This window comes from Anabrus simplex, chromosome 7 (genome assembly GCF_040414725.1).
Source record: "Anabrus simplex isolate iqAnaSimp1 chromosome 7, ASM4041472v1, whole genome shotgun sequence".
NCBI classification, from domain to species: Eukaryota; Metazoa; Arthropoda; class Insecta; order Orthoptera; family Tettigoniidae; genus Anabrus; species Anabrus simplex.
The window spans coordinates 340,561,570-341,715,002 of NC_090271.1; the positions used below are offsets into that span (position 1 = coordinate 340,561,570).

General features: G+C 41.2%; 6 protein-coding genes across 11 annotated transcripts; 4 read left to right on the forward strand and 2 right to left on the reverse strand.

Annotated features, from left to right (window-relative positions):
* Positions 1-52,506: 52,506 nt before the first annotated feature.
* On the reverse strand, positions 52,507-77,037 carry LOC137501559 (uncharacterized). The gene is made up of 2 exons (XM_068228759.1): positions 77,001-77,037; positions 52,507-53,348 (listed from the first exon to the last, which is right to left on the reverse strand). The coding sequence occupies exons 1-2, from the start codon at positions 77,035-77,037 to the stop codon at positions 52,507-52,509; spliced, it is 879 nt and encodes a 292-aa protein (XP_068084860.1).
* Positions 77,038-96,167: 19,130 nt separating this feature from the next.
* LOC136877165 (uncharacterized) lies at positions 96,168-849,581 on the reverse strand. The gene is made up of 23 exons (XM_067150977.2): positions 849,319-849,581; positions 538,070-538,118; positions 320,748-320,851; positions 262,205-262,427; positions 242,323-242,436; positions 242,091-242,243; positions 240,389-240,498; positions 238,134-238,441; positions 199,119-199,344; positions 189,692-189,856; positions 181,851-182,004; positions 175,470-175,650; positions 170,342-170,587; positions 169,306-169,553; positions 157,945-158,127; positions 151,124-151,333; positions 148,698-148,890; positions 140,371-140,542; positions 129,433-129,586; positions 121,817-121,929; positions 117,831-118,038; positions 114,689-115,101; positions 96,168-96,242 (listed from the first exon to the last, which is right to left on the reverse strand). The coding sequence occupies exons 3-23, from the start codon at positions 320,833-320,835 to the stop codon at positions 96,205-96,207; spliced, it is 3,900 nt and encodes a 1,299-aa protein (XP_067007078.2). The 5' UTR covers positions 320,836-320,851; positions 538,070-538,118; positions 849,319-849,581; the 3' UTR covers positions 96,168-96,204.
* Positions 183,125-184,393, forward strand: LOC137501517 (uncharacterized). Its single transcript, XM_068228578.1, has one exon. The coding sequence runs from the start codon at positions 183,125-183,127 to the stop codon at positions 184,292-184,294; it is 1,170 nt and encodes a 389-aa protein (XP_068084679.1). The 3' UTR covers positions 184,295-184,393.
* Positions 849,582-963,605: 114,024 nt separating the features above from the next.
* Positions 963,606-1,012,992, forward strand: LOC136877166 (divergent protein kinase domain 2A). Of its 5 annotated transcripts, none has more exons than XM_067150982.2 (6): positions 963,606-963,783; positions 973,659-973,976; positions 984,133-984,687; positions 992,279-992,579; positions 997,864-997,991; positions 1,012,350-1,012,992. In XM_067150982.2, exons 3-6 carry the CDS (start codon positions 984,154-984,156, stop codon positions 1,012,539-1,012,541), a joined length of 1,155 nt encoding a protein of 384 aa, XP_067007083.2. In that variant the 5' UTR covers positions 963,606-963,783; positions 973,659-973,976; positions 984,133-984,153; the 3' UTR covers positions 1,012,542-1,012,992. The 5 variants fall into 5 exon arrangements, with proteins under 5 accessions (XP_067007083.2, XP_067007082.2, XP_067007081.2 ...); XM_067150981.2 differs by lacking the exon at positions 973,659-973,976 and adding an exon at positions 981,163-981,367; XM_067150980.2 differs by lacking the exon at positions 973,659-973,976 and adding an exon at positions 981,205-981,367.
* Positions 1,012,993-1,044,788: 31,796 nt separating this feature from the next.
* LOC136877632 (transcription termination factor Rho) lies at positions 1,044,789-1,066,963 on the forward strand. Of its 2 annotated transcripts, XM_067151819.2 has the most exons (3): positions 1,044,789-1,053,284; positions 1,057,734-1,057,829; positions 1,066,332-1,066,963. In XM_067151819.2, exons 1-3 carry the CDS (start codon positions 1,052,046-1,052,048, stop codon positions 1,066,356-1,066,358), a joined length of 1,362 nt encoding a protein of 453 aa, XP_067007920.2. In that variant the 5' UTR covers positions 1,044,789-1,052,045; the 3' UTR covers positions 1,066,359-1,066,963. The 2 variants fall into 2 exon arrangements, with proteins under 2 accessions (XP_067007920.2, XP_067007921.2); XM_067151820.2 differs by lacking the exon at positions 1,057,734-1,057,829.
* A 2,059-nt stretch (positions 1,066,964-1,069,022) lies between these two features.
* On the forward strand, positions 1,069,023-1,130,582 carry Arr1 (arrestin 1). Its single transcript, XM_067151821.2, has 8 exons — positions 1,069,023-1,069,132; positions 1,076,377-1,076,567; positions 1,091,231-1,091,409; positions 1,093,665-1,093,800; positions 1,093,880-1,094,037; positions 1,110,907-1,111,050; positions 1,115,427-1,115,556; positions 1,130,342-1,130,582. Exons 1-8 carry the CDS (start codon positions 1,069,024-1,069,026, stop codon positions 1,130,450-1,130,452), a joined length of 1,158 nt encoding a protein of 385 aa, XP_067007922.2. The 5' UTR covers position 1,069,023; the 3' UTR covers positions 1,130,453-1,130,582.
* The last annotated feature ends 22,851 nt before the right edge of the window (positions 1,130,583-1,153,433 follow it).

The following is a 1,153,433-nucleotide window of genomic DNA, read 5'->3' on the forward strand; positions in this document are numbered from 1 at the left end:
AGTCAAACGGAGTTGCGGCATACTGGTCACCGTACTTGTCTGCCAACCTTGTAGACATGAGTTGGTCCCGTTGCAGCAATAAATTGTACAAAATAAATGAATATTTGAGGGAACATTATTTAAAAATAGGAGCAAAATATGCAAATTGCAGTACACTTTTTTTTCTGCCTAAAATTAATATAGGCCTAAACATTCTCAGTTACTGCTGGATCTCTTTCTTTGTGCATATATATTAATTCGCATTTTTACCTTCACATTCCCTGAAATAATTCAGTTTTAAAAAAAAAGTATGGTTATGGCAGGACTCGGAACTTTTGTCACAAATCGTAGACAAGTACCAGTTGTCTGGGTTGCAACTCTCCAGGTACTGTATAAATGCGTTGCATTAGAATCGGGGGATTTATAATTTTTTGGAAATTCTTAGGTTGTGGACCTGACAAGTTTAAGTAAAATGTGTTCACATTTTAGTGTTCTATCACCTCCACGTGGTCCGAAGCTGATCATGCCTCATGACGTTTGTCCTCTTTTTTTAAAAAAAAACGAAGGCATTTTGACCTAAATCCTAATACACGAGTTACTGTTGAGTGTTCCCCAACAGATACATTTAGCTCGTTGAAAACGATTGGACGCAGGGTCTGACCCGTCCTTTAAAATCTATAAGCAACTGCTGCACTGGAGAGACTGATAAGTTTCAATCTGTTGGAAACTCTTAACGTATTTTCAGTATCGTCTAGTACCTTCTTCATTATGGCTTTGGTATTTAGAAATCTCTCTTCTGGCAGCTCTAAAAAGTCGTTCCTTAGTATTAGTCGTCCTTTGCCTTCTTCAGTTTGTAAATAGTCTTCATACAGCAGTAAAGTTTCAAACTTAACGTTTTCTACATGCCTCCATTTTGAAATTTTAGCAGCTGTTAAGAAGTTTAACATGGGTGCTGCCAGGTTAATTTAACACAAGTATTAACAATTTGTTACAGTTAACAATTCATGATGAGATGACCATTTTGTTACATTTTCTAAGTCTCCTTAACAGCAGAGTTAACAATTAACATTCGTTCAAGAAACTGGGCCTCAGTATTGCAGCCAATGTAAATATGAAACCGGACGATGCAACAGCGGCACTTCTGCCATTTGTTGATGGAATGTTGAGCTATGAGGTATGCGCTATTGCTGCTGGAAGGAATACTAATCTGCAATGCTGGAGAGTGGATATTAACTGAAATTTGTATTTTTTGAGCTGTGACACTTGGAACCTAGGAGCTTTTTCCCACATATTTTCCTTCCGGAGTTAACCTAAAAGGCAAATATTTCCAAACAGTGTGGTATTGGGCAGTAATTGAAGGGGTTTTGGTGTGCCCTTATATGAATTTCGAATAAATTTAGTGTACAGTCATCTATTTTGTATACTGGTATGTGAAGTCGTACACTAGACGTAACTTTTCTCAAAGTGTGAGGTATAGTGGGTGTGGGGAAGAAACTGCTGCTATGGTATACTGGTTAGGACGTTCTTGTGGGGAAAAGTCATAAAGAGGGAACATCCGTAAAAAAGCAATTACTGTATGCTGTTAAATTTAAGGTTAGGTTTGAACATAAAAATAAGTATGTTGAGAACAAAGAAAAAGATGTTTTCAGTTATAATTTATGAAATAATACATTTCAAGAGCACCAACTTAGTAAACTGTCTAGCTTTCTTCTCCATAACAATCTCCTGCAAACCACTATTAGTAGCCCTAATTTACTAACATTACACAATTCACTTACGAACGTAAAATTAAGCACCAACACAGCTCACGAGATACTGTTGCGGAATCCAAACGCACCCACAACAAAGACCAGCTTGCCTGCAGCTGTAGGCCGACATGGTAGGGCCGTAAAATTAAGTACCCTACCAAATCCTTACCCGCGCCAGTCTTTGCTGGCACATTGTAGCCTAAAGTAAATCACACTAATGCAAGAAACTATGAGCATTTAAGAAATGGATATATCTGGAACGTATTATTGGTGAAGACAAAAAAATTAAATTTGTATCGGCACCGTGAGCTTTCTCACAATCACCTCTTCACGTCGGTCCATTGGCGCGTTGAGTGCAAAAGGGTTAATTTATGGTGGGAGTTACAAACGTACTAAAGAGTGACGTAAATGTGCTTTCCAGGTTTCTTTGGCCTCTCTTTAATAGGACTTGGAATGAGACTTTGGAAATACGACATAACCAGGGAAGCTCACTAGAGAGGGACGTCTTAACCAGTTTCGACTGTATTTGTTCTCGGAGCAGGATTGTTTCTCTAATAATCTGCTGTTTGTGTATAGTTTGGACAAGAGAACATTTTCTCTCCTGGCAGAAAATCCTAAAGATATCTTGCATGAAAGAATGTTCATTTTGTTGGAAGAATGGGACAAAATTTTCAGTAAAATGTTCTCAGTGTCTGTGGGAAAGGGGTTCTTAAGTGAAGCTGAAAATTGACCTAGTAATGCCTGGCAGCTAAATACGAAAAAAATTCCATACACAAATATCTCGCCAACTCATGGTGGGAAGAATGCTTTTTTATTGTGTGAATATTGTAGTTTAGAGTGCTCTTTGGTATTTTTCACGCCATTCAAAAGTCTGCGGTGTTAAATGGTTAAGGAAGGAAACTTGTCATTATTGTATGACGGGCTGGTCGATTCCACGTTATGAATAGTATGTGTTCACTCATTTTTTTTTTACCTGTAGTTCGAATTGGTCACTTGAAGACCTCGTAGGGTATGTTATGTGATTAAGGGCATTCAAACTGGACAAAAATCTAGACCCTAGCCAGAGGAAGAAAAATGGGGATTGGATTCTTTGAAGATTGCAGATATCTGTTAAAGAAAGGGAAGTGCACCCTGGCTCGTAAACGTAATACTGTCGGAGGTGGAAGTGAATGAGCGTTGGCGGAGAAGATCGAAATAGTGAAGATGAAAGTGAGGGGCCAAGTACATGAGGAAGCAATGTTATATAGTGTTAGGACCTTAAGGCGAGACCGTACCTCATGGTGGGAAGAATGCTTTTTTATTGTGTGAATATTGTAGTTTAGAGTGCTCTTTCTGAATACTGTATGTAATTATTCTCCCTCTAGTGCTACAGGAAAGGCATAAAAATGTAAGTTCATAGCACCATTGGCCATGCTGATTACGTCCCCTTTCGGAAGTTGGAGCTTTGCATGTGTATTCTTAGGAGGTGAAGTATTTCCTTATGATTGCAACCTAGTTGTGCATGTAACTTCACTTGTTTATTATTTAAATTAATCATTCCAGCTTTTTTTTTTTTTTAATGATAGAGGATGTTCAAGAAACAATTAAAGTGCATGCTTGAAAATATTATTTCTGGGTTAGTAATGCCCCGCCAATTGGAAATAGCGTAATGGATAATAATGAAGACATTTCTAGGTTATGTTCCTCTGTGACACTGCTTCTCTTGACACCACATTAACATGCCACTGTAACTAGTATTTCTCCAAGTGAGTCACGTATTAATAAAGTAACTTTACATGAGGTTGAGGATAATTGCCAAGTTGAAAGGTGAACAATATGTCCATAAGCACTCTTCGCCTTATGAAGACAGAAACTCAAACCTACATTCAGGAGTTAAGAGTGAAACTGATTTCTTGAAGAAATGAATCCAACTAAGTTACCTGGAACGGAGTCCAAAAAAGCGTTTAGGTTAGGTGAATGTTTCAGTACTGGCATTTAGTGGAGGAAATTCAGTGAAAATGGAAGATTTTAACCCTTTCTATCCTGAATTATTTTTCTTTACAAAAAAATATTTCACTGTTCTTACTGTGTTATTTGGCTTTCAAATAAGATAATATGACCATTCTTAAAGAAATTCCCATTGTAATTATTGAAGTATATAATTATTATAGCCATATGGCAACTTTGGGGCATGGTGTCAAAGTAATGGGCACTCACAAAATGTCATATTCTTATTGCACAATTGGTATACATCACAATAAACACATCAATTGATATAGTAAAAAAGTGAAAATTAAAATTACAGTTGATTACAACACAATAAACACATCACTTAATATAGTAAAACAGTGAAAAAATTGCAAGTTGAATACTAAATATGATGTGGGCCTAGTTCTTCTAAATTTTAACTAATGATTGTGAAATGGCAAGAAGCAGTCATCATTCCTATCCAAGCATAAGGCAACCTTGCACTTCTTACCCATTACCCTGGTGAAACCCACTTTACAGTTCCTACACTTCTTTTTTTTTTTAATATAAACTGGCCAGTGGCACAAACCATCAAACCTCGCATCAGAAAATGGCATGGCTACTTTTCGCCTTCTTTTCACAGTAGGGTGCAGCTCTGAGCTCGGTTCACCTCTTTTCCGAATTTCTGACTTTTCTGCAGTTGTGAGTGAATTCGCAATCGTAGTCTGAAATTTCAACAATGAAAGTGCAAGGAGAATCAAAATCGACTTTTCTCCACTTTGGATAAACTTTAATTTTGTCAGTTGATGTTAATGCTGTGTCTCTGGATGTTTGGTGCAGTTGTATTGGTGAACCGTTGGTACCAGAAAGGTCTATTACAGCAGAATTATCTACTGCAGGAAGATTGGGCCTATGAGTCAGTGCAGTCATATCTACTGTATTTGGTGGTTCATCAGTTGTAACGCCCCTGCGAACAATATTCTGTTCTACTGTTTTAGGATCATCGTCATCAATATCAACGTCTGATAAATCCCCATCAGGAATGACTGCCTTGTTCAGGATAAAGTCCAAATCTTCATATGACAGTAGGAGATGGGGTTCCTACCAAGAAAACATCTCTTGTTAGGTTATGTGACAACGTTAGAAAATAACTCGTAACTTTAGTTTGAATATGAATGACCTATCTGTACTAATAAGAAATAATAATACAGTACAGTACATAGTACATTCATCAAGAAACTTGAATCATATGAGATAAGGGTATGAAAATCCAGGAGTAAACAAATGTGTACTACCGAACCTCCAATGACCGTGGTTGCCATATGGCAATAATTATTTTAGGAACCAATTACAGTAAAATACATTAGGGATATGACTTCATTCATAGTAAAAATATAATTTAGAGCCATTTACTGACATGTATCTAATATTATTTAATGACTCATGCTTCAAATCAACTTTCTACTCCCAGTTGAAAACGAAGCCCGCCATTCACATTCCATGTTTGAAGCAGCTGTTAAGACTTAAACAGAAGACATGGAGCTCTAACAGTGGTACCAACTTCAGAAACACAATTATTTCGAAGAAAATATATCCAAGTGGCTAATATGGGCTAAAATAGTACGGTGTTCAGTATAATATTTTTTCTGTAAAGGGTAAAAGTAATTGTTGCCATATGGTAGGTATGGGTAACAAAGGGTTAAGAAGAATGGGCATCACACCAGGGTAAAACAACAAAAGGTATCGTATCGAAATGGATGACAGAATTTCTTGAAGGTGTCTTAGGAAGAACTTTTTTTTACAATTTGCTTTGCGTCGCACCGACGCAGATATGTCTTATGGCGACGATGGGATAGGAAAGGCCTAGGAATTGGAAGGAATCGGCCGTGGCCTTAATTAAGGTACAGCCTGGTGTGAAAATAGGAAACCACGGAAAACCATCTGCAGGGCTGCCGACAGTGGGGCTCGAACCGACTATCTCCCGGTTACTGGATAGGAAGAAATCTATATATCTGAAGAGGGCCAGTTAAGACAGAGGAAGAAGGTGACAGTTTTATATGCAGGGATGAACTAAATGTCAGAAACATCTTTTTCTCTGAAACTATAAACCACTAACTTGAAGTTTAAAACACAACCTACTAGGCCTACATTTTTAATAGCCGTACTTTCAAATTAAGACCGTTTTGTGAGGAATTCCATTGCTCAGAATTGATGTAAAGACTCATTTTGGAAAATAAAAAGTTTTAATTCCAATATTATTTCCAAAATGTAATATCAAGGACATCAGTCTATATCTACATCAGAAATTAAAATTATCTAGTCATCATCAATGTTCCACAAGAGTCGCCCGAGTGTGGTTAACAAGCCGCCTCCACTCGTTTCTGTCCTTCACTTTTCCTGCTCCATTACTTCCGCTACATCCAATCCAGTTTCTCTAATGTCTGTCCAAATCTGATCCATCCACCTTCTCAGTCTTCCAACTGGTCACTTTCCTATTCCCTTCTTGCTACCCGTTCCTTTCCCATTCTTTTTATGATCTGTACTGTTATTTTTTTAATACTAGCTGACCCGACAGACGTCGTTCTGTCAAAAATAAATGACAATGGAACGAACTCAAATTCTGTCCGTACTGCACGCCAAAATCAGAATAATGCAAATGACTACATTATCAGCATCAAATGAGTTAATTTTCTACTGCTAGTCACAAACTACTGGAAAAACGAGTTTTCATTACCTGCAATATTAATATCTTGATTGTGAATAAGGTCACAGCATATTACTACTGAGAAATAGTCCTGATAGACTGTAATTGTTCAGCAGATCTTCAAATCCTTTACAGAGCCATAATTATCCCCCGTTGCAGTTGATGGCGTGAAGATAATATGGCAAAACTTACTCCTCTTTCTTCGTAGGAAATAACTATCAGAGAAAACACTGATTCCAATCAACACTATGAAGATATACTATATATTTTGTTTGCTTACTTGGCGCGTAAACAAACAAATTGATGGTTTTCCAACACGGGAACAGGCAACATACAATTAAAACAAATAAGTTTCATAATGATAGATCCGTATTGAACTGTGATTACAATAGAGTAAAATAATATATTATTATTGGTCCACCTTTTCAATACAAAATGAAAATTACATAGGGACTAGTTTCGACCTAGTAATAGGTCATCATCAGCCTGAAGTAAATTAAAGCGTAAATATCGAAGAAAAACATAAACAATGTAAACACAAGTACAGTCTTTTTAAAGGTACATACCATGTGGGAATTTGAGTATAGATATATTAAAAATAACTCTTCCAATTGACGAAGCACTGAGCGGAAGTTATGTAAAGTTCGGTGCGCCGTATATTATAAAACACCACTGTGCACTAAATGATGTAATAAAGAAGAAGAGTAGGTTGAATGCTGGCTTCTTCTTAGCTCAGTGGCGGCGCGTGACTTTCATCACTGGGGGTTCAAAAGAAGAAAAAATTGCCTCCCCCCCCCAACCTCTCCTCTCCCCATCTCCGCCAGCTTCTCTTCCGTCGTGGGCCGTAACCTCCTAAACTAAGATGACATACGTTCTAGAAATATGATCAAATACGAGAGGAGCAGAAAATACGGTAGGCCTACATGCCGAGTTTTACCACATGCAAAATAAGAAATAACTGCTTCATTGAAGTCCGCAGAGTCTCGAACAAAGTTCCTTTCAATTGACAACATAGCAAGAGCAATAAGTCTATCCTCGGTCATTGTGCTGCGCTAGAAAGTCTTTATTCTCTTCAGGGTAGAGAAACGCCTTTCTGCTTCCGATGTCATGGGAATAGTAACAACTATATTTAAAAGTTTTCATTGGTATTGCCTTGCCGCTATTCTTTGCCTCAATGATTTTTGAGTTAAGTTTCTCTCCAAAAGGTAATTATTCCAAAGAAGGCAAATTAATAGGTGTTTAGTAAGTAATGATATATTTGGGACAAGATATTAATTGGAATTTGACAGTTTAATGTGACTTTTGGTAGTAACGATGCTTTTCAACACTAGCGCTAGTTACGTGCACTATTCTCTGTTGCCTAGTCAAATTCCCGTAAGGCCAACAGATGGCAGGCACATACCCCAACCCGAACAACACGGCTAGCTAGTCTTGAGACAGAGGCCTATTGCGCATGCGTAAAGAACAGAGATCCGTTTCTGGGATATCCTGGTCTTGCCTTAGTGCTGGGTTTCGTCCCCCCGCACCTCGCCACTCCCTTCGCCAATGTACGGACGGAGAGATCGCCTTTGTAAGGGGGTTCATTCCAGACAAGTATCCAGCCACAGACCTTGCGCAGCTCACATGAATTGAAAGCCAGTACGAGTATATTACGGATAGGGGGATTTAGCAAGAGCTTCGAGATTGACAAGGGAGTTGTGAAAATTACGTAGTTGAGTACAATTTGATATAAACTGGAGGTTCATTGCTCCATTGCGCTATACCAGAAACCGCCACTGTCTTAGCTGTTGTATATTCGAAGAAGATTACGTCGTATTTTGTAAGGTATTGAAAGACGTCAAAATACATGGATGTTGGAAAGGCTCTTCATTTTTTGGAACAAGGCAATTGTTGCGCGAGGAGGCTTAGGAAACCAGAGAAGCGCTATATTATGTTAAAAAATAGAGATCCTTAAAAAAGTTCCATGCGTCGTATAAATTGTGGAAATGGAAATCGAAAAAACTTGGTTCTTAAGCGATAATGTTGTTCATTCAGAGATCAATTGAAAATAAAGAATCGTAACATTGTCTTCTCAAGATGTTTATAAAGTAGAATTAATAGACGATGCGAAGTATGATACTAGGAGAAAGCTCTTCTGCTTCTGGAATCTTGAAGGACGATGGATGTTTCACGAGGTGGAATAACATATATGGAGTTAAATAAAGGTGGATATAAATTCGCAGTTCAATGCGGACCATAAATTTGATTCTGAATAAAAGACAGTAAGATTTTTTTTTTAGCTGAAGAGAGAAACGGAGGTAGGTAAGGATCAAAGGAAAATTTTTGAGGAGGTGAAGGAAGGAAAATAAAGGTATGAGATTTTTTTTTAGCTGAAGAGAGAAACGGAGGTAGGTAAGGATCAAAGCAAAATTTTAGAGGAGGTGAAGGAAGGAAAATAAAGGTATGAGGTTTTTTTTAATAGCTGAAGAGAGACACGGGGGTAGGTAAGGATCAAAGGAAAATTTTTGAGGAGGTGAAGGAAGGAAAATAAAGGTAGAGATTTTTTTTAGCTGAAGAGAGAAACGGAGGTATGTAAGGATCAAAGGAAAATTTTAGAGGAGGTGAAATAAAAAAATAAAAAAAATCTTACTGTCTTTTATTCAGAATCAAATTTATGGTCCGCATTGAACTGCGAATTTATATCCACCTTTATTTAACTCCATATATGTTATTCCACCTCGTGAAACATCCATCGTCCTTCAAGATTCCAGAAGCAGAAGAGCTTTCTCCTATTATCATACTTCGCATCGTCTATTAATTCTACTTTATAAACATCTTGAGAAGACAATGTTACGATTCTTTATTTTCAATTGATCTCTGAATGAACAACATTATCGCTTAAGAACCAAGTTTTTTCGATTTCCATTTCCACAATTTATACGACGCATGGAACTTTTTTAAGGATCTCTATTTTTTAACATAATATAGCGCTTCTCTGGTTTCCTAAGCCTCCTCGCGCAACAATTGCCTTGTTCCAAAAAATGAAGAGCCTTTCCAACATCCATGTATTTTGACGTCTTTCAATACCTTACAAAATACGACGTAATCTTCTTCGAATATACAACAGCTAAGAAGAAGCCAGCATTCAACCTACTCTTCTTCTTTATTACATCATTTAGTGCACAGTGGTGTTTTATAATATACGGCGCACCGAACTTTACATAACTTCCGCTCAGTGCTTCGTCAATTGGAAGAGTTATTATTTTTAATATATCTATACTCAAATTCCCACATGGTATGCACCTTTAAAAAGACTGTACTTGTGTTTACATTGTTTATGTTTTTCTTCGATATTTACGCTTTAATTTACTTCAGGCTGATGATGACCTATTACTAGGTCGAAACTAGTCCCTATGTAATTTTCATTTTGTATTGAAAAGGTGGACCAATAATAATATATTATTTTACTCTATTGTAATCACAGTTCAATACGGATCTATCATTATGAAACTTATTTCTTTTAATTACTTAGCCAACCAGGCAAAACGTAAAGCCTATTTATACTTAGGTTTAAAAGTCAAAATAGCCAAATTAGGCAAGGATATCGAGTTTCTTAAACAATGTATTACGTATAATTTGACACCTAATTTTCTCAAAGGCAACTTAAAAAGATTTCGACCTTCACCTCACATTGCTAAGACCCAAATTAAAACGAACAAAATTTGGCTAAAAGAAGAAATTAAATTCCTATACAAGAAAAATCTTTCTTAAATCATAGATTATATGAAACTCACCTCGTAGCTGCAAATTCACTTTCAAGTGTTCAATGGAATTTATTTCAATCTCTAATTGATAATAGACTTTTCAACATATTAGCTAAGAAACAGAAAACCTTGGATAAGAAACTTAGTATACTAAAAGGTTCTAAACCTAATAACACCCTTGCTACTAATAATAGAAATTCCTCTAGCACAACGATTCAATTTCATCCACCAGTTATTAATTTATCCAATGTTCCTCTGAATGATGATGATAATTCAATTTTAGCCAAAGGTCCTAATCACAATTGGCCTAATCTTAATAAACTTGACAGCTCTACTACTATGATCTTAGAATCTGAACTAGCCATCAGTAAATTACCTCTCGAAAAACAGGATGAAGTTAGGTTCGAAGTTAAACGTAAAATTAACGAGATTCTTAACTCAGGTATGAACCCCAACATCCCTATCGACATTAAAGAATCATTCATTGATCAAAAGCGATTACGCGCTCTCAAAAAGAAGATTTCTGATAATAATCTTATTGTCACTAAGGCCGATAAAGGCAATACCACTGTTATAATGGAAAGAAACAATTATATTAATAAGACTAAATAATTCTTTTCTGATAGTTCGTTCACTGTTGTTAAAAAAGACCCTACTCAAAAAATCCAACGCCTTCTTAAACAAACTCTTAAAAACACTTCATTCCTTTTAACTGAACAAGAAAAAACTAAATTTATTAGCATGAATCCAAGTCTTCCAACCGCTAAAGCCCTTCCTAAGATTCACAAACCCGGCATCCCTATCCGCCCGATCATCAATTACAGACCAAGTCCTCTTTATAATGCTTCTCAATTCATTCAAAAGTTTCTAAGAAGATATTATCTTTTTTTGTCTAAAAAATCTATTAAAAATACTACAGAGTTGATCGAGAATCTTAATAACTTTCATATCCAACCTAACCATTCCTTTCACTCTTTTGACGTTGTTAATATGTATTCTAGTATTCAAACCTCTAAATTATACCCTATAATTGAAAACAATTTAGGCAAATACAGTCACCTAAGTGCTTTAGAAATACAAGACTTTATGTCTATCCTGAAATTGGTTTTAAACAATAACTATTTCACTTTCGACGGTATTATCTACCAGCAGGAAGGTTTGGCCATGGGATCGCCGGCTTCGGGCATCTTAGCTGAAATCTACTTAGATTTTTTAGAACATACTAAAATTGATAATAATAATAACTTCATTAATATTCTTTTTTGGGCTAGATATGTTGATGATACTTTGGTAATTCTAGATGAAAGCACAACAGACGCAGCTTCTACTCTTATCAACCTTAATAATATCGACCCACACATAAAATTTACTCTCGAATCTGAATCTGAACAAAGAATAAATTTTTTAGACTTAACCATCATTAGGCAACTATATTCCTTAAAATTCAACATCTTCAGAAAGCCTACCCAAACTTCTTCCACTATTCATCAAGTTTCTTCTCATCCACAAATCCATAAAAGAGCGGCTTATAATAGTATGGTTCATCGAGCCTATACAGTCCCAATGTCTGAATGTGATCTTAAAAAAGAATTAAACAATATCCGTATGATCGCTAAACTCAATGGTTACAATAATTCTTTCATTGAAAGTATTATCAATAAATACAAACATCGTCCTATAACCACTCTAAAAAAGAAAAACTAAAAATTTCTTCATTTTCTACCTTCACGTTCAATAAAGATATTTACAAGGTCACTAACGTTTTCAAAAAACATGATGTTAAAATCTCCTTCAGAACCAACAATAATAACGCTAATGTCTTACACAACTCATCATCTATTAATAGAACTGATCCTTTTTCAAAATCTGGTGTATATAGGTTCAAATGCAACAGCTGCAATTCTTCTTATATCGGACAAACAGGAAGAAGCTTTAAAATACGATACCTTGAACATGTCAATGCCCAAAGACACAATAAATTTTCTGCAGTTGGTCAACACATGAATGATTATAATCATAAATTTACTGACATTAAACAAGATATGACAATTCTCAAAATTATGAATAAAGGACCCCTCCTTAACATAACAGAGAATTACTTTATAAATTTAGACCAATATTTCAATCTCAATGACATTTCTGATAAATCAAACATTCTTTTTGACCTGCTAATTCAACTTTTCAGACAATCAAAACCTAATATTAAAGGTCCGATTGTTCATTCTATTTTTACTACTTTTCTTAATCATTCTTCTATATTCCCACATCCCTCAGCCCCACCTTAAAAAAAATTTCCTTTGATCCTTACATACCTCCGTTTCTCTCTTCAGCTAAAAAAATCTCTACCTTTATTTTCCTTCCTTCACCTCCTCAAAAATTTTCCTTTGATCTTTACCTACCCCCGTTTCTCTCTTCAGCTATAAAAAAAACTCATACCTTTATTTTCCTTCCTTCACCTCCTCTAAAATTTTCCTTTGATCCTTACCTACCTCCGTTTCTCTCTTCAGCTAAAAAAAAAATCTCATACCTTTATTTTCCTTCCTTCACCTCCTCAAAAATTTTCCTTTGATCCTTACCTACCTCCGTTTCTCTCTTCAGCTAAAAAAAATAAAAATAAAATCTTACCGTCTTTTATTCAGAATCAAATTTATGGTCCGCATTGAACTGCGAATTTATATCCACCTTTATTTAACTCCATATATGTTATTCCACCTCGTGAAACATCCATCGTCTCTTCAAGATTCCAGAAGCAGAAGAGCTTTCTCCTAGTATCATACTTCGCATCGTCTATTAATTCTACCTTATAAACATCTTGAGAAGACAATGTTACGATTCTTTATTTTCAATTGATCTTTGAATGAACAACATTATCGCTTAAGAACCAAGTTTTTTCGATTTCCATTTCCACAATTTATACGACGCATGGAACTTTTTAAGGATCTCTATTTTTTAACATAATATAGCGCTTCTCTGGTTTCCTAAGCCTCCTCGCGCAACAATTGCCTTGTTCCAAAAAATGAAGAGCCTTTCCAACATCCATGTATTTTGACGTCTTTCAATACCTTACAAAATACGACGTAATCTTCTTCGAATATACAACAGCTAAGAAGAAGCCAGCATTCAACCTACTCTTCTTCTTTATTACATCATTTAGTGCACAGTGGTGTTTTATAATATACGGCGCACCGAACTTTACATAACTTCCGCTCAGTGCTTCGTCAATTGGAAGAGTTATTATTTTTAATATATCTATACTCAAATTCCCACATGGTATGTACCTTTAAAAAGACTGTACTTGTGTTTACATTGTTTATGTTTTTCTTCGATATTTACGCTTTAATTTACTTCAGGCTGATGATGACCTATTACTAGGTCGAAACTAGTCCCTATGTAATTTTCATTTTGTATTGAAAAGGTGGACCAATAATAATATATTATTTTACTCTATTGTAATCACAGTTCAATACGGATCTATCATTATGAAACTTATTTCTTTTAATTACTTAGCCAACCAGGCAAAACGTAAAGCCTATTTATACTTAGGTTTAAAAGTCAAAATAGCCAAATTAGGCAAGGATATCGAGTTTCTTAAACAATGTATTACGTATAATTTGACACCTAATTTTCTCAAAGGCAACTTAAAAAGATTTCGACCTTCACCTCACATTGCTAAGACCCAAATTAAAACGAACAAAATTTGGCTAAAAGAAGAAATTAAATTCCTATACAAGAAAAATCTTTCTTAAATCATAGATTATATGAAACTCACCTCGTAGCTGCAAATTCACTTTCAAGTGTTCAATGGAATTTATTTCAATCTCTAATTGATAATAGACTTTTCAACATATTAGCTAAGAAACAGAAAACCTTGGATAAGAAACTTAGTATACTAAAAGGTTCTAAACCTAATAACACCCTTGCTACTAATAATAGAAATTCCTCTAGCACAACGATTCAATTTCATCCACCAGTTATTAATTTATCCAATGTTCCTCTGAATGATGATGATAATTCAATTTTAGCCAAAGGTCCTAATCACAATTGGCCTAATCTTAATAAACTTGACAGCTCTACTACTATGATCTTAGAATCTGAACTAGCCATCAGTAAATTACCTCTCGAAAAACAGGATGAAGTTAGGTTCGAAGTTAAACGTAAAATTAACGAGATTCTTAACTCAGGTATGAACCCCAACATCCCTATCGACATTAAAGAATCATTCATTGATCAAAAGCGATTACGCGCTCTCAAAAAGAAGATTTCTGATAATAATCTTATTGTCACTAAGGCCGATAAAGGCAATACCACTGTTATAATGGAAAGAAACAATTATATTAATAAGACTAAATAATTCTTTTCTGATAGTTCGTTCACTGTTGTTAAAAAAGACCCTACTCAAAAAATCCAACGCCTTCTTAAACAAACTCTTAAAAACACTTCATTCCTTTTAACTGAACAAGAAAAAACTAAATTTATTAGCATGAATCCAAGTCTTCCAACCGCTAAAGCCCTTCCTAAGATTCACAAACCCGGCATCCCTATCCGCCCGATCATCAATTACAGACCAAGTCCTCTTTATAATGCTTCTCAATTCATTCAAAAGTTTCTAAGAAGATATTATCTTTTTTTGTCTAAAAAATCTATTAAAAATACTACAGAGTTGATCGAGAATCTTAATAACTTTCATATCCAACCTAACCATTCCTTTCACTCTTTTGACGTTGTTAATATGTATTCTAGTATTCAAACCTCTAAATTATACCCTATAATTGAAAACAATTTAGGCAAATACAGTCACCTAAGTGCTTTAGAAATACAAGACTTTATGTCTATCCTGAAATTGGTTTTAAACAATAACTATTTCACTTTCGACGGTATTATCTACCAGCAGGAAGGTTTGGCCATGGGATCGCCGGCTTCGGGCATCTTAGCTGAAATCTACTTAGATTTTTTAGAACATACTAAAATTGATAATAATAATAACTTCATTAATATTCTTTTTTGGGCTAGATATGTTGATGATACTTTGGTAATTCTAGATGAAAGCACAACAGACGCAGCTTCTACTCTTATCAACCTTAATAATATCGACCCACACATAAAATTTACTCTCGAATCTGAATCTGAACAAAGAATAAATTTTTTAGACTTAACCATCATTAGGCAACTATATTCCTTAAAATTCAACATCTTCAGAAAGCCTACCCAAACTTCTTCCACTATTCATCAAGTTTCTTCTCATCCACAAATCCATAAAAGAGCGGCTTATAATAGTATGGTTCATCGAGCCTATACAGTCCCAATGTCTGAATGTGATCTTAAAAAAGAATTAAACAATATCCGTATGATCGCTAAACTCAATGGTTACAATAATTCTTTCATTGAAAGTATTATCAATAAATACAAACATCGTCCTATAACCACTCTAAAAAAGAAAAACTAAAAATTTCTTCATTTTCTACCTTCACGTTCAATAAAGATATTTACAAGGTCACTAACGTTTTCAAAAAACATGATGTTAAAATCTCCTTCAGAACCAACAATAATAACGCTAATGTCTTACACAACTCATCATCTATTAATAGAACTGATCCTTTTTCAAAATCTGGTGTATATAGGTTCAAATGCAACAGCTGCAATTCTTCTTATATCGGACAAACAGGAAGAAGCTTTAAAATACGATACCTTGAACATGTCAATGCCCAAAGACACAATAAATTTTCTGCAGTTGGTCAACACATGAATGATTATAATCATAAATTTACTGACATTAAACAAGATATGACAATTCTCAAAATTATGAATAAAGGACCCCTCCTTAACATAACAGAGAATTACTTTATAAATTTAGACCAATATTTCAATCTCAATGACATTTCTGATAAATCAAACATTCTTTTTGACCTGCTAATTCAACTTTTCAGACAATCAAAACCTAATATTAAAGGTCCGATTGTTCATTCTATTTTTACTACTTTTCTTAATCATTCTTCTATATTCCCACATCCCTCAGCCCCACCTTAAAAAAAATTTCCTTTGATCCTTACATACCTCCGTTTCTCTCTTCAGCTAAAAAAATCTCTACCTTTATTTTCCTTCCTTCACCTCCTCAAAAATTTTCCTTTGATCTTTACCTACCCCCGTTTCTCTCTTCAGCTATAAAAAAACTCATACCTTTATTTTCCTTCCTTCACCTCCTCTAAAATTTTCCTTTGATCCTTACCTACCTCCGTTTCTCTCTTCAGCTAAAAAAAAATCTCATACCTTTATTTTCCTTCCTTCACCTCCTCAAAAATTTTCCTTTGATCCTTACCTACCTCCGTTTCTCTCTTCAGCTAAAAAAAATAAAAAAAAATCTTACTGTCTTTTATTCAGAATCAAATTTATGGTCCGCATTGAACTGCGAATTTATATCCACCTTTATTTAACTCCATATATGTTATTCCACCTCGTGAAACATCCATCGTCTCTTCAAGATTCCAGAAGCAGAAGAGCTTTCTCCTAGTATCATACTTCGCATCGTCTATTAATTCTACCTTATAAACATCTTGAGAAGACAATGTTACGATTCTTTATTTTCAATTGATCTTTGAATGAACAACATTATCGCTTAAGAACCAAGTTTTTTCGATTTCCATTTCCACAATTTATACGACGCATGGAACTTTTTAAGGATCTCTATTTTTTAACATAATATAGCGCTTCTCTGGTTTCCTAAGCCTCCTCGCGCAACAATTGCCTTGTTCCAAAAAATGAAGAGCCTTTCCAACATCCATGTATTTTGACGTCTTTCAATACCTTACAAAATACGACGTAATCTTCTTCGAATATACAACAGCTAAGAAGAAGCCAGCATTCAACCTACTCTTCTTCTTTATTACATCATTTAGTGCACAGTGGTGTTTTATAATATACGGCGCACCGAACTTTACATAACTTCCGCTCAGTGCTTCGTCAATTGGAAGAGTTATTATTTTTAATATATCTATACTCAAATTCCCACATGGTATGTACCTTTAAAAAGACTGTACTTGTGTTTACATTGTTTATGTTTTTCTTCGATATTTACGCTTTAATTTACTTCAGGCTGATGATGACCTATTACTAGGTCGAAACTAGTCCCTATGTAATTTTCATTTTGTATTGAAAAGGTGGACCAATAATAATATATTATTTTACTCTATTGTAACATACAATTGGCCATGCGAGAAACACGTGTTTTCAAGATTAATGCCGCAAACACTCAATGACTGCCCCTGGGATTTATTTATGGTCATAGCAAAAGCGAGCTGCACTGGAAACTGCAGTCGTTTAAATTCAAATTGTATGTCAGTCGGGATAATAGGGATGCATGGTATCAAAACTTCTACTTTATGCTTCCCCGTTAGAATGGTTGCTTCGATCACGTTGTTCAGTAATGTTTTCACCGCTAGCCGTGTGTTATTACAAAGACGCGGTTGATATTTCGCAACATTATGACCACTGATCAGACTTTTCTTCTTGCTGATGGGGGGGTTTGAATGTTACCCAATCGCAGAATTATGGGGATTATCAGCCCGTTTGTTGTTTAAAAAGATTGAGGGCATTGAAAAAGCAGGTGGTTACTATCGCCGTCAGGATTTCCTCATATACAGTATGGGAGGTTAGAAATGTTAAAGCGGTATTTATATAAAGGGGTTAATGTGTGATTAAAGTACAATCTTATAATGTTAATAAAATGTCGTCGGGGATATGAGCCTTTTAGATACCAAGGTTTCAGTGGAATATATGGTTGTAATTGATAATAGAATTTCCCTTTACTACTCGTAGTATGTTGCCATATGTCTTGCCAAGTTTGAAGAGCATCACGTTTGGAATTGGAAATTAATCTGTAAAGAGTGGTCTTTATCTGAAGCGGACCAGAAGGGGAGTTACTAGCTGTTTTCGCGGCAAGATCAGCTTTGTCATTACCTGGGTGTGCAGAGTGTCCTTTTATCCATATTAAATTGACATATACTCCTGAATTCTCAAGCTGATATAATATGTGTTTAACATCATATAAATAGCCATTATGAGGCTGTGTGGTGGTACTTAGGGCTTGTAGCACACTTTGGGAGTCAGTAAAAGTGTTTACTTTAGGGAAGGAATGTTGTTGAACATATAATAATGCCTGCCTAATTGCAAAGAGTTCGGCTGTAAAGATAGAAATATGATATGGTAAATGATACTGAAAGTTTGTAAGTGTATTGGAATCAAAAAAGGCTGCTCCTACGCCGTGTTTGGACTTCGATCCATCTGTGTATATATTTACGTCACATGTGATTGACGAGATTTTAAGTTTCTTAGTCACTGAAGTAAATAATGAGATACGTTGTAGGGAATGTGGGGTAATGGATGAGGATTGAACAATAATATATGGTATAAAGTTTAGAGTATCGTATGGTAAAGAATGCATGGGTAACTGAGGAGCTCATAGTAACGAGGAGCGAAAAACTTGCATCTCAACATAAGCCTGATATATCGCAGGAGTTCTTCCGTTTTTTGGAGGGCGTTGGGAATACTAATCATAAAAAAGTTGCAGCTTCGGTATGAGGATGGAACGTGTTAGGGTGAGATATTTTTTTGCAAGCATTAAGCGTCTAATGACAAGGGGACATTCACTTGTTTCAACCAGCAGTGCATTTGTGGGGGTAGTTTTGAGAGCACTGATCCAAAGTCTTAATGCTTGGTGTTGAATTACATTGAGTTGAGATAAGGTGGTTTCTGACGCTGTATCAATAATGTGAGCACTGTAATGCATATATGAGCGTATAATTGCCCGGTAGAGCTTTAGCGCAATTGATGGTTCTGGTCCCCACTTGCGCCTAGTAAGTGTTTTTAGAATTTTGAAGTAACCATCTGCTTTTCTTCGTAAGGTCTGAATATGTTGTTTCCAGGTGAGATTACGATCAAGAAGTATACCTAAATATGTATGGTGATTGGTGAAAGTAATACTGAAAATATTAAAGGAAATAGGATTATTATCAAATGAGGGTTTATGTGTGAATATCATTGCTGCACACTTTGAAATGGAAAGTTGTAGACCATGAGCGCTAAACCAAAGAATACTTTGCTCATAGCAATAGATATCGCTTATGTTTGTATGTGTAACATAAATAACAAAATCGTCCGCAAAGGCTAACACTCTAGCAAATGGTGTTATGATTTTTTCTAAGTCACTCATGAATAAGGCAAATAGTATTCCACTTAATATTGCACCTTGAGGCAAACCATGAGAAGTCTGTCGACTCGGAATTTCGTAGTGTGCTGATTTAATCGTTAATGTACGGTACGAAAATATTTGATATAAGATAAATAGAAATTTGAAAGAGAATCCCTTCATGGCTAGTTTTTCCTATAGGAGATGTAACGGTACCGAATCATAGGCACATTTTATATCGAGAAAAATGGCGATAGTATTATCCGCACACTTTATCTTGGTGCATTTACACCTTAGTGCTGAACCGGTCAACCTCGGCGATCTTCGAGATTCGTAGTGGCAACCTTTGAAACACAAACTATGAATCGCTTAAGCATCGTTGTGCGACATCTGGCGTACACTTTACGTACTAGTACTGTTGTTGTTTACACAACAAAGCCAAAGTATAGAATTCATGGTAGGAACAAGATTCGCATCGAGAAATGTTTTATAATGTTATATAGTGTGTATGCGACTTAGTTGTTGGCTTAAGATGATAACGGTTGAGAAATTTCATATCGATCGATCATATTCTCGATTCAATTCAGATTTCATTTTCATTCAGTTGGCAGCACCAGGCAGCACTATTGATACCAGGACAGCTCCCTCCTTACTCTTCAGCCCCGTACACAAATGCACCAAGATAAAGTGTGCGGATAATAGGTACTCTGTTGTCTCCAACGGGCTAACAGAATATCAAGAATTAGAACATTAATTACCGGGCAAGTTGGCCGCGCGCTTAGAGGCACGCGGCTGTGAGCTTGCATCCGGGAGATAGTAGGTTCGAATCCCACTGTCGATAGCCCTGAAGATGGTTTTCCGTGGTTTCCCATTTTCACACCAGGCAAATGCTGGGGCTGTACCTTAACTAAGGCCACGGCCGAATCCTTCCAACTCCTAGGCCTTTCCTATTCCATCGTCGCCATAAGACCTAATCTGTGTCGGTGCGACGTAAAGCCCCTAGCAAAAAAAAGAACATTAATTGCATCTTGGGTACTACGTCCTTTTATGATGGCATATTGGAATTTGGGAAAAAGGTTATAGTAATCTAGCGACCAAATTAGTCACCGTAGTACGATTTTACAATAGGTTTTGCGTATGCAAGAGCTCAGTACTGTTCCGCGGAAATGATCTGGAGTATCGGGAAGTTTATGTGGCTTTAAAATAGGTTTTAAATGAAAATCGTTCCATTGAGTGGGGATACGCGCTGCGTGTAGGATATCATTATAATAGTTGAAGGGTAAAAGTTGTGGCTGAGATGGGAGTAGTCGGAGCATTGTGTAAGTTATAGAATCAGGGCCAGGGGAAGAACTATTTGCAGCTAACATAACAGCTCGTAGTTCATTTAATTGTATTGGTTGTGCTAAAGTAGAAAAATAAGGGTGTGTTTTATAGGAGGGTGAAATGAATTGAGGTACCGTATAATCAGGTGTGAAGGAATGCAGAAAGGAACAGAGAACGTTTCGCGGGAAATGATGCTGCGGTTTATGCTGAAAGGCTCTTGTAATCATTCGTATAACATTCCACAAATGGGTTGCTGGGATTTGAGAAGTTAATGAATGTGTTCCAGGCATTTCTCTTTTTAGTATTAAAAATTTTAGTTTTAGCGATATGTCGCTTTTTTAAATAATTTGCTTGCGTCATTGTATGGCGATAGAGTTTAAATGAAATCTTGCGGTGTTTAATGAGGTCGTGACATTCCTTATCCCACCAATGTATAGTCTGAAAGGGCTGGGGAGAAGATAAGATTATTTTTTTGAAAGGGTGATAAGTGTTTAAATAATTATTCAGGATTGTAAGAAGAGTTGTAAATGTATGATTACCACCGTGCACACGTGTAAATGAAGGTACTCAATGTATGTATCATTATTAACATTTTTAAAGGAGCGTATGTTACTGGCTTGTTCAATGAATCGCATCGAGATTTGAGGTTTACTAATACCATAAGTAATGATAAGTGTGAGTATCTGATAAAGTGTGCCAAGTAATATTGGGGACCTAAGCTGTACGACATAAAGTTAAGTCTACTGCACTAGGAGGAGAGATTCGCGTAGGAGAACCATCATTAAGTATCGTAAAATTATGCTGGTGAGAAGCACAAAGAAGATGTGAACCCTTTGGTGTATCAGATATACTTCCCCATTCTGTATGGGGGCAATTTAAGTCATCAAACACAATGACATTAGAGAAAGAATCGAATTGTGAAAAAAATGGGACCATTGCAATGTCAAGATATAAATATCTGAGGGGCAATATATATTAACTAAATGAATATTATTACAGATGATGCCTACAACATAAGTTTGGGGAATCTGATTATGGATTGGAAAAGGCATATAGGTAAAGGATTTGTGTATACATATTGCCACGCCAGCGGATCCAGGGCCATCCTGTCTTACAATATTATATCCCGGAAGTGTGATGTGAACCAAGTTTCTTGAAGCATAATAATATGGACCAGTGTTTCCTGGATAAGTAGTTTTAATTCATATTTTTTTGGAATTACCCTCCTAACATTCCATTGTAAGGTGTTGATCATACGCATCTAGAATGTTTGTTATGTGATCACGTAATTTATAAACTACTTGAGTCAGTTGGGGCTCATTGTCCAGATATTATACTAATAAGACTAATGTTCGTTGAATTTCTTTTTGAAGATAGTCCTTCATACTGCGGAGTGGTTGGGCCTGTGGGACCGACATATCTCTATTATACATATTTTGTGTGGATGATGTAGAAGTTTGAACTGTTGAGTTAGATGTTGTAGTTGGTTGAGAAGCGAGCCGTTCTACAGGAAAATTTTCAATGCGGATTATGGACATATAGCCCCTTTTATCATATCCCGGGACAGGAGGAGGAGTAGGATAATGCATAATAACCTGCGTGAATTTCCTTTTTCCTGGGGTTTTCAGGAGGATCAGGGGTATGATCTCGGGATAATGGAGGGAAATGCTTAAGGTTTTGATCCGGGTAATATGTAGGTAGTGCTACTTTGGCTTTCGCTTCTGCAAATGAAATATGTTCTGTGCTCATGAATTTTTCAATTTTACTTGGTATTTATGTTCCGGACAATCGGGAGATCCTGTCAAATGCTTCCGTTTACAATATACCCATTTTTTGAACTGTTCAGTACATTGATTAGTGGCGTGCTGTTGGGAACATCTGCCACATCTATGAGTTTGTGCTTTACACTGTTTTTCAGTATGCCCATACCTCTGATATTTAGGCATCTGATAGGAGTAAAAATAAATTGCTCGACATCCAAATAAACTTTATATAATGCTACTTGTTGAGGTAGAGCCTGTGCACGAAAAAATAATGGATCCTGTGGGTAAATATTCGGTTCTGTCGTTTTGAACGACTTTTCGATTGAGTCGCTGTATAGCTTTAATAGTCACTGATGATTCAAGTTGACGGAGTATTTCGTCATCTGATAGGTTTTTATCAACACCTCGTATAAGCCTTACACGTACGACATTTCGAAGAGGGGATATAGGCTGTGACTTTAAGAGTCTCAAGCATCGGGTTTCGTAAGAAGGCATTTGCCTGTGCTGCCGTGTGAAAGTTTACTTGAATACGGTTTCGTCCCTTGCGTTGCAGGGATTTTACATTTAAATCGTTTTCATAGAAACGTCGTCCTAAAGCCATAGGGTCTAATTGACCTACAGTATATATTTATCATTGGATGATTCCTCAACCAAAATATAGGGACCGTAATGGAACTTATTATAGTAATCCGGCACATTTGTAGACTGGGCTACAACACTGAGTTGAGTATTTTGTTGATCGGATGAAATTTCCTTGTTCGGTAGAATTTGCCCTTGTTGATTACTCGTAGATAATTGAGTGCGTTTGATTAGAAGATTCGAAAGAAGAACTATCTGTAGATGCATCGTCCATATGCACTTTAATTTCTTTATCGACAATTAACTGATCACCGATGCCCCCCACTGGAGGCGGCCATCGCTCACATTGCACTCACTGTACACACTACAGCACACCACCTTCGTGCCTTACGGCGAGCAAGCAACTGAGATTTCAAACTTAACCAATTTCACCACGTAAATGTAAATGACGATCAGACTTTTAATTGAAGAATGTGAGGCGCCAATTCTGGCAAATCCAGCGAGTTCAAAAATTCGGATGGGTAGTTCTGATTACAATTTTGTGATTAGGCCTATCAGATGGCATGAGATCCAGGGCAGTTCTGAACAATGTAATCAACTGATTGTGTTGATGATAAAAGTTTGTAATTGTTCTACAAGTGACCTATTTACTGAACTGTTATGAGCACAACGCAAATCAATTTCTTGTATTGAATTGCCCATGAAATTAATTTGTAGTCGCCATCTAACACCGAAAACAGTGAACCTGCTGTGTGATATATTTGGCCTTATATCTGTAAATTGAGAAGGACAGGTTTATTATTTTTGTCACAAAAACTATAAAATAAAATAAACAAAGCAATAAGTCTGCTTGTTATATGTTACCTTGAAAGTTGGCATGAAATTGTCCCGAAGTACATTTGTTGCCCCAGATGAAGTAATTTGAAAGCAGTTGTTATATTTTTGGATGTTTGTAAGGAAATGTATGGAATCTGTTCCTGTTCCTGAAACCAATGAGTATAATGGTGGAATCAGTGGCACTAATTTCACTTTTCCATTTGCGCAACACAATCCAGCGGCTTCATTTTTGTATTTCAATGCCTAACAATATTGGCAAACTGAGTTCATAGATCCATATATATAGATCCATATATATATATATATATATTCTATTCTATTCTGATTTTAATATTTCGGATTCTATCTCTTGTCTTTTTAACTGATGTATTTCATTTCTACTGCTTGGATCTTACTATCTTGTCTTTTATTAGTTGCCAGCGTTTCTTGTCCGTAATTGGTATGAAATACTGTTTATATAATGTTAATTTTGTTCTCTTGGGTACTTTTGTCATTCCATAAAATCTCTATGATTTGATAAAATGTTGTACCTTTACTTAGGCCCGGTTTCATCAACACATGTTAGTACTTAACAAGGTGTTAAATCATTTTAACATACGATTTAAGAAAATTTGCGTTTCATCAACAACTGTTAACATTAACAAATGTTATACTGCGTATTAAAGTTAACATCAGCCATTTCCAATGTTAAATGGCTAACATTAGCATTTAGCAACCTGTTCCAAAATGGCTGCTGTGAATCTCGCTTTCGATGCGGAATTGCTCTATTTAGATCTTTTACAAAACAATCATGATCGAAGAAGAGTTCAGCGACGTAATGACTTTTGGAAATTTGACGGATGCGGAATTTCTTCATAGATACAGGTTATCGAAAATAGTCGTTGCTAAGGTTGTTGATGAAATTCGAGTGAGGTTAGAATATCCTACGAAGAGAAACTTAACCTCTTTCTCCAATGTTGCAGGTACGGTACTGATAACATTACGATTTTTTGCTACTGGTTATTTTCACATAATGGTCGGAGACAATGCTGGAATTTCTAAAGCCACTGTTGGTAGAGTTGTTTGTCGAGTGTCTGCAGCAATAGCATCCATGAGAAGGGGGTATATAACATTCCCTTCAGTAGAAGAGCGTCAGCAAATTATCCGCGACTTCTATGAAATAAGCCGTTTTCCTGGTGTTTGTTCTGCGTGCAATAGATTGCACACATGTAAGAATCCAATCACCTGGAGGCAATTGGGCCAAAATATATCGTAATCGAAAGGAATATTTCTCTGTTAATATTAATGTTCAGGTGATTAGTGAGCCTAACCTCCAAATCAGGGATATACTTGCTAGGTGGTCTGGTTCTGCACACGACAATACAGTATTTAATAACTCCCATATCGGAGCACAGTTTGAAGTTGGACAATTAACGAAGTGATTTTGTTAGGTGACAGTGGATACCCGCTAAAAGAAACTGTTAACCCCATTGAAACCATCGCGGACTTTCTCCCACGCCTCGTCCTTTTGTTTTATCGTCAAGCCATCCGAGCGCTTGCACTCCATAACTTATATACATTTACTAACTAATTCAATTAACAACTCTTTTTCGAAGGAGGAAAAATTAGAACTACGATTCCATTTCACTTCTCGCGCCATATTTTACAGCTGTACGCAAACAAAAGCGCATCGGGGAGTGCTGTAAAACAGCATGTTCGTACCACTGCCTCCTTGATTCGCACCAGTTCGCAATATTGGGAGAGTTAACAGTCGATTAGTTAACATTTCGCAAGAAAAGTTTGATGAAGAAGCCTACCAAGATGTGAAAATTTTAACTCCGTATTAACTAACTACTTGTTAGTATATATTTAACATGTGTTGATGAAACCGGGCCTATGTCTGTTATTAATTTCAGGGTTGATTTCATTACTTCCATTAATAATGCTACTCAGATATCTAAACTGTTCTACATTCTATGTTCACTTGGCTTCTCTTTTCCACAGTGCATGACTACAGTTTTCTTTTTACTAATTTCCATTACAAACTCATTCAGATTTTCATTCCAAATATCCGGTCTCCTTTGTTCTTCCTTTTCCCAAAATCACCACATCATCTACAAATACCAAAGCATTCACTTCATCACTACTGATACTCTGTGTTACACGTTTTATGATTTCATCCATTAATATAATAATAATAGTGACAGTGCACTTCCTTGCTTGAGACCTTTCTTTTGTATACAATGTTTCTGAATCACGACTACCCGTTTGTATACTGCTTTTACTCTCATGATACAACATTTTTATTTTGTTAATTATAGATTTTGGTACATTCTTTTTCCGTACGCGTTCCCATACATGTTTTCTCTTAACTGTATAATAAGCTGTTCCAAATCCAAAAATACGAATATGATTTCGTTGTCCCTTTCCAGATGTTTTTCCATTATTGTTCGCACGGTAAATATCTAGTCTATTGTTGATCTGTTCGGTCGAAAACCATGTTGTTCTTCCTCTAACTGTATTTCTATTATATTCCTCAGTCTTTTGTCTTTGACTTTCTCCGTTATTTTTAGCCCATGTGATAATAGGGTTATACCTATTGTGCCATTTCACTGTTATAAAAAGTTACGACCGTAAGTAGAACAAAGATGGAACCCAAGTACCTTGGAATAATTAACGCTGGAAGGTCTGATCATACCCCATGTGAAGGCGAAAGTACTCACATCAAGTGGGAGAGAAGAAGAATTAAGATCCAGAAGGCAGTGAAAAGGATCGAACGGGAATATTGTTACTAACAATTATGAAAAAATTTAGAAAAACGAGATTGGATTGCTACCTAGAATATACGAGTCGAAGACGGAAGTAACTGCACCAGAATTTTAAGGACGGTACAAGAAATCAGCTCAGCGGGATAAAGAACGAATTTTTAGAAGCTACATTGCGAATTGAGTGGGAGACTAATAATTTCATTCGGCAATTTCCAAGAGACGTGAAGAGTGGAAAATAACGGCAACAAGCTTACGTCACTGCAGTCTCTGCTGACGTACTTCACGATATTACCGAAGTGAAGAGTTACAGAAAGGGAATCCTACGATAACTCGAAATTGACTGAAGAAAGAGAATTTAATCATTTCAAATTATAAAATTACATCACCCCAAGGAGAATATTCGACAAATAGATCAACTCTTTCAAAGGGAGCAATCTTCGCATTAGACAGTTTCTCACAGTTATTCACTATGGAAATGCTAATTAATCTTATATGCTATTCTATTCCAACTAGACCAGAGATGAACAAGGTACTCTAAGGAGATGATAAGCCAGACTGCCCAAATGGGTGCCGACCGTGATGACAGCCCAGAGGAGGAATATGCGAATATTTCCCATCCACCCAGGGAAATAAGAAGCGACGTTTCAATATGTCCTGTCAGCTGGACATATGACGGCGTCTGCAGCTGCTGAATTCAGATAAGTCTTACTTTTAAATCAGTGTAATAATGTTTATATTCAACCGTAAGTGTAGTATGATTTATTAATTTGTTTCGTGCGAAGTGATTAAGCGACAAGAGTGGTGTGATAAGTTAGAATAAAGGTGTATAGGTAGTCTTCAGATATGCATGACAAATCCTTAGTTAGGTGGTCACTCAGTGATGAAAGCCTACGTTCGAAATGTGATCCATGTAGTGTGAAATTCTGAGTTAGTCAAGGTGACAGTAAGTTGTATGATATGTAGAAGAGCGATATAGATACGTGTGTACATTGGTTATAGTCAATGAATGTCAAGTTAGGAACCAGCAGTAGGATATGCTTGCTAGATAGACAAATGTATTTATGATAAATGGAGGTTATGACTGAATGAAGGTCATAGTATCTGGAAATGTGTCCATGAACCGTAATTGAAATAATAAGGGCCACGATTGTAAGAAGTGAACCCGTGTTTAGTAAGGAGACAGATTATGGTTTTGAAGGTATAATAATAATATTTTAAGAGAAGTTGATACGTGATTGATGATTTAGAATAATGATAGTTATTGATTCTTCGCGAGGATGAGCACGGTGACGTGGCTATGCACTTAATGGTTTTCATGTAGAGTTTTGCTAATTAGGAAATGAACGTGTAGCAATTTCATGTACCGGTACTGTTTATCTTACGAACAAGCATAAAGAAATACAAATAAGATCGTAGTGACATCTGTTGGTTAGAACGCACACTTGGTAGTGTCAACAAAATCTCAGTTAAGAGGACGAACTAAACATACGTACTGTCACAAATGTTTTCTAATACCAATCTATTCTCAGACGACAGGAACGTAGTAACTTCTTAGGCGACATCCTATCACTGATGACTGAATGGAAATGTAGGAATGAAATTCGACGGTCAAGTTTTCACACCATGCACCATTCTAGATAGCATATTTCAAACGAGACTAGTAGAGTAGTCGCTAACAAGTATTATATCGCACCTATGTTTAGCCTAAAATAACGAGAGGATTTGGATCTCTAAATGGTATATGTATCTTATTGGTTCTGATTGAACTTTTTATGAGAACTATATTGATTTGAAAGGGAGACTTATCGGACTTCACGCAGAATAAAACGACGTAAATAAAGAAGCATGAATATTCAACACTCAACATCCAATATTCAATATTCAATGCTCATTATTCCATATCCAACATTGTGACTTAATTATGTATGGAAGCATTAGGGAACTATCCTCCCAGGTTAATACCCATAGGTATTTATTAGTATGTTGAGAAGGATAGGATGATTCTATGGCAGTAAATGAATATGAGCTCCGAGGGAGAGCTCACAGTTAATTCAAACCTGATATGTAGTAGGGAAAAATTCCAATTCATGAGATATGGTTATAAGTCTCAAAATGCGTCCTGGATACCATGAAGAAGACACCCTCAGTCTATACTTTTGCTTATTGGAACTCATGTTGTAAATATTTTTCTTTTCCTTTGCTAGGGTGCACCCAAACAAATAATTTTTTTTAGTTACCCAGATAAGTTACTAGCTATACAGATAAGTTTTTCTTTAGTTGACCAAGTAAGTTTTCAATTACTTGTACGAATTTTTAATTACCTATGTTAGGAAATATTTCACTAATTTAAGTATTCAAATATATTTGACTTCGTTTCAATCCATTAATTGAACGCTTTATTCCAATTTGATTATTTCTTTAAGGGCCTAAGAGGGAGAATTTGACATTTTCTTTTGGACTTATGATTTTTAATTTGATAATATTGTGAGTTGGATCATAATGGTATTCAACTTAATAATGGCTTATGCGGAACTTGATAATTTTGATTTTATGGGCAAGCAAGACCTGAGCACTTAATGTAGTGGATTCCAGTAGATCTATTACAGATGATGACGAAATCAAACAACTTCTACTTTAGAATGTATAGTGGGCGCTGGATGTGCCAAATACCGGTATATTCTCCGTAAATATTGCTTACATATATTTTTGCACGATACCGCCATTTCTTCGGTTCTTCTTTCTACCCAGAAATGTGGAAGTGCTGAATGAAGGAGTGATATGGAGCAATTAGAAGAGAAAAGGAAATGATTAATTATATATTGAATGGAGAAATAGGTAGAATCTTGAGGTTAAGTCCATGTTCCATAGAAATAGGCCAAGTGAACAGTCGATCATACAATTTCCTTTACCAGATTTTCTTGTGGGAGGATAGCTCAATATTCGAATTCTGGATTGAAACATTTGTATAATAAACAGATATGTAAAATGTTAAGCAGCTCTTTCAATGTGTTCATAGTATAGAGACCTAGATTTAAGTAAATGAGAGCGGTAACATCTTGATAGCATAAGAATAAGAATAAGCAACATATGAGAGTCGTTTCTATAGGTGATTTAAGTCTTATTTGGCTCCGTATGGTATATCTTTCTCTTATTCGGAACTCAACACCCAAACTATAGAACTATTTTGTTACAAAGGTCATAATTAAGCTAGCCTGGATATTATGCGTCCTCTTAGGGAGTCGGGAACGGCGCACTATACATACCTGCCAACCCTTCCGATTTACCCGGAAACTTTCCGTTTCTTAACTCGTCTTCCGATTTCTTTTTAATTGTTCCTATTTTTGACCAATATAACCTCCAGTACAACCAATACTCTTCCCCTAGGATAAAAGATAAACTCTTATGTGCTTGTGTAATTTACCCAACTCATTTTCAAGCGTATTTATTTGGTGCATTATTTCCCGAGTGTATCGTCCGTCGCCTTCGTGTATCGTGTTTCCTGCTCCCTACAGCAGCGTGTGTGCTTTACGGCTGGGGATTCGGGACGGCAATCGTCGTACAAGCGAGAGAGGCTAGCGCGCGCTAGTGACTCAGTTAATCGGGACGAAATAATGAGTTTCTTATTGTGTGGTTCGCACACTATTAACATCGTTCCTGTGCGAAATTTCGTTGGTGTTGTAGGCCACGTGTTTCTTCTAGCTGTGCTTTTCCCCGTGTCAATGTCGTAGGTTAATGTTAGAGACATATCGATTTGTTTTGTATGTGGTAGTTTCTCGTATTTCAGTGCCTTTTTGTTCATTCTTCATAATTTTGATGTGTTGAAAGTATTTCAGGGAGTTGTGTCGGTGAAAGTTTCTGGTATTTTCACTTCACGTTATGGTAAAAAAATATAACAAACGTTATCTCCAAGTGTTCAGAGGTACCAAAAAATTAAATTTCCGTTCTTTTTACAGTCTTATAAAGGAAATTATTATGAGATTTGTTGCGTGTGTCGGTGTGGCATAAATACAGTGGAACCTCTTTATCTTGAATCACCTCGGGAGATAAATGTTATTTCGAGATATAGAGAATGAGCATATACAAAGAAACTCTATTTTACGGCATCACTTTAATTATAACACTTATTATAGTAACATTTTAGAAGACAGGATACAGTACATACAGTAGTGAAACAAGAAGCATAGCTCCGTTAACACCATTTTCTGTTTGTTGCGGTTAACGGTGAAACTTCTCGTCAATTCCATGCAGCCATGGAGCTTGTCATCCGCGGCTAATGGGCTTGCTTTCGTACGTGACCGGTAATTGACACCCGAGAACAGCGAGGCTTTGCCGACTTTCCGATCACTAGAAGTTCGAGTTTATCGGTTCCTGTCATATTAGTTCCCAGCTTCACTGTTACCTTTCTTTACTTCATAACTGTTACCCACAAACCACAATGCCGTATTTTGCACAGTTAATGTTGCAAAAAATTCGAGTTACAGAGTATTTTCTGCTTCAAGGGAGGAAATGTTTGTTTCGAGAAATAAATACACATAAAAAATAGGACAAACGGCCGGAAAATTTAACTTACATCGAGATACCGTAAAATGGTGTGAATAGGAACATGGGGGTGAAAGGGAACACATAGTAGGGAATTTATTTTATGGAAGGTTTGCATCGTATGTAAAGCAGGTCAGTGGAACTATTTTTCACCCATATGTTTCCTGTCCTTATTTCCCGCCATTTCAATGTGCTATGAAAGGATAACAATAACTTTCAGCAACAATTAGTGCGCAATAAGAAACCCTTGTATTTTTTATAGCTATTAAAGACGATAAAATCTTCTTCTGGATTAGAAAATCACATAGAGGTTAGAGCTTTTTATGTCTAGAATAAGTAACTATACATAGGGAAACTTCACAGGGATACTACAGAAGAAAAAATTAACGAACATCTTCGAAAACGAGGTAACTTGTGAAGAATTACAAACTAAAGGATATTTCAAAGCTTTTAATATTTCCATCAGGATTGCGGAAAAAGAACGACCCATGGAACCAGATTTCTGTCCAGCCGGAGTTCTAGTAAGACGGTTTCGTTTTCGATACAGAAGGCAAGAAGGCGTGGTCAGTGAACACATTAATGGAAAAAGATAACTCTGATTCAGGAAATCTCACACTTGACCTGAATTTATGGAGTGTAGAAGGATTAAGAGGCTTGCTTTCAACAACTCCAGATAATCCTTGGGCAGGACATGACATAATTATAATCACAGAAACAATGCTGACAGAGAGGATGGATACGCCAGGCTACTACAGCAAACACGCATTATCAATTCAGAAGGATCGAGGAGTGACCTGCATGTACAACAACAAAATGGGAAGACTTAGAATACAATAATAGATGGAAACTTAGTAATCCTGAAAGCAGAATAAATTACTATAGTAAGAACATATATTAGCCCGTTGAAAAAAGTGGAAGACACTGTCGAGCATATAGCCAAACTTCTAGCCTTTACTTACAAGGATGAACATGTAATACTACCTGGAGATTTTAACTGTCGTCTGGATAAACAGAATAGCAAAACAGATATCGTAATAGAAATGCTGCTCACGGAAGGGTACCGTCTAATCAATAAAAGTGAGGTGGTCACCTACTTGGCTCCAAACGGTTCCAGTACCATCGATTTAATCTTCTACCGAGGAAGAAATATTAAATTGATAGGGCATCAGATTATGAGAAATCAAGGTATCGCCGCACAAAGGAAACATCTACCAGTATCGGCAAATTTCTTAATTAGACAAAAGGTCCCACATGAAACAGAGAATAAGATTAAGAAGTATAGACGAAAACAAACTCAGGGAAAACAGCCAAAGGATAGAAGAGACTCATCAGCTCATTGAGGAAGGTAATCTCGAAACAGCATTAGGTATCATCAATGGAATAATAAAGGAATCATTGTTCCGCAAGAAACCTCGGAAGTCCAAAGAATGGTTTGATGCAGAATGCTACATAGAAAGAAGAAAAACGCTGTACTTACTACAGATAGCCAGAAGACTTAAAATTGTAACCATCTTACAAGCTTACGCGATACAACGAAGATGTTATAAACTTTTATTGTAAACGAAATGGAACAATTGTACGAAAATGCAGGCACAACGGAAAGCCCAAGAAGCTTTAAGAGATCCTTTTGTGGCTTTAAAGAGGAAAAGGGTGAATCCAACGAATCAAATAAATTTTGAATAAATAGGAAAACCACTTTAATAATGTATTATACACAGGAGGACGAACATTAGCACTAGATGTCTTAAAATGTAGTTCGACAAAAAATCTAGAAATAACAATAGATGAAGTGACGAGAACAATTCAAGACACTAAAAAACACAAAGCAGCCGGTCCTGATGGAATTTACAACGAGAATCTAAAAGTTACTTTACAGTTGCTAGCACCTTTTTGGACCAAACTATTCAATAAATGTTTAGAAACGGGTAGAATCCCGGAGAGCTGGAGGACATTCCACATAAAACCTTTTATAAGGGAAAAGGAGAGCCTGATGATGAAAACTCGTATAGAGGGATAGCGTTAGAGAACAACATTATGAAAGTATACATAACAATCATTCATCAAAAACTTAACGAATTAATAGATGATCATCTCCCTGAGGAACAATTCGGGTTCAGGAAAGGCAGAGGAACTCTACAAGCTGTCGCTAATTTACTAGGTGAGGTGCAAGAAGCACTTAGACATCAAAAAGGAAAATGTTATGCTGTATTCATTGACTTCAGTAAGGTCTTTGACTTCCTCAGATCAAAGTTAATGGGAAAATTAGACGGTATGATTGTAGCAGACAATGAACTTAAGATTGTAATAAATAATCTTCTAGCCTACAATAGGATGAGAATAGATGATGGAGTATCTTCCCCCATCACTCAAACAAACGGTGTGTTACAAGGAGACCCCATTAGCCCTACGCTTTTTAACGTAGCTACAACAGACATCACAAGAATAACAGATAATCTATCGACAGTGCTTTATGCCTATGTAAATGATATGATAATAGGATCGAGAAACAGGGAAGACCTTCAGATCGCGGTAGATAGATTACAGGAATGGGCCGAACAAACGACTTCCAGGTTAACAAGAACAAGACGGTCTGCGCGGTTTTCAGAAAAGGAGGAAGAATAGCAGCGACAGATTGAATTTCATATGTAGGGGTAGAGTTGACTACAGTAAATAAGGTTCATTACCTCAGCATCACTCTACAAACGTCAGGATCTTCGTTCAAAATACGTGTGAGGGAGAGAGCAGCAGCAGCAATAAGAGGAATTTACGATATACAAGACCAACTAAAATATCAATAGGCTCGGCAATGAAACTTTTTCATGCAAAGATACTACCCATTCTGACATATGGCATAGATTTAATCTGGGACAAATTATCAACATCAGACCTAACTACCCTTGAAAAAGTGGAAGCTACCTTTCTGAAAAGAATATTAGGTATTTCTAAGGCATCTCCATCTAGACTAACTTATGAGTTAACTCAGGAGTCTTTCCTTATCGAGGATTTTAGATATCTTTATGTACCATCGACACCTCAAGCCATTGCTCACCTAAATCTGAGGTTAAGCAAAAGAGAAGAAATCGGGCCGCAGTTTTAAGTGACGGATGCTATGACAAGCAGAGACTGGATGGGTCCAAATAAGAACATGCGCAGTGCTATCAACATGCTGGCTGTACACGGATTTCATCATAAGCTATGTGTAAAAGAGATATATCATGAACCAAGCGAAAATTATGTGGGAAAATATGTGAACGATACCACTTCAATAAGTGTAGAAAAAGAGAAAAGACCTTACATGAATATACGTAGGTGGTTCAAAAGGTTAGTTGCACTAACGCGCCGCAGTAGCGCGCTGTGTGTCGCAAACGTGGGCACAGCAGAGAAAGGTACAAACACTGCCCACACGTCTGTTTGGGAGGTCGCTATGGTGTCTCGTCTAGTATTGTGTGAATAGCGGCCAAATGCAATGGCGCGTCTACTGGACGTTCATTCCAAATATGAGGTGCGTGTGACAATCCGATTCCTATGGGCCAAAAGGAAGAATTGCACAGACATTCATCGTGAAATTATGCTGTGTATGGGGAGCGGGCCATTTCCCGGCAAGGTATCGTAAAATGGTGTCAGCAATTCGAAGCCGGAGGCACGGATATCCGGACAACCATCGCGAAGGCAGGTCCGCTACGTCTAGGACCCGTGCAAAGGTGAACAGTGTGAATGCGATCATTAGACAGAACCGGCGCATTAAACTGAGAGAAATCGCGACGCAGCTGAACACGTCGTATGGCAGTGTGTTCGCCATTGTTCACGAGGACCTTGGATATCGTAAGCTGTGTCAAAGATGGGTCCCACGTCTTCTCACCGATGAGCACAAGGGAAAACGTTCCCAATCCTCCCTGGCATTTTTGCAACGCTATGCCGCAGACGGCAACGGGTTTCTGCGGCGAATCTTCACAGGCGACGAAACTTGGGTCCACCACTTCAACCCCGAAACGAAGCGAACATCAATGGAATGGGTGCACCCGTCATCACCACAACGAAAGAAGGCCAAGGTTCAACCTTCACCTGGTAAGGTTATGGCGACAGTGTTCTTTGACATGGAGGGTTTGCGGCACGTGGAATTCATGCCGAAAGGAACGACGGTCAACGCGGCTTCGTATTGTCAAACGTTGCACCGGTTGCGTAAAGCGATTAAAGAGAAGCGCGGGGGAAATTGAGCGCCGGTGTGATTTTGTTGCACGATAATGCAACACCTTACAAGGCCCGCCAAACGAGAAAACCGCTGCAGCGTTTCAAGTGGGAGGTCTGGAAAAACCCACCCTACAATCCCGACCTAACGCCATGTGCCTTTCATCTCTTCGGTAAGCTCAAAACGGAGCTCGGTGCTCGACATTTCCAGACCGATGAGGAGGTGAAGGCCGCTCTCTCCGAGTGGTTGCAGAACGCTGGAGGAAATTTCTATGCATCCGGCATCGACAAGTTAGTTGTGCGTTCGCAGAAATGTTTGAAGTCTCTTGGAAACTATGTGGAAAAGTGACATTACAGTTTATGTAGTTATAGTTGTGTTGCTGTTGTATGGGTGGTGTCATAAATTGCCATAACTGGGAAGTGCAACTTATTTTCTGATCTGCCGCGTTGTAAAGGGTAGAACAATTTATATATGACTATTGGCTGCAATACACTTTTTATTAATAAGTAACTATGCCATTTTGTGGTACAGTTAAATATAATTTTACCATGAGATAAAACCACGCTTTTCTAAGTAAACGCTATGCAGAATTAGTGAACAAAATCATTGAAAAATGGGGTGAATGGGAACACATAGATTATATGTAAAATGAAGGTTAAATATGAATACAGTCTTCATATAAATGCTGTTCGGTAATTCTATCCCTTATTTTATCTGCATTCCAGTTGAACAAGAAAGATGCCAAGGCAATACACGCGAGATCAGAGGGGCAAATTCCACAGGAAAATCCTGCCAGGAGCAATTTTTGCTGCATTAAATGATATTAAAAGAGGATTATCATACAGAAAATGTTCAGAGAAATATGGCATTCCTACAACAGTGTTATACAGATATATGAAATGTAATAAAAGTGAAGAAATAATAGAAATGAAGCCAAAAGGTGGACATTGGTGTTGATACTGAAAAGCATTTGGTTGATCAGCTGGTGACTTGTTCTTCCTCTGGTTATCCATTTGATGCATACGACTTCCGATGTATTGTTAAGGCTTACCTTGATAGAAGGGGAGTTACTCTGGAAACGTTCAAAAACAATATGCCAGGTTATGACTTAGCCGTCAGTTTCCTTAACCGTCACCGAAATGTTTTATCTCAGCGAATGTGTCAAAACAGAACAGAAACTGTATTCTAAGTCGCTTGCCCCGTTCATCAGCAGAAGAAACAGTGGACGATGTTGAAGGAAGCAATGGTATCACTGATGACTGCATTGTTTCTGTACTCAATGATATGAGGTTCAGTCCTGGGACAGTAAGACTTAGAAAGAGAAAGCAAAACATTCCTCCTGGTCAGAGCGTGTAAGCTGACGACTTGGAAAATGATAGCCGAGAAGGACATCTGGCAGATGCTTAGCAGCAGCAGGAGAAGTTCCTACTGATAAACATGCCAGTCAAAGAAAGTTGCCCATCCCAACCAATAAACGCCAGAATCAGAACATTAAATCGCACCTAAGGCATGACTGCATCTGTGAACCATATCCGGATGAAGGACTAACGAGAGGTGTGTATGTGAAGAAAGCACGAATTGGAGAAGGTGACTGGATTAAGGTGCATTTTTCTTCTCCATCCACATCGTAATCAAATCACTCGTGTTTAACTGAAACAGTCATCAGTGTTGACAATGAATGCTTCACAGTAAAGTTTCTCAAGTATGTGACAACTAAAGTCGATAGCGGACAATTTTTTGTGGCCTGAACATGAAGATGTCTGTGAAACTGATAAGTCAAGTGTTGTTGTTGTGGTAAACGCTTTTGAGAAGGGGCTCATGAAACTCGATGTAAATTTTCATGAATGGTAACATTTTATAACATGTTTTAGGATGACAATTACCTTATTGTATTATTTTTTAATGTTTATACATTTTTCAGATTTTAAGTGACATTATTTAAATGTTTTCAGTGTTCCCAGTATGGGGTGACACTTAAGAATCTGTTCCCATATTTGGGGTGAAAGGGAATAGTCAATATCACATAACTAGCCACCTGACCTTGTCAACTCTGCCACATGTATTAAATTATATAAATGAAGAAAACAGCGACATAAAATACTATAAAACCGTTCCATCTTACGGTACTGAAAATTCGAGTAATGGATGGTGGAGGTATCGAGTGATTAGGAACTTTTTCTTATAAACGTTTCAGATTTTAAATGTAATAGTCAATTCACATTGTAACTGCAGATATGTATGACTTTTATCCTGTCCTTTTTTTCACATAGACTATGGCACAATGTATGTGACAAAATCCAAAAATTAAAATACCTTCCTATTTTTTATTTCAAAAGTTGGCTGCTATGTCTATACTTTTCACATTTCTTCCTATTTCCTTTTTTTGAATAGTGCTACAATGCTTCCTTGTTGCCAATATTCAGGTATCCTTTCATCCCTCCATATGGCATTGAGGGCTCGGTAAATCAACTGCAGTCCAATGCTTTCTGCTGCTTTAATCATATCAGCATTTCACTTGCTTTACCTTTGGTCATTGCTCTTATTTATCTAGTAGTTTGAGAAAATGGGGAACTAACTTATGTAAATTTAACATGGACAGTATAGGAGGTACGATCTCCCCTTGAAATGCAGTTTTGTACTGTTCTTTTTGGAGCGCTTTCGCAAAATGTCCGTAAATTCGAATGTTATTGGTTAGAATTGGAACTGTTAGGAAATGCAGTACGTCTTTTCAGTCATGTTCAGACATTTTTATGTGCAAAGACAAAAAAGCGTCGCTGGCCAATGTCTTTGCTGTTGACTTTCCTTGGGGATCAAAGTGAGGCAAATGGAAAGTTATTTCCCCCAGTTCTCAATTTATGATTGAAAAAACGTCCCCCTCTTTTTGGTTTTACGAGAGAATTATTGAAAGTTGTAGTATTGAGTGAAACCAGTTTGGTGATGGAAATGTTGTGGAGTATGGATCAGGCTACCATCTTTTGAAAGAGAAGGGCGCAAGGTGAGACTCGTATGCATTGTTTTGGGTGCTGTGAACACAAAACTGGTATATGCCCTCCAGCCAGGGAAAAACTAATAATTTCCATATACTTACATGTAACACATGTTAAACTGACTGGCCTGTCATTTTCGGCTTTATGTTTAACACCGTTTCCTTTATTCACAGTGGCAACCTTTGCAACTCCCCATTCATTTGGTATAGCTCTTTTATGCAAACAGTAATCAAATAAGTACTTCAGATATTGTACTATACACCAACCCATTGTCTTTAGCATATCCCCAGAAATTTTATCAATTCCAGCTGTTTTTTAGTTCTCAAAATTGTATCTTATTAAATGTCTTTGTTATCGTAGGTAGATTTCGATACTTCGTTAGTATTATCCACCTCTCCTGTCTGGACATTATCCTTGTAAGCTACAACAGCTGACCGAATACTTCTGCCTTTTGAAGATCCTCGCTTCTACACTCCCCTTGTTCATTAATGATTCATGGAATGTTCTTCATAGAACCTGTTTCTGCTTTAAAGTACCTATGCATACCCTTCCATTTACACTAAAATTTGTATGGATGCCAGTTCATGATGGTTATCCTTCGTTGATTTTTTCACTCGATTCAATTTCCTAGTAAGTTCCTTCAATTTCTCCTCACTTCCACAACAATTTCGGACTTTATTCCTTTCCAACCTGCACCTCCTTCTTTGTTATAATATACTGGGAATTTACCAATCCTTACCACCTTCAGAGGTCCATACCTGTTTTCGCATTTCTCAAGAACTACTTTAGACCCATCTCACAGTCTGTTTACACCTGTATTTACCGTTTTCCCCGACCATAATTACTTTTCAAAAACTCCCTCATGCCTGTCTTATTAGCCATATGGCACTGCATAATAGTCTTACTTTTACTACCTTCCTTTCCATCACATTTTCACATTTATTTTGAACTACGATAAATAGCTCCATGGGCGCTTAAGGTAACAATTATAAAAGAAAGAAAATTTAAAACGTAAAATAAAATGAAGAATCTTTAAAACCATATAATAAGATGAAAACTAAACATGAACAGCAGGACGTGGATAGCGGAAAGAGCCGAAACTTCGACCAAAGTATAATTTACTTTATAGCAAAGCAAAATCACCTCCCTACAGGCCATGAAGGCCCTTGGAGGAGTTGTTAACCTCGGCACGTGATGGGGTAGAGTGGCTGCCTTTGCCCCCAGGAATTATCTTGGTACTCATTTTTGGTATAGGCTGAGTGAACCTCAAGGCCATGTGCACCTCCAGAAGTGGAAATCTCGTTTCTTAAATTTTACGACTTCCTGACGGGGATTCGAACCCACATCCTTCCGGGCGAACCGAGCACGCCTTTACCGCCTCGGCCAGGCAGCCCCTATAATTTACTTAAAATCTACTTAATTTTAATACCTATTTATTACAAAAACATAAAAAAGAATAATGGACAATATCAGTAGCAAAGAAATTACAAGTTGAAGATGTGAAGCGACCAATGTCTCCAAAGAAATACAATACAGGTCATAGGAAAACGATTTATAATGGATGAGACTTACTGTAGTCAAGCTTAGTAATGAAAGGCTTGCCTAGTGACAACGGGAAGATGGATATCAAATCCCTTTACACCATCGTAAATGACAATTGATTTCTGATAGAAAGATCGACAGATAGACTCTTGTGACAAATATAAAATTGGAAAGTAAAAAACATTTAGGAAATTTAAAGTTTGCTTGCCCAAAGAGAAGCCAGAGCTCTTCCGGAGCACAGAGCTCCCAGACCACACGTCCACTCTACATGATTCCGAAGACAGAGAATGAAGCCTCTACGATGCGCTTTCCGAAGGTATCCTGCGTTGGGTGGTGGAACAGGAAATGGCACAGCAATGACCGCACAGGTGTAACATTTCGATTTATACCAAATTTCAATCTTTAATTTGACCCTTGTTGTCTTGTCCTTGGAAAATTCTCGAAGCTTGTATCTTATCCAATCCCACAAAATATCCACATGTGCAGTACAGGGTTTCCCACAAATTTCGACGATAAAATTTAATACAATTTTTTAATCATTCAAAATTTTCTTGAGGTAGGTAAATATATAAACTCTCGCAGCACACGTCAGAACCACAAATACCATCTATTACTTGAGTTTCTCTGCAGATCTCATCTGGTTTTACCAGCACCACGTCCAGAATATTCTCCCCCTAGTTGGTTCCATCACTTTCTGATTCAGGTATCCTCCCAGATCAACCTATTTACCATTTCTTGGTCATGCTTCCTGTCATTGCCATTTCCTTTCCAATTGACATTCGGTAAATTGAAATCACCTGCTACAATCACATTCCTTTCCTTATCGTTTTACGCATAGCTAATTATTTTATCAAATAACTCCGAATTAGCGTCTGTGTCACCCTTCTAGGAACTATACAGTCCACCAAAACTTCAAGTTGCCTATTATTTATAGAGATGAGCCTAACACGCAGAATTTCATGTTTGCCATATTTTTACTTTGACGTAACATACAAATTCTTCTTTCACCAGAGTGAATACTACCTCTCCTACTTTCTTTAAGATAAGATAATACCTGTCTCCCACAATCTAGGAACTATAGATTAGGGAGAGGGTATTGTTTCCTGTAATCTTTTCTTAATTTGTGATTCATGCAGTACCGTATACAAAAGTTAATATCATTCAGGGTAGTTGTAAAACACAAATAAATCAAAATAAAACTGTATGCGGAAAACATAAATGATTTATAAATTGAACGGAGAAAGAATAGCCTAGTATTAATGTCGGAATTATGTTAATAAACGGATCTTAGAAGAAAAACAGAAATATCAATTTATATTAATATAATAAATGAAATTTTAAAAAGCAAAACAAAAACATCAATGAATATGAATATTGTCTTATAAGAGTATTTTTAAAAATACATACATATAAATACATATAAATACATATATACTACGACAAATCAGTTACATGCTGTAACCAAATCTACTTACCTAATGGATCTAGACTTCAACGGAGTTATATTGTCAACGTTATCTTAGGTACAGTTGTGTTCGTGACTGATATGTATCCCTTCTTTTCCTTCCACCAGCTTCCTACTCCACATTCCCCCAACAATGTTGAATAATTTTGCAATTCTGCCTGTGTGCACCTATTCTCTGTTCAATGACTTTGTATACAGCTTATTTTTGTTATCAATTTTTCTTACATCCTCTTCATCTATACATTTCTCTCATGTTTGCCTTGTCCCTAAACAATATTTTTAAGGTGTGCCCATCCCATTTATTCAGAACATGGTAAACATTTATTTTCATTCCTATTTTGTCTATATGCTTTATTTTTGGGTATCCCCATTAACCATTCTTCCCATAACAGAAACAGAAATGATAAATCACATAGCTGCACTAGAAGATAACTCAGCCAATGGCTATGACAACATCTCAAGTAAAACAATTAAAACAATTAGTTCACATATTCTACAGCCTCTGCAATATATTTTTAATCTTTCACTAATGAAAGGACAATTTCCAGACCCATTCAAAATTGCTATCATAGTCCCTATCCATAAGTCAGGCGATAAGAGAGAGTTAAACAATTATCGCCCAATTTCTCTCACAACCCACCTTTCAAAATTACTAGAGAAATGCATTAAAACCAGATTACTTAATTACCTGAATAAGTATAACATATTGTTTCCAAATCAGTTTGGTTTTAGACCAAAAATTAGCGCTCAAGATGCAATATTATCCTTAACTGATTATTTGTATAAAACCATTGATAGCTCCAAAAGGACTATTTCTATAATTTTGGCTTTAACAAAGGCATTTGATACCGTAGACCACAATATACTCCTTATAAAACTTTAAAAAGTAGGCATTCGTGGAATTCCTCAAAATATAATTAAGAGCTTTCTTTCTGACAGAATACAAAAGGTAAGAATCAAGGATACTCTAAGTAAAAGTGCTCAAGTAGAAATCGGAGTACCCCAAGGAACAGTGTTAGGACCACTTCTTTTTCTGTTATAGATCAATGATCTGTGTGAGCTAAACTGTAATGCAATAATTAAATCATACTCTGATGACACGATAATCACAGTCGCCGGTGAAACTTGGGAGGACACCTTCAACAGAGCTCAAGAAACACTATTCATAGTTCAGAAATGGCTAAAACCACCTACTCACTTTAAATGAAAATAAAACGAAATTCCTCTGCTTCTCGCATAATAAAACAATGCAACCCTCAGACAACCTAACACTAACACCCCGCACACCAACTTGCAAAAATACTGAAAACTGCAACTGTTATACTTTACAGAAATCAATAAATGTTTCATACCTAGGGATAATTATAGATAGTTATCTGAAATGGAATTTTCATGCATCAAATTTGATCATTAAACTTCAGAAACTAATTTATATGTTTTACAGGATGAGAAATTTTATTTCAACAAAAAACCCTTGAAGTCTGTATACTTTGCCTTAGTTCAATCACAACTGCAATATGGAATTAAGAGTTGGGGTGGAATACTTGATTCACACTTGTCTCAGGTAAATACATGCCAGAACTACATACTGAAAGTCATGTACAAAAAGCCACTGATGTTTCCAACAGATGAACTGTTCCAGCTAAGCAAGGTACGTAACATACGGCAGCTATTTGTGCAGTCAGTGACCCTACACATGCATAAAAATTTAAAGCTCTTCTGCAAAGAACACAAGTCAAAAATTTGCACTAGGCTGCAAGACAGAACCGGAATTATTATACCACGCCGGAACACTTTACTTGGACAAAGAAATCTAAGTTGTCTAGGGCCACGGATCACGGACGTGATCAATGGCAATCAGAATACCCTCAAGAAAAGGCTATTCACATGGCTCATTAACAATTATTACAAAGTAGATCAACTTATAAATTTCCATTATAATATTAAATCAACTAGCACACTATTCCTCTCTACTAAGAAACCAACCTGCTCCTTAACCCATGTCCCTTCTTTCCAGCTTCCTGTTTATTACACCAAATGCAGAAAAACTGTTCATAAAATTACTGTGGTCAAATATCACCAAAATGATAATGGAGTAAATGATATTCACTATTCTCCGGACCACCTTTTGAACAGACTAAAGTGCAAGTAACGTCATTGCCTCATCACACTCGCCGTTGTTGCCAAATGAACCGGCGCGTGATTCAAAGTTGTACTCCAACACTATAATACAGCACAGCTCAAGGATTGTACGTCGAGTGCATTTAAAAGAATTAATACTTGAACGTATGCGTGTTCGAATCCCATACATTCTTTTAATGGCGTACATCTTCAAACAATTGATTTACTGACATACATTTTTAATATACTGTGCCATTTCACGGTCACGTAAATTTCCGTCCGTAGTAAGAACAAAGATGGAGTCTAAACTTCCGAATACTAAATATCAAAACGTCTGGCGATACCGCAAGCTAAGGTGACAACATTTACATCAGGCGCTTGTGAAAGGATTAAGATACAGGAGGCAGTGCAAAAAGAACGAAAGGAGAAGATTGTTACGGACAATTATTGAGAAAAAAGAAAACAAATTGGAAGAGAGCTACTTTTCAACTGAATCATTATACGGAAAGCAACATCGTTTACTAAATAAAGAGGGTATCAACAAGAGATTCATCCAGCGGAAACAAGGAGTGGATTTTACTGATAGCTGCGCTGCAGATCATTAATAGAAGATTTTTATTTCGCTCCACGAAATTTAAATACGTGGAAATCCAAGTACAAGGCTACGACAGGCTTACGTCACCGCAACCTTTGCTGACGTATTACTTGATATCGTCAAACCTAAAGAATTAAAGTGGGATTTCAATAGTAAACTCTAGAAAGAATATCTGAACATAATCTGTTTGTTTCGAACGTCATATTCAATCATTACTCCAGAGTTCTAGTTGTCGATAAAATCAACTCTTTCAAGGAGACAATCTTTCGCTATAAGCAGAAAATAACAGCTTTTCCTACGATGATAAAGTTAATTAAAATTATATGTTATTCTGTTTCAACTAGTCCAGAAATGAGCAAGATGTTCTAAGAAGATGAAGCGCTAGACTGCCCAAGTGAGCGCCGTCAGATGATATTGCCTGCCGCAAGATGACCAAGCCCGGAGGAGACGTATTCGAGCCTTCCCAGTTTACATAAGGAAATGAAAGGAGGCATGTCCATATGTCCTGTCACCTGGACATAACCGGCTACAGGAATTGCGGAAATTCAGATACGTCTTCCTTTTAAACTAATGTATTAATGATTGATGTTCTTTTCTTTGTTCATTACAAGTTTACCGAGTTATTCAGTGTATAAATAATGAGACGACGTAAATAGTGGATTATGAACTAGGTTAAAGGTAGTCAGGTAATCTTCACATTCTAAATGTCAAATCCCTAGATAGGTGGTCAGTCAGTGATAAAAGCCTACGCTCGAAAAATGATCCATTTAATGTGAGAAAAGTTGATTTCGCTAACATGTTGGTAAATGGTGTACCATATCAAGAGTAAACTCAGGTATGTGTGTGCGATGATTATAATCAAAGAATGTCAAATTAGACAATCGGTAGGAAATACTTGCCAGATGAATATGTGTGTTTACAATAATTTAGGGTTATGACAGAATCGAGGTCATAATGTTGTGAATAAGTCCACAAGCCATGGTAGAAATAATAGATACTTCGTGAGAGTGAGGAATAAAATATATTAGGTAAATGAAATGTGTTATATGTTTAAGAGTAGTATAATAGTTATTTAAAGAGATGTTGATATGAGATTGGTGCTAAAGAATGGTGATAGTTATTGATTCGCCGTGAATACGATCATGGTTATGTAGTGGTGGACTTAATTGTTTCCAAGTTGAGTTTTATGGAATGGTAATGAGTTCGTTGTGTTTCCTTTGATTATTTCGTTAGTGAGCAAGCATAAATAGGTTGATATATAATCGGAGTGACACCTGTTGGTTAACCAGTATACATGAAAGTACCAATAATTTCACGGTTAGGAGGATGAAGTCGAGCATGTTCATACCACCACAGATATTTTTCAATTCTGAATTTATTCTCAAGTAAAAGAAATGTAGTATACTTCTTAGACAAAATCCCATATCACTGATGGCTGACTGTAGGTGCATGAGTTTACACCATGTGACAGAATTTTCACACAAAGTAGACCACACTAGCCAATGCGTTTCAGATGGAACTAAGATAGTATCCACTAGAGAATATGATGAAATTGCACTAGTACTCATTTAGAGTAACCAGTATACTCAGGTTAAGAGTAGTATTTAAGCTTACAGGTACTATGTTGAATCATTTATTGAACGAATGCATTAATTTAAAAAAAAAGGACTTATCAGTATTCACGCAGCAAAATAAAGAAACATGAACATTCGTACCTCTTCATACTTGTTATAATACTAGGAACGGATTCTGTGTATCTGTATCACTATGAACTGAGAGAGAAAAGAATTACCATACTTAAGTAGGCCAATATAGGCTCGAACTAAGAAAGAACAATTAATTCGAAGGCTTCAAAATGTAAGATTTGGTTCTAAACATGAAAGTGCGTCCTTCATATTTGAAAACCACCCTCAATCTACAGCTTTATATACAGTGTATTATAATGTAAATATTATTTCTCGTTAGATGCATCCGACCTTATTTTAACTTAGTATTTCCAATCTAATATTTTCAATTTAATATTTTTAATCTAGTATTTCCTTTTTAATCTTAAAATTTTGAACCCAACATTTCTAACCTTATACTCCTAATTTAGCATTTCTGAGCTAAAGGCTTAGTAATATTTAATTTCAAATCAAATCAAAATCTCTTTATTTGCAAATGATGTGTCTACCTCGGTGGCAAATGGTACACTAAAATACATTATTGTCAAGCACTAAATTTTAAATTAACAGGAGACGAAGGAAATTTTCCTAGAATACAATATTATACAATTTACGCTAATAATTTTTTCTATTAAACACACACATCATCCTTAATAAATTTATATTGTTTACAAAATTCTACTTATAATATCTTACAAACATAGTCAACTCATATACAGTACGGTATGTGAAATTACTTCTAATAATACTATACAACTGGTATAAGATTAAAATTAACATTCAATTTATTTACATATTTATATTTTACCCATTTTGGAACCTAAGTAGCATAACGACCTGCTGCGTCTTAACCAGAGCCCCTTTTGCCACCACTTTTCAGAGTTCCTGAAGGGCCTTCACAGCTACCGTAGCGGTCCCAGGGCCCTCGAAGTCCCCACTGTACTTCACCCCTACAGGCAGTCCCCTACTTGGGCTGTCCAAACTCCTTAGACCAGGGGATGGAATTAATTTAATCACACACATTTATTATTTACAATATCCTGCACTGGTCGAATGCCCTCTAACATTTAATTTATTATCTCTGTTGTTGTTTATTCTCTTCTTGAATATCTGTACAGATTTTGGAAAAGGATCAAACACTACCCCTGGTAAACTGTTCCACTCCTTCACGCCCTTCCCAATGAAAGAAAATTTACCCCAATCGCTTCTGCTAAAATTCCTTCTAATTTTGTACTTGTGGTCAGTTCTACCAATATAATTATTTTCCAACCGAAGCCTCTCACGGATATCTCCCCATGCTTCTTCTCCTGTATAGGCTCTATATAATCCTATAAGTCTACTTTTCTCCCTTCTCTTACTTAAGGTTTCCCACCCAAGTTCCTTTAACATTTCTGATACACTACTCTTTCTCCTGAAATCCCCTGTTACAAATCTTGCTGCTTTCCTCTGCACACCATCTAGTTCTTTTATTAGGTATTCTTGGTGAGGATCCCAAACACTGTTTGCATATTCCAATAATGGACGAACCATACTTAAGTAACATTTTTCTTTTAATTCTTTGTTGCATCCTTTAAGTAGCCTCATTATGACATGTAACGATCTGTATGCTTTCCCAACAACGTCATCAACATGACCCTTCCAGTGCAAATTACTTTCAAATCTCACACCTAAGTATTTGCACTTGCCATCTTTTGGGATAACTACCTCATCCAAAGTATATTCAAATTCAGTTTTAAAGCTCCTGTTTGTAAAAGTTGTAACAGTTGATTTGGCTCCATTAATCTTCATATTATTTTCTTCAACCCATTCCTGGATACTGTCAAGGTCCCTTTGTAATTCTGAACAATCCTCAATATTATTTATTTCCCTATAAACAATTATGTCATCTGCGTACAATCTTATTTTCGATGTTATATTGTTCCCTAAGTCATTTGCGTATATTAAGAAAAGTAACGGACCGATTATACTACCCTGTGCAATTCCCTTCCAGACTTTCTCTTCCTGTGATATATTATTTCCTACTTTGACTTTCTGAACCCTTGAATTTAGAAATGTTCTTATCCAACGTATAACCCTTACGTCCAATCCTATTCCCTCCAATTTCTTTAATAATATTCCATGTTCTACTCTATCAAAGGCTTTGGAAAGATCTATGGCTATGCAATCTAACTGGCCTCCTGAATCTAACTGATCTGATATGTCCTGCTGAAATCCCACCAGTTGTGCCTCGCAAGAAAATTTCTTTCTAAATCCATACTGGCTCCTCATGAACCAATTTTTATCATCACATATCCCTCTGATGTACTTTGCTATTAAACTCTCCAGTATTTTACAAACTATACTGGTCAGGCTGATTGGTCTGTAGTTCTCTGGTTTCCTTTTATCACCCTTTCCTTTATAAATTGGTATTATTATAGATCCCTTCCATTCCTTTGGTATCACACTATTATTTATGACATAGTCAAAGAGAAATTTTAAATAAGGCACTATATACCACCCCATTGTCTTTAATACCTCCCCAGTAATTTGATCACTTCCTGCTGCTTTTCCTTGCTGAAGCAGTTGGATTTCTCTGAAAATATCTTCATTTGTGAATGAGAAGCTTCTTGTTTCCCTCTGTGTCTCTCCCTCTCTATCTTCTGTTACGGTTTCCAAGTCCTGACAATCTTCTACTGAATCTCGGAATTCCCTACTAAAGAGGTTTGCTTTCTCAGTATCTGTTAAATAGTGTTCACCCCCTTCTCCCACCATTGTAGGAATTTGGATTCCTTTTCCTTTTTGATTCCTGATATATGAATACAGCTTTTTCCATATCCCTTTGTGGTCATTACCCTCTTGAAGTATGCCATTCATATAATTCTCTTTTGCTTCCTTTTTCACTCTATTCAGTTCCCTCATTAGTTGTTTTCTAGTTTCTCTATTCTCCCTACCTTCTTTGATTTTCCTGTTTACTATTCTACATTTTCTTTTTAATTTTCTTATTTCCCTTGTGTAATAAACAGGGTCTGAGGTCATTTTACCCTTCTTAACAGGTACAAATCTCTTCTCTCCTTCCCAAATTATTCCTTTAAATTTAGCCCAAAGTGTATCCACATTACTCCCTTCACTTATCCAACAACTGAATTGTGATTTAAGGTAAGTCCCAAATTCATCAACTTTAGTTTTTCTGTATAATTTCTTGTCTTTTGTGACCCTCTTATTAAGCATTTTTTGGTACGAATCCTACATCCATTATTACAGCCTTATGGTCACCTATTCCTTCAATTACCTCAGTTTTATCAACAATTTCCCATGGTTTAACCAAGAATACATCTAGCAAGTTATTGAGACGAGTTGGTTCTTGTACTACTAGTGTAAATCCTCCCTCCCAAATTAACTTATTTGCCAGTTTCTGTTCATGGGCTTCGCTTGCAGCTCCATTCCATTCAACTTCAGGCAAGTTTAGATCTCCCCCAATTATTACCGTATCATTATTGTTTTTATGAGTATAATCTATTATTTTCTCAAATATTTCCATATCTCTTTCCTCTCTTCCAGGCCTATATGTTCCTATAATTCCCACCTCCTTCATATTATCACAAACTAATTTTATCCCTAATATTTCATCCCTTTCATTAGTAAACCATTCATGCGAACAATAAGTTTCCTTCACCAGAATAAATACCCCTCCTCCTTTTTTATCTCCTCGGTCTCTACGATAGACTGTATACCCTTCTGGAAATACTTCTGTATTACCCACCCCTTCTCTCAACCACGATTCCACTCCTATCACCACATCCGTCTCATAAGATTCCATCAATGTACCAAATTTTAAATGTTTATTTACTACACTCTGACAGTTTACCAAGAGCAATCTCAGACCTCCTTCCTCCCTAAAACTTGACTGTTGCAATTGGGTAACGTTTGACTCATGAGTTGAGAACTTCCCTGGAACCCAGATCCTTGTACATAGATCTTGATTTAAGGGTCTGGGTTTTCTGGCAAGTTTCCCTGTATGTGCCAGTTTAGTGGTATGGGTTTTCTTAAGTACCGATTAGTTTGCAAATCTCTGTTGATAATTGTAGCAATTTGTCTACAGAGAGTTGCTTTTCCATTACCATTTAGATGTAACCCATGTCTAGTGAACATTTGCCTGCCAAGACCTAAAGTATCTACTACATAGACATTTCTAAAACTCTTACATAATCTCTTGATTTTTATATTTACATCATGTACAGCTTTGTTCACACATGAGTCCTCTAAAAGGTCATACCTGGGTGGCACATTTACTACAATTACTTTTGAGTCAGGTAGTTTGGAAATCTTACCTCTGAGAGTCGTAATTAGTTCCTCACCTTCATTTGCAGCAATGTCATTTGTACCACTCACAATCACCACATAATTGTCCTTCTCTGGTAATTTACCTTACGTACCTTAATGATCTTTCGTTGAATTTCATTCCTGACTTCAGTCAATTTTTCGACCAATCAAAGCTCTAGCACTTGATATATTACAGATACAATATTCTTGTTGAGGAGTATTTTAACTCAAATGATCATTCTATTACTAGGCACGACTGAGGTCGGACATATTGAGCACTAGCGTACTCATGGTTAACGTTACCAACTTCTCAGTCCGATACTGACATGTTTATTATTCCTTTCATACCAAAAAAGAAAACAAAGGTATTCTAAGCCAAATAGTGGTAATGGAGGATTTTAATGGAATATTTAGGAAATTACATCAAACATCCTGATAGGAGATATATTATATTTTAGGAATTCAAGGCTAATCCCGTCGAGTATGAATATAATATTTAGATGAAGCCTGCAAAGTCCTTAATTAGAGTCTAAGGAAGAATAATTCAATGTCCAATACTTGGAATGAAAGGAATGCATAATAAATATGGTTATGTGAAACATGAATTCTTCTTTCAATGCGTATCGTAGTATAGCGACCTAGTTTTTAAGTGTGTATGTTGTAACAACTTGATAGTTATAAGGAATTCTAGCCAGTAACGTGTAGGAGACGTCCTTCGACGTGATTTAGGGATTCCTTAGGTTCAATATGACGTGTTTTTCTCAACATTCGAAACTCATAGCCCAGGTAGATGATAATGTTAACCGTTACGATCGCCAGTTAAGCTAGCTTGGATTTTATGTGTCCTCTCCTGGACGCAGGGACGGCGCAATACTAACTAAAATGTCACGCCTAAAGCATTACAAACGAATTCTTATGACATACACAATAAGCATTACTGTATATTCATTAAATTATTATTATTATTATTATTATTGTTACGGAGTATCGTGGTTTTGCAGAGGTGAAAGAAGGTGCGGGGGTGAACAGGTCTCAAAATACGAAATTAAAGTTAAGATAAAATTTAACAAGGTTATATTTTCTTAGCAAAATCAAGAAATAACAAGAATGGCAGGTACAGAGTAGCAAGGCAACAAATGTACAATTACAGTATTCATAGGATTTGGGCTTCGAGCCCCGGACTCACAATTCTTGAGCAATTAGCCCAACTTTACCCAAAAACAAGATTCGACAAAGGGGCAGAAGACCCCAATCATGTTCAGGAGCACTTGCTCCCAATTACAAAATAAAGCCTCCTCGAGGCACCCAAAATCAATTTCAAAAGAGCAATCCGCTCTCAAAGTTTAAGCCTATCAAAGGCCACACCAGACTCGACTTTCCAGCTGTCCTCCAAGGACATAGACACAGGGGTAAAAACATACCCAACCTACTGAGGCCTATTAAGTGAAGAAACAGAAATATTACATGCCCTCGACAATACCAATTTGAAAGGAGGCGAAGCTGCACTCCTAATACATTTTGTTTAAAACCTACTTGGCACTAGGCCGTTAATGCAAGGGCTAATCCCATACTAAAGAGGTAACTTATATGAGAAGACAATTTACATTACGCTAGAAGAAACGGTTGAGAAAATAAGTTCACCTCGAAGCAATATGAGTGGGAGCTCGAGAGGGTTAAGCACCCTCTATCCCAATTTGTAGTTAAAACAGAAAGAATAGATACCGAGTGTCTTTACATTTTAAAGGAAAGTTACATGGAAAAGGCTTCGGACCTGCCCCGAGAGTTAAACTGCTGGGCTAGCAAGAAAAGAAGTTATTAAAAGGCCATTACCTCGTGGTTGAACTGCTGCCCGAAGAAAGAGGCGCTTCCCGCCCCCTGCTACGTACTTTACACACTGATAGCTGTTACTGAAGTGGCACGAGACCCGAAAATCAGCAGTTTATATACCCTTGCGGAAAGTTCGAGGCGTTTCAAGAATGAGAACACCCTCCTACAAGAATTTTATTGGCTAAGCAAGAAAACCCCTACACAAGATGAAGAAGAAACACATTATTGGTGGAAAATTAATTCGAGAAATTCGGGATTGGTAAATTCAATACAAGGGGAAAGAAAGGGTTAATATTGCCAACTTAAACAATGACTGAAAGAAATTTAACAAAGAACAAACTTATGAATTCAAAATTTCTCCAAAAACATAGTTCTTTCACTTCGCACTAGGGTGCACAATTGTAGTTCTTCAGTAGTGTCCTCTAGAAGAGAATGTTCACACTTCTTACCACAGGCAAAACAAAAATACATCGAAAACGACACAGTTCAGAAACTTCAAAATTTACAAGTAGGGACATCTTCTGAGAAACTTGAGAATTAACACAGTAGATAAAGTTCAGGTTTCCTCAAGTAGAGGAGTTTCAACTGGCGCAAAGTTTGAATTAGCGGCGTGGAGGTGTACCACCCGGTACAATTATTATTATTATTATTATTATTATTATTATTATTATTATTATTATTATTATTATTATTATTATTATGTGCGTATGGACCCAATGGATCATGCAAAGCTCTAACGATTCTGTTTCCTGAGTTGCCAAACAGCTCTCATCCTTTCTCCGTGGATCCCTTTTCCTTCCTCTGTCCACTTTGCTCCAGTCTTCTTTTTAACTTCGTTCTCTGGTTGCACTTTCCATCCATTAATTTTTTTCCTGTAGAGGTTTCTGTCCGCGGTGTCAGTTGAGTCTATATGGGCTTTTTCCAGATCCTTCTTCACTTCCAGTACCCATGGAATATTTTTTAGATGTTCTATGTAGGTGAGAATCTTGTGTGTCAGTCTACTTGCCGGCAGTCTGCGAACGTGCCCATAAAATTTCAGACGTATTTTGCGGATGTCTGCTGCAATATTGGAAAGCTCTTCTGTCACTTTGCGTGACCTCAGTCTATATCCATCTTCTGTTTTTCGGGGGCCGAAAATTTTCCTCAGGATTCTTCTTTCTTCTTTTAAAATGTTTTCTAGGTCACCTTTCCCATTTAGTGTAAGGGTCTCACTGGCATATAAGACTTCGGGCTTGATTACTGTATTATAGTGTCTGATCTTTGCATGGCGTGACAAGCAGTTTTTATTGTATATGTTGTGAACCCTACCGTAGGCTTTCCGAAATTTTTGTAGGCGAGTTTTCTGGGCAGCCTTCTCGCCTCCCGGTGGTTCAAGTATTTCTCCCAAGTACTTGAAGTGTGGTACTCGGCTGATTTGCCCATATGTCGTGTTCAAATTTTGAATGTCAAGTTTTGAGCAGAAGAACTTGATCTTTTCGAAGTTGATTTGTAGACCAACCTTTCCAGCGCATTCACTAAGGGTTTCAATTTGTTTAACGGCTGTGACTACATCATCTGTCGGTATGGCAAGGTCATCTGCAAAAGCGAGGCATGATATCTCAATACCGTCTTTGGGTCGTCCTAGTCGTATGGGGCGCCAGTATCCCATGTCTTTCAATGCCTTCTCCCACTCGCGGATGACTTTGTCTAGGACGAGGTAGAAAAGAAGCGGAGATAAGCCGTCACCTTGTCGGACGCCAGTTTTAATCGGGAATTGTTCAGAGATCTCCCCCATGAATTTAATTTTGGAGATAGTGTCAGTGAATGTTGCCTTGATGAGGTTGAGGGTCTTGGAATCAAGCCCCAGTTCCTCAAGAATAACGAAGAGAGACTGTCGATCAACCGAGACGTACGCTTTCCTGAAGTCAACAAAAATGCAGATGACCGGTTTGTTCCTCAATGCTTTGTATTTAAGAGTTGCCTTCAAGTTGAATATTTGTTCTGCACTCGAGCGACCAGGGCGGAAGCCTGCTTGATATTCGCCAATACTTTTTTCAAGTTGTTCCTGCGTTCTCTTCAAAAGGCAAGCTGAAAGAATTTTGTATGTCACTTCGAGAAGAGAAATGCCCCTGTAATTGTTCACCTCAGTCTTATCTCATGGGTGGATGAGGGCACACTTCCAATCTTGAGGGAATTTCTCCGATTGCCAGATATCTGTAACGATTTGAGTGAGTTCCTTGAGGGAGTTAGGTCCAAGATTTTTCAGAAGTTCCGCAATTATGCCATCTTCTCCGGAGGTCCTATTGTTTTTAAGTTTCAGGATGTGGCCGCGAATTTCTTCCTCTGTCGGTGGTGGAGATTCTGGGAAAGTGTGCCTTGGGGGTTCTTGATGGAATCTTGTAAGTGGCTCTGGACAGTTGAGGACATCAGCGAGTAAAGTGCTAGTTCCTGACAATTTTCCTGATTACTGAGTGCAAGTTTTCCGTCTGATCTTTTGAAGGCCAGGTTTTGAGGAGCATACCCACGGACTCGTCCTCCGAATTACCTGTAGAAATCTCGTACGTTGTAGTTACGAAAGTTATCTTCAATCGAGTCCAGTTGTTGCTTCAAGTGTTTTCTCTTGACCTGCCTGATGATTTTGGCTACTCGTTCTCTGGTTTCATTTTAATATGTTTGGTTTTCTGGTGACGTCTTTTTGTTGTATTTCTGGAATGCTTCTTTTCGTTCCTTCAAGTCACGTTCACATTCAGAATTCCACCAAGGGTGTTTAGTATTCTTTTTCAGGGGAATTTGTTCTCGAGCTTTCTGGATGATTTTGTTGCGGAATTTCTCCCGGGTGCCTGCATGTTCCCCTTCCCACACTTCTTGCAGATTAGTGTTTCCAATCTGTGTCGTGTCAAACTTCGGTATGTGTGACCTCTTAACAATTAATAATAATTACTGAACAAGGGGAGTGTCTATGTGAGGATCTTCAAAAGGCAGAAGTATTCATTCAGCAGTATGTAAAGATTGATGGTTACAAGGATAATGTCCAACTAGGGGAGGTGAGTAATACTAAAGAAGTATTAAAATTTACATATGATAACAATGACTTTTACAATAAGATACAAAAGTTGAAAACTAGAAAAGCAGCTGGAATTTATAAGATTTCTGGGGATATACTAAAGACAATGGGTTGGGATATAGTACCATATCTGAACTACATATTTGATTATTGTTTGGTCGGAGGAGCTATACCAGATGAATGGAGAGTTGTAATAGTAGCTCCTGTGTATAAAGGAAAGGGTGATAGACATAAAGCTGAAAATTATAGGCCAGTCGGTTTGACATGCATTGTATGTAAGCTTTGGGAAGGCATTCTTTCTGATTATATTAGACATGTTTGTGAAATTAATAACTGGTTCGATAGAAGGCAGTTCGCTTTTAGGGAAGGTTATTCCACTGAAGCTCAACTTGTGGGATTCCAGCAAGATATAGCAGATATCTTGGATTCTGGAGGTCAAATGGACTGCATCGCGATTGACCTGTCTAAAGCATTTGATAGGGTGGATCACGGAAGACTACTGGCAAAAATGAGTGCAATTGGACTAGACAAAAGAGTGATTGAATGGGTTGCTATATTTTTAGAAAATTGATCCTAGAGAGTTGGAGTAGGTGAAGCTTTACCTGACCCTGTAATAATTAAGAGGGGAATTCCTCAAGGAAGAATTATCGGACCTTTATATTTTCTTATATATATCAATGATATGAGTAAAGAAGTGGAATCAGAGGCAAGGCTTTTGCGGATGATGTTATTCTGTATAGAGTAATTAATAAGTTACAAGATTGTAAGATTGTGAGCAACTGCAACGTGACCTCGATAATGTTGTGAGATGGACAGTAGGCAATAGTATGTTGATAAACGGGGTTAAAAGTCATGTTGTGAGTTTCACAAATAGGAAAAGTCCTCTCAGTTTTCATTACTGCGTTGATGGGGGTGAAAGTTCCTTTTGGGGATCATTGTAAGTATCTAGGTGTTAATATAAGGAACGATCTTCATTGGGGTAAACACATAAATATGAACGTAAATAAAGGGTACAGATCTCTGCACATGGTTATGAGGGTGTTTAGGGGTTGTAGTAAGGATGTAAAGGAGAGGGCATATAAGTCTCTGGTAAGACCCCAACTAGAGTATGGTTCCAGTGTATGGGACCCTCACCAGGATTACCTGATTCAAGAACTGGAAAAATTCCAAAGAAAAGCAGCTCGATTTGTTCTGGGTGATTTCCGACAAAAGAGTAGCGTTACACTAATGTTGCAAAGTTTGGGTTGGGAAGAATTGAGAGAAGAAAAGAAGAGCTGCTCGACTAAGTGGTATGTCACGAGCTGTCAGCGGAGAGATGGCGTGGAATGACATTAGTAGACGAATAAGTTTGAGTGGCGTTTATAAAAGTAGGGAGGATCACCATATGAAGATAAAGTTGGAATTCAAGAGGACAAACTGGGGCAAATATTCATTTATAGGAAGGGGAGTTAGGGATTGGAATAGCTTACCAAGGGAGATGTTCAATTAATTTCCAATTTCTTTGAAATCATTTAGGAAAAGGCTAGAAAAACAACAGATAGGGAATCTGCCACCTGGGCGACTGCCCTAAATGCAGATCAGGATTGATTGATTGATTGATTGATTGATTGATTGATTGATTGATTGATTGATTGATTGATTGATTGATTGATTGATTGATTGATTGATTGATTGATTGATTGATTGATTGATTGATTGATTGATATTATGCTTGAGACACTTTTCAGGTAGGCCTAATTGTAGGCGACTATGTTCACGAGTGCAAGAAAAAGTGTGTAGCATCCTGCAAAGAATTCCTGCTGCCACTGCAGCATTAACATCTTGGCAGTGAGCGTCTTTTGTTTCTTTACATAAAGCGCTCCTAGTGGTGTGTTGAAATAGTATTTTGTCACACAGACACGTGGTTGATATTTTTATAGGTTATGGTTAGCGGAGACCGATAAGACGTAAACATGTCAAGTAAGAGGCAACAAAAGCGTTATGATAAATGCGAGTTTTTAACATTATCTTCCCCGCAAAAAAAGAACGCCAGAAAGTCATTCAAAACACGGCAATTGTCACAATTTCCCGATGGTAAGAATATAAGAATAGGTTATATCGAATGTTGTGATATAACAGATCGTTCTTTCATTTTTGGAGCACATTCGCATAATTTTAAATTAAAAATAAAAGAAATAAAAACTCGCATTCATCATAACGCTTTTGTTTCCTCTTACTTGACATGTTTACGTCTTATCGGTCTCCGCTAACCATAACCTATAAAAATGTCAACCATGTGTCTGTGTGACAAAATACTACTTCAACACACCACTAGGAGCGCTTTATGTAAAGAAACAAAAGACGCTCACTGCCAAATGCGTTCAGAAACCTCACTGAAATGTGTTAATTTGCCTTTAACAATTGTATCGTAAGAAATGTTGGCAATGTGTTCGTGAAACAGAGCACTTTTAAACGAAGTGTTAAATTAATAACAATTGTTGGCATAGCCAACTGCAGTAGATGGCTCTGATTGTTAGTTAACATTTGTTGAGTGAAATTTAACATAAAGTTGAAGAAACCGGAACACAGTTGTGTGTTCGCCGTGTGGCAGTACAGTTCGTGTGCGGCGTTTGGTTGTTAGTGTTCTCGAGTGCGTGTAGTGAGAGGATAGTACGCCATGGCTGCCTCATATGCCACTTACAGCTCATCAATTAATCGTTGAGAAAGAAGTTGAGGCACCAATGGATGAGGAATCCATAAATAGTGAGTCTTCCAATTCAGTGCAGTTACCACAACCCAACTCAACCACAAGTGGTTAACAAGGCCAAACTCCTTGAAACAAGAATCGTTCTTCTGAGCAACAGCAGGAGCAATGAAACGAGACACAACCATCAAATTCTATACCTGAGTATTATAACAAATTTCATTATGGTCCTGTTATTGTATTCGTAGAATCGACCGCGGACAAGAACATAGGTCAGTAACATCCTGTGCCATGAATTTGATTTTCCCTCTCAATTTATCCTATTTATTATGTCTATTTTAACGTTTACTGATTATTTTATGCATAACTATGGTATTTTGTCCCCTTGTGTAATGCCCTCGGGCAAAATGAAATTATGTTCCTAAACTATGGCCCTATGGTAAAGGAGCTTTCCGCCCTAGGAGCGATCTGCCCTATGCTTTCTCCCCTTTCTTCCCTTCCTTGCCCCTGCGGATGCGCCGTGCTCTCTTCACGCCGCCTGCGCGAGTCGCCTTGCGCAATTGCCTCGCTTGGCGAGGTCGGGCGGACTCGCTGTGAGCAGCGGTTCACTTCGTGCCTGGCTCTCTTTCTATCTCGAGCACCGCACGGCTCCGTCGAACCCAGGACCGCTTGGGGTATGGGAGGTAAGCGTCTGACTCTTCATTGAACTTGTGGATGATGGTAGGACATTTCTTTTCTTCTAAGCCCCTTGATGGGCGCTAAAGATTGGTTTAAAGCTTTTTAAGGGCCAAGTTGTTTAAAACCTAACAAGTGTATATTAGCAAGTTTTCGGTGAACCATGCGTTCTGATTCCTGCAGTTTAGAGCATGTTTTCGAAAGTTTGTACCTCCTTGGTAGGTGTAAGAAATGATGTGGGGCAGAGCATTTGCTCTTTTAAGAAACATTTGAAACCATTGAATGGTCGCTAGGGGTACCTTGTGCTCCCCCTTCTTGAGTCACTTGAAGTGGCGTATTATTGATGATATATGTAAACAGAATTATTTATTGTTTTCGAGTCTACTGTATGTTAAATGGTGAACAGGGCTGGACCCCTGTGAATTGTACGAGACACGTGTCAATGTAAACCTCAGGGATGTTCGTTTTTGAAACATTTAACATTTTTCGTATTCTCTTCGATATTTGTTTTCCTTGCTTAATAAACTTTGTTATACTGTTTTCCTGCCGGAATCACTGTTTTGCTCTCTGGGTTGTTTCCATCCTTACATAGTCCAGATCCTATGAGGGCCGCACCTTCTTATGGTTAACCACAGATAATTTACGGAACACATCCTATGGCGCTTGGGCGACGGTTTTATGAACAAGATTTAAATGTTAAATCGATTCAAAGAAAAGGCAGAAATACGATTCGAGTTACTTTCCATTCAGTTACTCAAGCTAATGCGTTAGTAGTATAATTGGATGGTTCGGCGGCCTCCTCCTCCTCCGGCTCTCGGAAGAGGCCTCCTCCTCAGCCAGTGGCCTCCTCCTCCTCCTCAGCCAGTGGCCTCCCAGTGGCCACCTCCTCCTCCTCCTCAGCCAGTGGCCTCCCAGTGGCCTCCTCCACCTCAGCCAGAGGCCTCTTCCAGTGCTGCCAACTTAACCTAACTAGCGCGAGATAAACAAAGCCACGTGCTTTTTGACAGACAACAACGCACCGCTAACCTCAGTACTGCCATCTTGACGGGCCTAAACCTCAGTAGTGCCAACTTAACCTCACAAGCGCGAGGTAAACAAAGCCACGTGCTTTTTGACAGCCACGTGCTTTTTGACAGCTGTCATCGACAACAACGCATCGCAAACATCAGTACTACCATCTTGACGGGCCTAAACCCCAGTAGTGCTAACTTAACCTAACTAGCATGAGGTAAACAAAGCCACGTGTTTTTTGACAGCCACGTGCTTTTTGACCGATTTGTAAACAAAGCCACGTGCTTTTTGACAGACAACAACGCATCGCAAACCTCAGTACTGCCATCTTGACGGGAATAAACCTTAGTGGTACCAACTTAACCTAACTAGCGAGAGGTAAACAAAGCCACGTGCTTTTTGAGAGCTGTCATCCGCCATCTTTAAACCACAAACACTGTGCTGCCCTCTTTATCGCAGTAGCTGCAAAATTCGTCACCTGTCATCCGCAGTGCTGCCATCTTGACGGGTCTAAACCTTAGTGCTACCAACTTAACCTAACTAGCGTGAGGTAAACAAAGCCACGTGTATTTTGACAGCTGTCATCCGCCATCTTTAATCTATAGAGCACAGTGCTGCCCTCTTTAGCTACTTACCTTTGAAATGTGGTGGCGGATAATTTGAAAAATGCTTTTTGACAGCAGCCATATTTGTACACCGTGCTGCCCTCTTTAGCTAGATACCTGTGGTGGCAGACAATTTCACGTGACAGCAGCCATCTTTAATCAAGGGAGCACCGTGCTGCCCTCTATGTGGTGGCGGCAATTTGAAAAATTCTACATTCTCTTGTTTGGAAACAAACCCATGCGCTTTTTTTTGACAGCTGTCATCCGCCATCTTTAATCCAGAGAGCACCGTGCTGCCCTCTTTAGATACTTACCTTTGAAATGTGGTGGCGGCAAATTCTACGTGCTCTTGTTTGGAAACAAAGCCATGTGCTTTCTTGACAGCTGACATCCGCCATCTTTAATCTATAGAGCACAGTGCTGCCCTCTTTATCGTAGTAGATGTAAATTCGTCACAGCTGTCATCCGCAGTGCTGCCATCTTAACGGGCCTAAACCTTAGTGCTACCAACTTAACCTCACTAGCGTGAGATAAACAAATCTACGTGCTTTTTTGACAGCTGTCATCCACCATCTTTAATCTATAGAGCACAGTGCTGCCCTCTTTAGCTACTTACCTTTGAAATGTGGTGACGGATAATTTGGAAAATGCTTTTTGATAGCAGCCATCTTTGAGCACCGTGCTGCCCTCTTTAGCTAGATACCTGTGGTGGCAGGCAATTCCACGTGACAGCAGCCATCTTTAATCATGAGAGTACCGTGCTGCCCTCTACGTAGTGGCGGCAATTTGAAAAATTCTACATGCTCTTGTTTGGAAACAAACTCACGTGCTTTTTTCTGACAGCTGTCATCCGCCATCTTGCATCACAAACCTCTGTGCTGCGCTCTTTAGCTAGATACCTTTGAAATGTGGTGGCGGCAATTTGAAAAAATCTATGTGCTCTTGTTTAGTAAACAAAGCCACGTGCTTTTTTTTGACAGCTGTCATCCACCATCTTTAATCAATAGAGCACTGTGCTGCTATCATGCGGGTAATTTCATCACCTGTCATCCACCATCTTTAATCTACAGAGCACCGTGCTGCTCTCTGTAGTAGCGGGCAATTTGAAAAGTTCTGTTAGCTGTCATCCGCCATCTTTGAGCACCGTGCTGCCATCTATGTGGTGGCGGTAAATTCCACGTGCTCTTGTTTAGTAAACAAACTCACGCGCTTTTTTGTCAGCTGTCATCCGCCATCTTACATCGCAAACCTCAGTGCTACACTCTTTAGTTGAAATATGGTGGCGGATAATTTAAAAAGAAAAATTCTACAGCAGCCATTTCTCGGCGCTAATTGCACAAGATGGTGGCTATACATGACTCCTTAAAGGTGCTTATGCAAGATGGCCGCTATACATAGACTCCCTTGGGATGCTTGCGCAAGATGGCGGTTATACATGGCTCCTTTTGAAATATGGTGGCGGATAATTTAAAAAGAAAAATTCTACATCAGCTATCTCTCGACGCTAATTGCACAAGATGGTGGCTATACATGACTCCTTAAAGGTGCTTATGCAAGATAACCGCTATACATAGACTCCCTTGGGATGCTTGCGCAAGATGGCGGTTATACATGGCTCCTTATGAGACGCCCTAGAGATGCTTGCGCAAGATGGCGGTTGCTCTTATGAGGTGGCTTAAGGGTCCTTGCACAAGATGACTAGAGACGCCCTAAGGATGCTTGCGCAAGATGGCGGACGCAAGATGGCGGCTATACACAACTCCTTATGAGACACTTTAAGGGTGCTTGCCCAAGATGGCTGCTGCTCTTAGCTTAGAGGCTAACGTGTCGTGCTAGTTCGATTCATTAAATTTGGAGGCTTAAATGCAAAATGTTAAAATTCTCGAAAACGATGCATCGTAGAGCAAAACGGACAAAATTTTTCTGACCAATGATTTAACAGCTGCTGTTATGCATGCGGTGGAGGGCAATTTGAAATTCTATGTGCTTAATCAACAGAGCGCCCTGCTGCCCTCTTTAGCTGAAATGTGGTGGTGGATAATTTGAAAAATTCTTTTGACAGCTATCATCCTTAAACAATGGCGACTATACATAGGCTGTTAAGGCCTTATCATGCTCCTCCTCCTCCTCCTCCCCCTCCTCCTCCTCCTTCTCTACCTCCTCCTCCGCCTCTTATGTCAAGGCATAGCTTTATATCGAACAAGTTTAAACCTGCATCGCGAAGGCAAGCGCGTGCAGCGATAACATTATTGTGCATGTTTAGACTTTCGAAACATAAGAAGAGTAGAATCAAACGCTGTACTCGATACGACATGTGATCAGAACATTGATTGATGCGTTCAGAAAACAAAATAAGTGATCAAGACTAGAATCGAACACTGTACTCAATACATCATGTGTTTAGAATATGTCAGGGGATACGCTTGTTCTAAGAAGATCAGATTGAAACATAACAAGACTAGAACAGAACACTGTAATCGATGTTGTTAACTTCAACATGTGATCAGAACATTGATTGATGTGTTCAGAACACAAAATAAGTGATCATGACTAGAATCGAACACTGTACTCAATACAACATGTATTTAGAACATGTTAGGGGGTACCCTTGTTCTAAGAAGATCAGAATGAAACATAACAAGACTAGAATCGAACACTGTAATCGATGTTGTTAACCTCAAGATATGATCAGAACATTGTTTGATGTGTTCAGAGCAAAAGTACAATTTTGATGATTTGCGCAGCTAACTCGCTCGGTAAACGATGTGGCCAAAGTATAACTTCAAATTATTTACCTTCCATCATTCGTCTTGTGTGTAAAAATCAGTCGAACAAGTTATCGCATAAACATAGCTGAAAAAAAATCGTGATAGGGTATGGAACCCAGGGGTTACATCTTGTCAGAAGAGCAAAAAGGATGAAAGGACTCTTCCTCCTCCTTACCGCACATTCCTTGGCTAAAGGGCTAATGGGCTAAAGGGCTAATGGGCTAAAGGGCTAATGGGCTAAAGGGCTAAAGGTGCAACAACCTCGTCGATCGCTATCAGCAAGAACGCTTGTACTTTGTAGAAAATTAATCTTTATTTGTAAATGGTTTTATGTTCAGAACAAGGAATGGAACCTAGGGGTTACGTCTTACGTAATAAAATCCCCGAGGTGCGATGAGTTACGTTTTTCGAACTAGTGTTTGGAACACTGAACTTTTCAAGATGATAGCAGAGAGTTTAGCAATGTTCTGTTGTTGGATTTTAAATTCCGCGCTACAACATGCATAAGGTGGCAGCCTTGAGGTTTACCGCCGTAAAGATGGCAAGAGTGAGGTTAACAATGTTCTGTTGTTGAATTTTAAATTCCGCGCTATAACATGCATAAGGTGGCAGCCTTGAGGTTTACCGCCGTAAAGATGGCAGCAGTGAGGTTAGCGACGCTCTATTGTCCTTCAAAGTGAGGTTAGGGTTCGTCAAGAAGACAGCTGTCAAAAAAGCACGTGGCTATGTTTACCAAACAAGAGCACGTGGCTGTGACGTCACGGTCACGTAGTATGCCGCCTCAGCATGCAAAGTTTAATGTCTACAACTACGTAGTAAACATTCTGCTATGTTCACAAGATTTTTTACACATAACTATTCTTTATGCTTTAAGTTCATTCACATAGGCTATGCTAAGATAGCAGCACAAACACATGCGGACTTTGTACATTCTAATGGAATAAGTTTAGTACTATGTGCATCATGGATACATGATGTGTGCACGCATTTAAACTTGACTATACGTAATGCTGCTGCTTTGTTTACAAGATTTTTATACATTGCTATTCTTTATGCTTTAAGTTCGTGCACACACAAGCGATAGTCGTACGCTCTGGCAGGAGAAGTTTAGTACGACAGTCGATGCATACATTATCGATAGGTGATGTGTACACGCTTTAGAACATAGCTCATCTTTATGCTTTAAGTTCGTGCACATGGGTTTGGGATACACAAAAGCGATTGCTACATGCTCTAGCGGAAGAAGTCTAGTACGATAGTCGATGCATGTAAAATCGATAGGTTATGCTAAGATAGCAGCACACTTACATGATTTTAGCACAATCTAGTGGAAAAAGTTTAGTATGATAGTCGTTTCGTGCAAAATCATTAGGTAATGTGTAAACGCTTTGAAACAAGGCTATTCTTTGTACTTTAAGTTCATGCGTACAGGTTATGCTAAGATAGCAGCACAATCTAGCGCAAGAAGTTTAGTACGAGACATGCAAAATCGATAGGTGACGTGTACACGCTTTGAAGCATGGCTATTCTTCGTACTTTAAGTTCATGGGTATAAGTTATGGTAAGATACCAGCACAATCTAGCGGAAGAAGTTTAGTACGAGATTCGATGCATGCAAAATCGATAGGTGATGTGTACACACTTTGAAACATAGCTATTCTTTGTACTTTAAGTTCATGTGTATGAGTTATGCTAAGATAGCAGCACAACCTAGCGGAAGAAGTTTTGTACGAGAGTCGATACATGTAAAGTCGATAGGTAATGTGTACACGCTTTGAAACATGGCTATTCTTTGTACCTTAAAGTCATGCGTATAGGTTATGCTAAGATAGCAGCACAATCTAGCGGAAGAAGTTTAGTATGATATTCGATACATACATTATCGATAGGTAATGTGTACACGCTTTGAAACAAGGCTATTCTTTGTACTTTAAGTTCATGCGTCTTAGTTATGCTCGCGATAGTCGATGCATGTAAAATCGATAGGTTATGCTAAGATAGCAGCACACTTACACGATTTTAGCACAATCTCGTGGAAGAAGTTTAGTACGAGAGTCGATGCTTGCAAAATCATTAGGTAATGTGTACACGCTTTGAAACAAGGCTATTCTTTGTACTTTAAGTTCATGCGTCTTAGTTATGCTAAGATGGCAGCACAATCTATCTGAAGAAGTTTTGCACGAGAGTCGATACATGCAAAATCGATAGTTGATGATTACACGCTTTGAAACATGACTATTCATTGTACTTTAAGTTCATGGGTATAGGTTATGCTAAGATAGCAGCACAATCTAGCGGAAGAAATTTAGTACAAGATTCGATGAATGCAAAATCAATAAGTAATGTGTACACGCTTTGAAACATGGCTATTCTTTATACTTTAAGTTCATGTGTATAAGTTATGCTAAGATAGCGGCACAACCTAGCGGAAGAAGTTTAGTACGATATTTGTTGCATGCAAAGTCGATAGGTAATGTGTACACGCTTTGAAACATGGCTATTCTTTGTACCTTAAGGTCATGCGTATAGGTTACGCTAAGATAGCAGCACAATCTAGCGGAAGAAGTTTAGTACGAGAGTCGATGCTTGCAAAATCGATAGGTAATGTGTACGCGTTTTGAGACATAGCTATTCTTTGTTCTTTAAGTTCATGCGTCTTAGTTATGCTGAGATAGCAGCACAATCTACCTGCAGAAGTTTAGTACGAGAGTCGATACATGCAAATTCGATAGTTGATGTGTACACGCTTTGAAACATGACTATTCATTGTACTTTAAGTTCATGGGTATAGGTTATGCTAAGATAGCAGCACAATCTAGCGGAAGAAATTTAGTACGATATTTGATGCATGCAAAATCAATAAGTAATGTGTACCCGCTTTGAAACATGGCTATTCTTTGTACTTTAAGTTCATGTGTATAAGTTACGCTAAGATAGCAGCACAACCTAGCGGAAGAAGTTTAGTACGATATTTGTTGCATGCAAAGTCCATAGGTAATGTGTACACGCTTTGAAACATGGCTATTCTTTGTACCTTAAGGTCACGCGTATAGGTTATGCTAAGATAGCAGCACAATCTAGCGGAAGAAGTTTAGTACAAGAGTCGATGTGTGCAAAATCGATAGGTGATGTGTACACGCTTTGAAACATGGCTATTCATTGTACTTTAATTTTATGGGTATAGGTTATGCTAAGATAGCAGCACGATCTAGCGGGTGAAGTTTAGTTCGATGGTCGATGCATGTAAAATCGATAGGTCATGTGTACACGCTTTGAAACATAGCAATTCATACTGCTGCTCTGTTCCCAAGACTTTTAAGCATAGCTAACCCTAATACTGCTCTTAACGACGTCGAGCTAAGGATTGATTACGTGACCGTGACGTCACGACCACGTGCTCTTGTTTGGTAAACATAGCCACGTGCTTTTTTGACAGCTGTCTTCTTGACGAACCCTAACCTCACTTTGAAGGACAATAGAGCGTCGCTAACCTCACTGCTGCCATCTTTACGGCGGTAAACCTCAAGGCTGCCACCTTATGCATGTTATAGCGCGGAATTTAAAATTCAACAACAGAACATTGTTAACCTCACTCTTGCCATCTTTACGGCGGTAAACCTCAAGGCTGCCACCTTATGCATGTTGTAGCGCGGAATTTAAAATCCAACAACAGAACATTGCTAAACTCTCTGCTATCATCTTGAAAAGTTCAGTGTTCCAAACACTAGTTCGAAAAACGTAACTCATCGCACCTCGGGGATTTTATTACGTAAGACGTAACCCCTAGGTTCCATTCCTTGTTCTGAACATAAAACCATTTACAAATAAAGATTAATTTTCTACAAAGTACAAGCGTTCTTGCTGATAGCGATCGACGAGGTTGTTGCACCTTTAGCCCTTTAGCCCATTAGCCCTTTAGCCCATTAGCCCTTTAGCCCATTAGCCCTTTAGCCAAGGAATGTGCGGTAAGGAGGAGGAAGAGTCCTTTCATCCTTTTTACTCTTCTGACAAGATGTAACCCCTGGGTTCCATACCCTATCACGATTTTTTTTCAGCTATGTTTATGCGATAACTTGTTCGACTGATTTTTACACACAAGATGAATGATGGAAGGTAAATAATTTGAAGTTATACTTTGGCCACATCGTTTACCGAGCGAGTTAGCTGCGCAAATCATCAAAATTGTACTTTTGCTCTGAACACATCAAACAATGTTCTGATCATATCTTGAGGTTAACAACATCGATTACAGTGTTCGATTCTAGTCTTGTTATGTTTCATTCTGATCTTCTTAGAACAAGGGTACCCCCTAACATGTTCTAAATACATGTTGTATTGAGTACAGTGTTCGATTCTAGTCTTGATCACTTATTTCGTGTTCTGAACACATCGATCAATGTTCTGATCACATGTTGTATCGAGTACAGTGTTCGATTCTAGTCATGATCACTTATTTTGTGTTCTGAACACATCAATCAATGTTCTGATCACATGTTGAAGTTAACAACATCGATTACAGTGTTCTGTTCTAGTCTTGTTATGTTTCAATCTGATCTTCTTAGAACAAGCGTATCCCCTGACATATTCTAAACACATGATGTATTGAGTACAGTGTTCGATTCTAGTCTTGATCACTTATTTTGTTTTCTGAACGCATCAATCAATGTTCTGATCACATGTCGTATCGAGTACAGCGTTTGATTCTACTCTTCTTATGTTTCGAAAGTCTAAACATGCACAATAATGTTATCGCTGCACGCGCTTGCCTTCGCGATGCAGGTTTAAACTTGTTCGATATAAAGCTATGCCTTGACATAAGAGGCGGAGGAGGAGGTAGAGAAGGAGGAGGAGGAGGGGGAGGAGGAGGAGGAGGAGCATGATAAGGCCTTAACAGCCTATGTATAGTCGCCATTGTTTAAGGATGATAGCTGTCAAAAGAATTTTTCAAATTATCCACCACCACATTTCAGCTAAAGAGGGCAGCAGGGCGCTCTGTTGATTAAGCACATAGAATTTCAAATTGCCCTCCACCGCATGCATAACAGCAGCTGTTAAATCATTGGTCAGAAAAATTTTGTCCGTTTTGCTCTACGATGCATCGTTTTCGAGAATTTTAACATTTTGCATTTAAGCCTCCAAATTTAATGAATCGAACTAGCACGACACGTTAGCCTCTAAGCTAAGAGCAGCAGCCATCTTGGGCAAGCACCCTTAAAGTGTCTCATAAGGAGTTGTGTATAGCCGCCATCTTGCGTCCGCCATCTTGCGCAAGCATCCTTAGGGCGTCTCTAGTCATCTTGTGCAAGGACCCTTAAGCCACCTCATAAGAGCAACCGCCATCTTGCGCAAGCATCTCTAGGGCGTCTCATAAGGAGCCATGTATAACCGCCATCTTGCGCAAGCATCCCAAGGGAGTCTATGTATAGCGGTTATCTTGCATAAGCACCTTTAAGGAGTCATGTATAGCCACCATCTTGTGCAATTAGCGTCGAGAGATAGCTGATGTAGAATTTTTCTTTTTAAATTATCCGCCACCATATTTCAAAAGGAGCCATGTATAACCGCCATCTTGCGCAAGCATCCCAAGGGAGTCTATGTATAGCGGCCATCTTGCATAAGCACCTTTAAGGAGTCATGTATAGCCACCATCTTGTGCAATTAGCGCCGAGAAATGGCTGCTGTAGAATTTTTCTTTTTAAATTATCCGCCACCATATTTCAACTAAAGAGTGTAGCACTGAGGTTTGCGATGTAAGATGGCGGATGACAGCTGACAAAAAAGCGCGTGAGTTTGTTTACTAAACAAGAGCACGTGGAATTTACCGCCACCACATAGATGGCAGCACGGTGCTCAAAGATGGCGGATGACAGCTAACAGAACTTTTCAAATTGCCCGCTACTACAGAGAGCAGCACGGTGCTCTGTAGATTAAAGATGGTGGATGACAGGTGATGAAATTACCCGCATGATAGCAGCACAGTGCTCTATTGATTAAAGATGGTGGATGACAGCTGTCAAAAAAAAACACGTGGCTTTGTTTACTAAACAAGAGCACATAGATTTTTTCAAATTGCCGCCACCACATTTCAAAGGTATCTAGCTAAAGAGCGCAGCACAGAGGTTTGTGATGCAAGATGGCGGATGACAGCTGTCAGAAAAAAGCACGTGAGTTTGTTTCCAAACAAGAGCATGTAGAATTTTTCAAATTGCCGCCACTACGTAGAGGGCAGCACGGTGCTCTCATGATTAAAGATGGCTGCTGTCACGTGGAATTGCCTGCCACCACAGGTATCTAGCTAAAGAGGGCAGCACGGTGCTCAAAGATGGCTGCTATCAAAAAGCATTTTCCAAATTATCCGTCACCACATTTCAAAGGTAAGTAGCTAAAGAGGGCAGCACTGTGCTCTATAGATTAAAGATGGTGGATGACAGCTGTCAAAAAAGCACGTAGATTTGTTTATCTCACGCTAGTGAGGTTAAGTTGGTAGCACTAAGGTTTAGGCCCGTTAAGATGGCAGCACTGCGGATGACAGCTGTGACGAATTTACATCTACTACGATAAAGAGGGCAGCACTGTGCTCTATAGATTAAAGATGGCGGATGTCAGCTGTCAAGAAAGCACATGGCTTTGTTTCCAAACAAGAGCACGTAGAATTTGCCGCCACCACATTTCAAAGGTAAGTATCTAAAGAGGGCAGCACGGTGCTCTCTGGATTAAAGATGGCGGATGACAGCTGTCAAAAAAAAAGCGCATGGGTTTGTTTCCAAACAAGAGAATGTAGAATTTTTCAAATTGCCGCCACCACATAGAGGGCAGCACGGTGCTCTCTTGATTAAAGATGGCTGCTGTCACGTGAAATTGTCTGCCACCACAGGTATCTAGCTAAAGAGGGCAGCACGGTGTACAAATATGGCTGCTGTCAAAAAGCATTTTTCAAATTATCCGCCACCACATTTCAAAGGTAAGTAGCTAAAGAGGGCAGCACTGTGCTCTATAGATTAAAGATGGCGGATGACAGCTGTCAAAATACACGTGGCTTTGTTTACCTCACGCTAGTTAGGTTAAGTTGGTAGCACTAAGGTTTAGACCCGTCAAGATGGCAGCACTGCGGATGACAGGTGACGAATTTTGCAGCTACTGCGATAAAGAGGGCAGCACAGTGCTTTGTGGTTTATAGATGGCGGATGACAGCTCTCAAAAAGCACGTGGCTTTGTTTACCTCTCGCTAGTTAGGTTAAGTTGGTACCACTAAGGTTTATTCCCGTCAAGATGGCAGTACTGAGGTTTGCGATGCGTTTTTGTCTGTCAAAAAGCACGTGGCTTTGTTTACAAATCGGTCAAAAAGCACGTGGCTGTCAAAAAACACGTGGCTTTGTTTACCTCATGCTAGTTAGGTTAAGTTAGCACTACTGGGGTTTAGGCCCGTCAAGATGGTAGTACTGATGTTTGCGATGCGTTGTTGTCGATGACAGCTGTCAAAAAGCACGTGGCTTTGTTTACAAATCTGTCAAAAAGCACGTGGCTGTCAAAAAGCACGTGGCTTTGTTTACCTCGCGCTTGTGAGGTTAAGTTGGCACTACTGAGGTTTAGGCCCGTCAAGATGGCAGTACTGAGGTTAGCGGTGCGTTGTTGTCTGTCAAAAAGCACGTGGCTTTGTTTATCTCGCGCTAGTTAGGTTAAGTTGGCAGCACTGGAAGAGGCCTCTGGCTGAGGTGGAGGAGGCCACTGGGAGGCCACTGGCTGAGGAGGAGGAGGAGGTGGCCACTGGGAGGCCACTGGCTGAGGAGGAGGAGGAGGCCACTGGCTGAGGAGGAGGCCTCTTCCGAGAGCCGGAGGAGGAGGAGGCCGCCGAACCATCCAATTATACTACTTGCGTTCTTACGCAATCCAATATTGGAATCATTAAAAATCAAGGCATACATCCCTTCGTCAAATGTTCTCCGTGTAGGTATAATACGAGGTGTAGATAAGAACCTTTCAAATGATGACATTCTCCACAATTTGGGAACTCCATTACCTATTAAGGCAGTCCAAAGTCTTAATCGAAAGGTCGTTCAGAATGACAAAACAGAGTTTCTACCCACAGGATCTGTGCACAATCTCTCCCACAACAAGTGGCGTTATATAAAGTGCTTTTGGATGTCGAACCATTTATCTTTCCCCTATTCGATGTATAAAATGTCAGAGGTATGGGCACACAGAGAAACAATGTCAGGCGAAAAATCACAGATGTGGTAAATGCTCTCAGTTGCATGCCACCAACCAGTGTACGGAACAATTTACCCAGTGTGCTTATTGTAAAAGGGGGTATTTAACAGGATCTGACGAACGATACCAAGTTACAATGAACACATCTCCTTTACTGAGGCAAAGCCAAATTAGCTCTTCCCGTTTATTATCCAGATCAATACCCTACACAGTTTCCTTCATTATCGCAGGAAAATAGGTCTCCTCCTTCAGAAAATCTGCGTAAACGGAAGTTCACGCAGGTAGTAATGCAGTCTCAGCCTCCTACACCTGAGCCAGGATATGATAGAAAGGGTTATTTATCTATCATTTGTAATGAACATATCCCTTCAGAAAGGATTTCTTCTAATCCAAGTACATCAGCAGCAAATGGGACAGTGCTACCTCCTACCCCCCTCCTCCCAACATCGAGTTCAGAGATATATGTCGGCCCCACAGGCCGAAGGAACATCTTCAAAAAGAAATTCAGCGCATCATCTTAATGTTAATCCAAATCTTGGGGAATGAGCCACAACTCAGTCTTGTTATTTAAAAATTAAGGGATCATATAGCTGATATTTTAACTGTTTATGATCAACATTCTTCAATGGAATGTTAGTAGTGCAATTCCTAACGGCACGAATTACAATTGCTAATTAAAGAATCCCAGGCTAATTTCATAATGTTACAAGAAACTTGGTTTACATCGAATTCTCGTTTTCAGCTACCGGGTTATCAAATACTAAGACAAGATGGTGATGGTTACGATGGCGTAGCTATATATATATATATATATTCAGAATTCACTAAGTTATACTCCTCTAGCAATTAATAATTTAATACCTCAAACTTATGTTATAGGACTCATTTATAATCTTTATTTTATGAATTTATATTGTCCCCCACACATATATATTACAAAAGGACAATGGTCGCATTTTTCCTCGCAATTTGACCAAGTCCAATATGTTTTCGTTTTTGGCGACTTCAATTGTCACCATACTGACTGGGGAGGCTCAGCGGATACGTCAAAAGATCTAACTTGCTATTAATGTCCAATCAACATAATTTTACAATTATTAATGACGGGTCTCCCACTCGTCTCTCTCCCCCAGGTTCCCCTCCTAGTGCTGTTGATTTAACGCTTTGTGGTGCACACATGGTTCCCATCCACCACATGGCATACCTTAGCTGATACCCATACTAGTGATCATTTTCCCATTCTTATCACTTATGTTCTTAGTAAATCTGTTAACTCAACGCAAAAAACGGATCAAGTTAGTAATATACGCTCCTACAAAAATTTTAATACTCAGACATATCGCGAATACGTACCACATATATTACAGCGTGAACGCGGTATCACGATAACATTTCCTACCCTCCTCACTTTTTGACTCAATACCTAAATACTTATCACCCCTGTAAACCGATCAAGACAACTAGTCCTCTGCCATCTCAATCAATAAAATGGTGGGATAAGGAATGTCATGAACTAATTTATCGGCGTAAGATATTATTCTAACTTTATCGTCAATCTATGACTCTATTTGCAATTAATAAAATACATTGCTAAAACCAAACTCATTTTTAACACTAAAAAGCGCAATGCTTGGAAAACGTTTCTATCATCATTAACGTCACATATCCCTCTCTCTCAATTATGGAATGCAATACGTGTGATAACACGAACTTTTCAACATCAGTCCCTATATTCGTTTTCCCGGACCGTGGTAGATGATTTTCTTCAATCCATCACCCCTGGTTATACGCTACCCCCTTTTATGTCACCGGTAGCACCAACACATCGTCATATCTCCATATTAATGCAACCTATAACCTTCCACGAACTTCAAACGGTAATATCAACGACAAATAGTTCCTCGCCTAGACAGGATGCTGTAACATATGATATGATCAGACTACTTCCTTCACAGGCTCAACTTCTCCTCCTCCGGTATTTTAATGATATTCTATGTTCAGTTAACATACCCGTGCAAAGGAATAACTTTTTTGTAAAACCTATATTGAAACCTCAAAAACTCCCTGATGTTCCAGAACATTTCCGTGGGATTGTTTTAAGTTCGTGTGTTCGTAAAACATGTAAAATTATACTTAGACGATTAATATGGGTATTAGATTCTTATAATCTTTTCCTTAAGTACCAATTTGCCTTTATAACGGAGCGCAGTACGCAGGATTCAATTACCATATTCATCCTTGATATTTTGTTAGCCCGGTGGAGAAAGCAATCTACCATAGCTATATTCCTAGATAAAAAAGGTGCTTATGACTCTGTTTTACTACATATATTATGGGAAAAATTATCTATGACCGGCTTTCCCTTTAACTTCATCTCCATTTTGCATCAATTATTTACTAATCGTACAATAACTCTAAAATCTGCACAGCACCAATTTCCTAGTCGCCAGACGTCTCATGGATTACCCCAGGGTTCAATATTAAGTGGAATACTATTTGAGTTATATATATGCGAGAATTAGAATCCATAATAACCACTTTAGCGCTAGTTTTGACCTTTCCAGATTATTTTATGATTTATTTTTCTCATGCCAACATAGATAAATGCCTGAAAACGATCTCACAGGTTATGAGCAAAGTTTTTCAGTGGTTAACTACTCACGGTTTGCAACTTTCGATTCCAAAGTGTGCAGCTGTGATTTTTACTTCTAAACGTGTTTTCGATGAAAGTCCAATAAGTTTTGACCGATATAGCATTCCATTTACTAATCAGCATACCTATTTATGTATCTGTCTTGATTGCAATCTTAATTGGTATTATCATATCCAGGCTTTACACCGAAAAGCGGAGGTTTACCTTAAAATTCTTCACACCGTCACTAGGCGTAACTGGGGAGCTGACCCATCATATGCATTACTACTGTATCGAGCTACCATACGTGCTTATTTGGATTATAGTGCGTATATAATTTATCTAGCACCCAAAACTACTCTATCGAAATTGGATATTATACAACATACTGCATTAAGATCTAGTATTGGCGCCCTTAAAACCACTCCTACCAATGCGCTTTTAGTTGAGCCTCCTCTCAATATTCGTCGTTTAATGTTAGCCAAAAAATATATTATGAAACACTTTGCCCGAACTGATTCATTTATCATACACAAAACGCAACTTTTGTACGAATATTATCAACAACGTCCCCCCAAAAATGGCAGATATCCAGCGATATATATGGCGTACTCTGAATTGCAGCATATTCAAGACTGTCCTCAGAACACCTCATTTAGTTATGCACTCATACTCCTACGAAACCCTTAATTTGAAGCCTCGGATTATTATTCACTCTTCTTCCCTATCACCCCACTTTTCACAGAGTACAGAAGTAATCCTGTCAACAGTAAAGAAACTTAAAGTATTACCGAATCCACACGACGTAAATATTTTTACAGATGGAGCAAAATCCCAGCATGGCGTAGGGGCAGCATTCTTTGACTCCAATACGCGCGAAACTTTTCAATGTCATTTACCTAACACTATAACTATTTTCTCGGCTGAACTTTATGCAATTCACAAAGCTCTATCATACGTACAACGTTACGAATTTTCGAAAGTCAATATTTTTACAGACTCTCAAAGTGTTTTTCACGCTTTGCATACACCCCCGCAGTCTCATAATGGTTATTGATATGAAATCGAACAAATGCTGTATTAACTCGAGCAGTCAGGAGCATGTATTACCTTAATCTGGATAAAAGGGCATACGGATAATCCAGGTAATGATCAAGCTGACCTAGCTGCTAAAGAGGCAAGTCATTCTAATTCTGATTCCCTACAAATCAAAGTTCCGATTGCAGATTATTTTTCCCTTTTCAAACTTGAAGCTCGTCAAACTTGGCAAACCATGAGGCACCACTCGTCAAGTATTAAAGGAAAATACTACTATCAAGTGCAGCCCTATATTCCTACAAAGCCATGCTATTTAAATGGATCTTACACTCGACGTCATATAATTAATATCATACTCTTGCGTTTTAACCACGCATTAACTCCCGATTATAAATATAGAGTTCACATATCTAACCTCCCAAACTGTATTTGTGGACAGCCAAACGGAGATAGCAATCATATATTTTTTCAATGTCCGCAATATGGGTATAGTCATCGTCTATTAATTACGCAATTAATAAAATTTAACAACAAACATTCAATCCTTATTATTTGAATCTTCACCACGTATTATTTCACTAGTAAACCAATTTCTTGACCATATCAAATTAAGGTTGTAAACAAACGATATTCCATTGTTTTTTCGCAACTTGCATGGGAATTGCACTTTTCATTCCTTTTGGTGTTAAATACAATGGCGAGATAACTTGACGTTACCAATAATATTACAAATCTACGTGTGATTAAAAACCCTGAGTGAGTGATGCGTGTGTATATCAAGTCTCATGTTGGGACAGTGACTTTCTTATGTGTTTATTTGTGCAATTGTTCCTATTGTATTTGTTGTCGTATAGCATTATTGAAGTGATTTTTGTGTGTCCCGCTCGGCTGGTCTGTTGACGCTCTTAACAGTGGGCGAGAGAGACTGTTGGACTTGTCTCGGCAACAATGGTCGAGTGTAGATTCCACTCGAGCTATTATGTTTCACTTGTGGCAGTTAGCAATGATCGCGGCGCGCTATTGCATGTCTGAAGTGTTTGATGCAAATATGGTTAATAAATTATTATTAATTGTCTTCCGTTTTTCAAAATGAGCTACCAGAGAGATGTTGTTTCATCAGCAAACAAACATTTGGTGGTCCTCCGGGCCAGATATTGTGAATAGTCTTCCACCGTATGTTACGAATACTAACTTATTGTGTACTTTCGTGCACGGGTCTTTCAGTTTGTATCAAATGTTACGCTACTTTACGTATGGTAACCAGTGCTGTGATGCGTGCTCTTCGCCGATCGTTTTAAGCATAAACTGTATGTTGTCTTGTGGATCTCCGAATGGACTCTCGTTTCATCGCAGCCGTGCTTATCTGCTGACGAAACGCTAAGTGACACACTATCGTGCGGGTTCTCGTTCAAATACAACCCGGCTTGCTGTTGAAGAATTCCACTGGACCTGGCTGCGCGCCCGAGTTCGACTCCAGGCCGAAGCATATCTACAGGCAGACGTAAGTACCTAGACTGGCAACAACCAAGCCTTTTTTACCTAATATTGTTAGTCATGTTATCCTCGTCCGTTTATTGACCCCAGTGTTCCTAATTATTGTTCTTGTGCATTCCTCTTCTACGGTCCTTATCTGTCAGCATGGATGAGACTAGCAGGAAGAAATTAGTCACTACTCGTGCAGTAGCGAAAGCCAGCCTCACGCGTCTCGCGAAATTCGTACAAGGATTTCAAACGGATTCAAATAATCAGGCCATCGTAGTTCGTTTGAAGGAACTGCCTATTATTCGTGACAAATTTGAAACTGCTCAATCTCAGCTAGAAATATTTGAGGATTTCCAACAGCATGCAGAAGACAGAGATCACTTTGAAAACATGTATTTCGACACAAAAGCAAAAATGACTAGCTTAATAGCATTGAGTACCGAAGCTGCTGGCCCCAGTAGTTCTTGTTCTAGTGACAGTCAGTTTTGTTTAAGTGAAACTAAGAAGGCAATTAAGCTCCCTACCACAAAACTGCCAACCTTCAGTGGTGATGTAACTGGATTTAGACATTTTTATGACACGTTCATGAGTCTTATAGTTAACAATGAATCGCTGGACAACTTTCAAAGATTTCATTTCTTACTGAGTTCTCTAACTGGCGAAGCGCACGTACTAATAGCAAACCTCCCAGTCACTAGCTCCAACATTAACGTGGCTTTCGATACGATTTGCAATCGCTATAATAATCCGAGGTTAACTACATCCGCACATCTTAAGAATCTATTGAACTTACCTACGATGAATAAGCCATCCGTGCTCTACTCAATCATGCTTTGAGTAATTTGAACGCTCTCAGGGCCTTAGAGCTAAGTGTACCTTTAGATGATTTGATTGTTTCACAGCTAATTCTTGAAAAAACGGAATCGTCAATTCGTAGAGAGTACGAAACTACTTCGAGTCCCAAGACATTTCCTACTCTTAGAGATACCTGCGAATTCTTGGAAAGGAAATGCAAGTCCATTGAGATTGTGAGTTCTACTTTGCCTGTAATACCAACCCTTTTGAACACCGGAACGAATTACCCATCCAGTTGTAAGCAGCTTCAAAAGCGGAAGTCATATGCGATGACCACTCCGCAGTGCACGTACTGCGACGAAGCTCACACACTAAGTAAGTGTCGTAACTTTGCACGCATTTCTGTCAATGAGCGCAGAGACTTTGTAAAAGGCAACAATCTGTGCTTCAACTGTTTACGGGGAGATCACACGGTACAGGCTTGTAAATCTGTGGTAAATGGCATCATACTCTAGTACATGCAGACACTACATCTCAGCACTTTACTCAACAACATGGTCTGTCACGCAACACCGAGAAAGCGAGTACTTCAGCACAATCAGAGTCACGTATCAGTAGCTATTATTCACTAAAGGTGGAACCAAGTAAACACATCCTTTTATCCACTGCACGAATCAGAATTAAGGATAGGAATGCAAAGTGGCAGACGTGTAGAGCTCTACTATATTCAGGCTCCCAATCATGTTTTATGTCCGAGTCCTGTGCCCAGCGATTAAGGTTGCATAGAGAGCCTAACAGAACACCTGTCCAGGGAATAGATGATACCATTTCCGAAAGCAAGTACAGTGTCTCAATAGATCTTGGCTAATGCACTAGTGACTTTACAATTTCAGCAAACTGTTCTGTGCTTCCTAAGATAACAGATGACTTATCGGGTCACAGGATTGATTCTGCTACATGGAACATTCCCCAGAACATTGTTTTAGCTGATCCCGAGTTTTATAAGCCCTCTAAGATCGACATCCTTCTAGGAGCTGAGGTCTTTCCGTACATTCAGCAGCCAGGCAGGCTCACCAAAGATCACCCCATTCTTCAAGAAACCAAACTGGGATGGGTTTTAACCGGAGGATACACAATTAGTGAAGGTTCTTCAGGTGTCTCACGGCGGCCGGTACTGTCATGTTTTGCTAAGACAGATGTTGAAGTCCAACAGCAGCTTCGAAGGTTTTGAGAGATCGAAGAGTTGTATCAAATTTCACGTACGAAGGAAGAAGAGTAATGTGAAGCACACTTCGTGCAACATACCAAGAAGGATTCCACAGGAAGATTTGTTGTCCGTCTATCATTCAGAGAAGACCCGAAAAAATTGGGTGACTCATTTCAAAAGGCAGCCAGGCGATTCTATCATCTAGAAAGAAGATTACGCAAACAACCCAATATGAAGCGAGAATACGTGAAATTCATGAGGAATATGAAGAGTTAGGGCAAATGGAACTGACACACCCTTCTGCGATTCCTGCATATTATGTACCTCATCACGCGGTTATCAAGGAATCCAGTTCTACCACAATGCTACGTGTTGTATTTGACTGTTCGGCTAGTTCCAGCAGTGGAATTTCCTTGAACGATTTACTTTATGTTGGGCCAACAGTACAGCAAGATTTGTGTTCTATAATCACCAGGTTCCGGACCCACGAGATCGCGTTTGCTGCTGACATAGAGAAAATGTACAGATAGGTACAGGTAGATGAAGGAGATTGCACTTACCAGCGTATTCTCTGGAGAAATGACGAATCGCAGCCCTTGCAGGAATATCAGCTCAAGACCATTACATATGGTATGGCAAGTGCCGTTCCTTGCGACACGATGTCTATATCAGATTGCAATGGAATCCGCTCATGAACGTCCTAGAGCATCTGAAACACTATTAGACGACTTTTATGTTGATGACTGTATGTCTGGATCACAAACTGTAAATGAAGCTCTCCTCGTGCAGCACGACTTGATACATTTGTTAAGAAAGAGTGGGTTTTCACTGCGAAAATGGTGCAGTAATCATCCAGCTATTCGTGAGAATGTACCTCCAGAGTATCGAGAGACTCGTTCAGCCTAAGCCACTGACGAGTGCAGACGTACGGAGTGGAAGGTCCCAGGAGTGGGAGAAGGGAGTGCAGGTGCTGAGTGCAGGAAGGTAGTGAGGAGTTTGCTGGCAATGATTGGTGTGGAGCAATACAGAGCGACCATAGGAGGATGGCAGGGAAGAAAAAAGAAAGAAGAAGTGAAACAAGGAGGGTGTAATAACGAAATAGAAACGAAAGGAAAATGAATGCTAGCAGCGGCGGTTATAATAATATTGCTATGGATTGGGGGGTCGAGCTGAACCCAGGTCCGGCTTCCAGCGGAAATATGAGCCGGGAAGACATGGAAGCAATTAGAAGAATTGTAAAAGGCGTGGTATATGAGGTGGAGCTGAAGTTGTAATTGGTGTGTTTGTATAGCGAACTTGATGGTGATGGTGGTATGTGTTGGTATAATAGGTATAAGGTAATAATGGAGTAAGTTGTAAGTGTTATATAGCAAGATAATTTAGAGTTGATTGGGAATGTTAAGTGTAAGTGAATTATTGCGGAGTTGGATGGAGTTTCCGGTTGGTAATGAAGTGTGTTTATTTATTGCTGAAAGGTAGAGATGGAGAAGTGGTGTATATGTAATGGCAGTATGTAAGTGTCGAGAGAGATCAGAATGGAGAAGTGGTGTTTGTTTGTAAATTTTGGTTTGGTGGACGTGATGGCAAATTTAATGTGGAATATGGCTTGGTATATAAACTGATTAAGCAGGGTTGAATATGATGTGCAAGAACAGATAAGTAGTACAAGGATGAAGTTGCAACGTGAGCAGAATACATAGTTGTAGAATGTAAGTGTAGCGAGAACATTATGATGAGGTACACATACACGGCTGGTGATGTAACGTAAGTCTGGACTCAGCAACCCCGAGTGGGTCAAGTAAAAAGGTAAGAGGAAAGGAATGTGCAAGGGTTTGCGTGTCTAATCAAGAGGGGCATGAAGGTCTTTGGCATCCTTAATGCCGCTTATTTTATTCCAACTTTATTTGTCTTTAATTAGATTTTATTCAAACTGCACATTTTGGAAAGACAATAGAAATATTCAGGGGAGACGCTGGACGTGTCACGAAAGGGCCGAGAATGACTGCCGTGGTAACCCTCACTTTGGGGGTTACGTTTCCGGAGTATCCCAGGAGTTTCATGGCATGTCCAAGGGGTACATTTGATTATTATTCTTATTATTATTTTTAGTATTATTATTATTATTATTATTATTATTATTATTATTATTCTTTCCATTTTCTGTACAGTATGTGGAGTTTGAAAGAGTGAATATTGGCATAGGCTGGACATTGTTATTTTTCTCATTTAACGGATCAAATGGGTGATTGTCACTGTAGATCTAGAGAAAAATAATAAAGTATCAGTATCGAGAGACTCAACTTCCCCTACAGCTTGACAATGATGAGAATGTAAAGAAGTTAGGTTTGTTACGGCATCCAGCTTCTGACAAGTTTCAGATAGTTAATAATGTTCAACCAAGTCTCCACGCTCCACCATTTTCTAAACGCAGTGTTCTCGCAACAGTATCATCCACATTTGATCCTTTGGGACTCATTAGTCCAGTGGGAATTTTGGGGGAAATATTTCTACAACAGTTGTGGCTAAAACAGACATTGTGGGATGAACCTTTGGATCCAAAAAGTAACTATGATCGGTGGAAAACGGTAAATAAAAATGTAAACAGACTCTGGGATGGTTTTAAAGGAAATTGTTGAGGAATGAGAAAACAGGTTTGTACCTTTAAGGGTGGTAAGGAATGATAAAGACCCACCTTATTATAATAGAGAAATAAAGAGACTAAGAAGGAGGTGCAGACTGGAAAGAAATAGAGTTAGAAATAGTTGTGGGGGTAAGGAGAAATTGAAGGAACTTACTAGAAAATTGAATCTAGCAAAGAAGGCAGCTAAGGATAACATGATGGCAAGCATAATTGGCAGTCATACAAATTTTAGTGAAAAATGGAAGGGTATGTATAGGTATTTTAAGGCAGAAACAGGTTCCAAGAAGGACATTCCAGGAATAATTAATGAACAAGGGGAGTGTGTATGTGAGGATCTTCAAAAGACAGAAGTATTCAGTCAGCAGTATGAAAAGATTGTTGGTTATAAGGATGATGTCGAGATAGAGGAGGAAACTAAGACCAAAGAAGTAATAAAATTTACATATGACACAATGACATTTACAATAAGATACAAAAGTTGAAAACTAGAAAAGCGGCTGGAATTGATCAGATTTCTGGGGATATACTAAAGACAATGGGTTGGGATATAGTACCATATCTGAAGTACTTATTTGATTATTGTTTGGTCGGAGGAGCTATACCAGATGAATGGAGAGTTGCTATTGTAGCCCCTGTGTATAAAGGAAAGGGTGATAGACATAAAAGCTCAAAATTACAGACCAGTCAGTTTGACATGCATTGTATGTAAGCTTTGGGAAAGCATTCTTTCTGATTATATTAGACATGTTTGTGAAATTAATAACTGGTTCGGTAAAAGGCAGTTCGGTTTTAGGAAAGGTTATTCCACTGAAGCTCAACTTGTAGAATTCCAGCAAGATATAGCAGATATCATGGATTCTGGAGGTCAAATGGACTGTATCGCGATTGACCTGTCTAAAGCATTTGATAGGGTGGATCATGGGAGACTACTGGCAAAAATGAGTGCAATTGGACTAGACAAAAGAGTGACCAAATGGGTTGCTATATTTCTAGAAAATAGATCTCAGAGAATTAGAGTAGGTGAAGCTTTATCTGACCCTGTAATAATTAAGAGGGGAATTCCTCAAGGCAGTATTATCGGACCTTTATGTTTTCTTATATATATAAATGATATGTGTAAAGGAGTAGAATCGGAGGTAAGGCTTTTTGCGGATGATGTTATTCTCTATAGAGTGATAAATAAGTTACAAGATTGTGAGCAACTGCAGCGTGACCTCGAAAATGTTGTGAGATGGACAGCAGGCAATGGTATGCTGATAATCGGGGTTAAAAGTCAGGTTGTGAGTTTCACAAATAGGAAAAGTCCTCTCAGTTTTAATTACTGCGTTGATGGGGTGAAAGTTCCTTTTATGGATCATTGTAAGTGTCTAGGTGTTAATATAAGGAAAGATCTTCATTGGGGTAATCACAAAAATGGAATTGTAAATAAAGGTTACAGATCTCTGCGCATGGTTATGAGGGTGTTTAGGGGTTGTAGTAAGGATGTAAAGGAGAGGGCATATAAGTCTCTGTTAAGACCCCAACTAGAGTATGGTTTCTGTGTATGGGGCCCTCACCAGGATTACCTGATTCAAGAACTGGAAAAATCCAAAGAAAAGCAGCTCGATTTGTTCTGGGTGATTTCCGACAAAAGAGTAGCGTTACAAAAATGTTGCAATATTTGGGTTGGGAAGAATTGAGAGAAAGAAGAAGAGCTGCTCGACTAAGTGGTATGTTCCGAGCTGTCAGCGGAGAGATGGCGTGGAATGACATTAGTAGACGAATAAGTTTGAATGGCGCTTATAAAAGTAGGAAAGATCACAATATGAAGATAAAGTTGGAATTCAAGAGGACAAACTGGGGCAAATATTCATTTATAGGAAGGGGAGTTAGGGATTGGAATAACTTACCAAGGTAGATGTTCAATAAATTTCCAATTTCTTTGAAATCATTTCGGAAAAGGCTAGGAAAGCAACAGATAAGGAATCTGCCACCTGGGCGACTGCCCTAAATGCAGATCAGTATTGATTGATTGTCACGTGCTTGGGAAACACTATGCTATCAGTTACCTTCCGTTGAAAAGATTCGAATCGATCGTCGTGCCTTGGTTAATGGCTCCATCAAGGATATTCAGCTCCATGGATTTTGTGACGCCTCTGAGAAGGCTTACGGTAGCTGTATCTACATACGATCAACTAACATCCAAGGTAATACCTCAGCCAGACTACTGTGCTCTAAATCACGCGTCGCTCCTTTGGAAAGGCTGTCACTTCCTCGGCTGGAGCTCTGTGGAGCCCTTCTTCTTGCACGGTCGGTTAATAAGATTATCCTTACACTAAAACTATCGGTCTCTAAAGTCATCCTGTGGACAGACTCAACCATCGTCTTGGCATGGATAGCTGCTCCATCTACAAAATGGAAAACGTTTGTAGCAAACAGAGAGTCAGGACAGCACTGAGAACAGTGAATGGAGACATGTGGCGTCTCAAGACAACCCAGCAGACATTGTATCAAGAGGATGTTGTCCTGTTGAGCTTGGTAGAACTCATTTATGGTGGCAAGGACCAAGCTGGCTACAGCAACATCATGACATGTGGCCTACCTCTGCAAGTACTAGACTACCACTAGTGCTGCCTGAAGAGAGGTGCAAGGTGACATGTAATATCGCAACGACTTCTGACAATAATATTATCAACCGCTTTTCCAAGCTTACCGAACTGCAACATGTTGTAGCATACTGTCTAAGATTTGCAAGAAATTGCAGGGCAACTCGTGGATGCAGAGCAACAAGTGCACTATCCCTTCTAGAGCTCCACAGCGCAATTCTCCACTGCATACGAATAGCTCAGTTGACATCGTACATCGTACTCTAAGGAAATACATCAGCTGCAGTCCAAGAAACCTATTCAGAGCAAGAGCAAATTTAAAACTCTAAATCCGCTGTTAGACAGTACCAATATCCTAAGAGTGGGAGTAAGACTTGAACAAGCCAACATACCGTATGAACAAATGCATCAAGCGCTACTGCCTGCCAATCATCACCTTACGAAGTTGATTGTTGAACAAGAGCACAGATGTATGCTGCATGCCGGCGGACAGCTTCTACTGTCATCGATTAGACAGCGGTATTGGATTGTTAATGGCAAAAATGTCATCCGACGAATTTTGCACCGTTGTTTGATTTGTCAGAAATTGAAGTCAAACACTGCTCAACAGCTGATGGGTCAGCTGCCACGCCCTCGTTTAGAAGCAGTTAGACCATTTTACAATTGTGGGATAGACTATACTGGGCCGTTCTACGTAAAGACTGGTTCCAAGCGATCACAGTCAAGGCAGAAATGTTATATTGCCTTATTTGTATGCCTGGCCACTAAGGCAACTCACCTCGAGGTTGTCTACTCAAGCCTTCCTAGCGGCACGTCGTGGCCGATGTCAGTCCATCCACAGCGACAACGGGACAAACTTCGTTGGAGCGGACCGAGAACTTCGTGCAGTGATTAGGTCCTGTCAACAGCAAACGGAAGTCAGAAACTTCGCAGAACAAGAAGGAATAACATGGATCTTCATCCCTCCTGGAGCACTACACTTTGGCGGATTATGGGAGGCTGGCGTGAAGTTCTTCAAGTACCACCTTCGCCGCTTCATGGGAACTATGTGTCTCACTTATGAAGAGCTGACCACTCTCACTTGCCAAATAGAAGTCTGCCTGAACTCCAGGCCCCTTATTCCCTTGTTTTGCAACCCTGATAACCCTGAAGCCCTAAATCCAGGCCACTACCTGATTGGCACAGCTCTCGCTACCATTCCCCAGCCAGATCTAGGTGATACTAAGCTTAACCTACTGACTAGATGGTTAATACTACAGCAGCAAATGCGAAGGTTGTGGCACCGCTGGTCAAACGACTACTTGCATTACCTTCAGCAGCGATCAAAATGGATACACTCCAGTCCAAACGTGCAACCTGGAGCACTGGTGGTGTTAAAGGAGGATAATCTTCCGCCATTAATGTGGAAACTGGCAGTGATCACGGACGTTCACCCAGGATCAGATGGACTAGTGCGTGTGGCTACTCTCCGCACCTCTTGTGGGATATTGAAGAGGCCTATCAATAAACTGTGCCCTCTTTCAAACGACGAAGAGTGATTTATGTCTGTTGTAGATATCGAGTGTTCTATTGTGAACTTGTCTAGTATGATTTTATCTGAATTTGTGATTACAAATTTATTATGTGTACCTTTGCAGTTGTATATTTTAAGAAATTGACATTTCTTGGCGGCCGGAATGTTGGGACAGTGACTTTCTTATGTGTTTATTTGTGCAATTGTTCCTATTGTATTTGTTGTCGTATAGCATTATTGAAGTGATTTTTTTGTTTGTCCCGCTCGGCTGGTCTTTTGACTCCCTTAACAATGGGCGGGAGAGACTGTTGGACTTGTCTCGGCAACAATGGTCGAGTGTAGATTCCACTTGAGCTATTATGTTTCAGTTGTGGCAGTTAGCAATAATCGCGGCGCGCTATTGTATGTCTGAAGTGTTTGATGTAACTATGGTTAATAAATTATTATTAATTGTCTTCCGTACCGGTGTATGTTTTTTAAAATGATCTACCAGAGAGATGTTGTTTCACCAGTGAACAAACATCTCATTTACCATTTAAGGGAAGATAAAAAGTGCGTATAGTGACTGGGTAACAGTACGACTCAAACCCAAACAAACCTATCAAGAAGAAGATTAAGAAGAAGAAACCGGGCCTAACTGAATTAGGTGATATGTTCAGTAACAGTTGGTTCGTGAAATATTCCTCGTATCGCTCACCGTCCATTTCCACATGATAGTCGCCTGTCTTCTCGCCCACGAATATAAGTTCTGCTCCCTCAACGAACCCACATTCAGTCCCTGCATGAATAATCAGTACACGCCCCCCCCCCCACTTGCCCGAGGGTGCCTTGCTACCTGGGTGAGGCCCTCCCTCCATGCCTGTGTGGCTGTCTTAATAATTGTATCAACCAAATACAGTAGATATAATACGCGACACTTACGGATTTCGCCTTGCTAAAATGGGAGACAATTCGACGGTGGCGCTCCTAGTGATTTGACCTGAATAAACCGTGCTAAATTCAAATATCAATGGAAATGTATATACGGAAATGGATAAATAAATTACGTCTAGAAAGAAAGTGTTATTGAGATATTAACTTCGAAGTTGCTAAAGCAATTCTGGATAAATGAGTGAAGAATTATTTAAAAGATTATTATTCAAAGACTGAAATTAGACATATAAACAAGAAGTGAAATGAACTGCTGTGAAATGGCTTTATCTTCCATTTATGCATTACTTTTTTAGCTTTAGCATTCCTGCCCGAACTCTTACGGTTGGATTTTCTTTTTTCTCATTTAAAAACGTTGTATCATCACATTAAGACACTTGTCAATAAAAATATCGGCACATTCCTTACACATATGATGCAATGAATTAACATTTAATAGCTGGACAATTTTCCTCTTAACATGAAGCCTACTAACAGAAAGATATTCCTTACACATATGATGCAATGAATTAACATTTAATAATAACAGTGGTTTTTGTTTTACGTCCCACTAACTACTCTTTTACGGTTTTCGGAGACGCCGAGGTGCCGGAATTTAGTCCCGCAGGAATTCTTTTACGTGCCAATAAATCTACCGACACGAGGCTGACGTATTTGAGCACCTTCAAATACCACCGGACTGAGCCAGGATCAAACCTGCCAAGTTGGGGTCAGAAGGTCAGCGCCTTAACCGTCTGAGCCACTCAGCCCGGCGAATTAACATTTAATAGCTGGACAATTTTCCTCTTAACGTGAAGCCTACTAACAGAAAGAAAATCTATAAAATCCCAGCTTTAATCTGAGAAGAGGGATAAAAGAAAGAAAAGGGTGAAAATGTTGTCGGTAGTGATGCTTTGAGGAATACTTAGGTACAATTAGAGTAAAAATGTAACATATCCTTGGCTGTATTGTTGAGGATTCTAATGTCGCTGGCCTGGAAATGATCTGAACAGATCTTATAATTATTATATAAGCGTAACGCCCCTTCTTTCTTGTACACTTTATCCAAATCACTTCTGTGACATTTCAAAACCCACAGATCACACCTACAACAACACATCGGTATTGAAGGTAAACTGCTGCACTATACAATAAAATATGCGTATTACATTTTATGCCAGTTAAAATATGGGTCGAGCAGGTCAGAAGATTATGAAGTACTATAAAAATCTCTGTCACTGGAAAATATATATGCAAACACAATATTACTTACATGTTCTTGTCACGAGGGAACCTGAAGAACGACCGCGCATTTTTCTCTACTTCGTAATTACTGCAGCCAAACACAGCACATACCTTTCCCCTCATGTTGAAAGGAGATATCAAGGAATGACACACACTACTATTTAATTATGTCAACTCACTGAAAACGCATAAATAACACCAAAAACGTCACACAAAATACACGTGCTCTTATGAGAGAATCAGTACTGTTCAGGTCTATCCGCTAGAGTGAGCTCCAGTAGCTGTCCCTCGATATCTCGCTGAGTGTCGCGTATTATCTCTACTGTATTTGTATCAACCCAAACCGTGGACTTAGTGTGGCTGGCGTTTGTCCATGTCCCATCTGTGTACACTACCCCACATCTAAAAGTAGTGGTTGTTTTAGAGAACTTTTGAAATTCCTTGTCCTCATTAACAATGTCGGTAGATCGTTCTCCCTGTTCAAGATGTGGATTTTTCTCCTTATTGCCGCTCGAGTAAAGTAATCATATTTCTGAAGACTAGTTACTTTCCTTTCTGTTCCTCTATGCTTTCGAGGTGTCTCCAACCCTTTTCCGGTTTTATAATCTTCTTTTCAAAAATCAAATCAAAATCAAACTCTCTTTATTTGCAAATGAGGTGTCTACCGCGGTGGCAAATGGTACACTCAAATGCATTATTGTCAATTTACGCTAACAATTTTTTCTATTAAACACACAGGTCATCCTTATACTGTTTATACTGTTTAGAAAATTCCACTTATAATATCTCCTGTACTACTTACAAATATAGTGGACTGATATATAGTATGTGGAATTACTTCAAATGATACTGTACAACTGGTATAAGATTAATATTTACATTGCATTTATTTACTTTTTTTTAAACCCATTCTGGAACCTAAGTAGCATAACGACCTGCTGCGTCTTAACCAGAGCCCCTTTTGCCACCACTTTTCAGAGTTCCTGACGGGCCTTCACAGCTACCGTAGTGGTCCCAGGGCCCTCGAAGTCCCCACTGTACTTCACCCCTACAGGCAGTCCCCTACTTTGGCTGTCCAAACTCCTTAGACCAGGGGATGGAATTAATTTATTCACACACATTTTTTATTTACAATAACCTGCACTGGTCGAATGCCCTCTAACACATCATTTATTTTCTCTGTTGCTTTTTATTCTCTTCTTGAATATCTGTACAGATTTTGGAAAAGAATCAAACACTACCTCTGGTAAACTGTTCCACTCCTTCACACCCTTCCCAATGAATGAATATTTACCCCAATCGCTTCTGCTAAAATTCCTTCTAATTTTATATTTGTGGTCAGTCCTGCCAATATAATTATTTTCCAACTGAACCCTCTCACGGATATCTCCCCATGCTTCTTCTCTTGTATAGACTCTATATAATCCTATAAGTCTAGTTTTCTCCCTTCTCTTACTTAAAGTTTCCCACCCAAGTTCCTTTAACATTAAATTTCTGATACACTACTCTTTCTCCTGAAATCCCCTGTTACAAATCTTGCTGCTTTCCTCTGCACACTATCTATTTCTTTTATTAGGTATTCTTGGTGAGGATCCCAAACACTGTTTGCATATTCCAATAATGGACGAACCATACTCAAGTAACTTTTTTCTTTTAATTCTTTGTTGCATCCTTTAAATAGCCTCATTATGGCATGTAACGATCTGTATGCTTTCCCAACGTCATCAATATGTCCCTTCCAGTGCAAATTACTTTCAAATTTCACACCTAAGTATTTGCACTTGCCATCTTTTGGGATAACTACCTCATCCAAAGTATATTCAAATTCAGTTTTAAAGCTCCTGTTTGTAAAAGTTGTAACAGTTGATTTGCCTCCATTAACCTTCATATCATTTTCTTCAACCCATTGTTGGATACTTTCAAGGTCCCTTTGTAATTCTGAACAATCCTCAATGTTATTTATTTCCCTATAAACAATTATGTCATCTGCATACAATCTTATTTTTGATGTTATATTGTTCCCTAAATCATTTGCGTATATTAAGAAAAGTAACGGACCAATTATATTACCCTGTGCAATTCCCTTCCAAACTTTCTCTTCCTGCGATACATTATTTCCTACTTTGACTTTCTGAACCCTTGAATTTAGAAATGTTTTTATCCAACATGTAACCCTTACGTCCAATCCTATTCCCTCCAATTTCTTTAATAACATTCCATGTTCCACTCTATCAAAGGCTTTGGAAAGATCTATGGCTATGCAATCTAACTGACCTCCTGAATCCAATTGATCTGATATGTCCTGCTGAAATCCCACCAGTTGTGCCTCACAAGAAAATTTCTTTCTAAATCCATACTGGCTCCTCATGAACCAATTTTTATCATCACATATCCCTCTGATGTACTTTGATATTAAACTCGCCAGTATTTTACAAACTATACTGGTCAGGCTGATTGGTCTGTAGTTCTCTGGTTTCCTTTTATCACCCTTTTCTTTATAAATTGGTATTATTATAGATCCCTTCCATTCCTTTGGTATTACACTATTATTTATGACATAGTCAAAGAGAAATTTTAAATAAGGCACTATGTACCTCCCCATTGTCTTTAATACCTCCCCAGTAATTTGATCACTTTCTGCTGCTTTTCCTTGCTGAAGCAGTTGGATTTCTCTGAAAATATCTTCATTTGTGAATGAGAAGCTTCTTGTTTCCCTCTGTGTCTCTCCCTCTCTATCTTCTGTTTCGGTTTCCAACTCTTGACAATCATCTACTGAATCTCTGAATTCCCTACTAAATAGGTTTGCTTTCTCAGTATCTGTTAAATAGTGTTCACCCCCTTCTCCCACCATTGTAGGAATTTGGATTCCTTTTCCTTTTTGATTCCTGATATATGAATACAGCTTTTTCCATATCCCTTTGTGGTCATTACCCTCTTGAAGTATGCCATTCATATAATTCTCTTTTGCTTCCTTTTTCACTCTATTCAGTTTCCTCATTAGCTGTTTTCTAGTTTCTCTACTCTCCCTACCCTGTTTGATTTTCCTGTTTACTATTCTACATTTTATTTTTTATTTTCTTATTTCCCTTGTATAATAAACACGGTCTGAGGTCATTTTACCCTTCTTAGCAGGTACAAATCTCTTCTCTCCTTCCCAAATGATTCCTTTAAATTTAGCCCAAAGTGTATCCACGTTACTCCCTTCACTTATCCAACAACTGAATTGTGATTTAAGGTAAGTCCCAAATTCATCAACTTTAGTTTTTCTGTACAATTTCTTGCCTTGTGTAACCCTCTTATTAAGCCTTTTTGGTATGAGTCCTACATCCATTATTACAGCCTTATGGTCTCCTATTCCTTCAATTACCTCAGTTTTATCAACAATTTCCCATGGTTTAACCAAGAATACATCTAGTAAGTTATTGAGACGAGTTGGTTCTTGTACTACTTGTGTAAGTCCTCCCTCCCAAATTAACTTATTTGCCAGTTTCTGTTCATGGGCTTCCCTTGCAGCTCCATTCCATTCAACTTCAGGCAAATTTAGATCTCCCCCAATTATTACCATATCATTATTGTTGTTTTTATGAGTATAATCTATTATTTTCTCAAATATTTCCATGTCTCTTTCCTCTCTTCCAGGCCTGTATGTTCCTATAATTCCCACCTCCTTCATATTATCACAAACTAATTTTATCTCTAATATTTCATCCCTTTCATCGGTAAACCATTCATGTGAACAGTAAGTTTCCTTCACCAGAATAAACACCCCCCTCCCTTTTTATCTCCTCAGTCTCTACGATAGACTGTGGACCCTTCTGGAAATACTTCTCTATTACCCACCCCTTCTCTCAACCATGATTCCACTCCTATCACCACATCAGTCTCATAAGATTCCATCAATGTACCAAATTTTAAATGTTTATTTACTACACTTTGACAGTTTACCAAGAGCAATCTCAGACCCCCTTCCTCCCTAAAACTTAACTGTTGCAATTGGGTAACTTGAAATTCCTTGCATATTCAATTTTCATGACCGCGTTGTAATCGAAACCGACTTTCAACCTATTAGGTCGTGTTACGTACAATTAGTACGTGTTGAAGAGATGTTAAGTACAAAACAAAAATGGCCAACCAGACACCAGTAGGATCCGAACCCACAACCTCCCGATTTCGCAACCAACGCGAGGTTTCGGTTTCGATTGAAATTCCTTACTTTCCTGAGTTTCATTTTCTAGTTGACCTCGAGTTACCTTGAGCACAGTTGTATATGAAGCTGCTGTCTGTCTCGCTGCTTCATGAACAGTAGTAATTCCGCCGTCAATAGTTTTCGTTCGGAAATGCTTATAAACAGAATCGTGTTTCTCTCCCAGGACGTAAAAATCTTGCGTTTCTTCTTCAACTGATAACAGTCTGGTGAATTTTTGTTCGGATCCATTGCACAATAATATCCAATAATGAATAAGTGAAACCTACAAACATACAAGAGACTACAAGAATTATGAATTAGCACACAATACGCACGTTTTTTTTTTTTTGTAAAAGCGAAGCACACTGATAAAATTCTCTCACTGCTGTTTTAAACAGACTATGATTGGAACTGCACCCACGTGTTCAAGACATCCACTGACTAAGTAAGTAAAATGAGTATGGCAGCTCCGCACTGACGGCACCACTGCCAAAACTCGAGCTGAGTAGCGCGCCCCCTGACCCCCTCACCTTCCCTGTGACAACACTGTGTCGCCCGCACCATCCCCTGGTCCATACACTCACTTCCGCTTTAGTCTGCTCAAAAGATGGTCCGGAGAATAGATGTCATGATGTACATAATCTAACTATTGCATTTTTGAAGCCCACACAAGTTTACCTTATGTGTATCTTTACTACCTCTGTAGGTATATGCAAGATATTGATTGTGAATAAAAATGTTTAAAATAATTTTTAAAAACCCACCATATTATACTCCTCATTCCCTTTTATTATAATCTCTACATTTATTCTCATTCTCCCACTTACATTACAAAATTCCTCTAGTGACCTCTTATTTTTACATTGTGAAGCAATAATTTGCTTTTCAATATCCTTAACTCTTAGAACTTTTTTTTTTTTTTTACTTTCTCTGTACAGTCCCTTTTCCAGTAATATCCCATTCCTACCGTTTCCAAAACGTTCCATACCCCATCCACCCACTATCCTTGGTTCTGATGTTTCATTTGGTGTTGGTAGGCTATCTGTAACACTTCACCACCTGATGCCACTTCACACTTCAACACACTTCAATCACTACTGATCTGCATGTAGGGCAGTCGCCCAGGTGGCAGATTCCCTATCTGTTGTTTTCCTAGCCTTTTCTTAAATGATTGCAAAGAAATTGGAAATTTATTAAACATCTCCCTTGGTTATTCCAATCCCTAACTCCCCTTCCTATAAACGAATATTTGCCCCAATTTGTTCTCTTGAATTCCAACTTTATCTTCATATTGTGATCTTTCCTACTTTTAAAGACACCATCCAAACTTATTCGTTTACTGATGTCCTCCCACGCCATCTCTCCACTGACAGCTCGGAACATACCACTCAGTCGGGCAGCTCGTCTCCTTTCTCCCAAGTCTTCCCAACCCAAACTTTGCAACATTTTTGTAACACTACTCTTTTGTGGGAAATCGCCCAGAACAAATTGAGCTGCTTTTCTTTGGATTTTTTCCAGTTCCTGAATCAAGTAATCCTGGTAAGGGTCCCATACACTGGAACCATACTCTAGTTGGGGTCTTACCAGAGACTTATATGCCCTCTCTTTTACATCCTTACTACAACCCCTAAATATTCTCATAATCATGTGCAGAGATCTGTAACCTTTATTTACAATCATATTTATGTGATTACCCAAATGAAGATCTTTCCTTATATTTATACCTAGGTATTTACAATTATCCCCAAAGGGAACTTTCACCCCATCAACGCAGTAATTAAAACTGAGAGAACTTTTCCTATTTGCGAAACTCACAACCTGACTTGTATCCCCGTTTATCATCATACCATTGCCTGCTGTCCATCTCACAACATTATCGAAGTCACGTTGCAGTTGCTCACAATCTTGTAACTTATTTATTACTCTGTACAGAATAACATCATCTGCAGAAAACCTTATCTCTGATTCCACTTCTTTTACAGTTTCGGTCTCAACCTGCAGACTTACATCGTTGCACATCATTCTCAGTCCACAGTTAGCTGTACAACTGGCTAGTCCCATAATTACTTTACCAAATCTACTCGTAGTTGCATCAAGTGTATTAACTCTCCCTTCAACTCCCCAGATTTCCGCTCCGTACAACACACTAGATTTAACTAACACATTAAAAACATTTTTATACACTCTGTAATCTGTGTTGGGCACTTTTTATCCAATATGTTAATGTTTGACAGTGTACTCACACCCTTTAGTTTTAGCTCTTTTTATGTGCTCTGGCCATTTCCCATTTAATATCATACCCAAATATTATAGTTTCTTGACAACTTCTAATCTCGTCTCGCCCATCCACCATTTTTCATTCTTTGACAATTTATATCCTTTTTTACACACCAATACCTTGGTTTACTGTGGATTAATTTTTAAATTCCACTCTTTACAGTAATTTACTGCTGAATTTATACTACCCTGCATGCTAGTGGGAGTCAATGTGAGCAGTAGGATGTAATCTGCAAAAATGAGACCTGGAATATCCTGTTTCTCAAGACTTGGCTAAACCGCTGCCTCGAAGTCTTTTGATTGAAAGAAACAGTAAGAACAGTACAGGTGACAACTTACAGCCCTGTTTCAGCCCTACTTTGGAGAATATTTCCCCAATTACTATTCCCTCCTTAATTTCAACTGAGCACTTCACTTCTGAATATACATTCTCAACCGCTCTTATCTTACAAGGCATCCCTATTCTTCTCATCTTTGCTACGACAGCCCCTCTGCTCTTCCAAGTCAATATCAGTAATGTACAATTTTCCACCTTTCTATTTTTACATACTTATCCGTTATTGTTTTCACATCAAAAATATTATCAGTTGTCCTCATCCTTTCTCTAAAGCCAGACTGAAGTCTCTCCAGAATCGATCCTCCCTCCGGCCACTTCATAATCCCTTTTGCCAACACACCTGTGTATATTTTATTTAAGTGTATCTAACAACGTTATATCCCTATAATTATTCTCCTTTCTTCGTACTTTTTTTGGCTACATTCTTCATTGTATTATCCTCTTCCCCTCCTTTAAGCGCATCTTCTCCCCTGCCATCTTTACAGTGTTTTCTATTAGTTTCACTGCTGCACCCGTTAGGTTATTCTCGATCATTGAGTCTATTGCAACTTTCACTACCTGACCTGTTTCTCCCTCATAATAATTCATAAACTCTTTCTTTAGCTCCTCTCTCCACTCGTATTTAGTAACTGATCATTCTTTGTTGCTTGTTAATGCCCTGCCCTCTTATCATTTACTTTGACAATAATTGGCAAGTGATGTGACTCTCCCCATTCCTCAACCTTCATGCTCTTAATCGTAGGCAACGCATTTCTAGAACATAGTGCCAAATCTATGATACTACCCTGTCTTCGTTATGTATGTCAGGTTCCCAAGTTCGTTGCCATACCACCATCCATTCAAAATATAGTTCTACCATACCACACAGCCCTAACAACTTTTTTCCATTTTTATTACAGCCCTTATCCTGACTTACTCTCTTTTCTACATAAACTTCTTCTGCCTCTTTATCGTATAACGGTTTCTGATCTGCAACCCTTGTGTTGAAGTCCCCCGTTAGTAGAATGCCTATGTCCACAAAAATATTTTGAATCCTATTAATTTCTAATGCCAACCCATCAAAGAAATCCTTTTTCGCAAACGGAGAGGCTTCACGAGGGTTGTAGACAAAACTGATACACAAATCTCGCTCACTCTCCTCATAAAATTTTATTTTTAACCAAATTATAGCCTCCATTTCTGATTCAATATGGTCTATTCTATCTTGCAAATCCTCCCTAACCATAACCATTATTCCACCCGGGTATCAACCCCTGCTGACTTCTTTTTCTTTTGCCTTATAATAAACTATAAACTCATCTACTTCTAACTTCCCGGTGGAATCCAGGTTTCCATGCATGCGAGGATATGCAAGCTTCACAACTCTCATTCTGTAGCTTCAATATTCATGCACCCTACTGTCACTCTAGTTATTTCTTCCTCCCCTGCAGCCTGTCATGGACCTCGTAATCCCAGTTCTTCAGAGTTATCATCTAGTATGCTAACACATTCCCTATCAAAGCCATCCTCATTTAAATTACCTTTTCTCTGCCAGAAGTCCTTCAGACTCACACGCCTGCGTTTGGGTGTTGTCTCTCTCGCAGAGTCAGCACTTGGCTGCCACTGCAGGTCGCTACTTCGCTACTGGTTGTCTCTGCGTCAGCTTCTTCCTCTCTCTGTCCTCTTCCTGGTCGCCGCGCATTGCTCTACGTTCTGCTGATCTCAGCTGCCTCGTGCGTTCACCTTCCTCATTGGCCAACGTATTCACTGCCATCACTGATGCACACTGGGCACAGTATTCCATATTACGCCTGCCTCTACCTATCGTCGCCCAGCAATGTTTTATCAAAATCCTCATGTCAGCACTCATTCACTTAACACACTGCTCAACCTGTGCCCGGCCATTTTCTGTGTAACTTAATGCTACAGCACCTGCACATAAACAAATTAGTCTAACTTCACTAACCTTGTACTGATTATGGTGAAATTTACTGGAGACCTTTCGTCCTAATAATGTTTCCTGGTGTGATAGGTCGTGTAGCAATGACCTCCGCAAAGGGGCACGCAGCAAATTTTGAGGGGATCAGTTGACCAGTAGTCTTTCTAACATGACTTTTTTACTAGTCCCGTCAATATAAACAAAGCAACAAACGTTCGCAATTCACAACTAGTTACATCAGGCCACTTCAAGCCCTGAGGATATTTTGCATGATGAAGTGGTTCGCTGGTGATGAAAGTTCGTCTGCTCGGCAACCAGTTCAAAGAAAGTAAGTCCTACTATTTCTTCAATGGTTTGCGGTTTATCAAGTCTTACCGTTATGCCAAGAACTGCTGGGAAATCCTTTAAAGATGGTGAACTATTATTTTCTACCCATTCATCATCAGAAGAAATAGACATATCACTTCCATTTATACTCACATCACTTTCAGCCTCCTTCTCGACCACCACTACTTCACGTTGTTTTGGAGGGTGCACATCATTATTATCTATCAAGGCACTTTTTCAGAATAGCTATCAACATTGACCTCACGATCGTCAACATCACTGGGGCAATCTCAATACTTATCCGCATATAATTCATTAAAAATCTCGTCTGCATCTACGCTCGTGTTCAGTCTGGGAAGCGCCATCTCACCCACCACATGGCTCCTGGAATGAAGTAAACACGAGGTCGGAAAACTTAGCAAATGAATCATTAAACAGAAGAACATAAAGCAAACCTAGCATGGAATAAACAAAAGCTTCACCACCGAGATTCTACTAATCTTGACCGACAGATAGTTTCAGAGGTTTTGACAGATGTCACCAAACATACAAGTCGCGTGAAGACCAGTTAACTCGTCTCCCGTCCACAACGGTCGGCCAGACAAACACGAGTAAACTTGTCTCCCATCCGCAATGTGTTAACAACCTTCCTCTTTGCTTGCACGATTACAACTGTCCCCCTCCTACTACTCCTGCCCTATCTGTACGATAAACACTCCAGTTCCGCAAGAAAATTTCTCCATTATAATAACTGGTAAGTATACACCTCATATCTATTAAATTACTAACGGTACTTCAATTCCTTTATTTACAATACTTCTACAGTTAAACACCAAGATTTGTATGTCATCCTTGTACCCTCCCACTCCCAAGACAACCCCGTTTCACTGAATGTACCTGAATCAATCGATCAATATTTATCTGCATTTAGGATAGTCGCCCAGGTGGCAAATTCCTTACCTGTTATTTTCCTAGCCTTTTCTTAAATGATTGCAAAGAAATTGGAATTTTTTTTAACATCTCCCTTGGTAAGTTATTCAAATCCCCAACTCCCCTTCCTATAAATGAATATTTGCCCCAATTTGTTGCTTTGAATTCCAACTTTATCTTCATATAGTGATCATTCCTACTTTTAAAGACACCACTCAAACTTATTCATCTATTAATGTCATTCCACGCCATCTCTCCGCTGACAGCTCGAAACATATCACTTACAATACCAATATAGTTGGTCCATTATTAGACATTACAAATTTTCCAGCTAACTCATTCCTGGTTGCCAGCGTTTTGCCCCCATGTGCTAAGTTGGGCTCATCAGTTGGTAAATAGCACACCTACAAAGACGCATGGCTAGTGCATACCGTGGAGGCCACTGCATAGGCTACAGGTTCCCTTAGGGAATCAACATCTTTATCACATATCACTTAGTTGAGCGACTCGTCTCCTTTCTCCCAAGTCTTCCCAGCCCGAACTTTGCAATGCTACTCTTTTGTCAGAAATTATCCAAGACAAATCGAGCTGCTTTTTTGATCTTTTCTGGTTGTTGAATCAAGTAAACCCGGCTCGAGGTTCCATACTTTAGTTGGGGTCTTACCAGAGACTTATATGCCCTCTCCTTTACTTACTTACTGGTTGGCGCTACAGTCCATGTAGGTCCTTCGCCTCCTTAATCACTTGCTACCATTTGTCTTGATCTTCGGCTTTCCTTCTCCAGCATTTAACTCCCATCTTTCTAAGGTAATCCTCAACATCATCTATCTATCTCTTCCTGGGCCTTCCACTCTTCCTTCCAGTTTTTCTACAAAGACTTTTTTGACAGCACTGGTTTCTGCCATTCTCTGAACATGACCAGCCCACCTAATTCTTCCCTGCTTAATTTTAACAACAATATCTGGCTGGCCAAACCCTCCCTACAGCTCTGCATTTGTCCTCATTCTCCATCCATCCTGATCTCTAAATGCTCCAAATATTTTTCTCAATATCTTCCTTTTCCACTGTTCTTATCTAGTAGTCATCACCTAGCATTCGGAGTCATACATCACTAAAAATCTTAGTACGGTTGTGCATATTTTTATTTTCGTATTCCTACCAACATTCCTGGATTGAAACATATTTTGCAAGGCGTAAAATCATCGGTTCCCACTTGTTATCCTTTCCTGTATTTCCACAGAGGTTTTATTTTGTGCAGTTATTATTGAGCCTAGATATTTGTATTCTCACTGTGGTCCTTCCTCTTGCTCCCTCTGTATCTCCCATCTTCATAAGCTTTGTTTTATTTATATTCACTTCTAGCCCTACATCTCATGCTTTCTCTTCTAACAAAGCATAATTCTCTTTAACACTAGAACGGCCAGAGCGGTCATTTTGACCGTTAGCGCATTTCAAGGTATTTCCACGCTCGTACTTTCTAATGTACGAAGTTGTGCTTTTGTGACTTTTAATCTTTTAGGGTTATGTACATTTTCGCCAAAAATTACATCCGTAGTTGATAAGGGAACACCGATATTGTCCCTTATATAACTTGCATAAATTGCTTGTCAAGTGCCTAAATAGGCTTGTAAACAAATTGAGACTCTTATTTTTATCATTTTTCATAAAGGAATTCAATAGCAAGTCCGTCAAAATATTTCATTGTTACCTATTAAAAGTGCGAGGATATGAAAAATTATTAATACTTAACAATGGATTGATCTGTATACAATACATCCCAATTGTTAACTATGTTGCTTTAAAATTTATAATTGAATATTCGCATGTTTCCCAGATCCTGGATGCTAGATGTATGTCAGTAAGTGGCAGCGGTCAGGATGACCGCCTGTGGCCTTTATAGGTATGAGGAAAGTTCGGCCGTTCTAGTGTTAAGAACTCTTTTGTTTCGTGCAATAATAGCCACACCACCAGCATATGCTATCACTTGTACTAATCTGTTCAGGATGGTTCCCATTGGGTTGATGGGTAGTTGGCATATTACTTTTTCCAGTGGTAAATTGAATAGGAGTGTGGAGAGAACATACCCCTGTCTCAGCACCTTTTCAACTAAACATGCCTCTGATAGATCCTGTTCCACTCTCACCTTGTATACTGTTATTTTAATTCTTAATATGTCTATGTTAATATTAACAAGGTGAAACAAAGGAATTAAATGATGACGTATGCCATTTGCACAAGTAGTCAAGTGTGGAGACATCGTCGTGGTGTTCCTGGTAAATGCTGAAGATGACGCATAGGGCAGGGATAAGAATGAGGATGATATTACTGCTGGAACATGGAATGTTGGATGATGGAAAGAAGATCCTAAACATTCATTCTCCCAACAATTGTACAGGAAATACTGGGAGGCGGAAGTAAATATTGAAGTGACCACAGAAACAAAACATTAACCTGCATTTTATTTAACAAAGAAAAATAAAATTAAGTATATAACTTAGAAACTCCTGCTGTACACTAAACATACTCATAGTCACCTTTCAGGTACATTGAAAACTATATACACTTATGTTACATTGAAGTGAGTGTTTTTACCCTGAAGGCTGTTCCATTCATTAATACAATGCTAAATCAATGGCTCTATTTCATTTTAATTCGTTCAAACACAAAATGGCTGTTCCATGTAATCTGGTAACAGAAAATACAGGTGCTACTCATGATACCTGCATCATACACAGTTTAACCAAATCTGCCCAATAGAATTAGATTTTGCATCAGTACGAGGCAGGTGGCAGTATGTTGGGCAGTGTCACAGAGAGAGAGTGTTTTCTTTTTTTTCTGTATGAAGCAGAAAAGGTTTGGTTTAAAAGCAAACACGGCTAAATGTGTTAAGTCTTAATTTACTAGCGGAGAAAACAGTTCATCTGGTGAGCTGAGGGTCATTTTCCGAGAACATCTTTACGTAGCGGTACTAGGTATCATTCTTTCAAGCGCTGTCACCTGTCATCATATGTGATGCAAACTCTAATTATTCAAATATAAATGGATGATATCGAAAACCACAAACATCTACAAATTTATAACCTGTATAATAAATATTATTGAGACAATAAGATCATGGCTAATACATTACACATTAAAAGGGATTCTTGTGAACAAATAATATTTTTCGTAAGACTATAAGTGAAGTTATTAATAAAAGACAGGGCATTGAAAGACAGGAGAAATGATGAGAAATTTACACACACATAATGGTACATATTTATATAAGCCTACCCTCTTCAAAGAACATTCGGTAAGCAAAAGGGTAAAATATCTTTCTCAATCTTTTACCCTGTATCTTAGTATACTTTAACCCTTAGTTGCCTCAATATGATTGACATCTTAATGATGAAAAGTAAAGTAAGGTTCAATAAGTAGTTAATATCAGTCATTTATTTTTTTGAACTAGAAACTAGTTCTGTTGGATACGGAACATGCAATTGAAACACATGCTTCTTTTCATAAATCATTATTTAAATAAAGAAGATCTCTAGTGACCAGCAACATTTTTGTGCAGTCTCCTGTAAAACATTCTACCTTAACTATAAGTATTTATAATCCGTGATCAAGTTCCTCTCCAAAAGAGCACGTAATAAAGCAGTAACACTGTAACTTTCAAATGTAATCTGTAGTTTAAGAAAAAAAGAGTAAAATATTTTAAAAATAAGCATGCAAAAGGGATAAAACATCAGAAAGTAAAATCAGTGGATGTAGCATAGTGGTTGGAGTCTTCACTTGTTTGTGGTCAGCATTTACTTCATTCTCATTTTTAATCATAAAATCGCTTTGAGTAGCGCACATACACGATATGAAATAAATTACCAATCAAGTTAAAACAAAATGAAGTAAAAATCCCTTGATGGAGACACTAATCCGCGCACCTTTCATTACAGAGCTGTGCAACCAACAATTCCTTGAATGCTATTTATATAATGGCTTATAATGGGTGCCTGGAAATCAAAATGCTAAAAAAATCTCAAAACTTTAAATAAATATGGATTATATACCCACAGAAATTAATCTCACGATAGCTTGACAAAATCCGTGTCCGCCACATTATACCCTCCTCTTGTGATATATAGAGGGGCAAGATCCACTTAAATTCTGGGAAACAGAGGCATCAATATATTGTGGGAAAAACTGAGAGAACTGATAGTCAATGAACGGCCCCGTTGCCACATCTCACCTTAAATTTAAAATATATATTTGATCAGATACAAATTAACCAATACTATATAAACATAACAACTGTCTTCATACATTCTAACAAACTAATATGGAACATCACTTCTGAAAGCAGAACCATTGATTTTCATAACCTATAATAAGTAGGTGACTATGAAACACTCATTCACTTATAAAAATAAAGCTCAAATTCTTTAAAATGCTCTAAAGACTCTATATCGTATTCTGGCAAGAAAATATATTCATCTGTCTTCATTCCAGCGACAGAATCTTGAGACTAGTATGCCGACATTTGCTGAAATAATCGCCCAACCGTTACTGTAATGTGCAAATGGTGGTACTAGCTGACTCACTGGTAATCTGAACTTACATCAATGTGGGTTAGGGAGGGTAGCAAAGAACTTCACAGTAGATGTACTAAGTTACATACAGCATATTCACGTATTGTATTGTTGACAAAACTTCAAAAAATCTCTGGTGACGTCTGTTGAGTCTTCAGCCTAGAATCTGGCTGGATCCTCACAAACACTAAAGGTTATAGGGGGAACCTAACAGTGGTGCTACAATAAGGTGTAGCTGGGCCAGTAGGTGAGCAACTGCAGGGACCTTACTTGGCACCACCTGTACTTGAGCATACTTCATTGGAAGAGACATGGAGCTGTGGTCTGTGCCAAGACGCATGCAAATATACTGCATCCATCAAGAAATAGAGGCTTCTGTTTTCACAAAGCGCAAAATTTTACAAATGTGGCTCAAAAACACAAAACTATTTACATTTAAGGTAAATCGCGAAATCATTTACGGAAATTATTTGGAACTGCATCATCTGAAGTTAATGACGGAGATTCGATGCGAGTTGTGCCAATAAAATCCAATAACTGATGTCACAATCGACTTTATACTCTTTTGATATATATTGAAAGCTATATAAATTATCGCTAAATTAGCTTCCTGTGAAGTGAGAAATTTATCATATTCATAATTACGTGACGGTGTCCTCCTGCCTGTTGAAAATCGCTGCTGATCGGTGTGTTTAATTTCCTATTTTCTGCTCAGTTTATTAAAATGGTTATAACGGTTTTTGATCGAAGAAAAGAATTTGCATCGAAAGGATTTTATGTGTTAGAAAGATACTGATGTGCAAATACTGTAACGTGCGCATTGAGTGGCAGAGAAAGGACGTGTGCCTGAAACACATTAATAACAGAGTTTCACATAAGAAGAACAATGAGAAGGCGCTAATGACGACAGGCATCAGAAGACAAGCTAGTCTCACAGACACTAGTTCAGCAGCAAAACAAGCAAAATACAATAAAGACGCATTCATTTTATCTATAACTCGAGCTTTTATGGAGGCAAATATTCCACCAGAAAAAGTTGATCATCCGAAGTTGAAGAGTGGATGGAAAAATATATACCAGGTTTGTGCAATACTATACAATTTTGCTGAGGAAGAAATTTGAGGTTATGTTTTTCTAATAACTTTGGCAATTAGGCTAGTTTTCTCGTTTAATGACATTTAGGCCTAGATAATGCATGCTGGATTCCTCATTTACTTACAATTATAAATCGTTTAATTCATTCAAATTATATTAAATAGCCCCCTAATATTAGACCTATTGATTTTTTTTAAGGTGCTGCAGACTTGCCCACAACTGGAAGACTGCAGAAAGGTTCTGTACCTCGAATCATCAAAGAGGAGGAGGAAGGATTAAAAGAAGCTGTGAAAGATTAGAGAGTTTCAATTCTCTGTGATGAAACAACTGATAAAAAAAGGGCAATGTGTGTTTACGGTTCTGATAAAAGTGCTTAGTTGTGGCAATAGTACAGTTCAGAAGTTGTTTGTAGGGGGAGTGAAAGTTATTGCAAATCCTAATGCTACAGAATGTTCACATGCAATTATGAGTGTAATTCACAAACTTGAAATTCAGTACCAGAATGTAGTTTCTATAACGTTACATGGGCAAGTGTATAAACGCAGTTAGGGTTTTAGTTTCAGAAGGGTTGGTACACATGCAGTGCTGGGCTGTGGAACCAATCTGTTGTACAGGCAAAACACATCTTCCTTCATACATGGAAGAGAAAGCATACATACATTCAATTCTTGAAACAGAAATATAAAGACGACGCTCTTCGTTATTCCTGTGATCACCAGGAGGAGCTCATGGTTTAAAAGTGTTGAGTACCTTGGAGAATATGAGAGAAGATGAGAGTGTCGCCGTGAAGTATTTTAAAGCCTTGACCCCAAATGAATTACCGGTAACAAAAATTCATTACGTAGCTATTTTCCTTGTTCAGCTTTGCTCAAAATGTTGTAACTTGTTGCTCACATTCGAGAACTCCAACATGCCGTTAATTCATGTACTTAAATCGAAGCTTAGCAATCTTTTAAAGGGCTTTAAATTACTAGAGGATGCTTTTTTTTTTTTTTTTTTTTTTTTTGAGACATCAGATATACTTTCCAGACTACCAAAACAAATGCAGACACAGTTAACATCTTTGTTTCAATCTGTAGGTAGAGAAAGCCTGAAAATGCTGAACCACTTAATAGAGTTTGACACAGGAAAGTTTATCATTTCTTCTCTCGGTAAACATTTTTGATCCAAGAAGCATGATGGAAGGCATTTAGAAGATGAACTCTCTCGTCTAATAAAGCAAATTCCCATCCTACGAGAACTTTCAATGTCACAATACCTTGAACCAAGGGATCTAGTTACTAGTTCATGTAGAGCATGATGTGATAGCCATTATTCTTTCCCTGAAATGAGAATATGAGCTGCAGTGAAGGCCTTATGGATCCCAGTCAGTAATATTGATCCTGAGAGAGCATTCTCAACGTATTGTGCGACAGGAGAACAGCTCTGACCCGAGTAATATGGAACTCATAGTATCTGTGTCTTTTTCACACTGATATGTAAATTATATACTTAGAACAGGCCCTACTTGTTAAAGTGAAAGCTGATACAATTTTTTCAAATTTACATGCTTTGATATAGTGTGTAATACTGTATGTGTTCTAAGCAGAAGCATAACTCATACTTATGCAAAATACAACATTGAAATGGAAATCGCGTACAACTTTTAGTGAAAGAAATTATATTACTAGCATTTCTCACATCTCTGCTACTTTCATATTGTCAGAGTCAAAGATGAGACTGAGAACTATCAGAAGAAGACAGAATGTACTTACTGTAGATGATATGAGTGCCAGGTGCAGGTCTTTCGATTTGACTCCCGTAGGCGACCTGCACGCCGTGATGAGGATGAAATGATGAAGACGACACATACACCCAGCCCCCGTGCCAGAGAAATTAACCAAGGATGGTTAAAATTCCTGACCCTGCCGGGAATCAAACCCGGGACCCCTGCGACCAGAGGCCAGTGCGCTAACCATTTAGTCATGGAGCCAGACAATACAACGTTGTTATACTGCAAATACGCTATCAACTAAGTTACTGGTTTACCTTTTATTTCTAAAAAGTGAAAATAAAATTTTGCAAAATTATTGATGAAATAAAATAAAAAAAGCTAAAAACATACCAAAATAAGTGTTAAAAAATGATGAAATTAGGCAAAAATGTTCAACACAAACAGGTGCCTCTAGCGTAGTAAGAGACCAGAAATCAGCAATCTGATGGTACATTGTATTCTTTATTCTCCACATTAAGGAGTAATTATTACACCCTAATCCCACTGAAATGTACACCCCTTGAGCGACACCATCATGTGAAAGAAATTATATTATTAGCATTTCTCACATCTCTGCTACTTTCATATTGTCAGAGTCAAAGATGAGACTGAGAACTATCAGAAGAAGACAGAATGTACTTACTGTAGATGATATGAGATGGAGTGATGATTAAAGAAATCATTATACAATGGCAGCTGAGTGAGGTTATGAGTAAATAAGTAAGAGAAATAAGCAAAAGAAGAAAATTAAGAATGTACACTACACCATTTAGACCCCAAACCAGAGGAACATAACAATGTGTAGACACACTGGTATCTGCAGGTTATCTGGCTGTTTGCTTTTTATGATAACAATCAAATGTAATTTCCAGCTTGAAATCAGAGTTGTACTAGGTACACCACACTAGTGCGTCCACTGGTAAAGTGTATTATATGTTATCTGCAACTATCTAATTAACAAGAAGAGAAAGCTGTATTTGAGATGGAATATGTCGTTTAGTCATAACCTCTAGTTTTTGTTCTACACGAGTCAAAGAGTGGCAAATCCCAGCCCGTCTGAGCATGGAGTCTATAACTGGTGGTGTGGCAAACACTGTTGATGTCTAGCAAACTGAAGTTGCTACAGGAAAAGCACAGAGTGGGTGAAGAAAGGGGAAGCAAGTGTTAAAGAAGAGTGGAGTGAAATGTTTGTATGCCAACACAGCAGCCATACAACTGAACACAAGACATGCTATGTGTGCAAACAGACTTTTCACAAAGGTGGTGGTTACTGCTTTATGAGGAAGTACAACTGAGTAACCATCCTCTATCAACAATGGACCTACAAGACTGTGTTACAGGTAACAACTGGCAAGTTCCTGTTGTCCATATTCTTTTCGACAGCACGGAGACAGCGAACAGTACAAGGTAGGCCTATATGTATGTAATAGTTATTGTAAATTTAATAACTTTCACCATACACATCTCACAAGTACACTGAGTTGTGGTCTGTTGTTTTTCCACTGAGGCATTCAATTATTTTGGTAAGTGAACATTCTTCTTGCAGTCAATCTGACAGTAAAGTATATACATTAGTGAAGAAATTAGAATCTTGCAGCTGTTATTTGTTATTTAGGGGAAGGGCAGCTCAGGCATCTCTCCAAATATTAACTTCAATGTACCAAAAACAATCCACTAAATTATTAAAGGAAAAAACCTAGCCTCTTTGCCAACCAGACACATCTGGTTCAAGATGTTAAAAATGTTAAAAGGTCCTAATTACATAGTCTCATAATTTTACTTAAATCTATAGATTTCTATAGATTTCTATAGATTGTTCTGTATATTTTATTACATTCTTCTTGACAAATGCCTGCCCTTCTAAGTGCTTTCTTGTGAATTTCTCTGTTATATTTCCTCCTGTGAGAATCAAGAGTTACACTTAAATATTTTTAGTTCAGGATACCAGATTTCCAGCACATTTTCATTACATGGTATACACTTTTAGCTTACACTCTTACATTACATATATATATATAATATATATCAGAATACATACAGCATTATGCTACATTAGGTGAAGTAGAAAACTCTCAAATTCATTTTTGGAATTTATATACTGGTACCAGAAAAAGAAGATGACAAGAAGAGATTCACTTAAGGTTGCTCTTTCTTTTCTATAAAGATGAATCACATAAATTTACACAGTACTAGTACAGTATGTTTAGCTTCATTTTCAATGTCCAAGGAAATTTTGTCTTCGTGCAGAGGATTCCATACACAGTGTGTCGCGACTTATCGACTGCTCATCCAGAGCACTCTAGTCGATAGAGAGTTGTTATCGAACAGAATTAACTGTGGTCCAGTGAGACATACACCTCTTCACTCAACTTAGAAGATATATTATTCAAAGTCTGTATGTGCTATCTTCAGAAAGTTCCCCACAAAGATCTGATTAGGCATAGAATCTCAAGGAAAATATATAATAAAACCACCTATTCAATACTTTCCACTTTTAATGTGGTTTGAATCTACATGAATTTATGTAGACTTATCAGGTCAGGTACATGTTTCACCCATTATTTGGGCATCTTCAGCCTGTAGACAACCTTTAGGTCAAAGTTTGGGACCTTTTTAACCATATATAGTATAGTATACAAAAGTTAATAATCTCTTAAGACTAACATGCAAGGATAATAATTTTTAAAATGTGAGCAAAACATAACTGTGGGTAACAAATTAATGGTGTTTTAACACAATTTAAACTTGTCAGTCCTATTCTATCTAACTTAACATATGTCTAAAACTAATATGGATCTTCTTCCTCTATCAAAAGTTTTGGGTAAAGAGGATATTACAAACTGGGGTTCATTTGACCCTCCTATATCATTTCACGTACTTGATGTACCGTAACTAAAGTTAGAATGTGTTGTCAACCACAAGTGGAGATTTAGAACTGATTGTTAGTTGTAGGTTGATCAAGATTATTGTGAATGAAAATATAAATTTTTTTTTTACACAGTTAAACTTAACTTAGAAAAATGTTCAAAACTAAAATGGATCTTCTTCTTCTAACATAAGTCTTGAGAAAAGAGGATTTTGATACCGGGATTATTTGACCCACATATTTCATTTCCAGGATCTGATTAGCGGTTTGATATTCCTCATGTACATTTCTATTGAGCGAGGCGTGCGTGGTTTGGGTCACGTAGCCGTCAGCTTACATTCCGGTGATAGTGGGTTCGACTTCCACTGTCGTCACCCCTGAAGATGGTTTTCTATGGTTCCCCATTTTCACACCAGGCAAATGCTGTACCTTAATTAAGGCCATGGTAGATTCCTTCCTACTCCTAGACTTTCCCTGTCTCATCGTTGCCATAAGACCTATCTGTGTCTGTGTGACATAAAAAACAACATGTATTTCTGAACAAATAAATAAACTGAACATAGTCAGTGAAATCGTTTTCTTTGACGATAGATGCTTGGAAAGTGAAGGTGAAAGAATAGTTATTTACGTTACAAGAGCTGAAAGTGAGGTTTTATGTATGAGCTGAAGTGCCATGCTATGAGAACTTTCTTCTGAACACTGTCTTATATGATGGCTTATAACCAGTGTTTGAAATCTTCTTCTTCGTTTTGCCTCACGACTGAGGTGTTGTGACTATCATAATATTCAGCCCTCTAGCCGATGAACCATACTCCGCCATTCTTCCCTATCTAAAGCTTTCAATGTGGCTGCTCTGAGAGATCTCTGTAGGGGGGCGTTCACCATGTCAATCCATCGCGTTTGGTACTCGTCCTCTTGTATGGTTCCCTGGATTTTACCCTCAACAATCAGCTTTTGAAGACTACCATCTTGGCGCATTATATGTCCAAAGTAGCGTACAATCCGCTGAGAGACCTTGCACGATAGACAAACTTTTATCTGAAGTTGGTTCAGGATTGATGTGTTCGTGTGATGAGCTGTCCAAGGAATCCTTAACATTTTCCTCCAGCACCACATTTCAAAGCTTTCTATCCGTTCACGATCACGTTTGAGGATGGTCCACATCTCTGCGTCATACAAGAAGACCGAGAAGACTAGAGATTCTTTTTTTTTTTTTTTTTTGCCATTTGCTTAACGTCGCACCGACACAGATGTCTTATGGCGACGGCGGGATAGGAAAGGCCTAGGAAGTGGAAGGAAGCGGCCGTGGCCTTAATTAAGGTACAGCCCCGGCATTTGCCTGGTGTGAAAATGGGAAACCACGGAAAACCATCTTCAGGGCTGCCGACAGTGGGGCTCGAACCCACTATCTCCCGATTACTGGATACTGGCCGCACTTAAGCGACTGCAGCTATCGAGCTCGGTGACTAGAGATTCAACAATCTTTTTTTTTGTATTGATGGTGATGTTATTATCTTTCCAGATCTTCGCCAGACGGATCATTGCTACCTTTGCTATTTCAATTCTTTGCTTTATTTCATCTTTGGACCACCAGAATTGGATAGTAAGGAGCCTAGGTATACATACTGATGTACAACTTCACACCCTCCAATTTGTTTGATATGTGGACAGTTGTTGTTCTTACGATCAACAATCATGACTTTGGTTTTCTGTCGATTTAGGCGTAATTCAATTTCTAGGCTTGCTTCCTCTACTCTCTTGATCAGCTCTGTCAACTCCTCTTCAGATGATGCTATCAAGGTGGTGTCATCAGCAAATCTCAAGTTATTGATCTTGCATCCCCCAATGGAAAACCCTTTGTCCCAACCATCTAATGCAGTTCTCATTGCATATTCACCATAAAGATTGAAAAGTAACGGTGACAGGATACATCCCTGGCGAACTCCAGCCCTTGTACGAAACTGCTGAGACTGTTTGTTTTGAATCTTCACAGTGGCTGTATTTTCCTTATACAAGGACTTGAGGAGATCAATCAAATGGAGTGGCAAACCCATGTCATCAAAAATTTTGCAAAGATGGTTCCATTTCACAGTATCAAAGGCCTTTTGGTAGTCAATAAAGCACAGGTATACTGGAACATTGAATTCCCTAGCCTTTTCTATGATTTGTTTGAAAACAAACTCTAAAATATCAATAAATCCATAGCCAATTTGAGAGAACTTCTCAATAGGTATCGATTTTGTGCCCATGTATAATAACGTTGAAAAGCTTGACAAAATCTGTCTCCGCCCCACCAAGGACTCCCCTTCTTAGCCTCATGATGCTTCTGCAGACTACAACATTCAGTACTGGCTTCCCCGAAAGTACATAAACACGTGCTACTGCCATCTACTATTCATTCACAAAGACCAAATCACTTCAACTGGGAGATTCAAGACTACACCTGCTGAGGAACACGACAGAGCTTAAAAACTCACAAGGGAAACTTCAAACCGGTTCATACACCATTCAAAAGAGCAAAAACCCTCGAATATTATATCATATTGTGCATGTATATACGAGTTACAGGGCAGTAGAGATGTGCGTCAGTCAGTGTCCAATCAGTGAAGTTATTTTGAACTGCTGGTGCGATGTAACAAGAAGCAGCCGAGATAGAGAGAGAGAAGGAGGGGGGAGACAGCACTGACAGTACAATGAACCATGCGAACGTTGTACGCCTGTTAAACTACGTATTCATTTCTTTTAAATCGTAATGCAGTAATCACAAAACTTGGAATTAATTTATGCATCTTTTAAAGAGACAATGAAATACAGTACTAACCTGTGGTTACATACATACTCACCAATAATGTGGTAGTTGTATTTAATCCCCTTCAACATATTCAATCTCCTGTGAATGATAATGGAAATTAAGAAAAAAAAATTCCAAACACAATAGCTTCTTGCACCAGCTACATTTGAGTAAAGACACCTGATCACAATTATTATTGTCCTCCATAAGGAATTCGTTAGTACCAGTTCCTTTTCTAATACAACAGTCTGTGCTATTTTCAAAAGTTCCATTCATGCTAATTAGGCCCGCTAATTTCCACTCATGCCTATGTGACAAACGGAAGCGCACTGAACATTCTTGATTGTGGATCAATGACATGCATTTGATAATACTGTTGAAGTTCACATCAATATTATTTCACACAACTAAAGCACAAATATGTTGGTCCATTGTTTTGAACATTCATAAAAAATGCCTGTCTACTGGTTGTAGTTCAGAAGTTGTTTTTGCTGGAATGATTTGCACTTTTAACTTTTCAGGTTCATAGTTATTTAATGAAAATACTTCATGTATTAAATTATTATCTTTGGGAGGCACCCAGGAATCCACCAGTAAACAGTTCGATGGACCAGTGCGAGTTAAAAATGTCAACTCCAGAAATATACAGAAAAGGTCTTTTGTAATTTTTCCAGATTTTGACCTCTGCACAATTAAATTAGGAGCTTTAAACATACCCTGCTGGACAACTTGACCTGGTGGTTTTGATTCCTCCAGTATGATAAACAGACAGGGAAGGAGACGTCCCATGAAGGATACAATAGGCATAATTGCGAATGAATGTGTCTGTGCGCTTTGTGATTGTGTAACACCACACACTATCTTCATACCACAGCGATCAAGTGTTCTCCCGGAATGTGATTCTTTATTGATGCCAGACTGATCTGCATTATTAAAATTATAAAATTTTATTTACAACCACCTATTCAATACATTACAATATACTCAATGGAAGTATGAAGTGTCCCATTATTTAAGATACTTAAAATTTTAATATATCAACTTCAATACGGTTCCATTATGAGATTAATCTGCATTATACACGCTGTCAGCACCATAAGGAGCATTGTCTCTTCTCTCCAGGAATGCAGTATGTTGTTCATCTTCTTCTTTTTTTTCGTGTGTCAAAATACATAATTTTTTGTGATCCTACATGAAAATGCTGCTTGAAATTCCATACCCATATTGCACTTGCTGACAAAGGTAAATGAAGGGATTTGGCTTCTTCACGGGCCTATTTTTGTAAGTGACTTGCTAATAGAATCCACTTTTGCAATATCTTCCTTAAAACAGTACAACTGCATCTCGTGCTTCAATCGAGGATATCTGTTTTTCATAGAGATACATGATAGGCGAGGAAATGCTTGCTTTGGCTTCCGCTTCTTTGCACTCAACCATATGTTTATAATCTTTCTTTTTTCTTTCAATAACCATTCTACTGTATGTTTTTCCAGGCTCTGGGGACCTTCTCATGTTGATTCCTGTTTTGATGAAAGTGAAGTAGATTCTTCTGATGGAGATTCGTATTCGTCGGGCACTAATACTGGTTCGTGTTCACTACTATTTAAAGTCTGCATGTATATTATTTGTGCATCAGACTCTTAATATATCTACTAAATACTGAAACAGTGTCTCATCTTCCTTGGTTAAAACGGAGAGCTGGAAATTCTTTTCTTCAAAGTGATTATATAATGCATTCATTACATTAAGAGGGTAGAAGCTTACTTCGGAAAGACCTGTACAAGATGCCTCACAGTGCTGTCTCCCTCTCTCTCGCCTGCTTCTCCTTACACTGTGCCAGCACTCCAAATGGACAATGACGACCCCCACCCACACATGTTTACTGCCCTGTAGCTCGTGTATACATGCATGATAGGATATAATATTCGAGGGTTTTACATATTTCAGTGTGCTCTTTTGGATGGTGTATAAATCAGTTTCAGGTTTTCTTAACATTGATTGATGGTCCCTTGTAACTGGTGATGGAAGCTTACATCAATACAATTTCATATTGATACTTTTCTTGTCATGCTCATTGCAGGCCACCTCAGTCAACTAGTACCAAAGATATGCAGACAACAAATTAAGTTAAATCAAATCAAATAACCATGTACTCAAGGTAAAATATTGTGCTTTCTTAAATTTAATCATTACTTTTTTGACGAATTTACATCAAACCTATACGAAAACTACCTCAAATATTTTCCTGCAATAAATTTATATCAATATTAGAGCACCCGTCCTGCTCCGCAGTATTCGTTATAAATAGGTCACGTAACTCATCGATACGCCTGCCGTAATACCAATATAAATGGTCCGTTATTGGACATTATAAATTTTCCAGCTAGCTCATTCTTGGTTGCCAGCATTTCGCCCTCGTGTGCTAGGGCGGGCTCATCAGTTGGTACCTAGCACACCTACCAATACGCTGGCCCTTTTCAATGAACATTTAATAAGAAGCGTGTTATGGTATAGTAGTCATAATTTATCCATTCTGACGCCATCATTTGTCTGTTTGATAAAATCTATCCATATATTCACTTTAATCCTGCAGTTCTTGATGTAAAGCTTGGTATTGTGTCGCAGAAGGCAATGGCAGTTCTTCTATATACACAGGTTGCCGTGTGAGGTCATAGGTTAGTCTCAAAGGAGCGTTTTTTGCCAGGCAGAGAACATGACCTTCACTCTTTCTAGTGTAGCCAGGTTATACTTTGATAGGTGCTCCCAGGTAATGTCTAAGGCGTATGTCATGATGGGGTCTTAGACCTTTTTCTCTCAGCAGCATGTAAGTTGTTAGGAATGCTCTGCCATCTGTTGAATGTATGTGGAAGCTAGGAAAGGTTAGAGAATCAATGAGTATCTAGCAGGGAATAGTATTCTTCCAGGATCACACAAAGTGTCTACTCTCTGGCTTGACAGGCAGTAATCAAACATGGCTGCATGCAATGGCATTACTAAGGATGAAAATCACACATATCAGAATATTAATGAAAGTGTTAGTCACTTAGCTAAGTACAGAATATACTGCAGGTTAAGGTAAGCCTTCGCCTGCAGTTGTTGGAGTGATCATTTAATGATTTGATTTTATGATCACTCAAAGTTGGCTGAACTTAGCGACGTTTCACTGACAGTTACATACTATCCACTTCATATCCGTATCGACTATAAGATCCAATTAATTGAAGGAACAAGAATCCACCTGATCGATACTTTCACTTTTATTTAGCCTTAGGCTATTTCAATAGACATTAGATTAAAAATTCAGAACATGTTTCGAATGCGTTGCATTCATCATCAGCTGCTTGCATTTGGCAAAAGTAAAAATTAGCTAAAAACAGTCTCACAATTTTCTTAAAACCTTAAAAACAAGTGTTAGTAGTGCGTGTGTGAATGGATGGGGGGGCGGGGGGGGGATGCATTGAAGGCGTTTGTTAGTTAAACTAAGACTTATTATTAAAAATCTTAATGTTAAAACACTGATGGACTAAAATACAGTTCACTATGAGTCTTGTGAATTTTCCATGAGTTCGTTGATTACTGAAGAACTTGTATGCACTATGTGAAGTATTTCTGTTGAGCTATTAGTAAATAGTAAATAGTAAATAGTAAATAGTAAATAGTAAATACTAATAGCTCAACAGAAATACTTCACATAGTGCATACAAGTTCTTCAGTAATCAACGAACTCATGGAAAATTCACAAGACTCATAGTGAACTGTATTTTAGTCCATCAGTGTTTTAACATTAAGATTTTTAATAATAAGTCTTAGTTTAACTAACAAACGCCTTCAATGCATCCCCCCCCCCCCCATCCATTCACACACGCACTACTAACACTTGTTTTTAAGGTTTTAAGAAAATTGTGAGACTGTTTTTAGCTAATTTTTACTTTTGCCAAATGCAAGCAGCTGATGATGAATGCAACGCATTCGAAACATGTTCTGAATTTTTAATCTAATGTCTATTGAAATAGCCTAAGGCTAAATAAAAGTGAAAGTATCGATCAGGTGGATTCTTGTTCCTTCAATTAATTGGGTTTCACTGACAGGTAATTCTGGAGAGAATAAACAAACATGAAGCAAATCGGTCCAGTAGAATGGATGGACGGATCTGCCAGACTCTTCTAATATATAGATACCTGTGCATTTGTTACACATTATGTGATTCACCTTAGAAGAGGCAACCAATCTAAACAGAAATGGAATACTGAGTCCACAAAGATTCAGAAATTTAAGATTTAGCAAAATACAAAGCTGTGGTAGCATAAAATGCAGGAAACTAGCTGCAATTCGATGAATGAGTATCTTGGGTAAACACATGAGTATGAAGAATCTAGCACATATCACTAACCTTCCACAATTCATGAAAAATATACATATTCATACACATCTTCTCCAAAGAATTAAATAAATCATGCCCAGTTGATACAACTTGACACAGTCATTCCTATACATATCTATATGTGGGCATTATATCTGGATACAGTTTATTTTTCATTTCTTTCCACAATTCACACGTTATTGTCAATCACAGCACAAATATCTTCTGCGAGTCAGATCTGCAGTTAATGTAAGTAATAAGCAACTATCTGCCCATTCAGGAGAGCAAAAACTGCGGTGACTGTTGACGGCAACAACGACAAAGACTTGTACGCGCTGGATCTCCTGCCGATCACAACATGGAGACAACATTATGGAGAGTATCGTGACCGCAATACTCGCTACAGTGACTATCCGTTCCGCTCCCCCCGCGGCTATGTTGCAAAGTTACGTATTTGGAAAGTCCCATACCTGAAGACGAAGATGACGATCGCGGCGTTCCCAAGAGAGGTTCTCGAGCGCAACTCACTCCACTACCGTTCTCTAACAGTGATGTTCCCGTACCACTATCCTGTAGAGCAGCGTTCAGGTCCCTCGCCTGTAACAGAGTTTCCGCATTCTCCGACATCGATCTGCTCCTCGGACACAAGTTTGCTTTACTCTCGAGGCCTCCGCCCTTAAAGCTCAGAGACACAGAACATTTGCGAAATTTCTCTGGAAGCTGCATCTCTAGTTGTCCCGTGTCCTCCATTTGTACCGAAGCCAACGGCATGTCCAAACACGGAGCTATCAATCGAGGGTTGTTGGCGAGGAACTCCACTATTTCTGATGCACGTGGTCTCTTCTTCGAATCCAAATTCCAACACGACTGAATGAGGCATTCCCTACAATAGAAAAAGAAGAATGTCATATTTACGTGTATTGATTACACTAATTTAAAAACGGACATAAAATACAATAATTTTTCATTTTTTACAATATTAAAATGTTATGAACCTTCCCACTTATACCAGTCAGAAAATTTTAAATATCTATAAAACTGACAAGAATTACTAATTAAAGTGTACTTGGTGGACATTTAAACCACCTCCAGTCTGCCACACCTACATTTATCAAAACTGCTTTTTAAACCACTTGCATCACAAGCTCTACAGTTTTAAAGATAACTGCATAAAATTGGACTACTGTCCCTAGCACTCAACCTTTAACCCATCTTTAAGAGAAAGTTTGTTATTAATTATCTTCTGATTAAAATGACAATTTCAAAGTTCTAATAAAAAGATGTCTCTTTTTCCTCTTACAGTATAAATATCTTAACCATTGTGGTTCAGGCTGTTTATCTATTGGCTTCAGAAGAAAAGAAAAATCCTGGGAGGTAATTTTCAGAATGGTGGTTCAGTGCAAATTTTACATCGACAATTTTAAAAATCTAGCGACCAAAAACTGTTAAAAAGAAGATAATACATCTTTTTGTAGACTAAAGAGCAAACTTCAAAGATAAATAGTCTAGTTTTCAATGGATGCTAAAAGCTATCAATCAAATCATCACACATTCGTTTTCATACATATTTCATCCTCATTAAAGGTTTTGCCAGTGCAAAATTTATTCTTTAGAACAGTCTAAAGACTAACTCGTACATAGCTCAAGGTCAACATAAAATAATGGTTAGAAGTAAAGCGAAAATTTTGAAAATAATTTATACACAAAAGTCAATCAATCAATCAATCAATCAATCAATCAATCAATCAATCAATCAATCAATCAATCAATCAATCAATCAATCAATCAATCAATCAATCACTACTGATTTGCATTCAGGGCTACCGTATCAGTTGTTTATCTAGTCTTTTCTTAAACAGTTATAGTATTTTTTTTTTTTCGTTAAATTTATTAGGAAGAGAACATGATACATAAATGGACATCTACAACAATATATATATATCTGTAAAATGTAACCTTCAATAGAATTTTTATTCTCTAGTTTAGTTTTTAAAAACCAACCTTAAAATTAGAAACAATGTTTTGAATGAATAAAAATAGTGCAGTACATAAAGGGTTTAGGATTTATCATTATGCTAGCAGTATTATTTTTTGCTGGCTTTTTAACATCGCACTGACTCAAATATGGCTTTTGGCAGCAATAGGATAGGAAAGTGCTGGGGCTGATTAATTAGTGACAATGGGAAACCAAGCTAAACCATCTTGAGGGTTGTTAACCGTGAGGTTGAATTGACCCCAAAATCCTCTAATGCAGCCATCCCCAAACGGTGGATCCCTGGGGGCCGCGACTATAATGTAAGTATTTGAGAGTGAAACACACACAATCCATAGACCATTACACTAAATTGAGGAACTATGTCTTCACTCTTAACTTCGCCTAGGCTACATTTTAGCTGTGGATAAAGAAGAAATACTACAAGGCAGTATGTAATTGTCAGACCCTTGAAACTGCTAGTATTTACATTTGGACCATATTTTCTGCCCCTGGGTGAGAAAAGCTTGTGATAAAAAAATCCCTTCTTTGAAATTGAACACAAACTGCCCTCCCTTGAGGAAGATCGACTAGCTTCACAGAGAGAGAGAGAGAGAGAGTGAAAAATAAATTGAAGTATGTCGTGGGTGGAAAATCAGATGGAGTGGCATGTTTATCATCAGGAAGTTCAATGAACTTCACGTCTCTGATCGACTTTTCCCTCTATACCCTACAATTTCTAGAAAGGAAATACTAAGTTTAATTCCTTTCATAACAACATACCTTTTCTGCTCTCAAACAAATGAAAACAAAGTACAGAAACAGAGCTGATGTAGAGGCTGATCTTCAGTATGCTTGGTCTTTGGAAAACAGCATGGTCCGTCCCAGTGATCCAACAACCGCAACAAGTGATTATTAGCCAAGTGTCAAATTTTTAAAATTATTTCTCTGTATTTATAAAGCATCTTTATGTAAATGAAGTTAAATTAAATTTCCAAAGAAAATAAATATTATATGTAACATGCTGCCATTTCAAAATTCTCTTTACTGAATGCAGTGTTATGTTCTGTGGCTAAGGGGTCCGTGGATATGCACGGGATATGCTCATGGAACCTCGAGACACAAAAGGTTTGGGAAACCCTGCTCCAACAGCTACACCATATGAACTGTCTACCCAACACAGCCCAGGAATTATTTCAAATTTGCATGACGAGAAAGAAGAGTTAACAGGCAGATGACTGGAACGGCTTTGGATAAAAGCTTCATGTCATCTACATGGAAATCGTTAAAAGGCCTATAACCATAAATTCAAACTTGCTCGAATGCGAAGCTGTGGCACATCGCTTGTCTAGCAAACAGCACTTAAAAATAAACAAGCACCACTCAATTTGATGCAATCACAACAAACACTATGCCACTGGGCATTGGAAAACACCAAACATAGATGTAGAAAATAAGCACTAGTAAATTACCGTCTCAATAGAGGTCACATCCTATTTATATATTCAGTGACAGTCACTTCATCATATGTAATCAGTAGAACTTGACAAGAGATAAAGATCACAAGGTCATAAGCCCAAAATTACATAATACTTACCAAAATTCAAAATTTTTATTGGAATGCTGGGCATTGTACTTACAGCTGAGGCTTTACTCCTGCGGGGATGGAAAGCGTGTTCCCGGCTTTGACGTGCTCCAACACTTGATTGTTACTAAGCCCTTGGAATGGAAAACTTCCGAATGTGATGATTTCGTAGAGAAGAACTCCGTACGACCAGACATCAGAACTCGGAGTAAATATGCCCAGTTCCAGGCTCTCGGGAGACATCCATCTTACTGGCAACATACCTGAGAGACCAAGATATGAGATAAGAAGAGAAATTATTTCTCGATCCATTACCTCAAAATGTTTCCAAAAGCTTTAGTCAAAGAAGGGTAAAACACGGAGAAAGAGAGAGGATGAACATACACAACATTAAGCATAAAATATTCTGTCGTTAAATCTGCTTCCCACTGACTAGTGACACATATGTGTCATTTTCTTCTATAATCAGTGTGTTGTACCTCTATTGATAATATTCTATATTAAAGTCCAACTTGTTTCTTGCAGATAAAGCAAATGAATCGTTTGTTGCAGAAACAGCACTTCTCCACTTTTTGACACTATAGGAGTTATTAATACTGCCATGATTAATGCACGAAGGGCTACCGTTCTGTGCAGAAAAAACACTTCTACCATATATCTCTGCCTGTCAGTCGCAAATGAAAGTTTCCGTTTTGTGCAGAAAGAACACTTATGCTGGAGAGGTGTTGTTTTTCCTTCACTTGAGCCGCTAGGAAGAGGTGTGAAAAGAGATGAAAATGTCGCGTTTCATATAAATCGATTTATGGAGTTTCAGTATGAGGTAAATCATGTCTTAGGAAAATTCTGTATTGATGGACTGTGCGTTCATACTTTCAAGTTGCTTATTTCTGCAACCCGTCTCCCTGTGTTACCAACTAGACTTGTTTATCCACAAGGCTGTGTTCCATTAAATGAAAAGAAATTAGCAGACATAAAGAAGTTGGAATCTTACATACCAGAAGAACACCATGAGTTTTATAATGAACTGTTTGCATGGACATCATCAGTGCAATAGAAGTGAGAAGCATTGTTCAAATGTAAGAGACTTACATGTTACTTGTATTATATTGTGTTGTTACGTTTTATTTATATTTTGAACTTTGGAAAGGGATATAAAAGGAGTATTCTTCCATTTATTTTCCTATACAATGTGGTCTAATCATAATATGTGCAAATAAGTAAGTCTTACAAATAACTATTAAATAATGGGTTTAAACACTGTATTTCCTCAGTACAAAATTTGTACTTTATTTAATAAAGTTCCTTTTGAAATTGAAATGATGTTAAATCAATGCTTCACTTCCTTATATTCTCATTAATGGTGTTTGTTACAGAAACAGCACGTCTCCACCACTTTCAACAAAGTCTGTAAAGGAACGTATTGGACTAATTTATATAAACAACCTATCTGTCATAGTCATTTCAACAGTAGAATAAGCATAATAAATATCGGAAGGATAGAAATGACATTACACACTATAGACAGTTTTTCCTGTTTTCTGAACAATTTGGTACGTTGGAGAAGTGTCGTTTCTGAAACAAATGATTCAAATGTTAAACAATACACTTATCATTAAAGCTAGGATCTGTATTACATAAAAATAGTTCCTAAATTCTAAAAACTACTTTAAAAAATTCTTTTTTTTTTTTTCAATTTGTAAGTACAGCAAACTCCCAATTATCCCTGTGCAGATTATGCATGCATAGTTCAATGATTAAAAAAAAGCCTGATTTACTGTATTCTGTATTTGAATAAATGTTTTCGTTTAGAATGTGAGTCATGTTTACTGCGGGGCATCATTTCCGCTCTGAAATATTTTCCGTTGTTTCCCATTTTATCTTCAGGTGAATGCCTCGACTCTAACCTCGTAACACGTCCTTGGCCAATTTCCTGTCTATTTCTTTGCCAAACCATTTCGCTAGGAGCTAAATGTAGTTCATTTCCAAAGCCCTTAAAGCCGATAATAAAAGAAAAAGATTCAAGTTTTGTTCTGGGATGGTTCACTTCAGAATTCTTGCCCTGTGCTGATACAAAGTGAAAGCACCACCAGGAGGAATGCACTGTTGATCGTACTTTTCTAGCTGTCAACGTGTCTCAATAATAGTCTCTAACAACAAATGTTAACCTGTATCGCATTTCTTGTTGCTGTGAAGTTACGGGCTGTTTATATGTTCTAAGAAGATAAGAGATAAACATGTAAGTAGTTAGAAGCTATAGGTAAGTTAGAAAAGGGCAAATCTGTAGTAAAACTTTCCCAGGATTACGAGACAGGTATACAAACAGTAAGAGACTTGAAAGAACAATAAATAATAATTAAAAGCTGTTAAAGTTTGCAACCAAAGTTGACAGCCAAGCCCGACTATCCCAGTCTAAGTTCCTGGAAGCTTCACCAGACTCGTGGTTCCACGTGAAGAGAAGAGAAGGAGCGTCTGATGTTAATAGAGAAGGCTGGAGAGTTCCATCACTCGATCTAAACATTGCCGCGGGATTCAAGAAATTCTTGTTCAGGGCGAGAAACTTAGTGCTAGCAAAGACCCTGCTGATGCGTTTTGTGATGAATTTCAAGATTACATAAAATATTATGATTTTCTCCCACAACAGATTTACAATTACAAGTTATAAATTTCATTTTGGTCAGTGGTGGATATATAGTATGTACAATTGCAGCTTAGTAAATAAATAATCCACATTTCCAGCACAATAATAATCTTCTACATTAAGTTATACATTAATACGGGACATGTTTCGTCCTGTTTTAGGGCATCCTCAGCTGTGTTTTCTTGCTATAGATTAAAATTGACACAGAGAACAATGATCCATAAAACACTACATGATCAACAATACTTACATTCAAATGTCTTGTCCATGAGTACTAAAGACTTCAATAAGTCTTGTAAATCTTATCTTCTAATTATGTATGGCGTATATTGCTTGTTAGAACCCGTTATTTATACAATATCACACTTGTCTTGTTTCAAAAATGTTCAACTGACTAGTATATTAAAAATCTTCTTTTGACCAGCATAGACAGAGAGCAGCTGTTAGCACAGTAGGTGGCCGTGAGTGAGTCGGCTGTGGGGAGTTGTGGGATTTGGGCATAACTGATTTTATGGACTTATTTCATCTTCATCAAGTAAAAAAGAATCCGTTTTTGTCCAACAATAAGCAATTCCCTTTCCACCTCATAACAAGTAGGCTACAGATGTTTTCATAGTGCTCATTTACACTTTTACAATACACAAATAGAGAAGAGAAAAGGATTCTGAAGAACAAACATACAAGACTTAAACTGTCATATCTGATGCAGAAAGGGCAGCCAAGGTTTGAGAGAGAAGGCAGATGATGAAAGCTAATTCTTTGAAGATTAAGATTTGATTAAGTGCTCCAATGTGGGCATTAAATATGTAAGTAAACAAAGGATATCAGATTAATGATTATGTATTATATGACTAATCAGCATGCTTAACATAATATGTGCAAAAACAATTAGATGGTGAGGAAGTTGACAGTTCAAATATTAAAGCCAGCTCATTGACAGTGGTGTGCGTGCGTGCGTGCGTGCGTGCGTGCGTGCGTGCGTGCGTGTGTGTGTGTGTGTGTGTGTCAACCGTATGTGAGTTGTTCAAGAGTTCGAATGGCAAACACACTGTACAACTTAGTTCCAAATGAAAGGGCGATTAATATAGTTTATCTGGTAGCTCTGTTTTAATATTATTTGTACCATCCACCAACCCGGTATGCCTTAAGCACTGGAGTTACAATATTTAAAAAAACAAAATACTGTAATTAATGCAATTTATGTAAAAACGATGTGTGTTAATAAATATTTCAAATAAATGGTTTTTAAAACACGTAGCTGTTGATGCCGCTGTTACATGCTAGTGTAAATTGTTGTCAGGGTCCTTTCCAACGTAGAGGCTAAACCATCACAACTCTCAATATACCGTACATAAAAACCATTAATTGCTTTCATCACTATAAAGAACATATTTTCAACATACCTTTCCTATTAAACTTGTAATAGTCGTTCTCGAACATCGGCCTCGTCATGCCAAAATCTCCAAGCTTCACAACCCTTTGGGCGTTGACTAGACAGTTGCGGGATGCAACGTCCCTAAGGACACACAATACACAGTCTTTAACTAAACAATACACGACTTTGTTTTAAAGTAAAACATTTCAAAATCAAACATAACCTCATTACAGTACACTATGAGTGTGACAGAACTAGAGAGCGTACAGCAGAAAAAAAAAAATCTTTATTAACAATTGCTGAAGTGCAGATTATTCTTAATTATCAGCCTCCTTTTCAATGCAAGGGCAAAGTTAATATTTACTGTCTGAATCAGTATAATGCTTGGTGTGGGTGTGCCACCGTTTCTAGCAGAGCACTAGCATCTGGAAAACATACCTTCTATGAACTGGATGTACCAAACTTCAAACTGAACTTCTTCCTCTTAGCACTTTCTTTAGAGCTTACAAGACCAGATATTGCAAATCGCTCCCTTCAAATGTACTTGCAAAATGTTAACTAATATGTTGTTTGTTTCTCAGGTCATCCTATACATCCTCAACACATTCATGGCCTATCCTTGAACCAGTCATTTTCATACATTTTACAAGGTTCCACTGAAACCTTTAAAAACAAATTTAAAAGAAGAACACAGAGAGGAGATAAAAGTGGATGATACATTCTGGAATATTCTTAAAGATAGGTGCACCCAAAATATCCGAGGCAGACCAGTAGATTTCTACAGCATGGTTGCTTATAATACCTGGTGCCGGTATACCTAAAACTTCCATCTTCTCCACCATCAGTCAGTATGACATTTTCATTTTTAATGTCATCTGCAGCTACTTTGTCCTAAGCATTCTCAACTTCTTCAGAACTGTTAAGCCTTTCAAGCTATCAATAATACATAGAGATAAACAAGATCTACAAGTTCCAGTTTGTTCAATTTTAAAATATACTGAAAACAATATATTTATTTCAAAATTAATCACAGAAACTGATAAATCAAAGCTTCATCAATCAACATAGCAAGTTCCTTTCATTTGGATGCTATCACTGGGAAATTTAAGCAGCAATTTGAACCAGTATTCTAGACATGCCAGCCACAGCGATAGCACACTGTGTGTGTGTGTGTGTGTGTGTGTGTGCGCGCGAGTGCGTGTGCGTGTGCGTGTGCGTGTGTGTGTGTGTGTGCGCTGCTGCTGCTGCTGCTGCAGTGAACTTTCAAACACAGCTCCACGAAAGTTACTCGTGCTACTTAGTGTGTTGACAGTTTCTTTCTCTACAAGCCAGCAGCGGCGATGGGCAATTAGGAGTGGAGGGGGATGTGCATACAACAAAAAGTGGGGACGTAGAGGAGGCGTATATAAATCAAAACTCCAAAATGGTAATTTTTTTAATGCTCTCTAGGCGAATTTTGTCGGAGAGGTAAAGGTTGACTTCAGTACGGTATTAATACTTTTTGAGATTACAATTCAACCCTATAAAACTGTCACCAAAGGAACAATATTACACAAGTAATGTAATGTAATTAAAAATCATTTGGTATTTGACTACACACTAAGAAACTAACAGACACTAAAGAGACTGACAAATGCGCTTGGCAGGCAGACAAACTCCTCACAGCAAGTCTCCACTATTTGCCATGGCACTATACAAATCGGTTAGTCATGACTAAGGCTCAGAAGTTTAGGAAAAGTCATATTTTTTCTTTGTCTCCATTTTATTACCTGATTTGATTTTGGTGCAAATCATGTGATTATTGTCACAATTAAGTTATTTTTATTTGTCATATAAATGCATATTTTGGGTACTTTTTGTCATAAGGTCATATTTTGAGTTGTTTTCGTAGGAACGTCATATTTCGGCGGTTTGACGACAGCTGTAGCTGTGCAAAATCATCGTTAACTTTCCAAATGAGAACTAATATTCACAAAACTGCTTTTCCGTATCACATCTCTAGTTAATAGTGATAGTGGAATACTCTGCCACTTCTATCAAGATTGCACAGGAATTGTTTTCCTACAGTTTGTCAGAAAGTCTGGCATATATTAAGACGAACTTTGGAATGATATCGAGTGCAATTACTCTTTTAGAAACTGCTAGGTTAGAAATCCTTGCAAGTATTGAAAATAATGTGAGAAGTGTTAAACTTTCAGCATAACAATCACACGGAATAGTTGGCATCAGTGTAAATTGGAAACTTTAATATGTTCTTAATCGAAGTGTGTGCAAGATAAATGATGTTCTTAGAGGAGAAGGTACAAGTACATTTCAAGATGGGTGCATACTCGACAGAGTGACGTGGTGCTCAATTTAAACTTTAACGCATTTGAGTAATATTAATCTAATCTGGGCTTAAACATTCCAAAATATTTTTAAAAAATAGATTGATTTCTAGTTTTCTCGTGTTTTAAACCAACAATGAAGGGTGCAAACATGTTTTGACTTTTCACATGTTGTGTGATCTGATAATCTTAGTACTTTATAGGTATGTATTCACAAATGTTCGATGAATATCTGGTAAACATGTATATTCAGAAAATTAATATGAAAGAATAAATAATTTAGTCAACAAATATGTATCAAAGGAATTGCCGTTTCGATTTATAACTTATTTTAAAATAGCCATATTTAGATCAAATACTTTTTGGTCATATTTTGCAATTTTTTCGTCATATTTCGTCGCTTTCGAGTTCTTATTTGCTTGCTTATTTGGGATATTTTTAGGTCTTAAACATCCGAGCCCTAGTCATGACGAACGACATTTTGTGCATATTTACGCCAATTTTGTTGATAATTAAACTAAATAAAGGAAAGAGCTGATAAGACAACAGGGCTTGCACAAAGTGTGTGTGCTACCGCTATCAGCAGATCTTAACTCTGTTTTAACGGTAACTATAGTAAGGCTCAGTATGATGTGTAATTCTGTTGCTCAGCGAGTGGAAGAGTGTTAGAAATGTAAGTGTGCAGACGAGGAAATAAAAATGTACCAAATACACAACTCTGAGTATCTTTCCATTGCTCTTGATTGAGTATGACAGAATGTGTACATAATATTTTATACTCAGTTTTGTGGAATCAGACAAAACAGTTTTTCTTTTACAATTTGTACGTGGAGGAACTCACAATATTTTATTGTGTTAAGTGTAAGGCAGCACAGCTGTAAACAGTCTCTGGCAACACCACAACATGCTCGTCAGAAAAGAACTGCACCGAATAATTTAAAAATAATTGCAGCAGTGAAAACTATCACATTACAGTTAGAAAATGATACTGTCTTGATATGTACTGCACCAGAGATTGATCTATTGTCACACTTTTATTCAACAGCAGTTGAAGTTGGTGTAGTAAGAATCAGTTGACCAAGTTTGAACGAGCTCTCTTTGCGTGAAGTTAATTATCAGTTGGGGGTCCAATGTTGCTCACGTCCGCAGGTATTACCTACCATTGCCCTGCACCAGCAACAACGATCAAGATGAGACCGAACTGTCATGATAACCTATATTCGTCCATCAGTCCTTCTAAGGACTATGAATTTCAAACACGGAAGATTGGTCCACAGATCAACATCTGCCAGTTTAACATCAAAGGCATTAGCAGAGCCAAGAGTGAGTATTTATCAAGCATTTTACAAAAGCACTCAGTTGATGTTGTACTACAGGAAACATTGAACAGTTATTGGCAAGGGGTAAGATACCAGGATTTAAAATGATAGCAGCTCACAATCATGCTAAATATGAAATTGCTACTTACATTTGCAACTACAGTTCCTTACCAGCAAGCGATCATCCAACCTATTTCTCCACCTCAGTACAAATAGAAGACATCATGGTAATGAATATTTACAAGCCACCAAATGAAACATGGCCTGTTCCCATTCCCATAATACCTTCTCAAAATAACATCACCCTTTAACAGCCACCACACATCTTGGGGCTATAAGCAAGACGACGAAAATGGAACTAAGGTCTCAGAATGGGCTGAAGTAAACAATCTTGCACTGATATATGATAAGGGAACGTTTCACTCCGGCCGTTGGAAATGTGACTACACACCAGACCTTTGCATTGTCTCGCACAGTTCCTTGCCGTGTTAGCAGACAAGTGCTCAGTAACTTCCCGCACAGCCAGCATAGACCCAGAATCTACCAAATAGGAATTCAGATCCCAGTCACACAATCTACACCCAGACCTCGCTGGAACTTTCAGAAAGTGGACTTAGTTGCCTATGCCAAGTCTACTGATGCCAGCATCAGATGGATTAAACCTGTCTCAGAGAACTACAGGAGGTTTGTCGGCTTAATAAAATCACCAGCAAAAAGAGGATTCCGTAAAGACTATATACCGGGATGGAGTGAAGAGTCCAGCAGACTGAGTAAGGAATTCGAAGAAAATAGCAGCCACGAGAAAGCAACAGAATTACTACAATCACTTGATCTTGCTAGAAAAAAGAAGTGGGCAAAAACTGTAAAAGACATGAATTTCACCCATTCTAGCAGAAAAGCTTGGTCACTTATTCGGAAATTAGATTCCACATCCATAGCAAACAATTATGAATAAACTAACCACAAAAGGGGTTAAAACTGAGCTTAAACCCAACCACAGTTCACAACCTTTTACATCACAAGAGGTCGATCACTCCGAAGGCTGCCCAGTGTGGTCCAGCTACAAGAAGATGGCTCGCTGCATTCTTCAACTCCATACTTCAGTCAGGAAGACTTCCCCCAATCTTCAAGAAGTCAAAAATAATTGCCCTTCTGAAACCAGGAAAGGATCCAACTCTCCCACAAAGCTACCGACCTATAGCTCTACTCTGCGTCACCTACAAGTTATTAGAAAGACTGATACTAAACCGAATAGCACCTGCCATCGAAGCATTCCTTCCAGTTGAGCAAGCAGGATTTCGACCCAGCCGTGACTGCAGTGACCAAGTACCGTCCTTGACCACACATCTGGAGGTTGGTTTTGAGAAGAAATTGAAAAGCGTCTCTGTCTTCTTAGATCTTACAGCTGCATATGACACAGTCTGGAGGGAAGGTCTTATGCTTAAACTGATTAAAGCTGTTCCTTGCATAAAAATTACTACACTAATTGACAGAATGTTAAGCAACCGACTATTTCAAGTTCACTCAGAACACAACAGAAGCAAATTCCACAAAGTCAACAATGGTCTGCCTTAAGGGTCGGTTCTATCTCCTACACTCCTCAACTTATACATCCACGACCTACCTGAAACAGTGTCCCGAAAGTTCATTTATGCAGACGATATTTGCCTTAGAATTCAACGACCCAACTTCGCAGAAGCTGAAACAGTTCTTAATCGAAACCTTGAACTGTTGGATGACTACTTTCAAAGATGGTATCTTCATCCCAACCCACAGAAAACAGTGGCATCTACATTCTATCTGAACAACACAGAAACAAACTACCATCCAAGGGTATTCTTCAAGGGTCATGAACTACAATAATGTGCCAATCCCAGTTACGTAGGAGTAACATTGGATAGGTCTCTTACATACAAAAATCATCTGCAGAAAACCGCCAACAAACTAAAAAGTCGTAATAACATTCTCCAACGACTGGCTGGAACATCTTAGGGAGCGGATGGAAACACATTACGAACAACATCTTTGGCTTTGGTCTATTCTGCAGCAGAATACTGCTCTGGTGTCTGGCTTAACAGCGCTCACACACAGCTAGTAGACTTACAACTTCGCCAAACCATGCGGATCATAACTGGTACACTTCGTGCTACACCGATCCAATGGTTACTCGTACTCAGCAATATAGTACCTCCACATATCAGGAGATAGAAGGCCCTTTATAAACTATGGACCAGAATGCTGAAGAATGAACATCTACCTGTTCATGAGGATATCAGACAGAAATGCACACGCCTTAAGTCTTGCCAGCCTGCTTGGAAGACTGCAGTGAAGATAACATCCAGCGGCTTCAACTCCACCTCTAAATGGTCAACAGAGTGGTCTTTATCCCCACATCGGGCAATAGCCACAAAGCTGGCAGGCTTTGATCTGCCGCGCTGCACCTGGAGTAGGTAGAACAGCATTTACTTTACACACCTGGGGCTGGTGATTGTGAGGAGGTTCGACAAACAATGAAACATGTAGTGCAGGAATGTCCACTACGTGCTTTCACTGGCACCATGGAAGACCTCAACTCAGCAACACCCGAAGCAGTGAAGTGGGTGGCGGGTTTAGACATTCGATGTACATCACTCGCACTCAGTGTGTACATATGAACTGCCAGAGTTGAAATGTTGTATGGCTTTTAGTGCCGGGATATCCCAGGACGGGTTCGACTCGCCAGTTGCAGGTCTTTCTATTTGACTCCTGTAGGCGACCTGCGCGTCGTGATGAGGCTGAAATGATGATGAAGACAACACATACACCCAGCCCCGGGCCATTGGAATCAAGCAATTAAGGTTAAAATCCTCAACCCGGCCGGGAATCGAACCCGGAACCCTCTGAACCAAAGGCCAGTACGCTGACCATTCAGCCAACGAGTCGGACACTGTCAGAGTTGATAGGTGGATAGTGATGTAAATATGTTGTTTTTTCTTCTTGTTCTTTCAAACTTTATAAATTGCTTTGACTATATAGATATAATTTGTATTTACTTTGTACTCATCTTTCACTGGTTGTGTAAATAGTTTATAGGTTGTCATTATTCATCATACGCCAAATAAAAGAAATAAAATTATCAGTTGTGTGGTTTCATATTTTTCATACTTCATTTGAAAAGTTTTTGATTTCATGTTGTATGTATATTTTTCTGTGTTGTAATTGAATACATTGTTATAACCAAGATTTCGGTATCGGTTACAGAGTGTAGTCTGTAGTCACTGAAAAATGAAACCAATTTTAAGTAGGAACAACTAAGTGGAGTGCAGCCAAATAAAATCTATTATCTTACAATAATGAATACTTTGTTTGTTCATACAACTCGACAAAATACTGCATTAATTCTTCCTGTTATAATTAAATTTATATTAAGTTATTCACACGTTTTACATTTTATTTGAGAGGGCCTGTGTTTTTGTTTCGCCGGCCCCATGGTGTAGAGTTAGCATGCTTGCCTCTTACCCGGAGGCTCCGGGTTCGATTCCCGGCCAGGTCAGGGATTTTTACCTGGACCTGAGGGCCGCTTCGAGGTCCACTCAGCCTACGTGATTAGAATTGAGGAGCTATCCGACGGTGAGATGGCGGCCCCGATCTAGAAAACCAAGAAAACCGGCCGAGAGGATTTGTCGTGCCGACCACACGACGCCTCGTAATCTGCAGGCCTACGGGCTGAGCAGCGGTTGCTTGGTAGGTCAAGGCCCTTCAAGGGCTGTAGTGCCATGGGGTTTGGTTTCGTTTGGTTTGTGTTTTTGTTTTGGCAGGCAGCCCTTTGTGCCCCAGCTTACAAGTTCTGATGCAAAATTGTTGAATATTAACATAGTTCAAGGTACTTCACCATAGCAGTACTCAGGAGCCAAGGTACGAGAATTACAACATAATCTCTCTGAGCTTCAGAAGTACACCCCCCACCGTGCTCACTATTGACACCCTTTTCCTGGATACATCAAACAATGATTACAAACCTGTGAACATACTTCAGCTCCGCTAAATAACCAAGAGCCCTTGCTACATCCAGTGCCATTGAAGTGAGCTTTTTACTCGAGATTTCATCCGATTCCTCAAATATTTTGTCATTCACTAAGTGGCGACGGGCCAGAAGGAAGGTTTTCAAGTCCCCTGCAAATAGAAATGTACATCAAATTTCAGTCAATCACCATCATAGCACACAACCAGCCTTTTGTGGTGGTTATTCAAAGATACAAATTTGTAAAGTACTTCTTAATGGTACCAATGAAGAGCAATGATGAACAGAAGCATTTGAAATGTCGATCTTCAGAAGAGCACCTCGCCTTTCATGGGTAGATCATAGTGTAGTGGCCAGGACTGAGGATCGAGCCTCATCTTCTTACTTTCAGAAACTAGCTCACTAAAACAAAGCAATAAACTCCACAACCCAAGACTGCCAACTAAAATCAAATGCATAGAAATCCGTTGTAGCAACTACGGGATATAACGAGAACCCCGTTGTAACGACAAGCTTTTTTATGTTCCTGCAAGATTCCTACATTAAACTGTTCAATAGCCTTCAGTTACAAGAACCTTTTCACTGAGTCATCCGTTATAAGAAGGATTTTAACGCGTTTTATTTTCCCGTATTGCTATTTATACACTTCAGCATAAAAAGCTAGCAAAACACTATGAATTATTTTTGTCTGCGTAACTCTTGATACTCCACAAACTAAACTACGGTAAATATTTGTACATTAGTGTGACCGTTTTATGCAATTAGATTATAAAACCTTCCATGAAAGGATCGACAAAAATTGCAGCACAGGATCTCTTGCAAACGATTTTATTGCCACCATTATACTGTCGTTCCTATCAAGAATTCACGTGAAGCGGTAGTTCTTTTGGATGTCATAAACTTGGTGGGTTGTTCAACCTGTTATGGCTACGCATTGTCGCAATGAAGAGTTCTTTATCGAGCTGTTATTATTGCTGTCAAAAATCGTCGTTCCTTGCGGTGTGACTGAATCTGATGCTTTTATTAATTGCTGTTGTACGCGGAATGAAATTACTTCTTGTGTTGCTGAAGTCGTGATTTCCTTAGTGTGCATGTCTAAAATCGCTTTCTGTGCAAGATGTGAACAGACTGTGGTATTGTTTTCATTAATGCTTTCGCGGCCCGTACTTAAAGACATGATACTGTACAGGCTTTTGGGCTTATGCCTTGTCAAGAAAATAAGGTGAAATTCTTAACGTTATGCAGGGAACTGTGCTCTGCTTCCTCAGAAGAAATCTCGACTGTCCACGAGAAAGGCTTCTTAAACAATGACACTTTAAATTTGAACGTTATAATAGAAGTGGGAAAAAAAGGGTAGGTTCATTCGCTACCAGATGGCCCCCAGGCGTGGCAACGCTAGCGTTCGAAGCGAAAGCCGACCGAACCGACACAATCAGTATAAGCGGTTCACATAAGGTGTTTGTGTAACACGTGACATTGGCAGGTGTATGGCATATGAAAGATCTGGCGACGAGGAACGTACGAATTTGGAAAACACCGAGATGAAATAAGCATAGTGAAGGGCTGGCAATCAGGTATTACAGCCGGTGTCCCTACAACTGTATTCAAATTTAGAGTTGTGAATGGAAACTTTAAATGCAAATGGAATATTAACTTACATTTTGCATGGTGAAACATTTTTAATCACTGGTAACTGATCTCTTGTTTGAATTATGCTGGTGTAAACTACCCACACAACAACAGAAAGAAATTAGATATGAGGCCAAAAAAAAAAGATTAACCAAAGTAATTAACCACCAGAAAAATAAACCAAACAATAACTCTACACAACACAAACAAATCAATACCTAAAAGAGAAAATAAAAAATAACAATCTCATAGTTACACAAGCGGACAAAGGAAATGTTACCGTTATCTTGGACAAGGAAGACTGTGTCAGAAAAAACCACCAGTATTTTTCAAGAAGGAAATTACAGAACAATCATAAAAAAACCACCCACAGAATACAGAAAAATCATAAACTTTTACTTAAGAACACTTCATTTATACTCAGTGAACAAGATTCCAGCAAATTAATAAGTATGAATCCCAAGCTTCCAACAGTCATGGCACTCCCTAAAATCTATACAGAAAACACTCCATTAATTTTAGATCCAACCGTACCTATAAATTAGCACAATTCATCCAAAAATTTCTCAAAAGCACTATGTCCTTCAAGCAAAATCTGTTAAAAACACATTAGATTTTTGTAACAACTCCAAAAACCTCACAATTCAACCAACCATTCATTAGCATCCTTGGACATCAAGAATATGTAGTCGAGTATTCCTTTAGATGAGACTATTTCTATTAAACAGAGTAACTTGTAACAGCATAGTAAACTAAGTAGACTCAAAATAGAGAAATGTATTAGTTTGGTTAAATTTATGTTCAATAATATTTTTTTTTAACGGGATAACGTATCATCAAAACGGCCTTCCAATAGGATCTCTGGCGTCGGGCATTATGGCAGACATTCATTTAGACTATCTGGAGCACACACATCAGCAAACTGGAGCACATTTTCTTCTGGACAAGATTTGTCAATGACACCTTCACATACCGCCAAACCATACTAGATGAGTTAAACAAGTTGAATCCCCAAATACAGTTCACACTGGAAGCAGAATCTAACCGTTCTCTAAATTTTCTAGACTTTAGAGTTATAAGAAGTCAACACTACCTTTATTATGATATATATACAGGAAGCCTACACAAACCAACAATACTATCAAACAATTTTCAGTCCATACTCATCATCATCATCATTATCATCATCATCAGCCAATTCTGTCATTACATGATGTGGCCTCTTTAAGTTGTGAACTCAGGTAGGTCTTAAGCAGAACTTTCCAGGTGGAACGGTCTCGAGCAGTTCTCTGCCAGGTAGCACCAGCTATTCTCTTGATGTCTTTGCCCAGCTGTCTGGCGGTCTTCCTCTAGGCCTTTGATGATCTCTTGGACTCCATTCTAACACTAGCTTTGTCCAGCTGTCATCTTCCCTTCGAGCAATATGTCCAGCCCATTGCCATTTTAAGGTGGCTATTCTCTCAAGAATGTCATTTACTTTAGTGATTGATCTGATATCATCTTCTCTCTTCTTATCTTTCCTTGTAAAACCCAGCATTGACCTTTCCATGCCTCTCTGCGCTGACCTATACTCTGCACGGCCTTACTTCTAAATTGAAGTTTTGCAAAACAAATGAGCATCGCCTTCCTTCTGTTGCCAGCGAGAACAGCTGATGCAATACGACAGCGGTAAACAGCCCTTTTAAATTGTAATACAATACTCAGAAAAACTAATGAAAATGGACTGAAAACAAATTCACAAGAACTACACTTTCTAACAATATCTGGCACTAAAAGAAAATGAGGAAATAACACATCACTAACGGCTAATGGCTGGCACAGTAAGGTGGGTATGGCCTACAAAGGGAACACTCGACTGATCTCAGAGTCACTGGAACCCTCCAACAATATGAAAAACGCACTAAATATTGAAGGAAAATGCAAAAGATCGCGAACCGTACTGAATACCATACACGCTGAGCGAGATAGGTTAACCACATGGCAAATGTAAATATAAGAGTTGGCAACTAGGTTTCAAAATCGAGCTCTGGCGATATAAATCGATATGAATGGCAGCTTCGGATTGGTTGGATGTCTATGCTTCAGCGCATAACCACCAGACAGAGCCAAAATCTGCTAAAACGTCAATTTAGAAGTAGAGCCGTACGGAGTATAAGTTTCCCTTTCGTAAATTTGTTCAGTGTCCAAGTCTCAGAGCCGTAAGTCAGCACAGGTAGAATGCACTGATCATAAACTATTTTCTTCAGATTTACTGGAATATTTGATCTGAAGACAGTCGAGTTTCTTCCATACGCCTGCCATCCTAGCTTAATGCGTAGAAAAATTTCGGGTCTTATATCACCTTTCATATTCATCAACTGGCCAGGATAGACATATTCATTGACCTTCTCTAATGGCATGTTGTTGATGTTCAGATTTCTTGCTGTGATCCACTTGTTGGATATGACTTTTGTTTTGGAAAGCTTCGTCTTCAAGCTGCCTGGCTCACATTCCATGGCAAGATCAGTAACTAATGTCTGGAGTTCGTCATTGTCATTTGCCAATAATGCAATGTCATCAGCAAATCTCAAGTTGTTAAGCCTTCTGCCAATGATCCTTATACCCTTTCTTTCCCAATTTAACTTCGACATTGCCATCTCCAAAACAGCTGAGAATAGCTTTGGAGAGATTGGATTAGCTTGTTTAACACCTCTTCCGATAGGGAATTCTGGAGTTGCTTCACCGACATAAAGGCTGAAGAGGTTTTGTAGATGTTGTTGAGAACACTGCTATAACCCACCTCAACTCCCTGCTCATCTAAGGCTTGTAAGATAGCTGAATGGCTGATTGAATCAAGTGCCTTTTCAAAATGGGCAAAGGCTATGCACAGAGGCATCTGGTATTCATTTGCTCTGTTAATCACTTCACACAGAGCCAGAATGTGGTCCATTGCGCCAAAGCTGCTGCGTAATCCTGCTTGTTCAACTCGCTGGGCTGAGTCAAGGGCAGAGCTGATTCTGTGTAACAAGATCTTCATAAAAAATTTGTACAAAACAGAGAGCAAGCTTATAGGGCAATAGTTTTGGATATTATGAATACTTCCTTTTTATGCAATAATACTATCTTTGCTTTATTCCATGATGCTGGGATTGAAGCATTGTGTAAACAAGAAGGGAAGATTTTAGCTAACTGATTTACTGTTTCATCACGTGTAAGCTTCAGAATATCAACAGAAAGATCATCATCACCGGCAACAGTTCCTTTTTCATGTTGTCTCTAGCATATCTGACTTCCAAAGGAAGTATATCTGGAACTAAAGTTACACTTTTTACGTCAGGTGCTATAGAAATTTCCTTTGTTTTACTATACAGACCGCTATAAAAGTCTCTGATAAAATTCAAAATCTCCTCCTTTTCAGTAATTTAACCATTGTCTCCAATTGCTATGATCTGTTTTTTACCAATTGTGAGCTTACGTTTAGCTGCCTTTAAACTTGTCTTGTTCTCTACACTTGTTCTTAAGGTTTCTTCATTGAACTTCTGTATCCCAGCTTTCATTTCTCTTCTTAAGGTCTTGCATAGCTCAGAATATTCTATTGTGTCCTCTATCAGTTTGTATTTTCATTTCTCTTCTCCTCTGTAGCAAGTTTTTGGTTTTGTCACTGAATTTATTTGGTTGGTCGTTATTCTTACATAAGCCACCTACACCTTTCAAACAGACGCATTAATAGGCACAATTTGGTGAATATAGACAACTTGCAGGTGGCCAATACCATGTTTCTCTTAGACAAGTGTTTGAAATTGAGAAAAAAAATCAGGATCTTGAATTCAATTGAACTGCCCATTTCTAATGGTAGGAAAATTGTTGTAAATGATATTGTTTGGGAAATTTTTACTTTTTCTTGTAAATATGTGTGTTGGTACATATATCAAACAGTTGAATGTTAATAAATATGGTGTCTGAAGATACATTCCCAATACTGAACAACAAAGGTGACGTTCTTATCAGATTTTTATGCACAAAATCGAGAGTCGCACCTTTAACCCGGGAGGACTTTTCGACCGCACATTCATTTATTCACTTGTAATCTGCAATGAACTTACATCTCGTCTTGCTCCTGCTTCTCTTATCCTCCCCTGGCGAGTTGACAACGCTAGTGCAGTAACAGTTAATCTAAATTTGTTGTCCATTATTACCGGGAGGACGAAACTCTGACCTCGACGGAAGTTGCGGTCTTTTCCACCGCGCGCGAGACCTTGCGTTTGGCGTTGTTTTTTGTTTGTGTTAAGTAAAGATACGTTTGCGTAGGATTTTGAGTACTGAAAGAGAGGACCAACGTCACCAAACTGTAAATCAGACAGACAATGGTCGCTGTGCTTATTGTGACAGAAAGAAGAATCGGAAAACCAAAACTAAATGCGTTTCATGTTCACGTTTCATATGTAAAGAGCACACATGGCCATCATGTGTCCAGTGCGCACAGAAAAGTGTTGAAATCGTACAGGAGGAGGGGGATGATGACTAAATTCTTCAGCATTTGTGAGATCTGGCAAGTTCTGAACGGTTTTCCTGTATTGCACTCAGTGTTTAGTTCTGAGATTTGTTTTGAAGCAGCCATAGGTGATGAAAATTACTAATGACTGGTGCATTGGGACTTGAGTGGGTTTTCATTCTTTAATGTTTATTATTGTTTGCATTTTACATTTCCAGAGTTCAATTTTTAAACATCGGTAACCATAAGTTCTGACGGACAGATGTTCAAAGTAGTCAATTGAAATGAATATGTCTTTATTTTGTGTCTTGTAGAATATTTTCTCAGCTGATTAGACATACATTTGTGTAATAAAGCTATGATATGACGTTTCGGTGTATTGTGTTCGAAAAAATAATTTGTGCATTAAATAATGGCACATGGATTCTGTGCGGTCGAAAAGACCGCGCGCGAGTTCTCCTGGGTTAAAGAAAGTCTCAATTCCCCGACTAGAATTGTGTGGCTCCTTACTGTTCTCCCATCTCCTGAAGAAAACACTTGCCATTCACTAAGATACAGCTTTGGACTGACTCAACCATTATACTAGCATGGTTAAATGCGTGCCCTACTAAATGGAAGACGTTCGTAGCAAATAGGGTTGCAGAAATTCAAGAAATTGCTCCCTCAAATCACTGATCCCATATTAAATCACATGATAACCCAGTATATCTCGTCTCGCGAGGCACTGAACCAACAGACATGAAGAACAACATGCTGTGGTGGCACGGTCCAGCCTGGCTGTGCTTAGACCCCTCAGCTTGGCCGAAACAAGAAACTATCTCCGACCCTAACAAGATACCAGATCAAAGAATATTAACTTCACTTGTTATTGTGCAATATAACGACTCATTTCTAAACACATTCTCTTCGTTAAACCGACTACTCAGGACGATTAGCTTTTGCCTGAGATTTGCTTCAAACTGCAGGAGAAAACCCGATGATCGCGACATGTCCCCGTTAAGGCCTCAGGAAATAAGTAATGCCCTCGCTCAATGTATGTATCAAGATTATTCAAGCAGTATTTTATCATGAAGAAATTCGATGCCTCGAGCAAGGAAAGAACATTCACTCAGCTAGCAAAATTAGGAATTTAAGCCCGACTCTGGACCAACATGGCTATCTTCGTGTTGGTGGAAGACTGTACAATGCATCATCTATCTCTTACGAGGCTAAACATCAACTTACATTACCTCCCAAGCATCACCTCACGAAACTTATTATTTTAAGTGAACATCAAAGATTACTCTACGCTGGACCCCAACTCCTGATATCATCATTACGTGGGAGATATTGGATTCCAAGAATTCGACAAGTCGTTAAAGGGTGCATTCATTCATGCTTGCCATGCTACAAATTAAAATTAACAACAAATCAACAGATGGGAAATCTTCCCAAAGAAAGAATCACCCCTGCAAGACCATTCCTGAATGTGGGGGTAGACTATGCTGGTCCATTTTTGATAAGAATTGGAACACTGCGAAGGAAACGAACGGGCAAGGCCTACGTCGCCATCTTCACTTGCCTTGCCACAAGAGCTGTACATTTGGAAGTTGTCTCAGACCTTACAACGGATGCGTTCATGGCCACATGCGATGCTTCACGTCACGCAGAGGATGTCCATCAAATATCTATAGCGACAATGGCACTAACTTCGTCGGTGCTGCAAAGGAGCTGAAAGAACTGCAAGAATTTCTCCAAGATTCTGATCAAAACAGAAATATTGTCGAAGCAGCAACCACAAAGGGGATCGCCTGGCATTTCATCCCTCCATCAGCACCACATTTCGGCAGAGTTTGGGAGTCCATGATAAAATCCTTCAAGTACCGTCTGAGAAGAACTATGGGTAGCACAGCGCTTACCTTTGAAGAATTAACTACCGTTTCTTGCCAAATAGAGACCTGCCTGAATTCTTGTTCTCCAACAAGACTCAGCGATGATCCTACAGACTTATCTTGTTTAACCCCATCTCACTTCCTAATTGGGGAACAAATTACTGCACTTCCTGATCATGACCTTGTTCACTGTTCCATAAACAGACTTTCCAGATGGAAATATCTTCAAAAGATGACCCAGGACTTCTGGAAAGAATGGCACAGGGAATATATTAACACTCTGCAGCATCGTCACAAGTGGACTGAGAAACATCCTAATCTTCGAATTGGAGACCATGTGTTCATCAAAGATGAACCTCTGCAATGGCGAATGGGCATAATAGAGTCTGTTCATCCTGGTGAAGACAACCTCGTGCGGGTCGCCAATGTGAGAACAAACTCCGGTATCATAAAACGACCCATCAAGAAGTTGTGTGTTTTGCCTGAGAATGAGAAAGAATACTGAAGGTGTTGAGTTACACAGTGATGTGATTTACACCTTTATGAACGCCCTGACTATCTGCGTTATGTGTTTATTCCTGATGTGAATTATCTTTCTTCTTCCCTTCTTAAAAGGCCAGTGCCTTTTGGTGGCCGGTATGTTCGGGAAATTTTTACTTTTTCTTGTAAATATGTGTGTTGGTAGATATATCACACAGTTGAATGTTAATAAATATGGTGTTTGAAGCTACTGCGGCGATCCTGCCCGGAGGACCAGTACTGGGAATGTACCAACACACATATTTACAAGAAAGAATAAAAATTTCCCGAACAGATATTGTTGACGAAGATATACTTATAGATCATGATAATTGTTCAGTTTCCTCATTTCAGACATTTACAGGGGAGCTCAGATCTTGACAGCACATCAAGTGTTGCAGGTTATTGTCATCATTCTCTTCTTAAGAAACTAAATTGTAATTACTGTGCAGATTTCTTAGTTTTGTTAGAAATAGTCATCATAATGTTATTGACAGCCTCAATATCCTGCAGAAACAGCTGTACACTTAGCAACATAAAGAAGATGTGAGAGAACATTACTTAGCTTAAATAACGATAAGTAGTGTGTAACTGACAGAATGAATGTAGGGATCACACTTCAGAATATTTGTATTACAATATTATTTGGAAGTGTACAACTATTCTAATAAATAACTACTGCAGGAACAGGACTAATGAATCCACGAAACATTGTACAAATTCAAGAAAGTCTGTAATTTTCTCAAAATAGGTATTACTGTACCGTACCCATGTAATAGGCAAAAATATTTAGGCCTAAGTCTGTTTGCATCACTAGCATGCTTGATATATAATGATGTATATCTTATTAACTTTAATGCTTTTTTTTTTTTTTTCTCGTGTGGCTATTTCTAGCCGAGTGCAGCCCTTTTAAGGCAGACCCTCCGACGAAGGTGGGCGGCATCTGCCACGTGTAGATAACTGCGTGTTATTGTGGTGGAGGATAGTGTTGTGTGTGGTGTGTGAGTTGCAGGGATGTTGGGGACAGCACAAACACCCAGTCCCCGGGCCATTGGAATTAACCAATGAAGATTAAAATCCCCGACCCGGCTGGGAATCGAACCCGGGACCCTCTGAACCGAAGGCCAGTATGCTGACCGTTCAGCCAACGAGTCGGACACTTTAATGCTAATGTGTTATAATTTGGACATGGGCCTACCTACAGACCAGTGAATGTTATGCTCCTCTTCCTTTATTATCATTAATATTACTAATTCAATGTCTCTCTAAATTTACTAACATTATAACCTTATTTTACTTCAAAATAAAAATAGTCATTGCATGCACAAAAGATGATGAAAGTTAAGAAAATTTGTTATTTTCACAAAATGAAAGTCTGTGTTAAGTTATTGAATCATATTTTTGTGGTCTGCCTGCTGTCATTTCTTGATGGATACAGTACATTTGCATCCATCTCTTGGCACAGGCCAGAGTAAAGTGTAGCTTCCACCGAAGTCCCAGTCAACATCCATGGCTGTGACAATATGGAAGCTGCTGGGGTATGGGTAGTGCTGAGTAAGGACATTCGGAGCACGACTAGTGCATCTGGGTGTTATGAAAGGTGCTGCTCATAGAGTCAGTCGTGCTGCAATAGTACTTTCTGACCTAGTGAGGAAAGCAATGGCAAAGTACCTCGCTCTTCATCTTGCCTAGTACACCTCATTTTGGTGCTACCATTGGTTTTTGGGGTTTCCTTATAACCGCATAAACTTTGGCGGTGCTATTTGAGGATCCAACCAGCCTCTGAGCTGATGAACCTAACAGACAGATTTTTGTAGTACAGTCTACCTGTTAGGCCTAAAGTAATATTATGCGTTCTCTTTTAATTTTAAAATCATTTAATGCCTATTCAGTGCCTATTTACATTGAAATATGTTTGTGAATTTCTAATCTGTGTGTTAGCAATTTAGCTTGCAGTAAGTTAACATTGTAAAATGCTGCCATGATTTAAAACAGTGTGTTGTTTATCTTTAATGGCAGAGTCTCTAAAGATACAGTAATAATGGCAATATAATTCAATATCCTTTAAAATTCAAATTTTATTTCTTGGTAAATAAGTTATTCTGTAAGCTAAAAGGATTAAAATCATGTTTGTGTGTGACCATGCTTCGCGATCGCCTCCTTAGTGTGACGTCACAGTGCTGGTGTAAGGCGGTGTTGTCTACCGCATCATGCAATAATGTCTTCACGCTTCTTGTCTGCCTTCGTAGCATAGAGGTTAGTGTCATTAGCTGCCGTCCTCGGTGGCCCGGGTTCGATTCCTGGTACTGCCAGAAATTTAAGAATGGCAGCAGGGCTGGTACATGCAGCTCACCTCCAAGGGGGGTGCACCACCTCAGGATGAGGAGATAAATTTACTTACTTTCATGCTTCCGGACAATAACAGCACATTACAAGTATTACGTACCGTACAACATGAACTCCATGACGGTATATACGGGTTCATTTTTGGTACATACTCCGAGCAGTTTAACTATATTCTTGTGATCGAAGCGCTTCATCACTTCTGCTTCGCTCAAGAAGTCCAACTTCTCTTCTGTCGTGGAACCAACCTTCAAGGTTTTGACAGCCACAGCAACCTGTAAAACCATCAGTTGTATCTAATGCATGTAACACAAATAAACATTCAAAAAACAAAATTCATGGTCACCAGCGCTGTTTTCACCTTAGAAATATCACTGAAAGGGCATCACATGAATGAGATCCGGTTGTGGAAATCAACATCTGAATTGGTACTGCTTTACAGTGACACAGGATGTATTGCAGAATGTTCAGACAATGTCTCCAATGAGCCGGGAATACATATCCGTATTGATGCTGCTGAATTACACAATTATGAGTCTTTATTCATTCCTCCTATTCAATACACAATTCAAACATCTGTGAGGGGATCAAATGTTAAAAAATCCTACATGTTTCGTTGTGGGCCATCTTTAGTGAATTTTTAGCTTACAAGTACAAGTGTTTCACTTAAAACTGCACTTAACTAAAAGTTTTCATCACAGTATAAAAGTTCTTAGCTAATGATATATCACATATTTAACTTCAAGCTGGTGTAATTGAAAACGCTTATATAAGGATAAGTAGTAAAGAATTAAATAAAGTCTTAATTTAAAAACAAACTGTGAAGAAGTGAGTTTACAGTGCAGTTAAAAGATTTTAATGTTAAAAAATGTATACAGTACATTTTCTAATAAAGAATTACCCATGTGGGACAGTTGTAGCTCTAAAATTTTGAGAATGTATTCTCTTGTCTTGCGTATAAAATTAATTATGCTAGCGGCTTGTTCTTCTTTGTGTATGAAAATTGTCCTTAGTACTTCTTAAATGGTAGTTAAAAGCATCATTAGCTAAGAACTTTTTATACTGTGACCAAAACTTTCAGTTCAGTACAATGCAAACTGAAACACTTGTACTCTTAAGCTAAAATTCATTGAAGATGGCCCCACAAATAAGGATTGAAACATGTATGATTTTTGAACATCTGACCCCCCTGACAGAGATTTGAATTGTGTATTGAATAGAAGGATTGAATAAAGACTCATAATTGTATAATTCCAGGAAATCGTGTGAAATCTTCACCCTCTCTAAAGACAGGAAAGCAGCCTACTTCGGTTGCATCTTTCAAAAGGATAAAAACGGTCTGATACAAACAATCACAGCAATCAAGATACAAGGGAAACGTGCACGTGGGCGGCGAACCTTCGACAGTGGTTTAATGCTAAGAAACAATGTTAGGTTTTGGTCCACCCAATCAATACACATCATTTTACAAGTGAACTATTTAATTAGAAAAACATATTAAATTATTTAGGGACATGTTTGAGACTTCATCAGCCTTAAAATCATGTGGTAGATTACAAAACTCAAAATCAGAAATTGAATAAAATGGAAGGACCCAAATGCCTTTATAAGGACTATTTGAGAAACGCAAAAGATATAAATATACATATTATTTACATAAAATGACCTCACTTCTTGCAAAAATATATTTTGTTGTCTTCAATGTTAAGAAATGAAATATAACTTGAAATATGACACGCCTGCCAATGTCCATTGTTGCTGTCCGTATATAAAACGAAAATTCCTTTTGAACTGGTGAGAAAACACTGGAGAACAAATATGCACATATTTAATGAGGCAGTTTAACACTTCTTGCAAACAAATCTTTCTGCAAAGTTAAATATGAACGACCTTACTTGAAAAATGTTGCAAGCATTGTTGGAAACTGGTAGTTTCAGTGTGTTGACTGGGGAGTCGAAATTCTGGCCTCAGAAAAGGATTGGCACTAAATCCATATCAGAACATTTAAAAACATTAACTTGTATAATTTTCTTTCGAATTGAGCTCTTCTGGTAGAAGAAATCTGAAGCCTTACGAGACTGCCAGTCGTATGGCAAAGACCAGCGCTGCATGACCATCATATTGTGGCTTAAATCTTAAGAATATTTTTTTTTTGAAGAAGACGAGGTCTGGAAGAAAAAGATATAAAAATTAATGGGTTTAAAACCCTCGGATATCTAAGAAAAGAGATTCCATCATGAATGTATGACGTAAAAGCTTACCATGAATGAAACTCTGTATAGCTGGTTTAGAATGAGACTCGCTTCTCACCACGCTACTGCACGTGTTGTAGTTGTGTTTTCTTTTGCCCCGCGGATCTTGGCTAGTGGGGGGAACAGTGCTATTAGTGGGGGAAGGGGAAATAGCTCGGCCTGTAGTAGGAACGGGAGGGCGGGAAGTTTGAATTAGAGGGGGCGAATTCAAATGATTAATTTTTCGTGATGATAGAAGTGATAGTATTTGTTCATATAACAGATTTTTGTTCTCTTCTACATCAAAATTTTTGTTAGCGTTAATACTCTGGTCCAAACCTATATAAATATTTTCATAATTGCTCATCAGGTTCCCTTTGCTTACTTTTTTAAATGGTCAAGTCTTTATTTATGTCAGTAAATTGGTGACTATATCCCCGATATGGACACTCATTGCAGAATACTTCTTGTGTCTGTTGGCATTGACGCATTCGAGATATCTGGTTTGAAAACTCCTACCTGTTTGTCCCACGTACATGACGAAGCATTGATCACACTTAAGTTTATAGATTCATGAATCTAAGAAATCCTCTTTATAGTGATTAACACTATTATGGTTATAAAATATATGACCATTATTGTTTTTAGTCGAAAATGAGACTTGACAGTCATGTTTCTTAAATAATTTTGTGATTTGAAAAATCCCTGGGTTAGTAAAAGTGAAATTTGCGTATTTTGAACTCTTGCGATTCACTGGTGTAGTCTTATGTTGTTCTTTCTTTTTATTTTACTTATAATTTTATTAATGGTATTCATTTTATTATTGGGTCCTTCCATTTTTTTCAATTTCTGATTTTGACTTTTGTAATCTACCACATGATTTTAAGGCTGATGAAGTCTCAAACATGTCCCTAAATAATTTAATATGTTTTTCCAATTTAATAGTTCACTTGTAAAGTGATCTGTATTGATTGGGTGGAGCAAAACCTAACATTGTTTCTTAGTTTTAACTGTATCAATACGGATCTATACGATGAAGTTCGTAAATTGTACTAGTGGTTTAATATCTGTGACATGGCAAAAATGCAAAACAGGAAAAACTACTCCATGATGGTCATCAACCTTCTGTTTGGAGAAGGCACCAGAAGCAGCACACATAAAATAACAACATATGTCCGAAAATCTTGGTACGTTCTATGGCAATGAAACACGATGAGACACGCAATGAAATAGGGCAGTGGGCTATCTCGGAATAATTTCAGAATCTCAGGAGTGAACACGTGAGATGTAAAAGCGAAGAGGATTTTGATGATAAAAGTCATTTTAATGGTTTGACCATTGTCTACGAGATATACAAGGCCAGGACATAGCTACTCATTTATTGCTGAAAAGATGGCCCAATCATGTTCATGGCTTGGCCGCTAGATGTCAGGTTTCTGTTCTGTTCTAGGCAGACTTTAACATTGTGATTGAGATGTTGTGTTGATCTTGGGCAATTTATTCGTTCTGTCGATGAGTGTCTGTGACGGTCTGTGAAGGCGAGAATAATATCATGGTTTTTTTTTTTTTTTTTTTTTTGCTAGTTGCTTTACGTCGCACCGACACAGATATGTCTTATGGCAACGATGGGACAAGGAAGGGCTAGGAATAATAATGTTATTTGCTCTACTTCCCACTAACTACTTATACGGTTTTTGGAGATACTGAGGTGCCAGAATTTAGTCCCACAGGAGTTCTTTAACATGCCAGAATATCTACCGACACATTTGAGAACCTTCAAATACCACCGGACTGAACCTACCAAGCTGGGGTCAGAAAGCCACCGCCTCAACCTTCTGAGCCACTCAGCCTGACAAAAGTGAGAAGATGGTGCACTGTTGTGTACCTCTATGTACTTCCAATCCGGCTAAAAGGCAAGAAAATGTGACGTTGCATAGTTTCCCTTCGGAGTGAGATTTAAGAGAGAAATGCAGGCAAGCTATTTTGATGTAGGGTGATAAGGTAGGATCTCTCTGGGTACCGAACAATTATTCCCGAGTGTGTAGTTTGCATTTTAATACATCGGGTGTTAGTGTAAGCACATCAATCAAACAAGTTCTAACCCAATAAATTCCTTTTTGGTTTTAATGCGTATCCTGTTCACAAACAGAAAAGTGTCTAAACACAGAAATGATCCATATCCCAGAAATGACGTATTGCCATTAATATTTAGTAAAATTTCCGATTCAGATAACAGTGAATATGTCATATCTTCAGCAAATAACTGTTCTACATCAGCCACGAAGGAAAAAGGAGTATAAGTCTTGTTTCTGGGTCAAAGAAAGGCTAGTTGCTCAAAAAATTAAAAATGAATACATAAACACCTTAAGTGCTAATGTTTTCATTTCATACACCAACTCTGCAACAAGGATAACCCCAAAATCTAGAACATGTTAAATCCCATAGAAATAACAATTTTGAGTCATATGTTCTACATACCAGTACCACAGATCACAGTCCTATTTTTCTCAAACAAAAACAATCCCAGAAATATCATATACCACAAATGGAAGGAAAAATACTGAACAATGCCAGAATAAAATATGAAGCTTTAAATAAAGCCTTAAAAGAAAAGTTGGAAATCTGTCCTGAGTTAACACGATGTCCACAAAGCAACCGGTAGTTTTATGCGGTTATTAACTCAACATATTCCTGAACACTCCACTAACACAAGACATGTACGATGAAAATTCAGAAAGATAACACCATGGATCACAACTGGAATCCTAACTTCCATTAGAATAAGGGACAAATTACACCGGACAATTGTAAAACAAAAGATGAGGTCCTCAAATAATGTCGAGGTCACGAACGGTATTAAGAAATATAAAACATACCAAAACTGGATAAACAGGCTCATTAAAGTAGCAGAAGAGATATACTATTCTAATAAAATTATGTCAAGCTCAAACAATTCTAAAATCCTATGGAAAAGCATAAATGATATAACATGTAGAAAGGAAAAAAAGAAATTCAGATATAGTAGCATAAATCTTACAGACTCACAAGAAACAACCCAACCAACTATCATTGAAGACAAATTTCAGTGGTATAGGTTTAGAACTTGCTGACAAAATAATGAATACCAGCAAAGAACCTAATGACACATGTACATATGACATTTATGCAATACCTCAACCATAATCGATCTTTTTTCTTCCCATAACAGAAACAGAAATAATGAATCACATAGCTGCACTAGAAGATAACTCAGCCAATGGCTATGACAACATCTCAAGTAAAACACTTTAAACAGTTAGTTCACATATTCTACAGCCACTGCAATATATTTTTAATCTATCACTAATGAAAGGACAATTTCCAGACCCATTCAAAATTAGAATCATAGTCCCAATCCATAAATCAGGTGACAAGAGAGAGTTAAACAATTATCGCCCAATTTCTCTCACAACCCACCTTTCAAAATTACTAGAGAAATGCATTAAAAGCAGATTACTTAATTACCTGAATAAGTATAACATATTGTCTCCAAATCACTTTGGTTTTAGACAGAAAATTAGCGCTCAAGATGAAATATTCTCCTTAACTGATTACAGTACTTGTATAAAATCATTGATAGTTCCAAAAGGACTACTTCTATATTTTTGAATTTAACAAAGGCATTTGATACCATAGACCATAATATACTGCCTAAAAAACTTGAAAAGTAGGCATTCATGGAATTCCTCAAAATCTAATTAAAAGCTTTCTTTCTAACAGAATACAAAAGGTAAGAATCAAGGATACTCTATGTAAAAGTGCTCAAGTAAAAAATCGGAGTACCCAAGGAACAGTGTTAGGACCAATTCTTTTTCTGTTATATATCAATGATCTGTGTGAGCTAAACTGTAATGCAAAATTAACTCATATGCTGATGACACGATAGTCACAGTCACCGGCGAAACTTGGAAAGACACCTTCAACAGAGCTCAAGAAACCCTAGTCATAGTTCAGAAATGGTTAAACAACCACCTACTTACTTGAAATGAAAATAAAATGAAATTCCTCTGCTTCTCGCATAATAAAACAATGCAACCCTCAGACAACCTAACACTAACACTCCGCACACCAACTTGCAAAAATACTGAAAACTGCAACTGTTATACTTTACAGAAATCAATAAATGTTTCATACCCAGGGATAATTACAGATAGTTAACTGAAATGGAATTTTCATGCATCAAATTTGATCATTAAACTTCAGAAACTAATTTATATGTTTTACAGAATTAGAAATGTTATTTCAACAAAAGCCTTGAAGTCTGTATACTTTGCCTTAGTTCAATCACAACTGCAATATGGAATTAAGAGTTGGGGTGGAATACTTGATTCACACTTGTCTCAGGTAAATACATGCCAGAACTACATACTGAAAGTCATGTACAAAAAGCCACTGATATTTCCAACATATGAACTGTTCCAGCTAAGCATGGTACGTAACATACGGCAGCTATTTGTGCAGTCAGTGACCCTACACATGCATAAAAATTTAAAGCTCTTCTACAAAGAACACAAGTCAAAAATTTGCACTAGGCTGCAAGACAGAACCGGAATAATTATACCACGCCGGAACACATTACTTGGACAAAGAAATCTAAGTTGTGTAGGGCCACGGATCACGGACGTGATCAATGGCAATCAGAATACCCTCAAGAAAAGGCTATTCACATGGCTCATTAACAATTATTACAAAGTAGATCAACTTATAAATTTCCATTATAATATTTAAATCAACTAGCACACTATTCCTCTCTATAAGAACCTTCTCCTTAACCCATGTCTCTCCTTTCCAGCTTCCTGTTTATTACACCAAATGCAGAAAAACAGTTCATAAAATTAGAACCATATCACCAAAATTCTAATGGAGTACAGTAAATGATATTCACTAGATGCCATGCCATGATGTACATAAACTAGCTACTGTATTTTTGAAGCCCACACACAAGTTTACCTTATGTGGGATTCACACTGTATCTTTTACTACCTCTGTACTGATACTGATCATGAATAAAACTGTTTAAAATGTAAAAATGTAAATGTGATGTTAAATCTAAATATCTATTGATGAGAAAATCAAATTAAGAGAAACAATCTTTAAATTGAGAAGCAGGATATGGGTAATGTTATCAGAATTCTTTTTTGGTAACTGAACTTCCCCAAAAAGTAAAATAAATTGGAAAGAATGGTAAAAATGGTTATTGAGGAGCTTGTATCTCTGGCAATGACAGCTAAGAGTGCCTGAGGAGCATACATATTGTGCCTACAAAGACTATCATTACCCGCCAGTGATGGCCCTCTAATGCACCTAATTTGAATACAGTATCCATCAAGGGCGTTTGTATATTTCCTAAGAAACATTTTAAAATTCACGTGCCCCACTTTACGTTACTTCGGAAAAACAAATCTTACGAAGAAGCTAATTGTCTAACGTCTTGCCCAAATCCCGCAAATCTTTCACTGTGTTGGTTGTTGTGAGCAGGAAACACTAGGTAAAATAATACTAACAAAGTTTCTGAAACTGATTCTGGAGAATCACGCCAAGGAAATTTCCAATCAGGCTTCAAGACTTGAGAACGAAACCCCTGAACCGCAAAGTGCTTCCTACAATTCAGGTAATCTAATCTTATGTACACAATACCAGTACTAGGAGATGAAATGAAAGGAAGTGGTCCTTATGAACATTAATGCCACTAAGTTTTTGTGAATTACTTATTTCGTTTCAACATAGTGTGAGAAATACATTGTAGAAAGTGATACAATTGCTCTTGATCTATTTTTGATCTCATATCTGTTAGTGTCTTCTGAACTTACTAGTTTTAATGAATTGTTATAGTTGTTCATATTCGATCGTGGTAATGAGCGGGCGAGGCAGCTCGGTAAAGAGAACTGTAGTGAGGCTGCGTCCAGTGTGCTGTATTTCCAGGCCTTTAATATTTCGTAGGCAATGGTTTGAGGTTCATCATGAAAGGTAGCAATAGGAAGGTGAACAACCACATACCAGATGACTTACCTCTTCTATTCTTTTCTGCGTAATTCTCTGTTTTTCCCCTATGTGGTTAGTCAATTATTCATTACACTATACATATATGTATTCAGTACTTAGCAAGGAAAATATGGTATTAGAACAAAAGATATATAAAATGTCGGCGGCAGAAACTCACCCATCCTTTCTCGCTGAAGTGAGCCTCTCCTCCATAAACAGTTCCAAAAGCTCCCTCGCCAAGTTTGCGATTAATTACCACGTGATCACGAGGAATTTCCCATTTATCGAGGTTGGATACATTAGAAGCAGCTAGAAGATCAATACCTAGTGATTTCATGTACTTCTGTGTCATTTTCACCTTCATTTCGTACCTAAATCAAAGAGAAGAAAAGAGTTAATGGAATGCTTGAAAATACATCTCATCAAGTAAATACCGAATGTATGCGAATAATCCATGCATACGTTTTTGAAAGTTGGCACTGAAAAATGAAATTGCCTGCATTATTTGAGATAAAAGATGTTACTGCCCCTGTAATAGCTTCAGCATTGCGCTTGTGTTGTCTGGTTAGAAGAAAGGCGTGGATCGCACGTTATCACTCGTTCATGGCTAAAGAAGTCAGGCTCCTTGGCTCAACAGTCAGCGTAGGACCCCAAACATTCATCTGGCTAAGACACGCTGATTCCTCTGACTAATTGTTTGAATCTTCTTTAGGCCTGGTATATTCTGGTTTACACAATATGTCTTGAGGAATGATTGTAGAACTGGATTGTTTAATTTATTCCACAGAATATTGCTGCATAATAAAGCCTTATAAAGATCGGCTGAAAATGTATCAACGCCATCAGTTAAATAATCACTATTAGCTGACACCCACTGATTTCATATTTACTTTCTGTTGCTTCTTTTCTTTAGGCAGTTTCAGTAAAGGATATGCAGACTAAGAATGAAGAAACACATGAACTGAAGAAATTCCTCACAAAACTAACCCCAGGCTGCCCAGATGTGAAAGGAATGTCCCATCACATCCCTTTCTTGAAACAGCCCGGCAGCGTGCTTGCGTAAAATACTGTAATCTCATTATCTGTTGCTCAGAAAGTTGCTTTCAAGGGATGCCGAACACGCAGGCGAAACAAATTTTGTTTTAAATTATACTTCATTTCAAAAGTATGTGCTGAAATATGCTTTATGTTTAGAATATGCAGTAAATCCAATGAACCCACAATTTTTTTTATTACATATCATTGAAAATTCAACACCTGCCCTTCATAAGTATGTGAAAGGTTTTGAGTGAAGTTAGTTGTTGTTTATAAATCTTGCTGACTAGCTGTGACTAGCTTTGAAGTTCATGATGCCTGGTTCAGTGGCTGTAGCTGGTATCCTGCATTGCCTCTTTTCATTTACATAATCGTGCAGTCTATGTTTGATGTCCGTATGGTTCACTTTTTAGTCGTGAAACATCCAGTGATTGTTCTTTGTTGAAATTAACTTTTATTTTTTGCCAATCATGAATACAACTTTTGCTTTTGTCCCTCTGAACAATATAACAGTATTGTTTGCATCTTCAGTAACACAAAGTTTTTCTTTACCAAACCAAGAACATATGCAACAGACCGATTCTAACCTCTATTTGTATCAGCTGACTAATGAACTAATATTATTAGTGAAGATATTGTATTAGTCATGTGTAAATCTTTATGAAACAGAATTTAGTTAACTAATAATTATTTTTATGAGTTCTAATATTATTAGGTAATATTATTAGTTAGTTTTATGAAACAGGGCCCAGGTCGGGGTTTTTAATCTTAAATTATTAATTCCCTTGATGTGGAGAGTAGGTATTTGCCCGTCTGCAACACGCATGCAACTCATGTGATACTCACAAAACTAACACGTAGTTTCCCATACCTGGCAGATGCCACTCATCCTAGGCTGCACTACGCTAGAAATAGCCACACAAAATTATCATCATCATCATTATTGCCTTTTGCACACTATAATTCTCCTTGTTCCTTTTACTTTTTCATTTCATGTGCTCTTAAAAATCTCTGTTAAAATGGACTAGCAAAATCTTTGTTTACTGCCCTCTGTTGGTTGGGGCGATAGAATAACAGCCACGGTATCCCCTGCCTGTCGTAAGAGATGACTAAAAGGGGTCCCAGGGATCTCAACTTTGGAGTGTGTTTTGGTGAACATGGGGCACTGAGATGAGTCCTGTCATTGCTTCACTTAGTTGTGCCAGGCTCATTTTCATCTACCCTTCCACCCTCCCTTGTTCTTTTCCGACCCTGACAGTATGCTGAATGCTTTTAAAAATGATTTGATGAAGAGACAAACCTGCATGTATTAAATTATGGAGCCAGCGCCTTTATCACTATGCCTGAGAACACTTCCCTGGCTTATAACTGGTGTCTGAAAACTGAAATGCTAAAATGTCAAAAATTGAAGCCCTTTTCAGAAAACATTCAAATAGGCATTGATTTTGAATGAAAGTAGATTAACCTTGCAAAAGCTTGAGAAAATTAGTGTCTTGCATATTACAGACTCCCTCCCCTGTTAGTACAGTTCAAATATAATGAGAGTATGTTTTAACAAGTGGTGATCACCTTCTCTTGATCATGATGAAACCAATGATGAGTAGAATGCCAAGCAATCCAAACCCCATGATGTTAGCCACTACAATGGCTACCTCGCAGCTGACGTCGAGTAGCTCCGCTAAACTAGCGAGGACGCAGCGCATGGGGGGCTCTGTCCCGTCATCAGGCTTCTGACCGTTGGGAGACAGCCACACTAGAGCCGACATATTGAGATCCAGGCTGTAAAATACAAGACCAATTGAATGGGTGCTTAACCAGCATTTTGTCAGAACAGAGAGAAATCAAACTTTTGCATATGTCAAGGAAAATAAAAACTATACTATCAAAATAATATTTTTTCATTATTTTATCTCAATGTAGTACAGTGGAACCTTGATTCTCCGTTTTTGGAAGGACCACGGAAAAAAATGCACAACACGGGAAAACGGTACATCCGAGAATGAATGAACCATCAACAATTTGGCTAAACATCACAAAAATGAAATATGTATACTTATAATCTTACAAACACCCCCAAAACCAAACCAAACTACAACCCCAATGGGCCTTCTTTTCTACCAAGTGACCGCTGCTCCGTCCGAAAGCCTGCAGATTACGAGGTGACACATGGTCAGCGTGACGAATACTTTCGGCCGTTATTGCTGGCTCTCTAGACCGGGGTCACCATCTCACCATTAAATAGCTCCTCAATTAAAGGTAATCGTGGAATGAGTGAACCTGGAACCAGCCTCATATCCAGGTAAAAATGCCTGACCTGGCCAGGAATCGAACCCGGGCCCTCCGGGTGAGAGGCAGGCAAGTTAGACTGCGGGGCCGGCTTCAAACATTAATCACCAGTTCGCGACTTAAAAATCTCGAAACTTTACATTCAGTTTTACCGGGGAAACTTCATCAGTATCCTCTGAAAACTTCTTTCAGTTCAGCAACTTTGATAAGCCAAACAACAATTGACTGCAAGTAGTTTTTAATTCTCTAATTCAATAAAATAAAACACATTAGATACCAAAGCGCCCAACGTGATGGCGAAATCCCTTTTTTTTTTAAATCTTCCATTGTTCGTAGTCAGCTTATTGAAATCTTGTACCTCGAAAATTAGGCCTACATCGACTTTCAAAGGTTATGTTGAACTCGAGAATACTGTTTCGAATGCAAGTATCGATCCTCAAGTTCTTGAATGCATTATATTCAATTCTGCCCATCCGGCCCATCACTAATCACAATCAAATTGGAAAGAGAAAAAAATATCATTAACACTTCCGAAATTACGATTATTCGCAACCTTGACCCAGCTGGAAAGCGCGCTCACTGCACAAGTCGGTACGACTGCAAAATGATACAAAGTTTTTAAATGTAAAGTGAGCAAAAAGACGACTGCAGTTTTTATAACATTTTTACACAAAAACATGAAATTCCCAGTCCTATACTAGGACCAAAACAGTAATAGGCTATCCCAAAACCTCCCATGACTATGTACAGTATGTAAGGTTCTGGTCTTGATAACATAATCGTACACGATAATATTAAAATACTAAATTTGTGTTACTTAAGAAGGAGGAGTTTCGATTCCTGCCTGAAAGCCCAGTGACTGTACAGTGCCGAAAACCTGTTCGGCGATACACTCGAAAAAAGTAAAACAAGAAACATGTAACCCTGGACATAGTGTACAGTAGACGTTTTGCAAGTACGAACATTTGACGAAACTCGTTCCGTTTTCAAGTAGAGCTGCCAAAATGCGCTCCGTCCCCTTCCAGTTGTTGTTGACACTCTCTGCTTTATGACTTCCGAGGATTCTCTAAACAATACCACCCGAATGCGATGCTAAGATGGTCCCTTATGCAAGTTCAGCACCGATCGCTTTTCCAGTACAGTACTTCCTCAAATTACCGCAATGACGGGACGTTAACACCAAGATCCGTCCTTTCGTGAGATACAGTTTCTTGAAAACGCGTGATCGAGGATTAAGCGTTGATGGGACTGACATTTCTGGATGGTTGATCTGGGAAATCGCTTCTTTGGGGAACGGATTATGCAGGATTTTTATAACGTGATTTAATTAGGATGCTCGCGGGACCACACAATTTGAACGAATAATACGGGAAAATGTAGTTTCTTGGAACGTATAATCGAGGTTCTACCGTACCTTTAAATTATCAATACCATTATAATAGGACTGTATTAAAAATGAAAGGTGCATTGAAAAATAGGAATTAAAATAATTGAAGAAATTTGACTTGCGTTGACCTAGCTATAGATAATAGTTTACCGTACCTTTATTTTATGATCATACAATACAATAAACTAGATATAAAGATGGGATATTGACATAACTTCTCTTATGGGAAAATCAGTTCTGTGTAATACCGGTGATGTCTTGCAGGGACATATTAAGCTGTATTGGCCTTGAACCATTGTATGTTTGTGGCAGCTCAATACCAGCAAGTGATGGCTGTCAACACAATCATGTTCCTCAAAAATACCATATGAATATTTTTAAAAAATACTTAAATGGTTCACCTTTTTTCAATAGTATGCTTGATACTTTACTCTTTGCATATTTACAGATACCATTCTCTTGGTTACATTTTCTAGCAAAAGTTGAGTGCTTACAAACTTATCACTTGTTATTTTTACTACTTTTTAACTACTTCGCACTTCTTTTACATTTTTTTATAATTACCTTCATAAACATACATACATACATACATACATACATACATACATACATACATACATACATACATACATACATACATACATACATTATCATTATAGACTGTTATGCCTTTCAGCGTTCAGTCTGCAAGCCCCTGTGAATATACTAAACGTTGCCACAATCCTCGATTTGCAACTAGTGTTGTGGCCTCATTTAGTTCTATACCTCTTATCTTTAAATCGTTAGAAACAGAGTCTAACCATCGTCATCTTGGTCTCCCTCTACTTCTCATACCCTCCATAACAGAGTCCATTATTCTCCTAGGTAACCTATCCTCCTCCATTCGCCTCACATGACCCCCACCACCGAAGCCGGTTTATGCGTACAGCTTCATCCATCGAGTTCATTCCTAGCTTAGCCTTTATCTTCTCATTCTGAGTACCCTCCTGTCACTGTTCCCACTTGTTTGTACCAACAATCATTCTCGCTACTTTCATGTCTGTTACTTCTAACTTATGAATCCCAAGTCCACCCAGCTTTCGCTCCCGTAAAGCAAAGCTGTCCGAAAACAGATCGATGTAAAGATAGTTTTGTCAGGGAGCTGACTTCCTTCTTACAGAATACTGCTGATCGCAACTGCGAGCTCACTGCTCACCGACATAACCCGTTCAGACCGTGTACGCACAATTGTGCAGGTTCGTATTTTATTTATATCTGAGCTTATTTGACGTTTTCTTGGTGGTAGACCGGACTGCAGTGCTTGCACGGAACACGTAGCATGTACTTCAGTTGTTTTTATTTAACGCTTGGCCACCAGAGGGCAGGAAGAAGAAGAGTTTTAAAATGCAGTTCATTGGTAAGATGGCGGGAAGCAGTAAAGCCTGAAGTAAGTATTTATTGCATTCACATTAATGTAGAAGCTTCACTGAAAATCAGAATGTAATCTACGATGTGTGTAAATTGTTTAGCAAACGTAAAATTGTGAACTTATAACATCGTACGTAATATCATGAGGTTTTGAATGTTGATATGCACAATTGTGCGGGCAAGGTTTTCCTGCAGGCAATGCATGCGGGAGTGCTGGGTGCTGTCGCAAAAAGCACTGTAAAAGCGGAATTTGTATTCTATGTGAGAAATGTAATGTATAAGATTTAAATTGTTTTACATCGTTCCACACTGTAAAATAGAACATCTGATCATGTACATGTGTATATTCACATGCACTGAGGTAATTTTTCTTTTTTGTAAGTAGTGAATTAAGTCCTGACATGCACAATTGTGTGGGTGCTTTTTCTCAGATGTTAATTTTCATTTTGTAGAATAAACTAAAAATATATGTATTTAAGAGCATTTCAGTCAGTTTTTGACGTACAAACAAAAATTCACACCGCCAGTTTTCTTTCAGGTCTGAAAGGGATAAAAATCAACATTATTTCCATCTCATCGGCAATACTACCATCTGATGAAGCCATTTTCGTTTTGACAGTAAACGATCAGGACAGCCAACACAATCCAGAAAGCAAGTTCCGAGTATATCTTATTATGGAATGTTTAGTCACACATTTTAGTGTCCAATGAAATGATAGTTTTTATTAAAATACTGAAGTGAATGAGTAGTTTTATTATATAAAACAAAATTCTCACCTACAGCCACTAGCATACATAAAAATAAGGTTTGCTAACCTACATATACAGTACAGTGGGGACTTCGAGTGCCCTGGGACCACTACGGTAGCTGTGAAGGCCCTTCAGGAACTCTGAAAGTTGGTGGCAAAAGGGGCTCTGGTTAAGACGCAGCAGGTCGTTATGCTACTTAGGTTCCAGAATGTAAAGTTTAATCTTATACCAGTTGTATAGTATCATTAGAAGTAATTCCACATACTGTATATCAGTTGACTATATTTGTAAGTAGTACAGGAGATATTATAAGTAGAATTTTGTAAACAATCCAAGCTCAAAGCTGTGCGCCCGTAACTACACGGCCAACTCGCTCAGTCCATTTCTTTTATCAGTACCTTCATTAATGGAAAGTTTGGATCTCTTCTTTTTTTCTCTTCCGATTAGAGTTATGAGGGGATGTAGTTTACAACTATCAAGTACGGCGACCACCACACTGCCACCTGGCTGAGCAGAGTAGGTATCCGAATGATCCACAGATTTACTTTACTTACTTTCTTTATATGCAGGTGGTAATGTTTATAATCTTAAGAAGAAATATAACTGGGCAACCATCCTGTATTAACAGCAATCAGAGGAAAAAAGTCAAAGGGCTCTGACTCTAAGAAAAATGAAGGTATCAGCCAAAGAAAGACAAAGGCCTCCAAGGTCCTGAAAATTAAAGAATCCCTAGGCCTCGACATCTAATATCATCGGGTGAGATGTGAGCAAAATGACCTCGAAAATGTTGTGAGATGGACAGCAGGCAATGGTATGTTGATAAACGGGGTTAAAAGTCAGGTTGTGAGTTTCACAAATAGGAAAAGTCCTCTCAGTTTTAATTACTGCGTTGATGGGGTGAAAGTTCCCTTTGGGAATCATTGTAAGTATCTAGGTGTTAATATAAGGAAAGATCTTCATTGGGGTAATCACAGAAATGGGATTGTAAATAAAGGGTACAGATCTGTACACATGGTTATGAGGGTGTTTAGGGGTTGTAGTAAGGATGTAAAGGAGAGTGCATATAAGTCTCTGGTAAGACCCCAACTAGAGTATAGTTCCAGTGTATGGGACCCTCACCAGGATTACCTGATTCAAGAACTGGAAAAATCCAAAGAAAAGCAGCTCGATTTGTTCTGGGTGATTTCCGACAAAAGAGTAGCGTTACAAAAATGTTGCAAAGTTTGGGCTGGGAAGACTTGGGAGAAAGGAGACGAGCTGCTTGTCTAAGTGGTATGTTTTATAGATGTTGATTCCCATAGGAAATATGAAATATTTGTCCCGAATGAGTAAATTTAGATTACCAATATAAACTTTCCAGCTAACTCATTCCTAGTTGCCAGTGTTTCGCCCCACCTAGCTAGGTACCAACTGATGAGCCCAGCCTAGCACACGGGGGCAAAACGCTGGCAACTAGGAACGAGTTAGCTGGAAAATTTATAATATCCAATAAGGGACCATTTATATTGGTATTATAAGTGGTATGTTTCAAGCTGTCAGCGGAGAGTTGGCGTGGGAGGACATTACTAGACGAATAAGTTTGAGTGACGTTTATAAAAGTAAGAAAGATTACAATGTGAAGATAAAGTTGGAATTCAAGAGGACAAATTGGGGCAAATATTCATTTATAGGAAGGGGAGTTAGGGATTGGAATAACTTACCAAGGGAGACGTTCAATAACTTTCCAATTTCTTTGCAGACGTTTAAGAAAAGGCTAGGAAAACAACAGATGGGGAATCTGCCACCTGGGCGACTGCTCTAAATGCAGATCAGTAGTGACTGATTGTGAGAAAAGAACAAAAGTTGACCACGGGAAGTCAGATAGGATAGACGGAAGTGAGGACTCTGGCACAATTAAGTGGAAGTAATGCCACGACTCAGCTAAGGACCCCATGGTTGCCAACTCATTCTCCCAAGTTAAGAGCCCCTGGGGCTCCTTTTAGTTGCCTCTTACGAAAAGCAGGGGATACAATGAGTGTTATTCTACCGCTCTCACCCACAGGAGTGTCTTTTATATAACTGTCCAATACATCATCATCAAGAACCAGCTCCACTTACCCAGGAACAGTGAATTAACTTTCTTAACTTCTGCCTATCCAGACAGATTTCATTTTCAATTTGTTGCTACCTCAACCTTCATCCCTTCATTCTTTCTTCCTCAGCATACCCATTTGTCTCTTGCCCTCAATTTCCATCCACAACCACACAGTATTAAGTAACAAAATCCTTTCCATTACTACCATTGTATATGAAAAAGGAAACCTTAGTGCTTACAACTATTTAAGATAGTCACGCATACGAGAGATAAGAAGCGTGCTATGATTCCGAACTTTCTCTTTCCTAAGTCCCTTTTTAAACTGGAACAAAGTACAATCTTTCCTCTTCCTGCAATTTCTGTTGGTTGTATCCAACATGCTATAGAAACACTGGTTTCACCAACAACTGTTCCACTAAATATCACACTGCCATAAAATTCCAGTTGTGTTCAAGCACTCCTCTGTGGTAATGTAACAACACTTACTATCCTCCTATAACCTCCGAAGTTTCCTCAGAAACGTTGGTGTGGTACGTCCCAACGACATGAATCTTGTTATTCAGCCACTGCACGATGTTCACGGTTGATACACGAGATGGTCCACCAACAAATCTGATTCTGCCAGATACTCCATGGAAATCAGTAGCCTGGAGTATCTCAACATAACGCCTACAAACAAACAAAAATCCTCATTTGTAAACACACAAAATAAAGTCATCATACAAATCAACAGATTATTCCAAAGCCATACTTCACATCAAGCATCTTAATAAAGCAATCTGAAAACTCTACAGAGTGAAACCTCCCTAATACGGACACTGATAGGATGCAAAAATATATCTGTATCTGGAAGTTGTCCATTAATGGGAGGAGATGCTTACATAAGCAAAATTCACCCTTCCTAATGTACACTGAGCGGCCAAAAGTCATGGGAAGACACCCAAAATGCAGCAATACGGTGAGGCATCGACTCTACAAGGTGTTGAAATTGTTCTGGAGGGATCTGGATTCGCGTATCTTGCACTGCTACCCACAACTGGTCTTGTGTAGTTGGTCCGGGGTTCATAGAGTGTATACCAGCATCAACAAAATCCTATAAATGCTTGATTGGATTAATATCGGGGAATATGGAGGGCCAATCCATGGTCATAACTTCACTGGAGTGCTCCTCCAACCACCTGCCAACCACCACAGAGCGATAACATGGCACACTGTCCTGTTGAAACATGGCATCTCGATCAGGGTATTCTAGGGCCAGAAAGGGATGCAGATTAGGGTTGGGCAGACCGGAACATTCAGTTGTTCCGCAACATTAGGAGCTTGAGCCGGAGTGTTTCGCTACAGAGTGCCGGGACACAGGACTGTAACGGCGTCGTAGAGAGAACTTCGAGAGGCGATATGACATACTCCGCGTCACCTGGAATGTGCCTGAACCGAACGTGCTGTGCCAAGGCCGCACTAGATAGATTAGTTGGCCTTGGCTGTGTGTGCCTGTCGATAACGGCTGTGTGCTGCCCTGTGCTGGAGTGTAAACATTTTTTCATCCAGTTATATCTTTAATTCCAAAGCGATGACCTATATTTTTCTTGGGTTTAAAAGTTTTCTTACAGTCCAAATTAATTTTTAACGTTAATCCCCGAGAAAGTGTTGAGGGAAATTTTCGAGATATTAAACAAAGTAAATGGAAGCGGAGAGGGAAGGAATTCGAAGTGCAAAAAGCATAACAGCACGAAAGTAATTAAACCGTATGAAAGACGGTAAACTTCGCATAATGTTGCATCCGAGTCCTGTTGAGGACTTTCTTACTAGAAGAAGACCGGACAGAGTGAAATGCAATTTATGTTCTATTTTGTCTGCAAAAGGACCTTCAACTGGCACAATGACGAGACATTTCAAACTTAAACATCCCACAGTTTTTATTTTCGTGTTCTGCTTGTATATTGTGTACATGAATAGAGCACTGACGAATGTTTCTTCAACTGTGCGAGTATACTTTTAATTAGTGAAAATAACATTGTGACATTTGTAAACACCTGTACTGCCAGTGTAATCGTGACAAGTGTATTTCAGAATGAATGAAAACATTCTTATCCTAAAAAGAAAATTTAGACATGAGTTTAAAATACAAGTAGTCGTGAGTTTATACACTAGAGGAAACAAACAGATTGAATGTCACATCAAGTGGGGTTTATTATTTTAAACTTCATTAAGGCCTCATTTCAAGAATTTCTTAACTACATTCAAGAAAGTGTATAGTTTTACGAATATTTGTATTTTAGACTTTATTAAGGCCTGATATTAAGAATTTCATAACTACTGTCAACCATTTCGGACTTTTCCAACTTTTCCTTCACATTCATATGTAAGTTAATTACAATCAGGTATCTGATTAATCAACTTTCAGTTTGAGATTAAGGCTGAAGATGCCCATAATTAAAGGGTGAAACATGTCCCTATAATTTTATTTTATTCATTATCTTTTTTATGTATTGAACAGGTGGAATAAATAAACTTTAATATTTATTTGACTTCATTGTACACTTCAATACGGACCTAAATATGAGAAGTATAACATGTAATGCTTTCTCATGTGCCGTGAAGCCCTAATTACTCACAATACATTCAACTGGTGAAAATATTCTTGAATTACTTACTTTTAAACACCTGCACTGCCATTGTAACAGGGTTATGTGTACTTCATATTGACCGGAAAAATCTTAACCTAAAAGCAGCCTTTAAACGTGATTATTGGGCGCGAATTTCAGTGTTCCGACTGTTCGTTCACGTTCCGTGCAGATTTATGCTGGACATGGCCGATACTACACACAGGCACACACCACACACAACGTTCCGTACAGGCACATTCCCGCTGGCGTGCAGCATGTAATGTTGCCTCTCGAAGTTCTCTCTACACTGCGCAGTTGCAGTCCCGCGTCCCGTGCGCCCGCTGCACAGTTCAGCTAGTAGGCGAAGGGCAGTGCATAGTGGCCCTTCTGACGAGACAGCGAATCAGTGTCTCTGTCTCGCTTGAGAATGTTTCGGAACAATTGACACTCGGTGTTCTGGAACAGCGGAACATAACTGTGTACCGGCACAGTGTGCGGAAACAGGGACATAGTGCCCAACCCTAATGCAGATAGTATGAAAGAATGTCCAAATAACGTGCACCTGTCGGAAAATGGGGCCTAACTGCGACCATGAGAACGCCGCCCAGACCAGAACTGAGCCACCTCCTGCATGGACATAACATGCAGGATCCACAGCTTCATGGGGCATACACCATCAGCAACCGGGTCTTCCCGTGCAGTTTGCAGGCATTTTGTTCCATTCCTCAGTGGAACACTCGTATAGGAAAGATCCTTCCCGATTCTTAATTATATCTGTTGATACTGAAGATCCACCCTCGACACTGTTGACCTCACGTAATCTGCACAATGCGCCGTGCGCTGATGATCATCCCACGTTCAAAGTTGGTTGACTCACGACTGGTGTCTGTGACAGACTGCTCAGCTACGCCGCAGTCATACACGGGACATTTTCTAATTGGACACCCCTTCCCATGACTTTCGGCCATTCAGTGTATATACTATACTTTACTGCATGGTATGTTAACAGCTAGAAAGACTTTAAGTGGAGTAAACTCAAATTGCTACCAACTACTTCCAGCTCTCACTGTTTTATGAGGTATTTCCCTTAAAAACACTAAGCCTTTTTTTTTTTTAGAACATTACACATTGAGTATCTTCTTTTCCAGAAAGGAGTGCAGTTTTTGTATTGGTTGAAGGCTTTTGGCATCTCTCAGATGAAGATTGAATGCCTTCAATTTGCTGGCTTTGGGTGAAAGTGATGTAACTAGAGTCAGAATGTATGTATGGCCACGGGAGTACCTCAACATCATGCAGACGGTTCACAGAGATACGTGCCATCTATGGACGAGCATTGTCCTGTTGAAAAATGGCACCAAGATACTGTTGCATGAGAGGTAACACATGAGGATGCAGGATGCCTGTAGTTCCCTCAATCACTACCAGCTGTGACCTGAAATCATACCCGATGGCTCCCTACACCATGACGCCAGGAGTAACACCGCTGTGCCTCTCCAAAACATTGGAAGAATGGGACCTCTCCCGAGGTCGCCGCCATACTTTCGTGGAAGATGGTCATCCGGGGTAGTGCAGAACCGCTGAACACACTGCCACACCACTCATCAACAGTCCTTGCTTCCCGGTCACGGCACCACTCTAAATGCAGCCGTTTTTGTTGTGGTGTTAGCATAACCCTACGCAATTCCCTAGTTCAGTTGCTCCTAGTCCCCGCTCAATGGTGCATGTTACAGGGAGTCCATTACTTGTTCTCGGATGACAGAGACATACCCCTTGAGGTGGTCAGATGTGGTCAGCTAAAATCCTCACATTCCCAAGCAGTCCAACATTGGGCAACCGTCACATCTGAATGCCGCAGTAATCGGGATATTGTACACTCTGACCAGCTGGACAATGGGAGACCCACAATGAAACCCCTTTCAAACTACATCAGGTGTTGATTACGCTGTCTCCTGCAGCATCTCACAGCGAACACTCAACATCACGCCCCCTATATACTCTACCAGGCCTGGTACAACACTAATGCACTCCGGTGGCCATTGTATCTGTCACCAACGATCCGACCATTTCTTCTGGGTGTTTCAAGTTTTCTGATGGGCAGTGTATGTTTTAGACAATTTTTAAGATAATTTCAAATGTAATTTTAAGAATATAGTTCTGAAAAACTGTTTTGATAAATTAAAATCCTGTGTGCTGATGGAGGCTGTGTTTTATAAACTGTATGTGTATTTCCAAGCAAGACAATCCGTCCCACTGCATCCAGTGAGATCAGAGGCAGAAAATGCGGCGTCAAGTTCTGCTATGAGCTGTCTGTACTGTACGCAAATGTTGCCTTGATCAAGAGGTTGACAGACAGAAGTAGTGTTTGGGGAAAAGAACACTATCCAGACATTTTTGAAGTTTAATTCAGGATGGAAGGTTGAATTGTCGAGAAGAAGTAAAACCTTGATGTTTGCATTAATTTCCTTATCGAAAGAAACGAAGCCAGTCAGTCATAGTTGACTGCATCGTCACAGATTCAAGTGGTAACTTGATTACATCCAGTCCTTTCACCCGCCATATCGAAATGTTTCCTCCACAACATTCTTCTCCCAGGAAACTTGCACAGTTTTGTACCTAACTCAATTTTCTTCCTGCAGACCATTTGAAACTTTAAAATCTCCATAGCCAAGTTCTCTTGCCTTTCCTTGAATAACAAGACAAGAGATGGGAGTTGCAGTACTGGTCGAGTTGCCCATACGGTTAGGGGCAAGCGGCCGTCAGCTTGCATCCAGCAGATAGTGGGTTCGAACCCCACTGTCGGCAGCCTTGAAGATGGTTTTTCATCGGTTCCCATTTCCACACCAGGCAAATGCTGGTGCTGTACCTTAATTAAGGCCACAGCCACTTCCTATCCCATCGTCACCATAAGGCATATCTGTGTCGGTAAGCCAATTGTAAAAAATAATTTCTCACAGTTGAAAAACACTCAAACAGAATTTTATCAATAGCAATACCTTGAGTTACGATGCCGCTCCACACCATGACGCCACCACCACCATAATGGTCCCGTTCCACGATGTTCCTGTGGTTGTATCGGCTACCCGGTTCTCTCCAGATTAATGTGTGACGGGAATCGTTCAGCAAACTGAAGCAGGATTCATCTGCGAAGAGCACATGCCTCCATTCATTCATGGTCCAGTTTCGATGTTGATGGCTCCACAGTAAACGGGCCCGTCTCTGTGCTGGAGTGAGCGAGACGCACACCGCTGGATGCCAGGCAAACAGCCCTGCTGTTCTGAGCCTCCGGTACACAGTTTGCTCGGAAACTGCAACCCCTGACATGGCTGCAAGCTCCGTCGACAATTGTCTTGCAGGTGCATCCGATTTCGTCAGGCGGTTAAGGCCAAATATCGGTCCTGCTGTGGGGTGGTTACCCTTGGTCGACCTGGTACTGGCCTACGACTAACATAGCCTGTGTCTCGAAATCGTCTCCAAAGCCTGGAAATGACACTTTGTGGCTCATTCAAGGATACGGCGACTTCCGTCCTTGCCTGGCCTGCTTCCAGACAACCAAGTATTCTACCCTACAAAACAGGGTCCAAATGGCATTGTGGTGCCATTATGTTGTCACGTTCACCACGAGGCTACACTCCGCACACTATAATAGGGAAAACACGACTGAGAGAATATGGGAAGCATGCACTGGCTGTGTTTACCTTGCGATTACACCACTAGTCGAAGCAGGGAACACTCCCTTCCTATACAGAGCAAACACGTAAGGTAGATAGGTGCATATGTCGTGCGATTTGCGGTCTATTTCCTGTTGCCCTGCTTACTTGTAACTTAGGCTTAACTTTTGGACACTAGTGTATTTCAGGTTCCCTATGGGAATCAACATCTATATCATCTGATGGCCAGTCAGACATCAATTTTTGATGAGACAAAGTCTCTCATAGTGCATTGGCACTGCCAGTGGCTCCAAGTAGCCTACAGAGTGGCCTCCACGGTATGCACTAGCCATGCGTCTTGGTGGGTGTGCTATTTACTCTTTTGTCTAGTAAAACTGCACTCAATTTTGCCAGTAGTCTCGCAACCAGGAATGAGTTAGCTGGAGAATTTATAATGTAAATAATGGACCATTTATATTGGTATTACATACTACTTAGTCGAGCAGCTCGTCTCCTTTCTCCTGTCTCCCAAGTCTTCACAGCCCAAACTTTGCAACATTTTTGTAACACTACTCTTTTGTCGGAACAAATCAAGCTGCTTTTCTTGTAACTTATTTATTACTCTGTACAGAATAACATCATCTGCAAACAGCCTTATCTCTGATTCCACTTCTTTACACATATCACTGATATATATATAAAACATAAAGGTCCAATAATACTGCCTTGAGGAACTCTCCTCTTAATTATTACAGGGACAGATAACTCTTCGCCTACTCTAATTCTCTAAGTTCTATTCTCTAGAAACATAGCCACCCATTCAGTCACTCTTTTGTCTAGTCCAACTGCACTCAACTTTGCCAGTAGTCTCGCATGATCTACCCTATCAAATGCCTTAGATAGGTCAATCGCGATAGTCGTTTCCCACATAGCTGATTATCTTATCAAATAATTCTGACTCTGCGTCGGCACTACCCTTTCCCAGTCTGTACACTCCAAAGACATATAGTATTAAAATTCCGATCATTTCAGTTTTTTCCCATACCAGCTGTGATCACAGAGATATTTATGAATTTGGATTTTTGTCACTAAGTCGATATCAATGCCGAGTCACAAGAAAATGGGTAAACAGAATTTGAAAATCGGTATGTAAAGCTGGAGAATAAGGAATCAATCACTCCTGATCTACACTTAGGACAGTTACCCAATTGGCAGATTCCCTATCTGTTGTTTTCCTAGCCCTTTCTTAAATTATTGCAAAGAAATTGGAAATTTATTGAACATCTCCTTGGTAAGTTATTCCAATCCCTAACTCCCCTTCCTATAAACAAATATTTTCCCCAATTTGTCCTCTTGAATTCTAGCTTTATCTTCATATTGTGATCTTTCCTACTTTTAAAGATGCCACTCAAACTTATTCGTCTACTAATGTCATTCCACGCCATCTCTCCACTAACAGCTCGGAACATACCACTTAATAAAAATCATTGTTATTCGTATTGAAGATACTGAATGTAGGATGCTAAAAGGTTTGTTTTATCACCTATTCAATACATATAAATTTTATAAATTAGGAATTTATTATTGATTCCACTTGAGACATGTTTCGCCCTTCATTGAGGGCATCATCAGTCAAATTATCACCTCAAGGCAAAAAAACAGGTACCTGGTTAGTAGTTGACATGCACAAATTAATACATATTATTAATACACATACAAAAATTAAGTATGGGAAATAGTTGTACAAAAGTGATGGTTGAACATATAGGTTTATAGATGAGAAGTCAGCACCAATGCGTAAAATTAAAATAGTAGAGTTCGGCAGTGGTGCTCTGGAGAACAGTTGACGCAATCATAGGAAAATATAAAGTTTAAAAATATTTACATTATAACAATTAAGGGAGAAAAGGTGTAGTGTTCGGCGTCAATGTTTGTAACCAAAAATTAATGTCAAAGGTTGGTAACTATACAGTATTTACATTGTTCAATTGTAAACATTTACGCTGAATGTTATAATGTAAATATTTTTAAAACTTTATCTCAACTGTTCAATTTATTTACAATCCCATTTATGTGATTACCCCAATGAAGATCTTTCCTTATATTAACACGTAGGTATTTACAATGATCGCCAAAAGGAACTTTCACCCCATCAACACAGTAATTAAAACTGAGAGGACTTTTCCTATTTGTGAAACTCACAACCTGACTTTTAACCCCGTTTATCAATATACAATTGCCTGCTCTCCATTTCACAACATTATCGAGGTCACGTTGCAGTTGCTCACAATCATGTAACTTATTTATTACTCTGTACAGAATAACATCATCTGCAAACAGCCTTATCTCTGTTTCCACTTCTTTAGACATATCATTGAATATATAAGAAAACATAAAGGTCCAATAATACTGCCTTGAGGAATTCCCCTCTTAATTATTACAGGGACAGATATGTTTAGTTATCAGCCCAAAGGCCGGTTGGATCCTGAACAGCTCCGCCATCAGATGTCATAGATGGCCTAGGCATCAGTGAAGAGGCATACCACAGAAATGGGGAGTGAGGTAGTTTCCCGTTGCTTTCCTCACTGAGCCAGAAGTTACTATTACATATCAGTCTGCCAAGCCCACTGAAATGCATGCACCTATCAACCCTATGAGCAACAGTTTCACACCATTCATAGCAGGGACTGGCTGCATAAGAAATGGCATTACTAGCATCACTCATACCTCAGTACAGGAACAGATAAAGCTTCACCAACTCTAATTCTCTGAGATCTATTTTCTAGAAATATAGCTACCCATTCAGTCACTCTTTCTTCTAGTCCAATTGCACTCATTTTGCCAGTAGTCTCCCATGATCCACCCTATCAAATGCTTTAGACAGGTCAATCGCGATACAGTTCATTTGACCTCCGGAATCCAGGATATCTGCTATATCTTGCTGGAATCCTACAAGTTGAGCTTCAGTGGAATAACCTTTCCTAAAACCGAACTGCCTTCTATCAAACCAGTTATTCATTTTGCAAACATGTCTAAGAATGCTTTCCCAAAGCTTACATACAATGCATGTCAAACTGACTGACTGGCCTGTAATTTTCAGCTTTATGTCTATCACCCTTTCCTTTATACACAGGGGCTACTATAGCAACTCTCCATTCATCCGGTACAGCTCCTCCGACCAAAGAAGAATCAAATAAGTACTTCAGATATGTTACTATATCCCAACCCATTGCCTTTAGCATATTCCCAGAAATCTTATCAATTTCAGCTGCTTTTCTAGTTTTCAACTTTTGTATCTTACTGTAAATGTCATTGCTGTCATAGGTAAATTTTAATACTTCTTTAGCTTTAATCACCTCCTCTATCTGGACACTATCCTTGTAACCAACAATCTTTACATACTGCTGACTGAATACTTCTGCCTTTTGAAGATCCTCACATACACACTCCCCTTGTTCATTAATGATTCCTGGAATATCCTTCTTAGAACATGTTTCTGCCTTAAAGTACCTTTTTTTTTTTTTTTTTTTTGGCTATTTTTTTACGTCGCACCGACAAAGATATGTCTTATGGCTGGAATGAAGCAGCCGTGGCCTTAGTTAAGGTACAGCCCCGGCATCTGCCTGGTGTGAAAATGGGGAACCACGGAAAACCATCTTCAGGGCTGCTGACAGTGGGGCTCGCACCCACTATCTCCCGATTACTGGATACTGGCCGCACTTAAGCGAGCTATCGAGCTCGGTCATGTTACCCTTAGCTGACTTCTTTGCTAGATTCGATTTCCTAGTAAGTTCCTTCAATTTCTCCTTACTTCCATAACCATTTCTAACTGTATTTCTTTCCAACCTGCACCTCCTTCTTAGTCTCTCTACTTCTCTATTATAATATAATTTTTGTTTTTGTTTTTGCAACTTGCTTTACGTCGCACCGACACAGACAGGTCTTATGGCGACGATGGGATAGGAAGGAGCTAGGAGTGGAAAGGAAATGGCCGTGGCCTTAATTAGGTACAGCCCCAGCATTTGCCTGGTGTGAAAATGGGAAACCATGGAAAACAATCTTCAGGGCTGCCGACAGTGGGGCTCGAACCCACGATCTCCCGAATACTGGATACTGGCCGCAATTAAGCGACTGCAGCTATCGAGCTCAGTATTATTATAATATAATAGATCTATACCATTCCCTACCACCTTTAAAGATACAAACCTATTTTCACATTCCTCAACAATTGCTTTAATCCATCCCAGTGTCTGTATACATTTGTATTCACAGTCTATGCTATAAATAATTTTTTAAGATGCTGTAATAACATAGAGTCAAAAGAAAATGAAATGTAAAGGCCTACAATACAGAAAGCTCATAAAATTGATTAAGTTAAAGACCCGGCCAAAAAATAAAGTTGTACCGCAAACAAAGATAAGGTACAGAACAAGGATTAAAATGAAAATAAAAGTAACCGAATGGTCATCTTTTCACTTCGCCCAATCACCAACTCACACTATGTCGGTGTCGGGAAGTAATGATGCGAGCGGCCGCTCGAGTTGAAAGGCAAACACAAATTCAAATAAAATGACTCATCTTGTCACACAGTTAGGTCTCACATACATCAAGTAGTAGCGTGCACACTGCTCAAACATTACACGTCGGGAAATCAGAGAGAATCACGTACCAAAAACCCATCAGGTCCGCGCTTCGAACGACCCAAATGGAAACTTCTAGCCCACTCGAAGAACGTACAATCTTTGATGGCGAGGTGTAATAACCGCAGTGCAAGAAATATGTAATCAGTAGGAGACCCAGGTTACCAAGATATCATGACCATAAAGCAATCATACGCACCCACACAGATCGTTTCACGGAGCGAAGCGGAAAGGGACACATTCATCAGTTCTCAATGACCGAGTACAAAGTGCTCAAAAAATTCTTAAAATCAAGGTTTAAAACAAAGACAAACTAAGACCAACATACCTGTAGTATTTATACTCATCTTACCAAAAGAAAGTAGTAAGAACAGGTTTTAAATATCTCAAATAAGCATTTTAAACACAGTCCGTATGGGCTTCATTGTTAATAAGTCTCATGTCAACAAAACAAAGATAAGACTCTAAGATGATGAAACACCGTTGTCTCGTAACACGAACGATCTTTGGTACACATTATGAACAGTGCTGGAAGTAGATAAGTACAGAACTCATATGCATATCAAAACATTGCATTAGCAACACGAATTAACTGAATTAAAGAAACATGCTAAGGGAGAATGGTTTAATACTGTTCGTTAAAAGTGAGAAAACGTGCGGTTTTTCATTTGATCGAGTATTTTATATAATAGCATTGCTTGTAATTGTTACATTCCTACTGGTGTTTCTCTGATGACCTATGTTGACTTCAGTTAGGAAAACCACAATCCCGTGGCGATGCACGGGTACATCAGCTAGTAAGAAATAAAAACAAAGATTGCGGCAAAATTCTGTGGTGTACAGACAAACTCTAATATAGATATTGTAGTAAAACTTGCACATTTAAAAGATATTCCTTTGATTTCATAAGTAAATACAAACTATTCTGAAATTAAAATGCTTCTCACTACGTACTTGGTGGTGATATCGGAATGCAGATCCGTAAGGTATGTTTCATTCTCTCTGGACAGTTGGTCTAACGCAAAGGCATAAGTCCACACAGCATCATAAGCGTATCCTGCATAGTTTGACTCTGTCGTATTCGTTGAATGACACACATTTCTGTATTTTTCTTTCCATTCCTTCACTCTGATATTTTCTTGCATTACGTGATCATCAGGGGCAAAGAACGCATGCGTCATTGCCAGGTGCCCGTTGATAGCCTGTACGAGGAGAAAAAAACAGAAATTTCTTTGCCAGTAATATCACAAAAGCATGAAATATATTGGCATCTAGAAAAGAGCAAGCAATAAGTAGCGTAACAATGATATTGCACAAAATGTTTATAAAAGCTTGTTCTTTTGTATTCATCTTTTATGACTTGTAAATTGCTCTTTAATTTGTTCTGAATAAGAGAAAAAATACAAAATTTATATTCAAATGCAAAACTTTTATTGTTGTTTAAGAATAGTATTCTGGAAAATGCTACTGGCTGTTTAGCTCAGATATCCACAGAAAGCCCAAGCAGCTCTGCCATGTAATTGGGGTCCTACGAAGGTTGTAGACGCTGAATAATATTTCAGTAAATATCACTTAATTATAGATGACAGAAAAACAATAATGACAGAACAAAACATTCAAGTACGTTTTATTCAATGGTATCACTGATTCATGGACATAACGTAGTTAATTTTGTATATTTTCTTGTTATTATTCTGATTTTTCATTGATTTAAATTTGTTCTTTTATTTTTCTATGTTATGTTTTGCCATAAAACAGTTTTAAATAAATGTACAATTGCATGACTGTCAGTTCTGTGCAAATGCTATTACAATTTCACATTAGTACTATCGAAAGACGTAACCAGTTTATCAGAATTAACTCAAATTCTATGTTTTTCGAAACACTAGACAATGTATAAACACTACAAAATGCTAACAATCAGAACATCTAGTCATGAGACTTGATGATCGTGCAAGTCCAGATTTCAGTTCATTAAATGTATGCATACCTCTATCATTTCAGCTGTGGTACAGTTGATATCCTCGTTTTTGTGGCCAGCAGTGCCATTTCCAGGCATCACGTAACGTGTAGTGTTGTACCAGTCAGGAGACAACCACAGGGGGAGGAACCATACATACCCCTGCTTAGCGGTCATCTCCAATTTATACGCTTGGCACATGACATCCCGTGCGGCTTGATCGTAAACATCACCGATGATAATTCGAGCGTTGATTTTCTTCATGTCTTCCAAATACTGTACAGGAAAACACCGCTGAGAATTATTTAATTGCTACTATTGTATCTAGGGATTTAAAACAATACAGGATTATGGCTGATGAAAAAAAAAAAGGTAGCAAAGGATTTGTTAAAGGCAGCTGGGGTGCAGTAGCAATAGACAGCACCCAGAATAGTTTTGTAAAAAAAAACGAGGAGATCCCAGGGAAGTGAAAGGAAGGAATAAAAGTCTGCAGGCAGAAAAAAGATACAGAAGAAATGCGAGATCATTGATTTCAATGAAGTTTGATGAAGAAACTCAGATTAAACATTTTTTAAAACCAAATATGTACACAAGTACCTGGAAATCTAAAACAGAAAATGCTCTCGAAGTGTTTCTTGATATACTGCAGGTAGTACAGGGTCCTAACCACTCAAACTCTGTCTACCAGGTGTTGGAATGTCTGCAGAAAATTCTTCATGATGTGGACTGTTCGGGACCGGAGCAAAGCCACGGTTTTCTGGGCTGGCCGGTCTATTCCTGAGCTGCATCGTCCACAAACCACTCAAAAATGGACCCCACTTTATGGCACATAGCATTATCATGATGGAACACACACTTTCTTCTACAAGCAGCTGGTCAAAATAAAGTGCTATGTAGTATTATGAGAGGACCAAATCTCTTGCGTGAAAAACATCCCCACCTCTGCCATATTTAACTGTGGGCACTGTAATGGCTACCATGCATCATCATTCACTTCACTTCACCATCCAACTGCCATGGTATAGCAAGATTCATTATCTAAATCATGTGTCTCCACTCGTCGACAGACCAGTGCCAGCACCCTTTACATTGTGAAAGACGTTCCCTGGTGAAATATGCCGTTTGTGGGCAGACGCCTGAGCCTCCAATCCCAGTCCTCGTAACTCTTGATGCACAATTAACGACACTGTGGAATTAATATGTCATGCAAGTCTTCGGTACCAAATTCTTTAATGTTTGACGTTGGCAGGCCGTAGTTTTGTTGTGGTTGCGCCCTTCCTGTTTCCACTTCAGAACCATGTCCCCAACAGTTCCTATGGGAAAACTGAGAACTGTTTACTAATAAGGGAATCAATAAACATTCTGCATACAAAGTCACTAAGCTCCTTTTCCACCCACTTTACAGGCATCTCATAGCACTGAATAACATGAAGTCCTCAAATGCTTCTTATAGCAGGAGCGATGGTCCTGATATCATGCCTCGAGTTTACTTGTACTGAGGTGTGTCCTCTGAACACTTTTGATCGCATAGTGTATACATCATTATCGTGGAATGGAAATGAAAATCTTGGTTTATCACCACTGTGTTTTGGATGTCGGTATTTAAGAAAAATTATTTCTTGATGCATTTAATGTAGATTAGATTACACAAAATTAATTAAAAAACAAATCATGCTAACTCACTGCACTACAGTTATTGTGCTCAAGACCGAGCAATTAATTCTGTGGCTTTTCAAAATATGCTCATCTGTCTCTTCTTTCTGCTGAAATGGACTGAAAATTACAGTTTCTCACTTTTTATGAAAATACAATAGAATATAACTCAACTAAGCTTTTGGTTGAAGGAAGGATCCCACCTTTCAATACTTACTTGCTTTTTACAACTGCTTTATGCATCTACAAACATATTTCAACTAAAGTCTAGTTACATGACTAAAAAAGCACACGTTTCATTCCTCTGATTTGGAGCATCTTCAGCTAAAAAACGTGTATAAAGATACAAAAATGGGCACATATGAAATAGAAGCACTTAAGATGATGACGAGATAAAATATTCCTAATATTGAGTTAAAACACTCAACAAGTCAATGTTCAAACTTGTAATAAAATCTGTGTGCGTAAGAGATCTTCTTTCTTTAGAATGCTCGAAAAGTTGGTACAATTTTTAGTGTGTACTCTAGACAACTTGTGGACAACGATAGACTTAAATTTAAAATAGGATGACTGGGGGAAATTCCTTGAAGTTCAGGTTAAATCTTGATAGAAAGTATTCTTTATCATGGTGACTGTTGTACCCGTATTCAACGCCAAGATAATCAGTCTCTCCACGCAGATAAAATCAACTATGAACTTGATCACTGCCTTACACAGTCTCTCCTCCTCCTGGTTCCCGAAAGCCTCGGCGGGATCTTTGAAACACATGGAATATACCTCGCTCGATACTCAGGTGCGAATTTCTAGTGCCGTTATGTAACTTAGGGGTTCATCCTATGCCTTCATGGTCTGACCCACATACACTGGTAATTTATGTATGATAGGCATTCAAGAATTACTGATTTTGTAGCCTTCCTTTAAATTCTTGTTATTCAGGCGTTTCTTAATTTTTATACCCTCTTGCACTTTTCTTTTAGCATTTCACAGCACAGCCACTAAGATCTTCCTTTTATCAAATAAAATGTTGTGATTTGTTTTGCAGGAATACTTAGCTACAGCTAGCATTTTCAGGTCTTAGTTCGCAGTGTGACAGGTACCTGTGTTCTTCGAGTCTGGTAGAAATTATTACAACAAACAAATTTCTTTCTTCTTAACTAAGTAAGTAACATTTATTTTTCTCCAGATTTTACAGTTTTCTAACCTAATCGATCTCAACAGAGAAAAATAGAAACAATTTAACCCTTAGCGGACAAATTTTTTTCTTGTGTAGTCCTGCACTAGTCGTATTTTTTTCTTTAAAAAGCTGCATATTTACAATGAAGGTATAATGAAAATACAAAGTCTGACTCACAACATTATGAATTAATTTATCACTCTAGATACTCACTATAAGCAATAAACATGTAGTTGAAAGACAGTTTGCCCCTTTTCTACTTATATTTCTTCTCTATGTGATACTTCTTGAAGCATTCATTTGTGTTTTTTCTCCTGCACAGCAATTAGTCTCATCAACAATTTGTTGTACAAATTCTTCCGTAACAAATAGTGTAAACAATTCAATGAGAGTAAACGGTTTCTTACCTATGGGAGGTGAGAAACCACTAATAAAAATGTGTGGTTTCTGTACAAAGTTCTGGTTCACTACTATTTGTATCGCTTTCATTATTGCTTTCAACTACTTCCATTTCTCTAGAATTGTCATCATCGCTCTCAGAAACATCCAACTCACTGACCATAACTCATAATTCGTCATCACTGCTGTCAATTTCACGTAAGAAACGAGCTATATCAGACGAAGTAGCACTACCGTCTGCGCGCCGCTGACTAATGTAAACAACAGCTCGTTCTTTATTCACTTGTAAAACTCGTAAAACAAAGTTTTTACGCATCTAGAAGGCTGTGACATTCCTAAAGTTTCTATACAATAACTATAGATAGCAGCAGCACGTATAATTGCTCCACAGACGTACATCTTTATCGCGGAAACAGCCAGCGGATATATCCCGACATACGTCCAGAACAAAAAACTGGGATGTCGGGAAATGATTTCCCGACAGTCGTCCGCTAAGGGTTAAAAACCAAGCAAAACTGGGAAAAATTCCAAGCAACAAGAAAAGAAGAAAAACAATGGCAACACAGCAAAAACAAAACAATACTGAACACAAAACAGAATAATGGTAACACAGCAACACAAAACAAAGAATAAAAAGGTACCTCTCCAATCCTGGTTGAATCAGCAAGTTTTAATCTGCTTTCATTCCATACTCACTGGCCACGCAACCCTTGTCCTAGTATCATGTTTCATTGTTTCTCGACAAGGCTGCCTGCTCCTATCAACCTCACCGTACTGTACTAAGTCTTGCTGATTCGCCCTTTTAATTTCTTTAATCTGCTGAGTCTCATGTCTTCATTCAGCTTTACTTTTAACTTACTACCTAGGTACCCAAAATATTACACGCACTGTCCTGCTTGTTTAATTGCATGTCCAATTGTCTCATTAGCCCACTTCTTTTACTTTTTAACACATACAGCACTTAAATACCAATTCAGATTCCCTATCCTAATTCATTCTTTAATCACCCACCCAATAACTTTATGCTGCCTTACACTCAAAAGTTTCAATCTGACTTTTTCTGTTTCTTTACATAGTCCTAACAAGTGCGGGTCTTCATTCACTTCTCCACACGATATCACCACAGTAAACTTTCTCTCACAGTGCTGTCCACATTAGCAATACTTGGCTCACCTTATTAAATATACTTAGAGATGCTCATTCCTCCATCTGTCATTGCCGTTGTATATCCTTGACCCTAATTAAAATCATTCTGCGACTTCTGCTACCCCTTTTATTCCAAACCCCATGTCATATGTATCCCTTACCTAAACTTCGCCAACCAGCTCCCAACACACCTGCCTGTTGCTGGTAAGCCGATAGTAACACTGTACCCCGTTCCCCTCTCTTTAATCACATCCAATAGTTAAGTACCCCCATCACACATTCAACTTCTATACACTCCCGACACATTACTATCGCTCCAGCATTTGCTGTATACTGCGGGAGTTGGATTACACTCTTATTAAATTTACAAATAATATGATTTAGCATGTCTCTTCCTTCCTGTAGACCCCAACACCATCCTACACTTTATACCCGAGTACTTAACAACTGAGAGCGCTTCTTAATTTGATCCTCCCATCCCCCTCTTTTGCTTATAAGCACTCCTAGATTTTCTACCTCTTCAATCATTTCCTCCTGAAATTTCATTTTTTGTTCCGTATTGACTTACATTTGTACAAAATGATAGCAACATTTTGCCTACACAGGAGATACGATAGCAGTAGTGGGGAGAGTAGGAGTACGTCAGTCTCCTGAAATACATTTGAAACATCAGCATACTGCACATACCTGGTCCATCCGGAAAAAGAACTTAACACTATGACGAGAAACATATTTGTAAAATAACAGAGCTATAAGGAGAATACTCAACAGCCTTTTTATACTTACCTTCCGCATTGCATCTCTCTCCCTATCCCTTGGAAACTTCCTGTTATGAACAAAAGCGATGCCTTCAGCATGCAGAGAATCTTGTAAGTGCGAGATGTACTCGGTGTACTTCTGTCCATCTTCTGTCAGTGCTGCTACGCGTTTCCAACCCATTTTTTTCAGCAAAGCTACATACACAGGTCTGTGGACAGGGAAATATACATTAGGAGAATTGGTAATTGTGGTACAACTGGTCATACTATCTGTTGACAGGGAGCCTTACTTAACTCTGATAGAAAGAGACATTGCATTTATATGCTGTATGCAACTATGTTGCAAAAAGTGGTGAAATATGAATTTATTTTCATACTGTTACAGTCTTGTACGAAATGCAAACTTAACATTCCTTTACTAAACTCATGTATGATCATGAATATACACCTGAATGAAAAACAAGAAATCACACTACTTAGAGCTGCGGGTGTTCCACCAGTACAAACAATCCGCGAGACGTGCCAGTGTTCACTGTTAAAACAATATGCACACGTCTCCTAGATAAGTCACGGTGTGTTAATTATTACACATAATAAAAAATCATTAATAAGGTTTCTGGTATGGGATCCTCACCAGGATTACCTGATTCAAGAACTGGAAAAAATCCAAAGAAAAGCAGCTCGATTTGTTCTGGGTGATTTCCGACAAAAGAGTAGCGTTACAAAAATGTTGCAATGTTTGGGTTGGGAAGAATTGAGAGAAAGAAGAAGAGCTGCTCGACTAAGTGGTATGTTCCAGGCTGTCAGCGGAGAGATGGCGTGGAATGACATTAGTAGATGAATAAGTTTGAATAGCGTTTATAAAAGTAGGAAAGATCACAATACGAAGATAAAGTTGGAATTCAAGAGGACAAATTGGGGCAAATATTCATTTGTAGGAAGGGGAGTTAGGGATTGGAATAACTTACCAAGGGAGATGTTCAATAAATTTCCAATTTCTTTGAAATCATTTAGGAAAAGGCTAGGAAAGCAACAGATAGGGAATCTGCCACCTGGGCGACTGCCCTAAATGCAGATCAGTTTTGATTGATTGATTGATTGATTGACTGATTGATTGATTGATTGATTGATTGATTGATTGATTGATTGAAGAAAAACGTGTTTTTAAAAAAAACATGAACGTGAAGAAATACATATTCTTCTCCCGTTTACACTGAACACACTACTTTTCCTGTCCATAATTTGCTCTGCAGTACACTGCAAGAGTCTGGTTTAAATCTGTGGTGTTTGTCTGTTAAAACTAGCTTCAATGCGGAGAACGATCTCTCTACATCTACGGGTGTGACAGGACAGGTGTTAAACATTCTGGTAGATCCTCAGTCGAGCAGCTCATCTCCTTTCTCCTCAGTCTTCCCACCCTAAACTTTGCAACATTTTTGTAATGCTACTCTTTTGTCAGAAATCACCTAGAACAAATTAAGCTGCTTTTCTTTGGATTTTTTTCCTGTTCTTGTATCAAGTAATCCTGATGACGGTCCCATACTCTATCTGGGGTCTTACCACAGACTTATATGCCCTCTCCTTTACATGGTTACTATAACCCTTAAACACCCTCATAACCATCTGCAGAGATCTGTACCCTTTATTTACAATCCCATAATGTCCATAATGTCCAGCGAATCACCAATGCGGAATCCACGTGTTTCTAGCTTCTTGATTGATTCAGGTATGATTTGGAAATGTGTCCTGATAAGTGCCATTTCCCTTTGAACTGTATCATTGCCTAAAGAGTTCACAGCATTAATTACTTCATATTTCATTGAAGACTGCTTGTGAAACATGTTAAAATATGCACAATAAAAGTTGGAAAGATGCACAATAAATCCATATATACGCACTAATCACAAATATATGCAAATATGCATATCTGTATATGAAATATATATCATCATCATCATCATCATTTCCCATTATGCAGTTGTAGCTGGGTAGGGGAAATATGGTTCCTCTCCACTCAGTATGTGAAATAGCTCTACAAAACATCAGCAGCGACAGGAATATGTAAGGAGATTGCACCCGACTCGACATGCCCGCAAGAAGCCCTATTGGACGAGAGGAGTAACATGGGATGCAGTGGAGGCATGTCACACCCGGCTCGCTGGAAGGAAATCCTCATCATCATGATGTACCCGTGCTTCGCAATGGGATTTTCCGAAAGACTGACTTTGTGGTTTTCCTAACTGAAGTCAACATAGGTCATTACAAAATCGTCAGTAGGAAAGTAGCGATTAAAAGCAATGTTATCATATAAACTACTCGATCAAATGAAAAACCGCACATTTTCTCACTTTTAACGAACAGTACTGCGGTGCCAATCTATGATATGTGCACACTGCTCATTCCAATCAGTGCCTCAGAGTAGGGATTGAATAGCGTGAATGCTTTGATGAACCAGTGTGTTATGTACCAGTAGTATCAGAAAATTTATGAACCAGAGGAATGGCACGCTAAAGAAGAAAGTTATCTAACTCCCACCTACTTCCCGCCAACAATCAGTACGACGGGCCGATTTGGCCGTGTGGTTAGGAGCTCGCAGCTTGAGCTTGCGTCCGGGAGATAGTGGATTCGAATCTCACTGTCGGCAGCCCTGGTGATGGTATTCCGTGGTTTCCCATTTTCACACCAGGGAGAGTTTCTTGTCAACTGAATTTATTGAAATTTCAGCAAAAGAAAATGTTTACGGCAAAAATATTCATTTCACCTTGTTTACAGTTTATATATGATGTCTTCAAGGCCAGATAGTTGGGTTTTAAGGCGCCGTCATCTACCATGGAACCATAATCCTACGTAGACTGCATTCCCCATAGAACCACAGCCACAAACCCTCGTCGGTCAGGTGTTTTGGACGTTCCAGCAGCAGGGTCACTTCGCACGAGTGTATGCTTGGTATCTGTCAGCACTGTGTTATAGTTCAGTTGAGGGGCTAATTTACATGAAATGACAGTAATTGTTGGTGTATGCTTATCCCCTTTAAGTAAAGAATAAAGTCTGGAAAGTTCTGGAAATGGATGTTTGCAACAGAAAATAACTACAGAACACAAAACTTTATCTTTCCACACAAGCACTGCTTAGTTGTCCGGCTCCATGATTAAATGGTTAGTGTGCTGGCCTTTGGTCCCAGGGTTCCCGGGTTCGATTCCCGGCAGGGTCAGGAATTTTAACCTTAATTGGTCAATTTCGCTGGCACGAGGGCTGGGTGTATGCGTCGTCTTCGTCATGTCATCCTCGTCACGTTGCGCAGGTCGCCTACGGGAGTCAAATCAAAAGACCTGCATCTGGCAAGGCAAACTTGTCCTCAGACACTCCTGGCACTAAAAAAAAGCCATACGCTATTTCACTTCATTTCACTGCTTAGTTGAGTTATATGAGTTTATTCGCATTGTTTGATCACAGTTCTAACTCTACAGAAATTCTTTAAGTCACTCAAAAAATATTAAAGTCACTCGAGTAATATTCATAAGTTAAGCAAGGCTGTTGTGCCTTCAAAGTTCGTGAACCCATAATAAATGTTTCTAAGACACTTGTCTATTCTGTCACTGTTCTCGAGCAATATTTGCAAAGTTATGCGATCACTAAATGATGTGAGATACTCTGAAGTTTCATTGAAAAACGTCTATTACATTTGTAATTCTCGAAAGAGCAAAAGTTAAAGTTAATTATTCACTAGGAGTATGAGAAATATTTAATGTTTCGTTTGAGAAATGTCTATTACAATTCGGACACTCGAAGTAAAAATCCACAAAGTTAATTATGCACTAAAGCAAATGAAATGTTCAAAGTTTGAGTCGAAAAATTTCCCATTACATTTGAAACATTCGATGGTTTATATCCAGTCTGTAATAATTCAAACATGTGGAATATTTCCAAGTTCGCTTTCACACTTACGATTTGTAGTTCCATCGCACTCATATTTCCGTAGTCACTCGTGCAGAGTTTAAGTACTTTGAACAGAATATCGCCATATCTCATGACAGGTCGAGCTGATATGGACCACCCGTTGCTAATACTAATTATCTGGCCGAAGCAAGGCCTTTTATACCTGTCCAAGCCACACGTCATCTTCATGACCCGATTACTTTAAAGTTCAATAACTTCTGTTTCCTTGGAGGGATTTTCTTAAAATCGGGCCAGGAAACGTTTGAGATGGTGTGTAGTTTTTATTTTGCTATGATAATTATAACAGAAGTTTTCAATTTTTTCTGCTATGGACAGTTCTAGAGTGTATGACGCAATTTAGACTTGACCATGATCCGGCTTGTAATGGCTGTTGCTGTGGCGGGTAGACTAACCAACAAGCCCTGAGGCGAACCAAAGTGAGTTGTTCACTCCCCTCGCATCTAACTTATAATTACTGTGAGAAATACTTGATGTATGTGTATTCCCGGTACAATGCTTCTTCTTCTCCTTCTTCTTCTTCTTCTTCTTCTTCTTCTTCCTCTTCTTCTTCTTCATTCTTTGACACTATTTTATCATTTACTATTTTAGTCATTAGACTGATGAACTAAACATCTTCACTTGGTCTACAAGTAACAGAAATGAACAAACAGGTGACAAATCAAGTAAACATGAAAAGAAACACATAGGAGGATGAACACGACAACATGTCGGAGCAGAAAGAGGAGACAAGTTGTTCCAGTGTGCACGACAGCAATTACACTGGAGGCCAGAATTTTAACCCTAGACCTGGCAATGTGGTGGCAGCTTTTACTTGTCTAAATAAAATACAAAATATCCGCAAGATACAAAATAAACAAAGTTTTATAGAAATAATAATAATAATAATAATAATAATAATAATAATAATAATAATAATAATAATAATAATAATAAACTCTTTATTAGTCATCATAATTAATAGAGATACAGAACACAAATTGTGTATGGTATAAACAAAGTTTGTCATATGTACTGTCACCTCTCACCATTACAGAAGTTAACAATGGATAATGGATTACGTGATATCGACTGCAATGCTCACTGCACAGCTTGCAAACACAGGTTTCGTCAGGGTCATGGAAGTACTCAGCGTTGCACAGCTTATGGTCATACCCATGGACCCCATCAAGTTAACGAAATGTTGCATGTCATGATTAGTCCTTGTCCATGTTCTATTCGTCATCGCCTCCGTTGAGTAAAAATCGAGCCAGATTTCTTCCCTCTTCTTCGCTCTGTCCTGCAGTAATTTTTTCCAAGCGTCTGTGGATGGAAGCCCTCACTTCATTCGGAGGTCCTCGATGAAGAAGGTTTCCTTTGCAAGGTCATATGCAAGCCTTGATTTTGTGTATTTTGATATTCCCAGTGCACCTTTCAAAAGCGCAACTTAACTGCTTCAATCGTCTTCAGCTCTGCCAGACCCAGTTTATGCCATAGAATATCCAGTCCATGTGTGGCAATTGGCGCAATTTTCGCATCAAATAGTTTCATAGCAGTATCATATATTGCTTTGGTGGCCGCCGTTGCTCTAGACTTTATGTGAATTCTATAGGTTGTTGCTGTTGTTTGCATGGTTTTATATATCTATGTAGTTAATACACTAAGAATTGTCATGGTGACACGAAATTGCATAAATGCTTTCACTAGAAAAATGTACAGTCTGTTAAAAAGTGTAATTCCTAATAACAAAATAATAATAATAATAATAATAATAATAATAAAACTTTTGACCATATGTAGGCTACACAAAACTCAAATGTCACAAACAAACTGAGATATATATAGCTTGCCAATAATTTATCCATAATGCACTAGCAAAGGTCTCCTCAATCTGAGAGGTATATTCTTGAAAATATTAGGGAAAATGTGTCAGCATGCAACACTTGGAGGCGTGACCTTAGGTTGCGGTACGGCAGGCTCGTCATCACTTTCACTTTCTGATATTTGATGCGAAGAATCCGACTCTGAATCTGCTGGTTCATTCTCGTGATCCATCAATTTCTTCTTCCAACAAATTTTGCCATACTTCAACACTAATGAAGTCACACACTGTACTAAATATGTATATAACCAATCAAATAACAAGATATGTACGGAAGGAAACGAAATCTACGAAATAAAATGAAATAGAATAGCAAAGCAGAGCCCATGAAGGTTCGTTTACAGCATATGGCGCTCGGTCGAAAACTGCGCCCAAGGAGGTTGAAATCACGGCTGCTCTGGACGTCGGGAATGATAAAAGTAAACTATAATGGCATCTGTTGAAGAAGTGTTGAAATACGAACATGTTGAATATTCGACAGTGCCACAACAGCAGGGTCCAAACAGCTGCCAGTTCTAGGGTTAAAAGGCTCTCTGCAACGTGAAGTGACTGATTAACTGTATAAGTGCATCTGAATACACTAGAAAAACTTACGTGTACTGCCTGTTTTCTCCGATAGTCCGGAAAAAATAGGGGTATTTGCTTCGGTCTGAAAAACTTGAACCTTCAGCGCTGTAGCTTATGACCACCGTCTTGAAATGCCTCGTAATTCCTGCTAGAGGCTCCACTGTGTTTGAACAAGCTGGACCTGAAAGATGGATACACAATTCTCATGAGGTCATGTCGTAACTGAACAATCTGCTACCAATGTTTGTTTGTCCAACCCTTGTCCTGTTTCCCTACGGGGTCGGGTATTAGGCGAGACGAATCTGTCGTGGCGGGTTTTTATGACCGGAACAATCTGCTACCAATCATTATCATATTAATTAGTTTATGATATTATGGAATATCGATACTACTAAAAAAATGTATAAAAGCTCATACTTATGCATTTTCAATTTTTAATGACTCTGAACTACTTTTTAATGAGTTTCAAAAGATTGTTGAACACAAAATCTACTCAAAGTACAAAATTTATTTGAAATGGAATATAAATATGAAACTAATTCCTTTATAATAAACCTATTTATGTTCTGGAAACTTCAACCAAAGAGTCTGTGCACTCTTGGACTGCCTGCAGCACTACAATATATATGACAGGTATCAGTGTCACTCATTCATCAACATGGCTTCCGTTAATTTTGTATATTTTCTTTTTATGGTTCCGATTTAATAAAGATTTATTCTCTTCTTCCATATTATGCTTTAAAAAGCCTATATCAATTTAAAATAAATGAATAATTTTATTATACTTCATGCAATTTTGGGGCTGAAGATGATCCTCGTTCTGGGCGACCGTCTGAATCAGTGACTGAGGAAAACATTGAAGCTGTGAGGAAATTGTTGCAGCAAGAGAGGCGGTTGACATATCGGCAGGTAGAAGACACTCCACATCCCTGCACCAGCTATTTGTTCAATTCCACACGACCATCTCCATCTTAGGTTTGTTCCCTTTGGGTGCCCCATTCACTTTCAGAAGAACAAAGGTCACATCAAGTGAAATGGTGCCAAAAAATGCTAAAACAGTTTGAAAACGGGACTTCGCATAACGTCAATTGCATCGTTACAGGTGACGAAACTTGGCTTTATTATTACGATGTCCCAACAAAATCCCAGAACAAGGTGTGGCTGTTTGAAGATGAGGGTACTCTTGTGACTGTGCGAAAGTCAAGGTCGATGAAGAAAAGGTTGATTGGAGTATTCTTCACTAAGTGGTACTTAGCGAGACTAGTCAGCTGAGTTTAGGCACCGGTATTGTGAACACGGTTATGTCTACTCCCGAGAAAGTAAGTGTAAAACTTGATGATAAGTGCGGTAAATGCCGTAAAACAGTTAAAAACGGCATCCTGTGTAAATTGTGCGATCGTTGGTGGCATTTTAAGTGCGGGAAGAGGTCCAGGGAGGAAAAATTTAATGCAATTGAAGACTGGTTTTGTGATCAGTGCGTTACGAATATTGTTATCGGTGATGGCGGCTCGAAATCTAAAGATCGAGAGTATGAAAATGCGTTGGAAATTATCAATATTTTGCGAAATGACATTGAGGAACTTAAAGCTGAAAATGACGCACTTAAGGATAAGATTAATGTGATGGAGTGTAAATATTTGAACTGTGGATTAGAGTTCGAGTTGGATTTGAATTATGAACCTGTGCGAACTGAAACAGTTAGGCCTAAAAACTGTAGACGATGGGAATCGGTGCCGGTAAAATACGCGGGCTTCAAAAAGCAGATAAAGGACGATTGTCACTTTCCTGTTTTAAAGAATAGGTTTGAACCCCTTGCAAGTGGCACACATGAATCTGTAGATAACAGCTCTGAAGTAAATTTGTTGGATGTTCGAAGTGAAAGTAACAAGAATATTGTAAAACCAAGTTGCAAAACCTCGCGAAAATCTGTGAAGATAAGACTTTTTGCCGATAGTCAGGGGAGGAATATTGCTTCAGAATTAATTAGAAACAGCAAGCATGATGTTTCTGCTGTGATTAAGCCTGGTGCAAATTTTAATGACATAACCTCAGAAAGTAAAAAATACTGTGAACATTTAGGAGCTACGGGGGTTGCTGTTTATCTAGCAGGGACTAACGACGTGGGAAGAAATAACACAAGGGGAATGATATCTTCCCTCAGATCAAGACTCCAAGAGTTGCATCACACCAATGTTGTGGTATTTTCGGTTCCTCATAGACACGATCTTCCGGCATGGTCTTGTGTTAACAAGGAGGTAAACAAGGTCAATGAAGAACTTTTGAAAATATGTAGGCACTTCAAGAATGTAAAATATGTAGATATAAGTAATTTAGGAAGAAGATTTCATACCTGGCATGGTCTGCACCTAAATAGGTTGGGAAAAAGGTATGTTGTAAATAGTATATTAGAGTTTGCTAATGCAATTAAAGATGTCGAGTGTAAAACTTCTCCTATTCCTCTAAAAAACTAGAGAAAGTGACCGATGTAGGTCGGTCTGTTGTGTTAGAGTCAAGGAATGATATTAATGCTTATGGTAGTCTAGACAGGTTAGGTACTTTTAAAACTGTATTGGAGAATAGTATTAATGTGCAAGGTAGACAGTCTAGGTTAGGTTCTCATCAGTTCACTAAAATCAGTGAACCAGTAGCAATCATGAGCAACATAGTTATTTTTCACATTAACTTACAGTCAATTAGAAATAAACTGGATGAATTAGATGTAATACTCAATAAAATGCCTACTGATGTTTTGTGTGTAAATGAGCACTGGCTGACTAGAGACGAGACCAATCTATATATACCTCATGATTTTGAATTAGGAAGTATTTTTACTAGAGACTTCCCACCAACACATGGTGGAGCTGCAATATATGTTAAGAAATCACTTAAATTTGAAGTAGTAGATGTTTCCTCCTTTTGCATTAATAACCTATGTGAATCAGTAGCTATTAGATTGTGTGAATATGATTTTGTTGTAGTATCTGTGTATCGTGCCCCTAACACCAACATAAAATTATTTATATCACAGTTAGAGAAGTTGATTTCTTATTTAACTTGTAAATATGATCAAAAGATTGCTATAGCTGGTGACTTTAATGTAAATATCTTAGAGGTATCACAAAATACTCAAAACTTCCTTAATATGTTAAGATCGCATGACTTATATTGTACACATGGTGAACCCACAAGAAATAATGCATGCCTAGATAATGTTGTAACCAATGTACATAAATCATTTTACAAATGTTCATTTCTAGGACAAGATGTATTGTCAGACCATGGTGGTATTTGGGTTGAATTTAAAGTTAACTGTAAGAGAAGAGTTATCGAGTCATCAAAAGAATTAAAATGCATCAGACGTGTCATATCAATTAAAGGGGTTAATGAATTACAAGACAAATTAATAAGAACAGACTGGACTAGCCTTTATGCCATGAATGATGTCAACCTTGCATTTTCTTATTTCATTAACACGATAATTATATATTTTAATTCAGCCTTCCCTGAAAAAGTTGTAACTATAAAGGCCAACAGCTCTAAACCAAGAAATAGAGTTAAAAACTGGTTTACGCCTAATTTGGGTAAAATGCGTAGCATTATGTTAGCTTATTATAATAAGTATAAATTAAATAATAATTTAGAGGATAAAGAAATATTCAAAAACTACAGGAAATTATATAAAAAACATATACATGAGGCTAAACTTGCAGCAAATGACAGGTATATCCAAAGTGCGAACAATAAGTGCAAAGCTGCATGGTCTATCATAAGAAGTGCTAGTCATCCTTTAAATAACAAAGATGTGATTCCTCTAGAACCTGATCAGTGTAATAGGTATTTTATCAATGCACATGAAAGCACATGTGATCAGGATAATAGCTTTTCATCAGATGGCGATGCAAGTAAACATAATTTCTCAGACTGGTTGCATAACTTTGATCTTCCCTCAAATGTATTGAATAATGATTTTAGGTGGGTGGAAGTAAATCTGCAAACAGTCAGAAGTATTGTCACAAATTTGAATTCATCTAGTACCCAAGACATTTATGGTCTCTCTAACAATACAATCAAAGCAGTTATTGACATGATATTAATGCCATTGACATTTTTAATAAATTTAATGCTTAGACAATGTGTTTTTCCTGAGTGTTTAAAGATGTCTAAAGTGATACCTATCTTTAAAAAGGGGGATAGAATGTGCCCATCAAATTACCGCCCTATAACAATAGTACCCATTCTGAGCAAAATTATTGAATCCTGTATATTTATACAACTCGACGAGTACTTTTTCAGAAATAATTTGCTTTACAACAAACAGTTTGGATTTAGGAAGGGTCATTCAACGATAAAAGCAGTTGAATGTGTCATCAAAGACATATTAAATAATTTTGAGAATAAAACAGTCACAGGTGCTACATTAATTGACCTGACGAAAGCTTTTGATTGTGTCTCGCATGAAATCCTAATTCACAAGCTTGGTTATTATGGAGTAAGGGGTCATGAACTGAAATTAATGGCATCCTATCTCCATCAAAGGAGACAGATGGTGGTAATAAGTGATAAAAAATCTGGTATGGAAACGGTTAAAGCAGGTGTCCCACAAGGGTCTGCTTTGGGACCTTTCCTGTTTTTGGTCTATATCAATGACCTAGCATGTAATGTTCCCTGCACATCAGTTCTATATGCTGATGATACAACTTTCGTAAACAGTAATGTTGATATCACAACACTACAAAACCAAGTCAGCACATCTGTTAAAATTGCTGAAAACTGGTTTCATCACAATAAATTAACTATTAACGTCACTAAAACAGAAAATATCATATTTACCTTGGATCACACTGTAAATAATGGCTGCCGTAATTCTGTTAAATTATTAGGCCTACATATAGATACAAGACTTACTTGGGAAATACATACGTCAGAACTCTGTAAGAGATTATCCAGGGTGTGGTATCTGTTGCGGAAACTGAAAACCTGCATCAGTCGGGATATGCTACTTGCATCCTATCATGCTTTCTTTCACCCTCATATACTGTATGGGATCAGGTTATGGGGAAATTGTCCCACATCAAATAATGTATTTATATGGCAGAAAAAGGCAGTCCGTCTAATTGCTGGATTAGAATTTAGAGACTCCTGTAAAACTTCCTTTGTGAGCCTAAAAATTATGACAGTTCCCTGTTTATATATTCTTACAAATATTATGCATGTGAAAGAGAATCTTTCCAAATTTAAAGAAAGATCTACAGTTCACATGCACGACACAAGATACAAGAATGATCTGGATACTCCTTACTCTAGGCTTAGTAAAAGCACAAACAGCCACTGTTATCAACAGCTCAAGATGTACAATAAGCTTCCACTACCTATTCGAACATTAGACAATAGTGCATTTAACAAGGTACTGTCACAATTCTTAAGGAAAAAGGCATTTTATAGTGTAGAAGAGTATCTAGAATGTGGTATTTCAAAAACTGACCTAATATAGGTAGCTAAAATAATTTTTCTAATGACTCAGGCATAATTACTAAGATATTGTATATAGATTATTTTTATTTATACTGACAATACCTAGTGTACATTTTCTGTACTTGATGGTGGAAAAATAAAATATCTCTAAAAAAAATATCTCTAAAATATCTCAGGTCATCCAAGCTCTCAAGCTGCTCCGTCCAAGGTCACGGCTCAACACTTGGCTCTTGCATCATGACAATGCTCCAGCACATCGTGCTAATGTAACAATGGATTTTCTTGCCAGATCAGGGTTGACTGTGCTTGATCACCCTCCATGTCACTTCACACTCTTCCTAGAAGTGAAGATGAAGCTGAAAGGGTGGCGTTTTGTATCGGACAAGGAGCTTCTGGCAGCATGGGATCAACCGTGTCAAAACGTAACCGAAGAAAAGTGGCAGAGTTGGTTCAGTGACTGGTTTCGACATATGTAGAAGTGTATTGAGTGTGGTGGAAATTATTTTGAAAAAGTTTAAAGCGTTCACTCACATTGCAAAACTTTCCCCTAGTGAACTTTGTAGATCCCAGAAAATCACTGGGCCGGAGGAGGAAATATTCTGAAAAGCTTCGATGTGGTGTCGTAACCAACCAAGCTCATGGGGAGGAGGAAAATAATGTCAGTGAAATTACGCTTGAGGAAGTGGAAAGGATTGTAAATAAACTCCATTGTCATAAGGCAGCAGGAATAGATGAAATTAGACCTGAAATGGTGAAGTATAGTGGGAAGGTAGGGATGAAATGGCTTCAGAGAGTAGTAAAATTAGCGTGGAGTGTTGGTAAGGTACCTTCAGATTGGACAAAAGCAGTAATTGCACCTATCTATAAGCAAGGGAACAGGAAGAATTGCAACAACTATTGAGGTATCTCACTGATTAGTATACCAGGCAAAGTATTCACTGGCATCTTGGAAGGGAGGGTGCGATCAGTCGTTGAGAGGAAGTTGGATGAAAACCAGTGTGGTTTCAGACCACAGAGAGGCTGTCAGGATCAGATTTTTCAGTATGCGCCAGGTAATTGAAAAATGCTACGAGAGGAATAGGCAGTTGTGTTTATGTTTCGTAGATCTAGAGAAAGGATATGACAGGGTAACGAGGGAATATAATTATGTTCACCATACCTTATTAAAATCAATCAAAGAAATTTATGCTGACAATTGGGCTTCAGTGATAATTGATGGTAGAATGAGTTCTTGGTTCAGGATACTTACAGTGGTGAGACAAGGCTGTATTCTTTCACCTTTGCTGTTCGTAGTTTACATGGATCATCTGCTGAAAGGTATAAAGTGGCAGGGAGGGATTCAGTTAGGTGGAAATGTAGTAAGCAGTTTGGCCTATGCTGACGACTCGGTCTTAATGGCAGATTGTGGCAAAAGCCTGCAGTCTAATATCTTGGAACTTGAAATTAGGTGCAATGAGTATGGTGTGAAAATTAGCCTCTCAAAGACTAAACTGATGTCAGTAGGTAAGAAATTCAACAGAATTGAATGTCAGATTGGTGATACAAAGCTAGAACAGGTCGATAATTTCAAGTATTTAAGTTGTGTGTTCTCCCAGGATGGTAATATAGTAAGTGAGATTGAATCAAGGTGTAGTAAAGCTAATGCAGTGAGCTCGCAGTTGTGATCAACAGTATTCTGTAAGAAGGAAGTCAGCTCCCAGACGAAACTATCTTTACATCGGTCTGTTTTCAGACCAACTTTGCTTTACGGGAGCGAAAACTGGGTGGACTCAGGATATCTTATTCATAACTTAGAAGTAACAGACATGAAAGTAGCGAGAATGACTGCTGGTACAAACAGGTAGGAACAATGGCAGGAGGGTACTCGGAATGAGGAGATAAAGGCTAATTTAGGAATGAACTCGATGGATGAAGCTGTATGCATAAACCGGCTTCGATGGTGGGGTCATGTGAGGCGAATGGAGGAGGATAGGTTACCTAGGAGAATAATGGATTCTGCTATGGAGGGTAAAAGAAGTAGAGGGAGACCAAGACGACGATGGTTATACTCGGTTTCTAACGATTTAAAGATAAGACCTATAGAACTAAATGTGGCCACAACACTAGTTGCAAATAGAGGGTTGTGGCGACGTTTAGTAAATTCACAGAGGCTTGCAGACTGAACGCTCAAACGTGTAACGATTTATAATGATAATGTATTTATGTATGCAAGCAGATTGTAATTTTACATTAGTAGTGTCATAAGACATTTACTATTTATCAGAGTAAACTCAAGCTCTATTAAATACTAAATTACAAATGCACAAATGTTACAAAATACAAAACAAACTTGTTAACAATCAACACCCCCACTGATAATGAACCAAGACTGATGGAAGTTCAAAAACTGCACCCACCTAATATTCCCACTAATTTCTGGTACAGGTTGTATGTGATGTAGTCTATGAATGTCTTCATGACAACATCTGCTTCACACTGGCCATTGTCAACTTTAAGCTCCAGTCTGTAGTCTCGAAGAACGGAGTCGTTGGTATTGACGGCTTCCAGAGCCATCTGAGCGGCTGCAAGAAAGAGAAAATGAATAATGCATTAAAACTTCAAGGTTGTTCGTGACTGGCCGAGTCATTAAACAAAACAATAATGTGTGATGAAATTCATGAGTGTTTGATTCTTTCTCTTTAAGTTCAAAATACAGTAGAAGTCCGTTATAGCGAGAATTCATAATGGCAAAAAATTTACTCGCTATAGCGGACTGTCATTATATCCAATTTTTTTGTAAAAGTCGAGAAAAACCCCATACACATTAAATTCAGTATGAATCAGTTTGTTCGAAATTGAAGTATTCACGGATAATATCCACACTGCGGCTTACTTGTTTGTTGTTTTTCGAAATCCGATACTACGTGAAAGTGTGTGTTTAATTTCATTCTGAAAAATAAATATTACCATATTTCTCCAAATCAAAGACAACTCCCACTTTTTCCTTCAAAAATATGTAATCAGGCTTAAAAAGTGCTTTGTAAAATCATGTCATTTTTATACAGTACGCATTTTTAGACTGTAGACGCCAAACATTGGCTTTAGTTATGCCGTATTTTTTGAGGCTGTAAAATTATGCTTTATTTCAGCGAGTTTAATAACCATTAACTTAAAATTGGCATCATAATATCGAAGGGAACTCGTTGAAAATTTGCCGGCAATACACATTCCACGCGTCTCTACAATACGACGATCCATCAGGAAAATATTCTTGCTTACTATAAAACTGCTACCATACTTTCACTCAGCGTCAGATATAACTGACTGCCACTACACGGACGTCTTGCTTGCCAGATTCAGCCAACTTCAGTGGATAGCGATGTATAGGTCTTAATCGCGGACGTTGAAAGCCAACAAACCAGTTTATTACGCCGCGGTATGGCAGTTCCACCCATGCATTTTTGTGCACATACCTCACAATTTCACATTCAACTTCTTTAAAGCATCCTTGTTGCGGATGGGTTTTAATTAGACCTATGCCGTATTTTCTTGCGGCTGCACAATTATTATACATTTCCGAGTGTTTAATAGCCATTAACTTAAAATTGGCATCATAACATCGACGAGAACCCGTTGAAAATTTTCCGGCAATAACTGTTCCATGTATCTTTACAATATGACAATCCATCACGAAAAATATTCCTGCTGTCTATAAAACTTAATTTTACTAAGCGTCAGGTACAGCAGACGCGTTATAACTCTGCTACTCATAGCCGTGGCTTGCGTGTTTTGATGCCATTCTGCAGATTTGATAAACGTTTTTGTAGAGGATAATAGAATATCATTCTCTCTTCACTATTTTCCGAGATCGAGTGACGTTACACATAGGCACTGTACAACCGGTCGCCGTAGCTAGCGATGTAGGCCTATGATAAAGAGGCGATCGTTTATCATCAACAAGTTTTGTGTGCGCGCGCGGGTTACTGGGGTAGTTGCCAGTGGTGTTCATTACTATCAGGCCACGAACGCAAAACGACCCTTGATTTTTCACACGAGATTCTGAGAAAAAACGTCGTCTTGGATTTGAAGAAATACAGTATCACTCCAGAGGCTTCCGTGGCAAACATTAAAGTTTTCCTTTCCAAACAGCATCACTTAACCTAACCGTATACGTACCATGGAAACCTATCTGAAACGCATGTAGAGAAATGATAACCTCCTCGCTAAGAATTGACATGGGAATAGCTTTCCGAAATTTAACTAGATGCGAGAAAATATAAACTATCCTCTGAAATCAATGATAATACCCTGCCATATCCTGAGGTGTATCACTTTCTTGCTTAATTTCAGTATATGGTATACCATTAAAATTAAGAGATCGTTTACTACAGCCTTTATTTTTAACTAGTTAACTGTTATCGGCCACGTTATTTAAGCATTTATTACGAAAACGTCTTATCCTCTTTCATTTTGAATTTTCTTTTGAGAACAGCAGTCGACGGGTATTATTAATCGACCCCAATATCGCCTTCGAATATTGATGAGAGCTCGCAAATACACATAGCGTGAAAACTATACTGTGAACCAAAGATGATCGATTGCATTTTGTGGCAAACGTTTCAGTTTTGTTATTCAAATAGCGTCACATATCCTAACTTATCTGTACTATAACATACTTCAAGCGGAAGTAGAGAAATTATAACCTTCTCGCTATAAATTTAACGGACGCGAGAAAATATAAGCGAGCCTCGTTATCAATGATGCACTCTGAGGTGTAGGCCTATCTCATTCTTACTTAAATGTGGAATTTAGCATTTAAATTAAGCGATCGTTTATCCAGCGTTTGTCTTTAACGAGTTAACAACGGCTGTCGGACACGCTATTTACGCATTTATTATGAAAACATGCTCTTCTCTTTAATTTTACTCGCGGAAGAGCAGTCGACAGGTATTACTAATCGACTCCGACATTGCCTTCGAATGTCGACGAGAGAGCTCGCTGGTGGGTATAGCGAGAAAACGATACGGTACTGAAGATGATCGACCGCATGCAGTATAATGACTGGGTGCATAAATATCGGCAACGGAAAAAATTGAGCGCGTATAATCGCTCGTAATAACAGATGCGTCAGTGATAGGGTTCTCGCTGTAACCGAAGGACAATACACAGTTTAATATAGGAATTTAGAAGGGACGGACGAAAGTTATCGTTACAACGGGGTTCTCGTTATATGCCGTACTCGTTATAGCAGACTTCTACTGTACAAGATTTAGTAGGAATGTTAGTCTCAGGATATTTACAGGCAAATCTCCCAACACATCTTCTATAGGTGTCCTTTCTTTATGTAACATCTGACTAAATACATTTTCTGTTCAACATATACTTCAATTAACAATCATGTTATTTTATTTTTTTATACCGCAGTTGTTTTACGTCACACCGACACAGACAGAGATAGGGAAGGGCTAGGGATGGGAAGGAAGCGGCCGTGGCCATAATTAAGGTACAGCCCCAGCATCTGCCTGGTGTGTAAATGGGAAACCATGGAAAACCATCTTCAGGGCTGCCGATAGTGGGGTTCGAACCCACTATCTCCCGGATGCAAGCTCACAGCTGCGCGCTCCTAACCGCATGACCAACTCTCCTGGTAGTCATTTATTTAATACATAAGCAATATACACAACAATAGCCAAGCAACAGTCACACACACCTTCTGGTACAATTCTAAGGTGCAACTAACTGCTGGTATGTTTTGTACCCCAGCTTCCTATACTGCAGGAAAGTCAGGCATAGGGTTGCACAGTTTTCCCGTAAAATGGGAGGACTATTAGCCCTTTTAAATGAGAACCAACAAATGCTGCAAGTCTGGCATTTCAGGTATATTCTGATGATTTGGATCTGGCACTAAGAGGGTAAAAATTGTCCCAGTATTTGTGTGAGGCAATCAAACTAAGGAGAGCTGGTGAACGTTCAGCTTGAATATTATCCACTCAACTATAGTTTCTGAAATCAGTATTCACTGGCAAACAGGAAACTGGGTGATTTCCGAAAAAAGAGTTACTTAAAAAGTTGAAAAGTTTGGGCTGTGAAGATTTGGGACAAACGAGACGAGCTGCTCGACTAAGGGTATGTAATACCAATATAAGGGGAGTGGAGTTGCTCACGTCCATAGGTTTCAACCTAAAAGTACCCTACACGTGCTCCCTGGGTGGTGCTAAGCGAGCAACAGCGATCAGGCTGCCAGACTATCCTAGTGATCTCCTGGCTATTTTACATGAAAATGAAATATCATTCAAACGATTCTTTTCAGAACCAACAGGCAAAGACTTTCGGGCCTACACTTAAAGTCCTTCATCTAAATATAGAAGGCATAAGCAAATCCAAATGCCAATACTTGACAAGAATCCTACGAGATGGAAAAATCGATGTGGTTGCCATTCATGAAACACAGGCTACGTATGAACACCAATTATAAATAACAGGGCTGATATCGGGATATGATATCGTAGGTACAACATATCACCATGCATAAGGTACAGCTACGTATGTGCGTAGTACTATTGAAAATGCCTCATTGCTCGCAGCTAGCTCAAAATGCGACATACATACAGTTGTCATCAAAGTCACCATCATAAACATCTCCACCTTCACCATGACCCTCCCAGATGATTCAGGTACAAGACCATCCAGCCATCTATGTGGGTGACTTCAACGGACACCATGAAGAATGGAAATGTAGTGCCACTGATACTAATGGAGGAACTCTCATGAACTGGGCTGAGGAACATAATATTCATCTTGTATTTGATGCAAAAGATAGACAAACATTTAGATCTGCTGTATGGAAACAGGAATACAACCCAGACCTATGTTTTGTTTCCAGTGATCAGAATAATCAACCTCTGCTCACAACACGGAAAGTACTTCAAGATTTCCCACATAGTCAACATCGACCTATATGTCTTGAAGTTGGAATGCAAATACCCCTGGTAACTTCTTATCCTCGTCCACGATGGAACTTCAGGAAAGCGTTCTCGTGTGACCTTGATAAATATGTTAGATGGATACCACCAACAAGTAACAATTATGAGAGATTTGTGGGTGCTGTAATTGCCACAGCAAAAAAATTCATCCCTAGAGGCTATAGGAAGGAATATATTCCTGGCTGGACTGATGCAACTGAGAAGTTATACCAACAATTCCTTGCTAGCGGTGAACAAGAAATCGGGGAAGAACTGCTTCATATTCTAGATAATGCTCGAAGAGAAATATGGGCTGAAACTGTAACATCTATGAATTTCAGAGAATCGAGCAGAAAGGCATGGTCACTGTTACGGAAGCTTGGTGGGGCCACTCCCATCTTTCGTAAAAGTTCTGCAGTCACTCCAAACAAAATTGCAGCTCATATAGTTGATATGTCTAGATCACCGAGAGACAGAAATCATACAAGGAACATCAAAAAACTATTATCCAGTCTTAAGTTCACAAGCCCCCTGATTCGAAATATACTAGACCATTTAGTGCGAAAGATATTGAGGCAGCTTTAAAAGACTTAAAAACTGGTAAAGCAACGGCATTTGATGGTATTCATCCCGAGTTTCTAATTAATTGTAGAGCAAATACGAAATTATGGTTATCTAGGTTTCTAACCTACATTCTAAGAACAGGTAATCTACCTCGCTTATTTAACATGAGTGAGATAATTGCAATCCTAAAGCCAGGAAAGCCTAATGATGCACCAGAGAGCTATAGACCAATACCATTGCTTAGTGTATGCTAAAAATTACTTGAAAGGCTAATCTTGATTAGAATTGCTACAAAAGTGTTGGAAACGATCCCTATTGAACAAGTAGGATTCAAGCCACAAAGAAGCTGTACTGACCAAGTCTTGTCACTAACAACCTTCATTGGAGCAGGATTCCAGCAAAGACTAAAGACTTCAGTAGCATTTATTGACTTAAAGGCAGCTTATGACACAGTATGGAGAGAAGGTGTAATCAGCAAACTCCTTAAAGTGATTCCATGTAGGAGTCTGGCTCATCTTATAAATAACATGCTGAGTGACAGAACATTTCGTGTAGTCTTGGGGGATGAAATCAGCAAACCCAGCAAACTAAATAATGGACTCCCGCAAGGTTCTGTGCTAGCCCCACTCTTGTTCAGTTTATATATCTCAGATATACCAACCACAAGATCCAGGAAATTTGGGTATGCAGATGACTGGGCTCTTGCCACTAAAGACCTATGCTTCGAGCAGACAGAGGAAACATTGACAAAAGATCTCTCTGTTTTAGGAAAATACCTTCGAAAATGGAGACTTCAACCAAGTATGAGTAAAACAGAAGTTTCTGAACAACCGAATGGCTTCAAGGGACCTCAAAGTATACTTCGATAACACTCTCCTCTGCCACAATGTGTTACACTCGACAGAACACTGTCATTCCAAGAACATCTGCGAAAGAGCGCTGCCAAGATTCAGACACGTAACAACATAATTCGAAAACTGTGTGGTTCTTCTTGGGGTGCAAGTGCAATTACTCTACGCTGCTCAGCTCTACTGCGGAGTATTGTGCCCCCGTGTCCTCATGTGAAGAGAATAGACGCTAAGTTAAATGACACAATGAGAATGATCACTGGCACAATCAGATCAACTCCAATTCAATGGTTGCCCGTACTAAGCCATATTCCTTCACCCCACCTCCGTAGATGCATTGCTTTGATGAATGAATACAATAAGATATCTGACTGAGAGATCGTCTAATGAATGGAGACAATTTGCTTCAGCAGAATCCTTAAATATGCCATGCATTACACAGAAGGTACCTGGCTTTGAACAACCGCGGAAAGTATGGTCCAAGTTAAACCGGATCCGGACTAACCATGGTGTGTGTGCAGATTTTCTGTATAAATGGAAGAAAAAGTCATCATCCTGCTGCGACTGCGGTGCTGAGAGGCAAACTGTGAAGCACATCACGCAAGAATGCCCACTGAGACGTTTCAATGGAGAAACAAGTGAATTTTTCCTGGCGACGCCACAGGCGATTACCTATGTAAATAATGTAGATATAAACCTGTAATTTATTGTACTGTTCATGTATATGCCATACGATAAATAAATAAATAAATAAATAAATAAATAAATAAATAATACCAATATAAATGGTTCGTTATTGGACATCATAAATTTTCCAGCAAACTCATTCCTGGTTGCCAGCGTTTCACCCCCGTGTGCTAAGTTGGGCTCATCAGTTGGTAAATCGCACGCCCGCCAAGACGCATGGCTAGTGCATACCGTGGAGGCCACTGCGTAGGCTACTTGGAGCCACCGGCAGTGCAAATGCACTATGAGAGACTTGGTCTCATTTCCAAAAATTGATGCCTGCCTGGCCCTATATGGAAAATTTATAATGTCTAATAACGGACCATTTATATTGGTATTATAAATTTACTCATTTGGGACAAATATTTCAGGTTCCCTATATCATAAGTGGTATGTTCCAAGCTGTCAGGGGAGTAAAAAAATGGAAACGATGTATCGTTTTAGAGCTGGGAGTGTCCGAGGACAAGCTCGGCTCTCCAGGTGCACGTTTTTTGATTTGACGCCCGTCGTGATGGGGATGAAATAATGATGAAGACGACACTTATACCCAGCCCCTGTGCCAACGAAATTTACCAATGATGGTTATAATTCCCGACCCCGCTGGGAATCGAACCCGGGGTCCCTGTGACCAAAGGGCATAATGCTATCCATTTAGCCATGGAGTCGGACGTCAGTGGAGTGATGGCGTGGAATGACATTAGTAGATAAATGAGTTTGAGTGGTGTCTTTAAAGGTAGGAAAGATCACAATATGAAGATACAGTTGGAATTCAAGAGAACAAATAGGGGCAACTATTTGTTTATAGGAAGGGGAGTTAAGAATTGGAATAACTTACGAAAGGAGATGTTCAATAAATTTCCAATTTATTTGCAATCATTTAAGAAAAGGCTATGAAAACAACAGATAGCACATCTGCCACCAGAGTGACTGCCCTAAATGCAGATCAGTATTGGCTAATTGATTGATTGAATTTTCTTTCTTGGATTTGTAAGTCACGTGGACATAACCAAGATCTTACAGGATTGGACAGTGCTAGGATTAGGAATAAAGCAACCGTGGCAACATACAATCTGGAGTTAAAATGGGAAACCATGGAAAAACATCATCACGGCTGCCAACAGCAGGATTCGAATTCACAATTTCCTGAATGCAAGCTCACATCTACGTGACCCAAACCACGTCACTAACTCATTTGCTCCAGAAACGAACTAGTTGCCTCATAAAACTTGAAGGACAATAATTTGAATGTGTTCAAGTTACCAGCCAGTGTGGTATCTAGAAAGGATGGTGAAGAAAAAGAGGTCTTAATCAGAGTGGCCAATGGATGCAAGCTGTAGAGATTAATACAGTGATTACTGCCCACGAGTACAGCCCTGCACGAAGTTAGTGTGTTCGCAAATGGCCGTGCGGAGTTCATTGATTTTCACTCAGGTATACTCTTACTTTGGTTAGGTGACCCTTGACATCAGTATGGGAGAATGATGATATATAAAGAGCCTCGAGACCTGGCTCCTGCTCACAATTAGTGGAAGGGAGGAACAAAGGTTTTGAAAGGGAACGGTTCAATAAGTTGATAGTTGTCGCAAGAGGAAATTCCCGAAACAGTAAACCTGTCACTGTAGGGGGTCAGGCCTGCTGTATTATGTTTCAATATCTCCGGTGTAATATAGTTAAACAGTTGTCATATCTGCGGATATGGAATGTGGATGCAGGGCTCTGTCTGTATCAGAACCAAAATTATTATCATGTACAGCCTGGAAACATGATAAACCTTAGTAAACTACACCCTTGTGAAATTCAATTCCTCAAAGAGCAATGTCAAGTGAAATTATCATTACGGAACTAGCAGTCGTGAAATCTCAACGAGGGATTGAGATCAATGGCTCAGGTATACGAAAAGAATGCATAGCACAACAATACCACATGCATACATGGAGAGGACCCAGCAGGAAGGAGACCACTGGGAAGACTCAGGAGAAACAGATTGCCCTACCAAGATATGACATGAACCAAAGAGGATGTAATTATATCGTAGTGGAGAATACCTAGACAGACAACTCTGGAGAGGGCTAGTTCTATACCACCCTACCTGGCAAAATGGACAACGATGATGATGATGAAAAATAAGGATCACTGGTATAAATTTGGAAATTTCTGAAATAATGTGGTGTATCCTATATTAAATAATGTTTGTGAAGCGAAATCAGTTGGCTATGCTCAATGGAACAATGTCTGGCTCCATGGGGTCACACGGATCCCGGGTTCAATTTCCGGTAGAGTCGGGAATTTTAACCATTATTGGTTAATTCCGCTGGCACGGGGGCTGGGTGTATGTGTCGTTTTCATCATCATTTCATCCTCATCACGACATGCAGTTTGCCTTCGAGCTTCAAATCAGACCTGCACCTGGCAAGCCGAACCTGTCCTCGGACACTCCTGGCACTAAAAGCCATACGCCATGTCAATGGAACAATTATACAATGACTCAAGGAAGACGACACATCGTGTCATAGAAGTTTCAGGAATGTGATTTTAAACCAAGTTAACAAAACCTGTTGATCAGAGTTACAAACTTCTGAAGTATACAATGATCATTAGTTCTGAAACATGGACAAGTGGGTTACGGTATTCACCTACTACTCCTTTCTGATATGATATTTCTATCACTGCCCCAGTATTCTTAAAGTACAATTCTAAATATATTATTTTTTTACAAATTTATGAAGCAATTCTCCAGCACATACCTCTGACAATTCCTTTCGATGTGTATGCTGATCCAGTAAGGGGGAAGATACCTCCAACAAAGAGAATGTTTTTTTCATCAATGGTGGGTACCCACCGATTCCACTTCTTCGCATTTTGTCTCATCCACTGACACGCAGCTCGAGTAGGGTTTTCTTCACCAACAGCTTCGTACAAATCCATCAATTTGCGGTAATCGCTAGGTTCAAAGTGGAACTTGTGGACAGCCTGAAAATAATTTTTAAATATTTGCACCAGAATTCTTCAACAAAAAAATACACAAGAAAAACAATGGACTACAAGAATCAGTTGTTGTGAACACATCAAAAAGTTCGACAACCACCCTAAAATACTGCAACACTCACTGAATGTGGAGCACATCACTGCTATTGGTAAGAGAGAAAAATAACCTGGTGACGAGAAACGGCTATAGCCTCATTCCGTATTGACAATGCTCAATTATAACAATATAAGTTTTTATTCATCCTCCTATTAAATACATATTCACACCTTCTTGAGGTGGTTAAAAGGTCATGTCAAAAAAATTCATACCAGTTTCAACCCTATTTATGGGTCATCTTCAGTTAAAAAAAAAACTGTCAGCTTTAAATCTTTACAAAGGTACAAGTGTTACAATTTTATTTTATGTTTAGTTAAAATCTTTAAAAACATAGTGCAATGATCATTGAGCTTCAAATGGTGTGACTGAAAAACAAGTTAAAGCCCATTGAATTGTCTTTTGAAACTAGTAACTATGATTGTTGTGAGTTTGTAGCTCAAACTGTGGTACAGGAAAACGTAGCGCATTACGATCTTAAACAATGACATCAAGTATGTTCTCTTGTGTTGTGCACGAAATTCCAAAAAAAATAGTAGTTTATTCTTCTTAGTGTGAAGTAAACTGAATCTTGCAATATTTCTTGATGATAAAAGCATCAGAGGTTTCATAACTCCGGTAGAATTGTGCTTGATTCAACTGCAAGCAACGGAATGTGCATAAGCGAGGTGCGAATACGAGGACTATTTTGTTGTTGTTAAATGCCTGACAGTTGTTAGCAAGGATAGTGCGCCTATAATATATATGTGAAGTCGTATGTAAAACAATACAAAGACCAGTGGCCCGTCACAGCAACAGCTACGCTAGTGTCCAAAAGTTAAGCATAAGTTACGAGTAAGCAGGATAACAGGAAATGGACAGCAAATCGCACGACATATGCACCTACCAACCTTACGTGTTCGCTCTGTGTAGGAAAGGAGTGTTCCCTGCTTTGACTAGCGGCGTAACCGCAAAGTAAACACAGCCAGTGCATGCGCCCCGTATTCCCTCGGTTGTGTTTGACCTGTTATAGTGTGCGGAGTGTAGCCTCGTAGTGAACGTGACAACATAAAGGCACGACGACGCCATTTGGAACCGTTTTGCAGGGTAGAATACACGGCCACCTGGAAGCAGGCCAGACACAGACTGAAGTCGCCGTATACTTGAATGTGTCACAAAGTGTCATTTCCAGGCTTTGGAGACGATTTTGTGACACAGGAGATGTTAGTCGTAGGCCAGTACCAGGTCGACCAAGGGTAACCATCCCACAAGAGGACCGATATCTGGCCTTAACTGCCCGACAAAATCGGAGTGCACTTGCAAGACAATTGTCGGAGGAGCTTGCAGGCGTCTCAACGGATGGCGTTTTCCAGCAAACTATGTACCGGAGACTCAGAATAGCAGGGCAGTTTGCCCGACGTCCAGTGGTGTGCGTCCCGCTCACTTGAGCACAGAGACGGGCATGTTTACTGTGGAGCTGTCAACATCGAAACTGGACCATGAATGAATGGAGGCATGTGCTCTTCACAGAAGAATCCTGCTTCAGTTTGCAGAATGACTCCCGTCGCACATTAATCTGAAGAGAACTGGGTAGCCGATACAACCATAGGAACATCGTGGAACGGGACCAGTATGGTGGTGGTGGCGTTGTGGTGTGGAGCGGCATCATGTTGAATGGCCGAATGGACCTGCACATCTTCATGGGCGGTCAAAGGAACACTGTTAACGCTCAAAGATACAGGGATGAGGTACCGAGACCACATGTTCGACTCTTCAGAGGTGCGGTTGGTGCAGACTTCCTCTGAATGGACGATAATGACCGACCACACCGCGCTGCTCTGGTGGATGAATTTCTGGCTGGGGAAGACATTCATCGCATGGACTGGCCAGCGAGGTCCGCAAATCTAAATCCTATAGAACATGCCTGGGATGCATTGGGGAGGCGAATTGCATCCCGTCAGCCTCCACCAAGGACCCTGCAAGACCTTCGCATTGCCCTTTCAGAGGAATGGGATCGACTGCCACAAGAGCTCTTGGACGATCTGATAGACAGCATGCCACGTCGCTGTGTGGCCGTTAGGGGTAACCGTACACCCTATTAACAGCATATTTTGTTGTGGAAGACATTGCCAAGTTTTGTTAGTTGATGTTAGCTATCAGAACCTTTCTGACACTGTTTTCTTGGACAAGTTGTGTGACATACGGTGTGTGTTTGTTCAGCAATCTGTCTGGCGCTGTGGCCTTGTTTAGTGAAACAAAGAATAAAAATGAAACTGATGATGCAGGTAACATTCTGGTGGAACTATACATATGGAATTTTTGAACGTTGGCAATTTATAGAATTTTCACAACAAATTCTGTTCGCAAGACTTGAATCTATGACATAAAGCTGGTAGTAAATTATCCGCTGAATGTAATCCTGGAATGCGAGCAGAGAAGACAGCAATGGACGTACTGCCTCATGTAGCAGGTCATTTTCTTCACCATCATCATCATCTCCTCTTGTCTTCCCACCACTTCTCTCTCGTCACTCTTGCCCAGTCTTCTCCTCTTCTCTTCCACCTGTCTCTTGGTGGTGCATCCTCCTCGGTATCCTTTCCTCTGCCCTTCATGTGTCCATACCATCTGCCTCTTCTTTACTACATCTCCAACCTTCTCATTTCTCATCTTATCCCATCTTGTCACTCCTATCCTGCTTCTCAGAAATTCCATTTCACTTGCCTGTGTTCTATTCACAGCTCTGTGCCTCATCAGCCAAGTCTCAGCTGCATACGTCAGTACATCCTGTATATCACCCTTTTGCTTCTCTGAGGGACAGCCTTGCTCCAAACCAGGCTTCGGACACTTTTCAGGAATGCTCCTGCTTGTCTTCCACACTCGATTATTTCCTTATCATTTCTTCCACTTTCCTCTATGATACTTCCCAAGTACTTGAAACTCTACGTTCCTCAGCTGTTTCCCAACAAGCAATATCCCTCTCGTAGGTCTCTCCTTCTTTCAAGTTCTGATCACTATCTCGCTCTTTTGGGCATTAAATTTCATTCCATATTGTCCCACCCCCTCTACCCAAGCATCTAACTGTTCCTGGATATCCTCTTCCTTCCCAAACTAACAGGTCATCTGCAAACATCATCACTTTCATTTTTCCTTCTCCAATTTTCCTTGCCACTTTTGTCATTATCTCGTCCATTGTCACCAAGGAGAGCAAAGGTGATAGAGCACTTCCTTGTTTTAATCCACCTTTCTGCTCAAACCAGCCTGTTCCCCCTCCTCCTATTTTCAAACCAAGCCATTGTTGGCAACACGAATTAAAACATTCATTTACCACTTCCACAGCGAAACATCGCACTTGGCGTACACTTAAACCTTACACCGAATAATTCAATGTTTCATAGTAACCAAATTTTTGAAATACAGAATACGCTAAGATGGATCTCTTTGTTTCTCACTTATTAGAACCAACATGGAGCAACAATTAAGATTCTAGTGAAAATTTGATTCGACGGAGCCATCTACCGGTGAATACAGTGAACTGCAATCATCTAATCATTGTATTATTTGACTATTTTACACCAATAAAGGATTTAATGAAATAAATTATATTTTTCTAGTAATCCCAAGATGGAGACCTTTCTTTTGATGTATAATACTTAGGTGTTCAGTTTACTCGCAATACTGTGTTACACATTCACATCACACACAGTCGAAATCAGTTATAATGACCCCGAGGGGACGGCAGTGAACGGTTGTTATAACCGATAGTTGCACAAATCAGGTTAAACCTTCCAAAAACGTATGGTAAGCGAAATAAGGTCGGGCCATTACTTGTTCACCCTGTAAAGATATCTTTGTACTCGGACGGTTTGATTCTTAAAGAATTTTTTTCGAAATGACACTGTACTTCCTCTCTGTCCTACCAAACTGCAGAAATCGTTTGGTGCGATACATTCAATTCCTTTGCAATGCTGACGTTTCTTTCCCCATTACATAATGTTCAACATTTCTTCAACGACATCTTCACAGTGATGCTTGCCTCGACTATTTAACATACAGACTGATTTGAAATCAACAATAATAAATGTTACACCGTTGTCAGCAACCCCCAAATATGTAAGCAATTAAAATCAACACAGGAAGTTATAGCCAATACATTTCTCCAAAAATGTGATGAAAATACGTTGTTTTATCCATATGTTGTACTAATACCAATATAAATGGTCCATTATTGGACATTCCTCCACTGTGAACCATGTGACCTTGCCGCGGTGGGGAGGCTTGCGTGTTCCAATGAAACAGATAGCCGAGCCGCAGGTGCAACCACATCGTATGGGTGTCTGTTGAGAGACCAGACTAACGAATGGTTCATCGAAAGGGGGGTAGCAGCCTTTCGGTAGTTGCAAGGGCGGCAGTCTGGATGATTGACTGATACGGCCTTGTAATAATACTCAACATGGCTTAGCTGAGTTGATACTCCTACACGGCCGAAAGCAATGGAAAACTACAGCTGTAACTAACTCCTGAGGACATGCAGCTCTCTCTGTATGACTGATGTACTGATGATGGCTTCCTCCCGGGTAAAATATTCCGGAGGTAAACTAGTCCCCCAATCGGATCTCCAGGTGGGGACTACACGAGAGGGGGCGATCATCAGGAAGATGGATACTGACATTCTGCGAGTCGGAGCGTGGAATGTTAGAAGTTTGAATCGTTGTGGTAGGTTAGAGAATCTGAAAAGGGAGATGGATAGGCTAAAGTTAGATGTAGTTGGTTAAGTGAAGTATGTTGGCAGGAAGAACAGGATTTCTGGTCAGGCGACTATCGAATTATCAACACAAAATCAAACAGAGGAAATGCAGGAGTTGGTTTAATAATGAATAAGAAAACAGGGCAGCGGGTAAGCTACTATGACCAGCATAGTGAAAGAATTATTGTCGTCAAGATAGACACCAAACCTATGCCCACCACAATAGTGCAGGTCTATATGCCTATTAGTTCAGCGGATGACGAGGAAATCGAAAGAATATATGAAGAGATAGAAGATTTAATACAATATGTAAAAGGTGACGAGAATCTAATTATAACGGGAGACTGGAATGCAGTGGTAGGCCAAGGAAGAGAAGGTAATACAGTACGAGATTTCAGATTGGGACAAAGGAACGAAAGAAAAACTTGGCTGGTTGAATTCTGCACTGATCATAATTTAGTCCTTGCCAATACTTGGTTCAAACACCACAAACGATGGCTGTATACGTGGACGAGACCTGGAGACACTGGAAGGTATCAAATAGACTTCATTATGATTAGGCAGAGATTCAGGAACCAGGTGTTGGATTGCAAAACTTTCCCAGGAGCAGACGTGGACTCTGACCACAACTTGTTGGTCATAAAATGCGATCTGAAGTTAAAGAAATTGAAGAAAGGAAAGAATGCAAAAAGATGGGATCTAGACAAGCTGAAAGAAAAACATGTGAGGGATTGTTTCAAGGAACATGTTGCACAAGGACTAAATGAAAAGGCTGAAGGAAACACTATAGAGGAAGAGTGGATAGTCATGAAAAATGAAGTCAGTAGGGCTGCTGAAGAGATGTTAGGAAGGAAGAAAAGATCAACTAAGAATCAGTGGATAACTCAGGAGATACTAAACCTGATTGATGACAAAAATGCAACAATGCTATAAATGAGGAGGACAGAAAAGAATACAGGCGGTTAAAGAATCAACTGGATAGAAAGTGCAAGGTAGCTAAGGAAGAATGGCAGAAGGAGAAGTGCAAGGTAAAGATGTAGATAATTTGGTTCTGGAACATGAAGAGGCTGTTGATGCTGATGAAATGGGAGACCCGATTTTGAGGTCAGAGTTTGACAGAGCTGTGAGAGACCTAAATAGGAACAAGGCACCTGGAATTAATGACATTCCCTCTGAATTACTGACTGCCTTAGGAGAAACCAGCATGGCAAGATTATTCCATTTAGTGTGTAAGATGTATGAGACAGGAGAAGTCCCATCCGATTTTCGGCAGAATGTTGTTATACCTATTCCCAAGAAAGCCGGTGCCGACAGGTGTGAAAACTACTGCACCATTAGTTTAGTATCTCATGCCTGCAAAATTTTAACACGTCCTATTTACAGAAGGATGGAAGAACAAGTTGAAGCTGAGTTGGGAGAAGATCAATTAGGCTTCAGAAGACATGTAGGAACACGTGAAGCAATCCTGACTTTACGTCTGACCTTAGAGGATCGAATCAAGAAAGACAAGCCCACGTACATGGCATTCGTAGATCTAGAAAAGGCATTCGATAATGCTGATTGGACTAAGCTATTTAAGCGTTTTATATTTTTCTTACTAATAAACGTAGTAAGAGGAGACTGGGATTCCTTGGACATATCATGAGGATGCAGGATTCAAGACTTCTGAAACAACTAGTACAACACAATCTCGTCTAAAAATACCACAACAGGATGTAAATGGATCAGAGAAGTAAGAGAGGATCTGAAGGAAATAGTCCTTACAACAGAAGACACCACAAATAAGATAAAATTGAATACAAAACTCAAGAAGACAAACCTCCGCTTTACCCTTACACAAAACAAATCAACAACACGCACATTTTCAACTGAGGAAAGGGCACGAAGATCGGAACGTCTGAAGAAGTACTGGGAGGACCGCAAAGCCCGAACAATCCCTTCAAAGAGACCTGAACGACGGACTGATTAAAGTGATCCTATGTGGTCATAAAAGAAGAAGAAGAAGAAAAAACATAGTACACGCATTGTATTACTATACAGCACGTACACACTCCTTCCAAGGCGTAGCAATCTCTTCCTGTAGTTCACTGGCGTTTTTTGCACGTTCACTGCCTTTATGATCGCTTCTGCTGGTTATATATGAGCAAAACTTTCCGGAAATCGTGCAGTAGCACGGCATATCGAAAAGGCAGTGGCAACACAAAGTGAGACAGCTGGAAATTGGCTTATACTGATATCAACATTTCTTCAGCTTGCTTGTGTAATGAACGCCAGAAAATAAATGGAAAGGCTTAAGAAAAGATCAATAGCTCCTAACTGGGATAGTACGGAAAACGCAAGCAATTGTAATTGAATCGGCGAGTTGAAAAGGGTACACATTCCAAAATCCTTACCTTTCAGGAGAAAGGCATTTATAGATCATATTTCTGCGTATTCAACTACAAAGTATGGAAATCATATTACGTACGTTCTCAAGTTATACCATTTTTTATGTCGAGGAATATTAGAACGTCCATTATTTTAATACTCAAATTTGAGAAAGATTTTTGTAGAGGCAGATAATGTATAATACAGTAAACTCGCAATTCAAAAGTCTATTAAGCAGTAACACATTATTAGCCCTACGCAAAAATACGCCCAACCATCATTTCTTTTATCGTTATTCACTGTCATTCCATGAGACAGCTGGAAATGGGCTTATATTAATATCAACATTTCTTCAGCTCGCTTGTGTAATGAATGCCAAAAAAGAAATGGAAAAGCTTTCGAAAAGATCAAAAGCTCCTAACTGGGGTAGTACAGAAAACGTAAGCAGTTGTAATTGAATCCTTACTTTTCAGGAGAAAGGAAAAACTGTTTTGTAGCTTAAAAGAAAGGTTTGATCAAAAATGTTTCTATTAGGCATTTATACATCATATTTCTGCGTTTTCAACTACAAAGTATGGAGATCATATTACATATGGTTTTCAAGTTATACCATTTTATATGTCGAGGAATATGCCCCTTTTCAGGGTACTCAAATTTGATAAAGATCTTTGTAGGGGCAGATAATGTATAATAAACTCGCAATTTCAAAAGTCTATTAAGCAGTAACACATTATTACACAAAAATATCATTCACTGTCATTCCGTCTCTTTAAAGTGTTTTACTTTACAAAGATGTCTAGCCTCCATAACCTCTGAATGGTGTATGTCTTCTATGTTTAAAATACCGTGAAGATCATCAACGTTATTGTCCATTCTTTCAATGTGTGTTCAATGTTAAATGGATAAGTCGAATATTTCACCATGATTATATTACTGTAGACAATAAATACCACGAAAATAAACTGCTCACTCGTTTCTTTTTCCGCTACTCGCTGCTATGCATCGCTTATACAAGGGTCCTGGTCTGTATAAGCAATTCAATGAATAACTATAACAGATGTATACACAGGAGGCTTATACATGGTTTATTAGTAATGAATTTCACATAAATGGTGTATAAACCTTGTATAAAAGTTATACACTGTTTATTAGTAAGACGGAATCTGTATAAAAATCAGTCTGCAGTGATAAGAATCAAGGGCTTTGAAAAAGAAGCAGCAATCCAGAAAGGAGTGAGGCAAGGCTGCAGTTTGTCCCCCTCCTTTTCAATGTTTACATAGAACAGACAGTAAAGGAAATCAAAGAGGAATTTGTAAAGGAAATCAAAACCTTGAGATTTGCCGATGATATTGTTATTTTATCTGAGACTGCGGAAGATCTCGAGAAGTTGCTGAATGGTATGGACGAAGTCTTGAGTAAGGAGTACACAGTCCAAAACGAAAGTAATGTAGTGCAGTCGAACGAAAGCAGGTGATGCAGGAAATATTAAATTAGGAAATGTAGTCTTAAAGGAAGTAGATGAATATTGTGACTTGGGTAGTAAAATAACTAACGATGGCAGAAGTAAGGAGGACATAAAATGCAGACTAGCAGAAGCAAGGAAGAGCTTTCTTAAGAAAAGAATTTTGCTCACTTCAATCATTGATATCGGAATTAGAAAGATGTTTGTGAAGACCTTCATGTGGAGCGTGGCATTGTATGGAAGTGAAACATGGACGGTAACTAGCTCAGAAAGAAAGAGAATAGAAGCTTTTGAAATGTGGTGTTACAGAAGAATGCTGAAGGTGAGATGGATAGATCGAATTACGAATAAAGAGATACTGAATCGAATTGGTGAGAGGAGATCGATTTGGCTAAATTTACATAAAATCAGCTTCATGGTCCGTATTGCACTTCATTAGATTCACAATTACAGTAAGTATTTATTTATTTTCCACCTAGTCGATACAATGATTGCTTAAGGCAATTTAATGGTTAAAAGTGGTACATGTTTCGTATATTATCAACATCTTCAGCCACATAACACTGTTTTTTTATATCCTCAGAGCGACTGTCTTAGTAGTTTTCCCAACTGAAATGAACATGATGTCAGTAGGAATGGCGTGTTTAAAAACAGTGCTTTCACATGAAATACTCGATCAAATCAAACACCACACATTTTCTCACTTTTAACAAACAGTACTACGCTGCCGATCTAACAGTCCAAAGTTCCAGAGCTGGAATGACCAAGCCGCAGACAGCCGTATTTCGTGAACACTCTTCATCTTTTTTTGGCGGGGAGAGGGTCGAATATTGGAGACTCCCAGGGCAAAAGCTATGCCCTTTTACTAATCTGTTTCCTATGAATAACTGATGAGTCGGAAAATATCAATTCTCTAGACTGGCGGCGGAAAAATCTACCTGACTTGGAGGCAAATTTCTCCTCCGAGGCAGAGGTGAAACCCCCTCTTCACTGATATTTTGGAAAAAATGAATGTAGAATTTAATAAAAGTGAAGAGGAAGAAGCTTTTCTTAAGAAACGGCTCTTTTCAGGGTTGAATTTGGAGTTTTTAGTGAATTGTGGTGCTATAATTTGGAAAAGGCCTAAATTGTTATTCTAGACCAGGCCATACTACTACTACTACTACTACAGCTTCTGTCTTAAGTATACACACTGCTCATTCGAAACAGCGTGTCAGAATAGGGATCGAATAACTGGAATACTATGAAGAATCAGTGTGTTACGTACCAGCTGTATCAGAAAATGTATGAACCACAGGAATGGCATGCTAAAGAAGGAAGGTTTCCAACTCCCCGCTATTTACCGCCAATATTCAGTCAGGCTGTTATGCTCGGTACGCAGCAGTAATCCCATCTATCGGAGTTGAGAGGCAGCATAAGAGATAAAGAAAATCACAATAAACAATGGTCAATGTAATGTTATTGTTGATCAATGTTACGCGCTTTCGATATTGGAGGCCTTCACATTTTGTTTTCTTCCGACTCTGAAATACCACTCATCATAGTCGGTACGGTAAAACTGAATAAAACATAAATGAATGGAAATTATATTCTCTGTAACTTTTGTTATGTAGTACTTTACGATAGGACCAAAAACATAGGTATTTAAAAATTAATTTTTAGGCGCCTTCCCCTAAACTACAATTTCATCCAGGTTGAATAAAATTGTCTATAGCTTAGACTGTAGTTTCTTATTCCCCGACTCTATATACCAATTTTCATTAAATTCTGTAAACCCATTTTCTCTTGGCTCGGCGTCGATAAGGACTTGGTAACAAAAATACAAAATCATGAATATCTGTGTTATCATAGCCGGAATGGTAAAAATGTATAAGACATAAATGGTCAGAAATTTAATTCTATATAACTTTGGTTATGTAGTATTTATCGATACGACCACGAATAATATAAATATTTGAGCATTAAATTTTAGGCCTTCCCCTAAACTACCATTTCATTCAGCGTGAATAAAATGATTTCTAGCCTAGTTGTAGAGGCTTATTCTCAGACTTTGTATACCAGTTTTCAATGAGATAGGACCACTAATAATGTAAATATTTAAGGAATTAAATTTCAGGCCTTCCCCTAAGCTACCATTTCACTCAGCGTGAATAAAGTTATTTATAGCCTAGATTGTAGCGACTTGTTCTTCGAATTTGTATATCAATTTTTATTAAGATAGGATCACTAATAACAAAAATATTTGAAAATTAAATTTTAGGCCTTCCCCTAAACTACCATTTTTATCAGCGTGAATAAAAATATTTACGGCTTAAGATTGTAGCGACTTATTCCCCGACTTTGCATACCGATTTTTATTAAATTCTCTTCAGCCGTTTTCTAGTGATGCATGTACATACATACATACAGACAGACAGACAGACAGACAGACAGACAGACAGACAGACAGACAGACAGACAGACAGACAGACAGACAGACAGACAGACATTACGGAAAAGTAAAAAGTGCATTTTCTTGTTACTGTGGACATGACCGATACAGAAATACCATTTTTTTTTTCTCTCCAAATTCTGAGCAATGTACAGACAAAACTCTTATTTTATATATATAGATTGTCAAAATGAAGAAATCCAGGTATCACAGTGTGGCTCTTTTCATTAATGCAGATGAAAATATAACTAATTCCTAGTTGTCAATTCTTATTAAGCCTGCTTTCCTTTGGAACAGTAACTCCTGTCATTCTTTCACAGTTTTGTGTCTGGTGTAATATTGATGATGCGTTCTTTCTTGCTCTTGCACTTGAGGAGTTGGAGGAGCGGGGGATATAGGTGTGTCAAGAACCTCCTTACTGTCACCTATACCTTCAACTGAGGAGGAATAAGTTGTAGGGCTATCTGTAGGTGGAGAAATACCAATTCTTTTTTCGTGATCTTTCTCAAGCATTTTCAAATATACTAGAATTGGATAAAATAATGGATTCTTATATTCTACAGCCTCATTAAGGTTAGCATTTTTCTTTACAAGCTCAACTTCCACCTCCTCAGGTGCAAGAGCAAGGAAGAACGCATCATCAATATTACACCAGACACAAGACTGTGAAAGAATGACAGGAGTTATTGACAACTAGGAATTAGTTATATTTTCATCTGCATTAATAATAAGAGCCACACTGTGACAAGGGCGCCCATACCCGGGGGCAAGGTGGGGCCGCGGGCCCCCTCTAGCTCTCAGGGAAAGGCAAAAATCTAGTGCAGTCACGTGTTTTCCTTTCAAGAAAATTATTTAAAAGTCAGTATTACGTAAAAGCGGTAGTACCATCCACCACTAAGAGGCAGGGGACATCGTGGGTTATTCTACCGCAGAATACAAATCGCTATTTATCTTCTAAAATATTAAAATTACTACATTCTCCCATGTCTGGGCCCCCCTCTACAAACTGTCATATGGGTGCCCATGCACTGTGATATCTGGATTTCTTCATTTCGACAATTACTTATAAATTGTATAAGTTTTAATTTATGAATTTACCTTTTTTCATGAATTATTAAGAAAAGAATATTCATTAGGACATATTCTCTATGGAATATTGTACAAGTGTTTCCTTGACGACTGCTTTCAATTGTAGAAATAATTTCTATATTTTCTCTTGAGTTATTTGTTTGCTTTAATGTTGTCAATCTTATGTTAATTTTAAGGACACTTCCTCTAAAGCATTACTTTGTCAATTTATATATTTTTCATCTAAACAGTGTTATGTGGCTGAAGATGTTGATAATATACGAAACATGTACCACTTTTAAGCATTAAATTGCCTTAAGCCATCATTGTATTGACTAGGTGGAAAATAAATACTTAACTGTGAATGAATTGGCTAAATTTGACGAGAAGAGATAGAATGATAGGACACATCTTAAGACACTCAGGACTTGTTCAGTTGGTTTATGAAGGACGTGTAGGTAGTAAGAACGTTAGGGTAGACCAAGAGTAGTATAACACAGGGATTCGGGCGCCACTGCCACCGCAGGCTCCCAGAGGCCTCCTCCACCACCACCACAGCCAGAGGCCTCCCAAAGGTCCCCTCCACCACCCGCGGGAAAATTGAATTTGTAAACAAAGCCACGTGCTTTTTGACAGACAACAACGCATCGCTAACCTCAGTACTGCCATCTTGACGGGCCTAAACCTCAGTGGTACCAACTTAACCTAACTAGCGCGAGATAAACAAATCCACGTGTTTTTTGACAGCCACGTGCTTTTTGACAGACAACAACGCATCGCTAACCTCAGTACTGCCATCTTGACGGGCCTAAACCTCAGTAGTACCAACTTAACCTAACTAGCGCGAGATAAACAAATCCACGTGTTTTTTGACAGCCACGTGCTTTTTTGACAGCTGTCATCCACCATCTTTAAACCACAGAGCACTGTGCTGCCCTCTTTATCGCAGTAGCTGCAAATTCGTCACCTGTCATCCGCAGTGCTGCCATCTTGGCCGGCCTAAACCTTAGTGCTACCAACTTAACCTCACTAGCGCGAGATAAACGAATCCACGTGCAGCTGACATCCGCCATCTTTAATCTATAGAGCACAGTGCTGCCCTCTTTAGCTACTTACCTTTGAAATGTGGCGGCGGATAATTTGAAAAATGCTTTTCTACAGCAGCCATCTTTAATCCAGAGAGCACCGTGCTGCCCTCTTTAGCTAGATACCTTTGAATTCCACGTGACAGCAGCCATCTTTGAGCACAGTGCTGCCCTCTTTGTGGTGGCGGCAAATTCCACGTACTCTACAAACTCACGTGCTTTTTTCTGACAGCTGTCATCCGCCATCTTGCATCACAAACCTCAGTGCTGCACTCTTTAGCTAGATACCTTTGAAATGTGGTGGCGGCAATTTCAAAAATTCTACATTCTCTTGTTTGGAAACAAACCTATGTGCTGTCATCCACCATCTTTAAACCACAGAACACCGTGCTGCCCTCTTGCGTCAGCTGTCATCCGCTATCTTTAAACTACAGAGCACCGTGCCGCACTCTTGTGTCAGCTGTCATCCGCCATCATTAAACTACAGAGCACCGTACCGCACTCTTGCGGGCAATTCCGTCAGCTGTCATCTGCCATCTTTAATCAAGAGAGCGCAGTGCCGCACTCTATGTGGTGGTGACAAATTCCACATTCGCCATCTTTAATCTACAGAGCGCTGCGCTGCACTCTGTGGTGGCGGACAATTTGAAAAGCTGCCAAGAGAGCATCATGCTGGTATCTTTATTCTTTGACATGTGGGCAGTAGCTGCAAATTCGTCACCTGTCATCCGCAGTGCTGCCATCTTAACGGGCCTAAACCTTAGTGCTACCAACTTAACCTCACTAGCGTGAGATAAACAAAGCCACGTGAATTTTTTTGACAGCTGTCACCAGCCATCTTTAATCTATAGAGCGCAGTGCTGTCCTCTTTAGTGGCGGTAAATTCCACGTGCTTTACAAACCTATATGCTTTTCTGACAGCCGTCATCCGCCATCTTTAATCTAGAGAGAACAGTGCTGCAATGTTTAGTTTGAAATGTGGTGGCGGCAAATTCCACGTGCTCTTGTTTGGAAACAAATCAGCATGCTTTTTTGACAGCTGTCATCCGCCATCTTTAATCACCGTGCTGCCCTCTTTAGCTACTTACCTTTGAAATGTGGTGGTGGTAAATTCCACGTGCTTTACAAACCTATATGCTTTTCTGACAGCTGTCATCCGCCATCTTTAATCTAGAGAGAACAGTGCTGCAATCTTTATTTTCAAATGTGGTGGCGGCAAATTCTACGTGCTCTTGTTTGGAAACAAATCAACATGCTTTTTTGACACAGATTCTTGCGATTTAAACTCTTGCGTCAGGAGGGGGGCACTCGGCTGTAAAACATATTTTTAATCCCAAGAGAATCGAACCCGAGACTGCCGGGTGAGAGGCAAGCACACTAAACCAAACCGTAGGAGCCAGCAATTCTCTTTCTATATAATAATTTCGTGTGGCTATTTCTAGTTAAGTGCAGTCTAAAAATAAATCCTAGAGTTGTTGTATCAGGAAGGGTAACTGGCTAAATCCTGGTCTTTCAGCGTCAGGAAGGGCAATCGGCCGTAAAACAGATTCTTGCGATTTAAACTCTTGCGTCAGGAGGGGGTACTCGGCTGTAAAACATATTTTTAATCCCAAGAGAATCGAACCCGAGACTGCCAGGTGAGAGGCAAGCACACTAAACCAAACTGTAGGAGCCGGTAATTCTCCTTCTATATAATAATTTCGTGTGGCTATTTCTAGCTAAGTGTAGTCTGAAAAAAATAAATCCTAGTCTTGTTACATCAGGAAGGGTAACTGGCTAAATCCTGGTCTTTCAGTGTCAGGAAGGGCAACCGGCTGTAAAACAGATTCTTGCATCAGGAAGGGCATCTGGCTGTAAAATAGGTTCTTACAATTTAAAATCTCATGTAAAAACAGGAGGAGAACAGCGGCTAGCTGCTTCCTAGTGCATTTCAGGTGTTATGCCTTACGAGTAGCTATGTACTAGCACCGGATTTAGAATAAGCAGATTCTAGAACGAGAAAAAATATCTGGGATGTGTTTTTGAAGCATGCCTACACACACGCGCGCACGCAAGCTGCATCCGGCTACCCAGCTCCTACCTGGAATGCGTTTGCCTCAGCAGAGTACAAAGTCCGCTACACGCGTACAGTTCGCATTAAAACTATTAGCAGCTTCTCGAGCTGAGCTCAAACCTTCCCGTTTAATCATAGTACAAATACGCCTGCTTGTAGAACTTGTATACTTCGGTACCTCAGCGTTTCGTGGTGTTGCTAACAGGTAGGGGGGGGGGGGTACTGTGGATGTAGACTTAGCTTAACTCATGACAATGTCCGACCTCAGTAGGTTGAAACTGGGTTTCTTCCGAACATCGTAACATTTAGCTAATTTCCATTGATGACGAGGTCCTTAGTTTTGTCCTGGCATTGCTTCTACTTACTTGTGCCAGGTTAATTTTATAATTTCAAACACACATAGCTATGTCTGACCTCAACAGGCTGAAACTTGGTTTCTTCTAAAACATCGTAACTTTAGTCTATTGATAAATAGTCGTTCTCTTCAATCCTCATCCTATAGACGAGGTTAATTTTATAATTTCAAACAAATAGCTATGTCTGACCTCAACAGGCTGAAACATGGTTTCTTCTAAAACATCGTAACTTTAGTCTATTGATAAATAGTCGTTCTCTTCAATCCTCATGCTATAGACGAGGTTAATTTTATAATTTCAAACACACATAGCTATGTCTGACCTCAACAGGCTAAAACTTGGTATCTTCTAAAACATCGTAACTTTAGTCAATTGATAAATAGTCGTTCTCTTCAATCCTCATGCTATAGACGAGGTTAATTTTATAATTTCAAACACACACATAGCTATGTCTGACCTCAACAGGCTGAAACTTGGTTTCTTCTAAAACATCGTAACTTTAGTCTATTGATCAATAGTTATTTTCTTTAATCTGCATGCTATAGAAGAGGTTAATCCTATAATTTCAAACTCAGAGTCATGTCCGACCTCTATAGGTTGAACATCGCAACTTTAGGCTAATCTATATTGGTTGTTCTCTTTTCAGATGTTTCCCTGCTCGCAGTGCGATGTAACTTTTACAAGACGAGATGCCCTTACGAGTCATGTAAAATCGAAACATCGTGAGGCGTCTGATACGTTCTCCTGCGAGCAGTGTGAGGCGACATTTACGAGGGCAGATACCCTTACGCGTCATGTTAAATCAAAACACCCTAGCATAACATCCGCTTTATGTGATGTTTGCGGGCTGTACTTCGCTAATGTAGAGCAATATCAGGCTCACTTAGCAGAGGTACATCAAATATCTACTTGCCCTCAGGTAGTAGGAAAAAAGCGTGCAGCTGCTGATGTAGCTGTAGAAAGTACTAGTAGTAAAAAACCTAGGAAAAATGAACTTCAAACTATTCACTGCGAGCACTGTAACACTGATGTACCATCTTCACATTTTCAGGGACACTTACGGAGTAATGCACATAAAAATAATGCGTGTAGAAGTGGCTGTAATGCAAACACCGAGGAAATTAATACTGCATTTAAAAGTAGGATTTCTAGTTACAGAATTCGCACCAGTCAAAAGTTTCAGAGCACTTCAGACTTTTTAAATTGTGTTCAACCGGATGTACAACAGCTTCTTGCTAAATCTTTGTCCAATCATAATTTATTTAAAGTTAATTTTGAACTTTTCGCCTTGTACATTAAAAGCATGGATGAATCCGAAATAACGGACATTAAATCATTTAATACGAAGAATTTTGTCATAAGTCAGTCAACTAATTTTGGTGATGTACTTAGGGATGTCTCTAACATTATTTCAACTAAGAGCGAGGAATTTCAGGAAAAGGAATCAGGGTGGGCTTTAGTTGAAATAATGTATCTAGAAGTTAACATCAATAAGTACAATCCCATGCGAGGTTCATCGTACATCGAGCTGCCGACATGGATTCAGCGAAAAGAAGCTGTTGTAAACATCCAAAACAATGACGAGGCATGTTTTGCATGGGCGGTGATGTCGGCTTTAAATCCTGTGAAACGGAATGTAGCGAATAGAACATCATCGTATCCACACTATTCAACGCAGCTAAATTTCGATAGTATAGAATTTCCTGTGCAGATAAAGGATATTAAGCGCTTTGAGGAACTAAATAACATTAGCATTAATGTGTATGGTGTAGAGAAAAAGTCTGTAGTAGGTCCTCTGTATTATACATGTCATAAGAAGAGTACTCATGTTAACTTACTCTATATTGAAAACAGTGAAAATAGCCACTTTTGCTGGGTTAAAAATCTGAGTAGACTTGTTGGTAGTCAGTTGTCCAAAGAAAGGTGTAAAAAGTGGCTATGTGATGGATGTTTGCAGTATTTTAAAACTGAAGATCAGTTAACGAAGCATTCCAAGAATGACTGCAATCATGTACGTACAGAGATACCTACTACGGGCAATAATGTTTTAAAATTTACAAATTTTCACAAGCAGATGTGGGTACCTTTCGTGATTTATGCAGACTTTGAAGCCATCCTCATGCCATGCAACACATGCTTACCTAATCCTGACAACTCTTTCACTAATACTACGCACATGCATGTCCCGTATAGCTTCGCGTATTACATCAAGTGTAGTTATGATAGTATGCTTAACAAGTTAGAGCTGTATCGAGGACATGATGCTGCTAAAGTATTTTTAGAAAGACTTGAAAGTGATGCAGTGCGTCTCGGTCGTATTCTGAATAGTAATATTCCTATGAAGCCACTCACCGAAATTCAGTTAAATGATCATGAACGTGCTACAAAGTGTAGCATTTGTGATGGGGAATTTTCCGAAAATGACCCTAAAGTTTTTGATCATGATCATTTAACTGGTTTCTACAGATGTGCCGCTCATTATAGCTGTAATCTTAAGTACAGAGTTCCTAAATTTATCCCTGTAATTTTTCATAACTTATCTGGTTACGACTCACATTTCATCATTTCACAATTTGGAGCTTCAGATGAAAAAGTAGATATAATCCCTCAGAATAAAGAGCGGTACATTGCGTTTGCAAAGTCTGTAAAAGTAGATGCAGAGCATTCTATAAAACTGAGATTCCTTGACTCGTTTCGCTTTATGGCGAGTAGCCTCGATAAACTTTCTATTCATTTACAGCCAGAACAATTTACGGAAATTCGACGCATTTTTCCTGAAGAAGCGCAGTTTAATTTACTTCGGCGTAAGGGTGTTTTTTGTTATGAATATCTTGACTGCTTAGAACGACTCGAAGAACGTGCCTTACCATCGAAACAATCCTTTTACAGCTCGCTGAATTCAGCAGATATTAGTGATGATGACTATTTACATGCACAACATATCTGGGAGCAGTTCCACATTCAAACGCTGGGTGAATACTCCGATTTATATTTAAAGACGGATGTACTTTTATTAGCTGATGTTTTTGAAAATTTTCGCTGTGTTTGTAAGAAAACCTACAGCCTTGACCCATGTCAGTATTTTACTGCGCCTGGGTTAAGTTGGGATGCGATGTTAAAATACACGCAGGTGAATTTGGAACTGCTAACTGATATTGATATGGTGCACTTTATAAAATCATCTATTCGAGGCGGTCTAAGTCAGTGCAGCAGGCGGTATTCCAAGGCAAATAATAAGTACATGCCGAGTTTCGATTCTAGTCAGGAATCTCAGTATATCGTTTATCTCGATGCTAATAATCAGTATGGGTGGGCGATGAGTCAGCATCTACCGGTGAGTGGTTTCCGCTGGCTAACGCAGTGCGAAATTGATGCTTTACAGCTGCACGCCCTAGGCGATGAAGCTGATAAAGGCTATTTCCTCGAAGTTGACTTACAGTATCCTAAAGAGTTACACACTTCTCATAATGACTTACCGTTCTGCCCTGAAAATATGAAGTCCCCGTACATCGCATCAATGACGAAAATGCTAATTGCTAATTTGTGTGATAAATCTAAGTATATCATTCATTACCGAAATTTAAAACAGTGTTTGCAGCATGGTTTGAAGTTATCCAAAATTCATCGCGTACTAGAATTTAATCAGTCACCGTGGCTAAAGCCATATATCGATCTGAACAATAATTTAAGAACGAATGCGGTTAACGAGTTTTAAAAAGATTTCTACAAGCTCATGAATAACGGCGTGTTTGGTAAGACTATGGAAAATGTTGACAAACGCGTTGATGTAAAATTGATTACAAACTGGGAAAATATTAAGAAAAGGTATGGTGCTAACTATTTAATAAGTAAACCAAATTTCCACAGCTGCACCATCATACATGAGAATTTAGTTATTATACAGATGAATCGTGTTAAGGTTAAGTATGACAAACCTACCTACGTCGGCTTTGCAGTACTTGAATTGGCTAAAACACTCATGTATGAATTCCATTACAATTATATGATGAAGAAGTACGCACATAATGCGCAATTGCTCTACACAGATACCGATTCGTTTATTTATCAAATCAAAACTGATGACTATTACAATGATATAAAGCCAGACTTGGGTAGGTTTGATACAAGTAACTATCCTGCAAATAATCAATATCATCTACCGCTAGTGAACAAAAAGGTTCTAGGTAAAATGAAAGATGAATGTGCTGGGAATATTATCGATTCATTTGTAGGTACTAAATCCAAGTCATATTGCATAAAACTCTTAAATGAACTACAAATAAAGAGATTGAAGGGGATTAAAAAGAATGTAGTTCAGAATCAGCTAAGTTTTGAAAACTATAACAATTGCATTAAAAGTAATCCACCTGTTTTGCATAAGCAAATGTCTGTCATTAGAAGCAAGAAGCACCAGTTGTACACTCATTTAATTAGTAAGGTAGCCCTTAATAATGTTGATTGCAAACGGTTTGTCATTCCAAATTCTACCAACACTCTAGCCTGGGGGCATAGTAGTACTGATCGGTACTACTTTACATAAAGCAGGGGTGTGTGTGTGTGTTTGTGCGTGTGTGTGTGTGTGTAAACGTAAACATTATGCCAGAGGTGTGTACTTTGTAAAATAAATACGTTAAGCTGTCTTACATCACAATTCACTGTACATATTGTATAAAGATAATAAGAAGTTTGCTGAGAGTATAGAACAGCAAATAATTCAAGTTTAAACTTGTACATACAAGAATTGTGTTGAGAAGGGAGAAGTACGCAAAAATCACTACGGTAAAACGATTCGAGATAAAACTTGTACATACAAGATGTAAATAAATAATGTAGAATTAGCATATTCTTTTATTTTAGATTAGGTATTACCTTCCTCCCGCTCCTTATTTGCAAGATAGAGTTTTTGTTTATTACTTGTAGAAGAAAAGCAAGAAAGAAGGTGTTGAGCAGATTCGTAAGTATAGTATCGTCTAGTTCGGTAAGTATGTCGGGAACAGAATTTTTTTTCCTCAAAAGTGTTTGATTCTAGTCTTGCAATGCAGTGTTCTACAACATCGAACTATGAACAGCAGTATGTGTTCAAGTATAAACATGCAGGTACGCGATATGTGCACTGCCTTATGCATAAGATTGCGTTGTATGTTCGATAAAGCTATGCCTTAGCAAAGTAAAGGAAGTTATAAGAGTTGCTATCTTACGCAAGCTGTTCAAAATTTTAGTCTTACTTTTTCTCTTAGAACAAAGGTATACACCAGATATGTTGTAAACACATCAACCGATGTTCTAATCATATGTTGTACCGAGTACCGTGTTCGATTATATTCTTAATCACTTCTCTTGTAATATCTTCTTAGAACAAAGGTATTCCTTGACATGTTCTTTTAAATTGTCTACCGCTACCACAAAGAGTGCACAGCACGGTGCTCTGTTGATTGAATATGGCTGCTGTCAAAAAGCATTTTTCAAATTATCCGCCACCACATGTCAAAGAATAAAGATACCAGCATGATGCTCTCTTGGCAGCTTTTCAAATTGTCCGCCACCACAGAGTGCAGCGCGGCGCTCTGTAAATTAAAGATGGCGAATGTGGAATTTGTCACCACCACATAGAGTGCGGCACTGCGCTCTCTTGATTAAAGATGGCGGATGACAGCTGACGGAATTGCCCGCAAGAGTGCGGTACGGTGCTCTGTAGTTTAATGATGGCGGATGACAGCTGACGCAAGAGTGCGACACGGTGCTCTGTAGTTTAAAGATGGCGGATGACAGCTGACGCAAGAGGGCAGCACGGTGTTCTGTGGTTTAAAGATGGTGGATAACAGCGCATAGGTTTGTTTCCAAACAAGAGAATGTAGAATTTTTCAAATTGCCGCCACCACATTTCAAAGGTATCTAGCTAAAGAGTGCAGCACTGAGGTTTGTGATGTAAGATGGCGGATGACAGCTGTCAGAAAAAAGCACGTGAGTTTGTAGAGTACGTGGAATTTGCCGCCACCACAAAGAGGGCAGCACTGTGCTCAAAGATGGCTGCTGTCACGTGGAATTGTCTGCCACCACATTTCAAAGGTATCTAGCTAAAGAGGCCAGCACTGAGGTTTGCGATGCAAGATGGCTGCTGTCAAAAAGCATTTTTCAAATTATCCACCACCACATTTCAAAGGTAAGTAGCTAAAGAGGGCAGCACTGTGCTCTATAGATTAAAGATGGTGGATGTCAGCTGCACGTGGATTTGTTTATCTCGCGCTAGTGAGGTTAAGTTGGTAGCACTAAGGTTTAGGCCCGCCAAGATGGCAGCACTGCGGATGACAGGTGACGAATTTGCAGCTACTGCGATAAAGAGGGCAGCACAGTGCTCTGTGGTTTAAAGATGGCGGATGACAGCTGTCAAAAAAGCACGTGGCTGTCAAAAAACATGTGGATTTGTTTATCTCGCGCTAGTTAGGTTAAGTTGGTACTACTGAGGTTTAGGCCCGTCAAGATGGCAGTACTGAGGTTAGCGATGCGTTGTTGTCTGTCAAAAAGCACGTGGCTGTCAAAAAACACGTGGATTTGTTTATCTCGCGCTAGTTAGGTTAAGTTGGTACCACTGAGGTTTAGGCCCGTCAAGATGGCAGTACTGAGGTTAGCAATGCGTTGTTGTCGATGATAGCTGTCAAAAAGCACGTGGCTTTGTTTACAAATTCAAATTTCCCGCGGGTGGTGGAGGAGACCTCTGGGAGGCCTCTGGCTGTGGTGGTGGTGGAGGAGGCCTCTGGGAGGCCTCTGGCTGTGGTGGTGGTGGAGGTGGCCTCTGGGAGCCTGTGATGGCGGTGGCGCCCGAATCCCTGTATTATACTACTACCAAGGTATGAATATGACAAGCAGATTAGAGCAGATGTAGGATGCAATAGTTACATAGAAATGAAAAGGTTAGCACAGGATAGGGTGGCACGGAGGGCTGCATCAAACCAGTCTATGCACTGATGACTCAAACAACACATTGGACATTATAAATTTTCTAGCTAACTCATTCCTGGTTGCGAGCATTTCGCCCCCATATGCCAAGTTGGGCTCATCAGTGGGTAAATGGCACACCTACCAAGACGCATTGCTAGTGCATACCGTGGAGGCCACTGCGTAGGCTACTTGGAGCCACCGGCAGTGCCAATGCACTATGAGAGACTTTGTCTCATTACCAAAATTGATGCCTGCTTGGCCATCAGATAATATAGATGTTGATTCCCATAGGTACAGACAAAAATCAACAAGCAGAGAATAGGAAGAGTGATTCCAGAAGCAGAAAGAAAATTATGTTCAGAAAGGATGAAACAGAATTGGGCTGACAAAAAGAAGAAAAACCTCCAAAAACCTGACTAAGTAGTCCTAGTTGGCTAAAAAATTTAAATAAATATACTGTGAACATGAAGAAGTAGGCACTCAGTTGAGATCCTGGTCTCTCTCCTGCGTTTCCAGTCTTTTACCACCTGTTTTAATGTTAATACATGTCTCAAACCTTTTCTTATGCTTATTTCACTTCCTTCTTATCCCCTACTTCGCACATCAAGAATGAAGAGTTGTCAAGTTGACCCCACTGTGTGTTGAATCCAACTTGTCTGATGAAGCCGTGAGCTCCTCGTAAATTGAGAAGTAATGAATTTAGAAGAATTGGGGTGGATGAGGAGAGAGCAGATGTATAGTAGAGTTTCTCTTGTGTATTCCTTTCTATATAAAGACTTGATTTGCACTTTCCATTACTTACAATAAATTTGTGATTCCCTTTAAAGATGCAACAGAATGTTGCACGTGAGATTCACCACGTTTACTGAGTAAATAGATCAGCAACGGGACACACTGGTATTCAGTGATCAATCGTACCCGTCTTAGGTCAGAGACGCAGCAAGGCTATTTGCGTTTGTCCTGTGTTCCTGGTCTTTTACCACCAATATTTGTTTATCTTTACCTATGCTTGTTTCCTACACACACTACTAGGGATGAGACACCCTCAAGACGACCAATCGGCCGAGGAGCAACAAAATGACCCGAATGTTCTTCAATCCCAGCGTCGCCCACACGACTGGAGGGCCCCGGTTCCGCTAACCTACAGCAAAGCCCTACCAGTCCCTGATCAACCGGCTATCCTTCGCCTTGCCGAATTCCTGAAGGCGCTCGTGCCACCTAACCCGTCTGGACGAGACCGGCACGAAGGCCAAGTTGTGCTTGGGGCCCTGTCGGCCTGGCCACACCTTGACCACGCACAACGAGCCTTCTTCTAGAGCCGTTGCGTCGCTCCTGTATATAGCACTGACTAAGGGATGGCAGTACGCCATACAACTCGATTCAGCCGCCGGAGATGAGGTACTCACCCTGCCACCAGGGTTTCAGTTTCCCACGCCCACCCGGGTGCCTGCGATCAGCCGCACTACAACTAGACGCAGCACTTGCGCAGCCCGGGGGGCACATTAGTCCCTGCCGTGATGGACGACGCCCGCCCTCTTCTTCGATATTGTTGTGTCTTTGTTTGTATTCTGTTCTTTCTTGTTCTCTTTTCGGCATTAGTCTTTCTTGTTTCTCATATATGTAGATATGTATCGGCATCAACTCAACTAAGGTTAAGGTTGAAGGAAGAATCCCACCTTCCAATACTTATTAACTTTTTATGGTTAGTCTATGCAACTACAAACATACTTCAACTTAAAATCTAGTTATATGACTAAAAAAGTACATGTTTCATTCCTCTGATTTGGAGCATCTTCAGCTTAATTTATATGTGTTAAGATAAAAAAATTGGCAGTTATGAAATAAAAACACTTGATGATGATGACGAGATAAAATATTCCTACATATTGAGTTAAAACATTCAACAAGTCAATGTTCAAATTTGTAATAAAATCTCTGTGCATAAGGGATCCTAGAAATTATCCTAGATGTTTATTTGGCTTCCTTCTTAACCTCTACTTCATACATTAAGAATGAAGATTTGTACCCAAGCCTACAGTATATCAAAGTGGTCTCTGAACATCAATGAATCGTCAATCAAATCACCACTGATCAACATTTAGCACTGTCGCCCAAATGGCATATTCTCTATCATCAGTTTACTTAGCTTTTTTCTTAAATGATCTCAAAGAAGTTCGAAATTTATATCAAATCAAATCAAAATCTCTTTATTTGCAAATGAGGTGTCTACCTCGCTGGCAAATGGTACACTAGAATACATTATTGTCAAGCACTAAATATTAAATTAACAAGAGAAGAAAATTTTCCTATAATACAATATTATACAATTTATGCTCACAATTTTTTCTATTAAACACACAGCTCATCCTTAATAAATTTATATTGTTTACAAAATTCTACTTATAATATCTCCTGTACTACTTACAAATATAGTCAACTGATATACAGTATGTGGAATTACTTCAAATGATTCAAAATTAAAATATACATAATATTTACTTTTTTTTTTTACCCATTCTGGGACCTAAGTAGCATAACGACCTGCTGCGTCTTAACCAGAGCCCTTTCTGCCACCACTTTTCAGAGTTCCTGAAGGGCCTTCACAGCTACCGTAGCGGTCCCAGGGCCCTCGAAGTCCCCACTGTACTTCACCCCTACAGGCAGTCCCCTACTTTGGCTGTCCAAACTCCTTAGACCAGGGGATGGAATTAATTTATTCACACACATTTTTTATTTATATTAACCTGCACCGGTCGAATGCCCTCTAATATTTCATTCATTTTCTCTGTTGCTGTTTATTCTCTTCTTGAATATCTGTACAGATTTTGGAAAAGGATCAAACACTACCCCTGGTAAACTGTTCCACTCCTTCACACCCTTCCCAATGAATGAAAATTTACCCCAATCGCTTCTGCTAAAATTCCTTCTAATTTTATATTTGTGGTCAGTCCTGCCGATATAATTATTTTCCAACTGAAGCCTCTCACGGATATCTCCCCATGCTTCTTCACCTGTATAGGCTCTATATAATCCTATAAGTCTAGTTTTCTCCCTTCTCTTACTTAAAGTTTCCCACCCAAGTTCCTTTAACATTTCTGATACACTACTCTTTCTCCTGAAATCCCCTGTTACAAATCTTGCTGCTTTCCTCTGCACACTATTTATTTCTTTTATTAGGTATTCTTGCTGAGGATCCCAAACACCGTTTGCATACTCCAATAATGGACGAACCATACTCAAGTAACTTTTTTCTTTTAATTCTTTATTGCATCCTTTAAGTAGCCTCTATGACATGTAACGATCTGTATGCTTTCCCAACAATGTCGTCAACATGACCCTTCCAGTGCAAATTACTTTCAAATCTCACACCTAAGTATTTGCACTTGCCATCTTTTGGGATAACTACCTCATCCAAAGTATATTCAAATTCAGTTTTAAAGCTCCTGTTTGTAAAAGTTGTAACAGTTGATTTGCCTCCATTAACCTTCATATTATTCTCTTCAACCCATTGTTGGATACTCTCAAGGTCCCTTTGTAATTCTGAACAATCCTCAATGTTGTTTATTTCCCTATAAACAATTATGTCATCTGCATACAATCTTATTTTTAATGTTATATTCTTCCCTAAATCATTTGCGTATATTAAGAAAAGTTTTTTTTTTTTTTTGCTAGGGGCTTTACGTCGCACCGACACAGATAGGTCTTATGGCGACGATGGGATAGGAATGGCCTAGGATTTGGAAGGAAGCGGCCGTGGCCTTAATTAAGGTACAGCCCCAGCATTTGCCTGGTGTGAAAATGGGGAAACCACGTTAAGAAAAGTAACGGACCGATTATATTACCCTGTACAATTCCCTTCCAAACTTTCTCTCCTGCGATACGTTATTTACTACTTTGACTTTCTGAACCCTTGAATTTAGAAATGTTTTTATCCAACGTGTAACCCTACGTCCAATCCTATTCCCTCCAATTTCTTTAATAATATTCCATGTTCCACTCTATCAAAGGCTTTGGAAAGATCTATGGCTATGCAATCTAGCTGACCTCCTGAATCCAACTGATCTGATATGTCCTGCTGAAATCCCACCAGTTGTGCCTCACAAGAAAATTTCTTTCTAAATCCATACTGGCTCCTCATAAACCAATTTTTATCATCACATATCCCTCTGATGTACTTTGCTATTAAACTCTCCAGTATTTTACAAACTATACTGGTCAGGCTGACTGGTCTGTAGTTCTCTGGTTTCCTTTATAAATTGGTATTATTATAGATTCCTTCCATTCCTTTGGTATTACACTATTATTTATGACATAGTCAAAGAGAAATTTTAAATAAGGGACTATGTACCACCTCATTGTCTTTAATAGCTCCCCAGTAATTCGATCACTTCCTGCTCCTTCTCCTAGCTGAAGCAGTTGGATTTCCCCGAAAATATCTTCATTTGTGAATGAGAAGCTTCTTGTTTCCCTCTGTGTCTCTCCCTCTCTATCTTCTGTTTCGGTTTCCAACTCCTGACAATCATTTACTGAATCTCTGAATTCCCTACTAAATAGGTTTGCTTTCTCAGTATCTGTTAAATAGTGTTCACCCCCTTCTCCCACCATTGTAGGAATTTGGATTCCTTTTCCTTTTTGATTTCTGATATATGAATACAGCTTTTTCCATTTCCCTTTGTGGTCATTACCCTCTTGAAGTATGCCACTCATATAATTCTCTTTTGCTTCCTTTTTCACTCTATTCAGTTCCCTCATTAGCTGTTTTCTAGTTTCTCTACTCTCCCTACCTTCTTTGATTTTCCTGTTTACTATTCTACATTTTCTTTTTAATTTTCTTATTTCCTTTGTATAATAAACAGGGTCTGAGGTCATTTTACCCTTCTTAACAGGTACAAATCTCTTCTCTCCTTCCCAAATGATTCCTTTGAATTTAGCCCAAAGTGTATCCACATTACTCCCTTCACTTATCCAACAACTGAATTGTGATTTAAGGTAAGTCCCAAATTCATCAACTTTAGTTTTTCTGTACAATTTCTTGTCTTGTGTGACCCTCTTATTAAGCCTTTTTGGTACGAGTCCTACATCCATTATTACAGCCTTATGGTCTCCTATTCCTTCAATTACCTCAGTTTTATCAACAATTTCCCGTGGTTTAACCAAGAATACATCTAGTAAGTTATTGAGACGAGTCGGTTCTTGTACTACTTGTGTAAATCCTCCCTCCCAAACTAACTTATTTGCCAGTTTCTGTTCATGGGTTTCACTTGCGGCTCCATTCCATTCAACTTCCGGCAACTTTAGATCTCCCCCAATTATTACCACATCATTATTGTTGTTTTTATGAGTATAATCTATTATTTTCTCAAATATTTCCATATCTCTTTCCTCTCTTCCAGGCCTGTATGTTCCTATAATTCCCACCTCCTTCATATTATCACAAATTAATTTTATCCCTAATATTTCATCCCTTTCATCGGTAAACCATTATGTGAACAATAAGTTTCCTTCACCAGAATAAACACCCTCCTCCCTTTTTATCTTCTCGGTCTCTACGATAGACTGCGTACTCTTCTGGAAATACTTCTCTATTACCCACCCCTTCTCTCAACCACGATTCCACTTCTATCACCACATCAGTCTCATAAGATCAATCAATCAATATCAATCAATACTGATTTGCATTTAGGGCAGTCGCCCAGGTGGCAGATTCCCTATCTGTTGCTTTCCTAGCCTTTTCCGAAATGATTTCAAAGAAATTGGAAATTTATTGAACATCTCCCTTGGTAAGTTACTCCAATCCCTAACTCCCCTTCCTATAAATGAATATTTGCCCCAGTTCTTCCTCTTGAATTCCAACTTTATCTTCATATTGTGATCATTCCTACTTTTATAAACGCCACTCAAAATTATTCGTCTACCGATGTCATTACACGCCATCTCTCCGCTGACAGCTCGGAACATACCACTTAATGATATAGATGTTGATTCCCATAGGGAATCTGAAATATTTGTTCCGAATGAGTAAATTTATAATACCAATATAAATGGTCCGTTATTGGACATTATAAATTTTCCAGCTAACTCATTCCTGGTTGCCAGCGTTTCGCCCTCGTGTGCTAGGCTGGGCTCATCAGTTGGTACCTAGCACACCTACCAAGACGCTGGCTAGTGCATACCGTGGAGGCCACTGCATAGGCTAATTGTAGCCACCGGCAGTGCCAATGCACTATGAGACACTTTGTCCCATTATCAAAAATTGATGCCTGCCTGGCCATCAGATGATATAGATGTTGATTCCCATAGGGAATCTGAAATATTTGTTCCGAATGAGTAAATTTATAATACCAATATAAATGGTCCGTTATTGGACATTATAAATTTTCCAGCTAACTCATTCCTGGTTGCCAGCGTTTCGCCCTCGTGTGCTAGGCTGGGCTCATCAGTTGGTACCTAGCACACCTACCAAGACGCTGGCTAGTGCATACCGTGGAGGCCACTGCATAGGCTAATTGTAGCCACCGGCAGTGCCAATGCACTATGAGACACTTTGTCCCATTATCAAAAATTGATGCCTGCCTGGCCATCAGATGATATAGATGTTGATTCCCATAGGGAATCTGAAATATTTGTTCCGAATGAGTAAATTTATAATACCAATATAAATGGTCCGTTATTGGACATTATAAATTTTCCAGCTAACTCATTCCTGGTTGCCAGCGTTTCGCCCTCGTGTGCTAGGCTGGGCTCATCAGTTGGTACCTAGCACACCTACCAAGACGCTGGCTAGTGCATACCGTGGAGGCCACTGCATAGGCTAATTGTAGCCACCGGCAGTGCCAATGCACTATGAGACACTTTGTCCCATTATCAAAAATTGATGCCTGCCTGGCCATCAGATGATATAGATGGTATGCACTAGCCAGCGTCTTGGTAGGTGTGCTAGGTACCAACTGATGAGCCCAGCCTAGCACACGAGGGCGAAACGCTGGCAACCAGGAATGAGTTAGCTGGAAAATTTATAATGTCCAATAACGGACCATTTATATTGGTATTATAAATTTACTCATTCGGAACAAATATTTCAGATTCCCTATGGGAATCAACATCTATATCATCTGATGGCCAGGCAGGCATCAATTTTTGATAATGGGACAAAGTGTCTCATAGTGCATTGGCACTGCCGGTGGCTACAATTAGCCTATGCAGTGGCCTCCACGGTATGCACTAGCCAGCGTCTTGGTAGGTGTGCTAGGTACCAACTGATGAGCCCAGCCTAGCACACGAGGGCGAAACGCTGGCAACCAGGAATGAGTTAGCTGGAAAATTTATAATGTCCAATAACGGACCATTTATATTGGTATTATAAATTTACTCATTCGGAACAAATATTTCAGATTCCCTATGGGAATCAACATCTATATCATCTGATGGCCAGGCAGGCATCAATTTTTGATAATGGGACAAAGTGTCTCATAGTGCATTGGCACTGCCGGTGGCTACAATTAGCCTATGCAGTGGCCTCCACGGTATGCACTAGCCAGCGTCTTGGTAGGTGTGCTAGGTACCAACTGATGAGCCCAGCCTAGCACACGAGGGCGAAACGCTGGCAACCAGGAATGAGTTAGCTGGAAAATTTATAATGTCCAATAACGGACCATTTATATTGGTATTATAAATTTACTCATTCGGAACAAATATTTCAGATTCCCTATGGGAATCAACATCTATATCATCTGATGGCCAGGCAGGCATCAATTTTTGATAATGGGACAAAGTGTCTCATAGTGCATTGGCACTGCCGGTGGCTACAATTAGCCTATGCAGTGGCCTCCACGGTATGCACTAGCCAGCGTCTTGGTAGGTGTGCTAGGTACCAACTGATGAGCCCAGCCTAGCACACGAGGGCGAAACGCTGGCAACCAGGAATGAGTTAGCTGGAAAATTTATAATGTCCAATAACGGACCATTTATATTGGTATTACATACCACTTAGTCGAGCAGTTCTTCTTCTTTCTCTCAATTCTTCCAAGCCCAAACTTTGCAACATTTTTGTAACGCCACTCTTTTGTCGGAAATCACCCAGAACAAATCGAGCTGCTTTTCTGTGAATTTTTTCTAGTTCTTGAATGAGGTAATTCTGGTGAGGGTCCCATACACTGGAACCATACTCTAGTTGGCGTCTTACCAGAGACTTATATGCACTCTCCTTTACATCCTTACTACAAACCCTAAATACCCTCATAACCATGTGCAGAGATCTGTACCCTTTATTTACAATCCCATGTATGTGATTTCCCCAATGAAGATCTTTCCTTATATTAACACCTAGATACTTACAATGATCCCCAAGAGGAACTTTCACCCTATCAACGCAGTAATTAAAACTGAGAGGACTTTTCCTACTTGTAAAACTCACAACCTGACTTTTAACCCAGTTTATCAACATACCACTGCCTGCTGTCCATCTCACAACATTATCGAGGTCACGTCGCAGTTGCTCACAATCTTGTAACTTATTTATCACTCTATAGAGAATAACATCATCCGCAAAAAGCCTTACCTCCGGTTCCACTCCTTTACTCATATCATTTATATATATAAGAAAACATAAAGTTCCGATAATACTGTCTTGGGGAATTTCCCTCTTAATTATTACAGGGTCAGATAAAGGTTCGCCTACTCTTATTCTCTGAGATCTATTTTCTAGAAATATAGCAACCCATTCAGTCACTCTTTTCTCTAGTCCAATTGCACTCATTTTTGCCAGTAGTCTCCCATGATCCACCCTATCAAATGCTTTAGACAGGTCAATCGCGATACAGTCCATTTGACCTCCAGAATCCAAGATATCTGCTATATCTTGCTGGAATCCTACAAGTTGAGCCTCAGTGGAATAACCTTTCCTAAAACCGAATTGCCTTCTATCGAACCAGTTATTAATATCACAAACATGTCTAATATAATCAGAAAGAATACCTTCCCAAAGCTTACATACAATGCATATCAAACTTACTGGCCTGTAATTTTCAGCTTTATGTCTATCACCCTTTCCTTTATACACAGGGGCTACTACAGCAACTCTCCATTCATCTGGTATAGCTCCTTCGGCCAAACAATAATCAAATAAGTACTTCAGATATGGTACTATATCCCAACCCATTGTCTTTAGTATATCCCCAGAAATCTGATCAATTCCAGCTGCTTTTCTAGTTTTCAACTTTTGTATCTTATTGTAAATGTCATTGTAATCATATGTAAATTTTATTACTTCTTTGGCCTTAGTCTCTTCCTCTATCTCGACATTATCCTTGTAACCAACAATCTTTACATACTGCTGACTGAATACTTCTGCCTTTTGAAGATCCTCACATACACACTCCCCTTGTTCATTAATTATTCCTGGAATGTCCTTCTTGGAACCTGTTTCTGCCTTAAAATACCTATACATACCCTTCCATTTTTCACTAAAATTTGTATGACTGCCAATTATGCTTGCCATCATGTTATCCTTAGCTGCCTTCTTTGCTAGATTCAATTTTCTAGTAAGTTCCTTCAATTTCTCCTTACTTCCACAGCCATTTCTAACTCTATTTCTTTCCAGTCTGCACCTCCTTCTTAGTCTCTTTATTTCTCTATTATAATAAGGTGGGTCTTTACCATTCCTTACCACCCTTAAAGGTACAAACCTGTTTTCGCATTCCTCAACAATTTCTTTAAACCCATCCCAGAGTCTGTTTACATTTGTATTTACCGCTTTCCACCGATCATAGTTACTTTTTAGAAACTGCCTCATGCCTGCTTTATCAGCCATGTGGTACTGCCTAACAGTCCTACTTTTAAGACCTTCCTTTCTATCACATTTATTTTTAACTACCACAAAAACAGCTTCATGATCACTAATACCATCTATTACTTCAGTTTCCCTATAGAGCTCATCTGGTTTTATCAGCACGACATCCAGGATATTTTTCCCTCTGGTTGGTTCCATCACTTTCAGAAGCAGCTGTTCTTCCCATATTAACTTATTTGCCATTTGTTGGTCATGCTTCCTGTAGTTCGCATTTCCTTCCCAACTGACATCTGGCAAATTCAAATTTCCCTCTACAATCACATTTCTTTCCATGATATAGATGTTGATTCCCATAGGGAATCTGATATATTTGTTCCGAATGAGTAAATTTATAATACCAATATAAATGGTCCGTTATTGGACATTATAAATTTTCCAGCCAACTCATTCCTGCTTGCCAGTGTTTCGCCCCCGTGTGCTAGGCCGGGCTCATCAGTTGGCACCTAGCACACCCACTAAGACGCTGGCCAGTGCATACCGTGGAGGCCACTGCGTAGGCTAATTGTAGCCACCGGCAGTGCCAATGCACTATGAGAGACTTTGTCTCCTTCGGAACAAATATATCAGATTCCCTATGGGAATCAACATCTATATCATCTGATGGCCAAGCAGGCATCAATTTATGATAAGGAGACAAAGTCTCTCACAGTGCATTGGCACTGCCGGTGGCTACAATTAGCCTACGCAGTGGCCTCCACGGTATGCACTGGCCAGCGTCTTGGTGGGTGTGCTAGGTGCCAACTGATATGCCCGGCCTAGCACACGGGGGCGAAACGCTGGCAAGCAGGAATGAGTTGGCCGGAAAATTTATAATGTCCAATAACGGACCATTTATATTGGTATTATAAATTTACTCATTCGGAACAAATATATCAGATTCCCTATGGGAATCAACATCTATATCATCTGATGGCCAAGCAGGCATCAATTTATGATAAGGAGACAAAGTCTCTCATTGTGCATTGGCACTGCCGGTGGCTACAATTAGCCTACGCAGTGGCCTCCACGGTATGCACTGGCCAGCGTCTTGGTGGGTGTGCTAGGTGCCAACTGATGAGCCCGGCCTAGCACACGGGGGCGAAACGCTGGCAAGCAGGAATGAGTTGGCTGGAAAATTTATAATGTCCAATAACGGACCATTTATATTTATATTATAAATTTACTCATTCGGAACAAATATATCAGATTCCCTATGGGAATCAACATCTATATCATCTGATGGCCAAGCAGGCATCAATTTATGATAAGGAGACAAAGTCTCTCATAGTGCATTGGCACTGCCGGTGGCTACAATTAGCCTACGCAGTGGCCTCCACGGTATGCACTGGCCAGCGTCTTGGTGGGTGTGCTAGGTGCCAACTGATAAGCCCGGCCTAGCACACGGGGGCGAAACGCTGGCAAGCAGGAATGAGTTGGCTGGAAAATTTATAATGTCCAATAACGGACCATTTATATTGGTATTATAAATTTACTCATTCGGAACAAATATATCAGATTCCCTATGGGAATCAACATCTATATCATCTGATGGCCAAGCAGGCATCAATTTATGATAAGGAGACAAAGTCTCTCATAGTGCATTGGCACTGCCGATGGCTATAATTAGCCTACGCAGTGGCCTCCACGGTATGCACTGGCCAGCGTCTTGGTGGGTGTGCTAGGTGCCAACTGATGAGCCCGGCCTAGCACACGGGGGCGAAACGCTGGCAAGCAGGAATGAGTTGGCTGGAAAATTTATAATGTCCAATAACGGACCATTTATATTGGTATTATAAATTTACTCATTCGGAACAAATATATCAGATTCCCTATGGGAATCAACATCTATATCATCTGATGGCCACGCAGGCATCAATTTATGATAAGGAGACAAAGTCTCTCATAGTGCATTGGCACTGCCGGTGGCTACAATTAGCCTACGCAGTGGCCTCCACGGTATGCACTGGCCAGCGTCTTGGTGGGTGTGCTAGGTGCCAACTGATGAGACCGGCGTAGCACACGTTGGCGAAACGCTGGCAAGCAGGAATGAGTTGGCTGGAAAATTTATAATGTCCAATAACGGACCATTTATATTGGTATTTCTTTCCATGTCGTTTCCCACATAGCTGACTGTCCTATCAAATAATTCCGAATCCGCATCAGTGCTACCCTTTCCCGATCTGTACACTCCAAATATATCAAGTTGCCTATTATCTTTAGAAATGAGCCTTACACCTAGAATTTCATGTGTCTCATCTTTAACTTTTTCGTAGCTTACAAATTCTTCTTTCACCAGAATGAAAACTCCCCCTCCCACCTTTCCTATCCTATCTCTACGATACACACTCCAGTGCCGTGAGAAAATTTCTGCATCCATTATATCATTCCATCTATGTACCGAATTTTAATTGTTTATTTACTACACTCTGACAGTTTACTAAGAGCAAACTCAGACCCCTTTCCTCCCTAAAACTTGACTGTTGCAATTGGGTAACTTGAAATTCCTTACTTTCCTGAGTTTCATTTTCTATTTGGCTGAGCCAGCTTGAAGTACAGCTGGCTCTTTCTACTACTTTTCCTGGTCAGTAGTATTATAACTCAAGGGAGTTGCCTTTTTTACAGTACATATCTTAAGATTAATAAAATCTAGAACAATATTTGCTATCTTTCGTTTACCTGAATTGTTTAGATGAAGGCCATGCTTTGTGTAACAGTGTCTCTCGAAACTGCTGCTATCAATTACCTGTGTGTTACGAAAATGTTTACAAATTTTAACCATATCTGTATTAACTTTGTCCACTTCCAATGTTCACACATGAGTCTCTAATCAAATCATGCCTGTGGGGCACGTTCACTACAAAGACGTTAGTGTGAGTCAGCTTACCTAGTGTACATTTAAGTTCAGAAATGACATTCTTAGCGTCGTAGTGAGCTACGTCGTTCGTCCCGCCGATGATCACTACTGCATCACGACTTCCGAGATTTCTTGCCGCCTGCTCCGTATTTTCCAATACCTTCTTCATTGGGGCCCCAGCCGATGCTGCAATATCTTTGTTGTTCATTTTCTCCGCAATTCCCCTCGCCTGGCTATTACCAAATATAAGAATGTTTGACACTTTCGCCGGTGCACTGTGTGGGCTTTTAGGCCTAACTTTGCCGCTTCTCGTAACGGATTATGCGCTATATGTTTGACTGCTTCCCGTACGGATACCTTGTGTATCACTAACTTCCCTCAGGGCTGAAAATCTATTTTTGGTGTCAATTACAAAATTGTCCTTATTTAAGCGTACACTTTTCCTCCTAGAATCTGAAGCAACTTGACACCACGCGCTAGAATTCACAGAGCCACCTGTGTTCTGAGTGTTTACTGGTACCGGTACTTTCGATTCCAGTAAACGTACCTTCTCCTTTAAAATCTCATTCTCCGCTTTTAATGCTTGTAAATCCTGTTGCAATAAAGAGAGAATTACAAGTACATTATCATTACCTCCATCCTCTAAGGAATGAGACGCCAGCGATTCGCTGTCCGTTGTAGGCCTAGGTTTGTTACCGCTATTCAAATTGCTCTCGCCACAGCTAACACAGGTCCAAGTATCTTCATTTTTAGCAAAACCAGCACTACATATACACTCAAAATGGTACCAAATTAAACACTTTTCACACTGGATAACTACTGCTGTCTACAGCTGTGTCGTTCGGGACGTCGACCCTCTTCTTCCAGCAACAGAAATTCAACGTCACCTTCGTCATCACGACATTCCAGTCCGGAAGGCATCCCGCATCTTCAACGCCTAGGGCCCCACGTACTTAGTGCGTCTTCAACTATATACTGCAGCAGCCGTCGACCAACTCATAGCCAACGGTGCAACCCTCTACGGCCGTCTTCATGAAGTCGAACCTTCTCGTTCTCCTCCCCGCTCTAGATATCCCATAGCTACACTACATCGTTACCCCCGGCCAGATCATCCTTCCTTTCAACCTACACACTCCGTCCGTCCATCTTCTCACCATCTGAATATCTCCTTCCCCCCACCGCCGACTCTTGAACATCTTCGATACTTCACAACCGTCCTTTACCACATCGTCTCAACACTTCACCACCTTATCCTTCCCAGCGACTTTCAAACCACCACTCTTGTGTAAATCTTCACTTTTCCCATCTTCCTTCAAACTTCATGCCTAATGCCCATCCTTTTCATTACCAGCAGCGTAGCCCTTCCTCCTTCAATATGTCAAATCGCTTACCCACCTTTTTCATTTATCCCATCTCAAGTTATCTTCACCTCTCTTGGCCCGAGCGATCGTGTTACGATCTAAGGGGCCCGCCCCGCCCTTTGGGTGGGGAATGAAAACACGAAAACAACAACAACACTGGATACCATTCTTCACTCGCTTCTTGTTTACACCACACTTATTCCCGATTATTTCGCAAGAGAACCAGGAGCTATCTTCACTTACATCCTTCGCTGACGCCATCTTGTACCTAAATTTAAACAGAGCTAACTGAAATACGGTGTAGTAATAAAATGAATAACTATTAGCATACATATTTATACAGGAAGTTCATCTAGCTCTCAAAATAGTTTCAACTGAATAGGGAAAATATCACAGACATTCACTCATACAATAGCAAAATGTCTGGAATTATTTTGTTCAACAACTCAAACTCAGAAGCAACATTCCTGGTCTTTCGTGAGACAAGGAAGAGACCTGCTGTCTCCTGACAGCTTACAAAAATCACAAGCTTCAGAACAACAAATGCCTAAGATAAGAGATTACTTATTGTGTTGCACGTGCATGTTGTTTTAATGGTTAATTGCACATGTCTCTACTTGTAACAGAAACCTTGTTCGTTTCTTCTGCAACTATGTTGGTACCCATGTTAGGGAGTGTGAAACCTTTCTCAATCGAAAAACAAGCCTGTCCTTGCACAAGCCAAAATCCTCTACGAACTGCCTTCGCCTGTTCCACAAAACCAGACATGAAGTACAGAAGAGCGTGATACAGAATCGGGAATTGTGGATATTAACTAGGGGATTGTACAAACCAGCAATTCCCTTGAGGAGCTGCCCCTGATGAAAATACACTTTGTAACGAGCTGCTTTTTGTATTGGAATAAATCTTCAGTCAACATCCAAAAGAAGTGGACTAGATCAGATACTGTCTACGTTTCAGCAGCCAACTTCCTTGCCCTTGAGACTTCCCTGCCATGTATAAAGATGATCGGAGTTGGAACTAACCTCAAGATTTTGATTGAGAGAAAACAAACAAATAGAGCAGTGGGTCCAAACACAAACTAAACAGAATAGTGGGTGTCATTAGCCTCTCACCATGGAGCAAGCACTGGTCATGTCGCCAATGAACACAGGAGAGAGTTTGAATCGTAGTGTGTCATCCTTGGTAGTTTTCCACATATTACCCATTTTAACGCCAGGAAAATGCTCTGATGATATTTTTTGTAGTCAAGGTTCTTTCCCTGTAAATCCTTCTCCTAATTAATAAGAAAATATCCACCCACACGACGACAGCATTCAGAGAAAGGTTACTGGACAGATGCACACATGGTGAATACTATGGCTGTGAATGACTTGAAACCAGCACCATGCATTCACAGACGAATACTTTGCATAGCACTCCACAATGAAAACACATTGTTTTAATGTAAACAAGCAACACTGTATTAGAAACCACACTGAGCTCTAAGTTAGTGTCTTTGACAGCTGCACCAGGTGTCACACAGCGACCTTGAAGGATACCCTATTTAGCGTGCTTAAGGATGGATGCAAACACTTTAATAACTTCGGGATATCCTTCAAGTATTCCATCTCTGATGATTGATCATCTTGGATACTTAGTTGCTTTATGAATTACATACATCAGATTCAAACTAAGGATCATCAATAGACAGTATGTTACTCTTACAGGACTTGGTGTGTTCCAGATGAAATGATTTCTTTGCGGCCCAATTTAAACAATTTGTTTTGAGCATCTCAACAACCACCTGGTTATGTTGCCTGTAATTTGTTCATAATCATTTGAATATTTTAAATCATTTGTTAAATTGTATGACACAACTTGTACACAATTGGAACATTCCTATCACGTTTTTTAAATTAGTCTCTTCTCATTATTTCAGAAGACTAGTGTCAAGTGAAACTTCAAGAATTTTAATTTGGACTACAGTGTTTCACAATGTATTTATACTTTTAGCTCAGAGTTTACAAACCCCATTTTATGTAATGACTGTGTCGTTATTTTAGTTTAACTTGTGTAAATGAACAGCTGAAGACGACAAAGTAGTCCTGTTCGTATTGATTACGTGGAATAAAACATCAAGTTACAAACTAAGACTGTAAAACGTGAGTGAACTTACTTCATATGCAGGTTTAGCACCATCCTCGAGACCAGCCCAGGAGAGTTTAACAAGTTTGTGTATCTCGTAGCGACAGTGTCCCGTTAAAAGTTTGCAATACGGAAAGGTGACGAGAGTGAATGATGTCTCTCCAGACACCATAAGTGGACTCGGTAACCAGCTCAGTACTACGAGAGAACGATTGGCATTGGTCGTTAGGATCCGCTCTGTTAATGTCTTGGTCACGTTCAACAAATGCGGTCCCACCCACACGACCTTCACGAACAGGTGTAGATCATCAATATCCTGCTTGACAAATCCTGTGTCAGCTGAAACACACAACAGGAAGGATTAATGGCTAAATGCTCCAAAAGTAACAGTCCTTAAAACAAATGTGAAAAATTTACACAAGTATGAAGGATGAGTTGTCCACCTAATCAATACTGTACTTTATTTTACAAAGAGTCTAGAATATTAACATTAAATGACAGTACCGGTTTCGACCCGTAAATAGGTCATCATCAGCTGTTGGTGAACCTGCTTAATAGCGATTGTGCAGAACAGGACATTCCTAAAATTAAACAAGAATGCCACTATTCTAATAAAATATATAATGTTATGATATTTACATATGGTACAATAAAGGGCTTTGATTTGCTGGAGTCCTATGAATGTCACATTTTCAAAAACAGTATTGCTAAAACGTTAAAAATACGGCAGCGTTCTTAGAGTGCAGAATAAAACACTACTAAATTAAAAAGAATGCCACTATTCTAATAAAATACACAATTTTATGACATTTACATATGGTACAATAAAGGGCTTTGACTTGCTAGAGTCCTATGAATGCCACACAAAACTGATTCATTATTACTATGCATTTATTTGTATTTCACGCCGTACAAATAAATAAAAGTTATCTTCCATGTATCATCATGTATTTTATTAGCTTTGTCAATGTTATTTTGGTTACTGTTATGTAAAATTGTATCACCGACCCGACATACCTGTCGTGACGCCATTCTGGAAGTGTTGTAAAATGCCTTGACAACCCATCGAGCGATTACACAGCATCACTGATATGGCTCAAAATATCCCTTCCCGTCGTAAACCATATAACCTCTACTAGACCGTGTCAAGTCAATGCAGGAGATGCAGTTGTAATCACCTAGCAACCAGCTGTTGCTGGTCCAATCGAACTGGTGGGAAGTTTGACAATTACCTAGGGTGTCCACCCAGTCAGACCCCCATCATGGTTATGTGATTTTACCTTCTTCCATGATAAATATCAGCTGATTACTTAAAAGAAATTACAACTTTGGGAATCACAAATGGAAGCAAATGTTCAAAAGTAAATAGGAATTTTGTCAGAATTATGTAATGAATTCAACAGTACATTTCAGGAGGATCTTGTGTATGGCTCCATGGTTGGAGTGCTGGCACTTGGTCACAGGGGTCCTGAGTTCGGTTCCTGGCAGAGTCGGGAATTTTAACCATAACCGGTCAATTCCCCTGGCACGGGGACTGGGTGTATGTGCCGTCTTCCTCATTACGATGCGCGGGTCGTCAACGGGCGTGCACCAGGCCTCTCCGGAGGCAACCCGCCAAATGTTTTCTTGTCCGCTCTCAATTAGCAGAGAAGAGATCCACGAGAATTTGCAAATGGAACTGAAGGAAGGAAATCACTTCTGGGATGCCCAAGAGAGGGATCTGAACTCATTTCACTTCTCATTCATACTATATAGAACTGAGTGTACATCTTCCTTTTCCTACAAAACGGAGTTACATTTGTGACTGAGCCTACAACTGTGAGGGAAGCTATTATCACACCACAAGATTCTTAAATTTCACTTCAATACTGCCACGAGAGAGAATACCAAAGAGAACATTCATGGATACAGAGACTGGAAAGAGGCGTAGGGGACGTCCTAGAGGAGCTCTGTTGTGGACTGTATTGCAAACAGAGGAGTCGATAGCAATAAAGTACTAGAAGAGGAATAGTGGAGGGCTTTGGTACACTACCCTACCCACAGAGAATCTGGAAGAAGAAGAAGAAGAAGAAGAAGAAGAAGAAGAAGAAGAAAGACATGTTAATATCACTTCTTTTACATTCTCATTCTCCACAAATGAGTATGAACATTAATGATTACATTCCGACTGGATTTTTCATAAAATTCTTTCACCAACTTATTTAAAACACTTCTTAACCAAACTGATGACACTGCATTCTAAAAAATGCTATGGAAATTCAAAAGTATTTAATTTATATAAATTACCAGGATAAGCTGCAAAGAGGAATGCACATGGCTGTGTCTTGTGCCGCAGAGGTTTACATCTCTCAGGAATGTACATTCCCTTGGTACAGTAGTCTTCTTCACAAAAATGACTGCAACATAATACACATGCAAAATATTACCAACAGTCTTCACAGCAGCAGCAAATTCGCTATTCCCATAACATGAATTAACTTATTCACTAGAAAGATACAAATAATCACATTATCTAAAAAAAATATTTAGCTCATGGCACACAAAAAGCCATGCACATACTGTGGGGAAAAATACCTGATGAAAACCCAATAGATAACTTCCATACATACATCTTCATTATAGATTTATGCCTTTCAGCATTCAGTCTGCAAGCCTCTGTGAACTTACTAAATTACGTCACAATCCTCTATTTGTACCTAGTTCTGTGGCATCATTTAGTTCCGTACCTCTTATCTTTAAATCGTTAGAAACCGAGTCTAACCATCATCGTAACAGAGTTCATTATTCTGCTGGGCAACCTATCCTCCTCCATTCACCTCACATGACCCCACCACCGAAGCCAGTTTAAGCGTACATCTTCATTTATAGAGGTAATTCATAACTTAACCCTTATCTCCTCATTCCGAGTACCCTCCTGCCATTGTTCCCACCTGTTTGTACCAGCAATTATTCTCGCTACTTTCATGTCTGTTACTTCTACTTACATATAAGATATCCTGAGTCCACCCAGCTTTCGCTCCCGTAAAGCAAAGTTGGTCTGAAAACAGACCGATGTAAAGATAGTTTCATCCGGAAGCCAACTTCCTTCTTACAGAATACTGTTGATCACAACTGCGAGCTCACTGCATTAGCTTTACTACACCTTGATTCAATCCCACTTACTATATTACCATCCTGGGAGAACACACAACCTAAATACTGTTCCAGCTTTACATTCTAACCTAATCTGACATCACTTTAGTCTTGTCAATAAATCTCATCTCACACTCAGTGCACCTATTTCTAAGTTCAAGATATTAGACCGCAGGCTTTCAGCAAAATCTGCCATAAGACCACGTCATTGGCATAGGCTAAAGGCTAAACTTTTTACTACATTTACACCTAACTGAATCCCTCCTTGTCACTTTATACCTTTCAGTAGATGCTCCATGTAAACTACGAACAACAAAGGTGAAAGATTACGCCTTGTCTAAGCCCCAGCAAGCACCTTAAATCCTCCCTGGACCATAAATTCCTCTGATTGCTTTTAACAATCTATCCTTAATCCCATAGTCCTCCAGTACAGCAAACATCTTTTGCCTCGCTACTCTGTCATGTGCCCTCTCTAGATCTTCAAAACATAACTGCCTATTCCTCTCATAGCATTTTTCAATTACCTGGCGCATACTGAAAATCTGATGTTGACAGCACCTTTGTGGTCTGAAACCACACTGGTTTTCATCCAACTTAGTCTAAACCACTGATCACATTCTCCCTTCCAAAATGCCAGTGAAAACCTTGCCTGGTATACTGATCAATGAAATATCTTGATAGTTGTTACAATCCTTCCTCTTCCCTTGCTAATAAATAGGAGCAATTACTGCCTTTGTCAAATCAGAAGGTACCCTAGTAACATTCTCTGCAGAAAAGACATAAGAAAAACAACAAGAATAATGTGTTCTTATAAATGGAGTATTTACAATAGCTGTAGAATATGAATAAAGCTTACCTCTCTGGAGACGATTGAACAAACTGTTGAACATAATTCAAGTCATTTTCTGAGAGATCAAAAAGCTTTGCTTTCATGGGATCAGCAAATATACGCCAATGGTCCATGCCAGGATTACGATGTGAAAAATTAGAAGGAATGAACCAGCCAAATCTACAAGAAAAAAACTGATCATAAGTATAACATTCCTTCTGTGGTATAAAGCAGTACGTTATATCTTACATCAACTCACCTTCCAGGAGGGGACACGTTACCGCAGTCCTTCACGTGGAAGAGGTTTGCAAAAACAGCTATGTCCATCTGTGGTGGTAACCACACCTCCAGGTTGACGGTAGAGGATGGAATACTGAAATAAAACAAACATTATGAACACAACCTTGATTATTTTTGTTTACCTTTTTTATTATGTTCCCCTGACAGTGGTGGGTTTTGTTTGACAAAGATGGGATAGGAAAGCACTAGGATTAGGAAAGAAGCGACAGTGGCCTTAATTCAGCTACAGCTCCAGCATTTGCCTCGTGTAAAAATGAGAAACAATGGATAACCAACTTCAAGGCTGCCCACAGTAGGGTTCGAACGCACTATCTCCCAAATGCAAGCTCACAGCTGTGCGCCCCTAACCACACGGCGAACTCCCTCGGTACAAAAGAAAAAACTAATATAATCTTCACTTTAATAGCGTGTATATGTTACTATTGTTCCTAAATACCGTGAGTGGATTACGTTAACCTTTCTTTAAATGTAATAATTTTATGTAGTTTGTGTCTCCTGTAAACTTAAAGGAGCCACCCGATTCTTGCACTCTGCTCTTCAAAATGTTACAAATTCACACATGTACTGACAGACACAGACATAATTGTGGCACGAGAATAACATCGTTGCATCTCGAAACACCGCTACGTGGAGGGGAGAAATACCGATCCGCATGTTCATATGCATGAAGTGTTTTTATATATTGTATTTATCTTGTACATATATATATAAGTTAGTTTAGGTAAAGACGTGTTTTATACACTAGTTTTAAGACCTTCAGCATTTTAGACATACAGTTGCAATATTGTAAAGAATGACATATACGCCAGTTCACGCTAAGACGTGCCCCATTTGTATGTGACTAAATGTACATCATCATCATATGGCATTCCTTTAACACCACAATCTTAATCAAAGCTTCATTATATAAATATGTATGTATGGTTCAGCTGAAGATGACGTTGAATATGAGGTCGAAACCGGTCCTGTAGTTTAATATATACAATAAATAAGTATTGATTGGTGGAAATCCTCTCCTATTTTTAATTGTGCAATTGTCAATACGGAAATGAAGATTATAGATTACGATATACAGAATCTTAGCTAAGAGAACCTTACTCGTCAGAGTTCTTAGCAACAATGACCGGTGTGCGTGTAAACAGGAAGAAATACAATCTCCACATCTTCAATACAGCGCTCGGAAGTTGGTCCGAAGACGAGGCCCAACTCTGGGTCACTGTAGGCCAGAAAATTTTGAATTTTATTGGTCTTTTTACGTGTTAATGGCTTTTTTCGCAACTTCACCTTCTTTCCACCCATCCATCACCTCTTCACATACCGGGCAAAGTAGCGAAAGTGAGCAAGTATTTGCTACCCTTTCATTCTGTATGGCCAACATATAACATGTCCTGACCAACCAATTCATCATCGCCAAGCCAAAGGAAATTTTGGGGATACACTTATATTAGAGTGTAGGTGCTCAATAAGGGAGAAGTTTTGGATATTCCATCGCTAAGGGAGTGAAAAGGGGTGAGGGGTTAATTGTTTAAATAGGTATATCCATATCTCAAAAAAATTAAATGTTTACAGAGTAAAAATTGGCATTTGGTATCTCCTTTAAAAATAAAGAACATGTATTTTTTTGTTTTTGGAAAATCCAATTAATGGGTGGGGGTGGGGGTGAATTCTTAAAGTGACCATATCCACAGTATATCTCAGAAACATAACATATTACAGACATAAAAATTGGCATTTGGCATCTCCTTTAAAAACATGTTACACGCATGAAAACTGGTGTTTCACATCTCCTGTAAAAGTAAAGAAGCACAGATAATTTGTTTTCGGAAAATCAACTTAAGGGAATGTGACCAAGTGGGTGATTTTTTAAAATGAGTATGTTACATGTTACAGATGTGAAAATTGGTATTTTTAATCTCTTTTAAAAATAAAGAAATGTGTCTGTTTTGTTTTCGGAAAAACCACTTAAGGAGGGGGGGGGGGGGGGGAAGTAAAAAGAACTAAAAACGGGGGTTGAATACTTTCTATTAGGATACTGAATCTCAAAGAAGAAGATGTTACAAACATGAAAATTAGTATTAAGAATCTCCTTTACAGATAAAGAAATACGTATTTATTGTTTTCGGGAAATCCACTTAAGGGTGGTGGGGGTGAAAGAATTGAAAAATGAGTTGAATTCTTTGTATGAGGATACTTATATCACAAAAAAAGTAAAGATGTTACAGACGTGAAAGTTGGTATTTGGATCTCTTTAAAAATACAGAAACACGTATTCTTTTGTGTTTGAAAATTCTACTTAAGTGGAGTTGAAGGCCAGGGAAGAACTGATACAGGGGTTGAATTCTTTTTATGGGGATACTCATTGTTATGGAGATATGGTGGTGGACAGAGATGAAAGAAAGTGCAGGCACGAATGGGTCGATAGAAGGTAATCAAAAGATTAATTAAAACTTTAAAATTAAGGTTATATTTCCTTCTCCTCCCTCTTTTTTTTTCTTTCAAAGTCAGACTTTACAATTTCAAGTACCAAAATTTTGCTTACAAGTTAGGTGACAACGTTTAGAAAATCAGAACAATCCACAAATGACAAATTAGCGGTCTTGAGCTTGCAGCTCCCTAATGAGCACCACTGCTCCCATTAACAAACAGTGAAGGAGACGGGTCTCCCAAGTTCTTTTACATCAACGTCAGAGAATCTTTGCTCTACAAGTTAATCTAGGAGACTACTCCTTCCAAAGGCACCATTCAACAGAGGTACCTTTCAAGCGAAGGTTTAATTTTCAGAAGGCCAATTGGGAGAGATTCACAAACGAGCTTGATATAGAAGTTGCCAAGATCCCACCGAAACCTGAGATGTACGAGGCATTTGTCAAATGCATCCAGACAGCCTCTAGAAGGACCATTCCAAGAGGTTGTAGAACAAATTACATACCAGGAATGACTGATGACAGCAAACAGCTGATGAACCATTATAAAGATCTTTTTGAGGCTGACCCATTTGCTGATGAAACTATCCAGGTTGGTGAGGAATTGCTGCAAACTATCTCAGCAAATCGCAAAGTTAAGTGGACCTCACTGGTAGAGAATCTGGACATGAAGTTGAATAGTAGGCGAGCCTGGAATCTCCTGAAAAACCTCAGCGGTGACCCAACAAAACCTAGAAACTTCACCACAATTACAGCAGACCAGAACGTTACTCATGAACGGGAAGATTAAAGGTCGGAGTACATGGGAGCAACTGGAATGAACCCCAGGAAGTGAGAACCATAATCTCCAAGAACCCTTCACCTTGAATGAACTAGAGTCTGTCATCTCCACCTTGAAATTAAATAAGGCTGCTGGCATCGATGATATCAGAGTAGAACAGATCAAGAAATTCGGCAGGACTACTCTGCAATGGCTGCTTACAATGATTAATGAGTGTGTATATAAGCTTTATATTCTTTATATTCCCAAGCTTTATATTCCCAAGCTCTGGAGGAAAGCTCGAGTGGTTGCACTACTTAAGCCTGGTAAGGAGCCAAACGATCCTAAAAACTTTCGCCCAGTATCATTGTTATGTCATTGTTTCAAGATCTTCGAGCGCCTTATCCTTAACCGAATTAGTGGCATCCTCGAAGGAAAGTTCACTCCTCAACAAGCTGGTTTTCGACCTGGAAAGTCATGCTGCAGTCAAATCCTGAACCTTACTCAACACATCGAGGATGGTTTCGAACAGCATAAGGTAACTGGAGTTGCCTTTGTTGACTTAACAGCTGCCTATGACACCATCAACCACAGGAAGTTAATGAGGAAAATTTACCAGCTCACTAATGATTATCAACTAACATCTCTTATTGGTATTCTCCTGCAGAATAGAAGATTCCAAGTCTCTCTCCATGGTAAGAAGAGCAGATGGCGCGTACAAAAGAACGGTTTACCTCAAGGCAGTGTGCTAGCCCCTGTGCTCTTTAACATTTACACTAATGATCAGCCCATAATGGAACATACCAGGCTTTTCATCTATGCCGACGATACTGCAGTGGTTGCCCAAGGAAAGACATTTGAAGAGGTGGAGGAAAAGTTGACTTCTGCACTAGATACTCTTGGCTCTTACTATGAAGGCAATCATCTAAAGCCAAATCCCAACAAGACTCAGGTGTGCGCATTTCACTTAAGGAATAGAGAAGCTCGGCGGGAACTGGACATTGTATGGCAAGGCAAACGACTAGAACATTGTCCAACACCTGTGTATCTAGGTGTTACTCTTGACCGAACACTGTCCTTCAAGAAACATTGCCACAACACCAGGCTGAAAGTTAGTTCACGGAACAATCTTTTGAGAAAGCTCACAGCCACCACCTGGGGAGCAAGCCCTCACGTCCTGAGAACCTCTGCTCTTGCTTTGTGTGTGTCCGCTGCAGAGTACGCTTCACCTGTGTGGAGTGCATCCACTCACACCAATAAGGTTGACATTGCAATCAACGAGACCGTACGTATCTTGTCGAGATGTCTGAAGCCAACCCCAGTTAACAAACTCTACCCGATTGTTGGAATAGCTCCCCCCCGCCATCAGAAGGGCTGTTGCTGCTGATGCAGAGAGGACAAAGCAGACTAATGATTCTCGCCACCCACTGCATGATCACCAGGCTGTAGTCTGTCGACTGAAGTCGAGAAAGAGCTTCATCACCAGGACTCAACCACTGGTAGGAACACCTGAGTCTAACCGCATCACCAGGTGGAAGAGCGTGCTGCCACCTGACACTCCTGCAAAGGAAGAGCTAGCTCCAGGAAATGACTTGCCCTACCCTATTTGGAGATCCTTCATCGTCTTAGGCTGGGCGTACCTCTTTGCAAGACCAACATGCAAAAATGGGCCATACTTCCAGCTGATGGAAACGCAACCTGCGAGTGTGGTGTAACACAAGATCCGAACCACCTGCTCATCTGTCCCCTACTAGAACATCCCTGCACTACACAGGACCTGATCGAGGCGAACAACAAGGCCATCGGAGTTGCTACATTTTGGAAATGCTGACCGGACACGGAATGATGATGATTCAACAGTTACGTCTTTGCTCTATGAAACATAGGAATTTATTTTCAGAAATTTCCAGACCTATGAAAGGCACAATTCAAGCAGTATACACTGTGCTCAACGGTCTACACAGGGGTATCGAGTGCCCATTCTACCAGGCCTTTGTGAAAAACAACAGGTTAAGTTACTGACACAAAAATCAAAACGGAGAGGAGGCGGACATATGCGCTCCTTGAAAATCGAAATGAAAGTTAAACCCTACTTGGGCTTACGGCCCGAAGTTACAGGGGCTAATCCTATGCTACTGAGGTGACTAGATGGAGAGAATATTCAAGTTACCAGGTTACAAACAGAAGTGGTTATAAAGTCATAGTCACCTAAAAATTATAATTGATAGGGAACCCGAGAAGGTAGCACACTCTCCGTTCTCTAATTACGCATAAGTTACTTTGGCTGGTTTTGAAATTTACATAAGAAGTTTTAAATTTTTATATTTTTGAAAACTGAAGTAACATTATTAAACATTGGGAACCGTCCCCTTGAGCTAGCTGCCAAGACCTATCACTTATGTAGTTAAACCAAGACTGCAATTGCAGATCAGTATTGATTGATTGATTGATTCTGTTAAGCTTAGCGCAAGAAAGAAGGCCGTCAATATGTGCAACTATATTTGCAGTGGACCGTCTTGGGGATGAGTGTGTCACGGACGATCCAACCAACCTGATGTAGGACGGGAGACCAGCTGATCTATGGATTCCAGCCGGACGAGTGCAGCAGCTGTAACTTGGATGGCTACATATTCGTCATAAACCCGAGAATGACAAGCTAAGTTTTCTAAATTATAGTTCTCAATTAAATTGATGTAGGATAATATTATGAGAACATAGCCTAAAGTGTGTATCTATGATATTAATGAGATCAGTGTAAGTGTAATGACAAAATCTAGCTCTCATGGTTAAGATATGTTAGGATCGATATACCTCGATTGGGAAAAGTGACAGTGTGTATTGAATGTAATGTTTTACCTATGGAGAATGTATTATTGATAGCAGGAATGAGCAGAGTTTACTACAGCATAATCACAGCAAACGTTGAGAAATGGATATCGTAAATGGGTCAAGTAACCTAATGAGTCATGATAATATGGTCTAGAAGAGATATGCAGCAAATATGAGTTATTCTTTGTCAATGCAGAAACAGAATGGAGAATTATAATGTACTAGGAGGTTAGATGTCATTGTGGGAAATGAGATGTGATCCAGTGGAGTGAAGATGTTTTCAATGGAATAGAATACAATGTGGGAAATGTGTTTACGAGTAAAGGTTATGAAATATGAGAGGAATGGCTACATTATGATGGTGTTATGAATGAATTAAATGATATGCAGGTTATAATGAAAGAAATAAGAAATCGTCGAGAAGAATTTATATGAAAAAAGGCACAGAAGTGAAAGAATGAATGTGAAGGATACGTATATTTAAGTCTGGATCGTACACAAGAAGCATTGGCATGAAAAGACATCTCATCGTCGGAGTAGAGAAATATAATGAAGGCATAGCTAACCGAGACAGGTAAATGTTAAGTCAAATAATTCTCACTATATCCAAATGTTGAAAATAAAGATATAATGTTAGGAAATACCCCTGATAATTATTCCATGTTGGTCCTGCACAATGTAATATATGGTGTATAATGCTGTAATGATCAATTCTGACATCCATAGTTATAATTGCCACCCCTGTGAACCATATGACCTTGCCGCGATGGAGAGGCTTGCGTGTCCCAATGAAGTAGATAGCCGAGCTGCAGCTGCAATCATATCGGATGGGTATCTGTTGAGAGACCAGACTAAAGAATGGTTCATCGAAACAGGGGTAGCAGCTTTTCGGAAGCTGCAAGGGCGGCATTCTAGATGATTGACTGATACGGCCTTGTGATAATACTCAACATGGCTTAGCTGTGTTGATACTGCTACACGTCTGAAAGCAACGGGAAACTACAGCTGTAACAAACTCCTGAGGACATGCAGCTGTCTCTGCATGACTGATGTACTGATGATGGCTTCCTCCCGGGTAAAATATTCCGGAGGTAAACTAGTCCCCCATTCGGATCTCCGGGTGGGGACTACACGAGAGGGGGCAATCATCAGGAAGATGGATACTGACATTCTGCGAGTCAGAGCTTGATATTTTAGAAGTCTGAATCGTTGTGGTAGGTTAGAGAATCTGAAAAGGGGGTGAATAGAATAAAGTTAGATGTAGTTGGTATAAGTGAAGTACGTTGGGGGGAAGAACAGGATTTTTGGTCAGGCGACTACCGAATTATCAACACAAAATCAAACAGGGGAAATGTAGCAGTTGGTTTAATAATGAATAAGAAAATAGGGCAGCAGGTGAGCTACTATGACCAGCATAGTGAAAGAATTATTGTCGTCAAGATAGACACCAAACCAATGCCCACCACAATGTGCAGATCTATATGCCTACTAGTTCAGCTGATGATGAGGAAATCGAACAAATATATGAAGAGATAGAAAATTTAATACAATATGTAAAAGGTGACGAGAAACTAATTATAACGGGAGACTGGAATGCAGTGGAAAGCCAAGGAAGAGAAGGTAATACAGTACGAGATTTCAGATTGGGACAAAGGAAAGAAAGAAAAACTCGACTGGTTGAATTCTGCACTGATCATAATTTAGTCCTTGCCAATACTTGGTTCAAACACCACAAACAAAGGCTGTATACGTGGATGAGACATGGAGACACAGAAAGGTATCAAATAGACTTCATTATGATTACGCAGAGATTTAGAAACCAGGTGTTGGATTGCAAAACTTTCCGAGGAGCAGAAGTGGACTCTGACCACAACTTGCTGGTCATGAAATGCCATCTGAAGTTGAAGAAAAGAGTGTGAGGGATTGTTTCAAGGAGCATGTTGCACAAGGACTATATGAAAAGGCTGAAGGAAACATAATAGAGGAAGAGTGGAGAGTCATGAAAAATGTCAGCAGGGCTGCTGAAGAAATGTTAGGAAGGAAGAAAAGATCAACTAGGAATCAGTGGATAACTCAGGAGATACTAGACCTGATTGATGAACGACAAAAATGCAACAATGCTAGAAATGAAGAGGGCAGAAAATAATACAGGCGGTTAAAGAATCAACTGGATAGAAAGTGCAAGGTAGCTAAGGAAGACTGGCTGAAGGAGAAGTGCAAGGAAGTCGAAGCTTGTATGGTTGTAGGAAAGGTACATGCTGCATACAGGAAAATCAAGGAAACCTTTGGAGAAAGGAAATCTAGGTGTATGAATATTAAGAGCTCAGATGGAAAGCCACTTCTGGGGAAAGAAGACAAAGCAAAAAGATGGCAGGAGCACATCCAACAGTTGTATCGAAGTAAAGATGTAGATAATTTGGTTCGGGAACATGATGAGGCTGTTGATGCTGATGAAATGGGAGACCCAATTTTGAGGTCAGAGTTTGACAGAGCTGTGAGAGACCTAAATAGGAACAAGGCACCTGGAATTAATGACATTCTCTCTGAATTACTGACTGCCTTAGGAGAAACCAGCATGGCAAGGTTATTCCATTTAGTGTGTAAGATATATGAGACAGAAGAAGTCCCATCCGATTTTCGGCAGAATGTTGTTATACCTATTCCCAAGAAAGCCGGTGCTAACAGGTGTGAAAACTACTGCACCATTAGTTTAGTATCTCGTGCCTGCAAAATTTTAACACGTATTATTTACAGAAGAATGGAAAAACAAGTTGAAGCTGAGTTGGGAGAAGATCAATTTGGCTTCAGAAGAAATGTAGGAACACGCAAAGCAATCCTGACTTTACGTCTAATCTTAGGGGATCGAATCAAGAAGGACAAGCCCACGTACATGGCATTCGTAGATCTAGAAAAGGCATTCGATAATGTTCTTTGGACCAAGCTATTTAAGATTCTGAAGGTGATTGGGATCAGAAACCAAGAACGAAGAATTATCTACAATCTGTATAAAAATCAGTCTGCAGTGATAAGAATCGAGGGCTTTGAAAAAGAAGCAGCAATCCAGAAAGGAGTGAGGCAAGGCTGCAGTTTGTCCCCCCTCCTCTTCAATGTTTACATAGAACAGACAGTAAAGGAAATCAAAGAGGAATTTGGAAAGGGAATCACAATCCAAGGAGAGGAAATCAAAACCTTGAGATTTGCTGCTGATATTGTTATTTTATCTGAGACTGCAGAAGATCTTGAGAAGCTGCTGAATGGTATGGACGAAGTCTTGGGTAAGGAGTACAAGATGAAAATAAATAAGTCCAAAACAAACGTAATGGAGTGCAGTCGATCGAAGGCAGGCGATGCAGGAAATATTAGATTAGGAAATGAAGTCTTAAAGGAAGTAGATGAATATTGTTACTTGGGTAGTAAAATAACTAACTATGGCAGAAGTAAGGAGGACATAAAATGCAGACTAGCACAAGCAAGGAAGAACTTTCTTAAGAAAAGAAATTTGCTCACTTCAAGCATTGATATAGGAATTAGAAAGATGTTTTTGAAGACTTTCGTGTGGAGCGTGGCATTGTATGGAAGTGAAACATGGACGATAACTAGCTCAGAAAGAAAGAGAATAGAAGCTTTTGAAATGTGGTGTTACAGAAGAATGCTGAAGGTATGATGGATAGATCGAATCACGAATGAAGAGATACTGAATCGAATTGGTGAGAGGAGATCCATTTGGCTAAATTTGACGAGAAGTAGAGACAGAATGATAGGACACATCTTAAGACACCCAGGACTTGTTCAGTTGGTTTTTGAAGGAAGTGTAGGTGGTAAGAACAGTAGGGGTAGACCAAGATATGAATATGACAAGCAGATTAGAGCAGATGTAGGATGCAATAGTTACATAGAAATTAAAAGGTTAGCACAGGATAGGGTGGCATGGACAGCTGCATCAAACCAGTCTATTGACTGATGACTCAAATAACAACAGTTATAATTGAGCTATCCTATCAATTGAAAGGAGTGAAACAATTTAAGAGGCAAATGTCAATTTATTGAAGGTAGAACTTTGAATATTAATCAAGAGTGGTGATTAATTAAGAACTAAAATAATTAGAATTCACTCTCAGATAATGATTTCATGAGGTTATATGATGCTATTTAAATGATTAAATGCAGTATGGTTAGGTCAGTAGGTGCCAGAATTATGCATGGCAGTAGAAAATAGCAAGCATAGCGAGTCATTCAACGGTAATCAAAATAACTGACAGCGGCAGAAAAACAATTTATTTGCTCAGAAACAATGTTAAAAGCTTAAAGATAGAAAATATGTGTTTCTTTGGAAATTATTTTAATAATTTTCAATATATACAACTGTGGACATGTTGTGATGAAAGAAAAGAATTCAATTATCAGTTTGGTGAAAGAAAATGCTGAGTTAGCTCATGTCAAGACTGGAGTGATCGTTATTAGAGACACTCTTATAATATTTATTGGAATTTCCAAGTTAGAAACAAAACATTAATATAATTTTCTCTTTTTAAGCTTATTATTATGTTAATAAACTAGTTGGTTAAGATTAAATATGTATAATATATTTATTTATATGTTGAAATGGTAGAACAGTTTATTGATAAGTATGTGTTGTGATTCTTGTGTTTCTAAAGCATTAAATTAGGAGCAAAGGGGTGGAGACGTCCATCGGAAATGTTAAATCACGAATTACAAGCAATTGCACCACTCTTCCAGATTCACGTTAAGCGAATTTTACAGTAAATATACCCTGAGATCATCTGTGTAGTCGCAGAATTTTAATTATGCCGTGTAGTAAACCTAAAATAAGAAAATTACTTAATAATTTTAGTAGACAATCTTCACACCAGAGGGCATAACATAAATTTAAAATAGAGACATCTGTCGGGAAAAGTCCAAACTACTTGTATTAGTTGTTGCAAACTTCCTATATCACATGGCATTCTCCAAGGCGCTTCACCTGAATGAACCTCCCGATACACTTATATCTCAAAAACTGAAGATGTTACAGACGTATTTGGAATCTCGATTTAAAATAAAATAAAAACATTTTTGTTTGTTTTCGACTTGAGAGAAAACGTTTTCTCACATGTACAATTCTACGTCGCATTGTCATCTTAGCACCAAAAAGGCAATGCCACAAATGTGGTTTACAAAGAGTTTTTTTGGGTAAAGGAACTCAATTTCTCTGTGAGTTTTTATACTTTAGGGATTTTCAGATAATGTCTTAGTACAGTACCGAGGAACGATTACTTTTATCAAATTACGAAATCCACGCGAGCGAAACCGCGGGTAATTGCTAGTTAAATATCAAAATTTATATGACATACGAGTAATCACAACTTGTTTCAGTTCTCCTAATTTTTGACAATTTGCACATTCGTTAGTTTGCTAGAGGGGGGACGATATCTGAAAAGAGAGGAAATGGAATGAAAAAAAATTAAATTTGTGCCTGAAAATAGCTGTGGGTGCAAGATAAGTGAAATACTGGAAGCAGAAAATCTTGATGTACGTGTTTTTGAAGAAGATCTCACTTGCTTCAAGCAGAGGAGAGAGATCTCTCAACGTGCTGTCTGAAAATTGAGGATCCTTTACACCTAAGAACCTGGAGATGACTACTGTGATACACTGTAACCCCAGATATACACTGACTGACAGAGCAAATGCAACACCAAGAAGGAGTGGTCAGAACTTTATGCCAATTGCAGGGTAGACTGACGTCACTGAGGTATGCTCATGATGTGAAATGCGCCGCTGTGCTGCGCACGTAGCGAACGATAAATGGGACACGGCGTTGGCGAATGGCCCACTTCGTACCGTGATTTCTCAGCCGACAGTCATTGTAGAACGTGTTGTCGTCTGCCACAGGACACGTGTATAGCTAAGAATGCCAGGCCGCCGTCAACGGAGGCATTTCCAGCAGACAGACGACTTTACGAGGGGTATGGTGATCGGGCTGAGAAGGGCAGGTTGGTCGCTTCGTCAAATCGCAGCCGATACCCATAGGGATGTGTCCACGGTGCAGCGCCTGTGGCGAAGATGGTTGGCGCAGGGACAAGTGGCACGTGCGAGGGGTCCAGGCGCAGCCCGAGTTACGTCAGCACGCGAGGATCGGCGCATCCGCCGCCAAGCGGTGGCAGCCCCGCACGCCACGTCAACCGCCATTCTTCAGCATGTGCAAGACACCCTGGCTGTTCCAATATCGACCAGAACAATTTCCCGTCGATTGGTTGAAGGAGGCCTGCACTCCCAGCGTCCGCTCAAAGACTACCATTGACTCCACAGCATAGACGTGCACGCCTGGCATGGTGCCGGGCTAGAGCGACTTGGATGAGGGAATGGCGGAACGTCGTGTTCTCCGATGAGTCACGCTTCTGTTCTGTCAGTGATAGTCACCGCAGACGAGTGTGGCGTCGGCGTGGAGAAAGGTCAAATCCGGCATTAACTGTGGAGCGCCCTACCGCTAGACAACGCGGCATCATGGTTTGGGGCGCTATTGCGTATGATTCCACGTCACCTCTAGTGCGTATTCAAGGCACGTTAAATGCCCACCGCTACGTGCAGCATGTGCTGCGGCCGGTGGCACTACCGTACCTTCAGGGGCTGCCCAATGCTCTGTTTCAGCAGGATAATGCCCGCCCACACACTGCTCGCATCTCCCAACAGACTCTACGAGGGGTACAGATGCTTCCGTGGCCAGCGTACTCTCCGGATCTCTCACCAATCGAACACGTGTGGGATCTCATTGGACGCCGTTTGCAAACTCTGCCCCAGCCTCGTACGGACGACCAACTGTGGCAAATGGTTGACAGAGAATGGAGAACCATCCCTCAGGACACCATCCGCACTCTTATTGACTCTGTACCTCGACGTGTTTCTGCGTGCATCGCCGCTAGCGGTGGTCCTACATCCTACTGAGTCGATGCCGTGCGCATTGTGTAACCTGCATATCGGTTTGAAATAAACATCAATTATTCGTCTGTGCCGTCTCTGATTTTTCCCCAACTTTCATCCCTTTCGAACCACTCCTTCTTGGTGTTGCATTTGCTCTGTCAGTCAGTGTACTAATTTCAATTTGTTTCTCCAGGATGTCGATTGCTGAATTAATTCTAAGTGGAAAAAATATTTTATTCTAAATTCTGCAAGCACTTTTTTTGAAATTATGAAGAAACCTACAACCTGTTTTCCAGTCATTGACCGGGTGAGGGATGGAGAGGATAGGAACTGTGTCGGCTGCCGAAGCCTGTCGCACTTTTTTTGAAATTATGTTAATCTTAAAATATATAAAGTATTTCGCTGTGTGGGAATTTACCAGTTACCTCCATCGGGCACGTCCCACTGGAATTGGGGAAGCTCACTGGCTCTGCCGCCAGCAGAGTCAGAGGGTAGTAGAGAAATGAAATACCACTGTGAAAAAAAACTGTTCCCTTGCCAGGGTTACGGCGAAGACTGGTAAATGACCAGAAGCCAGAAAACATCTTGAGGCAACCTCTAGGGCTAACAACCCTATTTGTAAAAGGATGGGTACCCGTCCAAAGCAAAGTCAAGTCAAAAAGCATGATGGCACAACTTTTCAAGAAACATACCCCAGGGGGTAAATCTTCGGATAAATCCCTCATCGTGAACGCCACGGCACACGAGTCTCGTTCGGATTCTGGGGGAGACTCGACATCATGCAAGAGACGAGTCGGAGCGTCTCGGTGTACCCGGAAGAGTCAAAAACTCAGGCCAAAATCCAACACCTTTCTAGCAACTTTCAACATAAATTCACTTACACAAACTGGCAAGCTCAAAACCCTCACCAAAGCTCTTCCCGAAAATCAGATATCCATAATGGCCCTACAGGAAACAAGGTACCCAGATGAAGAGATTTTTTAATCCGAAGGCTACCGATTTTTCAAGAGCAAAGCGCAAAGATGAATCTTCAATGGAGCTGTGATGCTTGGAACCGCATTTGCTGTTAGAACCAAGATCCTTAAATCGGTTGCAAATTTTGAACCTGTGAATGACAGGTTGTCTATACTAACAATTAAATGTGCAAACAAAACCTATGCCCTAGTTAACACACATGCTCCCACAAATGATAAGAACAAGTCTGATCCAGACGAAGTTGATAATTTCTGGGACCTACTGGATAAAAAATTAAACAAAAATCCCCAAACACCATGTCAAGCTTCTTTTGGTTAACTTCAATGCCCAACTAGGTCGTGAACAGAAGTACAAGAAAGTTATAGGAAATTACCCTGCTCACAAAAGAACCAATCTCAAAGGTAAAAGACTGGTGTCCATTTGCGAAAATCACAACCTGCAGGTTATGTCGACCCACTTTCGCCACCTACCCAGAAAGCAAATGACTTGGCGTTCTCCCGTCCAAACTCTCAGAGATTTCCAAATAGATCATGTTGCAATCTCCAGGAGAAACAGCCCTGAGATTATGATTGTCAAGGTAAAGAAAGGCATCAATGTGCCTCAGATCACTATATGTCTCTGATCAAATTCAAACCAATTCCTGCAAACAAAAGGAAGACAACCAAACAGATCACACACTTCGACAATGATAAACTTCGGTAAAGGGTCGAGGAGTTCCAGGAGAAGGCTAGACCAAATGACTGTGCCTTCAACCACACCAAAAGTCTCCTTGTTGAAACCGCCAAAGACGTTGCAGAAATCAAGAGAAGCAAAAAGCATGCCTGGTGGAATGGTACCTGTGAATCAGTCCTCAAAGAAAGACTCAATGCGTGGAAACAGTACTACTCTACGAAATCAGAAAATGATTGGCAAACCTACAAAACCCAATGTGCCCAAGCAGCTAGGCTGTTCAGAACTGAGAAACGTAAATACGAAAAATCTCTCATTGAAAAGATAGAACAAAACTTTAAGAAGAATGAAAGCAGAGAGTACTACAGAGCCTTCAAATGCAAACTCACTGGCTATAAACCACCATCTCTATGCTTTGAGCGAAAGGACGGCACACTGGCAACATCAAATGAAGAAAATTGCAGCATTCTGGCAGGCTACTTCAGGAATTTACTTAATTGCTCTAAACCGCAAAGCCCCATTGAAACCAAGGAACCCTTACTCAGGTACCCAGATTCCAGACCAGCCGACAGAGATGAAATCAAGCGCCACATTGCCCGTCTCAAAAATAACAAAGCGCCGGGGGAAGACTCAGTAGTAGCAGAACTATGGAAATATGCCACAGAGGAATCACTTGATATCTTGCAAAAGTAAACAGAAGAAATTTGGAACAAGGAGACCCTACCTGAAGATTGGAAAATAGTTTTGATTCATCCATTACACAAAAAAGGCAGCATGAAGAACATCAGCAACTACATAGGAATATCTTTGCTACCCATGACTTACAAAATTCTATCACTTGCCATCCTGGAGCGTCTGGAAACACAAGTCGAACATCAAATAGGTGAATACCAAGGAGGGTTCAGAAAAGGTCGTTCTACAGCCGAAAAGATCCAAAATCGCAAAACGATCATCAGATATTGTACACTAAGGTCCAAGCAGTATGTGTCTGTTTTTGTGGACTTCAAGAAAACGTACGACTCCATTGACTGAGAAGTCCTGCTAAACATCTTAAATGAATATGGAGTTGATTTGAAACTGCTGGCTTTAATTAGAGCCACCCTGACCGATACAAAATCCAAGGTGAAGTTCCACGGATGTCTCTCGCATTCCTTTGACATCAAAACAGGAGTCCGACAAGGTGATGCTATCAACTGCATTATTGAAAAGATCATCAGAACCTGGTGGGTGAGATAACAGGAAACCAACTACAGTCCATTAAGAATAGGAACCACATCCAAGGGATCACAACAGACTACTTAGCATTTGCCGATGATATTGCTGTTCTCTCAAACGACATAGAAACCGCTAGAGCTCAAGTTGAAATGTTAAAGGAAATTGCCGAACAAACTGGTCTGCAGATATCGTTTGAGAAAACAGAAGTAATGACTAACATCAATGAGGCCCCACCAAAACTCCATACAAAATACGGGGACATCACCCAAATAAACAAATTCAAATACATGGGTGAGATCATCATGAAAAATGGACTGGACAAAGAAGCACTTCAGGAGCGAGTACGCAAACTGGAAATGGCCTGCCAAACATCCTGCACAATCTACAACAAAAAATGCCTTTCCCAAAACACCAAAATACGTCACTATGAAACAGTTCTGAAGCCAGTAGTTCTATATACACTGAAACCCTGTCTCTAAATGCCAACAAAGGACTCCTTGAAGAACTGGAGAGAAAAGAGTGCAAAACTGTGAAAGGAATCTTGGGAACAAAGTACAGAAATGGAATCCATCAAAAGAGATCCAACAAGGAAGTCTACAGCAAAATAGAGAAAATTACCGACACAATCAGAAAAAGACGGGCACGATTTTACGGTCATCTGAAAGGAATGGACGGAAGAGTTAACTAAAGAAATCTTTCACTTTTTTTATTCAAACCCCAAAAGCACAATTCCCTGGTTTAGAAATACCAGAAATACCAAAGAAGACCTGCAAATGCTACATATCTCTGTTGAAGACGCCCTTAACAGAGATCGCTTCCGCAAGAAAATATTGACGAATGGGCTAAACCGAGACGAGCAACCGAAGAGAAGACACGGTGCCCCTTGGACAGAGGAGCGTAAACAGGCCCACTCACAACGAATGAGGGAAATTTGGGGTCTAAAAAAGGCCAAGTTCAGTGTGAAATGCAACAAGACTTAATGTGGTCCTTGATAGCCCCAGCGAATCATATGTATATATAAAGTATTTCACTCCTATCTTTTTGCACTGTATGTTGCATAGCACCAAAATTTTACATGTAATTAAAACTAAAATTACGAATCAATTTGGATCACATTTAGGTCTTTTTATATGTTTTTAGGCAACTTCTGAGCCCTACTGATCAATATCGGTTCTTCTAGATTCATTTCTTTTAATGACCCCTTGGGTTCTTTGCTAGTCGCACTGAAACATCAAAGGTTTTCAGCGATGGAAGGTAGGGGCTATGTCCTCACTAATTAAGGAACAGGCTGATATGAAAATGAGAAACCATGGAAAACTATCTACAGTGCTGCTGACTATGGGATCCAAACCCACTATCTCCTGAATTGAAGCTCACAGCTATGTCGCCTTAACCTCAGAGCCTCCTTGTGTGTTTGCCCTATCTTCATGGTGTTTTAACACCCATATCCATTTTTCTCTTTTTATCTCTTCCATCTTCCACATCAAGACTGAAGACGAGTGTTGATGAAGCACGAACTGGATGTAGAAGAACACGGAATGACAATCTACTGTTTTATGTCCCAGGGCAGGGCTGCAAATGGGGAGGAAGCAACTGTGGGCTTTAGTGCACTCATAAACCATGGAGAACCATCTTCAGGGCTGTCCCCGAATGCACGCTAACGGCTACACGCCTCGAACTGCGTAGCTAACGAGCAGAGTATGAAAACAAAGAGAATGTCCGTTCAGATTTACCAAAGGAACAATATTACACATGTATGACGTGATTATACAATTAAAAATCATCTAGACTAAGGCCCACGAGAGTTTGAGTCTGACGTTTAGCGTCACAGGCGAGAAAAAGTTGACTAACACTAGTCTGTTGCTATGGCAACGATAACAGCGATGCCACACTTAAGGAAGCTATCGCCCCATGGGTTGGCTCGCTCTCAGTCGCTATTCGGAGTGGTACTGTGTTAGCCGTTGCTGTTTTATCAAATACAGTAGAGACAATACGCGACACTCAGCGAGATATCGTGGGACAGAAATTGGAGCTCTCTCTAACGGATTGACCTGAGGACTACTGATTCTGTCATAAGAGTAAGTGTATTTGTGTGTGAAGTTTTTGGTGTTATTTATGCATTTTCAGTGAGTTGACATAATTAAATAGTAGCGTGTGTCATTCCTTGATATCTCCTCTCAACATTAGGGGAAAGGTATGTGCTGTGTTTGGCTGCAGTAACTATGAGTAGAGAAGAATGCGCGGTCTTTCTTCCGTTTGCCTCGTGACAAGAAATTGTAAGTAATATTGTGTTTGCATATATATTCTTCCAGTGACAAAGATATTTTTATAGTACTTCATAATCTTCTGACCTGCTCGACCCATATTTTAACTGGCTTAAAATATAGAACGCACATTTTATTGTATAGTGCAGCTAGTTGCTTTACGTCGCACCGACACAGATAGGTCTTACGGCGACGATGGAACAGGAAAGGGCTAGGAGTGGGAAGGAAGCGGCCGTGGCCTTAATTAAGGTACAGCCCCAGCATTTGCCTGGTGTGAAAATGGAAAACCAATATAGTGCAGCAGTTAACCTTCAATACTGATGTGGTGTTGTAGGTGTGATCTGTGGGTTTGATTTAATTCAGAAAAATACATATGAGTGTGGCTGGTTGTGTTCCAAGTTACCCCATTTGGAATGCCGTAATGTGCTGTCAAGCACTGAAGAAAATATGGGTGATTTACGAAATGTATATATTTTGTTGAAACAATATGATGATGCAAATTTCCTTTACCCTAATGTAATGGCATTATAGCAAGTATTACTTATAGGGAAAGTTTGAATGTTTTTGAGGCTAAAATTATATATTTTCTTTCTGTTAGTAGGCTTCAAGTTAAAAGGAAAATTGTCCAGGTCTTAAATGTAAATTCATTGAATCATGTGTGTAAGGAATGTGCCAATATTTTTGTTGACAAGGGTTTTAATATGATACAATGCTTTTAAATGTGAAAAAAGAAAAATCTAGCTATGAACGTTCAGGCAGGAATTCTAAAGCTAGAAACGAATGCATAAATGAAAGATCAAGCCCTTTCACAGCAGTCCATTTCACATCTTGATTATATATCTAATTTCAGTCTTTAAATAATAACCTGTTACATAATTCTTGATTCATTTATCCAGAATTGCTTTAGCAACTTTGAAGTTAATATCTCAGTAACACTTTCTTTCTAGACGTAATTTATTTATCCATTTCTGTATATACATTTCCACTGATATTTGAATTTAGCATTAATTTTCAGGTCAAGCCACTAGGAGTGCCACTTGCGACTTGTCTCCCATTTTAACAATTCTAAATCCGGAAGTGTTGCATATTGTCTCTACCATATTTGGTTTTATGTATTTACGTGTTTGTTTTATATTATTTTTCGTAGTTAGTTTTTCTTTGTAAGTAAATCAGTGGCTATTGTACAGAATAGAACTGTATTTAACACGCACATTTTTTTGAAGTTACTGTCAAAAACGGATGACTTTGTTAGTGATTATGAAATCTCATATTTATCGGCAATGATGTGTTCTGTCTTAAATGCTGGAATTATTAGCAGAGCTTAGGAACGGGTCAAAGCTTATTGAATTGCATTAGGCTTACATGTTTTATTAAATACTCAGCCTTCATGAAAGGGTGATATGTCACACACTGAGACAACGCAGCGTACTGCTTTCGCCGCTCAACTCCAACTGTAGTGTTTGACTACACACTAACAAACTAACGAGATTGCCAGACTAACGAATGCGCGCGGCAAGAGGGTGAATCATACCTCAATGTCCATGACCCCTGCTACCCTTCCTCACAGCACATGCACTACTTGCTGTGGTGTTATACAAATCGTTTAGCCGCGATGAGCGAAATTTTTTGCGTATTTCCGCCAATAATTTCGTTAATAATAATTAAAGAAAATAATTAGCTGATAAGACAACAGGGCTTATTTCAATAATTCCTAGTTTCAGTCTGCTAAAATGGAATAAAAATGTAATGTTTTCTCTTCGGAACACACGACAAATCCAGCCTACTACTCACGAGCTCTGATCTTCTCCAAGTCCTCCTCGGAGACGTTCCACCGCCTGCGACTCATTGAAGTTGTCCTTGTGCTGCACTATCGTGATATTGGGGTACCCCAGGACCTCCTCCAAAAAGATCCGGAACACATGAGTCGATAGACGGTGCGTGAGCCGACCTGATGTTTCTAGGCGAATGGTCAGGATCTGACCACGGTAATGCAGGAAACGCTTCGGGTTTACCTCTGCAACAATACAATTGAAATCATCCTCCTGAGAAGACACTTCAACCACACCAAACAACAGTTCCAAATTGATAGGTAAACATATTCCTAAATATAAGTTTCATTAATTAATTAATGTATTTACTGGCATAGCACACACAGATAAATATAAAATTAAACTATAAGAAGCCAATGAATGGTAAATTATCAGCAAGCTGTTATATGACTATAAACTTATAAATAATAATAGGTTTATTGCAGCTAATAGCCATTAATCAAAATCAGTTGTAGTGAAAATAAATCGTTATTCACTACATAAGCCCTTAAGAGACCCCTGTCCCCTATTACACCACTCAGTGAGATATCGTTCACATTTTTGTCCACATAGTTCACAGATACACTCTAAGACTGACTAGTGGAAAGCTTTGGTTTTACACACTCGAAAGTGGAATCCGTGTACGGTACTGAGAAACGAGTTATCATAGTCGGGCGCTTTCCAGTCTGAAGATGTCATGGCTTCAGTTGCGTGGAACTCAGACCATATATCTTTCTTCTTCACTTGTAGCTCTGTTGGCAGGTGCATCTGTAGTCTTATATCCACTATATAAAAGGATTTCCTGTGTAATTCATAAGTTAGTCTGGACGAGGCATATCGTGACAAACACATCTTCTTCAGAAAATTTGCCTTTGTTTTCTCGATTACTTTTAAGATGTTTTTTGTGAGACAGGGCCATATGATTTGTATCCCATAGGTTGCGATGGGGCTTATTTTACTAAAGAATATCTTCATAGCCGCGTCAATAGATAGACTTCGTAGAAATTTGATATCGCTCATCGCTGTCGCCCTCTTTATTACATGTTTCGTGAAGGAGGTTCTGAAAGGCTGTAAGGTTACCCCAAGACAGTCCCTTGACCATCGCTTCCAGAAGTACTGTCTGCAACGCTGAAGTAGTTGCCACCTGGACAGACGAGAACCTGAGACTGTAAGTAAATCTGGCTCTGGGATGGTTGTGAGAGGTTCTCCAATCAGGAAGTGATCGGGAGTCAGGAATGAATAGTCATCAGGATTATCAGACAATTTGGTTATTGGTCTCGAATTCAGGCATGCCTCAATCTGAACTAACAACGTGGACATTTCTTCAAAAGTCAGTACAAGATTTCCTGCAACCTTCTTCAAATGGGACTTAGTAGACTTTATGCCAGCCTCCCACAGCCCACCAAAATGATGTTAAGTCTTGAGCTATTCGAGAGGAGTGGCATATGTGCCGGCGCCGGGTTACATTCTCTTCATTCTTGCTATCATATATCATGTCATTCATTTCTTTCAACAAGCAACTTTTACAAGAATTACCCGATGTTCTACACAGTTACAAGTCTATCGACTACACGGCAGAGCTTCGAAAGACTTGGAGTCACCTGGAGTACCCTCGAACCTCTTAGAGCGGACGATTGTGGCACCAATTATCCTTCTTAAGAATAAGAATCCTGCCCTCTGCAATGAACATGACTCTGAAACTGATGACTAATATTATTGAAGCCATTCTCATGATTGGGCATGTCGCGAGCGAAGTAATATTCATTCCTCGGATTCGAATAATTTGTTCGGATATACAGTTTAAGTTTAGATCTCTGCAGTGTTCAAAATAAAACTTCTCTATGTAATAATAAAGCAAGCATAATCTTCTTCTTCTTACTATATATAAAAATGGATGTATGCATGTAAATGACACATCTCCTACTAAACCACTGGAGCAATTTCATCCAAACTTGGTACACTTATGACTTACTATCTGGAGACGAGCACTGTGGGGGTAAGGCATCCGTAGCAAGGTATAAAATAATCGAAAAAAGTGCCAAATCCACAGTTTTCGGGGTCGCTGAGATGAATAGTGACACTCCCCATTTTTCAAATGCCAAAGTTCAACTCCCTTTCACATGGGGGGCGAGGGGGGAGTGATATATAAAATTAAACGAAAATAATGTTGAATTAAAAGAAATAAGTTTCATAATGATAGATCCGTATTGAACTGTGATTACAGTAGAGTAAAATAATATATTATTATTGGTCCACCTTTTCAATACAAAATGAAAATTACATAGGGACTAGTTTCGACCTAGTAATAGGTCATCATCAGCCTGAAGTAAGTCAAAGATCGAAGAAAACATAAACAATGTAAACACAAGTACAGTCTCTTTAAAGGTACATACCAAGTGGGAAGTTGAGTAGAGATATATTAAAAATAATAACTCATCCAAATTGACGAAGCACTGAGCGGAATTTATGTAAAGTTCGGTGCGCCGTATATTATAAAAGACCACTGTGCACTAAATGATGCAATAAAGAAGAATAGTAGGTTGAATGCTGGCTTCTTCTTAGCTGTTGTATAATCGAAGAAGATTACGTCGTGTTTTATAAGGTATTGATAGACGTCAAAATACATGGATGTTGGAAGGCTCTTCAGTTTTTTTTGAACATGGCAATAGTTGCGTGTGGAGGCTTAGGAAACCAGAGAAGCGTTATATTATGTTAAAAAATAGAATCCTTAAAAAAGTCCCGTGCGTTGTATAAATTGTGGAAATGGAAATCGAAAAAACTTGGTTCTTAAGCGATAATGTTGTTCATTCAGAGATCGATTGAAAATAAAGAATCGTAACATAGTCTTCTCAAGATGTTCATAAACCAGAATTAATAGACGATGCGAAGTATGATGCTAGGAGAAAGCTCTTCTGCTTCTGGAATCTTGAAGGACGATGGATGTTTCACGAGGTGGAGCAACATATATGGAGTTAAATAAAGGTGGAAATAAATTCGCAGTTCAATGCGGACCATAAATTTGATTCTGAATAAAAGACAGTAAGATTTTTTTTTTTTTAAATATGTCAAAAGGAAAACTCAAGCGTGATGTGATGAGCTGAAGAGAGAAACGGAGGTAGGAAAGGATCAAAGGAAATTTTGAGGAGGTGAGGGAAGAAAAATGAAGGCAGGAGAAGAATATATAATTTTTTTTTTTTTTATTAAGCTGAAGAGAGAAACGGAGGTAGGTAAGGAACAAAGGAATTTTTTTTTTTTTTTGAGAAGGTGAAGGAAGGAAAATAAAGGTCTGAGTTTTTTTTTTAGCTGAAGAGTGAAACGGAGGTAGGTAAGGATCAACGGAATTTTTTTTTTTTTTAGCTGAAGAGTGAAACGGAGGTAGGTAAGGATCAACGGAATTTTTTTTATATTTTTTTTTTATCTGAAGAGAGAAACGAAGGTAGGTAAGGATCAAAGGATTTTTTTTTGAGGTGAAGGAAGGAAAATAAAGGTCTGAGAGTTTTTTTTTTTAAGGTGGGGCTGAGGGATGTGGGAATATGGAAGAATGATTAAGAAAAGTGCTAAAAATAGAATGAACAATCGGACCTTTAATATTAGATTTTGATTGTCTGAAAAGTTGAATTAGCAGGTCAAAAAGAATGTTTGATTTTTCGGAAATGTCATTGAGATTGAAATTGGGATTGAAATATTGGTCTAAATTTATAAAGCAATTCTCTGTTATGTTAATGAGGGGTCCTTTATTCATAATTTTGAGAATTGTCATATCTTGTTTAATGTCAGTAAATTTATGATTACAATCATTCATGTGCTGACCAACTGCAGAAAATTTATTGTGTTTTTGGGCATTGACATGTTCAAGGTATCGTATTTTAAAGTTTCTTCCTGTTTGTCCGATATAAGAAGAATTGCAGCTGTTGCATTTGAACCTATATACACCAGATTTTGAAAAAGGGTCAGTTCTATTAATAGATGATGAGTTGTGTAAGACATTAGCGTTATTATTGTTGGTTTTGAAGGAGATTTTAACATCATGTTTTTTAAAAACGTTAGTGACCTTGTAAATATCTTTATTGAACGTGAAGGTAGAAAATGAAGAAATTTTTGGTTTTTCTTTTTTCAGAGTGGTTAAAGGACGATGTTTGTATTTATTGATAATACTTTCAATGAAAGAACTATTGTAACCATTGAGTTTTGCGATCATACGGATATTGTTCAATTCTTTTTTAAGATCACATTCAGACATTGGGACTGTATAGGCTCGATGAACCATACTATTATAAGCAGCTCTTTTATGGATTTGTGGATGAGAAGAAACTTGATGAATAGTGGAAGATGTTTGGGTAGGCTTTCTGAAGATGTTGAATTTTAAGGAATATAGTTGCCTAATGATGGTTAAGTCTAAAAAATTTATTCTTTGTTCAGATTCAGATTCGAGCGTAAATTTTATGTGTGGGTCGATATTATTAAGGCTGATAAGAGTAGAAGCTGCGTCTGTTGTGCTTTCATCTAGAATTACCAAAGTATCATCAACATATCTAGCCCAAAAAAGAATATTAATGAAGTTATTATTATTATCAATTTTAGTATGTTCTAAAAAATCTAAGTAGATTTCAGCTAGGATGCCCGAAGCCGGCGATCCCATGGCCAAACCTTCCTGCTGGTAGATAATACCGTCGAAAGTGAAATAGTTATTGTTTAAAACCAATTTCAGGATAGACATAAAGTCTTGTATTTCTAAAGCACTTAGGTGACTGTATTTGCCTAAATTGTTTTCAATTATAGGGTATAATTTAGAGGTTTGAATACTAGGATACATATTAACAACGTCAAAAGAGTGAAGGGAATGGTTAGGTTGGATATGAAAGTTATTAAGATTCTCGATCAACTCTGTAGTATTTTTAATAGATTTTTTGGACAAAAAATGATAATATCTTCTTAGAAACTTTTGAATGAATTGAGAAGCATTATAAAGAGGACTTGGTCTGTAATTGATGATCGGGCGGATAGGGATGCCGGGTTTGTGTATCTTAGGAAGGGCTTTAGCGGTTGGAAGACTTGGATTCATGCTAATAAATTTAGTTTTTTCTTGTTCAGTTAAAAGGAATGAAGTATTTTTAAGAGTTTGTTTAAGAAGGCGTTGGATTTTTTGAGTAGGGTCTTTTTTAACAACAGTGAACGAACTATCAGAAAAGAATTCTTTAGTCTTATTAATATAATTGTTTCTTTCCATTATAACAGTGGTATTGCCTTTATCGGCCTTAGTGACAATAAGATTATTATCAGAAATCTTCTTTTTGAGAGCGCGTAATCGCTTTTGATCAATGAATGATTCTTTAATGTCGCTAGGGATGTTGGAGTTCGTACTTGAGTTAAGAATGTCGTTAATTTTACGTTTAACTTCGAACCTAACTTCATCCTCTTTTTCGAGAGGTAATTTACTGATGGCTAGTTCAGATTCTAAGATCATAGTAGTAGAGCTGTCAAGTTTATTAAGAATAGGCCAATTATGATTAGGACCTTTGGCTAAAATTGAATTATCGTCATCATTCAGAGGAACATTGGATAAATTAATAATTGGTGGATGAAATTGAATCGTTGTGCTAGAGGAATTTCTATTATTAGTAGCAAGGGTGTTATTAGATTTAGAACCTTTTAGTATACTAAGTTTCTTATCTAAGGTTTTCTGTTTCTTAGCTAATATGTTGAAAAGTCTATTATCAATTAGAGATTGAAATAAATTCCATTGAACATTCGAAAGTGAATTTGCAGCTACGAGGTGAGTTTCATATAATCTATGATTTATGGTCAGCACATGAATGATTGTAATCATAAATTTACTGACATTAAACAAGATATGACAATTCTCAAAATTATGAATAAAGGACCCCTCCTTAACATAACAGAGAATTGCTTTATAAATTTAGACCAATATTTCAATCCCAATTTCAATCTCAATGACATTTCCGAAAAATCAAACATTCTTTTTGACCTGCTAATTCAACTTTTCAGACAATCAAAATCTAATATTAAAGGTCCGATTGTTCATTCTATTTTTAGCACTTTTCTTAATCATTCTTCCATATTCCCACATCCCTCAGCCCCACCTAAAAAAAAAAAAAATTCTCAGACCTTTATTTTCCTTCCTTCACCTCAAAAAAAAATCCTTTGATCCTTACCTACCTTCGTTTCTCTCTTCAGATAAAAAAAAATATTAAAAAAAATTCCGTTGATCCTTACCTACCTCCGTTTCACTCTTCAGCTAAAAAAAAAAAAAAAATTCCGTTGATCCTTACCTACCTCCGTTTCACTCTTCAGCTAAAAAAAAAAACTCAGACCTTTATTTTCCTTCCTTCACCTTCTCAAAAAAAAAAAAATCCTTTGTTCCTTACCTACCTCCGTTTCTCTCTTCAGCTTAATAAAAAAAAAAAATTATATATTCTTCTCCTGCCTTCATTTTTCTTCCCTCACCTCCTCAAAATTTCCTTTGATCCTTTCCTACCTCCGTTTCTCTCTTCAGCTCATCACATCACGCTTGAGTTTTCCTTTTGACATATTAAAAAAAAAAAATCTTACTGTCTTTTATTCAGAATCAAATTTATGGTCCGCATTGAACTGCGAATTTATTTCCACCTTTATTTAACTCCATATATGTTGCTCCACCTCGTGAAACATCCATCGTCCTTCAAGATTCCAGAAGCAGAAGAGCTTTCTCCTAGCATCATACTTCGCATCGTCTATTAATTCTGGTTTATGAACATCTTGAGAAGACTATGTTACGATTCTTTATTTTCAATCGATCTCTGAATGAACAACATTATCGCTTAAGAACCAAGTTTTTTAAATTTCCATTTCCACAATTTATACAACGCACGGGACTTTTTTAAGGATCTCTATTTTTTAACATAATATAACGCTTCTCTGGTTTCCTAAGCCTCCACACGCAACTATTGCCATGTTCAAAAAAACTGAAGAGCCTTCCAACATCCATGTATTTTGACGTCTATCAATACCTTATAAAACACGACGTAATCTTCTTCGATTATACAACAGCTAAGAAGAAGCCAGCATTCAACCTACTATTCTTCTTTATTGCATCATTTAGTGCACAGTGGTCTTTTATAATATACGGCGCACCGAACTTTACATAAATTCCGCTCAGTGCTTCGTCAATTTGGATGAGTTATTATTTTTAATATATCTCTACTCAACTTCCCACTTGGTATGTACCTTTAAAGAGACTGTACTTGTGTTTACATTGTTTATGTTTTCTTCGATCTTTGACTTACTTCAGGCTGATGATGACCTATTACTAGGTCGAAACTAGTCCCTATGTAATTTTCATTTTGTATTGAAAAGGTGGACCAATAATAATATATTATTTTACTCTACTGTAATAATGTTGAATACCGGCACATAGTTTTCGGGGGCCGCCGAAGTGAATTGTATACGCTGGAGTTTTAGTATCAGGAGACAAACAACGTGGGGGTAAGAAAGCCCAGGAGCCCTTAGGGGCGGGGGGGGCGAGGGGGGTCAGGTAAACAAATTAACGAGAATACTGTCGAATCCATACTTTTTGGGGTCGCTGAGATGAATAGTGACACTCCGGATTTTTTTAAAAGTTCAAGTTCAACCCCCTTTGGGGTTGGGGCAAGGGGGAGTGATATATAAAATTAAACGAAAATAGTGTCGAATACATAGTTTTCGGGGTCGCCGAAGTGAATTGTACACTCCGGATTTTTAGTATCAGGAGACAAACCGCGTGGAGGTAAGACAGCCCAGGAACCCTTAGGGTCGGGGGGGGTGGCGAGGGGGCTGAGATATAAAAATCATCGAAAATAGTGTCGAATCCATACTTTTTGGGGTCGCTGAGATGAACAGTGACACTCCGGAATTTTTTTGAAGTCCAAGTTCAGCCCCCTTCATGGTGGGGGTGCGATGGGAGAATGATATATAGAAATAATAATGATATATAGAAATAATCGTGTCGAATACATAATCGCTGAGGTGCATTGTACACTCCGGATTTTTAATATCAGGAGACAAACCACGTGGAGGTAAGACAGCCCAGGAACCCTTAGGGTCAGGGGGGGCGAGGGGGTTGAGATATAAAAATCATCGAAAATAGTGTCGAATCCATACTTTTCGGGGTCGCTGAGATGAACAGTGACACTCCGGAATTTTTTAAAGTCCAAGCTCAGCCCCCTTCATGGTGGGGGTGCGATGGGAGAATGATATATAGAAATAATCGTGTCGAATACATAATCGCTGAGGTCAATAGTGACACTCCGAATTTTTAGTATCAGGAGACAAACCACATGGGGGTAAAACACCCCAGGAACCCTTAGGGGCGTGGGGGGGGGCAAGGGGACTGAGATATACAAATCATCGAAAGTAGTGTCGAATCCATACTTTTCGGGGTCGCTGAGATGAACAGTAACATTCCGATTTTTTAAAACTCAAAGTTTAGCCCCCTTTAGGGTGGGGGATATAACAGTAATCGAATATACTGCCGAATCCATAGTTTTCCGGATCGCTGAGATGAATAGTAACATTCCGGATGTTTAAAGTCTAACTTCAGCCCCCTTTGGCATAGGTGGTGAGAAAGGGTGAAAAAATAAATTGTCAGAAATGACCGAGATAATGGACGTGTGTATGTTCCAGTATGACTTTCAAGTACGACTTATTACCTGGAAAACGTATTGTGGGAGTAAGACGCCCCTAGAACCAGTTCCTCAGTTCATCAGGGCAGTGTTATCGGACCTTTATGTTTTCTTATATATATAAATGATATGAGTAAAGCAGTGGAATCGGAGGTAAGGCTTTTTGCGGATGATGCTATTCTCTATAGAGTGGTAAATAAGTTACAAGATTGTGAGCAACTGCAACGTGACCTCGAAAATGTTGTGAGATGGACAGCAGGCAATGGTATGTTGATAAACGGGGTTAAAAGTCAGGTTGTGAGTTTCACAAATAGAAAAATTCCTCTCATTTTTAATTACTGCGTTGATAGGGTGAAAGTTCCTTTTGGGGATCATTGTAAGTATCTAGGTGTTAATATAAGGAAAGATCTTCACTGGGGTAATCACATAAATGGGATTGTAAATAAAGGGTACCGATCTCTGCACATGGTTATGAGGGTGTTTAGGGGTTGTAGTAAGGATGTAAAGGAGAGTGCATATAAGTCTCTGGTAAGACCCCAACTAGAGTATGGTTCCAGTGTATGGGACCCTCACCAGGATTACCTGATTCAAGAACTGGAAAAAATCCAAAGAAAAGCAGCTCGATTTGTTCTGAGTGATTTCCGACAAAAGAGTAGCGTTACAAAAATGTTGCAATGTTTGGGTTGGGAAGAATTGAAAGAAAGAAGAAGAGCTGCTCGACTAAGTGGTATGTTCCGAGCTGTCAGCGGAGAGATGGCGTGGAATGACATTAGTAGACGAATAAGTTTGAATGGCGTTTATAAAAGTAGGAAAGATCACAATATGAAGATAAAGTTGGAATTCAAGAGGACAAACTGGGGCAAATATTCATTTATAGGAAGGGGAGTTAGGGATTGGAATAACTTACCAAGGGAGATGTTCAATAAATTTCCAATTTCTTTGAAATCATTTCGGAAAAGGCTAGGAAAGCAACAGATAGGGAATCTGCTACCTGGGCGACTGCCCTAAATGCAGATCAGTATTGATTGATTGATAGATTGATTGATAGATAGGGAAGCGCGTAAAATATTATCCACACTAATAAATGGAAGTCTGTTTGGAGCGATCTATATATACTGTACTATATATATATATATATATAAATTAAGGCATAAAAATGAAAACACCAAGCTCGATAGCTGCAGTCGCTTAAGTGCGGTATTCGGGAGATAGTAGGTTCGAACCCAACTGTCGGCAGCCCTGAAGATGGTTTTCCGTGGTTTCCCATTTTCACACCAGGCAAATGCTGGGGCTGTACCTTAATTAAGGCCACGGCCGCTTCCTTCCCAGTCCTAGGCATTTCCTGTCCCATCGTCGTCGGTGCGATTATTTTATTACCCCCGAAAAATATCGAAATATGGAGGCAATTTTAGTGGCGGTGCAGTCCTTCCTTTCGATATTGTTCGGTCTCGTTTTAGAGTTGCTTACTCGTGTTGAACGAGGCCTAGCTCTTCCCACAGTCCACGAAATGTACTTCATTAAGTGCAAAGGGAAGGCCAACATAATGTACATTACATACTTCATTTATTTACAAAACTATTTACACTGTACAAAATATACATTAGGACGCCGTGGTCCATGTTGTAGCGCACAAACACAATACTGTTACCCACGCTCGTCCAAGTCTCGGAACTCAATGACGCCGGTGAGGCGCGTGACTCTGTCCCCCTTCCACTGGGGCTGTAGCAGTCTGATTGTGCTGACCTCTGACGAAAGAAAACACATGGCGTTCAACATACCGCCCACCTAATTTATATATAAATTACAAACATAAATATTATTAAGAACAATAAAAATTAGCACTCACACTGAAAAAGTCAAATGAAAAAAACAAAGTTTTAACACATAAAAGATTACACCTTTTCACTAATTACACTTTTTCACTATATACAGTTTCAACCTCTTCCGGGAAGACACAAAGTTTTGCAACTGGCCGTTTGAAGGTCCCCTTGGGCGTGCGAATAGTGGCAACTCGCACCAAGCCGTCAGCACCTGCGTGCGTATCTACCACGATCCCTGTCTGCCACACGAGAGGTGGCAAGTTGTCTTCCTTGAGAGGAACCACAGTTCCGGGTTGAAGGTTGGCCCTTCCTGCTGACCACTTAGTCCGCTGCTGGAGTTGACATAGATAGTCCCTTGACCATCGCTTCCAGAAGTACTGTCTGCAACGCTGAAGTAGTTGCCACCTGGACAGACGAGAACCTGAGACTGTAAGTAAATCTGGCTCTGGGATGGTTGTGAGAGGTTCTCCAATCAGGAAGTGACCGGGAGTCAGGAATGAATAGTCATCAGGATTATCAGACAATTTGGTTATTGGTCTCGAATTCAGGCATGCCTCAATCTGAACTAACAACGTGGACATTTCTTCAAAAGTCAGTACAAGATTTCCTGCAACCTTCTTCAAATGGGACTTAGTAGACTTTATGCCAGCCTCCCACAGCCCACCAAAATGAGGGGCATGCGGTGGAATAAAATGCCACTGGATTCCACATTGAGATGCGAAGTCATACACCTTCCTCTGATGTACTTGAGATCTGAAAAGGGTGTGAAGCTCCCGTAGCTCGTTTCTTGCTCCCACGGAGGTACTTCCATTGTCGCTGTAGATATTCTGGCAGATACCCCGACGCGATGTAAATCTACGCAGAGCAGCTAGGAACGCATCAGTAGACAGGTCAGAGACAAGTTCAAGATGGATCGCCTTGGTAGCCATGCAGATGAATAGAGCAATATAACATTTTAGCTTTGTTTTGCTCTTACGAGTCCCTTGCTTAATGTAAAGTGGACCCCCATAGTCAACTCCGCAGTTCAAAAATGGTCTGTTGGGTTCTACCCTGTGGTGTGGGAGCTGGCCCATGAGTTGAGTTGATGTACTTGCCTTCAACTTGTAGCAAGGGAGACACTTGTGTGTTATGTGCCTAATGACAGACTTACCATTAGGTATCCAATATCGTTGTCTAATGGTTGCAAGCAAAAGTTGGGGTCCAGCATGCAGAAGTCGCATGTGCTCACACATTACTAACAACCTGGTCACATGATGATTAGGTGGTAGGATGATGGGATGTTTCTGGCTGTACGGAGCTTGCGATTGTTCCAATCTGCCGCCCACCCTAAGCATCTGGTTTGCATCTACAAAGGGATGAAGAGACTTCAACTTGCTGTCCTTTGCGATCGGTCTGCCAAGTCGCAGATCTTGAAGCTCCTTACCATATTCTCGTTCTTGGGCAGTACGAATGATCCTGTGCGATGCCTCTTGAAGTTCTACTACAGTCAGACTTCCCACCTGTCTCCTTGAAGCAGCAAGCCTGAGGTTGTTTATGTATCTCAGTATGAAGGCCATGACTCCCACCAGCCGTGACCAAGAAGAAAAGCGTTGGACTAAGTCTTCAAGGAAATGACTGACAACAAGTAAGCAAACAGCTGGTTTCCGTTGCTCTGGTACATCAGTGAGTTCGGAAGTTTTCTTCATGTCGCTGACAGGCCAGGTTGACGGTGGCTGGTAGAGCCAGGATGGTCCCGTCCACCATAACAGATTGTCTTGAAGAAGATGTGGTTCAATCCCTCTCGAAATGATGTCAGCTGGATTGTCCTGTGACGTCACATGGTTCCACTGTTCTACAGATGAAAGTTGTTGTATCTCAGACACTCGGTTACCAACAAACGTTTTCCAAGATGCAGGCTCTCCTGCAAGCCAAGCTAGTACTATGGTAGAATCAGTCCAATAGTAGTTTTGTTCAATTTTGAGGTTAAGTGCAGTTTTAACCTTATCCATTAAATTTACAAGAAGTAATGCACCACATAGTTCAAGTCTAGGGAGGGAAATCTGTTTCAGTGGTGCTACTCTGGATTTGGAGCTTAACAGCACTACTGTTACATTATCCTTGACATCTATACTCCGTAGGTAAACAGATGCTCCAAAGGCCTTTTCTGAAGCATCAGAGAATCCGTGTAACTCATATTGTTTAATCTCTCCGTCTCCCGTCACTCTTCGAGGGATGCGAATGTCGCTGAGTGATGGCAAATATGCATGAAACTGTTCCCAAGTAGTTAATAGCTCAGGAGGCAAACTCTGATCCCAGTCCACTTTCGCCCGCCATAAATGTTGCAAGAAAATGTTACATTTTATAATTACTGGACCTAAGAGGCCCAAAGGATCAAAAATTGATGAAATGCAGTTGAAATCATTTACCATTTTAGGGAGACTTGTTCACAGAATAGTTCATCTGTGGCAGCAACTCTGCCACCCCTTCTGAATATCATGTGAACCGTTTTGTCCATGTTTAACTGGAATTTGTTTCTTTTTGCCCAGGATACCAGTAAGTAACATCTGCAGTGAAGGCATACTTATGTGTTCTAAATCTCAAGATGATAGAATACAAGTCTTCTTGCACCGTAGGTCCAACCATCAAGATATCGTTCAGTGAGTAGTTACTAGTAGTTTTAGCAGAGGCGTTGAAGGCGACTCTGACCTTAGTGGTAGTGCTGGACTGCTTAATTACAGCATGATGCGGCAGGTAATATGTTGGCTTATTGGTTTGCGTTGTCACAACTTCCATGTGATGAAGATCAGCATATTCTGTCATGAACTCAACATAGTCCTTCTTCAAGTCTGGTTGGCGATGTAACAGCTGTTCAATTTGACTGAGGCAACGAGTGGCGTATTTAAATGAATCCCGAAGTTCCTCATGGTGTGGTTTAATTGGCAGTCTTACAACATATCTTCCGGTGCTGTCCCTAGTAGTGTTGTTCACAAAGTGTTCTTCACACTGACTTTCTTCCTTAGAACGCGGGGGAGACATCTTTACTTCCTCTTGTTGCCAAAATCGTTCGACCTGTACGTGCAGTTCATTGCCGCGCACAAGACAAGACATTACTTTCTTGCTGGTAGACTTGAGAGAGTGTGGTGGTATCTTGCCTGATAAGATCCAACCAAATTCAGTGTCCTGTGGTACAGGATGATTTTCTCTCGTGAGTTGACCACGACGCAGTATGTCAAAAAACACAGAAGCCCCCAGTAGTAAATCAACTTCACCTGGTGTACTAAATTGAGGATCCGCCAAGGAAATGTCCTGTGGTAGCTGCCAGTCAGACGTGTCAAGCTGTACTGTAGGGAGCTGACCAGTTATGCGAGGAAGTACAGCACAAACAATAGGGGTAGTGTAGTCTGTGACCCTAGATGTAACTTGGATTTGACAAATATGTGATGATTCAGTTGCCTTAGTATCACTAATTCCCCTTATAGGCATTAAGTGCCGACTCAATTCAATCCCTAAGCGATCTGCCAAACGCCTGGACATGAAATGCATTTGAGACGCACTATCAAGTAGAGCTCGGCACTGATGTGCATTCCCACGTTTGTCTGTGACCACTACGAGAGCTGTTGACAATAGAACTTCTACATGAGTATAGTTGCTCTTCACAGCACAGTAGGTTTGCTGCTGAGTCTGGTTGGTTTCTGATGTAGTAGAAGCATTGTAGGATGTACTCTGCTCCTTGTGCAACAGAGTATGATGTCTATTATTGCAGATTCGACAATTTCCTGAACTACACTCCTTTAAAGTATGATTAGCACCCAGACAGTTAAAGCAAAGTTTACACTTCTTGGTGAAATCTATTCTATTTCTAACGCTGGCTTCACGAAACTTAGGGCATTTTGTTAGGGTGTGAGAAGCCTTACAAAACTCACAATGAGTTGCTGTTGTGACAAAGGACTTCTTACTGCTCTTATCACCACCATGTTTGGATACGACCTGTTGCTGGTCGCTTTGGTGTTTTTTGGGGTTGATTAGATCCAAAGTTTGACAACTATTCTCCAAGAAAGCTACTAAATCCTTCAAGCGAGGGAACTTCTTATCCGAAGATTTAACTTCCCACTGTTTTCTTAGACCGAGGCTGATTCGATCTAGCACTAAGCGAGATAACAAAATTTCATGCAGAGGCACATCTATTTCCATTACTTCAATAGCGCTCAGGTTGCTCAGCAGTTGATTTAGCAACACTCTTAAGTCCTTAGCTGACTCTGTTTTAACTGACGGAAGATCTAGCAGTTGCTTAACGTGTAGGTCTACAATCAATTTGGGGTTATTATATCTCTGGAAGATTAATTCCCAAGCTACCTTGAAATTGCTTTCAGTGACAGGCAAGCTTTCAATTAATTTATGAGGTTCTCCCGATAAGCATGATAGTAGGTAATAGTACCTCTGTATGTCTGTTAAGGCATGATTATTAATTACTAGGCTCTGGAAGGTATCTCGAAAATGAATAAATTCAGAAATAATTCCTGAAATTGTAGGGAGTCTTATTTTATGTATGCTACTGGTATTTGAAGAACTAGATGTTGCGGGGGAAGTTGCATTCGAATTTGCATTCAACAGAGTTTCCATCTTAGATTCTATTTCTAGGATGAGTTCTTCAGTGGATTCCCTATCTGCATCATGAACTTCTTCGGTATCGCTAATTTCTAACTGGGTTTGAACATCGTTGTATTCCTCCTTACTTGAACATAGCAGCCTTTGCCTAACTCGAATATCATTCAGATTTGAGCCTTCATTAAATGTACTGACAAAACTAGCTATACGCTTCATACGAGACTTAATAACTGCTCCCTTTTTTATGAGACCTTTTCGCTGGACAGGATCCATGGTGAAGGATAACAAGAAATAATGGATATATTATAAAGGACTGGGAATGCCAGATTACTTACAGATCAGGAGAATGTATCCTTCCACAGCAGGGCTGAAAACCAAAGAGCACTGCGCGGCTGGGCTGCACTCTGGTGGTCACTTCTGGAACTACTAGGTTAAGTAGGCTAGCTAGGTGCACCTTGTTTCGAATTTAGGTTTAGGTAATACTTTAGGTAGCGCACAAACACAATACTGTTACCCACGCTCGTCCAAGTCTCGGAACACAATGACGCCGGTGAGGCGCGTGACTCTGTCCCCCTTCCACTGGGGCTGTAGCAGTCTGATTGTGCTGACCTCTGACGAAAGAAAACACATGGCGTTCAACAGATATATTTCGTGGCTAAACAGTAAGTCGTATCACAAAACGGATGGCACAATCTCCATTCAATTTGGAGTGATCTACAACTTCGGTCCTTTGACCTTTTGTCGTATCTCTATCCCTTATACATTAAAGTTTTCTCTATTTCTGGATTTACCTAAATTTTGCACTTTGTACACGTACAATTGATGGTTTGATTCACTTATAGGAAAGATGGGATCATCAAATTCTACACGAATATTGGCCCACCCAGTAGCCATATGTGAGCCAAATTCTATGTTTGAAGCTGTCGCATAAGTATCTGAAAAGTAATGCACTGTGTGAAAATCTTACACAAATTTCACCCTATTCAACGTTTCTAAAACATAATGAATTGTGGTAGACAAGTGCACCTGTCGTTATCATCACAACTCCACAACTCGCACTTTACATTGGAAACATCGTCTGCGGACCTCCCTATGCTTTTTCTCGGATAACGCCAATTTACATGCAATTTAAAAATTATTATTAACTTCATGTACAGGAATTTACTTCGATATCCGTATACAATCTGGAATACCGTAGCGAAGCACGGGTACAATTGCTAGTTGTTTGACTAGGTGCCACGTGGGTGCAGTGGTGGGCGGGCTCCATATTTAATGGCTTGTTTTGGACGACGACACTGCTAGTCCACGGTCACTCTCAAGTGTTTAGCAGCTTCTTGTATTCATGATAACTTACGTTTCCTCCGACTTAACGATCATTGCCGCAACGAAAAGTTCGCAAACCAAATACAAAACAAACATAGAGGTTTTAAAAAATGTCGGTCAGGATGATTTAAACTTGTAGAGAGACAATAGCACAGTGAAAATGTATTAAAGTCATGTAAATGAATCTCTCATTATAAGAGATAGGGGCAGCTGACAAGCGCGCTTGTTGTTACGCAATGCAGCTTTTTTCAGACACCCCCAGCTGCATGTGCCTATTTAAGCGCATACCCGCTCAATCTTAAATTTCTGCCAGTACCGGGAATCAAAGCGGTCCCCCCGAGAAAGGCAGCTAATTGCGTTACACGATATTAGTAAGATTATAACAATATCTGCCAGGCACTTGACGTACGTTCCTTGTAACTATTGTTAGTTTATCATAACTGAAATTGTCGCTGTTAAAGTTCGCGAGTCAGACTGGAAACCTCTGGTTCATAACACTATATACATATAGGGAGTAGAAGCATAACGTCTTTGTCTTACAGTTTGTTTCTGTTCGAACGAAGTTCTGACAATGAAGTCTGGTACCGTACAGTAAAACACTGATACTGCATACAAAGTCGACATGCGAGAAAATGGCTTGATTAGTCACCACGGGGGAGCCAGACGGCGGGAATTAAGAAGAATCGGATGTCTTTTCCTATCCACGGGGCTCGCGCTAAAGCTGATCTATTTGTAGCTCTCCCTCTGTCTCTAAAGTCAGGAGGTCGAATGATGCAATAGTTCCTAACTTGTAATTTCATTACCAACACATGTTTATCACATGATTACATTAATACGGTATTTATTTAATTCATATTCTCAAAACGAAGGGGTTCGCCATTATCACGAATAACTGAACATTTTCCTAGTAAGTAGTAAGGGTTATTCTGCCCGAAGGTAGGTCCGAACCTCCGCAGAGGCGTTCCTGAGCCGGAGTTTACGTGCGGTAGGGTGGCCAGTTCCTTTCCGCTCCTCCATTCCCTTACCCCCCACCAACAGCGCGTGGCAACCCATCCAACTTCTGACCACGCCCAATGTTGCTCAACTTCGGAGATCTCACGGGATCCGGTGTTTCAACACGGCTACGACCGTTGGCAACATTTTCCTAAGCCATCGGAATTAACCAATGAAGGTCAATCCCCGACCCGGACGGGAATCGAGCCCGGAACCCGTTGGCCAGCACGCTAATCATTTAACCATGGGGCCGGACAAGCATAATAAATTGCCCTCAGCAAGATACAGTGGAAGAAAGTAAATACCACAATCATTACTACCTACAGGGCGTGATCAAAAAGTTTTCGTTTGAGGGCGTTGCTGCAGCGGACATGCACGATATAAGTACGGACATGTAGGCAGTCGTGTCGTGCCGAGGTGCGTCCAAACAGGACCAACGTACTGTTATTCTGTTCTTGGCTGCCGAAGGACAAACACCGGTGGACATTCACCCACCCCCTAACAAACACATCCCCTATACACCGACACTCCCACGGATCTTTACCTCTCTTCTCGGCCGTGGACGGGCTGGAACAGGCTAAAACAGCCTGGAACTGGACTTGTGCGTAGACAGAGCGATGGGAAACAGGAATAAGAACCCGGCCCTCTCCCATAAATGAAAGAACGGGGTCAAAATGATGTTTATTGACAAACATAAAGCAAATAAAATTAGTAGCTTCGAATATTACTTACAGAGAGATGTGTCGAACACATAACACGTAGCCTTAACGAAAGTAGAGGCCTAGGACCGCTTCGCGGCTTCTAACCGTCCAGAGCAATCGTCTTGTCCAGATCCTATCGTAACCGTATGCACGGCAAGAATCTTGTCCAGATCCTATCGTAACCGTATGCACGGCAAGAATCTTGTCCAGATCCTATCGTAACCGTATGCACGGCAAGAATCTTGTCCAGATCCTATCGTAACCGTCTGCACGGCAAGAATCTTGTCCAGATCCTATCGTAACCGTCTGCACGGCAAGAATCTTGTCCAGATCCTATCCTAACCGTCTGCACGGCAAGAATCTTGTCCAGATCCTATCCTAACCGTCTGCACGGCAAGAATCTTGTCCAGATCCTATCCTAACTCTGTGTAACATTAATCACCACCACCAGGTATCGAAGCATAGTTCCTAAGTACAGAGGTTGGCAGTACTGAGCACTGCTGGAGAACATCCTTTCCGAGAAGGCCGCGAGCGAATAAACAAACGACATTCGTTACGAGTGTGTGAAAGTCTTGGCCCACGGGGTACAGTAATGATCTCACAACCTATAGTTGACTTGCCTCGAGTAATTTAAAGTACTCTACGTGACGTGGGACATATCAATCGTAGTAGTAAAATGTTGGACATACTTCGGGCAAAATTCACACGCAATCATGCAGTATGCATGTACATCACAATCGTAAGTTAATATGCTCCGAGTTTCAAACGAGCATCACAAGAGACGCGGCTCTAGAGCAATCCACCATCTTGAAGACAGCATCCCAAAGAAAGAAAAAAAAAAAAAGGATAAGATACTGATGGTTGCCATAGTTACGAGGCGGGGCAAACAAAGCCAACAATGAAACAGATAAATTCAAAAGAACACCACAACCGTAACTGAATAAATAGGCCCCCAATTAGCCCAAAAAGCGAAAATAAAGAGAAAATACAAGCAAAAATGAAAATAACACCTGAGATGCGGAGAATACTATCAATCAGGCAGACAGATAGTACAAATGCACACACATACATACCATAGAGAGAATAGGCCGGTGTGTCAAGGCACATCCGCATAGCATGACGTGTCATTTCATGGACTCACGAGCTTATATCAAATCAAATGCACAAGGATTATTAAAGGAGGCAAGGCATATCCAAACACAAATCGTAGCAATCGAAATCACAATCAGCACGCCCCAAGCCGTATCCATATCGCCTCGCCATGGGCGAACATGAATACCCAGCTCAGCCACCGACGAGAAACTAGAATGGTAGGTCACAGGCACACAAACAGTCCTCACGTGTTTATATAAGGACAAAATAGAACACACAAAGAAAAGGCAAACACATAAAATCAGCAGAATGAAAATTTAATAATAATGGCCACGCAACTCAGCAAACCAAATCTATATATATATAAAATAACTTGTCCTGACTGACTGACTGATTCATCATCGCCGAGCCAAAACTACTGGACATAAAGAAACGAAATTTTGGGGATACATTCATATTAAGATGTAGGTGCTCGCTAAGAGAGGATTTTTGGATATTCCGTCGCTAAGGGGGTGAAAAGGGGGGTGAAATTTTAAAATGAGTGTATCTATATCTCAAAACTTTAAAAGTTTACAGATGTAAAAATTGGTATTTAGAATCTTCTTTAAAAATAAGGAGACACGTATTTTTTTGTTTTCAGAAAATCCCAATAGGAGGTGTGAAAAAGGGTGAAAAACGGGTTGAATGCCTTTAATGAGGATACTTATATCTCAGAAACTGACAGACCTGAAAATTGGTACTTTTGATCCCTTTTAAAAATAAAGAAACACGTATTTTTTGTTTTTGGAATATCCAATTAATGGGAGGGTGAAGAGGGGGGTGAATTTTTAAAATGCATGTATCTATACCCGAAAACTTTGAAAGTTTACAGATGTAATATTTGGTATTTAGAATCTTCATTAAAAATAAAGAACACGTATTTTTTTGTTTTTCGGAAAATCCCAATAGGAGGGGTGAAATGGGGTAAAAAAAGTGATTGAATGCCTTTAATGAGGATACTTATATCTCAGAAACTGAAGATATTACAGACCTGAAATTTGGTGTTTGCGAACTCCTTTAAAAATAAAGAAACACGTATTGTTTTCGTTTTTAAAAAATCCAATTAATGGGGGGGTGAAAAAGGGACGAATTTTCAAAATGAGTGTATCTATATCTCAAAAATTTTAAAGTTTATAGATGTAAAAATTGGTATTTAGAATCTCCTTTAAATATAAAGAAACACGTATATTTTTGTTTTCGGAAAATCCCAATAGGAGGGGTGAAAAAGGGGTTGAATGCCTTTAATGAGGATACTTATATTTCAGAAACTGAAGAAATTACAGACCTGAAAATTGGTGTTTGGGATCTTCATTAAAAATAAAGAAACATGTATTTTTCTGTTTTTGGAAAATCCAAATAATGGGGGATGAAAAGGGGGTGAATTTTTAAAATGCGTTTATCTATATCTCAAAACTTTAAAAGTGTACAGATGTTAAAATTGGTATTTAGAATCGCCCTTAAAAATAAAGGAACACGCATTTTTTTTTTCGGAAAATCCCAATAGTAGGGGTGAATAATTGGTTAAATACCTTTAATGAGGATACTTATACCTTAGAAACTGAAGATATTACAGCCGTGAAAATTGGTATTTGGAATCTCCTTTAAAATATAGAAACATATAATTTTTGTTTTTGGAAAATCCAATTAATGGGGTTAAACAGGAGTGACAAATTGAGGTGAATTTTTAGAAGGACTATATCTACAGTATATCTCAGAAATGTAAAATATTACAGACGTAAAAATTGGTATTTGGATTCTTCTGTAAAAGTAAAGAAACATAGGTGGTTGGTTTTTGGAAAATCCACTTAAGGGGAACTAAAAAGGGGGTGGAATTTTAAAATGAGAATTTCTACAGTATATCTTAAAAACTTAACATGTTACAGAAGTGAAAATGCTATTTTTTATCTCTATAAAAATAAAGAAACGTTTATTTTTTGGTTTCGGTAAAACCACTTGGGTGGGTGGGAGGGTAAAAGTGTTGAAAATGGGATTGAATTATTTTAATTAGGATAGTGATATCTCAAAATCTGAAGATGTTACAGACGTGAAATTTGGAATCTGCTTTAAAAGTAAAGAAACACGTATTCTCGGAAAATCCAATTAAGGGGGGGGGGGGTGAAAGAATTGAAAAATTAGTTCAATTAATTGTATGAGGATACTTACATCTAATAAAAACTAAAGCTGTTACAGACGTGACAATTGGTATTTGGATGTCCTTAAAAAAAGCCACGTTGGGGAGGGGGGCGGGGGAGTCATCTTGGGGGCGGGACTGAAAAGGAGTTGAATTCCTTTTATGAGGACACATATCTCAAAAACTGAAGATGCTAGAGTTGTGATAATTGGTATTTAGAAGATCCTTTACTATTGAGGAAACAAGTACTTTTAGCCGGAAAATTCACTTAGGGATGGGGGAGGTTGTGAAAAGAAGTGAGAAAAGTGAATATTTTTATGGGTATACTTACATCTCAAAACTGAAGGTAACAAACGTGAACATTGGTATTTGGAATCTCCTTTAAACGTAAAGAAACACGCCTTTTTGGGGGGGGGGGGGGATAAATCAACTTAACTGCGGTGGGATCAAAATGGAGTTGAGTCCAATTGATTTTACTGTTCATAATGTACTTATTAGGGGCCTCCGTGACTCAGGCCGGCCTCTCACCGCTGGGTTCCGTGATTCAAATCCCGGTCTCTCGATGTGAGATTTATGCTGGACAAAGCGGATGTGGGACAGGTTTTTCTCCGGGTATTCCAGTTTTCCCTGTCATCTTTCATTCCAGCAACACTCTCCAATATAATTTCATTTCATTTGACACTCATTAATCATTGCCCCAGAGGAGTGCGACAGGCTTCGGCAGCCGGCAGAATTCCTATCCTCGCCGCTAGATGAACCCTTCATTCATTCCATTCCTGACCCGGTCGAATGACTGGAAACAGGCTGTGGATTTTCAGTGTACTTATTCTGATCATAAACCGATCATTTTTAATCTTTCCTGGGTTCGTTTTCAAGAGCCATGTTTTCCTTTGGAGAACGTTCTTAGATTACAGTAGATTCTCCTGGCATATAAATAAAATATAAACATATTTGAAAGAAACGATAGGAATGATATTGCCTGTGCAATTGTTCACCTCTATAATAAGGTCGTTAATGCACGGAAGTATATCATTCGTATCGCCAGAAATCCCGCGCACTTGCCTACGCGCGACAATGGTGCTGGTGACATAGTCAGCAATGACATTGGCAGCAGATGTAATTTACCGCCAAGTAGTAGCGGTCTGGCATCTTGCTGTGGAGTCCTGAATAATAATAATAATAATAATAATAATAATAATAATAATAATAATAATAATAATAATAATAATGTTCTGGACCGTCGTCAAAATGTGCGGACCGCGCTGAAAACGGGCCCTGGCCGGGTAATGACTACGATTGCAGTCCGGCCGAGGGCTCAGTACCGCCAAGGCACCCAAGACGACACCACGCCGGATGTCCTTAAGGATTTGATCAATATCAAAAATGCTTAGGCCTATAGGAAAAGATAGCAAAGATTTAGGAACCCAACTGACCGGGTGGAATACCTGGACCTAACCCGGGAAGTACGAAATCGATTGCTGGAAAGAAAGATTGAAAAATGAGAGGAACTTTGCCGTAATCTCTGAAAACGAGTCAGATCGCGAATTTTGGCGGATTCTCTCAGAAAACGAGTCAGATCGCGAATTTCGGCGGATTATATATAAAACGTTAAGCATTCCGTTATAAATGTCAGTATAATACCGTAGCGAAGCACGGGTATCTTGCTAGTTATATAATATAACAAATACCTGCATGATAGCTGGAATAGAGCTCAGAGGCTCTGCGTAATCACGAAACATCGACTCAAAGGAAGAGTCGGGCATTAGAACAGATAAATCCAAGGCAGGAACAGCAACATACCTTGAATCTCGGTATGCCCATCTTTTGAAAAATCGCCATGCTGGCTCTCTCCAAGGAAGGCAAGCACAAGAATGGCCGGAAGTGCCATATGAGTTTTACGTCACGTCCATATCGACAAAGACGTCGAGGGCAGTCAAAGAGTGGAAGTGCACAGGCAGATGCCTTGGAGCTCTGAGAGTGACAGTGGTCTACATAGGGGGCGTGGTCGTAAATAGGCGCGAGAACGCATGCTCTTTTTTGATAGTCAACTCCATCATAGCTCATTGAAGTGAATACGGTGTACGCAAATTGTAATTGCTGGAATTTTCAGATGCAAACACTGTACGACACACTAAAATGTAAAAGAGATACTAATGTTTAGTTGATGTTGTAGCTCTTACAATGTCGTGTTGTGCATACGGTTGCAACAATCGGAAATCCAAAAATATTCCTGGAATAATATTTCACAGGTAAGATTATAAAGTATGTAGTACAGTACTATACTACCTCCACTGTATTTCGGAGTCTCCGAAGCACCGTCCACTTTTCGTAAGAATTTTTAGGTTAGACTTGTTGTTTATCGTCAATTTTTCCTGAGGTTTCCTGTTCATGAAGAAAGGAGAGCAGAGTGGGTTAAGGCCATTAGAAGGGAAAATTGGATATCTTCTCCTTACACCAGAATATGTTCAGCACATTTCAAACCGGAATTATTTGATCGGTCCATGAAGAAAGTTGTTTTGAAGGTGAATGCAGTACCTACTATTTTTGAAGCGTTCCCTTCTTACCTACAGAATTAGAACACTCGAAGCCTAGGGAGTTTTTCATTTTTACGCCCTTCGTGGCCCATGTCTTCCTTTGGCCGATACCTTCATTTTTCGAAGTGTCGGATCCCTTCCATTTTTCCTCCTAATTAGTGTTAATAGAGGATGATTGCCCAGTTGTACTTCCTGTACGGTAGAATAAGGCCCAGGGAATCCTCTGCCTGTCGTAAAAGTCCCTGGGGAGGTGAGGGTAGTAGGACAACACCCACGGTATCCCCTGCTTTTCGTAAGAGGTGACTGGAAGGGGCCCCTGGAGCTCTCAGTTTGGGAGCATGGGTTGGCAACCACGGGGCCCTTAGCTGAGGCCTGGCATTCCTTCCACTTACTTTTGCCAGGCTAATTTTAATCTAACATGTCCGGCCTCCGATGGTCAACTCTTGCTCTTTTTCGACCCCGACGCTATAAGAGGATTCGAGGGCAAGGGAGTCATTTTCTCGGCCTTCATGGCCCTTGTCTTTCTTTGGGCGATATCCTCATTTCTCTCTGATTAGTGTTAATAGAGGACGGTTGCCTAGTTGTATTCCCTCTTAAAACAATAATCACCACCACGTGTCGTAAAAGGCGATTAAGGGCCTAAGGGTCTCTTAACTTCGGAGTGTGGGTTGGAGTCCAAAGGGCCCTTAGCTGAGTCCTGCATTGTTTTCACTTGTGCCAGAGGATGGTTTACTTGATGGTTTTACTTCCTATTAAAACAATAATCACCACCACCACCACTCTAAAATATGTAGTAAGCAATGTTGCTAAGCCCAGTTTGGCGATTTATTGCGCATTCCCCTAAAGCATTCAGATTCGGTATGCCATTATTAAAAGCCTATTCCTTATCTTTACTGATATCTGGTGAAGATTTGCATCTACTGCTTTTAATATAGGTACTGGGTTTATAGTACCGATAGTCAACTAGCGAGAGGGTGAGGGTCATGAGAAGCGCTTTCTTAGAGCTTAGTAAAAAAGTCTGTTTGCCAGAAAATTTTGTTTAATCGCCGTGTTATTTTGAAATGATTCTACTTAATTGAGCGATTCGAAGTTTCCCGACTCCCGAGAAAATGTCTTAGTTTCGATATACCCACAACGTAAGAACTGCCATGTTTTGGTAACCATGGGGGGCGTGGCCGTTGGCTTCAAGCGATAGCCATAGAGAGCAGTGTAGCGGGCACAACATCCATCAGAGAATGAAGACCTGAAGGGTGACGGCTAATAGCGATCATAGTCCATTTTTCGACGAAAATGAGTTAGCAGTGGCATCGTGTAGTTTAATACAGACAGAATACAAGAAAGATCACAGTCGCGCAGTAATTAACGTCAAAAGATATGGGGTAACGGCTAATAGCGATCAGGGCCCGTATGCAGGCCCGGAACTAGGGCGGGGCAGGGGGCGCCAAAATTTGAAAAGTATATTAAAAAGAATAGTAAGTTATTTCATTTTTAAAATAATAATACCACAATTAATGCTGTTTAATTTTATTTAATTTTGTTTCCCAATCCATCAACTTGATTACACTGAGACTGTATACCAAGTTATTTTCTTCATTATAAGACACGACACAATTCAGGGTCTGAAGTGAGTCTTGTACTGATATGACTGAGCGCTCGGCAGTGGGGTCAGTCTGACATTGAGCTTCACCCCCTTTCTGCGTACACTGATACGAACCGACAGTTGTTAGTAAGTTATTAGTGTTCGGAGTGTTGGGTAGGGGGCAGCGTTTGGAAAACGGAATTGTTCAGTACAATTTGAGCTGCGTTTTTATCAGGTTCCAAATTATGGATGGCAGTAAACGACTCAGTGGAGCCGAGTATAGAAAACTTGCCAAAGAAAAAAAGGAAGAAAGAAAGCGATGTGCTGTCACAAACACCAAAATTAGAAGCATTTTTTTAAAAACCTAATGTTAATGAAGATGATGGCTCAAAAGAAAAATCAGGTAAATATTAATTGTTATTTCAATAATTAAATTATAGCACATTAGATGAATTAATTGTGCCTTATCGAACTTTACGACAATTTTTTAATACTTCATTTTGTAATATATCATATTACTGATTGAATTTTAATCCCGGCTTTTAATATTTTAGATGACGTTGAAGCTGGAGAGGAAGGCACGCAACATGTCGAACTTTGCAAGAAACTCAGTCCTACTGGTGAAGCGAATGAAGATGAATTATTATCTCGTCCAGACCCTACAACTGGTCTTCAAGAAACGTCCGAGTTTTCCTTTGATTTTAGGATCCTGGTTCATGGCCGCAGAGTTTTTCACATTCTGAAAGCTGTTACATAACAAAAATGAGCTTTGAAAATATGATCGAGCCAAATTTAAGTAATAGCAGCAGAGAAGGACGTTACTTTACCAAAGATGGGTTTTATAAAGTTCTAAAAAATGGAGGAAAAGTAAAGAGATCATGCTTAGGCTATAGTGAAATTAAGAAAGCTCTAAATTGTGTTAAAATCAAGTGCTTTCATTAGCTAAAGAAAAAGGACTTACTAATTGGAGAAAACTCAGTGAAAAATTGCCCGAACATGAAAATTCATCCAACCACAAACTTTGCTTTTGTTCGTGGAAAGCTTTAGAATCTTGTTTAGGAAAGGGAGGTATTGATGCAGAACTCCAAAACCAGATCCATCAAGAAGAGTCTCACTGGAAGGCGGTATTGCGCTGTATTATCGATGCTATTCTATTCCTAGCAAAGCAAGGGAGTCCATTCCGAGGAACTAAAGAAGACTGTGGTTTCAGCGACCCATCCAGTGGAAAGTTTTTGAACATAGTAGAACTTATATCGCATTACAATGTCCCTCTTCTACAACAGGTTGAGCGGCATAAGAAAGAGCAAATCTCGTATTTCCCACATAAAATACAAGATAAGTTCCTAGAAATTATTGCCAATAACATAAGGCAAAAGATAATACAAGACATTTTGGATGTGAAATATTATTCCTTAATATTTGACTGCACTCCGGATATCAGCCACAGTGAGCAAATGACTGAAGTAGTTCGTTACGCCAAAACAAATACATCCGAGGTAGAAGAAAGTTTTATTGATTTTTTTCCCAGTTAGTGACAAAAAAGGTGAAGGTCTCAGCCAAGAAATCCTAAAAATATTAGACAAAGATGGACTAAAGTTAGAGAACTGTAGAGGCCAATTCTACGACAATGGGACAAATATGGCCGGGAAGTGTAAAGGAGTTCAGTCCAGACTACTTCAGGAGAACGAGCTAGCATATTTTGTCGCATGTGCTGTTCACTCCCTCAATTTAGTTGCTGCTGATGAGGCCAGCGATAATATTGAGGCTCAGAATTTTTTCGGAACTTTGAACAGTATGTATTCTTTCTTTGCGGCTTCAACTTCACGCTGGGAAGTTCTCCGAAAATATGTGCCACTGACATTGAAACCTGAAAGCAATACAAGATGGTCTGCAAGATTAGATGCGGTCGAACCTGTGTATAAACAGTACGGTAAAGTTGTGCAGGCTCTAGGGGATCTTATAAACCATGATCTCTCAACACCTCAAACTAAGAGTGAGATCATTCCCCTTTTAAAAATATGCGGAAACTCGAATTCATCGTTTTCACATGTTTTTGGCATGCTTTGTCCAAAAAGATCAATAATGTCAATGAGTTTTTGCAAAGGAAAGATGTAACAGTAGATTTGGCTGCCCAGAAACTTCAGGGTCTTTTAACGCTCTTGAAGTCTTGCAGAGAGTTTGCTCCATCTGAGGCCAGTACTGAGGGTAAATTCTTAGCAAACACGAGTGATGCACCATGTGAGTTCTCGGAAAAATAAAAATGCCTGATGAAATGAAATGTCGTATGGCTTTTAGTGCCGGGATATCCCAGGACGGGTTCGGCTCGCCAAGTGCAGGTCTTTCTATTTGACTTCCGTAGGCGACCTGCGCGTCGTGATGAGGATGAAATGGTGATGAAGACAACACATACACCCAGCCCCCGTGCCATTGGAATTAACCAATTAAGGTTAAAATCCCCGACCCGGCCGGGAATCGAACCCGGGACCCTCTGAACCGAAGGCCAGTACGCTGACCGTTCAGCCAACGAGTCGGACAAAATGCCTGATGAGCTGTGACAATGAAGCTCCGAAAAGTACTGAGAATGTGTACCAATAGGTATGTTAGAGGTTATTGACCTGATGATCACGGAACTCAGTGACAGGTTTAAGGCTTTTTGGACAACATAAACAGCAAGTTTGGATTTTTTAATGGAGTTCGAATTAAAGAAATGCAAGTAAAAGATCTTAAAATGAAAGCAGAAGAATTGGCAAATATCTAAATATTTAAATTTGAAATAGAAAGTTCCAAGCACCACGCTTTATCAGTTGACGAAAATTTAAAGGAACCACATCAAGAGAAATGTTAAGTCTTATTTATAAAAATAAACTAGAGGAAGGCTACCCTAGCACTGAGAATGTTTCTCAGGTTGCCAGTTACAGTGCCAACTGGAGAACTCACAATAATCAAAAACTACATGAGAAGTACAATGGGACAGGAGAGACTGTCTATTCTAAGTATAATATCACCTGAACACAAACGAGCATCCCTTATCAACTTTGAAGACATCATCATTACATTTGCAGCTAAGAAAGCTCGAAAAATTCAATTTTGAGGCACAGTACATAAGAAATTTTTGCGCAGTTTCAATTCAGTTACAATACAAACAAATTATTTGTATTAGTCATGTATAAGTGTATTAATGTCAAGTGTTTTTCAAAAATAAAACGTCTTAATAGTATATGGTGTGTAATTTCGACGGCCACATTTAAGAAATAGCTTAGGAAGGCAGGGTAGGGGAAGGGGGAGGAAGGGGATCTTTGCCCCCCCCCCCCGGCCGGCCCGTATGGCTCTCGCCCACTCCACCATTAGCTGGTCAGTTCACAAAATAGCGCCGGAATAGTAGTGTCAAGCTCAGTGTTTTCTTTGTTTATTGTACTTTGCTGTCGTACGTAATAATTATATTAGTGACACAGACAATGAACAGGCAAATAGTGAGTAATGTAATGCAAAGAAAAGAAAAAAAAAACAGGCAAGATTAGTTTCAATCAATCAATACTGATCTGCATTTAGGGCAGTCGCCCAGGTGACAGATTCCCTATCTGTTGTTTTCCTAGCCTTTTCTTAAATGATTTCAAAGAAATTGGAAATTTATTGAACATCTCCCTTGATAACTTATTCCAATCCCTAACTCCCCTTCCTATAAACGAATATTTGCCCCAATTTGTCCTCTTGAATTCCAACTTTATCTTCACATTGTGATCTTTCGTACTTTTAAAGACGCCACTCAAACTTATTCGTCTACTAATGTCATTCCACGCCATCTCTCCCCTAGCAGCTCGGAACATACCACTTAGCCAAGGAGCTCGTCTTCTTTCTCCCAATTCTTCCCAGGTCAAACTTTCCAACATTTTTGTAACGCTACTCTTTTGTCGGAAATCGCCCGGAACAAATCGAGCTGTTTTTCTTTGGATTTTTTCCAGTTCTTGAATCAGGTAATCCTGGTGAGGGTCCCATACACTGGAAGCATACTCTAGTTGGGGTCTTACCAGAGACTTATATGCCCTCTCCTTTACATCCTTAATACAACCCCTAAACACCCTCCTAACCATGCGCAGAGATCTGTACCCTTTATTTACAATCATATTTATGTGATCACCCCAATGAAGATCTTTCCTTATATTAACACCCAGACACTTACAATGATCCCCAAAAGGAACTTTCACCCCATCAACGCAGTAATTAAAACTGAGAGGACTTTTCCTATTTGTGAAACTCACAACCTGACTTTTAACCCCGTTTATCAACATACCATTGCCTGCTGTCCATCTCACAACATATCGAGGTCACATTGCAGTTGCTCACAATCTTGTAACTTATTTATTGATGTATAGAGAATAACATCATCCGCAAAAAGCCTTACCTCTGATTCCACTGCTTTACTCATATCATTTATATATATAAGAAAACATAAAGGTCCGATAACACTGCCCTGACGAACTCCCCTCTCAATTATTACAGGGTCAGACAAAGCTTCACCTACCCTAATTCTCTGAGATCTATTTTCTAGAAATATAGCAACCCATTCAGTCACTCTTTTGTCTCATTTTTGGCAGTAGTCTCCAATGATCCACCCTATCAAATGGTTTAGACAGGTCAATCGCGATACAGTCCATTTGACCTCCTCAATCCAAAGATATCTGCTATATCTTGGTGGAATCCTACAAGCTGAGGTTCAGTGAGTGATGTTATGAAGAAATTACGTGCTACAACACATGAGACTGGAGAAGACTGTAAGTAGTGTTCCCGGTTTAAGTGCTTTGAAATAATTTCTCCCGAAGAAAGGAAACGTATCATCTCCCAATTCAATGAACTGGGGGACTATAATGCGCATAACTCGTGTTAGGGCACGTGTAGATGTTAGTGTTTATCTCTGCATGGTATTTCTGATCGCCGCGCTCAAACTATTAAGAAACATGTGACACAATATGGTGAAGCTAAAACAGATGGCCGAGGAAAACATAGCAACAGACCTAATAAATTATCCAATGAAACGCAATATAAAGTTACAGGTTTCATCGAGGTAGAAAATCCCACTATTCCTTACAAGATACTTCTCGATTGTACCTACCTGAGGAGCTAGATGTAGCCAAACTTCTAGGATGTATAATGAGTCCAACACGGACAACCAAGTAGGTTATACAACGTTCCACGAAATGTTTGTGGGTAATTTGAACATAACTTTCGGTTAGCCAAGAGAAGGCTCGTGCAGTAATTGTGATGTGAATAAAGCGATGATTTCAGTGTTGGCAGCAAATGTAGGATGAAGGAACTAAATAGTGATGGATCGCGTGATGCAGTACGTGCCTCATGATGCTGTATATCATGAGCCCTTTGTCTCGAGGCAGTGCTGGGATACGTATCGAGAGCTCTCGATGCATTTCGAGCAAGTGATGCAGTCCATGACTCGTACCGGTAATCCTATCTCGAAGTTTGAATCGGGACATAATGCGCATGTTATCCCTCGACTATACTACGCCTGCTGATCAACTAATGACGATACGCCCACCTCTTTTTAATCTACTCGCAGTCAACTTACCTACCTGTACTTCCTGCATTTTACTTATGCACTGTCCGCTTCCACGGCGAAATGGTTAGCGTGCTGGCGTTTGGTCCAAGGGCTTCCGGGTTCAATTCTCGGCTAGGTAAGAAATTTTATTCTTCATTGATTAGTTCCTATGGTTCGGGGACTGGGTATGTGAAATAAATAGTAATGAAGAATGTGACATATTTTTAACATTTTATTGAAACCATTTCTTTTACGACGTATCGAGTTGTGTAATAATTTGAACAGAAAGGAAAATATACCGGTAGACTGTCGATACTTTTATATAAGTATGGTAACAAATTGATCGTTTCCATGAAAAGGATCATTCAAGACCAGCCACAATATTATCAGACCTGAAGGCACATACACAGGATGAAGCCGAACTCCGTCGACAAACTTTCGGAAATTGTTGAGGGAAACCTTCTGTGTATATTAGTAGAAGGTACCCGTGGTCTCCGGTGCCTCGTTATAGAGTAGAACCGGTAATTAAATTGTGATTTATTCGGTTTTATTGCCGCGAACAACCTTATTTCTGTGGAAATATCTTCACAACAGAGAAAAGGCCTGCAATATTCAATAACCAAAACGTACAATACAAAACCCAGAGTAGCAAAGCCTGTAATATGTAATAACCAAAACGTACAACACAAAACACAGTAATGCGATAACCCTCTGTAGAAACACGTACACTTTTATCACAGTGTGTTCAATATTTTCTGTCAGTGTACTGTTTTAAAGGTAACAATTCCATGCCGTTGGCTTCCAGCACGTTAAAGAACTCCTGCGGGACATAATTCCCACACCCCGGCGTCTGTCAAGAACTAGCATTTAGGACGGACGTAAAACAAATGACATTATTATGAGTACTATCTTCAGCGTAATACAGATACAAAGATAACTGATCTGTTGACATGGCCACGAGGTAATCAAGTTTGTTTGCATTATGATTTGTGTACATTGCATGTGTTCAAGTGGAAGAGGTGTCCGACTCGTTGGCTGAACGGTCAGCGTACTGGCCTTCGGTTCAGAGGGTCACGGGTTCGATTCCCGGCCGGGTCGGGGATTTTAACCTTCATTGGTTAATTCCAATGGCCCGGGGGCTGGGTGTATGTGGTGTTTTCATCCTCATCACGACGCGCAGGTCGCCTACGGGAGTCAAATAGAAAGACCTGCACCTGGCGAGCCGAACCCGTCCTGGGATATCCCAGCACTAAAAGCCATACGACATTTCATTTTCAGTGGAAGAGATTTTATTATATACTGGTTATTTTGTATGTTCAGTAACGTTACAATTACTTCTATTAGCGATTTGGTTGTTTCTGCAAGACCAGGCGTGTGTTTGGTAGCCGAAACTCCGATTGCAAAACAAAAACAAACAAAAATATTTGAAGAGAAGATTCGACCCAACTGAGCCATACTAACAGCTCGAGCTCAATGTTTGCTAATCATTTCTGTTTCTACCATATTCGTCCTGGCTGAGGTACAATTCGAGCGTGCCTCGAGATAGTGACGTCAGTCTCGAGTATCTCGAATGAGAGTTTTGCCCACCACTAGAACTAAACAATCATTGTGTAACGAACTGAAAAATAAAAAGAAAGAACAGGAAAATCACTGGGTGCAAAGTGAAAAGTTTACAAGCGTCTCGGTATAACACTGCGATAATACGACCTGGCCAATCAACGCATTCTCGCCTCGCTGTGTCTATGGCCGCTTTTATTCCCATAATTCCCTATCCCTTGCTTTGGTGATGGCGACTGGCGACTGGTTTGTTTACGTTGATCAGTTATCGAATCCAGCCTATTTATGCCACTATATACGTTTGTCTGATAATCTAAAACAGAAGAATTAAATTTATGCAAGTAATCATTAAAACACGAATACGAAAGGATACGATTCTTTTTGCGGTTTACTGTGAATGATTTCACGTTGTTGCTCAGTAAACCGAGGCAGTATTTTTACAGTCCACGTTAATAATTATGGAATGATTTCAGGTTGTTACACAGAAATCCGAGTCAGTACTCTTATTTGTCCATGTTCAGAATTACGTAACCGATAGTTTTGCATAAGGGGTTCGACATTTCAAGCTGTTAGCAGAAAAAACGATAATTAGGGCGTTCTTTATACATTATAATATAACTGATGAATTATGAAGGATTCTATGTAATCCTCATTGAACTACATTTAAGACTGTCTATACTTCGACGAATTTATGTCGGTGCTTTCATTATTCACATTTACAAATGCATAACCTTTTTTGTTTTGTACAAGTTATTAGACTTTTCAAGCTTGGTTAGCAGAAATAATGAGGATTCGGGGTGTTTTTTTCACGTGTTTTAATATAATTGAATGATGAAGGATTCTATCAAGGCCGTGCATTTAGAGCTGTAGCCCAGTTGGCAGATTCCTTATCGTTTTAACTAGTCTTTTCTTCAATGATTTCAAACAATTTGGAAATTTGTCAGACATTTCCCACGATAAACTGATCCAATCACTAACTCCTCTTCTTATAAATAAATATTTGCTCTAATTTGTCCTACTGAATTCCAACTTTATCCTCATATTGTGGTCTATCCTACCTTTAAAAGCTCCACTCCAATCTTATTCGTCTACTACACACCAGTTGTGGATCAACTTATGGGGAGGGGGCTAACAGTTACAAAATTATGATAGAACATTGTGAATGTTTTTGTGTGTGTGGCGCATGCATACTTGAGTGTCATCATAAAGACATTGATACATATAATAATTGTGTGTGTCAGGCAGACCCTCCGAGGAGGGTGGGTGGCATCTGCCATGTAACTGCATGTTATTGTGGTGGAGGATAGTGTTGTGTGTAGTGTGGTGTGTGAGTTGCAAGGTTGTTGGAGACAACACAAACACCCAGCCCTCAGGCCAATGGATTTAACCAATGAAGGTTGACATCCCCAGCCCGGCCGGGAATCGAACCTAGGACCCTCTGAACCGAAGGCCAGTACGCTCGCCGTCAGCCAACAAGTCGGACATTAATATTCAGATTGCAGTGCACTACAGAATCTCACAGAAATAGGTACAATATGATCAAACTCAGCAAATTCAGTATACAATCTAAAATCCAACTTTCAAGTCTTCTTAGAAGACTGATTCGAGAGATCTCTCAGTTTTACAATTTTGTCTCTGTGAATGTTCAAAAAAGCCAACCCACTGAGTCGACTTTCACTTGTTTATTGTCACTTTCTGTTTATTTTATAAAATTTCCATGCGCGGGGGGGGGGGGGGGGTGTTCCCACCAGAAGAAATTATGTTGCTTTTCTTTCGATCTTCTCCAGTTCTTGTATCAAGTAATCTTGGTGGGAGTCTCACACACTGAAGCCATCCTCTGATTGGGGTATTTCCCTCTGGTTTACCTCCTTGCTACAACTCCTAAATACCCTCAAAACCATATGGAGATATGTGGAACTTTTATGTACTACCCTACCTCATTAATGAATGAAGACCTTTCCTTATATTAACACCTAGACTGAGATCCCCATAATGTACCACCACCTGATCAACAGAGTAATTAAATATGAGAGGTCTTTTCCTCTTTGTGAAAATTCCAACCAGACTTTTCATCCCATTTACCATCACACCCTTGTCTCCTGTCTATCTCACAACATTGTTGATCTCTTTTTGTAGTCGCTTACAAACCTGTAACCTATTTAATACATACACTATAACATCGTCAGCAAAAAAGCTTTATCTATCATTCCAGGATCAGGTAACGCTTCAACTACTCTAATTCTATGAGTTCTTTCTAGAAATTTAGCCACTCTTTAGTCCATTAGGCGTCAAGTCGCTAATGATCTAGCCTGTCAAAATCCGTGAATCGATACCTCCTGTGGGAATACACCCGGTATCCCCTGCCTGCCATAAGAGGCAACTGAAAGGAGTCCAGGAACTCTCAACTTGCAAGCATGGGTTGGCGACCGTGAGGACTTTGGCTGAGTCTTGGCATTGCTTCCCTTTACTCGCACACCAGGTTCTTCACTTTATTTATCCCTCTTTTTGAGGTCTAGAGAGACTTTCACTTTACCAGTCTTCATGGCCCTCACCTTCCTTTGGCCGCTACCTTCTTTTTTTTCGAAGTGTCCGATCTCTTCACTCTGATTAGTGTTTATAGAGGATTGTTGCCTAGTTCCTCCTAAAACAATAATCACCACCACATCCACCTTGCATCGATACAGTCCATTTGACTCGAATCTAAATCATCTGCTATATCAAGTTGAGCCTCACTCCTAAACGTGCACAGCCTTCAATCAAACCAGAGCTTATAAGCTGACTGGCCTGTAATGATCTGCTTTATGTTTATCACCCTTAGTGCGGCTACAACTCCTTCCTACAAACAGTAAACAGATAAATATTTCAGATATGGTAGCATATTCCAACTGATTGCCCTGAATTCTTAAAAAAGCCAGCTGCTTTTTTAGCTTTTACCTTTTGTATCTTTTTTGTAAATGTCTTTATTATCATAGGTAAATTCCACTATTTTGCCTGTATTAGTCACCCTCTCAACCTGGAAATTAATCTTCCATCCAACTATCTTTGCATATTGCTAACTGAATTCTTATGCTTTCTGGAAGTCCTCACATATACACTCTCCTAGTTTATTAATGTTACCTGGAACGTGTGTCTACCTTAAAGTACCTATACATACCTGCCCATTACTCCCTAAAATTAATATGGCTGCCAATTATGCTTGCCATCATGTTATCCTCAGCTTCCTTTTTTGCTAAATTAAATTTCCTAGTAAGTTCTTTCAGTCTCTCCTTACTTCCTCATATATTCCTATTTTTTTGTAATCTGGACCTCTGTTATAATACAGTGGATCTTTACCATTCCTTACAACTTAAAAAAAACACCATACCTGTTTTCAAACTCCCCAACAATTTCATTAAAACCCATCCCATAGTCTGCTTATATTTTCATTCACCATTTTAAACTAATCGTAATTAATTTTTAAAAACTCCCCTACATCTCTCCTATCAACCTTATGATATTGCCTAATAGTCTTACAGCATTCTTTTCTCCCACATTTATTTTAAACTACAACAGAAAAGATCTTCATGATCACTTCAAGTGCTCATCTGGTTTTATTAGCACTATGTCTAGAATATTTTTCCCTCTTTAGTGTTTGTTCCATCACTTTCTGACTCAGCTCTCCTTTCCAGATTAACTTATTCACAATATGTCGGTCATGTTTTCTGTCATTCGCATCAGTCACCACTGATCTGCATTCAGGGCAGTTGCCCAGGTGGCAGATACCCTATCTGTTGTTTACTCATCTTCTCTTCAAGAATTGCAAAGAATTTTAAAATTTATTAAACATCTCCCATGGTAAATTATTCCAATCACTAACTCCCCTACTTATAAAAGAATATTTGTCCCAGTTTGTTCTCTTGAATTCCAACTTTATCTTCATATTGTGATGTCAAACTTATAATACCAATTTCCTAAGGGAATCAACTTCTATATCATGTCAAACTTATTCAATTACCAATGTCATTCCACACCATCTCCCCAGTGACAGCTCAGAACGTACCATTTAGTCTCCTAACACCCAAGGTTTCCCAGCCCAAATTCTGCAACATTTTTGGTAATGCTCCTGCTCTGTCAGAAATCACCCAGAAGACTCTGGGTCTGCTTTTCTGTTGTTCTGCCCGAAGGCAGGTCCGAACCTCCGCAGAGGTGTTCCTGAGCCGGAGTTTACGTGCGGTAGGGTGGCCAGTTCCTTTCCGCTCCTCCATTCCCTTACCCCCACCAACAGCGCTTGGCAACCCATCCAACTCCTGACCACGCCCAATGTTGCTTAACTTTGGAGATCTCTCGAGATCCGGTGTTTCAACACGGCTACGGCCGTTGGCTAGCTTTAATGTAAAACAGTGCCAATGAGTTCTTAATAGCTGCAAGATGAGGAGTGTATCATTTTGACATGTTTTCTCATGTGCCATTGTATTAATATTTTAATGAATGAATGTACATAAAAATGAGTTGACATTTATTAAACATAATTCCTACATATTACTGTAAAATGAAGTTGGTGTTTCAATGCTGATAATGATCCTGCAATCATTAAGAGGGAAATTCCTCATGGCAATATTATTGGACCTTAAATAATATGAGTAAACAACTAGAATCAGGAAAGGAGAGGGTGAAACCCAGTGCTGGCACGTAGCCTACTCCTGTCTGCTCAACACTTAACGTCTCCATCTGACGGACGAATCACCATCAACAGCGTCATATGAGCACTGCGGAGAGGTTTGGAATTCAATCCAGGCTTTTGGCACGCAATCTAGTGGTTATAAATTGTATACCAGCACCTCCCCTACACTGCCGGCCAACATTCTGATAATGATTTTTTTTACGACCAACGGGACTCGAACTGGCTAACCTCGGTATCAGACCGTTTAGACTTCAACGCCTTAACGATCATGGCCACCAGGCAGGCTGATCTAATTTTTATTATTGTGTTTTAAAAATGACTATCTCAACATAAAAATGTGATTTCCGTGCATACTTCTATGAATAAAGTTTGAACTTGAGAATTTTAAGCGAGCTTCAGATAATTTTGGTAAATACCTCTGACTATGGTCTGTATGTTAAGTTGGATACTCAGAAAGCACCATTAAATTCAAGTACCACTGGAGTGGGTTAGGATCGAACATACCAACTTGAGCTCAGAAAGCCAGTCCTCTACTGCCCAGCCTGAACAGCTGATCAGTAAAATATTACTGGAAATCACTCCCGAGTATGAATATCCACAGCCTGCTTCCAGTCATTCAACCGGGTCAGGAATGGAACACATGAGTGGTGAGGATAGGACCTGTGCTGGCTGCCGAAGCATGTCACACTCCTCTGGGGCAATGATTAATAACTGACAGATGAAATGATACTGGAGAGTGTTGCTGGAATAAAAGATGACAGGGAAAACCGGAGTACCTGGAGAAAAACGTCTCCTGCCTCCTTTTTGTCCAGCAAAATTCTCCCATGGAGTGACTGGGACTTGAAACACGGAGGCTGGAAATCACTCTTTAAGTGCTTGATTCATTAATATATATGCAGAGGCTACCACTACTTTACAATCACTCACCAAGACTTGTGTAACTTGATCCAACAACAGGTTTATTTCTTTGGAAACAAGCTATTTGGAAGAAAGTAGTGGTTATAAATTATTTTCTGGAAAACTATTCTTCAAAATGCAATTCTTTACATCTGGAATAAACCATTCATTATTTAATTTCCTTTTGCAGAGTTTCAAGTAGGCTTACTGAATGACAGATTAAAAGAATATTGGTATTTAATGAACATGTGAGGAAAATGTCATAACATTTTGTGAAGAGCTTGTAGCAGGTTGTGATATTTCAAGGAATACCCTTAATAAACTTTAATGAATATTTAAAGAACATTTATGCATTCAACTATTTCCACATGGATTGCCTAACAAGGTACACTGAACAAAAATATCAATATGAAGATCTGTCGCATAACTATCATGATACAATTGTTGAAGATTATGACCATGTACAAATTAGAGAATTTTACTTTTGTATGTTGACAGTTGATATAGATAATGACGAAACAGTTGACAGTAGATTATTGTATTGTATGGACACGAGACGTAATAAAAAATCACGATCAGCTAGTCTTGTAATAAACACGCTTTCAATTAACACCCGTAAAACATATCATGGTGCCGAAACCCCGGGAATACGGAATACAGGAGAAAATAACATACAACAATCTTTAATCTTGTGTAATACGTAATAAGGTGTTGATTGAAAAACTTGTGAAACTGTACCTATCGGCCCCTTCGTCAACCTACGTTTCACTGCGACAAGGGAACAGATAAGTACTTACACGGTTTTAATACTATTTTGAATGTTGTTAGAGCACTAAAAACTTGCTTTTATACACGGTTGAGTGCTCCTTGATTTTCAATCATCTCAAAATACTATATTTGATTGCAATATATTTTAGCCGCCATGTTGTTATCATATAACCTGCAAAGAGGTCATAATCTCTAGGAGAATCTAACAACGACAGGGTGACAACTAGCGCTATCTCCTGAGCATTTCTGTAACTACAAAAGAAAACACATTGTCACACACGTCACGAGAAAATTCACGGAACATTATTACACTAACCGACTAACAAGAAAGAATGTCTCAGTCCTCGCTTGACAAGCTAAAAAGGAAACGCACTACTCAGCGTTCCAACGTTACACGTTTTACTAAACAGATAAATGATTTCAGCGATACTGCGGCGCTGGACGATGTAGAACACTGCTTGGAACGCCTTAAAGACACTTTTGAGAGCTTAATCGTTCTAGATGATGCTATACACGATCTGATTGAGAACGACGACTATGACGAGGATATACAAGTCTGTGAAAATTACATAGACAGTGCTAAACGTGCAATGCGGAAGGCTAATAAACTTATAAAGGCAAAGAATTCACAAGACGCACATGCTTGCTCAGCTACTACTACGTCACCCATAGCTACTTCCGAAGTTAAGCTTCCTACTATTAGAATAGAGACCTTTTCAGGAGACATAGAATCATGGCCACGGTTCTGGGAGCAATTTCAGGCTTCGGTGGACAAGAACTCAGCGGTATCGGTGATAAACAAACATGTATTCCTTCGAGGATATCTCGACGGTGAACCCAAACATCTGGTGGATGGAATATCAGTAACGGCCGATACTTACGAACAGGTGAAGAAGATTCTGGAGTCCCGTTATGGGGATAAAAACAGAATTATTCAATCCCACCTGGATTTTTTGGAGCATCTGCAACCTGCACATTCCGACAGTCCTGAGATTCTCAATGCCACGTATATTGAGTGCCACCGACGGATTCAAGCGCTGACAGCACTAGGTGAAGATGTAGACGTCTATGGAAAACTGCTAGCCCCTAAAATTCTTCGCGCATTTCCTGACGATCTTTGTCGCCGATGGCTACTTAACGCCAAGAGGTTGGAAATACCAGAAAGCAGTATCTCGCGTCTAATGCAGTTTTTGAACGAAGAGGTGGAGTGTGCCTTGACTACGCAGAAGATACGTTGCGACCGGCCATTTTCGACTACTTATACTCCGACGGCAGCGGCTCTCCATGTTAACACCAGACCTAACAAGCCGAAGAGAAAGAATATCAAACAAGTCACAGAACCGTATTGCGTTTTTTGTGAGAATCGAGGTCATTGGGGTCAAGATTGTCAAACAATAACGAACAACCAGGAGAGAACTGAAAAACTGAAGAAAGCGAACAGATGCTTCCTTTGTCTTAGACGAGGCCATCACTCTAAAGACTGTGCGAAGAAGAATAAGGTATCATGTTCCATATGCAAGAAGACACACCACGTGTCAATTTGTGGAGGAGATGAGAGAGAAGCTGTAGCGGTGGGCAAGATAGATGTAAACACGCCCTCCAACTTCACGTATCTTCAAACTGCTCGGGTTTGGATAACTGGCCCGACTGGACTGACCAAACTTACACGGTGTATTTTAGATGCTGGAAGTCAGTCCAGTTTTATCGAAAAAAGCCTCGTGGATCAGCTCAAGCTTACTGTTGTCGAAAAAAGGAAACTGTCTGTTACGGCATTTGAGTGTGATCGACACACGGTTACAACACGTAGAGTTGTCCAGTTTAACATCAGTGGCGTGTGGTCGAAAACTAATATAATGATAACAGCTTTCGAGAGCGAAAACAAGTATTCCCCGCATCCTGCTGTTCCACACGATGTCTATTCTTTATCATGCGCCGGAACGTTGCAATTAGCAGACCCCAAGGACAATAAAAGCGACCTCCCTATTGAACTTCTCATAGGTGGTGATCACTACTGGAAGGTGATCCGAGATGGCCAACCAATACGCCTTTCTGAGTCCATAGTACTTCTCCCATCTAACTTGGGTTGGATTCTTAGCGGAAACAAGTCAGGAATCTCAGTCCATCATGTCGCTATAAATCATGTTCACACAAGTCAAGAATTTGAACCTAAAGACGACAGCATGCGACAATTCTGGGATTTAGAGACCATGGGAATAAGAGAGCAGCAAGGTAGAACACTTTCTAGGAAGGACGCTACCATTCTTCAACAGTTTCACGATTCATTTCGTATGAAAGAGGGGCGGAGAGTAGTGTCTCTACCCAGAAAACAGGAAGTTATCTTACCATCAAACCGCGTCAACGCCAAGAATCGCTTTAGATCACTTGAAAGGAAACTTCACGACAATGCTGAGTTTCGAGAAATGTACTGTTCACAAATGACTGACTATATTGAGAACGGTCATGTTGAAATGACTGCTGCAGAAGATAATATAAGCGATGTTTTCTACCTACCACACCACGCTGTCAAGAAAGAGAGGAATGGAGCTATCAAATGGAGGATTGTTTTCGACGCTTCGTCACACGAGAGAGACTCGCCATCTCTTAACGACGCTCTGGAAGCAGGACCAAACCTCCTTCCTGAAATTCTGTCAACGCTAATCCGCTTTCGTACATATCGAAAAGCAATAGTCGGAGATGGAACTCAAGCCTTTTTGCAACTGTACCTAGATGAAAAAGACAGAGACTTAACCAGATTTTTCTGGTATCACGTCCAGAAGGGGGAAGATGGTAACTGGCAAACAGCAGATGAAATTGTCACGTACAGGTTCACGCGGCTACCGTTTGGTCTTACGTGCAGTCCTTTCCTTCTATCTGCGACTCTACGTGAACTGGCTTCAAGGTACAGTAACACATACCCCACAGCAGCAGAACTCTTAGATCAGAGCACATTTATGGACGACTTCGTTGCTGGTGCTGACGACGACAATGGGGTCATAAGCTTATATTACGAAGTAAGCTCCATGCTCAGGCACATACGACTACCAATGGATAAATGGGCAACGAACTCAGAAACACTTAAGAGCGTATGGCAGTCTGAGAGACGAGATATCAAACAAGAAACTGGAGTATTAGGTATCAGGTGGAACACAGAATTGGACTGTATCCTTTTCGATCATCGAGAAATTACTGAAAAGCTAGCTCACATTCCTACCACGAAACGTCAGCTCTTACAAGGAACAGCAAGATTTTACGATCCGCTGGGGTTATTCTCACCCGTCTCAATTGTTGGAAAGTTAATCTTCCAAGATACTTGGTGTCGAGGCATAGAGTGGGATGAGATTCTTCCACAGGATATAGCCTTAAAATGGCAACTTTGGATCTCGAGCATCAAACAGCTGTCACTTATAAACGTCCCGAGGTGGACTGGAATGTGTAAACAGATGCCAAACGCTACGCATATCCATGTGTTTTGTGACGCTTCTGAGAGAGCATATGGAGCCGCATTGTACACTAGAACGGTAACAGACGATAATATATCAATACACTTGGCCTGCAGTAAAAGCAGATTGTCTCCAGTTAAAAGGATTACACTCCCACGACTAGAACTTCTGGCTATTTTGATAGGTTCCCGCCTCTTGAAATATTTTTGCCAGTCAACAGGATTTGACAGCACGCGAGCTACACTATGGTCGGACTCTATGGTGGCCCTCGGTTGGATACGGAGTGACCCAAATCGCTGGAAGACATTCGTATGCAACCGCGTGACAGAAATTCAAGACTATCTGTCGCCGGTTCAGTGTCAATATTGTCCCAGTGAAGACAACCCCGCAGACCTTCTGACGCGTGGAATGTTAGCGACAGATCTAAATTCCTCTTCATTATGGTGGAATGGACCACAATGGCTTGCTGAGGCTCCCACTTCTTGGCCACAGGAAATCTCACGTCAGAAGGTATCACTACCCGAATCCAAGGAGGCAAACCCTCAAGTCCTTGTAATCAGTGCCAATGAATCACTGATAGATATTTTACGATATAGTTCGTATTGGAAGGTAATACATATCACCTGTTGGATTTTACGTTTCGTGGAGGTGACACGGAGAAGAGTGGAGTATCCACGCCATTTGACAACCACAGAATTAGAAGCTGCAAGGCTCTACTGGATACGCCGAGTTCAGGAGGAATGTTTCTGTACAGAGTTTACTGCCCTGACACGAAAGGAACCGGTACCGGCTACATCCAAGATTGCACGATTCCATCCACTTCTAGAAGACAACCTGATTCGACTTGGTGGTAGGCTCCAGTTTGCAGATCTTTCCGAGAATGAGCGAAACCCCCTACTTCTTGATGGCTCTCATCATTTCACTAAATTATTGATACAAGAAACGCACGTAAGACTTCATCACATGGGAGTTCGTTTTGTGTTATCAGAATTGCGTCGTGAATTCTGGATTTTGAAAGCTAGGCAAGTAATCAAGAAGGTCATTTACTCATGCCTTCCCTGCAAAATAACACACGCCAAGAGATGTGAACAGATAGAAGCTCCTTTGCCAATGGACCGTGTTAAGTTTCAACGGCCATTCACCGTTTGTGGTGTAGATTTTGCAGGCCCGTTGTTCGTGAAGGCTGGAGCTGCAGAGAAGAGATGCTACATCGTGTTGTTTACCTGCGCAACGACAAGAGCCATTCATCTCGAGCTTACAACTGACTTGTCAACTGATAAATTCCTACTTGCCTTTCAGCGCTTCGTAGGAAGACGTGGACTTCCGAACACCATGTATTCAGACAATGCTCGAACGTTTCACGCCGCCAACAAAGAAATATCCGAACTCCAGGAATTATTAGAAGATTCAAGAGTACAAACTCACATGTCACACCACCATGTTACATGGAAATTTATAGTACCAAGAGCCGCATGGTGGGGAGGCTTCTGGGAAAGGATGGTAGGGTCCACTAAGATGTGCCTCAAGAAGATACTCGGACGAGCTCAAGTAGACGAGGAAGGGCTAAATACTATTTTGGTGGGGATCGAGGCCACTCTAAACTCGCGCCCTATTACCGTAGATGACAGTAACTCTGATATCCTGACACCTTCACACTTCCTCATAGGAGAAAGGCTGATATCTCTTCCAAGTACAGCAGATACTTCCATCTATCAAGATTTGACTAAGGTGTACAGACAGAGACAAAAGCTAATCTTACACTTTGAGCAAAGATGGAAAAGGGAATACCTCCTTCAATTAAGGAGTTACCACGAAGTGAAGCAGATCAAAAAAGAAACCGAACTACGGATAGGTGATGTAGTACTTTTACAAGAGGATCTGAAGCCTAGACTGGCGTGGAAACGAGGCCGAATTTGTGAACTGCACCGAGGACGAGATGACAGAATCCGAACAGTCATTCTTCAGCTCCCGGATCGCTCAATGGTCACAAGACCAGTGCAGCTGGTCGTTCCCTTAGAAATCGACCGACCAGGGTGGGGAGGATGTTGAAGATTATGACCATGTACAAATTAGAGAATTTTACTTTTGTATGTTGACAGTTGATATAGATAATGACGAAACAGTTGACAGTAGATTATTGTATTGTATGGACACGAGACGTAATAAAAAATCACGATCAGCTAGTCTTGTAATAAACACGCTTTCAATTAACACCCGTAAAACATATCAACAATGGTTGAACATTCTTCCCACCTTTCATGTTACCGAAAGACATTTCTGTGATAGAACATCCTTCAAGAAACTGTGGTCACGCAACACATGCTGACTCAACTCTTGGCGATCCACAGTGATATACGGACAATTCACCACTGAAATGAAAAGGACAGGCGTTTGAGTAAGAACATATCAGCCCATTGCCTCTAACCGATTGAACTCGTAATATGGAAATCATCAGCACTTACCAAGACAGTCCATGTGAATTTTGCATATTCTGACTGAATGTATGACGCAACTCTCGTTCGCTGAATGTGTCCCAGCTACAAAGTTCCATTGGGCCGCCCACGCTTTAGTGATTCAGATGACAACTTGTGTACTTGTAATTTATGTCTCTTTAATTTTGCATTATGTAGATAGCAGAAATTATCCAAATGAACGTATTGACCACACCATGTGTACACGCAATTGAAACAAATATTAAAAATTATTCACACGAACGTACTGACCACATGAAAACACAATTCAAACTACAATTTTTCCTTCCACTTACGCAAAAACAATTGCTAATCAAATGCGAATCATACCAGGTGGCAGCACTATCGTAAAAGGCTGAGGCCATCAGCGGCCATACTTTTCAAGAATGCTTCTGATTGGCCAGGCCGTATTATCGCAGTGTTATACCGAGACGCTTGTAAAAGTTTTACTTTGTGAAAAGGAAGTACAGGAAGCGTGTAGAACTGGAGGACTTTCAGAGGAACCTACTGTACCTACACCGAATATTACAAGTGATGTTTATTATCTCCGCCAACTTAACTTCATTCAATGATGAGAGTATTGCTGGAAAGGAGGCCGATGATGTATGCTCAGTGTTGGATCACTTTAACAATTTTTTTGATTCTTGCTCCGGCCAAAACAAGAATTACACAGTTTTGCGTTTCCTGCATTACACTGTCCACAAGAAAAACCGTTTCGGCAGGGTGAAAGTTGTGTTCCCGATACGCGGTCATTCCTTTATGGAGAGTGACAAGGATATGAGCCTTGTTAATCAAAAATTCTACACTGAAACACCAGATGACTGGAGGGATGTGCTTAAAAACCTTCACCATTCAAAGTAATCGACTGCGCTACTGTGCATACCAGACCAATGAGAGTAATGAAAACTTCCAATGTTCATTTTTCACATGTTACAATCAAGCTGTTGTGGCTCCGAAGAGAAACACAAAGAAAAAGAGAGAAGTACGGATCCCGGTGAACTGAAGAATTTGTACAGTGGACCTGTCGTGAACCTAGGCTGAGGACTCGGGTTCGGAATTCTGGGAGCGTATAGTCAGATCGGCAACGTTTGAATATATTCTGACACCATTTACAACTCAATATCTTCTGAACTTCAGATCTTTCTGAAAGTCTTTATGTTACACTCAAAAATAAGTATATTCACTGGTTGAATACTTAACTACAGAGTAGAATTGAAGTTGTCTCTTCTTTCTTCTGCGTAGATATATCTAGAACCCGTAGCCTTCGCGGCGAGGCGTTATTCTGCCAAATATAAGTATTTACTGGTTTATAATGATGACTTTATTCCAACACCTAACTGACTACTGGTGTGATCGTTCACTGACGAATCACATTTGAGCCTAGTGTCCCTTTAACTCGCAGCTCTTATAACAGTTCTCTCGGCGATAGAGTCTACAGTTTAAAAAGCCTCCTTCGAGGGATGAAAGTCAAAAAGCCTTCTTCGAGAGTTCACAGTCAAAAAGGCCTGTTGTTTACGTGTTACTAGGTTATATAGCCTTTCTTGTTCCCTCTCGAATAATTCTCAGAGTAATACCATCCCCACTGGCCGCTCATACACGTCACAGCGTCACTGTTCTCTGATTGGTTCCTTAGTATGAAACTATCTATTACAATTGGAAGCTTTTTCTTTGTCTCTTACACGTGACTTCGTACATTTCCAACCCAGAAGCATCGAATGTTCTAAATCCTTCTTTGGATTATTCTGTCACTTCTATTATTATTATTATTATTATTATTATTATTATTATTATTATTATTATTATCACTTTCATTTATGAACTATGTAAATCTACCATCTTTGTCTGAGGTTATGATAACACCAGAGTATCGCAATCAGTTTAGAACTTTTATTCAAGATACCAATGGATCTCTCTTTGCGCGTTATTTAGAAAAACTTTTTACAGGACAAACTGACCCTACCTACGGCATTCGCTACGAAGATGACTGTTTCTGGATAGGAAATTCAAATGTTAAGATTAATAACACCAAACTCATTGTAAAAGGTGTTACCTATAAACCTACGAAAGGACTCTTAGAACTTCTTTTCTCACGAATACCTGACAAGGATATAATTTTACAAGCTGATCTTAAAAAATATAAAGCAATACTGACGCAACACGACGTAATTACAAGAGAACAGAAGCTGTAAATGCGAATAAGAGTTACAAGTATCGAGAGTTTATTTCTAAGCTGTTTCCGACTGCACGTAGTCTTGATGTTATCTACAAGCCTTTGTTGCCGTATGTGGATGTAAGATACTGGAATGACCCAAACTTACTCGTTGAACGATTACAACTTTTAAGAGCATCGCAAGAGGCTGGTCACACAGGTCACGGATCAGAAATTCTAGAAATAGAAAGAGAACTTCGTTATGCCGGTATTATTTTGTAATGGCTCGACAAGAGAAGATCTCACCTGTAAAGGTAAACATCGCACATGAGTTACATAAACCAGCACGTCGCACCTACTGTAGCAGACGCGTTATTACACGAGGAAAAGATGATCTCCGGCAAGCAGACTTAGTAGAAATGATTCCATATGCCTCTAGTAATAAGGGGTATAAGTATCTACTTACTGTTATCGATGTGTACTCGAAGTTTGCTTTTACACAACCCGTGCGTGCTAAAACAGCATCTCAAGTTAAAGAAGCATTTAAACATATGGTTGAAGAATCGAAACGCTGCTCAAGGCTTCTTCAAAGTGATCAAGGTAAAGAGTTTAAAAAAAAAAGGATTTTTCTTCTTACCTCAAGTTACTTGGCATTCAACACTACTCTACGTTCAGCAATCTCAAGGCAAGTGTTGTAGAACGCTTTAATCGTACACTCAAAACAATAACGTGGCGAGAATTTACAGCGCAAGGTTCATATCGTTGGATTGATCTGCTACCTAGACTTTTATCTACCTACAACGATACACCTCATCGCACTATCGGAACAAAGCCACGTCTTGTTACAAAGAATACACCTCGTCTAGATGCTATTCATCTTGTAATTAAAACAGCTGATCCACGTCGCTATCGCTTTAAAGAAGGTGATTTTGTTCGCATCAGCAAACACAAATCTATTTTTGCAAAAGGATACACATCTAACTGGAGCACTGACATTTTTCAAATCAGAAGTGTTAAGCTTACTAATCCAGTTACGTATTTACTTCGCGATCTCAGAGGACAGCCTATTGAAGGAGGATTCTACATCGAAGAACTGCAGAAAACAAAATATCCTGATCACTATTTAGTTGAACGTGTTATTCGACGTCGTGGGAATAAACTATACGTTAAATGGCTCGGTTTTAATAACAGCTTTAATTCATGGATGAATAAAGAGGATGTACTTTAAATCTTATGTGTGTTTTCTTTTAATCCTCTACGTTTCCTTTCTTCTAAGTCACTAGGACGTGCTGTAGGATTAAACAACACCTGTAATTTATTTTGACAATTCATATTTATTTTAGAATATATATACATTTTTATCCTTTGTTTATTTTAAGTCTTTGTCACTCAGTTTTCGTTTTATTGCACCAACAACGACAAGTGCTGCTATCTTCTTCTGAGCAGCTGAAGCACTAGGTAATAACACACACACAGCATAATTGTACGAAGCAGATTTTAACAGCTACACGACATACTCTGTGCAGGCAGCGTGTAACTACGTGTCAGGCGAACGTGTTCTACGGTCGCAGGGGAGATGAAGCTCGAAGAAAAGGAGATCAATCACTTTATTGTTGAGTCCACGCCCAACATGCTTCCTCATCTTTTTCCCAGCACGTTTCTTCACCTTTTCCTTGTTTACTCTCTCCGCAGCCATGATAAGTGTTTATAAGCGAAGACAACTCGTTAGTTTTAGGTCCGTGATACAGTTTAATTAGTTGACATGTACGGCACTGTCTTACAGAAGGTCTTCTACCTAAACTCACGTGTTCATGATGTAAACTACAAGTTTGAAGCTCTGACAAAACAGGATCTTGAGTCCACTCACGAGGCACCTTATCCCAAATCTTCTTTACAGCATTCGCAGCTACATTAACCAAAAATGCCTTTGGTAATGCATTTAACTCTTCTTCAGTAAAATTGTTTGGTTTCTTTTTGCATGCATAAAACTTTACGATCGCCTTTTCAACTGCGTTACACTTAGTATCTGTTAGAAATGACATGATGTCTTTCCTCTACAAATGTTTCTTTTACACTAAGGTTATTTCGACACTGAAGTTTACATATTTTGTTCACTTCCCGGCATGCACTGCAACACAACCAATCAAAGAGCATGCATACATGTTGTAAAGACTGTTTACTTGTTTCTCTACTATGCTCTTTCGGAAGAGTTTTAAATGATGGACACCCCAATTCATGCATGTCGATAATTTCACACGATGATGGTAGATAAACACGCAACCATTCTTTCTTTTCAAAACCCTTTAAAAGAACAAGTTCTGCTCTGACAAATGTGCATTCATCATTAAAGGTAGAAAACGATAAGGTATTCCTTTTTCTTCCCACTTCAAACCTAAATTGTTTTCAATCCACTGAGTCTGCTTTTTATCTTCATCTGTTTGCAAACAGTAAGGGAACGGTGGGCTAAATACTAAACTAACAAGTTTTGGTGCCCACAACACACTGCAATCTAACACAGCCACCTCTTTAAACACAAATTTGTTGCCGTTTGATTTAAAGCCTTGCACATCAAATACTAATGTTTTCGTCATGTTTGCACTCCACTCTCTATCACTGTTTCTTGAAGACTAAAGCTTTTATTCAACGAACAGGTTTAAACATGCACACCTACAATAACGTCATCGCTGCAGCACGTGCTTACTCTAGCTTTCCCGATGCATGTTTAAACTTGTTCGATAAAGCTATGCCTTAACAGAGGAAGAGGCTATAGGCTATAACAGCCACCGCCATCTTGTGTCGTAGGCACCTAAGTGCTAATTAGCGATGTAGTAGCCGTAAAGACAACAGCACGGTACTCTGTTGAATAAAGATGGCTGCTGTCGAATATAATTCGCCACCACATTTCAACCAAAGAGTGAAGGTAAGCGATGTAAGATAGCGGTAGTTGTGTTGATTAAAGATGGCACCTCGTCAAATAGAATTTTTCAAACTATCCGCCACTACATTTCAACTAAAGAGGGCAGCACTGACGTTTGCGATGCAAGAAGGAGGATGACAGTTGTTAAAAAAAGTCACGTGGATTTTAAATTACCAGCAGTGTCGTAAAGAGGGCAGCACTAAGGTTAGCGATGCAAGATGGCGGATGACAGCTGTCACGTGGAATTGCCCGCCACCACATTTCACAGGTATGTAGCTAAAGAGTGCAGCTCGATGCTCTATTGATTAAAGATGGCTGCTGTCAAATTGTCCGCCACCACATTTCAACTAAAGAGTGCAGCATTGAGGTTTGCGATGCAAGATGGCGGATAACAGCTTGTCAAATAGAATTTTTCAAATAGTCCGCCTCAAAGGTAAGTAGCTAAAGAGGGTAGCACTAAGGTTTGCGATGCAAGATGGCGGATGACAGCGGTGACGTAGAAATTGTCCACTACTACGATAAAGAGTGCAGCACGGTGCTCTATCGATTAAAGATGGCTGCTGTAGAATTTTTCAAATTGTGCGCCTCAAAGGTAAGTAGCTAAAGAGTGCAGCACTGTGCTCCCTTGTTTAAAGATGGCGGATGGCAGGTGTTGAAGAAGCACGTGAGTTTGTAAAGCACTTCAAATTTGCCGCCACCACATTTCAACTTAAGAGTGCAGCACTGTGCTCTCTTGATTAAAGATGGCGGATGACAGCTGTCAGCATGTGAGTTTGAAAAGCACTTCGAATTTGCCGCCACCACATGTTAAAGGTATGTAGCTAAAGAGGGCAGCACGGTCTTCTCTTGATTAAAGATGGCGGATGTTAGCTGTCAAAAAAGCACGTGAGTTTGTAAAGCACTTCGAGTTTACCGCCACCACATTTCAACTAAAGAGTGCAGCACGGCGCTCTCTTGAATAAAGATGCTGGATGACAAAAAGCACGTGAGTTTGTTTCCAAACAAGAGAATGTGGAATTTGCCACCACCACATTTCAACTAAACAGTGCAGCACGGTGCTCTCTTGATTAAAGATGACGGATGACAGCTGTCAAAAAAGCATGTGGATTTGTTTTCAAACAAGAGCACGTGGAATTTGCCGCCACCACATTTCAACTAAAGAGTGCAGCACTGTGCTCTCTTGATTAAAGATGGTTGATGACAGCTAACGGAACTTTTCAAACTGCCCGCTACTACGTGCTTAAAGTAGTAGCCATAAAGAGGGCAGCACGGTGCCCTGTAGATTAAAGATGGCGGATGACAGCTGACGAAATTACCTAAAAGAGGGCAGCACGGTGCTCTCTTGATTAAAGATGGCGGATGACAGCTGTCATAAAAGCACGTGGATTTGTTTACCGATTCAAATCTCGCACTAGTTAGGTTAAGTTGATAGCACTAAGGTTTAGGCCCGTCAAGATGACAGCCCTGAGGTTTGCGATACGTTGTTGTTTGTCAAAAAGCACGCGGCTGTCAAAAAGCAAGTGGATTTGTTTACCGATTCAAATCTCGCGCTAGTTAGGTTAAGTTGGTACCACTAAGGTTTAGGCCCGTCAAGATGGCAGCACTGAGGTTTGCGATACGTTGTTGTCTGTCAAAAAGCACGTGGCTGTCAAAAAGCAAGTGAATTTGTTTACCGATTCAAATCTCGCGCTAGTTACGTTAAGTTGGTAGTACTGAGGTTTAGGCCCGTCAAGATGGCAGTACTGAGGTTAGGGATGCGTTGTTGTCTGTCAAAAAGCACGTGGCTGTCAAAAAAGCACGTGGCTTTGTTTACGAATTCAAATTTCGCGCTAATAAGGTTAAGTTGATAGCACTGGAACAGGCCCCTGGCTGCGGTGGAGGAGGCCCCTGGGAAGGGCCCTCGGGAGGAGGAGGAGCCGGCCCCTGGGAGCCGGAGGAGGAGGCGGCGGCCGAACTGTCCAATTATACTACTATAAAGTATTCCAGATAAAAACGACTTTTGTCCAACTAGACATGATTCTTGGCCCACTGTGCACTGGTGTCTGTGACAGACCGCTCAGGGGTCATACACGGCACATTTTCTAGTGGGACTTTTGACTTTTGGCCAAATGTCAATAACCAAACTGTAGCACCACTTATGTCAGCCAAATCAAACGTAATTTTCACATCAGGTACAAAGAACATAAAAACGCAATCAGACACAACAAACATCCATTCTTCTGTTAACACAAATATGACAACGCCCAACCTTCCACGGATCTCAGCACAAATCTTAAAATAGAAAATAGAAAATCACTGAAAATCAATATAAAGGAGACAACATAAATCCACATCGCGAAAAAGCCAACCAGAATTCATCGCTGCAGCCTGCAGTGAGACTGGTTTCTAGGCATTGACCTAAACAAATCTTCTCTATTCACTCCACTAAATGAAGTCACGTGTCAGTAAAGCACAACAATTCAAACGCAATTTATTTATTAATTCACGAATGCTCAATAGACATCCCTTAAATCCCTTCTAAAGCGATTTAAGTTACAAACAAACAGACTCCCGTGCATATTTTCGCGAAAGCCAATTATGTCACCGGAATACGACGTAACGGAACGAGGTGCTACGGTCGCAGCGAGCGGGCTGGGGTAAGTTCAAACAATCCCACAATTATTAAGAAGGTGAACACAGAATTGTCACGTAAATATTTTTACAGTTGCTGATTATATTCATCAAACGCTATTATAATGGAAATTAAAAGCGTAATTTGATATAATGAAACATATCATTGTGTTTTTAATTAAATGTTATCTTTGTCAAGTATATTCGAGCAATGGCAGACGACTGTTCCCGTTTTACTCATGCAACTGACTTGTTTCTATCTTGTAAGTTGCAAATATTTTCATCACAACGAGGTTACCATATGTTTATTTACGAAGCAAAACAAATCGACTGGACGTGCGACTTCACTAGGAGAGTTGGCTCCTCCACATCGTCCGATTGTCCTCAGAAGAGCGCATTAAGCATTTAAATCTTAGCAAAGCCGGAAATAGAACCTGGGACCGCTGTGCCCGCTAAGCCAAGATACACAAAATAATAATTCTTGTCAGCAGGTAATAAAAAATCCACTATTTACGTCGACGCTCGCGAAGTAATTAGCTGCGGTTATGTGTTTATAACAAAAAGAGATTCGAAGCTCTACTCTGAAGGTCCCAACATCCCTGTGAGGGGGTTTCGTACATTCCGACGCATATACTTGCATACACTTTCTTCCTATGGTAACAGAATCGCTCCAGTCCACAGGGGGTCCACTCATTATTCTAAACAAAAGGACGTCTGTGTGAACTGCCATGTCGAACAGCGTCAGTCCTGGACTCTACCCTATTTAAAACAATGTTGTAAGCTTGGACTGACGTCAATTAATTGTGCGATAGCCAGTACCTGACGAACTCTTCCATCGCTAGGAATTTATAGGTCTCATTTTATGGTTCCCTCTGTGGGTGGGGGCGGTAGAATAATATCGACGGTATCCTCTGCCTGTCGTAAGAGACGACTAAAAGGGGTCCAACGGAGTCTTAACTAGGAAGCGTAGATTGGCGACCACGGGGCCCGTAGCTGAGTCCTGTGATTGCTTCCCCTTACTTGTGCCAGGCATCTCACTTTCATTTATCCTATCCGACCTTCCTTGGTCAACTCTTGTTTTTTTCCGACGCCAACGGTATTACGTATGCAGGCGTAGGGACTCTTTCATGTTCATGCCCTTGGTGGCCTTGTCTTTCTCTGGTCGATATCTTCATTTTTCGAAGTGTCAGACTTCTTCCGCTTTTTTTTTTTTTTTCTATGGAATGTCTGTTATATAGAGGATGGTTGCTCAGTTGTACTTCGTCTTAAAACACCACCATCACTTCTCAGTAGACCTTGCATGCAATTATACTTGGTTATCAGTTAATTCAAATCATATTCCTAGTATTTCAATTATTTACGCCGTCTTTAAGTCTCAGAGTCGTCACTTAAGGGCGGCCAAACCAAGTTTCAGCCACAGCATATGCTTTGATATTTCAGAAGGCAGTGAACTTTCCTGTTGCACTTTCATTACACTGAAATGGACCTTGGGGAGATGAAATCCATGCTGGGGACCTTTAATGTAGTTGCAAACCTTGGCTGGCTTTCTCCTTCTGGGTCGACAGTGCTCACCGAAGACCAGGAAGGCGGGAACTGTTGTCCAGTTAAAGCGAGTATCTTCACCCCAGTACAAGCACAAGTGCCTTTACGTCGCACCCACACAGACAGGTCTTAAGACCACGATGGGATACGAAAGGGCTAGAAGTGGGAAGGAAGCGACCGTGGCCTTAATTAAGGTACAGCCCCAGCATTTGCCTGGTGTGAAAATGGGAAACCATCGTCAGGACTACAAGCTCCACTCGCTCGGTAATGAAGGCAGGGTGGCCAACCACGGCTGGGGGTCGGGATTATTAGCATTAGCGCATTCTCTTCCTCGTTCAGAGGTCGACAACTGACATGGCCCTGGTCTTTTGCATATCAACAAGGGTCGAACTGTTGACACGCAGGAGTCAGAGAAATTGGCACATGCAATACCGTGCAAGCTGGAGTTTGGAGATGGATAGAATGCACGGTTTAATTTTCCTTCATGGTGGATTGAATAATATTGTTTATTATTTGATTACCGTAGAACTCCGATTATCCGGACTAATTGCGATCCAGGGTGTTCCGGATAATCGAGCATTCACAGAAAACGCAGAAAAATACGCACAGCATGGTGCGATTTCTATTGAAGCCATATTTATAGTATTAAAGAAATCACTACCCGGCCCCGGGCCTTCTGCCCTATGGTATAAGGGCAGATGTGCCACCCTTATCGCCCTCCGCCCGCGAGAAGAATTTCGAGTTAAGTCCAAAGCATGCTCCCTCCTTGTCGATGACACCCCCTTTGCCCTTCCCTCTAGCAATCTATTCGAAAGTATATCGTATTACACACAACCTGTCAGTTCTGTGATAGCTCGTTCCTCACGCAGCAGCTGCTTTTCAGTGTAGTTTTTCTTGAAGAATCCTTCCCACTGTGATGGCGATTCCAGTGTTGATGTGCCTCACTTCTTTCCAGGTACACTTTACAACATTACTGACGGGCAGCGCCTGAGCTCCTTCATTTACAATGAATTTTACACCGCGTATGGGTAGCAAAGGAAGTCACGATCGAATAAGTATCGTTGCCAACTCACAAGCATTGAAACGAGGAAGATTTAGGAGAAAGGCTCGAAAGGACTGAATATTTTTCCTTCTTTTATTTTTTACTGTTCAAAATTATTTTTTCGCGATAATGTCTGCTTTTCCATAATAATTTCCCCTTTGACCGTAATTCCGTAATCGTGAGGTGAAATCCGTAATTATTACGGACAATCCGCAATAGTTGGCACCTCTGTAAGGGGTTCAGGTTTACGAAATTAGTCTACGATAAAAGACGCGACAAAGAATGCACAATAATTTACAAATCTGTTCTTTTGCATGTTTAAGTGTACATGAAGTTTATTACCGTATGCGTAAGTTCTACGAAATGTTTTAATGTTAATTTTAGGAAGTTTAACCTTTCAAACAAAATTAAATTAACGACTAACATCTTTACAATAAATATAAATAAGAATTCTGTCTAAGAAATTCCTTAACTTACATATTTTCAAGTAGAAAAAAACTGAATTTCAAATGTTGTCTTATGTGTCCATCCGCCAAGAAATGGCAGTAGGTAGCAAAGTCGATCTACAGTAGGTTTTCCCCGTTTCAGACAAGGCGCTGCGAAGATAACGCGCGAACATTTTAATATTTTAATGTTGTTCTTTTACCATGTGCCATGTGGGTGAGCTCACACTTCTTCCCGTTTGAGCGAACAGCTCTCCCCCTCCGTGTGCATCCACAACTCAAGTTTCACAAGAGGAAAGGCCAAAATTTAAGAATTTGAAAAATTCGGTCTTGTGAATGAAAAAAAAAAAAAATCTTCGACAAGTGCACGACCGTCTAACCGCCATACAATGTCGCATCGTATATCCCTTAGCGTAGAGCAAGTATTGTGTCCGTATCATCGAGGCTCAAACCCAGGTAACACAGCAGCACCATAACCGTGACAACGACACGACTGACTGCGATTGTGATTTGTTTGGAGAAAACCTGCGTTGAATTCAGAATACAGAAAATTGCAAATGATTTAGTTGTGCGGTTTTCGAAGAACTGCTTTTCTGAAGTAAGTTATTTGTATGTCCTTTATTGACTTCGCCCGAATAAAATAATGTCAATGTATTTTTTCCTCAAAAATGGATTCCTTGACATCTCAAACGTAGATTAATAATCATAAACACTATCTACAGTCGATCAAACGATTCGTTTTTAAAGTGGGATGTACTCAGGAGAAATGGGTGTGTTATGAACCCACGGTGAACTCGTCTGTCGTACTCGTGCTGTTTTGTCTGCCCTTTTCAACAGTTTTAACAAGAAGCGCTATGCAGCCGTTCGTAGTCAGAATTCATCCATTCAGACGTAATCATGCCACCTGTTTAGTAAAAAACACTATCCATATATTCGCTTGTTTTTCTTGATGTAAAGCTTGGAATTGTGCCATAGAAGGGAATGGTATTTTTAATCGCAGTTCTATATAAAACGTTTATCTTATGACCTAATAGGTTATCTCAAAGGAGCGTTTTTTGCCAGGCAGAGAACATGGCCTTCACTCTTCCCAGTGTATCTCTATTATCCTTCGATAGGTGTTCCCACATAATGTCCAAGGCTTATGTCGTGATGAGTTAGACTTTTTTCTCTCAGCAGCATGTAAGTTGTTAGGAATGCTCTGCCATTTGTTCCATATATTTGGAAGCTAGGAAAGGTAGGAGAATCAAAGAGTATCTAGCAGGGACTAGTATTCTTCCATGATCACAGGAAGTGTGTACCCTCTGGCTTCACAGGTAGTAATCAATCATGGCTGCAAGCAATGACATTACTACGGATGAAAATCACACATATCAGAATACTAATGAAAGTGTTAGTCGCTTAGCAACCTGTATTGCGGGTTACGGTAAGCCTTCGCCTGCAATTGAATTTAAGAGATCTTAATCGATGTCTCATAATTCACCCAAGATCGGCTCCAATCCTCAGACCGTTGTCTAATATTTAAAATAACATGGCGGCCGAAGTAACCAGATTGCTGGAATTGGCTAACACGAAAATATCATGTACAATGGCAGTAATTTAACATCATAGGGAAAACCACTGTTGCACGGATGAAAACGCATCGCCAATAACTACCCATCACCTAGAATCACATACCGTATATTTTACTAGAAAAGAGAAACAAGTTGATTATTTAGACATTTCAATTAGTCAAACAATGTTTTCTCTCAGATTTCACTTCGCTGGATAGATGAAACTACATGACAAAACCGTTAAAACAATATTTTATAACATTTTGAATGATTCAAAATTAATTAAGATGCGAAATTCCTCAATTTATTCGCTGTCATGAGAACGACAAAACATAATATGTTGCCTTAGTATTGAAGTGGTGGAAATTTTCCTATATTTAGAACCAAATGAAATGGAAGTACACCCGAAAGAATAATCTTATTGGCTTTACGTCCCACTTTTTTACGGTTTTCGAAGACGTCGAATTGCCGGAATTTAGTCCCTCAGGAGTTATTTTACATGGCAGTAAATCTACCGACACGAAGCTGACGTATTTGAGCACGTTCAAAAACCACCGGACTGAGCCAGGATCGAACCTGCCAGCTTGGGGTCAGAACGCCAGCGCCTTAACCGTCTGAGCCACTCAGCCAAAGTACATAATTACGTTAACCCATTGAATGGCCCTGGTAACGCTAACATAACGTTGACATATGGCATAGCAGCACTTCGCAAAATGACGGTAACCTTAGTAATGAAACGTTCAGACACTAAATATGTAACAGATGCATCTAAATTACTCGACACTTTGAAGCATATAGAAACTGACGGGACATCACCATGTCAATTATATTATATCTAAATTAATATTTTTCGAGGAACACGAATTGGTCCACCGTTTGGAATTATAGAAAGGTCTTCCCTAACCTCAGACTTATTCTCAAAAAGATAGATGCACACTATAGTTTTGTCATCGGCTTCAAAATAATCACGATATATGTTTCTAATCAATTTCTCTCTTAATGTTTTGTTCCGTAGAAAACTTAATAATAGTTGTATGAGAGGCATTGCCATAGTTAGACTTAAACCTGGTTCACAACACGATCAAAATAAACACATTCTCACATTACAGATCCCAAGTGTCCACTACCTCGTACAAATACACTCGAACACTTATATTCTACAATGAAACTAATATTTATCGTCAACATTAATGAAATTACACCGAGTACATACGATAACATCAAACCAAAACAAACCCACATTTCCAACATGTCCGGCTAGTCGATCGTGAGTAGCATTAAGGTCTGAAGATTAGAATCAGTCTTGATTCACTGGCAGGTAATTCCGGAGAAAATTAAACAAAAATGGAGCAAATCGGTTCAGTAGAACGGACGGACGAATCTGCCAAAGCTGCTTTTAGTAAACTTTTTAATATATAGAACCATTTTCTTTTACACAGAAAGCTACAATATTATGAAGTGCGAGATAAATTCAGTTCATACCCTCCACGTCCGTGAGGCAGCGCGAGGCGGCTGCGGTTGTCGAAAGAGCCGCCAGTAGCGCCACCATCAGGAGGCGGCCCACGATCATTCTGACGGGCAGCTACCTGGAAACAAAAAACATGCTCCTGTTACAAACATATCCATATCACTTTTAAAATTTAATAGTAATTTAATTACAATAACTATATACGATTAGAGTCCGAACGGTACAAATAAACGTGAGAACCATGACTCGAAAATATAATGTTCAAGGAGATGTGGTGGTAGTGGTTATTTTACGAAATGTTCATATTTTCGTAGTTCATTTAGCGTATAATGAATACAATATGTATAACTAGCACAACCATATCAGTGTTGGAGAGCCGGAGAAGGAGGCATAGCGATCCTCTGTATCCAAGCAAAGGACTTTCAGATGCAATGTGATCGATTGTCTGTTCCTCTTCTCCGCAATCACATGGGTGAAGTGAACAGGATAGCTGAACATCTACACTGGTGTCCAAAAGTTAAGCATAATCACTAAACGAGGCCATACCGCCTGCTACGAGTGTCAGACGGATTGCTGAACAAACGGAAGCTGACTCACATATGTCCAAGAAAACAGTGTCAGAAAGGTTTTGATAGATAAGGTACAACTTTGACAACAACTAACAAAACTTGGCAATGTCTTCCACAACAAAATATGCTGTTAATAGGGTATATTCTGATGACGGATGCGATGTTCACCTGTTCGATTTCCATTTAGAGAACCACGGCTTCGACGGTGGATGAGGCTGTATGACCACGCTGTTGTTTGGATACGTTCCACATGCCAAATGTTCACCCTTTAGCCCTAGAAATGAGTTTCAGTGGATGCAAAGCTACATCTCAGAGGTGCTTGTTTGGCGAGCTTGTCCACGTATTCGCTGTGGGCCGGCATCCATAGCTGTATCTGAAGCTGGTCGCATGGTCATTCCTTGAACTAAAGTCATATTTAAAAAAAGTGAAATTACCTACGCAACGATTTGGCGTGTTGTGTGTAATGGTTGGAAACGTAAATGCAATGGTGTGGTCAAGTCTGACTAGAGTTATGGAAATATAAAGTGGATGCGGATGTCATTTAATATTCTTAAATCAGTCTAGAACTGATATAAAAGATACAAGTGAACTGAATGACGTTGACGAGCCCTAACCCTATCTATGCAGCAAGATCATGATGACTTAATCCCTCAAGGCACGTCATGGCCTCAAATCCAAATACCAAAACCTTTATTAGGGCTCAAGGCCCTCTTTTACACCTTGACCGGCATGTGCAGCATTAAATACAAGAACATGCGGAAACTGAGATCTTACATCACAGACGAGTTGTCAGTGGGAAAAGTTTCGTTTCGGATTGGCACATGTGTGCCGCCGGCACTCGTGACCTCTCAAGGCATGGTGGGTATGTTATACTGCGTCTATTGTTTCCAACTGACATTATTGGTAAAATAGGTTAGCGAGTCACAGTCATTATATTCTTGTGGGTATTCATTTACTTCTGATGCAATGGATTTACAGGAACAAAATATGAACCTGTTCGAGTTAGTTTCTGCCAGAGATAAGTCGAGCATGCAATTTCACAGCCAAAGTTACTACAACAACAACAACAACAACAACAACAACAACAACAACAACAATAATAATAATAATAATAATAATAATAATAATAATAATAATAATAATAATAATAATAATAATAATACGTCTTTCTAACTACCTTTTTCATGGATTTTGGAGCGGCTTAGGTTCGAAATTTTGTCCAACAGGACGTGCCAGTACAGCCAAAGTTCGATCTTCTAGTGGGGGTGGTAGTGAAGGTGGAAGACAACAATATTTTGCGCGTAAGAAATTGAATTGTTCGTGCATCACAAGTTCACGGCTAGACGTAGTCAGGGGACATTTTAACTCTATTCCACAAATGAACTTTGCAACTTTTGAACTTTGCACTTTTCACTTTTCAATTCTTGTAAAAGTGCAAAGTCTTTCTGTTCCACCATGATCTAGGTGGTACTTTTCAATTTCTTCGCAAAGTGAAAAGTCTTTGCGAATGAGTGATCCGATCGAGTTTATTACATGAGCAAACTGCATAGGCCTAATACTCTATGATTTTAATGCTTTACTTTTCGCGGCGAACTTGACAGTATAATTGTGGTATTGTTAAAGTTTTTATCATGGGAAAGAAAGGTTTGTATTACAAGAAGATAGCTGTGCTCGAAGTTGTCAAGGAGAAACGTGACATCCTTTCTGACAACTTTAAAGATAACCTCTCAAATGTGTAACCTTTTGATGACTACTGATAAATAAAATCATGAATAAAAATATATAAATAAAATTACTGAAAAACTTAATAAAATTAATAAGCATAATTAACCGAAATGTCCGTAGTATGGGCGCCAGAGTTCACCAGAATGGATCCCTCGAATTTAGATAAGAGCATGATAAACTGTATATCCCAGGGCGTGTACATAATGCTGCGTACTGGTACATCTGCTGCAGGCCTTACCTAACCTCCTGAAAACGACCAATCAGGTATGAACTGCACCTAGGTTCATCAATAACACTGATTCTAAAATAGCTAACTATATTCTTAACAAATTCCGTGCATGAGCACCTCATCAACATACAACATTATACATATAATACACACATAAAATATTGCTGGAAGACTCCATATTTACAACAACAATAATGAAAATCGTGGGAAAACGAAAGCGAGAACTAAGCTACCATTTGTAGATAGTCCGATGAACAATGTACATGTATGAAGATAAATACCCTTCACTGTCTCTATATCAATTCGACTTGCCGATTCTCATAATCGGCAGTTATCACATCACACAGATACTGTACCTTGTACTACTGTGTTCACATATTTTAACACTTGTTGTAAAGATATATACACACGTTTGTCGATCCTCAACATTAATTATGGAAAGTCTGAGATAGCTTTCACCAACATATAATGCTAGGCCGCCACAAGTGCTACACCACTTAATGCGCAAGCACTCTCCACAATCAGCCACTTTCCACGAACATTACAAGACTACGCTCCACGAACGCTTGAAGTCCAGTCCATTGCTGCCGTGTCACTCCAGTACCGTGTATCAGCACCACTTCCTTCTCGTACAGTGCCTCAGTTGTAGTTCTCTTATACAGTGTCACTGGTTGTAGTTATCTTCCTTCTCGTTCCTTTACAATCACCCCTGTTGCCGCCGTATGATCAACCTTTATAGCCATCAACATCCCCCTCCTCTCAGATGATACGTCTGGATTGGTGCTTGCCAGCCAATCATGAGTGAACCCTAGTCTTTCTCCCAAGTTATAAACAAACACTCGGGAGTTTTACATGAATCATCGAATTTCCCTGGTACAACAACAAGCTCACCTCATCAGGCTGGGATATATACATGACTCATGGAATATCCCGATACAAGTACAACACAACAAACACTGGGCTAGCCACATGACTCAACCAAATTACCAGAGTTATTAAAGCAATACAATGGGCTAGCCACATGACTCAACCAAATTACCAGAGTTATTAAAGCAATGTTTTCCCACTCGTGCAAAACAAATTACTCATACCTACATATGTGGATATCTTCCAGCTTACCAATATAAATGGCAAAATACACAAATGAAATACTGATAATAATAATAATAAATCGAATTCTGACAATAATATCTCTAACTTCTACATATAATTCGGGGGTGTGATATACGTACTATCACAAATGATGACACACATCAATGTTAACGAGAGTACCGCCAAAATACACACACAGAAGGAAATTCACCCTTCATTAGAAATCCCGTCGCTATATTGTGTGGATTATCAGGCCAATATACTATGTTATTTACTATAACATCTACGACTTTGGTAACAGTTCTGCAAATAATTTTGATGTCCCATGCATTGCTGCTTCACCGTGCAGCTGGGCACCATTTACTAATCAATGTAAGCATATAAGAATTTGTTCTTTTTCGGAAAGGTAATGACTTCTTTTGTTGCATGTTTGAACAAATGATCGATCATTTCAAGAATATAGTCGGCCTATGTTGGGGTAATATGAAATCACTCGCGAAATTCCGGCGAAATGAGGTTATGAACATTAATCCTGTCTTTACACGTTCTCTTGTTGGATTTTTCATCATGTCCTCAGTTGATGCTCGTTAGAATGTGTTTATAACACTAAACCAAATTCTACGCAGAGAAACTCTAGTACATTCTTGTTAATTAACAGATGAAAAGGGAATCATCCCTTTGCAAGATTTATGAAAACTTTTCACTTCATTTATTTGCACTTTGCATTTCTGTACCAATGGAGGGACATAACACGCTTGAAAAGTGAAAAGATTCCTAACTTTTCGCCTTTCACTTTGCAAGGTAAATCTGAAAAGTGATGGTGGAACAAAATCTGAACTGAAAAGTGCAAAGTGAAAAGTTGTAAAGTTCGTTCGTGGAACAGACCCCTGACCCGCAACACGAGTGAGAAGGTCGCACAATATTGAACCTTAGTCCAGGTCCGGTGTATCTTTACGGCCGGATGCCCTTCATGACGCCAACCTCAGTTCAGGAACTAATGATGATGAAATGAATAATAATAATAATAATAATAATAATAATAATAATAATAATGATAATAATAATTTTATTCGCTTTACGTCCCACTAATTACTTCAACTGTCTCGGAGGTGCCGGAATTTAGTCCCGCACGACACAAGGCTGATGTATTTGAGCCAGGATCGAACGTGGGAGTCGCCTCAGCCTGGCGAATGATGGTGTGAAACTGAGAGGCTTTGATGTGGTGATTTGGGCAAAGGGAGAAAATGAAGTACAAAGAATACTGTACGTTTGGAATGAAAATCTGAGGAGTTTCGAATGGTAATTAGTACAGTAAAAAGAAAACTGTAGTCATGCACTCCCGAAAACAGTAAAAGAGAAGCCAAATGAACATAGACGAAGAACGGTTAGAGAATGTAGAACAGTTTACATATCTGGGTAGCATTATTAGTGGAAGTAATGAAATCAACCCTGAAATTAATAACAAATTAAGTAAAGAACATTTCATCATCAAGTCAGAGAGCTTTTATGGGATGACAAAGTACCCAAGAGAACGAAATTAACATTATACAACCAGTACTTCATACCAATAGTAACGCTGGTAACTAATAAGAGACAAGACTGTAAGATCCAAGCCGTAGAAATGAAATTTTTAAGAACATAGCTTAAAAAGTCATTACATTTAAAAATTGGATAGTGCTGTCCGAAATAACAATACACTCATTATGTAAAATCTTATGATATGTTGTTATCTTTTGATAAATGCTAATAGCTAGACCAACTTTCTCTCGAAAACTGTGGGATACAAGCAGTTCGTGATCAAATTTAGAGCAAGCTTTAATAGTATTTCATCAAAGACATACATGATGAGATAGAACCATGTTGCTAATTCTTTGCATCAATTCGTAGAGTCCTGGATACATGTGAGAAATTGTAGGGGTCCGTTATAGCTCTGGTGGATACTGTGCCCTAAGATGAAACTAATAACTGCAATATCATTCCAAAAAAGTAAATTTTATTTTCCAACATCTTACTATATCCATATCACTGTCAGGAATGAAGGCATCCTCAAAAGTATTCGCTAGAATATAAATCCTATTGGAGGTGGAAAGATGTTCGTCATTGTTAAATTGACTCATCAAACTGTACAGCTTATCCCAGCTGTTATACAGAAGGTCTCGGTTGGCACACACGCCTACTTTCCTTATAAAACGGTTTCATATTCAAGGTACTCGACACTTGGAAACAGGCATTCCTTGATGAGATATCTACCACCATCGTGTACCTTACCTATCATCCACGTTAAGAGTTTGTTCAGAGGTCATCAAATTAGATCAAATCTTAGCAAAATTCAACGTCTCGCTAAAGTACTACCACTTTCTGTTGGAAAGAAACGCTTCCTAACCACAAATCTTGGTTCAATACGTGGAATGGTTTGGCCTTTACTTCATTTTCTCGGTGAATATTCCTTAAATATTTCTCCCTTTGAGCTGTATAGTCAGTACTCGCTTTCAGTACCCCGGGTACTCTACATTACAAGTGGACATTTCGAAATAGACTGTGGCGAAAATGTCGCATCGACAAACCGACTGTTCCAACGGACGGCCCTTTTACTGGCCTGCATCTCTGGCGCTAATATATTTTCTCGTATACTTGCTATTTATTTTATGGAAAGGAATAAATGTTTCAATCTGGAGCAAATTTCACAAAGTTTAAAAATTATTTTATTCACTTAATAGTCAGATACAGTCTTGAAACTATCATAGGACCAAATTTACAGATGGCTTCATTCCAGGGACAGAAGGTGCTATCCAGTTTTGATTGGAATTACTGTGTAGGATGAAACTACTTCGAAACGAAGGTCTGCAACGGCATGAAATTTGCCTGAATATTTCGACATTTTTCGGAGGTAAAAAGTTAAAACTTACAGGGTAACAAATATAATTTTATCAGATTTCAATTTTCTGGCGCACCCGAAAATTGCGTCCGCCATTTTGTTTGGCGGGGAGGTTTAAAAATTAAAAATTTAAACTTATTGGAATTTTTCACTGGGTTACAGCCTAATAGTTATCAGATTGCCGATAGGGCACTCTAAATAGTGCAGACTTTCATTTGTAAATTTATTGCTGCCAAACGGTACATCATATCGAGAAACGGATTGCGGCATGAGACGACTCATTTAGTCGCCTACATTACTGTCTTATACATGTTGTTGTAGCTCTGCCATTTATACCATAGTAAGAACTGAACGTTTCCATCCATGTCAAATTTCGTCCGCTTTTCACAAGTTGAAAAATTATTTTCCCAACTTAGCAGACAGTTACTTGGCAGGCAGGTCGACGATGAAAGTACCTGCAAATTTTCGTTGTTTGAGGTCATGCCGTATCACCATGGGCTTCACCATAAATTGCTTAAGGGGCATAAATTAGGCTGAAATTTGAAAGTGTTTCCACATATTCCTTCCGTTTTCCCTCACATTCAAGATGAAACTCGGTCTTCATATGACCAATAATCGTGCCAAGGATCGTGTTGAGCTGCTGTGTGAATCAGTAAAACATTTTATGGAAATTTAACAAAATTGACCAAAACCGGGAAAATGAAGCTCAATCTGACGTAGGAGGAGTCGAGATGCAAAAAAGTCATAGGACCAAAGTTGTAGATCTCTTCATTTTTGGATAGTAAATGCAATCCGTGTCCAACTTGTTGGCTGAATGGTCAGCGTAGTGGCCTTCGGTTCAGAGGGTCCCGGGTTCGATTCCCGGCCGGGCCGGGGATTTTAACCTTCATTGGTTAATTCCAATGGCCCGGCGGCTGGGTGTTCGTGCTGTCCCCAACATTCCTGCAACACATACACCACACATAACACTATCCTCCACCACAATAACACGCAGTTACCTACACATGGCAGATGCCGCCCACCCTCATCGGAGCGTCTGCCTTACAAGGGCTGCACTCGGCTAGAAATAGCCACACGAAATTATTATTATTAATAATTAATTGATAGCCACAAGGTAGCACGAAACGAAAGTCTGCACCGTCATTAAATGTGGCTTCATATTTCGACGTTTTAGTGGGTAAAAAAATTAAATATTTGAACTCGTTGCAATTTCTACGTCGGGTACAGGCTAGGAGCTATAACTTTGCCAAATTTCAATTTTGTACGGCACTGCAACATGCCGCCCGCGATTTTGTTGGGGGAGGGGGTAAAAATTAACAATTTGAATTTTTCGGAATTTTTCCTTGGGTTACAGCCTAGTATCTATCAGATTTCCCAATTTCAAGTTCCCAGCTTATCTGGAAGGGTCTAAGCCGAAATTTGAGACCGATATATTGATTGGGTGGGGCAAGGGGGCTAAATATGAAAAATTTGAACTTTTGGAATGTTTCCCTGGGTTTCAGCCTAATAGGTATCAGACTGCCGAATTTCAAGTTTCTAGCTCATCTGGAAGGGTCTAACCCGAAATTTGAGTCAGATATCTTGATTGGGTTGGGTGGGGGGGGGGCTAAATAAGAAAAATTTGAACTTTTGGAATGTTTCCTTGGGTTTCAGCCTGATATCAGACTGCCGAATTTCAAGTTTCTAGATCATCTGGAAGGGTCTAACCCGAAGTTGAGTCCGAGATTTTGATTGGGTTGGGGGGGACTAAATAAGAAAAATTTGAATTTTTGGAATTTTTCCTTGGGTTTCAGCCTAATAGGTATCAGATGGTCTAACCCGAAATTTGAGTCCGATATTTCGATTCGGTGGGGGGACGGAATATGAAAAATTTGAGCTTTTTGGAATTTTTCCTGGGGTTACAGCCTAATAGTTATCAGATTGCCGAATTTGAAGTTCCTAGATTATGTGGAAGAGGGCAAACATTAATGTCAGTGAGTGAGTCAGTGAGTCAGCCTTTTGGCTTTATATATATACTCGCTTTCGCTCGTTGGGGGCTCCGCCCCCACGCCCCAACTCCCCTACATTACAAGTGGTCATGTCTTCTCTAGGCCAGGTTACTACTATTGCAGTAAGCATTGTCTTGAAAATATAATTTTGCAAGAGGCTATTCCCCTTCTCATTTACAAGTATGTAAAATATTAGGCCTGAACCAATTTGGTCAAGATAAATTATTCAGATGGGCATGACAAAAAGGTAAAATAAATTTAATTTATTTTTAACCACACCTTTTTGATATAATTCATTATCAAGTTAGTTGTATGCAGGCCTAGGAATTAGGAATGTTTCTTGTAAGTTATAGATTGTATGACTGCTTGTAGTTTTTGCTGATGCAGGTGGCGTAGCAGGTGGTCCTGAGAGTAGGGATAGACATCTCGGACATATTCTGAGTCATGTCCTCGTTGTGCTCACGTTGGTCCCATTACCCATTAGAGTGGGACAATGTGTAATACTTCACAGAATTTTACCTAGGATAATTCAGGATATGAAAAGAGGATAGGTATCATACAGGTAGGCTATACTATGCAATAGGAGAAAGAGCAAGGGGATGGCTTGGTACAGCTATATGTAAAAACTGATGTGTTCAATGGCAGGAGGGCATTCAGAACAAGGAAATAAAGACTAAGTTATGAATGAACTCTATGTATGACCTGGCTTCGGTTATGAGGTGATGCAAGATTAATGGATGAAAATGTTTCCTAGGAAAATGATAGACTCTGTCATGAAGGGTAAGAGAATTAGGGTGAAGACTGAGTTTTCAGCAATTTAAAGGTAAGAGCTGTAGAACTAAACCGACAAACTCACTCACTCACTGGCATACCCACTTCCAGATGAGTGAGAAACTTGAAATTTAGTAGTGATAGCAATTAGCCTGTAACTTAATGAAAAATTCCAAAAATATACATTTTACCCACTCCACCAAAAACAAAATGACTTAGGCATACTGCCATGAGCGCTAGAAGATTGAAGGTTGATAAGGTTATGTTTGTATTTCTCCCACAGAATACGCAAAGCTCCTCATTCAAAACCGTAGGCATGGTGTCAAAGAACGCAACGTTGTGGTCGTGTTGCCAGTGGCAAAGTTTATTTTCCAGATTATAGGTTTCGAAACGGAACCGAGTGAGCTGGCCGTGCGGTTAGGGTCGCATAGCTGTGCGCTTGCATTCGGGAGATTGTGGGTTTGAATCCAACTGTACCGGGCAAGTTGGCCGTGCGGTTAGAGGCGCGCGGCCGTGAGCTTGCCTCCGGAAGATAGTGGATTCGAATCCCACTGTCGACAGATCTGAAGATGGTTTTCCGTGGTTTCCCATTTTCACACAAGGCAATTGCTGGGGCTGTACCTTAATAAAGGCCACGGACGCACTGGCGAATTACAAGTTCCTAGCTCATCTGGAAGGGTCTAAACCGAAAATTGAGTCCGAAATTTTGATGGGGGGGGGGGGTTGGCTAAGTATGAAAAAATTGAACTTTTGGAATTTTTCCTTGGGTTACAGCATTATAGCTATCAGAGTGCCGAATAACAAGTTCCTAGCTCATCTGGAAGGGTCTAACCTCAAATTTGAGTCCGTTTTAGATTCGGTGGGGGGTGGGGGTGGGGGGAGCTAAGTATGAAAAATTTGAACTTTTGGAATTTTTCCTTGGCTTACAGCGTAATAGGTATGATATTGCCGAATTTAATTTTTGGATTTTTCCGTTGGTTGCAGGCTAATAACTATAATATTGCCAAATTTCAAGTTCCTAGCTCATCTGGAAGCTTCTAACCCAAAATTTGAGTCCGATATTTTATTTCAGTGGTGGGGCTAAATATGAAAATTTCAACTTTTTCGAATTTTTCTTTGGGTTACAGCCGAACAGCTATCAGGTTGCCGAATTTCAAGTTGCAAGCTCATCTGGAAGCTTCTAACCCGAAATTTGAGTTCGATAATTTGATGCGATTTATTGAATTTTTCGCGGGGTTACAGCCTAAAAGGTATGAGAGTGTCGAATTTCAAGTTCCTTGGGTTACAGCATAATAGCTATCAGAGTACCGAATAACAAGTTCCTAGCTCATCTGGAAGGGTCTAACCTCAAATTTGAGTCCGTTCTAGATTCGGTGGGGTGGGGGTGGGGGTGGGGGTGGGGGGAGCTAAGTATGAAAAATTTGAACTTTTGGAATTTTTCCTTCGCTTAAGCGTAATAGGTATCATATTGCCGAATTTTGTTTGGATTTTTCCGTTTGTTGCAGGTTAATAGCTATAATATTGCCAAATTTCAAGTTCCTAGCTCATTTGAAAGCTTCTAACCCGAAATTTGAGTCCGAGGGTGGGGGTTAAATATTTTTTAAAAAATGCGATTTTAGAATTTTTCGTGGGGTATTAGCCTAAAAGCTATCAGAGTGCCGAATTTCAAGTTCCTAGCCCATCTACAAGGGTCTAACACGAAATTTTAGTCCGATAACTTGATTGGGTGAGGGGTGGGGGGCTAAATGTGGGAATTTTTCCTAGGGTTACAGCTATCAGATTGTCGAATTTGAAGTTCCTACCTCATCTGGAAGCTTTTAACCCGAAATTTGGGCCGCCATTTTGTTTCTTGGCACTAAATATGAAAAAATTGAACTTTTTGGAATTTTTCCTTGCGTTTCAGCCTAATAGCTATCAGATAGCCGAATTTCAATTCCTACCTCATTTGGAAGGGTCCAACCCGAAATTTGAGTCCGATACCTTGATTCGGTGTGAAGGGGTCTAAATCTTTTAAAAATTTGACTTTTGGAATATTTCATGTGTTTACAGCCCAATAGCTATCATATTGTCGAATTTCAAGTTCCTAGCTCACCTGCAAGGGTCTAACCCAAAATTTTAGTCCGATAATTTTACTGGGTGGAGGGGCGGGGCTAAAAATGAAAAGTTTCCGCTTTCTGTATTTTTCCCTAGGATTTCAGCCAAATAGCTATTAGATTACCGAATTTCAAGTTCCTAGCTCATCTGGAAGCTTCTAACACAAAATTTCAGTGCGCCATTGTGAATGGGGGGGGCTAAATAAGAAAAATTTGAGCGCTTTGGAATTTGTCCTGGGGTTACAGCCTAATAGCTATAATATTGCCAAATTTTAACTTCGTAGCTCATCTGGAATATTCTAACCCTAAATTAAAGTCCGATATTTTGATTGGATGGTGGGGGGTAAATATGAAAAATTGGAAGGTTTTGGAATTTATCCATGGCTTACAACCCAATATCTATCAGACTGCCGAATTTCAACTTTCTAATTCACATGGAAGGGTGTAACACGAAATTTGTGGCCGATATTTTGATTGGGAATTTGGGGGGCTAAATATAAAAAATTTGAACATTTGGAATTTTTCCTTCCGTTGTAGCTCCACAGCTATCAGACTACTGAACTTCATGTTCCTAGTTCTTCTGGAAGGGTCTAACACGAAATTTAAGTCCGATATTTTGATTGGGCGGAGGAGGGAGGGCAAAAAAGAAAAAATCAACTTTTGTAATCAAAAAAATTGAACTTTTTGGAATTTTTCCTTGCGTTTCAGCCTAATAGCTATCAGATTGCCGAATTTCAAGTTCCTAGCTCATTTGGAAGGGTCCAACCCGAAATTTGAGTCCGATACCTTGATTCGGTGTGAAGGGGTCTAAATATTTTAAAAATTCGACTTTTGGAATTTTTCATGGATTTACAGCCTAATAGCTATCATATTCTCGAATTTCAAATTCCTAGCACACCTGCAAGGGTCTAACCCGAAATTTTAGTCCGATAATTTTACTGGGTGGAGGATGGGGGGGCTAAATATAAAAAGTTTCAGCTTTCTAGATTTCTTCCTAAGATTGCAGCCTAATAGCTATCAGATTACCGAATTTCAAGTTCCTAGCTCATCTGGAAGCTTCTAACACGAAATTTCAGTGCGCCATTGAGAATGGGGGCTAAATAAGAAAAATTTGAGCGCTTTGGAATTTGTCCTGGGGTTACAGCCTAATAGCTATAATATTGCCAAATTTTAACTTCGTAGCTATACCCCGAAATTAAAGTCCGATATTTTGATTGGATGGTGGGTGGTAAATATGAAAAATTGGAAGGTTTTGGAATTTCTCCATGGCTTACACCCCAATATCTATCAGACTGCCGAATTTCAATTCAAGGGCCTAACACGAAATTTGGGTCCGATATTTTGATTGGGCGGAAGGGGGGCAAAAAATAAAAAAATCAACCTTTTGGAATTTTTCCGTGGGTTGCAGCCTAATATCCATCAGACTGCCGAATTTCAAGATCCTAGCTGACTTGGAAGTGGGCAAACATTAATGTCAGTCAGTCAGTCAGTCAGTCAGTCAGTCAGTCAGTGAGTCAGTCAGTTAGCCTTGTGGCTTTATACATATAAGATAGAGCCAGGCAATGTGCATGCTAAATAGTGCAGGCTTTCGTTTGGAAATTTATTGCGGGCAAACGGTGCGTTGTATCAAGGTACGGATTGCGGCGGCGGACGACGCTTTTAGTCTTCTATGTTACTGTCTTAGGCGCCTTCTCGTATCCTGCATATTTATACCATAGAAAAAGGTGAACGTTTCGATCCATGTCAAATTTCGTCCACTTTTCACAAGTTGAAAAATAATTTTGCCAACTTAGCAGACAGCTACAGTCTTGAAACTTTGCAGGCAGGTTGACGATGAAAGGACCAATAATTTTGATTATTGGAGGTTTTGCCGTCTCAACGGGCTTCGCCATAAATTGCTTAAGTATCATAAATTAGGCTGAAATTTCAATAGTGTTTCCACATAAACCCTCCGTTCGCCCGTATTTGCAAGCCAGCTAGAATAACGAAAGTCGGTCTACGTATGGTCAATGGCGTTGCCAAGGAGCGTGCTGAATTACGTTCATCTATCTATCTTACGAGTGTGTGAATCAGTAAAATAATGTATGGAAATTTTACGGAAATGACCAAAACCGGGAAAATGAAGCTCAATCTAAGGTAGAAGGAGTTGAGATACGACAAAAAGTCATAGGACCAAAGTTGTAGATCTCTTCATTTTAGGACACGGGAGTGCAATCCGTTCATTGATAGCAATTACCGTTCAGCCACAAAATAGCTCGAATCCAAAGTCTGCACCGTCATTAAGTTTGGTTTTATATTTCGAATTTTTCAATGGGTTAAATATGAAATGTTTGAACTTGTTGGAAATTCTATGTCAGTTACAGGATAGGAACTACATCTTGCCAACTTTTAATATTGTGGGACCCTGGATCATGGGGTCCGCCATTTTGTTTGGGGAAGGGGGCAGCGTATTTTGATTGGGTGGTGCAGGGGTAAATATGAGAAATTGGAATGTTTTGGAGCTTTTTCTTGGCCTACAGCCAATTTCTATCAGATTGCCTAATTTGAACTTCCTAGTTCATCTGGAAGGGCCTGACACTAAATTCGAGTCCGATATTTTGATTTGGCGGGTAGGGATATAAATATGAAAAACTTGAACGTTTTGTAATTTTTCCTTGGGTTGCAGCCTATGAGCTATCACACTGCCGAATCTCAAGTTTCCAACTCATCAGGAAGGCTCTAACCCGAAATTTGAGTCCGACATTTCGATTCGACAAGGGGGCTAAATACGAAAAATTTAACTTTTTGGAATTTTGCCTTGGGTTACAGCCTAATAGCTATCAGATTTCCGAATTTCAAGATCCCAGCTCACCTGGAAAGGTCTAACGCGAAATTTTACTCTGATATTTTGATGGGGCGGAAGGGGAGCTAAATATGAAAAATGTCAACGTCTTTTTAATTTTTCCTTGGGTTGCAGCCTAATAGCTATCAGACTGCCGAATACCAAGTTTCCACCTCATCTGGAACGGAAGGGTGTAACCCGAAATTTGAGTCCGATATTTTGATTCGATGGGGGGCTAAATACGAAAAATTTGAACATTTTGGAATTTTGCCTTGGGTTACAGCCAAATAGCTATCAGAATGCCGAATTTCAAGTTCCTAACTGATCTGGAAGGGTCTAACACGAAATTTTAGTCCGATATTTTGATGGGGCGGAAGAGGGCCTAATTTGAAAAATTTCAACTTTTTGGAATTTTTCCTTGGGTTGCAGCCTAATAGTTATCAGATTGCTGAATTTCAAGTTCCTAGCTCACCTGGAAGTAGGCAAACATTAATGTCAGTCAGTCAGTCAGTTAGCCTTGCGGCTTTATATATATAAATAAATAAGATCTGCAACAGTAAATGTATAACCTCGTATGGAGCACGAACGATCCATTGTGGCAAATGCTACAGCCGTTATAGCACAATAGACTCTGCTATGCACAATTATTTACACCTCTAACATTAGTCCTTGTTAATGACTACGTACCTATACTTTTTACTTAATAACGCGGATAAAATAGTACTTCTTATCCTCTAAAACACTATGTAAACAAATCTAACCATGTGCGAATCACACTTCCCTTACAACCACGATGAATTCCACTATTTTCCCGCCGGTCGATAGTAGCATAAGTTCTGAGATATTGCAGTCGGTCTTGCTTGGTTCTATATAGAAGCTTTACATCAAGAGTTGCAGGATAAAAAAGCGAATATATAGACAGATATTTAACAAAGTGCAGCGCATCTTCTTAGATGTTCATAGAAATGGGCAGACAAACAACATCTGGCCTATTTACTACGAATGTTGGAGCAGTTACATGTTATTGTGAAGCAACTGTAACAAGATGAAGGTAACAGCAGAAGAGAAACAAATACATCGACCAAATGAAACACCCTTTCTGAAACTTAAAATGATGTGAAATGCAAGAAAGCGGCTCATTTCAGACGATACCGTCTAACAGTAGCCTACTAGTCCGGGACAACAATAAGGCGAGGCAATTCAATTGATGGGCAATGGGCGAAACGCATAAATATTCCCGTTTGGTTTCGTAGGCACAGGACTGCCGACATTTCAAGAGTCAACACAATTAACTATTTTTAAAAAGCACAACGTTAAAATACGAAAAGGATCGTTTATGGTTCAAAGAACCCCTGCTTCTTTCACAACAAGGCCACTCCCAATACTTCCAACGTGAATCGTTTTGAAGTATGCAATGCAGAATAAACAGCACTTTCATATTCAACACGCGTTTCGGTGACGTACCGGTTATGAACGCCACAGGAAATACATATTTCAACAAGCCTGCTTCTGAACAGGGAGAATTCTTCCCATCATTAAATGAACTAGAGACTGTAAAACTTGACATCGCTGCATCGGCAAGAGCCAGTTTCCAATACGATAGCTTGGAAATGCCGGTCATTACAATGATACGTCTCACTAACTACTTTCAAAGTTTTCGGAGACGCTGAGAACCCAGAATTTTGTCCCACATAAGTTCCTTTACGCTCCGGCAAATATACAAACATATACAAACACCTTCGAATGCCACCGCCCTGAGAGGGGGTCGAACCCCCTCACTTAAGCTCAGAACACAACGCAACACCTGATCCAAGTTGGGTAATACAGTACAGTACTTCAGAAACTCCAAATGAATATCCAAATTATATCAAATGACTAGCTCTGATCCTAGAATCTCACCAACTCGATAAGTTTGCAAAAGCCAGCCGTAATACCCGTTGCTATTTCTTCAAACAACATTCGGCGTTGTCAGTAACTGGAGGGTTGACCGCTCAGCTCGTCCACAAACCGCGGATACGATTCAAGCTGTGTTGCTCACAAATACCTCACGTCAAATGTTCTCAAAAGGGCGTTGATAACCTTAAACTTGTTTATTGTTACTTTTTTTTCTTCTAGGAACTGCTTGTTAACAACCAATCTCATTGTCTTGTCCGTATCCACTCTTCTCCGTCTTCTGCCTGCACCATAGCTTCCTTCTGAAACTATACTTGTCACTGATGTTATCCTCCGTATTGCCCATCTCTCTCACACTCTTCGACCATCTCAATTTAGATGCTTTTGGTTTTAGAAAATTCTACATTTTCTTTGCGAGCCGAGCATTATTCATATGGAAGATGTGCTCATAAAACAGTAATATTCTCTTTCTGGTTGTTGTTGCCGGTTCCATTTTGCTGTATACTTCTTTGTTGGATTTCAATGGAACCTGCCCGTCAACTCAACCGCTACCCAATTATTATCATTATTATTATTATTATTATTATTATTATTATTATTATTATTATTACTGACCAGGAGTTCCCGTGGATAAGAAGCGCTGGAGTAAATGGGTGGACAAGGAATTAACTACAGCAGAACGTAACACCAAACAATTTCAAATTGTGTATCTTTCCTTTTTTCCGAGTTTAAAACTAGAGAAATAGAAAGTCTCAATGAATAAAACCATATAATGAGCTTGTCAGCTCTAACAATATAGTCCGAATGTATGTGTATGTTTAGTCATCAGCCCGAAGGCTGGTTGGATCCTCAACAGTTCCGCCATGAGCTGTCATAGATGGCCTAGGCATCACTGAAGAGGCGTACTAGGGAAATGAGGAGTGAGGTAGTTTCCCGTTGCTTTCCTCACCGAGCCAGATGTTGCTATTACATATCAGTCTGCCAAGCCCACTGAAATGCATGCACCAACCGACCCTATGAGCAATATTTTCACACCATTCATAGCAGGGACTGGCTGTGTAAGGAATGGCATTACTAGCATCGCTCATACCTCAGTCACTTTCATTTTGTCAAAGCGAAGGATAAGACAGAGACAGATCAATGAAAGTAACAAAATTGCTCTAGCCTATACCAGAAGACATAGTGCACTGTAAACACTAGGTCCCGCCAGCAAAGGCATATAGTCCGAATATCAGGTACAAAACTTGAGAGAATTAAAATGTTAATTTACATCAATCAATCAATCAATCAATCAATCAATCAATCAATCAATCAATCAATCAATCAATCAATCAATCAATCAATCAATCAATCACTACTGATCTGCATTTAGGGCAGTCGCCCAGGTGGCAGATCCCCTATATGTTGCTTTCCTAGCCTTTTTCCTAAATGATTTCAAAGAAATAGGAAATTTATTGAACGTCCCCCTTGGTAAGTTATTCCAATCCCTAACTCCCCTTCCTATAAATGAATATTTGCCCCAGTTTTGTCCTCTTGAATTCCAACTTTATCTTCACATTGTGATCATTCCTACTTTTATAAACTCCACTCAAACTTATTCGTCTACTAATGTCATTCCACGCCTTCTCTCCACTAACAGCTCGAAACATACCACTTAGTCGAGCAGCTCGTCTCCTTTCTCCCAAGTCTTCCCAGCCCAAACATTGCAACATTTTTGTAACGCTACTCTTTTTTCGGAAATCGCCCAGAACAAATCTTTGGATTTTTTTTCCAGTTCTTGAATCAGGTAATCCTGGTGAGGGTCCCATACACTGGAACCATACTCTAGTTGGGGTCTTACCAGAGACTTATATGCACTCTCCTTTACATCCTTACTACAATCCCTAAACACCCTCATAACCATGTGCAGAGATCTGTACCCTTTATTTACAATCACATTTATGTGATTACCCCAATGAAGATCTTTCCTTATATTAACACCCAGATACCTACAATGATCCCCAAAAGGAACTTTCACCCCCATCAACGCAGTAATTAAAACTGAGAGGACTTTTTCTATTTGTGAAACTCACAACCTGACTTTTAACCCCGTATATTAACATACCATTGCCTGCTGTCCATCTCACAACATTATCGAGGTCACGTTGCAGTTGCTCACAATCTTATAATTTATTTATGACGTTATGGAGAATAACATCATCCGCAAAAAGCCTTACTTCTGATTCCACTTCTTATAAAAGTAGGAAAGATCACAAAATGAAGAAAAAGTTGGAATTCAGGAGGACAAATTGGGGCAAATATTCATTTATAGGAAGGGGAGTTAGGGATTGGAATAACTTACCAAGGGAGACGTTCAATAAATTTCCTATTTCTTTGAAATCATTTAGGAAAAGGCTAGGAAAGCAACAAATAGGGAATCTGCCACCTGGGCGACTGGCCTAAATGCAGATCAGTATTCATTCATTCATTCACTCCTTGTTCCCTTACATTACATATTTTCCAGTAGGGAACAGAACAGAGTCCCCAGACTTGCCGAAAATTCTACATTTAAACCACCAAAATTAGAAATTTACATTAAATAAAAGCGGTTGAAGCCTTCCTCTCAAACTAACCGCAGGAGCTATCACATAGCGCTGGGCCTGCCTCCTGGTTCACGTCAGTTCACCCTCTTCACACTGGAGCAATTCAGGCAATACGACCGCCCAGCTTTTACAGTATTTCTAAGGGGAAGCTTCCAGAACTCTTTACCGATGGGTTGGATTCCTGTACACACCCCCAATTTTAATTGGCCAGAGAAAATATTTATAAGTTTAAGACAGGTTCATTACTATTGAAGTAGGAACCAGCTGAAGTGTTGACAACTTCGATACATTAAAAAAATCCTCAAAACCTAAGGTTTGCCGCCTGCAAAAATAAACATTCCTTTATAAAATAATTAGAGTTCGTCCCGTTAGAGGGAACAATTAAAGCGATGGTAGAGATATCTAACAGTTGAATAGCAAACTATCTCGTAGTACACCAGTTCAAGTTTGTTTGCATAGAAGGCGCGCAAGTTTAACTGGCCGGGAAAGGTATTATTATTATTATTATTATTATTATTATTATTATTATTATTATTATTCTTGGATTATCTGTGGAACGCAGAGGTGAAAGAAGGTGCCGGGATGAATGGGTCTAACTACAAGGTCAAAGTTAATTTAAAAATGTTAACAAAGGTTATATTTTCAGAAGAAACAACAAAATTATAACAACGTTTCACTGAGTGAAATAACAATTTGGAAACAAGACTTAGAAGGATTCAAGATTTCAGAATTTTAACACTCTTGGGCTACAAACCCCTAGTTTTACACTTCTGAGCTCCTAGCTCGACGTTACAACACACTAATTTGTTCAAAGGGCAGAAATCGCCTAAAACATGGAACACTTGCTCCTAATTACAATATCAAGCCTCCCAGAGGCACTTTTATAACACTAGAAAAGTGCTGACCCGCTCTCATTTTTTCAAGCTTATTCAAGGCAATATCAGAACCTTACAATTACTTGCCATCAAGGCATAACTTACAGAAATGAAACAGGGGTATCTTGTACCCAACCTGCTGGGCCTTAGCAGAAAAAGAACAGGTTAAGTAAATGGCCCGAAACACCAAATTGAATGGAGGCGAGTACTTGCACTCCTAGATATGCATTCTAAAACCTAAAAGGCACTAGGCCGATGAAACAGGGGATACTCCCAGACCATGGAGGTGACTCGTATCGGAATAATTTAAGACATAACGGAAAGGAAGAAAACCAGTTACAAAACGTAGTCACCTGAAACCAATATGACGGGGACCTCGAGAGGGTAAATCACTCTCTATCCCCGAGTTACAATTGCAGATTTTACGAGCTTTCCACATTAGCCGGCAGAAATTTACATTTTAGAGATGTAGGTTACATATTAAAGTTTCGGACCTATCCCTCGGGTTAAACTGCGGAGCGCGCACGAAAAGAGATGTTAAAAGGCCATTACCTTGCTGAAGGACTGCTGCCTGATGAAAGAGGCACCTCCCGCCTCCTGCTTCACATACAGACACTTAGTTAGATGTTGATCAAGTGGCCAAGAGCCGTGACAATCCGCAGTTTATAAACCCTCGGGGAAAATTCGAGATCTTTCATGAATAATCAAGCCACACCCCCTTACTTTTATTGGCTAGCGTAAAGTTACACACCAAATCGAAGAAGAAGCCAGATACAATCAATCAATCAATCACTACTGATCTGCATTTAGGGCAGTCGCCCAGGTGGCAGATTCCCTATCTGTTGTTTTCCTAGCCCTCTCTTAAATGATTGCAAAGAAATTGGAAATTTATTGAACATCTCTCTTGGTAAGTTATTCCAATCCCTAACTCCCCTTCCTACAAACGAATATTTGCCTCAGTTTGTCCTCTTGACTTCCAACTTTATCTTCATGTTGTGATCTATCCTAATTTTAAAGACACCATCCAAACTTATTCGTCTAGTGATGCACTCTCACACCATCTCTCCACTGACAGCCCGGAACATACCACTTAGTCGATCAACTCGTCTCGTTTCTCCCAAGTCTTCCCAGCCCAAACTTTGCAACATTTTTGTAACACAACTCTTTTGTCGGAAATCGCCCGAAAAATCGAGCTGCTTTTCTTTGGATTTTTTCCAGTTCCTGAATCAAGTAATCCTGGTAAGGGTCCCATACACGGAACTATATTCTAGTTGGGGTCTCACCAGAGACAAATATGCTCTCTCCTTTACATCCTTACTACAAACCCTAAATACTCTCATAACCATGTGCAGAGATCTGTACCCTTTATTTACAATCATATTTATGTGATTACCCCAATGAAGATCTTTCCTTATATTAAAACCTAGGTATTTACAATGATCCCCAAAGGGAACTTTCACCCCCATCAACGCAGTAATTAAAACTGAGAGGACTTTTCCTATTTGTGAAACTCTCAACCTGACTTTTATCCCCGTTTATCATCACGACATTGCCTACTGTCCATCTCACAACATTATCGAGGTCATTTTGCAGCCGCTCACAATCTTGTAACTTATTTATTACTCTGTACAGAATAACATCATCTGCGAAAAGCCTTGTCTCTGATTCCACTTCTTTACACATATCATTGATACATATATAAGAAAACATAAAGGTCCAATAATACTGCCTTGAGGAATTCCCCTCTTAATTTTTACAGGGACAGATAAAGCTTAACCAACTCTAATACTCTGAGTTCTATTTTCTGGGAACAGAGCCACCCATTCAGTCACTCTTTTGTCTAGTCCAATAGCACTCATTTTTGCCAGTAGTCTCCCATGATCCACCCTATCAAATGCCTTAGATAAGTCAATCGCAATACAGTCCATTTGACCTCCTGAATCCAGGGTATCTGTTATATCTTGGTGGAATCCTACAAGTTGAGCTTCAGTGGAATAACCTTTCCTAAATCCAAACTGCCTCCTATCAAACCAGTTATTAATTTTGCAAACATGTCTAATATAATCAGAAAGAATGCCTTCCCAAAGCTTACATACAATGCATGTCAAACTTACTGGCCTGTAATTTTCAGCTTTATGTCTATCACCCTTTCCTTTATACACAGGGGCTACTATGGCAACTCTCCATTCATCTGGTATAGCTCCTCCGACCAAACAATAATCAAATAAGTACCTCAGATATGGTACTATATCCCAACCCATTGTCTTTAGTATATCCCCAGAAATCATATCAATTCCAGCTGCTTTTCTAGTTTTCAACTTTTGTATCTTACCGTAAATGTCATTGCTGTCATAGGTAAATTTTAATACTTCTTTAGTATTAGTCACCATTACCCTTATAACCAACAATCTTTACATACTGCTGACTGAATACTTCTGCCTTTTGAAGATCCTCACATACACACTCCCCTTGTTCATTAATGATTCCTGGAATGTCTTTCTCGGAACCTGTTTCTGCCTTAAAATACCTATACATACTCTTCCATTTTTCACTAAAATTAGTGTGGCCACCAATTATGCTTGCCATCATGTTATCCTTTTTTTTTTTTTTGCTAGGGGCTTTACGTCGCACCGACACAGATAGGTCTTATGGCGACGATGGGATAGGAAAGGCCTAGGAGTTGGAAGGAAACGGCCGTGGCCTTAATTAAGGTACAGCCCCAGCCATGTTATCCTTAGCTGCCTTCTTTGCTAGATTCAATTTCCTAGTAAGTTCCTTCAATTTCTCCTTACACCCACAGCCATTTTTAACTCTATTTCCTTCCAACCTGCACCTCCTTTTTAGACTCTTTACTACACTGTTATAATATAGTGGATCTTTACCATTCCTTACCACCTTTAAAGGTACAAACCTATTTTCATATTCCTCAACAACTGCTTTAAACCCATCCCAGAGTCTGTTTACATTTTTATTTACCGTTTTTCACCGATCATAGTTACTTATTAAAAACTTCCTCATGCCTGTTTTATCAGCCATATGGTACTGCCTAACATTCCTACTTTTAAGACCTTCCTTTCTTTCACATTTATTTTTAAAGCCTGTGATAGGCCGAAAATTAATTACGGAAATTAGGAATTGGCTGAATTCAAAACTGGAGGAAAGAAAAGATCAATAATGCCAACCCAAAAATGAATGAACATAATTTTTTAAAGAACAAACTTATGAATACAAAATTTCTTCAAATAAAGTTCCTTCAATTCGCACCAGGGTGCATGATCATAGTTTTTGTAGTGATATCCGTTGCAGAAAGCCCAAACTTCCTGATGAATGGTAAAGAAAACACTTAGAATTTCAAAAGTACTGGAAACTTCACAATCCCAAAATTAATGTGGTGACATCTTCTGAGTAAAAGTTTAAGTAGGTCTAGTTTCAGGAGGTTTTATTGGCGCAAGATTTAAATGTGCGGCGTAGAGGTGTACCTCCCGGTACAATTATTATTATTATTATTATTATTATTATTATTATTATTATTATTATTATTATTATTATTAAATACAAAAGAAATGTTGACAGATCGCAGCAAATCCATGAAATATGAGATCAGATTGAATATTAACAGTTCCGGAATCAAACCGTGATCTCATCATGAAAACGAATTTATACCGAGCACTTGGGCTGTAAAAAGTGGTGACGGAATTCCCCTATATAAAAAAGAACAAGTCCCTCGAAAACGGAAGGAATATTGCATCCAGCTGACAGTCAAGATAATATTATCAAACCAGATGAGCTCTAATATTGATGTGAGCCTCCAATCCTGGAAAGTGAAGTAAAAGAGGCATTTGAACATCTGAAGAATGACAGTGATGATATATCTGGCATGATTAAAAGTATGGGTGAAGAGGGCATTGCCTTCTCTATACAATAGGGGATTATGGCCTGGAGAAAGGGTTACTTCCATATTCATACCTTACTGAACTATCACTTTGGTCTCAAGTTCTATTACATATTATACACCAGCGCCTTGGAGAGAAATTCCTCCAGAACAAGCTGCTTCTGTTGAAGGTCGAGGCACAAGGGAGCATTCGATAACACACCAAAATACCATGCTTTCTAGATTACTGTGTTCGTTGGTGCAAGCTTTGGCAATCATTGCATAAAATGGGCGTTCCTCCTCATCCCACTGCTCTGATAAAAAGCTTCTATGAAAACAACACTGCGGCTTATCAGAGGCCTTGCCACCCCCCAGTACTGACAGCTGGCATGGCCGAGTGTCTGTTGGAGCACCAGGACTGGAGGTGAATGGCAGGGTGAAGGTGTTAGTAGGCCTAGATATTGTTTATCTTGGCTCTTGGCAGCAGAAGAAGAACTGTTCTTTGTAAAAGTTGCTACGGATAAGACGATATGGCGTAACCCAACAATCAGTAAAAATACAATCAAGCGTCTGCTTTGTGTCTCTGTATTTTCAGTTCTCTTCTACGGCTGTGAATTATGGACAGTCAAGGCGAAGGGCAAAACGTGCATCGACGTACTTGTTAGTAAAAGGAAAGATCACATGAACGGTACAGATATCGTTATGAGAGTATTTAAGGGTTGTAGTACGGATGTAAAGGAGAGGGTAAGACCCCAACTACAGTATGGTTCCAGTGTATGGGAGCCTCGCCAGGATTACTTGATTCAAGAACTATACAGAATCCACAAAAAAGAAAGCAACTGATTTTGTTCTGAGCGGTTTCCGACAAAAGAGCAGCGCTACGAAAATGTTGCAAAGTTTGGGCTGGGAAGACTTGGCAGAAAGGATACGAGCTGCTCGACTAAGTGGTATGTTCCGAGCTGTCAACGGAGAGATGGCGTGGAATGACATTAGTAGACGAATAAGTTTGAATAGCGTCTTTAAAAGTAGGAAAGATCACGATATGAAGATAAACTTAGAAGTCAAGAGGACAAACTGGGAGAAATATTCGTTTATAGGAAGGGGTGTTAGGGATTGAAATAATTTATCTAGCGATGTGTTTAATAAATTTCCAAATTATTTGTAATTATTCAAGAAAAGACTAGGAAAACAAGAGATAGGGAAACTGCCACCTGGGCGACTGCCCTAAATGCAGATCAGTAGTGATTGATTGACTGGCGGAGGATGTTACCTTGGACGGAGAAAATATAACTTCTCCATAATCGAAGAGCTTTGTATCGCCAATCGACTTTCAACTCTTTGTTTGAGAGAGTACCCTGCAGTTTGGTGTATCCACAAAGACGCACAGAAAATGCTATCAGCTGTATACCTTAATTTTATGACACGTTCGTCACACACACACACACACACATCAATAAAGCACCATCATGAACGATTGCCTAACACGAAGAATATGAAGGCTGAAATCACTGCATGTCAACTACTAACTCTACAAAACCAATTCACATAACCTCACAAATAATACGATCGTATCGACCGTACGTGTGTAAATAATAATAATGCTAGTTGGATGTAAACACTTCAAAGCCATACCTCACAGTCAATAATAATAATAATAATAATAATAATAATAATAATAATAATAATAATAATAATAATAATAATAATAATAATAATAATAATAATGCCGAAAGATAGTAGGCCATTATCCAGCCCATAAGAGAACAAACAGAAATGGAGAACGTCTCACTGAACTCTGTGACCAGTACAACTTAGTCCTGAAATCAACAGCCTTCAAATGTCTACCTAGAAGGGCCAAAACCTGGAAGAGTCCAAATCCTATGCTTGCTGAATTCCAGTTAGACCCCACTGTCGGCAGCCCTGAAAATGGTTTTCCCTGGTTTCCCATTTTCACACCAGGCAAATGCTGGGGCTGTACCTTAATTAAGGCCACGGCCGCTTCCTTCCCACTTCAAGCCCTTTCCTGTCCCATCGTCGCCATAAGACCTATCTGTGTCGGTGCGACGTAAAGCAGCTAGCAAAAAAAAAGACCATGTTGCTACAGCACGGCAACATCATACGGACATACAGAACGTCAAGGTATTACGAGGAGCCAACATAGATTCTGATCACTACCTTTCACTTGACAAGATTAATATGCAACCCTTTAGAAAAACACCAACTCTCCAAAGTAGTCATAAGATACCCAGGTTCAACACTCTACGACTGCGCGATGAGGATTGTGATTTTCAGGATACCCTCAGGAAGAAAACAGAGAAAGAAGGATGGCCTTCCTTACAAAATGCCTTGCTGGATGCCGCTCAAGAAACTATCCCTGCCTCATCAACCAAAGGCAAACACCCATGGTGGAGTTCAAAGAGTGATGAGGTTATAGAAGAAAGGCGTAAAGCCTGGACTAGGTGGAACCAACATAAAATTGAAGCCAATTATGAAGCCTTCCTCATGCAAAGAAAAGCTACAGCTAACACCATCTGCAGTGACAAGAGAAATTACCTCAGGAGCCTAATGCAACAGACTGAAAATAATTTTTTGGGAAACAACTCAAGAGACCTGTACAAAGGACTTAAGAAGCAAACGACCCAGTACACAGCTCCTACCCTCATCCTCCACGGGCCAAATGGAAAACTCCAACTGAACAACAGACTGCACCAAAACTCTTGCAGATTATTTCCAGAAGCTACTAAACGCAGAGGAACCTAAAGAAAAGCTTATTTTCCATGAGCCTTCACACAGGAACCCTGATTCTCAACCACCTACGAGAGAAGAAATAAAGGACATCATCGGTGGTCTCAAGAACAACAAGGCTTCAGGTGAAGACGGCATAGTTGCCGAGATGTAGAAACATGCAGATGACCAGTCTTTGCAGAGCATCCATCAAATCATAAAGGACATATGGACAACAGAGTCCCTACCCGAAGGATGGACGTCTGCCGTGATTCATCCCCTCCACAAGAAGGGAAGTAAGACAGGCCTCAACAATTATAGAGGTATTTCCTTGTTACAAATTACCTACAAGATCCTCCCTGTAGCCCTGCTCAATAGAGTCACCACACAACTAGACTCACAGTTAGGTGAATACCAAGCTGGTTTCCATAAAACTAGATTCTGTCCAGAACAGATGCACAATCTTAAGACAGTTCTCAATTACAAAAGCCGAGGTGGACATCTCTGGGTGGTGGTCCTAGTAGATTTTCAGAAAGCTGATGACTCTGTAGACAGAGACACACTTTTCTCCAAACTATGGGAACTTGGTCTGGATGCGAAAACCGTACGATTAGTTCAAGCCACTCTGAGGAACATGACGTCCAAGGTCAGGTTCAGAGGTGAACTATCTGAAAGCTTTCCAATCAGAACAGGAGTTAGACAGGGTGATGGTCTCTCCTGCATTCTCTTCAACTGTGTCCTGGAAAAGATCATTAGAGAATGGAGAATGATGCTACCACCGGGAGCTGGACTGAAGCTTGGGTACAAGAGAGACAACCTCATTGTCCCGTGCCTAGCCTTTGCCGATGACCTCATTCTATTGGCAAACAATATAGAGGAGGCTACCTACAACTTACAGAGTCTTTATAGTGTAGCGGTTAAGACTGGTCTGAAGATCAGCATCCAGAAGACTGAATTTATGACCAATATCAAGGAGGCCCCTTCTACAATTCCTCTCACAGACGCTGCCATACGAAAAGTACCTGCAGTTAAGTACTTGGGAGAATGGATCTCTGCGAATCAGAGCGAGAACCTAGCCATAGATGCCAGATATACCAAGTTTGAAATGGCTTATCACTCGTGTCGTATTATCTACTCATCTAAGTGCCTCTCCAAGAACCTCAAACTCAGACACTACAACTCGGTCGTCAAACCATCTGTTCTGTATGCTTCCGAGTGCCTTGTAATGGCTAGGAAGGGCCCACCCAGAAAGCTGGAGTTAAGAGAGAGGAAGATCCTGAGGAGGATATTAGGACCAATCAGAGAGGAAGGAGGCACTTACAGAATCCGCCATAATGATGAACTGTATGAACACAAGGAGGACATCGCCACATCTATACGGAAAAGTCGCCTGACCCTTTATGGACACTGGGCCCGTCTGGGTTCCAAAAGACTCACCAACAGGAAGAGGCAAGGCTTCTAAGAACAAATGGATCACGTCAGTTAAGTCAGATATGTAACACCTAGATATCCCACTGGGATACTGTTCCGTCAAGCCATGCGACACGGAGTAAGAAGACTACAGGAACTAAGTGGACAGAGGAGAGAAAGCTGGCTCATAGTCAGCAAATGAAGGAGTATTGGAAGAAGAAGAAAGCAACAACTTTACCGAAGAGTAGATACGTGCCCCGTGGTCCTCAGTAGGCTTAAACGACAAATAATAATAACAATAATAATAATAATAATAATAATATATAATAATAATTCGAATTCGATACTTGCAGTATTTACCCATGGGTAAATCAGTTACATCAGTCTATTACACTTGCGTCAAGTTCTTCCGACATGTTTAGGGAGAGAAAATAGGCTTGAAAAACTAGTTGTACAAGGAAAAGTAAATGGAATGAGGCCGTAGTGAAGTTAGTGGACATGGATCAGACTGACTGTGGTAGGGGTACATGGGTTCGTAGCTCCTCTTTACAACTTGCTTTACGTCGCACAGACGCAGATAGGTGTTATGGCGACGGTGGAATAAGAAAGGGCTAACAGTGGGAAGGAAGCTGCCGTGCCCTAAATCAAGATACAGCCCCATCATTTGCCAGGTCTGAAAATTGGAAACCAGGGAACACCATCTTCAGGGTTGAAGAAAACTGTTGTCCGTGAGCAGTTGAGAAAAGAGTTGAACCTGCTCTTGTTTTGATTTAGAGTTCTTGTCTACCACTAGCTATGTCGAAATCCAGTCCTTCACTTCAATTGTTTTCAGTAGCGCTGTGGGTTAGAGGGTTGGTCTGAAGTTAGCCAACCAGATCGCGGGACCTGGTCGGGATTGAGAGCGCCCCCTGTAGAATAACACCCACGGTATGCTCCAGCTGTCGTAAGAGGCGACTGCAGGGGCTCTGAACTTTCGAGCGTGGGTTGGCGACCACGGGGCCCTTAGCTGAGTCCTTGCATTACTTCCACTTACTTGGCCAGGCTCCTCACTTACATCTATCCTATGCGACCTCTCTTGTTCTTTTCCGACCCCGACGCTATTAGGTTTGCGAGGGCTATGCAGCCCTTCATTTTCACGCCCTTCGTGGCCTTTGTCTTCCTTTGGCCGATGTCTTGATTTTTCGAAGTGTCGGATCCCTTCCATTTTATCCCCTCTGATTAGTGTTATATAGAGGATGATTGCCTAGTGTTAGTGGCCCGCCCCCTAACTGATAAAATGACCAGGGTGTGAGATATCTGGCTGACCGCTGCTGTCCGAGGTTTCCCTTTCCCAATACCATTATACAGCGACATGGCTTGCCTGTCATCCTGGCGACTGTGGTTTGATTCCTGCTGGTGCTGCGGTAGCATTTTCAGCTTAAAATCCCGTGGTGTCAGAGCGTGTGGGGCCAATGACCAAGCGAGTGATGATTATAGGTAATATTTGTATTTGGCAGCGAGCGACAGCGGATTATACTTGTGCTGCTTCGGGGGAAAGAAGTTTGAATGCCGAACGTTCATTTCAACACTTCCCACCTTGACCACATTTAATGCCCTCTTATTGAGGGAAAACACATCAGTTTAGGTGTCGAGCCAGCTATGCAATACGGGCCTCAAAACGTAAAACCCACGAATAACTCAACCAGCAAGTAGAACTGTCAAGTTAAATGAACAAAGGAATTATTCCTTATTGTAAGATTATTAAATATAACGTTTAACTGGTTTTATTTGACTGCTTCCATCGTTTAACGGATAAGCTCCTCAACTGCCACTCAGATGTTCGTTTCATTTTTCAGTAACTCTGCAACCGACACACAACACTGCTGAAACATATCAAACCGCACAACTCTACCACTGCGACTGTTGCATTGCTGTGCTGTGTTAAGCGGCCCTCATTCAGATGTCAATAATATTCACCGTGTAACATGAAAACAATTGATTCGACAGTCAACATTGACGGAGTACTGAAGGAATACTGGAAAGTGGAGGCGTTCAATCCTCAGCGCAAGCTAAACGAGCGTAAAACATGTACACTTTTGCGCCGAACATCTGTGGTTCTCAACGCTCTACGTGCGGTACGGGTTATATACGGTTCTGCAAATGAACTTTAGTTTATTATTCGAAATGTTCAGATTTTGTATGGATAATTATTTTTTTCTCCTGTTTGAACATACTTCATTTCCTGAGCTAGTTTCAGATAACCAATGATCTGAATTGTCTAACACGTGGGATTTTTCTGTCTCACTCTGCGACTCTATTTCAAATGTTATGAACTGTTATGACCTCGTAGTCACAACAAGCATCACCTGCGTCCTGATCCAACATGTGAAGAAAGGGCAAAGTTTACTTCTAGTAACTTTTCAGTCAAATACACTACATATACGTAAGACGATCTTAAAGGTTCCAATTCTATTTCGATTAAATATTCTCAATTTGATATTATTGCACGCGTTCTGCTGTGAATATTAGTACTGTGCGTTTTTACCATAAAGAATAGGGTTTAATTTGAATTTCTGTACCATTTTTCAATTTTCGGAGGTTGGCAAATGACAAAACCGAAAAACCAAGAAGAAACCAAATAAAATGCCACATTCATCGTGCTCATTAAGCAGAAAGACAGGTAGTGAGCTTGTACGTACAGAACCAGCTATTTGGAGCGATTCTACACAGAGTGACAGTCTTGTGTCATTCCCCTCGAGCTGTTAGCGAATATACAGTGTAACTAACGCTTGTGGCATTCTTATTGGAAAGACATTCTGCCGACTGTGTGGAGCGGAGAGAGTCTTTGTTTGGAATTTCGCCAACTCGAGACAAGTCTTGCCATACACAGAGGAGCCAACCTAGCAACAAAATGGTACAACTTGTGAAGGTCAGCATGTCGCTAGTGTCGGTCACAGATAACAGCGCTCAGAACCATTCTACCAGGAGCAATATTGAGTTTCACCTATTTTCATAGTCCAACTGATAGAAGAAACCGAAACAATGGGCCGAGACCAAGAACTGCACTACGTCATTAACTATGACCAGCGCTGGGAATTTGATCTCCTCACCAATGGTAAAAATTACCTAAAGTCCTCAAGAAATGAATTAAATGCGCGAGAAAATAATCCATAAACGAAGGAAAGTAAAAACTGTATTTGCATTTTGCACGTTACCTTTAACTCGTAATGGAGAGATTATTATTATTATTATTATTATTATTATTATTATTATTATTATTATTATTATTAAATACAGGTCCACAACTGTGGTGTAGCTGTCACCACCAGAGGCCCGGATTTGATTCCCTGCTCAGCCACCAAATTTGAAGTGGTACGAGGGCTGGACCGGAATCCACTCAGCCTCCGGAGGTCAACTGAGTAAAGCTGGTTCTATTCCCACCTCAGTCACCCTCGAAGTGGTTTTACAGTCCTCCTCCAGGCAAATGCCGGAATGGTACCTAACTTAAGGCCAATCTTCCTTCCCTCTTCCTTTTATAATCCTTCCAATCTTCACGCAAGGCCCCTGCTGAGCATAGAAGGCGAGGCACTGGTCCTCCTTCCTGTTGTATTCCCCCAACTGAAAGTCTCGCGGTCCAGGACACTGCCCTTGAGGCGGTAGAGGGGAGATCCGGGGAGAGAAGTCAACCCTGCAGGGTAAACGGATTAAGAAAGAAAGAAATAGCAGATACAGAAATACCTGGGAGAAATGTTAAATTCAGTTCTTCAAAGCAAACTCGCTTCCTTGGCTGAATGGTCAGCCAGGACGGGGCTCGGGGACTGGGTGTTTGTGTTCGTCCTCTTCGTACTACACGACCAACCAGCGCAGAAACACGCAAAAGTAATTACATCCTTCCGTAGGACTGGCGTCCGGGTGCAAAACAGGAGCCACCCCACAACAGTGAGAACACAGTGCTCGAGGACAACATTGGAGGCATGTGAGCTACCAGTATGACATAATATGCATAGTTAAAACACTGTGTTACAATTGGATAAAAGAGTGAATTTAAAAATAAACACTATTATACCCAGGACAATTAAATTATTTGACAAATGACCCAAAAAACCTAAAGACAAACTGAAATTAATAATGTGGTCAAAACAAAACATAAAGGAGGATAGTTTCGTGTGAAGGGGACAGCACCGTGTATCAATGAGAGAAGAACGAACCAATGGGAATTCAACTCTTTCTTTGCCTGCTACATGTCCACAGTGAGGTTGGTACAGATTCCATAGCCATGTTTATAATGGCTAAGACTGGCATTTCTGAGGGCTCATTTTCCACCGAAGTTCGGATGTTAATTCTTTCAAATAAAAAATATTATCTATTCAGGCCAAGTGAATACTTAAAAAAAGGAAATAATATTGCTTGTTGCTTGTTGCAGGTCATCGGCCCAGGAAATAATATTAAAGGATGAATTAGTTCAGACTTGGGTCTAGAAGGGATATAAAAAGTAATAGACTTTTGAACGAACTATGAAATATTTTTTTGTAAATTTCCTTCACATTTCTTGAAAAAAAAATGTTTTGAAGACCTGGCGGGCCGCCATTTGGAAACCCCTGGTCCACAGCACGTGTTGTGTACGAGAGTAAACACGTTGACATGTTCACCTACATTTTCGTTTAACGTTTTTAACCACTCTCTCTCTAACTGCACAGGAGGTGTGATTAATGCAGTGATGTCGCCCTGGCGGTCAACGTTGGAATTACGTGGCGTCAGGAAGGGCATCCGGCCGTAAACCGGAGTGACGCCAGCTGGCTCCAAGAAATACCTGCTTTTGCCCGCTTGTTAGTAATTTTGTTGGTGTACCAAAATTCGCCAATTTCCAATCACGGAGTTGAATCAAATGGCATCCCACTCCACACCGCTCGGTAACAGACTTTGGACTGACAAAAACACGGTATTTTTTTTTTTTTTTGCTAGTGGCATTACGTCGCACCAACACAGATACGTCTTATGGCGACGATGGGATAGGAAAGGCCTAGGAGTTGGAAGGAAGTGGCCGTGGCCTTAATTGAGGTACATCCCCAGTATTTGCGTGGTGTGAAAATGGGAAACCACGGAAAACCATCTTCAGGGCTACCGACAGTGGGGTTCGCACCCTCCAGCTCCCGGATGCAAGCTCACAGCCGCGGGCATCTAACGACACGGCCAACTCCCCCGGTAAAATACATTACTATACCTTAACTGGACGGCCATTTTGTGATGAAGTCAGGCGAATTACACCAGTTACTGAGGTCCTTTTACTTTAACAAACCACTTAAGTACACATAACACTTTTCCGGGCTATAATAAGTTTTTGCATACTTTCGCCGGAGACCTGCGAGATGTAAAGAGACCATACACGCTGAGTCGCTCGGCTTCTGTGTTTACGCTCAGCCTCGCATTTTCGCCTTGTTTGGTTGCTTCTCAGCGTGCCTGCTTTTTACCCGGAGGCCCCGGGTTCGATTCTCGGCCAGGTCAGGAATTTGTACCTGGACCAGAGGGCTGGTTCGAGATCCACTCAGCCTACGTGATTAGAATTGAGAAGCTATCTGACAGTGAGACAGCAGCCCCGGTCTAGAAAGCCAAGAATAACGGCCGAGAGGATTGGTCGTGCTGACCACACGACACCTCGGGCTGAGCAGCGGTCGCTTAGTAGCCCAAGGCCCTTCAAGGGCTGTAGTGCCATGGGGTTTGGTTTAATTGCTTCTCACTCATTCCTTCTTCCTGCTTCCGTTTACAGTAGGCCTCCACCTTATTTCAATTAAGATACCGAGACATTTCGGATTTTTTTTTTTTTTTTTTTTTTTTGCTAGTGGCTTTACGTCGTGCCGAGACAGATAGGTCTTATGGCGGCGATGGGATAGGAAAGGCCTAGGAGTTGGAAGGAAGCGGTCGTGGACTTAATTAAGGTACAGCCCCAGCATTTGCCTGGTGTGAAAATGGAATCCACGGAAAACCATCTTCAGGGCTGCCGACAGTGAGATTCGAACCCACGATCTCCCGGATGGAAGCTCACAGCCGCACGCCTCTACGCGCACGGCCAACTCGCCCGGTCTTGGCAACTATTATCACGATCTAAACAATATTATTAAATATATCGACAGATGTTAGGTAGACGGAAATGACTCGCGGTAGTGCTGAGTTTACTGCACGTTCCGAACTCCGATGCGGATGTGCGCCATCTGACCTCTTCTCTTTACAAGTTAGTTATATTATATCTGGTATTTTTGCATCCGTTTCTTGTAAGTTCCACGCAAGTCTGAGAGTCATTTCTGGCTGTGACAGTGTCTCTCTGCTGTAGGCCGTGTCTTGCCAGAAATGGTGGCGGACAATACAATGACGCTATCATTCTAATCTGAAATGAAAAATGTAAGAGTTTCAATCCTCCGAAGAATGATGGTATCAGGAAAAGAACGGGAGGAGCCACGAAAAGCGTGAAAATTCAACACTTTCTAGGAACCAGACGGGATCGAAAGAGAAGAAGAGTTGAGCAAAAGCGAGGAGGCCCGTGGTTACGAGCGTGGGGGAAGGACCAACAATGTTCATCAACATTTTTGACTGTTAATAAACAAAATAGCGTGTTTGTTATCTTTTCGAGAATGTTGATAAACAAAATATCTTTAACTTTTGTGAATGAAACTTTTCATTAATTTTTCGTGTTTTCGTTAACATTTCGGTTCGCACATGCGCAAGAACGCAATTACAGTACACAAATTCGTAGTGCGGAATACGATACTTTCTTATTTCTTCTAAAAATTGACTATCAAATTGCAAGCGAAAGTTCTAATATACAGTATTTTTAATTATGGATGATACTTTTTGCTGTGTTCTAATGTAGTTTCATTTCCAGCTTTGTATATCATCAGAATAATACTAGATTATTTCGTACCTTGTTGCTTGTTGTGACACTCTAGACAAATGTGCGAGTCACCAATTGCTAGGAATCTTACAGTTACATCTTGCCTGTCAATAGTGGAGCCGGCTTTCCCATAATCTGTATCATTTCTTGCAATTTTAGGTCGAATTACTGTCAGGAAGAATTGAAAGTGAAGTGATGGCTTTCTCAAGAAAATGTTGAAAACCCGCTACATCATGAACTAAAAGTTCTAACATAAGTGTTCTCTCCAAACGCCTTTCCAATATTTTCCTTTGCCACATGTACCATCGTAACCTCACCAACAGCTTTCCTGATGTTCAAGAAGTTTGTTAACAAAAGCTTTCTTTTCAACTATGTTGAGAAATGTTTTCATTAATATTGTTTATTAACTTTGGTAAGGTTTACCGTGTTTCTTTACATAATTTATATAGTTTTGACGTGCAGTGAGGGGCGCGCGGCTGTTAGCTTGCATCCGGGAGATAGTGGGTTCGCATCCCACCAGGCAAATGCGGGGGCTGTACCTTAATTAAGACCACGGCCGCTTCCTTCCAACTCCTAGGCCTTTCCTACCGCATCGTCGCCATAAGACCTCCCTGTGTCGGTGCGACGTAAAGCCACTAGCAAATAAAAAAATGTATATTGCACTGCCCCACTCCCAGGCGGTACAGGACCAAGTGCGCCACTTCACCGCCTTGGAAGCTCTCCTCACTGAACTACTGTTTGCAGCTACTGCGGTGACCTTTCTGGTTCTCTATCTATATAACTGAACAAAGAGGAGCCGTCGCCTCCACGTATCTTATCCGCCATGGAAGTGTCCATTAGTTTCCTAGGTAACTTATCATTCGCGTGACATCACCGTCACAGGGAACAATGTGGACTGATCAAATAATACCGTACATTGGTAGAGTTAAAGTACTGAATTGTGTATTCCTATCATTACGACTTGCGGTTGCTTTACATAATTTATATGGTTTTGACAGTGTTAAATAATCAAATTACAGGCACAGTCAGAATACTTCAAATATTTCAAAAATATTATTATGTACTGCAAATCGCGAAGTTGGTGCCCTGACAACGATCAAATAAATGTTTTTAAATAAAGTGAATATAGAATCTCTCTTCACAGTGCGCAGTGTTTTCCATTGTCATGTTTTGGCGCGTATCCGATAAAATTCTCTTGCAGGCTGAGAAGGGCCGTCTATGTTCAATGAGCTGGGCTCTTCTTGTACGCCAGTACAGATAAAGAGCTTTGTCCGACCTACTCTTTATTTTACACACGAAGCCGCAATTTTAAAGCCAACTTCAGGAAATGAAATATACTCTATACGACATGCAGTTCCCAAATTACTTTACTATAGTGTCAAAATTAAACTACCAAGCTCGATAAAAGCAGTCGATTAAGTGCGGCCAGTATTCAGTATTCGGGAGGTTCGCCAGCTCTGCAGACGGATTTCCGTGGTTTCCCATTTTCACAGCAGACAAATGCTGGAGATGTACCTTAATTAAGTCCACAGCCGCTTCCTTCTCACTCGAAACCACTGCCACCATAACACACCTATCTTCTGTGTCGGTGCGACGTAAAGCACCATGTAAGAAAAATGAGCTGATAAACTGAATAAAGAACAAAAATATTACATTCTTCATACAATATGTAATATTATAGGAATATGTGAAAATATAAGTGTAAATACGTAAAAATGAAAAAGTATCTCAAATGAAGCATGTTTTATTTTCACTTGCCTGCATGGAATACTGACACTTCTATTTTAAAGTTCCATAAACACTTTGTAACTTGTGCAAGTTTATACAAAACACTTCTGTATCGTTTATAACGGAAGCTGAAATGCCGTATACAGCGGACGGGATTACTTCAGTACCTTAATTAAGGCTACGGCTACTTCCCACTCCTAGGCCTTGCCTAGCCTATAGTAGCGATGAGACCTATCCGTGTCGGTGGGAGGTAAAGCAACTTTTAAAAAATGCATTTGATAAAAAATGAGCGACGAAGACCTACGATCTTTAAATTAGACTTTAACTAATATATTTTATTTCGTTCTCGCCACAACCTACGCCTCTTACTGTATGCTCTATACGCCCTTACATGAAGCGTCTCAGACGGGTTCAATACATACATACAGTAGTAAAGTGAACGTTGAAGACTAAACAAAGAAAATGAATACAAGTATTAGTCCAGCTCTTGCATGCACTCTGAACTATCAGATACTGTATCTCCTTTCTTTTGTACTTACATTACTTTGCATTCGCTCGGGCGTCTGGGAGGAGTGGACTTGCCTATCAGCAAGTTACATCATATAGCACATACAAAAACAAACCGGTGGGATTTTCCAATGGCTGCCTTCATAACAACAACAACAATCGTACAGCTTCAGCTACCGTATGTTGACACCATGCTGGCTATCAATGTGTCCATTTTACGCTACCAGATGGCAGAAAGGCGATCTTATTTAATTTTGCCGGCTAAACAGCAAAAATGTGTCAGCAGACATGCCGACATCGTCTACCGCTGATCCTACATAAGAGGACAATCACTGGCCCCCGCGGTCTCAATCCCACTGAGAGCTTGGGACTCCGGGGGTTCGCTTTACTTCCACTCCTCAGCTCTAGTTCTCTTGTTTGATTTGCGACGCCTTCCTTCTCTGATGCCAACGGCCGTAGTCATGTTGGATGAGTTGCCGGGCGCTGTTGGTGGGGGGGTAAGGGAATGGAGGAGCGGAAAGGAACTGGCCACCCTACCGCACGTAAACTCCGGCTCAGGAACATCTCTGCGGAGGTTCAGACCTGCCTTCGGGCAGAACAACCCTTACCCTTACCCTTACCCTTCTCTGATACCTTCATTCTTCTAAGGGTCGGACCTTTTCCTATTTCCTCTCTGATTACGGAACTTGTACTTCCTCTTTAAAACAATAAGCATAAGCATCACCATCCGTGGTTTCCCCATAATCACACCAGGCAAATGCTGGGGCTAAGGCCACGGCCGCTTCTTTCCGCCCTGCCCCATCGTTACCGCAAACTATCTGAGTTAGTGCAATGTTAAAACCAATAGCAAAGAACAACAACAACAACAACAACAACAACAACAAGGAGTTTTTAAGAATGAACGATCCTACCCCAAAGGTTGAGATTGCACCTACAACTAGGAGTCGCATGACTACGATCATATCATATCAACAAGCAAGCAGAACTACAAGCTCACTTCTTATTTTGAGGACAGTGTTGCTGTAGTCGTACGGCTAGTGCTTTTCAGAGCAGCTTCTCAACCAATCATCATCATCATCATCATCGTTATTATGATTATTATTATTATTATTATTGACATTTCCATTAACTTATTAAGAGGCATTTTTTCGTTATTGTATTTATGAAGCAGAACGTCCATTTATAGTCTGTACTCTCCAGTATATTACGTACAGTAAGACAGCACAGTAGTGTAGTCATGTATTCACTGGTTAAGTGTGAGGTAGAGACGAGTACCCCTAACTTTGCTGGTTAAAATAAATAAATAAATAAATAAATAAATAAATAAATAAATAAATAAATAAATAAATAAATAAATAAGAGAAAGAAAGAAATAGCATGTCTATAATCATGGTTACGAGGCGCAGTGAAACCATTTCTTAATGCCCATGTAAGTTGGTCCTAACCTTTAAGATATTCACGTATAAGCTGATTTATGCTTTCTCGGCCTGAAGGGTTGCTCGGTTCAACAACCACCAGCACAACCACCTGAAGATGGTTTTCCGTGGCTTCCCACTTTCACAGCAAGCAAATGCTAGATGAATTCCTATCGCATCGTCACTCACAAACAGTGAGCGAACTCTTTTATACCTCGCCCCGCGTGATGATTTCGGTAATAAAATGTTTTCCTCGTACAGGTGCATGGTCTCTCATATGCGTGTTCAATTGTTTGTTGATAACCAGCAGTTTGCTGCCTTTTTTTAAGTCGGTGTTTTAGTATAAACATGCCAACATTAGAGGTATCTAAATGATCGAATGGCAGATGCAAAATGTTAAACACACTTTAAGGGACAAAATACATTTATTCAAATTGTTTGCAAAAGAGTACAGGTGCATATATTATTTGGAACAGGCTGCCTTTCTGTCCCTAGCTACCTGTCGTAAGAGGTAACTGAACTTCCAGTTACTTGTATCAGTCAACCCTTGTTCTTTTCCCATCCCGACACTATGACGCCCGCGAGACCCACGCCCTTCGTGGCTCTTTCTTATATCATTCTTTGAAGTATCAGGCCTCTTCCATTTCCCCTCTTATCAGTGCTACGAGACGATGGTCGCACAGCTGAACAACCACTGCCTGAGTTCTCGGAGGGTTAACACTTCTCATGATTTCCCTTCTCGTTGACAGATGGATAGGTTTATTTTAACTGGCAAAGTTAACATTTAACCAGCGAATACACGAATAACATTTTAAAAATTACTATGCTACTCTGCTTTCTTCTTTCTTAATCCGTTCAGGGTTGGTTTTTCGCTGGGACTCAGCGAGGGATCCCACGATCCCAACCCTACCACCACAAGGGCAGTGCCCTGGAGCGCGAGACTTTCGGTCGGTAATACAACTCGGAGAAGTACCAGTACCTCGCCCAGGCGGCCTCACCTGCTATGCTGAACAGGGTCCTTGTTGTGGGATTGGAAGATCGGAAGGGATAGACAAGGAAGAGGAAAGGAAGCAACCGTGGCCTTCGGTTAGGTACCATCCCGCATTTGCCTGGACGAGAAATGGGAAAACACGGAAAACTAGTTCGAAGATGACTAAGGTAGGAATCTATCCTCCTACACTCTGCTGACCTCTCGAGACTACTGCACCCCGTTCCAGCCCTTGCACCACATTTCAAATTTCCTGGCACAGCCGAGAATCGAACCCGGGTCTCTAGGGGTGGCGGCTAATCACACCAACCACTGCAACATAGAGACGGACTATTATTATTATTATTATTATTATTATTATTATTATTATTATTATTATTATTATTATTATTATTATTATTAGCTGGTGTACCCGTGGTTCGCTACGGAATTCTGCATTGTATACAGAATTCTAGACGGAGTCGAGTACACGTTGTGAATAAGAGTTTAATAAATTGCTTAATAATAATAATAATAATAATAATAATAATAATAATAATAATAATAATAATAATAATAATAATAATAATTTCGTGTGGCTATTTCTAGCCGAATGCAGCCCTTGTAAGGCAGACCCTCCCATGGGGAGGGGACGACATCTGCCCATGTGTAGGTAACTACGTGTTATTGTGGTGGGGGATAGTGTTATGTGTGGTGTGTGAGTTGCAGGGATGTTGGGGACAGCACAAATACCCAGTCCCCAAGACACCGGAACTAACCAATGAAGGTTAAAATCCACGACCCGGTCAGGAATCGATCCCGGGGCCCTCTGAACCGAAGGCCAGTACGCTGACATTCAGCCAACGAGTCGGACAATTGTTTAATGACATAGGTATTTAAAAATTAAATTTTAGGCGCCCTCCCCTAAACTACGATTTCACTCAGCGTGAATAAAATTATTTATAATCTAGATTGTAGTGACTCATTCCCCGACTTTACATACCGATTTTAATTGAATTGTTTTCACCAATTTTCTCGTGATGCGCCTACATACGTACATAAGGCGATGATGGAGAATTAAAAAGTGCATTTCCTTGTTAGTGTGAACAAGACCGATGCAGAAATACCGTTCTATTTTAAATTTCTGACCAATATACAGACAAAACTCTTATATATATTATTATTATTATTATTATTATTATTATTGAGTAACGACACACTTGTATGTCGGACTGCCATGAACTCTGCTTAGATAACGAACGCTATATTGGAGTTAGTGGTGTTGTGGTAGGCCTTGAAAAGGCGCTACCCTGAGGCGACAAGAAGAACGTATCACAAGTACTTACTTGATTCAACAGCATTCACGACATCCTTAGGCACCTTGGACGAATCAAAGACGAGTGCAGGACACAAGTTAACACCGCACACGATCCATCATGAGAGCAGCCACACTCATACACTGAAGTTTGTGCGCGCACGGAACTCTGCGGGTCCCGTGGCCTTCAGTCTCGCGCAGGCCGGTTCTACAAACAACCTCAGGGCGTGCGTATTGCCAAGTTCAATCACAACTGACGAAGGGATTAATCAAGGTCGCGGTGGCCTATTCACATCAACAACACAACTGTACAAATACAGAGACGTATAACTTTTCTCTCTCTGTCTCTGACAGGACGTGACAGCCGAGTGGCGACGTCAAAGTCTTCCCACCACGATGGTCGCGGTTCGAGTCCTGGCCAAAGTGTGTGAGAATGTTTGAAACGAGAAGCCAGGTCCCTGCAGTTCATACTCAGCGTAAAACTGTATGGCCTGTGTATTTCGGCTTCGTGGTCAGGTAAAATTAAGAAAGTGATCACAGACAGTAGCGAAGAAGGGTCGCTCGACAAGTGTTACGGTGCACAGCAGAGCTAAACAGTTTGCGAGTGAAGGTTTATACGCTTCGGAAAGCAATATTTTAATGTGTAGATTTTGTAATGTTCGTATTGAGTGGGAGAAAAGAGATAGTGTCTCAAAACATTGTTTTAAAAATAAGGAACATCAGAACATAAATTTAGCATTCCAACAGTGAAACTCTCATTAGATATGCAAAAGAAAGTTAACAGTGAAAAAATAGAATATATTCACGAAACAACAGCGATGCTACTCAAAGCCAACATCCCGCTGGAGAAGTTAGACGACCCTGCAGTCCGGAAATGGCTTCAAAAGTATGTACCAGGTATGTACAGTCTATCAATTAAACCTCCTCTATCAACGATCAGTTTTCTAAGACCTCTTTCTGATAAAGATTTTTCTTTTTTCTATTGGTTAGGATTTGGAGACCTTCCCACAGCCAACTAACTAAGGAAACAATGATTGATTTTAGAATTTCATTAAAGCTAAATTAAAGCGATACGGCAATGTCTATTTCGCGAAATAACGGGAAAATGAGTATACTTCTCGCGAAATCGTTCAAAAATGAATGCGAAAAAATCATGCCTCTACCTATGATTAAGGGGATGTCTGCTCGAGGCGGTAAATGCGTGTTCCGTTCACCCGCAAGGATGTGGGTTCGATTCCCCGTCAGGAAGTCGAAAATTTAAGAAACGGGATTTCCACTTCCGAAGGTGGACGTGGCCACCAGGTTCACTCAGCCTACATCAAAACTGAGTACCGGGTTAATTCCATCAAGTGCCGAGGTTACGGATAGTGGACACCTTTACCTTCCATCCCTACAAGGGCCTTCATGGCCTACCCCTGTGGGTGGGGGCGGTAGAATAACACCCACGGTATCCCCTGCCTATCGTAAGAGGCGCCTAAAAGGGGCCTCAGGGGCTCTGAACTTTGGAGCGTGGGGTGGCGACCACGGGGCCCTTAGCCGAGCCCTGGCATTGCTTCCACTTACTTGTGCCAGGCTCCTCACTTCCATCTATCCTTATCGACCTCCCCTGGTCAACTTTTGTTCTTTTCCGACACCGACGGTATTACGTCTTTCATTTTCACGCCCTTCATGGCCCCTGTCTTCCTTTGGCCGATACCTTCATTTTTCGAAGTGTCGGACCCCTTCCATTTTTTCCTTCTGATTAGTGTTATATAGAGGATGGTTGCCCAGTTGTACTTCCTCTTAAAACAATAATCACCACCACCACCACCTTCATGGCCTGTACAGGTATCAACAGCTTTCTGACCCCAAGATGCCGTCCGTCCGTCCGTCCGTCCAGCTTTGTGAGTTTGCCCGGAGCCCCGCTCTGGATCTGAGGGGCGGTTCCGTTCCACACAAGCGGTATGAGAGCGGTGAAATGACGCCTGGGTTTACAGAGCCAACCCCCCTGTGGGTGGGGGCGGTAGAATAACACCCACGGTATCCGCTGCCTGTCGTAAGAGGCGACTAAAAGGGGCCCCAGGGGCTCTGAACTTTGGAGCGTCGGTTGGCGACCACGGGGTCCTTAGCTGAGTCCTGGCATTGCTTACACTTACTTGTGCCAGGCTCCTCACTCTCATCTATCCTATCCGACCTCTCTTCGTCAACTCTTGTTCTTTTCCGACCCCGACGCTATTAGGTTTGCGAGGGCTAGGGAATCTTTCATTTTCACGCCCTTCGTGGCCCTTGTCTTCCTTTGGCCGATACCTTCATTTTTCGAAGTGTCGGATCCCTTCCATTTTTCTCTCTGATTAGTGTTATATAGAGGATAGTTGCCCAGTTGTACTTCCTCTTAAAACAATAATCACTACCACTTACAGAGCCAACAATAACTGCCAAGAATGTTCATTTCGCCGACCAGACGCCACCTCGTAATCTGCAGGCCTTCGGACTAAGCAACGGTCGCATGTTTCTCTTGAGGGTGCGTGGCGGCACCTAAAAGAGCTGCGGGATAATAGTTCGGCCCCTCGCCATTTCCGAAAACTGTATAAACAGTTAACAGGGGGTAAAACCAAAAACATTTTCTCGCACTTTCCTGTACGACCTTTCACCGGCATTTAGCTTCTACATGATGACCTCAAGTACATAATATGCAAGCAAATGTGCCCTACAAAGTAGGTAAATACGACCGAAAAAAGGTAAAATGACAATGGAATTTAGTCATAGGTAGCAACAAACGAGCTAACTGGTGCAGCTCCCAGTGGAGGTGAGCTGCATGTACCATTTCAACCATATACCAGACCGGGAATCGAACCTAGGCCTCTGAGGATGACAAAACAGTGATAATACAGCAGAGTGCGTGAATATGCGTTCACATTAAATCACTTTGCCTTAACTTCAGCTGCTTTATCAAAGAGAATTGTTCCGTCAGTGCACTTCACTGTAGTACTATCTGTTGAAATTCGTTGGTGGTGAAAGGGGACTGCACCTGTGAAGAGAAAGCTAATTGCTTCTCAGCTAAATAACAGAAGTGACATCCTCCTCGATGAGACGTCCGCACAGGAGATATTTCTAAACCTTCTACCTGCCTACTACAGTTTTTGGAAATCCTGTTTTCGAAACTCGATGTAGATAACTTGTACCATGTTAAAAAAGGACGCCTCAATTTGAGCAAAAAAGCTCAAAATAAAACCAAATATGACCTTATATGATGAACATGAGCGAAAACGGCCGAACATAGGGATAGCTGCCCTAGAACAAGGGCTACCGTACGGTAACACCATCAAATTATTATCTATTTTCGCACCATTTATCTTAGGATAAAATGAGCTTATATAATATTTTTAATTTTGAATTTTCCCTGTTGTAGCCCTACAGCTATCCCCGATCAGGAAAACTTTATTTTTCTTTACACATACCGTACAAATGATGATTTACCATCGTCACTTAATCTTAAAACATCTAAACAAATATCTATTAGATACGAAACGGGAATACCAAAATGAAGGAAGAAATGCATTGAGAATTTTGTGACAGATCCTCGCGCACCTAAGAGTTCCCAGCAACTGGCGGGTACGTGATACTTAAAACCGGGTTCGTAGAGCCTCTTCTTTGGCCTGTGAACTCAAACAACGCCGATGTTTCTCTGTCTGCACGTTCACTAGAGATACAGTGCACTTCTTCAAAGACTTCATGAGAAGTTCTGCAGTACTGCTCCTGGCCCTATAGTTCCCCTTTCGAGCAGCAACCAAGGCTTTCTATCTCGTTGCAGTGACGGCAACGGTTTTCTTGGCTTCTACCGGGAACGCTTCGGACTGCTATCACACTGCAGTTCATTTTAATGGCATTAGTCCATTGAGTTGAAAGTCCTCTCTTCTGTGTAATCCAGCTGTTTGATTGTGTCCATTCTGAAAAATGCGAGACACCTTTTCTACGGTGTGGTAGTTTTTTCCATGTTTCAAACTGTTGATCTCTCAGTTTCTTCCGAAGAGTCTGTACCTTAGGTTGTTCATCGGGAGCGAAGCCAAGGCTTCTCAGACTACCCTTTATTTCTTGTTGAAAATTTCTTGTTTGTACCAAAAGTGGGTCAACAACAGAGTCCAGTCTGTTACACATGTTAATGTGTTGAACGAAAGCTTCCCATGATGCTCTCATAATGCCCAATCCACGAACTTTTTTTGAGCTGTACAGCATACAATCTGGACAATCCGTCCGTAAACCAATTATTTCCTTTACTGTACTTCTGATTAATTTATCGACATCGTCTAAAAACCGGCGTCTGAGTTTCGACAAGGGTGCACACTGTAAAGGATAAATCAAACTTGGCCAAATGTATGATTTATAATGTTAATTTTCTGTTCTGTTTTAAGAAAAATTGAATTCACAAGTCTCGATAAATTATCGCTTAGTTTAGTTATAATGTTCCTTTCGTCTAATATTATTTCGTTGTTGTATGTAACACCCAAATATTTAAGGTTTTCCTGCTTATCAATAGATGACACCTGAAGTCCACTGATAGTCCTAAGAGCAAAGTTTATAACTTGCCCATTCTCAATAACTATAGGTTTTGATTTATAAGTATTCAGTGTGAGCCCTACTTTGAAAAGGCTTGCTGTGTCGGTCATAAGCGCTGCTGTTTTTTTATATCTTTAGATATTAACGCAGTATCATCAGCAAAACCTAGCGCTAGCACGTTGTCGATATCTTGCACAAGATTGTAGGCGAGTTGAGAAGCATGTTGTAAGTCGTTTAACTCCCTTAATATGAAATCAATCGCCAAATTAAACAGAAGAGGCGATAGGGGCGATCCTTGAGCTACTCCCCTATGAACTTGAATTTCCTTAGTTCGAGTGATCGCGTCTATTTCCACATGAATCGAATTATTCCTAAAAATAGATATTATTAAAGACTTTAGCTTCTTGGGAACATTTATGTCGAATTTAGTGCATATTCCACATGATTATGACCAATATTGTCGAATGCTTTGGATACATGTAGAAAAGTGATGCAACAATTATTTTTTTTAAGTTCGCGTCTTGAAGACAACTGTTGACCAAAGATGAATTTACTAATCTACCTCGTGTAGACACAAAACCTCTTTGTGGGTTGATAAGTCAATGAAAGGCCTAATTTTTCTTTCCCGACTTCTTTCGATGATCCTCCTTAAAATAGAACAAACTGTTATTGGACGCCAGTTACTAATTACGTTTGGATCTCCTGATTTAAATAACAGGATAGTATGACCTCTTCTAAAACTTCGCGGAACATAATCCCAGGTTATCATTATATTTTCTATAATACTGATGATTTTCGAACATTCGATTTTCTTTATGACCTTAGGAAACACTCGATCAGGGCCAGGAGAAGTATCAATATTTATTCCCTTCATAGCTTGTTGAATCTCCTCGGCATGGAACAGTCGTATTCGTTATCCTCATCATCAGAAGAAGTGCAGTTACTTAGAACAGCAGGACTTTCCGAAGCAGGAAGTGTGCATTGTTCACCTTCAGTCCTTCTTTCTTCTACAGTAGTAATAATGTTGAGGCGCTGAGGATTGCTACAAGGAGAAGGTTCACGTTTAGCATTTCGAGCTCTGAAATATTTTACTGCTGGATGTTCAGGACCTTTGCATTTAGATGTTGCTCTACGCAAAAACTGAGTGAACTTCTCTATTACACTATCAAAATTTTCTTCATCTTTAACTCCATTTTTAATTTCTAAGAAGTGTTATTCCCAAAACATCAAATTATCATCATCGGAATTCGCGTCCGAATTATAAGTTTTGACAGCCTCAGATCATCCTGCACCTCAAAGCGCTGACTAATGTTTCGCCTGTGTATATCGGGATGAGCACGAACTATATGAATATTGACACAACGAAATGTTTTACCACAATACGGACAAGGATTACTGTGTTCCCGTGTTCCTCGCCGTTGCTGATAGTTTCAAATATATTATTGACAGAACCATCAGATTCTAAATCAGATTCTCTATAATTAGGGCGATGATATCTACCCGGGTTAGAATTGACTCCTGTGTCCAAAGATGATGTTGATGATGAGTCTAACGTCAATGATGGTAGTAATGAATCAGTGTGGCTAGCATGATAAACTATACTTTCAGAGGTTCATTTGTCTCGATGAGACTTTGATAAGTGTATACGCAGCACAGTAATATTCTTACAATTCCTTTTACACATTGTACAATTAGCTTGCGACAGTTCAGTATCTCTTCTGTCCATCCTTGGTGTAAGGTTATGTACCAAACATTCATGTAGATAGCATTCAAAATTCAAAGAGAGTCAATAAAAACTACGAACTTTCAAAAAGAAACGGAATTAAAATCTCGAAACGAAGTAATCCAAAAGAAAAAACCAATAAGGGGAACCAAGTAACTTATAAAATAGTAACCTCAACGTCGTCGTTTCGAAGCAACGATGTAAACAAAATAAAATCATATAATAACATTTTTAAAGCAACGATCAGAAACATGAAATACATCTCTCTAAAGTCACAAGAAACTCAGTAACGATGTAAAAATATCATAAGAAACCACACTAATAGAGCCAGCACTCAGTTAGGGGCCTGTCACTCACAGTCATTTCTGGTCAAATAAGCTCAGGTAGGAAACATGACTTTTCCTTAACATCCGAATCTTAATGATGAAGATGATGATGATAATAATAATGGTATGAAATGAGAGTAAATGAAATGATAGACTAAAATTTAAAATGTACCCACTGACAAATATGTTTTTAAAACGTAATGATCATGAATTTTAACTAAACAGTCGATCTACTTCGCAATGCCTTATTTTCCTATAAAATGACTTTTAAAAAGATTACAATGTATTAAAATTGAATACCTTAGAAGTGAAACCATATGTTTTATTCAATTTAAAAGTTATTAAAACATAAAAAGAGAGATCAAAATATAGCCGAAAGAATAAAAAAGGACCACGGAATAAAATGACAGATAAAAACACATAAAAATACAACTTCACTTTTAAAAACGATAAAACAGTCCAATGGACGGATGATGACGTCTGCTGAATGCTCGTCATCTCACACCTTCGTGTTGACAGGATAGCGGTGCTGAAAGCTACTTAAAGGAGATTTTGAACCGCATGAGGCCATTGGAAGAATGCGATTTTGATACTGTACTATTAAAAAGTCTACTTATAGAATCCTGTTAACTTGTATGAATAGATATTTGCATTTTTAAATTGAAATACAGTCGTAAAATAGCCTGTGTTACGAAGGAAATGCACGCGGACACTTTTACAGGAAGTTCCGCTCATTATGTCGGTAAAACGTGCGACCAAAATAAAAATGAAAGCATTTCTTCCTTGAAAACTGTTAAGCGTTAGAAAGAAAACTACATGTGAACCTTTCATACTCATTGCACCTATTTTCAAGTTCCAACATATTAGACTGCACGCTTTCAGCACAATCTGCCATTAAGACCAGATCGTCTGCATAGGCCAGACTGCTTACTAAATGTCAACAATAAACCCGCAAAGCCATAGCGACTACATACTTTATTTGAGCAATGTCGGCCATGACCCAAACACAGCCCTGTCTGAATATTAACAAAGATATGTTTCTGGGCTGATGGTATAACTACAAATTAGCGCGGACAGAAATTTCCGAGACTGAACAGTCAGCGTTGAGGCCTTTAGTTCGCAGGATCCCGGGTCGGGATTTTAATCGCGTCTGATAAATTACTTTGGCTCGGGGACTGGGTGTTTGTTCCAACATTTTGCTCTTCATATTCAGACAACACAGTACTTTACGAACGACTACAGAAGCACGAAATAGTGATTGCATCCCTCCATACAGGCCTGGCGTCAGGAAGGGCACCCGGCCGTAAACAGGGCCAAATCCACATGTGCGACACAGTTCGCACCCGTGACCCCGCAGCTGTGAGAAAAGCGCTAGAAGAGGAACCCCGGTAACGATAGCAACAGGTGTGCGCCATCTTTATATATAAAAATTCATGCTGCGTCTGTTTGTGATCGCAAAACTGTAAAAATATTCGGTCGATTGACTTGAAATTTGGACACAACGTTGCAATTGAATACTGCGTGTTTAGGAAGAGATTTGAATGAAATCGGACAGGTAGCTTTTATAATGAGTCACTTTATGGAATTAATTTAATTACAAAGCCGCACCAAGATTGAATCGACCTTGACGGACAGATTGTCGCTAGGCGACAACGACCAACAGCCCTGTGGCCAACCAATCGCACCAACGAGCAGAGGAGACGCATTCTACACAAAAAACATCTGACCCCATTGTGAACTTGGAATCGTGGATGTTACAACACAACCTTCACTTCACACAGTGTCAACCCCTACCAGACCATCAGTCCCCTCCAATGGAGATCACAGGTAGAACGCAACAAATTCAGGTAACGATTTAATATCTGATTTCAATAGTGCTTCTGAATTTCAAGCGAAACGTTTCCGTCGAGATGACTGTGATAATGTTGGAAACATGATGATGGACCAATCGTTAGGACTTGGCAATGAACCATTCTAACACAGTAGACTCTTAGAGAACGTCAAAACAGCCACCCCCACGCAGTAATGATAACCGACATAATAGATCAGACAATGGACCTTTTTATGTACGTATATCTAGAAGGAGTGCGCTTCACAATTGGTAATTTACACCCTATGATACCCTGGAGAGTAATATTTAATGAGGCTATAGTACGCAAACCAGACATTGTAAATATAAACTCTGTAGGGAAAAACAGCCTACGCATCGAAACAGAATCAGGCGCAGTAGCGAATCGTTTAGTAGAGTAATCTAGAAGCTTTCATACCAGGCAATGTTGACTTCTCTCTCGGCGAAGAGGAACTCACACGTGAGATTTACAGTGAATTCCCGGTAACACGCGTAAAGTGATTTACAAAAGAAACCCCATCTAAGGAAACTACGCCAATTCCAGTCTGCCTAGTTACATTTCGCTCGCAGCGCCTGCCTGAAGCTGTGTACATGTGTTGTTCTCCCGTATGTGCAAACTGTTTACGTTATAACCATGCAGCAAAGTTGAGCGCTGCAGCCGACATGAGTCAACCTGTGCTGTATTTACTGTCAAGGTGCACAAGCTGCTCTCAACGTGTGTAATAATAAGCCGTATGCAACAATTGCTTCCAGCCCTTCTTGCGACTGGCAAAGTCTCTTCTCCCATCTGCAACCCAGCAAATACGAAATGAAAGGGCAGTCACCCCAAAAAATGTTACAGATCTTAGAATTCCAGTTCAAGTACCGGTCAATGTTTCTAGCTTACCCCTTTAATATACCTCAAAATACGCTTCCAACTATAACCTACCCTCCCACTCATCCTATCTATTTCTGAATGTTCTCATATCCCTCAACATTTACCTGTAACTACCATACAATATAATCCGACCCATAGAGCGATCACCTCAACAACAAATCGAACAAATCCTCAACATTATTATCGTCATCAACACCCAGTCACAGACCTTACATCCGGACTCAATACGTCCAACTCCAATGCACTGTAAGGACGAACTCTACGCGCCGTCCTCCGCCCCGGATCAAATTTGTATTTCAGAGGCTACAATACAATACGTTCCGATCGTGACGATGGGTGACTTCACTACCTCAAGATAATATTAACACTAATCATTCTAATATAGACAGTTTTCAAGCCACCGCATGTCACGTCTCTCTTCAAAATTTACAGTTCACAGTAATACCCATCTACTGTACTCCAAGAATGACGATGAATAGGAATGATTGAAATTTACTTCTCCAACAACTGGAACCCCCTTACTTGTTCTGTGGAGATCTTAATGCTCACCATACTTCGTGGGGTTGTGTTTTCAACGACGCTTGTGGGAACGAAGACGATAATTATTTCCTTTTAAACGATGGCTCGCCAACCTTATTACACACCCCAGAACATAGACCTTTCCCTATAGACCTTACTTTTTGTTCAGCGTCCATCTCTACTGATTTTCAATGAAAAGTTCTACCATATACGTTGGGATCTAATCATTATGCAATAGAAATTACGATTAGTACTGGGGGAGGAGGCAGTCCTCCGAGTGACTGAATCGGTTCTAGCAACTGAAGCGCTCCATCGGTATTCTCCGGTACTATTGCGGAGAATTGCGGAGGAAACGGAGCGAACGTGCTCTGCTCATTCAGACAAGACACTCCGTCTTGTCAGTTGCTCGTGTGACGGGTGAACGTTCTGGCACCGGTAACTTCACTGTGAAGTTAATGCCACGAAAACCATCAGTTGTTTGTAACTTTTCGATGCAAAAGGCGACCAGAAGAAATCTTCCAAATGCAAATTATGTGCTCCTAGTTTTTCAAGGGGAGGCGCACATCTGATTTATTTGATCAATTAAAGAGGAGTCTTAAGCAACAAGTGAGCAAAGTTGCGAGGTGTACGCCCCATTAGCGCTTGGCTATGTTTGTTTCTATAGATATGCAAGCGCTTTAATGACTGACTGTTGGACATCCGTACATAACTGTGACTGCCCATTTTATAACAAAGACTGATGTCCGCATGTCTGGCAACGGAAATTCTTGAAGGAAGTTATACCGCGGAGCATATCGCTAGCCGCTTGTCAGACATCATCAGTACCTGCAGCTGTTTGGTAAAGTGCCAGCAATTACTACAGATAACGCTGCAAATGTAGTAGCTGCGGTACGAGAGTTAGATATCCGCCATGTTCCCTTTTCGTACGCTTTTGGATACTTGCTCTAATATTGTCACGCATTTCAAGTAAGCATGTCACAACAGAAGTAAAAGTATGATTACGGTTGTAAGTTTTGACATGTTAAACACAAGGTGGTGCCGAACTATGGCTTATAAACATACATTTTCTTCAGGCCTTCTCCCAACGCTGCTAGTGTTTGTGTGCTAATTTTTCTTCTAGGCAAAGTAGTGTTGAAAGCCATGAATTAAAAAGTTAACAGTTAAGAGTCCGGTAAGAAGCCACTCCGGCTCATTTAGTACTGTTCGACCCACGATGCGCCGTCTCCTCCAGGTGATAGTGGCTCAGTCGGAACTTGTGAATACACTAACACGTGAGAATTACGAATACAGTGTAATGTATTGAAAACCCAGTATTTTTGTAACATTTAAATATAATGTATGACCTCAACTATTTCCAGCTGACGAATGGTTGATCTTAAAGGAGTGCGTAGCAATTCTAGACCCATTCGAAATGATGACTACCATGTTATCCGGAGAACTATACACCAGGTGTTCTCACGCAATCCCTTTGGTGCAAAGATTCTATATCACTCTTTCTACGGAAGTAGAAAAACAGCTACCACAGTGGGACAGATGGTCCTCGAAGCAAGTCTGGAAGCCGTAACAACGCGACTTTTTGCATATGAAACTCGTTCTGTGAGAATGGCGGCAAATTTTCTTGATCCTAGGTACAAGAAGGATGGATTTCGAATACCAGATCAATGCAGAAGAAGCACGTAAACAATAGCACGATGTGTTCGCTGTCTATATAGCCTATCCCTTTCACAAAACCAAACATGCGACTATTTTGCAGGTTGAAGTCGAGCCAAGGACTACGATCCATAGGCTACCAGCAGTAGCAGAAAACTCTACATGTTTGGAAGAAAAGCGTGCTGCAGGAAGAAACGAAGGCAGATGTTATCTCTTAGCGTTTTTGAATGCAAAGCTGGCCCAAAAGCGACGTCGAATACCACGATACTCCTAAGGCAATATGCGACACATATGAAGTACTGGGCTCAAATAGCGAACCAATCTAATCCGCTTTGTATTCGAGCTATCCCTGTCCCAGCGGACGGAATGTTTTCTGCTGCCGGACAAATAATCACAGCAAGAAGAAATGCTCTATCGCCAGAACGAGCAAACACTTTGCTTTTCTTACATGGAATATTTCTTCAAGTGACGTGTGTAGCCTTGAACTTCGATTCTTCTTGACTGAAACGTTTATTTATTTACTTGTTTATTGGTGTATGTCTGTGACTCCGTAGTAATTGAGTGTATTTACTATGAGGCTGCCTTTTCATAAACATACTTATCTTCATTATTTCTACATTAAATGGTGTATCGGTATTATATAATATACGGAGGTTTCTTCATTCAAAGCAACACTACCACATCTGTTGCTTAAAAACAGTACCATACGTAACAGTCCAACGGCTTGGCTGCGTTGACACTCTACTTAAACTATGTGATACTAAAACAAACTACTCCGCTCCTACCGCTCTTTTCCTTGCATAACGGTTTTAGCGGAGGAGGCGGAGACAACGGAGGTAATCGGAGATAATGATTCATGAATATTGAATTTTGAATTTTCAAGACCGCGTTGTAATCGAAACAGACTTTCAACTTATTAGGTCGTGTTACGTACATGTAGTACGTGTTGAAGAGATGTTAAGTACAGAACAAAAATGGCCACCCGGACACCAGTGGGATCCGAACCCACAACCTCCCGATTTCGCGTCGGTTGCTCTACCAATTGAGCTATGGTGGCCTAGGCCATCCTTGTTCTGTTTGAAAGGATCTGAGCTACAGGTCTGGCACCGCTGCTAGCACACTGTAGAGTGCGTTTAAGTCGCCCGTTGTGGGGAATGTCAATGAATATTGAATTTTCAGACCTAATAAGTTGAAAGTCTGTTTCCATACTGATTCATGTTCCGCGAACAAATTCTCCGCTCCTTTCTCAGTCTTCCCATGACCGACTGGATCTGTCGCTGCCAGGAGCGTGCTCTCACTACATATGACTCGCATCGCGTGTGATGAGTTAATGAAGTTCGCCGCCTTATTAGACAGACTAAGAAGAAGGTGCAGACTGGAAAGAAATAGAGTTAGAAATGGCTGTGGAAGTAAGCAGAAATTGAAGGAACTTACTAGGAAATTGAATCTAGCAAAGAAGGCAGCGAACGATAACATCATGACAAGCATAATTAGCAGTCATACAAATTTTAGTGAAAAATGGAAGGGTATGTATAGGTATTTTAAGGCAGAAACAGGTTCCAAAAAGGACATTCCAGGAATAATTAATGAACAAGGGGAGTCTGTATGTGAGGATCTTCAAAAGGCAGAAGTATTCAGTCAGCAGTGTGTAACGATTGTTGGTTACAAGGATAATGTCCAGATAGAGGAGGTGACTAATACTAAAGAAGTATTAAAATTTACATATGATAACAATGACATTTACAATAAGATACAAAAGTTAAAAACTAGAAAAGCGGCTGGAATTGATCAGATTTCTGGGGATATACTAAAGACAAGGGGTTGGGATATAGTACCATATCTGAAGTACTTATTTGATTATTGTTTGGTCGGAGGAGCTATACTAGATGAATGGAGAGTTGCTATAGTAGCCCCTGTGTATAAAGGAAAGGGTGATAGACATAAAGCTGAAAATTACAGGCCAGTAAATTTGACATGCATTGTATGTAAGCTTTGGAAAGGCATTCTTTCTCATGATATTAGACATGTTTGTGAAATTAATAACTGGTTCGATACAAGGCAGTTCGGTTTTAGGAAAGGTCATTCCATTGAACCTCAACTTGTAAGATTTCAGCAAGATATAGCAGATAGCCTGGATTCAGGAGGCGAAATGGACTGTATCACGATTGACCTGTCTAAGGCATTTGATAGGGTAGATCATAGGAGACAACTGGCAAAAATGCGTGGAATTGGACTAGACAAAAGAGCGACTGAATAGGTTGCTATATTTCTAGAAAATAGATCTCAGAGAATTAGAGTAGGCGAAACTTTATCTGACCCTGTAATAATTAAGGAGGGAATTCCTCAAGGCAGTATTATTGGACCTTTATATCTCCTTATATACACTGACTGACAGAGCAAATGCAACACCAAGAAGGAGTGGTCAGAACTTTATGCCAATTGCAGGGTACACTGACGTCACTGAGGTATGCTCATGATGTGAAATGCGCCGCTGTGCTGCGCACGTAGCGAACGATAAATGGGACACGGCGTTGGCGAATGGCCCACTTCGTACCGTGATTTCTCAGCCGACAGTCATTGTAGAACGTGTTGTCGTGTGCCACAGGACACGTGTATAGCTAAGAATGCCAGGCCGCCATCAACGGAGGCATTTCCAGCAGACAGACGACTTTACGAGGGGTATGGTGATCGGGCTGAGAAGGGCAGGTTGGTCGCTTCGTCAAATCGCAGCCGATACCCATAGGGATGTGTCCACGGTGCAGCGCCTGTGGCGAACATGGTTGGCGCAGGGACATGTGGCACGTGCGAGGGGTCCAGGCGCAGCCCGAGTTACGTCAGCACGCGAGGATCGGCGCATCCGCCGCCAAGCGGTGGCAGCCCCGCACGCCACGTCAACCGCCATTCTTCAGCACGTGCAAGACACCCTGGCTGTTCCAATATCGACCAGAACAATTTCCCGTCGATTGGTTGAAGGTGGCCTGCACTCCCGGCGTCCGCTCAGAAGACTACCATTGACTCCACAGCATAGACGTGCACGCCTGGCATGGTGCCGGGCTAGAGCGACTTGGATGAGGGACTGGCGGAACGTCGTGTTCTCCGATGAGTCACGCTTCTGTTCTGTCAGTGATAGTCACCGCAGACGAGTGTGGCGTCGGCGTGGAGAAAGGTCAAATCCGGCAGTAACTGTGAAGCGCCCTACCGCTAGACAACGCGGCATCACGTTTGGAGCGCTATTGCGTATGATTCCACGTCACCTCTAGTGCGTATTCAAGGCACGTTAAATGCCCACCGCTACGTGCAGCATGTGCTGCGGCCGGTGGCACTCCCGTACCTTCAGGGGCTGCCCAATGCTTTGTTTCAGCAGGATAATGCCCGCCTACACACTGCTCGCATCTCCCAACAGGCTCTACGAGGTGTACAGATGCTTCCGTCGCCAGCGTACTCTCCGGATCTCTCACCAATCGAACACGTGTGGGATCTCATTGGACGCCGTTTGCAAACTCTGCCCCAGCCTCGTACGGACGACCAACTGTGGCAAATGGTTGACAGAGAATGGAGAACCATCCCTCAGGACACCATCCGCACTCTTATTGACTCTGTATCTCGACGTGTTTCTGCGTGCATCGCCGCTCGCTGTGGTCCTACATCCTACTGAGTCGATGCCGTGCGCATTGTGTAACCTACATATCGGTTTGAAATAAACATCAATTATTCGTCCGTGCCGTCTTTGTTTTTTCCCCAACTTTCATCCCTTTCGAACTACTCCTTCTTGGTGTTGCATTTGCTCTGTCAGTCAGTGTATATAAATGATATGAGTAAAGGAGTGGAATCGGAGGTAAGGCTTTTTGCGGATGATGTTATTCTCTATAGAGTAATAAATAAGTTACAAGATTGTGAGCAACTGCAACGTGATCTCGATAATGTTGTGAGATGGACAGCAAGCAATGGTATGTTGATAAACGGGGTGAAAAGTCAGGTTGTGAGTTTCACAAATAAGCAATGTCCTCTCAGTTTTAATTACTGCGTCGATGGGGTGAAAGTTCCTTTTCTCTGCACATGGTTATGAGGGTGTTTAGGGGTTGTAGTAAGGATGTAAAGGAGAGGGCATATAAGTATCTGGTAAGACCCCAACTAGAGTATGGTTCCAGTGTATGGGACCCTTACCAGGATTACTTGATTCCAGAACTGGAAAAAATCCAAAGAAAAGCAGCTGGATTTGTTCTGGGTGATTTCCGACAAAAGAGTAACGTTACAAAAATGTTGCAAAGTTTGGGCTGGGAAGACTTGGGAGAAAGGAAACGAGTTGGTCGACTAAGTGGTATGTTCCGAGCTGTCAGCGGAGAAATGGCGTAGGAGGGCATCAGTAGACGAATAAGTTTGAGTGGTGTCTTTAAAAGTAGGAAAGATCACAATATGAAGATAAACTTGGAATTCAAGAGGACAAATTGGGACAAATATTAATTTTTAGGAAGGGGAGTTAGGGATAGGAATAACTTACCAAGGGCGATGTTCAATAAATTTCCAATTTCTTTGAAATCATTAAAGAAAATGCTAGTAAAACAACAGATAGGGAATCTGCCACCTGGGCGACTGCCCTAAATGCAGATCAGTAATAGCAATCATTTTCATGGGTTTCTCGTCACAAAGCTAGGAAGTGTTTCGAGCATGGAAGCTGCGTTCATTTAAAACCTGCCCGCCGGGCCGAAGCCGCGACGGGTCCCCTCGTGTTATCCCCGCTCCACTGAGCGAGGGAGGTAGGTACCCAATGCCGAACGTCTGCATCGTAGGAGCCGCGGCCACGCGGACCGCGACACTCCCGCTGTCGGCCGCTTACAGAGTACGTACGGGACTCAGGAGTCTCGCTCCTCGAGGGAGACGCGGCCACGCGGACCGCGACACTCCCGCTTTCGGCCGCTTACAGAGTACGTACGGGACTCAGGAGTCTCGCTCCTCGAGGGAGACGCGGCCACGCGGACCGCGACACTCCCGCTGTCGGCCGCGTACAGAGTTCGTACGGGACTCAGGAGTCTCGCTCCACGAGGGAGACGCGGCCACGCGGACCGCGACACTCCCGCTGTCGGCCGCTTACAGAGTACGTACGGGACTCAGGAGTCTCGCTCCTCGAGGGAGACGCGGCCACGCGGACCGCGACACTCCCGCTTTCGGCCGCTTACAGAGTACGTACGGGACTCAGGAGTCTCGCTTCTCGAGGGAGACGCGGCCACGCAGACCGCGACACTCCCGCTGTCGGCCGCTTACAGAGTACGTACGGGACTCAGGAGTCTCGCTCCACGAGGGAGACGCGGCCACGCGGACCGCGACACTCCCGCTTTCGGCCGCTTACAGAGTACGTACGGGACTCAGGAGTCTCGCTCCTCGAGGGAGACGCGGCCACGCGGACCGCGACACTCCCGCTTTCGGCCGCTTACAGAGTACGTACGGGACTCAGGAGTCTCGCTCCTCGAGGGAGACGCGGCCACGCGGACCGCGACACTCCCGCTTTCGGCCGCTTACAGAGTACGTACGGGACTCAGGAGTCTCGCTCCTCGAGGGAGACGCGGCCACGCGGACCGCGACACTCCCGCTTTCGGCCGCTTACAGAGTACGTACGGGACTCAGGAGTCTCGCTCCTCGAGGGAGACGCGGCCACGCGGACCGCGACACTCCCGCTGTCGGCCGCTTACACAGTACGTACGGGACTCGGGAGTCTCGCTCCACGAGGGAGACGCGGCCACGCGGACCGCGACACTCCCGCTGTCGGCCGCTTACAGAGTACGTACGGGACTCAGGGGTCTCGCTCCTCGAGGGAGCCGCGGCCACGCGGACCGCGACACTCCCGCTTTCGGCCGCTTACAGAGTACGTACGGGACTCAGGAGTCTCGCTCCTCGAGGGAGCCGCGGCCACGCGGACCGCGACACTCCCGCTTTCGGCCGCTTACAGAGTTCGTACGGGACTCGGGAGTCTCGCTCCACGAGGGAGACGCGGCCACGCGGACCGCGACACTCCCGCTGTCGGCCGCTTACAGAGTACGTACGGGACTCAGGGGTCTCGCTCCTCGAGGGAGCCGCGGCCACGCGGACCGCGACACTCCCGCTGGCGGCCACTTACAGAGTACGTACGGGACTCAGGGGTCTCGCTCCTCGAGGGAGACGCGGCCACGCGGACCGCGACACTCCCGCTGTCGGCCGCTTACAGAGTACGTACGGGACTCAGGAGTCTCGCTCCTCGAGGGAGACGCGGCCACGCGGACCGCGACACTCCCGCTTTCGGCCGCTTACAGAGTACGTACGGGACTCAGGAGTCTCGCTCCACGAGGGAGACGCGGCCACGCGGACCGCGACACTCCCGCTGTCGGCCGCTTACAGAGTACGTACGGGACTCAGGAGTCTCGCTCCTCGAGGGAGACGCGGCCACGCGGACTGCGACACTCCCGCTGTCGGCCGCGTACAGAGTTCGTACGGGACTCAGGAGTCTCGCTCCACGAGGGAGACGCGGCCACGCGGACCGCGACACTCCCGCTTTCGGCCGCTTACAGAGTACGTACGGGACTCAGGAGTCTCGCTCCTCGAGGGAGACGCGGCCACGCGGACCGCGACACTCCCGCTTTCGGCCGCTTACAGAGTACGTACGGGACTCAGGAGTCTCGCTCCTCGAGGGAGACGCGGCCACGCGGACTGCGACACTCCCGCTGTCAGCCGCTTACAGAGTACGTACGGGACTCAGGAGTCTCGCTCCACGAGGGAGACGCGGCCACGCGGACCGCGACACTCCCGCTGTCGGCCGCTTACAGAGTACGTACGGGACTCAGGAGTCTCGCTCCTCGAGGGAGACGCGGCCACGCGGACCGCGACACTCCCGCTGTCAGCCGCTTACAGAGTACGTACGGGACTCAGGAGTCTCGCTCCTCGAGGGAGACGCGGCCACGCGGACCGCGACACTCCCGCTTTCGGCCTCTTACAGAGTACGTACGGGACTCAGGAGTCTCGCTTCTCGAGGGAGACGCGGCCACGCGGACCGCGACACTCCCGCTGTCAGCCGCTTACAGAGTACGTACGGGACTCAGGAGTCTCGCTCCTCGAGGGAGACGCGGCCACGCGGACCGCGACACTCCCGCTGTCAGCCGCTTACAGAGTACGTACGGGACTCAGGAGTCTCGCTCCTCGAGGGAGACGCGGCCACGCGGACCGCGACACTCCCGCTTTCGGCCTCTTACAGAGTACGTACGGGACTCAGGAGTCTCGCTTCTCGAGGGAGACGCGGCCACGCGGACCGCGACACTCCCGCTGTCAGCCGCTTACAGAGTACGTACGGGACTCAGGAGTCTCGCTCCTCGAGGGAGACGCGGCCACGCGGACCGCGACACTCCCGCTGTCAGCCGCTTACAGAGTACGTACGGGACTCAGGAGTCTCGCTCCTCGAGGGAGACGCGGCCACGCGGACCGCGACACTCCCGCTTTCGGCCGCTTACAGAGTACGTACGGGACTCAGGAGTCTCGCTTCTCGAGGGAGACGCGGCCACGCGGACCGCGACACTCCCGCTTTCGGCCGCTTACAGAGTACGTACGGGACTCAGGAGTCTCGCTCCTCGAGGGAGACGCGGCCACGCGGACCGCGACACTCCCGCTGTCGGCCGCTTACAGAGTACGTACGGGACTCAGGAGTCTCGCTCCTCGAGGGAGACGCGGCCACGCGGACCGCGACACTCCCGCTTTCGGCCGCTTACAGAGTACGTACGGGACTCAGGAGTCTCGCTCCTCGAGGGAGACGCGGCCACGCGGACCGCGACACTCCCGCTGTCGGCCGCGTACAGAGTTCGTACGGGACTCAGGAGTCTCGCTCCTCGAGGGAGACGCGGCCACGCGGACCGCGACACTCCCGCTTTCGGCCGCTTACAGAGTACGTACGGGACTCAGGAGTCTCGCTCCTCGAGGGAGACGCGGCCACGCGGACCGCGACACTCCCGCTGTCGGCCGCTTACAGAGTACGTACGGGACTCAGGAGTCTCGCTCCTCGAGGGAGACGCGGCCACGCGGACCGCGACACTCCCGCTTTCGGCCGCTTACAGAGTACGTACGGGACTCAGGAGTCTCGCTCCTCGAGGGAGACGCGGCCACGCGGACCGCGACACTCCCGCTGTCGGCCGCTTACAGAGTACGTACGGGACTCAGGAGTCTCGCTCCTCGAGGGAGACGCGGCCACGCGGACCGCGACACTCCCGCTGGCGGCCGCTTACAGAGTACGTACGGGACTCAGGAGTCTCGCTCCTCGAGGGAGACGCGGCCACGCGGACCGCGACACTCCCGCTGTCGGCCGCGTACAGAGTTCGTACGGGACTCAGGAGTCTCGCTCCTCGAGGGAGACGCGGCCACGCGGACCGCGACACTCCCGCTGGCGGCCGCTTACAGAGTTCGTACGGGACTCAGGAGTCTCGCTCCTCGAGGGAGATTCACCCCGCGGGGCCGTCCGACTCCTTCTCGAAATGTTTTTGATAAAAGAATTTCGGTAATGATCTTTCAGCAGGTTCACCTACGGAAACCTTGTTACGACTTTTACTTCCTCTAAATAATCAAGTTTGGCCATCTTTCCAGACACATCGGAAAATGCGCGAAGCAGATCCCGCGCACCGGTCCGAAGACCTCACTATACCATTCAATCGGAAGCGACGGGCGGTGTGTACAAAGGGCAGGGACGTAATCAACGCGAGCTTATGACTCGCGCTTACTGGGAATTCCTCGTTCATGGGGAACAATTGCAAGCCCCAATCCCTAGCACGAAGGAGATTCAACAGGTTTCCCGGTCCTTTCGGACTAGGAGGACACGCTAGCGCACGTGCGGCATCACAGACCTGTTATTGCTCAATCTCGTGCGGCCTGTAAGATGTGTTGTCGCCGGTAGCACGAACGGATACCGGATGCGACTATTTAGCAGGCTAGAGTCTCGTTCGTTATCGGAATTAACCAGACAAATCGCTCCACCAACTAAGAACGGCCACAACCACCACCCACCGAATCAAGAAAGAGCTCTCAATCTGTCAATCCTTCCGGTGTCCGGGCCTGGTGAGGTTTCCCGAGTTGAGTGAAATTAAGCCGCAGGCTCCACTCCTGGTGGTGCCCTTCCGTCAATTCCTTTAAGTTTCAGCTTTGCAACCATACTTCCCCCGGAACCCAAAAGCTTTGGTTTCCCGGGAGCTGCCCGCCGAGTCAACGGAGGAACTTCGGCGGATCGCTAGCTGGCATCGTTTATGGTTAGAACAAGGGCCGTATCTGATCGCCTTCAAACCTCTAACTTTCGTTCTTGATTAATGAAAACATACCCGGCAAATGCTTTCGCTTCGGTCCGTCCTGCGACGATCCAAGAATTTTACCTCCGTCGCAATCAGAATACCCCGCCTGTCCCTATTAATCATTACCTCACCGGGCGAGTTGGCCGTGAGCGTACAGGCGCGCGGCTGTGAGCTTGCATCCGGAAGATAGGGGGTTCGAATCCCACTGCCGGCAGCCCTGAAGATGGTTTTCCGTGGTTTCCCATTTTCACACCAGGCAAATGCTGGGGCTGTACCTTAATTAAGGCCACGGCCGCTTCCTTCCAACGCCTAGGCCATTCCTATGATATCGTCGGCATAAGACCTATCTGTGTCGGTGCGACGTAAAGCCCCTAGCAAAAAAAATCATTACCTCGGGTTCAGAAAACCAACAAAATAGAACCGAGGTCCTATTCCATTATTCCATGCACACAGTATTCAGGCGCAGCCGGCCTGTTTTAAGCACTGTAATTTGCTCAAAGTAAACGTGCCGGCCCACCTCGACACTCAATGAAGAGCACCGCGGTAGGATTTCATCGGGGTCCGCCTACGGCGCGCAGGAACCGCACGCGGATAACCACGGCGGCCGCGCGCTTTCGACTCGCCACCACCGGCAGGACGTCCCACGAACCATGCCAGTTAGACACCGACGAGCGATGAACCGACAGCGTGAGATACAAATCCAACTACGAGCTTTTTAACCGCAACAACTTTAATATACGCTATTGGAGCTGGAATTACCGCGGCTGCTGGCACCAGACTTGCCCTCCAATGGATACTCGTTTAAGGATTTAAAGTGTACTCATTCCGATTACGGGGCCTCGGATGAGTCCCGTATCGTTATTTTTCGTCACTACCTCCCCGTGCCGGGAGTGGGTACTTTGCGCGCCTGCTGCCTTCCTTGGATGTGGTAGCCGTTTCTCAGGCTCCCTCTCCGGAATCGAACCCTGATTCCCCGTTACCCGTTACAACCATGATAGGCGCAGAACCTACCATCGACAGTTGATAAGCCAGACATTTGAAAGATGCGTCGCCGGTACGAGGACCGTGCGATCAGCCCAAAGTTAATCAGAGTAACCAAGGCAAACGGACCGGACGAGCCGACCGATTGATTTTGATCTAATAAAAGCGTCCCTTCCACTTCTGGTCGGGACTCTGTTTGCACGTATTAGCTCTAGAATTACCACAGTTATCCAAGTAAAGTGGTACGATCTAAGGAGCCATTCGCGGTTTCACCTTAATTTGGCTTGACAAGCATATGACTACTGGCAGGATCAACCAGGGAGCTGGCTGGCTCGAGAGCCGAAACCGAGCGTCGTAGCCCGCCGCCGACGAGTGCGGCCTGCGGGACACAGACTTGCTTTGCTGCGTTTGCCGACCGAGTGGCCGCCAACTAAAAAAAAAAAAATAGGCTGCCGAGCACGGGCTCTCACCCGGCCGGGTGTGTCTTCACTAGGGATCGGGTCCCTTCACCATCCATCGTCACATCTCCACTTCGACCGCTGCCGAGGCCGGCAGGACCGTACGAGAGGCGTACGACTCTACATTCTCACGCTCGAGTAAGGGCGAGCGGTTACCAACATTACTGAGCGCCGCATATGAGTATGAACACTGGGTGTGCATTGCAGTCGTGGGCAGGCAGCCTGCCGCTCTCAAATGTAATACATTGTCAAATTGTATTAACAGGGGTTATTTATTATTGTCATGTTATTTTAAATAATGTTTAGTAGGTTTTCTTTGACTACCTCCGCCGTTTAACACCTAAACTGCAGAATTGCAGACTATATACCACATAGTTGTTCGTACCTCAAATGGTTTCATTTCTACTAACTGCACAACTACACTCTGTAACCGATGCCGAAGTCCCAGGTATATAAATTTATTAGATTACAACATATAAAACTATACGAACAAAATTAAATGAAAAACTGTCCAAATAAAGCTTGAAAAATATAAAACCACACAAGTAATACGCCTTCGCCCAAGGAACTGACTGACTTGCTATTACACAAACGTTGTACAATAATGTGCACTACACACCACATTAGTATTTTTAACTAATGTATATACTATTTCCATTGCTGTGATATTATTTTAAAATAATTTGGCACAGGTCTTGTTGCGGTGTTGCGACAGATAAACTGCTACTATTCCTCTACGTGCGAATTGTAAAACAAACTTTTCGACTCATTCTACAAAACCGCCCTGCAGAGTGACATCAGGCTAGATATATATACACTGCCGGAGAAAAAAAAGGAAGCACCCACAAAGAGTTGTTGAAAGTGAATGAATGTGCCTTTACTGACATGATTACAATATGGGATGGAAGAGACCAGGCCGCGGGCAGTTACAGGTGAAATGTTGGAGGGTGTCGTGTCGCATTCCCCTTGGCCGCAATGGCGTCAAACAGTCATTGGACGCAAGTTGCAGCTGTCCCTCCAAATCCCGCAGGTTGGCACTGAGATGTCATCCCACACGTGTTCAATGATGGAGAGATCGGGATCTTGCTGGCCACAAGGACCTCAGTCCATAGACACGCGTGTTGTGTGTGGACGTGCTTTATCCCAGGGTGCTGTGACATCGCTGTGTCGTCTAAGACAGGAACTGCCCTGTGCCCTCAACGCCGCCAAACCCGCATACTATGGTCATCGGAGGTTATGGAGAAGCAGGACTCATCACTGAACACCATGCGACGTCAGTCGTCCTCTGGCTATGCCCCCCGGACAAGACACCACTCCAAACGCAGGCGTTGGTGTTCTGGTGTGAATAGCAACCGACGCATTGGGCGGCAAGACTCCAATCCGGCGGATGCGAGTCGTCGGGACACTGTGTGAGAACTCTCAGGATGTTGTAGTCTGCAGTATTTCTTCAGCCCTAGTTCCCACTCAGCACTATGGAGCGCATGGCGGGTGCCGAAGTTATGAGATCCCACAATGCTTGGCGCACCGTACGAACCTGCACGACGTGATGTATCCATTGAGTCACAGCAGGTGGCTGGTAACACTGGCGGACGTTCTGCCCAATACAGATCCGTGTAAATCTAATCATTTACTCACACATCAATGGATACCGAGATGTGTCCTTGTCAGGCAGTGTACTTTCATTTATTTGCGAGGAGTCTGTCGGACCCCTTAAAGGCCCGGGCCCTGCCTCGAGTGCACTTTGTTGCTGCTCTAAAACAACATTTTAAAAAATTAAATTACATGCGATTCGATTTTCCTTGGAGCCTGTTCCTGGCTCCATGGCTAAATGGTTAATGTGGTGGCCTTTGGTCACAGGGTCCCGGGTTCGATTCCCGGCAGGATCGGGGATTTTAACCATCATAGGTTAATTCCGCCGGCACGAGAACTGGGTGTATGTGTCATCTTCATTACCATTTCATCATCAGGACGCGCAGGTCGCCTACTGGAGTCAAATCAAAAGACCTGCACCTGGCGAGCCAAACATGTCCTCGGACACTCCTGGCACTAAAAGCCATACGCCATTTCATTTCATTCCATGTTATTAGATGTGAAAGGCGCGGCGTTCGGCACAAACTTCCCGGAGATCCTCATTGGAGTATTCTTTCATTCCTTATGATATGTCCAAAGTTGCTTGATTGTACTAACAACCACTTTCTGCTAACTCACGTTTTTGTTAGTCACATGATAAAACGAGGGCACATTATGGGATCATGCCGAGCAATGTACTTGCCATTTTATTTGTTTTATTCTTTGTCAGTTTTTGGCTGAAGAATCCCTACTTTTGAAGTTGATTTAGAAATCCGTCACTACGTCCCGGCTTATCCAACTCGCCAGGTACTTCTCGTTTACTCGGGACCATCTATCGGAGATGAGTGGCAACACACATCACAACATTGTGTATCAGCTTTACGAGCTCTCCATATTGCAGGTCTTCACATTTAGTTTTCCTCCGACTCTGTGATATCAGGCATCCTTCCTTCTTTCATGACTCCAGTCTTCAAGCGATCGTTCCTTCACGATTTCTTCTCACTTTTTGTAATCAACATAACAATTTTCCTTGTCGATATGGACCGATGGCCATGCCTGTCCCCAGTTGAACTATACGGCGTTAACCTGGACTAAGCAACAAATCTCTAAAGTCATAGTCGGTATGGTCGGAACTTTTGCTTTTCGATACGACCAATAACATGAGTATTTTTTAAAAATTAGACATCTTCGTCTACACTACCATTTCATCCGGCTGAATAAAATTATTTATAGCCTAGACTGTAGTATCTTATTCCCGGACTTTACATACCGATTTTCATTAAAATCTCTTCAGCCATTTTCTCGTGACACGCGTGCTCATCACTCCCCACTCAGCAACAAGGGCAGCACTTCGCATGGCACCAGATAACAATTGAAAGTAAGTAATTAAGAATTACCTTATGAGAGCAGATGTTGGCGGAGCTACAGACAGAGGTGAGTGAGAATTAAATAGTGCATTTCCTTGTTACTGTGAACACGACCAAACTCTTATTTTAGAGGTTCTTTGGAACATATCCGCATGGTTGAGAACATCGCCAAACCGTAATGGACTACAATGTTAATTGTCTAGAACTTAATCAACAGTGACACTGTAGCGACTGATTACTGTGCGCCCTGTCTCTTCTGCTTGCACTCATCTCCAGTGGATGGCAGTTCGCTTTCAGCTGCATGCTAGTAGCGGATCAATCCAAGCCGCCGTCTTGGAGGCGCCAGAGCCATAATGCGCGCGCTGCGTGACGTTCGGTCAACTCCTCCACAAACGGCGAGACCACCACCTTCCTTGTCATTCCACGCCGCCGTGGTCTCGTCCACTGTTACTCAACCTTTCCTTTCAATAGGCTACTTGTGAAATACCTCCAGAGTATATCAGGTACATCTCAGTTCTATCATTACTGATACATCCATTAACATATTGTTTGTTATTTTCAGCTTAGCACATCAAAAGTGAAACTGACAAAGCTACTGCATTCATTCAAAAATGACGGGCTGAGTGGCTCAGACGGTCTGACCCCAACTCGGCTCAGTCCGTTGGTGTTTGAAGCTGCTCAAACACGCCAGCCTCATGTCGGTAGATTTACTGGCACATGAAAGAACTCCTCCGGCACTAAATTCCGGCAACTCGGCGTCTCCGAAAACAGTAAAAGTAGTTAGTGGGATGTAAACCCCAAAAAATTTATTATTCATTCAAAAGTACGGAAAAGTCATATTTTTGTAAAATTAGAAAGAAGTAGGTTCAGAGCCTTACTTCTTAAAAACTAAGCAATTTAAGAAAATGTAAAGGAAATGAAAAGTTAATTTAAATGAGAATCTGTGCCGATTTTCGTGATATCTATTCATTTACGGATGGCCTTCATTTAAACCGCAGTGGTACGTATAAGTTAGGAAATTTGTTTGGAAGGGTAATAGGGAGGTACATTCAGGGAAACGGGATGGCCTAGGGAGCGGTGATAAGGGAACAGGGAACTGGAAATCAAGTAGGGATGACATAAAATTGTTAGTGTTGAACTGTAGAAGTATTGTAAAGAAAGGAATAGAATTAAGTAATTTAATAGATATATATTTACCAGATATTGTAATAGGAGTTGAATCATGGCTGAGAAATGATATAATGGATGCAGAAATTTTCTCACGGCACTGGAGTGTGTATCGTAGAGATAGGATAGGAAAGGTGGGAGGGGGAGTTTTCATTCTGGTGAAAGAAGAATTTGTAAGCTACGAAAAAGTTAAAGATGAGACACATGAAATTCTAGGTGTAAGGCTCATTTCTAAAGATAATAGGCAACTTGATATATTTGGAGTGTACAGATCGGGAAAGGGTAGCACTGATGCGGATTCGGAATTATTTGATAGGATAGTCAGCTATGTGGGAAACGACATAGAAAGAAATGTGATTGTAGCGGGAGATCTGAATTTGCCAGATGTAAATTGGGAAGGAAATGCGAACGACAGGAAGCATGACCAACAAATGGCAAATAAGTTAATATGGGAAGGACAGCTGATTCAGAAAGTGATGGAACCAACCAGAGGGAAAAATATCCTGGATGTGGTGCTGATAAAACCAGATGAGCTCTATAGGGAAACTGAAGTAATAGATGGTATTAGTGATCATGAAGCTGTTTTTGTGGTAGTTAAAAATAAATGCGATAAAAAGGAAGGTCTTAAAAGTAGGACTGTTAGGCAGTACCATATGGCTGATCAAGCAGGTATGAGGCAGTTTCTAAAAAGTAACTATGATCGGTGGAAAACGGTAAATAAAAATGTAAACAGACTCTGGAATGGGTTTAAAGAAATTGTTGAGGAATGCGAAAACAGGTTTGTACCTTTAAGGGTGGTAAGGAATGGTAAAGACCCACCTTATTATAATAGAGAAATAAAGAGACTAAGAAGGAGGTGCAGACTGGAAAGAAATAGAGTTAGAAATGGCTGTGGAAGTAAGGAGAAATTGAAGGAACTTACAAGAAAATTGAATCTAGCAAAGAAGGCAGCTAAGGATAACATGATGGCAAGCATAATTGGCAGTCATACAAATTTTAGTGAAAAATGGAAGGGTATGTATAGGTATTTTAAGGCTGAAACAGGTTCCAAGAAGGACATTCCAGGAATAATTAATGAACAAGGGGAGTGTGTATGTGAGGATCTTCAAAAGGCAGAAGTATTCAATCAGCAGTATGTAAAGATTGTTGGTTACAAGGATAATGTCGAGATAGAGGAAGAGACTAAGGCCAAAGAAGAAATAAAATTTACATATGATAGCAATGACATTTACAATAAGATACAAAAGTTGAAAACTAGAAAAGCGGCTGGAATTGATCAGATTTCTGGGGATATACTAAAGACAATGGGTTGGAATATAGTACCATATCTGAAGTACTTATTTGATTATTGTTTGTTCGAAGGAGCTATACCAGATGAATGGAGAGTTGCTATAGTAGCCCCTGTGTATAAAGGAAAGGGTGATAGACATAAAGCTGAAAATTACAGGCCAGTAAGTTTGACATGCATTGTATGTAAGCTTTGGGAAGGCATTCTTTCTGATTATATTAGACATGTTTGTGAATTTAATAACTGGTTCGATAGAAGGCAATTCGGTTTTAGGAAAGGTTATTCCACTGAAGCTCAACTTGTAGGATTCCAGCAAGATATAGCAGATATCTTGGATTCTGGAGGTCAAATGGACTGTATCGCGATTGACATGTCTAAAGCATTTGATAGGGTGGATCATGGGAGACTACTGGCAAAAATGAGTGCAATTGGACTAGACAAAAGAGTGACTGAATGGGTTGCTATATTTCTAGAAAATAGGTCTCAGAGAGTTAGAGTAGGTGAAGCTTTGTCTGACCCTGTAATAGTTGAGAGGGGAGTTCCTCAGGGCAGTGTTATCGGACCTTTATGTTTTCTTATATATATAAATGATATGAGTAAAGGAGTGGAATCGGAGGTAAGGCTTTTTGCGGATGATGTTATTCTCTATAGAGTGATAAATAAGTTACAAGATTGTGAGCAACTGCAACGTGACCTCGAAAATGTTGTGAGATGGACAGCAGGCAATGGTATGTTGATAAACGGGGTTAAAAGTCAGGTTGTGAGTTTCACAAATAGGAAAAGTCCTCTCAGTTTTAATTACTGCGTTGATGGGGTGAAAGTTCCTTTTGGGGATCATTGTAAGTATCTAGGTGTTAATATAAGGAAAGATCTTCACTGGGGTAATCACATAAATGGGATTGTAAATAAAGGGTACCGATCTCTGCACATGGTTATGAGAGTGTTTAGGGGTTGTAGTAAGGATGTAAAGGAGAGTGCATATAAGTCTCTGGTAAGACCCCAACTAGAGTATGGTTCCAGTGTATGGGACCCTCACCAGGATTATCTGATTCAAGAGCTGGAGAAAATCCAAAGAAAAGCAGCTCGATTTGTTCTGGGTGATTTCCGACAAAAGAGTAGTGTTACAAAAATGTTGCAATGTTTGGGTTGGGAAGAATTGAGAGAAAGAAGAAGAGCTGCTCGACTAAGTGGTATGTTCCGAGCTGTCAGAGGAGAGATGGCGTGGAATGACATTAGTAGACGAATAGGTTTGAATGGCGTTTATAAAAGTAGGAAAGATCACAATATGAAGATAAAGTTGGAATTCAAGAGGACAAACTGGGGCAAATATTCATTTATAGGAAGGGGAGTTAGGGATTGGAATAACTTACCAAGGGAGATGTTCAATAAATTTCCAATTTCTTTGAAATCATTTCGGAAAAGGCTAGGAAAGCAACAGATAGGGAATCTGCCACCTGGGCGACTGCCCTAAATGCAGATCAGTATTGATTGATGGTGGTAGTTTGCAAATACTAGTCTAGTATGTAATTATATAATGGCAATAAAAAGTAATGAGTCCTATCGTACATGTTTATAAAGAGTACCGGTACAGTAAATTCAACCTCTACGGACAAACTTCCTACAGGAACAGCAGCACAAAAGCACATAATCAGAGGTAAGCCTTTCTGGGGATAACTCCAAAGAAACCTCGACAATGTTGTGAGACTGACATAGACGCGGTGAAGTCAGGTTGTGAGTTTCACGTAGAAGAACATTCCTCTCAGTTCTAATTACTGGACTGATGGAGTGAAAGTTCCTTAGGGAAGATTTCCATTGGGATGATCACATAAACAAAGGTTAAAGATCTCTGGGTATGTACGGGACGGTGTGTAGTAAGATAACTATTTGTCTTACGTCGCACTGACACATACAGGTCTTATGGCGACGATGGGATAGGAAAGGGATAGCAGTGGGAAGGAAGAGGCCGTCGCCTTATATTAAGGTACCAGGCGTACACCTTCTCCGTCCTAGTGTTGGCTACTGAGTGCATGATTCGAAGCACTGTATCGATTCATTCAAGTGTCCGAGCGAATCGATTCACACGAACGGCGAGCTATTCGGTTACGTGCCAGATGCGACCGAGTGGATAAGCATCGCGCCGCATTCGACCCATCAATCACTTACAACTGATCTGCATTAAGGGCTGTCACCAAGTAGCTAACTTGGTCTTTTCTAAAATAAAGGTCTGACACCGTGGTTAGCAGGTTCGAGTGCCGTTGGTCAAAAGAAAAATATACTAATGTTGCTGGCTTTACGTCCCAGTAACTACTTTCATGGTTTAAGGAGACACCGAGATACCGGAATTTAGTCCCGCAGGACTTATTTTACGTGCCAGTAAATCCACCGACAAAAAGCTGACGTATTTGAGCACGTTCAAATACCACCGGATTGATCCAGGATCGAACCTGCCAAGTTGGAGTCGGAAGACCAGCATCTCAACCGTCTGAGCCGTCTGAGCCACTTAGCCTGGGTGAAAAAAAATTCACCATCAGAATGTTGGCCGATAGGGTAGGAAAGTTGGTTAATACAATTTGTAATCACTAGATTGCGTACCAAAAGCCTGGATTCAAATCCAAAACTTTTCGCAGTGTTCAAATGGAGTGAGGGGATATGATGCTGCTGATGGCGATTCGGCCGTCGGATGGCGACGTAAAGCATTGAGCAGACCCCTTGGTATTATTCGAGAGGAGTAGGCTACGTGCCAAAACCGTGTTTCATCCCTCCCTACTTCATTATCATAATCCCACATCCAGACGCGCAGGCCGCCCACGGGAGTCAGGTAGAAAGACCTGCACCAGGCAAGCCGAACAGTCCTCGGACACTCCCGGCACTAATAGGACACGATAAGTAAGTAGGCCTAAGTCGTAAATAATTTCAGGGAATTAGGATTTTTTTTTTTTTTTGCTAGTAGCATTACGTCGCACCGACACAGAAAGGTTTTAAGGCGACGATGGAATAGGAAAGGGCTAGGAATGGGAAGGAAACGGCCCTGGTCGTAAGTAAAGTACAGCCCCAGCATTAGCCTGGTGTGAAAATGGGAAACCACGGAAAACCATCTTCAGGGCTGCCGACAATGGGATTCGAACCCACTATCTCCCGTATTCAAGCTCAGGGCCGCGCGACTCTAACCGCATGGCCAAATCGCCCGGTGGGAAAAGACGTAAACGCATCACCTTATTTCGTGTTATAAAACGAGTTTCCCCCAGAAGTAGGGGTAGTAGCTGCTTATAAGACTTATTGAAATGGCATTGCACTTCGTTTAGCTTACCTTATCTGAGCGAGTTGCCGTGCGGTTAGTATCGCGCAGCTATACGTTTGTATTCGGGGGATGGTGGGCTCGAATCCCACCGACGGCAGCCGTTAAGACCGTTTTCCGTAGTTTCCAAATGTTCACACCAGGAAATGCTGCATGCGCGTTTCGTGTTTGGTTCATAGTACGATCCTTGCACTGGGCGCTAGTCAGTGAGTCACAAGACCCACACAAGGCTCCTTATCGGCACACTGGACACTGGCGGGGAGCCGAGCTTCAGCTGCAGCGTGACATACAGTAAGCCATCGCACACTGAAAGAATCGTGCGCAATCACGGCTCAGTGAGACACAAGGCACACACACGATTCCTTACCGGCACAATGGACACTGGCGGGGAGCCGAGCTTCAGCTGCAGCGTGACATACAGTGACCCATCGCACACTGAAAGAATCGTGCGCAATCACGGCTCAGTGAGTCATAAGACACACACAAGGCCCCTTATCGGCACAATGGACACTGGCGGGGAGCCGAGCTTCAGCTGCAGCGTGACATACAGTGAGCCATCGCACACTGAAAGAATCGTGCGCAATCACGGCTCAGTGAGACACAAGACACACACACACACACACACACACGATTCCTTATCGGCACAATGGGCACTGGCGGGGAGCCGATCTTCCGCTGCAGCGTGACATACAGTGAGCCATCGCACACTGAAAGAATCGTGCGCAATCACGGCTCAGTGAGACACAAGACACACACACGATTCCTTATCGGTACACTGGACACTGGCGGGGAGCCGAGCGTCAGCTGCAGCGTGACATACAGTGAGCCATCGCACACAGAAAGAATCGTGCGCAATCACGGCTCAGTGAGTCACAAGACACACACAAGGCTCCTTATCGGCACACTGGACACTGGCGGGGAGCCGAGCTTCAGCTGCAGCGTGACATACAGTGAGCCATCGCACACTGAAAGAATCGTGCGCAATCACGGCTCAGTGAGACAGAAGACACATACAAGGCTCCTTATCGGCACACTGGACACTGGCGGAGAGCCGAGCTTCAGCTGCAGCGTGACATACAGTGAGCCATCGCACACTGAAAGAATCGTGCGCAATCACGGCTCAGTGAGACACAAGGCACACACACGATTCCTTACCGGCACAATGGACACTGGCGGGGAGCCGAGCTTCAGCTGCAGCGTGACATACAGTGAGCCATCGCACACTGAAACAATCGTGCGGAATCACGGCTCAGTGAGACAGAAGACACATACAAAGCTCCTTATCGGTACACTGGACACTGGCGGGGAGCCGAGCTTCAGCTGCAGCGTGACATACAGTGAGCCATAGCACACTGAAAGAATCGTGCGCAATCACGGCTCAGTGAGTCACAAAACACACACAAGGCCCCTTATCGGCACAATGGACACTGGCGGGGAGCCGAGCTTCAGCTGCAGCGTGACATACAGTGACCCATCGCACACTGAAAGAATCGTGCGCAATCACGGCTCAGTGAGACACAAGACACACACACACACACGATTCCTTATCGGCACACTGGACACTGGCGGGGAGCCGAGCTTCCGCTGCAGCGTGACATACAGTGAGCCATCGCACACTGAAAGAATCGTGCGCAATCACGGCTCAGTGAGACACAAGACACACACACGATTACTTATCGGTACACTGGACACTGGCGGGGAGCCGAGCTTCAGCTGCAGCGTGACATACAGTGAGCCATCGCACACAGAAAGAATCGTGCGCAATCACGGCTCAGTGAGACACAAGGCACACATACGATTCCTTATCGGCACAATGGACACTGGCGGGGAGCCGAGCTTCAGCTGCAGCGTGACATACAGTGACCCATCGCACACTGAAAGAATCGTGCGCAATCACGGCTCAGTGAGACACAAGACACACACACACACGATTCCTTATCGGCACACTGGACACTGGCGGGGAGCCGATCTTCCGCTGCAGCGTGACATACAGTGAGCAATCGCACACTGAAAGAATCGTGCGCAATCACGGCTCAGTGAGACACAAGACACACACACGATTCCTTATCGGTACACTGGACACTGGCGGGGAGCCGAGCTTCAGGTGCAGCGTGACATACAGTGAGCCATCGCACACAGAAAGAATCGTGCGCAATCACGGCTCAGTGAGTCACAAGACACACACAAGGCTCCTTATCGGCACACTGGACACTGGCGGGGAGCCGAGCTTCAGCTGCAGCGTGACATACAGTGAGCCATCGCACACTGAAAGAATCGTGCGCAATCACGGCTCAGTGAGACAGAAGACACATACAAGGCTCCTTATCGGCACACTGGACACTGGCGGAGAGCCGAGCTTCAGCTGCAGCGTGACATACAGTGAGCCATCGCACACTGAAAGAATCGTGCGCAATCACGGCTCAGTGAGACACAAGGCACACACACGATTCCTTACCGGCACAATGGACACTGGCGGGGAGCCGAGCTTCAGCTGCAGCGTGACATACAGTGAGCCATCGCACACTGAAAGAATCGTGCGCAATCACGGCTCAGTGAGACAGAAGACACATACAAGGCTCCTTATCGGCACACTGGACACTGGCGGAGAGCCGAGCTTCAGCTGCAGCGTGACATACAGTGAGCCATCGCACACTGAAAGAATCGTGCGCAATCACGGCTCAGTGAGACACAAGGCACACACACGATTCCTTACCGGCACAATGGACACTGGCGGGGAGCCGAGCTTCAGCTGCAGCGTGACATACAGTGAGCCATCGCACACTGAAACAATCGTCCGGAATCACGGCTCAGTGAGACAGAAGACACATACAAAGCTCCTTATCGGTACACTGGACACTGGCGGGGAGCCGAGCTTCAGCTGCAGCGTGACATACAGTGAGCCATCGCACACTGAAAGAATCGTGCGCAATCACGGCTCAGTGAGTCACAAGACACACACACGATTCCTTACCGGCACAATGGACACTGGCGGGGAGCCGAGCTTCAGCTGCAGCGTGACATACAGTGACCCATCGCACACTGAAAGAATCGTGCGCAATCACGGCTCAGTGTGACAGAAGACACCTACAAGGCTCCTTATCGGTACACTGAAACTGGCGGGGAGCCGAGCTTCATCTGCAGCGTGACATACAGTGAGCCATCGCACACTGAAAGAATCGTGCGCAATCACGGCTCAGTGAGACACAAGACACACACACGATTCCTTATCGGTACACTGGACACTGGCGGGGAGCCGAGCTTCAGCTGCAGCGTGACATACAGTGAGCCATCGCAAACTGAAAGAATCGTGCGCAATCACGGCTCAGTGAGTCACAAGACACACACAAGGCTCCTTATCGCCACAATGGACACTGGCGGGGAGCCGAGCTTCAGCTGCAGCGTGACATACAGTGACCCATCGCACACTGAAAGAATCGTGCGCAATCACGGCTCAGTGAGTCACAAGACACACACAAGGCTCCTTATCGGCACAATGGACACTGGCGGGGAGCCGAGCTTCAGCTGCAGCGTGACATACAGTGAGCCATCGCACACTGAAAGAATCGTGCGCAATCACGGCTCAGTGAGACACAAGGCACACACACGACTCCTTATCGGCACAATGGACACTGGCGGTGAGCCGAGCATCAGCTGCAGCGTGACATACAGTGACCCATCGCACACTGAAAGAATCGTGCGCAATCACGGCTCAGTGAGACACAAGACACACACACGATTCCTTATCGGTACAATGGACACTGGCGGGGAGCCGAGCTTCAGCTGCAGCGTGACATACAGTGAGCCATCGCACACAGAAAGAATCGTGCGCAATCACGGCTCAGTGAGACACAAGGCACACATACGATTCCTTATCGGCACACTGGACACTGGCGGGGAGCCGAGCTTCAGCTGCAGCGTGACATACAGTGAGCCATCGCACACTGAAAGAATCGTGCGCAATCACGGCTCAGTGAGACACAACACACACACACACGATTCCTTATCGGTACACCGGACACTGGCGGGGAGCCGAGCTTCAGCTGCAGCGTGACATACAGTGCGCCATCGCACACAGAAAGAATCGTGCGCAATCACGGCTCAGTGAGTCACAAGACACACACAAGGCCCCTTATCGGCACAATGGACACTGGCGGGGAGCCGAGCTTCAGCTGCAGCGTGACATACAGTGACCCATCGCACACTGAAAGAATCGTGCGCAATCACGGCTCAGTGAGACACAAGACACACACACACACGCACGATTCCTTATCGGCACACTGGACACTGGCGGGGAGCCGATCTTCCGCTGCAGCGTGACATACAGTGAGCCATCGCACACTGAAAGAATCGTGCGCAATCACGGCTCAGTGAGACACAAGACACACACGATTCCTTATCGGTACACTGGACACTGGCGGGGAGCCGAGCTTCAGCTGCAGCGTGACATACAGTGAGCCATCGCACACTGAAAGAATCGTGCGCAATCACGGCTCAGTGAGACACAAGACACACACACGATTCCTTATCGGTACACTGGACACTGGCGGGGAGCTGAGCTTCAGCTGCAGCGTGACATACAGTGAGCCATCGCACACAGAAAGAATCGTGCGCAATCACGGCTCAGTGAGTCACAAGACACACACAAGGCTCCTTATCGGCACACTGGACACTGGCGGGGAGCCGAGCTTCAACTGCAGCGTGACATACAGTGAGCCATCGCACACTGAAAGAATCGTGCGCAATCACGGCTCAGTGAGACAGAAGACACATACAAGGCTCCTTATCGGCACACTGGACACTGGCGGAGAGCCGAGCTTCAGCTGCAGCGTGACATACAGTGAGCCATCGCACACTGAAAGAATCGTGCGCAATCACGGCTCAGTGAGACACAAGGCACACACACGATTCCTTACCGGCACAATGGACACTGGCGGGGAGCCGAGCTTCAGCTGCAGCGTGACATACAGTGAGCCATCGCACACTGAAACAATCGTGCAGAATCACGGCTCAGTGAGACAGAAGACACATACAAAGCTCCTTATCGGTACACTGGACACTGGCGGGGAGCCGAGCTTCAGCTGCAGCGTGACATACAGTGAGCCATATCACACTGAAAGAATCGTGCGCAATCACGGCTCAGTGAGTCACAAAACACACACAAGGCCCCTTATCGGCACAATGGACACTGGCGGGGAGCCGAGCTTCAGCTGCAGCGTGACATACAGTGACCCATCGCACACTGAAAGAATCGTGCGCAATCACGGCTCAGTGAGACACAAGACACACACACACACACGACTCCTTATCGGCACACTGGACACTGGCGGGGAGCCGATCTTCCGCTGCAGCGTGACATACAGTGAGCCATCGCACACTGAAAGAATCGTGCGCAATCACGGCTCAGTGAGACACAAGACACACACACGATTCCTTATCGGTACACTGGACACTGGCGGGGAGCCGAGCTTCAGCTGCAGCGTGACATACAGTGAGCCATCGCACACAGAAAGAATCGTGCGCAATCACGGCTCAGTGAGACACAAGGCACACATACGATTCCTTATCGGCACAATGGACACTGGCGGGGAGCCGAGCTTCAGCTGCAGCGTGACATACAGTGACCCATCGCACACTGAAAGAATCGTGCGCAATCACGGCTCAGTGAGACACAAGACACACACACACACGATTCCTTATCGGCACACTGGACACTGGCGGGGAGCCGATCTTCCGCTGCAGCGTGACATACAGTGAGCAATCGCACACTGAAAGAATCGTGCGCAATCACGGCTCAGTGAGACACAAGACACACACACGATTCCTTATCGGTACACTGGACACTGGCGGGGAGCCGAGCTTCAGGTGCAGCGTGACATACAGTGAGCCATCGCACACAGAAAGAATCGTGCGCAATCACGGCTCAGTGAGTCACAAGACACACACAAGGCTCCTTATCGGCACACTGGACACTGGCAGGGAGCCGAGCTTCAGCTGCAGCGTGACATACAGTGAGCCATCGCACACTGAAAGAATCGTGCGCAATCACGGCTCAGTGAGACAGAAGACACATACAAGGCTCCTTATCGGCACACTGGACACTGGCGGAGAGCCGAGCTTCAGCTGCAGCGTGACATACAGTGAGCCATCGCACACTGAAAGAATCGTGCGCAATCACGGCTCAGTGAGACACAAGGCACACACACGATTCCTTACCGGCACAATGGACACTGGCGGGGAGCCGAGCTTCAGCTGCAGCGTGACATACAGTGAGCCATCGCACACTGAAACAATCGTCCGGAATCACGGCTCAGTGAGACAGAAGACACATACAAAGCTCCTTATCGGTACACTGGACACTGGCGGGGAGCCGAGCTTCAGCTGCAGCGTGACATACAGTGAGCCATGGCACACTGAAAGAATCGTGCGCAATCACGGCTCAGTGAGTCACAAGACACACACACGATTCCTTACCGGCACAATGGACACTGGCGGGGAGCCGGGCTTCAGCTGCAGCGTGACATACAGTGAGCCATCGCACACTGAAAGAATCGTGCGCAATCACGGCTCAGTGAGACACAAGGCACACATACGATTCCTTATCGGCACAATGGACACTGGCGGGGAGCCGAGCTTCAGCTGCAGCGTGACATACAGTGACCCATCGCACACTGAAAGAATCGTGCGCAATCACGGCTCAGTGAGACACAAGACACACACACGATTCCTTATCGGTACACTGGACACTGGCGGGGAGCCGAGCTTCAGCTGCAGCGTGACATACAGTGAGCCATCGCAAACTGAAAGAATCGTGCGCAATCACGGCTCAGTGAGTCACAAGACACACACAAGGCTCCTTATCGCCACAATGGACACTGGCGGGGAGCCGAGCTTCAGCTGCAGCGTGACATACAGTGAGCCATCGCACACTGAAAGAATCGTGCGCAATCACGGCTCAGTGAGTCACAAGACACACACAAGGCTCCTTATCGGCACAATGGACACTGGCGGGGAGCCGAGCTTCAGCTGCAGCGTGACATACAGTGAGCCATCGCACACTGAAAGAATCGTGCGCAATCACGGCTCAGTGAGACACAAGGCACACACACGACTCCTTATCGGCACAATGGACACTGGCGGTGAGCCGAGCATCAGCTGCAGCGTGACATACAGTGAGCCATCGCACACTGAAAGAATCGTGCGCAATCACGGCTCAGTGAGACACAAGACACACACACGATTCCTTATCGGTACAATGGACACTGGCGGGGAGCCGAGCTTCAGCTGTAGCGTGACATACAGTGAGCCATCGCACACAGAAAGAATCGTGCGCAATCACGGCTCAGTGAGACACAAGACACACACACACACACGATTCCTTATCGGCACACTGGACACTGGCGGGGAGCCGATCTTCCGCTGCAGCGTGACATACAGTGAGCCATCGCACACTGAAAGAATCGTGCGCAATCACGGCTCAGTGAGACACAACACACACACACACGATTCCTTATCGGTACACCGGACACTGGCGGGGAGCCGAGCTTCAGCTGCAGCGTGACATACAGTGCGCCATCGCACACAGAAAGAATCGTGCGCAATCACGGCTCAGTGAGTCACAAGACACACACAAGGCCCCTTATCGGCACAATGGACACTGGCGGGGAGCCGAGCTTCAGCTGCAGCGTGACATACAGTGACCCATCGCACACTGAAAGAATCGTGCGCAATCACGGCTCAGTGAGACACAAGACACACACACACACACACGATTCCTTATCGGCACACTGGACACTGGCGGGGAGCCGATCTTCCGCTGCAGCGTGACATACAGTGAGCCATCGCACACTGAAAGAATCGTGCGCAATCACGGCTCAGTGAGACACAAGACACACACGATTCCTTATCGGTACACTGGACACTGGCGGGGAGCCGAGCTTCAGCTGCAGCGTGACATACAGTGAGCCATCGCACACTGAAAGAATCGTGCGCAATCACGGCTCAGTGAGACACAAGACACACACACGATTCCTTATCGGTACACTGGACACTAGCGGGGAGCCGAGCTTCAGCTGCAGCGTGACATACAGTGAGCCATCGCACACTGAAAGAATCGTGCGCAATCACGGCTCAGTGAGACACAAGGCACACATACGATTCCTTATCGGCACAATGGACACTGGCGGGGAGCCGAGCTTCAGCTGCAGCGTGACATACAGTGACCCATCGCACACTGAAAGAATCGTGCGCAATCACGGCTCAGTGAGACACAAGACACACACACACACACGATTCCTTATCGGCACAATGGACACTGGCGGGGAGCCGATCTTCCGCTGCAGCGTGACATACAGTGAGCCATCGCACACTGAAAGAATCGTGCGCAATCACGGCTCAGTGAGACACAAGGCACACACACGATTCCTTACCGGCACAATGGACACTGGCGGGGAGCCGAGCTTCAGCTGCAGCGTGACATACAGTGAGCCATCGCACACTGAAACAATCGTGCGGAATCACGGCTCAGTGAGACAGAAGACACATACAAAGCTCCTTATCGGTACACTGGACACTGGCGGGGAGCCGAGCTTCAGCTGCAGCGTGACATACAGTGAGCCATGGCACACTGAAAGAATCGTGCGCAATCACGGCTCAGTGAGTCACAAGACACACACACGATTCCTTACCGGCACAATGGACACTGGCGGGGAGCTGAGCTTCAGCTGCAGCGTGACATACAGTGAGCCATCGCAAACTGAAAGAATCGTGCGCAATCACGGCTCAGTGAGACACAAGACACACACACGATTCCTTATCGGTACAATGGACACTGGCGGGGAGCCGAGCTTCAGCTGCAGCGTGACATACAGTGAGCCATCGCACACAGAAAGAATCGTGCGCAATCACGGCTCAGTGAGACACAAGACACACACACGATTCCTTATCGGTACACTGGACACTGGCGGGGAGCCGAGCTTCAGCTGCAGCGTGACATACAGTGAGCCATCGCAAACTGAAAGAATCGTGCGCAATCACGGCTCAGTGAGTCACAAGACACACACAAGGCTCCTTATCGGCACAATGGACACTGGCGGGGAGTCGAGCTTCAGCTGCAGCGTGACATACAGTGACCCATCGCACACTGAAAGAATCGTGCGCAATCACGGCTCAGTGAGTCACAAGACACACACAAGGCTCCTTATCGGCACAATGGACACTGGCGGGGAGCCGAGCTTCAGCTGCAGCGTGACATACAGTGAGCCATAGCACACTGAAAGAATCGTGCGCAATCACGGCTCAGTGAGACACAAGGCACACACACGACTCCTTATCGGCACAATGGACACTGGCGGTGAGCCGAGCTTCAGCTGCAGCGTGACATACAGTGAGCCATCGCACACTGAAAGAATCGTGCGCAATCACGGCTCAGTGAGACACAAGACACACACACACACACACACGATTCCTTATCGGCACAATGGGCACTGGCGGGGAGCCGATCTTCCGCTGCAGCGTGACATACATTGAGCCATCGCACACTGAAAGAATCGTGCGCAATCACGGCTCAGTGAGACACAAGACACACACACGATTCCTTATCGGTACACTGGACACTGGCGGGGAGCCGAGCTTCAGCTGCAGCGTGACATACAGTGAGCCATCGCACACAGAAAGAATCGTGCGCAATCACGGCTCAGTGAGTCACAAGACACACACAAGGCTCCTTATCGGCACACTGGACACTGGCGGGGAGCCGAGCTTCAGGTGCAGCGTGACATACAGTGAGCCATCGCACACTGAAAGAATCGTGCGCAATCACGGCTCAGTGAGACAGAAGACACATACAAGGCTCCTTATCGGCACACTGGACACTGGCGGAGAGCCGAGCTTCAGCTGCAGCGTGACATACAGTGAGCCATCGCACACTGAAAGAATCGTGCGCAATCACGGCTCAGTGAGACACAAGGCACACACACGATTCCTTACCGGCACAATGGACACTGGCGGGGAGCCGAGCTTCAGCTGCAGCGTGACATACAGTGAGCCATCGCACACTGAAACAATCGTGCGGAATCACGGCTCAGTGAGACAGAAGACACATACAAAGCTCCTTATCGGTACACTGGACACTGGCGGGGAGCCGAGCTTCAGCTGCAGCGTGACATACAGTGAGCCATAGCACACTGAAAGAATCGTGCGCAATCACGGCTCAGTGAGTCACAAAACACACACAAGGCCCCTTATCGGCACAATGGACACTGGCGGGGAGCCGAGCTTCAGCTGCAGCGTGACATACAGTGAGCCATCGCACACTGAAAGAATCGTGCGCAATCACGGCTCAGTGAGACACAAGACACACACACGATTCCTTATCGGTACACTGGACACTGGCGGGGAGCCGAGCTTCAGCTGCAGCGTGACATACAGTGAGCCATCGCACACAGAAAGAATCGTGCGCAATCACGGCTCAGTGAGTCACAAGACACACACAAGGCTCCTTATCGGCACACTGGACACTGGCGGGGAGCCGAGCTTCAGGTGCAGCGTGACATACAGTGAGCCATCGCACACTGAAAGAATCGTGCGCAATCACGGCTCAGTGAGACAGAAGACACATACAAGGCTCCTTATCGGCACACTGGACACTGGCGGAGAGCCGAGCTTCAGCTGCAGCGTGACATACAGTGAGCCATCGCACACTGAAAGAATCGTGCGCAATCACGGCTCAGTGAGACACAAGGCACACACACGATTCCTTACCGGCACAATGGACACTGGCGGGGAGCCGAGCTTCAGCTGCAGCGTGACATACAGTGAGCCATCGCACACTGAAACAATCGTGCGGAATCACGGCTCAGTGAGACAGAAGACACATACAAAGCTCCTTATCGGTACACTGGACACTGGCGGGGAGCCGAGCTTCAGCTGCAGCGTGACATACAGTGAGCCATAGCACACTGAAAGAATCGTGCGCAATCACGGCTCAGTGAGTCACAAAACACACACAAGGCCCCTTATCGGCACAATGGACACTGGCGGGGAGCCGAGCTTCAGCTGCAGCGTGACATACAGTGACCCATCGCACACTGAAAGAATCGTGCGCAATCACGGCTCAGTGAGACACAAGACACATACAAGGCTCCTTATCGGCACACTGGACACTGGCGGAGAGCCGAGCTTCAGCTGCAGCGTGACATACAGTGAGCCATCGCACACTGAAAGAATCGTGCGCAATCACGGCTCAGTGAGACACAAGGCACACACACGATTCCTTACCGGCACAATGGACACTGGCGGGGAGCCGAGCTTCAGCTGCAGCGTGACATACAGTGAGCCATCGCACACTGAAAGAATCGTGCGCAATCACGGCTCAGTGAGACAGAAGACACATACAAGGCTCCTTATCGGCACACTGGACACTGGCGGAGAGCCGAGCTTCAGCTGCAGCGTGACATACAGTGAGCCATCGCACACTGAAAGAATCGTGCGCAATCACGGCTCAGTGAGACACAAGGCACACACACGATTCCTTACCGGCACAATGGACACTGGCGGGGAGCCGAGCTTCAGCTGCAGCGTGACATACAGTGAGCCATCGCACACTGAAACAATCGTCCGGAATCACGGCTCAGTGAGACAGAAGACACATACAAAGCTCCTTATCGGTACACTGGACACTGGCGGGGAGCCGAGCTTCAGCTGCAGCGTGACATACAGTGAGCCATCGCACACTGAAAGAATCGTGCGCAATCACGGCTCAGTGAGTCACAAGACGCACACACGATTCCTTACCGGCACAATGGACACTGGCGGGGAGCCGAGCTTCAGCTGCAGCGTGACATACAGTGACCCATCGCACACTGAAAGAATCGTGCGCAATCACGGCTCAGTGTGACAGAAGACACCTACAAGGCTCCTTATCGGTACACTGAAACTGGCGGGGAGCCGAGCTTCATCTGCAGCGTGACATACAGTGAGCCATCGCACACTGAAAGAATCGTGCGCAATCACGGCTCAGTGAGACACAAGACACACACACGATTCCTTATCGGTACACTGGACACTGGCGGGGAGCCGAGCTTCAGCTGCAGCGTGACATACAGTGAGCCATCGCAAACTGAAAGAATCGTGCGCAATCACGGCTCAGTGAGTCACAAGACACACACAAGGCTCCTTATCGCCACAATGGACACTGGCGGGGAGCCGAGCTTCAGCTGCAGCGTGACATACAGTGACCCATCGCACACTGAAAGAATCGTGCGCAATCACGGCTCAGTGAGTCACAAGACACACACAAGGCTCCTTATCGGCACAATGGACACTGGCGGGGAGCCGAGCTTCAGCTGCAGCGTGACATACAGTGAGCCATCGCACACTGAAAGAATCGTGCGCAATCACGGCTCAGTGAGACACAAGGCACACACACGACTCCTTATCGGCACAATGGACACTGGCGGTGAGCCGAGCATCAGCTGCAGCGTGACATACAGTGACCCATCGCACACTGAAAGAATCGTGCGCAATCACGGCTCAGTGAGACACAAGACACACACACGATTCCTTATCGGTACAATGGACACTGGCGGGGAGCCGAGCTTCAGCTGCAGCGTGACATACAGTGAGCCATCGCACACAGAAAGAATCGTGCGCAATCACGGCTCAGTGAGACACAAGGCACACATACGATTCCTTATCGGCACACTGGACACTGGCGGGGAGCCGAGCTTCAGCTGCAGCGTGACATACAGTGAGCCATCGCACACTGAAAGAATCGTGCGCAATCACGGCTCAGTGAGACACAACACACACACACACGATTCCTTATCGGTACACCGGACACTGGCGGGGAGCCGAGCTTCAGCTGCAGCGTGACATACAGTGCGCCATCGCACACAGAAAGAATCGTGCGCAATCACGGCTCAGTGAGTCACAAGACACACACAAGGCCCCTTATCGGCACAATGGACACTGGCGGGGAGCCGAGCTTCAGCTGCAGCGTGACATACAGTGACCCATCGCACACTGAAAGAATCGTGCGCAATCACGGCTCAGTGAGACACAAGACACACACACACACGCACGATTCCTTATCGGCACACTGGACACTGGCGGGGAGCCGATCTTCCGCTGCAGCGTGACATACAGTGAGCCATCGCACACTGAAAGAATCGTGCGCAATCACGGCTCAGTGAGACACAAGACACACACGATTCCTTATCGGTACACTGGACACTGGCGGGGAGCCGAGCTTCAGCTGCAGCGTGACATACAGTGAGCCATCGCACACTGAAAGAATCGTGCGCAATCACGGCTCAGTGAGACACAAGACACACACACGATTCCTTATCGGTACACTGGACACTGGCGGGGAGCTGAGCTTCAGCTGCAGCGTGACATACAGTGAGCCATCGCACACAGAAAGAATCGTGCGCAATCACGGCTCAGTGAGTCACAAGACACACACAAGGCTCCTTATCGGCACACTGGACACTGGCGGGGAGCCGAGCTTCAACTGCAGCGTGACATACAGTGAGCCATCGCACACTGAAAGAATCGTGCGCAATCACGGCTCAGTGAGACAGAAGACACATACAAGGCTCCTTATCGGCACACTGGACACTGGCGGAGAGCCGAGCTTCAGCTGCAGCGTGACATACAGTGAGCCATCGCACACTGAAAGAATCGTGCGCAATCACGGCTCAGTGAGACACAAGGCACACACACGATTCCTTACCGGCACAATGGACACTGGCGGGGAGCCGAGCTTCAGCTGCAGCGTGACATACAGTGAGCCATCGCACACTGAAACAATCGTGCAGAATCACGGCTCAGTGAGACAGAAGACACATACAAAGCTCCTTATCGGTACACTGGACACTGGCGGGGAGCCGAGCTTCAGCTGCAGCGTGACATACAGTGAGCCATATCACACTGAAAGAATCGTGCGCAATCACGGCTCAGTGAGTCACAAAACACACACAAGGCCCCTTATCGGCACAATGGACACTGGCGGGGAGCCGAGCTTCAGCTGCAGCGTGACATACAGTGACCCATCGCACACTGAAAGAATCGTGCGCAATCACGGCTCAGTGAGACACAAGACACACACACACACACGACTCCTTATCGGCACACTGGACACTGGCGGGGAGCCGATCTTCCGCTGCAGCGTGACATACAGTGAGCCATCGCACACTGAAAGAATCGTGCGCAATCACGGCTCAGTGAGACACAAGACACACACACGATTCCTTATCGGTACACTGGACACTGGCGGGGAGCCGAGCTTCAGCTGCAGCGTGACATACAGTGAGCCATCGCACACAGAAAGAATCGTGCGCAATCACGGCTCAGTGAGACACAAGGCACACATACGATTCCTTATCGGCACAATGGACACTGGCGGGGAGCCGAGCTTCAGCTGCAGCGTGACATACAGTGACCCATCGCACACTGAAAGAATCGTGCGCAATCACGGCTCAGTGAGACACAAGACACACACACACACGATTCCTTATCGGCACACTGGACACTGGCGGGGAGCCGATCTTCCGCTGCAGCGTGACATACAGTGAGCAATCGCACACTGAAAGAATCGTGCGCAATCACGGCTCAGTGAGACACAAGACACACACACGATTCCTTATCGGTACACTGGACACTGGCGGGGAGCCGAGCTTCAGGTGCAGCGTGACATACAGTGAGCCATCGCACACAGAAAGAATCGTGCGCAATCACGGCTCAGTGAGTCACAAGACACACACAAGGCTCCTTATCGGCACACTGGACACTGGCAGGGAGCCGAGCTTCAGCTGCAGCGTGACATACAGTGAGCCATCGCACACTGAAAGAATCGTGCGCAATCACGGCTCAGTGAGACAGAAGACACATACAAGGCTCCTTATCGGCACACTGGACACTGGCGGAGAGCCGAGCTTCAGCTGCAGCGTGACATACAGTGAGCCATCGCACACTGAAAGAATCGTGCGCAATCACGGCTCAGTGAGACACAAGGCACACACACGATTCCTTACCGGCACAATGGACACTGGCGGGGAGCCGAGCTTCAGCTGCAGCGTGACATACAGTGAGCCATCGCACACTGAAACAATCGTCCGGAATCACGGCTCAGTGAGACAGAAGACACATACAAAGCTCCTTATCGGTACACTGGACACTGGCGGGGAGCCGAGCTTCAGCTGCAGCGTGACATACAGTGAGCCATGGCACACTGAAAGAATCGTGCGCAATCACGGCTCAGTGAGTCACAAGACACACACACGATTCCTTACCGGCACAATGGACACTGGCGGGGAGCCGGGCTTCAGCTGCAGCGTGACATACAGTGAGCCATCGCACACTGAAAGAATCGTGCGCAATCACGGCTCAGTGAGACACAAGGCACACATACGATTCCTTATCGGCACAATGGACACTGGCGGGGAGCCGAGCTTCAGCTGCAGCGTGACATACAGTGACCCATCGCACACTGAAAGAATCGTGCGCAATCACGGCTCAGTGAGACACAAGACACACACACGATTCCTTATCGGTACACTGGACACTGGCGGGGAGCCGAGCTTCAGCTGCAGCGTGACATACAGTGAGCCATCGCAAACTGAAAGAATCGTGCGCAATCACGGCTCAGTGAGTCACAAGACACACACAAGGCTCCTTATCGCCACAATGGACACTGGCGGGGAGCCGAGCTTCAGCTGCAGCGTGACATACAGTGAGCCATCGCACACTGAAAGAATCGTGCGCAATCACGGCTCAGTGAGTCACAAGACACACACAAGGCTCCTTATCGGCACAATGGACACTGGCGGGGAGCCGAGCTTCAGCTGCAGCGTGACATACAGTGAGCCATCGCACACTGAAAGAATCGTGCGCAATCACGGCTCAGTGAGACACAAGGCACACACACGACTCCTTATCGGCACAATGGACACTGGCGGTGAGCCGAGCATCAGCTGCAGCGTGACATACAGTGAGCCATCGCACACTGAAAGAATCGTGCGCAATCACGGCTCAGTGAGACACAAGACACACACACGATTCCTTATCGGTACAATGGACACTGGCGGGGAGCCGAGCTTCAGCTGCAGCGTGACATACAGTGAGCCATCGCACACAGAAAGAATCGTGCGCAATCACGGCTCAGTGAGCCACAAGACACACACACACACACGATTCCTTATCGGCACACTGGACACTGGCGGGGAGCCGATCTTCCGCTGCAGCGTGACATACAGTGAGCCATCGCACACTGAAAGAATCGTGCGCAATCACGGCTCAGTGAGACACAACACACACACACACGATTCCTTATCGGTACACCGGACACTGGCGGGGAGCCGAGCTTCAGCTGCAGCGTGACATACAGTGCGCCATCGCACACAGAAAGAATCGTGCGCAATCACGGCTCAGTGAGTCACAAGACACACACAAGGCCCCTTATCGGCACAATGGACACTGGCGGGGAGCCGAGCTTCAGCTGCAGCGTGACATACAGTGACCCATCGCACACTGAAAGAATCGTGCGCAATCACGGCTCAGTGAGACACAAGACACACACACACACACACGATTCCTTATCGGCACACTGGACACTGGCGGGGAGCCGATCTTCCGCTGCAGCGTGACATACAGTGAGCCATCGCACACTGAAAGAATCGTGCGCAATCACGGCTCAGTGAGACACAAGACACACACGATTCCTTATCGGTACACTGGACACTGGCGGGGAGCCGAGCTTCAGCTGCAGCGTGACATACAGTGAGCCATCGCACACTGAAAGAATCGTGCGCAATCACGGCTCAGTGAGACACAAGACACACACACGATTCCTTATCGGTACACTGGACACTAGCGGGGAGCCGAGCTTCAGCTGCAGCGTGACATACAGTGAGCCATCGCACACTGAAAGAATCGTGCGCAATCACGGCTCAGTGAGACACAAGGCACACATACGATTCCTTATCGGCACAATGGACACTGGCGGGGAGCCGAGCTTCAGCTGCAGCGTGACATACAGTGACCCATCGCACACTGAAAGAATCGTGCGCAATCACGGCTCAGTGAGACACAAGACACACACACACACACACGATTCCTTATCGGCACAATGGACACTGGCGGGGAGCCGATCTTCCGCTGCAGCGTGACATACAGTGAGCCATCGCACACTGAAAGAATCGTGCGCAATCACGGCTCAGTGAGACACAAGGCACACACACGATTCCTTACCGGCACAATGGACACTGGCGGGGAGCCGAGCTTCAGCTGCAGCGTGACATACAGTGAGCCATCGCACACTGAAACAATCGTGCGGAATCACGGCTCAGTGAGACAGAAGACACATACAAAGCTCCTTATCGGTACACTGGACACTGGCGGGGAGCCGAGCTTCAGCTGCAGCGTGACATACAGTGAGCCATGGCACACTGAAAGAATCGTGCGCAATCACGGCTCAGTGAGTCACAAGACACACACACGATTCCTTACCGGCACAATGGACACTGGCGGGGAGCTGAGCTTCAGCTGCAGCGTGACATACAGTGAGCCATCGCAAACTGAAAGAATCGTGCGCAATCACGGCTCAGTGAGACACAAGACACACACACGATTCCTTATCGGTACAATGGACACTGGCGGGGAGCCGAGCTTCAGCTGCAGCGTGACATACAGTGAGCCATCGCACACAGAAAGAATCGTGCGCAATCACGGCTCAGTGAGACACAAGACACACACACGATTCCTTATCGGTACACTGGACACTGGCGGGGAGCCGAGCTTCAGCTGCAGCGTGACATACAGTGAGCCATCGCAAACTGAAAGAATCGTGCGCAATCACGGCTCAGTGAGTCACAAGACACACACAAGGCTCCTTATCGGCACAATGGACACTGGCGGGGAGTCGAGCTTCAGCTGCAGCGTGACATACAGTGACCCATCGCACACTGAAAGAATCGTGCGCAATCACGGCTCAGTGAGTCACAAGACACACACAAGGCTCCTTATCGGCACAATGGACACTGGCGGGGAGCCGAGCTTCAGCTGCAGCGTGACATACAGTGAGCCATAGCACACTGAAAGAATCGTGCGCAATCACGGCTCAGTGAGACACAAGGCACACACACGACTCCTTATCGGCACAATGGACACTGGCGGTGAGCCGAGCTTCAGCTGCAGCGTGACATACAGTGAGCCATCGCACACTGAAAGAATCGTGCGCAATCACGGCTCAGTGAGACACAAGACACACACACACACACACGATTCCTTATCGGCACAATGGGCACTGGCGGGGAGCCGATCTTCCGCTGCAGCGTGACATACATTGAGCCATCGCACACTGAAAGAATCGTGCGCAATCACGGCTCAGTGAGACACAAGACACACACACGATTCCTTATCGGTACACTGGACACTGGCGGGGAGCCGAGCTTCAGCTGCAGCGTGACATACAGTGAGCCATCGCACACAGAAAGAATCGTGCGCAATCACGGCTCAGTGAGTCACAAGACACACACAAGGCTCCTTATCGGCACACTGGACACTGGCGGGGAGCCGAGCTTCAGGTGCAGCGTGACATACAGTGAGCCATCGCACACTGAAAGAATCGTGCGCAATCACGGCTCAGTGAGACAGAAGACACATACAAGGCTCCTTATCGGCACACTGGACACTGGCGGAGAGCCGAGCTTCAGCTGCAGCGTGACATACAGTGAGCCATCGCACACTGAAAGAATCGTGCGCAATCACGGCTCAGTGAGACACAAGGCACACACACGATTCCTTACCGGCACAATGGACACTGGCGGGGAGCCGAGCTTCAGCTGCAGCGTGACATACAGTGAGCCATCGCACACTGAAACAATCGTGCGGAATCACGGCTCAGTGAGACAGAAGACACATACAAAGCTCCTTATCGGTACACTGGACACTGGCGGGGAGCCGAGCTTCAGCTGCAGCGTGACATACAGTGAGCCATAGCACACTGAAAGAATCGTGCGCAATCACGGCTCAGTGAGTCACAAAACACACACAAGGCCCCTTATCGGCACAATGGACACTGGCGGGGAGCCGAGCTTCAGCTGCAGCGTGACATACAGTGAGCCATCGCACACTGAAAGAATCGTGCGCAATCACGGCTCAGTGAGACACAAGACACACACACGATTCCTTATCGGTACACTGGACACTGGCGGGGAGCCGAGCTTCAGCTGCAGCGTGACATACAGTGAGCCATCGCACACAGAAAGAATCGTGCGCAATCACGGCTCAGTGAGTCACAAGACACACACAAGGCTCCTTATCGGCACACTGGACACTGGCGGGGAGCCGAGCTTCAGGTGCAGCGTGACATACAGTGAGCCATCGCACACTGAAAGAATCGTGCGCAATCACGGCTCAGTGAGACAGAAGACACATACAAGGCTCCTTATCGGCACACTGGACACTGGCGGAGAGCCGAGCTTCAGCTGCAGCGTGACATACAGTGAGCCATCGCACACTGAAAGAATCGTGCGCAATCACGGCTCAGTGAGACACAAGGCACACACACGATTCCTTACCGGCACAATGGACACTGGCGGGGAGCCGAGCTTCAGCTGCAGCGTGACATATAGTGAGCCATCGCACACTGAAACAATCGTGCGGAATCACGGCTCAGTGAGACAGAAGACACATACAAAGCTCCTTATCGGTACACTGGACACTGGCGGGGAGCCGAGCTTCAGCTGCAGCGTGACATACAGTGAGCCATAGCACACTGAAAGAATCGTGCGCAATCACGGCTCAGTGAGTCACAAAACACACACAAGGCCCCTTATCGGCACAATGGACACTGGCGGGGAGCCGAGCTTCAGCTGCAGCGTGACATACAGTGAGCCATCGCACACTGAAAGAATCGTGCGCAATCACGGCTCAGTGAGACACAAGACACACACACGATTCCTTATCGGTACACTGGACACTGGCGGGGAGCCGAGCTTCAGCTGCAGCGTGACATACAGACAGCCATAGCACACTGAAAGAATCGTGCGCAATCACGGCTCAGTGAGACTGAAGACACATACAAGGCTCCTTATCGGTACACTGACACTGGCGGGGAGCCGAGCTTCATCTGCAGCGTGACATACAGTGAGGCATAGCACACTGAAACAATCGTGCGCAATCACGGCTCAGTGAGTCACAAGACACACACACACACGATTCCATATCGGCACAATGGACACTGGCGGGGAGCCGAGCTTCAGCTGCAGCGTGACATACAGTGAGCCATCGCACACTGAAAGAATCGTGCGCAATCACGGCTGAGTGAGACAGAAGACACATACAAGGCTCCTTACGGGCACACTGGACACTGCACCTCCTTCTTTACCATTCCTTACCACCCTTAAAGGTACAAACCTATTTTCGCATTCCTCAACAATTTCTTTAAACCCATCCCAGAGTCTGTTTACATTTTTATTTACCGTTTTCCACCGATCATAGTTACTTTTTAGAAACTGCCTCATGCCTGCTTTATCAGCTATATGGTACTGCCTAACAGTCCTACTTCTAAGACCTTCCTTTCTATCACATTTATTTTTAACTACCACAAAAACAGCTTCATGATCACTAATACCATCTATTACTTCAGTTTCCCTATAGAGCTCATCTGGTTTTATCAGCACCACATCCAGGATATTTTTTCCTCTGGTTTGTTCCATCACTTTCTGAATCAGCTGCCCTTCTCATATTAACTTATTTGCCATTTGTTGGTCATGCTTCCTGTCGTTCGCATTTGCCATTTTCACACCAAGCACATGCTGGTGCTGTACCTTAATTAAACCACGGCCGCTTCCTTCCCACTTCTAGCCCTTTCCTATCTCCTAGTTGCCATGTGTGTCGGTGTGAAGTGAAGCAACTTTTTCGATTTATATTTAATATGTGCTACTTTCTGTGGACAGAGGTATTTTACGTCTAATTCTATATATATATATACATAATTATATAAAAGTTGTGACTTTCAGAGAACTATGGAAAACCATTAGGTATTGTATAAAATTTTAGTTATGTCAGTAATAATAATAATAATTATTATTATTATTAACTACGTAAGTTTTGTGTGTTTTTTAGTTTTCATTCCCCACCCGAAGGGCGGGGCGGGTCCCGTAGATCGTAACGCGATCGCTCGGGCCAAGAGAGGTGAAGAGAACTGAGAGATGGGATAAATGAAGAGGGTGTGTATGGGATGGGACATATTGAAGGAGGAAGGGCTACGCTGCTGGTTATGAAAGAGGATGGCCATTAGGCGTGAAGTTTTAAGGGAGATGGGAAAAGTGAAGGTTTACACAAGAGTGGCGGTATGGGAAGGTTGAGGGGGTGAAGTGTTGAGACGATGTGGTGAAGGGATGGGGTATCTAGAGCGGGGTGGAGAACGAGGGTTGCACCGTTGGCTATGACTTGGTCGACGGCTGCTGCAGTTGATAGTTGAAGACGCACTAAGTGCGTGGGGTCATAGGTATTGAAAATGCGGGAAGCCTTGCGGACTGGAATGGCGTGAAGACGAAGGTGACGTTGAACTTGTGTTGCTGGAAGGAGAGGGTCGACGCCGCGAACGACACAGCTGTAGTGGATGAGGCTGACGGCGGTGATGACAGTTGGCTAGCGGTTGGAGTTGGTGGTAACGGAGTCGACGGTGGTGCTGATGTTGCATCAGTTGGTGGTCTGCGTAGATTGTTGGGGGGAGAAGGTGGAGCACTGATTCAACGAAGAGGTAAGAGTCGTGATGGGATAATAGGAAAAGGCGAATGCAGAGGTCGGAGTAGTCATGGTGGAGAAAGGTAGTGGGAAGGCTAACATCCAACAAGGAGTCGGCCAATATGCTTTGTTGATTGCAGTAAAGATGGATAGCCACCCGGCCGATCAAAAGTAACAAGAGTTTCTTCACAGGAGATCAGCGAGGTCCGCTTCAGAGATGCTTGTTGAGAGAGGGTATAGTATAGTATTGAATCTGAAAGCTAGATGACGCACTGAAAGTTGTTGCTGCCACACAGATGCAATAGAATCTGATTACTCGAATGAGCCGAGAATGGGCTCGCTGTATCGATTCAGTAACGTGAACGGAATCAAATGGATGGATTCATTAAAGTGAATCGAATATCCCATCATTACTCTGTCCCGTTGAACTGCGCGCCTTGCAGAAGGCCATCTGTGCTCTGAATCCTAAACTGTGTAAGTCGTTCGCATCCGGTAAAAAAGGATACTTCGACTTCAACAAAATACAAAAAAATTAATAATAATAGTAATTGGGCAAGCATTTCGTATAACCACCGTGTCCAAAATACCGATAAAAAAAAGTGTCAGAAGCAAAAACAAAAGCCCCACGTTGGCTGCGCCACTTATATGTCCCCGTTTTTACCATAAAGGTAATTTGCCCCAGACTACTCAGCCGATCCGAGGCGTGCTCAGTCCAAAATATGATAAAAATAATGCCCTAAAACACGTACACCCTGGATCCTGATGGGGAGCATATAACTAATTACGGACACGGTGAGGACAATTAAAACTACAAATAAAGGAAGGCAAAGCATGACAACAGTTTTGGAGAAAAATCTGTTAAAAAGCTAACAAATAAATATATTTTAAAAATAAAAAAGTATAAAATAATCCAGATTTACATGACTCAGATTGTTTTTTTCCTTTCCAGATGCATAAAGTCCATCTTGAGAATAAGAATATATTACAGATTTATAATGTAGGCCGACACACATACTTAACGTATCAAATAACATTTTTAAGTTCTTTAAAATTTTTATTAATTTTAACACATGGGCTTGCGTGCTCGCACCACGCTCCTGGCTTTTTTTGTTAACGCTTTTAACTGTAGATGAGTATGTTCCCCATTTCTGCACACTTGACATTGCAGTGGGGTCCCTAACCTTAAGAAAAGACGTGATCTAATGCGGAAAAGGGGAGTGGGGGAACTAACCTAACTGTACAATATATAACACGCTGAGTGGTAAAACATCCTGTGCATAAAATATACATCTCGAGTCATGAGCAATCTCGTGCGAACAGCCAAGATTGTGGATTGGAACCACACAAATTCAAAATCATATAAATGGCAATATATACATTCAAAGAAACAAAACATGATGTCATATTTTCCAGGGTTCACCAAGGAAAGCATGCGGCATTCACGCAACTCGCATCCATTCAAAGCCTCAACGAAAATGAAATGAAACCTAATTACACTTAACCAACACTTCCTATTCAACGCAGGTTCCTGAAAATGATACAGGGCACAAAATCAATAAACAGGTGGACTTTACAGTGTCACGCTCACAATCAACGTGGATTCCTGAAATGAAATTTCGAGACACAAATACATTTAAAAATGATATAAATCAACGTTGTATCCTGGAAGAGATTACATGACACAAAATATTCCTCAGCGCGGTTATATCATAAAAGAAGATCCGAACAAACGTCGCGATATAAAACTCTCGTCAGCTGCAACAGCCGTAGAGACATGGACAGAAACAATAAAATCACGAAGTATAGGCCGCTCTAATAAAACTCTCCTCGGTAGACAAACATATCACCCTCGCCAACACACGGCGGAATGACTCAAAGTGGAGATCGACGTCTCCCAAAATAAAGCAGCAATACCAAACCACAGGGTCCAACCCTTTACACACGCTGCTCAACAGTCTACCCAAGGCAAGTCACACAATCAAGAAAATGAAGGCCTTTCAGATGAGGAACGCGTCCTCTTACTCAAAATCACACAAAATAACACCTCATGTCCTAAAGTAGCGTAAAACTGAAGAAATGTGAAAGACGTCGTCTAACCATCGCTCGCACGAAAGAAACACGACCGCGCTGGTCAAAAATCAAAGCACTCGCGCACAAAGTAAACATGAATAATACAGTGGCCAACTCTGTAACAAATATGGTAAACTGACCCTAAGAAATTGCCACATTGACAATCGATCATGTCTGAACATCGAAAAGTTACTGAAGTATCTCAATCCAACATCGCCAGAAACTCATATCGATGATAATAATAATAATAATAATGATAATAATAATAATAATAATAATAATAATAATAATAATAATAATAATAATAATACATTTTACAGAAATATTATTCTAATATTTGGAACTCGTGAATCAATTACTAATTTACAACCTAGATATACAAAATAGTCGTGAACATGCTTTGTGGATCCACACTCCACCGTTTTATACACCCTCATTCACACATCGTACAATAAATCCCAGAAAACGTGACGGTATGTTTCCGTACACTTTGAGCTCCCATTAATAATACTTTAATTTAGTCCTTCCTGACTTTAATTTAAATCCTTATTTACAATTACAATTAAGCCCCGAGACGTACACTGCGTCTCAAACATCATACCAAACAAATCAAAACAATATATACGAGGCTAAAGTAAGAAACTGGCTCGTAAAGAAATGACGCTAACCACTCAGCTAAATAAATCAGAATAAAATGTAAGACAGCAAGCTGCGACCTTATGCAAGCGGTCCACATTTATGTTACAAACTATATTTACATTAAGGAGCTTCCTATCACTTACTTTAAATGGGACGTAGTCCTTCCAAACAAAGCTACATCTACAGAAATTAAATATCAAACTAACCTATCCCCTTTTGCAACATTAAACACGTTCACACTCACATAATTACATTAAAACACTGGACTCATCTGTTATGTTGACTGATGGCCGCTCGTCCTCAAGAGACAGCCGACCCCATCTTGCTTTTTAGCCCGCTATATCGATGATAATGCTGCCTTCAGAAAATACTTGGATCAGTCCTTATGTCTCCATCGAGGGGTAGAAAGGTGATGCCGTATTTTCCGTTGCTGCTTTTGCTTCTGGATGTCGTCTAAAACATCCCCTCGTTCACGATGTAGAAACTGGGTCAAGATCAACCGGCCGGTTACGAGAATACTACAGCCGGGTTAAATTCCACCGACCGTGAAACCAGTTCCCATTCAGTCGAGGAACCGCTTCTCTTAGCTACTCCCGTAACTAGGTCAAATATTTCCCATATTATAATCGGCTGAACTGAAAATGGTGAAGTTTATGTCGTCGGAAAACGACTTACACAGGCAGGCTACTATGCACTTTGAAATAATTAAATGGAACTGTTCTCTCCCTTTGCTAATCGTAAGTTAAATGTCATTCTCCCAGTATTAGAAAACTTGAGTATATCAAAGGTAGACTGAGCGTCTTCCAACAAAATGTTAGAGTCCCCACACAATCACACGCGTAAATAAAAACTTCTTCTTACGATGTTACCTGCACAGAATCTCGCCGAATATTAGAGTAACTAACTGACGCGGTCATCGTTTTTATTAACTCGTCCTCGAAGACGCCGTCGTATCCTCGATTGGGGCCACATCTCCCCTAGACCAATGCCTCGCCATATCGAAGGTGGCTCTATCGTTTCATTGGCTCGACGCATCGCGTACATGACGCTTACTTCAAACATTTCTTGTGAGCGACCCTAGCCTCTCGCCCGGGTCTCCGAAATGTTGTCGGTTGGAATTCTATTGTCCCCTTGTTCGGGTTTGTGTGCGTCATGTCGAAATTCCACCTTCCAAACTTAGCTGGTGAGCAAACAAATCCGAGCTCCAAGCTCCCTGCAGAAATTGCGACATGTGCTGCTGAATGTAGATGTTTCCTGCCAGTTACTAGCACTTAATAAAAATGGAATATTCTCTGTGCATTTGAATAAATAGCTGATTAATTAAATGAACACTTTTACAAGGGCCCACTTATCAGTACACACTACACAGATGCAATAGAATCGATTACTCTAATGAGCCGAGAATCGGCTCACTGTATCGATTCAGTAACGTGAACGGAATCAAGTGGATCGATTCATTAAAATGAATCGAATATCCCATCATTACTCCGTCCCGTTGAACTGCGCACCATGTAGAAGGTCATCTGTGCTGTGAATCCTAAACTGTGTAACTGAAGAAGATATCTCTACTATCGGCTTATGTGCCACCTCTGGCGGGATTACGGACAATTACCTTTTAAGGGAATTTTCAATGTTCAATACTGATAAACCTTAAGTATTGTGGATTGTTTTCTTTTATCTGCTGAGGTTGTCAGCATTTCTACGGCTTCCTTCTTCCTTAGTTTTTAACCAATCCGGAAACTAGTGTATATTTCTCTAGCCCAGGGTCAGCCAACTGCGTGTACGTGTGATGTCAGGTAACACGTCACACACTCTTTCGGGCAGCGAAACGAAGTACTTAGTACTGTAACTGAGAAGTGAAGTCTAGAGGGGGGAGGGGAAACACAACGTCATTCGTAGGGGACGGCTCAAGAGCTGCAGGTACAATGCGGCATGTGTAGAACATATTTCTCTCTACATATTTTATTGTAACGTAACTTTGTTATGAAGTAGCATAAGAGTTATAAAGCAACTTTATTTCTGCATATACAAACTGAACATTTAGATTAGCATTCCTATCTATTCAACAAATAAATATAGATCTCCCCATAAAGATAAAAAGATCGGAGGGGTAGGTAGCTTGTCGCACCGTGATATGCCCGGTTCATCCATACGTACTGTACCACTACCACAGTAGCGTAGCCAGGATCGCCCAATGGGGGGGTTACAGTTACAAAATTAAGATATAACATAATGAAACTGCTTGTGCGTGTCTGGTACGCGCATGTATGACTGTCATAAGGATACGCCCCAAGGGCTCTGAACTTTGGAGCGTGGGTTGGCGACCACGGGGCCCTTAGCTGAGTCCTGGCATTGCTTCCACTTACTTGTGCCAGGCTTCTCACTTTCATTTATCCTATCCGACCTCTCTTGGTCAACTCTTGTTCTTTTCCGACCCCAACGCTATTAGGTTTGCGAGGGTTAGGGAGTCTTTCATTTTCACGCCCTTCGTGGCCCTTGTGTTCCTTTGGCCGATACCTTCATTACCTTTGGCGCTTTGCTATACGAGGAATGGTAATTTGTGTGTCCAATTGAGAAGCTTTCTTGCTTGCTTGCATAAATATGTTTATGAACTCCTCTTCTGCGTTTCCTCTGATCTTGATTATTCTGTCCTCCACAACATTAGCATATGAAAATGCTTTTGCAATGTCCAACTCTTCACTTTGAAAAAATCTGCTAAGAAGAGCACTTACATTAAATACTTGATTTAGTATATGTAGAGCATTAGTGCAGGCTTATTTATTATTCCATTGTACTATATTTTCAAGAACTGCAACGACGGCATCAAACAGTTCTAGAAATACTGCAATTGAGTCATGGCGCTCCACCCATCTTGTTAGACACAATGCTTTAAGCCTCGTTTTGTCACTTTCAGGAACAGTGGCATCTATCGATTCTTTAAGGAAAACTAAGAAATGAACAAATATTCCCCACAGTACCCAAACAGTTTCTGATTCCTTGGATTGAGCATGCATGGGTTATAGCAAGATTGAGAACATGTGAACTGCAGTGCACGTACAAAGCCAACGGGTAGGTCTCCCTTATTATCGCTTGGACGCCATTAAACTGCCTACTACCGGGCGAGTTGGCCGTGCGCGTAGAGGCGCGCGGCTGTGAGCTTGCATCCGGGAGATAGTAGGTTCGAATCCCACTATCGGCGGCCCTGAAAATGGTTTTCCGTGGTTTCCCATTTTCACACCAGGCAAATGCTGGGGCTGTACCTTAATTAAGGCCACGGCCGCTTCCTTCCAACTCCTAGGCCTTTCCTATCCCATCGTCGCCATAAGACCTATCTGTGTCGGTGCGACGTAAAGCCTCTAGCAAAAAAAAACTGCCTACTCATAGCGTTAGTTCCATCATATCCTTGTCGTCTTAAATAATTTAAGTTGACTCCTATCTTCTTAAGCACATCAATTATTTTGGCAGCCAAACCTCTTCCAGAGGCGTCAGTGATCGGTACAAACTGGAGGAAGTCCTCCCTGAGTGTCTGACATACCGAACACAACGTGACATTTGTTCCATTCCAGAAATGTCACTTGTCTCATCGGCCATTATAGTGAAACTGTGATCTGTTCACTCGCGCACGATGTTTTCAACAATAAAGTAATTGCATATGTGAATGATCTCGTTTTGAGTTTGTGGGCTAATGTACATAGCATTGCGGCTGCTTGTAAGCAAATGAGTTTTTAAATCCTCACCCCCATTTCTTGCACGAAAATGAAGGAAAGTACTAAAATTTCCATCATTTTCAGTAGGCTCTTCATCATTCAATATAATGGGTCCATCGTCTCTATGTCCTCTAAGGGGTAAACCTTGGCGGCCACACAAAATGATAGTTTCGATAATAGGAATAATCTTCTTTCTGTTGTCTTCAATTTCCTTTTTCATGTTCTTCTTACAATTTACTTTTCGTCGCACCGACGTAGATAGGTAGATACGTAGATGGGACAGGGAAGCAACCATGGCCTTAATTAAGGTACAGCCTCAGTATTTGCCTGGTGTGAAAATGGGAAACCACGGAAAACCATTTTCAGAGCTGCCGACAGTGGGGTTCAAACCCACTATCTCCCGAATGCAAGATCACAGCTAACTGTACGGCCAACTCGCTCGGTTTTACGTACATGTAACCATGTAGTTACGAAAGCATGGCAAGATAGTTAACAACTAAGTGAACTAATTTGAATGATTATAAAATGAGTAATTCATCTAAGAAGAGTCGAATATCGGTATTATTTTTAATTTATTTTCAAAATCCACTTGGTGGCTGCGTACAGACAAAGAATACACTATAACAACTTCGTTAAATATAAGGATTTCTTTTGTAAATGATAAATCCATGATCTTTGTCTGGCGAATATAGGTGGTGTCTGAATGAGTGTCAGAAGAGAATCCCTGAGCGCTTTGAGGTCCTTGGTACTGATGTTGAAACTCGTCTTCTTAGGGATTGTCCCTCTTGCACCGATCATGAGACCCCTCACTTCTACGTCGTCAAGCTCGTATTTTTTGTTGTTATATGGCTCTGTAGGCAGGTAGATATACTTCTTTTCTCTGTCTACTTCATCTGGTTGGTCGTACAGTAACAGATTTGGCCTAATCCAGCTTTAAAATCTAGTTCAATTTGAAGTTTAAAAACATAATTTTCGAAACGTTTGCACTTGACAAATTGGAGCATAGTATTACCCTGCTTTGAGAACAATAATGTCCTTTTTCTATGTACAACAAATACCTTACAATGCGGAGTACATTGTTCTTTTAGTAACTTGACTTGCGGTGCGGAATATGAAGCGTCTATTAACGAGTGTCAGTTCAACTTCAGGACAATGTCAATCGGAGTGTTTCTATTGAGGCGAGAAGATAAACCACCGTCACCGTTTCAAAAATCTTTTCTGTTTCAAAGCATCGATGTAGCTGACATGTACGGAAGGACTGAACTTCTGTTCACGCGACACACGGTACACGAAACGTTGTGGTGTCGAGGCATCGAAACAGCTGACTGAGCCGGCGGTGTTTCAAAACATACACACACTACGACCAAAGAGCCGGCGCGGCAGTCGTGCAGACACCTCCATACTGACTTTGCATATTCCAACAGTTAATAGACATTATCTATTATCTATCTATTTTAAGCAATGTTTATTTAGTTTATTGTTAACTGTCAGTTTATATTTATTTTCTTTTTGTGAAAGTTCCATGGGGGGGGGTTCTAACCCCCAGTAACCCCCCCCCCTGGCTACGCCCCTGCACTACCACCACCACTACGTATAGCACTGCACGTGTTTACTACAAGGCGAGGCTGTCTCTTCGTCTCACTCTACGACAGCGTCTCCCCACCTTCTGTGCTCATACGTCACATGTGCTCTCCGACGTCACATGGGCCCTCTTATACCACACGCCAGCCAGTTGGCTGACCCTGCTCTAGCCAATTAAAACTGGAAGCGTGTAAAGGCATTCTGCCTGGAACTTTCCCTCTGAGTTGCTATACAAGCTGGGCGCTCTAAGGCGTCTTCATCGCCCCGGTCTAGTGAGTGGAGACAGGGGCTGCCTGCCCACCAACTCAATCTCTTAACATGTGATAGAGGGGAATGTTTCTAACTTCTAAAATAACTGTTTAAGTGTAAGGACTCTGTTCCTATCCCTGCGGGGGAACATGTAATTTAAGGGAACAAAGAGTGTTCACCCTCTGTCAACTTGGTATGAAGGTGACTAAGATTTTCAAAACCTCTCAATTCTTCACACTGCTTTGGTATGTAGCCACACCTCTGTGTTGTATACAAGGCACAACATAAAAGTTTATTGCTTCAAGACAATCTGTACATGAAATAGAACACGTTGTATGCGTTTACTGTTAATATAAGGTAGTAGGCTGAGGGCCTGAGTATTATTTACATAGGTAGAAATGGCGATTCCTATATATATTCAATCTTGTCTTGATGAGACAGTCTGTTCAAATGAGACAATGTTCTTGATAGTCGAAAACTATCGGTCATGTATAATAACAAGTGAAACTTGCAGAGAGAGTTGGTATTAGCAAAATGCTAACAGGAGGCGTATAACTTGCAAGGAACTTGCGTCTAGTGTTTATATATAGCAGAATGCTATGATTGGAGTCGGAGCACTGTAGAGAACTTGAGTGAGTAGCAGAATGCTTGGATGGGTGCTCGACGTAGCTACGGGATGCAGGATGAATGAGGCAATGTCCAGAGGTGAAACCATACGGCCAGGAATCAGTCCACCTATTCAGAACACATTTTTAAGAGGGTGCCTCCGTGTCTGACTTGCGGTGTAGTCTGGTCATTGGACATTGTAGGAGTCCTGGAGAGGCGAGAAACGTTGCTCCTTTTATAGCGCTCGCTGACGTCACAGACGATCACGTCAGCGCACAGCAGTCTGCCTCGTGGTCTCTGGAAACATCCATGTGTCGGGCGGGCTGCGGAGATTGTAGGCGCGGAGGACACACACAACACCCCGCAGTACAGGCTTAGCCTCTGCAACGTCAATCAATCAATCAATCAATCAATCAATCAATCAATCAATCAATCAATCAATCACCACTGATCTGCATTTAGGGCAGTTGTCCAGGTGGCACATTCCCTATCTGTTGTTTTCCTAGCCTTTTCTTAAATGATCGTAAAGAAATAGGAAAATTATTGAACATTTCCTTTGGTAAGTTATTCCAATCCCTAACTCCCCTTCCTGTAAACGAATATTTGCCCCAATTTGTCCTCTTGAATTCTAACTTTATCTTCATATTGTGATCTTTCCTACTTTTAAAGACACCACTCAAACGTATTCGTCTACTGATGTCCACCCACGCCATCTCTCCACTGACAGCTCGGAACATACCTCTTAGTCGAGCAGCTCGTCTCCTTTCTCCCAAATCTTAGCAGCCCAAAATTTGCAACGTTTTTGTAACGCTACTCTTGTGTCGGAAATCACCCAGAACAAATCGAGCTGCTTTTCTTTGGATTTTTTCCAGTTCTTGAATCAGGTAATCCTGGTGAGGGTCCCATACACTGGAACCATACTCTAGTTGGTGTTACCAGAGACTTATATGCCCTCTCCTTTACACCCTTACTACAACCCCTAAACACCCTCATAACCATGTGCAGAGATCGGTACCCTTTATTTACAATCCCATTTATGTGATTACCCCAGTGAAGATCTTTCCTTATATTAACACCTAGATACTTACAATGATCCCCAAAAGGAACTTTCACCCCATCAACGCAGTAATTAAAACTGAGAGGACTTTTCCTATTTGTGAAACTCACAACCTGACTTTTAACCCCGTTTATCAACATACCATTGCCTACTGTCCATCTCACAACATTATCGAGGTCACGTTTCAGTTGCTCACAATCTTGTAACTTATTTATCACTCTATAGAGAATAACATCATCTGCAAAAAGCCTTACCTTCGATTCCACTCCTTTACTCATATCATTTATATTTATAAGAAAACATAAAGGTCCGATAATACTGCCTTGAGGAAATTCCCTCTTAATTATTACAGGGTCAGATAAAGCTTGGCCTACTCTAACTCCCTGAAACCTATTTTCTAGAAATATAGCAACCCATTCAGTCACTCTTTTGTCTAGTCCAATTGCACTCATTTTTGCCAGTAGTCGCCCATGATCCACCCTATCAAATGCTTTAGACAGGTCAGTCGCGATACCTCCAGAATCCAGGATATCTCCTATATCTTAACGTGGGCCGTAAAACCATTTAGAATTTTAAGTGCTTTTCAAAATGAGTGCAACTGTTTCGCCACCTAGGATTTTGTTGGTGGCCGATCGTCTTAAACGATTTGGCCCCTGTGTGTAACAACTGTCGACCATAAATGACAGTAAATACAGTTTCTGAAGTCTATAAGGAAGCTTTGTCTTGAGAGGCTGGACTGTAGGAGCTCTTGTAAAGTGACCTGTTTCGAGCTAGATTGCTCAACACTTACAAGTTACTGTTGTCAGGAATTTTCTCTGTTGTACATGGATAGTGACTTTCATTCATTGTTACTGTGGGAGGTAACGAGCTCATTGTTGTTGCTTACTCGTCAAACTTCAAAATTTAGTGCTTTAACTTGTCCGCCCACTCACCCCATCACCTTCTTACAGCACTGCGAACCACGGAAAACCATCGCGAGGGCTGCTGAGAGTGTGCTATCTCCCGCATTCAAGCTCGCACCTGAGCGTCCCAGGCTATATTTCTAGACTACAGGCGCAAGGTTTCAAGTAACGGCCCAGCTACATTTTCATCAGTTACAAAACTACCGTTAATTTCACGATACCATTTACTAGTACGAAATTCGGAACATATTAATTAAATATTTACGTTTTTAGTTCTACAGAAATCTATCCGGTTGAGCTCTAACAATTCTGTCGTTGCAGCAGTAGGACTCAAAGAACTTTGCAGGTGGTAATGGAGAGCACCGCCCTGTGTTCGCTCCAGTGACCGACCATTAGTTGATTGGTCGCGCTCAGGTAGCGTCTGGTAAACACGATACTTTCCAGATAATTAATTGTTGAACATCAACTTCAAAGATGGGAAATTAATAATCTCCACTTGATACGCACCGCCAAGGTTGTCGCAGATAAGACTCGTGTGAACGTGTGGCCGTCGGTTCGACTCCATTAACTGCGGTCCAGCGTACCCGTGTTCACTTAACGCTCGATTTGCATTAACCCCCGAAGTTAAGGCAATTTTCCCTGATGTCATAAGGAGTGGTCCGCCTCTGTGGTGTAGTGTGATTAGCTGCCACCCCCGCAGGCCCGGGTTCGATTTACCGTCTCTGGTTTGACGGGCGCCGGGTATGTTGATGCACTTGTGGCCTGGACAAGAGGTCCTGTGAAACTCCATCTATTTCTAGAGCACCTAAATCAGGAACATCCTTCAATAAAATTCACTATGGAGATGGAGTTGCACGGATGCCTGCCTTTCTTGGATGTTCTGGTAAGAAAGAAACCGGACGGCTCCTTAGGACACACCGTCTATCGTAAGCCTACCCACAGAAATCGCTATCTTCATGCAGATTCTCACCACCATCCAGCACAAAAACAAGGCATTCTCTCGACACTCGCGAAGAGGGCGAGACGAATTTGTGAGCCATCAAATATCCAGGTGGAGATGGACACATTCAGTCACGTTCGAGGGTAATCGTTACAGCGATTTGCAGATTCATAGAGCCCTGCATCCCAGAGAAATGATAGACCAAAGCTCACAGAAGGAAGAAGTGAAGAGAACTGCCTACTTGCCTTACATTCACAATACCACAGATCGAATTGCCAAGGTCCTCCGCAAACACAATATAAAACAGTGTTCGGCACCGCCACTAAAATTGCTCACAGTCTCAGTAAATCCAAGGACAAATTGTCCCCACTTTTACATCCTGGGGTATGCGAAATTCCCTGTACTTGCGGTAAGGTATACATGGGCCAAACATGCCTGTCCATTGGTACCCGTATCAAGGAACACGAACGTAATATTCGTCTCAACCAACCAGACAAATCGGCAATAGCTGGGCACGCTGTAATGTCGGGTCATGATGTCATGTTCCAAGATGCTCGAGCTCTACAGGTCCAGCATTACGGGAAGCTGTCGAAATACGTAGAAATCCTAACAATTTCAACAGGGACACCGGCTATCAATTGAGTAATACCTCCTTGCCAGCCATTAAGAATTTACGTACGTGGTTCCCTTCCTTTTCCCTTCACTATTGATATTTCGTCTCGGTGTTTTCCAAATCCGTTCGTTCCTCATTGCCAGATGTTTAACGAATACTACTACTAAACGTTCTCATTCCTCCCCTGAAGGGGGAGGCGGGCCTCCTAGACGGTGACGCCGTCTCTCAGGCCGGGAGATTTCTTACGGTGAAGGAGATGTGTGGAGAAGGTGAGAGGGTAGGCGGCCGTGGCCTATACTACGAACTGTCCCGGCATTCGCCCTAGTGCAGGAGAATGGAAAACCACGGAAAACCATTCTCAGGACAGCCGACAGGTGGGGCCAGGCGTGAAGTCCGGCACTGTGCCCCAGACCTGTCTCCCGAATGCAGAGGCGTAGAGCCACGGTAGAGCCGTGGCCAACTTTCCTCTGCTCGGTTGGCCGGTCAGAGTACAGAGCATATGGGACAACAACCCACTCTGCATCTACCGACCCCAAATGTTTCATTCCTGGCATGTGTCAATGTCATATGTTATGTACACATGTTATGTGAACCTTTAGACTGATTCTGACGGTTCAGTCAGCTTCCGCTTCGAAAGCTAGCGCTGTACCACGTCCTGGAAGACATCTGGTGGCGAATAAATGTACCATTTCCACTTCTATTATAAAGTCTGAATTTAAAGAGTCAATTTTTAGAAGCCTTTCTCGTGGATAGTCGAGATTTCTTCTGATGACGCAGAGCACAGTTCTCTGCGAAACGTTAAGAATTTCACCTTATTTTCTTGACACGGCATAAGCCGGTACAGTATCATGTCTGTAAGTACGGGTCGTGAAAGCATTAATGGCAACATATAAATTGTTAATTAGGATAAAATTTCCATTTTTCTTGAGTAGTAAACGTGCTACAGCGATAGCGAGTTTCTGATAATTCCATGGTTCAAAGAAGTTTAGACGAGGTCCACCCTCTACAATTTTGATTTTCCTCAGATCAGATGAAGGCTAATTTTGGTTTTTATTTATATTTCAGTGTAATTCAGGCTTCGATATGGAAGAACCAGAATGTCAGAATTTTGTAAATCAAATGAGAAGAAATGGAAACAGACATCAAGAATGTTTGTAAAATGTTGTTTAATTTGTGTTTTTAAATGTGCGATTAGCAATAGTTTGTTCTTCCATTGTCGTCAGTCGTTGTTCGATTGGCTGCCTCTGACGCCAGTTCACGAACGGCGCACCAGCTGAGCCTGCAACCAGAGTGTAGTAAATGATGTAATTAACAACCGTCAAAGGTGGCCGATAAGTTCAACATGCAGTACGATTCGTGTGTCATTCGCCGTGAATATTTAAAAAAGCCATTAATTAGAAAAGAAAAGCTTTAAAAAGTGAGATATCCAAATTACCTCACGTAACAAACCTGCGAACTAAAAATGTAGCTAATAGATAAGCTAAGCAGATGAGTTTTTGCAGTAGCTAGAACTAGCCTGTATGTTGTCCAGGGAAAGTGATTTTCATGTTCTCACTGGGATGCACTCAGCAGGCCACGTGCGGCAGCTTCAAGAGGGGCGAAGATAGGTTGTGAAGGTGACCTAAAGGTCACTGGACCCGCGCTACGACGTACAACACCCCACAGTGCAGTGCGTAGTAGGCCTCGTGGAGACTCTTCCGTCCATTCATCCGGAAACACATTCCGAGAGTCCTTGTCACGAATGAGGACGGAGACAGCTGCAGTCGCTTAAGTGTGGCTGCTATGCACACTGTCGGCAGTCCTCAACATGGTTTTCCATGGTTTCCCATTTTCACACCAGGAAATTAAGGCCATGGCTGATTCCTTCGCACTCCCAGCACTTTCCTGTCCCATCGTCGCCACAAGACGTAAAGCAACTTGTTTAAAAAGACACAAGTGAAACCTGCTACCGGAAATCATAGTTCTGGGCTACTTGCGCACTGTCTGAGTTACTTGTGCGCCCGGGAAATCAGCTGCTCCTATGTGGGCTTCCTGTTTTCATATCTATCTGCGCAATACTCAATACGAAGCATCCGTGGCTCAGGTGCCAGTGCGTCGGCCTCTCACCGCTGGGTTCCGTGGTTCGAATCCCACTCACTCCATGTGAGATTTGTGCTGGACAAAGCGGAGGCGGAACAGGTTTTTCTCCGGGTACTCCGCTTTTCCCTGTCATCTTTCATTCCAGCAACACTCTCCAATAGCATTTCATTTCATGTCATTCATTAATCATTGCTCCAGAAGAGTGCGATGGGCACAGTTCCTATCCTCGCCGCTAGATTGGGGGCTTCATTCATTCCATTCCTGACCTGGTGACCATGATCGTTAAGGGATCTGGCGGTTCGAGTCCCGTTCGTCGACAAAACGGATGTTGACCTCGTTCAAGGTTTCGGAACGTATTGGTAGTCTTGTGTCGGGAGAAGAGACTGGGCTGCGTTCTGCCTATTTTCGTTATAAATGAGCGTCACTGGAATACGTGCCGTGACGTGACCGGGATGGGGCACGATCTGTCAGACAAAAATAAGAACTTTTTTTTTTTTTTTTTTTTTTTTTGCTATTTGCTTTACGTCGCACATATATATGTCTTATGGCGACGATGGGATAGGAAAGGCCTGGGAAGTGGAAGGAAGCGGTCGTGGCCTTAATTAAGGTACAGCCCCGGCATATGCCTGGTGTGAAAATAGGAAACCAGGAAAGCCATCTTCAGGGCTGCCGACAGTGGGGCTCGAACCCACTATCTCCCGAGTGGAGACTGAAGCTATCGAGCTCGGTAAAAATAAGAAGAAAAGCATGCAGAAGTCTGCAATAGCGATAGCCAGACAGCTCGTGTCTTTTCCGACTCAGCCAGAAATACAACAGACAAGGCGTGTCAGTGCTCACTGTGCACGTGGCATACAACTCAACGTGCTCTTCATACGAATACGTCGTGCTGTCATGTGACCTTTATTAGTTGTGTGCGTTGGACTCGGGAGGTTGTGGATTCGAATCCCATGCTGGCCGTCCCAAAATGGTTTCCCTCGGTTTCCCATTTTCACCACCAGGCAAGTCCCGGGACGGTACCTTAGCAAAAGACCAAGGCCGATTTCCTTCTCAATCCTTGCCCCACCCGCCAAATAGAAGCGCACCCCTTACAACTATTGATTGTTATTGTATCCGCACCTCTGTCGTTCAAAAACATTGCCTTGTGCTGGATTCGAACCACTACGCTGCCGCTACATCCAGCCCTTTACCGATTCAACATACGTATCAACGTCTTCAGTGATGATTTACTTCACTTCTTTATATTACAAAACACGCGGTATCACGGGTACCTGTGTTATTTCAAGTCGCAAGTCCTCGGTATTTGGCGCGGAATTGTGCCTAGTCGCTAGCGGAGAGCCTTATGGACAATACGGAGAAATTTAAAGTTATTTGGTGTTCAAAGAACAAAAATATAAGCATCTGTAGGTTACAGGCGTTATTTGGGTTATTGGGGCTGGTGAACCGCCGGGTATATTCTTCCAGTGACAAAGAGATTTTTATAATACTTTCTAAACTTCTGAGCTGCGAATGGCTTAAAATAAGAGGCACGCCTTCGAAGAGAAAGAGACAGGACTGTGCCGATCTGTTTATTGACAAGTTTGTTAATGTGATGAAATGATACAATGTTTTTTTTTTAAGGAGGGAATATACAAATCTAACCATAACCTTCAGGCAGGAATGCTAAAAAAAAAAGGTAATGCACGAATGAAAGATTAAGCCCTTCCACAGCAATGCATTTAATATCTTGAATATATGCCTGTCTGCCCCTGTGGTGTAGTGTGATCAGCTGCCACCCGCGGAGGCCCGGGTTCGATTCTCGGCTCTGCCACGAAATTTGAAAAGTGGTACGAGGGCTGGAACGGGGTCCACTCGGCCTCGGGAGGTCAACTGAGTAGAGGTGGGTTCGATTCCCACCTCAGCCATCCTGGAAGTGGTTTTCCGTGGTTTCCCACTTTTCCTCCAGGCAAATGTCGGGACGGTACCTAACTTAAGGCCACGGCCGCTTCCTTCCCTCTTCCTTGTCTACCCCTTCCAATCTTCCCATCCCCCGCAAGTCCCCTGTTCAGCATAGCAGGTGAGGCCGTCTGGGCGAGGTACTGGTCATCCTACTCAGTTGTATCCCCGACCCAGAGTCTGAAGCCCCAGAACACTGCCCTTGAGGCGGTAGAGGTGGAATCCCTCGTCGAATCCGAAGGAAAACCAACCCTGGAGGGTAAACAGATTAAGAAAGAATGAAAGTATGCGTATTTTCAGTCTTTAAATAATAACCTGCTAAGTAATTCTTCTTTTATTTATCCAGAATTGCTTCGGCAACTTTGAAGTTAATATGTTAGTAGCACTTTCTAGACGTGATCTATTTATCAATTTCCGCATGTGACTTTCCACTGATACTTGAATTCGGCGCGAGTTTCCAGGTCACGCCACTACGAGCGCCACCTGCGAATTGTCTCCCTTTTTAAGAACGTTATATCCGGAAGTGTCGTGTCTCTATGGTATTTGATCTCCTTTCACACTCTTTCTTTTTTTTCTTAATGTGCTTACCCTCCAGGGTCGGCTTTTCCCTCGGACTCAGCCAGGGATCCCACCTCTACTGCCTAAAGGGCAGTGTCCTGGAACGTCAGACATTGGGTCGGGGGATACAACTGCGGAGAATAACCAGTACCTCGCCCAGACGGCCTCACCTGCTATGCTGAACAGGGGCCTTGGTGGGGATGGGAAGATGGGATAGACAAGGAAGAGGGAAGGATGCGGCCGTGGCCGTAAGTTAGGTACCATCCCGGCATTTGCCTGGAGGAGAACTGGGGAAACTACGGAAAACCACTTCCAGGATGGCTGAGGGGGAAATTGAATCCACCTCTACTCTGACCTCCCGAGGCTGAGTGGACCCCGTAGCAGTTTTCAAATTTCGTGGCAGAACCGGCAATCAAACCCGGGCCTCCGCGGGTGGCAACTAATCACACTAAGCACTACACCACAGAGGCAGACTGGAAGGAATAGCTGCTGCCTAGTGCACACACTTTCTTGCCTGAATTTCAAGTGATCTCTGAAGTTTCCTTTTCATTGAGCCGAAATCTTCTTGTCAGGGTGCGTATTTCTTCTTCCCACAAGACACGCAGACCAGCTCGAAGAATGTGTTATTTTGAGAATGGAAAAGACAAAGTTTACATCTCGCACAATTGAGCACTTCGTACCTCTCACTCCAATTTCAAAACTAAAGGGATGAGATACTTGAGACAGGAACACCATTATCTATCATGGATGCTGAACATTTAAGGAAACAAAAAGTTAAGGTTTTCCTTGTGACAAACACAGAGGGACAGTTTCAAATACAAAGTGAGATTGTGGTAGGCTACCGTGCGATATTAGATATGTAAACCCATGTCTCTATGGTTTGGATTCCAAGTAAGACCACAAGTTTCGTTTTGATAGAGAAGGGTGAAAGATATGCTACTGATAGAAACTTTTGAAAGCAAAATGTTTTGACCGGATGAGGAGTACATTAGGAGTTAAGTGGTTTGCCATTGCTTTCCTTACTTGACCAAAGGTACTCAGCTGGGTAGCTTACGTAGCAAGCATGAGTCACACTTCATATGAAGTGAGTAGAGATGTTCGATTGTGACTACGAACCTCTCCTCCGCTACTTAGGGAAATGTCGACTACGGTAATTTTTTTTTATAAGGACGCTTTAATCGCAACAAAAAACCGACTTTTTGAATTCCGGTTTGATTTGTACTGTGCCCTACATGAACAGTCAGTCAAAGAAAAATAACACGCTATAATTTACAAAGAGCAGGGTGTAAGCGTAAAAGGTACGATTTACAATTCATTGGATGGCAATGGCATGTATTTCCATTTTTAAAAATGTAAAATTCCTGTTATCCGTTCAGGAAAATGTAATATATGTAACAAGGTTAGTGCTCGATTTTGCACAGTGTTGTAGTATTGTGTGACTTTCCCTGTTCACTGAATTTCTAAAAATAGTATTTAAAACGTATCAGTCGTTGGATCATAATAGAACGACGAGTGGGGACATACAACAGTGTAAATACTGTAATCCAGCTCAAGTTATTCCCAGTATTGTTGGTGAGTGTATCAGCCACTTTCTAAAGCCCCTCTTAAAACAGAATAGTGGAACACTGTACTACCCGGTCAAAATACATAAACTGCAATCAACACAAATCACGAAAATCGAAAATGAAGTTCAATTCTACCCCGTTTCTTTCATTACTTCCTGCGCACATTTCAAGCTCGGCCTGTGACGTCACTAGGGCTGAAGGCCACACGCTCATGCTGCGCTCCCGCGGCCTGTCACGTCACTAGGGCTGAAGGCCACAAGCTCATGCTGCGCTCCCGCGGCCCGTCACGTCACTAGGGCTGAAGAGTACAGCTCATGCTGCGCTCCCGCGGCCTGTCACGTCACTAGGGCAGAAGAGTACAGCTCATGCTGCGCTCCCGCGGCCTGTGACGTCACTAGGGCTGAAGGCCACACGCTCATGCTGCGCTCCCGCGGCCTGTCACGTCACTAGGGCTGAAGAGTACAGCTCATACTCCGCTCCCGCGGCCTGTGACGTCACTAGGGCTGAAGGCCACACGCTCATACTCCGCTCCCGCGGCCTGTGACGTCACTAGGGCTGAAGGCCACACGCTCATACTCCGCTCCCGCGGCCTGTCACGTCACTAGGGCTGAAGGCCACACGCTCATGCTGCGCTCCCGCGGCCTGTCACGTCACTAGGGCTGAAGGGCACAAGCTCATACTCCGCTCCCGCGGCCTGTCACGTCACTAGGGCTGAAGGGCACAAGCTCATACTCCGCTCCCGCGGCCTGTGACGTCACTAGGGCTGAAGGCCACACGCTCATACTCCGCTCCCGCGGCCTGTCACGTCACTAGGGCTGAAGGCCACACGCTCATGCTGCGCTCCCGCGGCCTGTGACGTCACTAGGGCTGAAGGCCACACGCTCATACTCCGCTCCCGCGGCCTGTCACGTCACTAGGGCTGAAGGCCACACGCTCATGCTGCGCTCCCGCGGCCTGTGACGTCACTAGGGCTGAAGAGTACAGCTCATACTCCGCTCCCGCGGCCTGTGGCGTCACTAGGGCTGAAGGGCACAAGCTCATACTCCGCTCCCGCGGCCTGTGACGTCACTAGGGCTGAAGGCCACACGCTCATACTCCGCTCCCGCGGCCTGTCACGTCACTAGGGCTGAAGGCCACACGCTCATGCTGCGCTCCCGCGGCCTGTGACGTCACTAGGGCTGAAGGCCACACGCTCATACTCCGCTCCCGCGGCCTGTCACGTCACTAGGGCTGAAGGCCACACGCTCATGCTGCGCTCCCGCGGCCTGCGACGTCACTAGGGCTGAAGAGTACAGCTCATACTCCGCTCCCGCGGCCTGTGGCGTCACTAGGGCTGAAGGCCACACGCTCATACTCCGCTCCCACAGCCTGTCACGTCACTAGGGCTGAAGGCCACACGCTCATGCTGCGCTCCCGCGGCCTGTGACGTCACTAGGGCTGAAGAGTACAGCTCATGCTGCGCTCCCGCGGCCTGTGACGTCACTAGGGCTGAAGGGCACAAGCTCATACTCCGCTCCCGCGGCCTGTCACGTCACTAGGGCTGAAGGCCACACGCTCATGCTGCGCTCCCGCGGCCTGTCACGTCACTAGGGCTGAAGAGTACAGCTCATACTCCGCTCCCGCGGCCTGTCACGTCACTAGGGCTGAAGGCCACACGCCCATGCTGCGCTCCCGCGGCCTGTCACGTCACTAGGGCTGAAGGCCACACGCTCATGCTGCGCTCCCGCGGCCTGTCGCGTCACTAGGGCTGAAGAGTACAGCTCATACTCCGCTCCCGCGGCCTGTGACGTCACTAGGGCTGAAGGCCACACGCTCATACTCCGCTCCCGCGGCCTGCGACGTCACTAGGGCTGAAGGCCACAAGCTCATGCTGCGCTCCCGCGGCCTGTGACGTCACTAGGGCTGAAGAGTACAGCTCATACTCCGCTCCCGCGGCCTGTGACGTCACTAGGGCTGAAGGCCACACGCTCATGCTGCGCTCCCGCGGCCTGTCACGTCACTAAGGCTGAAGAGTACAGCTCATACTCCGCTCCCGCGGCCTGTGACGTCACTAGGGCTGAAGGCCACACGCTCATGCTGCGCTCCCGCGGCCTGTCACGTCACTAGGGCTGAAGAGTACAGCTCATACTCCGCTCCCGCGGCCTGTGGCGTCACTAGGGCTGAAGGGCACACGCTCATACTCCGCTCCCGCCGCCTGTGACGTCACTAGGACTGAAGGCCACACGTTCATGCTGCGCTCCCGCGGCCTGTGACGTCACTAGGGCTGAAGAGTACAGCTCATGCTGCGCTCCCGCGGCCTGTGACGTCACTAGGGCTGAAGGCCACACGCTCACGCTGCGCTCCCGCGGCCTGTCACGTCACTAGGGCTGAAGGCCACACGCTCATGCTGCGCTCCCGCGGCCTGTGACGTCACTAGGGCTGAAGGCCACACGCTCATGCTGCGCTCCCGCGGCCTGTCACGTCACTAGGGCTGAACGCCACACGCTCATACTCCGCTCCCGCGGCCTGTCACGTCACTAGGGCTGAAGGCCACACGCTCATGCTGCGCTCCCGCGGCCTGTCACGTCACTAGGGCTGAACGCCACACACTCATACTCCGCTCCCGCGGCCTGTCACGTCACTAGGGCTGAACGCCACACACTCATACTCCGCTCCCGCGGCCTGTGACGTCACTAGGGCTGAACGCCACACACTCATACTCCGCTCCCGCGGCCTGTCACGTCACTAGGGCTGAAGGCCACACGCTCATGCTGCGCTCCCGCGGCCTGTGACGTCACTAGGGCTGAAGAGTACAGCTCATGCTGCGCTCCCGCGGCCTGTGACGTCACTAGGGCTGAAGGGCACAAGCTCATACTCCGCTCCCGCGGCCTGTCACGTCACTAGGGCTGAAGGCCACACGCTCATGCTGCGCTCCCGCGGCCTGTCACGTCACTAGGGCTGAAGAGTACAGCTCATACTCCGCTCCCGCGGCCTGTCACGTCACTAGGGCTGAAGGCCACACGCCCATGCTGCGCTCCCGCGGCCTGTCACGTCACTAGGGCTGAAGGCCACACGCTCATGCTGCGCTCCCGCGGCCTGTCGCGTCACTAGGGCTGAAGAGTACAGCTCATACTCCGCTCCCGCGGCCTGTGACGTCACTAGGGCTGAAGGCCACACGCTCATACTCCGCTCCCGCGGCCTGCGACGTCACTAGGGCTGAAGGCCACAAGCTCATGCTGCGCTCCCGCGGCCTGTGACGTCACTAGGGCTGAAGAGTACAGCTCATACTCCGCTCCCGCGGCCTGTGACGTCACTAGGGCTGAAGGCCACACGCTCATGCTGCGCTCCCGCGGCCTGTCACGTCACTAAGGCTGAAGAGTACAGCTCATACTCCGCTCCCGCGGCCTGTGACGTCACTAGGGCTGAAGGCCACACGCTCATGCTGCGCTCCCGCGGCCTGTCACGTCACTAGGGCTGAAGAGTACAGCTCATACTCCGCTCCCGCGGCCTGTGGCGTCACTAGGGCTGAAGGGCACACGCTCATACTCCGCTCCCGCCGCCTGTGACGTCACTAGGACTGAAGGCCACACGTTCATGCTGCGCTCCCGCGGCCTGTGACGTCACTAGGGCTGAAGAGTACAGCTCATGCTGCGCTCCCGCGGCCTGTGACGTCACTAGGGCTGAAGGCCACACGCTCACGCTGCGCTCCCGCGGCCTGTCACGTCACTAGGGCTGAAGGCCACACGCTCATGCTGCGCTCCCGCGGCCTGTGACGTCACTAGGGCTGAAGGCCACACGCTCATGCTGCGCTCCCGCGGCCTGTCACGTCACTAGGGCTGAACGCCACACGCTCATACTCCGCTCCCGCGGCCTGTCACGTCACTAGGGCTGAAGGCCACACGCTCATGCTGCGCTCCCGCGGCCTGTCACGTCACTAGGGCTGAACGCCACACACTCATACTCCGCTCCCGCGGCCTGTCACGTCACTAGGGCTGAACGCCACACACTCATACTCCGCTCCCGCGGCCTGTGACGTCACTAGGGCTGAACGCCACACACTCATACTCCGCTCCCGCGGCCTGTCACGTCACTAGGGCTGAAGGCCACACGCTCATGCTGCGCTCCCGCGGCCTGTCACGTCACTAGGGCTGAACGCCACACACTCATACTCCGCTCCCGCGGCCTGTGACGTCACTAGGGCTGTAGGGCACAAGCTCATACTGCGCTCCCACAGCACGAAATGCACAAGGTGAGCACCGCACGTACTTTCACAGCCAATAGCACTTGTAAGAGGCGTTATTCCGAAATTCTTCGAATCGTTTCGGAAGAAATTCGGACTTTCAGAAGGTTTACGAGAAGAAACTCTCACAGCAGCGCGGAAAAGTTGTCGCCAAATTGTAATACATCACATAAATAATTTTTTTTACCCGTGGAGTAGAAAGAGGTGAAAGAAGGTGCGGGCTTGATTGGGTCTAACTACGATATCAAGGATTGATTTAAAACTTTAACAAAGGTTACATTTCTTTTAGAACTACAAACTTAACAATTTTTCATAATGAAATATCAGGCACAATGACAATCTTGAAACAAGTCTAGGAAAATGCAAGATTAGTAAACTTTACAGATCCTGGGCTTCAAGCCCCTCGCTTTACAATTTCTGAGCTCCCAGCTCAGATTTACAAAAAGCACAAATTTATTCAAGGGCAGAAATCCCCTAATTCATGGAGCACTTGCTCTCAAAATACAACTTCTAGCCTTCTGGAGGCACTCATAATCTTACAAAAACTTTGAAAAAGAGCTAACAGGCTCTCAGTTTCCCAAGCCTAATCAAGGCAATCACTGGCCTCTCAAGGCACAACTTACAATTTGAAAAGTGATTTATACAGGAGTATCTAATACCCAACCTACGGGGCCTTCATGGACAAGAACAGGTTAAATAACTGGCCCAAACACAAAAGGAATGGAGGCATACACTGCGCTCCAAGACAATGAAGACCTAAAAACCTAAAGGGCTCTAGACCGATGAAACGGGGGCTATTCCAAAACTACTGAGGTGACTCGTATAGAAATTACTTTACCACATTACAGAATGGAAAACAGTTATAAAACGTAGTCACCTCAAACCAAGATGTAGGGGAGGTCGAGAGGGTAATTCACTCTCTATCCCCGATTTACAATTACAGGGTTTACGAAGTTCTTACATTACCCGAAAGATGCTTTACATTTTAGAAAAGTAGGTTACATAGTTAAAGATTCGGACCTTTCCCTCGGATTAAACTGCGGAGGTAGCAAGAAAGAATAAAGTTATGTGGCCATTACCTTGTGGATATTCTGGTTGCCGACGAAAGAGGCTTCCTGCTTAACACGCACACACACAGAAAGATGACGATCAATTGGCCAAGAAACGTGAAAAGCCCCAGTTTATAAACCTTCAGGGAAGGTTCGAGATCGTTGAAGACTAAACTAGCCATACCCCCTCACGGTTATTGGTTGAGTTCAAAGGTAACACTCAAAATCGAACAAGAAGCCTGTGATAGGTTGAAAATTAATTACAGAAATTTTTCATTGGCCAGATTCAAAACTGGCGGAAAGCAAAAGGAAATACTGCCAACCCAAAAATAAATGAACATCAATCAGTTATAAAAACCTAGAAATACAAAACTTCTTTAAATTATAAATTCTTTCACTTTGCACCAGGGTGCATGATCATAGTTTTTGGTAGTGTCATCTGGGGAGAAATGTCCAAACTTCTTGATGTATAGCAAACAAAACTAAGAGAAATTCAGTCAGTTTAGGAAACTTCACAATAACAAAATTACTCAATATTTTAGTGGTGACATCTTCTGATTAATGTTCCAACTTGGTGTAGTTTCAGCTTCACTGTTTGACCAATAGAGGAATTCATTTAGGCGCTGATTTTGAATGCGCGGCGTTGGGTAAATGATGATGATGATGATGATGCTTGTTGTTTAAAGGCGGCTAACATCGAGGTTATCGGCCCCTAATGGTAGGAGATGAAACGATATGTAATGACAATTCCAATGACGACACTTCAAAAGATGATAATGAAGAATGAATGAATGAATAAAAACGAATATAAAATAATCAGCGGATCCAAGTCACAATACTGAAAGTTAAAATAATTCCAAAATCCATCCACTGACTAGAATTCAAAAAGAGGATGGTGAAGAATGATTTAAAGCAGTCAGTGGATCCGACCCGCTATGGCGCTCCTCCCGTACAACAACTTAAAACAATTGAACAAGGAACTGCTTCCAAAGCAAAATCCGAAATCGTTGATGCTATTGTCTAAAGGGGTCCAAAATCCAGATCACCCGCCCCTCATAGTGGTACTAGGTCGCTCCTATCAGTCATCCCTTATGACAGGCAGAGGATATCTCATTATTATTATTATTATTATTATTATTATCTGCCCTAAAATTGTCCGTTGTAATGAGAAATATACTTTTATAATTCAATGAACGAATCGTAAAAACCTAGTATCGTATCATGTTTGAGTATAGCCTTGTGGACGATCGGACAGAGGATGACGGTTGTCCACCTCTTTCTTTGAGCTTTTCAGTTTCAGCTGCTACTTGCCGGCGGATTGATGGTGTGATGTTTGTTGGTTTGAGGTCAGCCAGAAACTCCATGACACATGTCGTTCAAAGCAATATCCACTTTCCTGGACTCAGAAAGTACCAGGGCCGTAGTTCGTACAGTTGCTGGATGTGGACCCCATCTCTGGCTCTGACCTTCATACCGACAGAGTGACAATGTGCTCTAAAAGTAAGAGATGGGTCAAGATATTTGACAACCTCTGGGGTCGCCTCTGCACTGAGAAATGTCCACGGGGTCCACTGGAGGAGCAGACTCCGACAGCTGTTATTCTTGATCTGGTTCGGAAGAGACTTTATCTCAGGCCAAGGAAATGAACCATGCAGCACGTATCTGAATGAGAGACATAACATTCGCTTAGAAAACTGCTCCGTGATGTGTCTGCTAGTGTACATGGGAAATCTAATGCACCTCAATGATAGTGGACATTTGACACTTTTAAACCATCACTTGTAGCACTCCCATATCATCTACTGTTTTCTTTCTGTACAATAATTGTAATATTCTCGGTTATCGTCGTCTAAATGGTAAAAGTTCAGGATTTGAGAAGTGAAGCGATTAAAATCGGGAATCGCATGCGGGGCCCTCTCAACCGAAGCGCACTACGCTGAGCATTTAGCTAAGGAGTTGGACTTGTATCGAAGATTCCATTTGGGGCTAAGTTGTGTGCTACCCACAGACTCGCAACCTTACCCATTATCGTGTGCGAATAGCGTGAGGCTGCCGTGTTATTTGCATCGTGTGTGGAGGGCGCTCACTTTCTCTGCAACTTTGTTTCAGAACAATCCGCCGATACCGTGTCGTTTCACAACTATCAACATTCACCAACTCCAAGAGACGATTAGTAAGAGTAGGTTTCTTTACTTGAGCTGGTTTTCCTTTGAATGGATGAATGCCCAGCCTACAGACTGTAAATATTTAACAATGCAATCGGAATTGTGCGGAAAGGTCCATTGCGTGCCCTCTTGTAAGAGAGTCGTGTAGCCTCGCACTGGTAGGCTGTTGTCACTTGACCGGCACATGCAATGACGTACTGTTTCACCGGACTTGTTTTCCCTCTGCTTATAAAACCCATAACCGTTGTACATTAAATTTACTTTACCTTGTTGCGAAGTAATGAACTGAAGGGCAGCGTGGGTCATCACTCCTGCGGTCATTGCAAGGACCTGCTGCCCGGAGTCATGAATTTTGGGACTAATTAGACTGTTAATTTAGCTACTAGTTTGTGGTCGTGAGTTTTGATACTATTTTAAACGAATTTTAGCCCAAGAGTTCTGAGGCGTAAACTACGGTACGTGTAGCTGACAAGTGAATATCAGCAGAGCGGAAAGTGTGCGCTATGCTAACAGTCACTTGGTTGCCGATTATCAGCCGAATGTCGGGACAGATCAGCCGCAAGACATCTTCTGCCCCGAGAGAGGGCCCGCCCTAACCCATCAGGGTAGTACTTGCCGTATACTGTGTGTATATATAATATTTATTTGTTATTTTATTCTTTATCAAGTTGTCAATATTTAAATAATGCTTTTGTTTATGGTAACTTAGTCTTAATATGCCTTATTATTAGTGTCTGTATTTGTACGCACAATCGTAACGAAAGCATTCATATATGGAAGAAAAATGTAAAAAAAAAAAAAAAAAAAAAAAAAAAATTTAAAATGCACAGGCAAGCAACTCAACGTTGAAAACATCCAAAGGATATGAGCTACGAATTTTAGGTAAATATAATAAATTATCATTCCTAAGAATCAGCGTTAAGCGGTCGATTACATTACATTGGCAGTTTGCCTTTTTCTACCACCTGGAGCGCTAATGCACAACGCCGGAGGAACACATTACAGTGAGGATCTGAATGAACAATAAAACAAGTAAAGAAACGACCGATTTTAGGCGGTTTTTCCGGAACTGCATTTAGGCCGAAAGTGATTTTTGAAATTGTTTTTGTTTGATAAAACTATTCAAGACCCCCAATTTGAAACCGTTTCGGGCCCTTTAGCCCTTCAATTTTAAGCACAACTGAGGAGACTGTTCTGGTAGCCGCTACCTTGTCTGTTGTTTTCAACATTTAAAAGGAAAGCGGCATAATGTGCAAGCGGTTTGCTAATTGGCTCATTTGTTTCTCTAATACCGGGCTAAGCTTATCGAATGCAATCCTAACAATACTTCGAGTTTCTGAAGACAACCACCATGGGTATTCCCTTGTTACCCAGACACGCTGAACTTTTGCTTCGGTATATTCTTAGTTGATTGTAAAGATTTTGTTTATTTATTTATTAGCCGATGTTAGAAAGGAAACAAGTAATAATTTGATCCAGTAGGTTATGAGGTCTCGTATACGCATTACAAATTTAAAATATTTATTTTTCCCCAGCTGCGGGGTTTTTCAGATGAAACTGGAAATGAACGGACAATTTCTTATTTTTCTTTTCTCCAAGTCATAATACCGAGGACAATAGGCTTTGGATGATGGAAGTTGTCAGTTTCCAAAGAAGGCAGATGTTATTTACACAATCAATCTGCCATATCCTCCTCTCTCGCGCCGCTACTAACTTTAGATCGGACGGAGAATGCCGCCCCCTGTAGGTGGCGGTGGTAGAATAACGCCCACGGTAACCCCTGCCTGTCGTGAAAGGCGACTAAAGGGGCCCCAGGGGCTCTGAACTTTGGAGCGTGGGTTGGCGACCACGGGGCCCTCAGCTGAGTCCTGGCATTTCTTCCACTTACTTGTGCCAGACTCCTCGCTTTCATCTATCCTATCCGACCTCACTTGGTCAACTCTTGTTCTTTTCCGACCCCGACGCTATTAGGTTTGCGAGGGTTAGGGAATCTTTCATTTTCTCGTCCTTCGTGGCCCTTGTCTTCCTTTGGCCGATACCTTCATTTTTCGAAGTGTCGGACCCCTTCAATTTTTTCTCTCTGATTAGTGTTATATAGAGGATGGTTGCCTAGTTGTACTTCCTCTTAAAACAATAATCACCACCACCACCATCTCAGAATGCCGAGCGTTGAATTGTTACGACGAGCGAGAGCCTGTGTGCTATGGTTTGGGTCAGCTTGTGGGTTCGAACCCCACAGTCGGCAGCTTCTTTCCCACTCCTCGTCGCCGTAACATCTATCTGTGTCAGTGCGACATAGAAGAAACAGCGAAATGCAAATGTTGGCGGTTACTTATTTACATTCGCCTGTGTATTTACGAACAACACGAGACCAGTCAGACGCTGCGGAACTCACAAGGAAACACTTCCAACTCACTGATGACTTCATATCAAAATTAGATGCCCAGTCGTATATATATATTGCTAGTTGTTTTACGTCGCACCGACACAGATAGGTCTTACGGCGACGATGGGACAGAAAAGGGCTAGGAGTGGAAAGGAAACGGCCGTGGCCTTAATTAAGGTACAGCCGCAGCATTTGCCTGGTGTGAAAATGCGAAACCACGGAAAACCATTTTCAGGGCTGCCGACAGTGGGGTTGGAACCTACTATCTCCCGAATACCGGATACTGGCCGCACTTAAGCGACTGCAGCTATCGAGCTCGGTAGTCGTATATTTAGCACCTGTTATGGGGTGTCAAAGTTTACTCATTTAAGACGGGAGTGAGCGGTGGACTTCCTCTGCCGGGTTTGAACCCGCAGTCTTAAGATACTGATACACAGGGTCCTCTCGTCATTACGGCAGTGCTCTAGCACCCCGGCACAGAGGGTACGCTCGAAGCACAGGGAGTGGGTCCAAGAAACTACGCAGTAGAAATAAAACCTCCAGTAGGTTGCAACCCCGGAAAGGAACTACGCAGCAGAAATAAAATCTGCAATAGGTTGCAACCCCGGCAGATCCACCCCCTGCAGAGAGAGCATTCCCCTGACGACGAGACTCGCGTACGTGAGAACAGAACCCCCATATGTCGAGGGCGAGACCGTCTCCGAATTGCAATGCATCACGGGCATTCCAATGTATCGAGCACTCGGGTGCGGCTTTCTGTCACATATCGCGTCTGTTTGTAGTGAGCCTTCTCTTACGCTTACCGACTGTACGACATATACAGTAAAACTTGTTCAAAGCGGAACAGCAAGCGACCAAATGTATTTTTCCGAATTAGACAAAACATCAGATTTTTCTCCTTAAAATAGTAAATCATTTTAAATATTATTTAGTGTTTACATGTATCTGCCTACGTATGACGCTCAGCTAAATGTAGGTAGCACTGCTGTACACTGATTTCTTTATTATTACTGCGCTTCCACATAATATATTGTTGGCACTACTACATTGTACTATTTGAGAACACAACACTAAGATTTCTTGCACAGATCAAACAAATACACTTGTTTCCTCTTCTTTCTGAAAGCAGTCCACAGCTGACTAGAGTAGAATGGCAATTCGCTTTACGTCACAAAAGCATTGTCAGCCTGTTCGTGGGTTCGAATCTTGTTTTGATCTCCATCTTCTTGCACGTCTCCTCGTTCTCACTGCAAGAAAGACTAGCTGATTTGAAAATGTGGCGTGTCATCACTTCGAATGAAGTTCTCTCCCTTGCTTGACACAAGTTGGATACTTCCTAACACATGCGTTAGTTTCTCCGACATTGATCATACCACCACAAATATCCCACGTAGGACATCAGTTCCTAATATTTTCCACACTGTACATTTTAAAGAATTCTTTCATTTTTCGTTTCTGTTTCCGTGGTCGGGAGACTCCGCATTAGACACACGTAACGCCGTAAGATTTGCGCTTTGAGCACGTTTTACTGTAATAGCACATGCAAGTAACACAAACAACACGCCAGCTAATGAACCACTACAGTAAATCCATCCGTCCATCTCATTCAACAAATCACTCGACAACTTGCGATATGAGGACCTGCACGCAGTTTACGGGTATCGTGCGAGTGTATTGCGGACATGATAGGGCGACAGGTAAGAAATCTACTGTTGATATGATTGAAAGATCATCGAACCTGCGCCGCCCTGGAGAAAGTTTCCGTCCTCGGGTATTTTCCAGAGCCTGGGCTTGTCTTTGCCGCCAAGGTCGGGGCACTTATTCCTTAATTCCTTCCCTACCTCACACCGTGAAAGTGGTTCTGAAGGTCACAATTATCCCGCGTTTCGATAAAACAAGCCAAAAGCAATACTCCAAGGAAGAACATTCGCAACATGTTTTGTAATATTCGGATTGATTACAAGCCAAGTGACATGTGTGCCAGTGTACAGGAATATTCATATTTACTTATTACTCCAGTTTCAAAATAATTACATTTTCCACAATTTCCATAAATTTCCGGTAAGAGTATTAAAAACTATAACAATTTCCACTGGCATCAATATTAAAAAACACAACCGACCTGCCCCTGGTAATACGGCACAAACCACTTCCAAGTTTTTCAGAGAAAACGTATTTTTTGGTAAGCCGATTTTATACTGCTATTTCTTTAATGTCACATTAATACATCGAAGATTTTCAGCCACGGAAACATGGGGAAGTGGTAAGATTTAAGAAGGAAGCGCCTCGGCATTAATTAACGTACCGCCCCAGAATTTTCCCGGTGTGAAAATGGGGAAACTATGGAATTTTCATACCTGTCGACGGCGGGATACGAACCCATTTTCTTCCTAATGCAAGGTATCAGCTACAAGGTCACCGCACACTGAACTCACTTTCTTAGACACATTAGTAAGTCTTTATTGAAGGTTAGCACAAAAAGAATTACGACTTGTGTTTGTTCTAGCAAAAAATTGAATTGTTGATATTATGCACTAGTTGACGTTGAAAGCCTTGGAGCATGTGGGTTGGTAGATATGAACCTAGCACATATGATATGTATGTTCAGTCTTCAGCTCTGCCATCAGCTGTCATAGATGGCATCACTGAAGAGGCGTACTAGGGAAATGATGAGTGAGCTAGTTTTGCGTTGCTTTCCTTACCGAGCCAGAAGTTGCTATTACACATGAGTCTGCCAAGCCCGCGCGACATTTTCACACTATTCATAGCAGGGACGGGCATTACTAGCATCAGTCACCATCATATTGTCAGAGGCAGGTCCCGCCAGCAAAGGCACACATTTGATACAGAAAGCGTATTACCTCGAAGTGCCCGGCTACATGGCTAAATGGTTAGCGTGCTAGCCTTTGGTCTGAGGGATCCCGGGTTCGATTCCTGGCAGGGTCGGGAATCTTAACCATAATTCGTTAATTCCCCTAGCACTGGGGCTGGGTGTATTTGTCGTCTTCATCACTTCATCCTCATCATGACGCGCAGGTCGCCAACGGGTGTCAAATCAAAAGACCTGCACCTGGCGAGCCGAAGTCCTCGGACACTCCCGGCACTAAAAGCCATACGGCACTTAATTTCACTTTCACCGCGAAGTCACTCAGTGTTAGGCGATTAGAATTTAAACATTGCCGTAAATATGCACTCACTAGTGACAAAATGGTGAACAGTTTTACAAATAGAACATTTTCCTTTATAAGTATAGAAATTGTTTCAAGTTCATTTGTGACAACCCAATAAGTCACTGCTCACTCTAGCATTACCTGATTCAAGAACTGGAAAAAATCCAAAGAAAAGCAGCTCGATTTGTTCTGGGTGATTTCCGACAAAAGAGTAGCGTTACAAAGTTTGGGCTGGGAAGAACTGAGAGAAAGAAGACGAGCTGCTCGACTAAGTGGTATGTTCCGAGCTGTCAGCGGAGAGATGGCGTGGAATGACATTAGTAGGCGGATAAGTTGTGAGTGGCGTCTTTAAAAGTAGGAAAGATCACAATATGAAGATAAAGTTGGAATTCAAGAGGAAAAATTGGGACAAATATTCATTTATAGGAAGGGGAGTTAGGGATTGGAATAACTTACCAAGGGAGATGTTCAATAAATTTCCAATTTCTTTGAAATCATTTAAGAAAAGGTTAGGAAAACAACAGATAGGGAATCTGTCACCTGGGCGACTGCCCTAAATGCAGGCAAGTAGTGATTGATTGATTGATTGATTGATTGATTTGACTTCATTTTCACATAGTAGCAATAGGGCTGCTAACGGGTGCAATCCTGAGTTTCGTTATTGGTCGAGCTTTTGCACAATCACTATAGGGTGAGAACTCAGCCCGAAGGCTGTTTGGATCCTGTACAGCTCCGCCATCAACCATCATGTGTCAGTGAAGAGGTGTACTAAGGAAATGAGGACTCAAGTAGTTTCCCGTTGCCTTCTTCTTCCTCGCGGAATCAACACTTGTCTTCTTTACGCAACAGTTCTTCATTTTCAATGATTGTTGTAATTTCTAAGCGCGTCTCGTCTTCCTCAAATCTCCTTGTGTGAACAATTTTCCTGACACATTTCTATCCTGCAGATTTGGTGATCCTAATACATTGAGGTCTTTCTCTACTTGCTTGTACCATTCTCATCTCATACGTTTGATTTGCAAAAATGTGTGTATTCTGTTCTTATTGATTCTGTACAAATGGCTTAAAAATTGAATTCGTCGCAGTCTCCTTGTATCAGTAAGTTTAGAGTTTGGTTTTGTGTCATGTATTCCATTCTTAATTCTTGGCCCAAGATTTTCTCATTCTTTTCCTTTCCTTCATTTCTAATGCCAACGGCCGTAGCCGTGTTGAAACACCGGATCCCGTGAGATCTCCGAAGTTAAGCAACATTGGGCGTGGTCAGGAGTTGGATGCGTTGCCACGCGCTGTTGGTGGGGGGTAAGGGAATGGAGGAGCGGAAAGGAACTGGCCACCCTACTGCACGTAAACTCCGGCTCAGGAACACCTCTGCGGAGGTTCGGACCTGCCTAGGGGTTTTCTAATTGTTCTTTAAAGTTTTCATGATGTAAATGAAGCATAAAGAGCTTCAGCTTTGATGACTGTTGAGTAAAGACGAATTTTACTCTTCCAGGACAAGAATGTTTTGTTATAAACATTCTCTGTGTGTTGAAAAGCAACTTCCACTTTCTCAATTCTTGATCTGAAGCTGCTCATTTATTTTCATTGCAATTTTCACTGATCCATTCAAATAAGTACTTAAATGCATTTTTATTCATTTCATTGATAAGTTCAGCAGTTTCAATATTTGTCATCAATTTAGTTTCTTCATATGAGATTTTAAGTCCTATTTTTGCTGCTTGCTCTTCCAGTATAGCAATCTGTTTCTATACATCAGAGATGCCTTTGACAATTAGTGCCGTATGATCAGCAAACGCTAGACAGTCGGTGGCATGGTGGACCTGCTTTTCTCTACTCTGACAACTTTTTTCCAGTTTTTAAAATTTATTATTATTATTATTATTATTATTATTATTATTATTATTATTATTATTATTATTATTATTATTATTATTATTATTATTATGCATATATCAGTCTGCCAAGCCCTTTGAAATGCACCCTCCATCCGACCCTACGAGGGAGACCATTCATTAGAGAACTGGCTGTACACGGAATAGTATTAGTTCATACGTCAGTAACTTTCATACTGTCAAAACCAAGGATGAGAGAGAAGCGTCAATGAAAGTAACAAGTTTGTTCTAGCTCATCCCTAAAGATATAGTGCACGGTAAACACTACGTTTCGCCAGCAAGCAGCCAGGTAAATATCAACAGGTCCAAATCGAATAAAAATACACACATCCTCGCACAGCTCAGTAACTAAAGTTTCCGGGGAAAGTTGGTAGGAAGGTGACACGGAACTGTTATCCTCTCAGCGACGGACTACCTTCAAACTCACCTGAAATACAGTGAGGCCACTCCATAGTCTGTGCGGATAAACAACAACATGGGCAAAAGGCCTTGAGACTTCTGGTAGATATAAATATACTTGGCAAGCTTTATCTCGGCCCTGGCATACCACCTGCTTCATGAGTACGCCTACTATCTACTCCTACAACAAAGGTGCGATGAAAGAGCAGATTTTTTTGAAAACAGATCTCCTAGAAATCGCAATCCATCGGGAATTCAAACAAAATCGACCGTTTCTGTGACAAACTCATAACTCGTCCGAGTTAAACCACTCAACTCGTATTTTTGTACTTAATGTATCTTTTAAGTTCAAAATTCTTGGACATTCTTGGTTCTACAATTGCTAACGTAGTGCTGCCCGTTAGGATAGGACTTAGATGAATTAGAGCAATACAGTTTGGAAAAATGGCACACGATGTACCAGCACAATAATAATAATAATAATAATAATAATAATAATAATAATAATAATAATAATAATAATAATATGGTTTCGGCTATTGATGCTCGTCAATTTCAACGTTCCGTTTTACTCTCGGGTTCAGTATTTAATGCATTTAATCGGGTGAACATCACATACAGTATGTCCCATGCCGACATCGTACGACATGGAGTGCCAAATGAACTTCTGTCCATCCTTCAAACATCTGACTACCTCTGCCGGGTTTGAACTGCGATCTTGACGTGAATAAATTGCAATGTTTTAAATGTATAAGGGAATTAAGTGTAATTTATTAATATTTCACAAAGACCTGGCTGCCATCCTCAGGGGTCCGGGGTCGATTCCCAGTACTACTAAGAGTGGAAGGATGGTTGGTGACATAGAATACGTCTGTCTTTTCTCAATCGTGCTCGCGCTGGTGAGTCCCGTCCGTCGTTCCACTCGACCAATTTGCTTCCTTTTTTTAATTCTCTCCGAAATTAGCGGTTAATCATCGGGCATTGAGAGATTCTAAAATCAAATTACTAAATGAGCACTTGAATATTGCAGGAAGACTTACCCCAGCCTGTATTTAGCAGTTCGCTAATATTGTGATGATGTGATTTTCATCCTTAGAAATGTCATTGCATGCAGCCATGTTTGATTAGGCCTACTACCTGTCAAGCCAGAGAGTAGACACTTCCTCTGATACGGAAGGTACTTTTTGATTCTCTGACCTTCCCCAGCTTCTGAGCATATTCAACAGATGACAGAACGTTCCGAATGTTAGGAGGAAAGAGTCCACGTACGCAGAGACGGGAGGGTATCGAGTCGACTAGCCTTCTGCATGACCATTACTAAAGCGCAGGGACAATGTTCATAAAACTATTGAAACAATATGACTGCGACCTATGCTGCGGATCAACAGTTACTGCTACTGGGCTCTTCATGCTTTTACGTGCATTGCGACCGGCGAGTTACGCGACCTATGCTGCGGATCAACACAGGTCCTCTACTTATTTAAATTCTGCGGAATGTTAGATCAACAGTTATTGATACTGGGCTCTTCATGCTTTTACGTGCATTTTCCTAAACTTGAACGAGGCATTTGCATGTGACATGAGGAACGACGAACTTGGCACAAACCTGCGCCGAGACATGAACTTGAAAAGGGAAGGAAAGAAGCAAGCGGAGGAGCTGAACAGCTCACTTGAGATGTTAAACCCCAACACAGTTACAATTAAAGCCTGACTCAGTTAGGCTTGAAATACTTCACTTCGAAGCAAACGGCCTTTGATTATTAATTATTTAAATCGCTCCTTTCATGCCTACCTGTCTGCCATCTACAGAACCTTCGCACAACTATCTACACGTTGTGAATGACCTCCAGAGCCATCTAAAACTAAAGACTGGAACCAAACGCCCCATCACAAGAGCAAGAACTGTGCGCGGACTACGCAGCTGAGGTACGCGTGATGATCTGGACGTCAGAACGAATTTAAACGATGCTGCTACTAACACGTCAGAGTGCGTCTTTCTGAGAACAGAAAACTATCACAGTCCATTTCTTTCCGATGTCTGTTGTGTACACAGGCAGCAACGACAAACAAGATGATAATATCGCTCTACTTAAGACGAGGTCAACCCATCAGCCGTGAAGTGCTGCGGTTACATCAGGAAGTAGAGTGTCACGTGCGCCAGCAGTACACAACTAGTAATGCTGAGGGAGGAACTGAACATACCAAGACACAAAACTGGTTTGTTTGTCAATTTTAAAAAACGAGGACGCGCCGCCCTGTGACAATAACATTGACTTGATCTAGAAAGAAAATACAATCAAGCTCTCTTAAATAGTTTACAAAAGATATACAAAAACAAAACCAAAAAGAATCGTCTGAAAGAAAGAAACGAAAACTAGACTTGAACTATTACACAGAAAATTACTGTATTACCTAATGTGCCCACTAAGAATGGAGAGCGCATGTAACAATACAGACATCCGGTTATATTACAATTTGTTTCATAGAAGGTCATCTTATGTCAGCTGCAATCTAACTCGCAGAGCTCGATACCTGCAGTGCGGCCAACATCCAGTATTCGGGAGATAGTAGGTTCGACCCCCACGGTCGGCAGCTTTCAAGATGGTATTCCGTGGTTTCCCTTTTTTTTTTTTTTTTTGCTAGGGGCTTTACGTCGCACCGACACAGATAGGTCTTATGGCGACGATGGGATAGGAAAGGCCTAGGAGTTGGAAGGAAGCGGCCGTGGCCTTAATTAAGGTACAGCCCCAGCATTTGCCTGGTGTGAAAATGGGAAACCACGGAAAACCATCTTCAGGGCTGCCGATAGTGGTTTCCCTTTTTCACACCAGGCAAATGTTCGGGCTGTACCTTAATCAAGGCCACGGTCGCTTCTTTCCTACGCTAGGCGTTTCCTGTCCCATCGTCGCCATAAATCTATCTGTGTCGGTGGGACTTATATAACTCTTCGCAAATGATAAATGCTTATCGGAAAGGAAAATATACATTTTCAAGTTGTTATAAGAATGTCTGCGTACCTCGCGATCACGAACGTTACCAGTGAATGAATATTTTCGTGGTTAAAACTGCTGAAGAATGTTCAATGATCGAACTCACTTGGCACCGCCAGATACACCAGTGATATCCTGAAAGATTCCGCACACTTACACTGAGGAAAAAGAATTTCTGGAGTTTTGCTGGTTTATGACAATTCAAAGTATTAATATCTGTTTAACAATATTATCTGATATTATTTAATATGGCTAATATTCAATAAATGTTGTTTAATAACATGTTCCCTTGATTTATAACAGTAATACTTGTTCTTATTTGCTGGTTTGTTGAAACTGTTAAGTTTAATACGACACCGAAAATAAGGTCTTTAACTGCAGTAAGATGTAATGCGAGGAATGAGTGCTCTATCGTAAGATACTCTATATCAGGCTCGCTTAGCCACATAATACTATATTGTTCTTCTTCTTAATCTGTTGCCCTCCAGGATCGGTTTTCCCCCGGACTCAGCGAGGGATCCTATCTCTACCGCCTCAAGGGCAGTGTCCTGGAGCTTCAGACTCTGAGTCGGGATACAACTGGGGGGATGACCAGTACTTCGGCCAGGCGGCCTCACCTGCGATGCTGAACAGGGGCTTGCGGGGGGGGGGGGGAAGACTGGAAGGGATAAACAAGGAAGAGGGAAGGAAGCGGCCGTGGCCCGGCATTTGCCTGGAAGAGACGTGGGAAACCACGGAAAACCACTATCAGGATGGCTGAGGTGGGAATGGAAACCACCTCTACTAAGTTGACGTCCCAAGGCTGAATGAACCCCGTTCCAGCCCTCGTACCACTTTTCATATTTCGTGGCAGAGCCGGGAATCGAACCCGGGCCTCTGGGGGTGGCAGCTAATCACAATAAGCCTTTATAAATGTGAAGAAATGACAAAACAGTGTGACACTTGGCTAATAATGACAACAGTCTGGATCTGGAAACTTAGGCCTACTTCAAGAAATTCACTTGTTGTGGTTATTGGATCAATGGGACGAATGCTGCAGTTTTCCAAAGACTACAAGCGCACTCACTCGAACCGAAGGTCAACGTTTACATTTGTGTGAGACACTCATACAGCTATGTTGTCATCAAAGGAATTAAGCTCAACATCTCCTTCCTACAAACGATAGGATATAGGACGATGTAATGGACCCTCTCCGCCTGTATCACTTTCTCTCTGGCAACATACTTCCGCTAGTTGATCTTCCTCAAGGGAGGGCACTTCATATTCAGTTTCAAAGAAGGCAATTCTTGTTCACGAGGGGCGGTGTGGATACTAGCAATTCCAAGTGTCTCACTGTAGTATTTCTTCTCTTTCCGCGGCTACCATCTATCGGCCAAATTAACCGTCTACTGCACGTAAGTTATAAACACTGAAGACATAGTTACTAAATTTAGTGTGAAGGTCTACGAATTGCCTGTGTACAATAACATTTCACATGGGATCCCAGCGGTCCGCGGAGCACCGGTTTGGGAACGGCTGCTCTATACCGACCCATGAAAACCTTATTGGCCGGTTACGTACAAAGCAGCCTCCGCTTCAATTGGCAATGGGTCTTACAGCCGACAATTTCAAACTGAACAACCAATAGTTCGATGCCTATCAGAGCTTTGTGATACACAGAGAGTCCCTGATTTGATCTGCTTCGAAGAGTTTGATCAACTCTCAACCGCATATGGACAACTTGTACACTTTGTACGGATCTTCCCTACAAGAGGAGTGAAATTTCTTCTCCACACTGGGAATGTGGGACAGGGACAGAAACAGCACAGCACGTCGCTCAAGGACATCCAAAATATTTCTTTTCATTAACACCAGACACATTTAAAGTTGTAATGTTTAATTATACTGCAGTTTGAACAGCATTCAAGTTAAACAATACTATGCGGTTCACCTGTAGAATAACCCGATCTGCTCCAACATTCCGATCACCATTTTTTTCTCATGATATTCCACCAGACATGCGTCTTTCAAATGCGTTACTTCCAGAGTGCAAGAAAATGTCATCTACTATTAACGAAGATACAAAGGGTTCAAATTCCGTCACCTCCAAATGAGAACAGTCAAACAGTTGACACATTCAGCACTGTAGAAATGTAAATAGAGTTAAATGTTATGTTAAGAAGCACATACGGTGAGAAAATGCATGTGAACATGTGGAAGAATGAATGAGGGAGTAAAAGGTTGTATAAATGAGAAATATGTATATATTAGGCTATGCTTTGTTACTTTACCTGTAAATAGTGTATATGACTGTTTTACTTTAGGATTTAGGTAATTATTTCAAAGGTCAGGGGGCACTACGTGTAGGGGGCTTGTCCTTTTCCCCTGACCTTCCATACATGCTGTAAAGGTTTATGGTAAATAAATAATGAATGAATGAATGAATGAATGAATGAATGAATGAAACATGTTCCAGGTGGCTTTGACTTCCCGCGTACGCGGCCTTGTCACAATCGACAGATCGCGTCGTGACACTTGTCCGGAATGACGTGGGGCAGAAGTGTAACCGGCACATATTTGAATGCTCAGTTTAAATTAGGGTAGCCATGTAATAGTTCTAATCATTACAAATGTCAGATTGTTGTCAATCTATCGTGCGCACTCAACCAGGAATTCCTATGTAGAATCTTTACAGTTTGCTTTGATTAGGTTAGCTTAGGTAATAGTGTACAAACAGCATTAAGTGAACTTTTTACGCTCCCTTCCCCTTCTATCTGGCAGTTTGCTAGTCGAAACGACCTTGACATTGTCTCGGAACCAAATAAGAGCAACTCCACTTTCACTCTTGTCCCACATTTCACACGACAATGACCGTTCAATTTCCGTACAAATGTCACTAACCATACTTCCCGCGGAGGACAGGTTTCGCACAGTGTATTCAGTATTTTCTCCACAAGAGGGCTCTCCGGAGGTCACCTCCCTGAAGGTCCGCTGTACCCATACCAAGGATCACAACAACATACTGTGAAGGTTCCGTCCCTCCTTGGCTGAATGGAATCCGTGTGCAGGTCTGCTTCTGGTAAGGATATTGGCTGTACGGGACTTGGTATCTCCAGAGTTCAATGGAAAGCCTTGATTCAGCAATGCAATACACGTTAAATTTTAGGAAAGTCTCCAAATAATGTGGCAGGATTTAAGACAGCAGTGGGGAAACGATGGGATCTTCATTTATTGTTTTAAAAATTATTTATGTTTTATAAGATATTGGACCTGAAAGAAATATGTTTTGGATTTTTTTTTTTTGTGTGTGTGTTGTATCAAGATGTACAATTTTAGTAGAATATACTTTTGTGGATTATCAAGAATGAAGAGACTTCTGACTGGTAAAAATAAAATAGAATATAATTGGTGAATGTGAAAGTCGAGAGTAAATTCCATCTCCTGGATGATTACTTTGGTGGTTGCAGCATTTCCTGTTTCTCGATCTCATCCGCTCCTTCCGTGGGTGCGTCTCGTGCTGCTGCATCGGTCCAGTCTTGGGATAAGCACTACACTTCTTATTTTATTTCGGACATTCACATCATTTACATGTGATTATTTCTTTTCTTGCGCAGGAGTTTATCCTCGAGATTTACATTCACCATTAAAATGATCGACATGACTTAGCGTTTCAGCTAAGCACATTCGGGTTTGCCTCTTGTAGTTCTGCTTCACTCAACACAATGCTCTGTTCCTCTGTGTTAATATTTTATTTATTCCTTTTTCCTAATTTCTGTGCATCATTGTCCTCTGTACGGCGCAATTTACTGTGACAAATATTTGAGTTTTTGTTTGTCCTTTTATTATTTTGTTTTCTTTACTGTAATTAAAAAGATAATATTGAAGGGAAATTACCGCCTGTTATTTGTTCATCCACAACGTACAGGGTCCATGCCGTTTGTAGTTGTCATGTTTTCAACCTATTCTTTGGTACTCCGCCTCTATGAACTTTGAGTATGTTTTACTGTTTTTACTGTTTTCATAAATTCGTAAAATGTATTATTATTATTATTATTATTATTATTATTATTATTATTATTATTATTATTATTATTATTATTATTATTATTGAGTAACTCAGCCGTTGAGCGATTACGAATAAGTACACCGCTGCAACCAGAGACTATGACCAGATAAATTCAAATGTTTAGAACTAGGCATTCATAACAGAGATTTGTTGGTGATCAAAAACTCTGGTGACATATGGGGATATCTGAGAAAACAAGAATTTAAGACCTGGTGTCAATTTCGTATCCACAGCAAAGGTGGACTGCCCATCCGCAAAGAGATGGTAAAAAGGAAGTAGTAGGAATGTTGGACGAAACCCGCCGCAGCACACTAGCGCCTTCACTTGCTGTGAAAATGGGAAACCATCTTCAGAACTGGCGACAGTGGGATTCGAACCGACTCCCACTCATTCGGTGGGCATCTAAGGTTACACTTGCCAGTCCTAGTACGTCACCGCTGCCAGCTGTCGGGGAAGGCCGTTACAGGTGTGCAGCTCAGACAATATGAAGTACTCTACAAAAGGGTCCCAAGTTTTCAATAATGAAAAATATGTTTTAAATGTAAGATAATGTGCAGAAGGGAGTTTAAGAAAGTGTTATTGGGCGTGGCAGAAGTGGATCAAGTGGTGCTGGTGGCACGTGACCAAGACCACGCACGCGTGCCACTGACAGCTGCCCGCTATAACAGTTCTCCGCCTGTACTGTGTACTCAGCCTCATCCTTGGCTTTCACTGACGAATAGTCCGACTCCTTGGCTGAACGGTCAGCATACTGGCCTTCGGTTCAGAGGGTCCCGGATCCGATTCCCGGCCGGGTCGGGGATTTTAACCTTAATTGGTCGATTCCAATGGCCCGAGGCTGGGTGTATGTGTTGTCTTCATCATCATTTCATCCTCATCACGACGCGCAGGTCGCCTACGGGAGTCAAATAGAATGACCTGCACCTGGCGAGCCGAACCCATCCTGGGATATCCCGGCACTAAAAGCCATACGACATTTCATTTACTGAGGAATGAGCGACGCTAGCTCATAGGGTGTGTTGTTGCCATCTATGTGAGGCTCAAAGTAGCGTTCGGTCTGCGCGCTGGTCCCGGCCGGCCTGTTTCCGCCGACTAGCGGTGAGGATAGGAACTGATTAAAGTCACACAGATGAAATGAAATGCTAAAATAAAAGATGACACGGAAAACCCGGAGAAAAATATATCCTAGCTCCATTTTGTCCGGCACAAATGTCACATGGAATGACCGGGATTTGAACCATGGAACCCAGCGGCGCCTGAGCCACGGAGGCATTAGAAATCATCTTAGGTAGGGCTCCGCTCTCCGGACGCCATATTACAATGACTATAAACGGTAAGGGCAGGAATAATATTTCACGAGAAGTCATGCAAACTGCACAAAAATGATTCAGGTAAGTTCTGGTCTAAATTAAGTGAGGGGGAGTCGGGATTTAGGGGCCCTGTCATCGGGGCTGTATATATATTCATAATACGCACAGAATTTCCTATTTTCAATGATTATTTTATTATTACAGCATAATAATAAGCTGTTCGGCTTTTGCCATGTCAAGAATACAAGGTGAGATTGTTTACGTTTAGCCGCGGGTCATGTTCTCCACCAGATGCCTCACTGTACTGCATCATACACCGTCCGCACGTCCTATGATTAAACATTAGGATGAAACAAATTGTGCGGACTCATGTCGAGAAACACCGAGCTGGTTTATCTAGGGTGTTCACGAGCCCACTGGCTAGCAGTTGATATCAACGAGGCACAAGGTCGCTAATGGCGAGCGTTCAAATAATTAACATTCGACTGATCGCGTGTTCCGTTTGGACCCGTCTTAGATTAAATAAGACTATATAAAAGTTTTGAAGTTCGTGACGCTGATGACGTTGTAGCAGTTAATGTTTCTAAAGTGCTGCTAGGACGCTGTGCAAATATTAGTAAATAGTCAGTCATCTATTTTTATGCGTTCCCACCGGGCGAGTTGGCCGTACGCGTAGAGGCACGCGGCTGTGAGCTTGCATCCGGGAGATAGTAGGTTCGAATCCCACTATCGGCAGCCCTGAAAATGGTTTTCCGTGGTTTCCCATTTTCACACCAGGCAAATGCTGGGGCTGTACCTTAATTAAGGCCACGGCCGCTTCCTTCCAACTCCTTGGCCTTTCCAATCCCATCGTCGCCATAAGACCTATCTGCGTCGGCGCGACGTAAAGCCCCTAGCAAAAAAAAGAAAAAAAAAAAAATATGCGTTCCCTTAGTATTGTCATTGTTGTTACCATCGTCATCACATGATGACATGTTGGTTCACAACAGACATTGCTAACTTGTACAAAAACATGATCATATTTGTAAACATGCTCATTTATTAAGTCATTTTTTACCATTTTGTGTTTTTAAGTCATTTTTCTGAAATAATACGTGATTATTTGGTCATTTTATGGAATTTATTAGGTTATGTTGTACTTTCTGTGTGAGTTTCTTACATGTTTGAGGATGTTGAAGATATGAACGCAACTTTAAGTCAGGATGAATACGGAAACTTGAGAATCTTCACAACGCTCTGTCACTAAAGAAACTTACTTCTTGGAAACGTCCACAACTCCACACTCCAGTCTTCCCCGTCAACACTCGAGATTTAAGACTGGAGGAAAGTACTCTGTGAAACGTAAAGACTTTCACCAAGCACTTAATGTTATCAAAATCATGGCTATTATTATTATTATTATTATTATTATTATTATTATTATTATTATTATTATTATTATTATTAGAATGTTCTTGCAAGATGTTACTTTTAGCATAGCGTATCGAAGAGGAAGTGCGACATCTTCCCCGTTCGCCCGTAAGAGAGCTCAAGAGGTTGGTGGGACACCTGGGGCCTGTTCCACAAAAGTATGGTCTTGTACATTACAAGTAAATTCTCTAGTAACTTGTACAAATACCAGAGTTTCTGTTCCACAAAAGAATTTTCTACAGTTGTACTTTACTACTCCATACTTACAAATTACTAGTGAATTTTTATAGGCGTGTTCCACAAAAGTACTAGTACTTGTAACTTACTAGCGAATTGAGAAGAATTCTCTACCAGTGAAAGGACAATAATATATAAATGTACTAGTGCTATTTAAATACGCTTATTTTGGATACATTTTGATAAATATGTGGTCTAGCAGTAGTGATAGTGATGGTGATGAAAATGAAAAACTATCGTCTGTACAGGGAATGAATAAACTTTCAGTTTAACACTGTATTTGAATACAATGGACGTTTTAGGTTAAGCACAATACAAGTGGAAGAACTTTTGATAGATATTGACCATAGGTTAAAATATCCTACGAACAGAAATAAATCTCTCTCTGCTAAACAACATTACATTGGCTAGGAAATGGTGGTCAGTACCATGGTACTGCAGATATGCTTGGGATGGCAAAATCTTCGGTCTGTGGTAGCTGCAATAAATGATATAAAATTTCCTCAAATTGTTTGTTGGCCTGAAAATACTGAAAAAAAAAACATATTCCAAGAACGACATTCCTGGAATCATTAATGAGCAGAATAGCTCTTACATACGTCCAACTTTTCCCCTCAAAAGCTCCATGAGCTTTTCCCAAGTCAAATATTTCCATCCAACCATTTATTTTGTCTTGTTTTTTCAGACTCTCGCTGAATAGACCGAAACGAATATCTTTCCTACCTTCTATTTCCTTCAAAATGATTAACTTTGTTTCTCTTGACATCATTTTAACAATTCATGCAGAGTTTGCAATTTCGTAACAATTAAGTTTGGCGGCCGAATATCGTTATTAGCGGCATCTGATTCCTAATGACAGACCAAGGTGGGTATGTTAGACTCTCGTAGAACATACGCGAGGATCGCGGAAGAACAGAATGGGTGATAATAACGGAGTAATTTCCTATCATCAAAGAAATAAACTGAAAAATAACATCGTAGCATTAAAAAATTCACGGGAATATTAGTTCTTTCAATCTTTGCTGCATAAGTTACAGTAAAATACGATATTACGATAAATGAGGCAAGCATAACCTAATTCAACGAATGGAATACGAAGATAAACAGCTGATTCATGCTATGACGTAGTATGTTTATTGATATGTCGTCACTTGTAAAACTTGTAACAATTCACTGGTAATATACAAGAGACTATCAATCTTTTGTGGAACAGAAATGTACAACTCCATACATTACAAGAACCCACGCTAGTAACTTGTAATGTACAAGACTATACTTTTGTGGAATAGGCCCCTGCTTGGTGGCAGCACAGGCGATTGCGATGTCAACAGAGACCCTTGGCCATTAGACCGCGTTATATTCGCCTTCAGATGTAGTAATTTTTATTGCTCATTATTGTCTCTGTCAGAGGTGTTTCGACAGTTTGCATTATTAGTGTATTCACGAATGAGTGGTGTGAGAAGTGTTACCTCGGTCTTTGTCGCTATTGTGCTATAAGGCAACGTATATCAGTGCGGGAGGAAACTATCACATCATGCAATCGCGTTTTGTACCCGGCTGCAGATCTGGATATGACCGATCGTCTTCAGGTACCGGTAGGCATTTCTTTAGGCCCCGGTGTTTTACTGAAATGGGAGAAGGCTATCCATAGAAAAGACCGAAAATTAACTCATAACTGTTTCGTGTGTGACATTCATTTTTGCGATGATTTTCTAGTAAAAGTACACTCGTTTACGGTGAATGGTGAAAGAGTAGAGATACCAAGACAGCGCTGGAAATTAAAACCAGAAGCATTTCCTCACATATTTCCTAATCTACCCAAGTATATTTCTATGGCAGTTAATAAACGCAACTCCCCCACGAATAGGCAATCCACACAAAAAGATTTCTCTAATAAAAGCCCTGAACAGATCGTAAATATCAATGATAGTGATCAACCTGTATGCTCAGCAGTTGAAGATAGCTCTAATGTCGCAGATGCTAGGAAAACAATTGCGCTATTAAAGAGGAGATTGGAGAATCAGAAACGTAATTTCATTAGAAAGCAAAATCAACTCAATGTCGCTAAAGTTAAGACACATTTGCTTAAAAAGACATTTCTGATATAACATCAGAGGGAAATTTCACTCAGTCAAAACAACTCGGTTCTCTCAGCAAAAAACAGAAAATTATGTTGTGTTTGAGTCATCAGTCCATAGACTGGTTTGATGCAGCTCTCCATGCCACCCTATTCTGTGCTAACCTTTTCATTTCTACGTAACTATTGCATCCTACATCTGCTCTAATCTGTTTGTCATATCCACACCTTGGTCTACCCCTACCGTTCTTGCCACCTACACTTCCTTCAAAAACCAACTGAACAAGTCCTGGGTGTCTTAAGATGTGTCCTATCATTCTATCTCTTCTTCTCGTCAAATTTAGCCAAATCGATCTCCTCTCACCAATTCGATTCAGTATCTCTTCATTCGTGATTCGATCTATCCATCTCACCTTCAGCATTCTTCTGTAACACCACATTTCAAAAGCTTCTATTCTCTTTCTTTCTGAGCTAGTTATCGTCCATGTTTCACTTCGATACAATGCCACGCTCCACACAAAAGTCTTCGAAAACACCTTTCTAATTCCGATATCAATGTTTGAAGTGAGCAAATTTCTTTTCTTAAGAAAGCTCTTCCTTGCTTGTGCTAGTCTGCATTTTATGTCCTCCTTACTTCTGCCATCGTTAGTTATTTTACTACCCAAGTAACAATATTCATCTACTTCCTTTAAGACTTCGTTTCCTAATCTAATATTTCCTACATTACCTGCCTTCGTTCGGCTGCACTCCATTACTTTTGTTTTGGACTTATTTACTTTCATCTTGTACTCCTTACCTAAGACTTCATCCATACCATTCAGCAACTTCTCGAGATCTTCTGCAGTCTCAGATAGAATGACAATATCATCGGCAAATCTCAAGGTTTTGATTTCCTCTCCTTGGACTGTGATTCCCTTTCCAAATTTCTCTTTGATTTCCTTTACTGCCTGTTCTATGTAAACATTGAAAAGGAGAGGGGACAAACTGCAGCCTTGCCTCACTCCTTTCTGGATTGCTGCTTCTTTTTCAAAGCCCTCGATTCTTATCACTGCAGACTGATTTTTATACAGGTTGTAGATAAATCTTCGTTCTCGGTATCTGATCCCTATCATCTTCAGAATCATAAATAGCCTGGTCCAATCAACATTATCGAATGCCTTTTCTAGATCTACGAATGCCATGTCCGTGGGCTTGTCTTTCTTGATTCGATCCTCTAAGATCAGACGTAAAGTCAGGATTGCTTCACGTGTTCCTACATTTCTTCTGAAGCCAAATTGATCTTCCCCCAACTCAGCTTCAACTTGTTTTTCCATTCTTCTGTAAATAATACGTGTTAAAATTTTGCAGGCATGAGATACTAAACTAATGGTGCGGTAATTTTCACACCTGTCAGCACCGGCTTTCTTGGGAATAGGTATAACAACATTCTGCCGAAAATCGGATGGGACTTCTCCTATCTCATACATCTTGCACACTAAATGAAATAACCTTACCATGCTGGTTTCTCCTAAGGCAGTCAGTAATTCAGAGGGAATATCATCAATTCCAGGTGCCTTGTTCCTATTTAGGTCACTCACAGCTCTGTCAAACTCTGACCACAAAATTGGGCCTCCCATTTCTTCAGCATCAACAGCCTCTTCATGTTCCAGAACCAAATTATCTACATCGTTACCTTGATACAACTGTTGGATATGCTCCTGCCATCTTTCTGTTTTGTCTTCTTTCCCTAGAAGTGGCTTTCCATCTGAGCTCTTAATATTCATCCACCTAGATTTCCTTTCTCCAAAGGTTCCCTTGATTTTCCTGTACGCAGCATCTACCTTTCCCAGGACCATACAGCCTTCGACATCCTTGCACTTCTCCTTCAGCCATTCTTCCTTAGCTACCTTGCACTTTCTATCCACTTCATTCTTTAATCGCCTGTATTCTTTTCTGCCCTCTTCATTTCTAGCATTCTTGTATTTTCGTCGTTCATCAATCAGGTCTAGTATCTCCTGAGTTATCCACTGATTCTTAGTTGATCTTTTCTTCCTTCCTAACATTTCTTCAGCAGCCCTACTGACTTCATTTTTCATGACTCTCCACTCTTCCTCTACTGTGTTTCCTTCGGCCTTTTCATTTAGTCCTTGTGCAACATGTTCCTTGAAACAATCCCTCATATTCTTTTCTTTCAACTTGTCTAGATCCCATCTTTTTGCATTCTTTCCTTTCTTCAATTTCTTCAACTTCAGATGGCATTTCATGACAAACAAGTTGTGGTCAGAGTCCACGTCTGCTCCTGGGAAAGTTTTGCAATCCAACACCTGGTTCCTGAATCTCTGCCTAATCATAATGAAGTCTATTTGATACCTTCCAGTGTCTCCAGGTCTCGACCACGTATACAGTCGTCGTTTGTGGTGTTTGAACCAAGTATTGGCGAGGACTAAATTATGATCAGAGCAGAATTCAACCAGCCGACTTCCTCTTTCGTTCCTTTGTCCCAATCCAAATTCTCCTACTGTGCTACCTTCTCTTCCTTGGCCTACCACTGCATTCCAGTCTTCCATCACAATTAGATTCTCGTCACCTTTGACATATTGTATTAAATCTTCTATCTCCTCATATATTCTTTCAATTTCTTCATCATCCGCTGAACTAGTAGGCATATAGACCTGCACTATTGTGGTGGGCATTGGTTTGGTGTCTATCTTGGTGACAATAATTCTTTCACTATGCTGGTCGTAGTAGCTTATCCGCTGCCCTATTTTCTTATTCATTATTAAACCAACTCCTGCATTTCCCCTGTTTGATTTTGTGTTGATAATTCGGTAGTCGCCTGACCAAAAGTCCTGTTCTTCCTGCCAACGTACTTCACTTATACCAACTACATCTAACTTTAGCCTATCCATCTCCCTTTTCAGATTCTCTAACCTACCACAACGATTCAAACTTGTAACATTCCACGCTCCGACTCGCAGAATGTCAGTATCCATCTTCCTGATGATCGCCCCCTCTCGTGTAGTCCCCACCCGGAGATCCGAATGGGGGACTAGTTTACCTCCGGAATATTTTACCAGGGAGGAAGCCATCATCAGTACATCCTTCATACAGAGAGAGCTGCATGTCCTCGGGAGGTATTTACGGCTATAGTTTCCCGCTGCTTTCAGCCGTGTAGCAGTATCAACACAGCTAAGCCATGTTGAGTATTATTACAAGGCCGTATCAGTCAATCATCTAGACTGCCGCCCTTGCAACTACCGAAAGGCTGCTACCCCCCTTTCGATGAACCATTCGTTAGTCTTGTCTCTCATAAGATACCCATGCGGTATGGTTGTACCTGCGGCTCGGCTATCTGCATCATTGGGACACGCAAGCCTCCCCACCGCGGCAAAGTCACATGGTTCGCAGAGGAGGCAGAAAATCATAGTCGATACAATGTTAAAGAAATGTCAAGCGAAAAGTAAAAAAAGAATGAGATATAGTGATGAATTTCTTCTTTGTGCACTTCATTTAAAAATAAAGTCTCCCAAGGGTTATCGGCACTGTTTAAATCATGACTTACTGCCTTTGCCTTCTGAATTCCACTTGAGAAATTTGGTGAAGGGCCTAAAATGTTCGTACGGCATAAATGAGCATGCTACCGCTGCCATTGCAGGAGGAACATGAACGCTTAGGGGTGTTGATATTTGACGAGGTGAAGTTACGAGAAGAAATTCGCTTTAACTCTGAATCGTTGCAAGTGAATGGTTTTGTTGATTTGGGGAAATTTACTGAAGATAAAAGCAAGAATCAGTTGGCAAATCATGCTCTAGTTTTTATGTTTATTCCTTTTTTATATCACTGGATACAACCCATAGCGATATATGCTAGCCGTAACGCCACCCCTGGTGATATAATTGCAAACATTCTCATTCAAGTCGTCATACAATTAGAGCAAGTAGGTGTCCGAATCATTGGTTTCACATCGGATGGTTGTGGAAATGCTTAGGAATATCTGGTAACATAAAGAATCTGAAGTGTTATATTTCCAATCCAGCTGACTCAAACAGAAAATTATGGGCATTTTCAGACGCGCCACATATATTTAAATGTGTAAGAAATCATTTTCATGACAAAGGACAGATTAATTATAATGGCAATATTGTTGATTATTCATTCTACAGAAAAGTTTACGAATGTGACTCGTCTCCTGAATTTTCCGGATTGAAAGCTTGCTACAAACTGACCTCTGCCACTTGGATCCTAATTTGTTTCAGCGAATGAATGTAAGACTGGCATTTCAACTATTCAGTAGATCAGTCGCTAATGGTATAGCATTCTATCGGGTATTAAAACACAGAGTTTAGAAGACAGTAAACAAACGGAAATTTTCACAAGCGATTTAAACTGTCTGATTGACGCATTAAATTCTTCTATTCCCACTCAAGCACTGTATATAGGATCACAGGCACATGAAACATTAATTTAATGGCAGAATGTTCTCAGAGATACTCAAAATTCATTCGCTTCACAAAGGACACTGCAGTCTTCTAAGAGTTACCGTGGAAAGTACCTTAGAAGTGTCTGAATATTTGTGGGAACACAATTTGACAGAAAAATTTAATCAAGATCCCCTAGAACGTCATTTCGGTATCCTGCGATCACTAAGTTGTGATGATCATCCGTCCACTATTGACTTTCTACATTTACACACGTTGCAGTCTATTTACGTACCGTCTAAACTTGCCTTATCGTCTGGCGGAAACCGTGAGTACAGAGCTGAATCCCCATTGACGTCTCTTGTTAATCAAATGCGTATTCTTGCAAGAGAAATTGAAAGTAAAAATCGTGCAGTGAAGACACAAGCTGTAGATGAAATCAGGGAAAAAATTGTGAACATCGAAAATGACATTCAAATACCAGACTGGGAAAACAGTTTACCTGAGTTAAGTGGGCGGAATTGTAGCAAAGAGTACTTAGTGTATCATTTAGCGGGATACATAGTGAGGAATATTTCAAAAGTGATTCAGTGTGATTTATGTCGTCCTTCCCTTTTCGGCAAACCGACTGATAGTGTGCCTGCTTCCCTAACACTAATTAAAGATTACGGCTCAATGCAAAGCGCCACATATCTCACGTATGCGTCGGAAAGTGTTTATAATGTGTTGTTGCGAGTGGAAAATGTTGTTGCGGAAAAGCTATCGTGTATGGATATTTTATGGGGTGATACTTTCTTCGAGTGCTTGGATAAATTAGATGTTATTACAGTGAAGTCATCGCAGTTGGGGTGCTGTGAAGATCATGTGCTGTGTTTGCTACCAAAACTCGTATTTCACTAATTGAAATGTCGATTCTTGTTCCGCACGAAGGAGATAAAAAGGGAGCTGGTTACTTCGAAGGCAGCGAAATCATCCAGGAAATATTCCAAAGTGTCCAGCAGATGAAATAATTTTCAAACGTAAGTTGCATGCTTGAGTTTCTTACGAGGGAACGGTACGAAGTCGGACGGCGAATTTCGATTTGATTTTTACATATTCATGAAGTTCTTTTTAAGCTGAAACAGGTAGTGAAAGTCTAATTTTTCGCTGGTCCTTTTTAAGGGGCCATTTGGGAGCTGAAAGTTGGCGGTGCGCGCAATGAATTGTACAGTACATGCCGGCACACGTCAGCGCTTACAGCCAGCGGCTGTCTTGCCCCGTCTTCCCTCTCCGCTCCTTCGGTTCTCCTCTGTCCCTCACCACACACGGCTGACAACAGTTGTGTACAGGGGATTGTGGGTGAAGACCGACGTTAGTTGGGACATTTTATTTACAAAGATGAATTCATTATGGAATAAATAAACAATAAAAATTGTTTACAAATCACTACTTAACATACAAATAATACGCAATCAAATATCATCTGCATCATCATGACATTCAAAGTGTTCAAGAAATGACTTTATTCTAACACAGTCTGGCATTGGTTCATTGTTCATGGCATGATAGTGAAAATCTAACACAAAATGTGAATAACAAAACACAAGATAGCAATGTGCGCACCTTATAAATGAAAAATTGGTACAATAATTTCCAGCACATCTTTTATGAGTTAAATCATAAAAATTCGTTTGTGAGACAGTATGAAATTGTGGTATATTGTCAGTAATGAAATAACTACCCGCTTTCCAAGCATATTGCAGCATTGGTACAAAACAATAAGCTTGTAATTGGTTATGCGCTAGTATTTGACTAGTTATAATGAAAAGTCTGTTTTGGGGTTTTAATTTTGACCTGCCGTGTAAATTCCTTACTCGGCAAATGTTTTCCATTTGACGGACTAAACATTTTAGTTGTCGGAAGAGTCCAAGATCACACGGCTGGCAAAGATACGTAGTTCCTTTCGGTATGTATTCAATTTGTACATGTTTGTTCGTCAGGGATTCAAGTTGTGCATTTTTGCCCTGGCCACTGAATGAATATATGAGAAGAAGATTTCTTCCATCTTCCTGTAATTGCGGATGGAAAACGTTTTGAAACCAGTCACGTACATGCCCTTTCCCCATTTTACCGGAAGATGAACAATCAATTACGACATATTTAAAGGCATCCATGTAGGTTTTGATACTTTCTTGTACTCTAGGTCCAAACTTTCCATTAATTTCTTGGAAAACGATCAAGAACAAATGTCCCATTTCTCCAGCTTTAGAAATGTGATATTGCACTGTGTGGGAGTGCGTACAACTATTTTGGCAAACAAGCGTAGCAAGAACGTCGTTCACACCACGAAGGTCATAACTCCTCTTTGTTGCCATTTCGTACTCAAATCGGGACTGGTCCGAATTCCAGATATTGGCATCCGGGATCTCTTTCTTTTCTTGCAATTCATTAATGAATGTTAGAAACGTTTTAGCCACTTCGTGTCGTACTTCTTCGTCTGTTTTAAATGTTTTACTGACTAGTTTGGTTACTTTTCGGAACCGAATTTTCAAACGCCTTTTAAGGTTTGTCAAGTATGAGTCGCTTTGGAGAGAATGTTTGGGGCAATACAACTCTCTACCCTCACCAATCCAACGCTCAATGTCCGATTTTGTGACATATAAATAACGCATCCTTGTCTTGGTGCACTTTCTTTCACATAAGCTCGAACCATCGCACATTTCCTAATTTCTCCATTGTGTTCAACGTGGCTGACGATTCCATAAATTTGTGTCCGAGTCTTCTTATACATCCGTACAGCGTACATAGGTCCTCCTTCCTTTATTTTTTGATACATGTCCAACAATGATTCGGAATCATAATCTTCCACTGACTTACAGGGTCTTCCTCGGCCATCACAAGACTTGTTATCTTCATTAAACTCACCTCCGTGTTTGCGTTTTTTCAGTGTTGTTGTCCCCTCCTCAACGCCATCTTCCTCTTCTGAATCAACCTAAACGGCTTCTTCCTCCTGAATAAATTCCCATTTTCCCTCCAAAATTGCATCAAACGTTGTCTTTATTTGTATATACATGATTTGCTCTTCATCACAAAGCTCTGCAGCTTCCTGCATATTAACACCGTAGGCATTAATAAGAGCTGCTATAATGTTGCAAGCGGCCATAACAAAGTAAAGAATCCAATGCGATATCCTGGAGAACTTGACCGAATAGAATAGGACTCGCCGTCTCATATACGGAACTGTTGTCAGCCGTGTGTGGTGAGGGACAGAGGAGAACCGAAGGAGTGGAGAGGGAAGGCGAGGCAGAGCAGCCGCTGGCCGTGAGCGCTGACGTGTGCTAGCATGTACTGTACAATTCACTGCGCGCACCGCCAACTTTGAGCCCCCAAATGGCCCCTTAAAAAAGACCAGCGAAAAATTAGACTTTCACTACCTGTTTCAGCTTAAAAAGACCTTCACGAATATGTAAAAATCAAATCGAAATTCGCCGTCCGACTTCGTACCGTTCCCTCGTTAGTAGATTTTGAAGTAGTAGTCCCAATAATGCCTCTGTTATCCTCGCGCTCAGTCATCACTAGACCCGGGATTTTAGGCTCTAAAAAACTTAGTTTTAGGCGCCTAAAATAGGCTTTTAAAACAAGTAAATAGGCTTTTAAAAGAGAAAATAGGCACTTAAAATATGTTTTTAAAATGTGTGGATAGGCAGGAAATAGACTTTAAAATATTACAATATACACTTAAACTGTAACGTGATACGTTTTTACTTTAACAAACGTGGCATCCCTATTCTTAACCAAAATAACTACAACAATTAAGACAGAATAAAAAAGACATTTATCAAAAACAATATAAAAAAGTATTGTGTCAAAAAAGTTATGGATTATATATCATTATCAGTACTGATCTAAAACCTTAATAGTAAAACCACTGTACATAATTACAGCAATGTAGGCATCCAATAACGGTATAAACATGAATGGAGTATGTGTTTATTATTTGTGAGGAACATTCCTACAGTACTTTCATTCGTAGTTTGCTTTACAGTACATAACAATAATCTTCTCCAAATTTTCCAGTCAGGCTGTGTCTTTTGTCTGTTAAAATAATTTTGAAATCAGAAAAAGAGCGCTCCACACTCACAGACGTTAGAGGGGCACAGGAAAATTTACCTACATTTTTCAATTCAATTTCACTTGGTAAGTCTACCTTTTCCCCATCCATTACCTGATGTACCCTTTTCAGCACTGAATAACCTGGGTTGTTCTGCTGTACACTAGACCACTTGTCTCTTATTGTATCCCCTACCTTGCCCCTAGCACTTTGTCTGTTATTCTCAGCTTCCTCAATTACAGAAAACTGCTGTTTGAGACTGTTTCCTTTTTCCTCAATTTTTGTAATGCTGACTGGAAGAAATGAAAAATTTGTCTGAATATACGCAATGTCTCTCTGAACACCGGAACAATCATTTAACAGCTCTTTGGCAGACGACACACATGCAGAGTTGTCCATTAAAGGCAAATTGTCTATCACAGTCATGATTTCCTCAAGATGTTCTGCATAATGCAGGGCAGCTTCCATCCAGGAACCCCAACAGGTGATGATTGGCTGTGGTGGAAGGGGAATAGAGGGGAGTTTCTCTTGAAACATGGCTATTCTTGACGGAGCCTTACAGAACACTTTCTTCATTGTTGAAATAAGAGTATTTACTGCAGGAAACTCGGCCCTAACTGTTTCTGCGAGTCTATGTAAGGCATGGGCCATGCAAGTAACATGAATCATGTAGGAAGCAGCATCGAAGACAAAGAGGACTTTAGAATCATCAAAACTCCCAGGATACAACAATTGCAACCCCTTGTTGAAGAAGTATGCAATGCTTTGACTATTGACTTTCTCAAGCTGTTTAGAGCAAAGAAGGTGACCGGTAGATGCCAGATTGGGTTCCAGTTTTCCTACTATAAGGTTAGCAATGTACCTGCCCACAGAGTCGGTGGTTTCATCCACACAGAACCATATGCAAGACTCCCCAATATCCTCCCTGACTGACAAAATGACCTCATTGTAACACATATCTAAGTAGTTTTTCTTTAATGTAGATGCTGTTGGGATGTGCTGCTTGGTGTATTTCTGTATTAAAAAAAAAAAAAAACTGTGAAAACCGGATTATGCACAGCATTCCAGGGGATATTTCCTGCAACTAGGGCTTTACACATATCAGCATAGAAACCATTATGGGTTGTAGGAGACATAGTTATTGTGAGCAGAGTGTGTCTAATGTTACTTTTCATGGCTGCTTTCGCTTTGTGACTGGCAGTATCTGCATGCTGCTGAAGGTGGCATTTTTTCTCATGTGAAATCTAAAACACAGTAAAGTGATGTCAATTAGAGACTAAGATGAGGAATGGAAAAGGTGAGCTATTGAATAAAATTTGTAATTTTGAACTATTTAAATGAAGACATTATTATTCTAAAGTTAATTAAGAACAAGAACACTACAGTCCCCGAAGGGCCTTGGCTTTCAATAACGGTTGCTGCCCAGCTCATGGCTTGCAGATATTGGGTGGCGTGTGGTCAGCACGATACATCCCTCAGCCGTATTGCCTTGCCTCCGTGACCCCTGTAGTTTCTCAATTGTCCTCACGATGCTGGGTCAACACCGTTCCAGACCTCATAGATTTCTAAATTACTGCTGGTACTGGAAATCGAACCCAGGTCGCCCGGACTAGGTCCCTACAATTAATTAGAGGAGCCAATATCAAAACCTTAGTTTTAGATTAATATGAAATTTAAGATATATCCACATACCTGTTTATTGCAGTACTGGCAGAAAATAATCTTGCCATCAAAAGTCATCCCTGGAAATTGTACAAGCCATTGTTGTATAAGCGCACTCTTAGATGATTTTGTTTTAGTTATGATGAACTATATTCACATAAACAAATGTTCTTTCACTAGCAACTTGACACAGTATGTCCCCTTCTTACTACCTGCTCCTTGTTCTTCCTAGATAATCCTCCCCCTCACCCCGTCCCTCGACTCAGTACGTCCTTTACTACCTGCTTGTTATTCTTCTGAGCTAATCATCCACCACCACCACCCTTCACTCAGCATTCTTTTGGTGACAGTTGTCTAGGAAGAGCACATTTCTGTGAAAAACCCACCCTCTGCTGTTCTGCTCGTGCCAGGGATGTCCATTGTGTGATTGTAAAAATTACAGAAGTTGAATTTTATTTTAAATGTAGAAAATAGGCATGTTTAGGCACTAAAATAGTAAAATAGGCTCTAAAGGTCCAGATAGGCATTTTAGGGCGCTATAAAACTCTATTAATGTAAGGGATATATCATGAAACGTCAACATATTTTTAAAAAATCGTGTTATTTCATAAGGAACTAGTCATCACTGTGGATGGCAGTGCCATCTCTGTGGCGGTCCACCGTAACTCGTGAAGATGTCGCACTTCCTCTTCGATACGCTAATCTAAAAGATCGTCTCGAGTGGCGAATGACGTGAATTTACTACATATGCCACGTTCTAGAGGGTGCCTCATTAAGCGGCAAGTGTTGAGCAGCGTCAGTGCCGACTGGGTTCGAGTCAATGAAATGACTGACAGATACAAGAAGGAAATATTACCATGAATTTGGAAAGAGAACAGGAAATCAGATGGACTTTAGCTGACGAGTGTCCTAGGGCCAGCACAAAGCAAGGAATTTCACCCCCAGTATCCACTTATGAGGCTCTGGTGGTAGCGCGACGCCCTCTCATAACTGGGTTCCGTGGTTCAAATCCCGGTCACTCCCTGTCAGATTTGTGTTGGACAAAGCGGAGGCGGAACATGTTTTTCTCCGGGCACTCCGGTTTTCCCTATCATCTTCCATGCCAGCAAGACTCTCCAATAGCACTTCATTTCATCTATCAGTCATTAATCACTGCCCCAGAGGAGTGCGACAGGCATAATTCCTGTCCTCGCCACTAGATGCGGGCTTCATTCATTCCATTTCTAACCCGGTCAAACAGGCTATGGATTTTCATTCATGTATCCATTTATGAATCACAACAGTATTTTCGCAGAAAAATGCAATTCGACTGATATTACTGGCAGAAATTATTTTACTGTGCAAAACATTGAACTAATTTAGCAAGAACACTTGTTATTTGAGTCTGTTCACACGCCTTTTGTGTGCAAGAACCTATTGTGCTGTTTCACAAGCATTGTTCTCTTGCATGGTGTCTGCGACCTCCCTGCCACAGTAGGACCTACAGCGTGAGAAGGCTTATTTACTCCACAAGAGAGCAGCACGGTTGGCAAAGAGCAAACAGTTCAGGAGAAGTAATCAAACTCTGAGATTTGCTGATGATCTGGAGAAATAGTTCACAGACTTGGAGAAATACAAGATGAAAATCCAAAATAGAAGTAACGAATAAAGTGAGATGATGCAGGAAATATTAGACGAAGAAATTAACTCTCAAAGGAGCTAGATTAATATAGCTACTTTGGTAGTAGAATAGGACAAAAGTCAGACTAGCGTAAGCAGGATACTCGCATCAAACATGAACGTGCATATCATAAACATGTTTTTGAAGAATTCTGTCGTGGCTGGGCTGGGGAGCTCAAGTTGGCGGGTGCCCTACTACACTTCTCCTCATCCCCACACCACACCAGCCTGCCAACACGCAGGAGTCAATACATCCCTTCACATAACGCTGGCGTCAGGAAGGGCATCCCAGCGAAAAACTGGGCCAAATGTACACCAGTAAAGTGGGAAAAAGGTCACGAAGAAGAACAATGAATGACAAAACAAGTGTTGCATTCTACGCAGTAGTTCTCGTTATGGCAATGCTGCCAACGTAATTAATGAAGCTTTCTCTCAACAAAAACTCTAGGTTGCATTTCACGACAAATGATATACCAACGATCCGGAAAATTTGAAGTATTCTTTCAAACGTAAGTTGCATGCTTGAGTTTCTTAGTAGATTTTGAAGTAGTAGTCCCAATAATGCCTCTGTTATCCTCGCGCTCAGTCATCACTAGACCTGCCAATTTGTTCCCTGCCACTTCCATATGACCAAGGCTTACCGAAAACATTCTGAGGTCGAGAAATAAATATAAATAAAGTAGGAGGCTGCGCTACAGCCATTAAGAATTTCTCCTCTAACGTTTTAAGGACTGCCTAGGGCCACGACTGTCCAGGTCTATTCTGTTGAAGGAAGGAATGAAGGACAAAAACGGGGGGACATTCCACAATTTAACTGTAACTTAATTCTAAAATGACCAAAGATGTAACATTCTCAAAAGCATTGCATAGCCAGTTAATACTCTTACTGGAGATTTCACTCATCTTTATTGTACAACTAGCTGATGTACCCCTGCTTCGCTACGGAACTCTAAATTTTATACAGAATTCTAGGTTAGGTAGTGTAAACGTTGTGAGCAAGATTGTATTAAGTTGCATAGCTCTTAACGTTGCCCTAGAAGCACGACGGGCAAGTCACCAATGTCTTTTCTCATATGAAGACTGGGTTGGGTAATTTTAATTGTAATGGTAGGCCAGCTTGCCTACCGTCAGTCACAATCAGGTTGGGGAGTTTTCATTATAATGGCAGGCGCTCACTCTCCGCCTGCCTTTATAGATTCTCAGAAAGACCCTCGTACTGGTTTTCCCAACTGAAATGAACATGGGTCATTACAATGACGTCAGTAGGAATGGTGCGATTAAAAGCAATGCCTTCATATGAAATACTCGATCAAATGAAAAACCACACATTTTCTCACTTTTAACGAACAGTACTATGCTGCCGAACTAACAGTCCAATGCTACAGAACTGAATAACCAAGACGCAGACATCCGTGATCCGTGAACAATCTTCTTCCTTTTTTCGGTGGGGGGGAGGTCAAATAGTGGATAGTCCCAGGGCAAAAACTATGCCCGTTTACTTATCTGTTTTCTGGGAGTACTCGATGAGTCGGAAAATCTCAATTCACTACACTGGCGGAGGAAAGAACTATCTGACGTGGAGGCAATTTTTCCTCCAAGCCAGAGAAGAAACCACATCTTCGCTGCTAATTTGGAATAAAATTAATGTAGATTTAATGAAAGTGAAGAGGAAGAAGCTTTTCCTAAGAAACGGCTCTTTTCTGGGTTGAATTTTGAGTTATTTAGTGAATTGTGGTACTATAATGTGGAATAGGGCTAAATTGTAATTCCAGACCAGTTCATACTACTCCTCCTACTACTGCTAACTTAGCCTCTAACTTAAGTGCGCACACTGCTCATTCAAAACAGCGCGTCAGAGTAGGTATCGAATAACTGGAATACTATGAACCAGTGTGTTACGTACCAGCACTATCAGAAAATGTATGAACCAGAGGATTGGCATGCTAAAGAAGAAAGTTATCTAACTCCTCGGCTATTTCCCGCCAAAGTTCAGTCAGGCTGTTATACTCGGTACGCAGCAGTAATCCCATCTATCGGCGTTGAATGTCAGCATAAGAGACAAAGAACATTACAACAAACAAAGGCCAGTGTAATGTTATTGTTGATCTATGTTACGCGCTTTCGATATTGTAGGCCTTCACATTATTAATTGTCTTCCGGTTCTGAAATACGACTCTTATCATAGTTGGTACGGTAAAACTGAATAAAACATAAATGATCGGAAATTACATTCTCTATAACTTTTGTTATATAGTACTTTTCCATAGGACCAAGATTATAGGTATTTAAAAATTAAATTTTAGGTGCCTTCTCCTAAACAACCATTTCACCCATGATGGATAACATTGTTTATAGCTTAAACTGTAATTTCTCATTCCTGGCTCTACATACCGATTTTCATTAAATTCTGTTTACCCATTTTGTCGGGGCTCGGCGTTGAGATGGACTTAGCAACAAAAATCCAAATTCATGAATATCTGTGTTATCATAGCCGGTACGGTAAAAATGCATAAGACGTAAATGATCAGAAATTTAATTCTATATAACTTTAGTTATGTAGTATTTATCGATATGACCACTAATAATATAAATATTTGAGAATTGAATTTTAGGCCTTCCCCTAAACTACCATTTCACTCAGCGTGAATAAAATAATTTATAGCCTAGATCAGGGCCTCTCAAATGCCCGAACTCTCACGCGTGCAGATGGAGGCGCAAGAGCTCCGTGCACTGTGCATCGATGCCGCTGGGCATGACTCGGATCAACGCTTCGTCTCTGGGCTACTCGGCTATACTCGGCTCAACTCAGCCCGGATTTGGAGCGCTACGGCGCAAGTGGGGCAGAGGGAGACAGGCGTGAGGAAAGAGAGAGTAAGCGCTATTGCTCCAAATCGAGGAGTGGAGGGTCTGCACTCTGTTCAACCAAGCCAAGTCGTCTTTTGCACCGTGCACAGTGCATGCACCACGCGCATGCACCCTGAGAGGCCCTGGCCTAGATTGTAGCGGCCCACCCCCCAACTCTACATACCGAATTTTATTAAATTCTCGTCAGCCGTTTTCTAGTGATGCGTGTACATACATACATACATACATACATACATACATACATACATACATACATACATACATACATACAGACAGAAATCGCGGAAAAGTAAAAACTGCATTTTCTTGTTACAGTGGACATGATCGATACAGAAATACCATTCTTTTCAAATTCTGAGCAATGTACAGACAAAACTCGTATTATATATATATAGATTTATTTTCCAGTGTGTGGGTTGAAGACTCTTCGTCCATGAGAAACACTTTGTTTTTTTTTTTGCTAGTGGCTTTACGTCGCACCGACACAGATAGGTCTTATGGCGACGATGGGATAGCAAAGGCCTAGGAGTTGCAAGGAAGCGGCCGTGGCGATAATTAATTGCCTGGTGTGAAAATGGGAAACCACGGAAAACCATCTTCAGGGCTGTCGACAGTGGGTTTCGAACTCACTATCTCCCGGATGCAAGCTCAGAGCCGGGCGCCCCTAACCGCACGGCCAACTCGCCCGGTATGAGAAACACTAACGTCTCCTTGCAACCGCCTTGTGCACTTCCCTTCTCGGGTTTAAGTGGTGGCTTTCTCTTTTGTGAAGTGCAGTCATCACTACCGACGCCCAGTCCGGTTACGTAGCTGCTACAAGATGCTGTAACATACTGTTGTCAACGCTAGATGGCAGGACAGTTGCTTGACGTCCCGTGCGAGAGCGAGGGTCCGATGTCCCCACCGGCCATGGAGGATAAGGCCACAGTGACTAAGGTGAGGTCTGAGATTATTTTTATTTTACAATTTGTTTTACGTCGCACCGACACAGATAGGTCTTACGGCGACCATGGAATGGGAGTGGGAAGAATAGGTCGTGGCATTGTGCCAGTATATCCACCGACACGGGGCTGACGTATTACGGCACGTTCAAATACCACCGCAATGAGCCAGGATCTGGGATCTGAACGCCACCGCCTCAACCGTCTGAGCCACCCAGCCCGCCCCTTAATTAAGGTACAGACTGGCGTGAAAATGGGACACCATGGAAAAAGGTCCGAGACACACAGGATTGTGGAGGTGTTTAGTTAATTCGCAGAGTTTACAAACTGAACGCAGAAAGGCATAAAGTCTACAATGAAGATAATTTGCACTACCCTCTGTGGGTGGCGGACGTAGACGAACAATCGCCTGTCGTAAGAGGCGACTAAAAGGGGCCATCAAGAGATGATGGAATTACTTGTGCTTTATACCATTAAGTTAGGAAAACCGTGGACCGACGTTGTCTGTGTTTAGTACCATCGAGTGCATTCCACCTAGGCGGCCGTGCGTTACCTGCGCCACGGGACTGTGTGTGGTCAACCATGGTTCTGCTTTACCATTGATAATACTGTTGTGAGGGGCAGGCGACCTGGATTTTGGAATACAAGCATCATTTCAGAATATAAGGCATTGTGAATTCAATTCGCTGATTGTTTTGCATTCATGACCATTTTTTTTTTTTCATGAACATTCGGTTTAGATTTTAGTTAGTCGATACATTTTGAAGTTTTAATTATCGTGTCATTCCGTTGCGCCTCGTGCCATTAGGGGCCGATGGCCTAGCTGTTAGTCTCCTTTAAACAGGAATCATCATCATCATCATCATCATCACAAAAAAATGCCAGGGTGTGAATTTTTTAAGGAAGAAACCTAGCTAACAGTTTAAATTACAAGTAAACAATGGTTAACAGCACGTATTTTATTCGGCTACAGGGAGAGGAGCGAGACAGGTATGAGTCTCAAGCGCCGACCAGCTGCCAGCGAGGGGTGGGGAGCCACAACACCAAATTCAACAAGTAAAGCAGGCCGTTGGTTTTAACGACTTCCTCCTTCCCTCTAGCTTTTTGTTAAGGCATATGCTACCACCATCCGGCCCGCCAGACACAATAGAGCCGCTTTTCTTTTTGTGAGGGCAAGATCTTTTCTACTCCCGAAGAACATTCGGCAACACTGCACTGGTAAGCCTGAATTTGCTCGGAAGTAGGAGCGCTGTTTTACTGTCCTAGTTACCGGCCTTACATGCCAGATAGCAGCATTTTGAGCACAGTTCTAGGTCGCGTTATACTCCGCGGCAACTGCCGATTATCCGTATTTATCGATATTCTTAGAGTGCTCGCTGCAGTTCGGTGTCTTGTTTACGTCGTGACTAGCGAGCATTTCTCTCTGGTTTTGCTGATGCTAAAAGCAGTATCACAGGCATTTACTTGCTAATTCATTATTTAAATAGTTTTTTAGGTTAATCATGGGCATATTGTTAGTGAAGTGGTAGATACAGTTGGATATAGTTATTTATCGCGTGTGACATGGCGAAGAGATTTCACTTACCTGACGATGATATCACGGGATATCAAGGGATGATGATTCTTTGTCCGAATCAGATAGTGTAGATGACGCACCTCCAGGAAGCATGGCTGATATTTTTCAGTGGTACAATTTAATCTATCCTTGGGTCTAATGCAAGTAGAATATTTACCATTCTACTAACATCAATCACAAACTTGTGAACACAAAAAAACTTTCAAACACTGAAACTTGTAACATTGTTTCCACATTCGTTATTTTTTTTACTTGAACCCTTCTTGGTTAGGGATATGGCTCATTTGCAGTGACAATAAGTGATATATACTCTATAAGTCGATATCTTTATTGGTGTGCCTTCCACGTTTATGAAGTGTGGTTAGCGTGCTGGCCTTTGGTCACAGGGGTCCCGGGTTCGATTCACGGCAGGGTCGGGAATCTTAACCACCATTGGTTAATTTGCTTGGCACGGGGGCTGGGTGTATGTGCTGTCTCGATGATCATTTCATTCTCATCACGACGGACGTCAAATCAAAAAACCTGAACCTGGCGAGTCGAACATGTCCTGGGATCTCCCGGCACTAAAAGCCATACGCCATTTCATCTCAGCTTGGTCTTGTGACGACGTATTTCTCTTCTTCTTGCACGTCTGCGGGTCTGTGACAATGGTGAATCGGAATAAACCACTGAAGGTTAAAATCCCCCGCCGGCGGGAATAGAACTGGACCCACAGGACCAAAGGCCGGACTGAACATAGAGGAAGTACAACCCTTGACACTAGCCAGAAGGGGAAAAGGAAAATGAAAGTGTCGGCGTCAAAGCTCACTCCGGGGTTCCCCTTTCAGTCACCTCATACGATAGCGCCGTGGTTCAGGGGCCTGTTAGCTACGGAGTTCCAAGAATTTCAACTGGAAACCACTCGAAGCCCGTCCTGCGGCTACGACCAGAAACCACAGCGTGGCATTCGCTTCCCTACATATTGTAACCTGGTAGCGTCCTATTTCTATGAACTTAGCACTACAATTACACTCACACACAGACGATAGCCGAGCTTACAACTTACACACTTACACGGTTCGTGCTCTCTCTCTTAGTTTCTCCTGTTCCATCTACAATGAGCCACATACACACAGTACACTCTCTCAGCCACTCTCGCAGTTCGGGATAGTATCCGCTGTTCACTCAAACCGTCGAACTCCGTTCGCTGTCGGCACCAAGTGTTCCCTTCGCGCTACTCCAGAACACCCAAGGTTTTTCTCCAGCAGCCGGCCTCAAGGGACTCACACACACACATCAGGGAAACAGGAACGAGTCCTCGGCTCCAACAGACTGACATCTCAGCCCAGGCTACCACTGACTCCAGGAAAGTCACTCCTCTCTTATATAGCTGCGCCGACTCTTCCGGAACAGTCCGGATCCTAGATGTATCCAGGAACCTCGCGAGACGGAAGACTCTAGATTGATAGTCGAGTGATTTCCGTCGTCCTCTGCTGTGGGACCGCGGACGAAGGCGAGAGGGCCGGCCTAGCACCAAGTGTTGCTCGTGATTGGCGCGCTCGAGCGTAAGGGGGGTGGGGCCGATACGATGACGCCCCCGGCGCGTAGCGAGTTGGCATGGCCGACGCCAGGCAATCGATCGCTCCCTTCGCACCATCCCGAGATTTCGCAGGCCGCGTTATGCCAAGACTTCCGCGTCGCAAGGCTGATGGCAACGTCGAAGACTTCTATGTATATAGGGAATAAATACTTGCCACTACTTTTAAAAAATCGGCCTACTGTATGTATACAGTTTTTAGGACCGCACTGCACAATACTTGAAATACATTTTCACCTTATTCAGTACATATAGTAGACCTGTACACAACGAGATAAGTGTCGCTCAATATTTCCAAGTCTACACTCGTTGGAAGCTTCCTGCTCTACCACTCTGATCAATGAGAGTTTGAAATGAACCAAACTCGAAAAGATGCTCAACTTGACAGCACAAATGAGTCGTCCATACTGACTGATCACAATGCAGCTCGGAGTGCTCTCCGCACATCACCGTCACGGCACAACACCCACTGAGTGAACGGGCACAGCTCACTCTTCATACACTGGCGAAAAAGACCAACAAGGATAAAGGAAATTTGGAAGGCGTGTTTGCAGATCTGAAATTTGCGCACTAATGGACGAAGAGTGGTGCTAGTAGCTTGTACGAGCGAGCGTTAGTCATCGTCTGGTGTTCACGTTGCGTGGCTACGAGAAGGTGGATATTCTTTCCGCGATATTGCACAAAGATTTGGGACGGATGTTTCCACAATGCATCGATGTTGACAACAATAGGCATTAGAAGGCACTGTCTTAAGAAGAGCGGTGTGACGCCATTACGGAGAGAGAAGACCACCGTGGTGGAGCGTAGTGCGCCTGCAACAACCATTAGAGCCTTAGTTGGCATCAGAGTGACACGGCGAACTCTAGCAGAACAGCCAGTCGGCCTGTAGCGTTCATGCCACTAACTCCGAATCACTGTCATCTGCGATTTCAGCCGTGTCAAGCTACAGCTCATTGGAGGGTGGAGTGGAGGTATGATGTGTTCTCAGATGAGAACCGTTTCTGTCTTTGTGCCAGTGATGGTCGTAGGTTTGTAAGGAGAAGGCCAGGTGAGCGCTTGCAACCAAGCTGTCAGCGGCGGCGTCACACTGAACCTGCACCAGTAGTTATGGTCTGGGGAGGGATTTCCTTTGACAGCAGGAGCATTCTCGTCCTTATATCCAGAATCTGGACAGCGGATTTTGTTGTGTGTCCTTCGCGCTCCTAGCTCTGCGCCAGCCAGCACCGCACACGCCGCAGCTTGGATTATGCGAGACTCTACGAGACGACTCCAGTGCGCTTGCTTGTGACGTCAGTCTGCACCATAAAAGGAGCACCTTGCAGCCACTTAGAGGACTCCCCAGTGTCCAGCACCAGATTACACTGAACGTCGAACACGGAGGTTATCCCTCTTAAACATGTGTCTCGGCCAGGTGGACTGAATTCTGGTTGTATGAGGTTCCACCGCGGGCCACTGCCTCAGTTCCAGTTCCTGCAGCCACGTCAAGCCCCGATGCCTGTATTCTACACATCCTCAGTCCTCACTCAGGCTCCGACACCTACGTTAGATTCTCTAATTGTGAACATTCACGTCATTTCATGACAAGCCAATGGAAATAACTGCATTATGTTAGTAGGAACTTTCAGGGCAAGTTACGCTTATAAAACCGATAGTTTTCGACTATCATGAACTCTACCCTTTTTACAAACTATCTCATCAAGATAGCTTCGAGTGTACATAAAGTTAATGTGTATAAAGTGTACATTTCTACAGACGCTCAGTCTACTATCAAGATTAGTTACTTGCGAATTTACTCAGCTTCAAGAAAAGTTTAAGTTAAATTCATGTATATATAGTATAAAGTCACATTGAAGCAATAAATTATGTTGTGTTCCAGTATACCTTATCTTGTATACAACAGATTTGGTGACTGAACCTGTTGTGCTGCTATTCATTCAAGGGTGTGTTATCCAGCAGGATAATGCTCGTCCTCATACCCCTGCTGTATAGAGTGTCGACCAGTTGCCTTGGCCTGCGAGATCACCAGACCTTTCACCCATTGAGCACGTATGGGACGACAAATTCAGTGTCATCTAATACCAGCATTAACTGTTGCTGACTGGAGTCACCATGTTCAACAGGCGCGGAACTCCGTCCGATAAAATTACATACGGCACTTGTACGATACAATACATGCACGTCAGCATTCTTGCATTCGAAATCGTGGTGACTACAATAGTTATTACAAATGTCCTCTCGCGCATACCTGAACCGGTGATCAGGAAACTTTAATCAAATAAATATATTACCTAGAAAAATGCTTAGCCTAAATTGCAGACTGAGCAGCAATGAGTCTGGTTCGAGTGTGTGCAGACTCACTGATTTATCTCTCAGTGTTCCTTCTAGCAGCAACCTTGTTGAATATCAAACTAGTTGAATAGTATAAGCGGGCTGAACTCAGACTCGCTCACTGCACGACTCAACATATAATTCTGACTTATCAGACAAAACAGCACGATTTGCTGCCATTGAAGGCCAACAGACACTCGACGGCAACTGACGGCATGATGTCACTATTCATCCAGATATTCCGAACATTCTTTGGTACCATAAACGTCCTACTCGAGCCTATTCATCAGAGCAATCACCAGAATGAAGTTTCATCATGGTTGTTTCGGTCAGCACGTGCACAAAATCCAAGTACTGCGATCTCCCTTCTGTTCCTGTACAGCTGATACAGTTACAAATCTTGATCACATATGCTCTCGATGTCCACACCACTTTATTCGCACTGCTTGTCTACTACAAAAATTATTGTCAATAGGATACCAATTAGCACTTATTCTTTCATCAATTCTCCATGAAGTGGCCAATCAGCTTATGGATTTCTTTCTGATATTGGACTACAAATCTAAAACCTTCAGCTATCGTGGATCTTAACCTATCAGACCTTTACTAGTCCTAACTCGCGTCTACCACTTGAAGTCATAAAGGGCCTTATGATCCAATCTGTCCTGTATCCGAGCAAAAATAAAATAAATAAATTCCTATAAATCTCTTCCTTCCATAATTTACTGGCTGACTGAGCTTCGCCCCAAATTAAAAAAAAAACAATACATGCCGAAGAGATGTTAAGAACAGAACAAAAATGACGAGCTAGACACCAACGGGAATCCAACCACAACCTCCACTCGACAGTTGTGTTGGCAGAAGTGCGAGACCATTTCTTCACAACAAGTACGTACAGCTCAATCGGTAGAACATCCCATTTCTTCAACGAACGAGCTTGTGACCCAGGATCGAATCTCTCTTGCAGATACACCTCCGCACTAACGTTGGCCTTGCCACGAGCTGCTGTAAGTAAAGAAAGTGCAGGTATGCCAATGGGAACAAGCTGAAGAATCTGCTATTTAGGCGAAAGTTGGGTTAATGCAGAACATACAGTGTGGCATGATAGCACAGTACTACGGTCGTCTGAAGAGAAGTCGCGCGCATGCGCCAATCTCAAGTCTCAAGGCCTGGCTATAAACAACAGTTCCTTCCGCTGTGATTCTTGTGAACTAAGGGTACGAACATGCCGAGTGGATTACTCCTCACTCAGTGCTCTTCACTCATCACTCATCATTCAAAGGCGCACATACCGGGTAGGAGACCCTCGCTCTTTCTTCATTAATGAGGAAAAGTTTTCCATCCAGTTATGATTGTGCAGCATTCACGGGAAGATAGCGTTGTGTTCTTTAAATGTAATTTTGTTTCGTGAAAATGTTCATACTCCTCTGTATACATAATAGTACTGGGCGAGTTGACCGTGCGGTTAGGAGCGCGCAGCTGTGAGCTTGCATCCGGGAGATAGTGGGTTCGAATCCCACTGTCGGCAGCCCTGAAGATGGTTTCACGCGGTTTCCCATTTTCACACCAGGAAAATGCTAGGGATGTACCTTAATTAATGCCACGGACGCTTCCTTCCCATTCCTAGGCCTCTCCTGTCCCATCATCGCCATAAGACCTATCTGTGTCGGTGCGACGTAAAGCAAAATAGCGTACATAATAGTTAAGTATAGTAGCAGAAGTGATGATGAACATATGATAGCAAGCAATCTGTACTTGATTTCAAGTTCTGACAGAAGATACAGCGCACATACATCCAATTAATAAGAGAAGGCAGAGATTGGGTGAATTCCATCATTTATACCAAGAAGTGAAGAAAGACCCACAGATATGCCACGACTATTGAAGAATGTCAGTGCAGACATTTCAGTATAAGACTCCTTGGCTGAATGGCCAACGTTGATCCCTTCGGTTCAGTGAATCCCGGGTTCTATTCCCGGCCAGGTCGGAGAATTTATTGGCGACGTTAATTCTTCTGGCTCGGGGACTGGTTATTTGCGTTTGTTCCAACACTCTCCTCTTCATAGTCAGACAACACACCATACTACAAACAACCACCGAAACACGCAATAGTAATTACATCCCTCCACATAGGGTTGACGTCAGCATCTATGTCAGTCATATTTGCATTGAAGAAGAACTGGTCATTACAATAACGTAAGCAGTAGTAATATTCTCCACTTCAATAAAGCAATCTGTACTTCATCGAAAGATTAAATTTGCCGAGTATAAAGATAATATTCAACATGGATGTTTTACCTTCAGTGAACGCAGGCCTATAATATTATGAGTAGGCGGCCGTGGCCTTGAGCCAACCAATCACAGAGCAGCGCTCAAGAAGCACATCGCTCCAAAATCAAACCGATTTGATTCTTGAGGGAGGAGCGGAGAGAAGAGGGATGAGTGGAGTGCCGGCATGAACGCTACTATTGAAATGTATGTGTTTGTTTTGCATCTCTCAGCTTCCTGTGTGAAGACACAGGAGTGATGAGCGCTGAGCGAGGAGTAATCCACTCGGCATGTTCGTACCCTGTTCTGTGATTGGTTGGCTCAAGACCACGGCCGCCTACTCATAATATTATAGGCCTGCGTTCACTGAAGGTAAAACATCCATGTTGAATATTATCTTTATAGTCGGCAAATTTAATCTTTCGATGAAGTACAGATTGCTTTATTGAAGTGGAGAATATTACTACTGCTTACGTTATTGTAATGACCAGTTCTTCTTCAATGCAAATATGACTGACATAGATGCTGACGTCAACCCTATGTGGAGGGATGTAATTACTATTGCGTGTTTCGGTGGTAGTTTGTAGTATGGTGTGTTGTCTGACTATGAAGAGGAGAGTGTTGGAACAAACGCAAGTAACCAGTCCCCGAGCCAGAAGAATTAATGTCGCCATTAAAATCTCCGACCCGGCCGGGAATAGAACCCGGGATTCACTGAACCGAAGGGATCAACGTTGGCCATTCAGCCAAGGAGTCTTATAATGAAATGTCTGCACTGACATTCTTCAATAGTCGTGGCATATCTGTGGGTCTTTCTTCACTTCTTGGTATAAATGATGGAATTCAGCCAATCTCTGCTTTCTCTTATTAATTGGATGTATGTGCGCTGTATCTTCTGTCAGAACTTGAAATCAAGTACAGATTGCTTGCTATCATATGTTCATCATCACTTCTGCTACTATACTTAACTATTATGTTTGCTATTTTGCTTTACGTCGCACCGACACAGATAGGTCTTATGGCGACGATGGGATAGGAAAGACCTAGGAGTTGGAAGGAAGCGGCCGTCGCCTTAATGAAGGTACAGCCCCAGCATTTGCGTGGTGTGAAAATGGGAAACCGCGGAAAACCATCTTCAGGGCTGCCGACAGTGGGATTCGAACCCACTATCTCCCGGATGCAAGCTCACAGCTGCGCGCTCCTAACCGCACGGTCAACTCGCCCAGTACTATTATGTATACCGAGGAGTATGAACATTTTCACGAAACAAAATTACATTTAAAGAACACAACGCTATCTTCCCGTGAATGCTGCACAATCATAACTGGATGGAGAGAGAGCGAGGGTCTCCTACCCGGTATGTGCGCCTTTGAGACTCACGCAGCCGGGACTTCTTCACGTCACTACAAGAAGGTGATAACATTTGACTGACAAGAGGACTTCAGTTCATATCTCATCGTGGGCGTGCTTGTCGCAAACAAACATGTTTACTGCCTTGTCCGACGATGTCATAAGAGTTTCAACCGCCTGTTGCCATTTCTTGATGGATGCAGTATTTTTGTATCCGTCTCTTGGCACAGGCCACAGCAAAGTCCCAGTCTCATCCATGGCTGTGACAATATGGGGTGGTGCTGAGTAATGTCTGAGTATTATGAAAGGTGTTGCTCACAGGGTCAGTCGTGCTGCAATAATACTTTCTGACCCTGTGAGGAAAGCAATGGCAAACTACCTCACTCATCATCTTGCCTAGTACGCCTCATTTGGGCTCTGCCATTGGTTTTGCAGTTTGCCTATAACTGCATAACCTTTGATGGTGCTATCTGAGGATCCAACCAGCCTCTGGGCTGATGACCTAACAGACAGACAAGAGTTTCAACATGGCACAGGGAGTGTGTGTCTGTAGAGCTCACGAACAGGGACTAGTGATGTAACGTCGCAGTAGGGCCAGTCCCAGCATGTGCCTGGTGCAAAGAAGAGAAAACGTAAGTAAACGCCAGTGGAGTTCGAAGCTAGAACCTCCTGAATGCAAACCCGCAGCTATGTGACTCGAAGCGCGCAGCCAACTTGATCGGTAGAACGTTCATTTAGGTAGAGAGTTAAGTGGATCATGAGTTAACCACTTTCAGTTAAACAATAAGCATTTCACCTGCATGGACACAGACAGTCGCGCTGAGTGGCACTGGCCTTCTCACCGCAACTTGGCTGGCTCAGTCCGGTGCTCACCGGGCGATAGTGGGTTCGAGCTCCACTGTCGGCAGCCCTGAAGAGGGTTTTCTGTGCTTTCCCATTTTCACACTACGCAAATGCTGGGGCTGTACATTAATTAAGGCCACAACCGCCTCCTTCCCATTCCTAGGTCTTTCGTGTCCCATCGTCGCCGTAAGACCTCGATGTAAAGCCAATTCTTCTTCTTCTTCTTCTTCTGAAAGTGCTGAAATACGTCAGCCTCGTGTGCGTAATTAACTACCACGTAAAAGAACTCCCGAAGGACTAAATTCCGGCACCTGGGCGTCTCCGGAAACCGTAAAAGTAGTTAGTGGGACAATAACATTATTATTCACAACAGGCAGAGTGGTGTACATGTAGGATGCACGTTACATATTGTCTTCTCTTTTGTTGATAAATGATGGCGACAGTATTTTTATACCGTACGAAACGCAAACACTTTAACAGAAATGTTAGAAATATTTAACATTCAGTTCAAATTGAAATAATCACACGCGTTTATCCTTTATTATGAATATCATAACACTGTACCTAGCAGCACTCACTAGTGGTTTAACCTCCCACTAACGGATCGAGGGTTTTGGCGACCCAACACTACGAAGAGCTAGGAATGGACAAGTAGCAACCACGGCCTTAATTAAGTTACAACGCCAGCATTTGCGTGAAGGCTGTCGACAACGAGATTCGAACCCACCACCTCCCGACTGCCAGCTCACAGTTACACGACCGACAACAGTGTTAACCAGCACTACGACGTCAGTGTCCAACAACTCCGTGTTCGCGGCGACGTTGCTCTTATACCTTTCGGAATGAAGTACTAAAATCTTCATGGCGCGTCCGGAGTGGAACATTCTGCTTTCGCCTTCCAGAAAATCGAACGAGACAATAGACGAAAAGTTCCATACGAAGAAAATGCCGTGACATGCCGTCAGACCAGCTGGGACACAGCTGACAGTGGAAGTGGCACCATCAGGACATCTCAAGCTGTCATCGTCCCAATTAATGAGGAAATGAGCGAGAAATGACCAATACCATCGCTAATGGTGCTTACCACCTAGAACACGCCTGCACCAGGCAAACTCGGGGCCACTTCCTTCTCACCAGTGTTGCCAACTCAGCGGATTTTCAAACTTCTGTTAGCTATTTTCAGTGGTAACAATATCACCTTTCATCACCAGAAGAACAAAAAATATAGAACTTGGTACGGCTTACGAGTTTACTTATTCCTGTTGTATTGAACTTATGCTGGCCCACAGCCTCAAGTCGTTACTGCACTCCTGATGAGCCGGCTAGTGTCGTATTTGATGACGTGCTTCTTTTTCTGGTACGTCAATATGTCGAAATAAAAGGTTAAAACTAGTCAGATCCTCGTGATCCCGTGCGTCTATTGGCAGTGAAATTGTTTGACATTATTTCTTTCCGCACAATGAGAGTGGAAATAACTTTCTAAATAGATTTGAAAATGTCGGTATTGGCTTTGCTGCTGTGAACTTTGAAAAAGAGTAGTAGCACGTGGCTTCCTATGAAACAACAAGACCTCAACTCAGCACATCTGCTCATAGTGCGGGGAGGACAAAACTGGTGAGTGTTGAGTTAATATATTTTACTACAACAGCTGGTATATGCTTTTTTGCTTCAGTTCGAAATTTAGCGGATCTTCAACTAAAATTTAGCGGAGAAAAGATGTATGGGTTGGCAACATTGCTTCTGACTGTGCTACGTCCTTCCCATTCCTCACAGCAATATTGACAACTCTGCAAACCAGAGAAACATACATACCGTACGAAAATCTTGTAGACTGTCCTCCTTCAATGTAGCGGTTTGCCAAATATCCGTCAATATGCAGCCCCATCTGATGCCGTGAACGAAAGTAATTAATTAAAATATAATGGAAGTCTTCAGTGCAGGAAACTTATCATGCCATAACTAGCAAAGCAAACCAAAGTGACCTCCGTACAGGCCATGAAGGTCCCTGGAGGAGTGGAAGGTAAAGGCTTCCACCATTGTTAACCTGGGCACGTGATGGGGTAGAGTGGTTGGCTCTACGCCCCGCCGCTTTTGCTCTCAGGAATTAACCTGGTACTCATTTTGGTGTAGGCTGAGTCAACCTCAGGGCCATATGCACATCCGGAAGTGGAAATCTCGTTTCTTAAATTTACGACTTCCTGACGTGGATTCTAACCCACGTCCTTCTGGGCGAACCGAGCACGCCTTTACCGCCTCGGCCAGGCAGTCCCTATCATGCCATAACTACTATTTTATATTCATTATGCTTGTAATTTTTTCACTGCTGGTAAAGAAACATTTCAGCTGAACGTAAATGTTTGATTTTACATCTGAATGACAAGAAAATGTGCCTTTCAGTCATGCTCAGAAATTTTTATGTGGAAGCACGCAAAATTCAGTCACTATTGGTTTGCTATTTATTTTACCGGGGGAAAAGGTGGGGGTGGGGTCAAAGTGAGGCAAATGCTCTTCAGATACGGAACTTATTCTTAAAACAAACCCCCAAGTACTTATCTCTCTTAGTTTTTAATGTGTGTCACTGAGAACGTCTCCTTAGTTATGGCTTCACGCGTGACTCGGCTCGCTGTACTGCCGGTACGCATGCAGTGCTGTGTTCAGGTGTACACTTCTTAAACTCAGGCGGAGAGAACGCAGAGACCTGGATTACCTTATGTGAGTAGTGAAACTGCTAGAGCTACAGGTTGTTCCGCCGGGCCCTTCGCGAACTCACGACAACAAAAACCAAGAAAGAGAAGTACGGTAGAAAAATGCAAGGAAAAGATTAATGCTCAAGATCCCAGGAGGTAGTGTTAAACCTCGAAAAACAAAGGAGAGCAGTGTATTTCGATCGCATTGCACGGAGAGCCTGATACAACTGATCAAAGAAGGGAAATGTGGACGTGGGCGCTAACCTGTCAGGAGACGGCACCAGAAGATCATCAACGGAATGTGAGAATCAATTAATGGTTCTCTACAAAAAATAAAGGATGGTAAGACTTTAATTGCAATCGTTTCAGCTTTTTGCGTACGACGGCCAGCCTTGTTAATTTTGATGATAAAAATGGTAGGATTTGACCGCGGTTCGCCCCCACTATACGCCAACACAGCACTCTTAGGCGAGGAGCTGATGAGAGAGCAGCGGCGGATCGCGGTACTACGGGGTCAAAAGGGACACAGTGGCGAGTTATCACTATCGTTTCGTTTTATAGCGAACTTCACATTTAATTCTTTTCATGGCTGTTCAATACCTCTTGTACAGGTACAGTACAATCGAGAAAAGTTCCCGTACTCCGATGTTTTCCAGTGCACGGGCTATTGCCACCAGGTTCGACGACTCTTCTTCGTCAATTGCTTCATACCGTAGTTTGTGGTTGTGAAGGTCACAACTTCCTCAGAACAGGTTATGTGAGTAACAGAAACAAAGCGAGTGGCACCTGTTTAAAGGGGCCTAACAGCTAGGTCATCCGCTTAAATGGCCAACCAGACAAAAGTGGGATCCGATTTGGCGTCAGATGCTCTTACCAGCTGAGCCATGGTCGCCCAAAAAACGTCTAATGTTAATTATGGATTTGTGGGAGTGGAAAGTAATATTCACTTTAGTTCGAAAATGATTACATTCTCCACACAGCTCCGACAAACAATCTCTGCTGATATCAGTATTCGTCGGCGGATCTCCCTGGCCCGAGACACGTCACGTATACATCATCATCTTCTACTCAGCTAACCAAGGGAGATGTTCAATAAACTTTCAATTTCTTTGAAATCATTCAAGAAAAGGCTAGGAAAACAACAGGTAGGGAATCTGCCACCCGGGCGACTACCCTAAATGGAGATCAGTAGTGACTGGATGGTGATTGAACCAGATATACCAAAAACGAATGGTATACAGAGCAGCGATAGACCAAGGAACACACTACCCTAATCATACGGAGTAAAATTGGCGTCACAACAACATCCAAATGTTTTTTTTAAATTTGCTTTATGTCGCATCGTCACAGCCTCGTCTTTATGGCGACCATACTTTATTATTATTATTATTATTATTATTATTATTACTGCAGGAAAAGGCCTACGAGTGGGAAGGAAGCGACCGTGGCCTTAATTAAGGTACGGTTCCAGCATTTTCCTGGTGTGAAGATTGGAAACCACGGAAAACCATCTTCAGGCCTGCCTATCGCGGGTTCGAACCCATCGTATGAATACAAGCTCACAGCTGCGTGTCCCTAACCGAGCGGCCAACTCGTTCGGTCTTGCAAGCAAAACAAATACTAGGGAAGAGAAGAGAAGAGAAGAGAAGAGAAGAGAAGAGAAGAGAAGAGAAGAGAAGAGAAGAGAAGAGAAGAGAAGAGAATTACCGTGAATAATTCGGTGTACTCATTATAATTAAATAAAGTGTATACTTTTACAGCAAATTTTCATTAATATGCGATGAGCAAAAATTAATGGTTATTTCTAATTATCTGTAAAATTGTGCAGTTCTGTTTTAATTCCTCTGTAGAATGATGATGACAAAATTCGTTCCGTACAAAGGTCATGACAATAACGAAAGCAAGTGACTAACGACCTTGTAAGACGCGAGACCACAGTACGCAAAATGAAGTTCTGAATGAAAAGGACATCCTTGAACACAAACACGAATATTCTAGAGGAATGTCGGGGCCGCTCACTACGGAAGTAACCAATAGCTGTCTCAACGACGCGACATAGTTTAATGTACTTACCTCGTGACGCGGCTCAAGTTGCATAAATTACTCTAGTACAAAATTTCTCAACATTATCAGGGGGACAGTTATTCCGAAGATGAATTTTAAAACTGAAATAAATTAAAAGCAAACAAAATTAATTACATGAAACAGTTTCTAAGTTTCGGTGAACACTGAAGGACTGTTTTGAGGCCGGGTGCCAAGACTGTGTGGGGGAGGTGATATGATAAAGCTGTGTATTAGGAAACCCCGTCCTAGAGCTAGCAGTATTCATGAGATACGCATATATTTTTCCACTTGGCCGGGAATCGGACTTAGGATCCTACGAACAGAAGGGTTCTACGTTGATCCTTGAGCAAGTCAATCAATCAAAACCACCGTGCAACAGGCCACTGAGGGCACAGACGGGCTGTAGATCTTGCAGAGTGACAACATGCTCGACTTACGCGATTACAAATCGAACAAGAACTATTCAATAGCCTCTTAAAGCAAAAGTACAAACTGGAAACACAACAATATCATGTTACTTCACGAGCTCAGATTGTTTACTACTACTACTACTAATAATAATAATAATGTTATTTTGCTTTACGTCCCACCAACTAGTTTTTCGGTTTCAGGAGACGCCGAGATGCCGGAATTTTGTTCCGGAGTTCTTTTTACCTGCCAGTAAATCTACGGGCATGATGCTGAGCACCAGAGCACCAGACAGCTAGGATCGAACCTGCCTCATGAGCCTGTGAATCCGGTAGTACATTTGTCCGGCCCCTTGAGGCCTTCGGTTCAGACGATCCCCGATTCGATTCAAGGCCGGGTCTGGAATTTTAACCGCGTCAGGTTAACTCTTCTCACATACCTGTTCATAATGCGATAATACATCACACTGCCAACATGCATTGTTAAATGGTTCCGAGAAATCTTAATCGACCTCAAATTGGCTGAAATGATACAGGGAGAAAAGATTCCCAATATACACAAAAGACACCCAAACCAAGACAACTGGAAGGAAATTACCGGTACCGGAGCAACTTGGACCAAAGGAAGAGAAAAGCGAAACTAAATAATGCAAGACATATGGGCGCAAAGCGGGTACTTTCTATACTCCAAAGTAAGTTTATTAGCAAACATATAATAATAATAATAATAATAATAATAATAATAATAATAATAATAATAATAATAATAATAATAATAATAATAATAATTGTACCGGGCGGTACACCTCCACGCCGCTAATTCAAAAGGTGCGCCAGTTGAAACTCCTCTGCTGGAGGAAGTCTGAACTTTATTGACGGTATTAATTTTCTACCTTCTCAGAAGATGTCACTACCTGTAAATTTTGGAGTTTTAGAACTGTGTCATTTTTGATGTGTTTTTGTTTTGCTTGAAGTAAGAAGTGTGAACTTTCTCTTCTAGAGGACACTACTGAAGAACTACAATAGTGCACCCTAGTGCGAAGAAAAAGAACTGTTCCTTGGAGAAAATTTTATTTCAAAAGTTTGTTCTTTGTTAAATTTCTTTCAGTCATTGGTTAAGTTGGCAATATTCCCCCGTTCTTTCCCCTTGTTTTAAATCTAGCCAATCCCGAATTTCTGAAATTAATTTTCCACCAATAATGTGTTTCTTCTTCATCTTGTGTAGGGGTTTCTCTTTATTCTCCAATAAAGTGATTGTGGGCGGGTGTTTTCATTCCCCTAACGCCTAGAACCTTCCGCGAGAGTATATAAACTGCTGATTTTAGGGTCTCTGCGCCACTTCTGTTCCATCTTTCTGTGTGTAAAGTACATAGCAGGGGGCGGGAAGCGCCTCTTTCTTCGGCAGCGGTCAACAACAAGGTAATGGCCAATTAATAACTTCTTTCTTTGCTAGCTCAGCAGTTTAACTCTCGGGGCGGGTCCGAAGCTTTTTCCATTATGTAACCTTCCTTAAAATGTAAAGAAACTTGTATCTATTTCATCTTTTAAACTGCATATCGGGATAGAGAGTGCTTAACCCTCTCGAGCTCCCAATCATATTGTTTTGAGGTGAACTTATTTTTCTCAACCTATTCTTCGTTAATATAATGTAAATTGTTCTTTTCTGAAGTCACCTCTGTAGTATGGGATTAGCCTTTGCATTAACGGCCTAGTGCCAAGTAGGTTTTAAATAAAGTGTATTAGGAGTGCGGAGAGCCTCCTTTCAAGTTGGTATTTTAGATGCCATATATTTAACCTTTTCTCACTTAATAGGCCTCAGTAGATTGGGTATTTTACCCCTGTGTTTATGTCCGTTGAGGACAGCTTGAAGGTGGAGTTTGGTGTGGCCTGGGAGAGGCTTAAATTTGAGAGCGAGTGGCTCTTTGCCGGAAACTGAGTTTTGTATGCCTCGAGGAGGCTTTACGGTGTAATTTGGAGCAAGTGCTCCAGGGTTTGATTGGGGTCTTCTGCCCCGTTGTATATCGTAAAGTTGGGCTAGTTGCTCAAGAATTGTGTTTTCAGGGCTCGAAGCCCAAATCCTGTAAATACTGTAACTGTACTTTGTTGTCTTGCTACTCCGTACCTGCCATTCTTGTTATTTCTGAATTTTGGAAAGAAAATATAACCTTGTTAAATTTTACATTTAACTTTAATTCAGTAGTTGGAGACCTATTCACACCCGCACCTTCTTTCACCTCTACCTACCACGGAAATCTCCGTAACAATAATAATAACAGAATAGCAGGTGCTAATAATCTCGGAGAAGGCCCGCAGGAGAGCAACACGAGACAATATTAGGTCACGTCTCCTTTTGTTCAATGGCTCGCCGAGGGGAACTATAAACAGCACAGCCTAACATTACGTCACGAGCGCCGGAAGGAACGTACATTCTTGAGATTCCTTCCCGCGCTTTTTTCACGCTACTCCTTGTGGGCTCAGCCCGCCATTCATGGCTACTTGATGCGCCAAGCACTGCGCAAGGAAACTGCACCCACCTACATCTCGTCATTGGGTAACCCTGCTCATAACTTAATCCACTTTAACAACACTGCTGTTGTCTTCAATAATGAGCAACACACATTATAAACTATAAACGATGTCACTCTCTATAAATGATGCAGAATACAAAGACAGCAACAGAGGATGTCAATTTTCCTACCATATTGGTAAGAGAGATGTGAGATGCCCGACTTGTTATTGTCGTGCGTGAATTTAAGGAGACGTATTGCTCTTCACTTCCTTTCCAACAAGAGCACAGATCCGTTTTGAACTATGTATATCATCGTCACTAAAATAAACCTTTTTCTGCACTCATTTCTAGTTCATCTTCACCATGACTATTTTCACTACGCCAAGTTTTCCTAGTCCACAGCTGTAGGGGCTTCTTGCTTTTCTAATGTTCAATGAATACGAGAACAGTTCTCTGCTCTGCCGGAAGGACTGGTGGCAACAAATCCAGGACTGTAAATAGGACTTTATCCCTTCTGTTGGTGGATAGAGTGAAATGTGGAAACTACAGCTATATAACATTGTGACCTCGCGCCACCTCTCACGTGTTAAACAACCAGGCACTACAGCATTTGGGCATTGGAGTCATGCAAGGAAAATACATGTTCGGTAAATGTCCGAGTTCTTTGAAAATATTTAAGAAAAGGCTGGAGAATCTCATACGTGGGTGACAGCCCTAAATGCAGACCATTGATTTGTTTAAAGTGATGCGTACTTTACATGTTCACGATTATTGAAAATGCTGTGTCAAGTAGAACTACTCTGCGTGCATCAGTGCTAAGGTACGGAAATCACATTTTAGGGACCCAGGTTCGAAACCCCTTGCCGAGGCACGTTTTTGTCTTTAATTATTATAATCTTTGCTCTTTGTTATGTTTCACAATTCTTTTAATTTTCAACATTTTAACAAAGGCATGTGACCACATAACACATTACTGTCTTTGCTTGTTTGTTTTTCTCCTTTCCTTCCTGATCCGTTTACCCTCCAAGGTTGGTTTTTCCCTCGGACTCCGCGAGGGACCACACCTCAAAGGGCAGTGTCCAGGAGCGTGAGAGTTTGGGTCGGGTTTGAGGACCAGTACCTCTACCAGGCGGCCTCACCTGCTATGCTGAACAGGGACCTTGTGGAGGGATAGGAAGATTGGAAGCGATAGAAAAGAAACAGGGAAGGAAGCGACCGTGGCCTTGAGTTAGGTACTATCCCGGCGTTTGCTCGAGGACATTTGCGGTCACTGCAGCAGGGGGTGAGCCTCACTAACCTGCCTGAGCACCTGCTCACTCCTTGCAGATCAATATTTTTCTCTCGCGGGCATTATTTAGACCTTCAGCCACAAACACCATTCTATACCGAAACTTCCTGGTGGGAGTACTGTGTGCTGTAATGGAGTTGACAGTTACTAATCAGGCGGTGCACTTTACAAACGTTATACGTACAGAAAGTATAGCGACAGTCAACCTGCGTGTGTCTGAAGGAGAACAAGTGAAAAGGACGGCTTGATACCGTCGTTCATCAGCGTGGGCCACCTGAAGAAGCGGCCTTCACAGTGAAAAAGCAGGTTCAAGAGGGAAGGAAGGGAACAAGAGAAGAAGTGGCTCCACTATCACACATTTACGTCCGGGAGTTGGGTGATCTGCCTAAGAGGGGCTGGGCTATGACTTTGTCACTGACATGCCAGCTCAAGAAACTTTAAAAAGAACAACGCGTTGGCAACGAAATCATGCACGCGGTCTTCAAGTAGAGCTCATATGATTCTTAATGAAGAGGCGTTAAGGATGAATAATGACAGCCCGTTTCGTTTAGCTGACGACGGCATAGGAGAAAGAATTATAATTTTTTAGTACCGAAAAGTTAGAGAAAGTCTTAGGCATTAAGTGAATTTTTTTTTTTAAGGATGGCACGTTCGAGAGTTGCAAGCAACAGTTCGCCCAGATATACACCATTCACGCAGACCTTGGAGGCCGGAGTGATGAAAGCAACGTTTATCCAGTCGTCTTTGCGTTCCTGCCTAACAAAAAGAAAGTAACTTATATTCGTTTCTTTCACCTTATCTTGGAAGCGGTTGCCCAATGGAATCCTAAGAAAATCATCAATGACAGCTACGATATCTGCCCCATGAAAAGTATTTCCGTCAGCAGAGTTAAGTGGCTGCTTTTTTTTTTTTTTTTTTTTCACGTGAAGCAATTGTCTGTGGAGATAAGTACAGGAACTTGGCCTGAGGAGCGACTACAAGGAGAACGAAGATATACGTCTCCACATCTTGCTCTGGCAGATGACGTCAGTGGGGGATGGTTGGTGATACATCCTCATGCTCCTTCTACAGAAACACTTCTTCGACCATTTTGTACACGTATGGCTTGAAAACAGCGAGAAACCAATCACTATGTGGAGCTGTTACAAACAGCGACATCCAACAACAAATGCTGTAGCGGGATGGCATCACAAGATCAAGTCTTTAGTTGGAAATCGACATCCTCGATTGGACGATTTGGTGGTTTGTTTAAAGAAGGAAGCAGAACCTGAAACTGGACCTCAGTCTTGAAGCTAGGAGGAGGAAGACGAAATATGTGAAGAAAGATGAAAGGATTGAGACAACTCTTAAGAAAATGAAGAAACTAGCGACATCAGGTCCTGCTTAAAGGCAATTTCTTACATTGAAAATGTTGCGTAATCTTCCTGCTGCTTCAGGTATTCCTAATGTAAAAAGGTATGTACACAGGAACAAAATTATTACGACGCTTACCTAAAGCCGACAAAAATAATTGACGAAGCTTAGTTATAGCTGACTTTAAACACGCCAAAATGATTTTAATACACTCATTATACCTGTCCAAAGTCTGGATAAAGTGTGATGCTAATCAGCATTTTTAAACATTTAATTTACTGTGGATCAAATTATTGTATGTACTCGAGTTTGGAGGTTTTTTACCCCCCTGTGGGTGGGGGACACAGAAGAAGAATACATCCACGGTATCCCCTGCCTGTCGTAAGAAGTGACTAAATGGGTCTCCGGGGGCTCACAAGTTGGAAGCGTGGGTTGGTAGGATCGAACCTGCCAAGCTGGGGCCAGAAGGCCAGCGCCTCAACCGTGTGAGCCACTGAGTCCGGCATTTCTAATTCTTTCCCATCCCATTTTCTCCGAAATATAAGTTAAAGTGACGTTAGACTATCATAAATAAATAAATAAATAAATAAATAAATAAATAAATAAATAAATAAATAAATAAATAAATAAATAAATGTTAATTAATTAACGACGGATTAACTTAGATGTTTGTAAAAATGAAGGACTGGTGCAGAATAAAACAGTGTCCTTTACTCTGGCCTACCTTTAATTATTCCAGGATAAATAAACAGGAAACTTATTTTTTGAATTAGCCTCTGATGTTTGTACACTTTGTGTTGTATTACAGAGCTCGTAGAATGTTTATATCACAGGACCTTTTCATTCCTGTTTTTGTGGGAAAGTAGAACGGTGTCACCATCCTACCTTGAAACTAACCAGAAAAAAAAGTCGAATAGATCGGACTCTTTTTTAGGAAAAAGGAAGGGAAAAGTCACGAAGGACGAGAAAATGTAAGACTGTCTGGGGGTCGGAAGAGAACAAGAGTTGACCAAGAGAGGCCGGATAGGAAATAGAATAGGATATATTCATTTATCATCTACAGAATTGTATGTTACCAAAAACACGACATGGCTTGTTCTTCTCCTTCAGACACACGCAGGTGACAATTTCATGTTGACTTTCTGTTCATACAACCATTTGCCTTATTAGTAACTGTCAAACCCATTACAGCACACAACAGGAAGTTTAGATATAGAGTTGTGAAGGTATCAGTCTCTAAATAATGCCCGCGAGAGAAGGAGCGAGCAGGAGATCAGGCAGGTTAGCGAGGCCCACCCCCTGCTGCAGGGACCAATGTCCTGTGACAACTGGGGAATTTCTCTGAGTGGGCACAAGTTTATCTCATTGGCCGCAAATGTCCGGACACCGAGGAGAACTGGCTAACTACGAAAAACCACTTCGAGGATGCCTGAGGTGGAGATCGAATCCCCCTGTACCCAGTTGATCTCCCGAGACTGAATGGACCCCGTTCCAACCCTTTTCAAATTTCGTGGCAAAGCCGTGAATCAAACCCGGACTGCCGGCGGTCGCAGCTAAGCACACTAACCACTACACCACAGAGGCGGACGTAATAATACATTACTACATTTTAAATACTTGTGTTATATTTTGCGTTTATTAAATAACTAATATTACTGTATTAAACTTCATACACGGGCCATTGTACGCCTATAATGGAAACTTCTTCTTCTTCTTCTTCTTCTTCGTTTAGGCCCACGATGGACCACGTGGTTCTTAACTCTGGTGACGGATTTTCTTCCTCTTAGCCCAGTATTCCTTCATTCTAGCGCTGTGGATGTCTTTTCTTTCTTGAGTCCATTTGACTCCTACTCCTGGACGCAGTGATTTAGTTGATAGTGACTGGAGAGAGTCAGATGTCTTGACTAACTTTCTGAATTTATCTCGGTTGTAAATGTCAATGTGATCAATGTTTAGGTATTGCAGGTCTTTCCGCACTAAATTCGTCCATTTGGCATTTGTTGCTTTCACTCTAGATACAGTGTTGAAGATTCTTGAAGTGAGTCTCTGGCTGTCCATCCTGACTACGTGACCATAGAAGATTAGTCTTCTCTTCGTCATAGCTGTTGTAATGCTCTCTATTTTACTGTATAGTTCCTTGTTGTGCCTGATTCTGTAGCCATCTCCTTCTTTAATGGGACCCATAATCCTTCTGAGGATCTTTCGCTCTTTCAGTTCTAGTTTTCTGAGTTGTCCTTTCCGGGTCATGTTTAGGCTTTCTGAGGCGTACAGTACAGATGGTCTTACTACGGTGTTGTTGTAGTGTCTAAGTTTAAGATTCAAGGAGAGGGATTTAGACTTGTATATGTTCTTACAAAGATGATAAGGTCTTTGTAATTTAGTGCATCAATGGAAACTTCTTCTTCTTCTATCGATTTTGGCCAGCTGTGGACCACGTAAATAACTCCTCATGATTTAAACTTTCTTTGGCGCCAGTATTCCTTCATCCTCCTGCTTGCTGCTTCTTTTCTTTCAGCCGTCCATTGTTGTTTCTTCTTGGTCGCTGTTTCTGGCTCTAGGAAACCCTTAAATGTGTGTAGCTTGTTTCTGAAGGTGGTTCTATTGTGGATGTCTTGATGTGTGATGTTCATTTCTTGCAAATCCTTCTTCGTGTTAACAAACCATTTTTCATAAGAGCTGCCTTTCCTATTGGGCTTATTGAAGTGGTTAAAGATTTTCTTGGCAAGTCTGTTATCAGGCATTCTTGAAATATGTCCAAAAAATTTAACTCTTCGCTTTCGAATGACATCTGAAATCCTACTGCATGTTTTATATATTTCTTTGTTACTGCGTAATCGATATGTGTCCGTACATTTCTTTGGACCGAGGATTTTTCTTAGAATCTTTCTTTCCTTCTTCTCGATTTCTTCAATGTCTTTCCTGGTTGTTAATCCCAGGCATTCTGAAGCATACAAGCACTCTGGTTGAATTACTGCCTGATAGTGGCGTAGTTTTGTCCTAATAGAGATTGCTTTCTTGTTATATGTGTTTTTTGTAAGGTGGAATGCAAGCTCCATTTTTCTGGCTCTCTCACGGTTTGCTTCTTTATCAAGCCCATTAGGTTGTATAATCTCACCAAGGTATTTGAATTTAACAACTTTATCTATCTTATCATTGTTTGTTGTTACTATGTATCTTGGGGCTTCTTTAATGTTGGTCATGAAATGTGTCTTTTCAAATGATATCTGCAGGCCAGTTTTCATTGCTACCTCTTTTAAAGTGTTAACTTGTATTATCGCCGATTCAATATTTTCTGATAACAGTACAAGATCGTCAGCAAATGCTAAGCAGTTGATAGTGATGTTCTCTTTCTTGTATCCTATCCTTATTTGGTCTTTAATGCCTTTTTCTGCGAGTTCTTTTTCCCATTCTTTGATGACTTTATCCAGGACACAATTGAACAGCAGTGGGGATAGGCAATCTCCTTGCCTTACACCTGTCTTGATTTCAAAGGGTTCAGATATCTCTCCCATAAACTTAACCTTTGAGTATGTGTTTGTTAAGGTCTCCTTTATTAGTTGTAATGTCTTGTTATCTGTACCCATTTCTCTAAGGATGTTAAACAATGTGCTCCTATCAACTGAATCATATGCTTTTCGAAAGTCAACAAAAACTGCTACATACTTCTTGCCCCTGGCAACTCTGTCCTTCAGTATTGTCTTAAGGTTCCAAATTTGTTCCACACATGATCGTCCCTTCCGAAAGCCTCCCTGGTATTCGCTGATTTTGTGTTCAACTTGTTGTTCTAATCTTGATAGCAATGCCATAGATAGTATCTTGTATGTCTCTTGAAGGAGTGAGATGCCTCTGTAATTGCTGACATCTGTTCTGTCCCCTTTCTTGTGTAGTGGGTGTATTAAGGCTAATTTCCAATCATCAGGAATCTTACAAGTGTTCCAGATTTCTTGCATTAGCTGGCATAGGTTCTTGATCATTTGGGGGCTCACATGCTTCCATAGTTCACTCGTTATTGAGTCTTCACCAGCTGCTTTGTTGTTCTTAAGCTTCTTGATTAGATTTGTGATTTCTGTTTCATCTGGCGGTGTGGAGTCTGGGTTCTGTTGAGTATGTTCTGTGGCGAGCTTCTCCTCTGGAACTGGGCAGTTAAGTAGCTGTTTAAAGTATTCTGCTAACAGTTGGCAATTTTCTTCATTGTTTGATGTGATGGTGCCATGCTCTTTCTTGAAACACAAGCTCGGTGGTTGGTATTTAGAAAGGCTCCTCTTAAATGTCTTGTAAAAGTCCCTCGTGTTATTCTTTTGGAAGTTTTGTTCTATTGCAGCCAGTTGTTCTTTCTCGAATTTTCTTTTTTCTCCTCTTATGATTTTTGCTGTTGATTTTCTTTGTTCTTTGAAGCTGTTGTAATCTTCCTCTTTCTTTGATGAGTACCACTTCTTCCATCTTTGTAGTCTGAGTGATATTGCCTGTTCACATCGTTCATTCCACCATGGATGTTTTCGTGTTTTCTTGAGTAATGCTGTTTCTTTGCCTGCTCCTATCATGGTCTGCTGCATTTGCTTCCATTCAGTTGTTTCAATGTTCGTCAGTTCTTGGTACTTGTTGCTGTTCTGTTTCAGCTTTTGAGTGTCGAATCTTAGTACTCTGTTGTTTGTGCGTTTCTTCTTGCTGCTGGGAATAAACTTTATCTTGATGATTGTTAAATAGTGATCTGTTTCTATGTTGGCTCCTTTCTTAACTTTAACATTCATGATTTCTTTTCGACTTCTATGGGAGATTGCAACGTGATCAATTTGATATTCTCCTAATAGTTTGTTTGGTGATGCCCACGTCGTTTGTTTCCTAGGAAGCTTCTTGAAATGAGTGGACATCAGTTTCAAATTAAAGTTCCTACAGAACTCTATAAGTCTTTGCCCATTTCTGTTGGTTCTTCTATGAGCTGGGAAATCCCCCACTATTCTCTTGTAGACTTTTTCTCGTCCTACCTGTGCGTTGAAATCCCCAAGTAGTATTTTCACATGATTATCAGGAATTTCTGATGTCACCAATTCTAATTCTTCCCAAAAATCATCTACCTTTTGTGGGTTAGTTCGATTGTCGTCATTAATTGGCGCATGAGCATTAATGAGGGTGTATATTTTCTTTGCACACTTAATGGTTAGTAGTGAGAGCCTTCCATTTGGAGACTGGAAGTCTATAACCGAATTTAGAATCTTTTTATTGATTACAAATGCTGTTCCTAAGTGTGGCATATTCTTCATGACCCTTATGCCAACCTTGCCTTTCAGGATTCTATAGTTGCTTGATTCCATCGCGATGTCATCCATGAATCTTGTTTCTTGAAGTGCCATGATCAGAATATTTTGCTGGTCCATTACGTCTGTAAGTTGTTTAAGTTTTCCTGTTTTTAGGAGTGAGTTTATGTTCAGCGTGCCAAAAAAGTGTTTCCGTTTAGGTTTTAATTTTGTTGTATTCAGTCTGGATGTGTCTGATGGCAATGGGTTTCCTAGATGCTCCGACTCATCTATGCATGGTGGTTTGGGCTCTCCAGAATCCGATGGCCCAAATGCACTGCTTGTAGCAGTGGTGGATTTCCTCTTGAGGCTGCCACCTGGAGTAGTTTCCGTAAGAAATGTTTCCATCATGCGAGTTAATGGGAGTTGTTGGGGGAGCCGACCGGGGTCAGCTCATGATACCACTAAAGTTGTAAGCCTTAGGGTTGCTCCTTTCCAGCAGATGTATCTGGATTGTAGCTCAACTGTCGGGGATAGATTATTCTTCACCTTCAACACCATTGAGGTTATTGAGGGTATTCTATTTCTGTGAAAGCTGTTGATCGCCTTCTTCGTCTGTAACCCAGACAGGGGCCCTTACAGGGTGCTATCATCCGGAGCCAGATGAACCCTGGTTTTTTTACGAGGTGTTACTCCTCCCCCTCCTCCTTCCTCATCACTTGCGAGATGAAGCCCCGGGCTTGGGACCGGCACTGGCGGAGTTCAATGGAAACTTCATTAATAATAATTAACGATAAAAAACGTCCGTCTAACCCGGGTCCGTAAAATGTGATTCCCGCTTCTTAGGACTGAACTGCTGTACTACAGCTAAAACGAGGAATTATTAGCGCCCCATGCTCATTAGTGACGGGGAAATGTTCCGGTCATAGTGACATCTTCTCTGGGCCAGTGTGGCTGCGTGTTTTCGATCATGCAGCTGGAAGAAGGTGAGTTCGAAACCCACTGTCGACAGCGCTCACTACTTTTGCTGAAAACCTCCAAGTGTGCAAGACTTAAACCAATAGCTTGGTAGAGCCGCTAGACTCTCATGTTGAAATGTTTACATCGGTTTATTTACATATTCACAAGTTTTAGCAATTATCAAAATTCTATGCAATGGTGAATGACGTCAGAAATAAGAAAGTTTGATTTGTGATTTTCCAGCACTGCAGTCTTATTTGTACTTTCGGTTTGCACTGCATCCCGTATCTTCAATGTCTTTAACCTTCACCGTTTCGCAAATGACAGGAACTGCACCCAACTAAAGCAGTCCTTAACATCTATCTTCCTGGAGGAGTACGCAAGGGGCTGAGATCAGGTATTCTTGTGTCCAATAATAAGAAATATGTATATTTCTAAGAAAATTGTTGTCGCCATAAGACCTATCTGTGTCGGTGCGACGTAAAGCCCATAGCAAAAAAAAGAAAAAAAAAGAAAATTGTTTCTGTTTTTTATATTCCTGAGATTCTTGTAGCCTAAAATATTAAAAAATCGAATGATATGCTTTATTACTTCTTATATGATTTATGTTTTAACTTTATCGGAATTGGTATCTGTATTTAAATTTTAAGTTTAATGTTTAATTTGATATTTTAATATTATAAAATGTAGTTAGTATATTCATAAATCTGCATTGTGTTATAAGTAGACGCTAGCCTCAGTTGCATGTATATCATCATTATCAATAAATTCAATTCAATTCAATTCTTTATTCTTTGAGGATTACAATTTGCTGTACGCCGCATGGACAAGGGACAATGGGATAGGAAAGTCTGAAGCAAGCACAGCACCAGCATGTGCTGGGAAACCCATCTTCAGGCCTGACGACAGTGGGGTTTATCGCGCATTCCCCTGTCAATTGTTTACTTAAACTTTCCTTAAATGTTTCCAAAGAACCTGCAAAATTTTCCGTACCTTTAAAAACTCTGCTGAAGCTTATTTACCTACTAATATTATTTCACCACTGAGAACTGAGAACACACCGTTTAGTCGCGCAGTTCCAAGTCTTCCCAGCCCAAAACTTGCAAAGTTTTCGTAACGCTACTCTTATGTTGGAAATCACGCAGAACAAATCGAGCCGCTTCCCATACGATGTTTTCCAGTTCCTGAATCAAGTAATCCTGGTGAGAGTCCCCTTTACATGCTTGCTACAAGCCCTAAATACCCTCATAATCATGTGACAGCCCCAGTGAAGATCATACCTGGGTACTTACAGTGTTCCCCACCATCCCGCACTCGCTCCAGTTCTCCACTCACATTTATATATCACAGGTCCCCAAAAAAACACCGCCAAAGCTTAGTATGTTGTGTGTGAAGGCAACTCATCTGTTTACAAGAAGGAACCCTTATCCAGAAACGCACGGCTTGGACACTGTAGCGCATCGAAGTGTGAGATGGGTGTGCGTTCCACATGCCGTAGCACATCCGGCTCATTACAAACGAGGGTTCGAACTGTGTACCTCGTACGGCAGTGCTGAGCCTCACCCACATGGCCCAATATGTGCGCTCCTCCGTTCAGCTTACAGCATACTCTTCATACTACCTACGTGGAAGTCTCCGCCTTCTCTCAGTCGTCTCTCGATGGCCGCGAACGTGGAATAGGTCTGATTGGAAAACGTCTTGCACCAACTCTACCATTGCAATGCGCTTTACCGTATGCACGCACCATGCCGGTCATTTCCCCAGCTCTGTATTCGTACATTAACAACGTTACTGCACTGGCAGGCTACAGTACACAAGCAACGCAGTGGAATGCGGACCAAGGACTGTTATTAGGCTGAAGTCCTCCATCCGCAGTACACAGATGGCTAAATGGTTGCATACCTTTCGTATTAAGACACCAAATCGGAAGAAATAAATAATTTTCACAACCGTTCTCAGACTTCGACGTTCTCCAGCGCCCAAACGGTGCATTTCCGGACAGGGGCTCCTTCTTGAAAACCGATCAGTCCGCCATTCCGCACGCCCGCACAACATACTAAGCCTTGTCCGTGTTCTTATTTGGGACACCCAGGATCAGATAACACTTCACCTACACTAACACTCTCAGTAGCAACCCGCCGTTCCACAGTAATCTTATAGCTCAGACGGGCAACGCGTACCCATCGGCAAACGTTTCATCTCTCCTCCGTTTGCTTGCCCAGTAGGGGGTGATTTATGACAGTTAGTGGGCTTTAACACGGAAGTTGTCATCCCCCAACAGAAATCCGCACAGCTCTGTTGCCAATGCACCTTCTCTTACAATAGACGCCAGTCTCTTTTTCCAGCTCAGACAATTCGCACGTGCTATGTTCGCTGTTTGAAAGTAAAGTCAAGTGTGTGTATAATAATAATAATAATAATAATAATAATAATAATAATAATAATAATAATAATAATAATAATAATTGTACCGGGCGGTACACCTCTACACCGTTTATTTAAAAGTTGCGCCAGTTGAAACTCCTCTTCTGGAGGAAGGTTGAACTTTATCTACTCTATTAATTCTCTACTTTCTCAGAAGATGTCACCACGTGGAAAATTTTGAGTTTTTGAACTGTGTCACTTTTGATGTGTTTTTGTTTCGCTTGAAGTAAGAAGTGTGAACTTTCTCTTCTAGAGGACACTACTGAAGATCAACAATAGCGCACCCTAGTGCGGAGTCAAAGAACTATTTTGTTGGAGAAAATTTTATTTCAAAAGTTTGTTTCTTGTTAAATTTCTTTCTGTTATTGTTTAAGTTGGCTGTATACCCCTCTTTTTCCCCTTGTTTTAGATTTATCCAATCCCGAATTTCTTTTAGTAATTTCTGACCAATCTGGTGTATCTTCCCCCAACTTGTATCTGTTGCGGGGTCCTATCCAATAAAAACATTGTGGGCGGGTGTTTTCATTCCCCTAACGCCTAGAAACTTCCGCGAGAGTATATAAACTGCTGATTTTAGGGGCTCCGGGCCACTTCTGTTCCATCTTTCAGTGTATTTAGTACATAGCAGGAGGCGGGAAGCGCCTCTTTCCTCGGCGGCGGTCAACAATAAGGTAATGGCCGATTAATAAATTCTTTCTTTTCTTGCTCAGCAGTTTAACTTTCGGGGCGGGTTCTAAGCGTTCAACCATGTAACCTTTTCCTAAAATGTAAAAACAACTGGTATCTATTCTATTTTAAAACGACATATCGGGATAGAGAGTGCTTAACCCTCTCGAGCTCCCACTCACATCGTCTTGAGGTGAACTTATTCTCTCAACCAATTCTTCCGTAATGTAATGTAAATTGCTATTAAGTCACCTCTGTAGTATGGGATTAGCCCTTGTAATAACGGCCTAGTGCCAAAGTAGGTTTTAAAATCAAAGTGTATTAGGAGTGCAAGTTCGCCTCCTCTCAAATTGTTTTAGAGGTCATTCAATTAACCTGCTTTTCATTTAATAGACCTCAGTAGATTGGGTATTTTACCCCTGTGTTTATGTCCGTTGAGGACAACTTGAAGGTGGAGTTTGGTGTGGCCTAGGAGAGGCTTAAATTAAAGAGTGTGTGGCTCTTTTGGAAACGGAGTGTTGTATGCCTCGAGGAGGCTTTTCTGTGTAATTTGGAGCAAGTGCTCCAGGGTTTGATTGGGGTCTTCTGCCCCTTTGTTAAAATTTGTATATCGGAAAGTTGGGCTAGTTGCTCAAAAATTGTGAACTCAGGGCTCGAAGCCCAAACTCTGTAATCCCTGTAATTGTACATTTCAAATTGTGTTTCGGCTACTAAGTACCTGTTCTTTGTTATTACTTAATATTGAAAAGGAAATATAACCTTGTTAACTTTTACATTAACTTTGATTCCGTAGTTTGAGACCCGTTCACGCCCGCACCTTCTTACACCTCTACCTACCACCAAAACTCGGTAACAAGTGGTAGCAGAGCGTGGTTGAATGGGTCTCAATTTAGCCCCTTTTGACGGCTAAACATTGTTTGTTCCGAACTCTAACCATTTTCTCAGTTGCTGGAATTTTTTGATTTTTTTCAAGTTGTTCTGTCATCATGCCCGGCCCTCGCGATGTTCTCCTTCTTAACTATTTGCGCAAGGAGGAGTTGATCTATGAATTGACTATTAGAAATGTACAATCTGGAGGCACGGTTGCAGTAGACACTAACAAGCTTAGAGAGTCCCTTGATTTGCCCATTTCCATCCCCAATTTGGGAGAGAAAGAAATTGACGACTCTCTTTCCACGATCACGGAGAATATTACTGGGCTAGCTTCTGTAGTTAGTTTTTTTGATGAAAATGATCCGTCTCCAAATCAAATTAAGCGTGTGCAAGGCAGGCTATATCATTTTTCGAATAGGGTTAACGATCTGTTGTCTCTAAAACTGAATGACGTTCAGAGGAAGGAAGCTAGTACGCTCCTGGAAAATATTTCCGAGTTATCTAGTAAGGTCACTCAATTGTTAACTGGGGAAGTTCCTCCCAAATCTGATCAACCCACCATAGTGAATCCAGGTAGTGAGGAAGCGCCTCCCAAGGGAGAAGTTAATAGGATAACCGTTGCTGCTCAAACTATCCCTGCCCCATTGGACAACGAATCTGAACGTCGTGCATCATTGAGTAACATCCGTTCTGAATTGTCTTCCTTGCCATTGAAACCTTTACCTACTATGTCACCCGGATTTAGTAGCTTGCCTCATCCATTGGCAATGTTGCTCAGAGGTATATCCAAGTTTTCTGTTAATACCACCAGTGACGTAATTTCATTTTTAAGATTTCTAGTGGAATTTCAGGATCATGCCCTGGTTTTTTCTCTGTCTCCATGTCAAATCTTGCAAATTATCTATCCGTATGCTATTGGTATTCTCTCCGACAAAATAGTAAGAGCCATAGCTGAACAGTCATCTATTGAAGATTTTCATGCACACTTGCTTGCAAACTTTATTCCCGCCCGCGCGAGGTCATCTCTGATTCATAAGTACTATTACCGAGTACAGAGGTTGGATGAAAACTTGGCTGATTTCATACAAGACATTAAGTTTTATACCAGGGTGTTTGCTCTTCACTTCCCTGAGGATCAAATTGTACAAGCTATTGTGGAAGGCATTTCACCATCTTATAGGTCATACTTGTGTTTTGCGGCGTGCCCGCAAACTTTCTCTGAACTTGAAGCGTTGGCCGTCTCAGCGGAAGGAGTTAGATACGCCGATTCTTTGCGTGTAGCGAAAGAACCCCCGCCTTCCTTTAGTAACACTCGGCCTCCACCTCGCCGACCAGTCACGCCCCATAAATGTTATGCTTGCGGGTCGCCTGACCATCTTCGCAATAAATGTCCATTAGTCAAAAGTAGTAGGGCAAATAATGGAGCTGGTTCAGCACAAGGCTGTTTTAAATGTGGGGCCTTCTCACATATCGCCAAGAATTGCCCAAACTCAAATAGCACCCCCTCCTGCTCAACTTCTGGTGCAAATTCCACCTATGCCAATAATAAAAAGTGACTAGTGGCTTCGGCTGAGTCGACTAATCAATCTTCCCGAGACTCAGCCCCTAGTAAACAGATTGTAAATGCAGAGAACGATCAGCCTTCAAGTTCATCTTTTGAATGCCCTAAAGAATGTCTTAGGATTGCGGCGGATACCCCCGCACCTGTTCCTTTTCTTAAGATTGAGGTAAATAACGAGCCTATAACAGCTCTCTTAGATTCAGGTAGTGTTTGTTCGATTATTGCGGCTGAATGGTATTCTAAATTGAAAACGGTTTGTAAACTTCCTGACTATGTCTCTTCTCCTGTTCAATACGTTTCGGCTAATTCATCTCCATTAGAAATTCTAGGTTCCTTACTGGTCAAAATTCGTGTTTTTAAGTTTACATGGAAAGTTAAATTGTTCGTGGCCAAGCAATTGTCTTGCCCCATTATATTGGGAGCTGACTTTATTTCTCACACTGGTCTTGTGCTCGATCTGCAGTCTAGGTCGTGCACATTCAAATTTGCTTCTAGTTGTAAAATTCCACTATTAAAGTGTAATTCTGTGTCATGTGCTTCTATTTCGCCTACCCAGGATGAGATGTTGTTAGACCTTAGACATCTACCTGAGGAGCAGGCTGATAGTATTCGCAAACTGTGTCAGTCGTTTCCCGAGGTGTTCTCTGATACTCTTGGTGTCACTGACCTTATTGAATACAAAATTGAGGTTACGGATTCGATTCCTGTCCGTTTTCCACCGTATAGGCTATCTCCACCTAAAATGAAGGCTCTGAAGGAAATCATCGATCAGATGTTGAAGGACGGTATTATTAGGCCCTCTAAGTCAGCGTATTCTTCGCCTATTTTTCTAGTACCGAAACCTCAAGGAGGTTTCAGGCCTGTCATTGATTACAGGGCTCTCAATCGGAAGGTGGTGTTACAATCTGTGCCCCTTCCCGACCTTCATTTTTGTTTTTCATGGTTTCGTAAGGCCAAGTTCTTCACCATCTTGGACTTAAATCAGGCCTATAATCAAATTCCCCTTGCCGAAGAGTCTAAACACCTTACAGCGTTTGCCACGGACTGGAATTTATACGAATACAACCGCGTGCCTTTCGGGCTCCCCACGGGGGCAGCTGTGCTCACTAGGCTACTAGATAGGGTCTTCTCCGACATCAAATTCGAGTACTTATATCACTACTTAGATGATGTCGTAGTATTTTCAGAGACTTTTGAAGAACATCTAGATCATCTGCGAGAAGTTCTCGATCGCCTTCGTAAGGCTGGGTTAACTGTTAAGTTGTCCAAGGTTGCCTTTGCTAAGCCCTCTATGTCATTCCTAGGGCATATTGTGTCACCCGATGGTGTAGCAGTCGATCATTCTAGAACACAGGCCATCCGTGATTTTAAACCTCCCAAGGACATTAAAGGTATCGCCAGGTTCATTGGTATGGTGAATTTCTTCAGAAAGTTCATTCCTAACTTTGCTAATAGAGCGGCGCCCTTAAACCTTCTTCGTAGGAAAGGCATCAAATTCGAGTGGGGACCTTCTCAACAAGCCGCTTTTGAAGACCTTAAATTAGCTCTTTGAAATGCCCCTGTACTTGCTATGCCTGATTTCTCGAAGAAATTCATCGTCCAAACCGACGCGTCGTCGTCAGCAGTAGCTGCAGTCCTTCTTCAAGAGACTGAACTAGGGAGGCGACCCATCGCCTATGCGTCTAGGACATTGTCGGCTCAAGAAGCCAAGTATTCCATCTATGAGCTCGAAGGTTTGGCAGTCTTATTTGCCTTAGAAAAGTTCCGTCTCTATCTGGAACACGTTAAATTCGACCTGGAGACAGATAATCAAGCCTTAAGCTGGGTCTTAGGTAGGCCGCGTCGTACTGGTCGTATAGCCCGCTGGGCTATTCGTATTTCCGCCTTCCAGTTTGATGTTAGACATATCAGAGGTACCGAAAATGTTGTTGCTGATGGACTCAGCCGTATGTTTCATAACGACGTAGAGACCCACGAACCGGTCGACAGTTCATCACCTTCCGAGTCCATACTATCTGGTGTTAATGCCATCTTAACAGATGCTCCCATGCTTTTTAGGGATATTGAGAAATACCAACGTGAAGATCCGACGCTGGCTCCGATAATGGAAACCCTTTCTTCTGGGGAACATGCTGTCCCTTATGTTCTGAGGAATGGTGTTCTATGTTGCCCTTCGAGGCATGATAAGTTGATGAAAGTTGTTGTTCCAGCGGTTCTTGTACCTATGATCTTCAAATACTATCATGAGACCCCATTGGGGGGGCATCTTGGAATCTTTAAGACTCGTGAAAAGATTCGTGAAATGTTCATATGGAAAGGTATGGACGGTGAAATTCGGGAACTTGTAAAAGCTTGTAAATCTTGTTTGATCAGTAAACCCACCATGTCCACTAAAGTAGGCCTTTTGTCTTCTCATCAAGCGTCGCGCCCCATGGAACGCCTGTATATTGATTATGTAGGACCCTTCCCCCAGTCGAAGGGAAATGCCAACAAATTCATCTTTGTATGTGTAGATGGTTTTACCAGATTTTCTTGGTTATTTCCGACTAAGCTGGCTACCGCTCAGTCCACCATTACCTGTCTAAATTCTATTTTTGCTTCTTTTGGTCCGTGCCAATATATTGTATCTGATAATGCTAAGGCGTTCACATCAAATCTTTTTCGTAAATTCTGTTTTGACTTGTCCATCTCTCATGTAACCACTTCTGCTTATTACCCTCAACCATCTCTGGCTGAACGGGTTAACCGTAATCTCAGGTCCGCACTCATTGCCTATCATCATGAAGATCCTTCCAGGTGGGACACGTCCCTGCATTGGATAGCTTTTGCTTTGAATTCGGCGGTTCATGAATCTCACAAGTTCACTCCAGCTTCTTTAATGTTCAAGTTTGTTCCCAACTCGCCGCTCTCTAACCTCTGGTCTCTGAATGACATTCTACCCGAGATAATAGATCCGGACAACATTAAAGATCTTTGGAAGAAGGCTAAAGCCAATCTTAAAGTGTCTCATGAAAAGGTTAGGGAAAGGTATGATCGTGGACGGAGACCAACCCCTTTGAAGGTAGGTGACCAGGTTATGGTCAAAAATTTTGTTCCCGCGGGCAAGCTTGCCCCCAGATTTCATGGGCCTTGTATCATTCTCGATTTTCTTACGCCGGTTACCTTATTGCTAAGTAATCCAGCCACCGAGAGGATATTTAGAGTTCACCTGTCCCAGGTGAAACCGGTGTAATTTCTGTGTTAACTTGCTTCATATCATTTTGAAAGGATATGAAGGTTATATTTTTTTTTTTGAGTTTCACTTTTAAGGCATTCTGCCCCTTCTGTAATATTTTGGTTTTAGATGTAAGCCTTGTGTAAAATCTGCCCCGACCCGTTAAACTGCCATCCTGTTCTTGCCACGGCCATTACCACGCTCCCGTCTCCTGCTCCACCTTACACTGTGGCTTCATAATAGTAAATGCCATGGATATCTACACGCCGCTGGCCCCTCAACCTCTCCACAAGCCTGTACCCTCAAAGAAGATGATAGTCCAACACAATTCTGCCGCCTAGCTTTAATGTTTCAGCGCCCCCGCAGCCGCGCAGCGCCGTGCAGCGACTGGGGAGGGGGATGGGCCCCCTCCTCTCCAGCGAGGACGACATGTGCACGGCGAGCCGGAACTCTCCTCCCGGCCAAGGCTGATGTGCGGCGCACGACCTGCTACTGGCCCGCAGCCTGTATATGTTCACCGCGGGCGCGGCGTGCTTCAACACCTCTGCTCCCCTCATAGTGCGGGCGAGCGGTATCTCAGGGTACTTGAGGGGTCCGAGCGGCCTCCTTTTGGACGCAAGCTGCAACGGCCGGTCCGGCCATCCAACTTCATCAACATCAACTACATGGACAGTTACTATAAGAGATAACTACATTTGGGAATTCAACAGCAATATTTGGTGGACCGTGCAAAAAATTTTTCTTCACTTCTAAGTATTAAAAGTTTATCTTCAGAAATTCAAATTCTACAACTTAAAGACTTTCATTCACCTGCAACAACAACATTTTGAAACTGAATTAAGAAATCTTGTAAATGCTTCTGCTATCTATCTTCGTATCAACATCATTACTTGGACTTTGTTTCAAACTGATTTCATGTGTCACCCCTGGAGGAACTTTTGGGGGGGGGAGGTCTGTACCGGGCGGTACACCTCTACACCGTTTATTTAAAAGTTGCGCCAGTTGAAACTCCTCTTCTGGAGGAAGGTTGAACTTTATCTACTCTATTAATTCTCTACTTTCTCAGAAGATGTCACCACGTGGAAAATTTTGAGTTTTTGAACTGTGTCACTTTTGATGTGTTTTTGTTTCGCTTGAAGTAAGAAGTGTGAACTTTCTCTTCTAGAGGACACTACTGAAGATCAACAATAGCGCACCCTAGTGCGGAGTCAAAGAACTATTTTGTTGGAGAAAATTTTATTTCAAAAGTTTGTTTCTTGTTAAATTTCTTTCTGTTATTGTTTAAGTTGGCTGTATACCCCTCTTTTTCCCCTTGTTTTAGATTTATCCAATCCCGAATTTCTTTTAGTAATTTCTGACCAATCTGGTGTATCTTCCCCCAACTTGTATCTGTTGCGGGGTCCTATCCAATAAAAACATTGTGGGCGGGTGTTTTCATTCCCCTAACGCCTAGAAACTTCCGCGAGAGTATATAAACTGCTGATTTTAGGGGCTCCGGGCCACTTCTGTTCCATCTTTCAGTGTATTTAGTACATAGCAGGAGGCGGGAAGCGCCTCTTTCCTCGGCGGCGGTCAACAATAAGGTAATGGCCGATTAATAAATTCTTTCTTTTCTTGCTCAGCAGTTTAACTTTCGGGGCGGGTTCTAAGCGTTCAACCATGTAACCTTTTCCTAAAATGTAAAAACAACTGGTATCTATTCTATTTTAAAACGACATATCGGGATAGAGAGTGCTTAACCCTCTCGAGCTCCCACTCACATCGTCTTGAGGTGAACTTATTCTCTCAACCAATTCTTCCGTAATGTAATGTAAATTGCTATTAAGTCACCTCTGTAGTATGGGATTAGCCCTTGTAATAACGGCCTAGTGCCAAAGTAGGTTTTAAAATCAAAGTGTATTAGGAGTGCAAGTTCGCCTCCTCTCAAATTGTTTTAGAGGTCATTCAATTAACCTGCTTTTCATTTAATAGACCTCAGTAGATTGGGTATTTTACCCCTGTGTTTATGTCCGTTGAGGACAACTTGAAGGTGGAGTTTGGTGTGGCCTAGGAGAGGCTTAAATTAAAGAGTGTGTGGCTCTTTTGGAAACGGAGTGTTGTATGCCTCGAGGAGGCTTTTCTGTGTAATTTGGAGCAAGTGCTCCAGGGTTTGATTGGGGTCTTCTGCCCCTTTGTTAAAATTTGTATATCGGAAAGTTGGGCTAGTTGCTCAAAAATTGTGAACTCAGGGCTCGAAGCCCAAACTCTGTAATCCCTGTAATTGTACATTTCAAATTGTGTTTCGGCTACTAAGTACCTGTTCTTTGTTATTACTTAATATTGAAAAGGAAATATAACCTTGTTAACTTTTACATTAACTTTGATTCCGTAGTTTGAGACCCATTCACGCCCGCACCTTCTTACACCTCTACCTACCACCAAAACTCGGTAACAATAATAATAATAATTGTACCGGGCGGTACACCTTTACGCCGCACATTCGAATTTCCACCTTAAAGTTCTCCTCTACAGGAGAAACAGTGAACTTAAGACTGGACTACTTAAATTTTTCCTCTGAAGATGTCACTGTGTGAATTTCGACTTGTTTTTGTTTACTATTTATCAAGAAGTGTGGACATTTTCTCATAGATGTCTCTACTAAAAAACTATGATCATGCACCCTGGCGCGAAGCTAAGGAACTTTATTTGAAGAAATTTTGTACTCTTAAGTTTTTGTCCTTACTAAATTTCGTTCTTTCATTTGTGGGTTGGCAATATTAATCTTTCCTTCCGCCAGTTTTGAACTTAGCCAATCCAGAATTTCTCTAATTAATTTTTGACCAATCGTATCTTCCTTCTTCGATTTTGATGTGCAACTGTAAGCTACCCAATAAACGCCTGTGGGTGTGTCTTAATTATTCATGAAAGGTCTCGAACCTTTCCCGAGGGTATAAAAACTGCTCATTTTCTTGTCTCTCGGCCACTTCATCAATATCTAGCATAGTGTATGGACGTGTAGCAGGAGACGGGAAGCGCCTCTTCCATCTGCCAGCAGTTCTTCTGTAAGGTAATGGCCGCTTAACATCTTTATTTCTTGCTAACTCAGCAGTTTAACCCGCGGGAGAGGTCCGAAACTTTTACAATGTAACCTACCTTTCTACAAATGTAAACTTGTGCCGGCTTATGTAAAAACTGCATATATCTGTAACTGCAAATCCTCTCGAGCTCCCCTTCATTTTGATTTCAGGTGACTACGTTTTGGTAACTGATTTTCTACTCTTCCTTAATGAGTTAAATTTATTCATTATACGAGTCACCTCCATAGTTTGGGAATAGCTCCTGTTTTATCGGCCTAGTGCCTCTTAGGTTTTAAGAAGTTTCATGTAGGAGTGCAAATTCCCGCCTCCATTGTTTTGCATTTTGGGCCATTTACTTAACCTATTCTTTTTCTACTAAGGCCCAGTAGGTTGGGTATAAGATACCCCCGTTTCATTTTGTGTAAGTTGTGCCATGATGGCAATTTAGTGTAAAGCCTGGTATTGCCTTAAATAGGCTTGGAAAACTGAGAATGGGTCAGGTCTTTTAAGTATTGGATATGTGCCTGTACGAGGCTTGACACTGCTAGGTGGGAGCAAGTGTTCCATGTTATTAGGGGATTTCTGCCCTTTGGTAAACATGTGTTTGTGAGCTGAGAGCTCAGAAATTGTAAAACTTGGGGCTTGAAGCCCATATTGTTAAATTGTCTCTGAATTTTGGATTTTCTTGTTTTGGTTAAAGCCTTGTCATTTTACGTAACGCTTCATTGTTATAAAATTTGTTAAAGTTGAATTTAAAAAAAAGGTAATATAACCTTCAGTTTAAGTTTTAATTTATTTTCTCTTCTTGGCATTTGTAGTTAGACCCATTCACCTCAGCCGTTGACTTTGCTTCATTCATATTTGTGAAGTGTGTTGCTTTCCATTTAGCTTCATGTAATAAATGTGGAGGCTGTGGGAATCAAACCTGGAAATTGACGCACCATAAGAACCTCAACCGAGCATCAGCAGCACTGATACTGGTTCCGTGATACCCATCCGAGTAGTAAATAAAGGAGACAAACTTTAAGCAAGCAAAGTCAACGGCTAATATGTAAAGCACACGAATACGTTAACGAAGAACATTATTATTATTATTATTATTATTATTATTATTATTATTATTATTATTATTATTATTATTATTATTATTATGCCTTTGCTGGCAGGACGTACTGTTTACAGTGCACTAGGTCTTCTGGTATGGGCTAGAGCAATATTGTTGCTTTCATTGATCTGTCTCAGCTTTATCCTTGGCTTTGACAATATGAAAGTGACTGAGGTATGAGTGATGCTAGTAATGCCATTCCTTATGCAGCCAGTCCCTGCTATGAATGGTGTGAAAACGTTGCTGATAGGGTCAGTTGGTGCATGCATTTCAGTGGGCTTGGCAGGCTGATATGTAATAGCAACTTCTGGCTCGGCGAGGAAAGCAACGGGAAACTACCTCACTCCTCATTTCCCTAGTACGCCTCTTCAGTGATGCCTAGGCCATTTATGACAGCTGATGGTGGAGCTGTTGAGGATCCAACCAGCCTTCGGGCTAAGGATTAAACATACATTATTATTATTATTATTATTATTATTATTATTATTATTATTATTATTATTATTATTATTATCTATGTAGTCCAGTTCGTACGCTCAAAGTTGCGGATTCGAATCCGGACACAGAGAGATTTTTAAATATTTTATTTACGGCCTTCGTCCTTGGCACATTTGGCCATCTAAGGCAGGTAGTGCAAGTAATCTATGTGAGACCGGCCGAGTTGGCTGTCAGCTCGCATCCAGGAGACAGTAGGTTCGAACCCCACTGTTTCCCACGTTCACACCAGGCCGCGGAGACTTCCTTCCCACTCCTAGCTCTTTCTTATCCTATCGTCGCTATAAAACCTCTCTGTGTCGGTGCGACACAAAGCAAATTGTAAAAAAAAAAAAAAAAAAAGAGTGATTTATTGGCACATTAACAAATGCTTGGTTGAGTGGCTCAAACGATAGAACGTCAGCTTTGTCTCAACTTTGCAAGATTTACCGGTACTGGTGCAGGACAAACTTGTGATCGTTGGCGTGACTAGTGACCACTTCGTCCGGAGTAACCGTCTAACCCGCCACTTCAGCTCAAGTTCAGATTCCTCTATGTCAATGATTTCCTGGCACATTCATGAATTCCTTTCCAGGACAAGATACTCAGCCCGCCATTCGTCTATCCGATAGTGTAATAGGCGACTAAAGTTCCTTTCATACAATTTATTTGGTATGTTCATACGGGGTGCCGTAGTCCAACTGCAACGGAACTGTTCAAATAAAGTTGTCATTTCAATCTACTGAAGAAAGAGTAATCTGTCAATGACTGGTACATAGCTTCTTGCGTCAAGGGCGCGCACTGAGGAATTACGACTTGAAATAGTTTCTCGCGTTGCTAGAAGCGGTAATGTAGGGTAACCATTAAGCGATCTTCCAACTTCTCGTGTGAGTATTTTGTTTAGCGATAAATGATGGCATTTTTGATGCAAATGTATTCATCCATATTAAATAAATTGTGTAAGTGTTCATGTCTCCCGCACTGCAATTCTTTCAATAACCTTACGTTCTTGTCACATCTTCCAATCGAAGGTCTCATGAACGCATGTTTACTCTTTACGTCGCACCGACACACACAGGTCTGAGCTAGGAGTGAGAAAAAAGCGGCCGTGGCTTTATGCAAAGTGCACAGCCTCAACATGTGCCTACTCTGAAAGTGCGAAACTACGGAAAACCATCTTCAGGGCTGCCGACACTGGGGTTCGAACACACGATCTCCCAAATGCAGGCTTACAGTTGCGCGGCAAACTCGCTGGATATATCGTTGTTAGGTCTACACATGTTGTTTCTACTGACGTTCTTGTTCGTCCAACCCTTCTCTACGGGGTGGGGTATGAGGCCAGATAAATGCCCTTCCTGACGTCAACCTTATCACAGGAGTTAATGAATGACGTGATACTGCTGTCGAATAGCATCAAGGCTTAACGTCTCCATCCGACGGACGAATCACCATCAACGGCGTCATCTGAGCACTGCGGGGAGGTTTTATTACCACCTCCCCCACCCTCCCGGTCAACACTCTGATGGTGAACGGGACTCGAACCGGATGTGAGGCCGTTTAGACTTCAAGGCCTTAACGATGATGGCCACGAGGCGGCCAAGCACAGAACTGTCCTTCATTCAGTTTTGTACATTGGTGGTGCAATAATGGCAAATTATAATTCTAAAAGAAGTAAAAGTTTAGAAAAACATTACAACAGAACTTTGACAAATTTCGTTGATAGTGTAACATGAGCCGAGGGGCGCAAGGCCGGATCGTCTCAAGCGGCTGTCACCTCTGAAATGCCGAAAGACAATGAAATGGCCAACAGTTACACTTCATACGACTGCGAGATCATTAGACTTGTTTGCTCATATATAAAATTTAGTCTACATTCTTTGAACAAAAGTTCACAAACATATTTGTGCCCTAACAATGAAGTCGTTAGCCACACAGTACACGGGACAGAGTTGGGCTTTCCACGATGATTACAAGATGGTTTAGATGACGGCAGGCAATCCTTTCTGTTGTAGAAGTTGAGGAAGTAGAGGGGCGAAGACAAACACGGACTGCACGTAACTGGTCCCCTATGCCAGTGTAAGTGTTTCTGTCCTGATATGCAACGGTACAACGATGAGTACACTTCGCTTGAAGGCTAACAGGGTAATATAATAAGCTGTTACGTTGAAACATTTCCATATCCCAGAAGACGACATGGTTTTAAAAGGCTACATTTCTTTATCTGCTGCATCCAATTTCCATATTTTCGCGCAGTTTTACCTACTCCATCCTGTTCTGGGCGAGACGTCATGATGTTTATTCTCTCTCTACCACGCATGGCTCAAGTCTTTTCTTTTTTTTTTTTTTTTGCTTGCCATTTGCTTTACGTCGCACCGACACAGATAGGTTTAATGGCGACAATGGGATCAGAAAGGCCTAGGAATGTGAAGGAAGCGGCCGTCGCTTCAATTAAGGTCCGAATGCGAGCTCACACCCAATTAATTCTGTTAGTGGCGTTCTACATTGTACATTTTCGATATAACAGACTGCATGTCTCCTGCTGGCACAACATATACTGTCGTTCGCACTGGCTGCCTGCAGTCAGATTCCACATGTCCCTCTTTTTTCATTGGTTTCTGCCTCCATTCCGAACTCGGGTATCACCGCAGTGATCGACACTGACTCGCTGACCTTCCCCCTGCATTGGCCTTCACGGCCTGTGACGTAACCACAACGTCACGATGACTGAAGCACACACACACACACACACCCTCCGACACAAAAAGCCCAGCGAGTGGTCAAAAGCGATCGTCAGAGTGTATCGTAACTGAAACTAACATTATTTGCGACTTGATAACTGCATGTCTACTTGTACTTCGCAGTTTCGAATCTAGTACAGAACGCTTGGCTACACAGCTAGACTCTCAAAACAGATTCTGTCCATATCTGTTCGGGTAGGCAAATAGATTCAAAAATAAATGCTCAAAAGTACACTTTCGGGTCAGAAGGGGGTAATAAAGTCTGACATGTCTCCCGAATATCAACTGTGACGTAATTATTATTTTAAATTTGAGGCGCACCTTCCTGGCCCAAGGTGAGTTCACCTCAAATCTCTTTTTAGTTTCGATAATGTTACCAAGTACTTTTTGCTATCTGCCCATATGAACTATTGACTTCTGGTTTATACATGGATGATGAAGGTGCTTGTTGTTTAAAGGGGTCTAACATAAGTAGCACTGGATACATGGACAATGCAAATCAAAATCCGACAAGAACTTCTTGAGGAAACACAATGTGTTCAAGCTTTGCCAGCTATGGGCGGCCAAAGGACGCGCACCGAACTGATTCACTGAATGAACTGAATGAGACTATTTGGAAGGAGTGGACGCGCATCCCCGGGAAATGATCCAGGATCTTGTGGGTAGCATGCCACGGTGCATAGAGTTTGCTATCGTTACCAGTGGAAGTAAAAACATTTCCAGAGTGAGGAAGATAGCCACTGACTGCAAGAGAAGACTCAGTTGCAAGATACAGAATTAAGATAAGCCACTGTGTCTTTAATTCTATTCAGATAAATTAACACAAAATGCAAAAAATCATAAATTTTTGAAAAATATGATAAAATGTTGTACTTACCACTAACCTTTGACAATGATATTAATGTGCACAAAGCACAGTCGCTGCATTAGGTTGCCTAATCAACCAAAAACTTGGCTTCAGGTAAAAAAAATATAACATTTAAAAATTGAAAGAAACTAGAGTTTCATTTTAATGAACAACGAAGCTCTATTAAAATTGCAATCTCGCCTCGCAAAAGTGCGTTTGTCTATCTCACACTACTTCCGAATGTACAGGCGTCAGTTATCGCGTATCCTGTCGAGTTGAAAGGAAGCAGTGAACTATCGATCTGCGAGGAAGTGAGCGGTAACTTAATGGTTTGCTTGTTTCCATAAAAACAGCAGTGCAAAAAGAATTCCTGAATTGATAACTGTTTTTTTTTCCCAGAGGTTGATACATTTTAGAAATAGTTCTTATGAAATCAGTAGAGGAAACGTAAGGGTGAAGAACTGTTTTGAAGACATGTGTGACGTGCAGTACGCAACTGGCTGATTACTGTTGTATACAGGACGGCTGCCTAGTTGTACTTCCTCTTGACACAATACTCACCACCATCACCACCACCGGAAGTGTATTTTGATTGAGATTCTAATTTCAAAACGAGTGACGTAAAGTTATCACTTAAGTGGCTGTCGAGTGCAATAGACTGTACCACTATGGGCTAGAGCAGGGTTTCGCTCAGGATACTGCATTCAGTAAACAAAAAACAGAATTTTGTAAACATACCATTTCTGATTTATTCGTATAATTTAGGACTAATAGTTACTTTCTTTCAAAGTTTAATTTAACTATATTTCCAGTACATTTCCATACATCATAAAACAGTGTGACACTTCGCCATGCATCTCGACATGTACTTGCAGTTGTTGCATCAATGGTACGGACGGTGCTGTCGACAGTCAGTCGAAGCCGAAGATCACCTCTGTTTCATGCTCACACAGTGCTGCAGCACATTGTCTATTTGAAAAATAAATTACTTTAATAATAGTATCTACCATCAAATACAGTGCATTGAAAAAGACGTGAGCCAAAGAATAGGAAATCATTCACAACCAGGTAACTGCGTGTGCTGTGCAGATCACAGCTCAGTCAGAATTTCTAAGCTTTTTGCCAGAAAGCAGGAACTCCGCCTTTTGCGCATGCGTGCCCAACCTTTGCGATGTGCTGTGGAAAACACAGCAAAGACCGTCACATCACTTCACAGACCACAGAGTCAGCACCGGTCACACTTGCATTTCGACCAAAATGAGAACGCGGCAGGAAGCACCCTCTGGACTCAGCGGTAGTATTAAGAGGGGATCACTCAAAGCAAACGGGAAAATAAAATACTGTAGAGGAAGCCATCAGGTCTTTTAATACTCCCAACTTGCCTATTAAATAGCCACATTTGTAAATCGTTGAACTATAAAAATTATACGTTTTAGTTGTCGAAATAAGGACATGATATTGTGATTTCCTTTAATTACAAAATGTCCAGTTTATAAATTTCACTATAACATCATAACATGTAATTTTGGATTACGACGTTGTTGGTTTTATTTCAATGATTTTGATAACATGGAGCAGTTCTGTTTTCGCGCGCTCGCAGCAAGTGTTTCTGAGTTCGTGAATGCGCTGCCATTGCATGTGATAGTGTGTGTTCGGGTTGTTTGTGTCTTTGTTCAGTATGGAAAACTCAGTGGAGAGCCTCTTGAAAACCACATATGTTTATATTTTTCGAGGGGGATCAGTTACAGCACACAACTGATTTTCTGCACCAACCGCCACTGCAGGTACGTTGTCATGAAAGGCATTAAACGCAATATTTCCTTCCCAGAAATTCTAGAGTAATCAGAGACGTGAACCTCCACTTTCTCTGTGGCAGGATACTTCCGCTAGTTGATCTTCCTCATTGGACGGCAGTTCGCGTTCAATTTTAAAGAACGGATTTCTGACGCACGAGATTTTCTCAACCAGAGGCGAAAATATGGCCTAAGTGTGGATCTAGCAATTCCCATGAGATCACTTACCGCTGCTGACTTGCAAGTTACACACCACTCAAGACATGAAGAGTGTGTGTACAAAAAAATTATCTCGATTCTTAATGCGCACCCCTTGGATTATCGTTGCGGCCCCCCACGCTCTGGGAATGGCTGGACTAGAGCAATTTTGTAACTTTCATTCATCTCTTTCAGTGTTATCCTTGGCTTTCACAACATTGAGGTGACTGAGGTATGAGCGATGCTAGTAATACCATTCCTTACGCAGCCAGTCCCTGTTACGAATAGTGTGAAAATGTTGCTCCGAAGGTCAGTTGGTGGATGCAGACTGATAGACATGTATGCCATGCTCCATCTCACATCCAACAACTAAACCTTTATCCCTTACCGTTGAAGTATACATCGGTGGATTCGCGTTTATTTTCAGAACACAAACGGGAATGTCCAAATAGAGGCGAAAACAAAGTGATAACAGTCCTCCAGGGTGGGGTTTTATCACAGTTGAAGAGCTTCAGTATGGTGTATGTCCTCCACGAGCATTTATCACAGCTTGGCACCTGTAAGTCGACAGAGGTCATGTTGTGGTATCAGGTCCCTGTGCGCCTGTTCGAGGTCTTAGACAGCCTGGGGTGCAACAGGACGCCCACGAACACTTCCGTCAAGCCTCTCGACGGGACTCACTGCTGGCCATTCCATGTCTTGAATGTCGCGCGCTACATGAGCCCTGCTATTATCGTGCACGAGTACGAATTCAGGGGCAACACCGTATGCAGCGTCCGGCTCCATGCCTAAATGATTAGCGTGCTGGCCTTTGGTCACAGGGGTCCCGGGTTCGATTCACGGCAGGGTCGCGAATTTTAACCATCGTTTGGTTAATTTCGCTGGCACGGGGACTAGGTGTATGTGCTGTCTTCATCATCATTTCATCCTCATCTCAACGTGCAGGTCGCCTACGGGTGTCAAATCAAAAGACCTGCACCTGGCGAGCCGGACACTCCCGGCACTAAAAGCCATACGCCATTTCATTTCATTTTTCCCGTATGCACCAACCAGCACATGCTGTAGCAGTATCTGCTCGATGTGCCCCGCAGCGGTAGGCTACTCCTCACCATCATAGAACCTTGTCCAAATCGGTCGCCTTCCTGGACAACATTTGGCATGTACTGCTCATCACGGCGTCTCCATACACGTTGACGTCCATGACGCTGTGTCAGAGGAAATCTGGACTCGTCTGTGAACAACACAGGTCTCCACTGGAACTCGAACAGGATGTCTGGGTCGTAATAGCACTTCTCTTAACGTGTTCCTTACTGTCTAGTCAGACACGGTGACTCCAGTGACCGTCCTGAGGCCTTGTTGCAGTTCTCTGGCAGTTGCTGAACGACGCCCCCACGCACAGATGGTCAGATATCGGTCATCCTGTTGGGTTATCACGCGTCCACGACCTTGTCCAACCCTCCTTGTGAACTGGCCTTTCACATAGTAGCGATTCCACAAGCGTTGAATAACTGACGGAGAGACACAACACGACGAGAAGTCCATCCTTCCTGGATCAAAGTGACGGCCCTTGAGATGTGCTGGACGGAAATGACCGCAGTAGTCTGTGTACCTCACAACCGCTATTCACTTTATTTTGAGGGGTCATCGGACAGTTTAATGCATAGCTAGGCCTACAGAAGGAGTATAACTTCGATTTGACATACCCTGAGTAGCTAAGGTCTCAAGGTATGCTGTACGACCATTCGAACCCCATCTAGCAAATTAACGTTCACATACCAGACGTTACAAAACGGGCAGCAACTTGCGGCTCAGTGAGAAAACCAAGGAAAACCATCGTTAGGGCTGCCGGCAGTGGGATTCGAACGCACTATCTCCCGTGCAACCCTAACCGCACGTTCAATTTGCTCGGTAGCTAGAAGCCACAAAGGTATAATATAACTTAAGTGACAAGAGGAAAGTTACGTGATGCAAGAACAATACTGACACTCCTTGGCAATGTTACACGGTCCTTACGTAAGACAGAGCATCGGGAGTTTGTAACGCACGTTTCGAGCTCTCCTATTTGATTTATGAGGACATTCAACTACAAATAAAGGTTAATCATATATTATTTTCCTCCGTTGTAAGGGTTTATGAATACATCGTTTTGTGGGTGAAATTACAAAACACTTAAAACAAGCCTCCACTGACCCTGACACGAGTTCTGAAGCAAATCCACATGTCATGTGTAATGAAGAGTGGATCCCATAGTGTCGCTTTGTTCTAACAGATTTCAGCCATTTCTCGTCGTTTGATAGCACAAATATCAACACATTATACTTATCATATCGTATTATACTGTCATTATGGTTATTTGTGCATTAATTTAGTCATACGGCACAGTAGATGGATGGTAGAGTCCTCCCCTGTGAACCGTGTGACCTTGCTGCGGTGGGGAGGCTTGCGTGTCCCAATGAAGCAGATAGCCGAGCCCCGGGTGCAACCATACCGCATGGGTACCTGTCGAGAGGCCAGACTAACGAATGGGTCATCGAAAAGGGGGCAGCACATTTTCGGAACTTGCAATGGCGGCAGTCTAGATGATTGACTGATATCGTCTTGTAATATTACTTTACATGGCTTAGCTATGTTGATGCTGCTACACGGCCGAAAGCAATGGGAAACTACAGCCGTAAACTCCCTAGGGCATGCAGCTCTCCCTGCATGAGTGATCTACTGATGATGGCTTCCTCCCAGGTAAAATATTCCGGAGGTAAACTAGTCCCCCAATCGGATCTCCGGGTGGGGACTACACGAGAGGGGGTGATCATCAGGAAGATGGATACTGACATTCTGCGAGTCGGAGCGTGGAATGTTACAAGTTTGAATCGTTGTGGTAGGTTAGAGAATCTGAAAAGGGAGATGGATAGGCTAAAGTTAGATGTAGTTGGTATAAGTGAAGTACGTTGCCAGGAAGATCAGGATTTTTCGTCAGACGGCTACCGAATTATCAACACAAAATCAAACAGGAGAAATGCAGGAGTTGGTTTAATAATCCATAAGAAAATAGGGCAGCGGGTAAGCTACTACGACTAGCATAGTGAAAGAATTATTGTCATCAAGATAGACACCAAACCAATGCCCACCACAATAGTGCAGGTCTATATGCCTACTAGTTCAGCGGATGATGAGAAAATTGAAAGAAAATATGAAGAGATAGAAGATTTAATACAATATGTCAAAGGTGACGAGAATCTAATTGTGATGGGAGACTGGAATGCAGTGGTAGCCCAAGAAAGAGAAGGTAATACAGTAGGAGAATTCGGATTGGGACAAAGGAACGAAAGAGGAAGTCGGCTGGTTGAATTCTGCACTGATCATAATTTAGTCCTTGCTAGCACTTCGTTCAAACACCACAAACGACGGCTGTATACATGGACCAGACCTGGAGACACTGCAAGGTATCAATAGACTTTATTATGATTAGGCAGAGATTCAGAAAGCAGGTGTGGGATTGTAAAACTTTCCCAGGAGCAGACGTGGACTCCGACCACAACTTGTTGGTCATGAAATGCCATCTGAAGCTGAAGAAATTCAATAAAAGAAGGAATGCAAAAAGATGGGATCTAGACAAGTCGAAAGAAAAGAGTGTTAGGGATTGTTTCAAGGAACATGTTGCACAAGGACTAAATGAAAAGGCTGAAGGAAACAATGCAGAGGAAGAATGGACAGTCGTAAAGAATGAGATCAGTAAGGCTGCTGTGAAGAAAAGTTAGGAAGAAAGGAAAAGTCAACTAAGAAACAATGGATAACTCAAGAGATACTAGACATGATTGACGAACGACGAAAGTGCAAAAAAAAAAAAAAAAAGAGGGCAGGAAAGAATACAGGCGAATAAAGAATGGAGTAGATAGAAAGTGCAAAAAACGATAAATAAAAATGTAAACATACTGTGGGAAGCAATTGTTGAGGAATGTGAAAATAGATGGTGAAGAATGGTAAAGACTCACCTTATCATAATAGAGAAATAAAAAGACTAAGAAGGAAGGAAGTAAGTAAGGAGAAACTGAAGGAACATACTAGGAAATGGAATCCAGCACGGAAGGCAGTTAAGGATAACATGATGGAAAGCAAAATTGGTGGCCATACTAATTTTAGTGAAAAATGGAAGAGTATGTATAGGTACTTTAGGGCAGAAACAGGTTCCAAGAAGGACATTCCAGGAATAATTAATGAACAAGGGGAGTGTGTATGTGAGGATCTTCAAAAGGCAGAAGTATTCAGTCAGCAGTATGTAAAGATTGTTGGTTACAAGGATAATGTCGAGATAGAGGAAGAGACTAAGGCCAAAGAAGTAATAAAATTTACATATGATAACAATGACATTTACAATAAGATACAAAAGTTGAAAACTAGAAAAGCGACTGGAATTGATCAGATTTCTGGGGATATACTAAAGACAATGGGTTGGGATATAGTATCATATCTGAAGTACTTATTTGATTATTGTTTGGTCGGAGGAGCTATACCAGATGAATGGAGAGTTGCTATAGTAGCCCCTGTGTATAAAGGAAAGGGTGATAGACATAAAGCTGAAAATTACAGGCCAGTAAGTTTGGCATGCATTGTATGTAAGCTTTGGGAAGGCATTCTTTCTGATTATATTAGACATGTTTGTGAAATTAATAACTGGTTCGATAGAAGGCAATTCGGTTTTAGGAAAGGTTATTCCACTGAAGCTCAACTTGTGGGATTCCAGCAAGATATAGCAGATATCTTGGATTCTGGAGGTCAAATGGACTGTATCGCGATTGACCTGTCTAAAGCATTTGATAGGGTGGATCATGGGAGACTACTGGCAAAAATGAGTGCAATTGGACTAGACAAAAGAGTGACTGAATGCGTTGCTATATTTCTAGAAAATAGATCGCAGAGAATTAGAGTAGGTGAAGCTTTATCTGACCCTGTAATAATTAAGAGGGGAATTCCTCAAGGCAGTATTATCGGACCTTTATGTTTTCTTATAAATATAAATGATATGAGTAAAGAAGTGGAGTCGGAAGTAAGGCTTTTTGCGGATGATGTTATTCTCTATAGAGTGATAAGTAAGTTACAAGATTGTGAGCAACTGCAACGTGACCTCGAAAATATTGTGAGATGGACAGCAGGCAATGGTATGTTGATAAACGGGGTTAAAAGTCAGGTTGTGAGTTTTACAAATAGGAAAAGTCCTCTCAGTTTTAATTACTGCGTTGATGGGGTGAAAGTTCCTTTTGGGGATCATTGTAAGTATCTAGGTGTTAATATAAGGAAAGATCTTCATTGGGGTAATCACATAAATGGGATTGTAAATAAAGGGTACAGATCTCTGCACATGGTTATGAGGGTGTTTATGGGTTGTAGTAAGGACGTAAAGGAGAGGGCATATAAGTCTCTGGTAAGACCCCAACTAGAGTATGGTTCCAGTGTATGGGACCCTCACCTCACCCTCTGCCCTAAATGCAGATCAGTAGTGATTGATTGATTGATAATTGTTTGTATGTTTGTTAATTATCATGGAAGGTACGCGACCGGAAGCAAGAGTGATTAAACAGATACAAAAGTATACTTGTCTGTCAATTTATTAATAATATTCTAGGATCGAACCTGCCAAACTGGAGTGATCCAGTCAGCCCGGCGACAAATAACAGGAAATATATTCTACGCATCATTTATTGCTTTTACCCTACACTCTATAATTTGGGCACCTCGTATTCATTTTTCTTACTATCAACCTCAGTAATAGAGGGAAGTTCATGAATCGGTTTCTGATTTAGACGAAAGTAATTTATAATCCTTCATCATTTCCACGCAATTCACCACGAATTATTCTCTTTCGAACTCCATGGGTACAAAATTTTCTCCTCGCTGTTTTTTCTCTTCATCTTCCACGACAAGAGCCAATAAAAAAGGCTCTTCATCAGGCGTAGCTGTGTAGGAGACGAGGATTTCGCCATAAATGCCTCAACCACAAATTGTTGGCTTTTCTGTTTCAGTCGTTTTTGTGAACGGAATACATGGCTTTTAGTGTGCCAATAAATGCCCATTTCTCGCATTAATACCTTCACTGATTGAGCAAATGTCATGGGATAGCAGAGCACTGATGCCCAGGTGTGTTGTCCGCGCACCACACGCCCTCTGTGCCAGCGTCAGTTGTATAGGAGACCTTGTGAGCAGTGGCTGTGCATGTGACAGATGTAACATGGAACGTTGTCGTGAGCTGACACCTTTCGAACGGGGTATGGTGGTCGGTGCCCGACGGATGGGAATGCGATTTCGGAAGTGGTGCGGGAATTCGGCTTCACACGATCAACCGTGTCCAGGGTGTATCGTGAATGGTTGAATGCGGGTGTCACCGTCCACAACAGACGAACGACCGGCCGTCCAGCCACCCTCGATGACCGCGACCGGCGACATCTGAGACGGATTGTCAATAGTGACACACGGGCAACCGTGCAGCAAACACAGGCCGTGCTAGACACGTCTCCCAGTGGACAATCCGTAGGAACATGGGTTGTATGGGGTATGGGAGCCGGCGCCGCACACGGGTGCTACTGTTAACCCAACGCCATCGGGCACAACGCCCATTTGTCGCCAGTCACCAGGGACGGACAATGGAACAATGGCGTAACGTGATATGGTCGGACGAATCACGATTTCAACTGCACCATGCCGTTGGGAAGCACCGTGTATGGCGCACACCACACGAACGATGGATCCCGCCCGCCTCGAAGGTGTGGTCTGGGGCGCTGGTGTCTCTGCTATGGTCTGCGGTGCATTTTCCTGGTATGGAATGGCCCCCCTAGTTGTTCTGGAAGAGACTTTGAATGGTACGCGGTATGTTGAGCTGCTCGGGGACCATCTCCACCCATTTTTGGCCTTCCAGCGCCCAGACGGTTCTGCGGTATTTCAAGATGATAACGCGCCGCCACATCGCTCCCACGTCGCCCGGGAATGGTTCCATAAACATGCAGCGGAGGTCCAACGACTGCCATGGCCACCCAGGAGCCCCGATATGAATCCTATCGACCATATCTGGGATGTCCTGGAACGCAGGCTGCGGGCCATGGATCATGCACCCACGAACAGACCAGCATTGGCGACCGCTCTGCAAAAGATTTGGTGTCAGCTGCGCCCAGAGGACTACCAGGGACTTGTCGACTCACTGCAGTTCGCAGGGCCAGAGGAGGCCCCGCACGCCATTAGGCGACTATCCCATGACATTTGCTAAGTCAGTGTATTTTGAAGATACTGCATTTATTTGTATTTTACCACTCGTCTCTCCTTTGTTAGTTTTCTTTTCCAGAGAGCCGCTGAAAGCACCATTCTTTGCAGGTAGCTATTAAAGTACCCCTTGACATAATAGTTGTTTGGAAGAGATAACAATAATCTTCAATTGTATTAATAATAATAATCACCATTATTGCTTTTACCTTTCCGTGATTTTGCTGAACACTTGATCGTTGGTGTAAAACCTTTAGCTGAGACCGAAGTCGCAGAATTCACATATACTAAGGATATGATATATTTCGGTTGGTTTTTAGTGCCTATTTTGCAATTCTTAAGTGCATATTTGCCTGCCTTTTTTTTAATGCCTATAAAACCTTGCCCCGGTCATCAAGAGTTCAGGAGGGGAGCTGGACTTGGCCCAGTGTCCGCCTCTGCCGTTCTCGGACGCCCGCCTTGGATTCCAGATACTACCAGATATTTAAGAATGGCAGGAGCGCTGGTACATGTAGCTGACCTCCACCGTATCGGGACGACAAGAATGAATGTCCTCGTCCTTCTATCTCCTTTTTTATTGTATTTTTACAATATGCTTTACATCGCACCGACACAGATACGTCTCATGGCGACGGCGGGATAGGAGTGAGAAGGAAGTGATCGTGGTCTGAGCATTTACCTGGCGTGAAAATGGCAAACCAAGGAAAGCCATCTTCAGGGCTGCCGACATTCGGCTTCGAACCCACTATCTCCCGGATGCAATCTCACAGCAGCGTGCCCCTATCCGCACGGCCAACTCACCCGGTCGTCGTTCTATCGCTGATACATAGTAACCTATTTCTATATCTATACTTTGTAGGAGATCTTTTGCTTTGAGAACATTCTGTAGCAGGCGCTCCTAGGTAGCAATAATTACGTCAGGAGTAAAAGTGCTCCATTGCAGTGTGTGTTTGCTCAAGTGAAAGTATAATTAAAATAAGTTATAGCGTCAGTAAATGAATTCAACTCAGGATACGATGTGTCCATGGCGAAATTCTGAAACTCTTGTTTATAACCAGTTCCTTTCGTTGGTCTCGCTACAAAAAGTGGTTCATTTCTCAAGCGCTTTTATTGCAGGTCCGTTTTGTTGTGTATAGGGAGAATCTTCCAGTATTTGTTACTGAGTGCGTTCCATTTTATATTTATTGTGTGTGGATGGAGTGCTCTCGCATGTCAGAATAGATACAGTTTATTTTAACTTAGTGTGGAGAAGCTAGGTACAGTCATCGCCCATTTAATCGTTTTCACAGGGTTAGTTAAGGCCCGTGGCAGATGTACCAGTACACAGCGTTATGCCCTGGGAGAGAAAAGTGCTCCATCTAAATTCGAGGGATCTATTACCCGTCGCACATCGGCAGAAAATCCGATGGCACGATGTTACATAAGGTACCTCCACAATACATCCACTGAGGTCACCTCTTTGAGGATAACGACTTATAAAATCTCTCTCTGAACTTACGAACACTAGCCTAGCAATTAGCAACATTAACTGTGGTCACCACAGCAGTACTACAATCACTCAATCGTGCCGTGTACACTCCAAAAGGGTCGGCTGCCGGTAGCAATGTGGACCAGGTCTTCAAAGGCACAACGGACAGACCAACAGTCGCCAGGCATGGGTTCTGTCACTCACAAATGGCTACTAATTAAACAACTTCAATTATTTCAGTGCGCTCGTCAGCCAGGGTCTAGGCCCTTCTCAAGAAATTCTACTTTGAATGGTGAATCACCCGACAGGAGCGTGACTGAGCTCTTCATTTCCGTTCCAATTTCACATCACGAAGTAAGACCAATTTAAAGGTCATCGTAGAGCAGTTCACACTCTTGTTTACGTCCGGCCCACGCCAAGGTTGTCGGTCTGCACGTCTGGAATGTGCGTGAGCGATGAAGACAGAAACGAGATCCCACGTGATGTACTGAAGCGGTCTCGTTTCTAACGAGCAGCTGGTGAAATGCTTCTATTACTGTGTATGTAAAAGTTTAAAAGGCGCGCGCAGTGTTCTACGGTGACACGATGGCGGTAGCGGGGACAGAATCGCACTGCTGAAGGAGACAGACAAGTTATCTGACCCGTTTATATGGAATGCCGCCGAGCAGCAGCTGTGGTACGTGCCAGCAAATCTATTGACACCAGGATGCCCTATCTGAGCACCTTGAGTATTATCGGGCTAAGCAGGCATGGAACCCAACAACTTCAGGGAAGAAGAGCAGAAAAAGGAGAGATTTGATCCTGAGTCCCAGCCGGGCAGTCAGAACGGAAACTTGTAAAGCTAAGCTTCTCGGACTAAGAAGTAAATAACTATGGATTACAAACCAGGAAATAAATATCTGAATATGTACCGCGTGATGCGCAGAAACCAAAGTAGCACACAGAGGGGTTGAAACACTGGTGACAGTGTCCTGACATAAGAGCGGGACCAAAAGCAATCGATGAACTTAAATTATCGTTTAAAATATAAACTGTCAATGTTAAAAAGAAAATCCTGAAAAGTATTACTTTGGACTCCAAGTAATACCGTCTGATCCGTGAAAATTCAGCTTTCGTGACCGAACTCTAAAGGTTATCCACCAATTAAAATAGCGCATAAGATATCAGACAATCACCGAATCGAAACAACCTCCAGTTGTATGTGAATCGGTTACCAAATTGTTATAAGATTTATTCAATAAACTAACTTCCTTATCTCCAAAACACGACGCTCCAAAACTTCAATAGCACAACCTGACACCACGAAAATATTTTACATTAACACCGCTTAAACACGCTTAGCCTATAAAGTGAACCAAACATTATTTAATAATATGCCTTAGTTGATCGTGACTAACCTTTAGGTTACGCTCGAAATAACTTTACACTGGAATACTCCAATAAGCACAATCATATCTCTAAACGGCAAGTAAACTTCTTAACACAACGGTGAATGAACGGTGAAAATAAAATAAAACTAAGGATCATATTCTTTGACATGAATAGAATTTATCAAGTGCAAGGTCAGAACATAAAACTATCTTCGTCGTGTTGAGTTGTAAAATAACACGGCTCATTGTAGCCTTCTAAAATACTAACCATCAAGAGTCGAACCCGCGATAAAGAACACAACTGAAATTCGCACTGTTCAACCTAAACACTAAAATGTAAATGATCCACCAAATGTAATTCTTCTTCTACCGCTTTTCCCACATCTTCTGCAGTCCCACGTGGATTTGGCTCTCTTTTACGGCCGGATGTACTTCCTGACGCATACCTGCAAACTTTCTCGATTTAGGCGGGAGACTCCCCATTTTAACTTATTTTTGGTGAACTTCAAACATTTCAGTTTTTTACGCCAGGGACCGGAAGTCCTTCGCTCATTGGCCGCTTTCAAATGAAATATCGACCTTTATAAATGCGAGAATGTGCGATGTTTATTGAAACCTGTATATCGATTGTCAATCTCTCGTTCTCGCGTACTCTGTTCATGTTCGTTCACATCAGTCTAGTCGATTCTAGAGACTAGTCACTAGACATGGAGTCGTTTTTAGTAACTTAGTGACAGAATTTCAGTGATGACGACTAGTGACTTTTCTAGACATTTTAGGAGCCATTTGGAGACAATTTTGACTAAATTTAATTTATCTCAATATACATAAAATAAGAGTTTTGTCTGTACATTGCTCGGAATTTAAAAAAGAATGATATTTCTACACCGGTCGTGACCATAGTAACAAGGGAAAATGCACGTTTTAATTTTCCGCAATTTCTGTCTGTCTGTCTGTCTGTCTGTCTGTCTGTCCGCTCATAATGAGAAAACGGCTGAAGACAAATTAATGAAAATCGGCATGTGAAGTCGCTACAATCTAGGCCATATATAATTTTATTCACACTGAGTGAAATGGTATTTTAGAGGAAGGCCTAAAATTTAATTCTCAAATATTTGTTATTATTGGCTCTATCGATAAATTCTACATAACTAAAGTTATATATTATTAAACTTCCTATCATTTATATCTTAAACATTTTTACTATACCGGCTATGATAACAGAGATACTCGTGAATTTGTATTTTTAACCGAGCTCGATAGCTGCGGCCAGTATCCAGTATGCGGGAGATAGTGGGTTCGAACTCCACTGTAGCCAGCCCTGAAGATGGTTTTCCGTGGTTTCCCATTTTCATGGCACGAAAATGCTGGGGCTGTACCTTAATTGAGGCCACTCCTAGACTTTCCCTGCCCATCGTGTCTGTGTCGCTGCGACCTGAAGATTTTGGATTTTTGCTGTCAAGTCCATATCAGCGCCCAAGTACAATAAATGGGTGAACAGAATTTAGTGAAAATCGGTATGTAAAGTCGAGAAATACGGAACTACAGTCTACGCTGTAAATAATTTTATTCACCCTGTTCGAAATGGTTGTTTAAGGGTGGGTACCAAAAAATTAATTTTGAATTACCTATCTTATTGGTCATATCGAAAAGTACTACATTACAAACGTTATAGAGAATACAATTCCCGATTATTTATATCTTATTCAGTTTTACCGTTCCGACTACAATAGTACTGGTGGTGATGGTCATTAAATTGTCAAGAATGAGAAAAAGGTCCTGAAGGAACGATCGCTTGAATAAGTACATAGGCCTAAGAGGGAATCATAAAAGAAAGAACGACTGTCTTTACATTAGATGCTCTAATATCACAGAGCCAAAAGAAATCTAAATGTGAAGGCCTGCAATATAGAAAGCTCATAAACATAAAATTGATCAACAATAACATTACACTGACCATTGTTTGTTGTGATGTGCGTTGTGTCTTCTGCTGCCATTTATCTCCGATAGATGGCATTACTGCTACGTACCGAGTATAACAGCCTGCTTGAATATTGGCGGGAAGTAGTTGGGGAGTTAAATCCCTCTCTTTTTTTAGCATGCCATTCCTCTGGTTCATAAATTTTCTGATACTACTGGTACGTAACACACTGGATCATCATAGTATTCCAGCTATTCGATCCCTACTCTGAGGCAGTGATTGGAATGAGCAGTGTGCACACTTAAATGGAATAATTACACAGGAGTGTTCGCGGTTGTTGCGGCCTGGTCATTCTAGCTATGGAACTCTGAACTGTTAGATCGACACCGTAGTACTATTCGTTAAAAGTGAGAATTGCTGTGCTGTTTTTCATTTTAACGAATACTAGCTGATGTACCCGCGCTTCACTACGGAATTCTACATTGTATACAGAATTCTAGGTTAGGTAGTGTAAACGTTGTGAGCAAGTTTGTATTATATTGCATAGCTCTTAACGTTACCCTGGAAACGCGACGGAGAAATCACCAAACGTCTTTTCTCATATGAAGACTGGGTTACGGAATTTTCATCGTAATGGTAGGCCCACTTGCCTACCATCAGTCACAATCAGGTTGGGGAATTTTCATTATAATGGCAGACACTCACTCTCCACCTGCCTTTAATCTCAGAAATACTGTCTTAGTGGTTTTCCCAACTGAAATGAGCCGAGGTCATTACAATGACGTCAGTAGGAATGGCGCGAGTAAAAGCAATGCCTTTATATGAAATACTCGATGAAATGAATAACCACACATTTTCTCACTTTTAACGAACAGGACTACGCTGCTGATCTAACAGTCCAAAGTTCCAGAGCTGGAATGACTAAGCCGCAGATAGCCGTGATCCGTGAACACTCTTCGTCTTTTTTCGGCCGGGTGGGAGTATCGAATAGTCGAGACTCCCAGGGCAAAAACTATGCCCTTTTACTAATCCGTTTCCTAGGAGTACCCGATGAGTCGGAAAACCTCAGTTCACTACACAGACGGCGGAAAAATCTATTTTACTTGGAGGCGAATGTTTCCTCAAAGCCAGAGGAGAAACCCCCTCTTCACTGCTAATCTATATGTATAAAATAAGAGTTTTGTCTCTAAATCGCTCAGAATTGGAAAAGAATGGCATTTCTGTATCGGTCATGTCTACAGTAACAAGGAAATGCACTTTTAACTTTTCCATATTTTTGTCTGTCTGTCTGTCTGTCTGTCTGTCTGTCTGTCTGTCTGTCTGTATGTATGTATGTATGTATGTATGTATGTATGTATGTATGTACGTATGTATGTATGTATGTACACGCATCACGAGAAAACGGCTGAAGATAATTTAATAAAAATCGGTATGTAAAGTCGGAGGATGAGCCGCTACAATCTAGGCTATAAATCATTTTATTCACGCTGAGTGAAATGGTAATTTACGGGAAGGCCCAAAATTTAATTCTCAAATATGTATATTATTAGTGGTCCTATCGATAAATACTACATCACTAAAGTTATACAGAATTAAATTTCCGATCATTTATATCTTATACATTTTTACCGTACCGGGTATGATAACAGAGATATTCATGAATTTGTATTTTTGTTGCTAAGTATATATCAACACCGAGCCACGATAAAAATGGGTAAACAGAATTTAATTACAGTCTAAGCTATAAACAATTGTATTCACCCAGGATGAAATTGTAGTTTAGGGGAAGGCGCCTAAAATTTAATTTTTAATGTCCATATTTTTGGTCTAATCGAAAAGTACTCCATAACAAAAGTCATGTTTTATTCAGTTTTACCGTATCGACTATGATAAGAGTGGTATTTGAGAGTCGGAAGAAACTAAATGTGAAGGCTCATAACATTGATCAACAGTAACATTACACTGGCCATTATGCTGCCACTGAACAGCTATTACCCGCCAATATTCAATGAGGCAAGCAGCAGTAATCCCATCTATCGGAGCTCAGCGGCAGCATAAGATCACAACAAACAATGGCCAGTGTAATGTTACTGTTGATCAATGTTATGAGCCTTCACATTTAGTTTCTTCCAACTCCGAAATACCACTCATCATAGTCGGTACTGTAACAATGTAGACAAAGTAATAAAATAATATTTTTTTTCATCAAAATTTGGAAAATTGGGCAGTGAAGGGATGATCGGGAATCGTATTCTCTATAATTTTTGTTATGTAGTACTTTTCAATATGACCAATAACATAGGTACGGTATTTAAAAATAATATGTTAGGGGCCTTCGCCTAAGCTACAATTTCATCCAGGCTGAATAACTTAGACTGTAGTGTCTTATGCCTTGACTCTATATACCGATTTTCATTAATTCTGTTCACCCATTTTCTCGTGGTTGGCCGTTGATATGGACTTAGCAACAAAAATACAAATTCATGAATATCTCTGTTATTTTCGTTAAAAGTGAGAAAAAGTGCTGTTTTTCATGTTATCTAATATTTTGTATGATAGGATTGGTTTTAATCGTGAATTCATACTGTCACCTCTGTTGACTTCAGTTGGGAAAACTATAAGGACAGTCTTTCTGAGAAGTCCGTAGTACAAGAGCTAGTTATTTGCTCCAAGTAGCATTGCGCTTCGCATTATCGCGCGGGCGCTTGATGCAATACTATATTAATCTATGTATTTGCTAACTGATTCACACGTGTGGAGACTAATCATCTCACTGTGAGGGAACAGCAACAGTTGGGCTTTGAGACAAGTGACTGTATTGCGCAATCGCACCTCCTGATTTCTCCTGACTTTTCTTGACTTTGATATCAAAATCTGCTCATTTTTGGTTCTGTAAAGTTGGCAGGTATGCTGATGCCAACCCTATGTGGAGGGATGTAAACATTACTGCGTCTATCTGTAGAGTGTTGTCTCAATATTAAGAGGAAAGTGTTGGGACAAACACAAACAACCAGTCCCCGAGCCAGAACAATTAACCCCACGCTAATAAAATCCCCGACCCGGCAAAGAATCGAACGAGGGACCGTCTGGACCGAAGGCCTCAACGCTGATCATTCAGCCAAGTAGTCGGACATCCGTGAAATGTAATACAACAGAAACAATCAATCCAAAGTCTAGAGAAGCTAGACAACACTATCGCATGTCACTCACTGGAACACGACTTCCAATTCTCGTACGTCCTATTGGACCTCAAATCATTATCTTAACATACGTCGCAATGCCATTTCTTACTTCAAAATCGCATTAATGTTCTATTTCCTCACAATTTTCTTGCATTTGTAAGGGAGAAACTGCACAATCTATCATTATTTCAGCTCACAACAAATTTTAACTACAACACTCCTAATCCGCGCCAAATTGTACGACATTCCTAGAGTACACGCAGAATCTTGCCTTAAAAAAGGAAATATGTACATTACATAACATTCTGCCATCACGCGCACGTTAAAGCGACAAGGTAATAAAAATCAGATTTACTGACCTAGTATCAGCTGGTGGTTGACATTTTCAACCTGGCATAACAATTCGTCAACTTCCTTTGGGATATTAGCCAGACAGTACAGTGATATTCTTCTCAAGTACTTGCACATTAACTCTTCATACAACTTACATACTGCACATCAACAAAACACTTCACTGAGTGGTTCCAACTCCTTGAGGACACAATTATATCTTACTCCACACGTTATCAACCGCAATTCCGTTACTTACCGTCCTCAGGCAACAAACACCTTCAATCACCTAACGAAAAGTCAGACGTACAAAAAAATAATGTTCCGCTTGTTGACGAACATACGATTCACAGGGAATCTCTTTTTATCTAGGCAGTATTAGAGTTTGTCCGCCTCTGTGGTGTAGTGGTTAGTGTGATTAGCTGCCACCCCCGGGGTCCCGGCTTCGATTCCCGGCTCTGCCACGAAATCTGAAAAGTGGTACGAGAGCTGGAACGGGTCCACTCAGCCTCGGGAGGTCAACTGAGTAGAGGAAGGTTCGATTCCCACCTCAGCCATCCTGGAAGTGGTTTTCCGTGGTTTCCCACTTCTCCTCCAGGCAAATGTCGGGATGGTACCTAACTTAAGGCCACGGCCGCTTCCTTCCCTTTCCTTGTCTATCCCTTCCAATCTTCCCATCCCCCGCCAAGACCCCTGTGCAGCATAGCAGTTGAGGCCGCCTGGGGGAGGTATTGGTCATCCTCCCCAGTTGTATCCCCAGACCCAAAGTCCGAAGCTCCAGGACAATGCCCTTGAGGCGGTAGAGGTGGGGTCCCTCGCTGAGTCCGAGGGAAAAACCAACGCTGGAGGGTAAACAGATTAAGAAGAAGAAGAAGTATTAGAGTTTGCAGCTGCGCAAATAAAAATAAGACGATCATTTTCAAGAGTAGAATTAACTCAACCAAGTTCGTGGCACTTTACCAGAACATTTTATAAGCATTAACTTCCACGTGATTGAAGAATTATTATTTGTTGGAAATTTCCACATGAAATTTCAACCAAGATTTTCGAAGCCTGTTAACAATAATTAGAGACAATCATCAAGTGAAACTCTTACGAGTATTTCAGGCTAAGTCGCTGCAGTGTTCCTACACGCCAGGTTAGGGGGACACTCCAAACCAGAGCGACAGGGTCCTTTCACAGTAATCTTTGTTGGCGCGAAAAGCTGATGCAGATAATTCACCACAATAAACATTTCCTCAATATGCTGTGTTTTTAAATTTTGCAGTCATTACGTTTTTCACGATCACATAATTTTTATGACATTTTAACAAGTTACTAACTGCGAAACCGTCACTTGGATTAAATTTTACCGACTTAGACTGACGTAATAAATGTCGATCATTCTACACAAATACATGTCTTCAACGAAACTTCCGTCGAACTTGAAATTTAGGCGAAGTATCACAATGGAAATGTACTATATATTATTAGCCTCACAATATGCTAATTCGTCCTTTTACAAATGTTCAATTGTCTGTGTATTTAGAAAAAGTTCTCGAATGAAATCGACGTATGCCGAAACATGTTGACCGACTCGCACCTCAGAGACTGTAACTTCCCGACCCAAGGGGATTGTAGAATCTCTCACGTCGCAGGCAGTAAAGGAAAGTGACCATGCAAGTTATCGACCACTTGCCTGCGAAGATGACACAAGTTGTACCGTCAATGGACATTCTGTCTCCGTAGTACGTAGCCTTCAGCGATTACGATAATGGCTTCAATACATTAAGGTTTAATTGAGCGAAGGTTAAAACATACAATACTTCGAAAAGTAAAAAAGAAAGGCAAACACTGTGTAATATAGATGTCAAATTTCAGTACGATGTGCAGGTCATTCGTTTCTAATTCACTGTTATTAATGAATACCTAGGATAACACAGAAAGTATGATGTTCTTTTGTCTGGAACGGGCTTCGAAAATATTAACTGTACAGGATGTCTAAATAATCACTTCAGTCAATGTTAACAACAGAGTGGTACTTACACCATGAAGGGAAAGAGCAGGAACCTCCAGATCAGGACACAAACCGCCCCTGAAACACAACAAACATGTCACATGATCTCTAACTAATACAAGCTCATCGGACAAGACATCAGTCACTCCCGGGGAAAACATTGCATGTATCATGTAAAAAGTAAGATTTCATATCAGACTGTATACAGGGCGGCCGCGCGACATAAGTACAAACACCGTCCGTTCAATCTTACAAGGGGAGGTCACGATGTCCGCATCACCGATTTGGTTCAGACTTCGTAGGTTGGTAGTACTAAATCACAAAAACACACTGGCAAAGTAGTAGCGCGCAACTCTCAAACATTTTGTAAAAAAGCGATTTTGAAAATGTCGAAGAAAGGTACGAGAGGTTTAGCATGCCAGGTACCATGAAGCGATAGAATGTGGCGAGGTGGTCGAGTGGTTAAGGTTCTCCATTTCAGTTATGAAGATGGCGAGTTCGAGTCACGCTCGTCTTAACTTTTTTCTTTCTGACATTTCCTGATTCCCTTTTTCCTCGTGTTGCGAATGAGAGCAGCAGTTTGTCACTGTCTGACCGCATTGTGTGCGATGTAACCAGACATGCTCATCGTAATGTCGCATGTTGAATTATGTTCGAACGAAAGTGTTTTTGAATGTGAAGCTACGCAAAGTGCACACGAGTTCTCGGGAGAGCAAACAACAAATAAAAGGGTCATGGCCTACGTCGAGCAACTTCTCTCTGTACATCGCTTACTGGATCCGGCGACTCTGTAGAGATTACAAAAGAGGCTGAATTATTGGGAAAGAAAATTTTAAAATCTATTTTGACAGTAATAGAAGAAAAATTTGTAAAATGGGAGGGAAGGGTGGTTAGAAAGCTGGTAGCAGCGTGACTCGAACTGACCATCTTCATTACCGAAATGGAGAACCTTAGCCACTCGACCACCTCTACACAATCTCTCGCTCGATGGTACCTGGCATGCTAAACCTCTCGTACCTTTCTTCGACATTTTCAAAATCGCTTTTTTAGAAAATGTTTGAGAGTTGCGCGCTACTACGCCAGTGTGTTTTTGCGATTTAGTACTACCAACTTACAAAGTCTGAAATGAACAGGTGATGCGGACTTCGTGACTTCCCCTTGTTAGTTCATGACATACAGCACGGTGTGGATCGCACCCGACAAGCTCTGTTATCGACAACTTCATGTTAAACCTTGGCCGCCGAGAGCAAAGAAGCGAAAGATGTAATTCTAGAGATTGAGAAGAAGTAACAGGTCGTGAGCGAGGACAGTAGGTAATTGGGATCATTACCGGATTCCACGTGCACATGGCCCTGAGGTTAGCTCAGCCTACACCAAAAATGAGTACCAGGTTAATTCCTGGGGGCACAAGCGGCCGGACTGTACCCCATCAAGTGCCGAGATTACGGATACTGGAAGCCTCCTCCTAGGGGCCTTCATGGTCCGTACGGACATGACTTTGCTTTTTTTTTTTTTCCGGATCCCACGTCTCTTGATAGTATATTTTTTACTTAATTTGTACTATTTCTAATGTTTCTCTTATTTCAATTTTTAAAATAATTAATGCTACACGTATACATAAACTTGCAAGTAATTTCGAATATAAGTATTGAAGCTCTTTATACTTGATCGATCTTGGCAGCGTCCGGGAGAGATGTGGCAATCCAACTGATGAGCCCGACGCCACACTGGGGCGAAATGGAAAAGACTAAAAAGCTTAATTTCTTAGATAATTGGTGAAATTACATCAGTTCCCTTCTGGAAACATTTTCGATACAAAAGCTGAGGACTGGTGCGGTCAGAGCGCTGTACGGCCTCATGCCACACTGGCAAGAAATGCTGGTGATTTAGCAATCAAAAAGGCGGATTAACTTCAAAAATACGGATGTTTATAGTTGTTGTTTAAACATCTAAGTGACTTCATTCAATATACGACGATAACCATGCAAGGGTTAAAGGAAAGTCACATTAGGTAGTGAATTCAATACCTTTTTATTTCCAAGTGGCCGATGATAGGAAGAGAGAAATGGCATCGTAGTGAGCAAACTGCCACGTCAATCTGCGAAAACCGCTTAGAACTTTGGTCAGTCATATCTCGTTCTTGATGCTGCGGGTCAGGATTTACCCCCAACAATATCACAAAGCAGAATGCGTGTCTGTCCGTTCGTTAAATCTATATCCTGCTACCATACATACAAACATCATTATAGACCGTTATGCTTTTCAGCGTTCAGTCTGCAAGCCTCTGTGAATTTACTAAACGTCGCCACAATCCTCTATTAGCAACTAGTGCTGTGGCCTCTTATCTTTAAATCATTAGAAATTGAGTCTAACCATCGTCGTCTTGGCCTCCCTTTACTTCTCTTACCCTCCATAACAGAGTCCATTATTCTGGCAGGTAACACATCCTTCTCCATTCGCCTCACCTGACCCCACCACCGAATCCTGTTTATGCGTACAGCTTCCTTCATCGTGTTCATTCCTAACTTAACCTTGATCTCCTCATTCCAAGTACCTTCCTGCCATTGTTCCCACCTGTTTGTACCAGCAATCATTCTCGCTACTTTCGTGTCTGTCACTTCTAACTTATGAATAAGATATCCGTGCCCGACTCGTTGGCTGAATGGTCAGCGTACTGGCCTTCGGTTCAGAGGGCCCCGGGTTCGATTCCCGGCCGGGTCGGGGATTTTAACCTTAATTGGTTAATCCCAATGGCCCGGGGGCTGGGTGTTTGTGCTGTCCCCAACATCCCTGCAACTCACACACCACACAGAACACTATCCTCCACCACAATAACACGCAGTTACCTACACATGGCACATGCCGCCCACCCTCGTCGGAGGGTCTGCCTTACAAGGACTGCACTCGGCTAGAAATAGCCACACGAAATTATTATTATTATTATTATTATTATAATTATTATTATTATTATTTAATAAGATATCCCGAGTCCACCCAGTTTACGCTCCCGTAAAGCAAAGTTGGTCTGAAAACAGGTCGATGTAAAGATAGGTTTGGCCGGGAGCTGACTTCCTTCTTACACAGGACCTCTCAAACGCCCAAAATCTCACGCGTCCAAAGTGAGGCGCAGAGTTCCCTCTGAGAGGCCCTGTTCTTACAGAATACTGGTGATCGCGAGCTCACTGCACCTTGACTAAATCTCACTTACTATAGGTTTGTTCCAACAAGAACGGGGACAGTTTGCAAACTGGCAGACGCATGCGCAGTACGGAAAGAGCGTTCCAACAAACTTCAAACTCAAACGCGGACTCGGAGTCGGTTGTTCCAACAGACTATGGACCGTTCATGAACCAGTTTGCGGACTGGCAAAGCAGTTCGTGCTGCAGAGCAAGTACTGTTCGTCAGTGACATGCGCAGTGTGAGCTGTGCATTGTGGTCCTAGCTGACACTTGGTGAAGCGTGAACATCTGGTCGGTATCTTCTGGCGCGAGCAGACGACACTAGTGATGTGCTTGAGCCCGGCTCGAGCTGCTCGAACAGATGACGTCAGAGCTCGAGCCTGTTCGAGCTTTGCTCGAGCTTTTGCGCGCGCCGCAACCTAGCGCCTTGCTGTTACTAACACCCAGCAAACTTGAGAAGGATATGTAAGAGTATTTATGCTGGACAGTACCCGTTCGTCCTCTTTACTGTTACTTCCGTGTATTTTGTACATAATATAATTTCGACCCATACCTATATATTGGAGACAGTCAAAATTTTTGTTTGTGCGATGATTCGTTACACATGGCTCCATCCGAATAAACCAATTCTCTACTAAAATGTGTTGTTTGGGCCGTATAAAGACAGAAAAAGGAAACCATTCACGTGTCGTAATAGTTACATATTTAAAAGGTTACAAGACTAAAAATGTATATTTTACCTGCAGTTGTTGTTGACACGTTTCTCGCTCGGGTGCATGGCTCAATGGTAAGCGTGTTGGCCTTTGGTTGCAGGGGTCCCGGGTTCGATACCCGGTAAGATCAGGATTTTTAAAACCATAAGATGATGTCTTGTTTTATTTGTTCCAGATGGGCTCGAAAACTACTGAACCGATTGACCAGAATTATTGTAAATGATACAGCTTGAAATCGCGAGTCACGTTTGAGTTTCATATAGCCTATATACCACGCAATCAGACAGTAACATTGCTGCATCATAATATTTATACATGTATTTGTGTATACGATTGGTGAGATGGTGGTGGTGGTGGTGATTATTGTTTTAAGAGGAAGTACAACTAGGCAACCATCCTCTATATAACACTAATCAGAGAGAAAAAATGGAAGGGGTCCGACACTTCGAAAAATGAAGATATCAGCCAAAGGAAGACAAGGGCCACGAGGGGCATGAAAATGAAAGACTCCCTAGTCCTCGCAAACCTAATAGCGTCGGGGTCGGAAAAGAACAAGAGTTGACCAAGGGAGGTCCGACAGGATAGATGAAAGTGAGGAGCCTGGCACAAGTAAGTGGAAGCAATGCCAGGACTCAGCTGAGGGCCCAGTGGTCGCCAACCCACGCTCCAAAATTCAGAGCCCCTGGGGCCCCTTTTAGTCGCCTCTTACGACAGGCAGGGCATACCGTGGGTGTTATTCTACCGCCCCCACCCACAGGGGGTACGATTGGTGAGATGTCAATCCTTTCTTACTCAAAGTCTTCTATACGAGCAACAAGGGTAATACTCTCCCAAGGAGTGGATTCAAACCCCCCAACATTGAGGACAGAAGGAGAACCTCGCCTGAGGCGCTGCCAGCTGTCTTAGCCGCCCAAAGCATCGCATTGTAAGAATAATATTACCGTATTCATGATTTTGCACGGTCTAGAAAGCCAAGATTAACAGACGAGAGGATCTGTCGTGCTGACCACACGACACCTCGTAATCTGCAGACCTTCGGGCTGAGCAGCGGTCGCTTGGTAGGCCATGGCCCGTCGGGGCTGTTGCGCCATGGGGTCTGGTTTGGTTTTTTATTCATAATGTTGCGCCAAACGTACAGTTGTTACACGGCACACAAGTACTGCCTTGGGAGGAAATACTTCTGTTAATACGCGGGGAATATTACGGGTACATCCTTCGTCATTTTCATTGCATATTATCATAATCTAAGCCTTCTAATTTTATGGCCAACCTTTATTCCTCATAAGATATACGTCAATGACTGAATGTAGTAATATGTGAAAGCACGCACCTTCGTTATAAATATTATACACACACATGTGTGAAAGGTGCTTCACTTCATATGCTGTTTGCTAATCTGCACGTTCTATCTGTAGCCCGAGACAGACTCCGCCTTCGATCACGTGACTGCTCGAGCTTGCTTCGAACCTCGGCGCGTACCGGGTCGGCTCGATCCCGCTCTCTACGCGTGTGATGGGCAAACGATACCCGTGTTCAAGCGGGATCGAGCCGACCCGTTACGGGCCGAGGTTCGAAGCAAGTTCGAGCAGTCACGTGATCGAAGGCGGGTTCTGACTCGGGCTACAGCTAGTGATGGACAAACGATACCTGTGTTCTAGTGGAATCGAGCCGACCCGATACGCGCCGAGGTTCGAGCCTGTTCGATGCAAGCTCGAGCTGTCACATGACCGAAGGCGGATTCTGATTCGAGCTACAGCTAGTGATAAGCAAAAGATACCTGTGTTCTAGCGGGATCGAGCCGACCCGATACGCGCCGAGGTTCGAAGCAAGTTCGAGCAGTCACGTGATCGAAGGCGGGTTCTGACTCGGGCTACAGCTAGTGATAAGCAAACAATACCTGTGTTCTAGCGGGATCGAGCCGACCCGCTACGCGCCGAGGTCCGAGCCTGTTCGAAGCCAGCTCGAGCTGTCACAAGACCGAAGGCGGATTCTGACTCGGGCTACAGCTAGTGATAAGCAAACGATACCTGTGTTCTAGCGAGATCGAGCCGACCCGATACGAGCCGAGGTTCGAGCCTGTTCGAAGCAAGCTCGAGCTGTCCCATGACCGAAGGGTGAGTCTGACTCGGGCTACAGCTAGTGATAAGCAAACGATACCTGTGTTCTAGCGAGATCGAGCCGACCCGATACGAGCCGAGGTTCGAGCCTGTTCGAAGCAAGCTCGAGCTGTCCCATGACCGAAGGGTGAGTCTGACTCGGGCTGCAGCTAGTGATAGGCAAACGATACCCGTGTTGTAACGGGATCGAGCCAATCCGATACGAGCCGAGGTTCGAGCCTGTTCCAAGCAAGCTCGAGCTGTCACATGACCGAAGGGTGAGTCTGACTCGGGCTACAGCTAGTGATAGGCAAACGATACCTGTGTTCTAGGGGGATCGAGCCGACCCGATACGGGCCGACGTTCGAGTCTGTTCGAAGTAAGCTCGAGCAGTCATCACGTGACCAAAGGCGCAGTTGACTCGGGCTACAGCTAGTGATGGGCGAACGATACCCGTGTTCGAGCAGGATCGAGCCGACCCGATACGCGCCGAGGTTCGAGCAGTCACGTGACCGAAGGCGCAGTTGACTCGGGCTACAGCTAGTGATGGGCGAACGATACCCGTGTTCGAGCAGGATCGAGCCGACCCGATACGAGCCGAGGTTCGAGCCTGTTCGAAGCAAGCTCGAGCTGTCACACGACCGAAGGCGGATTCTGACTCGGGCTGCAGCTAGTGATAGGCAAACGATACCCGTGTTGTAGCGGGATCGAGCCGACCCGATACGAGCCGAGGTTCGAGCCTGTTCGAAGTAAGCTCGAGCTGTCACATGACCGAAGGGTGAGTCTGACTCGGGCTACAGCTAGTGATAGGCAAACGATACCCGTGTTGTAGCGGGATCGAGCCGACCCGATACGCGCCGAGGTTCGAGCCTGTTCGAAGCAAGCTCGAGCTGTCACACGACCGAAGGCGGATTCTGACTCGGGCTGCAGCTAGTGATAGGCAAACGATACCCGTGTTGTAGCGGGATCGAGCCGACCCGATACGAGCCGAGGTTCGAGCCTGTTCGAAGTAAGCTCGAGCTGTCACATGACCGAAGGGTGAGTCTGACTCGGGCTACAGCTAGTGATAGGCAAACGATACCCGTGTTGTAGCGGGATCGAGCCGACCCGATACGAGCCGAGGTTCGAGCCTGTTCGAAGAAAGCTCGAGCTGTCACATGACCGAAGGGTGAGTCTGACTCGGGCTACAGCTAGTGATAGGCAAACGATACCCGTGTTGTAGCGGGATCGAGCCGACCCGATACGAGCCGAGGTTCGAGCCTGTTCGAAGCAAGCTCGAGCTGTCCCATGACCGAAGGGTGAGTCTGACTCGGGCTACAGCTAGTGATAGGCAAACGATACCCGTGTTGTAACGGGATCGAGCCAATCCGATACGAGCCGAGGTTCGAGCCTGTTCGAAGCAAGCTCGAGCTGTCCCATGACCGAAGGGTGAGTCTGACTCGGGCTACAGCTAGTGATAGGCAAACGATACCCGTGTTGTAGCGGGATCGAGCCGACCCGATACGAGCCGAGGTACGAGCCTGTTCGAAGCAAGCTCGAGCTGTCACATGACCGAAGGGTGAGTCTGACTCGGGCTACAGCTAGTGATAGGCAAACGATACCCGTGTTGTAGCGGGATCGAGCCGACCCGATACGAGCCGAGGTTCGAGCCTGTTCGAAGCAAGCTCGAGCTGTCGCATGACCGAAGGGTGAGTCTGACTCGGGCTACAGCTAGTGATAGGCAAACGATAACTGTGTTCTAGGGGGATCGAGCCGACCCGAAACGGTACGAGGTTCGAGTCTGTTCGAAGTAAGTTCGAGCAGTCACGTGACCGAAGGCGCAGTTGACTCGGGCTACAGCTAGTGATGGGCGAACGATACCCGTGTTCGAGCAGGATCGAGCCGACCCGATACGCGCCGAGGTTCGAGCCTGTTCGAAGCAAGCTCGAGCTGTCACATGACCGAAGGCGGATTCTGACTCGGGCTACAGCTAGTGATAGGCAAACGATACCCGCGTTGTAGCGGGATCGAGCCGACCCGATACGAGCCGAGGTTCGAGCCTGTTCGAAGCAAGCTCGAGCTGTCACATGACCGAAGGGTGAGTCTGACTCGGGCTACAGCTAGTGATAGGCAAACGATAACTGTGTTCTAGGGGGATCGAGCCGACCCGAAACGGTACGAGGTTCGAGTCTGTTCGAAGTAAGCTCGAGCAGTCATCACGTGACCAAAGGCGCAGTTGACTTGGGCTACAGCTAGTGATGGGCGAACGATACCCGTGTTTGAGCAGGATCGAGCCGACCCGATATGCGCCGAGGTTCGAGCAGTCACGTGACCGAAGGCGCAGTTGACTCGGGCTACAGGTAGTGATGGGCGAACGATACCCGTGTTCGAGCAGGATCGAGCCGACCCGATACGCGGCAAGGTTCAAGCCTGTTCGAAGCAAGTTCGAGCAGTCACGTGACCGAAGGCGGAGTCTAACTCGGGCTACAGCTAGTGATGGGCAAACGATACCCGTGTTCGAGCGGGATCGAGCCGACCCGATACGCGCCGAGGTTCGAGCTCAAATACGTCAACCTCTTGTCGGTAGATTTAATGGCACGCAAAGAACTCCTGCGGAACTAACTTCCGGCACCTTGGCGTGTCCGAAAACGGTAAAAGTTGTTACTGGGACGTAAAGCCAATAAAATTATTATTCTTTCTTGGCCCTTATATTTTTCTAGCCCGATTTCCCCAGCGCTCTAAAACGAGGATGTAAGGGGTGTTTATTTTCTGTTTGGGGCCATAACCATAGAAGTAAAGAACCCCATTGTTCGTTATTGGCTTTACGACCCACTAGCTACTTTTTCGGTTTTCGGCGTAGTTTTCTTTAATTGCCCATCTTCTTCTTCGTTTTAATCTGCTTACCCTCCAGGGTCGGTTTTTCCCTCGGGCTCAGCGAGGGATCCTACCTCCACCGCCTCAAGGGCAGTATCCTGGAGCTTCAGGCTCTGGGTCGGGGATACAACTGGGGAGGATGACCAGTACGTTGCCCACGCGGCCTTTCCTGTTATGCTGAACAGGGGCCCTGCGGGAGGATGGGAAGATTGGAAGGGATAGACAAGGAAAAGGGAAGGAAGCGGCCGTGTTCGTAAGTTAGGTACCATCACGGCAATAGCCTGGAGGAGAAGTGGGCAACCACGGAAAACCACTTCGAGGATGACTGAGTTGGGAATCCAACCCACCTCTATTCAGTTGACATCCAGAGGCTGCGTGGACCCCGTTCCAGACCTCGCACCACTTTTGAAATTTCATGGCAGAGCCGGGAATCGAACCCGGACCTCCGGGGGTGGCAGCTAATCACACTAACCACTCCACAACAGAGGCGGACTAATTGCCAATCAATTAATAAATTGATGGTTTCATAACGTAATGTTTACGCACGTAAAATCGGTATAAACTGTATACCTCAACAGTAAACTATGTAGACCCTGTCCAGGCGGACATTCTGAGCCTTTCGCCAGTCAAATGCGAGCGGCCGTCCACTGTGCTATCCATGAAAAACAAAACGGAACCTATTAAGAATATTTTACCTGCATATGTCGACGTCGTTTACGTGGAGGTGTCTCCCCCTCATTTGGAATGGTGTCATTCGACGAAGGACGAATATTATGAATTTTTAAGTATCTTATCATCGTCGATGTATTTTTACTATCGTTTTAATATTTTATCACATCGAGTGCATTTTACTCGTTTGTCTGGAAGCTCTTCAAAGTAGTCCCAAGTCCATGACCTTTTTCTACCGGCCATTGTTTGCTCTGTCTGAAGTAATAACAAATTCGTCTATTATAATAATGTATTTTCTTTCTTTCTTAATCTGCATACCCTCCAGGGTCGGTTTTTCCCTCGAACTCAGCTAGGGATCCCACCTCTACCGCCTCAAGGGCAGTGTCCGGGAACTTCAGACTCTGGGTCGGGGGATACAACTGGGGAGGATGAGCAGTACCTCGCCCAGGCGACCTCACCTGCGTAGCCTTAAGTTAGGTACCATCCCGGCATTTGCCTGGAGAAGAAGTGGGAAACCACGGAAAACCACTTCCAGGATGGCTGAGGTGGGAATGGAACCCACCTCTACTCAGTTGACCTCCCGAGACTGAGTGGACCCTATTCCAGTCCTCGTGCCACTTTTCAAATTTCGTGGCAGAGCCGGAAATCGAACCCGGGCCTCTGGGGGTAGCAGCTAATCATACTAACCACTACACCACAGAGGCGGACATAATAATGTATTATTGGGAGATAGTGGGTTCGAGCTCCACCGTCGGCAGCCCTGAAGATGGTTTTCCGTGGTTTCCCATTTTCACACCAGGCAAATGCTGGGGCTGTACCTTAATTAATGCTACGGCCGCTTCCTTCCCAGTCCTAGCCCTTTCCTGTCCCATCGTCACCATAAGACCTATCTGTGTCGGTGCGACGTAAAGCCAATAGCAAATAAAATAATAATGTATTACTAATTATTAATGAGAAAATAATAGCTCGTAGCATACGAAAAACATGTTAACTGTCGGTACTTGAAAATAATGATTAACAACATTAAGCCTGCAAAACACGACAAAGTTATACAGAAACGTATTTCTGAAGAGCGGACAAAATGTAAAATGCAAAGGTACATATTAACGAAATAAATATTACCAATCTGTTGTTCGTACTGCCAGAAAGACTTAAACAAATGCTCTTTCCGTTCACTGAGAACGTTGTGCTCACCCCCCCCCCACACACACACACAAATATACTGAGTGTACCTAGTAGTAATCAGATAGGACGAATTTTCCGTCCGCGCTCCGCTTAGTCGATGTGTAATGTCGCAAGACAGTTCGAACAGGTTCGATACGGCATCGAGCCTACGTAGCGTATCGGGCCGACTCGAGCCTGCTCGAACTTCCGTATCATTCGCCCATCACTAGACGACACGTTACACGTAAAATTAAATAGAAGTTCGGCGTTGTTATACAATTATACAGTAAGTTAAAAAGTTATACAGTTAAAAAGTCATATTTGACTACACACTAATAGTAAGAGGCACGAGATAAAAACGAGAACGATGCATGACCATTTTGAAGGCGGTTCCTTGAGCCACTAGCTCACTGGGACATTCTATAACCAATAAATAAATAAATAAATAAAATAAATAAATTCTGATGATGATCTTATGAACACGGACTCCAGTGAAGATGATCTAGGGATATATTACAATATCCCAAAAGCGAAAAATGAAGATTATTTAAGCAAGTTATATTTTTTTTTTACATGTTTGCAATTATGTTTAAATGATATTTATTTTCACTTCATGCACGAGTAACTCATAATTTAGTAACCAAAATTCTCTTTCTCTCTCTCGCTCTCCGCGTATAGAAGAAACAGTACCTCGCCACGACAATGAGCATTTTCGCGTCAGTAGGGAGATAATGGAAAATATTGCAGAACGGTATGAAGGAAGTGACCAATACAAACATCAGTGTGGCCAATATGGAAAACTTTCTGCACTGAGTCAGGTTTGTCTTTAGCTGCTGCAATAATAATAATAATAATAATAATAATAATAATAATAATAATAATAATAATAATAATAATAATAATAATAATAATAATAATAATGTCCGCCTCTGTGGTGTAGTGGTTAGTGTGATTAGCCGCCACCCCCGGAGGCCCGGGTTCGATTCCTGGCTCTACCACGAAATTTGAAAAGTGGTACGAGGGCTGGAACGGGATCCACTCAGCCTCGGGAGGTCAACTGAGTAGAGGTGGGTTCGATTCTCACCTCAGCCATCCTGGAAGTGGTTTTCCGTGGTTTCCCACTTCTCCTCCAGGCAAATGCCGGGATGGTACCTAACTTAAGGCCACGTGCACTTCCTTCCCTCTTCCTTGTCTATCCCTTCCAATCTTTCCATCCCCCCCGCAAGTCCCCTGTTCAGCATAGCAGGTGAGGCCGCCTGGGCGAGGTAATGGTCTCCTCCCCAGTTGTATCCCACGACCCAAAGTCTGAAGCTCCAGGACACTGCCCTTGAGACGGTAGAGGTGGGATCCCTCGCTGAGTCCGAGGGAAAAGCCAACCCTGGAGGTTAAGCATCAGACTTCAAGTTTCCGGGGTGTTACAGATCGGTTTGACATTTCTTTGAGCTCTCTACATAGAACTGTCAAACGATTGACTGTCTTCATTAGCAACTTATCTCCAAAAGTGATCACTTGGCCTACAGAAGATGAGAAAGTAAATAATGAGCAACATTTCAGGGAAAGGTGTCATTGGTGCCATAGGTGGCTGTCATATTGAAATTGATAAGCCTGTAAATGATCCTGAATCTTACATAAATAGAAAAGGACACTATTCCATACAGTTATATTTTATTTATCAACATAATGTCTTCATAATAAACCACTGTTACTATTAATGAATTAATGAATGCAAGCTGTTTGTGACCATAGGCGAAAAATTTTGGATGTGTTTCCGAATATTTTTTAATGCTATTTGTTCGGGCCGTCGACCCATGTGGACCTTTTGCCCCTAATGGCACCATAGCGTATGAACCTGCGTATAATTGGAATGGCGGCAGTGTGGAATGTTCTGTGTGAGGAAAGGAAGATTAAGGACGCCACAAAAGACGTCATTACAATTAAAAAACCCTGACCCGGCCGAGAATCGAACTCGCGGCCGCCGGGTGACAGGCGGACGCGTTGCCCCCTACACCCCGGGGCCGGACTAGCAGAGCATTTAGAATTTCATCTCTTGGCAATAATTTAGAAGGAAAAAATGTGATCAGTATTTGCTTTTAGGTGACATGGTTATCCTCTGAATAGAACCGTCTACATCATCGGTTTTTACGCTGCCAGTACTCGTGGTAAAATTATAAATTCACGTAATTCTGGAATAAAGTAAAGCAAAGTATTTTAGAAACAGGTCCATTAGTCTATTATTTTATTAGTTGAGTCATTTTATTGCCAATTACCTTCCACTGAGTAGACCTAACAAGTTTTTTTTAGCAGAGATTAACAAGAACAGCTGTTTGTTTATCCTCAAACAGGAATTTGAGAACATGCATCATTTTCAAAAATATTTTTTTTGAAAAGTACCCCAATGAAATAGTACGTAAACGTATTGCATTGTGGTATGTTGCCTTGTTTTCTACCATTAAAAAATATTTAATAGTGCCTTTCCGCAAGGCGAGTGAAACGGCCTCTGACGTAAGCGGCGCGCTGTGACGTCACGATCCAGTACCGCATGGAGCTCTGCCAGCCGTTGTGCATCAGCCGTTGCTAAAAGCCGATTGTTTATTATTCATGATCGCGAATAACTTCGAAATGACAGAAGAAAGGTTCAAAACAGCACAATCAGACAATCTACCATGTGTAGTCATCATTCTTGAAAAATGTGACTTTTGTGGCCGCAGAAATTCGCGGATAACAAGCAAGTTTGTAAGTGGCGTCCTTTATATACGTGCAATGTACTGTAAACCATAGTATTAGGATAACAACGAACCTGGATAGATATCACATCACTTTCAACATTTCCTTCTAGACCGATTCCCCTATTAAAGAATAACATTACATTTTCGGGCTTTCAGCATTAGTAAAGTAAGAAATCGGATTTCAGCACTAACATAAAGATATAGGTAGCATTATAGTACTAGTCCGCTTCTGTGGTGTAGTGGTTAATGTGTGCCACTCCCCGAGGCCCGGTTTCGATTCCCGGCTCTGCCATGAAAGTTGAAAACAAATAGTACGAGGGCTGGAACGGGGTCTACTCAGCCTCGGGAGGTCAACTGAGTAGAAGGGTTTCGAATCCCACCTCAGCCATCCTCGAAGTGGTTTTTCGTATTTTCCTACTTCTCCTCCAGGCACCTAAGGCCACGGCCGTTTCCTTCCCTCTTCCTTGTCTATCCCTTCCGATCCTCCCATCCTCCAACAAGGCCCCTGTTGAGCATAAGAGGTGAGGCCGCCTGGGCGAGGTAATGGCCCTCCTCATCAGTTTCATCACCATACTCAAAGTCTCACGTTCCAGGACACTGCCCTTGAAGTGGTACAGGTGAAATCCCTCGCTGAGTCCGAGAGAAAACCAACCCTGAAGGATAAACTGATTAAGAAAGAAAGAAAGATCATAGTACTGTAGGTCTATAACCTATCATTTCTGAAAAAAGTATATATTTATGGTTGGGGCAATTGGCCTACCCACTTCCGGGGCCCATGAAAGAGAATTAAATATCTTTGTGGAGGGAAAAAGTTAAACATGATAAAGATAAATATGACTTCCATCTAGTTTTCACAAGTTGGGCTGAGTGGTTCAGACGGTTGAGGTGTTGGCCTTCTGACCCCAACTTGGCAGGTTCGATCCTGGTTCAGTCCGGTGGTAGTTGAAGGTGCTCAAATACGTCAGCCTCGTGTCGGTAGATTTACTGGCACGTAAAAGAACTCCTGCAGGACTAAATTCCTGCACATCGGCGTCTCCGAAAATCGTAGAAGTAGTTAGCGGGGCGTGAAGCCAATAACATTAATTACATTTGGCTTTTAACAAGCTGAGCATTTCAGGAAAGAAAAGTGTCCTGGTGACATTTTAGTCGCTCAATACAGGAATGTCTTTGGGTGCTGTGACTTTTACATTTTTTTTTTTTTTTTTTTTTTTTGCTGTTTGCTTTACGTCACACCGTCACATATAGGTCTTATGGCGACGATGAGACAGGAAAGGCCTAGGAATGGGAACAAAGCGGCCGTGGCCTTAGGTACAGCCTCAGCATTTGCGTGGTGTGAAAATGGGAAACCACGGAAAACCATCTTCAGGGCTGCCGGCAGTGGGGTTCAAAACCTTCTATCTCCCGGATGCGAGCTCACAGCTGCGCGCTCCTAACCGCACGACCAACTCGCGCGGTATTTTTACCCTTCGGTTTATTGACTTGGCTTGTATAACCTAAAACTTAGGCTAAGTTGGATAATATTTTAAACACCTACATCACTATTTTCACCTGTGTGTAATTATGTTATTTATTTCATTAATATTATGATAATTATTATAATTGAGCATTGTTAACTTATAAGACCCCAATAGACACGCATTGGTTTTGTGCAGAGTTATACATTTGTTAAATTCACGTTGTTTCCTTTCATGATGTACACGCCTATTCTTTGTTACATTATAGAGTATTTAGATATAGCCTAAATTTCTTTACCAATTAAGCTCTTCAATAAAGACATACATAACTGTCCCATGCCAAGATATATTGGTAGAATTAGAGCTGTCAAAATGGTTCATAACCCCTTTGATTTATTATCTTGACATGGATCACCCAAAACATAGATTAGGTTTGGAGAATACTTTAATAATCAGCATTATTTAATGCACTGTTTATTACTTTCATATTCCAAGATGTAATTGAAGCATTTAAATTAAAATTTAAAGTTTTACCACTAGAACAGCTGACATGGAAAAGTGATTTGAAAATTCAAACAAATTCATCTTACGTTAAAATCTTCAAAAAAATAAACTGTAGACTTTTCCGATATATCACCAGCATTTCTCCGGCTCGCCAAAATCCATTTCTCCCTAGTTTTAGCGTCTTTGGAACATGCATAAACAATTTGTTTGGTATGGTATGCGATGTGCTATTGCACATCGGAACTCTACACCATTTACAAGTTTTCTGCCTCACTGTCTGCGCAGGATTCATTTTAAGTCTAAAATATACCACTCAGATTATTATCCAATGTATAGACCTCGAATTTAACCATACTAGACACTAACGTAAAGTAGAAATACGCGAAGTGTATCCTGCTTCTCACAGCACACTATGTGTTATTTCGTCTGCTAATGCAGTCAACCTGTACGATGACGTCAGGCCAATGAGATCGCGTACTTGCGTGACGTGACATTTTCGTAGATTTTTATCATGTTTGCAGTTATTATTTGTACATTCTGATCACATTTTTGAATTCTGCATGAAATTTTGAATCAGATTAGCATATTTTTAATTAAAACCCCGGATCATGCATGTTCCCTATTGTGAACGCATGCGCATTGTAGTTTTCATTGACGGTACACGAACCGTTCCAACAGACTGCTGTTTAGGGACGGTTCCCAACGAGTACATAGCTCGCGCATGCGCTTACATCAGTTCATGAATCGATACCAAACCGTACGCAAACTGCTTGTTGGAACAAACCTTATAACTCCCATCCTCACACATCGTAAATACTTAAAATTATATACCTCTTGCACTTTTGTATCACCAATCTGACATTCAATTCTCTTGAATTTCTTACCTCCTGACAACAATTTAATATTCGAAAGCCTAATTTTTATACCATACTCATTGCACCTATAAGCTCTCTACCAATCTGAACAAAATGTCGTACACTTACTTTTTAGATAGATACATAGATAGATAGATAGATAGATAGATAGATAGATAGATAGACAGATAGATAAATAGATAGATTATTTATCCTGGTAAAGTTAGGGCCAGCTGTCTCAGTCTTACACTTAACCAGCAACAAATAACTAATTACATATTAAAAAGAAACCTATGATAAACTATATAGAACTGTTGAACTATAGCTAACAATAACTACTTCTACATTAAAATGACAAAAGTCAAGAGGAAAAAGGACAATAACACAGAAAATGAGGACAGTTTTTTAAACAATAAAGTTGTAAAAACAAATACGGGAATTACTAAACAAAATAGTGAAATATAACACTTGTTCCTGCCTGCTGTCATTTCTTGATGGATACAGTACTTTTGCATCCATCTCTTGGCACAGGTCAGAGTAAAGTGTACCTTCCACCGAAGTCCCAGTCAACGTCCATGGCTGTGACGATATGGAAGTTGCTGGGGTATGGGTAGTGCTGAGTAATGACATTCAGAGCATGACTAATTCATCTGAATGTTATGAAAGGTGCTGCTCATAGGGTCAGTCGTGCTGCAATAGTACTTTCTGACCCAGTGAGGAAAGCAATGGCAAACTACCTCACTCCTCATCTTGCCTAGTACGCCTCATTTTGATGCTGCCATTGGTTTTTGGGGTTTCCTTATAACCGCATAACCTTTGGTGGTGCTATTTGAGGATCCAACCAGCCTCTGGGCTGATGACCTAACACACACACACACACACACACACACACACACACACACACACACACACACACACACAACACTTGTTCTGTGAATTTTGCCAAAAGTTGAGAAAGGTACAAGGGAACGATAAAGTAGACAGGACGAAGAAGATTTAAAAGAAAAGAGGACGAGGAAGTCTGCTGCCTTGTTATTTCTATCTTTCCATCAGATAATTTGCGCCTGCACTTTCAAATGTCTAGGTCACTGATATCCCTCTGACGTCTTGAGGCAGTAACTGTGAAGGAATTGTCATATGCTGAGAACTCGTGACTGGCTTATTATTATTATTATTATTATTATTATTATTATTATTATTATTATTATTATTATTATTATTATTATTATTATTATTATTATTATTATTATTGTACCGGGCGGTACACCTCCACTCCGCTAATTTAAAATGTGCGCCTGTGAAAACTCCTCTGCTGGAGGAAGTCTGAACTTTATTTACCCTATTAATTTTCTAGTTTCTCAGAAGATGTCACCACCTGGAAATTTTTGAGTTTGTGAACTGTGTCATTTTCGACGTACTTTTGTTTTGCTTGAAGTAAGAAGTGTGAACTTTCTCTTCTAGAGGACACCACTGGAAAATTACAATAGTGCACCCTAGTGGGAAGAAAAACAACTGTTCTTTGGAGAAAATTTTATTTCAAAAGTTTGTTCTTTGTTAAATTTCTTTCTGTTATTGTTTAAGTTGGCTGTATACCCCTCTCTTTCCCCTTGTTTTGTATTTGACCAATCCCGAATTTCTGTTATTAATTTCTGACCAATCATTGGTATCTTCCCCCAACTTGAATATGTTTCTATACCCTAGCCAATAAAAAGTTTGTGGGAGGGTGTTTTCTTTCCCCTAACACCTAGAACCTTCCGCGAGAGGATATAAACTGCTGATTTTTGGGTCTCCGGGCCACTTCTGTTCCATCTTTCAGTGTATTAAGTACATAGCAGGAGGCGGGAAGCGCCTCTTTCTCCGGCAGCGGTCAACTATAAGGTAATGGCCGATTAATATATTCTTTCTTTGCTAGCTCAGCAGTTTAACTCTCGGGGCGGGTGCGAAGCGTTCCACCATGTAACCTTTTCCTAAAATGTAAATGTAACTACTCTTTTCATCTATTCTCTTGGAAAGCTACATTCTGGGATAGAGAGTGCTAACCCTCTCGAGCTCCCACTCATATTGTTTTGAGGTGAACTTATTTTTCTCAACCTATTCTTCGTTAATGTAAAACAAATTGTTCTCTTCTTAAGTCACCTCTTTAGTATGGGATTAGCCCTTGTATTAACGGCCTAGCGCCAAGTAGGTCTTAATCTAGTGTATTAGGAGTGCAAGTTCGCCTCCTCTCAAATTGTTATTTTAGAGGTCATTTAATTAACATTCTTTTCGTTTAATAGACCTCAGTAGATTGGGTATTTTACCCCTGTGTTTATGTCCGTTGAGGACAGCTTGAAGGTGGAGTTTGGTGTGGCCTGGGAGAGGCTTAAATTTGAGAGCGAGTGGCTCTTTTGAAAATTGTATGTTGTATGCCTCGAGGAGGCTTTTCAGTGTAATTTGGAGCAAGGGCTCCTAGGTATGAATGGGGTTTTCTGCCCCTCTGTTAAAACTTGTGTTTGGGGTAAAACTGAGCTGATTGCCCAAGCATTGTGAACTCGGGGCGCGAAGCCCAAATTCTGTAAATATTGTAACTACCTTATTTTGACTTGCTATTCTGTACCTGCCATGCTTGTTACTTATTTATTTTGAAAAGAAAATATAACCGTATTAAATTTTAAATTTACTTTACGGGCACTATAATTTCGTAGCTTGAGATCCATTCACACCCGCACCTTCTTTCACCTCTACCTACCGCTAAAACACGGTAACAATTATTATTATTATTACAACTTCCCCCATGCGGAGGCTGCCACAAGGACAAAGTATGTCGACTACACAGTATTTTGTCTTCTAAGTTACTGTTGACTTTGCTAGTGTGCCAGGTAGAAAAATCAGCACAAGGCTCGGGAATAAATTTCCAAATACGGTTCTTCAGATATTATATAGATGACTGCGGAGTATGGTCACTGAACCTCGTATTGCGGCGATAGCGAATGGTAAGGATCATGTTCTGTGCTCTTGTGTTTTATTTTATTTTTTTCGTGATGTAAAGAAAAATTACAGAAACGGGACACTGGAAACAAACTGTTAACGCTCTAAAACTAACCGTTTCGGGGCTACTGGCACCACACTACCGCGGCTCTAGGAATCGGATGAAACAATGACCGGCTGTAACGTCGGGCCTGGTGTTCGAAGTAGGCACGTGCATTCTGCTTAAACATTTTAAACTGAGAAACTTAGTGCTTGTGGAACCACATTTCCATATTCTTATCGGCATAATTATTGTGAACGCTATTTACAAGTAACGTTAATCTGCCGAGAATACCTATGGCTACTCGATCCACATTCCATACTCTTGTTACCATCATTATTGTGAATAGCACCAAAGTGTTGATTTACAAGCCCGAGAAATAGAAGGAATTGATTCATCATACACATTAATGTATGGACAGGAGTGTCGCTCTTCAGTGCCTCAGTCCGTTTTCATTTTCCCGTTTCTGTTCTTCAGTGGTTTCCCATTTTCACACCAGGTAACTGGCGGGGCTGTACCTTAACTTTTCCATCCCATCGTCGTCGCCTGTGACTGTCTGACGTAAAGAGAAACACTTTAATTATTTCCATACGAGCCTGTAACATATCAATTTGAAGTCTGTATAATATTTGTTATATTACAAGACGAGGGAGTTCAGAAAATGTCGAACCTTCGTAATCGTTAGACCGAGCGAAGCCGGGTACCATACTTAGTAAATAAATAAAATTCATAACATTCGATTAACAAACTTTATCTCTATGGATGTTATATTATTTACTGAGGCCCATGGCGGAGAGAGGTGGGCATGTCCAGTATTAGGAAATCTAGAAATACCAGGCTTGATCTTTTGCAGACGATGTTCTACTGATGACACTAACAGCGGAAGGCTTGAAAAAAAGTGTAAATGAGGTGATAGAATTCTCTCAAAAATGGCCAATGAAAATTAACATTGGTAAGACAAAGGTGTTGATATGTAAGAAGGGTGGAAAAAGAGCGGCAAATGAGGAATGGATGATAAAGGAAGAAAAATAGAGATAACCGATAAACTAGAGTACTTAGGAATATATCTTAAGTAGCAATGGGAAATGGACTCACCAAATAAGAGGAAGTTCCCTAACATAGACTACAAGATTCAAACATTGGTTTTACAAGCTGTAGTAAAGAGCAGAATGTTATATGGGGAGTAGAAGAGGCGAGTGAGATGCTGAACCAAATAGTAAGTAAGTTTAGCAAAATTGTAATGGGACTGCAAATTGTAGTGCAAGACTAATGTGTGATGAGATTATTCAAGTGGACATTGTAAAGAGAATTATAAGTTATTGGTTGGGGGGGGGGGGGGTGCTCCTGCAGAGGGCATACCACTGGCTAGGTGAGGTGAAAAGTATCTGGAGAGGTTAGTATTGGGTACTTATTGGGAGAGGCTACACTATGGAAGAGAATTGTACGAAGGGTCAAGGATATTCAAAGACAGTCCAGTCGCTGGAGTCTGAGTGCAGGAGCAAGCGGACCCTCTCGGTATTTACTATGATAAACCAGGAAATGAATGTGAGGATAAGTAATGTTAACAGAAGAGAAAGAAGAGGGGTTATATGGTGAATGATGGGAATCCACAAAAACAAGGGATGTACACGGGAAAAGGACAATACAAGACGTGTGTTGTGTGGGGAAATAAGAGAAGAGTTTCATCTCCTAAAAGTATGTAAAGGAACTATAGTGATTAGAAGAAATGTTTTAGTAAGAGTGAATTATTAGTATTAAGTCAGAAAGAGAATGATTGTAAACTTATAAGATGGATGAAAAATGAATGGAATAATCCTAGTAATGTAAGCACTTAGAAATGTGTTTATACGAAAGTTACAGGAAAGGAGAAGTGATAGTATTTAGCTGTAATCAAACAGTAGAAATTATTGGAGGGGTGGTAAAAGAGTAGATAAGGGTAGGTAATTTAAGCGTGCATTTAAGTGAAGTGAGGGAATTATGTATACAGAAAATAAAGGAAGTGGACATGTGATTAGTGAACAAGAGACACTGCAGTGTATATGGGGCACTGTAGCTCAGCAAGCATACGGGAGGGAAGTTGGTTGAATCAGCAAACGGTCTTGGATAGATAAGACACCCTGATTCAGCCAAGGTTTAACATGTATATTAACTTTTGCCGTATGATCAGAACAATTATTCATGAAATCCATTTTTTTAGTTCATTCATGTGTCTGTTGCAAATGGAGGATAACGCTGTACAGACTTGTTATATAGATAAATGCTATCATATATTATTTACTGAGAAATAACTTACCTGTCTGGCCGTCTAGTGACTTGTATAGTCCAACCATATTTTTAAAATACTGTTACTTGTCTAATAAATAATAATAATGGTATTGGCTTTACTAACTAAACCCTAACTAAGCCCAGAAGGACTATGGCCTACCAAGCGACCGCTGCTCAGCGCGAAGGCTTGCAGATTACGAGGTGTCGTGTGGTCAGCACGACGGACTTATTGGCTTTACGTCCCACTCATTACTTTTACGGTTTTCGGAGACGCCGAGGTGCTGGAATTTTGTTCCGGCGTTCATTTACGCGCCAATAAATCTACCGATACGAGGCAGACGTATTTGAGCACCTCCAAATAAACCGGACTGAGCCAGGATCCCACTTGCCAAGTTGGGGTCAGAAGGCGAGCACCTCAATCGTGTGAGTCCCTCAGCCCCGTTTTTACTTTTCTGTTCACTTGGCTTGACTCCAGACAAGTCCGGTAACTTGCACATTCAAGTCAACAGAATGAACGTGACAGCTCCACACGTAACACTCGAAAATAACAGAGCATGTAACTTCCCTGCACATTAGACGATAACTCGCTTCCACAATCCACCAGGACGACAACACAGTGACACTGACTCGCGGGAGTACCGCCTGGCAATCGACTCTACCTCCCACATGCGGTTAGTTCTAAGAAGAAAACAGCAGGGAGGATTTGGAAGTGTCTGCTCAGCATGCTACGAGGCCAGATGCGGTGATAAGGTATAATAGCTGTGTAATCGAGCAATAAGGGTCAGGAAAAAAATATATCGGCAGAAATAGAGAAAAGCCTACCTATAAAACCTGACAGGACTCGCTGATGTTCGCTACCCTCCTTGCTCGAGAAGATCTTGAGCGGCCGGAATGAGAAAATCAACGCACACTCCACACGAAATCACATGCCCGCAGACCGGATGGGAGGTCCCTGGCCTGGCCCACTCATTATTTCTAGGAAATAGCAAATGGAGCTTCCAGAGGGTTGGCAATCGCATGAGCACGTAATTCATACACACTGCACTGTATCTTCTACGTCCACCGCAATCGTTCAGTTGCACACACAATGGCAGAAGTCGATATGCAACAACAACAAAAAGGAATCTTCGTATTTTCGACTCCACATAACGTTGTCCTAACGGATCAGAGGGCAACCATTCTGATACCACCATCTCCGACTTAGAACGAACTTTCTACTGGTACCCCGCTTAGGACTGGGGGGTGGGGGTGGGGGAATTGATATTATTAGACGGGGAATCCCAAGATTTTTCAAAACTTTGGTTTAAATTTTCAATGTTCACAGTCACCTATTCACAAATTGCACTTCCATTCGCTATAATGCCGATAATATTTGCTGGCGTGTCTAATTACGAAGCAAACGAAACCAGAAAGTTTTAAATCGGTCGACGCGTTCATTTGCTACTGCGTAATCAAGCGCTCAAATCACGGCGATCGCACGCGGAGACATTTAGGAGAGTCCTCGAGTTACCTAGAATGTATCACTTTTATACTGTGACAGACAGGCTGTTTTTCGTAAAGCCAATTTTCCGTGCGTGCACAGCTAAGTTACGTCAATATCACTTTCGCAGTCGGTGAAGTTAAACTGCAGTTCCCCCCTGGGCTTTCGGCCCTATCGTCACGGTGTTCTCGAGCGAAACGCCCCCGTCCTTCGTGTGGCTTCGCGTGACCGCAACCACCACTACAGCGCATACAAGGAGTGAACACACCCCTCTGGGACTCCCATAATTTCTCGTGATTGAGGGATATTTTACCGTACTTTGTAATGTATTATGAGAGATAGATAAAAAGGATGAGGCATTTTTGCGCGCGAGTTATGTAAAATAACTACATAACATTTCCTTTTTCATAAGTACATTTGTAGGGAGCAAGCACAATGGCGGAAACAGCCATCGCTTCGTTGCTTTACCTTCTGGTACTAGTGTTGGCTACAGAGCGTACCATTCGAAGCAGTGCATCGATTCATTGAAGTGTCCGAGCGAATCGATTCACAGGAACGGCGCACGATTCAGTTGACCCACAGCAGACAGTGAGACACAACACACACTGGACTAGCTAGTAAATAGGTAGGCTATTAGTTTATAACTTAGCTGACATTCGACAACTCTCGTGACCACTCGAAATTGTCTGTTTTATATTGGGAAAAACCGCTCAGGATTTTGTCACATCAATAATCGAATCACGAGATCGCCGGTGGGGAAGTGAGCCGACTGACGCAGAAAACCACAGGGCTACTCTGCATCTCGGTTAGCCTATACAAAATATGACGATTTAAAAAAATCCTCTACTGATAGAAAGAGACATATTTCCAAAGATGACCGAGCGAGTTGGCTATGCGGTTAGGGTCGCGTAGCTATGAGCTTGCATTCGGGGGATGGTGGGTTCGAATCCTACCGTCGGCATCCGTTAAGATGGTTTTCCGTAGTTTCCTATTTTCACACCAGGCAAATGCTGGTGTTGTACCTTAATTAAGGCCACGGCCGCTTCCTTTCCACTCCAAGCCTGTCTGTGTCGGTGCGAGGTAAAGCAACGTATTTGATTTGTATTTAATATGTAGCTACTTATTCCTCGACGGAGATTTTAATCGCCTCTGATTAATTTTACTGGCCCGGGGACTGGGTGTTTGTATTTATCCCAACACTTTCCTCTTCATACTCACACAACACACTACCAACCACAACAGGAACACGCAATAGTGATTACATCCCACCTTGTAGGGATGGTGTCAGGAAGGGCATCCAGCCGTAAAAGAGGGCCAAATCCACATGTGCCACACAGTTCGGACCCGCGACCTCGCAGGTGTGGGAAAAGCGGCAAGAAAATCGCAGGTGTGGGAAAAGCGGCAAGAAAAGAAGAATGTAGGCTACTTATTGCGAAAACAGATATTTTTACATCTAATTCTGTATATGTAATACAGTTGTGACTTTCAGAGAACTGAGGGAAAACCATAAGTTAGTGTATAAAATCTGAGTTCTTCTTCTTCTTATTATTATTAACTACGTAAGTTTCGTACTGTAACATAACGAGCATGTTTAGTGGCGCACAAGTGCCTATATTTTCCCGCATTTCATTTTTAACTTATGCGTTTTGTACTTACCGTGAATACAATGACATTTCCATGTTCTTTGAAATCATTTAAGAAAAGAGCAGGCAAACCTGCGCACTTCATTGATGATTGTGTACGGTACTGTACTTACTTAATGGAGGCTTTGTAACGGAAACCTGAATCTGAAAGCTAGATGACGCGTAGGAAAGCAGTTCATAGAATGAAGACCAGATGGCAGCAGCAAGCTTTGAATGTTGTTGCTGATGTCTTATCAGTAGACACTACACAGATGTAACAGGAACAGTGACTCTAATGTGCCGTGAATCGGATCACAGTACCGATTCAGTAACGTGAACGGCAGCTCACTTGTTTAGTGAAGTCATCTACAGTATTTATTTGTGTTTTTAGGCTTTAAATTAGTGTGTAATTGTCTTGTGATGACTGAGAACTATGCGATAAGCCTACGTGTGTGATTTGTTTCTTTATCATTATTACAGTGATCTTTTGTAGAGTCATCCACAGCATGTAGTTGCTGCGTCTCTTTTTTTAGCCTGTATTGCCTGGAAAAAAATGTATTAAATGCATCCCTCACTCCTCGGGCCCATACACATTTTTCGTCTATTTTCTCACCCAATTTGCTTTACACTTCAATGCTGAGGTTTTTTGTGTGCCGTAGTTTAGCTCTGATTATGTACAAACCAATAATAACCCCTGTAACCACCCCTCATTTAGTTCATAAAAGTAAGTTGTAGTTTAGTTTAGTCTGCTTTTTGCCTTGGACTTAAATACTAAATTTGACAAATTTATGTGCCGCCGTTTGTTCAACAGAGCCGTTAGATATGTCAACTCTGTTGTCATATGTTATCTTAACATGGAATGAGACTTCTTTTTGTTGTGGCACGGGAAAATCGTTCAAAGACACCACTCTGTGTGGGAGTTGGATTTCCACCAACTAAATGCCCCTGCCCTCTACCCTCAGCCCATTCTGGAACTGCTTCACGGATGGCATCAGAATGGAGTGATTTATATTATTATGCTCTTCCTTTCTCTTCTTCCTCCTTCGTCCCCATAATGCATGTCGCCCTTGTCTTTACTGTGTTCCAGACAAGCCGGCTCTCCAACATGATCTGAACCAGATTCCCCGGCGTGAGTCGTCGGCCAAGTTGTTGGCAGGTTTCGCTTCGTTTTTCTTCCCATCGAACACAGTAGAAAAAAATGTGTTGTACTGTATCACTTTCAGTACAGTACCAACAACAATCTCCCTGCGTCTTTCCCATCTTCATGGCGTAAACGCCAAATCCTCCATGTTCTGTCAGGACCTGCGACAGAAAGTAATCTACATGCCAGCCTCCTATGCCGGGTATTTGCTAGTAGTAGTAGTAGACTTGCAAGTGACTGTGTGTGCGGTTTGGGTCTTGTAGCTATCAGTTTGCATTCGGAAAATTGTGGGTCGAACCCCACTGTCGCCAGCCCTGAAGATGATTTTCTGTGTTTTCTCCTCTTCATACCAGGCTCTACCTTCATTAAGGTAATTAAGGCCAGAGCCGTTTTTAATAAATAAATAAATAAATAAATAAATAAATAAATAAATAAATAAATAAATAAATAAATAAATAAATAAATAAATAAATAAATAAATGTATAAATAAATGAATGCATGTCCGCCTCTGTGGTGTAGTGGTTATTGTGATTAGCTGCCACCCCCGGACGCCCGGGTTCGATTCCCGCCTCTGCCACGAAATTTGAAAAAGTTGTACGAGCGCTGGAACGGGGTCCACTTAGCCTCGGGAGGTCAAATGAGTAGAGGTGGGTTCGATTCCCACCTCAGCCAGGCTAGTAGTGGTTTTCCGTGGTTTCCCAGTTCTCCTTCAAGTAAATGCCAGGATGGTACCTAAGTTAAGGCCACGGCCGCTTCCTTCTCTCTTTCTCGTCTATCCCTTCCAATCTTCCCATCCTGCAACAACGCCCCTGTTCAAGATAGCAGGTGAGGCCGCCTAGTCATCCTCCCCAGTTGTATTCCCCAACCCAAAGTCTCACACTCCAGGACACTGCCCTTGAGGCGGTAGAGGTGGAATCCGTCGCCGAGTCCAGCCCTGGAGGGAAGCGGATTAAGAAAAAGAAGAAATAAATACATACATAATAAATAAATAAATAAATAAATAAATAAAAATTACTACGAGCTATGCCTTGTTGACTAAGTTCCATAGTCACATGTCTGCTTCGCCCATCCTAAATATGCGAGAAGAACTCAGCCTACATACCGGTATCCATCTTACTGCGGTACATTTATTTATTTATTTATTTATTTATTTATTTATTTATTTATTTATTTACTAGCAAGATACCCGTGCTTCGCTACGGTATTATACTGAAATTTATAATTGAATGTTGTTTTAGATATATAATCAGCCGAAATTCGCGATCTGAATCGTTTTCTGCGAGAATCCGCCAAAATTCGCGATCTGACTCGTTTTCTAATAGATTATGGCAAGTTTCCTCCCATTTTTCAATCTTTATTTCCAGCAATCGATTTCGTACTTCCCAGGCTAGGTCCAGGTATTCCACCCTGTCAGTTGGGTCCCTAAATCTTTGCCATCTTTTCTTATAAGCATTTTTAATATGGAACAAATCCTTCAGGAGATCCGGCGTGGTGTCGTCTTGGGTGCCTTGGCGGTACTGAACCCGCGGCCAGACTGCATTCTTAGTCATTACCCGTCCAGGACCCGTTTCAACCGCGGTCCGCACATTTGACGACGGTCCAGAACATTATTATTATTATTATTATTATTATTATTATTATTATTATTATTATTATTATTATTATTATTATTATTATTATTGTAATAGATGTTCTGGACCCCACAGCAAGATGAAAGACCGCTACTTGGCGGTAAATTATATCTGCTGCCATTGTCATTGTTACAATGTGACCAGCACCATTGTAGCGCGTAGGCAAGTGTGCGGGATTTCTGGCGATACGAATGACATACTTCCGTGCATTATTGACCTCATTATATAGGTGAACAATTGGTCGGTCAATCTCATTCCTATCGTTTATTTCAAATGTGTTCAAATTTTTATTCATATGCCAGGAGAATCTACTGTAATCTAAGAACGTTCTCCGAAGGAAAAGATGGCTGTTGAAAACGAACCCAGGAAAGATTAAAAAAAGATCGGTTTATGATCAGAATAAGTACATCGAAAATATACAGCCTGTTTCCAGTCATTCGGCAGGGTCAGGAACGGAATGAATAAAGCCCCATCTAGCGGCGACAGTAGGAATTGAGCCGGCTGCCGAAGCACTCCTCTGGGGCAATGATCGATGAATGACAAATGAAATGAAATATTGGACAGTGTTGCTGGAATGAATGATGACAGAGAAAATCGAAGTATCCGGAGAAAAACCTGTCCCGCTTCCGTTTTGTCCAGCACGAATGTCACATGGAGTGACCGGGATTTGAACCACGGAACCCAGCTGTGAGAGGCCGGCGCGCTGCCGCCTGAGCAACGGAGGCTCCTTATAAGTACATTATGAACAGCAAAATCAATTGGTCTCACCTCCTTTTACACCCCACCGCCGTTAAGTTTATTTACCCCCCCCCCCCAAAAGAAAAAATTAAAAGAAGGAGTGTTTCTTTATGTTTAAAGGAGATTCCAAACCCCAATGTTCACGTCTATTACCTTGAGTTTTGAGATATAAGTATCTCCATAAAAAAATTCGCTTTTTTTACTTCCTTTCACACTTCTCCCCCCCCCCCCCTAAGTGAATTTTCCGGCAAAAAAATACTTGTTTCGTTAATAGTAAAGGATCTTCTAAATAGCAATTATCACGACTTTAACTTCTTCAGTTTTTGATTTATGTGTCCTCATGAAAGGAATTCAACTCCTTTCCACTCCCGCCCCCCGAGATGGTTTCCCCCACAAAACGCGTATTTCTTTGTTTTTAAAGGAGATCAAAATACCAATTTTCACGTCCGTAACAACTTTAGTTTTTATTAGATGTATGTATTCTCATACAATTAAGTCAATTAATTTTAGAATTCTTTCCCCCCCCCCTTTCATTGGATTTTCCGAGAATACGCGTTTCTTTATTTTTAAAGGAGATCCCATATACAAATTTTTAGTTCTGTAATATATTCAGTTTCTGAGATATATGTATCCTCATTAAAGGCATTCAACCCTCTATTCACCCTTTTACACCCCTCCTATTGGGATTTACAGAAAACGAAAAAATACTTATTCCTTTACTTTTAAAGGAGATTCTAAATACCAATTTTTACATCTGTAAACTTTTAAAGTTTTAAGATATAGACACAATCATTTTAAAAATTCACCCCCCTTTTCACTACCCCTTTATCCGGATTTTTCATATACGTGTTTCCTTATTCTTAAAGTGGATCCTCAATACCAATTTTCAGGTCTGTAATATCTTCAGGTTCTGAAATATAAGTAGCCTCGTTAAAGGCATTCAACCTCTTTTTCACCCTTTTCCACCCTTCCTATCGGGATTTTCCGAAAACAGAAAAAAACGTGTTTCTTTATTTTTAAAGGAGATTCAAAATACCATATTTTACATCTATAAACTTTAAAAGTTTTGAGATATAGATACACTCATTTTAAAAATTCACCCCCCTTTTCACCCCCATTATTTGGATTTTCCAAAAACAAAAAAATACGTGTTTCTTTATTTTTAAAAGAGATCAAAGCTACCAATTTTCAGGTCTGTAATATCTTCAGTTTCTGAGATATAAGTATCCTCATTAAAGACATTCAATCCATTTTCACCCCTTTTCACCCCTCCTATTGGGATTTTCCAAAAACAAAAAAATACGTGTTTCTTTATTTTTAATGAAGATTCTAAATACCTATTTTTACATCTGTAAACTTTAAAAGTTTTGAGATATAGATGCACTGTTTTTAAAAATTCACCCCCCTTTTCACCCTCCCATTAATTGGATTTTTCAAAAACAAAAAAAAATAATACGTGTTTCTTTATTTTTAAAAGAGTTCAAAAGTACCAATTTTCAGGTCTGTAATCTCTTCAGTTTCTGAGATATAAGTACCGGTATTCTGATTAAAGGCATCCAACCCCCTTTTTTTTACCGTTTTTCACCCCTCCTATTGGGATTTTCTGAAAACAAAAAATACGTATTTCCTTATTTTTAAAGGAGATTCTAAATACCAATTTTTACATCTGTAAACTTTCAAAGTTTTGAGATATAGATACACTCATTTTAAAATTCCAACCCCCTTTTCACCCCCTTAGCGAAGGAATATCCAAAAATCCTTTCTTAGCGAGCACCTACATCTTAATATGAATCTATGCACAAAATTTCATTTCTTTATGTCCAGTAGTTTTGGCTCGGCGATGATGAATCAGTCAGTCAGTCAGTCAGGACAAGCTATTTTATATATATAGACTAGCAAGGTACCCGTGCTTCGCTACGGTATTATACTGAAATTTGTAATTGAATGCTTATTGTTTTAGATATATAATCCGCCGAAATTCGCGGTCTGACACGTTTTCAGCGAGAATCCACCAATATTCCCGATCTGACTCGTTTTCTATTAGATTACGCCACGTTTCCTCCCATTTTTCAATCTTCCTTTCCAGCAATCGATTTCGTACTTCCCGGGCTAGGCTCAGGTATTCCTCCCGGTCAGTTGGGTCCGTAAATCTTTGCCATACTGTATTTTCCTATAATCATTTTAATATGTATAAAATCCTTCAGGAGATCCGGCGTGTTGTCATATTGGGTGCTTTGGCGGCACTGAACCCGCGGCCGGACTGCATTCTTAGTCATTACCCGTCCAGGAGCCGTTTCCAGCTCGGTCCGCACATTTGACGACGGTCCGGAACATTATTATTATTATTATTATTATTATTATTATTATTATTATTATTATTATTATTATTATTATTATTATTAATGTTATTCTTCTTCTTCTTCTTCTTCTTCTTATTATTATTATTATTATTATTATTATTATTATTATTATGTGTTGCTGGGATGAATGATGACAGGGAAAACCGGAGTATCCGGAGAAAAACCTGTCCCGCTTCCGTTTTGTCCAGCACGAATGTCACATGGAGTGACCGGGATTTGAACCACGGAACCCCAGCTGTGAGAGGCCGGCGCGCTGCCGCCTGAGCAACGGAGGATCCTTATAAGTACATTAAGAACAGTAAAATCAATTGGTCTCACCTCCTTTTACACCCCACCGCCGTTAGTTTTTACTGCCACTCCCCCCCCCCCCCAAATTAAAAGAACGCGTGTTTCTTTATGTTTAAGGGAGATTCCAAACACCAATGTTCACGTCTATTACCTTCAGTTTTGAGATATAAGTATCCCCATAAATATAATTTTCTTTTGTCACTTCATTTCAAACTACTCCCCCCCCCCCCCTTAGTGAATTTTACCGCAAAAAATACTTGTTTCTTTAATAGTGAAGGATCTTCTAAATACCAATTATCACAACTCTAACTTCTTCACTTTTTGATTTGTGTGTCCTCATGAAAGGAATTCAACTAATTTACACACCCGCCCCCCAAGATGGTTTCCCCCACAAAACGCGTTTTTCTTCGTTTTTAAAGGAGATCCAAATACGAATTTTCACGTCTGTAACAACTTTAGTTTTTATTAGATGTATATATTCTCATACAATTAAAGTCAATTAATTTTTCAATTCTTTCACCCCCTACCCCCGCTTTATTGGATTTTCCGAGAATACGTGTTTCTTTACTTTTAAAGCAGATTGCAAATATCAAATTTCACGTCTGTAACATCTTCATTTTTAAGATATTAGTAGCCTAATTAAAAGAATTCAACACCATGTTCAGTCACTTTCACCCCCCTCCACCCAAGTGGTATTTCCGAAAATTAAAAATACACGTTTCTTTAGGTTTAATAGAGATAAAAATACCATTTTTCACTTCTGTAACATGTTAAGTTTTTTTTAGATATACTGTAAAAATTCTCATTTTAAAATTTCACCCTTTTTGGGTTCCCCTTAAATGGAGTTTCCAAAAACAAATCACCTATGTTTCTTTACATTTACAGGAGATTCCAAACACCCACTGTTTACGTCTGTAACATTTTACGTTTCCAAGATAATCTTTCAAAAATTTACCCCAATTTGTCACTTCTGTTTAACCGCCATTAATAGGATTTTCAAAAACTAAAAAAATACGTGTTTCTTTATTTTTAAAGGAGATCCCATATACAAATTTTCAGTTCTGTAATATCTTCCGTTTCTGAGATATATGTATCCTCATTAAAGGCATTCAACCCATTTTTCACCCTTTTACACCCCTCCTATTGGGATTTACAGGAAACAAAAAAATACGTGTTCTTTTATTTTTAGAGGAGATTCTAACTACCAATTTTTACATCTGTAAATTTTAAAGCTTTAAGATGTAGACACATTCATTTTAAAAAAATCACCCCCCTTTTCATCCCTCAATATTTGGATTTTCCAAAAACGAAAAAATACGTGTTTCTTTACATTTAAAGTAGATCCCAAATACCAATTTTCAGGTCTGTAATATCTTCAGGTTCTGAAATATAAGTAGCCTCATTAAAGGCATTCAACCGCTTTTTCACCCTTTTCCACCCTTCCAATTGGGATTTTCCGAAAACAAAAAAATACGTGTTTCTTTATTTTTAAAGGAAATTCTAAAAGCCAATTTTTACATCTTTAAACTTTAAAAGTTTTGAGATATAGATAGACTCATTTTAAAAATTCACCCCCTTTTCACACCCCCCATTAATTGGATTTTCCAAAAACAAAAAATACGCATTTCTTTATTTTTAAAGGAGATCCTAAACACCAATTTTCAGGTCTGTAATATCTTCAGTTTCTGAGATATAAGTATCCTCATGAAAGTCATTCAACCACGTTTTCACCCCTTTTCACTCCTCCTATTGGGATTTTCCGAAAACAAAAAAATACGTGTTTCTTTGTTTTTAATGAAGATTCTAAGTACCAATTTTTACATCTGTAATCTTTAAGAGTTTTGAGATATAGATGCACCCATTTTAAAAATTCACCCCCTTTTCACCCTCCCATTAATTGGATTTCCCCCAAACAAAAAAATACGTGTTTCTTTATTTTTAAAGGAGATCAAAAGTACCAATTTTCATGTCTGTAATATCTTCAGTTTCTGAGATATAAGTACCGGTATCCCGATTAAAGGCATTCAACCCCTTTTTCACCCTTTTGTGCCCCTCCTATTGGGATTGTCTCAAAACAAAAAAAATACGTGTTTCCTTATTTTTAAAGAAGATTCTAAATACCAATTTTCACATCTGTAAACTTTTAAAGTTTTGAGATATAGACACACTCATTTTAAAATTTCACCCCCCTTTTCACCCCCTTAGCGACGGAATATCAAAAAATCCTCTCTTAGCGAGCACCTAGATCTTAATATGAATATATCTCCAAAATTTCATTTCTCTATGTCCAGTAGTTTTGGCTCGGCGATGATGAATCAGTCTGTCAGTCAGGATTATGGCTTCTTTCATGTGGCGAAGTTAGGGCACACGGCCCTCTCTTACACTTAACCACAATACAATAACTAATATTAAGGTTACCTATTATTGATTATACTAATTACACTACTTATACTATTTCCTAAATTAAGCTTAAGTTACACATCCACACAATATGCAGCTTATTAGCTTATTAGCTCGTTACTTCAGTCCTCTTTTCTATCTCACACAGACACTTGCACATACACTTACAATGTACACACTTATCAACTACCCTTACGTTTATATTATATAAAACTAACAGAAACAATTTTTAATTTTACAATTACCAGTCACACGCACACAATACACACCAATACACACTTCAATCGGTATCTCTCAACAGGAAGTCTCGGCAAGATATTTTAAATTTGAGGAAGGAGTCAATGCTCCTGACACTTACTGGTAGGGAATTCCAAAGCCTGGATCCGGTTACAATGAAAGATTTATTATACACAGAAGAGTGGTGAAGAGGAATAGCTAAAGTGGAGCCCGAGCGAGTGTTACGATTATGGAAGGAAGAGAGGAAGTGAAGTTTAGATGAAATATACCGGGGGGAGTTACTATGCAGGAGTTTGTGTATTAAGACAAGTATATGATATTCACGTCTCTTATCAGGTTTTAACCAGTGCAGTGCCTGATAATAAGGAGTAATATGCACATCATACCTTAGGTTAAAAATGAATCTAAGGCAACAATTCATAATACGCTGCAGTTTCCTAGTTTGTTCTTTAGTAGCGTCTACCAAGATAACATCACAGTAGTCAAGGATAGGAAGAATTAGGGTCTGTGTTAATCTTTGCCGCATGTTTAGTGGTATAATATCTTTGTTTAATTTGAGTGGGTGTAGAGTAGCATTATACCCTTGCTCGAGTGCATGTAATTGCTCTCTTCTGCTCTTGCTGTTAGTGCTGGGATTAGAACACGGCGGAGGTTTCAATGTTTTGTGATTGGATCACAAATTACGTCCCTTGAGAGCTCTCTCTGCAGTCAGCCTATCTCCTCCTCAGTCCAACTTTATAGCAGTGGCGTAATCGAGGGTAGACGGCGCCAGCTTTCCTTGGGGTAAAGGCGGTGCGTGCGTTATGCAGTGGCCTTGCCGATTGGTGGCCATTCAAATAAATATCTGTGCCACATTTATGTTATACGTAACAACTGCACTTGCATTTGCCTATTCTGAGATGAAAACAAGTCACTGTGAAAAAAATCAAAATCTACAGGCAAAGAAGAAAATTGTATACAAAGAGATTCCTTTAATTAATATGTTCGAGGTGCTGTCTCCTGACCCTCAAAACAACAATTACTACAGTAGTATCTATGCCGAGTGACAAGCAGCAGGGCACTGACGCAACTCGTTACGAGAGTGTTTGACGTCATGACAAACAGACAGGTCTTATGGCGTCGATGACATATGAGAAGGAAGCGGCCGTGGCCCACCATATGCTGGTGTGAAGATGGGAAACCACGGAAAAGCATTTTCAGGCTCGAACCCACTATAGCTGCTACGTGTGGCCATACTGTGATCCTCCGTATTCAGCCTGAAGGCCGGGCGCACATTGCCACGCAGGGTCTTGTCGGTTTTCAGAAGGAATAAACATATTTTCTTCAGACTCTGTGATATTGCGGCATGCAGCGCAAAGGGGCTTCTTTTCTTACTCTTCAAACATTCATGAATTTTTCTCATTTACGTTGTGCTGATGACCACGCGACCAGGAGAGTTGGCCGTGCGGTTAGGGGCGCGCAGCTGTGAGCTTGCATCCGGGAGATAGTGGTTAAGAACTCCACTATCGGCAGCCTTGAACATGTTTTTCCGTGGTTTCGCATTTCCACATCAGGCAAATGCTAGGGCTACACCTTAAGACCACGGCCGCTTTCTTCCCATTGTTAGGTCATTCCTATCCCATCGTCGCCGTAAGACCCATCTGTGTCGGTGCGACGTAAAACAAATTGTAACAAGTTGACCACATTAAGACAATCCCAATAAAAAACCACCACTTTACAACACTGAACAATATTTCCATGTTACGATGTTCGGCCTTCGTATGGACAAAGCAAAAAAAGTCTAAATTCATTTTGCGTGGTGTGTAAATGGGAGACCACGGAAAACCCTCTTCGCGGCTGCCGACAGTGTTCTTCGAACCCACTATCTCTCGAATAGCAAGGTGACCCTAACCGTACGGCCAACTTCCTCGGTAAATTCATTAATATCTATCTCCGTTATCATAGCTGGTACGATAAATAAGTATAACCTCCCCCCCCCCGTGGCACTACAGCCCTGAAGAGCCTTGGCCTACCAAGCTACCGCTGCTCAGTCCGAAGGGCTGTAGATTACGAGGGGTCAGCACGACGAATTTTCTCGGCCGTTATTCTCGGCTTTCTAGACCGGGACCGCTGTCTCACCGTCAGACAGCTCCTCAATTCTAATCACGTAGGCTGGATGGAGCTCGAACAAGCCCTCAGATCCAGCTAAAAATCCCTGACCGGGTCGGTAATCGAACCCGGAGCCTCCGGCTAAGACGCAGGCACGATAAAACAGTAGAAGATATCAATGATCGGAAATTGTATTCTCTTTAACTCTTGTTTCGTAGTATTCATTAACAGGATCAGAGAGAGAGACAAGACACAGTCCACTAAAATAAATCAACATTGACAATCTATTGTGAACACGTTTTCATCTTCTTCACATAAATGTGATGGTAGATGACGGCCACGATCTCCATAATCAACATTAGATTTCGACGTGAAATACCCAATGTTACGAGAACTTGGGTCACGGATTGTTACATGGATATTTGAGAGTTACATTTTAGGCCTTCCACTAAACCATCATTGTACCCAGCGTGAATAAAGTTCTTTATAGCCTAGACTGTAGTTCCTTATTCCCCGTTAAAATTAAAAACTAGATTGTAGTCCACATCCTACAAAACATGGTAATTTTCTCCTCCATTCCTCAACTGACTACGAGACACGTGCGAAGCGCTGCGCGTGGTAGGCGGAAGTAGCTGCACTGCTTCGCCTGCGTCGCAATGTGCGTCCGGCCTAAATAGCCAGCTCCATAATACGATACTGAAAAGGAGGCGGGAGTGGGGAGCGATAAGTGAGCGGCGTAGTCACTGCATGTGGGATGGAAGATCACGTCCCGTGTTTCGGATTGCACGTAAAACCGGAGCTCTCGTAGCTATTATCATAACAGCGTAAAACATGGCGTAGGCTGTGATTACATCTACGTACCGAGTCCTAAGTGACTGAACGTTCACTATCATGTCTAAACTGATGAATATTCAGTTGTCACAAGTTGTGGAACGCATGTTCATTGAGCCCCGAAGGGAATCCAACAGCTGGTCAAACGGTAGTGAGAGCAGATTGTAAGGTCTCGAGATGCTTGTGAGGGTTGGTTAGGCCGATGTGTCAACTCTTGTGAGTTAATCCCGCCATGTGAACAACAATCGTTGATCGCATCGTACCGGCCCAGTGGCCTCCACACTCTCGGCTTCCGCCCCACCCATAGCTGACTTTATCCGCTCAATCGCTTTGAGCAAGTTTCGTCAATTTCGATGTCGGTGAATCGGCCATGGCAAAACGACCTTACGCTAATTTTCCATTAAACTTTATTTACAACACTCAGAACACGAAATTCGTCCTAGAAAACAGATTTACTCAGCAAACGAATGGCGTATTTTGCACCTAAATCCAACAACGCTTGTGCACGCGAAACTGGACGCCAGCTATCCAGAAGCCCTTGCAGCCTGTACGCCGGCGGGTATGTCCCACATCCAGGTTTGTTACGTCACCCCACCATTCACCATACCATTCGAACTGGTCCAAAATATAAAATAAGATATTCTTGCTTCTGAAAATGAAATATATATTCCTCTATAATTAATTACAATTGAATGATGCCTATCACATCCCCACCATCTCTAAAGTACGTTTACACAATGCATGGGTTGGTGAAAAAAGTCAGTTAATAACGGAGCGTCGACTGGATCAGTGGTGCAGCTAGGACATTCGTGTTGCCACGTTCAGTTGACGGAAATCTATGGGAAAAGTGCGGCAAAATGGTTTTCCGATATGACTGCGAGGTTTAGGAACATCCACTGTGCAGTCCTGATCTAGCGCCAAACGATTTTCATCTCCCTCGTGCTTTGAAACAATGTCTTGGAGGGCCACCAGTTGTGGTTCAACGGCCAGAGCGCTACATTTTACGAAAGAAACATAGAAATATTTCTCCCACAGTTAGAGAAATGCCTCAATGGCCACAGAGGCTACCTGAAAAAATAAGAGCTATGAGAAGATTGAAGTGCACAGTGTGTTATGAACTCGTAGAGACGGTTTTATAATACTGAGAATATTTTGGACGCCCCACCTATCTAAAGATTTTCGGCTTTACAGATTGTTTACATTTTATGGTCACTGGCAAAGAACTAGAATATAAGACTGGCTATCGCGGAGGCAAGCAGCACTATGGTCGCCATTATATGAATGCACCAGCTAACGACAACAGCTGTCTAAGTAATATTGCATGTGCGTCAAGTTCACCGTTAATAGAAATTATTTATTGTTTTGCTTTATTTGTTGAAGTGTAAATATGCCTCCGTCCTGTATCGAGCAAAGCAAACAGTGTATTTTATTTCAGGCAACTGCATTTCATTTCTATTATAAGTAGACTATGCATATTGCAGGATCATTTTAATTTTCGCCACTGTAAAGCAGAAATTCTCGTCACAGGTTCTCGCTGACGAGGCAGTGGATGAATAACATGAAGAGAGACAAGACAGTGGTATCCCAAGCAGCAAAATACTCTGTTCATTACATTGTGTCCCGTTTGCTGCCCAAGGCAAGTAATATGAGAGGAAAGAAAAAGTAATCAAAATGCAGAGCAATTCAGATGAGCATAGAGGAAGCGTTTACAGGGACAGATGTGGTGTGCTTCTCGTGCCTATCTACTGCGACACCAGCTCACGAGTACACAGCAGGACATGTCATCCGTGAGGTGCGAAGAAAATTAAATGCCATTACAGCCTGAAGAGAAAAAAGAACGTAATGCTCTCTATACAGCTCATGATGTTGTGATATAGTCAACGTGACTGAACAGGTGTTTAAAAAAGTCACTGGCGCGAAGATAACACTTTATGAAGTTCTCTCGTCAGTTGCAGGCAGTTGTTATACAGTTTACTGCAACCCGGTTCAGTGAGAAATCCCATCACGCCAGCATGAGAAAAGTGCACCACAGATAAAGGCTATTAAGCAAAAACTGAAAAGATCAATGTAAAATTCCATTTGTTTATTGTAAATTTTATTTCCAGTCTACGTAAATGTTAACGTAGAGAGGCTACCTTTGAAATGTATGATAATTCATTAAAATAAGTTTAATTTTCTTGGCTGTTTAGATAGGCGTCTTAATACGTAATACTGTACCGTACGCATTTTGCATGTTGATCAACTTGTGATGTGTGGATATCTCGATATTGCTTCAAGAAAAAGCAAATTTTGTTTCTTCTATTTTAAGTGACAGTACAGGGAACCTCTGCTTAAGGAAACCATCATGAACTCAAATAATGAATAAGATCTGTTCCGCACTCAACTTTCTTCAAAGACAGCAGTGTGACCTAGCTCGTTGGTAGATACACCCATCGGTCCCGCTGTCAACCACACAAGGAGTACTCCTTCGATAAGTAATGTTTACCACACACTTATCAACTTTCCTACAATACAATAGAACACCAAGGGAGCGGGCATTAGACAAGACAAGGTCTCTGTAATGGGCGCATCCACCGTCCACATCGCTCCATTATTAAAACCAATTACGCACCATAACGTTGAAGCGACCGCATTAATTTTACTATTTTGTCTAAAGTTAACTTTGTCTTAGAATTTATTTTGTTTAATTTCGGCAGTAAAGCGGCCATGTCTTCTTATTCGGTTTGCCTCATGGCTATCATAATTCACCATCTGGCCGATGAAAGTCCGCCATTCTTCTCTATCGAAAGAACTCTCCAAGACATGTTGGTAGCATGGGCTCCGAGCAGGAAAACGAAATGGCGTGTGGCGTTTAGTACCGGAAGATCCCAGGAAGGGTTCGGCTCCCCAGGCGAGGTCTGACCTGCGCGTCATGATGACGATGAAATGATAATGAAGACAACACATACAGCCATCCCCCGTGCCAGGGAAATTAACCAATGATGGTTAAAATTCCCGAGCCTGCCGGGAATCGAACCAGGGACCCCTGTCACCAAAGGACAGCACGCTAACCATTTAGCCATGGTGCCGGACTCCGAGCAGGACGTAGGCTCACAAATCCTAGACCGCGGGGCCGACTAGTTACTAATGAATTTGTTAAAAATAAAGAGAAATCAGAAACATTCGTAAGACAACTTCTCTGACCTTATGTAAGTTAAAGCAAAATTACACCTGGGACATTTTTTAAAAATGGACCAATTTATTTTTAAAGGATCGCCGCTTCCCCCCCCCCCCCACACACACACTGCTGCGGTCGCAGGTGACAAATGTGGCATAAATATGAAGTCGGTCCTGGTTTAACGGCAAGATGCCCTTCCTGACAGCAACCATGTGTGGAAGGATATAATCACCATTGCATATTCCTGTGGTGGTCCGCAGGGCGATATAAAGAGAAGTGTGTTTGGACAAACACAAACGCCCATTCGCAGAAATGAACTAGGCTCAGTAAAATCCCCTACCCGATCGGGAATCGAACCCAGAATACTACGAATCGAAGGCATCGATACTGATCATTCAGCGACGGTTAGCGTGCTGCCCTTTGATCACAGTGGTCCCGGGATCGATTTCCGGCAGGGTCGGGAATTTTAACCTTAATTGGTTAATTTCGCTGGCACGGGGGCTGGGTGTATGTGCCGTCTTCATCATCATTTCATCCTCATGACGACTCGCAGGCCGCCTGCATCTGGCGACACTCCCGGCACTAAAAGACGTTTCATTTCTTCTATATTTCGATAACTGGAAAGAAAACTTAGCTCCCGAGGTTATTCGAGATATCGACTGTAGTTCTCGATCTGTAATGTCTCCGCATTCGATATGAATTCTTCATTTGACAATTCAGCTTGGGTAGAATGAAAGAGAACTTATTAATGGCATGATCAAGTGACAAGAATTGTTTGTTAAGTTCCAAGTCAACAAAACGCAGCACAGCGTAAAATACACTAATTCTATAAAAAAATAAATTGTAAAAAATTAACAGCGTTCTCTATCAAATCTATGGTTTTCCGATATTTCATCTAAATGTACATTAACCCCTGGGCTCCAGAATCACAGAGAAATCTCCCGCGTCCAGAATTTGGTTTGTCCATAAATTTATTTTTAATTTTATACCACATAACGGATGTTAGCAGATTTAGCAAACCTAGTGTGAAACTGCTCATTGCAGAAATTTATATTTAAAAAAAATATTTTTTGTAATTGTTTTACGTCACACCGACACGATGGGAGAGGAGAGGCCTAGGAGTGGGAAGAAAGCAGCCGTGGCCTTAATTAAGGCATAGCCCCAGCATTTGCCTGGTGTGAAAATGGGAAACCACGGAAAAACATCTTCAGGGCTGCCGACAGTAGGGTTCAAACCCACTATCTCCCGGATGCGAGCTCACAGCTGCGCGCCCCTAACCGCACGGCCAAATCGCCCGGTAAATTTTGATTTAAACCGTTCTTGAATTCTTGATGACAAACAAACGCTGGATGCAACTCCCAGCAATACAAATGGACGGAATTTACGTGATAACAGCAAGAGACGGATCAAATGTAATATGAAATGGCTTTTAGTGCCGGGAGTGTCCGAGGACAGGTTTGGCTCTCCAGGTTTTTAGATTTGACGCTCGTAGAAGACCTGTGCATCGTGATAAGGATGAAATGATGATGATGATGACAACACATACATCCAGCCTCCACGCCAGAGAAATAAACCAATGATGGTTAAAATTCCCCACCCTGCCGGGAATCGAACCCGGGATCCCTGTGACCAAAGGCCAACAGGCTAACCATTTAGCCATGGAGCCGGACAATGTAATAAAAACATAGTTAAATGAAAGAAAATAAGTAAATTTATTTATGCGACTGTATTGAACTCTTGCACTTCGGCAATATCGTACTCCTGGATCTTGGGGTCCTACATCGACCGGACGAGAGGGTTCAGGGGAGACCATAACTACTTCAAATGGGGAGCAACAATATTTATTCAACGTAAATCACGATAATTTATGAATGAGATTGGCAAGAAAAGTCACTTAAAGTCGTCACAACGTATTTTAAAGCAGTCATAATGCATAATGTGAGTGGTGATGTTTTTTGAAATGATTTATTATTGTCCTTCAAAGAATGAAAACGTAGTATAAAATTCGTGGACAACAAAAACCAGAAAACGAGAATAAAACCTGAAAATCGGGCACCAAACGATAACTGAGAGTTAATCCGCATGGTCTGACCTTCAACAAGTAGAGTTCCAGATTTAGATTTAATTAAGGTTATCCACCAGTCTACTATCCTATCGGATATTGGAACATCCCCCGAATAGACCCTTAATCGAACCAAATCGACTATCAGCTGCTTTGGATAGGTAGCGAAATATTACTAGAAAGCAAGTTAACAGCAATGGTCACAATCGTCATCTCGTGACACCCTTAAGTTACAGAGGATTCCGATGATGCAACATGCATCACCCCAAAAACCAACAACACTTCATCCGAGGGAATCTTACGTTACGCCGTCCTGAAGGAACGAAACTGCGAAATGCAGGCAACATTAATTCAGTATGCATTTAGAAGAAATGCCAAACACTGAAGTTAAAGGAAAGCGATAAATAACTTGAAAATATTCTTACTAAACCAACTTTCAGGTCATAAAACAATTACGTCATTAAGTTAGTTAAAATACTAGTCCACAATAAAACAAGCTAAGGGAAAACTTTTCATTTTTCTATAACTACGACTACCATTAAAAATCTCTACCTACATTTGTCCCATTAAACTAAACTACAAGTGGTCCGTAGATCAACGTTTCACATAAATAATGTGAAAAACAAAAATGAAAATGAAATAAATTAACAACTGACCAGTCGAAACCGCATTCGTAGTGTAAATCTTGTATAAATCAACTAAGTGTCAACACACGGCATTAATATCGGACACCCGAACAATAAGTCTTAAAGTAAAGAAAAGTAAATAAATATGAACAAAAGTTCATGGAACGGGAACACGCGCCGCTAAGCAGTTTCCACGTGGGACGACCCTTACAACTGGCGCAACGCCTTCTGGCTAGTAAGGTACAGACCTGCTATCGTATCCACTGCTGCAAACACTAACATCGTTCAAAAGTGACTAACTTATGACTTCACTATGTACGGGCGACGCCCTAATCCTGTCGACTGTGTCTACATAATGCACGCGGCATCCTAAATCTATCGTTGAGCCAACGTTATGGTATCTACACAACATTCATACTGCCAGGCGAAATCGAAACTTTAACACAATGTCCGGATATTTAGATCTGATCCTCATTGAAACTCTAACACATGAAGTGAAATTCGCTACAAAAAATAAAATATAAAATAAACCCTCGAACATGGCAATAGTACTGCGTCCATTTCCTACAATAAAGCGTGAAATTGAAGTCCGAAGAGTTAAATCTATTCCCCAATACAGTCTCAGCACTTGCAGTGAAGTTCACTAAATAAAAATAAACTCAATTCTTGTTTAATATCATTGAAAACAGTAATCACTAGCATCACGATATTCACGGCATAACTCAAGTGTGAGGCTCCAAACAGGCACCACCGTACAATGCCAGTGGAGTAATCTACTCACAGCCGCGATGTTTCCAGTCAGCGATAATTTCGTCTCGTAAAGATACAGAACAGAATTGAATTTACAATAATCAAGTATTATCTTGACCGTGATTGAGGTCGGCTAGCACAAAACTACACTTCGCTGACATCAATTAGAACCGTCACTTAGACTTAATTGCCGTTACCTACGGTCTTACATAAAGTAGTAATCGTGGGAGAACATCAAACTGTACTTAAAATATGCATTACAACGCGCTCAGTTGGATATGACACCCTTTAAATTCATAAACCGTTCTGGATTGCTACAGGACATCGTTCATCTTATACAGCCTGTCTCAGAAATATTACACCTATACACCATGTCACAAAAATTCCTCTCCGTCGAAATACAGGATCAATTATCCTCGGCATCCTGCTCATGCTACATTACTCATAAAATAGAGGCTCACTCTGCCTTTAACATCTTCCTAACTATTCTCACAATATTTCATTTCCATTACAACCCATTATCTCCTTGTTTGAAACTTTTAAAATATAACCGACCCCAAAACCAAACAAATTTATAATGATCTCACAATTTACTTCTCTAAATTTTTCCTGACCTCAGGAGCAAAATAGCATACCGTAATTTTCTGTAGCCCTATCACAAATACACGGTGTCACAAAATTTAAGTTTCCTAAAAATGCGAACTTTATCATTCCTCACTGGATTTCGATATAAGCCGCAAATCTCGCTTATAACTGTTGAACGCATAATTTATCATCTCAATTTTATCCTGACTTGAATATTATTATTATTATTATTATTATTATTATTATTATTATTATTATTATTGGATAATTTGATATTTGACTTCACCACACTCATAGCGGTTATTTTATCGTTATCATTATTGTACTTTTACCGGTGCGAACATTATTTCATTATTTTCATTGCAATATTTAACTTCACTTATACATTTTTAAAAATAAATCTATATATATAAAATAAGAGTTTTGTCTGTACATTGCTCAGAATTTGAAAAGAATGGTATTTCTGTATCGGTCATGTCCATAGTAACAAGAAAATGTACTTTTTACTTTTCCGTAATTTCTGTCTGTCTGTCTGTCTGTCTGTCTGTATGTATGTATGTATGTATGTATGTATGTACACGCATCACGAGAAAACGGCTGAAGAGAATTTAATGAAAATCGGTATGTAAAGTCGGGGGATGAGTCGCTACAATCTAGGCTATAAATAATTTTATTCACGCTGAGTGAAATGGTAGTTTAGGGGAAGGCCTTAAATTTAATTATAGAATATTTATATTATTAGCGGTCCTATCGATAAATACTATATAACTAAAGTTATATAGAATTCAATTTCCAGTCATTTATGTCTTATACATTTTTACTGTACGGACTCTGATAACACAGATATTAATTAATTTGTATTTTTGTTGCTAAGTCCATATCAACGCCGAGCCACGAGAAAATGGGTTAACAGAATTTAATGAAAACCGCTATATAGAGTCGGGGATAAGAAACTACAGTCTAGGCAGTAAATAATATTATTTTCCCGAGATGAAATGGTAGTTTAGGGGAAGGCGCCTAAAATTTAATTTTAAATACCGGTACCTATGTTATTGGTGCTATAAAAAAGTACGGTACTACATAACGAAAGTTATAGACAATACAATTTCCGATCATTTATGTTTCATTCAGTTTTACTGTACCGACTATGATAAGAGTGGTATTTCAGAAGGCCTACAATATCCAAAGCGCTTAACACTGATCAACAATTACTTTACATTGACCATTGTTTGTTGTGATATTCTTCATTTCTTATGGTGCCGCTCAACTCCGATAGATGGGATTACTACTGCGTACCGAGTATAACAGCCTGACTGAACATTGGCGGGAAATAGCTGGGGAGTTGGGAAACTTTCTTCTTTAGCAAGCCATTCCTCTGGTTCATACATTTTCTGATACTGCAGGAACGTAACACACTGGTTCATCATAGCATTCACCAGTATCCAGTAATCGGGAGATAGTGGGTTCGAGCCCCACTGTCGGCAGCCCTGAAAATGGTTTTCCGTGGTTTCCCATTTTCACACCAGGTAAATGCCGGGACTGTACCTTAATTAAGGCCACGGCCGCTTCCTTCCACTTCCTAGGCCTTTCGTAACCCATCGTCGCCATAAGACATATCTGTGTCGGTGCGACGTAAAGCAAATAGCAATTTTTTTAAAATAGCATAATAGCATTCGAGCTATTCAATCCCTACTCTGAGGCACTGATTGGAATGAGTAGTGTGCATTTTTAACGGAATAATGACAGAGGAGTGTTCATGGCAGTCTGCGACCTGGTTGTTCCAGCTCTGGAACTTTGGACTGTTAGATCGGCACCGTAGTGCTGTTCGTTGAAAGTAAGAAAGTGTGCGGTTTTTCATTTGATCGAGTATTTTATATCATAACATTGCTTTCAATCGCTAAATTCCTACTGACGTTTTTGTAATGACCTATGTTGAATTCAGTTACGAAAACTACCAAGTCAGTCTTTCTGAGAATCCCGTAGCGAAGCACGGGTACATCAGCTAGTGTAAACATATTTTAAAGTCTCGCGCGCTAACATAAATAATAGACAATTCGACTCCACACTAGAATAACGACAGGACACTTCGTCGTCATCGCAATATACTTGATTACACACGGCACTTATACAACGCAATGTTCTGATTTATTAATCAACTAGCTGATGTACCCGTGCTTCGCTACGGGATTCTCAGAAAGACTGACTTTGTGGTTTTCCTAACTGAAATCAACATAGATCATTACAAAAACGTAAGTATGAATGTAGCAATAAAAAGCAATGCTATCATATAAAATACTGGATCAAACGGAAAGCCGCACGTTTTATCACTTTTAACGAACAGTGCTGCGGTTAGATTGCGGTGCCAATCTAATAATCTAAAGTTCCAGAGCTGGGATGACCAGGCCGCAGATTGCCATGAACACTCATCTGCCATTATTCCGCTAAATATGCACACTGTTCATTCCAAACAGTGCCTCGGAGTAGGGATTGGATAGCCCAAATGCTATGATGATCCAGTATGTTACGTACCAGTAGTATCAGAAAATTTATAAACCAGGGGAATGGCATGCTAAAGAAGAAAGTTATCTAACTCCCCAGCTACTTCCCATCAATATTCAGGCAGGCTGTTGCACTCTGTCCGACTGGGCGAGTTGACCGTGTGGTTAGCGGTGCGCAGCTGTGGGCTTGCATCCGAGAGACAGTCGATTCGAACCCCATTGTCGGCAGCACTGAAGATGGTATTCCGTAGTTTCCCACTTTCACACCAGTCAAACGCTGGGCCTGTACCTTACTTCTTAAGGCCTAAGACACTCCTAGCCCTTTCCTATCCCATCGTCGCCATAAAACCTATCTATGTCGGTGCGACGTAAATCAAATAAAAAATACTCTGTACGCAGCAGTAATCCTATCTACCGGAGATGAGGGGCAACAGAAGACACAAAGCACATCACGACAAACAATGGTCAATGTAATGGTATTGTTGATCAATGTTATGAGCTTTCTATATTGTAGGCCTTCATTTTAGTTTTCTTTCAACTCTGTGATTTGTAAAATATTTTATACCCTAAACTGTAGTTTCTTATTCTCCGACTTTACACACCGATTTTCATTAAATGCTGTTTACCCATTTTCTCGTTACTCGGTGCTGATATGGACTTAGTAACAAAATTCCGAATTCATGAATATCTTTGTGATCATAGCCAGTACGATAACAATGTATAAGACATGAATAATAGGAAATTTAATATTATATAACCTTAGTTATGCAGCATTCATCGATTACACCTCTAATAAGAAATATTTGAGAATTACATTTCAGGCCTTCCCCTAAACTACCATTTTACTCAGCGTGAATAAAATAATTTACAGCCTAGACTATAGCGATTTATTTACTAACTTTACATACCGATTTTCATCAGGATAGGACTGCTAATAACAATATTTGAGAATTAAATTTTAGGCCTTCCCCTAAACTACCATTTTTCTCAGCGTGAATACAATTATTGATAGCCTATATTGTAGTAGCTTATTCCCCAACTTTGAATACCCATTTTCTTTAAAATACGACCACTAATAACATAATTGTTGAGAATTCAATTTTAGGCCTTCCCCTAAACTAGCATTTCACTCAGCGTGAGTAAAATGATTTATAGCCCAGATTGTAGAGGCTCATTCCCCGACTTCACATACCGATTTTCATTAGACCACTAATAACATAAATAGTTGAGAATTCAATTTTAGGCCTTCCCCTAAACTACCATTTCACTCAGCGTGAGTAAAATTATTTATAGCTTAGATTGTAGAGGCTCATCCCCCGACTTCACATACCGATTTTCATTAAATTCTCTTCAACCGTTTTCTCGTGATGCGTGTACATACATACAGACAGACAGACAGACAGACAGACAGACAGACAGACAGACAGACAGACAGACAGACAGACAGACAGACAGACAGACAGACAGACAGACAGACAGACAGACAGACAGACAGACAGACAGACAGAAATTACGGAAAAGCAAAAAGTGCATTTTCTTGTTACTATGGACATGACCGATACAGAAATACCATTATTTTCAAATTCTGAGCAATGTACAGACAAAACTCTTATTTTATATATATAGATTTAAAGGAACATGCATTTACATCTCTAACTACAAAACATAATATTTAAATTAGACAGACCTGTAATTTGTAGTCGTTTTGGCATGGCATTATCTCTGCTTTGTCTTGTGCCAGTAACCTCCAATGAATCCCTTCCTGCCATTTTATACCTTTCAGCAGGTGATCCATGTAAACTACAAATAGCAAAGGTGAAAGATTACAGCCTTGTCTAACCCCTGTAAGTACCCTGAACCAAGAACTCATTCTACCATCCATTCTCACTGAAGCCCAATTGTCAACATAAATGCCTTTGATTGATTTTAATAATCTACCTTTAATTCCATAGTCCCCCAGTATAGCGAACATCTTATCCCTCGGTACCCTGTCATATGCTTTCTCTAGATCTACGAAACATAAACACAACTGCCTATTCCTCTCGTAGCATTTTTCAATTACCTGGCGCATACTGAAAATCTGATCCTGACAGCCTCTCTGTGGTCTGAAACCACACTGGTTTTCATCCAACTTCCTCTCAACCACTGATCGCACCCTCCCTTCCAAGATGCCAGTGAATACTTTGCCTGGTATACTAATCAATGAGATACATCGATAGTTGTTGGAATCCTTCCTGTTCCCTTGCTTATAGATAGGTGCAATTACTGCTTTTGTCCAATCTGAAGGTACCTTACCAACACTCCACGCTAATTTTACTACTCTATGAAGCCATTTCATCCCTGCCTTCCCACTATACTTCACCATTTCAGGTCTAATTTCATCTATTCCTGCTGCTTTATGACAATGGAGTTTATTTACTATCCTTTCCACTTCCTCAAGCATAATTTCACCAACATTATTTTCCTTCTCCCCATGAGCTTGGCTGTTCGCAACACCACCAGGAAGATTTCCTTTTACGTTGAGAGGATGTTCAAAATATTCCCTCCAACTCTTCAGTGATTCCCTGGGATCTATTATGAGTTCACCTGAATTACCCAAAACACTGTTCATTTCCTTTTTCCCTCCCTTCCTAAGATTCTTTATTACTGTCCATAAAGGTTTTCCTGCTGCTTGACCTAGCCTTTCCAGGTTGTTACCAAAATCTTCCCACGACTTATTTTTGGATTCAATGTAATAAAAAAATGCTGAAAAATTCGGGAAAGGAGTGCATATTCCTAAATCACCTTTGATCCGAGAAATGTAACCTCAGTTTCCATTTGGTACTACGGTGCGGAAGTTCTGTTGAGTGTGGTCCTAAAACATGATGGTATGTGTGTTCTAGAGTCAAGGGACCAGAAATATTACACAGGAGAATGCACGTCACTGTGGCAATAGTGACCGGGCGAGTGAGCTTGCAACCGGGAGATAGACTGTCGACAGCCCTTAAGATGGTTTCCCGTGGTTTCCCATTTTCACACCAGGCAAATGCTGGGGCACTACCTTAATTCTTCCTTCCCATTCCTAAGCCTTTCCTCTTCCATCCTCGCCGTAAAAACCCATCTGTGTCGGTGCGAAGTAAATCAACTAGAAAAAAAGATGTTTAATGTTTATTTATATTATATTTCTTATTTGAAGTTATAATAAAGAAATTTATATCACTTCTGTTTTCACGATCGTCTATCCATTAAGTTCCCAATGACTGCGAGCAAAATTCGCTGAACCACGCACTAGCTATTTGTTCGGAGCGTCGAGCCATGTGGGTCACCATATTGTATGAACCTGCGGTAGTGTGGAATGTTGTGTGTGAGGAAAGAAAGGTTAAGGACGTCACGAACACCCAGGGAGATTGATCATTACAATTAGAAACCCCTAACGCGGACGCGCTGCCCCCTACACCGTAGTAATGTACGTTCTCTACGCCTCGCTGTCCGCGCAACGCAGGGTTTTGCTCCTAGGAGAAGGCACTCCACAGCAGCAGCTATTTCTAGACACACACGCCAATTGCCTCAAGTAGAGCACACGTGGCTCCCAGGATCACGAGGTCATGGGTCAAGGGTCAGTGGTCAAGGAGAGTTACCAAGGTATATGGATGATGTTCCTGTAAAGTTTACACCCGTGGAGCGTTTGTTCCGCTCGTGTAGCGAGATGATGACTGTTTTAAGAAAGTTCCATCCTGTATTGTCAGCACAGAGGAGAGGTACTTCGAACAATGAGGCTATCGGGAAGGGCGTGAAAATTAAATAGCTCGCAATTCCAACACCGTCGGGGTTGACCGAGAGAGATGGGACAGGAAAGCGAGGAGCTGGAAGCGATGCCAGGCTCAGATAGGGGATCCGTGCTTGCCAACCCTCGCCCCCTTTTAGGCGCCTATTACGTAGCCTGTCACACAATACTGATCCGTTTTGTACCCCTAAATAACGTTCAACAGACGCAATGCCAGCATTTCAAACACTGAGTTATCTGGACTGGGCGTCTAAATTAAATGTTAAATATTAGCCTAAATAATTCGTCCTGGTCGGGCCCAGTCCATGAGTTCCATTTTAACATTCGGCTCTGTTGTACAGAGTGTGTTCGTTTACCAAAGACTTACTAACTATGAGGGAAGGTAAAGGATGCGCAAATATCGAAGATCATTTGAATTTGTGAAGAGGAAGAACAAACAGCGGAGAACTTTTCTTGACATTTGCTTTCCGTCGCACCGACACACACATCTTTTTAGCGACAATAAGATAGGAAAGGGCTAGGAGTATGAAGGAAGCCCTTAATTAAGGTGCAAAATGCCAAACCAGGGAAAATCACCTCCTGGACTGCATATGGTGGGGTTCGATCCCACTATCTCGCGAATGCAAGCTCACAGCTGCCCCACCCTAACCGCAAGGCCAACTCGCTCCATTCATGCGTTGTTAGCAAAATTCTAGCGTGACGGAGTCACATTTCTAAGGTAAGGTCGTGTTTTACCAAACTATTAAAGCTGTTCTCGTATTTTCTTTCATAAATATCTAAGGTTTTTTATCATTTGCCCGTACAGCCGTACAGATTTCATTGTAATTGTCCACCAATGAATAGCAATGTTGATTGCATGTTTTGAAGTGTATAAGGTAAAACTATTAATAATAACAAAAGTCACTGCATGACATGTGACGCAACTACGGAGCATTTCAGTTTTCAATATTACATCTGTTTGTGAATGATCTGCACCGCGTACGTTCGTGAATGCCACACTCTACTTTACTTTCCTTGCATCTACGTGCAACAGACACGTTTCTCTCACTTGTCAGAAAATGTACAGGTTTCTTTTTCTGAGTTTCACTTTTACAGTTTAGACATATTCGCATAATTATCTTACCTGAAGATAAAGCAGTTAACAGAACTGAGAACTGCATGTAGTATTCTTCAATGATGTCTGTCGTTAAACATCCGTAGCACAGGCAGCAGCGCACCGCCCTTTCAGCGTTGGGTTCCCTGGTTCAAAACCTGGTCACTCCGTGTAAGACTTGTGCTGGATAATTTTTTCTTCGGACTCTCCCGGGTTTTTTTTTCGTCTTTCATTCCAGCAACACACCCGAATATTATTTCATTTTATCTGTCAGTCATGAATCATTGCCCCAGAGGAGTGCGAGAGGCTTCGGCAGCCGGCACAGTTCCTATCCTCTCCGCTGAACACACCGGCCATTGTCGATATATTGACAGCAATTCTTGTGTTACTAGTGAGCTTTCGAAAACGGGAGCACATAGACTGGTATCGCTGAGGAACACCGAACTATCTCTTCATAACCTGCAGGCAGTAATAACCCTATAATAATAATAATAATAATAATAATAATAATAATAATAATAATAATAAGTGAAATGGGCACAAATGTGCAAAGAGTTTAATAGTTTACTCTACTCGTTGATTGATCTTGTTCTTGTTTTGCACTTGAGTATCTGGTAGCGATCACACACTTCCTCACATAGAGACACACATACTCGTTGTTCACCTCATGGAATCGCTTAGTCGCACACAGCTTATGGTGGAAGCCATGGACTGCCATCCTTGTAACCATATGTCGCTGTTCGTAGTTCGCTTCTGTCCATTTTCGCTCCAGCATGGCGTCGGTGGCTTAGAATTCGAGCTCGTTTCGTTCTTCTCTCATCAATTATCTTTGCACTTTGTCTTGTGAAGGGCAGAACTAGATTGATTCCTAGATCCTCGATACAGAATGGTTCTTTACAAAGTTCGTACACTAAGCTGGACTTTGTGTGCGTAGGCACACCTAATACTCGCTTCAGAAATCTGGCTTTTAGTCTCTCTAGAGCCCTAAGATCAGCCAAAGATAACTTTTCCCAAATGATTTCGATGCCGAAGGTGGCAATTGGGCTTATTGCAGCATGAAATAGCTCTATTTCTGTTTTTAAAGATAGTTTTTTGGAGGTCATTAATTCTGTATATCACTTTGATGGTTGTTGTCCTTTCCTTTATGTGCATTCTGTAGGAGTTGATTGTCGTTTGTAAGGTTATTCCAAGGTATTTGGAGGAATTCGTAATGTTTAGGTCTCTGTTCTGAAATTGAATTTGTGTCCTTTGTTGCAGCTCTTCCTCCTCTTCTGATGATCATCATTACTGTCTTAAATTCATACCCCTATGAAAATAAGTTACTAGGCATCCCATTCATCAGCAGTGCATGCGGGACGCTTATCAAGTAGAATGTAAGGCGCGGGCGGGCCACCAGCGATACAATGCTCCGTGGATAACGCCTTTCGTCCATGCAGTCCCACCTTCATTGGTTAAATCATTTGGCACGAGGACTGGGTGTCGTCATGATACATCCTCACAGACGCACAGGTCGCCCAAGGGGATCAACCAGATATCTGTACACCAATCAGACGAACGAACGTATCGGCCAAGGAAAAACAACGGCCACTCCCTACGGCTCGTAACCTAATACCGTCAGGATAGAAAGAGAACAAGATTTGACCAAGGGAGATCGGACAGAGGAGCCCGGCTCAGCCAACCCACGCTCGCAAAGCTATACGCCTGACAGGACAGCAGTCCAGGCGACAGACGCTGGACTGCGCGTCTTGCTAGCGTCGTTTAAACAAGTCCGGCAAATGATTCAACATAGCGCATTGTTGAACTTTGTTATTATTATCTACGCACCGCGTGATGCGTGAGATAGGCGGCCAGACAGCTGAGCACGCCTGCTAGGGAATACTGCGTAGTTCGACACAAGCCCATCTTGAACCGCAGCAATATATACCTGAATTTAGTGAAACAGTCAAGGGTAATGACATGAGTCTGTGGTTGTCATGTAGCTCACTAATGCACCCGCGCTTCTCCTTATAAACAGGTCAGATAACTCGGCCTGTCGCGGTCATATTGTTTTGTCTGCCCTTTACAATGGTTTTGCCGGCCCCGTGGGTGTACGGGTAGCGTGCCTGCCTCTTAACCGGAGGCCCCGGGTTCGATTCCCGGCCAGTTCAGGGATTTTTACCTTGACCTGAGGGCTGGTTCGAGGTCCACTCAGCCTACGTGATTAGAACTGAGGAGCCATCTGACGGTGAGATGGCGGCCCCGGTCTAGAAAGCCAAGAATAACGGAGGAGAGGATTCGTCGTGCTGATCACATGACACCTCGTAATCTGCAGGTCTTCGGGCTGAGCAGCGGTCGCTTGGTAGGTCCAGGCCCTTCAAGGGCTGTAGTGCCATGGGGTTTGGTTTTATGAACATTTAATGCCGGTAATGTACTTCACTACATTTCTCTATGCTTCGACCAGTCGGGCGTATTCTCAAACGATCTTGGCCGAGATAGTTCGGGTAAGCAGACACCCACTTTGTGCCTGCTAGTTGACTTGATACCTTCCTGTCTGTACATAACGTAGACTGTTTATCTCAGCAGCATGTGCGTTATTACGAACGCTCTGCCATCTATTGAGCATATTCAGAAGCTGGGAAAGGTTAGAGAATCAAAGAGTATCCAGTAGAGAACAGTATTCTTCCATGGACAGAGGAAGTGTCTACTCTCTGGCTCGACAGGTAGTAATCAAACATGCCTGCATTCAATGACATTACTAAGGATGAAAATCACAATATTAATGAAAGTGTTAGCAACCCGCTAAGCCTTTGCCTGCAATTATTGGAGTGATCATTAGCGGCGGTAATTCTGAAGAGAATACAACAGAACGGACTGGACAAAGCTGATTTTAGTAAACTATTGGTTTTGCGTACCACTAACTACTGTTACGGTTTTCGGAGACGCCGAGGTGCTTGAACGTTGTATCACAGTTCTTCTTTCTCGTGCTACCGACAAAACGCATTTTCAAATAATACCGGACTGAGCTGGGATCGAATTCGCCACCTTAGGCTCAGGACACTTATCAGAAGGGAAAAAAGTCGGGCTCGAACGTCGGAAGATTGTAGTGTGGTGGTTAGTGTGAGTAGCTGCCACCCCCGGAAGCCTAGTTCGATTGCCGGCTCTGCCACGAAATTTGAAAACTCTTACAACGTCTGGAACGGGGTCCACTCAGTCTCCGGACGTCAAGTGAGTAGAGGGGGTTCCGTTCCGTGGTTTCCCACTTCTGCTGCAGGGAAATGCCGGGATGGTACCTAACTTAAGGCTACGGCCGCTTCTTTCCCTCTTCCTTGTCTATCCCCTCCAATCTCTCCATCCCCCTCCTCAACGCCCCTCTTCAGCATAGCAGGTGAGGCAGCCTGGGCGAGGTACTGCTCCCCCTCCCCAGCTGTATCCCTCGACGCAAAGTCTCACTGAGTTCGAGGGAAAAACCAACCCTGGAGGGCAAACTCGTGTCTTCATCCCGAGGTGCTGCAGCTCTTATCAGACACACCCCCAATGGAGGCGAGCTGCATGTACCAGCCCTCCTGCCACTGGCAGTACAGGGAATCACACCCAGGCCTCCGACGATGGCAGCTATTAACACTACCCGTTACGTTACGGAGGTGGTTTAAGAAAGAAAGAAATTGTGTATATTTTCTTCCTCCACAATTCCCGATACTGTACGCCTTCCTCATTTTTTTGTTTCACAATATGTTTAATGTCGCACAGATAGGTCCCTTGGCGACGAAGGCCTAGGACTGGGAAGGAAGGAACGCGGGACCCTCTGAACCGAAGGCCAGTACGCTGGACGCAAGAGTCGATCAAGAAGCCAGACAGAAAAATGCAAAGAATGAAAAGGAGGAGTCAGGCGCAGAAGCTATCGGGTGGCGGGACTCGACCCATCCGTGAAGATCCTCAACAGCTCTGCCATCAGCTTTCATAGATCACCTATACATGAGCAGTGGGGTAGTTTTCCGTTGCTTGCCTCACCAAGCCAGAATTTGGTATCAGTCTGCCAAGCCCAACGAAATGCCAGCATCAAGCGACCCTACGAGCAACATTTTCTCACCATCCATAAGGGACTGGCTGCACACGAGAAGACAGAATGCGTTTCACCAGCAGTGGCATGAGCAACCTTATGCCTTGACGACGGCGGCGTTGGGAGCTATAGTGATCCATGATCGCTGCACAATCTTCCATAATCCACAAAGACTGGTCGCAGCAGGGTCCAGGGCTCGAACATCACTGGAACTGAGAGCGGGGGCGAGGCAACCATCCTCACATCCCTGCGAACCGGTCAGCCACAATTCAGGAACGATGCTGGAGGTTCCTCTAACGTTCACCAGGGGTCGCTGAACTTGATCCTAATGCTAAGAAGGATCCATTGCTTGAAGCGGCTGCCGGCGCACTCAACTCGAGCGACCAATGGCGTTATGACGGCTACCCCATGGCGAGGGGATGGCTGCTCACCACGACACTTGCGCTTGGAAAGACCTCAGACATGGAAGTCTCCTGTCTCGCTCAACTGTCGCTACGTTCTTACATCCGCCGGACGAGCACAGCGACATTTCTTCTTGAACTTTCTTCAGGAAATGTATAACTGACTCATTTTGCTGCACTTCATGAAAATGAAAATCCTCACTCTCTTTCCAATCACTCGACCGGGTCAGGGATGGAATGAAGTCCCCATCTAACGGCGAGGATAGGAATTATGCCGGCTGCCGAAGCCTGTCGCACTCCTCTGGGGCAATGATTAACGACTGACAGATGAAATGAAATGATATTAGAGTGTGTTGCTGGAATAAAAGATGACAGGGAAAACCGGAGTACCGGGAGAGAAATCTGTCCCACCTTCGCTTTGTCCAATAGAAATCCTCCTTGGAGTTAGCGGAATCTGAACCGCGGAACCCAGCAGTGAGAGACCTGTGCGCCACGGAAGCTTGGTGCACTTCATACTGCTTAATATTTTCAAATATTGAATATCTCCAATGAAGAAATTTAAAAACAACAATTCAAGTTTTCTCCACTCAAACCTCCAATTACAAGAAATCAAAGAGTCACTTATTCGCAGTGAATCATCCCGCTGCCACTGATACCACACGGCACGTCGCTAACGAGGCACAGTCGTACGATTTTGCTAATCATTTTCATTCGCAAGAAACGCTAGCTTGAACAGCCAAAGGAGAAGGGACAGGGCTAGATATACTGGAAAAGTACAGACGTTTACGTATTAAAAAAAAAAAAAAAAAAAAAAAGACCTGTTGACTTCACCCTTCGTACTTACACCCACATCACTAAAACGTTTTGTTCGGTTTTCTCCAGTGTATACAATGACAGCAAAGATGTGCTAATTACCGACCGAGTTGCGTGGAGTTGGGGGCGCGTAGCTATGACCTTGCATTCGGTAGATAATGGGTTCGAAGCCCACTGTCCGTAGGCTTGGAGGTTTCCCGAGGTTTACATTTTCACCCCAGGCAAATGCTGGGGCTGTTGCTTAATTAAGGGCACGGTCGCTTTCTTCCTAGTCCTATCCCACTGTTTGTGCGTGGGACGTAAAACAAATGGTAATTCAATACATCTGACTGTCATTTCAGTTCCGCAGGGCTCTTCTTCTTCTTCTTCTTCTTCTTCTTCTTTCCTGGCTTTCCCCCAATTATCTGTGGGCTAACCCCAGTTTAACGACCGGATACCTTACTCGATGCTAAATGTACTGAAATACAAGCTACGTATTATGACCATCAGTCAGCCGATAGACAAAGGGGACTAAAATGCTCCCCTCCACCGAGAATCGAACCCCGGGGCGCTATGAACAGAAGGCTAGCAGGCTGACCATTCAGTCAAGGAGCTGCAGACAGCTGTCCATGACGAAAAATAAAAACTGGAGTAATGCAATGTTGCGTTCTGGCTGTATCTCGTATGGCACACGGCTACTTCATTTCAGATTTTCCCTAACCGTTTTGTTAAACTTGACACGGTTCCTCTGTACCTGAGCATTAAAATAAACTGGCTGTTGGCAGCGACTGTGCACGAGGGACAGATTTAGCGACAACCGGCGACACTTTGGGTCATCTGCTGTTTGAAATGTATTTTTCTTTGAGAGCGAAAATACCAAGCGAGTTCGCCGTGCAGCATTCCAGAGATAGTGGGTTCGCAGCCCTCAACATGGTTTTCCGTGGTTTTTCTGATTTTTACACGATGCAAATGCTGAGGTTGTACCTTAATTAAGGCGACGGCCGCTTCCTCGCCATAAGACCCATCTACGTCGCTGCGACGTACGCACTTGGACATCTTTCTGCCGCTGGAATCTTCTACGTGAGAGGAATGGAAGACACTTCTCGTACGTAACTCCCTTACGCTTGTTTCATAAACATTCTCCATTCTAGTTCGTTAACTGGGGGGCCAAACAATGTGTTCGATTACCCGGCGAACTCGGTGACGAATTTAATACTGATCAATCAATCAATCAATCAATCAATCAATCAATCAATCAATCAATCAGCACTGATCTCCAGGAGGCACATACCCTATCATTATTTTCCTATTCTATTCTTACATATGCAAAGAATTTGGAAATTTATTGAACATCTCCCTTGGTAAGTTATTCCAATCCTTAACTCCCCTTCCTATAAATGAATATTTACCCCAATTTGTCCTCTTGAATTCCAACTTTATCTTCATATTGTGATCTTTCCTACTTTTCAAGACACCACTCAAACGTCCGTGGTTAGATTATCATAGACCGTTTTGAAATGTATTATTATTATTATTATTATTATTATTATTATTATTATCATTACGTGAAATGTTCGAGAAACTTGTATAATCTAGAAAAGGCAGGCCTGGCGATAACGCTAAATGCAGCCCAGTGTGTAGTTCCCTTGTCCCGTTTCTCTACGGCGTCGCTTAAGACGTGAGATGAATCTGTCGTGGCGAGTTTTTATGACTGCATGCCCTTTCTGATGTCGACCTCATCAGAGTTGTTAATGACGTGATATATGACTGTGTAGCCTACTCCTGCCGAATACTGCCCAAGGCTTAACGTCCCCATCACCATCACCAGTGTGATACGCCAGGATCATCGCCACCAAGCGGCTGCTGTCCACTGTGATACTTATCAGCTCGAATAATAAATAATGTTATTGGCTTTACGACCGACTAACTACTATTACGGTTTTCAGAGAACCCGAGGTGCCGGAATTTAATCCCGCAGGAGTAGTTTTACGTGCCAGTAAATTTACCGACACGAGGCTGAAATAGTGGGACACCTTCAAATATCACCGGGAGAGCCAGGACCAAGGTTGCCAAGGTGGTCAGAAGGCTAGCGTCTCAACCGTCTGAGCCACTCAGCCCGGCAAACTGGACGTCGATCGGTCAAGTGGTTTTTACGTGAAAGAGAGAGTAACTTTCAGATGCATGCATTAAGGCAGTAAGAATTAATTGCTACGTTGTTATAATGATTACTGGCCATTAACATCGCGTACATAGGTGAAGGCGCTTCCTAGAATGAGCACAGTAAATAACTTGTCAAGTAAATTCTGTGATGTTGACGATATTCGAAGACTAAACATGAAGACGACATTGCAGACTCACATGAAGAGAGGCACGAGTACTTGTTAAAAGGAATAGAACTAGCTCGGAGTAGAGCGCTGTTTCAACATCGCGAGAAGTGGACAAGAACATTATACTTCGCAGATTTAAAATAAGCAATGATAAATACACGTGTGACAAGGACTGCGTTCCCGCAGTTCAAGCCCAGCCTGTGCGTCTGTGAGTCGCGTTCACGTCGTTCGCATACTGGACGTCCTGTGCTTGGAATCAGTCGTAGATTGCAGAGGTAATCGGATTTTTGACGGGCGAACGAAGTCCATTCGCCATTGTCAGGTGAAAACTTTGATGTTAACCAGACAAAATTAATTTAAACTTATCCGTATATCGGCCAACAGATCGCTCTCCCATCAGGTAGACCAGACAGGGGTGCAAGGTGGCGCGCTCAATGCCCGGTCGCCTTTGCCCCCTGATGTGGGCTGAGTGAACCTCAGAGGTGAGAATCTTCCGCCTTAAAATGAAAATAAAACAAATAAAATAAATAAAAATTACAAATCCTAAGAATTTCGCAATGCCAAGTTGTCTCGTTAAAGGAACAAGGTCGATATTGTAGCATCAGATGTTTTCGATCCAGTTACAATTTGGCGACGCGTAACGGAACCCAAGGTTGTCTGCGGCTTACTGGTATTCAAGGTCATTCCGCTCAATATGGCTTAATGCAATTTGAAGCGTAACAGTCTCATTGTTCAGCAACCACAGTACTCCCTTAAAAGACAAGTAATTCACATTTTTAATTTTAAAACTGCTCGATCCAGCCTTGTTGAGTATTTCCAGAATAATAATAATAATAATAATAATAATAATAAATTAATGCACCATTACTGAACTCAATTCCGTTACGCAATTTTGCTCTTATAATTTCCTATTCATCAAGCATTCACTGTTTTTGGCTTTATATTCGGGTTTCTCCACTGGCGGACCAAAAAAGTGGATCCTTTTGTCAAAACGAAATCGTAATTGCTAAAGACCAATTATTAGACGGAACTGTTCCATGGATTGCATTAACTGTTACATTAGGGCGATTTCTAATGTGTATTCTGCAGTTGTGTTCAGATATCTTCAATAACATGTCCGACTCGTTGACTGAACGGTCAGCGTACTGGCCTTCGGTTCAGAGGGTCCCGCATTCGATTCCCGGGTGTCACTGATAAGTGTACAGTGTCATTAGGAAAACTTTCAGTGGTACGTAACTTCCATAATCAATATGAAGTATGCAGAGCACTGGTTAACTTTGCAAGGCTTAAGATAAATAAATAAAGCTCTTGTTTTTAAATTAAATTAAAGTGATCCACTTTTTTTGGTCTGCCAACTTGATTAAACGTGTGAACGGGAACTGCATTCTGAAGGTTAATTTTGACTCAATTCTTTTACAATTGAGGAAGAAATGTCTGAATTGGCATTAGGTGAGTGATAATGATATGCTGACAAATGTATCGCGGCCACGGCTTGGATTCCTATGATACAACATATTATGACATATTCGTATCGTAACTTAAGTTCATTACCAATTTCTAGCAGGCAGGCTAAGTACCTACTTCATGTAAATAGAGAAAAGCAATCTGATTGGCAGCCAAGTACTAGAGTTATTAGAATATGTAGCATTTAGCGGAATGGCAAGGTAAAGGAGAAAGTCTCCACCTTATCCTGAGATGGCGTGCCATGCATACTTTTACTCACGGGTCGCTTAGAGACACAGTTCATTCAAGTATTCGGACCGGTGACCTTTCTACGACAAAATGGCATGAGGCATAACGATCAGAATTGACTATTCCTCGCTTGTTTTTCTTCCTACCCGTTTACTGTGGCACTAAGACAGAATGCGGCCAAGGAGGAGGAGTTTTACGGGTTGTAACCAAATGGGGTAGTACCGGTATTAAAATTACGCGAAGGGAGCCAAAAAGGACATTTACTTCGGTATGATATGAGAGGCGTTGAGAGCGCCTCGCACTACACACTGAAGGATGAGTTAGATCCTAACCTCTCCATTAGTATTCTTACGAGGGACACGTCCGCCTCTGTGGTGTAGTGTGAATAGGTGCCACGAAATACAATGTAATCACATGGCGACGGAAGGATGGGAAGGAAGTGCCCCAGCATTTGCCTGGTGTGAAAATGGCAAAGTACAGAAAACCATGTTCAGAGCTGCCGACAGTGGGATCTCCCGATCCTGACCGCAGGGCCAACTCGGCCGGTGCTATTCCTCTTCTGTTTGTTAGAAAGATTATTTATAAACGTAAACAGCCTTCCAATGTGTTACTGGGGAGAGTAGTCGCTCTCATCCATCGTGCTTGGCCCATGGGACTCGCTGTCTTGTTACCGACAGCTCCTCATATCTGTGTCGCCGAGGCGTGTTCCTTTCAACCGGAAGGACGTGGGTTCCATTTTCCATCAGGAAATACCAAACTGACGAACCGAGACTTCCACGTGGCCCTGAGGCGGCCGGGCGTAGAGCTGAGTTTTCACCCTCCACTCCTCCATGGGCCCACGTGGCTTGTATGGAGACGACTTTTCATGCTCATATGAAATGCAAGCTGGACAGCATTTAGTGCTGCCAACTTGCATCCGACATAACATGAAATCGACCATCTTTTAGCAAGAAAATAAAACTGGCCATGACAGTAGATGCTGGAAACCGTGATTTCGATGCACCAATCGGCTGCTGTCACATGTGCGTCGCTGTGTGTGAATGAGAGGAGCAGCCAGCACGTGGTGTTGAGTGTTAACCTGCACGGAACTGTTTTGACAAAACCTACAGCTCAGTGGCAAAGTGGCGCGAGACGGGCTCTGCCCGAACATTGCGCCGTACGAGTGGGAATTAAGATATCGTCGTGTCGAAAAGGACCTGCATCTGAATCCTTATTGTGCGTGCGTTTAGTTCTGACGGTGGATCCTCACTTTTCCATTTCATCTGATGAGGCCCTTTCCAGTATCTTGTGTGATGTTTCCCTGCGTCAGGTTGATTCTGTCCACCCGGAGGTAATATACAATGTAATGCCTATTTATAGACAAAATTACTGCACCCAAAACACAACCCGACTGGCAGCTCCAGGTCTTCACACTGCAGCTGTTCCACTTCTGGGTTTCACAAATGCTGCAAATTCTACACATTTCATTTTCTGTACTTCAAACGCTTCAGCCTTACCAATTTGATGTGTTTCGTTACTCCAAAGAACTTGCAAGGGAGTGAATACGTGTTCGATAGTGGCACCACTAGGACATGTTGAAATGAAATGAAATGTCGTATGGCTTTTAGTGCCGGGATATCCCAGGACGGGTTCGGCTCGCCAGGTGCAGGTCTTTCTATTTGATACCCGTAGGCGACCTGCGTGTCGTGATGGCGATGAAATGATGATGAAGACAACACATACACCCAGCCCCCGTGCCATTGGAATTAACCAATTAAGGTTAAAATCCCCGACCCGGCCGGGAATCGAACCCGGGACCCTCTGAACCGAAGGCCAGGACGCTGACCGTTCAGCCAACGAGTCGGACTACTAGGACATGTTGAACTGTTGTGATAACTTTCGGTTTTACAGTCACCCACGTGCTCTCCTCAATAGACGTTAAGACATTATCTAAAGAACATACTTCCGGAGAGAGTTGCTCGCCATTTACGTCGACTTTAAAATAATCTACCAATTTGTACAATCTTCAAGGTTCGCGTGGGAGCTAAGCTTGTAGCACGAATCTTTACTGAGATCAAACCCCTGTTCTAGAACATATCTCAGATCTTTATTTTTTTGAAATTTGTTTCGTTCATATCACGAACTCTTTTCAGTTCTTGAAACATCTTGAATACATAGAAGTTATCTGTTTCGCTACGAACTCAGGGCTGCGTTACTGACGTTGCTATTCAGTCAACATTACAGAATTATGAAAAAATCTCTTTAAAAGGCAGCAATGAAATGAGTGCTACTCCATGGGACACAACTCCTCGTATAGAACTTTCACTGCTGGAGAAAATAATCACAGGATAAAGATTCTGAACACAATTCCACAATGGTTTCGAAATACCGAACAGGCTCCACGCTTCAAAGTGACACAGCTTTCGGCCTCTTGGCTGTTGTAAGCAGCGTTCTGCTCAAGCAATTCTTTCCAAGTTCGTCAGGTGTTGTTCTAAATGCAGAGAAGACCGTTTTACTTTTTAAGGCTGATTTTTGTAATTATTTATTTTTTTCTTATTTTCTTCAACCTACCGCAGGTATTTCTGGGGTCACTGGAGCCGCACTGGCTCATTTCGAATTTACAGAGAGTTTAAGACCGGATGCCGTTCCTGACGTCATGTGATATTTCAAGTGAAAATTATAACGCTGGACTTACCAGGATTCGAAGTTTGGTCGCTCGGGCGGAAAGCTAGCAGCTAACTCATTGTGCTAACCACGCCCCGCCTCTTACAGCTCTCTCCTCAGCACTAGAGCGCCGGGTTACTCCTCACTTGGCGAGCTAAAGAAGCATGCTAGGGAAACAAGAAGTGAAGTAGTTTTCCGTTGCCTTCCTCACCGAGGCATATTAGTCTGTCGAGCATGCACCTTAGTAGTGAAGGACACTACAGCAGGCGCCGATTACGTTTTTACGGCGGGTAAAATAAGTATTCACACACTGCATGTGCGGCCTGTCACACAAATACTTCATGCCCTAGCACATGAACTATATTTCTTCATGAAGCGTGAAGAACCACCTATGGATAGAAATTATGCAGTCTTTACAACGAAACGAATATAATTCTCTGTCCGCAAAATTAATATTTATACATATTGAAACACACACAGTTTAACAATGAGAACTTCGTATGGATTTCCTGGCCATCTATAACTGGTTGAAGCCTGCAAGGTTTGATGTGGTTTCGGCATCAATTTTCCACCATTCCTTCTTCAGATGATCGATGAAGTCTTCTTTTGACGATCATGTCCGTTTCTTTACCCCCATGACAACAAAGTCCTTAGATTGTGTATGGGATTGAAGTCCGGCGACTGTGGAAGCTGCTCACGAACATTACACAGCAGCCATACGCTGGGGATCGTTGTCTTGTTGAAAAACAAACGAGTCCTCTAGATTTAATTTCGCAATACTGGCGGAGTATGTTCACTGGCAGTCATGCAACCAATTAGCTCACACTATGACATGACTTGACAGTTGGTACAATGTTCTTAGGGTCAAATTCTTGATTTGGTTTACGCCACACATATCTTGACATCCGAAAGCCTTACACTTGCTCTCATCTGAGCATATAAACTTGGACCAGTATTCCATGCGTTTGTTTTCGCCCTATTGCGCTGCCTTTTAAGCCAGCTCCTTGAATGTATTTCCTTGTGGTTTGAGGTGCTACGTCCTTGCCTTCAGCTCGCGCCCGCGTTCCTCCGCGCATATCCCGACTCTCGGTCCGTTAGAGTTCTACGACGTCCAAACCTTCGCATATTTGCCTTCACAGCAGTCTTTAACTCACCCCAACGACATGCGATTCCTGTCCATTATTAGTTCCAAGCACTAATACTCACTGGATACACGAGGACAGCCGTCAGTCGGCAGCGTTTACATGGCGACGATGTAATTGTACGAAAACTTGTGCCGTTAAACAAGGTTTTGTTATAAATCACTCTACGTCACAATTAATTACGTCAAGCTGTAGAGCGTGTGTGGTGTTCACTTACCGATAATTCCCGTTTGAAACCATACGTGTATGCAAGCGGCAACACAATTGCGAGCGAGAGGGCACGTAAGAGGAAGAGAAGAGAAGCCATGTATCAAAAGTGTGTAAGTAGTGTGAAGACTAGGAAGTGTATTATCCCCTCCACTCTTCATCACAGTCCTGGAGACTGTACAACACAAACAGGTAAGCAAGGGCGTTAACAACGTAGTAATATGGCGATATGATGAAATGGAAGTACAAGAACAGGTTACTCTGTGGAATCGGGAGATAGAGGAAAATGGAATGAAGAGTAAGCTAACAGTGACGACGAGAGGTAGAAGAGAAGGAAGAGGGAATATTGAAATAAGTGGAAGACTATTAGAAGTTCTGAAAAGCTTGAAATATTTGCGGAGTATACTTGCAGAGATGGGAAAATAAATCAAAAAATCGAAAAGAGAATTCAACCAATGTGTGAGAGGTATTGTATTACGCACCAATTTTGACGTGCGTTGCGGGCAACAAGAAAATATCATGAAAGCAGAAGCCAGGCAGCCGAGATGAAATTCCTTAGAAGAATAATTGGGAAATCACGAAGGGATTAAATCAGAAGCGTAGAAATCAGAGAGAGAATTGGATTCCCTCAACTGCAAGACCACATAGCGACCGGCAAGCTGAAATGCTACGGACACATGATGAGAATGAAAGAGGAGAGAGTCCCAAAGTATTTACAGAGAAAATAACAGGAAGAAGACAAGTACGGTGAAGGAGAGTATAGAGAAGAGAGCGGTAAAAGTAGAAGAAATATTGGAGGAAGGAGGAGAGAGAGAGAACTGTGGAGCCTCTTGATTGACAACCCAGCCCGGAAGACTGGAAACGGAAAATGAAGAAAAAGAAGAAGATTTCCCAATGGGACCGATTACCTAAGTGGCTTCCCACCCAGATGGCTGAGGTTCGAATCCTCATCAATCCTGGGTCGAGATTTTCATCTGAAGAATCACGTTACGTCAGGAAGGGTTAAAGCCCCGAGGCTGGGCGGCTCCAGCGACCGCAGAAATAACTGGGAAAAACACGATCAAGTCTGCTCTGGGGGATCTTCTGTTGAAAGTTAGACTCAAGAGTATATCTTGTTGTGTAATACCAAGAATCCAAACAGGGGTTCGAACCCACTGTCGGCAGCCCTGAAGGTGGTTTTCCGTGGTTTGTCATTTTAACACAAAGCAATTACCTTAATTACGGCCACTTGTAACCCGTTCCATAAGACCTATCTGTGTCCGTGCCACGCTAGGCAAGTTGTCAAAACTGAAAATAAATAACCGCCTATGTGGTTAGTGTCATTAGCTGCCATCCGCAGAGGTCCGGCTTCGATTCCCGGCTCTGCCACTAAATTTGAAAACTGGTACGAGGGCTGGAACGGGGTCCACTCAGCCTCAGCCTCCCTTTACAAAGTGCTTTTCCATGGTTTCCCACTTCTTCTCCAGACAAATGCTGGAATGGTACCTAACTTAAAGCGACGCCGCTTGCTTCCCTCTTACTTCTCTGTCCCTTCCAATCTTTCCATCCCCATAGAAGGCCCCTGTTAGCACAGCAAGTGAGGGCGCACCTGGGCGATATACTCGCCCTCCTCCCCAGTTGTATCCCCGACCCAAAGTCTCACGCTCCAGGATACCACTCCCTTTGAGGTGGGATCCCTCGCTGAGTCCAAGGGAAAAACCAACCCTGGAGGGTAAATAAATAAATAAATAAATAAACTGTTATTACCAATGAGTGTTGCCGATGATGAATGAAGATGTGATTGCGATAACTGCCGAAATAAAGTTTTCGTTCATCTCAAAGTCTGTTAACAGATAGAAAGAGCGATGACTGCCAACAAGCTCACGGCAGGGAGAAGAGGGAGGGAGCGCTTCTAGCACAGAGCGTCGAGATAGCCATCGACTTGCGATGTAGCGGTGTTATCAGCCATAACCACTTTCTTTCCAATTACATCGCACAGCAGGACAAACACGACAGATTAAAACATAATACGGGCATTACCACTGTTACTTGTGGGTCTTTTATTGAACGTGAGGTTCGAAGGGAACAGTAAGCTAATTGAAGACCGTTTTATTTGTAAAGTCGACATATCTATGCACTTTTTGTTTTAACAAACTGAGTTATAAATGCGGACAGTCAGGAATTCGTCTGTAATGTTCATTTTGTTTAAACTCTATAGTTGCGATTGTTATGCAATGTCAATAACGTGTACATTCTACACAACCATTTGTGGACTCAATGTTCGTTTGTACCTTCACTGCGATGTGCGTTTCCTTTTCAATATTGAAACATGAACGAGTGTACGCCTCGAGGGAGAAAATGGTTATCCTAACAGTAAAATCGGAGAAAAGAGAATATAGTTAGGCAGAATTAACACCATACATAGCTTGCAGTCATTATGACGCAAATGTTCTCAATCGGAAATGAAATGGCTTTTAGTGCCGGGAGTGTCCGAGGACATGTTCGGTTCGCCAGGTGCAGGTGGTTTTTGATTTGACTCCCGTAGGCGACCTGCGTGTCGTGATGAGGTTGAAATGATGATGAAGACGACACATACACCCAGTGTTGCCAACTTACCGGATTTTCCGCTAAATTTGGCGGAATTAGAAGACTATAGGCGGAGAAATATGTCATTTAGCGGACAGCGGATTTTTTGGCGGAATTCTAGATTTATTACAGCGGAATTTAGTGTTTTATCCATTTTACGTTTTGTTTAAATTTGTACTCCAGTCTGTCTCCGAGCTATTCCGTATTTCTTGTCAGGAGCTAGCAGTCACTTGAAGAAAACATGTTATTTGGATTTGATGCTTTGAGATCATGGTATCATAAATTTGTAATGCGTGAGGAAATGTTACTCATCTCTTAGTTGACAAATGATGACAGGTAATGAAACCGCAAGAGAGTAGCATTTATATTCATGCTATGAAGGAAGACTATTATTAATGAACTGGCCTGTTCTGTGTGGCCCTTGAGGTAGGGGATTCATACCACTGAAAATCACAGATCAGGTGAGCGCAAACATTTACTTTTATTATTATTATTATTATTGCTCATTTGTATTGCTTATTATTTGTTATCGGACTTCTTGGCAGAATTTTAGCGGATTTTAGTAGTATTTAGCGGATCTTGAAAACATAAGTTGGCAACACTGCATATACCCATCCCCCGTGCCAGAGAAATTAACCAATTATGGTTAAAATTCCCGACCCTGCCGGGAATCGAACCCGGGACACCTGTGAACAAAGGCCATTACGCTAACCATTTAGCCATAGAGCCAGACTGTCAATCGGAGATCTGCTTAGATAAAATGTAAATTATGATATATTGATACTTTCAACAACAATATCAGAGAAACGATTATTCCATTTGTGAAAAACGTAAATACTGTTAACTGAAAGGACATTTTCAGTCTTTTTTTTTTTTTTTTTTTTGTCAAAGTATGTCATTTTGGAAAACATTGCACGACTGTTCGTTCTTCCTGCAGAACAAGAAACATGGCAAGAAGGAATGAAAACAACCTTCTAGAATATTAACCTTTTTGGACTGGCGTTGTTTTGGAAAAAATGGTCTGTAATTTGAAAAGTTCAATACCTCACCACGATCCTAGCGGTATTTCCACTCTCATTTCACGAGGTATGAGCGCTACTTGTTCCACTAACCACACCGAGAGAGTTGGTTTGAACCATCTAGTTATGAGCTCACAGCGGGTTCGAACCTACTGACGACAGCGCTCAAGATGGCTTTCGATTTTCACTCCACGCAAATGCTGGGACTGTGCCTCAATTACAGTAAGGTCACGATCTTTTCTCTCCCATTCCAATCCCATCGTCTGTGCCCCTGCACCACTCAGCACAGCTCATACCGACTTGAGTAGCGCAGTCGCTCATCATCTCCCAAGATAATGGGTTCGATCCCGGATCTGAGACATAGAGGAGTGATTAAGTGAGACTGCGCATTTTGCTTGCTCTAAACATATCTGCAGGCGTGTCAAAAATCGTAAATTTTAAAATCTAGCATATTGAAGAAATGCACCAACAAACAGCTGATAACTTCGTGGACCGTGATTGGTGACGAATCAAGTGCTCATTTCGCCTCAGACAATGAATACGACTGTACATAGTGATGGTGACTGGGAAGAAAGGAACAATCAGGCTCCACAACACTTCCTCGACTTGTTTCCTTACACACCTCTTTTACGAGTCGCGCGTCAAGGAAATGTAAATGTCGATCGAGATTACCGATAGCCAGAAAACTAAATAATGTTGTCAACACATGGTCCTGCCCAGATTAGGCTTCAGACTCGGAAGCTGTACCGAACAATGGTTTTAAGGTACTGCCGGGCTACGTGGCTCAGACGGTAGAGGCTGCAACTTGGCAGGTTCGATCCTCGTTCAGTCCAGTGGTATTTGAAGGTGCTCAAATACGTCAGCAGATTTACTGGGACGTAAGAGAACTCCTGCGGGACAAATTTCCGGCACAATCACGGCAGAGAAGACGCATGCACCTCGCAGGTTGTCCGAAAGAAGGAAACACGTACTGTATTGTTTGAGTCATCAGTCCATAGACTGGTTTGATGTCACCCTATCCTGTGCTAACCTTTTCATTTCTACGTTAACTACTGCATCCAACATCTGCTCTAATTTGCCTGTCATATTCATACCTTGGTCTACCCCTACCGTTCTTACCACCTACACTTCTTTCAAAAACCAACGGAACAAGTCCTGGGTGTCTTAAGATGTGCCCTATCATTCTGTCTCTTCTCCTCGTCAAATTCAGCCGAATCGATCTCCTTTCACCAATTCGATTCAGTATCTCTTCATACAGCATTCTTCTATAACACCACATTTCAAAAGCTTCTATTCTCTTTCTTTCTGAGCTAGTTATCGTCCATGTTTCACTTCCATACAATGCCACGCTCCACACAAAAGTCTTCAAAAACATCTTTCTAAGTCCTATATCAATGTCTGAAGTGAGCAAATTTCTTTTGTTAAGAAAGCTCTTCCTTGCTTGTGCTAGTCTGCATTTTATGTCCTCCTTACTTCTGCCATCGTTAGTTATTTTACTACCCAAGTCACAATATTCATCTACTTCCTTTAAGACTTCATTTCCTAATCTAATATTTCCTGCATCGCCTGCCTTCGTTCGACTGCACTCCATTACTTTTGTTTTGGACTTATTTATTTTCATCTTGTATTCCTTACCCAAGACATCGTCCATACCATTCATATTGTACCTTGATATCAATGACTTAGTGATGTACTCGCAGTGCCAATGTCAGGGTCTCATGCATATGCAGAACTCTTTACCAACGTCACAGGATGTGCGTGTCTTACACTAACACAGCCGATGAGCAGCTGTCTTCTTACAGTCCTAAAGCTCTCTTCAGTCTCCAGCAAGTAGCATTTGCAGTATATACATAAAGTGTTTTTGTTATTAATATTTCTTTCTCATTTAGGCCTACTGAGAACCGTCGCTTGGGCCTTCTGTTTTCTGCTCTTCCAGTATTCCTTCATTTTCTGGGTGTGAGCCAGCTTTCTTTCCTCCGACCACATAGCTCTGCCTTCTCTCTACCTGCCTGTTGGTAAGTCTGCAGGGGTTCTTCATGCGCGTTAGGTGTCCATAGAAGAGCAGGCGCTTTTGTCTTTCTCATGTTTGTATAGCTCATCGTTGTGTCGAATTCTGTAGGTGCCTCCCTCGCATCTTACGGGTCCCAGTATTCTCTTCAGGATCTTCCTTTCTTTGAGTTCTAGATTCCTGAGACGGCCTTTCCTCACTATCAGGAGACATTCAGAGGCGTACAAACAGATGGTTTTATTACCGCATTACAGTCTCTGAGTTTGAGGTTCTTGGAGAGGTACTTCGATGGGTAGATCCTTACGCCCTGTTAAACCTGGTGTCTATGGCTTGGTTTGCAGAGATCCATTCTCCTACCTACTTCACCGCCTGCACCATTCTAATGAAGGTGTCTTCTGGTGGTATTGTGGAAGGAGCTTCCTTAATACCGATCGTTAATAATAATAATAATAATAATAATAATAATAATAATAATAATAATAATAATAATAATATTATTATTATTATCATTATTATTATTGTTGTTGTTACGGGGATACCCGTGGAATGCAGAGGTGAAAGAAGGTGTGGGCTGGAATGGGTCTATCCACAAAGCCGAGATATGAATTAAAATTTCATTAAAGGTTATATTTTCGCAAATAGCAAAACTTAACTTTCACATAGAATTTGAAAATTTAACAAGTAACAACAAGTCAACAAGTAACCGGCACTCAGGTACAAGCCCAGGAAAAGCCAAGATTTAGAGACAATTTAACAAGCTGGGCTTCAAGCCCTAAGTTTTACATTTCCTGAGGTCAGCTCACAAACACATATTACCAAAGGGCAGAAATCCCCTAATTACATGGAGCACTTGCTCCCACCTAGCAATGTCAAGCCTCCTAGAGGCACATTTCCAAATACACAAGAGCTGACCCGCTCTCAGTTTTCCAGGCCTATTAAAAGCATACCATACCTTACAATCACTTACTGGCCATCAAGGCACAAAATACACCACTGAAACGGGGGTATCTGGTACCCAATCTACTGGGCCTTAGCAGAAAAAGAACACTTTAACTTAATGGCCCGCAATACCAAAGGACTTGCACTCCTAAATACACACTTTAAAACCTAAAAGGCAATAGGCCGATGAAACAGGGGCTATTCCCAAGCTATGGAAGTGACTCGTATACGAAAATTTAACACATTAAGAGTAGAAAATCGGTTACGAAAACGTAGTCACCTCAAATCAAAAATGAAGGAGAGCTCGAGAGGGTAAAGCACTCTCTATCCCCAATTTACAGTTAAAGATAAATGAAGTTTTTACATAAACAGATAGGTTACATGGTAAAGATTTCGGACCTTCCCCGCGGGTCAAACTGCTGAGCTAGCAAGAAATAAAGATGTTAAGCGGCCATTACCTTTACTGAAGAACTGCTGCCTGAAGAAAGAGGCGCTTCCCGCCTCCTGCTACACGTCCATACATTAAGTTAAATGTTGATGATATGGCCGAGAGACAAGAAAATCATCAGGTTTTATACCCTCGGGGAAGATTCGAGACCTTTCATGAATAATTGACACACCCACAGGCGTTTATTGGCTAAAGTACACCGTCACACACAAAAATGAAGAAGAAAGACATGATTGGTCAAAAATTAATTACAGAAATAATTGATTGGCTAACTTCAAAACTGGCGGAAAGAAAAGATTAATATTGCCAACCCACAAATGAAAGAACGAAATATAGTAATAAGAAAACTTATGACTACAAAATATATTCAAGAAGGTTCCCTCACTTCGCACCAGGGTGCATGATCATAGTTTTTTTGTAGAGACATCTATAGGAGAATGTCCAAACTTCTTGATAAATAGTAAACAAAAACACGACGAAATTAACACAGTGACATCTTCAGAGCAAAAGTTTAAGTAGATCCAGTTTTAAGTTCACATTATCTCCTGTAGAGGAGTACTTTAAGGCGGAAAATTCAAATGTGCGGCGTAGAGGTGTACCAACCGGTACAATTATTATTATTATTATTATTATTATTATTATTATTATTATTATTATTATTAAGGGACGTGATTAGAGCAGTGGCTTACCACACCGCCTGCCTTGCCTCGCAGTCGGAATGTCGATATGAACAAATTAAGAAACGTTCATCACAACTTAGCTTGACGAATACACAGCAGTTCTTACTGACATTGAGACCCTGGTAACAAGAGCAGCGCGCCGTGAACGATAACTAGATGATGTGGACGGCCAATTAGGGACATTTCCCCTTAAAGGTCGTAGGAAAACCGCTGTGTTACCTTTATCTTGAAATGACCGAGACATTTCTACTGGTATCCCATTTAGACGGTCAAATCGACGATTTTCTCAAAATGTTGTTGCAAATTGTCAATGTTCGCGATCACTTACGTATATTTGATAGTTTATTTGTGAACAAACCGATGCCAGAACGCGCTCCGAATAGCTCAGAGTCCGACTAATCGAGCGCACGAAGCACGAGGTTACATCATGGCATTTATTTAGTGATGTTGGAACTTGGACATTTGTCAGTTCGTAACGTCAACTTTACATGCACAGTGCGTCACTTTCACCTCAAACTGCTGTATCACTTGAGAGCACTCCGGGGATTCATGTAGGGAAGATCCCCATTCCGTATGTCATTCACAGCGATTATGAAAGGCGAGATGGGTCGCACCACTGTTGCCTCTCCTTTACAAGGAAAATACAACGAAACTCTAACAACCAGGAATTTGGTACTTTTGCGTGTCTGAAGCTTCGCTGCAGATGAGCACAGTATAACATAGAGATGGCGACTGAGGCCAAGATGTGTGCGCGTTGCCATATTAGCAACAACGTCTGTGCCAGCCAGCACCTCACCAACGTGCAGCGAACGGGAGCCAGAACATTACACTCTGGTTGCTGTTTGTTATTGATACTTGCAGTAAATACAAGGAGTCAGTATTATTATTGTCCCCTTCAAATTTGGGTCAGAATAAGCATTTTATTATGTGACTTCAATGGCTAGAAACATTTCATTGGGAGTGCAATGTTAAATTTTATTCAAGAACAGCTGCGTATTCAGTCAGAAATGTGGTTTGATCGGTTTTGTGCAAGTGCAGACTAATGATTATTTTAGCCCGTCGATCGATGCCATATGCTAGTCACGTGACCAACGACGTTGCTTCCGACTGTACGCTGCACGTGTCGAGGCTCGCTTTTAGGATTACAGCCTATCACAGAACATCAAGACGACCAATTATGTGTTAAGACAGCGCCACACCTCCACACCTGAGGACATATAAGCTCGGGAACACAATGGGTGGTGGGAGTGAGTGAGTGAGCGTGTGCTCGCTGAGTGCCTGAGTGTCTTCCTGCCGATGAGCTTCCACTCCGCAAAAATATAGAGCGGAAGCGAGTGTCTGGAGCAGCCACTCAGGTCGTGCACGTGCCATGTATATAACACCTTAGCCTGTGATAACACTTCGATGACTTCCGGGTAGTTCAATGCAGACGACAGTGTGGAATTCCAGTCCGCCTTTATCTCCATTTTAAAGGAACATACAATTATGTTTTCAAAGTCACAGTTACCGGATAAGAAGCACAAGAAAACAAGTGCAATAAATGCAGTTCAGTGTGAACTACTCGCTAAATTTAACTTAAACATTTCCGTCCAACAACTGTCTGATTGGCTGAATGGTCAGCATTGAGGCCGTCGGTTCAGAGGGTCCCGGCTGGGTCGGGGATTCTGGACCGGAGACTGGGTGCTTCTGTTTGTCCCAACACTGTCCTCTTCATATTCGCTCAACACACTACGCTACCAACCATCACAGAAACACGCAATAGTGAATACATCCCTCCATCTAGGGTTGGCGTCAGGAAGAGCATCCACCCGTAAAACAGGGCCAAATCCACATGTGCGACATAATTCGTACCCAGGACCCCCACAGAGGTGCGAAAAGCGGTAAAAGAAGAATTTCCGTCCAACAACTGCTGCTAAAACATGAGAACAAGACTTTAAGGCGTACGGGAAACAAATGCATATCGTTATAATAATGGGAGATGATGCAGGGGGAGAATAACCCTACCATCGGCCCTCTGAAAGGTAGGAAATCATAGCCTGAATATAGCCTATAACGTAACTGACAAACACTAATTATGTTGAAAATAATATATTGACAATTGAATGAAATTTTTAAGGAGCCAGATCTGCAGGACCGGATGAGTTGGTCGTGCGGTTAAGGGCACGCAGCTGTGAGCTTGCATCCGGGAGATAGTGAAGATGGTTTTCCGTGGTTTCCCATTTTCACACCAGGCTGGGGTTGTACCACGGCCGCTCCTTTCCTATTCCTACGCCATAAGATCTATCTGTGTCGGCGTGACGTAAGCAAGTTGTAAGATCTGCAGAGGTTGTCATAACTCTGCAAACATCGGAGTTCCTCCAAATTCGGGAGTCACAGACAGTGCCGGGAGTCGGCTCGCCAGGTGCAGGTCTCTTGATTTGACTCCCGTAGGCGACCTGCACGATGATGAAGACAACACATACACCCAGCCCCCGTGCCAGTGAAATTAACGAATAGAACCCGGGACCCCTGTGACCAAAGGCCAGCACGCTATGGAGCCGGACGTCATACATCTCCATTGCAAGTGGTCTGTACGTTAATGCTAGGGACGCCTTCAGTCTTCAGTTCCGACAGCTCAAACGTTCTTGCCGTTTAGCCCGTGCTTCCTGCATCTAAGGCCGGCCCCGTGGTGTACGGGTAGAGTGCCTGCCTCTTACCCGGACGCCCCGGATTCGATTCCCAGGTCAGGGTTTTTACCTGCACCTGAGGGCTGGTTTGAGGTCCACTCAGCCTACGTGATTAGAATTGAGGAGCTATCTGACAGTGAGATAGTGGCCCCGGTCTAGAAAGCCAACAATAACACCCGAGAGGATTCGTCGTGCTGACCACACGACACCACGTAATCTGCAGGCCTTCGGGCTGAGCAGCGGTCGCTTGGTAGGCCGAGGCCCCTCAAGGGCTGTAGTGCCATGGGGTTTGGTTTCGTTTCCTGCATCTAAGCAACATTTGGTGGAATTTTATCTAATAATCTGCTTTCATTTCTGTTCATGTCAAAACCCGCGAAAATATTTTTTTACACAGTTCTCCGAGATGTCTTCACCACCTCCACTCTGAAATCCAAGGTCACCAACATAACGCAAGAAGATTTACATTGTTTCTTCATTTGTAAGTGCACCGCCTCTTGTTTCTTGGAGTACCCAAGGAAATGCTCTGCTAACCCTTCAGCATGCTCCCTGAAAATCCACAGCCTGTTTCCAGTCATCTGACCGGACCAGGGATGGAATGAATGAAGCGGTGAGGACAGGAATCGTGCCGGCTGCCAAAGCCTGTCGCACTCCTCTGGGGCAATGATTCATGACCGACAGATGAAATGTAATGATACTGGAGAGTGTTGCTGGAATGAAACATGACAGGAAAAACTGGAGTACCCGGAGAAAAACCTCTCCCGCCTCCGCATTGTCCAGCACAAATCCCATATAGAGTGGCCGAGAGTCGAACCACGGAACCCAAAGGTGAAAGGCCGGCGCGCTTCCGTCTGAGCGACGGAGGCTCTTCAGCATGCTCCTTACTGGACCTTTATAACACTCTGTAATGAAGTTGAGATGATTCTCCGCGAAGTTTATATAATTTTCTTTTCCGATTAACCACCACCATTACCTCTGCCATGCTATTGAACTTGACACTATCATTTGGAGTCACCTACTGCGTTAGCTCAAGGAAACATGAGCAGGCGCTTACCGCAAAGAGTGCCTGCTTTATCTTTATTCACCAGAAATCTGGAGCGCCCACTCTGCTACTCGAGCGTCTGGAGTGCGTGCTCAAGGTCACAGGTCTGCTGTGAGTGACTGCTTCCGACAGGCGGTTTTTATTCACCTCACTGCGAGTGCGTGCTCTAAATTCGCGAGTAAAGAGTGCGTGCTCATTGTTATTCACACCACCGAATGTATAAATCGCTCTTCTTCTCACGTTATGGTATCACTGCAAATTTTCGGAGCTTCAATTTAAGTGTCCTCGTCAAGATATTTATTCAACGTGTTCGTATTTGAACAATTTCCTAAGCTGTTTGTGTTAGATTCAGCCATCATCGAAACTCAAGAAGGAAGAGGACCAGGATGCTTCGCCCATCTTCAAGAGGAGCTGATAATTCATCATCCCCTGCTAAATGTAGGCATCTTCTAACATGAGGGACGAAGTGAGCAGATTCAACCACCTGGAGAGATCGAGTTACATCGCAAATTTAAGCACACTTTTTTATATTATTAGTGTCCATCTGTGTAGGAATAGTACGAATCTCTTAATTTGCATTAATATTAGATTACTGCAATTTTGCAATACTTTCACACTTTCATCTTCTGGTGTCGTGGTAGTGTTGGTACGTTGAGTGTGAATGTAATTTGGAATCTATTAGTGTACGTTGCTCTGGAAAGTTTTCCGAGATTATCTCTAATTTCCACGAACATTCTTAAACTTAATATTTAAAAGTGACGGACGTCTAGGATAAAATATAATTTAATTGAAATAATTCGCAAGATTTATGAAGTCGTGTGGGACAGAATTTGCGTTGTGTCTTATATGATAAATTTCAGTGTGCATTTCATCTTATGCATTTCTGTGGATGTATGCACAATAGTGTCATCAGAACTAAAAATCACCACTAATAATAAGACCGGGTTAAATAAAAGATTAACGGTCATGAGTTGTTGTTCTTGTCAGATATTTAAAGTGTGCTCTGTTAATGAAGTAAGAGCCTGGAATACGGGGACCCTGTGGGATTAATTCGTGGATTATTTTGGAGAAGCATGTGTCTTAGCTTAGCATGCGTTCTGTGAATTTTGAGCACGTGTTAAGTTATATTTATGAGATGTAGGGATAATAATAATTTGACCACGTGTCCGGCGACAGTGATGTGCGTCATGGTTGTTGACCAGTTCTTCTGATTGTGCAACTATTGAATTTCTATCGATCGACGTTCTAATACTCCTGCTATTTTCTTTAAAAGTGATTGCCAATATTTGATCACATGTCACTAATTGCCCAATGTAATGATTTACCAGATAAAGTAATCTGACTATTCCACTGATAGGATATTAGGATAGAAATCAGAGTGTAAAATTAAATTCTAGAATTCGTCTGTAAATAAAATACGTGTATCACGTGTGTGAATGTGGAATGTAGTTACAAATATTTTTCATCTGTGATTTACTGGATCGTCGTTCTGACCTGACCGCGTGTGGGCTCAGGTTATTTCGGTGTTGTTTGTGCTAATTTATCTTGTGGAAATAATTGTGTTTAGCAAATTTCATAGCAGATTTAAGTAAAATTCTACATTGTCATGATCTTAAAAATGAATAGACCCGTACTATTTCAACCTCGCACAAACAAGGTTTTGTAAAATCCAATTTAATCAGTGTAAAATCTATAAGGTGTTTGTAACGTTAGCTTGTAAATGTCGTAAATTATTTTCAAACACATTTTGAATGATTTTCAAGGAACAATTGTTTCTTTAATGTTTGATAATACTTCTAATCTTCAATCGACATTATTATTTGAGATTACATTAATTAAAACATTCTCGAGAATATGAATTATTCAAGTTTTCTCAGAAATTATTTCAACAGTATTAGTGAAATTTATCAATGATTAAGACGAGATGGGAATGTAAATGCTTTCAATATTATTTGTTAGAATTTTCAGGAGGCTATTATAATCTTTTAAAAAATTTAATTAAGATCAAATTTCCATTTTTCTTGAGTTGTAAACGTGCTACAGCGATACGCAGTTTCTATTAATGTTATAGTTCAAAGAAGTTTAGACGAGGTTCACCCTCTAACATTTTCATTTTCCTCAAGCCAGATGAAGACTAATTTTGATTTTTATTTATATTTCAGTGTAATTCAGGCTTCGATGTGGAAGAACCACAATATCAGAATTTTGTAAGTCAGACGTATGAGAAGAAATGAGAAACGACATCAGGAATCTTTGTAAAATGTAGTTTGATTTGTGTTTGCTATTGGCGATAATGTTGGTTTAGAACGGTTCGTTTTTCCACTGTCATCAGCCCTTGTACAATTAACTGCCTCTAAAAAAAATAAGCGACGCCAGTTAACGAACCTCTGGGACTCTCGTTAACCGGCTGAGCGTGCCCGGGAAATAAGGGGCATTATTTGAGTCTATCGAAATGTTGAAAGGAGTTGAACTAAAATGAAGGTACGGACTTAGGGGCCGATGACCTAGATATTAGGAAACATCAGAAATCTACATATAAATGGCAGGACAAGTTCGACTGTGGTAAAGCCAGACAAAATATTGTTCCTGCAGAAATTCTGAAGGGCTCAGCTTCAGGAAGAACGAACGTGTTTGGAAATGTTGGCATACGACTGATTCTTAAGCGGAGGCAATTTCCTCTAAATTTAATCTTCTCTGCCACAGGCAACTAGGAACGGGGACAAACTTTGCATAGATTTGTTCCTAAGATATATGAGCAGATTAATTCCAAATTTCCAATTACATTTTACAAAGTACTTTCTACTGTCCAAGACAGGATTACATACCAGTGTTATCATAAAGCTGTAGATGGAACAGAACTTCTCGTGAAACCCCCTGATCGCCATCCATGCTAGTACTCAGATGTTGTAGGTCTTACAGGGGTGACCGATGAGTATAATAATGTTAAAATAATAGGTAGTGATTGGGTATTCAAATAAAATGTTCAATATACACTGTTGTGGTTTTTTTTTAATTTTTAGAATTCGCTTGCATGGTGTGGGTTACTGTAGTCACGTCCCAGTTCATGAACCATGAGCAACGGCTGAGTGGCCTAGTAAGTGGTCCTGAGAGTCGGGATACAAGTTGCTATGGAATGGGAGTGGGCATCTCGGACATATTCTGAGTCATGGCCCTCCATGTGCTCAGGCGGCTAGGACTATACAATTCACCGGTGGTCCATAACCCATTACAGGAGAGATCCTCACCTGGACTATGTGCAAGTAGGGTAGCATCCTGCTTCACGAATTTACCGAGCTCAGAACATTTTAAACAAGCCTCGGACCTATGGGAGTAATGGAGTCCCACTCCCATTTGACAGGCGAGGGACTCCTTGGAAACAACTTGGCGAACGAAATGGAATTCGATGGCGAGCTATCAATATTAATGGGGCTTATGGAAGAAAGAAAGTAGAACTGGCTGAGTCAGCAAAGAGGATGCATTTGGATGTGCTAGGAGTAAGTGATATTCGGGTAAGGGGAGATAACGAGGAAGAGATAGGAGATTATAGTGTACTTGACGGGTGTTAGAAAGGGAGGGGCAGAGTCTGGGGTAGGGCTCTTTATCAGGAATACCACTGCACGCAACACAGCGTCTGTTAGGCACGTACATGAGCGAATGATGTGCGTGGATTTGTCAGTTGGAGGAATTAGGACGAGAATTGTCTCAGTGTATTCACCATGTGAAGGCGCAAATGAGGATGAAATTGACAAGTTTTATGAAGCATTAAGTGACATCGTGGTCAGGGTCAATAGCAAGGATAGAATAGTGCTAATGGGCGATTTCAATGCGAGAGTTGGGAATAGAACTGAAGGGTACGAAAGGGTGATTGGTAAATGTGGGGAAGATATGGAAGCTACTAGGAATGGGAAGCGTTTCCTGGACTTCTGTGCTAGTATGGGTTTAGCACTTACCAATACATTCTTCAAGCATAAGGCTATTCACCGCCACACAAGGGAGGCTAGGGGTACCAGATCCATAATAGACTATATCTTAACCAACTTCGAAATCAGGAAATCTGTTAGGAATGTAAGAGTTTTCCGTGGATTTTTCGATGATAGAGACCACTATCTGATCTGTAGTGAATTAAGTATCTCTAGGCCTAGGGTAGAGAAAGTGAAATCTGTTTGCAAACGAATAAGGGTAGAAAATCTCCAGGACGAGGAAATTAGACAGAAGTTCATGAATATGATTAGTGAGAAGTTTCGAACAATAGACTGTAAGCAGATTCAGGATATAGAAAGAGAATGGGAGGCATAAAGGAATGCTGTAGTAGAAACAGCAACGGGAAACAGCAACTGAATGCCTAGGAACAACTGTGTGTAAAGATGGGAAAAGGCGAACATCTTAGTGGAATGATGAAGTGAGAGCAGCTTGCAAACGTAAAAAGAAGGCTTATCAGAAACAGCTCCAAACAAGGGCCGAGGCAGACAGGGATTTGTACGTAGATGAAAGAAACAGAGCGAAACAAATAGTTGTTGAATCCAAAAAGAAGTCGTGGAAAGATTTTGGTAATAACCTGGAAAGGCTAGGTCAAGCAGCAGGGAAACCTTTCTGGACAGTAATAAAGAATCTTAGGAAGGGAGGGAAGAAGGAAATGAACAGTGTTTTGAGTAATTCAGGTGAACTCATAATAGATCCCAGGGAATCACTGGAGAGGTGGAGGGAATATTTTGAACATCTTCTCAATGTAAAAGGAAATCATCCTGGTGGTGCTGTAAACAACCAAGCTTATGGGGAGAGGAAAATGATGTTGGTGAAATTTTGCTTGAGGAAGTGGAAAGCATGGTAAATAAACTCCATTGTCATAAAGCAGCAGGAATAGATGAAATTAGACCTGAAATGGTGAAGTATAGTGGGAAGGCAGGGATGAAATGGCTTCATAGAGTAGTAAAATTAGCGTGGAGTGTTGGTAAGGTACCTTCAGATTGGACAAAAGCAGTAATTGCACCTATCTATAAGCAAGGTAGCAGAAAGGATTGCAACTATCGAGGTATCTCATTGATTAGTATACCAGGCAAAGTATTCACTGGCATCTTGGAAGGGAGGGTGCGGTCAATCGTTGAGAGGAAGCAGAATGAAAACCAGTGTGGTTTCAGACCACAGAGAGGCTGTCAGGATCAGATTTTCAGTATGCGCCAGGTAATTGAAAAATGCTACGAGACGAATAGGCAGTTGTGTTTATGTTTCGTAGATCTAGAGAAAGCATATGACAGGGTACCGAGGGAAAAGATGTTCACTATACTGGGGGACTATGGAATTAAAGGTAGATTATTAAAATCAATCAAAGGCATTTATGTTGACAATTGGGCTTCAGTGAGAATTGATGGTGGAATGAGTTCTTAGTTCAGGGTACTTACAGGGGTTAGATAAGGCTGTAATCTTTCACCTTTCCTGTTCGCAGTTTACATGGATCATCTGCTGAAAGGTATAAAATGGCAGGGAGGGATTCGGTTAGGTGGAAATGTAGTAAGCAGTCTGGCCTATGTTGACGACTGGTTGTAATGGCACATTGTGCCGAAAGCCTGCAGTCTAATATCTTGGAACTTGAAAATAACTGCAATGAGTATGGTATGAAAATTAGCCTCTGGAAGACTAAATTGATGTCAGTAGATAAGAAATTCAACAGAACTGAATGTCAGATTGGTGATACAAAGCTAGAAGAGGTCGATAATTTCAAGTATTTAGGCTATGTGTTCTCTCAGGATGGTAATATAGTGAGATTGAATCAAGTAGTAAACCTAATGCAGTGAGCTCGCAGTTGCGATCAACAGTATTCTGTAAGAAGGAAGTCAGCTCCCAGACGAAACTATCTTTACATCGGTCTGTTTTCAGACCAACTTTGCTTTACGGGAGAGAAAGCTGCGTGGACTCATGATATCTTATTCATAAGTTAGAAGTAACAGACATGAAAGACGCAAGAATGATTGCTGGTACAAACAGGTGGGAACAATGGCAGGAGGGTACTCGGAATGAGGAGATAAAGGCTAATTTAGGAATGAACTTGATGGATGAAGCTGTACGCATAAACGGTCTTAGGTGGTGGGGTCATGTGAGGCGAATGGAGGAGGATAGGTTACCTAGGATAATAAAGGACACTGTTATGGAGGGTAAGAGAAGTAGAAGTAGAGCAAGACGACGATGGTTAGACACGGTTTCTAACGATTTAAATATAATAGGTATAGAACTAAATGAGGCCACAACACTAGTTGCAAATCGAGGATTGTGGCGACGTTTAGTAAATTCACAGAGGCTTGCAGACTGAACGCTGAAAGGCATCTGTCTGTCTGTTAGGTCATCAGCCCAGAGGCTGGTTGGATCCTCAAATAGCACCACCAAAGGTTATGCAGTTATATGGAAACCTCAAAAACCAAGGGCAGCACCAAAATGAGGCGTACTAGGCAAGATGAGGAGTGAGGTAGTTTGCCATTGCTTTCCTCACTGGGTCAGAGAGTACTATTGCAGCACGACTGACCCTATGAGCAGCACCTTTCATAACACTCGGATGCACTAGCTGAAAGGCATAACAGTCTATAATGATAATGTATGTAGAATTCGCTTTACGTCGCACCGACACAGATAGGTCTTATGGAGACGATGGGGCAGGAAAGGGCTACGAGTGGGAACCATGCGGCGTAGACACAACCCAGCATTTGCCTGGTGTGAAAATGGGAAACCATGGAAAACCATTTTCAGGACTGCCGACAGTGGGATTCGAAGCCACTATCTCCCGGATGCAAGCTCTCGCTCGGTACAGGAACGTACTCGGGTAACATGTCGTAAGTAATGACCGGAACTGCAACCGACCTTGCACTAAGAAAGTCTGAACCTTCAAGGATGACCTACGCGTGCGTTAACAAACTGCGTAGTGAGAGTGACGACCCGGGTAACTGCGCAGCCTCCAATCTCCTCCAAACTGTGTAATTTGCGCCACTGGTCCTTTCCGCTTAAACTGTGAAAATCCCTCCCTGGCGAGTGTCTCGATAGCACGATCCGTACTGCTCCGCAGTTAACTTGTCTATTGCGACGGCGAATGTTTCCTTTTCCTTTACGTCTTATGGCGACGATGGGATAGGAAAGGGCTAAGAGTGGGAAGAAAGCGGCCGTTAAGATACAGCCCCCAGCGTTTGCCAGATGTGAAAGTAGGACACCGGAAACCATGTTTAAAGCTCACGACAGTGGGCAAGGCACCTCCTAACTCGGTTTTTACTAACCGTCTTACTAATAAACGGTGTATAACTTTTATACAAGGTTTATACACCGTTTATGTGAAATTCGTTACTAATAAACCGTGTATAAGCCTCCTGTGTATACATCTGTTATAATTATTCATTGGATTACTTATACAGACCTGGACGCTTGTATAAGCGTTGTATAGCAGCGTGTAGCGGAAAAAGAAACGAGTGAGCAGCTTATTTTCGTGGTATTTATTGCCTACAGTAATATAATCGTGGTGAAATATTCGACTTATCCATTTAACAATGAAGAATGGACGATAACGTTGATGATCTTCACGATATTTTAAACATAGAAGACATACACCGTTCAGAGGTTATGGACGCTAGACATCATCGTAAAGTAAAACACTTTAAAGAGACGGAATGGCAATGAATAACTATAAAATAAATTATGGTTAGGCGTATTTTTGTGTAATAATGTGTTACTGCTTAATAGACTTTTGATACTGCGAGTTTATTGTACATTATCTGCCCCTACAAAGATCTTTCTCAAATTTGAGTACCTATAAAATGGGACATATTCCTCGAGATAAAAAATGGCATAACTTGAAAACCATACGTAATATGATTTCCATACTTTGTAGTTGAATGCCCAGAAATATGATGTATAAATGCCTAATAGAAACTTTTTTGATCAAACCTTTCTTTTAAGCTACAAAACTGTTTTTCCTTTCTCCTGAAAAGTAAGGATTTTGGAATGTGTAACCTTTTCAACTAGCCGATTCAATTACAATTGCTTACGTTTTCCGTACTACCCCAGTTAGGAGCGTTTGGTCTTAGCTTTTCCATTTCTTTTTGGGCGTTCATTACACAAGCAAGCTGAAGAAGTGTTGGTATCAATATAAGTCAATTTCCAGCTGTCTCATGGAATGACAATGAATAACTAAGTTATAAAAGAAATTATGGTTGGGCGTATGTTTGTGTAATAATGTATTACTGCTTAATAGACTTTTGAAATTGCAAATTTATTATACATTATCTGCCCCTACAAAGATCTTTCTCAAATTTGAGTAACCTACCTATAAAATGGGACATAGTCCTCGAGATAAAAAATGGCATAACTTGAAAACCATACGTAATATGATTTCCATACTTTGTAGTTGAATACGCAGAAATATGATGTATAAATGCCTAATAGAAACTTTTTTGATCAAACCTTTCGTTTAGCTACAAAACAGGTTTTCCTTTCTCCTGAAAAGTAACGATTTTGGAATGTGTACCTTTTTCAACTCGCCGATTCAATTACAATTGCTTGCGTTTTCCGTACTATCCCAGTTAGGAGCTATTGATCTTTTCTTAAGCCTTTCCATTTCTTTTTTTGGCGTTCATTACACAAGCAAGCTGAAGAAATGTTGATATCAGTATAAGCCAATTTCCAGCTGTCTCACTTAGTGTTGCCACTGCCTTTTCGATGTGCCGTGCTACTGTGCGACTTTCCGGAAAGTTTTGCTCGTAGGTAACCAGCAGAAGCGATCATAAAGGCGGTGAACGTGCGAAATACGTCAGTGAACTGCAGGAAGAGATTCCTACGCCTTGGAACGAGTGTATACGTGCTGTATAGTAATACAATGCATATACCTCGTTTATTAGTAAGAAAAATGTAAAACGCTTATACAGGGTTTATTCACTGTTTAACTAAACAAGAGTTAAACAACTGTATAAGGACTTTTTATTAGTAAGACGGTAAATATTTTGTAGCTTATCGCTCTGTGTTTATATGAAAGTTTTAGATTATTTTGTTTCGCGTGGAACTTGGTCCTTTCGGCAGCCCAGCGTAGCGCTATGGATAGATTGCAGCTGCCACTGGGAATGTCGCCAAACCTGACCACTGGTTGCCATGAAAATAAGCCTGCTGGCGACCTCTTGTTACCAAACCTCTCACTTCTGAGCGCTCTGAAACGTGAGACGCAAGGAATGTGGCAACACCGCGCAATGCTCCTCCTTCCAGCGCTATCTGTCAAAACGTTTCTTGCAATATTACGGGTATAGACTACAGCGAGGAGACGTCATACCGGACGGCGCATGGCCGGCAGTGGACCAGCAGGTCCCTTGAAGTACTGGCGAGCGCTTTGGCCAATCAGAATGCTACATTTTTCTTTAATAATTTAAAAATATACGGCAAGAAATGTTTATGCTTTAAAATACTTTCTGCAAATCTACACACCAAGAGCTTTTATCAAAACGGTAGACGATGTATCAGACTCGCGGTAACAGCCTAGTGTTTAATTTGGCACTAGTATACAATATTTACTTAGCTAATTACACCGCGCTAAAAATGTTTTCATAATTTCAACTGAATGCAAGGTTACACAACCAACTAGTATTTTCCAAGGTACAAGGTTTAGTATTTTTACTCGACAATAATTCATTTTACTTCTTTTATAATGATCACATAACCGCTTTACAAATTCAAACCTGGAATTTTGTTAGCTTCAAACGTGTGACTTCCATTAGCCTTTGTCCGCGTTGCCTTTCTGATACTTGGTTCTATACGGGACAAGAAAAATAATGACCATTTCCCTGTAAAAACAATATTATCTGATGCAGCACACACCACACCAGAATTCCTGAGGCCGAAGAAGTAAACATCTCTCCTGATGTGGGAATCCCTGGCTATCATGCTGATGTTTGTTCTTTAAAGGTGTCTAACAGCTAGGTCAACGGCCTCTAGTGGAACGAGGTGCAACAAAATTAAAATTGAAACTTTAGAATGTATCCACTCACTAGAAACTAAAACCAATGATGATGAAAGAATGTTCGTGAAACCAAAACACTCGTTACTGTGATGAGGCTTATCTGAACGGGTCACCTGCCCCTCATAATAGCACTAATTCAGACGCACGGTATGTCACACACGTAGCACAGACCCGTGGTATACCTCACGTACTAGTACCTACTGCTGCTATATAACGTAGACCCATGGCTTTCCTCACCTGGTCGTACTGATCGTAAGTAACGTCGGCGCACGATGTTCCTCACGTAATGGTGGCTCCAATTTTATCATCCCTTGGTCGGCCCTTTTACGGCAGACAGGGGATATCGTGGGTGTATTCTTCGATTGCGTCTTCTATCCACAGACGGTCCTGGCTATGTTCACCTCATAAGAAGGTGAGAAAATAAGGTCCGACTGCTTCTTTCCTTCATATCACTTGTTACATTCCTAACGAGTCAATGCTGTCAATTTAACAGAAGAGTTTACTCTTGTAAGCTTCTTATATGGACATTAGAAGTTTACCAAATTTGCAGAAAAACATAAGGACACGTCTTAGCATCGCTGTAATATTTTTATCTCCAAGTGAACAAAAATGTATGTATTAAATAAAATACCTAACAGGGACCTCAATATTGGAGTGTGTATCAGGAGAAGGCCGTAAAGATAATCCCCAGAGCAGAACTCGGCCATCTGGCGGGACAGTTCTAATTAATTCTTACCGACGGCAAGAAACGATGAGATGGCGCACGAAATGTCATACCTCAATATACTACATTTTCCATACAAGTTGATACTAGAAAACTCAATGGAATTTGAACTGTTATACGGTATGCCGAACGGTTACGTGCCAGATGCGACCGTGCCGCATGCGACCCATCAATCACTAACAATTGATCTGCATTAAGGGCTGTCACCAAGTGGCAGATTGCTTATCAGTAGATAACTTGGTCTTTTCTAAAATAAAGGTCTGACACCGTTGTTAGCAGGTTCGAGTGCCATTGGTCGAAAGAAAAATATGATAATGTTGCTGGTTTTACGTCCCAGTAATGACTTTTATGTTTAAGGAGACGCCGAGGTGCCGGAGTTTAGTCCCACAGGACTTATTTTACGTGCCAGTAAATCCACCGACACAAAGCTGACTTATTTGAGCGCCTTCAAATATCACCAGACTGAGCGAGGATCGAACCTGCCAAGTTGGAGTCGGAAGACCAGCATCTCAACCGTCTGAGCCATCGAGCCACTTAGCCCGGATGAAAAAAATTTCACCATGAGAATGTAGGCCGGCAGAGTAGGAAAGTTGGTGTATACAATTTGTAATCACTAGATTGCGTACCAAAAGCCTGGATTCAAATCTAAACTTCTTCGCAGTGTTCAAATGAAGTGAGGCAATATGATGCTGTTGATGGTGATTCGACCGTCGGATAGGGACGTAAAGCATTGAGCAGACCCCTTGGTATTATTCGAGAGGAGTAGGGTACGTGCCGATACCGGGTTTCATCTTTCCCTACCTCATTATCATAATCTCACATACAGACGCGCAGGCCTCCCATGTGCGTCAGGTAGAAAGTCCTGCACCAGGGAAGCCGAACACGTCCTCGGACACTCCCGACACTAATAGGACACGATAAGTAAGTAGGCCTAAGTCGTAAATAATTTCAGAGGATTAGGATCTTCTTCTTTTGCTAGTGGTATAACGTCGCACCGACACAGACAGGTTTTAAGGCGACGATGTCCGACTCGTTGGCTGAATGGTCAGCGTACTGGCCTTCGGTTCAGAGGGTGCCGGGTTCGATTCCCGGCCGGGTCGGGGATTTTAACCTTCATTGATTAAATCCAATGGCCCGGGGGCTAGGTGTTTGTGCAGTCCCCAACATCCCTGCAACTCACACACCACACATTACACTATCCTGCACCACAATAACACGCAGTTCCCTACATATGGCAGATGCCGCCCACCCTCATCGGAGGGTCTGCCTTACAAGGGCTGCACTCGGCTAGAAATAGCCACACGAAATTATATATATATTATAGGCGACGATGGGATAGGAAAGGGCTAAGAGTGGGAAGGAAGCGGCCTTGTCCTTGATTGAAGTACACATCGACTTTCACATTTGCCTGATGTGAAAATGGGAAACCACGGAAAACCATCTTCAGGGCTGCCGACAGTGGGATTCGAACCCACTTTCTCCCGGATGCCAACTCACAGCTGCGCGCTCCTAACCGCACGGCCAACTCGCCCAGTAGGAAATTTATTGAAAATCTACCTTAGTAAATTATTCCAATCCCTAACTCCTCGTCCTTTTTGCCGCAATATGTCGCCTTGAGTTCTAACTTTATCTTTATATTGTGATCTCTCCTACTTTTAAAAACACCACTCAAACTTATTCGTCTACTAATGTCATTCTACGCCATCTCACCATTGACAGCTCGGAACATCCCGCTTAGTCGAGCAGCTCGTCTTCTTACTTCTAAGTCTTCCTAGCCCAAGATTTGCAATATTTTCGCAACGCTACTCGTGTGTTTTGTTACCAAACATTATCGATTGTTTTCTGAAAGGGATTCAAACTTAATTTCGGAGTCCCTGGTACAGAATAATTAGATTCTGATACAAATTTAGATGTGGAGTACTATGATAAACCAGTATGTTACGTACCAGTAGTACCAGAAAATCGATGAACCAGAGGAAAGTCATGCTAAAGAAGAAAGTTTTCTAACTCCACATTCCCCTGTGGAGGGGGGCGGTAGAATTACACCCATGGTATTCCCTGCGTGTCGTAAGGGGCTCTCAACTTGGGAGCGTGGGTTAGTGACCACGGGGCACTGAGTTGAGTCCTAGCACTGCTTCCACTTATTTGTGCTAGGCTCCTCATTTTCATCTATCCTATCCGACTTTCCTTGGTCAAATCTTGTTCTATTCCAATCCCGACGGGATTAGAACTTTCTAGGCCTAGAGAGTCGTTCGTTTTCACGCCCTTCGGGGCTCTTGTCTTTCTTTCGCTGATATCTTCCTTTTTCGCAGTGTCGGATTCCTTCCATTTTTCTCCCTGATTAGTGTTAAATAAAGGATGGTCACCTAATTGCACTTCCTCTTAAAACAATAATCACCACCACCACCACATTAACACGTAGCATTTCTCCTCTAATGGTTGGCGTCAAGAAAAGCATCCAGCCGTAAAAGAATGCTAAATCTGCTACACACCCTGACCCGCAGTAAGAACCGGATAGAGTGGGGAGTAATAGAAACGAGCCCAGTGGCATCACTGCTCACTTCTCACCAAGGCAGTCCGGGTTTGATTCCCGGCCAATATTTGTGGGATTTACGAAATGAAATACCGCGCCCATTTTCCTGGAGATGAAAAATGGGAAACCACGAGAAATAATTTTCGAGGATGGCCGACGGGGTATTCGAACCCAGCAGCCTACCGAAGTAGCTCTAACTAGTCGTGCGGGAACGCACTGACCTAACCTGCTTGGTACCTTCTCCCAGACATGGAGGCGCAGCTCCATATATGGAGATATTTTAGGAAAATACTATTTATTTGCTAATGGCTTTACGTCTCACCGACACAGATAGGTCTTATGGCGACGATGGGATAGGAAAGGCCTAGGAGTTGGAGGGAAGCGGCCGTGGCCTTAATTAAGGTACAGCCCCAGCATTTGCCTGGTGTGAAAATGGGAAACCACGGAAAACTATCTTCAGGGCTGCCGACAGTGGGATTCGAACCCACTGTCTCCCGGATGCAAGCTCACAGCCGCGCGCCTCTAACCGCATGGCCAACTCGCCCGGTGGGAAAAGACGTAAACGCATCACCATATTTCGTGTTGCAAAACGAGTTTCCCCCAGAAGTGTTATGTAAAGTAGAGGCAGTAGCTGCTTATAAGACTTTTTGAAATTACATTGCACTTCGTTTAACTTACCTTATCTTGGGTGATGACACAACTTATCAAATGACAATTTGCTTGTCAACGCCGGTCGCATCCGGCACGGTTACAGATAATGTGGTCGCTAGTGGCACGGGTCGCATGCGGCACGGTCGCATCTGGCACGCCACCTGCCGAACGTGTTCAATACGTCCATCTTCTCCTCGAGATAAACCTTCAAGCTGTGAGCACTTTGCGACAGAAGTTGTCAGCCATTCTTCACTACAACAGCTGTTCGCAACTCTTTGCCCGGTGTGGCTCTTTTCTTTCCTGCGTCTTCAACATTGGCTTTTCTTGAAAACCTTGGTCGTCTTCCTGTGTGAGTTGCGTTCTTGTATATTATTATTATTATTATTATTATTATTATTATTATTATTATTATTATTATTATTATTATTATTATTATTATTATTATTATTATTCCTTCATAGTCTAGGGCGAGTCAGTGACCACTGGTTATCACAACGAAGCTGACAGGGAGATCAGTGTATGAAAGAAGAGTGTGTATGAGCTACATAACACGAACGAAGAGGCACCGTCCTGAAGTTACGCGAGAGTGGTTCCGGGTCGCGGACATACGTCGTAGGAGTCCCGAAGTGCAAGCGTCTTATTGAAGAATTTCCACCTTCCCTCGTAAAATTATTATTATTGGTGAATTGTGATGGATCTTACAGCGTCAAGAAGCCAGTAATTAGAGTAATGTTTTGAACATTTTTCAGTGCTCGCGCCTGGGCTGTACTAAGAAGAGAAGTGTTTGGCGCGGTTAACACCGACTGCATGTCAGAGTCCTCCTTCGTGCTTATAAACGATTATAACATGAGCGTTTATCTACGAACATCATTCCGAAGAGATAACAGTCGACGACTATGAGAAACAAGCAGTAATCCAGAAAGGAGAGAGGCAAGAGTAAATTGTAAAGGGAATTACAATGCAAGGAGAGGAAATCCAAAGTCTGCCATTTGCCGATGATGTGGAGAAATTGCTCGATGGTAGGGACAAAGTAACGAGGACTGCCACAAGCAAGAGCTCACTTCCAAGGAATTAGAAATATGTTTTCAAGTCGAGCGTGGCATTGTATCGAAGTGAAACATGGACGATGACTAGCTCAAAAAGAAAGACAATGGAAGCTTTTGAAATGTGGTGTTACAGAAGAATGCTAACAACGATATGGGTAGATCGAATCACGAATGAAGATATACTGACTCGATTTGGTAACAACGGTAGCGGTAGGCCAAGAGGGTAGAGTGGTACTTGTTCAGTTAGTGTAGTGTGGGTGGTCAGAACGGTAGCGGTAGGCCAAGAGGGTAGAGTGGTACTTGTTCAGTTAGTGTAGTGTGGGTGGTCAGAACGGTAGCGGTAGGCCAAGAGGGTAGAGTGGTACTTGTTCAGTTAGTGTAGTGTGGGTGGTCAGAACGGTAGCGGTAGGCCAAGAGGGTAGAGTGGTACTTGTTCAGTTAGTGTAGTGTGAGTGGTCAGAACGGTAGCGGTAGACCAAGAGGTGTTAGTGGTACTTGTTCAGTTAGTGTAGTGTGGGTGGTAAGAACGGTAGCGGTAGGCCAAGAGGGTAGAGTAGTACTTGTTCAGTTAGTGTAGTGTGAGTGGTCAGAACGGTAGCGGTAGGCCAAGAGGGTAGAGTAGTACTTGTTCAGTTAGTGTAGTGTGGGTGGTCAGAACGGTAGCGGTAGGCCAAGAGGGTAGAGTAGTACTTGTTCAGTTAGTGTAGTGTGGGTGGTCAGAACGGTAGCGGTAGGCCAAGAGGGTAGAGTAGTACTTGTTCAGTTAGTGTAGTGTGGGTGGTCAGAACGGTAGCGGTAGGCCAAGAGGGTAGAGTGGTACTTGTTCAGTTAGTGTAGTGTGGGTGGCAAGAACGGTAGCGGTAGGCCAAGAGGGTAGAGTGGTACTTGTTCAGTTAGTGTAGTGTGGGTGGCAAGAACGGTAGCGGTAGGCCAAGAGGGTAGAGTGGTACTTGTTCAGTTAGTGTAGTGTGAGTGGTCAGAACGGTAGCGGTAGGCCAAGAGGGTAGAGTGGTACTTGTTCAGTTAGTGTAGTGTGGGTGGTCAGAACGGTAGCGGTAGGCCAAGAGGGTAGAGTGGTACTTGTTCAGTTAGTGTAGTGTGGGTGGTCAGAACGGTAGCGGTAGACCAAGAGGTGTTAGTGGTACTTGTTCAGTTAGTGTAGTGTGGGTGGTCAGAACGGTAGCGGTAGGCCAAGAGGGTAGAGTGGTACTTGTTCAGTTAGTGTAGTGTGGGTGGTCAGAACGGTAGCGGTAGGCCAAGAGGGTAGAGTGGTACTTGTTCAGTTAGTGTAGTGTGGGTGGTCAGAACGGTAGCGGTAGGCCAAGAGGGTAGAGTGGTACTTGTTCAGTTAGTGTAGTGTGGGTGGTCAGAACGGTAGCGGTAGGCCAAGAGGGTAGAGTGGTACTTGTTCAGTTAGTGTAGTGTGGGTGGTAAGAACGGTAGCGGTAGGCCAAGAGGGTAGAGTGGTACTTGTTCAGTTAGTGTAGTGTGGGTGGTCAGAACGGTAGCGGTAGGCCAAGAGGGTAGAGTGGTACTTGTTCAGTTAGTGTAGTGTGGGTGGTAAGAACGGTAGCGGTAGGCCAAGAGGGTAGAGTGGTACTTGTTCAGTTAGTGTAGTGTGGGTGGTCAGAACGGTAGCGGTAGACCAAGAGGGTAGAGTGGTACTTGTTCAGTTAGTGTAGTGTGGGTGGTAAGAACGGTAGCGGTAGGCCAAGAGGGTAGAGTGGTACTTGTTCAGTTAGTGTAGTGTGGGTGGTCAGAACGGTAGCGGTAGACCAAGAGGTGTTAGTGGTACTTGTTCAGTTAGTGTAGTGTGGGTGGTAAGAACGGTAGCGGTAGGCCAAGAGGGTAGAGTGGTACTTGTTCAGTTAGTGTAGTGTGGGTGGTCAGAACGGTAGCGGTAGGCCAAGAGGGTAGAGTGGTACTTGTTCAGTTAGTGTAGTGTGGGTGGTCAGAACGGTAGCGGTAGGCCAAGAGGGTAGAGTGGTACTTGTTCAGTTAGTGTAGTGTGAGTGGTCAGAACGGTAGCGGTAGGCCAAGAGGGTAGAGTGGTACTTGTTCAGTTAGTGTAGTGTGGGTGGTCAGAACGGTAGCGGTAGGCCAAGAGGGTAGAGTGGTACTTGTTCAGTTAGTGTAGTGTGGGTGGTCAGAACGGTAGCGGTAGGCCAAGAGGGTAGGGTGGTACTTGTTCAGTTAGTGTAGTGTGGGTGGTAAGAACGGTAGCGGTAGACCAAGAGGGTAGGGTGGTACTTGTTCAGTTAGTGTAGTGTGGGTGGTCAGAACGGTAGCGGTAGGCCAAGAGGGTAGAGTGGTACTTGTTCAGTTAGTGTAGTGTGGGTGGTCAGAACGGTAGCGGTAGGCCAAGAGGGTAGAGTGGTACTTGTTCAGTTAGTGTAGTGTGGGTGGTCAGAACGGTAGCGGTAGGCCAAGAGGGTAGAGTGGTACTTGTTCAGTTAGTGTAGTGTGGGTGGTCAGAACGGTAGCGGTAGGCCAAGAGGGTAGAGTGGTACTTGTTCAGTTAGTGTAGTGTGGGTGGTCAGAACGGTAGCGGTAGGCCAAGAGGGTAGAGTGGTACTTGTTCAGTTAGTGTAGTGTGGGTGGTCAGAACGGTAGCGGTAGACCAAGAGGTGTTAGTGGTACTTGTTCAGTTAGTGTAGTGTGGGTGGTAAGAACGGTAGCGGTAGGCCAAGAGGGTAGAGTGGTACTTGTTCAGTTAGTGTAGTGTGGGTGGTCAGAACGGTAGCGGTAGGCCAAGAGGGTAGAGTGGTACTTGTTCAGTTAGTGTAGTGTGGGTGGTAAGAACGGTAGCGGTAGGCCAAGAGGGTAGAGTGGTACTTGTTCAGTTAGTGTAGTGTGGGTGGTCAGAACGGTAGCGGTAGGCCAAGAGGGTAGAGTGGTACTTGTTCAGTTAGTGTAGTGTGGGTGGTCAGAACGGTAGCGGTAGGCCAAGAGGGTAGAGTGGTACTTGTTCAGTTAGTGTAGTGTGGGTGGTAAGAACGGTAGCGGTAGGCCAAGAGGGTAGAGTGGTACTTGTTCAGTTAGTGTAGTGTGGGTGGTCAGAACGGTAGCGGTAGGCCAAGAGGGTAGAGTGGTACTTGTTCAGTTAGTGTAGTGTGGGTGGTCAGAACGGTAGCGGTAGGCCAAGAGGGTAGAGTGGTACTTGTTCAGTTAGTGTAGTGTGGGTGGTCAGAACGGTAGCGGTAGGCCAAGAGGGTAGAGTGGTGCTTGTTGTAGTGTGGGCGGTAAGAACGGTAGCGGTAGACCAAGAGGGTAGAGTGGTACTTGTTCAGTTAGTGTAGTGTGGGTGGTCAGAACGGTAGCGGTAGGCCAAGAGGGTAGAGTGGTACTTGTTCAGTTAGTGTAGTGTGGGTGGTCAGAACGGTAGCGGTAGGCCAAGAGGGTAGAGTGGTACTTGTTCAGTTAGTGTAGTGTGAGTGGTAAGAACGGTAGCGGTAGGCCAAGAGGTTTGCTCCACATCTTGAGAAGACCGTTGACGAGGAAGATCATCACACCACACAACATCCTTATCTCTGTGGATTTGGCTTGTCTTACGACCAATGCTCTTCCCGGTGTTTGTGTGGTAGCTGGCACTGTGTTGTGTTAATATAAAGAAGAGAGTTTTGAGGCAAAACACAAACACGCAGTCTCTGACTTCGAGGAATTAACCACACACGATTAAAATCTTCGCTTAAGTGTGGCCAGTATCCCGTAATCGGGAGAGAGTGGGTTCGAGCCCCACTGTCTGCGGCCCTGAAAATGGTTTTCCGTGGTTTCCCATTTTCACACCAGTCAAATGCCGGGGCTGTACCTTAATTAAGGCCACGACCGCTTCCTTCCAATTCCTAGGCCTTTCCTCTACCATCGTCGCCATAAGACATATCTGTGTCGGTGCGACGTAAAGCAAAATAGCAGAAAATCTTTAACCCAACTTAGAATCGAAACCGGCAGCGTCTGAGCCGAAACCCTCACCATTGAACCTAGGAGCCAAACAAAGACTGTTTAGTAAATGGCTTTCTCTTCCACTTGGTTTCAGTTACCGTTTTTCTCACTCTTTATCCCTTCTTCCAATTTAGCTCTTTATTCGTTACTTACGCAAACTGCTTCATTTTTCTTGTTATAAACTTTCCCCCTCCTTCCATGAATATACAGTATTAATTTGACTACGCACTTAAAGTCAAATGGGAGTGCATCGCGTGTTGACTCATTGAAAATCTCGAGTTATTATTTAAATAATTCTATATCTAACTGAACAATACTGTAACATATGCTTTCTAAACAAAGATTACCATTACGACTCCAACTGACAATGTACAACATGGATACGCTCTTCCGCTTCACATAGAGCTAACCAGCCAACCCAGCAGATTCCCTTCTTCTGATGACATTTGTACCAGCTCTGTTAGTCATTCGACAGCGCACTTTACAGATATTCATCACAGAATATCTGGAAATATGCTTAGAAAATTGAATACTATCTACGATTACAAGTCAAAGGCTTGTAATAAATAACTGCCCTTCCAAATCAGTATCTACTGGGGAGTTCCTCAAGGACTGTTCTGTGCCCTTTACTGTTCACAATGATCATCTCTGTGAATATGCCCGCTGATATGATAGGCCCGGACACTGGTTGGATGCTACAAAAGGTAAAGAGAGGGGTAGGGGCGGAAAGTCAAGCCGCACTGCTCATGCTTCAGTCAAGAGACTTGAGGCAAAGCTACATTTGGTTCTGGCCCGTGCTATAGCAACATGGGGCATACCTGTGATCTGTGAGTAAACAAACTCCCCGATGGTGAGTAGTGGAAACCGAGCTCGGGAGCCGAACCGCACTGTCGACGGTCCTGAAGATGGTTTTCCGTGGTTTCCCATTTCGACACCAGGCAAATGCTGGAACTGTACCTCAAATAAGGTCACGGCCGTTTCCTTACCACCCCTAGCCCTTCCTGTCACATCGTCACCATAAGCCCCGTCTGTGTCGGTGCGAGAGACGTCTCGCAGTAACGATGGGATAGGAAAGGGCTAGCAGTGGGAAGGAAACGGCCATGGCCTTAATTAAGATACAGCCCCAGCATTTGCCTGATGTGAAAATGGGAAACCACGAAAACCATCTTCCGGACTGGTGACAGTGGGGTTCGAACCCACCATCTCCCGAATGCAACCTGATAACTACGTGACACAAATCCCACAACCAGTTGGTGCATGGCTTATAGTGCCGTGAATGTCCGAGGCTCGCCAGATGCAGGTCTTTTGATCTGACGCCCGTAGGCCACCTAAGCGCCATGATGAAGATGAAATGATGATGAAGACAACATATACACCCCCTGCCAGCGAAATTAACCAATGATGGTTAAAATTCCCGATCCAGCCGGGACCAAAGGCCAGCAAGCTAACCATTTAGCCATGGGGCCGGACTCGTGAACTTCAAAATAATTCGCGATACAAAGCAATGGACTCTAGAGGGGGGTGATCAACTTAAATGATATAAATGTAGACAAAATAAATACATACAAAATAAAGCCTCTGCACAAGTAACAGGGAACTGCAATGGAAGATGTAAATGTAAAATCAAAACTTGTATTTAGTAGCACTTATCAGTTACAGAGGTCAGTGACTAAAGAGTAATTATTTTGTATGAGTTTGAAATAAGAATTATGCATGAAAGTCACAAGAAAGTACTGATTTTTTTTTTTTTGGGAAAATCTCTAATGAAGTTATTTGCAACAGAGGAAACCTGAAGGGAAAATTGGTAAGGCCGTGATGAGGCTCAAGTAGTCTATTAGTAGCCCGGTACAGATCTGGTAGGCAGACAGCCGAAGATGATGAGAGGTGATGTTATTCTGAACAGAGTAATAAATAAGTTACAAGATTGTGAGCAACTGCAGCGCGACCTCGATAATGTTGTGAGATGGACAGCAGGCAATGGTATGGGTTAAAAGTCAGGTTGTGAGTTTCACAAATAGGAAAAGTCCTCTCAGTTTTAATTACTGCGTTGATGGGGTGAACGTTCCTTGTGGGGATCATTGTCTGGGTGTTAATATAAGGAAAGATCTTCATTGGGGTAATCACATAAATGGGATTGTAAATAAAGGGTACAGATCTCTGCACATGGTTATGATGGTGTTTAGGGGTTGTAGTAAGGATGTAAAGGAGAGGGTATATTTGTCTCTGGTAAGACCGCAACTAGAGTATGGTTCCAGTGTATGGGACCCTCACCAGGAATACTTGATTCCAGAACTGGATAAAATCCAAAGAAAAGCAGCACGATTCGTTCTGGGTGATTTCCGACAAGAGAGTAGCGTTACGAAAATGTTGCAAAGTTTGGGCTGGGAAGACTTGGGAGAAAGGAGACGAGCTGCTCGACTACGTGGCATGTTCCGAGCTGTCAGTGAAGAGATGGCGTGGAATGACATCAGTAGATGAATATGTTTGAGTGGTGTCTTTAAAAGTAAGAAACATCACAATATGAACAATTCAAGAGGACAAATTGGGGCAAATATTCGTTTATAGGAAGGCGAGTTAGGGATTGGAATAACTTACCAAGGGAGATGTTCAATACATTTGCAATTTCTTTGCAATCACTGAAGAAAAGAACAGGTGAAGGGGATCTGCCATGTGTAGGTAATGTATGGTATTGTGGTACGTGAGTTGCAGGGATGTTGGGGACAGCACAAACACCCACCCCCGAGCCACTGGAATTAACCAATGAAGGTTAAAATCGCCGACCCGGCCGAGTATCGAACCCGGGAGCCTCTGATCCGAAGGCCAGTACGCTGACCGTTCAGCCAACAAGTGGGACATTGTGAAGTATATGGTGGTCGTGTTTAGGGAACACCACATACAGGAAATTGTCTGCAGCGTGGGCGATGAGGAGAACGAACTCAGGACCAGACTAGTATGATCGTTAAGACGCCTGTTCGATTCCCGTTCACCATCAGAATGTGGGCGGCACGGTAGGGACGTGGTGCCTGCATTAGATTACAAACCACGCACGTGACGCTGCTGGTGGTCGGATGGAGACGTTAAGCTTTGGTGCTATTCGACAGGAGTAGGCAAGTGCCGCCACCCTTCCTACATCACATCATTAACTGATGAGGCTGACGTGAGCAACAAAGATTCATCTCACTTTATACCTGACCCCGTAGAGAAACGGGATATATTATTATTATTATTATTATTATTATTATTATTATTATTGTTGTTGTGGTTGTTGTTGTTGTTGTTGTTGTACCGGAGCTACACCCGCCCCGCGCATTTAAGTTAAGCGCCTTGGACAATGCCATCTAAAATATAAAACTTGCAACAACTAGTGCAAGAAATTTCAACATTTCTCAACAGATGTCGCTACTATAAACTCATGTTGTGCCCTCTGGTGTGAAGATGAACTATTAAAATTCTAGAGTCATTTTGTATGCAAAGGTTTCCTAAACTGGAATGCTGAGCGTTATTTATATTTTCAAAAGTTTACAACACTTCCATGTCTTCCCACCAACGTAAGATGTTGGCCAATGAAAAATTGTGTACATTTATTTTTCTACCAATCAAAATTTTCTGGTATTTATTTCATTATCCAATGAGAATTGGGTGTGTGTCGGGCCTTAGCCCAGAGTTTTCTGGAACTTTCCCTCTACTCTAAAAGCTGGCACATGTCTTAGTGATCGCTCCAGTCCAGAGTGTGTTTATGGCACCTGTCCATCTTGGAGAGGTCCACCAGCTCACGGTAACGGCAAAGCTAGCTGGAGGGGAAGGTTTCAAATATTCAGTGAAGTAACTTTATTTTGTAAAATGTAAGTTTCAAACTAGTCGAAGGAACGTATCCGAAAAGAGAGCGAGGTACCCTCTCGTTTCGTTCTGACTGTGACTTTGTAACATTTTCTATCTTGTAATTTCTGCAACTTAGGTATTTTTCTCCATCTAGTCACCTCCGTAACGTCGGGCCACAAGCCCAAATAGGGTTTTATGCATCTAGTGCAAGTATCCGCCTCCTCGCCATTTTGATTTTTGAGCCAGTACCTTTGACCTTTTGTTCCTACCAGAGGCCTTGTAGAATGGATACTCAGTACCCGTGCTAGTGCATACTGTAGGTTGTTTCTTTGATAGGCCTGGACATTTTTGGAAATAGATACCTAAATGTAATTTGATAGAGCAATAACGCTCTTCATGTTGATGTAAAAGTCTCTTTGACTGTTTCTTAATGGGAGCAGTTGTGCTCAAGCTTGCTAACTTGTTGTTACTTGATGGAAGTTGTTACCTGGCTTGTAAGCAACAATTTGATACCTGAATTTGTAAAGTCTAACTTTTGAAAAGGGGTAAAAGAGGAAGAAAAAAGAAATATAGCTCCAATTTTGAGTTTTAAACTAATCGTCTGAATGTCTTCATGCTCGCACCTTCTTTCACCACAATGCTCGGAACAATTACTAAAGGCTTACACGAATCCGCAAGACAAATCTGGAGGCGTTCCTTTGTATTTGACACGAAGAAAGTGTAAGTGTTACACCACTATTGCAGGAAGTGACGTGGCAGATGGCAGGCAGACTGTCTCCAGACAGCACCTGGCGACTCAAGGTCGAGTGCCTTGGCTGCGTCTTAGTCGAGCCGAGGGATTTGAACTTATTCCCCTGTTTGGGGTACAGAGTACACTGGGAGGTTCGATGCGTGTAGCCCTGAGCTTGCAATTCGAACTCTCACAGCAATGAACATGGTTTTGCGTGGTTTCCCATTTTCATATCAGGCAAATTCTTTGACTCCAACAAGGTTGCTTCTTTCACAGTTCTAGACCTATCCTATCCCACTGCCATCGTAAGACTTGTCTGAGTCGGTGCGACGTAAAACAAACAAACGCCGTCCACTCTCATGAGAAGGTCAGCCTATCAGTAGCCACACGGAATAATAATAATAATAACAATAATAATAATAATAATAATAATAATAATAATAATAATAATAATGTAAAAATGAGACATTAGAACACGGCGGTCAATACGCAGGAGAAGACTTGAAGATGAACAGGAAAAACGAACCTCAAGATATCGGACAGAAAGAAAGGAAAATAGAGAAAGATCTTGGGTGCGTGTAAGAAATAAGATAAGAGAACTAATGAAGAATATTTTATAGAACGACTGAGAGAATAAAGGATACAACAGAAAGAAGGAATGTGATGTTTTACATCAACAACAACAACAACCAAAGACAAAATGGATCTGGATACTAGAAATACTGTACGTAAAAATATGAAAGAAGCCAACATTTGAGGGGCTTCCAGGAGTCTACGGATAGAGACTAGCAACTGAAAAGATGAAGGCCGTTTAACGTGGGCCTTGCTTCACTGGTACCGCTCTATCATGACGAGAGGTGACAGTACGAATCCTCTCGAAAGAAGCAAAGATTCTAATTTTTGAATTACATTTACGAATATTTTTATTGGATGACACGCATAATGAGTTTAAGAAACTACTGAAGACTACAAAGACAGGACAGGAAACCTTCGTGATATCCCACAAGAGATGAAATTCTCAGTCACATTACCGCTTCATTAAATGGACATCGAATTGTCTGATATTTGCTTACAAAACAGTAAATAAATATAAAATAAATAAATAAATAAATAAATAAATAAATAAATAAATACAAGGGGGTAAAGTAAACAATCCACCATTCAACCGCCCGATTCTAAGCGTGACTGTTTCCCGATGGTCGATTACATTTTTCCCAACTAGAGCGAGAGAATGTCCTCCATTTTTCCCCCTAAGAAAATTCATGACACCAAAATTGATTACGACTAGGATTATCTCCACTCGTGCTATAAATGTAGAATTAATATTAAATAATTTAATACCAATATTATTGACATGATGTAAAATAAATGTGTATCAAGATCACTGTTAGACATTAGATCCTTGCAGAAAATGAACTCGGAAACTCACCCATCACCAGTCTTGAAACGATGTTCGTTCATAATGTTTGTCACAGCCTTATGAAATATTATCACTATTTCACAATCTTATCCTTATAAACTAAACACCATGAAATATCGGCACTAACTGTACATCACTGTTCCTTTTTCTAGTTGACGCTGCAGGAAGTAGTTCAAACATAGACAGTTGAAAGCGACTTTCAGATAATCTGAATTTTTCCTCTCATCGTAATTTTTCAGTAATTCTTCCCTACGCCGAGGGAAATATTACTCCAGCATGGCCGCAGCCAAAGACGTCAGGGAAGTCACACTGTTTACTACAGAAGAATTTGAACATCTTCAACCACGCCAGAGGTCCACAGGCGCGGCAGTGATAGAACGTACCGTAGCCTATGAGTCATGTTAACAAGGTCAATTTCCTTCCGCTATTTGCTTTCTCAGTGCAACACAAGTCAATCAAAAGATTCTGAAGTGATCAAATTTGTTCATCTCCAGATAATACGCTATTATTATTATTATTATTATTATTATTATTATTATTATTATTATTATTATTAGCGAATTGTCGCAATATTGGAAGTCGTTAAGCAAATAACTTGTGTGGTTCTTCTCGTTGTTAGGCTTGTCTACGTTCTGTCGACCACTCTCATGTACCGTAGCTTCCCACTTGTCTACAGATGTCTCTTTCTCGCAGTCTGCTGAACTTATGTTCGCATTTTTGTGGTAGCCAGGGTGTTGAGTTCTGAACTGAGGTTACATAATCTATTATCCTTTTTGTCAATCGATTTTCTGGTGCTCTAGTGAGATGACCGAAGAATTTCACTCGTCTGTTCGATGCTTGAGAACTTTTCTGTTGTTCTGATCGATCGTAACAGTCTTGCTGCTAATGATCCTCCTCTTTCTGTTTCATTTGCGTCAAGGACTCTCGGTTTTGTTTCTTTTGTCTTGAAATTTATTTTTTGTTGTAGATGTTTCGGACTAACCGTGATGTTGTTTTCTAATTTTTTGGAGATAAGTTTGTTGTGAGATCTGTGGTTCGAGAAATTCTGGGAGGTATTTAAAGTAAGAGACCCTGTAAATTTTGTTCTCAGCCTACTGATATCTGTCTTTGAACATAAGAATTTAGTTTTGTCGAACGATGTCTGTAGTCCCTGCTTTTCTGCACTTCCTGGGAAGCCGTTTAACAGCAATCTCCTCATTCTCTGTTAGAATCGCCTATCACCTTGAAAACCGAGGTATCCTATGAAGAGGTTATCTTTGGGAAAGGCCAGTCGAATTATGTTCCAAAACTTACTCATCATGAGTTATTTCTCCCATTCTTCCATAAACTTGTCTAGGACGATTATTATTATTATTATTATTATTATTATTATTATTATTATTATTAATTTTGTTCTATTCCGTTCAATGAGTTCTTGCTACAAAGAGTTAGATAGGCCTGTAATCTTCGTTGTTCTTAGTTTACGTATGAAATGATACGGAGATATTCAGCTGGGTGGAAACGAACAAGGCAACCGAGCGAATTGTCTGCGTGCTTTGGGTCACGAAGCTGAGAGCTTGCATTCAGGCGAAGGTGGGTTCGAATCTCACAATCGGCAGCCCTGAAGATGGGATTTTCCGTTCCCCATTTCCACGCTGCAAGGGCACGCTCGCTTCGTTCTCTGCCCTGTCCCTTCGTCGCCATAAAACCCGTGTCTGATCGACGTAAAACCAATAAGAAATGCAAACAATCTCCGTACAGCTCACGATGGCCCTGGGAGGGGGTCCACTATCCGTAACCTCGGCCACCTTTGCCCCCAGAAATTAACCCCGTATTCATATCTGTTGCAGGCAGAGTAAACCTCATGGTCACATGCACCTCCGCAAGTGCAAATCTCATTTCTTAAATTTTTGACTCTCGGACTAGGAATCGAACCCACGTCTTTCTGGATTTACCCAATACGCATTTACTGCCTCGTAGGGGCAGTTTGGCCTATGGGGACGACTTGGACACTGCTGGAAGCCCGCAGTATTGAAAACAGTTGCCGTGATTTTGATGCGAAAATTAACATTTCCAAGACGAAAGCCAAGAGAGTTGAATGTCAGATGGCCAGTATCCAGTATTCGGGAGATAGTAGGTTCGAATCCCACTGTCGGCAGCCCTGAAAATGGTTTTCTGTGGTTTCCCATTTTCACACCAGGCAAATGCTGGGGCTGTACCTTAATTAAGGCCACGGCCGCTTCCTTCCCACTCCTAGAGCTTCCCTGTCCCATCGTCGCCATAAGACCTATCTGTGTCGGTGCGACGTAAAGCAACTAGCAAAAAAAAAAAAAAAAAAAAAAAGAATGTCAGATCGAGAAAACACAAGAGGAACGAGTAGCTATGCGGTCACTGCGAAGTTCATTTACTTGTACAATCAAGAGATACATGTCCGAAGGTTTGTGCCACTTTGATGTCCACAATTTGAGTGAGAGTCCCCTACTTCCACTTCCCTCGTTTAAACTTTATCTCTTGACTTGACAAAATACAGGTATTCACTTGTTATCATATTCTACTTATTTATTTGCCGTTCAGGGTTGGTTTTTCCCTCGGCCTCATCGACGGATCCCACGTATACCGCCTCAAGGGCAGTGTCCCGGAGCGCGAGACTTTGGTTCGGGGGATACAACTGCAGAGGAGCACCAGCACCTGCAATGTTGAACAGGAAGGAATGGGAAGAATGCAGGGATAGAAAAGGAAAATGGGAAGGAAGCGGCCGTGCCTTAAGTTAGCTACAGTACGATAGCGGCATTTGCCTGCAGAACTGGGAAAGCACAGAAAACCACTTCGAGGATGGGTGAGAAGGAAATGGAACCCCCATCAACTCAGTTGACCTCCCGAGGCTTAGTGGACCTCGTTTCAGCCGTCGTGCCACTTTTCAAATCGAACCCTGGTCTCCGGCGTGGCAGCTAATCACATTAACCGCTATATCACAGAGGCAGACTACCTATTTATTTATTTATTTATTTATTTATTACTATTACTATTACTGCGTTATACAAACGACAATTAACATGGCGATAATTATATCTAAACTACATTCTAACCACCTATAATATAATATAAGATATCAATTTTTTTCTAAAAGCTAAAGAGCCTTATATTATGATGAACACCTGCGTGAGTACAATTTGCAGCGACATCAAACACCCAAGTTTCAATTGAAATCGTTACATATTATGGTGCGGGGTTCGTCAACGAATAATATCCATGATATTTCATTATAATGTTTGTCCTAAATGGAAGAGAAGAACTCCTTATAAGCAAATGAAGAGTAAAATTGTCGGTAAATTAATAAATACGATTATTACTAGAGAAATATATACATTCTGCTACGTCACAGCGCTTGTGTGTGAAGTCTTTGCTCACTCAACTTCTTTAAACTTCTTTCCTTTCGCTGATGTTACTTGGTGGGGCGAGTTGTTGACTTGTGCTCATAACCGATTATGTAATATTATTGGTTCTGAGATCATGCTGTTTCTCTTTCAACAAAAAACATTTTCCCGTCTGAACTGCGCGCGCCGCCCAGGGGCAGACAAAAGACGGTATGATGAAGCGAGTCGCCGTAGTTACGTATAATGGTATTTGCCGCTAATTTTACTGTTGATTTCTGTGAAAGCAATGATTATCCTACATTTGGGACTCAAATTACAATGAAATACGATTCGTTCACATGACATGGTTCGTCGGTAGAGTTTTAAAATACAACGCTTTCCGTAAACTTCACGGACAAATTGTAAAAGTTGGCAGGTAGGAACCAACAGAGGGAGCACCTGACCGAGCCCCTGATCGCACGAACATTGCCGTTCCTTACGTTATGGAGAAACTACATCTAACAATGGTCTTTATCTTAATGGACGTCAATTAAAACCAGTTCATAAATAGCATCAATGAGTAAAGTACAAAGGAGACATCGTTAACCTTGACAAATATAACGACTGCAATAAATGTTGGTGATGATTGCTCAGAGCAGTCAGTACGCCAGAGTATTTCAAGCTGAGAGTATCTAGAAGAGCCGTCATAATGGTGATACTCTCGGTAGTGAAGAGGCTCTTAACGCTCCGCAGTCCTCGAAGGTTCAGTCTAAACTGGTACTTGAATGCCTACATACACAGGGTGTCCTTCAAAATGTTACAATATTTACAGAGGATACAGCACGCAACAAACGAAAGAAAGAAGGTGCTATAGACAATGGTCGCAAACTCAATATCTCCGGAGTTATGGTCCTCTAGTCTTCACAACATCTGACGCTACCCACTGCAGTGCAGCCTTCCATGCTACACCCCTGGCTGCATCACAAGCACCGAACACGCGTTCTCCAACTATATCCACATAATACACCCGGGTCTTTAAATATTCCCAAAGCAAAAATCTACAGGGTTAAATGTCAGGCGAACGGGCAGGCTAAGGAATCCATCGCTCACGGAAGACACGTGTTAGTAGGTTTAGATCAATGTTTAGGTAGGAGCGCATTTCCATCTTCTGTTGCATGCGACCCTCCGCAAATTACTGGAACATCGTGATCATGAAGGCAGAGGACCATAACTTCGCAGATGCTGGGTTTGCGACCAGTGTTTATAGAACGTTTAGTTTGCTGCCTGCTGACACTCTGTATTCATGAAACTGACGAAACCCAATCCAGTTAAACTGATGCGCGTATCGTGAGGGAATTCAGGCTAATGGAAGGGCTGACACGATGACCAAACAGAGTTCGCAGAGTTTATTGGGAGGATCTGAGCCCGTATTTGGACTTTTTTATTACCAGTTAAAGCAAAGGTCAAAGAATGGGTGATGGACAGACGTATACAGTACTCCAGACCAAGTGAAGGATACTAGCAAACAATAATGATGTAGTTTCCCGTTGCTTTCCCCCGACGGTGCTGTTATTCTGACAAGCCCACTGAAATTATACATGAACCGACCTTACCAAAAACACTTTCACACCATTCGTCGCAGCCACTGGCTGCATAAGGAATAGCGTCGATCACACCTCAGTCACTTTCATATTATCAAAGCCAACGATGTGCATCTTACAGATCAATGAAAATAAAAAACTCGATCTAGCCCAAACCAGTGGTTCCGTGAGTCCAGATACCACTTGCTATGGAAGGGGACTAGGTATCTCGGTCATATTTTAAGTCATCGCCTTGCTTGTGCTAAAGCGGCCAGAACTACAATCCGGTCCCTGAACATCAAGGACAGGATAGAGGTAATGGGTGATTTCAACGCGAGACTTGGAAATAGAACTGAAGGATACGAGAAGCTGATGGGTAAATGTGAGGAATATATGGAACTCATAGGAATGGGGAGCATTTAGTCGACTTCTGTGCTAGTATGGGATTACCAGTTATGAATTCATTTTTCAAGCTTACGGCTCTCCACTACTACACATAGGAGAGTAGGGGCACCAGATCCATAATAGACGATATCATCATAACCGACTCTGAATTCGGGAAATCTATTAGGAATGTGCGGATCTTCCCGAGATTTTTCGATGATGAGACCACCAAATCAATCAATCAATCAATCAATCAATCAATCAATCAATCAATCAATCAATCAATCAATCAATCAACACTAATCTGCATTTAGAGCAATCGTCCAGGTGGCAGATTCCCTATCTGTTGTTTTCCTAGCCTAGAAATGATTTCAAAGAAATTGGAAATTTATTGAACATCTCCCTTGGAAAATTATTCCAATACCTAACTCCTCTTCCTATAAACGAATATTTGCCCCAATTTGTCCTCTTGAATTCCAACTTTATCTTCATACTGTGATATTTCGTACTTTTAAAGACGCCACTCAAATGTATTCATCTACTAATGTCATTCGACGTCATATATCCGCTAACAGCTCGGAACATACCACTTAGTCGAGCAGCTCTTCTTGTATCTCACAAATCTTCCCAGCCTAAACTTGGCAACATTTTTGTAACGCTACTCTTTTGTCGGAAGTCGCCCAGAACAAATCGAACTGCTTTTCTTTGGATTTTTTCCAGTTCTGGAATCAAGTAATCCTGGTGAGGGTCCCATACACTGGAACCATACCCTGGTTGAGGTCTCACCAGAGACAAATATACCCTCTCCTTTACATCCTTACTACAACTCCTAAATACCCTCATAACCATGTGCAGAGATCTGTACCCTTTATTTACAATTCCATGTATGGGATTACCCCAATGAAGATCTTTCCTTATATTAACACCCAGATACTTACAATAATCCCCAAAGGGAACTTTCACCCCGTCAACGCAGTAATTAAAACTGAGAGGACTTTTCCTATTTGTGAAACTCACAATCTGACTTTTAACCCCGTTTATCAACATACCATTGCCTGCTGTCCATCTCACAACATTATCAAGGTCACGCTGCAGTTGCTCACAATCTTGTAACTTAGTTATTAGTCTGTACAGAATAACATCATCCGCAAAAAGCCTTTTCCCTGATCCCATTTGTTACAACACAACAGTATAACCAACTCTACCTTGGGGTCTCCAAACTTCCCAATCGGTAGTAGTTGCCAACACTGGACCTTACAAGAAAACTACGGAAATGAAATACTTACCACGATGTCCAAAGAAGAAAAGGCATGAAAACGGACACTCGGTGCCAGAGGCTATGTGAATCAAAACCCAAGAGAATATACTAACTATAAAGGAAAGACAGATTAAAAATTTAAACCAACTTTAATGGATCTGGACTTCAATTCTCAAAGGACAGTAATAACTTGGAACTTACAATTCGATGATTAAAAGAAAAGAAGAAAATTATCATCATACTAAAGGAAAAGATTATATAACTTGGGTCGACCCTTGAAAATATAAGAAATAAACCTTGGGATCACAATTCTTAAAAACCAAATTAATCAATTTAATTAGTAGAGCAGTAGTGGAATAATTAACGGTAAGTTGAGGCTTGTTTCTCGACACGTCTAGTATAATTCACAGAAATAACTGAAGTGGCAAATAAATGTTACCAAGATTAGGCGAAATAGAACCCAATAGTAATTAAATTAAATAATGGAAAGGAAGACGTATTTCAATTTTAGAACTGGAGTACAATGCGAGTCCACACACCGGATCAAAGATACAATCGACAGCCATCAGCTGTTTTTTCAACACACGGAAACCATCTTTGTTTACAACAGTTCCCATAGAAACGAATCACGTGTCGCGATTAAAGCATGGCTTCAAAACATTATCAGATAGACATCGACCAAACAACTCCAACATCTGTCATCCACCGAAATAACGCTTAACTATCTGTTACAAGAAGTTTTGAAATGAAAATTTACCAACACATAAGAAATCTGAGTCCCGATTTTAACAAAATTACATCTTATTAACGCCAGAGTAAAGGCTACCGCGTGATAAAGAAATTCCTCTTGATAACCGTAGTTTAAAACATACTCGCAATTCAAATTTTTAACTTGTTCAGTCCAAACCAAAAATCTTGAGGATTGTGGAGATACCTCGGTGGGAAAGGGTATTCATGCAGATTTCATCATGCAGGGTACTTACAATTTCTCGGAAGCAAATACAAGTTGATAAACAAACCACATATTACATCAGGTGCTAATACTACCATAAACAAACCACAAATCCAACTAGGATTTGTGGCCGGTTGGCCACAAATTTAACCAGGGTCGAAAATCAGCCACATCTCGCCCGTCTTCATCTTACTGATCGGGTTTCTTTTAAAAAAACAAGTAGCTGCGACCAAGTTCCAACAGTTTGGCTTCACGATCTCCAACAACAACCAGGAAAAAAAACAAAACAACTACGCACATATTGTCGAACTCGATCGATAATTGGCAGAGCAGCGCTGAACTTCACGCTGTGCTCACAGATGGCAGTAGGATGCAGTTCAGATGGAACACTCAGTCTGATAGCCGACTTTTCTACTAGTAAGAACCCGCTTCTAATGGATCGTGTACAATTCCATCAGGCTTTGAACAACCTTTAAATAATTTTCAAGTCCATGCATACTCGAAATGCGTGATATACACCGACTGACAGTGACAATGCAACACCACGGAGGAGTGGTTCGAAAGGAATGAAAGTTGGGGAAAAAACAGAGACGGCACGGACGAATAATTGATGTTTATTTCAAACCGATATGCAGGTTACACAATGCGCACGGCATCGACTCAGTAGGATGTAGGACCACCGCGAGCGGCGATGCACGCAGAAACACGTCGAGGTACAGAGTCAATAAGAGTGCGGATGGTGTCCTGACGGATGGTTCTCCATTCTCTGTCAACCATTTGCCACAGTTGGTCGTCCGTACGAGGCTGGGGCAGAGTTTGCAAACGGCGTCCAATGAGATCCCACACGTGTTCGATTGGTGAGAGATCCGGAGAGTACGCTGGCCACGGAAGCATCTGTACACCTCGTAGAGCCTGTTGGGAGATGCGAGCAGTGTGTGGGCGGGCATTAACCTGCTGAAACAGAGCATTGGGCAGCCCCTGAAGGTACGGGAGTGCCACCGGCCGCAGCACATGCTGCACGTAGCGGTGGGCATTTAACGTGCCTCGAATACGCACTAGAGGTGACGTGGAATCATACGCAATAGCGCCCCAAACCATGATGCCGCGTTGTCTAGCGGTAGGGCGCTCCACAGTTACTGCCGGATTTGTCCTTTCTCCACGCCGACGCCACACTCGTCTGCGGTGACTATCACTGACAGAACAGAAGCGTGACTCATCGGAGAACACGACGTTCCGCCATTCCCTCATCCAAGTCGCTCTAGCCCGGCACCATGCCAGGCGTGCACGTCTATGCTGTGGAGTCAATGGTAGTCTTCTGAGCGGACGCCGCGAGTGCAGGCCTCCTTCAACCAATCGACGGGAAATTGTTCTGGTCGATATTGGAACAGCCAGGGTGTCTTGCACATGCTGAAGAATGGCGGTTGACGTGGCGTGCGGGGCTGCCACCGCTTGGCGGCGGATGCGCCGATCCTCGCGTGCTGACGTCACTCGGGCTGCGCCTGGACCCCTCGCACGTGCCACATGTCCCTGCGCCAACCATCTTCGCCACAGGCGCTGCACCGTGGACACATCCCTATGGGTATCGGCTGCGATTTGACGAAGCGACCAACCTGCCCTTCTCAGCCCGATCACCATACCCCTCGTAAAGTCGTCTGTCTGCTGGAAATGCCTCCGTTGACGGCGGCCTGGCATTCTTAGCTATACACGTGTCCTGTGGCACACGACAACACGTTCTACAATGACTGTCGGCTGAGAAATCACGGTACGAAGTGGGCCATTCGCCAACGCCGTGTCCCATTTATCGTTCGCTACGTGCGCAGCACAGCGGCGCATTTCACATCATGAGCATACCTCAGTGACGTCAGTGTACCCTGTAATTGGCATAGCATAAAGTTCTGACCACTCCTTCTTGGTGTTGCATTTGCTCTGTCAGTCAGTGTATATGCATACGCCATACACTTCTTTGCTCATATCATTGATATATATATAAAAGTCCAGTAATACTGCCCTGAGAAACTGCCCTTTTAGTGATGACATGATTAACACTAACTGATCTGTAACCTAACCTAATATGTTTTGAGGGGGAAAATGTATCATGCCCAAAAGCAGACTATATAGGCTACTACCTCGAAATCCAAAGAGGTACAACTGAATAAAGCGGGACGTTTTGAGGCCGGATCAGGTTCTATTGCACAAGGGGAGCAAATGGGACACTTGGATCACGGTGAGGCAGGTTGAAGAGTCTATACGCCACACTCGAAGTAGCTCTAGCATGTTGAGTTACTTCTCAGGCACTTTGAAAACGCTGTTCGCATCCTGCCAAGCTATATGCTACTCCAATGTCTGTTATTAGTGAAGCCTCCATTTGTATCTACTGCATAATAATAAGCATGAAAATGGTTCAAACGCCGGTGATGTCGCCGGTATGTTCTTCTCGAAGCATGTGAGGAAAAGTACAATTTGCTTCACGTCGCACCGACACAGACAGGTCTTATAGGAAAGGGCTAGAAGTGAGAAGAAAGCGACCGTAGCATTGCGTCGTGTGAAAATCGCAAACCACAGAAAACCCTCTTCAAGGCTGCCAACCAGCACGGCCAGCTCGCTCGGGTTTGGAAACCTCGATCTAGCAGCCAACTGAAGAAGGATACACATCAATCAACTGTTCCATTCCCCTGGCGAGTCTCTATGTGTATATTCCGTATCATCAAACACTGAAATAAACTCCTACGTTTCTTGTCACGGAGAAGCACAATATGGCAGTTACATATGCATCACTGCAGAAGGAGCACACAAGACATGATCTGCCACTTTTCCAATTGCGCCAATCTGATACACTACAGTCGTCTACAGTAGCTCCACTACTTGTTTCTCAACAGACAACGATAGATTCTTTCGAACAGGAATTATCGCCCGACTGCGTTCGTTCAATTAGCCAACAACTCATCAATTCAGAGAAAACTTCAAATTGGAGGAATATTACTACTGATAAAGTTATTTGCTTTACGTCCCACTAACTAATTTTACGGTTTTCGGAGACGCCGAGGTACCGGAATTTTGTCCCGCAGGAGTTCTTTTACGTGCCAGTAAATCTACCGACACGAGGCTGACGTATTTGAGCACCTTCAAATATCACCGGACTGAGCCAGGATCGAACCTGCCAAGTTGGAGTCAGAAGGCCAGCGCCTCAACCGTCTGAGCCACTCAGCCCGGCAATATTACTATTTGAATACTATTCTTTGTGGACACACACACTGCTCTGTGAGTGTTATGGGTCATGTACGTTCAGCATCCTCAGGCGTTAGACCTGCAGGCTTGGATTTCGAGATAAGGTTCGACTCCTCCATCCTCAAAATAATTTCACCACTTGAACTCTACGAAAACAACGAGAATGTGCTTTACGGAAAGCCATAGATAGTCAGTCACTTCCTTCTGAATAATGATTCCAGTTAATTACAAACACACACACTATTGTTATTAGCAGGGCCCAGATCATTACAAAATTGTTCATTCTTTCTTAATCTGTTTAACCTCCCCGGACTCAGCCAGGAATCCCATCTCTATCTCCTGAACGGTAGTCTCTCGGAGCGTGAGACTTTAGGTCTGGGATACAACTGGGGAGAAGGGCCAGTACCTCGCTCAGGCATCCTCACCTGCTATCCTGGACAGGGGGCGGGATGGAAAGATCGGAAGGGATAGACAAGGAAGAGGGAAGGAAGCGGTCGCGGCCGTAAGTTAGGTAGCATCCCGGCATTTGCCTGGAGAAGTGGATGGCTGAGGTAGAAATCAAACCCCTCTCAACTCCCGCGGCAGAGTGAACCCCGTTTTAGCCCTCGTACCACTTTTCAAATTTCGTAGCAGAGCCGGGAATCGAACCCGGGCATCCGGGAGTGGCAGCTAATCATACTAACCATTACACCACAGAGGCGGACTTCTTTTCATCTACGAATCTGCATTGTCATAAAAACATCGCTCTCCTCCTCCGGATGATAACTGAGATCTTTTCCATCTTGGGGTATAATTCTTGGTTTCCTTCCTTTCTGTGTGATCCATCCTCTGTTCTTTGCGGTCCCCGTATCTTCCTCAGAATCTTTCTCTCCACTAATTCCAACCTCTTGACCAGTCGTGTTTTTATCAGGTTCAAACATTCAGCTGCATATAAAGCCTCCTGGCGGATGACTATCTGGTAGTGTCTGAGCTTTGCACTGATCGAGATAATCTTCTTGTTATAAGTTTCATCTTGTCAATTCTCGATAACAGTGCCTCTCTTTCTGACAAGTTATTATCTATCCTCTTTCCAAGATATTTGAATTTTTCCACTTACTGAATCCTTTCTCTCTCAACTGTCATTCACCTGGGTGGCCATGTATTGTCTTCTTGAAGGTGATGCGCAGGCCTGCCTTACTTGCTTCTTCCTGGAGTTAGGCAATTTGGTTCCGTGCATCCTCTACTGACTCTGTCTGACAGGACCACAATGCCATCCGCGAAGGCTAAACAGTCAACTCCAATGCCTTTGTTCTTGCATCCCATTCATGTACGGCTTAATCCTTGCATTTTGCAGCAGCACTCTCTAATCACTTTGTCAAGAACACAATTCAATGGAAGGGGAGATAGTCGATCTCCCTGTCCGACCTCTGTGTGAATCCCAAAAGATTCCGATAGGATCCCTCTGAACTTGACCTTGGATGTTGTGCCAGTCTCTGTCTGTTTAATGAGTTCAATTTTCTTCCTACTTAGACCCATTTCTTCTAGGATAAGAATCTAGTATTTATTGCTGGACATAACAGGCTTCCGCCCAAAACATGTTCTTATTCACATCAGGTTATAAATTAAAATTAATTAAAATAAAATAAGTAAAATTAACAACTCCTTCTCGGAAGTCCAGTGGGCATGGCATTTCGGCAAACAGCATATGAGCTAACAATGGCAATTGGCAAATTAAAATAGAATAAAATAGTTAACGTAAGGTTAAGGCATATAATAATAATAAAGAGCAAGATGTCGCAACCACGTGAACCTACTTCTACCTCCTACCCTGTCAGCATGTCTAATGGAATTATTACTACATGCTGACGTTGTCTTAGCCTCTAAAGTACTGAGTGCCAATCTCTTTCTGTCCTATTTATGCTGGCTATTTCACTATTTACATTCCATGCCATTACATCATATACTACCTCGTATTTCTCTGAGACATTGTTTTCTCGCTGCGCATAAAAGCTTATTCAAGCCACTGTCATTCCTCCACGATTTGCTATCCATGCAGTACCTAATTTTTTGTTCATCTCTTTGTCTACACATTTTTTGCTGCTTAGCATTTAAGAATTTTGCCCTTAATTTCTCTGTTCCTATACAATCACAAAGAAAATGTAAGTCATCAAGTTCAGTCTCACATAGTATACACTGAGAGCTCTTCCTGATCCTGTTCCACCCTTTGTTTCTGTGCATCCCCATCAGCCACCATAGTAACCCACCCTTTAATCTTCCGGCCCCAAATCTTATACTTAATTTGGAGAACTGGTATACCTTGTAGCGAAGGCATATCCCTACATTCTTCCAAACATTTCTGGATCTGTATGTGCTTAATTCTCATTGTTAAGGCCCGTTGCATTATGCTATTGCTCCCTTCCATCCAAACCCTTTTGACACAGTCCAACTCTATAAACTCTCCACATAAGATTAGCGCCCCCACATTAGCTGTACATTGCGGCAGCCTCATAACAGCCTTGCTGAACTCATACATTATTTGATTCAGGCTATCCCTTTTCTTTTCTAATCCCCACAGTTCAACCCCATGCAGAGCTCTGCTTAGGACCAGAGATTTTAGTATTAGCCTAAGCTAGGATAGGAATCAATTTTTCCCTTTCTACGGAATCGTAGACCCTTTTGAAGTCTAGAAATGTGAGCAAAAATTTGTTGTTTCTCTGTTTCTGGTATGCAATGATGAATTTTAGGTTCAGGATCGTCCGCACATTATCTGCCCTCTCTAAAACCTCCTTAATACTCACCAATTTGTGGCTCCAATTGTTTTCTACTCTATGTAGCAGTGCCTTTGAAAACACCTTGTATATCTCTGGTAGCAGCAATATTCTCCCGTAATTGTTAACATCTGTCTTGTGAAGTGGGTGTATCGACACTGACTTCCATCCAACTGACAGCTTCTCCTCTTCCCAAATCTTGCCTAAGATAGTGTTTGTTTGTTTGTTTGTTGCAGTTGGTAGATAACTTACAGAGAGGCACGGTCCGACTCGTTGGTTGACTGGACAGCGTACTGGCCTTCGGTTCAGACGGTCCTGGGTTCGATTCCCGGCCGGAACGGGGATTTTAACGTTCACTGGTTAATTCCAGTGGCTCGGGGGCTAGGTATTTGTGCTGTCCCCAACATCCCTGCAACTCACACACCACACATAACACTATTCTCTACCACAATAACACGCAGTTATCTACACATGGCACATGCCGCTCACCCTCATCGGAGGATCTGCCTTACAAGGGCTCCACTCGGCTAGAGATAGCCACACGAAATTATTATTATTATTATTATTATTATTATTATTATTATTATTAGCGAGGTACGGCAGTGGACAGGGTACAGCCATCAAATGAGTCTCGCATAACCGACAGGACAACACAAATTTTACAGAAGAATTGGCGAATGCTGAAAAGAAACCAGCAAATTCAGAATGGAATGTGAGTTGGTAGTTCAGGGGCTAGCGATGTTAGAGCGAGAGGAACCATGACCGACTGTCTAGTAATAGATTAAATGCACTACAGACTGCAATTACAACGTAAGAGCCAGTCGGGAAGAGCTGCATGTGCCAACACACTAGTGTATGGTTTAGTTTGTATTTTATGTCGAAGATTCTACTGTTTTGTTTTATACAAATGGTTTGTCATTTTCACTGCACTGGATTAAAATATCTAGTCCGTTGAGAATAATTTATAGTGCGACCAAGTGAATCGTCGTGCCAACACTGTGGACTGAGCTTGTTAGACCGGCGTATAGCCGAGTAGGATGCCTGGAACTCATTCTGCCGCAATGCCATCTCCACTAAGAAAAAAACATTTCTACTTGACCGATCGAGAAAATCAATACCGAAAACTAAATTCTGGCAGAACTCGGCGGCACACACTGTACACACCCCGCACGCTGATGGCGTCCCGGGTTCCATTCCCAGCCGGGTCGGGGCCGACGCGGAGATCATGTATACACCATGCAAGAAACACGGGAATATTCAATATCGCTTGGAACGCAAAAGTTTTAATAGACGCCACAGTACGGAATTTTCTTCCAATCTGTATGTAAACCTTCCAACACGAATATCGCAACCTTTAGCTGCAGCGATAATTTCTTTCCACCAGCATAAAACGAACTGCGGTACTTGGAAGATAAGGTAACGCTGACTTCTCCAGACATTTTGACATGACGATGTCTTGTAGCAGAAAATGTATATGACGCGACAAAATATGTCACGGAAGTGACGTCACACTGGTCGCCAAACATGCTGCGGCTACAACGTAGAGTTGCAGTTGTCCTGGATATAACATTGTTTATCAGGTGTCTCGTATAATGACATCGTTACCAACATTTGAGATTTCACAAAGCGAAAAGTTTTTTTTGTTATAGAACGTTTAAAATGTCAGCTCCCGTTTCGGAATTAGGAGCAGATGTCACTGGATACTTTCTTGTTATCTACTGTAGTACAGCCTTGCTAATCTACCGTGTAATTTACGACGTATGTCAATGCCAAGAGGAAGTTATAAGGGCAATGCTACTCGCCACAGACTGTAAACTGCAACACACAATACGCAGTTACTCTGTTGTTTACAAAAAGTCCTCCCTCTCGTGACGCAGTCAGACACAATGGTCAGCATTACGGCGGCTTTGGTTCGAACGGTCTCGGCTTCGATACTCGACTGACACTGGGTTTTAAGGCCCGTGTGGTTAATTCCTGTGTTCGAATTCCATATTCATTATACGATATCAAATAAAGAAATGTAGTTGTTTGTGTCAGCTCTCCACGCCAACCTACATGTGCTTGTTTACCGCTACCGTTCTTCCCGCCTATACTTCCCCTAAAACTAACTGAACAACATGTGCGCTATCGTTCTGTCCCTTCTTCCTGTCACGTTTCGCCAAATCGATCTCCTCACACCAATTCCAACATCTCTTCATTTGTGATTTGATCTATCCGTCTCATCTTCTGCAACACTACATTTCTATGTTCTTCCTTTCTGAACTAGTTATCCTCGATGTTCCATCTCCATACAATGCCACGCTCCAGACGAAACCCCAAAAACCGTCTTTCTAATTCCTATATCAATGTTCGAAGTGAGCAAATTTATTTTATTTACAAAGGTGTTCCTTGCTTGAGCTAGTCTGCATTAAGTGCTCCTGCCTTCTGCCATGGTTAGTTATTCAACTTCCTTTAATCCTTCATTTCCTAACCTAATCATCACCAGACTGCACTTTGTATTGTACACCTTGTGTCCATACCGTTCAGCAATTCGCCCTATACCAATATGGTCGGCAAATCTCAGCCTCTCCTTGGATGGCGATTCCTTTTCCAAATTCCAGCTTGATTTCCCATACTAATAAAAAGCGAACATGACTACCTACTCAGACTGTATGGACGGTTGGAACGTTCACTACTTCACGATTACTGCAGACTACACGTGAATGAAATAGTACCTCGAAAATCCTTCATCCGCAACAATGAGGCGTCGTCTAATTCACACCGTGAAATCATCAAAAACAGAATCTAAGCATAGACACTTATCTTACCTTACATCGAAGTCCATTATTCTACGCACCTAGCCTCACTTTAAGCCCTCGCCGCTGTTGGTTCAAACACCCTTTCGTCTATACTTCTTCATTGTGACAATAAACATAAGGTCATGTAGTTAGGCGCCTAACTTAACCTCAAGATTACGTCATTTTAATGTGACTCCCTACAGGTTTATCGAAACATACATCATAGTAAGCTACCGTAGTATTTCAAGATCAGTTTCTTAATCCGTTCACCCTCCAGGATTGGTTTTCTCTCGGACTCAGCGAGGGATCCCACCTCTACCGCCTTACGAACAGCGTCTTGGATTGAGAGACTTTGGGTCGAGGAGGAGGACCAGTACCTCGTCCAGGCGATCTCACCTGCTGTACTGAACAGGGGCTTTGTGGGGGGGGGGGGGTGATGGGAAGATTGGAAGGGGTAGACAAGGAAGAGGGAAGGAAGCGGCCGTGGCCTTACGTTAGGTACCATCGAAACTACAAAAAAACACTTCGAGGATGGCTGAGGTGGGATTCGAACGCCCATCTACTCAGTAGACTTGGACCCCATTCCAGCCCTCGTACCACTTTTTAAATTTCGTGGCAGAACCGAGAATAGAACCCGGGTTTTCGGGGGATGGCAGCTAATCACACGATCACCCTAACCACATAATAATAATATTATTATTATTATTATTATTACCCTAACCACTACACCATAGAGGCGGACCATCAATACTTTGTACTGGCACACTCGTAAAATGTCCAACAGTTTTAACACACTTTTCCCAGTACCATGGCTAAATGGTTAGCGAGGTCCAATGGGATGGATTCGCTTCCCAGCCCGGTTGGAGATCTTAACCTTACTTGGTCAATTCGTCCAACTCCATTATTATTACTAGTAGTTATTTTTTGAGAGTTCTGCCGCATCTCCTCCTCCGACCCCACCTCATGGAATGTGCTAAGACTGCATGCTTAACCTCACATGACCTTAGCTGGCTACGTGTTCAGTCTTAACTTCACAGACCCCGGGTTCGAACCTAGGCTAAAGGGCCTAAGTCCCAAATACGATGCCAAAAAGTGCAAGCTTTAACCTAAGAGACTCAAAATTCAACACACGGCCTAATCGCGTAAAAGTAGAAGCTTAACCTAACAGACTTTAAATTCGATACCCGGGCTAACTGCAGGCCTAACGTTACGCTGACCACGTGTTAACCTAATTTAATCTTCTAGAACTTGGAGCAAGATAAATTAATAAACGTTTCTTTAGTTTATCGCATATATTACCAAATCTGAGACACCGCTTTAAAAGTACACAGCTTTAAAATGCATTGCTTAATTCAAGCATACATAGTCTACAGTCTTTAATCATTGGATTTAATCCATCCCAATCGGTATTGGCGTTTGTACCTCGATTCTTGTAGTGTCTCCATGCGGCTACTTCTAATGACATCTTGCAATGGAAAGGTAGCATCCCACAAGCGAAAGCAGCGTACGTTGATAGGAAACCAGATGGTAAATACATAATCAAATGCTGCGGCATACAGCCTAAGCTATCAATGTCTTTGTCATGATGAAGCACAAAGCGAACAATTCTCCGTTACCGACTAAGTAAAACAATGTCTACTCCTAGCATATATAGACTTGAATTTACAAGAGAGAGAGGGAGACTGATTGCGAACTAGTCTAAACATGCATATCCATGACCACGTGATCACTGCGCGCCAAAAACAGCGTATCCTTATTATTCAGCACTTTTATGCGGTTAGTTGGCGTATCCAACTCAAATTCTGTTAAGTTAAGCTTACAATGTTTTTGCGGTTAGCCTGGGAGGTTAGGCTCAGCTTCGAGCCCCAAAGATGCTTCGTAATTGTTACGGCCCCTATGAATAAAGTACATGCATTAAGCCTTACACCATCTTCCTAGTCCCATGTGCAGCCGCCATTTTATTCTTAGTTCAGCTCTGAGCCCCGAAGTCACCTTCCGATGAATAAAGCATACGTATTAAGCCTTATACCCGCCATCTTGTTCCAAGTTGAGCTCCAAGTCCTAGAAGATTAAATTAGGTTAACGCCTGCTCAGCGTAACGTTAGGCCTGCAGTTAGCCCGGGTATCGAATTTAAAGTCTGTCAGGTTAAGCTTCTGACCTTATGCGGTTAGCCCGTGTGTGGAACTTTGAGTCTCTTAGGTTAAAGCTTGTACTCTTGGGCTTCGAACTAGAGTCTTAGGCCCTTAGGCCTGGACTCGGACCCGGGGTCTGTGAGGTTAAGTCTAGACACATCATGCCTGTTAGGTTAAGCTTACACTCTTGACCATACTGACGTTGGCTGTTAGGGCAAGTTTGCACTTTTTGGCATCGAACTTGGGTCTTTGGCCCTTAAGCCTAGGGTCGAACCCGGGGTCTGTAGCCAGGGTAAGGTCATATGAGGTTACGAGCGCACACTTAGTCAGCACATGCCATGAGGTGGGGTCGGAGCAGGAAGTGCGACAGAACTCTCAAAAATAACTACTATTACTATTATCTTCGAAAGGATCACAAGTACCACACGAGCAGGTTCTACCGCCTACAGCGGGTGACCTTGACGTATTACTCCATTAGAGAAAACCCACAAAAAAACATTGAGGCGTTTCGGACCACGGCTATATATTTACACATCTTAGCCCAGTACATCACAAATCGAGAAGTCAATTTATAAAGGTTTCTTCCAACTACCGGTCAAGTAGCTAGATTTGAGCAGGGTTTCTCAAACTTTCTTGGTGCACATCCAGCCTGCTCTAGAAGGATTTCAAAAGCTATCCTAGCCGAAATTATAGAAACCACTGGAACGTTGGAGAAACATGTCGATCACAAATGCCCTATCTGTAATAACAATGTACTCGTGCTGTTTTGGCGATCAAGACAATCAATCAATGATCTGGTGGCAGATTCTCTATCAGTTGTTTACCTGGCCTTTTCTGAAACGTTTTATTAATAATAATAATAATAATAATAATAATGTTATTTGCTTTACGTCCCACCAACTACTTTTTCGGTTTTCGGAGACGCTGAGGTGCCGATATTTTGTCCCGCAGGAACGTGCCAGCAAATCTAGCGACACGAGGCTAACGTATTTGAGCCAGGATCGAACCTGCCAAGTTGGGGTCAGAAAGCCAGCGCCTTAAAAGTTTTCAAAGAACTCGGAAATGTAGGTATCGAATATTTCCCTTCCCGTACTCTTCGTCCTCTTGACTTCCAACTTTATCTTCATATTATGACCTTTCCTAGTTTCTCTCCAGTTACAGCTCAGTTGAGCATCTCGTTCCTTTCTGAATATTAAGAATTACGGGTGAGCTTGTGTGCCAACTTTCCTGTGCAAAAGTAAATAATCCCACAAGAGTAATGTAATTAGTTCTTCATTTTTCAGTTTCTTTGCCGCGGTAGAGTTAATACACTCTCGTAATGCATTAGTTGTTCGCGACACAGGCACACTACTTAGTGGTGGCACAAATCTTTAAACCACTGGACTAAAGGGACAGTTCAACCACCGGTCCAATACTGAGGCACCATGAAGTGAACCCATCGCGAAGTTTCGCAAAGGGAAATTCGATACAATTTTTCTTCAATTATCTACGTTAGGATTGCTAGTTAGTGTTTGGCAGACGAGCACTTAATTAAGTTCGTAGTTACGAAATAATCTGAAGTAAGATCAGTAATTATGATCTGGAACCGAAAGTGGCATCGTCCACCTCTGCCCATATTGAATTCCGCGGGAAAACCTTTTTCTTTTTCCAAGTTGCTTTACATCGCACATAGGTCTTATGGTGATAAGGGGATAGGAAAGGTTCAGGAATGGGAAGGAAGCGGTCATGGCTTTAATTAATGTACAGCCCCAACAAAATATCTTCAGAGCTGTCGACAGTAGAGTTCGAACCTAGCACCTCAAGCTCACAGCTGCGCTCCCTTAACCACACGGCCAACTCGCTAGGTAGAAAAAACTTAAATCACCTCTCAAATAATTTCACTTTGAAATACTAATATTCTTAAATATGACAAACGTGATATTATTATTGTCAAAACTTACAGGTTCTTGAACTGAACTTAGACATGAAGGACTTCCCAGATGGTCTCCAACAGTGAGCGTTTACCTGGAACAAAATTAAGTGATTTTAACAAACATCTTTTGCTAAATTGACATCTCTATACTATCAAATACAAAATGCAGCCAACCGGCATAATTCGAGAACATACATGCTTTCGAATCTTATTACTGTTTCTTAACAGTATTTTATGCAAATTTCACAACCAAAGTAATGTCCCATGGACACACGAGGTCCACGACAATTTTTGTTTTAATTTCACAACTTTATAGTTGGTAATGTAACACGTATTTCGACATTTTACATATACTGTATGTAATCATTTACAATATACGGCTTCATTATTCCCTTCGTTATAGAGGTTGCAGCCTTTTCTGAGCACTGGGGAACGTCTCGTGTCACATTGTGAGTGAAGACGGGGAGCTGTAAGTTTTCTGGAAATGATTTTGATGCGAGACCAGTGGGAGATGTGTTTGCAGATCTTTGCTACTTCTGTTCCATATTGTGAGCGATGTCAATGAGAAGTGTGTGTTGTGCGGAGTTGTTTAATCTGTTTGTGTCGTTCGATCCCAGTAGAATTTAACATTTTCCAGTACAGCTAGTCTGTTCTGGATCAAAGATCGGGTGATGTACAAGTTTGGTTCGTGTCAGCAGAAATATTTTAGTGCCGCCATAAAGTGGCAAACTGACATGTTTCCGTTATTGAAATATTCAGCTATCACTACCGTGATTGGGCCCACGACCTTGGCATCCAGAAGATTTCGCCATTTTACGGAGTGTATTATGCGCACCGTAATCAGAAAAAAACCAAATCACTCCCACGGTTTTTCTTCTTCCGGAAGTGCATGCATGATGAATTTTTCCTCCTGAAGTGCATCAATGATCAATTTCTGATAATCATTCAGCCAGCTCCCGGGTTGTACGTGTATACTCGCCAGCCGGTCCAACGTCGACAGTTGCTCTTCAACGAGAACGTCTGACAGGAATATCTGGCAAGGCCACCGAATGGAACGCTTATTGAATTTAAGTGCCGGCACGTGTGTGATTTATGGTGGCATAAAACTGCAGCAACGTTTGTCACCTTTACACGTCTCCTCGCTCACAATGACAGGTAAACTATATCACCAGCAGATAGTAAGCAAAATATCGTCAGAAATGAAATTGAAATCCTAATTAATAAATTATTCCGTAATTCCATTACAGCTGCCCAGGGCAGATGTTATCGACACTCACTTCCTTTACCTCCCATCATGTCTTCCTCTTCCTTTCTTTCCTAATCATTATGTCTCAGGATATGACCGACAAGTTTTAACTTCCGTCTTTCCATATCGTGTTTATGTATGACTTCCTTTAGAAGATCTCAATTCGTGTCTTTTTCAGTCAAATCCACATTTAATTTGCTTCCAATGAATCTCTTTCCTTTTTCCCAATAGTTCAGGTCTCAACACTCCAGATAAAGGATACTCATATGGGTATTTGTTTTATTCTGAAAGACCTGCTTATTCGTTTTTTTTTTTTCCTTGGAGCGTCTATTCTCTTCAGTGATAAGTAACAGAACTGTTGAACATGTTCTATTTTGGAATTCCCTGGCTCTTTGCTACTATGGAAGTGTCATCAGCAAATCTTATTTTCCCATTTACCTTCATTCCTTTAACCGCTTCTTCAATACACAAACTGAAAAGCTATGATGAGAGTGGTCAACGCTGCCTCAGTCCTTTCTTAATTCTTGCCATTCAGCACTGGTTCTTGTAAATCTTCCAGATGAGCCTCCTCTCTTCCCAGTCAATTCCTACTTTCTTCATACATTTAGGTCAGTCTTATCCACAGCCAGAGAGAAATCAACGTCAAAATGTGGGAGAAAATTAAACAAGTGGATGTCAGGTGAAATTCTGGATCATTTATGTTTACACATTTCTAAATATTGTGAGTGTTATTTGATAGCAGAATCTGATGATTTCCATTAAAGAAAGAAAAATGTCATTCTATGTTATGAAGTTGTTCCTGTTAATGGGCAGAATGAAGAACGTGACATGGGTACAGCTGAACGTGTATCGAGTATCGGAAACAGGACTTGTTCTGTACTGCCGGGCTCGAGCGCGACGATGATCATGATGATTGTTCTTTAAACGGACTTAACATCTAGGTCATCGGTCGCTGATCGTATGAAATCTTTCTTTATTTCTTAATCCATTTACCCTCCTCTCGATCCCAGCAGTGTCCTGCAGCGTGAAACTTTGGGTCGGTGGATACAGACCAACGGCCTCACCTGCTATGCTCCACACGGGAAGGCCGCGCCGATAAGTCTGGTACCTGCAAGAGAAGTGGGAACCACGGAAAACCACTTCTAGGATGGCAGAGCCGGGCATCCGAAGGGCGGCAGCTGAGGCGGACGACGAAATGAAACAATATATTAAATTCTAAAATTTACCCACTAATTAGGAAAATGTAATCACGCGACGCCTTTCTTTTCCTATAAAATGATCTAAAACGGATTAAAATGTAACAAAATTGAATGAGGCAGGGAAGGGAAATCATGTATTTTATTCAGCTTAGCAGATTAAACATACAAAAAATCGCATTCCTTTTTTTTTTTACAATTTGCTTCACGTCGCACTGAAACATGCCGAGGATGGTTTAGGGAGCGGCCGTGGCCTTAATTAAGGTACAGCCCCACCAGTTACCTGATGTGAAAATGGGAAACCACGAAAAACCATCTACATGACTGCTAGCAGTGGGGTGCGAACCCACTATCTCCTAGATACAAGGTCACAGCTGGGCGCCCCTAATCGCTTGCAGTATGCGAGAACCGCTTCAGGTTCATGAACCAGACCGTGATTTTCCGTCACTCTTCGGCTAACAAATATAACTTGTATTCTGTCAAGAAAAAATGGTCTCTTGGTTGACGAAAATGTCCTGTTTATTTTCATGGAAGTAGCTTTTTTTGTGCTGGTGATAGGGTAATCCTACCAATGAGCAGGTCACAGATCTGCCGTGCCTCCCCGCCAACATTCCTACACAGCTATTCTTGGCAGAGTTCATTCACACCAATATCTTACTCTCGACAGACAGCAGGGAAATGGATCGACAAGGAGAGGTTTTGCTCAGAACATACTCGTGCAGTTTCTTAAGAGCACAGGTTTGTCCACATCCAATTGAGAGAGCACGGAAACTGAACGACACAGGTAGGTCTTATGGCGACGATGGGATAGGAAAGGGCTAGGAGTGGGAAGGAAGCGGCCTTGGCGTTAATTAAGGTACAGCCCTAGCATTTGCCTGGTGTCAAAATGGGAAACCATCTTCAGCACTGTCGATCAAACCCACTATCTCCCAGTTCCACGTTCACAGCTGCGCGCCTCTAACCGCACGGCCAACTCCTCGGTAAAATGAACATTCAAAGGTGAAAAGGAAAATGCCTATCGACGACAGATGCTATTTATCGCCTATCGAGCACAAGAAATACAAAGTGGGAATAGTTGACAACCACCGTCCTGAACCAGACAGAGAAGCAAACAGACTCCTCCCCTGCTGCTGGCTCTCTACTTTGTTTTATTCTGTTTTTGCTGTTACTCAATTTGTGCGCAGCTTAACTTGTACCGTAAAGTCGCACACTGCATATTTCTTGGCTCATTCTGAAAGGAGCTGAGCTACTACTCTAACGACCGAGAGCATGCGTCGTCCTGACCACACGACACCTCGCGGGATCGTTTGCCAGTTTGTCCAACTCAAAACCCTAATCTAGCACACTGCTCTCCCAGGGTGGCGTAATCATGCAACATGTTTGAGGATTCACACATTCCTGCGCCGCCACCATGTTATTTGTTCGGAGCGTCGAGCCCCTACTGGCACCATATTGTGTGAACCTGCGGTAGTGCGTCAGGAAAGGAAGATTAAGGACGTCACAAATACCCAGTCCCCAGCCCACGGATATTAATCATTACAATTTAAAAACCCTGACACGGCCGCAAAACGAACCCGGACTAGGGCTTGGCATATTCTCATCCTGATATTTGCCCCAAGTTACCACGAAGAAGCATTTCCCCTCGCGCCCTTCAGCATCCCCCACATTGTGTGACTTTATAAAGGCTAGTTATTGCAAAAAACATCGTTCTTGAGTTCACTACCAAGCTGAACATGTCCTTCTGGAAACAGATTCACATCCTCTAACAATACAAATGCTGCGCTGAATGGCGCTGGCCTTCTGACCCCAACTTGACCCCGTCCGGTGGAATTTGAAGGTGCTCAAATACGACAGCCCCGTGTCGGTAGATTTAGTCGCACGTAAAACAAGTTGAGGGGGACAAAATTCAGCGATATCGGCATCTCCGAAAAGCCGTCAAAAGTAGTTAGTGGAACGTGGGAGTTGGCCCTGCGGTTAGCGTCCCACAACTGTGAGCTTACAATCGGAACCCAACCGTCGGCAGCCTTGAAAATAATTTTCCGTGGTTTCCCATTTTTACACGAGGTAAACGCTCAGACTGTACCTTAATTAAGGCCACGATTACTTCCTTTCTACTCCTAGCCCTTTCCTATCCCTCTGTCGCCATAAGACCTATCTGTGTCAGTGTGACGTAATGTAACATTAAACAACAACAACAACAACAACAATAATAATAATAATAATAATAATAATAATAATAATAATAATAATAATAATAATAACAGCAATACTCGTGTTTCAACGGACAGCAAAGGAATGCATTCGCTGACTCGGACAACAATAATGCGTCGTACATGCCACCTGGAAATATGCATTTAAATTCTGTAAGTTAAATTAAATGGCCACGGGGATGATATGTGTGTGACCTGCCCGTAACACCAGAGATGTTCATGTTTTAAATCTAATGAAAGCTTTTAAAATGATTCTAGGCTATTAAGAATGGAGGGAAGGGGAAGGTCCCTCTGCCTACACCAAAACTCTCTGAACTATGAACACTACAATTGATTTTTATTCTTCTTCTTTATTTTTCCCTTAATCTGTTTACCCTTCTCCCTCGGACTCAGCGAGGGATCCCACCTGTGCCACGTCAAGAGCAGTGTCGTGGAGCGTGAGACTTTGGGTGGGGATGGTAGAACTAGGCAGGAGAACCAGTACCTCTCGCACGGGCCTTGTTGGAGAATGGAAGATCGGAAGGGACACAAAGGAAGCGGCCGTGGCCGTAAGTTAGGTACTATTTGCATGGAGAACTGGGAAACCACTTCAAGGAGGGTCGAGGCGGGAATGGAACCACCATCTCCTCAGTTGACCTCCTGAGGTTGAGTACACCCCGTCCCAGCCCTCGTACCACTTTTCAAATTTCGTGGCAGAGGGAATCGAACCCGTCCCTCCGGGGATGGCAGCTAATCACACTAATGACTACAGGACAGAGGCATACATTATTATTATTATTATTATTATTATTATTATTATTATTATTATTATTATTATGTAAGCCTGGCCGAGCGGCTCAGACGGTTGAGGCTGCAACTTGGCAGGTTCGATCCTGGCTCAGTGCGGTTGTATTTGAAGGTGCTCAAATACGTCAGCCTCGTGTCGGTAGATTTACTGACATGTAAAAATACTCTCCCGGACATTTGTGAAAGAGAAGTGACAAGTGTTTCGTAGCGCCTGAACCACCACGTTACTCGAGATGGAGAACGACCTTGAGCGAACAGCTGACCACCTTGGCCTGTGTTTGGTTACTGCGGGACGATAACTGGTAACAGTGTTAAATGTACACTTCACCGACAAAACGAAAACTCTTGAATTGTGTCGCTGACTGGCCAGTCGGTGTCCAACAGACAAGAAAACACGTGTTCCAAGACGAGCCTGTTATTGGTCCTCGTAACGGGGTTTCACCTTCTTCAAACATATTATATCTGATAAGTAGGGCCCGGATTCATATGCACTAAAATCTCCGAAAATATGCATGCACATATGCACTAAAAATGTTGAAAATATGCACGAAAATATGCACTAAAATAAAACATATTGCAATTACCAAACAAATTATTCAATTTTAACTCAGTGTTAAATTGATAAACAAGTTTCATTCCTTACAAAATGATGCGTGGCAGCAGGTTTCAACAGTTTTTCAATGTTTTCAGGAGTCAGTGACATTGTTGTCGGACAGAAGTAATTTACACGCCGAAAATGATTGTTCTACGTCGACGGATGTAATTGGGCAATACTTGTACACCGGCACTGACTGCTCGGAACATTCTTCCGGCAAAGACTTTAGGCATTTTTGCAGTTTAATCTGGTAAAACACTGCAATAGAACAAGAGCAAGTTAACAGATGAACGCACTAGTTACGCAAACCATGGGAGGCTACTGTAAAGAGAAGGAGGAAGGAATGTCAGGAAAAAGGAAATTGCTGTCGTGAAAAACGTCATTATCCATCTATCGAAAGCACTTTCCTTGATCAGGGAAGGTTTCGCATGTTGCCAAGTGATATGCAACATACAGATTTCATTAAATTTTTCATTTCGTTCAGAAATCTTAGATAATCGATCACACATAAGAAAAAAATATGTCTGTATATGCACTAACGTTCAAAATATGCATTTGCATATGCGCATATGCATTTTTTAAAAGTCCGGGCCCTACTGATAAGACAGGAAATGAAATGAAAAATTAAACTAGTACTTGAAAAAGAAACCGAGTGGTGAGTGTTTTGGAAGAGGAAGGTCTGAGGAGACAACAGACGATGTCGTACTGTGGTTAAGACAACCATGATTCAACTACTTTCTGCAGGATCATCATTGCGGGTTCGCTGAATTCATTCCCAGCAGAACAAAAATATTCATTTTAAATTCAAGTACTTTTTAACAAACTCGAAATTCTTTTTTTATTATGTTATTCTGAAAATATACAATGTCTGAAAGAAGAAGTATTTGACATACACTTTTGCGCTGTACGTTTCATAACACCAGAATTTTACATTTTGAAATATTATATTGTAACCGTACAACAGGGTTACAGACTCCATTCTGTATTTATTATTATTATTATTATTATTATTATTATGATTATTATGATTATTATTATTATTATTATTATTAACCCGATTCATTAGATTTTATATATTCTGTTTCTCATCATTTAGACTGTAATAATTAGGTATCACGTATATTATTGTATTTAATCATAGGTAAGTGAAATTAATTTGTAATTATTCTGTATTGTAGTAAGTGAGATTTGTTGGTTTCATATTGTCATGCTGTGGCTTGTAACTTTGGCTAGATGAGCTGGCATAGTATTTTGCAATCGAGGCTATGTTTAACTGGGAATGTTGTGTACAAGGAGATTTCCCGGTGACTCATTCGGTACAGTCATTCTCGGACCGCTTGGGTAAGCTTAGACAGCGCGTGACTGATGACATCAGTGCGTGGACACGTGATTGCGACCAAGTGTCAGTATTCGCCAGCTACTGTATGTGGAAGTGGAAGGGATGAACAGTGAGTGGGGAGATGAGTCGTCATCGCGAGGTTATATAAAGTCAAGGCGACGGTGGGGAGAGGTATTCTGTTCTTACTCAGTTCATAAGCAGTTGATATTGTGGAGATCATAAGTAACAGTCAGATGTATCAAATGGAAGAAGAGGTCTTAGTGTGATGGTCAGAGCTAAGAGTTGTGTTTGAAGAAGTAATAATCGAGGAGGTCTACAAGTGGTGGTTGTATCCGAGCAGAGACGGGTACTATGCTGATAAAGAAACATCATTTTCTTGTGAGGATGGACTTCACAAGATGTTCCAATAATATTTTCCAATTATTTAAAAGATATTGAGTGGACGTAATTACATTGGAGCTCCCTACACGCGTACATGGAATGTAGGCCAACTCCTTGTTATATAAGAAGACTACAACAGACGGCTCCCGACTTCAGCTCACAGGTTTTCCCAAGAATTTCAAGTTCAACAGCGGTGTATGCAGACAACAGGTAATTAAAGCATCAGACATGTTATGCATTCATAACATGAAGAAGAGTGTAATCAGCGGCGATATCACATCTCACTTCAAGTTCATGCCAATAGCTTTTTTTGTTTAGATTAAATTTTCCTTTTCTTTGTACCGCAAATCTCACGATATATTTCTTTTGTTAAATTAAAAGACGTAAATGATTGTTCATTGTGACGTAAATTTAGTCATAAACTCAGTTTTATTTTTAATTATAATAAGTGATTCCAGTTCCATGTACAATCCTCAATTGTGGAAATGCAACAGTAATTTAATATTGTCCTGATCCATATCCCTGTATATTGCCAAATATGTGAGTTTATCACCTCACGCCTTGAGATAATTGATATAAGAGGTATGCTCTACCGAATTTTGTTGTTTTTCTTAAAAAAGCAACTGGCGCTCAAACAAATGTTATGTATATTGCGTGAAGGAGATGTAAGTATAAGAGTAGTGGTTGGAGTAGCTACAACGTGTCGCCAGCAACGTGGGACTCGAAAGGTTCAGAAAAAGTGTTTCTGAATGGCAATATACATGGATCAGTTCTTTTAATGAGTACGCACATGTTAAATTCACCGAGTAATGTTAGGAAGGTCATTTTGTTGAAGTTTGTATTTAAGGGGTAATGTCAGAGGAATTGCAAGGGGAAATAGCTTTGAGATCGCGAAAAATTAGTAGGAAACCGAAGATGGACAAGGATAGCAATATGCAGTCAGGTGATGAGGCTGAGGTTATTGTGTCCAAGGAAATCCAAGGTGGTAACATAAATAGGAAGTTGGTGACTAAGGTGGGACCTGCTGAAAGTCAGAAAATAGTAGAAACTGACGAAAACGCTGTCACGCAAGATCAAAGTAAAGGGGTGATTGACCTGGGTTTATTTAATTTGCTGATGTCCAAAATGACTGAGCAGAATAATGCTATGAGTGAGAAAATTGAAACGGTTATTAGTGAGAAAATTGAATCTCAGAATAATATTATGAGTGAGAAAATTGAAACGGTTATTAGTGAGAAAATTGAATCTCAGAATAATATTATGAGTGAGAAAATTGAATTTCAGAATAATATTATGAGTGAGAAAATTGAATCTCAGAATAATATTATTAGTAAAAAAATTGAAGCTCAGAGTAATGCCATAAATAGTATTAATAAGAAGATTGATGATGTTAGTAATAAGATAGATCATAAGGTGTTAGAAATAAGTAAGCAAATTAATAATTTAGAAAGTAAAGTAAATAAGGAGTGTAGTGACATCAGAGCTGAGATGGAATTGGGTCGGAGCAATCTCCATACGGAAATAGAGCAAATTAGTGAGACATGCATCAAACAGATTGATGAATTAGGCGCCAAGATCGAGTCCAATAAAGGAGAAATCAATGAGTTAGTAGAAGAAAGGTTTGAAAAGATAACCAATACAGTGGGGCAAGAAACTAGGAAATGTATTAGTAGGGTAGAACAGGTGGAAAGAAAACTTGGAGAAGTAGGTGATCTAGAGAGTGAACAAAAATCATTATCACAGAAGGTGAGAGAATCGGAAGAAAAATTACAGGAGAAGTTAAGAAAAATTGAAGAAAAGGCTGAGGAAACATTGGAAGAAAAATTTCTGAGTTGCCAGAGAGTACTCCAGAAAGAAGTGCGTGATAGTAAGAATGTACGTGAGATAATTGTAAATAATGGTTTAATCACTAGAGATCATGATTTACCTAAGTTTTCTGGGAAAGAATTTAACCCGATGGAATTTATGAGAGTAGTAGAGAAGAAATTTGCTGTTCAATTAAGAGACAATATTATTAGCTGGGAAACTGTATTGGAGATCTTATCTAATGCTTTCGTAGGAGAGACTAAGTCTTGGTTTCAAGTATATAAAAGCTCGATGTCTAGTCTAACTGAATTTAAGGAGAAATTCATGGCTAAATTTTGGAGTGAAGGTGTTCAGAGTAGAGAGAGAGAGAGAGTAATGTTTGGCAGGTATAATTCTAACGAGGGTGTTAGAATGACTGAATACTTTTTGGCTCATGTGTTGGTGTGGAGAAATTTAGAATGTATTGGACCTGAGGCTGATATAGTTAGACTTATGGCTAAGCACTATCCAGATAGAATAAGAGAAGCTGTTTGTATGCAAAGAGTGGAGACTATTAAGGAAATGGAGATTTTGTTGGAAAGTTTTGATGCTTTAGGTAGTAGCTTGAATAATAGTAGGACACTAAATAGGAATGTAGAAGGAAGGGGTAACCAATCTAATAATCAGGACAGGACTATGAATAATCGTAACTACAGAAGAGAATATCAGGAGAGACCTAATAATAATTTCCACAGGGAGAGAAATTATCAAAATAGTTCGGAAAATTTCAGGACTGGGAGGCGTGATTATGGTAATCAACCAGAAGCTGGGAGGCGAGAGAATACAGGCCATAATAATAATAATAATGACGCTAGAGGAAATAGGCAACAGGGGAGGCCGACTGAGGTGTGTAACCAACAAGTCGTAACCGAACCTAGTACTTTAAACGCGCAACGGACTGTATAAACAGGTCACTGAGACAGTCCGTAAATGGTGAGTTCACGTATAAGGTAGATAAGCATGTTAATGTCGACCAGCCTATAGTTGTAAGTGAACATGATTGTGACCTAAGTAGCAATAATTCAAATGTTTTAAGTGACGACTTAATCGTAGACAATAAATTTTATAAGTGTAATTTAAATTTAGATATAAGGCAAGATTTGTTAAGTGATCTTATATTATGTAATGAGGATAATTTAAGTAGTGTTACTGTTACACCGACGATTGAACTGCTGATATGGGGCAGAAAACTTAAGATTTTGTTGGACTCTGGTAGTGAGAAGTCATGTGTAAATTCCAAGCTGTATGAGGAAGTTTTAAGAGAGAAGTATGAGGTAGCGGAAATTCCAGTGAGGAATACGTTCATCGTAACAGCTGTTGGAAACAAGTCTCAAAGAGTGAATAAACAAATAGCTGTCCCCATTAGCATAAGTGGAGAATGTATTTTCCAACCATGCTTAGTAGTGCCTAATTTAGTTTATGCCGTTATTTTAGGTACCGACTGGTTAACGTGTCACAAGGCTAAATTAAATTTTGATCTGTGTAATGTCAATCTTATTTGGGGAAAGAGTAGCAGGGAAGTCAGTTTACCATATGATGTTTTGTCAGAAATTAGTGCGAATAAAGTGTGTTCTAGTACGGAAGGATCTTGTGAAATTCCTAATATGAGTAAAAATATTGATGTCTGCCATGTGTCTATACAGAGAGATTCTAGAGATGAATTGTATGAGACAGTGGAGAAATGTAATTTAGCGGAAAGTCAGAAGGACGAATTGTGTGAATTATTGATATCACATAGTGATGTTTTTAGCGATCGGCCTGGTAGAACACATCTTTACGAACACAAATTTAATGTTATTGATAACTCAACTTTTGTAGGACCGAAATATCCCATTCCGTTAAAATACGCTAGCGCTGTTGAAGAGCAGATTGACATTATGCTAGATTATAATATAATTGAACCATCATGTAGTCCTAATTTAAATCCACTTGTTATTATACCTAAGAAGGATAACACGGTAAGATTGGGCATGATAATTTTTGTAAGACTATATTGGATGAATTTGAGCTTGGTGACAAGGTTTTACTCAGAGTGCCACTCCCGTCATCAGCAGAAGCTGGTCAATTTTCTAAGTTTTTCTTGTTATATCAGGGATACTTCACCGTAGTGAAACGGATTGGGAAATGTGCTTATTCATTAGAAGACAAGGAAGGAAATATCGTAGGCACATACAATATAAGAAATCTTAAGAAATATATCATGTGAGTTTGTTGATTAATTTTCATTATTATGTCAATTCACCATATTTTATTAAGCTGGCATTGCGAACAGGACTTCAGTGAAATTAGCGTGTGTTGTGATATTAAGTGAGGCACGGCAGTGCAATAAACTCCAGTGCTTGGAGACAGTGTATATAATGAAATGTCTTCGAGAATTACTTTTGAACACTCAATGAACGTTTGAAACGACAGAAGTGAGAAAGAAATGTAATCTGTATGTAAATAATACTGTATAATCAAAGTGAAAATGATAAGTGATCAATGTTTTATATGTGTAACAACGAACATCCAGATGGATGATACTATGTACCAAATTTGTAAAGGGCATTTTTATACATGTATCTATGGTGTACTCGATTTCAGGTGATTGTGTAGATATTTCATGAATCAATCGATTCATTTAATCGATTATTTCATGAGGGAGGCGTTCTGTAACCGTACAACAGGGTTACAGACTCCATTCTGTATTTATTATTATTATTATTATTATTATTATTATGATTATTATGATTATTATTATTATTATTATTATTATTAACCCGATTCATTAGATTTTATATATTCTGTTTCTCATCATTTAGACTGTAATAATTAGGTATCACGTATATTATTGTATTTAATCATAGGTAAGTGAAATTAATTTGTAATTATTCTGTATTGTAGTAAGTGAGATTTGTTGGTTTCATATTGTCATGCTGTGGCTTGTAACTTTGGCTAGATGAGCTGGCACAGTATTTTGCAATCGAGGCTATGTTTAACTGGGAATGTTGTGTACAAGGAGATTTCCCGGTGACTCATTCGGTACAGTCATTCTCGGACCGCTTGGGTAAGCTTAGACAGCGCGTGACTGATGACATCAGTGCGTGGACACGTGATTGCGACCAAGTGTCAGTATTCGCCAGCTACTGTATGTGGAAGTGGAAGGGATGAACAGTGAGTGGGGAGATGAGTCGTCATCGCGAGGTTATATAAAGTCAAGGCGACGGTGGGGAGAGGTATTCTGTTCTTACTCAGTTCATAAGCAGTTGATATTGTGGAGATCATAAGTAACAGTCAGATGTATCAAATGGAAGAAGAGGTCTTAGTGTGATGGTCAGAGCTAAGAGTTGTGTTTGAAGAAGTAATAATCGAGGAGGTCTACAAGTGGTGGTTGTATCCGAGCAGAGACGGGTACTATGCTGATAAAGAAACATCATTTTCTTGTGAGGATGGACTTCACAAGATGTTCCAATAATATTTTCCAATTATTTAAAAGATATTGAGTGGACGTAATTACATTGGAGCTCCCTACACGCGTACATGGAATGTAGGCCAACTCCTTGTTATATAAGAAGACTACAACAGACGGCTCCCGACTTCAGCTCACAGGTTTTCCCAAGAATTTCAAGTTCAACAGCGGTGTATGCAGACAACAGGTAATTAAAGCATCAGACATGTTATGCATTCATAACATGAAGAAGAGTGTAATCAGCGGCGATATCACATCTCACTTCAAGTTCATGCCAATAGCTTTTTTTGTTTAGATTAAATTTTCCTTTTCTTTGTACCGCAAATCTCACGATATATTTCTTTTGTTAAATTAAAAGACGTAAATGATTGTTCATTGTGACGTAAATTTAGTCATAAACTCAGTTTTATTTTTAATTATAATAAGTGATTCCAGTTCCATGTACAATCCTCAATTGTGGAAATGCAACAGTAATTTAATATTGTCCTGATCCATATCTCTGTATATTGCCAAATATGTGAGTTTATCACCTCACGCCTTGAGATAATTGATATAAGAGGTATGCTCTACCGAATTTTGTTGTTTTTCTTAAAAAAGCAACTGGCGCTCAAACAAATGTTATGTATATTGCGTGAAGGAGATGTAAGTATAAGAGTAGTGGTTGGAGTAGCTACAATATTCTTTCATTAAATATGTAATTAAGACTAAAATTAGGAAGGAATGTGGACTGAATTTTTTAGTCGTTTTTCAGTGTTTTTTTAAAAAAATATTTTAGTTCTTCTTCGTCAATTCATAAGTCTTCAACTTCCCAGGTCAGTCTGCTGAGCAACGGGAACAGTGTCTGTCTAAATACCGCACACACTCAGTCTATCCATTTCCAGCGAGTCCTGTTACTGTTCTGTCTCGTCATTGTTTTAGCAAACATCTCTGTAGAAGAAAACAGAAACATTCGAAAAGGGCGGGTCGACTGCAGGTTAGCGGATAAAACTGCTGTGCCAAGAAAACTGCCCGCAGGTTTAAGGAAAGAAAAGCTGGATAATTTTTGCGCACCAATCACAGTTGCAGACCTTCCCATTGTAATTGTTTTCAAAAATGCTACGATATGAAGAATTAGAAGTCGCACTACTATCAGTTTGGTCCAACAAAAAATACGGCGGGGGGTGGGGGGAGGAGAGCGGAAGAAGTGTTCATCACAGTTACAATGTGTACAAACAAAGTGAGGTTATTCTACGAATTTTCATTGAGTTGGATTTCCCGTGTTTTGCGCTTTTTCATGTCGGGCTCAGTCACTCAGATGGTTGAGAATCTGGCCTTCTGAGCCGAACTGGACCAGTCCGGTTGTGTTTAAAAGTGAGCCTCGTGTCGGTAGATTTTCTGGCCCGAATTGACTTGTACTCAGTGTGCTGTGTGTGGATGCCCGCAGTAGAGCTCAAAGTGGAAGGTGAACGAGCGCGTCTGTTTGTCATTCAGTCGAATAGGGTGGCTCACGAAAGAAGAAATCACCGAAACGACTAGTTATTAATAACTTTGTACTGCGGTTGGCGTCGTCCGTCATCCTTGACAGTTTTACCCCTGTAAACAGTAGAAACCAGTTTATTCGGGCCGAATGGCACCGGGTCCGTTGTGGATGGCACACGTTATAAGTATTTTATAGGCTGTTCGATTCCTTAGGTCGCGTGTGATTGGCTCGGGGACTGAGTATTTCTGTTTGTCCCAGCACTCTCCAACACGCATCTCGCCGTAACAGGGACACAGTTCGCATCCGCGAGCCGCGACGTCTATGGCCGGTTTCTATCTGTAGATGCGTAGTGACTTAACATGGTCATACGTTTAAAATGAGTTTCCGAAACAACAGTTATCTGCGCAACGACTGGTAACTGCAGCTGGTGCTGTAGGTACCTCCATGTTAGAACTAATTCCAACAAATACCGATATGAGGCGCCACTCCATAGCATTTCGTAAAAGGTCTTATATTAGATTCGTAAACATTAGTAAGTGATACTTAACTGGCTATAATATATTTACAGTCATCTAGGTAGCTTTAATGTGTTTGGGTGTGCTGGAGTCGACAATATTTCGGTCAGTACGTTTACTTCCACGTTATTACTGATTCCACCTGTATGGTGTCAATCTGTCCCAGCTCTTTAGGTTACAATCTCCTCGGAACATGACGCTTGAAAACAATCTGAAATTATGGAGTATTTACCATTAATATTTGCATTTGTACTAAATAATAAATATCTCAGGTACCGGTATACATTTAATATAAGCCTGCTGAATAATAAATATAGATTTTCATTGCTTATATCCTTTAACCGGTGACGTGAGACTCCCACTTGCAGGCAGCTGTAGTTTACGTTACCTTCTTATCTTTACATCCTGAGTCAGGGTTAGGTCGCTGTCACGTCAGGTCTTCCTCTTCTACCGCTTTTCCCACACCTGCAGGGTAGCACATGTGGATCTGGCCCTGTTTTACGGCCGGATGCCCTTCCTGACGTCAAACCTATATGGAGGGATGTAATCACCATTGCGTGTTTCTGTGGTGCTTGATATTGTAGTGTGGTGTATGAATACGAAGAGGAGAGTGTTGGGACAAATAGAAACACCCAATCCCCGAGCCAGAGGAATTAATCAAACCCAATCAAAGAATCGGATTCTCGCAAAAACCAAGTATCAGGTTATTATCATTTTCCTTCTTTCTTAATCTGTTTACCCTCCAGGGTTGGTTTTTCGCTCGGACTCGGCGAGGTATGCCACCTCTACCGCCTCAAGGGCAGTGTCCTGGAGCGTAGGACTTTGAGTCGGGAGGATACAACTGGGGAGGGGGACCAGTACCGCGCCAGACGGCCTCACATGCTATGCTGAACAAAACCTTGTGGGAGATGAGAAGATCAGAAAGGATAAACAAGGAACAGCAAAGGAAGCGGCCGTGGTCGTAAGTTAGGTACCATCCCCGCATTTGCCTGGACGAGAAGTGGGGAATCACGGAAAACCACTTCGAGGATGGCTGACGTGGCAATCGAACTCCCCCTCTACTCAGCTGACATCTCGTTCCAGCCTTCGTACCACTTTTCAAATTTGGTGGCAGAGCCGATAAACGAACCCGGGCCTTGAGGCGTGGCCACTACACCACAGAGGCGGACTGGTTAATATTCTCAAAGTACAATCGGAAAGACCATCCACAGAATAAACTGTGCTTACCCGACTGACGTAATTCTGGGTTCTGATGAAAGAAAGGTTTCATTAATCAGTAAGTCGCAATTGCTATCGCGCTCGACGACGCCAGGGGCCCTGAAAGGAGAACACCCAAGGGCAAGGACCATCGTAAGTCAATGACTTGTAATCAAGTGAGTGCGTGTTAGCCAAAAGCCCGGTTCACACTCCCCGTGAGGCGGTCGATCCCTAGGTCCGATAGTAAACAGCAGGCCAAACAATAAACGAATCTTAATTAAAATTGCCTTGATATTCGACGAAGAATAGGCCCAGTCGGAGGTTCAGCGTGCATCAGCGAAAAGGAGGAGACCAGTGCTTCCGTATGTCTTGTTGGGGTTCGTTGAAGCAGCGTTCCCGCTGGCTGAAAAACTTGCTGTATTCTTGTGCGATAAATCAGAGAGTTCTAGACACGCACACACTCAATCTTTCGTCGCCCATAATTATTGCAAAAGTGAGAAGCGGCATTCTGTTGATTGTTCGCCCTTGGCCACTGATGATCCCAGCCGAGCCGTTCCGATGAGCTGGTCAGTTGTCGGCTCGGTACATGAAGTGAGAACGATCCCATTGAATTTAATAATTAGTCTCGATGGGAACATCTAGTGCGAACCGGGCTTTACTCCTATACAAAATGCAGCATCGCATCTGATGTCAAAGATGCTCAAACTAAAAGAAATCTGCACTGAGTATGACTGGCGCTAGAGGGAGACACCATAGCGCATCACTCGTCCTTACACACACGACTTGAAGTACCATGTAGCAGATTTTCTTTTTCAAATAAAATTTGAGATTCACTTAATGGTTGGCAATTTTAATCTCGAGTTTTAACTCAAGCCCAGCTTAATACAGCGATTAGGAGGACGATCGGGACGATTATCTCCTAAACAAATTGCGGGTTCGAATCCCACTGTCAGAAGCCCTGAAGATGGTTTTCCGTGGTTTCCCATTTTCACACCAGGCAAATGTTGGGGCTATACCTTAATTAGAGCCACAGCTGCGTCATTCCCACGCGTAGCCCATCGCCGCTAATTAGAGCCACAGCTGCTTCATTCCTACGCGTAGCCCATTGCAGCCATAAGATCTATCTGTGCCGGACCGACGTAAAGTGAATTGTGATGTCTACCTTTATTCACTCTCACAAACAGCGATACCGGTGCTTCACGCATGAGGAGATTACAGCTGGTGTATTCACACCACCAATTAGGTACAGTACTTGGTAATCATATCTCTAGCGGAAAATGAAAACAGAAATAGAAAAATAGCACAAATCAATTACGAATCGACAATTAGCTAGTGTAAATGGCAATTATGTGGAAATCAGTTACCCCTAAATGAGTAAAAAATTACACGCATTTAAATGTTTTTGTCCGGACAACTGCGCACTAACCAGGACTACTTGGCTTACACATACAACAGTAATTGTGAACGGTTCTGTAGTCAAGTATCAGGAATATGTTAAGAACTCAGGTATTCTAGTGGATACTGGGACCTTCCATGCCAAACATCTGGTCAAAAAAGTGTCTGGTATATTGCATGAGTTTCCTAATACAGCGGGCGAGTTGGCCGTGCGGTTATGTGCGCGCAGCTGTGAGCTTGCATCCGGGAGATACTGGGATCGAACCCCACTGTCGGCAGCCCCCAATATGGTTTTCAGTGGATTCCCATGTTCACATCAGGTAAATGCTGGGGGCTGTATCTTAATTAACGTCACGGCCGCTTCCTTCCTACCCCTAGCCCTTTCCTATCCCACCGTCCCACTGGTCTCTATACATGGATGGCTGGTGGCTTGGGTAGCAGTAAGCCGAATAGAAGATGACTGGCGTAGTAAGATGGCAGCGAGCGCACCGTGCAGTACACCACGAGCAGCGCGCTTGCTTTGTTTATGCTTAGTTCAGTGACGCCAACCCCCTTGATTGTAGTTCCACGGGTGTTCTGTGCTGTGTTATTTCAAAAGAAATAGTAGTGTATTTTATGAATTTAGGTTTGTTGCCTTGTAGTATGCTTGTAAATTCGTTCGTTCCTAATCTGTTTATACTCCAGCGTTGGTTTATCCCTCGGACACAGCGAGGGATCCCACCTCTACCGCCTCACGGGCAGTGTCCTGGAGATTCAGACTTTCGGTCGGGGATACAACTGGGGAGTATGGCCAGTACCTCGCAAGGCGGCTTCACCTGCTATGCTGAACAGGGGCTTTGTTGGGGGATGAGAAGTTTGGAAAGGATAGAGACAAGGAAGAGGGAAGGAAGCGGCCTTGGCCTTAAGTCAGGTACTATCCCGTATTTTGCCTGGAGGAGAAGTGGGAAACCACTTAAAACCACTTCCAGGGTGGCTGAGGAGGGAATCGAACCCCCCTCTACTCAGTTGACCTCCCGAGGATGAGTGGATCCCGTTCCAGCCCTCATGCCACTTTTCAAATTTCGTGGCAGAACCGGGAATCGAACCCGGGCCTCTGGGGGTGGCAGCTAATCACAGTAACCACTACACCACAGAGGCGGGCACTGCTTGTAAATTACAAAATTAAATTTAAATGTGCATGTATTTATGTGAAATCCGAATGAAGAAGCATCCTACCGGGTATTAACATACCGCAGTGTTCAGCTTATGGATGTACAAACAGAAACGATCAGCAGAAGGAGAAATCATTTCATCGGTGAGTTTTATACTGTACATAATAATCTTCCTAGGGTAGTGTTTTGAGTTTTAGGTTTATTGTATCTTATTTCGTATATTCTGGTTTCCTTTCTCAAAACCCGAACATCTAAGATCATGGATTAGGAGTATCAGGTGGGAGACTTGGGAGCCTTCTAAAACAGCTGTTCTCTGCTCCCATCACGTTGAGGACAAACTGCACGCCTTAGAAGTGATGTATAGCCAACTGTATTCAATTTTACTGAACATTAACTGCAAGTAAAGATTTACTTATGTTTTTATTTATTTGTCATAATTAAACTGACGGTTTTGATGAAATAATTCGCGTGACCTTATAACAATCTAAGAAAATGAAGTCTAAAGGAATTCTAGACCTTATTTACATCAGTAATAATTATGGGTTTCAGACACTGGAGTGGCGGGAGAAGGCAAAGTGTGGTGGGTGTTTTAGAAGATTTCATTATACTAGTTGTGGTATTTGGGGCTCATTTAACGGGTGTTACATATTTCTGATGATGACCATCAATGTTCCTTTGGTAACTGAATTTAATTAAAGAGGTCTGTAATAGTAAATTAAGCTGCAGGTAATGTGATATATAGACAAGTTTTGAATATTTGCTGGTTTTATGAATGTGTACATTTGCTTCAATGATATTTTAATTTGATAAAATGCGCGTTACTTCATAGAAACAGGAAACAGGAATTCATTATCAAGCACCGATTACGATATGTCGAATCTAGGCCTGTATAGTGAGCTACGTTTATAGGTACATCATTTTAAGAATGCATAATTTCGTGACATACATGTACACAATTTACAGCAATGTTTCCAGATCACTCGTATTGTGTTACCGATCGCTAATTGCATGTATTCAGCACCTAAGTTAATATTAGTCGGCCGTTATTATACACTCATTTTTATTGCTATCCGGGAGATTTACTGACCTCGGAATGACGTGTCAGTGATCCCAATGTCCTTATGCTTTGAGTGAACATGTCCCTATATTTTTAATTATTCCGCGCCATTAATTGCGATTTAAAATTGACTATATTATCATTGCTTCCCCATAAGGAGAGCTCTAGGATGGGTACACCAACATGGCGAACCGCGCGCTCAACTTGGCGTACTTTCTCCTGCAGCGGAGAGCTGCCATCAGCGATCCTTGTATAGAGATCAGTGCACCGTGCTTATCTGTGTAGGTGCGACGTAAAGAAAATTTAAAAAAATTACAGCGATCTCAGAGATATATAATACCAAACTCCAGCGAGTTCAGAATGCCTGTGTGCGTTTCGTCTTCGATATTCTTAAAGACTGCCACGTAACATCTTACTCCAAAGCCGCAAAGTGGTTGAAACTCGGGGATAGACGACCATTCTCAGCTGCTTGCTTACTGCTGAGAATTTTAAAATCTATTTCTCCCTAATACTTAACCAAGCCCATGTCCGAATCGTTGGCTGAATGGTCAGCGTACTGGCCTTCGGTTCAGAGGGTCGCGGGTTCGATTACCGGCCGGGTCGGGGATTTTAACCTTCATTGGTTAATTCCAATGGCCCGGGGGCTGGGTGTTTGTGCTGTCCCCAACATCCCTGCAACTCACACACCACACATAACACTACCCTCCACCACAATAACACGCAGTTACCAACACATGGTAGATGCCGCCCACCTCATCGGAGGGTCTGCCTTACAAGGGTTGCACTCGGCTAGAAATAGCCACACGAAATTATAATAATAATTATTAATATTATAACCAAGTCCATTGTTCAGATGGCTCAAATGTTTGAACGGGTCAACAGGTTTACACTTAACACCCACAGCATCGTACGGTAAAGTGCAGTCACTGCCTCTCAGTGACCTTAAACTGTGTGAAATACAGGAAAGTAGAGTTAAAACACAGAAAAATATGTCGTAAATGCCGCTACCTTTCCACTTATTAAGCCATGTAAGTGAATGTTTACCAAATTAATTAAATATTAAGAAATATCATAATCAATCAATCAATCAATCAATCAATCAATCAATCAATCAATCAATCAATCAATCAATCAATCAATCAATCAATCAATCACTACCGATCTGCATTTACGGCAGTCGCCCAGGTGGCATATTCCCTATCTGTTATTTTCCTACCCTTTTCTTAAATTATTGCAAAGAAATTGGAAATTTATTGAACGTCTCCCTTGGTAAGCTATTCCAATCCCTAACTCCCCTTCCTATAAACGAATATTTGCCCCAATTTGTCCACTTGAATACCAACTTTATCGTCATATTGTGATCTTTCCTACTTTTAAAGACACCATCCAAACTTATTCGTCTACTGATGTCCTCTCACGCCATCTCTCCACTGAACGCTCGGAACATACCACATAGTCGAGCAGCTCGTCTCCTTTCTCCCAAGTCTTCCCAGCCCAAACATTGCAACATTTTTGTAATGCTACTCTTTTGACGGAAATCACCCAGAACAAATCGAGCTGCTTTTCTTTGGATTTTTTCCAGTTCCTGAATCAAGTAATCCTGGTAAGGGTACCATACATTGGAACCATACTCTAGTTGGGGTCTCACCAGAGACAAATATGCTCTCTCCTTTACATCCTTACTACAACCCCTAAATACTCTCATAACCATGTGCAGATTTATTTACAATCCCATTTATGTGACTACCCCAATGAAGATCTTTCCTTATATTAAAACCTAGGTATTTACAATGATCCCTAAAGGGATCTCTCACCCCATCAACGCAGTAATTAAAACTGAGAGGACTTTTCCTATTTGTGAAACTCACAACCTGACTTTTATCCCGGTTTATCATCATACCATTGCCCACTGTCCATCTCACAACACTATCGAGGTCACGTTGCAGTTGCTCACAATCTTGTAACTTATTTATTACTCTGTACAGAATAACATCATCTGCGAACAGCCTTGTCTCTGATTCCACTTCTTTACACATATCATCCAGATATATATATATAAAATAACTTGTCCTGACTGACTGACTGATCATCGCCGAGCCGAAACTACTGGACATAGAGAAATGAAATTTTGGAGATAAATTCATATTAACATGTAGGTGCTCGCTAAGGGAGGATTTTTGGATATTCCGTCGCTAAGGGGGTGAAAAGGGGGGTTCATTTTTAAAACGAGTGTATCTATATCTCAAAACTTTAAAAGTTTACAGATGTAAAAATTGGTACTTAGAATCGCCTTTAAAAACAAAGAAACACGTATTTTTCCCCGGAAAATCCCAATAGGAGGGTTGAAAAGGGGTGAAAAGGGATTGAATGCTTTTAATAAGGATCCTTATATCTCAGAAACTGAAGATATTACAGACCTAACAATTAGTATATGGGATCTCCTTTAAAAATACAGAAACATTATTTTCTTGTTTCTGGAAAATCTAATTAATGGGGGTTAAACAGGAATTTTTAGAAAGACTATATCTACAGTATATCTCAGAAATGTAAAATGTTACAGACGTAAAAACTGGTGTTCTCGGAAAATCCAATGAAGGGAGGGGGGGGGGGGTGAAAAAAAATTGAAAATTAATTGAATTAATTGTATGAGGATACTTACATCTAATAAAAACTAAAGTTGTTACAGACGTGAAATTGGTATTTAGATCTTCTTTAAAAATAAAACGACACGTTTGGGGGAGGGGGGATCATCTTTGGGGGCGGGTGTGGAAAGGAGTTGAATTCGTTTCACGAGGACACATATCTCAAAAACTGAAGATAATCGGCATTTAGAAGATCCTTTACTATTAAAGAAACACATATTTTTTGCCTGATAATTCACTTAAAGTGGGGGTGGGGGGGAAGCAAGCGAAAAACTGAATTATTCTTATGGGAATACTTATATCTCAAAACTGAAGGTAACACACGTGAACATTTGTATTTGGAATCTCCTTTAAACATAAAGAAACACGCCTTTTTGGCGGGGGGGGGGGGGGGGGTAAATCAACTTAACCGCGGTGGAGTGAAAAAGGAGGTGAGACCAATTGATTTTACTGTTCATAATGTACTTATAGGAGCCTCCGTGGCTCAGGCGGCAGCGCGCCGGCCTCTCACTGCTGGGTTCCGTGGTTCAAATCCCGATCACTCCATGTGATATTTGTGCAGGACAAAGCGGAGGCGGGACAGGATTTTCTCCGGGTACTCCGGTTTCCCCCGTCATCATTCATTCCAGCAACACTCTCCAATATCATTTCATTTAATTTGTAATTCATTAATCATTGCCCCAGAGGAGTGCGACAGGCCTCGGCAGCCGGCACAATTCCTATCATCACCGCTAGCTGGGGCTTATTCATTTCATTCCTGACCCGGTTGAATGACTGGAAACAGGCTGTAGATTTTCAATGTATTTATTCTGATGATAAACCGATCATTTTTAATATTTCCTGGGTTCTTTTTCAAGAGCCATCTTTTCCTTTGGAGAACTTTCTTAGATTACAGTAGATTCTCCTGGCATATAAATAAAAATTTAAACACATTTGAAGTAAACTATAGGAATGAGATTGACCGTTCAATTGTTCATCTCTATAATAACGTAAATAAGGCACGGAAGTATGTCATTCGTATCGCCAGAAGTCCTGCGCACTTGCCTACGAGCGACAATGGTGCTGGTCGTACTGTCATCAATGACAATGGCAGCAGATGCAATTTACCGCCAAGTAGCGGTCATGCATCTTGCTGTGGGGTCCAGAACATTAATAATAATAATAATAATAATAATAATAATAATAATAATAATAATAATAATAATAATAATAATAATAATAATAATGTTCTGGACCGTCGTCAAAATGTGCGGACTGCGCTGCAAACGGGTCCTGGCCGGGTAATGACTACGAATGCAGTCCAGCCGCGGGTTCAGTACCGCCAAGGCATCCAAGACGACACCACCCCAGATGTCCTCAAGGTTTTGATCCATATTAAAAAAGCTTATAGGAAAAGATGGCAAAGATTTGGGGACCCAAATGACCGGGTGGAATACTTGGACCTAGGCCGGGAAGTAAGAAATCGATTGCTGGAAAAAAAAAATTGAAAAATGGGAGGAACGTTGCCGTAATCTCTCAGAAAACGAGTCAAATCGCGAATATTGGCGGGTTATATATAAAACGATAAACATTCAATTATAAATTTCAGTATAATACCGTAGCGAAGCACGGTATCTTGCTAGTTGATATATATAAGAAAACATATAGGTCTAATAATACTGCTTGAGGAATTAACCTCTTAATTTTTACAGGGTCAGACAAAGCTTCACCTACTCTAATTCCCTGAGATCTATTTTCTAGAAACAGAGAAACCCATTCAGTCACTCTTTTGTCAAGTCCAATTGCACTCATTTTTGCCAGTAGTCTCCTATGATCTACCTTATCAAATGCCTTGGACAGGTCAATCGCGATACAGTCCAATTGACCTCCTGAATCAAAGATATCTGCTATATCTTGCTGGAATCCTACAAGTTGAGCTTCAGTGGAATAACCTTTCCTAAACCCAAACTGCCTTCTATTAAACCAGTTATTAATTTCACAAACATGCCTAATATAATAAGAAAGAATGCTTTCCCAAAGCTTACACACAATGCATGTCAAACTGACTGGCCTGTAATTTTCAGCTTTATGTCTATCACCCTTTCCTTTATACACAGGGGCTACTATAGCAACTGTACATTCATCTGGTATAGCTCCTCCGACCAAACAATAATCAAATAAGTACTTCAGATATGGTACTATATCCCAACCCATTGCCTTCAGCATATCCCCCGAAACCTTATCAATTCCAGCTGCTTTTCTAGTTTTCAACTTTTGTATCTTACTGTAAATGTTACTGCTGTCATAGATGAATTTTAATACTTCTTTAGTATTAGTCACCTCCTCTATCTGGACATTATCCTTGTAACCCACAATCTTTACATACAGTTGGCTAAATACTTCTGCCTTTTGAAGATCCTCACATACACACTCCCCTTGTTCATTAATTATTCCTGGAATGTCCTTCTTGGAACCTGTTTCTGCCTTAAAATACCTATACATACACTTCCATTTTTCACTAAAATTAGTATGGCCACCAATTATGCTTCGTGATCACTAATACCATCTATTACTTCGGTTTCTCTATAGAGCTCATCTGATTTTACCAGCACCACATCCAGAATATTCTTCCCTCTAGTTGGTTCCATCACTTTCTGAATCGGCTGTCCTTCCCATATTAACTTATTTGCTATTTGTTGGTCATGCTTCCTGTCGTTCGCATTACCTTCCCAATTGATATTTGGAAAATTGAGATCACCCGCTACGATCACGTTCCTTTCCTTATCGTTTCCCACATAGCCGATTATCTTATCAAATAATCCTGAATCAGCATCTGCGCTACTCTTTCCTTGTCTATGCACTCGAAAGACATCAAGTTGCCTATTATCTTTAGAGATGAGCCTTACCCCTAGAATTTCGTGTTTGTCATCTTTAACTTTTTCGTAGCTTACAAATGTTTCTTTCACGAGAATAAATACTCCCCCTCCTACCATTCCTATCCTATCTCTACGATATTATATTATTATTATTATTATTATTATTATTATTATTATTATTATTATATTTTGTACATTAATTGATACATTTAAGGGACCTCTGGTCCTAGTTGTAATAAACTAAATATATTTCTATTCTATAAAACAGTTCTGACTAGTTCTTCCGGCATGCTATTTTCAGAAAGTACCATTAGTTCTGAATTAATATGCGGAAAATATAAAAATGAACCGAAATCAACTGATCACAAAGTAGACATCAAACACATCGCAGACTGTCTCAGCAACTTCTGAGGTAATTGTGCTGTTGTGCAGTATTTCCGGAAAGTCAACTCTGCCCCCTCAGCATCACAATGTCCATTCACCTGGTACTTGTTACTTCAAGGAGAGGAGGATCCACTTGCAGTATATACGGAGAATCTAGCACAATTAATCCGTAATGTCAACCTCAACAAGATAGAAAGAAGGTCTAGTGACTCCGTCTTATTCCTTTCTATTTTATTTTAAAAAGCGACATGTTTCGTCTCCTCGTTGTGACACATCTTCAGCCTGAGATATTATAAAAAAACACCATATTCTTGATAACACTAAAAATCTTAAAATGTTTAAGAGTCAAGATGACTCCATCTGTGATATGTGAACACAGTCATCGTGTCTGTCACAGGAAGAGATAACTAAAGTTCCCCTGAGTTTTGATACTCAACATAAAAATGTGATGATCACAGTTCCATTCTCGCTTCGTCAGTCACAGCGTACGGACGTGCTTGGACAGCTCCTCCGTGTGAGTCGCTTCATATCAGTGTATTCGTATAATCGGACCATTATTTAATAGTGAACTAAGTGTTTAATTTTCATTTGTGGCATTTATTTGGACTAATGTCTATTTAATATAAAACTGCTACGGTGATGGCGGACCCGCGCGTTATCAACATCGCATCACAGACATGATACTCCGCCAGGACTGAGCGCCGAGCCACTAATGGAACTCCAGCAACATTACGTGACTTGTCTTCAGACATAGGACTTGGTGAACGGAATACTAAACGTTTACGTAGCATGGACGTAGAACAGGAGCCTAAGGAAACAACATCATGAGCAATGGTAACGATGCCGCACATCAAAGTCAGTTACCAATCGTTTACCAGTACAGTATAGTCGCAAGGAGCAACGGCCATTTTACGTCAACAAGAACATGGGCAGACTAAATTGTTATATTCCACTAATCAGGCCTACAAACACGATATAGTTGACATAGTAATAGGATAAAACTAGAAACCAAAACAGTCTACTTTCATCTCCACTGTTTACAACCAATAACCTTGAGGCGTACATTCCCAATTTTCTGATACATAAGCAAGGGATAATAAGAGATGTCGACACAACATTAACCGAGGAGGAAATTAAAAGCTACATGCAGTGTGACGTTCGGATTGTTACTGTGAAACGCTTCACGCTGCCCAATACTGAACATCCTAATGAACGCACACCAATACCAATATGTTCAATAACATTTCGATCTCAGTGGCTTCCATCTCATGTGGCACTGTTCGGAACACGATGCCCTGTAGAACCATTCATTCCACGAGTTCTAGTGTGTGGAAATTGTTTACCATTCGGACATCGTCACTTCAATGTCGTAGTGCCACGCGCTGCAGCAAGTGCGGAGGCCCGACCACAACTGCGCCACAATGTGTACACTCCATGGGCCCGCATCTCGCCACAGACCGGACCTGCCCTGTTTACAAACAACAACAGGACGCCAAACAAACATTCGCTAAGCACAACATGCGATACATACTCCCAAGTTGCTAGTACAGTACCTAACTACCAAGTTCCCTCCCTTACCGACAGTGGCTTTACAACCAGTTGCACAGAATCCTACGCCGACTAACAGTTATACCATGCCACCTGGTTATCAGCAGCAGTCAATCCAAGTAGAAACAAGTACTCGAAATGCCTCTCAGCGAGGGTCAACATTTACTTTAAGACCGAGACTACCGAAAAGGAACCCAATAATACAAACACCTAATTAGCCACCTATTCAACAGAGAATGTATGTTCCTTATCATCTCCCTATTACACCCATTATTCATAACCCATATCACCCCCACCCCCCTCCAGCCCCATAACGTCCAGCCTCCCCCCCAATCGTCTCCTTCCCTAGTAGTTGAACAAATAATACAGCTTATAGTGCGTATAATCTCTGAAGTCCGAACATCCCCTTCTAGTAACATTCAACTAGATCCTCTTCGTCAATTGTTACTTACTTTGGCAAAACGTTAGACAATCAACTTATTAAACTTTTTAAAATTAAGGAAATAGGGAAAACTCTTCAATGGAATATACGCTCTCTGAATGCAAATCGCTCAACGAAACATCTCTATTACTGTACTTTCTGAAACATAGTTGAAACAAGATAGTGATATATCGATTTCCGGCCATTTAACGACCGAGATGATGATTGGGGTGGAGAAGCCATTATAATTAACAGCACTTTACCCCATTCTTTAAACTATATCGACCACAGTGACATAGAAAGTTTCCAAGCCATAGCACTCCGAGTCGCCTTATGCCGCCAAGACATTACCATAGTATCAATGTACTGTCCATCTAGGAACATCATTACTTCACGAGAATGGCATGCGCTCATGACACCGCTCAGTGAACCCATTTTACTGTGCGGTGACTTAAACGCTCACAGTACCACCTGGAGTTGTGAATATACGGACGGAAGCGGTAGAGCTCTCTTAACATACATAGAAGATTCGGAACTGTTCATATTAAATGACGGCTCCCCAACTTTAATTCCCGTTCCCGAACAACGTAAATCAGCTAATTGATCTCACGCTGTGCTCTTCATCAGTTTCAACAGAAACAGTTCGTCCATACCCCATGGGATACAATCATTTTCACACTGAAATAAATCCTACTAGCACAGTCACTCCTGTCACTTATTATCCTACAACACAATGGAACGTGAAGAAAGCGGATTGGGTAACTTATAGCCGCTCTGTGGAAAATCTGTTAGATACTATTCCACTCCCTCTTCCTGTCTTGGACAAATACAATCATTTCATTGAATGCATCAATGTATCCGCTTCGATAGCAATCCCGAAGAGAAGAAATATCCGCAAACCTCGGGGATATACGGTACCTTGGTGCAACCCCGAACGTTCAAAAATGATAGCTAAGCGAAAATTCTACTTTAGTACTTGCAGAAGATCTCCTACTTCGAACAATTTCATAGCCTTCAAGAAACAAGATGCTGAAACGAAACAGTTTCTGAAAAAGAAAGGAAGAAGAATAGCTGGAAACAATTTTGTGAAACTCTCTCCAAGGAGACTCCCCTCTCGAAAGTTTGGTCGATGATAACAAAACTCAAAAAGAAACCCCCACTGCCTCGAACAGCCCACTCGTGCAAGGAAGGATTTGCTCCTACTGCTGCCCCGCAATATCATATAACACCATCGGATTGCACTGGCAACTGACCAGATATTCTGATGGCGCCATTCACACTGCATGAACTCGAGACTGTTTTAAAAAAGTCTTCAAATACAGCTTCATATCTCCCAATGAACGCAAAGAAGTTGCTCCTGAACCTCTTCAATGAAATTTGGGTTAATGGAACTTCTCCGGAAGATTGGATCACACAAATTGTCGTTCCCATTTTCAAGCCAGGAAAAGACTCTAGCGACCCATCGTCTTATCGGGCCATAGCCCTGTCATCGTGCATCGCTAAAACTTTCGAGCGTCTCGTAAAACTACGACTAGAATGGTGGTTAGAGCATAACAAACTGATGCCAAAAACCCAATTCGGATTTAGAAAGTCCCGTAGCACATTCGATCATGTAAGCGTCACAACTACTGACATCGAGAGAACATTTTTGGAGAAAGGATACCTTACAGCAATTTTTCTTGACATTTCTCGAGCCTATGACAGTGTTCTTATCGAGGTCCTCATTGACAAACTTCAGAACTTAGGGGTTCCTGCTCGATACTGTCTTGGCATTTATATTCTACTCCGCCATCGAATCATTTATGTTCGAGAGCAAGACAATACTCTGTTTGGACCACGCTATGTACTAAGAGGCCTTCCTCAAGGGGCCATTTTGAGTCCGTTATTGTATACTTTGTACACTTCAGATTTTGAAAATGTTTTCCAACCAAATATTAAAGTACTCCAATACGCCGATGATATTTGCATCTTTGATAAATCTTCCTGCTTCTGGGTGACAAGACTTTGCCTAAATGATGCTGCGATAGCTCTTTCTTCATGGTATTCGGACCGTGGCCTGACACTTTCCCTATGAAAGTCCTCGGTCATTGTTTTCACTAGGAAATCGTGTACATTTGAGGCAACAAATATTCGATTGGGTCCATATACCTTTCCTCTTGTCTCCTCAGCAAAACTGCGTGGGTTATCGACTAACATGGAGACGACATATCGAACATATACGAACGCTTTGCTGATTGAGGCCACAGAAGTGCCTCTAGCTGTACGTCGTCAGGTTCCTGCGGATGTCTTCACACTTCGTACAGCTTCCATGTCAGAACACCCATTACAGAACAAATTGGAGAGCCTGACACAGGCCATCGCTGACGGACGATTGTCCCAACCACGCCAGCTTTCATTGCTCCTCATCAGCTACAGTGAAAACAAACTGACGATACCTTTGATTTATAAAAGTTCAATCTACATTACCTTCCAGTATGACTATAACCTTCCCCTTCTGAAGCCTTCGGTTTATCACCTTCCACAATATAAGCAGGAGTTTAAAAGCCTCAACAATGCAGTTTCCCATTTTGTCAACAATACCTGGTCCAACTATGTCCAGATCTACACCGACGACTCAAAAACCTCTGAAGGAACAGGGTGTGCATATGGTCAACTCAAACTTCCAACAGAAACACATATTTATACCGCCGAAATTCTAGCCATCCTTCCTGCCGTCAAATATGGTTTCTCTTACCACTTTCAGAACATACTCATCCTCACGGACGCGAGAAGCGTCTTAGAAAAACTGCAACATCCAACTCAAAACAGTACCACAAATCCTTACATTTATGATCTCCTTCAACAGATTCGAAAAAGCTAAAACATCCGGTAGTCAAATCCACCTTCTGTGGATAAAAGGACACAGTGGAATAAGATACAATGAAGTTGTCGATCATCTCGCGAAAGGAAGTATACTCAGTGGCATGTTTCAAGGGATACAGCTTCCATATACTGACTTTATTCCGCTAGTCAAACGACGAGCCTATACCCAGTGCGAAGATGAATGGGCAAGAACTAGTCACCACCCACGAACACATTACGCAACACTGCAGAAAACAATACCGCAAAAACCCTGGTTCTGGAGATACAATACTGCAAGGAGACATCTAACAACCATCATCCGGATGAGGCTTGGACACGGATGCTACCCTCACCACCTCCACCGCATCGGGGTAACTTCCACCACAGTTTGTCCACATGACGATTCCGATTATGCGGATCTGAATCACATAGTCTTTTCTTGTTCCAGGTATGAGCAATAACGAACAGAGTTATTCGGACAGCTTCGGTCATTACGTATCCCATTCCCCACAAATGTTAACATTCTTCTTCAAGACCACGATAGCAAAATCTACAGAGCACTCATCCAGTTTCTGCAAGACACCAATCTAACTCTATAAACCCTGATGCAGAAGCCACCAACTGAAATAATTAATGAAGATAATCTCCTAACTGTTACACCCCATTAACTACTACCTTTCTACCATGGCCTTCCCACCCTGTAGTAATGCCATGACCGGCCTCATGGCGAGAAGATATAGCACCATCATTATCCTTACCAATATCAGCTGGCCAAATGGTGTCTAACCAAAGGCCATTCTTGTGAAAAAAAAATGATCACAGTTTTCTAAACCGGAAATAAATCTTGAATTAGGTTGATGTCATCTCAAGTTTATGGAAGTGTCTGGTTAAACAGGGCTTGTTTTCTAGCTGGAACTTCTCAATACGCTGGTTATGTAGCCGCAGAAATCGTGCGGTCCATAAATGTGAGAAGTTTTCTTCGCCTTGTCCGGCCGGCTAGTGTACGGTCCTGACAGACTGAGTCACCTTGACTCTTAAACGATAAGTCATTGTATTTAGTGTTATCAAGATGTGTTTATTGTTATAATATTTTTTGGCTGAAGATGCCTCACAAGGAAGAGACGAAACATGTCGCTGTACAGTATTCTAAATATGGAGTCACTCAATCATGAAGACCCTTTATCTTACGTAGAACCTGTCAATATAACGTTGCGGTTTCTAATATTTACTTCTCTAGATTTATATGTTAAACTGAATATATCGTCTTTTGTGGGACAGGTTTATTTTTCACCGTATAATTGCTGTAGGTAGGGAGGATGAAAGAGTTATAGCAAGTCTTCACAACACTGCTCCTATCCATGGCCGTTTGACAACGGTCAGGTCGATAGGCGCAGTGCGATGAGCAATGGCTGGTCACAACAACATGGTTCATCAGAACACCAGATTGTAATGTTTGCTCCCGATGTACCCGAAGTGACCATCTAAAATCATATGTGCGTCATTAAGCAAGCCTAACACGACAACAACAACTTTCTACTTATTATGAGAAATTGTTTACAAGAGGATTACAAATATAACTCAATCATGGTCAACATCCCAAAAGTCTGAAAATATATCCTTAATTTCATCAGAGTGTAGACCCGAGAATGCAGTAGATGATGTAAACCAAGAGTCTTCTCCGTACATTACACCGCAAAAAACGTTCTTCACCAATGAAATTAGTGCTCAATGAAATATGCAAAGGAAAGTTTACTATGCAGTGTGCGATGTCGTCCTATCAATTTGAGAAAAATCAGAAAAACAGGATGCAACTGACATGAACCAGCCCCTGGTTATCCAACAATGCCAGGTGATACTCAGACGCGTCGTCTTAAAATATCCGAATTCCTAGTCCCATTGTTTAAAATGAGTTTTCCTTTTTCAGATAAGAGCAACCTTGTTCGTTTACAAACGATACTATAAACTCGTCGGAATGTTTCAGTCGATTACGATGACGTAAGAGGTTTTCTCGTATTTAGCCCTTTCGATTGCTTCGCGTAAAATGCAATATTTTTTCTTAACTTCGAGATTGACACCCGCTTGTTGGATAGGGGATGAGCTCTAAAACGGCGGTCAGAGTGGCTCATTCCGGTGCTCAAATACGTCAACCTCATGTCGGTAGATTTACGGACACGTAGAACAACTCCTTATGGACGAAATTCCGGCACCTCGGCGTCTCCAAAAACCGTAAAAGTAGGTAAGAATTAAAGACGATAGCATTATTGTTGTTCTTTCGGTGTCGTTTTCTATAACTCCAGAGATCAAGAGGCAATTGTAGATTGTCCAGCGACTGGTAGTCCAAGAAATCGAAATAATAATAATAATAATAATAATAATAATAATAATAATAATAATAATAATAATAATAATACACCCTCAACGTAGCCAAGTAGGCCGCCCAGCTAGTAAACTTAGGAACTGTTTGTTTTTAAAACCTCGTGTATTTTGAGACAGGCACGAGTTCAATTACATTTTATAGAAAACAAGAAATGTTATCATTTCCGGATGTTCGGTGGTTGTGATGATGCCATCCTCTTTCGATAATCTGTGGTGTAATGTGAACTACAATATCGATGGCCCAGCTTGAATACCTCGTATCTCAGGAAGTTCATCCTCCCCAATATTTCCCTTAAGACTGGTCACCCCTTCCAGCCACATTTGAGTTCGTTGGGTTTATTTTCCTATGCTTACGAGTAAAAGAAAATGAACCTTATAAAAATGATACTCTAGGAGTTAGTAAATACGTCATACGAACATACTTTCCTATAGTACTTCACACATCGGCATAGGAAAAAAGAACACAACGAACATTGTTCTGATGGACTGCATATCCATGTGTGGCTCGGAGGTATTCAATCTAGGCCATCGATATGCATTTTACTCGATATAGGAATCTTCACAAGTTTCTACTGATAACAGAAGATATATTTAGAGGACACTTAAGATACACCAATCATTTCATTCAAAATACATTCCACCGCCGTACTGTAACCAAACTCCATGGCACTACAGCCCTTGAAGGGCCTTGGCCTACCAAGCGACCGCTGCTCATCCCGAAGGCCTGCAGATTACGAGGTGTCGTGTGGTCAGCACGACGAATCCTCTCGGCCGTTATTCTTGGCTTTCTAGACCGGGGCCGCTATCTCACCGTCAGATAGCTCCTGAATTCTAATCACGTAGACTGAGTGGACCTCGAACCAGCCCTCAGAACCAGGTAAAAGTCCCTGACCTGGCCGGGAATCGAACCTGGGGCCTCCGGGTAAGAGGCAGACACGCTACCCCTACCCCTACACCGCGGGGCCGGCACTCAGTAGTAATGGTAGGCGTTATCAGCTCTGTCCTCGAAGGCCCGAGTTCGAATCCCGGTACTGCCAGAAATTTAAGATCGGCAGGAGGGTTGGTATGTGTCCCTTTGGATCGAGAGGAACAGTTTGAGATACTGTCATTATTTCGTATGGGAGAGATGTATTGGTGGATTCAATCAAAGTGGCAAGTGAAATACTGTACTTTGTGACGCAACATGTGAGCTAAATTAATGTAGTAACTACAATACTGTTAAACGTCACGGGAAGGGTTGTCCCATTAGAAAATGTGCCGTGTTGCAGACACCAGTCGACTTTGAACGTGGGATGATCATTACGGAGATTTCATGCGAATTCTGGTTTCCGAGGTCAACAATGTTGAGGGTGAATCTTCAATATCGCAGGGGAAATGTTACCATCAGCGTACACCCCCGCACGGGAAGACCACACGTCACTTCCGGAGAACCATACTGTGTAGTTGTATGTTGGGAGTCTACTAGGACTGTAGTTGCTGACACCTCGACACAGAGCTCAGGGCCCGCGAACATCGGCAATCCCGGTTTCAGTTTTACTGAGCTGATGGGCGCCTGAGAGTGTGGCTATGGATCCTGAGGTGGCTCAGTTCTGGTCTGGGCGGCGTTCTTATACTCGCAGTTAGTCCGGCTGCAGGGAGCGCCGTTATGTGGACATTCTTTCAGACCAGCTGCATCCCTTTCTGGCCCTAATGAATATGCCATGTTTCAACAGGACAATGCTCTGTGGTTGGAGGAGCACTCCATGGACTGGCCCCCCAGATCCCCGGATCTTAATCCAATCGTGCTGTCGCTGCTGGTGTACGCCCCATGAACCAACTACACAAGACCAATACTGGGCTGCAGTGCAAAATGCTTCGGTCCAGATTCCTCCAGAACGATTCCAACACCCTGTAGAGTCGATGCCTCGCGGAGTAGCAACTCATTATTAACATAACGTTCAGTGTACTTTATAACTGATGAGTCACTCTCTCCATTACTACGCACAGAAACATTTTTCTTTCGATACAATGCAACAACACACATCCACAGATTTCAGGACACGCCATGGTACTAGACTTACGAGTAAAATCTCAAGAACTCACGGCAAGGGAGCCATCCTCCATCAGAAATACACACCGGCTGACCGACATCGTAAATGGACTCTCCGGATCAGAGTGAAAAAGACGCGCTGTGGTTCTTGTACGCTGGACGTAGCCGGAATGGAGTCCACTGCAGCGAGCCTGAAACCCTAGCTCATGTCCACGGACCGACTTACAGCATTCTCCCAGAAAGGTTACGAGGTACATGAACAGGTGTCATGTTTTGCTGACGGTGGAAGCAACCGGAGAATAGATATAATCGCATTTGACCGGAAAAAGACTTTGCATATATTCTGGACCGCGCCACTAGACGTGAGCCAGCAGAGGTACATCATCTCCTGTATACATTTCTACTTCCTACGATGAGAGGCTGCCTAAATCTGACAAAGTATACCATAACACTTGAATACTGAATGTATGAAGAGTTTTCTGGAGTTAACGCTTCTCTTATCCAGTACTACAGAGGTAATTTCTAACAATTTGGGCGGAGCCTTTAATGGCCAAGACGGATAAATCGCTTTTGAAAAACTCAACTAAGAATTTTTTGTATCTCGTAACCTTTCTGGGAGAATGCTGCTGCAATTCTAGATCTTGTTCTGTTGTGCCTAACGTTCCAAACCAAGGGTTTCAGGCTCGCTGCAGTGGACTCCATCCCGGCTACGTCCAGCGTACAAGAACCACAGCGCGTCTTTTCCACTCTGATCCGGAGAGTCCATTTACGATGTCGGTCAGGCGGTGTGTATTCCTCATAATTTGTCTTAACTTCCTTGCGCAAAGCCGGCCCCGTGTCTGCCTCTTACCCGGAGGCCCCGGGTTCGATTCCCGGCCAGATTAAGGATTTTCACCTAGACCTGAGGGCTGGTTCGAGGTCCACTGAGCGTACGTGATTAGAATTGAGGAGCTGTCTGACGGTGAGATAGCGGCCCCGGTCTAGAAAGCCTAGAATAACGGCCGGGGGGATTCGTTGTGCTGACCACACGATACCTCGTAATCTGCAGGCCTTCGGGCTGAGCAGCGGTCGCTTGGTAGGCTTATGGGCTGTAGTGCGATGGGGTTCATTACGAGCAGAGTCTGACGTGCCTAGCGTTCTGCAGAGGGTATAAAAGACTGAAGTTTTGCTCCGCTTTTAACGAACGTTCTGTCGAGGTTGCATTTTAGGCCATTTAGACTTTTCTTGATCGAAAACAATTTTGTTGCGAAAGCTGACTGTCAAATATCGAATATTCTCGTCCAGTTCAAGGTGTCGAATAGTAAAAATGCTCTCTTCAATTACCAAAGGGCAGTGAGAAAGTCTTCCCAATAGTATATTTATAGCGAGTGATTTTAATGGATTTAGCTGAAGCCCGATTCCTCGCTGGCCATGCCAGTTAGTATGGCGGCGTGTTCTTAGGACTTTTCATCTGAGCAAGAGGAACCATATCAAAATTCTTAGTTGAGTTTGTCAAAAGTGTGGGCATTCCCAAGATTCTGTGCTGTGATTTAGCCGTCTTGCCCCCCCCCCCCCCCCTAACTACTTTTACTGTTTTCGGAGACGCCGATATTTAGTCCCGCAGGAGTAAATCAACTTTCACGAGGCTGGCGTATTTGAGCACCTTCAAATACCACCGGACTGAGCCAGGATCGAAAGTGCCAAGTTGGGGTCAGAAGGCCAGGGCCACTCAGCCCGGCCCCAAATTGCTAGAAATCACCTCCAGAAAACTCTGCATCGTTAAACATACATTCAGTATTGTAACTCCCTCTCCTGAACGTGAGCAGGAACCAAGTCAGCACTCACTCCTGATGTGTCCACATCCCTTTGTTTGAAAACACTGATTCTGTCGGTTCAAAGTCTCCCAGGCTTGGGCGATTCTCATCGTGCAGTGAAGATCTCTCCAGTAGATTGGTAGCACTAGGAGCTTTCGATGTTGGCAGACAAAGTAGAGGTCCCTCAATTGTGCCCAAAGCTGAAGGGCTAAAGGGCCCGGGAATTGTGAGTCTTGTATCAAACTAAAAGACAAATTTAAAAAATCTCTCCGGCATAAATCACTTGCTCATTTTCTCTTTGGTTCAAATCCTAACCAAATTAACTTATTTACATAATTCTCTCTGTCGTGTGTTCCTTGGTTCAATACCTTGAGGCGTTTTCGAATTGTTGAAAAATGCCCACACCGAATATAGTTATGCATTGACTCACGTCAGCGCTCGTAGTGGTAAAAAAGGCAAACTGCTAATCAAATCGACCGGATAACGATGATTAAGAAAGAGGTTGTAATTTTTAGGAATAAAAAAAAAATATATTCTCATAGGCCTATTTTATATTTTATTTACATAAAATTCATAGCTCATATCCCTAGGATGTTACCAACCTTGAGGTGCGTGCCTACGGATATTTTTCGTCGCCTGAGATTTCTCCAGCCCTCGTATAATCTTGTTTAACTACTGAGTCAAGTGTATGGCTATGATGACGTACAACTGTTTCATCCACTGTACAGTGCGTGCTTGCTTGTGTGCGATCAACCTAAATGTTTGTAAGAATGAGCTAAATGAAATAATGCCCAGCTTGGGCGAGACAGAGCTCTCCTCGCGAAACGCCATTCCATTTGATAAAAATTCTGGCGGAATATGGCAACTCTGTATAGCTGATAATGTCTGATTACTTCACATCTTGTATTGTATGGCGTCGTTCGAGCGCTTACAGTTCATCGATTAAAGAAAAGTCCGCCTTTCTGGTGTCAAGTGGTACGAGGGCTGTAACCTCGGGAGCGGTGTTCGATTCCCGCCTCAGCCATCCTCGAAGTGGTTTCCGTGGTTTCTGACTTCTCCAGGAAAATGCCGCGACCGCTCCCTCGTCTGTCCCATCCCTCATGAGGCCGCCTGGGAGAGGTACTGGTCGCAATGTCTCCCCCTCCAGGACAACGCCCTTGAGGCGGTGCAGATATGATGAGTCCGAGGGAAAAACCAACCCCGGAGGTTAAACGGACTAAGAAAGAAGGAAAAGGAAAGAAAGGAAGCAAAATAAAGTAAAAAAGAAACAAATAAAGGAAGCGAACGCAGCACAAAGAGGGCCGAGCAGAACCACAAGTATAAATATATTTCCATCACAGACCGATATGCCCTCCAAGTCTCTGTGAATTTACTTAGCGCCGCCACAATCCTCTACTGTCGGCGTAGAAAGTATCTTATGTGCGGTCGAATTTAAACCCTAATAAAATTAGAACATGTCCACCAATCTAAAATATAATTACATCATCGTAAATCTTGATGTATTCTGCGTTCTTTGCCGGTTTTTCATATTTTTATTATGTTTCTTGTCAAAGTTATAATAGGCGGAATGCCAAAACTACCTATTTTCTTGCCCGTTTTTTGTAAACAACTTTGCAGTACCATTACATGAACACGCACGTCCAATTTTCATGCAATTTAGGTAGATTATAGAATGCACTATTATAAATATATTTTTGAATTTTAATTAGGCTACTGTATACGCTTTGGCGAAAGAGTTGTTACTGTTTTTGTAAAAGGCTGTCCGTTTGATACTGCGTGGTCTTCGCCACTGAGTTCATCAGAAAGGTCTGAAGTTCTTTGTTTCAAATCGTTGTACAATGATGCTGTGCTGTGGCCTCATTTAGTTCGTCCTCTTCGTCCCCCTCTACTTGTCTTACCCTCCTTAACAGAGTGTATTATTCTCGTCACCTCACATCACTGACCGCACCCCGTACAGCTTCATCAATCGTGTTCATTTCTTATCTCCTTTCTCCTGCCATTGTCCCCACCTGTCTGCACCCAGCTTTCACTCCCGTAAAGCAAAGTTGCTCTGAAAACAGACCCATGTAAAGCTGACGTCCTCCTTACAGAACACTGTTCTCACTGCATTAGTTTGATTCAATCTCTCCTATTGTACTAGCAACCTCAAGTATGTGCGGAACAATTAATGAGCATAAAAAGCTCTGAAACAAAGGTTCGCAGGAATATACGTCTGTAAAAGGCTGCTATAGTGCAAACACGATGCACTGCGTATAACACTCGACACATAGAAATAAAATGCGAAGATACTTCAAATAGATAAAACTACATAAATTAATAGATTTTAAAATGAATTAAAATAATGTACTAACTCAATTAATATCAAAACTAATTGGTATTACATACTCTTAAAATTGACTAATCCTTAGGCACGCTGTTTCTCTGACCTGAGCTGGCAGGGAATTCCATAATCCGGCGCCGCTTACCACAAATGATGTATTAATTTCATTTGTGCGCTGCAGTGGAATACAAAGAAAGGATCTCGAACGTGTATTGAAGTTGTGAAATGATGATAAGAAGGTGAATTCAGAAGAAATATAATATAAAGAAAGATCTTCATTGGGGTAATCACATAATAAATGGGATTGTAAATAAAGGGTACAGATCTCTGCACATGGTTATGAGGGAATTTAGGGGTTGTAGTAAGGATGTAAAAGGGAGGGCATATAAGTCTCTGGTAAGACCCCAACTAGAGTATGGTTTCTGTGTACGGGACCCTCATCAGGATTACTTGATTCAATAACTGCAAAAAATCCAAACGAAAGCAGCTCGATTTGTTCTGGGTGATTTCCGACAAAAGAGTAGCGTTACAAAAATGTTGCAGAGTTTCGGCTGAGAAGAATTGGCAGAAAGAAGACGAGCTGCTCGACTAAGTGGTATGTTCCGAGCTGTCAGCGAAGAGATGGCGTGGAATGACATTAGTAGACGAATACGTTTGAGTGGCGTCTTTAAGAAGGAAATATCACAATCTATACAAATAAAGTTGTAGGGGTTCCGCTGTCTGTAATTTCGTTTGTTTTGCCTATTTTTCATGTCAACTCAAGACCGAATCTGTGGTTTTTATTTTTCATGTCTGTTTATCTGTTCCACCATCACGGCGAAAAGGCTGAATAGATCTCGACTAAACGTCACATTTAGAGTATAATCATTCCGGGGAAGGTTTTTGTTACGGGGTTACCCGTGGAACAGCAGAGGTGAAAGAGGGTGCGGGCTGGAATGGGTCTAACTACAAAACCGAGAAATGAATTAAAATTTCATTATAGGTTATATTTTCAAAACAGCCAAACTTAACAGATTTGATATAGAATTTGAACATACAACAAATAACAACAAGTTAACAAATCAGGTTCAAGATCAGGAAATCCAAGATTTAGAGATATTTTAACGATCTGGGCTTCGAGCCCCATCTTTTACAATCCCTGAGCTCTCAGCTCACAACCACATATTACCAAAGGGCAGAAATCCCCTTATTGCATGGAGCACTTGCTCCCACCTTTTACCCTCAAGCTTCCCAGAGGCACTTTTCGAACACAAGAAAGAGCTGAGCCGCTCTCAATTTTTCAAGCCTATTAAAGGCAATACCAGACTATTACACTAAATTGCCATCAAGGCACCGCTTACATCAAATGAAACGGGGGGTATCTCGTACCCAACCTACTGGGCCTCAGTGGAAAAGAACAGATTAATTAAATGGCCCAAAATACCAAGATAAATGGAGGCGTTGCTTGCTCTCCTACAGGAAACCTTATAAAACCTAAGGGGCACTAGGCCGATGATACAGGGGCTATTCCCAAACTAGGGAAGTGACTCGTATAAGAAAAAATTTTAACACCTTAAGAAGAGAAGAAAATCGGTTATGAAAACGTAGTCACCTCAAAAAAAATGAAGGGGAGCTCGAGAAGGTAAAGCACTCTCTATCCCCGAAGCCGGCACTAAGTTACAGTTTTAGACAGGCAGGTTACATTGAAAAGGTTTCGGACCTTCCCCGAGGGTTAAACTGCTGAGCTAGCAAGAAATAAAGATGTTAAACGGCCGTTACCTTTGCTGAAGAGCTGCTGCCCGAAGGAAGAGGCGCTGCTATACTTCCATACACTAAGCTAGATGTTGCTGGAGTGGCGACGAGCAGTTTTTAAACCCTCGTGGAAGATTCGAGACCTTTCATGAATAATTAACACACACCCACAGGCGTTTATTGGCTGACTAAAATTTACACATCAAAATTGGAGGACACGATTGGCTGAAAATTAATGACAGAAATTATTGTTTGGCTAACTTCAAAACTGGCGGAAAGAAAGATTTATATTGCCAACCCACAAATGAAAGAACGAAATTGAGTAAAAAACAAACTTATGAATACAAAATGTCTTCAAATAAAGTTCTACCACTTCGCACCAAAGTGCATTGTCATAGTTTTGTAGAGACATCTATCAGAGAATGTCCACACTTCTTGATAATTAGTAATCAAAAGCAGTTCGAAATTAACACCGTGACATCTTCTGAGAAACTGTTGAGATAATTCAGTTTTTAAAGTTCAGAGTTTCTGGAGTAGGGGAGTACTTTAAGGCGGAAAATTCAAAAGTGCGGCGTAGAGGTGTACCAACCAGTACAGTTTTAATATGCATATGATTTAAAAATCTTTGAATAGACGGGGAGTTTATAAGAAAACCAGAACAGTTTTCCTCCATTTCCTCGTATACTACTGGTTTTCTGTAACATCCGTGGACTGCATGTGAAACTTCTCTTCAGTGTAAGCAACTTTTGTTATGTTCATAATTTAGTTTACTCTTCAAATGACGGAGAAAATTACTATTCTCTGCGGGTATCATTGATTGACCGACAACGAACCTACAGGTTACCATGGCAACGTCTCTGCTTGCCAGCAGGGAAGTGACGTAGGCCTATTGCCATTTTCTGCGGGGACTGTGCTATCTGTTTTGTAATACGACTTACCGTTTAGCCACCAATTATCCAGAAGCGAACGTATGCACCGTCATTAAAATTGCATCCGTATTTGGATATTTTCTGGGACCAGAAATGATATACTATATTTGTATAGCTTGGAATTTTTCATCAAAGAAAAGAGTTTTCAGGTTTCAGGATTAGCAGTCGCATACATACGGAGTAATTAAGGAAGAAAGTAATACAGTTAAGAATGTTGAAATGAACAGAAGATAGGATTATATCTGAGGACAGCCGGATGAGGAGAAACATGTAAATACCAAGTGGATATATTGGAAAACCAAATGTCCCTCAATAAATTATGAAGGTATGAGTAACTGATATAAGAAAACGGTAACAGAGGAGAAATAAGGTTCTACAGTATACGATATAAATAATCTTTATTCACGCTGATTGACATGGTAGTTTAGGGGAAGGTGCCTATGTAACTGGTCCTATCAAAGAGTAATACATACCGTAACAAAAGTTATAGAGAACACAAGTTCCAATCACTTGTGTCTTATACAGTTTTACCGTACCGAATATGATATGAGAATAAAGAATTTAGTCTTTTGTCACTTAGTCCGAGCTCTGCTAACATCGTGTGAACTGATTGTCAAAACCACGTGATCGTCGGCCAGTATCGACAAGGAAAAGTCAAGATGATTATAAAAAATGAAAACATCTTAAAGGAAGGACTGCTCTCGTATCCCAGAGTCGGAAGGAAACTAAATGCGAGGGCCTTGACCATTGTTGTGCAGCCACTGCCTGCGGCCATCAGGATACATTTGCTATAGATAACAATTCAAATACAGTTGACCGCTTTATATGAGATCAAAATTACATTCCTCTGACATTTTTACAGAATGCATTTCCAGAAGTCGCAAATATTTTCCCCCAATTGCCACTTCTTCATTTGAATGAGGCTCTCTTCAACCTCCGACGTTTATACCCCTACTTTTCAACGCAACATTTCACTGTCACACCTACTGCCACCACTGCTTTATGTGACAGTACATGACGAGTACCACCGCCAACTTGGGCTCAGTCCAACGTGATTCGAACAAGAGCGGCGCGTACAAATAGCCTTACCGGGACAAAGTCCTACGACAAGGAATAATGAATCATCTCAGCAGTTTGAATTCAGAACTGCTAACACGGGTGACGTAGGTACACGATCTGGTCTTCTTCCCACCAGCAGAGCAAGCTACAATATTCACTGTAGATTAATTCATTCAAGCTTGATTTCGTCATCGTGACACGTATTCTGAGAGATAAAATTTTGCTATCGACGGTTCTTTAAGGATCTGGCATGCTGCCAAAGTTTTCTTATCATTTGTATTCGGCGCCGCAGTTTTGCGACTAGACAAAGGAAACACAATGATACTGGAAATAAACTGAATGAACTAATGCCAAGGAAAGATTCATGATTTTTTTTTACGTATTTGCGCCGATGTAATTATTTTTAAACGAAAAGCGCCGAAACATCGAGCGAGTTCGTCGTGAGGTTAGGGGCCCACGTGTGAGCTTACACTCGGAAGATGGTGGATTCGTCGGCAGGCGTAAAGATGGTTTTCCATGATTTCCCATTTTCACACCAGGCAAATGCTGGGCTGAACCTCCCCGATCCCAGCCCTTTCCCACCCTTCCATTACGGAAATCCTTCAACATATTAGTGCGACAATGAATCACTGGCAAAAACTGAGCGGAACTACCGTACAGTGGTTTCGTCAAGACTATCTCTGAAATTTCGTTCTCGTGCTATGAACCGGGAAATACTTCCTGCAACATTTCTAATGCATGCACTTCTAGTAGCACATTTGTGCACTATCACTTTGGTTAATTCCCCTAACTGCGCGCCCGGGTCTGTGTGCCTTCTAATTCATCATGGGAATGGCGCCATCTTCATAGACACGCAAGTAGCCCATGGGCAGCATCAGGCCCCTCTAGAGACCGCACACTATTATTACACAATGACATATCAATTAGAAACAAGACTTAGAAAGATACCAGATTTCAGAATTTTAACACTCTTGGGCTACAAGCCCTAGTATTATAATTTTGAGCTCCTAGCTCAAATTTTACAGGCGAGCACAAATTGTTCAAAGGGCAGAAAGCCCCTAATCCCTGGAGCACTTGCTCTCAACTTCAAATATGAAGCCTCCCGGAGGCACAGTTACCACACTAGAAAAGAGCTGACACACACTCAGTTTTTCAAGCCTATTTAAGGCAATACCAGAAACTTACAATTATCTGCCATCAAGGCACAACTTACAAAAAAGAAACACGGGTATCTTGTACCAACCTACTGGGCCTTAGCAGAAAAGAACAGGTTAAGTAAATGGCCCGAAACACCAAATTGAATGGAGGCGTGTACTTGCACTCCTAAATGTGCATTCTTAAAACCTAAAAGGCACTAGGCCGATGAAACAGGGACTATTCCCAAACTATGAGGATGACTCGAATTAGAATAATTTAAGACATTACGGAAAGGAAGAAAACCAGTTACAAAACGTAGTCACCTCGTACCAATATGAAGGGGAGCTCGAGAAAGTAAATCACTCTCTATCCCCGAATTACAGTTACAGATTTTATGAAATTTTCACATTAGCCGGCAGAATGTACATTTTAGAGAAGTTGGTTACATATTAAAGTTTCGGACCTATCCCTCGGGTTAAACTGCGGAGCTAGTAAGAAATAAAGATGTTAAACGGCCATTACCTTGCTGAAGAACTGCTGCCTGCTGAAAGAGGCACCTCCCGCCTCCTGCTTCACATACACACACTTAGTTAGATGTTGATCAAATGGCCAAGGGACGTGAAAATCCGCAGTTTATAAACCCTCGGGGAAGGTTCGAGACCTTTCATGAATAATCAAGCCACACCCTCTCAATTTTATTGGACCATACAAAATTTACACTCAAAGTCGAAGAAATCCAGGATTGGCCGTAAATTAATTACAAAAATTAGCGATTGGCTGGATTCAAAACTGGCGGAAAGAAAAGATAAATATTGCCAACCCACAAATGAATGAACGAAATTTAGTAAAGAAAACTTATGAATACAAAATTTCTTCAAAGAAAGTTCTTTCACTTCGTACCAGGGTGCAGGATCATAGTTTTTGTAGTGACGTCTGTTGTAGAAAGTCCAAACTTCTTGATAAATGGTAACCAAAACACGTTGAAATTCACACAGTCCTGCAGACTTCACAATCACAAAATTAAGGTTGTGACATCTTCTGAGTAAAAGTTTAAGGAGGTCTAGTTTCAAGTTCACTGTTCCTCCAGTAGAGGAGGTTTTATTGGCGCAAGATTTAAATGTGCGGCGTAGAGGTGTACCTACCGGTACAATTATTATTAATATTACAAGGGCAGCAGAGGGAAAGAAGCTGCTGCTGACCAAAGAGAAAGCACAAAATGTTTGAATTTTGCAGAAATTTCCAAAAGATCATTTATTTTCTTTATTGTTTCAATATCTCTTCGAGGCAACAACAATAATTTTAACGAACAATAACAAGCGAAATAACGATTTAGAAAGGAAGCTTTAGAGCTTAATCAACAACAGTTAAGAGTGGAGAAGTAGCAAGGCAAGACCCGCCAGTCTTATGTCCGGATGCACCATTCTCGGTAAACATCAGGCGTTACAAAACCGTGCTTATACTCTCACCGTAGTAATGTCATTAACTTGTTGCTCCATTGCTAAAACCGCGGTTTCTTGACGAACGTTTTTCTCGCTATTATTCTCCTCGGAAGTATTTCGAAGTAGTATTCAAAAGGCAGTGATCAGTTCGGCAGTCACCTGACTTCTCTTTAATGCATCTAGAAGGCAGTGATATTTTCGACCGTCACTTGTCTTTGATTTGTCTAGAAGGCAGTGATATTTTCGACAGTCACTTGCCTTTGATTTATCTAGAAGGCAGTGATATTTTCGACAGTCACTTGTCTTTAATTTATCCAGAAGGCAGTGATATTTTCGACCGTCACTTGCCTTTGATCTATCCAGAAGGCAGTGATATTATCGACAGTCACTTGTCATAGATTTATCCAGAAGAAAGTGATATTTTCCACCGTCACTTGTCTTTGATTTATCCAGAAGGCAGTGATATTTTCGACAGTCATTGCCTTTGATCTATCCAGAAGGCAGTGATATTGTCGACAGTCACCTGCCTTTGATCTATCCAGAAGGCAGTGATATTTTCGACAGTCATTGCCTTTGATCTATCCAGAAGGCAGTGATATTGTCGACAGTCACCTGCCTTTGAGCTATCCAGAAGGCAGTGCTATTGTCGACAGTCACCCGCCTTTGATCTATCCAGAAGGCAGTGATATTGTCGACAGTCACCAGCCTTTGATCTATCCAGAAGGCAGTGATATTGTCGACAGTCACCTGCCTTTGAGCTATCCAGAAGGCAGTGATATTATCGACAGTCACCTGCCTTTGATCTATCCAGAAGACAGTGATATTATCGACAGTCACCTGCCTTTGATCTATCCAGAAGGCAGTGATATTGTCGACAGTCACCTGCCTTTGATCTATCCAGAAGACAGTGATATTATCGACAGTCACCTGCCTTTGAGCTATCCAGAAGGCAGTGATATTATCGACAGTCACCTGCCTTTGAGCTATCCAGAAGGCAGTGCTATTATCGACAGTCACCTGCCTTTGATCTATCCAGAAGGCAGTGATATTATCGACAGTCACTTGCCTTTGATCTATCCAGAAGGCAGTGATATTGTCGACAGTCACCTGTCTTTGATCTATCCAGAAGGCAGTGATATTGTCGACAGTCACCTGCCTTTGATCTATCCAGAAGGCAGTGATATTGTCGACAGTCACCTGCCTTTGATCTATCCAGAAGGCAGTGATATTGTCGACAGTCACTTGCCTTTGATCTATCCAGAAGGCAGTGATATTGTCGACAGTCACCTGCCTTTGATCTATCCAGAAGGCAGTGATATTGTCGACAGTCACCTGCCTTTGATCTATCCAGAAGGCAGTGATATTGTCGACAGTCACCTGCCTTTGATCTATCCAGAAGACAGTGATATTATCGACAGTCACCTGCCTTTGATCTATCCAGAAGGCAGTGATATTATCGACAGTCACTTGCCTTTGATCTATCCAGAAGACAGTGATATTATCGACAGTCACCTGCCTTTGATCTATCCAGAAGGCAGTGATATTGTCGACATTCACCTGCCTTTGATCTATCCAGAAGGCAGTGATATTATCGACATTCACTTGTCATAGATTTATCCAGAAGAAAGTGATATTTTCCACCGTCACTTGCCTTTGATCTATCCAGAAGGCAGTGATATTGTCGACAGTCACCTGCCTTTGATCTATCCAGAAGACAGTGATATTATCGACAGTCACTTGCCTTTGATCTATCCAGAAGACAGTGATATTATCGACAGTCACTTGCCTTTGATCTATCCAGAAGACAGTGATATTATCGACAGTCACCTGCCTTTGATCTATCCAGAAGACAGTGATATTATCGACAGTCACCTGCCTTTGATCTATCCAGAAGGCAGTGATATTATCGACAGTCACTTGCCTTTGATCTATCCAGAAGACAGTGATATTATCGACAGTCACTTGCCTTTGATCTATCCAGAAGGCAGTGATATTGTCGACAGTCACCTGCCTTTGATCTATCCAGAAGACAGTGATATTATCGACAGTCACCTGCCTTTGATCTATCCAGAAGACAGTGATATTATCGACAGTCACCTGCCTTTGATCTATCCAGAAGGCAGTGATATTTTCCACCGTCACTTGCCTTTGATCTATCCAGAAGGCAGTGATATTGTCGACAGTCACCTGCCTTTGATCTATCCAGAAGGCAGTGATATTGTCGACAGTCACTTGCCTTTGATCTATCCAGAAGGCAGTGATATTGTCGACAGTCACCTGCCTTTGATCTATCCAGAAGGCAGTGATATTGTCGACAGTCACCTGTCTTTGATCTATCCAGAAGGCAGTGATATTGTCGACAGTCACTTGCCTTTGATCTATCCAGAAGGCAGTGATATTGTCGACAGTCACTTGCCTTTGATCTATCCAGAAGGCAGTGATATTGTCGACAGTCACTTGCCTTTGATCTATCCAGAAGGCAGTGATATTGTCGACAGTCACCTGCCTTTGATCTATCCAGAAGGCAGTGATATTGTCGACAGTCACCTGTCTTTGATCTATCCAGAAGGCAGTGATATTGTCGACAGTCACTTGCCTTTGATCTATCCAGAAGGCAGTGATATTGTCGACAGTCACCTGCCTTTGATCTATCCAGAAGGCAGTGATATTGTCGACAGTCACCTGCCTTTGATCTATCCAGAAGGCAGTGATATTGTCGACAGTCACCTGCCTTTGATCTATCCAGAAGACAGTGATATTGTCGACAGTCACCTGTCTTTGATCTATCCAGAAGGCAGTGATATTGTCGACAGTCACCTGCCTTTGATCTATCCAGAAGGCAGTGCTATTGTCGACAGTCACCTGCCTTTGATCTATCCAGAAGACAGTGATATTGTCGACAGTCACCTGCCTTTGATCTATCCAGAAGGCAGTGATATTGTCGACAGTCGTGAGTCTCCTGTCCCCAGTTGTTTACGTGATGTCTGGAACCGTCAACTGTCTTTTTATTACCAGGACGAATATTACTTAAATTATTTTACACTTGTATACAAAACGTTCTGTAATCATGTCAGCATCACTGCAGTCATTTTTATCATATCAGCCCGTTATTTCTAAGACGAATTTCGTTACGTTAGTTTAGGTTAGGTTATCAGCCGTCCGCCTCCGTACCGGAACGGTTAGTCGTCCTAGGGGCCCCGGGTTCGATTCCCGGTACTAAGAATGGCAGGAGGGCTGGTACACGTACCACCTAGGGCGAAACAGGAGTTGGGAACTGTAACACGCTCCCCACAGACTTACTCGTGAGTCTCGGTTACCGCGGTAGAACGTCACATATTTCAAAACCGGGCTTCATGCAGGAGAAATTCAATTAAACCACGGTTAAGTCGTAACCGAGATTGATGACCTCGGGCATTAGACTATCTTCAGTCTGACAAAATATTTTGCCTTTATCGGCAAATAAGAAGCTAGAGCTTCCAATGACACTTGTTACACATCAGAGGGGAATCAACAGTTATATATCAGAGGGGGCTCGAACCCTGAACTTCAACTTTCTGAATGGGCCAAGGATCCACATCAGGATACCCCTTTACACCACGTGACACTCGTTCCTTTTATTCAGAAAATAACAACACACAACTCATGGATCAGAAGGAGCCAAAGCTCATAGTAGACGGCCAAGAAGATGGGATGGGATGCTGAATCCACTCAAACAATCACGTGGCATGACTTGCCTTAAAACCTCCGGGGGTGGCAGCTACAGACTACACCATAGAGCCGGTTGCATATCAGGAGGAAAAACAACGAATGGAATTCACAAATAAATATTGTAAACAATTATAAGATCTTTCAGTGTAAGTGCAATCCCAGGGCGGGTCGCAACAGTAAAACAGTTTTCACAGTTATGTGTCGAAATCCGTTATTTAAGTGTTAAATACGTGCCAATATTAGTATTTCACGCACAGCAAGTAGACAAGCCCCCATGCACGAAACAAAGAGATTTTAATCAGTGCAATGAGATTGATCCACACCAAAATAGGCCAAGAAGAATCATGACTCAGCTCGCACCGTGTGTACATATTCATGTCGTGCCCTTTCAATTGTCATAACAGGAGAAACAAAACTTGTTACGAAAGCACACGGAAGTACAGCGCTCGCCAAGATCTCCAAGTACGGTTCCTTTGTGACCGCCTACTAGGATTGAGCACTATGTCCCTGTTTCGGCACACTGTGCCGGTGCACAGTTATGTTCCGCTGTTCCAGAACACCGAGTGTCAATTGTTCCGAAACATTCTCAAGCGAGATGGAGACACTGACTCGCTGTCCCGTCAGAAGCGCCACTATGCACTGCCCTTCGCCTACTAGCTGAACTGTGCAGCGGGCGCAGTGTAGAGAGAACTTCGAGAGGCAACATTACATGCTCCACGCCAGCGGGAATGTGCCTGTACGGAACGTTGTGTGTGGTGTGTGCCTGTGTGTAGTTACGGCCACGCCCAGCATAAAGCTGCACGGAACGTGAACGAACAGTCGGAACACTGAAATTCGCGCCCAATAATCACGTTTAAAGGCTGCTTTTAGGTTAAGATTTTTCCGGTCAATATGAAATACTCATAACACGGTTACAATGACAGTGCAGGTGTTTAAAAGTAAGTAATTCAAGAATATTTTCACCAGTACTTCGAATTCCTTCCCTCTCAACTTCCATTTACTTTCTTTAATATCTCGAAAATTTGCCTCAACACTTTCTCGGGGATTAACGTTAAAAATTAATTTGGACTTTATGGAAACTTTTAAGTCCAGGAAAAATATAGGTCATCGCTTTGGAATTAAAGATATAACTGGATGAAAAAATGTTTACACTCCAGCACAGGGAGGCGCACAGTCGGTATGACAGACACAGCCAAGGCCAACTAATCCATCTAGTGCAGCCTTGACACAGCACGTTGAGTGTAAGCACATTCCAGCTGACGCGGAGCATGTCATGCTGCCTCTCGAAGTTCTCTCTACGACGCAGTTACAGTCCTGTGTCCCGTGTCTCGGCACTCTGTACCGAAACACTCGCCTCAAGCTCCTAGTGTTGCGGAACAACTGAATGTTCCGGTCTGCCCAACCCTACCGCCTACATCGTTGGAATCACAAAGAAACATTATATATTAAACTATTTAAACATAATCACAATATTCATAAATCTCCCTTTAATACTAAAATATTTAATGGTAATCAATGATGTAATAACAAAATAAATTCACGACTATATCCTCTCGAGCATGAGTAAATTCCAGAATATATTATGTCATCTCGACTATGAGCATATAAATATAGTGTATATACATAGGGGGGGTGGAACGCTGTCAGTTACAGGCTGTTTGTACTGCGACCAATTAGATGCATTGTGCTTTCGCGTTTGTCTTAATACTCGTACACAAGAACACCCCTCTAATACTCGTACACAAGAACACCCCTCCTCATCCGGGCGTAAAACACACACAGAGCGCCAGGAGCATGAAGTGTGGTGACCATCCGCAACATAATACTTGTTCATTGCAGGCAGAAAATGATGGATTTTATTCGTCCCTTTCTGCCTTTTTCGGCGTTTTTGGCTCATAAGTCCTTTTTACCTTTTCTTAGGTCTTCCGGTTTTTTACTTCATCATTTTTGGACAGCCCATTCTCAGTTCATCCATCACCTCTTAAATATTTAAAATGAGATAAAAAATGAAACTAATGCTTGAAAAAATCCAGCGGTATCAAATTATGTGCAAGATAAGTGAAATACTGAAAGGAGAAAACTTTGATGTGAGTGTTTTTGAAGAGGAACATCTCACTTGCTTCAACTACAAACACTTATCCACCGCCGATGTGGGGACGAGTTTGGCAACGTGCGACCCACTTTATGGAATTTATTAGACTATTTTATACTTTTTGAGTCATTTTCTTACATGTTTGAGGATTTTGAAGCATTTATTATATATTATTTATTTATTTATTTATTTATTTATTTATTTATTTATTTATTTATTTATTTATTTATTTATTTATTTATTTATTTATTTATTTATTTATTTCATGCCTTCATTTGTGGCGGAGTTAGGCTCACGGCCCTCTCTTACACTTAACCACGTAATATCTAAAATAAACGTCAAAAAATAATAATTAAAGAACAAAATAAAATAAAAATCCTACCCTGATTCATTCTTCACACAAGCTAGATAAGAGAGCAGCTAAAGAAGTGCAATTCCTAACACCGACTGGAATAGCCTTGCACCAGACACTTGAAGGGAGCGATGCACAGGAATGCAGAGTGTAGTAGTCGATCGTCTCTTATGTTCATGAGAGAAGTGTAAATTAAACTTTCGGGATAAATACTGCGATTTAGATTCATTCAACAGCCGAAATACGGGAGTTGCAATGTGGAGATATTTTTAAGGAGGAGAGAATTCCATAGTAGGGAAAGATATGAGTTGAAAATATAAAGCTATTACAATGTCACAATAACTGTAATATTAGGGTCTGGATAAGTTAGTGATTGGTGAGTTTTCAGAGAGTGAAGTGACGAGTGAATTTTCCTAGAGATGCTTGTTATGTGCTCACTCCAGTGTAGTGCGTCACTTATGATTCTGTTACAGACTTCTGAAATGGTATAGCTACGCCACAAATCAAAAGTGAAAGCAGTAACTTCTTGTTTCCTTTGTTGCCCTATTACAATAGCTTGTGTCTTTTTAGGATTGATAACAGGAGCTAATCAGATTTAAAATAGAATTCATGCGCTATTGGATACGGAGAGTTGGGAATGTCCACATTCCAGCCAACAGTCGAGACCCACCTTGTTTTGTTGAGATGAGCTTATACAGGCTATAACGACTCGATTAGCAAACTGATTGTAAAATGTCATTTAAAATTTGTCTATTTTAAAGTTTTCGGATCATTTTACTCGATTTTTGCCGTCCTTTTATAGGTCATTTTATGCACTTTTGGGTCATCAAAATCCTGGCCCGGGTTATCAGAAATAACGAGGGGAGATTATCTCTTTTTATTTCATTAGTTACGTGTTAAGTCCGACCAATGGAACACCGGCTACTGCATTACAACAATCAAAATATTTAAGTCTCCTCCCTATAAATAAATGTGTTCATTGCCAGTGACCGAACGACCTCAATCTTGAAATAGCAGGAGGGTATCACAGCTCCTCACTCCGTACTAGCCTGGTTGCAGCACAAACACCCCGTCCCCGAGGACCGACGGATAAGATATCGACAGTAGACATGAAGTTATTAGTTCTTGTCGCAGTTTCCAGGAATGAAGGAAGAACACTTCCAGTGTCCTCTCTGCACTGCGCATGCGTATTCTCGCTACCACGGCACATGGTGGTAGCATTTTCTTCGGCAATTTTTAAACTTTGTGCCCAAAACATTTAAATTGCACCCGCGCGTCTCTTTGACTGGACACACGGACTCCACACAAACTTTCGTTTTTCCGAAAAGTAACTTTCTTTTAAAGATTTCAAAATGCTCCAGACAAACGAGTTTTAACCTGATCAGCTTTAGACTCTGCACAAACCAGCAGCCACATGTTACCTCAGTGTTTGGAAAAGAAAGTGAAATGGCACTTTAAAAAAATTCTTGTTAAACATAATATAATAGTGGTGTGTGGTCACCGAAGAGACCTCGGGACACCCAAAGGCGACTTGCGTGTCTGCGAGGACAAGGCCCTAGCTGTTATAAATTCTAATGCTGTAAAGGACACATACACACCCAGACCCCGAGCCATCGGAATTATCCAATTAACGTTAAAATCCCTGACCCGGCCTGGAATCGAACTCCAGATTCCGCGGATCAAAGGCCAGAACGCTAACCATTTACGCATGGAGCCGAACATCCGTACAAACTATTCCTTCCACTTTTCTAGCCCTAAAAGTTGTGTGTCTGGAGCATTTTGAAAATAGACCACTTCCTGCGAAAAAGAAGCTAATGACTCGATTTAAATCCAAATTCTATTTATCGGACTTTAAACCAGTAAATTAATATTGTCTCAGTAAAAATCGTGTAAATCAGGGCATGGAAGTGGTTTGCTCATAGCGAACATCCTGAAGTATGTGTACATGAAGGTTACCAGCGACAAACATCGCGGAACAAGAGCTCGATCATCATCACTTACATCACATCAACCATCTGTCACAAAAATAAATGAACAGCAATGTTTTCTTCCGGTTTCCCATCCCACAATTGACAGTTCATCTGACCTCTTGTCTCCAACCTAATAATAATAATAATAATAATAATTGTATGAAGCTTTGGGAAGGCATTCTTTCTGATTATATTAGACATGTTTGTGAAATTAATAACTGGTTCGATAGAAGGCAGTTCGGTTTTAGGAAAGGTTATTCCACTGAAGCTCAACTTGTAGGATTCCAGCAACATATAGCAGATATCTTGGATTCTGGAGGTCAAATGGACTGTATCGCGATTGACCTGTCTAAAGAATTTGATGGGGTGGATCATGCGAGACTACTGGCAAAAATGAGTGCAACTGGACTAGACAAAACAGTGACTGAATGGGTTGCTATATTTCTAGAAAATAGAACTCAGAGAATTAGAGTAGGCGAAGCTTTATCTGTCCCTGTAATAATTGAAAATGAAAACCTACAACCTGTTTTCCAGTCATTGACCGGGTCAGGGTTGTAATGAATGACACATATATAGGCTGTTATTACAAGGGGTCGCCACTCCCAAGGTGATTTTATGAATGACTGATAAATGCTATGAAATGATAATGGAGATTGTTGCTGGAATGAAAGATGACAGGGACAACCGGAGTACCCGGAGAAAAAACTGTCCCGCCTCCGCTTTGTCCAGCACAAATCTCACATGGAGTGACCGGGATTTGAACGACGGTATCCAGCGGTGAGAGGCCGACGCACTGCCGTCTGAGCCACGGAGGCTCCCCTGTAATAATTAAGAGTGGAATCAGAGATAAGGCTTTTTGCGGATGATGTTATTCTCTATAGAGTGATAAATAAGTTACAAGATTGTGCGCAACTGCAACGTGACCTCGATAATGTTGTGAGATGGACAGCAGGCAATGGTATGTTGATAAACGGGGTTAAAAGTCAGGTTGTGAGTTTCACAAATAGGAAAAGTCCTCTGTTTTAATTACTGCGTTGATGGGGTGAAAGTTCCTTTTGGGGATCATTGTAAGTATCTAGGTGTTAATATAAGGAAAGATCTTCATTGGGGTAATCACATAAATATGATTGTAAATAAAGGGTACAGATCTCTGCACATGGTTATGAGGGTGTTTAGGGGTTGTAGTAAGGATGTAAAGGAGAGTGCATATAAGTCTCTGGTAAGACCCCAACTAGAGTATGGTTCCAGTGTATGGGACCCTCACCAAGATTACCTGATTCAAGAACTGGAAAAAATCCAAAGAAAAGCAGCTCGATTTGTTCCGGGTGATTTCCGACAAAAGAGTAGCGTTACAAAAATTTTGCAAAGTTGGGAAGAATTGGGAGAAAGAAGAAGAGCTGCTCGACTAAGTGGTATGTTCCGAGCTGTCAGCGGAGAGATGGCGTGGAATGACATTAGTAGGCGAACAAGTTTGTGTGGCGTTTATAAAAGTAGGAAAGATCACAATATCAAGAGAAAGTTGGAATTCAAGAGGACAAACTGGGGCAAATATTCATTTGTAGGAAGGGGAGTTAGGGATTGGAATAACTTACCAAGGGAGATGTTCAATAAATTTCTAATTTCTTTGAAATCATTTAGGAAAAGGCTAGGAAAACAACAGATAGGGAATCTGCCACCTGGGCGACTGCTCTAAATGCAGATCAGTATTGATTGATTGAATAATAATAATAATAATAATAATTATAATAATAATAATAATAATAATAATAATAATAACGGCGTATGCTCTCCGTAGAGATCTTGTGAAGGCCCCTTAAGTTGACGCCAATGGGAGGGAGCGACTCTGATTACAATGAATTCTAACGCTGAAGACCTTAAACACTTCTAGCCCCCGAGCAGAAGAATCAACCAATGTACGTTACAATCCTCGATCATGGCGGGAATCGAACCCAGAACCCTCTGGACCAATGGCTAGCATGCTAATCAGCAAGCCAAGGAGTTGGACAACCACTTGCTGAACAGTAAATTATGTAAGCAGTCCAAAACCGCTAGCGAAACGTTTGAGATGATTGGCCGGATCACCAAGACGGAAAAAAGACTGTGTGAACTGTTAGAATATACTGACTGCAGTGCGTAGAGTAGTTATTTATTTAGCTTATGGCTAGTACATAACTCTACATACAAATATTCAAAAATATAACAAACAATATGACACTTTAAACAATCAACCAATCTCAAAAACAGTTCATAAACTCAAATCTAAGCTGTCCAACCATTGTACAATCCCGTCAGAACCACACACAAACTCCTTCAGCGGACGGGAGTATGACCTCCTAGGACATTCGGTGACAATATGACGGATGGTCTGTTTCTTCTCACCACAGTCGCACTCAGGGGAGGAGCGCATACCCCACATATGCAACAATGACCCACATCGACCATGATTGGTACGGACTCTGTTGAGAAGAACCCAAGTTCTTCTGGGGAGATTAAAACCAGGTGGTGTGTGTTGAAGACTAAAGATGGTCTGCCATTCATCTGGAGCTGTGTTGGTACACTCCAATTGCCATTCATCAGAACCGTTAAAGTTCCTATTGACGAGTTCCCTTGCAGTCTGAATGGGCGGAGATCTTGATTTCAGACGTCCATATCTAACAACCATATCTTCATGAATGAGAAGACTTGGGTTCATTGTTATCTTCCTGAACTCGCGAATTAGGTTGTTTTGTCTGCGTATCCTTGGAGGTGTTATGTGGCTCAAGACAGGAGGAGTAATCTGACTGCGCCGCTGACAATGCGCATCGTCTGATTCAGAACAACATCAATATCCTTAACATAAGGGCTATTCTGCCAAACAGAAGAACAATACTCGGCTGTAGAGTATACCAGTCCCAGTGCTGACGACCTAAGAGTGGATGCTGATGCTCCCCATGTAGAACCTGCAAGTTTCTGAATGATATTGTTCCTGGTCTTCAGATTAACAGCGGTATTCATTAAATGTTTCCTGAAGGATAGTGCCCGATCAAGAGTTACTCCAAGGTGTGGTAGGGAAGAGTTGTCGAGGGAAACATTCAAAGTAATGTTTGCCTGCCTGTTATTAAGGTGAAAGAGACAGGTTTCCGTTTTGCTGGTGCTAGGTATAAAACACCACTTATCAGAGTACTCATTCAAAATGTCAAGGTCTCTGTTCAGAATTGCTTCTATTTCATTCACATTGGATTGCTGAGTAACTATTGCTAGGTCATCCGCGTAAGCGAATTGGCGTGATGTAGTGCGGGGTATATCGGCAATGTACATATTAAACAGCAATGGAGAGAGCACAGATCCTTGAGGGAGACTACTGTTGAGCTTTGTTTGTTATCCATAACTACCTGGACCAATCTACACTGACTGACAGAGCAAATGCAACACCAAGAAGGAGTGGTCAGAACTTTATGCCAATTGCAGGGTAGACTGACGTCACTGAGGTATGCTCATGATGTGAAATGCGCCGCTGTGCTGCGCACGTAGCGAACGATAAATGGGACACGGCATTGGCGAATGGCCCACTTCGTACCGTGATTTCTCAGCCGACAGTCATTGTAGAACGTGTTGTCGTGTGCTACAGGACACGTGTATAGCTAAGAATGCCAGGCCGCCGTCAACGGAGGCATTTCCAGCAGACAGACGACTTTACGAGGGGTATGGTGATCGGGCTCAGAAGGGCAGGTTGGTCGCTTCGTCAAATCGCAGCCGATACCCATAGGGATGTGTTCACGGTGCAGCGCCTGTGGCGAAGATGGTTGGCGCAGGGACATGTGGCACGTGCGAGGGGTCCAGGCGCAGCCCGAGTGACGTCAGCACGCGAGGATCGGCGCATCCGCCGCCAAGCGGTGCCAGCCCCGCACGCCACGTCAACCGCCATTCTTCAGCATGTGCAAGACACCCTGGCTGTTCCAATATCGACCAGAACAATTTCCCGTCGATTGGTTGAAGGAGGCCTGCACTCCCGGCGTCCGCTCAGAAGACTACCATTGACTCCACAGCATAGACGTGCACGCCTGGCATGGTGCCGGGCTAGAGCGACTTGGATGAGGGAATGGCGGAACGTCGTGTTCTCCGATGAGTCACGCTTCTGTTCTGTCAGTGATAGTCACCGCAAACGAGTGTGGAATCGGCGTGGAGAAAGGTCAAATCCGGCAGTAACTGTGGAGCGCCCTACCGCTAGACAACGCGGCATCATGGTTTGGGGCGCTATTGCGTATGATTCCACGTCACCTCTAGTGCGTATTCAAGGCACGTTAAATGCCCACCGCTACGTGCAGCATGTGCTGCGGCCGGTGGCACTCCCGTACCTTCAGGGGCTGCCCAATGCTCTGTTTCAGCAGGATAATGCCCGCCCACACACTGCTCGCATCTCCCAACAGGCTCTACGAGGTGTACAGATGCTTCCGTGGCCAGCGTACTTTCCGGATCTCTCACCAATCGAACACGTGTGGGATCTCATTGGACGCCGTTTGCAAACTCTGCCCCAGCCTCGTACGGACGACCAACTGTGGCAAATGGTTGACAGAGAATGGAGAACCATCCCTCAGGACACCATCCGCACTCTTATTGACTCTGTACCTCGACGTGTTTCTGCGTGCATCGCCGCTCGCGGTGGTCCTACATCCTACTGAGTCGATGCCGTGCGCATTGTGTAACCTGCATATCGGTTTGAAATAAACATCAATTATTCTTCCGTGCCGACTCTGCTTTTTCCCCAACTTTCATCCCTTTCGAACCACTCCTCCTTGGTGTTGCATTGTCACTGTCAGTCAGTGTATCTGATAGCATGTTGTTTATGAGTTGTGACATTACTCTGCATCCAACAAGTTTAAAAAACTTATACACAACTCCCTCTCTCCAAACCGTATCATAAGCGGCTGTAAGGTCTATGACCACTAGTGCGTACAGTGTGTTGCCTGTAGTACATGAGTTTATGCCGTGTTGCCTATACTGCAGGAGCCAGTCCACCAACTTATTGACTATATAAGTAAATCAGTAATAACGATGGAGGAACAATATTTTACTGACATTTTTTCTGCTTAAACGCTTGTGCGCTTAGCATTTTCGGACACTTTCCTATTTCATTACTGTTTACGTAAACATACACATTACAAATTATTCGCTGCGACTGCTTATTTAGAGTTCCTATAAATGGTCTTCTGGACTTGATGATGTTGCTTGGAGATTTATTCTTCAGCACCTTTATCAATATCTCAGATGCTTGTGTGTCTAGTAGAACTAAGTGATCTTCCAGTAACTCACCACGAAATCGACTGCTTATCAAACTCAGTTGCAATTGTCAATTATAACCCAAAAAGAAAGCTGATGTTAAATGATTTAGTAAAGATGCTACACAATATTTCGTAATAAAGGTATTAAAACTATACAGGCTGCCACATAATTGTTATAAATATTCATACACATAAGGTATTCATGTGTTAACACTCAACTTCAGTAGCGGTTCGTGCATTTACGGTTTTCGGGCGCCGACCACCGCCTTTTCAAACAATAGTTAATGTTATTTCACTCTGTAGGTGGACAAATGTAGCGAAATGGTGTGCTGCTCAATTATACAATGTTATCTTTATTATTTCGGCTGTAAACATTTTGCTTTCAGATCGTGGCTGCTGTCGTGTGGCGCTCGGACTAGCGGCCTGAGCAAGTGTGCGGGGTGCGGGAGGAAGACCGCTGGCGGGAGCACATCGCCAACACCACGTCTTGTATTAATTGTTGTTAAAGATTTATAGTGACTATTTAAACAATTCAGTTCTATAAAGAAGCTAAAATAAACATTCAAAATGTAAGCATAACGTGAAGGCAATTTTTGTAGTGTGATCACATTCTTAAATACGTTGTCATGCTTTGAAATTTGAGCAAGGAGATAGAAATTCGGGAGTGCACTGTTTATTTGTTTTCAAGAATGTTGTTGTTATCAACTGTGATTGTGATCAGTGAAACAGTGCAGTTCCATAATAGTCGGGATTGCATTAGCTGTTAATGTGTCTGCATTGTAGTGTAGTTAATTCTTTAATTAATGTTGTAATGCAAGCAGATTTCTATTCAGCTAGTGCCATCGGATTATTATTATTAATGTAAAAGTATCGTGGTGCTGGACCGATTGGGGAGGGGAAAGAGATGGCAGAGAAAAATGTCACGAACCGCCAGTGCTCAATTAATCATGAATGTTACAAGCATTCAGTTATGTTTTGCGGTCGTACACACATGCACAGAAATGGTGTACCCCACCTCCTCGCTAGCCCGCTACGAGACTGTCGTGACTGAAAGGGATGTACAGCAATACACACACTGTGCCTTCAACACTCTCCTCCTTTTCAGTACTGGAGTGGGGCAGTGTTGATTCTTTATGTCGGGACACCATTTCTGTGCATGTGTGTACAAGCTTACATTTACTTCCTTCCTTCTTTTATTCGGAAAGAGAACCGGCATGACATGTAGACGACAATTAATTTTGGACCCAACTTTTGAACATGTTCACTACATAAGGGCGTCCGCATCGATGGATAAATGATTAACATGCTGGCCTCTGGTGCAGAGGGTTCGATTCCCGCCCTGGTCGGCGATTTTTACCCTGATTGGTTAATTATCATGGCTGGTTGTGTGTGTGTGTGTGTGTGTGTGTGTGTGTGTGTGTGTGTGTGTGTGTGTGTGTCATCTTCATCATTATAATTCATCACAGACGGGCAGGTCACCTATACGAAGTCTACTCGAAACACCTAGACCAGGCCTGATCAATCAATCAATCAATCAATCAATACTGATCTGCATTTAGGGCAGTCGCCCAGGTGGCAGATTCCCTATCTGTTGCTTTCCCAGCCTTTTCCGAAATGATTTCAAAGAAATTGGAAATTTATTGAACATCTCCCTTGGTAAGTTATTCCAATCCCTATCTCCCCTTCCTATAAATGAATATTTGCCCCAGTTTGTCCTCTTGAATTCCAACTTTATCTTCATATTGTGATCTTTCCTACTTTTATAGACGCCATTCAAACTTATTCGTCTACTAATGTCATTCCACGCCATCTCTCCGCTGACAGCTCGGAACATACCACTTAGTCGAGCAGCTCTTCTTCTTTCTCTCAATTCTTCCCAACCCAAACATTGCAACATTTTTGTAATGCTACTCTTTTGTCGGAAATCACCCAGAACAAATCGAGCTGCTTTTCTTTGGATTTTTTCCAGTTCTTGAATCAGGTAATCCTGGTGAGGGTCCCATACACTGGAACCATACTCTAGTTGGGGGTCTTACCAGATACTTATATGCACTCTCCTTTACATCCTTACTACAACCCCTAAACACCCTCATAACCATGTGCAGAGATCGGTACCCTTTATTTACAATCCCATTTATGTGATTACCCCAGTGAAGATCTTTCCTTATATTAACACCTAGATACTTACAATGATCCCCGAAAGGAACTTTCACCCCATCAACGCAGTAATTAAAACTGAGAGGACTTTTCCTATTTGTGAAACTCACAACCTGACTTTTAGCCCCGTTTATCAACATACCATTGTCTGCTGACCATCTCACAATATTTTCGAGGTCACGTTGCAGTTGCTCACAATCTTGTAACTTATTTATCACTCTATAGAGAATAACATCATCCGCAAAAAGCCTTACATCCGATTCCACTCCTTTACTCATATCATTTATATATATAAGAAAACATAAAGGTCCGTAAACACTGCCCTGAGGAACTCCCCTCTCAACTATTACAGGGTCAGATAAAGCTTCACCTACTCTAATTCTCTGAGATCTATTTTCTAGAAATATAGCAACCCATTCAGTCACTCTTTTGTCTAGTCCAATTGCACTCATTTTTGCCAGTAGTCTCCCATGATCCACCCTATCAAATGCTTTAGACATGTCAATCGCGATACAGTCCATTTGACCTCCAGAATCCAAGATATCTGCTATATCTTGCTGGAATCCCACAAGTTGAGCTTCAGTGGAATAACCTTTCCTAAAACCGAATTGCCTTCTATCGAACCAGTTATTAATTTCACAAACATGTCTAATATAATCAGAAAGAATGCCTTCCCAAAGCTTACATACAATGCATGTCAAACTTACTGGCCTGTAATTTTCTGCTTTATGTCTATCACCCTTTCCTTTATACACAGGGGCAACTATAGCAACTCTCCATTCATCTGGTATAGCTCCTTCGGCCAAACAATAATCAAATAAGTACTTCAGATATGGTACTATATCCCAACCCATTGTCTTTAGTATATCCCCAGAAATCTGATCAATTCCAGCCGCTTTTCTAGTTTTCAACTTTTGTATCTTATTGTAAATGTCATTGTTATCATATGTAAATTTTATTACTTCTTTGGCCTTAGTCTCTTCCTCTATCTCAACATTATCCTTGTAACCAACAATCTTTACATACTGCTGACTGAATACTTCTGCCTTTTGAAGATCCTCACATACACACTCCCCTTGTTCATTAATTATTCCTGGAATGTCCTTCTTGGAACCTGTTTCTGCCTTAAAATACCTATACATACCCTTCCATTTTTCACTAAAATTTGTATGACTGCCAATTATGCTTGCCATCATGTTATCCTTAGCTGCCTTCTTTGCTAGATTCAATTTTCTAGTAAGTTCCTTCAATTTCTCCTTACTTCCACAGCCATTTCTAACTCTATTTCTTTCCAGTCTGCACCTCCTTCTTAGTCTCTTTATTTCTCTATTATAATAAGGTGGGTCTTTACCATTCCTTACCACCCTTAAAGGTACAAACCTGTTTTCGCATTCCTCAACAATTTCTTTAAACCCATCCCAGAGTCTGTTTACATTTTTATTTACCGTTTTCCACCGATCATAGTTACTTTTTAGAAACTGCCTCATACCTGCTTTATCAGCCATATGGTACTGCCTAACAGTCCTACTTTTAAGACCTTCCTTTCTATCACATTTATTTTTAACTACCACAAAAACAGCTTCATGATCACTAATAACATCTATTACTTCAGTTTCCCTATAGAGCTCATCTGGTTTTATCAGCACCACATCCAAAATATTTTTCCCTCTGGTTGGTTCCATCACTTTCTGAATCAGCTGTCCTTCCCATATTAACTTATTTGCCATTTGTTGGTCATGCTTCCTGTCGTTCGCATTTTCTTCCCAATTTACATCTGGCAAATTCAGATCTCCTGCTACAATCACATTTCTTTCCATGTCGTTTCCCACATAGCTGACTATCCTATCAAATAATTCCGAATCCGCATCAGTGCTACCCTTTCCCGATCTGTACACTCCAAATATATCAAGTTGCCTATTATTTTTAGAAATGAGCCTTACACCTAGAATTTCATGTGTCTCATCTTTAACTTTTTCGTAGCTTACAAATTCTTCTTTCACAAGAATGAAAACTCCCCCTCCCACGTTTCCTATCCTATCTCTACGATACACACTCCAGTGCCGTGAGAAAATTTCTGCATCCATTATATCATTTCTCAGCCATGATTCAACTCCTATTACAATATCCGGTAAATATATATATATCTATTAAATTACTTAATTCTATTCCTTTCTTTACAATACTTCTACCTCGGATGCCATACGCTACTGTATTACTAATTACAGGCACATCTTGTAGTGGAATAGCCTTCGATCACTTGTTACACAACCGAGTTGGATCTTTCGGTGGTAAAAAGATATCGTATTTCATTTGACTCTTTATCGTAAGCCGAATTGCAAGGCGGGACGCAGCAAGTCAAGTAGCTATTAAAACTGACAAAACACGTGCCTCCTGCGGTCCGTAGCGACAGGAGCGCTACAGGTGCCGGAGATCATTCACGCGCTCCCACTTGGCTAGATTCACTGGATAGCAGGGCTATGTGAGTGTGTCACCCCAACTTGGGCTCAGTGCAGTGGTTCAAATACGTCAGCCTCGTCCCGGTAGGTTTACTGGCACGTAAAAGAACTCTTGCGCGACCTCAGCGTCTCGAAAAACTGGGACATAAAAACAAGTCAGGTATAGTATTTCTAGTTTTGATTGAGGGAAGTCTGTTACTTGGATCACACAGCAATGGAACAAAACAATAAACGTATTCTCCGTCCAAAGAGAATACAGTAGAGTGTCATTCGTTCATATTATTGATTATTATACATTGAATTTCCTATTCTTAAGTTTGTATTAACTTACCAAAGATGGCGGCGCAGCACAAGTGCAACATTCCTGTTACTTATGACGAGATGCACGAAGATAGAAACAAGAAAGGCGGTGGCGAGAGCTCGACTAAAGGAAAGAGTTTCAGCAACTGAAATGTGGATTCGGAGGAAAGTGACGAGGACATGCGAGAAGGAACACAAAACTTGTGGGTCACTTCGTAGTGAACGACTTTGGAGGAAAGAAAGGAAGAGGAAAACATACTCTGAAGATGTGAGAAACTCGATGAGATGTAAAGATTACAAGGAAGTGAAGAGAACAGGAGACAAGGCTTAGTGCATGGTGGGGATGATGAGAACATCTTCTAAGTATTCAAATTTACCGTTTCTTTACATTTTTTAAATATTGAAAGAATAAATCATTAAAATGGCCTTTGAGCTCGAGGAAGGCGCAGGTATTCTCAGCAACTAATTCACAAGATGAAGTCTTGAGGCAGACGATGATAGGTTCTGGTTTTAGTCCCACTTTATAACGTGAAGCTCCAAGAAGATTTACTTGAGTTGAGTCGCTGTTCTGGAGGACAACAAGGAAGAGTTATGGAACGTGTGACTCCAGCTGAACAAATAAACTTTGTTTCCAGAATCAATAAATACAGTTATAAGGGCTCGTAACATGAAAATTACTATAATTTAAGAAACAGGAGGAAACAACCTACGAAAGACCTCACGTCATGGAACGTCGTTTTATGCAAACCGTGCTGGTCGATGGAGCATCTTGTCCTTTCCTGTTGACCCGCATTCCTTGTGCATGCAGCGTCTGGACCCTCATAAGACGATTCCGCTCTCTGACTCATTTGGGTCAGCAAAAAGAGAAGGATGGTGACAGTTGACATCAGGTCTCTCGAACTTCATGATAAATGTCACCCGTCACTTTCAACAACGCAGTAACAACAGAACAACAGTGTATGAAGTGCCAAGGATCTTTCGCTTTCTCTGCAACACGCTGTTTTGAAGTCTCAGTTGGCAACTTCTCCAGAACCCACGAGTGATGGATGTCCATACTGTCAGAACCATCGGAAGCAACAGTTAATTATTTCCACAGTGAATCGTCATTAAAACGCACTGCATTCGAAGTTGCACACCTACTCACAATTCCGCATCTAGCAGGCTAAAGAAGTGGGGGAGGAAGTTCTGGCGGGTCTTGAAATCTAATTGCCTGTGTTTTGTTATTTACTGAATTTTATTTGCAGAAAAACTCTTCGTTATTCGGGCTAATGAATGGGAGGCCATGCGAGAACATTTGAAAAACTGTACTTAATTAAACCGAGCCGTGTGGTTAGGGGCGCGCATTCGGGAGAGAGATATATACCTTTATTAAGGAAACTGACCCTCGATGGGTTTGCCGTAACACACAATATTGTACAATTTTTATGTTTTTGAATATAAAAGAAGCACGGACCCACGCCACAACTCGGCCATCATCCGCGGTGTGGTTGGATACTGGGACGCAGAGTGCACTGTTTATTCAGTTCCCACCCATTATCGTGGGACTTTTGCAATAAAGGCCGTGAATTATGTGAGTATTCCTAAACAATGTCTCAAAGTTTCAATCCCACCTGGCTTCTTACCGGACCCACGTCCACTCTAATATTGAAAGGCCTACCTCTCCTCTGCTGTTTTTGAACTCCTCTTTCTTAACCTTTCCCTGGTAGCCTTGCTATTTGTTATTGTTGTTGTTTTTCCTGCACCAATGCTCAAATTACAGCCAGCCTCGCAGTTTAAGGGTAGCATCCTTGCCTATTACCCGGAGGCCCCGGGTTCTATTCCCGACCAGGACAGGAATTTTTTACCGGGATCTGAGAGCTGGTTCAAGCTCCAGTCAGCCTATGTGATTACAATTGAGGAGCTATCTGACGGCGAGATAGCGGAACCCGGTCAAGAAAAGCAAAAATACCGACGGAGAGGATTCGTCGTGCTGACCACACGACGGCTCATAATCTGAAGGCCTTCCAGCTGAGTAGCGGTCGCTTGGTGGGCCAAGGCCCCTCGGGGCTGTTGCGCCATGGAGTTTGGCTCTTTCTAATGCTCAAATTACGAAAGGAATCGGCTTTTTCTTTCTCAGTATTTCTCGGACTGCCGGCAGGCCTAAGAATGCTTTTTCCGTAATTCCCCTGTTTTATACCAGGCAAATGCTGGGGCTGTACCTTAACTAAGGCGACGGCCGCTCCCACTATCTCCACTCGCGATAAGGCTGTGACGTTAAGCCAATTGTAAAATAATTAGTTGGTAACATAGAGTAAATATTGTGCAATGTTTAACAGTCGGCCACTCAAACAGCGCAGTCATCTCCGTCCTGTCTCCCAGTTTGTGTGTGTCATGTGACGAGATAAAACTAAAGAGTGAAAAACATCAGGAAAGGGAGCGTGAACTGAATTTTCGTAGAGATGCTACGCCGATACCATGGATATGGTACTGTACTGTCGCCGTCAATTTACTGAAAGCCCACTTCAAACCAAGGACTACAGTATTTCGTATCGCTCATTTCCATTTAGGACAACTAGACTGACAGTTTCCGAGCGAGAAAATACTTCCGGACATTTACTTGTTGCATTTTTAATGAAGAAGCGAAATGCACACAGTATTTCCCCAATTATTTCACATTTGTTAATCATCAGTGCGAAAACCGAAGAGCGTTAGAAAAATAAGTTTTTCACAAGACAGTGGGTTTAGTGCATTGAGGTGGACAGTAATTTGCTACCTGCCCAGCCACACCCACGCTTATTGTTATTTCTACTAACGGGGGGTGTTCTCAGGTTCAAACAAATTCCACAATTCCGAGAAAGGCTTCAGCGATCGGCGAAACTTTGAAAACAGCAGACGTACGGCTCCTTGGCTACTGCGTTCGGTTCAGACTCGATTGTCAACGACGAAAGTTAGGTCCGACTAGAACGAATAGCCAGCTGCAGCCCGTAAGGCAGATTCCATTCCCGGACGGGTCGAGGATTTTAACCATGTCTAATTAGTTCCTCTAGCTCGGAGACTGGGTGTTTTTGTTAGACTACACTAGCAACCATAACAGAAATACCCTCGACACAGTGTTGGCGTCAGGAAGGGGATCCAGCCGTCAAACTGGACCATATAAACATACAAAGAGGCCAAGAACATGATAATTCCTCGTGACCGTCACGAGACTCATCAAACAACTGAAACACGCACTGGTCAGCTGGAACCCACGTGTTTCCCGAATCTCTCCTTTGCTACTTCCGACGAGCAAACCGGATACCAAACTTGCGCATTGCCAAGCTTTTGTTAACATTGTTGACTGTCAACAACAATGGACTGCCCTCTGCACTGTTGTACCCATTTGAATATTAATACAGTATATCTGTTGATTTACACAAAAAAATAATAAAACTTGGATTACACATTTATATGTTCGTAATACGTAAATATGCATTTGATGTTGTTGTCTTTGAGTCATCAAACCATTGACTGGCTTGATGCAGCTCTCCATGTCACCCTATCATGCACTAACCTTTTTATTTCTACATAACTACTGCATCCTTCATCTGTTCTAATCTGCATGTCATATCAATCAATACTGATCTGCATTTAGGGCAGTCGCCCAGGTGGCAGATTCCATATCTGTTACTTTCCCAGCCTTTTCCTAAATGATTTCAAAGAAATTAGAAATTTATTGAACATCTCCCTTGGTAAGTTATTCCAAATTCCTATAAATGAATATTTGCTCCAGTTTGTCCTCTTGAATTCCAACTTTATCTTCATATTGTGATCTTTCCTACTTTTATAAACGCCACTCGAACTTATTGGTCTACTAATGTCATTACACACCATCTCTCCGCTGACAGCACGGAACATACCACTTAGTCGAGCAGCTCCTCTTCTTTCAATTCTTCCCAACCCAAACATTGCAACATTTGTGTAACGGTACTCTTTTGTCGGAAGCGGCCCAGAACAAATCGAGCTGCTTTTCTCTGGACTTTTTCCAGTTCGTGAATCAGGTAATCCTGGTGAGGGTCCCATACACTGGAACTATACTCTAGTTGGGGTCTTGCCAGAGACTTATATGCACTCTCCTTTACATCTTTACTACAACCCCTAAACACCCTCATCACCATGTGCAGAGATCTGTACCCTTTATTTACAATCCCACTTAAGTGATTACCCCAATGAAGATCTTTCCTTATATTAACACCTAGATACTTACAATGATCCCCAAAAGGAACTTTCACCCCATCAACGCAGTAATTAAAACTGAGAGGAATTTTTCTATTTGTGAAACTCACAACCTGACTTTTAGCCCCGTTTATCAACATACCATTGCCTGCTGTCCATCTCACAACATTATCGAGGTCACGTCGCAGTTGCTCACAATATTGTAACTTATTTATCACTCTATAGAGAATAACATCATCCGCAAAAAGCCTTACCTCCGATTCCACTCCTTTAGTCATATCATTTATATTTATAAGAAAACATAAAGGTCCGATAATACTGCCTTGAGGAAATTCCCTCTTAATTATTATAGGGTCAGATAAAGCTTCGCCTACTCTAATTCTCTGAGATCTATTTTCTAGAAATATAGCAACCCATTCAGTCACTCTTTTGTCTAGTCCAATTGCACTCATTTTTGCCAGTAGTCTCCCATGATCCACCCTATCAAATGCTTTAGACAGGTCAATCGCGATACAGTCCATTTGACCTCCAGAATCCAAGATATCTGCTATATCTTGCTGGAATCCTACAAGTTGAGCTTCAGTGGAATAACCTTTCCTAAAACCGAACTGCCTTCTATCGAACCAGTTATTAATTTCATAAACATGTCTAATATAATAAGAAAGAATGCCTTCCCAAAGCTTACATACAACGCATGTCAAACTTACTGGCCTGTAATTTTCAGCTTTATGTCTATCACCCTTTCCTTTATACACAGGGGCAACTATAGCAACTCTCCATTCATCTGGTATAGCTCCTCCGACCAAACAATAATCAAATAAGTACTTCAGATATGGTACTATATCCCAACCCATTGTCTTTAGTATATCCCCAGAAATCTGATCAATTCCAGTCGCTTTTCTAGTTTTTAACTTTTGTACCTTATTGTAAATGTCATTGTTATCATATGTAAATTTTATTACTTCTTTGGCCTTAGTCTCTTCCTCTATCTCGACATTATCCTTGTAACCAACAATCTTTACATACTGCTGACTGAATACTTCTGCCTTTTGAAGATCCTCACATACACACTCCCCTTGTTCATTAATTATTCCTGGAATGTCCTTCTTGGAACCTGTTTCTGCCTTAAAATACCTATACATACCCTTCCATTTTTCACTAAAATTTGTATGACTGCCAATTATGCTTGCCATCATGTTATCCTTAGCTGCCTTCTTTGCTAGATTCAATTTTCTAGTAAGTTCCTTCAATTTCTCCTTACTTCCACAGCCATTTCTAACTCTATTTCTTTCCAGTCTGCACCTCCTTCTTAGTCTCTTTATTCTCTATTATAATAAGGTGGGTCTTTACCATTCCTTACCACCCTTAAAGGTACAAACCTGTTTTTGGATTCCTCAACAATTTCTTTAAACCCATCCCAGAGTCTATTTGCATTTTTATTTACCGTTTTCCACCGATCATAGTTACTTTTTAGAAACTGCCTCATGCCTGCTTTATCAGCCATATGGTACTGCCTAATAGTCCTACTTTTAAGACCTTCCTTTCTATCACATTTATTTTCAACTACCACAAAAACAGCTTCATGATCACTAATACCATCTATTACTTCAGTTTCCCTATAGAGCTCATCTGGTTTTATCAGCACCACATCCAGGATATTTTTCCCTCTGGTTGGTTCCATCACTTTCTGAATCACCTGTCCTTCCCATGGGAAGGAAATGCAAACGACAGGAAGCATGACCAACAAATGGCAAATAAGTTAATAATGAATCAGCTGACTTTGTATTATCTTGTGCATGTGGCGACAATTGTCAACAATCCAAAAAACTGTTAAGTACCGTAATTATCCAGTGAAATTACCGTGAATTTTCTTTAACTTCTCTTTAAATCGATGTTTACAGGTTTATCGTGTTATTTAATGTTATAAATTATTACCCTCGTGATAGTTTGAACGGATATCTGTACGAAATATCGGAAAAGTAGCGGCGGAAATTACAATGAGTTACAACTCCTTATGATAATCTGCCTTTGTAAGTATAATACCAACGAACCTACAGATATTTAAAAATACCGTTCTTACCACCTACACTTCCTTCAAAAACCAACTGCACAAGTCTTGGGTGTCTTAAGATGTGTCCTATCATTCTATCTCTTCTTCTCGTCAAATTTAGCCAAATCGATCTCCTCTCACCAATTCGATTCAGTATCTCTTCATTCGTGACTCGATCTATCCATCTCACCTTCAGCATTCTTCTGTAACACCACATTTCAAAAGCTTCTATTCTCTTTCTTTCTGAGCTAGTTATCGTCCATGTTTCACTTCCATACAATGCCACGCTCCACACAAAAGTGTTCAAAAACATCTTTCTAATTCCGATATCAATGTTTGAAGTGAGCAAATTTCTTTTCTTAAAAAAGCTCTTCCTTGCTTCTGCTAGTCTGCATCTTATGTCCTCCTTACTTCTGCCATCGTTAGTTATTTTACTACCCAAGTAACAATATTCATTTCCTAATCTAATATTTCCTGCATCACGTGCCTTCGTTCGACTGCACTCCACTACTTTTGTTTTGGACTTATTTATTTCCATCTTGTATTCCTTCTCAAGACACTGTTCATACCATTCAGCAGCTTCTGCAGTCCCAGATAAAATAACAATATCATTGGCAAATCTCAAGGTTTTGATTTCCTCCCGTTTGATTGTGATTCCCTTTCCAAATTCCTCTTTCATTTCCATAATAATGTTATTTGCTTACGTCCCACTAACTACTACTTACCATTTTTGGAGACGCCGAGGTGTTGGAATTTATTCCCGCAGGAGTTCTTTTACGTGCCAGTAAATCTACCGACACGAGGCTGACCGGAATGAGCCTGGATGGAACCTGACAAGTAGGGGTGAGAAGGCCACTGAGCCCGGCGCTTTACTGCCTGTTCTACATAAACACTGAGAAGGGGCCACAAACTGCAGCCTTGCCTCGCTCCTTTCTGGATGGTTGCTTCTTTTTCAAAGTCCTCGATTCTTACCACTGCAGACTGATTTTTATACAGGTTGTAGATAATTCTTCGTTCTCAGTATCTGATCGCGATAAAACTTAGCCTTTCGATTTCAAACGCTGTGAAGCGCCTTTATTTCTTATAACCGCCCTGTAGTTAGGCCACAGTTTCTGCATGTAAATGCGCGTATCAGTTGATGAAAAACTAAAATTCGAAAGAAGGAATGAAAGGCGAGAAGAACTGAACGATGGAAAATTTTATGAGTAGGATTATAGAAGAGAGAAGATAAGACTATTGCTGAAGCTGATGGCGCAATCTTGTTTTGCAAGTGATACGAACGTCGCGACAACACTTGTGTTCACAAAAGACGGGCCTCTCATGTGGCTCGATCAACAATATTACAATCTATGAAGGACGAGTCGCTCCATTTTTTACTCCCTCAATTCCTGGCAATAGAACATGTAGCAGTTTAGAATCTAGACATTTGATTAGATAACAATATTGTAAGCTACTAACTCAAAGATCGCAGGACTAAATGTGGTCAAACTGCGACATGGAATCGCCAGTTGAGAGTCACTTACTTTTAAATACTGGCACTGGGGCGCCTCTTAACACCCTTTGCAATAATAATAATAATAATAATAATAATAATAATAATAATAATAATAATAATAATAATAATAATAATAATAATCAACATGTTTCACTTCACAGGAAATTAGGGGTGAGATGGCTACTTGTTCATTTTTTGACAGTATGGTCTACTTTCAAAATGTCCCAGGTGCAGCAATTATTCGATTATTTTCTCAGTCAGAAAGGATAAGACAATAAATGCTTGTATTATTTCTGGTTTCAGTGCATGACTTACGTTTTAGCAACATTTGATTAATACGAGGTTTTGCATCATAAAATGTATTTTTCTGTTTTTAATATTCATTCATTCACGAATGGCCACGTCATTTCAACCGTCTCGTTCCCCGGGCTTTAACATCTGCCCACTGCTCCCACATCCGTTCCGGTGTAGTTATTTCCTTTCTTCTGTCCACGCCTGCTCATCTTTTCTTGGAAACTCTTGTGGTCTTCAAGTTTGTTCTTAAGTGGGTGGCGCTCCCTGTGTGATGCCCACCTTACTGAACCAGGCCCCTTTGCTTGACCTTGCAGGGCTCATTCTTGTCACGTTACCATTATTATTATTTAAGAATTTTCTACAATGCACAGACCCATATGCGTTCCTCCTCCACAATTCTCCGATATTCAACATCTTCCTCATTCGGCTCCTCCGTACACCATTTATCCACTTTGCCGAGGTTCCCCCCCCCCCCCAGCTTCCCAGTTTAGGATCATATGGGGTGTTGAGAAAAGTGCTTATAATGTAACGTTAACACAATTTAACACAAATGCTCCAATTTATTTACATAAAACAAGTTTACAATTCACTGCACTGACCAAGAGATACATTGTACGCCATGATCTACACCACAACCAAAGATTACACAAACAAGATAAACAGTATTGTGTCACTTGTAATGTTCATAGATATGCCAGTAAGATATGACACGGCAGTCCATGGAATAAATGTGGTTCCGTAACATCCTCCCACCTTGCAATTGTTATTTTCAATTGCAAAATACTCTGTACCACAACTGAAACACAAACACATAACACAATAAATAAATGAACACAAAAGCAAGGTCACATCAAGAGTATTCACAAATCAAGTCTTGATGGCACTTTAATTCTCCGCCCCCCTTTTGACAATTTGAATTCTTCATGTGGAGGCTTTGTCTCAGGCGAAGTGATAGTCACAGTTTCAGGCTGATTCCACTCCTCTGCAGTTGTGTGCACCTCCAATGGATAGAGACGCTGGAGTGGTCTGATCAGCTCTCCCTCAGATGTCTTCAGTTTGGCTACTCTTGCTACTTCATCCTTCCCTGGATACACTTCCACGACGACCGCGAGGCGCCAGTTGATGCGTTTTGTGGAATCTGCTCCTATCAATACCACATCTCCCACCTTGATGCTGTTGGTCTTCCTCTGGCCGTGGTGAACGAGGAGCGCCAAGTATTCATTCCTGAATCTTTGTCGTAGGTCCTCACGTAGTTTCTGGAGGTACCTACATCGTTTAACATAGTCAACCTTGTCAACTGCATCCAAATCTGGAGTCTCATTTGTAGCAATACCCTGCAGAAATGTTGCTGGTGTCAAAGGCTTTAGTTCAGACGAATGGTCCGCAATGTATGTAAGTGGTCTAGAGTTGATCGTCGCCTCGCAATCACATAACACAGTATATAACTCTTCATAGTACACAGAGGCTCGTCCCAAGATTCGACGCAGTAGTTCTTTCACTGTTCTGATTAGTCTCTCCCACCATCCTCCCCACCAGGCTGCTGTAGGTGGGATAAATTTCCAAGTAATCTTTCTCACAGCCGAGTGGGTGACAATCTCATCCCAATCCAACGCTTTCAGGGCATTATTAAGTCCTATGAAATTGGTCCCGTTGTCTGAGTACAGCACAGAAATTCTTCCACGCCGGGCAATGAATCTTCTTAACGCCAGAATGAAAGCATCAGTTGTCAAAGACTGCACCAGCTCCAGATGTATCGCACGATACACCGCACAAGTAAATAATACAACCCACGCCTTTTCTCCAGACTTTAGGTACAGCGGTCCAGCATAATCCACTCCCGAGACCTCGAAAGCTGCTGTTGAGCCCACTCTATCCTTGGGCAAAGGAGCAAAAGCTGGTGCTGTAGGACTAGCCTTGTACCTTTTACATTTGACACATCTTGCAATAACTCTTTTTGCCACTTTCCTAACTCCAAGAATCCAGAATCTTTCCCTGAGTCTAGCTAACAGCGTCAGTAGCCCTGCATGCTGTGACCGATGATGTTCGTCCCAAACCAATCTGGTCACGATGGCATGGTTTGACGGCAACAAGATGGGTTTCGTGAATGCTTCACTTTCTTCCCCAAAGGTAAGTTTTGTTTCAACCCTCAGAACTCCCATTTCGTCCTTGAATACCCTGACTTTCTTCTCAAGTTCCTGCTCGTGATCTCGAAAGCATTCCTGCTGCACAACTCTCAACAAGGTGTTCTCGGCTTGTTGCATTTCTTCACCAGTGAGTTCACCTCTTCTTGCTCGTTTTACCTTAGTAAGGTTGCGGAAAAATCTGATGATCCAACCAATCATTCTGACTATCTTGACATAACTTGAGAAATACAAGAGACGCGAGCAAAAGTCAGGTGAACTACACGCCACACTCGATATAACTGTCTTCCGTTTCTCAATGTTGACTTCGTCTTCAGGTGCGGCAATTTCATAAAAAGGCCACTGCTCTGGATTATCCTTTAGCCACCGTGGTCCTTCCCACCATTTGCTTTCAAAGAGTGCCTTTGGACTGCATCCCCTTGATGGAAGATCTGCTGCGTTCAGAGTCCCCGGTAGGTGGCGCCAATCCTCAGTATTGGTGTACCGTCGTATTTCATGACAACGGTTACCCACGAATGTACTCCAGTTGTCCGCCCGCTTTATCCAAGTCAAGGCTACTGACGAGTCGCTCCAAAAGAATGTTCTGCACCGTTGTAGTCCCAATGCCTCTTTCACTTGGGTAGAAATTCTGGTACCAATGACTGCTGCCAACAGTTCCAAACGTGGTATAGTGACATGTTTGACAGGAGCAATCCTCGCCTTAGCCTGGACCAACTGGACCGATACCTCTGCGCCTCTCCTTGCCCTTAAGAATACACAAGCTGCATAAGCAAGTTTGCTCGCATCACAAAATACATGAAGACTGATATCTTCCGCTCCCCAGTCCACTTGTACCATTCTCCTTGGAAGGCGACATCTAGCTAACCATTGCATCTGCTCCACCCAGTTCTTGAATTTACTTGCAATGCTATCCGGAAGCTCTTCATCCCATCGAAATTTGTGTTTCCATGTTTCTTGCAGCATCAGCTTTGGTAGTAAGGTAGACGGACATGTGAAGCCAATTGGGTCGAAAACACGCTGAGCCACAGACAACAGATTCCTCTTGGTAACTCGACAAGTGGTCATCGCAATGGTTTTGACATCACAGAGAAGCTCATCTGTAGTGACATCCCATAAGAGACCCAGGACTGGAACAACTCCATCTTGCATAGCAGCTCTGTCTTCTTGATGAACGGGGCTGCTGATCCATCCGCGAAGATCAAATTGTGCTGTAGACATCAGTGCAGTAGCTTCCCTCACAAATTTCTGCAACTGTTCTTCATTGGCTACACTGGTAACACAGTTGTCCACGTAGAAAGAGTCTCTGAGTCGCTCTGCAGTACTGTTCAGTTCCTCAGGCGCATGTCTCAAGTGATGTGATATAGTCGCACCCAGTAGAAATGGACTAGACGACACTCCAAAGACAACTCTGCAGTGCCTGAGGATTGCCACCTCTTTGTTACGACAGTCCTTCCACCAAAGAAATCTTAAAAAATCTTTGTCACCTTGGGCTAGCTTGATTTGTAAAAATGCCTTTCTGATATCAGCTGTCACTCCAATAGCATGTTTTCTGAATTGTATCATCAGCTTGGGTATTAATTCCACCAAATTGGGCCCCTTTTCCAGACAGCTGTTAAGTGAGTTGCCTCTTTTATCTTGGGCTGAGGCATCGAACACAGGCCTAATTTTGGTGGTCATACTAGATTCCTTTATTACTGGCTGGTGAGGGAGGTAGTGACCATCATTCTTGCTGGCAGAGGGTATCATTTCCACTATGCCCTCCCGCAGCCATTCACGAAAGATTTCATCATACTCTTCCAACTTGCCAATGGTTTCTAGTCTTTTGCTTACACTCAACAATCTCTTCTCCGCTAGATCGTAGTTGTCCCTCAGCTGCGGGTGCCCCTCTTTCCAGGGAAGGCAAACCTCGTATCTTCCTTCTTGGTCAACTTTCACTGTCTTCTCGAAGAATTCAAGTGTCTCTGCTTCTAGAACTTCTTTGGTTTTGACATCTGCCGGGTCACTAATGCCTATGGCTTCCAGACGCCACAAATCAGCTACATTAAAACCTGCCATACTAAAGAGGTCAGTTACTGTATTGCAGTTGCTGAATATTCTACGCTGCCCCATCACCGTCCAGCCCAGCTTAGTTTCGAGAGCAACCATCGTGTCATCTAAAACTAATCTGCAGCCTGTTAGCAGTTGCCCCATTACGTCTGCCCCAAGTAATATCTTTACCTCAGGAACATTATAGCCTACATCTGATAAGATTATGTTGTGGTTTCGAAGCACTGGGTAATACCGCTGTGTCTCAAGCCGGGGTACAAAATCACAAATTTTCTGTTGGTCCAACATAGGAATGGTGCACTCAAATTTGTCATCTAAACTTCTAAGAGTAACTTCATAAATACCATGCACTTCTCGCCCTGTCTCTACTCCACCAAACAGATTATGTATTAACGTCTCTTCCCCTATCTTCTTCAGCCCAAGCTTGTGAACACTGTCCTTCGTGATGTATGATCTTTGAGATCCCGAGTCTAGTAACACTCTTGCCAACTTAACAACCTTGTCCACCGACACTTTAACTACCAAAGTTTGCAACAATGTCTGACCCTTTTGATGAGACAGTAAGTTCTCTGTTCTACCTGGTTCGTTTCCTTTTTCAACTGAACTTTTCTTGCTGCTATCGACTGGAATTATATCCTTTAAACCCTTGCACATAATAGTGTGATGCCCCTTGCAACAAATCAAGCACTTGAGCACAACTTTGCACTTTTTTGCACTATGGCCCACCTTGAGGCAATGGAAACATGCTCCTTTCTTTTTCAAAACCTCTTGTTTTTTCTCTGTAGTGAGACCTCTAGCTTTAAAACAGTCCTGAGACATGTGGTTCCCTTTATCGCACCAAATACATGCCCTATCACCCCTTTTCTCTTCACTCGAGAAAATTACTGCTGCTGTCGGTAGCTTTTCTTTGTTGTTTTGCGATGCACTCCCACAGCCACCTAGGAAATTAGAACGAGCCAGAAGGAGACGTTCTTCACTTTCTACCTCTTGTCTCAAAAATCTCAAAAGTGTCTCGAGATAATTAGATTGGTCACCCTTCTTACATGCCTGCGACATACGAGACCGCTCCCATGCTTTCAAAATGTCATCTGGTAGTGCTGATTCTACAAGCGGGTAGAGCATTGCCGCATATTTATCGCTAGTAACCCCTAGTGACTCTAGTGCCCTTAACTGGGTCTCCAGTTTATCAAAAAGACTCCGTAGACTTATATCGTTTAGCATGCTACTCTTCTGAAGTACTAATTGCAAGAGTTCACGAACGTAAATCTCAATCAGAAGTTCATCTCTTGCAAACCTCGATTTTAATTGCTCTATAGCTTTCTGATAATTTGAAGCTGAGGGTGGGAAACTTTCCACGAGTTCTCTAGCTGATGTCCCGGGTACAGTAGCCTGGCAAAGGTATTGGAATTTATCCTCTTCCTCGATTTCATCATCCTCATGTATCTTTCTGAACTGCCCCCAGAAGGCTATCCAGTTGCGCACATCTCCATCGAACTGTTTAAGTTCTAATTTCGGCAATCTTAAATTTCTTTTACTCCTGGATTTACTAGAACTAGTACTAGCAATACTATTTGCCCCATTGTCACTGAGTGTGTCATCATGCAAAAAATTCTCATACCTGGTCTTTAAGGTTAACCACCTTTCGCGGTATCCCTCCATGATTTCGTATTCGGCAGCGATCTCTTCTTCTTCTTCGTGCTCTCCGGCGTACCAAACATCACGAATTTTTTCATCGAGCGCGAATAATCGTTCAGCTTTGTCCTCGAAGATCTTGAATCCTGCGGAGACCTCTTCTCTTGTGGGTTGTTCTGCATTTAACTTCTGTTCAAAGTCATTGCCAGCACGTGTAAACAATCGGCGCAATTGTGTTCGTTCACTTTTCAATTTCATAATTTCTGCCATATTTACGCGGAAACTTGTCCTGTCACGGTCGCCAGATGTTGAGAAAAGTGCTTATAATGTAACGTTAACACAATTTAACACAAATGCTCCAATTTATTTACATAAAACAAGTTTACAATTCACTGCACTGACCAAGAGATACATTGTACGCCATGATCTACACCACAACCAAAGATTACACAAACAAGATAAACAGTATTGTGTCACTTGTAATGTTCATAGATATGCCAGTAAGATATGACACGGCAGTCCATGGAATAAATGTGGTTCCGTAACATGGGGCATTCTGTTATCTGTCATCCTTTTTACGTGTCCAATCGATTTCAATATTCTTTCTTCAATTACATGCAATACAGTAGCTTCTGTCCCCGTGATTTTAGTGCTCGCTACCGTATTGTAACGGTTCAAATCCTGTTTCAAGCTTGTATCTGTATTATTATTATTATTATTATTGTATCTGTATTATTATTAGTAGTAGTATTGCAACTAGCATTATTCATTAAATTCTATAATTTGATTTCGTTATGTATTAATTAATTATCGCTTGCTTTATTGTATTGTATATATATATATATGTCTGTGTATGTTAGCATTAAAATAATGTAGAGTGAGAGTTGCTGCCTAATATCGGATATGGATATATTATTTGTGAAACTACTTTTAAGACATTACAACATATGGTGCAATACTGTTACAGTAACTGTCCAGTCATCGCTCTGTCATTGTATGCATTTAGATGTATGAGATAACTGAGGGAGTTCCTACTTTGCCTGAGGCTATTTCAACACAATCTTTATAACACTTGGTAGCTGGGTGAGAGTGATATCATGGCAGTTTTTTTAACTATGAAGTGGGTAATATACCATGTCACAACTACTGCCTATACATAGAAGAGGAATTATAGCGGTGAGTCAGTTGAATGGAGAGGTCTGCCATGGAGTGTTGTAGTTAGATGGAAGTGGACTCTCAGTGAACAGTCAATTGGATGGCAGCTTGGTCGATGGAGTGTGAGGCCACAGTTGGACAGTCAGTCAGTTGAAGATAGAATAGTGACATGAATGTGTAGTCGTCAGTGACCAAATGGATTAAATATTCGGAGTGTGTTTCGTGTATCTGTTCGGTCGAGTTCTTGTGTCAGTTTGGTGACATGCGTCGTAATGCAGACTAACAGTTATCAGTGAATTACTTGTAAAGTTGATTGTGAAGTGTGAATATAATTTCAAGTCATGCTCTATCTCGTTTGTGAAACTTCACCAAATTAGGCTTGAGATACCTACAGCTGATACCAATAACACTCAAAGTGTTCAAGGTACAGTCAAGTGAAACAGTGCGGGATAAATTTCTTGTACAACTTTTAAATGTCCGGTCAAGAGGATTTCAAATTTAATGCCTAGAGTTTCTTTCAGTTGTAATGTCAGAGTTTTATATTATCATCTAAATTATCGCAGCAAACCTCGCCATTTAAATTAAACATTTAAAGAATATATTTTGTTTAGCCTTGTTTCTCCAGTACAACACTCTGCGTGCAGTGCGCTTTCTTTGTCTTTACTTCAGAAGTTAGCCACCCACTGCCCTCACTTTCCCATCGTCCCCCTCCGCAGCGTAACGACTAGTGTTATGCTAGGGGGCCCGGGTTCGATTCCCCGTACTGCCAGAAATTTAAGAGTGGCAGGAGGGCTGGTTGTCTCTCAATTTAAGGTGTACTTGTGCCATCAGGGTCAATTATTGATCCTGAATATTTTAATTTACTGACTGGTTTTATTTCCTTACTTCTAATCCCTAATGTTTTGTCCGTACCTCCAAAGAAAGAAATTCTGTGTTACAGTAATTCACATTCAGTATTTTCAGTAATTTGGTATTCCTCACTTCATGGTATAAGGGTCCTCATCACAGCAGTTGGTTACTATCGCCTGCTTGTAGGAAGTATTCTTGCTTCATTGACATTCCCATGGAGCCACATTTCAGTAAAGAGCCTTCTAAATAAATTTCGAATAACAACAGCCATATTTTTCGTATTAAAGTGAAATATTCCTGAAAGTTACCAACTATTTTTAAAATAGAGACTAAAAAGTATGAATGCTATACGAATGAACATGTATGCTACATTAGAAGGCAATCTGATCAGAACTGTTGCGTAGGGAACAGTTTTAATTCTGGAAGAAGTTAACTGCCTTTACTTCTTTCATTTTTCCTCCCACTTCTAAGACATTCTCCAGCGATGACGACTACAATGCATTTTACTTTAATTACAGACTAAATTACAGCTATGAACACAGGTGTGATTTAAATGACTCCGTGGGAGATTAAAAACTGGCTGCACAAGCTCTGGAATATCTCTTCCCCTCAGCTCTGTGTACCGTGATCTCAAGCTTACTGTACTGTTGGACGGATCTCTCATCTGGTCTACTAATACCAAAAAGTCATTTTCGTTTGTTTGGCCATTTCTAGGCCAATATTTCAGTACAATCTTAATGAAAACTGAAATCTGCAAATGGTAGAGCTAGCCGATGGAGCACAAAACTTCTCTGAAAAGGAAATGTAACACACTTACTTGCTTTCAAAATCCTATGATTTGTTACGAAGGAAACCAATCTTGTTTCAATGTCCACTCAATACAGCCTTTTAAGTTCTTTCAGTCTGTCGAAATACGAAATAACAACGTTGAGAACACAAAGTCATCTCCATGCAGGCCACGAATGAAGGTGAAGGCTTCCACTATCCGTAAACATACCTGTAAAAGAACACATTCATTAACAGACTGACATGTTTCGTTCTACAAGGACATCCTCAAATTCAATCGAATCAATTTTACTATTATTACTACTCCTCCACTGAAGGGGGAGGCGGTAACGCCGTCTCACAGGCCGGGAGATTTGTTACGGTGAAGGAGATGCTCGAAAAACGTGAGGGGGTTGGCAGAACTGTCCCGGCATTCGCCTTAGTGCAGGAGAATGGAAAACCACGTAAAACCATTCTCAGGACAGCTGACGGTTGGGGCCAGTCGTGAAGTCCAACCCTGTCCCGTCTCCCCGAATGCAGAGGAGTAGAGCCACGGTAGAGCCGTAGAGCTCGGTTGGCCGGTCGGAGTGCAGAGCTGTCGGACCACGGCCATATACATGAAAATGCCTCCATCCCGACGTATATGTTTACACAAATTGTACTGAATATTTACACTTCAAACACAGAATTATTATTCTATTATTATCTATTATTACCTTGATTTATTGTACACATATTAAGAGTAAAACGACTCGGTCACTCATACCCATTCCCAACCACCCGCGAGAAACATGAGTACATAATCCTTGATATAGCCCTTTCAGACATTAAAATTATTTTCGCTTGTACATCATCCACCAAAACTAACTGGGACGTATGAAAGCGAAAACATACGCGATGTGCTCAACGCTTGTAACTTCGACTGCCTTCCATTCAATCCAACCTTTCATACTGCCACTTTCGATAGCACTCTCGACATAATCTCATCCAGTTGGTAGTAGAATACGGACGGGAACCAGTTCCCGGTTTTTCTGACCATGACTTGCTATATGCTGTATTCACTTTATCCACACCAAAACAAATTCCTAAAGCAATTCTTGCTCGAGACTTCAGTAAATGTGACGTAAACCATTTTCGTCCTGACGCTGAATTACTAGCCTGGAATGTGTATTCCCGGTCTAATGACACAGATCAAAAAGTCTCTCTCTTCAAGAGCTTTGTACTTTCACTCTATGACAAACATGCTCCTCCAAAAAGAACACCATGGTTCAATAAGCGTATTAGGAATTGATAAGTAAACGCGACAGAGCTAGGAAGTAATTTATTAAAGCAAAATTTCCAGATGATTACGAGCAATTCAGGATCTTGCGTAACGAGACAAAACAAGTCATTAGAAACACTAAAGTGAAGTATACGTACAATTTCCGTAACTGGAAAAGCACCTCAGCTTCTTGGCGTGCTGCAAAAGCACTTGGTACATGGAGTCAGTCACTCTCTAGATAACCAGATGCCTGTTACTCCATCTGAATGAAGTGAATATTATATGGCATCAGTCTCTAGCTTCAACTCTCCGAAAGTATCAGAGACTGCCAAACATTATAGATAACTGACTCCAAGTAACAGAGATAAATTCTATTTCATGTACGTACACACTTCGCAAGTAGAAAAAGCAGTCAGATCAATTCGAACTAAAGCTAAAGGTCCAGATAATAGCTCAATATCCATTATTTCTACCCGCATTGACATATTTCTTCCTGCACTTGTGCATTTATTTAACTTCTCTCTAGAGTGGAGTTTATCCCTCAGAATGGAAGTGTGCCAATGTACGTCCTGCGTGCAAAAAGAAAATACTAGCAGTCTGTAGTAATTTTATATCTATCAACATCCTCTGTGCATTAGTAAGGCATTAGAAAAATTGTTCATGAGCAGATACGTGAATATCTGTCTAGATACCACATTCTAAATCCCTACCAATCTGGCTTCAAGAAGGGCCATAGTACTACTCTACTACTGCTCTGCTGAGAGTTACAGATGATACACGCGCAGCCACCGATAAGAGGCAGCTCACTATCTTATGTCTCTTGTGTTAATCATTAGTTGTTTCTTGCTAAGTTGAAGTCAATTGGCTTCTCGCAGAGTGCTCTGTCGTGGTTTGAATCATATACATCAAACAGATCACAAAGAGTCACGTTTGTTGACGGGGATCTCTAGCTGGGAATCAGTAAACTGTGGCGTACCACAAGGATCAGTCCTCGGTCTTTTATGTTTTTCTATTTATATTAAAGACTTCTGTACGTCTTTAAAAGCAGTACCTTTCTCATGTATGCTGATGAATTCCACTTCAGTTCCACTAACGAACCTTCTTGTATAATGCATTTTAACCACGACATCTCGCGATTGATCGAATGGAGCGCAAATCATAACCTCCAATTAAATGTGGCTAACACCCAGCTTATTTGCATAGGTTACTCAAAACTCCTGAAAACTTTTGATCTCAAATCCCCCCAGCAATATAAAATTCTAGATACAGATATCCATTATAGTGACACTGTTAACAATCTAGAACTAATTTTTGACAGAACCCTATCCTGGTCTGATCATACGTCAAATGTGATAAGAAAAGTTGTGTCATCCATGCATATTTTGAAACGTAACGTGTCATGTACACCACCTTTCATGCGAAAACTACTTATGTCTTATGTCCCCAATAATTGACTATGGATCAGTCATATACAACGACTTATCTGAAACTTTGAACATACAACTACAGAGGGTACAAAACGCATGTGTTCGTTACGTGACAAATGCCAGGCGTGATGAACACATACCATCCTATTACATACAGCTGCAATGGCCGAAACTCCATGAAAAACGGAAAATCTCAGTAGCCGTTGCTACGCACAAAATTCTCAAACTGAAAACCCCACCCTACATTTATAATGCATTTAAACCTATGGAGTCAGTACATAACAGAGATAATAGGATTACAAAAACTACCCTTCAAATTCCCCTTCATCGTACCATGGGCGCCCATATGAAAGTTTGTAGGGGGTGCCTAGACCTGGGGGTATGTAGTATTTTGGAGGATGAATGGCGATAGAATAACACCCATGGTATCTCCTACCTGTTAGTGGGGGGGGGGGTTACTACCACTTCTACGTAATACTGACTTTAAAATAATTTTCTTGAAAGAAAAACACCTGACTACATTAGATTTTTGCCTTTCCGTGAGAGCCCCCGGGAATGGGCGGCCTTGCATCGTACCACTAAATTTAACAAATCCTTTGTTTGCACTGCATCCCGTATCTTTAACATCTTTAAATGTTCAACGTTTCGCAAATAACACTAACTGTACCCAACTAAAGCAGTACGCAAGGGGCTGAAATCAGGCATTCTTGTGTCTAACAATCAGAAATATCTAACAAAATTGTTTCTGTTTTAGCTTCAAATTATTTAGATTCTTGTAGTCTAAAATAATGTACACGATTAATGATATACTTTCTTACTCCTTATATAATTTATGTTTTAATTTTATTGGATTTGGTATCTGTATTTTACTTTTTTAAGTTTAATGATTAATTTAAAATTGTAATATTATAAAATACAGTTAGTGCGTTCATAAACATGTATTATACGAAGATGCTACATAAAGGGGCTTTTCAGACTCAATGGCATGTTAATTATCAATAAAGTCAAAATTCAAATTCACATTTTTGGCTACTGTAATACAATAGAATATGGGGTTGGTTTTCCCATGCTTCAGGAAAAACTATTGTAACTGTATTCCGACTGGTGCCGTTAATATCAATGTATAGGATTTGTAGATTTAAATGCTTTCATTGTTTTTAAATGTCCTGTTCATTAGGGTCTTCGTTGTAAAAAAGTCGATCCAGATTTCGTCTCTTTTCTTCACTCTGTCCTGCGTAAGTTTCTCCCAGGGGTCTGTGCATGGTAGCCCTCTCTTCATCTGGAGTTCCTCGATGAAGGTCTCCTTGGCAAGTTCACATGCTAGTCGACATTTTGGGTATTTCGATATCCGCAGGGTAGCTTTCAGGATTGCTTCGAGTGTCGTCAACATGGACAAAGGCTAACACTTTGCTAACTCGATGGCGGTACAAGGACACCACCATAAGCCGTATAATGGCGAGTACTGCCATGGCCCACACGAATCCTGCAGTGCGCAATGCAGCCGATACCTTGTGGTCACTTGTGCAAACTAGAGATCTTATATTGTGACTTTTGTGACAGTGAGTGATGTCAGTAATTTGAGCTTGTTCTCAAGTCTGCGCTGTATCTTCAAATAAAAAAATGCTTTTATATAATTTGAAAAGCATAAATCAAGTGCTCTGTGCTGCCGAAGAAAGCGAGTAGGAGCAAGAGATGCACGTGGTTCACAAGTTAGTGAAGTGAAATGAATACAATAATTAATTATTTCGTACCCGTGTACAATAAAAGAAAGCATGGCGAAGTATCTCGTGAACATGCACATCAAGTCAGTGTGAACAAACGAAGGCAAGTATCAACAGATTTACTGCAGTTCAAGAGGACTAGGATACACCCGATTGTTGACTTGTTCCAGAGAAACGAGTGACTTTATGCGAAAAATAAAGATTTTACAAGTTTAAGAACACAGAAACAGATGGAAGTGAAACTTTCTTCAGAGTGGGTCAGTAGTAACACGAGAAGATCTGGAGATATCAACAATGTGTGTGATTCGTTCGCATCAGTACCGCCACTGCTTGTTGCAATGTTACATCTAAACTGGACAACCCTGAGAGCAAGCTAACGGGGTAACCGGATCCTACCCAGTCAGTTTAAGCGCCAGGCATGTTTTCTTACAATAGAACATGTGGGAGTGCTTCACTACACAGTCGTTGCTCAATCGCAGCAACACGACACATAGACTCAGTCAAGCAACTTGCTGACTGAACAAGTGTACGTTCTTCAACATATACAGTATATGTGTATCAGAACTTTTGTGTCGTTAATGCCGCTGGCTTTACGTCCCGCCAACTACGCGGCACGAAAAGCAACTCTCAGGGGACGAAATTCCGGCAGCTTGGTGCACGTCGAGATATTCTATCTTTTGGTTAAAACACGCTCAAGACAACTGAGCAGTCTTGAATGCATGAGCGTGAAAATATAAATACAGTATTGTGAAGTGAACAGGGAGGGAACATGGTGATACAACGCTAACGAAGTATGTGTTCATAGGACAGAATACTCTCCTCGGAAACTGGGGAGGGAGTTTTGATACTTGCATTCTTTACTACACTTATTAACCATTTCAATCCAATCTCTAAATTGCAGTTTTTATTTATTCATTTTGTCCTAGACGTTAACAGACTCTACGCTCTCTACAATGTATTAGTGCTTCATCAGAAGGGCTCAGAATTTGAAGACCTACCAAAAGACCTAAATGCTGTCAAAATGCTATCCAAATTCATTCATGATTATTGCATTTTAATTACATACAGGGTTTCCCAAAATAATGTACTAACAATTAGAAGGATTGTAAAGCCATTATTTGTGGGCATGCAGACAAGTTTGAGGGCTTGAATTACAGAAGAAACAGAACCATGTTCGGAAATGTTCAAATTGATGAAAGTTACTGAGCAAAGAAGGCTGTTAACGCGAACCAATCGACACGAAACAATACATTTGGAATTTCGCGACATTGTCTTTCAATCTCCACTTTCAATGCATCCACAGTTCTTGGTTTTGTGCGATAAACTCTGTCCTTGACATTTATCGAACTCCCTTGTGAACCGTCTTTGCACTTCGGTGGCGTTTTCTGTTTTCCAATAACATTTAAGGTCAAACTTTCTCTCTTCAAAGCTAAGCTGATCTCCTGCCATGCTGTGACATTAGTTACACCTGAAAAGAGAAACAAAACGACTTTGTGGTAATTCGTAGTGTTTGTACATTATATTGTGACACTCTGTATTTAACGTTTAAAAATGCAAAATTCTGCTGGTATACAATATACGAGTGAAATACTCAGTAACATAATTCAAAAACGTACTTGCATAATTTACATTGAAATATTTTTTCCCGGCTACAATAAATTGAGCAAACCCGCAATGGACATCCTGGAGAAAGAAATTTAAATTAGTATAACTGTAACTACGGTTACAGATATTGGAATTCAATGTATCACAATTGTCATGTCGGTCATCGTCAGACAGAAACTTCTCTGTTAAGTGTTCATACTTGCTCTTAAAAAACATCCACTTGAAAAATTTCTCCTTAGAATATTTCATTTATCTTGCACATAATTTGGTACCCTGCGTTTTTGAAGACTAGCTCCATTCATTTCCTCTCTTTGTTTTTACTAGAGGAAAGAGGTGAACTAATGATGATTCCAACTGAGAATGGGCAGTGAAAAGAAGCCTTTAAAACCTAGAAACGGCCCAAGAAGCCAAAAAACAGACCATTCTCTGGCCTACAATACTGGGCCTCAACTTCCCAGCTCTAGTCACCCCACAATTACGAGATACATTTTGAATGAACTGAATAACCACTCTCCCTACGCACAGCCACCGAACATACAAGCTATTTATAAAATAAGAGTTTTTGTCTGTACATTGCTCAGAATTTGAAAAGAATGGTATTTCTGTATCGCTCATGTCCGCACTAACAAGGAAATGCACTTTTTTACTTTTCCGTAATTTCTATCTGTCTGTATGTGTATATGTATGTACACGCATCACGAGAAAACAGCTGAAGAGAATTTAATGAAAATCGGTATGTAAAGTCGGGGGATGAACCACTACAATCTAGGCTATAAATCATTTTATTCACGCTGAGTGAAATGGTAGTTTAGGGGAAGGCCTAAAAAATTAATTCTCAAATATTTATATTAGTGGTCCAATCGATAAATACCGCATAACTAAAGTTATATAGAATTAAATTTCCGATCATATATGCCTTATACATTTTTACCGTACCGGCTATGATAACAGAGATATTCATGAATTTGTATTTTTGGTGCTAAGTCCGTATCACGCCGAACCACGAGAAAAATGGGTAAACAGATTTTAATGAAAGTTGGTATATAGAGTCGGGGAATAAGAAACTACAGTTTAAGCTATAAACAATTGTATTCACCTTGGATGAAATTGTAGTTTAGGGGAAGGCGCCTACAATTTAATTTTTAAATACCTACATTATTAGTCCTATCAAAAAGTACTACATAATGAAAGTTATAGAGAATACAATTTCCAACCATTTACGTTTTATTCAGTTTTACCGTACCGACTATGATAAGAGTGGTATTTCAGAGTCGGAAGAATACTAAATGTGAAGGCCTACAATATCGAAAGCGCATAACATTGATCAACAATAACATTACATTGACCATTCTTTCTTGTAATGTTCTTTGTCTCTTATGCTGCCTCTCAACTCCGATACATGGAATTACTGCTGCGTACCGAGTATAACAACCTGAGAGAATACTGGCGGGAAATAGGTGTAAAGTTAGAAAACTTTCATCTCTAGTATACCATTGCTATAGTTCATACATCTTCTGATACTGCTGGTACGTAACAGACTGGTTCATCATAGTATTCCAGTTACTCGGTCCCTACTCTGACGCGCTATTCTGAATGAGCAGTGTGCACTCAGAGGCACACTTAGTGGTAGTATGGCCTGGTCTAGAATTACAACTTATGCCTATTCCAAATTATAGCACCACAATTCATTAAATAACTCAAAATTCAAATCAGAAAAGACCCGCTTCTTAATAAAAACTTCGTCCTCTTCACTTTTATTAAATTATAAATTCATTTTATTTCAAATTAGCAGTGAAGAGGGGGTTTCTCCTCTGGCTTGGAGGAAAAATTTGCCTCCAAGTCAAATAGATTTTTCAGGTGCCAGTGTAGTGAATTGACATTTTCGGACTCACCGGGTACTCCTAGGAAACAGATTAGTAAAAGGAGTAGTTTTTGCCCTGGGAGCCTCCACTATTTGAGCCCCCCCCCCCTCACCCCGCCGAAAAAAGACGAAGAGTGTTCACGGATCACGGCTGACTGCGGCTTAGTCATTCCAGCTCTGGAACTTTGGACTGTTAGATCGGCAGCGTTAAAAGTGACAAAATGTGCGGTCTTTCATTTGATCGAGCATTTCATATGAAGGCATTGCGCCATTCCTACTGACGTCATTGTAATGACCTATGTTCATTTCAGTTGAGAAAACCACGAAGACAGTATTTCTGAGGATGTAAAAAGCCAGGTGGAGAGTGAGTGCCAGCCATTATAATGAAAACTCCCAACCTGATTGTGATTGACGGTAGGCAAGCGGGCCTACCATTACAATAAAAATTCCCTAACCCAGTCTTCATACGAGAAAAGACGTTTGGTGACCCCGTCGCGTTTCGAGGGTAATGTTAAGAGCTATGCAATTTAATATAATCTTACTCACAACGTGTACACTACCTAGCCTAGAATTGTGGAGAACTTGCTTTACATCGCAATGACACAGATGGGTCATATGGCGACGATGGGATAGGAAAGGTCTAGGGATGGGAAGGAAGCGGCCGTGGCCTTAATTAAGGTACAGCCTGGTGTGAAAATGGGACACCACGGAAAACCATCTTCAGGGCTGCCGACAGTGGGATTCGAACCCACTACCTCCCAGACGCAAGCTCACAGCCGCGCGCTCCTAGCCGCACGGCCAACTCACCCGGTAGAATTCTGTATACAATATGGAATTCCGTAACGAAGCACGGGTACATCAGCTAGATATTAAATAAAATGCATTATAGCCCAGGTATTTTGCAAGCTTCTGAACGGCAATTGCTCTACTTCTTCTGAACGAGAACCAAGTTCGGTAGTGGAGCTGGATTTTTCCACCGGAAATATACGATGTGCCGACCTACATGCTCTGATATCAAAACTGACCTCTTTTTTCATAAGAGTGATTACAAACATTCTGAAAAGAACTTGTGCGGGTATATTAATGTGAGTGTTGCCATACCCTCGGGAGACACCAGTGCGCACTACTGTTTCATGACCGTGTTCTCAGAGATAGCCTGTATTTATGCGGCGTCAATATTGTTGTAAGTGCGGCTAGAGTTCGGAAGAAATCGGTCAAGGTCCTTATGACTCCGGTAACCGCGAGATAACCTACGGCTCACTTATGTAAACTGAACCAGAAATCCATGCACACAAAGTAACCGTACTCCAAAATTAGAAAGCAGAAGCGTATTTCACATTAACAATAATTATGAACACTGTTCCTCTGAACAAAATTTGTTTCTTAACAAAATATTCTTCACCGTCTCCAAACTTGTGAAGAATCTCATTTGTAGATTCGATGTTGTCACTGAATGCAGAACAGTCGACACAATCTGTACATAGCTTACATCTAAATGAGAAAAATATTCTTCCTGCGGACGCATTAAGAGCTGGATTTGCAGACAAAAACCTGCACAATCTTTAACATTTGTCTTCAGAATATATAAAATTTCACAATTACGGTTGTTTACAAATAACGGAGCTACATTTGTGTAGCATTGCATTTTAGGGCGCGTTTTGTTACATGTTCCGTAACATGGAGACTGTCTACCTAACTCCCGCGAAGTTTCTTGCTTTACTTTTGTTAATCAATTCGTGTTAAATTTACACGTATTCGGACATAAATACTACAGATACAATCAGCCGACACAGATAGGGGTGGGAAGGAAGCGGCAGCAGCCTCAATTAAGTGCAGCCCCAGCAATTGCCTGGTGTGAAAATGGGAAACCACGGAAAATCATGCTCAGGGCTACCGACAGTAGGGTTCGAAGCCACACTCTCCCGAATCCAAGCTGATAGCTACTTGCTCGGTACAGGAAACTTACTACGACATTGCATTAGCGCGTAGGCTAATATTGGTCAAATGGATCATCATCATCATAATCATTATTTGTCAAATACAGACCTTTCAATGAGCTGCAGTCAGAACTTCAGTGTGTGTTGCTTACGATGTTGTTTGAGTCATCAGTCCATAGACTGGTTTGATACACAGCTCTCCGTAACATCCTATTCTGTGCTAACCTTTTCATTTCTACATAACAACTACATACTACATCTCATCTAATCTGCTTGTCATATTCGAATCTTGGTTTACTCCTATCGTTTCTACACCTACACTTCCGTCAAAAACCTGTTGTACAAAACCTGGGTGTCTTAAGATGTGTCCTAACATGCTATCCCTTCCTCTGATCAAATTTAGCCAAATCGATCCCCTCTCACCAATTCCCTTTAATATCTCTTCATTTGTGATTCTATCTACCCATCTCACCTTCAGCATTCTTCTCCAACACCACATTTCAAAAACTTCCATTCTCTTTCCTTCTCGGCTCGTTATCGTCCATGTTTCACTTCCATACAATGTCACGCTCCGGACGAAAGTCTTCAAAAACATTTTTCTAATTCTTCTATCAAAGTTCGAAGTGACCAAAGTTCTTTTCTTAATAAAGCCCTTCCTTGCTTTTGTTAGTCCGCATCTTATGTCCTCCTTACTTCTACCATCATCAGTTGTTTTACTACAATTTTCATCACTTCCTTTAAGACTTCATTTCCTGATCTGATATCACCAGACTTTGTACGACCGCACTCCATTACTGTTGTTTTAGACTTATTTATTTTCATCTAGAACTTCTCGTACAAGACTGTCCATACCACTTAGCAATTTCTCCAGATCTTCTGCAGTCTCAGAGAGAATAACAATATAATCGGCAAATCTCAAAAGTTTTGATTCCCTCTCCTTGGATTTCCTTTCCAAATTCTTCTTTGATTTCTATTATCACCTCTTCTATGTAAACACTGAAAAGGAGAGGGAGAAAACTGCAGCCTTGCCTCACTCCTTTCTGGATTGCTGCCTCTTTTTTCAAAGCCCACGATTCCTTTCACTCAAACCGATGTTTGTGCGACTTCTCTCTCTGTATCTGATCCCGATCACGTTCAGAATCTCCAATAGCTTGGTCCAATCAACATTATCGAATGCTTTTTCTAGATCTGCGAACGTCATGTATGTGGGCTCGGTCCCCTCAGATCAGGCGTAAAGTCGTCAAGATTGCTTCACGTGTTCCTACATTTCTTCTCAAACCAAACTGATATTATCCTAACTCAACTTGAATTTGTCTTTCTATTCTTCTGTAAATAGTACGTGTTAAAATTTTGCAAGAGAGAGATACTAAACTAATGGTGCGGGAGGTTTCACGCTTGACAGCACCGCTTTCTTGGGAATAGGTATAACAACATTCTGCCGAAAATCTTATGACACTTCTTCTGTATCATGCATCTTACACACTTTTTTTTTTTTTGCTAGGGGCTTTACGTCGCACCGACACAGATAGGTCTTATGGCGACGATGGGATAGGAAAGGCTTAGGAGTTGGAAGGAAGCGGCCGTGGCCTTATTTAAGGTACAGCCCCAGCATTTGCCTGGTGTGAAAATGGGAAACCACGGAAAACCATCTTCAGGGCTGCCGATAGTGGGATTCGAACCTACTATCTCCCGGATGCAAGCTCACAGCCGCGCGCCTCTACGCGCACGGCCAACTCGCCCGGTCTTACACACTAAGCGGAATAACCTCACCATGTTAGTTTCTGCTAAGGCAGTCAGTAATTCTGAGGGTATGTCCTCAATTCCCGGTGCCTTGTTCCTACTTAGGTCTCTCAAAGCTTTGTGGAATTCTGATCTCAAAACTGAGTCTCCCCGATTGATTGATTGATTGATTGATTGATTGATTGATTGATTGATTGATTGATTGATTGATTGATTGATTGATTGATTGATTGATTGATTGATTGATCAGCAACAACAGCCTCTTCTTGTTCCAGAACAGTATCATCCACTTCTTTACTTTGATATAACTGTTGGATACGTTCCTGCCATGTTTTGCCTTGTCTTCTTTCCCTAGGAGTGGCTTTCTATCTGAGCTCTTAATATATTCATACACCTCGTTTTCCTTTCTCCAAAGGTTTCCTTGATTTTCCTGTATGCAACATCTACTTTTACTGGGACTATACAACCTTCAACATGCTTGCACTTTTCTTTCAGCCATTCTCCTGCACTTACTATCTACTTCATTCATTATTCGCCTGTATTCTTTTCTGCCCTCTTCATTTTTGCATTTTTGTACTTTCGTCGTTCATCAATCAGGTCTACTATCTCCTTTTCTCCAGCAGCCTTACTTACCTCATTTTTCACGGCTGCGTGTTCCATGCAGCCTTTTCATTTAGTCCTTGTGTTACATATTCCTTGAAACATTTTGTCAATTGGTTTAACGTCAGATAGGTCTTATGGCGACGATGGGATAGAAAAGGAAGGAAGGAAGCGCTCGTAACCTTAATTAAGGTACAGCCCCACCATTTTCCTGGTGTGAAGATGGAAACCACGGAAAACCATCTTCAGAGCAGCCGACAGTGGGGCTCGAACCCACTATCACCCGGATGCAAGCTCACAGCTGCACGCCCCTAACCCCACGGCCAACTCGCCCGGTTTCCTTGAAACAATTTCTTTCAACTTGTCTAGATCCCTTCTCCTTGCATTTCTTTTTCAATTTCTTCAACTTCAGATGGTATTTCATGACCAACAGGTTGTGGTCAGAGTCCATGTCTGCTCCTGGGAAAGTTTTGCAATCCAACACCTGGTTTCTGAATCTCTGTCCGATCATAATGCAGTCTATTTGACACCTTCCAGTGTCTCCAGGTCTCGTCCGCGTATACAGTCGTCATTTGTGGTGTTTGAAGCAAGTGTTAGCAAGGACTAAATCATGGTCGGTGCAGAATTCAACCAGCAGGTTTCTCTTTCATTCTAATGTCCCAATCCAAATTCTCCTTGGCCTACCACTGCATTCCCTGCATGACCTTAGATGTTGGTTCCCTTTAAACAAGCCATTACACCACCACCTTTCATATATTGTATTAAATCCTCTATCTCTTCATATATTATTTCAATTTCTTCATAATCCGCTGAACTAGTAGGCATCTAGGCCTGCACTATTGTGGTGGGCACTGGCTTGGTGTCTATCTTGACAGCAAATCGTTTGACTATGCTGGTCGTAGTAGGTTACCCGCTGCCGTATGTTCTTATTCATTATTAAACCAACTCCTGCATTTCCCGCTCTTCTACTTCACTTATACCAACTACATCTAACACTTGCCTTGTCAACGATTCAAACTTCTAACATTCCACGCTCCGACTCGCAGAATGTCAGTATCCATCGTCCTGATGATTGCCTCCTTTCGTGTAGTCCCCGCCCGGAGATCCGAGGAAGGCTTTATCAGTACATCATTCATACAGAGAGAGCTGCATGTCCTCGGGAGTTAGTTACGACTGTAGTTTCCCGTTGCTTTCAGCCGTGTAGAGTATCAAGAAGCTAAGTGATGTTGAGTATTATTACAAGATATTACTACAAGATCATATCAGTCAATCATCTAGACTGCCGCCCTTGGAACTTCCGAAAGGTTGCTACCCCCCTTTCAATGGTCTCTCGACAGATACCCATCCGATATGGCTGCACCTCGGGCTCGGCTATCTGCTTTATTGGGATGCGCATGTCACTTGGTTCGCAGGGGAGGTTTGCTTACGATATCTCTCTGAAGATTTCAGACTTCACATTCATAATACTCGACCCCTGGACCTGGTAATGAACGAGGACACGCCAGTAAACGTCAATCGTATTTACGCAAGATACGCTATTCTAGTTTCAAGCGAGTATTATCTAAAACACGGATACTGTTGCGCTGTTGCTTCTTTTAGACATCAAAAAGTGCACTGCCATCACAACATTCTGTTTCTTGCTGTCTTCGGAAAATGTCCCAACACATACACCTTTTTCCTGACTTGATGTAGTCTTTTCTGTGTTTCTCTTGAGCTCACTCTTGTGGAACTTCGCCTACTTCAGCGTGCTCTTAATGTGGTCACGAGTCTTGCTTAGGGCTCTATTTTTTCTTTCATGGCTCCTCTCTTTTGGATTAGAGGGTTTTTGAGAAGGTGATCAATGGTTAGCGTCGGGGAGGAATTGTTCTCAGATGCTGGAAGTCAGTCCAACTGGTCCTTCTGTTAACAGGGATGGTGCAATTTTGTATGGAGAAATCGCATTTTTCATTGAATGGTACCACACGACACCCCTTAAAACCATGTTTTATGGTTCTGTTCCTTTTTTTTTAGATGCCGGTTTGTGAATGGAAGCCATCATATTGCAAAAAAAAGAAGTAAAATGTCCAAATCTGGTAACCTTATTTGGTAATACGCAGTGTGATATTTATATAGGGTCTAAGCTATTTTGTGATAGTGCAGATTGATAGTGTAGATTTTGAAAATAACAATAAATAAAAATTATCCACTCCCCGATACATTTACTAAATAGTATTTCATCATTTATTATCTAATTACCCAATTTATTTAGAAGCTTAAAGTTCGGTGATTCACCTTCACAGGAAATGAGACGTTGACTCTCCTAATGTATCCAGCTTACTATACACTTGCTGAAAAAGCAGCGTTAAAACTGCTCTAAGTGTTAAAAGAAGAGTAAAAACCCTGTGATTTTAGTTTTAGTTTCCTGCAGAGGTACAGTATTCTGGGAATGCTTCACATAAAGCACATATCCTGCCCTATTTATGAGCAAAATATGAACCCATCTGGAGGTAATCTAACATGGGACCTTCACTCTGGCAGCTCACGAGCACGTCTCTCAATTCCGAGGATGGCAGCTCATTGTATTTCACCACGCATGAGTTCTCCCTTGTGTCAAATTCCTGCAGCAGTACAATCTTTTACCTGCAGAAGCTTTACGTCCCGCAGGAGTTTTCTTACGTATCCCGCCTTCCTTCTCTCAGTATCTCGCTTACGTTTCACGATTTCGGAGTCCCTGGTAAAGCGCATGTAGATATGATCTGTGAGAGCACCCCTCTCCACATTTCTCCGCTCCGGCTGGCTGCGGTATCCCCTGCCTGTAGCAAGAGCCAACTAAAAGGCACTCGGTGCTCTTAACTTGAAAGCGTGAGTTGGCGACCACGGGGCCGCTACCTGAGTCCTCACACTGCTTCCACTTACTTCTGCCAGGCTCCTTCTATCCGACCTCCCTTCATCAGCTGTTGTTCTTGTCCGACCCCGACCCGACGGTATTGGAGCACTTGTCTTTCTTTGGCCGATATCTTCAATCCCTTCCACTTTTCCCCTCTGATTAGTGTTATATAGAGGATGGCTGCTCCTCTTAAACAATAATCACCAGCACCACCAAATGTCAGAGCCCCATATCAGCCTAGAGATATTCTCAGCTACTACCACGAGGACGTTTCAGGTTGGGCTTTTAATAGCCACTGTGTTTTTCTGGATTTTCCGTTTTATTATGAAAATGTTTTCATCAAATCTATTTTATCAACACAGATTTAATAATAGCTAGCCATTTTTTAAGTTTTTAGCAAAACCGCTAGCTAAAAACTTAAAAAGTGGTCGCTAGGAGCACGCATGGACTTTATAGCAAGGGAAATCACTAATTATTTATTTTTACTCAACGGCGGACACGTTTCACTTACGAACTTCACTACTGTTCTCGCTGACTAATCACAACAAAACGCCCCAAAGTCGCTCTTCTCTCTGCGAGTTCAGAAAGCAGAGAAAGCATTTTACGAGCGCAGGCTTACAGAACCAAAGACCGAAAAAAATTTGACATTCTTCTCTCGACACAGCACCTTTCCAATTCCAGATCCTATTATACATTTCTCAAACCATCTGAAAGATTCGCTTGATTACCAACTAGTCATACAACTCCTGCGAGTATGTGAACTTCCCATTGGTCTACGAAAGTCTCCCATTCTCGTCGAATATTCGCGCGCTATTTCGTGATGTTCAAGAAGGAAATGTCTCGTAAACTCTAACAGTCTACGTGAACGTAACTGTCGACTCATCCCGTTTAGTTCCGTCGCTGCGCCACTCTCAGTATTGCACCATATTACTAGAATCCCTACCTGCTTGTTACTACAACTAATTTCTCACATACTTTCATGAACTGTGAAAATGAAAATCCACAGCCTGTTTCCAGTCATTCGACCGGGTCACGAATGGAATGAATGGAGCCTCCATCTAGCGGCGAGGATAGCATGTCGCACTAATCTGGGGCAAAGACTAATGACTGACAGATGAAATGAAATAATATTGGAGAGTGTTGCTGGAATGAAAGATCGCAGAGAAAACCGGGAGTACCCGGAGAAAAACCTGCCCCGCCTTCGCTTTGTCCAGCACAAATCTAACATAGAGTGATCGGGATTTGAACCACGGAACCCAGCGATGAAAGGCACGCGCAATGTCGCCTGAACCACCGAAGCTTTCATGAAATATATATGCCCTTATTTATATTATTATCACACTTGACTTCATTTTTTGTTGCTGTCTTAAATTACATTAAGGTTAGGTTGCGAATCTCCACACGGGAGGTCCAGATCGAATCCTGTTCGATTCGTTTGCTCTAATATTTACCCGGAAAACGACAAAGAGTATTAAAGGCTTCTTGCCCCACGGCGTGAAAGACACAGGCCGCAAACCGGTCGAGAGCAATAGAAAGTGAGGGGAAATTGCATCAGCGGAGGCGATAAGTGTCACTGATCTCTGACAACACTGAAACTTCACGGCTATTTAGGAGAAGTGCGAGTGCCGGTGTGGAGCAGATGAGCTAAGAGAGAAGACGCAGTTGCAAAACAAGTGTAAAATGTGGTCTAGAATGACGACAGAGCAACACGAGCCGACACCGCACTGCGCATAGCCTTCGAGCACCAAAACATGCCAAGTAGATACAAGAGAGATGTTTATTTTCCCGTTTCTTTATTTCACGATATCGCTGCCACTCATGTGCAAAATCTATCACTACGACGAACGAAAACATGGACGATGAATATTAAAGCCAGTGGGTCACGAATCAGGTGAAACACTCCACGCACCTCGAAAGGGAGATTGCTCTACCTGGCCTACCAGCTTAACCAGAACATAAATTAACTTTTTTTTTTTTTTCTGCAATGTGCTTTATGTCGCACCGATACAGGTAAGTCTTACGGCGACGATAGGATAGGAAAGGCTTTGAGTGGGAAGGAAGCGGCCGTGGCCTTAATTAAGGTACAGCGCCAGCATTTACCTGGTGTGAAAATAGGAAACCAGGAAAACCATCTTCAGGGCTGCCGACAGTGGGGTTCGAACCCACCATGCAAGGTCTACCAGCTTGTGGGTTAACAGAGCATTGACGTACGTACTAGTAAATGTAGTTATTATATCAATTCGCAAGGGCGGTTTTAAATTTCTGTTTAAAATCTGCTTAGGAGTTTTTTGTTAACTACATTTCTATTACTCAGTTATTACTCAGTTATTAGTCAGTTAATTCCGATACACTTTAGTTCAGTTAGATCGTATTTGCTTGCATTATTATTGCGAAATACTTGTACCATCCTTTAGATGTTTCTGTATTTCAACATTAAAAGGTAGTTTTCATTTCTGTTACAGCTTGGGGCTAATAGGCTACAATCTGTCTACAATCTATAGTTGCACTGTTATTCCTATTATTTTAAACACGTATGTACTGACTCTGGCTCTGTTTATAGCATGTAGAGTAATCCTTCTGCTAACTCCGATTACTATTATACTTTATTCACGCACAAATTTATTTTATTTATGTTGATTTTTTACATAATATTTCCCTTACTAAGATTTTAAAATGGCTGATAAATGCAGGGGGGTCTTCCTCAAACAATGTACAAGATACAGCAGGTATAATACAGGTAGGAAGGGGAAGGCAGGTTCTGATGGGAAGAAACTTGAGGGTCAAGGGGTCTGCATCAGGAGGAAAGTCCAGGAGAGATATATTTGAGGAATCGGTATAAGTCTATGCAGCACAGGGAGATGGACAACAGGGAAGTGTTACAGATGAGGGGAGGAGGGAGATAAGAGGACAGGCAAATGCAGAGTACGGGATAGGAAGACGGAGATGGAACAGGGTCTCAAGAGGCAGAAAGGGGACGAAGTAGGATTTGCAATCATCAGCGAAGATCACCAGAAGAGGGGATCTAAATAAGTGGGTGATGTTGAGGCTCTTGTCGGAGGGATTCCAATGTTAGGCGTGTGGAGGAATGGGAACCTCAGTGGGTAAACTGTTATCCAAGAACTAGGTGTAGAGGAAAGTAGAAGGGAAGGAGGAGGCTAAGGACTATGTGATATTTTTTAACGTTGGCACCAGCAACGTAAGACAAGCAGGAATAGGATGTGTGGATCTGGTTATAACAGCGCAGGAGAAGTTTAATGGAGTGCAGATTGTCATAAGTGGAATACTCTGTAGGAAGGATAGTGACTGGAGGGTCATGGAGTATGGAGTGGCAGATGGGAAGTGACATTTTATAATCCTAACTGGTGTAGGAGATACATGTCCTCCAATTCAACAGGTGTATGTATAAATTAGGATGTTTCTTTAGAAGGGTTATAGCGAGGTACCTTTAGGGAAAAGGGGGGACCAGAGAGCAGTAATAGTATAGGCAGCTGGAAGTCAAGTAAGGAAGACAAAGTTGTTACTGTTAAACTGTAGATGTATTGTAAAGAAAGGAATAGAATGAAGTAATTTTACATTTTTTCTCTCCAGCAACTGGAATGTTTATCGTAGAGAGAACAGATTCGATGGTAGGAGGAGTAGGCCTATACATTTTGATGAAAGAAGAATTTGCAAGCTATGAAAAAGTTTAGGAGAAGAAACATGACATTCTAGGTGTTACGCTCATCTTTAGAGATAACTAGCTGATGTACCCGTGCTTCGCTACGGGATTCTCAGAAAGACTGACTTTGTCGTTTTCCTAACTGAAATCAAAATAAGTCATTACAAAAACGTAAGTATGAATGTAGCGATTGAAAGCAATGCTATCATATAAAATACTCGATCAAATGGAAAGCCGCACGTTTTATCACTTTTAACGAACAGTGCTGCGGTTAGATTGCGGTGCCAATCTAATAATCCAAAGTTCCAGAGCTGGGATGACCAGGCCGCAGATTGCCATGAACACTCATCTGCCATTATTCCGCTAAATATGCACACTGTTCATTCCAATCGGTGCCTCAGAATAGGGACTGAATAGCCCAAATGCTATGATGATCCAGTGTGTTACGTACCAGTAGTATCAGAAAATTTATAAACCAGGGGAATGGCATGCTAAAGAAGAAAGTTATCTAACTCCCCAGCTACTTCCCATCAATATTCAGGCAGGCTGTTACACTCTGTACCACTGGGCGAGTTGACCGTGTGGTTAGCGGTGCGCAGCTGTGAGCTTGCATCCGAGAGATAGTGGATTCGAACCCCATTGTCGGCAGCGCTGAAGATGGTATTCCGTGGTTTCCCACTTTCATACCAATCAAATGCTGGGCCTGTACCTTAATTAAGGCCTAAGGCACTCCTAGCCCTTTCCTATCCCATCGTCGCCATAAAACCTATCTATGTCGGTGCGACGTAAATCAAATAAAAAATACTCTGTACGCAGCAGTAATCCTATCTACCGGAGATGTGGGGCAACAGAAGACACAAAGCACATCACGACAAACAATGGTCAATGTAATGTTATTGTTGATCAATGTTAGGAGCTTTCTATATTGTAGGCCTTCACATTTAGTTTTCTTTCGACTCTGTGATTTGTAAAATATTTTATACCGTAAACTGTAGTTTCTTATTCTACGACTTGTATGTATGCATGTTTAGTCCTCAGCCCGAAGGCTGGTTGGATCCTCAACAGCTCCGCCATCAGCTGTCATAGATGGCCTGGGCATCACTGAAGAGGCGTACTAGGGAAATGAGGAGTGAGGTAGTTTTCCGTTGCTTTCCTCACCGAGCCAGAAGTTGCTATTACATATCAGTCTGCCAAGCCCACTGAAATGCATGCACCAACCGACCCTATGAGCAATATTTTCACACCATTCATAGCAGGGACTGGCTGCAGAAGGAATGGCATTACTAGCATCACTCATACCTCAGTCACTTTCATTTTGTCAAAGCCAAGGATAAAGCTGAGACAGATCAATGAAAGTAACAAAATTGCTCTAGCCCACACCAGAAGGCATAGTGCACTGTAAACACTACATCTTGCCAGCAAAGGCAGTTCTACGACTTACGTAGCGATTTTCATTAAATACTGTTTACCCATTTTCTCGTTACTCGGCGCTGATATGGACTTAGTAACAAAAATCCAAATTCATGAATATGTCTGTGATCATAGCCAGTACGGTAACAATGTATAAGACATGAATAATAGTAAATTTAATACTATATAACCTTAGTTATGTAGCATTCATCGATTACACCTCTAATAAGAAATATTTGAGAATTACATTTTAGGCCTTCCCCTAAACTACCATTTCACTCAGCGTGAATAAAATAATTTACAGCTTAGACTATAGCGACTTATTTCCTGACTTTGCATACCGATTTTCATCAAGATAGGACTACCAATAACAACAATATTTGAGAATTAAATTTTAGGCGTTCCCCTAAACTACCATTTTTCTCAGCGTGAATACAATTACTGATAGCCGAGATTTTAGCAACTTATTCTTCAAATTTGCACACCCGTTTTCTCGTGATGCGTGTACAGACAGACAGACAGACAGAAATTACGGAAAAGTAAAAAGTGCATTTTCTTGTTACTATGGACATGACCGATACAGATATACCATTCTTTTCAGATTCTGAGCAATGTACAGACAAGTTGAGACGTGGAGGGGTGACCGCGACGGTGATGCCAGGTGGGGAACGACACAGATTATAGCGGGGGATATCAATTTAGCAAATATTAACTGGGAAGGTGATGAGAATGACAGAAATTATCAACAAATGATAAATTAAGTTCTTATTGGAAGGTCAGCTAAATGGGAAAGTAATAGAAGCAACTAGTTTAGACGTAGTGCTAATAAAACAAGGTGAACAGTATAGAGAAACTGAAGTGAGGTGATCATGAACCTCCACAGCCTGTTTCCAGTCACTCGACCGGGTCAGGAATAGCGGCGAGGATAGGAATTGTGCCGGGTGCCGAAGCCTGTCGCACTCCTCTGGGGCAATGATTAATGAAATGAAATTGCAGAGTGTTGCTGGAGTGAAATATGACAGGGAAAACCGGAGTACCGGGAGAAAAACCTGTCCCGCCTCCGCTTTGTCCAGCACAAATCTCACATGGAGTGACCGGCATTTGAACCACGGTATCCAGCGGTGAGAGGCCGGCGCGCTGCCGCCTGAGCCACGGAGACTTCTTTTTTAGTAATAATTAAAAATAAATGTGATAGAAAGGGTTACAAAATTAGGACTAGTAATCTATATATATATAATAAGACTTTTATCTGTACATTGCTCAAAATTTTAAAAGGATGGTATTTCTGTATCAGTCATGTCCATAGTAACAAGGAAATGCATTTTTTAATTGTCCGTAATTTCTGTCTGTCTGTCTGTCTGTCTGTCTGTCTGTCTGTCTGTCTGTCTGTCTGTCTGTCTGTCTGTCTGTCTGTCTGTCTGTCTGTCTGTCTGTCTGTATGTACACGCATCACGAGAAAACGGCTGAAGAGAATTTAATGAAAATCGGTATGTAAAGTCCGGGAATATGTTGCTACAATCTAGGCCATAAATAATCTTTTTCACGCTAATAGAAATGGTAGTTTAGGGGAAGGCCTAAAATTTAAGTCTCAAATATTTATTAGTTGTCCCATCGTAAATAAAATCGGTATGCAAAGTTGGGGAATAAGTCGCTACAATCTAGGCCATAGATAACTTTATTCACGTTGAGCGAAATGGTAGTTTAGGGGAAGGCCCAAAAATTAATTATCGAATATTTGTGTTATTGGTGGCCTTATTGACAATTACTATACAAATAAAGTTACATAGTATTATTTCCGATCATTAATGTCTTTTACATTTTGACCGTACCGGCTATGATAACACGGAGATTTTTTTTTTTTTTTTTTTTTTTGCTTTACGTCGCACCGACACAGATATTTCTTATGGCGATGATGGGATAGGAAAGGTCTAGGAAGTGGAAGGAAGCGGCAGTGGCCTTAATTAAGGCGCAGTAGCGGCATTTGCCTGGTGTGAAAATGGAAAACCACGGAAAACCATCTTCAGGGCTGCCGACAGTGGGGCTCGAATCCATTACCTCCCGATTACTGGGTACTGGCCGCACTTAAGCGACTGCAGCTATCGAGCTCGGTACGGAGATATTTATGAATATGGATTTTTGTTGCTAAGATCATATCAGCGCCGTCACGAGAAAATGGGTGAACAGAATTGAATGAAAATCGCTGTGTAAAGTCGGGGAATAAGCAACTACAGTCTACGCTATAATTAGTTTTATAATACGGCCTTATATTACAGAGTAGAACGAAAACTGAATGTGAAGGCCTACAATACAGAAAGCTCATAACATTGATCAACAATAACATTACATTGACCATTGTTTGTTGTGATTTGCTTTGTGTCTCTGTTGCCATTCATCTCCGATAGATGGGATTAGTACTGTATACCGCGGTTTTTTTTTTAATTTGCTGTACGTCGCGCCGACACAGATGGGACTCATGGCGACGATGGGATACGAAAGGGCTAGGAATGGGAAGGAAGCAGCCCCTACGTTAATTACGTGACAGCCCCAGCATTTTCCTGGTGTGAAAACTGGAGACCACAGAAAACCATCTTCAGGGCTGTCGACAGTGGAGTTCAAACCCACTAACTCCCTGATCCAAGCTCACACCTATGCGCCCCTAACCGCACAGCCAACTCACCCGGTCGTACCGAGCATAACAGCCTGCCTGAAAATTGGCGGGAAGTAGCTGGGGAGTTAGATAAATTTCTGATACTACTGGTACGTAACACACTGGTTCATCATAGCGTTCGAGCTATTCAATTCCTACTCTGAGGCACTGATTGGAATGAGCAGTGTGCATATTTAACGGAATAATGGCAGAGAAGTGTTCACGGCTGTCTGCGGTCTGGTCATTGCAGCACTGGAACTTTGGACTGTTAGATCGGCACCGTAGTACTATGAGAAAATGTGCGGTTTATTAATTTCATCGAGTATTTTATATAACATTGCTTTTAATCACTACATTCCTTCTGACGACTTCAGGTAGAAAAACCACAAAGACAGTTTTTCTGAGAATCCCGTAGCGAAGCACAGGTACATCAGCTAGTCAGTACTATAGGGTTAATAAGAGGCATTAAAGAGTTTTTAAACAATAATTACTATGATCGTTGGAAAATGGCAAATGAATGGTAAATGGGATGTGTTTAAAGGAATAGTTGAGGAGTGTGAAAACAGATAAAGGTGGTAACAAATAGTAAAGACCAAACAGAGAAACACAGAAATAAGGTGAGAGCGAAACAAGTTGCTTTACGTCGCACCGACACAAATAGGTCTTACGACGACGGTGGGAACAGAAAGAGATAGGGGTGGGAAGGAGACCAGCCTTACCATTTGTTTGGTGCGAAAATACGAAGCCACGGAAAACCGTATTCAGGTCTGCCGACAGTGGGTTTCAAACCCGCGCTCGGTGAAGAGTTAGGAATGGTTGTGGAACAAAGAGAAATTTAAGGAATTTAAGAAGAAGTCAGTTAAGAATAACATAAAGGCAATCATATTAATTTTAGTGAAAAATCGAAAGATGCGTCGAGGTAGTTTAAGGTAGAATCAGGTTCGAGAAATGGACAAAGAGAGTATATGCGAGGATTCAAAGAAGGCAGAAGTATTCAGTGAGAAGTATTATACGTAAAGGTAGTTGGTCATAGTTATAGGACATGAAGTACCCATATTTACCTATGATGGTGAAGATACACAAGCTGAAAGCTTCAACAGATTTCTGGGGATAAACTAAAGACAGTCGGTTGGGATATAGTGCCATATCTCAAGTATTTATTTCATTATAGTTTATCCCAAATGAATTGAGAGTTTCTATATTAGCCGCAGTGCACACAGGAAATGGTGTTAAACACAAAGCAGATAATTACAGGCAAGTGAGCTTCGGAAAAGCGTCCTCTCTGATTAAACACGTTTGTGAAACTAAAAACTGGCAGTTGGGTATTTCATTGAAGTTTATCTTGCACGATTCGAGGAGCTCAAATAGACTATATCCGAGGACAGTACTACTGCACCTTGCGACCCAGACGGCAGAAAGTGTTCTTGTTTGAGTCAATGGACCATGAACTGGTTTGATGCCACCCTATCCTGTGCTAACATTTTCATTTCTACGTAACTACTGCATCCTATATCTACTCTAATGTGTTTGTGGTATTCATACCTTGGTCTACCTGTGCCGTTCTTACCACCTACACTTCCCTCAAAAACCAACTGCACAAGTCTTGGGTGTCTTAAGATGTGTCCTATCATTCTACCTTCTTCTCGCCAAATTTAGCCAAATCCATTTCCTATCACCAATTCGATTCAGTATCTCTTCATTCATGATTCGATCTATCCATCTCACCTTCAGCATTCTTCTGTAACACCACATTTCAAAAGCTTCTATTCTCTTTCTTTCTGAGTTAGTTATCGTACACGTTTCACTTCTGCGATCCAGACGAAAGTCTTCAAAAATATATTTCTAATTCCTTTATCAGTGTTCGAAGTGAGCAAATGTCTTTTCTTAAGAAAGCTCTTCCTTGCTTGTGCTAGTCTGCATTTTGTCCTCCTTACTTCTGCCATCGTTAGTAATTTTACCACCCAAGTAACAATATCCATCTACCAACGGAATAAAAAATCATCAAGAAGAAAATTCCCTTGATATTTAATGACTGTTGTTGGAGTCACTTTATGGAGGTTGTAAATAAAGGTCACAGATCTCTGTGTTGATGTAAAGGAGAGGACGTATAAGTCTCTGGTAAGACCCCAACTAGAGTACGGTCACCAGGACTACTGGGAAAAATCCTAAGGAAAGCAGTACGATTTATTTTGGGCGATTTCAGACAAACGAGTAGTGTTGGGAGTAAGGGGACGAGCTGGTCAAGTACGCGATATGTGCCGACCTGTGATGGTGCGGAATGACACTAGCACACGAATAGGCTCGAGAGGAATTTTTAATTGTAGGAAAGATTATAATATGAAAATAAAGTTGGCATTCATGATGACTAATTAGCAGTTAGAGATTGCAATAAATTACAAGGGAAACGTCAAATAAATGTCCACCTTCTTTGAAATTAGGTAAGAAAAGAGTAGGTAAACAGCTGCCACCCTAAGTGCAGATCACTATTTACGACGAGGATAAGAAAACTTGCTCCCGATTCTAAAAAAGCAAAGTGTGTGTCTAGGGTTGGCCGAATGTCCTCTAGCTATGAAACGCAACGACGACTAAGGTGTGTTCCACTGCTGCCAGCGTTTTAAAAATGCATCTTCTGCAAAGAATTATGAAGATTTAGATGTCATCACTTATGGATTCTTATCTCGCAAATGACATTCAGCTTCCAAATGTGACAAACATTTGATAAATGTAATAAAAGAGAAAAAAAACTACTTGGCTGGCCAACTTGGTGAGGAGAATCATGAAACCAATGCTAAAGCAGTGCAAACACAAGCGGAATGGACGTTTCAAACTATTACCATTGTTCTTGATGCCGTTCAAGTAAACGGCTGTATTATTTGTATGTGGGAGAATTTTTAACGGAATCTCAAGCTACAAAGGACAAATATGTCACAGAAAAGTTCAAAAACAGATATCATATGGCTCTAGGACCAGCTGATACCTTTACTTACAGTCACCCTTTCAAGAATTACATTTTTGAGAAAGAACTCGCAATGGTGGAAAAGTGAAATGAATGTCGCCTACAGCACAGGATTCTTCAACAAGAATTCAAATAATATTTTCCTCTTCTGTGTTAGTGCATTCAAAAGTACGTAATCGACTAGGCACAAGCTTGTGATTAAGTAGCCTATTTAGTGCACATGTACTTCATTTCATATGCCAGTCATTGACACAGAGGAGTGCGACACGCTAGATGGGACTTCATCCATTCCATTGGTGACCCGGACAAGCTGTAGATATTCATTTTCATATTTCAAATCAATCATAATTCATAAACTTGCAGTGCTTTTTGAACGCGACTTACAGGTTTAAATGTAATTATTGTGCAATAGTCACTAATTAGTTTGTGCGTTTTAATACTCAAACAACATTTCCGTCTGAAATCAATACCCTGGTGGCAGAAGTTCCTAAAATATAATTTGTGATTCAGCATTTCATTTGCTAGTAAAAATTTTGAGCAAGTGTATAACATATTACTTACTTCTGAGAGTTCAGAATGAGCGCTTTTAGTTAATAAGAAGCCACAACGACCGGGCCAGTTGGCCGTGCGGTTAGGGGCGCGCAGCTGTGAGCTCTCATCCGGGTGCCGGGCTGAGTGGCTCAGACGGTTAAGGCGCTGGCCTTCTAACCCCAACTTGGCAGGTTCGATCCTGGCTCAGTCCGGTGGAATTTGAAGGTGCTCAAATACGACAGCCTCGTGTCGGTAGATTTACTGGCACGTAAAATAACTCCTGCGGGACGAAATTCCGGCACCTCGGCGTCTCCGAAGACCGTAAAAGTAGTTAGTGGGACGTAAAGCCAATAACATTATTATTCGCATGCGGGAGATAGTGATTTGGAACTCCACTGTCAACCATCTTCACACCAGGCTGTCACGGCCGCTTCCTTCCCATTCCTAGGCATTGCCTGTCCTATCGTCGCCACAAGACCTGTCTGTGTCGGTGCGACGTAAAAAAAAAAAAGCCACAACGCCCTAAAATGAATTTAAATTGAACACATGAAATTTTCAATCGTGGCAAACAGGCCCCTAACAAAAGCCTTTCTAAATTCCAGACTCAAGAACAACATTTATAACGGTCTGAGAAATGTAAGATAAAAATAAATTACTGCCGTTCGTGAAGAACCAATATTAGCCTACATAAACTGTCAAACTGCATTGTCTATTTCAGATTCCTGGTTGCCAATTTCAAGCATTTATGTAGGGAGTGGCAGCTTCTTAAGAAATCCCGAGAACTCGTAAATCCGGGACGAAAACATCTTCCTTTCATAATTTACCCCCTCTCGTGCCTTCTTCATTGTAGGTCTGGGCCAGAATTTTTCTAGGAAGGCGCATTCCTGTTCGCGCCCAAACCCTCACGTAGAGCTGACCTGCTGAGAGCTTCCATGACAATACATTCTAAGGTGCGCCCTTCAGAAACTCCAAACAACCTTTTTTTTTTTTTCAGTCCTGGTTCCCAGAAGTCATAAATTTCCATCCTCTGACGCGGTATCCCTCAAACGTAGCCAAGCGTTCACCGTCAAATCCCTTCTACACCGTGCAACAAAAAAGTGATCATTATTAGGGTTTGTTCGATTAGGCTATATAAAACACTGTGCTACGATGTCAAGCTGACTGTAGCAGGCTCAGAGAGCTGTAAACGTTTTAAATGAAAGCTCAAGGAACCATACAGCGTTCTTCGATAGCTATAGTAATGAAACTGGATTTATTGTTAGCATACTGTTTCTACGGGAGCCTGGCAGCGCGTCGGCCTCTCATCGCTGGATACCGGTCACTCCATGTGAGATTTGTGCTGGACAAAGCGGAGGCGGGACAGGTTTTTTCTCCGGCTACTACGGTTTTCCCTGTCATCTTTCATTCCAGCAACACTCTCCATTCTCATTCCATAGCAGCAATCATTCATTAATAAATCACTTCGGGAGTGGCGACCCCATCGTACTAATAGCCTACATCTGCTTCATTCATTACATCCCTGACCCGGTCAATGACTGGAAAACAGGTCGTAGGTTTTCTACGATGAATGTTATGTCATTCCACAAATTACCACAAGAGACTGACTAAACCTTAGCTTTGAGCAAGTGTACAATCTTATAAAAGATGCCGGATTATACACGCGACGCGAGTAAGTTCGTCCACAGTGTAAAGATTTGTTCGCTACACTGTTAGATGTGGAGAACGAGCAATGATCACACTTCCGAGATTGTGCTGTATGAGCTACTTTCCTTCTTCCGTTAACTGATGGAAGAACGGTGTCACGTCTCCAAAAACTAGGCCCAAGAACAACACACCAACGAGGGATGTTCCTGCACGAGAGCGCACCACCCATATCGCCGCTTACTTTATATGAGAGACCCTGTACATGTACCTGCTAGTGATGTCATCGGGAGCCCCACTGTCGGCAGCCCTCAACATGGTTTCCCATTTTCACACCAGGTAAATGCCGGGGCTGTACGGCCGCTTCGTTCCAGTTCCTAGCCCTTTCCTATCCCATCGTCGCCATAAGACATATCTGTGTCGGTGCGACGTAAAGCAAATAGCAATATATATATATTTGTTCTCAGCTGCGTCGAACCATCTTGGCGTCCTGGGAATCGGAGTGACAGTTCTTTCTGACTTGTACAGTGAGAGGCCGTAGTTGTGTGTAGGCTGAGGCCCCAGTGTGTTCGAGCGTCCAGTATGGTTCTGCGGAGAAGACGAAGCGTCCGTTCATCTTCCCGTGCGGGGGTTTACGCGGGTGACACCTTCGACACTGTTGACCTCGCGTGTAATCTCCGCAATGCTATGGCCGATGATCATCCCACGTTCAAAGTCGACTGGTGTCTGTGACAGACTGGTCAGCTACGCCCCGACGCTCAGGGGTCATATAAGGCACCTTTTCTAATGGAACAACCCTTCCCGTGACTTTTGGCTACTCAGTATATACTAAAGCAGGAAACAGACAAAACAGGACTCCAAATTTCCTTTCAAAAACCAAATATATGACGAATATCAAAAGAGCCCCTCATCACTTGAAGACGGAACATGGACTGACAGCTTCAACTGAAAACTAGCGACGGAGAAGAGGGCCGCTGCTTTTCGTAGAACACATGCTTTCTACAAGAGGGTGAAAGTCAACATTTGATTGAGTCATGCGCAACTGTTTGGAATGGACGAGAACACACTGACAAAACAGATTTATAAAACACTTGACAGTAGAACTAAAGCTTTCGGCAAATGGGTCAGGGAGGTAGTAAAGGATCCTGAGGAGTCTGGAAGACATCCTACACCGAGGAAAGTATAGATCAGTGATCGACAGCTTCAGAGGCTCCATGACGAACAGAAACTGAACATGGGATGGACAATGTGCCAGAGATGTTGGGCTGCAAAGAAGGCTTCCAGTAGTGTGTGATTGTTGCTTAATCAACGTGCTCTCAAATGGCCATAAACGTATGTACTATAATAATGTGATTGGTTTTACGTGTCTCTAACCACATTTTGACGCCGAGGTGCCGGAATTTTGTCTTGCAGGAGTTCTTTTACGTGCTACTATATCTACCGACAGGAGGATTATTCGTAACATATTCGTGTGACCGAGCTTTGTGAGAATCCTTACAGGTAGTTAATGATAGCGGTCTGTCAGTCAATAACTTGCCGACAACCGGAAAAACAAGTTGTTTTAAAAATAACTTTGTTGACAAGCGCCAATGGAGTAATGTTGTTAGCCAGAGACTTTACTTTCACAATCTGCTCACTCATCGTTAATGTGGCCTCAATGCCAAAGTGCAGGTACCACCACAAGCCAAGTGGGAGAGGGAAACATAACGATATACTCAAAGGGAAAATGATACGAGAGAAACCAATACAAATAAATATTTCTCATCTCAATATGTCTTATAAGTAGGGATGCCAGTTCCAAAAGTTGAGCGAGACGGAAATATGGAAGATTTTAAAACTTTATAAAATATACGGCTGTTAGAAACTTTGAGGGATTATGGAACCGTAATCCGGAAACGGAGAGTTAAGCAAGAGTCTGCACAAGTTTCACAAGCTGCAGGCAAGGCATCGTGAACAGCGTCACAGGCAGCGAGAATTCTTGCCACCGGGCGAGTTGGCCGTGCGCGTAGAGGCGCGCGGCTGTGAGCTTGCATCCGGGAGATAGTAGGTTCGAATCCCACTATCGGCAGCCCTGAAGATGGTTTTCCGTGGTTTCCCATTTTCACACCAGGCAAATGCTGGGGCTGTACCTTAATTAAGGCCACGGCCGCTTCCTTCCAACTCCTAGGCCTTTCCTATCCCATCGTCGCCATAAGACCTACCTGTGTAGGTGCGACGTAAAGCAACTAGCAAAAAAAAAAAAAAAAAAAAAAAGAATTCTTGCCAAGAGATGCAGGCCCCACAAGTGCGCTGAGATCACGTGAACGAACCGGACCTCCTCTGCCTATCCACTTCGCAGGGAATGCCTGATCCCTCAATCCAGTGAGTGGAACCACATCCGTTGTCTCCGAGCAACACTGTGTACACGCACTCCCGCTCTAGAAGAATCAGCAGTTAGACGTGAAATGAATGCTTCGCATATGGCTGTGTGGCCATCCACAGAACGTGCAGGCTTTGAATGAGCAGCGCCTCACTTTCCTGCGTATGTGCTTTTCATAGATGAAGCCTGTTTTACGAGAGAAGGAATGTAAATAATTACAACAGTCATGAGAAGCCCCATGCTACAGTTGTGAAGAGCCATCAGCACAAACTCTTACGCTAGTCCGATTTTTGCCGGCCGCAGTGGTGTAGTAAATACGGCGTTGGTCTAGTAATCGCAAGTTAATGGGTTCAAACCCAACTGCAGCCCCATGCCAATGGCTTCCGGCACGTTAAAGTACGGGAGAAGAACGGACAAGCAACTTTCGACTCGAAGGTTTCCGTCCTCCATCATCGCGGATACACCCTGCATTGTACAATTTGTATGTTTTTCAATATAAATGTTCCCTTAAAAGAAGCACGCAGCCTCTCCACACTTCGGCTCTTATCCCCACTAACTCTAGTGATTGCTGTTACTTTGGTAGCACATTAACTAGCGATGGCAGAACTAATGAAATGAAATGAAATGGCGTATGGCTTTTAGTGCCGCGAGTGTGCAAGGACAAGTTCGGCTCGCCAGATGCAGGTCTTTTTGATTTGACACCCGTAGGTGACCTGCGCGTGGTGATGAGGATGAAATGATGATGAAGACGACACATACACCCAGCCCCCGGACCAGCGGAATTAACCATTTATGGTTAAAATTCCCGACCCTGCCGGGAATCGAACCCGGAACCCCTGCACGCTAACCATTTAGCCATGGAGCCGGACGATGGCAGCATACAAGCAAGAGTTTTTTTAAAGAAAAAGAAACATTTCCTTACTTCGAACATTAATTACGGTGTTGTTTTACATCCGGGAGATAGTGGCTTCGAACCCCACTGTCGGCAGCCCTCAAGATGGATTTACAGTGCTTTCCCATTTTCACACCAGGCAAATGCTGCGGTCATACCTTAATTAAGGCCACTGCTGGTTCGTTCCCACTCATAGCCCTTTCCTGTCCCATCGTCGCGATAAGACCTGTCTGTGTCGGTGCGACGTAAGGAAAAGGTGAAAAAATGCGAAATAAAAGTAAATCAACGTTGTTAGTTGAGGTGCGTTTTGTCTCTTCTGCTACCACGCATCTCCGCTGCTGCCAACTAACCGCACTGTCATGACAAGTTGCCTTTGCACAAGAGTTCCCGTGTCCGCCTATACGAACTGTTCTCGTAAATATTCAAGGTCCGAGGGTTCGATTGCTGAGTAGGTCCATTACTATGATCACATTCGGGAACCGAGCGAACATTCGAGAGACCCAAGAGACGCATTCCACATCAGGCAAATGGGGGGGGGGGGGGGCTGTACCTCAGTGCCAGTCTATGTCGGTGCCACTGAAAACAAACAGTAAACACATATTTTAAAAAGAACCTCTCAGTTCTCACCGAACAACGGAACGGACATGACGATATGGCGACAGTAATCGAATTATTTCATCAATAAACTGTGGACTGTGACATACGCGACAGCAAGTGTCAAGTGTCACAGTGGTATCGAGTAGCTTACGTTCGACGCATCGTGAAACATTGGTCCCTAAAGGTCTAAGCTAAACTCATCACGGTTGCCAACTTAGCCTCTATCTATCCACTGCTCAAAGTATGCTTCCTGTCTGCTGGTACCACTGTCTTCCTGCTACCTTCTTCCTACACCTACACCTCTGTGTTCTCACGGCCTTCAGCGAACAATCACAAGACTCTTCTTTTTTTTTTTTGCTATTTGTTTTACGTCGCACCGACACAGATATGTCTTATGGCGACGATGGGATAGGAAAGGCCTAGGAATGGGAAGGAAGCGGCCGTGGCCTTAATCGAGCTCGGTAAACACAAGTCCCACTCACTGCCCTCTCCAGCACATTATTTTGTTAGCTGCGTTCTTCTTCGTATTTTCTCTATCGAACTTTATTCCCAAGACTGATCCGTCTTTCAATAACAGATTGCAAGCGCTACGGGCAGTAGTGCCCGCGGAGGAATCGCCTGTTCAGTCCCTTCTGCGCATGCCTTGAAAATGTTTCCAGAACGTGATGATAATAATGTTTGTTCTTTAAAGACGCCCAACAGTTACGTCATCGGCCCCTAATGGTGCAACAAAATGAAACGATAATTAAAACTTCAAAATGTATCCATTGACTAGAATTTAAAACGAATGATGAGAATATGCCTCATATTCTGAGATGATGCTTGTTGTTCGAAGGGATCCAAAATCCAGCTACTAACCACAGGTGACGTAGACCCACGGTGTACCTCACATAGTGGTACTAATCACTGCTAAAGCAGAACCAGGGTGTTCCTCCTATCGTGGTCCTAACCACAGGTGACGTAGACCCACGGTGTACCTCACATAGTGGTACTAATCACTGCTAAAGCAGAACCATGGTGTTCCTCCTATCGTGGTCCTAACCACAGGTGACGTAGACTCATGGTGTACCTCATATAGTGGTACTAATCACTGTTAAAGCAGAACCATGGTGTTCCTCCTATCGTGGTCCTAACCACAGGTGACGTAGACCCACGGTGTACCTCACATAGTGGTACTAATCACTGCTAAAGCAGAACCATGGTGTTCCTCCTATCGTGGTCCTAACCACAGGTGACGTAGACTCACGGTGTTCCTTCTATCGTGGTCCTAACCACAGGTGACGTAGACCCACGGTGTACCTCACATAGTGGTACTAATCACTGCTAAAGCAGAACCATGGTGTTCCTCCTATCGTGGTCCTAACCACAGGTGACGTAGACTCATGGTGTACCTCATATAGTGGTACTAATCACTGTTAAAGCAGAACCATGGTGTTCCTCCTATCGTGGTCCTAACCACAGGTGACGTAGACCCACGGTGTACCTCACATAGTGGTACTAATCACTGCTAAAGCAGAACCATGGTGTTCCTCCTATCGTGGTCCTAACCACAGGTGACGTAGACTCACGGTGTTCCTTCTATCGTGGTCCTAACCACAGGTAACGTAGACTCATGGTGTACCTCATATAGTGGTACTAATCACTGTTAAAGCAGAACCATGGTGTTCCTTCTATCGTGGTCCTAACCACAGGTGACGCAGACCCACGGTGTACCTCATATAGTGGTACTAATCACTGCTAAAGCAGAACCATGGTGTTCCTCCTATCGTGGTCCTAACCACAGGTAACGTAGACCCACGGTGTACCTCATATAGTGGTACTAATCACTGTTAAAGCAGAACCATGGTGTTCCTCCTATCGTGGTCCTAACCACAGGTAACCTAGACTCACGGTGTACCTCATATAGTGGTACTGATCACTGCTAAAGCAGAACCATGGTGTTCCTCCTATCGTGGTCCTAACCACAGGTGACGTAGACTCATGGTGTACCTCATATAGTGGTACTAATCACTGTTAAAGCAGAACCATGGTGTTCCACCTATCGTGGTCCTAACCACAGGTGACGTAGACTCATGGTGTACCTCACATAGTGGTACTGATCACTGCTAAAGCAGAACCATTGTGTTCCTTCTATCGTGGTCCTAACCACAGGTGACGTAGACCCACGGTGTACCTCACATAGTGGTACTAATCACTGCTAAAGCAGAACCTTGGTGTTCCTCCTATCGTGGTCCTAACCACAGGTAACCTAGACTCATGGTGTACCCCACATAGTGGTACTAATCACTGCTAAAGCAGAACCATGGTGTTCCTCCTATCGTGGTCCTAACCACAGGTGACGTAGACTCATGGTGTACCTCACATAGTGGTACTAATCACTGCTAAAGCAGAACCATGGTGTTCCTCCTATCGTGGTCCTACCCACAGGTAACGTAGACTCATGGTGTACCTCATATAGTGGTACTAATCACTGCTAAAGCAGAACCATGGTGTTCCTCCTATCGTGGTCCTACCCACAGGTAACGTAGACTCATGGTGTACCTCACATAGTGGTACTAATCACTGCTAAAGCAGAACCATGGTGTTCCTCCTATCGTGGTCCTAACCACAGGTGACGTAGACTCACGGTGTTCCTTCTATCGTGGTCCTAACCACAGGTGACGTAGACTCATGGTGTACCTCATATAGTGGTACTGATCACTGTTAACGCAGAACCAGGGTGTTCCTCCTATCGTGGTCCTAACCACAGGTGACGTAGACTCATGGTGTACCTCACATAGTGGTACTGATCACTGCTAAGGCAGAACCATGGTGTTCCTCCTATCGTGGTCCTAACCACAGGTAACCTAGACTCATGGTGTACCTCATATAGTGGTACTAATCACTGTTAAAGCAGAACCATGGTGTTCCTCCTATCGTGGTCCTAACCACAGGTAACCTAGACTCATGGTGTACCTCATATAGTGGTACTGATCACTGTTAACGCAGAACCAGGGTGTTCCTCCTATCGTGGTCCTAACCACAGGTAACCTAGACTCATGGTGTACCTCATATAGTGGTACTAATCACTGTTAAAGCAGAACCATGGTGTTCCTCCTATCGTGGTCCTAACCACAGGTAACCTAGACTCATGGTGTACCTCATATAGTGGTACTGATCACTGTTAACGCAGAACCAGGGTGTTCCTCCTATCGTGGTCCTAACCACAGGTAACCTAGACTCATGGTGTACCTCATATAGTGGTACTAATCACTGCTAAAGCAGAACCAGGGTGTTCCTTCTATCGTGGTCCTAACCACAGGTGACGTAGACCCACGGTGTACCTCACATAGTGGTACTAATCACTGTTAAAGCAGAACCATGGTGTTCCTCCTATCGTGGTCCTAACCACTGGTAACGTAGACTCATGGTGTACCCCACATAGTGGTACTGATCACTGTTAACGCAGAACCAGGGTGTTCCTCCTATCGTGGTCCTAACCACAGGTAACCTAGACTCATGGTGTACCCCACATAGTGGTACTGATCACTGTTAAAGCAGAACCATTGTGTTCCTTCTATCGTGGTCCTAACCACAGGTGACGTAGACCCACGGTGTACCTCACATAGTGGTACTAATCACTGCTAAAGCAGAACCATGGTGTTCCTCCTATCGTGGTCCTAACCACTGGTAACGTAGACTCATGGTGTACCCCACATAGTGGTACTGATCACTGTTAACGCAGAACCATGGTGTTCCTCCTATCGTGGTCCTAACCACAGGTGACGTAGACTCATGGTGTACCTCACATAGTGGTACTGATCACTGCTAAAGCAGAACCATGGTGTTCCTCCTATCGTGGTCCTACCCACAGGTAACGTAGACCCACGGTGTACCTCACATAGTGGTACTAATCACTGCTAAAGCAGAACCATGGTGTTCCTCCTATCGTGGTCCTAACCACAGGTGACGTAGACCCACGGTGTACCTCACATAGTGGTACTAATCACTGCTAAAGTTGAACCATGGCGTTCCTCCTATCGTGGTCCTAACCACAGGTAACGTAGACTCATGGTGTACCTCAAATAGTGGTACTTACCACAGGCAATGTAGAGTTGGGAGAAAGGAGACGAGCTGCTCAACTAAGTGGTAGGTTCCGAGCTGTCAGTGGAGAAATGGCGTGGAATGACATCAGTAGACAAATAAGTTTGAGCGGTGTCTTTAAAAGTAGGGAAGATCACAATATGATCATAAAGTTGGAATTCAAGAGGAAAAATTGGGGCAAATATTCGTTTATAGGAAGGGGAGTTAGGGATTGGAATAACTTACCCAGGGAGATGTTCAATAAATTTCCAATTTATTGAAATCATTTAAGAAAAGGCTAGGAAAACAAGAGACAGGGAATGTGCCACCTGGGCGACTGCCCTAAATCCATATCAGTAGTGACTGATTAATCGACTGATTGACTCATCGTGTTCTTCTTTCATGGTTCATCCCTTAGTCACCCGTTTTAGTTGCCTCTTACGAAAGGCAGGGGATAGGGTGGGTTTATTGTTCAACTGCGTCGCCCGCGCACACGATAGAACAACTAAGAATCAAGCGATAAATTCAAGATGTACTTATTTAGCTAATCCGACGAGTACCTGTGATAGAACCTGACCCCAGCCAGTTTTTAACCGATTGTACATTTCCCCGCGCGATGGACGTGGAAGAGAATGAAACAATGTTCCTAAAAGTACCCGAACCATATTGCCTAATCAGCGGTACAAGCCAAGTCGACCAATGGTCGTCTGACGAAAAGTCGCAGAGGGGTAAATCTGGCTGCTGGCATGCGCGAGTTGAGGTTCGAGTAGTAGAGCAGGTCCAGGTATAACTAGCTCGAGCTAGCATCAGAGCTTTCGCCTTAACATATGAAACAGTCTCATATCTTCAAAATTACTCGTCACTGAAGTTCTCGCTCGATTCTTACTTGTCATATCGGATGAAACGAAGTTGCTGCTTCTTCCTCGGTAATTACGTACGTCATGGAGACGAATCAGACAGTGTTTTATGAGCCCCTAAATACAATTAAAGAATTAAAAATCAGAATGTATATACAGTATCTTTGTTGAGGTGGACAACTTAACTGAACAACCCTGGAAACACATCTTCACTGTAGACTGTTATGCCTTCCGACGTTCAGTCTGCAAGCCCCTGTGAATTGACTAAACCAAGTCGATTATTTCCAACTAGCTCTTTAGTTGCATACGTCTCTCACCCTCCATAACAGAGTCCATTGTCCTCCTCCATGCACCTGTCATGACCCCACAACCAAACCCAGTTTAAACAACGAGTTCATTCCTAACAGCTTTATCTCCTCATTCCCAGTACCCTCCAGCCATTGTTCCCACCTGTAAGAACCAGCTATCATTCTTGCCAGTTTTGTGAGTAACTTCTAACTTATGAACAGGATATCCTGTGTCCACCCAGCTTTCACTCTCGCGCAGCTCTGGGCTTCCACTGTCGGCAGCCCTGAAGATGGTTTTCCGTTGTTTCTCATTTTCACACCAGGCAAATACTGGGGCTGTACCCTCATTAAGGTCCCGGCCGCTTCCTTCCCACTGCTAGGCCTTTCTTGTCCCATCGACGCCATAAGACCAATCCGTGTCGGTGCGACGTAAAGCACATTGTTAAAAAAGATTTCCTTCCGGCCAGAGCTGACTACAATACGGTTTCTCGCAACTGACAGTTCACTGCATTCGCTTTGCTGCACCGTGCTTCAATTTCACCTACTATACTACCATCGTAACCAAGAATAGCGGCCGTGAGGATTCGTCGTGCTGACCACACGTCACCTCGTAATCTGCAGGCCTGCGCGCTGAGCAGCGGTCGCTTGGTAGGCCAAGGACCTTCGGCGCTGCTGCGCCATCGGGTTTGGTTTATACTGACGAATACAGGACTTACATATGCAGCTGTTCCAGTTTTGTATTCCCAAGATGATGATGTTTGGTGTGGTCATCGGCCCCTAATGGCACGAGGTGAACGCAACGAAAATTCAAGATGTATCCACTGACTAGAATTTAAAACGAATAGTGATAAAAAATGACCGTGAAACTAAAAAAAATCAACTCACAATGCTTTAATTACTGGGATGATACTCATTATCTAAAAGCTCCAAAATCCAGGTCACCGGCCCCTGACAATGGTACTAATTACTGGTAAAGAAGAACCATGGTGTTCCACCTATACTAGTATTAATCACAGGTACACTCAGACAAAGCAGACCGATGGTTTTACTCGTGTAGTGATACTAATCAGGGTCGCCAGCCAAACCCGTGGTGTTTCTCGCTTACTAACATCAATCACAAGCAACGTAGACTAAAGTAGTACTACTCATAGGTAACACAGACCCATTCTGAAGATAGTGGAATACACTCGATGACCTCCCAAACAACACCCAGACCCTTAGTGCTTCTCGCTCCTATGTAACGAAGACCCATGGCTTTCCTCGCAAGGTGGTACTGGTCGCAAGTAACGTCGACCCGGAGGGTTCCGTATTATTCTCATGGTTTTAATGTCATTATCCATTGGTCGCCGCTTTTTGTCGCTTCTTACGACAGGCATCTCCATCCACAGGCGGTGTTGTATTCCCAATCTGACATTCAATTCTCTTAGGTTTCTTTACCTACTGTGTACTTCTTCAGTCCTCAGCCGGAAGGCTGGTTGGATCTTCAACAGCTCCACCATTAGCTGCCATATAAGACCTAGGCATCACTGAAAAAGCGTAGTGGGGAAATGAGGAAAGAGGTTGTTTTCCGTTGCTTTCCTCACTGAGCCAGCAGGTGGTACTGGATATCAGTCTGCGAAGCCCAATAAATGAGCAGCATTTTGACACCATTCATAGCAGGGGCTGGATGTTCCTACCGTCGTCACTTTAATCTTGGAAAGGCTTATTTACATGTCATACTAATTGCACTTATTTCTTAGTTCAGAGTACCAACTGCTGGCTCAGTGAGGAAAGCAACGGAAGACAACCTCTGCAGGCTTTCAGCACACGAAGACCAAACTATTATATACTATCGGCTGGGAGTGAAGGGACCTGAGCAAGCGACGTATCAGGCAGTATCTAGGCCGTAAGACGTCTTGGTCTTCAGGCTAACTGGAATATCCTTCTTGGTCAGGATGAATCTGAAAGTTTTCTGACCGGTGCATTACTCAGTCCAATTCTGCGATTTGCTTCTTCATTTCAAGTTTGAATCATCGGCATGTTCGATAGTTCGAATACAGTGCGAATAGAAACACTATCCCAATGGAAGTAACCACAATGGAGATTCAGTTACCTGAGCACAAAATTCTACAACACGAGGGTGTACTGTGCGCCTGTCCGGCTGTACTCGGCTGTTCCAAGCAGGCAAACAAGGCAGAAATGCACGTTCAACACGACAGTTACACTACTTTGAATATTGAATGTGAACTCCATGAATTGGAAACCCATGTTTATATATAGACAGAAAATGATTTTATTTCATGAAATCACAGAGTAATGCAGAGAGTAGTTCTATGCCAAAGAATGATGTAGTCGGTTGCTCAGAGTCCGCGTTATCAGCGAACTGGACAAAGTTTATCGGGGAATTGCAGAAGTCGTAACCATAAAAGACTGTAAAGTCATCTAAATTTTCCACAACCGGAAATGTCATAATACAGCATGATGAATGGACGTCAATTCAAAAACGCAAACAAGACAATAAAAAACAAGTATGTCTGAAAGTTGTTTCAAATTATTCTCAATTGTTCTGAACCTTCGAGAGGCCGCGGATCCCCGAGCGAGTTGGCTGTGCTGTTACGGCGCCGGCTGTGAGCTTGCATCCGAGAGATAGTGGGTTCGAACCCCACTGTCGGCAGGTCTGAAGATGGTTTCACGTGGTTTCCCATTTTCACACCAGGGAAATGCTGGGACTGTACCTTAATTAAGGCCACGGCCGCTTCCCACTCCTAGGCCTTTCCTAGCCCATCGTCGCCATAAGGCCTATCTGTGTCGGTGCGACATAATCCACTAGAAAAAAAAAACATACGCTCCCGAATTCAGGTACTGTCCTGTCACATCCGTAGATGTATAGAGATGATTCTCCGCAGTGAAGCTAGTTTTAACCGACAGACGCTACAGATTTATACAGGAAACTTGGAGAGGACTATAGAGCAAATTATGGAATGACAAAGGAGGGTGTCCAGTGTAAGGATTGTGTATTTAAGTGTGTTTCTTCATGTTTGTAATTTATCACGTGTATTTATCAACACACTGATGCCCGGTTTCACCAACCTTCGTCAAGGGAGATGACGATCGTCAAATCCACTTTTTACGTTTCTCCAACATCCATTTTCACTGATGATCATAAAATCGTTCCTCAACTTTGAAGAATGGTTTTTCGTTCGTCAACTCACTTGACGATCCTCAAGTTAATTAAAATGGCTACCATGCTGTAAACATACGGTAATGTTCATTATATCTACTCCTGCCAAACTGACGAACGGTCACAGATTTGATGTGATCAGGCGAAATACATAACTAACAATATTGCTGTCGTTAAGTCGAGGTGAGCTAGACCTCCACAAGTGAAGTAAAGAAAAGGCCCGCTACATATCGCATATCTCAACAGCAAACTTACGACTATAGCTTCAACGGAGAATGATTATTACTTCGGTATTGCGCATCGGCGATACAAGCGGTGCGAGTGTGCAATGACTGCGTGATAACGGGTTTGTTATTCATAGTCGTCAGTTGGAGTGCTGTTAAATAGTGTCTTGTAAAGTGGAGCAATACGATAGTTTTATTCTGGACATTAATATTGTACTGCGTCTACTCCCTAATATTTATCGTTCTATTTTTTTCCTCTCTTAATTTATTTGAGAACGTGAGAGCACTAAGGGAAAACCAGTTTTCTTCTCAATTATTGTGCTCATTTATATGTTTAAGCTCGTAGTGCAAAATGGGAGAGAATTTCGACGCTGAGATTATGTATATAGAACTGTTGGAGAATCTTGGACCTGAAAGAGTAATTATGGAACGAAATGACCATTTCCACACGATGGACGATTCGAAATTTATAATGAGGTGGAGACTTTCTAAACAATTGACTTTGAAATTATTAGAACAAATTGAAGCAGGGCTTGAATATTCCACTAATAGGAATGGACCACTCACTCCTATCCAGCAATTGCTTCTGACACTGCGTTTTTATGCTACTTGCTCTTTTCAAATAGTAATTGGAGATACAAATGGAGTTTCGAGAGCTACAATAAGAATGTATCTGAAGCAATCGCCTATTTAAGACATCACTATGTTTTGAAGTACGTGCTGTTAATCCGGGTGTAATAGGGGCAACTGACTGTACAGTGTCCTGGTGGTCATAATGCGGAAATGTTTCGCAACAGAAAACAATATTTTTCCATTAACGTTCAGACCATTTCTGACGCGAATCTACTGATTAGAAATGTAGTAGCAAGATGGCCCGGCTCGGTACACGATAGCTTCATTTTTGATAACTCAGAAATCAGAATGATGTTCGAAACAGGAAGAATACCAGAAGGGCATTTATTGGGTGATAATGCTTACCGTTTAGCCCCCTATCTTCTAACTCCCTTTTTGAAGATAGGGACTGATGGTCAAGAAAACTACAACAAAGCTCATGTGGAGACAAGAAACACTGTGGAGAGACAGTATGGGAGGTTTCCTAGGATTAAGAACAAAAGTAAGAAGTGCTAGTAGCCACTGCTGTTCATCACGAGAGGAGGATCCCCCAGTGTATGGGACCCTCACCAGGATTAACTGATTCAAGAACTGGAAAAAATCCAAAGAGAAGCAGCTCGATTTGTTCTGGGTGATTTCCGACAAAAGAGTAGCGGTACAAAAATGTTGCAATGTTTGGGTTGGGAAGAATTGAGAGAAAGAAGAAGAGCTGCTGGACTAAGTGGTATGTTCGAAGCTGTCAGCGGAGAGATGGCGTGGAATGACATTAGTAGACGAATAAGTTTGAAAGGCGTTTATAAAAGTAGGAAAGATCACAATATGAAGATAAAGTTGGAATTCAAGAGGACAAACTGGGGCAAATATTCATTTATAGGAAGGGGAGTTAGGGATTGGAATAACTTACCAAGGGAGACGTTCAATAAATTTCCAATATCTATGAAATCATTTAGGAAAAGGCTAGGAGAGCAACAGATAGGGAATCTGCCACCTGGGCGACTGCCCTAAATGCAGATCAGTTTTGATTGATTGATTGAGGATCAAGAGCTTCATGAGTACTTGCAAGATAAAAGAGCTCATGACAGAAATTGCCTTATATTTGATGCGGAACCTGTCCCCGCCGTAGATGTTCCTCGTGACGGTGCGCCTGCTCTTGTTCGTGAAAGGATTGTCGAAACTCATTTCCTCTAAGAAATTAGTCCAGTTAAATTCGCAAGCATTTTAAGGAAATGTTCTTACACAATGATATGAAATTATTTTTATTATATTTTAACTAATTTGCTTTCAATTTACTGGCAATTTAAATTGTGTCTACATCAACGTAATTTTTGTTAGTTCACTTTCACCGATATGTATTTTGTCACATAATGCAAAGATGCAGAAGTATTGTTCTCTAACACTTAGAATGATCCCTTGTATGGGACGAGAAAAAAAATACTGGCGATACTAAATTATTAATAAATAATTACTTGTTCAAATACTTGGCAAGTTTTGCTTGCAACACAGATGTTTTACGCTTTTCATTTTCTTGTTTCACGTGTTCAGTTTCTTTCTGCATTTCAAGAAGCCGCATTTCTGAATCATGTTTTTCTTTTTTAAGTTCTTCAACTCTAGGTTGCATAGTTTTCGTCTTTCTTCAGACAGTTCGGAAAGTTTCTCACGGGGTTTGGCAGCTTCGGTCTTTTTCACTTTATTTAATTTGGGCCTATTCCTTGCACTCCACGGATTCCTCGAAGTAGTTGACACTGGTGTCTGAGAAACAGCTGACGTCACTGATTCTTCATGAGGTGAGACCTCCAACATAGCCTGTGTCGTACTCCACAGCATCGTTCGCGACCGGTGTTATCTATTTGATCTATATAGAAAGCGTCGCAGTCAAACTCATTAGGAATGGGCGCTACTTGCTCACAGATAATAGATAATAATTGGGAAGAGGTTTCATCTAATGATGACGTTTCAGCTGCTCCGCCTCCCGTTTTATGCATGTTGATCTTATCCTGGACCTTCTGCTGTTTCGACCTACACTTACAAGAGTCATAAAATGACTTCAGCTGCTTCGTAGATTTTTTTTAACAAACCCTCTAGCATTAAACATGTCTGTTAATTGTTCCCAAGCTCTTTCCTTCTCTTTTAGTCACACCATCAGTTCGCTTATTTTCTATTACATCTTTATTTTCAGCAACTAACCTTACCATTAATGCCTTCCCTTCTTTGGAGAAATTCTCTCCCCTTTTTTAAATGTTTCTTTGTTGTCCATTTCTTCTTAGTAGTTATCAAAACAATATTAAATAACTAACTTTTGGATACGAGTTAATTCAATAGAGAAGCATTACACAACTCGCGCGAACTGAATTCTATGACTTCCTAACCCTCTTTTGTTTTACGAACGAATCTGAAAGGCCAACGTACATTAATTTGTCATGGAAACCTAAATATTATTCATATTTGATGATCATCAAGACATTTTGACGAAGGTTGGTGAAACCGGGCCCTTGGTATTTTCTAAAATAAAGGTCTGACACCGTGGTTGGGAGGTTCCGAGTGCTGTTGGTCAAAAGAAAAATATACTAATGTTGCTGGCTTTACGTCCCAGTAACTACTTTTATCGTTTAACAAGACGCCGAGGTGCCGGAATTTAGTCCCGCAGGACTTAGTTTACGTGCCAGTAAATCCACCGACACAAAGCTGACGTATTTGAGCACGTTCAAATACCACCGGACTGAGCCAGGATCGAACCTGCCAAGTTGGAGTCGGAAGACCAGCATCTCAACCGTCTGAGCCACTTAGCCTGGATGAAAAAAAAAAAAAAAAAAAAATCACCATCAGAATGTTGGCCGACAGGGTAGGAAAGTTGGTGGTAGACAGTTTCTAATCACTAGATTGCATGCCAAAAGCTTGGATTAAAAAACAAACCTTTTCGCAGTGTTCAAATGGAGTGAGGAGATATGATACTGTTGATGATGATTCGGACGTCGGATGGCGACGTAAAGCATTGAGCAGACCCCTTGGTATTATTCGAGAGGAGTAGGCTACGTGCCGAAACCGTGTTTCATCTCTCCCTACTTCATTATCATAATCCCACATCCAGACGCGCAGGCCGCCCACGAGCGTCAGGTAGAAAGACCTGCACCAGGCAAGCCGAACAGTCCTCGGACACTCCCGGCACTAATAGGACACGATAAGTAAGTAGGCCTAAGTCGTAAATAATTTCAGAGAATTAGGTTATCTTTTTTTTTTGCTAGTGGCATTACGTCGCACCGGCACAGGCAGGTCTTAAGGCGACGATGGAATAGGAAAGGGCTAGGAATGGGAAGGAAGCGACCCTGTCTTAATTAAAGTACAGCCCCAGCATTAGCCTGGTGTGAAAATGGGAAACCACGGAAAACCATCTTCAGGGCTGCCGACAATGGGATTCGAACCCACTATCTCCCGTATTCAAGCTCAGGGCCGCGCGCCTCTAACCGCATGCCCAAATCGCCCGGTGGGAAAAGACGTAAACGCATCACCATGTTTCGTGTTGTAAAACTAGTTTCCCCCAGAAGTGGTATGTAAAGTAGGGGCAGTAGGTGCTTATAGGACTTATTGAAATGGCATTGCACTTCGTTTAGCTTACCTTTATCTTGGGTGATGACACAACTTATCAAATGACAATTTGCTTGTCAACGCCGGTCGCATCCGGCACGGTTACAGATTATGTGGTCGCATGCGGCACGCCACCGTTTTAACAGTGATACGTCTCACGAACTCGTGGGACAGTTGCAGCTGGAAGTGGAGTGATTTTTTCCATTCACTTGTCTATTCATGATAATGAGTCTAGTAAAGGAATGTTACGTGAAAGTAGTTAGTGGATTGTAAAGCCAATAACATTATCATCATTTCATGTAAGTTAAGTGTTTAAAATAAGCGCATATTTAACCACTTTTTTGTTGCAGCTTATATTCGTGAGTTATACAGCATGAAAATGAGGTCTCTCGTTATGTACCGTATATACAAATTTATATTTATCATGCGCCACTTCAGTCAGACCAGGCGTGCAGTTTGACCGAGCTCGATAGCTCCAGTCGCTTAATTGCAGCCGGTGTCCGGTATTCGGGAGATAGTGGGTTCGAACCCCCACTGTCGGCAGGCCTGGTTTTCCATTTTCACACCAGGCAAATTCTGGGGCTGTTTAATTAAGACCACGGCCGCTTCTTTCCTGTCTGTGTCGTCGGTGCGACGTAAAGCAACTTGCAGTCTGCTTGTACGGAGTAGTGCTGCGACGCTGGGAGCAACGTACAAACGTGAAATTCTCATTTAAATTTGGGAGAAGGCCAAGAGAATGAATGACACGCGTGTATGTTATCGAAAAAGTTTGTGTACAAATGGTACAAGTCCTTTCGTGACGGTCGGCAGACGTGCAACGGCCAGATAGACGACGAAAACAACAAGAACATTCGCCAACTCATCACCAAAGATCGTCGACGGACGGTTCGAATGTTGGCGGCTGCCACAGAAGTGTCGTATGGAGTGGCGTATGGTGGGATCGAGACGCGGGCTACCACTAAAGCCTGCCATTAAGACCAAGTCGTCAGCATAGGCCAAACTGCTTATTACATTTCCACCTAACTGAATCCGTCCCTGCCATTTTATACCTTTCAGCAGATGATCCATGTAAACTACGAACAGCAAAGTTGAAAGATTACAGCCTTGTCTAACCCCTGTAAGTACCCTGAACCAAGAACTCATTCTACCATCAATACTCACTGAAGCCCAATTGTCAACATAATGCCTTTGATTGATTTTAATAATCTACCTTTAATTCCATAGTCCCCCAGTATGGCGAACATCTTTTCCCTCGGTACCCTGTCGTATGCTTTCTCTAGATCTACGAAACATAAACACAACTGCCTATTCCTCTCGTAGCATTCTTCAATTACCTGGCGCATACTGAAAATCTGATCCTGACAGCCTCTCTGTGGTCTGAAACCACACTGGTTTTCATCCAACTTCCTCTCAACGACTGATCGCACCCTCCCTTCCGAGATGCCAGTGAATACTTTGCCTGGTATACTAATCAATGAGATACCTCGATAGTTGTTGCAATCCTTCCTGTTCCCTTGCTTATAGATAGGTGCAATTACTGCTTTTGTCCAATCTGAAGGTACCTTACCAACACTCCATGCTAATTTTATTACTCTATGAAGCCATTTCATCCCTGCCTTGTCCGACTCGTTGGTTGAACGGTCAACGTACTGGCCTTCGGTTCAGAGGGTCCTGGGTTCGATTACCGGCCGGGTCGGGGATTTTAACCTTAATTGGTTAATTCCTACTGCACGGGGGCTGGGTGTATGTGTTGTCTTCATCATCATTTCATCCTCATCACGACGCGCAGGTCACCTAAGGGTGTCAAATAGAAAGACCTGCATCTGGCGAGCCGAACCCGTCCTGGGATATCCCGGCACTAAAAGCCATACGACATTTCTCATTTTACTAGACTTAGGTTACCTCTTTTCGATGGTCCATTTAGTGAACGTCAAGCGTGAAGCGTTTTGAGCTGCAGGCAATAGCCAACGGAGAAACCTACTGTGCTTCACAAGCCTCTGCTACTGTCAATAATCAACACCTGATCAGTCGAGATGGTAGCCTAAGGTTTAGCAAATTGAAGTCCGGCTTTGTGGCTAAATGGATAGAATGCTTGCCTTTGGCCGGATGACCCCGGTTCAATTTTCAGAATCAAACTCCTTATACTGTTAATTCCCCTGGCTTGAGAGCTGGGTGTTTACGACGTCTTTGTCATTCATTTAATCCTCATTAGCTCACCACCAAGTCTACAAAGATGCTTGCACCATTATTTTATTATTATTATTATTATTATTATTATTATTATTATTATTATTATTATTAAATTGAAATTACAGCGGTCGTACCCATCGTTCACTGGTTAATTAGCTTCCTCGGGAGATCAGTGGTGGTGTCCAACTCATGATCACAAGTTCGATTCCAACGAACAAAAGAGAACACTAACCTGTAAAACTGCATTCATTTTAGCAGATCTACCTATAAAAATAACACTATATTTCTCCTATAACAGCAGACATTTTGCAGTGGCTTCCTACAAGAATGTGGACGTAAACGGGAGTGAAATACCAGCACTCTTATCTATATAACGTCAGAAGTATGAGGTGAGGAAGTACATACGATGAGTAACGCTCATAGCACACCTATCCCCCCCGCGCACATCAGGCATACAGCAGGAAGCCGCCTGATGTGAGTCGACGGGAGAGGGGCGAGAGAGTCTGGCCTGCAATATCAGTTTCCGATGCCTCGCTCTCAAAAATACGTGCGACGTTTTTTCTCACTACTTTCAAGTTTTGTAAATGGAACAATGCGTCAGATGTTTACATTATAATGTGCTTCAGATTTCCATCGTTCACATTTGAGGTTTGGGCTTCACTGATAGCCTTAGTAGCCGCCACTGGTCGTATGGGAGGGGGTAGGAGTAAACTGTGTTCGCGGTTAGTGGAGCCGTGCGGAGACTTTATCCACATGGTGCTTTCTTGAACGCATCGTTACAGGCGATAAAGAACGACCCCGAGTCGAAGACGTAAGCACGGTGTGGCGCAGCTGAGGGTCATCGGAATCCAGAAAGGTTAGGTGTGAGAAGTCGCGCATCAAGACAATGCTCATCACCATACTGGAGGGATCATTCATAAAGAATACCACCTACATAACCGGAGGATCAGGCATGTGTATCGCAAGAGGCGCCCGGGACGTAACCCTGCAGCTCGACCACTATCCCCTTTATTCATCAGATCTGGCCCCTGCGGATCATTTCCTTTTCCCTCGCTTGAAGAAACTCTTAACAGGACAACGTTTCTCAAACATTGCCGACATTCAAGGCAATGGGGATGCTGAACTCAACCGCACGCGAGAAATACATACCATGGGAGGTAATTACTCTGACGGACAATAACCTGCATACCTTCATGCCTATGCAAATAAAGAAATAATCATTCACCGTTTTTATTGATCACAGGTTGTACTTTAAAATATATTTTTTTCAAAACGTCTAGCTACTGATCTGAAATCGTAATCTGCATTCAATTAAAGCAGGAATGGTTTACTTTTATGTTAATCTTCATTCAAAACCATCCCCAAATGTGACAAAATTTCCTTTGCTCTTAAAGCTAACCGGACAAAAAATTATCAAATTAATTCACCCTAGTGCGCACGCACAGAAGGATCGTTAAGATGGCGCAGCGATCAGTGTGACCGACTCCAATCCTCAGACCGTAACATTAAAAAAACATGGCAGCTTAGTAGCCGGATTGCTGGTATTGGCTAACACGAAAATATAATGTACATTTATATATCTATATACATAAAATAAGAGTTTTGTCTGTACATTGCTCAGAATTTGAAAAGAATGGTATTTCTGTATCGGTCATGTCCACAGTAACCAAAAAATGCACTTATTTCTTTTCCGTAATTTCTGTCTGTCTGTCTGTCTGTCTGTATGTTTGTATGTATGTATGTATGTATGTACACGCATCACTAGAAAACGGCCAAACAGAATTTAACGAAAATTGGTTTGCAAAGTCAGGGAATAAGTCTCTACAATCTAGGCCATAAATAATTTTATTCACGCTGATAGAAATGGTAGTTTAGGGGAAGGCCTAAAATTAAATTTTCAAATATTTATGTTTTTAGTTGTCCTATCTTAATAAAAATTGGTATGAAAAATTGAGGAATACGTCGCTACAATCTAGCTTATGACTAATTTTATTCACGCTGAGTGAAATGGTAGTTTAGGGGAAGGCCTAAAATTTATTTTTTTAAATATTTACGGTACGTTATTAGTGGTCCTATTTCATTGAACATTGGTATGCAAAGTCGGAGAATGAGCCACTACAATTAAAGCTATAAATAATTTTATTTACGCTGAGTGAAATAGTAGTTTAGGGGAAGGCCTAAATGTAATTCTCAAATATTTATATTATTAGTTGTCGTATCGATAAATACTACATAACCTAAGTTTATGTCTTAAACATTGCTACCGTACCAGCTATGATAACACAGATATTCATGAATTTGTATTTTTGTTGCTAAGTCCATATCAACGCCGAACCACGAAAAAATGGGTTAACAGAATTTAATGAAAATCGGTATGTACAGTCGGGGAATAAGAAACTACAGTCTAAGCTATAACCAATATTTTTCATCCTGGATGAAATTGTAGTTTAGGAAAAGGTGCCTAAAATGTAATTTTTAAGTAACAATGTTATTGGTCCTATTGAAAGGTACTATATAGAAAAGTTATAGAGAATACAATTTCCGATCATTTATCTTTTATTCAGTTTTACCGTACCGACTATGATACGAGTGGTATTTCGGAGTCGAAAGAAAACGAAATGCGAAGGCCTATAATATAGAAAGTGCATAACATTGATCAACAATAACATAACATTGACCATTGTTTATTGTGATGTTCTTTGTCTCTTATGCTGCCTCTCAACTCCGATAGATGGGATTACTGCTGCGTACCGAGTATAACAGTCTGACTGAATATTGGCGGGAAATAGCCAGGAGTTAGAAACTTTCTTCTTTAGCATTCCTCGGGTTCATACATTTTCTGATAGAGCTGGTACGTAACACACTGGTTCATCATAGTATTTCAGCTATTCGATCCCTACTCTGACGCGCTGTTTTGAATGAGCAGTGTGCATACTCAAGGCAGAGCCTCACTTAGTGGTGGTGGTGGTAGTAGTACTAGTACTAGTAGTAGTAGTAGTATGGCCTGGTCTAGAATAACAATTTAGGCCTTTTCCAAATTATAGCACCACAATATTCACTAAGTAACTCAAACTTCAACCCTGAAAAGAGCCGTTTCTTAAGAAAAGCTTCTTTCTCTTCACATTTATTAAATTCTGCATTCAATTTATTCCAAACTAGCAGTGAAGAGGGGGGTTTCTCTTCTGGTTTTGAGGAAAAATTTGCCTTAAAGTCAGATAGATTTTTCCGCCGCCAGTGTAGTGAATTGATATTTTCCGACTCATCGAGTACTCCTAGAAAACAGATTAGTAATTGGGCATAGTTACTCCTAGGAAACAGATTAGTAATTGGGCATAGTTTTTGCCCTGGGAATCTCCACTATTCGACCCTGTCCCCTCCGAAGAAAGCCGAAGAGTGTTCACGGATCAAGGCTGTCTGCGGTGTGGTCATACCAGGTCTGGAACTTTGGACTGTTAGATAGGCAGCGTAGTCCTGTTCGTTAAAAATGAGAAAATCTGTTGTGTTTCATTTGAACGAGTATTTTGTAATATGAAAGCATTGCTTTTAATCGCGCCATTCCTATTGACGTCATTGTATGTTCATTTCAGTTGGGAAAACCACTAAGACAGTCTTTCTGAGGATGTAAAAAGGCATTATAATGAAAACATTCCAACCTGATTGTGACTGATGGTATGAAATTGAGTCTACCATTACAGTGAAAATTCCCTCAGTCTTCATATAAGAAAAGATGTTTGGTGACCTCCCGTCGCGTTTCTAGGGTAGCGTTAAAAGCTATACAATTTAAGACAATCTTGCTCACAACGTGTACACTACCGAACCTAAAATTCTGTATACAATGTAGATTTCCGTAGCGAAGCACGGGTACAATTGCTAGTATTATATAAACGGCGGTAAATTAACATGATAAATGTAACATCATAGGGAAAATCACTTTTACACGTATGAAAACGCTTCGCCAACAAGAATCACATATATTCTACTAGAAAAGAGACCAACAAGCTGATATTTAGAAATTTCAATTCGTCAAATAACGTTTTTTCTTAGATTTCACTTCGTTGGATAGAAGAAAATACATGATAAAACTGTTAAAATGATACTTCTAATATCGTTTTGAATGTATCAAAATAAATTAAGGTGCGAAATTCCTCGATTTATTCGCTCTCATGAGAACCGAGAAACACAATGTGTTGCCTTAGTTTTGAAGTGGTGGACAATTTCTTAAATTCAGCACCCAACGAATAGCAAGTACACCCGAAATAATAATGTTGATGGCTTGAAGTCCCACTAACTATATTTGTTACGGTTTTCGGAGACGTCGAAGTGCCGAAACTTAGTCCTGCAGTCCTTTTACATGCCAGTAAATCTACCGAAACGAGGCTGACGTATTTGAGCACCTTCAAATACTACCGGACTGAGCCAGGATCAAATCTGCCAACTTGGGGTCAGCACCTTAACCGTCTGAGTCACTCAACCCAAGTACACCCGAAATGATTATGTTAATCCAATGAACGGCCCTGGTAATGTTAACATAATGTTGACATATGGCATAACAGCACTTCACACAATGATAGTAACGTTAGTAATGAAACGTTCAGACACTAAAGATATTTTAGGTTTTTACCCATTAAAAAACATGAGTGCAAAAACTCTATTGACTAAACATTGATATTTAACCACATCCACGAGCTTCAGTTCAGCGCAGTCTGCTTGATAACGGCTACTGCTAGTTGCTTTACGTCGCGCCGACACAGATAGGTCTTATGGCGACGATGGGACAGGAAAGGCCTAGGAATGGGAAGGAAGCGGCCGTGGCCTTAATTAAGGTACAGCCCCAGCATTTGCCTGGTGTGAAAATGGGAAACCACAGAAAACCATCTTCAGGGCTGCCGACAGTGGGGTTCGAACCTACTATCTCCCGAATACTGGCCGCACATAAGCGACTGCAGCTATCGAGCTCGGTGCTTGATAACAGATAACCACAGCATGAATCGGAAGGTGTTAGCAGTGTAAAATAATAATAAATATTATTATTATTAGCAGTGTAAAACCCTACGTTAAAACCCACCTAATCCCCCTAAGTCGCTATTTCTTCTGTGTAATAGTATACAGATCTCCATTGGGGTAATCACAAAAATGGGATTGTAAATAAAGGATACAGATCTCTGCACATGGTTATGAGGGTGTTTAGGGGTTGTAGTAAGGATGTAAAGGAGAGGGCATATAAGTCTCTGGTCAGACCCCAACTAGAGTATGGTTCCAGTGTATGGGACCCTCACCAGGATTACTTGATTCAAGAATTGGCAAAAATCCAAAGAAAAGCAGCTCGATTTGTTCTGGACGATCTCCGACAAAAGAGTAGCGTTACAAAAATGTTGCAAAGTTTGGGCTGGGAAGAACTGGGAGAAAGGAGACGAGCTGCTCGACTGAGTGGTATGTTCCGAGCTGTCAGCGGAGAAATAGCATGGAACGAGATTAGTAGACGAATAAGTTTGAGTGGCGTCTTTACGAGTAGGAAAGATCACATATGAAGATAAAGTTGGAATTCAAGAGGACAAACTGGGGAAAATATTCATTTATAGGAAGGGGAGTTAGGGATTGGAATAACTTACCAAGGGAGACGTTCAATAAATTTCCAATGTAATTGAAATCATTTAAGAAAAGGCTAGGAAAACAACAGATAGGGAATCTGCCACCTGGGCGACTGCCCTAAATGCAGATCAGTATTGATTGATAGACAGACACACTAACAATTTTGTTATACTCCAAGATCCAGCCAAACATTTCCGCAGCAAAGCACAGGTTATTGTAAAATAAACTTGCATCTAAATCACTTGACACTTTGAGCACATAGACACTGACGGAATATATTTTATCTAAATTAATATTTTTCGAGGAACACGAATAGTTTGGAAGTAGCGAAATGGCTTCCCTAACCTCAGATTTATTCTCAAAATGATGTATGAACGCTACAGTTTTGTCATGGACTTCAAAATAATCACGATGTATATTCTTAATCCATTTCTATCTTAATGTTCCATTCCATAGGAAACTTAAGAATAGTTGTATGAGAGGCATTGCCATAGTTAGACTAAAACCTGGTCCACCTTGTGCACTCATGTTCTTTAATGTGTAAAAACACGATCAAAACAAGCATATTCTCACATTACTGCGTATAATTACAGATCGTATGTGCCCACTGACTCATATAAATACACTCGCATAGTTATATTCTACAAAGAAACTAACATTTATCGTCAACGTTCATAAAATTACAGACTACATACGATAACAACAAACCAAAACAAACCCAGATTTCCAACAATTCCGGCTACTCGATTCGCCATCTTTGAACGATCGAGAGTAGCATTAAGGTCTGAGGATTGGAGTCGGTCTTGTTCAAGCGGACAGTGTACGTCATCATGGGTTGATGCAGGGAGTAAGGAAAACAGGGACATGCCTTGGAGCCCAATGGCAGTGGTCGTAAAGAGGCGCGAGAACGCATGTTGTTTTTTTATATTCAAATCTACCACAGCTCATTGAAGTGAGTACGGTGAAGGCAAATTATAATTGCAGAAATGTTCAGACGCAAACACTGTAAAAGAGATACTAATATTTAGCTGATGTTGTAGCTCTTACAATGTCGTGCTGTGCACGAATCTGAAATATAAAAATATTCTTGAAATAACACTTCACAAATTTTAAGTATTTACTCGTAGGTTGTGAGTTCTCCCAGGATGGTAATATAGTAAGTGAGATTGAATCAAGGTGTCGTAAAGCTAATGCAGTGAGCTCGCAGCTGCGATCAACAGTATTCTGTAAGAAGGAAGTCAGCTCCCAGACAAAACTATCTTTACATCGGTCTGTTTTCAGACCAACTTTGCTTTACGGGAGCGAAAGCTGGGTGGACTCAGGATATCTTATTCATAAGTTAGAAGTAACAGACATGAGAGTAGCGACAATGATTGCTGGTACAAACAGGTGGGAACAATGGCAGGAGGGTACTCGAAATGAGGAGATAAAGGCTAATTTAGGAATGAACTCGATGGACGAAACTACGCATAAACAGGCTTCGGTGGTGGGGTCATGTGAGGCGAATGGAGGAGGATAGGTTACCTAGGAGAATAATGGACTCTGCTATGGAGGGTAAGAGAAGTAGAGGGAGACCAAGACGACGATGTTTAGACTCAGTTTCTAACGATTTAAAGATAAGAGTTATACCACTAAATGAGGCCACAACACTAGTTGCAAATAGAGGATTGTGGCGACGTTTAGTAAATTCACAGAGGCTTGCAGACTGAACGCTGAAAGGCATAACAGTCTATAATGATAATGTATGTAACATTTCACAGGTAAGATTCTAACTACCTATGGCTTGTAATGTGTAGTACAGTACCTCCATTGTTATTGTGCTAGTATTTCGGAGTCTCCGAAGCACCGTCGACTTTTCGTGAGAATTTTTAGGTTAGACTTGTTTATCGTCAATTTTTCCTGAGGTTTCCTGTTCATGAAGAATGGAGAGCGGAGTGGATTAAGGCCATTAGAAAGAAAAAATGGATACCTTCTCCTTACACCAGAATATGTTCAGCACATTTCAGACCGGAATTTGATCGGTCCATGAAGAAAGTTGTTTTGAAGGAGAATGCTGTACCTACTATGCTTGAAGCATTCCTTTCTTACCTACAGAATTAGAACACTCGAGGCCTAGGGAGTTTTTCATGTTCACACCCTTCGTAGTCCTTGTCTTCCTTTGGCCGATACCTTCATTTTTCGAAGTGTCGGATCCCTTCCATTGTTCCTCCTAATTAGTGTTAATATAGGATGGTTGCCCAGTTGTACTTCCTCTTAAAACAATAATCACTACCGCCACCTCTAAAATATGTATCCCCCTATGGGTGAGGACGGTAGAATAAGGCCCATCGTATCCCCTGTCTGTCGTTAAAGTGGGAGGTGGGAGTAGTAGAACAACACACACGGTATCCCCTGCCTGTCGTTAAAGTCCCTTTGGAGGCGGGAGTAGTAGAACAACACACACGGTATCCCCTGCTTTACGTAAGAGGCAACTGAAAAGCGGCCCCAGGAGCTCTCAATTTGGGAGCATGGGTTGGCAACTACGGGGCCCTTAGCTGAGTCCTGGCATTGCTTCGACTTACTTGTGCCAAGCTAATTTTAATCTCACGTCCGACCTCCTATGGTCAACTCTTGTTCTTTTCCGACCCCGAGTATTCGAGGGCTAGGGAGTCTTTCATTTCCTCGCCCTTCATGGCCCTTGTCTTTCTTTGGCCGATACGTTCATTTCTCCCTGATGAGTGTTAACAGAGAATGGTTGCCTAGTGGTTCTCCCTCTTAAAACAATAATCGCCACCAGGTGTCGTACTAGGCGATTAAGGGGGCCTTCGGAATGTGGTTTGGCGTCCAAGTGGTCTAAGGTAGTCTTAACTTCGCAGTGTGAGTTGGCATTCAAGGGGCCCTTAGCTGATTCCTGCACTGTTTCAACTTGTGTCAGGGGATGGTTTACTTGATAGTTGTACGTCCTATTAAACCAATAACCACCACCACCACCACCACTTCACAATATGTAGTAAGCAATGTTGCTATGCCAAGTTTGGTGATTTATTGCGCATTCCCCTGAAGCATTCAGATTGCAGTATGCCCTTATTAACAGCCTACTTCTTATCTTTACTGATATCTGGTGAAGATTTGCATATCCTGTTTTTAAGAAACTCGGTTTATAGTATCGATAATCAACTAGCAAGAGAGTTGATTTAAGGCTACGGGTCATGAGAAACGCTTCCTTAGAGCTCAGTAAAAAAAACAATATGTCTGTTTGCTAGAAAATGTTGTTACAGTTAATCGCCCTGTTATTTTGAAAACGACTGTACTTAATTGACTGATTCGAAGTGTCCATACTCCCGAGAAAATGTCTTAGTTTGTATATATCCACAACGTAAGAATTGCCATGTTTGCTAACCATGGGGGGCGTGGCCGTTGGCTCCAAGCGATAGTCACAGAGGTTAGTGTAGCGGGCAGCTCCCTGGGTAGGTGTACTGTTAGTATGCGACAGCATATGGTGCGAGAAGCAGCGGACTGTTCACCGTCTCTCCAAGCAGTGACGCGACGTCGAGAGGGAACGGAGACGCCTCGGTATTGCTGCAGTCAGTAACATTGGGACGGGAACATTTCGAGTCGGTCACCTCGCACATAAAGCTACGCTAGAAATGATCGAACGTGGACAGTAGCTGATGGTGGAACGTAATGTGGTCTGACGAATCACGTTCTTGCCTGTATTCCGATGACGCACGTCAGGCCAAATGAAACATTTCATGCTGGATGTTTGCAAGGTCAGGTTCAAGCCGGAGGTGGGCCCGCTCACTGCGGTGATCACTGTCAACATCAGCATCATAAGTACAGTATGCTACTGATACAACACAACAGCAAAGTAGATCGGGCTGGACACATGTGAGACTGGTTTTATGAACACTCCTCCACACTATTACATGTCATTTGGCCTACAAAATCACCTGACTTGAACCCCAATGAAAATCTGTGGGACATGTTGGAACAGCGGGTAAAACTTCGACACCAACATCCCTGCAATTTGGTGCAACTGCGCGATCAAATCCTCAGCGAGTGGATTAACTTGGATGCGACGTACCTGCAGAACGTCGTGGACTCACTTCCTGACCGAATCCAGGCGGTTATCAAGTTCAGAGATGATTGTAATGATTTATCCAGGCATCACTAACTTTCTGTCGTGAGCTTGGGTCTGGATTCAACATACGTTTGTGCATCTGCAACATGCGGATATCGCTTAGAAGACTATCTCAGGATTGTTCTCACATGTATTAAACTCAGTGTGCCAAGTTTGTAAGAGCCACTTCTCACATTAGTTAGCTTAATGATGCCGTTGTCTGCATATTTTGTAATTATACAATTTATATATTTCTTCAGATAAAGGACAATAAAATGAAATACTATTTCTACATTATTTCTGTTATGACACCTAAAGTATAAATATTACTAAACATGTAAATGTGTTTGTAATCAGAAGAGCCCGGATTTCCATGCACTATCAAAATTCAGTTCCACATTGTTATATTCCATTTAATTTTGAAACACCGTACAACAATTAATGTCTCCACATTTTCTTCAATTAAGTTCATTCGTTTTTCTGACAGAACATCTAGGTCACAAGAAGTAACAGGTTCATACTTAAATGAAGACATTTAGGACGAAGTATATCTGAAGTTATCTCTTTTACGAAATTTACCATTTAGACACGAGGTCTCTAACAGGTTGTAACCGTCCACGCTTCTCCAGCCTTACTAATTTTATATAATCTCATTTTACGCGATATCATTTGATGTCAAGTTTATCCGCCATCGGCGATTATTTGTAATAACATATTTATTCAACGTCAACCATTTGTAATCAAAGCTTTTTAGAATCATATTGTATATATAACATCGTTTTATTATTTAAATTATTATATTATGTAGGATAAGAATTCATTATGTTGTAAATACGGTCAATATGCTGAGACATAGTTGTTTTCATTTCATCTCATGTTTGTGTATACGGAGGGTTATTCTTGAAGCTTGGGATTTTGCGTTAGTCATGGGTTTATTTTATGACCAAGGCTAGTAAACAGCGACCCGTGTGCGAGGCTTGCAAAGCTGGTCAGCTATATCATCGCCACGCCTTCTGGACTTGTCGAGGAAGAGAAGGGGAGTTGATGCTTCGATCTATCGAATCAGATACTTCGTTGTATATGAGTTTTGAGATTGAACTGTTACCAAGAGTGGGGGTGAGCCCGGATATATACTGATTCTCAACACGAGAACGGCACCTAACTAAGTACAACTTCTGCTGTGAAGCTAACATCCTAACGAGATACTCCATCACTAGTACAGTGTGTTATCACTTCGATACAGTACTTACTTTCGGTTATGTTATCGGATCTACGAGAAACGAAACAAGCTTATGGCTTGTGTGATATTCAGTAAATATTGTGGACGAAGAACTATGTTTAGTTCAAGTCTACGGAAATTTGGTACAAGTCTGTACCATATAAATAGTATAGCTCAGTTGGATTGAGATTTCTACTAATATGGAAAAATTCATATCTCTGAATTTTCTCCTCATACGATCAACGCTGATCAGTTATTACAAGTATAGGGCCAATGTCTAATTTAAAGACTAGGCAAGTAGGGAGTATTAGTCCAGATAGCCCGTACCATATCAGAGAAAGGAAAGATGTCCATGGAGCAAAGTCTACATCGAGAAGAAGAGAACGAGTAACCACGGAAACCAGATGACGTCAACCGAAGCTGCAATTGGTGAGCTTCAATTAGATAAAGCAAGCAATAGTAAATTCAGTAAATTATACATTCCTCCACGCTTTAAGGAAACTTTTCCGATTCATCTCTTTTTTTGTATAATAAATTCATTTGTATTTTACATTGCGTTGATCTTCTTTCTTAAGCGATACTGAGAACTTTGTTCCTGACTCGCTGACTAACTTTACAACATATGTAAATCTGGATTAAATTGAAAAATCTGAATATCTGCATTTAAAATGGAAATTATGAAAATTAACATTCATCAAATAAATTACACACTTGTCGAACCTTGTACTCACACTTACTTGTTACCTGCTTACTTACACATACGTTATTTGAAGGGCGCCAGCTGTCACTCAGTACAGCAATAATAGAATGAGACTCTTGACCATCTCTAGGGTGTAGGGTAATAAGCTTACTTTTGACAACATACCATATAAGTTCTGGGAAAAGGAGATTGGCGTTCGGTTTCCCCATTAATTTTGAGGTTAAGATATTTTACTGTCAATGAAATGAAACTATGAATTCGTTTGATAGAACAATATATATTCTTTAAATAATATATCAAAAAAATAGTGAGTCTTGTTGCGATAAAACAGATGAGAATATGAAATTATGACATTGCAACTGAAAGAAACTAGGCATGAATTTGAATTCTTCTTGACCGGACATTTAACAATTTATACGAAATATTTCCCTCACTGATTCACTTGACTGTACCTTCAACACTTTGAGTGTAATTACGACGTAATCCATTGCTCTGGTGTTTACTGTAGATGTGTCACGCCTAATGTGGTGATACATCCTTGAGACTGCTTCTTCTCCATATCATCTGACTTCTTTGTAAGTCAATATGGTATGACCTCTTGGTAGGTCCAGGGTTGCCCTCTCTGACTTCTTGGTAAGCCTTGCGTCCGCGTCTTCCACTAAGTGACGGACCAACCATTTGGTCTCACTCTCTCAATGACCAATAATGGCTCACTGAGTCTTCACCATCTCTCGTCTGGTTGGCTGACCACTTAAGGCCTCTTGATCTAGTAGACTACTTCACTGTACTGCATCCGTATAAGTAATGACTCACGCTACAATGTGCATCCACCTTATATAGACTTTGGTTGACACAGCTACGTAATCTCCAAAAATAACAATGACATACTCCCACCTACGCGACAGATATTACATACAGTGGTGAAATAGCCCTGCGGCGACGAGTCGATGCGCGCATATCTAAATAAATGCGATGACATAGCCATGGAGTGGCGATGACTTGGCAGAATCGCCAACAATATTGCACAATGCACCAACGTCACATCCGATCTCTGATATATACAACAATTCTCACTGTACAGGTATTGAGTGTTATACTACACATACGTATATATGTATACATCTAAGTGCAATCTTGCAAGCAACAGGCAATTGCAAAATTGAATAAAACGGATAATTACAATAATAGTACAATATCACAGATAACATAATAATAATACTGACATAATAATAATAATAATAATAATAATAATAAAATACAGATAAAATCATACAATAATAAAAGTACAGATATCATCTTGTAACGGGATTTGAACCGTTACAATTCGCCTCCCTCATAAATAAATCGAAGAACAAAGAATCGATTGATTTATGAACAAAATTATATATATATAACACTGACACAGATAAACACTTTAAATGAGTATACAACAATAATTTTCTTTTTCAACATCCATACATTTTATAATACATCACAAATATGAGAATTCTTCTCGCACATTGCCATTGTAGATAACTGTCCAGTGTCCCATTCTCTCTCTTTCTCTCATACAAATCACAAGAGTATAGCACTTGATTTAACACACACAAATAATTTTCAATCAATATACAACATTCTTCTCTTTTTTTTTTTTTTAACATATCAAAATATTTTGTGAAATATCACTTATATGAGAACTTTTCTCGCATATGGTTATCGCAGATAACTGTCCAATGTCCTGTTCTCAGTTTTGTCACACAGAACATGACAATGTAGCACTTATTCTTCCAATACACCAATACGACACTTGGTTCACACGCATATCGCAGATGTTAGTTTTATTTTGCCAGTTTCTTACAAAAATTTAATCATCTTATTATTACCTCAACAAATCTCACGTGAAGTACTTCTTTACATCTATAATACTATAAATACCGACAATATCCCCTTCCTGATCTTTTAAGGAATATGCACACTTCCCGATACGGTTCACAATAGTGAAATACCCCTGATACAAAATAATAACTTCAACATATTTCCCGCCTCTGCAGATGATGAAATGGAACTCTGAGTAGCACTCTGTCACTCAAACTGAATCAATTTTGCCCTTATTAACTTACATATCTCAACAAATCCATCCTTCCTGGCAACAATAATTCAAGGATCAATACTATGGCTACAAGATGGTTCAATTATTCCGTAATCCAGCATAATGTTTATTTGTTCTTAGACGTCACTAGCATTTTTAAGTTGACTGGGGTACTTACCTCCCACAAACGATCTATGGTCATTTACTACAAATTTATGTTCATATACGTGTTCTTCCTCACTTACCACTTAATACATCTCGATGCTTACCTAACATCGACCACAATTACTCCTCCTGTAATTCACTAAAATTACCTCACGTCACTGCCTCATACCGACTATCCCTCGGATACTGGTCGTTATAGACACCTGACACACTTCAACACATTTCCTCTCACTAGGAACAACTTCACTTACCTCTCATATATTTCAAAGAACACACGTCACCAACACACTTACCTCAGACCATCATAATTAATACGTACTTCTTTGCTAGTTTCTTCATAGAGCAAACACACACTACCTAAATTAAAGTCTACTCTACTTCCATGATTTGCAACCAAGTCAGCTCCTAAAACAACTGAATACACAAGTTCTGGTACAACAAGGCGTGGCTGAAACTTACAATCATCTTCTATCGTGATTACTACCGCTATCCTATTTACTCACTGTGACTTACCCAACGGCTGTTATAAGATCTGATAGTACCTTCTTCATATCACAATTTCCATCATCGGAGTTACTACCTCACTACTTACGTCATATTCTCGGCATTACAAGTACTTACATCACTTAACAGAACACTTCTTACGTCTAACTTACCGCTACCATTAATTACTGCATTATATATGACTACGTCATTACTTAAATATCTCACTTAACATTACTCAGGTCACAATCACACTACTCTTAACTCTACTTTCACTACATAACTACTTATACCAAATACCTGTTCATCTACTACCTTCAGCCTGTCCACAGAATTTACCCGATTCCCTGTGAATCTGAAATACTCTGGCTCGATAACGACACCTTGATGACCTTCATATTCGGTTTATCATAATTCCTCTGATAACTCATATCCGTACGCCTCCCATCTTCCGATTCTCTCTGATTACTCTTCTGACCTTCTCTCTCATAACTCAAATACATACGCCTCCCATCTTCCGATTCTCTTTGATTACTCCTCTGACCTTCTCTCTGATAACTCAAATCCATACGCCTCCCATCTTCCGATTCTCTCTGGTTACTCCTCTGACCACTATCACCATCAACACAACTATTAATCCTCTGCGGATCATGATCACCCCCTCTCCTCTGATACACGGCTAACATTTTCCCCCTTCTCTCTACAATATTACTTTCCCTAGACATCATGCGCTCTCTCTCTCGCGCGCGCCCTTGCACAAATTCTTTCCAAAGCCTATCAATGAACACTTTAAACTCTCCTAAATTAGACATATTATTCCAGTACACGCGAAAACATATTTTACTTTCACCGATAAAAACATTAGACAAAATCTCCAACACGTATTCCCATTCAATAACATTGTTCCTCAACTTCCTTGCAAATCTTTTCTCAACTACTTTTACCAATTCTATAGTACTGAACTTTTCTCCAGAAAACTTGGTTAAATCACGATCCCTACTGAACAAACCACTCGCTATTACCACTTCTCTCCCCGTCTCACCTGTACCTTTCTGCCGTATCCTTCCCTGGCAACTCAACATTTCTTCTCTCGCTCCTCTCTCAGCATTTTCTTCCACTATTCTCACTTCTTCCTGCAATTCTTCCTCTCTCTCTCTCACCTGCTGTGATAGCGTTTCCTGTTCGTTCCGTAGTTCACTGACTTCCACAAGTTTGCTTTCAATTTGTTCAATTCTACTAATCTGTTCCCTCGTATCTTCCCTAACTCCATTGTAAATTTTGTCCAATCTTTTCTCGACTACCTCATGAATTTCGTCCCGATTACTAGAAATTTTATTACTTAACAGTACGATGTCATCTGTACATATTTCTTTGACTTGCTCGGTCTGAATATGAATATTGCTCCGATTCAACTTCATTTCACCTTCAATTTCAACACATTCTTCATTTGACTTACTTTCTAACTTATATTCTGACTTAGATTTATGATCATTTATTTCTAATACCTTAGTATCTACATTACTAATGATCACATCACAATTTTGGTTATTACTGCTAATTAATTGATCCATTTTGCTACTCACAGAGTTAATCAGTATATTAAAATTTTCATTATTAGTACTAATTAATTCTTTCATCTCTTCCTTACTATTTTCGTTACTACTAATTATTTGTTCCATTTTATTACTTATTATTTTATTAATTTCCTCCATACGTTTCTGACTTTCATTACTACTAATTATTGTGGCCATCAGCAAGGAAAATTGATCTTGGTTCATCCCCCCCGCGATTTCCTTTTGAGTTTCAGTGTGCTTCTCAATTTCTGCACTTTCCTGAATTTCCTCAGAAGGTTCCATCGTATTCACCTGCTCCCTACTCTGAATTTCACCTTGGATGTCCGCAGAAGCAATGACCTCGTCGTCACATGACTTGTTATTGTCTTCCTTGTCCATCTTTGGTTCACTAGTGATAGTACGCGATCTCAAATTAATTTCCCTCTTCAAATCCCTTGACATATCCCCAAAATACAAATATATATTCCAAAATCATACTCCTGAATTTTACCGATAATAATTTCTGTTGGCTTAAATTGTGCATACTCCTCTCAAATGAACCTATGATATGCTGTCATTCAGACCAAATTCTGAATTTCTTCGTGCACCACGTTGCGGGGCCAAAATGAGAACTTTCCTAACTGTCTGACTGAATTTACAAACATATAAATCTGCATTTAACTTGATAAATCTGAATATCTGCATTTAAAATGGAAATTATGAAAATTAACATTCATCAAATAAATTACACACTTGTCGAACCTTGTACTCACACTTACTTGTTACCTGCTTACTTACACATACGTTATTTGAAGGGCGCCAGCTGTCACTCAGTACAGCAATAATAGAATGAGACTCTTGACCATCTCTAGGGTGTAGGGTAATAAGCTTACTTTTGACAACATACCATATAAGTTCTGGGAAAAGGAGATTGGCGTTCGGTTTCCCCATTAATTTTGAGGTTAAGATATTTTACTGTCAATGAAATGAAACTATGAATTCGTTTGATAGAACAATATATATTCTTTAAATAATATATCAAAAAAATAGTGAGTCTTGTTGCGATAAAACAGATGAGAATATGAAATTATGACATTGCAACTGAAAGAAACTAGGCATGAATTTGAATTCTTCTTGACCGGACATTTAACAATTTATACGAAATATTTCCCTCACTGATTCACTTGACTGTACCTTCAACACTTTGAGTGTAATTACGACGTAATCCATTGCTCTGGTGTTTACTGTAGATGTGTCACGCCTAATGTGGTGATACATCCTTGAGACTGCTTCTTCTCCATATCATCTGACTTCTTTGTAAGTCAATATGGTATGACCTCTTGGTAGGTCCAGGGTTGCCCTCTCTGACTTCTTGGTAAGCCTTGCGTCCGCGTCTTCCACTAAGTGACGGACCAACCATTTGGTCTCACTCTCTCAATGACCAATAATGGCTCACTGAGTCTTCACCATCTCTCGTCTGGTTGGCTGACCACTTAAGGCCTCTTGATCTAGTAGACTACTTCACTGTACTGCATCCGTATAAGTAATGACTCACGCTACAATGTGCATCCACCTTATATAGACTTTGGTTGACACAGCTACGTAATCTCCAAAAATAACAATGACATACTCCCACCTACGCGACAGATATTACATACAGTGGTGAAATAGCCCTGCGGCGACGAGTCGATGCGCGCATATCTAAATAAATGCGATGACATAGCCATGGAGTGGCGATGACTTGGCAGAATCGCCAACAATATTGCACAATGCACCAACGTCACATCCGATCTCTGATATATACAACAATTCTCACTGTACAGGTATTGAGTGTTATACTACACATACGTATATATGTATACATCTAAGTGCAATCTTGCAAGCAACAGGCAATTGCAAAATTGAATAAAACGGATAATTACAATAATAGTACAATATCACAGATAACATAATAATAATACTGACATAATAATAATAATAATAATAATAATAATAAAATACAGATAAAATCATACAATAATAAAAGTACAGATATCATCTTGTAACGGGATTTGAACCGTTACAATTCGCCTCCCTCATAAATAAATCGAAGAACAAAGAATCGATTGATTTATGAACAAAATTATATATATATAACACTGACACAGATAAACACTTTAAATGAGTATACAACAATAATTTTCTTTTTCAACATCCATACATTTTATAATACATCACAAATATGAGAATTCTTCTCGCACATTGCCATTGTAGATAACTGTCCAGTGTCCCATTCTCTCTCTTTCTCTCATACAAATCACAAGAGTATAGCACTTGATTTAACACACACAAATAATTTTCAATCAATATACAACATTCTTCTCTTTTTTTTTTTTTTAACATATCAAAATATTTTGTGAAATATCACTTATATGAGAACTTTTCTCGCATATGGTTATCGCAGATAACTGTCCAATGTCCTGTTCTCAGTTTTGTCACACAGAACATGACAATGTAGCACTTATTCTTCCAATACACCAATACGACACTTGGTTCACACGCATATCGCAGATGTTAGTTTTATTTTGCCAGTTTCTTACAAAAATTTAATCATCTTATTATTACCTCAACAAATCTCACGTGAAGTACTTCTTTACATCTATAATACTATAAATACCGACAATATCCCCTTCCTGATCTTTTAAGGAATATGCACACTTCCCGATACGGTTCACAATAGTGAAATACCCCTGATACAAAATAATAACTTCAACATATTTCCCGCCTCTGCAGATGATGAAATGGAACTCTGAGTAGCACTCTGTCACTCAAACTGAATCAATTTTGCCCTTATTAACTTACATATCTCAACAAATCCATCCTTCCTGGCAACAATAATTCAAGGATCAATACTATGGCTACAAGATGGTTCAATTATTCCGTAATCCAGCATAATGTTTATTTGTTCTTAGACGTCACTAGCATTTTTAAGTTGACTGGGGTACTTACCTCCCACAAACGATCTATGGTCATTTACTACAAATTTATGTTCATATACGTGTTCTTCCTCACTTACCACTTAATACATCTCGATGCTTACCTAACATCGACCACAATTACTCCTCCTGTAATTCACTAAAATTACCTCACGTCACTGCCTCATACCGACTATCCCTCGGATACTGGTCGTTATAGACACCTGACACACTTCAACACATTTCCTCTCACTAGGAACAACTTCACTTACCTCTCATATATTTCAAAGAACACACGTCACCAACACACTTACCTCAGACCATCATAATTAATACGTACTTCTTTGCTAGTTTCTTCATAGAGCAAACACACACTACCTAAATTAAAGTCTACTCTACTTCCATGATTTGCAACCAAGTCAGCTCCTAAAACAACTGAATACACAAGTTCTGGTACAACAAGGCGTGGCTGAAACTTACAATCATCTTCTATCGTGATTACTACCGCTATCCTATTTACTCACTGTGACTTACCCAACGGCTGTTATAAGATCTGATAGTACCTTCTTCATATCACAATTTCCATCATCGGAGTTACTACCTCACTACTTACGTCATATTCTCGGCATTACAAGTACTTACATCACTTAACAGAACACTTCTTACGTCTAACTTACCGCTACCATTAATTACTGCATTATATATGACTACGTCATTACTTAAATATCTCACTTAACATTACTCAGGTCACAATCACACTACTCTTAACTCTACTTTCACTACATAACTACTTATACCAAATACCTGTTCATCTACTACCTTCAGCCTGTCCACAGAATTTACCCGATTCCCTGTGAATCTGAAATACTCTGGCTCGATAACGACACCTTGATGACCTTCATATTCGGTTTATCATAATTCCTCTGATAACTCATATCCGTACGCCTCCCATCTTCCGATTCTCTCTGATTACTCTTCTGACCTTCTCTCTCATAACTCAAATACATACGCCTCCCATCTTCCGATTCTCTTTGATTACTCCTCTGACCTTCTCTCTGATAACTCAAATCCATACGCCTCCCATCTTCCGATTCTCTCTGGTTACTCCTCTGACCACTATCACCATCAACACAACTATTAATCCTCTGCGGATCATGATCACCCCCTCTCCTCTGATACACGGCTAACATTTTCCCCCTTCTCTCTACAATATTACTTTCCCTAGACATCATGCGCTCTCTCTCTCGCGCGCGCCCTTGCACACATTCTTTCCAAAGCCTATCAATGAACACTTTAAACTCTCCTAAATTAGACATATTATTCCAGTACACGCGAAAACATATTTTACTTTCACCGATAAAAACATTAGACAAAATCTCCAACACGTATTCCCATTCAATAACATTGTTCCTCAACTTCCTTGCAAATCTTTTCTCAACTACTTTTACCAATTCTATAGTACTGAACTTTTCTCCAGAAAACTTGGTTAAATCACGATCCCTACTGAACAAACCACTCGCTATTACCACTTCTCTCCCCGTCTCACCTGTACCTTTCTGCCGTATCCTTCCCTGGCAACTCAACATTTCTTCTCTCGCTCCTCTCTCAGCATTTTCTTCCACTATTCTCACTTCTTCCTGCAATTCTTCCTCTCTCTCTCTCACCTGCTGTGATAGCGTTTCCTGTTCGTTCCGTAGTTCACTGACTTCCACAAGTTTGCTTTCAATTTGTTCAATTCTACTAATCTGTTCCCTCGTATCTTCCCTAACTCCATTGTAAATTTTGTCCAATCTTTTCTCGACTACCTCATGAATTTCGTCCCGATTACTAGAAATTTTATTACTTAACAGTACGATGTCATCTGTACATATTTCTTTGACTTGCTCGGTCTGAATATGAATATTGCTCCGATTCAACTTCATTTCACCTTCAATTTCAACACATTCTTCATTTGACTTACTTTCTAACTTATATTCTGACTTAGATTTATGATCATTTATTTCTAATACCTTAGTATCTACATTACTAATGATCACATCACAATTTTGGTTATTACTGCTAATTAATTGATCCATTTTGCTACTCACAGAGTTAATCAGTATATTAAAATTTTCATTATTAGTACTAATTAATTCTTTCATCTCTTCCTTACTATTTTCGTTACTACTAATTATTTGTTCCATTTTATTACTTATTATTTTATTAATTTCCTCCATACGTTTCTGACTTTCATTACTACTAATTATTGTGGCCATCAGCAAGGAAAATTGATCTTGGTTCATCCCCCCCGCGATTTCCTTTTGAGTTTCAGTGTGCTTCTCAATTTCTGCACTTTCCTGAATTTCCTCAGAAGGTTCCATCGTATTCACCTGCTCCCTACTCTGAATTTCACCTTGGATGTCCGCAGAAGCAATGACCTCGTCGTCACATGACTTGTTATTGTCTTCCTTGTCCATCTTTGGTTCACTAGTGATAGTACGCGATCTCAAATTAATTTCCCTCTTCAAATCCCTTGACATATCCCCAAAATACAAATATATATTCCAAAATCATACTCCTGAATTTTACCGATAATAATTTCTGTTGGCTTAAATTGTGCATACTCCTCTCAAATGAACCTATGATATGCTGTCATTCAGACCAAATTCTGAATTTCTTCGTGCACCACGTTGCGGGGCCAAAATGAGAACTTTCCTAACTGTCTGACTGAATTTACAAACATATAAATCTGCATTTAACTTGATAAATCTGAATATCTGCATTTAAAATGGAAATTATGAAAATTAACATTCATCAAATAAATTACACACTTGTCGAACCTTGTACTCACACTTACTTGTTACCTGCTTACTTACACATACGTTATTTGAAGGGCGCCAGCTGTCACTCAGTACAGCAATAATAGAATGAGACTCTTGACCATCTCTAGGGTGTAGGGTAATAAGCTTACTTTTGACAACATACCATATAAGTTCTGGGAAAAGGAGATTGGCGTTCGGTTTCCCCATTAATTTTGAGGTTAAGATATTTTACTGTCAATGAAATGAAACTATGAATTCGTTTGATAGAACAATATATATTCTTTAAATAATATATCAAAAAAATAGTGAGTCTTGTTGCGATAAAACAGATGAGAATATGAAATTATGACATTGCAACTGAAAGAAACTAGGCATGAATTTGAATTCTTCTTGACCGGACATTTAACAATTTATACGAAATATTTCCCTCACTGATTCACTTGACTGTACCTTCAACACTTTGAGTGTAATTACGACGTAATCCATTGCTCTGGTGTTTACTGTAGATGTGTCACGCCTAATGTGGTGATACATCCTTGAGACTGCTTCTTCTCCATATCATCTGACTTCTTTGTAAGTCAATATGGTATGACCTCTTGGTAGGTCCAGGGTTGCCCTCTCTGACTTCTTGGTAAGCCTTGCGTCCGCGTCTTCCACTAAGTGACGGACCAACCATTTGGTCTCACTCTCTCAATGACCAATAATGGCTCACTGAGTCTTCACCATCTCTCGTCCACACTGGTTGGCTGACCACTTAAGGCCTCTTGATCTAGTAGACTACTTCACTGTACTGCATCCGTATAAGTAATGACTCACGCTACAATGTGCATCCACCTTATATAGACTTTGGTTGACACAGCTACGTAATCTCCAAAAATAACAATGACATACTCCCACCTACGCGACAGATATTACATACAGTGGTGAAATAGCCCTGCGGCGACGAGTCGATGCGCGCATATCTAAATAAATGCGATGACATAGCCATGGAGTGGCGATGACTTGGCAGAATCGCCAACAATATTGCACAATGCACCAACGTCACATCCGATCTCTGATATATACAACAATTCTCACTGTACAGGTATTGAGTGTTATACTACACATACGTATATATGTATACATCTAAGTGCAATCTTGCAAGCAACAGGCAATTGCAAAATTGAATAAAACGGATAATTACAATAATAGTACAATATCACAGATAACATAATAATAATACTGACATAATAATAATAATAATAATAATAATAATAATAATAATAAAAATAAAATACAGATAAAATCATACAATAATAAAAATACAGATATCATCTTGTAACGGGATTTGAACCGTTACAATACTTAATGGTTAATTATTTAAAATCCTACCCCTGTGATTTCAGTATAAGTCTCTATGCTAGTAAATATAAATTTTGGTTTACAGTTTTATTTAAAACTGTAACCATGGCGCCCAAACATGACATAGAGAAATGGAGAACCATGGAATGTTAATTGTTTCTATTTGTGTGGCAATTTGCGGGCAAGCCACAAATAGTTTATTTAATATTCATGTGTCCCAAGATAATAACTTTCATCTCCCCAAGTGTTTTGACGAGGTGGAACAGTTACATTTGGCGCTCAACGTGGGGCTCGAAAACCATTAAGTATTCGTGGAAGGAAAGCAGTAAAGTAGAGTCTGTGTTTGTGGGGGTTAAGTGAGTGTCCATATAATTTTTATGTGTGATTTTGGGGGAATCATGGCTGCACAAGGTGAAAAGGACATGAAATTACGTAGCGGATAGTTAGTAAAGGGAGGCGAGACACTGAATTCTAAGAATGTTGAAGATGAAAGTATTGAAGTAGATAAAACGGTAGAGAGTGGTGGGAGCATGGAAAATAGCACAGAATCTGATGTAGCTAGGATGGACGGCGAGAAAGAAAGTAATACGACAGCAAACGAATGAAATTAGGAAAGTGATAGGTGAAATTAGGAAGGAAGCGAAAGGGATAAATGAAAGTAAGAAGGAAGTAGAGAAAAAGCAGACAGAGATAAAAGAAAATAGAAAGGAGATCGAACAGACTAAAACCGAAAGTAGCAGGGAAGTTAATGCTAAGATGGATGTTTTAAATAGTAGTAGTACACGTGAGCACACAAACTATCAGACACCACCCAGAAGACAAGAACACAATCACCGTGGTCAGTTTCAACCGAGACAACAACCTGTAGGTAATCAGTCACACCAGAAAAATAGGAATGTTCAGACGGAACGAAATGTAGAGGAAAGTACAAGCCGAAATCAGGATACAAGGAGACACAGTAATTTAAAATGATAGTAGACGGTAATGAGAGATCAGATTATCAGTCTTCAGTACATGTTGCGAGAAATTGTGTAATGACGCACATAGATTATGATCTCGATGTTAGAGATGAGTTATTACGGGAGGTTGAAGTGAATCAAGTCGAAGTTGGTAGTAAAAGTGAGAACCCCGTTGTTACGATCGTTGTATGGAGGGCGCAGTATCAGGCTTTATTGGATTCAGGCAGTCAAAGATCATGTGTAAGTTTGAAGTGGTATGAGGACAGAAAGAAGGAGAATATTGAGATTGAAGAAATGCCTGTGAAATCCACATATATCGTCACTGCTGTAGACACTGCTGTAAACAAGTTGCCATACCTATTTGTATTAACGGGAAGTCGAAAATTCAGATCTGTCTTGTTATTCCGAATCTTATATTTGATGTTATCTTGGGATCTGACTGGCTAAGTTTATACTCAGCTCGGCTAGATTACAATGATGCGATAGTATACTTAAGGTGATATAATGAGGATGTTAAAGTCACGTGGGATGCCGAAGTTCAGACGAAAGTGGATGTTTGTAACATGTGGTGTGTTAATGAGGTTTCAAAAGATGAAGAAGAGAGAGCGGATTTTAAGTTGTGTGAAGTGTGGTTAGAGAACCACGATGATGCTTTGAGAGAAGCGGTAGATAGTAGCAATTTGGAAGAAGGTTAGAGGGACGGATTGTTGTATGTGTTGAGAGAACACAAGGAAGTATTTTCATCGAAACCTGGCAAAACACATGTGTGTGAACACTCATTTTCAGTGCTGGATAAAAGTATATTCGCTGGACCAAGATATCCGATACCACATAAATATGCTAAAGCAGTAGACAATCAAATTGAAGCTATGTTAGAGGATGGTATTATTGAAGTTTCGAGTAGTGAGTGTGTCAATCTTTTATTGAGAAAAGCGACAGGTATTAGTTGTAGTAAGATTATTAGTGACATGTATATTCAGGAATTAGGTACGCCTAGTAGGTTATCTGATAGCGGATCTCAATTTACATCGAAGAAGTGGAAGGCTGTGATGACAAGAGTTAGGTATCACACATGTTTTTTCCTCAATTAGGAATCCGCAAGGGAATATGTGTGAACGCACGATGAAGGAATTAGGTAGGAAGTTTCGATCTTTAGTTCATGACAAGCACACTGCGTGGGTTGGTTCTTTAACGTTGATTGAGAATTGGATTAACATGGTTCAGCATGATAGTACGAAATTCACCCCATTAGAGGTTCGTTTTGGCAGCAATCCCAGGAATGAGCTGACAAAAGTACTAGGTATTACACAGGAACCTCAGCGGGACTCTCAGATATATGTCAGATTAGCGAGAGAGAATTTGATTAAAGCGGCTGAGAAGCGTAGCAGACAGCAGAAACGTCAGGTGTTAGACGAATTTCAGGTAGGAGATTCTGTTCTGTTACGTGTTCCCATGCTCTCGTCCAGTGAAGAGAAGGTGACGAAGAAATTCTTTTTGTTGTATCAGGGTCCATTCCAGATTCATTGTCGGGTTGGTCCTTGTGCATACAGATTGAAAGATGGTAATCGTGTCATGTTGGGCACTTATAATATTCGCTCTCTGAGACGATATATTTCTGCGAATTAAGTGTAATGTCTCCCAGACGTTGTTTTGACAACATTAAATGTACTTGAGTTGGAAAACGTGAATTCATGTATAGGTTGTCAACCTAGACCTGACACCATTGTAGAAGCCATGAGTAACTTGGGATTTTTTTTTTGAAACTGCAGAAGGAAATTAATGCAATAATTTTCTAAGTAGTAATATTTTTTGCAATGAAAACAAGAAATTGCTTGCAGCCATCTAAGAGAGGTAATCCACGTGTGATTACGTGTGTGTGTGGTGTATATATTAGGATAACTGCCGAACACTTTGATGGTGAAGTGCAAAGATAGTGTTATTTACCTGTTGTTGTAAATATTATGAGTGTTGCTGACAAACTTTCGCAAGAAAATTGGCAGGAATTATTACTAATGTTATCTGGTAGCGTTGAAACAGACACTCTACAGTGAGATACAAGATTTGATTATGTATGTTTTTATTAAGGGTTTGTCAGATGTAATGATGTATATATCAGCCATTTTGTTGCAGTGTGTTATTTTCATATATGTTATATCTGTAAATAACAGGAGGGCGTATGTAACCGTCCAGGCTTCTCCAGCCTTACTAATTTTATATAATCTCATTTTACGCGATATCATTTGATATCAAGTTTATCCGCCATCGGCGATTATTTGTAATAACATATTTATTCAACGTCAATCATTTGTAATCAAGGCTTTTTGGAATCATATTGTATATATGACAACATCGTTTTATTATTTAAATTATTATATTATGTAGGATAAGAATTCATTATGTTGTAAATACGGTCAATATGCTGAGACATAGTTGTTTTCATTTCATCTCATGTTTGTGTATACGGAGGGTTATTCTTGAAGCTTGGGATTTTGCGTTAGTCATGGGTTTATTTTATGACCAAGGCTAGTAAACAGCGACCCGTGCGCGAGGCTTGCAAAGCTGGTCAGCTATATCATCGCCACGCCTTCTGGACTTGTCGAGGAAGAGAAGGGGAGTTGATGCTTCGATCTATCGAATCAGATACTTCGTTGTATATGAGTTTTGAGATTGAACTGTTACCAAGAGTGGGGGTGAGCCCGGATATATACTGATTCTCAACACGAGAACGGCACCTAACTAAGTACAACTTCTGCTGTGAAGCTAACATCCTAACGAGATACTCCATCACTAGTACAGTGTGTTATCACTTAGATACAGTACTTACTTTCGGTTATGTTATCGGATCTACGAGAAACGAAACAAGCTTATGGCTTGTGTGATATTCAGTAAATATTGTGGACGAAGAACTATGTTTAGTTCAAGTCTACGGAAATTTGGTACAAGTCTGTACCGTATAAATAGTATAGCTCAGTTGGATTGAGATTTCTACTAATATGGAAAAATTCATATCTCTGAATTTTCTCCTCATACGATCAACGCTGATCAGTTATTACAAGTATAGGGCCAATGTCTAATTTAAAGACTAGGCAAGTAGGGAGTGTTAGTCCAGATAGCCCGTACCATATCAGAGAAGGAAGGAAGGATGTCCATGGAGCAAAGTCTACATCGAGAAGAAGAGAACGAGTAACCACGGAAACCAGATGACGTCAACCGAAGCTGCAATTGGTGAGCTTCAATTAGATAAAGCAAGCAATAGTAAATTCAGTAAATTATAAATTCTTCCGCGCTTTAAGATAACTTTTCCGATTCATCTCATTTTTTTTTTGTATAATAAATTCATTTGTATTTTACATTGCGTTGATCTTCTTTCTTAAGCGATACTTAATGGTTAATTAGTTAAAATCCTACCCCTGTGATTTCAGTATAAGTCTCTATGCTAGTAAATATAAATTTTGGTTAAAACTGTAACCATGGCGCCCAAACATTACATAGAGAAATGGGGAACCATGGAATGTTAATTGTTTCTATTTGTGTGGCAATTTGCGGGCAAGCCACAAATAGTTTATTTAATATTCATGTGTCCCAAGATAATAACTTTCACCTCCCCAAATGTTTTGACGAGGTGGAACGGTTACAAGGTGGCATGACACCAAAACTTCACAGCACAGTCCAACACTAAATTACAATTTGAAGTGTTTAAGCGTGCTGCTTTGCAACTGCCTTCTCTTCTCAATTATTTTGGCTTCAGACGTGTGACCAGTGGGAGTTCGGAGGAGGAAATTCCAGGAAAACAAAACAGGATTCGGTGCAAAACCAAGGTTTGTAAGCTGCTATCTCAGTAACACAAGTGTGATTCAAGTTTCGATTTCTTCGTGTAACATAGATGGAAAAAAAAAAGAAATAGCCGTCATCTAGCAATGCAAAATTTAGGGTTCAGTTTCTACCGGGACACCTTATTTCGAAGGATTAGAGCGGTCGACACGGGGTCTTATGTCAATGTTCACTCAAGCAACAGTGAAGAAATTGCTTGGCTAACTTGATTATAGAACCTCTATGCATATAATTTTGGTTGTCAAGTAATATGCCAGGAATAAATTTTCTTTCTCTCTCAATGATAAGACAAATAACGTGGACGTACGGTCCCAAATTCTGCAAACCAATGTTCAAATCTTAACATAATGTAAGTGTCACAAAGTCAGAAGAAAATTTATATAATCCAATATAAACGTCCAATAATAATAATAATTTCGTGTGGCTATTTCTAGCCGAGTGCAGCCCTTGTAAGGCAGACCCTCCAATGAGGGTGGGCGGCATCTGCCATGTGTAGGTAACTGCGTGTTATTGTGGTGGAGGGTAGTGTTATGTGTGGTGTGTGAGTTGCAGGGATGTTGGGGACAGCACAAACAACCAGCCCCCGGGCCATTGGAATTAACCAATGAAGGTTAAAATTCCCGACCCGGCCGGGAATCGAACCCGGGACCCTCTGAACCGAAGGCCAGTACGCTGACCATTCAGCCAACGAGTCGGACAAATGTCCAATTATTCGCTATTAAATCGAACATTTTCAAAACATGCACGGAAAATGTACGGTTATTTGGAACTGTAACGAGCTTATTTAAGAACATGCATCTGCACGGAAATTCGGGCTCTAGTAATCTCCTATTGTTATAATGTGAAACTAGTTGTACAATCCTGCCTTACAGCATCAAATAAAAATGATACAAAGAACTAATAGAGATATAGACAAAGAATCAAATAAAAATTTTATGAGCTTTTAGAAATAATTAAAATAATCTATTGTTCGTTTTTACCTCGAACATCACGACCATAAACCAGTAGCTGCTGTACTGAGTCGCATGTGCCTGCGATGAGGTGCGCAGTGATTCACGATGTGTGTCCACCGACTTTTAGAATGGGTGATGCTATCGAGCAGTGCTAAAGGGTAAACTAGCAACGGTTCTAGGTTTCATAAGAAACAGCTCACGAGTGTGTACCTGATGTCCGTCGGTTCCTGCGAGGCTACACGACTGGAAGGTGCTGGCGCTCGAAATTGACCTTTTCGCACAATTCCGATTACATTTTCAAATAGAGTCGCTCGCATAAGTATCCTTTTCATATACTGAACACCGAAAATGCGTTACAAGGCTTCGGGTACCTTGAGATACAAATACGCAGGGAATATGCAATATATACGTATAATAATACCGGCAGAATGTACCTCTTGCACGTCAACACGTGTGGCTGGGCAACGTAAAAGTATGCGTCCGCCTTGTGTACTGGCACTGAGGAAGCTCAGTCCATCAGTGATACGGACAGTGTCTGCATGCCCCGAGTACAATGGATAAGATAAGGGAACGAACTGTTGTTGAACGCCAGCGAATTATCCAACTCCACCAACTTGGTAATTCGCAAAGAGTAATTGCTGAGAAAACAGGAATACCGCGAACTACAGTCGCACGTATCATTCAGCGATACAAGACCAGTGCGACTGTACTCAACAGAGCAAGAACTGGGCGGCCAAGGAAGCTAATAGCACGCGAAGAGCGAAGCATTACACGCATCGTCCAGAAAAATCCCCATGTGTCTTGACCTGTGCTTCGAACAGAAGTGCAATTTATAGGCGGAACTAAAATGAAAACTGAGCAAGCAGCGTATCCCAAATAAAGAAGCTTTGAAGCAATACGTCATGGAAGAATGGCACAAAATAGGCCCGGAAGAGAAAGAAAAACTGGTGACATACATGCCGAAACGCCTTCAATCCGTGATTGATTCCAAAAGACGTTCGACGCTCTACTGATACTTAGGAAATGACTGAACATTCCTTGACTTCTTATTGTGGACGAATACGTTTGCAATGTGATTTTTCTGCAAACAGTCCAATTGTTTTTTATTTGTTCCAAATGCCAGTGCTTAGGGTGCTACAAATTATGTCCTCAGATGTTCAGATGGCAAATAAAACATACTATTACTTGAAAATTAACTTCTTTATTGTATAGGTGCTATTGTCCTCACATGACGAGCGCGGACGAATAATTTTGCGAGTGGTTGTATATACAGTCGTTATGTGGGTAGGGTTCAATATGCGATCCTATGGAAAACATATTATCGAATATTGTTTAAATATGAAACTGTAGACTAATGTGTCATGTTTGTAAAGAGTAATTACCTTGTCACACTCTGGTAGCGTCATTCAGATTTGTCAGCGAAAGCAGACATCCGTGGGAGATAAGGGTCATGGAAACCCCAGTGTGGTATGCTGTTCTTCACGCCACTAAACGAATGTCGCCATGCGGTCGAAACCGTGTAGTGTGAATGGAGCGGTTGTCTTTTCCTGGTGTGAGCCTCGATGTTGCAGTTCTTGGTATGTGATAACTGATAACAAACTGACACGTGCTAGAGACAGTGTTTGAAATGGCTAATTCCAAGGAAGGACTATCAGACTGTAACATTGGCGAAATATTAGAAGACAGTGACAGTGAGCAGGATATCGGTGGTGATTCAGACTTCAAATATGGCAATGTGTTCCAGGAGAGTGAATCCATAGCTGAATATGAAGCTGAAGATCAGGTACCGGTACCGGGTTTAAGCTGCAATGTATCCAGCCTGAAGGGAAAAGAGGACGACCGGTGATCTTCCTGGTGCAAAGATTTCTCTTCCTTCTTTATTCCTTGCACTTTGATAGCAAAGAGGAAAGGGCCAAGACAGACAAATTGGCCGCAATAAGAGAAGTAAGAGACTTCTTTGTTGAAAACTGTAAAAACTTATCACACCCCGTATGAATATTGTACCGTGGATGAAAAGCTCATGGGATTCTGTGGCAAATGTAGCTTCCGAATTTACAAATGTTCAAAACTTGTTAAGTACGAAATAAAGGTACTCATGCTGAATGATGCTAGAACATCCCACATGATGAATGCAATGTCATATATAGAAAAAGTTCAGTGCAATAAAAAGGAATCGGTGCTTACTTACTACGTTCGCAAACTGACAGAACCTGTTCATTTTTCGAACAGGAATGTAACTGTCGACAACTGGTTCACATCAGTTCCAGTTGCTGACATGCTCCTGAACCAGTACAGTGGGAACGCTAAGAAAAATAAGAAAGAAGTCCCTCCAAGTTTTCTCACCAAAAAACCTACAGGAACATCAAGATTTGCATTCGATCTTGAGATAACACTTCTGTCGTATTCACCTAAGCAAAACACGTTGGTAATTTTATTATCAAGTATGCATCACGATAAATCTGTGAATGAAGCAGTCATACAATGTGGCACTGACACCGCTGATCAACTGTGTAAGACATACTCTACCTGTGGCCACTTCGTGTCATGTTCGGAATCTTAGATGCTGATGGAGTCAATTATTTTATTATATTTAATCTTGCCAATTTCGGATTGCAACAAGGAAAGAAGAATCGTAGACAGTTCCTGAAAGACTTAGGCTCGTTACTTATTAAGCCCCACCTTCACAATTACCTCCAGTACACAGCTACATAAAGAAAACAATTGCTCAAATTTTGAACACGGAAGTGATCAATCAAGTGCCTATCCAACGTGATGTTGGTAGGAAGCTTCGATGTGCCATCTGTTCAAGGCAGAATGACAGAAAAACCAACGCAGTCTGCTCGCAGTGTGAGCGAAACCATTCTACCAGAGCCACCGTGTCGACTGCGAACATCTGTGGAGCATTTTGTAAGCTCTCACTAAGGTGAACTATCAGGGCTATTAATTTGGAGTGACAGTTTTATGACTGTTTAATATGTTTACTGCAAAAATGCTCCAAAAATTGATGAAAACAGCAAAAAATGTGTATTTACGTACCTCTGCAATTTTCAGGCTGTAACTGCTTTCATTGTAATAATAATTTAGTTAATTAAAATATGTAAGCGCTACAGTCATTTACCGGTGTCCTCGAACTCTAGGGCTTGAATAAGAACAAGTGCTAAAATTCACAGGATATGATATGAATGACTACAATTTGACTGGGTCAAGCAGACCCCAGTGTGGTATTTACGTATGTGTTTTGTGAGTGTGGCGTTCCTGGGTTAATGGATTCTTTTACATGATATGACAACCTAAGGCTTTTTCCATCTCTGAACCCAAGGGCTTGGGCACCGGCCAACGGCGCCGGATATGAACGAACAAACACGGTACGGTATGTCATATGCCACCAGCTGAACAGGCGTAGGAGATAGCTGCAGGACGTCACAACTGCCGTAATCTGTAGACTGGGATTCCGAAACCCACGGGTTAAAACGGAACATCTGACGTACTGCAGATATGAAAACCTAATACCATCTAGCGGAGATGTGAGGGAGTCCTTCCTTCTTGCCTTATTCTTCAAGTGATCGTTCATTTGCGGTTTCTGCGCCTTTTTTATAATCACCTTCACAATTATCTTTGTTGATACGGACCGATAACCACGCGGTTAAAACGACTGCTCGGCATCAAAAGTAAATGAGCGACACGTAAGAACAAAAGGGTGAAACTGTAAATGATCGGAAATGGTATTCTCTATAACTTCTGTTATCCTGGCGTCAATAAAATTATTTACAGTCTAGACTGCAGGGCCTTATTCCCTGACTTTACATACCGATTCTCACTTAATTCTGATCATGTAGCCTATTCTCTCGTGGTTCAGCGTTAATATGGACTTGGCAACCCAAATGGAAATTCATGAATATCTCTCTTATGGCCGGTACGCTCAAAATGTATGACATAGTTGATCGGAAATTAATTTTATATATCTTTAGTTAGGTATTATTTATCGATAGGATTACTAATAACTTTCAGGTCTTCCGCTGTGTATAGCTCAGATCGTAGTGCCTCATTCCCTAGTGATTTTCATTAAATTCTCATGAGCCATTTTCTCCTCGTGCGCGTGCAAGCAGACATAACGGAAAATTAAGAAGTTAATTGCCTTGTTACTGCGGACATGACCGATATAGAAATACAATTCTGAGCGATGTACAGAGAAAACTCATGCTCTATGCGAGGGTCGCGTGGCCGTGAGCTTGCATTTCCCAGATGGTGGGTTCAAGTCCCATTGTCCGCACTTCCGTGGTTTCTCATTTCTGCACCAGGAAAATGGTGGGGCTGTACCTTAATTGACTGGATTATTTCAGAAACCAGTCAAGTGCCAAGTCTGCCACTTTTGGGAAAATGAAAAAGAAAAACCTGTCTAGTATCAGATAAAATGTTATGGTAGGGGTTTAATATTTTAGCTGGAAAGTATTATATCTTTTAATACTTTATATCTAAGGAAAAATATTTTGTGCTTATTAACTTCGCTGTAAAAATTCCGAAAAACTGTCCACTTAACTCGTTTCTGAAATAAACGAGTGTTGCAAACATATTTTTATGCGATAATTCTTGAATTTTGAGAGCATTTTGTAATAAAACCCAAACGTTTGGACTGATACAAATTGTTAAAACGATTAAATCAGCTCCTCATGACAGGAGGTAATCAGCACAGCATATTCTGTCTCCGTAGTGTAAAATGCTGTCCCATCACGTAAGGTTTTAAGGCATTTACGTCACGTATGGGCAGACAAAACAAACAATAACAAAGAATAATGTAGGTCCTTCCTTGCCTGAGTAAGAAATATAACCTTCTCCTTTTTACCCTTGCATTCGGAATAAGTTTCTGCGTCTACCACTCATCGTTCCCTTTTACATACAGGTTCGTCTTCTGAACTCTCAGACATATCACTAAACAAGATAAAAGCTTTCAATCATTTGTTCACAAAACTACGAACATGCGATTCCAGAAGCACAAACAGGTGCAACCGGCACTTCAGTGAGCAGCCAAGCGATGTCACTCTGGTTTCTGAACTACAGTAAATACGAAATTGAACGTAATGCCTGACCATTATAGGAGGACGTTTCTTTACTAGTTCCAGCACCAAAACGTGCTTATACCCTCTTCGTAACATATTCTGCCATTAACTCATGACTACTTCCAAGCGCTACCTTCCCAATCCTAGCCCTTTCCCGTCCTCGCGTCAAGAAGCAAAAGAAGAATCTCAAAGTAAAATTAAAATGAAGTATAGTGCCGGTGCCATCTGCGAATTATAATTGCCACAACAATATTTTCGAAATGTTACGTCTAACAGTCTGCGACTACAGCTGTTCCCCAGCTCTTCACTGACGTAAGCAGAGTCGACCTTGGCGTTCACTGTTATAATTAATAGACCTCCGGCTTATGGCCACTGTAAAATGCGGAACAACAGGCAACTAGACAAGACATTGGATGACCGAAGCGAACCAAATAGCAATTATGTATAAATAAAGTTCTCTTGAAATGTTTGTCTCACACTTTGTTCTTATGTACTCGAGCTTCGCTGCGGTATTCTACCTTGTATACGGAGTACACGCAGTGAGTAGCGCTATCCGCGAAACAAAACAGGCAGGACCGCATGTGTTGTTTCCGATGAAAGGCGCTCTTTGGGAAGTTTTGTTGAGAGATTTGATTATAATCAACAAATGCAGTTCTATCTAACGTAACTTGAACGTAAAGAGGCAAGAAATTAAAGCAAAAAACAATAGATGAGAAATACAGTAAAAAAGATAGTAAATGTCAGAAAACACCATACCATGTGAAATAATGGACTATACTGCGCGGTACTGCTCAAATGCAGTATTAGCGCTATTCGAAGACGATTATAACCTCCAACGGTATCCCGCAGAACGGCAACTTGACGTCTACCCAAGCAACAACTAGGAGTTTACAGAATGGCATCACGTTCCTTCCCAGCTAACAAGTTGCCATGGTAACCGGTAGGTCGCTCAGTGCAGAGCGTGAAACCCATTCATCATTTGAAGATTAAGCGTACCTAACAAAACTTGTTTAAAATGAAGAGGGGTTTCAAGTAGAGTCCACAGATATTACAGAAAGTCAATAGTGCAAGAGAAAATCGAAGAAAACTGTTCTGATTTTCGTATGAACCCCCAGTCTATTCGGTGATTTTTGAATCATATGTATATCGAAACCTGACCCGGATGAGTGTTAGTCGCGATCTATCCAGTCGTTTCGCCGTGATACGAACAGACACTGATACAGTCTTGGGTTGATAAACATCTGAAAAATTGGTAATCCAAACGAAATTACAGACAGCTTTATTTCTATAGATCAGATATACAAAACTAGGTCTGAACTCGGGCAAACGGCTTTACAGAATTTTCTCGCAACTCCGTATAAAAGAAAAAAAAAAGCACTGAAAGAAATGCCCCTTTGGGAACATAAAATGATCATAAATACCGTACGTCTTTGAACAAACTACGTGACGTGATGTTAGCTAGCAACCGTGCAGTTCTCAAGGTACTATTGCTAGGTAATATGACACTATTTCGTCACAAAAATTTTCCGATGACTCCAGCTCTAGGGCCAATAGCTGGATTGTGCAATGGGCTAAACATTATTTGATTAGTATACAATGCGATCAAAACAGGAAATATCGCGCGATTTGGCCGTGCGGTTAGGGGCGCGGGAGAACCCCACTGTCGGCAGTCCTGAAGATGCTTTTCCGTGGTTTCACATTTTCACACCAGGCTATACCTTAATTAAGGCCACGGCCGCTTCCTTCCAACTCCTAGCCTTTTCTTGCCTCATCGTCGCCATAAAACGTATTTTTGTCGGTACGACGTAAAGCAACGTGCAAAAAATAAAACGAATACGGCCTAAATTAGAATCATTCAACGACGTGACATACATTTTAATTATAGATCATTATGCCTCTCACATTTACTGAATCAGCTACGCGCTTCCACAACCCTCTATTAGCAGCTAGCTCTGCTGTCTCTTAGCTTGTTGCTCGATTAAGGGGAGGTTCGGGTTGCAAAGCTCGCAGTGTTGTTAAACTAAACGGCGTTGGCGTACAAAGCGACCGCTGCTCAGCCCGAGGGCCTCCACATTACGAGATGTCGTGTGGTCAGCACGACGAATTCTGTCGGCCGTTATTCTTGGCTTTCTAGACCGGGGCCGCTATCTCACCATCAGATAGCTCCTCAATTCTAATAACGTAGGTTGAGTGGACCTCAAACGAGCCCTCAGGTCCAGGTAAAAATCCCTGACCTGGCCGGGATTCGAACCCGGGGTCTCCGGGTAAGAGGAAAGCACGCTACCCCTACACGACGGGGCCGGCAAGTGTCTCGCTTTCAGTTTCAAAAAATATGGTCCCACTAGCAAGATACCAGATACGGTTTTAAACTGAAAGTTATTATTCAAAATTTTACATTTTGGAGAGTCCGCCCTCAGTTCGTACGTCAAACACCGAGCGGTCTGCGTCATACGCCCTCACTCCATAATCAGCAGTGCAGGCTCTTAGCATGCGATTGGTACACTCCTACCCTGCCCACCAAATTTTGATGGTGCTTTTTCTTTTCACGAACGGGATTCGAACCGGCTAACTACGGTGTCATAGCACCTGAACGATCGCGACTATGTTCACATAATTTGCGTTTAACAACGTGATGTAGCACCGACACACACATTGGTGTTACGGTGACGATGGGAAGGTAGCTGCCTGGTGTGAAACCACGGAAAACGCTCTTCAGGTTTGGGTTCGAACCCAGCAGCCACTTGTCTGGTTCGTGTCGGCTGCTCTCCTTCTTCTTCTTGCAGCCCTTTATGTTCATTGTAGGCGAGAGAATGGTCTTAACAGCTTCTTTTCGACTACTCTCCATTCAATCGACCACGTGTTAAACTGTAGTAAATACATATATCTGAAAATAAATAAAATGAAATGAAAAATGAAACTAGTAGCCTCCTTGAAAAAAGTCCAACGATATCAAATTATGTGCAAGATACTGAAAGGAGAAAATTTTGAAGAGAGTGTTTTTGAAGAGGAAGACCTCACTCGAACTTGTAACACGACGATCCTTTACAGCTAAGAACCTGGAGATGACTACTCCCAAGCGAACTGTAAGGCAAATATTCCAGTTATACTCATTTCAATTTATTTCTTCAGGTCGACCATTGCAGATTCGCTGAATTGCTTGTAGGCGGAGGAAATATTTCATTCTAAATTTTGCAAGTACTTTTTAACCAAACACGGAACTGCTCTTTTAAATTAGATTAGTAGCATTACACTGTATCTTGTAGACTACCTGAATTTTGTAAATATTATATTCCTTCATTAAATATGTAATTAAAACCGAAATTATGAATTAATTTGGACAGCAGTTATACGACGTTCTTGCCAGTTTAGGTCCTTTTCTTGGGTTATTTTAGTATTTTTTTTTTTTTAGACAATTTACATGTCTTCAAGTTCCGAGCCCTAGTGATCACTACTGCGCATTTCTGTGGTGTGTTGCTGAGTATGAAGAAGAGACTTTTGGTACAAACAGGAACGACCAGTCCCCGAGTCACAAGAATTAATCACTCGAGTTAAAGTTCCCAACCAGGCTGGGAATCGAACACAGGACGCTCTGGACCGAAGAGCCTCAACGATAACTATTCAGTCAAACAGACCGACAGGTAAGTGTCATGTCAATAAAAACCAAGACAGGGCGAGTTTGACGTGCGGTTAGGGGTGCGCAGCTGCGAGCATGCATCCGGGAGATAGTGGATTCGAAGCAAACTGTCGGCAGCATTTTCACAGCAGGCAAATGCTGGAACTGTACCTTAATTAAGGGCACGGCCGCTTCCTTCTCATTCCTAGTCCCCTGCTATCCCATAGTCGCCAATAGAGCTCTCTGTATCGCTGCGACGTAAACCAAGTATATGGCAGCTTTGTATCATGTTAATAAAAGTAGGAATATACGTGTTTCGTTTTAAACGAGTCAAACGTTGTCATGTCTCCCGATTCCAAACATTGCCATCTGCTCCTTAGGAGAGGATATCAGCTGTGCCTATCGCGGAGAAGCAGCTGAACATTCCCCACTACCTTCAGCAATCAAGCACGCATCAATGTCATGTCACACACAAACTGTATCCTAAAAATAATTATATTACGTCACTGTAGCACGTGCTCTATGTAGACAAGTACAGTTTGTTTAGGAAATGTGCACATTACGCCCGGGTCGAACCAGGTGAACCTCTGGAACAGCCGCCATGACAATATAACAACGATAATACGAACTTTACCTCTTCATAGCGAGTGAGTTGGGGCGCGCAGCTGCGACGTTCCGTTCGATCCCCACTGTCCACAGTTCTGAACGTGCTTTCCTAAATTTAAAATGCTGGGGCTGTATCTTTAGGCCACGGCCGCTTCCTTCCCACTCCTAGGCCTTTCCTATCGCATCGTCGCCAAAAGACATGTCTGTGTGGATGCGACGTAAAGTAAATCGAAAAGAGAACGTCTGACCGGAACAAAAGATGTGTCGTTTACTTTCTACGGCGGTTAGAAGTATTATGATTTACAAGTTGCTTTACAAGGTTATTATTATTGCTGTTGTTTGAAGCATCAGTGCAGCTCTCCATGCCACCCTATCACTCTGTCTCCCCTCACCAGTTCGATGCAGTACCTTTTCATTACCCATCTCACCTTCAGCATTCTTTATAACACCACATTTCAAAAGATTCTATTCTCTTTCTTCCTGGTCTAGTTATCGTCCATACAATGCCACGCTCGAGACGAAAGTTTTTAAAAACATCTTTTTAATTCCTATAGTCTATGAATGTTTGAAGTGAGAAAATTCCTTTTCTCAAGAAAGGCCTTCTTGGCTTGTCCTAGTCCACACTTTATGTCCTCCTCGTTAGTTAATCATCTATTTTCTTTAAGGCCTTTCCTAATCTAATCACCTGACTGCACTCCATTACTTTTATTTTAAACTTATTTATTTTCATCTTGTACTCCTTCCCCAAGATTTCGTCCAAACCGTTCAGTAACTTCTCCAGATCTGCAGTCTCAGTAACTCATCGGCGAATCTCAAGGTTTTGATTTCCTCTCTACTGCCAGGGCTGTACTTCTCTCTACTTTAGACCGGGTTTCCTATCCTTAAAACCTTATTTTTTGAAACCTCTCTCTTCTCTTTCGCGACCTATTGCATCCTGCCTGTTGTCTCTTAGTTCGTAATGTTTCTGCTATACTGTCTATGTTTCGGTTTATTTCCTGATTATTTCTCAATTTCCATTGTTCTGTTGTTTTCACTGGAGCTAACATTTTCTCGTGTTTCTTCCTAGCACTTCAAGTTTGTATAAACTACAGTTCAAAACTGGTCATTCATGTCTCGCCACCCTATTATTATTAATTACATTCAATAGGAAGAAATTCTATTCATTAACAAACAAAAGAATAGCAAAATTTAAGAAAATAACGTAAGCAGAAGAATGTATGAAAATAAATTATTATTATTGTACCGGGCGGTACACCTCCACGCCGCTAATTCAAACTTTGCGCCAGTTGAAACTCCCCTACTGGAGGAAGTCTGAAACCTTATCTAAGGTGTTAATTTTCAAGTTTCTCAGAAGATGTCACTACTTGGAAATTTTGGAGTTTCTGAACTGGGTCGTTTTCGATGTATTTTTGTTTTACCTGTAGTAAGAAGTGTGAACTTTCTCTTCTAGAGGACACTACTGAAGAACTACAATAGTGCACCCTAGTGCGAAGTGAAAGAACTGTTTTTTTGGAGAAATTTTTATTTCAAAAGTTTGTTTCTTGTTAAATTTCTTTCTGTTATTGTTTAAGTTGGCTGTATAACCCTTTCCTTCCCCTTGTTTTGAATTTAGCCAATCCCGAATTTCTTTAATTAATTTATGACCAATCAGGTGTATCTTCCTCAACGGGGATATGCTGCTTAACCCTAGCCAATAAAGTTTTTGTGGGAGGGTGTTCTCATTCCTCAAACGCCTCGAACTTTCCGCGAGAGTATATAAACTGCTGATTTCAGGGTCTCCGGGCCACTTCAGTACCATCTTTTAGTGTGTAAAGTACATAGCAGGGGGCGGGAAGCGCCTATTTCTTCGGGCAGCAGTTCAACAACAAGGTAATGGCCGTTTAATAACTTCTTTTCTTGCTAGCTCAACAGTTTACCTCTCGGGGCTGGTCCGAAGCTTTTCCTCCATGTAACTTTTCCCTAAAATGTAAAGACTCCTTGTATCTATTCTCTTTTAAGCTACATATTGGGATAGAGAGTGCTTAACCCTCTCGAGCTCCCACTCATATTGTTTTGAGGTGAACTTATTTTTCACAACCAATTCTTCCTTAACGTAATGTAAATCGTTTCTTTCTAAAGTCACCTCTTTAGTATGGGATTAGCCCTTGCATTAGCGGCCTAGAGCCAGATTAGGTTTTAAACAAAATGTATTAGGAGTGCAGATCGCCTCCTCTCAAATTGGTATTTTAGAGGCCATATAATTAACCTTTTCTCACTTAATAGGCCTCAGTAGGTTGGGTATTTTACCCCTGTGTTTATGTCCTTAGAGGACAACTTGAAGGTGGAGTTTGGTGTGGCCTTTGATAGGCTTAAAGTTTGAGAGCGAGTGGCTCTTTCTTGAAAATTGAGTGTTGTATGCCTCGAGGAGGCTTTTCTGTTTAATTTGGAGCAAGTGCTCCTGGGCATGAATGGGGTTTTCTACCCCTCTGTTAAAACTTGTTTTGGGGTAAAGTTGGGCTAATTGCCCAATAATTGCGAGTTCGGGGCTCGAAGCCCAAATCCTGTAAATACTGTAATTGTACTTGTGTTGCCTTGCTACTCTGTACCTGCCATGCTTGTTATTTCTTGATTTTGCAAAGAAAATATAACCTTGTTAAATTTTAAATTAACTTTAATTTCGGATTTTGAGGCCCGTTCACCCCCGCACCTTCTTTCACCTCTGCACATCCACAATACTCCGTAACAATTATTATTATTCTGCCGCTTTTCCCACAACTGTGGGGTCACGGGTGTGAACTGTGCCGGATGGCCTTCCTGACGCCAACCCTACGTGGAAGGATGTCATTACTATTGCGAGTTCCTGTGGTGGTTGCTAGTGTGCTGTGTTGTCTGAAGATGAAGTGGAAGCTGCTGAAACAAACACCCAGTCCTCGAGCCAGAAGAATTAATCAAATATGATTAAAATCCCGACTCGACCGGGAATCGAACCCAAAACCCTCTAAACCGAAGGCCCCAACGCTGTCCATTCAGCCAAGGAGTCGGACTATGAAAATAAAGTATTGCTTGAAAGAATTGTAATAACTTTCTTTATCCATTATCCCAAGGGTTGCTTTTTCCCTCCGACTCAGCAAGGGATTCCATCTCTACCGCCTCAAGGGCAGTGCAGTGTCCTGGAGCGAGCGTAGGGGATACAAGTGAGGAATAGGGCCAGTACCTCGCCCAGGCGGCCTCACCTGCTATACTGAACGGGCCTTGTGGGTGGATGGGAAGATTGGAAGTGATAGCCGAGGAAGAGCGATTGAGGCGGTCGTGGCGTTAAGTTAGATACCATCCCGGCATTTACCTTCAGAAGGGGGAAACCACGCAAAAACCACTTCGAGAATGGCTGAGGTGGGAATCGAACCCCTCTCTACTCAGTTGACCTCCCCAGGCTGAGTGGACCCCGTTTCAAATTTCGTGGCAGAGCCGGGAGACGAACCCGGCCCGCCGGGGGTGGCAGCTATTCACACTAACTACTACACCACAGAGGTGGACATTGTAATTACATGAACGGTTATTTCCAACTGTGTTATTTAATATACTAATGTTCTCTAAACAAATAGAAATATATATATATCTTCTTCTTCTTCTTTTCCTGCCGCTTTTTCCCACACCTGTGGGGTCGCGGGTGCGAACTGCGTCACACAAGTGGATTTGGCCTTGTTTTACGGCCGGATGCCCTTCCTGACGCCAACCCTCTATGGAGGGATGTAAGCACTATTGCGTGTTTCTGTGGTGGTTGGTAGTGTAGTGTGTTGTCTGAATATGATGAGGAGAGTGTTGGGACGGACATATACACCCAGTCCCCGAGCCAGAAGAATTAATCATAAGCGATTAAAATCCCCGACCCGGCCGGGAATCGAACCCGGGACCCTCTGAACCGAAGGCCAGTACGCTGACCATTCAGCCAACGAGTCGGACAAATAGAAATATATATAATAAGAGTTTTGTCTGTACATTGCTCAGAATTTCAAAAGAATGGTATTTCTGTATCGGTCATGTCCATAGTAACAAGGAAATGCACTTTTTACATTTCAGTAATTTCTACCTGTATGTATGTATGTACACGCATCACGAGAAACGGAAGAGAATTTAATGAAAATCGGTATGAGAAGTCGGAGGATGAGCCACTATAATCGAGGCTACAAATCATTTTACTCACGTTGAATCAAATGGTAGTTTAGGGGAAGGCCTAAAATTTAATTCCCAAATATTTATATTATTACTAATCCTATCGGTACAGAATTAAATTTCCGATCATTTATGCCATACATTGTTACCTACCGGCTTTGATAACACAGATATTCGTGAATTTGTATTTTTGTTGCCAAGTCCATATCAACGCCGAGCCACGAGAAAATTGGTAGAGTCGGGGAATAAGAAACTACAGTCTAAGTTACAAACAATTGTAGTTTAGGGGAAGACGCCTATGTTACTGGTCCTATCGAAAAGTACTACATAACAAAAGTTATAGTGTAGAGTCTTACCGTACCGGCTATGATAAGAGTGGTATTTGAGAGTCTGAAGAAAACTAAATGTGAAGGTCTACATATCGAAAGCGCATAACATTGATCAACAATAACATTACATTGACCATTGTTTGTTGTCATGTTCTTTGTCTCTTACGCTCAACTCAGATAGATGGGATTACTGCTGTGTACCGAGTATAACAGCCTGGCTGAATATTGGCGGGAAGGAGTTAGAAAACTTTCTTCTTTAGCACGTCATTGCTCTGGTTCATACATTTTCTGATACCGTACCTCTGGTACGTAACTCACTGGTTGATCATAGTATTCCAGCTATTCGGTCTCCACTCCGACGTGCTGTTTTGAATGAGCAGTGGGCACTCTGGCTCACTTAGTAGTAGTATGACCTGGTCTAGAATGACACTTTAAGCATATTCCAAATTATAGCACCACAATTCACTCAATTTTGCTTGTGAGATGTAGTGTTTACAGTACACTATGTCTTCTGGTATGGGCTATATCAAATTTGTTACTTTCATTGACCTGTCTCCGTCTCATCCTTAGCTTTGACATTGTGAAAGTGACTGAGGTATGAGTGATGCTAGTAATACCATTCCTTATGCAGTCAGTCCCTGTTATGAATGGTGTGAAAATATCGCTCATAGGGTCGGTTGGTGCATGCATTTCAGTGGATTGGCAGACTGATATGTAATAGCAACGGCTGGCTCGGTGAGGAAAGCAACGGGAAACTACCTCACTCCTCGTTTCCCTAGTACGCCTCTTCTGTGATGCCTAGGCTATTTATGACAGCTGTTGGCGGAGCTGCAGAGGATCAAACCAGCCTTCGGGCTGAATACCCAACATGCATACAACTCAAAAGTCAACCCTAAAAGGAGCCGTTTCTTAAAAAGAGCTTTTCCTCTTCACTTCTATTAAATACTACATTCATTTTATTGAGAATTAGCTGTGAAGAAGGGGTTTCTCCTTTGGCTGGGAGGAAAAAATTGCCTCCAAGTCAGTTAGATTTTTTCGCCGCCAGTGTAGTGAACTGTGATTTTCCGACTCAACGGGTACTCCTAACGAACAGATTATTAAAAAGGCATAGTTTTTGCCCTGGGACTCTCCACTATTCGACCCCACCCCCTCCGAAAAAAGACTAAGAGTGTTCACGGATCACGGCTATCTGCAGCCTGGTCATTCCAGCTCTGGAACTTTGGACTGTTAGATCGGCAACATAGTACTGTTCGTTAAAAGTTAGAAAATGTGCGGTCTTTCATTTGATTTAATTCATGTGAAATCATTGCTTTTACTCGCGCCATTCCTACCGACGTCATTGTAATGACCTATGCTCATTTCATTTGGGAAAACCACTAAGACAGTCTTTCTGAGGATGTAAAAGGGCAGGTGGAAAGTGAATGTCTACCATTATAATGCAATTCTCCAACCTGATTGTGACCGATGGTAGGCAAGCGAATTACCATTACAATGAAAATTGCCTAACGCGGTCTTCATATGAGAAAACACGTCTGGCGATTTCTCCGTCGCGTTTCCGGGGTAACGTTAAGAGCTATGCAATTTAATACAGTTTTGCTCACAACGTGTACACTACCTAACCTAGAATTCTGTATACAATGTAGAATTCCGTAGTGAAGCACGGGTACATCAGCTATTCATAAACATCGAACATTTCGATTAATGAATGCGTTTTAAACCATAATTGTATGTCTTGCTGAAAAATTGTAGAAATACTATCATATGCTCACAAGATTGTAAAAACGGCAAGAACCAGAAATCACTAAGAACGATGGTGCTATTTGAGAGAACTCTTTAGGTATCTAATACATAAGCGGGTCTTGTGTAACTGGAAAGAAAGGCCCCGAGGGTTCCAGAAGTCGGAGTGCGGACAATCTTACATGACATAGCAAACACATCCACGTACTCGAAGTAGCCGTTCGGTTTACACGGGGACAGGGACCATCACTGCTTTAGACTGTACGTTTATAGCCAAACTGATGAATTCTTAAGAGAAAATACCAATCACTGTCTCAATTCAAAGAACTGATCCGCGACGGAAGGAGTGATGAGCTTGTCTAACATGTAGGTCATCGGCCCACGGGAGGAAAAATAACGTGTTCCTTCCCAACCCTGTTCTTCACAAGTATAACCAGTAACAATAAAATGCATGGCAATCTAAATTGTATATAGTAATCCACAACTGGTCGTGAGTCAGAGTTATTGTTCTTATCGTTACCTGGAAAATATCTTGACACTGAGCTACGTATTTGATTGAAGCCACTTGCAAATCTGATTTCTTTTATTCAAGTTTTCACTTAATTGTTATCGTTTCATACAAAGAGCCACCAACAACTCCGTGAAATACGTACGATTCACATGGTGGGATTACGAGCAAAACACTCAGTCACTACTGGCGTAGCAAGGATCGACCGATGGAGGGATTTTAATTATAAAATGATTATACAACATGGTGAAGGTGGTTGTGCGCCACTCATACAAGTGAGTTACGTTGATATTCAGACTGCGTAGGCCTACATTAAAATACAGAGCAACAACAATAACACTGCATCTCTAGTCTCAAGTCCATCTATATATATACATAAAATAAGAGTTTTGTCTGTACAATGCTCAGAATTTGAAAAGAATGGTATTTTTGTATTAGTCACATCCACAGTAACAAGGAAATACACTTTTTACTTTTCCGTAATTTCTGTCTTTCTGTATGTACGCATCACTAGAAAACGGCTAAAGAAAATTTAATGAAAATCGGTATGCAAAGTCGGGGAATAAGTCGCTACAATCTAGGCCATACATAATTTTATTTACGCTGATAGAAATGGTAGTTTAGGGGAAGGCCTAAAATTTAATTCTCGAATATTTAAATTATTAGTGGTCGTATCGACAAATGCTACATAACCAAAGTTATACAGAATCAAATTTCCGACCATTTATGTCTTATACACTTTTACCGTACCGACTGTGATAACACAGATATTCACGAAATTGTAATTTTGTTGCTAAGTCTATATCAACGCCGAGCCAAGACAAAATGGGTCAACAGAATTTAATGAAAATCGTTATATAGAGTCGGGGAATGAGAAATAACAGTCTAAGCTATAACCAAATTTATTCACCCTGGATGAAATTGTAGTTTAGGGGAAGGCGCCTAAAATGTAATTTTTAAATACCTGTGTTATTGGTGCTATCGAAAAGTATTACGTAACAAAAGTTATAGGGAATACAATTTCCGATCATTTATGTTTTAATCAGTTTTACCGTATCGACTATGGTAAGAGTGGTATTTCAGAGTCGGAAGAAAACTAAATGTGAATACCTACAATATCAAAAGCGCATAGCATTGATCAACAGTAACATTACATTGACCCAAGGAACTTAATACTCTACGACATTGACCATTGTTTGATGTGATGTTCTTTATGTCTTATGCTGCCTCGTAACTCCGATAGATGGGATTACTGCTGCGTACCGAGTATAACAGCCTGACAGAATATTGGCGGGAAATAGCTGGGGAGTTAGAAAACTTTCTTCTTTAGCAAGTCATTCCCCTGGTTCATACTTTTTCTGATACAGCTGGTACGTAACATACAGGTTCATCATAGTATTCCAGCTATGCGATCCCTACTCTGACGCGCTGCTTTGAATGAGCAGTGGGCATACTTAAAGGCGGAGGCTCACTTTATAGAATAACAATTTAGGCCTTTAAGGCCTATTCCAAATTATAGCACCACAATTCACTGAATAACTCAAAATTCGACCCTGAAAAGAGCCGTTTCTTAAGAAAAGCTTCTTCCTCTTTACTTTTATTAAATTCTACATTCATTTTGTTCCAAATTAGCAGTTAAGAGTGGGTTTCTCCTCTTGCTTGGAGGAAAAATTTGTCTCCAAGTCAGATAGATTTTTCCGCCACCAGCGTACTGAATTAAGATTTTCCGACTCATCGGGTACTCCTAGGAAACAGATTAGCAGAAGGGCATAGTTTACACCGTGGGAGTCTCCACTATTCGACCCCCTCACTGCCGAAAAAAGACGAAGGGTGTTCACGGATCATGGCTATCTGCGGCTTTGATCATTCCAGCTCTGGAACTTTGGACTGTTAGATCGGCAGCGTAGTCCTGTTCGTTAAAAGTGAGAAAATGTGTGGTTTTTCATTTGATCGAGTATTTTGACATCATTGCTTTTAATCGCTACTTTCCTACCGACGTTTTTGTAATGACCTATGTTGACTTCAGTTAGGAAAACCACAAGGTCAGTCTCTCTGAAAATCCAATCCCATAGTGAAGCACGGGTACATCAGCTAGTCATGTAATAAATATATAAAAGAAATTTAAAAAATCAAGCTAAATTTCTAACATATTGGTATTTCTGTATCTCAAAACTAGTGCAAAATGTGTGTCATATACTTAATAACAAATTGTGCTGTAGATACACTGACTGACAGAGCAAATGCAACACCAAGAAGGAGTGGTTCGAAAGGGATGAAAGTTGGGGAAAAAACAGAGTCGGCACGGACGAATAACTGATGTATATTTCAAACCGATATGCAGGTTACACAATGCGCACGGCATCGACTCAGTAGGATGTAGGACCACCGCGAGCGGCGATGCACGCAGAAACACGTCGAGGTACAGAGTCAATAAGAGTGCGGATGGTGTCCTGAGGGATGGTTCTCCATTCTCTGTCAACCATTTGCCACAGTTGGTCGTCCGTACGAGGCTGGGGCAGAGTTTGCAAACGGCGTCCAATGAGATCCCACACGTGTTCGATTGGTGAGAGATCCGGAGAGTACGCTGGCCACGGAAGCATCTGTACACCTCGTAGAGCCTGTTGGGAGATGCGAGCAGTGTGTGGGCGGGCATTATCCTGCTGAAACAGAGCATTGGGCAGCCCCTGAAGGTACGGGAGTGCCACCGGCCGCAGCACATGCTGCACGTAGCGGTGGGCATTTAACGTGCCTTGAATACGCACTAGAGGTGACGTGGAATCATACGCAATAGCGCCCCAAACCATGATGCCGCGTTGTCAAGCGGTAGGGCGCTCCACAGTTACTGCCGGATTTGACCTTTCTCCACGCCGACGCCACACTCGTCTGCGGTGACTAGCACTGACAGAAGAGAAGCGTGACTCATCGGAGAACACGACGTTCCACCATTCCCTCATCCAAGTCGCTCTAGCCCGGCACCATGCCAGGCGTGCACGTCTATGCTGTGGAGTCAATGGTAGTCTTCTGAGCGGACGCCGGGAGTGCAGGCCTCCTTCAACCAATCGACGGGAAATTGTTCTGGTCGATATTGGAACAGCCAGGGTGTCTTGCACATGCTGAAGAATGGCGGTTGACATGGCATGCGGGGCTGCCACCGCTTGGCGGCGGATGCGCCGATCCTCGCGTGCTGACGTCACTCTGGCTGCGCCCGGACACCTCGCACGTGCCACATGTCCCTGCGCCAACCATCTTCGCCACAGGCGCTGCACCGTGGACACATCCCTATGGGTATCGGCTGCGATTTGACGAAGCGACCAACCTGCCCTTCTCAGCCCGATCACCATACCCCTCGTAAAGTCGTCTGTCTGCTGGAAATGCCTCCGTTGACGGCGGCCTGGCATTCTTAGCTATACACGTGTCCTGTGGCACACGACAACACGTTCTACAATGACTGTCGGCTGAGAAATCACGGTACGAAGTGGGCCATTCGCCAACGCCGTGTCCCATTTATCGTTAGCTACGTGCGCAGCACAGCGGCGCATTTCACATCATGAGCATACCTCAGTGACGTCAGTCTACCCTGCAATTGGCATAAAGTTCTGACCACTCCTTCTTGGTGTTGCATTTGCTCTGTCAGTCAGTGTAAGTTACATACTAGGACATTACCGAGTGTAAAGTACACGCATGTTCATAAAAACCAGACCACCTTGAAAGACTAGAGATAGGAAGTTCATATTCACAGGTCATGTGCATTTGTATGTTCTGAAGAAATGACCAGCATTTGAACCATGTCGACCCTCCGGTTCAAGGTCCACATCGATATCTCGGCGCACCACCACCGACTGATAAAATGTGCCTGCGGCTCTCGTTGTCGCTATAAACTGAAGGTAATGAATCAGTGTGACCTGAGCAGACGTGCAGGATGCCTCGCAGACATATGCGAGAACCGTGCCGTCAAATGACTGAGTTTAAAAGAGGGCGCATTATTGACATGAGAGAACGTGATGCGTCCATCCTCATGTGGGACGAAGTGTGTCGGCAGTGCAATGGGTGTGTACAGATTGGTTCACACAGGGCCGTAGAACACGACGAGATCGGTCTGGTCGCGCACCGAGAAGATCGACACCTCGTCCGAATGGCATTGCAGGACCGATCTGCGTCCTCCTCGGCTCTAGCGCAACACCGTACACTATCAGGAGTGACAGGCCGCTTACCTCTGACATGCTAGTCTGCACTGGTGTCACTCGAGGCAAGAATGGCAGCAGGTTCAGTTTGTTTGAAAATGATAGCCGCAGCCAGGTGGAGAGGTGTCACACACGACATGCAGCACCAACTCACGGCCTTATCGTGTGGGGTGCTACTGGGTACAACCACAAATCACATTTGGTGCGTGTCCAGGGCACTGCGACCTGTTTGACCTACGTGAATGACATCCTGAGACCCGTAGCCATACCCTTTCTGCACGACACCCCAGATGCCATGCACAATGCGCGAACACGTGCCTTCCTGTCGCAGGATGTCAGACTGTTGCCCTGGTCCGCCCGATCACTGGACTTGTCGCCAATTGAAAATGTGTGGGATATGGTGAAACGACGGCTGTGGCGCTGTGACCCAATGCCAAGCACCAAACATGAACTGTGGAACCAGGTGAATGCAACACCCCAGGAGCTATTCGCTCCTTATACGCGTCGATGCCATCACGCATGTAACACGTTATCAGCGCCCATGGAGGATGCAGCGCCTACTAGGCAACAGGACACATGCTGAACCTAGGTGACTGAAGTGCTAATCGTTTCTGCAGAACATGCTAATGAACATGTATGGTGAATATGAACTTCCTCTCTCTTTCAAGGTGTTTTTATTTTATGAAGATGAGTGTACTTACATATAATTCTCAAAGGTAAAGCAGATAACCGAGAGTAACTCCACCAAATAAAGCTGTATGCATCGTTTGGAACTAACAGAAATAATTAAAATTTCTTTATTAAAAGGTCAAACTGAAATCAGGAAATGAATTCACCATTAAGCAGAATATGTCGTCAATTAAAAAATGCAAACGTGGACACGAGGAGAGTGTGTTGTTAAGCTCAGTCAGAGAGTACCATACTTGTGTACCAGGAATAGTTTTATTCATTAGATTAATTTGGATTAACCATGTATATTTGAGGAGAAATTAAAATATTAAGTTGAAACACATACTTAGCTCTATTCATAGTTCATAAGTATAGTATTAGGTTCCATATTTTAATTGTTATTGTAGTCTATATTATTTCTAACATTCGAATTGACGCAAGTGTAATAGACTGATATCACTTGAAAACAATATTCTTTAACCCATGGATAAATAATGCCAATATCGAGCTCGAATTATTATTATTATTGTTATTTTTATGATTATTATTATGACTTGTGAGGTATGGGTGGCTATGAAGTGTTTACATCCATTTATTAGTATTATTATTTATATACGTAGTTAGGTACGGAGGATCGTATTATCTGTGAGGTTATGTCAGGAAACAAGGTCTGTATATATATATATATTAATATGAGTTTCGTTAATGTAAGAACCCGTAATTAAAAGTATATAATGTATTATTAGCTGTATATATGATGTATAATCCACTACAATATTGTGCAAAACATTGTAATATCCAGCATGTCGTATCTTTGACACTAGATGGTTGTGGAAAGTTCTTTATATTATAACTAGGCTATTAGGCACTGTGGAATTTACGAGAAAATATGCTGTGACATATTCTTCTACAAGCCTCGCCGGGCAACATATATAAAGAGACAGGCTCGATAGTGGAGTGGAGTTATTGTATAACAGGAGTTGTTTTGATCAGACTTGTATAGAAGTCGTGCTAGCGATTGTTTGAAGTATGTGAATTGGTTTTGTACAGTTGGTGGTTGACATGCATTGGTTGCAGTCTTCTTATTTTTCGTGATAGACAGTTGTTCAAGATGGTGCTTTATTGATGTGTGTATGACAAATGTATCACAAAATTAGGTTATACAAGTGACAGCATTGATGTGCGTCTTTGTGGATACATCAGAATTTAAAAATGAAATGTTCTGTGGACACAAATGCCTGTTGAACATTAAATCAAAGAAATAAATATAAACAAGAGTTTTACAGCGAGTGGTATGTTGACATTACAATCTGAAATCTAACTTTCCACGCGTCAAGTGAGTTTCTCTTTATTTTGTAAAAATATCACGCAGGGAGGATTCTAACCCCCACCCCCGGCGGGATGAAGTTTCTAGGTACTCATTTCAGCACAAGGTGAGGGAACTCTCGAGGAGACTTCAACCCGCGTCATTCCGAGGGAACATAGCGATGGCAAAAGTGCAAAATAAAAGTAACGGAATTACAATTACCTGAGAAGTAATATACCCAATTACTTTGTCAACAAGAAATCTTGAAAAGCAATGTTGACTGGAGATTTTGAAGGTGATCGGCATCACATACCGAGAAAGAAGATCGTATCTACGATCTGTACCAAAAAAAAAAAAGTCTGCAGTCATATGACTCGAGGGCTTTGAAAAAGAAACAGGAAGGAGAGAGGCAAGGTTGCAGTTTGTCCCCCTCCTTTTCAATGTTTATACGGAACAGGCTGTAAAAAGTAAATCAACGAGGAATTTGTGAAGAGAATCAAAATCCGAGGAGAGGAAATCAAAACCCTGATGATATTCTTTCATCTGATACTGCACAAGATCTGGAGAAACTGCTGAATGGTACGGAGGAGTACAAGATGAAAATAAGTAAGTCCAAAACAAAAGTAATGGTGTGCAGTCGAACGAAGCCAGGATTGTTACTTGGGTAGTAACATAAATAACGAACTAAGGAGGACATAAGATACAGACTAGCACAAGCAAGGAAGGCCTTTCTTAAGAAAAGAAATTTGTTCAATCCCGACACTGATATAGGGTCGGGGTCCGTGGCCTTTGTTCCAGAGTGTCCCGGGTTCGAGATTTGAACCATAAATGGTTAAATCCCTTGGCTCGGGGACTGGGTGTTTGTGCTGTCCCCAACATCCCTGCTAGAAATCACACACCACACATAACACTATCCTCCACCACAATACAGATCCCGCCGTCCCTCATCGGAGGGTCTGCCTTACTAGAAACAGCCGCACGAAATTAGTATTATCGATATATCAACTAGAAAGATGTTTCGCATGGAAGTGAAATGATAAGTACCTCAGAAAGAAAGAGAATGGAAGGTTTTGAAATGTGGTGTTGAATGCTGAAGGTGATCGAAATCAACAAGATCAAATTGGTGAGAGAAGATCGATTCGGCTAAATTTGACGAGAAGAAGAGATAGGACACATCTTAAGACACCAAGGACTTGTGCAATTGGTTCTTTTTTTAATATATATTTGCTTACGTCGCACCGACACAGATAGGTCTTATGGCGACGATGGGACATGAAAGGCCTAGGAACGGGAAGGAAACGGCCGTGGCCTTAATTAAGGTAAAGCCCCAGCATTTGCCTGGTGTGGAAATGGGAAACCACGGAAAACTATCTTCAGGGCTGCGGACAGTGGGATAAAAACCCACCATCTCCCGGATGCGAGCTCACAGCTGTGCGCCCCTAACCCCACGACCAACTCGCCCGGTCAGTTGGTTCTTGAGGAAAGTGTAGATGGCAAGAACGGTACGGGTAGACCAGGGTATGATGGTTTTTTTTTTTTTTTGCTAGTTGCTTTACGTCGCACCGACACAGATAGGTCTTATGGCGACGATGGGACAGGAAAGGTCTAGGAGTGGGAAGGAAGCGGTCGTGGCCTTAAGTTAGGTACCATCCCGGCATTTGCCTGGAGGGGTGGAGGGAAACCACGGAAAATTACTTCCAGGATGCCTAAGATCGGAATCGAACCCGCCTCTACTCATTTGACATCCCGAGGCTGAGTGGACCCCATTCCATCCCTCGTGCCACTTTTCGAATTTCGTGGCAGAGCCGGGAATCGGACACGCGGGCGTCCGGGGGTGGCAGCTAATCATGGTACATCACAGACCTGGACTATAATTTTATTTCAAGAAGTAAAAATAACGTTTGGTGAATAACAACAATTATAAGTAACATTACCAAAAAGCGTTAAATCTGTACAAACATGAACAAAGTATAGAAATGGGAAGCGAGTATGTTGTATGGATTTGTTGAGAACAATGAAGGACTTTCCTCCAGTTCAAAGTCTTTGTTTTTAAGTAACCTTTTGTCACGTTCCACAGTATTTCAAGGATTAAAGATAATAATTCGTCTGTTTTAAGAATGTTTCAGGAGTACAAAGTGTAAATTTTGCTTGATGGAACTAGGCGTATATCACTTAGCAGACGGCACTCACCCACCTCGGAGAGTCTGCCAAAAAAGTGCTGCATCCAGGCTTCAAAGGCGACACGAAATTACGTGAACCACGGGACGTAAACTCAAATTTTAATAATACAACATCCATATCCGGGTTTCGAACAACAACTGACTGATGACATCTGCTCGAATTGTGCAACCATGAAGTGAACCCTGTTCCAATTACAACACGGCAATGGCCAGAACTGTCGCCCATATGTCACAACTTTTGATAAATTCTTCTTTATTGTGTTTTTCCCTATCACTTCAGATCAGAAGTCGATTTGGATTTAACACAGATTTACGGCAGGATGTCGTTCCTGGTGTAGCCTATTCACCACTCCGTATCTTTGTGATGGTTTGTAGTGAGGTATTAAGACGACAAAAGTGCCTAATCCCCGAGCTAAAGGAATTAGCCATATGCAATTAAAATCCCGGCCCGATCGAAAATTGAACTGAAAAATTCTTAGTAATTGTCGGTAATCCAATGTTTTGTCACTACAATTGGACTACGTCTCATTCATGAATACAGCTGAGTTTGGATCATCTTTTTCCGATGTACCAGCTGATGTACCCGTGCTTCGCTACGGTATTCCACACTGAATACACATTTCTACGTAAATGACTGTACATGCAGTGAGTATTGCATGTCTCTTAGCGTCATCCGAGAAACACCACGGGGACGACCCCGTACGCTCTTTCCGATGTAAAGTGCGCGTTGGGAAGTTTTGATCATAATGGCAGGCCACGTTTCCTACTGACAATCACAATCGAGTTTGGAAGTTTCTACTACAACTGGGCGCTCACTTGCCTACTGCCATTCACAATGGAGATGGAGAGATTTCATTATAAAGACATGCCCCTTTTCCTAATACCAGTTACAATCGAGAAATGCAGCTCTATGCAACGTATAAGGGACAGTGATCGACAAAAGTCCAAATTGAGTGGCAACTGTGCTATTTGTTTTGTCATACGACTTACCGTTTAGCCACCATTACCTCGTTCGGCTTGCTGTAAGGAACGGAGTCTCGCATTAGACTCTGGTCACACAGTATCTTTAACGACCTTGACTGTAACATGCTCCACCTGATCAATTACGATACACTATAGATCTAGAAGATTTTATTCAACATATTGCTACTCACGGATGTTTTTCCACAATTAACTCATCTTTCCACAGAGGAACTTGGCTTTAAACTAAAACCTTCATGGTCGCCATAAGACCTATCTGTGTCGGTGCGACGTAAAGCCTCTAGAAGAGAAGAAAAAAAAAAACCCTTCATGCAAAGGTAAATTTGACATCGTGACTAGTAACGTCGCAAGTTTTAAAACATGACAGAAACTTAATCAAAGATCAACATTTAAGTGTTTTCATTTTCATGGTCTTACATTTGACTATCAAGATTTCACCTTGTTTTAATTAGATGGCCTTTGCGTTCAAGCACAATCATTTCTTGTATTTTATCTAATTAGTGATTTTTTTAAGTGTAAAGGGTTATGTATTGCATATTCTAAGATGGGTTCATGATGACGTCGAAACCGGTACCAACTAACCGAATTAAAACGTTGTCATTCAAACTAAACAACATAATTATTTTGTCTTCAAAAGGCGGACATTTTGCAATTTATATTGCTTTTTGTTATTCTCAGTCCAATACGGACCCATGATGAAATTTTTAACTTTAAATAAAATCAAGAAATATACAAAAACTTTGGGAGTTATACATCAGGTTATGTAACCATCCTCGCTTCAAAGACATGGACAATACTAGCATTACCGCTAATGGGAAGAACAGTGGGATATACTGCAGGGGATCATAAAAAAAAAGGAAACGTTATTGAAGAACTCAGAATTGAATCAGCAGTATAATATATGCATGGATACCTACCAAGACAAATGGAAAAATAATGTTGGAAGAAGTGTTACAGGAAGATTTCCTGGAAAAATTATTCAGTACCGGTCCCACCCTAAAGGAACAAGATAGATCGGTTGACCCATCAAACATTGGCGAGAGAATGCTTTACAGGACTTGTTCTATTATGTGAATGATTATTATTATTATTAACCTAACCAAAAAGTACACTAACGTTACACGTTTTACTGTCAGCTGTCTGACTCGTTGGCTGAACGGTCAGCGTACTGGCCTTCGGTTCAGAGGGTCCCGGGTTCGATTCCCGGCCGAGTCGGGGATTTTAACCTTAATCGGTTATTTCCAGTGGCACGGGGGCTGGGTGCATGTGTTGTCTTCATCATCATTTCATCCTCATCACGACGGGCAGGTCGCCTAAGGGAGTCAAATAGAAAGACCTGCACCTGGCGAGCCGAACCCTTGCTGGGATATCCCGGCACTAAAAACAGCCATACGACATTTCATCTGCATCTCTTCTTATGGGACAGATGATGAGTACTTCACTGGATCCCAATGTCATTATCATTAATATAATTTTTTTAATGCTATTTGTTCGGGGCGTCGACCTATAGAGACCGTCTGCCCCTACTTGCACCGTGTGATATGAACCTGCGTGTAATTGGAATGTTGAATTTAAGAAAAGGAACGTTAGGGACGACACAAATACCCAGTCCCCCGGCCAGGCATATTAATCATTTACCAATAAAGAAACCCTGACCCAGCCGGGAATCGAACCCGAGGCCTCCGTTTACCCATCTACACCGCGGGACCGGACTATCAGTTTACTGGACTGATGCGACAAGTTTCAGACCAGACAGCTCTGGATCACACCTCACGAAGCTGAATCTATTCCAAGTAAAGCCCTCAAGACTCCTTAAATCTTGCCAAAATGTGTCACTAAAGAACGACAAATACCACACTACTACCAATCGCCTACAACTAACAAAGATTGCCGTAAGTAATCCGGCATTTTCTCAACCTAAAACTACAAGGAATGACAACGAAAGTGACTAGGAACAAGATGCCATTTAGTCAGTTCAGAAAATAGTGGCATTGGACTGGACCTTGGATGTGAGAATCTGGAGAAAAAGACGATGCTTCAACTTAGTCGCTCAAAACTGAAAGTACAATAACGATCCTCTATTAAAGAATTTGAGGAATGTGCAGAACGTCGATATTCACTTATATATCTGTACGTGGAAGCCAAACCCCATTTTATGAAACGGAGAACCTCAAGTTCACTGTCATTTTAATTTTATGACAATAAAATAATAATTAAACCATTTTAAGTGTGAATATTAATGAATGTGTTCAGTGATGAAAATTACACAAAATACATGAAGAACATTTTCCTTTGCTATTTGCTTTACGTCTTATGGCGACGATGGGACGGGAAAGGGCTACAAGTGGGAAGGAAGCGGCCGTGGCCTTAATAAAGGTACAGCCCCAGCATTTGCGTGGGATGCCGACAGTGGGGTTGGAACATAGAGTTAGTATATTATACACTAGAGGTAGCATTGGCGCTGCAGTCGCGTGCTAAGTTGAACGAGCGCGCTGTTTGGCAAAAAGCTGGATTGTTTGGCACTGTCACTACTGGAGCTTCCCGATAAATTGAAGTATATACTTCTCTGAAGGAAAATGCCAGTTACCTGTGCAGCTTATGGCTGCATAGATAGATTCATAAAGGGCAGTGGGCTATCATTTCACATGTATGTTTCCTTGAAATCCATTTCCGTGCGTATAAAATAGTACTTTGCGTGACACTTGTCACATGAATTGTCCTACTTGGGCTGACTTCGCGACTGATTCCCCTGTCGGCGTGAATAAGATTCTTTGGAACTTTCTTTGAAGACTGAAATTAAAGTTTTAGAAAATATAAGGGATGAAATTTTCCTTTCACTGAATGGCCATGCCTTTGAAAGCGAATATGCAGAAAAATCATGTGCATGATACCGAGCGAGTGGCTACGGGCTTTACGTCACGTAGCTGTCAACTTGAACCCCACTGTCGGCAGCCCTGAAGAAGGTTTCCAATTTTTACACCTTAATTAAGGCCACAGTCGTTTCCTTCCCCTTTCCTGTCCTATAGTCGCCGTAAGACCTGTGTGTGTCGGTGCGACGTAAAGCATATTGGTACCAAAACGAAAATAAGAAAAGTTGTGCATGATAGCCTGGAATTGTGCTCCGTTTTTCAGTTTCTGTGTGTATTTATAGTATTAAAAGCTAATGAATATATTTTCTGTATATAAGTACAGTTTGTTGCTTTCCCTTTGTACAATACGTGTATTTTTAGCAGTCCCCATTCTTACCTTATCAGACTTTAAAATTTAGAGCCTAAATATGCAACACCGTGTGAACATCTCAGTCCTTTACTTTCGTGGATATTATTCCCTTAAATGGTATATAGGACTATATACAACCATAATATGTAAATTATTGACCGAGCGAGTGGGCAATGCGGTTAGGGCCACGCAGCTGTAAGCTTGTTTTCGGGAAATAGTGGGTTAAAACTCCGCTGACGGCGGCACTGAAGACGGTTTTCCGTGGTTTCCCATTTTCACACCAGGCAAATGCTGCGGATGTACCTCATTTAAGCCCATGTGCGCTTCCTTCCCACTCCTAGTCCTTTCCTATCCCATCGTCGCCATAAGGCCCATCTGTGTCGGTGCGATGTAAAGCAAATTGTAAAAATTATTGTATTTTTTCAATTCTCTTCAATCATATAATTTACCACTTTCCCTTTCCATTAACAGAAATCATTTTACAAGTTAAAAATCTTAAAGCAAATCATACATTTCAGGAAAAGCTAAATAAAAACTCCACAATAGGCTGAAACCACAAGCGAGTGTCATATTTCCACTTGTAATCGCATTTAGAAAACATCGATAATAATAATAATAATAATAATAATAATAATAATAATAATAATAATAATAATTTTACGTCCCACTAACTACTTACGCGGTTATCAGAGACGCTGAGGTGTCGGAATTTTTGTCTACGGGAGTTTTTTCATGTGCCGGTAAATGTATCTACAAGAGGCTGACATATTTGAGCATCTTCAATTATAACCGTACTGAGTTAGGCTCGAACCTGCTAACTTGGGCTCAGAAAACCAGCGTCTAAACCGGCGATGACAATATTTTGTCTACTTTACCCCAAAATCTCGCCAACGCTTTTAGGCCTAAAAACTCTCTCATCCGCTTCGTACGAGAGAGGACGTTTTCGGTCATTGGGCAGAATTATAGCAAAGTCCTGGCCATTTACACAAAAGGGAGCGAAATATACGTACCCTCCTTCTAAACGTATGTTGTTAGAAGACTTGATATGAACAGCAAATTGATTTTGTAATACTTAACTACAACTGAACACCGTCCTCTTTATCACTCATTTCTCGTGTATTTTTGCTTTTAGGGCTCTCGTTTTTACTGGAGAGAAGCACGCAAGTATACTGTAGTATCTGAGAATGTTTACATGTAAGAAATTTAAACCGTATCTACATCCACATAGTTTTAAAAGGTCCCAATTTACATTGATGAGTACGGCGGAGTGAGCTTTTTGCCAAACAGCTGCTCCGCTCGCTACAATGATTCTCTCGTAGACGGTGGCGCCAATGCTACCTCTAGTGTATTATTTACTAACTCTATGGGTTGGAACCACCGCCGTCTCGATCCGATCGAGACGGCTGTGGTTGGAACCTACTATCTACTGGCCGCACTTAAGCGACTGCAGCCATCGAGAACATGAACATTTATTGCCTAAGACACAATGCTCTACAACTGATGTTTATCAGTGACTTACGTTCCCACTACACATCTCTACATGAATTTAGTTTATTCTTTAACATAAATATTTCCGAAAGGCTGAAAAATACGGCAATACAAGTAAATCTCTTGGAAGAAATAGCCAACAGAACAAGTTTAACTATTTCCGTACAAAAAACAGATTTATGACAAATATAAAAAAATGCCTCAGAATTTCTAATACCGGTACCGTAACAGAAATTGGTCGAATAAGGAAGCTAAAAAAAATAGTTTAAATATTTGGAAGAAACTATTAAAGAAAATGGTTTCGAAAACTCCGCTGCTGAAGAAAGATGTAACTAGGAATATTTACTGCAAGAAGGTGTTTATCTAAAAACCTCAAAATACAACACAGTAATCAAACGGGAATGCCTATACGCGAGTGAATGTCTAGTACTGAATTACAAGATTAATAAATTAGAAGTACTGGAAAGAAAAATTATATGGAAAATACTCGGTCCGCTAAGAACTACAGAACTCTGGAAATCGACAACATAAAAAAACATGAGATGCAATGCAGAACAGGTGATTGACGTTTTTGGACATTTATAACGAACAAGAAATCAGCAACAACCTGGATTCATGAAGTCAACAGAAGTTTGGAAAGGAACAACATAAGGGAAGAAGAAGCAACAGAGAGAGATTTTTAGAAAAAAGATGTTAAATGGCCGGGAGGGAAAGAAAGGCTCAAAATGGTCCGAGGCAAGGAAAAGGAGGCATAGGGAGGAGATGAAGGAATAACAGAGGATGAAGCACTGTGGTCCCTACAAGACCCTAACGGAGCACCACGTGATACAGACCACTATCTGATCTGTAGTGAACTAAGTATCTCTAGGCCTAGGGTAGAGAAAGTGAAATTGTCTGCAAACGAATAAGGGTAGACGAGGAAATTAGACGGAAGTACATGGATATGATTAGTGAGAAGTTTCGAACAGTAGACAGTGAGCAGGTTCAGGATATAGAAAGTGAATGGGTGGCATACAGGGATGCTGTAGTAGAAACAGGAAGGGAATGCCCAGGAACAACTGTATGTAAAGATGAGAAAAGGCGAACATCTTGGTGGAATGATGAAGTGAGAGCAGCCTGTAAACGTAAAAAGAAGGCTTATCAGAAATGGCTCCAAACAAGGGCCGAGGCAGACAGGGATTTGTACGTAGATGAAAGAAACAAAGCGAAACAAATAGTTGTTGAATCCAAAAAGAAGTCATGGGAAGATTTTGGTAACAACCTGGAAAGGCTAGGTCAAGCAGCAGGGAAACCTTTCTGGACAGTAATAAAGAATCTTAGGAAGGGAGGGAAAAAGGAAATGAACAGTGTTTTGAGTAATTCAGGTGAACTCATAATAGATCCGAGGGAATCATTGGAGAGGTGGAGGGAATATTTTGAACATCTTCTCAATGTAAAAGGTGGTGTTGCAAACAGCCAAGCTCATGGGGAGGAAGAAAATGATGTTGGTGAAATTATGCTTGAGGAAGTGGAAAGGATGGTAAATAAACTCCATTGTCATAAGGCAGCAGGAATAGATGAAATTAGACCCGAAATGGTGAAGTATAGTGGGAAGGCAGGGATGATGAGAAATGTCGTATGGCTTTTAGTGCCGGGATATCCCAGGACGGGTTCGGCTCGCCAGATGCAGGTCTTTCTATTTGACACCCTTAGGTGACCTGCGCGTCGTGATGAGGATGAAATGATGATGAAGACAACACATACACCCAGCCCCCGTGCAGTAGGAATTAACCAATTAAGGTTAAAATCCCCGACCCGGCCGGTAATCGAACCCAGGACCCTCTGAACCGAAGGCCAGTACGTTGACCGTTCAACCAACGAGTCGGACAAGGCAGGGATGAAATGGCTTCATAGAGTAATAAAATTAGCATGGAGTGTTGGTAAGGTACCTTCAGATTGGACAAAAGCAGTAATTGCACCTATCTATAAGCAAGGGAACAGGAAGGATTGCAACAACTATCGAGGTATCTCATTGATTAGTATACCAGGCAAAGTATTCACTGGCATCTCGGAAGGGAGGGTGCGATCAGTCGTTGAGAGGAAGTTGGATGAAAACCAGTGTGGTTTCAGACCACAGAGAGGCTGTCAGGATCAGATTTTCAGTATGCGCCAGGTAATTGAAGAATGCTACGAGAGGAATAGGCAGTTGTGTTTATGTTTCGTAGATCTAGAGAAAGCATACGACAGGGTACCGAGGGAAAAGATGTTCGCCATACTGGGGGACTATGGAATTAAAGGTAGATTATTAAAATCAATCAAAGGCATTATGTTGACAATTGGGCTTCAGTGAGTATTGATGGTAGAATGAGTTCTTGGTTCAGGGTACTTACAGGGGTTAGACAAGGCTGTAATCTTTCAACTTTGCTGTTCGTAGTTTACATGGATCATCTGCTGAAAGGTATAAAATGGCAGGGACGGATTCAGTTAGGTGGAAATGTAATAAGCAGTTTGGCCTATGCTGACGACTTGGTCTTAATGGCAGACTGTACCGAAAGCCTGCAGTCTAATATCTTGGAACTTGAAAATAGGTGCAATGAATATGGTATGAAAATTAGCCTCTCGAAGACTAAATTGATGTCAGTAGGTAAGAAATTCAACAGAATTGAATGTCAGATTGGTGATACAAAGCTGGAACAGGTCGATAATTTCAAGTATTTAGGTTGTGTGTTCTCCCAGGATGGTAATATAGTAAATGAGATTGAATCAAGGTGTCGTAAAGCTAATGCAGTGAGCTCGCACTTGCGATCAGCAGTATTCTGTAAGAAGGAAGTCAGTTCCCGGACGAAACTATCTTTACATCGGTCTGTTTTCAGACCAACTTTGCTTTACGGGAGCGAAAGCTGGGTGGACTCAGGATATCTTATTCATAAGTTAGAAGTAAGAGACATGAAAGTAGCAAGAATGATTGCTGGTACAAACAGGTGGGAACAATGGCAGGAGGGTACTTGGAATGATAAGTTAAGGCTCATTTAGGAATTAACTCTATGGATGAAGCTGTACGCATAAACCAGCTTCGGTGGTGGGGTCATGTGAGGCGAATGGAGGAGGATAGGTTATTTAGGAGAATAATGGACTCTGTTATGGAGGGTAAGAGAAGTAGAGGTAGACCAAGACGACGATGGTTAGACTCGGTTTCTAACGATTTAAAGATAAGAGGTATAGAACTAAATGAGGCCACAGCACTAGTTGCAAATAGAGGGTTGTGGCGACATTTAATAAATTCACAGAGGCTTGCAGACTGAACATTGAAAGGCATAATGGTCCACAATGATAATGTACGCATAATAATAATAATAATAATAATAATAATAATATCAATAGTAATGTTTGGGTCACGCAATTGTCAGCTTGCATTCGGGACATAGTGGGTTCGAACCCCACTGTCGGCAGATCTGTACTGGGAGCTAAACCAACGTAAGTCACATTTTAGTTATTTTGCAGGAGAAGAAAGACGTCCGTTGAAGAGCATTTTTACTGCAGTGTGACTGAGGCAATAAATGTTTATCATTGTTCTCGATATAGTTTGTGTAATTTTGATCACGGAACACATTCACAATTAAAATGGTTCAGTTATTATTTCACCGCCACAAAAATAAAATGACAGTGGACTTACGTTTATATGCCATGTGGCCTCCGAGCGGCCTAGTACAGGTCTTGAGTTGGCCGTGCGGTTAGGCCCGCGCAGCTCTGAGTTTACATCCGGGAGATAGTGGGTTCGAACCGCACTGTCGGCAGCCCTGAAGAAGGTTTTCCGTGCTCACATCAGTCAAATGCTGGGGCTGTACCTTAATTAAGGCCACGGTCGCTTCCTTCACACTCATCCCCGCCTTCAAACCTATATGTGTCGGTGTGACGTAAAAAAAGAAAGAAAGAAGTACAGTACCTGTGCGTATTGGGCGCTAAGACAAGCACCGAGCCGATGAAGTTAACAATCGCCGACCCCGGACGGGAATCAAACTCTGGACCCGTAGAACCAACAGCCAGCATGCTAACCATGGAGCCGGATAATGGATTACTTAAATTAATAACGTCAGAAAATTGTGGGAAAGGGATGCTACCCCCTACCAACTCTGATTTCGACAGCTACGGAGCCCTATGTTCATGTAACTTTCGTATGATGACTCCATCATTTTTTAAATAAGAACAACCGGGCGAGTTGGCCGTGCGGTTAGGCCCGCGCAACTGTGAGCTTGCATCCGGGAGAGTGTGTTCGAACCCCACTGTCGGCAGTCCTCAAGATGGCTTCCCATTTCACACCAGGCAAATGCTGGGGCTGTACGTTAATTAAGGCCACGGCCACTTCCTTCCCACTCCTACACCTTTCCTATCCCGTTGTCGCCATAAGACCTGTCTGTATCGGTGCAACATAAAGGCAATTTAATATTAAAAAATTGGTATAACAAATTCCTTGGAGAGTTGTATGTCACAACTAAGGATTAATTTCTTCTGAAAATATAGTCATCTTCAGAAATCACGTCACTTGGTACAGGACCAACGCAAGGAAGAGAGCATTTCCTTCACTGTGTGCATGTTTGGAGAGCGTGAGAAGGCTGGTTTCTAAAACGAGGCGCCATTCCCAATCGCATGCGTTCGCCACGGCTATCTTGTTTACGTTGTGAACATTGCGTCATGTGGTTGTTACTTTTGTTTGATAGCTCCCACACTCCATGGTAATGAACTATATTGAGGTCGCAGTATTGGAGAACTTTCTTTCATGAACGCCGTTCAGTATAGTTGAACTAAGTTATTGCAACATGGTATAAATTATACAAAGAATAACATTTTACACCTGACAGTACCTGCATTCTGCATGAATAAGCAATAACAGAAGAGTGTTTGCTCCAATGAAAAGAATTTCTGACGAGGAGCGAAAGGTAACGCAAATTAATGTAGCTATTCTGGAAATGAATAGTTTCACTTGTACTGTATTGCTGATTCCATAGGATATAATGCATTTATAAACAATGATATGACGCAACAGAAGGAATAGTTTCTACATAGGACATTAAATAACATACCTTGTATTTATGTTGTTGACATTCAGAGGAGCATTTACGATAACGGCAGCAGATAAGGAGAAATATTCACAAATTTCTACCGGATCACGAAATGTAAACAGGTCGCCAGACTCTGAGGGCAATCAACTCTCCAAACCACACGTCACCTTTTTGTGTCTTATCACGCAATAACTAATACTTGTTTGGACACAATGTTCCACAACACGATAGGAAGATAAATCACAGTCATAATCTGGGCGCGCTAATACAACACACACACACACGATACCACGATCACTGCTCTACTGACTAAAAGCGTGCTCGGAGTAGCGGCCGCGTGGAGCGCTGCCAACCTCACGGCCAGGATGCACCCTGCAAGCGACGTAAACAAATTTAACCTTGCCACCTAAGACCTTCCCGTCACCTGGAACACGTGCCACACGTTCTCTAGCTATCGGTTCTTGTAGCGTCGAAAGAGAACTGCTTTATTTATTCTAGTAAAAAGTTGCGCCAAATACGTCGCAACTGGGAAATATCCCAGTGGCAATCATCACTTAGAGTAGTGTGATAAAAAAGTAAAGTTAAAGATAATTACCCAACAAGAAATACTGCTAGTTTAACATTCTAAATCCAACATCTTCATATATAAATCGCCAAATAATTCAGATGCCTTAATATAACAATTTACAGAATGCTGGACTCTATTCTTGAAGCACCTTACGTTTCGGGGAAAAGTCGACTAAAGGAATTCATATAGACAATTAAATGTCCATATGGTTACTGCATCGACGTAGATATGCATTCTTCTTCCCACAGCACGGGTGCGAACTGTGTATTTGGCTGTGTTTTACGGCCGGATGTCCTTCATGATGCCAACCGTGCGTGGTTGGTAGTGCAGTGTGTTGTCTGAATATGAAGAGGAGAATGTTGGTACATACACAAACAGGTAATACCCGAGCCAGAAGAATGAATCAGACACGATTGAAATCTCCAACGCGGCCGGGGATCGAACCCGGAACCCTCTGAACGGAAGGCCTCAACGCTGACCATTCAGACAAGGAGTCCGACCTAAAATGTGAAATATTATTATTTCCTTAGTAAATGTCTGCAGTACACTACATCTGTGACAATCGGCGTCAAGCCATGTTACAGCCACGTGTTCTTTCTTCAATCACGTCTCCTCTTCCTACCTTTTTAACATAAATTTTGGGGTCAACACTTTGTGGTGATTAGACCTAGAATTACTGCCGGATGCCCTTTTTCTTCTTCTTCTTCTTCTTCTTCTTCTTCTTCTTTTGCTAGTGGCTTTACGTCACGCCGACACAGATAGGTCTTATGGCGCGATGGGATATGAAAGTCCTAGAAGTTGGAAGGTATTATTTCTTTCTTTCTTAATCCATTTACTCTCCAGGGTTGTTTTTTCCTCGGACTCAGCGACGGATCCCACCTCTACCGCCTCAAGGGCAGTGTCCTAGAGCGTGAGGCTCTGGGTCGGGGGATACAACTGGGGATGAGGACCACTACCTCGCCCAGGCTGCCTCACTTGCTATGTTGAACAGGGGCCTTGTGGGGGGGGGGGGACTGGAAGAACAAAGAAGGAAGAGGGAAGGAAGTTGCCGTGGCTTTGAGTTAGGTACCATCCGAGCATTAGCCAAGAGAAGAAGTGGGAAATCACTTCTAGGATGGCTGAGGCGGGAATCGAAGCCCGAGGCTGAGTGGATCCCGTTCCGGTCCTTGTGTCACGTTTTTCAAATTTCGTGGCAGAACCGGGAATCAAACTCGGGCCTCCGGGGATGGCAGCTAATTACACTAACCACAGAGACGGACTGCAAGAGAAGAGTTTCATGTCTGGTGAAGAAGTGGTGGACGTTATCAAAGGCAGGAACTGCTTTACGGGGCGAGCGTACGTACTAGAGGAATTAAGCTGCAAATTTTAAATCCCCGACCCACCCGGGAATCGAACCGAAGATAGCTACGCTGACCAATCAGCCGAGAAGCTGGACCGCTAATATAATGATAACACAGTCGGCTTTAAGAGACCCTGGACCGCAGTGCTACTGACACGAGGCTTGACATAGCCTCGTGTCGGTAGATCCACTGGCACGTAAAAGAATTCCTGCGGGACAAAATTCCGACACCACGGCAACCGCCGAAAAGGTAGTTAGTGGGACAATAACAAGGTTCCTAGAAGGAAACCCTAATTTAATTTCATTGATTGCAACTGTTAAAAACATTTACGCTTTTTCAGTCGTGAAATTACCAGCGTTTCGCCCCAGTGTAGCAGTGGGTTCATCAAGACGCTGGTACCAGTGCGCCGTTGCTACACTAGGGCGAAAGAGCCATTTGCAATTGATGAAATTACATTATGGCTTTGTTTTTGATATAGGCATGGCACATGCTTCCCCTAGTACACTGTCACTGCATTCTCGAAGTGGTTTTTGCGTGGTGGTAGTGGTAGAGCAATGGGGGTACTAAACCACCTCGTCAACATTTTTTGTGCTAAGTCAGCACGCGAGGTCATTGACCCCATGACGACATGACGTCACGACTACGTGGCCTTCTTTGTAAACAAAGCCACGTGCTTTTGACACTTGTCATCTTGACGAGTTCTAACCACGTGGGCGCGGAATTTGAATAAGTAACAGCTGACAAGATGACAGCTACCATATTGATAGGTCCCAACCACGTGCAGGTGTGGAACGACTAGCGGGCCTAAGTACACCGAACCTAGTTTTACGGCTAGATGCTCTTCCCGACACTACGTTAGAGAGGCCTAGTTTTAAGGCTAGCTGCCCTTCTCGACATCCTCCTTCCCCGACACCATCTTCCTCCTCCTCCTTACAGTTACGGAGGTCAGCTCAATCCCTCCTCCTTCTCGTGACGATATGGAGGAATCGAACCCGGCCTCACGAACTAGCCCATATTAAATACCAAGCAAATGCTAGGACTGTATGTTACGGCACCCGACAATATTGTTCCGTCTCAATGATGTTATCGGCTTTTCATCCTACTAACTAGTTTTACGGATTTCGACGCATGCCGAGGTGCTGGAATTTAACCTACCGACACATGGCTGTTATATTTGATCATCTTCAAATACGACCAGACTGAGCCAGGATCTACTTCCCGTAACCTGGCTAAGAATCGAACCCGGCTTCACGAACTAGCCCATAGTAAATACAAAGCAAATGCTAGGACTGTATGTTACAGCACCCGAAAATATTGATCTGTTTTATCACGCTGAACAGGTCAAGGCTCCTGAAGATATGAACGGAAAAATACACACACACATTTTCAGCTACACATCACCAATTCGCTCGGTATAGGTGTGTTGCATAATGCTACTAGAACTTTGTTAACTTACCTTGATCAAAAAAAATTTTTTTTTTACCCTTTTTAGTAACTACTTACGACAGTCAGTGGATACCGTAAAAAAGGAAAATCTCTGACCTGGCTACAGAATCACATAGCCTCTGACCAAGAGAAAATAATTGTGTAGTGTTATTCATAACTGGTTAATAAAGTGGCCTTTTCGTACTTTGACATTTTCATACCAGGCGAATCGAACCCCGGGACCTATAACGCATTGGACTACGTAGATTTGTTTCTATTTATGATGTGAATGATAAAACATGGATGTATTAAAACACAACACAACGTAACACATACACTTGAATCGCATTTTTTATTATAAACTTGATTGCGTTTTTTATACATATTATATAGTTACATGTAAAAAAATTATCATTTTCTAAAATGGTAAATGCAGTCTCCAATGTGTAAGTGCTGGGCTGCAGGGGCTAACGTTACGCTGACCACGGATTAACATCTTAAGACTTGGAGTTGAACTTAGAACAAGATCGCCCGTTTTTGAACACACTATATCTTGGATGCATGCTTACAGCCGCAAGACCCCTAACCGCACGGAATACAACTGGAGAGAATGTCCAGTACCTCGCTCTCTAGGTGGTTCTCACCTGCTATGCAGAACAGAGGATAGGAAACGTAAACAACGTTAATAAACTCTGTTATAGATTAGCCTACAGTCACTGTCTTCAGACGGTAAAGATAGTTTTCGGTGGTTTCGCATTTTTACACTAGGCAACAGCTGTGTGGATTTGAGATGCTGACTACACGACACCTCATCCAGTGTGCGCATTGCTGTATTAAAAATGATGACGGGAGATGAACTTTGATCAATACGGATATACATATTTCAGCATGCGATCGAATCTCCCCTCCCTTTTATTAAGTAGAACAGCTAGCAACAAGTTCGGCTTTTCTAAAGGTAAATCATCTGCTACCGCTACAATGTTGAAGTCTCTCTTTCCACCATCAACAACGCAGACTCCAGTACAAGAAGAAGTAACGTCACTTACAACACCACCACCATACCGTTATCTGAACAATTCTTACAAAACGCCCAGGACGTCTTAGACTACTCGTCGAACCAAAGGACGGACGGTGGATACTTGTTACAGGGCCATACTATTTTAAAGACAAAAACGGGACTTGTTCGGAGTCAAACGACGAGGAGAAGCACCTGATCGACGTCTTCCTACAATGTTTGCAGAAATGGTGGAGAACGTCAAGGAGGGTGTAGAACCGCTGCCAGAGTTTGACGCTGCACGTGCAAAGCCTTACTTCGTTAGAAGTAACAGTCCCAATAATAACAGTAAAGAACGGAAGTGGTTCAGCTAATGGGTATGCAGTTGGACTTGTATCCTACTACCCCGAAGGCAACGACATTCGACACATCCATCGTCCTACAGAGGACAATGCAGGTGCAAGTAGATCAGGAGTTTCTGCATTGTTAAACGTCGCTGAGTCGTTGGCTTCTCCTACCTCAACTTACTCAGTACAATCATGTACCTCAGTTCGTGGCCCGGACGGAACTTACATCTATTCCGTATAACATGCCAAGTCCAAGTACAGGTTGTCTCTTCGCTTGGACGACAGAGACATACTCCAGGATATTAAATCAGCGGAGGAATGGAAGAATTCATTAACCCTTATGACGATACATTTCGAGGAGGCGGACGACAAGATGTGGCAGGCTCTCCCACGCCTCCTAGTAGTAGCGAACGGATTTATTGAAGGAAAAGGAGGAAGTTCGTTTATGGTCAAGAGTCCAGCACCCTTCCTCTAGTAAATTTTAACGCCAACGATTGGAAGTGCTGAGTATCTATTTCCACGTTCTGCCGGAGTGTGTTGTGTTAAATACCAGTGATCAGTGTCTCCACTTGTGTGTTATACTCTTCAAGTTTTCATATTTTGTAGAAAAATGTAGAAGAAGCATATTGGATGTGAGTGGATGCTGTGGCATTTGAATACTGATAAAAGTGTAAGTATTTTCAATGATTTATTTAATATATAATTTAATCATCTTAACAGAATTCAGTGCTTTTACTTGATAAGAACCCTCTCCAAGATGGCTTGGGGAAGGGAGATGTCGAGAAGGGCAGCTAGCCTTAAAACTATAATCCTCTGTAGTCAGGCCCCTGGCTATGACCCGTCAAGGTGGTGTCGGGAAAGAGGTATGTCGATAAGAGCAGCTAGCCCGAAAACTAGGCCCTCTAACGTAGTATTGGGAAGGGCATCTAGCAGAAAAACTAGGTTCTGTGTAGTTAGGCCCCTAATCGTTCCGCACCTGCACGTGGCTAAGTCCTGTCAAGATAACAGCAGTGAGGTTAGGGTTGCTCACTTATTAAACAAGTTCACGTGGTTAGAACCTAGAACCTATCAACATAGCAGTTGTCATCATGTCAGCTGTTGCTTATTCAAATTCCGCGGCCGACGTAGTTAATATGGCAGCAGTGAGCCTAGGGTCTGTCAAGATGGCAGCAGTGAGGTTATTCACGTTCACTTGTTCAAAATCCGCGCCCACAGGGTTAGGACCTGTAAAGATAGTAGCTGTCACTTTTTCCAATTCCACGCCCACGTGGTTAGAACTTGTCAAGATGACAGCTGTCAAAAGCACGTAGTTTTTAAATTCCGCGGCCCCACGTCGTTAAAATGGCATCAGTGAGGTTAGGTCCTATCAAGATGGCAGCAGTGAGGTTAGCGACGTTGCCTTGTCCAAAAAATTGAGGATTAGGGTCTGTCAAAATGACAGCTATCATCTTGACAACTGTCAAAAGCACGTGGCTTTCTTTACAAACAAGACCACATTGTTGTGACCGTCATGACCACGTGACCGGGGTCAATGACCTCGGGTGCTGACTCAGCACAAAAATGCTGACGAGGTGGTTTAGTACCCCCATTGCTCTACTACTCGTGGTTTCCCACTTTTTCTCCAAGTAAGTGCCGGGATGGTACCAAACTTAAAGCCACGGCCACTTCCTTCTTCCTCCGAGCTTCCTACCCTCCCCCAACGCCCCTGTTCAGTATAGCAGGTGAGGCCACCTCGGCGAGGTACTGGTCCTTCTCCCCAGTTGTATCCAGGATTAAATGTCTCATGCTCCAGGACACTGTCCTTGAGTGGTACAGGTGGGATCCAAGCTGGGTCTCGGGGGAAAACCAAACCTGGAGGGTAAACGGATTAAGTACAGTAAATAAATAAATAAATATTAGTAAGACACGATGTAAAGCACGCCGTGAACGGTAACTTAATTTGTTATGCATTTTCGATAAATAGTAACATCTGGTGAACGCCCCCTTTACGGCACACGTGCGTTATTCGCCTGTTTTTCCTTTTTTTAATTTTAGAAGTTATTTTTCGTCGCACTGACACAGACAGGTCTTCTGGCGACGATGGGATAGGAAAGGGCTACTAGTAGGAATGAAGCTGCCGTGGCCTTAATCAAGGTAGAGCAGCAGCATTTGCCTGGTGTGAAAATAGGAAACAAGGGAAAACCATGTTCAGGGCTGGGGTTCGCACACACTATCTCCCGAATGCAAGCTCAGAGGTGTCCGCTGCTAACCGCTCTGGACCAAGTTGGTTGTCCAACAAAACGTATCCTTCACTCATTTCAATGGCGGAAGAAGGAAGGCTGGAGCAAACGAGCCGCCGCTGTAATGTGGTAGCGTGGTGCATACAAGGAGCTTCTCGATGGCTGTCAATTCTTATCGCCGATTTCTTCCAAATAAAAATGGTAAGTATCTCAAATCCCTCCTCACCAGAGAGGAGCAACATGCCCATAAAGCACGTTTCTTTCTATAACTGGTTTTACATAAGATGCAGGAAGGTTCTCAACTGCCGCCAGTGGAGGGATGTACTGCGATGTGTTGTATGTGTATTAAGACGAACACAATTAGCCAGTCCCCGAGCTCGAGGAATCACAGGGTCTTCTGAACCATTCAGCCAGTAGCTGCACACAGCACAGTCAACACCAACGCAGCTCTCATGACAAAGAACTTAATTTATGAATACAATTCAAAAGATCACATGCCGTGCCATACAAGGTCCTTCCTACAGAAGAAACGAAAGAAAAGTATTTAAATAAACATTAATATTATAATGAAGGTTTCACCCTTTCTTGACCGTGATAACAAGAAAATAAATTGCAGTTTCAATTTTGTTAAATGTAATATTGTTAAGGCAACTGAAACATAGCGTTTGCTACAGATACTGCTGTCTTGCTGGCCATGTTACTGTGATCACAACACAAGAGCAAATACTCGTCAAATTGTGTGCATTTTCATGTCAGTTTTCTCAATATCATGAGCAGTCAGTGCAGCCAACTCGCGTCATCCCCAACACAGGCCTAATCATCAGCTACTGAAGAGGTAATTTTCCCTCCTCTAGATTGCTGAATGTTAGGAACCATTTCCTTCTTCTTCTTCTTCTCTGGTAAACAGTCACTCAGTAACTGACCTCAGTGCTGTCAATGTAGAGTGGTCAGCTGACCCTAGCCAAATATTCAGACACGCAAGCTGGGCCCATTGTTGTGGCCGGAGGCTAAAATCTCACTGACAATCATTCGACGATTTCTTTCAATATGAAACTAAGTACTCGAACACAGTCGGAACCAAAAGAATGATATAAGTTTACATCCAACGGATTTTTTTTCATGTTTGATTTATTTACGAGGCCTCTTATTTGCCAATACCGCCAGACAAATGGTTTCTATGCCCGGGTCGGTGACATACTCGCCAGCGCGTTAGCGTCAGCCCGGGTTCGATTACCCACCGAGTCATGAAATTTTAACCACCAGCAGTTAGTATTACTGCTATTTATTTTCCACATTTCTGAATAGAAAGGGGCGAGCCCAATGTTCCTGTATACCGAGTGAGTGCGCTCCGCCTTAGGCATCCCGATGAACGTCACTGGTGGTGTGATGGTCGATTCTCGTTTGTCGTAAACCAAGCAACAGTTAACGCCGTTAATCACATGCATGCGCCAGGTATTCACACAATGCATCAAACTGTCATACAAAGGTACGTGTCAACTACAAGCTTTCAGTACGGTGTGAAATGAGCGCTAAAAGCGATGGCATAGTGATAGAAAACGTGTGTACATTTGTGAAGCCGAAGTAGTTGTCCATTAGTTCGCTTTCGTGTAAACTGCTGGCCGCAGTCGCCGTGATGGCATAGGTTAGGTGGGGTGCTGCTAACACAATTACGGTTGGTATGTGGGTTCGAATCGCACTTGAGCCTGATAATTTTATTCGCAGTTTGTACTTCGGGAATCATCCCTATTTGAATACCCTCACGTCGTGAGTTACATTTTTTATTTTTTTATTAATTTATCATTTATTTTGGCACTGTTCTAGGCCATCAGGGCTACTTATGCGCATGTTTTAAAAGCAGTGCTACAGCGTCTTAGTGCAGTGTACCGATTGAGAGCAGAACCGGAAACCACACCAGGAAATTTCTAATTATTCAGAAATAGGTTTGTCCTATCCTTATTCCCTTCATTATTCAAAACACCGTTAATACAGAGTATGAACAATATTGGTGGTAAATTACATACCTGATCAAGTCCAATATTTGAAATTATCTCTTCCTTCACTTTAATTGTGCATATCACTTGGGCATAGATCTTAACTGTAGCCATTTTCACAGCGACATCCCGTTTGCAGACCGAATGAAAAACTTTTTTGGAGATCTATAGCTGTAATATCTAATCTACTACCTTTTCTTCTTATGTATTTGTCGGTTATTATTTTATTTCATTTCTTGAATCCCGACTGGTATACTGAGAGTATAGAATAATCTTCTGCCCATTTTATAATTCTTTTTTGCCAACATCCCGGCATATATCTTACTAAGAGTATCCAACAAAGTAATACATCTATAACCACTTACATTAGATCAATTCCCTTCCTTTTTTATATAAGGGCATATTATTTCTTCTTGCCAAATTTTTGGGGTTTTGCCTAGCTCTTCCCTGAATTCATTTTAAAATATGTAAATTTACTGATACCACGAGACTGCGACGAATTCAATTTATAAGCCATTTGCAAAGAATGAATAACAACAAACTTACTTATCAAATACACAAATGAAACGCGCGAGATCAAAGCGGAATAAGAAAGACCTCACTGAATTAGGATCACCAACTCTGCAAGATAGGAATGTTCACACAAGGGGAACAGGCCGTGCCTGGTCGGAGGAACAGAAATTATAACAATCGATGAAAATGAAGAACAATTGGGCAAGAAGGAAAAGCACCTGATTATCCGAATCTGCCAGTCCATAGTCTCGCGTGTCAGTTGCTTTATCTTGATCTTTCTTATCCTTTCCAGAAATTTCATCCAACTGGAGCTTAATTCGAAAGTGGTGGAGGTGATTACTAGGCAACCGTCCTCACTAATCAGAGAGAAAAATGGAAGGGATCCGACACTTCGAAAAGTGAAGGTATCGGACAAAGAAAGACAATGACCACGAAGGGCGTGAACATGAAAGACTCCCCAGCGCTCGGAAACCTAATAGCGTCGGGGTCGGAAAAGAGCAAGAGTTGACCAAGGGAGGTAGGATAGGATAGATGATAGTGAGGAGCCTTGCACAAGTAAGTGGAAGGAATTTCGGGACTCAGCTAAGAGCCCCGTGGTCGCCAACCCACGCTCCAAAATTCAGAGGGCTTGCGGCCCCATTTAGTCGTCTCGTACGACGGGCAGGGGACACCGTGTGTGTCTTACTTTGAAACAAACTGTCCTTGATGTCTCTTAATTCTGTTTTTAAGTAACGTATCCCGGAATTTAATTGACTAGTCTTATCTGGCTCCTTACGACAGTCCAACACAGGGACTGTTTCAGACTGCACTCAACACTTGGCTCAACGAGTTGACCACGCGGTGACAGCTTGTATTCGGGAGATGATCCCACCGCTGGCAACGCTGAAGATGGTTACAGCAGGCACATGCTCGAGGCCTAGGTTGTACACCATCTTCCAAGTTTACAAGATGGACAAATCTAAAGTTATCACACATGCGGTGTAAGGGGCCGGAGGCTCCGGATTCCCGTCCAGGTCTGGGATTTTTACGTAGATCTGAGGCTGGTTCCAAGTATCTTCCAGGTCCATTCAGCCTACGTGATTACAATTGAGGCGCTATAGCGGCCTCGGTTTAGGAAGCCAAGAATAACGACCGAGAGGATTCGTCGTGCTGACCAGACGACACCTCGTAATCTGCAGGTCTTCGGGGTTGGTGCGGCATGGGGTTTTCCTTATCACATACATGACAATTATATTTACTTTGTGAGGACAATAACAAGACGTTTATAAGTTCCCATCCTCAGCTGGAGCACATGAAGTTCACCCTGCATCCACTCAGTCGCTTCCCAACTTGGCAGTCCGGCTTCTCCGAAAAGTAAAGCCAATAACATTATTATTATTATTATTATTTGTCGATATCGGCCTTCTGAGGACCGTGCCCAGTGCTGCCGGGGATGCTCTTTTGTTTCCTACGTCTTTCCCGTCTTCAGCTCTGGCCTTTCTTGAAAAGCCTGGTCATCTTTTAGTTTCCTCCTGAGTCGGTTCCGTTCTTGTATATCTTCATAAGGGATCCCCACCTCCTTCCTTGAGTCTTCTTATTTCTAAAATAGATAAAGATCTCGTTCGATAATCGTGTGGGTTTTATTCTTAGCAAGTCGCCATAAAATGCAATTCTACTTTTCCCCATGACATCAGAGATCTTCTGGACACGAGTACACAGCTCATGGTTATGCTCATCTTTGTCTTTAATTAGGCCAAGAATTTTCCTTAAGATCTTTCTTTCTATAATTTCCAATTTTTTTTATCAGGCATTTCTTGTTCATAGCAAGGCATTCCGCTGCGTACAAAGCCTCTGGTCTTCCGACAGTGCAATAATATCTGAGTTTTGCGCTCAAGAATATGGACTTTTTGTTGGAAATGTCTTTGGTCAGTTCTTAAGCCGTTTCCATTTTACTCATGCGCGACGCAAAATCTTCATTTTCAGAGATGTTTGGTTCTATTCACTCGCCAAGATACAGTATTTCGATTGCCCCCTGCTCTCTTGGTGCTGTTTATGAATTCCGTTTTCTCCAAAGAGACCCGGAGGCCAGCTTTTTCCGCCTGTGTCTTAACAGGATTGATTTGCTTTGTACCCAGAGAAAATTGCTAGGTCATCTGCAAAAGCTAGGCAATCAGTTCAAAGATTCATGTTCTTGTAACCCATTCTCACACCATTTTGGAGCCCATCTCCATTATCTTGAAAACATCTGAAATGAACTTAACTCTGGAGGTCGTCACCACAAATTTCTTGTTACTTAGTTTCAAGTATGAGGGGATAGACTTCATATTCATAATTCATAATAAGTTCCTTGCAGATATATTTTCCTTAGACGCAATATTGATCCTACATATCGAATAATTTTCTGGGTATCCTCATGATCTCTATCTACACAGGGACTGAATTGTGAGCAACATTCAGTAACATGAGCTCATGCGACTATGCAGAGCGATTTCTGCAGGCACAACTACAATATTTAATAAGCTATAAATAGTGTACAGTAGTTTTCATTTGAGTGTCTCATCAAAGTTGAGATGGGATAAGAAAGGTTCAGTGTGGACATGAGTGAATGAGTGAGAATTTTTACTTGGAAAACTCGTTTTACTAAATTCCTGACTAACCAGATACGGTATTTTAGAAATTATCTAATGGCACAAACAACTCTGGAATTTTTTATGGAATTCTCTCAATATGACGATATTATTCTAAGACTTACGAAGGTTATTCGCATGTTTTCACGTGTACGACGGGGGGGTCTCAGCCAGACGGAGGGGTAAAACCGGCAATCCAGCTGTCTACCTGTGTACCAAGCAGGTGAATAGTTCGCTCCTATGTATGCAGGAGAAAGACCCAGACATGTTTTGACAATCTCCCTTCCGTATGTCTGGCTCGAACTGGTTCCTACCACGTAGGACGGGGAATGTTCCTGGGGTTGGTACCGCTTGCATTCTGCGCAGCTGCTTTTGGAGGGAAGGGAGAGGCCAGACAGGGGGTGCCACTCCTCTCGGCGAATTTTGGGAACAACGCAGGTAGAGGGATCGAGAGCAGCAGCCTTCCCTGGTCTCTCTTTGGCTGTATACTTGAAACGTTTGCTTCAAACTTGATTTTAGATTAGATATAGCAAATTTGAAAATGGCTTCAGTTCAAATTTTGTCTGTCTGTTTGCTGGCTTTGTATGGGAAGACGCGTTAACAGAACTCCACAAAACTCTGTTCTTAAGTTCAAGCAAATTAGGCTACAGTATTATATACAAACAATGTGTATCCTGTTCCAGTGTGAACTTTATGTCGGAGCGACACAGATAGGAAGCGGCCGTGGCCTTAATTAAGGTACAGCCCCAGCATTTGCCTGGTGTGAAAATGGAAAACCACGGCTTCCCACAGTGGTGCTCGAACTCACTATCTCCCGCATGCAAGCTCACAGCTCCGCACCCCTAGCTGCACGGTCTCGAACGTTTGTTCGGTACACTGCTGGCAGACGTCTCGAACTTCTGGTTACTGCGCCACAAGATTGAGCTCATCATCACTTTTTTAATTGCCTTTACGTCGCAGCGACACAGATGGGTCTTGTGCGAAGGAAATAACCGTGGCCGTAATAAAGATACAGGCCCAGGATTCGTCTGGTGTGAAATTGGGAAACCGCGGAAAACGATCTTGAGGGCTGCCGACAGGAGGGTTCGAACCCACTATCTCCCCGAATGCAAACTGACGCTACGAACCGCGCAGCCACCCACTGTACTAATATTTCTCTATAGGCTTCCCATCAGGAGGTCACGGATTCGATTATTGTTCCAGTCCCATCACTCCATTTCACCCAAGCGAGTTGGCCGTACGGTTAGGGCCTGTACATTGGTTAAGGCCACGGCCGCTTCCTTCCCACCTCTAGCCCTTTCCTGTCCCATCATCGCCATCTGTGTCGGTGCGACGTAGAGCAAATTTGTAAAAAAATTAAAATCCTTTTTTTATTCTATCCGAAAGACGCGGCCGTTTCAACCAATCACTACTGACAGTCGCCCAGGTGGCAGATGCCCTATCTGTTGTTATCCCAGCCTTTTCTTAAATGATTTCAAAGAATTTGGAAATTTATTGAACATCTCCCTTGGTAAGTTATTCCAATCCCTTACTCCCTTTCCTGTTGTTGTTTGAGTTATCAGTCCATAGACTGGTTTGATGCAGCCCTCCATGCCACCCTATCTAACTTACTGCTAACCTTTTCATTTCTACGTAACTATTGCATCCCACTACTACTCTAATCAACTTGTCTTATTCATACCTTGGTCTACCTCTACCGTTCTTACCGCCTACACTTCCTTCAAAAACCAACTGAAAAAGTCCTGGGTGTCTTAAGATGTGTCCTATCATTTCTATCGCTTCTTCTGACCAAATTTAGCCAAATCGATCTCCTCTCACCAATTCCCTTCAGTATCTCTTCATTCGTGATTCGATCTATCCATCTCACCTTAAGCATTCTTCTGTAACACCACATTTCAAAAGCTACTATTCTCTTTCTTTCCGAGCTAGTGATCGTCCATGTTTCACTTCCAAACAATGCCACGCTCCAGAGGAAATTCTTCATAAACATCTTTCTAATTCGAAATGAGCCTTTGTCGCCGCTTTTCTCTAAACACTGAATCATATATCACGAATATTTGTTACATCACTTTCCTATTTCGAACGTTCTCGATACTTCCCTCTGCGAATCAGCAGTCGGATCCCAAGGTTCCGGGCCATACCCGGAAAAAGAGTCCACTCCATGTAAAAGAGAAACTCTGCAATAGAGAGGAGAGGTTCCTCTACCAGCCGCACGCTGACACCCACTATCTGACAATAGTTGTCCGTGGCTTCCCATTTTCACTTCGAGACGGCACGGCTCCTATTGATATCCCCGTATGTTCCCAATTCAGTCTCAATATGATACAACATAGACAGTTTCAATCAACAACACTTTTTGACATATTCAAAAAATTGATATATTTTCTAACTTTTCGATGTATTTATAAAATGCTCCTCCGGCCAAGCGCTCAACAGATCTGACTGAAAATTGTATCTCAAAAAGGAATGATGTGTGGGTTTTGACAAATTTTAATTACACTAAAAGAAAAACCTTCACATATGCATAACTTAATTTTTATATTTTATGATGATCATGATGAGAAGAAAAACAATTCCTCATGAACTATTTCATACATTATAAAATTTGCATATCAGTTTGTTCTGTTGGATGAGAAACCATCCTAAGCGTTTCAAGTACCGGTAGAATGCTTAAAAATTGTGGACAGACAGACCCCAAAGGAAATGTTCTACCTCATGTTTCCTCGGAGTTCAGATACATTAGGCGAGTTGGCCGTGGAGTTAGGAATGAGTTGCATTTTGAATCTTGAAAAGTGTTGTAAAAATATTCTGAGAAGAATGTGATTGAAATTTTAGAGATGAACAATAATCTAGTACCTGAATATAGTTGACTTAAATCTTCCCACCACCCTGTGTTGCCTCACTAGCAGTTTTTGAGAGTTTTAATTTCTTTCAGGCTGTTTTCAACCCTTGTCGTCCAGACACTACGCTTGTCCCTCATTACACTGAGCTGCTAACTTGTAACGTCCTACTGCCATAACCTCTACATCGACGTTCTACGAGTTTCTGCAAACTTCGTCGCATGTACATCTCCACATACTCTACAAGTTTATGTTTCTACAAGACTATAATGCTATTATTATCGTCTGCTCTGCTTATCAATACTTCTTCCTATCATCAGAATTACCTTACTTTGTTCACCTGTCGTTACCCTCCGACTTTTCTCGACACACTGACCGCTGTCTTTCTGTCTGCCTCGCACCTACTACGTCATCTGCTACGTCACTTGATCTTTCTCGAATGAACTAGTCTTCGCTTTCGGGCGTGTATATATTGGACTGCTTGGCCCGTCTTCGGCAGACTGGCATCATCCTTTGTAAATAGTGTGTGTGAGTGGAGGGACTACGGACCTCGCACGGCTTGCCGTGTGCTGCGCCATTTTCTTCCCTACGAGCTGATGGAATTATTCTGAAAGGACTTTGGTGAGCTAAACGTATCATTTGCTAGACTTGTTTTTGGAAACTTTAATACTCGGCCTGTTTCGGCATGTTGAGTGATGGCATGCTATGAAAACTTTCAAGGCCTTGGTTTCGAGTTTAATTTATTGCCACCTTCAAAACTGATTAAGTTTAATTGATTCTTAGTGCTGAATACTTGGTGATGTGGACTGAGCCTAAACATCGTCAAACAGAAAATTTTCACAACTTTAGACGATTCTAAAAAAATCTATTGGCAGATCAGACATTCTCCAGCATTACGCAGTCGGAGTTTCCTTTCTTTTCATCCTCACTTGTCCTTATTGTACTGATCCTCCTTTTTACCCTACCCTTTTTTCTTTTATTAGGTGTGTATACTTTTTATATTAGGGCGCCCTGGAGGCGTATTTGGGTTTTTTAGTGTGGCCAAATATTTTCTTGATCCTCATGGTAAAAACTGTTACTTGTTGCCTCGAAATTTGATCAGATAATAATATTTAGTAATATCTTCTGAGGTGATTGTGTGTGTGACACCTCTCTATTCAAAATATAAATGGTAATATTTGAGAAAACTGGTTTTGGCCGAGATTCACGCTGACACAGTGATTCTATTGTAACGATTTTTCTTTTTTTTTTTTTAATTTTTTGTCCTAACTTATCTGAGGGTTAGTCCCCTTTCTAAAACGGGGACCCGAGCTGTTTTGTCTTTGTAAAATCAATGCCTGGGATTTTTTTCTCGGACTATATTTTCTTGTTTAACAAGGTGCATATTATATATATATATTGGTCAAATTTATTCTGTAGGTTTTAGCTTAATTATCCCTTTGATTATTTCCTACAATATCCAGAGTATATTCGAGGATCTTGTTTTTTCCAAAAATGTTAATGTGTGCTGTATTCTCGTTAAAGCTGCTGTTTCCAATACACTTGGTCATCTAAAAACTTTTAGCAACGTGGTGTTCTTTTTTGATTTTCTTTTTTGGTACCCTCCACGGTAAACCTCTCCTACTATCCCTCCCCCAGTATTGCTTCTGCTCACTCTGCTGTTTACTTGTTTTATGTGATCGACTCCTCGCTGCAGTGTTGCCTATGCACAGACCTCGTTTTAGTGGTTTAAGTGTGTTGCACAATACGTCACATATGGTAGCAGACATTTTTTTCTTCCCCATTTTCATCATATTCTCTTGTTTAAATTGATACACTTTTTTGGTTTCTCCTTAGATCTTTTCGCATTTTATATTGGTTGTTCTAGTAACACTATGGCTTGCTTTTCGGATAATTTTCGATTGGGCGCCGATAGCGTTTCATCTCCACCCCCACTATATCATACTCGGTCTTTACCTGAGGTTTCGACTAGTAACTTCATCTCCTTCTCTGATACCCCAACATTATCTTCCCGTGTTAATTCTTCCGCTTTGCTCAGTGATTCAGAGGGCAAGCCCTCCTCATTACCTCAACTTCATTCTATGCCTCCCGATCCACATTTCTACCCCCCTCCCCCTTCACTACCTCAATACACGCCTGTTGATGCCTCTCTCAATGTACAGATCATAAAACAATCTCTTGATCAAGTCCCTAAATTACAATCTACTGATCCTCGGAGTTTGACCTTGTGGCTCTTTTCTGCACGAAAATTTCTAAATATTGGTTTAGCTTCTTTTCCTCAGTTAATGGGATTACTGTCCCCTAAAACAACCGGGTTTTTTACTAAATTTTGGGTTGATAATATGTCAAGTTTTTCCAATTGGTATCAACTTCGGAATGTCATACACAACTATTTCTTACCTTATGAAATACGTTGCAAGCTGAGCCTTGAATTTATTCGTCGTCATCAACTTCCCACTGAACCTGCTCATGACTATCTTGATTCGATTACGACCTATAGTGATATTTTAAACATTGCTCACTCGGTCAATGATTTAATTTCTATCTATCAATTCTACGCTACTCCTTCCTTTCGGCAGCTTTTCGATGCCTTAAATCCTCCTACGTCCATGTTTCAGCTTTTTAATTTAGCTCAATCTCACGCCATTCATTCTCTTGGAGATATTTCTTATTACTCATCTATCCCCCCTCCTCTCCATTCTCGTCCTTTACCTTCTACATCCGTTTCTTCTGCTAATACTCCTTCTCCTATTATTTGCTTCCGTTGTAAAGGAAAGGGTCATATATCTCGGAATTGTGCTACTCCCTATTCGGGAAACGTAGTTTACCCGCGTCATTAGACAGTAGGCGTAACAATGGGCAAAATCTGTCTTCTCTTCTTCAGTCCCCCTCTACTCTTGTTTCACATGTTCGATCTTTGCCGTCTGAATTTTCTTCTCAACTTATTTTGACGGAAAGTTCGTCATTTGTACCTCCTACTTCTCATATTGTCTTGACTATTAATAATGTCCCTTCCGTCGCTCTTCTTGATTCAGGGGCTGCTGTTTCTTTAATCAGTTTATCTTTCTTTGAATCTCTGAAAAAGGTATTTTCTCACCTTCATTTTCTTCCTTCCACTGTCCGTTGTGTTTCGGCTTCTAATTACCCTATTGATGTTCTTGGTCATATTTCTCTCACTGTTAAAATTCAACATTTTTCTTGGCCGTTTACCTTTCTTGTTGTTTCGGAATTATCTTGTCCTCTTATTTTAGGCTATGATTTTTTTCCCACACTGGTCTTATTTTTGATTCTATGAACTCTACGATTTCTTTTCATTTTTCAAAAACGGTTATTCCATTAATTAATATTGCTGATTATCCTTCTTCAACTTCATCCATGTCTCACAGTATCAATTCTATTCATTCTGATCAAATTGATTCTTTGTTAACTGAATTTTCTGATGTCATTACTCCTGTTCTTGGTACAGTCAAAAATTTCAAGGCTCATATTGACTTAATTGATTCTACTCCTGTTCGTTCATCCCCCTATTTTCTCAGCCCTCCTCGCATGAAAATTTTAAATCAATTAATTGATAAAATGCTTCAGGACAAAACCATAATTCCTTCTTCTTCTAATTATGCTTCCCCTGCCTTTATTGTCGATAAACCCGATGGATCTTCGAGATTTATCGTGGATTATCGTAAATTAAATGGACGTATACTCTACGATTCCTATCCTATGCCCAAATTGCAGTCCGCTTTTCAACATTTTTCTAACGCCAAATATTACTCCATTTTCGATCTTAATTCTGCATACAATCAAATTCCCCTAGATGAAATTAGCTCCCGTTACACTGCCTTTATTACTCCTAATGGTCTTTTTCAGTTTAAGAAAGTTCCTTTCGGACTTAATTTAGGCTCTCAAATTATGCAACGCTTTGTTGATTCACTTTTTTCTGACATAAAATATCAATATTTGTTCCCATTTATTGATGATATTTTGATCTATTCCCCTGATCTTTCCACTCACCTACAGCATGTTCGTGAAGTATTAACGCGTCTTCGTTCCGTGGGTTTAACGGTTAATCCTTCTAAAGTCTTAATTGCTCAAACTTCGATTAAGTTTCTAGGTCATATTCTCAGTTCTAATGGTGTTGCTGTCGATCCGGATAGGGTTTCTGCCATCCATAAAGTCCCACCCCCACAGAACTTAAAGCAGTTACGTTCCTTTCTTGGTATGGTCGGATTTTATGGAAAATATATACCTAATTTTTCCCATATTTCCGAACCTCTTAACTTATTGAAACGCAAAGGCGTAAAGTTTCATTGGGGTGACTTACAGCAAAATGCCTTTTCCTGTTTAAAAACCAAACTATCTCAAGCTCCTCTCTTACAAATTCCTGATTTTAACATTACATTTGAGCTTTCTACTGATGCTTCCGATGTCGCCATTGGCGCTGTCTTGCAACAAACTATACAGGGCGAAACCCGCCCTATTGCCTATTATAGTCGTTTACTGTCACCTGTGGAACGTAAATATTCCGTTTATGAACGGGAAGCACTTGCTTTAATCCTTTCAATTGAACATTTTTCCGACTATCTCGATCATCGCGAGTTTATCGTCAGCACTGACAACCAGGCACTTTCTTGGTTACTTAATAATGCTCCGAAAATCGGACGCACTGGTCGCTGGTTGCTTCGTTTGTCACGTTTCAAATTTTCTTTGAAATTTATTTCTGGTTTTCAAAATTCGGTCGCTGATGCGTTGTCTCGCCTATTTGACGATCATCATCTTGCTGATTCCGAAATACACCACCTTCCGGTTGCTATGGTAAATTCTATTTCTTCTCTTACTGATTTTCCTTTGTCCTTTCAGTCCTGCCAAGACCATCAAAATCTCGATCCATACTGCCAACAATTTAAAAACGATATTTCTTCTAATGATTATTCTGGGCCTTTTCGCATTGTAAATCAACTTCTTGTCTTTAAACCTACTCCTCGGGCTACTCCTCGTCTGGTTCTCCCCTCCGCATTACGCCCCATGATATTTCAATATTTTCATGGATCCCCTACTGGTGTACATTTTGGAATGGCGAAATCTTATTCTCGCATTGCCTCTCAGTTTTATTGGCCCCAAATGCGAAAGGATGTTTTCTCTTGGGTCCGATCTTGCGACCTGTGCCAAAAGCATAAGCCCCAAAATCATCAACCTTTTGGGACATATGCAGCCTCTCCCTCTACTTACCCGGCCGAGAAATTCTATATCGACATTGTCGGTCCTTTGGTCAAATCTTCCAAATCAAACTCCTACATCTTTACTTTATTGGATGGTTTTTCCAAATTTCTTGTTGTACGCCCATTACGTAACATTTCTTCCCAGATTATCATTAATTTACTAACTAATCACGTTTTTCCTCTTATAGGCATTCCTAAAATTCTGGTCTCTGATAACGCGTCAATTTTTACTTCAAAAGTTTTTTATAATTTCTGTTTTTCTTATGGTATCAAAAAGGTCTGTACCTCACCCTATCACCCTCAGGCAAATGTTGTTGAACGTTACCACCGGAATCTTAAATCTTTTCTTTCCATTTTTCATTCCCAAGATCAAAAGTCATGGGATACTGAACTCCCTCACTTTTGTCTAGCTTTAAATGCTACTGTTAATGACTCTACCTCCTTTTCTCCCGCTAAACTCTTCTTGGGAAGAGATCTTCATACTCCTCTATCTTTAAACTGGAACCTACCCTCTTTATTGCTTACCCCTCCTCATTTACTCACTGACTCTCAACTTCGGGAAGCTCTTGGTAATTTAAATCATGCCAGGGACCTTTACCGTAAAACATGTAATTCCCGTCTTCGTCCGCCTAAGTTCAAGCTTTTTGATCAGGTTTTGTTAAAAAACCATCCCATTAGTTCTACCCAACATCATATTTCGGCTAAGCTTTCCCCTTTATGGATTGGCCCATACCGAATTCTTTCTTTCCCTTCTTTGGTTACTGCTCAATTGCAGTCTCTCTCCAACCCTCAGGATATTCGGCAGGCCCATTTTTCCGAACTTAAGAAGTTTTCCTCCTGAACCTTCTTGCGTACTGAGGGAGAGTCCCTTTTTGTTTATTATTTGGTATTTGGATTTATCTTCTGTTTGCTTTGTTTGTTCTGGTCCACATCTCTGAAAATTTATTTTTCTCTCTTGGCTCACCCAGTCCTTTTTTTTTCTTTTCCTTCCACCCACACACACTTTTGATGTCAGACTCTCCCATGCCCCTTTCTTGTATTGTTCTTGCTTTTTATTTTCATGGGAAACTTCCTGTCATTTTTATATTTGGCCACTTAGTCTACTATGTACTGGTCCGGACCGCTTTTCATTGTTCCTACTTCCTTCTTCTTTGCTTTTTCCCTTTCCCTTCTTTTTCTCTGTTTTCCTTGTTTTGCTTGCTTCTTGTTTTCCATACTTCTGTTGTTCCTTTTTCTTTTTTCCGATACTGCGTTTCTTCTGGTCGCCAATCATCGATTCCGGTGGAGAAGCTGCTATTGGACATCCCTGCTGCTGCTGCTGCTGCTGCTGCTGCTGCTGCTATGCCTACTTGCTTTCGCCCATCCTTCGGATTCCGCCCGGTGGCAGGAATATGTAACGTCCTACTGCCATAACCTCTACATCGACGTTCTACGAGTTTCTGCAAACTTCGTCGCATGTACATCTCCACATACTCTACAAGTTTATGTTTCTACAAGACTATAATGCTATTATTATCGTCTGCTCTGCTTATCAATACTTCTTCCTATCATCAGAATTACCTTACTTTGCTCACCTGTCGTTACCCTCCGACTTTTCTCGACACACTGACCGCTGTCTTTCTGTCTGCCTCGCACCTACTACGTCATCTGCTACGTCACTTGATCTTTCTCGAATGAACTAGTCTTCGCTTTCGGGCGTGTATATATTGGACTGCTTGGCCCGTCTTCGGCAGACTGGCATTATCCTTTGTAAATAGTGTGTGTGAGTGGAGGGACTACGGACCTCGCACGGCTTGCCGTGTGCTGCGCCATTTTCTTCCCTACGAGCTGATGGAATTATTCTGAAAGGACTTTGGTGAGCTAAACATATCATTTGCTAAACTTGTTTTTGGAAACTTTAATACTCGGCCTGTTTCGGCATGTTGAGTGATGGCATGCTATGAAAACTTTCAAGGCCTTGGTTTCGAGTTTAATTTATTGCCACCTTCAAAACTGATTAAGTTTAATTGATTCTTAGTGCTGAATACTTGGTGATGTGGACTGAGCCTAAACATCGTCAAACAGAAAATTTTCACAACTTTAGACGATTCTAAAAAAATCTATTGGCAGATCAGACATTCTCCAGCATTACGCAGTCGGAGTTTCCTTTCTTTTCATCCTCACTTGTCCTTATTGTACTGATCCTCCTTTTTACCCTACCCTTTTTTCTTTTATTAGGTGTGTATACTTTTTATATTAGGGCGCCCTGGAGGCGTATTTGGGTTTTTTAGTGTGGCCAAATATTTTCTTGATCCTCATGGTAAAAACTGTTACTTGTTGCCTCGAAATTTGATCAGATAATAATATTTAGTAATATCTTCTGAGGTGATTGTGTGTGTGACACCTCTCTATTCAAAATATAAATGGTAATATTTGAGAAAACTGGTTTTGGCCGAGATTCACGCTGACACAGTGATTCTATTGTAACGATTTTTCTTTTTTTTTTTTTTAATTTTTTGTCCTAACTTATCTGAGGGTTAGTCCCCTTTCTAAAACGGGGACCCGAGCTGTTTTGTCTTTGTAAAATCAATGCCTGGGATTTTTTTCTCGGACTATATTTTCTTGTTTAACAAGGTGCATATTATATATATATATTGGTCAAATTTATTCTGTAGGTTTTAGCTTAATTATCCCTTTGATTATTTCCTACAATATCCAGAGTATATTCGAGGATCTTGTTTTTTCCAAAAATGTTAATGTGTGCTGTATTCTCGTTAAAGCTGCTGTTTCCAATACACTTGGTTATCTAAAAACTTTTAGCAACGTGGTGTTCTTTTTTGATTTTCTTTTTTGGTACCCTCCACGGTAAACCTCTCCTACTATCCCTCCCCCAGTATTGCTTCTGCTCACTCTGCTGTTTACTTGTTTTATGTGATCGACTCCTCGCTGCAGTGTTGCCTATGCACAGACCTCGTTTTAGTGGTTTAAGTGTGTTGCACAATACGTCACAAACTGAACACCCCTAACACTAGCTTTTAGTTTCCCACTTGCATCACAACCCATGTTGAATTCAGCAATTGCTGATGTAACAGCAGTCTCCAGCTTTTTCTTTGACACAAGTGTTTTCTTAAGGGTCTAAATTACACTGTGCAATGATTCATTGGGATTCTGTGTTTTACCGATTGTGTAGCGCTCTTAAACCTCATTCGAAGCCAGTCTTCGATACTGTGATAGTACATATATCACACCCTCGCACTATATGTAGAAGTGACAGATATTATTGTCAGTGTTTGATTTCTTCTTCTTATTATTATTATTATTATTATTATAGTTATTGTACCGGGCGGTACACATCCACGCCGCTAATTCAAAATTTGCGCCTGTTGAAACTCCTCTACTGGAGGAAGCCTGAACTTTAACAACCATGTTAATTCTAAAGTTTCTCAGAAGATGTCGCTATTGTAAATTTTGAAGAGTTCTGAACTGTGTCTTTTTCGATTTATATTTGTTTTCTCTGTAGCAAGAAGTGTGAACATTCTCTTCTAGATGGCACCACTTAAGAACTACAATTGTGCACCCTAGTGCAAAGTGAAGGAACTTTTCGTTGAAGAAATTTTGTAGTCATAAGTTTGCTCTTTGTTAAATTTCTTTCTGTCATTGTTTGAGTTGGCAATGTTAATCCGTCCGTTCCGCCAGTTTTGAAATTAGCCAATCCCGAATTTCTTAAATTAATTTTCGACCAATCGGGGCTTTCTTCCCCAACCTACTCTGTAACTGTGTTCGGTAACCAATAAAATTTTGTGGGCGGGTTGTAATCATTCATGAAACGTCTCGAATCTTCCACGAGGATATATAAACTGCTGATTTTCTGGTCACGGGGCCACTTCAGTAACATCTTTTCTAGTGTGATTATATAGCAGGGGGCGGGAAGCGCCCCTTTCTTCCGGCGGCAGTTCATCCATCAGGTAATGGCCTTTAAATAACTTCTTTGTTTGCTAGCTCAGCAGTTTAACCCTCGGGGCGGGTTCGAAACTTTCCTCATGTAACCTATATTTAAAATGTAAAAGACACTTGGTATAAAGTCTGTCTCTTTAACTACAAATTGGGATAGAGAGTGCCTATCCCTCTCGAGCTCAAATTCATTTTCTTTTGAGGTGACTACGTTTTTATAACAGTCTCCCTTCTACTCGTAATGTCATAATATTTTTCAATCGTGTCACCTCCGTAGTATGGGATTAGCCCTTGCGTAAGCGGTCTAGTGCCAAATAGGTTTTAAAGAAATGTGTTAGGAGTGCAGTTACGCCTCCTCTCAAGTTGGTATTTTTGGGGCCATGTAATTGCCCTGTTTCTTTATGGAATAGGCCTCAGTTGGTTGGGTATTTTTACCCCTGTTTTCATGTGCTTGGAGGTCAGCTTGAAGGTGGAGTTTGGTGTGGCCTTTGATAGGCTTGAACTTTGAGAGCGGGTTGCTCTTTCTTAAATGGTATTTTCTGTGTGCCTCAAGTAGGCTTTACTGAGTAATTGGGAGTAAGTGCTCCTGGGCATGATTGGGGTTTTGTGCCCCTTTGTCAAACCTTGTATTTGAGTTAAGTGGGGCTAATTGCTCAAGAATTGTGAATCTGGGGCTCGAAGCCCAAAATCCATTAATAAACTGTAATTGTACTTTCTTAACTTGTGGATATACAAATGAGTTCCTGTTATACTTGTTATTTCTTGATCTTGAAAAGAAAATATAACCTTGTAAAATTTTAAATTAACTTTAATTTCGTAAGTTGAGTCCTGTTCATCCCAGCAACTTCTTTCACCTCTGCTGATCCACCAAACCACGGTAACAGTTATTATCGTCAGTATTTCATTTGTATATTTTGTCATTAATATTTGTAAGCTGGGAGGTCTCCACATATGTAGGTATGAGTAATTTGTTTTGAACAACGAGTGGGAAGACATTGCTATATTGGACTCTGGTAATTTGTATGACTCATGCGGGCATCCCAGTCTGATGAGATGAGCTTGTTGCTGTACTAGGAAAGTTATATGACTCATGTGAAACACCCGAGCGTTTGTTTATAACTTGGGATCAAGGAGAAGTTCAGGGCATGGTCTTGAGAAGAGGATAACTCATGATTGGCTGGCAAGGATCAATCTCGGCGAATCATGTGAGACCTGAGGTCTTTATATACGGCGACATTACAGCGGAAAGGAGCCACAACTGAGAGACTGTACGGGAAGGAATTAGTGCTGATAACCGGTGCTGGAGTGACGCTGCTGCCAAATACTGGACTGGACTTCAAACGTTCGTGGAACGTAGTCTTGTTATGTTCGTGGAAAGTGGATGATCGACAAATGTGGAGTGCTTACGCATTAAGTATTGTAGCACATGTGGCGGCCTGGCATTATATGCTGGTGAAAGCTATCTCAGATTTTCCATAATTTATGTTCAGGATCGACAATCTTGTAGGTCAAATGTATATATTTTTACAAGTGTTTAAGTCTGTGAACACAGGATTACGAGGTACAGTATCTGTGTGATGTTACAACTGCCGATTATGAGAATCGGCAAGTCGTATTGATATAGAGACAGTGAGTGGTTCTTACATACTGAAACGGGAATGCCCTGCGAGCATTCGCGTTCATATATTTCTTGAGAGGAACTCGCTAAAACCCGGCTGTGTGCATACAAAACGAGCGCCGAACGCGCAGGCATTGTGGGAGACAGCATGCAAGCAAGCGCTGCTCCAGAGTTTCAGCCAAGGCCAAGTGACGTCACACCGAAAGTTCTCTTCTGTTCTGTGGCATTTCATCACGAACGGAAGGTTAAATCATAATTTCGAGAACGTCACCTTGTAGGCCTGGACAATAAATGCTGCTAACCAAAATTTCATTAAAATCGGCGGAAGGATGGCCGAGATATGAATTTTTTAAGATGCTCACATTTACAGTCTCGACGTCCGACTTTCGGCAATAAAAGGAAGTCGCCAGCCTTGAGTGGGGCTCTGGTCAGGATCGACATCGCTGTTATTGTGTATCTCCAATCTACGCAAATACTTCTATTTGTGCTCGGCCGGGTGGCTCTTCATCTTTAATCGCAGCTCGCGCCGATCCAAAAAAAGCATATAGGCTGACTCCGCACTGGCAGTTGGCCTCCCCATCTACGATCTTTTCCTTCCTCCCACAATGATCACCACCACTACCACCCTCACTACAACCTCTAGCCGCATCCATTTTTCTGCTCCTCTGACCACGACTACGTCTTCTCATCCAACTCCTATCGTCCTCCCCCTTACTTCTGACTCCGGACCGCCCCCCTCATCTGCAACGTCAGCCACTTCAAGACGCACCAGCCACACCACCAGCTCAGATCGTCGACGCCTGACTACCATCGCCACCAGCGCCACCTCAGTCTTCTCCAGAAATGTATAGCTGCGTCATCCGAGGTGTCGACCCTTCCATCTCTGCCTCCACCATACTGCGAGAACTCCATGCTACACGCACTCCGGCACACAGAGCTTTTCGAATCAGGAATCCCCCTGGCCCTACATTCTTGGTCCGGCTACAAGCAGACGTCCGCCATCTTCTTCTCAACGGAGTCGCCATAAAGTGGAACCTTCCCGCTCCCCTCCTCGAACATCTCCTAGATCCACAGCCCCTTCTGTTCGCCCACATCCATTTGTTTGCAATTCACCACTTCGCTAAACCAGATCGCCGCCACACACTTGTATAACCCCACTCCTTTTCTACGCGTCCTGTCTCACAACTCCCCTATTCCTCACATCGTCGCCCCATTACCCATCATACTCGTCTATCTCACTTCTCCCGGCCCGAGAGATCGCGACACGATCTAGGGGGCCCGCCCCGCCTTCGGACGGGCAATGAAAACCACTCAAGCAAGCAAGCTCGAGTGGGTCAGGGTGTCAGTGGACGTGTCAGTGTGTGTGCGAGCGAGCACATCGTTGTGAACCAGTCGCCTACGGTTCGTTACTCTGTCCGGCTGGGGACCGGGGTTCGAAAGTACGTAATACTAGTGTTGAAAGCCTTCTCTGTGGACTCTAACTTCGCGTGTAAGCGAAAGCTTATTCTTGTTAATATCAGTCTGTCGAGCCGTGTAACTTCATTTCGTTTTGTGAATTGTGTAATTGAAGAGACTGTACATTTTGAAACTGTGCTTAAAGGACTTAGGGCATAAAGACTGTGCTTTAGTTGTTTCCTCTACAAGAAACTGTGTTAGGCTATCTCGTAAAATTGTGCCCTAGTGACTGAACAATCCTTTATGGACAGTGTCACTTTATTTCGTAAAGACAGTGCCTACTTTTCTCTCAAAGACTGTGTCAATCACTCCGTGAGAAAAACAGTCTCAACATTTCTTTTGCATAAACTGTGCCAATCTTCATTTCTTTCAAAGACTGTGTCAATCCATTTCACAGAACTGTGCTAATATTTACTTTCATAAAACTGTGCCGATATTTCCTTTCAAGGACAGTGCCGATTCGTGGAATACGGTACCTTTGTTTCTTTTCGAGGGACTATGTCAATTCCCCTCATAAAGACTATGTCTGAATTTACGTGTAATATTATGCCTCAGTGATAATTTTACCTCTGAGAAGTTACGAGATTTTTTTAAGACCGAGTCGTAACAGAACTTGGTTCTCTTTCACAAGACTGTCATAAACTGTTTCTTTCTGTTTTTGCAGAAGCTTTAATTTATTTCTACGAGTGTGTGTGTGCTAGGACATTGCATGTACTCATTGCAAACAGTGCAGAGACTGTGTCCAAAGGACTTAATTTAGTTTCTTTTGAGATTGAGTGAAGTGCTAAACTATCGCATCTCAGGAAGTTCCAGATTATTTTCATTGCTTATCATTTCGAGTTCGATAGTGCCTATTGCATTATTCTCACAGAACACTGACTTTGAATTAATCTTTTTTCAAAAGTGCGTCCAACACCATTTACAGTAGAACTTATTCGACCAGCAGACAGCGTCTCGCCTTAATTCACAGTGCAGTGCGGTAGAGAAGTGTCGTATCAGATTCCATTGACATTCTGTGCGAAAGTTCTACATTTCTTTGCTCCTTTCATAGGACTTTCTAGGATAGAGAACTTAACAACTATTCCACGCTGCACTATCATCAGACGACCGCCCCAGCATCGAGTCTCCGTCAACATCAACAGCCGTGGGACGACGCCGGCGCCGACGACGGGAGACGACGCCGACGCTGCAGAACGACGCCTCCTCCACGTCTTCAAGGGCATTCTAACTATTCGTCTGTAAAAGGTGATATAATTTATATGCATTTCTTTTCAATAAACTGCAATTTCCACTTTAAATGTGAACTTATTTCACTACCCTTCTCTCGTATTCTCTAAAGCATGAAGCGTACACGCCTTGGCGTTATCCATGCTCTCCGCAAAACTGAAGTAGGGCGGTCCTGTTTCAATACATACATTGTTCAACGAACTAACTACAAATGGTGGCTTGGTTCTCGCTTTCGTTTTCCCACTGTTTTCATTGTTGTTGTTGTAAATATGGAGTCTTTCAGCAATCTTTTGTTTGTGTATTATAAGTGTATTTTGGTGTGTTGATGAGATGCTCATGCACGGATTTTATTGAGAATATAGTTAGATATTTTATAATCAGTGGAGTTATTGATGAACCTAGGTGCAGTTCCTACCTATTTAGTCGTTTTCAGAAGGTTAGGTGAGGCCTGCAGCAGATGTACCAATACGCAGCATTATGCTCTATCTAAATTCGAGGGATCCATTCTGGTGAACTCTGGCGCCCATACTACGGTAATTTCGATTAATTATTGTTATTAATTATGTTTATTAATTGAATTTACTTCAAGTATTTTATTAAGTTTTGAGTAATGTTATTTAATTATATATTTTTATTCATGCTTTTATTTATCAGTATTCATCAACATATTACAATACACAGGTATTACCTACCTGTGGAGATACGAAAAACTAAACTAAAGCTATTGATGAAAATAGTGACAATATGAGGCAGCGCAGGGTCATTGAAATGGGCGCGAAGGGCTTTACATTGCTGATATTTAAATAAAACCAAGCCCAAAAAGAAAGTACAAGGCATGAGCACAGTAAAAACATTTAAAAAATGGAGTTTAAAAAAAATAATTTTCACAAAATGTCGGCGACACATTGCCTTGAGGAAACTGAATAACCTTCATGATGCCGCAGGTTGTAACTTATATTTATGATACCACAAAACGGCACTAAAATGCATATGTTATAAAGTCTGCTAATGTTAAATTTTGTAGCACCGTATACAAGATACAAACTCTGGTAACTTTTACTGAAAGTCCATATTTTCCCATAATTTGGGTTGGAAAGGCTTAAGATAGGAGCAAGTCATTATAGTACCACAGTCGGTCATAACTCTTGGCGCGGACACTAATCAAGATGTGCTTGACTTCGTACTAAATCGCATGAAATAACGAGACATAACATTAGTAGTAGTAATACTGTCCGCCTCTCTGGTGTAGTGGTTAGCGTGATTAGCTGCCTCCCCCGGAGGTCCGGGTTCCATTCCCGGCTCTGCCACGAAATTTGAAAAGAGCTACAAGGGCTGGAACGGGGTGCAGTCAACCTCGGGAGGTCAACTGTAGAGGTGGGTTCGATTCCCACCTCAGCCATCGTGGAAGTGGTTTTTCGTGGTTTCCCACATCTCGAGGCAAATGCCGGGATGGTGCCTAACTTAAGGCCACGGCCGCTTCCTTCCCTCTTTCTCTTCCTACCTTCCCATCCCCCACCAAGGCCCCTGTTCAGCAGAGCATAGCCTGGGCGCGGTACTCGTCGCAATGTCTCACTGCCCTTGAGGCGGTAGAGATGGGATCCCTCGCTGAGTCCAACCCTGGAGGGTAAACAGATGAAGAATTAGTAGTACTTCACCTCCGTAGTGTAACGGTTATCGCTGCCGTCGTTGGAGGCCAGGCTTCTATTCCCGGTATTACTAGAAATTTAACATTAGCGGCAGGGTTAGTTTGTGACTAAAAGGCTACCTCTGTTAGGTGTCAGTAGCATACACTAAGGGCTACCAAGGCTATCCGTACATTATAATGTAAGCTTCTGACACATTGTTTCATTGACAAAACATGAAAGCAATGCGAAAAAACGTCGCACGGATTTCTGAGAGCAGCCCAGGCGCGGGTTTTATGTCCGATAGGTGCGGGGACCGGTGTGCTCTGCCAGATCGCCACTGCTTAGGACTGCTGGTTTACTTCTACATCCTGGTAGGAACATACCGCTCGCGGTCGCGGTTTACATCACGATGTCACGTCCTGGTAACACAAACACACAGTTTTACATGGAACCAAAGATGCTCGCTTCCATTCACCATCGCGATTTACCAGGAGGTCTAGCGCGATGACAAGAAAGTTTGTGTTCCCATCGCTGTAGAACAGGACGCATCGATGCAGCTTGCTCCTGATTGGCTTGTCCGGACTGAGATCACGTGATATATCCCCCCGTTCTACTGTGTTCACAGAGCCCGCGTGTGTATTGTACTTCACAGTATCAATTTTTCATTCCACATTGTAGTATATGTACTGGAACGTCTCATGTATGAATGGAATCTGTCCGGGTGGTGTTTCAGTTTTTAAAATTAGTTGTGATATTTCCCCAGCGCCTGCCTTCTTCGATTTATTGGAAGAGTATTCCACTGGCGGCCTGACTGATTTAAAAGTAGCCACCATCATGTGCTTATGCACTGTCACTTAAATACATGCTCTGTACTTGTAAAAGCTCAGCAATTAAGGATAAATTATCTTTAACTTGAACGCGGAGATCTAAACATTACGTCCACTCACTGTAAACACATGTCCGAACATTGAAAGGTAAACCTCCACCGTGACCGCCAGCTGCGATGCATCTTCGGTATGTTCGTACCCTTATAGGAGCAATATACTTTCAGGTTTAGTGTTTTCCTTTGTTCGAACCAACATCATGGGTCGGACACCACTACTGATCTCCCGAGGAAGCTAATAAACCAGTGAACAATGGCCACAACCGTTGGTAATGTTGTAGGCCTAACATTAAAAAATAAATGATTTAATAATAATAATAATAATAATAATAATAATAATTTCGTGTGACTATTGCTAGCACTTGTAAGGCACGCCCTCCGACGAGCGTGCGCGGCTTCTGTGAACTGCGTGCTATTAGGCCTATATTGGAGGACTAGCAAGATACCCGTGCTTCGCTACGGCTTTAAACTGAAAATAGAAAATTCTTATTCAAGATTTTACATTTTGGAGAGTCCACTGTCAACTGAGTCTGTAAAACGTTTTTTGGGGAATGATGATTTATTTCCTGATCTAACTGAACCCTATCGTATTTAAAATCTGAGATGTAAAAGCGAGCGACCTGTGAAATTTTTGCTTTGTACGTCCAACAGTAATGGAGAATTGAATACTTTTTAAGGGGGGAATGTTTATTAACATCTAGGGTATACAGGATGAACCGAAATTCGCGCACTCGGGCGTCGCAGAGCGACTCCTCACATGCCAGCAATTAAAAAATGTCTCTCACAAAAGTTCGTCCTGCGAGTATATCCGGCAGAAAAAGGACGATGAAGAGTGGCAATCTGGCAACACTGTAACCACATGTAGGGTAACTACCTCTGTGAGAACATATTAGTAGTCCTGTGCAGTTGGTGCAATGGATAGAGTTTTGGGTTAGCATGCAGGAGGTCGAGGAGTCAATCCTGGGTTGAGGCGTATGTTTTTTATTTCGTAAATGTAGTCCAGGTGGTATGGTATGTGTGGTATGTGTGGTATGGTATCTGAACAGCGAATAAATTCACGTCCACGACGTCAAAAGGGCGTATTTCAAAGCTGACCAATGAAAACGATTGTTCGTCCATGTCTAGGATCGTAGTATGTACGCGCAAATGGCCCCGCTGCAATCATTGTGACGATTAAGATGACACCTGGACGACATACCATACGCCCTCGACCTCCACTGCACCAACTGTATAGCACGGCTAATATGTTCTCACAGAGGTAGTTACCCTACATGTGGTTACAGTGTTGCCAGACTGCCACTCTCCATCGTCCTTTTTCTGCCGGACATACTCGCAGGACGAACTTTTTTATTGCTGGGATGTGAGGAGTCGCTCTTCGAATTTCGGTTCACTTTGTAGAAGACCAGCCTTCATAAAAAAAAAAACAACTAAGTTAGTGCCTGAAAGGGTTTCGGAGGAATGAATATTGTGTTTCTGAGGGTCAACCACCATCTAAACCCCTTAGGGGAGAAATGTTTTGAAGTATACGATATTTTACACCTAGGAAATAAAAGAACACCCTTCTCGTAAAATTACAACTTTGTACGTCAAACAGTTTTGGTGGGATAAATAATTTTGTTTATCGAGCTAACCTCATTTAACACTTTTTGGTTGGAATATCTCACACCTAGGATTTGGAATTGGAATTTTGTCTTCGTTCGTTAAAGCGTTTCGGAGAAATCAATGAATACATTCGTTTTCGGATCTTAACCCCCCATTTAACTCTCTGATGGGTTAAATTGGTTTCAAACCTTCTGTTATTTAACACCTAGGATATCAAATGAAATTTTAACTTCATAATTCAAACGGTTTCATATAAATGCATACTTTTGTCATAATCCCTCACCCCCCAGACAATCCCCATTAGGGGTCCACTTCTTATTTGTATCCTCATAAAATAATTCAACTCCTTTTACACCGCCTTGAATAAATTCCATTCCCCCTTCCCCGCCACAAAATACGTGTCTTTATGTTTAAAGGAGATTCCAAATACCAATTTCCTCGTCCGTAACATCCTTCGTTTTCGAGATAGGCCTATAAGTATCCTCAAACAAAGAATTCAACTCATTTCTTAATTCGTTTATCTCTCCTCCCCTTAACTGAATTTTCCGAGAAAAAAGAATACTTGTTTCTTTTTTAAAGTAGATTCCAAATACAAATTTTCATGTCTGTGTCATCTTCAGTTTTTGTGATATAGGTATCCAGATAAAAGGTACTCAACCCCTTTTTCACTTTTTTCACATCCCTTAAAGAGGATTTTTCTAAAACATAATAATACGTCTTTCCTTATTTTTAAAGAAGATTCCAAATATCAATTTTTACGTCTTTGAATTGGTAAGCTTTTGAGATATAGATAGACTCATTTCAAATCCCCCTTAGCGACGGATGTCCTCCCTTGGTGAGCACCTATTTTCTTTTCTTCTTCTTTGTTTCTTAGTCTGTTTACCCTCCAGCGAGGGACCCCACTTCTACCGCCTCGAGGGCAGTGTCCTAGAGTGTGACACATTGGTCGGGGATACAACTGGGGAGAATGCCCAGTACCTCGCCTGCTATGCTGAACAGGGGCCTGGGTGGGGGATGGGAGGATTGGAAGGGATAGACAAGGAAGTGGGAAGGAAGCGGCCGTGGCCTTAAGTTAGGTACCATCCCGGCATTTGCCTGGAGAAGTTGCAAACCAAGGAAAACCACTTCCAGGATGGCTGAGGTGGGAATCGAACCCACCTCTACTCAGTTGACCTCCCGAGGCTGACTGCACCCCGTTCCACCCCTCGTACCACTTTTTCAAACTTCGTGGCAGAGCAGCTAATCACACTAACCACTACACCACAGAGGCGGACATAGCACCCTCAATGTAAGATAAATGTATTCTCAACATTTCATTTCTTTATGTCCACTAGTTTTGGCTCGGCGATGATGAATCAGTCAGTGAGGACATGGGAAACCCACTTACCAAAGAGCTTGCAAGTGACGAGTTACTGGCATGCTCCTTACAAAATGGCGAGGCTTCACCGTATGGGAACTGTTGCTAGTTGTGTGTGATATTTGAAGCTATCTACTTTCAGATTCGATTCAGTTAATTAATAATTTATTAATAATTTGTTTAAAAATTATTTTAATTAATTTTTTTATTTCAGATATTTTATAAATTGTTTGCTCATAAGGATGCTGAGGACCATGATATGTATAAGGAACAAAGAAGAAAGGTTAAAGACCTAGTGAAAACAGCAAAAAGACAGTCTTGGGAAGAATTCCGACAAAGAATGGAGAAAAATTATAAAGAGAACCAGAAGCTGTTTTATAGAGCACTGAAAAACACGAGAAAGGAGAAACAATGCCCTCTAAAGTTTATAAAAGATAAGGAAGGGAAAATCTTAACAGAAGAGAAAGAAATTATGGAGAGATGGAAAGAATATTTTAATGATTTACTGAATGGAAATGAGAATGAAGACAGCCCATGGTCAAGTGAGGAAAGAGAGGAGACGGGGGGAGAAAGAGAACAAGAAGAAGGAGAGGACTTCAGGATAAATGAAATGCAGTTGGCTATTAAACAACTCAAGAATGGGAAGGCCCAAGGACATGATGGAATCGCCCCAGAAATGATTAAGAACTTGGGAAAGAAAGCAGAAAACTTTCTATTCGAGATTATGGTGGAGGCCTGGAGAACAAAAAAGGTACCTAGAGATTGGGAAGTAGCAGTCATCGTCCCCATCTTTAAGAAAGGAGACAATCGAGAGTGCAGTAATCACCGTGGCATATCCTTGTTATCAATGCCTGGGAAGGTCTTCTCAAAGATCCTGGAGACTAGATTAAGAAAGGAGGTAGTGCACCCGTCCACCTCCCGAGTCCCAGACTAGCATTTATCTCAGGGGTGTCGGTTCATTATTTAAATCATCAAATATAAATATAACGGCATAATAGAACACGGGGATGAACGGAGCAACTTAAAATTAAAAGGGGGAAGGCTCGATTGTAACTTGAATTTAAGGACTCCATGATAGGACTAGGAAGTGACTATTACTTTAAAAAAGGGCATCATCTAACTACAATAAAAAGATTATGAGAGTGGTTTCCTTTGAAATAATTTGCCAGAAGGAGCGGTTTATTACGCCATTTGACGTATAAAACTTTGATACACGTGGCAACAATATTTGAATTTACACACATGTTACATATATAAATCACTTGCCATACCGCAAGTGGTATCAATATCTTGCTGCGTTGCTTCTGAAATAAAATGACATTTTGGAGGTATAATTTACGGATCGATTCCATTTGAATCGAACCGTTACTCAAGGATATAGCTTCCTTCTATCGGGAGCCCGAGCATAACCCATGTTACGGTCGGCTTCCCGATTTAACTAAGATGGTGTACTCCGGCTATATACATTTTTCCGAGACCGGTACTCGGACTGGGTAATGTTTCTCGTGAAGTGCGAAAACTGGATTCCACGGACAGTTCCTATCTTACGATATCCAGCTGGTGCCATACCAATGAATTAGCATATACATATTATTTACAAGTGATCTGAATTGTCACCAGTTAGCCTCAGTAGACTACTGACACAGATGAGATAACGAGAAGCGGTGGGAAATACCGTGGCCAGTGACCCCCCTCGCATCGCGAGCGAAGTAAACAAACACGCAAGTATGACTATCACATCGTCCCATACGGAAACCGTACAATAAAAAGATACCAAAAGACTCTAATATTATCATTCTCATTATTCAACATACGAATAGAGGGATGTTGTCACCAAACAATTTAATCCACGAAATTATCATCCTCGAAATTATTATTATTATTATTATTATTATTATTATTATTATTCCTCAACGGTTCCTGGCACTGTCACGTTGATTAATATCGTCATTATTATGCGGGATGCAAACACCAAGTGGTTATTACTGTTATTATTATTATATCCCTCTCGTGGTTATTATTATTATTAATTAATAGGTGACTCAAGATATTATTATTATTCACGTCACTTAAAAAGGTTATTATCATTAATGAACCGGTCACTTCCGCCAAATTATATATTAAGATATCGGTCGCAATTACAAATTAATTCACTGATCAACCAACGACATCATTACAGTTATTATTATGACAATTATTATTAATCCGACCGCGGTGATTTAACATCGTCCTTACATTGTTATTATTATTATCGGTTGCATATTATCATTTAGATTCCCGTTTAACATCTTTATCAACGCTCATTTAATTAAGGCGGTCCAATCCTTTATCTGCAATATTTATTATTATTATTATCACGACATCATGATTGTCCTCACTCGTTATTACAATGAATACAATATACGACCATTTCTGTGGAATCTGAACTCTCATTATCCTTAGATCCGTTGTATCTCAACGAATAACTGTGCAGTCTATTTATCTCGTACATGCTGTCACGGGTTCGAATTCTACCCGCTGCGTAACTCAGTATTTCTCTGTGACACTGCCCGTACATTTTACACTCATATCAATATCCTAAGTGTCTCTCGTACGGAATTTATTTTCCTCTCTATCTCGATTCATTTATTTCTCACAGAATTATCAACTGACTTATTTATTCATTTCTGACATCGTACGACCTTTTTTTATCTGACTGCAAATTCTTTCACATTTTCTATCTCATTTGGATCTATGCCTTAGTTCATTCTCCACAAATAATCGTAACATCTTGAAATTATATTTACCAAAATTTGACAATCATGGTCTCGTAATATTAGCACTACATGTTCCGGCTAATGAATCGCAACTTCAAAACGCGACATTTATACGTAAAAAAAAAAATTGGACCGTAATTCAAACCACACGTTCATTAACATGTACGAATTATTAGCACCGATCTACATTTCAATATTATTAATCGATCAAATTAAGTTATCACGCACTTTAATTCCAAATTAAAACGACCTCCCGTCATTAAATGATTCCCAATAAACTCAACACTTGATCACATAAATTACATGAATTATTATTATCTCCAAATCATATAAAAAATATCTTCTTTAAAAAAATAGTTATATTATTTATTTATTATTATTATTAATATTTAAAAAAAATAATAATTTCGCCTGTAATACGGTAGTCCACCCTTATTATGTTTAACGCATAACCCTTTGTACAAAGTCGATTTATTCTGGCACTAAACACTCCAGATATGATTTACTTGGAAATATTATATTAATCGCATCTCACAAATTTAACAACTTCACTTTGAAAATATGACCATATTAATTTCAACAAAACACTCTTGGTATGGCGAAGCTGGATTTTCCTTCCATGTCATTAAATGGCTCGTTAAAATGACAAAACATAAAAGCACATATCGGGTCTTATTTAACTAGCATAATCAAAATCAAATGTAAAGAAATTATCGACTACAAAGAAAATAATGAATGCATGCATGACTTAACGTACTACACTATATATACAAATTTACATCTCCAACAAACTGAATACATAAAAGACCCGATTATTTACATTATTATGATTTACTACTGTCCGTGCTACAAATTTAGGATGGGGTCGTTAAGCGACCCATCTTGTTACAGAAGGTAACCAAGTATGACCAAATTATTCCCATTTTTCCCATCACGATAACATTTCCCAAATATATTTTACAGTTTAGTACTCATCTTAGTTATCGGCATTCCATTGCAGCTTTGCAGACGAGAGGCTTCATCCAGCCCCTCTCTGCGTTTTACTCCTCCATCCTTGATGGCGTAGTTTCACAAAAGATTTCCTGGCACATTATTATTATTATTTTACACTCATATCTTGATTACCACAAACCTTCACCATTTACTACGTTAACACTGTACACTTTAATTTGGATACAACAAATTTCTATCCTAGACCCAAGAATTTAATATATTTACACTATTTAATCTTCGTCCACCTACCGCACAATGGACCTGGACACGTACGACGAGGTGTCAACTATTTCGCCCGTCGCGATACGCCCGATTTATACGGCATTCTTGACGTGTTCATTACATCGGTTCGGTATAGCTAAGTACAGGCTACTACTTCCTTAAAGTACTGTTCGTCACACAGTCTATTATGTACGTACTTATGGTGATATATTTTATACTACTCTCTTGCAGGGTAATTACTTTACGTCACTGATTATTCATAAATAAAAAAAAACACTATCCTACGTTAACTATTTCCAGATTTAACATGTTGCTTGAGCGCGATCACCCTTTACAAACACTGGCGGATGCTCGCGCCATTAAATGACTGTACGTCCGTAGAATTCTAAGTTACCGGCGACCAATAGTTCAGCTCCCGATATTCAATTCACGTGTGCTGGCGACCGTCAATTCAGCTCCAACGATTCAAGACAAGTGGCTGGCGACCGTCAATTCAGCTCCGTATATATGGATGAAGCCTTTTTCCCGCGGATTTGTTGACGTCATGCCCCTTAGGGAGGGGGTGGATTTTTAATATCGGTACTTGCACTCCGAATTGGAAGTTAAAATTTACATCAAATTAATCCACTCCGCTAGCATATCTGCTGGATAAAATATGAACTCCAGGTGATCACAGATTTAGGAGATATGGATGGATTTCGCTCCTCACATTTCGCGCCTTCGTAAGCGTCCCTGACAACGTGGTCTTCTTTCAGCCAATGAGATTCAAGCTGTCCGGTTTCCAAGAAATCCAGCCTTCAATTGATTTAATTTGCCATTAAGTATTGATTATTTTTCCATGCGTGACATCTAATAAATTCAGTACATTCATCCGCGTACTCATATTAATTTATTACTGAATACTTTTGTAATTACGAAAATATCTCATCCATCATTCCTTAAGATGGTATCACTGAGTCTCCCATCAAATTTTTACTATTGGCCGGCAAGCGGTCACGTGATTTAAATCTCCACCTGCTCGAACTTAGGCTAGCGAACGTACACTCAGCCGCTGTAATTTTCCATGAGGTCATGGAATTTCCGTCCTACCAAAAATATCCCAAGGTCTTACTCATGTGGTGGGTTTTCTTTGTATGACTCTCCCCCTTCCTCTTTCTGACCAAGACTTATTTGTGGACTCTGTATTTACTTGTACGCCAACTAATGATATTCCCTGCTGTGAAGTAGCTAAAAGTTGTCGTGTTGAGCTAATCCGTCAGGCTCCAGTCTGTCGTCCTTCCTTCGCTCTGATTTCGACATTACCTAAACGAAATATTTTCAAATACACTCCTCTGTATTTCAATAAATGTACCATATTATTTTACCGATCAAATCATGATTGATTATGGGCCTAAGTCACTCGGGTTCATCTTCCTCTTGCCCAGGTAAAAAAAAATCTAGTGAGCATCATGAGATTTTTTTTTATGATGTGTCCATATCATCACTATCATGATTTGACATTGGATCCTCTGTTCTGCGACGGCTATTGATTTCGTCTCTCAACATCTGGTTCCTGACCCTTAACTCCTCGTTCTGTCTTTCGATATCATGGATCGCATTGACAAATTCCTGCACGTCTCTGTCTATCTCTCCACACTCTGGACATGGCCTTGCTTCAATTGGTGTATGGATTACTTGGACTTCTTCTTCCCTTCCGTCATCTTCTTCATCCTCTTCTTCGACATCATCTTCTTCCGGCTCGTCATCTGCTTCCTCTCGTTCATCCTCTGCCACCCTGTGGTCTGCTGGCGTGTGGTACAGCTTTAAATTTGCAGCGTTATAGATGTTCTCTGAACTTCCATCCAAGCTCTGAACTTTGTAAGCATTGTTGTCATAAGTTTGTATAATCTTGAAAGGGCCCACGAACAATTTACAAAACTTGTGGTACACCTTCTGCTCTGGGTTAGACACACTAGGCTTCTTCACTAGAACGAGCTCGCCAACCCTCAACGGACGGTGGAATCGCTTATTCCTCAGCCTTCTCAATCGTCGTTCTGCTTGTGCCTCCAAATGTTCCCGTGTCTTTCTGATACAAATTTCGCTGGATACGCGTGGATCTACAGGACATGCTACTGCATCGTGCCATGGCCTGGCCGGATATCTGTTAAAGTGAACCACTTCCGGTATCTGTCCTGTTGCTTCGTGGATCGTGGTGTTAATACATTTAGTTATAATGGGCACCACGTCAATCCACCGCCAATGTGCCTCGGAACAATAGATCCTGCAGAATTTTGCAATCTCTCGCATGATCCTCTCTGATGGATTCGATTCGGGATGGCGAATCGAACTAAGTACATGCTGAATGTCTAGTTGTCGTAATTGATTTGCAAACGCAGCAGATGTGAACTGACTACCATGATCAGTAAGGATCTTCTTAGGCTTCCCCATCTGTGGAATGATATGTGAAGTAATTCCTCGTAGTACAGTTTTAGAATTTGCCTTTTGCAGCGGATACAAGGCTACCAATTTAGAGAATACATCTAAACTAACAAGGATGAATTGATTTCCCCTACGGGCCTTGGGGAGTGGTCCGTAGAGGTCCATTGCGAATATCTCGCGGGGTTCAGTAGGTAACAGTGGGCGCGGAGATTGCTTAAGTAAGTACGGATTAGGTTTAATCCTTTGGCAGACGTCACATGATCGTAGTACATTTCGGACTGTTTGGTTCATCTTGGCCCACACGAATGTCTCTTGGATAGTTGCCAAGACCTTCCCTATACCTCCGTGTCCAATGACCCGGTGTACATGGTTGACTACCGGTACTTGCATTTCAGATGGTATGACTATGCGAAGTTTCGTGTGTTCCTCATCCAAAAACTTATGAAGAACCCCATTCAAATAATGGTAGCTCGCTGATAATTTACTAGCTCTGTCATACTGTGGATTGTCTGGCTGCAATATTTTGATAAAAAATTCTATCATCAAGTTAGTGAACCCATCTCTCTTCTGTATCGCTCCGATGTCCTTCAGATTCCTTAAGACCTCCTGGTCCTCTTCTATCAACTCAATTTGGTGGATTACGACTTCCTCCGGGTTCGGATGTCGACTCAACGTGTCTGCCAAAATATTGAGTTTCCCGGGGCAATGTTCGACTGTTAGATCAAATTGCTGGATAAATAATGCCCAACGGCTATCCCTCTCGCTTGCCATATTGGCTTTCATAATGAACGTCAGCGCTTTGTGATCGGTACGGATAACAATCTGAAAACCATACACGATCTTCTTCCAATACTGCAAAGCGCTCACGATAGACAGCATTTCCAATTCTGTGATAGTGTACTTTATCTCATGCTTCCGCAATTTCCGGCTCATGAATGCAATATAGGTTTTTATGCTTGGATCATCGGGGTTTTCCTGCAGTAATACGGCTCCTATACCTATGGTTGAGGCGTCTGTTTGAATTATGAATTTGAGGCTGAAATCCGGGTATCCGAGCTTAACATTATGCAGTAATCGTTGCTTGGTCTGAGCGAATGCCTCATCACACGTATGGTCCCACTTCCATCGATTATTTTTCTTAAGCAGGTCCTGCAATGGTGCTACTACGGTTGTGTAATCAGGGCAATGATCAGCGAAGAATTGACACATTCCAAGGAACTGCCGAACATGTTTTACTTTAGTAGGCTTAGGAAACATCCTAATGGCCTCAATTTTGACTGGGTTTGGTCGCACACCATCTCCATCTACAAGGTGACCCAAAAATAACACCTCCTTCTGACAAAAATGTGATTTCGATAGGTTGACCTTGAAGTTATGCCTTCCTAAATCGGTGAGGACTTCATTAATATTTTCCAAGTGTTCCGAAAGTGTTCTTGTAGCTACCAAGATATCATCCACATACATGATAGTCGCCTCTTTGACCTTTGGACTTAGATTGCGGTCAAGAGCTCGAATGAGAACCGAACCCGCATTCTTAATACCAAACGGGAGACGATTAAAGACATAAGTCTGTTGATCGAATAAGAATCCCGTCAACAACTTAGATTTAGTTTCCAACAGTATATGATGAAACGATGACGTCAGGTCAAAAGTGGTAAAATATTCCATATCTTTAAATCTCTTCAAGATCTCTTTAATAGGCGGGGCCTGCTCATACTCTGGGACTAATCTCTCGTTGATAGCACGTGCATCAAGGCAAATGCGCACTGATCCGTCCGGTTTCCTTACTATCACTAAAGGACTTAAAATGGCGTCGGTGACTTCGATATCAATCCACTTGCTTCCATTTCTCTAATAGCTTCGCGGACTTGGGGATAGAATTTCTCGGCAATTGGATATAATTTCTTCTTATACGGGGACCAATCATTCACGTTTAATTCGTATTCAAAATTTTCAATTTTTCCAGGTTTTGAGCCAAACGTGTCGCTATGCTTTGTTAAAATTTTGAATAAATCTTCCTTCCCCTCGGGACCTATTACAGCTGCATTAACTTTATCTGCTATAACTTTCCCACAGTTGATTTCACCTTCCTGCAATTCTGCCGCAAATAGTTTATAATCATCAGAGGTCATATGATCATCCGTCTCACTCATGACACTTTCGTCCGTCCTAAGCGGATTCACGACTTCGGTGTTCCAAATTTCTTCATGCTCTCCTATCTCCGACTGAGGGTTCATGGTTGTATCCTCAATACCTTCTCTGTGCTTAAATCTGACAGAGTTATCCCCCATATCAATCACAGCCTGGTATTCAGTCATAAAATCGGCCCCTAGGATCAAGTTATAGTTGATTTTATTCATGATGATAAATGTATGAGCAAATTTTGAATTTCCAATTTCGATGTCCAATAATGCCTGGTTCTTACATATGACGGATTTATCCGGGTTAATTCCACGAATCTTCAAATTTGAAACTGGGATAATCGGGATGTTTACTTTGGATTGTAGTTCATTTAACAGAACTTGGGATACTACTGATACGCTGGCGCCTGTATCAATGAGTGATCGAACCCTCACGTGGTTGATCCTAGTGTATATCACTGGTAGTCTCTTAATTTCCTTTGAAATTTGGATTTCGGGATCGTCAATTAATTCGTCAGAGGTCACAACCCATGTATCGACCTCTGCGATGATCCATTCTTCAGTTAAAATTCGGCGTTTTTTTTTTCGCCCCGAGCCGTTCTTCAGATTCGAACGTCGGTGCATTCGGGTTTAGGTCGCTGCCCCCTTTCCTTGCTCTTTGGAATTGCAAGCTCTCCGCTCCTGTCGCTTCCTCATCACGGCCTCGATCATGGATCGCCTCCTTCCATTTTCTCTTGTTCAGCTCTTCTATGTACCGCCTAGACTCTTGGTATCTGTCATCCTTCTCTTGACGAGATCCTCCCTGGTAATATCTCGGGTTCCCTTGATTCCTAGCTGGATACGGCCTATAATTACTTCTCTGGAATCCACGGTATCCCCTGTCAGCTCGAAAGTTCCCTTGGTTGGTTTGCCGGTTGCCTTCCGCAAAATTCCTTGGTCTCGTCCATTGTCGCGGCTTCCACTCCGTATTATATGCTCGACGAGGTTCTGGATCAGTACTAGTTCCCTGGTTCTTCGTACTAGTGGTCTTCGGTTCGATTGTCCGTTCGATATTATTCACCTGTTGGTCCCTGCTCCTAATTTGTCTTGGGTTCGAATGATGCGTTGTGAGGTCTAATTGACGTAATAAAGCCTCCGCATCGACAGCTGTCTGGACATTTGACGCTATCATCATTCGTTGGACCTCGAATGGCAATTGTTTTCCAATGGCGCTAATCAATTCTGTTTCGCTCATTGGATTATCAAGCTCTCGTAGCTTGTGAAATTGTGCCACAAAGTAATCAGAGAATTTCGTTGGTGAAGATGTTGCATATCGTCTGGAGTATACTTCCAGCCTTAACTCCTGCTGTTCCTGAATACTCCAGAACTTTTGGAGAAAAGCCCGCCGAAATCCTTCAAAATCTTCAAAAGTATACAAGAAAGCCCTGAACCATACAGCTGGTGCTCCGTCTAGGAATTTCTCGACCGTTCGCAGTTGTCGCTCTACTGGTATTTTATTCTCATTTATATAACCGGCGATTTCCCGGATGAAACCTTTCGGGGTGACATGCCCACGGGCATCGAACTTTGGTGGCTTGTCATCAGACATCTTAATGACGTGTACCACCGATGTCGGGATAGCATTTGATGACGTAGATGACCCATCTCTGTTTTCAAACTTGAAACCGTGTGTATCAGCATGGGATAGGCCTCCTTTCTTATGAATCCCCTGGTTATCATGGGGTTCGTATTCGCGATATTGGAGGTTAAAATCTTGGCTAGACGCTGATGGTTCCAACCTAGCCTTCAACATCTCCAAGTCTTTTCGGATGTCATCCATTCCGTCGGGATTACAACTGGCTATTTCTTTTGTGCCGGAATTTTGCCCATTATACGCCTTGCATTGTTCTAATAGGCGAACTTCCGTGTCGGCAAATGATTGGCCCTGTTCGATTAGATCTTCCGTCCGCTGGAATAACGCTAAGTTTGCGTCTTCGCACTTAGTTATTCTCTGGCTACGGTCTTCTAAATTTATAGTTAGTTCTTCGACTTTGTTTTTCAGTCCTGCTACGATGACAAGTGTACGTGCGGCTTCCCTACGTAACTCGTTCATGCCCTTGTCATGCTTGTCCAAGGTGCCAGCTATCTGCGCGCATTTTTCTTCTACTTGTCCCCGGACGATGTCATTCTCTTTCCTACACTCATCCCGAATTTCCTCTATGTGTGATTCTATGTCTTTTCTGTCAGTTAATCGTAGAGCGGCGAGTTCCTTGACACTAGCGTTCAATTTTTCCTTAATTTCTGCGCGTTCCATTTGAGCCTCATCTCTAACGCGGTCAACCTTTTCATTAACGATGGTAATGTACGCATCCATGTGCACTTTTAATTCATCTTTCGCGAAGTGACATGCTTCCTGGACTTGAGTTAACTGGTCCCTAAGTTCCTGTCCCATCGCTACGCTCGCGGCCTGAACTGCATCTATTTGTGCCTTGAGTTCTGTTTTATTAACTTCACACGCAGCCTGTACTTGATCTATTTTATTCTCTAGTGAAACACTCGCGGCCTGTACTTTGTCTATTTTGTCCTCTAATGAAACACTATTAACCTTCATTTGTTCTGCAAGTTCATGTTTAGTTGAAACAATTTTATTTTCTAATGAGACACTATTAGCCTGTACTTGGTCTACTTTATTTATGATTTTGTCATTTGTCTGCTTAACTGAAACGCTATCGGCCTGTAATTGATCTAACCTACGTTCCATTGGACCAATACTTGCAGCCAATGCTTGCATTAAGTCCTCTAACGTGAGAGCTTTCACCTCTCCCTGTCCTTCTACCAATAAGTCCTGGGATCGCTCCCCACCGTCGTCAGACATTATAACTTTTCTTGAGAAAGCAAAAGGGACGATCGGCCTCTCGCCTTGCTGCACACGAAGGAATACGCTATTGGGTCTAGGCCCTATCCTATGACATTATACCCCTACACTAACTTTCATTTAACAACAAGAAATTTGACTTTAAAACTTGTTTACATTTGCCGGTCATTCAACTTGAATGCTGGCTTGCGCCTAAGATTTCACAATAAACCGCTCCAATATAACAACAACAACAACATTAAAAAAACAACAACGATGAAGTGGGAAATCTCCTGCCCTGAAATACGTTAATTTTAATTTATACCATCTCAACCTCTTTTTAAATAACAACTTGAACTGGTGCTCAGTAATATTTTTACCATTTCAAGCCTTCCTAAACAACTGTTTATAATATTCATCTCATGTCCAATGACATTTAAATGGAGTCCTGAATTACCAAAATAATATTAAATTCCATATGGGAAAAAGAGAAACATCAAATCTTCGAGCTTATTGAATTTTGAATCATTGCCAAACTTGAAGAGATTAGCAATGGATTATATTAATAACTAGCCAAATCTAGCTCCGTTCGAAACTAACCTTACTCTAGCATGATATTACGTTACAAGTGAACACACACTTGACCGTGATGCGGTCATCAATTAATAAAAATCAAAAATTTAAAAATATAAAATTTTGAAAAAAAGTATAAAAATATAAAAATTGATTAGCAATAAAATTGGCCTCTCTGCCGTTCTTAAAGCAACACTTTGCCGTTCTTAAAGCCCCACGTTGGGCGCCATTTTGCACCCGTCCACCTCCCGAGTCCCAGACTAGCATTTATCTCAGGGGTGTCGGTTCATTATTTAAATCATCAAATATAAATATAACGGCATAATAGAACACGGGGATGAACGGAGCAACTTAAAATTAAAAGGGGGAAGGCTCGATTGTAACTTGAATTTAAGGACTCCATGATAGGACTAGGAAGTGACTATTACTTTAAAAAAGGGCATCATCTAACTACAATAAAAAGATTATGAGAGTGGTTTCCTTTGAAATAATTTGCCAGAAGGAGCGGTTTATTACGCCATTTGACGTATAAAACTTTGATACACGTGGCAACAATATTTGAATTTACACACATGTTACATATATAAATCACTTGCCATACCGCAAGTGGTATCAATATCTTGCTGCGTTGCTTCTGAAATAAAATGACATTTTAGAGGTATAATTTACGGATTGATTCCATTTGAATCGAACCGTTACTCAAGGATATAGCTTCCTTCTATCGGGAGCCCGAGCATAACCCATGTTACGGTCGGCTTCCCGATTTAACTAAGATGGTGTACTCCGGCTATATACATTTTTCCGAGACCGGTACTCGGACTGGGTAATGTTTCTCGTGAAGTGCGAAAACTGGATTCCACGGACAGTTCCTATCTTACGATATCCAGCTGGTGCCATACCAATGAATTAGCATATACATATTATTTACAAGTGATCTGAATTGTCACCAGTTAGCCTCAGTAGACTACTGACACAGATGAGATAACGAGAAGCGGTGGGAAATACCGTGGCCAGTGACCCCCCTCGCATCGCGAGCGAAGTAAACAAACACGCAAGTATGACTATCACATCGTCCCATACGGAAACCGTACAATAAAAAGATACCAAAAGACTCTAATATTATCATTCTCATTATTCAACATACGAATAGAGGGATGTTGTCACCAAACAATTTAATCCACGAAATTATCATCCTCGAAATTATTATTATTATTATTATTATTATTATTATTATTATTATTATTATTATTATTATTATTATTCCTCAACGGTTCCTGGCACTGTCACGTTGATTAATATCGTCATTATTATGCGGGATGCAAACACCAAGTGGTTATTACTGTTATTATTATTATATCCCTCTCGTGGTTATTATTATTATTAATTAATAGGTGACTCAAGATATTATTATTATTCACGTCACTTAAAAAGGTTATTATCATTAATGAACCGGTCACTTCCGCCAAATTATATATTAAGATATCGGTCGCAATTACAAATTAATTCACTGATCAACCAACGACATCATTACAGTTATTATTATGACAATTATTATTAATCCGACCGCGGTGATTTAACATCGTCCTTACATTGTTATTATTATTATCGGTTGCATATTATCATTTAGATTCCCGTTTAACATCTTCATCAACGCTCATTTAATTAAGGCGGTCCAATCCTTTATCTGCAATATTTATTATTATTATTATCACGACATCATGATTGTCCTCACTCGTTATTACAATGAATACAATATACGACCATTTCTGTGGAATCTGAACTCTCATTATCCTTAGATCCGTTGTATCTCAACGAATAACTGTGCAGTCTATTTATCTCGTACATGCTGTCACGGGTTCGAATTCTACCCGCTGCGTAACTCAGTATTTCTCTGTGACACTGCCCGTACATTTTACACTCATATCAATATCCTAAGTGTCTCTCGTACGGAATTTATTTTCCTCTCTATCTCGATTCATTTATTTCTCACAGAATTATCAACTGACTTATTTATTCATTTCTGACATCGTACGACCATTTTTTATCTGACTGCAAATTCTTTCACATTTTCTATCTCATTTGGATCTATGCCTTAGTTCATTCTCCACAAATAATCGTAACATCTTGAAATTATATTTACCAAAATTTGACAATCATGGTCTCGTAATATTAGCACTACATGTTCCGGCTAATGAATCGCAACTTCAAAACGCGACATTTATACGTAAAAAAAAATTGGACCGTAATTTAAACCACACGTTCATTAACATGTACGAATTATTAGCACCGATCTACATTTCAATATTATTAATCGATCAAATTAAGTTATCACGCACTTTAATTCCAAATTAAAACGACCTCCCGTCATTAAATGATTCCCAATAAACTCAACACTTGATCACATAAATTACATGAATTATTATTATCTCCAAATCATATAAAAAAATATCTTCTTTAAAAAAATAGTTATATTATTTATTTATTATTATTATTAATATTTTAAAAAAATAATAATTTCGCCTGTAATACGGTAGTCCACCCTTATTATGTTTAACGCATAACCCCTTGTACAAAGTCGATTTATTCTGGCACTAAACACTCCAGATATGATTTACTTGGAAATATTATATTAATCGCATCTCACAAATTTAACAACTTCACTTTGAAAATATGACCATATTAATTTCAACAAAACACTCTTGGTATGGCGAAGCTGGATTTTCCTTCCATGTCATTAAATGGCTCGTTAAAATGACAAAACATAAAAGCACATATCGGGTCTTATTTAACTAGCATAATCAAAATCAAATGTAAAGAAATTATCGACTACAAAGAAAATAATGAATGCATGCATGACTTAACGTACTACACTATATATACAAATTTACATCTCCAACAAACTGAATACATAAAAGACCCGATTATTTACATTATTATGATTTACTACTGTCCGTGCTACAAATTTAGGATGGGGTCGTTAAGCGACCCATCTTGTTACAGAAGGTAACCAAGTATGACCAAATTATTCCCATTTTTCCCATCACGATAACATTTCCCAAATATATTTTACAGTTTAGTACTCATCTTAGTTATCGGTATTCCATTGCAGCTTTGCAGACGAGAGGCTTCATCCAGCCCCTCTCTGCGTTTTACTCCTCCATCCTTGATGGCGTAGTTTCACAAAAGATTTCCTGGCACATTATTATTATTATTTTACACTCATATCTTGATTACCACAAACCTTCACCATTTACTACGTTAACACTGTACACTTTAATTTGGATACAACAAATTTCTATCCTAGACCCAAGAATTTAATATATTTACACTATTTAATCTTCGTCCACCTACCGCACAATGGACCTGGACACGTACGACGAGGTGTCAACTATTTCGCCCGTCGCGATACGCCCGATTTATACGGCATTCTTGACGTGTTCATTACATCGGTTCGGTATAGCTAAGTACAGGCTACTACTTCCTTAAAGTACTGTTCGTCACACAGTCTATTATGTACGTACTTATGGTGATATATTTTATACTACTCTCTTGCAGGGTAATTACTTTACGTCACTGATTATTCATAAATTAAAAAAAACACTATCCTACGTTAACTATTTCCAGATTTAACATGTTGCTTGAGCGCGATCACCCTTTACAAACACTGGCGGATGCTCGCGCCATTAAATGACTGTACGTCCGTAGAATTCTAAGTTACCGGCGACCAATAGTTCAGCTCCCGATATTCAATTCACGTGTGCTGGCGACCGTCAATTCAGCTCCAACGATTCAAGACAAGTGGCTGGCGACCGTCAATTCAGCTCCGTATATATGGATGAAGCCTTTTTCCCGCGGATTTGTTGACGTCATGCCCCTTAGGGAGGGGGTGGATTTTTAATATCGGTACTTGCACTCCGAATTGGAAGTTAAAATTTACATCAAATTAATCCACTCCGCTAGCATATCTGCTGGATAAAATATGAACTCCAGGTGATCACAGATTTAGGAGATATGGATGGATTTCGCTCCTCACATTTCGCGCCTTCGTAAGCGTCCCTGACAACGTGGTCTTCTTTCAGCCAATGAGATTCAAGCTGTCCGGTTTCCAAGAAATCCAGCCTTCAATTGATTTAATTTGCCATTAAGTATTGATTATTTTTCCATGCGTGACATCTAATAAATTCAGTACATTCATCCGCGTACTCATATTAATTTATTACTGAATACTTTTGTAATTACGAAAATATCTCATCCATCATTCCTTAAGATGGTATCACTGAGTCTCCCATCAAATTTTTACTATTGGCCGGCAAGCGGTCACGTGATTTAAATCTCCACCTGCTCGAACTTAGGCTAGCGAACGTACACTCAGCCGCTGTAATTTTCCATGAGGTCATGGAATTTCCGTCCTACCAAAAATATCCCAAGGTCTTACTCATGTGGTGGGTTTTCTTTGTATGACTCTCCCCCTTCCTCTTTCTGACCAAGACTTATTTGTGGACTCTGTATTTACTTGTACGCCAACTAATGATATTCCCTGCTGTGAAGTAGCTAAAAGTTGTCGTGTTGAGCTAATCCGTCAGGCTCCAGTCTGTCGTCCTTCCTTCGCTCTGATTTCGACATTACCTAAACGAAATATTTTCAAATACACTCCTCTGTATTTCAATAAATGTACCATATTATTTTACCGATCAAATCATGATTGATTATGGGCCTAAGTCACTCGGGTTCATCAGAGGCTAAACTTGAAGAAGCCCAGTGTGGCTTCCGCCCAAATAGAAGCACGCAAGATCTCATATTTACTGTTAGGATGGCCAATGCAAAGCTACTGGAAAAGAACAAGACCCTTCATGCTGCCTTTATTGACATGAAACAGGCATTTGACAGAGTCCCGAGGTCCAAACTCTGGAAAGTCCTAAAGGAGTATGGAGATAGCAAGCCACTTTGCAGTTCAATCATGAGTCTGTAAAAGAACTGTCGTGGAATTACGTGCGGACAGGAAATGTGAGATCAGCAGAGTTCACTACGAGACAAGGAGTCCGGCAGGACTGCAGTCTTAGCCCTCTTCTTTTCATCGTATACCTCGACCATATTATGAAGCTGTGTCATGAGAGAATCAAGAAATTGACGGTCGGAAATTATCTCATGCGACCAGTACGATTTTCTGACCTGGCATTTGCTGATGACCTGATTGTTGTTGCCTCCAGCGAACAAAACCTGCAGCACAACATCAATGTATGGGTGGAAGAGCTTAAGGAAAAAGGTATGGAGGTGAATGTGGACAAGACAACGACTATGGTTATCACCAGGAATAAGGAGAGACACTGTATCATGGTCGATAGTAAACCATTAGAGCAAGTCACCAAGTTCAAGTATCTTGGCTCAACAATCAGCTCAGATGGGAGGATGGAGGAGGAAATAACAGAAAGAATAGGAACAGCAGGGCGCTTGTTTAATGCCATACGAACAAACTTCCTCAAAAAGAAGGAGATCTCAAAAGGCACAAAATTAGCCGTTTACAAATCCACCTTTATTTCCACATTGACCTATGGCTGCGAATCCTGGGTGCTAACAGAAAGAACCAAGAGCAGAATCCAGGCGGCAGAGATGAGGTACCTTCGGAAAGTAGAGGACAAAACCAGGAGAGACAGGATCAGGAATACAGCCATCCGGAAAGTATTGAATATGAAGCCACTGGAGAAAACCATCCAAGAATATCAATTGAGATGGTTTGGCCATGTCCACCGAATGTCGACAGACCGCTTGCCGAGGTTAATGAGGGAGGTGAGAGTGGAAGGAAGTAAGGCTCGAGGAAGACCAGGGAAGACATGGGAGGAGGGGATTAGAGAAGCACTGCAGGAGAGGGGACTCTCGGTACGAGAGGCCGTTGCCATTACCGGAGATAGGAGTAGATGGAGATCTCTCGTATCCTCGACACCTCATGGTACAAGAGGACCGGATTAAGTAAGTAAGTAAGTAAGTAAGTAAAGTTTGCTCATAATTAGTTTCGGCAGAGGGAAGTCACCTCCAAAAGTTCTGATAACGGTGTGGCCATGTTTAAACACAAAGAGAAAAGGAGACTTGTTTGCTTATTCCCATGTTACAGCCTTTGATGTTTCATTTAAGAAACGGTTTTTGGGCCACCCCTACAGTATTTGTTTGGTTGGACTTTCAAATCATATTTCCAGTCCACCAGTCCGTGTATCTTGCCGTAGACATCTCGGGTGGTGTGAGGCTGGACTTACCGCAGCTCAGGCGATGTTGCACTTCAACTGTTAGTCTTGCGGTTATTGCTTTTAAAACCGAGTTTTTCATACGCAGCAGAAAAAGCGTCACGAATAATTACGAAGTTCTCACTGAGACTGTGCACAACGATGTTATCGCCAGCACACTACAACCCAACAATAGATAAGAAGGTTGCTTCTGCATTGTCTTTCAGCATTTTCAAGTTGAAAAGTACACCATCAGTGCGATAAGTAACAGAAAAGGCAGCTGGAGGATCAATCAATCAATCAATCAATCAATCAATACTGATCTGCATTTTGGGCTGTCATCGAGGTGGCAGATTCCCTACCTATTATTTTCCTAGCCTTTTCTTAAATTTTCGCAAATAAATTGGAAATTTATTGAACGTCTCCATTGGTAAGTTATTCCAATCTCTAACTCCCTTCCTATACACAAATATTTGCCCCAATTTGTCCTCTTGAATTCCAACTTTATCTTCATATTGTGATCTTTCCTACTTTTATAAACGCCACTCAAACTTATTCGTCTACTAATGTCATTCCACGCCCTCTCTCCACTGACAGCTCGGAACATACCACTTAATCGAGCAGATCGTCTCCTTTCTCCCAAGTCTTCCCAGCCCAAACTTTGCAACATTTTTGTAACGCTACTCTTGTGTCCGAAATCGCCCAGAACAAATCGAGCTGCTTTTCTTTGGATTTTTTCCAATTCTTGAATCAAGTGATCCTGGTGAGCGTCCCATACACTGGAACCATACTCTAGTTGGGGTCTTACCAGAGACTTATATGCCCTCTCCTTTACATCCTTACTACAACCCCTAAACACCCTCATAACCATGTGCAGAGATCTGTACCCTTTATTTACAATCCCTTTTATGTGACTACCCCAATGAAGATCTTTCCTTATATTAACACCTAGGTAATTGCTATGATCCCCATCAGGAGCTTTCACTCCCTCAACTCAGTAATTAAAACTGAGAGGACTTTTCCTATTTGTGAAACTCACAACCTGTCTTTTGACCCCCTTTATCAACATACCATTGCCTGCTGTCCATCTCACAACACTGTTGTGCCCTTTTAAAGGCACCCAACTGCGGTGGTCTTCTTTCTTGATATTTGCGCCGGCTGCTCCTGAAAATAATGGCATTTAAAAAAAATACCTAACGCCGTATGTAGACTCTTCTTCCTCAGTGGTGGTGCGTCCTTCGATCCCTCGGGTTGATGGGCCACACATCGATCGGGGGGTGAGGAAATGAAAGATGGGGTAAACTAAACTATTAAATAACGGTACCCAAAGACTGAATTAAAATTCAAATAAATAAAATGGTTTATTTAACAAAATATGCAAAATGTAAATGAAAGCAAAATGGTGTAAAATGAAATAATGTGAAATGAAACTTAAAAACTAAAACAATTGAAAGATCTGCTTGTTTGTCCAACCCTTGTCCCGTTTCCCTACGGGGTCGGGTATGAGGTGAGATGAATTTGTCGTGGCGGTTTTTTATGACCGGATGCCCTTCCTGACGTCAGAATCCAATAATAATAATAACGAAAAGAGAGAAAAGGAAAACAACCATGAACATTGTACTTTTTCTGTTATATAATCTTTGCCACATGTTTAAACTGCTTGTGGCTGAAAACAAGGAAATTTTTACTGAACTGAACACCTGAGTGCTACCACCACTCACGTGATATATGATAGTAGGGAGAGGGTGAAACCCGGTGCCGGCACATAGCCTACTCCTGTCGAATAGCACCAAGGGGTCTGCTCAAGGCTTAACGTCCCCATCCGACGGACGAATCACCATCAACAGCGTCATATGCCCTCACTCCATATGAGCACTGCGGAGAGGTTTGGAATTTATTCCAGGCTTTTGGCACGCAATCTAGTGGTTAGAAATTGTATACCACCACCTCCCCTACCCTGCCGGCCAACATTCTGATGGTGAAAAGTTTTTCGACCAACGGGACTCGAACCGGCTAACCTCGGTGTTAGACCGGTTTAGACTTCAGCGCCTTAACGATCATGGCCACCAGGCGGGCTAATTGAAAGATCTGCATTACAATAAATTAATTATCTGCCTTAATAAAATCTCGACTGAATGTCGATTAAATTTTAGTGTTCTGAATTACATCGAACCACTGTCTCCATGACGATGACGTGACCACATTTAAACACTGGTCAGGAATATAGTCTCATTTGAATGAATGATTTATAATACCTTGAAAATGTCATCTCACATTAATTCAGTAATTAATTAATTGATCCATCCAATTGACATTGACGTTAAGGTGTCTGTCAAATACTTAACTCATGTTTAAATTCATTTGGGAAGCACCCCACTCTAAAATAATAACAAAATACACTGACCATGTGTAATAATAACGAAAAGAGAGAAAAGGAAAACAACCATGAACATTGTACTTTTTCTGTTATATAATCTTTGCCACATGTTTAAACTGCTTGTGGCTGAAAACAAGGAAAATTTTACTGAACTGAACACCTGAGTGCTACCACCACTCATTTAATTTGTTAAACCTTATTTACTTGGCTGTGATAGTCTGGACGCTTAAAATTACTTAAATTAATTAGGCCAAGTGCCTCAGGTTTACATCTGAAATGAAAGCGATCCTTTTACATCATTAACTTTACCTAGTTTGCCGCTGTATGCATTTTCATTGTGCACGCATACTTGTGTGGTACCAACTCTAGATGGAGGCAGATCCCATCTAATTTACGTCACTCATTTACGGCACTTGTGATACAACTGCTTATTAAAGATCGCTTCATTTGCCTAACTGAACTGTAGTGGATTTCTAAGACTTGGTGATTACTGACTGCCTTTTATATGAGCATCCCACTACTATATTTTTGACTATGAACTAATCGATGATCTCTTACCCTAACACATGAAATCTTATTTACATAAATGAACATGTCAGTAGAGAAACACTGCTCCTAAGAAATACTGAAATTAAAATAATCTGACTACGCCTATTCTATTCTATTTACAGACATTAAATCAAACACAATTCACGTATCAGATTTAAAATAATACGGTGGCAAAATATATACAAAGAAATGATATCATAATTGTATCGGGCGGTACACCTCCACGCCGCTAATTCAAACTTTGCACCAGTTGAAACTCCTCTACTGGAGGAAGTCTGAACTTTAGCTACTGGGTTAATTTTCAAGTTTCTCAGAAGATGTCACTACTTGTAAAATTTTGAAGTTCTGAACTGTGTCAGTTTCGATTCATTTTTGTTTCCTCTGTAGCAAGAAGTGTGAACATTCTCTTCTAGATGGCACTACTTAAGAACTACTATTGTGCACCCTAGTGCGAAGTGAAGGAACTTTTTTTGAAGAAATTTAGTATGTATAAGTTTGCTCTTTGTTAAATTTCCTTCAGTCATTGTTTGTGTTGGCAATGTTAATCCTTTCGTTCCGCCAGGTTCGAATTTAGCCAATCCCGAATTTCTTTAATTAATTTATGACCAATCAGGTGTATCTTCTTCAACTTGGTTATGTTGCTTAACCCTAGCCAATAAAGTGAGGAGGGGTGTGGCTTGTCATTCATGAAACGTCTCGATCTTTCCGCGAGGGTTTATAAACTGCTGATTTTAGGGTCTCTGGGCCACTTCAGTAACATCTTTCAGTGTGTGAAGTACGTAGCAGGGGGCGGGAAGCGCCTCTTTCTTCGGGCAGCAGTTCATCCACAAGGTAATGGCCGTTTAATAACTTCTTTTCTTGCTAGCTCAGCAGTTTAACTCTCGGGGCAGGTCCGAAGCCTTTTACCATGTAACTTTCCCTTAAAATGTAAAGACACTCGGTATCAATTCTATCTGTTTAAACTATAAATTGGGATAGAGAGTGCTTAACCCTCTCGAGCTCCTACTCATATTGCTTTGAGGTGAACTTATTTTCTCAACCGTTTCTTCCATTCTAGCGTAATGTAAATTGTCTTCTCATATAAGTCACCTCTTTAGTATGTGATTAGCCCTTGCATTAACGGCCTAGTGCCAAGTAGGTTTTAAACAAAATGTATTAGGAGTGCAGCTTCGCCTCCTCTCAAATTGGTATTGTCGAGGCCATGTAATATTTCTGTTTCTTCACTTAATAGGCCTCAGTAGGTTGGGTATCTTTTTACTCCTGTCTCTGTGTCCTTGGAGGACAGCTTGAAAGTCGAGTTTGGTGTGGCCTTTGATAGGCTTAAACTTTGAGAGCGGATTGCGCTTGTGAAATTGATTTTGGGTGCCTCGAGGAGGCTTTATTTTGTAATTGGGAGCAAGTGCTCCTGAACATGATTAGGGTCTTCTGCCCCTTTGTCGAATCTTGTTTTTGGGTAAAGTTGGGCTAATTGCTCAAGAATTGTGAGTCCGGGGCTCGAAGCCCAAATCCTGTGAATACTGTAATTGTACATTTGTTGCCTTGCTACTCTGTACCTGCCATTCTTGTTATTTCTTGATTTTGCTAAGGAAATATAACCTTGTTAAATTTTATCTTAACTTTAATTTCGTATTTTGAGACCTGTTCACCCCCGCACCTTCTTTCACCTCTGCACATCCACGATACACGGTAACAAGTGGTAGCAGAGCGTGGTTGAATGGGTCTCAATTTAGCCCCTTTTGACGGCTAAACATTGCCTTGTTTTCGAACTCTAACAATTTTCTCAGTTGCTGGAATTTTTTATTTTCCCTTTTTCAAAATTGTTCTGTCATCATGTCTGGCCCTCACGAGGTTCTTCATCCTTTCTATTTGCGTAAAGAGGAATTAATTTACGAACTATCTCTCAGAAATGTTCAATCTGGAGGCACGGTTGCAGTCGACTCCAATAAACTAAAAGATTCCCTTGATTTGCCTATTACCATCCCGACTTTGGGAGAGAAAGAGATTGACGATGCTCTCTCCACGATCAATAACAATACTACTGAGCTAGCATCTGTAGTTAGTTTTTTTGAAGTAAGTGATCCATCTCCTAATCAACTCAAAAGAGTACAGGCTAGGTTGTACCACTTTTATAATAGGGTATGTGATCTATTGTCTCTGAAGTTAAATGACGTTCAGGGTAAGGAAGCTAGCGTCCTTGCCGAAAACTTGTCCCAAATGTCTAGTAAAGTTAGTCAGTTGTTATCTGGATCTGCCATCCCTAAAGTCGACCAACCTATGGTAGTAAATACTGTTAGTGGGGAGGACTCCTCGAAAGAGGAAGGGTGTAGTACTGAGGCGACTACCCAACGTACATCTGCCCCATTAGAAACTATGCCAGATCGTCGCAAGTCCATCCCTCCCTTTGTGTTAAATAATGCTCCTTCCGAATCTGTTTCTCCGCCACTTAGGCCCCTTCGTACTACGTCTCCGGGTTTCAGCAGTTTACCCCATCCATTAGCAATGTTGCTCAGAGGTATTTCTAAGTTTTCTGTTAACACTACCAGTGAAGTTATTTCATTCTTAAGGTTTTTAGTTGAATTTCAGGATCATGCCCTTGTTTTTTCTCTTTCTCCATGTCAGATTTTGCAAATCACCTATCCCTATGTAATTGGTATTCTCTCAGACAAAATAGTAAGAGCCATTGCCGAGCAATCATCTATTGAAGACTTCTACGCCCACTTGCTAGCTAACTTCATTCCGGCTAGGGCAAGGTCCTCACTTATTCAGAAGTACTATTATCGTGTACAGCGGTTGGATGAAAACTTGGCAGATTTCATCCAAGATATTAAGTTCTATACTAGGGTGTTTGCTCTTCACTTCCCTGAAGATCAGATTGTACAGGCTATTGTGGAATATTTGTGTTTCGCGGCGTGCCCGCAAACCTTCTCTGAACTTGAAGCATTGGCCGTCTCAGCGGAAGGAGTTAGATACGCCGATTCCTTGCGTGTCGCGAAAGAACCCCTCCTTCTTTTAGTAATCCTCGGCCTCCACCTCGCCGACCAGTCACACCCCGTAAATGTTATGCTTGCGGGTCGCCTGACCATATTCGGAACAAGTGCCCATCAATCAAGTCTAGTGGGACAAGGAATGGAGCAGGGTCATCTCAAGGCTGTTTTAAATGTGGGGCTTTCTCACATATCGCCAATAATTGCCCAAATTCGAATAGCACCCCCTCCTGCTCAACTTCTGGTGCAAATTCCACCAATGCCAATAATAAAAAGTGACTAGTGGCTTCGGCTGAGTCGACTAATCCATCTTCCCGAGGCTCAGCCCCTGGTAAACAGGTCGAAAATTCAGGGAAAACTCAATCTTCAGATTTATCTTTTGAATGCCCCAAAGAATGTCTTAGGATTGCGGCGGATTTCCCCGCACCTGTGCCCTTCCTCAAAATTGAGTTAAATAATGAGCCTATAACAGCTCTATTAGATTCAGGCAGTGTTTGTTCTATTATTTCGGCTGAATGGTATTCTAAATTGAAATCTATTTGTAAACTTCCTGATTATTGTTCATCGTCTGTTCAATATGTTTCGGCTAATTCTTCTCCATTAGACATTTTAGGTTCCTTATATGTCAAAATTCGTATTTTTAAATTTACGTGGAAAGTTAAATTGTTTGTGGCCAAGCACTTGTCTTGCCCCATAATATTGGGAGCTGACTTCATTTCTCACTCTGGTCTTGTGCTCGATCTTCAGAGTAGGTCGTGCACTTTCAAATTTGCGTCTAATTGTAAAATCCCATTTTTGAAATGTAATTCTGCATCATGTTCATCTATTTCGCCTACCCAGGATGAGATGTTGTTAGACCTTAGACATCTACCTGAGGAGCAGGCTGATAGTATTCGCAAGTTGTGTCAGTCGTTTCCAGAGGTGTTCTCTGATACTCTTGGTGTTACTGACCTGATCGAATACAAAATTGAGGTCACGGATTCGATTCCGGTCCGTTTTCCACCTTATAGGCTATCTCCACCTAAAATGAAGGTTCTGAAAAAATTCATTGATCAAATGTTAAAGGATGGTATTATTCGGCCCTCTAAGTCAGCGTATTCATCACCTATTTTTCTAGTCCCGAAACCCCAAGGGGGCTTCAGGCCTGTCATTGATTATAGGGCTCTCAATCGGAAGGTGGTGTTACAATCTGTGCCCCTTCCTGACCTTCATTCTTGTTTTTCATGGTTTCGTAAGGCCAAGTTCTTCACCATCTTGGATTTGAATCAGGCTTATAATCAAATTCCCCTAGCTGAAGTGTCTAAACACCTTACAGCGTTTGCCACGAATTGGAATTTGTATGAATACAACCGCGTGCCTTTCGGGCTCCCCACGGCAGGAGCTGTACTCACTAGACTGCTAGATAGGGTCTTCTCCGACATCAAATTCGAGTACTTGTATCACTATCTTGATGATGTCGTCGTATTTTCGGAGACTTTTGAAGAACATCTAGATCATCTGCGAGAAGTTCTCAACCGCCTTCGTAAGGCCGGGTTATCTGTGAAGTTGTCCAAGGTTGCCTTTGATAAGCCCTCCATGTCATTCCTAGAGCATATTGTGTCACCTGATGGTGTTGCAGTCGATCATTCTAGAACACAGGCCATCCGTGATTTTAAACCCCCTAAGGACATCAAAGGTATCGCCAGGTTCATTGGTATGGTGAATTTCTTCAGGAAGTTTATTCCTAACTTCGCTAACAGAGCGACGCCCTTGAACCTTCTTCGTAGGAAAGGCATCAAATTTGAGTGGGGACCTTCTCAACAAGCCGCTTTTGAAGATCTTAAATTAGCTCTCTGTAATGCCCCTGTCGATGCTATGCCCGATTTCTCGAAGAAATTCATCGTCCAAACCGACGCGTCGTCGTCGGCGGTAGGTGCAGTCCTTCTTCAAGAGACTGAACTAGGGAGGCGACCCATCGCCTATGCATCTAGGACTCTATCGGCTCAAGAAGCCAAGTATTCCATCTATGAGCTCGAGGGTTTGGCAGTCTTATTTGCCTTATAAAAGTTCCGTCTCTATCTGGAACATGTCAAATTCGACCTGGAGACGGATAATCAAGCCTTAAGCTGGGTCTTAGGTAGGCCGCGTCGTACTGGTCGTATAGCCCGTTGGGCCATCCGAATTTCTGCCTTCCAATTTGATGTTAGGCATATCAGAGGTACTGACCCATGCTTATCGCATGTTCCACGATTTGACATTTAATTATGTAAATAGCTTCCTTCAGTTTTGTGTGTCAGTCTAATGACGTCCAGTAGGGAGCAGCACACGCTATGTTTTTATCTGTGAGGTCGTTCGTTTTGCTGAGCGATAATTTTTACTCTGTGGAGTTCTTCTGCTGTTCTATGTGGGGCAGATACTAACAATGGCTGCTGCTATGTTTGGTGTGGCCTTTTTATGTTTTAAATATTCATTTAATGTGTTCAAGCCTGGACCTTTCACGCTAACTGCTATTCGATTTTACCATTGATAATCACAGGTACGTGATATTTGGTTTGTATTTAAATTTGGTGAGGATTTATTCCCGTATGTTACGGTCGATGGCATACATCTTTCCGCTCCGTCATACGATGTGCTTTGAATGAATGTATTTGTGGTCTTGTTGTTATGATTGAAAAAGGGTCTCTGTGGTTATGATTTGGTGCACTGCGTGCTTTAATACTGCGTGATCCTCATGATGTGCCCCTTGTCTCGACCGCAGGAGATACCAATCCAGGTTGTACAAGGCGCAACATGCCAGTGATGTGAATAAAGTAATGTCCAATTCTGATCTTATGTGTAATTGCACGCCGCACGCAAACATTTGAGTACGTGAGACCCACTGGTAATGACCGTGGAGTCATAATTTATGGTTTGTATTTGACTACGAAATCTGAACGGCCGTTCGTGTTTTATTTTCCCGATACCCTCATTGTGTGTGAGTGAATGTGGTATGCATGTGAGTTCGAATGTGTGGGAGAGGAAAGGTTGGTATGCCGATTGACCTGTTGTATTTGTCTTTCAAATTCTGCGCCTTGTTTGGTTTTCAGCGCAGAGCTATATTTATTTATTATTCATGGCTGATGCTCAGCTTGAGTACCCGCCATGTTGGTTTCATATTTGCGCATGGGCGTACCTATTGTATTCTTCGGGTCTTGTCTTGGCTTTGATTGGTCCATGGAGGCTGTGCTCAGTCTTATCTGTCGTTATTCTTATCTGCCTTTTTTTCTCCGGCACGGCTTATTGTTGTGCGAACGTTTCGCATTGTCAGTTGCCTGATGTGATTAGGATGCAGTGCCTTGGATATTTGAATCTTGGTAAAACGGGCGACCTGGTTGAATAGTTTATGATGAAAGGAAGCTGCTGGTATTGTAATAGCGATGTGTCGAGGAGCAGTGTGCATTTTAAATTACGTATCAATATTTTTGAAGAGTATTAGTGAGTTTTCACGCCATGTTTCAACTATGTGAAAAAGAACAAGGTATGTCCATCAGTATTTCGATTAATTCCCCTATTTATTTCGTGTGATTTTCTTTTCTTGGTTTAATCTTTTTTCTCTTATATTTATTTAATTAATCCCCTGGTTTAAACCATTTCTTCTTTTATTTCAAATAGATGTAGTCTTGCCCTTGTTCCCTGATTACAAGGGGGGGGGTTTCAGCTCAGGGTTATGTATGTGCCTTGCCCAGTCGACACGATCCGGGCCTCAAATATTGTTCCCCATGAATATTTCACTAAGGTATTGCTTGGATCGCTGATTTATGTAGTGATAGATGGGGAGGGTGTGGCTCAGTACTGAAAATGTTGTTGCAGACGGACTCAGCCGTATGTTTTCCAACGACGTCGAGACCCATGAACCGGTCGATAGTTCATCACCTCCCGAGTCCATACTATCTGAGGTTAATGCCATCTTAACAGATGCTCCCATGCTCTTTAGGGACATTGAGAAATATCAACGTGAAGATCCGACGCTGGGTTCTGGGGAACATGTTGTCCCTTATGTACTGAGGAATGGTGTTTTATGTTGCCCTTCGAGGCATGATAAAATGATGAAGGTTGTAGTTCCAGCTGTTCTTGTACCTATGATCTTTAAGTACTATCATGAGACCCCATTAGGGGGGCATATAGGCATCTTTAAAACTCGTGAAAAGATTCGTGAAAGGTTCATCTGGAAAGGTATGGACGGTGAAATCCGTGAACTAGTAAAGGCTTGTAAATCCTGCTTGCTTAGTAAACCCACCATGTCCACCAAGGTAGGCCTTTTGTCTTCTCATCAGGCTTCGCGCCCAATGGAACGCCTGTATATTGATTATGTAGGACCCTTCTCCCAGTCAAAGGGAAATGCCAACAAGTTCATCTTTGTATGTGTAGATGGTATTACAAGATTTTCCTGGTTATTTCCGACTAAGCTGGCTACCGCTCAGTCCACCATTACTTGTCTGAATTCAATCTTTGCTTCTTTTGGTCCGTGTCAATATATTGTGTCTGATAATGCTAAGGCTTTCACATCTAATCTATTTCGTAAATTCTGTTTTGAACTGTCCATCTCTCATGTGACAACTTTTGCTTATTACCCTCAACCATCTCTGGCTGAACGGGTTAATCGTAATCTCAGGTCCGCGCTTATTGCCTATATCATGAAGATCATTCTAGGTGGAACACGTCTCTGCATTGGTTAGCTTTTGCTTTGAACTCGGCTGTTCATGAATCACATAAATTTACTCCAGCTTCGTTGATGTTCAAGTTTGTTCCCAACACGCCGCTCGCTAACCTCTGGTCTCTGAGTGACATTCTACCTGAGACAATAGATCCCGGTAACATTAAAGATCTTTGGAAGAAGGCTAAAGCCAATCTTAAAGTGTCTCATGAAAAGATTAGGGAAAGATATGATCGTGGACGGAGACCCACCAATTTGAAAGTAGGCGACCAGGTGATGGTCAAGAATTTTGTTCCCGCGGGCAAGCTTGCCCCCAGATTTCATGGGCCGTGTACCATTCTCGATTTCTTTACTCGCGTTACCTTATTGCTAAGCAATCCAGCCACCGAGAGGATATTTAGGGTTCACCTGTCACAGGTGAAACCGGTGTAATTTCTGTGTTAACTTGCTTCATATAATTTTGAAAGAAATATGAAGGTTATATTTTTGTTTGAGAGGTTTCACTTTTAAGGCCTTCTGCCCTTGGAATCTGTTTCCTTTGTGTGTAACCATTCATTGTAAACCTTCCCCGACCAGTTAAACTGCCATCCTGTCCTTACCACGGCCATTACCACGCTCCCGTCTCCTGCCCATCAACACACAGTGGCTTTCAAGTGAAATAAATATTTCTACGCCGCTGGCCCCTCAGTTCCACCACAATGAATGTACCCTAACATCATTCTGGTCCAACAAAATTCTGCCGCCGAGCTTTAATGTTTCAGTGCCCCCGCAGCAGCGTGGCGCCGTACCGCTACTGAGGTAGGGTATGGGCCCGCCCTTCTCCAGTGAGGCCAACCAGTGTACGGCGAGCCGGAGTACTCCTCCCGGCCAAGGCTGATGTGCGACGCACAACCTGTAACTGGCCCGCGACCTGCATGTTCGCCGCGGGCGCGGCGTGCTTCAACTCCACTACTCCTCTCATAGTGCGGGCGAGCGGTATCTCAGGGTACTTGAGGGGTCCGAGCGGCCTCCTCTGGACACAAGCAGCAGCGGCCGGTCTGGCCGTCTAAATTAATCGACCTCGAATGTACTCAATCAGCTACATGGACATTTAATATCAACAATTACTACAGTTTTGAATCCAACTGCATTATCTGGTGGACTTAGAAACATTTTTCCTCAACTTTAAAAACTAAAAGTTTCCGTCTGAATTCAACACCTACAAGCATAAAGACTTTACATCTAAAGTTACTATAAAGAATTCTGAAACTGAATCAAACCAAATTTAGTAAAATCTTTATAAATGCTTCTGCAATTAACTTCTATATCAACATCATAACTTGGACCTTATTTTGAAACAAAAGTTTATGTTCTTCTGTGTTAGCCCTTGGAGGAACTTTGGGGGGGGGGGGGGAGCTCTGTACCGGGCGGTACACCTCCACGCCGCTAATTCAAACTTTACGCCAGTTGAAACTCCTCTACTGGAGGAAGTCTGAACTTTAGCTACTGGGTTAATTTTCAAGTTTCTCAGAAGATGTCACTACTTGTAAAATTTTGAAGTTCTGATCTGTGTCAGTTTCGATTCATTTTTGTTTTCTCTGTAGCAAGAAGTGTGAACATTCTCTTCTAGATGGCACCACTTAAGAACTACTATTGTGCACCCTAGTGCGAAGTGAAGGAACATTTTTTGAAGAAATTTAGTATGTATAAGTTTGTTCTTTGTTAAATTTCCTTCAGTCATTGTGTGTGTTGGCAATGTTAATCCTTTCGTTCCGCCAGGTTCGAATTTAGCCAATCCCGAATTTCTTTAATTAATTTATGACCAATCAGGTGTATCTTCTTCAACTTGGATATGTTGCTTGTTGTTGTTGAGTCATCAGTCCATAGACTGGTTTGATGCAGCTCTCCATGCCACCCTATCCTGTGCTAACCTTTTCATTTCTACGTAACTATTGCATCCTACATCTGCTCTAATCTGTTTGTCATATCCACACCTTGGTCTACCCCTACAGTTCTTGCCACCTACACTTCCCTCAAAAACCAACTGAACAAGTCCTGGGTGTCTTAAGATGTGTCCTATCATTCTATCTCTTCTTCTCGTCAAATGTAGCCAAATCGATCTCCTCTCACCAATTCGATTCAGTATCTCTTCATTCGTGATTCGATCTATCCATCTCACCTTCAGCATTCTTCTGTAACACCACATTTCAAAAGCTTCTATTCTCTTTCTTTCTGAGATAGTTATCGTCCATGTTTCACTTCTATACAATGCCACGCTCCACACGAAAGTCTTCAAATATATCTTTCTACTTCCGATATCAATGTTTGAAGTGAGCAAATTTCTTTTCTTAAGAAAATTCTTCCTGGCTTGTGCTAGTCTGCATTTAATGTCCTCCTTACTTCTGCCATCGTTGGTTATTTTACTACCCAAGTAACAATATTCATCTACATCCTTTAAGACTTCGTTTCCTAATCTAATATTTCCTACATCACCTGCCTTCGTTCGACTGCACTACATTACTTTTGTTTTGGACTTATTTATTTTCATCTTGTACTCCTTACCTAAAACTTCATCCACACTATTCAGCAACTTCTCGAGATCTTCTGCAGTCTCAGATAAAATAACAATATCATCGGCAAATCTCAAGGTTTTTAATTCCTCTCTTTGATTTCCCTTACTGCCTGTTCTATGTAAACATTGAAAAGGAGAGGGGACAAACTGCAGCCTTGCCTTACTCCTTTCTGGATTGCTGCTTCTTTTTCAAAGCCCTCGATTCTTATCACTGCAGACTGATTTTTATACAGGTTGTAGATAATTCTTCGTTCTCGGTATCTGATCCCTATCACCTTCAGAATCATAAAGAGGCTGGTCCAATCAACATTATCGAATACCTTTTCTAGATCTACGAATGCCATGTACGTGGGCTTGTCCTTCTTGATTCGATCCTCGAAGATCAGACGTAAAGTCAGTATTGCTTCACGTGTTCCTACATTTCTTCTGAAGCCAAATTGATCTTCCCCCAACTCAGCTTCAAATTGTTTTTCCATTCTTCTGTAAATAATACGTGTTAAAATTTTGCAGGCATGAGATACTAAACTAATAGTGCGGTAGTTTTCACACCTGTCAGTACCGGCTTTCTTGGGAATAGGTATAACAACATTCTGCCGAAAATCGGATGGGACTTCTCCTGTCTCATACATCTTGCACACTAAATGAAATAACCTTACCATGCTGGTTTCTCCTAAGGCAGTCAGTAATTCACAGGGAATATCATCAATTCCAGGTGCCTTGTTCCTATTGAGGTCACTCACAGCTCTGTCAAACTCTGACCTCAAAATTGGGTCTCCTATTTCATCAGCATCAACAGCCTCTTCATGTTCCGGAACCAAATTATCTACATCGTTACCTTGATACAACTGTTGGATATGCTCCTGCCATCTTTCTGCTTTGTCTTCTTTCCCTAGAAGTGGCTTTTCATCTGAGCTCTTAATATTCATGCACCTAGATTTCCTTTCTCCAAAGGTTTCCTTGATTTTCCTGTATGCAGCATCTACCTTTCCCAGGACCATACAGCCTTCGACATCCTTGCACTTCTCCTTCAGCCATTCTTCCTTAGCTGCCTTGCACTTTCTATCCACTTCATTCTTTAATCGCCTGTGTTATTTTCTGCCCTCTTCATTTCTAGCATTCTTGTATTTTCGTCGTTCATCAATCAGGTCTAGTATCTCCTGAGTTATCCACTGATTCTTAGTTGATCTTTTCTTCCTTCCTAACATTTCTTCAGCAGCCCTACTGACTTCATTTTTCATGACTCTCCACTCTTCCTCTATAGTGCTTCCTTCAGCCTTTTCATTTAGTCCTTGTGCAACGTGTTCCTTGAAACAATACATCACACTCTTTTCTTTCAACTTGTCTAGATCCCATCTTTTTGCATTCTTTCCTTTCTTCAATTTCTTCAACTTCAGATGGCATTTCATGACCAACAAGTTGTGGTCAGAGTCCACGTCTGCTCCTGGGAAAGTTTTGCAATCCAACACCTGGTTTCTGAATCTCTGCCTAATTATAATGAAGTCTATTTGATACCTTCCAGTGTCTCCAGGTCTCGTCCACGTATACAGCCGTCGTTTGTGGTGTTTGAACCAAGTATTGGTGAGGACTAAATTATGGTCAGTGCAGAATTCAACCAGCCGACTTCCTCTTTCGTTCCTTTGTCCCAATCCAAATTCTCCTACTGTGCTACCTTCTCTTCCTTTGCCTACCACTACGTTCCAGTCTCCCATCACAATTAGATTCTCGTCACCTTTGACATATTGTATTAAATCTTCTATCTCCTCATATATTCTTTCAATTTCTTCATCATCCGCTGAACTAGTAGGCATATAGACCTGCACTATTGTGGTGGGCATTGGTTTGGTGTCTATCTTGGCGACAATAATTCTTTCACTATGCTGGTCGTAGTAGCTTATCCGCTGCCCTATTTTCTTATTCATTATTAAACCAAGTCCTGCATTACCCCTGTTTGATTTCGTGTTGATAATTCGGTAGTCGCCTGACCAAAAATCCTGTTCTTCCTGCCAACGTACTTCACTTATACCAACTACATCTAACTTTATCCTATCCATCTCCCTTTTCAGATTCTCTAACCTACCACAACGATTCGAACTTCTAACATTCCACGCTCCGACTCGCAGAATGTCAGTATCCATCTTCCTGATGATCGCCCCCTCTCGTGTAGTCCCCACCCGGAGATCCGAATGGGGGACTAGTTTACCTCCGGAATATTTTACCCGGGAGGAAGCCATCATCAGTACATCATTCATACAGAGAGAGCTGCATGTCCTCGGGAGGTGGTTACGGCTGTAGTTTCCCGTTGCTTTCAGCCGTGTAGCAGTATCAATCCAGCTAAGCCATGTTGAGTATTATTACAAGGCCGTATCAGTCAATCATCTAGACTGCCGCCCTTGCAACTACCGAAAGGCTGCTACCCCCTTTCGATGAACCATTCGTTAGTCTGGTCTCTCAACAGATACCCATCCGATATGGTTGCACCTGCGGCTCGGCTATCTGCATCATTGGGACACGCAAGCCTCCCCACCGCGGCAAGGTCACATGGTTCGCAGAGGAGGTTGCTTAACCCTAGCCAATAAAGTGAGTGGGGGTGTGGCTTGTCATTCATGAAACGTCTCGATCTTTCCGCGAGGGTTTATAAACTGCTGATTTTAGGGTCTCTGGGCCACTTCAGTAACATCTTTCAGTGTGTGAAGTACGTAGCAGGGGGCGGGAAGCGCCTCTTTCTTCGGGCAGCAGTTCATCCACAAGGTAATGGCCGTTTAATAACTTCTTTTCTTGCTAGCTCAGCAGTTTAACTCTCGGGGCAGGTCCGAAGCCTTTTACCATGTAACTTTCCCTTAAAATGTAAAGACACTCGGTATCAATTCTATCTGTTTAAACTATAAATTGGGATAGAGAGTGCTTAACCCTCTCGAGCTCCCACTCATATTGCTTTGAGGTGAACTTATTTTCTCAACCGTTTCTTCCATTCTAGCGTAATGTAAATTGTCTTCTCATATAAATCACCTCTTTAGTATGGGATTAGCCCTTGCATTAACGGCCTAGTGCCAAGTAGGTTTTAAACAAAATGTATTAGGAGTGCAGCTTCGCCTCCTCTCAAATTGGTATTGTCGAGGCCATGTAATATTTCTGTTTCTTCACTTAATAGGCCTCAGTAGGTTGGGTATCTTTTTACTCCTGTGTCTGTGTCCTTGGAGGACAGCTTGAAAGTCGAGTTTGGTGTGGCCTTCGATAGGCTTAAACAATGAGAGCGGATTGCGCTTGTGAAATTGATTTTGGGTGCCTCGAGGAGGCTTTATTTTGTAATTGGGAGCAAGTGCTCCTGAACATGATTAGGGTCTTCTGCCCCTTTGTCGAATCTTGTTTTTGGGTAAAGTTGGGCTAATTGCTCAAGAATTGTGAGTCCGGGGCTCGAAGCCCAAATCCTGTGAATACTGTAATTGTACATTTGTTGCCCTGCTACTCTGTACCTGCCATTCTTGTTATTTCTTGATTTTGCTAAGGAAATATAACCTTGTTAAATTTTATCTTAACTTTAATTTCGTATTTTGAGACCTGTTCACCCCCGCACCTTCTTTCACCTCTGCACATGTACGATACACGGTAACAATAATAAAAATCTAGATCCCAAAAATCGCTGCCAAATAAAATTTAAAAAAATAAATATGCGCAATGAAGAAGCATAAAATATTACCCTGATCCAAGTAGCAAAAATTATGTGAATTTGATGGCAACCTTCTAACCTCAGACTAAAATGTCTGGACATGACCTTATTCAATCTTTACGGATAATAATTATTTGCATTACATGTCATCAATGATTAGACTTGACTGGCGAAACACGCATTGATCAGTCGCTCTGTTCACAACTTATCTCGGGCTCTCGATTGCATATTTTCCGAGCATTTATTTTCCCTGGAAACTATTTGAAACACTACAGGCTTTCCGCCTACAACCATAACACCTGTCGTCATATATTTAACACTCTCGGTTAAATAATTCATCTCTCAATTCTATTTATTCATCAATATTCTCGACGTAGTAACTCATAATACGGCCTCGCTCGTATTAGGCGGGCAAAATAACTATGTCGTTCACACATCCATTTATACGACACCATTAATGACATGGTCCATATATCACATTTTCCATTTCTCAACACAGAACACCAGGGATATTACTATTGCTTTGCTCGTTATTTTGATCATCCACCGTTTCACATATTATGAAATATCAGAGCTAACTTATCAATGGCTTCCTGTCACTAATTAATTAACTGAAATAACGAGATTGCCTCTCAAAACACGGCTATGAACTGTGTAACCACGTTACATAAATAAATTAAATCTTCGCGTATGAACCATCATCGCGAAATACAAATTATGAGAGCTACCGGAAACGGTCATCTGAATAATGATTACAGAACATGAAATAATAAACCTAATGCGCTAATAGCAAAAATGAACATTTAAACTAACATGGCAGCATCCACAAAATCAAAATGTCAACAAAAATACCGCTCATAACCACAACTATTATTATTATCATCACTTTAAAAATCTGCACTACACCGTATGTAAACTTCTTAGTAAAATAGGATTCTCACATGTCAAAATGACTTACATTAAAAGAAAACTGCGCAAGTAACACACGCTAACACTTATTTATTATTATTATTATTATTATTATTATTATTATGATAATCCTAATTTTTTAATTACCATCCGATCCGTGAATTATTTACAGTCCTATCTAAAATTCTAAACTATATTTTTGATCATCGACTGTTCATAGCCCTACTTGTTTACAGATTTATACTTTGCCCATTTACCTTATTTGTGCTGGAGGCAGGTCAGATCATTCTCCGGACCCCGTCATGATGAATTAGTATTTCATCTTCAAGCTGATGTTATCCAAGAGGTCACACACGCAAACTTGATGCATTTTTACAATATCGTTACACACGTCCACTCGCATTTTAACACTCCTACGAAGAATATTCAATGACACTGCATTGATCACCTGACGTGAAGTCGAAAGTCTGGATCCGCTACCTGTCTGCTGTTGCCTCTCTCTCACCCCTCTCAGATTGTTTGTGTAAAGGATTATTGGTTATTCACCTTCTCTGACCATGGCACTGGACTCAAGGTCTTACTGCGGCAGACTTCCAATTATGAAAACAAAGTTTTTCTCCCTGTAACTGGCTGGACTAATTCTGCTCCCAAATATCTCACCTGCAATAATAGTTCTATGAGAGTGTGGAAAAATTACATGTAATGTTCCCAATGATGTGGAGAATTTTATAATAATCGTTCTCCAACATATGACTTTTCCACGAAATATACAAGCTACACGTGAAATAGGGAAAATGTTATGCAGCTACGTGTTACGACGAGATTCAATGTTCACCTCGGTCCTAGCACCTTAAGTTCATTCATGGCAAGTGTTGAGAATATAACTACCATTGTCATTTGTAAATTTAATTGCCTGATTATATCTGCATAATCTAAAGTTGAATAAAAGTTTGTCAAAGTGTTCATTTCGGCTAAGATATTACTCGCACAAATAAATACATTACTCACTCGGATGTCAACTACTTTATAAGACATTGAAGATTCTTACAAGACTGCGAATTCTCACAAGACTGAGAATTCCGACGAGATTGAACATTTCCTACGAGACTGAAGTTTACCACGAGAGTGAGATTTACCACGAGACTGAGGTTCACCACCCTGGTGTGTTTGCTTTTGTAAACAGTCCTCCCCCACTTCGAAAATAGTCCTGTGGAAGGGATGTGGCGTAATAATCCTGCACTTGGGACCGATTTATCACGTGTCCGTAGGTTAGAATTTTAGAAAATGTGTTCAAAATCTTCCTAATTCTGGTCCGATTTATGTGTTACATTGCGTTATGAGAAACGATCACAGGTTAATTCCTACGACGGCGCGCGTCAGTGGCTCTATTTTCTGTCAGAGTATGGCGCCTTCCCGCCACGACGGTTCACTTCCTGGGCGATACCACTCTTCCATGAAAAGTTGAAAATTTCTTATTTAACCACTGATTAACCACACACTTGCACTGATAAATCCTTAAATATTACTTGAAAGTCAGGACACAATATTTTACAGCTACTTCGGTCACCAAATCGCGAAATACTAGCTGTAGATTCCCGATATAACAAGACATTAAAATTTGCAATTTTGTGATTGGCTGAGACGTTCGCGCTCTTGGTAGTGTGGGTTCTTCCATTTTCTGCTAAGGGATGACGGGTATTGTTCGTGTCTCACTCACTCTTCTGGGCCAAGTGCATTCCAACGTGCGGATTCACGTGGGAACTGGATAGAAAGTTTTCACTTCCCGTCGGCATCATAAAACATAATTGGACGTAGCACTCAGGCTAGCTACAACCTGTCCGTGCCTTAAAACGTATGCTGTGGATATATTTTCAGTCTGAACGGCGCCTGGCAGTTGCTTTGTGGGACTGCAATCTTTTCCCAGCCTACTGCTGTATTCTCATATGCGAAAAATTGAACATTTAATTTATGCATTAATTACGCACATTCGCTTATGGGTGCACTATCGAGGTCATTTCGCAGTTGCTCACAATCTTGTAACTTATTTATTACTGTGTACTGAATAACATCATCTAAAAAAGCCTTACCTCCGATTCCACTCCTTTACTCATATCATTTATATATATATATATATATAAGAAAACATAAAGGTCCAATAATACTGCCTTGAGGAATTCCCCTATTAATTATTACCGGGACAGATAAAGCGTCACCTACTCTAATTCTCTGAGATCTATTTTCTAGAAACAGAGCCACCCATTCAGTCACTCTTTTGTCGAGTCCAATTGCACTCATTTTTGCCAGTAGTCTCCCATGATCCACCCTATCAAATGCTTTAGACAAGTCAATCGCGATACAGTCCATTTGACCTCCTGAATCCAAGATATCTGCTATACTTTGCTGGAATCCTACAAGTTGAGCTTCAGTGGAATAACATTTCCTAAACCCGAACTGCCTTCTATCGAACCAGTTATTAATTTGGCAATCATGTCTAATATAATCAAAAAGTGTGTTTTCCTAAAGCTTATATGCAATGCATGTCAAACTGACTGGCCTGTATTTTTCAGCTTTATTTCTATCACCCTTTCCTTTATACACAGAGGCCTCTATAGCAATACTCCCTTCATTTGATGTACTGCACCCATCGGATGAGTCTGATTGGCAACATTTTAATAATTGTATTTGTTAATAAATAGTAATAGCCAGCGTTCTTAAACAAAGGGACAGCATTGGAAATTTCTGGTAGCTAGCTCGTGAGAATGAAGCCTTGATAAGAACCCACGCTTCGTTCTCTGCTAAAAATAAATTATTGGGACACCTGTTATTACATCATCTTTTGGAACTGCGTAGTTAGAGTGGAAAAGTACTGGCAGGAGTGACTGAGATGGAGAATCATGGTTTTTGATACCCGAATCCCCTTATTCTGGAATGAACTCGTCCATATAGATGAACATCGGAGTATGCGCTCCAATCAGACTGCTGCATTTAAATAATTTCAAAATTAGCGCGACCAAATGACATGTGGCTTGTAATTAATCCCTGTCAGTATTTAAGGAAGATTATATCAAAGGAGATGTCAGTAAATTATTGTAATAATTCTGAACTAACTTATTGGTTTGTGGCAAATGGATTGGAATATTGTGTATCCAGATGTTTGTTATCACCGGCAGTGGGAACCCCTTGTCAGCGTGGAGAGTGGTTTACCAGCGCGGCAGAAGATATAGTCCAGCTAACGCCTACTGTATTGTAAAAGAAATTACGAACAATTCAAGAGTCACGGTGCATCATGGCAGTAACTAGAATTGATGCAATCTGTGTGTACAAGGCATTTCATGTTTTGGTAATTTTGTTTTGGAGATACCCAGCATTCCTTTGGTTGGGATTTTTAGGGGCAAGAATTAGTGTTCCTACGCCGATTAGTGCGCAAACATCCCCCGAGTAGCGGCTTCTCACGAGTCAGTCATCATCAAGAGTCTTGTGGGGGTCAGACATGTCTTAACTTTGCTCCGTGTTCAAGCACAAAGGTACAGAATTGTGTGTATTTATTACTACAGTGGAGGTGGAAATACGCCTTATAAACAGTAGTTGAGTTGTTAAGGTACTTAAAACCACCCAAGTGAGTGGAGTATTAACTTGACAGATTTTACGAGTGTTCAGTCCATGCAGGGCGAAGACGAAACTTTGAATTGTGCAGTAATTGCATCTTAGGTAACTTCAGTTGGAGTGTGTAGCCCGCAGAGCAACCCAGACAGTTTTAAAATATATGTGTAAGCCGTAAATAGTGGAGAACAATTAGCCTGCTACAGCGCAGCTGGTAGTATGTTTGAAACATTTGAGCGGAGGAAATACTCTCCCTTTCTATAAATATTTAGGTTGAGTGGGGGTGGATACTTTCTCCCCAGCTGGGGCTTTACAATGGAAACCGTTGAGCCCATGCGAGACTTTGCTTCGTGAGAAGTAGCAGTGTGTTAAAGCAGAGTACGTAGAATCCGGCCTAAGTTCCAGAATATCTGAGTACTGCGTATGTGTGTATATATGTATTACAGTGTAATGTCTAGTTTTAAGACAAGTTGTCGTGTTTAATATTATGGGTAGGAAATAAACGTGTGCACAGTGTCAAGTGAGAGTGGAAAGTAGTAATATAAGCCAATGCCGGATACATCAAGAATGGTAAATGATATTAACATGTTGGTCATGAATCTGTAAGACAACATGGCTGCCTTTAGTCCTGGCGATCCCGAAGTGCCCTCAATGTGAGTACACAATCTCATGTTTGATTTAAAATCTAAAGCTTTCCTTTGATAATGGTATCTTTATTTAGATAGGTATGCGAGTGACGATGATGTAACTATAAACCCGAGTACACAGCCAGAAAATTAGGATAAATTCTGTTTTATGAGTAGTGTAAATATTATTATTATTATCATTAGTCGTGCGTGTACTATTTTGTTCTGTATTGACCAAGTTATATTTTCGAGGCAATTTAAATGAGTGATTCGCCTATACCTGCACTATTATTATTATTATCAGTAGCATTGTCAGTATTGCATTTAGGCGGAATTTTATTTGTTTCACGCAAGTACAGTTACCGTGGTGGAGGAGTGATGAAGTCAATTAATGATAATATATATATATATATATATATTCAATAGTTACTGTCGAGAATTCTGTTGGGACGACAGTAACACTGATACATCCACATATTGGTTGCTATGGCAAGTAACGTGGTTAGACAGTTGAGTGAACAATGTTAAATAAAAGGATTTATTTTTGGCTCAGGTAAATCAAGGTGTTGTCAAATAATAAGAGCGATATTGAGCTACGGTAATTTATTTGAGATGTTTGAAGGTCCGTAGTTGAGAGTATGCGATAACATATGAGGTTATTTACCTGAAGATAAATTATGGAGAATAAAGAGTATGGCGAACATATTCTCAGTAAACTGGAAATATAAGTATCAGCGTGATAGCTGAGAGGTAATAGAATTCGTGCAGAATAAGAAGTGATGATGACGTCGAAAATGAATAAATGTGAGGAGATAAATAAGCCAGTTATAGAAGGTATACAAGTTAGAAGGACCAGATAGTACATGAAAATGGTTTAGCCGTGACACAATATCGTTTTGTTCAGAGAAAGTTATAGTACGCATTTGAATGATATATTTTAAAGTTAGGTTGGTAACATGGATCACGCAACTGGGCTGGTGTGGATGCTTGCCAGTAGGAACTATTTTTATTGGTTTTAACAGATGATTATTATTATTATTAATATTAAATACATTTATTATTTTATTTGCCTCGTATTAGCCATCATTTAGGTACATTCTTTTCTTGTCTGTGCATTGTCTATGCATTTTATTCTGAAGTAACCACGTTATCATTTGCAATGGGTCATGGCTATATTTCAGCGAATTAAAGTATGTTGAGACGCTGAAAGAAGCCAAAGTGTGGTGTGTGCTGATGACAGGGTTCATCTATGTATATATTAGTGGAACTTTAGGTATTAGGTTAGGATTTCTGGCTGCGTTATCTCGCTTGGTGTACATATTAACATAAGTTAGCGTATGTTTTATTTAAAGTAGGAGAGTTTGTCTTTTCTAGATTAATTTTACGATATCTAAGTCAGGGTCATTCGCATATATCGAAAGTAAAGCTTTAGATTTGTGTGCAACAACAACCAAGGTCCATTATGTAAGATAAAGTTACTGAATTCTCAGGTTAAAGCAAGTATTTGTTTATTGCACCTGGAAGGAGGATATTGAAATTATGGGAACTCAGTAACAGTTTTGATAAGAGAAATATTATTATTATTATTAATATTGGTGAACTCTATTATGAGAATTTCATGGTTATGCCTTTACACAGTGGATTAGGTACTTCATTAAATTATGGCAAATATGGTTTCATAGATAAAGAAAACCCAATATGCACTGTTAAGAAAGATTCTATTCAAATGGTGTTACTCATGTCAAATGAATGTTCTAAGATAACTGACATAAACATACTATAATTTATCAGGATGTTGGATCAAGAGTACCGTAATTACAGGTCATGTTAAGATATTATTATTTATTATTATTATTATTATTATTAATATTGAATATTATTATTTAACATTTTACCAATGCAATTCACAAGCAATTAGGGAGTCTTGATGAATACCATATTAATCACTTGTGTCAGTCAATTGTGGATTTATTAATTAATTAAAAAATTTACATTTTATATTTTTATTATTCAATTTATCTACGATTTGGTTAACAACAGTATTGGATTTTGGTAGGCGATTATAAATTCTTTAGGACTTTTCTTTATGATATCCAACATAGAAGTAACATTCATTAAGTGATATTATTATTCTCGTTTCAATTATTATTATTATTATTATTGTTATTACAATATTATTAGTATTATCATTTCGATGCAGTGTAAATTCATTAATATCACTATATTGGAGGATTTGAGTCACAAGACAAGGATTTCCAGTGATCAGTTAGGCAATTAATTATGTAATCAATAAAATTTGAGTACAATCAAATTAGTAAAATTAATTAATTGTTATATTATGGTAACTTTTGGTATGTTTGTTTGCAAACTTATTTCACATATCTGAGAGATTAGTAGGGACATTTCTAGGTTTTGATCTACGCAAAAATCGTCGTATTATTTCAATTATTATTATTATTATTATTATTATTATTATTATTATTATTATTATTATTATTATTACTATTGTATTACATTTTAGGTTGGTTTTCCACACTTCAGATATGTATTTGGGATACACTGTGGAGACTTTCCTGTATTCTTTTAATTGGTTTACAATGTGATTCAGTGATATCAAAACAATTTTATTAATTAATTAATATCGATATTTTATTTATTTTTTATATCTATATAAAACAATTTTATCTATTATAAATATATTTTACTGATGGCAAGTAGTTTTTTTGATGAATAACTTGATTTGGCTATACAAAAATTTATTCATATAAATATTATTATTATTATTATTATTATTATTATTATTATTATTATTATTATTATTGTTATCATCACTAAATGTTCTCATGAGTATATTGTTATTCAATTGATCCACCTGGTTTATAAACAACATTATCCTAGTAAATATGTAGAGTTACACCGACATTATATAATTGGATGAACAAATATGGGAAACATCATTTAAAACAAAATTTTATGGAAAATTATAAATATTATTCTTTAGGGGTTAATGAGGTAGTCATGTGTGTCATTATTGAGAATTCCAGTTGTACAGTCTCATAAGGTAATAATGTAACATTAACCAATCTTATTTTACATTCTATAAAAATTTATTCACTTTTCTCTTTTGATTTATCAATAAAATTTTATATACATATTTAAACTCAATTCAGTCTGAGTCATAAATCATTGTAGTCAATAGTTAACCGAATGCACTATCCCTATGCATCCTAACTCGACGACAGGGACTGATCGCGCCTGAGAAGTGGACCTCACCACCTTCGGTAAGTATATTTTAGGGCAGCCGAGGCAACGTTGACATCTCATCTACACCGAAGGAGCTCTGCAAGGGTGCAGTACTGTAGCTCTTTACGCAAACAATAATCAAACCAGTACTTCAGATGTTATACTATGTCCCAACCCATTGTCTTTGGTATATACTGCACCCTTGCAGAGCTCCTTCGGTGTAGATTAGATGTCAATGTTGCCTCGGCTGCCTAAAAAAATATGTACTTACCGAAGGTGGTGAGATCCTCTTCTCAGGCGCGATCAGTCCCTGTCGTCGAATCAGGATGCATAGGGATAGTGCATTCGGTAAACTATTGACTACAATGATTTATGACTCAGACTGATTTGAGTTTAAATATGTATATAAAATTTTATTGACAAAATCAGAAGAAGAAAAAAATGTAGATAAATATTATAAAATGTAAAATATGATTTGTTAATGTTACATTATTACCTTATGAGACTGTACAACTAGAATTCTCATAATGACACACATGACCGCCTCGTTAATCCATAAAGAAAATATTTATAATTTATCATAAAATTTGTATCAAATGATATTTCCCATATTTATTCATCCAATTATATAATGTCTGTCTAACTGTACACATTTACTAGGATAATGTTGCTTATAGACCAGGTGGATCAATTGAATAACAATATACTCATGAGAACATTTAGTGATGATAACAATAATAATAATAATAATAATAATAATAATAATAATAATAATAATAATAATAATAATAATATTGATGTGAATAAAATTTTTATATAGCCAATTCAAGTTATTCATCGAAATACTACTTGCCATCAGTCAAAATAATTATAATAGATATTTTTTTTAGATATTAAAAAATAAATAAAATATTGATATTAATTAATCAATAAAATTATTTTGATATCACTGAATTGCATTGTAAACTAATTAAAAGAATACAGGAAAGTCTCCACAGTGCATCCCAAATGCATATCTGAAGTTTGGAAAACCAACCTGAAAATGTAATACAATAATAATAATAATAATAATAATAATAATAATAATAATAATAATAATAATAATAATAATAATTGAAATAATACGACGATTTTTGCGCAGATCAAAATCTAGGAATGTCATTAATAATCTTTCAAATATGTGAAATACGTTTACAAATAAACATACCAGAAGTTATCATAATATAATAATTAATTCATTTTACTAATTTAATTGCACTCAAATTTATTAATTACATAATTAATTGCCTAACTGACCACTGGAAACCATTTTCTTGTGACTCAAATCCTCCAATATAGTGATATCAATGAATTTGCAATGCATTGAGATGCTACTAATAATATTGTAATAATAATAATAATAATAATAATAATAATAATAATAATAATAATAATAATAATAATAATAATAATTGAAACGATAATAATAATATCACTTAATGAATATTATTTCTATGTTGGATATCATAAAAAAATCCTAAAGAATTACCATTCGCCTACCAAAATCCAATACTGTTGTTAACCAAATCGTAGACAAATTGAATAAAAAAAATATATAAAATGTTATTTTTTTAATTAATTAAAAAATCCACAATTGACTGACACAAGTGATCAATATTGTATTCATCAGGACTCCCTAGTTGCCTGTGAATTGCATTGGTAAAATGTCAAATAATGAGATCCAATATTAATAATAATAATAATAATAATAATAATAATAATAATAAATAATAATAATAATATCTTAACCTGACCTGTAATTGCGGTACTCTTGATCCACCATCCTGATAAACTATAATATGTTTATGTCAGTTATCTTAGAACATTCATTTACCATGAATAACACCATTGGAATAGAATTTTTCTTAACAGTGCTTATTGGGTTTTCTTTATCTATAGAACCATATTTGCCATAATTTGATGAAATACCTGATCCACTGTGTAAAGGCGTAACCATGAAATTCTCATAATAGAGTTCACCAATATTAATAATAATAACAATATTTCTCTGATCAAAACTGTTACTGAGTTCCCATAATTTCAATATCCTCCTTCCAGGTGCAATAAACAATAATTGCTTTAACCTGAGAATTCAGTAACTTTAACTCACATAATGGACCTTGGTTGATGTTGCACACAAATCTAAAGCTTTGCTTTCATATATGCGAGTGACCCTTACTTAGATATCGTAAATTAATCTGGAAAAGACAAACTCTCCTACTTTAAATAAAACATACACTAACTTATGCTAATATGTACACCAAGCGAGATAACGCAGCCAGAAATCCTAACCTAATACCTAAATTTTCGCTAAATATACATAGACGAACCTTGTCATATGCTCATACCACACTTTTGGCTTATTTCAGCGTCTCAACATATTATAATTCGCTGTAACATAGCCATGACCCATTGCAAATGTTACTGTGGTTTCCTCAGAATAAAATACATAGACAATGCACAGACAATAAAAGAATGTACCTAAATGATGGCTAATACGAGGCAAATAAAAATAACAAATATATTTAACATTAATAATAATAATAATAATCATCTGTTAAAAACCAATAAAAGTAGTTCCGACTGGCAAGCATCCACACCAGCCCAGTTGCGTGATCCATGTTACCAACCTAACTTTAAAATATCATTCAAATGCGTACTATAACTTTTCTCTGAATAAAACGATATTGTATCACGGCTAAACCATTTATACGTATCATTTGGTCCTTCTAACTCGTATACCCTCCTTAACTGGCTTATTTATTTCCTTACATTTATTCATTTACGACGTCATTATCATTTCTTATTCTGCACGAATTCTATTACATCTCAGCTATCCCGCTGATACTTACATTTCCAGTTTTTATTGAGAATATGTTCACCGTACTCTTTGTTCTACATACTTATCTTCAGGTAAATAACCTCATGTGTTACCATATACTCTCAACTACGGACCTTCAAACATCTCAAATAAATTACCGTTGCTCAATATCGTTCTTATTGCTCGACAACACTTTGATTTACCTGAGCCAAAAAAACAATCATTTTATTTAGCATTGTTCACCCAACTGTCTAACCGCGTTACTTGCCATAGCAACCAATATATGGATGTATCAGTGTTACTGTCGTCCAAACAGAATTCTCGACAGTAACTATTGAATATATATATATGTTTATTATCATTTATTGACTTCATCATTCCTCCACCACGGTGACTATGCTTGCGTGAAACAAATAAAATTCCGCCTAAATACAATACTGACAATGCTACTAATAATAATAATAATAATAATAATAGTGCGGGTATATGCGAACCACTCATTATAATTGCCTCAAAAATATAACTAGTTCAATACTGACAGATCAAATTAGTACACACACGACTAATAATAATAATAATAATAATAATAATAATAATAATATTTACACTACTCATAAACAGAATTATCCTAATTCTCTGGCTGTGTACTCGGGTTTTATAGTTACAACATCGTCACTCGCATACCTATTTACATAAAGATACCATTATCAAAGGAAAGCTTTAGATTCTAATTCAAACACGAGATTGTGTACTCACATTGATGGCATTTCGGGATCACCAGGACTAAAGGCAGCCATGTTGTCTTACAGATTCATGACCAACATGTTAATATCATTGACCATTCTTGCTGTATCCGGCATTGGCTTATATTACTACTTTCCACTCTTGCTGGACACTTTGCACACGTTTATTTCCTGCTCATAATATTAAACACGACAACTTGTTTTAAAACTTGACATTACACTGTAATACATATATATACACATACGCAGTACTCAGATATTTTGGAACTTAGGCCGGATTTTACGTACTATGCTCTAACACACTGCTGCTTCTAACGTAGCGAAGTTTTTCATGGGCTCAACGGTTCCCCTTTGTGTAGACACAGCTGCGGGAGAAAGTGTCCACCCTCACTTGACCTAAATACTTATAGAGAGTAAGAGTATTTTCTCCGCTCAACGTTTCAAACATACTAACAGCTCCGCTGTAACAGGCTAATTATTCTCCACTATTACGGTTTACACATACATTTTAAACTGTCTGGGTTGCTCTGCGGGCTACATACTCAAACTGCGTCACCTAAGATGCAACTACTGCATAATTCAAAGTTTCGTCTTCACCCTGCATAGACTGGACACTTGTAAAATCTGTCAATCTAATAATCCACTCACTTGGGTGGTTTTAAACACCTTAACAAATCAACTTCTGTTTATAAAGCGTATTTCCATCTCCACTGTAGTAATAAATATACACAATTCTGTACATTTGTACTTGAATACGGAGCAAAGTTAAGACACGTCTGACCGCCACAAGACTCTTGATGATGACTGACCCGTGAGAAGTCACTGCTCGGGGGATGTTGGCGCACTAATCGGAGTAGGAACACTAATTCTTGCCACCAAAAATCCCAATTAAAAGAATGCTGGGTAGCTCCAAAACAAAGTTACTAAAAACATGAAATGCCTTGTACACACAGACTGCATCAATTCTTGTTGCTGCCATGATGCACCGTGACTCTTAAATTGTTCGTAATTACTTTTACAACACAGTAGGCGTTAGTTGGACTATATCTTCTGCCGCGCTGGTGAACCACTCTCCACGCTGGCAAGGGGTTCCCACTGCCGTTGATAACAAACACCTGGATACACAATATTCCAATCCATTTGCCACAAACCAATAAGTTAGTTCAGAATTATTACAATAATTACTGACATCTCCTCTTGATATAATCTTCCTTAAATACTGACAGGGATTAATTTCAAGCCACATATCATTTGGTCGCGCTAATTTTGAAATTATTTAAATGCAGCAATCTGATTGGAGCACATACTCCGATGTTCATCTATATGGACGGGTCCATTTCAAATATAAGGGGATTCGGGTAGCTAAGACCACGATTCTCCATCTCAGTCACTCCTGCCAGTACTTTTCCACTCCTATTACGCAGTTCCAAAAGATATTGTAATAACAGGTGGCCCAGTAATTTATTTTTAGCAGATAAAGAAGCGTGGGTTCCTATCAAGGCTTCGTTCACACGCACTGGCTACCGAAAATTTCTAATGCTGCCCTTTGTTTAAAAACGCTGGCTATTACTATTTTTTTATCAAATACAATTATTAAAATTTTGCCAATCAGACTCATCCGATGGGTGCAATACCTTATCGTTTCGAGCTGCTTTTCTAGTTTCCAGCATTCGTACGGTATCTTACTATAAATGTCATTGTTATCATAGGTGAATTTTAATACTTCTTTAGTATTAGTGACCTCATCTATCTGGACATTATACTTGTAGCCAAAAATCTTTATATACTGCTGACTCAATACTTCTGCCTTTTGATGATTCTCGCATACACAGCCCCCTTGTTCATTACTGATTCCCGGAATGTCCTCCTTGGAACCTGTTTCTGCCTTAATGTAGGCCTACCTATACATACCCTTCCATTTTTCACTAAAATTAGTATGACCGCCAATTATGCTTGCTATCAAGTTATCTTTAGCTGACTTCGTTGCTAGATTCAAAATTTCCTAGTAGGTTCCTTTAATTTGACCTTTCTTCCACAGCCATTTCTAACTCTATTTCTTTCCAACCTGCACCTCCATCTTAGACTTTTTTCTCTCTGTTATAATATAGTGGGACATTACCATTCCTTACCACCCTTAAAAGTACAAACCTGTTTTCACATTCCTCAACAATTGCTTTAAACACATCCCAGAGTCTGTTTACATTTTTATTTATTTATGTACCTTACCTTTTTCCTCCATTGAGAGTTACTTTTTTTAAACTCCCTAATGCCTATTTTGTCAGCCATATGGTACTGCCTAATAGTCCTACTTTTAAGACCTTCCTTTCTTTCACATTTATTTTTAACTACGACAAAAACAGCTTCATGATCACTAATACCATCTCTTACTTCGGTTTCTCTATAGAGCTCATCTGGTTTTACCAGCACCACATCCAGTATATTCTTCCCCCTAGTTGGTTCCACCAGTTTCTGAATCAGCTGCCCATCTCATATTAACTTATTTGCCACTTGTTTGTGATGCTTCCTGTCGTTCGCTTTATCTTCCCAATTGACAGTTGGTATATTGAGATCTCCCGCTACTATCACCTTTCTTTCCGTATCGTTTCCCACATAAATGATTATCTCATCAAATGATTCTGAATCAGCGTCAGCGCTACCCTTTCCCGATCTGTACACTCCAAATATATCAAGTTGCCTATTATCTTTAGAAGTTAGCCTTACACCTAGAATTTCATGTGTCTCATCTTTAACTTTTTCGTAGCTTACAAATTCTTCTTTCACCAGAATGAACACTCCGCCTCCCACCCTTCCTATCCTATCTCTACGATACACACTCCATTTCCGTGAGAACATTTCTGCATCCATTATATTATTTCTCAGCCGTGATTCAACTCCTATTACAATATCTGGTAAGTATATATCTATTAAATTATTTAATTCGATCCCTTTGTTTACAATGCTTCTACAATTGACCACTAACAGTTTTATGTCATCCCTACTTGATTTCCAGTTCCCTGTTTGCTTAACACCGCTCCATAGGCCATCCCGTTTCCCTGAATGCACCTGCCTATAACCCTTCTAAACAAATTTCCTAACTTATATGTACCACTGCGGTTTAAGCGAAGGCCATCTGAGCGCTGATCCCTATCTCCTACCCACCCATTAGGATCTAGAAATTTCACTCCCAGTTTCCCACATACCCACACCATAGTCTCATTCAAATCCCCAATCACCTTCCAGTCGGTATCCCTCCTACACAGCGTTCTACTTATAACAATCTCCGCTTCCTTAAACTTCACCAGTCCTGCATGTACCAGATCCCACACATCCCCAACTATGTTGGTACTTATATCAGCTTGCCTTACGTTGTTGGTAAGAACGTGAAACACTACCTCCTTCTGCTTTCCCTGCTACTTTCCTCAACATCTGCCTCAACCTAATTCCTGGATAACACTCTACCCTGGTTCCCTTTCCTCCACACACTTTTCCCACATGCCTAACAATGGAATGCCCCACGACAGACCTGAGGTGCACATAGAGAAGAGTGGTGGTGCAATATCATAGCCACGTTTTACCTCAGTTTAAATTTTCATATGTTCTACGTCTGTTCCGTTTGCGGTCACTGCACCTGTCATGTTGTCGTGTAAAATCTTGTTGCAAGACTAAATGGTCAGCTTGCTAGCCTTTGGTCACGGAGGTCACGGGTTGGCAGGGTCAGGAATTTTAACCATTATTGATTATTTCGTAAATGCTGGGCGTATGTGTCGTTTTCACCATCATTTTATCCTCATCACGATGCGCAGGTCGCCTACGGGAGTCAATTGAAAATATCTGTACCTGGCGAGCCGAACATGTCCTCGGACACTCTCAGAACTAAAAGCCATACTCCATTTAATCGTTTGTCGTGTTGTGATCTGAACAGCCGTAGAGCAGTATTATTTCCATAGTGCAGAGGCTTGTTCTGTTCTTACTGTTGGCGTGCAATGAAGATACGATCTGCTGTCCCTTGAAACTAGACTGAGTTTCTTCAGCAAGCGGCAACATTCTGTTAGATGCAGTGATCTTTCCCGTGAAAGAGAGTAGAGATGTCAAGTGAGGCTATGTTCATCACCACCTGCCGCTTTATTACTCTTTGTTTGTTGGATTGCTTAAGTTCAACTGTTGTTGATAATATCAACATTTGTGTATTGATTTAGAGGCAGTCTCCATAGATCTCTCCTTGGTTCAGATAGGGTTCGTGGCCTAGAACTCATGCGTCCGCAAAATGTTAGGCCTCAGTTTGCTTTCCTGAAACTCCTTTTACTTTGGCACATTATTAAGCCAAGCGACAAAGGCCTTCCTTTTAGAATCAACGAGACTTTGTATTCCTGGTCATTTTCATCCAACCAATCCTGATGCTTTTTAGTTTATAATCCAGAGTTTTATCATAGACAGTATGGCATAGTTTCTTCCAGCCTCTCCCAGTGCTTATCTGGATATCCTTGTTTTAAATGAGTTCCCAGTTGTTGCTGGAAATCTCTCTTCTCATTTAGAATTTCTGTTTTGATTAGTGTCTAAGTTTCCTTTGGTGTGTTCCTCTCCTTGGCCTAATAAGAAGATACGATGATCAGTCCCGTAATCATCAGTTTCATTCATGGCTCTGATTATAAACACGTGTTTTTAATCCTTCTTTCGGACACTGGTGCAAATGGTGCCAATGCTTCGATCGAGGGTGTTGCCAGGACCTTTTAAAACGATTTTCCTGGCGAAAAATGGCCTTTGTAATCGCAAGTTCGTAAAATAGGATGTCACAGTCTAGCTTGGGCAAGCGCCGAGAAAGGACGTGCTGCGTAGTTCGTGCCGTGAAGTATGGTGGATTTGAACAGTACCTGGCCGCTATTGGGAGGTTGCAGTGGAAGCAGGGGAGGAATCCGAGGAATGGTTTGGAGAGAAAAGAAGAGCTGAGAAAAATGGATGAGGTAGTTCTGGTGGCAGCACTGTTAGCTGTGCTTCTGGTCATCGGGGGTGGTGGGTCTGGGTGAAAATAAACCCCGACCCGAATACCAGCAATTTCAGCTGGGAAGACTTAGCAGCAATTAAGGGGATAGTGAGGGAAGTTATACAAGACACCTGCCTTTAGGACCAGATGAAGGAAATGATGTAAGATCAATCAAAGGGGATAGGGAATATGAAAAAATGGCTGGGAGCAAGGACAGAAGAAACGATGAACAAAACGTGTAACAAAGACAAAGAAGTAGAACTTCTAAGAGGGAAAGTTAAAAATCTAGAAGAGAAGCTGCTGAAGTTGAACAAAGAAGCAGAAGTATGCAACCAGGAGAGGATGAAGGAATCCATATTTGTATACCGGATTACTCATCGGTCTTACTCGCTCCGCTCCCAGGTCTATAGCATAGTCGTCTTGGCGTTCCACTGAGACACAATGCGCAAGGAGGATGACAATATGTCAAGCATCTTTGTAACCCAAGAACTTTGAAGCGTGCTAATCATTGCATTGTAAATCGAATTTCATTTCTTTCATCGTGGACAGACGTTGTCACGCCCCGCACCTGTGCAGATAACACACACTATCCCAACCTCCCCCCATTTTTAATTGCAATTTATTGATAACAAAAGCAGGGTTGCATCAAACCCACTCGTGTAATGATGAACGAGCGGATAACGGGAAGGGCTTTTCACAAATTAAAACAGGAAAATAATTGTATTAAATTAGGTGTTGTATTTAAATGTCTCAATACACCACTGTATGCATTAAGAAAATGGAAAATCAGAAGGGCAAGAAACCTGTAAACCACAGCTATAACAAAACATTGGGATTATTTTCCTGTGTTGATCAGTTATTTAAAACAGTTTTGTCAGTTGCAGCTGGTTTCTATATCTTGTGATGTTCGGGACATCACGGCATGTATTAAATTATTGAACTGTATAATCAATTGATAAGATGTATATATTTAATCACTGGTAGGTCATTTTTAAATTAATATACACTGACTGACAGAGCAAATGCAACACCAAGAAGGAGTGGTCAGAACTTTATGCCAATTGCAGGGTAGACTGACGTCACTGAGGTATGCTCATGATGTGAAAGGCGCCGCTATGCTGCGCACGTAGCGAACGATAAATGGGACACGGCGTTGGCGAATGGCCCACTTCGTACCGTGATTTCTCAGCCGACAGTCATTGTAGAACATGTTGTCGTGTGCCACAGGACACGTGTATAGCTAAGAATGCCAGGCCGCCGTCAACGGAGGCATTTCCAGCAGACAGACGACTTTACGAGGGGTATGGTGATCGGGCTGAGAAGGGCAGGTTGGTCGCTTCGTCAAATCGCAGCCGATACCCATAGGGATGTGTCCACGGTGCAGCGCCTGTGGCGAAGATGGTTGGCGCAGGGACATGTGGCACGTGCGAGGGGTCCAGGCGCAGCCCGAGTGACGTCAGCACGCGAGGATCGGCGCATCCGCCGCCAAGCGGTGCCAGCCCCGCACGCCACGTCAACCGCCATTCTTCAGCATGTGCAAGACACCCTGGCTGTTCCAATATCGACCAGAACAATTTCCCGTCGATTGGTTGAAGGAGGCCTGCACTCCCGGCGTCCGCTCAGAAGACTACCATTGACTCCACAGCATAGACGTGCACGCCTGGCATGGTGCCGGGCTAGAGCGACTTGGATGAGGGAATGGCGGAACGTCGTGTTCTCCGATGAGTCACGCTTCTGTTCTGTCAGTGATAGTCACCGCAGACCAGTGTGGCGTCGGCGTGGAGAAAGGTCGAATCCGGCCGTAACTGTGGAGCGCCCTACCGCTAGACAACGCGGCATCATGGTTTGGGGCGCTATTGCGTATGATTCCACGTCACCTCTAGTGCGTATTCAAGGCACGTTAAATGCCCACCGCTACGTGCAGCATGTGCTGCGGCCGGTGGCACTCCCGTACTTTCAGGGGCTGCCCAATGCTCTGTTTCAGCAGGATAATGCCCGCCCACACACTGCTCGCATCTCCCAACAGGCTCTACGAGGTGTACAGATGCTTCCGTGGCCAGCGTACTCTCCGGATCTCTCACCATTCGAACACGTGTGGGATCTCATTGGACGCCGTTTGCAAACTCTGCCCCAGCCTCGTACGGACGACCAACTGTGGCAAATGGTTGACAGAGAATGGAGAACTATCCCTCAGGACACCATCCGCACTCTTATTGACTCTGTACCTCGACGTGTTTCTGCGTGCATCGCCGCTCGCGGTGGTCCTACATCCTACTGAGTCGATGCCGTGCGCATTGTGTAACCTGCATATCGGTTTGAAATAAACATCAATTATTCGTCCGTGCCGTCTCTGTTTTTTCCCCAACTTTCATACCTTTCGAACCACTCCTTCTTGGTGTTGCATTTGCTCTGTCAGTCAGTGTATATATATCAAAGATCGGAGGAAATATATATAGGGTTTCAATCATTCATTTCACATCATCATTTCATTTCTTTGTATCGCGGCCATAACGTATTCTGAACGAACAACTTTTTGTGTAAAATATTTCAACATCATTCGTATTAATAGCTTGCAGTAAATTTTCCAATAGCCGTAGTGATGTGACCGGAGTCAGCAGGCTATTTCCAGCCCATTACCAGGAAATGTACGTCATTAAGCTACGAGAGACCGTACCCCTTCCATGCTATGAAGAGACAGTTGAAAAATTATGAACGCCTACTTTTCGAAGTTCGCTATCTGACGCTTCGTTTTCGCGGGAAAGTTCAGCCTATGTGAATGGACGTAATGAAGCGGACGTGATGGATTCATAGCAATGGACAGGAGAAGGGATGAGACCTCGAATCTTACTGGACCATGTGATATGGTTGATGAAGGGAGGTTTTGTAGGCTATATACATCAATGGCTAGGGCTGGGGAACACTCAGACACTCTTCGAAGGACACTCTTACGACGATTCTACGATTATAATCTGTCATCGGAGGAGGGCTGTACGTCTTGACATCGGAGAAGATCTTAATTTAGATCACTTCGCATCTGAGTAGCGTTCTACTCAAAGTTACTCACATTGGGACCTGTTATCTCAATGACGAGAGGTAAAGTCAACGGGAGACCGGTTTTGACTAGTATAGGGCAGGAGACATTTTGTTATGAATTTAGTTACGCTACATTTCGGTAATACGGAAGAATACAAGTGTATTCTCTCCACGAACGTAACCCATGGTGGTTTTGTTATTAAAATAAGGACTCATTACGACTTTATGTAAGGAGTACAGTAGGAAGTGTTAAGGGCAGGAAAGTCATAGTACAACTAGTGTAGTATGCACAAAGCAGAAGTAGGACTGGAATCCACAACAAGAGATGACGCCGCCTGTACGAGAGGTCTATCAAACATCAGCTGCTTCATAGATCGTATCCAGATAAGAGTCTACAAATGGTGAGGTAATGGCAGAAATTACTGCAAGTCTACGCGTTACAATTCATGAGTTTATGAGTTTATTTCATTCAGTTTTTCTTTTGCTTCCGTAACTTCAGATTTCATTAATACGCCGTTAAGTCACGTTTTTCATCCTAATAAATAGCTGTTTTAATTTGTATTTTCTGAAATTATTATTAATGATCCTTAACTTCCATGTTAGTGTACTTAATGGATAGTGTTCCGTCACCCCACCCCTGGGAGGTTTTAGTCTCATTACGTGTTATATACTAGGTGACTCCCGGACGCCGTACTTTCTACTTATAAATGTCCCGCATGCATAAGTGATGTGTGGGGTGTCTACCACCTAACTTTAACAGGGGAACTACTGCCAGCGGGCAGGTTACGTCAGAATATGAAGAGGTAAAAACAGAGTCACACTCGCAGCATGTTACTCAGCGTTCCCGGTCGAATGCACCCCTTGCATTAGTAAACATCGTTTTCGACCACATACTTCTAGGCTGGTGTATGGTACAGCCGCACTATATTTACTGTCTGCTTATCGCCAATGGCTAGTGTGTTCAGCAGCGATGAATACACATACATTACTTTTAACTGGACTGCCAGGTCGGAATGCAACCGAAGCTCCAAACAGACATATGCCGTCTACACAAGTATTTCACCGAACAGTACCGTGTTTGTTTCATACAAGCAACTCTTTTATCGCGTGGAATGTCTACACGTGTATAAATGTATACGTTATTAAATTTCCTTTTCTGCATCTTTGGCGTGTTACCAAACAGTTGCGGCGACTAGGGGGTGGGGCGAGAAGGGAGTAAACATTACATATTCATTTTAGCCACCTGGAACTAGGAATTTTTTTGCTAATTGCTTTACGTCGCACCGACACAGATAGGACTTACGGCGACGATGGGATAGGAAAGGCCTAGGAGTTGGAAGGAAGCGGCCGTGGCCTTAATTAAGGTAGAGCACCAGCATTTGCGTGGTGTGAAAATGGGGAACCACGGAAAACCATCTCCAGGGCTGCCCACAGTGGGATTCCAAACCACTATCACCCGGGTGCGAGCTCGCAGCTGCGCGGCTCTAACTCCAGGCTAGCTCAGCCGGTACAATTAAATAGAAGTACGGCATGATCATGCAATTAAAAGTTATTTAGTAATTTAATACACACTAAGGAACTAACAGACACTGAAGAGGCTGCCAGACTGACGAATGCGTGCGTCATACGGGTGAATTATAACTCAGTGTCCACGACCTTGGCAAAAACATTATACCCCTACTACCCTTCCCCACTGCACATGCAAAGTCTCCACTACTTGCCGTAGCGCTATACAAATCGGTTAGCCTCGACGAACGGCATTTGGTGCTTATTGCCGCCAAACATTATGTTAATAAAATTAAAGAAAATAAAGGAAAGAATTAGCAGATAAGACACAAAGGCTTGTACAGATAACTTTTCTTTTAAAACTAATTGGCTGTGAGCTTGCATCCGGGAGATCGTGGGTACGAATCTCACTGTGGGCAGCCCTGGAGATGGTTTTCCGTGGTTTCCCATTTTCACACCACGCAAATGCTGGTGCTCTACCTTAATTAAGGCCACGGCCGCTTCCTTCCAACTCCTAGGCCTTTCCTATCCCGTCGTCGCCATAAGTCCTATCTGTGACGGTGTGACGTAAAGCAATTAGCAAAAAAAATTCCTAGTTCCAGGTGGCTAAAGTGAATATGTAATGTTGACTCCACAAAGTGGCGAGGGGCGGGGGCGACGTTCCCTTCTCGCCCCACCCCCGAATCGCCGCAACTGTTTGGTAACACGCCAAAGATGCAGAAAAGGAAATTTAATAACGTATACATTTATACACGTGTAGACATTCCACGCGATAAAAGAGTTGCTTGTATGAAACAAACACGGTACTGTTCGGTGAAATACTTGTGTAGACGGCATATGTCTGTTTGGAGCTTCGGTTGCATTCCGACCTGGCAGTCCAGTTAAAAGTAATGTATGTGTATTCATCGCTGCTGAACACACTAGCCATTGGCGATAAGCAGACAGTAAATAGTGCGGCCGTACCATACACCAGCCTAGAAGTATGTGGTCGAAAACGATGTTTACTAATGCAAGGTGTGCATTCGACCGGGAACGCTGAGTAACATGCTGCGAGTGTGACTCTGTTTCTTATCTCTTCATATTCTGACGTAACCTGCCCGCTGGCAGTAGTTCCCCTGTTAAAATGCATGCGGGACATTTATAAGTAGAAAGCACGGCGTCCGATAGCCACCTAGTATATATATATATAATTCGCTGGGGCCATCAAGGACCACGTTAAGTCTTGTTGCATTTGACACTGAACTTGGCCTTCTTTAGAGCCCAAATTTCCCTCATTCTTTGTGAGTGGGCCTGCTTACGCTCCTCTGTCCAAGGGGCACCGTGTCTTCTCTTCGGTTGCTCGTCTCGGTTTAGCCCGTTCGTCAATGTTTTCTTGCGGAAGAGATCTCTGCTAAGGGCGTCTTCAGATGAGATATGTAGCATTTGCAGGTCTTCTTTGGTATTTCTAAACCAGGGAATTGTGCTTTTGGGGTTTGAATCAAAAACGTGAAAGATTTCTTTAGTTAACTTTCTTCCGTCCATTCTTTTCAGATCACCGTAAAATCGTGCCCGTCTTTTTCTGATTGTGTCGGTAATTTTCTATATTTTGCTGTAGACTTCCTTGTTGGATCTCTTTTGATGGATTCCATTTCTGTACTTTGATCCCAAGATTCCTCTCACAATTTTGCGTTCTTTTTTCTCCAGTTCTTCAAGGAGTCCTTTGTTGGCATTTAGAGACAGGGTTTCGGGTGCATATAGAACTACTGGCTTCAGAAGTTTCATAGTGACGTATCTTGGTGTTTTGCGAAAGGTATTTTTTCTTGTAGATTGTGCGGGATGTTTGGTAGGCTATTTCCAGTTTGCGTACTCGCTCCTGAAGTGCTTCTTTGTCCAGTCCATTTTTCATGATGATCTCACCCAGGTATTTGAATTTGTCTACTCGGGTGATGTCCCCGTATTTTGTATGGAGTTTTGGTGGAGCCTCTTTGATGTTAGTCTTTACTTCTGTTTTCTCAAACGATATCTGCAAACCAGTTTTTTCGGCAATTTCCTTTAAAATTTCAACTTGAGCTCTAGCGGTTTCTATGTCGTTTGAGAGAACAGCAATATCATCGGCAAATGCTAAGCAGTCTGTTGCGATCCCCTTGGATTTGGTTCCTATTCTCAATGGACTGTTGTTGGTTTCCTGTAATCTCACCCGCCAGGTTCAGATGATCTTTTCAAGAACACAGTTGAAGAGTATCGGGGATAGCCCATCACCTTGTCGGACTCCTGTTTTGATGTCAAAGGAATGCGAGAGACATCCGTGGAACTTCACCTTGGATTTTGTATCGGTCAGGGTGGCTCTAATTAATGCCAGCAGTTTCAAATCAACTCCAAATTCATTTAAGATGTTTAGCAGGACTTCCCGGTCAATGGAGTCGTACGCTTTCTTAAAGTCCACAAAAACAGACACATACTGCTTGGACCTTAGTGTACAATATCTGATGATCGTTTTGAGATTTTGGATCTGTTCAGCTGTTGAGCGACCTTTTCTGAACCCTCCTTGGTATTCACCTATTTGATGTTCGACTTGTGCTTCCAAACGCTCCAGGATGGCAAGTGATAGAATTTTGTAAGTCACGGGTAGCAAAGATATTCCTCTGTAGTTGTTGATGTTCTTCATGCTGCCCTTTTTGTGTAATGGATGGATCAAAGCTATTTTCCAATCTTCGGGTAGGGTCTCCTTGTTCCAAATTTCTTCTATTTGCTTTTTCAAGATATCAAGTGATTCCTCTGGGGCATATTTCCATAGTTCTGCTACTACTGAGTCTTCCCCCGGCGCTTTGTTATTTTTGAGACGGGCAATGTGGCGCTTGATTTCATCTCTGTCGGGTGGTCTGGAATCTGGGTACCTGAGTAAGGGTTCCTTGGTCTCAATGGCGCTTTGCGGTTTAGAGCAATTAAGTAAATTCTTGAAGTAATCTGTCAGAATGCTGCAATTTTCTTCATTTGACGTCGCCAGTGTGCCGTCCTTTCGCTCAAAGCATAGAGATGGTGGTTTATAGCCAGTGAGTTTGCGTTTGAAGGCTCTGTAGTACTCTCTGCTTTCATTCTTCCTAAAGTTTTGTTCTATCTTTTCAATGAGAGAATTTTCGTATTTACGTTTCTCAGTTCTGAACACCCTAGCTGCTTGGGCACGTTGGGTTTTGTAGGTTTCCCAATCATTTTCTGATTTCGTAGAGTAGTACTGTTTCCACGCATTGAGTCTTTCTTGGAGGACTGATTCGCAGGTACCATTCCACCAGGCATGCTTTTTGCTTCTCTTGATTTCTGCAACGTCTTTGGCGGCCTCAACAAGGAGAGTTTTGGCGTTGTTAAAGTCACAGTCATTTGGTCTAGCCTTCTCCTGGAACTCCTCGACCCTTTGCCGAAGTTTATCATTGTCGAAGCGTGTGATCTGTTTGGTTGTCTTCCTTGTGTTTACGGGAATTGGTTTGAATTTGATAAGAGACATATAGTGATCTGAGGCCACATTGATGCCTTTCTTTACCTTGACATTCATAATCTCAGGGCTGTTTCTCCTGGAGATTGCAACATGATCAATTTGGAACTCTCCGAGAGCTTGGACGGGAGAACGCCAAGTCATTTGCTTTCTGGGTAGATGGCGAAAGTGGGTCGACATGACCTGCAGGTTGTGATTTTAGCAAATGGACACAAGTCTTTTGCCGTTGGGATTGGTTCTTTTGTGAGCAGGGTAATATCCTATAACTTTGTTGTACTTCTGTTCACGACCTAGTTGGGCATTGAAGTCACCCAAAAGAAGCTTGACATGGTGTTTGGGGATTTTGTTTAATTTTTCATCCAGTAGGTCCCAGAAATTATCAACTTCGTCTGGATCAGACTTGTTCTTATCGTTTGTAGGAACATGTGCGTTAACTAGGGCGTAGGTTTTGTTCGCGCATTTAATTGTGAGTATAGACAATCTGTCATTCACAGGTCGAAATTTGCAACCGATTTAAGGATCTTGGTTCTAACAGCAAACGCAGTTCCAAGCATCACAGCTCCATTGAAGATTCCTCTTTGCGCTTTGCTCTTGAAAAATCGGTAGCCTTCGGATTCAAAAATCTCTTCATCTGGGTACCTTGTTTCCTGTAGGGCCATTATGGATATCTGATTATTACGTGTTATTATTATTAGTATTATTATTATTAATTATCAAGTATCGTTTTCAAGCCATAAGCTTGAAGGCTGGTGCCCATAGGATATTGTTTATGGAGAAACAATGAGATATCATTTATTTATATTAATATTAAGGTAACCTGCCACGTCATAATTTTGTCACACATCTGTGAGCAGAGTGGGTACGTCACAATCTGTATAAACAAAGTTGTAGGGGGTCCGCTGTCTGTAATTTCCTTTATTTTTTCCAATTTTTCAGATATTTATCCGTTTTAGGTCAACTCAAGGCCGTAGCAGTGGTTTTTAACTTTCGTGTCTGTTTGTCCGTCTGTCCGTCTGTTCCACCATCACGGCGAAACTACTTGACCAAACTTCACATTAGAGTATACTCATCCAGGAGCAGATATAGATATGCATATTATTAAAAAATCACATAATGGAGTAGGCGTTTATAGGAAGACCAGACGGATTTTTTCAGTATTTTTTATACTATTCATTTTCTTTAAAATTGCGTGTCTCTTAGTTTTATCCGAGAGAAACCACGGGGCGACGGCGCCACACACCTGTTGGCTAAGTCCCGTCAACATGACATCAGTGAGGTTAGGATCGTTCTTTTATTCAAAATTCCGCGCCACACACCTGTTGGCTAAGTCCCGTCAACATGACAGCAGTGAGGTTAGGATCGTTCTCTTATTCAAAATTCCGCGCCACACACCTGTTGGCTAAGTCCCGTCAACATGACAGCAGTGAGGTTAGGATCGTTCTCTTATTCAAATTCCGCGGCAAACAAGTGCACGTGGTTAGGACCTGTCAAGATGGCAGCAGTGAGGTTAGCCACGTCACTTGCTCAAATTCCGCGCCCACGTGGCCGAAAAGTATGGCTGGGGTCTGTCAAGATGACAGCTGTTACGAGCACGTGACCATGTTTGTAAACAATGGCACATGGTCGTAGCGTCATGGTCACGTGACCGTGAGGTCATGGGGTCAATGACCTTGTCAGGTATTAATGACCTCGTGGGAAAATGTTGACGCAGCTCGCATTGTTTTAGAACATACATTGCTCATACTACTGACATTTTTATGGAAGCGTAAAATAATTTAAAATAGGCCCATTCGTCTTAGAAACAAAACGTTCCAGTCAAAACGTAAAGAGACAAGTGAGTGTCGAACTCGACGAGCGAGAAAAACGAGAGGCAAAAAACCAGGCACGTGTTTACCTATGTTAATCAAAATTCCTAATTATAAAATACGTAGTTTCTTTTCGTCATTGATCCTTTATCGCCGAAGAGGAGGATCTACGGCACAAAAGGAAGCACGACCACGACTTCTGCGCGAGAAACGAGTCCAGAAGAAACACTTTTAATGGACACCCAACATGTTTGGTAAGGGCCGTGTCAGCTTACTGGCTGATATTCTCTTCATCCAAAGTGATAAACCAGAACATACAAGCCAAGTCTTGGGGTCACAAGGTCACGTCAAGTGCGTCACAGACCTCGCCATGTAGCCGCGGCTCGTTAACATGTTATCTTCCAACCGAGCGGGTTCGTCACGTAGCTGAGAGCATGCATTGGGGAGATGCTGGGTTCGAACCCCGCCGTCGGCAGCCCTGAAGGGAAGTACCACAGCCGCTTCATCGCAGCTCTAGTTCCCTCCTACCCCATGGTCGTCAAAAGACCTAAGTGAGTCAGTGAGACGATTAAGTATCAACTTTCTTTCTTTCTTTCTTTCTTAATCTCTTTACTCTCCTAGACTGGTTTATGCCGAGGCAACCTCACCTCCTGTGCTGAACAGGGACCTTGTGAAGATAGGAAGGGATAAACAAAGAAAACGATAGGAAGTTAGGTACAATCCCGGCATTTGCCTGGTGGAGAAGTGGGAAACCACGGAAAACCACTTCGAGGATGGCTGAAGAGGGAATCGAACCCCCACTCTACTCAGTTGACGTCCCGAGGCTGAGCGGACCCCGATGTAGCCCTCGTACCATTTTTCAAATTTCGTGAGAAAGCCAGGAATCGAACCCGAGCCTACGCGGGTGGCAACTAATCACACTAACCACTACACCACAGAGGCGGCCGGGTACAAGTCATTGATTTAATTTTCAACAGTGAAGACAACTATTATCAAAAGGTGATAATATATGTATATCTGTAACTATGTTGATGATTGCATTTATTTGAAAGCCTACTTGTACTTCCTCTTAAAACAATAATCACCACCACCACCACCCTCAACAATAATGTTGTCTGTTTTTTAAACTTCAAATCTCTGTCCCGAAATCTAGCCATTTTTATTACTCTTAAGCCCTGGCACGAAGTTTATAGCGGGTGGATCGGTTGCTCCTATTTCTTCGGATGTATGCGACCAACCGTTCGTAACCTAATGAGAAAGCGTCTTCTACCCTCTCGTTTGATAATGAGTTATTGTGTTGATGGACAAACCAGCAATAAGGAATGAACCGTGTTACACGTATAAAAGGAACGCTCTGTGCTGAGTAGAAGCTAGGTTTAAGGTCTAGGAACTCCTACTTGACCGCGGAGGTTCAAACCCGGGTGCTGGCAGAGTACATTTATTTCAGTTCCGTTGAAGGCGCAATAAAACAGATCCGTGGTAATTTTAATTACATTCGAATGCTTTCGCTGGCGAGACCTAGTGTGGGCTACAATAAATTTGATACTTTCACTGGCCTGTCTCACTCTTTGACAACATGGAAGTGCTGGGATCAAGACGCGGGCAGCCTGCTGCTTCACAAGCTACTAACACCTGTTCAGTGGAGTTGGTAGCCGGCTTTAAGTCCGGCTTTGTGGCTAAATGGATAGAACGCATGCCTTTGGTCCGATGGTCGATTATCAGAATCAACCCCCTCGTAATCTTCATTCCCTGGCTTGGGGACTGGGTGTTTATGACGTCTTCACTGTTCATTTCATCCTCATTAGGTCACCACCAAGCTTATAGAGATGCCATGCACCATTATTATTATTATTATTATTATTATTATTATTATTATTATCGAGCTCGATAGCTGCAGTCGCTTAAGTGCGGCCAGTATCCAGTATTCGTGAGATAGTGGGTTCGAACCCCATTGTCGGCAGCCCTGAAAATGGTTTTCCATGGTTTCCCATTTTCATACTAGGCAAATGCTGGGGCTGTACCTTAATCAAAGCCACGGCCGCTTCCTTCCCACTTCCAGCCCTCTCCCGTCGCATCGTCGCCTAAGACGTGTCTGTGTCGGTGCGACGTAAAACAAATAGCAAATTATTATTATTATTATTATTATTATTATTATTATTATTATTATTATTATTATTATTATTATTATTAAATTACAATTTTGAATTTTACAGCATTACCAGTGGTCGTACCCATCGTTCCCTTGTTTATTACCTTCCTCGGGAGATCAGTGGTGCTGTTCGACTCATGATCACGGGTTCGATTCTAACCAACAAGGGATAACACTAAACCTGAAAGATTGCATACCCATAACAGGAATAACAGGTATAACAGCAACCCTACAAGGATGTAGAAGTAAACGGGAGTGAAATACCACACTCCGTTATCTATGAGGTGATGACTAACGTTAGCACACCTATCCCCCCGATCTCCGCCCCTACGTGATACTCAGCCTCAAGCCGCGGTGAGAGGGACGCAGCGCTCGTCTTGCTCTCAGAAATGGTGTCGTCGCGATTGCGGACACACCATTACTAGTCTCGATGTGCCTATTTCCTGCAGATAAGCCTTCGTGAAATAAAGTATCTACATTATTACTAGTGCAAGTGCTTAAAGGTTCATTGTTAGTGCTAACCGGAACTGCGTGTTTTTTTAGAGCACCTCGCTTATTTTCGAGGTGGGCCTGCCGTGTAGCTCCGCACGGGGTCCGTAGACGACCCACGGACGCCATGAACCCGCTCGGTTAATCGAACTCGGCCTTTGATATAATGAACGCCTAGTCCCATAATTAGCTGCTTTTTGCTTTGTCAGAATAACTATTTGCACTTTTTAAGAAATTCGTCGTTTTTACTACTAATTATTTATTTATTAATTGAGGCTTATAATTATTTCTTATCTATAAGATTCGTCATAATTTTACGTACATACTGTCGATAATACACTCTTACTTACAAGATACGTTTTTTGAATGAACGACACTTATGCTTACTCCATTCTGAGTACAAATAACATTACATCCAAAAACCTTTCCAAGTTGCAATCATCATTGTACTTCCTCGTGCTTCGAGCAATTGTCCAGTTTACACTACTTTCTTTTTCTGTTAGCTCCTTCCAAATTTAAGTCCATCCGCAAAACTGAATGATCTGAATTCTCTGGTTCCAGCTTTAGACAAGTGATGAGATCTCTTATTCTTGCATTTTTGTAATTTCAATCTTCATTGTTATTGTTTGTTCTGTGCCTAACGTTAAAACAGTTCCACATTTCCAGCGGGATAGACTCATTGCGCAACAAAATAATCGAAGAATTCTGTTAATTTCACATCCCGCGCAGCTCGACTGGGACCAGTTACTACATTAATAATTATTTTACAGTGGTGCCTAACACAAAGTAACACATTCAGTTATACAGTTAAATTATACAGTCTTAGTTTTAAAACATGACACATGACACATTATGCAAAATAATATTCTAAAAAGAGAAATAAAATGTTTAATGTATAGGTCATTTGAAAACTGTGAATTCAAATAGAAGAAGAGAAATAAAAGAACAAATAGAAGACTGAAATAAGACATATAAAGAAACCGGAGATAATATTCAACAGAATGTGCATTATAGGAAAGTATCACACGCCAATTCAAAGTTGATTTGATTCATGAAAACCAGGCGAGTTGGCCGTGCGCGTAGAGGCGCGCGGCTGTGAGCTTGCATCCGGGAGATAGTAGGTTCGAATCCCACTATCGGCAGCCCTGAAGATGGTTTTCCGTGGTTTCCCATTTTCACACCAGGCAAATGCTGTGGCTGTACCTTAATTAAGGCCACGGCCGCTTCCTTCCAACTCCTAGGCCTTTCCTATTCCATCGTCGCCATAAGACCTATCTGTGTCGGTGCGACGTAAAGCCCCTAGCAAAAAAAAAATGATTCATGAAAATGATATCCAAATTATATGTATTTAATTTATTATTGTACCCCCCCCCTTTAAACAGAAGGAAGCACATAATACAAGATACATATAAAACACGTAATATTTGATAATGCAAAATAACAAACCTTACAGAGCGACATCAGCCGATGATCAAAAAGGAAAACATTTTACCTTTTATAAACACGTGGCTTCGCAGGATAACCAACATGACAACTAGAGAAAGGAAGTATGGCAAGCAGGCCGAGAATCCCTAGAGGACGAGACCTTACGCGACGTTGTAGGGAAAGAAACGTGAGAACATTAACCCTTTGTCTAATTTATTTAACATATAGAATTGAATCAAGGTATGAAGTGCACAAGGTTGGATAACATTATTAATTTAAAAAATCAAATCGAACCACGAGGTTCCTATCAATGTTTCTCTCAGGAAAGTGAATATTTACACAAAGTTACAATGACATTTAAATAAGTGAGCATAATTTCGATGTTGACATTTACAATGAAAATTTAAAGTGAACAATGACCTAATTACAAACATCATATAAGGCAAGTTGAAAAATGTCACAAGGGAAGGGAACAACAGAAACTAAATTTAGCGCAGAGGCCTATAGAGAAGCAGTCCTCTCCTAATACACAGCAGTGAGGGACGCAAAGCTCAACAGGTGTGCACTAAATTGATACGGAGTTACTGGAGGCAACTCGGAAGAAAAAAAAAATTAAAGTTTACATATTCACGAAAGATTAATAAAATGAATTGCCTCCAAAATAAAGGGTATGCCTAGCTGACGAACTACGGCATTACAAATCAAAAGCGGTGAAAACCAGGGTCTAAGGCAAACTCCGAACGAATGAATTTACATTTTAAGTTAACACTTGAGAACAGAAAACATGCTAACCCTGGGATGGCTGGAGCCGGTGAGCGGACCACCTTACAAGGTGCGTCCGATCGTTACGACGTACGAAAACCAAAGACGCTGAACAGAGCCTTGCTCTTGCTAAGGAGCCAAAAGGCCGGAAATTGGGAAATACTCAAACAGTCAATCAGGGAAGCTACCTATGTTTCGATCCGAAGTTTGACCAATACCAATTAGTGTTATTTTCACCAATAGAATTATAGCACCAAATATGGTAAAGTGGGAAATTCATTCTAGAGATTTCGATTGCGAAACTCAGCGATTTCGTGATCGAAGCCTCCACGTGGCACGACAGGGTGATACAAAAAATGGGTTACAAGAAAAAACATATTACTGGAGATCTCCAATATCAATGTCAATGATTAAGAAAATAATTGTCTCTTCAGTGAGTCCTGAAAATACTTTAAAATACAACTTCATCAAAAATAAAACACACAAATTTTTACATAATTTTTACAACAAAAATTTAGTCGAATTCTTCAAAAAATGATAGTTCCTTAGTTTCTTTTGTCAAGTCAAAAATGATTCCGCCAACTATCAACTCACCACCGGTGACAATTATAAAGTTTCAGAATTTTATTAAGAGGAGAATTCTTATGGGCTTCTGTGTGGAATTTCTTAATGTAAAACATATTCTGGAACCTGCCAGACTTCCAAGGAACGTAAAATGGTATACTTCCAAGTAACTCTTCATCATCAATTTTACTATTCAATATTTTATACAAAAATAACATCATGGACTTTTTACGTCTTTGTTCCAAAGTTTTAACACCAAACTGTGATAACATTGTGGAGTAGGACAGAAATGTCGGGTACTCGTGTGACTGTTTCCAGTTCACATACTTTAAGAATGGCTTTTGTACTGTATCAATTAATTTGATGTACTTAGTGTCTCAAGGACTCCAAATAGTAGAACCATATTCTAGTTCCGGTCTTACTAATGAGTTATATAAAATAAATAACGTTGTACGTTGAAAATTTAAGGAATTTCGAAATATGAAACCCAAATTTATATAGGCTTTATTAGCTATATATTCAATATGACTTCCAAATTTCAAATCGATATTGAACTGAATACATAAATTCATCTTTTGTTTGACTTCTTTCAAGACGGAACCGTTGATGTTACAAGTATACCCGATATGCTGGCGACGTCTTGTAAAAGACATTTTAACACACTTATTTGCATTGAATGGTACAGGTAATTCATTTTCGTTACTAAAGCATTTAGATCATTTTGTACATTCTTACAGTCATCAGTGGATTTAATTGAATAAAATACCTTCAGATCATCGGCAAAGAGTAATACTTCAGACTTAGACACGACATCTACCACATCATTAACATAAATTAGAAACAGTGCAGGTCCTAGGTTTGAGCCCTGAGGTACACCTAAATTTGCTATAAAATTGTGAGATGAATATCCTTTATAACACACATATTATTTTCTGTTAACTGTTAACTAGGTAAGATCTTATCAAGGAGTAAACGCCCTGAGAGACATTCAAGGAGTCGATTTTCTTCAAAAGTATATCATGATCTACTTTGTAGAAGCTTTTTGAAAGTTGCAGCGCTGGGAAGACAGTGACAGGATTGTGAGCTGCAAGTTAGTTCCTCATTTTGTGCCATACAAGTAACGTTTTTTTGAAGAGGGACCGTTTTGTCACTAAGAAACCAAAATTATATGCATCCTCGATAAGTTAACAGTAGCAAGACCGACCGCGGATGCATGCCTAAGGTCTATAGGTAGACCTATATGTTTTGTCAAATGCCCGGGGACTGATTGGAACCTCAAATGGCACCATTAAAAGTGCGGGTAACTATTTTGTAATTGGCGGCCGTGATAACGCAGTTCCAATGGTTCTGTCTTCTCATCAGGGCGGCCCAGGCTTGAATCGCAGTCGGTGCATGAAACATTTTAAAAATGGGAAATCACGTTCTATTGATGCGGATTCTACTTAAAACACTAGATCCCGTCCCTTACCTTTCTTTAGTACTTTTGGGCCATAACCGCATCATTTATGGTGGTGTACTTTGAGTATCCAACAATTTTTCGCGCTTACCTTGTACCATAAATGGTGAGTGGATGCAGTGGCGTACCCACAAAATAATATCAGTGGGTGGGGTATAAGTCCAGGCCAGTAGCGTGGATACAACTTTTCCTTGGAAGGGTTTGTGAAAATATTTTTTCTTTTTTATTTAGAATACGCTTTACGTCGCACCGTACGTTTATGGCGACAATGGGGAAAGAAAGGGCTAAGTTTGGGAAGGAAGCGGCCGTGGCCTTAATTAAGGTACTGCCCCAGCATTTGCTTTGTGTGAAAATGGGAAACCGCAGGAAACCATTTTCAGGGCTGCCAATAGTGGGGTTCGAATCCACTATCTCCCGGATGCAAGCTCACAGCTGCGCGGCCCTAACCGCGAGGGAAACTAATAGGACAAGCTAAACCCTGTATTTTTCTTTACCTACAAACTACAAAATATCTATTATACTCATACGCTTTATATTCTACATTTATTTATTTATTTATTTATTTATTTATTTATTTATTTATTTATTAGTGCCTTCTGTACAGTGGCGAAGTTAGGGCTCTAGGCCCTCTCGTACACTTAACCACACTCTAATCAGAATCTTAAATAAAATACTGAGATACTTAAAATAGTTAAAACTACATAAATTAATAGAATAGAGAATAAATTTAAATACATTACTAACTAAATTTAAAACGAATTAATATTTAAAAATCTTAAAATGACTAATCCTCAGGCACGCACACATTCATACTTCAACCATTCAGTCAGCTGTCCTCAACAGGTAGTCTCGGTAGGTGACCTGAAATCGTGATGGAAAAAGCTAATTTCTCTGACCTGAGCTGGCAGGGAATTCCATAATCCGGCGCCAGTCACCACAAATGATGTATTAATTTTATTTGTGCGGTGCAGTGGAATAGAAAGAATGAATCTAGAACGTGCAACGTGAAATGATGATAAAAAGTTGAATTTAGAAGAAATATACAGTGGCTGACTTTCAGCTACCACTCTAAACACCATCGTTAAGTGTGTAGCTGCCGACGTTTATCAGGCTTCAGCAATGAGACAGCCTGATATTTTGGGGTGCTATGAACATCGTCCCCGATGTTGTAAATAAATCGCAGGCAGGAATTCAGTGTTCGTTGAAGTTTAAGTGTTTCTTCTCTCGTCATGTCAACTAAAACAACGTCACAATAATCAAGAATAGGGAGAATGAATGCCTGTATTAGATTGAGCTGTAGCTCAAATGGAAATACACCCCTCTGCCGTTTAAGAGGGTGAATAAATCCAAAATTCTTTTTATGTATATCTTTCGTGTGATCAGACCAATCAACTGTTTCATTCATCATTACGCCGAGAATGTAAACCGTTTTACTGTAGGAAATAATGTTACCATTCAGTAGGATAGGCGAATTGCGACATTGTTTGAGCAGCTCCGTATTTTTCGTGATCCAATATGATTGCCTGAGATTTAGTATAAGAGAATTTCGTTGTACGTCGGAGATCGTCAGCATAGAGGTGGTGTGTTACTTCTCGTCATTGATATAAATACAGAAAGTTAGGGGCAAGAATAAGTTTCATTTTCCATTTAGAGGCTTTGTCGTTTACTGTTACACGCTGTTGACGGTTACTCAAATAAGAACTAAAAAAATTAAGGGCAGCCAGGTCGAAATTTAACCGTTCCATTTTCTATATCGCCGGCCCCGTGGTGTAGGGGTAGCGTGCCTGCCCCTTACGCGGAGGCCCGGAGTTCGATTCCCGGCCAGGTCAGGAATTTTTACCTGGACCTGAGGGCTGGTTCAAGGTCCACTCAGCCTACGTGATTGGAATTGAGGAGCTATCTGACAGTGAGATAGCGGCCCCGGTCTAGAAAGCCAAGAATAACGGCCGAGAGGATTCGTCGTGCTGACCACACGACATCTCGTAATCTGCAGGCCTTCGGGCTAAGCAGCGGCCGCTTCGTAGGCCAAGGCCCTTCAAGGACTGTAGTGCCGTGTGGTTTGGTTTCGTTTTTATTTTCTTTATCATAGTCGGAATTTCAATAGTGTCGAAGCTGCTACTGAAGTCAAGAAGGGTAAGTATAGTGAGCATTCGTTTGTCAATGGCGTTTCTAATGTCTTCAGTAACCTTGAAAAGTGCTGTCGCGGTACTGTGCCCCTTCTTATTTTTTTTTTTTTTTTGCTAGGGGCTTTACGTCGCACCGACACAGATAGGTCTTATGGCGACGATGGGATAGGAAAGGCCTAGGAGTTGGAAGGAAGCGGCCGTGGCCTTAATTAAGGGACAGCCCCAGCATTTGCCTGGTGTGAAAATGGGAAACCACGGAAAACCATTTTCAGGGCTGCCGATAGTGGGATTCGAACCTACTATCTCCCGGATGCAAGCTCACAGCCGCGCGCCTCTACACGCACGGCCAACTCGCCCGGTGTGCCCCTTCTTAAATCCAGATTGCAAAGGGTCCAAAAGAGCATTTTTATTTAGGTATTTCAGAACTTGCTCGTATACTAAACGTTCAAAGGGTTTAGAAAGCGCAGGGAGTATGGACATAGGACGATAGTCAGAGTATGATTGTGAGCCTAAACGCTTAAGTACCGGTATAATGTTGGCTGTGTTCCAGACAGTAGGGAAAGTTCCGTTTAGTAAACAGTAGTTCAGTATGTGCATCAGTATATGCAGGGCAGCACCCATAATGTTATATATAAAAGTAAGGCCAGAGTAAAGTGTAGCTTCCACCGAAGTCCCAGTCAACATCCATGGCTGTGACAATATGGAAGTTGCTGGGGTATGGGTAGTGCTGAGTAAAGACATTCAGAGCACGACTAGTGCATCTGAGTGTTATGAAAGGTGCTGCGCATAGGGTTAGTCGTGTTGCAATAGTACTTTCTGACCCAGTGAGGAAAGCAATGGCAAACTACCTCACTCCTCATCTTGCCTAGTACGCCTCATTTTGGTGCTGCCATTGGTTTTTGGGGTTTCCTTATAACCGCATAACCTTTGGTGGTGCTATTTGAGGATCCAGCCAGCCTCTGGGCTGATGACCTAACAGACAGACAATCTACACCTGTAGTCTTTGACTTAATCGAGTAACTTACAAAGCCTTTTTAACCTGATTTTCTGTGACACTGTGAAATGTGAATGGTGGATTGGCTGGAGGGGAGGGCGATGAGTCGGTGCAGTTAATTGGGGTAGGTTGAATATTTATTCTACTAAAGTAATCGTTCAGTTCGTCAAGTGGAATGTCAGAATTTGTCTGTCTCTCTTGATGTTTTCCTATTCCCAGAGCTCTAAGTTATTAGAATTTAAGTTGTTAGCTAAATTCTGGAAATATATACATTTTTTATTTCTGATTAACTGCTTTGTGTGATTTCTTAAGATGCGGTAAGATTCGAATTCCGTGTCATCTAGGATTTGTTTATAATGTCAAATACGTGACCAGCTTGTATGAATGTTAGTGTGTATCAGTGCAAGCTTGATTTAGAACTATTGTTAGGTGATGTAGATATAGATAGGCTAGATAATATTTAAAAATAACAATTATAATCTGTTATAATATTACTCCATAGATTTAGGTAGCTCCTAGGGTCTGGTAATGTTATTTTACCAAAGTATGTGATTATGTACTGTACCCAGTGGTTAAGTGTAAGAGAGGGCCGTGAGCCCTAACTTCGCCACATACAAAGGCATAAAATAAATAATAAATAAATAAAATAAGGAGTCCCGGAGGGCCATCATTTTCTCTTGGATTCATAATCTAGCAATGGACGAGAAGGGCGAGAAGCCTGTATTCGATGTGTGTGTGTCTGTAATTCTTTCCCGCATTATTTGTATAAAATGTCACTTCTTTATTGCTTATCAAATGACCATTATTATAACAACATTACAGTACCGTATTTATTCTAAACCAGAATATTTCATCTTTACTCAAACTGTTTATTCTTGCATTCATTTCACTTGTACTCGGAATATATGAAATGCTGCAGTTATGTTGGGATGGGAGTAACAGATGTTGGCGGGAGGGGGAGGGGCTTTGTCGTCCAAGGAGTCCCGACACCCCAGGAGTTTTAGCTAATGTACTTTTCTTAAGCATTTTATATATAATGTATATTACTATTACCTTCCGGAGTCCGAGTCATTGCCTGAATGATCAGTGTTGAGGCCTTCAGTTCAGAGGGTCCCGGCTTCGATTCCCGGCCGGTTCGGGGATTTTAATCACATCGGATTAATTATTCTGGCTTGGGGACTGGGTGTTTTTCTCAACACTTTCCTCTTCATATTCAGACAACATACTACACTACCAACCACCAAAGAAACACACAACAGTGATTACATCCGTCCATCTAGGGTTGACGTCGGGAAGGGCATCCAGCCGTAAAACAGGGCCAAATCCTCATGTGCGACACAGTTCGCACCCGCCACCCCCACATATGTGGGAAAAGCGGGGGAAGAAGAAGAAGAAGAAGATCACTATTAGCTTCCGGAATCCGCACGAATCCACCACTCTTACTTGGATCCATGGACACTCATTTTCTTTTTAGATATTCTATACCACCTAAACTCTGGAAGTTTGGTCACCTATCAAAATAAAATTCTGGATGAAGAACTATAATGCCCCCCGCCCCAAACTGAAATCCTGGCTACGCTACTGTTCCTAATACCGTACAGTAGGTCGTACAAAGCAAAAACAGGAATGAAAATTACAATTAAAGTGTGAAATTTTCAAAGATTACCTACAAAGCTAAATGCGTTGATAGACTATTATTAGTATGTTACTATTTTATCCCACTATGCTTTAATAGAAATGAAAAAATGAAATGGCGTATGGCTTTTAGTGCCGGGAGTGTCCAAGTACCGTACAAGTTCGGCTCGCCAGATGCAGGTCTTTTGATTTGACACCCGTAGGTGGCCTGCGCGTCGTGATGAGGATGAAATGATGATGAAGACGACACATATACCCAGCCCCCGAGCCAGGAGAATTAACCAATTATGGTTAAAATTCCCGACCCTGCCGGGAATCGATCCCGGGACCCCTGCACGCTAACCATTTAGCCATGGAGCCGGACTTTAATAGAAATGCAAACTGCCGTTTGGTTGAATGCTGAAGGAGCGAGAGGGCTGCGGTACACACGCCAGACAGAGAATAAAAGTGCCCTTAAACGCTGAAGAATAACAAGTTGACTACAATAATTTCTCTAAAAACTTTTGTCGAATCTTCGTCGGGGACTTGGATTACAAATATTGGTATATAGGAATTTGTTTATTAAGTTTTACTCTATGAATAATCGAAGGTGCAAAGTACGAAATATGCTGGGTACTTGGAACTACAAATTATCGGAAAACAGTAATCAGCTGATCCTTGTATTATTGTTTACTCAGCTACCCTGCACCAAACAATAGTCATTTTCCAGTTCTCTCTAACTTCCTTTTAAAAATTGAAGTTTACAGGCGTATCGTGTTATTTAACCAAATGATTACCTTCGATAGTTTGAATGGATATCAATCAATCAATCAATCAATCAATCAATCAATCAATCAATCAATACTGATATGTATTAAGGGCATTCGCCCAAGTGGTAGACACCCTATCTGTTGTTTTCCTAGCCTTTTCTTAAATAATCGCAAAGAACTTGGAAATTTATTGAACATCTCCCTTGGTAAGTTATTCCAATCCGTAACTCCCCTTCCTATGAACGAATATTTGCCCTAATTTCTCCTCTTGAATTCCAACTTTATCTTCATATTGTGATCTTTCCTACTTTTAAACACATCACTCAAACATATTCGTCTACTGATGTCATTCCACGCCATCTCTCCACTGACAGCTCGGAACATACCACTTAGTCGAGCAGCTCGTGTCCTTTCTCCTAAGTCCTCCCAACCTAAACTTTACAACATTTTGTAACGCTACTCTTTTGTCGGTAATCACTCAGAACAAATCGAGCTGCTTTTCTTTGGTTTTCTTCCAGTTCTTGAATCAAGTAATCCTGGTGAGGGTCCCATACACTGGAACCATACTCTAGTTGGGGTCTTACCAGAGACTTATAAGCCCTCTCCTTTACATCCTTACTAAATACCCTCATAACCATGTGCAGAGATCTGTACCCTTTATTAACAATCATAATGTAATGGTTATAGCGTCCGCCATGCCAACTTGCTATCGGCCGTATCGGCCCCACCCCCCTTACGCTCATCCGCGCCAATCACGAACAGCACTTAAATGCTGGGCGGGCCCTTCTCTCTTCTGTCCGTGGTCGCGCCGCATGGGACTACGGAGTCTTCCATCTCGCGAGCATCCGGACTGTCCTAGAAGGGCTGGCGCAGTTACTTGCCTGCAGTGAGTGAGTTCGCTGGAGCGCAGTCAGTGATAGCCAGTGAAGTATCTGCCTGTTGGAGCCGAGGACTCGTTCCTGTTTCCTTGACGTCGTGCGAGTGAATCTCTTGGGACCGGCTGCTGGGGAAGAACCTTGGGTGTTCTGGAGTAGCGCGAAGGGAACACTGGGTGCCGACGTGTGAAGACTGCAGAGTTCGACGGTTTGAGTGAACAGCGGATACTATCCCGACCTGCGAGACTGATGTGTAGGCTGTGGACCGTGACAGCGTAACGAGTGTGACTGAGTGACTGTAGTGTAAATAATCGATGAATCTGTGTGTGTGTTTGTCATTGTAGATGGAACAGGAGAAACTAAGAGAGAGAGAGAGCGCGAACCGTGTAAGTGTGTAACCGTGTACTTGTGTAAGTTGTAAGCTCGACTATCGTCTGTGTGTGTGTAAATCTGTAATTGTAGTGCTTAGTTAATAAATCTTAGAAATAGGACGCTACCAGGTTCTGTACTCATTTACCCCGCCAACACGTTACAATATTTATGTGATCACCCCAATGCAGATCTTTCCTTATATTAACACCTAGGTACTTACAATGATCCCAAAAAGGAACTTTCACCTAGGTAGGAATTTTCCTATTTGTGAAACTCACAACCTGACTTTTAACCCCGTTTATCATCATACCATTGCCTACTGTCCATCTCACAACATTATCAAGGTCATTTTGCAGTTGCTCATAATCTTGTAACTTATTTATACTCTGTACAGAATAACATCATCTGCAAACAGCCTTATCTCTGATTCCAGTTGCCTTCTGTCAAACCAGTTATTAATTTTGCAAACATGTCTAATATAATCAGAAAGAATGCTTTCCCAAAGCTGACATGCAATGCATGTCAAATTGACTGGCCTGTAATGTTTAGCTTTATGTCTATCACCCTTTTCTTTATACACAGGGGCTACTATAGCAACTGTTCATTCATTTGGTATAGCTCCTTCATTCAAACAGTAATCAAATAAGTACCTCAGGTATGGTACTATATCCCAACTCATTGCCTTTAGTATATCCCCAGAAATCTTATCAATTCCGGCCGCTTTTCTAGTTTGCAACTTTTGTATCTTATTGTAAAAGTCCTTGTTTCTTTCTATAGGAAATACCGTGTCTATTGTCTGCTCGAATGTAAAAGTTGCAGACGTTAGAACTCCTTATGATAACTTGTCTTTGTAAGTATTATACTAACGAACCTACAGATATTTAAATGTTTAAAAAATATTATTACCTAAACCGAAATTCGAAACAAAGTAGGCCTACCGGTACTGTATACCTAGCTCGCGGACTTAACCTAGAAACGTAATCTACTTAACACCAACTGAACTACTTGATATAAAATTCCAATAAATTTCACTACTCCCAATTTCTACCAACACACACTAAACACAGATGTATAATTAGCACGGAATAGATCACACACCTACAAAATTAAACTAAGTATTTCAATAGATTTTTATATCTACGATAATGCAAGAGCTCTCTCAAGAGCCGACCATTCACAACAGTGGAATGAGTATTAGAACCTACGAATCGTAGTATGGATAATATCAAAGCAACATGGTTTGTATAATATTTTAAAATTCTTGCTGTGGCGGAGTACCAATCGTTTAGTTCCGACGCATGATATTTTGTGTGTTTTCCCCTAAATAGTACATTCTTTAAAACTAAAGAAATTAAAGGAAAACATTTGTATTCATTTATTTAAGCATTGTTGTGAACATTCATGTTGCCCCAATTGAAGTGTTCACTACTTTTTAAATACCTGTTATCAACAAGTAACACATGTAACAATTTGTGAATAATATAATAATTGACTATAATCATTTCCAACACTTGGGTCCAATTTGTAACTTTACTGTTAATAATAACAATAAAATAAATAACTGAATAAATAAAATTACTCAAAACTTAATAAAATGCTTGAAATAAATTAAATTAATAAACATAATTAATCGAAATGTCCGTAGTATGGGTACCAGAGTTCACCAGAATGGATTCCTCGAATTTAGATAGAGCATGATATTCACAGAACACAAATATATAACCTTTATCTCCCAGGGAGTGTACATAATTCTGCGTATTGGTACATCTGCTTCAGGCCCTACCTAACCTTCTGAAAGCGACTAAATAGGTAGGAACTGCACCTAGGTTCATCAATAACTCCACTGATTCTAAAATAACTAACTATATTCTCAAGAACATCCGTGCATGAGCACCTCATCAACACACCAAAATATACACATAATACACACACAGAATATTGCTGGAAGACTCCATATTTACAACAACAACAACAATGAAAACAGTGGGAAAACGAAAGCGAGAACTAAGCCACCATTTGCGGTTAGTCCGTTGAACAATGTACATATGTGTAGATAAGTACCCTTCACTATCTCTGTATCAACACGACTTGCCGATTCTCATAATCGGCACTTATAATATCACACAGATAATGTACCTCGTAATACTGTGTTCACTGACTTTAATACTTGTTTTAAAGATATATACATTTGAGCAACACACGCTTGTCGTTCCTGAACATAAATTATGGAAAGTCTGAGATATAGCACCTCCCAGTTTTCAGCAACATGTAATACCAGGCTGCCACAAAGTGATACAATACTCAATACGTAAGAACTCCACAGTTTGACGGTCAGTCACTTTCCACAAACATAAAAAGACTATGTCCCACAAACGTTGGATGCCCAGTCCAGTATATTGCAGCAGTGTCACTCCAGTACCGTATATCCAGTTTCACTCCCGTATCGTGTGTCAGCACTAACTTCATTCCCGTACAGTGTGTGTTTCTTCCCGCCGTTTTATCACATGCTAAATAGACATCAGCATTCCCCTTCCTCTCACATGATACGCCTAGATTGATCCTGGCCAGCCAATCATGAGTGGATCCTCTAGACAAGACCACGCCGTGAAATTCTTCTTGGTCCCAAGACAATAACAAACTCTGGGGTGTTTCACATGACTCATCGGCGATTTCCGACTACATCACCAACAAGCTCATGTGATTCTGGGCTATTCACATGATTCATAGAACTTCTCGACTACAACAAGAAGTCCATTTCATGAAACACTGGGATATACACATGACTCATGCGAAGTTTCCAAGTTCAATATAGCAATGTTTTCCCAGCCGTTGTACAAAACAAAAAAATACTCATACCATATATGGAGACCTTCCAGCTTACAAATATTAATGACAAAATATACAACTGAAATAATAATAATAATAATAATAATAATAATAATAATAATAATAATAATAATAATAATAATAATATCTCTCACTTCTATATATAGTGCGAGGGTGTGATATATGTACTATCACATACAGTACCGGTAGGCCTAAATTAATGGCTTGAATTAATAGCAGAACTTAATTACAATAGAGAGAAATAGAGGAAAAGGAAGTGATATTAATATTGGATACATTTAGTTAGATGAAGACGCCATTTATCTTATAAAGACTGTAGCAATCTATCACAGGACCGAGCAAACTGGTTTTCCGACAGGCTAAAGATGTCTTAAGTTATATCAAGATGGTGTACTAGATCATACTGAGTCATAATTCTGTATAAAGGCGAGTTCTTGTGTGAGTCTATGTTAGGTTTCGGTATGAAGAATATATTCCGGATCTTCTGGGAGTTACATTAGGAACATATACTGGTACGTCAATTCTTTCTCTGATTTTACCATCGTTTTGTTATTTATTACTTTATGAAGGAAATAGTTACCCTGACACTTTCTTCTGTGAGATAGTTCCCTAGCATCAACAGCTTTGAATTGGCTCCGGTAAAGAAGTAGGGGACTGGAAATAATAATAATAATAATAATAATAATAATAATAATAATAATAATAATAATAATAATAATAATAATAATATTGGCTTTGAGTACCACGAATCGTAGTAGGGATAATAACCAAACATCTTGATGATAAGACAACATGGTATGCACACGGTAATTTTAAAAACTCTTGCTTCTTCTTTCTTAATCTGTTTACCCTCCAGGATTGGTTTTACCTCGGACTCAGCGAGGGATCCCACCTCAAAGGCAGTGTCCTGGAGCGTGAGGTTTTGGGTCGGGGATACAACTGGGGAGGAGGGCTTGTGCCTCACCCAGGCGGCCTCATCTGCTGTGCTGAACAGGGGCCTTGTGGGAGGACGGGAAGATTGGAAGGGATAGGCAGGGAAGAGGGAAGGAAGCGGCCGTGGGCTTAAGTTAGGTACCATGGTGGCATTTGCCTGGATGAGAAATGGGAAACCACGGAACCCCCTCTACTCAGTTGACCTCCCGAGGTTGAGTGGACCCCGTTCCAGTCCTCGTACCACGTTTCAAATTTCATGGCAGAGCCGGCAATCGAACCCGGGCCCCCAGGGGTGGGAGCTAATCACACTAACCACCACACCATAGAGGCGGACAATTTTAAAAATAATTTCTATAATTCCTAGTTGAGGACTGAATAAAAGTTTATTTTTCTCCCCCTCCCCCTCAAATCACCACCCCTACTCTTAATGATTTGGTATCAAGAACATCACGCCTCTGTGGTGTAGTGGTTAGTGTGAGTCTCGGGTTCGATTCCCGGCTCTGCCACGAAATTTGATAAGTTGTACGAGAGCTGGAAAAGGGTCCACTCAGCCTTGGGAGGTCAACTGAGTTGAGGGGGAGTTCGATTACCACCTCAGCCGTCTTAGAAGTGGTTTTCAGTGGTTTCCCACTTCTCCTCCAGGGAAATGCCGGGATGGTATCTAACTTATGGCCACGGCCCCCTTCTCCCATCCTCCTTGTCTGTCCCTGCCGATCTTCCCATCCGCTCACAAGCCCTTGTTCAGAGTAGCAGGTGAGGCCACCCGGTTGTATCCTCTAGACCCAAAGTCTTCCGCTGCCCTTGATGCAGTAGAGGTAGGATCGCTCTTTTTTAGTCTGAGGGAGAAACCAACCCTGAACGGTAAGCAGAGAAAGAAAGAAAGAAAGAAAGAAAGAAAGAAAAGAAAGAAAGAAAAGACATCACGCATTACAGAGGTCTGTATATCAATACTGATTTGTCTCCTGCAACACTGTATTCAAGCCTCCTATACTCTGGGAGCCCTGTACCTTTGAACTATTCTTTTCTGGACAAGTTATTTGTAAAGGCTATGTAGGCTGAAATGGCCCGGTCACTCCATGTGAGATTTGTGCTGGACAAAGCGGAGGCGGGACAGGTTTTTCTCCGGGTACTCCGGTTTTCCCTGTCATCTTTCATTCCAGCAACACTCCCAATATCATTTCACCTGTCAGTCATTAATCATTGCCCCAGAGGAGTGCGACAGGCCTCGGCAGCTGGCACAATTCCCATATCGCCGCAAGATGGGGGCTTCATTCTTCCATCCCTGACCAGGTCATTGACTGGAAAACAGGTACTAGGTATTCATTTTCATGTACGCTAAAATGGACCATCTTTGAAAAATCATGGGAAATCGTACTAGCTGCGCACTCTGTCACCAACAAGAAGAACTACATCTAAATTTCAATAGTTAGCCTAAACTCCGGCGTCAGCGTTAGTGTCCATGAACCATTTGACTTACGGTGGAGTGATGTTTTATGTCGTTTTATGTCATCTGTTCTTTCTGGGGAGGGGAGTGAAATTAGTGATGAGCTGAGTGATTTCAGCCAGGTGTCAGCTGTTCCTATTATTTCACGATTTTTAGTTCCTGCTACACTGTGAGCTGTCTTGTGTTCCTAACCAGTTGAGCTGTATGTGTGAAACTGTAAATAAATAATACTTGCGCTTTTAGGTTTTGCATGAGGTACTTTTTACGCGCGCACACATGCGAACAAAGCCTGCCTGGAGTGCAATATTAGGGGCTATTTTGTGGTTAATGGTTCCTGCTTACATATAATTGATAATTATGAATCACAAAAGGTCTATTGACCTATGTGAACAGGAACTGCCGGAATTGGCTCCGGTAAAGAAGTAGGGGACTGGAAATAATAATAATAATAATAATAATAATAATAATAATAATAATAATAATAATAATAATAATAATAATATTGCATTAAAAATTACTCACATGTGTGTTCAGCATTTCATTTTTAATAGTTTTAGGTCCCCAAAATGTATCATTTTTTGTGATTTTGTGAGTAATATTAGTATAATTACTCATGAAGTAGGCAGATGTATTTACGATTAGCCACCTTTGTTTCCAGAGATGTTATGGGATAGACTGGTTACTTTGACTTTACAGCAAAGCATGGAACTTACAGTAGGTGTGAAAGCATGCAAGTTACAATGCAAAGCATGGATGTTCCAAGTTTTGTCCATGTTATTGATATAGGACAGCTCGATTTGTTCTGGGCGATTTCCGACAAAAGAGTAGCGTTACAAAAATGTTGCAAAGTTTGGGCTGGGAAGACTTGGGAGAAAGGAGACGAGCTGCTCGACTAAGTGGTATGTTCCGAGCTGGCAGTGGAGAGAGGGCGTGGGAGGACATCAGTAGACGAATAAGTTTGAGTGGTGTGTTTAAAAGTAGGAATTCAAGAGGACAAATTGGGGCAAATATTCGTTTATAGGAAGGGGACTTAGAGATTGGAATAACTTACCAAGGGAGATGTTCAATAAATTTCCAATTTCTTTGCAATAATTTAAGAAAAGGCTAGGAAAACAACAGATATGGAATCTGCCACCTGAGCGACTGCCCTAAATGCCAATCAGTAGTGTGATTTATATATTTTCATAGGTTATGGTATAGTGTTAAAAAATGAAATGGTGTATGGCTTTTAGTGCCGGGAGTGTCCGAGGACATGTTTGGCTCGGCAGGTGCAGGTCTCTTTTGATTTTACTCCCGTAGGCGACCTGCGCGTCTTGAAGAGGCTGAAATGATGATGAAGACAACACATACACCTAGCCCCTATGCTAGAGAAATTAACCAATGATGGTTAAAATTCCCGACGTCACCGGGAATCGAACCCGGGACCCCTTTGATCAAAGGCCAGCACGCTAACCATTTAGCCATGGAGCCAGATATGGTATGGTGTTAAGAAGAACAATGACCTGGGAACAAGTGAGGTGGGCCCAGGTTAGAGCCGCGAAGCGGCTTTAGGCCTCTAGTTTGCAGTGCAAGCACCATTGGTCTGGACTGGTTAGGATAGGATCTGGAGAAGAGCATTGGTCTGGTCTGGTTAGGATAAGATCTAGACAAGAGCATTGGTCTGGACTGGTTAGGATAGGATGTGGACAAGAGCATTGGTCTGGACTGGTTAGGGTAGGGCCTGGACTTGACCATTGGTCTGGATGGGATAAGATAGGGACTGGGCAAGAGCATTGGTCTGGATAGACCCATCATATTGGGACAAACGGTCGAACCTAGAGGCCTAAGGCTGCTTCGCGGCTCTAACCTGAACGCCCCCAGCCCTCTTTGCTTGTTCCCAAATCATTGCTCTTCTCAACATCATACCATAACCTATGAAAATATATTGTCTTATATCAATAACATAAACATCACTTGCAACTTCCATGATTTGTATTGTAATTTCCATGCTTTGCTCTAAAGTCAAATAATAATAATGTACAGGATACAGTAGGTGTAAAGGAGGGATGGGAAGGAAATGGGGGAATTGTAGAAGACAGGTGGTCTAATGTTTTAAGGGGAAGGAGATTGCAGGCTAAGGGCTCTGTTCAGGATCAGAATTCAGGACAGGTGTCTGTGAGAAATCGGTACGAGTCACTGCAGGTAGAACAACCGAGGGAAGATGAGGAACAGGGAACTGTTGCTGATATGTGTGGAAGTAGGAGGAAGGGAAAAGGTAGGAAAGGGAAATGTACTGTAGTGGAAAGGAAAAGACAGGTGGAACAAGGTCATGGGAGGGAGAAAAGGGAGGAGGAAGTAGCTTCTGCAGCAGTGAGAGAAGATAGGGCTGACCAGGAGGGGAGGGGTTCAAATGAGGTGGGTGGGGTTGAGGCTCTGGTTATGGGAGATTCCATCGTTACACATGTGGGGAAAGTGTGTGGAGGAAAGGGAACCAGCGTAGAGTGTTATCCAGGAATCAGGTTGAGGCAGATGTTGAGGAAAGTAGAAGAGAAGGAAGAGGGAAAGGAGAAGGTGGTAGTATTTCACATTGGTACTAACAACGTAAGGCAAGCAGGTAGAAGTACCAACATAGTTGGGGATGTGTATGCAGCATGGATGAAGTTTAGGGAAGAGGAGATTGTTATCAGTGGAAAGCTGTGCAGGAGGGATACTGACTGGAAGGTGATTGGGGATTTAAATGAGGTATGTGGGAAACTGGGAGTCAGATTTCTAGATCCTAATGGGTGGGTAGGAGACGGGGATCTGTGCTCAGATGGCCTTCACTTAAACTGCAGCGGTACATATAAGTTAGGAAACATGTTTAGAAGAGTTATAGGCAGGTACATTCAGGGCAACGGGGTGGCCTAGGGAGTGGTGTTAAGCCAACAGGGAACTGGAAATCAGTAGCGATGACATAAAAATGTTAGTGCTCAATTGTAGAAGCATTGTAAACAAAGGAATTGAATTAAATAATTTAATAGATATATACGTACCAGATATTGTAATAGGAGTTGTATCATGGCTGAGAAATGATATAATGGATGCAGAAATATTCTCACAGAACTGGAGTGTGTATCGTAGAGATAGAATAGGAATGGTAGGAGGGGGAGTATTCATTCTGGTGAAAGATTAATTTGTAAGCTACGAAAAAGTTAAGGATGGAAAACATGAAATTCTGGGTGTAAGGCCCATCTCTAAAGATAATAGGCAACTTGATGTTTTTGGAGTGTACAGACCGGAAAAGGGTAGCGCTGACACTGATTCAGAATTATTTGATAAGATAATCAGCTATGTGGGAAACGATAAGGAAAGGAACGTGATTATAGCGGGTGATCTCCATTTACCAAATGTCAATTGGGAAGGTAATGCAAACGACAGGAAGCATGACCAACAAATGGCAAATAAGTTAATATGGGAAGGGCAGCTGATTCAGAAAGTGATGGAACCAACTAGAGGGAAGAATATTTTGGATGTGGTGCTGGTAAAACCAGATGAGCTCTATAGAGAAACCGAAGTAATAGATGGTATTAGTGATCACGAAGCTGTTTTTGTCGTAGTTAAAAATAAATGTGAAAGAAAGGAAGGTATTAAAAGTAGGACTATTAGGAAGTACCATATAGCGGATAATACAGGAATGAGGGAGTTTTTAAAAAGTAACTATGATCGCTGGAAAATGGTAAATAAAAATGTAAGCAGACTCTGGGATGGGTTTAAAGCAGTTGTTGAGGAATGTGAAAATAGGTTTGTACCTTTAAAGATGATAAGGAATGGTAAAGATCCACTATATTATAACAGTGAAGTAAAGAGACTAAGAAGGAGGTGCAGGTTGGAGCAAAATAGAGTTAGAAATGGTTATGGAATTTAGGAGAAATTGAAGGAACTTAGTAGAAAATTGAATCTAGCAAAGAAGTCCACTAAGAATAAGATGATGGCAAGCATAATAGGTGGTCACACAAATTTTAGTGAAAAATGGAAGGGTATGTATAAGTACTTTAAGGCAGAAACAGTTTCAAAGAAGGACATTCCAGGAATCATTAATGAACAAGGGGAGTGAGTATGCGAGGATCTTCAAAAGGCAGAAGTATTCACTGAGCAGTATGTAAAGATTGTTGGTTACAAGTATAATGTCCAGACAGGGGATGTGAGTAATTCTAAAGAAGTATTAAAATTTACCTATGGTAACAATGACATTTACAGTAAGATACAAAAGTTGAAAACTAGAAAAGCAGCTGGAATTGATAAGATTTCTGGGGATATACTAAAGGCAATGGGTTGAGATATAGTACCATATCTGAAATACTTATTTGATTATTATTTGTTTGAAGGAGCTATACCAAATGAATGGAGAGTTGCTATAGTAGCCCCTGTGTATAAAGGAAAGGGTGATAGACATAAAGCTGAAAATTACAGACCAGGCAGTTTGACATGCATTGTATGTAAGCTTTGGGAAGGCATTCTTTCTGATTATATTAGACATGTTTGCAAAATTAATAACTGGTTTGATAGAAGGCAATTCGGTTTTAGGAAAGGTTATTCCACTGAAGCTCAGCTTGTAGGATTTTAGCAAGATAGACTATAGCAGATATCCTGGATTCAGGAGGCCAAATGGACTGTATCGCGATTGACCTATCTAAGGCATTTGATAGGGTGGATCATGGGAGACTACTGGCAAAAATGAGTGCTATTGGACTAGAAAAAAGAATGACTGAATGGGTAGCTATATTTCTAGACAATAGAACTCCGAGAATTAGAGTAATAATTAAGAGGGAAATTCCTCAAGGCAGTATTATTGGACCTTTATGTTTTCTTATATATATCAATGATATGTGTAAAAAAGTGGAATCGGAGATAAGGCTGTTTGCAGATGATGTTGTTTTGTACAGAGTAATAAATAAGTTACAATATTGTGAGCGGCTGCAGGGTGACCTCAATAGTGTTGTGAGATGGACAGCAGGCAATGGTATGATGATAAACGTGGTTAAAAGTCAGGTTCTGAGTTTTACAAATAGGAAAAGTCCTCTCAGTTTTAATTACTGTGTTGATGGGGTGAAAGTTCCGTTTGGGGATCATTGTAAGTATCTAGGTGTTAATATAAGAAAAGACCTTCATTGGGGTAATCACATAAATATGATTTGTAAATAAAGGGTACAGATCTCTGCACATGGTTATGAGTGTATTTAGGGGTTGTAGTAAGGATGTAAAGGAGAGGGCAAATAAGTCTCTGGTAAGACCCCAACTAGAGTATGGTTCCAGTGTATGGGACCCTCACCAGGATTACTTGATTCAAGAACTGGAAAAAATCCAAAGAAAAGCAGCTCGATTTGTTCTGGGTGATTTCTGACAAAAGAGTAGTGTTACAAAATTGTTGCAAAGTTTGGGCTGGGAAGACTTGGGAGAAAGGAGACGAGCTGTTCGATTAAGTGGTATGTTCCGAGCTGTCAGTGGAGAGATGGCGTGGGAGGACATCAGTAAACGAATAAGTTTGAGTGGTGTCTTTAAAAGTAGGAAAGATCACAATATGAAGATAAAGTTGGAATTCAAGAGGACAAATTGGGGCAAATATTCACTTATAGGAAGGGGAGTTAGGGATTGGAATAACTTACCAAGGGAAATGTTCAGTAATTTTCCAATTTCTTTGCGAATTTTTAAGAAAAGTCTAGGAAAACAACATATAGGGAATCTGCCACCTAGGCGACTGCCCTAAATGCAGATCAGCAGTGATTGATGATGGTGACCAGTCTATTCTATAACATCTCTGGAAACTAAGATGGCTATGATAAATGCATCCTCTTTCTTCATTATGAGTAATTATTACCAAAATTACCCATAAAATCACCAATAATCCTACATTTCAGGACCTAAAAATATTCAAAAAGGACTACTAAACACATGCGAGTAACTTGCAATGCAGTACGCATGTTTACATGAATCATTGTCAGTTAGTAATAATGCTATTATACTGTAAGGTTAACAGTTTTTCGTCCCGCGGTTATGGGAGACGCCGAAGTGCCCGAATTTTGTCCCTCATGAGTTCTCTTACGTAGGTCCCGGTAAATCTAGGGCTCTCTAACGACTAGGTATAATATGCTCGCCCGCCATTATGGTTCATTCCTCCACTGCGTTGGTAAGGCAGTTGACTGCCCCAGCCTTGTATATCCCTCTTTTTTACTGTTCTCTATGCTAGAAAATAATGCTAAAATAACATGCGGTACTGTAAAAATACTCATTTTCAGTATTACTCAAACGGTTACTAGACATTATCAAACAATCAATCAATACTGACCAGCATTTAGGGCAGTTGCCCAGGTGGCAGATTCCCTATCTGTTTTTTTTTTTCCTAGCCTTTTCTTAAATGATTTAAATGATTGGAAATTTATTGAACATCTCCCTTGGTAAGTTATTCCAATCCCTAACTGCCCTTCCTATAAATGAATATTTGCCCCAGTTTGTCGTCTTGAATTCCAACTTTATCTTCATATTGTAATCTTTTCTACTTTTAAAGACGCCACTCAAACTTATTCATCCACTAAAGTCATTCCATATGTCATTCATAAATATTAGTATATTTCGTACATTATTGTTTATTTTTTACTCGAGACGGTGATTGTAAAAGTAAGGTCGTTGATAATTTGCCTTTTAATAAACAAACTAGGCATACCCTCACTGGAGTAATATTAGAATAAAATAGCTTACAAATAAATCAGTTTTTATTATTATTATTAATTATATTATTATTATTACAGTAGAACCTCGTTTATCCGAAATAAAGGGGGCGGAGTCACTTTGGTTGACTCGTTTTCTTGGATGATACATGGGAAATATTTTCTGAATTTAAATGTCGAAAAAAAATGGATAAACTCTGTTAAGCAAAGGTGCACACTGTATATTAACATTAAAGTGTTTACATAGTGTCACTCATTGTATACAATCAGTGATTTTCGTCTGAAATATCTTGGTGCAGCGCTGTCGTGCAGTCATGTTGCGCCACCGTTTAATCAACAATACACCAGCTGATGTAGAGTCATTGCATTGTTCAACAAAGCGCAAAGCAATCTGAAATAATGAAACAATTTCTTTTGTTACTACTGAACTGAAGGTTACTGTATACAGTATTTTTATTACAGTACTGTAATTAAAGCTGTAATTTAATAATTTAGTGATTTGTTTTTTTTTTTTGTTTTTTTTTGCTAGTTGCTTTACGTCGCACCGACTCAGATAGGTCTTATAGCGACGATGGGACAGGGAAGGGCTCGGAGTGGGAAGGAAGCGGCCGTGGCCTTAATTAAGGTACAGCCCCAGCATTTGCCTGGTGTGAAAATGGGAAACCACGGAAAACCATTTTCAGGGCTGCCGACAGTGGGGTTCGAACCTACTATCTCCCAAATACTGGATACTGGCTGCACTTAAGCGACTGCAGCTATCGAGCTCGGTAATTTAGTGATTTAATAAACATTCAAAATCAATCAAGCTGCAGTATAGTCCGAGCAGTAAACAAGATGAAACTCCTGCAACTGAAGCAACGTTAACCACAGTCTACATAACCTTCATGACGAATAATACAGTAATAATAATAATAATAATAATAATAATAATAATAATAATAGTTAAAAAAATTCCTGCTTGTTCAAGAAAAATATCATGGAACGAGCTAGAGGATAAGAAACTGTTTTGTTTTATGCTACATGTGCATTCTGGCATAAGTCATAATATAAAAATAGGGTTTGCCTAGTAGCTCTCAGCACATATAGCAAGAGAATTACTAATATCGACGGCTAAGAACGAGAGGGTAAAAACAAAATATTAAAATACAATTTTTCCAGAGCATTTTGGTTAAGCCAAGTTTGGTTAAGTGGGGTTCTACTGTATTACCGAGCTCGATAGCTACAGTTGCTTAAGTGCGGCCAGTATCCAGTATTTGGGAGATAGTAGGTTTGAACCCCACTGTTGGCAGCCCTGAAGATGGTTTTTCGTGGTTTCCCATTTTCATACCAGGCAAATGCTAGGGCTGTACCTTAATTAAGGCCACGGCCGCTTCCTTCCCACACCTAGCCCTTTCCTGTCCCATCTTCGCTGTAAGACCTATCTGTGTCGGTGCTGTTGTAACCAAGGTTGAAGTTTACAAAACACAACTTTTATTGCTTCACTTTATGATATTTACACAAATAACTGAAATTTATTTTGAAGCAAAAAGGAATACTGAATCTTGAGAAAAGTCTGTCTTTATACAATATGTACAGGTTTACAATCTTTATATACACTCCTATCTTGAAAAGATAGTCTTTGTGAATTGACACGTTGATAGTCGAGAACTATCTGGCACACTAACATGAATGTCTTTGAGAGTCCTTGTTTGTTGAAGTGCCTGAATTCCTAAAAAGCAAGTTCAATTGATTGAAGAAATTCCACCTAGCGAAACTAAGGGAGCTTGCGTAAATTAGGGAATGAAAATGGCTTGTAAAAGAATTACGGAACATAGGCAGCGGAAACAGGTAAGGGAGCGGTGACCAGAGGTGAAACCTCGTACTGCCAGAAATTCAGTCCACCTGGTCGAAGCACATTTTCAAGAGGAGTAGCCTCCGTGCTCGACGTAGGGTGTATTCTGGAGCTGGACACCGGGCAAGTGGGCAAGTGAGCAGGCAGGGAGCTCCTATTTATAGTACACTCGATGGTCAGGCACGCGCACTGAAGGCTGCGCGTCGAAGCTAGCAGAATGATACACAGGCGCGCGTGCAGCTGGCTGGCGGAGCGAGAAGGGAGCGCCGGACATACAACAGGTGCGACGTTAAGCAATTTGCAAAAAAAAATTATTATTATTACATTATTGATAAGTAGAATAGGTTGTTCGTAAGCTATGCGCCGTGGTACCGTCAAATAAAATGAGTGGCACCGTGGTATGATATAGGCTTCTGCCGTTCTTAAATCGTGGAATTTGGCGTGGTAATCAGCCAGTGTCGAAGATATATAAATTGTGATAGAAGATTTTGATACCATATGATCTCAGCCGGTATTTCATATTTGCGTGAAATTGATTCAGCGCTATTTTCATTGTTCTCGAAATAATAAGAAAAATTTTCTTCAAACAAAAATAACGCTGAACGTGATGTAGGAACATGAACACACCCAAGTAACTGGGATTCTTTAAGTTTATTTCTTTCTTCTAAAAGTAGTCCCTTTTTCTTATTTACCAGTATTTAAAAAATACATTCTATGTGCAATAAACTTAATTTTTGGTGATTGTTATGAATCTCATCAGCTTATGCAAATGTAATGAATAGAGGATTTTAGTTTATTGAACCGAATATTCCTGAAACGAATGTTATGTTTTTATAAATTACATTCGGGAAGAAAATAGGAATAGGGTAACTACTTCTTTAGCTGAATCTTCTCTCCCAACCTGAAGTATTGTACTGATAATCAGTTACCAGTGACCTGCAAGGGGAGTGACCCATGAGCTGTGGAGAATATTGAAAACTTTTAACTTTAGCAAAGTTAACAGTACTTTCTTTTGAGAGAGAGATTCCTCTGGTTTGAGGAGAAGTAGTGTTATTTCAAAGGGTTGCAACATAGGATAACTTGCTCGGGCAGCACATTTTAAAAGAACGATATTTAAATAATATTTTACAAATTTACTGTCTCCTTTTATTATAGTATTTACAGTCCGGCTCCATGGCTAAATGGTTAGCGTGCTGGCCTTTTGTTACAGGGGTCCCGGGTTCGATTCCCGGCAGGGTCTGGAATTTAAACCATAATTGGTTAATTTTCCTGCCACGGGGGCTGGGTGTCTGTGTCGTCTTCATCATCATTTCATCCTCATCGAGACGCTCAGGTCGCCTACGGGCGTCAAATCAAAAACCTGCACTTGTCCTCGGACACTCCAGGTACTAAAAGCCATTTCATTTCCTTTCACAGTAATATTCCATTCCTTGTTTACATTTTCTCTTCTTTTCTGAAGCAGTCCCATACATTTTACCTCGTTTCCGTACATTCTTGTTGAAGTCCCCAACAGCATAGGATCGAATATTGAAGAAGTGTCTAACAATTTTTTCTTTTAAATTACAGCACGTTTGAGAACATGTACTGGTACATTTATCATTCTCCGTTACAAGATTCAGTGGCGTATACTGAAGGCTACCAAGGCTATCAGTGAAGCCCAAATCTTAATTGAGAATGATGGAAGTCAAAAGCACATTGTAATGTAAGCATCTGAAACATTGTTCCATTTACAAAACTTGAAAGCAGTGAGAAGAAACGTCGCACATATTTCTGAGAGCAAGGCATCGGAGACTGATATTGCAGCCAAGACTCTCGTCCCTCTCCCCTCGACCCATCTCACGCGGCTTGCTGCTGGATATCGGATAGGAGCGGGACCGGCGGAGGGTAAGTGTGCTAGGCTTCGTTCCGCCAGATCGCCACTGCTATCAACCATGCGTTACTCATCGTATATACTTTCTCACCTCATACTTGTGACTTAATGATATAGATAAGAGGGTATGGGAATTCCTCACTCCCGTTTAATTCTACATCCTTGTAGGAAGACTTCAGGGCTGCTGTTAGAGGAGCAATATAGTTTTATTTTTATTGGTAGATCTGCTAAATGAAATGCCATCTTTGAGGTTTAGTGTTTTCTTTTGTTGGTTGGAATCGAACCCGTGATCATGGGTCAGACACCACCGCTGATCTCCCGAGGAAGCTAATTAACCAGTGAACGATGGGTACGACCGCTGCAAAATAATAATAATAATAATAATAATAATAATAATAATAATAATAATAATAATAATAATAATAATGTGGCACGGCATCTACTGTATACAGGCTTGGTGTTTACCTAATGGGGATAAAATTACTGGCGAAGACGTCATAAATACCCAGTCCCCAAGCCAGGGGAATTAACAGTATGAGGGGTTGATTCTGGAAACTGAACCGGGGCCATCGGAACAAAGGCAAACTTTCTATCCATTTAGCCACAAAGTCGGACTTTCATTTGCTAAACCTTAGGCTACCACCTGCACTGATCACGGGTTTGGCAGTAGCAGAGGCGGGGGCAGTAGCCTGTAAAGCAGCCTTGACAACACAGCAGGCTTCTCCGTTGGCTACTGTAGCTCAAAATGCGGAAGGCCCCACTGTCGACAGCCCTGAAAATGGTTTTCCGTGGTTTCCCATTTTCACACCAGGCAAATGCTGGGGCTGTACCTTAATTAAGGCCACGGCCGCTTCCTTCTCACTCCTAGCCCGTTCCTGTCCCATCGTCGCCGTAAGACCTATCTGTGTCGGTGCGCCGTAAAAAAAAAAAAAAAAAAAAAAAGCGGAAGGCTTGACGTTCGCTAAACCAACCATCGAAAAGGGGTAACTTAAGTCTAGTGGTAGCCCATGTCTTAATTCCAGCATACGCCACTGACAAGATTTGTACCATTTTGCATTATATAATGCATGTAGTCCCTATAGAAGACCTCACAGTTACAAATGAATTTCATAACTTCACAATTTGGTTTCTTTAGACCACCCAAATTTAAAAAAAAAGTATGAATGTTTCAGAGGTTGAGTCAGAAAGCTCATAGTTTAAAACCTGTCTGCATATAGCCGTACCACAGATCTTGGTTTTTCAATCATGCATTGTTGTAATACCACCAACATTAAAAATATTTTTGTCATATGAAGTTTAGTTTTAACAAATATTGTAACTGTGTGTTCGGATGTTGAACTTCTGTTGCCGGACTTTGGGGGCTGAACTGAATGTTGAATGATCAATGTGACTGAATTAAGGGGTCAGTGGGAACTGGATGCAGGTTTAAGTCAGCAGTTTAAGTAGGATGTGTAGCAGAAGAGAGGCATAATGCAGACCAGAAGGGAATCTAAACAACCTGTATCCCTCATGACTACAGTTAGGTGCAGAACAACCCACGATTATGTAATAAATATCCACAAAAATATAGCACTATTCTGTCCCTGCACATGGTGATTAAAGCAATACGTTCAATGTGACGAAGCGAGCGCTCGTAGGAGAATCTAGGGTTTGATCACATGGTCCATTGAGCATGTATGAACCAAAATGGTGGCGAAGCATACCCATTTTATAGAACCTTAGGTAAATCTATTGAAACCAGGCTGACATATTTGAGCACTTTCAAATACCCGCTAACTTGAACTCTATCGCGTGAGATACTCAGGCTGGCTCATTGGTAGTTAGGCCATAATTGCCAGTTTAACCTTCCGTCATGGATGCGAGATCTGCAAGATTTAGGTAGTACGGCAGTTAAAATTTTTATTCCGTACCGTAAAACGGGGTAACTTCGGCCACTTTTTCGTATATTTTTTAAAATAAAATGTGAAATATTCCCTCTAATTTTCTGAAAAATATAATATAAATTTTGCCATGCTTGTTCTTCATTTTTAAATATGAACATAATTCTAATTGTTATTCAGTAATGAATAATGATTATCGAAATGTTTTGGGGTAACTTCGGCCGCCATAAAAAAACTCAAGAAACAAAGTTTTCTTCGATGTAGTGTTACTTTGGCCACCGTGAATGTTTTTAAAAAACCCTGCAAAACGCCCAGTATCAACAATCACTAACAAATTAAAACAATTTATCGTGAAACAGATGTATAGTGATCAAATTAACTTTTTCCCCAAAGAAGAAGCTAATTTATTTAGCCTAAGTGTACAAGCATTGTATGATATTACAAATTACATGTTGCATTGCATAAATATTTGTAATGGTACAAAAGATAATAAATAAAAGGTACGGAAATCATAAAGCCCAATTGTATGGAGAGAAAAGGCGGTCGGGAAAGAAGCAATCTTGTAGACTGTCCTCATAATACACTGTCTTCTAAATTAGAAAATATCTGGGCCGTCATCAAGTTCTTAAATGTGTATCATTCATGTCAACTGATATCCGTCTATTTATCATTGAAAATAGAAACTGTCTTTCCCCTCCCTGGTGGGATAAACTTCCCCATTTATTGTTATTGTGCCTTTACTAATCTCTTCTAAACCGTTCTTGAAGTAAACAGGATTGTAATTACGATATCCGCGGCCGAGTAATGTTTTCCTGTACGTTCTTGGCATGGCTGAAGTTACCCCGGAAGAGGACAACTTTTATCACAAAACTATTCCCTGAAAAACCTATTTGAATAAAATGCATCAAATTGTGTTGATCAGTTACCAGACGAACTTACATTTTGACCCCATAAACCACTGGAATGGAGAATCGAATGCTTGGGCTGGGGAACAGTTTGTTTTCTGTTGTTACCAGACGAACTTACATTTTGACCCCATAAACCACTGGAATGGAGAATTGAATGCTTGGGCTGGGGAACAGTTTGTTTTCTGCTGTTACCAGAGAATACAAGAGTCGGGGCTGCAAAAAAAATCGATTGACTCAACAATATAAAATGTTTCTCTTTATAAATGATAAAGTTGCATCAAAAATTATTTTATGGTCATTATGTTCTGCCGTAGCATACTTCTCTGGCTGGCAATGATGTGAGTACCTGTGATGTTCTTTGTGAGATACGCAGCCTGGCTCATTGATAGTTATAAAGAGAAACATTTTATACCTAGAATCATTCGTGAGGCGATGGAAATTGCTAAACACCTGAATAGTTTTAACAAAGGCGACGAATACATGCTGAGTAGATCATGGCTATCCTCGATAGTTAACTCGTCAATATCTTTCTCCGTGACTCTGGAGGCCGTGGAATGAACAGTGGTCTCTCTATCTTGAGTCTGGTTACTATGAAGTGACAATTGGCATTACATGCTTTGTTATTGCTGTGAAGACGATCCTGGTCACAGGTTCCAAACGCTTCAGCAGATTATTACATTACGTGACCTAATATCCCCAAAGTGTTATAATGTCATTTAGTGGTCGTGAAAGTCTACGTATTAACATTCTTAGGACCAGCCTACTGCCTCCTGAATTCAGAGCTCTGTTTCAAGCCATAGCTGCTCCTTATCCAGCCCCTGCCGGGTCGGGATATTTATGCACTTCTCCATCTTCCTCTTTCCTTCCACCATTCCTCTTCCACTATCTTGTCGCAGTCTAAATTTCGTCTCTTCACTGATTCAATCCACCTTGTTCTAGGTCTTCCTCTTGCTCTCTTGTCCTCGCACTTTGTCTCCAGCATTTGTCTCGGAATTCTATTTTTCTCCATCCTCTTGACATGTCCAAACCACCTTAGTTTATTCTTAGCTTTGCTATCCCAACTTCCTTCCTAACATCTTCATTTCTCACTCTGTCTTTCCTATCATACTTCTTAGGTATTTCATCTCAGTGGCTTGAATTCTACTCTCTTGTCTGCTAGTCAAAGTCCAAGTCTCAGCTGCATAGGTCAGTATGGGTACATAGTACATTTTGTACATTATCTCTTTACTTTTCCTTGATACTTCTTTGCTCCAAGCAAGTTTTCTTACAATGTAATCATTTAGACTTTCACGGCCTGTGTAACTATTCATGACCGGGCGAGCTGGCCGTGCGGTTAGGGGCGCGCAGCTGTGACCTTGCATCCGCGAGATAATGTGTTCAAACTCCACTGTCGCCAGCCCTGAAGATGGTTTTCTGTGGTTTCCCATTTTCACACCAGGCAAATGTTGGGACTGTACCTTAATTAAGGCCAAGGCCGCTTCCTTCCCACTCCTATCCCATCATCACCATGAGACCTACCTGTGTCGGTGCGACGTAAAGTAGCTAGCACAAAAATACTATTCATGATGTATATTTTAGGTTTATGCCATGTAATGAACTCTATAAGCACTCAGTGCGTTTCAAAAGGAACCTTGTCTTTCTTCATCAGGAGAAACATGACGCATCAAAGGTTGCTAAGAGAACTTAAAATGAGCCCTAAGATATAAAAGGACTCCATTTTAGCCCCAAGCTAGAGACAACGAATGGCAACAGTAAAGTATAATTTTCTAATGGTTCTGATAATAGGTAGCCATAATTCACTGTATCGCCGGGTGTTTACGTATTTCAGTCCCCTCCCTGATGATTCTTGGGTGATATTGTTTTATACGGGCAAGAACATCCACTTCTTGGAACAAGACATCATGACCAGGTGTTAAGGCATGATCAACAATAGGTTGGTTGAATCTGGTACACCTGTTATGTTCTTTGATGCGAGTACATACCGTTCTCAAAGTCTGCCCAATATAAACCTTGCCACAAGTACAGCGAACTTTGTAGATACCAGGTTGTTGCAATTTAGGCAAACTGTCCGTTGTTGGTCGCAGAAGTTGCCTAATCTTACTTGAAGTTGCAAATACAGTTCGTGTATTGTACCTATGTAAGGTTTTAGCGATGTGATCTGCTGTGTTATGTATGTAAAGTGGGTAAGCAGTTTCTTTTACATCTTTTTCCTTAACAGACGTCCGATTATGCGACAATTTCAGAAATGTAGAGATCAAAGCTCCGCTGTAACCATTGCTCTCAAGGTGTTAATTTCCTCTTGTAGAGCTGACACTTCACAAATCCTCCTGGCCCTGGTAGTCAGAGTTCTAAGGATCCCATGTTTCTGGGCAGGGTGATGGAGGCTTACAATAAACACTGTGTCCTCTTTCTTGGTGACGAGAACATCTAATAATGGTATTTTGCCATCTGATTCCATTTCCATGGTGGAACAAATGGAAGGGTTCTGGCAATTAAGGTGATCCACAAAATGACCGAGATATACTTACATCATCATACCATTGCCTGCTGTCCATTATCGAGGTCATTGATCTCAGTTTTGTTTTACGATCTGTTTTACGTCACACCCACACAGGTACAGCCCCAGCATTTGCCTGGTATGAAAATACAAAACCACGGCAAACCATCTTCAGGGCTGCCGGTAGTGGGGTTCGAACCCACTATCTCCCAGATGCAGGCCACCAATGGCCCGTATTGACTTAATTACTGTTATTAATTATGTCAAGGTCTGCCTTGTCAATACAATTCAAAATCTAGTATATATACTAAACCATCAAATACATAAATGTACATAAAGTACATGTTTTGAGAATTAAACTTCTGTTCTGTAAACTGAAGAAGAAGAATATATATATATTAGACTACAGTAGCTGATGTACCCGTGCTTCGTTACGGAATTATACATTGTGTACATAATTCTGCGTTAGGTAGTGTACGCGTTGTGAGCAAGATTGTATTAAATTGCATAGCTTTTAATGTTACTCTAGAAACGCGACGGGGAAGTCACCAAACGTCTTTTCTCGTGTGAAGACTGGGTTAGGGAATTTTCATTGTAATGGTAGGCCCGCTTGCCTACTATCAGTCACAATCACGTTGGGGAGTTTTCATTATAATGGCAGACAATCACTCTCCACCTGCCTTTTTACATCCTCAGAAAGACTGTCTTAGTGGTTTTCTCAACTGAAATGAACATAGATCATTACAGTGACGTCAGTAGGAATGGCGCGATTAAAAGCAATAATTTCATATGAAATACTCAATCAAATGAAAAACTACACATTTTCTTACTTTTAACGAACAGTACTACGCTGCCGATCTAACAGTCCAAAGTTCCAGAGCTGGAATGACCAAGGCACGGACAGCTGTGATCTGTGAACACTCTTTGTCCTTTTTAGCGGGTTGTGTGTGTGTGTTTTTTTTTTAATAGTGGAGAGTCCCAGGACAAAAATGATGCCCTTTTACTAATCTGTTTCCTAGCATTACCCGATGAGTCGGAAAATCTCAGTTCATACACTGGTCACAATAATAATTATTAATGTCGTAATGGTCCACCTTTTTCAGTACTATAATATGCAATATTTTTTAATTACATTACTAAACTAGGGACTAGTTTTGGCCTTGGCTGGCCATCTTCAGCCTTAATGTAATACATCTAATAACTAAACATATGTACAGACATACAATTGACATTAAAATCTCGGATGAACTATGTGTAAAATTTGAAAAGTAAATTAGGCTCTACATTCTTAGCATCTGGAGTATGCTCATCATCCAGACTCTTTCTTGCATTAATATTCATAGAATTGTTAATTCCATCACTGCTAATCATTACAATTTCAATTGCAAAACGGGAACTGGTAAATGTTGATTCTGTAGTCAGATCATCAATCACCAAATCTACTTGAGTGGTGTTAGCAGTATGCAAGCTACTGGATGCTACTGTAAATAACCACCAGCTGACGCAGAAATGCTAGATGGTGTTTCCACATCAACCAACGTGGAAAGACTTGGGAGAAAGGAGACGAGCTCCTTGACTAAGTGGTATGTTCTGAGCTGTCAGCGGAGACATGGCGTCGAATGACATCGGTAGACCAATACGTTTGTGTGGCGTCTTTAAAAGTAGGAAAGATCACAATATGAAGATAAAGTTGGAATTTAAGAGGACAAATTGGGGCAAATATTCGTTTATAGGAAGGGGAGTTAGGGATTGGAATAACTTACTAAGGGAGATGTTCAAAAAATTTCCAATTTTTTTTGCAATCATTTAAGAAAAGGCTAGGAAAACAACAGATATGGAATCTGCCACCTGGGCGACTGCCCTAAATGCAGATCAGTAGTGATTGATTGATAAATAAAAAGAAATGTTCCTGTAGTGCTTGTTAAAATTATGCTGAAATGCTGTTGGACATTGTCAGGACGGCACATGAAGATATGATTAAAACTGACACATTCCTAATTTGTAGCTGGTATAAATTCGCAATTAATTGTGGTGTCCATCAAGTTAAGCTGAATAAATGATAGATAAAATTAAAATTAATGAACTGAAGGAGAAAGTGTGTTAGTCAAATTGCATCCAGGGTGAGTAAAATTGTTTATAGCTTAGACTGTAGTTTCTTATTCCTCAACTCTACCGATTTTCACTAATTTCTGTTAACTCATATTCTCATGGCTGAGCGTTGATATGGACTTAGCAACAAAAATACAATTTCATGAATATCTGTGTTATCATGGCAGGTACGGCAAAAATGTGTAAGACATAAATGATCGGAAATGTATTTCTATATAACTTTACTTATGTAGTATTTATCGATACGAGCACATATAATATAAATATTTTAGAATTAAATTTCAGGCCTTCCCCTAAACTACCGTTTCATTCAGCATTAATAGAATAATTTATAGCCTAGATTGTACTAGCTCATCGCCCGACTTTACATACCGATTTTCATTAAAATCTCTTCAGCCGTTTTCTGGTGATGCGTGTACATACAGACAGACAGACAGACAGACAGACAGACAGACAGACAGACAGACAGACAGAAATTATGGAAAAGTAAAAAGTGCATTTCCCTGTTCCTGTGGACATGACCAATATATAAATACCATTATTTTCAAATTCTGAGCAATGTACAGAACAACTGAAGGGACAGATCAACACTTAATACATGTTCTAAGCACAGACCTGAAGAGGCCGGCCGATGAGAGAAACTCACTGGAACTTAGGACCACTGAGGCGGTGCACACACCAAACCTCATAATAAGAGAATTACTATATCCTCACTGTGCAAAACCAACAATAACACTCCCTGCTGAACTTAAATTGTAGCGACATTGGGCATGGTTAGCTCCTGGATAGGTGACCCTTCTGCCTGTCTTCTACACCAAATATTCCTTTCTCTTTTCAGTTCAAAAATGGTTTAAAGATTTTGGCCATGAATGTTTTTCAGTTTGTAACAAATTCAACATTATGCTAAAAATTAGTTTGAAATGTGAGTGCTAAAACCCTCAGACATGAATTTCCTGAACAGTTCGTGAATTCTTTAATCAACTGTGGATCCAGTTTGCCATAAGCCAGCTTCTTGGCACTTTACTTTCCTAACTCTTCTTGAGTACGCCGGTCTTCTTGTCTCTGAGGCAAGTAAGTCTACTGCTGCTACCGTAAGGATCGCAGGTTCAAATAATAATGATAATAAATAAGTGCCAGAATTCTATCTCACTGGAGTTCTTTTATGTACCAGCGAATCCACAGGCACAAGACTGGTTTATTTGAGCACTTTGCGAGACTGAAGTAGAAGGCCAGGGCCACACTCACTCTCTATGTGTGTTTTAAAATCATTTATTAACAGCATGGTCCATTACAGGAGGTAACACTACATACATAACAGTACACAACTATTTACATGTGAGAATTTAACTACTCTCTCTCTGTAAGATGTCAGAATTTATTATGTTTACAAATTTATAAAAATCCGTCAGGTAATTGTCCACGAGTTCATATTTCTCCACTGGCCAGTGGCCCACTGACTTTATTCTCTCAGAGTTGAGTAACTTACATTCCTAAAGAATATTGTCAACTGTTTGATGATTTTCACCGCAGACATATGTAGCGTCTTTTTTTATTTCCAACCTAAAGGAGTGTTTCCTGTGGCCTGTTCTTATAGCTGTCGTATTATGACTTAGGTTTAATTTAATTTTCAGTCTACATTAGGAAGGTATGATATTGTAGTGTTTTCCCACTCGCTCTCCCTCAGGTCTTGTAGGATTGTGAACCCTTCTAAGTCCAGCTTGTTTGGCCAAATGGTCTGGAAGTTTGTTTCCTTGATTGCCAACATGAGTCTTGATCCGGTTTTCTTGCTGAAGATATCATAAAATACTTCGTATTTCTTCTATCAGAGTATTGTGCTTGCGGTTGTTTTGTAAAAGATCCAACATTATTTTACTGTCAGACACAGAGAGCGAGTGTGTGTGTCCGTGTCCTTTTGTGCTCTCTTACTTGGCCTCCGCACTCTCGACCTGTATCATTCTGTCAGTGTACTTTCTATAGCTGTAACAGTCAGTTGACCAAAGGCTGAGTAGTACTCGTTGGATTGAGCTTCCCAGTGAATACTTTCAACACCATGCCTGTATGGGTGTGTGAACATATCCCGTCCCTTGCTTGGAGGTAGAATGCATCAGTTATCGGGAAGTTGAAACCTAAACGATAAAAAGGGTAGTTTCTCTATGCCGTGACCTCTACCGAAGCACTCGATGTGCCGGCTGCTGAGCACGATGTCCTCACGCCAGCTCAGTGATAGCGGGTTTAGAAACACTGTACATGACAGTGATGAAGTGTCTGCTTACATATCAAGTGATAGTCAATTTCGGTTGCAAGTTTTTTTAGCTGCACTATTTTACTCCAAATAGAAACAATATAAATACTTCCTCTGCAGAAATTTGGGCTTATTTTTTCGTTTAGACGAAGAGATGCAGGCTGATGATTCACCTGTAGCAGGAAAGCAAAGTAAATGGTGGTGCATAGCCCAGGGCTACCATACCAAAACAAACTCTTCCTAAAGAGGTCAATTTTGTAGTTGTGTTTATTTGTAGCTTAAGTAGCCACAGTAAATGATTTATTTTTGTTTGAGCAGGCTTCTTGGTAAAACTTCAATGTAAAAGTTTTTGCTCGTACATTTCTTATATTTTTCATAAGATGTTCGATATGTACTTTCTGTTTAACATCTTCGTTTTGGATGGCTGACACCTTCGTTCACTGCCGAGGTCCATGCTGACACTACAACATGTTTATTTAAGTCATTGCCATTATATGTGACATAATTCACAAGATCTTTGTATTTTTATTTCAGCCCAATGCTACTTGAAATTACATGTCCATCTGTCGAAGAAGTAAATTATGGAAAATTTTCTTGCTGGGATGTATAGCATTGGTGTGCATCAAAGTGTATGTATCTCGTGTAATGTGGCCAGATCTTGCACAGCTAGTGGAACTTGAAAAGTGTCCTGCATGTTTTGGAACTTCCCTGTGTGCAGTATTTTCAGAAGGAAATGTGAGCTATACTGGCTTTTTAGGTCTCTTAGGTTCGAAAAATGTGTTGTTCGCCTCTATTGGAGATAAGAAGGTAGTGCTGAAGAAACTTGGTCACGACTGGGAGCTCCAGAAGCTAGATAGACTCGTGTGTGCACGGCGTCTTGGTGATATCCGTGCAGCTATTATCGACCACTTCACACGTCCAGTGGTCTCCCACAGGTTGTCATATGGTCTTCATCTCTGTCCTTCGGGAGCCAATTTTGATCTTTTACTGAGTGATATTTTACACAAGAACAGTGGTGTTCAACCCGACGTCTTGTACATGAACATCTGGACACTTGCAGTCATTAATGGAGAACCTCTTATCTTGCAGGTACTACAGCAGATTATTTTGTTATTAATATTTATACATATGCAGTAATGCTCCTGTGTTTTCTTTAACCCTCTCAGTACCGTGTGTATTTGTTAGGTACTAGGCAGCTCCCTAGTTTATACCCATTTTCAGTGAAATTTTCTTCTGTTATGTAAAAGGAATGTTTCTTAGAATTAATGGCTCTTTATATCTAAAAATATTTGTAGTTAAAATTAAAATAAAGAATCATTTTTAAAATTTAAAATTCAGTTACTGAAAATCCACATTTTAAAGCAAATATCAGTATGACACTAACTGTCGATATTTCTTGTAGTACACCCTCTTGACTGTCATTTTGGATAAAATTATGTTATTTGGGGTAATGGTATATGAAAAAATTCAAAATATAATCTATAGGTTCAGCATTATGGGGAGGGGTAACTCGAGGAAAGGGTGAGATGGTTGGTGTGGAAATCAATATCAGGGGTAACTTCACTGAATAATAGCAATATGGTGATATTATTACTAATACCAATATTACATGGAAATCTTCATTACTTTCAGAATCGGCAGTATTTTTCCACTTATAAAATTGTTTTTGGAATCACTATCATTGACTATAATCCACCAGAAGAGTCTTCAGTACTATTATGAAGTCCAGTTCACTTTCTGACTCTACATAATAGTCATTCCCTGAACTATTTGTCATAGTTTGTAAATACGTAGATCACCTATGTCTGGCATCACTGTTTACATGTGCGGACACGAGCATCACATTTTAAATTATTCCTCACATGAAAATAAATAATTTTATGCAGCTCATAGTGTAACTTCAGAGAGTACACATCTTCCTTGATAAGAATGTACTGATACGTGCTACTCTTCCTGGGTGTGATGTACAAGTGCTCGCCATCTCCTTCTGTCTTCATACATCTTCTGTTTCATTTGTGTCCTCCCTACTGCACATCTGATCTTAGTCTTTTCTTGGTCTTCCCTGTGGTCTTCTTCCTATGAGATTAAGATCAAAATATTTTCTGGCAAGCCTTTTCCTGTTCATTCTCTCATTTCTTTATGACACTGGTGATAGGAACCTCGATACCACCTACTTTCCTATTCACTTCATTTCTTATCTTGTCCTTTCTGGTAGTTTGGTTCATGCTTCTAATGAATCTCATTTCAGTTCCTTGAATTCTGCCGAAGTCTTTGTTTAGTAGGGTGCATGTCTCTAAATCGTACGTGAGGATGTACGAAGTAAGTCTGGTACATGATTGTTTTATTTTGCAGTCCCAAAAGATTTCTGACTTGACTGTAGAAGTTTGATGCTTTCTGTGTTCTGCTGAGTATTTCCTGCCTTACAGTGTTGTCTTTCGAGATTGTGCTTCCGAGGTACTTGAAGTGGGAAGCTGATTCGATTTTCACTCCTTCTAGAAATATGTTTGGGCTTGTTCCTTCCCTGTTGATGGTCATTTCCACTGTCTTTGTTTTGCTCATCTTCAGTCCAAAATTTTTGAATGTGTTGTTCCATTCGTTAAGTTTCTTCTGAACTTCAGCTTCTGTCTCTCCTCATAAAAGCACATCACTAGCAAATACTAGGGCGTTTGGTTCACTGTCCATTTTCTTGATAGATTTTGTGACCTTGTTCATTACTATTACGAACAGGAGTAGTGACAGGACACTTCCTTGTTGGACACCTCTCTTTGTTTCAAACCATTTTGATCGTCCGTTGCGTATCTGGACACGGCTGTGGCACTTCTGGTATAGCATCTTGACTTTGTCAATTAAGTACTTTGTTCCAGACATTCCCATATCTTGTTTCAAGGAACACTATCATATGCTTTTTCAATGTCCACAAATGCAATCACAAGATTTCTTCTGTATTCCCAGTACTTTATGTCAGCATTTTTACTGCAGAGATAAGATCCACAGTACTTCGACTTTTCCTGAACCCGTGTTGTTCTTCCTCAAGCAAAGGTTCCACTATCTTCCTAAGTCTCATTTCTATGATATTTTCCAGCAGCTTCAGTGAGTGTGACAACAGCGTGATGCCTCTGTAATTTCCACATTTTCGTCGCTTGCCCTTTTTGAACAGTGAGATGATGACTCCTTTACTCCAATCTTCTAGCATTTCATTCCCTTCCCAAATCACTGATATAGCCAATTCAAGCCCGGTATTCCAGCTGATTTTATCATGTCTTAGCTGAGATCATCAAAGCCTGCGGGCAATCTTTAGTGCTGTTTCTACTTCAAGCCATGTTACTTAGTATTTGATGTTTTTTGGCTTCATCTACACTACAGTCATTGGTGGTGGTGTTGCCCCCCCGTCTCTATTCATGCTGAAGTACAGGGTGATTAATTTAAAAGTTCAGAGCAGAGTGCCGAGGATTAGGCGCGCTGGGAAGCGGAGACAGCGAGCGCAGCGCCCGCAATGACAAGCAGGCATAGTCGGCTCAAGGAAGCAGCTTGATTATGCCTATAGAAACTAAACGGAACTGAACTCACCGGCTACATAGATGAAATAAATAAATAAATAAATAAATAAATAAATAAATAAATAAATAAATAAATAAACTAGGAAATTAAACTGAACTCGCCAGTATTTGCAGACGATGCTGAAAGTGATCTCCTTCAGCTGCAATGCAAGCTTCACATCTTGTAATGAGATTTCGATACACACTTTGTAGTTCATGGACACCGATAGAACGCACAATGTTCCTAATTTCAGTTTTTAATTCTTCTGCAGTTCGAGGATTATTCCTGTAAACTTTTCCTTTAAGATTTCCCCATAGATAAAAATCACATGTGCTTAAATCAGGTGAACGAGGGGGCCATAAGCCTTTACTGGTTATCTGATCAACATCGAACATTTCCCGTAACCATCGCATAGAGCTATGCGCCGTGTCAGCCGTTGCACTATTCCGCTGGAAATAGCCCTACCTTTTCTCTTCTTCAGTCAGTTCAGCAAAAAATGGTTGCGGAATGTTGTGAATATAACGGTCAGAAGTAATCGTGTCCTGAAAAAATATTGGACCGATAATTCGTTGGACACTGGTAGTGCACCACACACCCACCTTCACATCGTGCAGAGGTCTTGGCTGTAAAATGTGCGGGTTGTCTGTATTCCAGATTCTATTGTTCTGTGAATTGACATATCCACTCAGATGAAACCAGGCTTCGTCGCTCATAAAGATAAAGCTCAGATCCACAATACCATTGTGGGCACTTATTTATTCTTGCATTGAAATCTGTAGGCAGCCCGATAAGATCGTAAATGTAACAATTTTGTTGCATTACTTGCTGAAGAAGGTGAAATACCACTTTCATGAGCTATTCTCCGAAGTGACGTATGTGGACTGACCTGGAGTCTTGCCTGTATATCTTTCAACCTCTCCCATATGAGAGCTGTTCTCCTTTGCTTCTTTTTCTTATTGTTTACGTAACTAGTACTATGCCACTTGTAAACGAGCTGATGCACGTAACATTTTAATGGTACTGTCGCACCGGGAAATTGTCTACGGAATTTTCAAAGGCACCTTTTAACTGGTTTCTTCTTCTTGTGCAAATAACACTTGACCAAAAATATTCTTTGCTCTATAGTGTATTTAACCATCGTGATAATAACCTCACAACACACCTTAAAAGTGCAAAAGTTTCTAGCAAACTGAGGAACAGAATGCTAAACAGCTGCGTGCTGGCAGTGTTGACACAAGCCATATGGCGCTCGCTCGGGAATTCCCGTGGCATGCGAGCAGAAGTCTGAACTCTGAAATTATTCTCCCTGTACTTCTTTATTTCATCCCTGATCCCTGTTTCCAGTGCAAGGATGTTTACTGTTTACTACTTTGTATAGTAGTTTCCTATTGACAGTCTTGTAGTAAAGTTATCCCAGCGCTTTTCCTTTTCTTCCTGGATCAGTCTTTTTACAGCTAGTTTCTTTTTCCGGTATTCCTGTGCTAGATGTTCAAAGTAATTTCGTCTATCATCTGTTTTCTGTTTTTCATGGTCTAATTTTCTTTTCAGTATATTTCTATCTCTTACTGCTGTCCTCACTCGGTCATTCGACAAATGTGTTTCCTTCTCTTTTTGTGTGGCACTTGTTTTTCCATGGATTTCCATGGCTTCTTTTACAAGGATTTCTTTGAATAAGGACCATTCTTCTTCTACTCCCCCTTTCTCAGTTTTTGGTAATTTGGCTGTTATCCCCGTTTCGTAGTTTCCTTTCTTCTCCATTTCCTTCAGTAACCATGTCTTAATCTTTGGCATTTTCTTTTGTTTAATTTTGGGCACATGAACATCTTTTACGTCAGCGATTAATAGCCGATGGTCACTATCTAGGCACTCGCTGCGTATGACTAACATCTGTAACATAATGGCCCGCTTTTCTATCAGTGATGATGAACTCGATCATAGTCTTGAGATTTCTATCCCAGCTGTATCTCTCCCTCTTCTGATACCATGTGTTCTATATGGTTAAGTTGTTTTGCACACAGAAATCAATCAGCTTCTCTTCTTACCATAGCCATGGGGGGCCAATGATGTTTTCACAGCCTAGTCTTTCTTTTCCAGCTTGGGCATTCAGATCACCCATAATGGTGATGTGCTCTGTTATATGTTCCTCAAGTTCTCTTTCTGCTCTGCAGTGCATATACTTGCAGAAGAGTTTGATGTGCATTACCAGTACTTAGTCTCATCTGGCTGATGCTATCACTCACATATTTGACATCTGTCTGTACCGTATGTCTATATTTTTATGAAGGAGGAAGCCAACTCCATTTTTGGGTTCATTATTGTTCCCGCTCCAGTACAGCACATATCCTTTCCATTTTGTCTCACTCAACCCCAATATCTTGAGCTTACGCTTCTCCACAAGTTCTTCATATTTGTTGGTGAGAGTGAGGATATTGAGCGTACCAAATTTCAGTCGCTCTTTCTTGGGAGGGTTTTGTGTCTTCTGGTATCTCTGAGAACATCAGGCTTTTGGCCATCATAAATTTGGACGGTACGAGAAGAACTGTCATGTCCGGTATTTCATTTATTCTTCCATCTGAGGCTTGTTTTAGGTTTGAAAGCAGTACATTCATACTCAACTCTTGACTTGCTAGGCCTAACACAGGCGAGGATTTTCTTTCGGGGTTTACTCCCTTAGCTTTTGAAGGTCCCTCTTCTCCACAAGGCAGTGGTGTCCTCTTCTAATTTTCCCCAGGGAGGATGGGTTGCCTGCCATTCCGAAGGTCTCCTTCTCTGCCAAAGATGCCGTTAAGGTCTTCGCCCGTAACCCTGGGCATGGGTTCCATGTTATACCCCGTGGTGCTGGGTCCCTGTCTGAACTTAGCCATCCTTTTACACGGACCTACTGATGTGGAGGATGCCCACCTCCGCAGCGTGGATGCGCCAGGCAAGAATTACTCAAGTGGAGAACAGGGAAGTTGAGCCTCTCTCCCTTGAGCCGGGTTAATGGTTGCGTACGATGCCACAACCAAAGGCACTATCTGCTGGACAAGGAAGAAATACAACTGTTTCTAAACGAGTCTGGACGAGGGATGAAATATCATTGCTGGCATTTTTGGAGAGTATACAGATGAATGAAAAATCTCCCTTGTTGCTCAAAGAGTTAAAAGTTAAGTAGACCAGAAAATTATAATAGGTATTCATACTCATTGTTTTCATTCTGATGATCTTTACGTTAGTATACCTACGGTGTAACAAACACTCTTAAGAAAATTATATTCGAAACAAATTTTCTGTGCAGTTTGGTGCCAAATGAGTGTCCCAGGTTTGATGTTGATGACCTCCATAGTTTGTTTAACGCTTCAAAGCACCACGGGGTCTTGTAAATGAGGAAAGTTCACCATAAAATAATTTGCGAGGAAGCCTGGTGTCGCTCAAATGGCACACATGCCCAGTCCACCAGAACCAGTGGCCAATGATAGAGGCTTTTACATTGTTTTCAAGAACTGCAAGATTGGAGAGATGGTTCTTCCATTTGATTGAGCACAGTTTCTGCTGATGAAAACATTCCAGTTTCTTGATGTCACGGCAGTACAGGATCCAGGTTTCACATCCATAGAGTATACATCATCAGTTTGGTATGAATTGTTAGGTCTTGGACAGCTGACCCAGGACAGAGGTGCTCCCAGCGTTCGACAGAGATCCTGGGGCAAGATTCTTGTGACCCAAACCACACAGCCAATTGTTCGATGACCTATTGGTGCTCTTAGATCGTGCAACATGGTACAACATTAGTAATAGTTCTACCAGTCACTCCTTCCATATAGGGTTGGTCTCGCACCCATCACCCGTCACCCCACAGGTGAAGATGGTGTGGCCAAAATGATCATATGCGCTCTTGAAACTATTGATTGACTGCTGCAGGTCCTCGGGGGGTAAAAGGTGGTGGTGGTGATAATTTTTTTAAGAGGAAGTACAACTGGGCAACCGTCCTCTATACTGTATAACACTAATCAGAGGGAAAAAATGGAAGGGATCCAACACTTCAAAAATGAAGGTATCGGCCAAACCAAGACAAGGGACACGAAGGGCATGAAAATGAAAGACTCCCTATGCCACGGAACCTAATAGCGTCGGGGTCGGAAAAGAACAAGAGTGAACCCAGGGAGGGCAGAGAGGATAGATGAAAGTGAGGAGCCTGGCACAAGTAAGTGGAAGCAATGTCAGGACTCAGCTAAGGGCCCTGTGGTCACCAACACACACTCCCAAGTTCAGAGCCCCTGGGGCCTCTTACGGCAGGCAGGGGATACCATGGGTGTTATTCTACTGCCGCCACCCACAACAGTCAGGGGTAAGAGCAAGTGATGTTATTCTGGTTACTTGAGTTAATGACGTGAACAAAGTCTCGTCAAGACAATACCTTAAATCAATGGCAGAGGTGATGAAGAACAAAGTATAGCAACCACGTACAAAGTCGGGAAAGTACACACTTGCTACAGGGAAAGCATCAGAGCTGTTCTTCTCATGAAGAACTTGACAAGGTATACCGTTATGGAGTGCCCACAGAGCAGGCCTGTTTTATGATGTGGAATAAACCTTCAATCCTGTTGAAAGAACACTAACACACTGTTTATTAACATGGCGTTTAATCTCACAAGAGTCACGATCAGTGAGAATCTAGAAGGCAGTGGCAGAACAATACAGTTTTTGAGTGCGCTCCGATGCGCTTTTGTTTGAATACAGCCTTAAACCGACGTGCGCGAAGTCAACATTTATAAGAATTTTTTGTCTTGTCCATGAATTTTCTGTTGCTCTGTAGACCAATATGAAAAATCCGAGAAAAGCCGGATATTATTTTGAGGCAGATAAGCTGGGCCGAATAGGTGAGTTGTTAGAGCGCTGGCCTTCTGAGCCCACCTCTGGCTCATTTGACGGTGCTCAAATGCTTCGGCCTCTTGTCGGTAAATTTACTGGTAAGTAAAAGAACTTCGGTGGAACAAAATTCCACAACTTCGTTGTCTCCGAAAACCGTAAAATTAGTTAATGGGACGTAAAAACAAATAACATTAACACAAAATTCAGTAAATTTGCCCTGATTTAATTTGATCCAGAGAATTCTTTGTAAAGTCAGTATATAATAATTCTGCTGATGTCTTTGTTTTAACAGATTCTGGATGAAAGAGAAGGATGGCCCGTGCCCAAGTACTACGGAGCCTGCGGAAGAGTCGTGGTGGAGGAGTACGTTGGCAACATGCTGTCGTTCTATTTTAAAGCTCCATGGTTTACGAGAGCCAAACTGGCTTATCAGTTACTTGTTGCTGCCCATGACTTCACCGACAAGCATCCTCATTTCAGATTTTATCTTACTGATGTCTCCATGGATAACATAGCTGTGGATGAGGCAGAAAAAGTAAAATTCATTGATGTTGAAGATATGATCATTTTAGACAAGCAGGCTCCCGTGCAAGGTAAACATTTATAATTTTAATATATAATTAATTGAAGTATATAAATAATTTCTACATTTTGGTTTGTCTCAGTAATTCATATAAAAACAAACTTCATATTTCTTGATTATTCCATGTTAAGATTTGAGATTTCATTGGGGCATGAGTGTTCTGTTTAAGTCTATATGATATGTTTATGAAACTTGGTGGCTCTGAACAAGCAGGACTAGTACATTTTAAAATGCTTTAAGTAGTTTCATCATAAACTTTAAGTATATGTAACATCCAGGTCATTATGACCTGACACAAATATGTTTACTGAACTCTATTTTTGATATATTTATCATTTCACTGTATTCTTCAACAATCTACTAAGCCTCCGTGCATTTACAGCGGTTCACCTCATATAACAGTTAGTTCATTACAGGCTATAGATCTCACTGGACAAACTGACAGGAACTTCTTCATGAGACATACAGAACAGCGCAATGCTTTAAGATATAATCTATTCTGAGCCATGAGTAAGCATCACAAAGACCATAATCATAATTATACCACAATAGGTCAAGATCTAAAAATTCTACAACGTGAACTAAAAGGTCCACTACTCAACACTGTACACCATTTTTACATTAGCATTGATCAGTATAAGAATCCAGCCTTCAACTTAAATGAGATAAATGAAAAAAGAAAAGGAAAAAAGAATAAAATATGGGAAACTTTATTCCGATTATTTGTAGTAAGAGACAAGACCGTTACACTCAATTTCAGTTACCACCCCCATAATCCCACATACTCCCACACTCACGCAAGACCCACCCCATTTCCCCACTCCACTCCTCCTATCAACCCGTACCTTTCGACTGCGGGAGCACATCTCCGGACTCTGAAGTCAGACAACACGAGTATTACAAGCGGGCCACATAACGTAAGTTAATTTCGTTCATCAAATACCTTAAATATTTCCTGTCAGTCACCATATTTTTATTCTTAATTTGATTTTTATTATCCACTTTACCCTCCTCTGCGAACCATGTGACCTTGCCGCGGTGGGGAGGCCTGCGTGTCCCAATGATGCAGATAGCCGAGCCGCAGGTGCAACCATATCGGATGGGTATCTGTTGAGAGACCAGACTAACGAATGGTTCATCGAAAGGGCGGTAGCAGCCTTTCGGTAGTTACAAGGGCGGCAGTCTGGATGATTGACTGATACGGCCTTGTAATAATACTCAACATGGCTTAGCTGTGTTGATACTGCTACACGGCTGAAAGCAACGGGAAACTACAGCCGTAACTAACTCCCGAGGACATGCAGCTCTCTCTGTATGAATGATGTACTGATGATGGCTTCCTCCCGGGTAAAATATTCCGGAGGTAAACTAGTCCCCCATTCGGATCTCCGGGTGGGGACTACACAAGAGGGGGCGATCATCAGGAAGATGGATACTGACATTCTACGAGTCGGAGCGTGGAATGTTAGAAGTTTGAATCGTTGTGGTAGGTTAGAGAATCTGAAAAGGGAGATGGATAGGCTAAAGTTAGATGTAGTTGGCATAAGTGAAGTACGTTGGCAGGAAGAACAAGATTTTTGGTCAGGCGACTACCGAATTATCAACACAAAATCAAACAGAGGAAATGCAGGAGTTGGTTTAATAATGAATAAGAAAATAGGGCAGCGGGTAAGCTACTACGACCAGCATAGTGAAAGAATTATTGTCGTCAAGATATACACCAAACCAATGCCCACCACAATAGTGCAGGTCTATATGCCTACTAGTTCAGCGGATGATGAAGAAATCGAAAGAATATATGAGGACATAGAAGATTTAATACAATATGTAAAAGGTGACGAGAATCTAATTGTGATGGGAGACTGGAATGTAGTGGTAGGCCAAGGAAGAGAAGGTAGTACAGTAGGGGAATTTGGATTGGGACGAAGGAACGAAAGAGGAAGTCGTCTGGTTGAATTCTGCACTGATCATAATTTAGTCCTTGCCAATACTTGGTTCAAACACCACAAACGACGGCTGTATACGTGGACGAGACCTGGAGACACTGGAAGGTATCAAATAGACTTCATTATGATTAGGCAGAGATTCAGAAACCAGGTGTTGGATTGCAAAACTTTCCCAGGAGCAGACGTGGACTCTGACCACAACTTGTTGGTCATGAAATGCCATCTGAAGTTGAAGAAATTGAAGAAAGGAAAGAATGCAAAAAGATGGGATCTAGACAAGTTGAAAGAAAAGAGTGTGAGGGATTGTTTCAAGGAACATGTTGCACAAGGACTAAATGAAAAGGCTGAAGGAAACACTATAGAGGAAGAGTGGAGAGTCATGAAAAATGAAGTCAGTAGGGCTGCTAAAGAAATGTTAGGAAGGAAGAAAAGACCAACTAAGAATCAGTGGATAACTCAGGAGATACTAGACCTGATTGATGAACAACGAAAATACAAGAATGCTAGAAATGAAGAGGGCAGAAAAGAATACAGGCGATTAAAGAATGAAGTGGATAGAAAGTGCAAGGCAGCTAAGGAAGAATGGCTGAAGGAGAAATGCAAGGATGTCGAAGGCTGTATGGTCCTGGGAAAGGTAGATGCTGCATACAGGAAAATCAAGGAAACCTTTGGAGAAAGGAATTCTAGGTGTATGAATATTAAGAGCTCAGATGGAAAACCACTTCTAGGGAAAGAAGACAAAGCAGAAAGATGGCAGGAGCATATCCAACAGTTGTATGAAGGTAAAGATGTAGATAATTTGGTTCTGGAACATGAAGAGGCTGTTGATGCTGATGAAAAGGGAGACCCAATTTTGAGGTCAGAGTTTGACAGAGCTGTGAGTGACCTCAATAGGAACAAGGCACCTGGAATTGATGACATTCCCTCTGAATTACTGACTGCCTTAGGAGAAACCAGCATGGCAAGGTTATTTCATTTAGTCTGCAAGATGTATGAGACAGGAGAAGTCCCATCCGATTTTCAGCAGAATGTTGTTATACCTATTCCCAAGAAAGCCGGTGCTGACAGGTGTGAAAACTACCGCACCATTAGTTTAGTATCTCATGCCTGCAAAATTTTAACACGTATTATTTACAGAAGAATGGAAAAACAAGTTGAAGCTGAGTTGGGAGAAGACCAATTTGGCTTCACAAGAAATGTAGGAACACGTGAAGCTATCCTGACTTTACGTCTGATCTTCGAGGATCGAATCAAGAAGGACAAGCCCACGTACATGGCATTCGTAGATCTAGAAAAGGCATTCGATAATGTTGATTGGACCAAGCTATTTATGATTCTGAAGATGATAGGGATCAGATACCGAGAACGAAGAATTATCTACAATCTGTATAAAAATCAGTCTGCAGTGATAAGAATCGAGGGCTTTGAAAAAGAAGCAGCAATCCAGTAAGGAGTAAGGCAAGGCTGCAGTTTGTCCCCTCTCCTTTTCATTGTTTACATAGAACAGGCAGTAAAGGAAATCAAAGAGAAATTTGGAAAGGGAATCACAGTCCAAGGAGAGGAAATCAAAACCCTGAGATTTGCCGATGATATTGTTATTTTATCTGAGACTGCAGAAGATCTCGAGAAGTTGCTGAATGGTATGGATGAAGTCTTTGGTAAGGAGTACAAGATGAAAATAAATAAGTCCAAAACAAAAGTAATGGAGTGCAGTCGATCGAAGGCAGGTGATGCAGAAAATATTAGATTAGGAAATGAAGTCTTAAAGGAAGTAGATGAATATTGTTACCTGGGTAGTAAAATAACTAACGATGGCAGAAGTAAGGAGGACATAAAATGCAGACTAGCACAAGCAAAGAAGAGCTTTCTTAAGAAAAGAAATTTGCTCACTTCAAACATTGATATCGGAATTAGAAAGATGTTTTTGAAGACTTTCGTGTGGAGCGTGGCATTGTATGGAAGTGAAACATGGACGATAACTGGCTCAGAAAGAAAGAGAATAGAAGCTTTTGAAATGTGGTGTTACAGAAGAATGCTGAAGGTGAGATGGATAGATCGAATCACGAATGAAGAGATACTGAATCGAATTGGTGAGAGGAGATCGATTTGGCTAAATTTGACGAGAAGAAGAGATAGAATGATAGGACACATCTTAAGACACCCAGGACTTGTTCAGTTGGTTTTTGAAGGAAGTGTAGGTGGTAAGAACGGTAGGGGTAGACCAAGGTATGAATATGACAAGCAGATTAGAGCAGATGTAGGATGCAATAGTTATGTAGAAATGAAAAGGTTAGCACAGGATAGGGTGGCATGGAGGGCTGCATCAAACCAGTCTATGGACTGATGACTCAAACAACAACAACAACATCCACTTTACAGACTAAAAACAGACAGTTCAGCTTCAGTAACGAGAGCCTATATTGTCACCCTATGACTGAACACATTCAGCAGTGTAGAACTGCATCAGGAGACGGGAAAGGCATCCAGCTCAAAATCACTTAACATTTTTAAGTTTTGTCATGTTTTTAACAAGCACTTCGTATTGTGCGTCTAATGTTTTTTAGTGTATTTTACTGCCGATGACCCCAATCCGGGTCGAAACATGTCTGTTTAAAATTTCATCTTAATTGGATGTAATGTTGAGTATTGACTAGGAGGGTAATAAACACAGTTTTGTACAATTTCTAAGAAGTAACAATTAGTTCTGATACTTAGTTACGGTATACTGTCTTTTTTTCCAGATTTTGGATACAACGTGGAGTTGCTGTTTTAATTCAAACACAGTTGGCCCTTTTCATCCAAATTAAGAAATTTTCTGTTTCCCCTCGCAGCAAGTGACCTGCTGAATGCTTTTTTCCTGAATAATTGTATATAGTTGCCAATTTTTTATTCTTGATTAGTTAAGATAAAAGATCGAGTGGATTTCATGCATAACATGCCTTTACGACAAGGTATGTCACTTGTTCCAAGACCCGTAGTTTTTTAAGCCTTTTCCATGATTTCAACAAGATGTTCTTAACAATGTATTGTTAATTGTATGTGTCTGTGAAAGCTGTGCTTTGTGTATCTTGAACTTTGAACACGGCTGAAGAAAACTAAACATGTAGATTAATGTTCTTTTAAAATGAGAATAATCAGAGATTGTTAAACTGGTGGAAAGTAACTTTTTAGTTGAGTTTCTTTAACCACGGACCAATATGAAGTTTATAACACGTAATATCCATGGTTTTCCATTTCCACATATCTCGCTGCCTTTCCAATCCTAGCCCTTTCTCGTTCTAAAAAATGTGATGTGTTATTCGAATGTTGATGCATGAGAAATGAGAAGCAGTTATCTTTGTTTTACAGAGAGGCCTGTATCTTGGACTGCTGCCCATGTAAGCGAGAAGTTTGACTGTGATGAATGCTTTGTGTTTTCATCACACGATATCTGCAGCCACCATATCAGTGATCACAATTATTTCGCTGTCTGTCAGGTAAAATCAGTTAACTAATTAAAAAATAAAGATTAATAAATCAGCCAACCGGATAATCAGTCAATCAATAGATTGTTAGAAGTGCAAACCAAGCCATATATGGGATGAATCACTTAAAACTTTCACCTCAAATGTTTGTGCCATTGATGTTCTGTTTTCACAGAAATGAATTGTAACCAATTGTAGCCCATACACAGATAATTGAGGTGGTCAACACAAAAAGGGCACATCTTATGCACAATACATAGGTTTGTCCACCATTTTCTATAGTTAACACCTGTGGAACTCTTCGTGGTCAGAGTTCTCACAGCGTGTGCACTTATCGGACAGTACTGCAGAGGTTGTGCCCCATAAACCATTCTCCACTTTTTAAGTTATTGTGGATGTGCACCTGCTGCCAGAAATAATGTCCCCTTCACACAATGAGAGTTGTGTTCTCACCCCTTCACTGGAAATTTCAACCTTCTTCGCATTTGGAAATGTCCTTACAGACATTGAAAAGACTGCTCCCCCAGATATCAAACAAAAGAAAGTGATGGATATAAGAAGGCTGTACAAATTTTTGCCTGAAGACAACGTTGCGTTTGTTGAGTGGTTGAAATGCTGAACAGTAGGGACTTATTCTCTGATAATGTTAATAGACCAGGACTGAACAGAAAATTCTATTCTCTGACAATACTGATCTATTGAAGCCAATTAATTTTTCTACACACTCAATTCTTGGTATTAATACTGCAATACATTTAATTTAAAGCACTGTATTTAAGTCTTGTTTATTGAATTTTACCACCGAAAATCTGTCTGCGTTAAAAGGTCTCATTTAAAAGTTCTTAATTCATGAGCCATTTAAGTCATATTTTACATGAATTATTCATATCTGAATTAAATATTCTAAATAATAATAAACACTACAGCATGGAAAAGAAATAAACATTGAAGAAAAACAAAGAAAATATTTCATTTCCTTTTCACCCAGAATGAGTTTTCACCTATGTGCCCTTTTTTACAACCGCCTCAATTATTAGAATGGGTGTTTATTTTAGAAAGTTACATTTTTTCAAGTGGAACAATGCCTATTGACATTAACAAAATAAAACTAGACTAAGTTAGAATGTCAGTGGAGTTCTTTCTATTACGAGTAGTTTGTGAGCTATGATAGTTTGAAAATTGTAAATACTGGCAATTGTGTTTAGGGGTTGTAGTAAGGATGTAAAGGAGAGGGCATAAAAGTCTCTGGTCAGACCCCAACTAGAGTATGGTTCCAGTGTATGGGACCCTCACCAGGATTACTTGATTAAAGAACTGGAAAAAATCCAAAGAAAAGCAGCTCGATTTGTTCTGGGTGATTTCCGACAAAAGAGTAGCGTTACCAAAATGTTGCAAAGTTTGGGCTGGGAAGAATTGGTAGAAAGGAGACGAGCTGCTCAACGAAGTGGTATGTTGCATGTTCCGGGCTGTGAGCGGAGAGATGGCTTGGAATGACATTAGTAGATGAATTATTTTGAGAGGTGTCTTTAAAAGTAGGAAAGATCACAATATGAAGATAAAGTTAGAATTCAAGAGGACAAATTGGGGCAAATATTTGTGTATAGGAAGGGGAGTTAGGGATTGGAATAACTTACCAAGGGAGATGTTCAATAAATTTCCAATTTCTTTGAAATCATTTAAGAATCTCTCACCTGGGTGACTGCCCTAAATTCAGATCAGTATTGATTGAATGATTTTTCCTCTCCCAAAACTTTTTCATTCTGGATGATCTTGTGGCCCGTTTTTCTGCAGATATAACATACTGCTTACGCTGCGATATTTTTAGTGATAGTCTTGTGTACTTGTTATTTAGAATCCATTTGGATGAGGGAATGGCGGAACATCGTGTTCTCCGATGAGTCACGCTTCTGTTCTGTCAGTGATAGTCACCGCAGACGCGTGTGGCGTCGGCGTGGAGAAAGGTCAAATCCGGCCGTAACTGTGGAGCGCCCTACCGCTAGACAACGCGGCATCACGTTTGGGGCGCTATTGCGTATGATTCCACGTCACCTCTAGTGCGTATTCAAGGCACGTTAAATGCCCACCGCTACGTGCAGCATGTGCTGCGGCCGGTGGCACTCCCGTACCTTCAGGGGCTGCCCAATGCTCTGTTTCAGCAGGATAATGCCCGCCCACACACTGCTCGCATCTCCCAACAGGCTCTACGAGGTGTACAGATGCTTCCGTGGCCTGCGTACTCTCCGGATCTCTCACCAATCGAACACGTGTGGGATCTCATTGGACGCCGTTTGCAAACTCTGCCCCAGCCTCGTACGGACGACCAACTGTGGCAAATGGTTGACAGAGAATGGAGAACCATCCCTCAGGACACCATCCGCACTCTTATTGACTCTGTACCTCGACGTGTTTCTGCGTGCATCGCCGCTCGCGGTGGTCCTACATCCTACTGAGTCGATGCCGTGCGCATTGTGTAACCTGCATATCGGTTTGAAATAAACATCAATTATTCGTCCGTGCCGTCTTTGTTTTTTCCCCAACTTTCATCCCTTTCGAACCACTCCTCCTTGGTGTTGCATTTGCTCTGTCAGTCAGTGTACATTAACATGTTCACAGTGTGGATTTTCATATGTTGGACAGACTGGGAGGAGCTTTTCCGCGAGATACAAGGAACACTACAACGCCTTTAAACACAACAAGTACCAGCACATGACTGAGACAGGACACCACTTTACAACTATAGAGAAGGATCTTACTATTATTAAATGTATCAGTAAAGGAAATTTAATGAATGAAATAGAAAATTGACACATCTTTTTGGACGAAACCTATTATAACAATCATAATTTAAATGAGGTCACAGGAAATAAAACTCCTTTATATGAATTAACACCCTAATTAATACACATCATGAATTCACACTAGAATAAAATCCTGAATCTTTTTAAATCCCCTCATCCGAATATTTCATCCACCAAACCAAACGTCAGGTCTACCCACACTACCCCTATTAACACCCCTCCGGTAACAACACAGGCACTTAAAGATCAACATAACCCCTCCCACCCTCTACACCCCACCCCTCCTGTACTGCACAAGTATAACACCAGGAATAGAAATGTTAATCAGGCAGGAGCTGCTGGAACAGTCAGATGTACTTAGCACTACCTTGACAAGTAAGTTACTTCTCAATTGACATATTAAATACTTGAAGTTTCTTTTCAATACACGTGCTTCAAAATACTAATTTTAACTTAACAAATTATCAAACGATTACAATAAACAATAGCCTCTCCCTAATCTATAGTTCTCGAGATTATGGGAGACGGATATCTTTGACTTTGACTTGATTTCTTTGGCCGTTAATCGTCTAGCATTGATTAATTCTTCCCTAGAACTTTCAGTTTTTTGTTGCTGGCCATTCAGCTGAGCTTTATGCCGGCATAGTATTGCTATATCACACTCTTCATTCTACCATGCATGTTTTTTTTGTTTGTTAATGGGAGCAACTTCCTCTGATAAGGCTTTTAATTTGTTAACAGTGGTCCCCAAGTTGTCACTTAAAAGTGTTATGGATTTCTCAAAGTATACTGGATTATTATTAATTACTTAACTACGATCATGCATTCTTTTCCTAATGAATTTTTGTGGTTTATTATTCCTTTTAGGAGTTAATTTTATTTAAATCTTGGAGATGTAATAATCGCAATCAATATCAACGCTGCAAGGAACTTTTACATATTAAATTTCTTTATGAAATTTACGATCCATGGCCACATGATCTATCTGAGACTCACCTAAATTAACATTAGGACATTTCCAAGTCATTAATTTATACGGTTTTCTTTTAAACCTTGTCATCTCCAGAATTAGTGCATGGTTAGTACAAAATTCAATTAACTGTTCACCATTCTTGTTTGTGAATTTACGTGCTGGCCATCGCCCCACCACTACACGTTTGCATTGAAATCTCCAAGTAAAATTTTAATATTAGTATCGGGTATATTTGTAACCAATTGGTCAAGTTCATTCCAAAATTGAGCCGTTCTCTCCTCGTCAGTTCTGTTGGTTGTTTTCATTTGTTGGTGCATGAACTTTTATCAATGCGTATATCTTGTTTTCCACTCAAATTGTTAACAGTGCTAGTCATGGCAAATTGGAGGAATAATAACAGTATATCATCGCTGGCTAAGGGAAACCTCGTAACTCCTTCGGAGTAAAGTTTACTGAAGAAGCACCAAACTGAGTGGTGAGAAATGGCTGGAGAACATTTTCATTGCTTAACGATAGCCCAATTATTCGAACATTGAAGTCTTCCGCTCCCTTCTCAGGCAACGGGGCAAGACAGTGTAATTACAATGAGGTTTTCATTGCTTAGCACCGATATATACACACAAGTATTATTAATGCAACAATTATTTGTGTATATATAAATGAAGTGAACGAGTGAATTTGAAAACAAAAACTTTAAAAAGAGCAATGCAGCATTTTTACATACCTAGTCAGTGGGACAACATGTTTCAGAATGAATAGTTCGAAAATACCACTGCCCTTCAGCGTTGAACTTCCTTCAATAAAATTCACTATGGAGATGGAGTCGGATGGATGCCTTCCTTTCTTGGATGTTCTAGTAAGAAAGAAACTAGACGGCTCCTTAGGACATACCGTACCGAGCTCGATAGCTGCAGTCGCTTAAGTGCGGGCAGTATCCAGTATTCGGGAGATAGTAGGTTCGAATCCCACTGTCGGCAGCCCTGAAAATGGTTTTCCGTGGTTTCCCATTTTCACACCAGGCAAATGCTGGAGCTGTACCTTAATTAAGGCCACGGCCGCTTCCTTCCCACTCCTAGCCCTTTCCTGCCCCATCGTCGCCATAAGACCTATCTGTGTCGGTGCGACATAAAGCAACTAACAAAAAAAAAAAAAAAGGACATACCGTCTATCGTAAGCCTACCCACAGAAATCGCTATCTTCATGCAGATTCTCACCACCATCCAGCACAAAAACAAGGCATTCTCACGACACTTGCCAAGAGGGCAAAACGAATTTGTGAGCTATCAGATATCCAGGTGGAGATGGACACGCTCAAAGTCACGTTCAAGGGTAATGGTTACAGCGATTTGCAGATTCATAGAGCCCTACATCCCAGAGAAATGATAGAGCAAAGCTCACAGAAGGAAGAAGTGAAGGGAACTGCCTACTTGCCTTACATTCACAACACCACAGATCGAATTGCCAAGGTCCTCCGCAAACACAATATAAAAACCGTGTTTGGCACTGCCACTAAAATTGCTCACATTCTGGGTAAAACCAAGGACAAATTGTCCCCACTTTTACATCCTGGGGTATACGAAATTCCCTGTATTTGCAGTAAGGTATACATTGGCCAAACATGCCGGTCCATTCTTACCTGCATCAAGGAACATGAACGTAATGTTCGTCTCAACCAGCCAGACAAATCGGCAGTAGCTGAACACGCTGTAATGTCGGGTCATGAGGTCATGTTCCAAGATGTTCAAGCTTTTACCCACACTAGAGACACTACAGGTCCAGGATTATACGGGAAGCGGTGGAAATACGTAGAAATCCTAACAATTTCAACAGGGACACTGGCTAACAATTAAGTAATACCTGGTTGCCAGCCATTAAGAATTTACATAGGTAGTTCCCTTCACTGTCCCTTCACTATTGTTATTTCGTCTCAGTGTTTTCCAAATTCGTACGTTCCTCATCACCAGATATTTCATTCCAGGCATGTGTCAATGTCATACACCTGTCAATATGTTATGTACACATGTTATGTGAACCTCTTAGACTGATTCTGATGGTTCAGTCAGCTTCCGCTTCGAACGCTACCGCTGTGGCACATCATGGGAGCCATCTGGTGGCGAATGAATGTACCATTTCCACTTCTATTATAAAGTCTGAATTTAAAGAGTCAATTTTTTAGAAGCCTTTCTCGTGGACAGTCGAGATTTCTTCTGATGACGCAGGGCACAGTTCTCTGCGAAACATAAAGAATTTCACCTTATTTTCTTGACACGGCATAAGCCCAAAAGCCTATACAGCATCATGTCCATATCAGAAGAACGGTGCAACTGAACTCACCGTTACATGAAAATCAGTTTGCATATAGACCTGGCAGATCCACTGAAGTAGCACTCGCCGAGCTCGATAGCTGCAGTCGCTTAAGTGCGGCCAGTATCCAGTATTCGGGAGATCGTAGGTTCGAACCCCACTGTCGGCAGCCCTGAAGATGGTTTTCCGTGGTTTCCCGTTTTCACACCAGGCAAATGCTGGGGCTGTACCTTAATTAAGGCCACGGCCGCTTCCTTCCCACTCTTAGCCCCTTCCTGCCCCATCGTTGCCGTAAGACCTATCTGTGTCGGTGCGACGTAAAGCAAAAAAAAAAAAAAAAGTAGTAGCACTTCACCAGCTGGTTTGTAAACTAGAGGAAAGCCTAGAATATAAAGAAATTGCCCTGGCAGTATTTCTACATATAGAAGGAGCCTTTTTTTTCAAAATGGCGCCCGGTAATGACGACGTTGTGTTTTATCCTCCGAGTAAATTATTTAAAGTTAAAGTTTTAACCTCAAGATCAGCAAGAGTGCTCAAGAACCTCTACATGAACTTCTGTTTTTAATTGAAGAAAAGTGTCATAAGTGCTACCATTGTGTTAACTTCTTGCCATTTTTTGTGTAGGCTGATGATGACATGATGATATGTCGAAACCGGTCCCTTAATAAATTAAATATGTTGCTACATTGATTCGTCCAACGTGTTATTGTATTGAAAAGGTGGAACATTTTTCCTTTTTTTAACATTGTTCCGAGTAAATTAACCATAAAATGTGACAAAATGTGCGGAAAATGTTGAAGATTAGTGAAAAATGGAATGTTGTGTGATTCATGTGATCGATGGTGGCATTATAAGTGCGGAAATTACCCTAGAGATGTAAAAACTAATGAAAATGTTGACTGGATTTGTGAGCAGTGTGTTCGGAATATTGTAGTTGGCGACGGCGTTGACGACGAAGCACCGAAAACAATCGATGAGGAATACAAAAGTGCATTAGAAATTATAAACATTCTACAAAAGGACAATGAGGTTCTTAAAGTTGAAAATCAAGAATTAAAAGAAAGACTGCGATGGCTAGAATTTGGGACTGACCCTTCTTCGAGTAATATACCGGTACCAGTAACAAACTCGAGCACGTGGTGTCAAGTAATTCAGGGATGGCCAGTTAAGAAGAAATCTACAACTGAATTTCTGGAAATAAACATCAGAAATAGGTTTTCTACCCTAAATAATTTAATTCTGGAAGAAAGTGATCGCGCGCGTGAAACCAAATCATCGCGATTCGCTGCCGTTGCCGTGCCGAGGTTAAAATTTAGGCCTAGATTTCAGATTCAAGACCAAGTTAGGCCTAAATCAGCAAAGGTAGCTGTGTTTGGTGATAGCCAAGGAAGGGGAATTGCGGGAGTGATAAACGACGAGAATATAGCAGCAACCGGAGAAATATGTCCAGGAGCTTCTATCAGCAGTGTCCTGGAAAACGTAGAAGCAACTAGGAACTTTGGGAGCGGCGATGCAGTGCTTATCATTGGTGGGACGAACGACGGAGCTCACGATGTAAGATGTAAAATGTAAGATCACAACTTAAACATACACTAGGGAAGCTGACCCACACAAACGTCTTTGTAGTGAACGTGCCTCGCAGGCATGATTTGAGTAGAGACTCGTGTGTGAACATTGAAGTGGACAAGGTCAATACAGATATTGTTAAAATTTGTAAACATTTTCGGAATACTCAGGTTATTGAATGCAGCAGTTTTGAGAGATACTGTTATACAAAACATGGCCTCCATCTGAACAGTTCAGGTAAACAAAAGATAGTAAATATTGTTCTAGATTTTATTAATCTTAAGATATGTACTGTAAAACAGGCAACTCCCTTGAGTTATAATACTGACCAGGAAAACTAGTAGAAAGAGCCAGCTGTACTTCAAGCTGGCTCAGTCAACTAAAAAAAAAACTCAGGATAGTAAGGAATTTCAAGTTACCCAATTGCAACAGTCAAGTTTTAGGGAGGAAGGGGGGTCTGAGATTGCTCTTGGTAAACTGTCAGAGTGTAGTAAATAAACAATTAAAATTCGGTACATTGATGGAATCTTATGAGACTGATGTGGTGATAGGAGTGGAATCGTGGTTGAGAGAATGGGTGGGTAATAAAGAAGTATTTCCAGAAGGGTACACAGTCTATCGTAGAGACCGAGGAGATAAAAGGGAGGGGGGGGGGGTGTTTATTCTGGTGAAGGAAACTTACTGTTCACATGAATGGTTTACCGATGAAAGGGATGAAATATTAGGGATAAAATTAGTTTGTGATAATATGAAGGAGCTGGGAATTATAGGAACATACAGGCCTGGAAGAGAGGAAAGAGCCATGGAAATATTTGAGAAAATAATAGATTATGCTCATAAAAACAATAATAATGATATGGTAATAATTGGGGGAGATCTAAACTTGCCTGAAGTTGAATGGAATGGAGCTGCAAGTGAAGCCCATGAACAGAAACTGGCAAATAAGTTAATTTGGGAGGGAGGATTTACACAAGTAGTACAAGAACCGACTCGTCTCAATAACTTACTAGATGTATTCTTGGTTAAACCATGGGAAATTGTTGATAAAACTGAGGTAATTGAAGGAATAGGAGACCATAAGGCTGTAGGATGTAGGACTCGTACCAATAAGAGGGACACACAAGACAAGAAATTGTACAGAAAAACTAAAGTTGATGAATTTGGGACTTACCTTAAATCACAATTCAGTTGTTGGAAAAGTGAAGGGTGTAATGTGGATACACTTTGGGCTAAATTTAAAGGAATCATTTGGGAAGGAGAGAAGAGATTTGTACCTGTTAAGAAGGGCAAAATGACCTCAGACCCTGTTTATTATACAAGGGAAATAAGAAAATTAAAAATAAAATGTAGAATAGTAAACAGGAAAATCAAAGAAGGTAGGGAGAGTAGAGAAACTAGAAAACAGCTAATAAGGGAACTGAATAGAGTGAAAAAGGAAGCAAAAGAGAATTATATGAATGGCATACTTCAAGAGGGTAATGACCACAAAGGGAAATGAGAAAAGCTGTATTCATATATCAGGAATCAAAAAGGAAAAGGAATCCAAATGCCTACAATGGTGGGAGAAGAGGGTGAACACTATTTAAGAGATACTGAAAAAGCAAACCTCTTTAGTAGGGAATTCAGAGATTCAGTAGATGATTGTCAGGAGTTGGAAACCGAAACAGAAGATAGAGAGGGAGAGATACAGAGGGAAGCAAGAAGCTTCTCATTCACAAATGAAGATATTTTCAGAGAAATCCATCTGCTTCAGCAAGGAAAAGCAGCAGAAAGTGATCAAATTACTGGGGAGGTATTAAAGACAATGGGGTGGTACATAGTGTCTTATTTAAAATTTCTCTTTGACTATGTCATAAATAATAGTGTAATACCAAAGGAATGGAAGGATCTATAATAATACCAATTTATAAAGGAGAGGGTGATAAAAGGAAACCAGAGAACTACAGACCAATCAGCCTGACCAGTATAGTTTGTAAAATACTGGAGAGTTTAATATCAAAGTACATCACAGGGATATGTGATGATAAAAATTGGTTCATGAGGAGCCAGTATGGATTTAGAAAGAAATTTTCTTGTGAGGCACAACTGGTGGGATTTCAGCAGGACATATCAGATCAGTTGGATACAGGAGGTCAGTTAGATTGCATAGCCATAGATCTTTCCAAAGCCTTTGATAGACTGGAACATGGAATATTATTAAAGAAATCGGAGGGAATACGATTGGACGTAAGGGTTACACGTTGGATAAAAACATTTCTAAATTCAAGGGTTCAGAAAGTCAAAGTAGGAAATAATGTATCTCAGGAAGAGAAAGTTTGGAAGGGAATTGCACAGGGTAGTATAATCGGTCCGTTACTTTTCTTAATATACGCAAATGATTTAGGGAACAATATAACATCAAAAATAAGATTGTATGCAGATGACATAATTGTTTATAGGGAAATAAATAACATTGAGGATTGTTCAGAATTACAAAGGGACCTTGAAAGTATTCAACAGTGGGTTGAAGAAAATAATATGAAGGTTAATGGAGGCAAATCAACTGTTACAACTTTTACAAACAGGAGCTTTAAAACTGAATTTGAATATACTTTGGATGAGGTAGTTATCCCAAAAGATGGCAAGTGCAAATACTTAGGTGTGAGATTTGAAAGTAATTTGCACTGGAAGGGTCATGTTGATGACATTGTAGGGAAAGCATGCAGATCGTTACATGTCATAATGAGGCTACTTAAAGGATGCAATAAAGAATTAAAAGAAAAAGTTACTTAAGTATGGTTTGTCCATTATTGGAATATGCAAACAGTGTTTGGGATCCTCACCAAGAATACCTAATAAAAGAAATAGATAGTGTGCAGAGGAAAGAAGCAAGATTTGTAACAGGGGATTTCAGGAGAAAGAGTAGTGTATCAGAAATGTTAAAGGAACTTGGGTGGGAAACTTTAAGTAAGAGAAGGGAGAAAACTAGACTTGTAGGATTATATAGAGCCTATACAAGAGAAGAAGCATGGGGAGAAATCCGTGAGAGGCTTCAGTTGGAAAATAATTATATCGGCAGGACAGACCACAAATATAAAATTAGAAGGAATTTTAGCAGAAGCGATTGGGGTAAATTTTCTTTCATTGGGAAGGGTGTGAAGGAGTGGAACAGTTTACCAGGGGTAGTGTTTGATCCTTTTCCAAAATCTGTACAGATATTCAAGAAGGGAATAAACAGCAACAGAGAAAATGAATGAAGTGTTAGAGGGCATTCGACCAGAGCAGGTTATTGTAAATAAAAAAATGTGTGTGAGTAAATTAATTCCATCCCCTGGTCTAAGGAGTTTGGACAGCCAAAGTAGGGGACTGCCTGTAGGGGTGAAGTACAGTGGGGACTTCGAGGGCCCTGGGACCGCTACGGTAGCTGTGAAGGCCCTTCAGGAACTCTGATAAGTGGTGGCAAAAGGGGCTCTGGTTAAGACGCAGCAGGTCGTTATGCTACTTAGGTTCCAGAATGGGTAAAAAAAAAAGTAAATAAATGCAATAATGTAATCTTATAGCAGTTGTATAGTATCATTTGAAGTAATTCCACATACTGTATATCAGTTGACTATATTTGTAAGTAGTACAGGAGATATTATAAGTAGAATTTTGTAAACAATATAAATTTATTAAGGATGAGCTGTGTGTTTAATAGAAAAAATTGTTAGCGTAAATTGTATAATATTGTATTATAGGAAAATTTTCTTCTCTTGTTAATTTAATATTTAGTGCTTGACAATAATGTATTTTAGTGTACCATTTGCTACCGAGGTAGACACCTCATTTGCAAATAAAGAGATTTTGATTTGATTTGACAACCTATGACTCTATGATCAAAGCATCGGAAAAGAGTGAGGTGAGTAGAACCGTCGTCAAATGGATGAAATCCATGGTAGACGGAAGAAAGATAAAAGCATCCCTGTTTGAAGAAATGCTGATGGTTAGGGCCACCCAAGGCTGTGCTCAGGAAGGAGTTATTTCGCCTCTGCTGTGGAACCTCGTGGTGGATAAAATCATAGCTATGCTACACAAGGATACGCTGATGATCTAGTGATCGTGGTACAAGGTAAGGTGATGAGTGTTATCCAGGACCTCGTGCAAAGATCACTTAACCTTGTGGAGAACTGGTGTCGGGAAGAACAACTATCAGTCAACCCGAACAAGATAACTCTGGTCCCTTTTACAAGAAGGAGAAAATTAGAGGGAAAGAGATCACTGAAGCTCTTTGGATAAGATATATATACAGAAGAACAGGCACTGCACCTAGGTGTAGTGTTAGATGAAAATCTAACCTGGAATCCACATACAGAAAGGAACATAACCCGGGCCAAGAACTTAATGATCACTTTCTGATTCAGTTGTCATTCCCATATTAACTTATTTGCCATCTGTTGGTCATGCTTCCTGTCGTTTGCATTACCTTCCCAATTGACATTTGGTAAATTGAGATCACCCGCTACAATCACGTTCCTTTCCTTATCGTTTCCCACATAGCTGATTATCTTATCAAATAATTCTGAATCAGCATCAGCACTGCCCTTTCCCGGTCTGTACACTCCAAGGACATCAAGTTGCCTATTATCTTAAAGAGATGAGCCTTACACCTAGAATTTCATGTTTGTCATCTTTAACTTTTTCATAGCTTGCAAATTCTTCTTTCACCAGAATGAATACTTCCCCTCCTACCATTCCTATTCTATCTCTACGATACACACTCCAGTTCTGTGAGAATATTTCTGCATCCATTATATCATTTCTCAGCCATGATTCAACTCCTATTACAATATCTGGTAAGTACACGAGGTTGGGGAAAAATTCATGGCAACAATTTTTTTCTTGAAGATACCAGTCCGTTTGGAAAATGTGACATATACAGACAAAAGGACAAGTTGTTATCTACATGTGTGGACAATGAATAGCACTGAAATATCATAACACACTTATTTATTACGGTAGTATACAGGGCAATATGGCCTTCCCGGTGCAAAAGAATGACAACACAGTACACATAAAGTTGACTTGACAAACCTGGGCCTAAAGACCCTGCTACTGACACCACACGATGCCAACAATGTGGGAGGCGCTGAATACCATCTGCCTCAGCATTTGCCGCACCATGTATGAATCCGGTCACCTCTTGGCGCACAGCATTAGCAATGTCCTCTCGTGTTGCAAACCGCCTACCACGTAGTGGTTCCTTAATCTTTCGAATGAGATCAAAGTCACAGGGCGAAATGTCGGAAGAGTACGGAGGGTGATCCAATTCTTCCCATCCCCAACATTGCAGTACTTGCCCTACACACTCTGCTTTGTGTGGTTTTGCATTGTCGTGCAGGATTATTGCACTGTCCACAAGATCCGGACGTTTTGCACCAGGAAGTGCCTATAGTACTGTGCGATGACTGTTCTGCCATGTGGAACAAAGTGGCAAACAGTGACACCTCTGACATCATACGCAACGATCGCCATCAATTTGACTGGGGAAGGATTCTGATGGACCTTCTGCCTCCTTGGTGATCCAGGATGTCGCCACTCCGCGGACTGACGTTTCAGTTCTGGTTCGTATGCCTTGGCCCAAAATTCATCGATGGCGATTATTCGTGACAAGAATTGATTGCCATCCTGTTGCCAGCGTGCAAGGTGGTTGGAGCATATTGCATAGCGCACCCACCTTTGAACTTCCGTCAGTGCATGCGGTACCCACCATGATGCGATTTTGCGCAGTTGCAGCTCATTACACAATATCCTGTGGACAGTGCATTTCTCAATGCCACTTGCCCTCTCTAACTCCAGTAGCGTCCATTGTCTATCTTCATCCAGGAGCTGCTCGATGACGCCACGTGCCACGTCGGTCCGCACACTGACAGGTTGTCCCGAACGTTGCTCATCACTGGTTGACACACGTCCTTGCTGAAACTTTCCTACCCACCGTGCTACTGTACGGTATGGTAGGGCATTATTCCCAAGGGCTTCCACTAATTCACTGCGACATTCCATCGCATTTCTCCCTCGGAGACCGGCTATTTTGATGTAAGCGCGCTGCTCAACAGGGGTTACTGCCATCTCGCACGACGGTCACCACCTGACTGATTTCACAGCCCTCGCTGCGCTACTACTAGCTAACACAGAGCCATCTGTTGTTCTGCATACACACTATGCCTGCAGAACTTCCTCACGACACACATACGTTTGTGATCCATTCACATATCTACAAGAAAACAAATAGTTGCCATGACTTTTGCCTCAATCCTCATATATCTATTAAATTACTTAATTCTGTTCCCTTCTTTACAATACTTCTACAGTTCAGCATTAACATTTTTATGTCATCCCTACTTAACTTCCAGTTCCCGTACCCTTATCACTGCTCCCTAGACCACCCCGTTTCCCTGAATGTACTCCCTATAACCCTTCTAAACAAAAGTCCTAACTTATGCTTACCACTGCGGTTTAACTGAAGGCTATCTGAGCGCAGATCCCTATCTCCTACCCACCCATTAGGATCTAGAAATCTCACTCCCAGTTTCCCACATACCCACTACATAGTATCATTAAAATCCCCAATCACCTTCCAGTCATATTGATTTGTTGGTTCTGATATACGTATTTGTTTATTATTTATTTTGTAAATCATGTAATTTTTAATTTCCTTATAGTATGTTTTAATTTGTTTATTGTGATGTTACAAGTGTCATGATGTTGTTGCAGCAACTCCTGGCCACAGATCGCGGTCTGCTGTCGAGCATTCCTTCACAAGTGCTGAAACTGCACCCTCAGCTGCCCACTCTAGTTGAAGAATGTGCTTTTCCGTTAGGAAAAGGGGGGAGGTTTGAGGCTGCACAGCAACTCACAGCATTACTTGCAAATATTACTGAAACAGTTTCATATCTGAGAGAATGAAAACTTTTATACCAACTAAGGTGTACTTGTGAAGATATACAGCAGAGTTTTTAATAATAATTATACATCTCTGAAGAATTAAGCAGAATTTTAATGCTTTCCCCTTTATTTTACATGTTACAATTCTCATATTTTGGTCCGTATTGAAATGTACAATGAAGTCAAATAAGTATTAAAGTTTAATTATTCCACCTATTCAATACATAAAAAGAGATTTTAATAAAGAATTAAATCAGTAAATAAAATTATAGGGACATGTTTCGCCCTTTAATTAAGGGCATCTTCATCCTTAATCTCAATCTGAAAGATAATTAATCAGGTACCTGATTGTAATTAAATTACATATGAATGTGAAGATGATGTTGGAAATATGCTTCAAATGGTGAGCGAAATGGTTGACAATAGTTACGATATTCTTAAAATGAAACCTTAATAAAGTCTAATATACAAATAGTCGTAAATTTATGAATGTCCTTGTTTAAAAATTGGTAACAAATTGTATACTGATAGTTTTATAAGAACGTAAATTTTGTAAAGTGGCGTCCTCTGGACGTTGAGGGCGTTAGAGAAAATTTTTGGATCTTAAACAGATCGAATGTCACAATAATAATAAAAATGTAGTTGATAATTCCAAATACAGTATTGATACATAATAAAGCTAGTAAAGAGACGTTTGCGTTGCTCACTTCAAGTAAGGTTTATAATAAATCGTTATGTTGAAAGAAGTAAAGCGGGGCCTTTTGATCGTTGAGGGCATTAGAGAAAATTTATGGGGTGTTAAACAGTTCAAACGTCAGAATAATGATGAAGAATGTAGTAAATAACTCCGAGTGGAGTTTAAACACTTCAAGTGGGGTTTATAATAATATAAAAAATTGTTAGACTCTCGTGTGAAACTGCAGTCTTCTAGAAGCACGAGTAAAGAAGAAGAAGACTTGGACGTGCAGAAAGAGTAGTTTATTTTGCAATTTAAGGAAAGGATACAAAAGAGAAATTATGGAAAGGAAGAAATTATGAATGAAAGAACATACGGAAGCTATAAATAAGGAGTGTAGGATGAACCAAATTGAGAAAGTATGGGAGAGAATAAACAAAATTAACAAGGGTGAGGAAATTCGCGAAACCAAGTATCGAGTACAATAAGTGGGTGAACTATTATTACTTGGGGGGGGGGGGGGGCGGGGGGGGGGGGAATGATATAGAGGGAGGAGGAAGGAAAAAGTTGTATGGAGAGACAGAGAGATACCGATATTTGAACTGGACAAAGGAATTTCAAGAGAAGAAGTACTGGAAGTGATAGGCAAAATTAGGGGCAGGTCAGCGGGGGGATGTAACGGTATTAACAACAAGTCTTGGAAAGAAAGAAATTTGGACAGATGGTAGAAGGTATAGTTAAGTTATTTAATAGAATCTTCGACAGTGGTAAATACCCAAAGGAATGGGAGGCGGGAATAATATGACCAATCTACAAGAAAAAAGGGAATAACATTCCAAGATAGCTGCAGTCGCTTAAGTGCAGCCATTATCCAGTATTCGAGAGATAGTAGGTTCGAACCCCACTGTCGGCAGCCCATTTTCACACCAGGCAAATGCTGGGGCTGTACCTTAATTAAGGCCACAGCCACTTCCTTCCCACTCCTAGCCCTTTCCTGTTCCATCGACGCCATAACACCTATTTGTGTCGGTGAAACGTAAAGCAAAAAAAAAAAACCCCATTCCAAGTAATTACAGGGGGATAACTTTATTAGACTCACTATTTACACAGGAGTTTTAACAAACAGATTAAGGGACTGGGCAGAAGAAAATTCAGAATTGTCAGTTTTCCAAGGGGGTATTAGGAAGAGAAAAAGGACGTCAGACAACGTAATGATAGTGAAGATGATTTTAAGGGAGGTAAGGAATGGTAAAGACCCACCTTATTATAATAGAGAAATAAAGAGACTTGCAGACTGGAAAGAAATAGAGTTAGAAATGGCTGTGGAAGTAAGGAGAAATTGAAGGAACTTACTACAAAATTGAATCTAGCAAAGAAGGCAGCTAAGGATAAGATGATGGCAAGCATAATTGGCAGTCATACAAATTTTAGTGAAAAATGGAAGGGTATGTATAGGTATTTTAAGGCAGAAGCAGGTTCCAAGAAGGACATTCCAGGAATAATTAATGAACAAGAGGAGTGTGTATGTGAGGATCTTCAAAAGGCAGAAGTATTCAGTCAGCAGTATGTAAAGATTGTTGGTTACAAGGAAAATTGAAATAATAACATTAAGTTATTTATTAGACCACCTAATCAATACAAAATCGTCTTGGATGATTTACATACATGTTTCGCCTTCCCTGAAGACATCATCAGCCATAGTCATCAATACGGACCAAAAATGATATTTATTACATGTAATGTCAATGCCAACCAGGCAATAGTAAAACCTAACAAGACTATGGCTGATGATGCCTTCAGGGAAGGCGAAACATGTATGTAAATCATCCAAGACGATTTTGTATTGATTAGGTGGTCTAATAAATAACTTAATGTTATTATTTCAATCAAATATCATCAATACGGACCAAAAATGATATTTATTACATGTAATACAAGGAAAATGTCGAGATAGAGGAGGAGACTAAGGCCAAAGAAGTATTAAAATTTACATATGAAAACAATGAGATTTACAATAAGATACAAAAGTTGAAAACTAGAAAAGCGGCTGGAATTGATCAAATTTCTGGGGATATACTAAGGACAATGGGTTGGGATATAGTACCATATCTGAAGTACTTATTTGATTATTGTTTGGCCGGAGGAGCTATACCAGATGAATGGAGAGTTGCTATTGTAGCCCCTGTGTATAAAGGAAAGGGTGATAGACGTAAAGCTGAAAATTACAGGCCAGTAAGTTTGACATGCATTGTATGTAAGCTTTGGGAAGGTATTCTTTCTGATTATATTAGACATATATTAGACATGTGAATTAATAACTGGTTCGATAGAAGGCAGTTCGGTTTTAGGAAAGGTTATTCCACTGAAGCTCAACTTGTAGGATTCCAGCAAGATATAGCAGATATCTTGGATTCTGGAGGTCAAATGGACTGTATTGCGATTGACCTGTCTTTAGCATTTGATAGGGTGGATCATGGGAGACTGCTGGCAAAAATGAGTGCAATTGGACTAGACAAAAGAGTGATTGAATTGGTTCCTATATTTCTAGAAAATAGATCTCAGAGAATTAGAGTAGGTGAAGCTTTATCTGACCCTGTAATAATTAAGAGGGGAATTCCTCAAGGCAGTATTATCGGACCTTTATGTTTTCTTATATATATAAATGATATGTGTAAAGGAGTGGAATTGGAGGTAAGGCTTTTTGCGGATGATGTTATTCTGTATAGAGTAATAAATAATTTACAAGATTCTGAGCAACTGCAAAATGACCTCGATAATGTTGTGAGATGGACAGTAGGCAATGGTATGATGATAAACGGGGTTAAAAGTCAGGATGTGTGTTTCACAAATAGGAAAAGTCCTCTCAGTTTTAATTACTGCATTGATGGGGTGAAAGTTCCTGTTGGGGATCATTGTAAGTATCTAGGTGTTAATACAAGGAAAGATCTTAATTGGGGTAATCACATAAATGGGATTGTAAATAAAGGGTACAGATCTCTGCACATGGTTATGAGGGTGTTTAGGGTTTGTAGTAAGGATGTAAAGGAGAGGGCATATAAGTCTCTGGTAAGACCCCAACTAGAGTATGGTTCGAGTGTATGGGACCCTCACCAGGATTACCTGATTCAAGAACTGGAAAAAATCCAAAGAAAAGCAGCTCGATTTGTTCTGGGTGATTTCCGACAAAAGAGTAGCGTTACAAAAATGTTGCAATGTTTGGGTTGGGAAGAATTGAGAGAAAGAAGAAGAGCTGCTCGACTAAGTGGTATGTTCCGAGCTGTCAGCGGAGAGATGGCGTGGAATGACATTAGTAGACGAATAAGTTTGAATGGCGTTTATAAAAGTAGGAAAGATCACAATATGAAGATAAAGTTGGAATTCAAGAGGACAAACTGGGGCAAATATTCTTTTATAGGAAGGGGAGTTAGGGATTGGAATAACTTACCTAGGGAGATGTTCAATAAATTTCCAATTTCTTTGAAATCATTTAGGAAAAGGCTAGGAAAGCAACAGATAGAGAATCTGCCACCTGGGCGACTGTCCTAAATGCAGATCAGTATTGATTGATTGATTGATTGATTGATTGACTGACTTTCTCCATTACTTTTAGCCCATATGATAATAAGGTTATACCTCTATAATTTTCACATTTCTTCCTATTTATTTTCTTGAACAATTGTACAGTGCTTCCTTGTTGTCAGTCTTTACCCTTCCATACGGCATTGAGGGCTCGATATAGCCACTGTAGTCCACTGCTTCTTGCTGCTTTAATCATGATTCAGCCATAATTCAACTTCTTTTAAAATATCTGTTTCTAGTCATTTAAATGGGTCAGAAATGGAATGAATGAAACCTCCATCTAGCAGCGAGGACCGGAATTGTGCTGGCTGCCGAAGTCTGTCGCAGTCCTCTGGGACAACGAATAATGACTGACAGATGAAATGATACTGGTGAGTGTTGCTGGAATGAAAGATGTCAGGGAAAGCCAGACTACCCAGAGAAAAACCTGTCCTGCCTCCGCATTGTCCAGCACAGATCTCACATGGACTGATCGGAATTTGAAGCACGGAGCCTAGCAGTGGTAGGCCGGTTTGCTGCTGCCTGAACCATGGAGGTTCTAACTGTTAGATATTATTACAAATAAAACCCCATCTCTAATTGACTTCAGGATGGCCTAATAAATGAACACAGACATATTTAAACAAAAATAATTCTAACCAGATATGAATGGCCATACTAATTAATTACCAGTCTATATACAAATCTCTCTGATTTATGGATCAGCAATGGTCCAGCCTGTTCCTTTACCAGGGATGCTAATCCTTACTGTCACGTTCCAAAAATCCACTCACCTCCTACAGCCACTGTGCGTAGACAGCTGGTGGCTATACAACACACGGTGACTGTTCGTTGGTTCAACACCACATATCTTCACACAGTCACATGCAGTGAGCAACCAAACAGCAGGACAACACTCACAACAGCGAACATTAACACAGGTACATTTACCTTCAGACTGGCGACAGCGGCTTATCTCCCTGACTCACGCAGAAATACACGAACACACAGTATAGCCTTTCGTTCCGTCGATCCAGTCCACGCACTCACTGGTCTCTCCGACACAACAACAACTCGCTCGCAGGGCCCTCGTATTTATACCTCGATGCTGGGCTACTAGAACATTCAGGGTTCAGCTGGAGATCAAACTGTCCCGTCATATCTTCCAGAAATTGCATGGAAAATCTAGATGAAGGAAACAACAGACAAACTGCATGTCCTAAGGCGGGCTGGAAAATTCCGCGAGCTGGCTGAATCATCCCCTTTCAGGTAATACCGAAGGGCCTGCGACTAGGCTGACGGTTGTTTGAGCACGTAACATCGCCCCTCTCCAAGAGATGATCGTCCCGATCAGCCACCTTCTTTCGCTCTCCGGTAATGCGCCAAACGGTCTAGAGGTACCACCTTCAACTTGCTTGTCGGGTCCCGTTGTATGCGATAGATGACGTCATTTATCCTCTTGACAATACGATAAGGGCCTTCCCACGCTGACTGGAGTTTGGGGGGCAAACCTCTCTTCCTTACGGTGTTATACGGCCAAACCCGGTCTTCCTGATATCCGGTAGCGTCTGCTCGTTGGTCGTATCATGCCTTCGTTCGGTCGCTCTGTATTCTCAATCTGTTGCGGACAGCGGCGTGTATATCTTCTAGTTTCCTGGTTAGATCGAGGCAGTACTGGTCGGTAGGGGCAGGACAATAGTCAGGTTGACAGAACGCTAAATCCACAGGGAGGTGCAGTTCCCTCCCAAACAACGTCCTGGCTGGTGTGCATCCAGTGACCTCGTGCACTGCAGACCGGTACGCTAAGAGGAACAGGGGAAGATGACTATCCCAGGCTCTCCAGTGGTCGCTGACGACTATTCGCAGGTGATTCTCAAGGGTCCTAATTGTATCGTTCCACTCCATCGGATTGGGGATGTAGAGGTGTGATCCTGGTCTTCCGGATACCCAGCAAACGGCACAAATTTTGGAAGACCGCTGACTCGAATTTCCATCCCTGATCGGAATGCAGCTCCAATGGTACGCCGTATCTACTGACGAACTCGTTCACTAGGGTTTTCGCCACTATAGTTGCCTCCTGGTTCGGAAGTGCATACGTCTCCGGCCACTTCGTGAAATAATCAGTGAGGACGAGTATATAACGATTTCCTCTGTCACTGGTAGGGAATGGTCTGGCCACATCAATTGCCACTCTCCCGAGAGGCGCGTCCAAGTTGTAAGTCTTCATTTGACCTTTACACGTCCAACTTGGTCCCTTGCTGGTAGCACACTCGTTGCATCCAGTGCAGAAGTCTTCCACATCCGATCGGCACTCTACCCAGTAGAACCTCTCTCGGACCTTTTCCAAGATCTTCTTGACTCTAAGGTGCCCTCCCTTGCTGGGGCTGTACCTTGATTAAGGCCACGGCCGCTTCCTTCCAACTCCTAGGCCTTTCCTATCCCATCGTCGCCATAAGACCTATCTGTGTCGGTGCGACGTAAAGCAACTAGCAAAAAAAAAAAGGTGCCCTCCCGAAGCTCTACCATGAACTTCTTTCAGGACTTCCGCTACCATACTTCGTGGGACAACCACCTGCAACCGGAGAGTCTTCCTGTCGCTGCTTTCCTGGACGTGATTTATCAACCCATCCCTGGTCACCAGTGAGTCCCATTTCGAGCAGTACCACTTAGTTTTGGGGCTGAGGTCACTGATGTTTATCCACCCAGACCTGGGTACGCGGGCGATCTACCCTCGGCCAGCAGTCCGATGTCCTCGTCATCCCTCTGAGCATTAATCCAGGCTTCGCGGGTCCAGGTTCCTTCGAACTCTACGGTGGTCTTTCGATAGGGAATGTCGTGTTCACCTTCCCTCTTGGAGCAGAACTTGCAGTCTTCTGGACAAGGCTTCAAGACAGAGCGTCTGCGTTGGAATGTAGGTGACCCTTGTGGTGTTTGATCACATAATTGTACTGCTGCACTCTCTCCAGCCATCGTGCAAGCTGTCCTTCTGGGTTCTTGAAATTTAGAAGCCACCTGAGTGATGCATGATCAGTTCTGATGAGGAATTCTTGGCCATACAGGTACTGACGGAAATGCTTGATGATTTTCACAATGGCCAGCTGCTCTTTCCGGGTAATTCAATAATTTCTTTCTGGTTTGGAGAGAGCCTTATTGAAGTATGCAACTATTCACCCTTCATTGTCCATGATCTGAGACAGGACGCCCCAATACCAAATTCGCTTGCATCTATTTCGAGCACAAATTTCACCTCAGCTCTGGGATACACCAATGCTGGTGTCATACATTGTGCGTGCTTCAGGTGGTCAAAAGCTTTTCGGCATTGGTCTGTTCATGTTAACCGTTGGTCATTCTCCGCAAGATGATACAACGACTTGGCAGTGTTCGCAAATCCCCTGACGAATCGACGGTATAGGTGCAGAGGCCCAGGAAGCTTCGAAGCTGAGATTTGTCCTCAAGCACTGGCCACTCCCTCACCGTCATGGTTTCCTCAGGATCCGTTCGGACTCCTTCCTCCGAGACGGTATGGCTGAGGTAATGTACTTCCCTCCTGAAGAGCTGGCATTTCTTCGGGCTCAACTTCACCTGAGCTGCTCTCAATTTTCCCAGAATCTCCCTCAGATTCTTCAGGTGCTCGTCGAAGGTGCTTCTGAGAATAATGACATCATCGAGGGAAATGAGGCACGTCTTCCAGAGCAGCCTTTTCAGCACAGTGTCTCCATCAGCCTCTCAAAAGTTGCCGGGGCGTTGCACAACCTCGAATTGCCAGAGACCATGTCTGACTGAAAATGCAGTATTCTCTCGGTCTTCAAGATGAATCTCTACTTCCAGTAACCACTTATCAGATCCAGCGTAGAGAACCACTTCGATATCGTATCCAGAGTGTCATCAATCTGGGGTAGCGGGTAGCTGTTCTTTCTTCATGACGTCATTCACTCTTCTGTAGTCGACAGAGAATCGAGTAGAACCGTCCTTCTTCACCAATACTACCGGGGAGCTTCAAGGGCTTTCCGAGGGTTCTATTACTTTCTGTTCTTTCATTTCTATGTTCATCTGGTCTACTTCGTGTTGCTTCGTGAGCAGAATTCGTTGAAACGGAGCCTTAATCGGCGCACTGCCTCCCACATCAATCCGATGTTTAGGAGTTCGGTCAAAATCGTTGCTGTCCTGGGAGAAAACGTCTTGATACTCCAGCAGTAGGTCTTCCAGCTGTTCTCGTTGCCTGCGTTCTAGTTTGTAGGTGGATTTTCATACATCTTCTGCAGGGCCTCCGGCAAATTCCGCCCTACTCTCGCTCCTGTGTCTGGCCAATCCGACTCGATGGCTTCGGAGCAAGCAATCCATACAACGGGCTCACAAACTCCAAGCGTTGTACCTTGGTGGATGGTAACGTCATAGTTATTCAAGTTGGTCAGTCAAACGTAAGGTTAATGAGAGGTGCTGATCAAGGCTTTTGCGATCAGTAATCCCTTTCTTTGACCATTCTGATATTCCGACTCCACAATGGCCGTCAAGCCTCCAACAGCTCCGTCCACGTCCACCTCGGTCCTTGCTGGGATGGTTAGGTCCTCTTGCAACTTAACCTGGTGTGAAGCAGTGCCTTCCCGCGCTGGTAGCATGCCAATTTCTTCATCCCCATACCAAAGCGTGTTGGCGCTCATATCCAGGATGATTTTATGTTCGTTCAGAAAGTCGAGTCCGATGATTACCTTGTCCACGATGTCCGCAACCAGGACCCGGTGCTTCACTGTCTCGCCGTGGACAGGCGTCGTCTCTCCTGTGACAGTAGCCAGGCTGAGGTTCACCGCTGCACAACAGTTGGCTTCACGATGATCCTCATGTCTCCAGTGTCAATCAGCATACTACGCGCTATCCCATCGACGACTCCGTCCACCATTAGGCTGCTACTATCTGATCACAGTCTCATTACGCGGCCATTGGCTGCTGGGGCTTGACAACTTTCCTGAACCAACCTTCACCACCTAAGGCTGGTGAATAGTCGTTTCCTTGACTGGTGTATTTCTCGGCCGTTGGGACGTCAGATGGAGGCTCTCGGCTTCGGCAGTCTTCACAGTTCCGGCTTATATGGCCCCTGGTACCACACTTCCAACAGGTGACAGGTCTTCGAGGTACCCGATGGCTGGAGCGTTGTTCCGTTGCTTCGTTCGCTGGGTTCCACTTGGCTTCATAGAACCTTCCCACGGTTTCTAGGAAACCGGTCAGTGACTTATCGTCCTGCTACCGCGGAGTGTCGTCCACTTCCAGGTGGCGCACCCTAGTTTGTAATCTCGATGCCTGTTTCACGGCCTCGAACTCCAACGCGTGAGTGAGACCGTCTCCTAGGGCTCTTGTGGTGGGCGAGGCGAAGGGCTTGTTGAGTATCTGGGTCGCGTAATCCTTCTATGAAGGTCTGCCTATCCAGCTGTTTGAGGAAGTCTTCTGGTGCTGAAGGATATGCCAGGTGAACGAGACGGATGACATCTGTCGCGATTTCCTGGAGTGTCTCCGTACTCTTCTGAGTTCTGGTTCGAAGCTGGGTCTGGTACGCCTGTTGTAGGTGGTGATCTCCGTAATGGGCATCCCTGTGGGCTACTAGCGCGGTGTAGTTGTCCTGAGCGCCTTCTGGTAATGCCTGTACCTACATTGAGGGCTTCCCCTCTCAGAGCCACGACGAGGGTTGTAGCATTGTCTCCTTCACACCAGTGGTTAGCGGAACAGGCCGCCTCGATCTGCCACAGGTACGTACTCCAAGGTACCTTCCCGTCGAACTTTGCTGGCGTCAACTTGGTCGATCTCGGTACTGTAGACGATGGCCCATCCACATAGGTCCCGTCTCGTACGTTATCGCTGGGCAACTTCTCGCTTCAGGTCCTGGCAAATAGCGTTGAATTTTTGATTGACAGTTGCTATTTTATCGTCAACCATCCCTATCTGTTCATCAATTTTCTCGTCAATTTCCTGCTGGACAGTGTTCACCTTATCTTCAAGTTCGTCTTTCACTTTAGTTATTTCTGCCTGCGGAATATCCTCTATCTCGTGGTGACCCTTCTCAATCTGTCTCTGTACGTTTTCTGCCTTATGCTGACTTTCTTCCATCTTCTCCATCATCATTTTCTGGCCTCCTTTTGCCTTCTTTTGCCCGTCTTTCACCTCCCTTCTATTTTCTTCCATCTTCTCCTTGTAACGTTAAGCTAGTAGTAAAAGAATTGTATGTTATGACGGACTCCTGCTCCCAGCTCATTTGAATATAACACACACTTGCATTCATTGTCCTGTTCTTACAGGGAGGTTTAAATATTAGATGGATTTATTTGCAGTGTTATTAAGGCAGTCAAAGATTAATTCCAAAGTAACTAGCAAGTAAATAGGTAGAACTAATCTAACGGCATGGCATTACAGCCCTGAAGGGCCTTGGCCTACCAAGCGACCGCTGCTCAACCCGGAGGCCTGCAGATTACGAGGTGTCGTGTCGTCAGCACGACGAATCCTCTTGGCCGTTATTCTTGGCTTTCTAGACCGGGAGTAAACAGGTAAGTTATTAGGTTATTCTATTTATTAGTTTAATGATTTGGTGTTATAATGTCAGTCAGTCAGTCAGTCAGTCAGTCAGTCAATCAGTCCGTCCGTCCTTCTCTTCCATCTAACCAGGCACCGAAGTATACATCTAATACATTGTATCACTTTACATTAATAGATTTAAAATAAATTAGATATAATGAAAGGATAAATTCTTCATACTAATATCCTTCATGTAAAAAAGAGGTAGTACATAAAATTTAATAACATTTGAAAAACAGATCGGGTAAGAATTTTAGAATATTCTTCTACCAGAACATCCATGACAATAGAATGGTTGTGACTAGCAGCATCAAGTTTACAGATGATCCTTACTGGTGCATAAAATATCTCCAAAGTGCTTCCTTGAAAGTGCGAACAGCGCTTAACCCTCTGATACTTTTGAGAAGGAGGTTCCACTCCCGGCAGGCAATTACCGTGAATGATTTATCGTAGATGGCAGATCTATGGGTAGGTAAAGCAAGGATGGAATTATTAGTAGATCTGGTGTTAGGACTGTGATAAGATGAAAGGTATTTGAAATATGAACTAAGGGAAAATGGCTGTGAAGAATGAAGAGTTCTACTGAGATGGCATAGGCTACGCACAGTGCGACGGATTTCTAGTCGGGGCCAAGGCAGGTGGTTATATGAAGGAGTTACACGGTCATGGTACCGTAGGTTACAGACGTACCCCACACAAACATTTTGACCACGTTGTAACCTGCTTGCACCCAGCGTCTCTATAAATCAAGTCACAATAGTTGAAATGAGAAAAAAACAGAGCTTCTACCAGCTTGAGTGTTTTACTCGCCAATGTTCCCAACAAATAATTATTATGCACTAATACAAATACAGAGACAACGAATGTACAACAATAATAATATAAACATACATACATTATCATTATAGACTGTTGTGCCTTTCAGCGTTCAGTCTGCAAGCCTCTATGAATTTACTAAAAGTCGCCACAATCCTCTACTTGCAACTAGTGCTCTGGCCTCATTTAGTTCTATACCTCTTATCTTTAAATCTTTAAAGCTGAGTCTAACCATCGTCGTCTTGGTCAACCTCTACTTCTCTTACCCTTCATAGCAGAGTCCATTATTCTCCTAGGTAACCTATCCTCCTCCATTCGTCTCATATGACCCCACCACCGAAGCCGGTTTATGCGTACAGCTTCATCCATCGAGTTCATTGCTAAATTAGCCTTCATGTCCTCATTCCGAGTACCCTCCTGCTATTATTCCCACCTGTTTGTACCAGCAATCATTCTCGCTACTTTCATGTCTCTTACATCTAACTTATGAATAAGATATCCTGAGTCCACCCAGCTTTCGCTCCCGTAAAGCAAAGTTGGTCTGAAAACAGACCGAGGTAAAGATAGTTTCGTCTGGGAGCTGACTTCCTTCTTACAGAATACTGCTGATCGCAACTGCGAGCTCACTGCATTAGCTTTACGACACCTTGATTCAATCTCACTTACTATATGACCATCCTGGGAGAACACACAACCTAAATACTTGAAATTATCGACCTGTTCTAGCTTTGTATCATCAATCTGACATTCAGTTCTGTTGAATTTCTTACCTACTGACATCAATTTAGTCTTCGAGAGGCTAATTTTCAAACCATACTCATTGCACCTATTTTCAAGTTCTAAGATATTAGACTGCAGGCTTTCGATACCATCTGCCATTAAGACCAAGTCGTCAGCATAGGCCAGATAGATAGATAAGAAATGGGTGAGCCCTGTTTTGCAGAGCTCCACACGTAGGTCTATGAAGACCCTTTGTGCCCCTTGAACGGGTTTGCCTAGTCCAGACCTAGTGCTCCTATAAAGGATACTAGTGTCCGGATTTTGGCGTTCCTGATGTCCTCCAGGCTGACAAAATGTGAGCCCAGGTATCGATGTCTAGTGCTTGCAAAAGCCTCGCACTGACATAACACATGCGCTGTAACCGTACGTATGTACGATCCCCGAGTTTTTAGGTTAGGAAATTTTCGTATATAGTTTGTTACGTTAAAATCATGTAATTTTGTTTATTTACCATGTAAAAACGTAATATTATAAGAAGAATGTATAGTTAGGGAATATTGCATATGTTCATCATTATATTTTGTATAAATTTCTGTTTGGGTAAGAGTCCGTAAATATGGCCTAGCCGTAAGGATTGTGCAACTGGGAAAACTGCGACTATATCGGGAAGGACGGTTGAAGTCAGTTGGATGTGTTGCAACAAATGGCTGGAAAACACGGGGTACGGCAGGTTGTATCGGTTGAAGAAATGGAGTGAATCAATGTGGACATACATGAGTGGACGGTCTATGTCACATCATATACTCGATAGCCAATGCGAGGGCTTTGTTTTGAGCGAGGTTTGTGTTGACAGAGTGACGCGGGAAGAAGTGCCGGTGTGAGCGTTGCTACCACTAAACTTTTCAGGACGCGATTACCACGTGTAGCAAGCCTATATAAGCATGTACGCGTGTGCGGCAAGGCATTCTGATTCGAACTCTAATGCTGTTTCTGATTGTGTTTCTGTCTCTGATTCTGTGTGTTTTCTCACTCGGACCGGCGCGCGGGAGCTACTTTGCGCATAGTCCTAGGCAATGTTGTATTGTTCTTGAGTATCGTTTTCGGAGTGAGCACGCTATATGTCGCTGATGCTAATGAGTTTCTGGCGGATGTTAGGTCAAAGACGCTACTTAAGTGTTTATTTGTAACTTCAACTCTGTATAATAAGTTGGACTACAATTCTTCTACGAGATTATGTACAGTGGATGTGGTGATGCGTACAGAATCGAGATTCGGTAGTGGATGTGTGTTTGAGCACAGAGCTGATTCTTGGTCGAGGAAATCGTCGGCCGAGTATCCACTTTCAGTTGCAGAAACCTGAGGCGTTATACCAATCTGTGCGGCACTCGAGAAGAACTCAAGACGTCGATGAAGTGTGTAAATAAGGTTAGGGATGCTCTTCGTAAAGAAGGTTGCATCCGTACGTAGAGAAAGTCGTCGTACTTTTCTCTACCAGAATACGATTTTTGTTCTATTACAGTAGTGAGTGTAGTGGGACTCTTACCTGGAGGTATGTTAAGAAATGTATATATAGTATCAACAATTTTATTGATGGTTTGTAGTGTGTATATTTGCCTTTGTAAATGACAAACGAGTAGGTCTCGTCAAGTAATGATTTGGTTGTTGTTAGTAGTGTGTATATTGCCTTTGTAAACGACAAACGAGTAGGTCTCGTGAAGTAATGATTTGGTTGTTGTTAGTGGTGTGTATATTTGCTTTTGTAAACGACAAGCGAGTAGGTCTCGTGAGGTAATGATTAATGTTGGTCGTAGTTGTTTGTACGTTGCCTTTGCGGACGGCAATCAGGAGGGGGTCTCTTTAAGTGATGATTATTGTGGTATTTATTATATTTTTGTTTATTATTTTGGGAGTAAAGTTCTGGTATCAAACTTGCAGTAAATCTTTTTATCAGTGGAGTGAGGATGAACCTGGCATGCTACCTTCATCTAATTTCAGGGGTAAACAGGTAAGGTTACAAAGCAAGTCTGGAGCCTCGTCAGCCTGATGACCGTCGCCTTGAGAGAGAGAGTGGCTCGTTGCTCTACACCATTAAATATTCCTGCAATTGTTTTGCAGGTGGCGCCCATTGTCTTGGTATTTATACTTATTTCACTCCGTTCATTAATTATATATATTTTTATTATTTATTGGTAGTCATCAAATAGTTACAGCGCGGAGGTCACCTCCTCCTTGCCGCATCTTCTACACATCGGATCCTGGGTGATTTTCATGATGTGTAGGTGTCTCTGTAAGGTATTGTGGCCTGTTAACAGTCCAACTACCATTCTCATTCTGGTCCTATTCAAATTCATTAGGACCTTTTTATAGCTTTGACTAGGCCCTTTGATAAGTTCACGTGCCTGTCTTGCTATGGTTAACCTCTTCCAAATATCTAGGTGAGACTGGTTTATCCATTGGGATATTGCCAGTCTCACACTTCGGAGTGACACTCCCAGGAAGGGCTCTGGTCCTGTGAAGGAACCCATTGAGCCCTGTTTCGCTAGTTTGTCAGCTTCATCATTTCCACTGATTCCTGTGTGCCCAGGAACCCATAATAAAGTAACTGAGCTAAACTCACACAGCTGATCTAACATCCTTTGGCATTCCCATACCAGTTTTGATGTTGTTTTAACTGCACATAGTGCTTTTAACGCTGCCTGGCTATCACTACATATAGTGATGTGTCTTCTGTGTCCAGGCATTTTCCATATATTTAAAGCACAGGCTAATATTGCGTATACTTCAGCCTGGAAAACAGTAGCATATTTACCCATAGGAAGGGAGAGCCTTGTCTTAGGCCCCCAGACCCCGGCGCCTGTGCCCGCCTCCGTCCGCGAGCCATCTGTGTACCATGTACAGCCCCCAGACTTAAGACGGGCCCCAGCGTCCGCGGCCCACTCCTCCCTTGTGGGTATCACCACTGTGAATTTATAATTCAAATTAAAGCTAGGCTTCATCAGATCCCCGATCATCATTGTCATAGGGCAAGTCTGGTGAAGCCTTGTAAGAATAGAGGCATGACCTCTATTCGGGTTTTTGAAGGACCATCCTCCGAGTGACCAAAGGCGATAGGCACTCATTCCCGCTATTACCTTAACATATAAATGTAAGGGGGGAAAACCTAGGATGGCCTCCATTGCACATAATGGTGTAGTATCCAGTGCCCCTGTTATTCCTAGACACGCAAGTCTTTGGACACTGTTTAACTTGGTGCTCACAGTTTTACTCTCTGAGCCTGGCCACCAGACTATAGATGCATAGGTGATCGTGGGCCGTACAATGGAGATATAGAGCCACTGGACCATCCTAGGTCTTAGGCCCCAAGTCTTCCCGACGGCCCTGCGACAGGCCCACATAATCTTGCGAGCCTTATCCACCTTATGATCTATATGTTTCTTCCAACTCAGTCTTGCCTCAAGGATTACCCCTAGGTACTTAACCGAGGTTGTCTTAACTAATTTTTTTCCGAATAGGAAAGGCTCTGACAGTCCGTCTAGCCTCCTCCTCCTGGTAAATACCACGAGCTCCGTCTTATCGGGATTAACCGACAAGTCTGTCTCGTGACACCATCTTTCCACCCTACGTAGAGAGTTCTGTACGAGTTCGGAAACCGTACTGGGGAAATTTCCTACCGCCATCAGGCTTATGTCGTCTGCATAGCCTTGGGCGTATATTCCTCCAACATTTAACCTGGTAAGTAGTTCGTCCACTACCAGACACCATAATGTTGGTGATAATACTCCTCCCTGTGGACACCCCCTGTCTATATTAGCTCTCAACATTACAGCGTTGAGAGTAAACAGAAATTGACGGCCCTGCAGTGAGGCCATAATCCATTTTATGAGGATACTGCTCACTCCTCTTCTCTCTAGACTACGTTCTATGGAGCCCAAAGATGTATAATTAAAGGCCTCTTCTATATCTAGGAATACAACCATAGCAAGTTGTTGCTGATCCAAGGCACTCTCCAGCCTAGAAACCAGCTGGTGTAGTGCCGTCTCAACCGACTTCCCTGGTTGATATGCATGTTGATGAGAATGCAGGGGAAAGTCTCTTAATACTTTCTCCCTGATATGTCTATCCACCAGTCTTTCCAAGGTCTTAAGTAGAAAAGACGTTAGACTAATGGGTCTATAATCCTTAGGTCTAGTATATGAAGACCTTCCGGGTTTAGGTATAAATACCACCTTCGCCTGACGCCACAAGGAGTACACGTACCCCATAGTGAGACAGGCTCTAAAGATTCTGACCAGGTATGGTATAAGGACCCCCCCCCCCCGCCTCCTGAAGAAGCGCCGGGAAGATCCCATCCACACCTGGGCTTTTGTAAGGGGCAAAGGATTCTAATGCCCACTTAACCCTTCTTGGGGTAACAATCTCTGCGGCTTCCCTCCAGCCACTTTTATCGGGTCTGAAGGATCCGCTCGATTCTACCTCACTATTCGTGATTACCGAACCTGGAAAGTGGGCATCAAGCAGTAAGCTCAGGGTCTCCCCCTCTGTGGATATGTATCCACCAGAAGGAGTCTCCAATGAGCCCAGCCTTGCCCTTCTATCCAAGGTTAAAAGCATAGGCCAGACTGCTTACTACATTTCCACCTAACTGAATCCCTCCCTGCCATTTTATACCTTTCAGCAGATGATCCATGTAAACTACGAACAGCAAAGGTGAAAGATTACAGCCTTGTCTAACTCCTGTAAGTACCCTGAACCAAGAAGTCATTCTACCATCAATTCTCACTGAAGCCCAATTGTCAACATAAATGCCTTTGATTGATTTTAAAAATCTTCCTTTAATTCCATAGTCCCCCAATATAGCTAACATCTTAACCCTCGGTACCCTGTCATAAGCTTTCTCTAGATCTACAAAACATAAACACAACTGCCTATTCTTCTTATAGCATTTTTCAGTTACCTGGCGCATACTGAAAATCTGATCCCGACAGCCTCTCTGTGGTCTGAAACCACACTGGTTTTCATCCAGCTTCCTCTCAATGACTGATCGCACCCTCCCTTCCAAGATGCCAGTGAATACTTTGCCTGGTATACTAATCAATGAGATACCTCGATAGTTGTTGCAATCCTTCCTGTTCCCTTGCTTAAAGATAGGTGCAGTTACTGCTTTTGTCCAATCTGAAGGTACCTTACCAACACTCCACGCTAATTTTACTACTCTATGAAGCCATTTCATCCCTGCCTTCCCACTATACTTCACCATTTCAGATCTAATTTCATCTATTCCTGCTGCTTTATGACGATGGAGTTTACTTACCATCCTTTCCACTTCCTCAAGCGTAATTTCACCAACATCATTTTCCTCCTCCCCATGAGCTTGGCTGTTCGCAACACCACCAGGATGATTTCCTTTTACATTGAGAAGATGTTCTAAATATTCCCTCCACCTCTCCAGTGATTCCCTGGGATCTATTATGAGTTCACCTTCCTTTTTCCCTCCCTTCCTGAGATTCTTTATTACTGTCTAGAAAGGTTTCCCTGCTGCTTGACCTAGCCTTTCCAGATTGTTACCAAAATCTTCCCATGACGTCTTTTTGGATTCAACAACTATTTGTTTCGCTCTGTTTCTTTCATCTACGTACAAATCCCTGTCTGCCTCGGCCCTTGTTTGGAGCCATTTCTAATAGGCCTTCTTTTTACGTTTACAAGCTGCTCTCACTTCATCATTCCACCAAGATGTTCGACTTTTCCCATCTTTACACACAGTTGTTCGTAGGCATTCCCTTGCTGTTTCTACTACAGCATTCCATTATGCCACCCATTCACTTTCTATATCCTGAACCTGCTCACTGTCTACTGTTCGAAACTTCTCACTAATCATATCCATGTACTTCTGTCTAATTTCCTCATCCTGGAGATTTTCTACCCTTATTCGTTTGCAGACAGATTTCACTTTCTCTACCCTAGGCCTAGAGATACTTAATTCACTACAGATCAGATAGTGGTCTGTATCATCGAAAAATCCCCGGAAAACTTGTACATTTCTAACAGATTTCTTGAATTCGAAGTCGGTTAAGATATAGTCTATTATGGATCTGGTACCCCTAGCCTCCCATGTGTAGCGGTGAATAGCCTTATGCTTGAAGAATGTATTCGTAACTGCTAAACCCATACTAGCACAGAAGTCCAGCAAACGCTTCCCATTCCCATTAGCTTCCATATCTTCACCACATTTACCAATCACCCTTTTGTATCCTTCAGTTCTATTTCCAACTCTCACTTTGAAATCGCACATTAGCACTATTCTATCCTTGCTGTTGACCCTGACCACGATGTCACTCAATGCTTCATAAAACTTGTCAACTTCATCCTCATCTGCACCCCGACATGGTGAATACACGGACACAATTCTAGTCCTGATTCCTGCAACTGACAAATCTACCCACATTGTTCGCTCATTTACGTGCCTAACAGAAACTATGTTGCGTGCATTGATATTCCTGATAGAGCCCTACCCCAGACTCTGTCCTTCCCTTTCTAACACCCGACAAGTATACTTTATAATCTCCTATCTCTTCCTCGTTATCTCCCCTTACCCGAATATCACTTACTCCTAGCACATCCAGATGCATCCTCTTTGCTGACTCAGCCAGTTCTACTTTCTTTCTTCCATAAGCCCCATTAATATTGATAGCTCTCCATTGAATTCCATTTCATTTGCCAAGTTGTTTCCAAGGAGTCCCTCGCCTGTCAAATGGGAGTGGGACTCTGTTACTCCCATAGGTCCGAGGATTGCTTAAAATGTTCTGAGATGGGTAAATTCATGAAGCAGGATGCTACCCTACTTACACATAGTCCAAGTGAGGATCTCTCCTCTAATGGGTTATTTACCACCGGTGAATTATACAGTCCTAGCCGCCTGAGCACAAGGAGGGCCATGACTCAGAATATGTCCGAGATGCCCACTCCCATTCCATAGCAACTGGTATCCCGACTCTCAGGACCACTTACTAGGCCACATGGTTCACGAAGTAGGACATGACTACAGTAACCCACACCATGAACCATCAATAATAATAATAATAATAATAATAATAATAATAATAATAATAATAATAATAATAATAATAATAATAATAATCATCATCATCATCATCATATTCTAAAGGCTAAGCCTTGTCGCTGCAGCCTGAGCCAGTCTTTTCAACTCAGCTTAGGTCTTGCACTTCGTCCTCAGAAGCAGGTTCTTGAAGTACGACACTCTGGGTCGTCCTCTTCCTCTTTTTCCAGCAATTTTTCCTTCAATGATATTACAAAGGAACTCCTCATGCCGCAGAATGTGACCAATAAATTTTATTTTCCGTTTTTCATTTTCAGTTATCAGACTCCGTTCTTCTCTTATCTCTCTGAGGACTTCGGTATTGCTCTTCATTTCCGTCCAACTTATCCTCTGCATTCTTCTCCAGATCCACATTTCAACTGCCTCTAGTTTTTTCTTTTCTTGCATTCCTAATGTCCAGCTTTCGCAACCATGCAGAAGCATGCTCCATACAAAGGTTTTTGCAAAGGCCTTCCGAGTTTGAATATCTATATGTTTGTTGACCAGCAGATGCTTTTTATCTTGGAATGCTCTCTTTGCCATGGCTATCCTCTTCGTGACTTCTGATATGCTCCGATTATCACTCCTGATCAGGGTTCCTATGCAGCAAAACTGTTTCACTTGTTCTATTTTATCAGGGCCAATTTTTAAGTGTGTTACTGGTGTTTTCTTGTCTTTACATATTGTCATGGTTTTTGTTTTCCTTGTATTAATTTTGAGGTTCCATTTGCCTAAAGTTTCTGTTAATATGTTGATCATTCTCTGCATACTTTTACCTGTTTCTGCTAGTATGGCAATATCAACAGCAAATCTTATAGAGTGTAATTGTTTGCCATTAATTTTGATCCCCGTTGTTTTCTCCTTCATGACTGCGATGGCTTCTTCGATGAACATATTGAAGAGATAAGGAGACAGTGGACATCCTTGCCTAACTCCTCTTCTTATTTTGGCATTTTTCTTTGTCCCACTGATTTCTAAATCAGTGTTCTGCATTCTGTATAAATTTAGTATGAGGCGTCTATCCTTCCAATCAATTCCTGCTTTTTTCGTGGTAAGGAAAAGTTGTTCCCAGTCTATTCGATCAAAAGCTTTCTCTAAGTCGACAAAGGTCACGTATACTTTCCTATTCTTCTCAATTCTTCTCTCCAGAATCAAATGTAATGCCAGAATTGCTTCCCTAGTACCCCTCCCTGACTGGTCATTATCGATATAGTGTTCTATTCTTGATAATGTTGAGCAGTATGAGACAGGAGAGTGACAGTTCAATAATCTGAACAGTCCGTGGCATTGCAACAGTTCTGGTTTTACTAAAGTCTGGTGGAACTACGCCATTCTCATAGCAACGTTTCATATCGTCACCCAAGTGTTTCAGAAGTTCTGCTGGGATGTTATCTGGACCGGGAGCTTTCTTTTCCTGGAGACTGTGTAGTGCTGCATTAAACTCTGAAGATGTGATTGAGGGACCCTTTCTGCATTCGTCTATCTCGTGTTCTTTTTCAATGTAGCTGGTTGTATTATTTACATCGTTTCCTTGGTACAGGTCTTCAATGTATTCTTTCCAACGTTCACAGATTTCTTTGGTGTTGAACAGGAGATTTCCCATTTTATCTCTGATTATGGAGCTTCTGGTTTTTGGTTTGTGTTGTAGGGTTCTGATACTGAAATATGCCTTTTCCATAATCTTGCTTGTCTCCTTCATCCAGTTCTCCTTTGCTTCGCGACACTTTGTTGTGATCTGATTTCTAATTTCTTTGTACCGTTCTTTATTCCCTACTCTCCTCTCCTTATTCCTTTCGCGAATAAGGTTTATGATTTCATCAGTCATCCATGGCTTCCTCGGCTGTAACTGTCTTCTTCCCAGCACTTCCTCAGCAGCTTCAGTTATACCATTCCTTATTTCCTCCCATTTTGCACTGTATGCCTTTTGTATGCCAGTGTTCTTTAAACTTTGTGTGTTCCATTTGTGCTGGGTCAATTTCATATTCTTCTTTAGCTTAATGTCGCACTTGGCTAATACAAGATTGCGGTCGCTGTCCACATCAGGTCCTGGATAGCTGTGGCTGGATTTAATCTGGTTTCGATATCGCAGTCTGACTAATATATAATCAATCTGATATCGTGCATTATTTCCAGGTGCTTTCCATGTGTATCTTCTTCGGACAGGTACTTCAAAGAATGTGTTTGTTATAACCATATCATGCTGTTCACAAAATTCTAAAAGTCTCTGACCTCTTTTGTTCATGTTCCCTAGTCCGAATTTACCAGCATATTTCAAGTTGCTATGTGAACCAACAGAGGCATTGAAATCGCCCATTATGACCACATTATCTTTATTTCCTATGAGTTCCAACAAGCTTTCCATTTGCTCGTAGACTGTCTCTACCTCTTCATCGGAACTGTTAGAAGTTGGGCAGTATACCTGAATGATCACTATATCAACTGGAGTGGCTTTCACTTTGATCATCATCAATCTGTCACTTACATGATATGTGTTGATCACGTGACTGGACCATTTTCTTCGCAAGATAATAGCCACTCCATTCATTCCCGACTTTTCACTTCCACTGTAAATTATTCTAAATTCGTCTGAACAGACGTCCCCGTTTCCTGACCACCTTGTTTCAAGTGCTGTTTCTTCCATTCCGATTTTGATTTCTTCTAGTTTTCCTGTTCTTAGCAACGTTTTCACATTCCAAGTTCCTGCATTGAATTTATTACGCACTTTCCTGCAAGGATTTCGTTGGATGACAACCTGAGAGGCCTTGCAGCCATCTCCTCTCCTGCCGGATCTTGGGTTCCGAAGCCCATGATCAGTATTTACAGTTTCGCTCAAGCTTCTATCCATGACTGCTAATCTTGGGATTTTGCTTGTGCAGTGGTTTCCCGTTGCTTTCTGCACTTCAGGTTAACAGCCGCCCCTAACCTGGAGAACAGACGCTGCCCACAAGCTGCGCACTATGGGTCAGACGCTTGCAGTTATGAATTCCAGTGGCATTTCCTCCACTGAGGGTTCATCGCCCTACTAAGAGGACTCCTCCGCCCGAAGCCGTTGGTCCCCTCAGTTGGCTGGGTTATTTCCCGCCGCCCAACACTCGGCGTTGAGATGCTGGCTGTACAGCTTACTCAATTACCGTAGCAGGATATACCTGGCCAGACAGGAATAATAATAATAATAATAATAATAATAATAATAATAATAATATCACGATACCTCTTGATGGCCATAAATAAAGTAGCTTTCTTATTTTTTTCTTGACACTTCTGGCACTATCCTTCAGACCCTTTCTTCCACACAAACATTTCTATCATTTTTATTTAGGAATAACGCATGTTTTTCCAAATATTAATACACTGACCAGCTAAATCTGTTAGTTACTTCCCACATTCACGGAAATTGCCAAGGAATAATTTCTTAATTATTACTTAAGTATTATTAAGTTTCATTGCTTCTAACATCTAAATGTTATCTAGCATAAATAGCTTAATTTTAAAATGTATGCATAAAAGTGCATTTAGATTTGCTTTCACCAGTTGGTTACTGTCCATTGTTCTGTATCAACAATAAAACGCCCGCTGTATAACAAGGACGTGAAACATACTCCTCTATTCTTTATTTTTCGTAACAGGTAGCGTACATTTTCAGTTGATTTATCTTTTTATCACAAAGCTATCTTCCCCTCATACGAAGCAGATAAAAATGTTAGTGTATATTTACTTGTATAGTTGTATTTTCACCATGGTACGCACACGTTCTTAGCATTGTGGCAACTTCAAACTTTCACCTACTGTAGACTATTTAAATTCGCAACACATTATATTTTCACAAACACGTGATACGCGATAACAATAAAATGAATAAATTCCACGAGAAGTATTACAGTCACTTGAATTTAAATTACTCTTCACGTGAAGATACCATACCTAACCTTAACTATAAGGTCTCATTATCTTAATAACAGCTGTTTACGTAAATCCCGATGTGATAAATTTAAAGAACAAACATGCAATATCCTACTTAAATATAAAGTTCTGTCTTTAACAGGCACAATTATCCACAGAATGTTCGCAGTCCTTATGAATTACATTCACAAGTACAATTTGAAACCTTCGCTTAGGGGGCCCAATTGATCAGCTGATTGGCTTGGCGCACTTTCTACAGTACGGCCTGTATGTTGCGATGGCATTATCAACAATTTTGGCCTCCAGGGCAGGTTTCTCGCTCCCACTTAGTGAGGGATCCCACGTCTACCGTCTCAAGGGCAGTGTCCTGGAGCGTGAGGCTTTGGGTCGGTGGACAGAACTGGGAAGGAGGACCAGTACCTCACCCAGGTGGCCTCACCTCCTGTGTTGAACATGGTCCTTGTGGAGGAAAGGGAAGGATGCGGCCGTGGCCTTGAGTTTGGTACCATCCCGGCATTTCCCGGGAGAAGTGGGTCGAGGTGGGAATCGAACTCCCTCTACTCAGTTGATCTCCCGAGGCTGAGCAGACCCCAGACCTCCTTTTCTCACTTGAGCTCCTAAACCACTCGTCAAATTTCGTGACAGAGCCAGGAATTGAACCCAGGCCTCCGGGTCTGGCAGCCAATCGTACTAACCACATAGTTGTCCGTTGAGAACGAAGCGAGTTAGACGAAGACGTGTTTATATACAATATACAATTGGTATGACGGGACCTTCGATATTTAATTTGTATCCATTCAATTTATAATTACTTTGCTGCCGTATATGCTAATTAGGAAAAGGGAAAGGTGGGAGAATAGTAATAATAATAAGAAAATTTGAACAAAACAAAACTAAAGTCCTGAGTCCGCTAGGATTTAATTGACCTTTCAGGATTTTTAAAATTACATCTCACAATCCGTAGATATTGCATGTTGCGAAAATGCATCACTGGACACATAGGGCTGGTATTATGTTCTTGTAATTCTAGTGGATTAGTCATTAATAATTCAAGATATTTTGATATAAACTTATTTTATTACCACGAACATGTGGTATTTGACAGCAAAGAGCATAGAAGATTGCCGCGCAACTGATTTAGTACAAGGATATCACTCATAGATGGCGGGCCATACTCCTGCTCGAGTACTGCTCGACTTACATCGAACTGTGACGTCATCAGCTCAAGCTCGTCCATACAGTATAGTAAAGGTAATTTCATCAACCATTATGGAGAGAATATTACATAAATTTGAAACAGGTTGCACACTCAAACTTTTTAGTGGAGAGACAGTACCAGTAGTTATTGAAGCAGCTGGAATTGAGGCGACTAGAGTTCGTCTGTTTAATATTCGTGTGGAATTGCCGAACGAAAAAATCAGGAATTATTTCACGAAATACGGTAATATTAAAGACATTTATGATGAATCGTGTTCTCAGTTCTGCCGTCTACCAGTTCCCAATGGTATCCGACAAATAAAAATTCAATTAAAACAGCAAATTCCATCCTTCGTAACCAGAGAGGGGTACAGGGGACAAGTCACATATGAGGGGCAAGAAAAAACCTGTGCTATATGCAACGCCCCGGGTCACCTGCGCATTGACTGTCCCCACCGTGCGGGCAATGTTTTGAGACAGCCGACATCACTTGCCACACTATTTCGCCCTTATGTACCAACAACAGCCACCACTTACGATTGACGAGTGGAGCCACAGATGACCTCGCCACACTGGACTCCCAACCGCAACCTGTTGTAAACATCTTACTTGCTGGGGAACAACTTGACCCTGAGAGCGAAATAGCTGTTCATGTGTCATATGCAAACGCACACCACATCACAGCCACGTAACATAACACACTATATGGATGTTACAGAGCAACCAGATACACAAATGAAAGCAGATCAGTCCACAATACAAGATGATCCCTTTAATATTGGAAATACTGCCCAGTTAAGTAAAGAGCACATCACACACAAGAAAATTAAATTGGCGGAGGAAGTTAACACCCCCACGGTCGATACACCAGATGATCCATCAGAAGATTCCGATAGTTCTCTAACAACCAAGACACGTAAATGCCAATCGTAACAAGTTAGTCCTACAGACCCGCGATTGTATATGGGAAACCCAACTTCTGGGAATCAAAATAAATCTAGTTCTACCAAAAGTCATTCGACCAAGGATATGCAAGGATTGCAGCGTAAAGAGAAGATCGGTAGTTGAAGAATTGGATAATCTCCTTTCAACTTGTCAAGGTCATGCTATGTTTCGGATCTGCCGCTTGTTCACGCCTTTTAGTCTCCTGGCCATTGTGTTTAAGCGCCAGCATTCCACCAAGACCGATTCACCATTTCACGCTGACCTTACCCATGCACAGAGCGCATGTGACACCTACTTTCCAGATTTGAATCTGCGTACCGTTGCTACGGCAAACATCTGTGGCATTTTGAGCATCACGAAGTGGGCACTCATTAAGAAGTATATTAGAGACAATGACATTGAAATTTTTTTTCTCCAAGAAGAGTGTACCTACATTTAGATATATTAAGCCCATACGAATACTATGTTAACTTAGGAGAGGATACTCGAGGAACAGCTATTGTATATAGACCTGGTCTTGACATTCATGACTTTGTTGCACATCCAAACGGTAGAGTGCTCTCCGCTCGTTATAAAAACTTCGTACTCATTAATATATTTAGTCCATCAGGAGCGAAAAACAGATTAGAACGTGAAAAGTTTTTTCTCGAAAACTTCAACATTTAGCTCCCGCGGGGAACCGACATTGTACTTGCAGGTCATTTCAACTGCTTCATCCACCCGAAGGATCAAACCGAACCCAACATTAAGAACCTGGTAGCGCTCTCAGAACTAGTCCAGCAGCTCCGTTTAAGAGATGCTTGGGAAATGAAACACGGGAATTCAGCATCTCGATTAGACAGAGTTTCTTCAAATCAAATCAAATCAAATCAAAATCTCTTTATTTGCAAATGAGGTGTCTACCTCGGTGGCAAATGGTACACTAAAATACATTATTGTCAAGCACTAAATATTAAATTAACAAGAGAAGAAAATTTTCCTATAATACAATATTATACAATTTACGCTAACAATGTTTTCTATTAAACACACAGCTCATCCTTAATAAATTTATATTGTTTACAAAATTCTACTTATAATATCTCCTGTACTACTTACAAATATAGTCAACTGATATACAGTATGTGGAATTACTTCAAATGATACTATACAACTGGTATACGATTAATATTTACATTGCATTTATTTATTTACTATATATATATTTTATTTTTTTTACCCGTTCTGGATCCTAAGTAGCATAACGACCTGCTGCGTCTTAACCAGAGCCCCTTTTGCCACCACTTTTCAGAGTTCCTGAAGGGCCTTCACAGCTACCGTAGCGGTCCCAGGGCCCTCGAAGTCCCCACTGTACTTCACCCCTACAGGCAGTCCCCTACTTTGGCTGTCCAAACTCCTTAGACCAGGGGATGGAATTAATTTATTCACACACATTTTTTTATTTACAATAACCTGCACTGGTCGAATGCCCTCTAACACTTCATTTATTTTCTCTGTTGCTGTTTAATCTCTTCTTGAATATCTGTACAGATTTTGGAAAAGGATCAAACACTACCCCTGGTAAACTGTTCCACTCCTTCACACCCTTCCCAATGAATGAAAATTTACCCCAATCGCTTCTGCTAAAATTCCTTCTAATTTTATATTTGTGGTCAGTCTTGCCGATATAATTATTTTCCAACTGAAGCCTCTCACGGATATCTCCCCATGCTTCTTCTCTTGTATAGGCTCTATATAATCCTATAAGTCTAGTTTTCTCCCTTCTCTTACTTAAAGTTTCCCACCCTAGTTCCTTTAACATTTCTGATACACTACTCTTTCTCCTGAAATCCCCTGTTACAAATCTTGCTGCTTTCCTCTGCACACTATCTATTTCTTTTATTAGGTATTCTTGGTGAGGATCCCAAACACTGTTTGCATATTCCAATAATGAACGAACCATACGTAAGTAACTTTTCTCTTTTAATTCTTTGTTACATCCTTTAAGTAGCCTCATTATGACATGTCACGATCTGTATGCTTTCCGAACAATGTCATCAATATGACCCTTCCAGTGCAAATTACTTTCAAAAAGAATGAAGCCATGTTTTCCAGTGTTGACTTAGTTAAATGTAACAAAGGCTTTTCAGTCTATCAAACACACAGCAAATACAATGTAAATTATAACACTATAAACATATCTGTAAAATACACACTAACATACAAAGAATGACATGTTTCGTTCTACAAGGAACATCCTCAGATTCTATCAAATCACAGTATTGTTTACGTAGCGTAAACTTGTCAATGATAGAGAGTTTAGTGATAACATGAAACAATAATGACAAAAATATAAATATATACAAGTATTAATATAATGAAAACTTACGTATTTATCTAGACTGCCGATGTTAAGTCCGTTGTCACCAAATACTATTTCAGGACTGTGGTCATAGAAGGTTTTTGGTGAGGCACGCTGCGCGTGGAGAGGGAAGAGAGAAGTGGGGCGGAGCGGCTGGACCGCTGTGGAACCTTGGAGAGGGGAGAGATGTTATTGACCTACTCCATGTTAAATGTACTTTTATGAAATATGGATGAATGCAAAATTAATAATTTAGGTGAATAAAGTAAGGAACGGTATTATTATTATTATTATTATAAAAGCAATTTAATGAGTAGGTGTTGTCAGATATTATGTGAGTAGAGCGAATAGGGGGGAATTATTTAAATGTGTATGCTCATTCAGGTTATTTGCATTAGCATTTTTTGCGACGTAAATTTCTATTGCTTCTTTTATATTCAAAGATTTACTTTTATTTTCGAAGTGTAAAATTTTTAGATCAGTGTTGATGTCTGTGAAATGGTGTGAACAGTCGTATATGAGCTCCCCGAAGGCTGAATGCCGATTATATCTGATCGCGTTTTTGTGTTCTTTGTATCTTGTATGGAAATTACGTTTTGTTTGACCTATGTATGTGGCTTTGCAGTTAAGTTCTTGGCACTTGAGTTCAGATACTCCTGACTTTGAGAAAGGGTCCTTTTTGTTTAGGTTGCATCTGCTGATGTGTCTCTGTAGTGTGTTATTCGTTCGAAAAGCTACTTTTAAACCTTGTTTCTTGAAAATGTTAGCTACTTTTTAAGTGTTATTGTTAACATAGTTGAGAACCACGTAGTTTTCTTTGTCATGTGTGGTGCTTTCCCGGCAACTTTTCTTATGTTTATTTAATAGTTTATCCACTGTGCCTGGAGGATAGTTGTTTTCTTTCGCGATTTGTTTAATGATTTGCATCTCTTCATTGAAATCCGTTGCGCTCATTGGTATGGAAATAGCTCTATGTATCATTGTATTCAGTCCTGCTATTTTGTGTGTGTATGGGTGGTTCGAGTTGTTGTTGTCAATAGTGTGCGACGTCTGAGTGGGCTTTCTGTATACTTTGTAAGATAGGTTGTCATTATTCTTGTTGATTGTGATGTCTAAATAGTTTATTTTCTTGTTATTTTCTGGCTCCATTGTGAAGCTGATGGATTTGTGTAATGAATTTAGAGTGTTTAATAACTGGTCTGCATTAGTGATGTCATTATCATATATGCATATGATGTCATCCACAAATCTGCTCCAATGTAAGATACCTTTTGACAGCTGGCCCATTAAGAAGATGTTTTCGAAGTTATTCAGAAAAATGTTTGCTATTATTTAACTTGCGCCACAATATGAAATGCGTCCCGTTAGACGGTAATAACGGACGTCTTTTAAGGCTGCAATGATCTTGGCTTTACAATAAGCCCAGAATACTTTAAATTAAATATTCTCAAGTTTGTGCTTAACTCTAAAATATTTTTACTGAGATACCGTTACATGGTGCGTCTTGATGGGCCACGTTTAGAAATGCTGTTATTAGATCTGGAATTTGGGCGCGACGAGGAAGAGGAACCAAGGATTATCAGGTTGTGTTTTAGCAGCTCCTTGTACGAAATGAATCATGTTCTTTTATTTTGAAATATTTAAAGAACTTCTGTTTCTGTCGGTGCACAAACTAATTATGTGAACCAATATTTGAAGGTCAGAGTCAACCGGCTTAAAAATTAGCTAATATTATTTATTCAATGAAAATGGAAATGCATATTTTTATAGACTGTTTATTGTTGCGGAATGAAACGCTTGTTAAATCCTTTACAACCAAACGTGAGCTTGGGAACTCGGTTGTAAAGCAGCGGTTAGAGCTCACATTTTTCTGATGTCCGGTTCGTACAAACATTGTCTAAGGCGTAGCGATCTGCAGTCGATGCAGCTGTCGTGGAGACTGTATACTGTAGTTGTCCATGCAGCTGTTCTGACGACGATGGGTGGAAATCGTACTTCACCTTTTCTCCCGCAACATGCCTTTGGACCAGCAAAATGGACTTTATTATTTTAATTTTTAAAGGTTTTCAGTGCTGATCAGAAATACTCCAGTCTGTGAGCTTTGTACATCAATTACATGCTGGAAGTTTTCTGTATTAACCTTCTCAGAAGAAAGGTTTTAAATGTTTTTGACGTAGACTTACGTTCGACAACGCGTACATGGAAAGAGAAATTTAACATTATTTAATGTCTCAATTGACAGAGGAGACTACCTGAAACGTAGTTTTGATGAAGCAGCAGTAAGGCAACATTTGTGCCTGAAGCGGCGTCACACGAATACTGTGACTGGCGAGCTCAGTTGGAGGTGCATCGTGGTCTAGGCAACTCTGCGGCCGTCTGGCCTTCTGACCGCAACATGGCAGCTTCGATCCTGGCTCAGTCCGGTGGTATTTGGGACTGTCGGTGGATTTACTGGCAAATGCCCTGCGGGACTAAATTCCGGCACCTCGCGTGTCCGAAAACCGCAATAGTTAGTGGAACGTAAAGCGAATATTGTTGTTGCTGTTAACTTGTACCTGAATGCAGACAGCGGAGTGAGCAAATCAGGAGAGGTCTTGGTGTGGTCACACATTCAAAATTCGTTGCATTTGTTAGAGTGGAATTATCACTATATTTCCTTTTCTAATCGGGACCTTTTCCTTTTTTCTGGATCCATCATTGTGTGGTAGGGTACTGGACTTTTCACTGTTCAGTGGGAGCTTTCTCCTTACGGCAAACCTACCTCCTTCCTCTTCTCCAGCTCCACACAGAGATTTAAAACCGCTTCACCAATCTGCAGTTGTCCATGATGTGCCAAGTTATCGTGGACCTACAAATCACTCACCACGCTGATGGTAAGTAATTCTGATCCATCGTCACCAATGAGCAACACGTATACACACCACACGTATAAAGAGAACTCTGCAATCATTTCACTTCCCGACTTCTCTATCGCAGTTCGAGCTTTATTTTGTAATTGGAAGTTCTTAAAGTTCACCATTAGCAGTTTCTCTTCCAAAAGACGAACACTTACGGTAAGTATGTCCTCTCTCTCCACTATTGGCCCTTCTGTTTCAACTTTTTATTTCAGTCCGACTTTACTCTCGCAAAAATCCCACGAATGTAGGCTACTGTCCGTATATGCAGTATTAACTCCCGCAGTAATAATCTAACTACTAATCTTATCCTGCGTAGGCTTTTATGCAAATTGACGTTTCGAATGGTCAGTCCAGCATTTCTTCTAATCTATATATATATAAAATAAGAGTTTTGTCTGTACAATGCTCAGAATTTGAAAATAATGGTATTTCTGTATCGGTCATGTCCATAGTAACAAGAAAATGCACTTTTTACTTTTCCGTAATTTCTGTCTGTCTGTATGTATGTATGTATGTACACGCATCATGAGAAAACGGTTGAAGAGAATTTAATGAAAATCGGTATGTGAAGTCAGGGGACGAGCCTCTACAATCTAGGCTATAAATCATTTTACTCACGCTGAGTGATATGGTAATTTAGGGGAAGGCCTAAAATTGAATTCTCAACTATTTATGTTATTAGTGGTCTAATGAAAATCGGTATGTGAAGTCGGGGGATGAGCCTCTGCAATGTAGGCTATCAATAATTGTATTCACGCTGAGAAAAATGGTAGTTTAGGGGAAGGCCTAAAATATAATTCTCAAATATTGTTATTAGTAGTCCTATCTTGATGAAAATCGGTATGCAAAGTCAGGAAATAAGTCGCTATAGTCTAAGCTGTAAATTATTTTATTCATGCTGACTGAAATGGTAGTTTAGGGGAAGGTCTAAAATGTAATTCTCAAATATTTCTTATTAGAGGTGTAATCGATGAATGCTACATAACTAGGGTTATATAGTATTAAATTTCCTATTATTCATGTCTTATACATTGTTACCGTACTGGCTATGGTCACAAAGATATTCATGATTTTGGATTTTTGTTACTAAGTCCATATCAGCGCCGAGTAACCAGAAATGGGTAAACAGTATTTAATGAAAACTGGTATGTTAAGTCGGAGAATAAGAAACTACAGTTTACGGTATAAAATATTTTACAAATCACAGAGTCGAAAGAAACTAAATGTGAAGGCCTACAATATAGAAAGCTCCTAACATTGATCAACAATAACATTACATTGACCATTGTTTGTCGTGATGTGCTTTGTGTCATCTGTTGCCCTTCATCTCCGGTAGATAGGATTACTGCTGCGTACAGAGTATTTTTTATTTGATTTACGTCGCACCGACATAGATAGGTTTTATGGCGACGATGGGATAGGAAAGGGCCTTAATTAAGGTACAGGCCCAGCATTTGACTGATGTGAAAGTGGGAAACCACGGAATACCATCATCAGCGCTGCCGACAAGGGGGTTCGAATCCACTATCTCTCGGATGCAAGCTCACAGCTGCGCACCGCTAACCACACGGTCAACTCGTCCAGTGGTACAGAGTGTAACAGCCTGCCTGAATATTGATGGGAATTAGCTGGGGAATTAGATAACTTTCTTCTTTAGCATGACATTCCCCTGGTTTATACATTTCCTGATACTTCTGGTACGTAACACACTGGATCATCATAGCATTCGGGCTATTCAATCCCTATTCTGAGGCACTGATAGGAATGAACAGTGTACATATTTAGCAGAATAATGACAGATGAGTGTTCATGGCAACCTGCGGCCTGGTCATCCCAGCTCTGGAACTTTGGACTATTAGATTGGCACCGCAATCTAACCGCAGCACTGTTCATTAAAAGTGATAAAACGTGCGGTTTTCCATTTGATCGAGTATTTTATATGATAGCATTGCATTTAATCGCTACATTCATACTTACGTTTTTGTAATGACCTATGTTGATTTCAGGTTAGGAAAACCACAAAGTCAGTCTTTCTTAGAATCCCGCAGCGAAGCACGTGTACATCAGCTAGTACACTAATAAAAACAAACATGAATCTACTGAGCAGTACGAAGTATCTGCACACCAGACGAGCACCTTCCAGCTGATATAGATGTTGATTCCCATAGGGAATCAGAAATATTTGTTCCGAATGAGTAAATTTATAATACCAATATAAATGGTCCGTTATTGAACATTATAAATTTTCCAGGTAACTCATTTCTGGTTGCCAGCGGTTCGCCCCCGTGTGCTAGGCTGGGCTCATCAGTTGGTATTGGCACTGCCGGTGGCTACAATTAGCCTACGCAGTGGCCTCCACGGTATGCAGTAGCCAGCATCTTGGTAGGTGTGCTAGGTACCAACTGATGAGCCCAGCCTAGCACACGGGGGCGAAACACTGGCAACCAGGAATGAGTTAGCTGGAAAATTTATAATGTCCACCTTCCAGCTATCGCATATTACTCATATAAATGGACACTTCAGATGGAAGCTTGGACTTGATGAGTTTGCGGTTGCTTACGGTTTAATTCTTTCTGTCCTGGCAACCGCAACACGCTTTCGCGTTTCGGAGAGGCCCTAATTGACCAAAGGCCAGTGGCGGCGCGTGACTTTCGTCACTGGGGGTTCAACAGAAGGGAGAATTCTTGTGCTGCCCACCTCCCTCCCCTCGCCCCCTCATACTACCACTCGGACTTTGGTCCAAGTCCCTTCGCTTTCATCACTCACAAAAAATAAACATCGGCCGGTCTAAGTTGCTCAGACAGTTGAGGCGCTGGCCTTCTGGCCCCAACTTGGCAGGTTCAATCCTGGCTCAGCCTGGTGGTATTTGAAGGTGCTCAAATACGTCAGCCTTGTGTCGGTAGATTTACTGGCACGTAAAATAACTCCTGCGAGACTAAATTCCGGCACCTCGGCGTCTCCGAAAACCGTAAAAGAGTAGTTAGTGGGACGTAAAACAAATAACATTATTATTATTTATAAAAAATAAACAGGGAAAACAAAACATCCTGTTAGTAATTTCGCACCCACACATTCACTCGATTCTTTTGCATAGGACCTATATCCATTCTGAATTTACGCACGATTTCTTTATTTTTAATCTGCATCGTTATATCAAGATCAGGCAGTGGCCGGCCAGCTTTCTTAATCTCAAGTTTGCGCTCAAGAGAGAGAGAGAAAATTTTTTCTTTCTAGGTATCTGGACACTGTTCATACTCATTTTGTAGCTCCTTACCTTTCCCGAGCACAAACATTGTGGATATAACCACAATGCACAAAAACACAAAAAGCCTTCGATAGAGTGGAACATGGAATATTATTAAAGAAATTGGAGGGAATAGGATTGGACGTAAGGGTTACACGTTGGATAAAAACATTTCTAAATTCAAGAGTTCAGAAAGTCAAAGTAGGAAATAATGTATCTCAGGAAGAGAAAGTTTGGAAGGGAATTGCACAGGGTAGTATAATCGGTCCGTTAATTTTCTTAATATGCACAGATGATTTAGGGAACAATATAACATCAAAAATAAGATAGTATGCAGATGACATAATTGTTTATAGGGAAATAAATAACATTGAGGATTCTTCAGAATTACAAAGGGACCTTGGAAGTATCCATCAATGGGTTGAAGAAAATGATATGAAGGTTAATGGAGGCAAATCAACTGTTACAACTTTTACAAACAGGAGCATTAAAACTGAATTTGAATATACTTTGGATGAGGTCGTTATCCCAAAAGATGGCAAGTGCAAATACTTAGGTGTGAAATTTGAAAGTAATTTGCAATGGAAGGGACATATTGATGACATTGTTGGGAAAGCATACAGATCGTTACATGTCATAATGAGGCTACTTAAAGGATGCAATAAAGAATTAAAAGAAAAAAGTTACTTAAGTATGGTTTGTCCATTATTGGAATATGCAAACAGTGTTTGGGATCCTCACCCAGAATACCTAGTAAAAGAAATAGATAGTGTGCAGAGGAAAGCAGCAAGATTTGTAACAGGGGATTTCAGGAGAAAGAGTAGTGTATCAGGAATGTTAAAGGAACTTGGGTAGGAAACTTTAAGTAAGAGAAGGGAGAAAACTAGACTTATAGGATTATATAGAGTCTATACAAGAGAAGAAGCATGGGGAGATATCCGTGAGAGGCTTCAGTTGGAAAATAATTATATCGGCAGGACAGACCACAAATATAAAATTAGAAGGAATTTTAGCAGAAGCGATTGGGGTAAATTTTCATTCATTGGGAAGGGTGTGAAGGAGTGGAACAGTTTACCAGGGGTAGTGTTTGATCCTTTTCCAAAATCTGTACAGATATTCAAGAAGAGAATAAACAGCAACAGAGAAAATAAATGAAGTGCTAGAGGGCATTCAACCAGTGCAGGATATTGTAAATAAAAAAATGTGTGTGAATAAATTAATTCCATCCCCTGGTCTAAGGAGTTTGGACAGCCAAAGTAGGGGACTGCCTGTAGGGGTGAAGTACAGTGGGGACTTCGAGGGCCCTGGGACTGCTACGGTAGCTGTGAAGGCCCTTCAGGAACTCTGAAAAGTGGTGGCAAAAGTGGCTCTGGTTGACGCAGCAGGTCGTTATGCTACTTAGGTTCCAGAATGGGAAAAAAAAAAAAAGTAAATAAATGCAATAATGTAATCTTATAGCAGTTGTATAGTATCATTTGAAGTAATTCCACATACTGTGGACAGGAGATATTGGGAGCCTCCGTGGCTCAGACGGCAGCGCGTCGGCCTCTCACCACTGGATACCGTGGTTCAAATCCTGGTGACTCCATGTGAGATTTGTGCTGGACAAAGCGGAGGCGGGACAGGTTTTTCTCTGGGTACTCTGGTTTCCCTGTCATCTTTCATTCCAGCAACACTCTCCATTATCATTTCATAGCATTTATCACTCATTAATAAATCACCTTGGGAGTGACGACCCCATTGTAATAACAGCCTATATATGTTTCATTCATTACATCCCTGACCCGGTCACTGACTGGAAAACAGGTTGTAGGTTTTCATTCATTTTCACAGGAGATATTATAAGTAGAATTTTGTAAACAATATAAATTTATTAAGGATGAGCTGTGTGTTTAATAGAAAAAATTGTTAGCATAAATTGTGTAATATTGTATTACAGGAAAATTATCTTCTCTTGTTTTTTAATATTTAGTGCTTGAGAATAATGTATTTTAGTGTACCATTTGCCACTGAGGTAGACACCTCATTTTCAAATAAAGAGATTTTGATTTGATTTTGATTTGATTTGAACACACAAACGGGCATAAGATTGTAACTTCTTTATGTTCTAAAAATTAAGTTTCTGTACGATGCAATAGTACACTGGCACGCTTGCACAGCATACAATAATATAACGAATTATGATAAATACTGCAAAGTTTTACCATAAACGCTAGAGTCACATTTGAAAAACAGAAGGAAACTTTAAAGATGTGTGTTCGCACTGTCAACAACGTTGGTAACTTAATTTTATGAACTCGTGTGGGCTTGGCAGTTAGCATTTTCATTGGTATTATCTTCCCGCTATTTTTTGCTTAATGAATTTTAAGGTAAGTTTCTCTCCAAGGAGTAATTACTCCAAAGAAGGCAAATGAATAGATGTTCAGTAAGTATTAGCAAATACAGTCTCTACTGTATTTGGTATTAGGCCTAGTAATATATTTGGGACAAAATATCAATCAGAATTTGGCAGTTTAATGTGACTTTTGGTAGTAATGATGCTTTCCAGCACTAGTGTTAACTATATGTACTATTCTTTGCTGCCGTAGTTAAATTCCTGGCAGGCATGTACTAGTTTTATAAATCTTTATTGCAACCAATGGTCAAATAAAAGAATAGAATACATAGCACTATTCACTACAGAGACTTTTCAGAGAGTAGGCTCTCTTTGGACACTCCAAAGCGTGGTAACGGCCACAAAGTCTATTGCACCATCGACATACACAGACACTATTCGGATCGTGAAAGCGGAGAGTAGCACAAGCCTTGTGGTGAAATCCGTGGACCGCTGCACGGGTCACCGCGTGTCTCAGTTCAAAACAACTTTGTTGCCAGTCAGTTGTAGTCATTGCGTCGGTTGTGTAGAAGTCACTCCATATTTCGGTCTTTTTAAATTTCAAATTATGCAGGAAGTCTTGGTATTCTGTCGTCGATTGCAGGGTCATAGAAAACCGTAGGTCTTCGATGAAAAACAGTTCTCTTGTCAGTTCGTAAACAAGTCTCGAAGGCGTGTATTTAGACACACAAAGGATTCGTTTAAGGAAGGTAGCTTTAACCCTTTCTAATTCCTTTAGGTCTTTCTTTTTCAAGAAGGTCCATATTAGTTCTAAACCGTAAGTTGCAATTGGAGTAATCTTTAGATGAAACAGTTTCATTGCTGTCTCAATTGATAATTGATCGATGTGCTCTATATCATTTATTGCTATTATTGCTGCAAGAGATCTTTCTTTCACGTGAGCTGAGAATGTTTTGCCGTTCATTTGGAGAGTTATTCCAAGGTATTTGAAAGAGTCCACAGAATTTAGAAGAGAATCTTCAACATAGAAAGTATCTGCAGCCGCTCGTTTTCCTCCTCTTCTAAAAACCATCACTACTGTTTTCTCTTTGTTAACTTCCAAACCGGCCTCTTCACACCATTTTGACAGTCTATCAAGTGCTGTTTGTAGTTCTTCTCTACAAGACGCGACAATAACCATGTCGTCTGCGTATAGATGGATACTTGTCTGCTCTGTAACGATGGCTTTCGTTATGTCGTATGTTGCGACATTGAAGAGTAGTGGACTCAAAGGATCTCCTTGAAGAACTCCTATAGTCTGTAGGATTGGCTTAGACTTTGTTAAGTCATCATCAATTCTTACATAATTTTCCGATAATATATTTTTTATAAATTTTATGTAACAGTTTTCACTGCAAATCTCTCTTAATTTCTGGAGGATCAATTTCCTACTTGTAGAATCGAATGCTTTGCGAAAGTCAACAAACACTGCATACAATTTTCCTTTCTGTACTTTAAGTGCCTCTTGAATGTCTTCCATCAAACAATGTACTGCCTGCAAAGTTGAACGACCTCTTCTGAACCCGAATTGTTCTTCCGGTAATTTGTCATCTAGTACTAGTTTTCTAACCCCAAAAACACGACTTGCGTGGGGGGTGACACTTCATAGGGAGCGTCCGAAGCAGTTCTGAGATGGGCCAATCGATTTCCGCCAACTAATGAAAACTAAAATTCTCTTTTATAGGGTTAATTTAGAAGGCAGAGGTTGGCATTACACATTCAGTTGCGTGGTACAGCAAATTCAAAACACAACACCGTTATCGTTGCGCGCGAAGGGACCTTGTCGTACGGTATGTAATAGTGCTTGTTAGACGAAAATTTGTTGAAATTCTTTCGCATTGAACGAGATTTTTGATCCAGTTTTTTGAGAGTATGGTGTGAAATTATAATTATGCGCGTTCTTAGTGTTAAGAAATAGTATTATGATCATGAACGTACTTCACATTGAACTACCTAGCTATTGCGCATAAACGTCTGTGTGATTGTGCTTCTTACCTGCTGTTTGGAATAAATACATTCAAAATATAAACTGTGTGCATTATGCTGTATTTTACTTTCATCCTTTCCTCCTCGTGTTTTCCATTCCCATGCATAAAAGTCGTGGGAGGGGTTCAACGAACGAACGAAAGAATGAGGTTATGTTAGATCGTGATTTAGGCAAGTATGGACGTTTTGGGGTTTTATATGAATTGCATTAACATTTTCAGTAATCAATGTTGCATTTATCACTTAATAGATGTAAATTTACATTAAAATGCGAACGGTGAAACAACGATACAAGCTAGCGTTATAACAGTATTGCCAACATACAAATACGTTAATTGCAATTTACTTTTCACGTAAAAGACACGAGAGAAGCTTTAGATACAACTTTTCTACCGAAATACATCATTATCTCTATCACAATTAAAATTTTAACAAAGTAACAACTATCATCATCGTGTTTACTACGAGGTACTATCGTGGGATTTATTTCCTTATGTTGGCAGAGAGAAAGTGGCCATTGTAGCTTCCATCAAATACATGCTTCCATGAACTGTTTTCTCAGCCAACTTTATTATAGAGGAGTGATGGATGATCCTTGGCGATTACGAAGACGGGCGAGGGAGAGTGGCATATTGCGCATGCGTAAATCACGGATATTCGTTTCTGCGATATCCAATTATAAACGAAGAAGCAATAAAGTTAATGTCTGGAACAAACGTTCTACACACAAACAAACGCAAGCATCTTTGGAGAATGTCGCTTGTAATGTTCACTCGCGAACTTGATTCTTTAATTTTCGTAACTGAAAAATATATATAGGCCTATGTGACTAAACCACACGTCAGCTGAGGAACGATGTTCACTGCACCGCAGGTACTGACGAACAGAACTGTGCGAATACGAGGGCTTTGTTTTAAGAGAGGTTGGGTTGACTGAGTGACGCATGAAGATGTGCCTATGAGAGCGTTGCTACTAGTAAACTTTTCAGGATGCTATAACCACGTGCAGCAAGCCTATATAAGTATGTACGCGTGTGCGACGAGTTCGACAGCCGTAGTGGAAGGACGTGTTCCTCCCGCTCGCTCTCTCTCTCCTTGCCAGGCGCTCTGTACTTTCCCAGTACAAGTCAGGCAGCTGTACTTGTTAGTACATCTTCGAAGGAGCTTTGTCTAAGCTGAGCACTTCTCAGTGCTCGCTTCTCTCTTTCAGGATTTTATTTCAGGATGGCCACGACGAACTTCAGGGACGGTCCCAATGGCATGGCGATGGCGAGAGGAGTCTACTACAGGGGAGGTCGCCTCTGCACAACGCGGCAATGGATGGAGGACCACCCAGAACCGAGGACACCGTCCTCACCGAGGGAGCAGGACGTGTCGCAGACCGAGGTGGAGACGGAGCCACACAGGGACGGGTGCGATCCCCCTGAAGGCTTTTTCTTCTCTGAGGGCTACACCGATCCGGAGTACGAGGCGCTGCTCGTCTACTATAGGCCAGGTCGCCCCGTTCATTCCGAACGGGCCCTAGTCCTGGACAGAGTGCGGCGCCCCCTCCAGGGTGGCAGGAGGCTACCGATGACCATGTCCGTGGAGAGCTTTCTACCAGGAGGCCTCATCATAAGGCATCACGACCAGGAGCGGATGCACGACGTGGAGATGGAGCTCTCTACCCTGTTTCAGGTCGTCCGACTACCTGGGAGGGACGGCGTGCCAGGGACGAACGCCGGCGCCCTCAGGAGGAATGCTGAGCCGGAGACCAGGGAGGCCATCACCCAGACGCCGAGGAGGCTAAGGCATAGGGCGGTTAACACTGACCTAGTCCAAGCCACACAGCCGGAGACCAGCGACGCCACTACGGAGGTGGAGCACGCCGCCCCCTGGCGCCGCGACTGTGCGACCCAGGCTGAGCGACTCGGAACTGCGAAGTGGACGCAGACCGCTCCTCCAAGGGCCACCTCCACGAAGTGGTCACAGACCCGGGCCTACCAGGAAGGGCCTGTCACCCGGGCGCAATCCAGGAAGGCGCCCCTGATGGCGGATGGCAGCACAGCAGTGGAAAAGGACGCCCCATGGCGTTCGGAGACTGCTACCCAGGCCCAGCCTGCCATCGTGTCTGTCGAGCTGCAGACCTCGATGTGCGCCCTCCAGGACCGGGAACGCAGTCGAGTGGTAGCACCGACCGACGCCGCCGCCGCCAGCCAGGAGAAGGAAGAAGACGGCGACGCAGCGGAGCCACCAGCCACCCCGGGGTCACCAGGCCGGGAGGAGGGCCACCAGGACGAGGCCTCTTCCCCCGCCGAGAAGAAACCCCAGGGAAGAAGAAGACGACGACGCCGGACCAGGAAGCAGAAGGCGACGCCGGCCCACCACGAGAGGACTGCCCAGCTGCAACGCAGGACTGCTCCCAGGACAGCAGTCAGCCGAGGAGCCAATCAGGAGAGGACCTCAGCAGGTAGCGGCAGTCAGGTGAGAACAGAACGTCCCCCTCAACAGCTCTTGCAGTGTTTCCACTGTTTGAGGTGGGGCCACCGACAGGTCAGCTGTGGGCTCCAAGTAAGGTGCAACCGTTGTGGTGGTGATCACCATTACACGGCCTGCGCTACACTTAGGGAGGCGCCGGTGTGCGCCAACTGCGCAGGGGGCCACCCGGCCTCCCATCGCAGTTGCCCTGTATACCGGGCCATGGCGCGGGCAGAGAGGAAGGAGGCCCGGCGCCATGTCCCGCAACCATCCAGCAGGTCCCCGCCTCGGCGGGCTTGGCCTCATTCTCCGGGATTGGAGACTGGGTACGAGGGACCTCAAGGGGGTCGGGCGGTGCGGCAGGCACTAGTGGCTATTGCCGCATGGCTCGGCAACCGGCACGGCCCGCGCTAGTCACAGCAGTGCCCAGAAGGACTGATCCCCTGAATAACTGGAACGGCGAGGAATAGGCTTATGACGGTGCATGATACCTATTCCCAACTAACACAATTACCTGGACCTCTCCAGAACCACATCCTTGCATGTGCTATCTACAAAATGTCAGGTTTTACATGTAGGCACCTTTCTATTTCCGCCTATGTGGTTTTGTCCTGACCCTTACTACCTGATTACACCACTATTTATACCCACCACCACATCTGGCCTGGTAGCATGCTGAGCATGGGGACAGGCAGATACTCCTGTAGTATCACACTTCCACTCCTCCCTGCTATCTTTTTCTTCTTAGAACTAATAGCATGTCGGAGGCCATGTAGATTGAGTCGATGGTCACGCGGGGGGAGCGGGCTTCGGGGGCCCCCCCGAATTTAAAAAAAAAAAAAAAAAGGCAAAGGATGGTGGCGCTTCCGCAAGCGGGCCGGCATTGGTCATCATTAGTTAGTAAAGATTGAAAAGGAACGTTTTACAATACCTGGAGTGCCTGAGAGGAGAGATCCTTCCTCTACGCTTGCTATAATCTCACCATCCTGCCCCGAAAACTATTCTTTCTTTTATAGGAAAACAGAAAGTAATACAGCATGAAGGAAGAAATTGCCACCATTATCTTTACTCCCATTGGCCAGCTCCGATCAGCTGTGAAGAAGCCTATGTAACTTTTTCCCCACTAGAGGTCGCATGGTCGGTCGCCACAGGGACACCACACCGCGCAAAATATAAACACTCGATCGTCAAGAAAAAAATGTAATTTACTAGCTGTAACCTATCATTTTAAATCCAGGCCAAGCTCTGTCATGAGAACAGTGGCCCCCTTCGGGGGCCACACTCCCTTCGAGAGGCTCTTCACAATCACCGCGGCGCATACTGCCCGCACGGCAAGAAAAAAGTTAATTTAGTGGTTGTAACGTATCGTCACTTTTCCTCAACAGTTGGTAACAGCATCACCCGCCGCCAAGCCCGGCCCGCTTGCGGAAGTTTTACCGCTATTAAAATGCAAGACCCGGCCGGGAATCGAATCCGGGACCCTATGAACCGAAGGCCTCAACGCTGACCACCGGACTATTGATCTCTAATATATTTAAGTAAAATTCCTTATTCAGTTAAATGCCACCCTCTGGGACTAAGTGACGAGTTTCTTTTAACTGTCAGCAGGACTTTGATCTTTTGTCGTCGGGCTGCATGCAAAAATGGGTAGCAAGGGGTTCTGGGGATCCCGGGTTCGATATCTGGTCTGGCGGGAGATTTTAACTTTCAGCAGTTAATTCCTATGGCTCGGGGACTGGGTGTTCTCACAGACTTGCAGGTCACCTGAAGATCTGCACCCGATCTCTCCGGAGGACACGTCATTATAAATTTACGTGAAAGGAGAAAATATACATTTCACTAGCTTTAAGACAACAAAAACGTATTTTTGAAATTATGATAATACATCTCGGTCTCTTTTATTCAGTAACCATTATTTCTTCCTCTGTGTGTTGGGGTGGCAGAATAACATTCATAGTATCCTCTCCCTGTCGTAAAGGGCCTGTAATTACTGCATGCTATTGAAAATATGAAATGAATAAACGGTGAGTGAAATAAGTATAAATACGGTGGCAATTTCTTCCTTCATGCTGTATTACTTTCTGTTTTCCTATAAAAGAAAGAATAGTTTTCGGGGCGGGATGGTGGGATTATAGCAAGCGTAGAGGAAGGATCTCTCCTCTCAGGCACTCCAGGTATTGTAAAACGTTCCTTTTCAATCTTTACTAATGATGACCAATGCCGGCCCGCTTGCGGAAGCGCCACCTTTAATAGCCTCTGATTAATTCTTCGAGCCCGGGGACTGGGGTGTTTGTTCCAACATTTTTCTCTTCATATTCAGCAACACTACAGTACACACCGCCACAGGAACACGCAATAGTGATTGCATCCCTCCACATAGGGTTGGAGTCAGTAAGGGCATCCGACCGTAAAACAGGGCCAAATCTAGAGTGTTAATTCACCCATTTAATTTCAACATTAATTTGGAGAATAATTTGGAAAACGGCATATTTCTATTTTTCGTAAGCGTTCATCTGTTCGCTAATTTCAATCGATTGTCTACTGGACAGTCCGGCTCCAGCTAAATGGTTAGCGTGCTGGCCTTTGGTCACAGGGGTTACAGGTTCGATTCCCGGCGTGGTTGGGAAATTTAACTGTCATTGGTTAATTTCGCTGGCACGGGGGCTGTCTTTATCATCCTTTCATCCTCATCACGGCACGCAGGTCGCCTACGGGAGTCAAATCGAAAGAACTGCACCTGGCGGGCCGAACATGCCCATGGACACTCCCGGCACTAAAAGCGATACGCCATTTCATTTCATCTAACAGACACATGTATTCATGACTCACCTGATTATCCTGTGCGATATAACTGAATATTTGAAATTCATTCCATTATTTGATTTGATTATTTAAATAATCGGATGTAAGATATTAGTTTATTAAAAGTATTCCATTATCCCATCACCAATAGGGTGAACTGGCCCTGCTCGTGAATTTTGAGATGACACGGTGATGTTGCACAACAAATGAAGACTGCCATAGAAAGCTCAACTGCCACCAGAACGCGTGCAAGTTGAGGTGGTGATCATTGTTTTAAGAGGAAGTCGAACCATCCTCGTTTAACACTAATCAGAGGGGAAACAGTGTAAGAGGTCCGAAATTTCGAAAAGCCCAGGTATCTGCAAAGTGAGGGCTCTGAAGGGAGGGAAAATGACACTTTTGACTCGGATGTTAAACAAAATTCTACTTGAATTATTATAAAGAGATGGTCAATGTTTCCTCCTGTAGTGCGACGTACCAGTAACTACGACTAAACTTGATAGAACATCATTGGCAGCTATTGCGTGAAAACGTGTGAGCCAATACATTCTGTCAAAAGCCTGGAAAAGTACTGCATGTTCAACTATGAACCCCTTAATATCATTAACGAAAGTGAAAACAGAATGTAAGTATCATAAACGGTTCACAACTTATTTGTGGTGGACATCTTAGCTGAATAACCCTGCATAATTTGTGAATAACTGTAGATAGGATGTACACCTACTTGGATACTAGAGGCGTGCATTAGTCGAGCTTGAGACGGGGAAGATGTGCTCTGCTACATCTGCAGCCCCCGTTACATATGAGTTGAACGTGTAATCTAAAATGCCCGACTTTGCTTCAATTCTTTCAGCACGGGTGATGGGCAACGCTCTCGAGACCGATTCTCGTGTACTGCGAGCTGTGCGATGTCCCAGTAACTACGAGTGTAAGCTTGATAGTTGCCATCATCAGTTCTCGTATGGAAAAGTGTGTAACGATACATTTAGTCAAAAGCCTAGGAAAGCTCTGCATGTTGAACTAAGAGCTCCTTAATACCATTACCAAAAGCGAAGACAGAATGACAGTATCTTAAACTGTTCAGGAGTTATTTCAGGTGGACTTCTTAGCGGAATAACCCGTATAATTTGTTAATAACTGTTATTAGGATGTAAACCTACCTGGATACCTCACAATCGTTGTCGGCAGGGTAGCTCCTTGTGATTCAGACCGGGCCGGACAAAGAGAATAAGTAAAAGATAACTCTCAACATTATTTTTCACTTCTGTACGCAACAGCTGCGCACAGATCGCCAGGAATTGCACACTAGCGCCTCTAGCGTAAGCAGGGCTGAACTAAAATTACCGGGCGGGTGATTTAAATCGCTTAGCGCGCGGATGGTCCCCAGGTTCTCGTCCCCCCTCCACTCTTAAATATTAAATATATTTTTTTCATTTTCTTATTTCTTTTATATTTTTCTTTCATTTCCTTTTCTTTCTTTCCTTCTTTATGTTACCTTTTTCTGAAATACTTCATTCTGAACAATGATACACCTGGAGGTTGGCCTGTGCTTTATTTTTTATTTTTTGCTGGAGAAAAGAAGCTTACCAGCTTGTGCTGCTTATTAATTATTTGATTTATGGAGCTATATTTTATTTTTACTAATTCACAAAGGATGGGAGTGACTGGCCTTGCCTGTGCTGCTTTTGTTTGTTTCTGCTGAGGAAAAAGGAAGCTGACTCACAAAGGGAGGAAGGACGTGACCAGAAGGTGAGTGGGATTGGCAATCCTTATCTCAGATTACGACCTATGACAGAAATAGACACTAACATCGCCTCGTACGGTACATCAGTCCTCTTTAACACTACTTAAGCCAACTGTAACAGTCAATAGTATAAATACAATGTAAGAAAGAAAACCATACACAGGAACCAAAATGATGAAAGGAAACTCATATGATAAGGAGGGAGTTTGTAGGATTCAAAGCTAAATTGAAATGAAACATGATCTTTTGATTTATGGAGCTATATTCTACCTACTATCCACAGTGTTACAGGTATAAAATGGTGTAGAAATTTGTACAAAAGTTTTAGTGATCATAGTATATCATAATCTCATGACATTACATTCAGCAGTGTTAATCGTCAATTAATATTCATCAGCCAGAAAACTATTCAATACAACACAAATACAAAATCATTCACTTCTGAAAGAAAGACTGGAACTTACAAGTTACAACATAATACTTTTCTCTCTTATTGCAGTCTAACGTTGCACTGACATTGCAAAAGTTTTCAGCAACACCATTTGTATTTTCCCAAGGAACTTACTATATGATACATCTTTCAGTCTGTCAAATGAGGCACCTAGGGCCACACACTGAGAAATATTGAGATTTGTACTTCTTTTGCATCTACTAGAGGATGGCAAATCTCTGGCAGAGTAGTGTGTGAAGAAACCAAGACAGGATAGCACATACTCTGTTCCTACATACTGCACCAAAACACAACATATCATTCAATCAGTCATCTGCATTTAGATGATAAACAATGTCAAGCTACAAAATTGTATGCATCCCTTGTATTCATTGATCTACACTATTTACAATAAAAAATGCTCTATTTTATGTGACAGTATCTATCTATCTATCTATCTAGGTATTCTGCCTTATGGCAGGTCTTGTCATGGGATGAACCTCTTCCACTGTTGCCTGTCCAGCGCCAAGTTTTTCATGTCCGAATATTTATTTCCTTGGATATTGTCCAACATTTGATATTTTTTCCTTCCTCTTCCTCGTTTGCCTTTCACCATTCCTTCTACTCCTTCTTTCAGTAAACAGTCCCTCCTCAAACAATGTCCGATCCAGTTCATTTTTCTCCTTCTAATGGTTTGTAACATACTTCGTTCTTCTCCAACTCTTCGTAATACCTCCTCATTCCTTACCCGGTCTTCCCATTTCACTCGTTCTATTCTCCTCCATACCCACATCTCTAGTGCCTCCAATCTTCTCTCATCTTTCTTTCTCAATGTCCAAGTCTCTGCGCCATACAGCGCTATGCTCCAAATGTAACACTTAGCAAGTCTTTTCCTCAAATCTTTGTTTAGTGGTCCACAAAATAATTTTGATTTTTTCCTAAAGCCTTCTTTTGCTATGGCAATTCTTTTCTTAATTTCTGTTGTGCACTACATATCATCTCTGATCATACTTCCCAAATACTTGAAGTTACTGACTTGCTCTATTTCTTCTCCCCCTATACTAATATGACAACTTCTACCTTTTCCTCCAATTATCATACTTTTGGTCTTCTTCTTATTAATTCTCATTCCATATTCTTCTAGTTTCATGTTGAGTTTATCTAACATTTGTATCATTTCACGTTCGCTTTCTCCCATCACAACCATATCATCTGCAAATCTTATACATTCTACTCTCCTACCTCCAACACAAACTCCACTATTTCCATTAAAACTTTCATTGATTATTTCTTCGAGATAGATGTTGAACAGTGTCGGTGATAAAGAGCAGCCCTGTCTTACACCTCTTCCTAATTCAATTTCTTCACTCAACTCATCTCCTATTCTCACTCTTGCTCTCTGGTTTATATACAAATTCTTTATTAGCCTTCTATCCCTCCAATCAACTCCATGTTTCTTCAGGATTGTCATCAATTTGTCCCATCTGACACAGTCAAAAGCCTTCTCAAGGTCAATAAATACAGCATAAACCTTCCTGTTTTTCTCTATGTACCTCTCTCCTATCACCCTCAGAAGTCCAATGGCGTCTCTTGTTCCAACTCCTCTCCTGAAACCAAACTGTTCTTCACCTATAAAGTTATTCAGCTTTCCATACATCCTTCTGTTGAGCGTCCGCAATAAGACTTTGGCTGCATGTGAAATTAGACTCAATGTCCTATGTTCTTCACATTTTTTGCTGTTCTTTTTCTTTTCCATAGGGATTAAGATGATTTCACTGAAGTCCTTTGGCCATTTTCCTGTCATGTATATTTGATTAGATAATCCAATCAACTCCTTTCTCCCTTCATTATTTAACGCTTTTAACAGTTCAACAGGAATCTCATCTATTCCCATTGCTTTTCTATTTTTCATCTCGTTCAGTGATGCTTCGATCTCTCTTCTCAGTATGGTTTCCCCTTTATCATCCTCTTTAACCATATCTTCCTCCTCTAATTCAAGTTCTTCTTCATTTGGTCGATTGTCCCGATCATATAGCCATTCTATGTATTCTTCCCATCTTTTCATTATTTCTTGGGGTTCATATATCATTGTGCCATCTGTAGCCTCTGTTTCCTTATTGCTGTTGTTCCTTCTCTTTTCTCTGAATACTGTATTTGTTGCTTCCTTGTACATCAAGTCATATTTCCCTTCTTTCTCCAGTTGCTCTATCTCGTCACACTTTTCTGTCAACCATTTCTTCTTTGCCTTTTCTGTTTCTCTTCTTAATTCATTATTTAACTTCCTGTAGTTACGCTTTCCTTCTTCTGTATTTACTGTTTTCCATTTCCTGCGTTCCTCCATTTTACTTATCATTTCTGATGTTATCCATTCCTTCTTTGCCCTTTTCCTCTCCTTGACTCCAAGTGTTTTCTTAGCTGCTTCTTTTATCCCATTTTTAAAAGTTTCCCATCTCCTTTCTACATTTTCTGTTTCATTTCCTAATGTATTATTGTTACAATACTCATCCTCTAGTTCTCTGCACTTGTCTTTATCTTTCAGTTTCTCAATATTAATTTCTTCTCTCTTCTTTCCTTTCCATACTATTTTCAATTTAATCATTACCTCTGCTACATGGAAAAGGATGGAATCATGAATATGTTTGTGGGTTTAAAAGACATGAGAGCGCTTACAGATTCTGTGATTGTTCCCTCTTACAACATGCAGGAGGTACAACTAATGCTTCCTTTCAGTCCATCCGCAGGAGAGGAGTTCCAATAAATTGACAGAAATATGTAGCATCAGGATCTACGTACAATAACATGGCAGCTGATCCAGCACAAAACATTCCCATGCCAAGTCACAACATAGCTCCACCTATTAAGACCTATGGAAGATAGGAAACTTAAAAGGGTCCACCTTTTCAATACAAATAGTTATAGTTTATTTACAACATATATTTACACTTGGAACTAGTTTCGACGCTGTTTGGCGTCATCTTCAGCCAAAATGTGGGAAACAGGCTAGCATGTAGACATTTATATTACAAGGTGTTACATTAGTGTGATTAAATGAGAGAACATGAAGACGTGAAGTACAATGTCAGTTTCAAAGTGGTCATGAAGGGTGAGTCAAAATTGTATAAACATGAGATAACATAATCACTTAAACAATAAAACACACAAACATATAAACTGTAACAAAACCATGCAGAAGTACAAGATGATTGGCATTGGAGATTCAAATTATTTCAGACACTCTTCCATTGAATGTTGCCTGCCGCGAGTGTAGTACAAAACGTAGGTTAGATTTCAATAAACACAATCTTCTCAAAAATGCACATAACATTATAAAATATTGGGTTGAGGTGAAATTTGGCAGTTAGGGATTGAAATCACTTATTCAATAAGCGTCAATTCAAAAAACAGCTGTAAAGGGTGAGACAAGAATTGCACAAGCGTGAGTTTGGACTCGATAAATGCAAAAAACACATCTTCATCTCGCGCCATAGCTTTACCGCCTTAGGTCCCGCAATAAACATCATAGAAACCTGCCCCCACCCTACACGTAATGCTGCAACAATACACCACAAATACTGGCACAGTCAACCTCTAAGCTCTCAGAGGAACGTCTTCCTTAATTCCAATTTTATATTTCTTGTCGAGCTGAATATGTTTACTACACCCTCAACAAAGTGATTCTTTATCTACCATGTTCATCTCACACTTGGATTCAAATATGCATTGTACCAGTTTGGATATGTTGAGCCCTGTCTCATACTTACGCTGCGCTTGACTTATATGGCACCTGACGAAGAAATCCTACAAATTTTAATTATTTAACTGCCAATTTCACCGTGTACCACGAAAAGTTGAATATGTTATTTGTATTTGAAAATATTATTTAATGAGTCCTAACTCGTATGAATTATAGCTTTTGCATTCACCCTTCATGGACTGTTTTGAATTGACATTACTGAATATCTACAATTCGAACCTTCACTGCCAAGTTCATCTCGCACCATGAGTTCAGATGTCACGTGCAATTCTAAGAGGCTGTTAAATCCTAACTCACATTTGAACAACACTCGCACCGGTGCCATTCATTGAATGATTGAACGCAGACCTTTTGTGCCAAATCCATCACGAACCTACATTTCTGAGTGTGTTTCATGTGTTTTTTGCATTTATCGAGTCCAAACTCACGCTTGTGCAATTCTTGTCTCACCCTTTACAGCTGTTTTTTGAATTGACGCTTATTGAATAAGTTATTTCAATCCCTAACTGCCAAATTTCACCTCAACCCAATATTTTATAATGTTATGTGCATTTTTGAGAAGATTGTGTTTACTGAAATATAACCTATGTTTTGTACTACACTCGCGGCAGGCAACATTCAATGGAAGAGTGTCTGAAATAATTTGAATCTCCAATGCCAATCATCTTGTACTTCTGCATGGTTTTGTTACAGTTTATATGTTTGTGTGTTTTATTGTTTAAGTGATTATGTTATCTCATGTTTATACAATTTTGACTCACCCTTCATGACCACTTTGAAACTGACATTGTACTTCACGTCTTCATGTTCTCTCATTTAATCACACTAATGTAACACCTTGTAATATAAATGTCTACATGCTAGCCTATTTCCCACATTTTGGCTGAAGATGACGCCAAACAGCGTCGAAACTAGTTCCAAGTGTAAATATATGTTGTAAATAAACTATAACATTTATTTGTATTGAAAAGGTGGACCCTTTTAAGTTTCCTATCTTCCATTCTCAGTTCAATACGGACAAAAATGAAATTCTTAGATTTAAATATTAAGACCTATGTCCAAGGAATTGTTTGCTAATTTAGTACAGTATTATGAACAATATGCTGCTACTTCCACAACATTACAGTGTCCAAGGGACTTTTCTGTGACCTAGACGAAACGCTAGTTGAAGACAGTGGAAACTCACTTCAGACAGTGCCATTTGTACCTACTGTATATTGAAGGCAGAAATCTATGTTGGTGGTTGCAGAGTAGGCTGATCTGTGGTCTGACAGCATGCACTACAACTGGCCAACCAAGCAGAGGAGGGGTGGCTATGGTTCCACCGTGTTTCTACACCTTTGCATTTGGGACACAGAAACGGGCTGTTCCCCTACCACTGGCTGTCCTGAGAATGGTTTTCCTTTCGCCTGCAGTAAGGTGAATGATGGGACAGTTCCTAGTATATGTCATGGCCACCAAACATCTTGCCCTCACCACAAATCTCCTTGCTTAAGATGATGATGATGCTTGTTGATTAAAAGGGCCTAACATCTAGGTCATTGTTTTAAGAGAAAGTACAACTAGGCAACCATCACCTATATATATATTAGTAATCGGAGAGAAGAAATGGAAGGGGGCCGACACTAGGAAAAATGATGGTATCGGCTAAGGAAGGCCAGAGCCATGGAGGGCTTGAAAATAAGCAATCAATCAATCAATACTGATCTGCATTTAGGGCAGTCGCCCAGGTGGCAGATTCCCTAACTGTTGCTTTCCTAGCCTTTTCCGAAATGATTTCAAAGAAATTGGAAATTTATTGAACATCTCCCTTGGTAAGTTATTCCAATCCCTAACTCCCCTTCCTATAAATGAATATTTGCCCCAGTTTGTCCTCTTGAATTCCAACTTTATCTTCATATTGTGATCTTTCCTACTTTTATAGACGCCATTCAAACCTATTCGTCTACTAATGTCAATCCACGCCATCTCTCCGCTGACAGCTCGGAACATACCACTTAGTCGAGCAGCTCTTCTTCTTTCTCTCAATTCTTCCCAACCCAAACATTGCAACATTTCTGTAACGCTACTCTTTTGTCGGAAATCACCCAGAACCAATCGAGCTGCTTTTCTTTGGATTTTTTCCAGTTCTTGAATCAGGTAATCCTGGTGAGGGTCCCATACACTGGAACCATACTCTAGTTGGGGTCTTACCAGAGACTTATATGCACTCTCCTTTACATCCTTACTACAACCCTTAAACACCCTCATAACCATGTGCAGAGATTGGTACCCTTTATTTACAATCCCATTTATGTGATTACCCCAGTGAAGATCTTTCCTTATATTAACACCTAGATACTTACAATGATCCCCAAAAGGAACTTTCACCCCATCAACGCAGTAATTAAAACTGAGAGGACTTTTCCTATTTGTGAAACTCACAACCTGACTTTTAGCCCCGTTTATCAACATACCATTGCCTGCTGTCCATCTCACAATATTTTCGAGGTCACGTTGCAGTTGCTCACAATCTTGTAACTTATTTATCACTCTATAGAGAATAACATCATCCGCAAAAAGCCTTACCTCCGATTCCGACACAGATAGGTCTTATGGCGATGATGGGACAGGAAAGGCCTAGGAATGGGAAGGAAGCAGCCGTGGCCTTAATTAAGGTACAGCCCCAGCATTTGCCTGGTGTGAAAATGGGAAACCACAGAAAACCATTTTCAGAGCTGCCGACAGTGGGGTTCGAACCCACTATCTCCCGGATGCGAGCTCACAGCTGTGCGCTCCTAACCACACGGCCAACTCGCCCAGTACTATGATAAGGAAAGTTTGTACAACTGTTACCATCACATCAAATGAATGGGTTACCAAAAATTCACAAATATTAATTTAGTTACTTGGACATTGCATACATACCACTACATACTTTTGTATAGGAGGTTGTGCATACAAACTGCAAATAAGAGAGGAGAGAGCATAATATATTTCCTGTGTTCTGATGAGAAATTTTCTCCAAAATACGAGATTTTCAGTGAAACCTCCTTTGGTAGAAATGGATGCTTAACCAAAACTATGACTTCTTTACACAAATCATTCACACAATATCACACAACACTTCCACTTCAGTATTTGATTATTATCATACAATTATACACAAATGATGATCTCATATAAAGGAACAGACTATGAGTATAGTAAACGACATGTTTGAAAGGTTCATTGCTCTTGAAAATAACTCCACATTACAGTTTTTCACTTCCCATTTAGCAGATATGCTTCATGCTGTACTTAATCTCCCTATAATAATATTAATAGTAATACTAATATTAATGATAATAATACATGTCCCATGAAGTTTAAATAAGGTGTTTGATTATATAATAACTGTAGGGCAGGAATTTATAGAAGTCATTGATGCAATTAAGACAAATGGGAGTCTGAAACATGCAGATGTATGGCATATTTTGAATTACAACACTGAATTTGAACCTAACATACTTGTTTTCCACCTTTATGAACAATTATAATGATGTTCTGGGCTTCATAATGATCTCATCTTTTTGCCTATGAGGCTCGTATAGCACCGATTCATGGCAACGATGGAATGGGCCTCAGAAGGAAGCAACTGTGGCCTTAATTAAGATATGGCCTTAGTATTTGCCTGCCTATTGTGAAAAAGGGAAACCATCTTCAAGATAGTGGAGAGTGGGGTTCGAACCCACCACTGCCCAAGCGCAATTTCATAGATGCATGACCCCACTGCACAGCCTACGTGCTGGGTGTTTTGTAATACAAAATTAAATATACTGATAAACAATCATTAGCATTCACAAATTGAAATTGTTTAATTTGAATGTGAAATGAACATTAATAACATTAGCACCAGTGTTCTCCCTAGTAATGTTTGTCAGCCGGGTGGCAGGCGGGAAATACTACGTAAAACTTCAATATAAAAATAAATTTCAATTCGTTCCCCTCAGGGCATTAACAAAAATATCAGACAGGTAAACATTAACTGCACAATTGAACTATTTGAATGTTATCATCACAAACAAGATATAACAGAGTACTAGTGTTCTATAGCTCCTTCCAGATCATGTAACAGTGGACTTAGGCCTCCCACTCAGTTGCCACGGGCACGTGGACTGCCATACAGGTTTGTGATGTTATGCGGAATAGAGGGCTCATATGCGATTCCACGCTAATCCAGACCCCAGCTCGCGACTACGTAGTGGTCAAGCTAAACATTTGATCTCCGATGTAATTGATGTAATTTTGCTAATGATTTATAATTTAAATTCACAGTTTTACAGTATTTATATGTGAAAGCAGGAGCAGCAGGAGTGGAGGTCTTGGTAGTAATAGCAACAGGAGATGGTGGTGGCAGCAGCAGAAGCAGTAGGAGTGCCGGTGGTGCAGATGGTGGGAGCAACAGCAGTCATAGCAGCGGAAGGACTTGGCCGTTAACCAGCCTCGTGTCGAGGCACACCTATATGCAAAAAAACACACACACACACTAAGAACGCAGTGGACGAGAAGCCTTACGTGTTTTTAAGTGTCGGATTATTCCAGAAGTATTTCTGCCGACGTATTTTACTTCTTTTCAATAAACAACACAGTGGGCTGTGCTATGAGGCATCTTTTCAAAATAACAGACATCTATGACTTACGTTGCATTTCGTCTTCAAGTTGTCGCGTACAACTAGACACATTGCACTCTCACAAACCAAAGTACAGAGAGTTCTTCCTAACTCCTTTACTAACTTTTAAAATATATATAAAACTGCATTAAACGGTATAATTTTTTCCCCCTCTACTACTGTGAATGCAGGGTATTGCTTTTCAAATCTCATTATGTCATTCATTCATAAACACGTATTATGGTTCTTATGATCCCTCTATGGTTTGTACGGTATGCAAAACAGCAATAAAATTACACTGAGCACATTGTCCACCTAAATTCATTAAGCACTTGAATACATTAACAGTAACTGTATTGAAAGATATCATACAATTGGTTTTGCTCCCTTCATGTTCAGTTGAAATTAATGAAGAAAATCTTATTGTAATTGCTAATTTGATATTACTGTCCCCAGAAAAGATCCCCTACATACTGAGAGGAAGTTGGACAAAAATAAAAAATGGTACATTCAAATGTTAGGAATCTTCCCCCCTGGACCAGGTTCACCTCTCCTTAGCCAACCTTTCACTCCAAGCTCCCCCGGGGTCACCTGTACAGTCAAAGAAGAAGCAGCAGCTAACACTGTTATTCTAAAGAACCAAGAAATAGAGAGAGTCTACTCAGCTATGTATCTTGGTATATTATTAGACTTGACACTTTCCTGCAAGTATATAGGAAAAAATTTTAAAATTTTACTTCCACCTATTCAATACAATACAAGATATTGACATCCAACTTAAAACATTTTTCAGAAGTGAGACATGTTTCGCCTCATGGATGTCAATATCTGGTATTGTATTGTATTGAATAGGTGGAAGTAAAATTTTAAAATTTTTTCCTATATACTTAGCGAAATTTTCAATACGGACAGAAAGATGATTTTCATCACTTGTAATAACTTTCCTGCAATGTAATCAGCAAAATGACCCCTTTGATAGGAATAATGTACAAATTAAGATACAGTAATTTCTCTCTCACCAAGAATTGAAGTGTATATATTATGCAATGACACACCCACATCTAACATACATAAGCTTCATTTGGGGAAGATGTAGGAAAGATTATGTTAATAATTTGGAAATTCTACAAGAAAAAGTGCCATCAAAATCATGTATGGATTCCCCTTCCTCAGACCATCACATGAAGGTTTTTCAGAGTCAAATATTCTGTTGTTCCATTAGCAAATTGCATTTTCATCATCAGTCTTTATGTATGAGCTAGACAGGAAATTAACCCACTCTGCTGTTAACTTCTCCCATCTTAGTGAAATTCTTAGATATTAAACTAGAGGATCATTAGGGATATCTCCCTCTCACTCCATTTCAGTAAAGTATCAAGTGAATGGCATAGAATCACCAATGTTTAGGGAATATAATGTATTGCTTCCTGTAAATCAGGTAAATGTTTTAAGAACTGAAGGAATATTACTCTTATACAGGTACAGTATCTTAATATAACTTTCTTTAATTACTACAGTACATGGGTATATTGTCCATATTTAATATCTTATAAACCTAACCCCATGGCACTACAGCCATGAAGGGCCTTGGCTACCAAGCAACTGCTGCTCAGTCCGAAGGCCTGCATATTATGATGTGTCGTGTGGTCTTCTCAGCCGCCATCTCACCGTCGGAGAGCTCCTCAATTCTAATCACTTAGGCTGAGTGGACCTGGAACCAGCCCTCAGAGCCAGGTACAAATCCCTAACCTGGCCGGAAATTGACCCCGGGGCCTCCATGTAAGAGGCAGGCACGCTACCTCCACACCACGGGGCCAGATTAATGTTTTATACTTTTGAAAAACTATGATGCTAACACATAAAAATCTATCTCTTAGTTATCCAGAAATGTGGCTGTCACGTTACTGACAAAGCTGTAATTATTGTGTCGCCTTGCTGTACTGTCCCTATCACAAGCCATAAGTCTGATTGCCCTCTACTGTGTGTAGGCAATTTTACAAATCTCCTTAATTCCTACAGTTTATTCTTTTTAGAATCTTCTGATTCCTACTCTTGGTTATAAATATATCTTTACTTGGAATTTAGTGTTATTATGAATAACCTAAAAACAATATCTTTGGCTAAGACATTAATATTTAAAGGACAACAAGGGTTTCTGAAAACGTGACATGTTCTCTTGAAAAGTTAATTGGTTTATAAGGTGAAACTTGTATGAACACGTTTCCATTGAGGTATTTCTAGAGTGGGGCTTGATTATTGGAAAAGGACTTAACACAAGCTTGAGATCCACTTTGTCTTGTAATTGAATTAGGAAACCTTGGAAGTGCCCTCGCGAACAGGTGACTATATAAGCAAGGAATGACTTAACCTTTCAGTTAGTCATCATGGTGGTCAATTACAAGGTGTATAAGAAATGCTCTCCCAATGGCAAGATTACTTTGTACATGGGCAAGCGTGATTTTGTGGACCATATCTCGAGCATTGATCCGGTTGGTGAGTATCATTATTATCCTGTAGATCACTCTCAAGCTCTTTTTTTCCTCGAGTACTGCTGAGCAAAGGCAAGGTCAGAAGTACAAAATTAAAATATGTATGGTAAAATATTTCAACTCCCTTATTTTTATTACTGGCTTACGGTTTATAATAATAATAATAACAATAATAATAATAATAATAATAATAATGTTGTTGTTTGAGTCATCAGTCCATAGACTGGTTTGATGCAGCTCTCCATGCCACCCTATCCTGTGCTAACCTTTTCATTTCTACAAAAATAATAATAATGTGGGATATTTTATACATCTTGTTTTACATCACTCTGACACAGGTCTTATGTCAACGATGGAATAGGGAAGGCCTAGGAGTGGGAGGGAAGGAAGGAAGGAAGGAAAATTAAGACACAACCCTAGCACCTGCCTGGTGTGAAAATGGGAAACCATGGAAAACCATCTTGAGGGCTGACAGCTAGGTGACCTAAACCACGTAGCCCCTATGTAAATGTGCTGTAGTGATTGTGCCTTCTCTCCTTATTTTTCATGGCAGCCACAACATGCCTTCCATTAAACCATATGTTTAAAGAGCTGCAACTTGATGACAATAGAAAGGCTCGGTGATCTTGTAGGTTAGGCATAGATATCAAGGATAATTTAATAAAAAACCACCTATTCAATACTTTCCACGTTTAATGTGGTTATTATCTACATGATTTTATGTAGACTTATTTGGTCAGGTACATGTTTCACCCATTATTTTGGGCATCTTCAGCCTGTTTCATTTTATTTTTAGTTTTGAACATTTTAAGTTAACCAGAATAGAACTGCCAAGTTAAAAACACATTTAATTTAAATTTATATTTTCAATCTTGACCAACCTACAATCAGTTCAAATCTCCACTTATTGTTGACGACACATCCTGTCACCAGACACGATACGTCAAGAACTTAATATGATATAGGGGTCACATAAACCCCGATATGCAATCCTCTTCACCGAAAAGAAGATCCATTTTAGTTTTGGACATTTTCCATATTAGATAGATTAGGACCAAAAAACTTTACTGTATTGACTTATGTTTGTATATATTATATATAATGTATATGTTGTATATAGTGTATATATTGGTATGTTTATATTGGTTAAAAAGGTCCCAAACCTTGACCTAAAGGTTGTTTACAGGCTGAAGATGCCCAAAATAATGGGTGAAACATGTACCTGACCAAATAAGTCTACATAAAATCATGTAGATAATAACCACATTAAACGTGGAAAGTATTGAATAGGTGGTTTTTTATTAAATTATCCTTGATATCTATGCCTAACGTCATCTTCAATACGGAACAATAATGAGAGTTGTTACTTGTAAGATCTTGTAGGTGTCAGGTGCTTGAGGACTCTCTTCACTGAGTTCACAAGAGGGAGAAGGGGCATTGCAATTTTCTTGTTCTTAACATAATTTCAGTTTTAAATGATTTATCTATCAGGAAGTCTAAATCAAGTACGTGTCTTACCGTAAGTTACTCCAGGACTAATTGGCCAAGTTGAACAGTTCAACACTTAGGCACATTCTGGAGTAGAAATCTCCTCTGTTTTTAGGAGGCAGTTGTCATTCCTTTCTTTCAGGTAGCATTAATATTTAGATAACTGGAAGCAAACAGTAGTGTTCTCTGTAATTCAAGAATACGAGACATGGCAACGTAAAACACAAAGATCGAGAGATGAATTCTTTAAATTTATTTTAATGCAATGAAATAATTATTACTTGACAATACACTGTGACAGTTTAGTGTGGGAATAGTGAGAAAGGACGAGGACAATATGCACATCTGCTCTCTCCATCACTCCTATTTCTTCTCAGCCACTGACGAGGGCTTGATGTGGGGAGTGCAGGACAAGTGCAGTGCGCTGTGTGGGCTTCTTACTTTCATTGATCTCTCTGTCTTATCCTTGGCTTTGACAATATGAAAGTGACCAAGGTGTGAGGGACGTTAGTATTGCCATGGCTTATGCAGCCAGTCTCTGCTATGAATGGGGTGAAAATGTTGCTCACAGGGTTGGTTGGTGTATGCATTTCAGTGAACTTGGCAGACTGGTATGTAATAGCAACTTCTGGCTTAGTGAGGTAACTACCTCACTCCCCATGTCCCTAGTATGCCACTTTAACGATGCCTTGGCATCTATGACAGCTGATGGCAGAGTTATTGAGGATCCAACCAGCCTTTGGGCTGAATACTCAACATAAACATATGGGTGGTAAAAGCCTAGGAACACAGCAGGTGAAAAGGAGAAAGAGACTTCACAAATTCACAAATTACAACCTATAAAAATAAAATTACTTTATAAGTTTCACATATATCAGCAAGACAAGATTTTTAAAACTATTAAACGAGAATAAGAAGTTTCATGATAGCATGAAAGCATTTCTCTCTAACGTAAACATTTGCAAAACATCAAGATATTTAAATAAAACAACTTAGAAGTTTATTTTCAAGCTCTTTATGCTTACAGTTAGGTTCCTGTGTTCAAATATTTTACGACTGTTGAGATGGATGAGCCTGATTTTTTGATATTAGACTTTTAAAATCTGGATGGGTTGCTAAAAGTTTTAATCTAAGGTTAGGCTCAACATGAAATCCGTTTCTATTACATTCTTCAGAATCACAAGGGATTAGAACACACTTTCACACAAGTATGTTGTTCAGTGCTTATCTCTGGATGTGTTTCTATAATGTATGTTACTGAATCGGAACATTTTAGGCTCCCATTGTTTCATATCAGTTTATTTATAGAGGTGTACTGTCATTAACATTTTCAGCATTGAAGCAGATGAAGAACAGCGACATTGTACGTATACGTGGAAAAAAGCAAACAAACAAATCATGGCTCGAAAATTTTCAGCTGCACCATCGTCAATGGACGATAGAATGGTAATAGTAGTGGTTATTGTTAACAAGTAGACACAGTTGGGAGGAAAAGGGAGGGGGAGGTAGACAAGAGTAAAGATTGGAAAAATGACGTGAGTACATGACTTAAGACTTGTTGGTGATGCTAGGTATTGTAGCTGGCAGTTGTGTTCACAGGGGTTTGGTGTGGTTCATACTGAGTGAGAAGGAGTGTTTTTGAGGTTTGGTGGGCACCTCAATGTGACTGTGAGGCTTTCAAGAAGATCACGGTTGTGGGGTGAGGACGAGACAAGACTGAATGTGACAGATTTTGTGCAGACCAGGATAATGTGTGGTTAGGTTGCTTGGGGAGCCTAGGGACTGAATTCATGGCTGTCAATCAATGCGGTGGGGTAACTCCTAGCGGTAAATGAAATGAAATGGCGTATGGCTTTTAGAGCCGGGAGTGTCCGAGGACAAGTTCCGCTCGCCAGGTGCACGCGTTTAAATTTGACACCTTCCACTGACCTCCGTGTTGTGATGAGGATGAAATGATGATGAAAACGACACATACACCCAGCACACTGGCAGCAAAATTAACAGATGATGGTTAAAATTTCTGACCCTGCCGGGAATCAAACTCGGGACTCCAGTGACCAAAGCCATGGAGCTGGACACCCTGAGTAAGAGGCACGGTGAAAGCTGCTGGAGGTCCACATCAAGGAAGTGAGAGTGTACTCTATCCACATGTGCTGTGGCTGAGCCTTCAGTGCACTTTTGAAATCAAGTCACATTTTAACATTTCTTATCAACCTTCCACATATCACAGATTGAGAATTCCTACTGCAGATAATTTATTTTGGAAGTTACAAGAATAATCTCTGAAAACTGACACAAATTTTTCATTTTAATTGAAATCTGACTACATTTTTGAGATGTTTGGAAATTTAGGTAAATTTTTATAAAAATGTTATTTTGATTTCTGAACATATTTTTTTTGGATTACATCATAGTGATGTGACAATTACATTTCTCATTAGAAGAACCTAGTTAAACAAAATAATGAATGTTTACGTAATTGGTCGGTTTAATAAACACACTGAGACTGTTCATTGTTATGGTCCATTTGGCATATCAAAACCTTCTCAGTTTATTTTTCCCATTTTATCAATTGAACTTCCCATCTTCAATTTCTATTCATTTCTCATTCTATCTCTCCTTATTTTCTGTACTGGTGATATAATACTTGCTGTCCTGTGCTTTGTCCCTGGCCATTCATGAGGACTGCATGGAATATAAAGAAGTGGAGAATTTTTATTACGTACAAGCTCTTACTACCTAAATAATGAAATGTTCTCTTGGATGCACAAGATTCAGTCAGTCTTTCGAATCCATCTGGTACAGAACCAGTTATGTCTTCCCTAGTCCAATGCAGAGAATCATGAGAAGTTTCAATAAGTTAAATATTGATTTTTTTTTTTTTTAATTTGCTGTTTGCATTTCCTGCTTATGAAAAATATCAGAAAATAATGGCCTTTAATAATCTTGGCTTATTTGACTTATGTAAATTATATGTAAAAATCATACTGTACTAATTATTTCACTTTTGATTACAGTACTAATTTTTTAAATGCTTAATGTACTAGTTTCTTGGTTATAAATATGTCTAATGCCTCCAATCAAGTATTACTAGTCTCAACCACAAATAAGTTTCGCAGATTGTCTCATTAACCTTGAATGGAGATAGAACACATTCTCAAACTCCAGTTGATTTACATAAGCCAGTTGAAGTTCTAGAAGGCTACATGACACTGTACCAGTTACTAACATGTGCAGGAACAGGGCTGGTGATCATCCTCTCTGAACAAATAAAGTACAAAATAAATTTAAAATAAAACAAAATTATTTATTCAATGAAAGAATTTTGACATTTTGAAATGAATTACAAAACAAACGTTATTGTATCGAGCTATCGAATCAATAGGGAATGCGAGTTCCCTGAGTAACACGACACTGGCAATTTACATGACGAGATCGGGCTAGTACGTGTTCGAGTGTCTCCTGCAGGTGGAGGCTCCGTCTTAGGCCAGAGAGACCGGCGCACTCTGTAAAGATGTGAGCCAAGGTGAAGTCGGCGCCACAAGAACACACTCCTTCCCTCTTCAAGAGATAAGAGTGCATAGATTGTCCGTGACCTATCCTCAGTCTGCGCAATACTATGGCCCGCACGGTAGTTCTCTCCTTAATTGCTCTCGGCTTGTTGGGAGTTCAGATAGCTAGCGAGTGCAGTTCCCAGGACACCAAGATGGTTTGACATAGCTGAGAACAAATATCTTTAGCAGGGACACCCACAGGTGTACCGCTTCATCCGCAATTTCATTTCCCACAATCCCAACGTGGCTTGGAACCATGTGAAAGTTATTCTGGTGCCACCACATAACCTGCACACGGAGGAGTGTTGTGTAGTTTTCAATATGAAGAGGATCGTGTTATAGGACTGATTGTTAATTCTTGGGTTGTTCACTATTCCTGCTTATTCACAGTAGTATGTGCCACTAAATAAAAAGAAGTTAACCGACACGTAAAGAAGAACCATACATACATTTCAGCAGAATACAGTGAACTATTAGCTTGGACAATGCATCGGCTCAGGAGTCAGCATGGTAATACAAGAAAGCTTCATACAGAGAAATAAAAATTTATTAGTTTATGCTCTCATCTGTATATATAAAATAAGAGCTTTTTGTCACTACATTGCTCAGAATTTAAAAAAGGATGGTATTTCTGCACCAGCTGTGTCCACAGTAATGCACTTTTACATTTTCTTCCATTTCTGTCTGTCTGTATATAGGGGCATCATGAGAAAATGGCTGAACAGAATTTAATGAAAATCAGTATGTAAAGTCAGGGAATGAGCCTCTACAATCTAGGCTATAAATAATTTTATTCACAGTAAGTGAAATGGTACTTTAGGGGAAGACCTAAAATGTAATTCACCGGGCGAGTTGGCCGTGCGCGTAGAGGCGCGCGGATGTGAGCTTGCATCCGGGATATAGTAGGTTCGAATCCCACTATCGGCAGCCCTGAAGATGGTTTTCCGTGGTTTCCCATTTTCATACCAGGCAAATGCTGGGGCTGTACCTTAATTAAGGCCACGGCCGCTTCCTTCCAACTCCTAGGCCTTTCCTATCCCATCGTCGCCATAAGACCTATCTGTGTCGGTGCGACGTAAAGCCCCTAGCAAAAAAAAAAATATATATATATATAATTCTCAAATTTCTATATTATTAGTGCTTCTATCGATAAATACTACATAACGAAAGTTATATAGAATTTAATTTCTGATGATTTATGACATACATTTTTACCACATTGGCTATGATAACTGAGAAATTCATGAATTTATATTTTTGTTGCTAAGTCCATATCAATGCCGAGCATTGTTCAGTCGTTTTAACTGGCGATGGTTGTCTTGAGGTGTAAAACCACATGGTCAGTGGTCCATATCGACAAGGAAAATTGTGAAGATTATTATAGAAATCATAAAAAATCGTGATGGGGTGATCCTTTCAAGAATAACGATCACTTGAAGAGGGGGTCATGAAAGATGGAAGGAAACTAAATGTGAAGGCGTGCAATATTGAAAACTCATAAAATTGATAAACAATAATATTACATTGAGCATTGTTTGTTGTAAAGTGCTTTGTCTCTTCTACTGTCACTCATCTCCTATAGATGGGATTAGCCGAGTAAATCTATGTGAATATTGGCAGGGAATAGCTGGAGAAATCAATAATCTTCTTCTTCTTTTTCTAATGCCATCCCTCCTCTGGTACATACATTTTCTGATAACTATTGGTACCTAACATACTGGTTCATGTGAGGCGCTGCGTTCGCAGTTCTCTGCGGCCTGCTCATTCCGAAGCACGTCAGCTCGTTCTTTAATGAATTACTGACATTTGTTGAACTTTTTGATATAACAGAAACTTAGTAAACTTCAGTATCAAAAGTTCTGACTATTAGGCAGTCTATGTTATAACAGACCATATATTAAATAATAAGATTTCTATATTTATCAGTTTTCTACTTTTTGTTTCAGAAATGTTACATCTCCATCACATATAAAAAGAACTCTGTTCTGGGCTGTTTTGATTGAACAGTGTTTCAGGATATTTGCATTTAGTAGTAGAAAAAATAAAATAAAAGCCCATAAAGTATCTAAAATAAATGAGTCTTACAAAATATTTCTTTTTCTAATTTCCTAGAAAATGTGACTGCATGGGGAAGTATTATTAACTTTTTTTGTAACACAGTTTCACTGTGACAAAGTGCCTCACAATTACGCTCTTGTACTTACAGATGGCGTCATTCTCATTGATTCGGACTACGTGAACAATCGTAAGATATTTGGTCAGGTAATATGCAGCTTTAGATATGGCCGTGAAGAAGACGAAGTCATGGGACTCAATTTCAAGAAAGAATTATATCTCTCTTCTGAACAGATTTACCCACCTCCTGAGAAGAGGGAGGAGAACCTCACAAAACTGCAGGTAACTAACATTTCAGAACATGGACATACTTCTTGTGTATTTAAAAAAGGAATAGGAATCATGTGCCAATCTTACATACAGGAGTGGAGTAGCAGTAGTACAGAGCAACTTGCTCATTTGGAATTTCAATTAAAATGAAGTAATGCAGATGTATATTTAATTCTTTGAACAGCATCAAGTACACAGTTTTAAAGATGGTAACAGGCAGATGGTGTCCATTATTCTCAATACACTGCATTAATCGAACCTGGAAGTTTCATTCAAGTCTTTCCAGGATATCAACAGGTATGTTGGCGACAGCGTGACGAATGTTGTTCTTCAGGTGAGCCAGGGTCTGAGGACAATCGTTGTAAACAACTGATTTTAGATAGCCCCATAAAAAATATTTGCATGGGGCTAAATCAGGTGACTGTGCAGGCCAGTGCAGATCGCCCCTCAAGGAGATGAGGTGCCCTGGGAAGTGTTCCTGCAAAACACTCATTGACGCACACGCTGTGTTTGCCGTGGCGCTGTCCTGTGGAACCACACATCTCCCCCGTGCATCTCGTTGAGTGCTGGCAGGAAATACTCCTGAATCCTGTGGACATAACGGGCAGCAGTCACCCGTTCATTTTCTTCAAAAAGCCATGGGGCAATTATTCCAACTCGCAATAGTGCACACCAAACAGTTATACGTTGTGAATGTAGGGGACGCTGATGAAGTAGTCTGGGGTTCACAGGGCTCCAATAGTGCATGGAAATGAGCCTCATCACTGTGAAGGATTTGCCTCACAACACAACAGCAGCTGCATGTTTGCGGGCAGAGCGCTCGGGCGATTGCACAACAGAATGGCTGTTCGTGGAAATCCAGGGTTTATTCCTTCACATCACCACTTTCCCTGAAGTTGTTTACAATCGACTGCCGACCAGGATCACGACCATGGGGGTGAAATGCACGTTGAGCGACTGTTAGAAAGGTGAACGTGCGCTTCACGATGCTCACCAAGTCAAGCAGAGATGTGCCTACCTCCACCCTCCTTGGAACCACCATCACTTCGGGGCCAGTTCCTCTGCCACAGCCTGTATGAGCAACACATAAGGGAAGAAACAAAATGATAAAATGTTATTCTGTTTACAATTTGCTTCAATACAGATCGGTCTTACGGCGACGATGGGATAGGAAAGGGCTAGGAGTGGGAAGGAAGCGGCCGTGGCCTTAAGTAAGGTACAGCATATGCCTGGTGTGAAAATGGGAAACTACGCAAAACCATTTTCAGAACTGTAGACAGTGAGGTTTGATTCCACTATCTACCGGATGCAAGCCACAGCTACACGCCCCCAACTCGTCCGGTGATGGAAAGTTGTACAGGTTTTTCTTATTGTTTGATATGGGCATGTCTTATTGCTCGGGGTTTTGCCTGACAAGCATTTCCTCATGTCAGCTAGATCTATGGTTTACCCACTAATACTCGGGAGGCTGACTGCAGTGCGGTCACCACGTCCCTACGCCTAACCTTAGTGCGAGAAGAAGATGAAATCAGAAATTAATTTATGGCCTTTTTTGGTAATCTCTTAAAGAGAGTAGCATGCACTACATCAGACAGTGAGGAACCGTGTAGTCGTAACGAGGAAAATACAAGCATAGAACCCTCAATTACATGGCTGGAGACAGAAAAGTCCATGAAAAGTATGAGAAAAGAAAAGCAATTGGAGTGGATGAGTTAGGTGCAGATATGTTGCGAGCAGCAGGTAATCCAGCAGTCCAGTGGTTATATAGACCTTTTAACAAAGTATGACAGGAAAACACTATCCCACTACAGTGGAATTACTCTGTTCTTTCATGGTTTAAAACTTATGGAAAAAATCATAGAGTAGATTAAGAGAAATTGTAGAACCTTTATTGGAAGAGGAACAATATGGTTGTAGGCCTGGAAGAACAACTAAAGACCTTATCTTTACTGTCAGAATGTTAATGGAAAAGCACTGGGAAAAAGGGAAAGCACTTTTTTACTATTCCTAGACATCGAAAAGGCTTATGATAGTGTACCAATGGAACATATCCGGAAATGCCTAAAAGGGCTGGGAGAGTATGACAGTCTTATTGCAAAAGTGAAGATGATAAAACCATAAGTCTTTTGCAAGTGAGTTGCTGGCTTTCCAAATCGTTTGAAACGAAGAGAGGAGTATAGCAAGGCATTGCTTTGTCACCCCTCTGTGAAAGGAGCAGCAGGACTTGACCTGAGGTGAAACCAAAAATGATAGCTGCAGAAATGGAGTCAACAAGGCTAAGATGGTTATAGAGGGGAGATGACACCTAACTGTACAGTGTTTAAGTACTTGAGTAGTACAGTATAAAAAGACAACCCTGCAAAGTACGAGGTGGACAGTCGAATTAGCAAGGCAACGCAATTTTAGCACCAAGTAAGACAACTGCTGTGGGATAAACAAGCACCATTAAAAGCAAAGATCCTCACGTATAAGGAAACACCAAATTAATGAGACAAGACAACTGAAAACTCCAAGCTGCAGAAATGAGTTCCTGCACACCTCGATACAGAAGACCAGGAAGAGCAAGTTCAGGAATGAAAATATCCGAGAGGAGGTGGGAATAGGAGACTCCCTACTACAGAGGATTCAAGAAGCAAAACTGAACTGGTTTGGCCATGTAAGAAAGATGAGTGCAAGAAGAGAAGACCAGTGGGCGGACCCAGAGGAAAATGGACAGATCTGGTGAAGGAAGATGTCGAGGAGAGAAGAGGAGATTGGGAGGAGATTATGGACAGACAAGGATGGAGGGGACTCGTACACCACACCAGGGCAACTGGAGATGGTAAATGATGATGTAATATAAAACTCTTGTTCAGTTTTGACTTATTTAATTTATAACTGTGAAGTTCTTCAGTGTTTGTTTGTTTGTTTGTTTGAAGCCATCTGTTGTCAGTTATAACTGTTAGGATCTTCAGTGTGTCGAAGTTGTGTTCTTCTGTCTGATGTAATATACACCGCCTTGCACTAGCAAAGAGAGAGGGACTGTTACATTAAGATAAATGTGAATGAAAGGAAGGTCTTAAAATTAGAAGTGTTAGGGAGTACCATATGGCAGATAAAACAGGTATGAGGGAGTTTTAAATAACTATGATCGGTGGAAAACGGTAAATAAAAATGTAAACAGACTCTGGGATGGGTTTAAAGGAATTGTTGAGGAACGCGAAAACAGGTTTGTACCTTTAAGGGTGGTAAGGCATGGCAAAGACCCACCTTATTATAATACAAAAGTAAAGAGACTAAGAAGGAGGTGCAGGTTGGAAAGAAATAGAGTTAGAAATGGCTGTGGAAGTAAGGAGAAATTGAAGGATCTTACTAAAAAATTGAATCTAGTAAAGAAGGCAGCTAAGGATAACATGATGGCAAGCATAATTGGCAGTCATACAAATTTTAATGAAAAATGGAAGAGTATGTATAGGTACTTTAAGGCAGAAACAGGTTCCAAGAAGGACATTCCAGGAATCATTAATGAACAAGGGGAGTGTGTATGTGAGGATCTGCAAAAGACAGAAGGATTCAGTCAGCAGTGTGTAAAGATTGTTGGTTACAACGATAATGTCCAGATAGAGGAGGAGACTAATACTAAAGAAGTATTAAAATTTACCTATGATAACAATGACAATTACAATAAGATACAAATGTTGAAAAATAGAAAAGCAGCTGGAATTGATCAGATTTCTGGGGATATACTAAAGACAATGGGTTCGGATACAGTACCATATCTGAAGTACTTATTTGATTATTGTTTGGTCGGAGGAGCTATACCAGATGAATGGAGAGTTGCTGTAGTAGCCCCTGTGTATAAAGGAAAGGGTGATAGACATAAAGCTGAAAATTACAGGCCAGTCAGTTTGACATGCATTGTATGTAAGCTTTGGGAAAGCATTCTTTCTGATTATATAAGACATGTTTGCGAAATTAATAACTGGTTCGATAGAAGGCAGTTTGGTTTTAGAAAAGGTTATTCCACTGAAGCTCAACTTGTAGGATTCCAGCAAGACATAGCAGATATCCTGGATTCAGGAGGTCAAATGGTCTGTTTCATGATTGACCTGTCTAAAGCATTTGATAGGGTAGATCATGGGAGACTACTGGCAAAAATGAGTGCAATTGGACTAGACAAAAGAGTGACTGAATGGGTTGCTATATTTCTAGAAAATAGATCTCAGAGAATTAGAGTAGGCGAAGCTTTATCTGACCCTGTAATAATTAAGAGGGGAATTCCTCAAGGCAGTATTATCGGACCTTTATGTTTTCTTATATATATAAATGATATGAGTAAAGAAGTGGAATCAGAAGTAAGGCTTTTTACGGATGATGTTATTCTGTACAGAGTAATAAATAAGTTACAAGATTGTGTGCAACTGCAACGTGACCTCGATAATGTTGTGAGATGGACAGCAGGCAATGGTATGTTGATAAACGGGGTTAAAAGTCAGGTTGTGAGTTTCACAAATAGGAAAAGTCCTCTGAGTTTTAATTACTGTGTTGATGGGGTGGAAGTTCCTTTTGGGGATCATTGTAAGTACTTAGGTGTTAATATAAGGAAAGCTCTTCATTGGGGTAATCACATAAATGGGATTGTAAATAAAGGGTACAGATCTCTGCACATGGTTATGAGGGTGTTTAGGGGTTGTAGTAAGGATGTAAAGGAGAGTGCATATAAGTCTCTGGTAAGACGCCAACTAGAGTATGGTTCCAGTGTATGGGACCCTCAACAGGATTACTTGATTAAAGAACTGGAAAAAATCCTAAGGAAAGCAGCTCGAATTGTTCTGGGTGATTTCCGACAAAAGAGTAGCATTACATGAATATTGCAAAGTTTGGGCTAGGAAAACTTGGGAGAAAGGAAACGAGCTGCTCGACTAAGTGGTATGTTCCAAGGTGTCAGTGGAGAGATGGCGTGGAATGACATCAGTAGACGAATAAGTTTGAGTGATGTCTTTAAAAGTAGGAAAGATCACAATATGAAGATAAAGTTGGAGGACAAATTGGGGCAAATATTCATTTATAGGAAGGGGAGTTAGGGATTGGAATAACTTACCAAGGGAGATGTTCAATAAATTTCCAATTTCTTTGAAATCATTAAAGAGAGGGCTAGGAAAACAACAGATAGGGAATCTGCTACCTGGGTGACTGCCGTAAATGCAGATCAGTAGTGAGTGATAAGTTGTAATTTTCAAGTATTAAAAGCATACAAACAAATTTAAACGTAAATGTTTTTACATTCCTTGAGTGTGATTTGACAGAATCAAACATGTCATTTTGTTTTTATTTAATGGTATATCTTACACAGCATTAATTTCAACAGAATCTCATAAGTTATAAAAAGTAAACTCTTGTCGTCTTCCTGAGGTGGTGCAGGCACATTCTTAAACTCTGGCAATACAAGGCGGCAGTTAACCATTACGATGTGGAGAAAGACTGCAAACTACAGACTTACTACATTATGAAAGAGTCTTGAAATTGGTTAGAAATTTCATAAGTTTTCTTTATTCACTGATATGGTGTATTAGGACACAAAACTTCTTTGAACTGTAAGAACAAAAGATAGTGTTGCATTGTTTGAATGGATGACTTCCCGAGACATGTAAGGCAGATTCAAGTAAAACTATTTTAAATAGTTCTGTAATAGTTTCAGACTAGTCAATATGGATCAAACAACCAGTATCACTGAGTCGAAAGAAAACTGAATGTGAAGGCCTACAATATAGAAACTATAATCTATCAGCTTAACACCAAACCGCAGTGACCATTTGAACTCTAAGAATTGTACCCTATTTTTAACCTTTTAGCAATGTGGCACTCGTGGGACTCCAGCAAGCCAAAGCCCTTTATTGTATCATATGTAAATATCATAACATTATGTATTTTAGTAGAATAGTGGCATTCTTGTTTAATTTTAGTAGTGTTTTATTGTGCACAATCGCTTAAGACACTTTGTAAAATAAACTATTGATTAGGTGGACAACTCATCCTTCATACTTGAATACAATATAGAAAGCTCATTAAATTTAATAACAGTAACATTACATTAACCATTGTTTGTTGTGATGTGCTTTCGGTCTTCTGTTGCCACTCATCTCCGATAGATGGGACTACTGCTGCGTACAGAGTACTTTTTTAAAATTTGCCTTACATCCCACTGATACAGAGAGGTCTTACGGCGACGATGGGATAGGAAAGAGCTAGGAGTGTGAAGGAAATGACCGTGGCCTTAATTAAGGCACAGCCCAAGCATTTGACCGGTGTGAAAATGGGAAACGGCAGAAAACCATCTTCAGGGCTGCTGACAGTGGGGTTCGAACCCACTATCTCCCGGATGCAAGCTCACAGCTGCGCGCCCCTAACCGCATGGCCAACTCACCCAGTTGTACCGAGTATAACAGCCTGTCTGAATATTGGCGGGAAGTAGCTGGGGAGTTAGATAACTTTCTTCTTCAGCATGCCATTCCTCTGGTTCATAAATTTTCTGATACTACTGGTACGTAAGACACTGGTTCATCAAAGCATTCGAGCAATTCAATCCCTATTCTGAGGCACTGATTGGAATGTGCAGTGGACATATTTAACGGAACAATGGCAGAGGAGTGTTCACGGATGTCTGCAGCCTGGTTATTCCAGCTCTGTCCGATTCGTTGGATGAACGGTCAGCGTACTGGCCTTCAGTTCAGAGGGTCCCGGGTTCGATTCCTGGCCAGTTTGGGGATTTTAACCTTAATTGGTTAATTCCAATGGCACGGGGGCTGGGGGTGTGTGTGTTGTCTTCATCATTTCATCATCATAATCATCATGACGCGCAGGTCGCCCACGGGAGTCATATAGAAAGAACTGCACCTGGAGAGCCGAACCTTTCCTGGGATATCCTGGCACTAAAAGCCATACGACATTTCATTTCATTCCAGCTCTGGAACTTTGGACTCTTAGATCAGCACCATAGTACTGTTCATTAAAAGTGAGAAAATGTGCAATTTTTCATTTGATTGAGTATTTTATATGAGAACATTGCTTTTAATCGCTACATTCCTACTGACATTTTTGTAATGACCTATCTTGACTACAGTTAGGAAAACCACAAAGACAGTCTCTCTGAGAATCGCGTAGCTAGTTTCACATGAGATTGTACACATGCTTAAAGCAGGGCAGCTGAGCAAACTGTAGCGCCATCTGCATACCTCTCACACACTCCTACAAGTATACTCCTCAAATATTTGATTCTTTTCACAACCTCTAACGGTCTTCTATTTAATGAATATTGAATTTTCACGACCGATTTGTAAACAAAATCGACTTTCAACCTATAAGGTCATGTTACATACATTTAGTACATGTCGAAGAGATGTTAAGTACAGAACAAAAATGGCCAACCAGACACCGGTGGTATCTGAACCCACAACCTGCCGATTTTGCACCGGTTGCTCTATCAATTGAGCTCTTGTGGCCTAGGTCATCTTGTTCTGTTGGAAACTACAGGATCAGCACTACATTGAACAACTACTTACTCATACATAGCTTTCTTTAAACAATTGTACTTCTGCTCTGCCTACCTTTTTATTTTTATTTTGTCATTGTATCCCAGACCAGATGTCGTGGTACCAGTGCGTATGCTGAGGGCTACCAAGGCTATCAGTGAAGCCCAAATCTCAATGGAGAATGATGGAAGTCTAAAGCGCATTATAATGTAACCATCTGAAACACTGTTCAATTTACAAAACTTGAAAGCAGTGAGAAAAAACGTTGCACATATTTCTGAGAGCAAGGCATCGGAGACTGATATTGCAGCCCAGACTCTTGTCCCTCTCGCCTCGACTTGCCATGTGCGGCTTGCTGCTGGATATCTGATAGGAGCTGGGACTGGCGGAGGATAGGTGTGCTAGGCTTCACTCTGTTAGATCGCTACTGCTATCAACCATGCGTTACTCATCGTATATACTTCCTCAACTCATACTTCTGACTTAATGATATAGATAAGAGAGTGTGGGAATTCCACACTCCCTTTTACTTCTACATCATTGTAGGGAGAGACTGCGGGGCTGCTGTTAGATGAGCAATATCGTTTTATTTTCATTGGTAGATCTGTTAAAATGAAATGCCATCTTTCAGGTTTAGTGTTTACTTTTGTTGGTTGGTATCGAACCCATGATCATGGGTCGGACACCACCACTGATCTCCCGAGGAATCTAATTAACCAGTGAATGATGGGTAAAATCACAGTAAAATTCAACATATATATTTAATAATAATAATAATAATAATAATAATGATAATAATAATAATAATAATAATAATAATAATAATAATAATAATAATAATAATAATAATAATAATAATAATAATAATAATAATAATACCGGGAAAGTTGGCCATGTGGTTAGGGGCGTGCAGCTCGCATCTGGGAGATAGTGGGTTCGAACCCCACTGTCGGCAGCCCCGAAGATGGTTTTTCGTGGTTTCCCATTTTCACACCAGGCAAATGCTGGGTATGTACCGTAATTAAGGCCATGGCTGCTTCCTTCCATTCCTAGGCCTTTCCTGCCCCATCATCGCCATAAGACCTGTCTGTGTCGGTGCGACGTAAAGCAAAATAATAATAATAATAATAATAATAATAATAATAATAATAATAATAATAATAATAATAATAATAATAATAATGGGGCATGGCATCTGTATAGGCTTGGTGTTGACCTAATGGGGATAAAATGAATGGCGAAGACATCATAAACACCTAGTCCCCAAGTCAGGGGAAGAAACAGTATTTGGGGGGTTGATCTTGAAAAGTGAACCAGGGCCATCGGACCAAAGGCAAACATTCTATCCATTTAGCCACAAAGCCGGACTTTAATTTGCTAAACCTTAGGCTACAGTCTCCACCGATCAGGGGTTGAGCATTGGCAATAGCAGAGGCCAGGGCATTTCCTTGTGAAGCAGCCTTGACAACACAGCAGGCTTCTCCGTTGGCTATTGGCTGCAGCTCAAAATGCTGAAGGCTTGACGTTCACTAAACCAACCATCGAAAAGAGGTAACCGAAGTCTAGTGGTAGCCCATGTCTTGATCCCAGCTTACGCCACTGCGTGGTACAGTGTGAAATGCCTTCTCAATATCTATACGTGTTATCATTAAATATTTTCTGAACTTCTATCTTTTGTCCGTCATGTTTCTTAACACGTTGAGTGCCAGACTGATTTTCATGGGATTGCCGTCTAGTGCCGTGAGCTAATAACATAGAGTTACTCCCGGGTGCCAAAACGTTCAGAGGCTTAACCAAGCAAATGATCACTGAAATGAGGATGTATATATGATATATTAGGTTAACTTATTATGTATATATTAGGTAAAATATTGCGACCCCATACGGGGTCGTATTTGTCATTATGAATTTTACACGTATACGCACCCCCATATGGGGTCGTACTCATACAGTAGTTACTGTCCCGACGCTCGGTCATACTTACCTTTTCCTTTGCAGGGACGGATTATATGCCGTTGATTATGAGAGACGTGTTAGCTTGTTCATCATACTGGAGCTGTAAAAATGTACGATCCCTGATTTTAGCTCAGGAAATGTTTGTAAATGATGATCTTCCAATTTTAGGTTAGGAAAGTTTTGTATAAAATGTAGTTATATAAAGTAGTGAAAATCATGTGGATTTGGTAAATTAGGATGTAACAGAATAATATTATAAGAAGGATTAGTAGTTATGGATTATTGAATGAGTATATAATTGTGTTTGTATAACTTTCAATTTGAGTAAGAGAACCTAGCAACGATGATTGTGCAACATGGGAAACCAGTGACTATATCGTTGAAGACGGTCATAATTGTTGCAACAGCTGGCTTGGAGACCCGGAGTACAGTGGGGAAGTGTATGCTGAAGACTGTAATTCATCAATGCGGATGAACGTGCGAGATTGCTGTTTGCTCTGTACTGGGTTCAAAATCTCTGTAACTATATACTTCGTCTATATCATCATTGTCCGACTTGTTCGATATATTGTCCAGACTATCTGCACTAAGTCTTTTACTGCTCGATTTACTCATAACGACTTAAAAAGAAAAGGAAACTCACAGCACTGCACACTTACATAAACAATCCGTGCACGAGATAGACAGTGAATTTGTCACCGTACAAAGCACTCTTGACGTATCCATATGGGGTCGCGTCAGAACAGGAATTGAGGAATGGAATGTGGACTATGCATGTACTTAAATAGACGACCAGCAGATGGCAGGAAGAGACATTATACAGCTTAGAAACACATACTTACTGCGCACCCAAATGGGGTTGCTTGGCACTCAACGTGTTAATGCAAAAATGAGGTCAAAAGTTCATCTGTCTTTCTCCATTTCCTTTTCTACTTTTCATCAATTTTCTCTCTGATATCCTCTCAAAAATCTGTGCTGCATGTGAAATGAAGGTGATACCTCTATAGTTCTTATGTTCCTTCGTATCGCCCTTCTTGGATACTGACCTGCAATGGTTTTATTGCCACCATTCTGTATTGACTTTTGCAATCTGAATCAGGATCCAAAAGTTGAACTGAAGTTGAACCATGTAAAATCAGACAGTTCAACTTCAATAACACTGCCCATGTTGAACCACACCAAAAAAACATTGAAACAAAATGACTTGCAGCTCAAGACTGTTTTAACGATCAATATTTTGCAGTTTTTTTAATTCCATCATGTTTAAATAAAAAACTTTTTAACTAACATTTCATTTTGTGTTTTTCCTATGTTCTTAATTCATCATACATGTCTTACTGAGGATGACCCAATGCCGGGTTGAAACATGTCTATTTATGTGTGAAGTTTTGTCTTAACTGAACATTAAAAAAAAATATAGTATTGACTAGGAGGGTCAAAATAGTTTTGTACAATTTTTTAAGAAGTTCAACCGTCAATACAGATTGAACAACGAGATTCCTAGTCTGCAGCTCTTGTGACACACACCGAGAAGGATCTGCAAGAAATGAGCATTGTGATTCAAGTCCCACAACAGAAACAGCAACCAAGAAGAAACGACAGCTGGTCTATAGTTAACACTCACCTGTCCCTGTGCCAAGTCATGATGCAGTGAAAGGCCAGCAGTTATATGTCCTGATTTGAAATACTGAAACGCTACATGAAATGGATTAATCGTTGGCAATATATGGGTTAGGAAAAAAAACTCACAAAAAATAACTAGATATGGTTGTGGAGATAGAAAGACAAAGACAATGATTGATCTTATTCTGGTGGAGAAGGAGAAACGTAGACAACTGGAAGATGTGACAGCAATGCCAAGAGCAGATTTCGAAGGAGACCATAAAGTGGTGGTAGCCAAATTAAGACTCGGTAAAATAACAAAGTTAATAGAAAAAAGGGAAAGAAATATAAAGGGATGGAAGTTAAAAGAGAAAGAAATAAGGGAAAAGTTTCAAGAGAATCTGAAGAAAGAAATTCCCAAAAATGACGTGAACAGTGTGGAAGAGGAATGGACATGTTTCAGAAATGGGAGGAAAAAGGAAAAGGAGACTCCTTCATGGAACAGAAGGGTAAAGGAAGCAGTTAAAGAAAAAAAAATGGCTTGGAGGAAGTGGATAGGCAGCAATAGTACAGAGAATAGGCAGAAATATAAAGAAGCTAAAAAAGTATGTAAGAAGATAGTACAAGAAGAGAAATAGCTAGTTGCTTTGTCGCACCAACACAGATGGGTCTTATAGCGACGATGGGACAGGGCAAAGGCCTGGGAATGGGAAGGAAGTGTCCATGGCCTTAATTAAGGTACAGCCCCAGCATTTGCCTGGTGTGAAAATGGGAAACCATGGAAAACCATCTTCAGGGCTGCTGACAGTGGGGTTCGAACCCACTATCTCCCGGATGCGAGCTCACAGCTGCGTGCTTCTATCCGCACGGCGAACTCGCCCGGTAGAAGAGAAACAGAAGAGCTGGGAAAGTTTCACAGAAACTTTACAGGAGGATATAAAGAGAAGTTAAAAGGTTTTGTATGATTTGGTGAAGAATAGTTTACAAAATAGGGAAGATACAAAATTTGTAAAACCTGAAACAGGGTAGGTATTAACGCAAAGAGATGGCATACTAAAAAGATAGGGAGAATACTTCTCAGAATTGCTAAATATTAAATACAGTGAACTGGTAGATGAGAAGGAGCAAGAAGAAACAATGGGGAAAGAAAAAGAACAAGAAAAGGAGATATCGATGTTAGAAATTGAGGAAGCCATAAAAAAGATGAAGAGGGGTAAAGCAGCAGGACCAATAGGGCTACAGTGGCTGTATAGATTATTTAGAATAATCTGGAGGAAGAAAGAGATCCCAGAAGAGTGGGGAAAGGGTTTAATTATCCTGATATTAAAAAAAGGTGATAAAAAGGAATGCAATAACTACAGAGGGATCACCCTTATTGCCCATGTAGCTATGATATATGAGAGATTATTGGAAAGAAGACTGAGGAGGAAGCTAGAAGGAGAAATATAAGAAGACAGTATGGTTTTAGGAAAGACAGATCAACGTTTGACCTGATCGTTACATTAAGACATATGATGGAGGAAAAATGGGAGTTTGGAAAAGACATATTGATGACATTTATTGACGTTGAGAAGGCTTATGACAGTGTTCCCAGACAGTTGGTATGGGACACATTAACGAACAAACAAGTTAACAGAGTGGAAATACAAATGATAAAAGCTATGTACAAAAATTGTGTTAGTAGTATGAAGACAAGTACAGGAAAAACAAAATGGTTTAAAGTAGAAACTGGTCTCTAACAGGGAAGTATACTGTCCCCCATACTATTCATCATAGTCATGGATGAAATTCATAAGAACATTAAACAGAGATTGGGAAGACAGGCAACAAAAGCCATGTTTGCAGATGATATAGTGATATGCGGTGAGGATGAAACAGAAGTGCAAAAACAAGTAGATGTATGGAATCAAGAGAGAGAAAAACTTGGGATGAAAGTAAGCAAGAACAATAGTGATGACAAGGGGAAAGAAGGAAGGAAGGAAGGAAGGAAGGAAGGAAGGAAGGAAGGGGAAAGATAAAACTGAATGGTAAAATTCTGGTTAAAATTTTCAAATACTTGGAAAGTGTGATCACAGAAGATGGAAAAATAACCGAGGAAATTGGGAAAAGAATACAACAAGCAAACAGCTTCTAGCGGAGTGTAAGGGGTATTTTGTGGAACCAAGGCGACCCGAAGAAATGTAAGAAAGTATTATATTCAACCTATTATGAACCCTGCAACTGGATCGTGGAGAGCAGAATACAGGCAGCGGAGAGGTATCGAGGGCAAGACCAGAAAGGATAGATTAGAAATGAAGAGATAAGGAAAAGGACTTGTGCAGCCAGTCCCTGCAATGAATGGTGTGAAAACATTGCTCATAGGGTCAGTTGATGCATGCATTTCAGTGGGCTTGGCAGACTGATATATAATAGCAACTTCTGGCTTGGTGAGGAAAGCAACGGAAAACTACCTCACTCCTCATTTCCCTAGTACGCCTCTTCAGTGATGCCTAGGCCACCTATGACAGCTGATGGCAGAGCTGTTGAGGATCCAACCATCCTTAGGGCTGAACACACAAGGAAAAGGACAGGAATCTTGAAACTTCAAGACAGGATAGAAACAGCAAAGCTAAAGTGGTATGGGCATACGATGAGAATGGCAGAAGAGAGAGTGCCAAAGAAAGCTTTTTCAGAGAAGTTTACAGGAAAGTGACCACGAGGAAGACCCTGAAAGAGGTGGACAGATTCAGTGTGAGAGTGCATAGAGAAGAGGGGAAAACCAAAATATGTACTTGAAAAAGGAGCAGAGTGGTGGAGAGACAGGCAGCGATGGAGGTCCTGGATTCACAACCCGACCCGGGAAGCTGGAAACGGGAAATGAATATGATGATGACATAACCTGCTTTTCCCTTTTCTAATAGATGTGAAATATTGTACAGAAAGAATGTTAGAAATGCAGAGGGTGAACTTAAAAGAAGAGCGAGCAGTGGAATGCTACAATGGCTGTATAAATTGCTAATGAAATCAAATGGCGTATGGCCTTAAGCGCCGGGAGTGCCCGAGGACAAGTTCGGCTCGCCAGATGCAGATTTTTTTACTTGACGTCCTTAGGCGACCTGCAGATCGTGATGATGAAGATGGCAGATGCACCCAGCTCCCATGTCAGCGAATTAAGCTATCCTGGTTAAAGTTGCAGGCCGTGTACAGAAATTTTGCCAGAAGACTGGGAAATGGTTTAAGAAGGAGAACTATCGAAGAATCACAGTCATATGAAAAGTTGAAAAGACAAAAGTTCTTAATTTTGCGAATTATGATCTTTGACAGGGGCTGCCTGGTCGAGGTGGTAAAGGCGGTTCGCCCGGAAGGACGCGGGTTCGATTCCACGTCAGGAAGTCGTAGAATTTAAGAAACAAGATTTTCACTTCCGGAGGTGCACATAGTCCTGAGGTTCACTCAGCCTACACCAAAAATGAGCACCAGGTAAATTTCTGGGGGTAAAGGCGGCCGGACATAGAGCCGACCACTCTACCCCATCAAGTTCCGAGGTTACGGATAGGGGAAGCCTTTACCTTCCACCCGTCCGAGGGCCTTCTTGGCCAGTATAGAGACGACTTTGCACTCGTGTTGCAGGAGCGTCTGATGAAGAAGCTCGGCCCCAGTGCTTTTCCCTTCACCTTGACTCTGCCACCAAACGCTCCTGCTTCAGTCACTCTGCAGCCTGGACCTGAAGATGCTGGCCAGCCGTGCGGTGTGCAGTACATATTGAAGGTGTTTGCTGGCGAGAGCGAAACAGACCGCAGTCACAAGAGGTGAGTACAGTCAGTCTGGTGGCACATGAGGGTCTTTAAATGAAACAACTTCATGTACTTAGCTAACAAAAGTCTGTATTCCAGGGTAATATTTCTGTCTGGTTGATATTTGTGTGTATGTCTCTTTAATATCACAGCCTCTGATGAGATTTGTCTTATTTACTCTTTCTTGGTCAGTTCCTTTTGAAAGTTGTGGTGGTGGAGGACAATCAGAGGTCTATTGACAAGAGGAAGGAAATGGCCTCCTAAGCCTAATACCAGCGCTGTGAGAAGAAAACAGGAGTTGACCAAGGGAGGTCAGACAGGAAGCTACGAGCCTGGCACGAGTAAGCGAAAGCAACGCCAGGACTCGGCTTAGTGCCCCGTGGTCGCCAACCCACATTCCCAAGATGAGAAGCCCTGGGACCCTTTTTAGTCGCCTCTAATGACAGGCAAGGGATACCGTGGGTGCTATTCTATCGCCGCAACTCAGGGGAGGTTCAAGGCAGATGCTCCAACGAGGGTGAATTTGCCGTGTTATTGCGGTGAAGGAGAGCATTGTGTGTTGGGGACAGTACAAACACTTAGACCCGTCTGGGAATCAAACCCAGAGCACTGTGCCGACCATTCAGACAAGGAGCCGGACATCAGTGCATAGTATTGTGTTCAATAAATTACAATTGGTGAAAGTAACGGTGATATGACATTAGAAGGTTTCTATTATAATTAAAAAGAAAGAACAAAGCAACAGTTTGTCATAAACGAGTGATAGGATTGCTAAAAATTATGTTGGCCGACCAGGGGTTACAACGAAAATGACAATGATGGTCGTATTTAATAAAAATGTAGCATAAAATAATGGTGAAATATGGTCATGTGACCGTCAATACTTGTTGACTAGAAATAAATCGAAAGTCAATGGCATATGGTGATATGGTTCAGTTTAATAAAAATAAAAATACAAAGTTGAATAACGATGTTTAAATAGGGCCTTTATGGACCATCTCAATTTGTTGCAATGTTCTACCCTCTCTTAGTCTAAGCGAATGTCAATCATCCACACATTCTTAAGAACATAACAGTTTTTGACGATTGTTGCTACATGCACATGGTGTTTGTGTAAATAAATACAAAATCAGCTGATTCATTATTCCGATAATTTGTAGTCTTAGTTCCCTGCATACTTTGTACTTTCCACCTTCGTTTATTTATCGAGTACAAGTTAATAATCAAATACCTATATCCCACTAATATTGCACTTCAAACCCCCGGCGTGGTTTTGACAGAAATTATTGTAGACAACCTCTTATTCTCAGCATTTAAGGACACTTCCTATCTTTAACAAACATTGGACAATAAATGCTCTTCTCTCTTATACTATATAGTAATACTCTGAAAAATTTAGCTAATAATGTATATATCCTGAAGTCTCTCATGATGGAACGTTCAAAAAGATTTTATATATTGCTTCAAGGTCAATACTCTAATTTTAATCACCTGTGTAGATAGTCTAGACAGAAGATTTTACAAAAACTTGTTGGCTACTGTAACTCTATACACAATCGTAGCATTTAACATCACCAGGTGATAGAAATGCACAGAGCTGTTCATAGATCAATTTTACCTTTTGTTTAGAACTTTATTATGATGTATATATGAGAGTTTTATGCATTCAAATGTTTTATATTGTGACGCAATTATAAATTGCTAGACTTTTAGAAGGTTTATTTGTGTATATACATATGTAATTTACTCAATGTCCTTGTTTGCTAAACCTAGGCTGATAATGGCATAAAAAATGCCAAAACCAGTACCTAAAAATTACTAATAAAGTGTGACATTTTAATTTATATCACATTTGAAGTTGTATTGAACAGGTGGAGAATCCTACCCTTTATTTTTGAATGTAATTAAAAAAGAGGAGCATTGGCAACAGAGCTCTGAGGATTTCTGAAGGGGAATGCGAACTTCCATTTTAAAGCCCACTGCCATCATAAATCACCCCCTGCTAGGCAAGTGAGTGGCCAGGGAGATCAAACGTTTGCCGAACTGTTTGAATGCCGCTGGGTACGCACAGTGCTAATACAACAAAAGGTGGCTGAAATGCTTTGGACTACCCTCAATCACTCCTTATAATCCAGACCTCTCTGGGCCACTGGGAGGAAACTTCTAACCTGCTGGTAAAAATGCATAGTAAAGATGAAAATTTGTGGAAAAACAAGATATGTTTTGTTTTGTGAAATAATGTTGTAACAAAGAATATTTTATTACTATAGGAGCACCATTAATCTGGGCATCCGAAAGATTCAGTTCGCTCCAGCAAAGCAAGGACGCCAGCCATGTACTGTGGTCCGCAAAGATTTTATGTTGAGCCCAGGAGAACTCGAGCTGGAGGCTACACTTGATAAACAGGTCAGTAATTTCAGAGCAACATCTAGAAATCCCTTTCTCCTTTCTTTCCTACCTGCAGTGTTTTCTTTTTATGTTACAGCTCTACCACCACGGAGAGAAGATAGCGGTGAACATATGCATCAGGAATAATAGCAATAAAATGGTGAAGAAAATTAAGGCGATGGTGCAGCAGGGAGTGGATGTCGTACTGTTTCAAAATGGCCAGTATCGTTCTGTAATAGCAAGCATGGAGACACAGTGAGTAGAGCAGCTGAGTGTTCTATTGTAACGTACATGCTCGTTTTACAGGTCCATTTGTGATACCCATAATGAATTAACCATGGCAGTTACAATTCCTGCTGTCTTGTAGCCTGTAACCGCATGTTTATTATACCGTACTTCTCCAAATTCAAGATAACGTTTATTTTCTGAGGATCTCCTGTGAAAACTAAAGGGTCACCTTGCATTCGTGACCTAACAGTAATGAACACGATTGGCAGCTACCACGGGAACCACGCCGCTTCCCTTTACCCGCCGCGCACTCATAAAATTCGACCTTCAACACCCGTGCCCCATCTCGGTAGCAGTCGCCCCTCCTCTTTTTGGAGAAAATATTACATTTTTATTCACATTTTAGCCAGCTAAAACTAGGAATTATAGGAGTTTGTACAATCCTTGTTGTCTTATCAGCTAATTCTTTCTTTTAATTATTAAGACAATTATTAGCGTAAATACACACAAAATGTCGTTCGTCGCGGCTAACCAATTTGTATAGCGCTACAGCAAGTAGCGGAGACTGTGAGGAAGAGGATATTTTTCTGCCAACGTCATGGACGCTGAGGTATGATTCACCTGCTTGCCCTGCGCATTTGACAGTCTTGATTGTTTTTAGTTTCTTTTACTTCCTTAGTGTGTAGTCAAATAATACATTATTTTAATTGTATAATCATGCCATACTTCTATTTAATTGTAATAAATGCATAATATTTAGCCCAATACCTGGGGCTTTAAAACATTGGGACACCCTCTCTCCAGGGGTCATAAATATGGAGGGCCCTTACCCTGGGTTATGGCTGAAAACCTCAACGGCCTCTACGGCGGAGAAGATGGACTTCGGTACGGTGGAGATGGCAGAAGGGGTAAACCCGTAGCGTCTGTAGTCCAGAGGAGCGGCTACAAAAGGTGCCTGACTCCTTGTTACGAGCGGCCTAATTTAAACCTGGCAAAACGTAATAAAATGCCTTTGGGAGGGGCAAAACCGTCGTACAAACAGCCTAAAAATGCGTGCGAGTAAATTGAGGCCTCGGAAATGCTAGCGCGTTCCCTTGAAGTGACCCCCAGTTTTCGGTGCTCTGGGGGAACTGTGACAAGTAAGCTGCCAGACATCACCAGAATTGGTTTCAGCAAAGTAATGACTTTGAATGGCAAGGTAGAAGAACTGATAGAGTATATGGGAATGAGTGATGTAAAATGGAAGGGGAAAGGTCAAAAAGAATTGAAGAAAAGGTATAGATTATAAGGAGTGGAGGAACGATGGTGTTATATTGAGAGAAGTCCCAGACTTGAGAGTGGAATCAAGGATTTTATACAGGTTTATGCACCTCAATTGGAGAATGCAGATGAATGTTTAGAAGAGTTTCTGAAAGATCTGGAAAGACGTATTGAAGACAAAGAGGTTATAATAATGGGAGACATGAATGCACATGTTGGAACAGACAGGGAAAAGAAGAGATAATTCGCCCCTATAGTTATCAAAACCAACATGAAGAAGGAGATTTGGTAATAGATTTTTGTATAAGGAATGGATTAATTGTTGGCAATACGTGGTTTAGAAAAAACTCACAAAAAATAACTAGATATGGTTGTGGAGATAGAAAGACAAAGACAATGATTGATCTTATTCTGGTGGAGAAGGAGAAACGTAGACAACTGGAAGATGTGACAGCAATGCCAAGAGCAGATTTCGAAGGAGACCATAAAGTAGTGGTAGCCAAATTAAGACTTGGTAAAATAACAAAGTTAATAGAAAAAAGGGAAAGAAAAATAAAGGGATGAAGTTAAAAGAGAAAGAAATAAGGGAAAAGTCTCAAGAGGATCTGAAGAAATAAATTCCCAAAGATGACGTGAACAGAGTGGAAGAGGAATGGACATGTTTCATAAATGGATTTGTAAAGTGTGTGGAAGACTATCGGGGAGGAAAAAGGAAAAGGAGACTCCTTGGTGGAACACCAGGGTAAAGGAAGCTGTTAAAGAGAAACAAATGGCTTGGAGGAAGTGGATAGGCAGCAATAGTACAGAGAATTGGCAGAAATATAAAGAAGCCAAAAAGGTATGTAAGAAAATAGTACAAGAAGAGTAACGGAAGAGCTGGGAGGAGGATATAAAGAGAAGTTAAAAGGTTTTGTATGGTTTGGTGAAGAATAGTTTACAAAATAGGGAAGATACAAAATTTGTAAAACCTGAAACAGGGTAGATATTGACGCAAAGAGATGACATACTAAAAAGATAGGGAGAATACTTCTCAGAATTGCTAAATATTAAATACAGTGAACTAGTAGATGAGAAGGAGCAAGAAGAAACAAAGGGGAAAGAAGAAGAACAAGGAAAGGAGATATCGATGTTAGAAATAGAGGAAGCCTTAAAAAAGATGAAGAGGGGTAAAGCAACAGGACCAATAGGGCTACAGCGGCTGTATAGATTACTTAGAATAATCTGGAGGAAGAAAGAGATCCCAGAAGAGTGGGGAAAGGGTTTAATTATCCTGATATTAAAAAAAAGTGATAAAAAGGAATGCAATAACCAACCGATCAATCAATACTGATCTGCATTTAGGGCAGTCGCCCAGGTGGCAGATTCCCTATCTGTTGTTTTCCTAGCCTTTTCCTAAATGATTTCAAAGAAATTGGAAATTTATTGAACGTCTCCCTTGGTAAGTTATTCCAATCCCTAACTCCCCTTCCTATAAATGAATATTTGCCCCAATTTGTCCTCTTGAATTCCAACTTTATCTTCATATTGTGATCTTTCCTACTTTTATAAACACCACTCAAACTTATTCGTTTACTAATGTCATTCCACGCCCTCTCTCCACTGACAGCTCAGAACATACCACTTAGTCGAGTAGCTCTTCTTCTTTCTCTCAATTCTTCCCAACCCAAACATTGCAACATTTTTGTAACACTACTCTTTTGTCGGAAATCACCCAGAACAAATCTAGCTGCTTTTCTTTGGATTTTTTCCAGTTCTTGAATCAGGTAATTCTGGTGAGGGTCCCATACACTGGAACCATACTCTAGTTGGGGTCTTACCAGAGACTTATATGCCCTCTCCTTTACATCCTTAATACAACCCCTAAACACCCTCATAACCATGTGCAGAGATCTGTACCCTTTATTTACAACCCCATTTATGTGATTACCCCAATGAAGATCTTTCCTTATATTAACACCTAGATACTTACAATGATCCCCAAAAGGAACTTTAACCCCATCAATGCAGTAATTAAAACTGAGAGGACTTTTCCTATTTGTGAAACTCACAACCTGACTTTTAACCCCGTTTATCAACATACCATTGCTTGCTATCCATCTCACAACATTATCAAGGTCACGCTGCAGTTGCTCACAATCTTGTAACTTATTTATTACTCTATAGAGAATAACATCATTCGCAAAAAGCCTTACCTCCGATTCCACTCCTTTACTCATATCATTTATATATATAAGAAAACATAAAGGTCCGATAATACTGCCTTGAGGAATTCCCCTCTTAATTATTACAGGGTCAGATAAAACTTCACCTACTCTAATTCTCTGAGATCTATTTTCTAGAAATATAGCAAACCATTCACTCACTCTTGTGTCTAGTCCAATTGCACTCATTTTTGCCAGTAGTCTCCCATGATCCACCCTATCAAATGCTTTAGACAGATCAATCGTGATACAGTCCATTTGACCTCCAGAATCCAAGATATCTGCTATATCTTGCTGGAATCCTACAAGTTGAGCTTCAGTGGAATAACCTTTCCTGAAACAGAACTGCCTTCTATCGAACCAGTTATTAATTTCACAAACTTATCCATACCTGCCAACCCTTCCGATTACCCGGAAACTTTCCGGTTTTTAACTCGTCTTCCTATTTTCCGATTAATTTTTACTTCTTCCGATTTGTGACTAATATAACCTCTAGTACGGCCAATACTCTTCCCCTAGAATAAAGGATAAATTCTTATGTGCTTGTGTAATTTACGAAACCTAATTTTCAAGCGTATTTGATGCTTTATTTTGCCTTCGTGTATCGTGTTTCCCGCTCACCACAGCAGCGTGTGCGCTTTAAGCTGGGGATTCGGGGCGGCAATCGTCCTGCAAGCAAGAGGCTAGTGCGCGCTAACGACTCAGTTAATCGGGACGAAACAATGAGTTTGTTATTGTGTTGTTCGCGTGCTGTTAACATCGTTCCTGTGCGTAGTTTCGTCGGAGTTGTTCCTTGCATTTCTATGACAGTTTCTGGTATTTTCTTTTCTCGTTATGGCCAAAAAATATGACAAACGTTATCTCCAAGTGTTAAGAGATGCCTATAAATTTCTGTACATTTTACCGGCTATTAAAGGAAACTACCATATTTTCTCGCATACCGTAATCGACGCCCTTGCATAATTTACACATCCCAATATTTTTGGGTCCAAAGTGGAATTTGACGCATCCATAACTTCAAAGATCCACACTCAGCTCCGGATGCGTTTCAAAATAAAGATCCCGCCAACTACTCAGGTAGCAGGCTTCCTATTGCGAAAGCGGGCATTCCAAATACAGGGCAACGTGCTGTATTAGCCGGCAGGAAATCCCACTGCACTAGTTTTACGAGTGTTTCGCGTACGGGACATTATGTGATCTCAAAATTGTTTGTCAGTCCACAGTACTCTAAGAAACTGGTACAGTACCGTACTGCATCATACGAACTTGCGGTGATCAGTTACGCCAAAACATACGGGAATAGAGCAGCGGGCAGCAAGTTATCAGTGTCCAAATGAAACATGCGCTACCGCGGTAACAGAAGTGCACTTCAAGCGGCCAACAAGTCTCACAAACCATTTTGCGGACCAAAAAGCGGCATGTTTCCGCAAGTAGAGGATTATCTGCTTAACTATATGATTTTGTTACCCAATGTTGGATAAGCCGTTTCTCACAAAATGCTGCATTTTAAAGAATGAGAAATAGCCGCGGCACGTGGAATCATTGTCTCGTATTTAAAGGTTAGCCGAGGCTGAATTAATTTTATGAAGAGAAATGGACTTTCTCTTCGACGAAGAACAACATTATGCCAAAAAGTGATGAATGGTTTCAACCATTTTCAGCGCTTTGTGATTGAAAAGCGTAAAGTGAAGGAATATTTTATCTCCCTTATAGGAATCGCAGGTCAGACGCCAATCAGTTTCCATATACCACAAAGTCGAACAGTCGATAAGAAAGGAACATACATTGTTATCGCACGTGCTACTGCAAGCAAAAAAAAAAACCCAACGATGTACTGCAATGCATGCTGTAATAGCTGATGGCAGAAACCTTGCACCTTACTTTTTTCTAAAACGAAAAACAATGCCTAAAGCAAAATTTCCGCGAGTGATCCACGTTCGTATTCAAGAAAAAGGGTGGATGGACACGTCACTCGTACAAGATTGGATACAAACGGTTTGGAGTAATGTAGCAGGGTCCCTCCTTCGATGCCCGGCCCTTCTCGTGTTGGACAGGTTTTTTTTTCCGGTATGTCATTCAAGTCGTATTGTCAGCTCGTAATGGGAAGAATATTTTCCAGTGTCGGTACCGTACTTCAAACCCACGTGTCTAGCTTATCTGATGTACCCTATTTGACTTTTCAGAAAAAATCTCACGCCGGAATTTTACGCCAAATGACGATAACTGCAAATGGGTTGAACCAATTGTGTTTGGATTATATTTGATGTATCTTTTAAATGTAAATGAATTGTAAATAATATCCAAATTCCTTGAATCGCATCCGAAGTTTCCGCCTGTATTTTTCGTCAAAAAAGTGCGTTAATTACGCGAGAAAATACGGTATTATACATTTTGTTGCGTGTGATGGTGTGACAAATATTATTCGTATGTAAATGTCATAAATGAGAGTGATTAGGTACATTTTCTTGTAACTATTTTTATGTTTTCTTAGTTAAAGATTTTAAATTTAATGGTCAATTTTCATTGTAACTGTAGATAAGTATGCCTTTTATCCTGACCTTTTTTCACGTAGACCGTGGTGGAATATATGTGATGAAATCCAAGAATTAAAATATCTTCCTATTTTTGGTTTCTAAAAGTTGGCAGGTATGCTTATCTAATATAACCAGAAAGAATGCCTTCCCAAAGCTTACATACAATGCACGTCAAACTTACTGGCCTGTAATTTTCTGCTTTATGTCTATCACCCTTTCCTTTATACACAGGGGCTACAATAGCAACTCTCCATTCATCTGGTATAGCTCATCCGACCAAACAATAATCAAATAAGTACTTCAGATATGGTACTATATCCCAACCCATGGTCTTTAGTATATCACCAGAAATCTGATCAATTCCAGCCGCTTTTCTAGTTTTCAACTTTTGTATCTTATTGTAAATGTCATTGTTATCATATGTAAATTTTAATACTTCATTGGCCTTAGTCTCCTCCTCTATCTCGACATTATCCTTGTAACCAACAATCTTTAGATACTGCTGACTCAATACTTCTGCCTTTTCAAGATCCTCACATACACACCCTCCCTGTTCATTAATTATTCCTGGAATGTCCTTCTTTGAACCTGTTTCTGCCTTAAAATACCTATACATACCCTTCCATTTTTCACTAAAATTCGTATGACTGCTAATTATGCTTGCCATCATGTTATCCTTAGCTGCCTTCTTTGCCAGATTCATTTTTCTAGTAAGTTCCTTCAATTTCTCCTTACTTCCACAGCCATTTCTAACTCTATTTCTTTCCAGTCTGCACCTCCTTCTTAGTCTCTTTATTTCTGTATTATAATAAGGTGGGTCTTTACCATTCCTTACCACCCTTAAAGATACAAACCTGTTTTCGCATTCCTCAACATTTTTTTAAAACCCATCCCAGATTCTGTTTACATTTTTATTTACCGTTTTCCACCGATCATAGTTACTTTTTAGAAACTGCCTCATGCCTGCTTTATCAACCATATGGTACTGCCTAATAGTCCTACTTTTAAGACCTTCCTTTCGATCACATTTATTTTTAACAATGACAAATACAGCTTCATGATCACTAATACCATCTATTACTACAGTTTCCCTATAGAGCTCATCTGGTTTTATCAGCACCACATCCAGGATATTTTTCCCTCTGATTGATTCCATCACTTTCTGAATCAGCTGTCCTTTCCATATTAACTTATTTGCCATTTGTTGGTCATGCTTCCTGTCGTTCGCATTTCCTTCCCAATTGACATCTGGCAAATTCAGATCTCCTGCTACAATCACATTTCTTTCCATGTCGTTTCCCACATAGCTGACTATCCTATCAAATAATTCCGAATCCGCGTCAGTGCTACCCTTTCCCGGTCTGTACACTCAAAATATATCAAGTTGCCTATTATCTTTACACCTAGAATTTCATGTGTCTCATCTTTAACTTTTTCGTAGCTTACAAATTCTTCTTTCACCAGAATGAACACTCCCCCTCCCACCATTCCTATCCTATCTCTACGATACACACTCCAGTGCCATGAGAAAATTTCTGCGTCCATTATATCATTTCTCAGCCATGATTCATCTCCTATTACAATATCTGGTAAATATCATCATCATCCTAAACCATCTCCAGTTTCCCGGGTGTGGTATATGAGCCTCCTCCATCTCATCCTGTCCTTGTACCATTCTTCCTCCACCAACTTGTCCCAATCATGACCTCTCAGCAGTACATCGCTCTTAACTAAATCTATCCATTTCCTTCGTGGCCTTCCCACGGGTCGTCTTCCTTCTACCTTTCTGTCAAATTCCTTCCTTGCAGTTCTGTTTACTGGCATCCTCTTAATGTGACCAAACCACTTCAGTCTTGATATCTGAATCTTATTGAGGAGAGAATCATCTATTCCTACTTCTTCTCTAATTTTCTCATTCCTAATCTTGTCTTTCCTGGTTTTCTGGATCATAGTGCGTAGGAATTTCATTTCAGTTGCCTGAAGTTTGGAATTATCTCTATTGGTCAGTGTTGTGGTTTCGAGACTGTATGTAAGAATTGGTGTATAGTAGGACTTGTACAATGTCATTTTTGTTTTCATGGGTATTTGCTCATCCCACAACAGGTGTCTTACCTGGTGGTAAAATTGTGTTGCCTTATTGATTCGATTGTTCACCTCATGTTTTGGTAGGTTGTCATTTGATATAACGCTACCCAAGTATTTGAAAACTGGAACACTGTCCAGTTGGGCTTCATTTAACATGACTATTGGTTCTGCTCCTTCCCCATACACTTTCATCACCACCGTCTTGGTCTTGCTAATGTTTAAACCATATTTCTTAAACTCCTCATTCCAGCTTTGTATTCTCTCTCCCAATTCCTCTTCTGAGTCACTCCAGATCGCAACATCATCTGCAAATGTGAAGGCTTTGATATCTCCATGTTCTTTCCTTTGAATAGATTTCATTACTACATCCATTACAATAATAAATAGAAGTGGTGATAATGAGCTGCCCTGCTGCACTCCTCTCTTTGTTTCAAACCAGTCTGACAAACCACATCCTACTTGAATACAGCTTCTATTCCCACTATACAACATTTTCACTTTGTCTATGAAGCTGTCTCGCACTTGAAGTTCTTTAAAGCATTGCCAAATTCTTTCCCTTGGTACACTGTCGTATGTTTTCTCAATGTCCAAAAATATTAGAAATAAAGGCTTGTTCTTCTGCCGGTATTTTTCCATTAGCATCCTAATTGCAAATATAAGATCTCTAGTTGACCTTCCTGGTCTGAAACCATACTGCTCTTCTTCCAAAATTGGTTCAACAATATCTCTGATTCTGGTCTCTATTATTTTTTCCAATATTTTCAGGACATGAGACGGTAGTGTGATACCACGGTAATTAGTACATTTTCGTCGGTTTCCTTTCTTAAACAGAGGTACAATGATGCCCATATTCCAGTCCTCAGGAATAGTATTTTCCTCCCATATCTTGTTGAGCAGTCTGTAGAACCATTGGATTCCTGGAATTCCCGCTGCTTTCAGCATATCTGCACTTAGTTCATCTATGCCCACTGCCTTTCCTTTCTGGTAAATATATATCTATTAAATTACTTAATTCTATTCCTTTCTTTACAATACTTCTACAGTTCAACACTAACAATTTTATGTCATCCCTACTTGATTTCCAGTTTCCCTTATCACCGCTCTCTAGCCACCATGTTTCCCTGAATATACCTTCCTATTACCCTTCCAAACAATACGTACCACTGCGGTTTAAGTGAAGGCCATCTGAGCGCAGATCCCTATCTCCTACCCACCCATTAGGATCTAGAAATTTCACTCCCAGTTTCCCACATACCCACTCCATAGTCTCATTTAAATCCCCAATCACCCTCCAGTCAGTATCCCTCCTACACAGTATTCCACTGATAACAATCTCCGCTTTCTTAAACTTCAGCCCTGCTGCATTTACCAGATCCCACATATCTCCAACTATGTTCCACCTGTCTTTTCCTATCCTCTACTCTGCATTTCCCTTGCCTACCTTTTCCCTTCCTCCTACTTCCACACATCTCAGCAACAGTTCCCTGTCCCTCATCTTCCCTCTGTTGTTCTACCTGCAGTGACTCGTATCAATTTCGCACAGACACCTGTCCTGAATTCTGATCCTGAATAGAGCCCTTGGCCTGCAATCTCCTTCCCCTTAGAACATTAGACCACCTGTCTTCTACAACTCCCCCTTTCCTTCCCCTCCCTCTTGTACACATACTGTAACATGTACATTGTTTGAGGGAGTCCTATCCTCCTTCCTGTCTTCTGTGAGAATCCTAATTATCTCCCTCAAACTCTCCAACTCCTCGCTCATACCCCTCAATGCCTCACCACACCCACAGTTCATACACTCGCGCTCCTTAGCCATTCTTTACGGAAAATATGAAAATAAAAATTAAATAACTTATTTGCAAAAAATAAATGAATGGAGGGATATATTGTCTGGGATAGTACACAACAATAAGTTAATTAATATACGACTACACTACAATACTACTTAGTCGTACACTATTTTTTATCCTACAACCCCTAACAGGATAAAAACTGCTGTTAATTACTGAATATCGAAAGTAATACACAAGAACTACACAATTCCAAACTGCAATTAAGCCTATCCTAATTACAACAACAGTATTTTAGTAAGAGTTTCTACGGATAACTCTACTACACCAGTACTACACAATATTTTACAATAATAAAATAAGCACACTAAATTCTAATAGGATATTACTCGTATACTACTGTACAGTACACTACAGTAATTTTTAAACTACTTTCAGGTGTATCCTAATTACGATACCGGTACCTTATGTCACTACTAAGCACAGACAGAAATGAAATTTGGAAGAACTACTGTACTCAAAGATTACCAACAAAGCTAAATGCTTAGACAAATTATTATTAATACTACGCTCTAATAGATACACACGTAAGATAACACACGAATATATCAGGCAAGATACGGCACTATCTAAATATACTGTATCTACACTACAAATTTTCAGCTGAAGTGTGGTTATATGAACTTTTACCGCTGGCGGATTAGTATTACTTTCCCTACTACACGGGACGGAGAATAAAAGTGTCCTTAAATGCTGAGAATAAGAGGTTGTCTACTATAATTTCTGTCAAAACCATGCCAGGGGCTTCAAGTGCAATATTATTGGGATATAGGAATTTGATTATTAACTTTTACTCGATGAATAAATGAAGGTGGAAAGTACAAAGTATGCAGGGAACTAAGACTGCAAATTATCGGAATAATGAATCAGCTGACTTTGTATTTATTTACACTACTATCATGTGCTTGTAGCAACAATTGTCAACAATCCAAGAAACTGTTAAGTACCGTAATTATCCAGTGAAATTACCGTGAATTCTCTTTAAATCGATGTTTACAGGCTTATCGTGTTATTTAATGTAATCAATTATTACCTTCGTGATAGTTTGAACGGATATCTGTACGAAATATCGGAAAAGTAGCGGCGGAAATTACAATGAGTTACAACTCCTTATGATAATCTGCCTTTGTAAGTATAATACCAACGAACCTACAGATATTTAAAAATATTGTTTTAAAAGTTAATATTAACACCTAAAATATTTCCTAAACCTAAATTCGAAACAAAGTACACCTAGCTAGCCTACTTGACGTAGAAAACGTAATCTACTGTACACTAAATGAATTACTTGTTATAAAATTCAAATAAATAACACTACTCCCAATTTCTACCAACAAGCACTAAACACCAATATACAAGTAGCACTAAATGGAATGCACACACACAAAATTTAAATTATTTCAATAGGTTTTAACTACAGAGGGATCACCCTTATTGCCCATGTAGCTATGATATATGAGAGAGTATTGGAAAGAAGACTGAGGAGGAAGCTAGAAGGAGAAATATAAGAAGACAGTATGGTTTTAGGAAAGACAGATCAACGTTTGACCTGATCGTTTCATTAAGACATATGATGGAGGAAAAAATGGGAGTTTGAAAAAGACATAGTGATGACATTTATTGACGTTGAGAAGACTTATGACAGTGTTCCCAGACAGTTGGTATGGGACACATTAACGAACAAACAAGTTAATAGAGTGGAAATACAAATGATAAAAGCTATGTACAAAAATTGTGTTAGTAGTATGAAGACAAGTATAGGAAAAACAAAATGGTTTAAAGTAGAAACTGGTCTCTAACAGGGAAGTATACTGTCCCCCATACTATTCATCATAGTCATGGATGAAATTCATAAGAACATTAAACAGAGATTGGGAAGACAGGCAACAAAAGCCATGTTTGCAGATGATATAGTGATATGCGGTGAGGATGAAACAGAAGTGCAAAAACAAGTAGATGTATGGAATCAAGAGAGAGAAAAATTTGGGATGAAAGTAAGCAAGAACAATAGTGATGACAAGGGGAAGGAAGGAAGGAAGGAAGGAAGGGGAAAGATAAAACTGAATGGTAAAATTCTGGTTAAAATTTTCAAATACTTGGAAAGTGTGATCACAGAAGATGGAAAAATAACCAAGGAAATTGGGAAAAGAATACAACAAGCAAACAGCTTCTAGCAGAGTGTAAGGGGTATTTTGTGGAACCAAGGCGACCCGAAGAAATGTAAGAAAGTATTATATTCAACCTATTATGAACCCTGCAGCTGGATCGTGGACTGCAACAAAATAAGAGGAGAGAAGAATACAGGCAGCGGAGATGAAATTCCTCGGAGGTATCCAGGGCAAGACCAGAAAGGATAGAATTAGAAATGAAGAGATAAGGAAAAGGACAGCAATCTTGAAACTTCAAGACAGGATAGAAACAACAAAGCTAAAGTGGTATGGGCATACGATGAGAATGGCAGAAGAGAGAGTGCCAAAGAAAGCTTTTTCAGAGAAGTTTACAGGAAAGTGACCACGAGGAAGACCCTGAAAGAGGTGGACAGGTTCAGTGTGGGAGTGCATAGAGAAGAGGGGAAAACCAAAATATGTACTTGAAAAAGGAGCAGAGTGGTGGAGAGACAGGCAGCGATGGAGGTCCTGGATTCACAACCCGACCCGGGAAGCTGGTAATGAGAAATGGCTCCCAATCCCCTGAATAGATAACAAAATGTCCCCTTATTAGCCTCTAAAAAAATGTTTCTCATATCTGCAGAATGGCATCAAAACATGTGGCCTTTGAATTATGGCTACTCAGTGGAGTTTTACAGACAGCAGGAATATTTTTGTGATGTATTGTAGTATTGTAAAGACACGTCGAACAAGATTTGCGGCAAATTTTCAACTGGTTCTCATCGATGTTATGATGCCAATTTTTAATTTATCGGTTATGAAACTCATGGAAATAAAGAATAATTGTGCAGCCTCAAGAAAATACAGCATAACTGAAGCCAATGTTCCGCGTTGGCGTGAAGACAGAGATATACAAGAAAGGCATTCATATGATTTTGGAAAGCACTTTTTAAGCCCGATTTAAATTTTTGATGGAAAAAGTGGCGGTCGTCTTGGATTTTGGGAAATACGGTATTACCCCGGACTAGAAGAATGTTCGATGTTTTTCAGCTTGCAGGGGGCAGGTGGGCGGGCATTGCAGTTTGGTTCTGGATATTCCAGTTCATTAAGCCCTGATTTGGAGAATAAGATTTTTCCCCCATTTTGTTTACGTTCCATTTGATTGAGGTGTTAGCAAGACAAAGTCTTTTTGATCTTTTGAGTAAGCATGTAAGATACACTTCTGTCTATTAACCTCAAATTGACAGCATGGAGAAGAAATTACCTTCCATTCAAACAGGAAGTCCCCAGATACTCCATGGTTACTCTGTATATGATTAAGTTCTGACCAGACTCCTCCAGGTAGATCAAATCCTGGAACACATTCTATGATGCAATCATGAATGGGCAATGAAGTATCTTACAATATTCACAAATAAGAGCACTGCATCTCTGAAGATGTAGAGTAGGGATGTAGCTTAGGGAGTCACTGTAATGGGGTCTTTATAGGCACCGTGCGTGTCGCTCTAGCGGCCGGGCGGAGAACAACACGTGAGGCAGACTCCAGACTCGCAGTAGCTGTTCTGTTATGACTGAGCGTGTAGTCACCCAGATGATAATGACAGAGAAAAGGAGATCAAGTAAACTCAATTGTTGTGTTGTCAGATGCTCCAATACTTACGCAAATACGGGAAGTGAAGTAAAAAATTTATTGTTTTCCAAAACGAGCGATAGATGTGGACCGAAGGAGGTGATGGATAATACAAGGAGTTAACCGAACGAAGTAAGTAGGCCTACATATACGTACTGCATATGTTTGCCATAAGTTCAGTTGATCCGATTTAATTTAATTATTAGCACTGATGGATCACTTTGGCAACCTACAACTTACTCAAGAATATGTAGTGCGCATTTCATCGGAAACAAAAGATCTGGACACCCACTAAGTCCAGCCTATGTTCCGACAATATTTCCAGATGAATCCAAGAAGAGGAATGTGTCGCTGGGATCCAGCTTACAGCGCTTGCACTGACAACTCAAGCGATTGAAACAATTAAGACGGAAAATTTTCAAGCACAGTTTGCCCAAGTAACATAACCAAGGATGCTTCCGTGGGAACAGCTGCATCTGAATTTTATTGTTCAGACTTCATGTTTTCTTGTTCAATAAATGAAAACAACGTAAATACACAAGCATGTATTCCACTTAATTTCGGTCTGGGAGGGGACTTAACGAAACATGATATCTGGAACGGAAGACGATCATGCAGACATCAAGGGTCCAGGTTTCCAAGGCTACAGTTATATAAGGAACAAATGCGTGATTTAACAGGTGTGAACTTCAACGTCTTTGCCTTGCGTTATTATCAAACTGTAACGTTTCAAAATTATGTAAAGAAACCAGATTATTCATTTTCGTAATGAAAATGAAAATCGGACTGTCCTATTCTGCTTTGAGAGTGTTCACAGGACAACAATTTCACATTTTTTTACGACCGTAGTTATGCAACTGCCACTGCGTACAAAACATTTCATATTCTGGCCCAGTAAGGAAAGTGTTCAAGAAACAACGTCTCCAGCATTTAAGAGAAATTACGGTAATTGTCGAGTCATTATTGACTGCACGGAATTTACGGTGGTGTCACGATTATGATACCACGGCCAGATAAGTTAGTTCTGATGTCTAAATCCTCTATCAGCCATGACCTCATCGCCAGGTTGAAGGAAAATAAACCACTGACGGCTGTTATGAATGAGTCGCTAGCTCTTCCACCGTAACATTTAGATTTAAAGCGATCATACCATTAGGCGTGATTGCAATTAAAACTTTTGCAGTGTAGCAACCCTTGTATTGGGAATAGAAATACAATCTCTTGATCTACTTGGGGAGGCTGTTCAACCCTTACGTGACGGGAGATTAACAGCTGAGGAAGTTGAGAGTACTTACAATATTGCGAGTGTTAGAATTCACGTAGAAAGGTGTATTCAAAGAATCAAAATATACAATATATTACAGAAATTGCCAACAGAACTTTTTCCACACGTGGATGACATCGTCTATGTGTTGCGTGTTAACGAATTTGCAACCTCATCGAATAACACGAACAACAAATGAACTTCCATAGCATTCTATTGCTTCACTTTCCATTTCACTTCCGTAAGAATGTTCAAAGCAGCTCCCCCAATTGGAGATTCATTTACAAATGCGAGAGCTAAAGTATCAAAGTTATGTCGCCTAGTTTTGGTCCGATTTGCTTTCGTGCTAGCAGATATTATCTTTTTTTCTTGAAACCATCGAGGGCTTCTTGATTGAGATAGAGTGTCCAGGGAGATTTTAATTATATGATCTGTATCAACCTGCACTTTGCTGGTAAAAAACATTTCGTCACTCACAGTGCGAAAGTTGTATTTGTCTGGCAAGCGCACGTCGTTAGAGACTTGTAAATGTAATAGCTGTGTCACAGTTTCCTCACATTCTTCTCTCTCCACATCATTCACTACCCTGTCTATCAATAAGGTGACTATGGTCCTGCACGATTGTTTGATTTCAGTACTTGCTTCTGCTCGATGCTTTGTACGAAGACTGCGAGGGATGTGTTTTAAAATATCCTCAGTTAATTCGAAGGGGGGAAGAGATGTCCTCAAAGTCTTTTTACCGAACAGTTCTTCTACGCGTTTGCCTTTTCTATATTTTTCTGTTGACATTGTTTTCGGGCTTGGTTTTCCCCACTATTGCGGATGGTCTGTTTTGGAGACAACACTTTCATTATTTATATAATACACTACCACAGCTATGCTTTTGCAAGTTGTTCTGGCGCCGGCAGGACAGGAACATTCGCTGGTAGAGACATTACCATTCTGGTCAACCTGAACACAAAATAAAAATGCGTACAACTCAGCAAACATACATCAGTTAATCCTTACTAAATAAACTATATACATTTTTACCTAACTACACCTTGCCTACCTCAAGTTTCACGATATAAGGCGGCAAATTGCCAGACGTTTGTCGGGTGACTTTTCCTGTGATGTATCCGAAACCATTCGAAATTAACTCTTCAACGCCGTTCACGTGGCCACTGACAATAGGGTTTCTTCCTTTATTGCATGATGATTCACTTAGATCCCCGAATTGAATCGCTTTAAACCCGCCACTTGTTCGAATGTTACACACGTTGTACTGCGCCTCACCTCTTGTTTCAGAACGGGCCACTATGTAGCGCTAGTAGTAGCATTTCGATATATCTGCACGGTGCCTATAGTTTCTATGACCAAATGCATGGAGTTATTCAGCAACATTTCATCTTCACGCAACATTTTTAAAACCAAATTGGTGCACAGTACTCGGCTGATCAGTGAAAAGTTCACAGAGTTTCCAGCCACAAGCATAGAGACTACAGAGGAATGGCTTTTAGTGCTGGGAGTGCCCAAGGGCAAGTGCCAGCGGAATTAATCTATTATGGTTAAAATTCTCAACTTTTCCCGGAATCGAATCTGGGACCCCGGTAACGATAGGCCAGCACGCTAACCATTTGGCCATGGAGCCGGACACTACATAGGATATACTCATGAAGGATTTAACCAAACTGGGAACGTATTTTCAACAGTGGAGGCTCCGATGAAGCATGAATAAAAGTGTTGTAAGAAGTTTCCATCTCAGAAATAGAATGGTGAACAGAGACCCTAAAGCGCACTTCAGTCGAGCAAACAGTAGATATTCTAAACACTGACTTTTAAACAATATCTTGACAATGCCTTGCCATGCTCAAGAGTCAAAACAGTCACTCTTATACAAATAATGTAAAGAATGGGGAAGTGCTGATTATCTCACATGCAGAGGAGATTTGCCTGTCATACATGCCATCACTTTATGATTTTAGGGAAGGCTGTCCTATTCAACCTGGTTCCACCCTGCAGAAAATAATGTACTTGATTCCAACTCTGGAATCGAACAAGGACAGGCGAGGTATAGCTCTGGATGGTCAACTGAAGCATGAGAAGACAAATCTGGCTTCTTCAACTCTGTGAGTACATCTTATCAAATATTATTCATTACAAGGTATTTTCTAACCACTCTGTGTGCTACCAGATGTTATATTATGTTTCTAGTATTGTAAAATTTTACTCTCTTTTTTACTGACAACTTCCAACATAATAAGTAATAATGCTTACCAACAGTTTACTCAAGACCTAAATATAACTTTGGTTTTTTTCAAGGAGTTTCTGCGGTCGTCGTATTAAAATGAATGAATGAATGAATCCCGAGCTCGATAGCTGCTGTCGCTTAAGTGCGGCCAGTATCCAGTATTCGGGAGATAGCAGGTTCGAACCCCACTGTCGGCAGCTCTGAAAATGGTTTTCCGTGGTTTCTCATTTTCACACCAGGCAAATGCTGGGGCTGTACCTTAATTAAGGCCATGGCCGCTTCCTTCCCACTCAAAGCGCCTTTCCCTGTCCCATTGTTGCCATAAGACCTCTCTGTGTCGGTGCGACGTAAAGCGCCTAGCAAATGAATGAATTAATAAATTTTAAGTCCATTAATGTCAGCTTTAAGTTATGAAGTGTAACAACATTAACAAAGACGTCTCACTCGTGGATGTAGATTTTATGGTGAACTTGAACATTGACACATTTTCAGCCTCATTCTTACCATAAGTGTTTTAACTATGTGTGTCAATTTTCACATTTACATTTTTAGCAGAAGATGTTCCATATTTTAGGAACTTGTACTAATTTTTTAGTTGAGTAGTTAAATTTTAAGCTGGATTATGTTTGTATTTTCATGAAGTAGCTATAAAAACATAAATTATTGGAAGGTGGGACTCTTCTTCAACCTTAATTGAGTTAATGCCAATACAGAATCAAAAGAGTGATATTTATAAGTTGTAATTTGTTTGCCCTTGTGACCTTTCCTGACACTGCTTGCTTTCATTTATTTGTGCAGTTTGGTTAGGCATTCATGAAAATTCATCTTCCATATATCTTGGGACTGCATTTACTGAGATTGTGATCCCAACAACAAAATCTTATCCAGGACTGCGCAAGCCAAACATGTGTTCAATGGTGTGAGGGTCCTATTCACCAGTAGAGATCTCAGCATTCACCTCTGACTTTGTGCGTTGCGATGCTATGTTTTCCCTGTCCTGCATGGTTTTGAAGGCCTTTGCTGGAGATATGGATTGGAGAGATGTAATGTACAGAAGAATGTTTCAGATATCCTGGGTGGAAAGGAACACCATTGAGGAAATCCTCAACATGTTAAATAATAAAAAAGACTGTCTAACATTCATAAAGGAACATTGGCACATCATGAGAGGTGAACGATATGAACATCTCCAACTCATCATCGAGGATGTGTGGAGATGTAGATGTTGATTCCCATAGAGAGACGGAGAAATTCCTGACTTAAAGACCTGAGCCTTTGGTATGGACAAACTGTTTTGAGATTTATCGCCAACCTTCATAGGGAGACGGTGTCCTAAGAAGAAGATTAATAAAAACAACCACATTTCACTTGAGAGTAGAATTTATTTCCACGGTATACTTCCTTCAAGAGTTGAAAATAGAACTCCTCAGCCTGTTTGGAGTTATTCAAGCAGGTCAGGAATGGGATGAATGAAGTCCCCATCTAGAGGCGAGAATAGAAACTGTGCCTGTCACGGTGCACTACATTGTGTGTTGGAATTTGAAGTGATATATCTTCGTAACTGTATGTCTTTGGACAACGATTGAAAAACGGACAGCTCCCAACATCTGTTGGCTATCCTCTGAAGTCGTTAGGTTATTGTTATCACCATGGGAAGTGCTGGAAATGAAATGTTTTTAAGCGGATGTCTTTAGCTTTAGCGACTCAATTGCAAACAGCAGAAAATGACTGTGCTAAGTCGAGCTGACTTGCTTACAAGCGACGATACAGTTCGTGAAATTCTTATGAATGATGAAAGTGATTGTTCAGTATTTGAAGACGGTGAGGTATGTCTAGAAATAATTCAAGTGGTGAAGACTTAAATAAAAGTGAGGATGAGCTCTTACAGCCAAAGTGAATGAAGGTAAATAAAGCGCCTTATCCACCAGGAAGAAGAGTGGGCCATGTGTGTGCTCACACATCAAGAAGGGAGAAGAGAAACACAAGGACTCTTTACCCTGTACCTTGTTTCGAGGATTATCATACCAAAAACAATTACTAAAAATGATGTTTCACAATTTTTGTGCTTAAACTAGTTGTTTGATGTCTTGTTAACATAATGTGTTAAATTCATGCATTTCATTAAAATAGAATGCCTCTTGAGGGTTGTTTTACAAACATGTGCAAAAACCTAAATTTTGGGGTTGCAGTGGGCTAAGAAACCTGACTCTCAAAGGGTTAATGACTGACAGATGATATGAAATGGTATTGGAGAGTGTTGCTGGAATGAAAGATGACAGCAAAAACCAGAAAATCCAGAGAAAAAACTGTCTTGCTTCCACTTTGTCCAGCACAAATCTCACATGGAGTGACCGGGATTTGAACCACAGAACTCAGAGGTAAGACGCCTGAGGCACCTCAAAGATTGAATAACATAAAATTAAGAACGCTACAGATAAGCACAATGACAGGATAAACAAAATGGCACTCAGTATGGTAAGGAGGAATGTTATTTGACCTTCAGCTGAAAGCATTTCTCTAAATACAATGAAACCTCATTAAGATGTTCCCATCACATTATATCTATTGAAAATGGTTGCAAGAGTGTGAGATATTGCAGATGATGAAATCAATCACCAGGATAGTTTCAGGAGGATTGTGAAAAGTCACCATGGTTTTATGGTGGAGTCAGAACCCGGAAGACGGAGAGGGCCTTTACTAGAAGAAAGCACTGATTCATGGGCTTAAAATACGTCAAAGCCAGCAAAAAAACAAAGAGACTCTGAAAATGAGATTGGTTGTTAACATGCAGTCCATAGAGGCTCACTTTTCTCTTAGTCAGTCCTTGTGATTTCCAACATAGATAACAGTCCTTCCCATCGGAGGTAGGTCGGAAAAGATCTGTGATAACAGGAAAACGCCTTGAATTCCTAGACTTCAACGAGCTTCAGGACAGTACAGTTTTGCTTGCTGGTTAGCATTTTACATTCCAGCCCGATGTTGTGTTGAGCTGTACAGTGAAGGGTAGTGAATACTTGCTGCCGGATTAGAAGCTTCATCGTGAGACGTTCAGTATCGTGGTACGTATTTGTCTCATGATGGTCTTGTTGTGCATAAGAAACAAGTAATTAAATCGCTTACAAAAGACATTCCGTACCTTAACGCTCCTAGAATTGGCACAAATGTTAAAACTCGCACCTTTAACTCGAGTCGATCCAAACTAGTCCAGATATTGTGGAAGCAATCCTCATCGTCAAAAAGTGTACCCAGAAAACTTCAGTTAACAGTTCAACATTACACATTGGTTTTGTTACTTTTACAGGGCCCAACTGGTATCACGGTGTCTGTCAGACTCATTCTTACTTTGATGTTGTTTATTGAACTTACTTACTTGAAGCATATGTTTTCAAACACATTGCAGCAAAACGTAGGAGAAATAATTACAAATCCAAAAGAAAATACGATATTATTCAAGTGAAGCTCCAAAAATGTGGATCTTGATCTTTTTCTCAAAAATCTAGAAACAAAACTTTCAATCATTAATTCTCTCCTACGTCAGTCCTTTATAAAGAACCTAGATTTGTTAAAAGAAACAAACCACTGGAAAGCTCAAAATATAAATTCATATTTTGACATCCAATATTTATCCTTATTAGATCATCTCCACTTGTTTCTATGTCCTTCCCTCCAAGATTATCAACTGCTTCCCATTCTGATCCATTTCATCATCACTTTCTAATAATCCAGATCAATATCTGTGTCATCCAATATTTTAGTAATCATTTCTTCTAGAGCTTTTTCGAAGTTTAGTCGATTTGCTCTCAGAACTCTTGAGAATAATCAGTTTGCCCAATCTGTTCTGATTCTTGAGATGGGCCTCGTCGTCGATAGCACTATCACTAATAATAACATCATAGTAAACCATAAACATCACAATAGTCACGCATGTCTGCCGCGATTTTACTGCAGGTCAAACAGAGTGAATGGCATGGAGCCAACATTGCAACTGAAAGAAGTACGACCCACCAGAAAGTTCGGCAGCAGTCTCACAGAAGTACGGGTTAACTCCTGTCACTGTTCACCAGCTCCCACTAGGTTGGGATATTTATGGCACCTTCCCATCTTCCTCTATTGAACCACCATTGTTCTTTGTTAATTGTGTTCCTTTCCAGGTTTCTACTAATTATACCATTTTTGATCGTTCTCTTTCTTTGTCCCTTGTAGAAAGAAAGGCAGGACTGAAATTCTTTACTATGAGAATGTTATTTATTTCAGATTGCTTTCTCCTGACCAGCGTGATGCATTTGGAATTGTGGTGTCCTATGCTGTCAAAGTGAAGCTGTATCTGGGTGCTTTGGGAGGAGAAGTCACAGCTGAGTTACCTCTGGTTCTTATGCACCCCAAGGTTGGTCTTTATTTAAAAAGAAAGTTTTTTAAATTACAATAATTATTAAAAACTTGTACCATACTTTGAGAGTAACTTAACGTCTTATGTCCAGTTATGCAGTATTTTTTTGTGGTTGAAAGCTTCTGATTGTCTACAGAAAGGATAATATATTATGAAAGCTTATAAGAAAATAATGAGAGTGTACAGAAAGAAGTGATAAGTGTTTCAGACTCTTTAGCCTCCAGTGTCAGATAATGAATTTCATTATGGTTAGGGCTTCCTCGAAATACCTGTAGTATCTGCTGGTCTTATTCCCCACTGTCTTTCTAAACTTTTGAATACTGTGTCATGTGGAAGGTTTTGATTGTGGTCCGACTATGACCCCGTTCAGTCGTCATCATCATCAGATGTGGCTAGCCCTCTCTTCAATCAATCAATCAATCAATCAATCAATCAATCAATCAATCAATCAATCAATCAATCAATCAATCAATCAATCCTGCTCTGCATTTAGGGCAGTCGCCCATGTGGCAGATTCCCTATCTGTTGTTTTCCTAGCCTTTTCTTAAATTATTGCAAAGAAATTGGAAATTTATTGAACGTCTCCCTTGGTAAGTTTTTCCAATCCCTAACTCCCCTTCCTATGAACGAACATGTGCCCTAATTTGTCCTCTTGAATTCCAACTTTACCTTCATATTGTGATCTTTCCTGCTTTTAAAGACAACATTCAAAGTTATTCATCCACTGATGTCATTCGACACCATCTCTCCACTGACAGCTCGGAACATTCCACTTATAATACCAGTATAGTTGGTCCGTTATTGGAAATTATAAATTTTCCAGGAAACTCATTCCTGGTTGCAAGCATTTCGCTCCAGTGTGCTAAGTTGGGCTCATAAGTTGGTAAATAGCACACCCACCAAGATGCATAGCTAGTGCATACCGTGGAGGCCTATGGAAATCACCATCTATATCACATACCACTTACTCGAGCAGTTCTTCTCCTTTCTTCCTAGTCTTCCCTGCACAAACTTTGCAACATTTTTGTAACACTACTCTTTTGTCGGAAATCACCCAGAACAAATTAAACTGCTTTTCATTGCAGTTCTTGAATCAAGTAGTCCTGGTGAGGGTCCCATACACTAGTTGGAGTCTCACCAGAGACAAATATGCTCTCTCCTTTACATCCTTACTACAACCCCTAAATACCCTCATAACCATATGCAGAGTTCTGTACCCTTTATTTACAATCCCATTTATGTGATTACCCCAATGAAAATCTTTCCTTATATTAACACATTGCTGACTGGATGCTTGAGCTTGTCACATACCCTGTGGACCGGACGTCTTTCTACTAAGCATAATAGGGTGCACTTGATTATAAAAATGTAAGTAAATATTAAACCAGTCAAGCTTTTATCTTTAAAGTTTGTATGAGTACTCAACCAATACCCCTAGTAGTACTTCAACATATTTAAGATAAGGAAGCGAATGCGTGTTAATTCAACAACACATCATTAATGTTTACATCGTTGTCGTCGTCTGAGTCACTTGAATAAATAAGCACACTAGGTAAATTACGGCGTGTAGAGGCTTGAATATCACTTACACTATCACTCTCACATTCAGTTTCCACTAATTCATTATCACTATATCCATTTGAATGATCATCGGCATATAATTCTTATCGTCGTCAGCTAACACCGTATTCATTGACTGAACCGGCAGAAAGAAAGTCGACGTTTCGAAACTAAATCGAAGAATAAAAGAGGCCGTGAATAAAAGAAAAGAGGCAGATATATATCTACGATTTATTCTACTCAATGTGCAAGTTCGAAATAGTTCAATATATGGTCAAGAGATGTCACAGGAAGACCGAAAACAATGTCGTGAATAAAACCGAGATTTCTCGGGGCCCGTCACCTACCGCTGGCGAGCGTACTACGAGATTTCTCGGGGCCCGTCACCCATGTGTTAACACCTAGGTACTTACAATGATCCCCGAAAGGAACTTTCACCCCATCAATGCAGTAATTAAAAATGAGAGGACTTTTCCTATTTGTGAAACTCACAACCTGACTTTTAACACCGTTTATCATCATACCATTGTCTGCTGTCCATCTCACAACATTATCGAGGTAATTTTGCAGTTGCTCACAATCTTGTAACATATTTATTACTCTGTACAGAATAACATCATCCGCAAAAAGCCTTACCTCTGATTCCATTTCTTTACTCATATCATTTATACATATAAGAAGACATTAAGTTCCAATAATACTGCCTTGAATTATTCACCTCTTAATTATTACAGGGTCAGAAAAAACTGGAATCCTACAAGATGAGCTTCAGTGGAATAACCTTTCCTAAACACAAACTGTCTTCTATCAAACCAGTTATTAATTTCACAAACATGTCTAATATAATGAGAAAGAATGCTTTCTCAAAGCTTACATACAATGCATGTCAAACTGACTGGTCTGTAATTTTGAGGTTTTATGTCTATCACCCTTTCCTTTATACACAGGGGCTACTATAGCAACTCTCCATTCATCTGGTATAGCTCCTCCGACCAAACAATAATCAAATAAGTACTTCAGATATGGTACTATATCCCAACCCATGGTCTTTAGTATATCCCCAGAAATCTTATCAATTACAGCTGCTTTTCTAGTTTTCAACTTTTGTATCTTATTGTAAATGTCATTGTTATCATATGTAAATTTTAACACTTCATTGGCCTTAGTCTCCTCCTCTATCTCGACATTATCCTTGTAACCAACAATCTTTACATACTGCTGACTGAATACTTCTGCCTTTTGAAGATCCTCACATACACACTCCTCTTGTTCATTAATGATTCCTGGAACCGGTTTCTGCCTTAAAATACCTATACATACCCTTCCATTTTTCACTAAAATGTGTATGACCGCCCATTATGCTTGTCGTCATGTTCTCCTTAGCTGACTTCTTTGCTAGATTCAATTTCTCCTTACTTCCACAGCCATTTCAAACTCTATTTCTTTCCAACTTGCACCTCCTTCTTAGTCTGTTTACTTCTCTGTTATAATATAGTGGATATTTACCATTCCTTAACCTTTAAAGGTGTCCGACTCGTTGGCTGAATGGTTAGCGTACTGGCCTTCGGTTCAGAGGGTCCCGGGTTCGATTCCCGGCCGGGTCGAGGATTTTAACCTTCATTGGTTAATTCCAATGGCCCGGGGGCTGGGTGTTCGTGCTGTTCCCAACATCCCTGCAACTCTCACACCACATATAAGACTATCCTCCACCACAATAACACGCAGTTACCTACACATGGCAGATGCCACCCACCCTCATCGGAGGGTCTGCCTAATAAGGGCTGCACTCGGCTAGAAATAGCCACACGATATTATTATTATAACCTTTAAAGGTACAAACCTATTTTCACATTCCTCAACAATTGCTTTAAACCCATCCCAGAGTCTGTTTACATTTTTATTTACCGTTTTCCACCAATCATAGTTACTTTTTAAAAACTCCCTCATGCCTGTTTTATCAGCCATATGGTACTGCCTAATAGTCTTAATTTTAACCCTCAAAGAGTCGCGTGGGGTTTTGGCAACACCCTACGTTCATCTTTTAGGCTAAATCTTGCGATCGAGTTCATTTAGCTTGCTGTAATCTCTTATACCTCTCTAAGTGACCTTGACCATGAAGTGTTGAGCGAGTGAAAGGTGTTCGCACGTGGAGTGTCGTCATACCCTCACTATCGTAACATTCCTGGCTCAGTACTCAGTTCTCGCTTGAGAGGTGAAAGTCTCACTTTCAGTGAAAATGTGTTGCTATGAACGACAGGAGGCTAGAATATCCAAACTCTTAGAAGAAGATGAAAGTTGTGAAGAAGATTCCGATGAGTCAGATCTAGAAGAAAGCGAAAATTGTGAGGAGCTTATCCAAGACAGTGATACAGAGGCTGATAGTGAAGAAGATAATGACGGACAGTGATAATGATTCAGGTCACCATGAAGGAGGAAATCGGTACTTGTTTAAAGATAAACAGACTAAGTGGAAGAAAGTTCCCCCTCCAAGGAACGTATTACATCTCCCTGGTGTCAAAGTGCATGCTAAAAGTGCTCGGGTGCTTTTCGCTGTTCATGGATAATGTAACTGTCAGAGCTATTACTAATTGTACAAACATTTACATAGACACTATAGCCGGAAATTATTTGAAAGATTGCGATGCTAAGTATGCTGATGAATGGTATTCTGATACTAGCAGGTGTTTATCACTCTGGACATCAAGTGAGACGATAAACGTCCGAGAACGAACTCCAAAACTATCACGGTGCACAGTATGCCCTAGAAACAAAGATGTAAAGACTAACTCGTACTGTGATCGCTGTTGTAGAGTGATGTGTCTGAAACATATGAGGAATGTGTGTGAAAACTTTTACCAAGATTCAGGTGAACCACAAAGTGATTGTTCTGACCTTGGCTTTACTTCAATCTGATAACAGAAACATTGAGTGTAATTCAAAAATATTCTTGTATTAATTTGTTTTGTACTGAAATGCAGAAATTGAGTAATAATTTCAATATTTTCGTATGCTTGGATTTTCGTAGGAGAATATTTTGCATTTCATGATATTCATATGCCAGTCTCATTTGTAAATCTATACTACACATGATAAAATACATTTTTGGAAAAAAATGTCTTTATGTAGGTTGTACTGTGAAATGATAGTTGGGGTGTTGTCAATACCCCGCGCGACTACTAACGTTTCAAATGAGTGAGGGACTCCGTGAGGGTTAAGACCTTCCTTTCTTTCACGTTTATTTTTAACTACAACAAAAACAGTTTCATGATCACTAATACCATCTATTACTTCGGTTTCTCTATAGAGCTCATCTGGTTTTATCAGCACCACGTTCAGGATATTTTTCCCTCTAGTTTGTTCCATCTCTTTCTGAACCAGATGCCCTTCCCATATTAACTTAGTTGTTGTTTGTTGGTCATGCTTCCTGTCATTCGCATTACCTTCCCACTGACATTTGGTAAATTGAGATCTCCTGCTACAATCACGTTCCTTTCCATATCGTTTCCCACATAGCTGATTATCTTATCAAATAATTCTGAATCAGCATCAGCGCTACCCTTTCCCGGTCTATACACTCCAAAGACATCAAGTTGCGTATTATCTTTAGAGATGAGCGTTACACCTAGAATTTCATGTTTGTCATCTTTAACTTTTTTGTAGCTTACAAATTATTCTTTCATCAGAATTAATTCTCTCCCTCCTACCATTCCTATCTTATCTCTTTGATACACACTCCAATTCTGTGAAATATTTCTGCATCCATTACATCATTTCTCATCCATGATTCTACTCCTATTACAATATCTGGTAAGTACAGTATATATCTATTAATTTACTTAATTCTATTCCTTTCTTTACAATGCTTCTACAGTTGAGCACTAACATTTATATGTCATCCCTATTTGACTTCCATTTCCCTGTACCCTTATCACTGCTCTCTAGGCCAACGTGTTTCCCTGACTGTACCTCCTAACTTATATGTTCCACTCTTCATGTAGTTCTCGTTTCTAGCTAGATTCTGCCATCTTTTGACTTGGGTTTGCCTTCTTATCCAGCCATTCTTTTTTTCCTGTCCTTCAGTGTAATTTGCAGCATCTTTCATTCCATTCTTCTTTGTGCCACTCTTCATTTATTTTTCTGGCTCCACACATCTGTGGAAACAATACATTGATTTTAGCAATTTGCTTTGAGTTTTAGTGGACTCTTAATCCAATAATCAATCATAAGAAAACAGTCCAGTCTGATTCTTGGTCCTGGATTCCATCCACTCAAATTTCTTGTCCTAGGTAAATAACGCTATCTTCTCTCCTGCTAATATACTTGTTCTTCTTTACTTACATTTTCTTCAGATTATTTTCAAAACTTTCTTGATTCTTTCTGTACTTAGAATTGTTTCAAATCTTTAGCCTCTTTGCTTATTGATGGGAAAAGGACAAGAAACGAAGTTCCTTACTCAAGAACTGAAAAAAATCCAAAGGAAAGCAGCTCGATTTGTTCTGGGTGTTTTCCGAGGAAGAATAGCGTTGATTAATTTAACCATGATGGTTCAATTTGTCCACATCGACTTACATTCAGTCTAGGAAAACACTTTCTGCCTTGTCAATACTTTGCATGTTATTGCTATTATACTCTTTAATGTATACAATTTAAACATCCCACAACACTTGCATCAATGCGATAAATTATTCATAACATCCTGAAAATGTTAAAACATTCCTTTTCTGTGTCTAAACTCTTCAGTCATTTATCCCTACTATGTCCTTTGGTTAAAAAACTTGCAAAATTAAAATTCACAAAAAATGAATAAAATCCTATTAAATCAGTCACTACAGTAAAACCTTGATGCATCGTTTTTCAAACGGGAGAGGGAAAATGACGATGAATGCGGGAAAATAATAAATGCAGGTGACGTAAAATAGCTGGAAAGCAAAACAATAAATTATTGGTAGTGTATTTGGGCATTTCCCCCCCCTCACTGGCACTACAGCCCTTGAAGGACCTTGGCCAACCAAACAACTGCTGCTCGTCCCGAAGGCCTGCGTGTGTCATACTGCCGTTCAAAAAATTACGCACTGTTTCTTTTAAGTGACTTACATTTTACTTCTTCTGAATTTTACAGTGTCTACCCCCGTCATTTTTATATCGCCTCTTCTACTGATCCGGAGTGAACTTGATCTTTTATTTTCTTTTTCCCATGCATTGTTTTTCATGTTTTAATCGGCTGATGATGACCTGGACTAGGGTCAAAACCGGTACCACTTCTACTTATTATTAAATAAGAATGTAATCACTGCATTTCTTATTCTTTTGTATTGAATAGGTTGAACCTCTTTATTTATTATTTCAATTTATTATTATTATTATTATTATTATTATTATTATTATTATTATTATTATTATTATTATTATTATTATTATTAATTTTTTTTCTTTTCACATCGTTATGCCCTACTCAGGAGCACGGCTGAACTTGCTTAGCTGATGTGATGGCCTTCTTTTCCTCCCAAAATCTCTTCATCCTCTCGCTGAGCTTCTTTCTTCGTTCTTCTGTCCAAGTTATAGTCGCTCTGGTGTTGGGTTTGTCTTCAAAGTGGTGATTGTCGATTTTGGTTCTGAATTTACATCTGTCCTGTACAATGTCTTCTGAGATGTTGATTTCCTGGAGATCTGTTTCAATTTCATGAAGCCTGCTGTTCTTGGTTTTAGACGAAAGGGCCAGGTTGAAAATTCTTTTAGTTAGCCTGTTAGTGTTCATTCTGATAATGTGTCCATAAAATTTCAATCGTCTTTTCCGAAAAGTGTGAAAATTTTTTTCAGAATGACAATATATCTCCTGGGATGATTTTTCTCTCCATATTCCATCTATGCAAACTGGGCCAAAAATTTTCGTAAAATTTTCCTTTCTTGTTTCTCAATGTCTTTGGTTAAAGATCCACCACCAATGATTAAGGTTTCTGAGGCATACTGTATAACGCTTCAGGTTTGATCACTGTATTATAGTGTCTAAGTTTGGCATTCCGAGATATTGATTTTTTATTATACCTTTTCCAAGTGATCCTGTATGCTTTCTGTAATTTGGAAATTCTTTCTTTATTTGCTTCACGGTTTAAACCAGAGGGCTGAATAATTTCTCCCAAATATTTAAATTGGTTCACTTGAACAATTTTGCCAAATTTAGTTATAATAGGTTGTCCATCTAAGTATCATGAGGCTCCTTCCATGTACTGAGTTTTCTCATATGAAATTTGAAGTCCCGTTTTGATGTCAATTTCATGCAGTTTTTCAAGGAATGAATTGCTTCATGCCTATTATTGGAAAGGATTGCTATGTCATCAGCAAAGGCCAGACATTGCATGTGAATTCTGTCTTTACGTAGTCTTCCAAGGGTTATTCCTTTAGTTTCCTTTTCCCAGGTCCTGATTACTTTCTCAAGAACCAAGTTAAACAGTAACGGTGATAAACCATCCCCTTGACGGACCCCGGTGTTAACAGGAAAAGGCTCAGATATTTTGCCTAGGAATTTAACTTTTAAAGTTGTGCCAGTTAATGTTTGCTTGATTAATTCTCTTGTTTTTTTATCCACTTGAAATTCTTCTAGAGTATTGAAAAGTGTTTGACGGTCTGTAGAGTCATTTGCTTTTCTGAAATCTACAAAAGTAATGACTTTTTGCCTAGTTTTGCGCATTTGGAGGATAGTTTTGAGATTAAGGATTTGTTCTGTACAGGATCTTCCTTTTCGGAAACCTGCCTGGTATTCACCAATTAGATGGTCTGTTTGTTTCTCAAGTCTAGTGAAAAGGGCTTTGGAAAACTTTTTGTAAGCAACTGGTATCAAGCTAATTCCTCTATAATTATTGATGTCCGTTTTATTCCCTTTCTTGTGTAGTGGATGGATTAGCGCACATTTCCAGTCTTCCAGAATTTCTTCAGTGATCCAGATGTTCTCAAGAATCGAGTGGATTTTCCGGGCTACGCTGTCACCTACTATCTTCAGCATTTCGGCAATTATACCATCTTCCCCCGGGGCTTTATTATTTTTGAGTCCATGGATTATTTCTTTGACTTTTTTGAGTGTTGGGGGTTCTGAATCTTGATTAGATAAGGGTTTTTCAAAGGTGAGTTGTTCTTTAGGGGATTCACAGTTTAAAAGATCCTGGAAATAAGCTGCTAGAAGTTTGCAGTTCTCTTGATTATTCGTTTCCAATGTCCCATCTGGGCGTTTGAAGCAAAGACCAGGTGCCTGATAATTTGATAATTCTTCTCTGAAAGTTTTGTAGAAGTTTCGTGTATTGTTTTTTGTAAAATCTCGTTCAGTTTCTGCCAAACTGTAGTGTTCGTATTTGCGTTTTCCAGACCTGATAATTTTTTATGTTTGTTTCTGTATTTTAGTGAATTCCTGCCAGGTTTGTTCAGTTTTATGAGAATTCCAATTCTGCCAGGCTTTAGTTCGAAAGTTTATGGCCTTGTCGCAGGTTTCATTCCACCACCTATGTTTGCGTTTCCTGGGTGGTGTGCCAACATTTCGAGAAGCCTTCAAAAGTATGACTTTGAGTTCTAACCCGTTCGAAGGATTGTGAGTAGGAATACTTTCAATGAAAGTACTAGCGTTCTGTTTAAGAAATTATTATTATTATTATTATTATTATTTATTATTATTTATTTATTATTTCAATTTTACGATTAGGCGATCTACGCGCTTACGAAAATGCGGTGCACACACACACCAATGAAAGTTAAAATCCCTGTCCCGATCGTAACCTCTAACTGGAGCCACACATGCTCATACTATACATTACACTCATGATATACACTATGAAAATAAAAAGCGCGACTTTTACGCCATTTTGTTTCACTTTTCCTTACATCTCGTAGTAATTGAAAAACCTTCAAGGTCAATTCTTTTATTGCAAATTAATTATATACGTGGATATTATGGCGATAACCTGTATTTTGGTAAAGATTCTGTAGACCCTTCGTGAATGATAGGTTAGAGATCCCACATAGTGCGGCTTGGACGATGTTACAGTGGGCTAAGCGATGCTGCCAACTTAGGAATTAGTTTCAAGATCAGGCTAGTGAAAAGATTATTGGTCTGGCTTGTAACAAGACAACTGGGTAGGGGACAAAAAAGTGGTCAACAGGCCTCTAGCATCCCACACACATCACAAGATACGGCGTGACTAATTATAATGTACCCGGCGCACGCCGTGACTATTTTAAACTGCGTGATTTCCTCATTTTCAACGAAGCTGGCAGCCCTAACCAGCCAATAGCAATATAGAATATGGTGGCAAATGTGAGTTTTACAGTGCCTCCGTTTTAATCCTTGTAAATGAGATTACTTCTAGCGGCCAATCAGTGGGTCAAGGAGAAGTGTTGGCGCAGGAGGCTCGGAGTGAGGTTGCGCGTGAATAACCTGCGCACAGAACTCCAGTCTACAAGATCCTTGCTCAACACTAGCAACTCGTAATCGCTCGTACATTCTCATGTAACAGGTTGCCGCTAGAGTATTCAGCCGTCTCTTTAAATTTAAAAAACTTTTGCGTATATTTTTCTTACGTTTGATCAATCCATGCGGGAAAATTTTGGCAGAGGACAAATATTTTTTTGACGATCGATGCAATAAAATGATAGTTCGAGGAATGATAGATGCGGGGAAATTTAACATCGGTTTATATGGAACACTTTTGGAACTGAATAAATTGAATGATGGATACGGGAGAACGATGCATGGGGGTTCTACTGTACATGCTAAAATGTTGAAAGGCTCTCTGCTCTATTCTTGAAAAACCTTCTCTCCTTAAATCCTGTTCCTTGTTTTACACATAAAAAATAATATATATTTAAGTTTTGTAATCTGCAATTCAAATATCTTATTTGTATATTTTATTCCAAAGTTGTCAGTTGACTTACTGCTAAGGTTGTAAGATCTTTCAGGGAATATCAAAATTTCTCCTATTTATCACATGCGACCATGCAAGCCATAACTGTCAAGTTCGTTTGAAATAAACAAACATGTGACAAGAGAATAATAACGTTTTCACCAGTTGCCTGAGTTGTTGTCATTTTTGTAAAAATGTCTCTAAAAATGGGGGGAAAATTGTGGGAGAGATTGATCCTGTTGTTATGAAAAGGGGTGTAGATGTCAATTCTGAGATGACAATAAACTGCTTACAAAAGATTCAGGTATTTACTGGAAAGCTCTCAGCAGCTAATAGTATTACACCAATTTGTCGGAAAACAGCAAATTAAAACAAATTATGATATGGACTTACTTACTTACTTACTTACTTACTTATCCGGCGCTACAGCCCTGTGTGAGCCTTGGCCTCTTCTACGATAGTCCACCATCTACTTCGATCCCGAGCGGCTGGTCTCCATGGGCGGATGTTCATTGCTTTCAAGTCAGCTTCAACTTCATCACTCCATCTATTACGGGGCCTTCCTTGTCGCCGTCTTTTGTCTACTCGGGATTTAACTACTTTTCTTGGCATTCAATCTTCTTCCATTCTTTCCACATGGCCAAGCCATCGCAGTCTCTGTGCCTTAATAAATCTAACTATATCCTCCTGGTCTAGTATGTTTTGTATTTCAGCATTCGTCCTTATCCTCCAACCATTCTGGTCTTGAATTGGGCCATATATTCGTCTAATAATCTTTCTTTCAAATATCTTTAACTTATTTGCGCCATCAACTAAAAGGTTCCAGGCTTCTGAGCCATATGTCACTACAGGTCTAATAAGGGTCTTATATATTTTGAATTTTGTAGGTTTAGACAATAGACGAGATTTAAATAATGTAAGATTAGCACAATAGGCCCTGTTTCCAGCTATTATTCTACGATGTATCTCCTCACTTATTCTATTATTATTTGTCAACATGGTTCCCAAATACTCAAAACTTCGTACATTCTCAAAATTATGGCCGTTTATTGTCAGATTATCTTGACGGCCCTCTATAACAGTCACATGCATATACTTAGATTTACTGTCATTCACCTCCAATCCCATCCGTTTTCCTGCTTCCTCCATTTCAAGAAACATTTCCTTCAAATATCTATCATTCCTGGCCATTAACACTACATCATCTGCATATGCACAAATTTGTTTAGATTTATATACAATATTTCCTGTATCCATTATTTTTTCAAGGACTTGGTTAATTGCCAGATTAAACAAAGTAGCTGAGAGTGCGTCACCTTGTCTGACTCCTGTATTCAGAGCAAACTCATTTCCAATTCTTCCATCCACCATCACCTTGCCCTTACTTCTCCTAAAGTGATTCTGAACATCCTAATCAGTTTCTGTGGTATTCTTATTGTCTCCATGTATTCATATAGCTTATCCTTGTATATACTGTCAAATGCTTGTCTAAAATCTACAAACAACATATGTAGATCTATATTATGCTCATAGCATTTTTCCATCGTTTGACGTACCACGAATATTTGATCTACTGTGCTCCTATTTCGCCTGAAGCCACACTGTACTTCATCCAATCTTTCTTCAGCATATGGAGTCAGATATTGTAATAGGATATTTGAAAATACTTTATAGATGATATTCAGTAGTGTGATTCCCCTATAATTAGTGCATTCATATTTATTTCCCTTCTTATATATTGGGAAAATTATTCCTGTATTACACTCATCAGGTATCTGTTCTTCCTCCCAAATCTTAATAATCAGTTCATATATCTCTCCTAGCATTTCTTTGCTACTATTTTTAATCAGTTCACTTGTTATTCCGTCTTCTCCTGCTGCTTTATGGTTATTTAATTTTGCAATAGCATTTTCTACATCTTTCAATGTGGGGGCATTTATCCATTGTTCTGGTCCATTCTGCTCCATATGCCGTTCACTTTCTTCCACATCTTCTCTTTCCTTGTTAAGGAGCTCTCGGAAATATTCGGTCCATCTTTCACTTATTTCCTCTTCATTCTGTAATAGCTTACCTTCTTTATTCTTACAGCCATTCAATCTTGCCTTATACCCTTTCCTGAAATAATTAATTTTATTATAGAATTCCTTTGTCCTCTTCTGTAACCTTTGTGTCTCTATACTCTCTAGTTTCTTCTTAATCATCTCTCTCTTCTTCTTCTTACAGATGTTATTAGCTTCACGTCTGCATTTCTCGTAATTTTCCCTATTTGACCTTGTATCTCTCTGTAACATTTTTGCTCTTGCTGCATTCTTCTTTCCAATCGCTTCCTCACACTCCATATCGAACCAAATATTTCTTTTCTTTTTGGCTATACCCAGTGTTTCTTGTGCCGCATTTTGTATGCACTTTTGAACTTTTGCCCACCTTTCCTCTATTCCAGAAACTTGTCCAATCGTCTGTAAAGTATTATTCATTTTTGACTGGAATTCTTGTTTTCCTTCTGGTTGTTGTAGTTTTTCCAAATTCTATTTCTTTCTTTCCGTAGGTTGTCTCCTCTTGTCCTATTGCCAATTTTTGCCTCACTATTGCTTTTACTAAATAATGATCAGAATCACAGTTTGGCCCTCTGCATGTCCTTACGTCAATAATCGATGCTGCATGCCTCGTTGTCACTAGTACATGATCTATTTGATTTACCACATTGTTTCCTGTTATCTTCCATGTTCCTTTATGTATTTTCTTATGATCAAAACAGGTGCTTTTAATTATAAGACCACTCGTAGTTGCAAACTGTCCCAAGTAAAAACCATTCTCATTTGATTCTTCATGTAGTGTATATTTCCCGGCTATTGGTCTCATACACTCTTCCTTTCCCACTTTGGCATTAAAATCTCCTAAAATAATAGTCATGTCATATCTTGGTCCCTCTTCAACGGTTTGTACTAACTCATCATAAAATTGTTCCTTCCTTTCCTCATCCGCATCTTCAATTGGTGCATGTGCTGATATAACAGTTATGTTCCTAAACTTCCCCTTAATCCGAAGGTTACATATTCTATCTGAGATCGGTTCAAATCCTATTACACTCTTCTTCAATTTCCCATGTACTATAAATCCCGTACAGAACTGTCCTGTTCTTTCTTCCGGCCCACTGTAATAGAGGTTATAATCTTTCTTTTCAATACATCCTTGCCCTTTCCATCTTATTTCCTGAATTGCTACTAAGTCGTATCCAAATCTTTTTGTTTCATTTACAATTTCTTGCATTTTTCCCGGTTTCAACATTGTTCTTACATTCCATGTCGCCATGTTTATATCCGCTTTCCTTACTCGTGTCCTTTTCCTAAGCTTTTGTCGTCTTCGATTTCCATCCGGTTTTCTCGTAGAAGTCTTCTGAACAATGCTTTTTTTTACACGGTGAGGCCGTTAACCCCACGCTCAACCCTATCCACTGGCTGGGGACATTGATTTTGGAGCATCCTACTCCTAGACAGGTTGTCTTCACCACGACTAAGGAGTCCCGTCTACCCCGTCTTACGTCCTCAACTAATTAACCCCAGTGAGGATGGGTTGCCTCATCCGCCTTTTCCACCATTCCGAAGGTCTCCTTCTCTGCTGGATCTGCCGTTAAGGTCTTCACCCGTAACCCTGGGCAAGGGTTCCACGTTATACCCCGTGGGACTGGGTCCCCACCTGAACTTAGCCATCCTTTTACACCGGCCTACTGGAGTAGAGGATGCCCACCCCCGCAACGTGGATGTGCCAGGCAGGAGTTACTCAAGTGGAGAATAGGGAAGGTGGCCCTATCTCCCTTGAGTCAGGTTAATGGTTGTGTATGGTACCACAACCAAAGGCATTATGATATGGAGGAAGATTACAAATATTTGATAGTTTGGTAGGTTTAAACAGATCATTTAATTTCCTTTGCATTTAGTTTCATCATTTGAAGATTCTATTTTTGAGATAATTAACTACTAATTTATTTGTAAATAACCATCATTAAAACAATTAAGAGAAAACAGCATCCTTTGAATTTGTAATCTGCTTATTTCGCACAATTCAGATGCTGCAAATTTAGTAAACTGTTAACACAAACCATATGATCTCAACCAGCATTGACCAAGTTTTATTATTACTTAAATTATATTTTAATACTTATTTTTGCATTAATTTAGAATGATAGAGAAATAAGGAATAAGGATTATCTTGTTTTGTTATGAAGCCTCTCCTGTCAACTGAGGTGGCCAGACCCTCTCATGTATTTCAAATTTGAATGCAGTATAGCTTAGTCATTTGAAGTTGATAAAAGGCAGAAGATATGAGCGTGGTTTATTTTTCAGCCTGAGAAGAAACAGATAGTGCATGCCGACAGTCAAGCTGATGTGGAAACATTCCGTCAAGAAACCATGGATGAAGGCCATGAGAACCTTCTAGAAGCATGTCAGAGCTAAACTCAAAACCATAACATACAAATATTCCAATTTATGTACAATATCATAGTTATATATATATCAAACATTATTATACTGGTCTTCATATGAATAAATTCTGTATGTTATGAATAAAGATTTACTGAACAAATGTATGTTGTGAAGTTGTTGTGAAAACAAGTAGTTCACCTTTCTTCACCTATTAGCTTTCTTTGAGAAGTGCCACTCATAGTTATTTCTGGACCTGAGGTACTTTGACGAGTGGAACTCATTAACATATTTGGCCTTTAAATGGTTCCAACTAGCAGCCTCAGTGGTGGAGGATCTATAACCTTAGGAATACAGCTTTCTGCATGCACTAGTCTCTATGCTGATGTGTGAGTATGTTGGGTCCTGTGGGATCAAAGATGGCCAAATGGATAGTTGTAGTGACAGAATGCATGTTTGTATCAGACTGAAAGTAGCAGCAGTAGTGGAACGGAAGGTGCACACAGCAGTGCATACTGATCCGTATTGAAGAGCAATATAGTGTAAAATAAAAGCTGAAGGTTTTCACCTATTCAGTACTATTTGTTGTAACCTTAAAAAAGTTTCAGTCTTACCAGAGACCATCATCAGTCAAAATCAAGTTAAGGCAAGGCATGAATATAGATAAAATTTATGAAGCAAGCATGGGGTCAATATAAGGAAACATTGATTGATAGATTGAAATTAAATGCTAGATAAGTAAAGATTTGAAAAACACTCGTCACAGTCACGTGAAGAATGAACCTCACAGAAGACCAAATACCAGCAGTTGAGGAATCTTCTAGAACTCAGCTTGCACAGGACATGTGACTGTGACGAGTGTTTTTCAAATCTTTACTCGTCTTGCATTTAATTTCATGCTTGCTTCATAAATTTTATCTATATTCATGTCTTGCCTTAACTTTGATTTTACCAGGCGAGTTGGCCGCGCGGTTAGGAGCGTGCAGCTGTGAGCTCGCATCCGGGAGATAGTGGGTTCCAACCCCACTGTCGGCAGCCCTGAAGATGGTTTTCTGTGGTTTCTCATTTTCACACCAGGAAAATGCTGGGGCTGTACCTTAATTAAGGCCATGGCTGGTGAGAGAGGGTAAAAAAATGAATAAACTCAATTAATTTAGTGAGATTACCTTTCTGTATAATTGTTGTAGAAATAAATAGATATGCTGATCAGTCAGAATTTGATAGCAGTAACAGTAATAGGCATACGGATGTGGCGACCCCATCGCCCAGCAGGCAACCACTGCAGCCTCCTGAGTATTGGCGGGTAAACCACAGACTTAACCGACATGAGGAAATGCGTGTCAGACAGCAACCATCTCGTGCATAACAAAGTATCGAGGCGAAGATCCATGGTAGGCCTAACAAGCCACTGGTAGCATCTTAGAATTGCTTTCAACAATCAAACGAGTCTCGGATGGAGATAAAAAATAATACCGAAATTGACAAAGTCTTCGATCTGGCAGGTATGACGGATACAGAGACACTTACCAAAAGGGGAAATGAATGGAAAATTTTTAAAGATACTTTGGTGGGTGAAGCTAAAGACCTGTGTGGAGTAACAGGATCGACCATGAAAGAAAATGAGACACCTTGGTGGAATGACAGAGTCAGATTGGCTATAAAAGAGAGAAATTGGGCAAAAAAAGATGCTAGACAAAGAAAAGCAAAGAGATGCACAAGATCCAGGTGGCCAAGAAATGACTAAACTACAGGAACTCTACAGGGGAAAAAAAACTTACAGCTAAGAGGATAGTAAGAGAAGAGAAAGAGGAAATGGAATGAGTTTGTGGAAAAGTTGGAAGAGGACAGCAGAGGAAACAAGAAACTTCTTTACAGAGTAATTAAAAATAAGCGAAATAAATTAGAAGACATCACGGTAATAGAGCAGGGCAGTGGATCAGTAGTACGAGAGGAAGATGGAATCAGGAGAGGATTCAAGACCTTCTTTGACAAGCTCCTGAATGGAGAGGCATCAAATGTAATTCAAAACAGAGAAGAATCTAGAAAAAGTGAAGAGCCTAGTAAAAATATGGAGCCACCAATCACATGGCCTTAAAAGTATGAAGAAAGGAAAAGCTGCAGAAATAGATGAGTTAAGTGTGGAGATGTTAAGAGCAGGAGGAACCCCAGTGATCCAATGGCTATATAGACTCCTAAATGTAGTATGGCAGAAAAATACCATCCCAGAAGACTGGAAGAAAGGTATAATTGTACCTATATTCAAGAAAGGCAACAGACGGAAATGTACCAAGTACCGTGGCATCACTCTACTCTCTCATGAACTAAACATTCTGGAAAAAATTATAGAGGATAGATTACGAGAAATTGTAACAATATGGCTTTAGGCCTGGAAGATCAACAACAGATCTTATATTTGCTGTCAGGATGCTGATGGAAAAACATTGGGAAAAAGAGAAGCCTCTATATCTACTGTTCCTCGACATTGAAAAGGCCTATGACAGCATACCAAGGGAGCTTATTTGGGAGTGCCTGAGAAAGTTCAAAGTTCGAGACAGTCTAATTTCAAAAGTTTAGGTGCTTTACGAGAAAATCAGAAGCTGTGTACAAGTCGGTTCTGGACTGTCAGACTGGTTTGAGACAAAAAGTGGAGTACAACAAGGTAGTGCTTTGTCGCCCCTATTATTTATCATTTTAATGGATACCATATTAAAGGCACTAAAAGAAAAGGGGCAACAAGACTTATAAGCATTTGCATTTGCAAATGATGTAGTAATTTGGGGTAACTCAGAGAAAGATGTGGAAGAGAGACTGCAGGGGTGGAGTCAGGAGTTTGAGAGATAGGATTAAACATCAACAAGGCTAAAACGGTGGTGTTGAAGGTACAGAAGGGTGACAATCAGCCAGAAATCATGCTAAATGGCACTAAGCTGGACAGTGTCACAGAATTTAGTATAATGTCCAAGGATAACTTGGCTAAGTATGAAGTAAACAGTTGAATCAGCAAAGCAATACATTTTTACCTCCAAGTAAGACAGCTACAATGGGATAAACATGACACTGTATAAATCATACTACACTCCTGTCCGCACATACAGCCTGGAAACTGCTACATTAACAAGAAAGGACAACTCAAAACCCCAAACAGCAGAAATGAAGTTCCTACACACAATGATCAAGAAGACCAGGAGGAGTCGGAGAAGATGTAGGACTAGAAGACTCCTTACTCCAGAAGATAAGGCAAGACCGAAGTGGTTTGGTCATGGAAAAGAATGAGTGGCAACAGGTTTGCAAGAAAGGAGTATGAAAGAGAAATCAGGGGAAAGAGACCAGTGGGCAGACCTAGAGAAAAATGGACAGGCTTAGTGAAGAAGGATGTAGAGGAGAGAGGACAGGATTGGGAGCGGATTGTGAACGAAAAATGGTTCATGGTCCGAACAAAATGTAAGGGGGTCGTATACCACACCTGGGAAACTGGAGTCGGTCAACAATGATGATGATGGTGATGATGATGATGATGATGATGATGGTGAATGATGATGATAAATGATTATTACTGTGCTTTGAGGAACTCAAGGTATTTTTTCTGATTACTGTTCCGACACAAAGAGAACTAAAATCTTAAATTACACTACATTAATTTACATTACATTGCTGGTCGAAAAGAAAATACTGGAGATGAAAAATTATTGTCAGAAACCATGCCATATAAGAGGTTCATCGTACCTGTCCTTTGTGACGTGGGCAGGCTAAGGAAGATTTGACCTATAACTGAATACATGGACAAGAAGTTCCTGCCTGAAAATAACACTTCAGCTGATGAGAACCCAATGAAGTGCCTCTGAGCAAGTGGCATGATGTCATGGGAACAAGCGGATGCATCAAGGAGCTGGATGTTCCTATATGTGACTTGATCTGACACTTGGTAGTTTCATTCCAATACTTATATTATCCTTTCGACTCTGTTATATGCAGATGATGTCACACTTGCTGATACCACAAGAAGGGGATTGCAGCGTCAAATTGAAGAGTGAAACAGCTGTCTCTCACAATACCGTCTTAGACTGAACAAAAAGAAGACTGAAAACTGGGAAATCATCTCAAGCAACGGCTCAATTCAAGCTGATGGAGAGACCTTAACGAAGATCGTAAGCTTCAGGTATAAGATCTTGCCTACAGACTGATGATGGGATAGGTGATGAAGTGCAAAGTAGGATAAAGGCAGCATGGATGAGGTGGGGGGAAGTCACTGGCGTACTCTGCGACAGAAGAATGCCACTACATCTGAAGTCCAAAATAAAACGCATGGTAATACGTCCGTTTTTTTATGTGGTGTGAACGTCAACCAGCCAACAAAGCTACAGAGTGCCAATTACACACAATGGAAATGCGCATATTCTGTTGGTCAGTGGGCATCATGTCAAAAATGGCACCGTCCGCCAGCAAATGGGCACGGCAAACATCACCGAGAAGCCACGGGAAAAACATCTTGAATGGTACCGTCACATCCTGCGTGCTGAACCTGGAACAGTTGCCAATTTCATACACACCTTTGAAATTAACGGGCAACGACCACGTGGACGTCCAAAGAAACGCTGGCATGATGCAGTGAATGCCGATATGAAGACTGGACTTAAGACCACGCGATGCCAAAGACTGTGCAAAATGGCGAGCCAAGATTAAAACAGCGGATCTGCACCAGCAGGAAAACATTAGGAAGAAGAAGAAGAAGAAGAAGAAGAAGAAGAAGAATACTTACAATATACTTTTATCCTGTGTTTCTAATCTTTTGTAATGATTATGCGGCCTTTCTTCTTCCCAAATCAAATGTGAAGATCTGTCAATGAAGATGAAGATGAAGTTGGGAAGCAGAAATAATTTCATCAGGGGCTGAGAAGAGCTGGCACTGATGACGACACAGGCCGGAGATCGTCGTCATGTTTGTTAGCTTCTTCAGTTTGCTAAAAATAATTTTGAGTAATACATTTATAAAGAAACATATGGTAAATTGAAGAAGAAACAATTTAATTAAGAACCTGACAGTTATAAATTAACTGGATCACGCCAGTCACGCAAATTACAAAGTGAAAGTATGGTTCATAGAAGTATTTCTTAACACATAAAGCAAACGGACGCACATATGAGGAATGAGTAAAACTATGGTAGTGAAGATAACAACATAGATTACAGGCGAGCAATAGGGAAGTGACGAGTGATATCAGCATTCTAGGAGAAGAAAGAAAAACAAACTAGATCTTCGGGATGCAAGTCGAAGGAAGATCTCACCTCTCATTAAATGATGGGATTGACAGAGAAGGTGTGAGAATAGATCCTGATAGTACAACAGAATTAAAGAAGGAGATGTTCATGAAATTAATTAATTCCATTATTTTTAGCATAATAAATGTGAACTGAAACAACAACAACAACAAAATGCTAAATGCGGGGGAAAGTGGAATTCTAGTTTATACAAGAAGAAAACAAATTCTACAATTTCTTAAGTGGTAAAGTTAATGATAAGCAAAGGGACACACTTCTTGTGTCTACATGCAGGTAGCAGTTTATGTAACTTTCAATTCTGAGATCATAAATCAATCTTCTATTTTATTTGGAATCAGAGTCACAAAAATATGAGTTTCCATCTCAAAAATGTTTGTATAGGTATTGACTGGGTTTCACCTTCACAAGAAAAGCTAGTGAATGGCGTCACAGCAGCTGAGGATGAAATTCTTTCTGTCATTGTTGTAATAATAAAACTCCAATGAACGTAATAATTTTCAACAGTCCTGCCTTTGTGCCGTGCCGTTACAGATCGCTATCAGCCAACAATGTGTCGATGAAACTGTGGTTTATCGTAGAAACTGGGCCGACGTGCTGGACGTGTTATCTTCCCAGCAACAACCAGATACGGGCATTACCGACGGAATGTTTGAAAATGAACGCATGCCGCCATCACCCGTCCTCCTTGAGGCAATTCTCGACATGTTTCATGGTGAGTGATACTGCATGCAAGAAATTCAAATACTTATATTTTCAAGGTCAAATCTTGTTGGATGCGCTTGTGAACGGTCGGCTTTTGAGAGTGATAAAGTAGTTAAAACCTACTGATTTTGTTCAATTTGTGGTCCATTTAGAGCTGTTTATACTGTATACTGGTGTTAAGCCGGACCCGCCGTGTAAGGGTAGCCTACATGATCACAGTTGAGGAGCTATCTGACGGTGAGATGGGGGCCACCGGTCGCTCGGTAGACCGTGGGCCTTCAGGGATGTTGCGTCATGGAGTTTGGTTTGTTAGTGTTTAGTGCTCGTTGGTAGAAATTCGTGGTAGTGATATTTCTTTGAATTTTATAACGAGTACCGTAGTTCAGTTGGTGCGCAGTGGATTACGTTTTCTAGGTTAGGTAGGTGCACTTTGTTTTGAATTTAGATTTAGGAAATAATATAAACTCTTTTTAAAAATTATTTTTAAATATCTGTAGGTTCGTTGGTATAATACCTACAAAGGTAGATCATAATAAGGAGTTGTAACTTCCGCAGCTTCTCCGGTATTTCGTATAGATAGCTGTTCAAATTATCACGAAGGTAATAATTTATTCAATTAAATAACACATTACGCCTGTAAAGTTCAATTTAAAAAGAAGTTAAAGAGAATGCACGGTGATTGTTTGCTGATCAAAGAGAATGTTGTTGCCGAGTAATCGAATACATGTCCGGCCCCAAAGTGTAGGGGGCAACGCGTCCGCCTCTCACCCGGCAGCCCCAGGTTTATTAATATCCCTGGCCTGGGGACTGGACGTTCCTTTCCTGACATTCCACTTACGTGAGCTTATCAGAAGCCTATTTAAGAGGCACAGTCTGATAACTGCATACGGGAGATAAATCTCCACAATGGAATTATTGCCCGCCTAGCAATTCCAAATGGAAAATTCTAAATTCCCATGGAGGAAATTAGATATTTTTCACCAATAGAGCATGTCAAAAACATATCAGATGTAAGGCTTTTCAGGCGTTTGCTGCACACACCCAGCATCAGTGGGTAGGGTCTGACACATCCCACTCTGACGAGTCTAGTGTCAGACCTAAGACGAAACGCTGGTTAATAGAGCAAACGCCTGAAAAGCTTTACATCTGATATGTTTTTGACATGCTCTATTGGTGAAAAATATCTAATTCCCTCAATGGGAATTAAGAATTTCCATATCGAATGAAGTCGATCAGAGGAGGTGTACGAGGAGGGAGATAGATAGTAACAAAAGTAATAGAAGTATTATTTTGAAGAAACGTTTCTAAAATGAGATATTCAGAGAAGTTGTTATGGAAAGTGAAATAGTGACGTTTAGCAGTAATACCGCATTTAACTCCAACAGCTACACCACCTCGAGATTCATATTGCCTATCAGCGCAATAGAGGCGATGTTTCGGAAAATGGGGCTGTTGTTTATAGGTCAAAAAAGTTTCGTTAAGAATGAAAATGTCTGGGGCGAAGTCCAGGAGAGCACTGCTGGTTTGAAGAGATTGAAGGTTAACGTAATATACCTGAAACATTTTATCTCATAAGGGGTACCGCGTTAAGAGGAAAAAATGCAAAGTGCATCTTACTCCCCGAATACGCGACATCCGCATGAGTATTTAGAACCAGCCGCTCTACTAACTGGACCTGGGAGAGGATACGAAGCCGGTTAAATGGAAGAACGTTCTGGAGAACCATGGTGAGAAACCCAATAAAGTTCTCAGAACTGGGGGCGGGGTGGGAGGGGGCAGAGGTAGAAAGATCCTGTGAAATGACAGGGATGACATACTCAGGTGTAGCGGGATCAGGTACAGGGCGAGCACGACACTTGTAGGAAAAAGAGGGATGAGGTTGGTCACAATTCACGCATTTGGGAGAAGCCTTATTAGTGCACTGAGAAGTAGGGTGCTCCTGACTACAGATACCACATACCTCGTCATTCACACAGGAAGCACCTGGAGCATGGTTATACCGGTGACACCATTCACATTTGATCTGCTGGGGTGGCGCAGAGCGGGGCGGTTCGACGCAGTGACGTTGACCGTAGATGACGACGCCGTCACGAAGCAGGGCATCCAGCGTTGCTACGTCCCTCGACAGCACTCGGACGAGGGAGGTGGGGCCCTGAGCATTGCAAATGCAGACGACCTTGTAGAAAGTATGACCCTCAGTTGGAGTTGGGCCGCAATTTCGTCTTCCGTCCAGTCTCTGTCCACCCGATAGGCGACCACAGACAAAAGAGGCATTGGACGAGATGGTGGAGCAGAGCGCCGAGCCGGTGTTTGCTGTGTGATGTTGGCAGCAGTAGCGTGTTTCCCAAAGTGTGCTAATCGAACGGTAGTGGTTTGATGATTATAATAAAGTTTGGAAGTCTTGATATGGAAATAGCCGTCCCTAGTACGTTGCAGTTCAAGATTATAGGAACTGAAGTCTGGAGTGAATCTGGAGAAAATGGTGTATATAGCACGAGTATTAGCCTTGTCCAGGTTCACATGCATAAGTTTAATAACGTAGAATGGTGATGGTGGCAGTGGTACAGGAGTGACAACACTGTGTTGACGTATAGCAGGATGTAAGGCTGGATTCTTTGCAGCCGCAGCATAACTGCGTACATTGCAAGGCATATGTTCATTACTAGACGGAGGCGACCGTGGCGGAAGATGGAAAGGCGTCACGACGTTGGCCATGTTCAGATTCAGCAGCGGAGATATGCTGAGATCGGAAGGTGGTGCGTCAGAAATGGAACCCTGGCGAATAATGGAGTTTGGAGACGTGAATGTAGAGCCTGATGAGAATGATGATGAGGCCTGGTCTTCAGTACATCATTTCTTCCTGTCGCCTGTAAGTTATGGAGAAATTTTCCTGGCCTGTTTCAGCGTTGTAGCGACCATTTCATGAGGAGGAGACGGAGAACCTTTTTGACTCATAGTAGAAGCTTCCACAGCACAAAGCGTCGAGAATGTTCTAGAAGTTCTGGAAAACGACTCGAATTCAGGGTGTGTCCACCCGTATGGAAAACCTGGGAAACAGGGAAATGTCAGGGAATTTGATAATTAACGGGAAAACCTGGAAATGTCAGGGAATTCAGGAAAAAAATCTGGAAATTCATTCTTCTGCCAGATAAAAATGACATACTGTATTTATCCGTGTAATACAAACACATTTTTCAGTTTTTATAACATTAATCTAGGGCATGTCTTTTATGCCAGGAATAAATTTTAATGAAAAGTTAAAAGTGTGATCTCGAATGTGAAGTAATCAATAATATCAATAGCTATATGATTGATCGATCGAATTTTCAATGTTTTGATCTGCTTACTATTGAATATTCTGTGTTGTTGGGGAATGGTGAGCTCGATGAATTAGACCTATATTGCGTTCTCAGTTTTTTCCAGTAATGTTTCCAGACTCTGAAACAGCTTCGAAAGTTCAATTCCACAGAACAAAAGTTGCATATACAATCACTCATGGTTTGGCTCTCTATTTCCATAAACAAGTTCTTGAGATGGGGAAGTCAGTGCACACATTTCACCGTTGGGTTTGACGAGTTTCTCAGATAGGCCAAATGGATCTTGTAGTTCATTGTTTCAATCCTGATACTAATGAAGTATGCACTTCTTATTTTGATTCCATGTTTCTTGGTCACTCTACCTCCTCAGATTTGTTGAATGGTTTTTTGCAAGCACAGCAAGAACTCTATCTAAATAAACTTACAAATTTCAGTGGATGGTCCAAATGTTAATAAAAAGTTCCTTCAGGATTTTGGTAATTTATTAGATGATCTAGATGTTTCTATTTTGTTGAACATTGTATCTTGTGGCTTGCATACTGTGCACAATTCATATAAAATGGCAGTAAAAGAAACCCAGTGGAATATTGCAGAGTTTCTTCGTGCTCTTCACTTCTTGTTTTGCTATGCTCCTGCACATTGTGCTGATTATATACATTATTCAGGTTCAAACGTATTTCCTTTAAATATTGTGCTATAAGATGGCTTGAAAGTTTTCAAGTCATTGAACATGCTATAGATATCCTACCTAATGTCGAAAAATATGTGGAAGGAACAAACAGAGACAAGAAAATCCCAAGCTGTAACAGCTTCAAAATAGTATCAACTTCACTTAAAGATAAGGTTCTTAAGGCCAAGTTGTCATTTTTATTATCACTTGTTGGAGATTTGGAACCATTCCTAAAAGTTTGACAGATCTCCCATTTGCATCACTCCTTTATGAATCTTTCATTGATGATAAATATCATGACAAGGTTTGTTAAGTCTGAGTCACTGCAGTCTTCAGGAAATCTCCTAAAACGTATTTAGACAGTAAAGAAAATCATCTGCCTGCATCTAAAATTGACATAGGTTATGCTGCTAAAGCAGCACTTCGTGGCAATCCTGGATTAAATGATAGAGATATATTAGTGTTTTGCACAGATTATCTAAGAGGAATGGTAGCTTTGTGCAAATAGTTACTGGAAGGTCACCGCTGGCATATCGTCGTCATCATCTGCAGTTTCCTGCTGTTGGCCACATCTGCTCACCGCTAGCATATAAACTGACTAAATTAATTTCTTGTTTCGATCCAAGTGTAGCCAAGTAGCCTCTAAGCAGCAGACTGCTAAGGATAGCTTTAAATGCCTTTGTTGAAAACAAATGGATCTCGGGTAATGAAGCCGTTCATGTACAAAGGGAGTTCACTTCTGTTTGTGAGAATGATACTTTGAAAGAAGTGAATTCTTTGTATTCTAAAGACGAGAGGTTAGATCACTTTTGGCTTCGCACTGTTCTTCCGATAGTAAATTTGAAAACAGAAAAGTTGGCTTCATTTCTCAAAATGATACTAATACTGTTTCATGGAAATGCTTCACTTGAATGTGGTTTTCCTGTTAATAAAAAAATTATAGTAGAGAACATTCTACAAGTATCCCTTGTTTGTAGCACAAAGAATAATATATGATGTTATCCCAAACCCTGGTGGAATTGAAAAGGTCTCCATTAATAACATGCTCCATGCTGCAAGGAGTGCTCATGCTTTGTACGTTCGAAATCTAAAGGAGAAACATGAAATATTGGAAGTAGAAGATTCTTTGCAAAAAATAAGAGAAAGGCCGCTTTGTTGCTGAAAGAATTAGAAGAAAAGAAGTGGAGGGTGATGGCAGTAACTTGAGTCGTTGGTGGCTACAAAGAAGTTTCTTCGCTGAAGCAGTAATGGTAATACATTTTAAAAAAAGCTTAAAGTGAATTTAATCAGACTAAATTAAAATTCCAAGTTTTAATATGCACATTAATTGCTCATTTATTTTTTTGGATGTTAAGTTTTAAAAATGTATTTTAATATTACTGACACTTCCTTTATAATTATGTTTTTTGTCATCATATGTCAGGGAAAAAACTGGTTTTTATGTCTGGAAAACAGGGAAATGTCAGGGAATTTTAAAATCTGGATTTGGTGGACACCCTGGAATTACATCCACAGACACCGACGGAGACTCTACATATAGATGCGCAGGTGAACTTATCAGAAGCCCTATATAAGAGGAGGCACAGTCTGATAACTGCATACGGGACATAAAACTTCACAATGGAATTATTGCCCGCCTGGCAATTCCGAATGGAAATTCTAAGTTCGCAAGGAGGGATATTTTTCCACCAATAGAGCATGTCAAAAAACAAATCAGATATAAGGCTTTTCAGGCATTTGCTCTATTAACCAGCGTTTCGTCTTAGGTCTGACACTAGACTCATCAGAGTGGGATGTGTCAGACCCTACCCACTGACGCTGGGGTGTATGCAGGTGAACTTATATGAGAGGCACAGTCTGATAACTGCATATGGCTGTGCCTCTTATATAGGACTTCTGATAAGTTCACCTGCATACACCCCAGTGTCAGTGGGTAGGGTCTGACACATCCCACTCTGAGGAGTCTAGTATCAGACCTAAGATGAAACGCTGGTTAATAGAGCAAACGCCTGAAAAGCCTTACATCCTATTTGTTTTTTAAATTTTTATCCTGTTAGGGTATTGTAGGATAATAATATAGTACGATTAAGTAGTACTGAAGTGTTACCTTACTGTCGTTTGATCTTTGTGTACTATCCTAGACTTTCATTTCTTATCGCACATAATAAGTTATTTGTTTTTCTTTTACTTTTCATTTTTCCGTAAAGAATGACTAAGGAGTGCAAGTGTAGGAACTGTGGGTGTGGCCAGGCATTACGGAGTATGAGAGTTTGAGGGAGATAATTAGGATTCTCTCAGAGGAAAGGAAGGAAAGTAGGCCTCCCTCAAACAATGTACAGGATACAGTAGGTGTAAAACAGGATGAGAAGGAAAGGGGGAAATTGTAGAAGACAGGTGGTCTAATGTTCTAAGGGGAAGGAGATTGCAGGCTAAGGGCTCTATTCAGGATCAGAATTCAGGACAGGTGTCTGTGCGAAATTGAAACGAGTCACTGCAGGTAGAACAATGGAGGGAAGATGAGGGGCAGGGAACTGTTGCTAAAATGTGTGGAAGTAGGAGGAAGGGAAAAGGTAGAAAAGGGAAATGTAGAGTAGAGGATAGAAAAAGACAGGTGGAATAGGGTCATGGGAGAGAGAAAAGGGAGGAGGAAGTAGCTTCTGTAGCTGTCAGGAAAGATAGGGCTGACCAGGAGGGGAGGGGTTCAAATGAGGTGGGTAGGGTTGAGGCTCTGGTCATGGGGGATTCCAATGTTAGACATATTGGGAAAGTGTGTGGAGGAAAGGGAACCAGGCTAGAGTATTATCCAGGAATTAGGTTGAGGCAGATGTTGAAGAAAGTAGAAGAGAAAGAGGAGGGAAAGGAGAAGGTGGTAGTTATTCACGTTGGTACTAACAAGGTAAGACAATTGCATGATATAAACTTCATATTAGAGCCCGTATTGTCAAAGTATAAAAATTTGGATTTTCACAAGTTAACGTAAGACAAGCAGGTATAAGTACCAACATAGTTGGGAATGTGTGGGATCTGGTAAATGCAGCACGGCTGAAGTTTAAGAAAGCAGAGATTATCATTGGAATACTGTGTAGGAGGGATACTGACTGGAAGGTGAATGGAGATTTAAATGACACTATGGAGTGGGTATGTGGGAACCTGGCAGTGAGATTTCTAGATCCCAATGGATGGGTAGGAGATAGGGATCTGCGCTCAGATGGCCTTCACTTAAATCACAGTGGTACATATAAGTTAGGAAATTTGTTTGGAAGGGTAATACGGAGGTACATTCAGGGAAACGGGATGGCCTAGGGAGCGGTGATAAGGGAACAGGAAACTGGAAATCAAGTAGGGATGACATAAAATTATTAGTGTTGAACTGTAGAAGTATTGTAAAGAAAGGAATAAAATTAAGGAATTTAATAGATATAAACTTACCAGATATTGTAATATGAATCAAATCACTGCTGAGAAATGATAAAATGGATGCAGAAATGTCCTCATGGAACTGAAGTGTGTATCATATATATAGGATAGGAATGGTATGAGGGGGAGTATTCATTCTGATGAAAGAAGAATTTGTAAGCTACGAAAAAGGAAAGATGACAAATATAAAATTCTAGGTGTAAGGCTCATTTCTAAAGATATTAGTAGGGGCCTTATTTTCTGGTGAAATAAAACTGTTGATTTCAGTGTTAAAACTGACACTATTTCGGTAGGTATTTCGTGAAATAAATTGTTATACTGATCGATATTTCCTGCGAAATCTTCCTTGTAGTAGCGTATGGGGTAAATGTAACTAACTTTTTGATAAGGGGTTTTAAAGTAAACCCTTGTAATGTATGATTATTATTAAATCTTAGAAAAACCAAATATGCAAATTGTTATAGAAATACAGTAAATATATAAATCGCTTATAACTCTTTCAATCCTGAGCATTTTTTCAGCCAAAGTAAATGGAGCATACAATTTATTAGGCTAATTTGATCAAATAGCTAAGTGAAAATGGTAAAAACTTTCTCATGACTGTCATTCTCTCAGAATAGGACCCACACAATTGTGTGGTCTAGGATTTCGTTCAGTAAGAAATAAAAATAAGTACCCACACAATTGTGTGGTCAGGGATTGAAAGGGATAATTTGTAATGAAGTTAGGTGATCTGCCCTGTGATATACATTTATACATAGCTTACATTTTTAGACGTTGAATTACTTGTCTCCAAAGTACAAACTAAGCATGGTTTCAACATTAACAGCATGCAGAGTTGTGCGACAGTCAGGAAGTGTCTTTGTGCAAGCAGAGAAGCTCCTCTCGCTGACCACATTAGATGTCAGAAATCATAATGCTTGCGAACACTTGGATGCAAATTCACTGCTAACACTGTCTTCTTTCACTTCCTCAACCAGATGTGCAGTCATATAGCTCTGGAACATGTTCATGGATATGCTCTTTTTCCCCAGTCGGGGATGAGTAGCTCAGATGGCTTTCTGACCCCAATTTGGCAGGTTCGATCCTCGCTCAGTCTGGTGGTATTTGATACGTCAGCCTCGTGTCACTAGTTTACTGGCACGTAAAAGAACTCCTGCGGGACAACATTCCGGTATCTCGGCGTCTCCGGAAAACGTAAAAGTGGTTAGTGGGACATAAAAACAATAACATTATTACTACTCAAACAGGCGATTTATTTACAATAGGCCTACCAATACCGTCATATTTTACAGTAAAGACAGTATTATTTACCTTTCCTTTTATATTCATTTTCCTAATCCAGGATTATCCTATTTTTCTAGAGGAATGTTGGCTTGCATGAATGCTTTTTCTGTGTCTATTACAAATTGCTCTCTATAATTTTTCAACACCTTTATGATCTGTAAAGTATCGTTGATTGTTATTTGCCGCTTAGAATTATGTTCATTTGCTTCATTCTGATTCTCTGCAGTGTATATCGCACGTTTCCACTTTACGAATATTACCGGTACACTATTGGTACATTAGAATCTTTCTTGCAGCATCAAATATAGTACGCGAACCTTTTTTTGAGCCCTGAACTCCATAGTGCTGAATGGGAACTAGGGCTCAAGAAAAGTTCGCGTACTATACATAGAACCCCTCACTGTTGTATTCCTTGGCCCTCGAAAAACCTGTTGTGACTTCAGTTTTCGGCACTTTTATACTTAATTGTTGGACATTTGCCGATAAATGTTTGTAAGTAACGAACTCTTATTGCTCACTGCTGTATCTACGACCGGTCTTGTATCTTGTTACGAAAACAGCGCTATTTGCTTTAATCGACAACAGATATTGATTTTTATCGACTGCTTTAGAGATCACGGAACTAAATACACATACTTTCGATACACAGTGCGTACCGCTTTGTGTGCATTTGTGAGGAGAATATACAGCGCTATCAAGTAAATGAGAAGGAAACTACAATAGTCAAGTTCTCAGAAGCATTTAAACATTTATTGGAGAGCTCTTCCGGTGCCATTTCGCATTTTTCCCACCAAGTGGTGTATATTTCGTGATTATTTGTGCAATTCGCGCAATAAATCAAATTTCGCGATATTTTGCGAGTTCATTTTGCTAAAATACGGTGTTTTTAGTACCTGGGAAGGCATATATAGACAAGAAAGAAGATATCAAAAAAACTCGTGCATATCGTTATTACCAAAAAATACGGCCCCTAGATATTAGGTAACTTGATGTCTTTGGAGAGTACAACCGGGAAAGGGTAGCACTGACATTGATTCAGAATTATTTGATAAGGTAATCACTATGTGAGAAACGACATGGAAAGGAATGTGATTGTAGCGGGTGATCTCAATTTACCAAATTTCAATTAGGAAGGTAATGTGAACGACAGGAAGCATGACCAATAAAAAGCAAATAAGTTAGTATAGGGAGGAGACCTGATTCTGAGTGATGGAACCAACTAAAGAGAAGAATAGTCTGGATGTGGTGCTGGTAAAACCAGATGAGCTCTATAGGGAAACTGAAGTAATAGATGGTATTAGTGATCATGAAGCTGTTTTTGTCGTAGTTAAAAATAAATGTGATAGAAAGGAAGGTCTTAAAAGTAGGACTATTAGGCAGTATCATATGGCTGATAAAACAGGCATGAGGGAGTTTTAAAAAAGGGCTATGATTGGTGGAAAACGGTAAATAAAAATGTAAACAGACTCTGGGATGAATTTAAAGCAGTTGTTGAGGAATGTGAAAAGAGGTTTGTACCTTTAAGGGTGGTAAGGAATGATAAAGACCCACCATATTATAAGAGATAAATAAAGAGACTAAGAAATAGGTGCAGAATGGAAGGAAGTAGAGTTAGAAATGGCTGTGGAAGTAAGGAGAAACTGAAGGAAACTAGGAAATTGAATCTAGCAAAGAAGTCAGCTAAGGATAACATGATGGCAAGCATAATTGGTGGCCATACTAATTTTAGTGAAAAATGGAAGAGTATGTATAGGTACTTTAAGGCAGAAACAGGTCCCAAGAAGGACATTCCAGAAATCATTAATGAACAAGGAGAGTGTGTATGTGAATCAATCAATCAATACTGATCTGCATTTAGGGCAGTCGCCCAGGTGGCAGATTCCCTATCTGTTGCTTTCCTAGCCTTTTCCTAAATGATTTCAAAGAATTTTTTTTTTTGCTAGGGGCTTTACGTTGCATCGACACAGATAGGTCTTATGGCGACGATTCAAAGAAATTGGAAATTTATTGAACATCTTCGTTGGTAAGTTATTCCAATCCCTAACTCCCCTTCCTATAAATGAATATTTGCCCCAGTTTGTCCTCTTGAATTCCAACTTTATCTTCATATTGTGACCTTTCCTACTATTATAAATGCCATTCAAACTTATTCGTCTACTAATGTCATTCCACACTAACTCTCCGCTGACAGCTTGGAACATACCACTTAGTCGAGCAGCTCGTCTCCTTTCTCTCAATTCTTCCCAACCCAAACATTGCAACATTTTTGTAACGCTACTCTTTTGTCAGAAATCACCCAGAACAAATCGAGCTGCTTTTCTTTGGATTTTTTTCCAGTTCTTGAATCAGGTAATCCTGGTGAGGGTCCCATACACTGGAACCATACTCTAGTTGGGGTCTTACCAGAGTCTTATATGCTCTCTCCTTTACATCCTTACTACAACCTCTAAACACCCTCATAACCATGTGCAGAGATCTGTACCCTTTATTTACTATCCCATTTATGTGATTACCCCAATGAAGATCTTTCCTTATATTAACACCTAGATACTTACAATGATCCCCAAAAGGAACTTTCACCCCATCAACGCAGTGATTAAAACTGAGAGGACTTTTCCTATTTGTGAAACTCACAACCTGACTTTTAACCCCGTTTATCAACATACCATTGCCTGCTGTCCATCTCACAACATTATCGAGGTCACGTTGCAGTTGCTCACAATCTTGTAACTTATTTATCACTCTATAGAGAATAACATCATCCGCAAAAAGCCTTACCTCCGATTCCACTTCTTTACTCGTATCATTTATATATATAAGAAAACATAAAGGTCCGATAATACTGACTTGAGGAATTCCCCTCTTAATTATTACAGGGTCAGATAAAGCTTCAAGATCTTCAAAAGGCAGACGTATTCAGTCAGCAGTATGTAACGATTGTTGGTTACAAGTATAATGTCCAGATAGAGGAGGTGACTCATACTAAAGAAGTACCGGTATTCAAATTTACCTATGATAACAATGATATTTACAATAAGATATAAAATTTGAAAACTTCAAAAGCAGCTAGAATTGATAAGATTTCTAGTGATATACTAAAGACAATGGGTTGTGATATAGTACCATATCTGAAGTACTTGTTAGATTATTGTTTGCATGAAGGAGCTATACCAAATGAATGGAGAGTTGCTATTGTACCCCCTGTGTATATTGGATTTCGGCTCCATGGCTAAATGGTTAGCATGCTGGCCTTTGATCACAGGGGTCGTGAGTTTGATTCCCGACAGGGTAAGGAATTTTAACCATCATTGGTTAATTTCACTGGCATGGGGGCTGGGTGTACGTGTCATCATTTCAATCCAATCACTATGTGCAGGTCGCCTACGGGAGTAAAATCAAAAGACCTGCACCTGGCGAGCCGAACATCTTCTTGGACATTCCTGGCACTAAAAGCCATACGCCATTTCATTTGTGTATAAAGGAAAGAGTGATAGGCATAAAGCTGAAAATTACACGCCAGCCAGTTTGACATGCATTGTATGTAAGCTTTGGGAAAGCATTTTTTCTGATTCTATCAGGGCCTCTCAAACGCCCAAAATCTCACGCGTGCAGATAGAGGCGCAAGAGCTCCGTGCACTGTGCATCGCTGCCGCTCGGCATAGCTCGGATCAACGCTTCGTCTCTCGGCTACTCGGCTAAGCACGGCTCAACTCGCCTATACTCGGCTCAAGTCAGCCCGGATTTGGAGCGCAAGTGGGGCAGAGGGAGACAGGCGTGAGGAAAGAGAGAATAAGCGCTATTGCTCCAAATCGAGGAGTGGGGGGTCTGCACTCTGGTCAACCAAGCCAAGTCGTCTTTTGCTCCGTGCACAGTGCATGCACCATGCGAGGCCCTGGATTATATTAAGACATGTTTGCAAAATTAATAATTTGTTCGATAGAAGGCAGTTCAGGTTTAGGAAAGGTTATTCCACTGAAGCTCAACTCGTAGGATTCCAGCAAGATACAGCAGATTAATATGGAAAATATATGGAAAAATATATTGGATTCAGGAGGCCAATGGACTGTATCGCGATTGACCCACGGTAACTAGCCGGCGTATTGGTAGGTGTGCTAGGTACCAACTGATGAGCCCACCCTAGCACACGAGGGCGAAACGCTGGCAACCAAGAATGAGTTAGCTGGAAAATTTATAATGTCCAATAACGGACTATTTATATTGGTATTATAAATTTACTCATTCAGGACAAATATTTCAGATTCCCTGTGGGAATCAACATCTATGTCATCTGATGGCCAAGCAGGCATCAATTTTTGATAATGAGACAAAGTCTCTTAGTGCATTGGCACTGCCGGTGGCTCCAGTTAGCCTACGCAGTGGCCTCCACGGTATGCACTAGCCGGCGTATTGGTAGGTGTGCTAGGTACCAACTGATGAGCCCACCCTAGCACACGAGGGCGAAACGCTGGCAACCAAGAATGAGTTAGCTGGAAAATTTATAATGTCCAATAACGGACCATTTATATTGGTATTATAAATTTACTCATTCAGGACAAATATTTCAGATTCCCTGTGGGAATCAACATCTATGTCATCTGATGGCCAAGCAGGCATCAATTTTTGATAATGAGACAAAGTCTCTTAGTGCATTGGCACTGCCGGTGGCTCCAGTTAGCCTACGCAGTGGCCTCCACGGTATGCACTAGCCGGCGTATTGGTAGGTGTGCTAGGTACCAACTGATGAGCCCACCCTAGCACACGAGGGCGAAACGCTGGCAACCAAGAATGAGTTAGCTGGAAAATTTATAATGTCCAGTCACTGGTAGTTGTCGTCAAAATGTGTGATTTATATTTCTTTATGCGTATTTGACAACACAAACTGTTTTGTTGATTGTGGACTTAGTTCCATGTCTGCGAGGCAGGGGTTGTATTCCCATGTAGTAAAGCCAGTGTAGTTGTAAGTTTTGGGGGGATTTTGTTTGTTTATATTACATAGGGCCCTTTGCTACACATTTTTTATTAGTGTAATTTTGTTAACGTAAAATTTCCTTGTTGGTGGAATACAGTAATTAGACAGCTGGTTTTGTTTGTTTATGAGATTGAAATTCTGGTTGGATCTACTCATGTTAGTGAATTAGATCAGATATATTTGTTCAGTCTGTGTTCAGTTCGCAGTAGTAAATTTTAAGATGATTTGACAAGATGATGATTTAATTTGTTTTTAATAAAATTTAATTTAATTTGTAAAGGGTTAACACAGGTCAACAATATTTTCAGAACAATGATGTTAGTTAGAGGGTAAACAAAATGAAATGATATGTAATGGTTTATATCAGTAATCAAACCGTATCTTAAGATAATGTAAACAAATTTTTAACCAATCGATGAGAATTTCAAGATTGTGAGAAAGTGTTGTATTGTGTCAAAGAGTTAATGAGTGGAAATATGTTTCTAAACAGACCAACTTAACAAATTTAATAAGTGATGCATTTGTGCTCAATTGAACAATAAGACCTGGAAGATATAACCGAATTATGTAATATGCATATGAATTTTTAGTGGGTATTCATGTCAGTTGACTTTGTGAAGTTTTTTTAATGTTCTTCATTTTTTATGTCTTATTGCCAAAGTTTAAATAAATTAGTTTGCAAAGAGTTCTCATTCATGATTTTTTTTTTGTTCTTTATCTTTCCTGCCTATTAATTTAAGTTTAGCTTTTTAATTTTGAAATATCACCTGGGATCACCCGTATTTGCCCCTGTGATTAATAGCTGGAGCCCAACTTATAGGCTGGAAGGGTAGAATATGAAGATAAAGTTGGAATTCAAGAGAACAAATTGGAGAAAATATTCATTTATAGGAAGGGGAGTTAGGGATTGGAATAACTTATCAAAGGAAATATTCAATACATTCCCAATTTTTTTGAAATCATTCAAGAAAAGGCTAGGAAAACAACAGATAGGGAATCTGCCACTTGGGCAACTGCCCTAAATGCAGATCAGCATTGCCTGATTGATTGAATTCTATAGTGTAACATTGGATTTAATTAAGTGCAGTATGTATTCAACTAAATTTCTGAGTAATCCACTACCTCACTGAAGGAATGACCAGATAAACAAGAGTGTAGAGTAAGAAGAGGTAGGTTACAAATTTACTCTGTACATACAAGTAAAGTATGATAATGATTGAATAATGGATTTTGTATTTTATCTTTAAAACACTATAAATCATATTTACATGAAGAAAGGCCAGCTTTACAACCAGTAGCAAAATACAAATTTATTATAGCATGCACGCTGAGGAAAGAGAACATAATCATTGATCCAAAGAACTTAGTTCTCCTAACATTTTATTCTTCTGCAGAAAAGTTTCACCTATTTATGAAATATACTTGGATTTTAAAGAAAACTTTCAAGGTAATAAGGCATAGATTCACTTCAAATGTCTACACTAGGATGTACTGTACACCTGGGCGCTGGCATTACAGGAAAAGGAGGAAAGCGCCATTTCAGCATTCATTTCTGCAGTACTGTCAACAGAAGAGAGAGAAACAAATGGGGCAAAAGTGGTAAATTGAGCTGTCAAAACAATATCTGCTGCATGTTTACTAAATGAAGAGAGAAAGTAACTGAACACTTCACAGATCTGAGAAACATCTGCAGATTACAACAAAAATGTTGAAGGGAAGCATAATTATGTGGCAACATATTTTTTCTTATGTTAAATATGATGATTTACTTTGCCTTACACGTTTGATACTCTTTCCCGTATAAACAGCACCAACTGCTCCATTTTACTGTTCACAGTTCTAGAAGCTGTCACATCAGCTGATCAACAAAGATTTGCAGTCATTCACTTCAAGGGTAAAGTTCACAAACATCACTGCACAAATTATAATGTTTCATCCAGATCTCAAAAACAAAGCATAAATTATCCTCAGGAGTTGTAAAGCAACAACCATCACACTTAAGAACTACTAGCATGGCACAAGTGAAAGCTGGTCAAAGTGCATTCCTCTTTTCAGTGTTGCTCACCCGAAACCTACCAAATGATGACTAGAGAGCCAGCGCCCAGTACAGTAGTTCTGATAATTATCAGTACACTAGCGATAGTTAATATAGTCACTAAATAAAATCCACCTTACAACTGAATGTTAGATAATTACACAATTAATGGCTAATAAACTGCAATGTAACAACAGAAAGTAAAGATTCATATCCTTGGTGAGTAGAAAAGTAAAAAGAAAGATAGCAGTGAGTAGGATCAAGCTGTGCAACATTTCATGTTCAAATGATCTGATATACTTAGATTTCATGTTATTAAAAACAGTTTGATAATATTACAGAAGCACGACAAAGCTGTCGGAACAATTGGGTGGTTTTCTCTTTGAAGAGTGAGCAAATTAAACTGAAGATGTTTGAACATTCATTCAGCTAGATGTGGATCAAAAATTAACAAAGGATTCCAACTTTAGATCAATTTACTGGTGCTTGACAGAATAACAAACAGATTCCTCATTACAGCTAGACATGATTTCTGATTTATCTGAGTGAATTGTTATGCTTGATTCTGACACAGCATTACCAATATAATATGAAATTATTTTGAATTCAAAATTCACAAAGGGTTATCAGCACATTTCAAATGACAATGAAGTGATATTAAGAGGGTTCATCAACAAAGACAAAGGCTGAATTATTTTTGCACTCACTGACTTCAAGGAGAATATTTAAGGAAAAAAAAAAAAACAACACATACTCCACAAACTTCAGTGCACTAATTATAAGGTTTCATCTGCACCTCGAAAACAGTATAAAAGATGTTTAGCGAGGTGCTAGAGAATCATACTGTATCTTTTCGACACAGTTTTTGTGCTCTCACATCAAAGTCTCCTAACAATCATGATGAGCCAGACAAGAAATATGGAACATGCGGATTACAGTTTATACTGTATTTATCACATAATGTTTGCACTGCTCAATCACATCCATTTTGTTGCATGTAGAATTCGAATGCCGACATTTATAGATGTTAGAAGGAACGCCCATTTTATTCAAATCATTTATTTACTCACCTATAACACAAGCCTTAATTTTTTGTTCGATAAGAAAAGAATCGTAGGACAGACAACAAAAGGTAGAATGAGACATGAAGAGATTACAAACAGGATGGGAGTTTCAAAACTACAAGACAGGATAGAAACATGCAAGTTGAAATTGTCTGGGCACACGATGCAAAATGGGACAAGACCGAGTTCCAAAGGAGGGTATTCACAGAGATGACGCGGAAGACCTCGAAAGAGTTGGAAGAGAATATAGAGAAGAGAGGAGGAAAGAGACAATAC

Coding starts and splice junctions, on each gene's coding strand:
- LOC137501559 (XM_068228759.1), bottom strand. CDS start 77,037: ATGACTTCCGCTTTTGAAGCTGCTTACAACTGGATGG. Junction 53,349..77,000: donor AGCTGCTTACAACTGGATGG/GTAATTCGTTCC, acceptor TCGCTTTTGCAG/ATGACCTTGCCATACCGACA.
- LOC137501517 (XM_068228578.1), top strand. CDS start 183,125: ATGTCTACTCCCGAGAAAGTAAGTGTAAAACTTGATGATAAGTGCGGT.
- LOC136877165 (XM_067150977.2), bottom strand. CDS start 320,835: ATGATCGTGGGCCGCCTCCTGATGGTGGCGCTACTGGCGGCTCTTTCG. Junction 182,005..189,691: donor GAAATTAGTGGGAATATTAG/GTGGGTGCAGTT, acceptor TCCATCTTTCAG/GTCCAGCTTGTTCAAACACA. Junction 140,543..148,697: donor ACTTCAGCGAGAAAGGATGG/GTGAGTTTCTGC, acceptor ATGGTTTTACAG/GTTGCTGTGGCTGTCAAAAC.
- LOC136877166 (XM_067150982.2), top strand. CDS start 984,154: ATGTCCATCTGTCGAAGAAGTAAATTATGGAAAATTTTCTTGCTGGGA. Junction 992,580..997,863: donor CAAGCAGGCTCCCGTGCAAG/GTAAACATTTAT, acceptor TTTGTTTTACAG/AGAGGCCTGTATCTTGGACT. Junction 997,992..1,012,349: donor ATTATTTCGCTGTCTGTCAG/GTAAAATCAGTT, acceptor ATGTTGTTGCAG/CAACTCCTGGCCACAGATCG.
- LOC136877632 (XM_067151819.2), top strand. CDS start 1,052,046: ATGGCCACGACGAACTTCAGGGACGGTCCCAATGGCATGGCGATGGCG. Junction 1,053,285..1,057,733: donor CAGCAGGTAGCGGCAGTCAG/GTGAGAACAGAA, acceptor TAATTCACAAAG/GATGGGAGTGACTGGCCTTG. Junction 1,057,830..1,066,331: donor AGGAAGGACGTGACCAGAAG/GTGAGTGGGATT, acceptor ATGTGAAAGCAG/GAGCAGCAGGAGTGGAGGTC.
- Arr1 (XM_067151821.2), top strand. CDS start 1,069,024: ATGGTGGTCAATTACAAGGTGTATAAGAAATGCTCTCCCAATGGCAAG. Junction 1,069,133..1,076,376: donor CTCGAGCATTGATCCGGTTG/GTGAGTATCATT, acceptor TTGTACTTACAG/ATGGCGTCATTCTCATTGAT. Junction 1,076,568..1,091,230: donor AGAACCTCACAAAACTGCAG/GTAACTAACATT, acceptor CTCGTGTTGCAG/GAGCGTCTGATGAAGAAGCT.